General features: G+C 40.2%; 5 protein-coding genes, 1 long non-coding RNA gene, 2 other non-coding genes and 4 pseudogenes across 52 annotated transcripts; 5 read left to right on the top strand and 7 right to left on the bottom strand.

Moving 5' to 3' along the window:
- Nucleotides 1–43,629: 43,629 nt before the first annotated feature.
- Nucleotides 43,630–74,942, bottom strand: EPDR1 (ependymin related 1). The gene is given in 4 exon segments (XM_003318263.5): nt 43,630–45,364; nt 46,516–46,724; nt 74,313–74,770; nt 74,772–74,942. Coding segments are annotated over 4 exon segments (1,035 nt in total). The 3' UTR covers nt 43,630–45,167.
- Nucleotides 74,943–78,567: 3,625 nt separating this feature from the next.
- On the top strand, nt 78,568–89,588 carry SFRP4 (secreted frizzled related protein 4). Its single transcript, XM_519048.9, has 6 exons — nt 78,568–79,427; nt 81,068–81,148; nt 81,243–81,308; nt 83,203–83,401; nt 85,842–85,905; nt 87,857–89,588. The coding sequence occupies exons 1-6, from the start codon at nt 78,917–78,919 to the stop codon at nt 88,040–88,042; spliced, it is 1,107 nt and encodes a 368-aa protein (XP_519048.4). The 5' UTR covers nt 78,568–78,916; the 3' UTR covers nt 88,043–89,588.
- A 5,488-nt stretch (nt 89,589–95,076) lies between these two features.
- Nucleotides 95,077–500,101, bottom strand: NME8 (NME/NM23 family member 8). Of its 25 annotated transcripts, XM_063815317.1 has the most exons (19): nt 499,598–500,090; nt 461,847–461,999; nt 147,706–147,786; nt 142,412–142,451; nt 142,276–142,333; nt 141,970–142,076; nt 135,342–135,413; nt 130,544–130,660; nt 129,231–129,297; nt 128,272–128,345; nt 127,076–127,168; nt 124,795–124,991; nt 115,690–115,865; nt 108,196–108,340; nt 107,391–107,498; nt 104,218–104,369; nt 100,869–101,013; nt 98,360–98,597; nt 95,077–95,231 (listed from the first exon to the last, which is right to left on the bottom strand). In XM_063815317.1, exons 4-18 carry the CDS (start codon nt 142,442–142,444, stop codon nt 98,375–98,377), a joined length of 1,767 nt encoding a protein of 588 aa, XP_063671387.1. In that variant the 5' UTR covers nt 142,445–142,451; nt 147,706–147,786; nt 461,847–461,999; nt 499,598–500,090; the 3' UTR covers nt 95,077–95,231; nt 98,360–98,374. The 25 variants fall into 25 exon arrangements, 23 of the variants coding, with proteins under 23 accessions (XP_063671387.1, XP_054543446.2, XP_016812770.3 ...); XM_054687471.2 differs by lacking the exons at nt 141,970–142,076; nt 142,276–142,333 and adding an exon at nt 170,723–170,926 and having other exon boundaries at nt 499,598–500,101; XM_016957281.3 differs by lacking the exons at nt 141,970–142,076; nt 142,276–142,333; nt 147,706–147,786 and adding exons at nt 152,585–152,720; nt 170,723–170,926 and having other exon boundaries at nt 499,598–500,091.
- On the bottom strand, nt 248,662–308,778 carry GPR141 (G protein-coupled receptor 141). Its single transcript, XM_009452904.5, has 2 exons — nt 308,691–308,778; nt 248,662–252,118 (listed from the first exon to the last, which is right to left on the bottom strand). Exon 2 carries the CDS (start codon nt 252,102–252,104, stop codon nt 251,187–251,189), a length of 918 nt encoding a protein of 305 aa, XP_009451179.1. The 5' UTR covers nt 252,105–252,118; nt 308,691–308,778; the 3' UTR covers nt 248,662–251,186.
- Nucleotides 406,162–407,054, top strand: LOC100609385 (adaptin ear-binding coat-associated protein 1-like; annotated as a pseudogene).
- LOC112209980 (U6 spliceosomal RNA) lies at nt 427,420–427,522 on the top strand. The gene has a single exon (XR_002944950.1). It is a non-coding gene; the product is annotated as a U6 spliceosomal RNA (small nuclear RNA).
- A 42,751-nt stretch (nt 500,102–542,852) lies between the features above and the next one.
- Nucleotides 542,853–1,132,104, top strand: ELMO1 (engulfment and cell motility 1). 20 transcript variants are annotated; one of them, XM_063815312.1, is made up of 24 exons: nt 545,511–545,602; nt 546,082–546,230; nt 649,193–649,343; nt 675,982–676,022; nt 677,020–677,092; nt 715,834–715,884; nt 728,321–728,490; nt 743,350–743,385; nt 754,857–754,956; nt 763,037–763,188; nt 765,373–765,451; nt 770,314–770,358; nt 771,378–771,428; nt 774,623–774,745; nt 776,563–776,694; nt 852,556–852,660; nt 889,090–889,198; nt 972,337–972,473; nt 1,091,479–1,091,642; nt 1,098,814–1,098,926; nt 1,108,359–1,108,466; nt 1,115,998–1,116,080; nt 1,124,731–1,124,808; nt 1,130,716–1,132,104. In XM_063815312.1, the coding sequence occupies exons 3-24, from the start codon at nt 649,266–649,268 to the stop codon at nt 1,130,914–1,130,916; spliced, it is 2,229 nt and encodes a 742-aa protein (XP_063671382.1). In that variant the 5' UTR covers nt 545,511–545,602; nt 546,082–546,230; nt 649,193–649,265; the 3' UTR covers nt 1,130,917–1,132,104. The 20 variants fall into 20 exon arrangements, 14 of the variants coding, with proteins under 14 accessions (XP_003951034.1, XP_009451176.1, XP_001170197.1 ...); XM_009452901.5 differs by lacking the exons at nt 545,511–545,602; nt 546,082–546,230 and adding an exon at nt 543,110–543,486; XM_009452902.5 differs by lacking the exons at nt 545,511–545,602; nt 546,082–546,230 and adding an exon at nt 543,434–543,671.
- Nucleotides 572,219–572,358, bottom strand: LOC112209914 (small nucleolar RNA SNORA51; annotated as a pseudogene).
- Nucleotides 615,995–616,544, bottom strand: LOC129144470 (small ribosomal subunit protein eS10-like; annotated as a pseudogene).
- On the bottom strand, nt 640,711–640,810 carry LOC112209869 (U6 spliceosomal RNA; annotated as a pseudogene).
- On the top strand, nt 818,343–818,444 carry LOC112209937 (small nucleolar RNA U13). The gene has a single exon (XR_002944921.1). It is a non-coding gene; the product is annotated as a small nucleolar RNA U13 (small nucleolar RNA).
- On the bottom strand, nt 1,091,640–1,102,597 carry LOC107975764 (uncharacterized). Of its 2 annotated transcripts, XR_010158841.1 has the most exons (5): nt 1,102,487–1,102,597; nt 1,101,689–1,101,811; nt 1,096,141–1,096,300; nt 1,094,510–1,094,594; nt 1,091,640–1,093,879 (listed from the first exon to the last, which is right to left on the bottom strand). It is a non-coding gene; the product is annotated as an uncharacterized LOC107975764 (long non-coding RNA). The 2 variants fall into 2 exon arrangements; XR_001719199.3 differs by lacking the exon at nt 1,102,487–1,102,597 and having other exon boundaries at nt 1,101,689–1,101,886.
- Nucleotides 1,132,105–1,153,433: the final 21,329 nt, after the last annotated feature.

The raw sequence follows: 1,153,433 nt of genomic DNA, 5'->3' as shown, positions 1-1,153,433 counted from the left end.
ATGGCATGGCAGACTCCAAGATCCTTCCTAAAGAGATGAATGCCTACACACTTTGCTTTTGTATCTCCCTTCCACAGTGCTGCCTATAAGCACATGCTGCCATCCCCTACCTTGAGGTTGAGCTTCATACAGTGACCACAAGACAGAAGGAGCCTGGACCCTGATATAATCATTTGTTATATATACCTTAGACTGCCTATCTGGGCTTTGACAAGAGAGAGAAATGAATATTCATCTTGTTTGAGTTACAGTGGGTTTTCTACCACTCATAACTGAAATAGATTATAACTTACACAAGTTAGTTTCAAATTTTTGCTATTGTACACTCTACAGCAGTGAATATTATGCCATGTATCTTTATATATATGTATGTGTATATATATGTATGTATATATATATATTTTTTGAGACAGAGTTTCCCTCTTATTGCCCAGGCTGGAGTGCAATGGCATGATCTCAGCTCACCGCAACCTCTGCCTCCTGAGTTTGAGCAATTCTGCCTCAGCCTCCCGAGTAGCTGGAATTACAGGCATCCACCACCACGCCTGGCTAATTTTTTGTATTTTTAGTAGAGACAGGGTTTCTCCGTGTTGGTCAGGCTGATCTCGAACTCCCGACCTCAGGTGATCTGCCCGCCTCAGCCTCCCAAAGTGCTGGGATTACAGGCCACCACACCTGGATTATACGCCACCACACCTGGCGTATCTTTGTATTTTTATACGTCTATTTTGTAGAAAAAAAATTCTACAGGTGGAATTGCTAGGTCAAAAACTAAGAGCACTTTAAACTATAGATACAGTACAATGTTCCCCCAAAATTACATTACCACAGACATAAGTGACATTTCTGTCTGAAATACACTGGGTGTCAAATTGCTAAACCTCTTATATGTGAAAGAGAAACAAGCATAACAAAACAAAGAAGCAGTGATCAAACCCTAATTTCCTTTTTCACATCTTTGTTGTTGGAAGAAAATTGAGAAGATTTTCATTTGAGGGGCCTATTTTTCTTTCCTTTTTTTGTGACTTGTCTGTTCAAATGCTTTGTCTAATTTTCCATTGTAGACTTTTTTTTTTTTTTTTTTGAGACAGAATCTCACTCTGTTGCCAAGGCTGGAGTGCAGTGGTGTGATCTCTGCTCACTGCAAGCTCCGCCTCCTGGGTTCACAGCATTCTCCTGCCTCAGCCTCCCGAGTAGCTGGGACTACAGGCGCCTGCCACCATGCCCTGCTAATTTTTTTGTAGTTTTAGTAGAGACACGGTATCACCATGTTAGCCAGGATGGTCTTGATCTCCTGACCTCGTCATCTGGCTCCCAAAGTGCTGGGATTACAGGCGTGAGCCACCATGCCCGGCCCATTGTAGACAGTCTTTATAATTATTTTAACGAATATTTATAATATAGTTTGTCCTTTAATTTTGTTTTGATTAGCTTTATTTTTTATATATAATAGAGCAAACCTTTCCACATTCTTATCAAATATGAGGTATTCATACACATTTTTCTTCCAGAAGAAATTTGGAGTCAAGCACTCAACTTCCAAAAAAAGTTAATAATTTGATTAAAATTTTATTAAACATATTTAATTTGGAGAAGGCTGAGATAATCAACATATAAATAATACTGAATATTCTCATCTAGTCAGATGATGTCTCTCCATTAGCTAGGTCTTACAGTCTAAGTAACATTCTGTAAATTTATCCACATAGGGAAAACTTACTTTTTCTAAGTGTATATTAAGATATTTTAGAGTTTTCAGTGTAAATAGAAACTTTCTGCTTTTACAAATTCAATTTGATTAAGTCTGATTCATGAGAATTCTTTTGAGTTTCACTTTGTTTTCTATCTGTCCTCTTAACTCATTTTTATTAATTTTTAATTTCATTTTCTGAAAATTATATCAGTGGCTGTGTAACTTATGTTTAATTTTAATATGTATATCTTATTTTTCTTGTCATATTGCACTGGAAATAAAACCAGAACAGTACTGAATACTGTCAGTGAAAGTAGTCAGGCTTTTTCTCTTACTAACAGAAATTGCTTTAGTAATTCATCATTAAGATGTTTAATGCAGAATTCTTTAAAAAATCAAATCAAGATATTATGATAAAGTTTTAAAATGTCTTACTTTAATACATTTTTTTAGTTTAGGGTGTAACCATCCAAAACTAAGTTATCCTTCTTCTCAGGTAGGCATCATAGCATTAGTCCAGTTACCCAGAAGTCTTAGCTTTGCTTCTTCTTCCCCTACAACCCACTTTTAGAATGTCAGCAAGTCCTCTCATGATTTTCTTTTCTCCATTCTTACCGTCCTAGTTAAGGCTTTTATGTCTTGACCATGCAGACCACAAAGACCACTAAAAATGAGACAGATAATAGATATGGGCCCCCATTTCTGGTTTCTGGTACCAAAGTCTAATTCAGCATAATTCAGCTCAGCATAATGCTATCAATTGGTAGTGTGTTTAGGCCCTATTGAAAGAGCCTAACTCAAGTCTTGAGACAGAAACTGAAAAGGATTATGCTGGAAAATACTGTAGAATTCAGTAGTCTAGAAAGCTATATTACAGAAAGCAACGTGAGCTGGAATTGTTTCACAGTCATAAAGAAAATATTTTGGCCACTCTGAGGGATGTTCCAGGAACTAGTTTCAGTCTTACTCTAGCTATATAACCCTTTCAGGTCAGCAAAAAGGTCAAAAAACAGCCAGAGTTCAGAATGAACATGCATTTGAGATTTTTGAGAAGAGGAATTCACATCTAAAGTCTAGAAGAACAGATCTTAGACATTCGGGCCATAATTCTTTTGTTATTGATACCATATGATTGCAATGACATTCTATGGTGTAAGGGCAATACTTGCTGCCAAGACACAAAACCTTGTATGAAGTTTTCTGGTTTTGGCCCCTCATGTAACAAAGATGTAATTTTGGTTATTTTCATTTTTCTATTCCTCCAAGTGCCTTGCCATTTCTTCCTCTAATCTCCAGCTATTTCATGCAAAAATGATCAAGACAACTTTTTTTAAAAGATTTTTTGAGAGTATCTTCTTTTAGATTACAAGAAGACAAGAAGTAGCAATTTAGCCTCTAGTTTATCTCATAGGTGAAATTTTACTTCTTTCTTTTTTCTAAGAAGTACCGTCAGAATATAATCTTAAAATTTAATGGTTGTGAAACTTGACTATAGAATTTGCTTTCTGCTGATGCTATGGGGGCTCCCTTCTAACCCAGACCAATTTACTCTGAAAATGGCAAATGCTTTCCCCTCTCCCCAAGAAGATGGAAAAATAAGTTACATTCACTTGCTAAAGATAAATTAATTAATTAAAATTGCCTAGTGGCAATAATGTGTTGAATTCAAATAGTTGAAACAAGCAACTGCTGGAGCACGTACTTATGTCAGCAATTGGCTTATTCCTTGATGTCAATGTTTTGGCTTTATTTGGTGAACTGGTGGTTGAGTTGATCCTTACTTGCGATTCAGACTACCTCTGATCCTTCTGAAGACCAGAACCATCTGGATGGCTCATTTGACTTTGCTCAGAAAAGTCCTTAATCTCTAAGTACATCAGTTCAAGCACAGACTCAGACTGAGATGGAGAAATGAAAGATGGCCCACTTTGGGAGGCTGAAATGGGTAGACTGCTTGAGCCCAGGAGTTCGAGACCAGCCTGGGCGAAATGGAGAAACACCATCTCTATGAAAAACTGCAAAAAATTAGCCAGGCTTCATGGTGCACACCCATAGTCCCAGCTATTAGGCTGAGGTGGGAAGATCACCTGAGCCTGGAAGGTCGAGGCTTCAGTGAGCCGTGATTGTGCCACTGCACTCCAGCCTGGGTGACAGAATGAGACCCTGTCTCAAAAAAAAAAAAAGACTAGCAAAACAAAAAAAAAAGAATTCAAATATGCCACTCTCCCAGGATTAACCATTTGGCTACAAAGAGTAAAGAGACTTCTACATCTTGGCATTACTTGGTGAGGGTAGGAAATTATCACATCACATTCTGTTACAGTTTGGGAACTACTTCTAAAGAAATTTCTAATGCAACACGTTCACAAGTAAAGGTAATGTGATACCAGTGCTATCATTATATGGATTTGATAAGGGGAACAATTAATGCATTACAGCCTCTTCTCACTAGCATCTAAGGATGTGAAACACATGCAAAATTGCAGACCCTTCCCTCTCCCATCCACATGGAATCAATCATTCACTATGTTCTTATTGACTTCACAAATTATCCATATCCATTGTGGTTATGTTAGAAAGTATAGGTAAGGAAAGATAATTTACTGATCTCATAGCTCATATGATTTCAAGTATATTACAGGTTCAAGTGTTCTTGTTCCAGTTGCAATTGTTGCATAACAACTACCTCGATCTCAGTGGCATACAATTGTATTAAAAATAACAACATTTGGGCCAGGTGTGGTGGCTCACACCTGTAATCCTAGCACTTTGGGAGGCCAAGGCAGGTGGATTGCCTGAGGTCATTCGAGACCAGCCTGGGCAACATGGCAAAACCCCATCTCTACTAAAAATACAAAAAATTAGCAGAGTGTGGTGATGCACACCTGTAGTCCCAGCTACTCGGGAAGCTGAGGCACAAGAATCACTTGAACCTGGGAGGTGGAGGTTGCAGTGAGTCGAGATCATGTCACTGCACTCCAGCCTGGGTTACAGAGCAAGACTCTTTCTCAAAAAAAACAAGAAAGAAAGAAAGAAGGAAAGAAAGAAAGAAAGAAAGAAAGAGAGAGAAGAGAGAGAGAGAAGAACGAAAGAAAAAGAAAGCAGGAAAGAAAGGAAGAAAGAAAGGAAAGAAAGAAAGAAAAAGGAAAAGAAAGAAAGAAATGAAGGAAGGAAGGAGAAAGAAAGAAAAAGAAAGAAAGAAAGGGAAACAACAACATTTGTATTCACAGATTCACAGATTTTATGGGTCAGGAATTTAGTCTGGATGCAGGGCAGATGCTTATATGTCTGCTATGCCACATCGGGGGCATTTGCTTGGCAGGATCAAAGATTAGGGGTGACAAGAGCTGGGAGCAGGAATCATCTGCTTGCATTTTCACTCGCACCTCTGGTAGTTGATGCTGATTATTGGCTGGGACCTCAGATGGACTACTGGCCAAATTGCCTCTGCACAGCCTCTGCACATGGGTTTTTCTGTCCTTCCTCATAGCATGTCTAGCAGCTGGGTTTTAGGAACAAATGTGCTAAGTAGGCAAGGCCAAAGTGCAAGGTGTTCTTATCATCTAGCCTTGGAAGGCACATGGCATTATGTGATTATACTCCATTGGTCAAGATAGTTACAAAATTCTGCCAGCTTGACACTATAGGTTTTTCTTTGGGGGCTCAGAATAAAAAGACAAAAAAAGCCTCTGACCGTTTATCTCTTATTCTTTTGAGGTAGTTTTGTGTTATATAAAAGAAAAATTTAGGGATATTGTCCTATTTCCCAGTGACTGAAGGAGACTGTGAATAAGAGACGTTGACATCTCTCTATAGCAGTGCCAAGGAGAGAGGTATCCTTGTCTAAATAAGCAAGGCAGGATTACTCTTTCCAGACTCTGATTTGAAAGACAGCAGATAGAACGTCAGGTGGAAGTACTTCTGTCGGTGTCGCCTACAAAGCAACATGTTTGAAAACTCTGTGTGTTTCAACTTAGGAGCTCAGCAGTCAGTCTCCCAGATGTGGGGCTATTTGGAGAGCAAGCTTGTGAAGAAGGCCCAGGAAACACAAAGACAGCTCTTAGGATACACTTTACTGAAGATATCACTCAGACAAGATGCCCAGGAAGTTCAGGATTTAAAAAGGTCTAGAGTCTTCTAACTCACTTCCTGTGGAAGTTTATTGTGAACAACAGTAACAAAGCAGCCTCAATTCTCTAATCCTGCAGAGGGTTAAAGAACACCTATTATCCCCTGGAGCTTAATAGAGATGAAATATTAGGATATAAGTATAAGTGCTTAGGAGGACCAGGAAGATGGTTATAAACACGTCATACCCAGGTTTAGGTGAAAACTACATGTAAACTATTGTGAGGTCCTTGATTGGTTAGATGACTAAGATATTAGTTATCTTGGGAGAAAATCTGGATTGATAAATGTGAGTTGAATTAGATGCACTAAACATAAAAATAGAAGACAGAAAATTGTCCTAGTAATAATCAGCCCATCCTTGCTTAGCACAGCTCCAGTATTCCAAAGATTTCACTTACCACAGTTCAGTTCAATGACATCAGTCCCCCAACAACCACAGTTCTGATTTCAGTTGCTATAGTATATTAACTGTGAGTAATTGCATAAAGGAGAAACTTCACTTCTAGATCTTCAACCCACAAATCACTACATGCCTATCAGATGTGCATATGATCAGTGACCAATCATGCCACTTCTTTCAATGTCTATTGGTGATTGGTCTCTGCACATTTTTTATTCAATCCTTACACTGGCAGCAAAGCATGTAGTTGTGTTTCTTCCTTTTCTTCTAGTGATAAAACTGCATAACATTTTCAAAAATGGCTAATCAAAAGAGAAAATTGGCCAACAGATGAAGTGCCACAAAGATCAAAGTACAGCAAAGAAACAAAAATAGAGAACTCTATATGATGGTTAATTTTATGCGTTAACTTGGATGAGATAAGCAACACCCAGGCAGCTGGTAAAATATTATTTCCGGTGTGTCTGTGAGGGTGTCTGCAGAAGACATTAGCACGTAAATCAGTAAACTGAGTAAAGATCAAATCACCCACACCGATGTGGTCAGGCATCATCTAATAGAACAAGAAGGTGGAGGAAGGGCAAATTTACTCTCTGTTTGAGCTGGGATATTCGTCTTCTCTTGCACCTGGACATTGGGACTGTAGTTCTCAGGCCTTTGGACTTGGACTTTTGGCGGAATTACTCCACTGGCTTTCTTGGTTCTCCAGGTTGTAGACGGTGAAACTTTGCAGCCTCTGTAATTGTGTAAGCCAATTTCCATAATAAAATAAATATTCATATATATACACGTATACATCTTCATGTATATTATAAATCTTCACATATATAAGATAAAATAAATCTGTGCATGTGCGTGCTTGTGTCTCTCTGTGTGTGTGTGTGTGTGTGTGTGTGTGTATTATTTCTCTGGAGAACCCTAATACACTCTGAAAGTGAAATTCAAGTTGAGTATTAATGGAGTTATGGAAGAAATAGCTATCGGAGGGAATATTGCCACTGTTTGAGACATTCCAGAGGAACTTAGAGAAGGCAAACTTAACAACATAAATGAAGAAAATGGATGTGTTCATCCATTTTAGGATAAAGGTATCCTGGAAAAGTTACACTGGCAAAAAAAAAAACTCACATTAAAGGAACTCTCAGAGGCATTTCATGACATTGAAAGAACAAAGAATAGATAGTTGGAAGCTGATTCAAACTTAGAAAGGAGTATGACAGTTTTCCAGGGCATAGTAAAGATGCTCACTCCATACACTAAGTCCTACAATGAGAAGAGGAGGGCAACCTCATTCAAACTATACTCCATAAGATATTTACAAATAAATAAAATACTTTATTGCTTCATATTTCTGATGTTTTAAATTACAGTATACTAAATAATTATTAGTTGTACTATTTTTAAAAAATTTCCTGTGCATTTATAACCTACAACAAAGGAGTTTTTAATGTTTCGACAAAATATTTTTAAAGGTCCCAGAACAATTGTAAGTTTCCCCTTCGATGAACAAGATCACATTCCAGTTTCTGTTTGCACAGTCATATCTGTGGTTCCTCATTAGTGTGAAAAGCCAGAACTGCCTGTTCTAGGGAGTGGCAGTGGGAAGGGAAATGAAATGGTATATATGGAGTGAAGCAAAACTGTAAGGGCCATGACTGAGTGGCTGTAAAGAACAAGGTCGGATGTGGTGACAGTGTGCCTAGCAGAGAGAAAAAAATAAGTGCACTGTTACTAGAAGAAGAAAACTGGGAAGAGACCTTTGTGTGAAGACAAACTCCAGGAGAAATATAGTTGAGAAAAAGAGAGTTGTGAGCTTTGGGAACTATAATTACTTAAGAAAAAATCAGATGTGTGAAATATGGGATGCAGTGGTGCACCAACATTTGACAATTTGTGATACGATTGGAGGACAAGAACACAGGCCACTGTGGGTATAGCTAAAAGGAATACTTCTCATTCTCATGCCATCTCATGTGCCAGTTACCATGAATTTAGTGGGACAAATTGATTTTTTTAAACCTACCTTTAAAAAGATTTTTAAAAAAAGCTCTGAATCTTTTAAATTTTGCTGGTTTAGACATGATTTTTTAAAGATAGGGTTGTCCTCATTGAGGATTTGCCTCTTTGATGACAAATGTCTTCTTAAGGAGATGTTAGTTCAGTGATGTTGTTTCAGCATTCAGGCCAACAAAGGCAGTTAGAAGAGGAATGCATGCCGGGTGTCCTAGAGTTCAGCAAAAAAGGACTTGCTCTAGGGGAGGAATTATGAACAAGAGGCTCCAGCTGAGCTAGAAGATGGTGCCCAGCAGGAGGGAAGTGGAACAGACAGATTCCTGCTCTTTTAGAGCTTCAAGGATGAAGTCTATTGTTCTGTGGTTTGAGGAACACTCATCATTCACCATAGCTGGTTGACATCATTTACTAAGTTGAATCAAGTACAAAAGGAAAAAGTTCTTTATGATAGGCCAGATTCCATGAGTGGGAATTCCTTGGAGTCAAACAGGGAGAAAATACGCCCCAGTGTTAAAGACTTTCCAGAGATTTTTTCCATTCCACTTTCCACCCCTCCCTAAATCACTCGCCAAAGAAATGCTTTGCTGGACACTAAAGTGGCCACAGCTGTGCTCATAAGAAAACATCAGAATATAAAATTAATCGTTGTATTTTTTAGTTAACATTTTTGGAGTGTGTGTGCAGGGTTAAAGGACAGGTGCTATTAAGATGATAGACATCTTTGAAATGTTTGGAAGTACTGCCAGTTTCTATGACCAAAAGCTTTCCAAACAGCTGTAATTATTTGAAGGTCAATGAACTAAAAGTTTCCCTGTATTAGCTTTAGGCAAAAAGGTCATTAATGCTTTAGGGGACTGTAATAAATCTGAAAGAAGCTGGCTTGACCCTCCCCTTCTGCAGTTCTCTATCTGATCACCCTGAGATCCTTTTCAACTCCAGCCTCCTGGGAGGCCAGAGTCGAGCCAGTGACTGACTCCTTGACCAGCCACACAGGGCCTAGAGTTGTACCCTACCTGGATTGGCAAGGTCTTCCATGACTTATGTAGCCTCATCCTCAGATGAGGACCACCACCCAATCCCCTCAAAAAGCCTGAAATCAGTCTTCTATGCTAGGTGTGAAAAAAAGAGAGGTAATTACACTGTTTTATTCCATCAGTGTTTGAAAAAAGTGCACAACTTCTATGCAGGCATCCCAAAGCATCTAGGATTGCAGGGATGGATAGAAAGTCCTTCAATCACAACAGAATTCCTATTCGGCTCTTTAAAAAAGGAGACAGGACAGGCTGACAGATGCTACGGTGCTTAGGCCCACATGCTGTCCACAAAATTGGGATTATCCTCTAATTCTAAAGGTATAGCTTTGGTGACCGTTTTGCCATTGGTGCCATCTCTCAGGAACCTGATAATAAACTACAATGTTTTAAACTTGTACTATATCCAGGAGCTATGTAGATATATAAAATATTTTCTTATTTAAATTCCACATGTGTACAATGTAGGTATTATTTTCATTGCACCAATATGATAGATGAGACAATAATTTTCTCAAAGACACTCAATTAAGTTGGCTGACTGCAAAGAGTTTTAGGCAATAAGATTTACATTCCTTACCTTTAGCTTATCATCTTCCAAAGATGATGCTTTAATCATTGTCAGCTGGTTATTGATCATACTGTTCTTTGAGCCCATCCCCATGGGATTTGAAAAATCTGCTTCTAAGCATATCTGGAACTTTTTTACATTTTCCTTTTTTTTTTTTTTTTTTTAAGATGGGGGTCTCCACTATGCTGCCCAGGCTGGAGTGCCATGGTTATTCACAGGAGTGATCGTAGAGCATTATAGCTTCAAACTCCTGGCCTCAAGAGATCCTCCTGCCTCAGCATCCTGAGTACAGCGTACAGGCATGTGCTACCATGTCCAGCCATATCCTGAGGTTTTCACTTACAATAACTGAAGCTCTTACCTTGCCACCTCAGGCCATCTACTAAAAAGGCATAGATATTATTTCAGGGAAAGAAATGCCTGGCTGCAAATATTTTCCTTCAACTGACTTGAAGATAGTTCTGTTAGTGTCTTCCAAGCATAGTTTTCAATTCAGGGCTCATGCAATACTCTTTATCTATTGTGTCTTTGTTTTCAATAGTAATAATATATGAACTTAGAATAAATATGCTCTTCTTTTAAGAATTTACAATTGTGTGTGAATACAAAGACTCCAAAATATATTAAAGAGATTTATTATGTAAGAGATTCATTATGAAAGAGTTTAAAGATGAAAGAAATTCATCAAAGCGTTTGTATATTTCAAGAAGAAAGTATGACATCATCCAAATACATACATATTGCTAGGTTAAATATTATTTCCACCACAAGATAAAAATCTATCCTCCTCTGTGCTAGTGTAAAACTCAGGAGTTGGCTTCTTCAGCTGCCCTTGGCTCTGAAATCTTCAACTGGCCACCCTTAGGGTTCCAAACACACACCCAACCTCACGCCCCACGCAGAGTTACTTTGCGTCCACACAGCTGAGCTCCATGTGGTGTTTCAACGGTCATAGGATCTAATTCCCACATCCTCTTCTGAGAGCTGAGATTTATGATCCCAATAAAGATTTTGACAGAAAGATGAGAAGAACTTAGTTTAAAATGTTGCCCTGAAATTCCCTACTCATCACCCCATTAATCACAGATTAAAATAAAAGCACATATGAGCTAATATTACAGGGTCTAACAGGGTGAATATGTTTTGGAATTAGCAACAATCCCTTAATAACAATGTATTATCTCTGAAATTCCCTTTCAGAACAGTGACCTTGGTTTGAAATTTAAAAAAATATATCAGGCAAATCTGTTAAGACATAATAAATAGGGAGTGGCTAAGACACTCTGAAAACAGATATCAAGGACCTTACCTTCTTATGTTTACTTTTAATCATTTAACAAGGAAGCAAACTTTACAAGATTAGTGAGGTTCTGGTGTAAGAGATGTTTTCATATTCCCTGATGAAACCTCACAAGGCTTCCCACTAAAACACAGCAGGGATGAGAGTGCACCTCACCACTTCACAGCCCAGAATGGTAGCTTACCTCGTGTCAGAATTTGGGAACAGTTTACACCATCTGTCCTACCAAACTCTCAAACTCAACCAAGAAACACAATTGGTGGCTCAGACCTAGAAATGGAGTAAATCTGTCGGCCTGAATAAAAGGTCAAAAATATTCTGTACATTTCTGCAGAAATCTCCTCTTCATCTATTGCAGGCCTTGCTTTTCCAGGCAAACAGAATAAGGTTTCCTGTGTCCTTCTGATCCCCACTCACCTCTCCAAAATCCTAAGTCCCTTTCTCATATATAATATGTCCTATTTTTTACATCTCTGTAACAGTTTTAAAAAGATAATTGTGGAAGTAATATATGCCTATTTGGAAACATCTGGAAAACTAGAAAACTACAAAAACGAAATCATCACCAGAGACACCCGATGTTCATATTTCAGCCACTTCACTATTAAGCTGTTTAGCAGCCCTTGCCCTTCCCATCAGTCCTGGTCTCCTTGTTTGCCCTTCCTCCTAGATGACTATTTCACATTCTTCTCTTCTTCAAATCTCAACATTTCCTCTCTGCTTCTCACTCTCAGCTGAAGGCTTCTGTTTTTATATAGAAGGAATCAGAATGGATCATTCTACAAAACGCAGCAGGTCTCCATCCACTTGGGTTTCCCCGTCTCCTAGGGCCAACCCCCTACTTTGCACTAGAACCTGTTCCCCGCTCCTATTCAAAGGCTTTGCTCCTGGAATTATTTCCATTCCCACCTCATCATTTTTTTTTCTTAATGGGTCATTGCCAAGAAAAATGATGTACCATAACATCTTGAATTGCAACTTTTAAAGACTTCCCATTTTTCTGATTCCCCAACATCTCCAGAGAAACAGGCTTGTGGGCACCTTTCCCAGATGACCAGGTGCACCAATGTGACAAGGCTGGTCTTGCCACAAGTCCCCCTTCGTGCTCTTCCCTGACTGTGGCCTAGTGACATTCAAGCATACCCATAATATTCCCTCCTGCGTTTGCTGGCAAACCCCATCCTGATGCCCAATAAGGGTGCTTGTCCACAGGTCCCTACTTTCTCTTGGCTCCTCCACTGCTTGGTTGAGCCTGCTCCCTTGGTGCTCCCTCCAGGTGACTCCTGCAAGGTATGTTGTGCCTCCCTTTGTAGAACCTGTAAATACAGTAAATCCTTTAATTCATATGCCTCCCCAGTGTAATCTCCACAGCCGTACTGGAATGTTGCTTAAAGATTCCACAAAAGGTGCTTACTCCCCCATTTATAACACTTATCTCCATCTTAAAAAAACCCTCTCTTGACCCTGTATCTTTCTCAGCTCCTACCCAATTTTAAGCTTCTCATTTCCAAGAAAAGTGCTTGCAAGAGTTGTTCACATTCAACATTTGTTCTTTTCTTTTCTCTTCAACTTACTGCACCATGGGCAACAAGTATACGCAAGTTGCTAAATCCAATGATCAGTGTTCAGTCCTGAGGTAATATGACCTTGCATCATCTTTTTGAGACTGTGGGTCATGCTGTCCATCATCACACAATTTGTTCCCTTGACTTTTATGACACCTCCTCACACTTGCTTGGTTTTCAGATTACTTCACTGGCTCTTTCCTTTCGTAAGGTTGGATCCTTATGTTTCCAACCAGAACCTGCTACATAATTTGCAAGGTACAGTGCAGAATGAAAATGCAGCGCCCTTGTTAAAAAATTATTAACAGTTTCAAGAGAGTGAGAGCAGAGCATTCAATCAAGCACGGGTTCCTCCTAAGCAAGAGGTTTTGTGCGACTGCCAAGATCATGTGGCCATGAAGCAGGCCCTGTTCCCATCCTCAGAATGCAGCAGAGCACTTGCTCAGTGCTCATCTACAAATGATCTCATCCCCACCAGTTGGCTTTAGATGCCACACTCAGCAACAAGCCACACAGCTTATCTTCAACACTAATCTCTCCATTTAACTCCAGATTCAAATTTCAACTGTCTATTCTCTATATGCACTTGAATATATAGAATGCACTCAAACTTAATATGTCCAAAATGGAACTTTCATTTCCCACCCAAATCCTTCCCACAGTTCTCCCTATTTCAGTAAATACCAGCTCAATTTTTCCAGTTATTCAGGCCAAAATCATTATAGCCATCCTGAAATATTCTCTCACATCCCGCATTCCATCCAACAAATCCTGCAATCTCTACCTTCAAAATATTTCCCAAATCTGACTAGTTAAGATCTTCAACCACTTGCACCCTGGTACAAGTTTCTGTCCTGAGTCACATGCTATCATGTGATTTAAATGTTCGAAAAAAAAAGATAAGGGTGATTAGTGATGACTAGAACTCTTGCAAAAATCATTTTGCAATAAAGGCAATAAAGAAGGGTCAGAAATTCAGAGCAATGTCATAAAGAAATGAACTGATCTAAAAGGCAGACCCATCACAGGGAGGAAATTTCAAAGGAAGAAGACTGGGCCTACCACCTTGTTACCTTGGAAATAAGTAAGACCAAAGAGTGGGAAGGGAAAAGACTTGATTCTTTTCAAAGAACAAAAAAGTCTGTCTTCATTATGCAAATACATGCAATGCACAGTAGTTTGAGGAACACTAATGGAATGTTTTTATTGCTTTTCTTTGTAAATTACAAATTGCTCATTCCTGAAGATGAAATTAAAATGAGCCATTGAGTAAATTACTTCCAAATCAAGTTAGTGGAAAATGTGTAAACCTGTGAGTGAGTAATATTAAATCCTTATGTGTTTCATAGGAACTTAAACTCTAGGCACACACAATGTTTTATACCTACAATGACTGTACTTTTTTTAACTTATTACATAAAATTACATATATTATAGTCCAAGCACAGTGGCTCACACTTGTAATCCCAGCACTTTAGGAGGTCAAGGCAGGAGAATGGCTTAAGGCTAGGAGTTTGAGATCAGCCTGGACAATACAGCAAGACCCCGCCTCTGCAAAAAAATAAATAAATAAATTAGCCAGGAGTGGTGGCACACACCTGTCATCCTAGCTACTTGGGAGGCTGAGGTGGGAAGATCACTTGAGCCCAGGACTTCAAGGTTACAGTGAGCCATGATGGTGCCCTTGCACTCCAGCCTGGGTGACACAGCAAGATCCTGTCTCTTAAAAAAAATGTGTTATTGAAAGTTTAGAACATAGCTATAAACATAAGAAGAAAATATAAATCAAAACAAAACAGCCAATGTAAGCGTTTTGGTTTATAATATTCCAGATTTTTTCTACTAAGTAAATATATGATTATAAAAAATTGTAGTTATTACTACTTAATAGCCTGCTTTGTTGATGAAATAATTTTTCATGAATATTTATCAATGTAATTATGTTATTGTCTCTTGTAAGCTATTAGCATAATTATATAAATAACACATTATTAGAAATTAAACCATTTTACAGTTTAAAAGTTAAAGAAAAAAACAAAATTCAAAGAGGTCATGGCATATTAGTATTTTAATTTGAGGCTGGATTGATTTGCTAATATTTTCCTTATAATTATAGGTTTGTTATTGTGGGATATTTGTCAGGTATTGATTTCAGGACTATGCTAATTTATAAAATAAACTAGGATATTATACATAAATTAGAATTGTTTTCTATGCTTTAAAACAATGTTTTTCAAATTATCTGTGGTGAAATCCTTTATTTCAATTTCCTATCCATCATGCACTGCTATTTTGGTTAAAACAAAGCAAAAAGAAATTACTAGAAAAATAAAACAAGAAGCCAAAAACAATCGAAATAAAAGCTTAATTTCTTTATGAATAGATTCAATAGGCATCAGATTACTCTACCAAATTGCTGTAAAAGTTTCTAAGTGCTGACTATTATTGCCATATTTATCTTGACCACGTAACAAATAGTTGACGACCACCAGCAGTCCATGGACCACATTTTGAATAGCCTACCTGTAACAAGAGGCTTATTCTTTTTAATAATTCACATTTATCAGCAAAATTGCTGTTAAAATGTTACCATATTATATGCATTTTGATTTATTTACAAATCATATCTCTAATTAAAATTATTTTAATAATATTCTGGATGCTTAGATTTTAAGTACTCAGCATCCTGAAGACCTCATCCTTTTATAAATTAATTCACAGGTACAATATACAATTAAAATAAGGTTTGCTCTTGCCGATACTGTGTATGGATCTCTATTTTCCAGTAACATTCCTGATCATTTAAAATTATTCAGCCAATGTTTTTAATATCTGATGAGGTCATAGTTGTGTCTGACTCATAATGTGACTGATGAAATCTTTTCTTTGAACAATCAATAGAAAAAGCATCATTTAATAGTGCTCTCTCTTCAATCTGTGGCTTCTCTTCAGGAATATAATCATGCCATTTGTCCATTTTGGGAGGATTCCTTTAATGACAACTATATGGTAGAACCCACATAGTTGCAAATTGCAGTGCAGTGTATAAGAGCAAACACACTGTTGAGGGGACCAGGTGGCACCCATACTTTCTTTCAAGAATATCTGTGGGGCCATACATGTGCATTGGCCATTTGACCATAAGAACTCAGAGAAGGAGCCAGGTCAATCAGTTAAATAAATGCTATTATAGTGAAATTGAAATTTCTTTCTTTTATTAAGAAAAATAAAGTTCTATTTTTTAATCCATCCTAATGGATTTTTAATGCAAACTTCATATTTAAAAAGACCATGGCTTTAGAACAGGCTTCTCAAAGGACAGTATTGTTCTCCGAGCATCTGTTTATTTAAAATTCAGATTCCCAGATCCCATCCCATAGCTACTGTATCAAAGTCCCAAAGAGAAGATGGGGAGAGGAGAGGAGAAAGGAGTCCATGTGTTTAATAACCTCCCCAAGTGATTCTTGTGCATATATATATATATACACACATATAGATATGTGGGGGAGGACAGAGTCTTGCTCTGTTGCCCAGGCTTGAGTGCAGTAGCATGATCTCAGCTCACTGCAACCTCCATTTCCCAGGTTCAAATGATTCTCATCCTTTGGTCTCCCAGGTAGCTGAGACTACAGGTGTGTGCTACCACACCTGGCTAATTTTTGTATTTTTAGTAGAGATGGGTTTTGCCATGTTGGCCAGGCTGGTATTGAACTCTTGACCTCAAGTGATCCACCCGCCTTGGCCTCCCAAAGTTCTGGGATTACAGCCGTAAGCCACTGTGCCCGGCCAATATTTTGAAAACCAATACTTCAGAGCAATTTTAAAAATAATCATAGGCATTATGTATGATTCTCAAAGGCATCTTGCATAAAACTGGGTGGGCACCTTTATTGTGAAGCAGTTTCATACTTTCTCATCTTTTTCAGCTTTTTTCCCTATCATTTGAATTAGCCTATTCTTTCTTCTGTTTCTTCTTGAGTCAATTTTAGTAATTTTTTATTCTCCTAGGATATCATAATTTTAGTTGGCTTTTAATACAATCATTGTAAAAATTATATTTAGAAAATAATATAATATCCTTTTCTTTTCCATACCTGTCTGATTATGTATGTCCCTATATAGAGACACAAACTCCTAGCGATATCTTCAGTTTAAGGAAAATGGGAGAACAGATGTTTAAAACTTATTTAGCTTGAACACAAAGAGAATACAAACTGTTAGAGATATCTTTAAGGGGAATTTGAGAAGAGAGGTTTAAAATTTATTTAGCTCAAACACAAAGAAAAAACAAAGACAGTCAAGTTTTTGAAGTCCACATAAAAGATGATAGTTTTTGAAAGCTGTTAGTTGATAAGAGCCAAGATTTTTGAGAGAATAATTTTTGGAAATCAAAAGGCAAAGATTTGAAAGATAAAGATATAAAGTTAGCCTACAAATAAAAAATTAAGAGTGCAGTTTTCCAGGGAGTCAATGGGATGATAGAGAACCTGACAAGAACGGAGGTCAGGGTGACCTTCTGCATGGCTTGGAGGGATCACACAGAGAAGAGCAGAGATCATACTTGGAAAGAACTCAATCTCTGCCCTGAAGAAGACCATTATGGCCAGCCCAAGGGCAGTCAACAGGCGACAGAGCTAAGCCATGCTGAAGGCTGTCTGTCATGTTCAGTAGAGTGCTGCACTCTGTCCTGCCAAAGACAATTGCTAGCGTTGCTTTTCATTGTCCCCCGTGAAGGTTCTTCCTCTGATCGCTGCTTACAACTCATCCCATGAGCACCCAGTAGAAATGTCACCCGTGTACATCCTGATGTTTCAGTCAGCCCATCTCAACTGTACTATAAACATTTATCAATACCCCAGCACTTTTTAAGGCCCGTATAAGAAAGGGTAGAACTGTGGACACGGGAAGGGACCGGGTAGTGCAGAAGGAACCAGCAGCTCAACTTGGGTGGTTTCAGAAAAAACAAAACAATAAAACAGTTCAAAACTTCACTTTGAGCCAGGACAGTGGAAAGAGCCACAGCTGTACCATTAGTGTCAGTATTTTTAGCAGAACCTACCTCCCTTAGGCTTCAACTTCTCTTACTGGAAAATTGCAACCACTCGTTAACTGATCTCCCTGAATCTGTTCTCTCCACCCTCCAGTCTTTTCTGTACATTGCTTGCAACAATTATCTTCCAAAAAATCAAATGTGGTCATGTTGCTCCTCTAGAAATTTTTATTACCTTGTTGTTACATACAAGAGGAAGGCCAGACTCAGCAGCATTAACTGTACTGCCCTTCAAAATCGAATCCCAGTCAAAATTTTAGCCTCGTCCTATGCTGGTGTTTTAACTTGTATTTCAGCCATTCCAAACAGGGGAGAGCTTTTTCATACAATTGAATGTTCACTTACTGTTCTTCCTCCTAGATTATCATGAACTTGGTTCTCTGCCCAGCAAACTCCTTCCCATCTCAGCCTCTTCTCATGAACCTACAAAAATTATTTCCTTTCTCTGCCATTTACCGAGGTGCTTCATTCAGACTCACCTAAAGGCATCTGTCAGATCCTTGTATCATGATTTGCTCATGTGTCTCTCTCACCACTGGACTGACAACTTGAGAGCAGTGACTTCCTTCCACTTCCTCCTAGGAGCCACCCTATAAATGTTTGTCGAATGACTTAGTCCACAATGAGTGATACAGCTGACTAATATGAAACTAAAATGACCTTTGTTCACACAACAAACTACATTATTTTGTTGTTATTGTTCTGATCCAGTTTTTTTTTTGTACTTAGAAATTTATTTTATTTGTTCATCATGCATCGTTTCTCCAGATTTGGCCAATCGTTCCAGCCTGACAAGATAGTTTTATGTATCACCTTTTTAAAATTTTGAGTGTTATCCAAGGAATAACATCTCTTTCAGCTGCATCTTCAGCAACATTTATTATTGTGCCATCAATTTCCTCATCCAAGTTATAAATAACAATTCTGGACAGAGTGTTTTACATGACATTTATCTTATCTTCTCTAGGATTATACTTATTTCTTCTTTTCTTTTATCAACTGGATTATGAACTCCTCAAGACGGGCATCATAGAGCTCTCATGTTTATATTTTTTTAACTTTCTTGATTTTAGTAAATGCTACAGAATATCCAATGTCCCTTGATAATGGTGGCAGAAAGCTGATTCTGGATTCAGATGACCTAGGATCAGATCACAGTTCCCCACTTGGGTGTCAACTTAGACAAGTTCTTCAAACCCTTCAAGCTATCGATATAACATTTTCTCATATACAAAATGTGGAAAATAGTAGTACTTACATCATAGAATTGTCTTGAGTGAATAAAACAGATAATGTATATAGAACATTTAATACTATACTTAATACAGAGTAAATGTTTAATATAATAATAGAGATTATTAGAGGTGTTGAATAAAATAAATAATGGAAATATCAATGTCATCAAATCTGCTAATTTATTCATCACTGTCTATTTGCTAGGGCTGCCATTACAAAGTACCACAGTCTGGGTGGCTTCAGCAACAGAAATCTATTTTCTCACAATTCTGAGGCCCAATGTCCAAGATCAAGGTGTCAGCAGGGTTGGTTTTGTTTTGAGACCTTTATTCTTGGTTAGCAGATGGTCATCTTTTCCTTGCATCTTCATGTGGTCTTTCCTCTGTACATGTCTGTGTTCTACTCTCATCTACTTATAAGGACCCCAGTTTCATTGGATTACAGCCCACACCAATGAACTCCATTAACCTTATTTATCTCTTTAAAGACCCAATCTTGAAATACAGTCACATTCTTAAGCACTGAGGTTTAGGATACCAAACATGATTTTTTTGGGGTGGAACACAATTCAGGCTATGACAATCCGCAATAGAGGTCACACCCATTATAAGTAATATCTAAGTAGCCATAACCAACTGTATAACCAATAACAACTTCCTGGCTCTTCTTTTGTTTCTTTGTTTTTTTTGAGATGAGGTCTCACTCTGTCACCAGGCTGGAGTGCAGTGGCATGATCTTGGCTCACTGCAGCCATAATCTCCAGGGCTCAAACAGTCCTCCCGCCTCGGCCTCCAGAGTAATTGGGACTACAGGTATGTGCCACCACACCTGGCTAATTTTTTTATTTTTTTAATTTTTTGTAGAGACAGGGTTTCCTCGTGTTACCTAGGCTGGCCTCAAACTCCTGGCCTCAAACAATCCACCGACTCTGGCCTCCCAAAGGGCTGGGATTACAAGCATGAGCCACCATGCCTGGCCACTTGCCCTTCTTCTAAAAGGATTATATGTCCCCACCTTCTGCAATTTGATTGGCAGTGCCTCCAATGGAAGGGATAAATATTCATGCCCATTGCCGTCAGGCTCAGCCATGTGACTTGATTTGGTCCATGCAAAGTGAGTGTGTGTGCATACTCCACTACCAAGCAGAAGTTTTAAGAGCCATTGATTGTTTTCTTTAGCTATCTTACTCTTTTCTGTCTGCCACAAGGACCATATATCTCAAATAAGCGCTGCTCCTTCAGCCTAGTGCCCAGAATGAGCACTTTTCAGCTTTCAATGAGACATATTGGGCAGAGCTGCCTAGATAAGAAGCTGCTGCTAATGCACAAAGTCAAGTGACAAGTATATGGTTTTGGTTAAGTCACTGGGATTTGGAGGGATGCAAATCCCTCCCTTTAGTTACTGCACTAAAGCTGCCGAATGTGATAACCAACAATGTATTATCCACAGATGCATATATAGCTCATTCGTTTTCCTTAAATTAATGGAAGGAATAGAAACCTGATATGCCATTGATAAGGTAATTCTAATAAACCCACACTGCAAAAAGAGGCGCAGGGTATCAAAATTTTCATGAGGGATCAAAGACTTATTTATTGGACATTGGACATTCTTAGTACTTTTCCCATTTATATTATATGTAAGAACATGGGAGCTTCCCTCATGCGTAAATTTTCTTTCGAATATACAGGAATTACAGATTTTGCAGGCAGAATGGCAGCTTTTCAGCCCTGCTTTCCTTGTTCTGGAGAGAAATCTTCTTCTGTTCTTGGAGAATCACAGTGGATGCAGAAAACAGGAACTGTCTGCTCTCACTTGGCAAACACAAAGGCTCTGTAATGCGGTAGCACTTCACTCACACCAGTATCAAATTTACCAAAACACATGCTAGGTTCACAACTCAGTTAAAGAACCATTCTTCAACTTTCTCTTATTTCCCAGTTTCCAAGTGAACGTGACAACTGAGCCAAAATGTAAGGAATGAGCAGGATTTGAGCTGCTCAGACAGGAGAAAGACATTTAAGGCAGATGGTGCAGTTTAAACAAAGGCACGAAGTGTGTTGGAATATAAGCCGTTGAGGGTGGTTGGAGCAGAGGGTAGAGGAGTGGCTACAGATAGGATTGACAACCTAGCTGGAGGACCATCCTTGGAGGCCAGTGTCCTTGGTTCTACACCAGAGCACAACTCAACAAACAATGGGTAAACACTTTTAAGTTTTATGGATCATAAATTTATATGTTTCTACCTGATTTTAAAATGACTTCTCCATAATAAATACATCATTTTGCATAGCAGTTAAAAACATGGGCATTTTCAGCAGACAGCTGAATTCCATACTACAGCTTCTCCATGGGTGTGCCCTACTGAACCTGGGTACATTGATTAACCTACCTGAGGCTCAGTTACTTCTTCTGAATAATGGTGGTAATAGTGATCATCATCCTTCTATAATGAGGATCATTGGCTATAAAGATGCATGTAAATTCTTGGCAAAATATCAGAGTCAAAAGTAAAAGCTCCAGAAATGGTGCTTTCTGAAACTGTTGTTATCACCATTGTTCAGAAATGAAAGCTTAGTCATATGCCCCTATGAGGTTTGACCACCTACACCCCTTAGTCGTGCTCTGACATTCTAAATACTGCTTCTTATCTGTCCTACAAGGTGCTTAAGACAAAGTTAGTAAGAGACATGACAATTCCTTGATTGATGTGGACTAAATGGAGAGCCATAGTTATGCCTCTCAGTGCCTGTCTCAACTCAAACAGGGCTAAGCTCACACAGTTCAAAGGCAGCTCAGCTGAAGGCCTGTCTTTCCATGGTGACCACACCAGATACGACCATGGAGCAGGAAAGAAAGAGAATGTCCCTGATGACTCCTCTTCTGGAGACTCTCTGGGAAATCAGTCTTCTTGGCCACTATCAAGGCTTGGGGGCAGCTTGGATTGAAAACTGTGGCACTGCATTAGTAGGCAACTTTCCTCCATGAAAATATTATTTTTCTTTCCTTTATTGAATTACTGGCTTCGTTATTTTGAAATTGATTTGGGAGAGGAAATTTCTGCCTTCCTTGAATTAAAACCTGTGGTTAGGCAGCGGTTCTTTTGTACGTATGACGTTTGCTAGGGTTTTGAAGAAAGGAAGGGATGAAGGAAAAGAAAATGATGAGGATAAAACCACCAGTTGGCTTATTTCTTCTTAAATATTTTCTAGTTTCAGATAAAAGTATTTGATCACTGAGTATTTAAAACAATATTGTACTGTGAGAATTTTGAGAGAGTGTTGTCAGAGAAATGAGGAATGGCATGATCCAGAATCATTTTTCCCTTTTCCCACAAAAATGAAAACATGAGCCCAGGGCTTAAATGGACAGTAAACATTGGTATTTTTTTTTTTGTACTATTTCCCCAAAATCTAACCAGAAAAGTTACTTCCCTTATCAATCACATAATCTTAATAAATTATATTGACCTAGTTTATGATATGGAATATCAGTTGGAGTGTCCTAGCTGCTTTTTTGTTGCTGATGGGTTGAGTGTTCCCCTTAAATAATACATTTCTATTAGGTGATACTGACTATTCTAGATAATGTTGTTTTAAATAAATGAATTACAGCAATCCGTTCTCTCTCTCTCTCTCTCCCATATCTCCTCTATTTTCCTCTCTGTCTGTCTCTTCTTCTTCTTTCCTTCTGTTCTCTTTCTGAAATTCTTTTGTTTATCTACCATTCATTCATTTAATCTACAATTACTAGCACTTAAAGAAGCTTGGAGAACAGAGCAGGGAAGACTTGGAAAGAATCATAATTCAGAAAGATGCAGCAGCACCTCATCAATCATAAAGGTAAGATTTCTCAAAATAGTCAAGGGAAAAAATTAAGTTCTTAAAGGCATAAATCAGATGGGTGTTTTGAACTAACATGCAGGCCTTTTAAACTGCCTATTTTTATTACCTGCAATAACCAAAATAGAATGTCCTCTGTTTTTCCTATTTTCAAACTTCAAGTTCATGACTACCTCTGACTGGGTTCACTGAGTTTCCAGAGACACAGAGTGGTTTGAATTTTGGTGTGAAGGGTGAGAAAAAAATTATTTTAATAACTGGTTAACTTGGTTTGCTTATTAGGCAAATAAATTGATACATATCTCTGCCTAATTTTTAGGATATAGCATGATGTTGATGACAGGTGGGGAATTACCTGTTCATCATTGAAGCTCCAGAAGATGTGAGATGCTCAGCTCAGAGTCTGTTTGCCAGGTGTTTCTTCTCACATGGCCTGGAGGGAGGGGTGGGATGACTTATAAATATGCTTCTGCCAAGGAGACAGTGAATGCCCAGACTGGAGTATATTTCTTAAAAAAAAAAAAATACCCGCAGAGTTGGATTAAAGGAAAGATATGTGTTTACATCCATTTTGGTGTATTACTACCCTAGTAACAATAAATGCTTTTATGTTTATGTTCTGTTAAAAAAAATCATACCAGTAGTCAGCTCTCATGGAAACAACTGACTTAATTAGCAAAATACCTTAATTAACCACTTGAGATTAGGAGCTGAGTCACTGAGAGCATTGGTTAGAAAACAACAGGACATTAAAGAAAGAGCTCAACTGCTCTCAGTTAGAAAAACACAGGAATACGGGAACGAGAGAGGAGAAAAGAAAGAAGATATTTTTTTTTAAAGAGATGACCAAGTCACGTGCCTACAATTTCCATGAGAATTTTCGGAAATTTTTATGTCCAATCTTAGGGTGCATTCTGTACTGCCTGTAAGCTCCTTCTATCTGCCTAAAATTGCAGTAAAGACCTTGAGTAATTTGTTTCTTTGTAAAAATAATAGAAAGGGGTTGCATCTATGTTCAATCAGTGCCAAGATGTGAATAACAAAAAATAGCAGCAAGCATGGGGCATGGAATGATTCACCGGTACCTGGAAGTCACTGCTGGAGCTTATTATGAGGACATAAACCTCCCCAAGAATTCAAAGTGCATGGGTAATGGAGGCAAAATTCTGGGCAGTAAGGAAAAGAAATCCAGAAGTAGAGACACATTTATTGGAATTACCCAACAAAGAAACTCACTGCTGGGGAGTGATTACTGTATATTCCTAATGGAGATTTGCACAAAACCTTTTGGAGTCCCCAAGGATAGAATGACTAACTGAGTTGAACAGAAAGGAATTCGCCCTATGTATGAGAATTTGGTTGAATGACCACTTGCTCAATGTAGTCCATTAATGATGACTAAAGCAGACAGTTCTTGCTAGACAAAATTTCCTTCAAATTCCTCAATATAACACTCCTGCTAGGGGGATAAGCCATTGCTGGAGTGCCCAAAGGCCATTCTCTGATTGGATTCTCCTCTCCATGTCCTCTCTAAAATCTCCCCTGTCCTACAGGGCTTCAGCGTTGGAGCATCTGAGTACCAGCCAGGTAGACAAGTATGAGGAGTTTTCTTTCAGTCATAAAGCATTCAAGGACCTGAAATAAGTCCAGGAAGACCACCCTTTGGTGTCCCAGGAGGAAAATCCTTAATTAGTATTGAGTTAGAGCCAGTAAAAATAAGTTCCCACATCCAAGAGTATAAGCTGAGCCAAATCAGGAAGAGAAACCTAGACTAGAAGGAAAAAAAATTGTAATAAGATGGGAGAAATTTAGGGGATAGGACAGAGGAGATTGTCTCAGTTGAACTGATGGGTCCCTGGCTTATATGTATTTGCTGTCAGTCATTTGGTTTGGGTTTCTGGCTGTGTTGGTTCAACTTAAACGTACAGGTTCAGTACAAGTTGTGCAAAGAAAAAGCACAGAGAACTCAATGGTAGCTGAGTCCTCCTCACAAGAGTGACAGAACCCAGAATGACACAGAAGTTCTAGTTAATTCCCCAAATCAGTGACCAAGGCTTTGTGGTATAGTTGAAAGAAGATCAAATTTAAAGGAAAGCAAGAATGATTGATTCCAAACTTGTTGAAAAAATTACTAGTTTTTTGTTTGTTTGTTTGTCTTTAGTTCAGGAGACCTGCTTCATGGATCTGAGCCTATACAAATTAAAATTTTAAAAAAATACCTACTTTGCCAGGCTGTCTGTAAGGATTAAATAAACTACGCCTGTGAAAGTAAATCATGTAGTGTTTAGCAAATATTCATTTGCATCTTTTTCTCCCTGCCTCTTTTCTTCCCTTTCTCTCTTTCTTTCTCTACCCTTCCTCTTTATCTTCCACAGTAGATACCTGAGAAGTATTTCTGCCTGAGAATCAGATGCACCAAGACTTTTACTGCAGTCTGATTTTCAGACATTGCCACAGTGACCTTCAAGTTCATTAATGTGTTAGTTTCCTTTCATGCCGTCTCAGCTGGGGGGATGCTTTGTGCCCACACAGATGTCAGCAGAGGGTGATTGGAGCCCTGAGTCAGGGTGCCCTGGGAAAGATGAGTGGAAACCTCAGCAAACTCAAAGCATGTGTTTTATATATCAGGAGAGCACACAAGGGCAGACTATCTGTCAACTGTTTCCAGTGATGAGCAGGGAGGCCTTGCGGCCAGCACCCCACCAGTCACTGTTCACACCTCCTCAGAGGTGACTTATTCCCTTCCACCCTGTAGCAAATTTATCTTAATAGCTAAAATGATACCAGTTTGGGAACATCCTCTCAAAAGCAGTTATCCATAGAGTTACAAAACAGGGCTTAAGCAGACCATATACATATTCATAAATATTCATGTGACAAAAATTGACGAAAATTGTGCATTATTTATTTTCTAAGCAGATGAAAAAAGGCAACTACAACCCAGGAAAAAGGTTTTGTAAAGGTATCTACAAGAGGATGGTAGCTGAAACCATGCAACAGGATGAGATCACTCAGGGAGGGAGTGGAAAGCAATATTTAAGGAGCAGACAGAGAAAAATGAGATTGAAAAAGCATAGCCAGAGTAGTGGGAGTATATCCAGAATAAAGTGGTATCTCTGAAGAATCAAGGCTAAAAATGTCAAGATGGCAGAGGGCTAGCAGGCTAAGAGTATAGACTGACATGCAGGTTGAGGAAGATGGAAAAGCCTTTCAATGGTGTCCCATTTCTCTTAGGATAAGTTCCTGCATTTCTCAAAATGCCCAAATGTCCTTCAACCTCATCTCACATTGTTCTCATTCTCCCACTTCCAAGTCTCTGTTCCCATACCACTGGCTTTCTTATAGTTTCCCCAATATGCCATGTTCCCTCCTATCACAGAGGCTTTGTACGTGCTGTTCCTCTGCCTGGAATACTCATCCCTTTAGATGCACTTTAATTCATTTTTCCAGACTCAGATGAAGCATCATTTCCTCAGTAAAGCCTTCCCTGGCCAATCCAGGTCAAGTCAAATTCTTTAATTTTATAGAATCTTGCTTCTTTCCATCTTAGGACTATTCCCAATTTATAATTATGCATGCATATGTGTTTTTTGGTAAACATGTCTCAGCCACTGGATTGTAAACTTCATTAGAATGAGACTTGAGAAATTCTTAACACAGCAAGATTTTTAACCAAACAGCAATGGTTACCAACTGGTATAAAGTTTGATGTAGAAAGATACTTCCTGTACTTTTTTCCCATTAGCACGTGCATAAACAACCCCATCACAATTGCCTTGGTGTTTCTCCATGATTTGGCACTCAAGACATACCATGGTCCATCTCAAGCCTACAAGCTTGCTGGTTAGATTGGTATTGGATAAGCCATAAAGTAGATTTTACAGTTACTAGTTCTTAGTCTTTGGAAGGGCCATAAGCCCCGTTAAGAATCGATGAAAACTGTATTCTTTTATGAGTTGAATTGTTTCCCCTCAAAAGAAACATTGGAGTTCAAACCCCAGTGCCTATTAATGTGACCTTATTTGGAAATAGAATCTCTGCAGATCATTAAGTTAAATGTGGTCGTTTGGGTGGGACCTAATCCAGAATAACTGATGTCCTTATATAAGGAGGAAATTTGGACACAGAGACCAAATTTGGATGCAAGGAGACAACCATCGACAAGCCAAGGATGCTTGGCACTACCAGAAGCTAGGAGAGAAGCCTTGAATAGATTCTTCCTCACAGCTCTCAGAAGGAACCATCCCTGCCCATATCTTGATTTCAGACTTCTAGCCCCCAGAACTGTGTGGCAATATGTTTATGTTTTTTAAGCCACTCAGTTTGTGGTACTTTGTTAAAGCAGACCCAGGAAGCTAACAGAGACACTTTCTGTAGAAATAAAATTCCTTGAAGACATACCCAACTTTGCATGCAATTTCCAGGTGTTTACAGATCCACTGATGACCAGATTAATCATTTTATAGTATCAGATATGCTATAAAATTCCTAAACCAAAATCTCCCAAGATAAAGGCAAAGGAAAGAAGAAAACTGGCATCAGCAACTATTTGTTACATGTTTGGCCCTTGCCTAGGCATGTGGCATATATTACTTCACTAAATTCTCAAAGCTACCCTATGAAATAAAGGGAAATAGAGACCCAGAGAGACTGAACATCATGCAGAAATCAGCACATCTAGAGAGTTACCGTGCTGGGAACAGGGCCTGAGTTTTCTTTTCCCCTGAAACTAGTGTTTTTTTCATTCTTGCCCTGCTTCTGAGCATGAGTGACCTGTAAGAGCCAAAGCACATGATATGTGGCTTCCTGGATTGTGAGGTTACAGTGAGACCAGGGTTATGTGTGTGTCAGTGGCTTCAAGGGAAATCGGAGAAGAGTTTTTTTAAATTAAGAAGGAAAAAAAGACCCTTCCTTTTGACTGCTCCGCATTATTTTTTGGCATTATGATAACTTCTTTGGAACTCTCTAAGGATTTTGGTATATAAGAATTTTGGTTCTTGCTAGGCAAGCATGGAGACAACAAAGTCTTAAGTCAAACTGATAAGTCAAACTGATGAGGCCAATTATCAGCAATCACTTTAAATTAGGATTTTCAGAGTCAGAGATGGGATAGTGGGGGAAATGACACAGCAAAGCAAAAGAAATTCAAGTTTTTGTTCATGCAATGATATTTATTGATCACCCATGTGGAGAAAGGCTCCATGCTCTGTGGACAAAGTCTGGCCACATAGAGCCTTGCGTCTAGTGGGGAGACCAACAGCTCCATCAGTCAATACAATAAAGTAAAATGTATGATAAGCAAAGAACAATGTACTACAAAGCAGATTATATGAGTAACTACCAATTTCTTGTTGGGGAAAACACTGGATCTAAGTTTACCCTGAAGTCTGAATAGTGATTGTCCTGGACAGGGAGATAGGAAAGAATGGTTCCAGGCAGAGAAAACACATGTAAAAGTCCTGAGGTGACAGAATATAATACACTTGAAGACATGAACACAATTCACTGTAGACTAAATGCAGAATGAGAACGGGGCAAAGAAATAATAGTAATTTCAGTAGAGAGGCACTGAGGGGCTGGTTTCTGCAGGGACTTGCCTGCAGCTATGATGGAGATTGTATTTCCTTCAGAGAGCAGGGGGATGCCTTTAAAGATCTGCACCATCCTGGAGAGAGGGCTACTGGCTGTGGGAATCAGGCAAGTCATTGAATCTCTCTAAGTCTCAATTGTCTCATAATACAGGATAATAAGGGCCATTGTGAAGAATAAAGGGGTCATTTCACACAGTACTCTCAGAACAGTGCCCCAGGAAACATGAGCCTTCATATTAGAACGATGACACAGGCAAGCCCTGCTGGAGCCCTGCCTTTGTCAGACACAGTAGTCATGCCTTTCATTTCACCTGCTCTCCTTAGAACCACTCCCCAGTGGCAAGTGTGGCAGCAATGCCCTGTGCATAGTGTCTCTGGATCATATAGAAGTTTCAACAGGTTGGTCCTATTCCACATTGGTTTTCCTGCCACCATCTTCAGGCAAAGTCTGCAAGCCTCCAAGTCTACTAGGATGTAGGCAATGCATTGGGGCAGGGCAGCGGGCAGAGCCCAGCGCACTGGGCATTCAAAGGTGAGTTGTTGGCCAGTGGCTGGCCTTGAAGCCCCACACTCCATCTTAGCTTGGACTCACCAAGGCTTATCTCCTTTGTGAGTTGTCATGGGCTTGCAGAGACTTACTCTGGAAGTATGCATGCATCTGCATCTTCATGCCCCATAGTTTTTTGTTTTGTTTTGTTTTGCAGCTTTTGAAAAGTTTGAAAAGTTTTTGAGTTTGGTTCACTGAGGCCTGGGGATGGTAATATTTAAAATATCACCCTGTCTCTCTGCTATAGACAAATCCTGGAAAATTCAGTTTAGTTGAGAGCTTCCTTCTTGTCTCTTTTAGGTGCAATTTTGACTCAGTCAAAATGTGTATGCATGTGAGTGACAGCTCTTCTAAACACAGCATGCCCCAGGACACAAGGGATGTTCTCACCTTCAGCCACAGTGCCTCTAAGGATGGGTAGAACACGTAGATGTATGGGGCCAGAGAATGCACACCTCCTTTGTTGTGAAGATTTCTTCTCATAAGGACAGAAACTCACATGTGCCAAGTACACGTGCTCAGGGGACTGTTGTAGTTGTTTGTGCATACATATTATCATTTTACTTTATGAAGTCTGTGAAGTAATTATTAGGATCCTTGATTATACATGGATGAAAAATTGGGTTCAAAGACATCTATAGATTGGACCAGAATTTCACAGGGGTCCTTTGATTTGGAGCCTGTGGCTTCCTGGTATTCCATTGCAGTTCAGCAGCATGGCTTTAAGCCCACAGCTCGGCATAGTGGTTAGAGACTGACCAGCATAAATCCCAGCTGTATTACTTCCTGGCTGACGTTGGACATGCTACTTAATCTCTCTGTGCTTCAGAGCTCTCAACTATAAAATAAATAATAAAATAGGACCGTTATAAATTAAATGAATTAATACTTGTCAAATACTTAGGACAGTGCCTTGTGATTAGTAAGTGCTATAAACAAGTTAACCATTATTATTACTATAACTGGAAAGGGCACCAAAGCCCCAACTTCATCAGGGGAAAATAGGATATTGCCCAATGGCTGGGATAAAAGTAAATACATATATAACCACATAAGTACATAAAAAAGAAGGAGACAAAGAACATTCGATACCCAACCTCAACAGCTTTTTCCAAGAAACCTTCCCTAAAAAATAAAAAAAGAAAACCTCGAGGCCGATACATGAGAAATGTTGGCTTTTAAAAATTGTTTCCCAGGCAGAGATAATTCCTTTATTTGCATCTCTCACACTCTCCTTCTCTTTCCCCGCAACTTCATTAAGAACCGGCATGAACTGAATAATACTATCCTCATCCCATGATCATCATTATTATTGGCATCTTCAAATAAGGTCCATCCAGGGACTCTTAGAGGAGCTTTACCATCATTAAAATCTTCAACCTCAAAGTTTATCCTCAGCTACAACTGGGATAATGGAAAGATAGGGATTTAGTGACATTTCTTAACTGGGCTAAGCACCAAATCCTAAATTGCAGCTGTGGCTACAACCCCAAAACTTTCTATGGATTCTCTCTTTTCAGGGTATGTTTGATTTATAAATTCAGTTCAGAAGCATACCTCTACTGATCCTTTACCTGTGCAAATAACTATGGGGAATTAAAAAAATGTTTAAGATGGAAATTTGCCCTTTAGGAAAAGAAAGTCTAACTGGAAAACCAAGGGCTGATCTCACATTAAAAAGTAGTAAATGACTGTCAGAGTGTGGCTAGGATATTGGTATGGCACCAAAATCTCTGTCGCACACTAGCTGATATGTACTTGAAATAATTCTATCATAGTTTCATGTTTTTAATTCAAAATTTTGGCCCCCTCAAAAACCAAGTGACTACTTGTCCTGCTCACCTTAGAAATACTTTCCTCTGGGCCAGGGGTTCTCCACCAGCATCAGCATCACCCGGAAGCTGGTTAGAAAGGTGAATTAGCAGGCCTTTCCCCAGGTCTACTGAATCTGAAACTGGGAGCAGGGGACCAACAAACTCTTCTATCAACTCTCTCAGGTGATTTCAAGTCATGGCACAGTTTGAGATCCACTGCTCTAGGAATTTTACTCTAATCCACCATTCAAAATTGAACTAAAGGCTTGTGATGGACACAGTGTATTTTTGCCCAAGCATGTGCATTTTGAAGGAGTGAGAATCCAAAGATTCTGTGGCTGGTAAAGAGGAGACCCCTGATGTGGTTTGGCTCTGTGTCCCCACCCAAATCTCATTTCAATTTGTATTCCCCATACCCATGTGTCAAGGGGGCCGCTTAGTGGGACTTGATTGGATCATGGGAGTGGTTTTCCCTATGCTGTTCTCATGATAGTGAGTGAGTTTTCATTAGAGCTGATGCTTTTAGAAGAAGTACTTCCCCCTTTGCTCGCTCACACTCTCTCTCCTGCCACCTTGTGAAGAAGGTGACTGCTTCTCCTTCTGCCGTGATTGTATGTTTCCTGAGGCCTTCCCAGCCAGGCATAACTGTGAGTCAACTAAACCTCTTTGTTTATAAATTACCCAGTCTCTGGTAGTATCTTTATAGCAGTGTGAGAACAGACTATACAACCCCCAAAGTTTCAATAGCCCATCAGGTCGAATTCATATCCTTGGATGGAAGATTAAAAACGGTTGGATAAAAGATTCTCCAACTCTCAAAGATAATCTGAGGAAAGACCAGTGTTTTCTTCAAAAGTAATGTGAAGATGACTCCAAGAAATGATCAAATGATTCATTAAAACTTACATGTTCTAGAGCGCACATCCGGACTGCAAGAATTTAGCTGGAATTATGTTTAAAGTTTGTGATACTTAAATGCCCATCTCAATAACTAGGGGGTGGGAGTGGGCAGATGATGGCATAAGAAATTTTATAAGGCTTTTAATTTGTATCACCAAAATGCTTTCTAGAAATGTGCCAAAGAATAGGCCAGCCATATAAGAGTGATATAATGGACTTTGGGGACTTGGTGGAGGAGAAGGTTGGGAGTGGGGTGAAGGATAAAAGCCTACATATTGGGTATGGGTGTCCACTGCTTGGGTAACAGGTGCGTTAAAATTTCTGCAATCACCACTAAAGAACGTATCCATGTAACCAAAAACCACCTGTATCCCCCAAACGATTGCAGTTTCTCAAAAAAATAAAGAAAGGAAGAATAGCTAGCTATGGCATATGAGAGTACGTATCATCAACCCTTTCATATCTTTGGGGATTATAAACTTTTTAATATTTATAAATCTTAGAAGTGAGAATGGCATTATGTAGTGTTTAACCTGCATTTCTTTGATTATTACTGAAGTTGGACATTTAAAAATCTTTATTAGCTTTTTGTCTTCTTAAATGTCTCTTTGTATCTTTTATCTATTTTTAATAAGCTATATTTTAATTGCTTAGTAAAATGTCATGTTATGTAGGAAATATACTAAGATTTTTCTCCAGTTTTAAGTTGTATTTATTATTATTATTATTTATTATTATTATTATATTCGAGATGGAGCCTCACTCTGTCGCCCAGGCTGGAGTACAGTGGTGCGATCTCGGCTCACTGAAACCTTGCCTCCTGGGTTCATGTGATTCTCTTGCCTCAGCCTCCTGAGTAGCTGGGATTACAGGCACTCTCCACCATGCCCAGCTAATTTTTGTATTTTTAGTAGAGACGGAGTTTTACCATGTTGGCCAGACTGGTCTCAAACTCCTGACCTCAAGTGATCCCCCTGAGTCGACCTCCCAAAGTGCTGGGATTTTAGGCGTGAGCCACTGTGCCCAGACGTAAGTTGTATTATTGTTATTGTTATTGTTGTTGTTATTATTATTATTATTATTATTATTATTTGAGACTGAGTCTGGCTCTGTCGTCTGGGCTGGAGTACAGTGGCACGATCTCAGCTCACTGCAACCTCTGCCTCCCAGGTTCAAGTGATTCTCCTGCCTCAGCCTCCTGAGTAGCTGGGATTACAAGCATGTGCTACCATGCCTGGCTAATTTTTGTATTTTTAGTAGAGACAGGGTTTCACCACATTGGCCAGGCTGGTCTCGAACTCCTGACCTCAGGTGATCCGCCTGCCTTGGCCTCCCAAAGTGCTGGGATTACAGGCATGAGCCACCGTGCCTGGCCTGTAAGTTCTATTTTAATCTCTTTTATTTTTATATGTACATATACATATATAGGGCTTTATAGTGTCAGTTCTTTTTTTTTTTCTGTGTGGTTTTATTCAATGCTTTTTATTTTCTTTAAATTTTTTCAAACCAAGATCAGGATATGTTGGCCTATTTTTTAGTTTAGCAGCCTTAATAAAATTCTTGAGTGGTTTTATATTGTTTTTACATCTATCTCTTTAATGCATTACAACTGATTTCAGTGCATGGTCTGAGTAAGTCTCCAGCTAGACTTTGTTTCTGAATGAAATAGATAATTTTCCCAATATAGTTTGGTAAGAAAATCCATCCCTTATATGGCCTTAGGATGCTTTGCTATGAAATGTTCAATTCGTGTTTCTTTTTTAAGGCCATTGTGTTCAGTGACTTGTCTGTGAACTCTAGAGTCCATGCAGCTTTTTATGAACACTTTGTTTTGTACCTAGCATTTCACAGGGAGCATCCACAACTCTGCTTCCTTTTATTTTTCTAGTCTCAACTGTTCCTTTTTCTAGTGAACCTGGAAATTATTTTGTCAAATTGCAAAGGAAATCTTTTTGGGATTGGAAATAGATATTTTAACCCTATATTAAGCTGAAAAATCATATTTTCATATATTCAATATATATAAATTATATACAATATTTAGTAGATAGATTTAAAAATTGGTTTAAAAAATCATTACATATTATTATGTATTTATAAAGTACATTTTTTAAAAAATAGAGGTTTCACAAATTTCTTGTAAGGATTATTCCTGGCAGTCTGTTTTCCTAATGCTCATGTAAGTATAATTTTTTTGTTTTGGTTTTATTTCCAATTATTTCTGGTATTTAGAAAACTATTGATTTTTAAAATATTTATCTTCAGGCCAGGTGTGGTGGTGCACGCCTGTAATCCCATCACTTTGGGAGGTCGAGGCAGATGGATCACGAAGTCAAGAGGTTGAGACCATCCTGGTCAACATGGTGAAACTCTATCTTTACTAAAAATACAAACATTAGCTGGGCATGGTGGCGGGTGCCTGTAGTCCCAGCTACTCAGGAGGCTGAGGCAGGAGAATCACTTGAACCTGGGAGGCGGAGGTTGCCCTGAGCCAAGGTCGCGCCACGGACTCCAGCCTGGCAACAGAGCAAGACTCCGTCTCAAAAAAAAAAAAAAATTATCTTCAAACTTTTTTCTGTCTAAGCAGATGCTCAAGTGAGTAACAAGATGCTAGTCTCCCCAGAGGATGGACAAACATATTCAGTTTCATGAGCAGAGTGGGGTAGGGATGGCAGATGCACTTTTGAAAACTGCACACCCAGCGAGACTTACTTCACATTCCGTGGCTTAAAAGAAGGAGGATGAGATATATGCAGGAGTTAGTGGTAGAGCCAAGTCTTCATTAGGGCCTCTCAGTAAAAGCAGGAGGTGGCTGGTGGCTCTCTAAACATTGTCCTTGGCTTTGAGCCATGAAAACAGGAAAAATTTTGTTTGATATCCTATTATATAGCATCACAGACAGACACAAACTTGCATATATACACATTTTTCATAATTAATAGAAGTTTCTTCATTGTTCTAATAGCATGCACACACACGGTATTCCACTAGACACTAGATTAAGAGGTTTCCTCCTGCTGCTGTTATCTAGTTCTCTGAATATTATGTAAATTTAATCACGACAAAACTGAACTGGATTTCCTCAACTCCTCCTTCCTCCCTCACCTTACCACAGCTAATTGAACAAGTCCCACTTACTGCTTCCAAACATACCCTGACCCTGGTGCCTTTTCCCCATTCCCCTGCAGCCACCCCCTTGACAGCCACCATGCTCTCTCTCCCAAGCTGCTGCACTCCTGCTCACCGGTCCTCTCACCTTCTCTCTCACACCCCTTCCATCCATTTCCACACGGCAAACAAGAGGATCTTAGAAAATATAAACCAGATTTTGTGAATCATCACTGAAAACCTTTCAACAACTTCCCATTGGCCTTAGAATGAAGTTTAGACTCATTGCTGTGGCCACTCCAGCATGTGAGGTCTGGCCTTCCCTTGTCTCTTTTGTCTCATCTGGATCCACTCTCCTTGAAAGTTTCAGCCACCAAACTCCATCTACTTGGCCTGTACAGTTCCTCAAACAAGATGAAGTCCTTGCAGCCTCAGCCTTTGCTTTAACTGTTACCTCCACCTAGAATGTGACCTATTGGATCTTCTCCTGACCAGCTTCTTTCTGACATTGGAAACTCAGGTTAAAGGGCACCTCCTCAAAGAGGCTGTCCCCGACCATCCCCATCATAAGGTGCTACTTATTCACCATATTCCTTTAGCCTCTTTCCATTAACTGGGTGGTTATTGTCATTCTCTGGCTTTTAAAATTCTCTGTGTGTCATCTGTCTCCTTCTCAGCAGAATGCAGGCTTCCTGAGGGCAGGACCTTGTCCTTGACTGTCTCCCCAGTGCCTAGAAGAGAGTCTTGCATGTAGGAGGGCCTCAGTAATGCTCAATGAATGAATAGATTCTTGATCATTTCAAGCAAGTGATACTTCTTTAGTCTGAAAACTACAATCCTCAGATCTTCTTCTCTCTTTTGGGGATTTCATTAACTGTTCACCAGTGGCCCCATTGCCTGTCCTATTTCACTCTTGGTTGCTGCTAGAATTTGTATTATCTGACATCGATTCAGGGAAAGAGGTGCTGTTGAACAGTAGTGGGATGAAAATTGAGGATAAAGGGGTGGCTTCAGCTGCCCCCAGTACAACTCTCTCAGTAAAAAGATGACTGCTGGCTTTCTGATTGATGGGCCAGACTTTTGGCAGAAGTGGCAACAGTGCGTGCCAACATTTTCCTACTTTACTCCTGCTTGCCCCGGCACCTTTCAAAGCCTGGAAATGGAATGGTCATGACCTTGCTGAGTCATGACTCTTGAGGGCCAGTTAGTGAAAATTCTTGCACAGGTTGGCATACTGCTGATGGGTACTTCTTGTTTCCAGTGCCAAAAAATAACTTAATATATTGTGACTCTACACCCTTTTTGTGCTTAAGTGGAAGTGTGACCATGAAGTTTGGGGAAAGTTAAGGTTTCACCACAGCATAAAAGCCCACAGGCATTGCTGGCAATCTAACAAAGGTGATATTGAAATAGTTTTATTTTAAGCTCATATCATTCAAAATCAGCTTTAGAGAAATGTGTTTTAATGTATTCCCCAGTCTTTTCTTCACTTAGTCAACATGACTTCTATAAGTAATGCACAAATAGCATGCAACCAGTAAATAAAATCATAGTTGAAAATTATTATCAATTATCCTCCCAAGTCAAGTGCATTTGATGCGGACTTCTGTCTTCTAATCTATGAGATGGGCATAATAACAATAGTATCTAATTCAAAGATGGTTGTTGAGGTTGAATAAAATAATCAGTATAAAACTCTGGAGAGAATGTGACACAAAACAAGTGCTCACTGATGTAGATTCAGGTTGATACTACTTTTACTTTCTCTATCTTAAAAATGTTATGTGCAAAATGCCAGGGTTCATGAGAGATGTATTTATTAAGGGGAAGTTGTTGGGTTTTTTTTAAACTGCATGTATATTATACTTGACGTTGCCTGAGCATGGCTAGAGGTGGGTGCATGTTTCTGCACATGAATGTGAGCAATGAGGAACAGACAGAGATACCTTAGGGAATGGTTTAGCTGACGGGTCCAGCAGAGCCCACTGAGGGCACTGCCTTTGTAGGCCTCCAGGACCCTGCTCTAATCCATAGCAGATTCATACAGTCATACAGGTTTGATTTTGTTGGTCCATGGAGGATTGGTCAGGATCTCAGGGGGAAAGATGCCAGAGGTAGAAGACATCTAATATTTTGAGTGCTGATTGCCTGCAAAGCTGTGTGCTACACACGTTCTAATGCTATTTCATTTAACCCTAACAACCCCCATATGCCATTTTTTTTTGTTTGTTCGTTTGTTTGTTAGAAGTGGAGGAAACTTAGGTTCATAGACTCTTCAAATGACTTGTCCACGGTAACACAGTGGTAATAAGGGACAGAATCAGCATCTGAACTCAGGTAAGTATGGTTTCAAATCCTCATTCTTTCTACTACACTGCACAGCCTCCCTTACAGACTGACATGCACTAAGCAATTTAACTTAAGAGACTGGGAAATAAACCAGAAAAACATTGCATTATTTTGCAATGATGTTTTAAACTTTTCCAGTGAGTGAAATACTTAAATCTGCCGTTTTGGATATTCAGTTATGATTTTAAAAAATTACTTGAGAAGTAAAATTTCTAATCAAAAGAAAAATTACCTAGTTTGGAGGGATCATTCTGAGCTTATTGGATTCTGCTTGACCAACAGGCCTGGCCAAATCTCTCTGTTTTGGGTGTTCCTCCCATGCAGGTTAGCTACTGCTCTGACCAGCCCAAGGTCTGGGGAAGGCAGCATTGGGCACCAAGGCACAAACTTCTTTCCTTGTCCTTGCTCCTTTTCCTCTGTCGCCAGTGGGTCTACTCTGTGTGCCCTTTTGCTGACCTGGGAACGGTAAGATCTACTTGTGTTGGGACTTGCAGTAGAATGGACAGAACTAGTAATTTGGCCTGCTCTGGCCTGCGGCTACTTTGGCCTCCACTTCCTCCAGTTGGTCTAGCCTGATTGACCAGACGTCCACAGAAGTGCTCGGGGCCAGAGCTCCAGCTAAGTAATGGTGATGACTTGCTTTGCTCTCTCCTGACCTTGCTCTGTTGTGGATCCCTGACAGGGAGAGTGAAGTGAAATATTCCTAAATCTTAGGCAAAATAACGACACATGACTTTAATCTCATAATTGTCCCCAACATTCTGTATATGACTGCCAGATTCCATATTTTTCTCTCCTGGACACAGTTAGATAAACACTGCCAAATCCTTGGTTTTAAGATTCCCTAACTAAACTCCATGTAAACCAACATCCTTCTGCGAAAACACTTCATTTTCAGACGAAATTACAACATTCCAGTGTTCTTTTACATCAGCCCCAATTCTGATTAAACTTTGATGAGACTGCATTTCAATGGCAATCTTGCTTTCATCGGACTTCATGATTTCTCCAGTTTTATAGCTCCAAACTTGAAGACCTTCTCTTTCTGTGATGTATATCTCTAAATAGCTACTTTATCCATTTATTAGGTATCAGTCCTATATTTTCAATCACAGAGCTTAATCTTATTTCCAACTTTGGGGCACCTAAATTTAGTCTATTTATGCCTGACTTTGTTAAGTTGATTTGTTGATGACCACTCTTTTAGAGACACATGGAAAATTTATTAACAAACTTATTTTTGAACAGAATGGTTGTACTGAATGATTACATATGGCAGGAGTCTGGGGAAAATTTTTACTTATCTCCATTCTAGGGACATCTACTGCAAATTCCATAATAGACTCTCATTCCTCTATTATCTGAGCTATTTGAATTACCTCAATAAAGCTGTTTCCTCCTCTTTCTTCACTCAGGAAATACAGAGTTCTCATGACTGAACAGGGAAAGTAAGAGGTTTAGAAAGAATAAGATGTATCTGAGAGTTTTCAAAATCACTTGATAACCCATTATTATCCAAAGACTACCTACATAATCATATACTTTCCATACAAAGTTAAACTTAAAAAGTCCTTTGAGGTTCAATACCTACACACTTGAATACACCATAATACTGAACTTTAGTTGTTTTGAGAAGACAAAATAAAACTCATTTTAAATGTATTGAACTGAAAAGGCAGAGAAATTATTCCCTGAACAAGCAGGCTTTCTTTTTAAGGCTATTTTTATTCCTCATTGAATGTCAACATCTACTATGAGGTACATAGACATGGAAATAATTCTAAATTTCTGACAGGCGGGGCCAATGGTTCATGGTTCAGGAAAGAACGTTTAGTCTGGAAATGCTCTAATTTAGAGAAACTTAAAGGGGAGGCAACTGAACTGAAAATCTCTAAAGTGCTGCTCCATTGTGGCTTGTGCTGCTCTCATGTTTATTCATCTATATACATCAACAGCCCTTTGGACTGAGAATTTATGGTGATAAATGTTTTCTCCTCCTCCCCTACATCCTTCTTTTTTCTTCTTCCATTCCTCTTCCTTCTCTTTCTTCTTCTGTTCTTCCTCTTCTTTTTCTCTTCTCCTTCTCCCCTCCCCCGCCACCTCCTCCTCCTCCACCTCCTCCTCCTGCTTCTCCTCCTCCCTCTTCCTCTTCCTCTTCCTCCTCTTCCTCTTCCTCCTCCTCCTCTTATTCTTCTTCCTCTTCCTCTTCTTCTTGTTCTTCTTCTTCTTTTTCTTCTTCTTCTTCTTCTTTCTTCTCCTCCTTCTTCTTCTTCTTCTTCTCTTCTTCTTTGTGTCCTCCTCCTCCCCTTCCTGCTCCTTCTTCTTCACCTCTTTTTGCTGCTTGGGATATAGTTAGTTTGAGCTAGATAGGATTATAGGATTGCTATCATCATGATATTTTTTGTATTAAGGATAGGACATATATGGATCTAAGTAACGTCTTCAGTCCCAAGACGTTTGAAGTTTTAAAATACATCTAAACATCTTTGCAGTGCTATTAGTTATTTTTTATGTGATAAGAGTTATGGTGATAGGAATATAGGTTTACCTGGAGGAAATTATGAAAGGTGTTAAGTACAGGGAGGTTTAAGTTGTAAGAAACATCATAAAAGCATACACTTTTCCTGGGCTTGAGATGTCATATTGCCCACTCCCATTATTCTAATGTCCACTTTAAGGTTATTAAAATGTCCTAAGATCATTCAAGACAGGGCAGTCTACATCTTCACTTTATTATCCCCAAGTCCTCAGAGATGCCACAGCTACCGAGACAAGGTCACCTAACACTTTAGAATCAGAAAGTTCTTTAAAAGCAAAGGGCTCTTCTGAAAAGAGACTAAATTGCAACTGCTTCCCGTATGTGCCCATCAACTAATGTGATCACAGAACTGCTTTAGAAACAACATTTATCTTAATTTTTTCCTCATCAAAGATTTTCAATTTAGTTTTTACACATTTTAATTTTTCTTAAAAAAGAATCCCCCATTTTATAATTGAATTTAATATAAAACTAAGCTTTGCTAAAATGCACTTATATAATAAGAGAGGACAGATATACCACGATCTCGCAAGAAAGGTATCATTTCAGGTATCAGGAGTGAAACAAAACCAACAGACCCTAAATTTTTCTAATACATATATCAATACCCACATGTCTATCCCAAAACTACACTTTTAATTAAGCAGGTTTGTGTATTTGGTTAACTGGGGACTTTTCAATAGTTAGATTGGTGCCTCCTGGTTGGGAAACTAAGACCAGTGATTTCCCCACAGGTATTCTCCCAGGCTGACTGAGAAACTAATCAACTAGGGCTGAGAGGTTATTAAGTAACATATTCTAGGCTTGAAAACCCATTTCTCACAATAACAGATAATGCCTTGACTTCTTTTTTTTACATAATTTTCTTTATTAAAATCATAGAGGTTACGTAAAAATGGCAATAATACTAGTCATGTTTAAGTAACAAGAGTACCTATTTTGCCATCAGTTATCTTGGTGAAGGAAAGGAATACTTAGCTGTGTGATTTAAACAGTTGTATGTTAAAATAAATATACAATATGCCATTGGGAATGATATAACTGCAACCACAACACAACACATGATATACTCAGATTACTTAAATCCTGAGTATGTTGTATTCATTGCACATTATTTCTTTTAAAAAAAATTATTATTATTTATTATTATACTTTAAGTTCTGGGGTACATGTGCAGAACATGCAGGTTTGTTACATAGATATACACGTGCCGTGGTGGTTTGCTGCACCCATCAACCCGTCATCTACACTAGATATTTCTCTTAATGCTATCCCTTCCCTAGCCCCCCACCCCCTGACGGGCCCCAGTGTGTGATGTTCCCTTCCCTGTGTCCATGCGTTCTCATTGTTCAACTCCCACTTATGAGTGAGAACATGTGGTGTTTGGTTTTCTGTTCCTGTGTTAGTTTGCTGAGAAGGATGGTTTCCAGCTTCATCCATGTCCCTACAAAGGACATAAACTCATTCTTTTTTATGGCTGCATAGTATTCCATGGTGTATATGTGCCACATTTTCTTTATCTAGTCTAACATTGATGGGTATTTGGGTTGGTTCCAAGTCTTTGATATTATTTCTAAATTATAGGATAGTTATAGCCCACTCCTTGAATGCTGGGACTACATTATATTTTCCAACTTTAAATATGAAATAAATATTGAAAATATGTGTTCATTTTTGCTCTAATGAAAACAGTATAAATTTTAAAATTAGCATATCATTAAGGGAAGCATCTCTCTCCCTGAATAAACTATACAACAAATTATAGGCCCAGTATTTTTTCTACACATGTAGTTGAGCTAATAATTCTGCTTTAAAACAAATAAAAATATGTTCTAATCATTTATTATCTTAGCATCATTCCAAAAAGAGATGGTTGTTGATATCAGAATATCCATAAATAAAGTTAAATTTGTCTCTTAAAGAGGTGTTCACCTACAAAGCCTTCAAATATCACCAGTTATTCACAAGTCTTTGGCTGAGGAGGCTTACTCTGTCATTCAATATAAATTATTTTCACTCAACAAGAATGACAAGAATGGCATTCCTGCATTTGAGGTGCTTTCTGTGGATGGAGAAAGACAAGATCTACGTAAGTGGAAAAATGTAAAAACACCCCATATGCTGCAGGTGGATATATAGGCAAAGTGATTTGAAATAATAGAGGCAACATTGAGAAAATGAAGGCTTTTATTTGTTTGTTTGTTTGTTTGTTTGCTTGCTTGTTTGAGACAGAGTCTCACTCTGTTGCCCAGGCTGGAGTGCAGTGGTGCAGTCTTGGCTCACTGCAATCTCCACCTCCTGGGGTCAAGCGATTCTCCCAGCTCAGCCTCCTGAGTAGCTGGGACTGCAGAGAAAGTGGATTTGGTAAAGGAAACCCAGCAAGAGGTGAGTGTTTTGTTTTCAAATTATGTCAAATTTAACTTGGTGGGAAATTATTAGTAGTTAATTGAAAAATTTCCCAAAGACCTAAAATTCTTGGCCTTCATTAAATATTTAAAAAATTTTAAAATGTGTCCCAATTTTAGGAATCTCGATTAGCAAAGCTATGGTAAGAAACTCACCCTGAAGACAGAGCAATTGGGGACAGAAAGGTTGGGCCTCCTTGACTCCGCATGGCCCATGAGATAGAGGGAGTGATGGCTCTGTCGTAGAGCTGGGCCTTCAGGGTGGCAGAGTTGAAGGCAGGTGTATGTCAAGCACACCCTTGGGCTTGCCTGGATCCTGGCAATTTGGAAGTGGCAAGGCTTCCTTTGGAGAAGTAGAAGTAAATTGTTCCAGTGCAGCATAAAGTTCAGAGACATATGAGGTGGGGTATCCACAAAGTGGTACCCAGCCCTGGCTCAGACCACTATCAGTGATACCACCTCTGCAGATGAGTGAGCCACTGGGATACTGCACTTTATTAATAGGTACAAGTCCATACCTATTTAATAGCCCTCTTCGTTGTGACTCTGGTGGCCACTAGAAAGTTTTTACATAAGACTGCAGAGTAAGGAAACCTTCCTGCCACCAAGAGATGACCCAGCCATTACTCCTCAAGCCCTTTGGGCATTTAGGGAAAGAAGAAATTGTGCCAAGGAGTGAGGCTGGGAAGACTCAGAGGCCTGATGAAAAAGGGTGTGTCCACCATGCTATGGGGTCTCCACTTTACTTGTAAGCAGTGAAGAACCACAGAGGCAGGGCGCCATCAGATCAGATTTGACCAGATGTCAAATCCTTCTGGACTTTTTACTCCTTTCTGTGAAGTGGCTTAATAACCAAAACAGGCCAACTGAAAAACAAAAGGGTACCCACTTTGCATGGGCCTCCATAAAATAAAAGGAGTTTCCTTCTCTCTCTGAGTAAGGTTGTGGCCTGCAATGGGCAAAGACAAAGTCCCAGGGCTAAGGAGAGATGTGCAGCTTGGAGAGGAGAGGATCATTCTGTGGTTGGGGAGACAGGAAGTGTGGCAAACATGGTCACAAAGGCGTTAGCAGGCTGGGCCACCTAGAATGCAGCTGCGAAACTCTTCCCTGTCTGTGAGGTTCAGATGCCTGCGTGGCCAAACTTCACAATCCTCTGCAACCCCAGGAACCTGCATGGGCACTGGAGGGAGCAGGTGCTTAGTACTGGCTTGTGATTTGGCTGACCAAGTGAATGAATGAATGAATGAATGAACACAGGTTGGCTTCTAGAGAAAAAAGACAAGCGCAAGGACAGAGGGTGTGAAGATCCTGCAAAGGCCAATGATGTTAAGAGCCCAGAGCTGGGTGGTGGCTGAGGGAGTGGAGAAGAGGCAGAAGTTTTAAGAGCTATTTTGATAGGACTCGGGATATTGACTGCCAGTGAGGACTGAGGGAGACAAATGGGTCAAGAATGACTTGGAAGCTTCTGGCCTTGGCAACTGGACACTGGAGTTTAGGGAAGGTAAGAGGGAGAGCAGGCTTTTGAGAGAGGATAACAAATTTGATTTTGATCACATGAAGCACTTTATTTATTACAGCATTGTTTTAACTCCCTTATAACCAAGATTATCCATATTTATTGCAAAAGCAACAATATCAAAGAATGCTTTAAAATGCAATTAAATTTGTTTAATATAGATAAACTATAAGTAATAAGATTGTTTTCATTATAATATAGGTGTCACACATTTCTCCTGGTAACGAAGAAAGATAAATGGGCAGATAAAACATAACAGTAGAAGCATCTAGAATAGTAAATTTTATTACTGGAAGTCTCTCCCTAGCAATGGACAAACTCAACCACATTTAACACATAAGGAAAACAGGGACAAGAGAGGCTGGCATTCTTCACTCTACGAATACTTAGGGCACTGACCATGTGCCAGGCACTTGCTTTGTGCTAGGGATATAAAAGTAAACATACAAGATACCCGTACCCAAGGAGCTCACAGCCAAGATAATGGATGAGTGTCCTGAAAGCAGAAATTATCACACAGCTTAATAATTATTGTGAGAAATGCATGCTCAAGATGCAAGGTGCAACTCATCCAGGCTTGGGAGCAGCTCTTGTGAATGAGCTTACCTGGAAGGAGATGCAGAAGTCAGACAGAGAGGTTACAAAGCAGCGTTCTAGCAAGGCCAAAGTGCGGGCAAGCCCAGTGCATTTAATGACCAAAGGAGTGAGAGTAGGAGGGAACTCTAGTCCTGGGTTTAGGAGACCATAGTCTCCTGACTCCCTGTTCAGTGCTATTTTAAAATACTGCCTGTGTATTGACAAGTCTGTGAAGATTCAGCACATACATCAATACTCTTGCATAGAAAAAAAAGAAGCTTACATGGCTCGTGCTATGCCAGTGTAGACACTAGGATTCTCTAAACTGCCTTGCTCAAAATGTTTCTTTAGAGGAATAATTACTCCTATTTTAGCTTTTCATTTCCTTCTAAATGTTTATATCAATTGGGCCATGCCATAAAATTCTTAAGTCTGGGAGGGATTTAAGTTATCATTTTTTTGGCAACCAAGGGAGTGCAGGGACAGGGTGGAGTAGGGCTCAGTGGGAGCAATGCCCACCCTGGTGCAGCAATAAAAGGGGCATTCTCTGCAGGGAATTTAAGAATTAATAATAAAATTGACCAAAATCACTGTGCTTTTTATTATCACTAATTCTGAATAATGTCAACAATAAATACTTGCTGCCAAGGCAAACTTCTCTTACTGACCCCTCCCTATGTGCATGGCACTGCATTGTGTGTATACCTGTGCATGCAGAAAACCAGCCCTGAACAGGCATTAGAAATACCCAAAGTGTCCATATTAGCCATCTAGTCAGTTCATATGGCCACACCCTCGCCATTCAATTTTCTTCTGTAAACAGAGCTTGAGTAGTCAAAATCAGACACATCAAAACCCCACATCAATGTGCATCTTCCTAAAATTATATTTCTCTCCAATAGCATTCACATCTTGACTAGTCTCATATCCATCTCCAGCTGGGGCCACAGGGGGCTGACATCCGATGCTGCCGCTTCCCTATGCACAGGCTCACCAGGAGCAGTCTTCGCTCATCTTCTCCAGTTGGGCCATCTGGCACGTGCTTGGAGGGGTAAACACCGAGGGGTCTTTAATACCCAGCTGGATGTCAAAAAACCGCGTGGACAATATCACACTGTAGTTTACGGTAAAGGTTTCCTGGACAGGATAGCAATCCTTGACTGTATAGATGCCAATCCAGGTTTCATCTATAAGAGGAAAAAAGTTGACTTTTGAATAAAGAAGACAGGCAAGAAGTTCATATTTTTTCTTATGGTGGTAAAATGTACATAACATAAAATTTACCATTTTACCATTTTTAAGTGTTTGGTGGCCTTGAGTACATTCACATTTGTTGACCATCAGCACCATCCATCTCCAGAACTTTTTTCATCTTCCCAAACTGAAACTCTGTCTCCATTAAACACTAACTTCCCATTCCTCCTCTCCCAGCTCCTGGAACTCATCATTCGATTTTCTGTCTCTATGAATTTGACGACTCTACATACCTCACGTAAGTGGGATTGTACTGTATTTGTCATTTTCTGCCTGCATTGTTTCTCTTAACATTATGTCCTCAAGGTTTACTCAGGCTGTAGCATGTGCTGGTGTTTCCTTCCTTTTTAAGGCTGAATAATATTCTGTTGTATGACTACACCAGATTTTGTTTATCCATTTATCTGTTGATGAACATTTGGGTTTCCACCTTTTGGCAATTGTGAATAATGCTGCTGTGGACACGGGTGTACAAATATCTGTTTGAGTCTCTGCGTTCAATTCTTTGGGGCATATATATATATACAGAAGTGGAGTTGCTGGGTCATATGGCAGTCTTATCTTTAATTTTTTGAGAAATCATCATACTGTGTTCCACAGCATGAATGCCTGTGTGGTAAAAACTGTCTTCGGATAGGCGTATATCAGCAGCAGGGCAGAGAATGGCTTCACATAACAGCAGGCTGGTTTGCACACTCAGCATGATGGGAGTAGATTTGACCCCTGCAACTTTAGGAAGTGGGGGAAAGAAAAGGAGGCACCCAATTCAAATGTGTGCCTTAGACAGATGCCTTCCATGTCACAGACCTCGGGACGACCATAAAATGTCAAAATCAAGGCTAAGTTCACAGGAGCCCAAGTGGCAGAGAGGTACAGGTGGCACTAGAAGGCTGAGGTGTTTCAGATATGAAGCTTAGATCCCGTTGCCACATAGTGAGCAAAGTAACGTGCAGACCTAAGTGGAGGCTTTAAAAAATTTTTGATTAAGCGGATGTTTCCCTAAAAACTACCTTCCTTAAAGGACTTAAACCTTTTTCCCCATCATGCATGCTGAATACAATGCTTAGATCCTTTGAACCCTTACAGGATCTAGCTGACTTTCTGTCCGACCACTCCTGGACGGTGATCTGCTCCTGAGGCCCCCCGATGGAGTACTGGTCTTCAAAGGTGGAGTTCTGAGGAATGTCAAGAGGATCCCAGGGCTGTGTCAGGGTCATCTTTGAGCAGTGCTTGGTGGCTTGGTCAATCTGAAACATCACTCCATCCTTATACAGCAAAATATATTCAAATAATCTGAAACACAGATGGAAAGAAGTAGTTTGGGAATTCACGTTACCATCCTCGTGCCTTTTAACAGCACAAACACCTTTGATAGATATTACTTTTAAAATAGAAAGAAATTACTAGCTAGGCAATCACTTAACATTTATAAACACTAGGCACATGAAACAACCTGCATATGAAATAATTAGAATTCACAGGTCAGACCGAGCATGATGTCTCATCCCTGTAATCCCAGCACTTTGGGAGGCCGAGGATGGAGTACGTTTTGAGCCCAGGAGTTTGAGACCGGCCTGGGCAACACAGTGAGACCCCTGTCTCTAGAAAAAAAAATTTAAAAATTAGCCAGACATGGCAGTGCACAGCTGTAGTCCCAGCTACTTGGGAGGTTGAAGTAAGAGGATCACTTGAGCCTGGGAGGTCAAAGCTTCAGTGAGCCATGATCATGCCACCGCACTACATACAGCCTGGGTGAGATCCCATCCACCATCAAAAAAAAAAAAAAAAAATTGAGGTCAAAAGTGTATATTCACTGGGCAAATTTTGACCAAGGACCTAGTATATGCCAGACCCTGTGCTTAGCATACAAACATGGGGAAGATATGGCTCCGGCTGAAAAGCTGGTTTGTGAACTTTTGTTTACCCACAGAGACACAGGAGGACTTGACTCTTGTGTGGTGCATTTTCTCTCGCAGCACTCAGTCAAGGAATTATGGGGGTATACTGAACATAGGACAAGAACACACTGAGGACAGGATGGACCGAGTGCCTGTGCTTCACTGCCTCCACTGCCGAGCAGTCATGAGTAAGGGGCTTTGATGCACATAGCTGATCCGGCATGGGCGCAGCCCACATACCCTGCGGTGGCTGAGATGAGCAAAGACAAAAGCTGAGGCGACCCCAGAGCAAATGACTCCCTCAGCTGAGTTTCTCTCCATGCTCTCAGCCTCCTCCCGTGACCACCTGCTCACCCTTCCTGGGGAGTGACAGGGAGATATTCAGAGGCTGAGCCCAGGAGTCACCAGCCATGCAGTATTGGCATCAGTCCTGTATCTTCCTTAAAGCTAAGACATCTTGGTGTTGGGGGAAGCCTGCTATGTTTCTATGCATTTCACTGTCAATCTAAAACTCAGGCCACGGCTGCTGGTCAAGAAAATGTGTCTTGCAGCCATGACCTCAGAAAGTGAAATCTGCAACACTTGTGGGCTGAAGAGCCTAGAGAGGTGACTTTTCATCAGCAAATAAAAACAGCCAACAAATTATCTGTGGCTTATGAGACCCAATGCACTAGAGGAGACTTCAGGGAAGACATTTGCTCTCCAGCCCAAGCCCGAGCTTAAAAACTATTTTCTTCAGAAAAAAATGTTATAAATTGTTACTGTCTTTATAGTCAAAACACAGTCGTGCATCACTTCATGATAGGCTTATGTTCTGAGAAATGTGTCATTAGGCCATTTCATCACTGCACGAACATCATAGAGTGCAGTTACACAAATCTGGATGGTACAGCCTACCACACACCAGGGCTACACAGTATGGCCTACTGCTCCCAGGGTACAAACCTGTACTGCATGTGACTGCACTAAATACTGGAGGCAACTGTAACACAATGGTAAGCATTTATGTATCTAAACATAGAAAAGGTGCAGTAAAAATATGGGATAAAATATAAAAAATGGTCCGCATGTATAGGGTACTTGCCATGAATGGAGCCTGCAGGACTCGAAGTTGCTCTGGGTAGGTGAGTGAGTGAGTGAGTGGTGACAGAATGTGAAGGCCTAGGACATTTCTATACACTGCTGTAGGCTTTATAAACATTGTAAACTTAGGCTACACTAAATTTATAAAAACTATGTTCCTTTCTTCAATAATACATTAATTTTAGCTTCCTGTAACTTTTTAACTTTATATACATTTTGATTTTTTTAAACTTTTTGACTCTTTTGTAGTAAGACAGCTTAAAACACAAATTGCACAGCTATACAAAAATATTTTCTTTATGTCCTTATTTGATATGCTTTTTTCTATTTTAAAATTTATTTTATTTAAAAAAAAAACTTTGTGTTAAAAATTACAACACAAACACAGATATTAGCCAGGCCTACACAAGGTTAGGATCATCAGTATCACCCTCTTTCACTCCCACATCTTGCCCCACTGGAAGGCTGTCAGGGCCAGTAACATGCATGGAGCTGTCACCTCCTATAATAACGATGTTTTCTTCTGGATACCTCCTGAAGGACCTGCCTGAGGCAGGTCCTTTTATGTAAGTGGGAGCACACTCTAAAATAACGATAAAAGTATAATATAGTAATTACATACATGTGGCCAACAAACATAGGAAAAAAAGCCCAACATCACTGATCATTAGAAAAATGCACATCAAAACCACAAAAAGACACCATCTCATGCCAGTCAGAATGGCTATTAACAAAAAGTCAGAAAACAACAGATGCTGGCGAGGTTGTGGAGAAAAAGGAACACTTTTACACTGTTGATGGGAGTATAAATTAGTTCAACCATTGTGGAAGACAGTGTGGCAATTCCTCAAAGACCTAGAACCAGAAATACCATCAACCCACCAATCCCATTACTGTGTATATACCCCAAGGCATATAAATCATTCTATTCTAAAGATACATGCATACCTGTGTTCATTGCAGCACTATTCACAATAGCAAAGACGTGGAATCAACCTAAATGCCATCAATGATAGACTGAAAATGTGGATAAAGAAAATGGGGTACATATACACAATGGAATACTATGCAGCCATAAAAAGGAACAAGATCATGTCCTTTGCAGGGACATGGACGGAGTTGGAAGCCATTATCCTCAGCAAATTAACACAGAAACGGAAAAGCAAATACTGCATGTTCTCACTTATAAGCGGGAGCTGAATGATGAGAACAAATGGACGCGTCGGGGAAGCAACACACACTGGGGCCTGTTGGTGGAGCTTGGGGGAGGGGGAGCATCAGTAAGAATAGCTAATGGATGCTGGGCTTAATACCTAGGTGATGGGATGATCCGTGCAGCAAGACACCATGGCACACGTTCACTTGTGTAACAAATCTGCACATCCTGCACATGTACCCTTGACTTAGAATAAAAGTTGAAGAAAAAAAATTATAATATAGTAATTACTTATATGCTAGAATTGTATACAACTGACAGCACAGTAAGTTTGTTTACACCACCACCACCCCAGACATGTGAGTAATGCACTGCGCTACCACATACTATGGCTATGAGGTCACTAGGCAATGGAAGTTTTTCAGCTCCATTGTAATCTCATGGGACCACCACTTCATTGACTGAAACGTCATTATGAAACACATCATTGTATTATTAGTAGCCGTATGCTTCAGGTTTCTAAGAGATAGTATGGAAATATAAACATGACATCATTTTACACATTTATATGTATCTTGCTTATTTCAGAAAAGATTTGAAACGGCTTACGAGGGTAACAATAACCCAGACACATACCTTTAGAAAGGAGAATGAATATAGAAAGAAATATAAGTGTGCATTTTATGAGATATTGCTCAAAAATGGAGCTAATTTTTTGTAATATGCATGCAGGGTCAACATAAAACTGTTAGCCCTTTGAAAAAGTTTGGGTTTGGATTGTCACTGTTTTCTCATAACCAGCTAAATCTCTGACACAACAGAGCCTAAGTACTGATTGAAGAAACACAGCAAGATTAACCCAACTCTTAGAGCATTGTTCATTTGTAAACATGGGAATTGTTGTCCATACACAAATCCTGTCCTGTGATACTTTTAATGACCAGTGGGCCACCCAAAAAACAAGTTGTCTTCATTGTTCTCCTCACCACCAGCAATATCTTGTGCTTTCCCCAGTGCTAGATATCTGGGCTAGAAAGGCATTCCTAGCTTTTGCTGATATCCCTGTTGTGTGCTTCTCAGACTGCAATAATTGTTCCCTGGAGAATATGTAGCCATGTGCAGGAGAGGGGGTTTCCTTCTTGAAATCATCGCCATCACTCCCCAAATCCACAGGATCACAGAAGTGTCATTAATATGGTTTGGCTGTGTCCCCACCTAAATCTCATCTTGAATTGTAGCTCCCATAATTCTCATGTGTCATGGGAGGGACCTGGGGGGAGGTAATTGAATAATGGGCACGGGTCTTTCCCATGCTTTTCTTCTGGTAGTGAATAAGTCTCACAAGGTCTGAGGTTTTATAAATGGGAATTCCCCTGCATAAGCTCTCTCTCGCCTGCCACCACGTAAGAAGTCCCTTTGCTCTTCCTTCTTCTGCCACTGTGAATCCATTAAGCCTCTTTCCTTTATAAATTACCCAGTCTCAGGTATGTCTGTATTAGCAGCATGAGAACAGACTAATACAGTCCTCCTAGCCTCATATTTGTCATACATGTCATTCTAGCCTCATATTTACCTTCCTCACCAGAGTTTACTAGACCAGAGATGAGACAATGAGATTCTTTCATCTCGACCTGTGTCATGGCAACCGAGGTCTAATAGTCAGCCTCTTATGTGGCTGGACATATCACATGTAAATTTAGAAGCTGAGGGAGGCTATTTTCCAAAATGCAAATGGAATAGGATTAAAGAATGAAGCAGAGAGAAGCACTAGCAAACTGGGATTCCAACAGTTGTTCATTTCCTGGGCTCTTTTTTTCTGAGATGCTTGGAGCACCCCCGCTTACAGAGTTACAATAAGCTTCCTTTGTTCTAATAAACTTTCCTTCATTTTTGGCTTGCAGCTTTTTATGCTACTCAATTCTATCATTTCTGTTAGAATTGAGGACTCCAGTGCTCCATGGAGAGACCCGGGGAGCAGCTGCCAGCACAGCTGTGCTGGGAAAGGCCCAGCATGGCCCTGTGTGGCACCAAGGGCCACAGATGCCTGGTCAGTCACCTGCAACAGAAGGGCAGGGGACAGCAGGGAGGGAACACTCACAGCTTCACTGTTTCCCTGAGGCCCGCTCTGCCCACATACAGAAGTAAAATTTAATTTTAAAATGAGAATTTTAGACCCGGAACAATCACTATGAAATGTTAAAATTTGCTAAATCTGGGTGGTCTGAACACAAGTGTTCGTTTTGGTATTCTCTGTACTTTTCTATGTTTTCAAAATATTTGCTTTTTAAAAAGTAGACATCATCTGATATTGAGGTTATGTTGACTGTACCTCAAGTTAAACTGAAAATAATAAATTAATGGAAAACAAAATAGAACTATATAATTCGTTTTCAAAATCCCATGTGGATATAAATGCTAGTACTGCTCTATGACAAATTTTAGAAAACATTTTAATGATACTGTAGTGGTGTGTGTGTTTATGTGAACATATTAACAGTTAGGACATAAGTCTCTGCATCACAAATAGAATACAGGGCCTGTGGCCTGACAGGGACCAAAGGTCAAAATGCAAAGATCAGCCACGGTTGAGATGAGTAATCAGAGTGGGGATGCTGTACGGGAATAACCCGTGGACCCAAGGGATTAACAGACTTTGAGAGGAATTGGATTCCTGGAGGCGAGATCAAAGACTGGCTCTGTCACAGAGGCAATTGTGAGATGAGAGGCACCAACGCCCCCCCTGGGGCACAGTCAAGCAAGGTGAGATGCTGGAATTGGTGTTCAGGACAGGGAGGCAGACCAGCCCAGGTCAACAACAGCAGACAAACTTCGCCTCCTTGCTGGCCAGGCACCAAGCAAAGCATAGTTCACTGGGAGGGGCAGGCGAGTTCCCACAAAGGCCCTGCTGCTGCTGAGCCTCAGCTGTGAGCAAGGTCAGGTTGGCTAGGCCCTGCCAAAGGGTCAGAAGGCCAAGCTCTCCACGGCAACCACAACACACAGGACGGGCCAGCGGCCTGTTTTGTTTCTCACCATATGGGACAAAGGATTTTTGTTGCTTTTACTAAAATTCTCAGGTTACATTGACAATTTCCATTGTTTCCTGCAAATCCATTTCCCTAAAAAGTAGGCTCTCGAATCACCATGTTTTCTGAAACACCGAAAATCTGGGGAAGTTTTCTTGCTTTTGAAAATAGTTTTTTTTTAGTAAAACAGATTCATGATCAATATTAAAAAATTAAGCAATCTAGGGAGGGAAAGGGAAGCAAAAATTGCCAAGAAACTCTAATTTACAGAAATAACAACTCTGTACATGTGTCTGGACATATATTCTTCTAAATATGTCTTTATGTACGTATTAATTTTTATATCTAAATTTTTATGTTTTAATTGTGGCAAGATACATGTGACAAAAATGTACCATCTTAGCCATTTTTAAGTGTACAGTTCAGTAATGTTAAATATATTCACATTGTGGTACATCAGTCTCCAGAACTCTTGCAAAATTGAAACTCTATATCCATTAAACAATAATAACCCATTCCTCCCTCTCCCCAACTCCTGGCAACCACCATTCTATGAGTTTGGCTACTCTACATAGCTCATGTAAGTGGAATCACACAATATTTCTTCTTTTCAGTTAATATAATATCTTCAAAGTTTATCTGCGCTGTAGCATGTGTTGGCATTTCCTTCCTTTTTAAGGCTGAATAACATCCCACTGTATGTATACACCATATTTTATTTATCCATTCATCCACTGATGGATTCCTAGGTGTTTCCTAACTTTTGGCTATTGTGAAAAATGCTGCTATAAACATAGGTGTACAAACATTGGATTGATTTTTCAATATGTACTATACTCATTTTACGCAAATGAGTGCCTATCATTCATTTGTTTTCTAACTATGCATTTTAAATTCAACAATTTGCCCTTGATAATCTTTTAAGTAAAAAGATAAATCTAATTTTTCTAATTTTTATTATAAAATATTTTAAATATGCAGAACAGTTGAAGAACTAGTATAATGACCACTTTTATGTCTGCCTCCTGGGCTCAACAATTCTCTACATTTTACTGTATTTTTTCTAGTTTTCCAAATACTTCCTTAAAACAAGAGCTTCTGCCACATGGTCACAATAGGACTGTATCTTAGAAATAAAAATTCATTCCCTGATATCTGCTCCATATTCAAGTGGCCCCCCAAATACATCTTAAAGCTGGTTTTTCAAATCAGAGTTCAATTAAAGTTCAAGCATTATATTTGGTTATGTCTCTATCAAAAATCTGGAGCAGTACTCCTACCTTTTTATTTTCCAACATGACATTGACTCTTTGAAGAGTTCAGGTTTGCAGATATTCCACAATGTGGATTTCTTTGGCAGTTTCCTCATGGTGGCATTTAAATTGCTATTTGAGCGTTTGTCATTCTTATGAAATGGATATGAAGTCTAAAGGCTCTTTTCGATTTGAGTTCCAAGATATTTGTAAATAACATGTCATTGGTGAGGTTGTATACTTTGGACTTTATCATATCTGAAGACAGGTGATGTACCTTCCCACTATTAATGCTGCTAACTTTGATCACCAAGTTATATGGTGACTCCAGATATCTGTTATAAAAGTGTTTCCTTTTGCAATTGGCAAGTAATTGATGAGTGATACTTTGTGATGTTGGAAATGTCCTGTTACCCAATAACTGTCACCTAATGGTTTTAGGCAAATCCATTTCCTGAATCAATTATTTCACTGGGAGTTAGGATCATAGTACCAATGGTATAGTAAATGACATCCATCTATCTTAATCTATTGAGTACCACTCTGGACTCATGGATTTATTATTTATTCAATGTATGACAAACAATTAAAGTCATTATTCCTTTTGATGCTAAAATTTACCCAAGTTTGGCCAGAGGGAGCTCCTTCAAGTTGGTATATGTATCTTCTGACATAATCCTATTAGTCTCTGAGTGCTTCCCGATGTTCTACGACACAAGGTGGCACAGGCTAACCTTGGACTTTCCCTGTCCCAGATCTGAAATCAGGCATTTCTCTAAAAAACTCTAGTTACCCTTAGTGGGGAAACAACTTAGAAACTGACATCAGAGCACTAGATGGGCTCATTGCCATTGAGATGTCATTGCTTTGAATGCTTTTCAAGTGGTCAGAGCTTCCAATTAAAAAAAAAAAACTCGAATTCATATAGATATTTTCCATTTAAATTAACATTACAGGTTTTTCCCCCTATTTTTTGTATATCTTTTATATATCTTTCCTCTTAAAATAAAAATCATGCTTCCTAAAAACATTAACAAAAACATTTATTTGCTTTATTCTATAATTTTGAAATAATAACTTCAAAACTATTATAAATAACAAAATTGCCAAGTGAAGTTTAAGATTTCATTGTAGTTCCTCTTATCCTTAGAATATAATTCCGTAGTATCGAGAGTCAGTATTGTGTCAAAAATTTACTTAGAATAAGCCTATTCTCTGTGTGGTTATGTTTCCAGATTGATAGATCATTAGGTTCCTTTGTTTTAGTTTGTTCCCAATTCAGGGACTTTACACTTTTCCTCTCTGATTTTATTATTTAAATATGTAAAAATTTTCATATTTCAAAACTCAAAATGACAGAAAATGGTACGTTGAGGCAAGTTCCCCTTCCATCCCTATCTCCTCTTCCCTATTCCTCATGCTCCTTATAGATAACACTTTTCAACTGCTTCCATTTTATTTTTCCTGCATGCCTGTCAAAAAATAAGCAACTACATATGTGAATTATTATTTTCTCTTCTTCTTTACAGAAAGAGTAGCATGCCATATAGACCTTTCTGCATCTTGCTTTCTCCATTCTCCACTAATGCCTACAGACTATCCTTATTTCTTTATGGCCATGTAAATTTACTGTGTGCAAATATCATTATTTCTTTAGCCAGTCTTCTACCAATAAACATTGAGTTGTTTCCATTCCTTTGATATTAACAAAAATAATGACCTTGTGTTGTGCTGTTTTGGAGTTGTATGTTTAGGGTAAATTATTAGATGTGGAATTACCAGGCCAAAAGGTAAAAGCATTTGTGGTTTTGTTAAATATTACCAGATTTCTCTCCACAGGGTTGTACTATTTTGCATGCCTATCAGCAATATATTATAGTGCCTTTTTTCTTTATAGTCCTGCCAACAGAGCATGTTGTCAAACTTAAATTTGTGCTAATCTGAGGAATAAGAAATGGTATCTGACTACTAGGTTTTTGTTAAGAATATTTTTAGTAAGTATAACATCCATAAGAGGGGTCTTTAAAAAGTTCACGGAAAATGTGTATTATGAAAAAACTATGCATGGATTCCAACTTTTTCCACCAAAATAAACTCACAAAACTTGTTATAACATGCCTAAACAGGATCTTGTTTGAGGCACCAAGAAGAATAAGACATCAGTTTGGGTAGAGCTCCTATCAGAGCAACATGCATTCTGCTAAAATTAAAGCAAGAACAAATATTAAATTTATTATGAGGTTCAAGTGGCAGAATGGTGAAATCACTGATGTTTTACAAAAAGTTTATGTGACATTGCTTGAAAGAAGTCAGCAGTTACAAATAAATAACTCATTTTAAAAAGGTAGGAGTCAATATTAAGATTAAGATTTAAGATTTAAGCCCACAGTGGCAGTTCATCCACATCAATTTGTGAGAAAAAAAAATCTTGGGCCAGGCATGGTGGCTCATGCCTGTAATACCAGCACTTTGGGAGGCCGAGGCAGGCAGATCATGAGGTCAGGAGATCGAGACCATCCTGGCTAACATGGTGAAACCCCGTCTCTACTAAAAATACAAAAAAATTAGCCGGGTGTGGTGGTGGGCGCCTGTATTTCCAGCTACTCTTGAGTCTGAGGCAGGAGAATGGTGTGAACTCAGGAGGCGGAGCTTGCAGTGAGCTAAGATCCCGTCACTGCACTCCAGCCTGGGCAACAGAGTGAGACTCCATCTCAAAAAAAAAAAAATTGGTCATGCCTAATTGTACAGGAGACAATTGTATAGGACAATTGTACAGACAATTAACAGGAGAAACAATAGCCAGCACCACAGATAGCTCAATTAGTTCAGCTTATAGAATTCTGAATGAAAAATTTCAGTTGAGCAGACTTTTCACTCCCAAGGGTACTGAAACAATTGTGGCGGTCCAATCAGCTGCAGAGAAGAGCAGACCCTTCAATGGAAATTTTATACAAGTGGTCAAGATCCTGAAGCATTTCTTTTATGAATTGTAACATGAGCTGAAACATGGCTTTACCACTACAATCCTGAAGACAAAGCACAATCAAAGCAATGGCTACCAAGTGGTAGAAGTGGTCCAGTTAAAGCAAAAGTAGGCTGGATAAGAGCAGAAGTCATGGTAAGTTTCTCTGGATGCTCAAGGCATTTTGCATGTTCGCCTTCTGAAAAGCCAAAGAATGATAACATCTTCTTATTATGAGAGTGTTTGAGAAAGTTAGCCAAAGCTTTAGCAGAAAAATGTCCACGGAAGCTTCACCAGAGCTTCTCCACCATATCAATGTTTCTGCTCATTCCTCTCATCAAACAAGGACAATTCCATGAGATTTTTGATGGGAAATCATTAATCATCCACTTGACAGTCCTGATTTGGCTCCCTCTGACTTCTTTTTGTTTCCTAATCTTTAAAAATATTTAAAGGCACTGGGTGTGGTGGCTCAAGCCTGTAATCCCAGCACTTTGGGAGGTCATGGCGGGCGGATCACAAGGTAAGGAGATGGAGACCATCCTGGCTAACATGGTGAAACCCCATCTCCACTAAAAATACAAAAAATTAGCCAGGCATGGTGGCTGACACCTGTAGTCCCAGCTACTTGGGAGGCTGAGGCAAGAGAATGGCATGAACCCGGGAAGCAGAGCTTGCAGTGAGCTGAGACTGCACCACTGCATTCTAGCCTGGGCGGCAGAGAAAGGCTCCATCTCAAAAAAAAAAAAAAAAAAAAAAAATTAAAGGGCACCCATTTTTCTTCAGTTAATATGTAAAAAAGACTGCATTGACATGGTTAAATTCCCAGGACCTCACTTTGTTAAGGATGGACTCTATGGCTGTTATTATCATTTACAAAGCTGTATTGAAGTTGATGGGGCTTCTGTCAAGAAATGTTTATATTTTTTATTCGAATCTTTTAATTCTATTTTCCTATGAACTTGTAAAAGTCCCCTTGTACAATAGATTGCATAGATTTAAGGTGTGGAACTTGAGAAACTTTTTAGGTGAACAATCTGAGTATCTCCAGCACAGATCAAAGATAAGGCACCTCAGAAGCCTCCATTGTGCCTCCTCAGTCACTAACCTTTCAAAGAGCAGTGTAATTTTAATTCACCTTCTTTCATAATAGTTGGTGGAGTGTTCATATATTAAGCATCATCTGATTTTATTTTTCCATGAACTGACTGTTCATTTCTCTGCATATCAGGATTTTTTTCTCTTCTCTATTTTCTATAGATCATTAATTAATTAGCATTTTGTACTTGATATAAATTTCCCCTGCCATTTGTTGGTTTTATTTAAATTTTTTCTACAATGCAAAGGATTTTTCATTTTTAAAAAGCAAATTCCTTTTATTGTTTCTGGGTTTTGTCATATTTTAAAAAAGCTTCCTACTCTCAGATTATAAAGGAATGCATCATGTTTTCTATCATAACTGTGTGGTTTTATTTTGTTTGTTAGATCTTTAGTTTGGTTTGCAGTTTATTTTTATGTATGGTGTGAGATGTGGATTCAGTTTTATCTTTTCTCAGTTGTTCCAACAACACTGATTAATAAGTCCATCTTTTCCCCAGTGATTTGAGATGCCAACCTTATCACATACCTAATTTCCAGATGTATGTGGATCTATTTCAAGACTCTATTTTATTCCACTGAATTGCCTATTTACACATCAATGTCACACTTTTTAATTACAGAGACTTACTAGTGTATTTCAACATTTGGTCAAATTTACTGGTCCTCCTCTTGTGTCCTTCTTTTCCAAGGTTTTCCTATGTTTGGGCTTCTTAATTTTTCCATATGAAATTTAGCATCAACTTGGCTAAAAAAAAAATCCTGCTTCTTTGCATTTATTGGAATTGAGTTAAATCTAGGAGAACTGATATCTTTATGGTGTTGAATCATCCTATCACTCCAAAAAAGGAGTGTTTAAATTTTTTCCTATACAAGGTTTGCACATTTCCTTTAAATTTGTTTCTAAGTAGTTGATCTTTTGTTGTCACTGTTGCTGTTTTAAATGACACTTTCTCTTACACTATCATTCTAGCAAGGTTATTGTTTGTATATATGAAGACTATTGATTTTTCATGTTAATTTTACATATAGCCATCTTACTTTTATTGTCTGAATTAGTTTTATGTTCAGGTCTTTTGTGTCTTCCAGGAATACTATATCCATATCATTGATAGAGATGGTTTTCAATTTCTTCTTTTCTAATCCCTTACCACTAATTACTTTGTCTTCTCTGTCTATACTGGTCAGTAAATTCAGCACAATATTAAATAGAATGTAGGTAATGGGCATCCTTGCCTTCTTCCTGAGTTTAGCAGAAAAAGGGCTGTGGTTTCAAGTAAATTAAGAACTACACAGGTTGTGCTATGTTAAAGAAGCATCCATCAGTTCCTACTGAATCCATTGTATTATGAATGTTTGTTGAATGTTATCAACTGCCTTTCTGCCAGACTAAGGCTATAATCACATGATTATTTTATAGATATTTATGGTTTTTCTAAAATTGAACCATCTTTGCATTCCTGGAATAAATCTCACTTGATTACAATGTATTTTTTTTAATGTGCTGTTGGACTTAGTCTGCTATTAAGGAACTTTTAATCACTTATTATATCAATATTCATAAGTGAGATTGAATTACAATAATTTTAACAGATTCACATTTCCTATATATATATATATATATATATATATATATGCCATGATTTGCTAGTTCCCAAATCATGTCCGTTTAGATTATTTCTACAGTTTTGTTAATATTAATGATGCTGAATATGAATTGGAGATAAAACCTTTTATCTTTCTGTGTTTATATCCCAGCAAAAAAATTTATAGAATGGGATCATTGGATCAAACTAAATTCCCATATCATATTTTATGAGATACTACTAACTGTCCCACCTCACCACCCCTACCCAACAAAAACACTGGAATTTTTAACTAGATGTAGAGCTTCATTAATTTCTCTGCATTAGAAAAGATACTAAAAGTTTACCCTACTAGAAGCAGGGAAAAAAAAACTTTCTAGTTTTCTTAATTTGGCATAAGGTTTACAGACAACGTAAAAGGTTAAAAAGCTTAGGTCAAAGAATCAAGCTTCCTCATTTGCTATTGATGAGCTGTATGATCATAAATGTCATCTCTCTACTTCTCATATGGAGAGACCAAAAATTTGAAACTTATGACATTCTTATGAACAGAATTTGAGATAATAGATATAAAATTGTTATATAAATGTAAGGTATCATAACCATGGCAGGAAAATCTCATATTTGTGTTTATCATCATCAGTTAACTTTTAACAGGGAAACAAATCATTTTACATGTATACATATGAATTGCTCTACTACGTAACAAAGAAGGGCTAATTCATCCAGGTGGGATAGAGAGATGAAGGACAGAACATTCTGAGTGCTATGGTGGATCCCTTCCTAAAAGACCCAGCAGGCATTTGTACCCCTTCTCCCTTGTCTGTCTCTCAATATAGAGGTTGAGAAAATCACACTGATTAGTCCCTCTACCTCCATGGAAGATTGGAGCCCTGTAGATACCAAAATCCACAGATGCTCAAGTCCCTTAGATAAAATGGTTTAGTATTTGCATATAACCTATGCATATTCTCCTGTATACTATAAATTATTTCTAGATTATTTATAATCTTTATACAATGTAAATGCTATATAAATAGTGATTACACTATATATTTTTGATTTGTATTATTTTTATTGTCATAGTTAACTTTTTTTTTAAAGACAGAGTGTCACTCTGTCACCCAGGCTGGAGTGCAATGGCATTATTTTCGCTCACTGCAACCATTGCCTCTCAGGCTCAAGCAATCTTCCTGCCCCAGCCTCCCAAGTAGCTGGGACCACAGGCACATGCCACCATACCTGGACATTTTATGTATTTTTTTGTAGAGATGGGGTTTTGTCATATTACCCAGGGTGGTCTCAAACTCCTGGCCTCAAGTGATCCTCTCACATCAGCCCCTCAGAATGCTGGTATTACAGGCATGAACCACCGTACCTGGCCATTTTTAATTTTTTAAAAGAATATTTTCCATCTGTAGTTGGTGGAATCCATGGATATGGGATCCATGGATGCAGAGGGCTGACTGTACTCATATTCTTAGTCTCCCTTAGAGCTAAAGGTATCTGGTTCTGGCTTTGAAGATCTAAAGGAAAGTTTGTAATGAGAGAGAATCCTCTGGAGATTCCTCTTTTTTCTCAAAGGAAAAAGAAAAAAAAAAAAAGAGGAGCGTCCTTGTTCTAGGGAAGCTACTCCCTTCACTTTCTGTCTTTGACTGTAGTTGGGAGAGGATATAATGCTGGGAGCAGAGGCAGCCATCTTGAAACCATGAGGCAACAAGTCAACATGCAATCTTGGAACTACGAGCCATCATGCTAAGAATGGCAGAGTAGGCCGGGCATGGTGGCTCACGCCTGTAATCCCAGCACTCTGGGAGGCCAAGGCAGGTGGATCATGAGGTCAGGAGATCGAGACCATCCTGGCTAACACAGTGAAACTCCGTCTCTACTAAAAATACAAAAAATTAGCCAGGCGTGGTGACGGGCACCTATAGTCCCAGCTGCTGGGGAGGCTGAGGCAGGAGAATGGTGTGAACCCGGGAGGTGGAGCTTGTAGTGAGCTGAGATCGCGCCACTGCACTCCAGCCTAGGTGACAGAGCGAGACTCTGTCTCAAAAAAAAAAAAAAAAGAATGGCAGAGTAAGTGGATGCAGATAAGCCTGGGGTCTTGATGAAACTGTTGAATCAGACCTAGGAACATGTATCCCAAGAATTCTGGAGTAAACAACAAATATTCTTATATTTTAGCATTTGCTAGTCAGATTTTCTGACACTTATAGCTGTAAATATCCTTAATGAAATGAATAAAAACCACTCCTTTATGGATAACATCTACTCAATTCATTACAAAAACTCTATGAGAGCCTTCCCTCTCAGAATGAGCAAGGCCCAAAGATTTGACTAATCCTAGAACCACAAATACCGGAGCCTGGCCTGGGTATAGGTGAACCTGAGCAGCTACTGCCTTAACAGTCAAGAGACAAGTGTTTTTCTGTCACAATTTGGAGTAGTCAGGAAAAAAAGAACACATCCAAAGCAGAGGTTACAGACTGGCAAATTCAGCTGGTTGAACATGTTATTAGCATTTTTATTTTTTTTAACAGATGAGAAAATATAAGGCTCACAGCATAACTTCGTAGTTAAGTATGGGGTCAACCAGACTCATTCTAACTCTTAAACACCATGTGCCTCCTCGCTCACAACAGGGGGAAGGAGTGATTCTTCCCATCCATGTAGAACTGCTTGGCCATCCAAGATATATTAAATTACAGAAAAGGGAGTAGACAAATATTATATTGTGATTACAAAAGGACTTTGGCTTTTATGGAAAAAATTGAACAAACTTTGGATTTGTTTAATACGCACTATAATAGATTAGTAATGCATGCCGGCCATCTGACTCTCAGGAGGAAGAATTGAGCTGCGGCCACTTGCCATGCTGGCGTATACTAAGTTTGAGTTACACCCTGCAATGATTATGAGACATAAAAAAGAAAAAACACTATTTCAAAATTGTGTTAGATACAAACTCACTGTGCATATTGTTGCCAATCACATATAACAAAAGGAAAATTAAATTACTTAAGAATGCAGCCTGAGGAAAAGCAAAATCAAAGAATAATTATGTTTGCCATTTAAGAAGCTGTAAGGTGATGGGCCTCCATGACTTGGATTCCAGTTCAAAAGATGAAAAAAGTGCTTGAGAAATTGAAGAGCTTTTTTTCCCAAAATATATCTGGATGAATATTGGCAATGTGTAGGCAAATACTCTTTCATCTGATGAAAGATAATAAAAAATTTCTCATGAGACAGTAGTGCAGGCTGAGTTTTTTTTCACCACCACAAAAAGAAATAGCATCATTAGTACTGAGATATCCAGGTTGCCATGGTGCTCAGTGGCTTCTAGAACGACATAGCAGGGGGTACTCTAAGAAGGATGGGAAGAATAGTGCAGGGTCAGCATGATGCCATTTAGCAGAAATAGATCAATTCCCACCATGTTGAAATATAAACTCACGCAAACCCTTCCAGCTAACATTTAATGAAACTCTGAAATATAAATCTTATTTTTTATTTTCACTGGGATTTGGGATAGACTGTGTTTACAATTGAAAAGGAATAATGTGTGACCACAAGGTTAGCTTTCTGATGAAAAACATCATTATCAAAATAAAAAATAGTGGCAAGGGCCTGAAGTCCCAGATACTTGGGAGGCCGAGGTAAGCAGGCCACTTGAGCCCAGGTGTTTGAGGCCAGCTTGGGCAACATAGTGAGATGTCATCTCTAAATAAATAAGTAAATAAATTTTAAAAATTTAGAAATTAAAAATGCAGTCATGGCATTGTAAAGCAGATTGACTATGGCAAAAACAACAACAACAACAAAAACCACCTCACAGGCAGTGACTTAGAGGGTATTATTGTAGAATTCAGAGGGGAAAAAAACATTAAGTGATGAAAAGGCTAAAGCAAAGAAGACATTTGGAAGACAGATGTAATGTAAGAGAACCAGAACAGATAAGCAGAAAGAGATTCTGTAAGGAACCAAGAAAAAAGCAGAGTATCAAACCTCCAGAAATACTAGAGGAAAGTTCCCGACCGGGCACGTTGGCTCACGCCTGTAATCCCAGCACTTTGGGAGGCCAAGGTGGGCAGATCACAAGGTCAGGAGATCGAGACCATCCTGGCTAACACGGTGAAACCCCTTCTTTACTACAAAAAATAAATAAATAAATAAATTAGGCGGGTGCAGTGGTGTGTACCTGTAGTCCCAGCTACTCGGGAGGCTAAGGCAGGAGAATCACTTGAACCCAGGGGGTGGAGGTTGCAGTGAGCCTAGATTGCGCCACTTCACTCCAGCCTGGGCAACAGTGTGAGACTCTGTCTCAAAAAACAAAAACAAAAAAACAAAACAAAGTGAAACAAAAACAAAGTTCCCCTAAAACTACAGCTTACCTGGAGATGTTAATAAAATTCAAGGATAATAGAAACAACCTACAGAAACATGGGCAGAAAAAAAATTATTGAAACGAAACCAAATTTAGTTTGGTGTCAGACTTCTGTTTTTTTAAATTTTTATTTATTTTATTTTTTTTTTTTATGGAGTCTTGCTCTATCACCCAGGCTGAAGCGCAGTGGTGCAATCTCAGGTCACTGCCGCCTCTGCCTCCCAGGCTCCAGTGATTCTCCTGCCTCAGCCTCCTGGGTAGCTGGGATTACAGGCGCATGCCACCATGCCTGGCTAATTTTTGTATTTTTAGTAGAGATGGGGTTTCACCAAGTTGGCCAGGCTGGTCTCAAACTCCTGACCTCAGGTGATCCACCCGCCTCGGCCTCCCAAAGTGCTGGGATTACAAGCGTGAGCCACCGCACCTGGCCTCAGACTTCTCTTTGAGAGCTGTAAATGCCATAAACATATTTAAGCAAAAAGACTATTTTTACCCATATTGTATACACCAAAAAAAATCATTATTTAAATGGCAATAAGTAGATGTGCTTAGACATTGAAAATCTCTGAAAGTATGCAACCTTAGTGTCTTCTCTGAAAAAAAAAATTGAATAATTTCTCTAGCTGACTAAAACATGAATTGAAATAAAGGTAAATATGAAAATTAGTATAAAATAAATTGCAGTGAACTATGAAAGGAGTAAAATGGCTTGTTTCTCTAAAACAGAAGACCTTGTGACAAAGCTCCTTATAAACTTATGCAAACACACACACTATAAAAATTCCTCTGTGTTTTAACAACTGCAGAAATTGACCTTTTTGAGGCTTGATTCAGCATGATGAAAGAGGACTACAAACCACCAAAACACTTCAAATTCTTTTCAATATACTAAGTGGAACCTAAATAAATACTTGTCCTGTGCAAAAGGAACTGTGTTCTGATGTCCGAGAAGTGGATTCCCAAGCTTCATTTCCTAACTCCTTAAGGAGAGTTGAGACCTTAGAAGGGTGAGATCTCTGGGGTCCAAGGGTAAGCCAGGCCGTGCCTGAAGCTGGGCTAGGATGAGAATTTCTATTCAAAAGGACAGGGTGTGTGACAAGGGACAGGTGGAGGGCTTGACTGTGAGAAGAAGAACTCCCACACCTACAGGAAACACAATCCATGCCAAGATACAGCACCTGATGTGGCATTTCCAATGGATATGAAGTCTGGGGCAGATTCTCTTCCCCCATCCTTCACTCCCAAGAGTGCCTGCTGGTACTCAGATACTCCTCATAAGTTATATGTTACCTATTGCTGACAATGCTGCGTCAGGCAGAGCTGTGCCCTTGGCCCTGCACCACCGGCTTCCCATCTGCCACTGTCTTCCCTGGTGGCTTCTGAGATGCTCTGGAGCAGTGTCTTCCCTGAGAGAGCTGGGGCTGTGACTCTGGTGCCTCTTCCGAGGTGAGCTTTTGGCTGTCACTCATCGGCAGGGCCCACATTCTAGAACTCTACCAGAAGATCTAACTTTAAGCCACAACAAAAGCAGCCTTCTGTGAGCGGGCAGGAGTCATCCAAGGCATTGTATATCCTTTTCCTCCAGGAGAAGTTGCCTTCTTTAGGGGAGCCATCATCCCAAGAGTTTCTCCTTTCTTTGGGGGGACTGAGGGTAACTTAGGCACCCTGCTAAGGATCTGATTCCTCTTCAGATGGCCTCCTGACTCAAAAAGGCACTGCTTCTGAGAAACTGTGGGTGCTTTAGAAATAAATCTCAAATGCCCACATTGGGTGAAATTCCCCAAAATTGAAATTGAGGCACAAGAGAGACACTGAAGACAGTGTTTGATGACAGGGCAGTGGGGGAGTGGCTCATGGGCGAAAGGAGTTTGGGGCATCCACTCTCTGGAGGTGGTGGTGTGCCCTCCACTTCAACCCTACTGGAAAACTTTTCAAAACACTGCAGTGTAATTCGATGTCAAAAATCATTCTTAACATAAAAGAGGTATAACTTAACATATAAATGAAAAACCATGAAACCATTACATAAATCTATCATTTTATTGTCTAAGAAATTTAATTATAAGGAAAAAAGGAAAGAAAATACATATCTATTATTTAGGTATCCTTCTACAATGAATGTATATTATCAGTTATTCATTTCCCTCATTCACTGATTCAAAAAAATAAATAAAAATTAGTCAGGCCCTGCTCTTAGCAGTTAGAAAATGGAGCTTTTGGGAAACGCCTTCTCCGACATCAGAACACAGTTCCTTTCATATGGGACAAGTATTCGTTTAGGTCCCACATAGTATGTTGGAAAGAATGTAAAGTGTTCTGAGGAGTTAGAGACACAGCAACAACCATACAAAACCCCTGGCCTTACGGAGCCTTACTGTGCATGAGGGAAGGTGGGGGAGATGAAGGAACAAACTTTAATATTAAACACTCTGCCAGATAGTCATAAGTGTCTTGGATATATTAATATAAAGCAGTGAGGGGGCACTGAGAATGTTGAGCAGAGAAACAGTTCAATTTGGGAGTAAGTCATGCAGCTTCTTAGGAAAAAGGCTTTCTAGGCAGAGGCAGAAGTCAGCGTGCTGAGGCCAGGTCCACAATGAGTGAGCTGGTGACAGAGATAAGGTAGGGAAAAGGCTGGGGAGCAGATCCTGAGCCAAGGAGTGGCATGACATATTTTCAAGAGAACCCCTGGGGTTTCTATGTGGAGAACAGACTAAAGGGAGCAAGGTCTGAAGTGGGGACACCTGTTAGGAGGCTATCATAAACATCCAGCCAAGACATAATAAAGGTTTGGACCAGAATAACAGTAGAGGTATGGTCAGATTCAGTATATATCAAAATTAGGGTATAGGTAGGAATGTAAAGAGATGAGAGCCTGAGCCCTGGGAGAGTCCACTATTAGCAGTCCAGAGAAGAGCAGAAAGAGCAAAAAGGCTTGAGGAGAGGAAATAAGGTGGGAGGAGGAAAACCAGAAGACCAGCATGTTGAAAGCCAAGTGAAGACAGTGCATCAAGATTGGGGAATTAATCTACAGTAACATGAGGACTGATCAAAGATTGGTTGATTAGTAATGTAGAGCTTCTTGCTTTTGACCAGAGTATTTTCAATAGAATGGTGACAAAAGTGATTGGAGGGTGTTCAAGAAAGCATGGGAGTACAAAAATTGTAGTTAGCATGAGATTTGCTTTAAATAGAAGAGGAGAATGAGATTTCAGCTGGTAAGATCAAGAGAAGTTTTTTTTTTTTTTTTATTTAAAGATGGGTAAAATAAAAGAAAATGTTAAGGGGGAAAATAGAAATTTTTTACTGGAATTGGTGAAATCTAAGACTATCATATTTATTCCAGGAAAAACAAACCACTAATTGGTGGAATATTTTCAGATCTTTGGGCACTTTGCCCCTGACCACCATCCTCAAGGTCAGAATCAGGAAGAAACAGCTCAAGGTTATTGGAGAAAGTAAAGATGTTTTCAAAGCAGTATAGTGACCACCTCTGGCTTCCATTTGTAAATTTGTCTTACATTCCATCAGCCTCCTTACTCTCCTGGGCTTATCTTCTTTGGATCTTTTTTCCCCAGTGCCTGCTTCTCCCTCCCCATCTCAGCATTAATAGTCTGAAATCCAGGGTCTATAGACACACTGAATTAAGTCCCTTAAATCAAACTTTGTGTGCTTCCAAGAAAATCTGTTTCTTGAAGAAAAACTCAAATATTGTGAAACTCAAGTATTGCAAATCAGTATGGTTTATTCTTTGAGGATCAGGAGGCCACAAGCAGTCAAGACTTCCTCAGCTCACAAAAGAATATGCTATCTCCAGCCATCTGAGACCAAAATGATGGAGTAAAGGTCAAAGGAGAAGTCATGCTCTTAATATTCACAAAGTCATGATTTCTTAAAATGAAAATCCAATCCATGCAAGACAAGATTCATGATCAAATAGATTTATTGAGCACTTTATATTAGTCTGCCTCCCCCAGTCACACAGAAACACCCTCTGAGGATTTGTAATGATGACATACTGAGAATCCAAAAGCAATACTAACATATGTTAAGAACATAATTTCACCTACTCCTTTCTCTTGAACAATTTAGACTAAAGCCACTAGGTAGGACCAAGGAAGATAGGCTTCTACATGGGCTGGCCTGGAGTGCAGAGCCCATGTTTGAAGGAGAGAGCATAATGATACATGACTGGTTACCTACTGCAATTGAATAGTAAGCCAGTTTTCTCACTGGCTGAGAAGGGAGTAGCAAAAAGGAAAGGAAAAAGAAAAAACTAGAATGAACCATGTAGTGTTGGATTAGAATGAAGGCATCAGTTTAAACACCTGTATGGATTAGAACTGGAGGTTCAGAAATAAATATAGATGTAAATGTGTATATATGTATGAGTGTGTGGGGGGAGGGATGTGTGTATTCAAACTTAACACCCCTTGCTTTGTCCATTGAGAGGACCTGGTAGCAGTGCCACCTGATAGCACTGAGCATGACCAGAGCACAGGTTCTGACTTCCACATATTATTCTCCAGGAAAAGTAACCAGGGCTTCTTGAAAAATGGTTTATCCTAGGACTGGGGCAGGAAAAGTATAGATGATCTTGAAATATCTTGCTGTGCCGGAAAGCAAGGAAGTGCCCAAACACATCAAAAGAACATAGAAACCAATTTGAAGAGGCTTCCACTGGCCAAATCTAGGACATTATGAACAGCAAAGTAAACAATGAGAGCAAATAGAACAAAATTAGAAGGCTTGAGTCCACACTGATACAAATAAAGTATAATTCAGAAGATTAATGAAGAATGGGTTATGTACATGGTTTTAAAATATTTCCCTACCAAATCTTACTAACTAAAAAGAAAAAATGTATCATTTCACAGTGAAGGAGGCTGGCAGACAACAGTCAATCAGGTGATCAAAGTGAACATCAGGATGCAATTGGAACAGAGTATTATCCCTGATATTCCTGCCAAAGGTAAGTAACTTGAATCTAATTATGAGGAAACATCAGACAAACCCAAATCAAGGAACATTCTACAAAATAACTGGCCTGCAATCTTTAAAAGCACTAAAGTGCAAGGAAGACCTAGGAACTATTCCAGACAGAAAGAGACCACAGAGACACCACACTTAAGTGTAATGCTTGCATTTAAATCTTTTTTTTTTTTTTTTGCTATGAAGAACATACAAAGAACAACTGGCAAAACAAGAATGACACCTGAATTTCAGATGGTCAAAATGAACTGGTGTTAATCTCCTGACTTTTATGGTTGTATTGTGGTTATGCAGGAGAATGTCCTTGCTGGGAGGAAATACACTGAAGCATTTGGGGATTGTGGGTATATCAGTTTGGCAACTTACTATCAAACAGTTCAGGCGAGGGGGAAGCTCTTTGTATTATAATTGCAACTTTTCTGTAGGTGTGAGATTGTTTCAAAATAAAACAAAATTATGTATTTGAAAAATAATCCTCATCCTCCTTTCCAAACACATAAGATTACTGAAGTTACCTTAGGTGATAGCAGCCCTGGGAATTAATCATCCACAGCTGATACTTGGACCAACACCCCTATAAGCAACACTATTCCATTCTTAGTAGGAAGGGAGGCTCAGTTGAGTGCAGAGCCTTCTGAGTTTGGGCCCGAGGCATTTCAAGGTAGCCTCTTCTCTTTTTCTACTCATAAGCACAGGCTTAGATGAAAAAGAGAAGGAAGAAAAAGAACTTTGAATTAATTTGTCTACACAATGGGACAGGTTGAGAAAAAATTTAAAATCTGTGTCAAGTTCATTGCATTAGAAACAGTGAATCAGCCTGATCTAATAAAAGTACAATTGGTGCCTTCAGGATATCATTTAATACTATCTGTACCTAGCATTTAACAAACGAAAGCCTAAAAGTGATTTAGTATCAACATTGTAGGCATCATTCAAATTAAATTAAAAGATGAAAAACCCAGAGGTTCTGCAATGTTGAGGACCTTATTGGGGTGAAGGCAGGATTAGAAGCCATGGTTGTCACTCCATCATGGTCTAACACGAATGCCCCTGCTCTCTCCACTACAGGAGGCTGATTCTCTGTTTAAAAAAGAGGTTAATGCTATTCTCTTCTCCAAGAAATAATATGCTCTGGGAGAATCAAGAGAAGCAGACATGAATTAATCAGAATTTGAATAAGAATCCACCTGCTGCCCCATTTGTGACATATTTTTCATGTTTTACAAATACAAATCCTTAATAGAACATGTACGACTGGTGATGAAATAATATTCCAAGATACCAGACTGTGCATATTGTTTTACTGCCTCTCTGCTCACTCTGCATTAAGAGCTTCATTGATTCCAACACCCAAGCCACCATTTTGTAAGGGGGAGCCTATAGTTACTGGTGGCCTGAGAGGGTTCATTGTGTATCAACGCTGCTTCCCCTATAAAGTTCAACATGCTGCCTGAAATATGAAAATCATCTTCTTGATTTCCTTCAGTCTTTCAAATAAATACTTGTGGATTTAATCAAGGAGTCGGAAAATGACAGTTGGAATTAGAAAATAAAATGGTATCAATTACTAATATTTCCCATTTGCTGCTCAGTCTTGTCTTATCTGAAGCTTGTAAAGTTGTTTAATCTTTTCCATCATCTCAGGGAAAACAGAGCCTGGAAAATCCTAGTCATTCCACAGTAACTATCAATGGGATTTTCCATAACTATCTGGATGCAAAATGAAAATCTTAAGAAGTTGATCCAATTCTAAAACTTACTTCTCAACTTACTCATAAATATGAAGAGACAACTCATCCATATTTTCTTCAAATAACATCTGGTTGCTTGGCCAGACTGTTAATACCTGAAAAAGTTTCTGAGTTTGTTCCAACAAATCTACACTTAAAGAGCTTAAAAATGTGTTTATGCATTAAACATTCTTTTCCACATCTGACTTAGGGCCAGCGATGTGACTGTCAGAAAGAACCTTGCCAAGAACTCAGAAAGAAAGGGAAAAAATGTCTTTTAGAAGTTTAACTGTGAAACCAGCACCTATTGGATTAGGGCAGAGGAATGAGAAATCACCGCAAAGGGACAAAAATGCTTCTAAGCCAGCAAGAGTTGGCTGTGACTCCACTAAAGGTATAAAACACACATCTAAAGGCTATATTAGGCAGTCATGGAGTCACGGAAGAAGGGTTGCTCAGACAGACTTGAGCAGTACTCACCAAGGGTCCATTCTGAGTGGAAGGGGTCAGGAACAGCACAGTTGGGGTAGCACAGAACCACCACCAAGTCATCTCTATTGTGAAAATCAATGCATCACTTTGCCTTTGCCTGATTACCATTAAACCTTACCCCAGGCTGGCCTGTCTTATTCATGATGGAAAACTCCACATTGAGCATACAGCCTAACCTAGGGCAGGCAATCATTAGATGTTTGCTCAATGAATTTGCTCCAACTCTTTGCTCACAACTGCCTGATGATAATTTGGCTCCCCACATAGTTCTGACTACAGGGAGAGAGTGACCTAGTCTGGTGGATTTGAGAATCCTGGTCCTCATGCCAGCAATAAGACTCATTGAGGTAGACGGGTTTAGCATTTGAGTTTCCTTACTCGAAGGTTGTTCCCAAAGGAAGGGTCTGTGTGTGCTGCTGGATCAAGTTTCTGAGCCCAAAGGGCTGGCAGCAAGTCTCTGGGGTATGGTAACTTTACCAGGATAATGATGATAGTGGTAGTGATGGGACCAACCTTGGCCATGAACAGAGCATCTTGTGTGTACTATCAGACATTGTACTATATGATTTATATACTTGAGCTCATTTAATTCCCATAATAATCCAATAAATTAGGCATTATAAGTGTTCACATTTTGTAAATGAGGATACTTAGACTCAAAAAGCTTTATTAACTTACCCAAAGACCCATATTCAGAGTCTGGATTCAGATCCAGATTTGTCTGACTCTAAAGTCTAATTTTTTTAATTGTAAAACAAAAATACTACCTTTGGAGAGATGAACCCTTATCCTTCTCTTCGACACACTCCTCTGCTTCAGCAATGTGCTCTCGGCCATCCCAGTCCATCTTCAATATGACTATTCATCAATGCACCACTACTGTACAAGTCTTCACATAAAATTACATAGGATACCTATGCACCCTTAATTAGAAGTGCACAAAGTCAAGCCCTGTTGCAAGGAACAGCATCACCATCTACCCTATGCCATCAGTACCATTAGCTTCACAAGCCAAAAATGGGGGCCTCTTTAACGTTTTCCTCTCCCTCACCATGTCTGCCACAACCCATCCAATCATGTACATTTTCCTCAGTTGAACCTCTTCAATACTTCCCTAATGCATTCACTTGCCCCCTGCTCACCATTTCCATCGCTACTACCCATCTCTCACCTGGACCACTACGAAAATCTCCAAGATTGTGTTCTCACTTCTACTCTTGCTCCACATGGCTCCATTTTGTGTCCACATCTTGGGAATGCATCCTTAAGGACACATCCAGGGATCTTTATATAATCTAATCACAAATTCCACTGTTTAAAACTCCTTCAGTATGACCCTTCGCCATGTCCTGTGCTTCAGCCCTAATAGTGAGTGGTCTGTGGTTTTTGGAATTTACTCAGCTCTAAAAACTCTGGGATGGCACACACATACCAGGCATGGATACACCTGCATCCCCCGGACCAGCAGTCTCTCCACATCTCCCTGGAAAACCTGTACAGGTGTTTTGGAACTCACTCTCATTTCAGCTCCTCCAGGAAGCCTGGGTTAGGTGCCCAACTGAGTTCTTCTCATCACACCCCAGCTCTCACCCCTCATCCCACTGTATGGAAATTTTTTTTATTTATGTGACTTCACCTCCAGACTCTGACCTCCCTGAAAGCCAGGAGCCATTCTGTTTATACACAGTGCCTAACATGAACAAATGCTTGTTAAATAAATGAATGAATGTGAACCTGGTATACCATAGGCGTCAGAACCCCCCCAGCTTCCTCAAGCATTAGCTGTGTGATCTTAAGAAAGTTGCTTAATCTCCCTAGACCTCAGAGTTATTGTCTGTAAAATGGAGATCATAAAACCTATACTGTCAAGTTATTGTGAGATTTAAACTAAATTATATAATAGATGTAAAGTCCTCAGTGTCATGCCTCATATATAATAAGTATGCAACTGTTAGTTGTTTTTATTATTACTGTGCCCTTCAAGACCCTACTGAAAACATTCATGTTCTTGAAAGACTTCGAATCAATTCCCAGTCCACCATGATGACTGTGCTGCTCTGTGCTGCATTTCATAATGCATTATTTTGCACCCTTGATATTGTTTGAAAGGGTCTGCCCTTTCCATACTTTCTTCAAGTCGCCTAATACTTGAACAAATGCTTTTAGAATAAATGATATTATCAAGTTTGGTTTTGTTCTATAAACTAATGGTGCCCTTTTGCTGTAGATCTTACAGTCCATTGGAGTTTCAAACCATGGAAATTCACTTTGCAACTCCTAATGATGCAAATGCCATAAAGAGAGGCCAGTGACAGGAACACACTTAGGGGGAACGGCAGGGCTCTGGAAGGGAGACAGGTGGTGATCTCAAATTAGAAATCAGGTCTTAAAGGGGCCACAAGCGAGATGACATCTCAAAAAGAGGGTTTCCTTTGTCACAACAGATGTGAAAAGGTGAATGGTCAGACCAATACTTAAAAGAAACTTACAGCTTTGCCCCTGTAAGCGATACTGTGCAGCCATTAAAAATAGGAGGCAAGCTAATAAAATGGCAAATAAGAACATATAAGGGACAATGTTAAGTTAAAAAAAGATTCGGATAACATATGGCTTTTGATCATAGTATGTAAAATTTGCTTTAAAATAAACAAAAAACTTAAAGGGAGTAGACCAAAATTTTAATGCTGTAACAATTTGGTAAGTTTGTGGGTGAAATTTTCTTTTTATCACTTTCCCATACCGTTTGTAATCTTGCCATATTCTTTTAAAATACAAAAAGTATTTCTTAGAAAATACATATTCTGCGTGCCTCTCTAGCAGATGGCTCTAGAAAGAAATGAGATAGCGCAGAAGACACGCCCTAGACTGCAGGGGGCTCCATGAGCCCAGAGCCTGACTCAGCAGCGTGAGAACAGGGGCGAACCTGGGCATGGGGCACTCTGCAGCTTGATCCCGCCCTGGATGGGTCCCTTCTTTACCTGCCACCGCCTCGCTGGGTGTTACTGAGTCCCCCGCCAGCAGGCCGCCCTCGGTGGGCGCAGCGCCCCTCCCAGTCCCGGACCATGCTATCCCCAAGCGACCCTCCTCGCGAAAGATCTCTCTGGGAGAAGGGAGGAGCTGCAAGGGGCCGGAAAGAGTTACAGGGCGCAGGCCTCTGCGACCTCGCCCTCCCCATGCCCGCGCGGCTCCCTACTCCCGCCCCGCGGGCCGATGACCTGTACCTCTTGCAGGGGATCAGCGCCTTCCTCTCGTCCAGCACCCGCACGCGCTGGTTGAGCCCGTCGTAGGAGAGCAGGGCGCGGCTGTTGCGCCCGCTACTTTGCTGGTACATAACCTGGCGCCCCTCCCACTGCTGCGGCGCCTGGCACGGGCGCGGGGCTCCCACCGCCCCCAGGCCGCACAGGCCGCACAGGGTCCAGGCCCAGAGGCCGCCCAGCAGCCAGGCACCCAGGGCGCCCGGGACGGTGCGGAGGGGAGCGCGTCCTGGCATCGCGGTCAGCCTTCCCCGGCCCGAGGGCAAGCCCAAGCCCAAGGGGGCGCTGAGGCGTCCGGGATCAGAGTGGCTCCCGCCGGCTCTTTCCGCACTGTGCCGGGAGTGTGGTCTGGACCAAGGTGCTTCCTGTCCCTTCGGTGGCCTCTGCCGCTTTTGAGATCCGGACGCGCGAGTCCCGGTAGCCGGGGACCAGGGCCCGGGGAAGGCTCCAGTGAATCGCGCGGGAGCTATTTCTGCCTGGGCCACTGCCTGCTGCCACTGCCTGCTGCCACTGCCTTCTGCCGCTTCGGTTTTCACTGCTCACTGCTGCCAACAGGAAATGCAGTGGCAGTGGTGCCACTAGCATCCTGGGAGGCATCGTGTTTTAAGAGGGGGGATGGGGGGAGACTGTGCTGAGAAGTGTGTTTCTCCACTAACTTCAGTGTTCAACAGGTAATCACACACGGAGGGGCAAGTTCAAGGTCAGGATAGGAAAAGCAGAGCTGCTGCGTTTGCTGTGCAAACGTTTGCCCCGCCTACATTGCCCCTCGACAAAATTGCAAACTTCTTCCTCCAAATTAAAAGTGGAAAGACGGGTCTTTTCCTGAAGAAATGATACTAGCTATTCATCATGGCCGCTCCTCAGGTCCCATTCCCAGTGAAGAGTCTAGGAGACTAGTAGACAGCCCCTTGCATTGGGCCTAGGACTCATGGGCATAGCCTCAAGGTCACATTGCAGTGAGACTGCTCCTCCCATCGCCTGGCAATACCACCAGCCGAGTGGTTTGGGTGTCTGGGGGGTTTCGCTTCTTCAAGAACAAGGTTAATTGGGTTTATATTTATGTAATGTTCGGATCTATAATATGGAATGAGCGAGGCTCACACACCTGTAGTCCCAGCTACTCCTGAGGCTGAAGTGGGAGGATCGCTTGAGCCCAGGAGTTAGAGGTTGCAGTGAGCTATGATCATGCCACTGCACTCCATCCAGCCTGGGTGACATGGCGAGACCCTGTCTCTAAAAATATAGTGATAAAGTATGAAATCAAGAAAAAAGAAAGGAACTAAAAAAATGTATAGCGTCTTTCCATTTGAACTGCATTTCAAGGATGATTAAGATTGAGCCAGGTGAAAGTGGGAGATAACATTCCTGAATGAAGGGCATAAGGACAAGGAAAGAATAATGCTGGGGTTCAAGGACAAGGTAGAGGAGTACTCTGAAGCCATAGCACTCATTTTAAGGAATTTGTCATTGATATTGAGGACTGTGGGAACTATCGATCAATGTAAAGCTAGGGAGGAGCATCATCAGGTATATGCTTTAGAAAGCCCACTTAGACAACAGAAAGGGTAGGGCCAGAGGGAAGGCAGGGAGAGGAGGAAGCTACTGTTATCATCCTGGAAAGAGATGATCCTGACTCAGCTAAGGCAGCGGGAGTGGTCATGGAAAGGGTGGAAGACAGTTGGGAGCGGTAGAGAAGCATTTCAACTCAGAGAGAGAGGTTTCTGGTTTGGGCCACTGGGAATCCAGTCCTGAGTGAGGAGAGATGATCAATTCATTTTAGGATTGGTTGATCTTGAGCTGACTGTGGAGTATTAAGGTGGAAATATCCAAGGGACAGCTGGATAAATACTTCTGGAAACCAGCAGAGCTTTTGGATTAGGAAGCCATAGGTACATAGGTGGTAAATGAAGCCGAAGAGTAGAACAGTGGTTCCTGGGGAAATTCCGCATCCCCCTCCCCAGCAAAGAAACATTTGGCAATATCTGGAGACATTTTTGATGATCACAATGTAGATGGGGAGGAGGCTACCGCTGACATTTTGTGGGTAGAGGCCAAGGATGCTACTAAACTTCCTACAATGTGCAGTACAGCCACCTCCCCCCTCCCAAATGAAGAGAAAATTATCTGGCCCCAAATGTCCTAAGTGTTGGGGGTGAGAAAACCTGGAGTTCAGGGGAGTGTTGAGTGTGAGAAGAAGGATTAGGATGGAGCCCCAGAGAGCTCCAGACATTTAAAGGATGGGCAAAGAACAGGCACTTGAGGAGACCAAAAGGAGTCACCAGAGAGAAGCCACTGAATGAGGCAACTTCCTGAGCCTTGTTAAATAAATGTAAGGCATGGAAAGAATGGACTGAATGCTGAAGTAGGGTGTTCTAGAATCACAGCCTCCCTGGAGGTCCCGAAGAGGAGGGACAGTTGACAGGTTTTCCTGATGCATCCTTCTCTGCTGCTCCCTGTCTGTCCAACCACCAGAGACACTACCAATGGGCCGAGTGGGGCAGGCACAGAGCTTTAGGAAGAAGGGCTCTTCATTTCCTCTTACCTTTTCTTAAAGGGCATGCCTCAGAGAACATCAGGGGAGCCCATAAGACTTTGTGACTTGGTACTTACATAGTTAAACAGATGCAGCAGGTTCAAACTGGCTGCAGAAATTTGAGCCCTCTCCGAGTTTGCCCTGCTCAGATTCATAGGAAAAGTGTAGGGTAGTTCAGCTCTTTCTCTTGCTCCCCAGGTAGGAACTCCAGCTGAAAATCTTTTTCACTCAGTGAAGGGTTTAGACTCATTGGAGTTTACTGCTAGAAATGGCTTGAGATGTCATCTGGGCTTTCCTCCTCATGTGATATTTTACTAGCCTGGCTTGGCATCTTTGGAGGTGGAGACTGGTTCTATAGGAACTAGATTACCTTTCTAGAGTGGCTTGGCAGTGTAAGAACACCCTGGGCTTCCCCTAAATAAGAACCAGACTCTTTGGATGAATCCTGAAATGTATTTGTCTCATTTATCCTTTTCACTTACTACGTTTAATTCATGTTCCCTAAAAAATAAGATAATGCATTTAAAGTTCTTAGCTTCATACCTTGATCATTGTAAATTCCCAATAGATGTCACTTGTGCTTGTTGTTTCCTCAGCTGTTTTAATCCTTAGTCTTTAGTTTTAATCCTCAGTTAAAACTAAACTAATTGTGTAGGTTTAAGCTTTGGAGAGAAAAACCATGTGCCTTAAATTCAAGTTAAACTATGTTTTTAAAGATTAACATTCAGAAAACATGTTTCCATATTGCTGATGCCCTAATAAATAGCATATACCAGAAGTCTTACCACCTGAAGATTGATATACATCAATCTCATATAAATAAAGCCTCCCTTTTCTGTAGATAGCTGAGCCAGCAATTGGACTACCTCTTCCTAAAGCAAGTAAGATAAAAGAGAAAGCAAAACATACATACTTGCATCCCATAGTACACAGCTTCTTACTCAACTCAAGCAACAGTCTCTGAGCACATCAAAAATCAAGATTTTAGGCTGCTGAGGTGGAAATCCTTTGGCATGAAGGATCAGAGCAGGGGAGACCTTTCAGATTGTGGTGCCCAATGTTTTCTCCTGGGTTCCACTAATGCTGCAGAGGGGAACAGGGAGTTAGAAGGAAGAGGAAATGTTAGAAGACATTTCTCAAGCTGGAAGATGCTAGCACACCTTCCCCCAGTTCTGTTAACTTCCTGGAGCAGAAACAAACCAAGTGTTATACTGGAAAAATTTCGGCCCAAACTGTCTACTAGCAACAACAACAACAAACCACACTCCACACAACTAAGCGTGGAGTGGGAGTGATTTATACAATGTGACCCTCCTGTTCTGACATTCACTGCACTCTCGCCTGCCTTGCAGGACATTGTCCCAACTGTCCTCAGCGCTCCTCATGCCCCCTACAGGAGAAAGCAAATATATTTCAGAATTAGAGGGCAGCAGAAGCTCCTATTTTCCCCCAACTCTATACTTGGAAAAACTCTAAGGCAGAGGGAGCAAAGTTCAGTTTTCAGCCAGAGTGTCTTTCTCTCTCTTGAAATTCTCTCCCGCACCCTCTTGTATCCGGTGTCGAAAACAACTGCCAGAGGTTCTTTTTCTTGGTCCGAAGAAAAAAGACTGGCCAGACTAAAAAGGAGGGACTTTAGGGGGAAAGCAGGCTTCCAGCCCTGGGCTGCGGCCCAGAGGGGATGATGTCACCGCTTCTGCACCGACGGGCCTGGGGGTGGGGCGGCCGAGGGGGAGCCCGCGCCGCTGCTGCAGCTGCCAAGGGAGCGTTCCGAGCCCACGTCAGGGGAGGTGTCGGGATAAATAGGATCCCGCAATGGCCGTGGCTGGCTGCGCTCCGAGCTGCGGAGTCCGGGACTGGAGCTGCCCGGGCGGGTTCGCGCCCCGAAGGCTGAGAGCTGGCGCTGCTCGTGCCCTGTGTGCCAGACGGCGGAGCTCCGCGGCCGGACCCCGCGGCCCCGCTTTGCTGCCGACTGGAGTTTGGGGGAAGAAACTCTCCTGCGCCCCAGAGGATTTCTTCCTCGGCGAAGGGACAGCGAAAGATGAGGGTGGCAGGAAGAGAAGGGCGCTTTCTGTCTGCCGGGGTCGCAGCGCGAGAGGGCAGTGCCATGTTCCTCTCCATCCTAGTGGCTCTGTGCCTGTGGCTGCACCTGGCGCTGGGCGTGCGCGGCGCGCCCTGCGAGGCGGTGCGCATCCCTATGTGCCGGCACATGCCCTGGAACATCACGCGGATGCCCAACCACCTGCACCACAGCACGCAGGAGAACGCCATCCTGGCCATCGAGCAGTACGAGGAGCTGGTGGACGTGAACTGCAGCGCCGTGCTGCGCTTCTTCCTCTGTGCCATGTACGCGCCCATTTGCACCCTGGAGTTCCTGCACGACCCTATCAAGCCGTGCAAGTCGGTGTGCCAACGCGCGCGCGACGACTGCGAGCCCCTCATGAAGATGTACAACCACAGCTGGCCCGAAAGCCTGGCCTGCGACGAGCTGCCTGTCTATGACCGTGGCGTGTGCATCTCGCCTGAAGCCATCGTCACGGACCTCCCGGAGGGTGAGGCCGTAGGAAGGATGGAGGGAGGCGAGGAGGCGCCCGGGGCTGTGGCTGCCAATTGAGAACTGGGCGGCCACACCTAAGGCTGCCAGGGGCGTCTGAGGCTTGTAGGAGGTGGGAAAGAATGGGGGAAACATTTTCTTCAGAAAAAGTCTGGTTTCTCCCATAGGAATTTTAGGAGCTAGCGGAGAGCACTGCACCCCATAAAGAAAAAAAAAAAAAAGATTTTGCTTACAAAGGGAGCCTTCGATGATGTTTGCATTTATAGTAATAACAGAAATGATAATAGCAGTAAACAGGTGTTGCTAGGTGTCTGAGCAAGTGTTAAACACATTACACGTTATTCACTCATTTAATGCCCAAAATAATCTCACCAGGCAGGTGCCAATACTCGTTCCATTTAGCGCTACTTCTTAAAAAGTTTTTTTTCTGAAAAAGCAGTAATGGTCATTGCTTCCCACCAGGAGTGAGATTTGTAATTGCAGTTTCCCTGGAAAATTGTGAGGTCTGTTTCATAGTCATTGACCCGGAGCCAACTACTGTGGCATTTTAGTTAACCCCATCTCTGCTTCCACCTCCTTCTTTTTTCTTTGGTCATTTGACTGCTTTTCTAAAAAGAAGGAGAGGTTTAAATTCACTTCTTGAAATGAAACCTAGGAATATTTTTGCATTCTTTTATCCAGGCTTTATCTGACCCAGGTTACCCCACATTTAAACAGACTATGATATTGCTGTGCTGGAATCTCTGAAGTTATACCCCAGAGCATTGCTCTAAACATGAAGGAGGAGTGGTTAAGTGAACAGGGTAAATGGAAACTCCTCTCTAATTTAGAGTTTTAGGAAAGAAAACATATTTATTGTTTAAATTATATAAATAATAGAGGGTTATACTTGGTTTTGGTTATATACCTGTGAACTGTTTCTGCACTCCAAGATATGAGGTAGGGATTTGGAAATATTTTGGTTATTTTGATTGACATAAACTGTTAACTTGGAAAATCAACATTTAAATATGACTTTGGGAGAGAGTGATGTGATTTATCCAGTTTGGTTGTATATACCAGTGAGGTTAAATGGATATACATTCACATCGATTTGTGCTTGGATAGGCAAATATTCCCCCAGAGGATTTCTTTCCTAAGACCTGGATATCATTATGAAAGGAGAAGTCAACAATCACATGCCGTTTTTACCATATATAAATATTTTTTGTTTTGTTTTCTTTTTTTGAGATGGAGCCTCACTCTGTTGCCCAGGCTGGAGTGCAATGGCACAATCTCAGCTCACTGCAACCTTCGCCTCTCGGGTTCAAGCGATTCTCCTGCCTCAGCCTCTAGAGTAGCTGGGATTACAGGCATCCACCACCATGCCTGGCTAATTTTTGTGTTTTTAGTAGAGATGGGGTTTCACCATATTGGCCAGACTGGTCTCAAACTCCTGACCTCAGGTGATCTGCCCTCCTCGGCTTCCCAAACTGCTGGGATTACAGGTGTGAGCCACTTCGCCTGGCCCATTTTTACCATTAAATACTATTATTTTGCAATACTGTTTTAGTTTATATCTTCAGAGGGCTCTTTATACCAGCTTGGTGAACAGACCAAATCACCAACCACGCCCATGTGGCCCTGTTTGTGTTTCAGATGTTAAGTGGATAGACATCACACCAGACATGATGGTACAGGAAAGGCCTCTTGATGTTGACTGTAAACGCCTAAGCCCCGGTGAGTTCTTTCTTCGTGGATGTTCCCTCTACTTCTCCTCTCCAGAGTGATTTCTGTTCTCTTTCCAACTTTCTGCCTCTTCTGCCTTTTTTAGATCGGTGCAAGTGTAAAAAGGTGAAGCCAACTTTGGCAACATATCTCAGCAAAAACTACAGCTATGGTAAGTCATCTGTTAAAGCCATTTACTTTTGAGACTTGGTTCATTACAAAGCTGGAATCTCAATAAGGTCACTCTCACTAAAGCTAGTCACAAATTTAAGAAAACAAAAGGTTGACTATTTTTCCAGTTGATCATGTGAATTCTATTAATATATGGCACAATAACAACTGCAAAATGTCTTGCTTTTCTGGATAAATCAAGTGCAAACAAAGGAAGTGACCCAGGTGATAACAATTACATGCATCAGATTGAAAATTTGACATCTTGATCCTCCTTGTCTTGGTGAGAAGTGCTTATCAGCCCTGATGGCACACCCCACCTGTTCTCTTCCTGAGGTTTTACTGCTGCAGGAAGAATGGGAGAATGATCCATGGATCTGATTATCTGAGAGTCAGAGAATTAAGGCCCATAGGCCCAGACAATTAAGATCTGCCTGCATATCCTTTTACTTGTGACTAGCTACAAATATTTAACATCTTAAATAAATTGTGAAAAAAATGTTAATCACAAAATCCTATGGTTACACTATTGAACTAGTTTAAATGCCCTCCTCTCTCTTACTTGAAAGAACCATTCAGCATTTTCTTCCATGAATAAGTCAGTCATGAAATTGGAAATGTTTTAAGTAATTTTAATTTCACAATTGTCATCTGAAAGTAAATTTAATTAACATATGTTCTTTTTCAATTCAAAAAGAAATGTAGAAGGCAGACATTTTAAAAATGTCTGTTTGGGCTGCCTACTTTATATTTCATTGCATGTCTTAAATCATTTCTGCTGAAATAACATAAAGTGGTTTTAGGGAAAATGCTTATTTTGTTTGCTGACTTAGTTTTCATCTTGCAGATTGAAATTTTATATCAGTAAGAAACTTTAGGATATATATCAGACATGAAAGTAGGAGGATCACAGAAATATAGAAATCTGAAAAAAATAAGCTGTTACAAAACTATCAGATTTAAGAATCATATTTAGCCAATGGGGGTAATTCAGCAACAACAAAAAGTAGTTTGTCTTTTCCTGTAGCTTTTTTTCTTAAAGCCTGCTCTATGTAGCTACCATCCTAATCTGATTTACTTAGTCCCCCCTCTGCCAAGATCCAGCCTGAGATACTAATCTGAGTTTCACTGTCATGTCGTTCTCTGGGGTGTTATGGCCTTGGAACGACCTTGATGAAGAAACCATTTTGTATTCAAGTCCTTTGGTGTCTTCATAAACTGGCTTCCTGAAATGGAATCCAAGACAGAGCCATATTAGGCTGATTACAACTCTACGGGAGGCAGTAATAGCAAGAGACCACAGAAACCAGCATTTAAAACTTGGTCAGAGACAGTGACATTAACAGCCATCTGTAATAACAGTTCTATCTCTGCTCACCATGGGTCTACTTTGTCAGTCTGTGAAATTAAAAGATTGAGAACAGTAGTCCTCAGAGACTCCCTCCAGTTCAAAAATGTTATGACTAATAACTATCTCTGTAAAACAGAAGAAGCTCAAGCATCAGATGAGTGATTGAAGCAATGCAAACCTTAAAATGACTTCTGATCTGAATATATATGATCCCCACTTCAAATCACCACAAGGAAGAATACAAATATATGTTTCTGTGAATTTTTTACTGACCTAAAGGCAGAGAAAGACTAAAACCTGCTTTTCAGCTTGCTTTCTTATCTTGCAGTATGCCCCGGAACATTTAAGACAATGTTGACAATATAGGACACCATCCATTTAGCATACGACTGTGTGGGCTGTTTGCCTGCACTCAGGCCACTTGGACATAACCATAATTACAGGAGTGATTCTTTAAGAAAGGCTCAGAAGTTGGCATGAATACACCATCCCTAGTTTTTCCCCAAAACCTTCAACAACACTTTTATCTATTTTTAAATTGCAGTTATTCATGCCAAAATAAAAGCTGTGCAGAGGAGTGGCTGCAATGAGGTCACAACGGTGGTGGATGTAAAAGAGATCTTCAAGTCCTCATCACCCATCCCTCGAACTCAAGTCCCGCTCATTACAAATTCTTCTTGCCAGTGTCCACACATCCTGCCCCATCAAGATGTTCTCATCATGTGTTACGAGTGGCGCTCAAGGTAGGCACAAAGAGGCAAAAGGAACTGTATGCACACTGTTAGGAAGACCTCAATCTCAGTTAGCAGTCATGGTTTAAAAATATAACAAAAATATGCCAAAGTCTTTTTAAAAAAATTAGTTTAACAGATGCCTCTGTTTGAATAGCATATATTCTCTCAATTAATTCTTCCTAGAATGAAGGAAAAATCAAAATATGAGTATTTGAATAGAGTCTTTAAAAATCAATTTCAAAATTCATTAAGTGACTTCAAAATTTACAGGCAAGTCAATTATTTTAAGGAAGAACAATTCTTTTCAAATCATTCAAACAATTTTAGAGTGGCACATACTGAACTTTTAAGGCCACTTTAATAGCTTACAGATCAAGTAAGTAGGGAGTTGAGACTATAGTTCCACATATTTTCCGTATAAACACTTCATAATATTTGATAGAGTATTGCAAACAAACACGCACGCACACACACACACTTTAAGGTGATTTCTGAATCAAATATGTGATTCTCAATTCAAATCATCACAAGGCAATGTATAAACAAATAAATATATGCTTCACACACACTCATACACATACACACAAATTCTAGCTGTGTGTATTTGTCTCCCTGGCCTCTCTTTCTTTCTTATTTTTTTTGGATATTGGTACATTACTTGTAATATAAAGTCAAACTCCTGAGCCCAGCCTCCATGTTGGGCCCCATAAGTTGATGCAGTATACTTCTCCAGCAAAATCACTCAGTTTTACATAACAAGGCATCCCTCCCATTCTCTGCTGTTAATGCTCATCTGTTTCTTCTAGATATAACCTAAGACTATTCCTCTGAAAAGAAACCAAAAACATCTTTGGGAACTAACTCCACTTTTCTGTATTCTATCAGTACTTGGGTGCCCTCCTTACAACATGGATATCACCTTGAGTTCTTGGTTTTAAAGCCAGATTCTGCGTATATCTTGTCTCCCTAAAGAAGCAATCAGTGATTCTGGACTCATCTCTACCAAGGTGTTTGCATCTGCTGCAGTGCTAGAGATCCATTTGGGGATACCAGGTTGTTAGTCATTACATTCTATCTGGAGAGATGAATGGATTACAATCCATCCCGGTAAAAATAGTTTTGGATAATTGGGATTTATGTCCTCACAAATGATTCTAATAAATTGGTAAGGGTATGTAAAGACAATTCTGAAAGTAAGAGAGGAAATCTGCCTTATGAGACCCGCAAACCTGGTGTAAAGTTACACTTGTTAAAACCATGTGATGCAATAGTAGACGTAAAGATAAATGAAACAGAGGAAAAACTCTTGAAACAGGTTTTAATGCATAAAATACAGCTTTTCATTATGAAGGAAATATGGCACATCAATAGAAAATGAATGTATTATTTGGTAAATGTTGAAAATATTCTTATTTGTAAAAAAATACATTCTTTTCACTTTATACTGTACTTTACAATAACTTTCAAATGGATTAAATACATAAATATTCTAAGAACTTTAAAAAGAGGACAAAATTAGGTGACTAAATATGTTATATCTGAAAAGAAAAGTAATTTGTAAACATATAAGTAATGTAAGAAATTACAAGGAAAAATACCAATACACATATCTGACTGCATAATATTATACATATAAAAATCACAAATAATGATAGAAAGGCAAATAAAAATTGAGAAACATACTTGAAAAGATATGAAAAAATAGTAATCTTACTAAAGAGTTCATAAAATTAATATTTAAGCATTGAGACCACGATATAGAAATATATATACAGAAATTGATATAGAGAAGTTCAAATAGTAATACAAATAGAATACAAATAGTAAGTAAACATTTAAAAAATTATCTCCTTAATTCTAAATCCAATTAAAAATAAGATTCCATTTTCACCTAATTCTTAATGTTAGTGAATTGGATGAAAGTGCAACCATTTTGAAAACAACTTGGCACTATGCATTGAAAATCTTTTTAAAAAATACATACCCTTTAACTCAGTTATTCTATTTTAAAAATCTGTCCTAAGAAAATAATAAGCCAGTGCACACTACTGTATACAGGGTTATTCAATGCAATACTGGTAATCATAGCTAAGCAAAAGGGGAATTCGGCAATAAAGAAATGGCTAGATATATTATGGATATCCATATTCATAGTATTATATTATTAACATTATATTTTTAAATTATTCTAATTACATCAGAAAATTTAGATCATATAATGACAAAAGGAAATTTGCAGATCAGCAGATAATCTCAATACACAATGTGATCTAATAAATATAATTAATATTGTTACAAGGAGGAATGAAAGGAAACACCAATAAAATATAAATGGTGGATGTGTGGATTATGGGGTAAAGGATTATTGAATAATTTTTTTACAATTTCTGTATTTTTAGCTTTTTACTTTTGTAATAAAAATCTGTTTACTAAGATAATTTTTTTTCAGGATGATGCTTCTTGAAAATTGCTTAGTTGAAAAATGGAGAGATCAGCTTAGTAAAAGATCCATAGTAAGTATTATGAATAACGCTGTGAAGATGGATGTAAGTGCACATAACAGATTTCTTTAGAGTTGGGGAATTCTTCCCATTCTCTAATCTCCAAGCTCTCATAAGAGCCAGCAATAGCAACAGTATTTGTCTTTTGAATAGGCCGTTAAGAGTGTAGCTATTCTCACTCAGAATTTTTACCAGGAATCTATCATTCGACTTCAAAGGTGATTTAGTTGTGTTCAATACTAAGGTACTGGTTATTTCCAAGTTAAATGAGCCTTTTGTTTCTTTATTACATGTAGTTGTTTTAGTGAACCATGAGATACTTGAGCAGACTTAATATCCATTGAGATTAAAACTGACATATATTTGGAGGGGTGAAATATCTAGTACTAAAACTTACCCTATCACTATACACAGCAGAATCTTTTCCTGTATTTATAATAATTTAAGACTTTTGTCAAAAATTATATGCAAAAAGTAATCGTTTTGCAGTCAAATCTATGATTTTTGTGGTAACATCGTAGAAATATTGGTAATTCAATTAGAGGAGTTAGAATAATTTTTTCACAGAGATGTGAAATTATACCAATCTAAAGACACCAGGTAATTGGTTTTAAATTTTTAAAGCATCCCTTCTTTGCAAAATATGTCATATATATTCAGAAGAATTTGTGTTTACAGGTTCACAAAACATATTGCTATTGCCTATGCTCTCTTAGTTTGCACCAATAAAGAGATCCAAGCAAGAGAAAAGTATATATTAACAATTGAGTTATGGAGAATGTAGTTAGAACACAGCCTCCGCTAGTCAGTGCATTTCTGAATAAGAGAACCAAACACTATTGTGTTAAATCAGAGCTAAAAACTCATGAGCTGCTCAGGAGCATGCTTAGTTCTATTAGACAGGAAATTCTAGCAAGATTGGTTATCTGGTTTCCAGGACTACAGTAGATTAGAAGCATCAATACATGAAGGCAAGCAGACCGTGAGAACCTGAGCTTGCCGAGAGGAAAGCATTCAATAATCATAGCTGTGGGGACCATTCAGTTTGGCAGCATATTTTCCAATATACTGCAGTAGAAATTTGCAAATATCACCACATGATAGCAACATACCATAGTGAGTTTATTATTTTAGAATAGACTAGAAGTGTGTCATAGCACAGTGGGGACAATGTTTTTCTTTTCATTGCATTCCTAGTGCATAGAATAATACCCAGCTGATGACTGTGGTCAAACTTTTGGCTGAATGAAATAGACTCTAGCCAAGCAGGCACATCTGTGTTAATATAAAGCAATGTCAATTCAAGTGGACTCACTTTTTTATTGTTCCTTACTTGAGCTATTTAAAGAATAAATTTTTTTCTATCAGAGAAACTTGATTTTTCGGAATGACTCATTTCCCAATGGTTCTGGATAGCTAGCACGTTAGCGGATGACTAGGTGTAGAAGGGGCCTCTGTCTTCCTTTGGATGTGGGAGAATGAAGTGAACAAACCCCTGACTTCCCAGTGACATGGGGTAAACTAATGCTAGTAGCCATGAAATAGCCTTTTTAGAAGGCTTTGCACTGTAGGAATGTTGCATTATGGGGCTAGTGGTCAAAAGTGCATGGGTGAGAGCCTCAGGCTCTGGAGTCAGAGTGGGTGAATTTGAATCCTGACTCTGACATTTACCAGCTCTGTGCACTGCAAATAACCTCTTTGGGCTTGTTTCCTGACCCTGTCAGTGGTGCCTATTTGGAAGGACTGTTGTTTCAATGAAATGAATGCATGTGGAAACTTCATCACACACTGAGCACTTTCCAAGTCACCTGGTATCATGATAAGTGCTTGACATAGGGTAGCTATTACAATTGTTACCATCATTAATATATTACAGTGAAAAACTTGCCTTAATTTTCACATTAGCTGAGCACCATAAAGGGGTGAGATAATTTGACAGTCATGTTTACAAATTGCTTTTCAGCAGTGGGAAGAGAGGCTGCAGGAACAGCGGAGAACAGTTCAGGACAAGAAGAAAACAGCCGGGCGCACCAGTCGTAGTAATCCCCCCAAACCAAAGGGAAAGCCTCCTGCTCCCAAACCAACCAGTCCCAAGAAGAACATTAAAACTAGGAGTGCCCAGAAGAGAACAAACCCGAAAAGAGTGTGAGCTAACTAGTTTCCAAAGCGGAGACTTCCGACTTCCTTACAGGATGAGGCTGGGCATTGCCTGGGACAGTCTATGTAAGGCCATGTGCCCCTTGCCCTAACAACTCACTGCAGTGCTCTTCATAGACACATCTTGCAGCATTTTTCTTAAGGCTATGCTTCAGTTTTTCTTTGTAAGCCATCACAAGCCATAGTGGTAGGTTTGCCCTTTGGTACAGAAGGTGAGTTAAAGCTGGTGGAAAAGGCTTATTGCATTGCATTCAGAGTAACCTGTGTGCATACTCTAGGAGAGTAGGGAAAATAATGCTTGTTACAATTCGACCTAATATGTGCATTGTAAAATAAATGCCATATTTCAAACAAAACACGTAATTTTTTTACAGTATGTTTTATTACCTTTTGATATCTGTTGTTGCAATGTTAGTGATGTTTTAAAATGTGATCGAAAATATAACGCTTCTAAGAAGGAACAGTAGTGGAATGAATGTCTAAAAGATCTTTATGTGTTTATGGTCTGCAGAAGGATTTTTGTGATGAAAGGGGATCTTTTGAAAAATCTAGAGAAGTAGCATATGGAAAATTATAATGTGTCTTTTTTACAATGACTTCAGCTCTGTTTTTAGCTAGAAACTCTAAAAACAAAAATAATAATAAAGAAAAATAAATAAAAAGGAAAGGCAGACAATGTCTGGATTCCTGTTTTTTGGTTACCTGATTTCATGATCATGATGCTTCTTGTCAACACCCTCTTAAGCAGCACCAGAAACAGTGAATTTGTCTGTACCATTAGGAGTTAGGTACTAATTAGTTGGCTAATGCTCAAGTATTTTATACCCACAAGAGAGGTATGTCACTCATCTTACTTCCCAGGACATCCACCCTGAGAATAATTTGACAAGCTTAAAAATGGCCTTCATGTGAGTGCCAAAAATTTGTTTTCTTCGCTTAAATATTTTCTTTGCCTAAATGCATGTGAGAGGAGTTAAATATAAATGTACAGAGAGGAAAGTTGAGGTTCCATCTCTGAAATGAGAATTACTTGACAGTTAGGATACTTTAATCAGAAGAAAAGAACTTATCTTGCAGCATTTTATCAACAAATTTCATAATTGTGGACAATTGGAGGCATTTATTTAAAAAAAACAATTTTATTGGCCTTTTGCTAACACAGTAAGCATGTATTCTCTATAAGGCATTCAATAAATGCACAACGCCCAAAGGAAATAAAATCCTATAATCCTACTCTCCACTACACAGAGGTAATCACTATTAGTATTTTGGCATATTATTCTCCAGGTGTTTCTTATGCACTTATAAAATGATTTGAACAAATAAAACTAAGAACCTGCTATACATGTGTTTCATAACCTACCTCCTTTGCCTGGCCCTTTATTGAGATAAGTTTTCCTGTCAAGAAAGCAGATACCATCTCATTTCTAACAGCTGTGTTATATTCCATAGTATGCATTACTCAACAAACTGTTGTGCTATTGGATACTTAGGTGGTTTCTTCACTGACAATACTGAATAAACATCTCAATAGTCAACATCTGTGCACATCCTTCATTAGTACCTTGGGATATGTTTGTTTAAATAGCATTTTCGAGCCAAGGAGTATGCTCAGCAAGGAAAGTTCTTGATCTTGTCAGTTATGCCCCAGAATGCTTGGACCATCAATGTATGGAAATGCTCACTAAGTGTATGGTGTATGGAAACCCTCACTAAGATTGTTCCTCCTTCCCCATATTTATTACAAATGTAAAGTTGGAACTGGTGGCCACCTTGGGCAAAGCTCCTCCCTTCATCTGTGAACCATCAGCTGACAACATTCTCAGCACTTCCTACACTCCTGGCAGCTGGGAAATAGTGATTTGAGCCCCTCAAAGTATAGGGATAAATAGATGGATTGATAGATGATTGATAGATAGATGGATAGAAAGATAGATGGATAGATAGATAGACAGAGATAGATAGATAGACTGACAGATAGATTTCTTAACTGCTGGAAAAGCCTGTGCAAACCTCTCTATTTTTTAACAAATCAAACTTAATAATATAACTGGTTAACTACAGGAACTGAAGAATTAGAGTATAGCAGAGTTGCCAATAGATGCTCTCTGTCTAGACTTCTTTTAAGATAATGAGAACTTACATAAATAGCCTTAGTTCTTACTTTTCAGCTCTAAACCAATGCAGTCTGATCACACTTTTGGTTTCTCTCCTTGGATACCTATAAGATGGTCTATCGCATTCTTACAGCAAAACCCCTTACTAGCTTGAGGGTGTTTCTGGTTGGGGTAACCAGTCCCTGAGTGAAAAAGAAGAGCACATTTTTACTGCAAGGATGTACCTGCTATTATTACCATTCAAAGAGCAAGAATGATTGTTTGGAATCATGGAATGAAAAGGTTGAATAAGACCTCAGAAGTCATAACCTCGCTTGTCGGAGAAAGGTTGTGTAAGTTTGTCTGATTTCTTGCACATAGCTAGAGACAGATCTGGGCCCTCAAATTTCCTGAATTTTGATTTACCAGTCCAAAGTCCACTGACTTCTTGGTAACATAAATCTGGGCTGCTAGAGGGACTATTTATTTATCACCATAGAAAGAGCAACAGGATAACAAATTTCTGCTTCTTGTTATAGTCTGATTTATGCTAATACTGACCATATTTCCTATTGGAAAATACTTTTGAAAAGCAGTTTACACTGAAAGATGTATTACATCATAGTGAGAGGCATACCACTCAACAGTATATCAGTAATTAACTGATATTATTAGCCATAATATCAGTTAATTGTCAACTCTGTGATTTAACTGATAAGGAAGCATGCCATGTTCTCCGGATGAATGAAGTACCCAAGATAGAATATCTACTTTAATTTAAAGTACCCCAAAGAAGACGCTGAACCCTAGGATAGCAATGGAATATCCCCCCTTATTATTCAAACAACAGAAATAAGCAAAAACATGAAATAAAACAAAAAGACCCAAAATATCAAAGTAGCTACTCAAAATGTCAAAACTAGCATTTTGGTGTGAATCCTTCTGGGTTTTCCTTCTGTTTTAGTGTATGAACTTAATAAGGCAGCATGAAAATTGCTCCACTAAAGAATGCAACAGTAGGTTTATATTGGACAGTTGCATAGCTTGGATGTATCAGAGTTTATTTTACCAATAATTTGTGAAAATGGACTTTTAAATGTGGTTCCCAAGTCATGTCAGGGTAGGATAGGTGTCTGTGACACAAATAACTTTCCTTCATTATTGAATACTAAAGACCATAAAAAATGTTGCCATAAGAGAGTGCAAAGCATAGGCTGGGTGCAGTGGCTCACACCTGTAATCCCAGCACTTTGGGAGGCTGAGGCGGGTGGATCACAAGGTCAGATCGAGACCATCCTGGCTAACATGGTGAAACCCCGTCTCTACCAAAAATACAAAAAATTAGTCAGGCGTGGTGGCGGGCGCCTGTAGTCCCACCTACTTGGGAGGCTGAGGCAGGAGAATCTCTTGAGCCGGGGAGGCAGAGATTGCAGTGAGCCAAGATCATGCTATTATACTCCAGCCTAGGTGACAGAGCGAGACTCAGTCTCAAAAAAAAAAAAAAAAAAAAGAGTGCAAGCCATAAAGGTTTTCCATATTTTGTCTAATGAACATGTGTTACTTTTATAACTATCAGATACTACAAAAATATTATCAGACAGGGATATATATAGAATGTAGTTTGATTTAAAGACATTTAGACATGCTAATTTGAAAACTATTCCCTTGATCATATGTGTTTTCATCTGGGTCCTCAGAGAAGCAAATGCCAAAACAGAATTAAATGTGCAAAACGCCTGTGAGAGAGAATGGGGAGGGATCTGGGTAGGGCTGGGAGAGCTGTCAGAGCACAATGGATGTCCACCCTGAGTGAAGGAGAGAGGGAAGAGAGAAGAAAGGTTGGGTAGAAGCATTCCAGACTGCTGTAAAGTCTAAGGAAAGTTTGGCAAGGTTACTTGGGAGTCTTGAGCCAGTCATCTGTCAAAGGAGTCCCTCTTCTCCCAGGGATAGCTCTAAGTATCCTGTTGTGCTCAGTCACTGACTGGGAGCAACCTATAGGTGTGTGGTCTTGCTGCAAAGGTGGCAGTGAATTTCAGGGTGCAGAGCTAGAACCCTTGTCAATATGGCCCCTGCAATTGGAGGTTGTGATTCACATTCTCATACTCATCACACTATGACAATCATAAAAATATTAAAGTTTGACCACCATACTTTTCCAGCACAAACTATAAAGTAGTGTCAAGCAACAGAATGTCTCTGTCAATTTCTGTAACTGGCAGCCATACACTATTTAATCCCTAAGGCTTCGACTTTTGTCTTCATGCTTTTTCATGTCTTTTTCTTTTCGAATTTATTAAAGAAAGAATATGTTGATCACCACTACAGAACTTACAGTATTTATTTGCTTTGCTACCTGAGAGAAATTTCTGTCTACTGGAATGTAAGAAAATATTTGTAAAGAGGTAATTAATGGCAAGAACAAAGCCATGGTGTGTAATTTTGCCTTTACAGCCTAAGTCTAATATATTTAGTTGTGATATTTGTATGAGAAAAATTTTATAACTAAAACATGCAGCTGCAGTATCTCAATGAGAACAACTTTCTAATGGCCAGTATGGCTCACTTAAATGACATATTATGAAAAGGGAAAACAATTAAATTGTTTATTAACAATTACATTCAGCTAACAGGGAGGGCATATAATCAGAGGACTATTCCTAAATCTCATAAAATTATAAGAACTTGAATAATATAACAAGGTGCAAAGAACTGAAGTTAAGCAAAAAAATGGTATTATGAATAAAATTTCGCCATGGTACCAAAATAAATCTAAAATAATGTTGTTGATTCAAACTGATGGACTTTTAAAATTCACTAACATTTTAAGAATAATTATAATCATTTAAAATATTTATTATGTCATTGAAATAGTTCAGCAGCTGAAAATTAGGCAGACAATTGCTGAGTCATCTTTCTCCCTTTTTGGAATGCATAAAATGTTTGGCTTTGGAGGTCATCCAAAGTAGCTTCCAATGGTTGAGCAGGTTCAGACACAGTTCAGATAGGCATCAGTGTCAGGAATCCCTTTCCGTGTCCAGAAGGGGCACTAAGACAGTCCAGCTAGAGGGCCACAAATAGAGGACAGCATATTTTACGAAATCTGTCCATCTTCCACAGGGCATCCAAAGAAGGTACTGGAGAGCATTAGGCTCAAATCAAGAATGCTTTGGGTGTCCTGTCATGGAACTGGGCTGGATGGACTGGGTGTAGCCATCAGAGAGACCCTGGTTTTAGGGTCAAGGTGCATGACTGAGCCAGTACTAGAGAATGGGGACTGTTCTGTCTGGGGGAATTCATGTAGACACTGACCTCATCCCAGTGAAGTCATCCTCATGTATTTGGCTGATGGGATAGAGGCACTTTCTGCACAGGTGTCCCATTGCCTACTTACTGAGCCCGTCCCTGAATTCAGACCCACATCCCCACCCTCCTGGGTATCTCATCAGCTGACAGTTAGCCTCAAGCTCCAACTTTTCCTGCTGATTTTTCAGGCCTTACTTGTCTCAGCCACAGTGGTCCAGGCCATGCTTTTACTACCTAAAGTCCAGCCGAAATTCAAGACCAGCCCATTTAGCAGAAGCCCTGGTGACTTTCTAGCCTTTTAAAATCTTTCTCCCCCAGAGGCAAGAAGATATTTCCAAGTACTGCTAACCCCAGTCCTTACATGCCTACCTCTTGCTGCTGTGTTCCACCCACTAAATACAATCCCCTCGAGACCAAGACGAACTCAACTTAAAGCTTAATTGGATAGATCTCTTTAGACATTGATTATTAGATTTCTAGCTACTTCAATTAGAAAGAAATGGCCTTTCTCTATGTCTTGTGTATGAAATATTTGCACTTTAGTCACATATACACACAACTGAGTGTAGCTTGCCATCTGCTGGTGAAATACGATATCACTTTTAAGAGAGTTGTTTTTTTTTTGTTTTTGTTTTTTTTTTCTTTTTTCCCCCCCAGTGCATTCGAAGGTCTGGATCATTCTTGAGGCAATAGCAGTGTGCCACTCAGCACAATCATATTATGAATATCCAAATACTATCAGGCCATGGAAAGCATCAGATAATACTATTCAACCTGCGGGAGCAGGGAAGGTGAAGGAAGTGAGGAAAGTGAAGATATTGACTGTACTTATTTCTCTGCACAATCTAAAGGAAGCCAATAATTGATTTACCTTATTTTTTACTGCATTCTGGAGAAAGATTGAGAAATATCCTTACTGATAACTCCTATGTACATAATTAGATTTTGCATAATTTAACACTGTTCACAGGCATGCTTCTCAAACATTATGTTGGAATATGAAAGTATTGCAGTGAGTAATCTGTTACTAATGTGGAAGGATCAAAGCTTGTGAGCGTCTTACTTTTAATAATATTAGAGTTAAGAAATTAGATTGAAAAGTTAATCATTCAGCAACATTATTCTCAATCATGTGCAATCTAATATTTCTCCTGAGTGGAATGAAAAAGAGGGTGTCACGGCTAACATGCTGGGAACCACACATTACTCTGGCTATGGGCTTAAGTGCATACCACTGCAGAAAACATCATTCAGAGTACATCATGAGAGAGGAAAAGAAACAAAAACAAAATTGTCTTATTACCTTCTTGCATTGTCTTACCATGAGGGAGTTAGGTACACTGCCTGGACTGTTGGACAGTACTATAGTTTGCAAACTATATAAATCTACATATCATCCTTTTCCTCATTTTCTGCAAGAAAATTTAGAGTCAAAACTTTGACCAATTTTCAATATACATTAGGCAGGATGCATTTGTATTTAACTCCACTCCTGGCTTTATTTGATCTCTCCTACTCTCTTCTTCCCCACATTCCGTGTTCCTCCCTCAATTATCTTGTTGTAGATTGTGTGCATTTATATACCTTAAATCTTTTCTGGAAGATCGGGTAAAAATAAACATTAAGATTTGTTTGGGGAATACATTTTTATTGTTATTATGCATAGCCATTCATTTTTGTATCTTGAGTTTTCCTCCAAAGCATGTTTTTCTTATTCCTCCCAGGAAGCTGTGCCAAATGGTTGTATATTGATGTGAACATATGTATTATCTTCTCAAAGTTCTAGGAAAAGAAAGAATGCACTTAATAAAATAAATGACAGTGCTATACACTAATCTTTCAGCAGTTATCAGTTTCCATATTGAAGTTTTGCACACAAATCACAGAGCTGGGAGATGGGCCTTAACCTTTACCTATAGACAGCCTGACTGAGCAAGTAAGCAGTCATCAAACATTTACAGAGCAATGAGTTAATGAACAAACATTTGTGACAGGGTTAAAAATATTAACTTGTGAGTAAGCTTTCTACCCAACCCATTCAAGGATTCAGAATTGCTGGTTAAACCAAAGGTTAGGAAGACAATAGGAAGAGGGTGAGAAAAATACCAGGACAGATTGTGCAGCTCCTTCTGAACATGATGGACAGGCTGGAGTGTAAAGGCGGGGGCTGTGGGGTGGCCTGGGGGAGCAGCTGGGGGTTCAGCAGGACTCTCAGGTCAGAGATGCCCAAGAAAGAGTTTAGGGAGTTTGTTGGTATTGTTATATTTTGTTTGAAACAAAATTTCCGTTATTTACTAACTGTTTAAGAACTTTATTAAAGGCCTACTTTTTTCTTCAACTTTATTTTAAGTTCAGGAGTATGTGTACAGGATGTGCAGGTTTGTTTCATAGGTAAATGTGTGCCATGGTAGTTTGCTGCACAGATCATCCCATCACCTAGGTATTAAGACCAGCATCCGTTAGCTATTCTTCCTGATGCTCTCCCTCCCCCAGCCCCCACCAACAGGCTCTAGTGTGTGTTGTTCCCCCCATGTATCCATGTGTTCTCATCATTCAGCTCCCACTTATAAGTGAGAACATGCGGTGTTTGGTTTTCTGTTCCTGCATTAGTTTGCTGAGGATAATGGCTTCCAACTCTATGTCCCTGCAAAGGACATGACCTCATTCCCTTTTATGGCTGCATAGTATTCCATGTCATATATGTACCACATTTTCTTTATCCAGTCTATCATTGATGGGCATTTAGACTGATTCCACATCTTTGCTATTGTAAATAGTTCTGCCATGAATATATCCATGCATGTATCTTTATAGAAGGATTTATATTCCTTTGAGTATATATCCAGTAATGGGATTGCTGGGTCAAATGGTATTTCTGGTTCCAGGTCTTCGAGGAATCAGCACACTGTCCTCCACAATGGTTGAACTAATTTACACTCCCAACATAAAGGCTTACTTTTAATTAAGGGTTTCCATGTTAGGATTACATGCATTTTCTTTTAAAAATGTAACACTAACTTAATTTTGTATCATTTTGGAATGGGTTTTGAAGAGTTCTCTTGCAAGAGCTTTTTGTGCTTGTCTGAGAAATCATTCTTCCTTATTTCACTATTTTTGTTACTATTTTTTTTATCCTGGCAATATGTCAGGGGTTGTGTGTATTAAATTTGCCATTGCAACCATTTGAGTGTACAAATCAATGTTATTAATGACATTTGCATGGTTTGCAAACATCACCACAAACAATTTCCAAAATATTTTGTCAACTTAAAAGAAAACTCTGCACCCATTAAGCAATAACTTACAATTTCACCCTTCCTTCAGCCCCAAGCTATAATTTACTTTTTCTCTCTATAATTGCTTGTTCTAGGTAACTCATATAAGTGGTAACATACAATATGTGTTCTTCTGTGTCTAACATTTCATTTAGCAAAATTTTTTTGAGATTCATCCATGTTGCAGTATGCATCAATACTTTATTCCTTTGAATGGCTAAATAATATTCCGTTGTATCTTTATACCACACTTTATTCATTGTTTTGTTAATGGACACTTGGGTAGTTTCTTCCTTTTGGCTATTGTGAATCATTTTTCTATAAACATTACTGTACAAGTATATGTTTGAGTCCCTGTTTTCAGTTCTTTTGGGAATACACCTAGGAAGAGAACTGATGGGTTAAATAATGATTCTATGTTTAACCTTTTAAGAAACTGCCAAATGATTATCCAGAAGATGCACCATTTTATATTCCCACCAGCCCAAGGTGACTGTGGGTTTTTCAATCACTGTACACCGTACAATCATTGTACACTGTACACTGAAACTTTGGCCATTCAGGCAATTACTAAAATGTCAGGAATAATAGATGCTGGTGAGGCTGTGGAGAAATAGTAACACTTTTACACTGTTGGTAGGAATGTAAATTAGTTCAATCATTGTGGAAGACAGTATGGTGATTCCTCAAGGATCTAGAACCAGAGATACCATTTGACCCAGTAATTTCATTACTGGGTTTACACCCAAAGGAATATAAATCATTCTACTATAAAGACACATGCACACATATGTTTATTGCAGCAATATTTACAATAGCAAAGACATGGCACCAACCCAAATGCCCATCAGCGATAGACTGGATAAAGAAAATGTGGTACATGGAATACTATGCAGCCATCAAAAGGATCATGTCCTTTGCAGGGACATGGATGAAACTGGAAGTCACCATCTTCAGCAAACTAACACCGGAACAGAAAACCAAACACTACATGTTCTCACTCATAAGTGGGAGTCGAACATTGAGAACACATGGACACAGAGAGGGGAACAACGTACATCAGGGCGTGTTGGGGGGTGGGGGGTGAGGGGAAGGATCCTAAAGGACAGGTCAATAGGTGCAGTAAACCACCATGGCACACATATACCTATGTAACAAACCTGCACGTTCTGCGCATGTATCCTATTTTTTGTTTTGGTTTGTTTTTTTTTTTTGTTTAGAACAAATAAAGATAAAAAGAAAGAAACTTTGGCCATTCAAAGCAGAGAAGTGGAAAGGAGCTGAGTAGAGGGACTGCATGAGGCTTTTTATATCATGGTAGAAGACACCACAGCTCAAGACCAAGCTGTGTGAACCAATGGGTGCGTTGCTTGCCCTGTTGTCTCCATCCCTCCAGCCTGGATGCAGCATCCTCAGCCTGGTTACAAGCAACCAGAATCCCCAAGGTCATCAGCATCTACAAGGTTCAGCTTTGAGGCTGTGTGGCTAATATGCAATAGAACAGTGTGTCTCACAGGAAATAAAGCTTGATTCAGGAATTTAGGAAAAGTTCTTCTCTTTTTAGGACAGGTTTGTCCTAACCTCAGTCACTGCAACAAGCAAATAAAATAAAATAATAATTAAACAGGTACGTACTTCACAGTATATACTTTAGTTTTCCTCAGGATCCTCAAAGAGTCTATTAACAACCTCTTTTGCTTCATAGGCATTAGATGCTCCATGGACAATGTTTTTCAATTTACTTATTCCAAACTGGGCTCGGATGGAGTCAGGGGAAAGTACTTTTGCTTCTTCTGGGTCTGTTGGGCCCATCAATCGTCTCCATTCTGCAACAGCATTCCACTTGGTCAGAATCATGACCATAGATGGACCCCTGCAAAGAACGGTGCTTTCAGAAGACCCAGCCTACTGAAAACTGTTGACACAGCAAACAAGGCTAAAGACAGAACACTGCAGCCTGGGCCAGGGAGCTCCTTTTTATTCTTTGTCCTTATCAGTGCAATCATGTACTTTCTTTTTTTCATTTCTCCCTCTTCTAATAGGTTTATATGCTAGGTGAGTGCTATAATTTAATTCTAGGGAATATTTGTCAATGAAGTCTTATTATTTTGCTACTTTGAGGTCTGTAAATAGAGATATTGTCATGGATTCAAGACTTGTTGCTTTATGGTTGTCCAGCAGCCTCTAACCCCTTCAGGGATTGCCTGAAGTTAAGATAGCCACCTTGCTCAGGCCATCCTCATTGCCAGGATGGCCTACTTCAAGTAACTGAGTGATGTGAGCATACAACAGCCTGGTCATCTCAGCCAATACTGGACAACTCTGATAGACCAATCTAGCTGTGGTTAGCAGAGGATGTTGTCCGGTCTGCACTACATCTTGACTTGCTGTCATCCCCATCCTGCTTCTTTGCCCTGTCTTCCTCATGGCATCCTTACTCAATAGCCTGAACAAGAAACTCTTCCAGCTTCCCAGAAAATGCAACCTGCAATAAGTATGAAAGTTAGTTTTCTAAGCTGTCATGGTGCAGTCCTAGGCTTCTGCTTATTATTTATATCTAAATTGCATATATATTCCATTAAATTTTGTTAACTTTATAAATTCTTCCTTCCTAAACTCATTGACAAATTGTCAGGAACTGAAAAAAGAGAAGACGTGCAATTAAAGAGGTTTCTTATACATATTTTATACACACGTGTGTGTGTGTGTGCATGTGTGTGTGTATGTACAGTCATGTACCTCTTAATAATGCAGATACATTCTGAGAAATGTGACATTAGGTTATTTCATTGTAGTGCAAACATCCTAGAATATACTTACAGAAACCTAGATAGAATAGCCTCTTACACACCTAGGCTATCTGGTTCAGCCTATGGCTCCTGGGCTATAAACCTGTATAGCATGTTACTATACTGAATACTGTAGACAACTGTAATACAGTGTTATTTGTGTATCTAAACATATATGAACAGAAATGGTAATGCATTGCATTACAATGATCATGATGTCACTAAGGCAATAGGAATTTTTCAGCTCCATGATAATCTTATGGGACTACTGCTGTACATGTAATTCATTATTGACTGAAATATTGTACTGCAAAGCATGACTGTATAGAAAATTTTTGATGTTTAATATATATAAAATAGAGAAGACATTTAACTCATAGTAAATCGATAATGATGTTCACATAATTATGAACTCTGTGTAAAAGAGAATTTTGGAAAGCAGCAGTTAAAAGCAGAGACTCCCTGGGTTCAGGACCCAGCGAAACACTAGTTTTGTGACTGTGGACAACTTCTAGCCCTGGGCCTATGTTCTCTCAAAATCAAAGTGGAAATTCTAGTAAAACTACTTCATAGAGTTATTATTATAAGAGTCAAATGAAATAAAGTGTGTACAGCTCATCACAAGGCCTGGAATTAAGGAAATAATAAATGTTAGCCTTTAATTTCTATGTGGTGGTTATAAAAGTATGTGTTGTCAGGAACAGATGCATCATGTAGAAAGAAGTTTTAAAAGAGTGTATTTCTTATCGTAATATTTATGTTATTATGTATACATAGTTTGACAAGGTATCAACACATGTAAAAAAAGATGTTAATAATCATAGCTAACATTTATCAAGTATTTAATATCTGTCATGCACTGTTCTAGGTACTTTCAACACATCAATTATGTAGCCCTGCCAACAAGCCTATTAGATAGATACTATTATTATTCCCATTCAACAGATAAGGAAACTCAGGCAACAATTAAGTATGTTGGTGAAGCAGCGGTTTGAACTGAGGCAGCCTCTATATCTAATGTGAAGACTTGGAGAAACAGGAAGGAAGGAAGAAAAGGAAAGGAAAAGAAAGGAAAGGAAAGGGAAGGGAAGGGAAGGGAAGGAAAGGGAGAAAGGAAAGTAGGAAGGAAGAAAGAATGAAAGAAAGGGAGCGAGGAGAGACAGAAGGAGAGAGAGAAAAGAAGATAGGGAGGGAGGTAAGGAAATAGAAAAAAGATGAACCATGAATGTTAGCAGAATGTCTTTTCATGAATGAGATTAGATGAAATGTTTTAATTAATTTTTGCATTTTTCAAAGTTTCTATAATGAACATTTACCACTTTTATAATGCAAATAATTATGTATCAGAAACTTACACAGATAACATTTCCAATAAATCTTTATAAAAGTCTTTTCCTGTTATTTTTGCATAAATTTTCTCTATTTGCTCAGGAGTTAGGAACATTTTCTTCACCTGTGTCAGATCAAATCCAGCCTCCTTAACCATCTTCAGGATCTGCTCTAAGAAAAACAGATATTTGATAATATTGCAGATTGCTTCACTTTTCCTCCATACTCAAGTAGACTGAAATAACTAAGGAAAATGATAGTTTAATTTGCATATTGTGGTTTAACATGGCAAAACTCTGCCAAACTAAATTAAAATTCCAAAGCACCAAATCGACATTCAGAACTTCAGTATGTTAATGTAGATTTTCAGTCTCTGAGGCTCACCTTTCCAGAAACCACCTGAAACACCTAGTAGGCCACAAGAGTAGAAGGGGAAGGGACCTGATCTCATGCTAAGAATAAAGATCTATTTTCACCCTCATACTACAAATGCCAAGGAATTTCTTGCTAGATATGGATTGAAGGATAAAGCCAATCTGCACTCTTCTCCCTGAAGAATCAGAGTACCATCGAGGGAATTAAACAAAGCAAATGTTGTCCAAATCTCACCAACAGCCTAAGTTTTGAGGGCTACATTCTAGAGACAAAGGTGAACCAACTGAGAAACTGGGAGCTTTCTGGTAAAACGGCCTCTTCTTTGCTCCAGATCAAAAGCACATAAAGTGATCTGGGAGCTAAAGGCAATATGATTATAACCAACAGACAGCCTGGAGAAGGCTGGACCTCTCCTGCTGGAAGGGAGGTGGCCAGGATCTGCCCTAAGACAGGCACTGCAGAAATGAAAGGGAAGAAAACATAAACCTTTCCTCAGAGACTGTCTCAACAGAGAGCAAGGCCTATAAAGATATCATGAGAAAGTGATCATTATTACAGAGTAATATATAAGGTCCCCAGAACCACAGGTGAGAAAACAATTAACTTTCTCTGGAGAGGTCAGGGATGACTTCACAGAGACACTGACCTTTGTGTTAAGCATGGTAAAAATAAGGTGTGATCACCAAGTGGACAAGTAGGGAAAGGACATTGCAGGCAGAGTGAGTAATGTATGCCAAGTGCAGAGGGCAGGAAGAAGTGACTGGGTGAAAATATACCGGAGATGACGTTGGCCAAGTAAGTAGAAGAAGGATTATCAAGAGCTATGCCCTGTGAAGAAATCTGGACTTTCCTCTAAAAACAACAAGGAACATTTAAAGCATTCTAAGCAAGAACATATTCAGATCTGTGCTCTAAAACGATAATTTCCTTTGCACCATGAAGAATGAATTAGGGTAGGAGTGGGTGATTGTGGCATTGCAAGCAAGGTATTTGAAGACTAATGCAGTTTTTGGAAATCAATACTTCCTGGTAAAACGAGGCACCTTGGAAAAGAAAAGTCTCTTACAGTTCTTAGATAAAGACAGCAAGTGGCTCAGGTTAACGTTCAAGATAAACAGAGAGTACTATAGGTAGTGAGACAGATTCACCCCCTGCAAAGGCCCTACCTATTAAGAAACTACCTAATTATATTAATACAAAACCAAGAGAAAATCTGAGCTGAGAAATGAAATGAGCTAACCCAAACCCTTATTAATCTTTACTGAGCCATTATAAAAATAAAATTAAAATTACTATGCTAATTAAAAAATTTATTCCCCTGTTAAAGAAATAAATAAAAGAAAGAGAAAGAGGAAGGGAGGTAGGAAGAAAGAAAGCCAGCAGAAGGATGACAAATACCCCCCCAAACTGTAACACGACACCCTAATGTGAATTAAGCAGTTTGAACATTAAAAAAATCATAAATCATAAATCAGAACTTCAAACTCAAAACTAGAAATGGCCAAGCAATAAGTAGATGTGAAATAAAAGCTGCACTCATGAAAGACAAAGATAAAATAACAGAAATAAACTAGGTGTCTAATGTAACTTAAAATACAGAGAAGGACATAGAGAACAGAAGTAAAAACAGCCAAGTAAAGGAAAGCAAAATAAAGAAAGAGAAGTCAATAGGGAAAGTGATAGATACAGAAGTTAGGCAAAGATAAGCATGTCTACACGTGTGTGTATGTAGGTGTGTGTGTGTACATATCTGTGTATATAATTAAATAATATATATTACTATATGTATTTAAGAAATTTGACTTCATCATACCAAAAGAGAATATTTTTAACTAAAAATTGAGTAAGTCAATCTAAATACTCAGAAACTTCAAAAGAATCCCCTGTTAGTTCCAGCTGGTGAAATCCCTAAGAAAAAAAAAAGAACAATGGAACATAACTAGTATTTAAAACTATAAAGCAGGAAAACCATCTTGAAATAAGAGAAGATAAGAATCTAGACAGTGAAAAAGACTAACATGTATCTAGAAAAAGAAACCAAGAGTGGTCAAATCTCAGACATATGTTAGTAAAACTACTAGACTTGAGAAACAAACAAAAATTAACACTTTCTTCTGGCAAAACACCATATTACTTACAATGAAACAAAAGTAAATATGGCACCAGGTTTCTTGAAAGAAATGCAGGAAACAAGAATAGAGATACTCTGTCAAGAAACTCCAAGAAAAAAAATGTGAGCCTAGGATTATTTCTATCCAGCATATATGTAAATAATATATTTTCTGACAAAGTACATTTAACATTTAACACAAGTTCAAAAAATAGGAGAATAGCTCAAGAAATGAGAAAGTAGATTAAGTACCTAACTGTCACAAAGGTAATAGGATATCATTTAAAGCAGATAAAACAAATAACAGGCACTCAGTCAAGAAGAGTGAGCACTGAAAAATATATTCACATTCCTTATGAAGTATTCCATTGATTTCTAAACCTGATAGATATCAAACCAAAAAAATGGAAAGCAGAGATCAATCTCACTTTTAAGTCTCAATACGAAAAAAAAAAACAAGTAAAATATAAGCAAATAGTATCCAATAGCATATCTAAAAATGCATCATAACTAAGAAACATATATATAGGAATGGAAGGATATAGTTCAATATTTGAAATATCATTAACATGATATTCCGCACTAATATATCCATGGAAAAAACAACTCATCATTTTCATAAATTCTGAAAAAGACTTCAGCAAAATTCAATATCATTTCTGATTAAGAGAAAGACAGAGAAGGATGAGGGAGGGAGAGGTGAGAGAGATAGCAAGACAAAATACGACAAAGTTAATTGTTGAATCTAAATGAAGGATAGGAGTACTCATCGCAACTTTTCTCTTTTGGAATTTTCTGTTTCCTGTTTTGCTTTTCTGCTTGTAAATTTTTTAAATGTTCACAAAATTTGGAGAAAATGTATACATTCACTTTTATTCTTAAATATTTACCTCTTTGTTCACTTGTTGCATGAGGTTTAATCAAGCCTAAAGTGCTTTGAAGAGGAAAGAAATGCTGTATTTCCCTTTCAGCGGTTTCTAATGAATCGCTGCCATACAACTGGTTGACCGGCAAACTGTCCATCGCAAATTGTGCACATAAACTTTGAAAAAGAAGTCAGGTTTAAAAGCTATTAGAACAGAACAGAATAATATAACACAATTTCTATAAGTTGTTCAAAAGTTATCAAATAACAGCAAATCATTCCAGATCTTGACATTGTGCAAAAGGAAGTAAGTACATGGCGGCTTAGGGCATGCTACTTCTTTTCAAGGATAACGGTCATTAGGAAGAAAGGATGTGATCATTTAAATCATCAAGACGATGAATATTAACAGATAACTATGAAAGAGGAATGAATGCCGATATGGTTTGCCTTTGTTCCCACCCAATTCTCATGTTGAATTTTAATCCCCCAAATCCCCACAAGTCATGGGCAAGACCTAGTGGGAGCTAACTGAATCATGGGGGCAGTTTCCCCCATGCTGTTCTTGTGCTAGTGAGTGAGTTCTCAGAAGATCTGATGGTTTTACAAGCACCTGGTATTACAAGCCCTGCTGGCACTCATTCTCTCTCCTGCCGCCCTGTGAAGAGGTACCTTCTGCCATGATTATAAGTTTCCTGAGGCTGCCCCAGCCATGCGGAACTGTGAGTCAATTAAACCTCTTTTCTTTATAAATTACCCAGTCTCGGATATTTCTTCATAGCAGCACGAGAACGGACTGATATAGATGCCCCGTGCAGTGAAAAAGCTCAGAGGGTAGAATCCTTGTTGCACTACTTGCTAGCTGTGTGATATTAGGGAGCTGCTTAACTTCTCTGTGCTTTAGTTGTCTCAGATATAAATACGACAATAAAACCTGTTTCAGAAGGTGATTTTGCAGATGCAATCAGATTATGCCTTTGAAATATATGGTGAGTGTATTGAACTCTAAATAAATTTTCTTCTGTGGCTTTCACCATGTGATAATGCTTCACATTATCAAGCATTACATGGCATTTGACTCTAGACCAAAGATACAAAATTATAAACATTAAATCCAGAAGATACTGTAAGGGAAACCTCCAGGTGAGCAACAACAGCAATAAAAGAGAAGTAGACAGGACAGCTTTGTGGGAAGAGGCAGGAGTGATGCTGATAATACCAGACCATCCACATTAGATTAGACAGTTTATTGTTATGCTTTCTTTCCTATAAATAAGCATGCATCTCTTGAATCAGTTGTTGCTCTTTGGTATTTTTTCAGTTGTCCTTTTTATCTGTTTTTCTATCTATCTATGCATATTTCAGTAGCAAATAATGCTCACTGCCCATTTCACTTTTTTCCCTTTAAACAGTCCAGGGCAATCAACTGAACAAATTCCAGCTGTGGTGAATAATGTTCCTTCCTGCTAACACTGATGTGGAGAATCCACATCACTGGAAACTTGGTTTTCTGTCCCCAGCTTCCAGATCCTCTTCTTTTCTCTCTGGTCTCAATGACTCATTCAGGGTTTTGTTTGTTTGTTTTTGTTTTTTTGCCTTATCACCTTGACCTTTCCATTCTGCCCTTGGCTGTTCCCACACCTCTAATTTGGAGATACTTTCAGCCCTAGTCCCTTGGACTCTGTGATTGCCAGGGGTGAGGGATTTGCACAATGATTGAATGAAACAGCCTGAGCCATCCTGAGCACTTACTCTACTCAATGCAGAGCATTCTCCCAACCCCTGTTATGCTGTTAAACATGATTATTGGAAAATGTCAGGGGAGGAATAGTGGGATAGAGGGAGTAACAGGTAACAATGAGGGGTTGCTGTGCTTCTTTTCTATGCAAATTATCATATTTTGGGTAAAACAATGCCAGCATAGAATCTGATATTCAGGCACAGGAAAGGGGTGAAGTTCCATTTAAAGAGTTATTTCTAAAGCAACCGTAAGTGGTGGGTGGAGCCAAGGAAAGTGGAAAAGTGGGGATCAATTAGAAATAAAGATTAATTGTGAACATGGGGCAATTTTCAGTATGATAGTGGGGTGGAGATGGGGCAGTAACTGAGAGCCTCCACACTTGGTGCCACAGTGTCTAGACCAGTGCGCCTACTGGCACAGGCCTCGTGTTGATAGCAATCCCTCTCTCTGGTAGCATGCATTGCACTCTATGCCACATTTTATTAAATGATTCCATGGCACTCTGCTCACACCACTTGCAGAGGTTCTATGCTTATTATCCTTCACAGTCATTGGCACATAAGCAAAGACGTAATTGAGGAGGGCTAACTAAGGGGCAATACATGTTAATGCAACACAAGTCAGATTTAAGTGTATCCCACCCAAAAGAAAGCACTTCAGATTTCATGTAAGTGAGGCTTCATAACTATTGTTATTTATTGTGTCAACATGTATGTCAGGTTTGCAGTGCCTTAAAGAGCATCTATATTCTTGCACACCTGAAGGGGGTATGAGGGGTGTCCTTTCTTCCTTTGAATTGAATCCTACCCTAAAATCAGCACGAATAATTCAAGGGAATTGAAATTCAATTTGTTTCCATCAGCTTCATGCCAAGTATGGAGATGCATGAGATACTATTTCTATCCTGCAGATGATACTAAGCCTAGCAGGTAAGCTCAGAAAATATTGAAAGAGTTCCCCCTATGTGCCAGATAATATGCCAGGGGTCAAGTTGATTACAAAGTTTAGCTGATTTCTAAGATTAATCAGTAAGCTAAGTCAATAAATGTTCCCACTAAATTGTAGAGTACATATTCAATTAGTCATCATTGTCTTAAAACTCATGATCAGTTAAAGAAGCTACAGCTGCCACCATAACCTTCTCAAAGGAATTTCTCCTAAATAGCGGGTAGGGTGGATATTTCTCCCAAGAGATGACCTGTTGACTGAAATATACACCTCTTAGCTCCCAGCCCCAAGCCTAGCATCTCACAGTGGTTTCTTGCAAATCCTTGGCCATCCTCACGCTGTCACTGGGTTGGACCTCCAGTCATAAGCAGTCCACTCCTTCCCCAGGAAAGGTAGCTTTCCTGAGAAGCTCCCTTGGACTAGAGCTGTGGTTCCAATACTCTACATCTAAAAAGGTGTTTAAAATGGAGCCCATGAAAACAGATAGTGACCCATGGTATGAATCCTACCTCTCTGGAAAATATTCAATGGCTTCTTCAACCGTTCTTGGTCCCAGTAATTGTTTCCAGTATTGCAAGCCATTGTCTCTCAATAAAACAAGGGCTAGAGATGGACCACTATTAGAAAAGAAAACAAAGAAGAGGTAATAAGAAGTGTAGCTCAGTAGCTAATTATGTGTAGGCAATACAAATGCATATTGTTAAATAGATCCAAAACATGTAACATGTAAAATAATCTTTTAACAGAGGTCTGTGATTTTTTTCCATTGATATGTTTTCAAGAGCATATCTATAAAAGAATAGAAGCAGGGAAAGGAAGGGAAGGGGAGTGCCATGATTCTTGTAGATGTTTCTTTCATTGTTCCCATGGTCCTGCTGGTTTATATGCCCTTGCAGGATTTCAGCCTCAATTGCTATTTCAGTCATTCTTCTAGAAAGAAACCCAGCACATTTCTAGCAACTCATTCTTTCCTAGAACTAGTTAACTATAAGATTACAAAAGCTCTTGAGAGTCAGTCAGTTCTCTGCTTAAACTTCATAGTATTGTACACCCTGGACTTCTGGTGTTCAACTCAATGGGACTCCAGTAACTTCCTCTGAGACCTTCCTACTATTCCAGTAACATTCCAGGAAGACTAGAGAAGACAGGCAGGTGAGCAGAGGATTGGGATGGGAGCAGGACTGGTAGAGAAGTAAACTCAGAACATGTTTACAGACTTGAGGAGTTTGGCAGCTTAAATAGAAACCAGACTTAAGAGAAAGTTTACGTGATTCAAAAATAAATCAGACTGAATTTTCTCAACCTGAATTCTACCTGGTCATGTTTTCTATAAGTTTATTAAAATAGTCTTCATTTTCATATTCCTTGCACAGTGCTTGTGCTTCTTTTTCCGATAATACTACTTGTCTTTGCTCCAGTATTTTGAAGTCTTCATCTTTAATAATACGCAAAACATCATCTAAATAAAAACAGTTACATAATAAGTTTTAAACTGGTAGATTACTGGTTAGGTACACAATACATAATATACTATCATGAGGGCATACAATGCACTTTATTCTCATACAAAATTTTGAAAGTTTGCAGAAATACCTTCTTAGGTTTTAATTTAAGGTGAATAGTATCTCTTAACATCTCATTATGATGCTATTTCCAATTTTTCATCGTATAGGAATCATGCATGCACACACATACACATACAACACACACACACATAGGTATCTCATTAAATCTTTTTCTTGGGTGTATGCATGTGAATGTGAGTGATTGTGTGTGTGTGTGTGTGTGTGTGTAGATAGTAACCTAAATAATCAACCAACACAATTATGGAAGTCATTACAAATAATTTTTATGTTCAATAACCATGATTTGATTTGTCCCATTTGGGGATAAACAAGGTGATTGAATACCTGAAGGTATTTCTCAACCTTCTTCTCTCTTGCCTACTTCCCACTACAGAAGCCTAGAAAATCCAATACTCACACCTCCATCCTTCCTTACAGAAAGTGTGGCAGTGTGATCCAGCTATGGTCAATGATATTTATAGGAAATACACTGGGGACTCTTCTGAGAGAGGCACTCAGGGAGAACCTCTGTCCTACACCACCTTCTGCTTCCTGCTTTTGAATGTTTGAGGGACATGATCTTTGGAGCTGTGCAGGTCATCTTGTGGCAAAGAAGGATAAGTCAAAAGCACAAATATTGCCTAAGATCTTGAACAGCCTTAAGCTCCTTATCGAGGCCAAAAAACAGGAAATAAAGTGAATAAAGTAGAACTAAGCAAACAATTGTAAGGAAAGAATAAAACAAAGTATCATGCATGTTAATACAGTTTAAGAAATAATTTGCTTCAGAACTACCTCACAGAAAAAAAAGGAAAACACAGGATATATACCTCTTGAAAGTTGAAAAAGTGGAATCATATTAATTCTTAGAAGACACTGAAGTTTTTTTTTAATTACTAATTTTGTAAAAAGATTTCTCAAATGAGGGTACCTGATGACCACAGTTTAAAAAGTGACAACCAATCCCCAAGCAATTGCCATATGTTAATAGCTTCTTGAAATGACTCACGATAAAAGCTCAGGAAAAATATTCAGGGAAGGTAAATCTGCATAAAGCTAAAGAAAGTAGATTTAATGGGAGAGTAGGTCGATTGTCAATCCTTGAGAATCCTGGAGATTGCCTTCCCTAATTTGCATTCTCTCAGTTAGGTGATCACAAAGGAATTATAAACCAGGTGTAGAGAGGGTCCTCACCATCCAACGGATAAATTGAAAAAATATTGGTGAGTATGCCTTATTTGCAAGACGGCATTGAGTTTCTTTGTTTCACTCTAAATTCCATGATGAATATAATAATAAATATTTTATTTTGCTTGCACTATGTCCATGAGAATTTTCAAACATCCTTTCAAGCATTCCGGTGACACTATCTGATGCCATATTTGGTGACAGGTATGAAGACACACAGAATTCCTGGTTCTAGATAAAGGTGTCTAGCAATTGCATAGAAGTTTCATGGAATAACCTGATGCATAAAAATCATACTTCAAAGCCCCGAACACCTTGTTGACCTTTTTCTCTTTCTTTCTTTCTCTTGCTTTCTTTCTTTCTTTCTTTCTTTCTTTCTTTCTTTCTTTCTTTCTTTCGTTCTTTCTTCCTTTCTTCCTTTCTTCCTTTCTTCTTTCTTCTTTCTCTTTCTTTCTTTCTTTCTTCCTTTCTTCCTTTCTTCCTTTTTCTTTCTTTCTTTCTTTCTTTCTTTCTTTCTTTCTCTTCCTCCCTCTCTCCCTCCTTCCTTCCTTCATTTCTTTTCTTTTTTTCTTCTTTTTGACAGGGTCTCACTCTGTCGCCCAGGCTGGGGTGCAGTAGCACCATCTCAGCTCACTGCAACCTCCACCTTCCAGGTTCAAGTGATTCTCCTGCCTCAGCCTCCCCAGCAGCTGGGACCACAGGCATGGGCTACCACGCCCGGCTACGTTTTCTATTTTTAGTAGAGATGAGGTTTCACTACGTTGTGCAAGCTGGTCTTGATCTCCTGGGCTCAAGCAATGCGGCTGCCTGGCCTCCCAAGGTGCTGGTACTACAGGCGTGAACCACAGCACCTGGCCCACACCTTGATATCTTACTTCTCATCAATCACAGGCAAATTTCTAAGTATGGTGCTTAATAGTTAAATAAATGTGTAAAGATCAGTTCATTCTTAGATATCTATACAATCTTGAAAAACAATTGAGCAAAAATAAAGGGAAAATATTTTGCAAGTATCTAAATAAATCAAGCCACAACCACCAACAACAAAAACTGAATTATCTACAAAGGAACAAAAACCAAGCTGACAGCAGACTTTTTCTCTGCAATACAACTTTGTGCTCACAAATTTGATAATTCAGATAAATTGACCCATTCCTTGAAATACACTGAATATTAAATACCAAAACTCACACAATGAGAGCTAGGTAATATGACTAGCCCTATATCTATTAGATAAATTGAATTAATCCTTAATAACATTCTGAAAAATACAGCACCAGGACTAGATTATTTTGCTAGTGAATTCTACAAAACATTTAAGGAATAAATGACACCAATTCTCTGGAAACAATTTAGTTTTTTCAGAAAATAGAAGCAGAGGGAACACTTTCTAACTCATTCCATGGTGCCAGGCTTACCATAATATTCAAAAAGATATTACAAGGAAAAAAAAACTAAAGACCAATAGCTCTCATGAACATAGGAGCAGAAATTCTTAACAAAATATTAACCATTCGAATTTAACAATGTATAAAAAAGTTACAAACCATGACCAAGCTGGATTTATTCCAAGTATGCCAGGGTGGTTCAACATTTGAAAGTCAATTAACATAATCTCCACTAATAGGATAAAGAAGAAAAGTCATATGATTATGTTAGTAGATGCAGAAAACTCATATGACAAATTTAATACCAATTCATGATAAAAATTATTACCAGAGGAGGAATAAAGGGAAACTTTCTCAACTTACTAGAGAACATCTTCAAAAATCCTACAGTTAACACTGTCCTTAATGGAGAGAAACTAGATGCTTTGCCTCTAAGATCAGAAAAAAAAGCAAAGCTACTCCCTCTCACTACTCCTCTTCAAATGCATACTGGAAATCTTAGCTAAAGAAATAACACAAGAAAAGGAAATAAAAGGTATACTGATTCAGAATGAGGAAATGAAACTATTGTTGTTCTTCACAGAGGGCATGACTGTCTATGTAGAAAATCCCAAAGAATCATCATCATCATTGTCAACAACAACAACACAAAACTTCGGGCACTGATAAGAGACTATTACAGCAAAGGTTCAGGTTATAATTAATATACAAAAGTCAACTTTTTTCTATATACCAGAAATGAGCAATTGGAATTTGAAATTTAAAGCAAAACAATTTATACTAGCACTAAAAAAGAAAATACATGGGTAAAAATCTATCAAAATATGTAAAGAATCTAAATGAAGAAAACTACAAAACTCTGGTGAAAAAAAACAAAGATCTAAATAAATGGAGAGATATTCCATATTCATAGATAACAAGACTTAATATGAAGATGTCAGTTTTTCCCAACTTGATCTGTAGATTAAACACAATCCCAACCAAAAGCCCAGCAAGTTATTTTGTGGATATGGAAATTGACAAACTGATCTCAAGTTTATATGAAAAGGCCAAAGATGTAACACAGTATTGAAGGAGAAGAACAAAGTTAGAGAAGTGATACTACCAGACCTAGCCACATTGATTAATGGAACAGAGCAGAGAGCCCAGAAAAAGACCCACACAAACATAGTCAATTGGTTTGTGATAAAGTTGCAAAGGCAATACAATGGAGGAAGGACAGTCTTGTCAACAAATGGTGCTGAAATAATTAGAAATACCCTCTCAAAACAATAAGTCTAGACACAGACCTTATACTATTCATAAAAATAACTCAAAATGGATGATAGACCTATATGTAAAACACAAAACTATAAACTTTCTAGAGAATAACACAGAAGAAAATCTAGGTGACCTTGTGGTTAGCAATGAGTTTTTAGATACAACACTAAAACCACAATCCAAAAAGAAATAACTAATAAGCTGGACTAAATTAAAAATAAAGACTTTTCTGTGAAAGACACTTTTAAGAAACCAAGAACCAAAAACTTGGAGAAAATACTTGCAAACCACATACATGATAAAAGACTTGTATTCAAAATAAACAAAAAAAAACCTTTCTACTCAACAATGAGGAAAATGAACAACTCAATTAAGAAATGGGCAAAAAGTATAAAGAGACAACACATCATCAGAGAAGATATAGAGATGATTAGTAAGCATATGAAAAGAAGTTCTGCATAATATGTCATTAGGGAATTGTAAACAAGGACAACACTAAGGTAATATTATTTACCTATTAATGTAACTAAACTCCCAAAAACTGACAATACCAAATCCTGGCAAGGTTGTAGACCAACAGGAACTCTGATTCATTTCTAACAAAAATGGAAAGTGGTACAGGTGTTTTGGAAGACATTTTGGCAGTTTCTTACAAACTACACATACTTTTACAGCATGATCCTATACTCATGCTCCTAGATATTTACCCAATTAAATTGAAAACTTACATCCACACAAAAACCTGCATATGAACACCTACAGCAATTTTCTTCATAATGGCTGAAAATTGGAAGCAACCAAGATGCTCTTCTATAGGTAACTACACAAATAAACTTAGTTGCATACATACAATGGAATATTATTCAGTGATAAAAAGAAATGAACAATCAAGTCACCAGAAGACATGGAAGAACACAAAATGCACATTGCTAAATGAAAGAAGTCAATCTGAAAAGGCTATCTACTGGCAGGGTGTGGTGGCTCACACCTGTAAATCCAGCACTTCGGGAGGCGAGGCAGGTGGATCACTTGAGGTCAGGAGTTCTAGACTACCCTGGCCAACATGGGTAAACCCCCTCTCTACTAAAAATACAAAAATTAGCCGGGCATGGTGGCACACCTGTAATCCCAGCTACTTGGGAGACTGAGGCAGGAGAATCTCTTGAACCTGGGAGGCAGAGGTTGCAGGGATCTGAGGTTGCCCCACTGCACTCCAGCCTGGGTGACAGAGCAAGACTCCATCTCAAAAAATAAAAATAAATAAAAACAAATATATATATATATATATAATGAAAAGGCTATATATTGTATGATATCAACTCTAAGACATTCCGTAACATATCAAATAACAAAAGGATCAGTGGTTGCCAGGGGTTAGGAGAGAGAAAGAGATTAGTAGGTAAAACACAGGGGATTGTTAGGGTGGCAATTCTATTCTGTATGATACTGTAATGGGAATACTTGACATTATGCATTTGTCACAATCCATAGGATGAACAAAATAAAGAATGAAACTTAATGTAAACTATGGACTTTAGTTAATGATATTTTAACAATATTGGTTCATTAACTGTAAAAGTGTATCACAGTAATACAAGATGTTGATAGGAGAAGGTGGGAGGGAGCAGGTATATGGGAACTCTGTAGTATTTTTCTTAATTTTTCTCGAAGTCTACAATGGTTTAATATTTTGGCTTGATTTTTCTGTAAATCTAAAACTGTTCTGTAAAGTCTATTTATTTAAAAATAACATGTATTTGAAAATATTGTCTTTTTTAAATATTAAAAGACATAGAAAATGGCAAAAAGACAAAAATAAAACAAAATCTTCCAAAAAAGAGAACCCCATGTCTAAATCATTTTACTCATAAATTCCAGTAAACATTTAAGATATAACTCAAATTCTACACTATCTCGTCCATAAAATGGGAGTGACTGCTTCTCATCCCACTTTATGAACCTGCATTACTCTGACACCAAAACCAGATAAAAACATTACAAGAAAAGAAATCAACACATATCCCTCCTGAATATAGACACAAAAATTCTCAACAAAATATTAGCAAATCAAATCCTGCAGTGTGTAAAAAGGATAATACATGACAGCCAAGTGGGATTTTTCTGGAGAACTCAAGGCTGTTTCAACATCAATAATCAAAATAACCCACCATATTATCAAAATGAAGGAAAAAACACAATCACATCAATAGATACAAAAAAATTGAGAAAAACACAACATCTTTTCCTGATAAAAATTCTCTCCAAACTAGGAAGAGGTGGTAATTTTCTTAATCTGATAAAGGACATACACAGCTAACATACTTAGTGGTAAAAGACCAAATGCTTCTGCTATAAGATCAGGTACAAGGCAAAGATGTCTCCTCTCATCACTCCAATTCAGCGTCATACAGGACGTGCTAGCTAGCTCAATGAGGAAAGAAAAAGAAATAAAAGGCATACAGATGGAAATGAAGAGGAACAAGTATCTCACTTTGTAAACCCTATTACTGTGTATATCAATGATTCTCAGCTGGAGAGATTTTGCCCTACAAGGGGCATTTGGCAACCTCCAGAGACATTTTTGACGTTGTTACAATTTGAGAGGTGGGGCAGGGGGGAAGGGGGGTATGATACTGACTTTTAGTGAGTAGAGGCCAAGGATGCTGCTACACATTTTACAACGCACATAACACAGTCAATCCTCCACCCTGGACAAAGAATGATCTGGCCCAAAATGTAAGCGGTCTGAGGTTGAGAAATCCTGGTCTACATAGAAATGCCAAGGAAACTATGTCAAAGCTCCTAGAAAGCTCCTAGGTAGTTGGACAAGTCAGAGAATAAAAGGCCAATATATAAATATTAATGGTAATTATGTTTCCATATATTAGGTATAAAAAAAGAATGAATAGTGTTAATTTATGACTTGTGTTCTTGTTCTGCCATATTCACTCTGCTATAAGAATATGGGATGAGATTAAAAAGAACTAACTCTTTATGTGCCAGGTACTTTATTTGTGTTTCCTCATTTTAATGTTCTGAATTTTACACGTGAAGAAATAAACTTGGTAAAATATCTTGTTCAAGTCACACTATCAGTTATGGTAGATCCAAGCTTTGAATTGGGGCATTTCAGACATAGAAACTTTAAATCTTTATTATGTAATAATTCCTGCAATGTTAAAATCTACTCTAACAAATTCACAGATTAGAAAATACCTTGTAAACTCTTCAGCTACAAATATGTTTTATTCACTATTAAGATATTAGTAAGTTAATACATTAATTTCTTAAGGTGCGTTTTCTTCAATGTTAAATTTTAAAACAATGTCTTTAAATGCAATTATACTAGGGTTTATTCAAATCTCATCTATATAAAATACTTAAACAATTTATGCTTGATTCCTTACCTTTCCTTTCATGAAAGAGATTTGGTCGAAGTAATGCCAATGTCTTTTCTAATTTCATGTTTTTCATTTTTTTAAAATCGGGGAAGAAAGCATCCATGAACTTAGCAACATTAGTTGCATCCTCTTCAACGTCACAAAGCTGAGCTAAATGTTGTCTTTCCAGATATTCTTGTAAACTGTCAAAATCCAAAATATAATTTAAGATTATTATAAACTGAAGTTTATAACCATGCCAACAAATTAAATCTAATATGTTCAGAAATTACTAGAAGTTTAATAAAACAAAAATTAAATGTCATGTAAAGATAAATTGCATCTCCCTATTATATCCAAGAATATGACACTTAATTCAACTTTTTATTGAGCCCACTACAAAAATTACTTACATGATATTATCTATGTTTGACTTTACGAGAGAATAAACAAAGATCAAAATAAAATTTTGTGTTTTTAAGGAAAAATTTTTCTTTTCCCTATGTAGAACTTTCCAGATAGTTTTTAATTTTCTTTTTAATCTTGTCTTTGAACTAAGGGTTATCTAAAAGTGCATTTCATATTTTCAAATGAACATTTCCAATTACCTTTTTATTGTTTATCTCCAATTTTATTGGATTATAATCAGAAAAATATATGTGGTAAAATTTTGATTAAAAATTTGTTGAGGTATTCTTTGTGTAAAAGAAAAAATTATTTGTAATGTGTAAGGTTGTATATATGTTTATGTTTCATATATTATAGATAATTTATTATCTATCTATCTATCTATCTATAGTTTTTTTTTTTTTGAGATGGAGTCTCGCTCTGTCACCAGACTGGAGTGCAGTGGTGCAATCTTGGCTCACTGCTACTTCTGCCTCCCAAGTTCAAGCTATTCCCCTGCCTCAGCCTCCCGAGTAGCTGGGACTACAGGCGCGCACCACCAGCCCAGCTAATATTCTAATTTTTTTTTGTATTTTCATAGAGATGGAGTTTCACCATGTTGCCCAGGATGGTCTCGATCTCCTGACCTTGTGATCAGCCCATCTCGGCCTCCCAAAGTGCTCGGATTATAGGCGTGAGCCACCGCGCCCAGTCAATTTATTATATATTATTTATGGAATATGTATTTTTAATTCCTCTCATCCTTACTTATGCTTGTCTGCTAGCAGGTATTTTTTCCAGTTCTCCTTATTTTTCCAATAATTCCCTCCTTAGGTACTTAGCCGTTATGTTGGTGGGGACACAATTTTTTCTTTTTTTGGGTGCCGTATTGTCATAAATGTTGCCTTCTACATCGTGTCTTTATCAAATTTAGCAATTTTAATGATCAGTGTTAATACTTTATTTTTCCTGGCTATTTTTTGGCCATCCCTTTATTTTCATCTTTTTTTTTCTAAGCAGAATATAGATGAGAAAAGTTGTTTAAATTTTTTATTTTGAAAAAAATTAAATTAATAGAAAAGTTGCAAGACTTGAACAAAGAACTCCCATTTACACCCTTCATCTAGGTTCACCAACTGTTAACACTGTCCCATATTTGTTCTCTCTGTCTCCTGCTTTCATCCCCCAATGTGTGTGGGGGCTATGGGGGGCTGTGTGGGGGTGTGTGTGTGTGTGTCTTGGCAGATCCATTTGAGAGTAAGCTGCAGATATTTTAACCATTCACCTCTAAATACTTCAGGAAATATTACATTAATACAAAATTATTACCTCATAAACAGTCCATATTCAATTTTCACCAATTTTCTAATACCATCTTATCTGTAGTAATTTTTATATTAATCCAGGATTATATATTGCATGTAGTTGTCCCATCTCCTTAATTTGCTTTTATCTCCAACAGCGACTCAACCTCTTTTGTCTTTCGTGATATTGATATGTTGAAGAGTCCAGGACAGTTGTTTGTAGACTTCCCTTCATTTTAGATGGTTTCAAACTATTGGATGGCCCAGTAGTTTCCTATTACATTCTGGTTATGAACCTTTGGCAGGAAAACTATCTTCATGAGCCTGCGTCCTTCTTGGTCCGTTACTTGCTCCATCACATAGGAGGTGTATGATGTCAGTTTTTCCCATTATTGGTGATATTAATGTAGTTGATATCCCCCCATTTTATCTACTGAAAAGCTACAATTTTCCCCTTGTAATTAATAAGTAATCTCTAAGGACATTATATGAAACTGTGTATATATTTTTCACACAATATTTTTAAACCCAATGATGATTCTTGTGCACATCATTAATATGATGGTTTTTAAATTAGGTTTTTTTAACCTTTACCTAGTAATGTCTATATGTGATGGGAAAATTAACCTTTTCATAGTTAGCCTAATAGCCATATTCTTGACTTTATTTTTTTATCTTACTTTATCTAGACTATTTATTTTAAATGGAGGTTTCTTCTTTTTTCCCCTTATTTTACTGGTCTGAGCAAACTGCTCTTCATTCCATGTTTTCTCCTTGTTAATGTGGAAGTTTCACTATACTTATCCACTGCATTAATGTTTACTGTCTTTTTCCTGCCCCTGTTGTCAGATGCATATGTCCCAAATATTTCTTGCATTCTGACACACTATCTCCCAACTTTAATACTCCATTTATGCCCTTTCTGCAAATAAGAACCTCAAAATACAACTGTCAAAATACTGCCTTCTTGATCTTTGAACCATTTTGCCACATACACCCAGAAACTTCTAGGTTTTGTTGAGATAATTTAGAATCTAGAAGAATTTTCTTCTATTTCTAGAGTCCTTCATCAGCTGTCATATTATAAAACCCAGAATTATGGACTGTATGTGTCTGTGTGTGTGTTCAGAGATTCCAAGGTTCACTGTTAAGAACTGTTTTTCTTTTTTTTCCTCCCATATTTTTGATTTGGTTGAGTATATCCTCACATATTTTCCACAGAAGGAGTATATAGGTGACATATTGCTAAGTATGTCCTTGAAGATCTTCATTTGCTCTACCAGGTAAACATCTTAGCTTTGTAAGAATGCAGGGGTTGCAGTCTTTTTCTTCCAGTAGTCTTAAAATGAGCCCTATGGCAGTCAAGTATTTTTCCCTTGTAAGTAACTGATTCTCAATTGCTGCCAAGTATGCAGTTGGTGGAAGGGATCCACCTAAAGTGCAAGTGCAATTTTAAATCAGTAATAAAACCAATTAAAAGTCTGGTTGCTTTTTATCAGCACCATGTACCAGCACTCCTAATCAACATTAGTGATAATGCGCCTATGTACTCTTGGAGTTCACACATATTCATTACTTATCCTTTCATAAGTAGTGTGCTGTACATGGTGCTCCACATAGAATCAATCCAAAAACAACAAAGCTATTGGCATTATTGCAATTTCTGCAATGTACTGTAAAATGGGAATTTCACCTATCTTTTTCTATTAAACATAGAGTGGAGATCAATTTTGAGAACATCATGGACAAATCTTCAAAAATTAAAGCTTTCAAAAAGCAAAAACTGTACTTCATTTCTGTGACAGATTAATATATACAGATATACATGAGTTTTATTGTTAAAAATATTAATTAAACAATTCATCTATCACTTTTTTCCTTTGGGACATTGTAACATTTATTTTTATTTTATACTCATATGTTTATACATTCAAAGGTCCATAAAGACTATTTTCTTTTCTTTTCTTTTTTTTTTGAGACAGAGTCTCACTCAGTCGCCCAGGCTGGAGTGCAGTGGCGCAATTTTGGCTCACTGCAATCTCCGCCTCCTGGGTTCAAGCAATTCTCCTGCCTCAGCCTCCCAAGTAGCTGGGACTATAGGCATGGGCCACCATGCCCGGCCAATTTTTGCATGTTTAGTAGAGACGGGGTTTCACCATGTTGGCCAGGCTGGTCTCGAGCTCCTGACCTCAAATGCTGGGATTACAGGCATGAGACACGGCATCTGGCCCATAAAAGACTATTTGCATTGTCTGTATTTTTATTCTAGCATAATTGTTTGCCTCATTCAGTAACTAGTACTTAAAATAATTTCATCATACAGAGGAAGAGGCTGTTAAGAAGATGATCTGCTCTGGGTTTCAAACATGTGAAGTATACAAGTGCTTACTCTGTCTGTCTGGAAACAGTGTGCAGTGTTTCTTCCCAGGATGTTCCTGTATTTGTGTGTGGGGTGGGGGTGGGGTGGCATCAGTTGAGGGTGGACTATTGCAAGCCCTTGCAATTGGCAGACAAATGCATTTATTCTGGGAAAAAATTCCCCCATTATTTGTTGAATTATAGTTTGTCCATCTGTTCTTTCTCTGTGCAGAGTTTCTCATTAGCAATTGATCCCCTCAGTATATTATCCAGATTGCAGACTTCTGCTCTCATCCTGTCTAATTTTTTGTGTGTACTTTCAGCTATTTCTTGCATCTGACTTTCCATGTCATTAATTTGAGTCTCAAACGATGATCATACCAATTCTCCACTGAACTTATAATTCAAATCACAATTTGTATAATTCAAGTTTGAAAGGCTTTTTAAATGTATACCTAGCAATTGAATCTCAAGTCCTTGTTTTTATTGTTATTTTATTTAAGGGTTTTTCTGTCTCTAAGCAGTTCTTTTTCACTAGACTTGTGTTGTGATTTTTGTACAGGCCTTCCTTTCTCTGGCTGCCAGTCTCCCTTAGGCAGGTACTCATTTTTCCTTGATGGCTCACTGGGGCTTAGGTCTGATTTTTGATATGTGTTGGAAACCCTGTAGTTGGAAGGCAAGATGACCTCTACAAGCTTGTGCTTTAGAAGACAGTGGGTCATTATTCTTCTGCAGGGGCAATCAGGAAAAGCCCCCAGAGACCTAGCTAGGGCAAGGAATTCAATAATTCTACTCAGTTCTATCCTGGCCCTTTAGGAGTCAGGAAGTCTCAGTGAAGTCCACAAGTCTGTTATTCTCAGGGTCTGTGGTTGTCTGCAGGTCCTTGTTTTCTGGGGAGTTCAGGAGCTCCCCAAACTCTCGGTGGAGAAAACACCACACCACCCTCATCTTCTCCTGCCCTAGGGACCTGAACAGAGCTCCAGACCTCACTGACAGCCAGCTGCTTATCAGTTAAGCTTCCCTTTGACTATGGAGAGGAAAGAAAGCTTTGCAGATGGGAGTAGAGTCAGGGTATAGAATTCAGACTTCCCTGATCCCGGAAATACTTTTAAGGATTATTTTAGGAATTGTATCTATTATGTTTAATTTAAATGAGAATATCATAAAGGAAAAAATTAAGCTCCCTATAGCTATGACATGTATACGGACAAATAGAGAGGCTACTGAGAAGAGAATAGATATTTTCTATGGACAGAGGAATACAATATAGTAGAGATGGTTGGAAATGTCACCTTCACTCTGTCATAAAGACTTAAAACTGAAAGTGACCTCAGAGGTCATCATCTAATTCTTCCCCATCTTTGTATCTCTAGGATTTGGCATATAGTAGGTCTTTAATAAATACTAGATGAATGAATCAACACATAACAGAATAAGTGAATGAATGAGAAGACTCTGCCAGTTACTACCTGTGTGACTCTGAGCAATGTAGCTAATGGAACCACACCTTCCTGATCTGTAGAAAGACTGGAAAGCAAAGATAAATTACACTATCCTTTGATTTCTTAAAACAGGTTGATTAAAGAGACAGACATGTAAATAATGTAATAAAAAGCCATCATGAAGGAAGCTGGAATGTGAACGACAAACATGGGTACCTCTGCCCTGTTTCCCTGGCTCTTCCCCCACCCTTCTGCAGCCACTGGAGCAGGCAGACCATCGATGGCATGGAGAGAGTTTCCCCACAACATGTGAATTCATAAGCTGTGAGTGTTTGTCTCCACAGGAATAACCAGCCAATAAAGCTCTGGGACTCCGCTGCTCTGTACACAGAGGGGTCATCAATCACTCCCAGTTCAATTGCTCTGCTTTTAACTTCTCTCCTGTCTCACCCTCTCCATCCCCACTACCCAGAGAGGAGAGTGAGCAGGCTGGGAGATAGGGGAGAGGGGGCAATAAAGAGTGAAAGTGAACAACTGAATAAATTACGCATGAGAGTTTTTTGTCCTTATTCCTTTAGATTCTGGACCTACTTGAAAGATGTCACATGGAAGTGACAGTGCCTTTCAGGCCCTCCCTCCAGAGCAAGAGCTGTGAAAATAAGAACAAGCATTATAGAAGCCAGGGGAAAGCTTCCCCTCTGTCCTCTCAAGTTTTACTGAAAAACCAACAGGCATCAACAGACAAAAAGTAGATTAGTTGGAGAAAAAGCAGACAAATTTGATTAACATGTACACAGAGAGAACCACAGAGTGAGTACCCACCCTGCAATGAGGTTCAGAAGCCTATAGACCAAGCTTGTCCAACCTGCAGCCCACTGGCTGCATGAGGCCCAGGAAGGCTTTGAATGTGGCCCAACACAAATTGGTAAACTTTTTTTTTTTTTTTTTTTTGAGATGGAGTCTCACTCTGTCACCCAGGCTGGAGTGCAGTGGCTCGATCTTGACTCACTGCAATCTCTGCCTCCCAGATTCAAGCGATTCTCCTGTCTCAGTCTCCCAAGTAGCTGGAACTACAGGCATGCACCACCACACCCAGCTAATTTTTGTGTTTTTAGTCGAGACTGGGTTTCACCATGTTGGTCAGGCTGGTCTCGATCTCCTGACCTCATGATCTGCCTGTCTCGGCCCTCCAAAGTGCTGGGATTACAAGCATGAGCCACCGCACCCGGCTCAAATTGGTAAACTTTTAAAAACATTATGATATATATTTTTTGCGAGTTCTTTTTTTTTTTTTTTTTAAGTTCATCAGCTATCATTAGTGTTAGTGTATTTTATGTGTGGCCCAAGACAATTCTTCTTCCAGTGTGCCCCAGGGAAGCCAAAAGATTGGACACCCCTGTTATAGACCATCTGGCAAAACAGGTAATGGGAGCAGGGAGAAGAATTCTGTTGAAGGACAGTAAAGGATGACGAGGGAGAATGAATGGACCAACGCACAGAAATTAACTTGTACACTATCTCCGTTCAGATGTGGTTACATTCTTGGTCTTATAGGGAGGGGAAGAAAAATAATTGTTCTTGTCAGATCTGAGGATCTTAGGCAGATAAAAGAAATTCAACTTCATCCTGTGCTTTGAGAGAGACTGCTGGCCGGGAGTGCTGGGGCAAGTCAGAGAGATTGTGAGGCTTTTTCAGTTCAGCATGTCAAAGCGCCATATTTTGGGTATCAGTTTCTGAGCCCGAGCACACCAAACAAGCATGCTCCACACTGTCCCATGCTGTCTGCTGTGGCCAGCTTGGGATAAACATGGGCCAAAGGCACATGGGGACTCTAAGTTTAGAAAGGAAATACTGTAGACTGTGCCAGAGCAAGGTGTACACATTTCATTGCACTCTGATCTTGGCCCCTATAGTGCTTGCCCTTGTTCTGGAGGGAGAGCTGCTGGCACTTCCTTCTGACATGCCAATTAACATGCCTAAGTTGTCCATGGTGTCATGCGAGTATTGGACAATTGGAGCTTCTCAAAGTTGGTTGTAATGGAGGTTTACTACCTAAACAATAGCCCCATGGAATGATGACTTCACTCGTCACATTAATGAGTGCTTCGTAGAACGCTTTTTGTTTTTTGAATGGCTCAAAATTTCTAGGATAAAATCTGGTATCTTTTTAAACTTAACACACCCTACCCAACAAACCTTCCCTCAGCCCACTCATTATTATTTTCCCTTAAAACCCTGAAAGTAACTGCTACTGTTTAAAAAGCTCCTTGCCAGCAGGATTTACCTTATGAGTTCCTTTATCCTGCGTACAACTTGGAACTAATGATATTAGGATCTCCCACTTCCTAAAAATATGGCATCACTAGGAGCCAACAGAGGTAGGCACCCAAGAAAAGCCACTACAATTCATTAATAAGTCAAGAAGGACAAACAAGGGACATTCTGGATAGTCTCAGCCAGAAAATGCAATGGAGATGGGCTGCCAAGCACGGGGAGACACATCCCAGGAAGCCTCAAGGCTCAGATACTCTAAGTATGTTCTTGCTCACCTGACTTTCTTTCCGGTGCAGCCTGACAACTGCTTTGTTACACTCTCCATTCTCTGAGTCTTCAGAGGAATCACAGGCACAAACAGCAGCGCATAAAACCAACATTCTACAAATTATTTATATCCATTTTCTAATATTTTAAAATCCATCAACAAAAAATATACAACCATTTTGTTCTCAGTAATTTGTAACCACAAACCATCTAAAGTAAAAGTGCATGTTTCATGTTTTTAGGGCACCGGGAAGGTGGAAGGGGAAGGTGGGGAGATGGGAGAGGAGACTGAGTTGGCAGGGATTATACATGGCTCCAATACACCCTTCAAGCCCCAGCCCTTGTGGCCAGACTGGTATGCCCAGCTCTAGGAAGACAAACCGGGAAAAGGCCTCCCTTTCTAGTGGTCTTGACATAAACTTTCAGGGCAGTCACAGTGAGGGGAGCAAAGATCACCTGAGGGCCACCAAGCTGACTATCCAGAGGCAAAACTCCTTATCTGCGGAATTTAGAAGTAACTAGACTTCCCTATTATTTAAAGCTGGCATCTGGTACCAGGCTTAAAAAAAATTGTAAGTAACTAGAATTTCTATACATCTCCGGAATGCATGCATGTTCAAACTCATTGTGCAACCCTTGCTGACATCAAGGCACCAACATGTCTACAAGTGCAATTATTTATCATGACCTGTGTGGCTAATAAGGTGCAAATTACCCTTAAGCTCCAGCTTTAAGGTCCATAAATATCCCTAAACAAAAATCCACCATGGCGAGCTCAGTCCTCTCTCACTGAGGAGCCCCGCTGCACTCTTCTGCAGTGCTCTTTCTATCTAACAAAACTTTTCTTTCAAACCTACACTGTCATCTGTAAATTCTTACTACCCTGCAACCCACAAGCCAAATACTTTTTCCAATGCCAGGTATCTGACACTTCACCTGGCACACAGCTCTTCTGAATATACAGTATGTTAGGTTGACTGGAAGAAATACTTATGCCTTTAACATAAAAACATTTGCCCTTAGGTACTGAGGTGCCTACACTATGCTTCATTACCCAATAACACATTGCAAGTAACACAATTCCTGGTCTTGAGCTATACCTGTCTCGTTTGTTCTTCATCATTCCAGGTGTAACCTGGGCTTCGACCTCAGGTTGATCCTCAGATGGTTTGTTAGGTTCGGTGTCAGGCTGTGGTTCAGTTTCTTCAGAGGGAGGATTGTGTTTACTTCCTTGAGATACAACTAGAATATAGCTTAAGCCACTTGTCATAAAAGAGACAAACTCTTCGAAGTCAGGCTACAAAATAAAATGATAAACTGTTTCCTTCAGGCTCCTGAAATGGATGGACTAAAATGGTGGTCACTACCCAAGTCAAATGAAATCTTCCCTCTCCATGGTCCCTGGGCAAAGGAATGTTACTCTTATAAATCTCCTGTTAACAATACATTTTTATTGTTTGGGGGTTTTTATTTTTGCTTTTTATTGAAAAATAATTGCATATATTCATGGGGGACATAGTGATGTTTCAATAAAGAAAATGTATAATAACCAGAGCAGGGTAATTTTGTATCCTTAGAAAAATAAATCTCTTGGACCCCAAAATCACTAAGCCAAAGGGAAAAGTCAAGCTGGGAACTCCATCAGGCAAACGTGCATCTCATTTTTATTCCTAAATAAGATTGCTACAAATATTAAAAAAAAAAAAAGCTACATACCTCCCTCATAATTTGTCCACAAGGAAATTCCTTGTGGGCCTCAAGATCTTTACCCTAAAACAGTTCTGTTGGATTTCACCCTGGCAATGTAAATTGATAATTGATAGCTTATCTTCACAGGTAGGGTACAGAGGACAGACAGAGCCAAAAGTCATCCCGCTGCTCACCAGACACAAATGCACATCTGATGGCTTCCTCTGCTCAGTTGTTTATGTAAAAACGCAGATTCACTAAGCAAGACTAAGGCATAAGTGACTATTCCTCTATGTCATCTCACATGTAAATCGTGTATTCAGTGAAAGCCTCATCAGAGACTCAGAAGAATGCTATTGATTGTCTCTTATCTACCTAAGACCTGGAAGCAACCCTGCTTCAAGTTGTCCCACCTCTCCAGGAAGAACCAATGTACATATTACACATATTGATTGATGTCTCATGTCTCCCTAAAATGTATGAAATCAAGCTGTGCCCCGACCACCTTGGAAACATGTCATCAGGGCCTCCTGAGGCTGTGTCATGGGCGTGTCCTTAACCTTGGCAAAATAAACTTTCTAAATTGATTGCAACCTGTCTCAGATACTTTTGGTTCACACCTTTAACAAATCTCTCCCTATCCCTTCCCAGTCACTAGTCTCCTACATTTTTAAGTGGCAGAAGTTCAAAGCTAGTAGGAATTTATCTTAAAGATAACCTAACAATATTCCCAAATTTAGGATGTTTCCGAGTCATCTACAGGGCTTGTTAAAACACATATTTCTGGAGCCCAATCCTACAGTTTCTGATTTAGTAAGTCTGAAGTGGGGCCCAGGAATTGGATTTTCTCAGAAGTTTACAGTTAATGTGAATACAGTTGGCATAACCCTTTCTTTCTACACAGGTGGAAGCTGGGGCCAACAGAGATGGCATGAGTGGTGCAGTCAGTTTCACAAAGTGATGTCCAGTAGAATGGTATGTGATGATGTACATGCTCTTCTGCCCTTTCCAACACAGTAGCCACATGAGGATTTGAACACTTAAAATGTGGCTAGTGCAACTGAGACTTCACATTTTTAATATAATTTAATCTTAATGAATTTAAATTCAACTGATCACATGTATCTAGTAGCTACCATATTGGACAGTTCATTTCTAGAAGTGAGGTCTCCTGACTCCCAAGCCAGTACACTTTTAATACACAGCACTGCCTTTATTATACTATATCCCCAGACAAAAAAGAGTTGGTGGGGTAGGGAGGTGGCAGGAGTGGGGTAGTTGGGGTGGGGGCAGCCTGAGAGAAAGGCCCTTAGGTAAAGAAAAGATTAAAGCATTCTTGTGAAGCTGATGACAGAGCCTTCAACCCAGAATAAAAATCAATAGAAAACGACTGGATATTCACTTCCAGAGGACTGATGCAGGGGCTCTTGGAGGGCCTGACATAAAGAGGTATTCATGTCAACAAAACACAATCAGACCATCCAGTTTTGCTTGGTAGCCACTATTTCTACCGAAGATTTTTTCAGAGCCACTATCATTGGCATCTCCATGATATGGACACCAACAGGGACACCAGGAGCTTATTTTAGTTGTTCAGACTTACCAATTTGCTTTTCTGTAATAAAGATTTAAAGCTTATGGAGGCCACTGTATTTAAACACATAGAGGATTTTTTCTTTTTAACTTTCATACCTGGTCTGCTATTCGACTATAGAAGTTGACAACTTGTTCTTCAGTGAGCACTGTCTTATGCTCTGCTTCTATAATAAATCCAGCTTTGGTAATCTTCAATTAGAGAGTAAGGTCAAATCCAGGTGTCGTGGGATCACATGTAAAACAAGTTAAGTTTGTTTTTTGGGCTTAACAAACCACCAGCTTTCAATAAATTCTCTATAAGAACCTCGGCAAAATCTATAGGACACTTGGTTTGAAGTGGCTCAAAAATATACAAAATTTAAGATTTGACTGCTCTGCTGGATTTCAGACTTGCTTGGGGTCTGTAGCCCCGTCATTTTGGCCAGTTTCTCCCACTTGGAATGGCTGTATTTACCCAATACCTGCACCCCTATTGTATCTAGGAAGTAACTAACTTGCTTTTGATCTAACTGGCTCATAGGCAGAAGGGACTTGCCTTGTCTCAGATGAGATGCTGAACTGTGAACTTTTGAGTTAATGCTGAAATGAGTTAAGACTTTGGGGGACTATTGAGAAACCATGATTGGTTTTTGAAATGTGAGAACATGACATCTGGTAGGGGCCAGGAGCAGAATGATATGGTTTGGCTCTGTCCCTATCGAAATCTCACCTTGAATTTTAAACTCCCACAATTCCCATGTGTTGTGGGAGGAATCCAGTGGGAGGTGATTGAATTATGGGGGCTAGTCTTTCCTGCACTGTTCTCATGATAGCGAATGAGTCTCACGAGATCTGACGGCTTTAAAAATGGAAGATTTCTTGCACAAGTTCTCTTTGCCTGCTGCCATCCACATAAGATGTGACTTGCTCCTCCTTGCCTTCCACCATGATTGTGATGCCTCCCCAGCCATGTGGAACTGTAAGTCCAATAAACCTCTCTCTTTTGTAAATTGCCCAGTCTCAGACATGTCTTTATCAGCAGCATGAAGACAGACTAATATACAATCTAGTATAAGAACTATAATTTTTTAAAATTTACATAGGATGCTGGTAGAGTAGGATCATTTACAGAAGGATGCATGAATAGATCGAGCCTTGTAAAGACATAAAGTACTCAAAGCCTCTAGAGGTACCTAGCACCAGTAGTGCATTTTGTTCTATTTCACTCTAAATGGTAAGCTTGTCTTCAAACTGACGATTAAGAGGTTGTTATTTTGCAATTAATTTAATCATAGTTGGAAAATATTACTTACTTTTCTTTTAATTTCTAGAACTTTTTTACTAATCACAGCATCCGGTTTGATAATAGCAATACCGTATAATTCCTCTAAAAAAAAATTTAGAAAAAGACAGAATTTCATTTTCTCGGCACAAAGTCTGGATAATCAAGGATCTGGCAATTAGCAATGTAAATTTCTAATGATCAGTTAATTGTTGCCCATTGATAGCTGTGTATCTTACTATGGCATTTCAACTACCAGAGGGTTCCTACTTGGAATCAAATGGCAGTTCCTATATTTGCATGCAGGGGAAACATTCACAAGAGTTTTTAATCCAGAGGAAACAAAAATTGAGTAGGTAGGCCCTGGTGGTTTGAATGCAATTCCCATGCGTAAGAATCACACACAGGATCCATCCAGCGCAGTACTACCAGTAAGTGAAGTTTTAACTGTGAATCATGCAAGTAAACATCACCAACAGATTCATCTATGAATGTATCGACATTCTTATAATGAGCTTTTAGTGCAAGATAACTCATTTGGTTATGGCTGTTTGTCTCTGCTCCCTCCAGAGTATGAACACATACACCCCACTACCCCAATGCAGATAATCTAGTGAAGGCGTGAAATTGTTAACTGCAAAGTAAACCAAGAGTATGGGTCATCAAGGAAGAAATTATCATCACAAATATTTGGAAGATGATGAAGGATGAAATAGGAAGCTGCTGTCCAGATAAGTCACAGGAGACAGGAATCCATTGTACTGGGTAACCTCTGAAAGGCTCCAGGCCCAGAACCAAAGGTAAGGCGAGTGAGGGAAAGAAGGTGCTTTTTAATAGCTGAGTCTTGCAAGACCCAAATCATCATTTATCTGAACAATTCCTCCTTAATAAACATGGATTTGTTACCAGTGTTTTGCTGAAACAAGTGATGCTGTGATGACCGCCCATGTACAGAAAACCCTTGGATTACTTTGAAGTAAATTTACTTACGAACACTTTCATATGGTGATTCTTCACTAACTTCTGAATCTGAGTCTACTAATGGAATTTCAGGATACTATGAAAAAGAAATGCAATGCAAAGATAACACAGTTATGTTTTAATATGATGGTGAGTGGGTTTTTAGAAATTTTGTATCTAGTAAATACTTACAGTCTAAGAAATAGAAAGTAAAGTGGAAGAGTTCCTGAACTTATCTAACATTACTGTCTCCAGCTTTCCACTTAAATAAAATAAGGGATGTTTTAAAATGGAAGGGGCAGGAATAATGCATATGTGCAGTATGAAAAGGGTAGCAAACCTTAATTTTTTAAATTTTTTTTTTATTTTTTTTTGAGTAGGAGTCTTGCTCTGTCACCCAGGCTGGAGTGCAGTGGTGGTGCTATTTTGGCTCACTGCAATCTCCGCCTCCTGGGTTCAAGCGATTCTCCTGCCTCAGCCTCCCGAATAGCTGGGATTACAGGCACCTGCCACCATGCCTGGCTAATTTTTGTATTTTTAGTAGAGACGGTGTTTCACCATGTTGGCCAGGCTGGTCTCCATCTCCTGACCTCAAGTGATCTGCCCTCCTTGGCCTCCCAAAGTGCTGGGATTACAGGTGTGAGCTACCGCACCCAGCCAAACCTTAAAATTTAATAAGAGCATGGGAGATAAAATAAGAACGAAGCAGAAATTAACAAATAAGAAAACTGCAAACACATGATAATCATGTTAAACATCAAAAGGGCATTTGATAAGTGTGAAGATCTGTTCTTAACTATTACTCTCAGCAAATTTGGAACAAAATGATATTTCCTTAACTTAAAAAAAAATATTTCTCAAACCAATAATCAATATCCTGTTAAAGAGCAAAGTACCAGATTTTTTAATTCATCCAAATAGCTTTTATGTTCCTACAAATTTCAAATAAATAATTGCTATATACTTACACTTATAAAGTCAATTTAAAAAAAAAAAAAAGAGCAAAGTACGAGAAGGACAAAGGTTCCTAACTTTCAGGGAAGCCATGAATATGTTTCTGTGAACTATCCGAAAGGTTTCATTTTTATGTATATAAATATATATACACATGCATTGCCAAAATGCTTCCCAGAAAAGTTGCACCATTTACACACCTGGATAGTTACAAAATTAGGTTAAACAACTTAGGAAAACATCAAATAAAAGGTAATGTACTTTTTTAAAATTAAAAGACATAAAGTACTCAAAGCCTTTAGAGGTACCTAGCACCAGTAGTGCATTTTGTTCTATTTCACTCTAAATGATAAGCTTGTCTTCAAACTGTTGTTAATCCAAAGTATTACCTGAGGTCGAGCCATTTCACCTGCTGCAATTTTTCTCTCCTCATCGATCAAATTAATAACTTTTTTATTAACAAGTGGTGCATTTGCACCCTGAATCTTTTCGATAATTTTGCCATTCTATAAGGGAAATGAAAACAGGAGGGGAACTTTCATTTGGAGAACACATCAAGAACTAACACTTAAACTGGACTAAGTCATCCCTCCCTTCTACCCTACTCTCATCCTCATGAATCCTCTTTTAGCTATGGTAATTAACGTTTTACAGTAAGGTCTTAATACTGTGAATGTTCTTGACTTGATAAACTCAGCTCTTTGAGTTCTACCTCCAATTTGCATGTCCTCCAGCACCTTGCAGCAAGTCATCCCCCTGCAGGAGCTCTCACCTGATGCAATCTCTCCTGAGGCATCCTTGCTTTAAAGTTGAACAATTCTGGATAGGCCTCCCAATGACATCCTCCCTAGTTATTTTTGACACCATGCCCCTTTCACTCACTCATCTTTTAACACCTGTTTACTAAGCATCTGTTTACTGGTGCCGTACCAGGCATAATGGTATAAAATAATAGATCTGGTACCTGACCTAATTAGATTTTTTTTAAAAAGCCCTACATATAAACACAAACATGTGAAACAGCAACCTTAGTAGGTGCTACCAAGAGTGGTGCAAAGCCCCTGGAGCACCTATAAGAATGGGTTTTGGTCAAAGAGATCACGAAAGGTACTTCTCAATGTCAGGAAGTGATTCTTGGTTTAAAATATGAAAGACGGGTAAGAGCTAATTTGGCAAAAAGGAGAAGAAAGAGCAAAAGGAATAACAGACATAAGGGTTCTAAAGCTGGAAGGGAAGATGGCAAGTGACAAGGCCAGGTGACACAGTGAGGGGGAGCCTGGTGTGAGTTGAAGCCCAGCAACCAGGAGAAGCCAAACTGTGCGCAGCCTGGTGGGCCAGGGATTCAGTCTTCATCCTAAGTGCAGTCAGAATGTTTAAGCAGAGGCCATGACCATGATTAAAATTGTTTGTAAAAATTATTTCACCTACTGTGTGGAAAAAATGCTGGGGGGAGCAAAAGAAAATATTCGCAGACAAGTTAGGAGCTACGCTAGAGGTGGAGGTGGAGAGATGACGGTGGTGGAGATGGAAAGGATGGAAAGAGGTAGATGAGTGTGACAGAGACCTGGGCAGTAAAATTGACAGGTCCAAGGTATGACTTGGATAGACTGTGATGTAAAGAGATGTCACAAGGTGACTCTTCTGTTTCTCACTTGAAAACTGGATAAATTATAAGCTATCATATTATATGCCAAATTCAGAGACAATAGAAGGGGACTGTGTTTTGTGGGGAGGAAGATCTGGTATTGAATGAGTTTGCTGTGAGATGCTTTTTGAGAAAGCCAATAGGAGATGCCAAGACCCCAACCGGAAATGCTGCGAGTGGAAAGCATAGCATTCAGCTGAAGATGTAAACGTGATTTATTGATATACAGATGGTGGTGATTGAAACTGTGTGTAGAGGAAATTTTCTAAGGAGAGTGTATAGCCTGATAAAGTCAATATTTAATCATGGAATAAAGAAGGGTGAATTTGCCAAAGGGACAGAGGGAAGTGGCATCCAGGAAGGTGAAAGGAAAACCAAGTCACATAAGCCAAAAGAAGCAAATATTTTAAAAAGGAGGGCATGGTCACCATATTCAAACCATTTAAGAGGTACAAATGATGAATACCTAACAATATCCATTATACTTAGTACAGGCTGGTACTTGGATACATTAGCAACAGCAATTTTGGTGGAATAATCAGAGCTCAGGTAGAATGGATTGAGGAGTTAATGGGATGGAAAGAAAAGAAGTAAAATTAAATATAAAAAGTCTTCTGACCAACTTAGCTATGAGGTGAAGACAAGAAATGGATGGTGGCTAGAGAGGGATATGCTATCAGAAAGAAGTATTATATATTTTTTAAATTGAAAAGACTTAATCATATTCAAATGCCAATGAGAAAGATCCAGTTGAGTAAGGTTTAAATGAAACCTGAAACTCTAGTTACCATTTCCAACTAAAAAGTATCTTTCAACAATTCTGTGAATTATCTAATATCTCTTGAGGAAGGCTTCTGCTGAGACTAGCTGGAATGAATCTGTTGTCAGCTAAAAATGCTGACCCGTACAAAGGGACATTGAGGGAATATCTGAATAAAATGAGCATTGGGCTTGATGGTGTTTTTGTGATCACAGAATTCTATTCTTAAATTAATGATTATGGATATGGAGCAATGGGCAGTCTGAGACATGATTGCAGGAGTGATTCGATGAAGTTTATTGGAAGAAAAGTTTATTGGCAGCCAGGAGGTCAAGAATTGAAAGGCCAGGATATTGGGCGGGTTGTCAGTGTGGATACTAAAGTCCTCAAGGTGATGGCGGGACTCAGGATTGAGAGTAAGACTTTAAACCACACGCCAAAGACTTCAGTCATCAATAGACCCGATCTGAAGGTCGGTAAATGACAGGAGTGAGATGGGGGAATAGGAGATTTAGCCACGTGAAACAGACCTCTAGTAATAGCAAAGAAAAGAAAGTTATTGAAGAACTAAGAAGTAAAGGAAACACCAACTATACTTCACATTCTGAAATAAACAGTTATCACTTCTGGGCTGTGGAGAGAGTGTCCAAAGGAAGAAGGTAGAACTAAGGTAAGCCAAGGAAGCGAGACAAAAGCTCAGAGCCATGGTCAAAAATCTTAGGAAGTCATTTTAATTCCAGATGTCATAGAGTGGAAAGGTTTGGGAGATAGGGGAAGAGTTGGAGAACTGGGTGTGACAAAGAATAAGCATTAGAAGGATGGATGAAACATGGCTATGAGGAAGGGTGGACTTAAACTCTGGGCACTGATTGCAGGCATTCGAGAACATGGATTGGATGGTACACTTAAGGAGAGTGGGGCTGGGTCTACTGGTCAGACTGGACTAGCGGTCGGGGTGATGGCCCGATTAGTCTGTTTTGTGTTGTTATCAAGGAGTACATGAAGCTGGGAACTTCGTAAAGAAAAATTTATTTGGCTCAAACTTTTGCAGACTGTACAAACATGGCACCAGCATCTGCTTCTGGTGAGGCCTCAGGAAGCTTGTTCTCATGGAGGAAGGGAAAGGGAGACAGCATGTCATGTGGAGAGAGAGGAGTGAGAGAAAGGTGAGACAGTGCCAAGCTCTTTAAGTAACTAGCTCCTGCATGAACTAATAGAGGGAGAACTCACTCATTACTGTAGGGAGGGCACCAAGCCATTTATGAGGCATCCGCCCCAATGACCCAAACACCTCCCACTAGGCCCCACCTCCAACATTGGAGGTCACATTTCTGCATGAGATTTGGAGGAAACAAATATCCAAACTATATTATCGACTATCCCAGAGCTCCAGATTCTACAATGCGACCCACCTGCCCAATCTTTTCTCTCATTCCCATGCTCCTACCCACTACGTGCAGCTAAAGCCTCCTCATTGTTCCATGAGCCCCCCAAGCCCATTCTGCCTCTGTGTTGTTATTCATTCTGGTCCCCTCATGAGTGTAATGACATCTAGTTTAGGAGTCAGCAAACCTCAACCCAGTCCAGAGACTGTATTTTAATCATGCTGAAATTATTCACTCCCTGGCCCTTTACAAAAAACAAAACAAAACAAAAACAACAACAAAAACAACGTTAGCTGACCCCTCACCTAAATGGTTGAATTCTAAACATCCAACTTAGAGGAGATCTACAATGCATTTTTTACCATTCAATGCATTTTTTAATCATTAACCCAGCAATTCAACTCTTTGAAAGGGTTGCAAGAGTATTGTTTAATAGCAGAAAAAAGTTATATCCAAGATGTGTTTTTAATGAGTATTTCTAATATCAAAAATAAATATCCACAGTGGAGCAACAGTCCAAGTCCTGTCTATCTCCTCCGTGAAGGCTTTCTTTCTTCTGTCTCAGTTCTCGAACTCTGTAGCAGCTATACCCTGTGTCACACAATTTAGCACTAACTGTACACTCTGCTTTCAGAAAATAGCACTATTTATGTCTTTCTAATTATTCATTTATATTTTATATTTATTTTATTATCACTTATTTTTGAAAATAGAGATGTGGTCTCCCTATGTTGGCCAGGTTGATCTTGAATTCCTGGCCTCAAGCAATCCTCCCACCTCAGCCTCCCAAAGTGCTGAGATTACAGGCGTTAGCCACTATGCCTGGCCTCTGTCTGATTATTAAAGTTGTGTGTTCCTCGCAGAATATGTGGAAAATATAGAATAGTAAGAATAATAAAACTTAAATTAGTCACCTGTTCCTCACACATAGAAAACTGCTATAACACTTTGGTGGATCCACTTGCTTTCTTCTTTATAAATATAGAGATAAGAGTAATGTGTATTACAAAAGACTGATCATACAGATGCTTTCTTGTATGGATATGCATGAATGTTTATAACCAATTCTCTCTTGCTAGGTATCTATGAAATTTCCAAGGTTTTACTCCTGTAAAAAATTTATTGTGCAAATCTCCGATCATTTCCTTAGTAAAGATAAACGCCATCTTACTTTTCCTTTCCCTGATGAATCCAGTGTGTCATCATCTAATCCCTTCAATCCATAATAAGCTCCTAGCAGCCAAATTATAAAATTGATAAATAGTCAAGAAAAGATAAGGCAAACATTGTGTAATTACTGTCATTGGCAAACAATTTCATGGTAATTTTACAATGTTACTTGTTCTTAACTGCAAACTGGAATCTGATAATGCAATTGAGAAAGTAAATATACTTACAACACTAAAGAGAAAAACAGGTTCACATTTATCTCTAAATGGCTGCAAAGTCACAACGTTGTCAGCTTCTGCCTGGAAAAAGTAAACATTTCATATAATAATAAATAAAACTATATTCCAGTAATTTGATACACTATGTTGAAACAATGCAGAGATATATATAATTTTTAGGTTTACTGCAACATTCGGTATGCCTTAGTGGTTTTAGGGATCACACTGCACATACTGGCGATTCAAGCCCTACGTCATTTGGCCTTAACCTTCCCGCACCGTTTCCCTTTACATTAACCAACCTTTAGCCAAACTTATTTACTCATCTTTTCCTCCCTGGTCCTGCCCTTCTTTTACTGTCCCTGTTCAACTATCCTTCCTCCAATTCTGTCTCACTTCCTTTTGCTGTAAATCATCTCTCGTTCTGAACAGCACGTTACTGCCCCTCTCCCAAGGCACCTATGTCCCTTTCAATATTCTACTACAGGCACGTGTGGGCCTGTTACACCTGCTCTGTTAGAAGGAGAGTTGTGTGCACAGAGATAGTATGTTTCCTATCCACGTTTGTATCTCATCTCCCTCTGTCAGTCATAGGGCCATACATTAAAAGAGGTTTACTAAACATTCCTTGAATAAATTAGTAGTCAACTTTTAAAGATTTTGAATTTTATGTCTGTAATTTTCTTAATATTTTCTCATAAATTTCAAGTTGTTCCAAATTAATTATGAACAACTATACATTCAATAATAGTGTCTTCCTCCATATTAACATAGTATCCATTGGTCCAGCTGCCAGAATGAGATCGTTTGGTAGGGTCTTCTGTAAGAGTTGGTGTCTTAGTCAGTTTGGGCTGCAATAGCAAATTGCTATTGACTGGGTGGCTGAACAACAATCATTTATTTCTCATAGTTCTGGAGGCTGGAAGTCTCAGATTAGGGTGCCAGCACAGTCTGGGTGCCAGAAGTGAAGGCCCTCTTCTCCACTAATGTCCTCACCTGGAAGAAATCACATGTCTCTTCCTTTATTTAAATAAAAGCTTTGATTTTACTCTAATTACCTTCTAAAGTCTCCATCTCCAAATATCACCACATTGGAGATGAGGATTTTAACGTATGAAATTTGATGGCAAACATTCAGTTTATAACAGTTGGTTTTTGTAATCTAAGGCAACGCTTTTCAAAGTGGGATTTTCATTGTGTTCAGTGCAATACCATAAACCTTGACTAACACCTTGGGATCCAGATAAAGTGCTACTAGGGATGTTGCAAGTGCTGCTAAAAAGCTGAGAAAAATCATGACATTACAAGAAAGAGCTGACTTGCCTGATAGGTACCCTAGATTGAGGTCTGCAGCTGAAGTTGCCCACCGTTTCAAGATAAAAGAATCCAGTCTAAGAGTAATTGGGTTTTTTTTTTAAAGGAAGTTCATTGAGCCATTGCTGCAGCTGTGCCAGCAGGCATATAGATCTTGCACTTTTTCTGAAATACCTTTTTATCTCACACTGAAAATGCAGCTTTTATGCAGGTGCAGGATTACTATAAGAAAGGCATGCCTATAGACTCTAATATGATTCCCAAAAAAGCAAAGTTATCATATGACAACTTAAAGCAAAAGTAAGTGAGGGATCTAAAGCTGGAGAATTTAATGCCTGCAAAGGATGGTTTGATAATTTTTGAAAAGGTTAAAAAATATTAACATATCAGGAGAAGCAGCTGCTGCTGACCAAGAGACAGCAGAAAAGTTTCCAGATGCCTTTAAAAAAATAATTAAGGAGAAAAGATGTCTACCTGAACAGGTTTTTAATGCAGATGAAAGTGCCCTAAACTTGGGATTTGGTGGGGGGAGGGGAATGCCACAAAGTTCGTTATTTAGTAAAGAAGAGAAGTGAGCACCAAGACTTAAGGAAGAAGAGATAGGCTAACTCAACCATTTTATGCATTGCAGTTGGGTTTATGATCAGGGCTATCTTTCTCAATAAAACTGCTAACCCCCAATCCTTGAAAGGAAAAGACAACACCAGCTGCCAGTCTTTCAGTTGTACAGGAAATCCTGGACAATGAGAACCTTTTATTCTGGATTGGTTCCATCAGTGCTTTGTCCCTGGTGTCAGGAAGTACCTTGCCAGTGAGAGACTGTTTTTAAAGTTCTTTGATATTGGAAAATGCCCCTGGTCACTGAGAATCCCATGAGGTCGACATCAAAGGTCTCAAAATGATCTACTTGTCCCCAAACACAACATCTATAATTCAGCCTCTAGATCAGGGGCTCATAAGGACCTGGAAGGCTCATTACACGTGGTACTCTATGGAAAAAATGTCAGTGCTATGGAAGAGAACCCTGATAGAACATCATTAAAGTCTGGGAGAATTGCACCATTGAAGATGCCATCATTGTTATAGAAAAAGCTGCAAAAGCTATCAAGCACAAATTAATAAATTCCTGCTGGAAAAAATTGTGTCCAGATGTTGTGCATGACTTCATGGGATTTATGACAGAGCCAATTAAGGAAGTCATAAAAGAGATTGTGTATGTGGCAAAAAGGTGGGGGGTGAAAGGTTTCAAGATATGGATGTTGGAGAAATCCAAGAGCTGAGAGACACCACACCAGAGGAATTAACAGAAGACAAATTGATAGAGATGAGTGCCTCTAAAGCAGTGCCAGACGATGAGGGAGAAGATGTAGAAGAGCCAGTGCCAGAAAACAAACTGACATTAGAACATCTGGCAGAAGAATTCCAGTTATTCAAGACTGCTTTTGACTTCATTTATGACATGGACCCTTCTATGATATGGGCACTGAAACCAAAGCAAATGGTGGAAGAAGGATTGGTACCACATAGAAACATTTTTAGAGCAATGAAAAAGCAAAAACGTCAGACAGAAATTACCACGTATTTCCATAAAATTACATCCACTATGCCTGCTTCTCCTGCCTCCCCTTCCACTTCCTCCACCTCTTCTGCTTCTGCCACCCCTGAGACGTCAATACCAACTCCTCTTCCTTCTTCTCCTCCTCAACCTACTCAATGTTAAGATGATGAGGATGAAGAATTTTATGGTAATCCACTTCCACTTAATGCATAGTAAATATATTTTGTTTTCCTTATAATTTTCTTAATACTATTTTCTTTTCTCTAGCTTACTTTATTGCAAGAATATAGTATATAATACACATAACATACAGAATATGTATCAATCGACTGTTTATGTTACCCATAAGGTTTCCAGTCAACAGTAGGTTATTAGTAGTTAAGTTTTGGTGGAGTCAAAAGTCATACATGAATTTTTTACTACATAGGGGGGTTAGCACCCCTAACTCCAGCATTGGTAAGGGTCAACTCTATTTAGAAGTAATTCAGGTATTATAATTATAATGTTTATATTATAATACATAAATTATTAAGGATTAAATAATTTAATAATAATATAACAGTAACTATAACAAACACTATTAACTAAATTTTTATATGCCTCTCTCTATATATATAAAATATTTAATGTTCCTCTTTTAAAAAGGCACACAGCAGAAAAAAATTGTATACTGACCATTCAGCTCAGGGCAATTTTAACAGGTAATAACCTCATACATTTAAATTTTGGACCTACATGTTCAAGTTCTTCCTTGATTAACAGCAGAAAACAATATGTCCGGCAGAGGGCATCCCTCCATTGCTGCTCACAATGGAGGTTTGGAGATATAATTTTCTTTCACCTTTATGGGCAGGTCACCAGAATCCGGAACTCCTAGTCTATGTGAATGTCTACTGCCACTTTTGAACAAACTTTCCTAATGCCAACTGCCAGGATTCACAAGAATTTCCTGATCCTCAATTCCCTGTGATCCATCTGTCAGCTGTTAGACACTTGTGATACTGTATTTTAACTTCTATCAACCCCTTTCCAACTGCATGTGGCAATCTCCTTTAGGCTCTATTCTCTGGTCTTCTAACTTGATTTTTCTTCTCTGTGAAGAATCAAGTCTAGAATAATTTCCTAGCTCCTTTCTGGTGGTTCTGATTCTCCAGAGTGAAACAGGTTGTTACAGAATCTTGTCTTTAAAAAAACTACAATGACAAGAGAATGAAAAAACCAGCCACAGACTGGGATAAACTATTTGCAAAAGTAATACCTGATAAAAGACTGTTATTCAAAATACACAGAATACTTGAAACTCAACAATAAGAGAACAAACAACCCAATTAAAAAAATAAGCCAAAATCCTTAGCAGACACCTCCTCAAAGAAGATATACAGATGGCAAATAAGTATATATAAAGATGCTCCACCTCACATAATCTTGGGAAACGCAAACTAAAACTACACAGTGATTCCACTACACACTTATTAGGATGACCAAAATCCAGAGAACAGATGCTGGTGAGAATGTGGACCAACAGAAACTCTCATTCATTGTTGGTAAGAATGCAAGATGGTACAGCTGCTTAGGAAGATTTGGTGGTTTCTTACAAAATAAAACATATCATTACCACATGATCCAGCAATCTTACTCCTTGGTATTTACCCAAATGAGTTGAAAGTGTAGTATGTTCATACAAAAACCTAAGCATGGATGCTTATAGCAGCCTTTTCCTAACTGCTAAAAGTTGGAAGCAACCAAGATGTTCTTCAGCAGGTGAATGGATAAATAAACCCTGGTATATCCAGATAATGAAGTATTATTTGACACTAAAAAGAAATGAGCTATCAAATCATTAAAAGACATGGCGCATATCACTAAGTAAAAGAAGCCAATCTGAAAAGGCTCTACACTATGTGATTCTAACTATATGACATTCTGGAAAAGGCAAAACTATGGAGGTAGTCAAAAGATTGGTGGTTGCCAGAGGTTATGAGGTAGGGAGAGATGAACAGATTACAGAGGATTTTGCTGGGAATGAAACTATACTATATGATGCCATAATATAGTAAGTACATGTCATTACACATTTGTTAAACTCCCTAAAATGTACAACACCGAGAATGAACTTTAATGTAAACTACGGCTTTTGGTAAATAATGATGTGCCAGTGTAGGCTAGTCCGTTGTAACAATGTACCACTCTGATGTGGGATTTTGATGGTGGAAAAGGCTATGAGAGTGTGGGGATAGGGGATATATGAGAACTCTTTACTTCCTGGTAAATTTTGCTATGAGCCTAAAACTGCTCTAAAAATAACATCTATATAAAGACATTTTTTAAAAAATTAAAGGAATGAAAACCTTACAAAGTCCTTATTTCAGAAGACAAAAAAAAAAAAAAAGTCAATTCCTTCACCAGGACAACAGGATTTAACTACTGTAGACAGCCACTTACTCTCTTGAATAGAAAAATAATAAGAGGTGAGTGTCTAGGCTTTAAACTGCTTATTCATCATCTTGAACTAAGGAAAATAAGTCCTATGGAAAATGCATTTAAAGAAGGGGATGGATAGTGAAATACAAGGTCAGTAGGCAAACCCATTCCAATGTTTGGGTTGAAAGGGGCCATGAAAGACCTGTAACTGGGAGAACATGAGTGGGTTGTGGTTGCATGTCTGCATTAGGAACTATGTATTTCAGAGATAAGGAGTAAAGATCTGTTATCATCTGTTATCTGCTCCTGTATCTTAAGTCTAGTTGGTTTGGGAGCTTTTCTATATAATATAAATTTATTATATAAGCCACACATATAAATTCTCCAGTAGGGACATTTAAAAACAAAAAAAGGTGAAAATAATGTGATAATAAATTTTACTTAACCCGATACATCCAAAATATTATCATTTCAACATGTAATCAATGTATAAAATTATTGATGGCATATTTCACTTTCTTTTTCCATATTAAATTTTTAAAATCTAATGTGTCTCTTACACTTAAGAGTACGTCTTAATTCATATGCTAAATGTTAATCAGAAATAATTAATCCTTAATTAGCTTTAATAACATTTACAGTTAAGTAGTAGATTCACATACTCAAGTTATCCCAGATTTTAAAAGTTTTACAATAACTCAATGGAGTATCAGTTTGAAAATCCAGATTTAAATTCATTAAAATTAAAAATTCAGCTCCTCAGTTAGACCAGCTACATTGCAAGAGCTCCATAGTCACTTATGCCTAGTAGCTACCATGTTGGACAACGAAATTCTAATTAGTTGATCATTTTATGTGAATAGATTGAAAAAACAGTACAATTCAGTAAAATGTGTTTGGCTATAATATTTTAATCCCTTATTGCAAGTAGGTAGCAAATAAATGAGGAAAAATCATTGCCACTGGAAAATATGGTAACTGGGTTAATGCCAGGGCACTACTCAATGATACCCAGTAAACAGCTTTTGTAGCCCTTATTCTAAAGGACACACACTGAACATGTGGTCAGGTGAAAGGAAACAGAACAATAGACGTGTCCATTATTACACTTTTCTGACTTTCACAGTCATGGTAAATAGCCTTGACGTTATAAGAATGGGATAAAAATCATGTTCATTCTCAGATCTAGTAGAATTAAATATATAGTAAAACTGCCAAGTAAAGACTATCTATTTTGAAGAACTGACAGGTTGTTTAAATTAAGACAATACTTAAAGTATTAGAGGATACTTAAAAACTTAATATAATGTGAAAACAGTGGTTTAATGAAAACAAAATTCTTACGACAGCAAAATGCAGAATTTCATCTTCGTTCAGTTCATTTTTCAATTTTCTGAATAAAGGTTGCATTGCTTTGCAAGGTCCACACCAGGCTTGGTAAACATCAATCACTAGAAGATGATGATATTTATGAAATAAAAAAGTCTACCAATCTAGGATAGCAGTTATCCCAATCTGGAGCCATGGCCAGGGCAAAGGCACTGCAGGATTTCTTGGTCAAAGTGGGGAGTGGCACTCTAGAGGGACAGGGTGCCAGGAGGAGCTCTGGGTCAAACCCCAGGTGGCCAGACAGCCGGGGAGTCCTTATACCTGTTAAGCCTTTGTTCTGCAACATCTCATCCCACAGACTTTGATTATTGATGACTGTCTGCAAAGTGGAAGGCACTGTAAAAGGTATTCAAGCACTAGTGCACCAGATAAAGAATTGTTGATATGTCAGACCCACCTGTAACTGGACTTCTCGTTTTTTGCTTGCCATTTATCTACTATCATAGGAAAAAGAAAGAAAAATTTTTAAGTAGGAAATTTAAATAACATTTTCTTTATGCATGCAAATAACATCTTTTAAAACAATTTTTAATTTTTGTGGGTACATAGTAGGTGTATATATTTATGTATCTCTGTATTTATGTACTTAAATATTTGTGTATTTAAATCTGAGATATTTTGATACAGGCATGCCATGCATAATAATCACATCAGGGTAAATGGGGTATCCATCACCTCAAGCATTTATCCTTTGTGTTACAAACAATCCAATTATACTCTTTTAGTTATTTTAAAATGTACAATTTAGATTTTTTGACTGCAGTCACCTGTTTGTGCTAGCAAATACTAGGTCTTATTCATTGTTCTTTTTTTTTTTTTTTTTTTTTTTTTTTTTTTGAGACATAGTCTCACTCTGTTGCCAGACTGGAGTGCAGTGGCACAATCTGGGCTCACTGCAACCTCCGTCTCCTGGGTTCAAGCGATTCTCCTGCCTCAGCCTCCAGAGTACCTGCGACTACAGGCACCTGCCACTACGCCGGGCTAATTTTTTTTGTATTTTTAGTAGATACAGAATTTCACCGTGTTAACCAGGATGGTCTCAACCTCCTGACCCGTGATCCTCCCACCTCAGCCTCCCAGAGTGCTGGGATTACAGTATTCATTCTTTCTAACTGCAAATAACATCTTAATGTACTAGTGAAAAATTTCCCCACTGTACATTGGATTATGCAGTGTCATCTTTGCTGGGGAGAGAGAAGCTAATGTCATGGAAGGACTATTGTATGCTAGGCTCTATGCTAAATGCTTATAGCTGCCACACTATCTTATCCTCCCAACAGTCCTGAAGCAAGGTAAGAATGTTAGGAGTTACACGTCGTCTGGTTTTTTAAAAGGTTTTGTTTTCCTGAAATATTAGAAAGTGTTTCCTATATTATCAATTGCAAACATATGAACATGCCCGTGGATCTTTCTGGGGTCCCTCTTCAGATCTGGCTGCTCTAAGGATATTTAATCTTGAGAACAAGGCCACTAGTGTTTTCTGGGGCACGACATAAACTTCCCAAACTCCCTGTTCAGTGGTATCAGGGGCGGTGTAGAACAGGGGTCAGTCAGCGTGTGGGCGATAGTGGACACTAGCGTACAACAAAGGAAAAGCCACAAGCAAGACTGTATCCCAGGAAAGGTGCTGGTTGCTCCGGCAAGCCTTACACAAAACAGGTCCTCCTCTAAACTAGACTGGGACGTTTAAAGAAAAGGAAGGAACAGGCCCAGAGGATCTAAATCAGCTCCCTCGTTGTGGCCGTTTGAGCGGTGACCTCGGCGAAGTTCCATTCCAGTACCTAGGACCCTGGTAGGGCCCGGGGCTGAGGCTGGCCGGCCTCCTGCTGGGCTTTCTTCTCCAGCTGATTCAGCAAAAGGAAGAAGAGGGATTCCCTGCCCGTCTGGGAAGAAGAAGGGGGGCAATGTTTTGTCCAACCCATCTGCCCGTGAGACTTGAGCGGCATCTCGAGGCCCCTGCTCCAGACAGCAGCTATACCTGGGCAGTGGGGACAAGACCAGGTGGCGCCTAAAATCCTCCACCTCTTCTGCCCACACAATGAAGGAACAACGAAGTCCTGGTTCCACCATCACGAGACTCTGTTCTTCAGCTGCCTCATCCCCAAACTCCCATCCCCCATCCTCCCATCCCTACATTCCCCTATCCCCAGATGCGCACCAAGGTGCGCTTATCCCAAATGCAGATTTGATCATATCTCTCCTTGGCTTTGAATCCTCCCGTGACTGGCCACACTTTACGCATAAAATGCATACACCTCAAGTCGGAGCAGAAGGCTCTCTGCCAGCACCAGCCTTTTCTTTCTTTTTAACTTTGTCTTCATCTACCCTGGTTGGTCTCCTTCTTCTTCTTCTTCCTCCTCTTCTTCTTCTTCTTCCTCTTCTTCTTCTTCCTCTTCCTCTTCTTCCTCTTCCTCCTCTTCTTCTTCTTCCTCCTCTTCTTCTTCTTCCTCTTCCTCTTCTTCCTCTTCCTCCTCTTCCTCTTCTTCCTCTTCCTCTTCTTCCTCTTCCTCCTCTTCTTCCTCTTCCTCTTCCTCTTCTTCTTCCTCTTCCTCTTCTTCTTCTTCCTCTTCCTCTTCTTCCTCTTCCTCCTCTTCCTCTTCTTCCTCTTCCTCTTCTTCCTCTTCTTCCTCTTCCTCTTCCTCTTCTTCTTCCTCTTCCTCTTCTTCTTCTTCCTCTTCCTCTTCTTCCTCTTCTTCTTCTTCTTTCTCTTCTTCTTCCTCTTCTTCTTCTTCCTCTTCTTCTTCTCCTTCTCCTTCTCCTCCTCCTCCTCCTTCTTCTTCTTCTCTTCCTCTTCTTCTTCCTCTTCTTCTTCTCCTTCTCCTCCTCCTCCTCCTTCTTCTTCTTCTTCTTCTCTTCCTCTTCCTCTTCCTCCTCTTCCTCTTCTTCTTTCTTCTTTCTTCTCCTTCTTCTTCTTCCTCCTCTTCTTCTTCCTCTTCTTCTTCTTCCTCTTCTTCTTTTTCCTCTTCTTCCTCTTCTTCTTCCTCTTCTTTTTTCTTTCTTTCTCTTTCTTTCTTTTTCTCTTTTTTTTCTCTTTACTTTCCTTCCTCCCTCCCACTTGCAGCATCTGGAAATAATTTTTCACAATAGTTTCTGATTAATCCACAGGCTGAGATACAGAAAGCAACTGTAGAGTAGAGGGACACAATGAACCTTTGTAGGGCTCCTCATCCCTGGAGTGGACCAAATAGATGAGCAGGGCTACCTACAGAAGGATTTTTTGACCAGGATCATATCCTATCAAGACAGGACATGTAGTACTCCTTCACTTCACCATCTGCAATTTTCTTTCCTTTTTTTTAAAATTATACTTTAAGTTCTGTGATACATGTGCAGAAAGTGCAGGTTTGTTACATAGATATACACATACCATGGTGGTTTGCTGCACCCATCAACCCGTCATCTACATTAGGTATTTCCCCTAATGCTATCCCTCCCCTCCGCTGACAGGCCCCAGCGTGTGATGTTTCCCTCCCTGTGTCCATGTGTTCTCATTGTTCAACTTCCACTTATGAGTGAGAACATGCGGTGTTTGGTTTTCTGTTCTTGTGTTAGTTTGCTGAGAATGATGGTTTCCAGCTTCATCCATGTCCCTGCAAAAAACATGAACTCTTCATTTTTTATGGCTGCATAGTATTCCATGGTATATATGTGCCACATTTTCTTTATCCAATCTACCATTGATGGGCATTTGGGTTGGTTCCAAGTCTTTGCTATTGTGAATAGTGCTCCAATAAACATACATGTCCATGTGTCTTTATAATAGAATGATTTATAATCCTTTGGCTATATACCCAGTACTGGGATTGCTGGGTCAAATGGTAACAAAAGCCAAAATTGACAAATAGGATCTAATTAAAGAGCCTCTGCACAGCAAAAGAAACTATCATCAGAGTAAACAGGCAACCTAGAAAATGGGGGAAAATTTTTGCAATCTATCTATCTGACAAAGGGCTAATATCCAGAATCTACAAGGAACTTAAACAAATTTACAAGAAAAAAACAAACAGCCCCATCAAAAAGTGGGCAAAGGATATGAACAGACACTTCTCAAAAGAAGATATTTGTGAGGCCAACAAACATATGAACAAAAGTTTTTCATCACTGGTTATTAGAGAAATGCAAATCAAAACCACAATGAGATACCATCTCACACTAGTTAGAATGGCGATCATTAAAAAAAGTCAGGAAACAACAGATGCTGGAGAAGATGTGGAGAAATAGGAATGCTTTTACACTGTTGGTGGGAGTGTAATTATTTCAACCATTGTGGAAGACAGTGTGGCGATTCCTCAAGGGTCTAAAACCATCTGCTATTTTCAAAGAAGTTTTATGTATTTCCTATAATTGCTATTTCACCACAGTCAGACTGTTAGTAAATTGACTTTTGATTCTTCTTTGATTCAACACAATAGTTCACATGGTGAAATGCTCTTGCAAATATTTCAGGCAAATTCTTCATATAACACTTTGATGCAAGAAGTTTCAATGTATTCTCAAATTAGAACAAATATTTACCAGTGGCCAACACATGGAAGGAAGGTGTAATTAGTTTTTTTTGTTTTTTTTTTTTTTACATCATTACTACTAATTGCAAAAACTTTGAATGTTGAGGCTTTAAAACATAAACCTGAAGAGCCTTTGACTTGGGTCTGCCCAGAATTGACTTTAAGGGCAAATTCTCTGAAAATGTTGGTTACAAGACAATGTATATTTTATTATTGGAGAGTGTAAGCTATAAATGCCAAAAAGCCTATGAGAGATGTTACTTCTGAAGGGACCTAATAGTTTGTTTTGCTCCTTACATATATTTGACTTTATCTTTCAACATTCATTAAAGGTACTCTTACATTAAAGGCAGGTCTTACATTGACCTGCCTTTTCTTACCCTCACACAGCACTATGTATAGTGCTCAATTTGCTTTCCTTGGGGCACAAGTTTATTAGTGCCTAATTGTTTCATTTGTGTGTTCTCATGACTTCTAAATATATATGAAGACCCAGAAAAGAAGAACTGGATTGTAGAATTGTTTTCGCTTTGCTCTCTTCCTCTTGAAATCCTCTCTGGCACCTAGCATCACCATGTGTGCATAAACACTTTAAAATTAGATAGCAAGCTACTGCATTTGGAAATAGCAGATATTCTTGACACATTTATGTACTCTTTAATGAAGATAAACAAAATTCTTAATTTTTGAATCCAAGAAATCTGTCTGGTGATTTCTCAAAGAATTTAAAACAGAGAGAGCTACAATTTGACCCAGCAATCTTATTGGATATACACCCAAAGGAAAATAAATTATTCTACCAAAAAGACAATGCATTCATATGTTCATCACCGAGCTATTCACAATAGCAAAGACATGGAATCAATCCAGGTGCTCATCAATGGTACACTGGATAAAGAAAATGTGTATATAAACATATACACCATGGAATACTACAGAGCCATTAAAAAGAATGAAATCATATCCTTTGCAGCAACATGGATGCAACTAGAGGTTATAATCTTAAATGAATTAATGTGGGAACAGAAAACCAAATACTGCATGTTGTTCCTTGTAAGTGGAAGCTAAACACTGAGCACACATGGACATAAATATTGGAACAATAGACACTGCAGATTACTATAAGTGGGAGACAAGGAGGGAGACATGGGTTGAAAAACTACTTACCAGGTACTATGCTCATTACCTGAGTGATGGGATTTGTACCCCAAACCTCAGCATCATGCAATATTCTCATGCAATAAATCTGCACGTGTACCCCTCATTTCTAAAATAAAAGTTGAAAAATATTTTTAAAGTTTAATAAAATAAAGACACAATGCTTAAAAAAAGAAGAAATCTGGTCCAGGTAATTAAGTAGACTATAAAGAAAATAAATGATATAGGGACTTACTTTAATTTTATCACTTCAGCTAGAGATAGAAGTAAGCTAGTCATCTATCCAGGAGAACTTCATATAACTTTAAAAAAATTTCTCCTATCTCCACTAGATCAAAATCACGGATTCTGAATTCCAATTTTAAAAGTCACCTGCATAATAATACTAAATTACATATTCTCTTTTCCCATTGTATATGAAATTAAGGCACTGAGAATAATAAAAACTCATAATAATAAAACAGAATGAGTGAACCTATTACAACTGCAACCTGTTGGGAACTGCAAGATTGATGGGTTTGGATTGAGATAAAAATTTTGTGCAGTTTCTGTATCCGAGCAAATCTGCCAGCCTGAAACTAATCAGAAAGAGGCTTTGGACCTCCCTGTCTGCTTTCTGTCTCAGAGACTCAGCGAGTTGCAATAAACCAAAACAGTAGCCATCCCTCTGCAGTCCAGGCACTGATTCATAATGCAATTTATGTACTATTTTCTACCTTTTACTACCTTTTTTGCTGTATTTATGGAAGATCACAGTTCTTTCTAAATAAGAAAAGCAAGGGTGAGAAAATGGAAAAATTAACTTGTGACATCCTGAGAGTCATAATCGGTGGTATGCTGGTAAATGTTAATAACCAGTTCTCTTGGAAAAAATGTATACAACAAAGTATTACGAATTTAACTGTTAAAATAATGTTTCACATTTTTAATATATATTATAAAATATACAGTACTCTTTACTGCAAATCCCATATAGTCAATTGATTTTTACAAAAGTGTTTTTCTTTAATTTTTGCCAAACTCGTGTTTCCATAGCTAATTCACAGTTGCAATTTGTTCAGAAGATGAATAAATGCTTGTTTACTATATGATTCAGCGAAGAAATTATTCATGTCATCAATGAATGTGTGTAGGTCCAGTAAGAATGTTGGTCAACATTTCAATGCACATTAATGAGTTCGACAAAGTGAAACAATGAAGATATAAGTTAGAATTTCACCCATTCATCAGTGACATAAACGACTTCTTGCTGAATATGGTAATAGTTTGCAAATACTGGAAGATTATTTCTCAAATATTGGGTGCTTTTTAGAATGTAACAACTACAGATGCAACACACTTTAACTTTTAATCTGCATTAATGATCAACAAATCAATGAAGTGCTAATTTGTAGCATTTGCAGATTTCCGTGGTGTAAATATTCCCACCATGTTCACTTTCAAGTTACCAGCATGATGCCATGGGACACAAAAGATATGCACTAACACTTCATTATATGGTTGGTGTTTTTACCTAAAGATACAATATATATAAGTAATTTTAAGAGCACAGAAAATAGTAAAATGTGATAAAGTGATAAGGAAGTAATAAGTTTGAGAAATTTATTACTTATATTTTAAATATAAATAATTTGTTACTTTATATATTTTTTGTAATGGTTGTGATTAATGATCATCTCACATAATTCCTGAAACCTAACAATTTGTTCTCATTAACTACTATAAGGTGGTTCCAAGACTCTGCTGGATAATAATTTTAAATGATGGCTTACACAGGGACAGCGATAGGAAAAGAAGGAGTGGAAATGTAGGATGAGTATGGTATATGCGTTTAGAATATTAGAGAAGAGGAGACGATCTGACTTCTGACAAGAAGAGCAGCACCAGATGTCTGCCATTTCACTAGATCTAGTTTTCAAAGTGCATTCAATCACCAACTATGTGTAGGTGAGTAAAACCAAGAAAACCTGGCACCTTGTTATTAGGCATATGACAGATATTTATATGAGTGAAGATATATATTTCAATGAAAACGCTAATAACAGCAACAACAACAAAAGCAACATGAGGCTTATGAACAAAGTAATAAAAATTAGTTAACATAATCTTCAAAATTAAAGGGTTCTTTACTAACATAAAATGTTTAAGGTATAAAGTTTGAAGAACTGACTTATCAATTGCATCCTATAAATTTCGACATGTTGTGTTTTTAAAATCACCATTCATTTATAAATATTTTCCAATTAACTTTTTTTTTCTTTTACCTATGGGTTGGTTATTTACATATTAGTTGTCTGATTTCCAGATAGGACTTTTCTAGGTGTTTTATCATTGCTGATTTCCTTAATTCTGTTGTGTTAAGAGAACATATTCTGTAAGATTTCAGGCTTTTGAAATATGCTAAGATTTATTTAATGGCCCAGCTTATAGTCTAGCCTGTTAAGTCTTACATATGCATTTGAAAATAGGCTGGGTGCTGTGGCGCACGCCTGTAATCCCAACGCTTTGGGAGGCCAAGGTGGGCGGATCACGAGGTCAAGAGATCCAAACCATCCTGGCCAACATGGTGAAACCCCGTCTCTAATAAAAATACAAAAATTAGCTGGGCATGGTGGTGCGTGCCTGTAATCCCAGCTACTTGGGAGGCTGAGGCAGGAGAATTGCTTGAACCCGGGAGGTGGAGGGTGCAGTGAGCTGAGATTGTGCCACTGCACTCCAGCTTGGTGACAGAGCGAAACTCCACCTCAAAAAACAAACAAACAAACAAACAAAAACAATGTGTATTATGGAGTAGTTGGAGGCAGTGTTCTACAAATGTCATTTGAGTTAAAGCCACTGACATTGTCATTCAGATTCTTAAGTACCTTTTTTTGGTGTAGTTGTTCTAACAATTACTTAAGAAGTCTGATAGACCACAATGAGATACCATCTCACACCAGTTAGAATGGCGATCATTAAAAAGTCAGGAAACAACAGATGCTGGAGAGGATGTGGAGAAATAGGTACACTTTTACACCGTTAGTGGGAGTGTAAACTAGTTCAACCATTGAACTAGTGTGGCGATTCCTCAAGGATCTAGAACTAGAAATACCATTTGACCCAGCGATCCCATTACTGGGTATATACCCAAAGGATTGTAAATCATGCTACTATAAAGAGACATGCACTCATATGTTTATTGCAGCACTATTCACAATAGCAAAGACTTGGAACCAAACCAAATGTCCATCAATGATAGACTGGTTTAAGAAAATGTGGCACATATACACCATGGAATACTATGCATCCATAAAAAAGGATGAGTTCATGTCCTTTGCAGGGACATGGAAGAAGCTGGAAACCATCATTCTGAGCAAACTGTCTCAAGAACTATCGCATGTTCTCACTCACAGGTGGGAATTGAACAATGAGAACACTTGGACACAAGGTGGGGAACATCAAACACTAGGGCCTGTCCTGGGGTGGGAGAGTGTGGGAGGGATAGCATTGGGAGAAATACCTAATGTAAATGACGAGTTAATGGGTGCAGCAAACCAACTTGGCACATGTGTAACTATGTAACAAACCTGCACGTTGTGCACATGTACCCTAGAACTTAAAGTATAAAAAAAAAACCTAGGGGCAATTATTCTCAGTAAGAAATCAAAGCTATTTTATTAATTCCCAAACTCATCAAACATTTACAGAGCCCCTATTACATATGGCAAAGATAAAAATTATTATTATTATAAAAACAATCCCTTTCATTCATTTATTATTTAATTGTTTGAATATTCATTTGTCTCTTCTAGAGTCAGGCACTGCTATTAGCTAAAAATACAAGATTAATAAGATATAGTGCTGCACTCCAAGAACACACACTCCAGAGATTTACATCCTGAATTATTATTAGCTTACCAATGCCCAAAGAAAGAGGGAGGAGAATGTGATAGAAAGGCGGGACGTCAGCTGTATTTGTAATGTTTTATTCCTTTATAAAACCTGATAAATAAAAAGAATATTAACATTTGGAAAATCTACATGGCAAAAAGAAAGTCCGATAGAGTCTCCAATTATGACTATGGGAATTGTGCATGACTTCCTTTAGTTCTGTCAGTTTCCTGTATATATTTTGAAGTTCATTTATTAGGCTCATATGTTTGCAGTTGTTATGTCTTCTTTTGAACTGTCTCTTTATCATTACAAAATGTCCCTCTGTCTCTAGTAAGTATCTTTGTCTTGAATTTCATGTTGGCTGATATTAGTATAGTTACTCCACTTTATTTAATGTTTACTGTTTTCCATCCTTTTATTTTCAATTTATTTGTGTTTTTATATTTAAAGGGCATTATTTTGTGGATGGCATATTGATGGTTCTTACTTTTTTACACAGTTTGAAAAATCCTGATTGCTGCCTTTTTATTGGAGTATCTAGTCCATATACATTTAATGTAATTACCGATATGGTTGTACTGAGGTGTCCCATTTTTCTATTTGTCTTATTTGTTTTTGTCATTTGTTCCTTAGATGCCTTATTTTAATTGAACATTTTTAAGCATTCCACTTTAATGCCTTTTTTAGTTTTCTAACTATATGTTTTCAAATTATTTTTAACTTATTGCTTTAGAGTGTAAAATATACACCTATAACTTAGCCTTACCTACTTGGAATTAGTATTGATTTTTTTTTAGGTGAAATATAGAAAACTTGCAACAGTATATTTCTAGTCATCTCTCCCCCATCCTTAATGTTATTATCACCTTAGGCATTATATTTATATATCTTGTAACTCATCAATAAAGTGCTATAATTTTTGTTAAAATGTCATGTTTTTTAGAAAATACATATACACACATATGTGGTGAGGGGAGAGAGAGAGAGAGAGAGAGAGAGAGAAGAGTTCTTAACTTACTAACTCACATACTTACCATCATTTTTGGTTGTCTTCATTTCTTCTAGGCATCAGAATTGCCATCTCGTTTCATCGCTCTTCAGTCTGCAGAACACTATAGGATTACTTGTAATGTAAGTCTTCTAGTGACAAATGCTCTCAGTTCTGTTTATCTGAAAATGTATTAATTTTTCCTTCATTTTAAAAAATGTTTTATGGATACAGAGTTCTTGCTTGACATGTTTTTTATTCCCTCTCTTCAGCACTTCGAATGTATCTTTCTAAAGTATGATGGCTTCCATAGTTTCTGATGAGACATCAGTATTTAACATTATCATTGTTCTGCAGTATGCAATATGTCATTATTCTCTGCCTATCAAGATTTTCTCCTTAATTTGGCTTTCAACAAAATGACTATGATATGCCTAGTGGTGGTTTTCTTTGCATTTATTCTGCATGTGTTTTGTGAGTTTCTCAGACTCCTACGTTAATATTTTCCATCGAATTTCAAGTTTTTGATCATATTCCTTCTAACATTTTCTTGCCTTCTTTCTCTATTCTCAATCTCGTATTCCAATTACACATATGTGAGAGTGTGATGTTGCCCCACAGGTCTCTGTAACTCTCTTTAGTTTTATTCTCTTAATTCATTCTTTGGGTGCAGATAACATATGTTGATTTATTTTCAAGTTTATACATTTTTTGTCATTTATTATTTGTTGAGCTCATCTAGTGAATCTTTTTTATTTCAGTTACTGTACTTTCCACCTTTAGAATTTACATTTTGCATAGTTTGCATTTGTCTGTTGAGATTTTCTGTCTAGTCTACTAATTAACATTATATTTTATTTAATTATTGAACTTTTTTGAATTTATTCAACATATTTTTAACAACTGCTTTGAAATCTGTGTCTACTAATTATAACGTTTGGGCCCATTCAGTCAATTTCTATTGACTGCCCTTTTTTGAGCATAGGTCATACTTTTCCATCTTTTTACATATCTGGTAAATTTTAGTAATAAAACTGGACATTGTAGATAATAAAGCCAGCCTTGTAACAATTTTGAGTTCTGTTGTGTTATTTTAAACATTTCTATTTATTATTCTAGTAGGTAATTGACATACATTTCTATACTCAAAATGCAAAATTAGAATACCCATGATATATAGCATCTGGCAAAAGGACATGCTTTTTCAATTAAAGATATATATGAGTTGAAAGTCAAAAATGGAAAAAATATAATGTAAAAAGTAAGAATGCTGACATGACCATGTTAATGTCAGACAAAGTAGATTTCAGTACAAGGAATATTTTCACAGATACATATTTCCTCATGATAAAAGGGTTTATTAGGGAGACATAAGTATTTTAAATGTGTGTATATTTAAGAACAGAGATTCAAAATATATGAAACAAAAATTTCCTGAATTAAATGAAAAATAGATAACTCATTACATCTCAATAATTGATATAAATATATAAAATCAGTAAGATTACTGAAGATCTGAACAACCCTGTCAATCATCTGGACCTAATTGACACTTACTGAATAACTGCAGAATATACTTTCTTTTGAAATGCATATTGAATATTTAATGAATCATAAGCCAGATAATAAAATCACAATAAACTCCAAATATTTACATCTTTCACTATATTGTCTCTGATCACAATAGAAATAAGTTAGAAATTAAGAACAATACAATAATGGTAAAGTCTGAAATACCTGAAAGTTAACAATATACTACCAAATAATCCAAGAGTTAAACAAGAAATCAAAAGGGAAATTAGAACACATTTTATTTATTTATGTATTTATTTATTTATTTATTTTTGAGACAGGATCCCATTCTGTTGCCTAGGCTGGAGTGCAGTGGTGTTCTCTCTGCTCACTGCAACCTCTGCCTCCCAGGTTCAAGCTATTCTTGTGCCTCAGCTTCCCATGTAGCTGGAATTACAGGCGTGAGCCACTAACACCCAGCTAATTTTGTATTTTTTTGTAGAGACACGATTTTGCCATGGTGCCCAGGCTGGTCTCAAACTCCTGAGCTCAAAACGATCCACCCCCTCAGCCTCCTAAAGTGCTGGAATTACAGGGATGAGCCACCAAGCCCAGCCTAGAAAATATTTTAAATTGAATGATAATTAAAACATACCATATCAAAGTTTGTTGGATGTTGCTAATGCAGTTCTTAGTGGGAAACTATAAATGCTTATATTAGAGAATACAACATGTTCAAAATAAGGATGTAAGTTACAACTTATGAGCTGAAATAAATGACTTATTTTTCAAAGTGAATTGATAGAAGAAACTAACAAAAGTTAGAAAATTAATTAAATAGAAAACAAAAAAATGGAAGCTGACAAACATACAAGGATTTTTTAAAGAGATAGAAAAAGACAAACCCAAAGCTAGACTACATAAGAAAAATAGGCTATATACAAATTTTCAGTATTGTAAATGAAAGAGGGCATATCACTAAAGACCTCATAGGAATGAAGTTACACAATGATGGAATATTACAACAACTCTATGCCATAAGCTTTTAAAACTTAGATTAAATAAAAATTACTTGAAAAATACAATTTAGCAAAGGGTAACAAGAAACTGAATTACCATGTATCTGTTACTTAAACTGAGTATATAATTAAAATATTTGTATAAAGGAAATTTTATGCCCAAATAAGAAAAATAATTTAATACTATATGAACTATTTTACAAAATAGAGAAAGAGGAATATATCCTGACATGTGTCTGCTTCCAGGCCAGCATAACCCTTATCGACCAATATACCTCATGAACATAGATGTAAATATATGTAACATATTAACAGACTGATTCTAATAATACATGAAAAAGATCATGTGTCATGACCAAATGAGGTTTATCTATCAATGCAAGCTTGAAAATGAAGCATTTATTCACCATATTAGCATAATACAAGAGAAAAACTATATCACGATATAAATAAATGAAGAAAATAATGTGATAAGCTTTATATTCATTCGTGATAAACACACACACAGAATCTCTTAGCAAACTGCTCCAATCTGATATAGTGTATCTATAAAACACCTCTGGCTAACATTATATGTAATGGTCAATTATTAAAAACTTTCCCATAAGACCTTTAACAAGTCAAGAATGTCTGCTTCCCCCACTTCTACTAAATGTTATATTGAAGTGCTAGCTAGTGCAATACAAGGGGAATATAAATAATAGGTGTAAAGATTGAAAAAAAATATACATATAGGCAAAGGCACGATTTTGTATCCTAAGGAATCTTGGGGAAAAATCAACCTACTAGAACTAATAGATGATTAAGCAAAGTTGCAAAATACAAGGTAAATATAAAAAATTAATTGTATACCATAAACTAGCATCGAAGGTTTGGAAAATAAAATTAACTTTAAAATTTACAATACCATCAAAGAAGATAAAAATATGTCATAAATTTAAAAAGAGAAATATATCTTATTGCTGAAAACAACAAAGTATTGCTGAAAAAAATTAAAGAAACAAAAAAGTGTATCAATCATATTCATTAATTAGAAGACTAATTGTTAAGATGTCACTTTTTTTGGTTTATTTGAGACAGAGTCTCGCTGTGTCACCCAGGCTGCAGTGCAGTGGTGCGATGCGATCTTGGCTCACTGCAACCTCCACCTCCCGGGTTCAAACGAATCTCCTGCCTCAGCCTTCCATGTAGCTGGGACTACAGGCACCTGCCACCATGCCCGGCTAATTTTTTTTTTTTTTTTTTTTTGTATTTTTAGCAGTGATGGGGTTTCACTATGTTGGCCAGGCTGGTCTTGAACTCTTGACCTTGTGATCTGCCCACCTTGGCCTCCCAAAGTGCTGGGATTACAGGTGCGAGCCACTGTACCCGGCCCAAGATGTCACTTTTAACTGAAATTATTCTATAGATTCAATGCAATCATAATAAAAATCCCAACCATTTTTTGTTGCACTTGACAATCTGATTCTAAAATTGATTTGGAAATGTCAAGTACCCAAAAGAGTCAGAAAGAAAAAAGGTAGAAAACATGCATTTTACTATTAAACTACAGCAATTAAAATGGAGTGGTAATGCCACGTATAGATCAATAAAAAAAATACAGAGTTCAGAAAGAGTCCCACACATACTGTCAATTTATTTTCTCCAAAGACATCAAGGTAGTTCAACAGGGAAAGGAAATTCTTTCAAATAAATGATGCTGGAAAAATTTAAACTCCATATGGAAAATAATGAACCTTCACCTTCATAAAATATGCAATGTAGTTCAAGATGGATCACAGACTTACACATAAAAGTTTACAACTATAAAGGTTTTCCAAAAGTATAGAATATTTTTACAATCTTGGGATGGTAATCAAATATTTCTTAGAACACAAAGAGTCATCATAAAATTTTAAAAGTAATAACTGGACTTAATCAAAGTTAAAAACCAAGTCTATGCCAAAAATGATTAACTTTCATTAATAATAATTTTAGAAAGCTCTGAACAAACTAAGAGTTGAGAAATAATTCCGTCTGAAACTTACAGCTAACATTGTATGTAAAATCAAAACATTAGAAACTTTCTAATTAGGCTAAAACCATATAAGAATATTCACAAAATCCCATGTTCATGGATTGGAAGACTTAATATTGTTGAAATAATCATACTCTTCAAAGTGATCTGCAGTTTAAATGCAATTTCTATCAAAATCCCAATGGCATTTTTTACGGACATAGTAAAAACAATCCTAAGATTCATATTAAACTATAAAAGATCCAGAAGAACCAAAACAATCTCTAGAAAAAAAAAGAAAGCTGGAGGCATCATAGTTCCTGATTTCAAAATATATTACAAAGCTACTGCAATTAAAACTGTATTGTATTGGCTTAAAGATAAACACATAAATCAATGGAATAGAATAGAGACTGCAGAAATAAACACACACACATATGATTAATTGATCTTTGACAAAGATGCTAAGAATACACAGTAGTTTCTTCAACAAATGTTAGGAAAACTGGATATTCACATGTGTATATTACACCACACACAACATTCAACTCAAAATAGATTAATGACTTACATGTAAGACCTGGCCAGGGTTGGAGGCTCACACCTGTAATCCCAGCATTTTAGGGGGGCAAGGTGGAAGGATCACTTGAGTTCAAGAGTTCAAAATCAGCCCAGGAAACACAGAGAAACCCTGTCTCCACAAAAAATAGCCTGGTGTGGTAGTGCACACTTGTAGTTACCTGCAGTTACTTGGGAGGCTGAGATGGGAGGATCACTTGAGCCCAGGAGGTTGGGGCTGCAGTGAGCTTTGATTGTGCCGCTGCACTGCAGCTGAGTGACAGAACAATATCTTGTCTTTAAATAAATAAATAAATGTAATACCCCAACTATAAAACTTCTAGAAGAAATCATAGGGAGAAAGCTTCATGCTAATTATCTTGGCAGTGATTTCTTGAATACAACACCAAAAGCACAGTCAACAAAAGTAAAAAATAGACAAGTGGGACTACATAAAATTAAAAAGTTTCTGTACAACCAAGGAAATAATCAATAGAGTGAAAAAATGTATAAAATCAGATAAAATATTTGTCAACCATATTTATGACAAGCCAAAACCTATAAGGAATTCCCACAACTCAGTAGCAGAAAAACACTAAAATGCTAAAATAGCTGAGAATTTCATCTTGATCCTGTTATTTAATTTCATCAGTGAAATCGAAATCAACTCTTCATTTGAATATATTCTGTCTGAAGTCCTCACATGAATTTTCATTGCAAATGTTTATAAAAACTACCCCTGACATTATTTATTACATTTGAATTTTATTTAATATAATTAATAACGTGTAAGTGTAACTTCTCAAGACGTCCATAAGGTGGCAGTGTGCACTTCCGTAGTGGCGGTTGAGCAGCAGCGCAGCAGAAAATCAGATAAACATCTACGCGACCACGTTCTGCTGCCAAGGCTCTGAAGCCCCCCTGCCCTAGACCATTTGGAGCATCAAACATGTAAAGAGTTCTGAGCTCATATCCGGGGGCTCGGCGTTGTCTTTTCTGTTGCTCATCATCTTACTCCCCAGTTCTAAAATGACACCCCTATTTGGAAATGCATGAACCTCTGTAATTCACACGTACCCAGGTGGTCCTGCAGACTAGTTTCCAGTTTTAGGTCTCAGTCTGAGTGGAAAGGATTTCCTAGCAGCCTGACAATACAGCCAGAAAGCATGTTATGGGGTAAGGTGATAAATATGTGCCATATGAGCCGTCCCCCACCCTCCCACTTTTGTTGCAGACGTTACTAATCAATCATGATAGTTCGTGCTACTCAGCCTCCCCCTTTCTCAGCAGAACCACAAAAGCTCCGACACAGGAGAGTCCCTGTCTTTAGAAGTGGGGGCCGATGCCCAGAAATTCCTAGGATTCCAACACAAGTATGGAGGTGTCGTCACACATCAACCATGAACAGCAAGAATAACCCCTCAAGACTAGACCCCGCACAAAGCAGGGACTCCCCCACTCCTTCTCTCATTAATCCTACCACACTCTCTACCATGGCCCCTGAGGACCTAAACTGTATTTTGCATTTTCAACCAAATTGATATTATTTTTATTAGCATAATCAATTTTTCTTCTCTCCTGAATTACTTTCCATTAGCATTTTAATCTCTGATGGCATAGTATTTTTTTAATTCTCTTGTATATCAAAATTTTAACTTTCCCCAGAAGCAAATGTAGGATTTGATATAAGTCTGGATCCCAAAATGGAACTCCCAGAAGACCTCGATTACAACCAAAGACCTGGATTATACTTCCATCTTGAAAGTTATTTCTAGAAGATGGATCTGCCATCCAGAACAGGGAAATGAGGCTGGGCAGAATAGCCCTAAAAAGGAGTAGGGAGATGAGAGAAAGGAAGAAAAATTGCTGGTTCATGGCCATCGACGTTATGCTTTCTTCAAGTGAAGATCTATGATTTGATTAAGTTCCTGATTCTAGAATGGCATCTAGGCCTAGGACAAACATCCCCAACTGGGGAAACTGGTCTGGGAAAAATATCCTCAACCTTGTCTTGGGGCAGAGGTGCAGGTGATGATGATGGCAGTGTCAGCAAGTACATCCAGGGACCAGATGGTGCCAGGGTCACTGCAGTGGCAGCACCAGAGCTACCAGGAGAAGCCGTGGGGTGGCACCCCACGCCCACAGTGGGTGGAAGAGGAGAAGCGTGACTCCCCAGGGAGCCTCAGCTGTGATAAGGGCTGAGAAGGCAGCTGCCAAGTCCACCAGGCATTCTGCCAAGGAAGGGAGGCACCCGCATCTGGGAACTTAAAGAGCCGTCCTGGTGATAGAATCTGTCTGGGGAGGCTCAGCAAGATTCTGCTTTTTTTTTTTCCCATGTGACCCAAGAAATACTCCATTTGTTGTGAATTTAATATTACATAGAAGAATGTTTATACTATGTTCCTATGAATATTAAATATACTGTTCTTCACAATGAATGATGGTGACAACTCTACGTGAAAAAATGATAAAAACAGTGTCCCATACACATAAATAATTTCTAAATTCTGTTATATTTAATATATAAATCTTTAATATGATATACTACTGAGGTTGTTTTTTTTAACCATCATATGTTGCAATTTTTGCTTACTCTGGTATATTTTCAAAATACTCTTAATTCTTGCAGCCCTTCTCAACTGGGGTTCTGTAAAAAAATTACATGCGGGCATTCGTTTAACTTCACTAGAAAACTTTGTAATACTGATATTTTAAATGGATCAAAACCCATAAATCCAGTTCCTATTATTTTCAGTTCGTATGCTTTAAGGACGGACATACTCAGACCAGGATACATAAAAATCTTGGAAATAATGAGCCTTATTATTGCAGTGATTCTATTTTTTTTTTCCGATTTTCATCTTAGCTTAATCTTTTTATCCCCTTTGTGAACAAAAGCTCTCTGAAAAAGAATCTGGAGGAAAGAGACTTTATTCCAGGGAACTGTTTGCAAATCAGGCAGACATGCAGGCCGCTGTGTAAAATGAAGGTCCATTCCAGAGAATGAAGGGATGGCATGCCTGGGGTTTTATAGGAAAAGTCCCCACCCAGGTTCCAAACCAGGTCCATTTACGCAAACAAAGGGTTGAGTCTTGTTTGGTTTTGACTGGCTGACAGAGCTGAGTTCTGATTGGCCCAAACAGCTGAGCCTTAATTGGCTAGGGGAGGTGATCTCTGGTTGCTTCCCAAGCCCCAAACCAGCAATCCCTGTCAGATGTTTCTTTCAAATGGCCAATGGGGCCTGGGGCTTGCGGCATTGGGAGGTGTGGGCAGGTGCTGTGCTTTTTGCAGCAGTTTATCTTGTAGCCCAACAACAGAACGGGAGCTGGTTCAGCTTGATTGTAGAATGGGAGGTCCTTTGATACTTTTACAACATCTTTCTGAGAGCACAGAACATGTGACCATTCTGTCACCTAGCTATGGACACCTAGTTCTGTTTTAACTTTGAGCTCCTCAGTTAGCCACAGGGAGTCCATTTTGTCTGGGGGCATACTTTATCACCTTTCTTTTCCAATTCTTATATTATCTAATTGAACTGCACACTTTAGCACTTAATTATATTGGTATACAACACTAGTTTATTTAGAATTGTTTTTTCGCTAGTTGTTTCAACTGCACGTGCCTTGCCTTCCTGAAGTGAGTGTGAACTCCTGTAGGCAGGAATTGCTGAACACACATTTGTTTTGTTGTCTATAATTTCTAAAAATTCACATTTCATTAAAATAGCCAAAGTTACCCCTACTAAACAACACTTAGAGGCAATTAGATTAGATTGCTTGTTGGGCTCAGTGAATCCCTTCTTGTTAGTCACGGAACCATAGTTCTTTAAGCATTGGGTACTCACATCTCTGGTAGATGTGACTTAATTAATCAATCCAGGATGCATTTTGGAATGTGTAATTATCATTCCTGAAGCCACACACAGTCACTGCTCTTAGAACTGGAAAGGACTTCTCTTCTTATAGATGCAGCATTTGAGACTCAGAGCTGATAAGAAAATAGCCTGATTAACAGACTTCAATGTTGAAGACATTTGAAATTCAAAGCGGAGCATTGCTTTTTCTCAGATTTAGAATTAAAAGGGAAAAAAGAAACAAGTGACTTTCACATTTGGTGCGTAGCTTGAAAACATACTCTTTTCTTTACTCACTGGCACATCTGAGCACGCACATTAACCCTTCCTGACTTGAGACAAATTGTAAAGAATCTACACGCGCCTCCATATACGCGCACCTCTTCCCTCCCTTTCTACCCTCTGCCATGGCAGTCAGGGAAGACAGTGGCTAAGATGTGCAGTGTGTTACCTTTCCCATGAGTACTTGCATTTTTAAACTTCCATTTTCATTTTGGTAGAGACAATGCGTGCTTCCCTACATCTGCTCTCATTTCCTTCTCGGTCATGCTGGTAAGTCTGCAGTGCTAGTTCCTGACAGGCAAGGTCATGTGATGTAGTCTAGCCAGTGGCCTGTGACTAGAAATGGCACCTTTAGTTTCTAGCAGGGGGTCTGCCAGCCACATTCTCTTTTCTTTACTACCCTTAATAATCACAAGACAGAAGGAGCCTGGATCTTTGAGTCACTGGCTCGAGCTAGCCCTAATTAACCTGCATGGGCCTTTGTGTGACGGACAAATCAACCATCAGTGTGCTACGCCACTGGGATTTGGCAATTTATTTGTTCCTCAACATATTCTTATTAATTCCTTCTAATACATTTACATAAAGAAATATGTGTTCATCAGAGACAAATCAAAATAAGAAAAAAATCAGTACTTTGCTGTTCAATATATCCTCACACATGTTTTTCTGTAAGTGTATCCATACAAGTCAGAACCAATTGTATCCGTAATAATTCCATTTTGCTGCATGTTACACAAAACCCAAGTAAGAATGGTTTAAAAGCATAGTGGCTTAATTTTCTCTGGGTGAAAAGAAGTGTGAATGTAGGCAGTTTGAGAATGGGGTATCATCCACAAAATATCATCAAAATCCTGACTGCTCAAGCATTTTCTCCTCAGGGTTGTGTGGCCTCAGTGACTTTACCTGTGATTAAGTATCCAGGAAAATAAAATCAGTATGGCATGGTATGTCCTGGCGTAGGCATTGACAACAGCTGCTTGGAGTACCAAGGATCAGAATAGGCTTCCTGAAGAAAGTGGTGTTTAAATGACTCCCGTTGTGTTCCCCCACAGAGGGAGCCTGTGCGATGACCCTGTCGTGAGAGGGGCCAGCCCACTTTGGGAAGCCGTGAGGAGCTCGGTGTCCCTGCAGCTGGGTACAAGGTCAGCAGGAGGCAGATCTGGAGGAGGCTGGGAGAGGTATGAAGAACTGGGTATACAGCCTGAGGGCAAGCAAAACCACCGCAGCCTTCTACTGAGCAAAGTGACTGCTCATTTTTACATTTTAGAAACCCTACTCTGACTGGGACAGGAGAATGGGTTGAAGGAGAGAGGACAGGATGGAAAAACAGAAAAACTGGGGGAATCAAAGTGAGATGGGTGGTCTGCTGCAAGACTGAAGGAAAAACAGAAGAAAGTATATGGATCCACAAGAGGATTAGGAGGTACTTGACAACACATTTACACCAGTAAAATTATTTAAACCTGCACATCAAATTAGATATCTTTATGTCTTAATAGATTAAATATTTTTCCTATTACTCATCACTTCTGCATGTTATAATGCTTAAACAAAACCAAAAATGGGTCGAGTGTGGTAGCACACGCTTGTAATCCCAGCACTTTGGGTAGGCGGAGGTGGGTGGATCACTTGAGCCCAGGAGCCAGGAGTTTAAGACCAGCCTGGGAAAAATAGTGAGACCCTGATTCTACTAAAAAAAAAACAAGAAAAAAGTTAAAAAACAACAAAAACGTTAACTCAGATTATGATCTGATTAAATATATAAATATATGCTTTTTTTACTTGTTGCGTCTTATTTATTATGTACTAGTTCAGAACTTCATGGCTTTCTCCAAATATTAATGTTATTAATATTTAAATGCTTAAACAAATATTAATGTTATTAATATTTAGTGAGAAATGTAATTGAATATGATTTCATTGTTTTTGAAATCTTGATTTAATATTGTGTGATAGAGTGATTCAAATGCCTGCTTCTAAGTTTTAAATTTATTTCAGTGCTGAAAATACTTTCTCACAAGAAAATGCCATTTAAAACAAAAGATATTTTTCAGTATCTTCCAAAAATTATGAAAAGACTTTTGTTACAATTACTCTGTAACTTTTCAACATCCTAGAAAATCTAAATTGCTTTTTCTACCAAATAAATGGGAAGGGTTTGCATTTGACAAATTACTTAAAAATGTAACTTTTGGTGAAATTTTTTAACACAATAGAAAATTTGTGATGCTAAGGTATTTTAAGTGTGTAATTGTGAGCGGGTTTATAAGTCATGCTCATTTTCACTATTAAGCCATGTTAATTATAGAAAATTTTCAAATATTGGTTTTCATACATTTCCACCTCCTCACCATGAGTTATTTCAAAAAGCAGTAATTTTCTCACTGTTTCAAAACATCACTTTAATCTTGGGGGAATAGATAATGATGATAATTTTTTCAAATATACCTCTTAGATAGCAAAATTTAGACAGCCACATGTCCTCAAATTTAAAACATTTTATTTTTACAAAATAAAAATGAACTTTGCCATGAGATAACCAGTAAATAATATTCTGTAACCATTGGTTTGCGAGTTGTTTTGGAGTGGACATACCAGTTTATCAGCATTGCTCAGGAATAATAACTGGATTTAGACCTATACCACCTGGTTTTGCTGGAGCCCAGGGATAAGGAGGGAGAGGGGGCTTAATGATCAAGGCTGACCAATAGCTGGGATGTTCCTATGTGACCAGCTCCTTGTAGGAGACACTCAACAAACCTTGAGCTTCCTGGTACCTTTGCATATGTGTGGTGGTTGAAAAACCAGAGACAAAGTGTGTCCGTGTGAACTGGAAACAGGAGGACGAAAAGCCATTGAGGACATTACTGATGATGCATATGATAACCATTAATAAATTAGCACTATCTTTTCTCATATTTCAGATAAGAAAATAAACAAAAATATAAATGTATTTTTCTTTGTGTAGCCTCATAGATTTATTTTGCACACCCCAGGGAAGGTGTACACAACACATTGGAGACTACTGGATATGAAAGATACTCAGGAAATATCTGGGCTGGAGATACAGATTTGTTGATAATCAGCACATTAGGGGAATAGAAGCAGAGGAGATGGCCAAGAAATTTGTGTAGTTTGAGAAAGTGAGGGTCCAGGAGGATATGCCAGGAACATCAACTTTCAGGAACAGATCATGAAAGTAAAGCGGATGAAGGAAAATGAGGAGGAATAGCCAAAAAGGCAGGAGAAGAACCAAGAAGTGATGTCATAAAAATCAAAGAATGAGACGCTGCTGAGGCAGCAATACTATTGCCAAGTGTTACAGAGTGGCCAGATAAAACAAGGTCTGGCCAAATAAAATGTCACTCACGTGGACTGAGCAACAAAGATGCCAGTGGTGATCATAAGAGTGTCTTCAGTAGAGTGGTTTGGGAAAGTCCCTTGAGAGACTATAAAGACAGGAGGTGGACACAGAATCAGCAACTATTTCCAGAAGCGTAAGGGTGAAGAAATGGAAACAGAGAAGAGACAGTTGCCCAAAAAATGTGAGTGCTGGAGGGCTCGTTTTTCTTTTTTAAACAAGGAGGAAGAAGTTTGACTATAATACTATATTTAAATGCTGATTTTTAACAGTCAGGAGAGTAGAAGTTGAAGAAATAGAAGATGGGAGGTGCAGGTGAAGAAAATATGTCAGATGAGAGGAGGGGCGCTTCCTCCAGCATGACCAAAAGAAAAAATACAGCCTTTCCATATATTGTTTTTCTCCATTTTATGTATTTAAATAGCTTGTATTTTCAATGACTTTTCTAGCGTCTTTATGCAAATTGTTTCTATTACAAGCATCTTTGAGGATCCCTGTGGTGCAAAAATGTTACCATTTTAAAAATCCATATCCATTGGCCGTGCCTTTATCCAGTCAATCTGTAATCACAACTATTTAAAAATTTGTATGAAATGCAAGAAAAAATAACAAAGGATTAAAGCATCCAGTTTATGCTCATGTAAACAGTCCACAGTAAAAGTAACACATCTCATTTGTAGTTGTTCATGCAAAATAATTTCAGGCTTCATTGGAGAGAAATCTACATATCACTGCCCTGTTAAGCTCCTTTCTTATCTTACATATGTGTGCGTGTGTGTATCTATAGATAGATATACACACACATGTATATACATGTATAAGATATGTATATATACATATGTAAGATAAAAAAGACAGCTCTTACAATACACATGTATATAATATATATTCTGTGATGTTATACATGTTATATATTATGTATTTTTATCAGAGGTGACTTTATCAAACTTTCATTTTATGTTTATACTATTTCAATGGCAACACTAATGTCACTAGTAGAAAATGGTCAACTGGGATTGGTTCAGGTATGAGTTCATATTTCAACCTTTTTTTCTGTTTTCTAAAGGGAAAAATGTTAGGAAATTGCTCAGCTTATTTCTTCATTCATTTATTCCCTGGCAAATATTTATTGAACAGCAAGGCATTATTCTAGAGCATGAGGACACAGAGAGAAGTATAATTTAGTTTTCTCTTTTTATGATTTCCCTGTCTGGTACTATGTCATAGCTTGCCAAATGACAGTCACTGCGATAGAGGCACAGGTAAGATGACAGGGGAGTTGGTTAAGAGGAGTCTCATAATCAGTCTGGAGATAGAAAAGGAGCATCCTGAAATCCTGGCATATGAGTTCTTGCAACAGATGCATAGGAGTTATTAATCACTCCTGCCACTGTCCATAAAGGACTAGAGGTAAGACTAGAACACAATAAGGTGGAGCTGAGCATGGAGCATAGAGGGAGGAAGATGGAGATAAAGGGATTTTGGGGGAAGGGACTTCAAGGTGCAGCAGGAAGTAAGTGTAGTCACAGGGATGGGAGAGCCAGATGTATGGAGGGGCCTGTGGATTTGATGCTTTACCTGATGTGAGGAATTCATGTGAGGGCATGACAAGCCTGGAAAGGCAAGCTTGGCTGCAGCATAGGGAGTGCAATAAGCCTGATAATAAATTTGGGCCTTATACAAAAACAGTATGAAGCTTCTCAAAGTTTTAAGTGGGAAGACTTATGATAGATGAATGACAGGAAAAGGTTTCAAGTCTTGAAAAACCACTGTGGCATCACTGTGGCAATTGTAGTAAATGTGGGTGGGAAGTGAAACAAGAGTTAAGGAGATATGGGCCTGTTGGTGCAACCCAGAGGAGCTGGGCCAAGGGCCTAAACTAAGGCAGAGACTGTGAGTAAGGAGCAAAAGAGACTGACTCGAGAAATATTTGGGGTTTAGCATCAAGGGGACTTGCGGACTTACTCTGTGGAGGGGTGAGGGAGGGGGAGAACCACAGAAATCTCCTAAGTTTCAGGTTTGGGTGAGTGAATAATTCCTTTCATATTGAGAAAGACTCTCTCTTTTGACCAAATTTTAATCAGGCTCTTCTGAGCCCTCTGCTCAACTGGGCCCAAGCTTCAGCTTCCCTCTCTAGTCTTATAGAATCCAGTCTGAGCAAGAATCCTGCTAAGTCAGTTTAGTGAAAATTTCCCACCCTTAGTATCCAACCACTCTCCATTCTTATCACCTTGAGTTGTCTTCAACAAGAATTCTGTTGAATCTGTCTAGCAAGAATCCCCCTAACCCTTGATATTTCTTCCTAGTAATTTTTCATCCATTGACTCCCACTCTGCTCCTTGGCTATAAATCTCCACTTTTCCTTGGAGTTGAATTCAGACCCAATCTCTCTTCCCCTATTGACGTGGTTCCTACACTCATCACAATAATCCCCTTTCTTAGTAGAACCTTCTTTACCATCTTTAATAAGTGTCAAAGAATAATGTTTCTTTAACAAAATTAATGAGAAACATAAAAGGAAGATCAGATCTGAAGGGTAGATCATGAATTCAGGACTTTTAGAATGACAAGATGGAAGAAGACTCACTACCACTATTGACAGTTAAACCAGCATTATTATGATACACAGATATGATGATTACCAAGGAAACAATGAATAAGACAAAAGTCCATTTTTACAATAGCATTAGGTTTGGGCCAACATTGTTCTATGCAATCAGTAATTTGAAAATAAATAAAGCATATTACATTAGGGCTTTTCCTAGCTAATTAGCTCCCCACACAAAAACATATACACTTTTTTTGGTGTAAAATCTCCATACAGCAATATTGGGTAGTGGTGGTCTTTGTGACCTTGGGTAAGTTTCTTAACCTCCCTGAACCCCAATATCTTTGCTGGAGATTATAAGCTAACTTATCGAATGGTTTCTGTGAGGATTCAATGATTTTAAATATGTAAAAGGCTTAGAAAAATCTCTAACTTATGGTGAGCATTCAATAATTGTTATTTACTGTCATGCAGAGATATAACTTTAATGTATTTTCATTACTATATCTGTATAAAATTTTACTCTACCTGAACTTTGAGAAAATGTATTTTCACAAACTAATTTCTATCACTATTAAGTTAGAATAGAATGGAGATGCAGAAGAAGGAATGCCAAGGGACAGATATGGGGATGGGGAAGGGGGAAGAATTACATGACTAAAATGTTTTAAGATGTTAGATACTGATATCTGTTCAGACAAATGACTCATTGATTGATTGCTAAATCAGAAAAACAAAATTTGATTACAGCATCTGTATTTAGGTCATCTTAACATTATATCATCTGAGACAAATTGCTCAGCCCACAGAATAGGAAAGAAGGTCATGAATACCTATGGCTTGTTGTTACATATGAAATTCCTGTGGTTCTGGCCAAGACGTAGTAAGACAGACCAGATTTGCCTTACTCCCCGAAAAAGTTAAAAACTGGCAAATCCCTATAACAACAGTTTTCAATACATTGAATGGGCATCAAGCAAAGAATGACAGTGATCAATGACAGATGAAAGACAAATGAGATGAGCCCTGTGATCAACTTAATGCCTTGTGAAAGTTTCTACTTTGCAACCTAATGGGGAAACTGGCAGAATGAGAAAGCATCCCTGGGATCTGAGGAGGCCAAACTGAAAATTCAAGCAGCTAGAATTTGCAGAGCAGGGTAACAGAAAGAAGAAAGGAGACAGCAAAACAGAGAGAACCACAGGCATTTATAGAGTCCCTATCCTCCTCCCCGAGCTCAAGTGTTCCGCTGAATACTGATCAGTCTGGAGAAAGAAGAATATGAAAGAATTAGTAGAGGCAGTGTCCAGTGTTTACATAGCTCTGAGAATGGTAGATGTTACCACCAGGTACATTGAAGAATATAATTTATGAAACACTGAATATGGTACTCAAGAAGATCTTGCCTACATAGTGGGAAATGCACAGCCTGAGATTGAGCACTGATCTGGATTTACCTAACTCATCTTAAAAGCAACACCTGAAATGATCAAACTGCATTCCAGAAGAAAGCACACTCATATTTATAAAAACATAAAAATACTCAACATTCAATCAGATGAAATTTACAATGAAGGACATCCCCAATTAAAAATTGTCAGACATGTGAAGAAGTGGGTAAATATGACCCATAATGAGGAGAAAAATCAGAAAATCAATAAAGCTGCCAGATTCTAGAATTAACAGATAAGGATATTAAAACAGTAATCATAATAATGTTCTATATGTTCAAAAAGTAGAGAAGAGATATCAAACACATAAAAGTGATTCATATCAAAATAATACAGATAAATATTCTGGCTGATATGAAAAACACAGGATGAGACTATTGGCAGATTAGACATCACAGAAATAAAACATTAGCATAGTTGAAGACAAAACAAAGATACTCTCCAAAAATCAAACACACAGTGAAAAATTAACTTTTAAAAATGAAGAGTGCATCATTGCAGGGAAGAAAGTGTTCAGGGGGAAATTTATAGCTGTAAACAAAATTGAAAAGAAAAAAGATCTAAAATTAACAACCTGAGTTTACATCTTGAGGAACTAGAAAAAGAAGAGCAAACTAAAACCAACACTAGTAGAACAAAGGAAATAATAAAGATTATAGTGAACATAAATGAAGTAGAGAATTGAAAAATAATAAAAAGAAGCAATAAAACAAAAAGCTTGTTCTTAGAAAAGAAATTTTTAAATTGGCAAACCTTTAGCTAGACTGACAAAGAAAATAAAAGATCTTAATTTTGTGCACCAAAAGACATTATTAGGATAGTAAAAGGCAACTATGGAATGGGAAAAAAATTTACAAATCATAAATCTAATAAGAGTTTAATATTCAAAATAAATAATGGACAACTAAAACTAAACAAAAAGACAGAAAACTCAATTTAAAAATGGACAAAAGACATAAACAGACATTTCTCAAAAGATATACAAATGGCCAATAAGTTCATAAAAAGATGTTTAACATCACTAGTCACTGGGGAAATGTAAATCAAAACCAGAATGAGATACCGTTTCACACTTACAAGAATGGCTTAAAAACATACAAACAAAAAACCTAACATAGAAAATCACAAGTGTTGACAAGGATGTAGAGAAGCTGGAACTCTCATACATTGCTGGTGAGAATGTAAAATGGTGCAGCCTCTGTAAAAATCAGTTCAGCAGTCCCTCAAAAAGCTAAACAAAGAATTAAAAAAAATTCTTTAAAAATGTTTTTAAAATTCTATTTTTCCCCCCCAATAAAGCTCTTAGTCCCAGTTTGGTAGGTGAGGAGGAGTCTAAGAAAACAAGCCCTTCCTCAATATCCCTGGGAAAGAAGGGTTGAGAGAACACAGATCCACCAGGCCCGAGGTGACTGCATTGCTGGGGTCATGCAGGGCTTAGCACTCCACCAAGGGAAAGTGCTGATTTTCCTTGTCATTGTCCTGGTCTTGCTCCCATGCTGTCTTCCACTTTTCAGAAGTTGCCCAGTTCCAAGAATGGCTCCTTCCTTTAGTTCACTAACATTTTCACTTAGTGAAGACTGCTTACCCTTCTCTTGCTTTACCTGTCATGGTGTCAGGGTGCCAGACGAGTTGTTCTCCTGCAGAATGGTGAGGGGCAATCTCCCTAGTACCTTGCCATTTGGCTTCCATCTATTGCACATAGAACCTGAAGATCTGGGAGTCTCAGGGTCTCTCAAGGGCTTGTTGGAGCTCTGGCTGGCTACAAGGGTTTCTGTGGGCTGTCTTGCTTCCTCCTTGAGAAACACCTGTTGAGAAACACCTATTTGGCATGAAACTCAATCTGGTTCCAAGACTATTGAGTTATGTTGTGTGTGTATATATATATATATATAAAACCACAACTTAAAAGAAACTTAAAGTGTAATAATAATAAAATTTAAAAAAATAAAAAATAAAAAAATAAAAGAAAATATATAATTTGAAGTTAAAAAAAAAGAAAAAAAAATAAAAGCATATCAGTAAACTGGGGAAAAAATTCCATAAGCACAGTATATATGTAACTGGAGTCCTCAAAAAAGAGGGTAAAAGTCAGAAAAATTATTTGAAGAAATGGTGGCTTAATTTTTCCAAATGTGATGAAAGGTATAAAACCACAGATCCAAAAAGCTCAAAGAACCCCAAACACAAGAAATATGAAGAAAACTACACCAATTTACATCATAATCAAATTTCTCAAAACCAGAGATAAAGGTAAAATCTTAAAAGTAGTAGGAGAAAGCAAGAGATATTGTATACAGAAGATCAACATTAAAGCTGCCAAAAGATTGCTCATCAGAAACAATTTAAGTGAGAAGATAGTGGAACATGTTTAATGTACTGAAATGAAAGAACTGTCAACCCAGATTCCTTTTATTTTTGGTTTTTGTCATTATTTATAAAATAAATTTTAAAGTTTGAGGTTTACAACATGATGTTGTAGAATACATACAGATACTAAAATTGTTACTATACTGAAGAAGAGTAACATGTATTTACTTCATCTCACATAGTTACTTTTTGATAGTGACAAGAACAGCTAAAATTTACTTATTTAACAAAAATCTCTAATACAATACAATTTTACTAACTATAATCCTTATGTTGTATCTGAAATAATAACTTCTTAGAGGATACCAATACATATGTTGAATCTCCTTTTCTGTGTTCAACAATTATCATTTTCTTGTTAATTCTTTTTGTTTTAAAAAATTTTCATATAATTATTTTTGCTTTTATTAATTCCGATTTCTGAGTCCTTTGCTATGTTTTCAGCAATTTCAATTCTGTATTATTAAGTTTTCAGCATGGCCTTGATTTCTAAATTTCTGTTTTGTTTATTCTTTGAGATATGCCAGCTTATATTTTATTGCCTTTTATTTTCTTACTATGGCTGACAAGTTTTACCTCTGCTTTTTGCTTTGGTTTTGGAGGCAGTTGTTTTAATAAGAAACTTTTTTTTTTAAAGCGGCTTTGTCGACACTTTTCTCCATAGTTGTTTACCCTGCTCCACCCAGAGAAGCTGATCTATGTGAACTACATCAACAGGCTCTCTTGCCTTCTGGCTTCTGGTGAATTCAGCCCCAACAACAAGAGATTTGAGGGATGGAGAAGAATAAGATTGTGGTAAGTATTCCACCGGTTGATGCTCTGTGGTGTTGCCTTGAGATGGTTGTGTTTCTGAACCTAAGATCAGAGCGTCTTTCAAAGCAGCTCTCTCCACATTATTCCCTCTTTCCACCTTTGATAAACACTCACTCCCTTTGCCATTCAGGCCTAGGAATATTGATAGCACTGCTGTTAGTAGTAGTGCGGTACTTCACTATTGTTTGTGGTTTCTCTGTGTTGTCTCCACACTTTTGTAACTAGCCTCTTATCCTTGAATTATTTTGATTTGTGAGGATCATGTTTCCTAATGGGCCCTTGACTAAATAAAGGCTGGGAATTTTTGATCTAGCTGGCATCCCCTTTCTAAGCCTGAAGATTATAGATTTGGTATTAATAAAGTAGATAAAGAGTTTATCCTCCTTGTAGTTCCTTGTGAATAGAGCATCTGATAGTGAACTTTTATGCACACAATTTTATTAAAGATTTATTTGCTATAAAGTGAAAACATACGTGGTGGAGGGGGAAAATATCAGAGAATAGTAAATCAGTGAATCAAAAGATCTGTATTTGATCCAGATAATGTCTGAGATCTGTTTTGCTCTCCAATTTGATAACGTTCACTCTGAAGTATCAATGTTTATCATCATCTAGATTGAGAGGTGTTTGCATAATCTCACATCTGCCCAGGTTGTGAGATCACTGGCTATTCTCTGTTATGTGAGCAGCTTCCATCCTAGGCAGAGTCTCATAAACAGATAAATGATACTTGAGGTCAGAATATTAGATTTCACAGATTCAAGCTCTCATTCTTTGCTTAAAGAAAGTTTTGGTTTATAGGTAGAGTTAAACATACACAATCAGATGAGACTGATTTTTTGCTCTCAAATATTTGGTGAAATGGGCAGTGGCATATCTGAGAGAGAATTCCATATAGGCAAATTATTATGTAACAAGGGCAATGATAGATGTCTCTACAAATATGTTTGCAAAGTATCTGTTGGCAATTTTCCTACTGTATCTTGATGCTCATTTTGTTTTTAATTTTATTGTTTGCTAAAGGCTTGGAATGAAAATATTAAAAGGGAAATACCAAAGGAATTAATGCAAAAATAGGATGGAGCCCCAGATAGTGTATGAGAGTGGTAATGGAGGCCTTGGGAAAAGAAGGAAGGGTTCACTGAGCTAAAGAAGCCTGCATATGCACAAGAGCTAACAATAAGTAATTATCCAGAGTCTAAAATAATTCCTGTTTTTAACTCACTCTGAAGTGTACTGATAAGTTACCAGTATGCAGTGCCAACTATTCTTTGGACTTGAGAAACTTGAGGAGCTCATTCGGTGTGTACCTACATCCTTTGTCTCAGGATACGCTTTCAGTGGTTGCTGCCCTGAATCCGGGCTTTAAATGTAGCTGATAAAGTGCCAGCACTTAATAAGCTGGAGCCTGAATAGGGAGAGTAAGGGGAATAAAAGAAAAAGCAGTAAGAGAGCCTTCAACAGAAACAAACTATGAAGTAAAATCTCTAAGAAGGTGCAGTGAGGCCCAGATACAGGCAACTGAATCCTTACAATGCATTCCAGCTAAGGTGAATAAGAAAAGCTACAGAGTAAATTTTTACAGCATACCAAGCCAGTATTTTTCCTCCTTGAGTGTTGTCATCACCGTTGTTATCATCATTGTCATCATGTATTTAGTGTAGAACGTGGTGATGTACAAGTACTCTAGCATTCTGAGGTCACTCTTATTTCACAACCAAATAAAATGATTCAAACCATTGCAGAAAACTGTACAGCCTGTGGTGATTCACTGACTTCTCAAATATTTCCAAAAATTCTCCAAAATTTAGAATTTCCTGGACACTTTATGCTCTCATTTCTAAGAGTCAGCAGAATTCTCATTTTGTGTCCTATGGCTCCTGTTGTCTCTCTATTCCACTTTATTGTATTCATTCACCCAAAGCACCAATAACCTAAGTGTTAGGCTACTTAGGTTAATTTTCACATAGAAAATTCCAAACATATAATTTTCTATGTGGGTGGCATGTTTTGCTGTGGTAAGAGCATGGAGTGTAATCTCTCTCCCCAGAAGAATGTTATAACACCTTATCAGACCACATATGCGAGTTATTGGCCTCAACTACTCCAAAACACGTGTAAACCCAAGACTTTGACAGACATTAAGAGCTTAGAGTGTGGCAGGGTACTTTCTGCCAGCCTTTGAGCTACTCTTTACAGCTTTGCCCACCAACACCAGCACTATTTGAAAGCATTGAAGGAGCTTACATATCATTGTGTTCATCAAACGTCTCTTTCAAGAACCTCTTGTAGAAAGGTTAAGTGTTAAAAGAAAAGCTTCAGCAGAGTTAAATTTAAAGGCGTTTAATTGAGCAATGAATGATTCATGAATTGGGCAGCCTTCAGAATCACAGCAGAATCAGAGACACTCCAGGGATGCCTCATGGTCAGAACAAATTTATAGTCCAAAAAAAGGGAAGTGACATACAGATATCAGAAGTGAGGTACAGAAACAGCTGGATTGGTTGCAGGTTGGCGTTTGCCTTATTTGAACACAGTTTGAACAATTAGCAGCCTATGAGTGGTTTAAGTATGGCCCCTGGGGTTGGCCAAGACTCAGCTATTGTTACAGACGCATACCCTTAAGTTAGATTTTCAATTTTGTCTGCCAATTAAGCTAGGTTACAGTTCATCCACAAGGACTCAAATATAGAATTACAGAGCCCTCAGGCCATATTTAGTTTGCTTTAACATAAGCCTCAAACCTCCATTAGACTTTACATTCACAGATGACTGCTTCCATCCTAATTGAGCAGCTAGACTTTAATAATTGAACTCTAAACAAAATTGGAACTCACTCACTATGTGCTTAATGTACCTTGTCTATTAAGTGTGTTCTCTGTGAGGTTTATTCTCCTTGTTCTCCCTCTCTTTGAGTGTGGTGGAAAAAACAGAGCATTTTTATGTGGCAATAAACTGTATGATTGTGATGAATAAAATCATACTTTGATCATCTCCTTATTTTAACCGTACAAAACACCAAGGCTGTTGTGTGAGAATGCTGTAGAGAAGTTTTAATATCAATAAAGAGGCAAACACAACATAACATGTACAGAAAATAGGTCAAAATAAAATATATGAGCTGTTTCCACATGCAAGGAGATTGGGTGTTGCCTCTCCAACATGACAACAAGTAAAAATCTGAGCAAAATGAAAAAAATTAACAACTCTTCTTAGATCTCTAAGAGAAGTGAAGTCATAGCACAAACTGCTGCTCCCCAAATTGGAGAGAAGGACAAAGAGGTACAAGGCATTACAACTTTTCTCAAGCAGAAATTCATAGAAATCTCCACAGGAGATTTCCACAGTAAATATGAGAGAAAAATTCCTTTGGGGTTCCAACAGTAAATTTCAGAGAAAAACCTCGTATTTTTAGTAGGGGGAGGGTAAAACGGACATTTTTAAATATACCACAGCATTCTGTTCTTAACAAAAACTGTTCTCAGGAGAAACTGAAGAGCCTAAACTGCTGGGATGGTATCAAGCCTAACTAACCTTGGGGAATGGAAATACCCAACTCCAGCTCACTCTAGCTAGATAGAGTAAGCTCATAAGTTATCTTCATCCTGTCTCACCAAAGGAGAGAGAAAAATAAAACCTGAGAATCATGCGTAAAGTTCACAGTCCGGAGGCACAGGCTCACTACGAGACTGACACCTAATCATAAGACTAAGAATGTATTTCCTCCCCCAACACCTTAACCACTACATTACTAAAGGCCCATTTATGGCCATTTCTTTTACCCAGCACATCATGTCTACCTAGATAGCAAGAAAAATTACAAGACATACTAAATGGCAAAATACACAGTTTGAAGAGGCAGAGCAAACATCCCAACCAGACCCAGATATAGCAAGGATATTGAAATGATCAGACCCAGCATTTAAACAACTATTCATATGCTAAGAGCTCTAATGGAGAAAGTAGACAGCATGCAAGAACAGATGGGCAATGTAAGCAGACAGATGGAAATCCTAAGAAAGTCCCCAAAGGAATGCAAACCAAAAACACTAACAGAAATGAAGAATGCCTTTGATGGGCTTATTGGTAGGCTGGACATAGCTGAGGAAACAATCTCTGAGCTTCACAATGTCTCCAAGAAATCTCCAAAATTGAAAGGCAAATAAAAAAAATATTCATAAAAATGTAGCAGAATATCTCAGTACTGTGGAACACCTACAAAAGTAGTAATACATGAGGAGGGAGAATACCAGAAGAGAAAAAAGAATAGAAGAAATATTTGAAACAACATTAACTGAGAATTTTCCCAAATTGATGTCTGAAATCCCCACCAACCTAAAATTCTGTAATCTGCAAAGCTACCCTTCAAAAATGAAGAAGAAATAAAGATTTTTCTCAGGCAAACAAAAACTCAGAAAATTTGTTGCTAGTATGCCTGCCTTGCAAAAAAATATTAAGAGGAGTTCTTTAGAGAGAAGAAAAGTGACATAGCTCAGAAACTTGGATCTACATAAAGAAAGAAAACACATCTGGCCAGGTGCAGTGGCTTACACCTGTAACCCCAGCACTTTGGAAGGCTGAGACAGGTGGATCACTTGAGGCCCGGAGTTCAAGACCAGCCTGGCCAACCTGGTGAAACCTGTCTCCACTAAGTATACCAAAAAAATAAAAAATAAAAATAAAAATGAGTGGGGCATGGTGGTGTTCCCTTTTCTCTGCATCCTTACCAGCATCTGTTATTTTTTGACATTTTAATAATAGCCATTCTCGGGAGACTGAGGCAGGAGCTTGAACCCAGGATGCAGAGGCTGCAGTGAGCCGAGATTGCACCACAGCACTCCAGCCTGGGCAACAAAGCAAGACTCTGTCTCAAAAATAAATAAATAAATAAAAATAAAAATCAATCAATCAATAAATAGAAGGAATAAGAGGATGAAATAACTTATTGTTACTATTCTTTTTTAAAAAAAACCCTTGATTTTATTTTATTCATTTATTTTTCTTTCCAACTTTTATTTTAGGTTCGAGGGCACATGTGCAGGTTTGTTACATGGGTAAATTGCATGTTGCAGGGGTTTGGTATACAGATAATTTTGTCACCCAGGTAATCAGCATAGTATTCAATAGGTAGTATTTCAAACCTCACTCTCTACCCTCAAATAGGCCCTGGTGTCTACTGTTTGTTTCTTTGTGGTATCCATGTGTACTCACTATTTAGTTCCCACTTATAAGTGAGAATATGAAGTATTTGGTTTTGTGCTCCTGCATTAGTTCGCTTAGGATAATGGCCTTCAGCTCCATCCATGTTGCTACAAAGAACATGATTTTCTTCTTTTTTTATGTCTGAGTAGTATTCCATGGTGTATATGTACCGCATTTTCTTTATCCAGTCCACTCTTGATGGGCATTTATGTGATTCCATGTCTTTGTTATTGTGAATAGTGCTGTGATGAACATGTGCATGCATTTATCTTTATGGTAGAGCAATTCATATTTCTTTGGGTACAAATCCAATAAAGGTATTGCTGGGTTGAATGGTAGCTCCATTTTAAGTTATTTGAGAAATCTCCAAATTGCTTCCCACAGTGGCTGAACTAATTTGCATTCCCACCAGGAATGTATAAGTGTTCCTTTTTCTCTGCATCTTTACCAGCATCTGTTATTTTTGACATTTTAATAATAGCCATTCTGACTTGTGTACAGCATCTCATTGTGGTTTTGATTTGCATTTCTCTAATAATTAGTGATAGTGAGCATTTGTATATGCTTGTTGGCCATGTGTATGTCTTCTTTTTCAGAAGTGTCTGTTCATGTCCTTTGTCTATTTTTTAACGGGTTTGTTTGTTTTTTGCTTGTTGATTTGCTTAAGATTTATTAAGATTCTGGTATTAGTCCTCTGTTGGATGTGACTTGTAGTTTGCAATATTTTCTCCCATTCTATAGGTTGTCTATTTACTCTGTTGATAGTTTCTTTTGCTGTGCAGAAGCTCTTTAATTATGTCCCAGTGTCAGTTTTTGTTTTTGTTGCAATTGTTTTGGAGTCTATGTGATGAAATCTTTGCCAGGGCCTATGTCCATAATGGTATTTCCTAGGTTTTCTTCTAGGGTTTCTATAGTTTTAGCCTTTACATTTAAGCCTAATACATTTTGAGTTGATTTGTTGTTGTTTTTTTTTGAGACAGAGTCTTGCTCTGTTGCCCAGGCTGGAGTGCAGTGGTGCGATCTCAGCTCACTGCAAACTCCGCCTCCCAGATTCACACCATTCTCCTGCCTCAGCCTCCCGAGTAGCTGGAACTACAGGTTCCCGCCACCATGCCCAGCTAATTTTTTGTATTTTTAGTAGACATGGGGTTTCACTGTGTTAGCCAGGATGGTCTCGATCTCCTGACCTCGTGATCCACCCGCCTCAGCCTCCTAAAGCGCTGGGATTACAGGCGTGAACCACTGTGACTGGTCACATTTTGAGTTGATTTTTTTAATATGGTAAAGGGAAAAGGTCCAGTTTCAATCTTCTCCATATAGCCAGCCAATAATCCCAGTATCACTTATTGAAAAGGGAATCATTTTCACATTACTTGTTATTGTCAGCTTTGTTGTAGATCAGATGGTTACATGTGTGGCTTAATTTCTGGGTTCTCTAAACTCTTCTATTGGTGTATGTGACTGTGTTTGTACCAATACCATGCTGTTTCAGTTACTGTATCCTTGCAGTATAGTTCGGGGTCAGGTAATGTGATGCCTCCAGCTTTATTCTTTTTGCTTAGGATTGCTGTGCTTATTCTGGCTCTTTTTTGGTTTCAATTGAATTTTAGAATAGTACTTTTTAAATTTTGTGAAGAATGTTGATAGTTTAATAGGAATAACATTGAACCTATAAATTGCTTTGGGCATTATGGGCATTTTTACAATATTGATTATTCCTATCCATGAGCACAGAATATTCTTCCATTTGTTCATATTATCTCTGATATCTTTCAGCAGTGTTGTGTCATTTTTATTGTAGAAATCTTTGACTTCCCTAGTTAGCTGTATTCCTAGGTATGTTATTCTTTTAGTGCCTATTGTGAATGGGATTGTGTTCTTAATTTGGCTCTCAGCTTGGGACATTATTAACATATAGAAATGTGACTGATTTTTGTACATTGATTTTGTATCCTAAAATTTCGCTGAAGTTGTTTATAGAACTAGGAGCCTTTGGGCAGAGACTATGGGATTTTCTAGGTATAGAATATATCATCTGTGATGAGAGATAGTTTGACTTTCTCTCTTCCTATTTGTCTGCCTTTTATGTTTTTCTCTTGCCTGACTGCTCTGGATAGAAGTTCCAGTACTGTGTTGAATAGGAGTGGTGAGAGTGGGCATCCTTGTCTTGTTCCAGTTTTCAAGGGAAATGATTCCAGCTTTTGCCCATTCAGTATGATGTTGGCTGTGGGTTTGTCATAGATAGCTCTTACTATTTTGAGGTATGTTCCTTTGATGTCTAGTTTATTGAGGGTTTTAACATGAAAGGATGTTGAATTTTACCAAAAGCCTTTTCTGCATCTATTGAGATTATCCTGTGGTTTTTGTTTTTGGTTCTGCTTATGTGATGAATCACATTTATTGATTTGCATATGTTGAAGCATTCTTGCCTCCTAGGAATAAAGCTTACTTGATCATGGTGGATTAGCGTTTTGATATGCTGCTGGATTTGGTTTGCTAGCATTTTGTTGAGGATTTGTGTGTCTATGTTTATCAGAGATATTGCCCTGAATTTTTCTTTTTCTGTTGTGTCTCTGCCAGGTTTTGATATCAGAATGATGCTGGCCTCATAGAATGAGTAAGGGAGGAGTCCCTTCTCCTCGATTTTTTGGAATAGTTTCAGTGGGAGTGGTACCAACTCTTCCTTATATGTCTGGTAGAATTTGGCTGTGAAACTCTCTGGTCCAGGGCTTTTTCTGCTTGGTAGGCTTTTTATTACTGATTTAATTTCTGAACTCATTATTGGTCTGCTCAGAGTTTCAATTTCTTCCTGGTTCAATCTTGAGAGGTTCTTTCCAGGAATCTATCCATTTGTTCTCTGTTTTCAAGTTTGTGTGCATACAGGTATTTGTAATAGTCCCTGAGGGATTTTTGTATTTCTGTGGACTCAGTGGTTATGTCCCCTTTGTCATTTCTTGTTGTGTTTATTTGGATCTTCTCTCTTGTTTTCTTTACTAGTCTGGCTAGTGGTCTACAAGTCTTATTTACTTTTTCCAAAAAACAATTTTTGATTTTGTTGATCTTTTGTATGGTTTTCTCTTACCTCTATTTCACTCAGTTCAGCTTTGATTTTAGTTATTTCTTTTCTTCTGCTAGCTTTGGGGTTGGGTTGCTTTTATTTTTCCAGTTCCTCTGGGGGTGACATTAAGTTGTTTATTAAAGTTTTTCTAAATTTGATGTGGCCATTTAGTGCTGTAGACTTTCCTCTTAACAATGATTTTGCTGTTTCCCAGAGATTCTGGTGTGTTGTATCTTTGTTTTCATTTATTTCAAAGAATTTATTGATTTCTGCTATAATTTCATTGTTTACCCCAAAGTTACTCAAGAACCAATTGTTTAATTTCCATGTAATTGTATGGTTTTAAGAGATGTTCTTGATGTGGATTTTAGTTTTTACTGTGTCGTGTTCTTTTTTTTTTTTTTTTTTTAAGACGGAGTCTTGCTCTGTCACCCAGGCTGGAGTGCAGTGGCGTGATCTAGGCTCACTGCAACCTCTGCCTCCTGGGTTTATGCCATTCTCCTGCCTCAGCCTCCCCAGCAGCTGGGACTATAGGCACCTGCCACCACGACTGGCTAATTTTTTTGTATTTTTAGTAGAGACGGGATTTCACCACATTAGCCAGGATGGATTGTGTTGTGTTCTGAGTGTGTGGTTGGTATGAGTTGTTTTTTAATTTGTTGATAATTGCTTTGTGGCCAAGTGTGTGATCACTTTTGGAGTATGTGCCATGTGCATAGGAGAGGAATGTATATTTTATTCTTGGGTGTAGTGTTCTATAAGAGGATTTTAGGTCCATTTAGCCAAGTGTCAAGTTTAGGTCTCAAATATCTTTTTTAATATTCTGCCTTGATTATCTGTTGAATACTGTCGTGGAGTGTTGAAGTTTCCCACTATTATTGTATGGTAATCTAAGTCTCTTTGTAAGTCCTTTAAGATCTTGTTTCATGAATCTGGGTGCCACAATGTTGGGTGCATATGTATTTTGGATAGTTAAGTCTTCTTGCTCAATGAAACCCTTTATCATTATGCAATGTCCTCCTTTGGTCTTTTTGATCATTGCTGGTTTAAAATCTGTTTTCTTGGAGATAAAAATAGGAACCCCTGCTCTTTTTTGTTTTCCATTTGTTTGATACATATTTCTCCATCTATTTACTTTGAGCTTATTGTGTACTTGCATGCGAGATGGGTTTCTTGAAGTCAGCATATAGTTGAGTCCTGTTTCTTTTTTTTTTTTCCTCTCCCAGTAATTTAATTTCCATTAATGGTATATTAAACATCATATTTTCAATCATTTTCAGGTTTAGTCAGCTACTTAAAAATAGGCTTTTTTTCACATAAATAAATTGTATACCATTTAACATGTTTTATTTCAACAGACTAATAGATCTTTTAATACTTCTTAGTCCTCAAAATAAATTATTAAAAACTTTGTATTTCATGTCATATTATATAAAGAAATAGAATTTTGAAGAATAATTCATGCTGTTTTAAATTTTTACATTGTACATTTTAATAGCTAATCAACTCTTTTTTTTAATTTTTTTTTTTACTTTTTTTTATTATTGTACTTTAAGTTTTAGGGTACATGTGCACAATGTGCAGGTTAGTTATGTATGTATACATGTGACATGCTGGTGCGCTGCACCCACTAACTCCTCATCTAGCATTAGGTATATCTCCCAATGCTATCCCTCCCCCCTCTCCCCACCCCACAACAGTCCCCAGAGTGTGATGTTCCCCTTCCTGTGTCCATGTGTTCTCATTGTTCAATTCCCACCTATGAGTGAGAATATGCGGTGTTCGGTTTTTTGTTCTTGCGATAGTTTACTGAGAATGATGATTTCCAATTTCATCCATGTCCCTACAAAGGACATGAACTCATCATTTTTTATGGCTGCGTACTATTCCATGGTGTATATGTGCCACATTTTCTTAATCCAGTCTATCATTGTTGGACATTTGGGTTGGTTCCAAGTCTTTGCTATTGTGAATAGTGCCGCAATAAACATACGTGTGCATGTGTCTTTATAGCAGCATGATTTATAGTCCTTTGGGTATATACCCAGTAATGGGATGGCTGGGTCAAATGGTATTTCTAGTTCTAGATCCCTGAGGAATCGCCACACTGACTTCCACAGTGGTTGAACTAGTTTACAGTCCCACCAACAGTGTAAAAGTGTTTCTATTTCTCCACATCCTCTCCAACACCTGTTGTTTCCTGATTTTTAATGATTGCCATTCTAACTGGTGTGAGATGATCTCTCATTGTGGTTTTGATTTGCATTTCTCTGATGGCCAGTGATGGTGAGCATTTTTTCATGTGTTTTTTGGCTGCATAAATGTCTTCTTTTGAGAAGTGTCTGTTCATGTCCTTTGCCCACTTTTTGATGGGGTTGTTTGTTTTTTTCTTGTAAATTTGTTTGAGTTCATTGTAGATTCTGGATATTAGCCCTTTGTCGGATAAGTAGGTTGCGAAAATTTTCTCCCATTTTGTAAGTTGCCTGTTCACTCTGATGGTAGTTTCTTTTGCTGTGCAGAAGCTCTTTAGTTTAATTAGATCCCATTTGTCAATTTTGGCTTTTGTTGCCATTGCTTTTGGTGTTTTAGACATGAAGTCCTTGCCCATGCCTATGTCCTGAATGGTAATGCCTAGGTTTTTTCTGGGGTTTTTATGATTTTAGGTCTTACATTTAAGTCTTTAATCTATCTTGAATTGATTTTTGTATAAGGTGTAAGGAAGGGATCCAGTTTTAGCTTTCTACATATGGCTAGCCAGTTTTCCCAGCACCATTTATTAAATAGGGAATCCTTTCCACATTGCTTGTTTTTCTCAGGTTTGTCAAAGATCAGATAGTTGTAGATATGCGGCATTATTTCTGAGGGCTCTGTTCTGTTCCATTGATCTATATCTCTGTTTTGGTACCAGTACCATGCTGTTTTGGTTACTGTAGCCTTGTAGTATACTTTGAAGTCAGGTAGCGTGATGCCTCCAACTTTGTTCTTTTGGCTTAGGATTGACTTGGCAATGCATGCTCTTTTTTGGTTCCATATGAACTTTAAAGTAGTTTTTTCCAATTCTGTGAAGAAAGTCATTGGTAGTTTGATGGGGATGGCATTGAATCTATAAATTACCTTGGGCAGTATGGCCATTTTCACGATATTGATTCTTCCTACCCGTGAGCATGGAATGTTCTTCCATTTGTTTGTATCCTCTTTTATTTCCTTGAGCAGCGGTTTGTAGCTCTCCTTGAAGAGTCCTTCACGTCCCTTGTAAGGTGGATTCCTAGGTATTTTATTCTATTTGAAGCAATTGTGAATGGGAGTTCACTCATGATTTGGCTCTCTGTTTGTCTGTTATTGGTGTGTAAGAATGCTTGTGATTTTTGTACATTGATTTGTATCCTGAGACTTTGCTGAAGTTGCTTATCAGCTTAAGGAGATTTGGGGCTGAGAAAATGGGGTTTTCTAGATATACAATCATGTCATCTGCAAACAGGGACAATTTGACTTCCTCTTTTCCTAATTGAATACCCTTTATTTTCTTCTCCTGCCAAATTGCCCTGGCCAGAACTTCCAACACTATGTTGAATAGGAGTGGTGAGAGAGGGCATCCCTGTCTTGTGCCAGTTTTCAAAGGGAATGCTTCCAGTTTTTGCCCATTCAGTATGATATTGGAAAGTCAACAAGGATACCCAGGAATTGAACTCAGCTCTGCACCAAGCGGACCTAATAGACATCTACAGAACTCTCCTCCCCAAATCAACAGAATATACATTTTTTTCAGCACCACACCACACCTATTCCAAAATTGACCACACAGTTGGAAGTAAAGCTCTCCTCAGCAAATGTAAAAGAACAGAAATTATAACAAACTATCTCTCAGATCACAGTGCAATCAAACTAGAACTCAGGATTAAGAAACTCACTCAAAACCGCTCAACTACATGGAAACTGAACAACCTGCTCCGGAGTAACTACTGGGTACATAATGAAATGAAGGCAGAAATAAAGATGTTCTTTGAAACCAATGAGAACAAAGACACAACATACCAGAATCTCTGGGACACATTCAAAGCAGTGTGTAGAGGGAAATTTATAGCACTAAATGCCCACAAGAGAAAGCAGGAAAGATCCAAAATTGACATCCTAACATCACAATTAAAAGAACTAGAAAAGCAAGAGCAAACACATTCAAAAGCTAGCAGAAGGCAAGAAATAACTAAAATCAGAGCAGAACTGAAGGAAATAGACGCAAAGAACCCTTCAAAAAATTAATGAATCCAGGAGCTGGTTTTTTGAAAGGATCAACAAAATTGATAGACCGCTAGCAAGACTAATAAAGAAGAAAAGAGAGAAGAATCAAATAGACACAATAAAAAATGATAAAGGGGATATCACCACCGATCCCACAGAAATACAAACTACCATCAGAGAATACTACAAACACCTCTATGCAAATAAACTGGAAAATCTATAAGAAATGGATAAATTCCTAGACAAATACACTCTCCCAAGACTAAACCAGGAAGAAGTTGAATCTCTGAATAGACCAATAACAGGATCTGAAATTGTGGCAATAATCAATAGCTTACCAACCAAAAAGAGTCCAGGACCAGATGGATTCACAGCCGAATTCTACCAGAGATACAAGGAGGAACTGGTACCATTCCTTCTGAAACTATTCCAATCAATAGAAAAAGAGGGAATCCTCCCTAACCCGTTTTATGAGGCCAGCATCATCCTGATACCAAAGCCGGGCAGAGACACAACCGAAAAAGAGAATTTTAAACCAATATCCTTGATGAACATTGATGCAAAAATCCTCAATAAAATACTGGCAAACCGAATCCAGCAGCACATCAAAAAGCTTATCCACCATGATCAAGTGGGCTTCATCCCTGAGATGCAAGGCTGGTTCAATATACGCAAATCAATAAATGTAATCCAGCATATAAACAGAACCAAAGACAAAAACCACGATTATCTCAATAGATGCAGAAAAGGCCTTTGACAATATTCAACAACCCCTCATGCTAAAAACTCTCAATAAATTAGGTATTGATGGGACGTATCTCAAAATAATAAGAGCTATCTATGAGTCCTGTTTCTTTATCCAACTTGCCAGTCTGCCTTTGAAGTGAGGTGTTTAGCCTGTTTACATTCAAGGTTAATATTGATGTGTGCTGATTTGATCCTGTCATCATGTTCTTGGTTGTTAGGTAGACTTGATTGTGTAGTTTCTTTACAGTGTAAATAGTCTATGTACTTAAGTATGTTTTTGTGGTGGCCATTAGTGGTCTTTCACTTCCATATTTAGCACTCCCTTAAGCAACTCTTGTAAGGCGGGTCTAGTGGTAACTAATTCCCTTAGCATTTGCTTATCTGAAAAAGATTTTATTTCTCGTTCACTTATGAAGCTTAGTTTGGCTGGATATGAAATTCTTGTTTGGCATTTCTTTACTTTAAGAATGCTGAATATAGGCCCCCAATCTCTTCTGACTTGTAGGGTTTCTGCTGAAAGGTCTATTGTTAATGTTGTGGGGTTCCCTTTATAGTTAACCTGCTCCTTCTTTCTAGCTGCCTTAACATTATTTCTTTTGCATTGACCTTGAAGAATCTGATGACTATGTGTCTTGGGAATGTTGGTCTTGTAAAGTAGCTCACAGAGGTTCTCTGAATTTCCTGAATTTGAATGTTGACTTATCTAGTGAGGTTGGAGACATTTTTATGGATAATATCCTCAAATTTGTTTTCTGTGTTGCTTGGTCTCTCTCTCTCTCTCTTTCAGGGGTGCCAATGTGTTGTAGGTTTGGTATCTATACACAGTCCCACATTCCTCAAAGGTTTTGTTCATTTAAAAAATTCTTTGTTGTTTTATTTTTGTCTGACTAAAATAGTTTGAAATTAAAATAATTTGAAGAACTGTTCTTTGAGCTCTGAGATTCATTTCTCAGCTTGGTCTATTCCACTGTTAATACTTCTGATTGTGTCATGAAATTCTTTTAGTGAGTTTCTCAGCCCTATCAGATCAGTTTTGTTCTTTCTTAAAATACCTATTTTGCCTTTCACCTCTTGAATCACTTTACTGGATTTCTTAGATTCCTTGGATTGAGTTTCAATTTTCTCCTGAATCTCAATGATCTTCAATGCTATCCAGATTCTTAATTCTATGTCTGTCATTTTAGCCATTTCATTCTGGTTGAGAACCATCATTGGTGAAGCGGCATCATTGTCTGGGGTAAATAACCAAGGTTCATCATCCTATGCCAAGGAAATCAAGTATGCATATGCAAGAGGTAGGTTTAGGGGCAGAGGTTTAACAGGCAAAAGAAAGAAAAAGGAGAACACTTCTCTCTCCTGCTTTAGAGAGGGGTGCCCAAATGGGACTTCTGGCCCACAGTGGAGTGCTCAGGATTTTATAAAAAAGCTGGAGGAGGCGGTGTCTGATTTACATAGGACCCAAAGATTGATTAGACTAGGGTGACATTTACATAGCATGTGAGGAAGCTGGCTGCCCCACCCTAATCTTATTATGCAAATGGGATATTTGCCCTGTCAGCGCCATGTTGTCTTCGCCTTACTGTACATATGGTTTGGCAAAGAAAAGGAAAGAAGGAGCTGACATTTTGAACATGCCTGTCCCCAGGTAGCTCCTTTCCTACTGGCATAGCTGCCATCACTTCCCTGTGCAAACTTCTAGCTTGCCTTTCTATGTCTGCAGCTCGATTTTACAGGTTGCTCTTTGTTAGAAAAGAAAATGATTTGGGGGCTGCTTTTCATTAAAAGGAAAACCTTATTAAAGACTTTCTTACCTCACTGTCTGCCTAAGTAATTTCTTTTTAACTCCTACATCATTGAGGAGCTAGTGTGGTCATTTGGGAATAAGAAAACACTCTGGCTTTTAGAGTTCCCTGAGTTTTTGCTCATCTGTGTGGACTGATGTGCCTTTAACTGTGGTGTAATTTGAGTACAGTCAGTTGAATTTGTTTCTGGATGTTTTCAGAGGGCTGATGCTTTGTGCAGGGTCTTTATTTGTGGCTGAATTCTTGTCCTTGATTTTATGGGGAGGTATGTTAGCAATGTATTTTTGGTGTTAAAGTTTGGGCTTCCATCCAGTAGATGGCACTTAACCATAATGGCTGGTAGACAGGCTCTTACCCAGCCACATGGTTCCTCTGTATTTCCTCAATTGCAGCTATGCTCTCTCTCAAGTGCTCTGAGAGTGTGGGCCCCTCTCCCACTCAAGTGCTGGCCATATATCTCAGCTTGGCACTCCCAGGCTGTGCACTGTAGCCCCTTTGTGAACTCAAGCTTTTTGTTCTCTCCCTAGCTTGGGGGTGTCAGGGGTGGGGACCTTGACAGTGGCAATGGCAGAGGGCCTTTCACTTGTCTTTGAGGGATTCATCCCAGAGAAGCACAGAGCTGCTACCAATCAAAATGATCAGCTGGGGGTGGGGCAGCTGCATTGTGGGCCTCAAGCCAGGCGGCCCTTCCTGGTGAAGAGCTGGAGGATTGGAGGCTTGCTGTGAAATCAGTCTGGCCTCTTCTCCATAGAGCAGCTGTGGCATGGAGGTGTGAATAAAGCACTCGGGCTCTTTGTTCCTTGCCCAGTCTGGTGGCAGCAAGGGTGGGCATCCACTGCAGTGGCAATTATAGGGGGCTGTCAGTTGCCTCGGGGAACTCCACCCCAGAAAGACATGGAGCTGCTGCCAATGAGAACATTCAGGTGGAAGTAGGATGGCTGTGCTGCAGATCTAAGCCAGGGAATGAAGAGCAGAGAGGTCAGGGGCTCACCAGGAAGACAGACTGGACTCCTTTGAATATGGTGGCTTCAGTGTGCTGGAGGTACAAGCAAAACAATCAGTGTCTTCATTCACTCCACAGCACAGTTTGTTTAAAATAATAATAGCAACTATGCATTCAATTATGTATACTTATGTGTATATCTTATGCATATATGTCTATCTGTGCTTATATATGCTTACATATAAGTAAAATGAATGACAGCAGTGATACAAGGGATAGAAGGGAGGAGTTTGAATTATTTTGTTATTATAAGGTACCTGCACTAGCTGTGAAATAGTACAGTGTTTTTGGAAGTTGCCTTGAAATAGTTATACATGTATATTGCAAACTCTAAGGCAACCACTAAAATAAGTGAAAAAAGGCATAACTGATATGCTAAGAGAGGAGAGAATATGGAAACATATAAAGTGTTCAATTAAAACCACAAAAGGCAGAGAAAGAGTGAAAGAAAAAATAAGAACAAAGAACCAAAAACAACAAATAGAAAACACTAACAAATATGGTAAATATTAATTCAACTATATCAATAATCACTTTCAGTGTCAATGGTATAAAATAACCAGTTGAAAGACAGAGATTGGCAGTGGATGAAAAAAAATGACACAACTACATGTTGTCTACAAGAAACCCACTTTAAATATAATGACACATAGATTAAAAGTAAATGGATGGGCCAGGTGTGGTGGCTCACACCAGTAATCCCAGCACTTTTGGAGGCCAAGACAGGGGGACTGCTTGAGTTCAGGAGTTCGAGACCAGCCTGGGCAACATAGTGAGACCTTGTCTCCATTAAAAAAAAAAAAAAAAAAAAACCTGCATGTGGTGGGATGTGCCTGTAGTCCCAGCTACTTAAGAGGCTGAGGCAGGAGAATCACTTGAGCCCAGGAGGTTGAGGCTGCAGTGAGCCATGATCACTCCAGCTTGGGTGACAGAGCAAAAACTTGCCAAAAAAAAAAAAAAGAGAGAGAGAAAGAAAGGGAAGGGACGGAAAGGAAAGGGAAGCGAAGGGAAGGGAAGGGAAGGGAAAAGGAGAAATATGCCATACTAACACGAATGAAAACAAAGCAGGAATCACTGTATTAATTTCAGGCACAATGGACTTCAAAACAAGGAAAGTTAGCAAGGGTAAAGAGGGACATTACTTAATAATAAAGAAATCAATTACCCAAAAAGGCAGAACAATCCTTAACATGTATGTGCCTAACAGAGTAAAAATACATGAGGCAAAAACTAATTATGCTGGAAGGAGAAATAGGTTAATCTACCATTATGGAGGAAGATTTCAGTACCTCCTATCAGAAATGAACAGATCCAGCAGGCAGAAAATCAGCAAGGACATAGTTTTACTCAACAGCGACATCAATCATCTGGACATCTGTAACTCTCTACAACAACAGCCGAATATACTTTCTTCTCAAGCTCATATGAAATAGTAACCAAAATAGACCACATTCTTGGCCATAAAGCACATTTTAAGAGATCTAAGATAATAGAAATGTCATGTAATATCTGGTGTATATCACAATGAAATTAAACTAGAAATCAATAACAGAAAGATAATTGGAAAATCCTAAACTACATGGAAATCAAACAAAATTAAATAACACATGAGTCAAAAGAGAAATTTCAAAAGAAATTTAAAAATTTTTGAACTAAATTGAAATGAAAACACAACTTATAAATGTTTGAGTGGTGCAGGAGAAGCAGTTCTTAAAGGGAAATTTATAGCATTGAATGCATATATTAGAAAAGAAGGGAGATCTAATATCAATCATCTGAGCTTCTATCTTAGGAAACTAGAAAAGGAAGAGCAAATTAAATTCAAGGTAATCAGAAAAAAAGAAATAATGAAAATTACAACATAAATCAACACAGTTGAAGATAGGAAATCAACAGGAAAAAATCAATGAAACCCAATGCTCGTTCTCTGAAAAGACCTAGAAAATAGGTAAGATTCTAGCTAGGTCAATCAAAAAAAAAAATTCTTCATATCAGAAGTGAAAGAGGAGACATCACTGGAGATCCCATAGACAATAAAAGGATAATCAAGAAATATTATAATCAACTGCATGAACACAAATTTGATAAGGTAGACGAAAGGGACCAAGTCCTTGAAAGATACAATCTGAAAAAGCAAGAAGAAAGAGGCAATCTAAATAGGACTATATCTATTAAAGAAATTGAATCAATAATTAATAATATTTCAAAACAGAGAGCACCAGGCCCAGATGGGTTCACTGTTAAATTTTACCATACATTTAGGGAAGAAATTATATCAATCCTCTACAATCTCTTCCAGAATATAGAAACAGAGGGAATACTTCCTAACTCATTGTATGAGGTCAACATCACCATAATATTCAAACCAGACAAAGGCACTGCAAGAAAACAGAACTACAGACCAATATCTCTTATGATCATAGACGCAAAAGTCCTCAGCAGAATATTAACAAATCAAATCCAGCAATGAATAACAAGAATTATATATCACACCCATAGTGAGATTTATCCCTGGTGGGCAACTGGTTCGACATTCAAAAATTAATTAATGTAATTCATCACATCAACAATCTAAAGAAGAAAAATCACATGATCATATCAATGGATACATAAAAATCATTATAAATTTCAAGATGCTTTCACAATAAAGCTGTCAGTAAACTAGGAATAGAGGACACTAGATAAGGAATATTGAAGGGTGACGTAACACGCCACCTCAAAATATGCCACTTTGACATAGTATTACTTCAGACTAAAGGCACTTAAAAAACATCAGTTGCAAGAAGGCATTCTAATCTTCCCCTTTTCTTCCTGAAAACAGAAGAGAAAAACTCATAGGGAAGATGCCCCCTCTATAGCAGGAGAAAAGAAACATTCTTCAATAGAGAATCATATCCAGAGAATTCTGGGCAAACAGATCCTGTTAAAATAATTCTACCTTGTCTACCTTCCATTAGCCTCCCCATATAATTTAGTTACTTTTCCATCACTACCTCTCTTTGTTCAACCTAATATAAAAGCATACAAACTCGCCACTTCTTTGGATCATCATTTCCTTATGAGGACTCCATATCATGTAAAATTTAAATTCAATTTGTATGCTTCTCTCCCATTACTCTCTTAAGTCAATTTAATTCTCAGGCTTAACTGGGACTTTACAAGGGTAGAGGTAAAATTTTGCCTCCCCTACAATATTTATCAAAAAACTGACGGCTAACATTACACGTAACGATAAGAAATGAGAAACTTTCCCACTAAGATTGTGAACACGGCAAGGATGGTCTTCTTACCACTTCTTTTCAGTATCATACTGGAAGTCCTAGCTAACCAAATAAACGAAGTTTTTTTTTCAAAGCATACTGACGGGCAAGGAGAAATAAAAACCATCTTTGTTCACAAATGACAGTCATCTATGTAGAAAGTCAGAAAGAATAAACCAGATAATAAAACATCCTAAAACTAATAAGCACAGCAAGGCTGCAGGATGCATGGGTATTATACAAAAGTCAATCTGTTTTCTATATACCAGTAATGAAAGGTGGAATTTTAAATTAAAAACGCAATAACATTTACATTTGTGCCCCCCAAAATGATACACTTTTGTGTAAATCTAACAAAATATGTGCAAGATCTACATGAGGAAAGCTGATGAAAGAAATCAAAGAGGAGCCCAGTAAATGAAGAGATATTCTGTGTTTACGGAGAGGCAGACTCAATATTGTCAGGACATCAGTTCTTCCTAACTTGATTTATAGGATCAACACAATCCCAATTAAAATTCCAGCAAGTTATTTTGTGGATATCAACAAAGTGATTCTAAGATTTATGTGGAAAGGCAAAAGACCCAGAATAGCCAGCACAATGAAGGAGAAGCACAAAATTGGAGGATGAAGAGTGCCTGACTTTAAGACATATTACAAAGCTATAGTAATTAAGTTGGTGTGGTACTGGCAAAAGTATAGGCAAACAGATCAATGAAAAAGAGAGGCCAGAAATAGACCCACATAAATAGAGTCAATTGATCTTTGACAAAGAAGAAAATGCAATGCAATGAAGAAATGCTAGCCTTTTCAACAAATGTTGCTGGAACAATTGGACATCCACATGCAAAAAATATGAATCTAGATTCAGATTTTACAACCTTCGCAAAAGCTAATTCAAAATGGATCACATATGTAAATGTAAAACACAAAAGTTTAAAACTACCAGAAGATAACATAGGAAAAGATCTACATGACCCTGGGTTTGGTGACTACTTTTTAAAGACAGCACCAAAATCAGAATCCATAAAAGAAAGAAAGCTAGAATAGATAAATAGAAAGAAAAGTAGATGATTGATAGCTAGCTAGATATAATGGGTTAAACAAATTATATTATTATTATTATGGATTTTGCCTCTTCCTTTTAAAATTTTTAATATGGTAAGTAGAAAATTTTAAATAATACATGTGGCAATTATCTATTTTTATGTAACAAATAATCCTAGAATCTAGTGGTTTAAAGCAACGATTTCTCTCATAATTGTGTGGATCAGGAATTTAGGCAGTATTGAGTGGGCAATTCTTCTGCGCCATGTTGTGTGGGCTGAGGTCAGTTAGTGGTATTCCAATGGCAGATAGGTTGTTCTGGAGGGCCCAAGACAGCTTCTTCGTTTACGTGCCTGGTGCCTTCACTGGAAGTCTGGCTATATCTGGGCACATCTCCATGTATCTCCATGTAATCTCAGGCATCTCTAGATGTTCTCCAGCATGCAAGTCAGACTTCTTTCATAGAGTTCAGGCTCCAAGAACCCATGCTTCAAGAGACAGGAAGCGGAGGTTGCTAGTTTCTTAAAACCTGCAGCTGAGAATTGGCACAGCACCACTTTCCTTGTGTTCTATTGGTTGAAGCAATAACAAATTCCACCCATAGTAAATTATAGGAGATATAAATTCCACCTCTCAATTGGAGCAGTTTCAAAGAATTTGTGCCCATTTTCAATTTATCAACTTAATCCAGTGCAGTGGTTCTCAGATTTTAGCCTGCATCAAAATCACCTGGAGGGCTTGTTGAACCTCTAACCCACACCCAGAATTTCTGAATCAGCGGGTCTCAGGTGGAGCTCCACTGATTTTTCCTTCTTAGAATTTTCACTTCTAACAAGGTCATAGGTGCTACTGCTGCTGGTAGTGATGGTCCAGGGCCACATATGGAGAACCAATGGTCCAGATTTCAACATGACTAACAGAGCAATTCTTACCCACTCTTCAACTGACCCCCTTGCAGTCTTTACTCTAAATGAGCCCAGTGTATCTCCATGTACATTATATGCTCATACCCCTACTTTTCAGGCATAGAAGTAAAGCTTCTAATACAGTACCAGGCACAGTTCTTATTGACTCAAACAACAGGCAAGGATATATTTTTATCATCAGCAACTGTAATAAGCAGAGACTAAGAAGCAGGTTGTAAATGTCAGACACTAGTGTCTTATGTGGCAGCATTCTATAGGTGTAAATAACTTACTATATTCATTATCTATTGCTGCATAATACATTACCCCAAGACATGAGGACTTAAAACAACAAGTTTCAAGTCAGGAATCTAGCAGCAGCTTAGCGGAGTGGTTCTGGCTTAGGGTCTATCATGAAGCAGCAATCAATTCCCAGCCAGGCTGCCAACATCTCAAGGTTCAAATGGGAGAGGTGGGAGAGGATCTGCTTCTGAGCTTGCTCCACAGCTATTGGTAGGTCTCAGAAGATCCACTTCTAAGCTCACTCGCATGGCTAGTAGAAGGCCTCAATTATTTGCCACATGGGCTTCTCCATAGGGCTGCCTTATGACCTGGTTTCCTCCAGAGTGAAGCAATCCAAGAAAGAGAGAAAGAGTGCTCGAGATGGAAGCCACAGCTTTTTTGTAACCTAACCTTGGAAATGACATTCCATCACTCTGCCTTGTTCTATTAATAAGAAGTCAGTAAAAGGGGAGGAGATTCCACATGGTCATTATACAGGAAATATTAGGAGGCAGGAATCGTTGGAGCTCCTCTTAGAGGCTACCTACCATATTAAAAACTTGTGAACTTGTGAAACCTAATGAATTAGTAAGTTGAGTACTGACAATAATGACTACTGTCTATCTTGAGAAGACTGACTTAAAACACACCATGTGCCCTAAGAAAATTGATTAAATATAATTTGAGTGCACTGCCATTTATCCTGTTATGTGGTAGCAAAATTATAAAGTGGGTCTACTATAGCATTTTCAAATATAATTAATAATTATAGTAACAATAATAATGGCAAGTTATTATGCCTAGTTATTCCTGAAAGAGTTTTCTCTCTGTTGACTTCCTATCTGAGCTAATGTTTTCCTCCAAATACCAAAGACAGTAACTGAAGGTTTACTGACAATCAGTAGTTTTCAAGAAGCAGCTATGTCAACTTAAGTATTCTCTAGAGCCCAGTTTATACTGTTCCTATTTCCAGGTTCTCTGGATCTTAAAAAATTGATAGGTGGAGATGGAGGGAAAGAATGTTCTAGGGTCAGAACTCAAAGAGAGAGCAAATGTCACAACTTTTGCTCACAATGTAATTTGAGTACACTGCCATTTATCTTGTTCTGTGAAATCTGTGAGCAAATTTCCCTGGAGAGTACAGGGAAACCAATTGTGCTTAGCTCAAGTTAAGTACTGCATGAAGGTAGTTAAGTCTGGAAAAAATGATGCAGTCAGCTTATATAGAGCTAAGAGATTGAACATATTGTATGGTAAATATAGAACTGGTAATGGTTCTCTAAAGAGAGGGGAGCAATCAATCCTCATTACCTTTTTGGGAAAAACAACAATTCTGATGATGATTAAGATGAAAAATTTTGAAACCACAGTAACACTCATTCAATTAAAGCATTTTATCACAATGGTGGGAAAATACTGTGAAGGAAGAGACATAGGAATGCTTAATGTATAACCCCACTTAAGAAACACAGCATATCCAGGCAACAGACAGTCGTTAAAGCAACATAAATTTCATCATAAAGAACTAAGTTAGAAGCTTTTCTCTCTGAATTATTTTGAATAAAGTGTACCCAGAATGCATGGTGGGGTACAAAACAGACAACTATTACTAGAAGGAAGAAGAAACTCTTGATTTGGGGTCTATACTCTTGATGGGTCCACATGTCAGGTCAAAGAGCTTTTATCGGTTGAATGATGACAGCTGTCTGTATCAGGAAGAGGATCACAACCATTGTCATCCATAGTGACAATCACAGAGTAGTTCATGATAATGAATTCTCTGTGGTTAAGATCTTTGCAGAATTCAAAGCATCGTTGTTCTGAGTAACTTGGATCTATGCCATACTGTAAAAAAAAAAAAAAAATTGACAAAAATGAGGCAAACCACCATCCAAATAATAATGCTTAAAACTACTACATGGTAGTTTTGTAACTGTTGCATTTGGAGTTTCTTAACATAAATGAGTAATCAGAGTATGACAATGGCCACACAGAAAACAAAAGTAAAGTACATATGCCCATATATGATGCTAACCACTCGGCAGGTGAAGAAATCCAAGCTCCCAGATGACTAAGACATAATAGCTGAGGTGGAATGGAAGGCTGACCAGGAGGATGGAGTGCAGCACTATGATATTGAAGATGATTGTACCAATCATTGATTGGCTATTTGTTTTGAAGATCATACGTAACATCATAACCATTCCTGCAGTGCCACTAAGTACAACCACACTGTAGAGTGTCATGAGGATTATCCTACAATGCATGTCACAGTGATCTAAGTCTATGTTTGAGGAGTCTGACAGGGTGGATGTATTGATCATCTACATGTTTTGCCATGTGGAGCTTGGACAAACCCCTAAGTGAAAAGTTTTACAAAATTATGATAAACATATTGAAGCTAAACAACTGTGTATTAATATTATTGAATTTGGCAACCCCAGATAATTATTTAAAAACCAAACCTATATACCAAAAAAAAATTGTCAGAGATTCCACCCAATTGCCAAACATATTTAAGAGACAGAAGTTGGTGAAATAAATTAACAACAAAAGTTTGTTTGAATATAAAATTCAGAGCTGTGCACCTAGGTATTCTACAGACAAGTTTAAGCACACATATCAGGGTCAGGGCTAGTATGAGACATATTAGCTTCAGGGGTAAAATTTAGGGAAGGGCCAAAAAACACAGGAAACAAAATAAATAATATTTTGAAGCAACATTTTTAAAATAAAAATTAATGCAAAATATCATGAAAAAAAATAACAAAATTTTAAGTAAATGCAGGATCAGTATACATCCAGTCCACACTTAGGTCAGATATATAAAGGTCGTTCTCCTATTGTCATGCGATCCAACTGGGGAAAACGTAGAGAAAAAGACACTAATCATGTGTAGTTATTGTAAGACAGTATGTCAGACAACATTTTAGAATATTTTCTGTGGGATCTATTGAGCAGAAAGTAGCATATAATATATATATTTCCTACAGTCCTTTCTTTTTAGACCTGAATCTCTTCTTGCACTGATGTGTTACATTTTGGTGAAATGTTGGGAATTGAAGATGGTTCTTTTTAGTTTTTATTTAAGTGAGAGTTTAAGGGGCAGTGATCATGCAGCAGAAGGACAGAGCATTGTCGATCTGCCACCCTGCAAATAAGTGCCAACTCTGTCATTTAGTTACTGTGGGCCTGCCGTGAGTTACTTGGCTTCTCAGAGCTTCAGCTGTGAAGCGAGAAAGGTTGTACTGCCTGACTTAAAGGGCTATTCAAAAATTAAGTAAATTGGCAGGGTGTGGTGGCTCACACCTGTAATCCCAGCACTTTGGGAGGCCGAGGCGGGTGGATCATGAGGTCAGGAGTTCGAGACCAGCCTTGCCAATATGGTGAAACCCTGTCTCTACTTAAAAAAAAAAAAAAAAAAAAAAATTAGCTGGGTGTGGTGGCACGCTCCTGTAGCCCCAGCTACTCGGGAGGCTGAGGCAGAAGGATTGCTCGAACCCCGGAGGCGGAGGTTACAGTGAGCCGAGATCACGCCACTGCACTCCAGCTTGGGTGTCAGAGTGAGACTCCATCTCAAAAAAAAAAAAAAAAGCCATATAAATGTTATGGTTCTTACGGCAAAACAACAACCACAAGATGACATTATTTGCCTCTTCCTCTCTACTGTAAGTAGGGGCAGAAACATAGTTACGATCCATAAAATTATGGTTGCATCAATAGCTATTTAGTAAATATCTAACTATTTAAAAACAAACAATAACTTTTCCAGACTTTTTTCTGACAGTATGAGAAACCCAGGCACCAACAGCTCAAAATATTCTCTCTGGGAAGACCTGTGTCATTTTCTTCATGTATCTCCTGCCTACCTGTCCAGATTGGAGTTTGATTCTATCAGAGTGAAAAGTTATTCCACAGTGAAAGTCTAAATATCTTAGAGCTTTTCCTCTGCTACTACAGAATCTTCTTAGAATAAGTAAGCTTTTTGTTTGTGATAGATTATATTGGACTTGGCATATTTACTACCCTCAATAAGATTTTATGGCAACTTAAAAACATAATTACAACTGACATAGTGATCTAAGTTTTATGTGTTAAAATATGCATTTTTAGAAGTATATATATATAAAATGTAATGCTTATAAGCTTTTGGGTAAAATAGACTAGGTTTATATGACTTAATAAGCAATAAATATGATACTGATTTAGTTTTAAAATATTGGTCATCCTTAAGTCTAAGCATACAGGATCTTTTAAAATAATTTCAAGAAAATGAAAAACCTAAATTATTTATCAGTTCCATGGTTTATATGAACATATCTCCTAAGGCAGTGTGATGTTTGGAAACAGACAGGTAGTGCCACACCTTACTACCTGGTGAATCATGAGACAGATATTTAACTCTGTAGCTGTTTCTTCAGCTATAAAAATGAGAATGATAATGCCTATTTTGTAAGATTTTTGTAGGTAGGAAGTTAGAACACATCTGCAAAGAACCTAACAGACTCTCTGACATATTATAGGTTATTGAAGTGTCAACGTCATGTGTCCTTCTATAATGGACATAAAGATATTTCACAAACACAACGTGCAAAAGCCCATTCTGCTTAAATTGCCTCTCAGAAACCTACAACTATTTAAATTCATAAGGACAAATTCAGAAGGAGGGGATAAGTTACACAATCACTTTTCATATCCCTCAAGACCCTATCCTATGACTGCACAACCACTCGTAACATTATCTTTCAAAAACCCTTAATTTCTGGGATGGTACTTGCTTATTAAAACCAAGTAAAGACATTTTTGGATCTGTATTGTACTCAGAAACAAATGGCTACACAAACTATTTACTTGTTCTTTTCCTGTTACAATTTGCTTAATAGTACAGTGGGTATATAACCTGTAATATTATTTGCAATATCATCGTAGGGGAATATTACCCCTAATATCATAGTGGGTGTACACCTGCTGTGTACACACTGTGATATTATTCATAATAACTTGGGGGATATTACTTCTAATATCACTCTGGGTGTACACCCTGTGATATTATTCATAATATCTTCGGGGGATATTACTCCTAATATCACAGTGGGTATACATCCTGTCATATTATTTGTAATACCTTAGGGGGATATTACTGCTAATATCATAGTGAATGTACACACTATGATATTATTCATAATATGTTAGGGGGGGTTGACTCCTAATATCACAGTGGGTGTACACCCTGTGATATTATTTGCAATATCTCAGGGAAATATTACTGGAAATATCACAGTGAGAGTAGACCCTGTGATATTATTCGTAATCTCTTAGGGGGATATTACTCCTAATACCACAGTATGTGGACACCCTGTGATGTTATTCATAATATCTTAAGGGGATATTCCACCTAATATAATAGTGGGTGTACACCAGGTGTGTACACTTAGTGATATTATTCGTAATATCTTAGGGGGGTAGTCATCCTAGTATCACAGTGGGTGTACATACGCTGTGTACACCCTGTGATATTATTTATAGTATCTTAGAAGGATATTCATCCTAACATCACAGTGCATGTACACCCGGGGTGTAGACCCTATGATATTATTCATAATATCTTAGAAGGATATTCTTCCTCCTCTCACAGTCGTTGTACACCCAGTGTGTCCACATTATTCCTAATATCTTAGGGGGATATTCCTCCCAATATCACAGTGGGTGTACACCCGGGGTTTACACCATTTGATATTCTTCGTAATATCTTAGGAGGATGTTCCTCTTCATATCACAGTGGGTATACACCCACTGATATTATTTGTAATATCTTAGAGGAATATTACTGCTAATATCACAGTGGGTGTACACCTGGTGATATTAGGAGTAATATCTCAGGGGGCTATTACTTCTGGTATCACAGTGGATGTACACACAGTGTTATCAGGAGTCATATCTCAGAAGGCTATGACTCCTAATATCACCATGGGTGTACACCCAGTGATATTATTCATAGTATCTTAGGAGGATATTACTCCTAATATCACAGTGGGTGTACACCCGGTGATACTATTCATAATACCTTAGGGGGATATTACTCCTAATGTCACAGTGGGTGTACACACGTGATATTATTCACAATATTTCAGGGGGATATTACTCCTAATTTCACTGTGGGTGTACACCAGTGATATTATTGGTAATATCTCAGGGGGATATTACTTCTAATATCACAGTGGATATACACCTGGTGATATTATTCATAATATCTTATGGGGATATTCTTCCTAACATCACAGTGGGTGTACACCCTGGAATATCTTCAGGGATTCCCCTCCTGATATCACAGTGAGTGTACAACCTGTAATATTATTCATAATATCTTAAAATAATATTCTTTATAATATCACAGTGGGTGTACACCATGTGATATTATAAGGAATATCTTAGGGGGATATTCCTCCTCATATCACAGTGGCTGTACACCCTGTGATATTATTCATAATGTCTTACGGGAAATTTCTCCTAATATCAGAGTGGGTATACACCCTGTCATATTATTTGTAATATCTTTGGGAGATATTTATCCTAATATCATAGTGGGTGTACACCCTGTGATATTATATGTAATACTTTAGGGGGATATTCTGCCTGTCATTACAATAGGTGTACACCCTGTGTTATTATTCGTATTATATTAGGGGGATATTCCTTCTAGTATGACAGTGGGTGTACATCCTGTAATATTATTTATAATATATTAGGGGGGTATTCCTGCTAATATTACAGTGGTGTGCACCCTTTGATATTATTTGTAATATCTTAGGGGGATATTTCTCCTAATATCACAGTGGGTATATACCCTGTGATATTATTCATAATATCTTTCAGGGATATTCCCCCTAATATCACATTGGGTGTACACACTGATATTATTCATAATGTCTTAGGGGGATATTTTTCCTAATATCATAGTGGGTATACATCCTGTGATATTCATAATATCTTAGGGAGATATCTCTTCTAATATGACAGTGGGTGTACAACCTGTGATATTATTTGTAATATCTTAGGGGGATATTCCTCCTAATATTGCAGCGAGTGTACACCCTGTGATATTATTCATAATATCTTAGGAAGGCATTTCTTATATCACAATGGGTGTAAACCCTGTGATATTATTTGTAATATCTTAGGGGGGATTCCTCTTAATATCACAATGGGTGTACACCCTGTGATATTATTCGTAATGTATTAGTGGGATATTTTTCCCAATATCACAGTGAGTGTACACCATGCAATATTATTCGTAATATCTTAGGGCAATATTCCTCCTAATATCACAGTGGGTGTACACCTGGTGATATTATTTGTAATATCTTAGAGAGGTATTCCTCCTAATATTATTGGAGGGGGGAACCCAATGATGTTTTTAAAAATATCTTAGAGGAATATTCCTCCTAATATCACAGTGTGTGGACAACCTATGATATTATTTGTAATATCTTAGGGGGATATTACTCCTAATATCTCAGTAGGTGTACGACCAGTGTGTACACCCGGTGATATTATTTGTAATGCCTTAGGGGGCTATTAATCCTAATATCACAGTGGGTGTACACTCAGTGATGATATTCATAATATCTTAGGGAATATTACTTTTAATATCACAGTGGGTGTACAAGTGGTACACCCTGATATTAGGAGTAGTATCTTAGAAAGATATTTGTACCCACCCAGTGTGTACAACCAGTGATATTATTCACAATATCTTAGAGTGGCATTACTCCTAATATCACAGTGAATGTTCACCCGATGCGTACACCCAGTGATATTCGGAGTAATATATTTGAAAAATATTACTTCTAATATCAAAGTGGGTGTATACCCCCGGTGATATTAGGAGTAATATCTCAGGGGATATTACTCTTAACATCACAGTGGGTGTACCCCCAGTTATATCACAGTGGGTGTACACCTGGTGTTTACACCTGGTGATATTATTTGTAATATCTTAGATGGATATTCCTTATAATGCCACAGTGGGTGTAAACCTTGTGTTATTATTCATAACATCTTCAGGGAATATTTCTCCTAATATTACAGTGACTGTACTCCCTGAGATATTATTCAGAATATCGTAGGAAGATATTCCTCCTAATATCACTGTGAATGTACATACACCCTGTGATATTATTCGTAATATCTTAGGGGGATATTCCTCCTAATATCACTGTGGGTGTACACGCTGTGATACTATTCGTATTATCTTAGGGGGATATTTTTCCTAATATCACAGTGGATGTATACCTGGTGATATTATTCGTAATATATCAGGAGGCTATTTCTCCTGATATTGCAGGGAATGTACACCTGCTCATATTATTCATAATATCTTACAGGGATATTACTCCTAATGCCACAGTGGGTGTACAGTGGTATTAGAAGTAATTTATAATATCAGGAGGATAGTACTCCTAATATCACAGTGGGTGTACACCCAGTGATAGTATTTGTAATATATCAGGGGGATTTTACTTTTAATATAGAAGCGTGTATACACACGGTGATATTATTCTTAATATCTCGGAAGGATATCACTCCTAATATCATACTGGGTGTACACCCGGTGATATTATTCGTAGTATCTCAGATGGATAATACACCTAACATCACAGTGGGTGTACACCCAGTGATATTATTTCTAATATCTTAGGGGGAAATTACTCCTAATATCACAGTGTGTGTACACCTGTGGTGTACATGCTGCAGTATTATTTGTAATATTTTGGGAGATATTTCTTCTAATATCACAGTGTGTGTACAACCTGTGAAATTATAAGTAATATCTGAAAGGGATATTTCTCCTAATATCACAGCGGTTGTACACACTGTGATATTATTCGTAATATCATAGGAGGATATTCCTCCTAATATTAGAGTGGGTGTACACCCTGTGATATTATTCATAATATGTTAGAAGGATATTCCTCCTAATATCACAGTGAGTGTACACTCTGTGATATTATTTGTAATATCTTAGGAGGATATTCCTTCTAATATAACAGTGGGTGTACACTCTGTGATATTATTCTTATTATCTTAGGGGAATATTTTCCTAATATCACAATGTGTGTACACCTTGTGATATTACTCATAATACCTTACAGGAATATTCCTCCTAATATCACAATGACTATACAGCCTGTGATATTATTCTTAATATCTTAGGGAGATATTCCTCCTAATATCACAATGGGTTTACACCCTGTAATATTATTCATAATATCTTAGGAAAATATTCCTCCTAATATCACAATGGGTGTACACCCTGTGATATTATTTGTAATATCTTAGGGGGATATTTTTCCTAACATCACAGAGGGTGTACGCTCTATGATATTATTCCTAATATCTTTGGAGGATATTCTTCCTAATATCACAGTGGGTATACATCCTGTGATATTATTCATAATATCTTCGGGGGATATTCCTTCTAATATCACAGTGGGTGTACACTCAGTGATGTTATTCGTAATACCTTAGGGGGATATTCCTGGTATCACAGCTGGTGTACACCCTGTGATATTATTTCTAATATTTTGGGAGTATATTCCTCCTAATATCACAGTTGGTGTACAACTGATGATGTTATTCGTAATATCTTAGAAGGGTATTCTCCTAATATTACAGTGGGTTTACACCAGGTGATATTATTTGTAATATCTTAGGGGGATATTCCTCCTAATATCACAGTGTGTGTATACCTTTTGATATTATTCCTAATATCTTAAGGGACATTACTCCTGATATCACAGTGGGTGTACACCTGGTGTGTACACCCGTTGATATTATTCATAACATCTTAGAAGGCTATTACTCCTAATATCACAGTAAATGTACACCAGCGTGTACATCTGGTGATATTATTCATAATATCTTAGGAAGATATTTTTTATAATATCACAGTGGAGGTACACCCTGTTATATTATTCTTAATATCTTTGGGGAATGTTCTTCCTAATATCACAGTGGATGTACACCCTGTCATATTATTCGTAATATCTTAGGGGGACATTACTACGAATACCTCATGGTGTGTACACCCTGTAATATTATTCATAATATCTTAGGGAGATATTACTCCTAATATCACAGTGGGTGCACACCCTGTGAAATCATTCATAATATCTTAGAAGGATGTTACTCCTAATATTAAAGTGGGTGTACACCCTGTGTTATTATTCATAATATCTTAGGGGGATATTATTCCTAATAATACAGTTTGTGTACAACTTGTGTGTACGCCCTGTGATATTATTTGTAATGTATTAGTTGCTTATTACTCCTAATATCACAGTGGGTGTACACCTTGTGATATTATTTGTAATATCTTAGTGATTTATTACTCCTAATATCACCAATGGTGTACACCCTGTGTCATTATTCATAATATATTAGGGGAATATTACTCCTAATATTCCAGTGGGTGTACACTCGGTTTGTACACCATGTGACATTATTTGTAATATCTTATGGGGATATTACTCCTAATATCATAGTGGGTGTACACTTGTTGTGTACATCCTGTGACATTATTTGGAATATCTTACGGGGATATTGCTCCTAATATCACAGTGGGTGTGATATTATACCCTGTGATATTATTCATAATATCCTAGGGGGAATTTACTCCTAATATCACAGTGGATGTACACCGTGTGATATTTTTCATAGTATTTCAGGGGAATATTACTCTTAATATTATTTTTTATAAGGATATAATTTACCATAGTCATTTGCTAATCATGATCAGGGCAGGCAATGAGAGCAGTTTACTGGAACCAAGACTTCGCTAACCTCAACAGTCTTTAAAACCATGTGAAAAATGAGGAAGCGAGAGAATAGCTTTAGACTGAAGGCTCACAAGGAGGAACAGTGAAAATGAAGAGCCCAGATGAGCCATCCCAGCCACAAAGGAATGTTTATCTCTACAGTTAGTGGTGAAACACATTCGAGAATATTCTCATAAGTAAATGCTTCATTTTCACTCTCAATGTCTTATTTTCAGAAATATTTCTTATTAAAATGAAACACTTAAAAGGTATTTTTCAATGCTGTTTCTCGTTGTACTTTTATGTATTGCCCCAAATGTTTCACATTCAGAATGAAAACGACCTGTGGCATGACTTCCTGTGAGACTTTTGTATTCTCAGCAGTAAGCGTCCAGTATTTATAACTATAATTTTCCATTTTCAAAGGTCCCTTCTCTCATCAACTGCCATTTGGACATATGGTTTTCTTTGAAGTCCAATCCTCTGGTGATGTAACTTCAACAATGAGTGTTGTTTTCCTCAAAAGTTTTTAATTTTCATATGTCAACCTTCTCACATTCTGCCCTAACTTCACAGTCATCTGTAGCTGTGCTAAGACATCAAGGCATACTTTTGAGGAAGTATTGGGTGACTACACCCTAAAGATGGAAGGAACTAGCAGTTACAGGCAAACTCAGCACCAAATCATATTACTGCTCAGCTACAGGAATTCAAAAGGACAAAAATGCATAATGCAAGTGCGTTATGGCCTACATTTAGGTAACAACTGATAAAGTTCTCATTTGCTTTGGAAAAGAGTAAGTATTGTCCCCACCTGTGCCATCTGCTCCACAATCATCCAACAGTGCTTGTGGCCACAGAGATGTAAAACAACAGAATCCAAATGTTATGGAGCCATATGCTTAATTATTTCAAAAAAAGCTCTCAATAAAAGATAAGATTTCAATTCTTATTATCAAAATCAAATATGTACCAATTCAACTCAGCTGGAAAATTTCACATGAAACCAATTTTTCAACTAATTTTAAACAACTCTACTTAAATGAAATTAATTCAAAAATATAAAACCTGGGTTATAGTCCTGAATTTGGATGTATTATCTGACAGTTCCTTATTTTTCAGATAAAATGTGTTCCTGGAATCTTCAGGAGAATGTATGTTCCCATAGAAACCGTGCTATATTTAGGGATTGCTTGTCTAACAAAGGACAAACTAAGAAATAAGTTAGATGTGACCAAGAGTGGAGTATAAAAATAAAAATCAGCTACTATTTGGAACTATGACCAACACAGACTTTAATTGTTCACATTGATGATATTAGGATTTCAAAGTACTAAAATCTGTACATATTGCATTTGCAACACAGCTAGAAGAATGCAGGTGTTTCATATATTTTCTTACTATACTCAGAATTCAGCACTTTTTTCTTGGGTAGTGCCAAGATTTTAAAGAAAACTAACAATTCCTTAATACGAGAGCTCAGAAATAATTTACTCCAGAATAGTACAATTCTCTTATTTAAGAGATGAAGCCACCCCAATTCGGAGTTTAGGAATTTACCACAAGGCCACAGGGCTACTTAGGGAGAAGATAAAGATGAAAACCAGGGTTTGTGTTCCAAGTCTTCATTTCCACTGCCCCATGATGTACACATGGCAAGGAATTTGAGATAGTCGCTGGCAGACACATTAACTATCTATGGCTTCATTTTCCACCTTCTTTTTGCTATCTGGAATCTTATTTTTGAGTTGGAACTTAACCTTTAAGTAGAAGTATATTTTTAAATCCTAGAGAATTAAAATTCTTTAAATATAATTATTTTCCCCCTCTAAACTGTTAAATTAAAACATTAACATAAATGATTAGCCTAATTTCATTTTCAGAAGACAAAGTCAATCTGTCCTCGGCTGAGGCAAGTCCAAAGCAAATGCTGCTGGAGATGCCACCAACTTGCTCACTTCTCCTTTTCCATGGAAGTGCCATTTGAAATGGCCATTGCTGGGCAATCTCTGCTCCTGAAAGAATGGGTGGAGGTCACTTTTCTTCTCTAGAGTCCTTAAATTGCCACTCTGAAGTATTTTTAGGAAAGTGGTAACAAAATCTGCAACTGCCAATTTCCAAACCTGTTTACACTCAAAAGTCATTAGCCAAAAACTTGAGATGCCAGGCTTGGTGCCCTGTTTGATCTAAAAAATCCCAGAGTCTTAGCCAACCTAGAAACTAGGAGTAGTGTGTAGGCTCTTCACACTAGGCACCTACATTCATAAAGTATCTCTCTTTATTCATCTTTCCTTCTCCGCGTATGTGCATGTCTCACTCTGTCTCACTCTTGATTGAATGAGCATCCCATGCTCTGGGATGCTTCCAAAGTGTTAAGATACATAGTGCCCTAAAAAGGCCATCTTTGGAATTTGGAGAACCCTCCAGCTGTAGTGGATTTGAGATGGTCACGTTGGGTGGCAGAGCTGGTTAAGAAAGGAGGATAAACTGAGAATCTCAGAGCCAGGGCATTTCAGTGCTTTCCACTCAGGCTGACTCTCTGGGTTCTGTTGCTAAAGTATTTTACAGGGAAGAAACAGAACCCAGAGAGGTAGCCTGAGGAGAAACCACAAAACGGAGATTTCCCAGCAATGGTACAATAGACCTTTCTTCCATTGAGACATGAGATTTCAAATGAGAAGTGTCCAGATAGGTTATCCCATCCCTGTCTTCCACTTTGCAGATGAGAGATGAAGGCCCACAAAGGACATTCTGTCTCTCTCACTCCTCCCCTAGAGGAAGGTGATCCAAGGCAGCATTTCTGAGCATCCATAGGACCAAGAAAACAAGCATGTTAAAAAAAAAAAAAAACCATATTATCTGGCATGTATTTTCTAGTCTAGATATAGTCTCAAATAATGAAATCATAGTTGGCACACAAAAGTCTTGGATGGTTGAAAGCTGTGGATATTAGTCTTCAAATATTTATAAATGCATACCCTGCCCTATAAGAGTGCTCTCTACATCTAACAAAACGATAAATGATTTTAAGTGCAGCAAGAGAGTTGAGATTAGCCACTAAGAAGGGATCTCTAATGAATACAGAGAGAGATTTATGCTGGCCTACGACATCCTCCTTTTATATGCTTGACCATAATTCCTACCATGCCACGCTCCATCCCTTGGATTTTATTTTGCTCCTGGAGCCCACCCAGCTCCTTGTGCATTGTGATCTTTCCACCTGTGGGTTTCTCTGCCTGGAGTGCTTTTCTCACTTCCACATGTGGGGCAGTCCCTGGTCATTCCATTCTCAGTATTAATGGCACCTACTTGGGGAAGGCTGTTTTGACTGCCACAGTGTTAGGAAACTGCTCAAGCACTATCACATTGTTCTATTTGAATTCTTTGCATATGACTTTCCACCAGATGTTTTTATTGCCCTATTACTTGGCATGGGTTCCTTGTCCGCCTTCTGCTGAGATATTCTGCCTCCAGTATCTTAGTGGACTTAGCCACTATACTTTAAAATCAAACAAGGCACCCCCACCTGGCATTTTATAGTCTTGATCAGTGTAAACAGGGAGGGTAAACAGGTTTGAGAATTAGCAGTTGCTGATTTAGCTAACACTTTTCTAACAATATATTCCACATGGCCCTAACTATATTGTTTATTGTTATTTCCCAATGCCCAGAATAATGCCTTGCACATATTTGTTCAAGTAATTCAATATTTTCAATGATGGTCTAACTATACATGATTTTCTGAGAATAGTCGTGGAATAACCCTTCTTTTGTAGATAGCTATTTAATCATTCTTAACTTGATTTTCAAAACTTTTCTGGGATCAGTGTTGAATGTGAGGAGAACTGACCTAAAAAAAGGCTCTATCAACTCCATATACACTATTTTGCAGCGAAGGAACAGAACCCAGAGAGGCAGGCTGAGCAGAAAGTATTGAAATGCCCTGGCTCTGAGATTCTCAGTCCATCCTCCTTTCTTAACCAGAACTGGTACCCAAAGGGACCATCTCAAATCCCCTACAGCTGGAGGTTTCTCCATTTCCAAAGATGGCCTTTTCAGGGCACTGTATATCTTTATTTTAATATTAATATATGTGTTTCTTTATTAGTATAGTAAATACAGTATCTAGTGACAGGTTTAATGGTCACTGTAATATTGAAGTCATGATTTGCATAAATGGTATTCTGAGAATTTGCCACAGTTGCAGTGTAATGTCAAATGACCTGTGATTCTTACTGGTGACAGAGACACTGGTTTCTCTAATACAATTCTCCTTTTTTGTCTATATTTATAATAGATGGAAATGACAGATTTAGTTATAGATGAGTGAAAAATAAAAGTCAATTGTTTTCTGATCCCAGTTCACAGTTGAGGGCATTGTATATCTTAACACTTTGGAAGCATCCCAGAGCATGGGTACATTCAATCAAGAATGAAAGAGGGAGGAGCAAGACGACTAAATAAAGCCCTCAATTTATCATCCTGCCAAAGGAATATCAAATTGAACAATTATCCACACAAGAAAGCACCTTCTTAAGAAGCAAAATTCAGGTGAGCAATCACAGTATGTGGTTTTAACATCAGATCAAGGAAAGGGGAATGGAAGAGGGTAAGAAAGACAGTCTTGAAACACACCTTTCCCATCATTCCACAGCACCATGTGGAGCATGGAGAGATAATTTGTGTGCTTGCAGGAGGGAAAGTGAGTAATTGTGGGGCTTTGCATTGGAAATCAGTGCTTCCCCGTAACAATGGAGAGCAACACCAGGCAGAATCCAGCTTGTGCCCATGGAAGGAGCATTCCAGAGGAAAATCGCTCATCTTAGTGGCCTGAACCTGAGCTTCAGTTAGCTTCACCACTGTAGGTTAAAGTGCTCAGGGTCCTAAATAAATCTGAAAGAAAGACAGTCTAGGTCACAAGGAGTGCAATTCCTGGGCACTCCAGTGGACTTGGAGTGCATGTGACCTAGTGAGACACCAGCTGAGATGTCAGGGCCAAGAGATTGCTTTCATCACCCTTCCCCCAACTCCAGGCATCACAGCACACAGCTCTGAGACTTCTTCCACTTGAGGGAAGAACAAAGACTTTGTCTTGTAGCTTGAATATCAACTTAGCCACAGTAAAATAAAGCACCCAGCAGAGTCCTAAAGCCCCTGTTCCAGGCCCTAGCTCCCTGGGCCAGAAAGGAATCTGCTGTCCTGAAAGGAAGGACTCAGTCCTGGCAGGATTCACCACAACCTGCTGGCTAAAGAGCCCTTGGGCCTTGCATAAACATCAGCAGTAGCTAGGCAGTAGTCAGCATGGGCCAGGGCAGTGGCAGACACAGGGAGAGACTCTTGCTTAAGGAAAGGAGAGGGAAGAGTAAAAGGACTTTGTCTTGCAACTTGGGTATGAGTTCAGCCATAGTAAAATAAAGCACCAAGTAGACTCCTTAAATTCCTGATTTCAGGCCCTAGTCCCCAGATAACATTTCTAGGTCAATCCTGGGGCAGAAGGGAACCTGTTGACCTGAAGGAAAAGACACAGGCCTGGAAGGATATACCACTTGCTGACTAAAGAGCCCATGGGCCTTGAATAAACATCAGTGATAGCTAGGCAACAGTCTCCACAGGCCTTGGGTGAGACCGTACTGTGTTGGCTTCAGGTGTGACCCAGCAATGGAGGCCACAGGAGTGGTTTCATCACCCCTTCCCCAACTCCAGGCAGCTCATCACAGAGAGGGAGACTCCATTTGTTTGGGGGAAAAGTATGGAAAGTGAACCAGAGACAATGCTTGGGAATTCAGGGAATTCACCCAGATCTTACTGAAGACCACCAAAATGATGCTTTTACAAGTCTGCAAGAGTCAAATTGTTACTGGGCTTGGGGTGTCTCCTAATGCAGATGTGGCTGCAGTGAGTGACCAAAGACTTAAATCACAACACTCAATTCCCTTTGAATACTTGGAAAGCCTTCTCAAGAAAGACAGGTACAAACAAGCCCAGAGTGTGAAGATTAGAATAAATATCTAGCTCTTCAATGCCTAGATATCAGTGAATGTCCACAAGCCTCAAAATCATCTACGTAAACGTGACTACATCAAACAAGCTACATAAATTACCAGTGACCGATCCCAGAGTAACCGAAATATGTGACCTTTCAGACAGAATTCAAAACAGTTGTTTTGAGGAAGCTCAATGAATTTCAACATAACACAGAAAAGGAATTCAGAGTCCTATCAGATAACTTTAGTAAAGAGATTGAAATAATTTTTTTAAATCAAGCAGAAATTCTGGAATTAAAAAATCAATTGACAAACTGCAGAATGCATTACTGTGTCTCAACAGCAGAATTGATCAAGCAGAAAGAATGAGTGTGCTTAAGGATAGGCTATTTGAAAACACACAGATTAAACAAAAGAAAAAAAGAGTGAAGCATGCCTACAAGCCTAGAAAATAGCCTCAGAAGGGCATATCTAAGAGTTATTGGCCTTAATAAGGAAGCAGAGAGAAAGAGATCAGGGTAGAATGTTTATTCAAATGGATAATAATAGAGAACCTTCCCAAAATATACAAATATATTTATGTTTAAGTACAAGAATGGTATAGGCCACCAAGCATATTTAACCCAAATAAGAATACCTAAAGACATTTAATAATCAAGCTCCCAAAGGTCAAAGATAAAGAAAGATTCATAAAATCAGCAAAAGAAAGAAACAAACAACATATAAAGGAGCTCCAATACACCTGGCAGCAGATTTCTCATTGGAAAGCTTAGAGGCCAGAAGAGAGTGGCGTCACATATTTAAAGTGCTGAAGGGAAAAAACTTTTAGCCTAGAATAGTACATCCAACAAAAATACCCTACATAAATGAAGGGGAAATAAAGACTTTCCCAGACAAACGAAAGCTGAGGGATTTCATCAACACCAGACATGTCTTACAAGAAATGCTAAGGGCAGTTCTTTAATGTGAAGGGAAAGGATGTTAACAGGCAATAAGAAATCACCTGAAGGTACAAAACTCACTGGTAATAATGAGTACACAAATACAGGATATTATATCACTGTAACTGTGGTGTGTAAATTATTCATATCTTGAGTAGGAAGACTAAAAGTCACACCTATCAAAAATAATAACTACAATGACTTTTTAATGCAGAGATAGTATAATAAGATATCAATAGAAAAGCAGTAAAAAGTTATAAAGTGGTGTGGATGAAGTTAAAGCATAGAGTTTTCATTAGTTTTTCTCTTTGTTTGTTTTTGTAGTCAGTTAAAGTTTTATCAGCTGAAATAATGATTTATAAGATGTTATGTGCAAGCCTCATGGCAACCTCAAATCAAAAAACCTGTAACAGACATAAAAAATGAAAAACAAGAAATTAAAACATACCATCAGAGAAAATCACTTTCAGAAAAGAGAAGACAGGAATAAAGGAAGGAAGACAAGACCAAGAAACAACCAGAAAACAAATAGCAAAGTGGCTATACTAAATCCTTACTTATCAATTAAAAACATTGAATATAAATAGACTAAATTATATAATCAGAAGACATAGAGTGGCCGAAAGGATTGAAAAAAAAAAAAAAACAAGCTCCAATGATCTACAAGATACTTCACCTGTAAAGAAGCACATAGACTGAAAATAAAGGGCTAGAAAAATACTCTATGCAAATAAAAATAAAAACAGAACAGAAGTAGCTATACTTATATAAGATAAAATAGATTTCAAGACAAAACTTATAAAAGAGATAAAGATTGTTATATAATGATAAAGGGGTCAACTCACCAAGAGGATATTGGGTAAATATATATGCACCCACTGTTGGAACACCCAGATATATAAAGCATATATTATTAGACCTATATAGAGAGATAGATCACAATACAATAATAGCTGGAGACTTCAACACTCTCCACTTTCAGCATTGGACAGATCATTGAGACAGCAAATCAACAAAGAAACATTGGACTTAATCTGCACTATAGACCAAATGGACATAATAGATATTTATAGAACCTTTCATCCAATGGATGCAGAATACACATTCTTCTCAGCACATAGATTATACTCAAGGATAGACCATATGTTAGACCACAAAACAAGTCTTTAAATATTAAAAAAATTGAAATCATATCGAGTAACTACTCTGAGCACAATGGAATATAACTACAATCAATAATATGAAGAACTTTGGAATCTATACAAACTCATGGTAATTAAACAATATGCTCTGAATGACCAATGCTTCAATTAATAAATTAAGAAGTAAATTTAGGCCGGGCACGGTGGCTCATGCCTGTAATCTCAGCACTTTGGGAGGCCGAGGCAGGCAGATCTCCTGAGGTCGGGAATTCGAGACCAGCCTGACCAACATGGAGAAACCCTGTCTCTACTAAAAATACAAAATTAGCAGTGTGTGGTGGCACATGTCTGTAATCCCAGCTACTCAGGAGACTGAGGCAGGAGAATTGCTTGAACCCAGGAGGCGGAGGCTGTGGTGTGTCAAGATCGCACCATTGCACTCTAGCCTGGGCAACAAGAACGAAACTCCATCTCAAAAAAAAAAAAAGGAAATTTAAAAATTTCTTGAAGCAAATTAAAATGAAACCACAATATACCAAAACCAATAGGGGTGCAGCAAAAGCGATACTAAAAGGAAAGTTTATAGCAATATGCACCTACCTCAGACAAGTAGAAATTTTTCAATAAGCAAGCTAATAATCAATAAACAACCTAATAAACAGTAAACAACCTAATGATGTATTTCAAAGAACTAGAAAAACAAGAGCAAACTAAGCTCAAAATTATTAGAAGAAAAGAAATAGTACAATACAAAAGCTCAATGAAATGAAAAGTTGTTTTTTTAAAGATAAGCAAAATCAACAAATCTTTAGCCAGACTAAGAAAAAAAAGAGAGAAGACCCAAATAAATAAAATCAGAGATGAAAAAGGAGATATTAAAACTGATGCCACAGAAATTCAAAAGTCATTAGAGACTATTCTGAATAACTATATGCCAATAAATTGGAAAAACCAAAAGAAATTGATAAATTTCTAGATACATACAATCTACCGAGATTGACCAATGAAGAAATCCAAATTCAGAATAGAACACCAACAAGTAATGAGATTAAATCTCCTAGCAAAGAAAACTCTGGGACTTCATGGCTTCCCTGCAGAATTTTACCAAACATTTAAAGAAGAACTAACACCAATCCTACTCAAACTATTCTGAAAAATAGAGGAGGAGGGAATACATCCAAACTCATTCTATGAAGCCATTATTACCCTAATGCCAAAACCAGACAAAAATACATCAAAAAATGAGAGAGAGAGAGAGAGATAGGCCAGTATCTCTGATGAAAATTTATGCAAAAATTCTCAACAAAATACTAGCAAACTGAATTCATCTGAACATTAAAAAGATGCATTATAATCAAGTGGGATTTATTCCAGACATGCAAGGATGGTTTAATGTATGCAAATCAATCAATGTGGTACATCATATCAAAAGAATAAAGGACAAAAATCACATAACCATTACAATTGATGCTGAAAAAACATTTGATATAATTCAACACTCCTTCATGAGAAAAAACTCTCAAAAAACTGGATAAAGAAGAAACTACTTCAACAAAAAAAAGTCATGTGTGACAAATCCACACCTAGTATCATACAGCATGAGGAACAACTAAGTCTTTCCTCGAGATCTGAAACAAGACAAGGATGCACACTTTCACCACTGTCATTCATTAAGTAAAGTACTGGAAGTCTCAACTAGAGCAAAGATATGGGAGAAAGAAATAAAATGGATCTAAATTGGAAAGGAAGAAGTCAAATTATCCTTGTTTGCAGGTAACACGATCTTATATTTGGAGAAACCTAAAGACTCCACCAGAAAAACTATTAGAACTGATAAACAAATTCAGTAACGTTTCAGGGCACAAAGTCAACATACAAAAATCAGTACCATTTCTATATGCCAACATCAAACAATCTGAAAAAGAAATTAAGAATATAATCCCATTTGCAATAGCTGTAAGTAAAGTAAAATACATAGGTATAAACTTAACCAAATAAGTAATAGGTCTCTATAATGAAAATTATTTTATTATAACTATTACTGATACTCAGTAATTTATAAAGGAAAAAAGGTTTAATGGGAACAATTCAACATGGCTGGAAGAGACCTCAGGAAACTTACAATCATGGTGGAAGGGGAAGCAAACATGTCCTTCTTCACATGGTGGCAGCAAGGAGAAGAGCCAAGCAAAAGGGGAAAAGCCCCTTATAAAACTATCAGATCTTGTAAGAACTCACTTTCAGGAGGACAGCATGGAAGTAACCACTCCCATGATTCAAATACCTCCATAATTCAGGTCCCTCCCACAACATGTGGCGATTATGGAAACTATAATTCAACATGATATTTGGATGAGAACACAGCTAAACCATATCATTCCACTCCTGTCCCCTCCCAAATCTCATGTCTTCACATTTCAAAACACAATCATGCCTTCCAAACAGTCCCCCAAAGTCTTAACTCATTCCAGCATTAACTCAAAAGTGCAAGTCCAAAATCTTATCTGAAACAAGGTAAGTCCCTTCTGCCCAAGAGCCTGTAAAATCAAAAGCAAGTTAGTTGCTTCCTAGATAAAATGGAGGTACAGGCATTGGGTAAATACGCCCATTCCAAATGGCAGAAATTGGCCAAAATGAAGGGGCTACAGACCCCATGCAAGTCTGAAATCCAAAAGGGCAGTCATTAAACCTTAAAGTTCCAAAATGATCTTGACTCCATGTCTCACATCCAGGTCATGCTGATGCAAGAGGTGGGCTCCCATGGTCTTGGGCAGCTCCACCCCTGTGGCTTTGCAGGATACAGCCTCCTTCCTTGCTGCTTTCACAGGCTAGCATTAAGTATCTGTGGCTCTTCCAGTTGCATGGTGCAAGCTGTCAGTGAATCTACCATTCTGGGGTCTGGAGGACAGTGGCCCTTTTCTCACAGCTCCTCTAGGCAGAGTCCTAGTGGGGACTTTGTGTAGGGGCTCCAACCCTACAATTCCCTTCTGCACTGCCCTAGAAGAGGTTCTCCATGAGGTCTCTGCCCCTGCAGCAGACTTCTGCCTAGATACACAGGCATTTCCATACATCCTCTGAAATCTAGGTGGAGGTTCCCAAATCTCAATTATTGACTTCTGTGCACCTGCAGGCTCAACAGCATGTGGAAGCTGCCAAGGCTTGGGGCTTGCACCCTATGAAGCCACGGCCTGAGCTGTACCATGGCCGCTTTTAGCCATGGCTGGGGCAGCTGGGATGCAGGGCACCAATTCCTTAGGCTGCACACAGCAGGGGGGTCCTGGGCCTAGCCTGCAAAACCATTTTTTCCTCCTAGACCTCCAGGCCTGTGATGAGAGGGGTTGCCAAAAAGGTCTCTGACATGCCTGGAGACATTTCCCCCATTGTCTTGATGATTAGCATTTGGCTCCTCATTACTTATGCACATTTCTGCAGCTGGCTTGAATTTCTCTGCAGAATATTGGCTTTTCTTTTCTATTGCACTGTCAGGCTGCAAATTTTCCAAACTTTTATGCTCTGCCTCCTCTTGAATGCTTTTCTGTTCAGAAATTTCTTTTCCAGGTATCCTAAATCATCTCTCTCAAGTTCAAAAGTTCCACAGATCTCTAAGGGAGGAGCAAAATGCTGCCAGTCTTTTTGCATAGCAAGAGCGACCTTTACTCCAGTTTCCAACAAGTTCCTTATCTCTATCTGAAACCACCTCAGCCTGGACTTCATTGGCCATATCACTACCAGCATTTTGGTCAAAGCCATTCAATAAGTCTCTAGGAAGTTCCAACCTTTCCCACATCTCCCTGTCTCTTGAGCCCTCCAAGTCTCTAGGAAGTTCCAAACTTTCCCACATTTTCCTGTCTTCTTCTGAGCCCTCCAAACTGTTCCAATCTACCCAGTTCCAAAGTCACCTCCACATTTTTGGGTATCTTTATAGGAGCACCCCACTCTCTGCAGTACCAATTTATTATATTAGTCTGTTCTCATGCTGCTAATAAAGATATACCTGAGACTGGGAATTTATAAAGGAAAGAGGTTTAATTGACTCACAGCTCAGCATGGCTGGGGAGGCCTCAGGAAACTTACAATCATGGTGGGAGGGGAAGCAAACACATCCTTCTTCACATGGTGGCAGCAAGGAGAAGTCCCAAGCAAAAGGGGAAAATCCCCTTATAAAACTATCAGATCTTGTGAGAATTCACTCACTTTCAGGAGAACAGCATGGAGATAACTGCCTCCATGATTCAATTACCTCCCACCAAGTCCCTGTGGGGATTATGGGAACTACAATTCAAGATGATATTTGGGTAAGGACATAGCCAAACCATATCAACTGTAAAAAGTTGATGCAAGAAATTAAGGAGGACACAAAAAGATGAAAAAATATTCCATGTTCATGGATTGAAAGAATTAGTATTTTAAAATGTCCATAATACCCAAAGCAATCTACAAATTCAATGCAATCCTTATCAAAATACTGATGATATTGGCCAGGTGTGGTGGCTCACGCTTGTAATCCCAGCACTTTGGGAGGCCGAGATGGGCAGATCATGAGGTCAGGAGTTCGAGACCAGCCTGACCAACATGGTGAAACTCAGTCTCTGCTAAGAAATACAAAAATTAGCCAGGCATGGTGGCACACACCTGTAATCCCAGCTGCTCAGGAGGCTGAGTCAGGAGAATCGCTTGAACCTGCGAGGCAGAGGTTGCAGTGAGCTGATATCATGCCACTGCACTCCAGCCTGGGTGACAGAGCAAGACTCTGTCTCAAAAAAATAAAAATAAATAAATAAATACTAATGATATTCTTCACAGAAGTAGGAAAAAAAACCCTAAAATTTATATGGAACTACAAAATACCCCAAATAGCCGAAGCCATCCTGAGCAAAAAGAACAAAACTGGAGGAATCATGTACCTGATTTCAAATTATATTACAGAGAAATAGTAACCAAAACAGCACAGTACTAGCATTAAAATCGGCACATAGGCCGGGCGCGGTGGCTCACACCTGTAATCCCAGCACTTTGGGAGGCAGAGGCGGGCGGATCATGAGGTCAGGAGATCGAGACCATCCTGGCTAACACAGTGAAACCCCACCTCTACTAAAAATACAAAAAAATTAGCCGGGCGTGGTGGCGGGCGCCTGTAGTCCCAGCTCCTCGGGAGGCTGAGGCAGGAGAATGGCGTGAACCCGGGAGGCGGAGCTTGCAGTGAGCCGAGATCGTGCCACTGCACTCCAGCCTGGGCGACAGAGCGAGACTCCGTCTCAAAAAAAAAAAAAAAAAAAAATCGGCACATAGACCAATGGAATGGAATAGAGAATCAATAAATAAATCCATACATCTACAGTGAACTCATTTTCAACAAAGGTGCCAAGAATATGCATTGGAGAAAGGACAGTCTTTTCAATAAATGGTACTGGGAAAATAGGATATTCATATTCAGAATAATGAAACTAGACCACTATCTCTTGGCACATACAAAAAACAAATCAAAATTGATTAAAGACTTAAATCTAAGACCTCAAACTATGAAACTACTAAAGGAAAATATTGGGAAAACTCTCCAGGGTGTTGGTTTGGGCACAGATTTTTTGAGTAATATCCCAAAAGCATGAGTATCAAATAATGGTCAAGAGGGATCACATCAAGTTAAAAAAATAGGAAAAAAATATAATAATCTAATTTAAAATGGCATTTATCAGAAGAAGACATACAAATGGCAAACAGATATATGAAAAGGTACTCAACATCACTGATTATCAGAGAAAATGCAAATCAAAACTACAATTGGATATCATCTCACCCCAGTTAAAATGGCTTTTATCCAAAAGACAATCAATAATGAATGCTGGTGAGGTGGTGGAATAATGGGAACCCTGATACATTGTTGGTGAAAATGTGAATTATCATAGCCACCCTGGAGAACAGTATGGAGGTTCCTTAAAAAAAACTAAAAATAAAACTAGCATATGATCCAGCAATCCCACAGCTAAGCATTTACCCAAAATAAGAAAATCAGTATATCAAAGAGATATCTGCATTCCCATGTTTATTGTGGTACTATTCACAATATCCAAGATTTGGAATCAATCTAAGTGTTCATTAACAAATTTTTTTCTATTGAGTTGCTTGAGCTCCTTTATACATTGTAGCTATTAATCACTTGTCAGACAGACAGTTTGCAAATATTTTTCCCATTCTTTGTCTCTTCACTTTGTTGTTTCCTTTACTGTGCATTTTTTTTTAACTTGATGTGATCCCTGTTGTCCATTATTGCTTTGATACTTGTGCTTTTGGGATATGACTCAAAGAAATCTGGGATAAAGAAAATGTGGTACATATACACAATGGAGTACTATTCAGCCATAAAAAAAGAATGAGATCCTGCTATTTTCATCAATATGGATGTAACTGGAGATAATTATGTTAAGTGAAATAAGCTAGGCAAATAAAGACAAATTTCACATGTCCTCCCTCATTTGTGGGAGCTAAAATTTAAAACAATTGAACCAATGAAGATAGAGAGTAGAATGATGGTCACTAGAGGCTGGAAAGGGTAGTGGGGAAGTGGCAGGGGGCAGAGTGGGAATGGTCAATTGTTAATGGGTGCAAAAATATAGTTAGATAGATGGAATAAGATCTAGTACACACATACAGTCTACAGTAATTTATTGTACATTTAAAAATAAGTAAAAGCATAATTGGAATGTTTACAACACAAAGAAAGGGTAAATGCTTGAGGTGATGAATACCCCAATTACTTTGATGTGATTATTACACATTGTATGCCTGTATCAGAATATCTTATGCACCTCATAAAAATATGCACCAACATACCCATAAAAATTCAAAATTAAAAAGTAAATAAAATGAATGAAAAAACATTTTGTCCAATGTAGACTTTTTCTCTGATCTTCTTTTTAGTCTTAGATCCTTAAATGTTTTGTGCAAATCTTCACTCATGCCTTAGAGTACCAGTCTGATTTTAGTACAGAAGAAGCAAGTGACCTCTTTACAGGTTACTGTACAATGAGGTTTAATTTTTTTCATCTTCTTTATTCTATGTCTTTATGAAAGAAAGAAACTATTTATTTCCCCAGAGCACAGGAAGGGAGCTGGCATTTTTTCTAACAAATGATATACTCTGGACTAAAGAATGACATGTCGCTCAGATCAGTAGATTAAACTCAACTGTTCACAGAAACAATTATCTTAGAATTTTGACATCCAGAGGAATGTCAATCAAGATATAATCAACAATATATCTGATTAATGTGACAAGGAGGACTCTGTAAGAATTCACAGAAAGCACTTTCTTCAGGGTATAATAATATCCAAGAGTTGTACACATGTCTGTCACTCTAGTGGTTTAAAAGTTAAACTTCTAAAGCAGTATTTCTCAAATATTATTGTGCTTACAAATCATCTGGTGATCTTGCTAAGATGCAGATTCTGAGTCTGTAGGTCCAGGGAGGAACCTGAGAGTAGGCATTTATAACCAGCACCCAGGTGATGCAGAAGCCACTGGCCCATGGACCACATTTTATGTGGCAAGACTTTACAAAACACTGTCCAATATAATAGCCATTTGTCACATGTGGCTCTTTCAATTAATTTAAATTAAATTACATTTAACAATTTACTTCTTCAATCACATTGGCCACATTTCAAGTGCTCAATCAGAGAGAGTTCTATTGAATATATTTACTAAAGAAAACACAATTTATCAAACAACTCCTAATCCCTGTGATCTCACCTCATCTCTCCTTTTAGCTGTGGGCTGACAGCTTACATTTGGAGAAGAGCAAAAATTGGCTGGATAAGCACTTGGATTTGGAACTGGGGGCAATGGGACTGAAGAGAACCAGTGAGAATAATTGTTAAGGAATCAAAAGAACAAGGAGATTTCAAGAAAGGCATGATCAACAGGGTCAAATGCTGCTGGGAGGAAAAAGAAGCTAAGGCTTAAAAACTGTTCATTGACCTTGAAGAGAAGGACAGAGTAAGAGGGCAGGAGTTGGTGGACTATAGCATCAAACAAGGGTTTCTGAAGATGGAAGATTTTTGCTTGTTTACACGATAACTCTCAAAATGGCCGTGAGGATATACTGGTTTTGAATGCTCCAGTCGAAATGGGCCCTGTGGTGACCTAGTTTATGCTCTGACAGTTCAAAGAACTCAAACAAATACCATTAGCTGTTAAAGATTTCGGTCTCCCATTCTAAGAAGCAGATCTCAAGCCTTCAAAGAAACCTCCCATTTCCTTCTGGCTAAGTAGAAAAATAATTACTTTGTCATGAATACACCAGTGACTACAGAACTCTTCGCTGTTTTGCAGGCTCTAGTTAGGATGAGGAGCAATTTCACTAATCATTTTTTACTCAAAATCTTACCAGACCCTTAAAAATAAACCCTCTAGGCCAAGCCCTATGGGATTTTGCCAATCGAAATCTGAAGCCTTGTTCAGAATGTGAAAAGCAGTTTTAATTAGAAGCACAGGCCAGCCTCTTTTTAAAGGAAAGAAAACTTCTTAAAATTACATTAATTGCCGTATTATTAGTAAACTAAAAAAAAACACAAAAGTCCGTAGAACTCAGTGATGGGTGAAACTGATTGCATTTTCCCGTTGCAGCAGCAGAAAAGCCCTCTCAAGGAGAATGGCATGCATCATGTGCTGGGGTAGATAAGGTTTAACTTCCCCCGGGCAGTGCCGCGCCTTGAACACTGAGAATATTGCTTCCTGGATTGTTCCAAATTACTACCAGAGCATTGCATCACCGCATTACATGCTGGCAAATGACAGCTGACGAAGTTACTTGAAAGGACTCTTGGGACCAGTTGGACAATGAGAGTTTGGCTCAAATGAGTACTGCGTGACTTCGGGCAAACCATAGATTATTTTAATTCTTTTATTTTTAAAATAGGCAAAATATAATTTTTTCTTCTCTTAAGAGATTTTTTTTAGAGGAACAAAAAGCAAAATAAACAAGGACATCAAAGGCATCTTGATTTCTTCAAGTAGTTGAGCAGTGCTGACCCAGCTCATGCACCGAACATTAGTTGATGGCTTATACTTTTATTTTAAGCAATTTTTTAAAATCTGAGTTTCCTTTGATTAACTCATAGAGGTCATTCATGGGGACATGGTATCAGTGGACATCTGGGGGATGACATAATTGAGTTGAACTTAATTACAGGCACTGGAGAGAAAGATGAAGACAGAAAGGATGGACTGAGGGAATGGATACCACCAAGGGGCTTGCCCCATTGGGGCAGTGGGGCCATCCAAGGGCAGGCTCAGATGAAATGACAGACTCAGGCAGGTTCAACCTGGTGAGGACAAGGAAGTAAGAGGAGATCCAGGTGGTGGATGTATTCTAAACCCAGGCAGGTAGAGGCAATGAACCTGGTATTAGGTTCATTCACGCATGGGCCCGGTGAGAGAACAGTCAGAGGGTATGTGGAACTTTCAGCTTTAACCCACTTCTGAGTCATCTGGGAGGCTTGCTGACATGACCCTTCCTGATGGTCTGTGGGGAGCTGGGAGGAGACCAGGCATCCACACTTTTGAAAGCCTCTAGGTTATCCTAATACAATTGATCAGATGACCACTTCTAAAGCAATGGAAAGGAGGCCTTGTCATTCCAGGTGTCAAGGTAGCACGCAACAGGGCCAGATTTTACCTGAGGCCCACCTAAAAAGGAAGCTAGTGTTCTAGAGAAGAAATAGAAGCAGAATCATAGTTGTGTGGACCAGGCAACAGGCTGATGAGCAGAAAACGATTAACTCAGGCTAGCCAGATGTGTTCACCTCATACATGTTGGCCAAAGCCCTACCACACTTCCTGCATGACTATGGTCTGTGAGATATAACCCTAGAGGCAGGGTTTAGAGGCAGATCCAACCATAGAGAAGCCTAGAAGGTAGGGATACATCACATCTAGAGTAGCCTCAGTAGTATTTATTACCAAGTGATGCCTTCAAGTTGAAGAATCCCAATACAAGGGTCTTGGATAAAATGAGAAGTTTTGTATCCCACATTACAAGAGATTTGGGGTGGATGGCTCCAGACTAGGTTATTCTTGAGCACTTACTGATGGCAGAACTCTAGCTTGGTTTCCCTGTTGTCTCATGGCCTTCTTTTCATGACTACAAAAAGATGAATGTTGCTTCAATTTTCAGGCCATCACACAACCTTCTGGAGAGGAAGACAAAGAAACTATATCTTCCTGGTGCCTCTTTTTATCAGGGAGAAAAACATTTCCTGAAGCCCTCGTGCAGATCTGCCTTTACATCTCATTTGACAGAATGAGAATTTGACAGAATATTGATTCCTCAGTCCATCTTAGAAGCATCATAGTTCACACTGTGGCTAGAGAAGAGCCTCTTTTCCCTGAGCCTACTCCTCCCCGTACAGAAAAGTATTGTGGTGCAGTGAGCAAGGCAAGAATTGGCATATCTCTTTAAAGACAACACATAGTGCCTTTACCCTTTGACTCATGTGGCAAGGCTTGAAACCTCTCTAGCTCTGATGCCTTATAGTAAAATTAGTGGTTGTGTTAGATTATTGATGTTTCATTTGAACACTGATGATTTTATGATCCTATGCTTTCTCTCAGCAACTAGTCTTCTGGATTTTTTCATTTATTATCCAGTCATCAGGACTTTTACCTAAATTCTAGATACAATGGCTAAGTGCCAAGAACACATCCGTGCAGAGTTTACTGCATGAATTCTTTATGGTCTGCCCATTATCAAATTATGGCAGTAAAGTCATGGTCAAAGAACTAAGCTCCAAATACAACTGAGAAGACTGTAAGTCCTCCTTCCATTCATCCTCCTCTGAAAAACAGTAAAACAGTGTACATTCCCAGCACACAGCCTCCTGTGCAGGATTCTGCAGATCTTCTCTGTGTCATTGCAACCCTTGTTGTGATGCACTTAGCAATATTTCATAACTTGGATGTTTCCTCACTTTAAAAAAAAAACATAAATTCCTTCTTCCTACTTCTTTTCATTTTATTTTTCTCAAGGCTCATCTTAAGATATTGCACCTCTAACATATTTCCTTCTTCAAGGGAAAGTGTCTTAAGAAATGCTGTACAAAAGTAGTCTGGGTTCTGTTTTTGAAATGACATGAAATCATATTTTTCTATATGCCCACAAGGACATTCATGCCTAACGATTTCTGTGAATAATGTAACTTAAAAACATATAGGCCAGGCACAGTGGTTCATGTCTGTAATCCGAACACTTTGGGAGGCCGAGGAGGGCGGATCACTTGAGGCCAGGAGTCCAAGACTAGCCTGGCCAACATGTCAAAATCCCATCTTTACTAAAAATACAAACAAACAAACAGACTTCTTGCTTGGTTCCATTTATGTTTCATAATTTTATTATCTGGTTTGCACTTTTAAAGCTGTGGCAAGAGAATAAATACTAGCAGTAAGAGTATCTTAGTTGGCTTCTGTATTCCTGCATTCCCTTTTCTTTGGCAAAGGTACATTTTAAAAAATCTCAGTATCAAACAACTTATGTTTGAATATTCAAAACAAGCTTTTTTAGGAACAATAAAAAATGTTATTGCAGAACAATCAGCTATTGTATCTAGAATTTAGGTAAAAGTCCTGATGGCTGGATAATAAATGAAAAAATCCAGAAGACTAGTTGCTGAGAGAAAGCATAGGATCATAAAATCATCAGTGTTCAAATGAAACATCAATAATCTAACACAGCCACTAATCTTACTATAAGGCATCAGAGCTAGAGAGGTTTCAAGCCTTGCCACATCTCACATGAAGGAGGATGCGGAGACAACCCTTGTCTTGCTTGGGCTTATATCTTGGACCTGCACTGCTTAAGGCAGCAGCCCCAAGTCAAATGTGGCTGAACCTTTGAAATGTGGTTGTCCTAGTTGAGATGTGCTTGAAGGTAAACTACAAACTGAATTTTGACGTCTTATTATTAAAGAAAAGAAATGTAAGATATATTGTTAATATCCTTATATGGATTACAAGTTGAAGCGATAATATTTTTAACATACTACGTTAAACAAAATGATATACGAATTTCACCTATTTCTTTTTACTTTTTAAAAAATGTAGTTACTAGGGAATTTAAATTTTCTCACATGGCTGGCATTATATTTCTATTGTATTTAAACTTAGATGGTTAGCTCTTTTGGTCCTGAATACTAACCCTATTGAATGAGAAGGGCATAGTCTGGCCTCATGGAAGGTTTGTCTCACTATGATTTAAGGAGTTTGGGGGGGGGGGCATAAATTGTGATTTTTTAATTGGAAAAATAAAAAAATCAGCTCACAAGGGGAGTGGATTTGAGGCAAACGGTGCAAGCAGATTTTCTTTAAGTGGCTAAGCAAAGTTTAAAAAGCAAGTAACAATGGAAAAAAAATGTTTCTGGTACAGGACCAGCAGTACAAAAATAGTGTACGAGTACCTGGATAACATACCCATTTTGCAAAGTACAACTTTTAAGTACACTATTTTAATGACTTTATTTGTTGCTTAATCCTTTGGATCATTATAAAATAGTTTCATGAATCAATCAATAGCCAGGAAATTTGAGGTATATTTCCTACCTCTATTGTTTATCGTACGTGTGTTTGTCTCTAGTCCCACTTAAACTCTACAGCCCATGCCTGGCAATTAGGGACTAACTAACACTATGGATAGAGGTATATGGTTTTACCAGAATTCCTTACTGGAAAAAACAATCAGCTTTAACTGGTTAGAAGTCATCAGTGCTGGTTTACATATTAAATAAATCACTTCTGTAAGTCTGACAGTGCCTTAGAAAGAAGCACTTTTCCCTGGAGACTTCACCCATGCGGAGCACAGAACAATGAACTCCAGAGCCAGCCATTGCTGGGAGATGGAACAACAGTAAGGAAAGCTGAGAGAAGCATGGTGTCAGTCCAGGGCTATTCCCTGCAAGCAGCAGAAACTTTGCCTTGGCTGATATTAAACAGAAAAGGAGGTTTTGCAAGGTTATTAGTTTGTTCACAGAATAATTGGGAAGATGCAGAACTAGTTTCTGAAAATAGTCATGAACGGAGGGCAGCCAGAACCACAGCCCAAATCAAGACTCAGAACTTGATCTTAGGGTGGTCAACGCCGCACTGCAGATGCTGCAGCTTCCCCTGCAGTCACTGTTGACCCTGCACACTGAGGCTGAAACTGCCACCCCCAGACTCCAGCAGCAGGTGACCCACTTGCACTGGTATGCTCAAAACTCTTTGCTGGTTTTAAACTGATAGTCTGGGCTCCTGAGAACCCCCTCTGTCCTCAGCAAAGCAGGACAGTTGGTCACACTAGTCGGAATAAATTCTCCACCATCCACGGCTCCCATGTTCAAGTGCTGGGCATGTATGTCTGATTAGACCCTGCTGGGTCACCTAAGTTCTGGCTGCCAGAGAGATGAAGAGAGAGGGTCTGGCCATCTATCTTCTCTAGTGGGTGGCTGCCCCAGCTTTCCATCAGAGGCTTATAACTAAAACATAAGCAGACTACTTCTCAGTAATTTAAGTTAAATAGAGGAAACGGAACACAAAGAAAAGCAGCCAGGAGCAACAGGAACTGGTGGCTCTCCTTCTGAGGCAGCGTCCTGTGGTCAAAGGAGGAGGTGCTTTGCTGGGACTCATTTTGTTCATTCGTAAGTTGGAGAAAGGACTCTAAAGGAGCTCATGTAAGGAAAGTGCCTAGCCCACATCACGTGCTCAAATATTTCTTTCCCCTTTCTTCTGTTTTTCACTTTCATTTCTCACCCCTTCATTGGAATCTGATGTCACTGCTGTAGAAACTAAGCTGATTTACATTCTCTACCAACTAGCCATTATTAAAAATTCAAGTAATAATGTGTAGAACTCATCACTTACTAGAACTTATCAATTACTGTGTTTTATTTATTTATACTTTTGAAGTTACTTATGTCTTAGTTGCAAGTTGAGAGTTCTACATAATGCTGTGTCACTGCACATCTCTTCCCAAATCTGTGTTTGGTGACATCACTCGGATAGCTTGAAATTGGCCTGGTGGGAATTGGCAAATGCTACAAATCAGGGCTCCATTTATTTTTTATTGACTGTCTAGACTTATGGAAGTGGTAGAGAAAATGTTGATAAAGCAGATTAAACTTAGAAGTGTGTTGTGTGTCTGTAGTTATTACACTGACCAGCACTGAAATGAAAAATACAGTTTTCTAGTATTCAACCACTATTACACAATTCAGCAGAGAAGTTGCTCACACCATGGACAAAACAGTGAATTTCCGAGACATGAGTCTTCATTGTTTGACTTTTGTCTTACATGAGATAAACAAATGTGTCAACTAACTTGTTCATCAGTTGCAAACAAAGGTTGGCTATAGATAAGAGTTTGGTAAAAATTAATAAAAGCATTCTGTGGGAACTAACTGGCTGTATGGAATTTATAATAAAGAATATTGTGTATATACACATATATGTATATACACATACATACACACACACACACACACACACATACACACACACACAGAGTTTTTTTTTAGGGAGAAGGGAACCAGTTGTTCAAAAATTACCAGTACACCAGAGTGAGCTGCCCTCTTTATACATGATCTATCTTTACAATCATATTATTATTGTTGTTTTTAATTTTTATTTTACTTTAAGTTCCTGGATACATGTGCAGAACATGCAGGTTTGTTATATGGGTATACATGTGCCATGGTGGTTTGCTGCAACTATCAACCCGTCATCTAGGCTTTAAGCCCCAAATGCATTAGCTATTTGTCCTGATGATCTCCCTCTCCTCCTCTCCCTACAGGCCCCCATATGTGATGTCCCCCTCCCTGTGTCCATGTGTTCTCATTGTTCAACTCCCACTTATGAGTGAGAACATATAGTGTTTGGTTTTCTGTTCCTGTGTTGGTTTGCTGAAGAAGATGGCTTCTGGCTTCATCTATGTCCCTGCAAAGCACATGATCTCATTTGTTTTTATGGCTGCATAGTATTCCATAGTGTATATGTACCACATTTTCTTTAACCAGTCTATCATTGATGGGCATTTGGGTTGGTTCCATGTCTTTGCTATTGTAAATAGTGCTGCAATAAACATACATGTGCATGTATCTTTATAGTAGAATGATTTATATTCCTTTGGTTATATACCCAGTAATGGGATTGCTGAGTCAAACGGAATTTCTGGTTCTAGATCCCTGAAGAATTGCCACACTGTCTTCCACAATGGTTGAACGAATTCACATTCCCACCAACAGTGTAAAAGCATTTCTATTTCTCCACAGCCTTGCCAGCATCTGTTGTTTCTTCTGTCAGTTCATCCATGTCATCCTCCGTCCAGTTCTGTGCCCTTGCTGGAGAGGTGTTGTGATCATTTGGAAGAGAATAGGCACTCTGGCCTTTTGGGTTTTCTGTGTTTTTTGTTGATTTTTTCTCATCTTCATAAGTTTGTCTAGTTTTGATCTTTGAGGCTGTTGATCCTTGGATGAGGATTTGTGGGGACTTTTTTGTTGATGCTATTGTTGTTGCTTTCTGTTTGTTTGTTTGTTTGTTTTTTTAATAGTCAGCTCCCTCTTCTCTAGGGCTGCTGTGGTTTGCTGGGGGTTCACTTCAGGCCCTATTTATCAGGTTCACTCCCGTGCCTGGAGATGTCACTCGAGGAGACTGGAGAACAGCAAAGATGGATGCCTGCTCCTTCCTCTGGGATCTCTGACCTCGAGGGGCACCAATCTGATGTCAGTAGAAATGCTCCCATATAAGGTGTCTGACAACCTCTGGTGGAGGATCTCACTCAGTTGGGTGGCATGGGATGCAGGACCCATTTAACGAAGCACTTTGGCTGTCCCTTGGTAGAGGGGGTGTGCCTCACTGTGGGGAAACCTACTCCTCTGGGCTGCTCCGATTCCTCAGAACTAGAAGAACAAAAGACCGAGTCTGCTGGTCCACGGAGACTATGGCCACCCCTTCTATGGGCTCAGGCCCAGGGAGATTAGCGTTCTGTCCCTGAGCCCCTGGTTGGAGTTGTTGGAATTCCTGCAGGGAGGCCCCACCCAGTGAGGAGGAATGGGTCAAGGTCAGGCCTGAAGAGGCACTTTGGCCGTAGTCTGCCACAGCTGGTTTGTTAGGCTGTGGCGAATACCTCCTGGGACCCAACCGTCCAGCCTCCTTGGCTCCAGCAGAGGAAAAGCGTGGCCTGGAGCTATAGAGATGGCTGCTGCTCTTCCCCTGCCCTGGGAGCATAGTGTGTTAGGCAGCTAGCATTGCCAGTGTTGCCTGCCGCCCCTCCTCCAAGGAGCCCAGACGGCTTAGACAGCAGGCAGCTGCAGCTGTGGTGATGGCCTCCCCTCTCCTCAAGAACTGGGCAAGCTTAGGCAGATTCTAGCTGAGTGGCTGTTGAGAATCTGCATGGCTCCATAGTTGGGACGCTAGGCCACGGTGGCTTGGGTTCACGAGTGGGTTCTTCTGATCTGTGGGTCGCTCCGTTGTATGGAAAAAGCACAGTTTCCCAGGCTGGGTAGTGTGCTCACTCACCACCTCCGTTGGCTGGGGGTTGAGGTCTCCTCCGCCCCCTATGGCTCTCAGGTGGGCCGCCCATCACACTGCTCTTCCTTCTTCTCCGTGGGTCACCCCAGCCTCCTACTCAGTCCTGATGACAGAACCTGGATATCTGGGTTGCCAGTGGAGGATTCGCACACTGTTTGGTTCTTTTCAATGGAAGACTCTGATTGACACTGATTCTAGTCGGCCATCTTGGCCCTGCCCCCCAGTCATATTATTTTCCAAATCAAATAAAAATACATGATTGGACAGATTTATTTTCTGAATTGTAGAACTTTTTACATGAAAATGCTTACATACAATTAAATCACATTTAGTTTTATGTTTACTAGGTTGTCTTCACGAAAAAAAATTGTCACATAAAACTAATACACAATTCTATATAAATTATAACAATGCATTACCTATTTGAATAATAATAATGTACTATATTATGAAAATATAATCAGAAAGACTTAGTGTTTAGCTTTTGCTGTGTGATATTGGGCAAATTATCCTGAGTATCAGTTATCTCATCTATACACGCAATTAATGATATCACTCTCTCATCCTTTTATTCAAGTCTTTTAAAATAATTTCAACTTTTGTTTTAGATTCGGGGGTAGGCGGGCAGGTTAGTTACATGGGTATATAGGATGATGCCAAGGTTAGGAGTACGAATTATCTCAACACCCAGATAGTGATTATAGTACCCAATAGGCAGCTTTCCAGTCCTTCTCTCCCTTTCCCCCTCTAGTAGTCCCCAGTATCTATTGTTCCCATCTTCATGCCTGTGAGTTCTCAGTGTTTAGCTCCCACTTATAAATGAGAACATGCAATATTTGGTTTTCTGTTTCTGTGTTAATTCACTCAGGGTGATGGCCTCTAGCTACATTCATGTTCCTGCAAAGACATAATTTTATTCTTTTTAAAGAACGTGTAGTATTCCATGGTATATGTACCATATTTTCTTTATCCAGTTTACTGTTGATAGGTACCTAGGTTGATTCCATGTCTTTGTTATTGTGAATAGTGCTGCAGTGAACATGAATGTATGTGTCTTGTTTGTAGAAGGATGTATTTCCCTTGAGTATATACCCAGTAATGGGATTGCTGGGTAGAATGGTAGTTTGTTTTTTATTTCTTTGAGAAATCTCTAAACTGCTTTCCACAGTGGCTAAACTAATTTACATTCCCACCAAGAGTGTATAAGCTCAACAAATATTTATTGAGTACCTACCATGTACCTCACACAGCACAGAGTGCATTGAACAAGACATGGTCACTGTTCTCAAGGAGCAGATGATTTCATGTCATATGAATTTTTTTAAATAACATGTAGAGTGTCAAACACGGCAGGCTCTCAGTAACAGTTGGTTTCTTATTTCCTTCTCATTTTTCCAGTCATCCAGGTCATATGGTCTTCAAAACTATGTACATTTTGCCCTCCCTGTGCTATTAAAGAACCTATAACTTTCTTCCCTTTGACAATCTTAATCATAAGATCACACACACACACACACACACAAATTGGAGAACAAAAATGTTTCTTCTGCAACTGGTCCTCTGACCTAATAAACCCTAAGTGTCAGAAGCAGAGAAGAGAAATTCAAAAATCAACTAAATTAAGAGCTGAAATAATACAGAAGACACTGTTTCCCTATAAGCTGAAAGTGATATTTTCCTTATTCCTCTGTGAGTGAACTTAGCTGGCCCCCTGAAGTCTTTCCTGGCCAGAAATTAATTGTCTGTGTAAGTTCCCTTTCTTATCCTCAATTTCTATCTCAAAGTAGAGCTATTCTGAGCTTGAAGTTTTATATGCGTCTGGTTTTGCCACAAAGGAAATTAAATCAGCACCTGGTAGAGATATCTGCACTCTCACATTCATTGCAGCATCATTCACAATAGCCAAGTTATGGAAACAACCTAAGTATCCATCAATGGATGAACAGATAAAGACATTGTGGTATATATCTACAGCGGAATATTCAGTGGCCTTATAAAAAGGAGGAGACACTGCTACTTGCTACCACATGGATGAACCTGAAGGACACTGTGCTAAGTGAAATAAACGAAATCACAGAAAGAAAAATACTACATGATCTCACTTATATGTAGAATCCAAATAAAAGTCAAATACATAGAAACAGAGAGTTAGAATGGTGGTTATCAGGGGCTGGAAGGAAAAAGAAATGGGGATATGCAGGTCAAAGAGTCCAAATGCTATGATGTATGCTGAACAAGTCTAGAGATCTGATGTACAGCAGGGAGACTATAGTTAATAATATTGTATTCTATATTGAAAATTTGGTAAGGGGGTGAATTTTATATTAAGTATTTAAAATGAAAATGTTTACATATAATTAAATCACTTTAATTTTATGTTTACTAGATTCATCTTAACTGAAAAAAATTGTAACATGAAAGTAATACACAATTCTACATAAATTATAACATTTAATGCATTACCTATTTGAATGAGGCATGTCTCTAGATAATGTACCATAGTACAAAAATGCAATCAGAAAGACAGTGTTTTGCTTATGCTGTATGATATTGGACAAATTATTCTAAGTATCAAGTTATCTCATCTATACATGCAATTAATGATATTTCTCATCCTTTTATTCAACACTTTTAAAAATAACTTCAGCTTTTATTTTAGATTCAGGGGTACATGTGCAGGTTTGTTACATGGGTATATAGCATGATGCCAAGGTTAGGAGTACGAATGATCCCATCACCCAGATAGTAAGTATAGTACCCAGTAGGTAGCTTTTCAGTCCTTCTTGCCCTCTCTTCCCGTTTCTAGTAGTCCCCAGTGTCTATTGTTCCCATCTTTATTTCCATAAGTGCCCAGTGTTTAGATCTGACTTATAAGTGAGAACATGCAGTATTTGGTTTTTTGTTTCTACTTTAATTAACTTGGGATGATGACCTCCAATTATATCCATGTTCCTGCAAAGGACATGATTTTATTCTTTTTAAAGAACGTGTAGTATTCCATGCTATAAAAGTAAAGGTACTCCAAGTTAAGTACCTATACTTTACTTACCTGTAATAATAAATTCACTACATGTATGAATACATCATGTTGTGCACTATAAATATATACAATAAAAAATGAATCAACTTATTAGTTCATTAATGAAAACACAGTCATATTTCCTCCGGTATTCAAACTGTAATGACAATGTCCCCAAGCACGTGGTTGGAAAGTGAGATTTTATTCTGGACTTCTATCCAGGTCATGCTAAGACTCTCTACTGTAGTTTATACTCCTGAATAATCAGCTCTCCTTGGTGTTTCCCTGCTGCTGCCATCTGTCTGGAGAACACAAAACCAGCTGTGCCCATGACAGCTGATCTCTAATCTGCTCACTTCTGGGCAGGTGGTGCAAGCCCCGTGTTCTGCTGGGACCCAGCGAGCAGTAAGCCAGTGTGATCCCACAGCTCTAAGCTGGGCTCTGCTTGCCCAAGGAATCACCATGGTAACCAAGGCCCAGCCATCCTTGCACAGCTGGCACTCCAGCAACCCTGTGTAATATGCTGTCTACAGCATTGATCCTTCAATATTTCTCTGTAACAGATGAAAGTGTTTGACTCTTTAATAGTACACTCGACCAGGGATGTCCTACAGCAACAGCCACAGGACGCAACACCCAACTGCTCTGGGCTCTGAGACAACAGCTCTTTGAGTTTGCATACATGCAGCCATCTTCCCAGTAGAAGATAGGAGGAAAGAGTAAAATAATGGGAACTGCATCAGGAAAGGGTACGGTACAGCCACAAATTGTGTCTTGATCCAGCCTTTTTCTGAGAATATCTAGGCTCTGGGGTTACATCCAAATCACTCATTTAGATCCCTCCCTGATGATGAGTTTCCTCCTAGGGTACCCTGTTGACCTTTCTTGGTAGCTGGTTTTATTTGCCACCCTTCTAATGCATCAAACAGATTCTAGTTAATTATTGTAAACTTCAGAGATGATATTTGTGTTCTATTTCTCTTTCTTCCAGAAAAGTCCTTGGCTTCTAGGAAAAAACATAAAGCAGAATCAAATCAATACATAAGAGATACACTTTGCCTAACCATACACAGCAAGGTTTCTGTGTCCCAGACTCCTGCTAAGCTGTACATGGATGACACATTCTTCTTTCAGAACAGTGAGTGGGGTACTTGATATACAGCAACATCACTAAGAGGGACCATTGAGAGCAAAAGGGTCTACTTCAGTAGGTACAAAACTTCAGGTACAAAAATACAAAGTCTGCTCATCTCCAGCCCTAGGAAGAAAACTGCTTTCAATGGAAATGTGAGCTTCTCAGCCTGCATTTAAGTTCCATCTGTTATGACATCTTTTCCATGTGTTCCAACATGTTCCCTGGAAGAGGAGAGGACAATGCAGAATTACAGCTATTCCACAGGGAATATCCTCCAGCCTCCAGCCTCTGTGTGCTTTACTGGGAGAGATAGTGTACCATGTGTGAGTACTATCCATCACAGAATAGGGAAGAATAGTTGAGAATGACTGTGCAGAACTACATGCACCTGCCTGTTCACTCACTTGATGCTGCATGTGTCACCCTTGCCTACATGGGCACAGAAAATATTTCTAACAGGTAGTTTGTCAAATATTTTGTTGTCCCCAAATTTAGTCAAATTCAGAGAATATAACTGGGCTCCTGTCTGAGATGACTGTCCAAATGTTCTTGGACATCGCTAGACTGCAGTTGAACTAGGAAAGCAGGCCCATCTCAACCTTTGCCCTCCTGATCCTGACACTTGCCTCTCTCCACTGTTTCTTCCTTAGTAACTAGCCCTCATGGACTCCTACTCAGAACCCACGTTCCAGGCACTCGCAGTGATTTTCTGTCAAAGTCAGCCTCCAGCGAGGATTAGTTTCTTCACACTGAAAGAAAAATGACTGGTCTAACTAAGTGCTGCTCTTCCCAAAAGCCCAAAAGAATGCAAAAGGAGAAGAATGAGAATCTGAGAGCTCCCCACTCTCCAAGTTATACTTGCAGATACATCTTATTACTTTGGAGAAAAGCAAATCATCAAGACTGAGAGAAATTCTATTTCTTCCAAAACTCTGTAGCTTTAATCAAGGCATGCTGACACTAGATGATGTCTGGTTTATGGCACCACAAAGTTAAATTAAATTAAATGATTAATTTACACTAGATTAAATATTTAACTGCTATGACCACATGGCAGACTTTGAAATAAAGATTATTTCAGCAACAGCCCCTGCCTTCAAGGAGCTCACGATCCGGAAGACATATAAGCAAATACATAAAAGCAGAGTATATCAAGTACCTGCCAACAAGTGCACATAAGGGACTGAAGACTAGAACCACAGAGCCTAGGGAGGGTGCAGCCAGGTTTGTGTCCTACTAACACTCTGTGGAAGTACTGCCGTCCCTACCAATTGTCTTTTGGTTTTGACAAGTGATGACATCGCTGTGGTAAGAGCTAATCAGCCACCTCTGAGAGCACTGGTTAAAAATCAGGTCAAGGCTGAGTGAGGTGGCTCTTGCCTGTAATCCCAGCATTTTGGGAGGCCAAGACAGATCACCTGAGGTCAGGAGTTTGAGACCAGCCTGACCAACTTGGAGAAACCCCATCTCTACTAAAAATACAAAATTAGCTGGGCGTGGTGTCCCATGCCTGTAATCCCAGCTACTCAGGAAGCTGAGGCAGGAGAATCGCTTGAACCCAGGAAGTGGAGGTTGCAGTTAGCCAAGATCACACCATTGCACTTCAGCCTGGGCAACAAGAGCAAAACTCCATCTCAAAAAAAAAAAAAAATCAGGTCAAATAATGCACTAGTGCATGGCCAGGGGAGACAAGGCTCTGGCTGTGGGGCTTCCCATCATGCATGGCAATGCCACGGGACTCTTCCACAAGGGGCCCAGATGATATTCTTTTACCTCACTTTTATCTGAATATCCTTATTTTAAAACTTCGGTTATTTGTTCTATTTCTGAAAATATTCACTTAAGCACCTAGGAAATATATTATTGAAAAGAAAAAAACACAAAAATGAAGAAATTGTATTGAATCTAGTTACACTTCAAAACTAAACCTTCTCTGTGAAGCTCAATTCTCTCTCCTCATTCCAACAGAGAGTAGTCATGTGATACCACCTCCTTCCAACTGAAAACCACCCTCTCTCCTTATCTGTGACTACGGTTTACTGTCTCTAGACACCCAGCCCTCACAGCAAAAAATATCCCTTGGCAGATCGAATGAGATTACCTCATGATCAACATTCTTCCAATTCTGCTTTTAATTGTTCACCAAAGGTGGCCATTGCACCATTAAATTCACCTTTTCCAAGAGTGAATAGATTGCTTTCTTAAACCTTAAAATATTACCGAAGTCATACACCTTTACTACTTTAAAGTCCACAGGAGTAAAGACATTCAGAAAAAAAAAAAAAGCCAATCAGAATCAACTGTGAGTACAGCTAAAATCTCAATTTAAATTCTTCTTGATAACTTTACATGTAAAGATAAACACACACACTGTATTTGTCATATGCTTAGTTTCCTGAATAATACACAAAGAACATTTTTTTCATAGAAAGAAAAGTTCAGCAGCACCATTTTTAGGACTGCATAATAAAATAAAACACCTATGGATAATAGGCAGGGTTGCACAGATGAAGGAATGATCAGCTCTTCTTGAAGGAATGAATTCTGTTCTGGGTTTTAAAGGACAGTCAGCAATTTGCTGGGCAAACAATAGAGACCACTGTTGGCAGCAGAGAAGCAAGACAATGGCGTGTGCAAAGTCACTGAGGCGAGAAAACATGTGAAGTGCTTTGAGAGTTTTAAAGAAACTTCATAATGCTAAAACATAAGAAAGTCGTAAGTGATGATTTTCTTTCTAGAAAAGTAAGTAAGGTTTTTTAGTTTGATGTAGCCCTACTTGTTTATTTTTGCTTTTGTTGCCTGAACTTTTGGTGTCATAACCCAAAACTCACTGCCAAAGCCCATGTAAAGGAGCTCATTCCCTATCTTTTTTTCCAGGAATTTTACAGCAAGTCTTACACTGAAGTCTTTAATCCATTTTGAGTTGATATTTGTGTATGGCGTAAGATAAGAGTTCAATTTCCTTTTTTTGCATGTGTATATCCAGTTCTCCCAATAGCATTTATTAAAGAGACTATCCTTTTTCTGTTGAGTATCATTGGTTTCCTTATTGAAAGTGAGTAGTCCTTATATGTTTGGACTTATTTCTGGACTCACTATTTTGTTCCATTGGTCTAGATGTTTGTTCTTATGCCAGCACCATACTCTTTTGATCACTATAACTTTGCAGTATAATTTGAAATCAAGAAGTGTGATGCCTCCAGCTTTGTTCTTCTTGTTCAAGATTGCTTTGGCTATTTTGGGTCTTTTGTGTTCCATCTGAATTTTAGAATTGTTAAAAATGTCATTGCAATTTTGAATAGGAATGCGTTGAATCTACATACTGCTTTGGATGAACATTTTAATGATTAATTCTTCTAAACCATGGACAAAGGATATATTTCCATTTATTTCTATCTAAGGACTGGGGGAATATATTTCTAAACAATATATCTGATTAGGGGTTAATATCACAAATATATAATAAATGCACATAACTCACTAACGACAACAAAAAAAAACTCAAGTGGTTTAAAAATGGGCAAAGGACCTGAATAGACGTCTTTTAAAAGAAAATATACAAATGACCAACAAGTATATAAAAAGAAGCTCAACATTACTAATCACCAGGAAAATGCAATTCCAAATCATATTACCTCACACTCCTTAGGATGGCTGTTACCAAAAAGACAAAAGATAGCAAGTGTTGATGAGGGTGTGGAAAAAAAAGGGAACCCTTGTACACTATTGGTGGGGCAGCAGAATGGAGACTCCGTAAAAAATTAAAAATAGAACTGCCATATGACCCAGTAATCCTTCTGTTGGATATATATCCAAAGGAAACGAAACCAGCACATGATAGAGGTACCTGCACTCCCATGTTCACGGCAGCCTTACTCATAATAGCCAAGCTATGGGAACAACCTAAGTGTCATTTGGTGGATTCATGGACTAAAATGGTGGATTTATGGATTAATATTAAAACTAATATATGTATACACACACACACACACACACACTATACGTGTGTGTGTGTACAGAATAGAATGTTAAGTGACCTTTAAAAAGGAGATACTTCCATTTATGACAACATGGATGAACCTGGGAGACATTAAGTAAAATAAGCCAGACACAGAAAGAAAAATATTGTATAATCTCACTTATATGTGGAATTTTAAAAAGTTAAATACATAGAAATAGGGATGGGGAGATAGTTGAAATGGGGAGATGTTGGTCAAAGGGTACAAAGTTGCCATTCTGTAGGATGAATGTTTAGAGATCTAATGACTAGCAGGAGGACTCCAGGTAATAAATCTGTACTGTATATGGAACATTTGCTAAGAGAGTAGATTTTAGGTTCTCTCTCCATAGGAAAAATAAAGGCAACTCTGTTTGTAGATGGGTATGTCAATTTGCTCAACTATAGCAATCATTTCACTATGCATGTGTGTAAGCAAACGTCATGCTGTACACTTTAAATAAATACAATTTTAAAAAAAAAGCAGGCAAGGGCCAGATCAAGTTATGGAGGTCATAATGAGGAATGTGGGCTCTATCCTGCATGTCATTACTTTCTAAACTTCTTTTGAGTTGCATACTGACTTTGAAAATCTAGTGAGATCTATGGATTCTAAACCCTGAAAATACAGGCATACGAGGTACACACAAACATTTACAAATAATTTAGGAGAATCAGAGGCCTCTGAAGTTAAAATCAGTGAAGTGTTTTAGGCAGCGAGGTGACAAAGTTACATTTGTCCCTGATTGGTTTCTAGTAATAATGCTTAACTGGGTTATATTCAGTCCCACACACATCCTTCAAATAGCTTTGTCACCTAAAAGAGAAAAGTAAACATATTGTGCCATCTCTAATGGCCATGTATAACAGTGATTTGTCATTTGGGATATGTAAATTCACAAAATAAAAAGTTATACACTAAGAGATCTCTTTCTCTTAAACACTAACAGACACGCAAAATATAACCCTGTTCTTTAATTCTGCTACATATATCTTGAAACTTTTGTCTTTAATTATTATCATCCTCTATAAATATTCATAGACCTCCTAGCAGAGCACTCTTCTAAATCATGTAGATAAAAGGGGAAAAGGGAGTTTGTTCCTGCTCCTGAAAGAAGTAAAACTTTAGAAAGTCTATAATGCTTTAAATCAGAATCTTTACCCAGCCTTAGCTCATAGTTACCTCAATTCCTTGGCAAAGTTCAGCTGTCATTGAGAAGGAGACTTGACTTCTTTTCTAGATGGTTTCTGTTTTCCTGTAGCTTTGTTGTGATTTTTTTTTTTTTTTTTTTTTTTTTTTTTTTTTTTTTTTTTTTTTGGTAACCAGAGGTTTTCCTCTGCCTGTCTTGCATAGAGACAGAGCACCAGCTTTCAGCCACATATACCTGGGCATAGCCACATCCCTGTCTCTGCCAAATTTTAGCCCTGTGTCCTCAGACTAGTCACTTAACTTCCCTGACTCGTATTCTCAGCCTTGGAATAAGTGGATGATAAGACCTATGCTTGTTGTTATGTTACTGTGAACATGTGTAAAAGTAGTACATATAGTTTTTAATAGAAGAAGACTCCTGATTCATCAATGAAACAGGAAACAGCAATAACAGCAGCAAAAACAACAATGTACCAATAAATGTGCTATGAGTAGGCCATCATCCACCTTTCCTATGCCCATACCACAGTTCTTTTTCCCACTTGAACTCAGAGAATCGTTACAATTCTTCTCAACAGAGGGGTCCAGGCAGACAATACCATTCTGATGTAACTGGTCCTCAGGTTGAAGATTCTTTGATATCCTGAGCAGCTGATTCAATCACAAAGCCTCACAACACAGGACAAGCATCAACTCCTTCCCTAAAGTGCACACCTGCTCGGGGATAGGCTCTCTTCTCTTCCTTATTACATTTAGGTTATTGAAAAAGTAATTGTGGTAAGCAATTAATTACTTTTAATGGCAAAACTGCAAGTTACTTTTGCACCACCCTAATACCTTTTGTTTATGTAGAAATGTTATTAATTTTTTAAATTAATCAAATTCACTGAGAGAGAGACTCTAATTATGATTCCCACAACAATTCTGTCAAAATTATTAAAACAAGAACATAGCCTATTAAGGCCTAAGGCACTCCCGAAGTTTATGCTCTACTGGACCAATTTGCAAAGTCAAAAAGAGTCATTACAAACCCATCAGAATTACAGAATTTCCCCAAGCACATAATTTATCATCTCTGAAAGAATCATTTTTAAATCATCCAAAGGAAACCAAAAAAACTATTTTATTAATGAAAAGAACTTTTCAAAGAAGCGAAACCATGATGCTTTTATCTGAATACAGGCTGTATATGCTAAGCTGCTCAGTGACGGGCAATTCACTTAGATATCTACTCTGCTTTATGGCATTGTGCATATGGGCTGGCACTGTTTCCACACCTCACAAATACCATCTCACTTGAGATCTGGAACCAAAATACCTCTGTCCCATAAACAACGCCATAGAACATACTCTCCTGCCCCAGTGCTAACCAAATCTGAGACAATATATTCTCCCTGTTTCTTTATTAATCAATACTGAGAACAAACAAAACACACTTAGCTACTTGCTCCTTGAAACACTTGCTTGTAGAATATAAGACCGTAAGCCAACCCAATCACTTATTCATTAGGACTAAGAGCTTGCTAACTTAATTCATTTTACCACCCTCACCCTACTGTGTCCATCAAAGCACAGCTGTTTCATAAACTCTGTCCAATCCAAACCTTAATAGACACTCTTTAAAATCTCCCAGGTTGGCCTGTGGCCCTATAAATATCCTGCCCTAATTGCTCTTTTTAAGAAACTACTTAGACTCCATCAAGAGATGGCTCTGCTTGATCAAGAAGTCTTTCTGATGGTTTTTTGAGGAGATATAATCCAACCTGGTGAATTTTCACAGTAAGCTTGGGAGAGTTAAATGTTTTAAACTATCATCTTAGAGAAGAAGAATTTGAGGTTCTTAGATATTGAGAAACTGACTCAAACTTTATATGCTAAAAAATGGCAGATCATGGGTTCAAATCAGTGTTGAAAAGCAGGAATTCATTCCTTTACCCATTTTTTTATTCTTTCAACATATGTTTATTGAATGCCATTAAACCTTAGCTCACAATAGCCAGGCAAAAATAATTTCCTTCTTTATGATACTTAAATTCTAGTGGACAAAAATTTAATTAATTCTTGTTAATTAAGAATACTTAACATAATTTGTGGTAATAATAAATGCCAAAAAGAATATAAAGTAGCCAGGTGTGGTGGCTCATGCCTATAATCCCAGCACTTTGGGAGACCAAGGTGGGGAGGATCACTTGAGGTCAGGAGTTCAAGACTAGCCTGGCCAACATGGTGAAACCCCATCTCCACTAAAAATACAAAAATTAGCTGGGCGTGGTGGTGTGCCCTTGTAATCCCAGCTACTCAGGAGGCTGAGGCAGAAGAATCTCTTGAACCTAGGAGGTGGAGGTTGCAGTGATCCGAGATCGCGCCACTGCACTCCAGCCTGGGCAACAGCATGAGACTCTATCTCTGAAAAAAAAAAAATATATATATATATATATATATGTATATGTGTATATATATATATATAAAATAGTATAAAAAGTAGGGAACAAAAAGCTACAATTTCACATAGAGAAATAGAGAAATCAGGACCTTCTTTGCAGAGATGACACTGGAGCAGTTATGAATGATACAGAGGAACCAGCTATTTGAGGAAACGTTCCCATCAGAGATAACAGAAAATTCAAAGCTTATGAGGCAAAAACAAAGGAACAGAAAGAAGTTGACTGAGAGACAGGCAAGGGTCTGATCATGGCGTTTACATTTTCATCTGAGTGAGATCAAAAGCCACAGGAAAAATTTTAGTGGAGACTATCATGATTTAACATCAGTACTATAAATTAGTATAACATTGAATTTATACTTTCACATGATGTATGGCTAATGTGCAGAGAACTGACCACAGTGCAGCAAAAGTGAAAACAGGGAGAGGGAGAATGTTGTACTAGCCTGAGAAGGTAGTAGCAGTAGAAATGGCGAGAAGTGGTCAGATGAGAGACATGCTTTAAAGCAGAGTCGTCGGTATTAGAAGATACAGCATACTTGGTGTGGGTGTGAACAAAAGAGAGGCTATCCATCCACATATTGTCTTCGGCTCCAAATCCACCCTCTACTGCCCTGCCATGAAGCTAGAACGTTTCTCCCTTACCAGTGGGTGGGATGCTAAACTAATATTCATCATTACAAGGCGCTGAAGCAGCATTTGGGGAAGAATAGGCTTTTCTCCCTGGCTCTGGTACCTGCTTTCTCGTAGCAGGCTCCTGCCTAATGCACGCAATGCATGTGGCCTCCTCGTGGACAGCCATCCCTGCCCTTCAGAGAGCAGCTTCCAAAGGCATTCGGTTCCTTGGGCAGATGCCCAGCATGGCCTGAGATGCAGTTTCTCCCCTTGGACAGCCTTTTCTAATACCCCTATGAGTGGCTTTTCAGCAAGTTCCATCAGCAAAGCACCTTTGTGAACTTCTCCATCATCCAGGGGACCCACCCTTTCCTGCAAGGTCTGCATTTCAGTGCTGGGTGTGTGTGTATGTGAGGTGGGCTGATGGGGGTAAGGAGGCGGATTCCTTACCCAGGTTTGTTTTTCTTTGCATGCTTTGCCTCTGATCTGAAGATAGTGGCTGCTGGCTACATCTCCTACTCTTGTATTCTTTAGACATCTCTTTACCTCTTAGTAGCTAATCTCTCAACACTTCAATCTCCTTTTATAGCTAATGATTAAACTTTCCCTGTTTAAATCACCAAGCAGTTTCTGTCTCATAATTGGAACCTGATGGACACAAAGGGCATTGAGCATAACTTCTTGGTATTTGGTTTGAGCTAATGGGTAAACAGTGATGCCATTTTCTGAGATGGGGAAGGCTGCTAGGGGAGGAAATGCAGTGTTTTGCTCTGGTGAAATTAAATTGAAGTTGCTTATTATTAAAAGCAGAGATTTCAAGTGTAGCTGGAATCTAGGAGGGAGGACAGAGTGAGAGATATAAATTGGTGAAGATCAGCATACAGATCACATTCAAAGCCACAAAACTGGTAAGATGTTTTAGGGAGGTGTGCAGAGAAAGGCAGGAAGGTTGCTGAGGATGAAGCCCTGTGCTCTCCAACCTTTAGAAACTGGGAAGAAGAGGATGAATAGCAAAGAAATGGAAATGGAATACCTAATGAGGTAGGAGAAAACCCAAGAGCAGGAGACATTTTAGTAATTAAATGAGGAAAGTATTTCCATAAAAAGAGATTTCTCAACTGCATCCTACCTTACTTTGAGATTGAATAAGGTGAAGACTCAAACTTAACCATTGAATTATATAATTGATAAGATTAATTACCTTGACAAAATTGGTATGGTGGAGTGGGGCATAAAGGAAACTATGGAACTGGGCCAAGGGAATAATGGAAGGTGAAGAACTGGAAACAGAATGCAGCTTTGGGAGGCCAAGAGGGGCGAATCACCTGAGGTCAGGAGATTGAGACCAGCCTGGCCAACATGGTGAAATCCCGTCTCTGCTAAAAATACGGGAATTAGCCAGGGGTGGTGGCTGGCGCCTGTAATTCCACCTACTCAGGAGGCTGAGGCAGGAGAATCACTTGAACCCAGGAGACAGAGGTTGCAGTGAGCCAAGATGACGCCATTGTACTCCAACCTGGGCAATAAAAGCAAAACTTCGTCTCAGAAATAAAATAAAATAAAATAATGTGGATGTTACCTTCAAGGAGTTTTCTTGTAGAAAACTTATAAAGGGAGGCAAAGCAATAGCATGGCATTTACTGGAGATGATGGGAGTGGTTTTGTTTCATTAATACTGTATCATTTATGCAGACATGGATAGTTCAGTAGAAAGAGAGAAAATGATGGTGCAGGAGTCTGAGGCCACAGTAGCAGAGGCAAAGTCCTGAGTGGACAAGAGAGGATGAGGTCTGTGGAATAAGTACGTATTTATATACCAACACTCAAGATTTGGTAGTTTCATAATTTTGGAGCATTTTTACTTCAAAAAATTATCTGCATTGATCTTTTAGCGTAGTATCTTATATTTAAATGTATTTAAAGGTTTTGTGGTTTTAAAGCATTAGAGCAGACAAAACTTATTAATATCATGCAGTAGAGTTGCTTTGATCATTTGCATTTAGCTCAATAAATCTGAAGTGAATATGTGAACACTCATATTTTCAAGTAATTCTGCATGACTCTCCTTGGCAGGCTGGATGTTATTCTCATCATGCCCTTCTGTGAATTTACTCACAACACAATTCATGGCATACACATTTTTACTCTGTCAGGTCTTTTTAAAAACATTCAAGGCCAGGCGCTGTGGTTCACGCCTGTAATCCCAGCATTTTGGGAGGCCAAGGCAGGTGGATCACCTGAGGTCAGGAGTTCGAGACCAGCCTAGTCAACATGGTGAAACCCTGCCTCTACTAAAAATACAACAATTAGCCAGGCGTGGTGGCACACATCTGTAATTCCCGCTACTCAGGAGGCTGAGGCAGGGGAATCACTTGAACCTGGGAGGCGGAGGTTGCAGTGAGCTGAGATCATGCCTTTGCACTCCAGCCTAGGCGACAGAGCAAGACTCTATGTCAAAAAAGAAAAAGAAAAAAAAAGAACATTCAAACAGACCAACTGGAACAAACTTCACTTTGATATGTTTAACATTATTGGTCTTTTAATATCCATAAAAGGTAGAATTAATTATAATAATCAAATACTTCAAAAGTCAGGACTTCGAGAGAAATTCAATGTGTGTTCACTTATTGATTTTTTACAAATAATTCCAATCGCATATAAAAATTTATTGTTTTAAAAACTTTGCCAGATATTTTTGGAGCAATGTGTCATCTGGGGTGACTTTACTGATAACAACAGCAGATATAGAACTCATTTTGTGTCTATGATATACCAAGACTGGCCAAAAGACATCTAAGGCCAAAGACTGGAAACTGACCAATATTGTCAAGAAAATTGTCTATGTGTGGTTCTTAGCACAACCACCATCTTGCAGATTACTTAATTATAATCTTATAAATGGTGCTTATAATAGCTCTAGTACATTATGATATAATACAAATAAAGTGAATTATAAAAATATGTCTCTGAATATATCATTAAATATGTTTCACTTTAAGAAAAACTCAGTGCATCATTATTGCATTTCTTATTTCCCTGGAAAAACAAAATTTTATTATGAATCACCACCTCTCGTGTGTGGATTGAAGATTACTTGGAGGTTCACTGACTTGGAGGTACCCTCACTGGGTAGAGGGGGTTTGTACACACAAAAAAAGGGCAGTTTCTTCACTCCAGAATCATTCTGGGTACACAGGGCTGACCACTTTACACAAGGGAATTAAAAACTATACAAAAGAAACTGCAAAGTTAGTACAGTTTTCCATAATCCCTACAACCTCTCTCTTGCCCTTGGGCACTTAGCACCAGGAACTGGTAATCAATCTCCAATTTTTACATTTAAGTGGAAGCCTCTAAGAGCACCTGATAATAAGGAGTTGCTGAGAAGAAGCCACTGACACAGTTGATAAGGAAAACTAAGGCCTGGTGATCTCTTACTTAGGAATACAGGAATAAGGGGGAAAAACTACATGTGGCCAATAACCTGAACTGCTCAAATGGTAGAAAGAGCACGTCTGAAAAGAATTTTCTGAATGAGACGGAAAGACATTGTAGACTGCACTGGTCAATTTTAAACCATCGATAAAACTCAAAATACATGTTTTCTATAGAACAAGAGGTTAAATGTGCAATATGTTAACAGGTTGTGATAAAAATGGAGATGAGGCAGAAATTTAATTTTAGGAAAGTTTAGGAAATAAGGTTGTGAAACTAAATATGCAATAAAAATTCAAATGCAAAGCACAATTTTGAAGATGGTTGTGATAGGAGGAGAGAGACAATTATTTCAGAACAGATATCTGGCTCTCTTTCTAGTCTAACTAAGGAAATAGTGACATGGGAGCGGCTCTAAGCAGGAATGGAACATGAGAACAAGAGGCCAGGGAAAGCTGCCTTCCTATTGTAAGAATCATGGAAGAAACATTTTTCTAGACCGAGTGCTGAATGGATCTTATTCTAAAAGGAAAGTTAGGTTTCGCCAGCAACTTGCCTCCTGAAAAGATAATTTGGCCTCAAGATAACCAAGTGGAGTTGCTCTCCTACCTGGGGAAGACCCTGGAGAGGGAGAAGCAATGGCCTTGGGATGATAAGCCCCGAGATGGAGAGGAAAATCCGTCTCAAGTTCCTTTGTCTACCCAGGGGCATGCACAGTAATTGCCTGCTTACAGAGTTCTTAGCCATGATATTTTAAACCAAAATCCAATAGACATTGCTTCCCATTTTCTGGCATTAGGCTGTGAAGGAAAATACTTAATACCTTTCTAATTGTTTTTCTTTCTTTTAGAGGTAAACATTTCTCTTGCCTGGCTTTTTTTGTACTAATTCTTTGTTCTTAAAATTCAAAGCATTCTCCAAGGATATGTCCAGATGTGAAGTGTTTTCCATTTGCTTTCCCTATAGGTAGTCCCTTAATAGGAGGACTGAAGTCTTTCTATGTCTCAGACTAGCTTTTTTCTTTCTAATATTTTAACTTTCTCCATCAGCTCAGTTCTTGCCTATTAAAGTTTCTAAATATATATATATAGAAATGTTATATATATATATAACTAAATATATATAAGATATATATATATATATCTTCTAATTTAAAAAATTGTTTATTGTGATAAATATACATGACATGAAATCAACCATCTTAGCCATTCTTAAGTGTACAGGTCAGTAGTGTGTCCCACTGTTAAGCACAATGCTACGAAAATAATGGAATTCTGAGAGGCAAAGGACAACTCAGAGAATGGGGTACCCAGCTGGGCTGTGGTAAGAAGTGTGCTGTGTTATACAGAATTGAACATCACTGGAGAGGGGGCCTAGATGTCTTTCCAGACCCTCCAGAGGGTGCCAGAGGCTGGTGTAGACTTTGGCAAGTGTCTACTCCTGACATGTAAGATGATGCTTTCCTGAAAACAGAAGGGAAACTCTTCAGACCCTTCTCTAAATTCCAAGGGATTCTTTTCTTACTTGCCTTAAGGATGAGCTGGATATCTTTATCCAAAATCTCTGATCAGGTTGCCAGTGGTTACATCTTTGTAACCACACCCTGTCCTCCATGAGATCTATGGCCCAGATCAGCAACAAAGGGCAGAAATAATTCATTGCTAATGACATAAACTATTAGGACAAACTGCAAATAAAATAAACCATGCTCTCCAGCACTTTCTTACCTCCTGTTCAAAACAGTCTTTGTTTGCTGCCTCCATTGCCCTGTCTTCCAAGAGCAGTCCTGTTTGCTCAGAACTCCTGAGCAAGACTCACACAAGCCCCTCCTGCTCTCAGCTAGCCGTTCTCAGACCTGGGTCTCATTTCCCCAGCAGCTCCTGCTGGGTCTTCAGATTCCCCTGGTTTCCAATACCCATGGGTGTCCCTTGGCATGTTGCAATCTCTGGGCATTATCCCTGCAGTTCTGCCATCCCTGTGCCCCTTTACCATGGAGCTCTCAGTACCAACTGTCTACAGAATGCTGTAGTTGGCCCCTATAACAAGAAGAGCTTCCTTGTTCCTACCAGTACCAATAGGTGTGAGAGTCTTTGGCCTATGTCTGTCTCATAGAGGAAAGTGGGCAAAATCTATCCAATCAAAGCTATGACAGTGTCCCAAATTCTAACTTCACACCAAAAGCCAATGACTGAGAATGGATTGGCCCAATACCCTCCTTCAGAAAAACTGATTCTTAACCCAACAATCGAGTTTTCATGGCAGCTTCATTGAGGAGGATTTGGGGAGGCAGGAGGGATTTATTAACACCTCTTGAATCACTTTACACAAAGTTCATTTCACCTACAAGTGAAACAATCTTTTTCCCTTAATTTAAATGAAGTTGAGAAGGAAGGCAGGGGACTCAATGATCCTTTCACAGGAAAATTAAGGAATAAACAAGAGCCAAATCGTGTCCCTTTTAATGGGTGCCTGAAGAGATCTTTCTCCCTGGGCATCAAAAATTATTCTGTCTGGGTTAAAAATCTGGTAGATATTGATCAAGAGCCAATCTGAGAGTGGTGAGGCTCAGAAAAAGTGTATTTTTCTTATTAAAAAAGAAAATACACATGTATATTTTCTTCACATTTTTCTAAAAGTTGCATTTAATTGCTGTAGAAACAAAAGAAGTAATTTAGAATTGAATGAAGATGAGGTATTTCAAAAACACCGAAATATTTTTCCTGTTTATAATGTTAAAATTCATAAATTTCCCTCTTATTTTGTCCCTTTGTGGTAATTCAGTGGTTCTCAGCTTCTCAGACCCAATACCTTGCTTTTTATCACAAATATTTGGTAATACTTTTACCATTCTAAAGGGAAACTTACAGATAATTTTACCGTTTCAAAATGAAATGTATATGCTTTCTACACTAATAATGTAAACATACACATTATTTTTATGTATAATGTTCTCACTGTAATATAAATGAGTAATGAAAAGAAAAGTTATGGATAACAGTATATAATTCAGTGTGTAAATGCTCAGGCATAATCACATAAAGAGACAAAATGAGTGAGTCTGATGCCGACACCTGTATGTAATATCTCCTGAGTACAACAGCTACAAATATTGCTTACAGGTACGTTGTGTCATATTTTAATGTCATAAATGGTATTGCTACTTATAATGTCATTTCCAAAGGACTGAACAACTCTTGGTAAAGCTCAGAGGAAACCAAAGTAAAATCTTTCTTCAATCCATGATAGTTGCCTTTCCAGAAAATTCAGAGAATTAAAGCTATACCAAAAAAATACTATGTGTTTACAAAAACTGGGTAAAACCTGATAGCTGCTCTGATTGTTATGAGTATATGTTTCACTTCATTAATATCTAATAGGGTATTCAAATAGAGAGCAAGACCTGATACTTCTTTATTGTACAGACAATTACGTGCAAGGCAAGATGTCTATTCCTTGGCTCCCACCACCAAATGCTAATACTAGTGCTCTCTTATAGTGGTGATATCCAAAAATGGCCCTAGAGGCCAATGTCACTCCCAATGTCACATGAGGTTCATTTCTGTATTGATTCAAGACAAAGAACAGGAAAACTAAAATTTTTCTATTTATTCCATAAATACTGATGAAAAAGATATTTTATATTATGAAATATTGCATTTCTATCTTTTGAGAACATTTCTAATAAGCCCTTTATTATAATATATGAAAATAACGTAGTGTTATGTTAACCTTATAACAGATTAATACAGAGATTAATTCTTTTGAATTGCCTGACCTCAACATACCTAAAATCTGGAAGAGAGTATGACATAATCTACAAGGTAATGAAATTCTCATGAATACTTTTAATTTAAATATTTTTCTAAAATTTTTTACATATTTATAGGTATTATAAATTTTCTTAAAACTATCAGGGGTCTTAGTAACTGTCTTACAAATTTTATGGTTCAAAATGAGAAAGAAAAAATGTAAAAAATAAATTGGAAAAAAGGCAAGAAAGAAAAGAAATATTACCTGTTTAAAAGGATATTTAAAAGAATATATAAAACAGAAAATATATGGAAACAAGTCGTGTTTGAACTATGTTGCTACTTCTGCTTCCTCAGAATTAATTTCTATGGCTCAGTAATTTTAGTGGTCACAGAAATTCACAGAGGTATTTCTTATTCATCTGAGGAATTTGTGGATCCACAGAGTGACAATAAATTATGAAAAACTTTTAAATCCCGAAGATATACCTTGATGAAAAAAAAAGTTCCCTTAATTCATTCCGTTATTCTATTCATGTTACTAATCACTTCAGGTTTTCTGAAGCATTAAATATGAAACTGGATCAGATCCTGGGAAAATTTTAAGACAAAACATTGAAGACACTGGAAGTATGGGCAGGAGCAAAAAAAACCCAAAAAGCAAAAACCCACAAGCCTATGTATCAACCTAGCCAGTAACAGAAGTTCTTGAAATAAAATCAGTTTAACGTGCCACATGCCACAAGTTATTAATACAATTTTACAAAATGTAATTCCGAATTTGGAAAGAAAATCCATATTATTTTATTATTATTACTTTAAATTTTATTTTAAGTTCAGGGGTACATGTGCAGGTTTGTTACATAGGTAAACATGTGTCATGGGAGTTTGTTGTACAGATTATTTCATCCCGAGTATTAAGCCTAGTTCCCATTAGTTATTTTTCCTATATTTTAATGGATTATAATTTTATTGCTTTCGAGTACATTTATTTATCCACTCTTCAAATATTCAGAAAACCTTCTTCATGCAACCTAATCTCACAGAGTCTAAATTAATGGTTTTTCTATATACTTCTCAAAAGTCCTCTTTTAAAAACATAGTTTTCATTTATTTAAAAATATATAATTTTAACCTGGAAACCATCATTCTCAGCAAACTAACACAGGAACAGAAAACCAAACAGCGCATGTTCTCACTCATAAGTGGGAGTTGAACAATGAAAACACATGGACACAGGGAGGGGAACATCACACAATGGGGCCTGTCCAGGGGTGGGGGGCGAGGGGAGGGAGAGCATTAGGAGAAATACCTAATGTAGATGGGTTGACAGGTGCCGCAAACCACCATGGCACGTGTATACCTATGTAACAAACCTGCACATTCTGCACATGTACCCCAGAACTTAAGGTATAATTTAAATATATATATATATAATTTTAACGGTGGAAGGGAGCTCTAAAGATTTCAGTATAACTTTCTGTCCCCCCTAAAAATCTTAATTAACTGTGGCCCAGGACATCTAGAAATTCTCTCAAAAAACAGAAGAGAAAAAAATTTTAATCACTTCCCTTGGGAACTCATTTTAATGCCTACCAGCACATTAGTCAGGGATAGTCTCTAAATTACAGTTTCACCATTATGTAGATATGTCCTGTAAGCTTTTAAATGATTTTTGGAGCAACAGTGCAATTGGTGATAATTGAGGAAGTTGATCCCCAAGTCCTTAAACGACCTTTCACAGGACAAATCTAGAAACCCTTGTTGTAACAGGAGGCCACACGTTCTTTTTCTCTTGATTTCTAGACAGATGACTTCCTACCAGAGTTATGATACCCTAGAAAAATTTTTAACTATTCTCTCCCCTTATCAGTTTTTATCAGGGCGTGAGATGAATGGGACATCTAACCTGGTTAGCGAAGGAGAGTTTGTGTCTTTGGAGCTGGGTGGTGGCCAGGATTTACTTACCTAAGGTGAAGTGGGATGAAAAGAACTAAAGGGCTGAGTTCAGTCCAAAACCTAAGAGACCATGCTTCAAACAGAGGAACTTAGAATGAGCTAATGAAACTCTAAAACTCTTAAAACCTATGTTGCTTTCATGGGCCACACAGACATTCTGTACTGGAAAATAATGTAATATTGCAACTCCAGGTGGATTCAACAACACTGGTCTTTGTACGGCCATCACTCAGAGATGGGAGGGATCCCATAAGGACTACAATGAGGGCTCTTGCATTTTATAGTCCTTTTGTTTTGGGTACATCAAGGCATGGTTTTGATCAAGTAATGAAATACCATTCTTACCTCCCCTATACCCATTTTTATTCCCAATATAAAGGAAGCAAATATGAATACTGTAGTTTGTGGCTAACGGCACAAAACACAATTCCATAAGTCAATTATCTTTTGCTTAAACCAATGGCTTCCCCCAAAGACAAAGAGAAGCAAATCATAGCAGCTAATTGCTGTTACACTCAAGAAGATTTCGTTATAAAATGCAACCTTGCTGTTACAGGCATTGGAATGCGTCACAACATTCAAGTAATAGATCCTAAAGAACTGGTAGGGAAGGAAACAAACAAGGATGACCCCTATAAAAAATAGGTTTTTCAGCTGAGCCCAGAACTCCTGGTGGGATAGTAAAGAGTGGCGTAGCTTCTGCACCATCAACATAATGATGAAGACCTGGAAGACCAACAGAATCACAGCAACGGCTATGACAAAAATGACTATCATATAGTTGATGATTTTCACATATGTGTAAGCAAGCTCTTTGTGAAATGTAAAACAGTGCTCCTCATTGTATTCCTCATGGATTCCATACCGGGAGACAACCAGGGGTACCACAATGACAATCACCAGCGTCCACATGCCAGCACTGGCAGCCACAGCATGCAGTTTTCTGTAGAATTCCACTTTGTCTTTGCACTTGAAGAAGATGAGGTATCTGGTGACCAGGATCACCACATAGAATAGGAACGTGAGGTACATGTGGATGTGCAGCATGGCACTCACAAATTTGCAGAAGGGCAGCCCAAACATCCAAGTCTTCTTGATGAGGTAGGTCAAGCGAAATGGCACTGTCAGCAGAAAAACGCTGTGGACCACCACCAAGTTAATGACCGCCATGGTGGTCACTGACCGGGTGTTCATTTTCACCAGGAGGAAAAGAATGGAAATGACACCCACCAGCCCGCCAATGAGCACTATGAAGTAGAGGCTGATTAAGTGGGGTGTCACTATAGGATCGCAAGAGGAATTCCTGGAGGTATTGTGGCCAGGCATACTTGGGAAGTCACCTGGAGGAGAAAAAGCACCAGAGTAACTGACAAGCTTTCAGAGCTTTGTTCCTATCTCTTTTACAGCACTGACAATGTGACTTTGCCATTTATGTGCTTATATGATATAAACTTTACATGCTTTAAGAATGAAGATTATTTCCTATGAATGTTTGCACACCCTAGACCTAAAACACAGTAAGCCATTGATTCTTACTCTTTAATAGGAATAAAAATCGAATCTGAATCTTCAAGTTGCCCCCCAGAGAGATGTATGTAGATAAGACAATTTACATAAAACTTCAGGAGGATTGCAGACCATCTGGAGCTAGTACTTGGATACTAGTACTACAGTAACCCTTTAAAAAGTTGTAAGATGGATAGAAAGATCGATGGATTCATGAAGTATACAATTTTTTTTTCTTACGGGCATGATTATAATTCTCTAATTCTTTCTTACTTATTAGCAAATGACCCAAGAATATTCATACTTAATTCATTTAGAATACTGATTAATTTGACCAAAAATACCATCTAAGTCAAGAGAGCAGCAAGCAATAGGAAGGTTTACCTGAATTTCTCATTACAGTTATGTTATCTTCTAGCAGTGAGTGAGGCCTTGCTAAGCCTTCCCATGGGCCCCACTGAAATATAGCATGTCTTCCAACTCTCTCATCTCCTACTCTCAAAGGCCTTCCAAATTCGTGACAGAGCCACTGGCATTTATCCCCTGGACTCCTGAAAGATCCGCTCCACAAATACTCTCAGTCCTTTCTAATTCATTCTCCATATTCTTATTCATTGCTTGCTGTAAAAGATTTAGTAATCTTTTAATTTCACTAAGAAAGTCATGTCAGTTTCCTATCTAAATCCCTTCGACGGCTTCCCATCTCTCCTACGATAAAGATTGATAACCTTACATGTCTGGAATGTTCTGGGTTACAGTGGCAAAATCTGATCCCTTGAGACAAGATTCAAGCAATAATCAAGAGATGAAATTGGCAGGCTTTAATGGATTTGACATGGGGAAATGAGGAAAAAAGAAGTGTCTTGATACTCTCAGATTTCTGACTTGAACAACTGTGCTATTAGAGGTATGTCTACTGACACCAGGGAGACTAAGATTTGAGAAAGAACTCACTCCCTGACCTTTGCAACACATATGCAATTATTCTTATTCATTTATTGAATGTCTCTTTGTATAATGGAATATTACCCAGCAATAAAATGAACCAACTTCTGATACACACAATACTGATGAGTCTCAAACACATTACACTAAATCATGTATTCTCAATGGGGTGATAGCACCTTGTGGGGGGCAAAACATTTTGAGGTGTGAAAAAAATCTTACTCTGTATAAAGCACAGGTGTATACACAGTACATAGACATATAGATATATCTGTGGTATCAAAATTTCATTAAGTGGGGAGAGACAATTAGGGAAAAATACTCATTAGAGGGACCATAACAAACACAAAAAGTTGAGAAACATTACTAAATAAAAGGTACCAGCCACCAAGATTATATATTGTATGATATCTTTTTCTAGAAAAAGCAAAACTAATGTGACAAAAAGCAAATCAGTTAGCCCAAGATCTGGGTTGTGGGGGAAAGGATTAGTTTCTGTTTTATATCATGTTGGTTACCATTGTAGTTATTCATCAAAGCTCATTGAATTGTACACTTAAAATTGGTTATTTTTATTGCATATAACTTATACCTCAATGAAACTTAAAAAAAAAAAGATAATAATAACCCAACCTCACAGAGCCTTCTGCATTTGTGGGCATGGAAAAAAATTTTAAGGAATTGTGACTCACTTAACTGAACATGATTTTTTTGTTGGCTCTGCAACAGCTGTCTCATGTTACACTGTGTATTTCATCCGTAGGCTGAAATCTCTCTACTCGCCTTTTATTTTTCCTTGTAGAAAAGTAGTTTTATCAAGGAGACATGAAATTATATTGTGTTCACATGTGAGTCAAGAATGAATGTGCCACTATAGGTTCTGCTCACCATTTCCTTTGGCTGTTGGCCTAGTAGGATTGACTCCTAATTGATGAAAGTAAAGTAAGTAGCACATCACTTGTCCCAAGTCCTCTTTCTTATTATAAACTGCCATGATCGTTGCCAGATATGAGAAACACATCTTCGATGTTTCAGGACTACACTACATCCTTGCCTGTACTTTGTCTTATTTAATTTAACCCTTACAACAGTTAATTGTGTAATGTATTATTATACTGAATTTTAGATGACAAAACTGAGTCCTAGCAGGATAAGTCATTTGACCAAGGTGTCCAAAGCACACATACACTCCCGAAAACTCATTATTATATATTATGGAGAAGCACTGTGAATCTCCTAAGTCCAAGTTTCTAAACTGTAATACAAGAAGGAAAGGAGGCCATGAAGAAATTTGGTTCTACCCACATGGCTGTATGCCAACATATCTTGAAAGGTGCTTTTCTCTCTTTTTGGATATCTTACTTTCCCATTCCCTTTACTAGGCTTATAGTCAATCCCATAGGTTAGTTCACGCAATATCCACCCGAACCCTTTCTGGACTGCTTTTCTGTACAGACTTTTTGCATCTAGAGTGCTTGTATGTGCCTTAGTTTCTGCTAGTCTGTTGCACTATTGCAAAACTTGGAGGTAAAAGTGAACCAAATGAGGGATGTCAATGTGCAGACAGATTAGACCAGAGGTGTCTAATCTTTTGGCTTCCCTGGGCCACACTGGGGAAGAAGAAGAATTTTCGTGGGCCATATAGAAAATACACTAACAATAACTAATGAGCTAAAAAAAAAGTTAAAAATAAATCTCACAATGTTTTAAGACAGTTTACAAATTTGTGTTGGGCTACATTCAAAGCCATCCTGGACTGTATGTGGCCCATGGGCCGCAAGTTGTATAACCTTGGATTAGACCATTTGACAAGACAGTAGTATGTTTATCTGGTTCCTCTGGGACTGCTGTAATAGAATCCTGGATTTCAAATACTAACATGATATATTACACATAATTTCAATCACATTTTACATTAAATGTAAATAGAGTAAACAGTCCAATTAAAAAATAAAGGTTGTTATACTGTATCAAAGAAACAGGATCCAGCTACATGGGTTTTAAGAAAGATATTATAAACACAGGAATTATAATAAAAGTGATATATTCATTATGAAATTTCCTCTTTATTTCAAATAATGATTCTTCCTCAAGATCAACTTTTGACACACTCAAGCTTCTTTTCTTTAGTGTGTGTACTTTATATCTTTTCCCTTTTTCTTGCAATCTTTATGATTATTACATTTAAAATGTGTGTGTTGTAAATAGAAATTTTGACTCTTGTTTAAAATGTTATAAATTCAGAGCATTTTAATTCCATTTACCCACTCCCTTATTCTCAGTTTTCATGCTTTTTATTTCTACATATCTAATTAAACCCCACACAATATTATTGTATTGTATCATTAACATTCAATCCCTAGTCATTTATTTTTGTCCATTTAGTTTTCTTATCCATTGATTTTTATGTCTTCTTGAATTTCTGTGTTTCCATTGGGTATAACTTTCCTTCTGCTGAAGAACTCCATTTTAAATTTCTTTCAGTACAAATTTCTTAGGGATAAATTCTCTCAGCTTTCGTATGTGTGTGTCTGAAAATGTTTTCATTTCATCTTTATTTTTAGGATATATTTGCAAGACATAAAAGCCGAGGTTGGCATTTCCTTTCAGTACTTTAAAGATGTTATTACATTGTCTCTTGCCTTTCATCATTGAGACTTCAGTTGTCAATATTGCCATTGCTTCTATTATGGTTGCATGTCTTTTTTTTTTCTTTCTTTCTTTTTAAGAAAGTTTTTTTGCACTTTTGCCCGGGTGGTTTTTTTTTTTTCTCTGTTTATACTGTTTGGGGTTCTTAAATTTATAGGTTAATGTCTTTTGTCACTTTTGGGAAATAATCAGTTTTACCCCGCCAAATATTGCTTTGTCCCAATCTGTTATCTCCTCTTAAAGTTCAATTATAGTTATGTTAGACATTTTAACTGCTTTCCTTCTGTCTCTAATTTTTTCTGAATTTTATATACATTTCATCCATCTCTTCTTCCCTTTTTCCATTTGCATATATTCTTTTTTTTTTTTAAAGAGTCTTGCTCTGTCACCCAGGCTGGAGTGCAATGGCACGATCTTGGCTCACTGCAACCTCTGCCTCCCAGGTTCAAGCAATTATCCTGCCTCAGCCTCCCGAGTAACTGGGATTACAGGTCTCCACACCCGGCTAATGTTTGTATTTTTAGTAGAGACGGGTTTCACCATGTTGGTCCGGCTGGTCTCAAACTCCTGACCTCAAGTGATCCACCCGCCTCAGCCTCCCAAAGTGCTGGGATTACAGGTGTGAGCTATCATGCCCGGCCTGGATATATTCTTGTTCAGTGCTTTTATCTTTGGCTGTTTCTATTCTGCTGCTAAACCAACTAGAATTCTTAATACCAGATATGAAATACTTTCAGTTCTAGGCTCTGTCGGTCTTACACATTCTACTTTGTGAAATTTTCTCATCTATTTCATTTTCTTCACCTTTTCCTTTAATTTCTTAAATACTTTAATCATAGTTATTTCAAAAGGCTCGTCAAGAACATTTATAGATATATTTCTATTATCTGTTTTTTTCTCTTGGTTTTCCATTATGTAATCTTTTCCTTTGATATGTCTAGTAGTTTACTAATAAATTCTGTATATTTTTCTTAAAAAAGATAGTGGTTCCAAGTAATGTTCTTTTCCTTGAGAGGGGTCATCCTTTCTGCCACTATACTAACATTATTTTGAGTCAAGCCTTGTTTGCAGTTCTAGTAAGGCTTAGTGTACTTCTGGGTTTCCTTAGCCCCCTTTGTAATTTTAGCTACAGTCAATAGTCTTATCTCTGACCACTTTTTCTAAAGAATCTGGCCTGACTTCAAATCCTGGTCTTATAAAACTGCTGACATCTTTGCTATATTTTTCAGCTGTTTTAAGGCTTAGGATATTCGTCTCCCATCCCCCCAAGTCCCAGAATTCATCAAAATGTCTTCATGCATTGGTGAAGAATTTGGATTCTCAGCTCTGAATTGGAAAAGCTACTGTTGTGAAAGAAATTGCTTTGAGCTTTTCTCTCCTTGGGAGTCATGACCTCTTCACTAATTGCCTCAGCTGTGCTCCACTGTCTTCAAGCAAATAACTTCTGTATTTTACTTTATTTGATTTCTTGGATTATTCCTGGTGGGAGCTCTAATCAGTTGATCAACCTTCCATCCCATGAAGATGCAGAAGCTAATGCAATTTTTAATGTTTCAGTAGTGCAATACATTCTTACAGTCTTGAAATTAATTGAATTAACAAGAGAAAGGTAACTTCCTCCCCAACATACAAAGATTAGTTCCCTAACTTTCATAAATTTCAATTATAATGTAAATATGTTATAGTACTGTTATTTGTACATTTTAAAGTGCATCTTCTAATCCCTGCTGGCAGCAGCCACACTCCATAACACCTTATCTTCACTCAATGCCTCAAGCTCTTTCGTGCCTTAGCACCAGCACCTCTTCTCTCCCCTCCCCATCCATCTACTAATCCTTCAGGTCTTAATTCTACTATCAGTTCTTTAGGGAAGTTTTCTCTGACTCCCATACTAGGTAAGATCTACTTGGCCGTCTCTTTCAGAAGATAAGTCAGAGAACTCCTACACTACATGAGATCTATCTGACCTTCTCTTTTCTCCTCTTCTGAAGATAAAAGAATCACCTCTACAAGGGTGATTAAATAATCACTTGGGTTAATGGGTGCTGGTTGCTGGTATCTTCCCTCTTCCCCCCAGATTGTAAGCTCCTAAGCTCCACAAGGACAAGGACTGTGCATGTTTTTAGTATTTTCCACTCTTTTATCCATAGCAATAGCCAACACATAGAAGATAGTCTCTAAATATGAAGTGGAAGAGTAATTAAATATTCATAACATGTAGCTAAGAGAACAATGCATTACTTCAATTCTTACTTCTGCTACTGTTTGCAGTGTTACTGTGAACAAACTACTTAACCTCTCTGAGGCTTATTTCTCTCACCTAAAATGTGGATAAGCCCTCCCTACCTCATATAGTCATTATGAGACAAACTAGATAATTTATGCAAAATTAAAACAATATACAACATATTAATATTGATTAATTGAGTAATTAATGAGTTGGGACAGTCTCGTTCTGTTGCCCAGGCTGGAGTGCAGTGGCATCATCATGGTTCACTGCAGCCTTGCTCTCCTGTGCTCAAGTGATCCTCCCACCTCAGCCTTCCCAGTAGCTAGGACTACAGGTGTGCACCACCACGCCTGGCCTAACTTTTGTATTTTTTGTGGAGACAGGGTTTCACCATGTTGCCCAGGCTGGTCTCAAACTCCTAGGCTCAAGAAATCCATCTGCCTTGATCTCCCAAAATGTTGGGATTACAGGCATGTGGCACCATACTCGGCCAATATTGATTAATTTATGAGATAAATATCCAACGTATGAAGTGGAAAAAATCTTCTAGGAATATTTTAAACATCACCTTTTGGCTGCAAAATTCCTGCAAACTTCTGTTTTTCTGAGGGGTCTAGCAAGTTGGCAATAACTGGAATGGTAACTAACAGTGATGCTAATCCTAGCAATACTTTTTTCTTTTCTTTTCTTTTTCTTTTTTTTTTTTTTTTTTGAGACGGCGTTTCACTCTGTCACCCAGGCTGGAGTGCAGTGCTGGGATCTCGGCTCACCGTAACCTCCGCCTCCCGGCTTCAAGTGATTCTCCTGCCTCAGCCTCCCAAGTAGCTGGGATTACAGGTGCCTGCCACCACACCTGGCTTATTTTTTGTATTTTTAGTAGAGATGGGGTTTCACCATTTTGTCCAGGCTCTTCTTGAACTCCTGACCTCAGGTGATCCACCCGCCTCAGCCTCCCAAAGTGCTGGGATTACAAGCGTGAGCCACCCTGCCTAGCTGTAATACTTATCTGTGGTTTTCCTCATCCATGTCCCTGCTCCATTTGCTGGGACAAGTCACCATGTGTTATGGTGACATCACAGTTATTCCCAGGAGCTGGGGCTTCTTCCCATCCCAAAACTTAGGACCCAAGCTGTTTATAATAACATTCCTTGCCAGGCTGCATGATAATAAAAGCACCTGTAGATATAGCTGCAAAACATTCAGCTAGCCAAGCACATAGAGCCAAGTCCATATCTTCTCAGCCCCGCCCAGACCTATCCATGTATTCTATGTTACTCATTCTTGACTTGTCACCTGATATCTGGTTTTGGTTCTCTGCCTTACCTGACACACTTTGGCTCACTCCCCACCAGCTCCCTGGCTCAGACTCAGCGCTCTTGATTGTTTCCCAGGCAAACCCATCTGCCTGACTTTAAAGCCTAATTTTCCCTTCTAGGAAATGCCTCTTCATGTCTCAGCTCCCCCATATATTCTTGCTACTTTCCTGTGACTACATCTCCACCTCAAGCTTTGTAATAACCTTCTCCCAATCAGAAAAGGTTTATCTGCGTCTCAGGAGATTCTGCATGAACCACTGCTGTGCCAATCCTCTCCTTATGACCATCTAGCTCTTATAAAGAGTTCTGCTCTGCTCCTTTGTTACATATATATTACTGAGACTCCTTGGTGGTGCTGTTTACCTGCTCATTATCTTCATAACCTATTTATTGTTCCTATAGTGTAACCTTGAGGTCAAGTTCCATGATCCCACCTACCTATGATCACTTGTCCTGAAATTGAGTCCTGATAGGTTTTCCAGATGCTGCCTTTTATGTCTGCCTGAACCCAGCATGTTTCCAACTTCCAAATTCCTTTTTTATGGTGCTCTGTCCACACTTAATCAGGACATTGCACAAGACTTTCAGATGATCTACATCAAATTGCAACATCTCCATTCTGTCCTATGGACTACAGCTAAAATTATCCTTCTGCTAAACCATGCACTCTCTCAATCTGCCTGCTGGGGGCAGACTCTCGCAACTCATCACTCTCAAGGTGAGGGGGCTCTGACTCTAGCCTAGGTAATAGGTTGTTGCAAAAGTAATTGCGGTTTTTGCCATTCAAAGCAATGACAAAAACCGCAATTACTTTTGCAACAACCTAATAACAAAAAGAGAGGTTGCAGTGAGCCGAGATCACGCCACTGCACTCCAGCCTGGGTGACAGAGTGAGACTCCATCTCAAAAAAAAAAAAAAAAAAAAAAAAGAGAGAGAGAGAGAGAAAGAAAAGGAGAAGTTAGAAAGTTCTTCCTTCACGTTGTGCACATGTACCCTAGAACTTAAAGTATAATAAAAAAATAAATAAATAAATAAATAAAAATAAAAAAACAAACAAACAAACCTCTCTTCCTCTTTAGTTTGCTTCTTTCTACAAGGCACTTACTCCCTTATTGTCCCCTTGAAGACCACTTCATCTCATGTAATGGGCACCCTACTCCCAAGATGGCTCCCCAGCATCTAAAAGCAAAGCAAGAACTAGGATGGGGCCAAATGGAGGAAGACCATGAAGCAATAAACATTTCAAGATTCACATTTAGTAAGAAAGGACAGAAAGGGATTGGGGCACAATTTTTTCCTAATGGGACAAAAAAATTATATATCTGTATAAGAAGTATTCCTTTGCGCCTGTAATCCCCGCACTTTGGGAGGCCGAGGCGGGCGGATCACGAGGTCAGGAGATTGAGACCATCCTGGCTAACTTGGTGAAACCCCGTCTCTACTAAAAATACAAAAAAAAAGAAAAATTAGCCGGGCGTTGTGGCGGGCGCCTGTAGTCCCAGCTACTCAGGAGGCTGAGGCAGGAGAATGACGTGAACCCGGGAGGCGGAGCTTGCAGTGAGCCGAGATCCTGCCATTGCACTCCAGCCTGAGCGACAGAGTATTCCTTTGCATATGGGATGCTATTCTAGAGATTGATGGGAATTTTTAATTAGTTGACCTAAAATCTTCTCTCTACATTTCTTTCAGAGAGACACCTCGTTCTCCATGTGCATGACTTGCTTGCAGCCATGACTACATCCAGTGCCCGACCAGCAGAGCTGGACAATCACCTCCCCACCTATGCAGGTACAAGGGGGATTGCTACATACTCGTAACAGCCTGTTCTCTAATCCCTGAGAAGAGATGAGTATGCAGGATCAATAACATGATTTTATCAGTATTACATTAAAGAACTGAATTCTCCAAATTGAATTTGAAACATTAAAATCTGCAGATAATTCTCATTTGAGTTTTAATTTTAGCAGTGTCACATTTATCCTCCAGGGCATATTTCTTTGTACAGTGGTTTATTTCAATAGCAATTAATAGCAACATCAATTCAGCCAAAGTAAACATATTTGTTTGAACTTAGACCGTTAAATATTTCCTAGTCTATTAATTTATGTGTCTGTTAGAGTTGGATGCCCACAAAGAATGAAGGAAATTTCGAGCCTTTTCACAAAATGGAAAGTTCAAAGCTTAACAACCTTGAAAGGAAATGTCTTCATTGCTAAAAAATTGAGCACATACAAAAATAATAAATGCTTCTCAGAAATGCTTCCAATACCTCACTTCAGAATATTAGCTTGCTATTTAGAACAGTCCCTGAGACTGTGGGAAAGCCAAGAGAATGTCTGAGAGACACAGTGAACTGTGAAGCAGTGAGCCTGCCAGGTATGAGACAGACAAGCCTGAGAGACAAACACCATGGCCATGGCCGGGCCCTGGGACCCTGGAACAAGCAAGCCAGCACCTGCAGTCACAAAAACAAGTGCAACTGATGGCTTTGACGTGTGTTATATACAGAGCCTGCCAAGTGTGGTTAAAACAAACACTTGCAGGTAAGAAATATGCAGTCTCTGATCAAATGAAAAGCTCTGTTTTCCTGGATGCCAGCTTTACATGATATATGTTTAGATTTCTTAATATTCAGGTTCAGGTTTTGAAATTTGTCCTGAGCTTTGGGACACAGGCACTTTGAAGAGAAAACAACTGAAGCTTACAAGGTGCCCAGGATAGACTGTTTGAGATACACTTGTTATTATTATTTAGCGATCCACCTCACACTTTATTCTGTAGAAAAATATAGCATGTGCCGTAGCTCAGAATTTGGAACATGGTATGTGTCAAGTACTTCTGCAATGATTCAATGAATTCATGAAAGAGAGCGAGAGATCAAGAAAGTGAGGGAGGAAAAGAGAGAAGAGAAAGAAGGGGGGAAACAAAGAAAAGGAATAAGAAAAAGAAAGAAGAGAAGAAGATGAAGGGAAAATAGGAGAGTAGGTTCTGAGGGTCCCAGCCAGTGATGCTGGTGTTATACTTAGGCATTGAACTGACCGTAATATTTTCATGGGCTCTGGTCTTTCTTTACACCTAGAAATGATTGAAATGTCTCAGTTACTTTCTCAGTTGATTCTCCAATATACTTTTGCTAAGGAGTGCAGCTGACCCCAGGAAAACCTGAAAGAAGGTAAGAGAGAGGTAGTTTCTGCTTCCACGGAGACAATCCACTCCAAATACAAGAAGCCAGGGATTTTTTTTTAAACAACATTAACAACAGTTATTTGTTGATGCTACTTAGATATTTCACCTATATATCTTCATTGCGCTTTCTCTTCCCAAAATATTACCCCCACTCACACAGTCTTGCACATCTTTGAGGTGTAAACACAGACTGCATTTTCTTTCAAGCCCTTCAGGCCCCCGGGACATTCTCAGCTGCTTTCTCAAAAAGCTTTACCGGTGCCTCTCAGTACTTCCTTTGTTGTCTTATTAATTTCTCTGTTTTAATTATTTTAGTCATTTCTGGACTTGTTTTTAACTTTGAATTTCTTTCAAAACTAGCATATAATTTTTAAATAGTGGTCATGAGTTGTTAACTGAATGGGTGAAATAATGGTGAAAAAGTGCCCTGACTGGATTAAACATTTTTTGGATATGGCCACATTTGGATCTAGACCAACAACTGACATCAGGATCCCAGAAATAAACTGTAAACCCAGAGCCAGCTCTCTCAGGGGACAGGGCTGCCTCTCTGGCTGGCTGTGGACCTCCTTGTCCCACATGAGGATCCCCTCTTTACCTCTGTGATTGACCTTGGAAGGTCATCATGAAGCCTGGCCTCAAACTCTGATTTTCCCCTGCCCTCTATCATGTCTCTGCTTAAAATCCTTCTTTGGTTACTGTTAGATAAAAGAAAAAACTCTGAGTTCCTACCATGACATGTAAGCCCTTTGCAAGCTGGCCTCAGCTTCTATTTCAAGGGACACCTCCTCTCTAACCCCCTTCCTTCAGCCTCGAGCTGTGACTCAGACTTACCTGTCATTCTTGGAATGTTCTCTTTCATACCTCCAGCTTGTTTCTTATTTCTCTAGGCCCCAAATGTACAGCTAAACAACTAGAATGAAGTCCAAATTGCATCATCAATGATTTCACTTCTCTTTTTAAAAACTTTCCCTGGCATCCCATTGTCTATGGGAGCTGTGGAAACTGACATATTAGCTGACCTGACATACCAGGCCAGGTCTTGCTGGTATTTGTAGCTCTAAACAAGCCTCTCCCCTATTCTGGTGCACCAGGATTCTCCCATCCTGCCTGCATGATTCTCTTGTGATTCTGGTCTGATCTCATCCCACACACAAGAGAGCTCCTCAGGTCTGCCTGAGGCCTGGCTGGTGGCTATTCCCTTGTATCTTATCAACCCCCTTCCCAAAGCATTGCCCACAACCTTGCTTGGGTCTCAGTGGTCATTGTCCATGGCCTGAGGACTACGTCAATGTCAAAAGTGAGATATGGAAGTGGTTTCTGTGGCTGTTTTATAAGAAATCTATGGTAGAGCCAACATCAGAGACCAGCCTACAAAATGAGAGTCCTACACAATTTATAGAACCCTGCAAAATAACATTAAATAATCCAAATGCTCATTAGCGTGTAGACCTTAGTCACCAGAACCCCTCCCTGCACCATTTTAAAACACACAAACAAGTATAACCTACTTTGGGATTTCTCACTTCATTTATTAAACAAGTGATATCACTCTAACTGTCTACTGTACAGTAGGTAGCAAAGATTCTGAAATGAATAAAACACATCACCGCTTTTAAATCTCCTTCTGTTTGGTAGGAGAGAAAGAGGCACATCAATTATTTACAGAAACACCTACGGGTACGTGAAAAATGCTGCAAGAATTCAGAAAGAGCAGTAGTTATTTAAGAGGTACTTGAGGATGAAGGCATCAAAATAAAGTAAAAGATGCTTGGGTACAGATATGTAGCAGTTACTGGATCTTGAAGGATGCATTGAAGTTCTAGATGTAGAGAGGAGGAAATAAAGCACTCCAGGGAAAGAGAAGATTCTGGGCAAAGGCTTGGATGCACATTCGGGGAATTACCAATAGTTTGATGTACCTGGAACATTTGACATATTAGGAGAACGTGGGTGAGAATCTGTAGATGAGGGTTCCCACATTTACGGCATGTTGCCACTCTAAGGATTTTCCATTTTATTCTGAAAATTATAAGGGATGCAGGGAATTTTAGAATACTAAATGACATCTTAATATTTCAGTTTTGAAAGCTTGTTTTGGCAACAGATTGGATAGTTGGCGAAGGGTTATTCAAGTTTAAATATTATAAGGATTGGAGCAAGATGACACCCACCTAGGAGAGCTTGCCCCCAAATTAAACAAAAATTGAAGAGTCTGGGCTTGGAAAAGAAAAGTACATGCTTCAGGTAACTTCATCCACATTCAACAGTGAAAAGACAAAGAACAGTCACTGGGCATTATAGGAGAGCTAATGACACATTAGATGGATACCAAATTTCCCAGACAAAAGAACTAACAGATGGGTTGGTTTGCTAAGAGGGCAAAGTGGAAAAAAGTAACTTTAAAATGTCCTCAGAGAGAAGAGAATGGTGTGAAATAAGACTCAGAGTTGTTATTTTAATTAAAATGTACCAAACCACACAATCAATGAGCTTGTAAGAAGGTTGAGAATACTCCCACAGATAGAACCAAAAAAGGTCAAGAGATGGAAGATTTAAAAGAAAAGCTAAAAAATCCCAAGAACAAAACTATTAATAGAAGTTCCAACATCATCTGGAGACAGCAAAAGAGAATGAAATGCTCAGATAAATAATTAAAGGACATTTTCTACACATAGAAAAGATAAAATCTTTATGTTGAAAGGTCCCACCCAGCACTGAGCTAAACTACTAGAAAAGACTCAGATTTAGACACATAAAGATGTTATTTCAAATCACAAAGAACAAATTAGCATATCCACTTCGATGTATAATAAACATCTCAAACTTAGTATATCCAAGGCTGAACTGTGCCCCAGACATACACAAAAACTTCTTCCTTGCAAAGTCCTCGCAGTTTCACTAGTAATACTAACTCTATTTTCTACTTGCATACGTGAAAAATCTTACAATTATCCCTAATTCCTCTTTTTCTCCCATAATTCACCTCCACTCCTTCAGCAACTCCTGTCCCCTGTCTCTCATATTAGTCCACATAGAGTCCATGGGCCAGATTTTTTCTATAAAGGATATTACTGGTATAATTGGCCAAATATTAACACAGTCTGCAGATTAAATAATAGAATTGTATCAATGTTATTTTCCTGATCTTGACCATTGTATGTGGTTGTATAAGAGAATACCCTGTTCTTATAAAATATACACCACATACTATAAGGATAAAGGCAGCATGCTTTCTATTTATTATCAAATCAACCCAAAAAATTACAATACGTATATACAAAAAGAGAAAAACCAGTGTGGAAAAGATTACAATTGGGGAATCTGGGTGAAGGTTATATTGGAGCTCTTTATCATTCTTATAACATTGTAAATGTTTTGTGTAAAATTATTTCTAAATTTAAAAATTATGAAAAATTACATAAAATAAACATAGAGTTGGTCGACTCTTCATTGCCTACATTGCAACAACTGGGATTCAGCCACATTAACTCTTAATGGGATTATTACAGCAAGCCCATGAATTCTCCCGTTTTTTACTCCTAACTCCCCTATTCCCAACTCAGCAACCAGAGTAATCTTTCAGAATGTAAATTAGAAGATGTCATTCTTCTTATCTCAATCCTCCAATGGCTTCTCACCTTTCTCAGAATCAAATCAAGATTTGGAAATGGTCTGAAAGGCCTTACAGGATGTGATCCCTCCTCCCTGCTCTCTGTCCTTTGATCTCACTTCCTACAGTCAAAATGCAGTGAAACACATTTTAAACCTAAAATGCTCATGATCATACCAAATTAAAACACCCATTGGTTTCCACATGGTGGCAGTGAGGGGAAAAAAAGAGAGAAATTGTATGTGAATATCTCAATATTTTTTGGTGGGGTGGAGGTTAAAGGTACTGTTTAAGTGTAGAGAAATAAAAAAATGAATATAACTTCTTGATGAAAACTTAAGAGCAATCAATTAGTGAACGAAAGTTGCATGTATGGCTTGCAAATTATGAGAAGGAAAAATGGAACACAGTAATAGCAGTAACAGAGGCAGGAAGGAAAAAAAAACAAAGCAAACATGGTAAATAGACATATTTTAAAATAAAAGAATGAAAAGTCCAGACATCTGAAATCACACAATTTATAATTTGTTCCTTCTTCCACCTACAAAAAGGAGAAATTTTGTCTATCACTCTGTGACTACACTAAAAACCACTGAATTGTGGTTCACCAACCATAAAGTTGTCCTTTGAAAAAAGAATGACTTTTATAGTTGGTGAATGATATTTCAGTAAAGCCATTGTGCAAAAAAAGAGAGAAAGAAATTGCGTCTGAGCTGAGCCTTGGGGATGAGGGAGGAGGGGGAGAATTATTGACAGAGAATCAATGCTGCCGGTGACTGCCTTCATTCATTCATATCGAGGGCAGAGCAGGAAACTCCCTGGTTAGAGGACTAGGAGGATGCTGTGCCAGGAACCAGGAGCCCTGGATGCCTCACCCTGCTCAAGATCGCAGGCCTGGTCCCTCTGATGTGGCCGCTCATTCCTCCTTGCTCCCCGCTCCATCCCTGGCTTCACTTCTTTCTGCTGCACCTTGAACAGATGGGACTGCAGATTCGCCTTCTTGATTCTTGACCACTCAATACAAGGAACCAGCCCTACCCAAGCCATGTTCTTCATAGCACTGATCACTGTCATCTCACTTTTTCTTTGTCATTCTCTATATTCACCCCTTCTTCCAAGAAGAAAAGATCCATGAGAGTGGTCATGGTGTTTCCATCTCCAGGAGAGAAGGAACCCTTGGACCAGGAATCAGAAGAAAAAATCACAATTTTAGTGTCAGGGTGAAACCTAGAGATAATAGCATCCAGTGCACCCATTTAACTAAGGAAGACACCGAGGCCCACACAGCGACCTTTGAAAGCTAGCACGGCTTGTCACTGGCTAAATTCCAGGTTCTGTGACTCAGTCTGGGACTATTCCTGTGACACAGCACTACTAAAGGCAGACTCCAGAGGCCCAGCGGGACAGACAGCAACTTCTAATCAACAGAACTATGCTTTAAGTCCAGCCCCATAGGCCCCACCTCAAGGACACCAGTTGGGAGCCAGGATGGATGTCCAGCCCCAGCTAGAAGAGGCATCACAGGTTGTTCTGAGAAAAGGTTGTCAGCAGACAAATGGCTTCCTGCCTTTGAGCTGTCCTTAGAACGAATTATAGTTTGTTGTGTTTGCAGAAAACAAATAGGAACAGTCACTTTAATCACTCACTCAGGGAAACTCAAGCAGCAGTTCATCCAAAATATATTGAGAAAAGATTCTGGGATGGCAGCTCCCACATTAAGGACGAGCTCAGTGTAGCTAAAAAACCAAAACCAAAAAAATCTGTCTGAAAATATCTGAAGCAGTGTGGGAAACAATAAAAAAGAAATATCAACTCTAAAGAAATTCACTGCAGAAGGTTATATGCCTAAGTAACATATAAAAATTGCCCCCTGCTTTGTTCATATTCGAACTCTCTCTCACAGTCCTCCTCCTCTGTACATCCTATTTCTGAAGTTTGAAAGGACTCTGTTGGGTTTTCTATGGTTTTTTTAATAGCAAAAAAAATGTATATATACATTTTTTAGGCAGTTTCAAGTAAAGTTAGATCTGCAGCCTCACTCATCAAAGACATCATTTTTCACCAAAGAGCAGGCTTCTGGATTTGAGCTATTCTTTCTCTCCTCACTTGAGGAGTTCACCATTGCTGCTGACTCTCTAAAGGTGAGGATGCAAGTTCTGGTTACCTACAAGGGAAGTGGGAGCTGAAACTCAGAGGCTTTGTGTCTGTGTAGAGTGAGCCACACTGCTCTGCAAGGCACCCAGGGCACCCCTGCTTGCCACCCATGTTCTCGAAAATAATGAACTGTCAGTGAGTTCTTTCCATTCCCAGGGAGAGCCTTGCATAGATCTGTAGGTCTGCAGATATTGAAATGTGCTATGAATTCTGATCTTTGTGAATGTCCATCTCCTTACCAGAAATTTTGCTTCAAAGAAATCTTTCATTGTCCAGGAACTGTGCTTTATTCTCAGAAACTGTTAAATCTGGGGGACTGTGTTCCTGGAATTCCTGAGTGTCCAGTGCTACTACAGCCTTGTTGCCACCTTTGACACACCATCTGGCCTACTTAATCCATCCAACCTCAAAAGACAGAGAAACATGTCTATACGGACATGTAAGGGACGAGGCCTTCAGACAGGCAAAACATGGTATCCAACAATGCTGGTAACTTCCTTGCCTCCAAGCCTCCTTATGGCCCATGACGCACTAAAATGTGATAGAGCAAGAATAGGACATCACTAAAGGAGGCTGCTTTTCACATCATCATTTCACAGGATTCACTCTGTGCTTCACCCAGTATCATAGTTTCCTCCCTCCCTCACCATGTCCACTTCAGGCATTTCACCATCTGCTTGCTCATCTTCCGTGCCATTCACTTTTTTTTTCTTCCTAGTAACTTCTAGGGTTTTATTTCTTTTTATTTTCTCAGTGTTTCTGGGATTTTTTATATTAATAAAAAAAGAGGCAACTAAAAGGCACTAAAGAAAAATTAGGCATTTCTGGACTCTTAGGCCAGGCACAGTGGCTCATGTCTATAATCCAGGCACTTTGGGAGGCCGAGGTGGGTGGATCACCTGAGGTTAGGAGCTCAAGACGAGCATGGCCAACATGGTGAAATCCCGTCTGTACTAAAAATACAAAAATTAGCCAGGTGTGGTAACACACTCCTGTAGTCCCAGCTACTCAGGATGCTGAGGCAAGAGAATCACTTGAACCCGGGAGGCAGAGGTTGTAATGAGCCAAGATCATGCCACTGTACTCCAACCTGGGCAACAGACTGAGACTCTGTCAAAAAAAAAAGAAAGAAAGAAAGGAAGGAAGGAAAGAAGGAAGGAAGGAAGGAAGGAAGGAAGGAAGGAAGGAAGGAAGGAAGGAAAGAAAGGAAAAAGAAAAATTAGAAGAACAGAATTTTTCCACTTTTTAAAATATTAGTGTATTTTCTGCTAATATCTTTCTATGCATCTGTGTTAGATTGTTAGATAGTGATAATATTGCACCTCAATTTTCAAACCATGCTTTTTGCTAGTAATGTATAATACCAAAGTACTTAGCCTTGGAGTTTCTGAACTTTTTTTTTTTTTTTTGAGACGGAGTCTGGCTCTGTCGCCCAGGCTGGAGTGCAGTGGCATAATGTTGGCTCACTGCAACCTCCGCCTCCTGGGTTCAAACAATTTTCCTGCATCAACCTCCCAAGCAGCTGGGATTACAGGCACCTGCAACCATGCTCAGCTAATTTTTGTATTTTTAGTAGAGACAGGGTTTCACCATGTTGGCCAGGCTAGTCTCGAACTCCTGACCTCAAGTGATCTGCCCGCCTTGGCCTCCCAAAGTGCTGGGATTAGAGGCGTGAGCTACTGTGCCCGGCTTTTTTTTTTTTTTTTTTTTTAAGAGAGGGAACCTCACTATAGTACTTAGGCTGGTCTGAAGCTCCTGGCCTCAAGTCATCCTCCTACCTCAACCTCCCAAGTAGCTGGGACTGCAGATGCAAGCCAGCATGCCTGACCTGTTTCCGTGCACTTTTATACGACCGTATAACATCTCATCAAGTGGATGTCTCCAAAGTGATTTAATCAAATTTTCAATGATGTTATGTTTCTAACTTATTGTTATAAATAACTCTAGGACAATCACTTTTGTGAATTTAGTGTTTTACATACTTTAGATTTTTCCAGAAGGTGGGGTCCAATAAAAAAGTGGTCATATGACATGAAAGTATTTGTGGATATAGATTGATAGTGCCAAGTTGCTTTATGTTGACAGACATGAAATATTTCCTTAAAGTCAAAAGTTTATTTCTGCTTTCTAATTTAAACTATTCCTGTCAAGAAGTTTTCCAATATGTTATCCAGATGACTTCAATCAACCATCAATCTTTATTCACTGTAGGTGAAATATACTTGTAGGCAAAATTCTGAAATGAACAAGACAAAAAAGGCTGTGGATAAAATACATCCTTCAAGTAACCCATTGCCCCCTGAGACAGACACCATACTTTCAGGCCTCCGCAGTCTAGGCTGACAGTGAGAGAAGACTCTCCCAGAAGTTCTAAAAATTGTGTCTCCACTTTACACCCAAACAGAGACGTGGAGAAATTGTCAACCTTTGTTTTGGAGCCCAACATAATCTGCCAACAAGTTCAGCTGCCACGCCAACAAAAAATCTAGGTAGGACCAAGAATGGAAAATAATTTTAGGACACGTTGGGCATGTTTCTAATGGGCATTTCATCTGTAGAAGTAACCGACATCTATGGATGGAAAACACCACACCACCAAAGTGAAAGCCGTTCAGAGAAGACCTTTCTTAAATCAAAGCTACTGAGACATTAACCAGGCCAATCTGTCCGAGATCACCCTTATTCTGTCTTCAGCCCCAGGTACCTCTAGGTTTATGCCTTTTCACCAATAACGGGCACATCTATTGTAGCATAACATATTGATAACTTTCGCCACCAAGTCCTGAGTGCCTCTTCAGTTCCTGGCACTAAGATGGAAATTTCTTATATGATACTTATAATCCTCCCAAGAAATCCAGGACAAGGGTACTTTTATTCCAAATATTAGTTGAAGAAATGAAGCTCGGAAAAGTTAAGCAACTTTCTAGGTTCACTCAACTAACAAATGACAGCCCTGAAATTGGAGACCCAGGCTGTTTGACTCTGAAGCCTAAATGTTCTGCAGCACATCACAGGGTCACAGCAACACAGAAGTCCCTTTCCTATGAAAAAAGAGAAAAAGTGACATTTCTTCACTGCTCCATCCCTGCTCTCCTTCGGAGCTGTGGATTCCCCTAGACAATTGGTCCTTGTTTTTCAACTGTATTGTTTGTATCTCTATGACCAATTATCAGGGTATTGAAAAGCAGTTAATTAGAATACTAGAAGAGGACTTGGAGAAGTAATTAAAACAGGCCTACTCAAGTTCTCTAAAGCCAATAAATGTTTGAAAAGCAGTTCATCAGATTGCAATGTAAGAGAAAAATAAAACTGCACTAAAAATTTAATTCCCCAAATTTAATTTATCCCAGAGAGGGTTCTGAACCCTTTTCTTAATTTCTTTTTTTTTTTTTTTTTTTTTTTTTTTTTGAGACGGAGTCTGGCTTTTGCCCAGCCCGGAGTGCAGTGGCGCAATCTCGGCTCACTGCAAGCTCCGCCTTCCGGGTTCACGCCATTCTCCTGCCTCAGCCTCCTGAGTAGCTGGGAGTACAGGTGCCCACCACCACGCCTGGCTAATTTTTTTGTATTTTAGTAGAGAAGGGGTTTCACCGTGCCAGGATGATCTCGATCTCCTGACCTTGTGATCCATCTGCTTCGGCCTCCCAAAGTGCTGGGATTACAGGCATGAGCCATGGTGCCGGCCTAATTTCTTTTCCTTTTTGAACTCTTAAGTACTTAACTCTCTGCTTTTGTTGAAATTGGAAACTACACTCAGAGATTATTATGGTGTGCTCAACTCACATGCTCAGCTCCAGGAAAACCTAGCCCAAGGTGGGCCATGTAAAGCCATTGATGGGCACCAGGGTCTGGTATCTCTAAGTGCCTGCTGCCCTGTGCCCTGTGAACCCAGGATGAGTGCCTGGGGCAGGCCCTCTTTTGAAAGTGCCAGGCTTGAGTCATGGCACACCTTTTCTCTGCCTGCCTTCTGCCCAACTCCTGGTTCACCTCCCAGGCCCTGCTGAGTCCCAAGCCTTCCTGAACCCCATCAATCTCCCCACACCCTGGAACCCTTTTCTTTCATGTCATTGCCCTGGCAGTAGTTTAGATGTTCCTCTTTGACCAGTAACCCTCCAAGACTACTCACCCCTTCAGAGGCTGGTTCCAGGCTGGCCCTGACACTCTCTGGGGGCTGCTTTCCCCATTATTCCTGCTGCTCCCCATTTCCAAAGGCTGCCCTGGCTCCCCCATCCTTGCCTTATTTCTAATGGGATCTCTGGAAGGATTCAAGCTCCTCCTCACACTCTCATTCCCTCATCTCTTCCAATAAGCTCATTCCCTGCTGTATCTCACAGGAGTCGAAGGAATGTTTTTCAAAAAAAAATTCCTGACTGGGTGGAGAATCACTAATTTCACTCATTTCCTCAGTTTCTCACCTAATTCTCAGCCCCCTTTTTCTGGTTTTCTGCTCAGCTGCCTATGAACTGTACATTCTAAATATGGCCAAGGTGAACTCTAAGATTAGACAGTTTAGTCCCTTACAACAATAACTCATAATTCGCAGACGTGTGTGGCAAAGGTGAGTGTCAATATTTTTGAGGAAAGGAACTAAGTTGCTAGAATCATTTTGATCCTCCATATAAGATGGGAGAGGACCCATCTGTCAATTATTAAATACAAGATGAGATCCATGTTAGAATGGTTAGAAGAAGCTACTAACCATCAATGCTGGATGAAGGAAGAAGAGATGCAGATATCCAAGCATTATCAGGAAACTTCTTGCCAAATTGAAAACTTGCAAGATACAAAAACTTATCACTGAATCTGATGGTCAGACAAGATGACTAATCCCAAGAGTGTATGATTTGACAAAGCCCTGGCTTTTGCAGTCATATCTTACCACCTCTCATAGCTCACACAGACTTCCACCTTAGACTCAATCAACATAACTGTCTTGTGATAGTGCTGGTTACCAAGCAGCCAAAGGCATTTCTTTCCAGGCCCAACCTTTGATTCTGGCATGGCAGAACCAACCAGAACTGTGTGGACATTTTTAAGTATAAACTGGCCATGCTCCACATCACAGCTTTCCCAGGTCACAAGAGAAAGCTGAAATCGTCTGGTGAAACTCTTCACGCACAGGCAAGAAAGCTTATTCTTCTTGCCTCCATAATGCCCTCCAACCCTATCCCCCACCCTGCAACACACATACACGCACACACAACTTATCAGGGAAGCCTAAAATAAAAGTGTATTACAAATGTGAGCCCTGCTTAAGATACTGCATCTTCAGTTCTATGTCGCTGGTGTGCATTCAAAGCCTAACAGAAGCCCTTGGTTAAGGTTCAATGAGCCAGGGAGATCTACATAGGCTCTATCACCCTTGTGATCTCAGAAAAGCAATTGTTAAGTGGATGTAGACAGGGCTCTAGTATCAGTTTCTCTCTCATTTATGCTCAGGGCAAATGTTGTTTCCTTTGCCAACCAGTGGCTTTTTCATGCATCTCCATAAATGAGGATAGCTCAATTTGTCTTAAATCAAGCTCATCAGCAGAAATGATTTTCTAACCCACATTTTCTCTAAACCTTTTTTTCTAGAATCCCTTCCTTCTTTCTTTCCTTCCTTCCTTCCTTCCTTTGAGACAGAGTCTCACTTTGTTTCCCAGGCTGGAGTGCAGTGGTTCATAGCTCACTGTAGCCTCGAACTCCTGGGATCAAGCAATCCTCCTGTCACAGCCTCTCAAGTAGCTAGAGTAGCTAGGATTACAGGCACACGCCACCATGCCTGCTAATTTTTGTAGTTTTTGTACAGATGGAGTCTTGTTATGTTGCCCAGGTGGCCTTGAACGCCTGGCCTCAAGTGATCCTCTCACATCAGCCTCTCAAATCACTGGAACTGTTTAATTTCTTTATAGCACTTATACAATGTCTATCTGTGAATCTATTTGCTAATTCGCATATGAATTGACCATTTTCCTCACTAGACTATAGTCCCCATGAGGGTGCTGAGAGTGACTATTTAGTTCATCACTAGCATGATACTAGATACCTAGTAAACACCAAATACTTTGCTGAACATTTGCTGAATTTAGGGCTTCTAATCACCCTTACTAGTTATAAACTTTTTAACAATTCTAACTTTCAATATAATTGACTTATTTCACCCCAGAGAGAAGAAAGAATACTTTGCAAGGCAATTAGACCAGGGGATCCACTTCCGGGTATATTTATCACACAATTATATTTAACAATTATATTTATGAGCAATGTAAACAATCAGATTTAAGATATATGTGTTTGCCCAAGAGATGTATAAAGATTGTTCAGTAACGAAGGAGGGACACACAGTAAAAGAAGAGCAGTCCTGCCCTCAAGGAGCTTATAATTTAGTGAAGGAGACAGATGCATGTTGTAGAAATTCATGAAGGTAAAATAAGATAGTGCATCAGAGCATTGTTGTGGGAGAACAAGCCAAACTGGGAGAAGGGGGAATCTGGGAAGGCTTCATGCAGGAAGCTGGTTTTGGAGTGACACTTGAAGACAGAAAGGATTTAGTACACAACGAGGGGGGTGAGAGAAAGAAAGAGGGGGCAGAAAATGTCAGGGATGGACAGCATGAGCCACAAAAGGCAGGCACTGATATGGAAACGTTTGCTAATGAACAAAGTGGTCTTCTCCATTATGGTCTGAAATGCATCAATCAGCAAATACACAACCTCCACCTAGACTTTGACTATCTACTCCTCCTTTTTCAGAAATGTCCTCAATCCTCTTAACCTTTGGGGGAAAGGGAGATTTCAATAAGAAATATATTTGCAATTATCTTTTATTGGTTCAGTTTTAGGCCACCTACTTTAAATGTAGAAGAAAGAAACTGAGCTTTCCTTTTGTAGCTTTGAAAACAGCTTTTCATTCTTCTTCTTGCAAGCCCTCATGCATATTTTCTGAACCACATTCCCTCATAGTGTCTATTATGTATTTAGGAAATGAAGCAAATTTTCACCTTAGTGGAAGACACACATAATTAGCAAGGCCTATCTGTCCTCAGATGCACCCATAGTTTGGACATGGCTTGATTCTCTTTTGATCATATCCATCATGTAAATTTGAGGCTCTTAGATAGAGGACCTCTCACCTATCTTCCTGGGAACCTTACATAGAGCTGAGCCCTTTTAAATGCTCACAACACCCTCAGCCCCTTGGTAGGCACTTTATCCATCTCCAGTTTGTAAAGGAAAACCCTCCCCTTAATACCTAGAAACAAAGAATTTGAGTTGAAAACTTAGCTGAAAGCTCAGGTATTTTGTGTCTTCTTTTAAAGCAAAAGAGATATAAGTAAACAATATAGTTGAAACTTTATTCAGAGATAGAAATTCTTAAGAAGGAATCAGATAAGCTGACAGAAAATATACTTTGCAATACACTGGTTCCCTGAGCAAACAGCTAACTCAACAAAGAATATAGAAGTTACCATTTTTCAGCCAACAAGAAATTATACTTTTGTCCACACACTTCTGATTTTTTGACCACACTTATTGGAAAAACTGGTCCCAAGTAAAACAGTGAAATTGGGTAATTTTTGTTCTTTGGAGCCCTATATTTTCTACTAAAACCCTGGGCATTACCTCTCCTCATCTTTATGTCTATCTTATTCCCTAACAAGTCTTACTCTCCCTGTGTCCCAGTTTCTCTCAGCATCATATCACAGAGTTAAAAAAATTCCTAAGTACCCCTTCTAGCTCTAAGAAATCTTTCACCCCCTTTGAAAATTTTCCATTATTTGTACCAAAAAGTAATTCTCCTTCTCACTCTAATAGGTAGTTGCCACTTTTATGTCACAGCATTTCAGGTTTTGATTATAGTTATTAATTTAGCTCCTCCCTCTCCATAATAAATTACAGGCAGCCTGGACAGGAACTATGTCTAATTCTTGTCAGTTTCTCCCACCGTTCTTAGCAAGTGTGCTCTCTAGATGCGTCTTTGAAAGAATAAATGATGTTGTGGACAGCTGGGTTTGCCTGGCTCCCAGACTCCCATGTCTGTCTGCCTTCCTCAAAGCCTGCCACTTCCATTTCAAGATCCACGTCATTCTGAAAAGTTGACTCTGTCTCAGCTCCAAGGATGGGATTCTTGACTTGGGCTATGTTAAATGGAGCAGTGCATTTCACCCCCGCCTCACCCCTAATCACAATTACTAGTTTGGGCTGCACATAAGGCTTATGGTGGTTTAATCAGAATGAATTTCAGGACTCGTTTCAGGAAGGGTGGGCAAAGGCAAATTCTCTTGTTTTAGGTAGTGGAATGTGTGCATTGGCGGCCTACAAATGCTGCCACCATGTTATTAACATAACAGAGGTCAATATTTAAACTAATACTCACCTCCTGACGCTAATACCTGCTGGCCACAGACTTTTAGGGATCTGGTAGAAGAACAGTGTTTTAATATGAAAGGAAACAAACAAAAATTCCTATCAAATTTTGAACCCATCAAAGCCTGACAACCAAAAAAGCTAAATTAGAGATCTATGCAGTTTGCATGATCAAAATGCCATTGTTTCTTCATCTGTAATATGGAACTAACATTGTGATCAACTATGTAAAGCACCCAGCATAAGACTGCATGCTGAACAATCACTCCATAAATATCATGTTTCCTTTCCTTTTCCTCCTCATCTAAAGGTTTGGTTTTTTTTTTAAAAGGAGGAAAAAAAAACACTATTTAAAGGAGAAAATAGACTGGGCACAGTGGTCCCCAGCACTTTGGGAGGCCGAGGTGGGAGGATTGCCCAAGGCCAGGAGTTCCAGACTGGCCTGGGCAACATAGTAAGATCCTGTCTCTACAGAAATAAATTTTAAACAAGAATTAGACACGTTTGGTGGCTCACACCTATAGTCCCAGATACTCAGGAGGCTAAGGCAGGTGAAGTGCTTGAGCCTAAGGAGTTCAAGGCTGCAGTGCGCTGTGATCATGCCACTGCACTCCAGCCTGGGCAACAGAGTGAGACTGTCTCTAAAACACAATCAAATAAGACAAATAATAAATAAAAAACTTTAAAACCACTAACATATATCAATAGCCAACAATTCTTGTTAATAATAAATAAAAAACTTTAAAACCAGTAACATATATTAATAGCCAACAATTCTTGTTACAACATGTTTTGCAGAATTCAGGATAAAGACAAATAATATCCAGAAAAGAAATGCTATTTTCTAACTTTCATGAAGATAAAACTAACCCAAATCAGGACTCATAGGGTTTTTTGAAACTCCTAATGCTTGAGACACAGATGAATGGGAAGCCATTGCAAAGAATATAATAGCTTACATCCTGTTTCCACACATCAAAGTAACTGCCATGGCGTAACAGTGCTTGCTACACGAATGGCATATGAAAACAACATGAAGAAAAATAAACATGTTTTTGGACCATATCTTTACAGTAAAACATGTTCATTGGAAAGTGAGGACAATGGAAGGGAAGAAATTTCAATTGGCTTTCTTCAAGGTTATTTAGGTAAATTGAAATTAGTTTGACTTATTTTTGGGTTATTCTTTAACTTAAATTGTCCAAGAAGTTAGGTAAACAACCACTAGTAACAAGAGTCCCAAGTTATTCAAAAATCCTTTTATAAACCCAACACTCTAGAACCTAGTGGGCTGTATGGCTGCATAGTAACTACCCTCTGCCATCTTATTTCTATGTTATTGCAATGTGAAGAACACCCATGCTATTATTATTCCCAAACTCTTCCAGAACTGTATAAAGAAATATAGTCCTTTAGGTCCAAGTTCACTGGCTAGTTCCAGTAGCAAAATTATAGACTCTCACACCTTCGATTACCATGATTAAACATAGTAATTTAAATAAGAGAGGAGAAAAATATACGGAGTCTGCATCCCAGTCCCTGTAAATCTCTTCACTTCAAAGTACTAGTCCCTGCAGCTTTACAGAGGATAATAATAACACGTGTTTCCACACTCACAGGCTCTCAAGAGAATAAAAAGAGATGGCACTAACACTTGCCACCCAAACATTGTTTACTACATCTCAGAGAAAAATCTAAAAACTCAAGTATATGGGTAAGAGATGGGGACATGATGAAAAAAAAAGATAAGTGAAAAATAGTAGAAAAACCATTGGCTTCATAGCCAAACCAAACTATGTGAATTCTGATCTTATTACCATTTCATCTTTAAGCAATGTATTTAATCTTACTGAGTTCAGTTTTGTTTACATAATGGGGATTGCTCAATCAATACTGCAGTATTGTTGTAAGGTTTAAAGGAGATGACAAACAGATATAAAGGATTTAGTGTAGATTCTTCCATTAGAAGGTTCTCAATATGTGGCAACTAAAATTACACAGGAGAGAAATAACGTCTCAGTCACGTAAATATATAACTGATGGGTATTCTGCAGAATGAACTGGAGGCTTTTTCACAGCAACTTTAAAGACATAGTATCTTTAAAGTGGCAGAACAATTGCAGATATAGAGTCTGAGAATTTTAATTGAGTAATACCATTCAAGGCAGACAAGTATAGCTTTGGAAGCATGAGGAACACGAAAAGAATTAGAAGAATCTATACAAAGAGAAGCAAAATAATTCTGAATAACACCAATCAGATTTGGATACATTGACTAAAGTGTTTTAACAGTTTATTCATAGGAAAGCATTATAAATTAACATCAGGCCAGGCACAGTGGCTCACATCTGTAATTGCAGCACTTTGAGAGGCCAAGGTAGAAGGATTGCTTGAGCCCAGGAGTTTGAGACCAGCCTGGGTAACATAATGAGATCTCTAAGAAAATAAAAAATAACAATAAAAAATTAGCATCAGAACCTAATGGTATTTTATCTAAATTTTCTTACATGTATTTAACTTAATTGATAACACATGGTGTATATTTGTGTTAGGGACACTATTTGCCCAATTCTTCATGCACTGCCTATATGAACATTTCCTGACATATAACTTTGCAGTTTCTTCCACTGTAGGAGCATAATGTACTTCTGGCCCTCTTGACCCTATGTTTGGCCAGGTGACTTGCTTTGGCCCATAGACCAAAGTGGAAGTCACAATGTGCTAGCTTCTGGCTCTGGCATTAAGAGATAGTGTTTCTGTACATTCCCCTGTGCCTCTATCATTACCATGAGAAAAACATGCTGGGCTAGCCCCTGGTTTTAAGAGGAAGATGAAGACACATGAAGCAAGTGAAATCATCCAGGACAGCCCAGCTAGAGTCAGCAGACACCAGACATGGAAGCAGGCCCAGCCGAGCTCTGCAGAGCCACCAAACTCAGCCTTGACCAACTGGCTGACCCTCGGCCAATACACAGGTCCATAAGGATAAATGATTGCTCTTTTGTGCTATTGAGTCTTGGGATAAACTTATTAGGTGGCATTTTGCTGGCAGTAGCTAACTAAACTCAATGTTCTTCAGAGGCATCTTATTTATCTTATTTTAAAATTATTGTCCCCATCTGCTCATGCATTGCCACCAGAAGGGCAGCCACTGTTTCTCATCTTTCAGGTATCAGGTATGCTTAAAAACAAAAGGCCTTTGATTCATGACCTGGTGTTCTTGACCTGAGGTATTACCTGGAGAAACAGAGGGGCAGGTAGTGTGAGGAGTAAATATCAGTCTAGCATCATTAGTCCAAACAGAAGCAATATTCAGTAGGCAACATTGATCACTTTATTACCCTCCTTGTCTTTGTTTCTTTCATCCTCTTTATTACTTGACCCACCCAGCCCTCAGACATACACAGCCTGGGTCCCTTAATCCTTGGGTCCTCCTCCCTATACAATATACCACCGATTCAGGCCAGCCCAGGAGATATGGAGGTGAATAGTCACTGTTATCAAGGGGATCACAGGTGGGAATGTGATTGCTTCTCTCTTGCTGTGTACCAAAGGCCAGCCAGTTTCTCAGTATCCCAGGGATGCCCCCACCCACTCTACCCCTTGGGACTTCTCTCTAGAGCAGATTCTGTCTCCCTGGGATCTGCCTTTTGGATTTTCATATTTCCCTGTTAATCAAGTAACGGGAGATGAGAAACTCAAATACCCAGGGAGAGTTACAAAGCTTCTAGCAACTTTAAAATCCTAAAGGTGCTTCCTGGACTTAGATTCCTGAATTGTTATGAAATGAAGGTATCTCCCCTGACTTTGAGGGTATCTGTCATCTATTTTTACCATACAGACAGGACTGAGTTTTCTAAACCTCCAGCACTCTGGCTGCGACAAATTAAACCTGGAAGCCGTTACTCGAGCGAATCAGTGTACTCTTTTGTCTGGAGTTTAAAACTTGCACCTCTGGCATAACCTAGGTATCTAGATCACTGCCTGTTCAAGAATGTCTAAACAGATGCAGTAGGAAGTACTCAGGGACAAGAGAGGGATACAGGCAAAGGCTGTGGGATTTCAGAGAAAGGTTGCCTCCAGTTAGGAGATTCACATAAAGATATCTAGCAGTGTTTGCAACAGGCTTACATTGAGATCAGTGGCTTAAATTCGTCTGGAGAGGGAGAACCTTTCTTAAGGACTTGATTTTTAAAAGGAGGAGTTATCTCAAAGGAATGAACCTATGATGAAAAACTGACAACCCCCAGTAGTAGTGAGGCAGCTGAGTCTTCTCTATCTGTCACATCAGGTAGGAAACAGCCTGGTCAACCCACAATTCACCTGCTCCTGCCCCATGACTTGATTTTTCCACACTTACTCCCACATAGCTCAAAGTGAGTTCATCTGTACTTTAGCAGGGTTGTAGCCAAGAAGATGCTCCCGTTAGCTGTTATTTAGGCAACACGTAGATGGATTAGTGCCACTAAATCAGTCAGTGCACTGGCAGCATCAGCATCACCAGGGCCCCACCCAGACCTGTTGAAACAGAGTCTCTGGGGTGAGGCTCAGCAATTGGGTTTTAAGAAGGCCTCCAGATGATTCCTGGTCATATTAAATTTTGAGAACCATTGATTTAGATCACCTTGAGCAAGTCACCTTTCCAGCCTTAGTGTATCTCTCTACAAAATGAAGAGATCAACTAGAATGATTTCAGTAGACCCCCGTAGCTCTGTTATTCTGTGATTTTAATTTAAGTAACATCAGTCTCTCCACTTGCTTTATTTTCTTTTTGATTCATTGATGTTGCAGAGTATAAAGGAAGATTTTGAAAGCCAGGTCACATGGTAAGTCATCCCTATTCTCACCCAGAAGAACCTAAAACACTATCGGTTACAGTAATCACACTGAGTATTTAACTAAGAAGATACAGAACTCTGATACTCAGGAGAGAAAAAATGTTGTACTGTTATATAAATAAGTAAAGAGCAATCAAAATATTGTGTGTAAAATAAAAATACCCTCCTATTACTTTCTAGCTCTGTCCAGAAATAATAACCATCAGAGTCGCAATAAGCGTCCCTGGCACTCAGACTGTGGGCATTTATTTAAATACCATTTCCCACTAAAAGTACCATTTATTTATGCTTATTAAAGTGAGTACAACAACAAATCAACAAATGCAAGATACAGATCTTGTGTGGAACCCAATTCAAGAAATCAACTGTAAAAATATGAGGCAATCAGGAAAATCTGAACAGTAGTTGGCTATTTGGCAATTTTAAAGAATTATTTTGGGCAAGATGATAGGTTTTTCAAAAACCATCTGGTAGAGATACATACCAAAATATTTATGGATAAATGATATTACATCTGGGATTTCTGGGATTTTCTTCAAAATTATGTAGCTGCGGGGTTGGAGGGGAGACAGAGTAAATCACTCAGGGCAGCCTTGCATGGAGTCTATGTAGTTGCATGTAGCTGAGTAATGGGTACATGGGGTTTATTGCTCTCTACTGTGCTACAGATTTCAAATTTTCCATAGTAACATGTTTAAATTAGTAATCTAAGAACAAAAGAGTAAGGGCAGAAAAAAAAATACCCCAAAGAAAAAAAATCCAAACAATAACAAAAGATAGTTCTACTTCCATTTTCTATTATGAAGAGTGAGATGACTAAACTCAGTGCCTCAAAAGGAAATGTTGCCTGTGGGGCATCCTCCAGGTCATCACGTACTCTCAGTTTCTCTACTTGCAACCCATTCTTGTTTTACTCTTTGCAGAGAGAGCTTCATGAACAGAGAATCCATGCTGTGAGAGAATGCTTACTGCGGGCGTGCAGGGAACCCGGCAGGCATTTGGCAACTGTTCATGCAATGAAAAATACTCAAAGTGGAAGAAAGAGAGGCAAGTTGACAAACAACAGACATCCTTTAGTCCCTGCTGCTGTGATCCCAGCTCTTGTATGCAATACCCAAGCCTCCCTCACCCTTGAGTACTTACCTTGGCCCATTGAGAGTTACTTTGCCATTGGAGGGAAACATCCAGTTAAGCTGCCTTTTACAGGGATTTCTTTTATCCATGTCTTTAATAAGTTGTGTGGACAACGTAAAGTGACCATGCAAAGTGAAAATTAAAACAACAATATCTTTTAATCTATAAAATTGGTGAATTAAAATATTGTGACAATCTTCAATGCTGGCAAAGGCAAGGTGATGTTGCTCATTAGAGCTGAAATTGGTACCATTTTCTAAAAGTCACTTTGGCCATATGTGGCAAGATCACTAATAGCAATCATGCTCTTTGGGGTGGTAATCCCTCTTCTAGGAATTATGAAAAGGAATACCAGCAATAGGTACAAAATACATATACTATATGCAAGAGATTTGTTAACAATAAGTTAAGTAAATTATGCTCCACTCATATAATCTACTATGCCATTAAAATGATGTTTACTAAGAATATTAAATAAAATAGAAAATTTCTGTGATAAAGAAGACAACCCTGTATGCACACTATGATCTTTACCAAATAATCCAAATATATTTATTTATTGGAAGTAACTGTACCAAATATTTAAGCATTGCTGCTTTGGGCAGGTGGATAATGAATAATTTTTATTTCTTTCTGTGTACGATGATTTCTCATTTTTCTGCAATAATAATAAGACTATTTTCATATGTTTTTCTAATATACCTTCACCATGCAAAATTATCCTATATTTCTTAGTTGCCTAATGACAGAAACAAAACAGTCTTAGATGCACTCAAAATAGGTGCTATAGCTTGTGGATATATATATAATTTTACTTGGCTTAATTAAAAATATAGTTTAATAATACGTCCATTTCAGAGTCATTTAGAACATAAATGAGATATTACATATGAAAAAACCTTCATAAGCCTTTACATACATAGTTCGCTTTGAATGTAAAATGTTGAGAAGGCTTGAGTGAGATGTCAAACCTGAACACACATTGTAATCTATGAAATGTTGTAAAAATGGTAGCCCCTATGACTTATTTAAATGGGTACTTTAAGGAAAGCATTTGAGCTTTGATACCTTATTGCTCTTCTACACTCTAGGTGGCTCTTACATAATGAAGCTAATAGTTATGCATGAAAGGACCCTGTCTGCACGAGGTCAGTATCCTATAAATGCCACCCTGATTTCCCTCTTGAGTTTCTTGGAGTTATCTGCCTCTTCCCAGAGGAAACCCCTGACTTTACTGTATGCACAGCATGATATTATTGCTCTCAGACAGGATGCGTACTCATTTTTCCCAGGTCTTATAAGGTCAGCTTTAGCTTTCACCACTCTCTGAACATGGCACCTTATTGGGACACCACCATTCCAGTACTTCTTCTAAAGCATAGAGGAAGAAATGTGTCTTCCTAGTACAAAAAATAAATTCAAGAACAACTCTCTGCTTAATTCAAATGCAGGCTGCTTTTGGCCAGCTTTTGTGTTTTGTTTTGTTTTTTTGCCAGCAATTTGTCAAGAGGCAGTATGAAAGAAATGCTGGCAAAGACTAGAAATGCTCACAAAGACTAGATTCTGAGCTGAGCTCAATGACTAGATTAGTCATTTACCTGGATTCAACCACATGTCCTCATCATGCTTCAGTATGGCCACTTATAAAATTTTATCATTACATCTGTCAGGCTGCTGTGACGGTTTCAATAAGCTAACTTCTACATCCAAAGCATCTAAGAGGTCACATACTAGCTTAGAGGTCATATACACTCCGATGTTCTCTTCAATTTAGGAAATTTCTTTAGCATCTGAAAATTTCCAAGGTCAAAATATTCACACTCTGTTTTGAGAGGCAGTCTGTGGTGTTGTTAAAAATAGTTGCTGGAAAGTCCTTTATCATATTGTGCAGAAATCTGCCTCCCAAGAAAAACCCTGTGGTAGCATTGCAATGTAATTGTTTTTCCTCTCTAGCTGGTATTTCCTTGTCAACTGAATATTCCTATTTTCTCTCTTTGCTCCCAACCTCCATCTTCCTCTGTGTCCTGTCATCCTTTCTTGTTCAGGCAAGTAACTAAAGTTTCTAGTGTAGTATATGACTATAAGCGTTGGCTCTAAAATCTTGCCTTTATTATTTACTAGCTGGGCCATCTTGGGCAATTTACTTAATGTCTCCATAATTTATTTTCCTTATCTGTAAATTGGGGTGATTATAATGTTACCTGTTTCATAAAGTTTTTGTACTTATAAAACACATCATAAGACTTGGCATAGAGAGTACACTTGATAAATGCTTATTGTTGATGAGAGTGATAAAGATAGTATGGTTTTCAGTACCTTCCTCAGAGGGCCAGGATATTTGGACACTGTAGTTCATCAATGACCTTCATAAATTATAATGCCACAACTGGAGTCATAAAAATGTTACAATCAGGGAAGCTCAGAGTACAGTGGTATATATACCACTTGATTTGAATATTAGCTATCTGAAATTGAGCAAGTTGTTTGACCTCTCTAAGCCTACATTGATAAAATGGGGATAATGGTAATAACGGTATCTACTTGTAAGGTACAAACTATGTGCAAATCACCATTCTCAGCACTAAATTTAAAAATACTTAGAATTGTCTTGGCAAGAAGTAAACATTCTATTATTATGTAGACGTTCTGGGAGGTTCAGGATGCAGCTGGCTGCCTCTAGGGTAACTTTTCTCTCATGGACACAGTACATGAGGTTACCCTGCCCCTGAGAAATCCCACAAGGCTCTGACTACAGCTCTGTCTGGCTCCACCACCAGACACTTTTTAACAGGAAGGAGGTAAAGGGGAGGAGAAGAGGGTCAGGGAAGCACTGGAGGGAAAGGGAAAGAGGAAGAGGCAGTGGGAGTGGAAGAGAAGAAAACATACCAGGGGGGTGGGTGGTTGTTCTCAGGAGAGAGAAGAGGGAAAGCCACCAACTCAAGAAGGGGCAGTTCTTATTTTCCTTTGTCCATGCCCAGGCTATTTGCAAGGGTCTCTGGTCAATCATTACGACTTATATGAAAAGAAAATGTATGTGAAAAAGCGTCCTACAAAATTCATGCTGTCACTTGCATATAGAGAGGCAATGATATGGAGAACAAAGGATGTGAACTTTGGTATCAACACATTTTCCTTTTGTATAGTCACATTTTCATGACACCCATCATGAAACCTCTCCATTTGAGTACTAGGTTCAGCTGAGCCTCTGCCAAGTGTGGCCTTTGTTTGGCTAGAATCCTCTTAAAAGTTATTTTTGCCATTGATTTGTGAATTCTTTAACGCTTCCAGAAGAGCGGAAGGAATTATGGTGGGGGGTCAGGGAAGATATTCCCACTTCCTCCTGGTACTCACAGAAATCTGGAGGGTGGAAAAAAGCTCTTCACTGGGAGTGTTAAACCTCAAGCCTTCTTCTTGAATCTGGATAAATGCTTTTACAAATATTTTGCTGTTTAAAGTTCACTAAAACAACAGAGTACAACAGTGCTCTGAATTTTGGAAGTTCATCTATCCCAAACCAGTGATTCTCAATCTGGTTTTTAAATGCTCTCCAAGTATTTCTCAATCTATTGACAGACTTGCACCATCTTGTCCCTTCTATGCATCCGTAGAGTCCCTGGCCACAAAGGTTAGCGTTAGACGCCATGAATAATAAGAGCTGTTACTGTGACACCTGCAGGTAGAACTGAAGAGAAGCCATTATTTGTGTGTGTGTGTAAATACCATGCAGGCCCGAGAGCTTCTGGAGAAAGAAGACCTGTAGTTCGCCAGTGGGTCTCAGGCTTCTTCTAAACCACCCTCATTGGAGCAAAGCAGCTGCCCTCTTTAGTGGTAGTTTCCAAAGATTCTCGCATTTCCTGATTTCTGGAACAGGAGCAGCAGCTTTTTCTGGTCTTTCCTCTCTCAGCCCGTTCAATGCTGTTGCAGCCTCTGATTCCCTACATTAGACCCCTTCCTGTTTCAAATACCTGGAGTGGTTTCAGTTTTCTCATGGCATCCGGATTGATGCATCAACTGTGGCTGCCCTATAGAATTGCCTGGGAAGCTTTTGCAAAATAGTGACACGTGGTTCTCACTTCTGGGAATACCGTATAGCTGTCTATATTTTTTATTGCTCTCCAAATATTTTCAATAGGCATCCCAGAATGAAAACCATTTTCTTAATTGCAAATTTGAATTTTCAGCCTCAGGCTTTGGTATCTTTTCCCTCAGACCCCCATCTCATTGTCACTTCAAATCAGGTTTACCAAGTCAGAGAACTCACTTTATTTCTTGCCCTCAATATGTTTTCTCAACATATTGAGAAGAGGCCAGCAAGCAATTTCCAATGTAAAAACCCTAGATTTGCAGATGTACTTTCCTTCAGACAATTAGCATAAGCCAGAATCCAACTGATATATCGCAGTCCCCAGAATTTCCTTTCTCTACTGAGGTTATAGAAATAATAGTATAAATGGAGAATACATTCTCTAGATGTATTTATGCTGTGATGTAAATAATTTATCAGTGATATAGGTTTTACCATTTAGTCTGGTGATCAAACCAACATTTAGAGTATTATTTTCTATGGCAGAATATTCTTCAAAAGAGCAAACACCTGAATTGTGGACTGCCCATCTGAAGTCAGTAAAAATTCCTAAAGTTGCAGATTGAGGCCTGCATTCTGTTCAGAGCTTTAATAGAATGTTTTAAATTTAACATATTTTAATTGTCTTCAATATCAAAGTAAGCTTTCCTTGGGTTTTTAGAGAAATATCTAAATAATACCAGGGTTACATTCAACTATACATATATTTATTCATTTAATAAGTATTATTAGAGTGGCTATTGCATACTAAGTATTGGACTTGTCACTGAGCATATAGCAATAACTCTGATGTGGAATTTGAGGCAGAGTCAGTTAGTGTTGACCTCGGTTCACAGTGGAAAGTACCCTAAAATGCGAAAAATCATTTTTTAAACATCTTTTAAAAACTCATGGATGAGTTAAAAATAAGTAGAAAGTCTTAGTAGAAACGAATAATTTCATAATACATAAATCAAGAAAGGTAAGCGAGTAAATGAGTACTAAAAGCAGAGGCAGCTCTGAAGTTATTCATCAATGCTGGAGACTTAGATCTTTCCTGTTAACAGACCCATATACACAGGACAACAGGGACAAAGCCTGGGCCCCATATAAGGTGTAAAGTCAGATTGGACTCGACCACACTGATATGATTTAGCTGTGTCCCCATTCAAATCTCATCTTGAACTGTAATCCCTACAATCCCCATGTGTCATGGGAGGGACTCAGTGGGAGGTAATTGAATCATGGGGGTGGTTTCTCCCATGCTGTTCCCATGATAGTGAGTGAGTTCTCACAAGATCTGATGGTTTTATAAGCATCTGGCATTTCCCCTACTGGGTCTCATTCTCTCTCCTGCCATCCGGTGAAGAGGTGCCTTCTGCCACGATTGTAAGTCTCCTGAGGCCTCCCCAGCCATGCGGAACTGTGAGTTAATTAAACTTCTTTCCTTTATAAATTAACCAGTCTCAGGTATTTCTTCATAGCAGCATGAGAACAGACTAATACACACACAAAGCTACAACCTAAGAAAAGGAAAACACTTGGAAAAAAAAAAATCAACTCCAGAGAAAGACACAGTCTACTTACTTGTCCTAGTTTTAGCTTTGGGTGGAAAAGAAAAAATATATTCTCCCCACAAAAATTCATAACCATAAGACAGCCTTGTCAGAGTTTGGACAAAGGAATCTATACTATCAGTGGGTCTCAAAAAATCCCATGTTGAAAATTTAGTTTGAAATGTCCCAGGGTTTCTGGGTATCTGGCAGAAGGTAACTAGCAATAGCAAATGCCAATGCAAACGTCCATATATAAAATAATGTAATATATTAAAAGTAAGTGATTTTTAAAAATGAATAGGCATTTTGAAAAATAACCAAAAATTACTTTTGGAAAGTTGTATTTTTGAAAGTGAAAAATATACTAATAGAACCAGAAAGAGAAAATAAAAATTGGTGAACCATATAATAGAGATGAAAAAAATTGCTCAGAATGCAACACAAAAAGAAAATAAGAGCAAATACACTGTGCAAGCTTCTTAGCACTTTACACATATTTCATCTTGCAATCTTTACAACAATCCTATGAAGTAGATACTATAGCTCCCTCCATTTTAGAACTGAGGGAACTGAGGCACAGAAAGCTTAAGAAACTTGCTCGAATTTATATACCAACTAAGAGTTAAAGGCATCATTTCAACCCAGAGTTTGGATTCAATTCTGTTTCTTAGCAACTATGCTATGTTCCTGTAAGAAAAATGAAAATTACAAAAAGGAAGTCACATGGAGGTTAAATTTGTTCCAGAGTAGAAGATAAAGAGAGCAAAGTAAAGGCAGTTTTTTTGAGAGATAATAGCTAAGAAATTTCCAGAATTGATGAAAAACATCAATCATCAGATTCAGTAAGGCCAAAAGTTCTTAAGCAGGGTGAATAAAAAGAAATCATACCTAGACACAGCATAGTGAAACCACAGAATACTAAGGAAAAAGAAGCTGATATTAAAGGCAGCCAATTAGAGAAGACAGACCACTAAAAAAAATCCTCTACACAGACAAACAGCTTCTTAAAAGTGGCAGTGGAAGCAGGAAGACAGTCGACTACTATCTTTTAAAAAATGAGTGAAAATAATAATCAACCTACAATGTGTACGCAGTAAAATTCTTTGAAGAATGTGAGCAAAATAAAGACCTTTTATACAAATGAAAATTGAAAGATAATACTACCGGTTTACCCTTACTAAAGGTACATATGTACCCTTACTAAAGGTACATTTGAAAAACAATGAAAGTTACACAAGAAGGAAAATCAAATAATAAAGGAAGAAATGTTACCTCAAAACACTGTAAATATGTGGGTAAACATATTTTGTATGAATCAACAATATCTGATTTATCAGTTTAAAATACTAGAAAATACTAAAATACTAGGCAACAATATTATATGACTTTGGGGGGACTTTCTTTTTTTTATTTTTATTTTATTTATTTATTTATTTTTTAATTGAACTGGGTTTTAATTTTTTATTTTTTTATTTTTATTTTTTAATTTTTTTATTTTTTATTATACTTTAAGTTTTAGGGTACATGTGCACATTGTGCAGGTTAGTTACATACGTATACATGTGCCATGCTGGTGTGCTGCACCCACTAACTCGTCATCTAGCATTAGGTATATCTCCCAATGCTATCCCTCCCCCCTCCCGGGGGGACTTTCTGTCTATGTGTTCTGAGATACGTGTATTGTTTGAGAAGAAAGTAAGATTATTTAACTTCAGTTTTCTTAAACTAATGTGAAAATTTGTATTTGACAGCAATAAAAGAGTAAAAATAGAGTGTATATCTTCCAAGCTAGTAAAGGTAAAAAAAATGAAGTGAAGAAGAAAAAAGTTTACTTGATTAAAAAAGAAATGAAGGAAGGAGGAAAGGAAGGAAGGAAAAAAAGACAGAAGGGAGGAAGGGAGAAAAGGAGGGAAAAGGGAGGAAGAAAGGAGAGAAAAATAAAACCTACAACAATATTGACAAATAGTAAACAAAAAACTAAAAAGCAGAAATAGATGTACATTTTATCAATAGATAATTTGTGTACCAAACTCTACAGTTAAAAATGAGATTTTTAAAATCAGACTTTATGTCTAAAAATTGCTTAGAAGGCCATTATTTAGATGTGTTTTAAATAAGATGACTTGGAAAGTTTTGAAAGAAAAAAATCTTAAAAAGTTATGTCTGACAAAACACAAACCAAACAAGAAAGAAATTGGTATGTCTATGTCGTTATTACAAAACAAGCCTTAAACCATGTAGGTTGCTGCAACAGAAAGAAGTACAGCCTGTTGAAAGGGAAAAGGGAGGAGCTCCTTATTCTTCCTGGAAAGGTCAGGAAAGCATTGAAATAAGTTTGAGAGGAAAAAAGAAAATAAACATTTACCTAATGATTTTCGAGCAGCTGCTAAATCCTAACCTGAACCTAGATTTATTTATATTCTCTCCATTTAATCCTCATGACAACTCTACGATATTAATTATTAGCTGCAGGTTAAGCAAGTTTTCTAAAGGCTTATGTGTGGTTGTGCAGAAAATTAAATACAATTCCATTGAACGAGAAAACTCCCCACATGAAAACTCAGAGCCTTAAGGATTTGTGTGTAGGGTTGACAGATAAAATGCAGGATAACCAGTTAAATTTGAAATTCAGGCAAACAACAAATGATTATTTTGTATAAATACCCCATGCAATATTTGGAACATAGTTGTACTAAAAAAAATTTACCATTAATCTGAAATTCAAATTTTACTGGGAGTCCCGTGTTTTCATTTTCTAAATCTGGCAAGTCTGCTTAGGAAGTGAAATAGAACAGAAGACAGAATTGAGCTGAGATCTAGTGGTGCTTCTCAAAGGCCTTTCCTTGGGTCATGAAGCAAGTCTCCCTCCATTCCTCTCCCAACAACCCACTCAAACATTAAAGTGAGAAATACATGGATGACCATTTTTCTATTATGATTTATATTTCCTATTATTAATAGTTATTACTATTTTCATAAATGAATGTACAATGAGGTACTGGAGAAAGAAAGAGACTTAGGAAAAATAATCATACATTTTCTTCTATATTCCATTTGAAGCACTTGGAAGACTTTTCTTTGCCAAATCACGACGAATCATAAGATGTATTGTCCCCAAGTTTGCAAATGGAACTACTAGGAGTATGTTCACTATAATAATGTCCTACCACAATGACATAGTTCCATGTACAATGGGGTATATGATCACTTTTCAGCATAAGCTAAGGATGCAAATCCTGTCTAGACTGGAAGAATAAAGCATCCACGCTCAGGTTAATCAGACACAATTTCCTGGGGCAGGTGAGTTTACTAGGCTGGTGGTAGGAGAAAAATATAGGTTGGACTCTTCTAAAAGAGAATACTGTTTAGTGGCGATATTAAAGATTCGAAGATTTGAAGATCTGGCTTCAAATTTCATCTTACATATATAATATACTTGTGATAATGTTGGGATATCTTCCATATTTGTCCATAGAAATATGTAGGAGCTGGGTATATGGTATAAATGAATGTATACATTGTATGATTGGAGGTTGTTTTAATTAATTTGCATGAAAAATATTATTTGTATGTTATTTGACTATAAACATAAAATCATAACAATGTACCGTACCAGTTACCTATATATGTTTGTATTTGTTTTCCACATTTACAGAATAGGAGACTCTAGTTGAAAATTCCTTTTGCCTGAGATCAGTGGCATAGCATGTGGTAGAGGAGGTTCACAGTGAATCTCTCTCATGATATGCCTTACCTCATCTTTCTACCATCAAGCTACAGTGGAGACAATCTGACATGGTGGCGGTAGATAATCTTGGTTTTCAGGTGGGGTTATTATGCTATGCTTTGCCGAAAGAAGAATCTATAAAAAGGAAATTAGCATGCTGAGGCTCAATATGCAATGCCCTTCAACACTATGGTACTGAATTGTGATTTCCACATTTAGCCTCTAATCCTAATTTTTCAAAAAAGTAAAATGTAACAAAATACACTCTGCACTAAATTCAATCTGATCACATCATTTTAGTTTGATGATTCAGAAGATGATCCAAGATCTTCTTTTGGCCCAGAAAATCAATTGAATAATTTGTAAAAATTGAGGGATAAGGTATAGTGGAAAAAGTGTGAGTTTCAGCACCAGCTCTACCACAATATCTGGATGACTGAGGACAAATTGTTCACCCTCTCCAAGCTTCAGTTTAGCAAACAAGAGTTATCATTTAAGGAATAATAAAAGGAAGGGCCAAGCATGGTGCCTGATAGACTGAAGGACAGAAAAGCTATTCAATAACCACTTTGGCCTCACAAGATCCAGTTGTCAGTATACAGATGGAAAAAGCAAATGGTATGAGGCACCATGCTGATTCTCTGTCGTGTTTGGAAATAAGCGTTTTTAAAAATAAGTAAATAAATAAACCCCTGAAAAAACAAAACCTCACAACATTTATATTTGCTCGTATTTATATTTATTACACATATTTACTTATTCAAAGCAACTTTAAATGTGTTCAATACATTTTTAAAAATCCAAGATCATTTGGGATCTTGTTTACTTATCATCTAGATAAAAAGTTTGCAAACTATAGCCAAAGGGCCCAATCCCACCTGCCACCTGATTTTATAAATAAAGTTTTACTGGAGCATAACTACACCTATTTGTTTTGTTTTTTTTGTTTTGTTTTGTTTTTTGAGACGGAGTCTCGCTCTGTTGCCCAGGCTGGAGTGCAGTGGCACAATCTCAGCTCACTGCAAGCTCCGCCTCTTGGGTTCACACCATTCTCCTGCCTCAGCCCCCTGAGTAGCTGGGACTACAGGCGCCCGCCACCACGCCCGGCTAATTTTTTGTATTTTTAGTAGAAATGGGGTTTCACCGTGTTAGCCAGGATGGTCTTGATCTCCTGACCTCGTGATCCACCCGCCTCGGCCTCCCAAAGTGCTGGGATTACAGGTGTGAGCCACCGTGCCTGGCCCACCTATTTGTTTACATATGATCTATGGCCACTCTTTCACTACATTGCCAGTTGGGTAGTCCTACTAGAAACTTTATGGCCCACAGAACCACAGATATTTACTATCTGATTCTTCATAGAAAAAAAAATTGCCAATCCGTGATTCTGGATCAAAGTATGTTTTCTATTATAAGTAAAGTCAAAGCCAGGCCATTTCAACATACAGGCAGGAATTCATTCGCATGCGCTAATGGTGCCCAAAGCACAGCTCAATAAGGTGACAGCACACCAGACTGGGAGTTTCAGTGGTTAAAAGTCAGCTAGATCTGGCTTCAAATCCCACCTTATGTAGATAAGATACTTGTGAGATTCTCAGAAGGATCAAAGTTTATCTTGATGTAGGATACAGAAACTGCTCAACAAATATTCAGTGTCTCAACACTTCTTCACCTTTCACAATTCAAATATATATCAGCTTTGCTCCTACATGTTCTTTTATTTCAGATGTGAGAAATTAAAAAAAGAGAGCAGCTCAAGGAAGATCACTCTAAGGCCATGACAAAGTGGTACAAAACAAGTCTATTGCACAATTTTGTCTAAGCACAGACAAAAACAAGGTCATTGGGCCACCCATAAAATACCAAATACCCCCTTTTCTGGTTAAAATTAGTGACTGACATTTCTTTACCTAATCATAAAGTTGTCCCTGCTTTCTGACAGCATCCAATACATAGCAAATCCCCAGTTACGCAACCAAAACCCAAATCCTTCCACAGACTGTTTCTAATACTCTCTTACTAAGTTGCCTCAAGATTCCCCATGGCGTGTTTTCCCTCCCCACAATGAGTCATAAGCCCTACACACAGGTTCTCGTGGCCTTTGGCTGAAAGTCGTTGACTGATGGAATAGTGAGACAGGATAGTTTGTTTTTATTTATAGATGTTATAAAAACTAAAAACTGTACCATGGTGGTAGGAGGGAAGAAGGGTAATAATTTTGAATAATGCTCTGTCCTAGGCATTTTTCACACATTATTACTTTTGATCCTCACAATTTTCATTTGAGTTAGATATCACTCTCTTCCTTTTACTTAAACGAGAAGCTGAGGCTTGATGAAGCTGACCAAGGCCATGCATCTGGAATATGGTAGGTGTGCTTGTTTCTTTAAAGTACTCAATAGCAGAGAGAATCATCACGGTTTTTATAAAGAAAGTCTAGGCAATAAGGAATAAACTTACTAGCCTATATTTCACCCTGTGGCATAAGCCTCCTGTATGTATCCCATGCTGCCAGGCACGGGGGCCAGGATGCACAGGGTGTCTCTGAATATCTTAGAAACTTCTCTATTCCTCCTTCTCTTAAACTTAAGCCCTCAGAGCGGCTGTTAGTTATGTCCTTGGTATTGGCACTTACTATACAAGATTAGGATACAAGATGAGAGATAACCAGGCTCCTAACCACTAGCCTTCATAATCACCTAAAGAGATTAATCAAATCCCTGGTGCCCAGAGCCTCTTCTCAGACCACTGGATTAGAATTTGTGGAGAGACTGGTGCTGATAAGTGGTTCAGGTGATTCTGAAACAAACCCACTTTGAGAATCACTGCCTTAATGTGCCTGAGTGTCAATTTTCTTGTTGTTTATCCAAATGCCATTTGTACATTGAGACTCAGTGAAGAGTCAACCTTCTGATCTCGCCACCTTCACTGATCTCCCTCCTTCCTAAACCACCACAGCGTTCAGGGTCCACATCTGTAACTCATGCCTGATCATGGAGGCTGCTGAGACACACTTAGAGCTTGAAGTCAAAATTCACTCTCCTGACTGGCTAGGTGACCTTGAGCCTTGATTTTTCCATTTGCATTATAAGGCTTTAAAGTTTTTAAAATAAACTTTAATTGTATTAGGACATATTCTAGAAAACTAGCTACAAAACTAGCTACCCACTCAGTCATTTGGTTAATGATATTTACTCAATGTTCTTTTTCCATTTATGCTAACAAAGATTATCTAATCACTCTGTTTTTCTGCAAATGTCTCCGAATTGGCCTGTTTTAGATCTGTTCCTGTGAAGAAAATTTGACGCTTAACTTGTAATTTCTCGTAATTAAGTATCTGGGGAAAAAACAGTAAAATAAGAATTATTACTTCTACCTCCTCTTTATAAATCATAAAGCATTTTACAAGTATAGATTTTCAGAAAGTCTTCTGATCTTGGCATTAGTTTTACATATATAAATTGTGTCCTTCTAACTAATTATAGTCTCCTGGAATGCATGGGTTATAAAATATCTTTGAATCTCTGTCTCTCTCACTCTCTATCTATCTACAGTATTATAAAGATAAATTAGGTAAAATCATTTCTATTTTACTATTAAAATTTTTTCCAGAAAACTCAACTAAGAAAACCTATATATGTTTGTGTCAAATTTACTGCATCTGAAATGAGTATGAAGGGTGACTGGGGAGAGGAGAGAGAGAGTAGGCATCAAATTAATGTGACAATTGTTTAACTTTTTAAAACATTATTGCATCTCATGCCAAAATTTTAAGCAAGGCCATCACATAGCATAAAGACTGGATCCTGTTCTACAAGGAGATTACAACCAAATAATAAGATTAAACCTAAACTAAAATTATCTTTGTAAGGCAGCATAGATGTGCTATATGAGTGCCATTATACTAGATGACACAGAGAAATGAGAACAATTCCATACGTGCACATCAGTGGTCCTTGTGCTGGGTTGAATAACAAGTCGTGCTGAGGAAAATGAGGTGGTTGAATGCCAGGCATAGAGCATAACATTCCAAAGAAGGGAATTGACAATATATGTTTGCAGGAGCAACAGGTGGAGGACAGTGGGCGGTAATGCAAGAAAAACACATAGCAAGGTATTCTTAGACAAGATTCCAATATGGATGCTCCTCAATTTTCAAAGGGGTTTTGTCTCTAAAAACTCATCGTAAGTTGAAAATACCATTAAGTTGAAAGTGTATTTAACATACCTCACCTACCAAACATCATAGCTTAGCCTCAACTACTTTAAATATGCTTAGAACACATCCATTAACCTACAGTTGGGCAAAATCATCTAACACAAAGCTATTTTATAATAACGTTATTATAAATGATTTTTAAGCAAAAGTCAAGATTCAGAGTCTGTTTTCTACTGAGTGAGTATTGCTTTCACACTATTATAAAGTTGCAAACTTATAAGTCAACCATTGTTTACATGGGGAATTGTCTGTACTTCCAAACCAGAGGTGGCTGGAGGTCAAGGTATATGGGTAACTTATTTTTTCATGTGATTCCAAGAACAGATGCAAGAATTTATCTTTAAGCAAAAGAACAAATATTATGTAATTTCATTTATACAAGGGACCTAAAATTGTCAAATTTATAGAGACTGAAAGTAGAATAGAGATAATCAGGGGATAACCTCCACCACCACACAGTGACAACACGACATGTTGGCTTGTCAATATACATTTTTAAATTCAAACACTACATAAGTGTTTAAAGAGAAAGTATAGCTGAGTGACAGAAAGATGGCTGACTAGAAGCCCCTAGCACATGTCCTCACCACAAAGACAGACAAAACAATGAATAAATAACTACATTTTAATAAAAAAGGCTAAAGCAGAGTGGCGGAGTTCCTTAAAGAAGTAATAGAAACCTGAGTGAACACGGAAACTTAGGATACCCACATAGAGAACGGAAGGAAACACAAGGACTCCTACATCCCATCCCCCAGCCAGGATCAGCTGGGAGCCAGGAGGAATTTCTCCCATTGTCAGAAAGGTGAGCAAGAGAACCCTAGCCAACATCATCCACACTTTGGACATCTACAGACCTTGCCAGCGGGTCTCTACAGTCCTCACAGGCATTAAGTCGAGCTGAGGGAGCTGCCTGGAGTCCACACAGCTGTGCTCTTAGCAGAGAAGGAGTGGACACAGTGCCCCACCCCCAGTGGCCTGCATGGCTACTGTGTTATGCCATTTTGGAACTGGAACTATGTTGGAGTGTGTCTTGCTCCAGGGGCATGGAGCTATGGGTGCCTCTTCATCCCTGAAGTTAAGCTGCCACAGAACCACCCCCATTCTGTGGCCTGATATCCCCAAGTTGAGCTGTGAGCAGCTGTTACACCCTTCCCTGGAGACCAAGCGGCAGTGGAACCACTCTACCTGCTCCTCCATCTGCCCCCTTGCCTGGAGCTAAAGCTGAAGCTGTGCAATCCCTCCTAGGGAAACCTTGCTTTGGCAGAACAGCTCCATATACATCTCCCAGTCATGGCTGTGCCCTGCCTTCAGGGCCCTAAGCTGAGGCTGCACACTGCCTGCTGGGAAAATGGTGCCTTAGTGGAATTCCTTTATCTACCCTTCCCAGTCGCTGAGCTCTAGCCTTAGGATAGAGCTGTAGTTTGGATATTTGACCCTCCAAGCCTAATGTTGAAATTTGATCCACAATGTTGGAATCCAGGCCAAACAGGAGGTGCTAAGGTCATGGGGGTGGATCCCTCATGAATGGCTTGGTGCTCTCCTCATGGTAATAAGTGAATTCTTGCTCTATTAATTCCCATGAGAATTTCCCTGAGAGATGGTTGTTAAAAAGAGCCTGGCACTTTCCCCATCTCTCTTGCTTCCTCTCTTGCCATGTGATCTGCACACCTGCCACGTTTCTTGTACAGGCTGCAGAGCCATGAGCTAAATAAACCAATCTTCTTTATAAACTACCCAGCCTCAATATTCCTTCATTGCAACACAAATGGACTAAGACAGGGTCTGACCTGCAGCTGCACGCTCCCTGCTAGGAAAACAGTTCTTCAGCAGAACAGCTCCATCTACCTCTCCAGTTGTTGCTGCGCCCTGCCCCTTGGGGCCTGAGCTCAAGTTGCACAACCTTTCCTGGGGAAATGGTGCCTTGGTGGAGTTGCTTCATCTACTTCTCCCAGTTGCTGCTGCACCCTGCCCTGAGGGGCCTAAGCCAAGGCTGTGCATTGCCTCCCAAGTAAACAGTGCCCCGGCAGAGCTGCTCCAAAAGCCCCTCCCACTCGCTGCTGCAACTGTCCCACAGGACCAATACTGAAGTTGCACACTGCTTCTCATCCCTTCCAGTTACTACTGTGCCCTGACACAGGTTTCAGAGCTGAAGCTATGCCTGATATCCCAGGGAAACAGTTCCTTGGCTGCCCAAAGCAGTCATACCTCACCAAAGTCTAAGTTGAAGCAACAACCTGCCTCCCAGGAAATGGTGCCTTGACTGTCTGAAGTGGTCATATCCTGCAGCACCTAAGCCGAAACAGTGCCCTATATCCCAAGGAAATGGTGCCCGGGTCATCCAGACTAGTCAGGCCTTCCAGGACTGGCTGAAGTGGCTCATTGCCCCTTGGAAACTCTGTCTTTACAGACTTCAAGCTAAGAAGTGGCACATCTAAGGCTGAACTGACATGACACCCTACATCCAAGGGAAACAGCAGTGGCTGAGCTGAGACACCCCACATTTACAGGCAAAACAACTCTAGTATTCTGCTTCCCTGGAGTTGGACTAGCCCCCTAGAGTCTGAACTACTGAGATACCCCTCTTCCGAGGGAGTAGAGTCATTGTTGTGCTGCTTCATGCTCCCCCAGGGCCCCAACAGCTGTGCCCCACCATTCTGGGGTACTTGCTGCCACTGTACCTGCTCTCACAGAGTCTGGGATGCTGCTAAGCCCCACCATCCCAGGGTCTAGACTCACGACTACAAGGTGCTTCATCCCCTTTGTCCCAAGTTGCCACTGAGGCCTATTGGTTCAGTTTACAGAAATACAGCCGTACGTGACTCCTCAAGCCCATATAACCAAGACAATCCTAAGCAAAAAGTACAAAGGTGGAGTCATCATGCTACCTGACTTCAAACTATACTACAAGGCTACAGTAACCAAAACAGCATGATACTGGTACCAAAACAGACATATAGACCAACGGAACAGAACAGAGGCCTCAGAAATAATGCCGCATATCTACAACCATCTGATCTTTGACAAACCTAACAAAAACAAGCAATGAGGAAAGGATTCCCTATTTAATAAGTGGTGTTGGGAAAACTGGCTAGCCATATGCAGAAAACTGAAACTGGACCCCTTCCTTACACCTTATACAAAAATTAACTCAAGATGGATTAAAGACTTAAATATAAAGCCTAAAACCATAAAAACCCTAGAAGAAAACCTAGGCAATACTATTCAGGACATAGGCATGGGCAAAGGCTTCATGACTAAAACACCAAAAGCAATGGCAACAAAAACCAAAATTGACAAATAGGATCTAATTAAACTAAAGAGCTTCTGCACAGCAAAAAAAAAAACAAACAACTATCATGAGAGTGAAAAGACAACCTTCAGAATGGGAGAAAATTTTTGCAATCTATCCATCTTACAAAGGGCTTATATCCAGCATTTACAAGGAACTCAAACAAATTTACAAGAAAAAACAAACAACCCCATCAAAAAGTGGGCAAAGGATATGAACAGAGACTTCTCAAAAGAAGACATTTATGTGGCCATCAAACATATGAAAAAAAGCTCATCATCACTGGTCACTAGAGAAATGCAAATCAAAACCACAATGAGATACCATCCCACGCCAGTTAGAATAGTATCATTAAAAAGCCAGGAAACAACAGATGCTGGAGAGGATATGGAGAAATAGGTATGCTTTTACACTGTTGGTAGGAGTGTAAATTATTTCAACCATTGTGGAAGACAGGTGTGGTGATTCCTCAAGGATCTAGAACCAGAAATGCCATTTGACCCAGCAATCTCATTACTGGGTATATACCCAAAGGATTATAAATCATTCTACTATAAAGACACACGTACATGTATGTTTATTGCTGCACTATTCACAATAGCAAAGACTTGGATCCAACCCAAATGCCCATAAATGATAGACTGGATAAAGAAAATGTGGCACATATACACCATGGAATACTATGCAGCCATAAAAAAGGATGAGTTCATGTTTTTTGCAGGGATATGGATGAAGCTGGAAACCATCATTCTCAGCAAACTAACAGAGGAACAGAAAACCAAACACTGCATGTTCTCACTCATAAGTGGGAGTTGAACAATGAGAACACATGGACACAGGGAGGGGAACATCACACACTGGGGGCTGTTGGGGGATGGGGAGCTAGGGGAGGGATAGCGTTAGGAGAAATACCTAATATAGATAACAGGTCAATGGGTGCAGCAAACCACCATGGCACATGTATATCTATGTAACAAACTTGCATGTTCTGCACATGTATCACAGAACTTAAAGTGTAATAAAAAAAAGAAAGAAAAACAGCATGCAATTCAGCCCACACAAAAAAAAAAGAAGTCAAAGACAGCGAGAATTCTTAAAACAGCAATAAAAAGTATAAAGTCACTCTAAAGGAATCCCTGTTAGATTAACAACACATTTCTTAAGAGAAATCTAACAGGCCAGGAGAGAATGGGATGACATATTCAAAGTGTTAAAGGGGGGGAAAAAAACTCCCCTCAAGACTACACCCAGAAAAGCTATCTTTCAGAAATGGAGATAAAAACATCTTTCCCAGACAAACAAAACTAAGGGAATTTACTACCACTCACCAGCCTTACCAAAAAATGCTCAAGGGAGTCCTACATCTAAAGCAAAACGACAATCATCACGAAAACATGCAAAAGCATAAAACTAACTTGTACAGCAGATACACAAAGGAGAAACAGAAAATAATCAAACTTTATACTACAGAAAATCATCAAACCACAATACTAAACAATAAGAGAGGAAAAAAGAACAAAGAACATACAAAACTACAATAAAACAATTAACAAAATAACAGGAGTAAGTCTTCACCTATAAATAATAACCTTGAATGTAAATGGATTAAATTCTCCACTTAAAAGATATAGACTGACTTGAACCCGGGAGGCAGAGGTTGCAGTGAGCCAAGATGGTGCCACTGCACTCCAACCTGGGCAGCAGAGCGAGACTCTGTCTCAAAAAAAAAAAAAAAAAAAAAAAAGATATAGACTGGGTAACTAGGTTAAAAAAAAAAAAAAAAGGACCCAACTATATGCTGTTCACAATAAACTTACTTCACCTGTAATAATACAGATAGACTAGAAGTGAAGAGATGAAAAAAGATATTCCATGTAAACAGAAACCAAACGTGAGCAGGAGTAACTATACTTATACAGATAAAAGAGATTTTAATCAAAATTCTAAAAAGATACAAAGAAGGTCATCATACAATGATAAAAAGGATCAATTCAGAAAGAGAACACACCAATTGCAAATATATATGACCCAACACCAGAGCACATAGATACATAAAACAAATGTAATTGAATCTAAAGGGAGAGATAGACTACAATACAGTAACACATGAGACTTCAACACTTTGTTCTCAGCATGGCCAAATGATATAGAGAGAAAATAAACAAAGAAATATTGGATTTAAGCTGCACTTTGGATGAAATATACCTAACTGATATTTACAGAACATTTCATCTAGCAGCTGCAGAATACACTTTTTTTTTTTCATCAACACATGAAACATTCTTCAGGATAGGTTACATGTTAGGCCACAAAACAATCCTCAACACATTTAAAAGAATTGAAATAATATCAAATATCTTTTCTTACCACGATGAAATAATCTAGAAATAAATAACAAGAGTGTATTAAGTTGCTCTTGTATTGCTATAAAAAATACCTGAGACTGGGTAATTTATAAGAAAAGAGGTTTATTTGGCTCATGGCTCTGCAGGCTCTACAGTAAGCATAGTGCCAGTATCTGCTTCTGGGGAGACCTCAGGAAGATTTTACTCACTGTGGAAGGCGAAGCAGGAGTAGGCACGTCGCACTGTGAAAGGGGAAAGGACAGGGGAAGTGCTACACACTTAAATGAATGGATCTTGCGAAAACCCTCTCGCTATCAGGAGGACAGCACCAAGCCGTGAGGGATCTGCTCCCACGACCCAAACACCTCCCACCAGGTCTCATCTCTAACGCCGGGAATTACATCTTAACATGAGATTCGGAGGGGACATCCAAAGTATATTACAAGAGAAACGTTCAAAACTGTAAAAATGCATGGAAATTAAAAACAAAAACAAAAACAAACAAACAAAAAAACATGCTCCTGAATGACCAATTGGTCATGAAGAAATTAAGAAGGATATCTTAAAATTTCTTGAAATAAATGAAAATAGAAACCTAAAATTCCAAAATTTATGGAGCACAGCAAAAGCAGTATTAAGAGAGATGTTTGTAACAATAAATGCCTACATCGAAAAAGTAGAAAGATTTCAAATAAACAATGTAACAATGTATCTCTAGGGACTAGAAAAACAAAAACAAAACAAACCCCAAATTAGAAGAAGGAAAGAAATAATAACGATCGGAGCAGAAATAAATGAAATTGAAACTGAAAAAAAGTAACAAGAGAAATGAAACAAAAACTTAACTGTTTGAAAATATAAACGAAATTGACAAATGATTATCTAAACTAACCAATAATAAAAGAGAAAATACCCAAATAAATAAAATCAGAAATGAAAAGAGACTGTACAATTAATAGCACAGAAATTTAAAAAAAAAAAGGATCACTGAAGACTACCATGAACAACTGTACACCAACAAGTTGGAAAACCTAGCAAAAATGGATAAATTCATGGACACATACACCCTACCAAGACTGACTCAAGAAGAAACAAAAACTCTGAATAGATCAATTATTAATAATAAAACTGAATCCATAATTTTAAAAAAGTCTCCCATCAAAGAAAAGCCCAAGACCTCATGACTTTGCTGCTGAACCCTACCAAACATTTAGAAAATAACTAATACTATTTCTTTTCAAACTCCTCCAGAAAATTGAAGAGAAGGAAATTCTTTTAAGCTCATTCTACAAGGCCAGCATTAACCTGATTCCAAAACCAGACAAGGATACAACCAAAAAAGAAAATTATAGGCCTATATCCCTGATGAGCACAGATGCAAAAATCCTCAACAAAATACTAGTAAATGGAATCTGGCAGCACATTAAAAAGATTATTCACCATGACCAAAAGGGATTTATCCTAAGGATAGAAGGATAGTTTGACATACGCAAATCGACAAATCTGATATATCACATCAATAGAATGAAAGACAAAAGCCATGTAATCATCTCAATAGATTCAGAAAAAGCATTTGATAAATTTCATCATAGCTTCATAAGATTACCAGGGGCCTGAGAGAAGGAAAGAATGGGGAGTAACTGTTTAATGAGTAAAGAGTTTTAGTCTGGGATGACGAAAAACTTCTGGAAATGAGTTGTAGTCCTGGTTGCACAACAAACTGAATGTATTTAAGCCACTAAGCTATCTGGTAAAATATTTAAAATGGTAAATTTTACATACTTTACCATAATAATAATTTTTAAAAGAAAGGGGAAAAGAATTGTCTTTATGGCAGACTCTCTCTTTAGTCAAGAAAGGAAAATTTTGATAAGCCCTTTAGTGGTGTTAATGGAAGGTAAGTGCTACTGGTAGTTTCAGAGATGCTTCCGACCTCCATGGACCACATTTCTGTTCAATGGGCCTTCCTCTTGTCAGATGACTATGACATGAACTTGTTTTTCACATCCCTAGCTGGGGCTTAACCTGTGCGGAGAAGAACCTGAAATTGTGGAAGTGAAGGCAAGGAGGAGAGAGGACTTCTGGCCAGGAAGGATGAGTGGGTCTCAGTAGCATGGCCTCAGGCCAGGGCTAAAATGAATGATGGACACCTCCAGGAAGGGAAGTGCTGATACCTCTGGAAGGCATTCTCTAACTGTGAGTTTTATATCTCTTTTTACTACATTGTAATTTTATTTATTTATTTATTTATTTTCTCAGATGGAGTTTTGCTCTTGTTGCCCAGGTTGAAGTGCAATGGTGCAATCTTGGCTCACTGCAACCTCTGCCTCCTGGGTTTAAGTGATTCTCCTGCCTCAGCCTCCTGAGTAGCTGGGATTACAGGCGTGTACCACCATGCCCCAGCCAATTTTTGTATTTTTAGTAGAGACAGGGGTTCACCATATTGGCCAGGCTGGTCTTGAACTCCTGACCTCAGGTGATCCACCCACCTCCCAAAGTGCTGGGATCACAGGCGTGAGCCACCGCGCCCGGCCTACTACATAGTAGTTTTTAAAAGTTGACACGAAGCATTCAATATAGTTCATGGGCCAGCAAAGTACATCCCATGGGCTGGCCACTCGTTTTTGTAAATACAGTTTTTATCTGATCACAGCCAAGCTCATTTATTTATGCATTGTCTGTGGTTGCATTCACATTGCAATTGTAAGTTGTATCGTTGCAACAGAGATTGTTTGGCTCACAAAATCTAAAATATTTATGATCTGGTCCTTTAAGAAAAAGTTTGTCCCAAAAATAGCTTTGTCACAGATTTAAGTTTACTTGTGTTTGAGAGGGAATGGAAGGGGTCTTGACCACGTTTTGGAGTAAAGCCTTCCAGGGAAGTGCAGAAGTCATCTGAAAATGGAGCTCGGGACAGCAGTCGAAGCGAGAGGAGTGTGTGCTACCAGTCTTGAACTTGTAGAACATGCAAGCACTGCCCAGGGAGTCTCAGAAATCCTCAGAGAGGGGACTAAGCTTCCTGCCACACCCAAGTGAGACCTTGGATCATAAGACATATTTGAGCTCCCATTCATGAAGCATGTGGTCTTTGGATTATATTTGGGACTTATCTCAATCCTTAAGGAGATCCGGGAATATGTCCTCGGTAGAACTGCTAAATGTGTGAAGAAAATGGTGCTATTTAATATAGAGTGATACTGCACAGGCTCACTGTATAATTGTATCCCAAAGCAAATAGTATATTGCTATTTCCTAACAGCTTCTGAGATGAGGGGATGACAAGAGTAGAGGTGAGAGGCACTTTTTTGAATAAGGATGTCTCAGGCATGACACCAACTATATACAAAGCTACTCAGGTTTTTCATTACCGTTTCTTAACATTTTAAATCTTAAATTTCCCTAAGAAGTGAATGAATCATATACTAGCTATTATAGATTGGATTTCCTTTAGTGGAATTGTTCCTGGAGTGAGAACAGAGCTACAATTTGATTGATCACAAGTTATTCCCCTGCCCTGGGTAGCTGTGGGAAATTCCCAGGAAACAGTGCTCCGACTGACATCATCAATTGGGCAGGCAGTGGAGCTCAGTCTGAACTTCTTTATCAGGGAGCAGAGTGGTGCCCTAGATTCTACCAGACTTGACTTTTGGATTTCCCAGAAAAGCTACCATTTATGCATGATGTTCCAGCTGATACTATCTTCTACCCAGTCTCAGGACACGAGGGGCTCGGATGCTGATGGCAATGCTTTTCATTAACAAAATTTCACTCTCCACTCACGCCATCCCAGAGAGTAGGTTACTAGCAACCTTGTAAAAAGTATTTCTCTCTCCTATGTTAATTAAATTCCACAAATTTCACTCTTTTTAAAAAGTGACTTAATCATCAGGAACTGCAATATTGAGTTGGCCAATTATTTTGAAATCACAGTTACATCCAAATTTGAAAAGAGAAGCCATCTTTGGACTTAGCAACTACTGCTTTTAGACCATCTGGAGTTCCAAGCCTTCACTATCTATGGTACGTAATCTCCATGATAATACCTTCATCATTTCATTCACTTATTCACTCATAAAACCATTCCAAAGATGCTGGGTACTTATTATGGGTCAAACCCTGTTCTAAAATATAAAGGTAGCAAAGGCATAGTTCCTGCCCTTAAGGAAATTATGTTTTTAGGAAACAGACTATGCTTAGATTAAGTTTGATTATGACTGTCACGAATAATAACATTGTCATTCAAAATAAGATGGGACAATAACATAATTTGGAAAATACTTTGGTATAACGTATGAACTAGCTTTGAAAACACTTTGCAAAGCAATGTCTCAGAAATCTTTGACCAATTGAAAATTGTTTTCAATGTTATTACTTTGAAAGATAGCACAGACTTGCACATATTCTAACTTCTTTAATATATTTTTAGTCTGAGTCTGAGTCAGGAAGACTGCTTGAGCCCAGGGATTTGAGACTAGCCTTGGCAACATAGTGAGACCCCCTCTCTAAAGAAAAAAAAAAAAAAAAAAAAAGGCAGGCAGGGTGGCTCACACCTGCAGTCCCAGCTATTCGGAAGGCTGAAGTGAGAGGACCACTTGATTCCAGGAGGTGAAGGCTTCAGTGAGCTGTGATTGTGCCACTACACTCCTGCCTTGGAGACAGAGCGAGGCCCTGTCCCAAAAATATATTTTTTAACATATTATTTAACAATATATTTAACACATTATTTTAGTCACAACATGCTACGTCTCTTATAGTGCTAGCACAATGGCTTACCCATAGTAGACACCAGTAAACATTTCACAGGCTCATTGATTTTAAATTTGGAAAGCACTTTTAGAAATTAGCTAGACCTGTGGTCCTTAACTATAATTGGATTTTGGACCACTTTGAAAATCAATCCGTGTTTTTCTTATTTAAAAAAAAAAAAAAAAAAAGCGCTGCCAGGCACAGTGGCTCATGTTTGTTATCCCAGTACTCTGAAAGCCAAGGCAGGAGGATCACTTGTGCCCAGGAGTTTGAGACTAACCTGGGCAACATGAGCAAGACCCTGTCTCTATTTTAAAAAAAAAATTAATTAATTAGCCAGGTGTGGTGGCAAGTACCTGTAGTCTCAGCTACTGAGGAGGTTGAGATGAAAGGATCACTTGAGCCCTGGAGGTCAAGGCTGCAGTCAGTGAGCCATGATTGAGTCGCTAAACTCCAGCCTGGGCAACAGAGAGAAAGGCCCTGAAGAAAGAAAGAGAGAAAGAGAGAGAGAGAGAGAAAGAGAGAGAGAGATGGAGGGAGGGAGGGAGGGAAGAAGGCAGGAAGGAAGGAAGGCAGGCAGGCAGGCAGGCAGGAAGGAGGGAGGGAGAGAAACACACACACGCACAAAAGGAAGAAAAGAAAAACACACACTTACATTTTTGCATGCAATTTCAGAGGATTGGTGTATCAGTCTAAAGACCATCCAGGAACTCCCTTAGCTGAGCATCTCTTATCCAGTCTACAACTTCCATTTTATAATTGCTGAAAATCATTGCTAGAATAGTTGGAAAATTGTGTCCCCTAAGCCAAAGCTGGCTCACTTCTTGTTTTTGTACAGCCTGTGAGCTACGAATGGTTTTTATAGTTTTAAATGGTTATGTAAGTACCAATATATTAGCCTCAGTTCTACCTCTTGGCTTGCAAAACCTAAAATATTTACTATCAAGGCTTTTGTAGAACAAGTTTGCCAACCCCTGGTCTGGAATCCTTAGACAATATTCCCCCAAATTATGCAGCCAATTACTAGAAAACAGAGGACTAGAGCTCACACCACCTGATTCCTCATCCATTGGTCTTCCCATTACTTCTATTGACTGATTAAAATCCTAATTAATTGATTTAAACCCAGTAAAACAGAAAACAAAGACATGTAATTCTGGAGTACTTAATAAGTAATTTCTCAGATAAGTAATTGTGCAGTTATGTAGAACGCTGAAGTCCAGAGAATTAAGTGACCTATCAAAAGTCATATAACAAATTTGTGAAAGAAACAAAATTAAATGCCTATATTCAAGTTAGGCATTACTGACTTATTGTTTAAAAACTTTGCATTATATTTCATTCCACATATTTGAAAAATATTACTTCTTGGAAGTAGAAAATACTGGTATAGAAAGTATTTTACTTAAAGTAAAATTATTTGAACAGATGTTGTTCTTTTTATTTATCTTATTTAAGAAGTTATTTTCAGATCCTTCCTGTTAAGTAGTACTTTAAAAGTGGGATGGAAAGAATTATAATTACCATTATTTCACATGTTATTTTGAATATACTTCTTTCAGAAATTTCTAAGTACCTGATTGCTTACAGATTGTTTCCTTCTATTAACTAGGGCTGCCTGAATAGTTTCAAACTCTATCTGAAAATAATGCAGTAATAGAGTTAAAGGATTTTCATAACAAAAGGAAATTAAGACATCACTTAAAAGATAAGCATTTGAATAATTATACACAAATTCAATAGTGCCAACTGCTCTAAAAAATTCTATGATATGTTTAGCTGGTTTTTTGACAGAGAGATTCTGAAATCATTTTTGTTCATATTTACCGATAAATATCAGGTTTTACTTTCAGAGCAGCATATCCTAAGCAGTAAGAATAGAACAATTCTTTCTATAAAGGATGAGTTGTGGTCAGAGAATAAGCTTGCTTTTTACAGCAGAACCATTTGAAGATTCTGAATTAGGACTATGCCAACAAATTAAGTGTGCTTTATTTCTATAGCACTTTCATTCATGTCTCCCCAAACCTAAGTCGTCTGTACTTACCTTGAAAATCCAGATTTCTCAGTGATGGCTACAGAGATGGGCCACATGTCTGCCTTCCAAATAGGATTCTGTTTCAACAGCAGGGCAGCTGGGGCATTTCCATGCTCTGCATGCATTTGCAAAGGCTCTGGACAGCTCACCAAGCAAAAGGAAGTGAATGTGTTCTAAGTTCCTCAGAATGTCAACAGACCATAAAACCTCAAAACCATTTGAAACACAATAGTCTTGAAAAACCAACTCTTAAACATGAGTAGTCCAGGTTGCAAACTACAGAGAGGCCAATTGTCAGGAAATATTTATGAAGGATTGATGACTACGATGAATCAAGTTTTTAAAATGTTATTCAAACTAAATTTTGTAGAGAATGGGGAACAAAGTGACATTATCAAAAACAAAAAGGGAAGGTAAACTGTGTATTGTTCTTCTGGTGAAGGAATATGTGTAATACTTCCTTTCAGTAAGGAGAAAATTTCCAGAGTTGCTCTATACCTCACTGGTAACTTAGGGCTCCCACTTTTATAATTGTGTTAATTAGCTGTCACTGATAAATGGCATTGACTGGGATATGGCACTATAATTATGTCATTTAATTAGAATTAAGAGAGAAAATATTTAAAATCAGAGTGTGCTATAGGGGCAGGGGAGGGGAGTAAATCGTCACAGCTTAACTTTTTAGACTGTCAACATTATCTCCAGAAGAAGCTGCCCACACAGTAGTAGAAATGCACTGCAAGTATTGAAAAAAAAAATCATCAATTCCTCAAACTGCTTGAACTTTCCTACCATTTGATGACCACTCTATAAATTAGGATTTTATAAACTTTCTAATTATGTAAATTGGTGGTCCCCAACCTTTTTTGGCACCAGGGAAAGGTTTCATGGAAGACAATTTTTCCACAGACAGGGGTGGGGATGTTTTCTGGATGATTCAAGCACATTACATTTATTGCACACTTTATTTCAATTGTTATTACATGATAATATATAATGGAATAATTATACAACTCATCATAATGTAGAATCAGTGGAAGCCCTGAGGTTGTTTTTCTGCAACTAGATGGTCCCATTTGGGGGTGATGGAAGACAGTGACAGATCATCAGACATTAGATTCTCATAAGGAACACTGCAACCTAGATCCCTAGCATGGACAATTCAACAATAAGGTTCATGCTCCCATGAGAATCTAATGCCGCTGCTGATCTAACAGGAGGTGGAGCTCAGGCAGTAATGCAAGTGATGGGGAGCAGCTGTAAATATAGACGAAACTTTGCTGGCTCACTCGTGCACTGCTCCGCTCCTGTGCAGCCCAGTTCCTAACAGGCCACGAACCACTGCTGGTCTGTGGCCCAGGGGTTGAGAACTCCTGATGTAGACAGCATGATAATATTATACAGAAATTGGTCAGTTAAAAAGTACTAATTTATTAAATATCAACATTTTCAACATTCCCCTATTTTTAAAATCCATTGTGACATTTCACTATTTCAAAAAGAAATTTTAAAAGGCATCAAAATGATACTGGCCCTGGGTTCTTTCTATTTTAAGGTCCCTAAGTAGAATGATAACTTTGGTAATTTGGGGTGATTCCTGGTATTCTTTACAATGCTAAAACACTCATTATTTTTGGCGAAATTTTTGCAGTTCTGTTTTCATCAGTATTCACATTTCTTACTCCAAACATAATGTTCTAAGTGCTTCCAACTTTGTTTCTTAGTTTGAAGAAAAGGCCTCTGCATCAGGAAACTCTTCAATTTCAGCAGATGTGTGTTCTTTCTGCCATATGAGTTAAAATGCTATCTGCTTCAAAATAACTCATGCTAGAGATATTTCAAGCTTTATTAGTTGTAGAGAAGATTGTTGCTGACAAACCCTCCTGCTGAGAGCAGCTTACAAAAATGAACAGAATGCAAAACCTATAAGTTTGAAGGCTTCAGAAAGCTGCCCAGGCAATGAGAGCTTGAAGAAATAAAATCCCCAGAAGACAGGAAGTACAAATCAGTGAATCTGATTTTCAACTCCTGAGTACTTTTTACTCAAGGCACTGCTGATTTGAAACTGGACACTGAGAGGTGAAGAAACAGGTGAAATACAGTGGCTAAGATGCTCAGAAGTTAAGGAAATCTAGTTTAAGAAGCAAACAGAGACCACCAAGGAGGTGGTGCCCTTATAATTACCTCAAATTTTCAGTTAGGACCCCTGAAGGGCTACACCCTAGGAGACAGCATGTGCTAAAAATATTGTACCATCACAAAGTGGGAGCCCAATTTCAAATCACCTAAATTGCTTAATTAGGTAGACAATCACTGAATAGATAGGAGATTTGCCATCGTCATAACGACCTCCTCACACACATCAAGCAAAAGTAAATACTCTCTGGAGGACGATAACACTAACCAGATCAATGAATTGACTCTCAAACTTTTTAAACACAATGTCCAAATTTCAATAACTATTAAAAGCCATGTCTGAAGATAAGTCTAGAAAAACAGACCATGAAAATAAACAGAAAATAGAAACAAATGCACAAGGGCATTCAGAATTGATTGGTTTTAAAATAGCTGTAATCAATTGTTTGAAGAGAGTACACAAAATATAGAAAATTTACACTAGAGAATTTTTTTAATAAAATAGAAATTCTGAAACTGAAAAATAAAACAACTAAAGTTACTTAACTGATGAAGACTAATAGAAGATTAGACACAGAGGATGATGGAATTGAAATATAGGTCAGTAGAAAGTAGCAGATTGGGCTGGGCATGGTGGCTCACACCTGTAATCCCAGCACTTTGGGAGGCCAAGGCAGGTGGATCACCTGAGGTCAGGAGTTCAAGACCAGCCTGGCCAACATGGTGAAACCCTGTCTTTACTAAAAATACAAAAATTAGCTGGACATAGTGGTGGGTGCCTGTAATCCCAGCTACCAGGGAGGCCAAGGCAGGAGAATCGCTTGATCCCAGGAGGTAGAGGTTGCAATGAGCTGAGATCACGCCATTGCACTCCAGCCTGGGTGAAAAGCACAAAACTCAGTCTCAAAAAAAAAAGAAAAAGAAAAAAAAGAAATACCAGATTGAATAATGGCAACAAAAAAAGATAAAAATTATATAAAATCACACAAAAGTCATGAAAGACATAGGGCAAAGTTTTAACATGCCTATAATGTTGCTCTGGAAAGAAACAAGAGGAAGAATTTGGAAGAAATGATATTTTAAAGGGCAATACATTTTTTTAAAAAATCATAATAAAAAAAGACATAGACTCAAGAAGCACTATGAATCCCAAAGAGAATAGAAACAACAACAAAAACTCTACCAAGGTCCAATATACGAAATAAAAAAATGAAGAAAGAAATTTTAAAATTATGTTACAGGAGAAGCTGAGATGATAGGATTGCTTTCAGCCAGGAGTTTGAGACCAGCCTAAGCAACATAGTGAGACCTCCATCTCTAAAGAAAAAACAAAAACAAAACTTAAAATCTGTTTGGAGGCAAAAAACTTTGAAGTGTGCAACAATAAGATTGAAGACAGCCTTTTCAACAACAGCAATGGAACCCAAAGGAAATGGAACAACATCTTCAAAATTGTAAAAGAAAATAACTGCTAATTTAGAGTTCTTTATGCAATAAGAATATCCATCATCTTGATGACAAAATAATATTTTCAGACAAACTGAAACTATGATGATTTGTAACCCACCAACATGAACTAAGGGAAATGTTAAAAGGAGTGATTCCAAAAGTGCAAAGGCAATCCCAGGTGAGAGCCAGAACTGCACAAAGAAACCAAGAGCAATAGAAAGAGCAAATGTGTGGGTAAACCTATGTACATATCGAAGATTTACAATAACAATAGTAATCACCTAACAGGATTTGAAATATAGGTAGAGTCAAAATTCATGACAATAATGGGATGAAGCATGGAGAGATATAAATTGAATTCAAGTGTTCTAAAATCTTTGCATCTTCTTGAAGGTGGTAAAAGTACTAATTAATATTAGACTTTAATCAATCAAGAATGTTCACCATCATCTTTGGAATAGTGACTAAAAAATAACAACAAAATTAGCAAGATAAAACAGGAAAAAATGGAATGAAGAGATATTATCCAAAAAAAATGCCAAAAAGTACAGAAAAGACATATAGAATGAATAGATAAGTAGAAAACAAAGAGTAAGAGAGCAAATTTAAAACCCCAAATTTGATGATAATAATATGTAAATGCACTGAGCACTTACCAGATTAGACTTTAAGGCAAGAAACATTATTGGCAACAAAGAGAGGTAATTTCATAATAAAAGTTGTCAATCTTTCTAAAACATTACAATTCTGAATTTGTTGCAGTTTTAGTCTCAAATATGTGAAGCAAAACAATGACATGACGAAAGGGAAAATGGACAAAGAGAAGATTTTAACAAACCTCTCTGTGATACAACAAGCAGACAAAAATTCAATGTGAATATAGTACACTTGAACAAGGCAATCAATAAACTTGACCTAATTCATGTTCCTTATACTCAGCAAATGCAGAATTCACATCACATGAACAAACTCAATTAACCCAATGGTAGATATAAAGCAAATATAACAAATATAATAAGACTGAAACTATACAGAGTATATTTTCTGATAAAAGGCACAATTAGGCTAGAAATCAGTAACAAAAAGATAATGTTAAAACCTTTATATGTTTGAAAAGTACTCAATATACTTCTAAATAAATCACAAGCTAAAATGTGAGTATGAATGAAAATTAGGAAATACTGTTATTTGAATGATAATGAAAATTCAACTTATAAAAACTTTAATATTACAATTAAGGTCATATTTAAATGCATATAGTAGAGGTGGAAAGGTGAAATGAATGAAACTCGAGGTAAGCAGCAGGATAGAAGAAAAATAAGCAGAAGTCAATGAAAGATAAAACAAATATATAAAAGAGAAAATAAGTCTACAAGTTCATTCTTTTAAAGACTAATAAATTCAACGAATCTCTAGAAAAATAGAGAAAAAAAGAAAGAAGGCACAAAATCCAAGTATCAAGATTTTTTTGAAGAAGGGGCTTAACTACACAACCCTCAGGTAATAAAATGCTAACAAAAAGATATCATAACAGTTTTAGAGCAATGATTTCAATAAAATGGTGAAATAATTTTAAAAGCCATAATTTATATACTATACTGCCACATGAAGAAATATATAATACAAATAGTTAATATCTAGTAAAAGAAATGAAATCTGTAACTACAACCCTTTGAAAACAAATTTCCAGTCCTAATGATTTTATGTGAATTCTTCTAAACATTTAGAAATAACATCAATTTTACATATATTATTCCAGAGCACAGAAAAAAAAGAAAGATTTCTAACTCACGTTTTGAGGTTATCGTAACTTTGATAGCAAAATCCAGTGAGGAAATTATAATAAAGGACCTAAGCAAAGTCTACTCTGATTTATATGGACACAAAACTCATAAACAAAATATTAGCAAATAAAATCTAGTGATACATATATATAAATTATAGCTGGGCATGGTGGCTTAAGTCTGTAATGCCAGCATTTTGGGAGGTCAAAGCAAGAGCCCAGGAGTTCAACACTGCAGTGAACTATGATCAAGTCACTGCACTACAGCCTGAGCAACAGAATGAGACCTGCCTCAGAAAACACAGACACACACACACACACACACACACACACACACACACACACACAAAGTCATGGCATTATGGTCAGGCGAGAATTATTCCAAGAAGACAACACATGTAAAAATCAGTGAGTGCAATTCACCACCTAGGCAAAATAGAGGAGAAAAATCACAGGATCTTCTCAAACAGAGGCAGAAAAATCGCGATAAAATTCAACATCCATCCGTGATTTTTTAAAAGGCACCTACAAATGAAGAATAGATGGATACATACAAAATCCTACAGCAAACGATCTGCTTTAATGGGAAAATATTGAATGCTTTCCTCCTGGTAGCAAGTATAAGTCAAGGATGCCATCTGTTGCCACTCTTACTAAAGATGTTTTATTGGATCCTAACAGAATGCAGTGAGGCAAAATAATTAATAAAAGGTATAAATATTGGAAAGAAAGAAATAACACAATCTTTATTTCCAAGGGACATTATTTTATACATATAAAATACAGATACTCCATAGATAGACTTATAGAATAAATTTGTTAACTATTGCAAAGCCAAAAGTTACATATTAATTTTCAAAAATCAATTGCATTTCACACTTGCAACAAAGAAGCAAATAATACAATTTTTTAAAATAATACCATTTTAATTAGCATCAAAATGAAAAAACTTCAATGCCTAGGACTAAATTTAACAGTAGATAAGCAAGTCTTCAATGTAGAATAATATAAAATATTGAGAGAAATTAACAAAGATCTCAATGGGTGGAAGACTATGCATTACTTTCACATAAAAAGGTTCAATATTGTGAAGATAGCAGTGCTTCCCCAAAACTACCTATGTTCAATATATTCCTAATAAAAATCCAAATAAATGATTTTGTGAAAATTAACAAATAAATCCAAAAATTTATATGGCAATGTAAAGCGCCTTAAATGTCCAAGAAAATGGAAGAAAATGAAAATATTTGAAAGACTGAATTACCAGATACCAAGATTTATTTTAAAGCTAAAATTATTAAAACTGCATGGTATTAGCACAATCATAAAGAAGTATAGTATAGAGTCCAGCAAATGATCCACATGCATAGATGAACACTTATTTACAAAAACGGTGGCAATGTAAAGCAGTGGGGAAGAAGAAAAGAAGAAAGAGGGAAAGAAAGAAAGGGAGAGAGGGAGGGAGAGAAGGAAGGAAGGAAGGAAGTCTTTTTAATAAATGATGTTGGGTCGATTAAACATTCAAATCAGGGGGAAAAGTGAATCTTGAGTTTCTACCTCACATTATTTGCAAAAAATCAGTTCCAGATAGATTGTTGACCTAAATGTGAAAAGTGAGACAATAAGGCTTCTAGAAGATAACAAAGATTATCTTCTTGACCTTGGAGTATAGGAAAAATTTTTTAAGAATACAAAACTCACTAATCACTAAAAAGGAGACTGAGTCAAACTACTTTAAAATAAGACTTTATACTCATCAAAAATATCAAGACAGTAAAAAGAGAAACCATGGAATGAAAGCAGATATTTGTAGTTCATATAACTGACCAAAGATTCATATCAAATATGTATAAATGAGAAAAAAGATAGATAATATAATAAAATTAGTACATACAAAATACCTGGATAAGCAATTTGCAAAAGAAGGTTTTCTCATAAGTACAGGCGATGTTACTCATCTAAATTAGTCACTTGGTAAACGATAATTAAAAACAGCCATGGAATACCACTAAATATATACCAAATGGCTAAAATTAAAAAGACCACAATACCAAGTATTGAGGAGGATGTGGAGCAAATAGAATTTGCATACGCTGCTAGTGGTACAGCTAAAGCTTTACTTCTCAAGCTCAACATTCCTTTGTCTCATGATCCAGCAATTTCATTATTAGATATGTACCCAACAGAAAATGCATATGTATATGTGTCAAAAATACTACAAGAATGTTCGTAACAGAAAAAAGCACAGTAGTCAAAATCTGGAAATAATCCTTGATGTGGCTTAACAATAAAATGTATTCTTTTTTAAAAAAATATGGACGTGTAGTTGCTCTTTAACAATGAAAATGAATGAAATAATGTTACATGCAAAAACATAGATGCATTTCACAAACATAGTATTGAGAAAAGAAGCCAAAAACAAAGAATTCACTGTGTGGTTACATTTATATGAAGTTTAAATACAGGGAAAACTGATCTATGATGTTGCAAGTCCTGCCAGTGGTTACCACTGAAGGCATGGGAGGAGTGGGAGCAATTAGGGGAAGAAGGGGTACTTCCCTGCTATCTCTTGATCTGGGTGGCGAGCACTCAAATGTGCTGACATTGTGATAACTCATCTGGTTGCACTCTGTGATTTGTGCATTTTTCTATGTAAACAATATACTTAAATAATAAAAGTTCATTTTTAAATGTTCCACACTAAAAATTTACTGGTACAGGTGATTTGACACTAATTATTTTCACAGTTCCATTATTATTATCGTTATTATTTTATGATGGAGTTTTCGCTCTTGTTGCCCAGGCTGGAGTGCGATGGCGCGATCTGGGCTCACTGCAACCTCCACCTCCTGGGTTCAAGTGATTCTCCTGCCTCAGCCTCCCTAGTAGCTAGGATTACAGGCGCGTGCCACTGCACCTGGCTAATTTTTGTATTTTTAGTAAAGACAGGGTTTCACCACCTTAGCCAGGCTGGTCTCGAACTCCTGACCTTGTGATCCACCCGCCTCAGCCCACAGTTCTATTATTTCTAAATAATGATTCAGCCAACATTCTGTTTTCTCACATGAAGCTTCACATTAAGTGTCCTCCTTTTCTGAATTACCTGCATGCTACAGTTCATTTTCCTGGGAACAATGCTAAAACATCCTCTTCCTCACTTTGAAATATATTTGTCCAATGCTTTATCTCATTGAAATAAATGCCAGAACAATTAGTTCCAAATCCATATTTAGAGCTCATTTAGAACAAATTTGCATATGGCATTTGTGAGCTTCCAGCTCTCACCTATTAAATCAACGTGCAAAGTAAACTCTGGTTGAACTCTGCTGCAGATCTTCAAAATTTTCTGAATCACCTAAAAAGGATGATTTCCATTATTGGGACTCCACACAAAAAAGAGGGTGGTGATAACATGCCAAATATTTAAAGAGCAAAGGAGGGATCTGTGAAGCACAGAATCTCAGTGTTCAGAACTACTCACTGATACTGGAGATACCCCTCCAAGTACCATCCAGTCTCTAGTTGTTCATCTTCTGACAGCTCTGGCATTTAAAGTTATTTATTACTTACAAACTGAAATGTTTCCTTATACTAACGACCCACATTTTAAATTCCCATCTTATAGCCAAGGAGAAAAAAAGTTTAATCCCTTTTCTCCCTGACAGCCCTGCAAGTACTGAATGTTGATTGTCTTGTACGGTCTGAGTCTTCCCTTCTCCGTGTCTGGAACTGTGATCTTCTAAAGCAATATTCACATGATGTGGTTTTGAGTTCCTCCATTCTCCCAGCCACTCTGTTTACAACATCCTTCAGTTTCCATAAGTTCCTCTTTCTTAAAGTGTTCAGCCAGAACTGTACTAAATGCCTTCAGTGTGCTCCGATTTGTGAAATAAAATTTCTCTCCTCTTATGTGGTGCTTTAAGAACTGCCTTCAAGCACAGCTTTCACCATCCTGTGATTTGGGACCCAGGAGAAGGACCTTTTATCAATCATTATTAAACTTTAGTTTGCTCCTGCCTTCTTCAGGACTTTTTAGATCCTAAGTCTGACCACTCACCTCATTCAAGATGTGAAAAACTGTCCAAAACAACAGACCTGAGGTACGAGTCCTCCACCAGCTACCTGATAGCCTCCAGTTGGGCACCAGTTCATTCACGAGTGTCCTTTGCCTGGAGGTATTCTCCAAATATCATACAGGCTGTGTTTCTGTAAGGTCAACATAGCCAGCAGCGGCCTTGCCAAATGCCTCGCTGAAAACCACATACCTGTGACTAATGAATATTGTCCATCTTCGTTCTGATAACCTGTCCAAAATATCCCTTTTGCAACTGAGCTTTCCAGCCATGTGAATTAGGATGTAGATGCTGCATTCACAGTAGTACAAAGAGATTTGGAAGTTCATCTGCACTCAATTCCTCCCCTTCATCTAGTAAACTGAGTGCCTGGAGAAAGACTACATAGACTTTCTGAGCGTCATTTTGCTAATTACAACAGTGGGGTAATTGCCTATATCTCTATTACAGATTTTTTGAAAATTTCTTTGTTTTACAATTTGGTGACCTTTGTTTAAAGCAGTATTTTCTCTTTAATGTGTTCAACAAATTTCAAACTTCACACTTCAGAATGATCTGAAACAGGCCACCAAACATCCCCACCAGTGCAGAGGCAAAGGTTCTTACCATTTAATGCATTCAGATACTATATTTAGTTGTAGAAACCTTTGTCACCTGTAAAGAAATATTGTGAAAAGAAATAGTGATATCATGAAGATGACGAAGATGATGATGATGATGATGATATCCTGGCTTCCACCCTGAAGTCTACACCTGGAAGACTTCTGATGTTGGAATAACTTATGTCACTTGCTTGGCTTCTCAGAGTATGAGAAATTGTATTTATACTCATGTCAGGATATTACAAGGTATTTTAGGGCAGTTGCTAGGGTGACAAACATATTTTATGGGGAATATGAATGCACCTCAAATCTGTACTTCATCTTAGCAAAGGACTAGATTCAAGTCGTGTGTAATTCTCAGGAAACAGAGTTACAGAGTATCATTTTTAAAGCAGAATGTGTTTTTCCAGAAACAGAGCAGCAGGCCCTGCTCTGTGGGAGAGAATACCCCTATAAATAGAGAAGAAATCTAATGGTATTTTGTCTTAGGAGGAAGGCTTAGAATATCAGGGCAGAATTTCAATTTTTAATGTATTTATTCATCAATAAGTTTCAAACACACACATGTACACATATCAAATAGATCTAGTAACTGAATCACCAAACAAGAGCTTTTATTCCAGGCTAAGCCCAGTCAGCCCCCATTTATGAGCTTCAGGCATCCTAGCCACGTTTACTGGAATAGTCTCCGACCTTTTCTTTTGACCTTAAACCTTAACTTCTTGCCTCATTGCCTACATTAGTCAGGGTTCTCTAGAGGGACAGAACTAATAAGATAGATGTATATATGAAGGGGAGTTTATTAAGGAGTATTGACTCACACGGTCACAAGGTGAGGTCCCACAATAGGCTGTCTGCAAGCTGAGGAGCAAGGAAGCCAGTCCGAGTCCCAAAACCTCAAAAGTAGAGAAGCCCACAATGCAGCCTTCAGTCTGTGGTCAAAGGTCCAAGAGTCCCAAAGCTGAAGAGTTTGGAGTCCGATGTTCACGGGCAGGAAGCATCTAGCATGGGAGAAAGATGGAGGCTGGAAGACTCAACCAGTCTAGTCTTTCCATGTTCTTCTGTCTGCTTTTATTCTGGCCATGCTGGCAGCTGATTAGATGGTGCCCACCCAGACTGAGGGTGGGTCTGCCTCTCCCAGTCCACTGACTCAAATGTTAATCTCCTTTGACAACACCCTCACAGACCCACCAAGGAACAATACTTTGCATCCTTCAGTCCAATCAAGTCGACACTCAATATTAATCATCACACTGCCAAGTATACATTTACTCAGCTCTTGACAGTTTAGCCTTAATTCCTTTTAGTGGCCCTGGGCTGCACCCTGGACTTGAAGGTAGATTTAGCTTCTTCAGTTCCAGGCAATCTCTCTCTCTGATGGAGTCCCGGCTTGGAACTCATCATCAATGATAGTTTTAACACTCACTCATTCCCTGAGAGGTTCAAAGAGAATGGCCAGCTCTTGCTTGAGAAAGATAAGAAACAGTTACACTGTGTCTTCACCTTAGTGGCTTTAAAAGAGTTTTACTCTCTTTAAAAAAAAAAAAAAAATTCTGTGGCTTACTGTTTACTTAACATCCTTCTCTTAATCCTTTATTTTGGTCCCTGAATCTTCAGAGTGTATTTCCTCCAAGGATGACTTTATCAATTCATTCAAAAATGCTTATTACACCAGGCATTGTACTTAACAGCGTAGGTCCAGAAGCTGCCTGTTAGTTTGATTCTGCCTTTGCTTGGGAACGTGTCATCTGCTTGTGCAATGTCACTCAACAGCCTCCTTGCATTTGCCAGCACTCCATTAGACATAGTCTCTTTGCCTTTGAATTCCTTCACCTTTATGCACCAGTCTCCCTCTCACACACTCTCACTTTCACTACCATTTCAACTTGCACATCGAAACCTTAAATTATCTACCATAATAAACTCAGTTGTTAGATTCGATATCCATATTTTGTATACAGTTCAACAGAAAGGTGGGTCTATGAAATTAGGAACTATGATTTATCTATTTCCCTATGTTATCCTAATTTCATAGGGAATATCTGGATTATCCTAATTTCATAGGGAATTTTCTATGAAATTAGGAACGATGATTTATCTATTACTGCTTCACCAGCACTTAGCACAGTGGCACCAAACACACTGTCTGTGCTCACATGTTTGCTTAGTGGGCGGAGGGACAGATGCTTACTTTGTGCCAGGCAGACAGTAAGAATTTCATAATTTTTTAATGTTATCCCCACAACAATTTCATGAGGGTAGGAATCATCAGTTTCGTTTTATAGATAGGGAAGCAAACTAGAAATATTGTGGTAATTTGCTCAAAGCCATTATTAACAAATACTATTATTACTTGGTATTATGTTAGTCAGATTTGCATTTATGATATTTATAATCCTATTGCTAGCGTTTATTGGATACTTATGCCTTCAACAAATATTTTCTTCCTATTATCTTACAGAGTCCTCAGGCAACCCTGCAAGATAGTACAATTATTACATTCATTGTATGTATTCTGTACGTGCAGGACAATCTAAATGAGAGCTGTTAAATGCGATCTTTTCACTTACTCACACTTGTCTCTCCATGGCCAACCCAGGAAATGGAGCATACAAAAAAAACTTCTGCTTTCCTAGAAACAGCATTACCTAAAGAAAATTAAATCAGTTTACATCTACAGTTGCTCCTCTGGTTCTCCATTACCAGAAAGTCATCAGGATCACTAAATTGTCATCACTAAATCAATTTGAAACTTCATCTTCCATTATTGATAGGGACCAGGATGGAATCGCAGGTTTTGACATGCTTTGATATTATTAAATATATGTATTTGTTTTTTCTTACACATCATATCAGTTAAATAAGAAATAAAACTGTGGTGTGTTTTATGATAGGAAAACTCAACTATGAATCAGGTTTGTCTAATTTCCTCATTCTTCATTTAAATGTACTCTACCATCAAGTCAATATATCTATCAATTGTTTTCAGGTATTGAATCTTTCCTAGTCTTCTATTTCCTTCTCTTCATCTACAGAAACTAAAGTAAGTACCAAACACCATGAACCAAAAGTTGACACAAGGATGAAATTTCCTCTATATTGACATTTTTGGAAAACACAGCTATCGCTCACCCAGGGATTTTCCCACTTCCTTTCAAATGGGATGTCAATTTTGTTTGGTTGGCAAAGTGCCCAGCTCTGGTGGATCTATTCTCAGCCAATAAACTTTTAGCCAGCCTTGGTGATGCACATCCTCCTTGCTGGTGATTGGTCTAAAGATGGGAATATGACGCAGGCACAGCCACTGGAGGTTCCTGAGAAAGACTTTGCTCTCCTATTTTTTAGGGGGTTAGCAGGGAGATAACAAAGACACCTGTCCTTTCTTTTTGAAACTGAGTTGAATGAGAACAAGCTTCCATAGCTGTACCCATGCAGGGGGTACTTCTAAGAACAAGTACCCAACATGCTGAGGTTGGCATACTGGATTATTAAAGAGCTGGGTCTTTGGCATCTGTCCAGGCACTGCACAAAACCCCTGTTCCTCCATGTATTCTAAAAATTCTTGTAATATAAGATAATTTAATGCCTGTAACTTTTGTCATATTTAGTTAAGCTTTCCATTTCTTTAAGTGCAAAAAAAAAATCCCTAACTTAATCAATATATGTTACTAGTTGCAACTGAAGAGAAAAAGAGACCATTTGCATCCTTAAGAGACAATTTAACTGTGCTGCCAGCAGCCAGAGCTAACATGTGTCATGTCCCTCTGTCAACTTGGCCAAGTTGACAAACCACAATTTCTTCATGAAAAAAAAAAAAAAAACACAGGAATATAATACTTACCTCACCTGATTACTGTGAAAAGAAAATGTACATGACACATACCTGATATATAACTAGTGTCAGGTAACTGATAAATACAAGTTTCTGTGATTTCTTTAGAATTATCTCAGTGGGTGATGAAGTATTGCTGAGTAATTGATTGTTCTTTTTGCACTTAACTGATATTTTTTGTATGACAAAGGCTACAGGAAAGGCAGGAAAATCCTCTCTCTCCATATTTCCAGAAACCCCTCTGAAGAGCTTTTTTCATGAATGCCCACTGTGCCTTTTTCACTGATGCCACTTGCTATTTCAACCTTTCCTGTCCTAATTCATAGACAGTGTCCTACCATGGCACAAACAAGCAAACAAACAAAAAACAAAACACACAGACACATACACAATTTTCAGACCTTCCACCATCCAGCTAATTTTACTGAAAATCTGTAAAATAAACCAGCAGGCAAATAAAAGTAGGTATTAGTGAAATTTCCCTGTTTTTTGTTTGTTTGTTTGTTTGAGACAGGGTCTTGCTCTGTCACCCAGGCTGGAGTGCAGTGTCGTGATCATGGCTCACTGCAGCCTTGACCTTCCAGGCTCAAGCAATCCTCCCTCCTCAGCCTCCTGAGTAGCTGGGACTACTGGTGTACGCCATCACACCCGGCTAATTTTTTGTAGAGATAAGGTCTCCCTATGTTGCCCAGGCAGGTCTTGAACTCTTGGGCTCAAGTGATCCTCGTGCCTTAGCCTCCCAAAGTGCTGGGATTATAGGCCATGGCAACTGACTTCCTGTTTTTTATCTTTCTCTCAGCATTTTTTCTAGAAAATAAATATTGCAAGACCTCATCTGGGGAAAACTGGAGCAACATCACGAACTCATCCCAATAGTATTTCTCTGAAGGGACACTGGTAAGCTTGTCCAATACCCAATATAGGTGAGCACTAGACACACCCAAACTGTGGCTGCACATGCCCTGAAAACTTGCATACGAATTTTTCCCATTCTCCTCAGTTTTGGTCTAATTTTAGACAAGAAATCTTTTCCTATCTAGCTTTCTCATCTGAAAAAGGAGCAATTAATATCGTCTACCTTTTAGCCATTGAAGGGATTCACAGATTGCAGGAAAAACAAAGTACTTGTCACGAAGAAAACACCAGTGACTCAAATACCACTCTTAGAGGTGAGAAGACCAGATACATATGCGGATTCCTTCTTCCCCAGATATGATAAAATGCGTAATGCCAATGTGAACTTCTTGGCAGGGGGATTCTCCCTGTTAAGTGTATGTTTACCAGTCTTGGACTCATGACCATGAGTCTTGACTGACAGACATCCCGGTGAGCCTAAAATCAAGAATATTTTCATGGTCTGTCTCCTTAACTTGCACTCCCATTGTGTTTCTGCTAACATATTTTGCCTGGGATACATTTTAGAAGCTAGGACTACTGTGATAAACTTTAAAAATATGAGGCACTCAATGACTTAACATTGAATTAATAACTTCAAAGGAACTATATTCTTCCAACTCCAAGACTGCAGAAAAAAACGTCAACTCCACCTTGTATCAAAAACCCATCAGGTTGACAGAATAGATTAAGAATTGACTAAGCTAAATCTGGAAGCTTGGTTTCTTTCAATTTTAACTTTCAGAGCCAAGTAAATTGGGTGTCAGGCCTTACTTCTTTTGGTCTTTAATGTATTTGGATTTTAACTTGCAAGAAAATTTATTCTTTGAACTAAATTCTCTCCCTTGGGATATCATGATGGAAGTCACTTACATTCCAAATTGGGGTGTCTCTCTTTTTTTTTTTTGAGGCGGAGCCTTGCTCTGTCACCCAGGCTAGAGTGCAGTGGTGCGATCTCGGCTCACCTCCCAGGTTCAAGTGATTCTCCTGCCTCAGCCTCCCAAGTAGCTGAGATTACAGGCATGCACCACCATGCCCAGCTAATTTTTGTACTTTTAGTAGAGATGGGGTTTTGCCATGTTGGCCAGGCTGGTGTTGAACTCCTGACTTCAGGTGATCTGCCCACCTTGGCATCCCAAAGTCTGAGATTACAGGCATGAGCCATCGCGCCTGGCCTTGGAGTTTCTCTTCTAACTCAGCATCTTCATGTTATTATCTGATCTCAATGCAGAAGCCTATATTGAATTATGTAGCTGGATATAATATGGGATGAAAAATAATATAGTCAATAAAAATTTTAGCTTTGGGAACAGAGTGGCTACAGGGTTAATTTTATTTAACATTTTGTCCTGATCCTTTTCAGAGTGTTCAGTGAAAAAAAATAGTTAAAGTCCTAGGAGGACCCTAAAATGAAGAGTGATTGATATTAGAGGAGGAGATCTGTGCTAATAGAATCATAATCTTCCCTCCCAAAGGGGTAAACACAAACTCCTTGATTAGCATGAGCTTAATGGTTAACCCCACTGAATTAAGAGAAGCAGCAGCTGAGAAAATGTTAGATGGTTTCCAGAAGAGGAGGTTTTTCCTTATGTTCTCTTGCCTACCTCTTAATTCTCCCCACAGAGGTGAGAACAATTATCGTACTGATGAACAATAGCAGTTGGTCTCCATACTTCCATATTGAGTGGAGCTAATTTATCAAAAGCCCTAGACATGGAAGAGATTATCTTTTGCTTCTTTCTCCTCTTCTACCTGGGACCTACGGAAGTCAGCCCCTCAAAGTTTCCTCCCTGAAGGCCATTCTCTGTGGTCATGAAGTTGGCAAGCCCATTTAGCTCTCACACCAAAACCACGGCATTCAATATCACTTTATATGCACGATAATCTTTATTTGGTCTCTCTGGATCCTTCATCTTATATCTCCAGTCACGTGGACCTCATGCAAAGAAATGGGCGCTCTTAGCCTCCCCTCCTCCTCCCACAGCCTGCACGTTGGCCAGTTTCTGTCTTCTTTCAGATTGTATCTTATACTCTTATCCTGTTTTGTCACCTTTCATCTCATTTCAGCATCCACGTTTTCTTGTTTGTCCTTGAGAACAGAGTAAATGCTCTCAAAGGCATTGTCTTTTCTTGTGAATAATCATCAGAAGAAGTTAATTGTTAGGATTCTTATATTTCTCCTCCACATGCCTTCATGAGCCTTGAGTTTGTGCTGTTGCCTCTTTCTCTAAGTGAATGAGAGTAGAGACATAGTGATGAGGCTGCAGGAGAGAAGGAGGGTGAGGAGAGAAGAGGAAGGAGAGGGAGGAGGTAAGCAAAGGAAGAGGGGAGAGAATCCTCACTGCCTCAGAAAGGAGGTCCGCACAGTAAGTTAGGAGTTTCCTGATCTTTTTGCTTGAATATGCTAAGGATGCCTTTGTCCTGTCTGGCTCTGTAGTTTAGTTTCAAAATTATAATAAATGTTGGGCAACAGTGATTGCTCAAGACAGGACCAGTCATGCTATACAAACAGGTAATGCCTCATAGGGTTGACAAATCATTCAACAGTATGTGAGGTTCTTTCAGAAGCAATTGTTAAGAAAGAAGATTCATGCTGGGCAAGGTGTCAGAGCCTCAGCAACAGAAAGTGATTGTCTCACAAGTAGTAAGAAGAATTTACCAACAACAGTATACATTTGAAGAGGAAAGTTTTATTAGATAAAAGAACACTGCAGAAGAGTGTGGTGGGGTGCCTCAGCAAGAGAGAACTGAGCACACAGCGGTGGATTTTTCCTTGGAAGTATTTATGGGCCTTAAAGCGGGAGCTTAAGAGTAAATTGGACCACAATAGCCATGTAAATCATGATAAATGATTACATTTGCAGGAATTTTGGTGCTTTGACATCAAGAAGGGTTATGCAATGAGCTTCAACATGCAAGCATTCCGGAGATGTATAGAAATTCTAGTTATAAATTGTGGGGAAAGAAGGCTGAAACCAGGTGCTGTCTTTAGATAATAGGGAAGTCTAATTACTTCTGAATTCCCCGGATGAGGAGTTTGCCTCTGGATGGTCTGCCTGATGGCCACCAGGTGATCTTTGCTTTCCTCAACGCAGAAAATAATCAAGTCGAACTAATGGGTTTGACTCTCAGTCCACAAACTAGGCAATAAGAAATGTCCTGTTTATATTCTAGTCACATGATTTTCTGACTTCAAGCCCCCATTCCCACAGGCTATAGAGAAAAACTTAACACAGTTCTTTCTGGAGATTCCTTATCTGCCCTGAGCAGTGCCTCATGTCCAGAGTCTCCAATGCTGCCAAGGCCCAGCAGGGCAGAAGGAAAAAGGCATCCGATCCTTCATTGCTTGTCTGTCATTGCCCTATCAGGTGGCTTTAAGAAGACATTAAGCTCTCTGTCATTGCAGCTGATGAAAAACACAGGGAACATCTGCAAGGTACCCACAGCCCCATCTTTCCAGAAACACCAGGTAGCCTTTCTCTTGTATTCGGCTGCCCCTATGGCAGTATACCACCAGGACAGCACAGGATCTTTCTTTTCTTACAGCCAATAAACCCGGCTCCTGCACTGCCTCCAACCTGGGCAGACTGAGTCCTTCTCTAATCCCCATCAAACCACTTCTCTATCCACAGATAATCTCCCTGAGGACCTGAGAATGTACAAACAAAAAACCACATCTATTGTTTTTTAATCTTGTGACAAATTTCTGTGCTTGTTTCAATGTGGGGAAGAAAAAGGGGAATAGATCAGTAGAAAAAAATATATGAAACACTAACCAGCCATCCACCATCCTAACCACAAAAACGCTCCTCTTATCTTTCCCCGCCCCCGCCTCACAGCTTTGTGTTAACCGCATATTTGCCATAACAAAGGATTCAATTAAATGTAGAATTTTAAAATAATAATTGTGTTTTTCAAAAAATGGTATGTAAGAGTACCCCCATTTTTCTAAGAGATAGTTTGTTATTTTTCTCCTTTTCTCCTTTCCCCTTACCCCTACTTCTCACTTAGCCCTTTCTGAAATGCAAAATAACCTCTTGCCTCTCCCTCACCAGATACTCCCTAGAAGGGAAGCTCATCTCTGTGCTCTGGATCTCTCCTCTAGAGTTGACAGTCTATTTCCAGATCAAAGCATGTCCTCATGGAGCTCCCACCTCCAGGTGCATGCTTTAGGCATGTCCACTTGGCTACTTCAACAACTGACTCCTGCCCAGAAAGATGCCAACTCAACTGCCTAGTTGATAATTTCTGGGTATCAGAAGACCCCCTGCCCTTGCTTACTTCATTCCTTACCTAATAAAAGTGCCCACTTTTTGTTTCAAAAGCAAAGGGGCACATTCAAAGCAGGGTGAACTTCCCCCAAGCTAGCTTCAGAAATAAATTCCTTTTCTTGTACCAATGAGGCAGAAGAACAGGGTCTGGAGACAGGAAACTTAAGGCCAATTTGTGCTAACTTCCTAAAAGAGAAAACACCAAGGTCTGGGGGCAGAAAATCTACGGCCAGTTCACACTGACTTCCCAATACCTCGCTTTTGTTATTTGGGCTCTTCATGCAGAGGGCAACTAACCTGTTTTGTGGCTACAAATACATATTTCCTTTGGATACTTTGGAAAATTCATAATACTATAGTGAAGAAAATAGTAATATACAATGCCACCACTCTGAAATAAACACAAATGAGGTATTGATATGCACACATATGGGTAGTTTTCAAGAATTTTATGTGGCAGGTTAGCTGAGTTGGAAATTAAGGGTTTGATTTTTCTCAGCTGTAAGAAATATTGTAGCCAATGTTTCTATTTAGTTAGGCATTATACATTTCAATACTCAAAAATTTGGAGCCCAATATTTTATGAGGTTATTTTTACTATGGAATGTTTCTTTTGCTAATATAGAGTAACATTAAATTGTTCTGTTTAATTTTTAAATTTTTGCCTTAAATACGCTTTTAATATTTCTATTGTCTTCCTTGAGTCTGTTCATGGCTTCCTAATACCTAAATTTTACTTTTAAGTTAGTTCTGATTTCCCTGTTTTAACATTCGTTTTAGTTTGAGAGTCTTTTATTTAGTAGGTAACTTTACTCATGACAGATATTATCACAATTTCTGTTTCGTCTTGCTCCTTGTAAGGCTTAACAGGAAGTATGGCTAGGAGGACTCAGGAAACTTACAATCATGATGGAAGGCAAAGGGGAAGCAAGCACATCTGACATGGTGGTAAGTGAGAGAGAGGGCGGGGGGGGAGGGAGGGAGGAAGAGAGAGAGAGAGAGAAGAGAGAGAAATTGCCATGTATAAAACCATCAGATCTTGTGAGAACTTACTGACTATCTGAGAACAGCATGGGGGGAAATGGCCCTCATGATCCAATCACCTCCTACCAGGTCCCTCCCTCAATATCTGAGGATTATGATTTGAATAACAATTCAAGATGAGATTTGGGTGAGGACACAGAGCCAAACCATATTACTCCCGTAACCGCCCAAAGGGTTCACCTTGCCCAATGCCTAGGCAGAGTCAATTTGTCAAGAAAGGGGAATTATGATGGAGAAACAGTAATTCACACAGAGCTGGCTGTGTGGAAGATGGGAGTTTTATTATTACTCAAATCAGTCTCCCCAAGCTTTCAGGGATAGGAGTTTTTATTTATTTATTTATTTATTTTGAGACGGAGTCTCACTCCGTCGCCCAGGCTAGAGTGCAGTGGCGCCATCTCTGCTTACTGCAAGCTCTGCCTCCAGGGTTCACATCATTCTCCTGCCTCAGCCTCCTAAGTACCTGGGACTACGGGCGCCTGCCACCACGCCCGGCTAATTTTTCTTTGTATTTTTCATAGAGACGGGGTTTCACTGTGTTAGCCAGGATGGTCTCGATCTCCTGACCTCGTGATCCGCCCGCCTCGGCCTCCCAAAGTGCTGGGATTACAGGTGTGAGCCACCACACCCAGCCAGAGATAAGAGTTTTTAAGGATAATTTGGCAGGCAGGGGCTCGGGAAGTGGGGGGTGCTGATTGGTCTGGTAGGAGATGGAATCATAGAGGGTCAAAGTAAGTTTTTCTTGCTGTTTTCTTTTCCTGGGTGGGATTGTAGAATTGGATGAGCCAGATTACTGGTTTGGTAGTGTCAGCTGGCACATCAAGTGCAGGGTCTGCAAACTATCTCAAACACTGATTTTAGGTTTTACAATAGTGATGTTATCCCCAGGAGCAATTTGGGGAGGCTCACCAGTGTATGTGAGGTGGATCTATTTACACACTGGTGAAGTCTTCGACAATGAATGTCCTGATCACGTTTCACTAATAAGAACAAATAGAATTGGTATAGGAGGTGATCACACTGTGAAACAATTTATTTTAAGATTGCGCCATCTTCTCAGAACCAGGTGTTGTCTCTTTGCCCAAATGTTAGCTGTCACTCTTCAGGCTTTTTCAATTGAGACAAACGAGGCTTTCATTCCTATTGATTACCAAGTCCAATCAACAGGTTAGCACAATCAGTTTAGGGTAACTATATTTAAAAGAGCTGAATAGATTTAGCAATAACAACACAAAAAGGTTTCCCTCACATTAAGTATAAGATCTGACAGAATCTGTTATACATAATTTTGTGTATGTTCTCCTAACTCTTTTGCCTACAGAATAAATTCCAGTGCCTCTCAGGTGAAAACTAAAACCCTGGCTCTCTTTGTATGTACTAAATCTGTTTGTCTCCAATCACTCCACAGTTCTGACCACAACTTTTCTACTTGCCAGACCTGATTATTTACTATTTTCCAATTTAACTACAAGCTTTTATATCTTGATGACTTTACTCAGGTTTCCAAAATGTATGCTCCCCTGCCTGTCCAAAGAGAAGACTTTTATTTGTTTCTCATGACTCAGTTCAAATATCTCATTCTTTGTAACCTCACCTTCCTTTTGAGTAAAATTATTTGTTTCTTCAAGCTTATTCCTATAGCAATTACCACACTGCACTACATTAGTATGTAACACTGATATCTTTGAGAGAAGGAACTGTGTACTATTTATATTTGAATCCCCAGACCTAGCACAAATGGAACAGACATCTATTCCTTCACTCATTTACTGAAAAAACAATTCATTACTATTAAATCAAGTTTAGCCTAAAGCTGCCTCCTTACATATTTAAGTTCGGCCTGAAGGTTTTTCTGTACATTGTGAACTATAACAAGTGAAGGTGTAAATCAACCATAGCCCACACCTGTGCCAATCACTGAGTTTTTGGCCAATCAAATGTAGCCAACTTTTCAAACCATGTTCAAATAAGGCAAACACAGAGCCATAAACAATCCAGTTGCTTCTGTACCTCACTTCCGTTTTCTGTACATCACTTTTCTTTGGCTGTCCGTAAATCTTCTTCCACCACGTGGCTGCGCTGGAGTCTCTGAATCTGCTGTGATTCTGGGGGCTGCTCAATTTGAGAATCATTCATTGCTCAGTTAAACCCCTTTAAATTAAAGCTTTCTTTTAACATGACTTACCGTATTCCAGACACTATTCTAGGCTCTCACAATACAATAATGAAAGAACAAAGTCTCTACTTTTTTAGAACATCCTCAATAAAAAACAGTTTAGTGGAATTGAAACTTTTGAAAATATTATATATTTTAGATTGTATCCTTATGAAATTGGATGGCTGACTTTAAAAGAAATTTAGTCTGATTTATTCTCCATCTGACTTATATGAGAAATCATTCCTTTGTGATGCTATTTAGCTGCTTTTTTGGAATTTATTGAAATAATTCAGTATTTTTTCTTCATTAAAACACATTTAGCACAGAGTTATGAGCATCTTTCAGAAATTGTAAAATGAATAAAGTAGGCATGAAGGTTTTACTGAAACTTGAAACTGGGCTCAGCAGGTGGCCTTAGCACAAAGTAAGCGTTCACTAAGTATTTGCAGAGTGAATGAGTGAACGAATGTATTTACAGAGCAATGCCTCTGTTATAAGATAGTTATTGAGGAAGGTAAAATGATAACTACATACTGGTTGCTTAAAATAGATATGATTTCTATATACAGTATATTTCTATACGTATGAGTCCATTTTTTTCTCAGAAATTCAAGTTTTATATTCACCACAAGGTAGGATAGATTCTACTTGATTATTTGAAAAGATTTTATTTCTACAGCAGAAAAGGAATGAATCCATCTGTCAGAGGTGTTTGAACCAGGGCAATTCCATCTTGAATAGGGGCTGTGTAAAATAAGGCTGAAACCTACTGGGCTGCATTCCCAGGAGGTTAGACATTCTATGTCATAGGATAAGATAGGAGGTCGACACAAGATACAGATAATAAAGACCTCACTGATAAAACAGGTTGCATAAAGAAGCAGGCCCAAACCCACCAAAACCAAGATGGCCACGTAATACATTAGCATGCTAAGAGACACTCACACCAGCGCCACGGAAGTTTACAAATGTCATGGCAATATCAGGAAGTTACCTTGTATGGCTTATAAGCCGGAGGGGAGACCCTCAGTTCTGGGGAATTGCCCACTCCTTTCCTGGGAAACTCATGAGTAATCCACCTCTTGTTGTCCATAAAAATGGGCCATCAGCAGGCCTCAGGGATGCTTTGCCTATGAACTAGCCATTCTTTCATTCCTTTACTTTCTTAAACTTGCTTTCACTTTACTCTATGGACTCCCCTCGAGTTCTTTCTTGAGCAAGATCCAAGAACCCTCTCTTGGGATCTGGATTGGAAGCGCTTTCCAGTAACAGATTCATACCCTTAGTTGTATCCAACTACATATAAGTTTCTGAACATTCAAAACAAAACAAAACAAAAAAACACTGAATGTATTTGAAATAGAATGTAAAAGGTGAAAGAATACAGTAAGAAGTTTTAACACTGATGTCATACAAAAGAAGTCATTTATAAGTACAGAGGTGGTGTACTCTGAAATGAAATGGACTAATATCCTTGGCATAGTTGAGGTTTTGCATCTCAGTTCATCTTGCTGTGCGCCAGCCTGTCAAATTGAAGTGATCTCAAAAATGGTGTGAAAAATACTGTCTGGGTTTAGACAGATTCTTTTGTTTTGATTTTGCAATGTTCTTATATTTTTGACACATCTAACATTTTTCCTTCCTGAAGTATTAAAGAAGACATTTTTAAAGGTTAAATATCATATGACTATCTTATTTTAAGAATCCCTGTATTTCTAAATTTCCAGTTGTCACTTTCATAGGTGGGTAATTTGAGACAAAATAAACACACACATACACACACACACAAATATACAAAATTGTATACTTTTTACAAATATAGAAAACTATATTTTTATAGTTTTAAAGTGAATTTAATAGATAATGTAGTTACGGGATTCAAAATTCAAAACATACAGTAGAGTGACAATCTCTCATCCCTCTCTATTCTTCCTCAGAGGCCAATAATATCATCAGTTTCTTGTTTCTCATTCAAGAAGTATTCTTTTCTATTTCTCTACTCCCCCCTACTTCCTTTCCATACATGGAAGCATAGAAACATACTATATACAATGTCATGCATGTTACTTTTTACTTAATAATCTTGGAAATTGTTCAATATTAGGACACAAAGTAGTTCTGCCATCTTTTCCTACAGTTGCATTGTTTTCCATTGTAAGAATGGGCTACAAATTATTGAAGTAAGCTATTAACAGAAAGCTATGTCTCCAACCTTATGTCACTGCAAATTCTTATTAAAATTCTTCAATAGATAGCCTATGTGTGGATATATATATGAGATAAATTCCTACAAATGGAGGAGTGGTTATTTTGGGGTTTTTTTAACATTTATTTTAGGTTCGGGGTACATGTGAAGGTTACATATGTAAACACGTGTCACAGGGGTTTGCTGTACACATTATTTCATCACCCAGGTATTAAGCCCAGTACCCAATAGTTATCTTTTCTGCTTCTCTCACTCCTCCAACCCAAGGATGGTTATTTTGAAAAATTATTGCCATATTATACTCTAGAGAATTCATTCCTATTTGTCTCCCTTACACCCATATCAAAGGGATGTTTCCCCACACCTGTCAATAATGTGTGCTGCCAAACTTTTTTGGTTTTGCCAATATGATAGGAGAAAAAGACAACTTCAATGGAGTGTTAGTTTATATTTTATTACCATGAATGATGATGACTATCTTTTTAAAAGCCTTTCATGTTTGCCCACCTGTAAACTCTCAGTTCAATTCTTCATCCTCTCTTCTATTGAATTACTGGCAGCTTTTTTTCTTATTTAGTATATATTTTCTATTTTAAGAAAATTTGCCCTTTGTTTTTTTCAATAAGTTGCAAATAATTTTCCCAGTTTGCTGTATGACTTTTGACTTTGCTTATGATATTTTTGCTATACAGAAATGTTGATTTTTAGGCACTACATTTATGAATCTTTTATATCACACTTTCTGGGGTTTATGTCCTAATTGAAAGGACCATTTCTACTTCTCACAGTTTCTTCTAGAACTTAAATGTAACTTATATTTATATATAAATAAATATATATATATTTACATATGCTTGGTCCTATTTCTAGACATTTATTTGGTTCTATTCATGTTGACATTACCAGGCTATTTTAATTAATTAGTTAGTTGTTATAGCCTTAGTATATGTTTTAGGGTTTGGTAAGGATAAATCAACTTCAGTACCTGCTTTTTACTGAAAAATTTTATTGCTATTCTTGCTTATTTTTTCCCACTTGAAATTCAGGATCATCTTCCCTAGCTATAACAGTTTTTAAAGTATTTACTGTAATCACATTACATGTATACTTTAAAGATAATTTACATCTCCATGATAGTGACTATTCCTATCTGAGTTTACAGTATATCTTTTTCTATGTTTGCATCTTCTTTTAGTTCGCTGCTAAGCATTTGCATTTTCTTCATATAGGTATTTATAATAAAGGCACATATTTATTTCTTGGTGTGGCAGTTACTGCAATTTGACACCTACTTCCACCACTTCTCACACATCCTCCTCCACCACAGAGGAGATAAAGCTGGAGGTCCTTCCACCAAACAGAAATGTTCACGCAAGACTTAGAAGGCAGAAGTGAGCAGTGTGAGATGACATCTAGACTCAGGGAGATGGAATTTCCATGGGCATCTGCAGCAGAGGTGCCACTATCACAAGTACTGAGGAGGAGGTGGCAGCTTCGAGGTTTCCACTAAACAAACAGTGGATTAATCTGCATCAATCCTGCCTGTGAAGTAACCAAAATAGTTTCCCTGATTCTTGCCGAAATTCTGTAAAAAAAAAATTCTTTATGATTATTCTACCTGATATCCTGTTTCCTGCAATAATTAGAACCCCCTCCAAAAAAGTTTGCAGGCAACAGACCATAAAGGCAATTGGAATTTAGAATCAGCTCTCTGACTCAGTCTGGGTTAAAGAGTTAGCATTAATGGGTGGGACATCATATTCCATAACTCAAAGTGGTAAAATAGTTATGTCAAGGATCATCTTTGGGAGAGTAAGTGGCATCTGTGATAGACTACTTTGATGTGGCACTAGGTATACAAGGATCATGGAATGGGCTGGCTGCGTCTAACTACACTGGAAGGTTAAATAATAGGACTCCATTTTTGTATTTTGGGGTTAAGACATGGTTGGTAGCCCTGGTAGACTGAACTTCTTACCATGGACAGCAAGTGACTGTCTAATTTATTTAGATTCACACACCATTAGGCTGGGTGTGCCCAGCAGCATTCTACCCTCAAGAGGAAGTGGTCTATATGAGACTGAGTTTGAGGAGATCCTGAAAGCACAAGTACATTGCCTGAGCAGCTGCTGAGCATTCCCAATGTGCCTACTCCTGCCACACGGCCTCTTCACTCTTCTCCCATATCTACAGCTCCATAGGGATCATCCTGCAACCCCCTTACTAAGGCCAAAAACAGTTAAGCACTGCACTATGTGCTGGCCCCAGTGGACTACTGAAGAATTACTCTCATCTCAGGGCTATCCCTAATGACTCAGGAATCCTCACAGTACTCACACCTCCAAGCAGTATATCTCTTTAAGCCCTTTCCCTGAAAGGACAGGTGGCCAGATATTTATGCTTCTGTGTTGATGCTGGTGATTTGGTAAACAATCAAAGGTTCAGGAGGAACAAGATTTGAAGATTAATAACAAGGTTTGGAGAAGAGGTTTGTGCAGGTGCCTCTCAGAATGCTAGAAGAGTATGAGTATATTTGCATCCTAGAGAACACTCCTCAGGAGGTGTCTATAAAAGAGATTCTAGATAAGAAAGTGAGCAAGAAGACATGCTCTATGAATGTCAGTCAGCCTCTTTCTCCAGATACACCATTGATCACAATGGGCTAATGAAGAGACGACAAGAGGAGGCAGGGAAGGAGATTCCATGTGAATTTCACAACATGTACTTCCCCTCACCAAGTCTAACCTAACTTCAAGTCAACCATCAGGGGAGACCAACACTAATTCACAAATATAGCCCCATAGCCCAGGGGAACCAGATTGCACCTAGTGGCAGATCAACAGAATTGCATCCCTTTCATTATGTAATGGGCAGTGACACATCACATTCAAATAGAAACTTATTTTTGTTATACTCTGTTGCCTGCAATTCCTCTAGCAATACCATCCATGGACTTAACAAAATCCTTATTCATCATAATGATGCATGGCTTCTAACCAAGGATCACATTTTAGGCAAAAGAAGTAAATGCAATAGGCTGATGCCCATGGGATTCACTAATCTCACTATGTAATCCATCATCCAAAGATCGACATTATAGAAGGGTAGAATGACCTATGGGAATCTAAGATGTAGCCTCAACTAAGTTTTTAAAAAGCCTGTGAGTTTGGGATACTAGCCAATAGGTACAGAATATACTCTGAACCAGCAGCTGATATGTGATGCTGCTTCTTTATCACTGAACTATAGGAGGAGTCTGAAAACCTAGGGATAGAAGTTGAAGTGTCTCTTTTTAATATGGCACAAAATGATATGACACAATATGAAAAAGTTTCCTTCCTATTATCACAACTTTGAGCTGTGTTGGTTCAGCAGTCTTAGTACCCAAGAGACTAATGCTTCCACCAGGCAATACAACAATGGTTCCATCAAATGGAAGTTAAGAATGCAACTGGCCATTTAGTTCTCCTATGACATTGGAAAATCCGGTAAAATACATGCTTACTGTGGCATTTAGCTGATGTGATTGATCCCAAATATGAAGAAGCGGGTTTCCAGCTACATAATGGGAACTTAGATGAATATTCTAGAACATGGAGATTCTCTAGGGTGCCTCCTAATACCATCATGTGTAGTGGTTAAAACTAACAGAAGACTCCAGTAATTCCATACATTGCAGGACTCCAAGGGCTCAAATGAACAGGAATGGAGGTTTGGTTTACCTGACTCTTTAAAGATTTGTACAATATAAAGGGAATGTGGAAAGGGCAGGCAAGAAGTTATACAAACTTTTCCCTTATGACCATTTGCAGAAAGAAGACTCAATTCGCTACTCATATTCTTCCTGGTTTTCGTATGTGGATGTGCTCTTAGATTTTGTATGTGGATGTGTAATGTGCTCAGTGGCCACAGTGGGGTTTCCACTGGCACCAGGTCTCTTGATGTGTTTGTGCATTTTGCCTTGCTGTATTACTTCATGATGTGTTGCTTCCAATACCAGTTCCCTTTCCCTTGTGGACATTCTGTAAGCTACTTAATACCATGTGCAATTGACTGAATGTGTCCCCTCCAAATCTTGATGTTGAAACCTAATCCCAATGTGATGGCACTTTGAGGTGGTAGCTTTGGGAGGGGATTAGGTCAAGAAAGTAGAGCCCTCAAGAATGGGGTTAGTGCCTGTGTAAAGCCCCAGAGAGCTAGATTGCCCCTTTTACCATGTGAGTACACTGCAAGAAGGCAGCAGTCTATGAACCAAGACGTGGGCCCTCAGCACACACTGAATCAGCCAGCACCTTGATTTTGGACGTGCATGCCTCCAGAACTGTGAGGAATAAATGTCTGCTGTTTACAAGCCACTCAGTCTATGGTATATAGTTAAAGCAGCTCAACACACTAATACATCATGTATTTTCTCTTTAAACTAGCACAATTGGGTTATGTTGTCTGCAGTTAAGACAGACAAAAAAAAACACACAAGAAATTTTTATTTTCTTTTATTTATTTTTGCTTCAGAAAACAGCTTCTTTTCTTTTACTATGTCTTCTAAAGTGCTATTTCTTCCCTTTTTGCGGTGGATGCTTGGGTATACAATTATGTCATCTGTACATAATAAAGTTTACCTATTCTTTTCCAATATTTATACATCTATCTATTAGTTCACTAAGACTGCCATAACAAAGTACCAAAGACTGCGTGGCTTAAGCAATGGAAATTTATTGTTTCACAATTCTGGAGGCTAGAAGTTTAAGGTCAAGGTGTCGGCAGGGTTGGTTTCTTCTGAGGCCTCTTTCTTTGGCTTGTAGAGAGCTGTCTTCACCTGGTCTTACTTCTGTGATTCTCTGTGTCCTAATCTCTTTTTATGAGGACAAAAGTTATATTAGATTAGGGCTCATCCTGATGACCTCATTTTAAAACTGAATTAGCCCATTTACTAAACCTATCTTCAAAGGCAGTCACATTCTGACGTACAGGGAGTTAGGAATTCAACATGAATTTCTGGAGGACACATTTCAGCCTATAACAATCTACCTCTTGTTTCATTTTTTGACAATATACTTATTTGACAAAATAATAGAAGTGATTATTGACAGTAAATACTGTCAATAGTATTTACTGTCAATAATCAGGAAGCTGATTTTGAAGGAAGGATTCCATTGTTTCTCCATTAAGTGGGATTCAGGATTTTGAGTTAAGATATAAGTAGATTTTATCATGTTAAGAAAGAATCCACCAGATCCAGCAATTCCACTTCTGGGTATATATCAAAAGGTATTAAAATTGGAATTTTGAAGATATGTCTTCACTCCCATGTTCATTGCAGCATTATTCACAATAGCCAAGACATGAAAGCAACCTAAATGTCCACAAACAGAGAAAGAAATAAAGATTATGTGGTATATACACACAGTGGAATGTTAGTCAACCTTATAAAGAAGGAAATCCTGCCATCTGCAAGAACATGGATGAATCTGAAAGACACCATGCTAAATAAACTAAGCCAGATGCAAAAAAAAACAAATACTTCATGATATCCCTTAGAGTCATACACTGCATAATGATAATTTGGTCAACAATGGATCACATATGTGATGGTGGTCCCATAAGATTATAACACCACGTTTACTATACTCTTTCTATGTTTAGATGCACAAATACTTGCCATTGTGTTGCAACTGCCTACAAGATTTAGTACAGTAACATGTGGTATAGGTTTGTAGCCTAGGAGCAATAGGCCATACCACGTAGCCTATGTGCGTATTAGGCTCTACTATCCAGATTTAAGTAAGTACTGTACACTCTATGACATTTACACAATGATAAAATCGCCTAATGACAGCATTTCCCAGAATGTATTTCCATTGTTAAGCAACACATGATGAGTCGAAAATAGAAGCAGAGTATAGAGGGGTGGTTGTCCATGATCAAGTGGGCTTCATCCCTGGGATGCAAGGCTGGTTCAACATACGCAAATCAATAAACGTAATCCAGCATATAAACAGAAACAAAGACAAAAACCACATGATTATCTCAATAGATGCAGAAAAGGCCTTTGACAAAATTCAACAGCCCTTCATGCTAAAAACTCTCAATAAATTAGGTATTGATGGGACGTATCTCAAAATAATAAGAGCTATCTATGACAAACCCACAGCCAATTTCATACTGAATGGGCAAAAACTGGAAGCATTTCCTTTGAAAACTGGCACAAGACAGGGATGCCCTCTCTCACCACTCCTATTCAACATAGTGTTGGAAGTTCTGGCCAGGGCAATCAGGCAGGAGAAAGAAAGGGTACTCAATTAGGAAAAGAGGAAGTCAAATTGTCCCTGTTTGCAGATGACATGATTGTATATTTAGAAAACCCCATTTTCTCAGCCCAAAATCTCCTTAAGCTGATAAGCAACTTCAGCAAAGTCTCAGGATACAAAATCAATGTGCAAAAAGCACAGGCATTCTTATACACCAATAACAAACAGAAAGCCAAATCATGAGTGAACTCCCATTCACAATTGCTTCAAAGAGAATAAAATACCTAGGAATCCAACTTACAAGGGATGTGAAGGACCTCTTCAAGGATAACTACAAACCACTGCTCAAGGAAATAAAAGAGGATACAAACAAATGGAAGAACATTCCACGCTCATGGATAGGAAGAATCAATATCGTGAAAATGGCCATACTGCCCAAGGTAATTTATAGATTCAATGCCATCCCCATCAAGCTACCAATGACTTTCTTTCACAGAATTGGAAAAAACTACTTTAACGTTCATATGGAACCAAAAAAGAGCCCGCATTGCCAAGTCAATCATAAGCCAAAAGAACAAAGGTGGAGGCATCATGCTACCTGACTTCAAACTATACTACAAGGCTACAGTAACCAAAACAGCATGGTACAGGTACCAAAACAGAGATATAGACCAATGGAACAGAACAAAGCCCTCAGAAATAATACCACACATCTACAACAATCTGATCTTTGACAAACCTGATAAAAACAAGAAACGGGGAAAGGATTCCCTATTTAATAAATGGTGCTGGGAAAACTGGCTAGCCATATGTAGAAAGCTGAAACTGGATCCCTTCCTTACACCTTATACAAAAATGAATTCAAGATGGATTAAAGACTTCAATGTTAGACCTAAAACCATAAAAAACCCTAGAGGAAAACCTAGGCAATACCATTCAGGACATAGGCGTGGGCAAGGACTTCATGTCTAAAACACCAAAAGCAATGGCAACAAAAGCCAAAATTGACAAATGGGATCTAATTAAACTAGAGAGCTTCTGCACAGCAAAAGAAACTACCATCAGACTAAACAGGCAACCTACAGAATGGGAGAAAATCTTTGCAATCTACTCATCTGACAAAGGGCTAATATACAGAATATACAAGGAACTCAAACAAATTTACAAGAAAAAAACAACCCCATCAAAAAGTGGGCAAAGGATATGAACAGACACTTCTCAAAAGAAGACATTTATGCAGCCAACAGACACATGAAAAAATGTTCATCATCACTGGCCATTAGAGAAATGCAAATCAAAACCACAATGAGATACCATCTCATACCAGTTAGAATGGCGATCATTAAAAAGTCAGGAAACAAGTGCTGGACAGGATGCAGAGAAATAGGTACACTTTTACACTGTTGGTGGGACCATAAACTAGTTCAACCATTGTGGAAGACAGTGTGGCGATTCCTCAAGTATCTAGAACTAGAAATATCATTTGACCCAGCCATCCCATTACTGGGTATATACCCAAAGGATTATAAATCATGCTACTATAAAGACACATGCGCACATATATTTATGGCAGCACTATTCACAATAGCAAAGACTTGGAACCAACCCAAATGTCCATCAATCATAGACTGGATTAACAAAAATGTAGGATATATACACCATGGAATACTATGCAGCCATAAAAAAGGATGAGTTCATGTCCTTCATAGGGACATGGATGAAGCTGGAAACCATCATTCTCAGCAAACTATCACAAGGACAAAAAACCAAACACCACATGTTCTCACTCATAGGTGGGAATTGAACAATGAGAACACTTGGACACAGGAAGGGGAACATCACACACCGGGGCCTGTTGTGGGGTTGGGGGAGAGGGGAGGGATAGCATTAGGAGATATACCTAATGTAAATGACGAGTTAATGGGTGCAGCACACCAATATGGCACATGTACACATATGTAACAAACTGGCACATTATGCACATGTACCATAAACTTAAAGTATAATAAAAGAATAATAAAATTAAAAAAAGATAGTTGTATAATCACTTACAGTGTATGAACAGAATATTTACAGCATTATAAAATATTTTTATAGCTTTAGTTTGTAGAGTTTACTAAGCTTACTTTTTAGACATTAATGCAGTTTAAATCGTGGAATAATTCTTTACAACAATAGGATGCATTTCAAATTTGACATAAGAAAGTCCTAATTTCACAAATACTTTTAAAAATCGCTTTTAATTTTTACTTGTGTCTAGACTTGAGGATTTTTGTTAATTCTGCTCTAGAAAATGTTGGATTAGGAACCCCTTTTCTTCACTCCAGATACATACATAAAATTTTAATTATAAAATGTGCTATGGCTTTAAAGTGAAATCTAAGGTAATATGACTTTAAATAGGTTGCATGGTAACATATACTTGGTGGGCTTTTTTGTACTGTTTAGAAATTTGAGTTCAATAAACAATGTACCATTCTGTATGTCAAAAAAAAAAAAAAAAAGAAGGGTGGTTGTCAGGGGCTGGGGAAAGGGGGAAATGAGGAGGTATTAGTCAAAGGGTACAAAGTTTCAGTTAGGCAAGATGAATAAATCCTAGAGATCTACAGTACAACATAGTGCCCATATAGTTAATAATATTAATAATATTTTATTATATACTCAAAATTGCTAAGAGGGTATTTTGTTGTGTTCTTATTATACACATACAATAATAATAATAACAGAGAGGGGGAGGAGGAAACATTTGGAGGTAATGGATATATTCATGGCATAGATTGTATTGATTCTTTCATAGGTGTATGCTTACCTCCAAACTTGTCAAGTTGTCTACATTAAGTATGTATAGCTTTTTGTAAGTCAAAACACAAACAAATAAAAACACTGCTGATGACAAAAGAAAAGGAAAAGAAGGAAGGAAGGAAGGAAGGAAAGAAGGAAGGAAGGAAGGACGGAAGGAAGGGCGTATTCTACTCTTCCTTGTTTATTAAAGGTTATTTTTCAGAAAGTGATGTAAAAATTGTATCAGTTATTTTAATATCACTGATACAAGTGGTCACTTTTTAAAATTTTTTCCTTTGAGCTGGGTGTGATGGCTCACACCTGTAATCCTAGAATTTTGAGAGGCCAAGGTGGGCAGATCCCCTGAGTCCAGGAGTTCAAGAGGAGCCTAGGTAACATGGATAAACTCCATCTCTACACAAACAAACAAACAAAAACACAGCATGGTGATGCACACATGTAATCCCAGCTACTATAGAGGCTGAGGTGAGGTGGAAGGATCCCCTGAGCCCAGGAGGTCAAGGCTGCAGTGAGCCGTGATTGCACCACTGCACTCCACCCCGGGTGACAGAGTGAGACCCTGTCTAAAAACATTAAATTAAGAAATAATTTTTTTTTGCTTTGAAGTAATTGTAGATCCTCAGAAATTTATACAAATAGTACAGATGGTTATATCATTTTTACCAGTTAGTATTATTGATCTAATAAATTTCCATGATAGATTTCCTAATGTTGAACTATTGCCTGCATTCTTGGAAAAAAGTCTACTTGGTCATCGTCTACTTTTCTTTATAATATGCCACTGGATCCTACTTGCTGAATATTTTGTGTAATACATTGGCATCAATATTCTCAAGTGAGATTCATCTTTTTTAAGCAATTATTAGGTGTAGATATCAATTATGCTCTCATCTTCAAAAGAATTTGTAAACTTATCTTCCTTTTCTATGTTTGAAGCACTGAAATTATTTAATTTTTCAAGGTTTGGTAGAAGTGTCTCAACTTGCTTTGTTTGCTTTTATCGTTGCTTGTTTGTTTTTGTGGGGAGTCGGTAGCTTTTAGATAAATTTCTCTATTTCTTCTAAGATAACTGAGCTATTTAGATTTCTTTATATCTGTTTAGAGTTACTTTTGATAAATTATATTTTCCTGGAAAATTATTCATTTCATCTAGCTTTTCCAAACTTATTAACATAGGCTGGAGTAAATTAGTTCTTCATGATCCTTTTAATTTTCTCTGAGTCTATAGTTATTTTCTCATCATTGCTTATTTTTGCCTATTTGTGCCTTTTGTCTTCTTAATTAGGGTAGCTAATGATTCATTTTCTTTTCAACAAGCAGTACTGAGAACTTTTAATTAATTCTGTCACTTTTCTCTTTTATAATTTATTGTATTTTAAATTTTTATCTCTATTATTCCCAATCTAACTTCTTGAGTTATATGACTAATTTATTGACTTTCATTATTTACTAGTAGAATGCCTAATGCTGGCCGGGCGCAGTGGCTCACGCCTGTAATCCCAGCACTTTGGGAGGCCGAGGCGGGCAGATCACGAGGTCAGGAGATCGAGACCATCCTGGCTAACACGGTGAAACTCCGTCTCTATTAAAAATACAAAAATAAAATCAGCCGGGCGTGGTGGCAGTCGCCTGTAGTCCCAGTTACTCGGGAGGCTGAGGCAGGAGAATGGCGTGAACCTGGGAGGCGGAGCTCGCAGTGAGCCGAGATCGTGCCACTGCACTCCAGCCTGGGTGACAGAGCGAGACTCCCTCTCAAAAAAAAAAAAAAAAAAAAAAGCCTAATGCTATGCATGTTTCTCTGTGTGCTGCCTTCATGTCTAGATTGTTCTGCCATCTCATTTTAATTTCTTCTATACCATGAGTTAGTTAAGAAAATTTTTTTATTTCCAAGCAGTAAGGAATTTCTGATTTTATACTTAGTTTGCATTCACTAGTATATCATTTTTCATATTTTATTTTCAACTTTATAAATCACTTTGTGTTAAAATGTCTGAAATATACCATACAGAGTTGATTTTTGCTTGGTGATCCTATACAACAATTTCTTTCTTTTAAAGCATGTATATGTAAATATAATTTGCATTTATCAGTATGATAGTTATATTAGGATTTAGCTCTCCTTTGTGACATACTTTCTGCTTTTATAATTCTGTTTTTAAATCTGAGACTATTGGGCTCTTTGTTTTGTTTGAGAGTATGTGCTTCTTCTGATAATTGGAAAGCCTGTATTTTTCTTCTAATGGTTACTTTGTGGCTTTTTATAATATCAATAATAGTCTGAATCTTCTATTTCATAATAATAATATAATATCAGGAAACTTTTTTTGGTCTGATTTTGATAATTCCCCCCTCTGAGCAATGACTAATTGAGAAAGTACCCCCTTTCTCCTTACCTATCTACTCTGTCACAACAGTTTGGTTTTGCCTTCTCATTATGTGTTTTGTGTTGTTAAATATACATATTCCTCTACTACTTGGTTTATTTATTTAAAATGATGTCTTTTGGTTCCTGGGAATGAAAAGATAGATAAGACCATCAAGAAATTTAGAGCACCTACCTTTTTTTTTTTTTGAGATGGAGTCTCGCTCTTTCGCCCAGGCTGGAGTGCCGTGGTGCGATCTCGGCTCACTGCAAGCTCCGCCTCCTGGGTTCACGCCATTTTCCTGCCTCCCAAGTAGCTGGGACTACAGGCGCCCGCCACCACGCCTGGCTAATGTTTTGAATTTTTAGTAGAGATGGGGTTTCACCGTGTTAGCCAGGATGGTCTCAATCTCCTGACCTCGTGATCCGCCTGCCTCGGCCTCCCAAAGTGCTGGGATTACAGGCGTGAGCCACCGCACCCGGCCTAGAACACCTGCTAATTCTTATTAGTAACATCATATTAATATTGTCAGGCTTTATAACATTTACATGTCTTTAACCATACTGTTTCCATTTATCTCTTAATTTGTTGACAATCTCAAGTAGTGTCTTCAAGAAGACACAGGGATAATATTTACAGGAATGACATTCCCTGGACATTTGCATGTTTTTAACCACATCTTTCTCCACTTCATATTGGCATGGCAGTTTGACTTGGCTTTAAAAAAATCTTTTCTCACTTTCTTTCCATAAGGACTTTTTCCCTGAGGATATTTTGACCGATTTAGAAGGTTGTGTTGTATCTGAGACAACCCAACTTGCTTGTTTGTTTGTTTAATTATAAGTTAGTAGATCCTTTTAGTCTGGCTCGCCTAAAGATTTTTTTCCTTGGAAACCTAATAGGTCTACTGAAATCATTCTCCATTTTGACACATCTCTATTTTTCCTAGATCATGATATGCCTTATCAAGCATAGATTCAAGTTACCTTCTATATTTTGGAATATTACCTTGAATCATGTTGTAGAATATGTGTACACCTCCATTTCTTCTTCTAAGACTCCAATTTTAAAAGATATTAAATCTCTTTTGCCTATCCTCTGTTTCAGGTGTCAGCAAAGTATGGCTCATCGGCCAAATTCAGCATACCACCTGTCTTTGTAAATAAATTTTACTGGAATACAAGCTATTGTTTATGACTATTTTCATACTGCAATAATAGGATTGAGTTATTATGACAGAGAACATATGGCCTTCAAATCTGAAAATATCACTACTGTCAACCCCTGTTCTATATCAATCCTTTCTCTCTAATCCTTTTTAACTCTTTATTCCTATTTCATTTCGCTGGGCTTTCTTGTTCCTGTCTTTTATGTTCTGTGTTTTTTCATTCAACAGTATATTTTCTCCCCAGAGTTGTTTCCAAATGCTTTTATTTATGATATTTTAATTTTAGTCTTCTACATTTTTCTGAGTTCCACCAGAAAACATCACTTCATCTCCTTTTCTCTCAACATCTCTGATCACTGACTTCAGCATATATACACATATATGTGTATATATACACACATGTATGTATATATACACATATATGTATATACACACGTGTATGTATATATACACATATATGTATATACACGTGTATGTATATACACATGTGTGTATACATACACGTGTGTATATATGTGTGTATATATACACATGTATATATACACGTGTGTGTATATATACACACATATATATGTGTGTATATATATGGAATTTCTTTCTAAATATATTTAAATTTGTAGCTATATAACAGGTCATAACGTTAGACCTTCTCCATGGCAAAATTTTTCAGGTAACCGTTCTTTATTTGGGATTTGCTTTTCCTTTCTCTTTCTCTGTACTTCTTTTCTTGTAGCATTATTATACAGGTATTATTCTGATTCCTGTTTTGTTTCAGACATCTATTTGGTTGATTTGACTTGGCATCTTTTCAGAATCAGCTATTTTCAGGAAACAGGGACTATGGGAAGTACCAGGCCTTGTTTTAGAAAACATTTCTCGTGACTTGAGGACTTCTGTATTCAATATTTGGCCTTCGCTTCTTCCCAGAAAATGAAGCTAGGCAGCTGTGCAGTTGTCCCCCAAGCCACAGTTTCTGCATAACTCCTCCACATAGATGACTATTTCTAGTAACCACAGCTTCTCTACGTTGGCTTCATTTCTGCCTCTCTGGCTTCTGAAACCCAGGCTTCCATCATCAGCCTGAGAGTCCGTGCACACCTTTGGCTTTACAGGCTCTAGAATCCATCTGTCCCTGTGTGGCTCCTGAGAGGATTCTGCTTTCCCCTTTCCCTCCTAATTTCCACTTTGCTGGGTCCTTTTTCCACCTATTTTGTGGTTTGGCATTTCACGTCTCCTTTTTTTTTTTAAGAGTTTACATTTCTGTTTTTTTTTTTTTTTTAATATCTCCATGTTGCTTTTTGTTGGTTTTCTAGAAAAGGTGGTTGAAATGCTGACTTCATACTGCATCATCACACCGATATCTGTCCTTAATAGTTTTAAGTTTCACTTTCTCAATCTGTTTAATGAGGTATTAGCTGCCCCATGGAGTTACTGCAAAATTTATTAAGCAGTCAATGTAGATTTCCTAGAACATCTTTCTCTATCATCCTTAGTATCTACTCAGGAAAGGGTAAGAGGCTAATTCTATTGCTTCTCAGTCTTTCTTGCTAAGGTTTAATTTCAGAACCATGCTGCAAATGTAAAGTTGCACTCATGTTTTCTGGTTATCAGGTAAACTTCAGGTATATAAAAATTAAATTAAATATTTCCCTTCTCAAAGTCTTTATTTAAGATGTTATTTAGATAATTATAGTAAAATACTGGGACTAAAATTTTAGGGCAAAAGTAGAAGTTTTCCAGATAAAAGGTGTATGGAAGAAAGCATTGTAGGCAAGGCAACAGAATGTATATAGCAAGAGAACTACCAAAGATGGTGGAATGTTTGAGACCTTAAAGAAATTCAGCATTGATGGCTGGAAAGCATGAGATCACAAAAGCCCTTTAAGGACCTAACTGTTCTGATCAAAACACTGCATCAATTGTTTAGTCTATTGTGAATTTAGCTGTGTTGATATACTACCTAATGGATTAAACTTACAAACTGGACATTTTTAGCACCCCCTTGAGCAGTCCAGCATATGAATTATAAATTATGATACCCTCATTGGAAGAACAAAGTTGCTTCACCTAATAGTTTATTAATATAAATGTCTTCATTTTCTGAATAAAAATACTGTTAAAAATTATGTATATGTATACTGAGAAGAAACAGAATTAGCCTCTTACCCTTTCCTGAGTAGGTACTCAGAATGATAAAACAACGCTGTTCTAATAAACAAATGTGTGTATATGTATATTGTTTTAAAATTATGTATTCTGTGTGTGTGTGTGCATGTGTTCAGAAATGGCACGTATCAGATTAATTGTGGTTAACTCTGGAGAGAAAAGGACAGAACTGGAAAAAATAAATAAGACTTCAACTCTATCTAAGGTATTTTATGTTTTCTTCCTTTATTTAAAAAAATCTAAGAAAATGTTAACCGTTAACTCTGTAGAGCAATCAGGTGTCAAGGTGGAAAATTCAGTCAACAAGACAAACTGAAAGCAACAATCAAGCTTCCTATTCACTTACACAACAATGCAAGCAAGAGGTGCAAAGGGGCTCCAGCTCCCCCAGTGTTTCATTTTTCCTCCACAGAATGGAACTGGGTGAGGTTCAGGAATGAGGGGGAGTCATCTCACTGCTGAAAAGCCCCAAACAAAAGGCCTTTGTCTCTTCATGGACCCATGGACCTGGGAGAAGAGGAGAAGGGCTTTAAGGAAGAAAGTACTAAGTCAAAATGAGGAAAAGTGCTTCAGTCAAGGCTGCTGAGCAAGAGGCCTCTGGATGGCAGCAGCAGGGTGAGGAATTAGATATGCAGGTGAGCATGGCTGGTGGTGGTGGGGAGAGGGGATGAATTCTTGACTGCAACTCCCTGCAGAGAACTGCAATGCACTGGCTGTGCACCAAGTCTGTAGGAAAAGCCGTTTCCTCCCATAAAGCTCCAGGCTAAGCCTTGCATTTGCCCATGGTTAGGCCTAAAATATATGTAAGATTTTAACCTTGAGACAGACTCCTCGAATTCTAGTTATAAATAAAGTCATTTGTTCTCTATACCTTTCTGTATTTTATACTCTGTTGAAAATTAAAGTTATACATATACATTGAAAAAACAATTCAAATAGATACATAAATGAATAAAGTAAATAGTGAAAGTCTCACTGTAATCACATTACCCAGAGATATCCACTGCTAGCAGGCTGGTGTCTTTGCTCCTGAATATTTTCTGTGCTTCTATATACAAATGTATATAGAGAGACATATTTATAAAAATTGAGTAATTTTTAAATGTATTAGTCTATAACCTATTTTTACATTTAATAATATAGTACAGCATCTTTCCAAGACAAGAGGTATTGATCTAGCTCATCTTTTAAAATGGCTGCATAATTACAATGTACACAGCATTGCAATATTGCAGTGATGTGGCATAATTTTTTGCCCCATATCTTACAATTTTCTAAATTGAAAAATGTAATTTATTATCACATTTGCTACAATTATAAAAAACTGCACTGTATATTCTTATACTTATGATGTGCACATCTTTGTGTGTTTAGCTATTTTCCGAGTAAACCCTTAAGGTAGAAATGCTGGGTCAAAGGATATATTAATGTTGACATATTGCCAAACAGCCTTCCAGAAACTGTGTGCCACCACATGCATCTTCCAGGGCTACATGAAAAAATGTCTTTTAACACACTGTTGCCAAAACTGGGTGTTTTCATAATTTTAATTCTTAACAACTGATAAGCAAAAGATAATTTTACTTTCAATTTGAATTTCTTTTACTAATAAGGTTTAGCATTCTTTAATGTTCACTGATCAGAACTAGCAATTTTGTGAGTTCCTTATTCATTTTCTTTGACAAATTTTTCACCAAAGCTTCCTATTTTTCATATTAATTTTAGGTTGATATGTATTAGTACTACCTAGCTAGATAGATGCACACATATTTACATACATAAAATGCTGTCATAAGTATGACAAATATATTTTTATATTGTCATATTTTATATGTGTTCTTTGCTTTTCATATGTGTTCTTTGCTTTTCAATTTTGTGATACTTCTTGACAAAAGAAACTTAATTCTTAGAAAACCAAATTTGGAGGAGAGGCAAAGATGGCCCATTAGAAGCAGTTGTAGTCCCAGCTCTCACAAAACGGCCAGTGAATTCTGCACCTTCAACCTGAGGTATCCAGGTTCTCACACTGGGACTGACTAGGCAGATGGCTTGACCCACAGAGAGTGAGGAAAAGCAGGTGGGGCAACAGCACACCCAGGAGTCCCATGGAACGAGGGAAGCCCATGCCCCCAGCCAAGGGAGGCAGTAAGTGATTATGCAACCCTGCCCAGGAAACCACTCTTTCCCTATGCATCTTTGCAACTCATGGATCAGGAGATCCCCTCTTGAGCCCACATCACAAGGGCCTTGGATCCAAAGCACAGAGCTGTGCAGAGTCTCAGCTGAGCAGCTGCTCACTCACTTGCTTGCTTGCTCAGGCACGCAGGGAAACCTGGGAGTTTTGCATACTCTGGCCACAAGAATTCAGGCAAGGCGAGAGATCCCGTGCATTCCCCTAGGAAGGAGGCTGAATCCAGGAAGCCAAGCAGTGTTGTTCTGTGGGCCCCACTCCCACAGCACCTCACAAATTAAGACCCACTGGCTTAGAATTCCAGCCAGCCAGTGGCAGCAGTCTGGAAAGACTGAGACAGCAACCTGAGACAGACTGAGTTCCCAGTGGGAGGGGTAGCCGCTATACCTGCAGTTGGAGTAGGCCATTCTAACGGGCCAGCACTGGAGACTGGGAGGAATTCCCCACAACTCAGCACAACTGCTGTGCCTCATCATGCCAGTCTGCTTCTTTAAGTGGGATCCCAATTCATCCCTCCTCACTGGTGGGGCCTCCCTGTGGGAATTTCAGCAACTCCAGCCAGGTTTATACAGACAGAACTCTGATTTCTCCCTGGGATAGAGTCTGCCAGGATGCCGGTTCTGGAGAGGTCAGGTAGTCAGTGCAGTGCACCTGCTCTGCCAAGGGGCAGCCATACTGCCTCTTTAAGCAGATGCCTGATCCTGTTCCTCCTGACTGAGTGAGACTTCCCAACAGCGGTCACTGAACACCTCCTACAAAAGTGCTCTGGCCAGCATCAGGTCAGTGCACCGCTGGGATGGAGCTCCCAGAGGAAGGAGAAGGCTGACATGTTTGCTGTTTCACAGCCTTCACTGGTGATACCTCCATGTTTCAGGAGGGACCACGATGACTAGGGTCTGGAGTAGACCCCCAGCAAACCACAGCAGCCCTACAGAAGAGTGGTCTGACTGTTAAACAAACAAAAAACAATAACATCAACAAAAAGACCCCACAAAAACCCCAATCAAAGGTCAGCAACCTCAAAGATTAAAGGTAGATAAGCCCATAAAGATGAGAAAGAATCAATGCAAAAATGCTGAAAACTCAAAAAGCCACAGTGCTCTTCTCTTCCAAATGACCACAGCACTTCTCCAGCAATGGCAAAGAACTGGGCTGAGGCTGAGATGGCTGAATTGACAGAATTAGGCTTCAGAAAGTGGATAATAATGAACTTTGCTGAGCTAAATAAGTATGTTTTAACCCACTGCAAAGAAACTAACAATCATGATAAAACAAAACAGGAGCTGATAACCAGAATAGCCAATTTAGAGAGGAACATAAATGACCCGATGAAGCGGAAAAACACATGAGAAACTCACAATGCAATCACAAGTATCAATAGCAGAATAGACCAAGCAGAGGAAAGAATCTCAGAGCTTGAAGACTATCTTTCTGAAATAAGACAGGCAGACAAGAATAGAGAAAAAAGAATGAAAAGGAATGAACAAAACCTCTGAAAATGGGATTATGTAAAAAGACTGAACCTAAAACTGATTGGGGTATCTGAAAGAGACTGGGAGAATGGAACCAAGTTGGAAAACTTACTTCAGGATATCATCCTGGAGAACTTCCTCAAACTAGCAAACAGGCCAACATTGAAATTCAGGAAATACAGAGAACCCCAGTAAGATGCTCCACAAGATCAGTCCCAAGATACATAATCATCAGTTTCTCCAAGGACAAAATGAAAGAAAAAAATGTTAAGAGCAGCCAGAGTGAAAGGCTAAGTAACCTACAAAGGTCAGCCCAACAGACTAACAGTGGGCCTCCCAGTGGAAGCCCTACAAGCCAGAAGAGATTGGGGGCCAATATTCAACATTCTTAAAGAAAAGAATTTTTAACCCACAATTTAATATCTGGCCAAACTAAGCTTCATAAGCAAAGGAGAAATGAGATCCATTTCAGACAAGCAAATGCTGAGGGAATACGTCACCACCAGGCCTGCCTTGCAAGAGCTCCTGAAGGAAGCATGAAGTACAGAAAGGACAGAAAGGAAAAACTGTTACCAGCTACTACAAAAGCACACTGAAACACACAGACCAGTGACACTATAGAGCAACCACATAAGCAAATCTGCAAAATAACCAGCTAGCATCATGACAGGATCAAATTCACACATAACAATATTAACCTTAAATGTAAATGGAATAAATGCCACAATTAAAAGACACAGAATGACAAACTGGATAAACAGTCAAGACCCAGCAGTATGCTGTCTTCAAGGGATCCATCTCACATGCAAAGAAACACATAGACTCAAAATAAAGAGATAGAGAAAGATTTACCAAGTAAATGGAAAACAGAAAAAAGCAGGGGTCACAATCCTGGTCTCTGACAAAACAGATTTTAAACCAACAAAGATCAAAAAAGACAAAGAAGGGCATTACATAATGGTAAAGGGTTCAATTCAACAAAAAAAGCTAACTATCCTAAACATATATGCACCCAATACAGGAGCACTGAGATTCATAAATCAAGTTCTTAGATACCATCAGAGAGACTCAGAGTCCCACAGAATAATAGTGGGAGACTTTAACACCCCACTGACAATATTAGACAAACCATTGAGACAGAAAATTAACAAAGATATTCAGGACCTGACTTCAGCTCTCAATCAAGTGGACCTGATAGATATCAACAGAATTCTCGACCCCAAAACAACAAAACATACATTCTTCTCATCATCACATGATACTTACTCTAAAATTGATCACATAATTCGAAGTAAAACACTTTTCAGCAAATGCAAAGAACTGAAATCATAACAGACAGTCTCAGAACACAGCACAATCAAATTTGAACTCAGGATTAAGAAACTCACTCAAAAACCACACAACTATATGGAAATTGAACAACCTGCTCCTGAATGACTGCTGGGTAAATAATGCCATTAAGGCAAAAATCAAGAAGTTCTTTAAAATTAATGAGAACAAAGAGACAATGTATCAGAATCACTGGGACACAGCTAAAGCAGTGTTAAGAGGGAAATCTACAGCACTAAATGCCCACATAAAAAAGCTAGAAAGATCTCAAGTTAACAACCTAATATTACAACTAAAAGAACTAGCGGACCATGAGCAAACCCCAAAGCTAGCAGAAGACAAGAAATAACCAATATCAGAGCAGAACTGAAGGAGATGGAAACACGAAAAAACCCTTCAAAAAATCAATGAATCCAAGAGCTAATTTTCTGAAAACATTAATAAAATAAACTACTAGCTAGACTAATAAAGAAGAAAAGAGAGAAGAACCAAATAGACACAAACAGAAGTGACAAGGGGGATATCACCACTGACCCACATAAATACAAACAACCATCAGCAAGTACTATAAACAACTCTATGCATATAAACTAGAAAATCTAGAAGAAATGGATAGATTCCTGGACACATACACCCTCCCAAGACTGAACCAGGAAGAAATCAAATGCCAGAATAGACCAACAAGTTCTGAAATTGAGGCAGTAATAAATAGCCCAAAAAAACCCTCTAGGACCAGACAGATTTATAGCTGAATTATACAAGATGTACAACGAAGAGCTGGAACCATGTTTACTGAAACTATTCCAAACAATTGAAAAGGAGGGAGTCCTCCCTAACCCATTTTATGAGGCTAGCATTATCCTGATACCAAAACCTGGCCAAGATACAACAAAAGAAAGAAAACTTCAGGCCAGTATCCCTAATGAACATTAATGCAAAAATCCTCAATAAGATACTGGCAAACTGAATCCAACAGCATATCAAAAAGCTTATCCACCATGATCAAGTTGGCTTTATCCCCAGGATACAAAGTTGGTTCAACATACACCAATCAGTAAATATAATCTATCACATAAACAGAACTAAAGACAAAACCCACATGACTATCTCAATAGACATAGAAAAGGCCTTCGGTAAAATTCAACATATCTTTTTGTTAAAAACTCTCAATAACCTAGATATTGAAGGAACATACCTCAAAATAATAAGAGCCATGTATGACAAACCCACAGCCAATATCATACTGAATGAGCAAAACCTGGAAGCATTCCCCTGGAAAACCAGCACAAGACAAGGATGCCTCTCTCCTATTCAACATAGTGTTGGAAGTTCTGACCAGGGCAATCAGCCAAGAGAGAAAAATAAAGGGTATTCAAATTGGAAGAAAGGAAGTCAAATTGTCTTTGTTTGCAGATGACATGATCCTATATCTAGAAAACCCCATGGACTCAGCCCAAAAGCTTCTTAAGCTTTTAAGCAACTTCAGCAAAGTCTCAAGATACAAAATCAATGTGCAAAAATCACTAGCCTTCCTATACACCAACAACAGGCAAGCAGAGAGTCAAATTATGAATGAACTCCCATTCACAATTGCTACATAGAAAATAAGATACCTAGGAACAACGCAGCTAACAAAAGAAGGGAAGGACCTCTTCAAGGAGAACTTCAAACTACTGCTCAAAGAAATCAGAGAAGACACAAACAAATGGAAAAACATTCCATGTTCATGCACAGGAAGAATCAATATTGTGAAAATAGCCATATTGGCCAAAGGAATTTATAGATTCAATGCAATTCCCATTAAACTACCATTGACATTCTTCACATAATTAGAAAAACCTATTTTAAAATTTATATGGAATGAAAAAAAGCCCAAACAGCCAAAACAGTCTTAAGCAAAAAAAACAAAAGTGGAGGCATCATGCTACCTGACTTCAAACTATACTACAAGACTACAGTAACCAAAACAGCATGGTACTAGTACAAGAGCAGACACACAGACCAACAGAACAGAATAGAGAACCCAGAAGTATACCACACACCTACAACCATCTGATCTTTAACAAACCTGAGAAAAACAAGCAATGGGGAAAGGATTCCCTATTTAATGAATGATGCTGGGAGAATTGGCTAGCCATATGCAGAAAATTGAAACTAGACCCCTTCCTTACACCTCATACAAAAATTAACTCAAGATAGATTAAAGACTTAAATGTAAAACCCAAAACTATAAAAACTCTAGAAGAAAATCTAGATAGTATCATTTAGGACATAAGCATGTGAAAAGATTTCATGACAAAAATACCAAAAGCAATAGCAACAAAAGCAAAGATTGAAAAACGGAACCTAACTAAAGAGTTTCTGCACAGCAAAAAAAAAAAAAAACAAAAAACAAAAAACTACCATCAGAGTGAACAGACAACCTACAGAATGGGAGAAAAGTTTAGCAATCTATCAGTCTGTCAAAGGTCTAATATCCAGGATCTACAAGGTACTTGAACAAATTTACAAGAAAAAAAAACATTAAAAAGTGGACAAAATACATGAACAGACACTTCTCAAAAGAAGTCATACATGCAGCCAACAAACATGAAAAATAGCTCAACATCCTGATCATTACAGAAATGCAAATCAAAACCACAATGAGATATCATGTCACACCAGTCAGAATGGTGATTATTAAAAAAGATGCTGGTAAGGTTGCAGAGAAAAGGGAACACTTTTACACCGTTGATGGGAGGTAAATTAGTTCAGTAATTATGGAAGACAGTGGGCAATTCCTCAAAGATCTAGAGGCAGAAATGCCATTTGATCCAGCAATCCCATTACTGGGTATATACCCAAAGGAATATAAATCATTTTCTTCTAAAGATATGTGCATGTGTATGTTCATTACAGCACTATTCACAATAGCAAAGACAAGGAATCAACCTAAATGCCCATCAATGATAGACTGGATAAAGAAAATGTGGTACATATACACCATGGAATACTATGCAGCCATAAAAAGAAATCCTATTATCCTCAGCAAACTAATGCAGGAACAGAAAACCAAACACTGCAAGTTCTCACTTATAAGTGGAAGCTGAATGGTGAGAACACATGGACACATGGGGGTGAACAACACACTGGGGCCTGTTGGGTGGACAGTGGGGACAGAGAGCATCAGGAAGAATAGCTAATAGATGCTGGGCTTAATACCTGGGTGATGGGTTGATGTGTGCAGCAAACCACCATGGCACACGTTTACCTATGTAAAAAACCTGCACATCCTGCACATGTACCCCAGAACTTAAAATAAAAGTTGCAGAAAATAAAAGAAAACCAAATTTGTCTTTTTATGGGTCTGCTTTCATATCTTCAAGGTCATGTTTCTTTCTGATTTGAATTACCATATCTGAAAATGTGAAAATCTGAAAATAACTAATTAATGGCTAACGTAAAAATAAGTACAGGGGGAGGGAGGGAATTTTTGCTTCTGGGATGATGGTACAGACATATTTTTCTCTGTTCTTTCCACTAAGTAAAAGTAAAAACCCTTCTCATTTTATATTAAGCAGACATAAGTAGACACTGAAAGGTGGAAAGACTAAGGCAGAGTGGCTGGGGTTCTCTGGACCCAAGCAATGACAAAGCAGTGAGTTTCCTGGGCTTTCTTTTTGCCTCATACATCCCAGACAGAGTTCTGGAGAAGCTGGAAACTCAATGTGCCCAAAGAAAGTTCCAAGTAACTTAATCTGTCTAGCAAATAGATAAAGAGGGAGCTCTTTAGCGAGACAGAAAATTTTTAGAAAAGTACTGCTTTATGGAAGCCATAAAACCACAGGACAAAAAAAACCCGGCTCCATCCCCAGCCACACCAGCGAGAGTTGAGCATGAGCCTAGGCTCCCACCATTGCCGGGCCATAAAGAAACACCACCCACTGCTGATATGGTGTCAGAGGAGAGTAGAGAGCTGCAATGGCATCAGCAGAGAGCACATGGGCAGCTTGGACTTCCACTCCAGCCTGGCATAAATGAGGCTCCCTCCTGCAACTGAAGTGTGTCAAAGGAGGCCTGGGGAAGCATCAGGACCGTCCACACCACCCAGTGGTAATGATGCCACCCACCTTATGGTGTCAGGGGTGCCACGTGAGCATCAGGAATGAGGCATGCCTACCACTCCCAGCCACTCCCAGTGGAGGCCTACTCAGCTACTGAGCTTCCACTTCCACCCAGTAGTAATGCAAAGCCCCAGCTTTGGATGTCAATGGAGGCTCAGTGAGGAACCTGGATTTTCCCCTATCTGGCTGTAATGAGGACATGCCCCTTCCTTCTCCTTCCAGAATGGTGTCACGAAGAGCCTGCTAAAGTGGAAAGCTAACTGAGATGCAGTCTCATAACATACTACCCCAAATGCCCAGGCTTTGGTCAAAAATCACTCCTTACACCACGACCAAGAAGATCTCAAACTGAATGAAAATGTATGACATACGCCAACACAGAAATGACAGAAATATTACAATTATTCGACGACAATTTCAAAGCCACCATCATACAAATGCTTTAATAAGCAACCATGAACACACTTGAAACAAATGAAAAAAAGTCTCAGCAAGAAAATAAATGACATAAAAAATAAGCAAGGGGAAATTCTAGAGCTGAAAAATACAATAAGCAAAATAAACAACTCAATGGATGGACTCAAGAGCAAAATGGTGAGACAGAATTTTTAAAAATCCATGAACTTGAACATAAAGTAATAGAAATTACCCAATCTGAACAATGGAAAGGGAATAGACTAAAATAAATAAATAAATACATACACACATACAAAAAACAGAACCTCAGGAACTATTAAATGATAACAAAAATCTGAAGTTCAGATTATTGGGGTTCCAAAAGGAGAGGAGAAAGAGAACAGGGCTAGACAAGTACTCAAAAAAATGGAAGAAAACTCCTCAAATTTCACAAAAGACATAAATCTACAGATTCATGAAGCTGAATGATTCCCAATCAAGATAAGTGAAAGAAATACACACCAAGACCCCCCCCCCACAGTTAAATTTTTCAAAACTTAAAATGAAGAAAACGTTTTTAAAGAATCAAAAGAGAAACAACTACTTCTTATAAAGTAAAAACAATTTGAATAGCAGCATACTACTCATCAGAAACTATGGAGGCCAGAAAGAATAGCCATATTGTTTTCAAAGCACTAAAAGAAAAGAACTGCCAATCCAGAATCCTATACCCAGTGATAATATCTTTCAGGAATGAAGGGGCAATAAAGACTTTTTTTAATAAGATGAAGGGAAAACAAAAAAAAATCTTTTTTTTTTAAATAAAAAGAATAAAAGAGTAGCTAACAGAAGTTTCCTAAATAGAAAATAATAATAATAATAAAAGAAGCAGCCTTAGGACATCAGGAAGAGAGAAATAATATGATAAACAATAAGATGGGTAAATACCATTTTTCTCCTTTTGAGTTTTCTAAATTATGTTTGACAGAAGAAAGAAAAATCTTAACATCATCTGATGTTGTTCTAAATATATGTAGAAAAAAAATTTTTTAATAATGTTATAAATTGGGAAAAGTAAAGCAGCATAAAGAGAAGTAAGCATATTTCATTCAAACTGGAAAAATGTGACAGTAGACTATAAAGAGTTACATATGTGTAGTGTAATACATAGAACAACCACTGAACAAAAGCTATACAAAGTGATACACTCAAAAACACTATTGACAAATTAAAAGAGAACTCTAAAAAGGTATAAGTAACCCATAAGAAGATAAGAAAAAGCAAATAAGAAATGAAAAACAGAAAGAACAAGCAGACAATAAAAAATTACAAATCTCTTCCAATTAAAGACAGAGGTTGGCAGAATGGATAAAAAACATGACCCAACAATATGAACTTTATTAGAAACTCACTTCAAATATGACAATAGAGGCAGGCTGAAAGTAAAAGATATGGCATGCAAACATTAATCAAACAAAAGCAAGAGTGGCTACATTAATATCAGATAAAGTAGACTTCAGAGCATAAAAAAAAGAAAATCTCCAGAGACAGAGAGTAACATCATATAGTGATGATTTCATAATCCATCCAAAAGACACAGGAATCCTAAATGTATACATACCCAACAACAGAGATGCAAAATATGTGAAGCAATTTTTCAGTTCAATCGACTGAACTAAAAAAAGAAATAGCCAAATCCACAATAATAGTTGGATCCCTCAAAACTCCTCTATCAATAATTGACTGAACAACTAGGCAGAATATCAGCAAGGATACAAATAACTCAGTAACACCATCAACCAGCAAAATCTAATTAACATTTTTGGAATACTCCACCCAAAGACAGCAGAATAAACACTCTTTTTAAGTGCCAATAAAACACATACCAAGAAAGACCACATCCTGGGTCATAAAACAAACCCCAACAAATTTAAAAGAGTTGAAATCACACAAAATATAATATCCAACCACAATAAAATGAAACTAGAAACCAATAATGATAAGATAACAGGAGAATCTACAGACACTTCAAAAATAACAATTCATGTCCAAATAATTCATGGGTCAAAGAGAAAGTCTCAAGGGAAATTTTTTATAATAAATTAAAAAGAAAATAAAAATGTAACATATTAAAATGTTAGACACAGCTAATGCAGTTTTTTATTAGTTTCATCTTTGCTTGTTTGTTACTTTGCTTTTGCAATCAGTATTAAGTTGTCATCAGTTTGAAATATTGGGTTATAAGATATTATTTACAAGCCTCATGGTAACTTCAAATTTAAAAACGTACAACATATACACAAAAAATAAAAAGCAAGAAACATACCACCAAAGAAAATAACCTTCACAAAAATGAAGGAAGGAAAGATGGAAGGAATAAAAGATCACAAAACAACCAGAAAACAAATAACAACAAAAAAAGAAAACAAATAACAAAAGGGTAGGGGTAAGTCCTTACTTATTAATAACATTGAATGTAAATGTACTAAACTCTCCAATCAAAAGACATAGAGTGGCTGAAAGAATAAAATAATAAGAAGATCCAACAATCTGTTGCCTATAAGAAACAAACTTCACCGGCCAGGCACGGTGGCTCACGCCTGTAATCCCAGCACTTTGGGAGGCTGAGGCAGGCGGATCATGAGGTCAGGAGATCGAAACCATCCTGGCTAACACGGTGAAACCCCGTCTCTACTGAAAATACAAAAAATTAGCTGGGTGTGGTGGCGGGCGCCTTTAGTCCCAGCTACTCGGGAGGCTGAGGCAGGAGAATGGCGTGAACCCGGGAGGCAGAGCTTGCAGTGAGCCGAGATTGCACCACTGCACTCCAGCCTGGGTGACAGAGCGAGACTCCGTCTCAAAACAAAACAAAACAAAACAAAACAAAACTTCACCTATAAATACAACACACATAGAATGAAAATAAAGGGATGAGAAAAGATATTCCATGCAAATGGAAACCAAAAAAACAGCAGGAGTTTCAAAAGAACTATAAAAAGAGACAAAGAAAGTCATTATATAATGATAAAGGGGTCAATGCAGCAAAAGGGTGTAACAATTGTAAATGTATAAGCACCCAACATTGGAGCATCCAAATATATAAAGCAAATATTATTAGAGCTAGAGAGAGATAGATCCCAATAAAATAATAGCTGGAGACTTAGGATGCCACTCTCAGCATTGGACAGATCTTCCAGGCAAAAAAATCAGCACTCTACACCAAATAGATATTTACAGAACATTTCATGCAGCAGCTACAGAATACACATTCTTCTTCTGAGCATATGGATCATACTCAAAGACAGACCATATGTTAGGATGCAAAACAAGTCTTAAAACATTTTAAAAAATTGAAATCGCATCCAGTATCATCTCTGACCACAATAGAATAAAACTAGAAATCAATAACAAGAGGGACTTTGGAAACTACCCAAACACATGGAAATTATACAATATGGTCCTGAATGACCAGTGGGTCAATGAAGAAATTAAGAAAAAAACTGAAAAATTTCCTGAAGCAAATGAAAACAGAACCACAACATACCAAAACCTATGGGAGACAGCAAAAGCCATATTAAGAGGAAAATTCACAGCAATAAGTGCCTATATCAAGAAGGTAGAAAAGCTTCAAATAAACAACCTAAGGATGCATCTTAAAGAACTAGAAAAGCAAGAGCAACCATACTCAAAACTAGCACAAGAAAAGAAATAATTAAAATCACAGGAGAAATAAATGAAATAGAAACAAAAAAATACAAATGATCAACAAGATGAAAAGTTGGTCTTTTGAAAAGATAAGCAAAATTGACAACCTTTTAACTAGACTAAGAAAAAATAATGAAGACCCAAATAAATAAAATCAGAGATGAAAAAGGAGACATTAAAACTGATGATACAGAAATTCAAAGGATCTTTAGAGACTACTATGAGCTACTATATGTTAATAAATTGGAAAACCTAAAAAAATGGATAAATTCCTAGACACATAAAACCTACCAAGATTGAACCATGAAGAAATCCAAAACATGAATATACCAATAAGTAATAAGATCAAAGCTGTAATAAAAATTCTCCCAGCAAAGCAGCCCAGAACTTGATGGCTTCACTGCTGAATTGTACCAAACACTTGAAGAACTAATACGAATTTCACTCAAACTATTCCAAAAAGTAGAGGGGGAGGAAATACTTCCAAACTCATTCTATGAGATCAGTATTACCCTGATACCAAAACTAGACAAAGACACATTAAAAAAAAAAAAGAAAGAAAACTAAAGGCCAATGTCTCTGATGAATATAGATGCAAATATCCTCAACAAAATACTAGGAACCTGAATTCAACAACACATTAAAAAGATCGTTCATCATGACCAATTAGAATTCATCCCTGGGATGCAAGGGTGGCTCAATATATGTAAACCAATCAATGCGATATATCATATCAACAGATTGAAGGATAAAAACCATATAATTTCAATTGATGCCAAGACAGCATTTGATAAAATTCAACCTTCCTTCATGATAAAAATCCTAAAAAATCTGAGTATAAAAGGAACATACCTTAACACAATAAAAACCAAATATACAACACACCCATAGCTAGTATTACACTGAATAGGGAGAAGCTGAAAGCTTTTCCTCTAAGATCGACCAAAAAACTGGAGAACTGATAAACAAGTTCAGTAAAGTGGCAGGATACAAAATCAATGTATAAAAACCAGTAGCATTTCTATACTCCAACAGTGAACTATCTGAAAAATAATTTAAGAATGTAATCCCATTTACAATTGCTAGAAATAAAATAAAATGCCTAAGAGTAAATTTAACCAAAGAAGTGATAGATCTCTACAATAAAAATTATAAAATATTGATGCAAGAAATTAGAGAAGACACAATAAAATGGAAAAATATTCCACATTTATGGATTGGAAGACTCAATATTGTTAAAATGCTCATGCTACCCAAAGAAATCTACAGAGCCAATGCAATCTCCGTCAAAATACCAATGACATTCTTCACAAAAGTAGAAAAAAAAAAATCTAAAATGTATATGGAACCACAAAAGACCCAGAATAGCCACAGCTATACTAAGCAAAAAGAACAAAACTGGAGAAATTATACTACCTGACTTCAAATTATACTACAGAGTTATAGTAACTAAAACAGCATGGTACTGGCCTGAAAACAGACACATAGACCAATAGAACAGAATAGAAAACACAGAAGGAAACCCATACGTCTACAGTGAACTCATTTTTAACAAAGGTGCCAAGAACATGCACTGGGAAAAAAAGTCTCTTCAATAAATGGTGCTGGGAAGACTGGATATCCATATGCAGAAGAATAAAATGAGACCCCTGTCTCTCACCATATTACGAAAATCAAATAAAAATGTATTAAAGACTTAAGTCTAAGACCTCAAACTATGAAACCACTACAAGAAAACATCAGGGAAACTCTCCAGGACATTAGGCTGGGCAAAAAATTCTTGAGTATTACTCCACAACCACAAGCAACTAAAGCAAAAATGGACAAATGAGATCATATCAAGATAAAAAGCTTCTGCACAGCAAAGGAAACAATCAACAGAGTGAAGAGACAACCCAAGGAGTGGGAGAAAATATTTGCAAACTACTCATCTGAGAAGGGATTAGTAACCAGAATATACAAGGAGCTCAAACAACTCTACAGGGGAAAAAATCTAATCATCTGACTTAAAAATGGATGAAAAGGTCTGAGTGGACATTTCTCAAAAGAAGACATACAAAAATGACTAACAGGCATACAAAAAGGTGCTCAATATCACTGATCACTAGAGTAATGCAAATCAAAACTACAATGAGATATCATCTCACCCCAGTTAAAATGGCTTATGTCCAAAAGATAGGCAATAACAAATGCTGGCAGGGATGTGGAGGAAAGGCAACCCTCGTACACTGTTGGTGGGAATATAATTTAGTATAATCACTAAGGAGATTAGCTTGGAGGTTCCCCCAAAACCTAAAAATAGAGCTGTCATGAAAAGTCACAATCTTACTGCTGGATATATATCCAAAAGAAAGAAAATCGGTGTATCAAAGAGATATCTGCACTCCCGTGTTTGCTGCAGCACAATTCACAACAACAAAAATTTGGGAGCAGCCTGAATGTCCATGAACAGATGAATGGATAAAGAAAATGTGATACACACAAACAATAGAGTACTATTCAGTCATAAAAGAAGAATGAGAGCCTGTTGTTTGAAACAACATGGATGGAACTGGAGGTCATGGTGTAAAGTGAAATAAGACAGGCACAGAAATGCAAACATTGCATGTTCTCACTTATTTGTGGGATCTAAAAGTCAAAATAATTGAACTCTTAAAGACAGAGAGTAGGATGGTTACCAGAAACTGGGAAGGGGTGGGAAGGCAGGGGAGAGGTGAGGATAGTTAATGGGTACAAAAAAAATAGAAAGAATGAGTAAGACCTAGTAATTGATAGCACAACAGGGTGACTACAGTCAATAATAATTTAATTGTACATTTTAAAATAACTTAAAGCATATAATTGGATTGCTTGTAACATAAAGGATAAATGCTTGAGGGCATGAATATTCCATGCTATATGATGTGATTATTGCATGCCCGTATCAAAACAACTCATGTAATACTCCATAAATATATACACCTACTGTGTATACACAAATATTAAAAATTTTTTAAAAATGGCAAACAGGTATATGAAAAGGTGCTCCACATCATTGATCACTATAGAAATGCAAATCAAAACTACAATGAGATCTCATCTCACCCCAGTTAAAATGGCTTTTATCCAAAAGACAAGCAATAACAAAAGCCAGCGAGGATATGGAGAAAAGAGAATCCTATTACACTGTTGGTGGCAATGTATATTAGTACAGTCACTATGGAGAACAGTTTGGTAGTTCCTAAAAAACTAAAAATAGAATTACCACATGATCCAGCAATCTCACTGCTAGACATATACCCCAAAGAAAGGAAATCAGTATATCAAAGGTATATCTGCACCCCCCATGTTTATTGCAGCACAATTCACAATAGCCAAGATTTGGAATCAACCTAAGTGTCCATCAACAGATGGAGAGGGAGAGAAGTGAGGATGTTTAGTGGCTATAAAAGTATAGTTAGAATGAATAAGATCTAGTATTTGATAACACAACATAGTGACTACAGTCAACAATAATTTATTGTACATTATTAAATAACTAAAAGAGCATAATTGGAATGTCTGTAACAGAAAGAAATGATTAAGTGCTTGAGGTGATGGCTATCCCATTTATCCTGATGTGATTATCACACACTGTATGCCTATATCAAAATATCTCATGTACTCCATAAATATATACATCTACTATGTACCAACGAAAAATGTTAAAAATTTCTAATTAAATACAATTTCTAATTGTTCAAAATAAAACATCTACTTGTATATCTAACAAAATATGTACAGATCTTATATGCTGAAAACTACAAATATTAATGAAGGAAATCAAAGAATACTGAAATAATGGAGAGACCTTACATGTTCATAGATCAGAAGACGCAATATAGTAAAGCTGTCAGTTCTTCCTAAATTAACATACAGGTGAAATTTGTAGACAAATGTTTACAGCATCTTTATGCATAATAACCCAAAATGAGAAACAACTCGATATCCTTCAACAAACGTGCGTTAAGCAAATTGTGTTACTTTGTACAATGGAATATTACTCAACAATAAAAAGGAACAAACTATTAATCCACACAATGATATGAATAAATCTCCAGAGAATTGTGCTGAGTGAAAAATGCCAATGCCGAAAGATTATATAGTGTATGAATTCATTTATGTAATATCCTTGAAATGACAAAAGTGTAGAAATGGAAAACAGATTCATTGTTGTCAGTGGTTAAGGAGGGAGTGAGGGTAGGACGGAAGTGGATATCACTATCAAACAAATCTCAGGTGTACTCACTTTCCCTGTAATGAGGGCATGTTTCTTTTTCATTCTAGTGAACTTACATAGAGTCATTTTCATACAAAGTATATACATCTTTTCAAAATGCACTTATGCACAGCTAAATTGTGGAAAACCAACTACACAAAAAAGTCTTTTATTGAGAGCCTTTCTTTCTAAGGCCCCACAGAATCAGAGAATCATTTTTCTAATGATTTCGGTGCATTTAATATGATTAAGCACATTTTTGTAATGAGATAATATGTTGCTAATGGGCTGAAAATTTTATAAATGACATAAAAATTTAAGGAACAATTATGATTATCCTTACAGTCATCACTATTTTGACATGTAGATTCATATGCACTATTTTGACATTGTATTTATTGAAGAAATATAATTATCTATTATCTCTTCTCAAGACTCAGGAACAACTTAAGATTTTACCATATTGTTAAGTGCAAAGTGATTCAGGAAATTTTATTCCCGTGTTGTTTTATTTTTCTTAATAAATATTTAATGTTTAGCCATTATTTTGTGACACAATTATTTTGAGGAAACAACAAGCCATATTATATTCTTAAAATATCGTCATCTTAAGCTCTATTTAATTAGAATAAACCTGTTCATTTTGCTGACTAATTCAAGATAAAAAACAACTTGATGAAATTTGTTTCTAGAGCATTATCATTATGCTAAGAATTGTATTATAATACTGTTAAGAATAGTGACATAATGCCATCTACTTGTTACTTTGGAAAATAACTTACTGAGAAAAATAACTGCTAAAAAAATTGCAACCCACAAAATTTTTCAAATATATTTTAAATTATTATGTCAGAGATAAAATAACAACCACCAGGTATTTTCCTGCAATTTTTCAAATATTTTAAACGTCAAATCTTCAAAAGTCACAATTGTATTCATTGTAACACACGTTGTTATTTTTTCAGTTGAAATTGTATTAGCACTGTCCCCAAATGCCCTAGCTGCTCTCACATATTTAAAAAGTACACTCCATGAATGTTTATACTTCACCAAAGTATTAATAGTTTTGATAGTGTTAATTATTTTAATGATGTAAATTTTTGTGGTTTATGTAAGAAATGTAGTTAGACTTAAACCCTAAAACTTTATAATAAACACAAAAGTATTTCTTTGCTTTTCTTTTAATAAGTAATCATGAAATAAACTTTTCATTTAATCCTTCATTAAGCTACATTACCTAAGAGCATTTTACTTGGGCTACATGCTAGATTGGTAAAAACAAATAAGACATGATCTCTCCCTAATGAAGTTCTAAATTTATAGCATAAAATGAATATATCATTTATAAGTACCATGTGCTAATCTACTGTGCAACTGGAGATACTAAAGATGCCATTTAAATTAAATGCATGGCATTTCTATATATATTTTACTTCAGTTAGTCCAATAACATTTTAATAATAAGTAATAGTAAGCTAACTTATATAGTAAATGTGCCAAGCATTTGCATATAATTTATTTTGAAGTTTTTTTAACATTTTCTTTTTCAATATAGAATGATGAAATTCAAATAATACATAAAGTTGCATTATAAAATATCTGAAAGAATAAAAAATTTTAAATACATTTACAATGTATTTAATTATGTGATAATTTATACCAACAAAAATACAGTATATATTTGAAACTGATGGGTTATTTTAACAAAATCAATTCAAGATTAAGGAGAAAACATAAATAACATGAATATACCAGTAATCATAAAAGAAATGTAGAAGTTAGGCAAGCTACACTCTCAAAATGAAAACACACCCAGATATGTTTACAGCATGTTTCATTAAACCTAAAGAAAGGCATATTTGTTGTTACCTAACCCATTCCAAAACCAGAAGGAAAACACAGAAAGTTAACACCTCACTTACAGGAAGAGAGAAAAGCTATTGTATCTTATTCTGATGCCAAAATCAGCCAAGGAGAGCACAGTTATCACACCATCCCTATCCAGCACACACACACCTAGAGAGCAAGCTTATTAAAAAGTTTTAACGTCATATTTTTAGGTTAAATATTGTAGTTTATTAAGAGAAGAATACATTTTGATCAGTAATGTTTTATATAAGGAATATAAGGATGGTTTAACGTCATATTTTTAGGTTAAATATCATAGTTTATTAAGAGAAGAATGCATTATGATCAGTAATGTTTTATATAAAGAATATAAGGATGGTTCAACATTTAGAATTCTATTTCTGTAGTCACTACATTCATAAATTACTAGATTAAGAAAAATATTATTGTCCTGATAGAGCCTTAAAAAAATTTGACATATTCCTAATTTAAAACTCTCAGTAAAGTAGGAATAAAAGGAAACATTCTTAACTTAGAGAGTCACAAAGATGAAATGTTGGAGGCATTCACATCAAAGATGGGAAATACAAGGAAACCTATTATTATTGTTATTGTTACTAGCCAATGAAATGGGAAAACAGATTTTAGAAAAAGAAATGATGTATAAAAATTAAAAAGAAACTTTTAAAAGTTATTATTTTCACATTATATAAATGTTTCAAGAAAATTACCTGGAAAACTATTAGAATCAATAATTCTAATAAGGGAGTTACCCCCAAATTGTATCTTTTTAATGTATATGCAACTGTCCAATTTTAAAGTAGAATCAAAACTGTGCCCATTCAAAATGGAGATAAAACTAAGACATCCAAAAAAATACCCAGAAATATTAAGACTTGAAAAGAATTGTACAAATATGCTGAAAAGTGATTTTCAGGTAAGAGAAAACCTGACATACCAGGATCTTGCATGTAACGACATCAATTCTCATCAAATAATTTAATAAATTCAAAGCAATTCAAATTAACCCCTCAATATTTTTCCCTTGGAACTTGACAAGTAGATAAGGAATCCCATCTGAAAGAAAAGTGCAAAAATAGTCAAGACAACTTTTTTTAAACAAACAGGAGCTTGCCATACCAGGTATCAAACATTCTATAGAGTCACATGAACCACTGTAGGTGGTATTGGTGGGTAAACAAAGAGATCATTGACTTCAAATAGACTCAAATCATGTACCCAAATATATACGCCAATTTAGTGTGTACTGTAGGTAGCCCTCTAGTCATATCTACCTACAATCTGTCCTTAGTTTTCACCTAGACACCAATGATTCCCATATTTGTATCTTGAACACTGTTTTCTTCAGTTGCTTTATATGATGTTTAATAGCAACTCAAATTTAAAATATCAAATAGAACTTTTAATTATCAGCCCCAGAAAATTAGTTCCTGACTCCATCTTCCTCACCTTAAGAAATGGCAATATTTTCTACCCAACTGCTTAAGATGAACATATAGGTGTCATCTATGATTACCACTTTCCTCTCAACATCTTTAAGCAAGGCTGATTGACTCTACCTCCCAAATAAACCTCGAATCCAACTATCTCCATTGCTATAAGCCTAACCTGAGCCACTGCTCCTCTGACCTGGACTCCTGTTAATAATTTTTCTCTTGCTTCCACTACAGCCCTCTACAATCTATTCTCCCATATCAAAGTGGTCTTCTCCGAGGAAAAAAACAGAATCCATTCATTTAATATCAATATCCATTGTGCTTCTACTATGGCTCAGGCACTCTTCTAGGCAAAGACTTTTCTATTTTATTCTTTGCTATAGTCTTTCTACCTAAAAGAGTGCCTGGCCCCACCAACCACATTCTAGTGGTTGGTGCAGACAAAAAAAATTAAAAAGTGAAATACATAATAAGTTAGAGAGTGATAAATGCTAAAAAGAAAATAAATAAAGCAGGGAATAGAGATAAGGTATTTGGTTGGGTGAAAATTTAAATAAAGTAACGAGAGAAGTCCTTTCTAGGAAGAATTTTGATGAGAAGAACAAAAAGGGAAAAGGAGGATGAAGAAGAGAATGCATGAGCCATATTGATTCCTTGGGGGCAGGGAGGAGGCAGTCCAATCAACAAAAATAGGAAGTCCAAAGGCCCTGATATAGGATCATGCCTATTATATTCAAGGACAGTGAGGATACCAGACAAGCTTAAACAGAATGAGGAAGATAAAGCATGTATAGATAATGTCAGAGAGATAAGAGGGAAGGTGTGGTGTTGGCCAGTGCTATGGACTAAATGATTGTGTCCCCCAAAATTTATCTGTTGAAGCTCTAAACACCAATGTAATGATATTTGAAGGTAAGACCCCATGATGGAACTAGTGTCCTTATAAGGAGAGAAAATGAGACCAGAACTCTCTCTCCTCCATGTGAGGACTCAGCAAGAAGCTAGGAAGGGAGCCCTCACCGGGAGTCAAACCTGTTGGCAATTTGTTCTTGTTCTTGGACTTCCCAACCTCCAGAACTATGAGAAATAAATGCTGTTGTTTAAGCTACCCAGTCTATGGTATTCTGTTATAGTAACCTGAGAAGACTAAGACCAGCAGAGAGCAGATCATGTAGGGAGTATGTCATAATAAGAACTCTTCTTTTACTTTGAGTAAGATGGGAAGCATGGAGGGTTTTGAGCAGAAAAATGACACGATCTGACCATGGAAACTGTGATGACAGGATCACTGTGGCTGCTTTGCTGACTGAAGACAGGCAGAGTGGGAAATAGTAAGGAGATAATGGAAACAATCCTGGCAGGAAATGATGATTGCTAAGCCCAGGTGGTGGCAGTGGAGATAAATAAGAAGTAACAGGTTCAGGAGAGAGATTTAAATATGAAGCCGAATGATGTACTATCAGATCAGAAGTAGAATGTGAGAGAAAGGGAGACAATAAGGACAGAACCATGGTTTTTGGCTTAAACAATTAGAGGGACAGAATTTATTTATTTTTTATTAATTTTTTTTTTAGACGGAATCTCACTCTGTCACCAGGCTGGAGTTTTGTGGCTCAATCTTGGCTCATTGCAACCTTGGCCTCCTAGGTTCAAGCGATTCTCCTGCTTCACCCTCCCGAATAGCTGAGACTACAGGTGCACGCCACCACATTGGCTATTTTTTATGTATTTTTAGTAGAGATGGGGTTTTGCCATGTTGGCCAGGATGGTCTCGATCTCTTGACCTCGTGACCCACCTACCTCAGCCTCCCAAACTGCTGGGATTACAGGCGTGAGCCACTGTGCCCAGCCCAGAAATGGTTTTTACTGAGATGAAAAAGACTGCAGGAGGATCAGGTTTGAGGAGGAATCTTAGGAATTTTATTTCAAACATGTTAAGTGTAAGATGCCAATTAAATATCCGGGTGGAGATGTTGGTTAGACAAATGGATATGTAAGTTTTGAGTTCAGGCTAGAGACAGAAATTTGGGAGCCACAAGTACAGAGGTGGTATTTAAAGTCATGACACTAGATGAGAGGAAGTTAATGAAGAAAAATAAGATATCTAAGAACTGAGCTCCAAGGAACTACAGTATGTAAAGGTCAGGAAATGATATGGATGATTCAGAAAATAGATTGAGAAGGTAGAGTCAGAAAGACAGAGAAAAACAAAATAAAATGTAGTGTCCTGAAAGCCAGGTGAAGGAAATGTTTCAAAACAGCTTGATCAAATAGGCCAACTTCTACTAATAGCTCTGGTATTATGAGGATTAGTACATGAATATTAGAGTTAACAATGGAATGTCATCATTGACTTCGACGAGAGCAGTTATGGGTAAAATAATAAAATAAAATCCTTCCTTGAGTGGGATCAGGAGAAAATGAGGATCAAAATGAAGCAACTAAATCTCACCCTCCGCCCCCAGCACACATACACATACAGAGAGAAAGAGAAAAAAAAAAAACCAACAACCAGAGCAAAACAGACAAAATATATGAAACAATGACATTCAAGACACTTAGCGTTAGACAACAAAGGATACTAATCTCTGAGAGATAGGCAATAAATGAGGTCAACTCTACGATTGCCCCAAAGTCCTGCCTTGGGAGAGTTTCTAAGCTATAGCCAAGGAAGGGGGAGCCCAGGAGGAGCCCAGCAGATCCCTTGATTTGAGATGGAGATAAGAATCCAGTGAGAACAAGGTGGCTACAGCACACAGAATTGAGTACTGCAGAGGAGAGGGCTGCAGAGGACCCTTGTTGAGTTTTCATCTGAGTAGCAATCAGTCCATGAATGTGAGGAAACTATCGGAGGCTGTGGAAAAAATTACCAGAAAAGATTAGAGGAAACCCAGTAATAACACAGGACCATAATAGTGACTGTACCTACCAGCCAAAGACTGGAAATCCACAGACTGGAAAACGGACAATGCATACAGTACTCAGAAGGATCTTGCCTCAGTAGTGGTGGAAAAATTAATAAATTCATGAAATACCATTAAATGCTTACATTAGAAAAGAAGAAAGGTCTCAAATCAATGACCTTAGTGTCTATCCTAAGAAACCAGGGAAAGAAGAGCAAATTAAATCGAAAGTAAGCAGATGAAAGAAAATAGCAAATATCAAAGTGGAAATCAATGAAATAGAAAACAAAAAAAAAAGAGAACATTAAAGAAACCAAAAGCTAATTCTTTGAAAAGATAAAATTGAAAAACTTATAGCTAGACTGAGCAGGAAAAAAAGAGAGAAGGTACAAATTTACCAACATCAGAAACAAGAGGTGACATCACTACAGATTTTACACATATTTAAAGGATGATAAAAACTTTGTAGCAATAAATTTGAAAACTTAGATGACATGGATGAACTCTTTGAAAGACACAGACTGCCAAGCTCATTCAAGATGAAACAGATAGGTTGAGTAGCCATGTATTTATTGAGGAAATTTAATTTCTAGTTTTAAAATTTTAACTTGTAGTTCTAATAAGTTAAATTTATTTTATAATGTAAAAGTTGAATTTCTTCCCATAAACTACAGTTTCTTAACTAATGAGTTCCACCAAATATTAAGGAGGAAATAATAACAATTCTACACAAACTATTCCAGAAAACCAAAGAGGAGGCAATACTTCCTTCTCATTCTCTGAGGATTAAGACATTTAAGCAGGGGTTGCCCCAATTTAAAATATTAAAAAATTGAAAAAGACAAAGATATTAAAAGAAAAAAACTACACAGATATAGATAGATATACATCTTATGACCATAGATGCAAAAACTCTTAAAATCAGAAAATATAACGAGAATAATATATCACAGATATTACAATGGTAATATGTGAAATACATTACATAGTACGATTATGTGATATATTTTGTCATAATATATTGTTATAACAATGTATAACAAAGATAACATTATGACCAAGTGGAGCTTATCCCAAAAATGTAAGATTGGTTTAACATGCAAAAGTTCATTCACCATGTCAAAAAACTGAACAAGAAAAACCATATGATTATCTCAATAGACACAGAAAAGTCATGTCACAAATCCAACATCTGTTAATGATATGTATGTATGAAAATGTCTTGGCCAATTAGGAATATATGAAAATGTTTTCAAGCTGGTTAAGGGCATGTACTTTCTTTTGAAAAAATTACTATAAGAGCAGGAATAAGACAACAGTGTTCACTCTTGCAACTTTTATTCGACATCATCCCAAAGGTTCTAACCACTGCAGTAGACAAGAAAAAGAAATGAAAGGCATCCAGATTGGAAAAATCTACCAAAAAGGCAATTAGATCTAAGTGAGTTTAGCAAGATTGCAGCAACAAGATACATACTTAAAATCTATACTATTTTCATGTACTAGCAATGAACAATCAGAAATTGAATTTTTAAAATATCATTTATAGTAGGGATAAATCTAACAAAAGATGTGTAAGAACTGTACCCTGAATAGTATAAAATATTACTTAGAAAGATTCAACAAGATTTTAAAACAGAAAATATATGCTTAGTCCATGTGTCTGAAGGTTCAAGGTTGTTAAGACATTGATTATACCCAAATTTAATTGTACTAGTGCCCCCTTATTTGTGAGGAATATGTTCCAACACCCCCAGAGGGTGTCTGAAACCTCAGATAGTACTGAACCCAATATACACTGTTTTTTCCTATACATACATACTTAACAATAACATTTAATTCATAAATTAAGCACAGTAAGAGATTAGCAACAGCAACAAATAATAAAATAGAACAATTATAACAATATACTGTAATAAAGGTTATGTGAATGTTCTCTCTCTCTCTAAATATTTTATTGTACTGCACTCATTTATTTTCAGACTTCAGATGATTGTGGGTAACTGAAACTGAGGAAAGGAAACCCATGGATAATGGGGGACTACTGTATTGTTTCAATGCAATTTCAATCAAAATCTCTGCAGGCTTTTTTGGAAAAGCAGACAAGGTAAGTCTAAAACTCATGTGTAAATGCAAAGGACCTATAATAGCCAAAACAACTTATAGAAAGAACAAAGTAGAAAAGCTAACTCTGTATGATTTCAAGGCATATCAAACTACAGTAATAGAGAGTATACTATTGGCACATAGATAAACAAATGGATGAGTGGAACAGAATAGAGTCCCGAACTATATCCACACATATATGAACTACTGAATTTCAACAAAGTTACAAAGGCAATGCAGTAGAGAAGACAGAGGCTTCCAACAAATGGTACTAGAACAATTGGACATTCATACACACATATACACAAAATTTTGATACTGTATTAGTAGAGTTCTCCAGACAAACAGAACAAATATATAGATTTATAAATATAAGAGCAGACTTATGGAAATTGGCTTACCTGATTATGGAGGTGAAATCCCACAATATGCCATCTGCAAGCTGGAGAACCAGGAAAACCAGTGGCATAATTCAGTTCAAGTCCAAAGGCCTGAGAACCAAGAGCTTTGATTTCCCAGGAAAAGATAAATGTCCTCACTAAAGAAGAAAGAGAGAATTTGTCCTTACTCTGACTTTTTGCTCTGTTCAGGTTCTCAACAAATTGGAGGATGCCTGCTTACATCAGCAGTGATCCTTTTTACTCAGTCTGGTGATTCAAATGCTAATCTCTTCTGGAAATACCCACATAGACACACTCAGAAATACAGGCATATCTCAGAGATATTGTGAGGGGTTCCATTCCAGACCACTGCAATAAAGGGAATATCACAATAAAGCAAGTCACACAATTTTTTGGTTTCTCAGTGCATATAAAAGTTAGGTTTTCGAAGGAGCCAAGATGGCCGAATAGGAACAGCTCCAGTCTACAGCTCCCAGCCTGAGCGACGCAGAAGAGGGGTGATTTCTGCATTTCCATCTGAGGTATCGGGTTCACCTCACTAGGGAGTGCCAGACAGTGGGCGCAGGTCACTGGGTGCGCACACCGTGCGCGAGCCGAAGCAGGGCGAGGCATTGCCTCACTCGGGAAGCGCAAGGGGTCAGGGAGTTCCCTTTCCTAATCAAAGAAAGGGCACCTGGAAAATCGGGTCACTCCCACCCGAATACTGCGCTTTTCCGACAGGCTTAAAAAACGGCGCACCACGAGATTATATCCGGCACCTGGCTCGGAGGGTCCTACCCCACGGAGTCTCGCTGATTGCTAGCACAGCAGTGTGAGATCAAACTGCAAGGCGGCAGCGAGGCTGGGGGAGGGGCGCCCACCATTGCCCAGGTTTGCTTAGGTAAACAAAGCAGCTCGAACTAGGTGGAGCCCACCACAGCTCAAGGAGGCCTGCCTGCCTCTGTAGGCTCCACCTCTGGGGGCAGGGCACAGACAAACAAAAAGACAGCAGTAACCTCTGCAGACTTAAATGTCCCTGTCTGACAGCTTTGAAGAGAGCAGTGGTTCTCCCAGCACGCTGCTGGAGATCTGAGAACGGGCAGACTGCCTCCTCAAGTGGGTCCCTGACCCCTGACCCCCGAGCAGCCTAACTGGGAGGCACCCTCCAGCAGGGGCACACTGATACCTCACACTGCAGGGTACTCCAACAGACCTGCAGCTGAGGGTCCTGTCTGTTAGAAGGAAAACTAACGAACAGAAAGGACATCCACACCAAAAACCCATCTGTACATCACCATCATCAAAGACCAAAAGTAGATAAAACCACAAAGATGGGGAAAAAACAGAACAGAAAAACTGGAAACTCTAAAAATCAGAGGGCCTCTCCTCCTCCAAAGGAACGCAGCTCCTCACCAGCAACAGAACAAAGCTGGACGGAGAATGACTTTGACGAGCTGAGAGAAGAAGGCTTCAGACTATCAAATTACTCTGAGCTACGGGAGGACATTCAAACCAAAGGCAAAGAAGTTGAAAACTTTGAAAAAAATTTAGAAGAATGTATAACTAGAATAACCAGTACAGAGAAGTGCTTAAAGGAGCTGATGGAGCTGAAAACCAAGGCTTGAGAACTACATGAAGAATGCAGAAGCCTCAGGAGCCGATGCGATCAACTGGAAGAAAGGGTATCAGCAATGGAAGATGAAATGAATGAAATGAAGCGAGAAGGAAAGTTTAGAGAAAAAAGAATAAAAAGAAACGAGCAAAGCCTCCAAGAAATATGGGACTATGTGAAAAGACCAAATCTACGTCTGATTGGTGTACCTGAAAGTGATGGGGAGAATGGAACCAAGTTGGAAAACACTCTGCAGGATATTATCCAGGAGAATTTCCCCAATCTAGCAAGGCAGGCCAACGTTCAGATTCAGGAAATACAGAGAACGCCACAAAGATACTCCTCGAGAAGAGCAACTCCAAGACACATAATTGTCAGATTCACCAAAGTTGAAATGAAGGAAAAAATGTTAAGGGCAGCCAGAGAGAAAGGTCGGGTTACCCTCAAAGGGAAGCCCATCAGACTAACAGCAGATCTCTCGGCAGAAACCCTACAAGCCAGAAGAGAGTGGGGGCCAATATTCAACATTCTTAAAGAAAAGAATTTTCAACCCAGAATTTCATATCCAGCCAAACTAAGCTTCATAAGTGAAGGAGAAATAAAATACTTTACAGACAAGCAAATGCTGAGAGATTTTGTCACCACCAGGCCTGCCCTAAAAGAGCTCCTGAAGGAAGTGCTAAACACGGAAAGGAACAACCGGTACCAGCTGCTGCAAAATCGTGCCAAAATGTAAAGACCATTGAGACTAGGAAGAAACTGCATCAACTAACTAGCAAAATAACCAGCTAACATCATAATGACAGGATCAAGTTCACACATAACACTATTAACTTTAAATGTAAATGGACTAAATGCTCCAATTAAAAGACACAGACTGGCAAATTGGATAAAGAGTCAAGACCCATCGGTGTGCTGTATTCAGGAAACCCATCTCACGTGCAGAGACACACATAGGCTCAAAATAAAGGGATGGAGGAAGATCTACCAAGCAAATGGAAAACAAAAAAAGGCAGGGGTTGCAATCCTAGTCTCTGATAAAACAGACTTTAAACCAACAAAGATCAAAAGAGACAAAGAAGGCCATTACATAATGGTAAAGGGATCAATTCTACAAGAAGAGCTAACTATCCTAAATATATATGCACCCAATACAGGAGCACCCAGATTCATAAAGCAACTCCTGAGTGACCTACAAAGAGACTTAGACTCCCGCACATTAATAATGGGAGACTTTAACACCCCACTGTCAACATTAGACAGATCAACGAGACAGAAAGTCAACAAGGATACCCAGGAATTGAACTCAGCTCTGCACCAAGCGGACCTAATAGACATCTACAGAACTCTCCACCCCAAATCAACAGAATATACATTTTTTTCAGCACCACACCACACCTATTCCAAAATTGACCACATACTTGGAAGTAAAGCTCTCCTCAGCAAATGTAAAAGAACAGAAATTATAACAAACTATCTCTCAGACCACAGTGCAATCAAACTAGAACTCAGGATTAAGAATCTCACTCAAAACCGCTCAACTACATGGAAACTGAACAACCTGCTCCTCAATGACTACTGGGTACATAACGAAATGAAGGCAGAAATAAAGATGTTCTTTGAAACCAATCAGAACAAAGACACAACATACCAGAATCTCTGGGACACATTCAAAGCGTGTGTAGAGGGAAATTTATAGCACTAAATGCCCACAAGAGAAAGCAGGAAAGATCCAAAATTGACACCCTAACATCACAATTAAAAGAACTAGAAAAGCAAGAGCAAACACATTCAAAAGCTAGCAGAAGGCAAGAAATAACTAAAATCAGAGCAGAACTGAAGGAAATAGAGACACAAAAAACCCTTCAAAAAATTAATGAATCCAGGAGCTGGTTTTTTGAAAGGATCAACAAAATTGATAGACCGCTAGCAAGACTAATAAAGAAAAAGAGAAGAATCAAATAGATGCAATAAAAAATGATAAAGGGGATATCACCACCGATCCCACATAAATACAAACTACCATCACAGAATACTACAAACACCTCTATGCAAATAAACTAGAAAATCTAGAAGAAATGGATAAATTCCTCGACACATACACTCTCTCAAAACTAAACCAGGAAGAAGTTGAATCTCTGAATAGACCAATAACAGGAGCTGAAATTGTGGCAATAATCAATAGCTTACCCACCAAAAAGAGTCCAGGACCAGATGGATTCACAGCCGAATTCTACCAGAGGTACAAGGAGGAACTGGTACCATTCCTTCTGAAACTATTCCAATCAACAGAAAAAGAGGGAATCCTCCCTAACTCATTTTATGAGGCCAGCATCATTCTGATACCAAAGCCGGGCAGAGACAAAACCAAAAAAAGAGAATTTTAGACCAATATCCTTGATGAACATTGATGCAAAAATCCTCAATAAAATACTGGCAGACCAAATCCAGCAGCACATCAAAAAGCTTATCCACCATGATCAAGTGGGCTTCATCCCTGGGATGCAAGGCTGGTTCAATATACACAAATCAATAAATGTAATCCAGCATATAAACAGAGCCAAAGACAAAAACCACATGATTATCTCAATAGATGCAGAAAAGGCCTTTGACAAAATTCAACAACCCTTCATGCTAAAAACTTTGAATAAATTAGGTATTGATGGGACATATTTCAAAATAATAAGAGCTATCTATGACAAACCCACAGCCAATATCATACTGAATGGGCAAAAACTGGAAGCATTCCCTTTGAAAACTGGCACAAGACAGGGATGCCCTCTCTCACCACTCCTATTCAACATAGTGTTGGAAGTTCTGGCCAGGGCAATTAGGCAGGAGAAGGAAATAAAGGGTATTCAATTAGGAAAAGAGGAAGTCAAATTGTCCCTGTTTGCAGATGACATGATTGTATATCTAGAAAACCCCACTGTCTCAGCCCAAAATCTCCTTAAGCTGATAAGCAACTTCAGCAAAGTCTCAGGATACAAAATCAATGTGCAAAAATCACAAGCATTCTTATACACCAATAACAAACAGAGAGCCAAATCATGAGTGAACTCCCATTCACAACTGCTCCAAAGAGAATAAAATACCTAGGAATCCAACTTACAAGGGATGTGAAGGACCTCTTCAAGGAGAACTACAAACCACTGCTCAAGGAAATAAAAGAGGATACAAACAAATGGAAGAACATTCCATGCTCATGGGTAGGAAGAATCAATATCGTGAAAATGGCCATACTGCCCAAGGTAATTTACAGATTCAATGCCATCCCCATCAAGCTACCAATGCCTTTCTTCACAGAATTGGAAAAAACTACTTTAAAGTTCATATGGAACCAAAAAAGAGCCCGCATCACCAAGTCAATCCTAAGCCAAAAGAACAAAGCTGGAGGCATCACACTACCTGACTTCAAACTATACTACAAGGCTACAGTAACCAAAACAGCATGGTACTGGTACCAAAACAGAGATATAGATCAATGGAACAGAACAGAGCCCTCAGAAATAACGCCGCATATCTACAACTATCTGATCTTTGACAAACCTGAGAAAAACAAGCAATGGGGAAAGGATTCCCTATTTAATAAATGGTGCTGGGAAGACTGGCTAGCCATATGTAGAAAGCTGAAACTGGATCCCTTCCTTACACCTTATACAAAAATCAATTCAAGATGGATTAAAGACTTAAACGTTAGGCCTAAAACCATAAAAACCCTATAAGAAAACCTAGGCATTACCATTCAGGACATAGGCATGGGCAAGGACTTCATGTCTAAAACACCAAAAGCAATGGCAACAAAAGCCAAAATTGACAAATGGGATCTAATTAAACTAAAGAGCTTCTGCACAGCAAAAGAAACTACCATCAGAGTGAACAGGCAACCTACAAAATGGGAGAAAATTTTTGCAACCAACTCATCTGACAAAGGGCTAATATCCAGAATCTACAATGAACTCAAACAAATTTACAAGAAAAAAACAAACAACCCCATCAAAAAGTGGGCGAAGGATATGAACAGATACTTCTCAAAAGAAGACATTTATGCAGCCAAAAAACACATGAAAAAATGCTCACCATCACTGGCCATCAGAGAAATGCAAATCAAAACCACAATGAGATACTATCTCACACCAGTTAGAATGGCAATCATTAAAAAGTCAGGAAACAACAGGTGCTGGAGAGGATGTGGAGAAATAGGAACACTTTTACACTGTTGGTGGGACTGTAAACTAGTTCAACCACTGTGGAAGTCAGTGTGGCGATTCCTCAGGGATCTAGAACTAGAAATACCATTTGACCCAGCCATCCCATTACTGGGTATATACCCAAAGGACTATAAATCATGCTGCTATAAAGACACATGCACACGTATGTTTATTGCGGCATTATTCACAATAGCAAAGACTTGGAACCAACCCAAATGTCCAACAATGATAGACTGGATTAAGAAAATGTGGCACATATACACCATGGAATACTATGCAGCCATAAAAATGATGAGTTCATGTCCTCTGTAGGGACGTGGATGAAATTGGAAATCATCATTCTCAGTAAACTATCGCAAGAACAAAAAACCAAACACTGCATATTCTCACTCATAGGTGGGAATTGAACAATGAGATCACATGGACACAGGAAGGGGAACATCATACTCTGGGGACTGTTGTGGGGTGGGGGGAGGGGGGAGGGATAGCATTGGGAGATATACCTAATGCTAGATGAGGAGTTAGTGGGTGCAGCACACCAGCACGGCACATGTATACGTATGTAACTAACCTGCACAATGTGCACATGTACCCTAAAAGTATAATAATAAAAATAAATAAATAAAAAAGTAAAACCCAGCACCAAGACTAAAAAAAAAAAAAAAAAGTTATGTTTTCACTATACTGTAGCGTATTAAGTGTACAATAGCATTATGTCTGATAAAACCATGTACATGCTTTAATTTAAAAAATACTTTATCACTAAAAATGTTAACAATCATCTGAGCATTCATAATCTGTTTGCTGGCGGAGGGGCTTACCTTGATGCTGATGGCTGCTGACTGATCTGGGTGTTAGTTGTTGAAGATTGGCATGGCTGTGGCAGTTTCTTAGAGACAACAATGGAATTTGTCACATTGATCCCTCTTCCTTTCACAAAAGATTTATCTGTAGGATGAGATGCTGTTTGATCACATTTTACCTACTGCAGAATTTCTTTCAACATTGGAGTCAATCCTCTCTAGCCCTCCTGCTGCCTTATTGAGTTTATAGAATATTCTAAATCCTTTGTTGTCATTTTAACAATATTCACAGCATCTTCACCAAGAGTAGTTTCCATCTCAAGAAACCTATTCTTTGTTCATCCACAAGAAGCAACTCCTCATTCACTAAAGTTTTATTATGAGACTGCAGAAATTCAGTCCCATCTTCAGGCTCCACTTCTAATTCTAGTTATCTGGATATTTCCCTCACTTCCTTAGTTTATTTCCTCCACTGAAGTCCTGAGCCACACAGTCATCAACAAGGGTTAGAATCAACTTCTTCCAAATTCCCATTAATGTTTATATTTTGACCTGATCTCATGAATCATGAATGTTCTTCATGGCATCTAGAATAATGATAATGTTAGGCTTTGTGTTCCCAGCCAAATCTCATCTTGAATTGTAAGGTGTTGAGGGAGGGACCTAGTGGGAGGTAATTGGATCATGGGAGCAGTTTCCCCCATGCTGTTCTGGTGATATTAAGTGAGTTTTCATGAGATCTGATGGTTTTATAAGGGGCTCTTCCTCCTTCCCTCTCTCTCTCTCTCTCTCTCCCTCCCTCCCTCTCTCTCTCTCTCTCTGTGTCTGTCTCTCACCAGCTGCCATGTAGGATGTGCCTGCTTTTCCTTCCAACATGATTGTAAGTTTCCTGAGGCCTCCCCAGCCATGTGGAACTGTAAGTCAATCAAACCTCTTTTATAAACCTCTTCCTTTATAAATCACCCAGTCTCAGGGAAGTTCTTCATAGCAGTGTGAAAATGGACTAATACAAATGGTAAATGCTTTCCAGAGGTTTTCAATTGACTTTGCCACATCCATCAGAGGAATTACTATCTATGCTAGCTATAGCCTAACAAAGTTTATTTCTTAAATAATAAAACTTGAAAGTCAACATTACTCCTTGACCTATGGCCACAGAGTGAATATTGTGTTACCAGGCATAAAAACAACATTAATCTCCTTGCAAATCTCCACCAGAGCTTTTGTGTGACTAGGTACATTGTTGATGAGCAGTAATATTTGAAAGTAATTGTCTACAGCCATACCACCCTGAATGCACTCAATCTCCTCTGAAAGGAATCTTTTTCCTGAACAGTAGGTCTCAACAGTGGGCTTAAAATATTCAGTAAACCATGCTGTAAACTGTCATCTAAGCTTTGCTTTTACATTTCTGAAGCACAGACAGAGGAAATTTGGCGTCATTTTTATGGGCCCTAGGATTTTAAAAATGGTAAACAAACATTGGCTTCAACTTAAAGTCACCAGTCACATCAGCCCTTAAAAGAGAGCCAGCTTGTCCTTTGAAACTTTGAATCCAGGCATTGATGTCTCTAGATGGCATCTTCTTCCAACAGAAAGCTGTTTCATCCACATTTAAAATCTGTTGTTTAGTATAAGCCCTTTCATCAATGATCTTAGCTAGATCTTCTGTATAACTTGCTGCAGCTTCTACATCAGCACTTGCTGCTTCACCTTCCACTTTTTTTTTTTTGAGACGGAGTCTCGCTCTTTTGCCCAGGCTGGAGTGCAGTGGTGCGATCTCAGCTCACTGCAAGCTCTGCCTCCTGGATTCACGCCATTCTCCTGCCTCAGCCTCCTGAGTAGCTGGGACTACAGGCGCCCACCACCACCCCCGGCTCTAATTTTTTGTATTTTTAGTAGAGACGGGGTTTCACCATGTTAGCCAGGATGGTCTCGATCTCCTGACCTCGTGATCCACCCGCCTGGGCCTCCCAAAGTGCTGGGATTACAGGCGTGAGCCACTACCCGGACTCACCTTCCACTTTTATGTCATGGAGTTGGTGTCTTTGCTTAGATTTCATGAACCAAACTCTACTGGCTTCACGCTTTTCTTCTGCAGCTTCCTCACCTCTCTCAGCCTTCATAAAATTGAAGAGAGTTAGGTCCTTGCTCCAGATCAGGCTTTGACTTACGGGAATGTTGTGGCTGATTTGATCTACACTGACCACTTAAGCTTTCTCTGTAGCAGCAATAAGGCTGTTTCTCTTTCTTATCATTTATGTGTTCACTGGAGTAGCACTTTTAATTTTCTTCCCAAACTTCTTCTTTACATTCATACATTTGCTGTTTGGTGTAAGAGGCCTAGCTTTTGGCTTACCTTGGCTTTCAACATGCCTTCCTCACTATGCTTAATCATTTCTAGCATTTGATTTAAAGTGAGAGACATGTGACTCTTCCTTTCACTTAAACCCTTAGAGGCCTTTGTAGGGTTTCCTAATTGTCCTCATTTTATTTTTATTGTATCTCAGAAAATAGGAAGGCTTGAGGAGAGGGAGAGACATGAGGGAACTGCTGGTTGGAGGAGCAGTCAGAACACATATACCATTTATCAACTTAGTTTGCTGTTGTATATGAGCATGGTTTGTGGCATCCCAAAACAGTAACAATAGTTATATCAAAGATCACTGATCACAGATAATCATAACAGACATAGTAATAATGGAAATAGTTAAAATATTGTGAGAATTATCAAAATATGGCACAGAGACACAAAGTGAGCAATGCTGTTGGGAAAATGGTGCTGACAGACCTGCTCGATGCAGGATTGCCACAAACCTTCCATTTGTAAAAGATGCAAAAATATATGAAGTGTAATAAAGTGAAGTGCAATAACATGAGTTGTGCCTAGACACAAATTGTTTTGGTTTTGTTTTAGTTTAAGTTTTAGAATAAAACAACTTGTCTGTATGATAGTTGGAATGACTCCATTGGGATGAGAAATTTAATTACGTAGAAGCACAGAGGGAATATGGCTGGAAAAATGACATTAGTGACCATAAGGGAATGGCATCTGGGATATATGGGGAAATTGGTTTAAATAGGACCAGGCACAGTTTATCTCTAATAATAGGAAAGAAGGGGGACTGTGTGGGCTCCGATGTAGGCAGATGGGTCAATGTCATGGTGGCAGCCTATGAATAGTTGCATCACGCTCACCCATACCCCAGACACTCCCAAGGATCCAAGTTGAATTTAGAATAATAACCAGATTCCTCTAAAATGCTATCTGGGCTGGCTCTGCCCTGCTGTTCTGATGCTACTTCCTGATTCACTGGGCTCCAGCACTTTGGCCTTCAATCTCCTATGTGAACTTGCCAAATTCAGTCCTGCCTCAGGCAACTTGCACTTTCTAGCCCTCTTCTGTGGAATCTTCTTTCTGCAGATCTGAGCTTCCTGGCTGCTTCTTGTCCTTTATCTCAGTAACTACCGCCTTGGAGAGCCCTTCCCATACTACACCATTCAAATTAATTCCCATCACTTAATCTTTCTTTATCACATGACCTTGTCAGTTTTTGTTATGCACTTCTTGGTATTTGGAATTTTCTTACTTGATTACTTGTTCATTTTCTTCTTTCACCAACTAGAAGTCAAGCACCATGAGAGCGGAGGAGGCCATGCCTGTCCTGCTCATCACTGGATGCCCAGCACCTAGGAACAGGGCATGCTGTTCAACAGGTTCTCAATACAACTTCTTGAATAGGAAATTACACTTATCTCAAATCAGTAAGGAAATGGTATTGAAAAAATTGGGTATCTATGAGTAAATAATATAGGTAGACTCCTAACTCATATCACATCCCAAATCAGTTCCAGATGAAATAATATTTTAAAGAAAATATACAAGAATATTTTTATAATCTTGGGATAGAGAAACTCTTCCTAAAGAAGATTTCAAGCCCTGAATTTATTTTTTAAAGATTGATAAATTGTTAGAGCTCACAATTGTTTAAAACTATCTATAAAAAGAAAGAAAAATTATGGTTAAATATAGACTAGAAAGTTAAAGACTGCTAAATTCATAAATAACAGATTAACAAAGATGCTAAAAGTACATTTAAAAAAATCATCCAATATTTTGCTTAATTAATAATTTAAAATATTCACAGGAAATTAACAGAACAAATTCAAATGACCAGCAAACATAAAAAGCTTCTCAATCGGGGAAATTGAAATTTTAAGTGTCAAGATTATTCCCCTCAATGGAAAATCTTTAAGTGACTGCTAATATTCAGTATTAGACTCTAGGTGAGTTGGCTCTTTCTTAGAGTGCTGGTGTAAATACAATTGGTGCAATTTCATAAGGACAGTTTGGCAATATCAATTAAAATTTAAATGTGCATACCATTTGAGACAGCAGTTCTAATTCAAAAATTTATTCTACAAATGTGCACCAAAAAACACATACAAAAGTTATTACTGACAATGTATAAGTGCTATTCTGAACATTTTAATTATATTAATTCAATGAGTTAGGCACTATTATTATCTTAATTTTACAAGTGAGGAAACTGAAGCACAGAAAGACAAAATACTTTGTCCAAGCTCATTTGCTTAAACATGCAGCTTAGGTTTGAATTCATCCCAAGCATGTACAGAGGCTGCATCCTTAACAACTATTGGAAACATGTTAAGGCCACCAGCTGGAGAAGGGTTAAATAAACTATGAACACCTTGGCCGGGCGTGGTGGCTCATGCCTGTAATCTCAGCACTTTGGGAGGCCAAAGCAGGTGGATCACCTGAGGTCAGGAGTTCAAAACCAGCCTGGCCAACATAGTGAAACCCCATCTCTACTAAAAATATAAAAATTAGCCAGGTGTGGTGGCAGATGCCTGTAATCCCAGCTACTCGGGAGGCTGAGGCAGGAAAATCACTTGAACCTAGAAGGTGGACTTTGAAGTGAGCCAAGATCGTGCCATTGCACTCCAGCCTAGGCGAAAAGCGCAAGACTTTATCTCAAAATAAATAAATAAATAAATAACATCCAAATTATAAAACTTTAATTTTAGGCCAGGTATGGAGGCTCATGCCTATAATCTTAGCACTTTGGGAGGCAGAGACAGTTGGATCACTTGAGCCCAGGAGTTCAAGATCAGCCTGGACAACATGGCAAAACCCCGTCTCTACAGAAAAAATAAAACAAAATACAAAATACAAAAATTAGCCAGGTGTGGCTGTACATGCCTATAGTCTCAGCTACTTGGGAGGCTGAGGCAGGAGAATTGCTTGAGCCCAGGAGTTTGAGGCTGCAGTGAGCCAAGATTATGCCATTGCACTCCAGCCTGGGGTATGGGAGTAAAACCCTGTCTCAAAAAAAAAAAAACAAAATATATTCTTTTTAAAGATATGTTGATAGGTAAAGATTCCAAAGACATATTATTGAAGATCGAAAGAGAAATTATTGAAGAGCAAAATCACAGAATAATATTTGCATAGGACTTGGATCATATTTATGTAAAATGTTAAAACCTCTGTATATATATATGTTTGTGTACAAATTGTATGTTGATCTGCAGAAAATTGTTTGCAGTCATATAGAGTACAATATTGGAGGTTGGAGGAGAAGAAATGGAGATTTTGGAGCTGAAAGGAGACTTTTCAGGTTTTCTCATGTACTTTTTTGCCTTAGTTTCTTTTCAGTGTTGTATCGGCAAAAGTAAATCAATATACAGTTGACCCAGACAATGTAGGCGTTCTAGGCACCGACTCCCTGCACAGTGGAAAATCCATAGGTAATTCTGACTCCCTCCACACTTTACTAATAGCTTACTATCGACCAGAAGCCTTATCAGTAACATGAACAGCCAATTAACACATATTTTGTAAGTTATATGCATTATATAATATATTCTTATAATAAAGTAACCTAAGGAAAAGAAAATCATTAGGAAGAGAAAATACATTTACAGCACTGCACTATGTGTATCGATACTGTAAGTTTCCATCTTCTGCTTACAACATGAATCATCTGTCTGAAATAGCAATACCTGCAGCTGCAGACCTCAGTCTCTGGTACACACCAAGCGGTTCAAGTCATGACTTTTCTCTGCTTGTTGGGAGCACTTCCAGCATCACTAGTGGTACTTAGTATGGATGCCATGGTGTCATTCAAGGTTTACAGGATTGCACTAAACACGACGAAAACAAAATATGCAAAAACCTCAAGAGCTCACGTTTTGCTGTGATACACAATTTACTTGAGAGAGAAACTACTCACTCGGAGATGATTATCATCACACAGCAAGTGGATACTCACAACCCTGGAGCTCACCACAACAGCAACAAGAGGCAGCTAAAAAATTACTATAGAAGTACAATATGCTGTACAGTTAATTTTATGCAGTTATAATTTAATACTGCATCTTTACATTTCTCTCAACTTCTATGCGCCATGCATGTCTGTAAGTGTTTGTGTGTGTTTGTTTTGATAAATTTAAACTTCTTATAACAGATTTGTGTATATTTTATGGTAGTAAATGATAAAATAGACTAGTGTCTACATATATTTTATACATTCATGACATACCTAACATTTTCTTAATTTTTTTATATTTCTAGACTACAATGTTTATATGAAAGTCTTTTTCAAATTGTTGCAAATCTCCAAAAAGTTTTCCAATATATTGATTGAAAAAATCTGCATATAAGTGGACCTGTACAGTTCAAACCTGTTTTGTTAAAGGGCCAATCATATATACAATATAAGTAGAATTTAAAGAAAAAACAGTAATAGCCTGTACCCACCAACCAGCTTAAACATTATAACCTGACTTCTCTGAGGGTTCTTTGTGCTCTACTAAATCCATGTATGGAAATTACCCTAGAGGCAAAGGGATACATGCACACTGCCAAGCAAGTGTGATGGCTGTTTTATATCACATTATATTTTTTCATTATCATTACTTTTTTTTTCAAGGGTGGGTTTGAACTATATGGAAAATATGTGTATATGGTTTAATGTGAGTGCTCTGTGATTCAATTTATTGTTGAAATAAACAGCAGCAACAACATTATTCCTTTATATTCACATAGCCTCATTCACAATGTCATGGTCTCAGTTGTCTATTATGTGAATATGGGAAAAGCTACAATGAAAAAGCAGCACCAGAACCGGCCACCACTACAAGAAGGTTTACAAAAAGTGCTAATGTCATAAAAATGTGTGTTATTGTTATTTACATTTTGCTAAATTTAATATCTAGATATAAAAATATTACATTGCAATCTAAGTGGTGTGATATAGAAAACCAGAAAAGAAAAAAACGGTATGATAACACTGCAGATTTCTCTAGACTGTAAAGAAAATACTTGCAGACTTACAGACTCATAGTTGGAAATGAGAATATGATATTAGTCAGGATATAGTAAGCCATATTCATGACAAAGTGTTAGCATAGTTTGAGAGGTCAGCATATCAAGCCTTCTCCAAGATGTGGTCAGCCTCATACACATTGGATGTGCAGCACCTGTGGGGTTGAAGAGCTTTTGGCCACCTCTTCACCACCTCCAAACTCTGAAGCCCCATAACAGGGTTGGGAGAGCCTGTGGTTGCAAGTAAATTCCAGAGCTACGATGCAGCCTGGCATCCCTTGGACTCACTCCACACAATCCCAACACACAGTCCCTCAGAATCCTCAGAAAATAAAAAAGGAGGTTCTGAAGTCACTGAGAGAAGAAAAGGGTGATTAAAATGACAACAGACACTAGGAAGATGGGCCTTGAAAGAACATCAAATTATGGTAGACGTTTCCAAAATGTTGAATATTACAATAAATATTGAGTTTTTAAATAAACTTATCCAAGATACCATCATTTCTAGAAGACATGGAAGTGATTAACTGGAACTTGCAGAGATTCATTTATGAGTTTCATAGGAAATATTTTAGTAAGTTATGTAATTAAGGTTTTAAACAATCCTCCTCTTGTACAGACCAAGGACTGGCGAGCTAAATGTTTTGGAATTTCTAACTAATTTTGCTAATGTGGTACAGAACAATACAGAGTTTATCTGTGCTGAGTTGTTTATGTTAACAGTAACAATAGTAAGAACTTTGCAGGGAGTGAGGGCAGAAAGTTTCATCTGTAGAGCCAGTGCCATGTTGACAACTGGAATTACCTGGAATTCAGTAGTTCACTTTATTGGGATCACTAATATCCAGTATTGATTATCTGGAATTCAGTGGTTTCACAGCAGCCCTTTTTAAGGGTAGACTGTAGTCAAACTGATGTCCCAAACAGAAAGGCTTCAAAAGACATTGAGATTTTTCATTTAGAAAATTATCCACCTGAGTGCAGTCTGTGTGTAAGGGCTACCTAGCCTTTACTATTATCATATTCTATAACAGGTATAGGCGAGAGCAACCCTGTTGTTACCTGCAGTCCCCAGCTTGTAGTGATGCAAAGAGTTTTTGTGCTAGACCCAAGGATGATTTTATGCCTGTGCATGTAGGATCTTCAGGTGATGATTCCATCTGTGACCAGTGTCACAGTGCTCTTTGACACAAACCCAAGGATTGTGATAAATCAGTGTTGTGAGGAGAAGGGTGGAGAACCCATATGGATACTCCCAGTCTGAGGCCATCTGCTGCTCCAAACTTTGCTTAAAATGGCAGAAAGTGAAGGCTGCTGGCGGGAAAATGAGACATAAAATATATTGTTTGGAGAGTGCTTCAGGGATTTCTCTCCCCAGGAAAATGAAAGTGAAGCCTTTTATTATGGTGTTCCTTAAAAGTCTGCTTTAAAATTGATAAACATCTATTTTCTGGGGCTATGGGTTTGGAAACTCTAAACTCTCCAAGAATTAGAGTGTATGTGATTTCGACTGTAAGTAAGAAACTGAGATAAATACCCAAATTCTATGTATACTACACACCTATTTAAGAGAAAGTGAGAGTGGGAATTTTAGATTGTGTGTTATGCTTGGTTGTTTATAAAGAAATCTATGACTGCTGATTTTCTGGGGCATATATTTATCACCTATTATTTAGTGGCAGGTGCTGGATAATTTGATTAAATGCTCCTAAATTTTATGACACAGATGAGAAGTTATGTTCAGAGACATCAAAAAATTAAATATCACTCTTTATATTTCATACAATTATTTGTATTTCTACTTTTGAAGCTAAGTAAGCTTTCACAAGATGTGAAATTTCTAGGAAGTAAGGACACTTTCCCCATTTTGTAAACATGGTTCAGAGTCAAAATTATATGACTCCTATGCTGATTCTAACATAACTCTCAGCATATTATGCCATGAAGAGAGAAGGGCTTCTGAAGTGGTACCAAAAATAAGCAGTGGAAAGAGTAGTAGCATTTACTGTATAGCGGATGATGAGATTGGAAGAAGGCCTTGAAGAGATGACCCTAATGGCCTTATGCAAAGTTTCAAACATGCACATCAGGGCATTGCTGCTTAAATTAATATGTTTAATCAGTAGCAAAGGACACACGGACACTCTCAGTATGTGAGGCCAGCATCCATTCTGCACAGCTATGTAAAGGCAGATCGCCAGATGCCTTGGTGCTTTTCATTTCTGAAAGTTACCATCAGCACCAAAAGCAATACTGACCCATAGCATCTGTATGAAGCATTGGGATATCCACATGCCATGCTTCCAGGTGGCCACAGTCCATCAGGCCATATTTTGATAACGATTATGGTGCTCTTTAAGTTTCATGGATATAATGTTAAAGGCTGTCATCCTACCCACTTCAAAAACACTATTCTCAGAGCTTCCAGTTGGGTCTATGTGGAAAGACCCACTTTTGCTTCTCGAGTTCACTTTTGGAGTCTCTCTGGGGGTCATACAAACAACATCTATCTACACCATGTTTTAAAATGTGGGTACTAGAGACATTATTATGTTGTCACAAACCTGTATCTTTTTGTAGATAAGTCCAAGAAATACTTGCAAGGCACACACAAACAAATCCTGATAATTTCAAAAATCTTCAGAAATCCCACTTGGGGCTGCTGAAGGTGAAATTTCACCCAGGCTATAATTTTCCCATACTGCACTCCAGGGCCAGTGGAGAGCCTTCTACTTTACCGAATCTATTCTGAAATTTCCCAGCATATCAAGGGCAACCACATGAATAAAGAGCACTGCTCAGCAAGAACCTGACGCAGAGTGGAAGTGAATGTGGTACTGAGATTTATGAAGTTTGGCATTTAAAAGAAACTTCCATGGACCTCTTTAGTGATCTTCGTGCCCACACCTACGAAATAAACAGGAGGCTTCCAGCTTTCCCAGATGTATGAGACTCTATGCCAGAAAACACAAACGTCTCGAGGATTATCACCCTGTGGGGGATTTGCTTGAATCCCCAGCAGCTGTAAAAGAAGCCCACAGGAGACAGATTGCCAAGACATTTTTTATTTCACGGGATTATAAGGTTGCCCAACAGTTAAATCTTTCCAACACTGCCTTAGTGAAGATACATGTAGAGCTTGACCATTTCCTGTTGTCTCTTTCTTATGCTATGTCCTGGTGCCAATTCATAAATGACTATACCTCTATGATTTGTTGGAAGGGTGATTTTAGAATCACCTGCCTAATAGAGAAGAGGGCTAAAACTGTCATTGCCTACTTTAATTCAGCATTCATTCACAAGCAAGTATAATCTACTTGATTGCTTAAATTAATATGTTTAATCAGTAACAAGGAATTCCTTTATTTTAGCAGCACAGAACAGAGACTGGAACCATCCTGGAGCTGATAAGCTGGCTGAATTGAGTAGGGGATTTGTTCCTCAGGTGTATATTGCAGAGACTACTTCTGGGGACCTCGATCCATCAGGGCTAATGTTCTGCCCCATCTCAGAAGCATTACACAGAAAGCTAGAACAGTACCAAAATCAGTGTTGATGTCTTAAGGAACTCATGCTTGTTTACTTCCTCAAAAAGGCAGGTAAATATGAAGACATTTTTAAAAGAGCAGTCCATTGTTTGACCAATTGAGACAGACCATGTGAAAAAACATCAGTGAACTGTCTACAACAAACATAGTTCGATGGCTTTAAGACACTTTCTTACTGCTGAGATTTCAGTAGTCTGACAACACCGCTTTTCGAAAAACTGAACAAGCCCTCTAAGCTGGGAAGGATGGAGCCGCTTGTGTGAGTGTGTGCAGTGTAATGTTCAGAGCAACAGAGCCCATGGCAACAATAAATTTAAAAAAAATCCCACCAAGTATGACATCTCTGAATCTCAGACTCTTTAACATGGTTCAAAATGTATTTTGCAGGATAAGGGAAACTGTGCCACCATAAGAAAAAGTCATGGTTCTTTTTCAAAATGCTTGGGACTAATTACAGGTAACACTGGCCCCACAGATGTCCATGAACCAAGCACTCTTTTTTTCTGTAACCTTGCGTGATGCTGCCATAGTCTCCAAGGATACCTGTGCTGATTGTGTTCATTTCCTGGGGCTGCCATAGTAAATTACCATGAAGTAGATGGCTCAAAAGAGCAGAAATTGATTCTCTTACATTTCTGGAGGTCCCTAGTCTGAAATCAAGGTGCCAAGAGGACTTCCGTAGACTCTAAGGGAGAACCTTCCTTGACTCTTCCGGCTTTGGTTGCTCCAGGCATTCCTTGGTTTGTGGCAGCATAATCTAATCCTAATCTTCCTAATAATAGAATAATCCATAATTCTAATCTTCATTTTTTTAACGACCTTCTCTATGTATCTTCTCCTTCTGTCTCTTATAAGGACACCATCACTGAATTGAAGAGCCAACCCAAACTAGGATGATCTCATCTCAAGATCTTTACCTTAATTACATTTGCAAAAGACTAATTTCAAATAAGATCACATTCTGAGGTTCTGGGTGAGCATATCTTTTGGTGGCCATAATTCAACCCACCGCAGTAGACCTAAACACAGCTGCATGAACACAAGCTGCACACTTGCTTATGCCTCCCTGGAGGGTCATGACTGTCTTTTCTTTGAGATGGTGTTATAAGTACATTCCCACAGGGAACTGCTACCATATCTTCCTGAATCCATGTGGCAGAGTCATGTCTTGCTATGTGATGGGAAGCCCAAAACTTTTGGAATTACTTCTGCAAATATCCTGACAGAGAAAAAGCATGTTCTCGGGTGTATTTGATGATCTAGTTTTTGCTGTCCTTGAGACTGCCCTCAATACTCTAAAGGGAAACATCCCCCCGATAGCACACTGTTTTCAGATTTTGAAAATAACGCAGGAATGACCAAAGATTTGGGTAGTACTACAGCCCCCTTAAAATGACAAAATGTCCATGAGGCAAGAGGAAGGTTTTTTGTATCCCAAAGCTTAGCCCACCTTTGCTTCCAACCCCTGAGCAGTCAGTGATGAAGGGTCCAGAGAAGCTGTATTTAGCGAAAAACTAAAGAATATACCTGCTGAGGAAAACGTGGTCACCACCATTACCCATATCATATGGATATGAGCATTAAAAAGCCTTAAATACTCTGAATGTCTGAAAAAATACTTTTAAGAAAAGATATAATGAGCCCATACTTCAACAAAGGTCTATGTTTCACACCAGAGTAAACAAGAAAAAGAGACTACACCTTTTTTTGAACTAAGAGATCCATCAATCAACTTTTACCTAACCCAGCATAAATCAACCATATAAAAAAAAATACAGAGCTGCTTCTGAACAAGATGAAGCAGGTATAGAGGTTAATGTATGGCCAGAAGGGCCATTAGAATGCAATAGGAAGCACAAAGCTGCTACCCCTGACAACAGGGACTTGGTCTGTTTGCCAAACAGTTGAGCACAGCTAAGCAACACCCTTAAGGGTGGGAGATATTTATGAGACTCTTATCAGAACTAAACTTTCTATTTAATATCTTGAGGAAACATGCTCAGAGATATCAGCTGGAGCAGATGAAACTTAAATCACCAGGCAACGTTCTTCTCAGCAAAATTGCCCAGTACATTGGCTCTGAGGAAGTGAAAGATTATCCTGATATAGGTATATCAGAACTAAATATTTTGAAGAAAAAAAAATGACTTGCTTTGTTAAAAAATAGAGTTTTGTTTTCCTAAAAATAAGGGTTTTATAAGCATTGTGCTTGCCCTCCTTAAAAGGGAAAAATAAGAGGTGTCAAAGGGCAGGGGAGAGAAAAAGGAGAGCCCAAGCCTCAGGGCAAGGTGGTAAAATGGGTGATATTGGGCTGATGATGGCAAGCGCTGTGAGGCTGGGCTCATGATGGACATACAGCAGAGGTCATAAACTTTTTCTGTTAAAAATAAGATAGTAAGTAGTTCAGGTTTCACAGGGCCAGATAGTCTCTGTTGCACTACTCAATTCTGACATTGCAGGATGAAAGCAGTCGTCGATCACACATAAACACATGGCTGTGGCAGTGTCCCAATAAAACTTTATTTACAAAAACCAGATATGGCCCATACACATTCATGTAGAGAAGGGATGATACAAATTATTCATGGAGTAAAAAAAATCAGAAACAGATTCTATATTATCAATCATAGCAATTTTTTAATGTTCATATTCACAGATGACCAAACACTTCACTGGTCCATCTCTTGGTAAGCAGTGAATGGAGAAAATATTTAAAATGTTGCCCCATATCTGGATGTTTCAGTTACATGGCACTAAAATGTAACTCTCCATGTTTATATGTAGTGAAATAATGCATTCCATCTCTGAGTGACATCTATGACAGCATCCAAAACACTATAGGTGACCATGTTAACACCGTCAGCAAAAGCTCTGGTGAACCAGTATCTGCCCTCAGTTGCTCATATTAGGCAGAGAGCAGTGTTCTGGGAAGAGGAGACTGGACCATTCAGTGACTGGTCTAATGGCAAAATGTGTGATCTTGACTTTACTCTTCATGGTTCTGAGACAGCACTTGTTCCTTTCTGTGTTGTTCCCTAGCCTGCAAGAGAGTCACCTCCTGATTAAGTTCCTGGGTTCCCCATCCACATCCAGAGTCCCTAAGTCAATACCATAATCTTTAAAGTCAAGAGGATTTTTATAATAATCCCCACCAATGGTGCCATTATCCATGGATGACAGAACCCAACATGAGTTCTGTTAGCAACTGCCTCTGGAATGGATTTTCCTGTTTACATTCTTGGCTTCCCTGAGGTATGCTAAATATCTTCCTACTTTCCCAGTCCACCAGGTACAGAGCATTGGCTGGGGACAAAACTCCAGCAAGACCCCAACGTACAGCAAGCACCACCAGGGTCTCTCAGCAAACAGGGAAGCTGAAAGGATGTACAGTTTATAGAGTTTATGGGTAACATCTATACTATTTAGCAGTATTTTTTCTTGAAAATATATATGTAGTCAGGGTGAAGATTCAAAAAGTGGAAATATCTACGTCTAGCAGTGAAATATGAATGTTTCTTAATGTCCTCATTTCCTCTTTGCTTTGCTATGTATTTCTGCTTACTGGCAGCATCTTTGTAAAATTTACCTTCTTGTGTATCAGTTAGACTTTACTGTGTAACAAGCTTCCTAAAACTTAGTGGCTTTAAACAACATTGATTATTTGTCATGATTGGGTTAGTCCTTTGAATGGTTCAACTGGCTTGGGTTAGCTTGGCTCATTATTGCAGTCAGCCAGTGGCTCAGTGAGGACTGGATAGTCAAGTCCTCATACGCTCATACGCTGATGGCTGGCAGGCTGGTTGCTCCAGGTGGCCTCACTGGAACAATGGCTGGGACCATTGGAGTCTTTCTCCACATGGCCTTTCATCCTCTAGGGGCCCAGGCATGGCTGTTCACACAGTGGCCAGAGATGGCAAATCTAATGTGCAAACATTTTTTTCAAAGCTTTCTTGATTTCCAGTGCTAATGTCCTATTGGCCAAAACAAGTCCCATGGCAAAGGTCAGAGTCGTGAGGGTGAGGATGCAGGAGGCATTACAAAATTGGGTACCACTTCTGCAACAATTTACTTGCTCTGGAAGATGTGTGAGGGTGAATGCTCACTGCAGTTGATTTGAGTGCAGGTTTAATGAAGACCCTCATGATTTGGTTGGTCTTACTGATGGTAGTGCCATGAGTGTAGGTCAGGACTACACAACTTTCCTGTACATGTCAGCTTGTCACACTTTCCTATGAATGGAAAATGAGCAGTTTTTAGCCCAAGGTCATCGTCATTTTGGAGAACATAAAATTCAAATTTTTCCAATCATAACTATATGAGTTGTATCTTTTAAAGGTCCAAATCTAACTTGGTATTTTTGAACTTCAATGTACAAGTGACATTTGCATAAGATCTTTTTAAAATTTACTATTTAAAAAAAATTAAATAAAACCTGTTGCTATGGACTGAATTGTGCCATCCTAAAATTCATAAGTTGAATCCCTAATCTGCAATGTGATGGTATTTGGAGAAAAATGGATGGTAACTGGAGCCTTTGGGATCTAATTAGGTTTAGGTGAGGTCATGAGGGTGGGGCTCTTATGATGGGATTAGTGGCCTTATAAGAAGAGACACCAGAGAGACTCCATCCATGATATCTTGTTATGGCAGACTGAGATGAGTAAGACATCTATGGAGGAATAATTTGTTCATCTTGATGTCTCCTCTCTTCCTCTTGGTGTCCGCTATGAAGTCTGAAAAAGGTAACTTGTTCACTTGGGGATTTTTGCTCTTCTGAGGCATAAATATCCTAAGTTTCATCAGGAGTCTTGAAACCCACCCCTTAATTTTCTATTTCTTTCTTTTCTATATTTTTAATGTGTGTGGCTTTTTAAGTATGCACCAACACATCTCCCCAGGATTATTTTTAATGCTTTTTAGTGACCTCAAGACCTTTTCTTTAAAAAGGCATTACCTTCTACAGGCAACAATAATTTATTGTACATTTCAAAAAAACTAAAACTGTATAGTTGGATTGTTTGTAACACAAAGAAAAGGTAAATGCTTGAGGTGATGGATACTCCGTTTACCCTGATGTGATTATTATGCGTTGCATGTCTGTGTCAAAGTATCTCATGTACCCCATAAATATATACAAAATATATACACCTACCATGTATCCACAAAAATTTCAAATTTAAAAAAATAAGTAAATCAAATAAATAAAAAATAAAAAGAAATGATCTTAAGGTGACCAATTTGTCTTGGTTTGCCTAGAACTTTTCTAGTTTTAGCACAGAAAGCCCTACATGCCAGGGCACCCTAGGTAGCCAGCAAGCAGGGATGGCTGGTCACCCTGCATGCCCTTCAAAACAAGCCTCCAAATGAGCCCCACACATATTTAGTGTTCCATGAATATGTGTGAATCCACAATTCTCCTCTATTTAGAAAGCCACATTTTTTTCTTTCTATTAAATAGTTCATCTTTTTCAAAGTACAACTCTCAATAATATATGTTGGTCCTGCTCAGCCTTTATTGTGATGCTGCTGCTGCTGAAAGGATGGTTGCTTACCAGCTATGGTGAGAAGTGTGAAAAGTGAGCCTCTCACCATGTCGTAGCTCCTGGCTCATGTGTTGTTGGTGATGAGATGTGCCTCAGCCAGGACATACCTCATCGGTGGCACAGGATGATTTCCAGCCAACCGATGCTACATCATAAATATGTGGATATGCAGAGGATTAAATCTCATACAGCTAGGATGTTGGTAGACTCCACATCCGTAGTTACACTCTGTAACAGGACCAGAGTGTCCCTGATCATAACGGTGACCCCAGCAGGCTTTAGAGGCACCACAGGGTGGGGTCAGAACAAAGTTTAGTATGAGTTTAGTTTATAGTTTAGTTGCTTAGCTTAGTTTTATCTATACCAATGCACTCATTCACATTTTGTACCAAATTGTTGTTCCCCACTCTTGTGCCCTAGTTTGAACTAACATGTTCAGGGAGCATGTATCATGTTCTGGGATGCTCTAGGCAGGAGTCAGCACACTTTTTCTATAAATAGCAAGATAGTGAGTATTTTAGGCTTTCTGGGCCATATGAGCTCTGTTACGACTATTGAACTCTGCCATTGTAAAGCCAAAACAGCCATAGGCAATACACAGTGAATGAGTATGACTGTGTTCCAATAAAACTTTATTTATAAAAACAGGCAGCAGGCCAAATTTTGCCTGTGGGCTGTAGCTTGCCAACTTGCAATCTAGTGAAACATAGTCAGATGCAGACTTCTGAAGCAAACAAATGTTAAAGTATTTTTGGGGATTGTAATAGAGAATCCAGTTTTATCCATCTTTAGACTGCTAAAGGTTTCAAATCATTATTTAGAAAGCCACATTAGTATTTTTGGGGATTGTAATAGAGAATCCAGTTTTATTCATCTTTAGACTGCTAAAGGTTTCAAATCATTATTTGGAAAGCCACAATTAGATCTTGATCTAATTGTTCAACTTTGGGGGCCACTCCAGAAATTTCACTAACACATTGCCACACTTCTTGACCAGGGGCTTTTGGGAGCGTGAGTACAGATCTTCTGAAGCTCATCTGGGTTAAAAAACAAAAAACTCTCTGCACTCATTGAGTATATAAACTGGGAAGAGCCCATGTTAAAATCTTTTGCCAGGCTGGTGCACTGGCTCATGCCTGTAATCCCAGTGCTTTGGAAGACCATGATGGGGGGATCACTTGAGGCCAGGAATTCAAGACTCCATCTCTACAAAACAATTTTTTTAGTTAGCCCATTGTGTTAGCCCGTTTTGTGTTCCTATAAGGGAATAACTGAGGCTAGGTAATTTATAAAGAAAAGAGGTTTATTTGACTCACAGTTCTGCTGGTTGGACAAGAAGCATGATGCTGGCATCGGTTCAGCTTCTGGTGAGGACTTGAGGAGCTTTTACTCATGGCAAAAAGGCAAGGGAAGCTGGTGTGTCACATGGTGACAGAGGGAGCAGAGAGAGAGGAGGAGGTTGTGGGCTCTTTTAAACAACCAGCTTTCATGTGAACTAACAGAGTGAGAACTCACTCATTACCATGAGGACAGCGCAATGCCACTGGTAAGGGATCTGTTCCCATGACCCAAACCTGCCCACTAGGCCCACCTCCAACACTGGGGATCACATTTCAACATAAGATTTGAAGGGGACAAGCATTCAAACTGTATCACTGGGAGTGGTTGTGTGAGCCTATAGTCCTAGCTACTTGGGAGGCTGAGGTAGGAGGATTCCTTGAGCCCTGGAATTTGAGGTTGAAGTGAGTCATGATCACACCACCGCACATTCCAGCCTGGGCAACAGAGTGAGACACTGTCTCTTAAAAATATATATATTTAGCCAGAATAAACATCTCATCTGAATGTTGCTCTAACACTTTTCAAATTTTGCCTTTAACTTAAATGTTCTCATTTCTTCAACTGGTACATAGTGGGACTTGCCAATTGTTCTCATGTCTGGTGCCAGGCACAAAAATGTTCCAAGCCTCTTTGGAATTTGCCTCAATAACATCTAGGGACCTGGGAGGGTTGACTAGGAGGCTGAGTGTTTGTAGCCAATCATAAAATCTTGAAGGCCACTTGATACGGTTTGACCATGTCCCCACCCAAATCTCATCTTAAATTGTAGCTCCCCAAATTCCCACATGTTGTAGGAAGAACCCAGTGGAAGATAATTGAATCATGGGGGTGGTTTTCCCCATACTGTTCTCATGGTAGTGAACAAGTCTCACAAGATCTGTTGATTTTACAAGAGGTTTCCCCTTTTGATTGGCTCTGATTCTCTCTTGCCTACCACCATGTAAGACATGCCTTTTGCTTTGCTTTCTGCCATGATTGTAAGGCTTCCCCAGCCACTTGGAACTGTGAGTTCATTAAACCTCTTTTTCTTTTTAAATTACCCAGTCTCGGGTATGTCTTCATCACCAGTATGAAAACAGACTAATACACCACTTAAACTCACCCATTTTAAGTGTCAGGGTCTTGGTAAATCATTCAACAGTCTCTACCTTAACTGAATCATTGTGAACAAAATGTACTCATTATATAAAGGCTTTTTAAAACTCACACTTTTTGAAATGTTGAAACCTACTCTCTGTTCGATTTCTCATCTCTTTCCCCAAAATGTTCCAAAATAAAAGAGACCTCCATTTTGGCTGCCAGTGGCTCCCCCAAAATAATAAATTTCTTTTAATAGTAACTTCCTTTTAACATGTGCCACAGTTGTGTTAGAAAACTTTGTCATAAAAATAAGCATCTTTATTCACATAAGTTAACTCTAGGGGAAAAGCACCTATTTATCACATGAAGGAAGGTTTTTTCAGACAAGACCCATCTTGGGGACATGTCCAGACAAGCTCCAATGCAGTCGCTTTGGGCAGGTGGCTCCCTGGGGATGTCTACTCTGCCACAGCTCTGCTTTAATGATCTTGCAGAATGCTCCCATAACATCTGCCAAAACATCAAACTGAGCTGTGAAATTGTTGCAAACTCCTGTACGAGTTTGTCTATAAACAGTCCAGATTTGCTATCATAAAACTAACAGCTTCCCTAGTAAAACACAACATCTGCATCAGCCCCAGCAGAGCAGGTATTTTGAGTTTGCCTTCTCCTCCTCACTAGGTGCCAGGTAAAGCAGTTCTGAGCCCCAGATTATATGGCCATCCACCAGGTATTTAGAAATGACCTGCTCAACCATGGTGAGCAGGAGATGGTGGAGGCTGATGGTCCATTCACACTGTCAACCATACCTAGGTTCTTACTTTCTTGGTCAGCCATAAAACCTTAGCATAGAAAAGGAAATGACATGAAACAAATGAATTCCTACAAAAAGTTAAGCCAACCCTATTAATATATAAAACCCACCTCAACCGGAGTTTCCTGCAGACCAGCTTTACTGATACATCAAAGCCCCAGATAATAATTTGTTGCACAGTCAGGGGCCAACCTCTTGAAACCATATCGGCCTACTTTTCCTTCTGCAGTGAGTTCTGGGAGAATTTTTCTTTCTGTCTCTTAGACCACTAACTCATCTTTACCCAAGGCAACTACCCTATCTAATCTACCTATTGTTCGTTTTTAATTGATCAGAATTCTGTCTCATTCTTGACAAGTTACGAGCCCTCTTTTGTAAATATTTTCTGTTGCATCCCCCATTAAGTCTGCTTCCTCGCATAGTTCTTGTGTTTTCATAATATTGGTGACTCTGTTTACATTAGTAGTTTTCTAAAAATTTTTGGAGATTTTGGACTGTATGCTGCTATTTTAAGTTGATGGTTTAGTTGACCACAAATGTACTTTCATTATCCGAAGAGAATTCCTATTCACCTGTGTGTGACTAGAAGTCCTGACTATGGACTGTGGTGTTTGCTGAGAGGAGGGGCCAGGCAGAGATGAGGCTGGGTGGAGTGCAGGCTACCACATGAAGAGGGAAGGGTTCTTTCTCCAATCTTCCTGTCCACCAAATGTTTTTCTAGGAGTCTCTATCAGAACTTTCTCTGGAGGAATTTATGCCCTTGCTTTAAGCTGGGGGCAAAAGTGCCACTTCCTCCAACTTAAAGCAGAAGTTTCAAGAGGTTATTTAATCTTGTTATTATAAAAGGAAATTAAATCTTGGTACCCTAAACTCATTAAGGCAAAGGGAAAAGTCAAGCTGGGAACTGGGTCAAGCAAATCTGCCTCCCCCTTTTTGTTCCTAAACAAGATGGCTACAAGATGAAAAGCTACAGGTCTCCCCCATATTTTGCCCACAAGGAAATTCTTAGTGAGCTGCAAGATGTTTTAAGATGTTTCTGTGAAAATTTCACCATGGCAATGCAAATTGATAGCTTATCTTTATAGGCACAGTCACCCCAGCCCACCACACACAAATGCATATCTGATTGTTCCCCTGCCCAATTTTGTCTATGTTATCTTATGTAAAATGCAGATTTCCTACATCTTTCCTCTGCCACATTTGTCTATGTCATTTTATGTAAAAAAAAAAAAAAATGCAGATTCACTGAGCCAAAGGCATGAATAACTGTTTTTCCTACCCCCCTCTTACATGAAAATTGTGTACTTCTTAATATCCCTCCCTTATCTCCTTGAATTTGGAGCCCTCAAATTCATCTTTGGAGAAAGGCATAGACCTGTCTCCTGGGCATGTCCTTAATTTTGGCAAATAAACCTCCTAAAATGATTTGAGACTTGTCTCATCATTTTTCTTTATTGACATTATCAAAAGGCAACTCTTGGTAAAGACATATGGGTTTGCTTTATCACTCTTTCTCTCTCTCGTGTCTTTTCCTCAATCTCTCTTTACCTCTCTCTCTCTACACATTTATAACACATATATATATAATTTTTATATTTATTCAATCCTTAAAATATTTTAAAGTATTATGATCATCAATTTTTATGGATGAAGAACTTTAATTGAAGGTTAAGAACTTAGTTAACTTGATCTACTTTGAAATAAGTAGGAAACTTTGTACTACACCTTACCTAATGTCATAGAAATAGACTTTAAAATATATTTGTATCTATTTTTAAGTGATTTGCCCCAACTAGACTTTGAATTCTATTGGTCAGGATAATGGTTTATTCATTTCTGTCACTGTTGCCCAACAGGTGCCTACCACTGGCTTCCAGATGGTAGGTAAAGTTTAACACAGGGTGTGTGCCATGAGCATGGTCTTCATTTCTGCTCAGAACCAATTAATCATCATGGCTGTAGCCCTATGGATTAGTGCCTTGATGATAGGGCCACAGAACAGCTACAGGACACCACCCATGGAGACCTTGATGTCCAGCAAGAGAGGGTGGGAGCCCAGTGGATACTTGCGCAGGAGAGCAGTAGTACCTGGCCCAGACTGATAATGATTGTGAAAACAAATGGGATACGTCGTGGAGCTCCCTCAGGATTATTGTAGGGGGCTGCAGAAAGTGAACTTCATATGAGACTGCATGTTCTATGAGATAAGGCAATCAGCCCCCTAAAACTTGAGAATTTATTTATTTATTTCTAACTTTTAAGTTCAGGGGTACATGTGCAGGATGTACAGGTCTGTGACATAGGTAAACAAGTGCCATGGTGGCTTGCTGCACTGATCATCCCATCACCTAGGCATTAAGCCCAACATCCATTAGCTATTCTTCCTGATGCTCTCCTTCCTCCCAACCCCCACCCTCCTACAGGCCCCAGTGTGTGTTGTTCCCCATCATGTGTCCATGTGTTCTCATCATTCAGCTCCCACTTATAAGTAAGAACATGTAGTATTTGATTTTCTGTTCCTATATTAGTTTGCTGATACTGGCTTCTGGCTCCATCCATGTCCCGGAAAAGGACATCATCTTATTCCTTCTCATGGCTGCATAGTATTCCATGATGTATAATATGTACCACATTTTCTTTACCCAATCTATCACTGATGGGCATTTAGGTTGATTCCATGTCTTTGCTATTGTGAACGGTGCTATGATAAACATATATGTGCATGTATCTTTATAACAGAATGATATATATTCCTTTGGGTGTATACCCAGTAATGAGATTGGTGGGTCAAATGGTATTTCTGCCTATAGGTCTTTAAGGAATTGCCACACTGTCTTCCACAATGGTTGAATTAATTTACACTCCCACACACAGTGTAAAAGCATTCCTTTTTTTCCAAAACCTGGCTAGCATCTGTTGTTTTTTGACTTTTTAATAATTGCCATTCTGACTGGTGTGAGATGGTATCTCATTGTGGTTTTGATTTACATTTCTCTAATGATTAGTGATGTTGAGCTTTTTTCATAGTGTGTTGGCCATATGTATGTCTTATTTAAAGAAGTGTTTGTTCATGTCTTTTCCCCACTTTTTAATGGTGTTTTTTCTTGTAAATTTGTTTAAGTTCCTTATAGCTGCTGGATACTAGATCTTTGTCAGATGAATAGATTGCTAAAATTTTCTCCCATTCGGTAGGTTCCCTGTTCACTCTGATGACAGTTGCTTTTGCTGTGCAGAAGCTCTTTTGTTTAATTAGATCCCACTTGTCAATTTTTGCTTTTGTTGCTATCGCTTTTGGCTTTTTTTGCCATGAAATCTTTGCCTATGTCTATGTCCTAAATGATACCATCTAGATTTTCTTCTAGGGTTTTTATAGTTTGGGGATTTACATTTAAATCTTTAAACCCTCTTGAGTTGATTTTTGTATACGGTGTAAGGAAGGGGTCTAGTTTCAACTTTCTGCATATGGCTAGCTAATTCTCCCAGCACCATTTATTAAATAGGGAATCCTTTCTCCATTGCTTGTTGATGTCAGGTTTGTTGAAGATCAGATGGTTGTGTGTGTGGTCTTATTTCTGGGTTCTCTGTTCTGTTCCATTGGTCTATGTGTCTGTTCACATATTGGTCTATATGTCCATGGTACTGTGCCAGTACTATGCTGTTTAGGTTACTGCAGCCTTGTAGTTAGTTTGAAGTTGAGTAGTGTGATGCCTCCAGCTTTGTTCTTTTTGTTTAGGATTGTCTTGGCTATTTGGGCTCTATTTTGGCTCCATATGAATTTTAGATAGGTCTTTTTAAAATTCTGTGAAGAACTTCAATGATAGTTTAATGGGAGTAGCATTGAATCTATAATTTGCTTTGGGCAGTATGGCCATTTTCACGATATTGATTCTTCCTATCTGTTAGCAAGGAATGTTTTTCCATTTGGTTATGTCATCTCTGACTTCTTTGAGCAGTGGTTTGTAGTTCTTCTTGAAGAGGTCCTTTACTTCCCTTATTAGCTATATTCCTAGGCATTTTATTCCTTTTATGGCAATTGTGAATGGGAGTTCATTCATGATTTGCCTCTCAGCTTTCCAGAAAAGAGTACCTAGAAATAAAACTGCACACCTAAAACTACCTGATCTTTGACAAACCTGACAAAAATAGAGAGAATCGGGGAACAAGATAGCCAAGAAGAGTTCTCCCTGGGTAAAGCCAGATGTAAAGACCACTCTTGCAAAGGAACCCAACTTTAATTGGATCAGACTGGAGCAATGTATGGCCCAAAGTGTTGTCAAAAACAATGTAGTAATCAGCTAGCAATTAGAGGAGGCTACCAGTTAGATGTGATATCAGCCTCAAGCTTAACTGGGTATTCAGGGAAAGAGATAGTCCAAGAGAACTGGACTATGTATAGTCATCTCTGGGAAGGAAGGTCAGAGAAACTGTGTACATGCCTAAGGCTGCGCCCTCTGAGGAGTGACATCAGAGCATGCACACTGCATGGGAAATAGCATGCAGTGAAGTAGTCAAACCATGTCACTAAATAAATAAACAAACAAGAAAGCAAACAAGAATCTTCAAAGGGTTGGAAGGTTAGGAAGATCAATATTTATAGTTGCTATACTGTATTATTGAAAATGTCCAGTTTTTAACGAAACATGATGAGACATGAAAATAAACTGGGAAGTATTACCCATAAATAGGGGGAAAAAAGAGCAGACAATAAAAAATGCCTTTGAGGGACCCAGATGTTGGACTTAACAGAAAAAGACTTCAAAGCAGCCATTATAAATATCAAAGAGCTAAAAGAAAGCACGCCAGAAGAACTAAAGGAATATATGATAACATCTCACCAAATAGAGAATATCAATAAATAAAATTTATTTAAAAGAACCAAATCAAAATTTTGGAGTTGAAAAGTAGAATGACTGAAACTAAAATTCACTAAAGAGGATCAACAGTAGAGTTTGAGCTATGAGAAGAAACAATCAGGCTGGGTGTGGTGGCTCAATGCCTGTAATTCCCAGCACTTTGGGAGGCTGGGGCAGGCAGATCTCTTGAGCCCAGGAGCTTGGGACCAGTTTGGGTAACATGGCAAAACCCTGTTTCTACAAAAAATACAAAAATTATCTGCGTGTGGTGGCATGCGCCTGTAAGTCCCATCTACTCAAGAGGAGGAGGTGAGAGAATCACTTGAGCCTAGGAGGTTGAGGCTGCAGTGAGCCATGATCATGCCACTGCACTTCAGCCCAGGTGACAAAGCAAGACCCTGTCTCAAAAAAAAAAAAGAAAGAAATGAAAAAACAAAAAAAGAAAAGAAAGGAAGAAACAACAAACATGAAGATAAATCAATAGAAGTGTTGTAATCTGAAGAACAGAGAAGAAAATAAAAAAAAAACAACATGATCATCTCCATACACACAGTTAAAATATGTTTCACAATATTCAACACACTTTTATGAGAAATAAATACTCAACAAGCTAGAAATAGGAGAGAATTTCCTCTATCTGATAAAAGGCATCTGCAAAAATCCCACAGCTAATATACTTAATGATGAAAAGCTGGAAGCTTTCCCCCTAAAGTCAGGAACAAGACAGCAATGACCAATCTCACCACTTCCATTCAACATTGTAGCGCAGGTTCTAGCCACGTAATTAGATAAGAAAAATAAATAAAAGATATCCAGGTTATAAAGAAAGAAGTAAAGATATCTTTAGTTTCAAATGCCATGATCTTTTATATAGCCAACCTGAGGAATCCACTCATAAATGAGTTATTGTTGCAAGATATAAGACTAACCTACAAAAACCTACTGTATTCTACACAGCAGTATGAGCAATCCAAAAATAAAATTAAGAAAATGGAAGCCAAGATGGTGGCCGAGTTGGAGTATGAGTCTGTGCTGTGTGTGAAGCCAAACATCAGCGTCTACTGGATTCCTCCCTGGGCCTCCAACTGTGATTACAGGGCATCTGACTGGAAATTAGACCAGCCTGATTGGACTGGTCACCTCCGAATCATTTCAAAAGGGAAGACTGCCTATATCAAATTCGAGGATAAAGTTTCAGGGGAGCTCTTCACTCAGACACCAGTAGAACAATATCCTGGTATTGCTGTGGAGACAGTGACAGATTCCAGCTGCTACTTTTTAATCTGGATTCAGGATGGTCCTGGGCAGAGTGCTGTCATTGACACTGCTGGCTTCACAGATCGGGGAGATGCCTTTGACTTTAATGTCTCCTTGCAGGATCACTTCAAATGGGTAAAGCAGGAATCTGAGATTTCCAAGGAATCTCAAGAAATGGACGCTTGTCCTAACTTGGATCTGAGCTTCAAAGAAAGACAAACCATCAAGTTGAGTACGGGGAACATTACAACCAAGAATGGAGGTGCTTCTAAGCCCAGGACTGCAATGGGTGGGGGCCTGAGCTTACTCGCATCCCCGCCAGGAGGCCAAGTCACTATTCCCCCACTGTCCTCCTCAGTTGCATCAGCAATCATGTCACCCCACCAGCCATTCCAAAATCTAACCATGGAGGCAGTGATGCAGATATCCTTTTAGATTTGGATTCTCCTGCTCCTGTCACAACACCAGCACCAACTCCAGTTTCTGCAAGCAATGACTTGTGGGGAGACTTCAGCACTGCATCCAGCTCTGTTCCAAACCAGGCACCACAGCCATCCAACTGGGTCCAGTTCTGAATGGCATTGGCAGGACATTAAGGCAGACTTGAGGAATAAAAATGACCTTGAGGGCACCAATCTGTGAGGAAGTCAGAAACCCATTTCCTCTCCAGAACCAAAATGACTGGACAATCTTTTTCATAGCTTCTCCATTACATTCAAGCTGGTTTATGTCACTCTCCTGTGTTGTTACTTGTACAGCCAAGAGAGTATCTATTATCTCCTGCTTAGTACCAAGGTAGAGGACTAGTGGATCTTATCATACTTTTGGCTGACTATGCAGGGCTCAAAAGGCCAGTATCTCTTTGAGGAGGAATGATCTAACATCTGTAAAATTTGTCTTATCTTTTAAATTCTTCAACTTATTTCAAAATCATCTCATGACCCTTGTGTGCCTCTTTGTGAGGCCCTATTTAGCAACTTCAGGGAAGTCAAAAACCTTGCAACTTCATTCTCCACTAACCCAGGACTAAAAATGGACAGGCTGACCTCAGTGTTTACAAATTCAGAATTTTGATAGGGGTAGATATGGAGTGTAGGGAGACCCCCTGAAACTATTGCTATGGAATAAAAGATGAAATGCTCCTAATTATTGTAAATACAAAGTTGCATGCACATTGTGTAAAGACAATGCCAGGATGGACTGCCAGAATGAGCCAACAGCACGTGATGTGCTTCCCCCTGCAGAGAGCCTATCAACAGACATGCAGTCAGGGAGGTTTCACATCACTAAGATTCCTATCCCAGAAAAGCAGATGTTCATAGCTCTGGGAATGGAATGCAACCCTTGTGGAAAGCCTATAAATGGACGCATGAGGGGCACGTGTCCATATGGATAAGATAGGGCTATAAAGGCCCTCATCTTGCCACGGCTCTTCTAGGCCTCTTTAGGGTTAAGGCATACTCCCTTCTGAGAATTTCTGGTCTAATAGGTTGTCTAGCTTCACGTCCTGTTTCTATGGATTGTTTGTAACCAGCTTTTGCTGCAACTGTTACTGCTGATTAATATCTTCATAATCATAGGTTATGGAAAGACTGTGTTTCTGTTTCAAGGCTCTGTTAGAAATTACTGATGCACACACTATATTGTAAATTCTTATCTCTGTATGCTGTACTTCTGCGTACAGGTGTTACATTAAAGAATTACTTCATCCCCATGTGACCATCTCACCTCATAATCAAATGACCCTAAATCCCTCACTAACCTACCCCTGCCCTCACTAAACTTAATAATAAATGCTGGTATATCCAGTGCATTGACGGCATCACAGGACCAGAAGGCGATGACCCCCCTGGACCCAGCTTTCATTATCTTGTGTGTGTCTATTATTTCTTGACCTGCCGATCTGCCTGGGAACAAAGAAAGAGCCCCATTGCATTGCAAGCTGCTGGCCAGATCCCACAATAATGGAGAAAGACCTATTTCCTGGGTCTCTGCTGTATAGCCTTCTTCAGGCTTATCGTACTCAGTGAACATCCAGTGCTGGGTGCAGCTCCATCACCCTCTTGTGTGTTTACATGTATCTTTCTATGACAAGAGGGTTGTGCTGGTGGCACCTCCACTCTTCTTTTCTGTTTGCTGAATTTGAATTGTGAAACATCTTTGACCAATGGGTGTCTCTGTGATGAAGGAGGTTCAAGAGGCTGTGCTTTCCAAGTGATATTCTATAGGAGTGTTTAATTTCTTGCAGCTCCATCTAGTTGCTGCATTTGAAGCATGGCATTAATTTGTATTTGCCATGTTATTTGACCTGAAGTTGAAGAGTATAGAGTTTTTAACCTGATCTGTAGAGCAGAGAGGCTGAAAGCACTTAACTCTTGTTTAGTACCCACATTGCCTTGCTGTCTGGGTATCTGGCCCCTTTCCATAAACATTTCTTTTCAGTTCATGTAGTTCTTTAATAGAAAGCTGCTATTATTTGTATTGTCATTTGTGAAGGAAGTTGGAGAGTCACAGCTTTACCATGACAGGTTTTGCCCAAGGCTTTGATACCTGTCACCCAGGGTTAAAAGCAAGTTGTTCTCCCATCACTTTCTTTCCCCTCTGCCCTGCCATTCCTTTTACAATGCTGTGAAAAAAGTTCTGCTTCTTAGATGAATGGGTACTTTCTATTTTGTTTCTAAATGAGCAATGTTGAGGATTAAATGGGAAGATATACTTGCTTCCCTTTTGTACCTATTTGGAACGTACACTCTGGCAGAAGGGAGTCCTTATGTTTAGTTTCAAAATATATTACTTTCCTGGATTTCCTTAACTTTTTCTGACTTTGGGTCCATTTTCTTTTCATTGCCTCATTTTCCAGGAAGCTCTATTCTTGAAGAGCCATGGCAAGACATATTAAAATTCCAATAGAAAACACTAAAAGGAAAGTCTGTAGAAGCATTAGTGACTAAATACTGGCAACCTATCTTCTCAATCTTCCTCCACGTTGTGTTCTTTGTATTCTAAGATGATAATATATTATGTATTTGAATTCCTGAAAAATGGGAAATGTTTAAGATATATCTATATAAAGTATATGCTGTATTGGTACAATAATGGTAATTAAAATATGAAACAAAGAAAAAAATTCCATTTATAATAGCATCAAAAAGAATAAAATACTTAACAATAACTTCAACAAAAGAAATGCAAACCTTGCACTGCAAGTTTTTGCAGTATAAAACATCACTGCAAATTACAAAATTAGAAAACTATAAAACATCATTGAAATAAAGTAGAAAAACCTAAATAAATGGAAAAACATTTAATGCTCATGGATCAAAAACTTAATATTTTTAAGATGCCAATACTCCCAAACTGACCCACCAATTCAATAAAACCTTTATCAAAATTCCAACTGGCTTTATCATGGAAATTGAAAAGCTCATTCTAAAATTTATATGGAAATGCAAGTGACATAGAATAGTCAAAACTACCTTGAAAAGGAAAAAGTTGTAGGACTCAATTTTTCTAATTTCAAAACTCACTATAAAGCTAGACAACATGGTACTGGCATAAAGATAGATATATAGACCAATGAATTCAGAATTGAGAATCCAGAATTAAACTGTTACACTTATTGTCAATTGATTTTTGAAAGTGTGTGAAGACAATTCAGTGGGAATAGAACAGTCTTTGCAAAATACATTATCGAGACAATTAGATATACACATGCAACAGAAGGAATTTGGACCCCTACTCATACCATATGCAAAAAAATCAACTCAGAATGAAACAAAGACGAAAATGTAGGAGCTAAAACTATTAAACTTGTAGAAGGAAGCATAAGTACACATCTTTGTGCCCTTAGATTAGGCAACGGTTTCTTAAATATGACACCAAAACACACACAAAAAAAGACATAAACTGGACTTTATCAAAGTCAAAAACTTGTGTGTGTCAAAAGACACTATCAAGAAAGTGAAAAGACAACCCACAGAATTGGGTCTGATAAGGGCTTGCTATCCAAAATATATAAAGAGTTATTATGACTCAATAATAGACAACCCAATTAAAAATAGACAAAGAGTTTGAATATAATTTCTCCAAAGAAAATGGCCAATAACACATGAAAAGATATTCAATATCATTAATTAAAAAATACACATCAAAACCACAATGAGCTATCTCACACCCACTAGATTGGCCATAATCAAAAAATGAAAGAAGATAAAAAGAAGGAAGGAAATAAGTACTAGCGAGGATGTAGAGAAACTGGAACCTTCATACATTGATGATGGGAATGTAAAATGTTGCAGCCGCTATGGAAAACTCTTTATTTTAGCAGCTCCTCAAAATTTAGACATCAAGTGTCCATACAATCCAGAAACGCCTCTCCTAGGTATGTATCCAAGAGAACTAAAAACCATATTTTCACACAAATATGTGTACATGAATATATATAGCAGCATTATTCATAATAGCAAAAAACTGGAAATAACCCGCATATCCATCAACTGATAAATGGATTAAACAAAATGTAATCTATCCATACAATAGCCATAAAAAGGCTATACACTCTACAACATGGATGAGACTTCTAAACATTATGGTAAATGAAAAGAACTAGATACAAAAGGTCACATATATGATATGATTCCATTTATATGAAATGTCCAATATAAGCAAAACCCTGGTGGATTAATGAGTGCTGGTGGTTGAAAGGAGGGGTAATTAGGACTGACTGTGAATCAATATGGGGCTTCTTTTTGGAGTGATGGAAATATTCTGGAATTAGGTAAGGACAATAGCTGCACAATATTGTGAATATGCTAAAATCCACTTGTAAAAAATCTAAAATCATGAATATCACATTATGTGAAAAAATTTTTTTTAATTCTTCAGAAGCTTGGGTTATGGAAAGCCTTTTCAGATATAACATCAAAGGCACAAGAGACAAAGAAAATAGATACATTTGAGTTCATCAAAAACTTCTTTTGGGGTATAACAAAAATGTTTTAAAATTAGCTTGTGGTGATGGCGGTATTCCTCTGTAAATATACTAAAAACTATTGAATTTTATGGTATATGAATTATATCTCAGTAAAGCTGTTAAAACCAAAAGCACTATGGGGACTGTGTTGCAGAAAACAGATGCAGGCGGCCAGAGTGGAGATGCTGAGCCCAGTTTCCAGGCAATCCCACCCATGTGAGTGAAAGATGCTAAGTGGCTGGACTGGGCTTGCAGTGGAGGTGGACAGATGTGATTAGATTCAAGAGATAGGTGGTGGGATAAATCTGCAAAAGTGTGAAAAGAAACATGAGGATAAATAATATGAGTCAGAAATTAACATGGTATTGGAATAATTTACTCTAATGAGCTCTTCAGAGAATAAACTGCCAAATAAATCTAAATAAATAATGAGAATCTGCGCCTTGACGAAGATGCAAAATTATTCTTCAGTGAGTGTTCTGCATAAAAGGCAACATCTTTCTTGATTGCACTTGGCAACTTCCCAGAAATTCTCATTTAATTGTTTTATTGTAAAGCTGGAAGTCTTGCTCTATCTACTAACACCTCCTTCCCTAAATTAAAGTTTTTGGCAGGATTTAGCGGGGAAGAACAGCACAGGCACTCAGGATTCTTAATAAAAAACTAGAAAGCCATTTATTTCAGTATAGATATTTAAGCCTATTATGTTGTTAACTTAAAGGATTCAATAAATGGAGGTCTAAATTTTTAAGCATTTTTTTTTACCTCGCATCTTCAGGTTCTACAATAGTTAGCAAGAAAGAAACAAATTGGATAAGTCTTCATTGTCTTGTAAATACGAGTTATTTCTCAGGATGCTAAATCAAAGGGATTAAATCTGCTGATGCTCATCCAATCATTTAAATAAGTAATGATATATTTGACTTTTAGCCTCACATCTTATACTTCAGGTGTGAGCTTTAGTTCTATCAGCAAAATTCATCTTTTTAAATTTATTACCTTCCTTTTAATTATTGATTTCTTTACACAATGTATTAACTTCATTTCTGTTCCTGAGATTATCTAATTTGAAACTCATTTTATCAAATACCATTTTAACATCTGATTTAGTGTGTGTGTTCAGAATTAGATAGCCCAGAGGGAAAATGCTGTGCTGAGCCAACAACAAAAACATTATTTTTTAAAAAATGCTACACTTTCAGATGCAGTTGATGTGAATTATTAAAAAACTTAGTTGACTGTGGTTGTCCCTGGGTTTCATATTCACTAGAGTCAAAGCCCATGTTCTAATTGTCTTGTTATTGTTGGGCAGTGCTTTGTTTTGTTTTGTATTCACAGCCGTGCTAAATAGAAGCTGAATTCCATCTTAATATCAAAATTAATGTATTATTATATTTGTCATTTATGCCACAGCATTAGGATGTGAGAATTTTTTCACCTGATAAGCTCTGCAAAGTGTTTATAGGAATTTCAGGATGCAAAAATCAGATATCTTTAGGGAAAGATTTTTGTTCCAACTAGAATTTAATATAGCTTACAAAAATATAATATAACAGAGTAAATTAAATTCTAGCTAAGGAAAATCAGGGAAAGAGTTGATTAATGAAGTTAAGGAAAGAAAAGAATAGGTCCATACAGAAAGCCTTCTATGGAAATGTTCTTAAATCAAGCACATTATGCAGTATAGCAATATGTATCCATTTAAGTAGACTTCAGATATAACCAAGCAACTGTGACAGGCTGTTACACTGACTGGAGTAAGATTCCTCCTATATTCTGATAATAACCCTTAGGCTTAAGTCACACTACGTATCTTTCCTTAACCAAATTAAGTTAGAGGGGAAAGAGAACAGTAACAGTTACTTTGTGCTTATGATAGGGCTTGGTCCTAGCTTTATAAATTGATTTCAGACAGTTAGGACACCAAAAACTCCAAAGTGTTTTTTCTCAATGGTAGTATCAGTAATAGTAATAGCAACACAATTAACTCCAAAGATGCCAAGCCAAATTATTACCACAAGTAAAAAATTAAACATACAGTTATATAGCAAAGAGCTATATAACTCTGTTATATAGTAGTGCAAAAAGGCAAAGTTGAAAATGTTAATAATTACCCACAAATATTACTAATAGCAAGCACTCTACCAAAGTTACTTTGGAAAAAGGTAATAGCAAAGTTTCTTTGGAAAAGAAACATTGGATGAAGCTCCGTGAACACAGTGGGTCAATATTTTCAGTTATTTGGTCCCAGAGCAGCAAGTATTACAAAACATGTAAGCTACAATGTAAGATATAAACACAGGATGCATAGGTGAATGGATATTTATTTAGGTAGAAGCCACTATTTCTTGAGTACTTACTATGTGTCAGCCATTGTATCTGGTGCTATGCGTAATCTACTCATTACAATAGAACTATTTTCCTCATTTTTAAAATGTTTAAATAGTGAGGTTTATTATTGGTCCAAGGTCAAATGTGGGCAGCATTTCAACCCAGGCTTGTCTGTCTCTAAATCATGTGCTGTTAAAAAATTATTACATCATGCTCTGTCTTATAATATTAACAGTTATAAAGGAAATGTTTACTGAGTGCCAATGTGTTTACTCTTTGATTACATGTTATGTGTTTCAAATACATGATCTCATTTGAGCTAGGTATTATTTTATATGTAAGATTTAGAAAGGTCAAATACTAAATAGTTTTATGACCACCAAATCCTTGGGGTCTTTTATTGATCTTCCAAATGCAATCATTTGAAAATTAATGTGTTTACTCGTAGAATTATAATAATCAATGCACAGGAAAAACGAGAAATATCTTTTTCTGTTTTAAAACTTTTAGATGAGGCAACTGAATTACAAACAATTCAGTGGCCTGCAAGGTCTGTAGACAGTGAGGGGTAAAGCCAAAATTATAGCTCCTGGGTCTGAGTCATGCTGTTTCTCTGGAATGCTCCTTACCTGAAGAAGCTATAGCGTTTGTTATTCCACTGCCCATCAAGCTTTTGTGACCTAACCGTGGCTTTTCTCCTCTGGTGGTCTTTAGGGAGACCAGGAAGCCGTTGCTTGGTGGAAATAGTGCCTCTGTTGTAATATATCATAAGATCATGATGGGTCTGTTGGCAGTTTGTTTTTTCTCTGGGGGGGTGTGTGTGTGTTGTTTTCATAAAAGAGACTTTGGTGGAGATAATGTGCTGTTTAACTTCAGTTTAAAAATAAGCTTGTTTTTCAGCTTCTAACGTCAAAGACTCTCCAAATATGTGGAAATCTAATAAAAATCCATGATAAAAGACTTACATAAGCATAATTTATGCTACACATCCATGTGAGACCCCAAGGAGAAAACAGAAGTGCTTTGCAAAGCAGAATCTAGAGAAAATTCAGCTTCCTTCTGAACCTACATATGCTGTGAGAACACAAAGACCTGCTCCCTGACTGGTCTTGGCAGAGGAGAACCATGATTCATTCTTATTACCATGACAGTGGGTAACATGGGCTGTCATGGGGGACAAAGCAAGGCCAGTCTCCTGTACTGAACTCTGTAATGGCCAATATGAATGAGGAGGACAAAACAGCTGAGGACGGTTACATAATCCCTGTTCCTACGTGCTTTAGTAAAAACAGAACAAACTTCACTAGGTAATCTGAACTCCTTACCTTTCTTGATCAATATGATTATGATTTAAAAAATTAATACCAGTGATAATGATGACCTCACAGGACTGTTGGGAAGATTTTTTTTTAAATCTTGTGTCTGTGTTATATATAAATATATGTACTATATGCATGTGTACTGTATATATAGATGTAATACATATACACATATAAAGCACTTAGCACAGTATTCATCCAGTCAGGCATTCACTCATTCAAACACTCAGTATAAATACTGGTTTCCTAGAGATTTATTTTTTTTTATTCTGCCCTCCTTCTTTATCTCAACTTGATTTAAATATGTTTGATATGTTTCAATTCATTATAGTTGTTATTGATGGTTCAGTTATTCCATTTTTTGAGACAAATGGGAGCCAATTTAAGTTGGTTCTTGAGTCCTTTTGATATGACTTCAATGATTTTCAATGATTTCCTTACTTTCAAGATTGAGGTTTCAGGCTTCTTCTGTACATTTGCTGCCACAGACCTGGAATCAGCCATTTCTCCAAAGATCCCTGGTTCCTTTCATTAAAGTTGGGATTTAGAGACTATAGTCCAGACACTTGGGATGGTCATCTGTTCTGAGTCAGTAGTTTTTCTAGAACTTTTCAGTGGAAAAACTTAGAAAAATGTAAGTTTTTATTTTGTTTTGTTTTGGTTTTGTTTCATGAGACAGAGTTTCACTCTTGTTGCCCAGGCTGGAGTGCAACGTCCTGATCTCAGCTCACTGCAACCTTCCCCCTCGGATTCAAGCGATTCTCCTGCCTCAGTCTCCCAAGTAGCTGGGATTACAGGCATGCGCCACCACGCCCGGCTAATTTTGTATTTTTAGTAGAGACAGGGTTTCTCCATGTTGGTCAGGCTGGTCTTGAACTCCCAACCTCAGCTGATCCGCCTGCCTTGGCCTCCCAAAGTGCTGGGATTACAGGCGTGAGCCACCGCACCTGGCCGAAAATATTTAAGTTTTTAAAGAGAAAATGCATTTGATATTTATAAAATTTACACTATTTTACCATTCAAATTTAAGACAACAGGTTCTGATGTAATGTCTTTGATTTTATATTTGTATCTCTTCCCTTACACTGAAAATATTGAACCCTAACAGCATTAATATAATTAACATCATTACTGGTTTTCTATGTTCTAATACATGTGTGTGTAGGCATACACACACCTACTTATCCACGTTGGTTTAGAATAACAATTTTAATAATATTCTATTATTATTATTCTATTAGTATCATAAACACTATGATTACTAAAAACTGTTTAAGATTACTTTGTTATTTTTGTCCTTAGGATATATTCTAGGAGTATACTATCAAATAATTGTTTTTTAAAATCACTTGAAATAATTATTCTCTCTTTGGTAAAACAACCAACTCAATACAGAGGTAGGTTCTTTCATGTCATTTTGACTTTCATTATCTAGATTTAATTTTGTTTATAATTATGTAAAGAATGTACATTTTTCCAGTGTCAAATCTACTACATAAGATACATGCTAAGAAGTCAACCTTTCACATTTATCACTTCCACTCTGTGTTCTCCTTCTCCTTAATCATTCATGTTGGTTTATCATTCTATTGTTGTTGTTGTTGTTGTTGTTTTTATTTTGAGACAGGGTCTCATTCTGTCACCCAGACTGGAGTGGAGTGGCGCTATCACAGCTCACTGCAGCCTTAACCCCTCAGGTGATCCTCCCACCTCAGCCTCCCTGGTAGCTGGGAATACAGGCATTCGCCGCCATACCTGGCTAATTTTTTTATTTTTTGTAGAGACAGCGTTTCTCCATGTTGCCCAGGCTGGTCTCTAACTCCTGGGCTCAAGTGATCCACCGGCTGCAGCCTCCCAGAGTGCTGGAATTAAAGGTGTGAGCCATCGCACCTGGCCTTTTCCATTGGTTTTTGAATATAAACAAATGCAGATGTAAGTATTTTGCACCTTCCCATCTCAGAAGGCAGCATAGTTTACACACTTCTCTCCAGTATGCCTTTTCCATCTAGTAAACTATCCTAGCCACATTTTCTAGTGCCTGTGGTGATCTTTAGTATCTTCTTCATGCTGCATAGTCCTCCGTCGTGCAGATCTTCTACAGCTTATTCTTCTACTATTAGACATTTGGCTGGTTTAATCTTTTGCTATTACAAATAGTGTTGCAATAAATAATCTAAGGCATATGTATTTTCATATTTTCCCTAGTTTTTTTAAATACTTACTAAAAGTGGGACAGCTGAGTTAAAAGTAAATGCATGTGTAATTTTGCTAGCTACCACCAATAGGAAATGAAAATGTTACTTTCCCTCAGCCTGGCCAACAATATTATTTTCAAACTTTTGCATTTTTGCCAATCTGATATGTGAGAAATAATATCTTGGTGAAATTTTAAATTATATGTCTCTTACTCTAAGTGAAGTTAATTATCTTTTCTCACACTTATGGGTTATTTGCACTGTTTTTCTTTTTCTTTTAAAAGTTTGTTGAAACTTTTTATTTCTATTTCTAGAAGCTCTTTATATATGAAGTGATATAACTGGCAGTATTTTTTCCCATTGGTCATTTGTCTTTTTAGTTTACCTGCCATGTAAAAGTCACTTTTGGATTTTGAGTAATAAGTAGGAAATTATTCCACGTTCCTGGTGTATAGAGAAATTCATTCACATTTTCTTCTACTATTTATATAACTTTATTTTTCCAATTTAAACTACTAATTCATTTGGAACTTAATGCTAGTACACAGTAGGCAGAGAGATCAATTTTTTTTCTCTTTCCAAATAGCTATTTAGTTATCCTAACACCATTTTTTTAGAAGTCCATCTCCCACAAAGATTAAAAAATAAAGTATTTGCTAAAAAAAGTAAGAAAAAATAACAGAATAATAAAATTTCAGTAATACTAAAAAATATATATATATTTATATATACATATATTTATGTATATATATTTTGAGATAGGAGTCTCACTTCCTTGCCCAGACTGGAGTACAGTGGTGTGGTCTCAGCTCACTGCAACCTCCACCTGCCCAGCTCCAGGGATCCTCTCACCTCAGCCTCCCGAGTAGCTGGGAACACAGGTGCATGCCACCATGCCTGGCTAGTTTTTTGTATTTTTGGTAGAGATGGGGTTTTGTCATGTCACCCAGGCTAGTCCCAAACTCCTGAGTTCAAGCGATCTGCCTGCATCAGCCTCCTAAATTGCTGGGATTACAGGTGTGAGCCACCATGTCCAGCCCTAAAAAAATTAAAAGTCCATCTTACTCATCCTTTTCATCCTCCTCCGCTTACCTTCCTTTCCATTTCCAAAACAATTCCCTCTTAAACACATTCAGTGGAGTATCCTCAGAGTCCAGGGAGGATCTAGCATCCGTGTGTGTGTGTGTGTGTGTGCATGTGTGTGTGTGTGTGTGTGTGTCTGTGTTGACTGAAGACTACCCAGTGTTAGGGAGGTAGACATTCACATGTTTGCAAACCCAGGCATGAAATGTAAGGGCCAAAGCAGAGTGAGAGGCATCTATGCAGAAGGTAGGCCTGGAGTAAAGTCAAAGCTCTAGCAAGGAAAAGAGGATATCCATCTGCGGGAAAACCCTAGCATGCCTGTCAGAGCCCAGATAGCATAATGAAGCTATCTGTGTAGGGGAGCAGGCATGGCAACAGTGCTGGGAGATTGGTTATATTCAGAGGAATTGATCAAATGGGTAAATATATGAAGGATTTTTTGGAGAAGGAATTACAATATAGAACAAAAGAACAAAAAAATGGACCCTCTACACTGAAAACAATAAAATGTTGCAGACAGAAATTAAAGACTTAAATTATTTCAAAAATAGACAATGTTAATATATTGAAAAACTCAGTATTTTTAAGATGTGAATCCTTCCCAAAGTGATTAATGGAACCAATGTTATCCTGTTCAAAATTCCAGCATTTTGGTAGAAATTAACAAATTGATTTTAATATTTAAAGGAAATATAAAAACCTGGAATAGCCAAAACCATCTTGCAAAAGAAGAAGAAAGTTAGAGGACTCCAGCTACCTGATTTTAAATTTTATTGTAAAATTATAAAATTATTAATAGTCTGTGCTATGGCATAAGGACAGAAAGATTCACGGGTTAGGTCTTCTTTAGTTTCTCTCTGCAATATTTTGTTGTTTTCGGTGTGGAGGTTTTACATGTTATTTGTAAGTATATTGTTTACTGTATTATAAATGGTATTGGTTTTTACATTTGATTTTCCAACTGTTGGTTGCTAGTATACAGAAATAAGTTAATTCTGCAGATTGACTTTTTATCCTGTGAGCTTCCAGAATTCGTATAGATTGATTTAGAATTGCCAACATAGACAATCATGTCATCGAAGAATAAAACTAGTTTAACTATTTCTTTCTTCTGTATGACTTTTGTTTTATTTGTATGCCTTACTATACTAGCTAGGACTTCCAGTACCATATTAAATAGAAGTAGTGAGAATGGATAACTTTGCCTTATTTCTGAATTTAGGGAAAAAACATTCAATCTTGAACCATTAATTATGTTAGCTGCAGTTTTTTGTTTCCAATAATTGGACTGAAAAAGCTTCCTTCTAGGTCTGATTAGTTGAGAGGTATTGTCATGAATAGATGCTTAATGCTTTTTCTGTATGTATCGAGATGGTCATATGGTTTTTCTCCTTTATTCTGTTAAGATGATGAATTATATTGATTGATTTTCAAATGTCAAACCAACTTCACATTCCTGGGATAAAAATCACTTGGTTGTAATGAACTATCATTTTTCTATATTTCTGCGTTTGATTTTGTAATATTTTTGTTAGGAATTTTTCCATCTATGTTCATGACAGTTACTAGTCCGTAACTTTCCTGTCTTTTACTTTTTTTTTTTTTTTTTGAGACAGAGTCTCACTCTGTCACCCAAGCTGGAGTGCAGTGGCATGATTTTGGCTTAGTGTAAGCTCCGCCTCCCAGGTTCAAGTGATTCTCCTGCCTCAGCCTCCCAAGTAGCTGGGATTACAGGCATATGCCACCACACCCAGCTAATTTTTGTATTTTTAGTAAAGATGGGGTTTCACCACGTTGACCAGGCTGGTCTTGAACTCCTGGCCTCAGGTGATCCGTCCATCTCGGCCTTCCAAAGTGCTGGGATTTCATTGTTTTCTTATCACCTTTTTGATCCCTGTGGATCCTGTGTTAATGTTCCTCTTTCCTTCCCAATGTCAGTAAACTGTGACTTCTCTCTCTATCGTCTTTATCAGTCTTGCCCAAAATTTATAATTAGTAATTTTCAATAACTACCTTTTGGAATTATGACTTTTTTTTTTTTTTTTGAAACAGGGTCTCACTCTGTTGTCCAGGCTGGAGTGCAGAGGTGCTATCTCAGCTCACTGCAGCCTCGACCCCCCCGGCTCATGCAATCCTCCCACGTCAGCCTTTCTAGTAGCTGGTCACCTCCTGCTTTTACCTTTACTTTGGTCATCGCTGGGTATTTCCAAATTTAGCAGACACATTTCAGTGCCCTCAAGTGTTAGAGTGACCTAGTCATGCATGGAGATGAATCACTTAGGAAATGAACTTCAATTTGTCAAAAGTTACTGCTTGATTTTCAATAGAAACTATTTAACCATTAGAGATCTTTCACTTTAGCAAAGAAAGCCAAAGAAACCTTTCAATCAAAGAAAAAATATAGATAGTAACCCTAATATTATTTGATACAACTTACATTTTACTGGTAAGCCTAAATGTGCTAAATTTTTTGAGTTCAAGAACCTGGATTGTAAAAAACACATTATCTTTATAGTATACTACATACTTAATTGCTATGGCCAAAATTTTTCCAAAGAAACTTTGGGCTATTAATGAAAATTTAAAAATCATAGACTTAAACCTTGATTGAGAAACAAAAGCAGCTTATAACTGTACATTTATGTCACTGTTAATTAGTTCATCAGTTATTCAGTTAATGTAATAGAATTTTTTCCCTAAGAAGCTAAAATAAAGCTGGTGATGCATTTCATAATTGATGATATCTCTGAATTCAAAAAATGATAAGTATTTTTCAGAGAAATAGTACTCTATGTTTCTGTGTTCATGAGTACAGTGGTTTTTAAATATTTCCTGATTTGTTTTTCCTAGCTGTGAATCATTTTGATTCCCCATATCTTGGCCAATACAAAAGCCTTGGTTTGAGAAGGTAGAAGGCCCGATGTAAGTAAGTCTCAGTAAAATGAAAAAAAAAAAATATGCACACTGGTCTCTGGAATAAAAGGAAGAAGAAAGTGAAGGAAAGAAAGGAAAGCAGTGAAACATGCAGATCCTGACCTCCTCTCTCTGGTCTAAAGTCCTAGAGCGGGTTAGTACAGAGGGAAGCCTCACTTCCTGCCGGGGGCTCTGGGAGAAGTCCACCTCACAGGATGCCCTGCTCTGAACAGTGGTGGCTTCATCCGAGTAAGGGGGCAGCCCTGCCAGTTTGCAGGAGGGAGGGACAACTGTTTCCAGTACCCCTGTCCCTCCAGTAGTTTATCCAGAACTGCTTCCAGTACCCCTGTGCCTCCAGTAGTTTATTCTGTTAGTAGGTGCCAAAGCCAAGACACCAGTCTGGGCAGTCTAAATCCAGAAACTGAACACGGAGCTACCAAACTGTGCACAGGCAGAATCCAGGTTGGAGAGAATGACTGCTATTTCCAAAGTGTAGCGAGCCTTCTTCCAACTACTAATGCTATTGTTTCCCCACCTGAGCTTAAAGGGCCTCCAAGCAGAGTCAGACTTTTGGAGAGGCTTTCGTTTTGCCATCCAGCAATGTGCAGGTAAGCCTGTATCAAGAGAAAGATGCATAGCCTTAGATGTATTCATTATGTTACTGTAGGTAGTCAGGCTGACATGAGCAGGGCAGAAGACCGCCCTCCTCCCCACCCCCCACCAGGAATGTCAGGCGACCATCAGGTGATGGTCAGACAATTCTTAAGCTGTCTCTCTAAAAGAATAATTGGTTGCAGCCAGCACCAGGGAACAGCACTCTCCCAATAGATGGAGAAAACCTGAAACTGAAGATCAGCAACTTCCTCATACGATCTCAGGAACTGGGTGAGTGGGCTCAAGCATGCGCACTAAGAGGCAAAATGCTGGCATTAAAAAACGCCTCAAGGGAGCATGCGTACAACTCCAGCAAACACACCACATGAGGCCCCTCCCAAGTGCTGGCAGGCCACTGCGCATGCGGACAGCCCACCCCAAGGGAAGAACCAGGGGAGAAGCAACACTAGACCCCAGAAGTATACCAACATGTAAAACCCTAAGTCAAAGCTCAGACCGTGCCCTTGATCTTTCATGTCGCCAACCTGGCCCTCTTCTAAGTGTACTTTACTTTCGTTCCTGCTCTAGAACTTTTTAATAAACTTTCACTCCTGCTCTAAAACTTACCTTGGTCTCTCACTCTGCCTTATGCCCCTCAGTGGAATTCTTTCTTCTGAGGAGGCAAGAATTGATCGAGGTTGGTGCAGACCCATACAGATTCGCCACCACTCACATACTTTGGTGCCACCTGCTCAGACACGTTCCCTAAGCGCTAACAATTATGTGAGAGGGAAATAAAATCACAGGACCCCAAACTCACTATGCTAAAGGGTAAGTTAAGCTTGGGAGCTGGGTCACGCAAAAACTGCCTTCCTTTTGTTCCCAAACAGACAGCAGTACCTTCACATGTTTTCTTTATCTCATAAAATGTAGATCTACTGAGCAGGAGATGAATGCATAATTGGCTATTTCCCCATTGCTTTCTTTTCACATATAAAATGTAGATTCACTGAGTGCTAATCCGAGCCTCAAAAGAATATGACCACTTGCCTCCTTGCCTACTCACCCCCATTTTTTTTTCTTTCTTCTTTCTTTCTCTGCTCACCCGTTGCTATTTAAATATTGAAGTTCTCAAAACGCTCTTTGGAAGAAGCACAGGACACAGATTCTACCGTGATTTGTGTTTCGTTTTCCTGGGTGTGTCCTCAACATTGGCAAAATAAACCTCTTATCAATTGAGAGCTGCCTTGGTCACTTTTGGTGTGCAGTTATAAAGTAAGGATGAAAATATATAGCTTAAAATTATAAGGAAGAAGTTTTAAAATCAAGAAAAACAAACAAGAAGAACAGGTGAGAACTAATAAAGATAAAAGTAGGACATTTTAATTAATTAGAAAAGAAAAAATTGCAAGCAATGAATACATACTGGTTCTTTCAAAATGTCAGTCATCAAAGCAAATCTCTGAAATTCAGATCAACATCAAAATAAAGAAAACATGAATAGGAAACATCTGGAACGAGAAGGAATATAACTACAAATACCAGAGGGTTTTTTATTTGTTTGTTTTAAGCTCTGGGGAATGTTACCTGTAATTATAAGCCAAAGTTCTGAAAATTTCATTGATAGTAATGACCTTTTAGGAAAAATGAGTAACCAAATTAAAACAAGAAGAGGAAAAAAATCTGAATTGAGCAGTGATCATGGAAGAAAAAGATAAAGCTGTCAAGCCCAAGAGCTGCTGGCCCCAAGTGAGCCATTCCCCAAGTCTGTTTGTTCAGATATTAAAGAAAAGACAATGAAATCACCTTTGCAAAAATTATAACAGTGAGAAAATTATGGTAGTAAAAGAGATCTGATCTAAGGCCACCTCCATTTGCCTTTAGCCTTCAAACTTACCTGATGTATTCCCAGGCTTCGGCCAAGCTAACTTTGGGAGACATTTAGTTTATAGTTTAAATCATAGTAGCCCTTCCTCAAAGCTCAACCGCCTTTTTAAAGCTAAGGAAAGGCCACCAGGCTAGAAGGATAAGAAGAGCCCAAATTCTGCTAAAGTGTAGACATAAACAATTACAAGCCATTATTCCGAAGGTCACAAGATACACAACTTTCCCAATTACTCCTGCAGATAACATCACTATTACAGAACCTAAGATTGGCCTTTTGAGGTATCTTTTCAGGTTTTTTGTATGTCTGATGACCAGTGGCTCCACCTGGACCCAACCATGGCTCCTGTGGCACCACCAAGAAGTGACTCAGCACACAGGAGGACCATTTCCCACACTCCTGTGATTATACACCCAACCAATCAGCAGCAAGCACCCATTATCTGTCCAGGTCCTCTCTTTCCCCAAACTATCCTTGAAAATCCTAGCTTCCAAATTTTCAGGGAGGCTGATTTGAACAACAATAAAACTCTGGTCTCTCATTCAGCGGGCTCTTGGTGTGGATAACTTTATTGCAATTCCCCTGGCTTGATAAATCAGCTCTACCTGTACAGTGGGCAAGAAAAACCCATTGGATGGTTACAATTATTGCTTAGGTATTAAGATTCTTTTTGAGCTTATAAACAAATATAAAGCTTCCTTGTTTATAGTAGAAAGCTAGCATAATCCTCATAACAATTCTAACAGAATAACACACAGAGGACAAAAAAATTGCATGTTGATTTATAAACAGTAATACACAAATCCTAAATAAAATAGAAATTCTAACTCAAAATCATAAATTTCAGAAATTCAATTATTGTTAGAATTTCCAGTAATATTATTAGTTGAGCATTTCTCAAATATCCAATGGAATCTACAGTTACAGAATAAGTAAAAGGGAAACAGCTGAGTTGAACAAAGTCAAGGAAATGTCTTGACTCTAAGCCTCCTCAGTACCTATAATTTGTTCAATGTTCCTTTTGCTAAAACACTTTGGAAGACCAGAAATGAGCTAACTAAGAGCCAATATAAAATTTCACAATGATGGACTAGGCATTCTTGGTAAAGTCAAAAAAAGAGAAAAATAAGTCAGCATGCTTATTTAAGAATGGTCATAAATTCTCACTGGGGTACTGACGTGAGAAAAGAAATCGCACACTAATATGGGAAGGAAAAAAGACAATGTAAGTTTATAATGACAAGTTATCAAGAAAATAGCTCAAAAAAAGTCAATCAGTAAATGTTAAAATAATAATAAAGTTCAATAAGCTAATCAGCAAAGAAAGAATCAAAAGTATAGTAACAAAAAATCAACTAATAGACAGATGGGCATGGTGGCACATAACTGCAGTCCCAGGTACTTGGGAGGCTGAGGCAGGAGGATCACTTGAGGCCAGCAGTTTGAGGATACAGTGAGCTATGATCATGCCATTGCATTCCAGCCTGGGCAACATAGCGAGATCTAGTCTCTAATAAATAAATAACTGCTAGGAAATATTTGGAAGAAGTTATCACTATTTTTAATAAGCACAAAATATAGGCATTGCATAGGAAAAAGGTAAAAGAAGTTTCCTGGACCTACGTGAACAAAGTGATACAACTCCATTGAAGGACATAAGTGAAGATTTGGACAACCGAGCAACAATATGAATCCGACAAAATGAATACCAAGTTATCTAAAGACATGTAATACAAGAAAAGCAAGTAACTTTTTGAAAAAAAAAAACAAAAAAACAATCAGGGGACATGGCATGGGGGAGATGTGGAATCCCAGATGTAAGCTACGTGAGATTAAAAGCTAGAGTGTGGTATCTGAATGATGCAGGACACAGAGATTAACGACACATATTGGAAGGCTTTGTAACATCCTCTGGCATCCAAGAAAATTTATTCATTATAAAGGTGATTTATCTGATGCAAATTAAAACTACAATGAGATATCATTTCACTCCAGTTAAAATGGCTTAGATAAAAAAAAAAAAAAAACAGCCAGGCAATAATACATGCTGGTAAGCATATGTAGAAAAGGAAACACTTGAACACTATTGGTGAGAATGTAAATTAGTACAATCACTATGTAGAACAGTTTGGAGGTTCCTCAAAACACTAAAAATAGAGCTACCACATGATCCAGCAATCCCACAGCTGGGTATACCCAAAAGAAGGAAATCAGTGTATCAAAGAACTATCTATACTCCCATGTTTATTGCAGCCCTGTTTACAACAGCCAAAATTTGGAATCAACCTCAGTGTCCATCAACAGATGAATGGATAAAGAAAATATGGTACATATACACAATGGAATACTATTTAGCCATACAAAATGAATGAGATCCTGTCATTTGCAACAACATGAATGGAACCAGAGCTCATGATATGAAGTGAAGTAAGCCAGACACAGAAAGACAAACATCACATGTTCCCACTTATTTGTGGGATCTAAAAATCAAAACAATTGAACTCATAGAGATAGAGAGGAGAACAATGGTTACCAGAGGCTGGGAAGGGCAGTGAAAGGGTATGAGGAGGTAGGGATCATTAATAGGTATACAAAAAAATGTTCAAAAGAATGAATGAGACCTAGTATTTGATAGCACAACAGGGTGACTATAGTCAATAATAATTTAATTGTACATTTTAAAATAACTAAAAGAGTATAATTGGATTGTAACACAAAAGATAAATGCTTGAGGGGATGGATATGCCATTTTACATGATGGATTTTTATGCATTGCATGCCTGTGTCAAAACATCTCATGTACCCCATAAATATATACACCTACTGTATATCCACAGAAATTAAAATAAAAAATAGTTTAAAGAGAGAAAAGAGTGATTTATCTCTTAAGATAAATTTGGCAGCATGAAACAGAAATCCAAGGATGAGAAATGTACCAAATAGGAGTTTATGTTTCTCACAAATAAGTGTCGGAACCTGCAGTGGCTACTCCAGAAAGCCATCTAGGGTCGGACCTCTCTAGCCTCCTGCCCTGCCATTTTTAGCAGGTGGGTTGCCCTTATGGTGGAAAGATTGTTACCTAACCTACAAGATTCACCTCATATTCCAGGAACAAAGAAGGAAAAAGAGAAAGTAATACTTAGCAGTGCATCCACCAGTTCAGGAAATATTAGCTTCGATAGTTCTGCTTTCTGGGTCATGCAGCCAGCTGCAAGGAAATATGGGCTCATTGCTCCCAACAATTGGGTTCCATGAGTAAAAAAGAATGGGAAATGGTTATTGGATAATATTATAGAACCAGCCATGAATGCATTTCAAATAAAAGATGAAAGGCTGCATTCTTTAACACGAAGGGTTGGGACACTTGGCTAGCCATCTGGGGGAGAGGAGACTATTAGAACTCTACTTCATGTATTATATGAATCTAAATTTCATGTGGATCAAAAAATATTACAACTAAAAACAGAAATGGTACAATTACCAGGATAAATCACAGGTTAGTATCCACGTTATTATACAGTGGGTGATGCCTTTCTATGCCAAATGCTATGAGCAGAATTCATGAAGGGAAGGATCAATAGATCCCATTGTAAAAATGCTGAAAACTTTTTAGCAATAGCTTTTATATTTTATTATTTTATTTTTATTTACAAAAAAAGCCATGAATGAACACAATCCAACCAAAAGCTATTTACTAACAAAAATACATTCATTATATATGAAAAGGAAAACTAAAATTGGAACGATACAGAGAAGATTAGCATGGCCCCTGCGCAAGGATGACACGCAAATTCGTGAAGCGTTCCATATTTAAAAAAAAAAAAAAAAAAGAAAAGAATTCATATAACAAATGGCAAAGATCATCAACACAGTTTGCAAGAGAAAAGAAAATTAACCAACAGATACATGAAAATGTGTTTAATTTCATTATTTAGTAAAGGAATGCAAATTGGCAACAATGAACTGCCATGTTGTACCTATAAAACTCTGATGATACTCAGTGGTTAAGGTGGTCAGGATACAGACCAGGAGAAATGGTGGAACTGCTTGTCGGTGGGCAATATAACAGTAGATGTATCAAAATCTTTAAATACCTTAAATGCCACTGCTAATGTTTTATTCTATGAAAATCTTTAGAGATCTGTGAAAAGTTTAGCTATGAAACTTTTATGACCATATTGTATTTGGAATGAAAATTTGGAGAAGCATAAATGTTCACCATAGGAGGTTGGGTAAATAAATTTTGTTTTACAATATAACTTTATTTGGTCATTATTAATTAGCCTATGCTGAAATTTTATTGTTATAGAAATATTCTCCTGGTATATTTAATAGAATGTATAGGTTAAAAAAAATTAAAAAGCGATTGACAAACAGAGATTGAGAATAAGACACAGAGAGACATACAGAGAAGATTGAGAAGAATATATATTCAGAAGGATATATAAACATTTATAAATGTGGCTATGTTATGAACACAGGGAGGGGAACAGCACACACTTGGGCCTGTTGGGGGGTGGGGGACAAAGGGAGGGAGAGCATTAGGACAAATAGCTAATGCATGCGGGACTTAAAACCTAGATGACAGGTTGATAGGTGCAGCAAACCACCATGGCACACATACATCTATGTAACAAACCTGCACGTTCGGCACTTGTATCCCGGAACTTAAAGTAAAACAAACAAACAAAAAAAAATGTAGCCATTTAAAGAAAATTTTGGTGTGTTTCATTTTGTGTCTTAAATTATATGTATTTTCTTTACCTTTATACGATGAATATACAATGTTTGTAATAACAACAAAAGGGAACAAAATCTATGATCCTAATCATGAATAAAATTACACCAAAATAACAATATTTACCTCTGGGTAAAAGGACTATGGGGTTTTCATTTTTTTTTTTTTTTAGGCTTTTCTGTATTTGCCTTCATGAACAGGTAAAACTTTTGTAATCGGAATTTTAAAATACTATTTTTTAAAAACAGCACCAAGATGCTCTCCGTTGCCCTCATAATAGGGTCTAAAGTTTATTCAAATGTATGTAAGTTCACTCACTATCTGGCCTTTGCTCACCACACCTTCTCTACTATAGTCCAAGACTGGAATGAACTACTCTCAGGTCTCCAAAAACAGCAAAGCCTACTCTCCCACTGGGTACCAGCTCCTGAAGACATGCCCTTCACTGATTTCTCACAACCCCTTCTGCTGGAAAACCCCCTCACCCTGCACCACAGAGCTAGGTGGGCCAGGTACCCCAGGAATACCCACATCATTGTGTGAATCCCAGCCTATTCTATTTTCTGTTTGCTTGCCTTCCTCATTCCCTCAACTCTAAGCTCCTGCAGGACAGCACCTAGTGGGTGGTCAACAGGTTTTGCTGTCAATGGAGGCAATAAATGAGAAAGAGCAAGAATGAGACCAGTCTCCCCTGTGCCTTGGATCTCATTTACTTTATCTCATTGAATCCCAACCAAGATCTCATGAAGTAGGTATTATTGCCCCTCTTTCCCAGATAAGGAGACAAAAATCCAAAGAGTTAAGAATCTGCATCACCCTCAACAGCCCCTAACGCATAGTCAGTGCTAATAATTATACAACTAAAGACCACGTGTAGTCTGTGGTCATTTCTCTAAAGGCAAAATTAAATGAAGAACCAATCTAATTATCTATATGATTAAAACAAAAAGCACCTTGCTAGGAAAATGAGATAGGGAGTGGAAATAGGAACACGATGTTTATTTTACTTTTTCTTTTTTTGTCCAGAATCCTTTTGGATAGCTACATAGAGTGACTGAATTCATCTGCATTAAAACCCCTTGAGAATTTTTATAGTTTGAACCAAAGCAGGATAATGAAGTGAACCCTTCTAGGCAGGAAGGCAAAAGCAGACTTAAAAGATGATTCCTCTGTGTTACTTGGCCTTTATAGAATGAGCCATGATGAGCTCCTCGAAAATGCATTATTGATGTGATGTAATAAGGCAAGCTTTCTTTTTCCTTTTCAAATAATGACTTATTTTATATTAATCGTGCCATGAAACATTGCCACTAAAGGTTGTTTTTCAGCACAAGTGAATTGTATTTGATTTCATGCTTTGCCTTTTCCATCTATTGCAATAGCTCTCATGTTTTGTCAATGAGGTTTTATTCATATCATTATTTGATTTCTCATTCAGCATGGACTCAATGGATTCAAGATATTTTTCTTTCCTCAATTATGCCTTTGTTCCCCTATTTTCAGTTTTCTTTGATTTCCAAGTGATTTCTGGTTAATTCATGCTTACCTTCATATTCCATTTATTTTATCTTCTTCTATAAGAAAACTCTTTAATTGTGCTACATTAAAAAAAGATATGTTTGCAAATAATTAGATATTTAGTTTTTTTAAAGGGCTGCCTATTCCTAATGTCTTGAAAAATATTAAACTCCACAGTCCTGTTTTCTCATTATACATGCAAATTCCAATTGCATGCAAGGTTGTTATTGGAGTACCAGGACAAACAAACTCAAAATCCAAATAAAGGGATTTTATTTAGAATACCAATTAGATGGGGAATATTAATTAGGATTTGATACAAAATTTATGAATCCAAATTACACATAATTAATGTTCTTCCCCAGCTACATTTGGTAATGATTTATTTTCTATTTAGTATTCAGTTGGCATAACTTGTAAATGCATACTCATAAATGCATGTCCGTTTTCTTTCTTTCTACAATGGAAAGCCTTCTGCATGCCAGGCACCGTGCTAGATGCAGTCTCAATTTACATGGAGCTTGTGGCTTGTGGTCTAGGAGACAGACAATGAAATCACACTAATGAATATATAATTTCTTTAGGGCACTGACATGAGTGCCCTAAAGAAATGGAGCACAGGCCCAGAAGCTTCTCCAGGCTGGGCCAGCCAGCTGAGACCTCAGGATGAAACAGAGGTAACAAGGGTTTGCCCTCTGCACCTCCACCCTGAGGTTCACTCCCTGCAATTAGGCATATGCTCCCTTAAACCTTTAAACGCAGTATCTGAAAATTCTGTTGGATTCCTGCCCTATCACACGGAGACATTTTCCCTACTAAATGCTTGAGCTGAAAAACTTGCTAGACCTGACCTGGCCTGAATTTTGAAATTCAGTGGCCTGTCCAGTTAGAAAGTCTTCTGCTTCTATTGTTGGCCATAGCTGCCCACCTACTAAGCTTCATTTAAAACGTGTAGTCCAAAGTTTTCAGCTGTCCACAGCCAGGGGAGACTGTGGGACAATGGCTGGACAATGTGGAGTGTGGGGCTCCTGTGGAGTCAGGGGCTTCAGTAGCAAGGAACAGGCGCTCCCTGGACAACTCAGTCCTGTTTCATCGTTGTTCACAAATAAATTCCCTTTGCACCCCCAACACATACACACACACACACACACACAGAGAGAGAGAGAGATTGAGACTTCACATTAAGATGTGTACCCTTGGTTAGAAACATTAGAAAACAAGTGACAAAGCAAAGTGCTGGAGTCCATCTAGAAAACCTTAAAGCCAGAAAAGGAACTGAGTGAGTAAAAGGAAGAAATGGCCTTTTGGCAAATGCACATGGTGAAGGCAGAACTTACACTTGGGAAAGGCTGACTGGACCCAAGGTTCGGTGAGTTTGTATTTGGTGCTTGATGACTTCACATGGTTCACATGAGGTAAGTATCATCTTATGGAATTACAGAAAAACACAACTCAGAACTTGTCCAAGGTCACCTGGCTTCTAAGTGGTAAAGCCTAAATTCAAACTCACTCATTCAGAGTTCATTTCATATCCTTATTTGGGGAGAAAATGTTAAAATTAAAAACATAATAAAAAATCCAGAGTTCATCCTGTGATGGCTAGAAAGCTCGTGTAGAAGACCCTGGGTGGAGAAGGAAAGGTTCTATGATCTGCTCATAGCAGAGACACCAAGATCAATCAGAACAAATTATCCATCTTTGGAGAGAACCAATTATTTCCAGAGTAAAAAAAAAAAGGCCTATATAATATTTTAATTTATTCAGTTCTCCAGTTGATAATCTTTAAGAATCCAGATGGAAGGGTGACACTTTCATGTTTTTTCTCAATCTGCTCCTTTGTTCTCCCATCCCTTGTCTAATTTTTACCCTAATTTCTGTAATAATATGAGCTACGTGTTTAACAAATATTAGTTTATTATCTTGATTCTTCTGTTTCCTAGATGTTTATTGTGATCAATAAAAGTATAACATCAATTCTGTATTTGTGAAGGGAAATTCGTGGGAATGTGTGGGAAAGAAACATGTAAACAGTCACTAGTTTCCAAGATACTTGCATAATAATAAAAAAAAAGCATTCATTCTTACCACAACACTGCAAGTCTATATTATTCATACCATTTTACATAGAGATAAACAGAGATTTAAAATCAAGGTCCTAAGATCATGTGACCCACAGGGTATTTGCCATGAAGTTACTGCACTGTAATATCTAAGTCTGCTACAATGGGGGAAAGGTGGTAATTAATGACGTTCCTCAGCAGTGTCACAAAATGACACAATTAGGGAATAAATTCTAGATTTGAAGTTAATCTTCTCACTGCTATCACCAGAGGGTGCAGAACGCTGATCCTGCAGGCAAACACAGCCACCTGAACGACCACAAACAGCAGACAGTGGGAGATGGTGCTGGGGGCTGTGGCATTACAAGCCATTCCTGAGGCTACCCAGCAGCAGCTAAGGACTGTGAGAAGGATGAAAAGGCAGGATGGAGATATTGCTTCATAGTGTAAAGGACAAGAACAGAGAGCTGCAGAAAGATGTTGAGTCAGACCCCACCAGGACTAGATCTTTGACACCAGTCACAGAGTGAGCAGAGTCAGGACATTAACAGTAAAAGCCTCTTGCATATTCTTTAGAGCTCATCAAATATGACCAGAGTTATTTCATCAGGTGTACATGGTTCTTCTACTGACAACAGAAGAGTAAGGGCTGACTATATGGGCTAGTGCAAAAGTAATTGCGGTTTTTGCCATTAAAGTAGTGGCAAAAACCGCAATTACTTTTGCACCAACCTAATACAAACCTATCATCTTCATAAGGTCCTAAACTAAAGCACCCATGAAGGTGTTGCTTTGTACCTCTCTCTGGGTGCTGAAGTAACAAACATGACAACAGATGACCACCAAGACAGGTACACAAACTGGGTACACAGACTGCAGCTAGTTGCTGGGACAAGGTTGGAGTGTTCTGCTTAATAGAAGAGGAATTTATTTTAATGGAAAGTGAAAGGAGGAGAAAGGAGCCAGTGGATTCTGTGGGGAAAGAAAAACAAAGTATGGTCTAGGGACCATACTGCCAGAAAGTGACTTTAAAGAACAGAAATGCCCAATTGAAGATTTTAAAGTTATTGTCTGTGGAATGTCTGATGAAAACACCCTCCTCTGCCCACAAAGGACTCTTCAGTAAAGTCTGCATTGTTCCCCAGTGTTTTCCATTAATGGATTCTTAGCAGAGAATCGACCAAGTGCTGAGCTGGGCATCTGGGTTGGTGCTAGGCAAAGACGGCTGCAGGAGCCTGGGGACATGGGACAGCTGACACAGGCAAGGCCTCCCAGTTGGGCATACCATTCACTGTGCTTAGAGTGAAGATTCTGATAGAAGTAGTGGGGAAGAGAAGAAGAAGAAACAAAAAGAGAGGATGAAGGAAAAAAAAAGAAAGAGAAGGAGGAGGGGAGGAAGGAAGCAAGCAGCACAAGGTTGTTTTTGAATGTGCAGAATTCTCTTTGGATGTGCAGAGCTCCAGAATTGAAATCAAGTGTCAAAGCCCTGCATTTTCTACTAAAGTGTAAGCATACAACAAAATCCCTGTTTCTAAAAAGTCAGCCCACTGTATGAACTTAGTCCATGCTGAATTCAGAAAGCAGAGGAAGCTTGAAGGGTTCCCATGACACAGTGAAAACACCCAAACTGTCAGAAGGGCTTCCCAAGCCTTCCACCAAACAGCTCCAGGCTACTGGTCTAACCTTATGTTCCACTTCCAGGAGCAGCTCTATAGTCTGCAGCATTTCGCACTGTATGCTGTCTCCCTCTGGACGTCCCTGTTGTCTCCCTTCTTCACCTACCTAAGTCTTTTGCATTCTTCAAGTTCCTGCTTGCATTATGCCAGCCCTCCCCACCTATCAGGAGATAGGTGCAATTCCCTTCCCAATCTCCTCACTCTGTGTGTCTGTTGTCTAGATCATCTTAAGCCACCTATGCAACCATTTACAGACTCAGCACAGTGAGGGGACCTAATTGGTTCCCAATAAATGTAGATTGCCTTGAAGTTAAAGATGTTGTGTCTCTAACAATATTTGCAGTGAAGCTAAATAATCTGGCTTAACAAAGTGTTCCCTCTAGAGGTTTCCCCAGGAAGATAAGGAAAATCACATTGCAGTGATCTAACTCAGAATTCGGATGCAGCAAACCTAGCATGGCTGTCTTACAGGTTGCTCCTGTGACAGCTGGTGTCTGATTTAGAAGTTGCCTGCCCAACCAGATATGTGTTTCTGTTAGATCCCATTAGGAGGATGAAATAGTGCCCAACAGACAAAAAGTCCCATTGATCTCGTTTCATTCAGCTACACTCATATTTGTGCCTATATGCCAGCCAGATCTAGTGTCAAAATAACCAGAGCACCAAGTTTTTGAGGCGAGTCATGGGCTTGGGTGGGCACATTACAGGGAGCTTATTGGATGCTCTGGGAGATATGCATGCCAAGATGCCATTGGGGTTTCTAATTTCTTGGCCCGGGTCCTCATTGCACCAGCAGGAACCACAACTCCAGCGGACACCAGGGGACTGTCTGTGAGGCCCTTGTGACAAGGCAGCAGATCTGATCTTCTGAACTCCAGGAATGCAGTGCCTGCCTCTTTTTTAATGCCCTAACTGGCACAGAAATTCCATCCTCTCGAGAATACCACATGAGACAGAAAAGCAGTGTGGTGAACAAAGTGTCCCGAAATTGAAATGCTGCCCGTTTATTCCATGAGAACTTACACCCAAATGGAAACAAACATAACATTACAAAATGGTTTATGTCCTTTTTCTTATTTGCCTTTGCCAACATTATCCTTCAGAGCCACATACTGCCCTTTTTAAAAGACCCCTCTCAGATGGTGTCTGGACACAAACATCACTAACAGAAGAGCAGACACTGCTGAGCAGCATAGCCTGCCCCTGCTTCAGCTGGCTTCTTCCAGCTGGCACCATTTGAATATGAGGGAGGAAAAATGGTAAAGAAAAGAGCTGTATTAGACAGACAGGGAGAGTTAAAGGGAGACAGAGTGAGCCAGAAAGAAAGAGAAAGACAGAGGCAGGAAGGGAAGGAAATAAAGTCTGAGGCATAAACAAAGACAGAAGAATGTACAGACAGACATACAGAGCCTGGCAGAGCAGGCTGATGGACAGACAGACATACCACCAAGGGGGCTCCAAGACACCCTTCACCCAAGCCACTTCCAGGGCTACTCTGGGCTAAAGGGCATCCAAGACCACTTTCCCCAAAATACCACTCCCTCTGCTCCCGATACACTTCCTCCACTCTGTCCTCTCCTAAAACACATCAGTCCTCTATGACTCCAGGTACTCAGAAAGACCCAGCCTAGGATGACAGCAACAACGAGATACTTCACAGACAGACTGAGTAGGAAATAGACTCAAGGAAAGAGACAAGGGGAAAATGTCCTGGGGAGAAGAAAAGAGAGTGAGAAGGAGGAGACAAGATGATGCTGTGACAAGGTGGGCTGATACGATATGGCTCTGTGTCCACACCCCAATCTCATGTTGAATTGTAATTCTTAATATTGGGGAAGGGACCTGGTGATTGGATCTTGGGGGTGGATTTCCCCCATGCTGTTCTCATGATAGTGAGTGAGTTCTCACAAGATCTGATGGTTTAAAAGTATGTGACATGTCCCCCTCCCTTGCTTGCTCTCTCCTGCTGTCATGTGAAGAAGGTCCTTGCTTCCCCTTTGCCTTCTACCATGATTGTAAGTTTCCTCAGGCCTTCCAGTCATGCTACCTGTTAAGCCTATGGAACTGTGAGTCAATTAAACCTTTTTCTTCATAAATTACCCAGTCTCAGATAATTCTTTATAGCAATGTGAGAATGGACCAATATAGAAAATTGGTACCAGAACTGGTACCCAGAGTGGGGCACTGCTATAAAGACAACTGAAAATGTGGAAGCAACTTTGGAACTGGGTAATGGGCAAAAGTTGGAACAGTTTGAAGGGTTCAGAAAAGATAGGAAGATGTGGGAAAGTTCGGAACTTCCTAGAGACTTATTGAATGGTTTTGACCAAAATGCTGATAGTGATATGGACAATGACGTCCAGGCTGAGGTAGTCTCAGATGGAGATGAGAAACTTATTGATTGAGAACAGGAGTAAAGTTCTCTCTTGCTATGCTTTTTTTTTTTTTTTTTGAGACAGAGTTTTGTTTTTGTTGCCCAGGCTGGAGTGCAATGGTGTGATCTTGGCTCACCACAACCTCCACCTCCTGGGTTCAAGCAATTCTCCTGCCTCAGCCTCCCGAGTAGCTGGGATTACAGCCATGCACTACCACACCTGGCTAATTTTGTATTTTTAGTAAAGACAGGGTTTCTCCATGTTGGTCAGGCTGGTCTCGAACTCCTAACCTCAGGTGATCTGCCTGCCTCAGCCTCCCAAAGAGCTGGGATTACAGACGTGAGCCACCGCACCTGGCCATCTCTTGCTATGCTTTAGCAAGGTGATTGGTGGCATTTTACCCCTGCCCTAGAGATCTGTGGAACTTTGAAATTGAGAGAGATGATTTAGGGTATCTGGCAGGAGAAATTTCTAAGCAGCAAAGCATTCAAGAAGTGACCTGGCTGTTTCTAAAAGTGTACACTCATATGCATGAACAAAGAGATTATCTGAAACTGAAACTTATATTTAAAATGGAAGCAGAGCATAAAAGTTTGGAAAATTTGTAGCACAGCCATGTGGTAGAAAAGAAAAACCCATTTTCTGAGGACAAATTCATGCCTGCTGCAGAAATGTGCATAAGTAAAGAGAAGCTGAATGTTAATAGCCAGGACAATAAGGAAAATGTCTCTAGGGCTTTCAGATAACTTCATGGCAGCCCCACCCATCACAGGCCTGGAGGCCTAGGAGAGAAAAGTGGTTTCATGGGCCAGGCCCAGGGCCCTGCTGCTCTGTCAGCCTCAGGACATGACACCCTGCCTTCCAGCCACTCCAGCTCCAGCTATGGCTAAAAGGGGCCAAGGTGCAGCTGGGGCCATGGCTTCAAAGGGTGCAAGCCCCTAGCCTTGGCAGCTTCCATGTGGTGTCGGGCCTGTGGGTGTGCAGAAGGCAAGAGTTGAAGCTTGGGAGCGCCTGCCCAGAATTCACAGGATGTATGGAAATTCCTGGATGTCCAGGCAGAAATCTGCTGCAGGAGCAGAGCCCTCATGGAGAACCTCTATTAGGGCAGTGTGGAGGAGAAATGTGGGGTTGGAGCCCCCATACAGCGTCCCCACCTGGATACTACCTAGTAGAGCAGTGAGAAGAGGGCCACCATCCTTTAGATGCCAGGATGGTAGATTCACTGACATCTTGCACTGTGCACCTGGAAAAGCCACAGGCACTTAACCCCAACTGTGGGTTTATCAGCTGTGGGGGCTGTACCCTGCAGAGCCACAGTGGCAGAGCTGCCCAAAGCCATGGGAGCCTACCCCTTGCATCTTCATAAATTATGCTGGCAGAGGGCAGAAGCATTGATGAAGTGTTTGTTTTAAATAGCAATTTTTAAAATTCTTGCTACTCTGAACTGTGGCTTCACCAAAGAACCCTATTTAAAATGTGGCAACACTCAGTGGAAATTTGCATGGGAACTTTGGCTGCAAAGCCTGCCTCAGGAAAGCAGCCCTATTTAAAAACTGCTATATGAATGCTACTGTCTTTGTGTTTTCCTGGGTCACTAGCCTAGGAGACCACAGTTGAGAAAATGTAATGTGAGACACAGAGTCAAAGGAAATTATTTTGAAGCTTTAAGATTTAATGACTGCCCTACTGGGCTTTGGACTTGCATGGGGCCTGTAGCACCTATGTTTTGGCCAATTTCTCCCATTTGGAATGGGAGCATTTACCCAATGCCTGTACCTCCATTGTATCTTGGAGGTAACTAACTTGTTTTTTATTTTACAGGCTCACAGGTGGAAAGGACTTGCCTTGTCTCAAATGAGACTTTGGACTTGGACTTTTTGGTTAATGCTGGAATGAATTAAGACTTTGGGGGAATGTTAGGAAAGCATGACTGTGTTTTGAAATGTGAGAAGGACATGAGATTTTGGAAGAGCCAGGTGCCAAATGATATGGTTTGGCTCTGTGTCCTCACCCAAACCTCATGTAAATTGCAATTCTCAATGTTGGGGGAGGGACCTGGTGGGAGGTGATTGGATAATGGGGGTGGGTTTCCCCCTTGCTGTTCTTGTGATGATGAGTGAGTTCTCACGAAATCTGATGGTTTAAAAGTGTTTAGCACTTCCCCCATCACTCTCTCTCTTTCTTCTGCTACAATGTGAAGAAGGTCCTTGTCCTTTACCTTCCATCATAATTGTAAGTTTCCTGAGGCCTCCCAGTCATGCTTCCTCTTTAGCCCATGGAACTGTGAGTCAATTAAACCTCTTTTCTTCATAAATTACCCAGTCTCTGGTAGTTCTTTACAGCAGTCTGAGAACAGATTAATACAGGGGCTATCTCCTCCAAAGCCAACTTGAGGGAGTGGGGATGGGTATAGGGCTTCACCTGCACTGGGGTCCAGACACCCCAGGAGGAGGAGTGGGAGCCTTTCTCTGCATACCTTTGTAACTCTGGTGCCAGCTATCTGGAGATCTTTGAGTCCTCCAGCCTTTAGAACTGACCCTTATTAATATTTAAACGATGGTGGCTTATATACACTTAAGTCTATAGTACTCGAGTATCATGATATTCTGCAACTCATATGCAAATGGCTCAATAAATAAATAAATATACAAATAAAAAGTTAAAACATATATAGAGAAAGATAAATAAAGTAAATATGGCAAATGTTAATTCTTGACTCTATGTTGTGGAAACACAGGATGTCAGAGGGCTTTCCTTTTAACATTTCAGGATGTTTAAACTTCTTATTTATTATAGGTTGGAATTGTTTTAAAAATAAAATAAGAAGACAAAACAGTGGGTGCAGCTTTGATATGGTTTGGCTCTGTGTCCCCACCTAAATCTCATCTTGCAGCTTCCATAATTCCCACGTGTTGTGGGAAGGACTTGGTGAGAGATGACTGAATCATGGGGGTGGGTCTTTCCCATGCTGTTCTCCTGACAGTGAATGGGTCTCACGAGATCTGATGGTTTTAAAAATGGGAGTTTCTCTGCACAAGCTTGCTCTTTGACTGCTGCCATCCACATAAGATGTGACTTGCTCCTCCTTGCCTTCTGCCACGATTGTGAGGCTTCCCCAGACACGTGGAACTGTAAGTCCCACTAAACCTCTTTCTTTTGTAAATTGCCCAATCTCGAGTATGTTTATCAGCAGAAAACAGACTAATACAAGCTTCTTTCCCAGACATGATGGAAAATACAGGGTGCACTCCTATTTCTTCCAGGCATTGCTTATGTAGAATCCACTGCATCACTTTCATCCTCCTGCTGAGTCTGCCACATTATTCTCCTCTCACATTTGCTGGTGTTCCCCCTTCTCTTTACTCCACATTGACCCAAAGATGGAACATTGCCCCTTCTTCCTGGATTCTCACAAACCCCACCCCCACAGAGGTTGTGACCAATCACCTTTACTACGGATTTGGAGGCAAAGATTGGGGGCAGGGCTTCTATTACAGAACATCAACAGACAAAATGGAATATTTTGCAATCAAAATTTAACTAATTTTGCCTTTACAGTTTAAAATGAATGATATACTTTACTATCTTATACTTGTAATATTATTTCTAATACAGTGAGAAAACTGAAGGGCAGCCTTGCTGTTTTTAGAGGTCCCCTGGCCAGCCCTAACACAAGAAGGGCCAGATTCAGGTATTTTTATGGGTCATCTCTTCTCAAGACCCAGCTCTGTCATGTTGCTCATCTGGTTCCCTTTCCTCCTTCACCCCCTCACTCCTCTGTCCACAAAAACTCTAAATTCAGCTTGATTTCTTATGCAGAGCCATTCAATTCTCTCTATATTGTGCCCTCTGCTTCCAAATGGTGTGGCTGCTTGTACAGTAGGAGGGGAGCTGCCCCCTACGGAGCCACATATCTATTAATTCATTTGGTTAAGCAGAAAACGATTTGGCCCTAAGAGCAATTATGCTAGCAGAGGGCAGAAGCATTGATGAAGTGTTTGTTTTAAATAGCAATTTTTAAAATTCTTGCTACTCTGAACTGTGGCTTCACCAAAGAACCCTATTTAAAATGTGGCAACACTCAGTGGAAATTTGCATGGGAACTTTGGCTGCAAATCCTGCCTCAGGAAAGCAGCCCTATTTAAAAAGAACTATATGAATGCTACTGCCTTTGTGTTTTCCTGGGTCACTAGCCTAGGAGACCACAATTGAGAAAATGTAAAGAAGTCTACCCTCAGCTCATTTTCCCAACCTGGTTATCTACCCAACTATCATTTGTATTCTTGACTCAGCCCTCCTGCTGACAGCTCTATTCAGCCACCTTGGCTTCTATTCAATCTCTTGGACCCAGATCTCAAATCCCCTTTGGGGCCTTTCTTTGTTCATTCCTACTACAGGGTCGAGGACCTGTTCTGGATCTACTCTGTTCCTGGAATCTCTGCTTTCCATGCATTGTCTGCAATGTTTGGCCTCCTGTGAACAGGACTCAATGACCTCTGTCCCTTATATCACTTTGCCACCCCAAACGTGCACAGCCAGTGTGAAAACCTTCAGGAACAGAATCCTTGCCCTGTCACTTCCTCCACAGTCCCAACTCTCACAGAAGTTTCTTGTCAGAGAGGCAAGTTCCAATTCTTCACTTTGGGGGAAGCCACTGCTCTCTCTGCCTTGTTTCTGTAAGGTCCTCTGAACAGGCTACACCATGGTTGAGCCATTGTGACTCCTGTGACCCACACCATACAGGCCTCCTGCAGTCACAAAGCCTGGAGCAACAAGAGAAGCACTAAAGAAGAAGAAACAGCTAGTTCCTGCCTTAACTGATTAACCGACCTTGCAACAATCCTCCAATGTGATATGTTCCTGCCCTACCCTAAATAATCAATTGACCCCGTGATATCGTGCATTGTGACCTTCTCCCACCTTGTGACTATGCACCCTGTGACATTCTTCCCCTGCCCAAAAAAACTGCCCCTAACTATAACTTTCCACTGCTTACCCCAAACCTATAAAACCAGTTCCACTCCCACCACCCTTCGCTGACTCCTTTCTCGGACTCAGCCCACTTCCACCCAAGTGAATAAACAGCCTTGTTGCTCACATTTAGCCTGTTCAGGTTGTCTCTTCAATTAGACATGTGCATAACAATTTCTAGAACTTTGGATCATCAGAAAGAACCGTGGAAACATCACTGGTCTAAGACCAACCAGAGCCCTCCTGATTCTGAGCAAGACAACCTTGGAGTCTTTTGTTTGCAATAAACTGCAAACTTCAGAACTATAATAAGAAATAGAGACTTATTCAAGGTTCTCACTCTCCCATGCCCTATTAAAGGAAGTACCAGGAAATATTTAAATAGCACCTGCACCCCTGGATTGAGGCTTCTTCAGCTGCAGAGCCATCCAACTCCAGAGATGCTAGAGCACCTATTAGAGCCACCAAAACTCTGTGAGTCATCAGAACAACTCATACCAGGGCAGGGCACCCGTCTCTGCACTCTTATTATTTCATTCAGGCCAAAAGTTACAGTCATAATCTTGTCTTATCAGATTTGGGACACTCTGGAACAAATGTCATCCTAATTTTGGTAGAAACATAAAAGCAAGTAAGCATGATTTATAAACAAAGGGCTTTCAGCCTAGGATTTGCAAAAGTTCTCCTTCACTTTTATAATTTAGTCTATCTACAGAGGGACATTTAGACCTTACTGAACCTTTCCAAAAATTCTGCAACTAAGAGTCACAGCCTGTTAATCCTATCTGCTTTCCTGGAGTCAGGGGGTCTCTTATAACCACTACATGCCAGCAGGTGCTGTTCTAGGAAAATCTGTCTTCTTTGAGGAGCTTCTTCCCCCATACCGTGCTCTCACATGTACACCCCTGTAGTCTATCTCAGTGACTGGTGACCTCTTCCTCCTGGGCCAGAGTCCTTCCCCCGGGGTGGTATAAATAAAGCTCAGAAGAGACAGCTCTTTCCTCTCCTGAGATAAGATTTGAAAACTTTGAGTTCAGAACCACCAGCTTCACCTGTGTCACAGGGCAAACCCCAAAATTGGGGTCAGCCCAGGAAGCCAAGTGGGTCCTTAGCTATATGCAGGAAAGAATTCAAGAGCAAGCCAACTGAGTAAAGTGAATACACATTTATTAAGAAAGTAATGCAATAAAAACGTGGCTACTCCATAGGCAAGGCAGCCTTGAGAGCTGCTGGTTGGCTATTTTTATGATTTATTTCTTGATCATATGCTAAACAAAGTGTGGATTATTCATGAGTTTTCCGGGTAATTTATTGGGGGTGGGGAGTGGGGTGCCAGGTTGCCATGGCATTTGTAAACCCTCATGGCACTGGTGGGAGTGCCTTTTTGCCTGCTAGTGTGTTATAATTAGCATATAATGAGCAGCAAGGGTAACCAGAGGCCACTTCTGTTGCCTTCTTGGTTTTGGTAGGTTTTGCTCAGCTTCTCTACTGCATCCTGTTTTATTGGAGGGGTCTTGTGTCCTGTGTCTTGGGAAACCAGTGCCGCCAAACTCCTATCTCTCACCTGTGCCCACTGCATATCCCCAGTTTACCTGCAGGAGGAGAGAATGAACATAACACAAACAAGAGCAGCGGAGGTTGAGTGACCCTGCGGGTGCCTGAGTTTTCGGCATGAGAAGTTCTCAGAAGAGCCCTGGGCACAGCCTTCCCCAGGTTCTGCTTTTAGGTTCTGTTTTTCTATTTTGATGGTGGTGTTGACTTTCTAAACCACCCTGATCATTCCAATAAATCTTTTCATGTTTAGACGGACTCAAGCTGGTTTTCTATTACCTGGAACTCAAAGAATCCTAACTAACAAATGGCCCATAATTTATCTTCATCATTCAAATAATTACTATGTGCCAAGTATTACATCAGACCTTGAGGAAATGTGGATGAATAGGTTGGCCTCTGCCCTTAAGGCATTCAGAATCCAGAGGAAAGAGGCATGGAGTAGCACTCCTTTCCCTGAGTTCCCAGTTCCTGGACTTCCCACCTTGCATGCCAATGAGTTGTGCACGGGACACTCCACCCCACTGTGTCCCCCGGGGGCAGTGGCTGCCCTTTTTGCCCCTCAAATTCCCATTACCTATGGCAATCATAAAGACCCTATGAAGCCTTGTTATGGGAATAAGTGAAATGCAGTAATAACAGTAATGCTGCTTTATGGTTTTCAAAGCCCTTTCAGATAAATCATCTCAAATGTCAAGAATATGCAGTTTCAGGGATCTTTATAGCACAAAATTGACGTTTTCTGGGCATCAGAGCCAAATAAAAACAACGATCAACTTCCTTCCTTTTCTTATCTAATCTTAATTTGGCTTTCTAAATAGGCTTCCTGCCTATGAAAAGAATGGGCTGATGGTGGGGAGCTGGGGAGCAGGAAGGGTGATAAAGGTACCTGGGTAACTTGGTCACATTTTCTGAAAATCAAATGAATTGGTTTCTGCTGAAGAGAAATGTCAGGGCCTCAGGTACCCAAAGGCCTGATCCTCTGTGAAAGAAAATACCATCTCGTGATCCCAGACTCACTACACCAAAGGGAAAGTTAAGCTTGGACAATAGAAGGCCACATACCTCCCCAATGGCCTCCTGCAGAAATTGCTCACAAGGAAATTCCCTGTGAGCCCCTAAATCTTTTAGGACAGCAGTCCCCCAAACTTTTTGGCACCAGGGACCAGTTTCCTGGAAGACAATTTTTCCACGGATTGGGGCAAGGGGGAGGCATGGTTTTGGGATGAAACTCTTGCGCCTCAGATCATCAGTCATTAGTTAGATTCTCATGAGGAGTACATAAACTAGATCCCTCACATGAGCAGTTCACAATAGGGTCCGTGCTCCTATGAGAATCTAATGCCACTGCCGATCGGCCAGGAGGTGAAGCTCAGGCGGTAATGCTCCCTGGCCCACAGCGCACCTCCTGCTGTGTGGCCCAGTTCCTAATAGGCCACCGAATGGTACCCGTCCATGGACTGGTGGTTGGGGACCAACCCCTGCTTTACTATATATATCACCCCATAAACTAACCCTAAAACCAAATTCTGTTGAATTACTTTCTGACAATGTCAATTGCTTGTTTAACTTCACAGGACAAGGACAAGACCAGAAATCATCCCTCTGTCTACCCTGAGATGAATGTATAACTGGCTTTTCCCTCTATTCCCTCTTTTCACATGTTTGCTTTAGCTTTTTGTTTGTTTGTTTTTGAGACAGGGTCTTGCTCTGTCATCCAGGCTGGAGGGCAGTGGTAAAATCATAGTTCACTGCAGCCTTGATCTCCTGAGCTCAAGGGATCCTCCTGCCTCAGCCTCCCAAGTAGCTGAGATTACAGCCATGTACCACTGTGCCTGACTAATTTTTTTTATTTTTTAACACTCAGGGTCTTGCTTTGTTGCCCAGACTGCTCTCAAACTCCTGGGCTTAAGTGATTCTCCCACCTGGGCCTCCTAAAGTGCTGGGATCACAGGTGTGAGCCACTGCACTGGACATTCACTTTATGTTGTGTAAAGTGTACGATTTACTGAGTGGAAGACGATGTATAATTGACTTTTTCTCCAGCCCCTCTTTTCACATGTAAACTGTAGATTTACTGAGCCTAATCAGAGCCTCCCAAGAATGTAACCACCTGCCTCCTCTTCCTTTTTTTTCTTTCCTGCTTATTCTTTCCCCTTTACTGATGTTCCCAAAACCCCCTTTGGAAAAAGCACAGATCACAGATGCTCCTGTGACTTGTATTTTTTTCCAGGCACATCCTTAACCTTGGCTAAATAAACCTCTATCTATTGTGATCTGCCTCAGTCACTTTTTGGTTAATAGCTCCAAGAGTGAGCTGGCAACCAAAGTTCAGGGTCTGCAAAGCCAAAGCCTCATTCATTCAACTCATTCAATCCATGAGCTCTATTGCATGTCAATTTATACCAAGCACTATGGTAATGCTCATGACTATATCCACTCTCATCAGGATTTTACCACTGAGTACAGTGGTTCTTGAATTGACCTGTGCCCTGGAATCACCTAGACAGCTTTTAGAAATACTGATCCCTGGATCCCACACCCAGAGACTAATTTATTTAGTCTGAGATGTGATCTGGATAGCAGGAGTTTTTAAATGTCCCCAGGCAACTCTAATGTGTGGCCCAGGTTGAGGCCACTGGTCTCGAAGAGGAAGATGAAAAAGCAGAGAATCACCAGAAAGGGTCTAAGCACCTGATGCAACAAAATCATGTGGGGCCCTCGCAGCCCCGGCTCAGGATCCTCTGAGAGGCTCAGGAGCCCAGAGAAGGAACACCTCAGATGAGACCTGCCAGGTCATGCCGAATGGCCAGGTGAGGATGTTGGGAAGATGGGAGAAGAAGAGTGTTCTGGGCAAATAGAACAGCCAGTAAATGCCAGAAGAAAGTGCCCTGAAGGGAGAGAGAGCCTGGTGCATTGGCAAACAGAAAATGTCCCTACAGCAAAGGAGAGGCAGGAAGTGATAAATTGAGCTTGGAGAGGTGAGTAAAGATCAAAACACAAAAACCGAAGTTTTGAGATGCAATTCTGAAGACAGTGAGGAGGCATTAGAAGGTCTGCAGCAGGAGAATGAAAATGACCGGATGTGGGTAGACAGAGCACTCACCGTCTTTCTCTCACACTCTTGGAGAATGACTAAGAATGACTCTTAGGCTCAAGCCTGTAAGCAGAAAACAGCATGGAAACAGCATGGTTAATGCAGATAGGTGATTGTGTTAATGACGTATCACTTTACTTTTTAAAATCTTGTTTGTATCTAGTTACTGGGTTTGATATATTTATAACCTTCTTTTTCTCCCCAAGAGATCAAAGCAGCTGCATCATCTCATTAACCTTCACTCAGCATTCCTGGAGGAGATTGCCAGGTAAATTATATTAGGGAAAATTTGAAACACTTAAAGTTAGAAACATTTGCCAAAAACTCAGTGTGATAAGCTGAGAAAACGCCAAGTTCTGGGGCTGCTTTTTTCCCTGATTCTTCAGGTCCGATTTATCTGCATGATGACATTGTTAAGAAGAACAGGTCAGTTTGGAGCATCTCTGCAGAACAGGGCAGTGCCCAGCTTCAGGCTAACCTGCGCTTAGAGAAAAATCAGAGGGAAACAAAATTGCTTTTTGCTCAAGCAAACTAACAATTTCAGTTCCTGGGAAAATAGTCAGTTCATGAACTGAGCTATGAGAGAAATGATTGCACTGGCTCCCAGAGGAAACAGGATCTTGCCAACTCTCCCACTGCTAATAAAAATTTTAGACTATTTTACATTTGCTCTTATAAGGGAGAGACTAGATATTGCTTATCTAAAGCTAAAACACTTTGAATTTGATTTGACCTGGTAGATTTTTGCTAACTCAGCAACTACACATTGAAACTGGCCCATTTATTCTGTTTCGAATCAGTCAACTGTGTTTCCCAACATACTGCCAACTCTTGTACGCCCAGAACTGATTTTCTGCTGCTCTTTCCTTAAGTTACCTCTTACCTGCTCACCTGAAAAAGGACATTTAAATTTGCCTTTCAGTTCCAGTGCTGAGCTCAGCCCACTGCCAGAGATCAGACAAAAATGTCAGAGCATGGATTACACCAGTGCTTCTCAGACTATAATGTACTCCCAAATTACCTAGGGATCGTGTTAAAATGCACACTGGTAGGCCTGAGGATGGCCCCGGATTCTGCATTTCTAAGGAACTCCCAGGTAATGCCAGTGTTGCTGGTTCCAGGGCCATACAGTGTCTACTGGTTCTGAAGCTCTGAGACGATTGCTCCTCTTAAAACTCTCTCCCGCTCACCCTGCTACAATTTTCATTATCACGGAATCATCTGAGTCTTAAAGACCTTTTGCCCTTCCAGTGTCTCCTTTAAAAAACATACTCCCTGGAGGATTAATACTTGATGCTCTCTCTCAGCTAACAGTATCAGGGATTAAGTTTCAGCTAGTTGAAATCCAGACCAAAATGCAGTAAGTCAGGACTGTGGATGCTGAAGAGAAAAAGGCAGCAAAGAACACAGAAAGGACCTAGTAGTGACTTTATCCTTCCCAATGAAAGAGAAACAAAACATGAAGCCACTCAGAGGAGTTTTAAACCACAGGACGTCACCAGGAACGCATGCAGAGCTATAGCCTTGGCAATAAATCCCACTTCGGCCCCAGGATTGGAGGCAAATTAGGTCGCATTTTGCATCTGTTTCCTAACCTGTAAAATGGAGAGGACAATACACACCCCATTGTACCTCAAGTTACGGTGAGAATTAAAAAGGAAACATTTAATCCTAGATACTGCCAAGCACCTAGTATGGTAGTTCTAATCATTACTCAAAATATAGTCAAAATGTAATTAACAATGCCTGTACAACTTACAAAATCAGATTAGCTGGAGTGTGGGGGTGAAGGGAATACAGTTTATCACACAGTCCTCTAACCCCTTCTCTGTTACTTGCCTTTTTGTATCTTGGGTCCCATGATAGTTTTCCTCTGCTCCTTTCCTCAACATTTGATTCTAATTTACTTGTAGTGTTTTCCCCTAGGGAAATGTCCTATTCAAGAATAAGAAAAGCATCAGGAGTTACCATGAATTCCTACTGGGATACCTTGCTTAATTAGAAGACACCACTGTAAATCCATTACTTCACTTGCCCTTTACTAGCTGACCTTGGACAAATAATTTTCTCATACTTTTTTTTTCCCTCTGTAAAATGGAAACAACAGCAGCTATCTCATAGGGTCATTGTAGAGGCTTCGGCAGAATATTGTATATGGCCCCTTGAATATTGTAAATTGGAGTCTTCTGCCTCAGAATCCCCCCATCAATGTCCCTTTGCTCAATTGCATCAAATAGGCATTATCCTTGGGAGTAAACAGACCAAGCTAACAATGAATTGTAGCCTTATTTCTTCTTTTTCTTTTTCAAACTTGAAATGCTCACTCCTATTTTCTCAACTTTTCTCCAAATTTTAGCAGCCCAAAGAACTGTTATTGGAAAAGCTGTATCAAATATAATGTTTTTGAGCTGTTCTTTTTTAACAACAGGTCTAAATGGGACAATTTCAAATTTCTAAGGAAGTCAGCATTTTAGCCACTCAGAGGTAGATGGGAACGGCTCTCAAGAAATGGAGGCATATAAAAAAGAATGACATCCTGTCATTTACAACAACTTAGATGGAACTGGAGAACATGATGTTAAGTGAAATAAGCTAAGCACAGAAAGATAAATGTCACATGTTCTCACTCATGGGCAGGAGCTAAGAGAAAAACATAAGTTGAATTCATAAAGAGTAGAATGATGGTTACCAGAGGCTGAGAAAGATAGCAGAGAGGGGAAGACAAGGTGGGGAATGTTAATGGGTACAAAAATACAGTTAAGACGGAATGAATAAGGTCTGGTATTCAGTAGCACAATAGGGCAACTATAGTTAACAATAACTTATTATATATTGTAAAATACCTAAAAAAGTGGATAATATGGTTTGGCTGTGTCCCCACCCAAATCTCATCTTGAATTATAGCTCCCATAATCCCTATGCCTCATGGGAGGGATCTGGTGGGATGTAACTGAATCACGAGGGCAGGTTTTTCCTGTGCTCTTCTCATGACAGTGAATAATTCTCACAAGTTCTGATGGTTTTATAAAAGGACAGTTCCCCTGCACACATTCTCTTGCCTGCCACCATGTAATACATGACTTTGCTCTTCCTTCGCCTTCCGCCACAACTGTGAGGCCTTGCCAGCCATGTGGAACTGTGAATCAATTAAACCTCTTTCTTTTATAAATTACCCAGTATCAGGTATGTCTTTATTAGCAGCATGAGAACAGACTAATAGAGTGAAATTGGAATCTTCCTAACACAAAGAAATGGTAAACACTTGTAGTGATGGACATTTCAATTACCCTGATTTGATCATTACACATTGTATGACTGTATCAAAACATCACATGTACCCCATAAATATATACAACTATTATATGCCCATAATAATTAAAAATAAAATGTAAATGATTAAAAGAATCTCTTAATTTATTTATATATATTACTTTTATAATGCATAAAAGTAATAATTACAATAATTGTCAAAAATAAATGGAGGTGTGAGGAACAATACTCTGGCAGGATCACAATGAGGTCTGGAGAGGAGCTCTTTCTTTCCCCTTTCGAACTCAAATCACCCCAATCCAATAATCAAAAGCAAAATTGCCAACATATGTTTTGTTTTCCATCACATGATGTTCAATTTGGGCCATGATAATATTTCTAAAATCCCATTTAATATAAATTTTGTTTTATATGAGCTAACAGATGGATCCTGAAAGCTACAGAACAGAGTGGCTGTACAGTATGTCATAAGTCACACTGGTAGGGTGACAGTCTCCAGGTTTCTATGTGGCTTGGGAAGCTATTAAAAAATATGAAGAAAATCAGTTCAATATTAGGTGTTTTTAAAGTCAAAAAAATCCTAATTTGGAAATCTACAGGCTGTTCATCTTATTTTTTTTTTTGACATGGGAAATGAAATGTTAAAATACCACTTGAATAGACAACCACCTTTCAATTATCTCATCCTCCATGGGCCCCAGTTTCCTTATCTATGAAATGAGGCTCGTTTTGGGTCAGAAGTGGCAGAGATTTCATTTTGTGTGCTATCCCTAACCCATGACAGCAGCTACTGAGGCCTGGACTGAGAGGTCTGAAGCTCTGTATCAGTCAGGGTTCTCCAGTGAAACAGAACCAATAGAACGTGTGTGTGTGTGTGTGTGTGTGTGTGTGTGTGTGTGTGTGATTTCTTATAAGCTATTGATTACAGAGTCTGAGAAGTCCCAGGATCTGCTATTTGCACTCTGGAAACCCAGGAATTCCAGCGCTGTGTTTTCTGGAAACCCAGGAATTCCAGCGCTGTGTCTTGAAGGCCTGAGAGGTGGAGAGCCAATAGTGTAGATTTCAGTCTGAGTTCGAAGGCCTGAGAAATAGGAGCAGGCGGTAGACTGATGTACAACTCAAGCAGTCAGACAGAGAGAGGGTGAATCCAACCTTCCTTCACCCTCTTGTTCTATCCACGCCCTCAATGAACTGGATGAGGCCCACCCACATTGGGAAGTCTGCTTTCCCCAGCATACCAATTCCAATGCTCATCAGACATCTGGGCATCCTGTGGCCCCATCAAGTTGACACAAAATTAACCATCATAGATAGGCTCTGTCTGAACTCGTGTCACAGTAGATAATTAATATCTGTTAGGAGTCTAGGGCAGAGTCAGTTAGAGTTGTGTCAATCATTTGTAACACATGTGAATTAGATGGTCACTGATGTCCTTTGCTTTCTCCGTAGGTATTGAGTCTGATTTGCCTACCACAAGATGAAGGGCACATGTGGAGGGGGAGAAGCAGAAGATCGGATTGGAAAGCCCGAGAGTCATCTGGAGGTGCCCTAAGAGTGTAGCTTTGGATAACAGACATCCTGAAAGCTGGCTTGCCTGCCACTGAACACCACATGCAAATTCAAGCCCAGTGAATATGTGTGGTCTCAACTGAAACAAAAAAAAAAGTTTTTTAAAAACCAATACAGATTTAGGCCCTCACAATTCTCTCAGCAACTGTAATGGGTTGAATGGTGGTCCCCAACATTATGTCCATTTCCTAACCCCTGGAACCTGTGACTGTGACCTTCTTTCAAAAAAAGGGTCTTTGCAGAAGCAATGAAGAGATCAGATCATTCTGGGTTACCCAGGTGGGCAATGAATTTAATGACGAGTACCTTTGTAAGAGACAGAAGAGGAGAAAACACATGAGGAGGAGGAGGGACTGTGGCCACTGAGGCACACTGGAGCCATGCATCCAGGGAAGCCGAGGCATGCTGACATTCACCAGAAGCTGTCAGAGGCAAGGGAGGGTTCTACCCTAGAGCATTAGGAGGGAGTGCGACCCTGCCAATAATCTCATCTTTCAATTCTGGCCTTCATAACTGTTTTAAGCCACCAAGATGGAGGTAACTTTTATGGCTGCTGGAGGAAACTAACACAGCAGCCTACAAAGGCAGTAGAGCAGCTCAAGCTTGGCCACAGGAGGAGTCAGGCCTTGTGCATAGGACATGGGCTCAGATCCCTACCACCCTTCCCAACTCCCCTGCTCTGCAGATCCCCTCCTTACACAGGATCCCCCAAGTAATCAGCACCCCCTGCCTGCCTTCCTTTGGGCCTTGCCCCTCATCTGCACCATCTCCGCCCTCAGACAGCCTCACCCAGGCTGCTCCTTGGGCCTACCTTGACCTCGGCCAAGTTCTCTAGTCCAACTCAGCTGCCAGGCTAGTCATTAATCATAATTCTATTTGCGCAGGATGCACATGACTATGTTGGAGAGTCTGCCAAGCTATGCTCCTTCTCCTTTATTACCCAAGTGACAACTTGCAACTGCACACACAACCCTGCCAGCACTTGGCAGCTGAGGAACGGAGCAGGAGAGGCAGGGAGTACGCCAGCAAGTAAGTGCCCTGGAATAATGTCCGACAAAGAATCTTTCCTCCTCACACCGCAGGGTGAATTTGGAATTTGGTTAACAATCATTTATTGTATGTGGTCCAACGCTGGAAGAGAGGATTTTGAATGTTCCCAACACAAAGAAAGGATTGATGTTTGAGCTGACGGATATGCTAATTACCTATTTGATCACTAAACATCATATGCATGTATGGAAATACTCTGTACCCCATAAGTATGTATAATTATTAGGTGTCAACTAAACATATAAAAAAGGAAACTTTCCTCTCCCAACTTGCAACAGATAATGCACAAAAGGGGTCATTTCTTAAATGTCATCTTTATAGCCTCTGAATTTCAATCCACAGGAAGAGCATTCACAGTAACAACAAGTGGTAGAAACCATTCACATCTTCGGACGCTGTTGCCCCTATCCTATCTTGTTCTAATGATGTATACTGCTTGCACACACCAAGGAAATCTAAAATTCATCATATAGCCAACCATACCCCCTAACTTGAAACTGGTACATTCCACCTCCACTTCTCATGTCATCCACAGCCATTTCTTTACATTGAGATCTCACCTGGAAAAATAGAACAAGCTGTCTTGTAAGCTGGGTCTTCCCCCACTGTCACAGAACATGGCAAGGGACTAAGATGTCATCTGGCTCCTGTGTTATGATGAGAAATGTGAGGGAAAAAAAACTAGGCCAAAAATTCTGCTTGCTAGGTATTATGATACAATACTGTATATTACTAGAGTCTACTCTTGGCCATGTGTGTCAAGAGTAGTGATGTACACCAACACTTAAAATCTGGGAGACACCAGTTTTTTGTTATAAGAAAGGGATAATTAGAGCTTCCTTGCATAATTAGAGTGGGAATCAACATACCAAGTCTAGGGCTCACACATAGCAAGTCCTCAGTGAATATCAGCCACTGGCATTCCTGTTGCTGTTATTGGGATTGCTGTTAAAACCACCCTCCGCAAAGATATGTAATGGTTTGTTTCCCTCCATCTCCTACCTGCCCTCCACTATTCCCACTTGCCTCCACGTTTGTTCATCTAATGATGAAGGGAGGGATCAAGATGATAGAAGAAATGAAAGCAGAAACTTGGTTCCTGCTGGATCAGAGAAAGGGCCTTAGCCATTCAAAGACTAAAAGGTGCATTTGTCTATCAACCACTTTGCTTAACTCTGTTCTGTATTCTGCATGCAGTCATTATGAGACACTTCTGCTTCAGAAAGCACAGCAGCCTAAATGGCACTTGATTTTGTCTCCAAAACCACCAGCCTACATATAAAATATGCATCACCCCAAGAAACCATCTTGCTTTGTGAATAATTGGACACATGACTACAGAATGACACCGTCCAGACAGCCCATGCTGCCCTAATCCCTTCCCTGTAAATGGGAAGGTGCTGCCAGTTTTCTTTGGCCAAGCACAGAGGAAGTGTTTCCGTTTCTGCTCCCTCCAGCCTTGATGTTTGTCCACCGAAAGCCAAGCCTTGTCCTACCTAGGGTCCTGGCTCCACACAGTGCATTAAGGAAACCATGGTGCCTCCCACTGTTCCCCCTTCAACCCTAAGCTTTGTCCCCTTATCTCAGCACCTGGATCCTCCCTTCAGCTCCCCCACTCCTCTCCTGACCTCTCTATGCAGCCACACCCTTCTGTTACCTGCACGAACCTAGCCCACAGCACAAAAAAAAAAAAAAAAAAAAAAAAAGCAGGTTGCTAACCTTGTGTATGACGTCCTTAGACAAACTTCAACCCTCCTGATTGGTCCATCAATTTCCCTTCATGCTATGGTAGTGGTAACCAGATCCTGGGTAGTATGCCTGGTCAGCTGGGCAATGCTTCCACTTTCACTGCAATTTCATCACTCCAGTCAAAGTCGTCACTCATCACCTTGACGTCAGCCAATCTCTTAGAAATGCGTCTGATGAACTAATCACACATGCACATAAGTGGCTGAGAAAGCAAGGTTTTCCCCTGGGGACTGGTAGCAACTGGGGTAGGCATTCCCCTCTTTCTAAGGGCCATTCCTTGGGGTCTGCTGTTGGCCAAAACATTGGGACCACAACCTTTGTACACTCCTAAAAATGAATTATTTTAACTCAGGTCAGCCACTTGGTATATTTGTTGGCTAGGGCTGCCTTAACGAAGTATCACAAACTGGGTGGCTCAAACAACAAGAATGTATTTTCTCCCAGGCCCTGGAAGCTAGAAGTCTGCAATCAAGGTCTCAGCAGAGTGGATTCTTTCTGAGGGTTCTGAGGGACAATCTGTTCCATGCCCCCTCCCGGAGATTCTGGTAGCCTCAGGCATTCCTTGACTTGTAGATGTCTACAATGTGAAGACTGTCTTCACATTGTCTCCCTCTGTGCATGTCTGTCTCTGTGTCCAAATTTTCCTTTTAGGTAAGGACATCAGTCATATTGGATGAGGGCCACTGTAATGGCCTCATTCTAATTTAATCATCAGCAAAGGCCTTATTTCCAAAAAGGTCCCATTCACAGGTCCCAGGAGTGAGGACTCCAATATCGTTTGGGGAGACAAAATTAACCCCTAATACTTGGGTATAGCATATTCTTATTTGGGTCAAGGATGCATTCCTCAAGACCCCCACAGAATTTAAAATTTTCATAATACAAAATTAATTTTTCTAAAGGTAAAACAATTGTGGAGGGACTACAATCTCAAAATGTATTTAATCAATTAATTAGTTTATTTACTTATTTATTTATTTTTGAGACGGAGTCTCGCTCTGTCGCCTAGGCTGGAGTGCAATGGCGTGATCTTGGCTCACTGCAACCCCCACCTCCCAGGTTCAAGCGATTCTCCTGCCTCAGCCTCTCGAGTAGCTGGGATTACAGGTGCCTGCCACAGCATCCAGCTGATTTTTGTATTTTTAGTAAAGACAGGGTTTCATCACGTTGCCCAGGCTGGTCTGGAACTCCTGACCTCAAGTGATCGGCCCACCTCAGCCTCCCAAAGTGCTGAGATTACAGGCATAAGCCACCATGCCCGGCCTCAAAATGTATTTAATCCACAAATATGTAGCATGTTTGCTTTTTAATATTTCTTTATTTTCTCAATATTTTCTCTAAAGTTTCCCTTTGGGGACTCAAATTTACATAACCTCTACCACAAAGTGACTGATTTTTCAGCACAAGTCCAGGCAATATGGCTTAATGACAACTTAGATGATATTATGTGATTCAAAAAGTTTTAATTTTTAAGTAGCAATGAATATTAAAATAACAGTACAAAAATAACCAAAATCCCTTGCAGAAATTCTGGTGCATATAAACATGAGAGTGATCCACAGCCACCAGCAATGGAAGCCACATGTTTCCATTAACCAGCTGAAGCAGCACTGTCATCTGGCAACGGCATGAACACAGCAGACAATTCCAGTGGGGGCCCTGCTTTGAAATTGTGTAAATGATTTACACTTTTTTTAATCTGGAGAATTATTGGGGTTTTTTCAAATTTATAGTGTGAACACAGCAGACAATTCTGATGGGTCCCCTGCTTTGAAATTGTGTAAATGATTTACACTTTTTCAAATTTGGAGAATTATTGAGTTTTTTCAAATGTGCATAGCCAATTGAGACTTCGTTAATATTTTTAGGTCCCACTATTTCAAATTCATAACGTTCAAAATTGCATTCAGTGCCCCTGCGCTGTGTAACTAGCACTTTTCCTTCAGGAGGAAGAATCACAAGGCAGAACTACCCAGAGGAAGTGAGGCGGCGCAGATGGCGGCTACATGTGTGGTTACAGAGGCCAGTCATGTATAGATGAGGATAGAAATGGGTTTTAGATATTTCTCTGATCCTTGGTCTTTATGTTGTTTATTATCTGGCCCTCTCTACCTAGCTCTGAAGGCTGACACAAGAAATACTACTTTTATTGCATGTTCTTTTGTCCTCCCCTTCTCCTGGCTACCAAAATAGGCCTGTCACCTCTTGATATAAAAGCTCAGTTCCTAAAGCAAAATGACCTAAAGGCAACACGAGGGAGGCAATAAATACTCAGCAATGTGGTGTCGTGGTTGACCGTGAACCAAAAGTCCTGAGACTTGGCTTTCAGTCTTGGCTCTGCCTCCAACCGGTTATACTTCCTGGAATAATTTGTTTAACTTCTCTGGGTTCCTACTCCTCCATAGTAAATGGCTTGTACATTTTTGCTAAATTGATGGAATGCCAAAGGCAACACACCATTGAGAATTGCTCAGCAATTCTCTCACAGAGAGAAGCATGGGTGATGTGATGAGGATCTCTGTCACAAGTCTTCTCATCTCCTCCCCACTAAACCCATGGTTTTCCTGAGTTTCCCAAGCAGTGCTGAGGCCTCACATGCCCAGAAGAGCAAGTAGGGCTGTTCCCACCAGTTTTGCCAGCTGTCTCATCCTCAAAGGCCTCACACAGCTCAGCTACCCCAGCTTTACAGTGTATGTTCACCCCAACCCCAGCAGGGAAGCAAAGGCTACCTTGGATGCATTGCACTGACCCTGACACCTTGACAGGGTAGCAGGTCTTGGACAGGCCCATCCTTGGGCTTCTGGATAGAAGGGCCCTAAATAGATACGGTATCTTCTGAACTAAAACACGTGATTTGCTTCACAAGAGACTGGTGAGTTTTGAAAGTAAAATAATCTAAAAAATATAAAAATCAAATCACATTTAGCAAAGCCTCTAATTAATTGCCCTAATCAAAAAGGAACAAAATTGCATTAGATTCATCTACCTAAGAAAATCCATAATGGGGCATATGGTTACACATTTCCCCCTGATTAGTGAGCAACAGGAATGCTCTCCTCCCTAACCCAAACCATCTCTACTGTTATTTCCACAGATGAGCCCCATTTCTTTTTTCCAAAATCCTTCCCTCTCTCTATAAAGGAAGACATTCCTCTTCAGCCTCGTGAAAAAATAAACAAAGGAGAGAACACATCTTGTCCTAGCCTTTGGAATGTCAATATAAAAACATGTTCCACTCTTGGAGCAAAGGCTTGTTCTTTTCAGCCTATAGTCAGCAAGGGTGCTCCACAAAAGGGTCTGGCATTTTACCTTTTGATTCCATGCTCAACATCTGAATGGGTTTGTTTATGTTTGATTGCTGTTTGGGTTTTTGTTTGTTTTTTTTTTTTTTTTTAGCTTGTGAGTGTAAGAGTAGAGAGAGAAAGGTATTAAATAGTTAACTCTTGCCTGCTCCCAACAATACTGACAGAAACTGATGTCAATAAACTGATGTGAAAAATGAGCTGGGATTTTAACATGTGTGAACCAGGTATCCCTTAGGTCTGATGTGAAAATTGAAGACAGGAAGTTGAAGTCAGTAAAACAGGGCCTTGCCTTTGCAAGGTACAGTGAGAGCAAATAACTTGGAGAAATAAAAAGGTCTCCTAGGCATAAGCACCATTCTTCCCGTTTTCTTACGGAAATATTGCCCAGGAGAGAATTGATGAAGAGGTCAGAATACATAGTTATTTTAGAGCCATTTGGCAATTTTGTCTGTACTCAACCAAAAGGTCATTAGAATTGCAAACAGCTAATATTGCATGCCAACTTGTTTGCAGGAGAAACCAATTATCACAAACAAAAGCCTCTTGTCTCAGATTGGTTTACTCCTACTGCTTTTAGAAAAAAGAAAAAAGCAGATGATCCTCCTGCTCTGATTTTAACGGGCCTCCGCCCGACCCTTCTGGCAACAGAGACCTTAGGATCTTAAGCCAAATGGGCACCTACGAAGCAAAGCGCTGCCACCTCCCTGGGATCTGGCCTCCTGCACTCCCAGCCTCTTGAACCCAATCAGTGCTTACGGGGAACCAAGTCTCTTCTAAGTTGTTTTCTTTATTTAAAACAAATAAATGACAGTGTTTGAAAATAACCAAGAGCTGCGCACTAACTCTCAGGGTGAACTTGGCTGACTGAAGTGCACTTGTAGACTCTATGACCTGCTTGCTAGAGTGACTGTTTACAGTCATTAGGAGACTGAAGAATTGAAGGTCTTTCTGTGGATTTCTTGTTTTTTTGAATACTTAAAAATAGAGGGTTTTTTTAAGGGTATCATTTATAAACCATTTGGCTCTCTTATGCTTCTTAATTTGCATATTTAAAACTTCTGTGTAGTTGATCAATGTAGTACAGGCATTAATGACTGATAGTAATAAGGAACCATAAAGTTTAGAATGTGTTCATTTAGAGAGGCAGCACAGCACAGTGCTTAACGCACAGACTCTGGAGCCAGAATGCATTTGAACACTGGCTGTGTGACCTTGGACAAGTGATTTAACCTCTCTGAGCCTGTTTCCTCATCTGTAACATGGGCACGATCATCATTCATACATGATGTCCTTTAAATGATTTACAAATAATGACCTTTAAAAAGCACCTTTTTATTTCCTCACATGAGCTATAAAGACTATAACAGTGCTGTATAGCTAATAGCTCATAGTATTTATAATTTTTCTGAGGCATAAATTTGAATCATGTGTTCTGTGAGAATGGCATGAAATAGGCTATCACCTGGTTTGAGAAACTGTCTGTTGCAGGTTAGGAAGGGAAGGATGAATAAATTAATAATGTTGCTGAATAGTTGGTGGTCTTCACGAGAAAAGGAAAAAAAAATAGATTCCTATCCAGAGACATACACAAAAATCTATTGTAGACATAAATAAAGACTTAAATGCAAAGAACAAAACTAAATCTTTTGAAAGAAAACAAAAGAATACCATTATGGCTTCAGGAAAGGAAAGAATGTCTTTAAAAAGACAAAATAAGGCTGGGAATGGTGGCTCACACCTGTAATCCCAACACTTCGGGAGGCCACAGCTGGCAGATTGCTTAATCCCAGGAGTTTCAGACCAGCCTGGGCAACATGGTGAAATCCTGTCTCTACAAAAAATTAGCCAGGTGTGGTGACATGCACCTGTAGTCCTTGTTACCCAGGAGGCTAAGGCAAGAGGATCCCCCAAGCCCAAGAGGTCAAGACTGCAGTGAGCCATAATTGTAGCACTGCACTTCAGCCTGGGTGACAGAGTGAGACCCTGCCTCCAAAAAAAAAAAAAAAAAAAAACCACTGTGGCAGGGGGAACTATTTTTAAAAGCTATAATATATTTAAAAACATTAAAATTAAGACCTGCTCACCAAGACGTCATAAAAAGTTGAAAAGATAGGCACAACCTGGGAGAATATATTTGTAAAACATTTAACTGACAAAAGATTAATATCCAGAGTAAAAGAATGTCTATGAATTGATAAGAAAAAAGCAAACAACCTAATAAAAAAAATGAGCAAAACACCTGAATAGGTATTTCACAGAAGAGGAGACAGGAAAGGCCATCAAATATATGAAAATATGCTGAATGTCATAGACAAGGCAATGCAAGTTAAAATCACAGCGAAATACCATCCCACAACCACCAACTTGATGAAATACCAAGCATAGCATAAGGATAGAGAGCAATGATCAGGAACTCATGCACTACAGGTACACAGGTGCAACCACTTTGTAAAACAATTAGGTATTGCGGAGTAGAATTCAAAATGCTCTAACTTACAATCCAAAAAGTCCATTTCTAAGAGTGGATCTCAAACTTTGCTGTATATCACAGTTACCTGGTATGTTTTTTACAAATCCTGATCCCTAGGCTGTACCCATACAACTAAAAAAGAATCTCTGGCATAAGACCCATACATCAGTATTGTTTAAAACATCCAGATGATTCCAAGGTGAGCCAAGCTTTCTAGTCAGCAGCACCCTCTGGGCTGTAGCTTTTGACTGCTCTTCAGCACTGGCTGAAGTGGAGGAGACCCAGAATTAGCAAGACACCCAGTAGGCTGGGAGCCCCTTGAACAAAATCCCATTCATGCTTCCCATCCACAACACCCTATGTGTAAGAAAGACATCCTCTCCAACTTGGATATTTACCTCTTGTGCCACACAAACAAGGAAGTCCTCCAGCAGCCCTTTGGTCCAAGACACAGCCAGGTTTTCCTCCTAAATACCAGTGGGGTAGCTCCTCTCAAAGTGTACAAACTGAGAAGTCTCATTTTTGGGTTCTAGGGCTGGTTGCTGGGAGGTCAGACAGGATACTGGAAGATGTAGCATTAGTCAGAGGTCTAAATTGAATGGTTCCAGCAGTTTGTAGCAGAAGGTCTCTTTTACGACATCCATTTAGCAGCAGGGTGACTACTCTAGCCATGCAAGCCTACCCAGCAAATCAGAGCTTCCTCATTATTTTGTAAGAGTTGATATAAAAATTTTTGATTGAATTTAAAATTGAGTTGCGTTAGCAAGGTATTTTCAATGTAACGCTTGTCAGTGAAAAAATAGAGCTTTTTGACTCATTATCATTTTTGAATTGTTATTAAATGATTTTAAAATTTTTATTACTTACCTTGACAGCAATGGTTTTCATCAGTGGTGACTATCAAGAATTTAAAGACATCATCATTTTAAATCTTGACCAGAAATTGCATGTAACCATTTCATGCATAAAGCCTGACTTAAAAAAAAATTATGTTCAAGGAGGAAAGCTTAAGTTTCTCTTTTTAAAAATGTTGAAAGAGTCCATGCGGAAATTTTATACAAATTCATTTTTTAATACAATTATGTAATATAAAAAAATTCTTTTTTCACCAAGACCCATGGAGATGCCTCCAAACACCCTCCAGTTTACCCCTGTGTGTTGAACAAATGCTGTCATTTTCTATGTCTGTCATGATGGGTCAGGAAGTATGGCCGTAAAAAGAAACTTTTCATGAAACACATGCAAAAACATTTATAGAAGCCTTGTTTGTAACAGCAAAATACACTAGAAACCACCCCCAAATTCATCACAATGGAATGGATAAACGGTGGTGTGCTTATTCAATGGAGTAGAATGCAGCAGGGGAAACAGTGAACTACAGGGACAGGTTAACATGGAGGAATCTCAAAAGCTCATATTAGGCAAAGGAAAAAAGCAAGTCACTAAAGAAAACTACACAAAGTTCAAAAAATAGGCAAAACAAATGACACATTTTTAAAAGAGGGGATTGATGATATTTTTAGGAGAAAATAAAGTCCCTAAATATAGCCACTCTAGCAATGCCCCTCACACAATCCAATCTCCACTGTACCTCACCCACATTGGCCCATGGATTCACTGCCTCTTCAGGCTACACCCAGAAAAAAGATGCTCTGCCGTGTCCCCAACTCATCTGGAGTTCCCTTCCCCAGATCTAGGGCTCGGCTGAGGGATAAAGAAGACCCCTTCACTTCTCAGGTATCCACTGGGGTCTAAGGTTTTGCGTCCTTAAGTATCCTACCAACAAATCAGATTTGATTTCGTGTACTAGAAGCAAATCAAGCTCTCCCATCATCTTGAATTTTTCCTCACTCTTTAAAAACACAAGAAAACTCTTTTTCTGTCAAAAATCTTGGCTCCGGCTCTATTACCAGAAGTGTTCATAACAGTGTCGTCTATTCAGACACTGGACTGACTAATTCTGAGCCCGCCATCTCCCACAGCAGTGGGCAACTCAATAAGAGGAAGGCCAAGGCAACAATATGTTAGGAAACATCTGCTGTTTCCTTGAAATTTTATCTCACCACAGCAGAATTCATGGCACCACAGGAGCTTAGAGAACGGCTTTACAAATTTAGATAATGCTTTATTTACCTAATCCTTTGGGAAATCTGCAGAGATATTTTTTTTCTCCATAACAGATGTTCACTACCTGCAACTCCCACGCTGTTTAATTTAACGATGCTTGATGGAAATATTTTTATCACATATTATATACTTTCCTAATTTATTCGATATATCATCCAGAAGACAATGACTGTATTTGCAAAAGAAGGTCACCTCATTAAAAATATTAATTATTGGCCAGGCAGGGTGGCTCACACCTGTAATGCCAGCACTTTGGGAGGCTGAGGTGGGTGGATCACGAGATCAAGAGTTCGAGACCATACTGGCCAACATGGTGAAACCCCGTGTCTACTAAAAATACAAAAAATTAGCTGATTAGCCGGATGTGGTGGCGCAGGCCTGTAGTCCCAGCTATTCAGGAGGCTGAGGCAGGAGAATTGCTTGAACCTGGAAGGCGGAGGTTGCAGTGAGTTGAGATCACACCAATGCACCCCAGCCTGTCAACAGAGCGAGATTCCGTCTCAAAAAAAAAAGAAAAAAAAAAGAATATCAATTATTATCTTATGCTACCCAGTAGCTCTGGAAACTATCACGGGTCAGGAAAATGGGCAGGAAACCTTGGCTTTCACTCACCCTGGCTGGTCTGTTCTTCTGTGTCCTTCCTTACATCAGCTATAGCTCATGGCTGCTAGCTTATGGTCAGCAGTAGATCTTCTGTTTACAACAAGGTGTCCATGCTTCTCCAGGTGTGATCCTTGGGCCTGCAGCATCAGCATCGCCTAGGACCTTTAAGAAATGTAGACTCTTTGACCATCCCCAGACCCACTGCATGTGGATTAACATTCTTTGGCACAGAATAATTCCTAGTATAAGGTGAGCTAGGATGCTTGTCCCTTGCCGTAACTCTGAACTGATATTGAGGCAGGAACTCAGTGAGGAAAAAAGAAAGTGGTAGGACAAAAAACAGTCTGAGACACAGGTGTTTTTCTTTTTTTATAGATGGGGTCTCACTGTGCTACCCAGGTTAGTGTACAATGGTGAGATCTTACCTGACTATGGGCTCGAACTCCTGGGTTCAACTGATCCTTCCACCTCGGCCTTTCAAGTAGCTACAACTAGAGGTGTACACCATCACACCCAGCTAAGTTTTTTAATTTTTTGTAGAGTTGGGGGTCTCACTATGTTGCCAAGGCTAGTCCCGAACTTCTGGCCTCAAGTAATTTGCCTGCCCCGGCCTCCCAGATTGCTGGGATTACAGGTGTGAACCACGATGCCTGGCCCTGAGACACTTTTATGTCTGTAAATCTCATCAGCCCTGTTGCTACAGGAAATCATTACAATCACAACTACAAGAATGCACACAAACTTTGTCCTGCACAACCCCCAGATTATACTTTTGTTACTTATTTTTATCCTCTAAACATCCCCTGGTATTTATTCTGAATTAATTTCACTTGAATTACAACTTTCCCTGTGTTAGTAAAATGAGCATTGACTAGAGTGGGAGGGGCAAACAATGAAATCTACTTTGGGCTCCCCTGACCCCTGTACAGATTGTATCACGTGTTATGAAGCTGGACTGCCTGGGTTCGAGTCCTGGCTCTGCCTGTGTCACTGAATGACACTGTACAAGTTATTTCAACCCTCTGTTCCTCAGTTTCCTCATTTGTAATATATGACAATGATCTTAATTGCACCTGTGTCTCAGGGTGAGCTTAACAATCATATAAATTTATGTATATATGTACATATATATATATATGTAGTACCTAGAACCAAGGCTGGTAGCATTGGCAAATGCTCAATAGATCATCACTCTATCACTATTATCTTTTATTAGAAATAATTATATTTTTGTTATTATACTGATTATCTAAACCCAGACAGGAGGCCTTGAACCACTCATATTTGTTTCTTAACTCATTTGTTTTTAGCTATGAGACCTTGAGTAAATGTATTCACCATCTCTGAGCCTCAGTTTCCTCATCAGTAAAAAGAGGATAAAAATAGTACTTACCTCACAGTTGGCTAAGAGTAAAATGAGAAAAGTTTTTGTAAAAGTACCTAGACCTGGCACATATGGGCCTTAAGCAAATGTTAGCTGCCTTCTCTCCTTTGCCATGAAAGCAAATAGTCAATACAACTAAATAAGATGTGTTATTTTACATGTAATTCACATTCAAGGTGCCAGTTACGTGTATCTTCTACTCACCGTGCAGGGCTCAGCTGAAATGCCCCCTGCAGTGATGTCTCCCCATTCTCCCTGGGGGCCCCATAACTCTATCCTGACTTCTCCTAAAGTACTTGCCTTACCGGGTCATAACGTGTCTTGCATGTGCATCTCCCAACTATGCTGTGCACTCCTTGGGGGCAGGTATCAGATTTTATTTATATCTATGTCTTTAGTACCCCAGGCAGGGCCTGACAAAGAGCCAATAGTAAATACTTGTTGCATGGGTGGGTGGATAAATTGGTAGGTGTGGGGGAGCAAGGGTGGATGAATGAACACCTAGGGTAGCTCCCTGGCCCATTCTGCCATGGAAAGATTTAGAGACCTGGGGCAGCTATTTTCTAAAACACAGTAAGTTGAATTGCATCTTACTGGGTAAACAGGGCATTACTCCATTACATTGTGAATAACAAACCCTTTCCTCCTAGATACATATACAGTCAGAAAACACAAACAAGTTCTTAGAATTTAGGTAGCCTCAATTCCATATCTGAGGAGTGTGTATATATTAGGGTTGTTTGAAGTTTATGCAAACCCTTTAGGATGGCATCCTAAGACCTCTCTGATCTTGCACCAGCCTTTCTCCCCGTCTTGTTTCTCCTGTCCCTTCACTACCTCCTGAGAACAGAGCAGTCCATGAACACTTTCCAGATGCCCCCTCATAGACAATTACCCCTTCTCTGCATTTCCTCAGAACACTGCACTATTTTTGTCTCTGCAATATTATTTATCCATTTTATAGCTGAGGAAACTGAGGATTAGAGAGATTAAGTAATTTGCCCAAAATCACACAGCTAGCAAGTAGAAGAACCAGGATTTGAACCTAGACTAACTGCAGAGAAAATGCTCTTGAACATTGTGCAAATAAAAGGGATGTTAACTTACTTTTGCAGTTATCTCAATATTACTCTGAAAATAAGTAGATATGCTAGATTAGCACAAAGCATTAAGAAAAGTGATGAGTAATTGCCACAAATCGTAACTCATGGTTATTCCATGATTACTCCAATCTCTTTTTGAGGTTATTCCCATAGGAGCATGATATATACAAATACATATATACAGAGATAGGTATATAGATATATAGATATGGATAGATATAGACGATCTATCTATCTATAGATATAGACGATCTATCTATCTATAGATATAGACGATCTATCTATAGATATAGACGATCTATCTATCTATAGATATAGACGATCTATCTATAGATATAGACGATCTATCTATAGATATACACGATATATCTATCTATAGATATACATATAGAGATATAGAGAGTGTCAGTTTCAAATTTATAATCTATGTTACACCAGGCACAGAGTAAAGGGTAAAGTTCAAAGCAGGGTCAAATGAACAGAAATAATTACTCTTGCATTGGCTCTTTTTCCCACTTACTATTGCAGGAATTACAACTCCCTGCCAAGCCTCCCTGAGTCTGTTAATTTTATGGAATCCCTTGGGATATCATGGATATAAGACTGTGCTGGCAACAAACATGTGGCATTGAGCTTCTCTTCGCCTGTGTGGTTGGCACCTTGGATAAGGCTTGCTAAGGCCGCCTCAGCTGTCACTGGTGTGGCAGTGCTATATTTTCCCCAATTTACCATCTGACGGTCCAACTATAAGGCAAGAGAATGCTTGTCTTCTTTTACAGTTCCCTTAGGATGCTAAACTCCAAAGTCATTTTAGATTGCCCCGTGTCCTTAGGGTGTAGCAAAACCAGTTCCTTTTGTTTCTACCTAGAGACCGAACAACTGGGCAGCTGACCAGTGCCCAGTATGGACCTTGAACCCCATCCTCCAGGGCCCCACCTTCTCCAGCATACACTGTCCTCCCAGTGCTTCAGGAACCAGACTCAAGGTTTGAATTTGACTTTGAAGCCTCCTGGATTTTGGTGTGCCCTGTAAATTGCTTAGGGTAATAACACCACCTTGCACTTTTATAGTTCTCTTCCAAATAAACAGTGCCTCCTTGTACTTTATCTTATTAATGTTTGTCACCAGTTGTGGAGATAGGCAAAGCTATCACTAACTGCCTCCAATTTGTAGATGAAGAAACATGGACAGGCATTAGGAAATACAGGGGAAAAAAATAAAAAAACATGATACCTAAAGAAAGGCCAGATTCTGTCTTTGTTTAGTATAGGTAGAGAAACCTAAGTAGCCACTCAAATTATGGTTCTCAATTTCAATTACACAAAAGTCTCTTACCCAGTAGCTTGATTGAGACCAGATGTTCCTTTTCTAAGTTTAGGACAAAATGTGAAGAAATGTTTTCAAACACTGTATTCCTGAGGCCTTAGAGTCGGTATGTGGAAGAAGGCTATGATGACACAACGGAATGAGATTACTGAGGGAAGTTTCAGGCCATGTTTAAAATAAGGATAGATTTTAATCTCTCTGGAATTGCTTGAGGACTTTCATAGACGGAAATAAATGATATGGCTACAGGTGCTCCCCCACAATCTCGTGATTTGGGGTTTTTGTGTGTCATCTACAATTCTCAGTGTGACCAAAAGGAATCTGGAGAAACATTTTCCCAAGAAGGTTCTGTTCTTAAATGAGGAGTAGGTAGCTTATTTGATCACATAACTTTAGGAAATTCTCAGTTAAGCAAAATTAAACAGGTTTTGTTTTTTTGTGTTTGTTTCTGCAATATTCCTTAAGTTTTTGCCTTTAAGCAATTTGAATTTCTATGAAAAAGAAACAGCATTCTCTATTTCCTTAACTATTTTCCACAACATTAGTTTTCCAACAGCATTTTGAAGGATGGAATTTCACAAAATACATTTGAAAAACACTGGCCTCAACCCAATGTATAGGTATTATTTGTAGGAAAAACATTTTGCTCCTGTGCCTAAATTATTTCCAAACTTATCAATGTTATAGATTTACTGCATTTGTACTTTTGAAATGTTAACACTATGAATTGTAATCTTTGTTTAAAATATTACTTATTAAAATGATTGTTTTTGTAAAAAAAAAAAAAAGAAGCAGAAATAGAATATTTAAACAAGAGTTGAGAATAATTCTATCAGGTATTTGAGGTGCTTCAACAATTTTCCTGAAAATTTTATTGTGTAACAAAATGCAAAATCTCTTCTTCATCCCATAAGGAAAGGGAAGAAAGAGATGAGTATAAGTGAGCCAATGGGTTCCCAAAAGGCCTCTTGGAGTTCATGAAAAAGGTTAGAGACCCAGAACAGAAAGCAAGGGATGTGAAGAGAGCTGCATTGAACTGTAAGGGTGATGGGTTTCATCCAGGGTGGCCTCAGTTTTCAAAATCCCTAATTTCTCTAGTCTGGCCTTTTTACCCATGGTCTTCCAAGACACACCTCTGTCCTCAGCCATGCTTCCTTTTGGATCTGTCAAGGACTGAAGCATATCCTCTCCTAGGCAAAACCTTGTGAAGGAGTGGCAGAGAATCTGCCCTTGGGTTTGCTGCAGCAGACCACACAGGAGTTCAATTAGTCCTGATGTTCAAGCTCAAATTCCAACTATCATCCTTCATGGCTGCCTGTTAGGACAGCCTGAATTGACTAAAGCCATAAAGATCCAATCAGGTACACTAGATAATTAAAAGAAAACTTAATGCAGTAAAATTCCCCATAAGCTTCTTTAAAGAAATATATTTCTGGGACACCTTTTGCCCCACCAGTTGTTCCTCACTCCATTGGCTTCTACGTTTCCAGGAGAAGCTTCTCTTCCAGCTGCCTTTGAGCATCCCGTAGAATGATGACTATCAACAGGAGAGACACTGCCTAACATCAACCACAGAAAGGCTCCCAAGGGGATAAGGAACACAGGCAGAGAACTGTATTTTCTTGATGTCTCTGCTCCTATGCAAAAAGAGGCTGTTGGAGAGAGGATTTACCCCACCTAATAAAATTGCCATAACATCATTGTAAATGACTTCCCAGTGGCTACTGCTCAATGCACATCACCCGCCACCACCCACAGCACCCACAGCCCAAATCCTAACACTTGGCAGCAATCGTTTGTCTTACACATATTATCTTATTTTCACAAGAAACTGGAGCTGCCAAAAGGCCCTGTGAACAAACACAGCCTGGCAGATGCCACGACAGGCCCGGAGTACAAGGCCCTGGAAAGGGGACTGGCAAGCTGACATGCCTCCCCACATCCCAGCATGCAGAAAGAAGGCGACAGACACAAACTGAGCTGCATGTTAATGTCTCCAAAGTTCAGAGAACAGAACACAGGAGACACAGAAGGAGAAATTAATATGGAAGAGTTTCAAAGTGAAGCAAAACATTTATCACTACTTCAGCCACTGAGTAGATTTTCAGATTATTTAAAAGCAAAGGCAGCCTTATAAACAAAGTACAACTATATAAAATACATTTTTAACTAGAAAGAACAATCCAGGGATATTTTAAATGCCTCATATAATGGAAATATTTGTTTTTAAATAGGAGGAAGGAAAATGGTTCACTGTAGTCTTTTGAATGAAGGACCGGGAAAGCATATTTTCACAGTAAGTGGTACCATCTTGCCCATGGACCCACCAGTTTCCAGGGGTCCTTCAGGGAGCAGGTGAAATCACCCGAGGCCCAGTGCCACTCTTTGGTTATGTCCTCTAAGCTGCCACCTTGCCAAAAGGAGCTGTTCAAAATACAGGACTTTTCACGTCCTCCCCTTACTTAAACATAACAGTGGCTCCTTTCTTGCCCTCGAAGTACAATCTAAAATCATCAGCACGGCCTACCAGTCCCTGCATGACTGCCTGCTGCCTGCCCCTCTGTCCTCAGGCATCACCCACATTCTCCCTATTCCATTACTCATTCTCAGGCTTTCTTCATCCCCCAACCTTACACATGCTGGTTTTTCTTCTCCTCTGTTGAGTCAATTATGAGCCATTCTTCAAGATCCCAGCCACATTTATTCTTCTCAGTGCTTCCCTCATACCTCTAGGCAGCATTCCTTTCTCCCTTGTCTACACCCCAGAATACTCTGTGCATCCCTCTGTCACGAGGTTATTTGGTATTGTGATGAGCTGTTAGAATGTTGGGGTCATGTTGGGATGGTAGGCTCAGGAGGCAGGTACTTTTCTTATTTCTCTTTGAATCTCTTTGATACCCTCTAAGCCAACATATCATCTGTTGGTCTAGAAAGATCTTTCTCTATTAAAATATGGAGAAACAAACAAACAAATTAAAAACATGAGGTGATTCATAAAATATCCTGATGCTTATGTAAAAGGTAATGCTTTCTGAAAACTTAGAAGATCATATTTCTAAAAATGGCTTTCAACAACAAAAGAGGAAGGAAGGAAGGAAGGAGGGGGAAGGAGGAAGGAGGGAAGATAAGGAAGGAGGGAAGGAGAGAGAATGAAAAGCCGGGGAAGGAGGAAGAAAGGAAGACAAAAAGGAAGGAAGAAAAAATTTAGCATATATTGGCTTGGTGTCTTCAAAATGACACGGAGGGTATGATCTTAAAAAAACAGGACCAGAGAACCATAAAGACAGAAGAGGTCAAGACAAAAGAAGAGATGTAATAGGAACTTCTGGAATTGAAAAAAAGGTAAAGAATTACAAAAGGCAAAAGCAAAACCAAGACTGAATTAGGGCAATAAAAAGTGATTTCTCATCATTCAGCCACACTTTCCACCCAGCACATCAGGTCCTGGCTTCTTCTTCCTACCCTATCTCTGCTACAGGAGTCCCAGCAGGTCTCCTGACTTAGTTCTCCCTAGTATGACATCTACAATTTCCAGTCCCTACAGTCTAGAAGAATCTCAGCTGAGGGAGTGGGCAACAAGAAGGGCATGTAATCATCTTTCTTAGGCAGGTAACCTGTTGGATCTTGGTGACTGGATGCCAAAAAGCCAAAGAAAGTAAGCCATCAAAATAAGAGAAAAGAAAACTAGAAAATAACAAAAACAGTAAAAATAAAAATATAGGCGAGAATTTATTTTCCTCATAAAATATTCATTTTTCTTGTTTAAAGATTAAAAAATACATATGCTATGACAAACATTAGAAAATTTGGAAAATACTCTATAACAAATATGAAAATGATGTAGAAAAGTATCCCCAAATTATCACTGCTGACATTCTAATCTATATATTTGAAATAACTTTCCATGCTAATATATAAAAAACTACATATCAATCATACACTTATACACATACCCTACACATCACTTTAAATCCCTGTTGCATGTATTCTATGAGAATAAATAAATCTAGATTCTCTAAGAGAGCATCCTAAAATGATAAAAGTGTATTACACTTTCTCAGACCACAGACCATTGTTATTATCAGTAAGAGTCTGCCTGTCACTCCAGAGCCCCTTCCAGGTTGTGATACTAGGCATTCGGAGGCAATATCTTCAACATGTCTTCCAAGTTTGGAAAAGGGAAGAAGAACAGAGGTCAACATGTGCGTCTGTAAGCCAGGCCTCCAAGAGATTACATCACTTTTGCTCATATTCCATTGACTCTATATCAGTCACAGAGTCCTACATAATTGAAAAGGGATTAGGATATAAAACTTAGCTTTGTGCCCAAAATAACAGGAAACATACGGGTATTAGTAAGCATTAGCAATCTTTGAGATGTGTGGTAGTTTTAAAATATGTACACAAAATCTCTGGTGGAATCTAATTCCTCTCCCCCTGAGAGTGGGCTCAAATTCTAAATGACTCAGTACTAATGAAGAGAGTATGGTGAAAGTGACTCTGTGTGCCTTCTGAGAACTGGTCAGGAAAGGCACTGCAGCTTCCTCTTTGCTCACTCTGTCTTCTTTCTTGAAACACTAAAGGAATGCCAGCTGCTGTGCCATGAAGATACTCAAACAGCCCTATAGGGAAGTTGAGTGTGATGTGGAATTTAAAATCTCTACAGGCCAGGCATGGTGGCTCACGCCTGTAATCCCAGCACTTTGGGAGGCTGAGGTGGGTGGATCACGAGGTCAGGAGTTGGAGACCATCCTGACCACATGGTGAAACCCTATCTCTACTAAAAAAAAAAAAAATACAAAAATTAGCCATGAGTGGCGGCACACACCTATAATCCCACCTATTTGGGAGGCTGAGGCAGGGGAATTGCTTGAACTCAGGAGGCAGAGGTTGCAGTGAGCGGAGATAGCATCACTGCCCTCCAGCCTGGGCAATAGAGTGAGACTCCTTCTCAAAAAACAAACAAACAAACAAACAAAAAAACCTCTGCCAATAGTCAGCAACAAACTGAGACAGACTGCCTGCCAACAGCCATGTAAGAGGGCTAGCTTGAAAATGTATCTTCCAGCCCCAGTTGAACCTTCAGATGACCACAGCACCTTTAGATGACCATAGTCCCAGTCAACATCATGACTGCAACCTCATGAGTGATCCAAGCCAGAAACATCCAGCCAAGCTGCTCTTGGATTCTGACACACAAAAACTGTGTAAAATAATAAATATGTATTGTTTTAAGCCATTAGGTTTTGGGGTAATTTGTTATGCAGCAATAGATAATCAATGCAACAGAACACATACAGCACAAGCCTAGGTAAATATCACCTTATTGCTAACTGGGGCTTTGGGCCCAGATCCCAATGTGGAAACCATAATGGAGTCTCTATAACCGTCTTGCTTAAACTCAGTAGCCACGGGAGTTAGAGGCAAAGCCAGCAGAGGCACTTACTTACACATTTCCTTTACATACAGACTTATACCCTAGCCTTCTAATTACTGGCTTTCAAATGGCCAGGCTAGACCAGACTAAAGAAAAACAGACCAAGGAAAAGCAAGGAAGAGAAGGGGAATCTGACTCTGACCAACAAGCCCCTGGAGGTAGGAGGAGGGCAAATAGAAAGCTTGCAGGGGAGGCAGCTTCTCACCCCTTTTAGGAAAGAAGTTCTAGAAGAAAGGAAAGAAAATTTGCAGAGAGAGAAAAGCAAAAAGAAAAACTTTCCATTCTGACCTAGAATCTAAGCCTCCTTTCCTTGTTTCTCAAAATTCTCCACCTGCAAGTGCCTGGACTCATTAAATATCTGTGTACTCAGATCCATTCACATTAGGCTTCCTCTGACCTGGATGCGGTAGGTTAATGCAAAGAGGCATTATTTTTCCTGTGCTTCTTCCCTGGAGGCTAAATGGTGTTATTTCCTGGTCTCCTATGGCTGTCTTTCTCTACTTTCTGATAATAAAGGCTCTAGCCTGCTTTAATTCTCATTTCTAATAATAGCCTATATTCTCAAGTTCATTTTCACTTAATGTCATACTCTACTCAAGTATGATATAGAGTTACTCAAACAACCAACAAAGTGTTTCCAAATTGAGACCCTGCTAAGCTGGCTTTAATGGACAGAATATTTAGTACATGAATTGTTTATACACAGAGACAAACATTAATTGTGTGAGTTCATCAAAGTCTAAAGTTCCTAAATGATTTGTTTTCTTAATAAATTAAAACCCTCTCTTTTTATTGAATTCTTACTAATTATTTTCATCTCAACAGATAGCTCATAATATGCTCTGGGTGAATTATCAACAAATCCTGAATTCATGTAGCTGAAATTAAAGAAATATTTCACCAGTAATAGCTATTTGGCTATTGTCCAGCAGCCATTTATTCCTTGATTAAAACACTAACTTGCCTGGTGGGTCATTCCTACATGAATAGATAGATAGATAGATAGATAGATAGATAGATAGATAGATAGATAGATAGATAGATACATAGATAGATAGATAGATAGATAGATAGACAGACAGACAGACAGGTTAGGGAGGGGGAGAGAAAGAGAGAGAAGGAGATTTGGATGTGCAGAAACAAAAAGAAGAGCTGAAACACATAAGACAAAAAGTCATTACTGCTTGGCAGAAAACACAACACATTAGGCTTTGAGACATGGTTCTATGCCCTGCTCTGACATTTGTAACTTTTTTGCCCAAAGCAAGTAGTTGGAATCATTTTCCATGTCTGTTTCCATGTCTGTAGTAGGGAACACCACCACCCCTGCCCTGCCAGTAGTGTCAAAATACTTGAATGGAGGTGTCTTAGTCATTTCAGGTAGCTAAAATAGAGTATCATAGACTAGGTGACTTCAATAACAAACACTTATTTCTCACAGTTCTGAAGGCTGGGAAATCTAAGCTCAAGGTGCCAGCAAATCCAGTGTCTGGTAAGGGTCTTCTTCCTGGTTTGCAGATGACTACCTTCTTACTGTATCTTCATATAGTAAAGAGAGAGAGAGATATACAGAGAGAGAGAAAGGAGAGAAAGGAAGCAAGTTTTCTTATGCCTTTTCTCATGAGGGCACTAATCCCATTACAAGAGCTCCACCTTTATAACCCAATTACCTCCCAAAGCATCCTATTTCCAAATACTGTCACATTGGGGATTAGGGTTTCAACATATGAATTGTGGGAAGAGGATACAGATATTCAGTCAACAGCATTAAATCTGTATTAGTCAAGGAACGAATAGGAGATGATGATGATGATGATAGATAAATGGATGACAGATGATAGATAGATGATAGATAGATAGATGATAGATAGATAGATAGATAGATAGATAGATAGATAGATAGATAGATAGATAGACAGATATAATGAAGAATTGGCTCACACAATTGTGGAGACTGAAAATTCCCACCATCTGCCATCTGCAAGCTGGAGACCCAAGAAAGCCAGTAATGTAGTTGAGTATGAGTGCAAAGGTTGAGAACCAACAGAGTTGATGGTGTAAGTCTAAGTCTCAGAGCAGTAGAAGACTGACGTTCCAGCTTAAGTGGTCAGACAGCAGGGGCAAAATCTCTCTTCCTTGGCCTTTAGTTCTATTCAGGCCCTCAACAGATTGGATGATGCCCACCACATGGGCCATCTGCTTTACCTAGTCCAGCAATTCAAATGCTAATCGCAGCCAGAAACACACTCACAGACACACCCAGAAATCACATTTAGCCAAACATCTGGTCACCCCAGTGGTCATTTCAAGTTGACCCCTTGATCCAGTCAAATTGACACAATAAAATTAACCATCATAGTAGGTGACAGTGTTCTCAGAGAATAATGAACAGTGTAAGAAATCATGAAGATAGAGAGAAAATGCTTCACCTGGCTATCACCTTCCATTCCTACCCCTTCACTTCCAAAATTACCTATGCTGCTCTGATGACAGTAGAGAAGGCTTCTCATGGGGATTCCATGGTGCTTCGTTCCCTTGAAGCCTCTCTGCCAAACACTGTGGAGAAAGTGCCTGAAAGATGAGCCAGGGGAAGATTTGCATCAACTCTTTTTTTATATCTATTATATGCCAAACATTTTGTCCTTGCCTACTTCAAACCTATACTTCCAGAATGAACCCAAGCTCCCACTGAAATAAAGATAAACTATAAAAGTGACTTTCATATCTCTGAGGACACAATAGCCAAGACCCAAACTGTGATTGGATACCCTACCATGCTTGGCCCCAGACTAAAAGCACCAGTGTAATAAAATCATTCACTCCTCTTTCCTCCTCTCTCCTCTCCAGCACAGAACTCAAGAGGGCCTGATCTTTGCCCTCACTTTACAACTAAGTATTTTAATCATGGCACCCCAAGGCCTTACTCAAAGCCACTGAATTCTCATCATTTTACAAAGCCCACCCTGAGCTGCTGAGACTAACACACAGTTATAGTTTCACCTAGGATGCCCCTACTCCTACCTCCCCTAACACGATTGTCAAACAAAGCATGTTTCCTGCCCATATTTCCCATCATATATTCTGCTCACCTATGACATGGCATTTTGGTCAAAGTGTCATTGAATGAATCAGAAGCTGTGAGAGAGTTTCCACTTCACAAATAGTTTTCAGTGTAGGTGGTACTTTACCTTAGTGGATTTGTCAACTGCTTTTTCAGGCTCAGGAATCATGGCAACCTGTGCAGCACAGAACTCAAGAAAAAGTAGCCAAGAAACCCATTAATGTGACAAAAAAAAACTTCAAATGTGCTTGGACAGAGAGAGGGTAAGACAGATATCTAACACTAATAAAGTGATTTATAGGCACCTGGGCGTCCTTAGAGGCCAAGGCCCCAGAAATACTTGTATTGTCATTGCAACTGTTTGTATTGACAAAATTAGTTTTTCATTTGCCAACAAAAAAATGTTCAAAGATGAGCTCTAACTTTTATTAATTCAGTCTGGATTTAGGGGGAGCTGGGGAAGAATTTCAGGAACATGTGGGTTGTTATAACCTCTACACAACTGATGAACATGCTAGTCACTTTAAGATCCTTTTCCACAGGGCCAGAAAGACCTATGCTCTCCAGCTTAGGTCTTCAGTCTCAACAGGAGAACCTCCTAGCCAGTTATGCCCACTGTCTACTCTATGTCTTCACTCAATGCCTTCCCTAACAGTCACCAGAGCTATGTTTATTAGAAGCTTCCCCAAAACTAGGCAGCTTATAATAGATTTAGGGAGCCTGGCTTCTGCCAATGGCTGTCAAGAGTTTATAAATCTTTATTGCCATTGTCACTACTGTCACCATAGACAATGGATTAGGAAAAACCAGATCTGTTATCACACTAAATGGTGGACCCAAATAGTTTTGAGAGCCCTGGAAGGGTGAGTATGTCATATTTTAAAGTCAGAAGGAGAGTGAGGCTTTGCTCATTTTCTCATCCTAAGTAAGAACAAGCCCTGGGCTATGGCCCAGATTAATAACACTTAGCTATGGTCAAAGACCTGGCTTTGTGTCCTTGCAACTTTCTCCGCCTCTATCCCTCTCTTCAAAATTGTGTGATGTGGATCCTGTTGACGTCTGTAGCAGACACCATGATGTACAGGGGGTCTTCAAAAGTTCATTGGAAAAACATATTATGAAAAAACTATGCATGGATTTCAAATTTTTTTGCACCAAAATAAACTCATAGTGACTTGTTATAAGATGTCTAAACAGGATCTAGTTTGAGGCACTAAGAAGAGCAAGACATCAGTTTGAAAAGAGCCCCACTGGAACAACATGCATTCTGCTAAAATTGAAATAAGAAAAAACATCAAGCTGATAAAGAACATTGGGTGGACGAATAGTGTGGTGTGAGGATGAGCAACAAAGTGGGCTTTGTGCACTGCAAGGACAGGAATGAGAGGTGATGCAAGGGAAGCGTTAGCAGATTCCCAAAGGCTCTAACAGCAGAAAATAGATTGAGGAGGATAGAGAATGAGAGAAGAGATAAAATAACCACAACATCATCAAGGTCAGCAGCAGCCCTTGAGGAATGTGCTTGGTGCCACTGTACACAGGCTAGACCTGAGCTGTCCTGAGGAGGGGTGTGGGTTCAGCACTGTGCCATCTGCCTGTCGCTGCTCAGTATTTATTGAGTGCTTTTGAGCTGGAGACAAGGAAGTAAACACAAAAGGCAAAGGCCCTGCCCCCAGAGAGCACATGTACAAGTCGGGAGAAACTGGCAATAAACGCATTTATGTAGTATAGATGTCCGAAAGTAATGAGAGCTATAAAAATATTACAACAGGGCTGCATTGCTAGAGAGCAGTGTGAGGGCCATCTTAAGTTCTGCAGTGGGGAAGGCTTCTCAGGAAGGTCACGTTCCAAGAGCGACAGGAGTGAGAGGCAAAGCATTTCAACGGAGGGAACAGCCAGGACAAAGGTCTCTTGTGCAGGCTCTCGGGAGCAGCAAGCAGGCTGGCATCTGGGCACAGGGTAAGTTGGAGGAAAGCTGTGGCAGATGATGTCCATCCCTGTCCCTTGAATGAAGACTTTTTTTTTAACCCAATAGCATCCAAGCCTGGAAAAATTTAAAGCTCTCCCCAGGTTTTGCAAATTCTTGTGGATCTAGCATTCCCCGTGTCCTGTGGCTTTCAGCCTCTTTGTCCTCCTTTGCTGCATTGGTGTCACCTGGTGACAGCCAAGAATCCACCTACCATAGCTTTCTACAAGGAACTAACCACAACTAGCAGTGTACAGTTATCATATTATCGTATTTATTAAGATTGGCAGGTATGTGTGGAAAGAGGAACGGTATCCAGCCCACAGCACTCTGCCTTCTCCCTCACCCTTTCTTCTCCTCTCCTTCTCTTCCTCTCTTCCTCATCCTCTTCCCCACACCCCCACCATGACAATTCTCCTTACATTACATATTCCCATGCCCTTCCTTTCTCTGACCCTGGAAACTATTTTTGCCTTAAGTAGAAGTCTTCAAAGGTAGATCTCCCTAAGAAGGATTCTAGAACAACTGCTAACAGAATAAAATGTTCTCTATGTCATGACTCCTGCCTGGGCAGGTACGTGGGTAACAGCCCTGAGGCCACAGGACTTGGATGGGAAGAACATCAACTCCCAACCTTCAGGATCGGCTTGCACACAGACCTGCACAACTGTGTGCACATGTCTTCTAAAGAAAAAATTAGGTGGCCAAGCACGGTAGCTCATACCTGTAATCCCAGCACTTTGGGAGGCCAAGGCGGGCAGATCACCTGAGGTCAGTAGTTCAAGACCAGCCTGGCCAACATGGCAAAACCACATCTCCACTAAAAATACAAAAATTAGCCAGGCATCCTGGTGGGGGCCTGTAATTCCAGCTACTCGGGAGGCTGAGGCAGGGAGAATCGCTTGAACCAGGGAGGCAGAGATCACAGTGAGCCGAGATGATGCCACTGCACCCCAGCCTGGGCAACAGAGTGAGACTCCATCTCAAAAAAAAAAAGAAAGAAAGAAAGAAAGAAAAGGAAAGAAAAAATTAGGTCAGCTATAAATGGAGAGGACCCAAGCACTGCGAAACCTATAGATTTCAGCCGGGTTTCCTAGGGAATGATCTATGTTGCAGAGGTGTGGTAGTGTCCTTGGAACACAGACAGGCATTTAACAGAGCAGGCTCAGCCTGCCTGACCAATAAATACACACATTACTTTAATGCTGGGCCTGGGGAGGGTGTGTGTTTGGTGGGATGTTTTATTTTTATTTTGTTTTATTTTTCTTTTGTAACCTAGATTTAGTTGTAAGATAGGCAATGGTTTTTGGAAAGTAGATAGGCCCTAGATAATCGTAAACATTCCCTAGCCTATGATATTTTTGCAACGAAGTTTGTTTTCCTTTTTTCTCTATCCTGTCACCCTTTGACTTTGGAGGTGCAGTCGTAATTATAGTAACTACCATCTGATGCTCCCCTGATATATGCCAAGACATTTTCCCTAATCTTTATAAGAACAAAATAGTTAATACTACCATCATTTTACAGATGAGGAAACCGAGGCTCAGAGAAGTTGCTTAAGGCCATGTAACTAAAACAGGGACCTGCCTGAATGCTTCTGAATTGAATTCCCATGACCTGTCAAAGAGGAAGTCTTTGTCCTTTCTTGAGTACTGGAAAGGAATAGATCACTCTGCAGCTTTTGCAAAAACAACCATAGGACAGTCCTTCCATTGAACTTGTTCCTTGGAAAAACCAGGGTGATTAGGTCACCAGTGTGTGCTGAGTACCTGCCATGTGAGCCTCAGTCCCAGGGTGAGCAGCTCATCGGTGTGTGCTGAGTGCCTGTCGTGTGAGCCTCAGTCCCTAGAAGGAGCGTGCAGTGCAGCAGAAGGGGGGTGTCCAAGAACTAAGAGATTGGGTCCCACCCTCCAAAGCTTCACGTCTAATGAGCTTTTAATCATGACTCCTCGTGACTTTTTTAAGCTGGCAGAAGAATCCAGGAGCAGGAAAGACAATTTTCACCCCTCACATTTCCTTACACCCTCCTCACCCCATCCTCTGGAGCTCACATAGAGGGCTAGTTGAATATTACTCTGTCCCAAATCTTCCTCATTTTGCCTTTGTGAGGCTCCAATAAGATAAAGTGTGTGAAAGTGCCTTGTAAACTCTAAATCACTGGAAAAGCACCGTGAGCAATTGTTGTGTGAAGCCCCAGTCAAGGACATCTGCGTTGCTGTTTCAGCATCCTCGCTGGGGGTGGGCCTCAGTTATAACTATTATCATTCCCAGCAGCAGCAGAAGCAGCATGAAATGTTTGCTGAACTCTTTATGTTGTGCCAATCTCTATGCCTAGCACTCTCAAATCTAATGCTACCTCATTTAAACAACCCCATGGAGCAGGTATTATCATCTCCATTTTACAGGAGAGGATGTTAGGGATTTTGTCTTTAAATAAGCAGCTTTAGATGAAGGTCAGGTATATTGCTTGCTAGAGTTGAGTATTTGGAATGCTGTGTCAAGTAACTCTTTCTTGGTTTAACTATGCCCTTCAATGAGTTAGAAGAATAAGTAAGGAGAGGTGTCCTTTGGGAAGCCATCAAATGTTTAATAGGGGCCCTTCAACTAAGTTCCCAAACCCTTGAGTCATTGAACAGTCATACAATCCCTAAATTCCCCTCATCATCAGGGGCATGAAAAGTTCCTAAACAGGTTACTCTGAAAGGTCACTTACAGCCAATTCAGGTTCTGGAGGGAAAGAGAACCAGGCTGTGACTTCTGAGGGTATCAGGCCCAGGCTGGGGGTTCCAAGGCAAAAGCATCTCAAGTCACCCCTGGTGCATCAGACTCTGCTTGGTCCCTCCCCGGGAGTTCTACTCTTTCCCTGTTCTCTGCCCTCACTCCTTTCTCCATCCCCCATGTCTCTCGCCACAAGTCAATCCAATATTGGAACTTTGCATTAAGAAAAGACGTCAACAATAATAGTAGCGTTCAATTACTGAGCCAGGTGATTTTCATGGATTTGGTTGTCAAATCCCCACATGTACCCATGAAGCACTGTTATTATATCTTCCAGATGAGAAAACTAAAACGCTTGGAAGAGACTTTGATAAGCCGATGCTGAAAGAGAGAGCTGGGGTGGGAACCCAAGCAGTGGAATACTGCTGCTTTAGAGACTATTTCAGTGATTTTTAAAAGATCGTTGTATTCTGGAAAAGCCTAAGCAACTAAGAAGTTCACAGGTGAAAACGTGGCCATCAACGAATATGTCTCCAGAAAGTCAAGTCATTGTTCAGCCTAGAATTGGATTGCGAAGGGAAATAGTGACAGTTCCTCACCCATAACAAGCACTCCCTTAAAAATAAAAGTAAAAATAAGACTTAGGGATGGAACCGAAAGCCAGAGCCCCAATATGTAAGTCCAGACCCACTTTGACACTATAATATAACGAGAGCCACTGTGTGTGATGTGAGCATCTACTGCAGGGAACTGAGCTAGGTCTACAGACCATCTCCTCCATGGAGGCTTCCAACACCCCTGAGAAGGAGGAGCTTGCTAGAGGCCAGTGAGAGGGCAAACTGGCTTCTAAGAACTTTTCTGCAGGAGGCCAGATCTTGAGTTCTGAGCCACTTGCTGTGTGTTTCAGAAGTTTAGGATAGAAAGTCGTTTGCAGCTGTTCAGGGGCCATGCTGATGGAGCTAAGGTTGGGAGCTCAGAATCAGGCTAAGCGAACAAAGGATACAGGCTCCAGCCTGGAGGTGGGCCACTCACTAGCAGAGCATAAATAGGTGGGCATCACTTTGCCAGCTTTATGAGGTCCCATGCAAACAGACCTCCATCCTGACGAAGACCACTCCAGGTGGACATCTGACCAAAACCAACTAAAGACACCTCTTGGCTTATATAACGAGGTAGTTCACACTACAATTATATAAATTACCTAGTCTTAGTAAACCAGAGTGGAAATATGAGTTATGCCTATAAGTCTAATTTTAAATAAAAATGTTCTCTATAACTTGACTTTGATTCCTGTGAGCCAGTTTATTGTCATATAAACGGATAAGAGTTTACCGTATTCCGAGAAATAATGCCTTGAATATTTTAACACAAGTTTTTTGCTCTAATGGTTTATTCAGCCACTAAGCATTTATTAATTAAGTCACTACAACTCAATCGTAAATGTCATAAGAAAGCATAATATTAAGTGGGCATAAAACTGTTAAATAAACAGCAAAATAAAATCTTGTAGAAGCAGCAGATGGACTCTCTTAAGCCTAGTTGCTGTGTGGGAGGGATGGCTTGACAGTCTAGTGTGGTAAGCAACCCCAGTCAGGTCCTTCAGAGACCAAGGCAGGGAAGTGACTCTTCCAGACAGGAACTTTTTCTCTTCCCACCAAAGTCTGTTAAAACTATCAAACTCTCCCAGCACTGCCGGAACCGACAGTGAGAAGGTCACTCTGTTTGCTGTTGTATTTAAACAGCTAGTAGATTTACAGAATGAGAACATCTCTCCAGGAATTGCACAGACTTGCCAAGAGCAAACAGGAACATCGGCAGCTAGAGCGTTAGAAATGCAGCAGATAACAAGGACTCTGTGACTTTAAGTGTCAACTCATAGCCCCCTCAGGGAGGGCAACCAAAGTACATCAATCCAGATGCCAGTAGACCCCCCTGGAGGGTCCTGTTGTGAGTGGGACCTAGAGATGAACCAGGTGGCAGCGGGAGGTTCCATGAGCATTTCCCACTACTCCACTAGGCTGGTGAGGAGGTAGCTGCTCAACCGTCCTGGCAATACACCAACATTAATTGGCTTTCTTTTTGTTGCTTGGTTGTTGGCTATACCTGTGCTTAGTAGAAGGAATACAGTGTGGTTTCGGTTTGTCTCAACTAATCCTTTTGCTGATTCTACAAATCACACAGTTTAGAAGCCCCCCAAACACCTTTCAAGAAGCTTACCTAAATGGAGTAGACCTGAGGGACAATTATTGTCCTAATCCCAGGGTCGCAAGTAGTAAACAGCTACCTTTATGTTATAAGGTTTCAGGCAAAGGGTGGGATAATGGCAGATACTTGGGGCTCAAGGTCTCGGGGGTCAGGCATACTAAAGTTAACTGATAGGTGATCACTGCATGCATGAGATGAACAGTGAGCAAGGGCCGTACTCTTAACCCCTGGAAAATTTCTTAACGTTTTAAAAAATGAGAAACTGCACTGGAAGAAACTGGTTCGTGAGATAAGGACATGGATCCAGTGAACCTCTGGAGCCCAAAAGGATAGAGTCAAACCAGGCTCCAGCATATGCTAGTTGTAGATCCTTGTGCAATTTACTTCTTTGGTGCTTATTTTGAGTCACAGCAGGTTTGTTTTTTTGTTTTTCTTTTTGTTTTTGTTTTACAGAGTCATGCTCTGCCTCCCAGGTTGGAGTGCAGTGGCTGGATCTTGGGGGCTTACTGCAATCTCCACCACCTGGGTTCAAGCAATTCTCCTGCTTCAGTGTCCCAAGTAGCTGGGATTACAGGCATGCACCACCACGTTTGGCTAATTTTTTGTATTTTTAGTAGAGATGGGGTTTCACCATGTTGGCCAGGCTGTCCTCGAACTCCTGGCCTCAAGTAATCCACCCACCTCGGCCTCCCAAAGTGCTGGGATTACAGGCGTGAGCCACTGAACCCAGCCAAGTCACAGCATTTTAACAGGGAAGCACATTGCCAGGATTTGCTACACTGCTGCTCTCTCATTTTGTCACTTTGTTCCTGCTAACTCCCTCTCTCCTCCTTCATATGTTTGTCCCAAAACTCTTACATACTCCTTCATTCATCTCCCCTCATTGTTACCTATATATTCTTATAGTATTTCATTATGAGTTTTAAAAATAAACATTTGATCACAAAATGACAAATACTGTATGATTCCTCTTACGTGAGGTACCTGGAGCATTCAGATTCGTAGAGACAGAAAGCAAACTGGCTAGGGGAAGGGTGGGAAGGGGCAGTTTGTGTTCAATGGATAGAGTTTCACTTTTGCAAGATGAAAAAACATTCTGAAGATGGTGGGTGGTGATGGTTTCCCAATAAGGTGAGTATACTTAATGTCACTGAACTGTATAGTTCAAAATGGCTAAAATGAGGACTTTTAGGTCTATTTTGTCCCAATTTTAAAAAACAGAAAACTTACAAAGCAAACACTTGACTCACTTTCATTATATTGACCTATAAGATTCACCAGAATAGAAATATTTGTCACACCCAGATCACCTCAACACTGTCCCGTAGAAAGCACTGAGGGGGACTAAGAGGATGCATACAATACCCAGCAGAGGGCAGGAGGGAGTCAAGGTGGCATTTTCCCCTAAATTTTGTATTTGTGATCATTTTTTCTTCCTCTCTTATTTGCTGTCTTAGTTTAATGTTCTCTCTAAAGGTGTAAGTCTTTCCAAGACAGCCATGTTAGAGAACAGAGGATAAATGATTCTCTCACAGAGCATGTTGGTTAAATTATTGCATAATTTAAATCACCACATAAAAACAATTGCTCAGTGGAGCTGGGTTTGTTAGTGGTAATAGAGTTCCAAACTAGGCTTTTTCGCTTTATTCTGGCTGTATATTATTGACCCAGATCATTTTGCAAAGTACTCCACAAATAATTGTATTGATGTTCCCACAAAAGGATACTAAAAACCCTGCTAAGTCTCAGTGGAAACCCTACGGAAATAGTATTGTAAAATTAATGGGATTCAGGTTTTAGGTGTTCTTTCTCCCAGCTGAGCCATGTTGCCAGGACCAAATGCTATAAAAGTGCTGCCATTTGCATCAGCCTTAACTGATGAAATATCTATTTTTCCCCTGATTTGCTCTTTGCCTTGATTTCCTGGAGCATATTTGCAAGTTATCCTTGATGCACTATAATTATTTTGAGGAGATTGCTTTTTGGTATAAAAGGATATTGCCGTTTTATTATTTTAGAACACCAAGGGAGTCATATTCAAGGAAGAGACCAGCATTTTAATGCTGGGCTTCTCTCTCAAAGGAAACCAAACTCTTCACTGCTTGTTTTTTGACTTCTGGTTCAAATAGCCTGGGAGGTACAAGGGTAGCATGTGGATTTGCGTGGAAGGTTTTGTTTAAGGCAATGAGCATTAGCTCTCTTTGCCTTCTCCCAGGGCTGCCACTCGGCATTGAGTTAAAATGGTGACAGCAGCAGCAGCAGCAATATCTGCCCAGACAGTTCTGGTTCTTCCATTTACTCGAACAATTTGGATGCAGATGGCCTTTCTACTTCATGCATTGAATATGATTCAAGTCCCAACTATCCATTATTACTTCACCTGCTTTAAAATGGGAATTGTAAGGACTCTGATAAATTATTTGAAAGACTAATTTCCTCAAATACCCCTTTCTGCTATTAACTTGCAATTTTATAACATCTAAAACATTCTGAAATTCCTGTGTGCATAGCTCCGAGTGAGTTGACAGCACGTGCCCCCTGCATCAATACTACAAAAAATAAGGGGGAAGGAGACACTATATTTCTCTTTGCTGGGCAGTGGAAGAATACTGCTCTCTAAGCCCAGCATGTGTGAACAATGAGTCTTCCCTATAGGAATGGTGGTGGAGCTCATAGGAATGCACACTAGGATAGGCTTCATTCATTTAATTTCTGTCTCCAAAAACACAGCCTTTTCCTTCCTAAGAATCCAGGTAAGGAGAGTGGGGGTAAATAAAGACAGAAAGATAGGAGGTCAAAAAAGAACAACTAAACAACAGAACAGCCCTATGTTGTTTCAGTGTCTGAAAATCCTCTGAGTTGTTGAACCCTGTGTTGTGCATTATGTGACTATCTCTTGCAAGATAGGTGGATGCCCTCTCTAAGCTCCATTACCCTCTGTGCATGGCAATCCATTGATAATAAGCTTCCAGAAAGCCAGCTTTCATGTGGAGCTCACCACATTTAGGAGCTCTGTAAGAGTTACTTTCATAACCCTAAAACCAGAATTTCCATGAGGAGAATCTAAACAAAGTGTACAGACTAAATAAACATCATTTTGAGGAAGGGAAGTCTTCAATATGGAAATCACAGTGACACATATGTTGGCAGGAGTTGCATGCTACAGTTGATTAAGACATAAACAACCTTCCTTGATAGAAAATCCCATACAGAAAGTCGAATCTGGCTGTTGATTATAGATCTCATAACAACAACATGTCTCTGGACTGAGCAATAGAGCTGAGTAAGGCAGAGCAGGGATGTTGTGTTTATCCGGTCCACATGGAGGAGAGGGAGAAAGAACTTGCCTGTGTGGAACTCCATTGTGAAAGGCAGGCGCAGCTCTCCAGAGGCAAATTCCACTTGGCTCAGGCTCTCCGCAGGATTTGTTTCCATGGGTCCTGCCTAAATTCATCATAATGGAGACTATGCTCTTCAGCTTCTGATGAGGGGTGTGGAAAAGAATCTATACCTGTGTGGAGTGTTCCCTATGTGCCTTGCACTATCTCTGTTTAATTAAAAACAAAAACAAAGTATGGAAAATTACGTAACAAGCACTGTCTCCAGATCCACACATGTCAACATATTTTTATGCTTGCTTCCGATCTCTTTAAATTTGAATAAAAGACACTAACTATCTCAGCTAAAATTAAAGCTCCCTTTGCTACCTGTCTCTGTCCCATTCTCCTTCCTTCCTCCTGCAGAGAAGCTACCATCCTGAATTTGGTGTGTATCATCTGTTGTGGATACTTTACCATGTCATCTCATTTAGTCCTTCTGACAACTCTTTGAAATGGATATTATGCCCATATTATAGATTAGGAAATTGAGATGCAGGGAGATCAATATTTGCCAAAGATCACACAGAGAGTAGGTAAAAGAGTCAAAGTTCACAGCCAGCTTTCTCTTATTCAAAACCTGGGACCTTTTCACTGCATCTTACATCCAGAAGAGCTGGTCCCCTTCCTCATGTCACTGAAGACTTCAAAGACTTTTCCCAGCCAAATCATTTCACCTCATTTTATCTTGATTTACGAGCTTTACTTTCTGATTATTTAATGGCAACTCTCTTCTGAACCATTTTCAAATTTTTGCCCAGACATGGAAAGCTCAGCACAATCATGATTGGAGAGGGATAAAATGGGAGAATTGCACGTCTTGCTGCATGCATTTGGGCATCCTATCTGTCTTCAAATATGCACAGGTGCATGGCTGCCTCCCTGAGTACCAACAATGCATTCCACGCTCCACTGCTCCTATGCCATTAGGGAGCTATCTGTAAAGTGGTTTCTTAAACATCCCCATGAATATTTACACTTTGTTTTATAGCCATAACTCTCTGAAAAGGCTTTAGCAGAAAGGCAGAACGTAAGTAAACTTAGATTCAACAGTGGCTGCAGTACAAATTGAAGAGCCACTTTTGCAAAGCAATTTGGAAATATATATCAAGTATAGTAAAACTATCCATAACAATTGACTTTAAGAACTACATTCTGAGAATCTGTCCTAAGGAAGTAACCTAAATAGTGGGAAACGCTGCCTTCAAAACCCTTCCCAGTTCTGATATTTATTATAGCAAAAACCTGGACTTAAATTAATGGTCTAACAAATGTGTTAGCTATACTTTAGAAGGGCCCCTTGATTGAATCCTATATTGTCATTATGCTGGTAATTTTGACAAAAAGCCAAGCTCACATCCTCTCTTTGCTAATTCACTGTATTAAATTTGGCAAGCTAGCTAACCATTCTGAATTTCAAGTTTTTCATTTGCAAAATGCAAAATACGGACATCTACTTTAAAGAGTTGAGAAAATTGAGTGAAGAAAATATGAGTGTAGAAAATATGAGTGTAGAAAATTGAGTAAGAAAATATGAAACAGCTTATCCCAGTTACTGAAACCAGATAGTGATCAATACATTATAGTAAATACAATAAATATCTATGAAAAAGATACAGACATATTACAGTCACCAGGGAATATGTCACCAAAAGAGTATAGATTCAGACATACAAAAATGAAAAGAATCTAATTTATGTTATGTATTTCTTCCCACAACAAAAAAGAATAAGAATATGATTGGGGTAATAGCACTAAAAATTTTTTTCCCTATACAGTAAACAATCTTGCTGTAATATTGTTAGGCAGATTTTATAAAATTTTTAAATAAAGTGATATTTTCTAAGCTGTTACTGTGTAAACTGAGACAAAGGAAAGACTTTTTCAATCCAAGAGAAAGAAGTTCTAGCATTGTCCAGATTCAGAGACTGTTATAATGGTGGAAACAGCCCTGGTCTCGTAGCCCCAAGACCTCTGGTCATGTCATGGGAGCAGCGTTTGGCTGCTGTGTTCTGCCACCCAAGGGACTGGGACCTAGTGGTCCTCAGTTTTCTCACCTGTAAAATGAGGATGGTAATAATGCCTAGCTAGCAGATTTCTTGCAAAGAACTGGATAAGATCCATGTAGGTTGAAAATTCATTTGGTTTATAAAGGCTCATTTATGTTAGATTAAGTCATTTTAAAACAGTGTGATCTTACTAATATGGTGACTTTGTATTCACGTAAATCAATGGAAAGCATTGGTGATTAAACTTGAAAACTTGAAAAATATATATATGTACTCATCTCCAGGGCCAAGCTGACATTCACCCTTGTTCACTCTAGTGGCTACAGCTTACGTCAATGCTGTTGTTTTAGAGACAAACCTGCTTTTAAAACTGGAGTCAAGTAGGAGCCAGAGACCTTACTGAAATAAAACAATAGCTACTTAAGGATGTCCTTGAGCACGATGACCTTGCAAAATGCAATTATTATTACAGAACATTATGCTCTCAATACTTTGGCCTTCTTATTTTCACAGCTGAAACCAGAAATGCCAATTTATCCTAGAGTTTTTGGCATATTTGTAGACAGAAATTAGCTGACAGTGGGTTCATTTTTGGTCAGGTAATCTTCAGTTAGACATGACATTTATCTGCTAACTTAGCCAACATTTCCTAAGAAAGTTCCCCTCCCCCCTTGTTGCACATGCACACACATAAAAAACTACCTTTTATGAAGAGTTTTCCCCAACCTTACAGCCTTACCGGGGAAAAAAGGTAAGCAATCCATCAATGCAGCTACTAACTTCAAAACTGTTGTAATAAGGTCCAAGTGAATATAAACAGCAGAATAAAGTATTCTATGCACAGAGATTCTTTTATAATGTGCTTCTAAAAATTAAGCTTTTCATGTAGAAATTGTCAAATAACTAGCTGTGCTCATTTCTGAAGAGATAAATAGCGACAGGATTTCATTATGTTACAAATTTTCAAATGAATTGGTTAAAAATCCCATCTGGCTAGCAGCCCCTGACACATCCTCCTATTTCCCATTAAAATACACATAAAGGTTCTTTTTTAATGACAGTCATAATACAATTTGTCTTTAAAAAAAGAAAAAAAAAAGATGCTTGCCAGAATCTGGGAGACATTTTTCTGTAACTCTAAGTCCAAAGTCAACCCATTGACAAAAACAATAGATGACTAATTGGTGCTTTCCTCTGAAAATAATAGAGGCTTCTATTCTAAAATACGAACAGATGTGCTTCCTCCTTTCCCAGCTTCAACCTCCTGATTCAGACTCTTCCATTCAGCCATTTTTCTAATGCTTGGGTAGAGGTTTTTAAGACAAGCCATGTACTGTTAGTCTTTTCCCAGGGTGCCTCTCCTTTCCCCAACTAGTCAGAAACTGCAACATCCAGAACAATGGGAGTTTATTGCATTCTGGGAGCCACCATCCACCAAAGAGCTAAAGACAAGAACAGAGGACCCACATAGGTAACTGGACAGCCTAGGGACTGCAGGTTTTTAATTTTCTCCACTTGCACAGAGTATCAGGAATCTCAAGCCAGCAGAAATGCCCTAGATGAAAGCCCACTGAAGCCGAAGAAGTCTGCCATAAAACTGCATGAAATGTGAGGAAGAACGACATAGATACAAAATAGAGCCACGGGCATTCCACATACACTACTGTGTTAACAGCCACCCCACCAAGCCACTCTTTTTTTTTTTTTTTGAGACAGGGTCTTACTCTGTCACCCAGGAGGTTGGAGTGCAGTGGCGCAATCACAGCTCACTGCCTTCCTGGGCTCAAGCGATCCTCCCATCTCAGCCTCCCAAGTAGCTGGGACCACTGGCACTTGCCACTGCAAGCAGCTAATATTTTTATTTTTTGTACAGACGAGGTCTCACTATGTTGCCCCCAGGCTGGTCTCCAACTCCTGGGCTCAAGCAATCCTCCCACCTTGGCCTCCCAAAGTGCTGAGATTATAGGTATAAGCCACCACACCTAGCCCAATTTTTATTTGAAGATTAAGTAGAAAAAAAGGGTTGGGGTAGCTTATGAAAAAAAAATCCTCATAACGGAAAGGAAATATCTTGAATACTTGAAGAAGTAAAAAATTTCTGAAATGATTTACTGCAGAAACTAATAAACATCATTTTGACTACTCTGCCATCATCACTAGAACACTAGAATACTTGGGTTCAAATCTTCCTTGCTGTATGACCTTAGGCAAATTACTTAATCATACAGATCTTCCTTCTTCTACAAGTGAAAAATGCAGATAAAAATATATTCTCTTACAAGGTCATATTAAGAATTATACGGTATCAGCTGGGCGCGGTGGCTCACGCCTGTATTCCCAGCACTTTGGGAGGCCAAGGTGGGTGGATCACCTGACGTCAGGAGTTTGACACCACCAGCCTGACCAACATAGAGAAACCCGTCTCTACTAAAAATACAAAATTAGCTGGCCAGGGTGGTGTACTCCTGTAATCCCAGCTACTCCGGAGGCTGAGGCAGGAGAATCACTTGAACCTGGGAGGCAGAGGTTGCAGCGAGCCGAGATCGTGCCATTGCACTCCAGCCTGGGCAACAAGAGTGAAATTCCATCTAAAAAAAAAAAAAAAGGGAAGAGGGTAGTAATGGTAGTAACAGGAGTGGTGGGGTGGTGATGGTGGCAATGTTTGCAGTGGCATGGGTGGATAACTAGACACCCAGCTTTATATACATTCTTATGCTAAAGAATATACCTGAGTTAACAGATATCGAATGGATTACTAAACTGCTCTCCAGTTTGGTAACAGAAACTGAAATAGTAATTTCAATTTCTATTGCCACCAAAAATGAGTGAGTCTGCTTTTCAACAACCCAATGCCCTCACAAATACAGAGTAATGTAATTAAGTACATTACTTAATGTAATATACAACAATGGGATGCTTTTATCTATAAAACTTAAATACATATAAAACTTAAAAACTTAATGTGTTTAAGTTTTATAGACAAAAGTAGAATCCCATTGTTGTTTTAATCTACATCATCTCTTTAATCAGTACATACTTACTGACTGTACTTTCTCCTCCATGAAACGCCTTTTCATATCCTTAAGCCATGTTTTCATTGGGATTCTGTTCTTTTTTCATTAATAACCATTCTAACATATTAAACCCAGCATTTCTTTTTAATAGACTGAAAATATTTTCCTGAGTTTATCATCTGTCTTATTTTGTTTATAGTTCTTTAAAAGCACAGAAGTTTTAACATTTTTGATATCTAATGTCCTTTACCTTTTATATTTCATCTGGAATTTATTTTTAAATAAGTATGTGCCACTTTGTGACAAATACCCATCAAATTTTCAACTCCATTGAACTAACCAATGCATTCTCTTCATCCCCATCCCCATTTGAAATGCTTAATGTACCATATATATGTATATGCACACACACATATATACACACACCATATATATACACACCCACACACAAATATACATACATGTGTGTTTTCACACTTCTACTTATTCATTTTTCTGTGGTTTAAAAGTGAAAAAAGGTACTTATTGTGAGTGGATTAAATAAATTATTTCTAAACTAGCAAATCTTAGGAAAATCTAGAATGTGGCAAATATGCATGAAAAAAAAATGTGTATTCAGGGAAGTGTGTGCCACAGACAGGAAGGGGTAATAACCTCTTCATCCATCAAGCTGGAATTCAACACATATGATGGTTCAGCCACACAATGGAGTTTTACACAACCATTAAGAATTATAAAGGTCCCAGGGCAGGAACTCAACGTAAAAAATAAATAATAAAAATAAAATATTTAGTTTAAAATAACAAAAAATAATTATGAAACTCTGTGTTTGACATTAATAAATGTCCATGAGATACAGTTAACCTTAAAAGCAATTAAACACACTGTACTGCATTTGTTTTCTTTAGTGTGGTTTCGTGTTTAAGAATACAAAGACAACATACGAAATGATACACACCAAATATATTCATAGTACATAGAATATATGTTAGTGGAATATTTAGTAGTAAAATAATGAGCTGTAAGTGGACGAATAACTCTCCTCAAAATACTCCACAGGGGGACACAACAGCTTGACCAGGGGGAGCTCCAGGGTCAGAATGGGAGAAAAGCATTACTGTAGGAGAGGAATGGATGTGGCTGGGGGAGACTAAACCTTGTCACCAAGATAGAATCTCCTTAAGGGACAGTGCAAAGTCACAGAACAAAGGCTCAGAGAAGAAGGTATTCTCAGGCAAGAGCAGAGTCCTATGGATGTGGAAGTCAGGAACGCAGGGTTCCTATAAGAGACCTACAAGAGTGTTCATGTCATGGACTCGGGAAATTCACACTAAAGGCAAAGTTTTCAATTCTTTCCCTCATATGTTGCAATTCCCTTTAATTCCTCTGACCCTTTAACCAACTTTGTGTCAGGTCACCACCTCCAATTCCCAACATGACCCATCAGTCTGCCATCAGGGACCTGTGAAGTGAAGGTCACAACACCAGTGCATTCCAGGCCAGAATGGGAATGCAATGAAAGGTCACCCACTGTGGTACGGAATAGATGCCACAGAGGAGCAGGGCTCAAGTGGAGGACTCAGGGGTGCATGGAAGACAATCTCCACCCCTCCCCAAATATGAGCAGGAAAGGACGTCTCATGTCATGAGAGAAGGTGACACTTGATGATATTAGTAATGCTGAGACAAGCTATATGGTTTGTATTTCTGGCTCTGCCACTTATGAGCTATGTGATGTTAGTCAACTTACCTAGCCTTTCTGAGCCTCTGTTGTATCATCTATAAATCAGGGATGAGAATAACACATTTCATAGAGCAGTTATGAGGATAAAACATATTAATATTCATAGAACCTTAGCAGTATCTAGAACTTGTAAACAATGAATGAGGCTGGACACAGTGGCTCACACCTGTCATCTCAACATTTTGGGAGGCCAAAGCAGGTGGATTGCTTGAGCCCAAGAGTTTGAAACCAGCCTGGGCAACATAGTAAGACTCCATCTCTACAAAATATAAACAAAAGTAGCTGAGTGTCATGGCCTATGCTTGTAGTCCCAGCTACTTGGGAAGCCAAGGTGGAACGCTTGCTTGAGCCCGGGAGTTAGAGGCTGCACTCAGCCGAGATTGTGCCACTGCTCTCCAGCCTGGGCAACAGAGTGAGACCTGTCTCAAAGTAAAAATAAAAATAAAAATAAATAAACAATGAATGTGTTAGCTATTGTACTTACATAGGTATTATAATTAAAACTTTTTGTATTATCTGAATCTTTTTAAAGAGCACATAATTCTATTAAAACATAAATTTATAAAAATATATATTTATCTTTACTAAGCACCTACTATGTTCTAGGCTTTCATTGTACAGTATTATGAATATACTAAATGCCACTGGATTCTTTGCTTAAAAATAGCGATATTGGTAAAATACACACACATTACATAAAATTCACCACTTAAATCATTTTAAAATAGAGAACTCAGTGACATTTAACACATTCACGCTGTTGTGCAGTCTTCACCACTGTCTAGTTCCAGAACATTTTCAGTGCCCCAGAAGGTAGTCCTGTTTTAAGCATCATTTCTCATTACTGTTTCCCTCAGCTTCTGGTAACTGCTAGTCTGCTTTTTGTCCCTGTTTCTCTATTTTGGACATTTCATGTAAGTTGAATTATACAATATGTGGCCTTTCATGTCTGACTTTTTAAATTTACTATCATTTTCTTCAGATTCATCCATGTTATAGCATGTGTCTGTATTTTATTCTTTCTTATAGCTAAAATAATATTTCATCATACGGACATACACATTTTGTTAATCTCTTCATCTGTCCACGGACGTTTGTGTTATTTCTACCTCCTGGCTGTTGTGAATAGAGCTTCTATAACCATGCATGTGCGTGTATTTGTTTGAGTAACTGTTTTCAATTCTTTGGGGTATATACTTAGGCATGGAATTGCTGGGTCACATGGAAATGCTATGTTTAATCTATTAAGGATGCAAAGTATATTTTTAAGTAAAGAAAATAATTGCATAATAATATGAGAGGCAATAGAGAGTAATGGAGCCACAAAGCAAGGGTTCGAATCCGGGATTCATCACTTACTAGCTGTTGTCACCTTAGAAAACTTATGTCCTCATTTTCCCATCTGTCAATTGGCAGTAATACTAACCCCTATCCCACCAGGTTGTTACAAAAATTAAGGGAATTAATATATGTGGTATAATTAGAACAATGCACATGATGTTACTTATTTTGGTTTAGTTCTGTTTGCATGCCTATGTATAGACTATATACATAATTGTTTAAATCAAACTATTAAGACTGGTTGCCTTTGGGAAGTGGATTTAAAGGATAAAAGACAGGGCCCTGTCAGTCGGGCGTGGTGGCTCACGCCTGTAGTCCCAGTACTTTGGGAGGCCAAGGCGGGCTGATCACTTGAGGACAGGAGTTCAAGACCAGCCTGGCCAACATGGTGAAACCCCGTCTCTACTAAAAATACAAAACAAGTAGCCGGGCATGGTGGCAGGCACCTGTTATCCCAGCTACTCAGGAGGCTAAGGCAGGAGAATTGCTCGAACCCAGGAGGCGGAGGTTGCAGTGAGCTGAGATCACGCCATTGCAATCCAGCCTGTGCAACAAGAGTGAAACTCCATCTAAAAAAAAAAGCAAAAGACAGAGCCCTGTCCTCTTTTTATTTTGTTTGTGCATTTCTCTCTGTAATGAGCATGTATTAGTCGTCACAATATTTTGAATTAATGAGGTTTTCTTTTTAAGATGCAAAGTGACCCATTCAATGACTCAAAACCCTTCAGTGATCTTATAGCAGTGGTTCCCAAAGGCCTTCATGCTGGCTGGACACATAAAATCACTTAAAGAACTTATCCAAAATACAGATCATCCTACTTCTCATTTGGCCTTATTGAATCACAAGTTCTGGTTGATTCTAATGTGCCATGATGTTTGAGAACCAGAGAGTCTACACTATTTCCATGACCTGGTCTCTCAGTGTCTTGCAGTTTCATCTTCCCCTCTTCCTTCCTAATAAAGCTTGCCAGCCAGGCGCGGTGGCTCACGCCTGTAATCCCAGTACTTTGGGAGCCTGAAGCGGGCAGATCACCTGAGGTCAGGAGTTCAAGACCAGCCTGACCAACATGGAGAAACCCCGTTTCTACTAAAAATACAAAAATTAGCCGGGCATGGTGGCACAGGCCTGTAATCCCAGCTACTCGGGAGGCTGAGGCAAGAGAATCGCTTGAACCCGGGAGGCGGAGGTTGCAGTGAGCTGAGATTGTGCAATTGCACTCCAGCCTAGGCAACAAGAGTGAAACTCCGTCTCAAAAAAAAAAAAAAAAAGCTTCCCACCTATTATTTGACATGCTCTTCTATGCCTCAGGATGTGTCTTTGCCTAGAACGCAAGCCCCGTTTAACTTCGTTCTTTGAATTACTAACCCCTGTTTATTCTTCAGTACTCAGTTCAAGCATTGTCTCCTCCAAGGTCCACTGTTATCAAATGAAGTATGTCCAACAAATGAAATACTTAGTCTGTCCGAAAATGAAGTAAATTTCCTCTCTTTTGGTCTGCCAGAACATTATTTAGCAGTAGCTCAAAAACGTCTTCTCCACATACATTGAAACTGTTTTTTCCCATGTCTGTTTTTGCTCCCACCCAACTGAGGTCTTGAGGGCAGAGACAATGTGCTGTGTAGCGATTCTTAACTAAAGATTTCACCATGAAATGAATAGTTCAATTTTATAATAAATACCTAAGTGTATATATAGTGTATTTATACATATATAATTATAATTATATATGTATAATTCACAGTAAACTATGTAGTAAATTACAGGGCACAGAGAACACTGGCCCAGTTTTTCCAAATTCATATTTAATATATGCGTGCAGATATTTGTGCATGTGCATGGGAATACTTCTGAGTTAAAATAACCTCTGAAGCCAATGTTTCCTAAAGCCAGTTTCTAGAAACACTAGCGTCAGGAGCTCCTCAGTGAGAAGAAAGGATTTCATCGGTAATGAAATTAAACACTCTACGATAGCCTACACTAAGAGCATTTCTGGTCGTGTTATTTGACCACAACACTATTTCAAATACATCTATGAGCATTCAGAGAAAGTGGAGTTCTGTGGACCCACATTTTTAGAAATGCTGCATAACGTACTTAACCAGTTCTTTTTCTGAAGTGACAGAGTGGTCACGCTTAGTTGTCGTGGCATGGTGTGGAACAATTTCCATTGGAGTAGGCCACGCTCTTACTATGCTCTTACCACCACCAGAAGCAAAAGACACTTTCCAAGTGGCAGTCTATTTCGGGACAATCTATTTTATATTTTCCACCACTGAGAATTCCACTCTGCTTTCACAGGCAGTTCTTTCAGCTGAATGAATCGTGTTTTCTCCTTTGGGGGCGTGTGTAAATGAATTGCTAACCGTTTTGAATAGCACCCATCTGTGACAACAGTCATGCTTATGGGTGGCAGTTAATTCAGACAGCTTGGAAGATGACGATGTCTTACAAATAAGAAGGGAAGAAACGGGGACTGTCTTTTTTATAGAGTCATATTTATAATATCATAATTATTGTATGTATTTATAGTATTATATTTATTGCTTGTATTCCATTTTCTTAAGGTATAGTTTTGGGACCATCAAAATGCACTCCTAATTTATAATGTTGCATGGGACAAGGACAGAACTTGGCTTCTCCTATTTCATTCCTGAAATCTTAGAACAGGAAACCCTACACTATCCATTTATGTTTGTGGCTTTGCATTCAGCATAAAATTAAATTTTCTCTGGCATCATTTGTGAAGAAAGCTTTTAAAGCAGTGATTTCCCTGAGTTCCTTATGTAGGCAGCCCATCTTCATTTTATTTTATTTATTTTTTTGAGATGGAGTTTCACTCTGTCACCCAGACTGGAGTGCAGTGGTGCCATCTCGGCTCACTGCAGCCTCTGCCTCCCGGGTTCCAGCGATTCTCCTGCCTCGACCTCCCTGGTAGCTGGGATTACAGCCATGCACCACCATGCACAGCTAATTTTTGTATTTGTAGCAGAGACAGGGTTTCACCACGTTGGCCACGCTTGTCTCGAACTCCTGACCTTAGGAGATCTGCCCGCCTTGGTCTCCTAAAGTGCTAGGATTACAGGTGTGAGCCACCACACCCAGCCTGGTAGCCCATCTTTAAAACCACCAACATCACCCAACAAGTGTGGGATATCACCCAGCAAGTTATATCTAAGGATAAGGAACAATGTGAAAGCTGAGAGTTAGAAAGCTGACCAATTTCAGAACAAACCATCTCTCTAACAAACATCTTATTACAAAATCAGAGACTCAACTGTAAACTCTGGTAATAATTTAGAAGATTAACACTCTGCCCTAAATCCCACAAAATAGGCATATCTAAATTATACACAAACTGCAGATGTGGCTGGGCAAGGTAGCTCAGACTTGTAATTCCACCGCTTTGAGAGGCTGAGGCAGACAGATCACTTGAGTTCAGGAGTTTGAGACCAGCCTGGGCTGGTGAAATCCCATCTCTATAAAAAATACAAAAAAAATTAGCTGTGAGTGGTAGTGTGTGCCCGTAGTCCCAGCTACTTGGGAGGCTGAAGCAGGAGGATCATTTGAGGCCATGAGGTCAAGGCTGCAGTGATCTATGATCGCACCACTGCACTCCAGCCTGAGCAACAGAGCAACACCCTGTCTCAAAACAAACAGGCTGGGCGCGGTGGCTCACGCCTGTAATCCCAGTACTTTGGGAGGCTGAGGCGGGCGGATCATTTGAGGTCAGGAGTTCAAGACTGGCCTGAACTACATGGTGAAACCCCATCTCTACTAAAATACAAAAAAAAAAAAAAAAAAATTAGCTGGGAATGGTGGCAGGTGCCTGTAATCTCAGCTACTCAAAAGGCCGAGGCAGTAGAATCGCTTGAACCCAGGTGATGGAGGTTGCAGTTAGCCAAGACTGTGCCACTGCACTCCAGCCTGGGTAACAGAGCAAGACTCCCTCTCAAATAATAATAATAATAATAATAGAAGAAACAAACTGTAGATGAGTTAAACATAGTAATTATACAAGGGTGCCCAATGTACTATAAAACATAACGTGTATCACATCAAAAATGATGAAATGCCAGCCTAAATCATTTCGAAAGTTTACCCTAAACAAAATACTTATACCAGCAATAATTAATAATTTTAAGTATGTTATTAAATATATTTTTGCTAAGTGCTTAAGATTTAATGATACCTTGTGGGAATCAGAGCTCATTCACATCTCCTGGAAATGCTGGACAAAAAAGTCTGATTGCCAAATCTCCCTAGAGTCATGGAAACATTCAAAGCATTTTTGTTTTCAAAAGAACCTGCAATTACCCCTCTTTCCGCTAGGTGGTATACTCAAGGCCAAGAAAGCTATCAAAGGGATAAATATGTTCTTTTTCAACAAGGTCAAAAAAAAAAAAAGGATACTTTTTAATGTAATTTTTTAAAATTTCTTTTTCATTTCAATATGTGTTAGGGGAACAGGTGGTGTTCGGTTACATAAGTTCCTTAGTGGTGATTTCTGAGATTTTGGTTCACCCATCACCTAAGCAGTCTTCACTGGACCTAACGTGTAGTCTTTTTTCCCTCACCCCTCACCTCCTCTCCCACCCTTTCCCCGAGCCCCCAAAGTCCATTGTATCATTCTTATGCCTTTGTGTCCTCGTAACTTAGCTCCCACTCATAAGTGAGAATATACGATGTTTGGTTTTCCATTCCTGAGTTACTTCACTTAGAATAATAACCTCCAATGGAGAGGATAAATTTTAAGCTTGAAGAGGCGACTATCTTACATCTGAATTCCAAAGTGTTTGATGAAAAAAACAGAGACATTAAGAGAGAGAAGGAAAGGCCTGCTCAAATAGCCAGGGCCCCTCAAAGAGTGAGTCACCTACCACCAGGAATGACAATTAAAATTAGGCAAGGCCACCAGCCTCCAGTGTTACTGCATCAGAGTGGTGGGGATGAAGTAGGGAACTCAATTTGCTTTTCCAGCATGCGCTCGGCTTGACTGTTATGCAAAATTCTGAGAACTAAATTTAGATTGCTCTCAATCTTTCTAGTAGTCAGAAACCACAATTGGTTCATAAGTTTGTGATGTTCTGAAACCTTTTTTTTCTGCTTCCTATATAGCTTGTATCTTGAAGGCCAGGGATTATAGGTTTCACTGTAAAATCTCCAGATGAAATTTTGCTAGCTTACTATCTCTCCAAGAAAATTCAGAGTGGCAGATTCAACTCTATGTAATAGGATATTTGGAAAGTACTTTCAGCTTTGCAGAAGGGGAAAAATGTATTTTATAGAATGTAGTGAAAATGAATCTCTTCTGGAAAGAATGGGTGATATTTATATTAGATATTCAAAAGTTGAATCACATTGATCTGTCTTTTAAAGTAATTACATTGATCTCTGGAGTTTGAAGAAATGTATTGCTTACTCCCTGTGGATATTTTCAAACTTTAATTTTTTTTTAAGCAAAGCAGTTTATTTTGTTTTTCCTAGTTTGAGACACAAAAGAAACCCATCTTACTGAAGTTCAGCTAATTATTGTATAGGAATGTGTGTATGAGTGCGCATATGTGTATACTGTAGGTATGCGTGTGTGTGTGCGCGCCCGCGTGCGCACGCTCTCTCTCTCTAGGACCCCCTGAAATGAATGTTGGTTGTTTTAAACCAGATTTTTTTTGTAGAGTCACAAGTTTGCTGCTTTAAACTCACTTGTTTTAAAATATTTCAAATGGACAATATTCTAAAATATATTTCCCACTACTCTAATTTCAACTGAGTAAAGAATAAAATGTAACCGTTTCTTACAACTTAGCACTATCAGTGTGAAAATGGATTCGTGGGCAGTGTTTGAAAGCGGCAGTGTCTTCAGGGTCCGCTGAGGTCCTAAAGGCCTGTTTGTACCTAGAGTACATGAACCCAGGCAACTCTGCTCTGGGAATTATTGCCTCTACATGTTACGGTTTTCTTATTTTTCCCCCTTACTTTCCATTGTTACTTTGTGTTGCTACCAACACACCAAGGCAGCAGGGAGGGCTCCTTCTGTTTCTAATCTGCAGAGGCCTTGGAAGGATGAGCGTCGTGTTTTGTTAGTTAGGAACGTGCGTAGCCCAAGTGGGAGAGCGGGGCCCGTTACGCAAGGGCCTGCTCCATGACGACAGCGGTGCATACCTTGCCCTGTGTCTAGTCTGGCTAGTCTGGTTCTGTGTTTTATTTTCTTGCTCCTGGTTGTTCTCCCAACAGGTGAAACTGCAGGTGGTCGAATCGCGGGTAGTTGAGCTGTTGTTTCAAACAAATCTTTCTAATCTATTTTTACTTGTGGCTAGAATCACAACATTTATGGAAAAGCTTTGTGTGGCCCCTCAACTTATGTAACTCTTATGTATTTTATTTTTCATGTGCTACTAGCATATTTTCTTTAACAAAAATGTCTAAATGTGCTTCAGGGCTTTCATCTATCAAAAAGCATACCTGCATTATCACGTGTGTATATATGGATACATATAAACACATACGCATATAAACATATATACATGTGAGTGTGCGCTTATCATGAGGCAAGGTGACGAAGGGGCGCTCATTATTTTCCTTTGGGAAAAGGCTTTACTTGAATCTGTTTTCCTTGAGTTATTTTTATCACTTAATTATCTTTATCAAGGTCATTAAATGGAAAAAATGCTAACAAAAGAGGGCTAGTGGTACTTTACTAAGGAACAGTATAGGAGAGCTGTAACTGCTCGTCTGTTCTCTTGGGCAAAGTTGGGGGAGTTGATGAACAAAAGCAACAGGTTCCAAGAACAAACAATGGCATTCTCTGTGACCTGCAGCACAGCTGGCAACGCTGGGTTCTCAAACATTTAGGACCTATGCTAAATATTTCCTCCAGCCACGTCTAACCATGCCAACATCTCACACACATTGAAAAGTATTGCTTTTTCCTTTTGGTTTTAAACATTCCTTCTAATGAACAAAAACAGCATTTAACATTTTTAATTGAAGACTGGCTACAGTAGATTACAAATGTTACACCCAGGAAGGCATGAGCTCATTTCTCAAGACTTTGATCTGTAATTACAAAATACTCACCAGCTGTAAACTCTATGCAGGTCTTCCTAACATGGCGTAGTCCCTGGTACGTGGTAGGCCCACAGTAAACATTCCCAATGGACAGATTAACCAGTTACAAATTCACTTGTGGGTAAAGACTGAGTTTAGCACATACAAGGATAAGTCAGATCGTGTCCGGAATTGGTGGGTTCTTGGTCTCGCTGACTTCAAGAATGAAGCCGCAGACCCTCGCAGTGACTTTTACAGTTCATAAAGATGGCGCGTCCAGAGTTGTTCGCGTCTCCCGTCTGGAGTTGTTCCTCCCTCCCAGTGGGTTCCCAGTCTCGCTGGCTTCAGGAGTGGAACTGCAGACCTTCTCGGGGAGTGTTACAGCTCATAAAAGCCGCACAAACCCAAAGGGTGAACAGCAGCAAGAGTTATTGCAAAGACTGAAACAACAAAGCTTCCACAGCCTGAAACGGAGACCCCAGCGGGTTGCCGCTGCTGGCTCCGTGACCTGATTTTATTCCCTTATTTGGCCCCACCCACATTCTGCCGATTGGTCCATTTTACAGAGAGCTGATTGGCTTACTGGGAGCTGATTGGTCCATTTTGGCAGAGGGCTGATGGGAGCATTTACAAACCTGTAGCTAGACACAAAAGTTCTCCAAGTCCCTGCCCATCCCAGAAGCACAGCTGGCTTCACCTCTCACTGGCACTACTTGTGAGACTTTGCAGCACCTAGCCCGGGCACTCCCGGAGCCCAGACGGAGCTTGTCCCAGAGAATCAAGAGGAAAAGAGGAGAAGCGAGAAAGAGAAGGAGACCTGCTATCCTGGCCAACATTCCCGCGAAGAGGGAACGGCGGTCCAGGCACGGGATCGTCTCCAATCAAGCCCAGCAGGCGCCCCCCGGAACCCGCGCCAGCAGGCGAGCGCCGCGCGCAGCCCTGGCTCTAGCTCTGGCTCCGGCTCCGGCCCGCGCCTCTCCCTCCACACCTCCCGGCCAGCAGAGGGAGCCTTGGCCAGCCCCAGAGAGGGACCCCCGACAGCGCAGTGGCGGGCTGCAAGGCTGAGTGTGGCCAGAGCTGAGGCTGAGGCCAAGGAGGCGCCGATAGCGAGCGAGGGCTGCTAGCACTTTGTCACCTCTCAAAATCATGATATAAAGATGTTTTTATTTGTGTCCCCTACAGATTTCTTTACTCTTGTTTTCTCTCCTACATCTTGGAAAACACATCACAGTGTATGAGGAACAAATGACAAGTTACACTATGCCTTCTCAAATCTTTTCTGAATTCATATTTCATCTTAATTGTAGAAAAAGTAAGACAGGTTCATTGTAGAAAAAAATAGACAAAGGAAGTATATTTTTTAAAATCCTCATAATCTCACTCCCCAGAAATAACAGCTATTAAAATGTTGTGGTTTTCCATTTTTTTCTATATTTTTGGCTTTAAATTATATCTATGTTCACATATTGAAATGATATACATATAATTTCATATTTTGCTTTTTAAATTTAATGATGTTTCTTAAACGTACACCATGTCAATTAAAACTTCTTTAAAAAAAAAAAAAAACATAATTTTAGGCCGGGCATGGTGGATCACGCCTGTAATCCCAGCAGTTTAGGAGGTCAAGGCGGGCAGATTACCTTAGGTCAGGAGTTCAAGACCAGCTTGGCCAACATGGGGAAACCACATCTACTACTGTGCTGGGCGTGGTGGCGTGCACCTGTAATCCCAGCTACTTAGGAGGCTGAGGCTGAGGCAGGAGAACTGCATGAACCTGGGAAGCGGAGGTTGCAGTATGCCAAGATAGCGCCATTGCACTCCAGCCTGGGCGACAAGAGTGAAACTCCATGTCAAAAACAAACAAACATAATTTTAATAGCCATGTTGTGTTCCGCTATAGATATGCCCAATAATCAATTGATCTATTGTTGAACATTTACATTATTTGAAATTTATTTTTATGGCCATCTTTATATATAATATTTAAGCATATAATGTTAGTGATTTTCTAGGAAACTTTCTTAACAGTTTCCTAGAAATAGACTTGAATATTTTTAAGGCTTTTGATTAAGTATTGTCACATCACCTTCTAGTGTTGCTACAGTTTGTGGATTAAGGTCTACCAGCATTGTTTGATAACTGTAAGAGTAGCCGACAGCAACTATCTTTTTTTCTTTTCTTTCTTTTCTTTTTTTTTTTTTTTATGTCTTATGGCCAGGCACTATGCCGCTATGCTAAATGTTTTATTTGTGTTATCTCATTTAACTTTATTCATAACAATATGAAATAGGCATTCTTTATATTCATTTTACAGATAAGAAACTGAGGCAGGGACAGGTTATGTAATTTTCTCCCAAGGTCGTACAACCAAGTTGTAGACACATGATTTAACTCCAGAGCCCTAGTCCTCACTGTGCTGAAAGAATCTGTCAGCACTGAAAAGTTCAGTATATATCCAGTATTTTAAATTTTTGCTAATTTGATAGAAAAAGACTCTCTTTTTTGTTTTATAAGTTCATTAATATTAGCTCCTTTGTGTGCTTTCCTGATATAGTTATTAGCCAGTTGTGTTTCTTCTAATGTGAATCATCTGTTTCCATCATTTGCCATTTAGTAACTCTTATTATATAAACTTGTCAAACATTAAAAATTTTCATCCTTTGTGCCTGTTGGTAGCTAAATATTGTTCTTGTTTGGCATTTAATTGTATTTATGTTTTGAACACATGAAATCTCTTCATTTCTATGCAAATATATTGACATTTCTCTTTGAGTGTTTTCATCCTCTGAAAGTCATCCCATATCTAGAGATCAGATCAATATTAAATTTTCTGCTAAACACTGTCTTTCCCTGTGTTGATCAATCTAGTTTACCCAGAAAGTCTTGCTGACAGCCATGGATTTCTTCAATTTGTCTTAGATGGCAGTGATATCAAAGTGGAAACAAATATTTTCTAATATTTCTGGTACTCTAAAAACACAAGTCATAGAAATTTCAAAGCAGCAACTTTGTCCTCCCCATTGCTAGTAACAAAAAGGGAAAACAAAGGAAGCATAGTTATGCATTGCTAATGACAATTGGAGCCAGAGGACTGGGTTTTGGTCCTGGGCATCTGATTTGGTGTCACGAATACAAGTCCTTTCTTTCCAGCACTGTCATTCATTGGGTTGGTTCTCAGAATAAGAATCCGAAAGAGTTACTCATGAAGTGTTACCTTTGAAATTTCAACCCTAAAAGGAAATGTTGCCAATCAGAGATATCTGCCTTCTGTGCTAGATTACAGCAGAGTAGTCTGTGTTTTCAAAGCTCCACATTATCTTATTATCTGGCAACAAAACTTCCAACTGCCACAATTAGGGCTCTTTTCATTTTATCAAGGCTATTTGCTGATAATTCTCCCTATAAAAGCTTTGCAATAAGCCACTTTTTAAAAATTCGAATTTGCACTATCATAATTGGGAATGTAATATTCTGCTTAAAAAGAAGCATGAACATGTCTTAGGAAAACCTTCTCCATCCACTCTAAAATCTAAGCCTAAAATTATTTACATGCAATTTTCAGTGATTTATTAATTATTAACTAAAGTAGGGCTGATGTTGGAATTTTTTTTTTTTTTTTTTTGGCTACTTGTTACTAAACTACTCTTCAACTGCTAGAAAAAGAAAACCTACAATTATAAACAAGACATAAGCAACCCTGGTAACAGATTCACCTTTTATAACAAATAAAAATTTTTCAAAAACAATTAATGTTCCTTCACACGTAGTATATGTTTGACTGATTGTTACAAGCAATTCCAATGGCCTCTGTTATATTTTTGAGGAAATTAATGTCTAGGTAACTGTGGATCTAGGTGCATTAACTTTAGACTAGTTATATGAGCCTAGATTATATTCATTTTAGACCTTAAAATCTTGCACTTGTTTTTGATCCAATTTTAGACTCTTTTATGATACAAGTAACTTATCAGCAAACAGTTAGTAATCTGCAAGTTATACAATTTATAATATAGGATATTGAGCAATTGTTATTTAAAAATAATAACTGTGATAACAATAGAAATGGTTCTCCAAATATGAGTAGTCACTACCTACTTTTCATACCACAAGGATAGAAGATGTTTTTGAAATCATGTGCACCAGCATTGAAAATACACCCAAGAAACCGAATGGAATAACAATTACTTGACAGAATACTCTGACAGAGATGATTATGCATAACAACTGTGAAAATTTACAGATGCTTATTATATGCATTAAAGTTCCTAATCAATTAACATTTATTTCTGTAGAAAGTAGAAAAGTTCCTCTTCAAAGCTCTGCTTGGTTTAAAAATAAAATAATAGACACTAGGAATAATAGCTCCTTACTTTAAAGCCTCCTATCAATTATTAGTTCTCACATTTTAGCCCAGTTATTTGCTTTGGCTTACTCAGGCATGCCCGGACAGGCCCAGGCAAGTCTTAGCTCATAGCTTATGCCTCTTCCTTATTTGGAAATGTTATTGCTTCCTTAAACCTTTGGTAAGCAACTTCCTTTTCTTCTTTGTTCTCCCTTGCACTTACCTATTCAGGAAAGTTTTAGGTTATTAGCAAATCAGGTATCAGTTTAAGACTCTGAAGTCCAGCTCCAGCCAATAGATGCAGGACACAGCAGTAAGGATGACCAAAATGCATAAGGGATAAATATGTCTGCTTTTCCTTTGTTCAGATATGCTCTTGCCATTATTCCATCTGCGGGGGGCACCCTTTCAGCAGAAAGTAAAGATTGCCTTGCTGAGAGATCCTTTGTCTCCATGCTGACGTTTCTTTGTGGCACCGATTATCTGTTTCTAACAGTTTCTCAGGTGCTATAATTATCCTTATATTATGGATAAGAAAATTGAGCCTTAGAGCAGTAAAGTAACTTGTGGTCAACATTCTGGTCAGGGACAAGGCTGGAGATTAAACCTAACCTGTCTGAATTCAGGATCCAAGCTCTTAACTCTTATATGATAATAAATGTTGACCACACTTTTTTTTTTTTTTTAACAAACCTAGGAACACAACTTTTAATAAAGCTGGCTCTCCCTTCATCCTAAGGTTCATTCATACAACATAGTATTCAAAATATCTGGAGAACTGTGTCTTACAAGAAGATACCAGGAGTGACCAGATGAACAAGGAACACCTTCTTTTTTTTTTTTTTTTGAGACAGAGTCTCACTCTGTCACCAGGCTGGAGTGCAGTGGTGCGATCTTGGCTCACTGCAACCTCTGCCTCCCGGGTTCAAGCAATTCTCCTGCCTCAGCCTCCTGAGTAGCTGGGACTACAGGCGCACGCCACCACGCCCAGCTAAATTTTTTTGTATTTTTAGTAGAGACAGGGTTTCACCATGTTGGCCAGGATGGTCTCGATCTCTTAACGTCATGATCTGCCCGCCTCAGCCTCCCAAAGTGCTGGGATTACAGGCGTGCCACAGTGCCTGGCCAGAACACCTATTTTAGGTTACTAAGATTCTTTGTGGGTCCCTTATTTTTGCAAGCTCCCCTTTCTGAATAAGTCACCACCTTTTGCATGGTAGGAATGGATTCCAGCAGGGTCTGGAATGGCTTTAACTGGGAGTGTGTGTGTGTGTGTGTGTGTGTGTGTGTGATGCCCAAAGAGTCCATGTGTGACTCATTTAAAACCATTCTTTAAGCAAATAGTGGACCAGAACTCTGAATATGAGGTGTGCATCTGGCTTTCTGGTACCTATTCTCTCTGGCTGTAAAAATGTTGCCAATGTCCTGATTGTGTTGATGTACTATATTATATAGGATGTTATCATTGAGGAACACTGAGTGATGGAAACATGGAACCTCTCTGTACTACTTTTGAAATTTCTCATGAGACTACAATCATTTCAAAATAAAAGTTTTAAACTACCATCAAATTTCATTTTGCCCAGGAAATGAACTTCTGATTTTTGCAGTTAGTAATTTACAACTAATCAAGGTTCTTCTTGAGGAATTTGCCATCAATTTGAAAAAGCACACCTGGGATGGACATGGTGGGTGGCACATGCCTGTAATCCCAACTCTTTGGGAAGCTGAGTCAAGAGGATCACTTGAGCCAGGAGTTTGAGACCAGACTGGACAACATGGTGAAACCCCATCTCTACAAAAAAATAAAAAATAAAAATTTTAAGTTAGCTGGGCATAGTGGCACACAGCTCTTGTTCCAGCTACTCAGAAGGATGAGATGGGAGGATTGCTTAAGCCTGAGAGGTTGAGGCTGCAGTGAGCCTGCAGTGGGCCATGTTGGCACCACTGCACTCCAACCTGGCCAACAAAGTGATACCTTGTCTCAAAAATAAATAAATAAATAAAAATAAAAAAGAATGGTGATTCCTCAAAGACCTAAAGACAGAAATACCATTCAACCTAGTAAACCCATTACTGGCCATATATCCTAAGGAATAGAAATCATTCTGTTATAAAGATGCATGCATATGTATGTTCATTGCAACACTATTCACAATAGCAAAGACATGGAATCAACATAAATGCCCATTGGTGAAAGATTGGATAAAGAAAATGTGGTACATACACACCATGAAATACTATGCAGCCATAAAAAGGAATGAGATCATGTGCTTTGTAGGGATGGAGCTGGAAGCCATTATCCTCAGCAAACTAATGAACTAATGCAGGAAAAGAAAACCAAATACTGCAGGTTCTCACAAGTGGGAGCCAAATGACGAGGCCACATGGACACATAGAGGGGAACCATACACAATGGAGCCTGTTGGAGGGTGGGGCGTGGGAGGAAGGAGAGGATCAGGAAAAACAGCTAATGGGTACTAGGCTTAATACCTGGGTGATGAAATAATCTATACAACAAACCCACATGACACAAGTTTACCTGTGTAACTAACCTACACATGCAGCCCTGAACTTAAAAGCTAAAAAAAAGAAGCACTCACGTATGAGAGAGGCACTATCCTGTGTAACAAACCTGCACATGTACCCCTGAATTTAAAATAAAAGTTAAAAAAAAAGCATTCATGCGTGAGATGGGCACTATTTGTTATTGTACAGGAAACACAGAACAACATCCATACATTTGTGACTTGCATCAGAGGGCCAACCACTTGCCTTCTTCCAGGTGTCTATCTAAAGTCCAGAATGCCTCTGAAATCCTCATTAGAAACCAAAGTTAGCCTGTTGAAGAAGAATCCCACATGCATCTGGAGGCGCGACTCGCCCTGAGCAAGAAGAACTCTCCAGGTGACAGGATGAGACTTTCAGCAAGCGGGAAGGACTTAGCTGTGCTCCCCATCACGCCGCTGGCTCTGCATAGTTACTGACACCATATGTATCAGTGCCAAATCCTGACAGGGACAGATGATAGCAATGCTGGGTTCCAGGAAGGGAGCAGCAGTAGAGAGAAAAGCAAAGCAACCTTGCGCAGATGAGCAAGGCCCACCCAGAGCACGGCCCCTAGAGCACACTGGTGCCTTGTTTTCAGGCACAATGCTCCGGGAAATCTCCACCTTGAGCAACTGGAAAAAGTCCCCAAAATAAGACACTGATTGAAAACACTGGGGAAGGTAAAAAGGAAAAACATTAACAATTTGTTCAGAAGGCACCTATATAAAATGCAATCTTTACTTTTTGTTTCCCCTTCAAGGGGATTGGAGGGGAACTCAAAGGATTCCATAGCTTTGCCTAGTTAATGAGGCTGATTGTCGAAGTTCTTGGAACTCACTCCAGTCCATACAGACCAGAAATGTTTGTTCACAGTTAGTACTCAGAGGAACCTGTTAAAGTTCATATTAGGAGAAAGGTTGAAACTTTGAAAAGATAGAGCCATGAGCATAGCGTGAATTCTGAGGTGAAGAAGATCTACTCACAGAATTTAGGAAGAAAAAAGGACAGGGCAGGGAATGAAAGGAAGTCTCACACAAGCCATTTCATAGACTGCCCTATAAGTGCCCATTCGTTGTCTGACATCAACCAACCCAAAGCCCTGTTGGCCACTCTGGAAACAGATAGCTAAATAAGCCTACATTTTTTTCATTTGTAAAATGGTGAGTCAAAAAGGCAAAGGATTTATCTCATGCCTCTACAGATCGTTTATAATGTGGCTAAGTGGCCCAGGATAAAATCACCACAGTCAAAGTGATTCATGCAAGAAACCTATTCTGTTGAGACAGAAATGAAAATCCACATTAAATCACAGTCTATTCTATGCATGGGAGAATTGCAGTGAGCCAGCTCAGTGGATTCCCAGGCCCGTTGAAGGCTGAATGCAATTGTTCTTCTAAAATGGAGAAATCAGACTCCTTCAAAGTGAGGGTGCAGCCTCTAGTTCTGAGAGCAGGGGTGAGCAGCCAGTGGCCCTGCCAAGCAGGCATCTGGAACTATATTCCCGGATGGCAGCCAGCCTGGGGATCTATTCAATTACTGCAAGTTTCTTGCCAGGAGGTTTTCACCAGTTCCACTATTTATCAAGACAATTGGACCCAGTACAAAAACCACCTTTGCAAATTGCCATTAAAGGGGCTATCTATGTGACTGAACTACGGACGTCCGCTGCTTGTTGGCATTTGAACTCAATGGTACAGTTACTGTATTTTCTTCTGGCTTTTAATACCTGAAAAAGGTGTAATCTCCTCTCCTCACCTTCCCTTCTTGCCCTAAAGTTCTCAAGCTTAGGGAATGATGTAAGTACAGGAGCAGGTTCATTGAGCAATGGCCCATGGTCTGTTATTTTGCTCATGACCTGTTTTTTTTGTGTGTGACATGAAAGTCCTTTCAGCTTCTCTCCCTTCCTCCAGCTGTCACCACATTTCTTGACTTTTTCTTCTGATATCTGTCAGTCTCCACTCTAGAAAACAAAGGTTGGGCTCCGGGCATTGGCAATGGCCAAGTGCAATGCTTTGTGAGCTCAAATCCTCACATCTTAGTGCTTTTCTGTGAGAAGTTGACTGATGTTGTATCCAAAGCCCTCCAATTTTATTGTAAATTAACCTAAACTGTAGAAATGTCTGATTCGTATTTTCTTTTTCTCCAGTGGTTCCTTTCTTTGCATTACATTTCATTCATATATTGATGTTGCAACTTAAAATACAGAACAAACATAAAGAACAATGTCTCATGCCACATGGAGCAAGCTGGTTGACAACCAGGACATCTGAAAGGGAGGCAATCCATTAACTACATACACATTAGTTTGGCACTTGCCGTAAATCATTGGCCCTCATCTGTTGTCTTTATGAAAGCTGACAACGGGCATTGTGAGCCATTCTAAAGGGTAGTCTAAGCGGCATGTCCAGAACTGCAATAAAGGTAGGAATTCCATCCACAGTGGGTTTTGCAAAGACACAACCTCATCAAAGTAAAGCCCCTTCCTTGAAAATAAGTAAAATCTGTTAACATATTACACTTTTATGAGAAGTATTTTTGTCCTTGGAGGCAATGGTAAATTATCTTGTCTATTGACAAAACACTTGAAAACTGCATTTCTGTAAGAATCTTTGCCTTTCTTCAAAAATACCTCATGGCTTATATTTATGCATAGAAGAGATGCACTGCAAACGTTAGCAATGAAGAAGGCTTATTTTATGGCAAATGCAATCTGGTAGATTATAGAAAGAAGACCAATGTTGTCTAGTAATACAAATCTTTGGTAAGCATGAACTCTGAATGCATCCTACTGGATTTTTCCTACAAAACTACTTCTTATCTTAATAGAGTCAGTATTTTATTGTGTTCCCCTTTTAAAGACTAAGAGGAAAGATATGCTCCGGGTAACTGACTGCTTCTCATCAAACTGTATGGGGAGAATTAATTTAATGCAGAGTTTCTATTTAGAAAGAAGCTGTAAGAGGAGAGGACAACAATTGGAGCTTCCACCAGGCCGGCTGGTGTTTTACGTGCTAGAGAAGCATCTGGAAATCTGAATGACAGTTTTGAAAGACGGAAGATAAAGGAGAGGCCAGCAAAATTGAAATGGTGGGTGGGAGTGTGGAGCAGGCCAGGGTAATATAGCAAAACTGAATCATCTCATCTGTATCAAAGCTTTTAAGAAGTTTCTTTTTGCATCAAACAGTTTGCTATTCTCTCTGGTGATGAACTGTCCCATGAAAGCATAGATGATTTGCCTTTTTTTTTCCATCCCAATCAATTCTAATGGCGATTTTAAAATTTTAGTTTCTACAGTAAAGGATGTTCCCATAAGACTTGAATTAAATTCTGAATGTGTGTCTTCTGCATATTATGGTTTTTGTTTTTGTTTTTAGTAAATGTTTGTTCTCCACCTTAAAAACAATGTGACCATTTATGAAGCTAACAAAAGCACTGTAGCTTGGAAAATTCCTTTGGCACAGACAGACAGGAGTGTTCAGCCACAAATGCTTCTGACTTAAAAGCTGAACCAAATAAAATTTGACAGCAAGGCAAAATATGTTATAGGCAAAGTGACATTTTATAAGAATGGAATAATAGATGCAGAAGGGAAAAATGAACCAAGGCTGAAATATCATCTCAAATCCCGTGGATACTAAAGGGAAGGAATCTCAGCTAGACTTTTCCTGTTTTTATTAGACTAATAATTATGTCTGTGACTGAAGCACTCTTAAACTCAGAGAACTCCAGTATTCCTAATCACGTCGTCACCTATCTCCAATCACTTATCTATATGAGATCCAGACGATGCCTTGGTAGCATGCTAAAGTGGATAGATGCAGAAAGAAAGTAGTGGAAAAATCACAGGACCACTTTATCAAGCACTTCAATTTGGAACCAAATCAAGTAATGTGTTAAATGATTCTGATGAACACAACCCAACCCCAAACAACCGACAACTTGACATTAAATCAGATTACCAATGGAATTAATAAAGACCAAATCAGTTTACTTCCCTACCTTCATCTTCCAACCCCCTCCACTCAGCAACCAAAGGTAATTTAGGCCAGTTTCAGATCATAATCAGCAAGAGCCTGTCAATCACCCTTCTATTCCAGAGGACAACAATTGTAGAGAGGGTAAGAAGCACTGGTGTTTAGCTCTGGAAAAAGGGAAACTGCTAAGGCTTCTCTTAACACAATGGTTTGGATTAGGACGAAATGAGAGCCAGGTTTGCAAGGACAGAAAACTTGGTATGTGCATTCTTCTCAGTGCCAGAAAACATGCATTTGCCTCCTGCAAGTCCTAGTCAAATGCTGTTTGGGTTCACAGTGAACTCCTAGCTGAGAAAAGCCCATCAGTCCTTATTTTCATCACTTGGAAACAATATTTCCACAGAAGGATGGTCGTGGTATAATACAGAAGGAAAAAACCAAGGCAACGAGGAACTCACAATCATCAAATCAGTAGATTAAAAAAATGATTTAGATGGTACATTAATTGTTCTTATGACATACATTTATTGATATCTACTTTATTCAAAATAGTAAGTGAGGTTCTGGAGGACAATCAGAAATTTCATTTCTGGACATGCAGTTTCATTTGGTCTAGAGTGGGATGTAGAAACAGGTCATTTTTTTTTAACTCCTGAGATGAGCCTAAGGATCAACAAGTTTGGAGTCTACTGATCTGAAACAGTGAACCTCAATCTCTGCATTGCCTGGTAGATTCAGAGAGGGAGCAATAGAATGGAATTAGAGCTAACGTGTAGAGAATTGATAATAACTCCAGTCTCTGTGCCTGCAGGATGGCATCAACAAGGCATATTGCCAGGGCAAAGACTTTTGAACCAAATACTATGTCACTGCTTAGAAGCTGAGTGACCACGAGCAAGTCACTACACTCCACCAAAGGATAATTAATCCACCTTTCAGAGTTGTTTAAATACTCAAAGGGGATCATAACAAGGCCTCTGCCCAAGGCCAGGTCAGTCATAACTGCTATGTTAGGCTTACCCTCCATCCTTCCTTCCTCTCACTTAGTGTGCTCTCCTTTTTTTCCCCTTTTACTTTTAAAAACTGTTTTCATTCTCCACAGCCCACATTCTCCATGAAGGCTTCCCAACGCCCTCCACTCCCACCAGCAAGGCTCACTAACCTCCCTTCTCTGTCCCCCTTCAGCCCTCACATTCAGGATCACACAACCTGATACTTAATTGTTCTCCCATGACCACATGAGGATGGCTTTGCTTTTCCTGCCTGGATTCTCCCTGAACACTCGGAGAATGTTTTCTTCCATAGAGGTGCAAAAGAATTACTTGTTGGTTAGTCCGATTTCCTGTTGGGCTGCTGCCGTAAAAGACGCCTAAAGAGGAGAGGAGCCTCCCTTTTCTGTAGGCATAATACATAAGAGACTGGCCAACCCAACACTGCCACCGCCTATGGCAGGCATTAGTATTCTGAAAAAATCATCAGAATGCCAGTCTCCTTCCACCCCCACTCACTTATTTTGCTGGAAAAATGCAAAACCTGCATTTTTCCGTGAACCAGATCTCACTCTATGCACGGAGTGAATGCAGTGCCTGTGTTTAGCATCCCAATGTGGTAATTATGCATTATGCTTACTCTGTAGCTAAATCTTACATTTTTATCCTAAAATACAAAGAAATGACTAAATACTCCAGGGAGTTATCTTGCCCTTCCTCTCCATTATGATTTTTTCTTCTTATCCAGACTAACCCCTGCTGAAATGGGCCTGTAAAAATAACTTGAAAGGTGAATGATGAGAAGAGGGGAATTGCAGAGACGTCCATGCCAGCCAACACATGAGCATGTGGGGAGAGGTTGCACTGTGTGTGTATGTGTGTGTGAATGCTGTGTGCCCGTGGAGAAAGCAGATTTTTTAAAATGGAGAACAAAAGCTGGGTTATGTAAGCAACACTGTTTGAAGTGGCATATGTAGCAAGAATGGAAACAAGTTATGAATATTCATAACTAACAGGGAAGAAGTGTTCATTTGCAAGGAGGAAATGGAGATAGGATTCTGAATATTGTTTAACCACAATATTATACGGGAGGCATTAGATACGTAGACCACATAATTTATCACACAAACACAAAATTAACTAGCTTTACTGCCTAACATTTTCCCTTCTTCAACACACTAATAGCCAGTTTATTAATATTTTCACATGTTATTTGGCCAATTTGTCTTAACAAATTTGACTCTTTTAGTCTCTCAAGACCTAAAAATGAAAGAAGAAATGACAAAAATAAAAGCCATATACAAAAATTAACTTCAAATGAATCAAAGACCTAAATGTAAAAGACAAAACTATGAATCTTTTACAAGAAAACATAAAGGTAAATTTTTGCGACCTTGGATTTCGCAATGGATTCATAATCAATGACACCAAAAGCATAAGCAACATTAGAAAAATATAGATAAGTTGGACTTAATCAAAATTAAAAACTTTTGTGCTTCAAAGGACACTACCAAGAAAATGAAAACCCAGAGAATGGGAGAAAATATTTGCAAATAATTTATCTGATAAGGACCTTGCATCTAGAATATATAAAGAACCCTTAAAACTCAGTAATAAAAAGAGATAAGTAACCCAATTTAAAAATTCACAAAGGACTTATATAGACATTTCCAGAAAAAGATATACAAATGGTCAGTGAGCACATGAAAAGATGTTCAATATTATTGGTCATCACAAAAATGCAGATCAAAACTACAATGAGATACCACTTAATACCCACAAAAATAACCATAATCAAAAAGTCAGATAACAACAAGTGTTGGTGAGGATGTAGAGAGATTGAAATCTTCATGCACTACTGGTGGGAATGTAAAATGGTACAGCCACTTTGGAAAACAGTCCAACAGTTCCTCAGATAGGTAAAATAGAATTAACATTTTACTCAGCCATTCCACTCCTAGGTATATACCCAAAAGAAGTGAAAACGTATAACCACACAAAAACTTATACCCAAGTATTCATAGCAGCATTATTTATAATAGCTAAAAGGTGGAAACCAAATATTCACCAACTGACGAATGGAGAAACAAAACACATTCTATCTATACAATGGAATGTTATAATACATAAAAAAGAATGAAATACTGACATATGCTAAAACATGGATAAATCTTAAAAACATTATGCCAAGTGAAAGAAGCCAGTCACCAAAGATCGCACATCATATGATTTCTTTCATGTGAAGTGTCCAGAATAGGCAACTCTGTAGAGATAGAAAGTAGATTAGCAGTTGCTTATGGCTATGGAGGCTACAAGACTGTCATAGCTAAAGCATATGAGATTTTCCTTTGAGGTGATGAAAAATGTTCTAAAATTGACTGTGGTAGTTGCATAACTCTGTGAACACACCAAAAGTCATTGAATTTTATAATTTAAATGGACAAATCGTGTTATGTGTATTATATCTCAATGAACCAGTAGCAAATGAAAAAGGAAATTAGGGAGAGGAAAAAAAAAAAAGGAAGAAAGCAAACTCCAGGCTCTTGGACTCTGTTAGAAAACACAAACTATCAACTGAAATTCTATCAATGAAATCATCAATGAAATGAATGCTATGAAAGAATAATTGAAAATGATCAAATGAAACCCCTATCTCAACCTCAAATCCAAGCTTGTTCAACCCACAGCCTGTGGGCCACACAAATTTGTAAACTTTCTTAAAACATTAGATCTTTTTGCAATTTTTTTTACCTTATCAGCTGTTGTTACCGTTACTATCTCTTATTTGTGGCCCAAGACAATTCTTCCAATGTGGCTCAGGGAAGCCAAAAGATTCAACATTCCTGCTTCCATTTCATAAGTCTCATTCACCATGATATGACATATTAGTGGTGAGTTTTACATAAGTGAAATTTTCTTTTTCAGACATTTCTTTTATTGATACACAAAAAGCTGTATATATTTAATATGTACACCTTGATAAGTTTGAAGATAGGTATAAACCTAAGAAACCACTGCCACAATTAATGCCATAATCATATCCCTCACCTCCAAAAGTCTCCTCCTGCTCATTTATTTATGTTTTGACTGGTTGATTGTGATAAGAACACAACATAAGATCTACCTTCTTAGCCAATTTTAAATGCCACAATATTGTTAACTATAAGTGATATGTTCTACAGTAGCTCTCTGAGACTTACTCATCTCAGATAGAGATTTGATCCTCCGTACATTTGCTTTGAAAACCAGAAGCCGCCCAGTAAAGTTGATGGCAAATGGCAAACTAAGGAATAGCATTTGTCACAGTAATCAATCTCTTCAGAGTCTAAATTGACAGTATTTTCTCTTCTGCACGAAGCCAAGAACACAGGTAGAATGATCTTCCAAAATTTAATTGGGCAATCAGCAGATCTTGAGAATGAGATCAAATGACCACATTTTAACATTGGAATCAAGCATAGCAAGGACAAAGACTAGATCTATTTTAACATATTCACAGTATTTAGAAAATTAGCCCAGAATGAATCCTAAACCAGTTGTTCTCAGATTGTCCTGCAGGCTCCTGTGGGGAGCTCCAATGTAAACACACAACAGATTTTCTGGCTCTTGGGGAAAAAAAATCTATTGCCTTAGGTCAGAGATAAAGTTAGATTTTTTTCATCATGTAGCATTAGATTATAGATTTCAGCGTGTTCCAGTTCCTCCCCTCTGTTGCAACCAGAGAAGCTCCACTTCTACTTGGTTTAAATGCAGAGTTTCTGCTTACAGAAGGAATTCTGTAGCTTAAAAAAAAAAAAAGGTTGAAACCTGTACAACTAGACCGTTTTAATTCGCAGAGCATCCTGAGTTGTTCCAGTCTCACAAGAATTTCTGCCAAAAAAAAAATTAAATAATGAGTTGCAATAAAGGCCAAATTTTATCCACAGAGGAAACATCACAAGTTCACAGAAGACCTTTTTCCTATAAAGAACTCCCCACCCCAATATTTCTGGAAGTCTCCTGGAAGTGTTTTGCATAAGCTCAAGGATAAATCACCATTTATTCATTCAGCAAGCATAGACTCTGAGTGGCACAACACAAGTGTCAGCTGGGCTTTCGGTAAGGATGTCCGGCTCCGTCCTCACCCTTGACCTTCACTGTTTTGTCAGCAAGATCTCCACCTCCAAGCATGTGGGAGAGGGCATCTTTCCAGTCACTTTTGACCAGTGATTGTTTAAAAAATGCCTTTACCCCTTTGCTAGAGGAAATATGATTCTCCCTAATTTTTCCAATGTTAACACATAACAGATTTTCTGCCTCCTGGGGAAAAAGTAATCTGTATTGCCTTAGGTCAGCAATTAAGTTAGATTTTTTTCATCATGCAGCATTAGATTATGGATTTCAAATTAATGGCATTTCACCTGTTTGCAGAAGAAACACGCTTTAAAAATCTGGCTTTCAAAATGGGCTATTGCTGGTTTCATATGGCATCTAACTAGCAATTTAGATGCTAGTGAAAACTGGTCTCTCCCAACTTTCCCCTGAAACACCCAAGGAGACTCAGAGAACAATGAACCCTCAGACAGACCGCCCATCTAATGCCAGAGCATGTACAGCAGTTGCATTAACTCATGAGAGAAGTTCAATATTTGTGGATCTGAAACAAGATTTGGTGGTACCAAGGCAACATTTTGTGACTGAAAAAGCTGCAACCCTCCTACCCTGCTTCATGGACCTAAGCCTCTTCCAGCCATAACTTGAACAGGTATTCCTCTGCCTTGCCCATTCTGGGCACCAAAATGTTAGAGTAAACCAGCCTTTTCAGAAGGGACCTAGGTAGAAAAGATTGAATATTTAGATTTTTATCCCTATATTTGTATGTTTGGCCATATGGCTTCTATATTTTTCGGCCAATATTATGGTGAAAATTATCCTAAGTTTAAATTTTAACAGAAGGAATTCCATTTTGTTCACTGATGCATGCCCAGTACCTAGAATAGTGTCTGGCACATAGTAGACAATTAATATTCATTGTTTGGATGTTGTATATAATTAGTTTTTAAAAATCAGTAGGGTTACATTTGGCTTCTGGTCACATTTGCGCCTTAATTTTTGAAGGAAATTTAGGCACAGAATTCTTTAATAATTGTCACATAAATAATTTCATTAAAAATTTTGTTATGAAATTCATCAAGAACTTAGAATAATAAAAGCAAGAGTTTGTTGGGAGAAGGAATAATGCATTTAATAAGAAACAAACAAAAATAGCTTTTGTCGGTTGGTAACCTTTAGGATACATCCCCCAGTCCTCTCCCCCCTCACCCAAACAAGTGCTAACAAGCTGGCTCATTTGCCAGGGCAGAGCTGCACGCTGTCAATGCTGCTGACACTTCGAGGAAGAATAAATAATTACTTTTTAGAGCTATGCATTAATTTAAGCATTTGGGAAAATTCAATTTGTAAAAAATAAAGAATGAAATGGGAACCCCCCTGTGATGGTTAACACTGAGTGTCGACTTGATTGGATTGAAGGATGCAAAGTATTGATCCTGGGTGTGTCTATGAGAGTGTTGCCAAAGGAAATTAACATTTGAGTCAGTGGGCTGGGAAAGGCAGACCCACCCTCTGTCTGACTGGGCACCATCTAATCAGCTGCTAGTGCAGCTAGAATATAAAGCAGGCAGAAAAACGTGAAAAGACTAGACTGGCCTAGCTTCCCAGCCTACATGTGTCTCCTGTGCTGGATGCTTCCTGCCCTCGAACATCAGACTTCAAGTTCTTCAGTTTTGGGACTCAGACTGGCTCTCCTTGCTCCTCAGCTTGCAGACACCCTATTGTGGGACCTTGTGATCCTGTGAGTTAATACTTAATAAACTCCCCTTTATATATATCCTATTAGTTCTGTCCCTCTAGAGAACCCTGACTAATACACCCCCCAAAATAGTGTTTAATATCAGGATAGAAAGTATAGAGATGAAGATTTGGCAAACAGAACAGTGTATAGAAAGATAATGAGTTAAAACCTGGAAAAAATGCCAACTGTACAGTGCTGTGTGGCCAGCATACACTGGGTTCTCTACCTAGGAAAGGGGCTATTGCACTTCACACACCTATTACCACGTGTTTTCCTCTATCCAGAAAAGGTGAAGAACACTCACTAACCTTCTGGTGCTGATTCTAAAGGAAGTAACTTACTTGTTTTAGGAAGGTGGTTGGAGGTTTAAATGTACATGGAGGCCTGGCATCATGCTTCATGCTTGTAATCCCAGTGCTTTAGGAGGCCAAGGAGGGAGGATAGCTTGAGGCCAGGAGTTAGAGACCAGCCTGGGCAACAAAGCAAGACCCTGACTCTACAAAAAATTTAAAAATTAGCCAAGCATGGTGGCGCACACCTGTAGTCCCAGCTACTCAGGAGGCTGAGATAGGAGGGTCACTTGAGCCCAGGAGGTTGAGACCTCTGTGAGCTATGATTGTGCCACTGCACTGTAGCCTGGGTGACAGAGCAAGACCCTGTCTCTAGAAAAAAATAAAAAATAAGTGCACATGGAGTTAGAGGTAGCTCTGGGGACTAACCTTTCTCTTTTCTCCCTGCACCCAACTCCCATGATTCTTATGTCTAAATTGCTTTATTCCTTCACTCTCTCAGTTCTCAAAGACAACCACAAAGAAGTAGCCTAAAACATGTTTAATTCCTCTACTTGAAGGCACTTGCCTAGGTCCAGGTTGCCAAATTAGTAAACCAATCATTTCATGCAGTGACTTCTGTCCCAGCACAGACCTCCAGTTACCAGAAGATGAGGCTACCTACAAATTCCAAACCCAGAAAAAGGGTTTCATGTGAATGTGAGGAAACAGCCGCTATGGCCTGAGAACCATCTGCGTCCTGGTCTTGGGGGTTTGCCCTCTCTGAGTGCTAAGAAAATTACAGGTGGAGAAGGAAGCATTCAGCTTTATTGCTGTGCGTTAACTCATCACAATGTGATAGAAAAGGGTGGCCTTGGACTACTGATGGCAGCAGGGAAGTTATCTATCCTATGGTGAAAATCCAACCCTACCAAATCCACAATCCTACCAAGTCTTGATAGAAGCTCTTATACCTCAATACAAGTTGGAAAATGAATTGGAAAAATGAATTTTCTGAACATCATTTTCATGGAGGAGAAAAAAATGACAGCAGGTTATTGTCCCCAAAAGTGGCTTTTCCTGACTTCCAAAAATAAAATACAAATGAAAATGTGAGAGGGGGGAATATTCAACCACATCAAAAACTAAGATTTTCTACCACCCTATTACTGGAGTTTGGAAAGAATGTTCTCTAACTCTAAAGTTGATGGGTTTGGATTGGAAAATGCAATCTGTGTCTTATCTGGGGGTGCTGGTTTGCCACAAAATGAGAAGAGCTTGCCTTCTTCTTGATCTGTTTATGTGCCTGATTGCCGAAACTCCAAATTTGGGATTATTTAGCTTTATCTTCCTTTGGGATGAATAGGCAAACAAAACAAAAACAGAAACAAAATATGCCCATGAAAAAAACTACTACCAGAGGGTGAAGAATGCCAAACATGATGCTGAAAATGGAGGAAAAACAAGCCTCCAAAATGGATTTCCTTCAGAAAGCAAAGAAAATTATTACAAACTGTCAACCTCAACAGGATAGAAGAAGCAGGAAAAATAGAGAATAAAAGATTCTAAGATGAGGGGGAGATGAATGAGATGAGGAAGGCATTTAAGAAAACTGAAAATCTAACAGCAGAACTCAAAATAACAACAATTAGGAGAAAAAATGAAAAATTCAGAAAATCAAATCTGTGATCAGAAGGATAATATTAAAAAAGCTCTTAGGAACACACAGAGAAAGAGAATCAAGAAATGAGAAATGACAAGAAATAAGATGATGAGTGTTTAGGACAGAGATTAGAGAGTTCACTGAGTAATTATTTGGTGTTCCTAAGGAAGAAAATGGAAGAACGGATCAATAACAAGAATCATTCATGAATGTAGAATACTTTCTAGACCAAAAAAATACTGAGGAATCCAACTCAATAAGTTACATTGCATTCCTAGAAAAATTAGATTACATTCTGACAAATGCTTAATTTACAAGAACTGCAAAGAAAGAGAAAACCCAAGCCTCTGAGTAGAAAAGTGGGTTACATGCAAAGAACAAAAAATCAGGCAGATCTCAGTTACTTCTCTGTGGCATTAAATAGTAAAAACAAAATATTGGCAGAGTTTTGGGGGGAAATTGTGACATAAGAATTTTATCACATGTAAGAAGCTCTTGCAGTGTGAAGTCAATATAAACATAGTTCCAGATTTGTATTGATTCTGAAAATATATTAATCCTTTACATCTATTTTATAAGGTATATATTTCATCTAAATGAGAAAGTTAAACAAAAAAACTCAAGAGTATAAGTTTTATGGTGTCAAAAAGTCAGGCAGTAACAACTGATAGCTCTTAGTTTAAATAACTGTTTAAAATTTACTTAATGACACCAAAAGCAAATCTCAATTTTATATATAAAAAAGAAGATACAGACTACAAATGTGATTTAATTAAAATCTTAGTGAAAAACTTAAAATTATATTATGAAACCCAGGAATGAAATTGATTATGATAGAAAAAAGGTTTTCACGTTTCACAGTTTTTTTCGTTTTTGTTTTTGTTTTGAGACAGTGTTTCACTCTTATAGCACAGGCTGGAGTGCAATGGCACAATCTCCGCTCACTGCAACCTCCACTTCCCGGGTTCAAGCAATTCTCTTGCCTCAGACTCCCAAGTAGCTGGGACTACGGGCCCATGCCACCACACTGAGCTAATTTTTGTATTTTTAGTAGAGACGGGGTTTCACCATGTTGGCCTGGCTGGTCTGGAACTCCTGACCTCAGATCATTCACACACCTTGGCCTCCCAAAGTGCTGGGATTACAGGTGTGAGCCACCACGCCCAGCCCCACAGTTCTTATAATAAGGTGGACTCAAACAATTGCTCTCATTCTTGATTTTGATGTAAGATAATAACAATTTTTATTTTAAAAAAATTTAAAGATAATAACAAAATAAAATACACTATATATGACCTTCAAATCAGTGAAGATAAATGCAAACACATCATGATATGATCTTACTTTTAGTTTTTAAAATGCCTATTAAAATTCTATGTGTAACATGTGAAATGTATTTTTTTAAAATTTCAATGTTTTCTAAAACAAGCGTATATTAAGTACAAAAAAATTTTAAGAGTTGTCGCTCATGTATAAATGGAAAAAAATTGTGTTGACGTTTTCCAATCAATTGCCAGTGACTGACATTTGTTTGCTATCTGAAATTCACCATCAGAACTGTCCTTCTGTGCAGGCTCAAACAACCCATGAGAAAATGGCTTTGTGTAAACTTCCAGTTGGAGTCTTTGAAAAATGTAATCTGTGTGGCCTTAAACAACTATTTACACATTTACTGAGGTTATATAGAGGGTTCTTCTTTTTTTGAATTCTAGAATGGCAATTGCTCCTGTGCCCATGTTTTTATTAGGTATGGGCTCTTAGAGGCTAGAGATTATTATTTTTTAATTTCCACTACCTAGTCCAGAGCCTAGGTATATGTTTGTTGAATATAAGTGAAATGAATTGCTATAAAGTTATTTTGCCAGATGGTTGTTGCCATCAGCATGTTCATTTCCATTATTGGTCAAAAAGTATCAACATCACAGCCTCATGTTTCTTTAGTTGCCTCTTTAGCCATTTTAAACAATTCTTCCCTCTATATTTTTTTGACTTTATTCACACCTGTAAAACCCAGGTGGTGTCTGTTACTATATATGCATTTAATCATCCATAGCTTAAATGAGCCATAGTCGTGAAGCTGCATTTTCTGCTCAAATTTAAAACTCTTTCTCCATCACCTGTATTTATTTAGTTTCTGACTTTTCCCCTCAAGTTCTATGGATCTGAATTAATTTTAACTTCTCTGGAAAACTTGCTTAAGCAAACAGTTTAAACATGGCTTGCGTTTCCCACACTTTCAGGCCTTTTCTCCTGCTGTTCACTTGGCCCAAGCATCCATTCCCCAGTATGTGTGTACTCATCTGAATGCAGCTGCTGCCTCCTCAGTGTAGCTTCTCCTTCACCTATGGCTTTCCACTGCACATTGCACAGTCATTATGACAACGCTTATCAGGTAGGGCAGGACCCGTGTCTCCTTCATCCCCAGTCCCCTTGCTTAGAACACTACGACCCACATGCATTCAGTAAACCAGTATTTACCGAGAGCTGATTGCGGCCCTCTGCCAGACCTCCAGGATATAGCAATGAACAGGTAAACATGGTACTATCCTCATGGAGCTCCCAAGCTTAACTAATAAATAAGGTAACAGTTTGGGTTTTTAAATGTAAACATTTGTTATCTCACACAGTATTTAAAAAAAAATTTTTTTTTGAGATAGGGTCTTGTTCTGTCATCTAGGCTGGAGTGCAGTTGGCACGATCACAGATCCCTGCAGCCTTGAACTCCCGGGCTCAAGCAATCCTCCCACTTCAGCTTTCAGAGTAGCTGGGGCTACTGCAGGCATGCACCACCATGCCAGGTGAACTTCTTAAATTTTTTGTAGAGACAGGATCTCGCCTTGTTGCCCAGACTGGTCACAAACTCCTTGTTTCAAGCAATCCTCCTGCCTTGGCTTCCAAGAATGCTAGGATTACAGACATGACCTCCACACCCAGCATTAAGGTAACAGTTTCGACAGAGCAGTGGCCAAAATAAACGGAGTGGTATCCATGAGATGTAGGAGGGTCTACTTCAGATAGAGTGGTCAAGGTAGGGCTACTTCAGGAGAAGTTAGGCCAAGGTCTGAAGACAAGAAGGAACCAGCCATGTGGAAAGCTAGGTAAGTTTGCATCCCAGACAGACAGAAGAGTGTGTGTGAAGGCCCTGAGGATGGCATGGGCTTTCTCTGTTCAAGGACAATAAACAGAGCCAGTGTGGCTGGACCAGAGGGTGAGAGTCCTCAACAAGGGAGAAGAGTAGCATGAGCTAGTCAGTTATGCAGGGGACCCAGATAATGCGGCCCAGCAGTCATTGGGGAGTTTTGTAGTAGGCAGGGAAGCCATTAGCCATAGGTTCCAATTTAAGGTTTTTAAATACAAAAGTGACATGACCTCATTTCCATTTTTAAAAGATCACTGTGGAAGTGGATTGACATGAGATGTATTTTCCTTGGACAGTGGTGCCATTTACTAAAATGGGGAAGAAGGAGGAGCATGCGTGTATTCGTCTGTTTTCATGATGCTAATAAAGACATACCCAAGACTGGGTAATTTACAAAGAATAAGAGGTTTAATGGACTCACAGTTCCACATGGCTGGGGAGGCCTCACAATCATGGCAGAAGGTGAAGGAGAAGTAAAGGCACGTCTTACATGGCAGCAGGCAAGAAAACATGTGTAGGGGAACTGTCCTTTATAAAACCTTCAGATCTCATGAGACTTACTCACTATCAGGAGAACAGCATGAGAAAAACCCGCTCCTATGATTCAATTACCTCTTACCAGGTCCCTCCCATGACACATGGAGATTATGGGAGCTATGATTCAAGATGAGATTTGGGTGGGGATGCAGCCAAACCCTATCAATGGGCTTTGGAGATAGCTGAGTTTTGGACACAATATGTTTGAACATGGAAGTCTCAAGTAGGCAGGTGGGTAAGTGAGCTTAAGTTTCATGGCAAATGTCTAGCTCAGAGATTTAATTTGGGTGATATTTGCATATATTATGGGAGAAGAACAGATCATTTAGAAAAGAATAGAATAGGACCCAGGCCACTTCCTGGGGCACTCAAACATTTGTAGGTCTGATAGAGGAGGGAAAACTGGCAAATGAGCCCAAGAAGGAGGGCCCAGTAAGGTGGGGAACTGTGACTTGGAAGAAAACAAAAGTAGAATATTTCAGAAGGACTGAACAACTCACTGAGTGGAATTCTGCTGGGAAAGTGAGCAAATCAGGGTGGAAGAGGTTCTTCTGAGCTGGTCAATGGGAGGTTGTTGGTGGCTTTGTCAAAGCAGTTTCAATGGCATGATAGAAACAAAAGTCAGAGTGAATGGATTGCAGAGGGGGCTGGAGGTGAGGAAGGAAAGAAGAGAGAGTTGGCCCTGGAGAGAAATTTTGCTGCCTAGGAGGTTGGAGAAATAATTTTCTCTCCATATCCATAAGGCATACAAAACAGGTTTTGTTTTTGTTTTGTTTTGTTTTGTTTTGTTTTTTAGATGGAGTCTTTCTCTGTCACCCAGGTTTGAGTTCAGTCGTGCGATCTCGGCTCACTGCAACCTCCACCCCCCAGATTCAAGTGATTCTCATGCCTCAGCCTCCCAAGTAGCTGGGACTACAGGCATGCACCACCACGCCTGGCTAATTTTGTTTTTTAGCAGAGATGGGGTTTCATCATGTAGGCCAGACTGGTCTTGAACTCCGGACCTCAGGTGATTCATCTGCCTCGGCCTTCCAAAGTGCTGGGGTTACAGGAATGAGCCACCACACCCGGCCAAAACAGAGGTTTTGAACACACTGTAGTATTTCTTTTTCCAGTCCACTTAAAATTTATGAGGAATCAACTGACCAAATAGCAATACTTATAATAAATGGTTTGAGTGTGGGAGAAACCTTCCATTACTTATACTGCTTTTTTGTTAGTTTTTGTACTCTCCTACATAGCTAAATTAATAATAGGTGACATTCTGTAATTAAAATTTGCCAATCAAAATATACTATTTTAATACCATACTCAAAACTACCTGTGATGCAGGTGCTCCGACTATCCCACTTTATATACAAGGATCCAAGTCTTAGAGAGTTAAGAGACTATACCAGATAATGGAATAAGTACCACTTGTTACAGGCAGCACTGAGACCCAAATTCTGACTTCAGAGTCCGCCATTCCTAACCTCCGAGAAATAAGAGTTGGAGACAAGAAAGAAAGTATGAATGACATAAGATAAACACTAGAATTTTTGCCATCCCCATCAAAGAAAAGTGGTCTTTCCCAATTCATTAATAATTTTAGTAACAAGATGAAACTCCTTGTTGAATAATCTTCAGCAGTAATTTAAATAATTCTGCTGGTAGTTGAGAAGAAATGAATGGAGGCAGTAGGTGTGATCTTTTTTTTCCTTCATGCGAGTGGGAAAGGAACTTAGGAAATGCCATCCACCTCCCACTAAATCTGGAATATTTAAGACGAAATGTTCTAAATATGAGTGTCTAAATATGCCCAAGACATTCATAAGGGAAGTGTCTCAGTGGAAGTAGTCAATTAAGGTTTACTGAATTTATGACTGTGTGCTTATGTCAATAGTTTCTAGGCATATTTTTTTAAAAAGTAGATTCTCTAAACACTAGACTAACCAGAGCCCTGCATTTCATCAGCGTTGAAGGCAAGGTTCTAGGAGAAAAACTGAGTCTTGTCCTTTGCCTAAGAGATCACTAAATGTGTACACATCAGGAAAAGACAAAGAAACCTGGAACATAAGTCCTCACAGGACGGAGGGACCACAAGACAGAGCACTCTTGGCTTTCTGTACCAATAGCTGCTCTGCCCATTCTGAGAGCAAAGAGACACAACTCAACTCTCTGGAGTGTTTCAGGCAGCCAGCCATTCGCTCATCTATGCATTTAGTCATCTTGAAAGTGATTTCAAGTTTTTGCAAAGTGCACAGCATTGCAAAAGAAGCAGTCCTAGCTCTTGAGTTTACAGACTTCACAAAGAAATGGTTTCCTTTGCTGATTTGCCAAGTCCCATAGGAAGGATAGACACTAAAACAGGATGGTGAGAGAACTCAAAAGAGAGAAGTGACATAATATGCAAGACTTCATATCAACAGCATAGCATAAATGGTTTTTAATCTTTGAAATTTTAAGGCAGGTATGTGCCCACTGTTTAAAGTAGAAAGGAAATAAATAATTCCTTCAGAGAGCACTGGTATTCCTGGGTATACGTATATACAGTTGAGGTATAATATACAGACAAATTTCTCTTTTTTCATTCAATGGTACATTGTGTTTTGTACCACATTATGTAATTTCTAACGTTATTAAAAATTCTTCTTATATATAGACCATTTTTTTCTAAATAGTAACTTTTAAAAATAAAAATCAGCTCATTACAATGACTTTTTCTTTTCTTTTCTTTTCTTTTTCCAGGAATAACTTTCTTCTATCTTCACCCTCCCTTTTGGCTACAGCCTTAAGAAGAAGTGGCGGACAAACATCTGAGATGAAGAGAGACCCTAGGTTCCTGACATGTCCAGCCTCTGAGTCATAGAGGTCATATAAAAAAGTAAGAGAGAGAAAATTGTGAGAGATAGGCTGCCCTAAGAGTGGAAGGCATTGAATGTTACACACAGTTTGGAGTCATTTGCAGACAATGGGTATTAACCTTTAGTTTTGGTCATGAATAAATAGCTTATTGGGAATATTAGCCTGGTAATGTGCAGTAAGGATTAAAAAGAGAAAGAGAACAGAAGCAGAAGACATTTATGAGTTTATTGATTTGGCACATTTCCAGAGGACAATTCAGTGACATATACCAACATGTACAACAGATTCATCTTTTGACCCAACTTTTTCACTCTTAGGAATTGTGTTTAAAGATGTATGTGCAAGGGTGTTCATTTTAAATAACAATATTTAAAATATTTATTTAAAATAGAGAAAACACTTTTATATCAAATCTTCAACAATAATTCATGCACTTCTATGACTGCGAAGGCATTTCCCCCAAATCCAATTAGTCATCTGATAGTCTTTGATTTTTTTTTTTTTTTTTTTTTTTTTTGAGACAGAGTCTTGCTTTCGCCCAGGCTGGAGTGCAGTGGGTGATCTCGGCTTACTGCAAGCTCCGCCTCCTGGGTTCACGCCATTCTCCTGCCTCAGCCTCCCGAGTAGCTGGGACTACAGGCGCCCACCACCACACCCGGCTAATTTTTTGTATTTTCAGTAGAGACGGGGTTTCACCGTGTTAGCCAGGATGGTCTCGATCTCCTGACCTGTGATCCACTCACCTTGGCCTTCCAAAGTGCTGGGATTACAGGTGTGAGACACTGCACCTGGCCAGTCTTTGAATTTAAGTTCTCAATAGTCCCCATAAAATCAAGTGTAGAGTTGTGGTATGGATTTTTGTCATAGCAGAACAATTGTGAGCTGTGGAGTGAAAAATCTGCTTTCAGTCCTAATCTGCCACTTGATATGTGTCTGAATTTGGTAAGCCACTTGATATGGTTTGGCTGTGTCCCCACACAAATCTCATCTTGAATTTCCATGTGTCATGGGAGGGACCTGGTGGGAGGCAATTGAATCACGGGGGCAGGTCTTTCCCGTGCTGTTCTAGTGATAGTGATAGTGATAGTGATGGTGATAGTGATCGTGATAGTGATAGTGAACAAGTCTCATGAGATCTAATGGTTTTAAAAACAGGAGTCTCCCTGCACAAGCTCTCTCTCTTCTCTTGTCTGCCACCATGTGAGACATGCCTTTCACCCTCTGCCATGATTGTGAGGCCTCCCTAGCCATGTGGAACTGTAAGTCCAGTAAACCTCTTTCTTTTATAAATTGCCCAGTCTTGGGTATGTCTTTATCAGCAGCATGACAATAGACTAATACACCACTTAACCTCTTTAAATTTGTTTCATCTGTAAAATAGGAATAATATGATATTTTTTCTTTGGTTATTGTGGAATTGAACAAAAATAAAAGGCCTTTCTTTACTTAATTTTTGCCTCACCAGATTAGGAATTTCAGATAAGGAATATCAGTACTTAAAATAGATTTTTTTGCCTTAATGAAATAGGAACATACCCACAATCTACTGCCTAAGATGCTAAAATGTTTTTTCTTTATAATTTGTCTCTTTGGAATAAACCATAGAATCATTTTTTCCCAATATTATAAAGCTTTCCAATTTTCATAAGTGCATATACAAATTAAAGAGGATCTCACCTCAATTATGAGTACTTAAGATAACATAATTATGTTATTCATGTGACCTACCTTGATCTTATATTCAAATCCATGGTGTATTTTCCAAAAAAGAAGGCCTAACTTTTTTAGGTTCATCTAAAACATTTTGCTCATGGAAACAAAATCCTACTTAGCATTTTTGCCTTCAGGCAAAGAAATAGGGAATCCTATTTGCCCTTTACTGTCCTCCTTCATGCCCTAAATATTAGACTCATTAGAGAAACAAATTCACATGCTTGGAAGCAAGTAACTACTGTGCTTGGTCATAAATGCTATTTTATTAACATGAGATTTAATGTTATTCCTCCAAATGTTATCCAAATATGTAGCAAAACTCTTTCTTTTTTTTCTATAAGATTTAAGGACCATTACAAGCCTAAAGACTCAAAATTGGAAATAGTAAAATTGCTACACACTCAATCTTTTCCTTTCACATTTAATTCTCTCTCTTTCTCACTTATTTTCCTTTGAAGATAAAAAAACAGATAAGGTCATGTTTGGGGGCAAACAACATAAGGTGTTGACAATAAATTGCAAAAATTGGGACATGGATCTTAAGATAAAAGTGGTGTCATGGTGGATCTTTGAGAGTTGAAAATAACCTTTCATCAATCTGAGAGCTACATCTAAAAAATTGTGCACATAGAATTATAGATGAGCTAAATTTTTCTAGGTGTATATGTCTTCGGAGGGGTCAAGCTGGTGGATGAACTCAGTTGTGCTGACTCCTTGAAGTGTATGTTGACCCAGGACGGGCGGTTGGAAAATGTGGCTTTGATTCTTGGAGAGGTAATGAATAAGGGAAAAGCTGGAAGAGCAAAATGGCTCACAGTGCCTGATGATTGTGCCACATGCCTGGAAGAAGAGGTAACAGTGTTTCAAAAAAACTCTGAGTGGTCTCTGGAGGGTGCAAATTAGTGAGTGTTCCGCAGACTGAAAAAAGACATTTTTTAAAAAAAACAAGTTTAAGGTGGCATAATTTACATGCAATACAATGCACCTTTTGAAAAATTAACCTTTTTTTGAGATAATCGTATATTCACATGCAGTTGTAAGAAATCAAACAGAAAGATTCTATGTACCATTTACTCAATTTCTCCCAATGGTAAAATAGTAAAATATTGCAATATCACAACCATGATATTGACATTGACACAGTCAAGATAAAGAGCAGCTCTATCACCACAAGGGTCCCTCATGTAGCCTCTATATAGACACACACCCCCTTCCTCTCCCCACTTCCTCACTCTCACTCTCTCTGATGCCTGCCAACCACTAATCTGTTCTCCATTTCCATAATTTTTTTTCATTTCAGGAATGCTATTTAAATGGAATCATATAGCATGTGATATTTTAGGGTAGAGCTTTTCATCTAGGATAATTCCCTGAAAATTAATCTAAGCAGTTGTAGCAACAGTTCATTCTTTTTTATTGCTGAGTAGTTTTTCATGGTAGGAATGCACCACAGTTTGCTTCAGCAATCACCCACTAAAAGACAAAATGTATGAATTTTAAGGTTACATTTTTGATGAGTTTTGACAAATTAATACACCCATGGAATCATCACCACAATCAAGCAAAAGGACATTTACCCGACATAAATGAAAATATATGTCCACATACAAATGATGCAGGTGCTTGTAGCAGTTTAATTCATAATACCTAAAAATTAGAAACAATCCAAATGTCCAACCACAGGTAAATAAATACATAAATCAATTATGATATATCTACATGATACAATACTACCAGCAGTAAAAAGCAACGACCTTCTGATGCACACAACATGGATGAATCTCAACAACATCACAGTGAAAAAAAGCAAGACATAAAAAAGCAATATGCTCTGTGCTTCCATTCATGTGGATTTCTGGAAAAGATCAGACCTATTGTGTCAGAAAGCATGTCAGTGATTGCCTAGGGCTGGGTGAGATGAGGGGCGGGGGTATTGGCTGCAAAGGGGCACAAGGTTTTTTTGTAGTTTAAGAAAACATTTTTGGGCTGGGTGCGGTGGCTTACGCCTGTAATCCCAACACTTTTTGGGAGGCCAAAGTCAGGAGTTCGAGACCAACCTGGACAACATGGTGAAACCCCGTCTGTACTAACATTACAAAAATTAGCCAGGCGTGGTGATAGGCCCTGTAATCCCAGCTACTTGGGAGGCTGAGGCAAGAGAATCACTTGAACCTGGGAGGCAGAGGTTGCAGTGAGCCGAGATCACGCCATTGCACTCCAGCCTGGGCGACAAAGCGAGAGCTTGTATTAAAAAAAAAAAAAGAAGGAAGGAAGGAAAGAAGGAAGGAAGGAAGGAAAACATTTTTTAACTCTAAATGTGGGGAGATTCTGTTGCTTAGAATAAAAGGGCCTTACTTTCTCAGAAAACAAGGAACTGGTGGAAAAAAAAATTTGTTTATGGAGGATAGAAAACCTCTATAGAGGTTTAAGGAACCAAGGCATGGAAGACTAATGAAGCCCAAAAGTGAAAATAGAGGAAACTTAGAAGAAACCAATGAAAGCTTCAAACAGCAGAAAGCTGATTGGAGCAATATAACACCAGGGCCGTGACCTATCTGATGTCAAGTATGTAACATGTGAACCCCTCCTTCCTGGTTTGTGATCTTTACACAGCCATGTGCACTGTTCCTCTTTGAGCCTGCAGGAGAACTTAGCCCAGTAAACACAGAATGAAAGAGCACTGAGATGGCAGGAGAGGTCTTTGACGGAAAATTCTCTAACTATCTGATTCCACAAATTGGCAAGACACAAAATTACTTCTACTAGCAGAAAACAAAAAAGGAATAATTACCTTGTTTTTCTTTGGACACTTCTATGACAGAACACAATGTGACATTTTCCACCATGCTTTCCACTGCTTGGAGCCCTCTCTATACCTCCAGAAAGTATTAGTGTTGATATAGTAAATGGCATGCTCTGGTAGAAAGAAGCTCTTTTAGCACAGTACGTATGCCCACATCCCTGCCATGCCTAAGGAGACAGTACTAACCTGAGTTATAGAGAGAAAGACACTGGAGCAAAAACAATGAAAGACAATAGGACTGGAAACATTAGTTGAGTCTGAGAAGAACAAAAGAAGGCAAGCTCAAAGCCAGCTGAGAGTAGGACTGAACACCAATTCCAGGGGACCTGAAGGTAGGTGTGAAGTGAGATATGGTTACTGGAAGTCAGAAGTGGGGAAATACACTAAAGTAACTGGGAAGAAAGCTGGAAGAAAATTGCAATTGGGGAGAATTATCAGTAGATGCTAAAATTACTGGGTAAAATATGGTTCTAGAATAGGATATTGGCACAATGTAAAGTATCCCTCCATAGATTGCTTATTATTTGTAAGTGAAAAATGTACCTTTTCACTGGAAAGCCTCGTTAGTGGTGACAACATTACCAAGTGTTTAAAGTTAGCACCATCATAGTAGGACAGATTGACAAGGATGTGATGCGTCTAATATTGATGCGATGCAATGTGAAGTCTCCATATCACCCATGAAGTGTTCTTGCCAAAAATGTTCAGCCTAAATCTCATGAGACCTAGTTTTTGTGGAAACGCAAAGGACAGCAGAATAAATACAATGACATGATAGGAAAAACTGACAAATCTAAAGTGTAAGATACTCTGTAAGAGGATACACTTGGACCTCACAAATAGTAATAGTGATTGTAATCCATTGATAGATAAAAAGAAAGAAGTATTTTACCTTTTAATACTGTAAGGCATAGAAAGAGTTAATGAACAAGTTAGAACCTGGATGACTAAAGAAGAAACTCCAGACAGACTCTTACCCAATTGCTTAATGAGAAAAAAATCAGAGATTAAGACTAGCGCCTCAGCCAGGCAGTGGGGCTCATACCTGTAATTCCAGCACTTTGGGAGGCCAAGGTGGGAGGATTGCTTGAACCCAGGAGTTTGAGACTAGCTGGATTTAGAGACCAACCCTGTCTCTATAAAAAAAAAAATACAGAAACTGGCTGGACATGGTGGCATGCACCTCTAGTCCTAGCCACTCAGGAGGCTGAGATGGGAGGATTGCTAGAGCCTGGGATGTTAAGGCTGCAACGAGCTGTGATCGTGCCACTGCACTTCAGCCTGGGTGACAGAGTGAGACCCTGTCTCAAAAAAAAAACAAAAACAAAAACAAAAAATGGAGCCTCAGTATGTAGCATTTATGAAATAGAATTAAGCATAAGTTAACTAAACAATTAAAGACGTAAGTTTTTATTCAACATAAGAATTCATTCATTTTCAACTCATCTTTTTGTGGTCCTTATAAAATCTCACATAAAAGACAACCCTTCAAATATTCTTGTAGCTTACCCCTCCCCTCAAAACACGTGGTAAATCCCAACTCATTCCAGTAAACAAGATTCTGAGGCTCAGAGAGGGCACCTTACAGAAAAATCTGTTAATTCAATGTAATTGGCCCATGTATTCTGCATCAGATAGCCACTGTAGGCAAACCTCAAGTCCCAGGTGTCTTTTGATGAAATAACTCAGGACTGCTCCCTCTAATGAGCACAATTTGACTTCAATGTTTTATTAACAAAATTTAAAAATATACAGAATATTTTATACAGATACAGAATAAAAGAATACTTCAGAGAATGCCTGTGTACTCTCCTCTTAGGTTCAAGAATTAACATTTTGCCAAATTTGATTTATATAGTTATATTGGAAAATTCCCTTCCATAAGCATACTATAATTTTTATATCTAAGAAAGTAAGACTAATTTTATAATATCATATAATCTCCAATGAATATTTAAGTTTCTCCAACTGACACAACTAATATATTTATAGGTTTCCCTCCAGAGTCAGGTTCTAATCAAGACTTACTCAATGCATTCTTTATGTGTGAGTCGATGTCTTTCATCTCTTTACTCTGGATTTGTCTTTTCATTTTGGCTTATTGTCTTTTCTTTTAAAAATCTTCATGAAATTGACATATTGAAAAATCCAGGTAAGCTGCCCTGCCCATAAGGAGAAGGCTTGGCTGCATGGAGGGACCAGGGCTTTGGTAACCACAGCAAGTGAGGCCCCCATAGCCACCTGTGGCTGAGAGTGAGCAGTGTCTACCCCCAACATGGAGGGTCTATCATGATGAGACCCAGAACAAAGAGATTTCTTTTGCTGTCACCTATAAACAGCCCAGTTCACTCCTATAATCATAGAGAGGGTGATAAACTCATAAAATAAACGGAGATTGGATCTCCAGTCAACTCAGCCAGTGGATGCCAAGTTAGGTTCAAGTGATTTAGAAAATTACGGGAGGTTTGCATTGAAGATGGTGGCCTGAGCATCTGTGTTTTCTCATATGCTTCCAGAAATCCCACTGAAGTAACAAAACAGACAGACAGAGGGGATCAATAGGAAACCACAGGGAGAACAGAAAGGGAGGACCACAGTTCAGAGCTCTGAGGAATTTGTGCAGTTTAGAGAGCAGATGGGATCTTAGTGAGTGTCAACCCAAGTGGAGGGAGCTGTTACTTGGAAGAGACACAGAAGGCTGCTATAAAGGTCTAGGAGCAAATCTGTCCAGGAGACTCCATGCTGGCTTCAAGTTCAGAGCCTGCATGCATTGGAAACAAGAATGGACTGTGGAGCAATCATCAAGGACTGTGGTGACAGGAACAGGGTATGGAAAAGCTGGGCCAGTGGATTCCATCTATATTTAGAAAGTGACCAGAAGCTGTTCTGTTTACCACTGATTAACAAATGGAGAGCTGCTGTCTGCAGAGGTGGAAGATTTGCCTAGAAAAGGCTGGGGCTGCAAGTTTGTAATTGACATCCCCAATACTGGGAGCGGTGAGCTGAGGGGATGAGAACATGCCTGCCAGTTCTGTGTACAGACACCCTAAAGACAGAACTGCTGGTATCCCCTATCCACAGAGCTCACAGGTGGTCCTCATAGTCTGGGAGAAGCCTGCTGGGGAAACGAAATTTCATAACAGCTGAAAACAGCCACACATCACAGACATAAATATTAGCGAATATAAACTAATGATTACTAAACTATCAGAAAAACACATCAGCTCCTGAGTTAAGAATCAAGGCTAAGAAACAGAAAAAAATGGACCCCAGCTTAACAGACAACTCAGGAAACAAAGAGAATTTTAAAAATAAGACCCAATAACTTTTAATCAAAATGTCATCAGAGATTTGAGAAAATATTATGTCCTTAAAAGAGAAAATGGGCTGCCATAAAAAAAGGAATAATTAGAAATACTAAAACACACGATGGCTGATACTAAAAGAATTCAATATAAGGGTCAGAGGATAAAGTCAAAGACCACCTCCAGAACAGCACTGAGCAAACAAAGGAAGAAAGGTAGGACATGGCTGGGCGCGGTGGCTCATGCCTGTGATCCCAGCACTTTGGGAGGCCGAGAGGGGTGGATCACGAGGTCAGGAGATCTGAGACCATCCTGGCTAACATGGGTGAAACCCCATCACTACTAAAAATACAAAAAATTAGCTGGGCGTGGTGGCATGCACCTGTAGTCCCAGCTACTCAGGAGGCTGAGGCAGGAGAATCACTTAAACGTGGGAGGCAGAGGTTGCAGTGAGCTGAGATCAAGCCACTGAACTCCAGCCTGGGTGACAGAGCAAGAGTCCGTCTCAAAAAAAAAAAAAAAAAAAAAAAAAAGTAAGGTAGGAGATAAAAAGAGTTGATACAGAATACAGAAGGTCCGACACTGACTTACATAGAACTTCTAGGAAGGAAATTACAGAAAATAGAGTGAAAATGTTTAAAAAATGGGGACAAAATTCCTCAGGCTGAAGAGAGACAAGTCTTTAGATTGAAACTCCCTAAGTAGTGCCAATTGGGACAAATGATAAAATATTCACACCCATCTCCATCCTGATAACAGTTCAGAATGGCAAGAATAAAGAGAAGATTCTAAATGCTTCTAGAAATGAGAACATATAACATAGGCACACACACACACAGACACGAGGCATACCACAAAAGAAGGTCACCTGGGCTTCAGATTTCTTATCAACTTGAAGATAGGAACAACGCTTTTAATAATTCTGATGAAAAACGTTTTTATATTTATGATCCAATAACTAAATAAACAATCGAATGTAACTGCAAAACAAAGATGTTTTCTGACATGCAGCTTCTCAGAAAAGTTTACCTTCCATTTATACTTTCTGGAAAAAACTTATAAGGTGCTATGTACTTCAGAGGAGAAAGAAGTCTGTGAAAGCAGCAGACAAGGTATTCAAGAAACCGTGGAAATGAGCAGAGAATAATGAGACGAAACCCTTGGCAAACAGCAGGAAAGTGGGCCAAACTGGGACAGAAAATCTGTTTTCCAAAACTTCTGGTGTCTTTTTTCCTTCTTCCCTTTCTTCCTTTTTCCCCTTCCCTTTTTTATTTCTTCCTTTTTCTAGAGTGGCTATGGAGTCTTCTTTTTATATCTTTTCTTTTGGGGGGCTTGGTGCTAGAAGAAGGGTAGATATGCATCATGAGGACACTAGATTTCCACACTTAATATTATTTTTACATTTTGGATGTTTACTACACTTACATTCTGCTACCTTCTATCTTGACACTATAATTAAAGTTTATCTATAGGTTTATTCTAAAAATTGAAAAACAGAATTTACAGCATTGTAATTATGCAATATTATTCATAGCAGAGCCTAAGAGCATGGCTGGACCTGAAGAGAAGGGGTATAATCCTTAGACATGGAGGATGATTTCAAGAGGAAAGTGGATTTCATTTTTTTTTTTTTTTTTGAGATGGAGTTTCCCTCTTGTTGCCCAGGCTGGAGTGCATGATTTCGGCTCACTGCAACCTCTGCCTCCCCGATTCAAGCAATTCTCCTGCATCCGCCTCCTCAGTAGCTGGAATTAGAAGTGCGTGCCACCACGCCCAACTAATTTTTTGTATTTTTAGTAGAGACAGGGTTTCATCATGTTGGCCAGGCTGGTCTCGAACTCCTGACCTCAGGTGATCCACCTTCCTCGGCCTCCCAAAGTGCTGGGATTACAGGCATGAGCCACCACACCCAGGGGAAAGTGGATTTCATTTTTTACAACATAGAAGACTTCCATGTGTTTCAGCAATTTAAAACTCCAATGAGAGCAAAACACAAAGAAAGGCATGGTATCTCCATAAAGTATACTGAATTATATCAAAATTTGGGGCAACCGAGAGAACGTCAAAAGAGAGAATCTGTTTGATCTTGACCCTTGATACATTCTTCCTCAAAGGTGACAGGTTTAATGATGTAGCACTAGATCAGAGACTGAGGAGATTAAAATGGAAGGAAACCACAGCCCCAAATCTTTTTCTTTCTTTTTTTTTTTTTTGAGATGGAGTCTTGCTCTGTTGCCCAGGCTGGAGTGCAGTGGCACCATCTTGCCTCACTGCAACCTCCGTCTCCCTGGTTCAAGCAATTCTCCTGCCTCAGTCTCCTGAGTAGCTGGGATTAGAGGTGCATGCCACCACACCTGGCTAATTTTTGTATTTTTAGTAGAGACAGGGTTTCACCATGTTGGCCAGGCTGGTCTTGAACTCCTGACCTTAGGTGATCCACCTGCCTCGGCCTCCCAAAGTGCTGGGATTACAGGTGTGAGCCACCATGCCTGGCACCACAGCCCCAAATCTAAGCTGAAAATTACTACCACAAAGGTAGAAGCCATTTGGTTCAAGGGTGCTCTGAGTCTGGCATAAACACACACAAAGACAGGAAAGTGTCCAAGGGTACTGACTAATTATGGGACTACTCTCTCTCTTCTCTGCCCCAACTATCACTTTTTGCGGAAGAGCTCACAGCCTTACCCTTCCTTCCCCACAGGGCAGTGAATATGAGCAACTGGGTTGAAATGGAGGGGCTCCAGGTATCCTCTCATCTCCTGGAGCGAGAGTGCTACCACACACTGGAGATAAACTACCGGCATGTCCACCTGGCAATCCATTTCTTCTTCTCCGGGATCACCAGTTGCAAGCTGCAGAAAATAGAAACAGCTGGCAGGTGAACAGAGAATCACATTAGTAAAGTTCAGCATGCAAACAAGGAGACATCCAACTTAAACTGAGTAACTATAACCTAGGAAAGTAGAGGTAATAGAGTAAATTAAAAAAAAAAAGAATTTGGAAGAAATACTAATAGCCTCACAGCAATAAGAGAGGCTATTATATCCATAAAACAAGAGCAGCTGATGTCTTAGGTCAGGTTGTCCAGGACACATACTCTGAGACTGAGGCTTGCATACTGGAGGGTGACTTAGGAGTACCCTTGAGATCCACACTTGAGAAAAACTGAGGTAAGCAGGACTGAGCAGAGGAAGAAGTTGAGATGCAATGTAGTCACAACAGAGGACCCAGCCAACTTCATGGGGAGCTCTGGAGCTGTATTTGGGCATCAGCCATCAGTTGTGTGATTGGATGATGCAGCACCTTGGTCCTGAGCCATGGGATGAGGGGGTGTGCCCACAGCGCCCACTAGAGGTAATTATAAAAAACTGCCAATGAGAAAATTAAGAAATTTAAATTATGATCATTAAAAATTTGAAAACCACTTAACTATATAAACAGAAAGAATAGACAAGGCTAAAGACTGACTTAACGAATTGGAAGATAGAGCCAGAGGATTGTCCCAGAGGGCACTACTAAGACTCATAGGAATAGAAACAATGAGAGAAAAGTTAAGTGACATGAATGAGAATATCAGAAGGCCCATGAGATAGAAAATTTATCAATAAAAAAAAGCTATTATACAATCAAAGTAATAATAGAAGATTAGGAAAGAGAGGTAAGTAAACAAAAGTTATGAAAACTTTTCAGAGGAGGGAGTTAATAAATACTGTCTGAAGTTGGTCAAACAAAATAGTACAGTTAGAAGCATGGCATGAATTACCAAAAAATTCAAAAAAGAAAAAACTCAGTGTGTTGACCTCTAGGGACTAGGACTGTGAATGTATATATTCATTATATATCTATAAATTAGTAAATATTTACTTACTAATAATATTTATTAATAATAGTAAATGGACATATATTTATTTAAAACATTTTGAAGACAAAGTAAAGAATATTGGTACTTTCACCTGACTGTCATGCAATCCATTAATAACCATTACAAGTGTATAGTGGTTAGCATTCATGTTGGCTCCATTTTTGAGCATTCAGTATGTGCTAGGCACTGTCTGAAAGAAGTATCATTATCCCAACATCCATGTTGTATAGGCTTAGAGAAAAATAAGTTACGTGGCTATTAAGAAGTAGAGCTAGGATTTTCACATCTGCACACTTCAAAGCATGGACATTTAAATATTCTGTAAATTTTGCTCTCATGAGACTGTTCAGTCAATCCTGTTGTCAGTATTTATTGTAATATTGGAGGGATTCCTTGAGTTACTGATTAATACTATTTCTTTGGCTGTTGTTCATCAGACACCGGGTGGTAGACAATGGATATAGATCTAAGAAGTCTTGATAAATCTACCCAGCAAAACTCGAAACAGGAGAACACATCTGATTAATAGGTGACTTAGAAGTCCATGGAGATATTTTTTGTTTAAAAGCAGGGTGGAACAGCTGGAGCACAGGGGTACTGGTGCAGACAGTAAATTTTGCATTTTTGGGTGGATGTTCTTCACCAATGGACAGTAATATAATGATTAAGAAATGGGGACACATTGGAGATGAATGCAAAGTAATGGTGTCACAGAAAGTCAAACAAGAGGGGAGTCATCCCTTTTACATCTTCAGTCTGTCCTCGACCTGGGAATAAATGTTGTAGGTGATATTTTGTTGGACACTAGGCTACAAGAAAGCCAAGCAAGTTTAGTGTTTGGTTGAGCCAATGCAGGAAGACAAAAGCAAATTGCTAGTTTGAGAGCTTCCCCAACCAGAGTGAACATCAGTTCTACGTGCCCTCTATTGCAAACGTAACTAACACTTGAATTTCTCTAGTTCTCCTCAGCTTCTCCATTAATGCATGACTTAGGCTCCCATCATCTCTGACCTCAATGCAATAATTCCATATCTGTTGGTTATGAATTGAATGCTTGTTCTCCCCCAAAATTCGTATGTTGAAGCCCTCACCACAAATGTGATGGTATATGGAGATGGGGCTTTGAGAAGTAATTAGGTTGAGATGAGGCCTTGAGGGTGGTGACCTCCTGCTGGGGTTAGTGCCCATGTAAGAAGAGATACCCGAGAGCTTTCTCTTGCTCTTTCTGCCATGTAAGGACATAGTAAGGAGGCAGCAGTCTGTGGGCCAGGAAGTGAGCCCTCACCAGAAGCCAACCATGTCAGCACTCTGACCTCAGACTTCCAGCCTTCAGAAGTGAGAAAATAAATTTCTGTTCTTTAAGCCACCCAGTCCATGGAATTCTGTTATGGCAGAATGAGCAGACTAAGACATTATTCTTCCCACGTGCATTTTTGTCTCCCCACTAATTCATTCACTATTTAGTAGGATGACCTTTAAAACAACAACTGACCACAACAATCAGTTGCTTAAAACATTTCAGTGGAAAACAAACCAAATCCAAAACTTATTAGGCCTTTCTATCATCCTTAATACATCCAAATTCTGTGATATGACTCTCAAGGGCTTCCAAATTTTGGCTTTTGCCCATTGCTTTTAGATTTAATTTTGATACTCTCAGACTTTGGCCAAATAGACTTTTTAAGGTTCCTCCCACACTATGATTTCTCCTGGGGTGTCCAATTGTTTGGCTTCCCTGGGCCACATTGGAAGAAGAAGAATTGTCTTGGGCCACACATAAAATACACTAGCACTAATGATGAGCTAAAAAAAAATCACAAAAAAACTCATAATGTTTTAAGAAAGTTCACAATTTTGTGTTGGACTGCATTCAAAGTCGTCCTGGGCCACATGCGGACTGTGGGCCGTGGGTTGGACAAGCTTGATGTGAACCTTCATACAAAGTTAACTGTTTTTGCTTAGAATCCTTCCTCATTACCAACCTACTTCCTTTTGTCTTTTTGTCCTGGATAACACCTCCTCACTCACCCTTCAGGTCTCAAATCAACAGAACTTCCCCAGGAGGCTTTTCCTGACTTACAGATGATGTTAGCATCCCTGTCTCCGCATAGTCCTGCAATCTTCTGTCCTTCTCCTAATATTATACTCCTCACTTGTTTTTATGGCCATTTAAAATCTGTCTTCTGAGCTAGAATGGGAGTGCCAAAAGGGGGCAAGCCATGTTTGTCTTGTTCGTGATTATACTCTCCCTTCCTCCCTTTTAAACTCACATTTAAGGCATTCAGTGCACGTTGAATTAATGAACGATCAAGTGAAGGAATGCCCTCTCACAGCAGCCCTCCGTGTCATTCTGCTTGTTCCAGGGCTGACCCTAGTGGCTCTAAATTGCAGGTGTCTGCCTGCTGCCCAGATCTCATTATCCCTGGTGTAGCGGCTTCCTGGAGCTGAGGCAACTCTCTATGCCCCCAGAGCTGTTTGAAGACTGGAGGCAAACCAGCATGAGCCTGATTCTAACACAAGAAAAGGGAATAGATTTGTCAAACTGTAGATCAAGGAATTTAGTGCTGATTTGGAGCAGAAATTTGAAGCAAATTACTGAATGTATTATTAAATGCACAGGATCCATTTAGAATCCAATAAGTTTAAAAATTAAATTAGAAATTAATATTTATGAGCACTTAGGAAGGAGTTGATCAACGTGAGTCATCATTGATTAAAAATACAACAGGCCATTATCGCAGTTTGGGGTTTCATGGTGACACTTTGCATGGTGACATTTTGATAGGATCTCAATCCTCCTAGTTTGGAATTTTGTACACACAAGGAAAGATAAAGACATGGGAAACACAAGATCAAAGTATTTAAATATGAGAAACTGCCCCAAATACCTCTCTGTCCATTAACAATTCAAAGCTTTCTTATAGAAACACGGTGGGGGAATGAAGCTTAGACTTGAGGCTTAAGTGATTTTGATTTTCCAGCCATCTGTCCCTACCCTGCTCTCTTTTCCTCTACTTATCCTGAAACTAAGACAGATGGTTCTACAGAGGAGATCCTGAATCAGTCTCCCTAACCACTTGAGATGTGGATGAGGCTGGCCTGTCTGCACAAAGGTCTAGGCTCTGCCCAGGTGGGCTTACCAGAAGTGCAAGTGAAGGGATGCACTTGGATTCTGTTCCTTGCTATAAAATGGCTGTCCTCACTGCTAAAGCATGACCTAATGATTGAATGGCCCAAGCTGTGACCAGGAGCTGAGAAGGGACAGTGGCAACAGATCTTTCTCACCATTATGGGTGGAGACTGACATGTGAAAAGAAGGAGTGGATGTTGCTCTTTTATTTTTTGAGTCTGTTAATATGACTTGTCCATTGAAGAACTATTGTAGATAATAATAGCTAACATTCAATGAGTGTTTCTATGTGTCAGGCCCTGTTAAGAATTTTTCATGAATTAACTCATTTAATCTTCACTTAACCGTATCTGGCAGACATGGTTTCAATCTCATGAGTTAAGAGTAATGCAGCCAGTAAATGGTAATGGTGGGATTTATACACAACAACCAGGTCCAAAGATGGAGCCCACATACATGACAACACCACATATTCCACTCTATTGCATCCATTGCTGACCACCAGCAGAGCTGAGGGAGAAGGCGGGTTCCTCTAAGACACTTGACAATACTTCTAAGATGTCTTTATGAATAGAAGAGAAAATTGAAGTTTGGCAATTGCACTGTTAAGCAGTTTATTAATAACCAGTGAACCAAAGAATGCTATTCTCCCAGCCTAGCAGAGGGAGCTCCTTAGTGGGATGTCATGTGGCATCTTAATATTTTAATGTAATCCATGGATATGGGGAGACACTGGATGCCTGAATTAAATCCTAAGGGACTTAGAGAAAGTGGATCAGGAACTTTGGTTCCAAAGATCAACTCCATGTTCCCGCACATGGCCTAACCGTAACACTGTAAAGAATTTCCAGTCTTCCCCTTGCACTCCTATCAACACTGAGATGTATTTGAGGGAAAAAAAAAAAAAAAAAGAGAGAGAGAAGATCTCAGGCTGTATTGTGTTTGCTAATGGTTAATTACGTAATTAATCTATAAGACAACTACTTTTTTTTCTTTTTTTCTTTTTTCTTTTTTTTTTTTAAAGGGCAGAGACAGATATTCTTCTGGGAGAAGATGGCTCAAATGAGAGAGACTTGAAGCCATGTCACATGAAGAAGAGTCAGAATAATTGAGGATGGTTAATCCTCAAAAGAGAGTGTTTAGGTAAAATTTGAGGGCTAACTTCAAAGATCTGAAAGACTACTTCATGGAGGAAAGATGTGAAGACCCGGGACCAAAGGTTACAGGGGAGTGGATTTGCATAATTGCTGTGCAAGGAGGGAACAATTATGACAGCTAATGTTTACTGAGTGCTCACCACGCATGCACTAAAGTTAAGGTCTTTATATGCCTTAGCTACAAGGTTGTAGATCAAATTCATACTTATCACTACAAGCGTCTCAGAGCATCGTTAGTAAAGGCTCCATTTACTGACTACTTATTAAATTACTTCATTTAATAGTTGGTGCTATTGACTTTTGTTATTATATCATTACTGTTTTATAGATGAGGAAATACAGAAGTTAAGTTGCTTTCCTGCAGTCACCCTGCTTTAGTTACTGGCTTATAACCATCTGGACCCAGGCACTCTTGATACTAATACTGCCTCCCAGAGTCATGCGTATAATAAGGAGTTAGATCAGAGCTGTTCATTAAAAGTATAAGGTGAGCCACTAATGAGAGCCTATGTGTAGCCTTACATTTTCTAGTAGCCACATCAGAAAATGTAAAAAGAAACTGGTGAAATTAATCTTATATATGCTTATATCTTAACCCAACACATGACGAATCCAACTGACTTACTACATCAAACTATTCTCATGTATTGCAATAATGTAATCAACATAAAAATACTTAACAAGTTAGTTTACATTCATTTTAAAAATACTGAATTGTATGTCTGTTTTACACTTACAGAACATCTCAGGGATAGCCACATTTCAAGTGCTCAACAGCTGCCTGTGGCTCTTGAGGGGGAAGATCTTAAAAGGGAGCGTAGTTTTCCACCTTGATTCTGATGCCTCCCTGCCCCCAACTTATTTCCTTTGCCAATTAGAAGAAAATGCCGAACTGCCTTTGACTTTTCCGGTAGAGCCAATGTAGGTATTTCTGAACTGGGGGAGGACAGGTGGTTCGCCTGCAACCCTCTTCCCTCCTGCCAGCTAGGCTGGGAGTTAACGTTTTTGATTTCTGCTTTGAAAATGATTTAAGTAGGTTGCATGAATTAAGTAATTTATTCTAAATATCAAATTATGGGTGGAACGTCTTGCCTTATGCAAAGTTATGCAAAATTAGGAGGTCCCTGGCTTAATTGGTTAGAAATACATCTTGTAGTTTCAATTGCAGGGTTAGTAAATACATAGATGTCGACGGAGAGGGAGGAAACGTTTTTTTTTTTTTTTTTTTTTTTTTGCCACTCTGTCCAAGGGTAGAGGCACAGCGTCAAAACAAACACGTCTTAAAGTAGCGTTCAAACAGCCCACCGAAGTTTCCCCTTAATATCCGGAACCGGTTGCCAAAAATTAAAAAAGGATGTGAAAAGATGCTACTCGCTTTTGGCCTCCCGGAGGTGGCGCTATGAGGGTGACGGAGTTAATTAGTGCCTCCAAACGCCATGTGTGAGCTCATCGAAGTCATGCTCTGCACACATATTATTTATAGCAGATCTGAGGCATGCATGGTGTTTGACATTTCTGTCTTTTAAGTAGGGGGACTTCAAAAAGTCGTGGGCATCCCCCTAGGCAAAGTGCAGTGGGCAGGGACCAGGCAGGGTGCGGGCGCAAGGCGAACGCGCAGACCACGAGTGTCCTGGCGCAGGTGCCGGGGGCGGCGGCTGCAACTCCGCAGCGTCCGCTCGGGAGGAGAGTTCGCGGCTGATCTCCGGATGCCTTGCAGATGCAAAATGTGTCTCTGGCCAGCAGGAGGAAGGAAGAGGAAGTGAGAGCAGCGGCAGCCGGCGGTGCAGCAGCCGGCCGACCCAGAGTGTAAGTGCGTGTGCTGGGGCGAGCGGGAGCGGGCGAGGATGGGCACAGGATAGAGGCAGAGCCACCCACGCCGCCGCGGCCCCACGCTGGGCGACAGAGCCTCCAGTTCCCCTTCAATGGTGGCGGGTCGCCGGAGCTCTGATCGCCGGGAACCCTTGCCGCTGCTGTCCTGCGACCCCAAGCAGGTTCGTAAAGTTTCCTGGGCTGGCGCCGCGCCCCGACTCGCTGACCTCGGCGCGGCAGGGGAGGGGGCCGGGACTGGGGCCGGGAGGAGGCGTCCTGCTCCGGGGGACTCCGAGCGCCGCGGAGACACTTTTGTTTCCTCCCTGGGGGCGCCGCGGCTCGGGCGGGGGTGGCCGCCGCGCTCGGCAGGGTGAGGGCTGCGGGCGCGTCGGGGCGCTCTGCAATTGGGGAAGTCTGAGCTCCGGGGATGGCGGGAGTGGGAGTGGGAGCGGAGGGAGGGGGCGCTGGAGGTGCGGCGCCCGCGGATGAAGCGCAGGGCCCGGGGCCCGGGAGCCCGCCGAGACGTTTCGACCAGGGTCTGCGGGAGGGGGGGGCGCGGGAGGGTTGCGACGCTGGCGCGGGGTTATTGGGGACGGGGGATGTGGGGCTGGGATCTTGGAGTCAAGATTCCTATAGAGCCAGAGAAGCGGCTGCGGCTCAGACTCGGCGTCTTCTCCTGCACTCGGGGATGGGAGGGAATCCCCCGGCGAGCGCGCTCGTGGGAGGGGGCGGTGATGGGCCAGAGGAATGGGGGCCAGGAGGGCCGGAGAGGGCGGTCTGGGCAGCCGGGAGCCCCTGAGGCTCTGGTTAGTAAATACTCTCCTCCCGGGGACACACCGGGGTCTCCGCCGAGACCGAGAGAGGCGGCGGGGGGCTTTGTGGAGCTTCGTGGAAATCTCGGCTTCGGAGAGGGGACGCACCGGGCGCGCCTTCAGAGAAGGGGGCGGCGGCATGCCAGGGGGCCCGGGAATCGGAGCGGAGAGTGGCGACTGCGATCGCCGGAGTCGCTTTGAGGAAGAGGAAATACAGAACTCAGCTGTCCCGGGGGTGCGCGCGTGTGTTTGGGGTTGGGAAGTCGGTGCTGTGCCGCGAGCGCGCGCGAGGCGGCGTGTGTGTGTGTGTGTGTGTGTGTGTGTGTGTGGTGTGTGCGCGCGCGCGTATGTATGTGTGTGTGGTGTGTCGTCGGTGTGTGTGTGTGGGGGGGGGGGTGTTGTGGGTGTGTGTGTGAGTCGGTGTGTGTGTGTGTGACCGCACAGCCAGGAACTCCCCGCCCAGTGACCCTCTCCCGCCTAGGGGGCCATTTGAAGTTGGAGGCGGGTCGGGACCTGCCTTGACCTAAAGGACCAGCCTCAGGCTTGGTCCCAGGTAGTGACCCAGCTCTGAGAGTCCCTGGACGGCTCCCGAGACTCAGTGAATATATTTGGGATGCCCCTCGCGCTGGATCATGGGCTTCCCAACACCGCTGGCCTTGAATGATTCGGGCCTAATTCGTTATGGTTAAGATTTCAGATAATCTAAGACGGGTTGAGGCCTCCAGAAGCGGAGGCTTCCTGTTGGGCGCTGCCAGTGACTTGGGGATGAAGCTATGGAAGAATATCTGAGTGTTTCTCTTTTGCTTCTATAAAAGTAATTAATGACCTGTATTTACACACCAAAACCCTGCGAGCAACTTTGGGACATAGAGGGGTATAATCCTTCTCAGAATCACTTTGAGATTGCAAAAACCGGCAGCAGCTGTTATTGGGGTCTCCTCTGGCCAGGGTTCTCATATTATCTCACCTCCATGCCTACTTTCCAAGGTTGTTTCAAGCATTAATGTCCCATAATTTACAGATCTGGGGGAAAATAATGGTAAGTTAGGAGGCCAGATCCCCTGCAGGCACATCACATATTTTTAATTTTTCTTATAGCTGACCTTTTGAAGCTTTACTCTTTATTATTGTACATTTCCTATCTCTGGAAGGCTGTGGTTAAATGTGCATGCTGCCTTTTTTCTACTCTGTTTTGTTTGTTTTTATTAGGTTGGTAAATTTTGAGAAAATGACCTGGACTGCTGGGACTCTTGGGGAGGGGTTGTGTCAGGAGGTTACTGAACTGGAGAACAAGAAGTATGGTAGGTATCGGGGAGGGGCAGGCTGGGAGGCAGACCCGGATGGGAGTCTGGGGAAACTCAGGGCCTGGAGCAGTCATTGGGCAAGAAGATGGGCAGTTGTAGTGATGGTCATGCTTACCGTCCTTGGTAACTGCAGGCACCCTCACCGTCTTACATTCTTCTTTTTCACTGAGTTCTCTCCCTAGGGCCTTTGCCCATGATATTACAGGAGGAGCTTTTCTCCCACATGTCCAGATGACTCACTTCCCCTGCTTCTTTCAGGTCTCTGTCCAGTTGTCAGCTTATAGGGGGCCTTCCCTGGCTACCCCATATAAAATAGCAGCCAGACACTCCCTGGGCCTCTTACGTTACTCAGTTTTTTGTCTTAGTACCTTTTACTCCCTGGCATTATACAGTCATTGGTGTATTTTGAGTATTGTCTCTCTCCCTGTTAGAGCAGAAGTTCCATGAGGGTAGTGACTACCTTGTCTTGTTTACAGCTCCAGAACCTGGATGGATTCTTAGCATGACGTCGGTGCTCAATAAGTGTTTGTTGACTGACTAAATGAGAGGTGGCTATACTGGGAGAGATCCACCAGGGAAATATACCAGGAAAATGTTGCAGCATTAGTGCAAGTGAGAAGCCCAGGTAATGGGCTTTTGCTTTTTTCGCTGTCCTTTCCCCCATGCCAGGCCACTCTTCTTTTAGACTCTGTTCTGCCTTGAGTAGACTCCTCCCTTTTTCTGCCTGAAGAAAGGAACAGAGAGGTGATTCCTTGGGAGATTAGATAACCAGTACACTTAATGACACATAACCATTCCAGATCTGGTGTTTCATCACTCTCCTTGGAGAAGGTCTTTTAAAGAAGTCTGTGTTGCTTTAGCCTAGGAGGAAGGGCATGATTGTAAGGGGATTGAAGTCAGAGGCATCTACTGTGTCCCATTCTGCTCTCCTACAATATGGAAGTGAAGACAGGAGGCTGTAAGGGAGGCTGTGTGGCAGATGCAGGGGAGATGAGAAATGCCTAGGAGAAGAAAAATAAAAGTGAGAAAACATTAAGGTGTTCTGCAGGTGCAGCTAAGTCTTGAACATTTACTAAATTACTATATTGAAAAGAAGCTAACTCTTGAGTGTTTCAAAGTAATTTAACCCCTTTGGGTGTTTGGTGTGAGTGGGTGGGGCGGGTGGGGAAAGGGCTTTGAAGCCTTTGCTGGAGGATGTGGCTGAGGGTGAGGCAAGGAGCTCACCTGATCACACACTGTGCTTACTTCATCAGGTTGCCTAATGCTCAAGGGTTAAAGGTGATCATTCCTATGGAGGTAACATTTCCCTTCCAGATCTAAGACAGTGGATACCATTAAGGTTTGTAACTCAAGCTTGTAACCACTTTTTGGTGCCTGAAACCGTCCAAGTAGATAGTTTGGTTTATAAGACATTCTGTTGAATCTGGAAAACGTGGTGGATTAAGAAACCCTCTCTGCATCACAAAGCCTGGAGTGTTTGCTACTAATTGTGCAACTTTAGTTCTGGTTCCTTCTAGTCAACCAGAGAAGTGCTTTTTAAGCTTACGGCTGTAACCCATGAGCGGATCATGATATCACTTTAGTAGGCCAAGACCAGCAGTTTAAAACGTGAAAGAGAAGAGTGGTGTGGAAAACAGCATTTCATAAAACAGACACCCAGTCTTAATGTCAAAGTACTGCTCAATGTAGGTAACGATTTTAAAAAGCCTGTTTCAATACTTCTGGGGAAAACTACATTTTTAACCAACTTGCCAGGGATTCTGATGACGACGTTCTAGAGGGCTATAAGAAATACTTAGCTATCTCCTTTTAACAAAATACTGTTGGTTTAACCCCCTGCAGGAGATGCTGTTTCCAAATGTTGAACCAGATGCAGTTCTGTCGGCTATTGACTTAACTTTTCAAAATGCTACTATTGGCCGGGCGCGGTGGCTCACGCCTCTAATCCCAGCACTTTGGGAGTCCGAGGCGGGTGGATCGTGAGGTCAGGAGATCCAGACCATCCTGGCTAACGCGGTGAAACCCCGTCTCTATTGAAAATACAAAAAAATTAGCCGGGCGTGGTAGTGGGCGCCTGTAGTCCCAGCTGCTCTGGAGGCTGAGGTAGGAGAATTGAGTGAACCCGGGAGGCAGAGCTTACAGTGAGCTGAGAGTGCGCCACTGCACTCCAGCCTGGGCGACAGAGCAAGACTCCATCTCAAAAAAAAAATGCCACTATTTGTAGAACTTGCCAGTGCGCTAGGCCCTCATGCTGCCATCTTGGAGGAACTAGAAACTCAAGTGACATGCTTTTCACTTTAGTGATGCAGAAAGGCAGTAGCTCCCTTTGCAATAACTCTTTAACCTCACTTAGAATAAAATCGACAGACTATCCCCTTTTCTCACCAAGTTTTAGTTTAGAACTTTTGAGGTCTTTGGAAATTTACTCTGCTCAACTTCTCCTTTCATATTTTACATCTAGTGTTCCCCACATGAATGATTCTAATTACAAAGACAGTTGTAATCTCTTCTGGAGGCAGCCACACTGCTGGGATGCATGATTAGATGAAGCATTTTAGCTGACCTGGGCTTGGATTGGCTATCCAAAGAAGAAAGTCAAAGGCTGACAACTCAGCCTGGGCAACATAGCGAGACCACATCTCTCAAAATGTTAAAAAATTAGCTGGGTATGATGGCATGCACCTGTAGTCCCAGCTACTTGGTAGGCTGAGGCAAGAGAATGGCTTGAGTCCAGGAGTCTGAGGCTGCAGTGAGCTGTGATCCCACCACGGTGCTCCAGGTTGGGTGACAGAAAAAGACCCCATCTCTTTAAAAAAAGACTCTGAGAACTTCTGCACTGTCCATAATAAAAGGATCATGAAGGCCAGTCATTCCACAGGGTGTGGCTCCCAGGACCATGTGTGTGGCCGTGAAAGCCTTCCAGTATGCCAGCACAGCATTTTTAGGTTCAGCAAAGCCAGCCTGCATGTACAATGCACACACTGGTTGCAATGCTTATTTCCCTGGATAAGTTGGGTTGTTTGAGTGTTAACAATTGGAACTTATCTATATTAGCCAGAACTAAAGCCTGCAAAGCTATATCATGATTCCTGATTACATTAACTACTTGTGTCTTAGTGCTGTATTTTCTAACCTGTTACAATATAAGTGCAGGTACGGTACGAGCAGAATTTGGTCATTGGCCTAAGGTGGGGTGAACAGTTAAGTATCAGATAGGAATACGTGTGGGAGAAGGAATGCTAGCTCATCAAACAGAATTAACTACAGTAACAAACTGGCATAGTGCTGAGTCGAGAAATTAGTCACATGTATAAATAGAAGGAGACGATTCTCAGTGTTCCGGGCCCCCACAAACACTGATTTCCAGAATCTGAACAGAATTATTATTGGAACTTCAATTTTAGGAATTGAGGCTACAGTTTTGACTGTTTTAGTTCTAACAGTTAAGGTAGAAAACAAAACTTTCCTCAGTAGAAAACACTGGAAAGGCACAACTTGCTGGACTAAGGACTGAGATGTGTTCAGTGGGTTGTACTCTGGATAGGGAACGGTGGTTTGAGGGAATGAAAATCAGGTAAGCCCTATAAAGCATTCTCTCAGTGGAGGTGGAGTCATAGGATCAATGTGACATTTTTCTCTGTGGCCTGACACACCCTTCCTCTGGGGATGCTGTTTTGGAAATGATGGAGAACAATCAGAATAGTATTGTTATCCCATTTTGCAGATGTGGCTTGGAGGAATGAAATGTCACAAGCATACTTAGAGAGTGCATCTGAGCCTTAAACCCAACTTTTCTGACTCGTTTTACTGTGTTGTTTCTTTCTCCTGCACCATGATATCTGCACTGGTTAGTTCCTTCTTTTGTTGGTTCCCTGGACTTGCCAGCCTCTGAGGCCAGGATGCCATGTGGAGCTATGCTGCAGTGCTGTCCAGAGAGGCTCTTCACTCCTGTATGTCCTGCAGACGGATGTGCCCTGGGTTGCCATGGTATCCAGGGATGTCTCTGCTGCCACTGAGTCCTAGTTCTTCAGAGTCAATCCCTCTCTTTGGGTATCTCATTCTAAAGTTGGCCTTAGTTTTGAGAGTCAATGGATTCTTCTCTCAGGCGCAGTATGTCCATCAGCCAACCTCATGATATTGAAGCATATGAGCCAGAATGCAATTTATTAATAAAAATGAGAACAGTATTTGCCAAGAAGAATGGGCGTCTATTCTTTAGCCAACATTTTTCCTCTGTGGATGAGTCATGGTGAAGGCAAAAGCATGGAACCACCTGGGAAGGAACCAGTTGGAAGGGGAATATACTTGACAGTGTTTTCCAGCTCCTCATAACTTTTGCTAATTCTCTTGTTGATAGATTCATACCAACTAAGAAAACCAGAGACTGGAGTCCTTTGACCATGATGGTTTCTCCTTTGGGCAATGCTGAGGCTACTTGTACGGTTCTTTTTCTACTTGTAGGCTGTTGGCCATTTTACTGACCCATTATTTCAGGCAGTGTCAGCCTCAGTGCTATTGACATTTTGGGCTGGATAATCCTTTGTTGTAAGGGCTGTCCTGTGTACTGTCGAATGTTTACTGCCTTCCCTGGCCTCTGTTCACTAATGCCAGTACATTACTCGTTTGTGACAACCCCAGATGTCTCCAGGTATTGCAGATTCTCCTATCGATTTTCCTGTCCCCAAGCTGAGAACTGCTGCTTTGTCTTCCTGTGTTAGTGAGACCAGTTGTGTGTTATCAGATAGTCTAGACTTTCAACAGCAGTTATAAGTGTCCTAGTTTTCTACTTACTGGTTATTCCTTAGAGTCTAAGGTGGTGTATTAATAAATGAGAGGGCTCACCCTTTATGTTCATTTCTTTCTTCCAGCTCTCCAAGTTTCCTTTCTAGCTCTCTTCTCTCTTATACTGCAGTTGTTTCTCTAATCCAAATGTTTTTCAAGTTTCCTTTCCATGCATGTTTCTTCCTAGTACCTGTGGCTGAAAAACACTGTAACTAGTGAGTTTTTATCTCAGTTTCTTAACAACGTTTTGAATTCTGACCACTGGTTACTGCCTTAACTGTAACCTTTACATAATGGCAATAAGATACATGAAATGAGGAAGGTGGGTAGCAAAGCTCAGCTTGGCTTGTTCGGAGGTCTTTGTCACAAGACAAAGGAAATGTCTGTGTGGGAATGAGTTAAGTGAGTTCAGTGCCTCCTCCTTTGCTTGTCAAATCCACCTTGACTAGTTGGATAGTAATGGTTATTGATATTCCATTAGTGTGACCAGGACATTGTAGCAGGTCAGGGAGAAGCCTTCAAGGTACTGCTTTATGCGAAGTCCTTTCCCACTTTGTCTATTAGATTTCTGTCCTAATCTTGCCACGTTAACTTTCTTATGTAATTATCTGTCAGCCTTTTATTTACCTTCTCTGCTTGGCTGCTGTCGTAGTCCAGAACACCATCGAGTGGCTTAAGTGCCGTAGAAATATTGCTGGGTTATAGACTAGCTATGACTCCCCTAGGCAGCCGCCTTCTTAAAATTCACCAGCCCTATAGCAACCCTCCACCCTTCCTTCCGCCCTTTGTGTCTTTTTTTTTTTTTTCAGTTCAGAATTGCATTTAGAACGCCAGAGTTTTGTGCTGTGGGGTTCAGTGGCAGAGCTGGATGAGCTGTATTTTCCAGGCTGCTACACACAATTACCCTTAATTTTGAAGAGTAATCCATTTCAAAATAATTTTTTTTTCTGTTTTTGGTCTCTTTAGCCCAAATGCGTAACCACAGCTGGCTTTACCCTTGGCCCTCAGAAAGCATGTGGCTTGGGAGGTAGAGCTAGTGGAGGAGTTTGGTCAGATTGCTCATTTTTGGTCAAGTGAGGAGTGAATTCCAATAACACTCAGTAAGGCTGGTTTTTATTTGACTCCCGTCCACCCCTCCAACTCTCCCCACCCCACAGTTTCCTAGATTTTTTTTTTTTTTTGAGATGGAGTCTCACTCTGTCACCCAGGCTGGAGTGTAGTGGCGCGATCTTGGCTCACTGCAACCTCTGCCAACCGAATTCAAGCGATTCTCCTGCCTCAGCCTCCTGAGTAACTGAGATTACAGGTGCCCACCACCATGCCTGGCTAATTTTTGTATTTTCATTAGAGACGGGGTTTCACCATGTTGGTCAGGCTTGTCTCAAACTCCTGACCTCGTGATCCACCCGCCTCAGCCTCCCAAAATGCTGGGATTACAGGTGTGAGCCACCACACCCAGCCTCTTTGTTTTTTCTTTCTTTTTCTTTTCTTTTCTTTTCTTTTTTTTTTTTTTGAGCTAGAGTCTTGCTCTGTTGCCCAGGCTGGAGTGCAGTGGCACGATCGTGGCTCACTGTAACCTCTGCCTCCTGGGTTCAAGTGATTTTTCTGCCTCAGCCTCCCCAGTAACTGGGACTACAGGTGCCTGCCATCACACCTGGCTAATTTTTGTATTTGTAGTGGAGACAAGGTTTCACCAATATGACCAGGCTGGTCTCAAACTCCTGACCTTGTGATCCGCCTGCCTTGGCCTCCCAAAGTGTTGTGATTACAGACGTGAGCCACTGTGCCTGGCCCCTAGATTTTTTTATAGTGGACTTGTGCCTCAGTTATTCCAATTGTGGGCCACTCTGGGAAGTGACCACTACTCAGAAATTTTGGTTTGGGGGAGTGGGACCGATTCTTTGATATATTAAATAATAAGTGCTTTGTACATATATGTGTGTGTGAGAGAAAGACACACACACACACACACACACACCCATGCAGCTCTAATAATGAAAGGCCTTTAGAAGCAAAGAAACAATTATATCAGCTGCTAAATCCTGTTTTCTCCAGTGCTGTCACTTTTATAGTAAGTCAGCACAAATCACATGAAATTAAACATTTTGTCAAGGAATGAATGTGTTTCCATCATCTCTAGGCTTACTCCACTGCCAGGAAGTGACTTTGACTCATTAGAACTACTTTCTCAATTACTGTCCATTCTCCAACTGAAGGTTTTTGAGAAACATTTGCTTGGGTTTATATGAGAGAAGCACAGTAAAGCTTTATTTATTAATTGTAGTATATTTTAAGAACAGATGTTGAGCTTATCCTTAAAACGTATATAAATATTTTCAAGCTAAACTATTGCTGGGCTTATAGCCCTGATCATAATGCTTCATTCAGTCATTCAAGTCAGTCAACAGCCACTTTGCTTGTAATTTGTATGCTGTAGCCTGGGCACTCCATATGTGGAGAAGGGGCAGGGAGGGCTGTAACAGGCAAATCTGTTTAGAGACAGTCATAACAGTATGCTAAAGGTATGTTTACCGTGATTGCAGATCACAGAGGTAGGTGTTCACAAATGAGGTGACTTTTGAGAAAGATCTGGAAAGCTGAGTATTAAAAGAAAGAATATGATACGTCCAGGGAATATAGCAATCAGGGTGATGGAGGACAGTCTGGAAGGGGCTTTATGTCAGCAATCCCAGGAGCTGGGCATTTGGATTGAGCAGAAAGGAAAGCCAAAGGCTTTTAGGCAAGGAAAAGATGCAGTGCATTCCAGTGAGAGCAACCTGGAGGATAGATTAGATGGTACAGCTGGAGGGAGGGGCAGAGGAAAGATGGGAGCTCCTGCTAGGCCTGCTCAAATAAATACATGGTCTTGGTCAGATGAATAAATAAACAAAGCAGTGTGCTTGCTGTGCCAATGCAACTAGGAGACAGGTTGTCCAGCCCCCACCTTCCAGCCTGAGCCCCGCAGCGGGTGCCAGCCAGAGTCTGAGCAGAGGTAAAGGAGGGGAGGCCAGCACTCACCGTGTTTGCCTGTAGATATTGATGACAAAATTAAATGATTTGCTAAGTGATTGGATTTGGGAAAAAGGAGAAGGAGTCTTTGAGGTTTAAACTGCCATAAGCACATACTTGTTAATGGAGGGTTCAGATCTCCTGTTGAGTACAGCAGATGGGTGACTTCAGGTAAGTTAGTGATCTTCCTTAGCCTCAGTTTTCACATCTTTCAAGTGTAGGTAATATAAGTCCCCACCTCTTCGAGTAGCTGAAATGATTAAATGCAATCATGACTGTAAAGTAGAGTACCCTAAAAGCGTTGGGTTGGATTTGCTATTATTATTGAGGTTATTATCACTGATTCAGTAGTTTCTTTTTTTTTTGAGACAGAGTCTCGTTCTGTCGCTCAGGCTGGAGTGCAGTGGCGCGATCTCGGCTCACTGCAGTCTCCGCCTCCCGGGTTCACGCCATTCTCCTGCCCCAGCCTCCGAAGTAGCTGGGACTACAGGCTCCCGCCACCATGCCCGGCTAATTTTTTTTTGTATTTTTAGTAGATACAGGATTTCACTGTGTTAGCCAGGATGGTCTCGATCTCCTGACCTCGTGATCCTCCTGCCTCGGCCTCCCAAAGTGCTGGGATTACAGGCATGAGCCACCGCGCCCGGCCCGATTCAGTAGTTTCTATTCAGGTTCTTTATTAAACTATCTTGCTAAAATCATAAAAAGACATGCATTTTGTATTTAATTTTCTTCAAGTGACCTAGGTAACTGCTCCTAAAGTCTTGACTAGAATTAGTTTGCTTTATGTCTTTTCTTCAAGAAAACAAGAGGAAAGGTGGGGTTGGCAGGGAAAGAGATGTTGGTCAAACCCAGATAGAAAGTTTCAGTCAGACAGGAGGAATAAGTTCTGGTGATTTTATTACACAGCATCGTGGCAATAGTTAATAATTATATATTGTACATTTCAAAACAGCTAAAAGAGGGGATTTTAAATGTTCCCACCACAAAGGAATGCTAAATATTTGAAGTGATAGATACGTTCATTAGCCTGATTTGATCATTCCTTAGGTATACATGTATCAATACATCCAATTGTACCTCATAAATATGAATGATTACTATTTGTTAATTACAAATGAAACTTAAACCAGTACAGGAGAAGTACCAACTGTTAAAATACAGGCGGGGATGAGTTATGATTGACTGTGAATTAAAATAACTGATGTAATGACTGAAGTTAGCAATTTAGGGTCCTCAAATGAAAGCTCTTCTAATGTGTATCCCCAGTTCCATTTGAACTAACCTGAGATTTTACTGTTTTATTGTATTATTAATTTTTTTTTACTTTGAGGGGAGAGAATGGAGATGGCTCCATTGGAGCTCTTTCCCTTTTCTTGATTCCAGCTTTTGAGGTTGTTTGCATTTGTCTGAGTGTGCACAGGGGCCCTGGGAGAAACCCCATGTCATTGGAGTAACAGTGAAGGAGCAATTGTCAGGAATTTCATTCAGTTGAACTGGGTTTCATATGATTATGTTGCATATAAAGGAGGTTCAATGGGTCCATTCATGCTTTGGAAATGTCCCTTTTTCAATCGTTTGGAACCTTCCACCAAGTAGGGGACTGTTGAAATGTTCATTGGCAGGTGGGTGGTTGTAAATTGTTAAATTTTCTTCTTTAATCTGAGCCAGATGATCAAGCTGTCAACCAGATTAGAAATTATCCTGGGAATAAAAATAGAAAAATAAAAGAAGAATGTCTGTAGTCCCAAGTGTACAGACCCAGTGTGGCCCCATTGTCCCAGCACGTTCAATTACACCAGCTTTCACTTTCCAAGTGCCATGGGTTGGACAATTCATTTTATGGCCACCTAAGTGGAAGCCACCTTCTTCCATTTCCAATCGCTCTCTCTGGATGTGGCCGGTTTGTTTGGGTGCTTTTTCTACTTATTGCTTCTTCAGGAAGGCAGCAACTAGCTTACAGGCACACCAGCTCATTAAGCAGTAGCTCATGTACCCATTAAACAGTCACTTAGTAACAGCTTTTAAGGAGTGGGTTGAAAAGAGAGAAACCTTCATCTAGACACTAAAATGCCCTGGATAGAAGTATGGGTGTCAGAGAGCCATGTGCCAAACAGAAACTGCTTCTCCAAATTAGTGCTTTGAAAGTGATAACTTTTGGTCTCCACCTTGACTTCCATTACTATAGTCATGAAAATCACTTGTCTAATGGCTGTATGCATATCTTCATTGGACCTGACAAATATACAGTCTTCAGTGTGAAAAATTTCTGGTCACTTTATTTTACCTAGGAGAGTGGTAAACATGGGTTATTCAGCAACTACAGTGTCCGCTGTGTAGCAATGCCTCTTTTCTATATATCAGGATTGGTGTGTACCTTGAAATAGAATCCATTGGTAAATATATGTTTAAAGACCCATAAGAAGACTTAGGTAATGAAATACAGATCTACAGTAACTCACTGGAGAGTTATGTTCTTACCAAAATATCTAGCAGCTTAAAAGTGATTTCAAACATGTACCCATTTTACAGATGAGGGAATTCTGGTGTCAGGGAAGCTGGCTGCCCAACTTCACATAGACTCAAAACCATACCCTCTTTTCTGCAGCATACCATATGGTACATACCCCTGCTGCCAAGTTTTCATCACTTTTGCCTCAGTTGAACCTGCTACACTGGATCATTGTGTTGAGTTGAGCTACTTGGTGAAGGATGGCGAATGATTTGCTGCCTCAGGAGTGTGTAAAAGAGCACCGTCGGGGCAGCAAACCATTACCCCAGCTGTGGCTGAGGATGGTAGAGAGAAGAGCGCGTAATAGAGATTCCTTTAAATACCCAGTGAGACATCCTTCCAGTCATAAGCGTTGTCATATAATTATTGTCAACTGGTTTAGGGCCATGTTGAATCTTTTCAAATGTGTTGCTAACCATTCTAGCATGTGCGAGTGTGTAATGAAACAGTCTGAGACTCGGCGTCTGGACCTGGGAATGATAAGACAGGCAGATGAGGGTGTCTGAAAATACAAGAAGTTGTGAAAATTCTCAGATTTGTTTTTATCTCAACATATATCTTTAAGACAATTTTTTATGACTAGATCAAAGCAAGGCACAGAGAAATGGCATAACAGTAGTTTTAATGTTGAGTTTCACCCTTTCGAAATCCAGAAGTTGTATTAGGAATAGTTTGGTCCATCCATTAGAAGTGATAAGTGCTTTGAAGAGTATTGGATCATATGCAGGGGGCGGAAACCACCCTAGGACTTTAGTCCTTGGCTGGGAAGAGACTGCTGCCTTTAACTTTCAGGAAAGGGATAGGAGTATTTTAAATTCTTAATTGCTACTGTGTGCCTGAATTTGTTCCAGCATTTGATTTGGAAATACTCTTTATTTTTCTTCTTTTTCTTTTTCAAGGCTAGTCAAGTGAAGTAGTGGGAGTGGAGAAGGAACAAAGAAATCTGTAAATGGTTAAGATCAATTAGTTGTAAACACCTCGGCACTTGGACCAAACGGAAATATTCATTTGTTAATTCACAAATATTGATTGAGCGCCTGCTGTGTACCACGTGGTGTACTAGGTGATCCATAAACAATGGTGAGCCTCCTTCCGAGAGAAAAATAGGCCTGTTGATTTCATGGGCTGGGCTGCTTATACATTAGAGGAGGAAGTATGCATTGATCAAAGGATCACACAAATAAGTGTGATGTTTAAACTCTGCTAAGGGCTGTTGAAGGGGGAGTTACTGATGCTCAGGGCACCTACAACAGGGAGATTAATGTAGTCAGGGAGGTCAGGGAGGAGGGTGAAAGAATTTTACTGGGTACAGACAACTAGCACATGAAGGCTGTGTAAAAGGCTGACCTTGGATGTTGCAGGAACTGGGGAGCAGAGTGCCTGAGGCAGGGAGCACTCCAGCGTGGATTAGACTGGAGAGGAGGCCTGATTGGGATCATGGGGCTGAGCTTTTATCAAAAGGGCAAAGGGAAGTGACTGAAGAGTTTTACCCAAGGGAGTGACGTAATCTGATTTATGCTTTGAAAAGATCCTTCTGGCTTCAACCTGTAAATTTTACATCATTTAAAATTGGTCACAATGTGACTGTACAATCACTTCTGTTAGAATCTAACCATTTCTAAAAGAATCAATTTAGCCACTAGTGTCTTCTTTAAATTTTAAACAGCAATTTAAAGGAGTGATTTAGCATGGGGTAATGCAACCACTTAGGAATGATGAAGTACCTAGTTCTGTGGTTCTCAGACTTCAGAATGCCTAAGAATCACTGGGGACCCAGGAAACAGCATTTTTAGCAGCCTCTCAGGTGATCCCAGTGCACGTGGTCCCAGACTTCACTTTTCTTTTCTTTCAAGAAGCATCATCCTACAAAGTGGTGACTAAAAAAAATTATAAACCTCAAGGTACCACCTAATCAGGCAACCAGAAGAGGATGGAACCTCCTTATCGCCCAGGTTTGAACCTGGATCTGTTCTCCCAGTACTGGGGGGATTTTCTTTCAGTGCACCCAAAATGGATTCTAAATCCTTTGAGTTACTTTTTTCATTTATTTTCTAATCCTTTCATATGCAGCTGTTTTCTCAGATCTGTGGCTCACTCTCTGTGTGTCTCTGATATTTTACTTTTCATCTTTGTCACCGTTTAATAAAAATCTTGTTCCATAAGTCCCAGATGAGGTTCGGGGACAGGCAGGGGTTCTGAGTGGGTGGGTTAGCCTGGCCTGATGAGGAGGGGAGATGAGAAGCCCCTCTGTAGATTTTACTTATTTTGCCCCCTGCAGCAGGAGACAGGGCATGTACAGGGGAGAAACTAGTTCATGACTGCCAAAATAGGGAATTGTTTTCAGGGACATAAAGACTCAGAGACACCAGGAGAATTCGTTTTTGGGGGGCTTTCCTTGAGGCACCCTGCTCCCTGGGGCCCGTGTTCAAGTACTGCTCAGAAGCCAGCAGTGAGGGATAAGGTGGGCTCATGTTTCTTCCCTTGCAAGTGAGCATAAGACCCCAGAATTCCTAATCAGGTGAAATCGGGTTGAAGTGAATATTAAGGGGAAACACCAAGCAAAAGAGAAGTCATGCCAGAGGTGTCTGGCAGTTTGGTGGGCCGGGAGATAGAGGCCTCTGGCTTCCTTTGTGAGTGAAGTGCCTGGACCATATGATATGTGTGGATGGTCACCTCCTCTGAGAACCTTCCGTGACTTCTAGCATTTGCTCCTTGGACACATGAAGTGCTTCCCTCTGCTGGCATTGATTGTGCTTTCACACTCTGTTTCATGTCCTTCTCTCTTAGTAGCCTGGAGGGCTCACGGCAGGTGTTCCCAGGCTGAGCCCATAAGAAGTACTCAGTATGTGTCTGCAGACAGAAGCACTATTTTCCGTGTATGTGAGCACTGTGTCCTTTTAACAGTCCTTTAAAATGATTCCTTCGTCTTTGAGTAAGGGCCCTGGGGATATTCTATTTAGGGATGCCTGGCATGTAACTCTCGCTGTCCTCAATTTTGCTGAAGACCCAAGGTCACTTGTTGAGGAGCCTCTGGGTGTTGGAGAGGCACACGGCCATGCAATGCCCTAACCCTAGGAGGCAACAGTTACTGCCTTAGTGTCATTCCACTGTGCCAAAATCCACTCTAGATATAACGAACATTACGGAAGAAGAAACCAACATTTTGTCATTGCATTACTCTCTGCAGAAGTATTCTTACTTGCTTGTCTACTTATAATTCTCTACTAGTCACCCAAGAGCCTACAGGGCATAGACATTTGAAGACCATAACTGGAAAGAACATAGAAAACGTTTCTTGGCTTTTTGTCCCTTCATCCATGGTTCAGCCAGTGTTGAATTTGAAGCGTCTGTTTTTTCCTCCCTCCCTCCCCAGTGCCTGTGGGTGACGAGGCATCTGTGATACACATTGGGGGTTGGGATTTTTACCACATGTGTGGTTACCCACATTTCATTTATTACATTCTGAGAGCACCGTGGCCTTGATAATATACGTTTCTAGACTATAATTGCATATTATTTTTCTAGCAGTTATCAGGGGTTTCAGCTAGCAATTGAAACTTGATAGTGTCTTGGCTCTTCATCTCTGGAACAATTTATCCTGATGTTCAAGTGCAGAGCTGAGCCCATTTCTTATAAGCCAAGTAGCACACACATGGTAAAACCCCAACTTAAGTGTTCTCAGTTTACTCTGGAAATGGAGCATATTCAGGCCTTTGGAACCACATTCTCAGACCTTTCACATCCCCTTTCTCCCTCAGTACAAGTACAATAACCGAACAACTCCTTGCTTCCCCAGTGTGGAGAACTTGGCAGTTGCTGAGCATACCTATTCCAATTATTCATTCCAGAACTTAAGAAATGTCCATAGGCTGAGGTGTGGGACCCACTGGGTCCACTGTGAGGTGGACCTGAACTAAAACTTCATAGATCAGGCCAGGTGCGGTGGCTCACACCTGTAATCCCAACACTTTGGGAGGCCAAGGTGGGTGAATCACCTGAGGTCAAGAGTTCGAGACCAGCCTGACCAACATGGAGAAATCCCTTCTCGACTAAAAATACAAAATTAGCCAGGCGTGGTGGCATATGCCTGTAATCCCAGATACTCGGGAGGCTGAGGCAGGAGAATTGCTTGAGGCTGAGAGACAGAGGCTGTGGTGAGCTGAGATGGCACCATTGCACTCCAGCCTGGGCAACAAGAGCGAAACTCCATGTCAAAAAACAAAAAACAAACAAACAAACAAACAAAAAACAAACTTCATAGATCACCTGGCCTCCAGAAGTCCCTACTAACTGAGGCCACAGTGATGTCTTGAGTATTCTGAAATTAGTGTTAGTTCAGAGCCATTGTCCATTAGTTCCCAAAACATCTCATTATTCCTTTTTCCCCAGTGCACAGTTACCCTGGTAAAAGGTTGTACATAGGTCTTCTTGGGGAAGGCTGGGAGAAAGATTAACAGAATACATTTCTGGCAGTGTACCAGGGTCCTATTTCAAAGTGACCCAGCCTTCCTTTCATTCTAGTTGAGCCAGTGTAAACTCACTATAAACTGACTCTCAAGTCTGAGGATTGGTTGAGGGACCCTGACTATTATTATGATTCAAATTAGACTTTTGTTCACTTGACCTAGAACTTTTCCACTTATACACATCAAGTAGAAATTTAGTAGGCTTCTCATCTATTCCCACTTTTAGAAACACTGTGATCATCTAGCCAATAGTATAGCCCTGTGCAAGTTAGACTATTCTTTTTTAAATTAATTTTTTTTTATTTTAGAGACAGGGTCTTGCTCTGTCACCCAGGCTGGAGTACAGTGGCATAGTCATAACTCACTGCAGCCTTGAACTCCTGGGCTCAGGCCATCCTCTCACCTCAGCCTCCTGAGTAACTAGGACTATAGACATGCACCACCATGCCCGGCTAATCTTTTTATTTTCTGTAGAGATGGGGTTTTGCTATGTTGCCCATGCTGGTCTCAAACTCCTGGCTTCAAGTTAACCTCCTGCTTTGGCCTCCCAAAGCACTGGAATTACTGGAAGGAGCCACTGCACCTGGCTAAGGTAGACTGTTCTGATTGCTGTGTTGACCTTGCTGTCCATTAAGGTAACTATGCCACACTAGAAAGTGCTCAATCAGGCCCTGTGCCTGTTGCGAGGCTTGGTCCGATTTGTTCCCTTAGACTCTTCCCTGAGCTGCCTTGTGGGATCCAGACCTACACAGATCCAGGTTGAAATTAATCACCACCCACTTGCTCTGTGACTTAGGGGAAATTTATTAAGTTCTCATAGCTTCTGTTTCCTCTTGTATAGATGGAAATGATGCCAGTGTGTGGTTGTCAAGATAAAATGAAAAAATATAATCAACGAACAGCAGAGTTCTTTGGCCTCGGCCGGCATACAGTAGATGTGAGAGTATGTATGAGTTTTGAACCTCTTCTCCAAAATTCTGTGGCCAGAGGCCATCGCGGGTTGAAAGGGATGGAATTAGGAGACACCGGTGAGCTCAGAGATGCAAAGAAATTTCACAGCATTTTCTGTTGTTTGCATTAAGACTTAAATTTCAAGTTTGCTGTGTTTTCCAGTATCGCAGTTTGATTTCTGGATTTTGGTTTTTGGTCGGTTCGGAGAAAATAAGGTCTGTCTGGGAGAAGCGACCATTTTAATACTTCCCATACCCTCTGAGGAGTGCCTTTTGTGAGCCCTATTTGTGGACTTCATTCATTAACTCATTCTTTGAGCACTTGAGGCCAGGAAATGACGATACATGTGGAGTGCCTTTGCCCTCTGCAGGGGAAGATGAGGTCGCAGTGGGCACAGCTGTAACGCATGGCTGATACTCTCATGCAGGCAGAAACCCAGGTGGGGATGGCAGAAGAGGCCTGTGTCCTGTTGGCCAAAAATGTGCTTCATGGAAAATGATGTTCCTGGTGGAGCTCTTCGGGGACTGGTGGTCCAGACATTGAATTTGGAATCAATAGGCCAGAGCCCTGTTTTTGGGGCTGAACCTAACTGTTGTCTGTGCTCTCCGTCAATGCCAAATTTTTCTCAGCTATTTATAAATGTGGAGGGAGGGTGCTAGGTGTGATTGATGGATCCCAAACACAAATCTGTAGGTCAGTCAGCTGCATTCAGAATCATCTCGGCAGCTTGCAAAAACTAGAATCTGGGATCTCATCACTAGAAATTCTGATTCTGGAGTAATTTCCTAAAATCTCTATTTATACAAAGACTCTGCACCAGGTAATTGCAGTCTGAAGCCCCCTTAGGGATGCCCTGAATATCTTCTATGTCCCTCTTCCCTCTAGTTCCATTCCTCATCCTTCACATCCTAATGCCATCTTAAATGTCTCTTTCAGAAAACCTTCTTGGCCTCTAACTGAGCAGCCCTCCTTAGAGGATTATTAGTTCATGCCTCTGTGCAAGAAAGAAAAACAAAAACAAAATGCATGAGTTCATTCACTCTCCCATCTCCCCTGCTGGCCTGAGAGCACCTGAACATAGTGATGGTACTGTAGCCAGTCATCTGTGCATCCTCTGTGCTCTGCACACTGCCTGGCATGTAGAATATGCCCAGCAGGGGATTTTCAGAGCTGACCAGATGGGAGAGTGGTGAAACTGAAGATCAGCCCTTTTCCCTGCCTGTTAGCACCTCTAGGAAAAGATTTAAGAGATGTTGCAAACAAATCACTCCAACGTATTTGGGATTGCTCATTGTGATGCCTGATCTGTGCCAGCCTCTTCCTACCACATCTATGACTGTTACAGGGGTAACTGTTCCATCCCTTAGTCTGCAGCACCCAGAATGGATGTGGAATCACTGAAGGAGGTGAGTGGGGAAGAAGACAAGTTGGATCCTGACAGTTTAAACCCAGGTGTTTTGCAAATCCATCCCTTAGTCTGCAGCAGCCAGAATGGATGTGGAATCACTGAAGGAGGTGGGTTGGAAAGAAGACAAGTTGGATCCTGACAGTTTAAACCCAGGTGTTTTGCAAATCCTTCCAAAATATCACTTGGCTTTTCCTCTCCATACCTCCTCCCTTGCCCAGTTGGAAAAAATAACAACAACAACAACAACAACAACAACCACCTGCAGTACGTGTGCCCACATCCTCCTCTGGATGAAATAGAGTTGCACAGAGAAAAGGAAAGTTGATTTCCTAGTTATTCTCCCACACATGGAGTTCTGGGTGGCACCATCCCACACTATTTGCATCACTGAGCTACACACTCTGCCAAGACTGCATCTTAAATTTAAACACATTTTGATGAAAATAGAGAAAGGCTGAGGAAGAAAGGTTAACACTTCCCCATAAGAGGTGCGTAAGCACTATACATCGTATGTTTTTCTTCTGGCTCTTGGATTAGGACAGAATGTTAATTAAAAAGTAAAAAGCTGATCTTCTGAGCAGCAATTAATTTCAGGATTGCTCTTCTTTCATCTGTTGGGTCTTTGCATTTCTGAAGACGTGGTGGAAAATATTTCCTAGGGGTCTTTCTAATACACATTTTCATTTGATTGTTTTGATCTTTAGGCTACATGTTGACTTAAAAAGGAACCAATATTACAAAAAGAAATGTCATTCCAAGGTTCTGGATTCTGATTATCGCTCTGGTGACACAGATGAGATTGGCTCCAGGTATATACACATTGGTTAGCTGGTTCTGCCCAATCCCTGTCTGGAGTTGAATGTTCCATTTAGTCAAGACTGCCAAGCAGCAACATAACTGGATTCATTAGCTTGAGTTCTGAAAGCTCCTCTTAAAAGTTGTTTTTGTATTCATACTACTTTAATATTTAGGGACAGGCTGCACCATTTTCTAGGTGCCAAAAGTGATCACTCAGTTTTTTTTTATTAGGTGCTATTTTAGATTCAAAAATATTTTATTTTTTATGAACTGTTTTGTGCCTTTGACCTAGTTCTCTTTTTACTGGGATATGTGTCCTAAGAGGATGAGGTTTATGATATTAATAATACCTGCATTATTAATTCCTTTCAAATGAAACCAGCTCTCTCTGTTCCCCTCCAACGTGTGTGTGCACGCACAGACACACACACACACACACACACACACACACACCCCAAGCATACATCCTTCATGTAGATAAAAAGATAAAATGCCTTTGGGGTATCTATGGGGATAACTTATTTTTCTCCCCTATTGATCAGAATGCATGGAGGCCTGGGAAACTCTGCTGGAGTACCCAAAGCCTCCAAGCTGGCAGACTTGAGCACTATTGTCTTTATTGCTTCTTTTAGCAGGATTTTCCTGGGGATGGTGAATGTGCCATAAAGTAGGGCCCACAGGCCTTGCAGAAATGGAAGAGCATGCCATTCACAGAAGAAATGAGCTGTCAGCTCCCTTCTCCTCTTACTATAATTTGCTACAGCCTGGAAATGAAAAGTGACAGCTATTAAAAGGGCTTGGGAATAATTGCAGTTAAAAGCAAAAATAGCGATATTATCCACTGCCACTTAGGCTCACTTTTACTTTTGAAAAGGCTCAATGTTTGGAGTCCATAAAATGTTTGCAGAATATCATCCTGAGTCATTTTATTTATGACTAATCTAAAATATTTTTATAGGTTTTCAGCCATCCCATAGTGGTGTTGGTTTTGGTGGCATCTGAAGGAGGGTGATATTCCTATCAGAGTGATCTGTGACACGTTGCAGTGTTGGTCACTGCTGACCCAGACTGAGGTGACAGGATTCTTCCATGCAGAGCTGCAAGAGTTCTAAAGCAGGTGTTTTTCCTGGAGGGAGAGCAATGGCTTTTTGTGAATTTTAGTTTTAGAATTTGAAAAAGTCTTAGCCCGAAACATATCTTTAAAAATGCCTCCTCATATCTCAGCTAACGTAGCAATCACAGAGATGTCACTGTATTCTGGAAGTTGATGTCATTCTTTCTTTGGAAAGCCATAGAGTCATCTCCGCACCTTCTGTGATCTCTGATGTTCAGATGTTTAGCTTAGAAACTAGATTTGAATCTCCTTTCTAAAGAAGACCCCCTTGTGGTCTGAACTACTGTATTGTCTTAGGGGGCTCAGGTTCGTGTTTGCAAAGGTTAGTTTGTGATTTTTTTCTTTTTTTCGGGAAAAAAGACGTAGAATCTTTTTAGCAGAAGGATCTTGGATAAAAATCCTGAGTAAATGTTTCTCGGTGTATGGCATTGAAAATGAGTTAGGTATAATGCTGGCTTTTAGGGAATATTTAAATAGTTTTTTATTCATTTTCATGTGTCTTGGAAAAAGAATAACAAGGATATCAAACCTGTGATTTCCTAGATTTCCTTGTTTAGGATGAGACTCGCATGCAACAATTGTAAGAGAAATACTGAGTAAAATAGGGCTGGGAAATGGTCTTTGAAGAACTAGAGTTTGGGAAACACTGATGTAAGCCAAAAACCTGGATTTTGCCTGTGCCACTTCTGAGGCGAGACAAGGACTGACTTGCCAGAGTTTACCTGTTGGTGACCTTGAGACTGGAATCCAAACGAGATGCTGGTATGTTTGTGAATAATAACAAGGAGAGCTGACCTTTACAGAGCGTCTCCTGTGAGTGGTACCAAGTGATTTATATATGTTATCTCATTTAGTTCTCACTTCAGGCCTTTTTTGAATTAATTACTACTAGTATTTTATTTTATAGCAAATACAAGATGGGTGTGGTGGCTCACACCTGTAACCCAGCACTTTGAGAGGCCAAGTAGGGCGGATCGCCTGAGGTCAGGAGTTCGAGACCAGCCTGGCCAACGTGGTGAAACCCTGTCTCTACTAAAAATACAAAAATTAGCTGGGCTTGGTGGCGGGCATCTATAATCCCAGCTACTTCGGAGGCTGAGGCAGGAGAATCGCTTGAGCCCAGGAAGCAGAGGTTGCAGTGACCCAAGATTGTGCCACTGTACTCCAGCCTGGGTGACAGAATGAGACTCCATCTCAGTAAAAAAAAAAAAAAAAAAAAAAAGAAAGAAAGAAAAAAAGAGGGAGAGAGAGAGAGAGAGAACTCTAAGTTTAGAGAGGCTGGGTAACTTGCCCAGGGCCATAGAGCCAGAAAGAGCTGAGGTGAAGGAAGGAGCACACCTCTGTCCATCTTAGCTCCCTGAGAATAGTTCACATCAAAGAAGATGTTGAAGAATGGATTCTTTTGTTGGTGTTAAACTGCTAGGCATGAGGGTCCAGAGTCTTGTTCTGGAGACTTGCAAATGATGATTTTTATAGCCTCATTGGAGTGGGGGACTCTGCCTAGGACATCCCCTGAGAAGTTCTCAGTATATCAGCGTATTACAGATGGAGAAGACTCAAGTAGAAATCAGCTTTCTTTTGTAATATTGATGGTTTTCAAACTCAGCCCCAGGTTCCCTTTTTCTCCAATAAAACCCACGACATTTTGCAGAACCAATACTCTGTGGAGCACCTATTTGGGGAACCTAACGTTTTAAACTCATTTTACACATGGGAAATCTGAGGTTTGTGATTACTTGGCCAAAGCCAAAACTAGCTGTTGGCAGAGCTTATGTCATTAATTAATTTATTCATTCAACGGATAGACATCCAGTGCCTCCCATGTGCCAAGCATGCTGGGAATTAGTGGTACAGCATTGAACCAGTGGACAAGACACAGATATAAGGAGACACATGTAAATAATTCTCGATAACTATCATGATGCACTGAATGTTTGTGCCCACACCCCCACCCCTCCAAATTCTTATGTTGAAATCCTCATACCTAATATGATGGTATTAGAAAGTGGGGTCTTTGGGAGGGCCTTAAGTCCTGAGGGTGGAGCCCTCTGGCATTAGTGCCCTTATAAAAAGGACCCAAGAGAGCTCTCTGCTGCTCTTTCTGCCACGTGAGACATAACGGGAAGTTGGCAGTCCACAGCCCAGAAGAGCGCCCTCACCAGAACCCAACCCTGCTGGCACCCTGATCTCACATTTTCAGCCTCTAGAACTATGAGAAGTAAATTTCTGTTGTTAATAAGCCACCTAGTCTATGGTACTTTGTTAGAGCATCCTGAATTGACTAAGGAAACCCTAGCATTTCCTGGGTCTTCTTAAGGTAGAGGGCTTGCCTTTTTCATCTTTCATCTTTGTTTTCCCAGTTTCTAGTATGAGGCAGTGATAACACAGCCTCAATAAATATTCGTTGAATAAGCTGTTGATGGATTGGAATCTTTCCCGTTCTATAACAAAATGGTTTATTATTATTATTATTAAAAATATATAATAATTATTAGTTTTGGTATGGGTTACTCTTTAGGAAGTTTAAAACAAAATGTTCCAAGAGGTCCCCAGATTGAAATAGGTCTCTTGGTCACCCTTGCTAAGAAACCCAGTTCTGAACAGCATTGACCTTGAACACTCATTACAGGACAGATTATTTGTGAAATGAGTAATGTTTGAAAATCATCTCTGTAGGTTTTTTGGCATTGCTAAATTGTGTCATTGGTTGGAATTTTCAGATCACAACCATATTTTGATTCCCAGGCTTTTGGCCATTTTGCTAATGTGCCAGAATCTCTAAGGCCTAGCCCAATTGCTAATATTGACAAATTCTTGAGGAGTATATATGGTTTGTTCAGGAATAAAACGGATAGGACTCAGAATCTTATCAGCTCATACCTGTAGGTATGGGGCAATCCATCCATCTAGCAATTTTCTAAACTATGTAGCCTACTGTGGGATACTGAATCCCTGCCCATGAGTACTGAGAAGGACTCATGGAAGGATGATAGCTTTCTTTGCATTATTTGTTTCTAGCATAGGAAAACTGGCTAATGTTCGTACAGTATGAGAAGTTTTTAGTCCACTGGACTGGAGATTCGGAGCTGCCCAGGTGGTCAGTGCTGGCAGGAAAAGGTAAAGAAGATCAAAGCATATGGCTTTTCTACTTTGCCTATCTTTTTCTTGAAAGAATTTGTGGCTGATGAAGACCATTTTGCTCTGGAGGAAATGATGATCTGTTGGTGGCATGCACCTGGCCTCTTAGTTTGCTTTATTGTCCTGGGAAGTGGGCAAGTGCCCCACTGGACCTTGATCTGCATTCCACAGGGGACTCCCTGCTTTAGAGGGACCCCTACCCATGAGGTCCAAGGATGACCACCCAGCGTAGCCCCCAGCAAGTACTCACACACACTTCCTCCAGAGCAGATCATTTAGTTTAAGGGAAGGGCATCATCACTTTCAGAGATGGGTGTTTTAGTGATTAGACATGCGACTTCTCTGGTAGAGGGCATTTATTTTTTAAAAAAGAGAAAGGGTAATGAATCGGACACTATCTGTCAAATTCTTTGCTAGGAGTGGAAACCTAAGTTTTCCCAAGTCCGTATTTCCCTGAGAAGAAATTGATTTTGGTAGGATCCATAAAGCCTTGTAGAGTGAAATAAACTATTGGCAGAAAAGAGACAAACACATATATAAAAAAAATAAGAATCAATGTTTCAAAAATGAAATACAGTAGAATACTGTGAGGTGTTTGTTTGTTTGTTTGTTTTCTTTGAGACAGGGTCTGGCTCTGTCACCCGGGCTGGAGTGCAGTGGCACGATCTCAGCTCACTGCAACCTCCGCCTCCCGGGTTCAAGCAATTCTCCTGCCTCAGCCTCCCGAGTAGCTGGGATTACAGGCACCCACCACTGCGCCTGGCTAATTTTTGTATTTTTAATAGAGATGGGCTTTCACCATGTTGGCCAGGCTGGTCTCAAACTCCTGACCTCAGGTGATCCTCCCAGCTTGGCCTCCCAAATTGCTGGGGTTACAGGTGTAAGCCACCGCGCCTGGCCAACTGTGAGTTTTATTTAGCCTCAGAAGTATCTTTAGACATTAGGTAAAGAGACACAGGCTTAATCATATCTGTAGTTTACTGCAGGTTATAAGATGAATGTCTGATGAAATTATGACATATGTTACTGAAGGGAAATTGTGCCATGTTTTTCCCTATATATTTTAGGGTGATAACCTGTAACACAGAAGACATTGGTGCCTCACTAAGAGCATGGCACCAGGAGCCTGAAGGAGTGGGACCTGAGTCCCATTTTCTTGGTTTACCAGATAGGAAAATTTAAACAAGTTATGTAATGCTTTTGAATCTCAGTTCCCCATCTGTAAAATGAGGGTAACAATACAGACCTCTAGAGTTTGCTGTGCAGACTTAACAGGCTTGGCTCATGGACTGTGGCCAATAAATGGTAGCTTTTGTTATGAACTCTAGGTAGAAAAGTATCTAAATGGTTTTCCCCAAGCCCAGAGAGTCTGCAATGGCCTTTGGAGGTATCTTCAGACATCATGACTTCATTTAGTGTGGCATCATGCTTGTCTGATTTTTAGATTTCCAAAGAAGTCTTGTAGTGCATCATTACTAGAAAACATTTTGGAGTTTACACAATCAGTAAATGAGTTTTAAAACACTTTTTTTTTTCTAAATAGGAAGGCAAGTGTTGCCTGCTTCATCTGTCTACTTGTAGACCTGTTTAAGTGTTTTAAAATCCATCAAAACATTTAAAATTATGAAAGCCATTTGCTTCATGACTTAACAAAATTCCTTAAAAGTCTTGTATATTCCTGCGAATAGCTGAATCCTCTAAGGGAAGCAGGAAAACCACACGAGCTTCTCTATTAATGTTGCTGATGTGTTGTGACTTGTACCAGGTCCCTTAGGCCAAAGCGAAGCACAGATTTTTTGGGGGAAAAAAGCTGATGAATTAAGCCAATAACTCCAACCTCTTGGCCAGAGAAATGTAAATTCTTTTTCTAAACTCACAGAAATAAGACTCTTCCAGGGCTGGAAAAGACTTTGATGAATAACGCAGGCTCATTTCCCCATTGAATTTATTCCTCGATGCTATGCATATAATGGGTAGTCAATAAATATTGTTTGCCTGCTTTTTGTAGCTGTTTCAAATTGGGATGAGGATGAGTCTGTGGTGTTGAAATAGAGGAAAGCTAATTTTCTTATCCTGGGATAGGCTTTAATCTTGTTAGCCAGATGTTCTAAACATGAGAGCTAACCAGTCAGACGAGACCACAAATATCTGAGTTGCACAATGCAATTGGCTTGAGAACTGCATTCTTTAAAGGTCATCCTTTGTATGGGGACAGAGGCACCCCTTGTCTACATTTTGGGAGGATAGGTTGGCTTCCTGGTCCCACTCAGGTCAGAAACACCACTGCCCATCACTTTTGGCCCCAGCTTCTTGTGGTTCAGTCCCACTGCATTGTAAACTCCAAGCAGAGGGGCCAGTTTTGACCAGTGAAAATGGTTAACCCTTTTGGCCAGCCCTCTTCTGCTGAAGTCTATAATGCATGGCTGTTTTTATCCCTGTCTGTTGGAAGAATATTCAGAAATCCATTGCAATCTAGTTTTGATAAAGCCTTTAATTTTCCACCCCTTCCTTTTGCAACTTCATCCATTTGCTGCATATTCAGTCCCTAAGAATCCAGGAATGAATTGATGTGCTGGCTTCAAAACAGCCTGGCGTTTAGGAGTTTTGATTATATTCGAGAATCTCCAGGCTTGACTGTTCTTAGCTTTGATATCATGAGGACTATCCTCACAGGGAAAGGTTTATAGCATCTGGGGTGAGAACTTTAATTGTGGCCCAAAGGAACTTGTGATATTTTGATAAGGTGCTTGAGGAAGTTGTTGGATATAGAGCAGAATGTATTTCGGAAGGGTGCAAGCAATTTTGAGCCCTTCTGGCTGATCATTGCAAAATGGGTGAGCACTGGGAGATCAGAAAATATGTGGTGGGCAAGGTAGAAAGAACGTCAAACTGGATGAAATAAGAAAACGGGGGAAAGCTATTTGAGAGGAAACTTGGCATATACTTAGTATTTGTGTCTGTTTTTCTCTTGAAATGGGCTGTTGTGTTGGCAGAGGCTTCTGGCTGTTGTCAGAGATATGAACATCTGTGCTCCTTTGCAGAAAACTCAGGATTCTAAAGTGTTTGGTGGAAATTGTTTAACTCTGCCACTTGCTCCATCTCCTCATTAGGAAGAGCTTAGTCTGTACTGCTCCGAGTGTGCTTTTAAGAGGAAGATGTGGCTTAGGGTTCTGGGCTTCACTTTTACATACTGCATGGCAGAAGCAGGTTTGCAGCAGTGAAATCTGAGGCCATCAGATACAAGTGTGCAGACTTGGTGTAAATCAGTTTGCTTGCTTGGGTTGGAAGTAAGAATGAAAGATGCCAAATTAGTAAGGCAGTTGTGATACAGGCATCTGAAGAGAGCCAGCAAGATGGACAGGTCATGTGTGGCTAAGTTTTGGAAGGCTTTGCTTTAGTCACTGTAGTTAATGCTAAAAGCTGTTATAAATGACCCCAAAATATCAGTGACAATACAGTAAGAGTGAAGTATTTGATCACTTTAAAGTGCATTCTCCTATTCCCCTAATTAATTCTGCTGTTCACCAAGTCTTCTAACAAAGTGGTCAGTGGAGTTACACGGGGCATCAGTGTCTAGCCAGCATGCCACCTTCCTTTAGCCAAAACCTAATCCCAGCTGTGGCACACGCAGGAAAGGCCAGGCAATGTAGTTTAGCTCTGTGCTTGTGGAAAGTGTCACTGGTTTATCGAGCACAGCCTCAAATGTTCTTCCTAGACAGTGATGGATCCATCCACATTTTGTGGAGCCCCCTTTATGAAAATAACACAAAATCAGGTACAAAAGTGAATGGTTTATTTAGAATGAGAATGGGCAGGGCTTAGTCAAGTGGAAGGCTCTGAAGATTACGGTTTCTTAGCTTCATGGTAATATATCTCTGCTCCTAATGTCCAAATATAAAATGTGTTTTTCCCCTTCTTACTACCTAATAAAACCATCTTTGCTAGGTGACCCATAGAGCACTTCGTGCTGTTGAAGTGTGCCAGGGCAGCTATTCTCACATTGCCCTTGGAGTGAACAGTGCTGCAGCCTTGCTGGGAGGCAGTTTGGCTATTGGTACTGAGAGCACAAGACTCATCCTGTGCTTTGACTCAGGGGCCTTACCTCTCAGCCTCTGAAAGCCCCCAGTGATTTGTATTAGGTATGTGTAAATCATGAAAACATCCTCCTTCTCCAAAGACCAGTAAATGGTTGAATTATATCACCATGCAATGGAATATTGCAGCAATTACAAATGATGATAGGATGTTTTGTGCAAGGGAAAATGCATATAAGTGAAAACAGCATGATGTGAAATAGTGTGAACTCAATTGTGTAAAAATAAGTAAACTAAAAATTACTGAAATAAATGATATGAAAATGTTGCCACTGGTCATCTCTGGATGATACACATATGACCAAACTTTATTCATCTTTATAGTACTTTTTTCTTCAACTCCATTTCCCTGCATTTACAATACAGACCAGGCACACACACACGGCCTGGGCTGAGGTGCACATGGTATAGGTTTACTCTGCTTCCTCTTTCTCTGCTTCAGTCAGTGTAAGAAGACAGCCTTGGTAAGCACCAGGAGGCCTCATCTTTATAGTTTTCTGCATCTAGCAAATTGTATACAATTATTTAAATAGTGATAGTTCTGACACCTCTATGTAAATGGCAATATTGCAGCCTTAATTTGCCCTAACATTTTACTGTTTCCAAAGTGTTATCACGTATTATCATATCTAATTTTACAACAACCCTGAGAGGACAACAAAGAAAAAAATCATACATTTTTAGTAGAAAACAGATTAAACAAAACAAACCCATCCAATCACAAACGGCCCATGAATATATTGACATTTCCAGATAGCATCTCCATCTTCTTCCTCCTGCTCTCCTAATTAATTCTGCTGTTCACCAAGTACTCTAACAAAGGTAAAAAATACTACTTTCTTCTCAATTATCATAGCCTTCTATTTAGATTTTTAATTACAAATATTTTAAGAGTATTATTTTGGGTTTTCTCCGAGCTTGGAAACCTAGCCTTGTTCTACCAGAAAATGCTTTCTGCATTTCAGCTAAGGCATTTAGAAGTCCACATTGGGTCAGAGCCTGCCTGCATCCTGAGCGGCTGTTTCTGTTCTCCCTGCCAGCATCCTCCTCTGCGGGCTCAGTCCTGGGGGGTAGGAGTGGGGTTATGGGGGAGTCTCTAGGACCCTGGGACCCAACACTGGAGAGATCTCAATCACGCTGGGTGCTCTTCTTCCCTCGACTCATGTTCCGTAGCTGCTTAGTCTTGTTGCAAGTGCCCGAATCCTAGCCTCTGCAGCACCCTGAGAGCTGGGCACTTGACTCTTACCATCCCCATCTCACCTCACTGCCCCTTCACTGCAGAAGCTGCAGTTTGCCTCCCACGCTTAACCTGATGACTGACACCTCCTTATAATACCTGCAAGATGACTTCTGTGATTCTGCCTGCCCGCATCTGTGTGTTTCTGGATTTTCCATCTCCACGCTTGGCCCTGCCTGAGACTTCTGCAGGTCAGCATCCGACCGAGGTTATCTGAGCTGACTCTGACGCATCCATGGTGTTGCTATTCACCAGATACAGAGTTGCACTGGCACAGCACAGTCCCTTCCCACTACTGAAGCTCTCTCTCCTTGCCAGAGGTCTTGCTCACCCCAGGGGCCTGGGCAGATCCAGTTCCAGATTCTGGAATCTCCCTACGGGCCTTACCTTATTGCAATGTACTGGGCCACCAGATATTGCACTTTGAAAATCTGTTTTGAAGTTGCTAACTGCTTGGAGTACTGTGGTGCTGCAGGCTGCTGTCAGGGGTAGAGGTATGGGGAGCAGAGATGCCTGAGCTGATCTAGAAAATACTTAGGGGTAGAATGCTCTAATGTGAAAATTAATTTTAAAAAACACACTGTTAAAGACAGTTCAAAATCTGCTGCACTTTCTATCTGTAGCAATCTCAAGTCCAGAAAAAGAAGGTGGAATGAAAATTTTGGTTTCTGTCTCTTAGCAGATAGGTCAGGTCAAGTTGAAAGAAAATGGAGGCAGGAAAGAGTAGCTGGGGAGAGCCTGCAATGTCGAGTTTGTTTGCTGGGGCTCCCTTAACATCTTTTGATGAACTGGGTGGCTTAAAACCATGCAGATTTGTTCTCTCACAGCTCTAGAAACTAGCAGTCCAAAATCAAAGAGTTGGCCTGAAGGTTCCAGGGGAGGGTCTTTCCTTGCCCCTTCCAGCTTCTGGTGGCCCCAGGTGGTCCTTGGCTTGTGCAGTATCACTCCAAGCTGTGCCTCCATCTTCATATGGCTGCCTTCTTGTGTGTCTGTTTTTGCATGACGTTTTCCTCTTTTGTTTTTGAGACAGAGTCTTGCTCTGTCATCCAGGCTGGAGTGCAATGGTGCCGTCTCGACTCACTGCAACCTCTGCCTCACAGGTTCAAGCGATTCTCCTGCCTCAGCCTCCCGAGTAGCTGGGACTGCAGGTGTGTGCCACCACACCCAGCTAATTTTTGCTTTTGTGTGTGTGTGTGTGTGTGTGTGTGTGTGTGTGTGTGTGTGTGACGGAGTCTTGCTCTGTCTCCCAGGCTGGAGTGCAGTGGCGTGATCTTGGCTCATTGCAAGCTCCGCCTCCTGGGTTCATGTCATTCTCGTGCCTCAGCCTCCCGAGTAGCTGGGACTACAAGCGCCCACCACCATGCCCAGCTAATTTTGTTTTTGTATTTTTAGTAGAGATGGGGTTTCACTGTGTTAGCCAGTTGGTCTCGATCTGCTGACCTCGTGATCCGCCCGCCTCGGCCTCCCAAAGTGCTGGGATTACAGGCGTGAGCCACCGCGCCCGGCCAATTTTTGCATTTTTTTTAGTAGACATCTTCCTCTTTTTATAAAGATAACAGTCCTAGTGGGTTAGCACCTGCCCAGATGACCTCGTTTTAACTTGATTATGTCTGCAGAGACCTATTTCCAAATAAGGTCACATTCACAGATAGCAGGAAAGGACTTCAACGTGTCTTTCTCAGGGGACACCTTTCCATGCATAACAGCTGCCTCTGGTCCAGTCTTTCTATCCCCTCTTCAGTGGTGTGTCCACCAGCAAAACTTCTGTGCCTCAGTTTCCTTGGCTGTAAAACGGTGCCCTCTTCTAGGATCGTTGAGAGAATTAAATGAAATCATGCTTGGCAGAGTATCACGCTCATAGAAAGTGCTCAGTAGGGGTTTAGCTTTTACAGCTAGTCGCTTGCAGTCATTTGATTTCATAAGCTAGGTTTGTGGAGAAATTGAGGAAGTGAATGAGCCAAACACAAAAGTAAACACTGTTGATAGGACAGGTGGTTAACTCTTTCAGTGCCACAAAACACATTCTGACTCACCTGCACACAAATTTTGCTTACAAGGTTGTTGTCAGCACTAATTTTGCTCCAAGTATTTGCTTGATTAAAATCTCTTAGGCTACTCTTTGCAGCTGACCTATAACAGAAATAAATGAACTAACTAGAGATACTTTCTTCGTTGGGCTTCCATCTAGAGCTAAGCTTTACTTAGGCTTTCAAATTGTAAGCAAATGCAAAATAACTCTCTTGGGAAAATTCCAGAGAATCTAGGCCTTGAGCTGTTCTAAGCAAATGTGGCCCTCCTTTTAGGGCAGGAATCTAAGAAATGGAGATTATGCATTGCCCAGTTCCAGGGGCATCATTCGTACTGTGGTCTGTGCGTGTGCATGGACAAGCCTGCTCCTCTGGGTGAGGTGGCCATAGGTCCTTTCTGGGGTTCAGTAAGTTCTGATAGTGGCATTGTCATGGTGTGAAACTTCTCATTCTCCCAGTTTAATTATTCAGTGAGAATGGGATTCCTGAGATTCTAAACCATATTCCATAACTTTGGAAAATATATGTGTATATAAAATTTTCCATATGGTTAAAACCTGAGAGTGGACTGCAAGTCAAATTGCTATTTTCTTCCATGCTTCGTCTTCGTGAACTTCGTATTGTCAGTTTTCCTGACAGTTGACAAAAGTGGGCAGTTTTGGTGGCATATATGATTTAGGAAGTAAGTGCAACAATTTGAAAGCCTAAGTAAAGCTTAGCTTTAGATGGAAGCCCAATAAAGGAGTTATCTCTAGTTAGTTCATTTATTTCTGTTGTAGATCAGCCGCAAATCTGAAAACACAGGTTTGAATTTGTATGCTCATTTAATGTTACTGATAATCTGAAATGCTGGTTTTTAGGACTGTAGATTTCATTATGGAATATGTTTTTAACTTAATTTGTACATGGGTCTCTTGTTGTTTTGGGAATTTTGTTCTAAGACATGTTGAAGCTGTGCTGTAGTTATTGGGTTTATGAGTTGTTGGGGTATTATTTATTTTTAATGTACTCTGTTCTTTCCTCTTCCCAAAGCAAATAATCAAGAATTAATGTTTAACTTTAAGTTGGATCCACTCACTTTATATTGAGAGTTATTATTACTTTAATTCACGTTTCTTTTCCCTGAAGCCCTGATATATCTTTGGGAAGATACATTTTTTTCATGCATTAATTATTTTCTTTTTCAGTATCAATTGCAGGTATTACAATCACAGCAAGAAACATCTGTTGTACCTTTATTATGTGCCAGGCACTGTGCTGCCTGCTTTATATGAATTATTATTACGATCACTAAATTTTTATATCCACGCTAGACTTTACATACTGTCTATCATAACTCACATTTTATAATAAGGACTTGCGACTGGGGAAATAAACTTGCCAAGTTGACGTATTTAAAAGTGGTAGAGCCAAGAGTTGAACTCACATAGTCTCTGACTCTGGAACTGTGCTCTTAAACCCTACACTCTTGATGTTGAAGATGTAGGGACGTCTTTGCATTTGAAGACAGAAATGCACATATAGCCCAGAACTTTTCAGTGATTCCAAAGACCTCTGTATTTTCACGTAACATAACTTTGGGAGCCACAGATTCACTTTGCTCAATCTATTTTGTTCAGGAGTACATGCATGCTAATTTGCTCAGGCAGTAGCTGAAAGCAGTGAGAGATATTCCAACAAGGCTCCAGATTGCAAGAGAAATTAGTGTGGATCTAAAAATTAACAGGCTTTGTATGCATATAACTAAGAATCAACTTACTTGCCATGAAGATGAGTACTATGGCCCCAAAGTATGTATGTCAGAAGGTAGGATATTACTTGGTTTTGTGTAATTGGTAATACCAAGGTCAAATCAACTTAGATAACTGGTTTAAACCATTAAATAGCTTTTTTGGCTTGAGATATTTCTCAAGACTTTTACTGCACACTATGTGCATTGCAGTCTGCAGGAAAAAAAAAAAGGATTATTAGTGTTTTTGCAATGTTCCTGCCCAGTATTTACTTCTTTATTTGCTCTTGTTTTATTCCCACAGGGAAAGGTTCGTTGTAACATACCCAGGGATGTGTGGTAGATTTTTCCAATGCAGCAGGTAGAATGACTTTGATGGTAAGAAACAGAAAATTGAATGCTGACTGGCTTAAACAATAAAAGCTTATATCATTGAGAAGATTAGAGGTATGGTGAGTTACAGAATTAGATTGATTCAGCCACTCTCTGGGTCATTTAGGGTTTCTTTTTTTCTGTCTCTGCCAAACAGGATTGGACTTTGGAGTTGGCCACAGGGCAGATTCCCCCAACACACCAGCAGGGTGGCGATCAGAGAATGCCAGAACAAACATTAGATAATTTTTAAGAAGAGTGACTTGGTGTATGTGTGCCCCAACAAGTATCCACCATAGCCAGTGACCTGGGTATGCTTAATTTAGATTAATGAATTTATCCATCCTCTCTCTTCTCCACCTTGTAGGTGTTAATATTCTACATGTAATGTACAGGGGTTTTCCCCCTTGGATATTTTTGGTGAATATTTCTATAGTTGTCCCTAAACATAGAAAGATTTTCCAGCAGGATACTAAGAGGTACTGTTTAGCATATTTCAATTTCCCATTACCAATCCCACAGACCTGATAAGATATGGATGTTGGCTGCTAATATCAAATAATGTTTTCTAATTTTCTTAGTGGAAAATGAATGGAATGAATCATTAAAATGAATTCCATGATTCATTATGGAATCATTCACTCAATATTATTTTGATATTAAATGATATTAATTATATTAAAATATCATTATTTTGATATTAAAGTGGAGGTAAATTGACTTCTGTCATATACCTTTTCACTTTGCGACTTCACAGTTTCCCTCTGTTCTTGCCGTGCTGAAGTGGCCTGGTGTGGTGGCTAACATCCCTAATCCCAGCACTCTGGGAGGGCGAGGCAGGCAGATCACTTGAGACCAGGAGTTCCAGATCAGAATAGGCAACATGACAAAACCCCATCTCTACTAAAAATACAAAAATTAGCCAGACGTGGTGGTGTGCGCCTGTAATCCCTGCTACTTGGGCGGCGGAGGCACAAGAATTGCTTGAACCCAGGAGGCAGAGGTTGCAATGAGCTGAGATCACGCCACTGCACTCTAGCCTGAGTGACAGAGCAAGACTCTGTCTCCCCCACAACTGCCCCCAAAAAAGGAAAGTGCTGAAGGGTGTTTTCCTGAGTGACAGGCTGGAACTTTAGATGGCAAGAAAAAGAGAGCTAAGGGCATACTTTGCATGTTACCTGGATGCTCATTTTTGGCCAAGGGGATTTCTTCTGAGAAGTGAAAAATATCTTCAGACAGTTTGGTTCATTTGGTGATTGTCCTGCTTGCCAGGTTGCACCAACTGGTATTTTCTACTTTTGTTCAGTAAATCAACCAAAGGCCCACTATGTGTAAGGTATTTTCTGTGGATTCAAAGTTGAACAAGACTTCCTTAGCCTTCCTGGTCTTTCAGTCTGGTCAGGGAGATGAGACAGACACACAAATAACCACAATACAAAGGACGAAGAGGAAAGCTAGGCTTGGAAAAAGGGCTGTTGGGCTTGGAGGAGGCAAGGAAAGATTCCTGGAGAGATGAGGAAAGTCTTGTGTGCAAGGGGAAGGGAGAAGAGGGAGGATTTCAGACAGAGCAAGTATTAAGAATCTTGAGCCTACATGTTGTGAAGCAGTTAAAATAAAAAAAAAAACACAAAAAAAAATTTGGTCAAGTTATGTCTCCTATTAGTGACTTATTATTGTTTAACAAATCACCACAAAACTTAGTGGCTTGACCCAACAAGAATAATTTATTCTCTTTCATAATTTTAGTGGTTGAGGAACCCAGGAGCAGCTTAGCCAGGTGGTTCTGGCTAAGGGTCCTTTGTGAAGTGGTGGTCAGATGTCAGCTGGGGCTGCAGTCATCTGAAGGCTGGACTGGGGCTGGAGGACTTGTTCCAAGATGGTGTGCTCCTGTGGCTGACAAGCTGCTGCTGGCTGTGGATGTCTCTTAGGGCTGCTTGAGTGTCCTTATGACATGGTGTCTGGCCTCCCCCAGAGTGAAAGTTTCAGGCAGAGACAATCATGTGGCATCTTTTTTCTCTGACCTAGCCTTTGAAATCACATAGCATAGCTTCCCACACACTCTGCGTGTTAGAGAGGAGTCACTAAGGTGGGTCTGGGGGAAGAGGATTCACCTTTTAAGGGGAGGAGCATCCAAGGATATGCACCCATGTTTTAAAACCAATACCATTCTTGAAAAAAAATGACAAGCTAAAATGATGGTTGCATTAGTTTTTCTTTAGTTGTTGTGTCTGCACAGTGTTTAACTATAGTAGTTGGCACACTGTAGTTTTTTGATTGGTAAACTATGGTATATATAATGTCTTCATCTGTTAAACTGGTCGTTTAAAGTAGAAATTGGCAATTTATCCAAGAGACATCTTACCACAGAAGCCTCCTATAGAAGACAGATAAAGTAGAAGTCAGGGGCTCAGGCTGAGGTGGTGAAGGGGGCTGGCACAGCCTTTCCTCAGTGTCCAGGAGGACCCCACAAACGCCCTGGCTCCTGAGAATAGAACTCTCTGGAAGCCATTTCATGGACCCATCCATTCCTTCCTGTGATTTTTTTCTTTTGGAGTTCAGTTGTTCCTCTGAAGAAAGAACAAAAGGATTTCATGTTGTTTTGCAAAATATAATTGTAAGAATTATTTTCTGAATTATAAACACATAGTTTGATGATGTGTAGCACTGAATGATGGTTAGAATAATTTCTTCCAAAACATTTTGTGTGTGTGTGTTTGTGTGTGTGTGTGAGAGAGAGCAGAGGTAGGAAGTAGTTGAGCGTGAGGAAGGGACTTTAATTTGAACAGAATTTTCTCCTCTGTGGAGCATATTAATTAAATATGTACTTGTACTGAACCATAACACTGTGTTTAAAGCAGTGAAAGACATGAGCCACCATTCTCAGCAGTATCAAAGCTGAAGCCCTCCATGACCATGTGATCTGACACCATCATGACGTTCCTGCTGGAGTGGGAGGCAGAGTTCTGAGAAGTGGAGAATGTGATGCTTTTGAATTAAGTGTCTTTGATAATTACCAGAATAACGGAAAAAGTTTATGAACCAGATCAGGAAAAAATATGCTCATTAGTCATATGAATATTAGTTTTCTCAACATAACAATACACTTCTGAGGCTCCCCCTTCTTCCTTGGCCCCGCACACACAAAAAAATGCCATTTCTGTGGACTGTATGGCCATTTCTGTAGACTGTATGAAAAGAGACCCTCTAATACAATAGAGAAGTTGAAAAAGCTGAATACATTCTCTCTAACTTAGCACACTTAAAGGGCAATAGCCAGAAAATTAAATTTTATTTAAAGAATTTTGAGGATGAAAAGCATGAGGATATTAATTTTTCTCCACTGTCACTTTCCACTTTCATCACTGCTACAATTTATTGTACCCACTTGTTCCTGGAAAAGAAAGAGCATAATAGCTTGTTACAGTGATTTCGTTTTAAAATAAAGTGTTGTAGGATGTTGAAAAACTAGAAGAAACCAACGGCTAGCGGTAAATGAAAGAGAGGGAACTTTGTTTGCTAAGATGTGGACAGGGAATAATATTGCTCCTTGAATTTATCCACTAACAATCCAGTATTAATATCTGTGGGACTTCCCATTTAGAATATTGGTAAGGTAGAATTAGTTGCTACATCTCCATAATTATTTCTTAAAATGGTTTTCTGAGAACCAGGAAAATGTTATACTACTTCTTGTTCCTACTTCCTGTTCTTGCTGTTCCGGGTTTTATTATGAAAATGTGTAAGTGGGAGTAAAAGCCAAACTCTTACTTAGCAGAGTGCCTGGTGTGCAGTAAACATTAATTCTCTTCCTCCTCTATCCTGATGCCTTCTGCACTGACCCCAGGATCCACAGAGGGAGGGTGACAAAAAGTGTCACAGCATATAGCTCGGAATTGCATCCTTTTCTTTAGTTAGCTAAAAACTCTTTCCACTCATGTCTTCTTCCCTTTGCAGTTTTTTTTCTCCAACAGGAAACCCACTGTTTTTTGTTTCTCTACCAAAATGTGTCAGGTTGCCTTCCTTTAGGGGTAGGCCAGCAGGCTCTATGATGGGATCTAGTTTTTCTCATTGTATTAGTTTTCCCTTGTTTGAATGGAGAAAGTGATTATAAATCTGGATTACTGTTCATTTCATTTTCATCCATGTATGTCATTTATTCATTCATTTGTTCATTATAACATTTGTAGAAGACCCACTGTGTAGGGCTGTGTGTGTGTTAAGGGGTGGGAGGGACTAGAGCAGAAGGTTACTGGAACTGGGGCATCTGGCCCTCTGTCCCTGCTTTTTAGTGGCTCACAGTATGGGGTTGTGGGGAGGGTTGGAGAGAAAGTCACGAAGACAAGTAGATACATTTCAAATAAGCATTTACTGAACCCTTGCTGTGATCAAGGAACTGAATTAAATTTTATGTGGATACCAGGTTTTCTAAACTTGTTTTTTTCTTTCAAGGAGATTATACTTTAGTAGAGGAGAGAAGACACATCTAATTTAGCAAAACTTTAGGGATCTTTCTATGTGTCAGTCACCAAACTGCAATAGTACTGGGGAGTTCATTTTTTTTCATGTCAATTACATAAAATAATCCTGCCTATGCAAAGAAGTTAGAGACTCTCTGAGCTAGAGTAATTACAGCAGGAATTGTAAAGGAAGTTGGAAGCAAAATAGTCATAGTAGTTAAGGGTTCTGACTTGGGAGTCAGATATATCTGGTTTTGGATCCTGGCTTCGTTGCTTAATAGCTATGTGACTTTGCGGGAAGGAGGGAGATAATTACCTTTTCAAGATTCAGTTTTCCTTCTTGCAAAATGGGGATTATAATGATAATATTTACTGTGGTAGATTGTATTTTCCAAAATGGTCATACCAGTATCTTTTATCATACATGATCTTACAATATCCCTGTGAAACTCCTGCCATCTAGCAATAGGGTTTATGTTCCTTCCATTTGATCTTGAGTGGAATGTTGTGACAGCTTTGACCAACAGAGCATAGCAGAAGTGATACTGTATGGCTTGCAAGGCTACATCATAAAAATGTTATTCACCTCCATCTTGCTCTGCAGTGTAGCTCTTGGAACCCAGCCACCATGCTGTGAAGAAGCCCAAACAGCCCGTGGAGAGTCCCAAGTGGGAGGAATTGAGGCCTCTGGCCCACGGGCCTGGCTGAGTTCCCATCCAACAGTTAGCCTCAACTTTCCAGCCATATGAGTGACCATCTTACAAGTGGATCCCCCAGCAAGCCCCAGTTGAGTTGCCCTGGCTGTGCATGGAGCATAGACAAACCATACTTACCCAACCCTGCCCAAATTGTAGTTTCATGAGAAAAATGAAGTGATTGTTGTTGTGTGAAGCCAGTAAGTCTGGAGATAGTTTGTTACACAGCAGTACACAACCAGGACACTTGCCATATAAAGTTGCTAAGAGGAGTCGACGAAATGATACATATAAATCAGCATAAAACTAGTGACCCGTTAATGATAGCTCTCTTCATTATTATCACTAGTTAAGGGAAGTTATTTAATAGATGTCAGCATTAGTTCAAAGTAAGGTCAGAACCTAAAAAGCTACCCATGAACTTTTGGCATCCAGTAGGTTTTAGGAATTTTGTTCACTTTTTTTTTTTTTTTTTCACTTGCAAAACCCTGCTGTGTGTCAGCTTCCGGATCACCTTTCTGCTGATATTGTGCTGAGTTTATTCTGAACTCTGTGCTTTCTGTTGTTTCAGAGTTTCACTTAGGCTTTCTGTGCCATGGCCCGATGTGTAAACAATGTTTAAACTTCCAGATTATTCTGTGAAAGTCATGCTCAGGGCTGTTATTTTATTAAAACAATTTTTTTGCATGTGGTAAAAAGCAACAGAAAATTTACAACTTGACCATTTGAAGTATACAGTACAATAGCATTAACTATGTGCACATTCTTACGCAGCAGATCTCTAGAGCTTTTTCGTTGTGAGTGACTGGAACTCTATACCCACTGAAAAACAACTTCCCCTTTCCCTTCTCCCCAGCCCCTGGCAACTACCACTGTACTTTATGTTTCTAAGAGGTTGACTACTTTAAATAATCCCTATGAGTATAATCATGCAGTATGGGTCTTTTTGTGGCTGGCTTATCTCACTTAGCATCATGTCCTCAAAGTTCATCTGAGTTGTAGCACATGACAAGATCTCCTTCTGCTTTAGGCTGAATAATATTCCATTGTATGTATATTCCTACCGTTTCTTTATCCCTTCATCTATTAATGAATATTTAGACTGCTTCTCCCTCCTGGCTATTGTGACTAACGCTGTAGTGTACACAGTAGTGTAAATGTCGCTCTGCTGTTATTTTTTCCACTTCCTACCAATAGCAGAATCTCGTTGAAATGCATTGGAAAGACAGAGCGTAGGGGCTTATCTGAGTTCTTTGTCATCTTTTTTCCAGTGTATCTTAGAGAGTGATGCATAATCAGGTAGCCAGACTGCCCAGATTCTTCCTGGGGGTTTCAACTTCATTATGTATATCTACTGTGTAAACGTTGTGATTAGAATTAAACCTCTGCCAGGCTTTCTATTGCTTTCAGAGCAGTTTCACAAGCATTATTTTATTGAACCCTTGCTGCATGATAGCTATTTCTTTAGTATGGGGAACACAAGGTTACAAATATAGTGTGGATATAAAATCCAATGCTACTGTATATGTTTATTGTGGTATTCAATGTTCTTTACCAATGTAAAATTCACTTGCAGACTTGACACAATTTTTTGAAATTACTATTTTTAAAATTAATAAATATTTTAAAAATTAATCAATTTTTTTCTAAGAGAAATTTTAGGTTTACAGAAAAATTGGGCACAAAGTACAGTTTCCATATCCTCTCTTTCCCCAGCAGGGCTTCCCTCTTATTAACATTTGTTACAAGCAATGAGCCAATACTGATACATTATTATTCATTGAAGTTCATAGTTTGCCTTAGGGTTTACTTTTTGTTTTTTACAGTTCTATGAGATTGAATGAATGCATAATGCCGTTTATCCACCATTTTCCTGTCATACAAAAGAATTTTACTATTCTAAAAATCCCCTGCAGTCCACAAGTGCATCCCTCTCTCACTGCATATTGCTGGCAACTACCGATGTTTTTATTGTCTCTATAGTTTTGCCTTTTCCAGAATGACATATAGTTGCAATCAGTCTGTGGCCTTTTTAGGCTGGCTTCCTTCACTTAGAAATAGCATTTAAGATTCATCCATGTTCTTTTTTTTTTTTTTTTTTTTTTGAGATGGAGTTTCACTCTTTCGCCCAGGCTGGAATGCAGTGGTGCAGTCTCAGCTCACTGCAACCTCCGCCTTCTGGTTTCAAGTGATTCTCCTGCCTCAGCCTCCTGTGTAGCTGGGATTACAGGCACCCACCATCACGCCCGGCTAATTTTTGTATTTTTAGTAGAGACGGGGTTTCAGCATGTTGGACGGGCTGGTCTTGAACTCCTGACCTCGTGATCTGCCCACCTCGGCCTCCCAAAGTGCTGGGATTACAGGCGTGAGCCACCGCGCCAGACCCTCATCCATGTTCTTTCATGGCATGATAGTTCATTTCTTTTTATCTCCCAATACTGTGTCATTGTGTGGATGTACCATTGTTTATTCACTCACCTATTGAAGGACATCTTAGTTGCTTCTGAGTTTTGTCAAGTATAAGTTAGGCTACTGTAAACATGCGTGTGCAGATTTTGTATAGTTGTAAGTTTTTTCAATGCTATTATAAATTACCAAAGTGTTCTCCACACAGGCTATATTAATTTACCCTCCAATTCAGCAGTGTATGTGATTCTGTTTACTACAAATTCTTACTGACAGTTAATACTGATGAATTCTTTCATCTTTGCCTATCTGAAGAGTGAATGTGGGTATCTATCTTACTGTTATTTTAATTTATATTTCCTGATTATTAGTGAGTCATACCATTTTAATCTTGGAAGGACCTTTGAGATCCTCTAGTTAATGCTATATTTTAAAAATGCAAAAAACAAGACTAAGAATATTTTCTTGGCCTGGTGCGATGGCTCCCGCCTGTAATCCCAGCACTTTGGGAGGCCGAGGCGGGCAGATCACAAGGTCAGGAGTTCGAGACCATCCTGCCTAACACGGTGAAACCCCCCCCCCACCCCGTCTCTACTAAAAAAAAAAATACAAAAAAATTATCCGGGCGTGATGGTGGCTGCCTGTAGTTCCAGCTGCTTGGGAGGCTGAGACAGGAGAATGGCGTGAACCCAGGAGGCGGAGCTTGCAGTGAGCCGAGATCGCGCCACTGCACTCTAGCCTGGGTGACAGAGCAAGACTCTGTCTCATAAAAAAAAATTTTTTTTCTTACTTCCTCACTTTCATTTTTCTTTCCTAAGAATATGTTTTTAGTTTCATTGCCTTATGCCCCTCATTGTTGTGGCTACTGAGTTCAGTGTCTCATCCAATGGAAATCTTTCACATTTGCCATGAGGGTGGAATATATACAAAGAGAGAAAAAAAAAAAACCGAAAGAGTAATATTGCAGATTTCTCCCTTGCACCAACTGCAGATTTTTCCCTTGCACCATCTTTATTTTCACTAACAAGAAGCTTCTGTTTCCCAAACTAATTATACACAGGGCCTGAACCAGCGTGAGTACTCAAGCGTTCCCATGAATGATGGAATGAACCCTAAGATGCAAGGAGTGGGAGATGAGGTCCGCTTAACGGCTTGAAAATACCCCTAGATCCCAGTGGTATCTCAGCTCTGCAGCTTGAGCTTGACTTCCGATTCTGCCTGTAGCTGCGGTGGGCTGGGAATTACTGATAAGGGAAGCAAGTGTTGACATTTTCCATATTAGGATGGGTTCTCCAGTGAATTCTGACCCATGCTCTCGTGGTCAGCTCTCTTGAGGCCAACTTTCCAGAGGCTAGCTGTTGGGACCAGCGGAGTTGACCTCTGGGGCGGAACAGCATATGCACTGTCCTCTGAGGCTAGCAAGTTCAAGACACTCTGGTTTCCCCTGGAAAGCCTTTGGAGTATCGGAGGAGGATTGGCTGGGCTGATTCAGCCAGTCTGTATTTTAACTGCCAGGGAATGAATAAGCCTATCTTTCTGACTCGCTCCTTCCCATTAACAAGCCCGACGCCTTGAGTCCCAGGAAGCATGCCACACATGACTTCAGTGCCCCGTGCACGCAGAAGTTTAATTGCTTTGTGATTGCCTAAAATGTGAAATGAAGGAACACATTGCCTATAAGGATAACATTTGCTATTCTGTGCATTTCATTTCATCACACATATTTGTGTCAGTTAAAGCACACGGAAGTGTGTTTGCTGTACTTAAAAGACCTATCTGGATTTTGTGTTTCTCCGTGATTTGGAAGAATAACTGCAGATAAGCAAGCTCTGGGTGTGACAGACAGACATGGGGGCAGAGGTGAGACAAGGTGGAGGCTGGGGCGTGGGGAGGGGGTCGGAAACATTGGGCATTCCAGGAGGAGGGAACAATATGTGCAAGGGCTGGGACCTACAATAAAGCCTGACCTTTTTGGAGGAATTCTTAGTTTTTTTTTCCCCATTGTTGTTGTTTTGGTCTCGAAGTATAAAAAGCATCCATGCCTTATTCTTGGGAAAGATTCATTCAGATAAAATCCCATTGTCACTCAAAGTTATTATGCTTTCTCACATGACCATTTCAGTCCCCCAGTGCTGGTGGCCCACATTACCACTGCTTCATTGGTCTGGCCACAGTGACTTCTCTCCTGGAAATGATTGCTCAGCAAATGCCTTATTCTGGCAAATTTCAGAGCCCATAGTTACAATGAGGACTCCTGATCATGAGCTGTTTGCATTTTATTCAGAAAAAAATTAAAAATGGGGGGAACAAAGAGGGGAAAGGATGTGAGCCAAGCAATAGCTGAATGTTTTTAAAAAACTAGATATTTTGTTTTTCATCAAGTAACGATTACCCAGTTGCGACCACAATCTATTTAGAACTAAAAATTTAAGCCAGCCTTCCAAGCCCCAAAGAAAACTATGGAAAAAAAGATCCAGGAAACTTTTGGTACTGGGGTGTAGTATCTCCTTTTTATGCTAAGTTTGCAAACCTTGCTACATTGCCACAAAGAGGAGGAACATTTCAACACTGATTGGCATCTGGGCCTCGCAGATGGGGTGTATTTCTTTAAACAGTGTCTTGGTTATAGGAGAACCTTTATTGGAACAACCTGAAGGGCCCAGGGAATTTATTATATACCAGGTTGTTACTTCCATTAACATGGAGAAGCATCTAAAGGATACATTGTTTGTCAGATATGTCAATATCAAAGGTTAAAAATAGCGTGGGACCTAGGGATGCACCAGAAAGCTGTGCCAATGGCGGGGAGTGGCCATGATAGGACCAAATGAGAAAGAGCATAAGATACCCATAGAAATCATGGCGCACAGTCACCTGTATGAGACAGCATGCAGTGTACATGGGAGAGGCCTGCCACACGGACTGAAGGTGGAAGGGGGAGCCACCTAGACATTCAGAGATGGGTCTTGGTGGTATGGGAGAGGGAGTGGACCAGTGAGGATGGAAAGTGCTGGCCCAAACCTTCCCATGCATAGCTTAAAATGAATTTCTTTCTGGACTGATTGGAGAGAAAAAATGATTACAATTTTAGGGATTCTGTTTCCCACCCCTCATTTTCTCTTGCTTTTTTTCCCCATTAATATATTTTATTTCTTAGAAGTATTAGATTTACTGAAAAATTGACTAGATAGCACAGTGAGTTCCAATATATGCCTGCTATCCACACAGTTTTCCCTATTATCAGCATCTTGCATTAGTGTGGTACATTTGTTATAATTAAACTAGTATCCATTATTATGAATGAACAACAACAGTTCATTAAGATTCACTTTTTGTGTCGTATGTTCTATGGGTTTTGACAATTGCATAATGGGCTGGGCATGGTGGCTCATGCCCGTAATCCCAGCACTTTGGGAGGCTGAGGTGAGAGGATCACTTGAGGCCCGGAGTTCGAGACCAGCCTGGGAAACATAGTGAGACCCCCCATCTCTATAAAAAATTAAAAAAATAGCTGGGTGTGGTGATGTGTGCCTGTAGTCCAAGCTACTCTGGAGGTTGAGGTGTGAGGATTGCTTGAGGCCAGGAGGTCAAGGCTGCAGTGAGCTGTGATCGTGTCACTGCACTCCAGCCTGGGTGACAGAGTGAGACCCTGTCTTAAAGATAAATAAATAAATGAGAAAGACAGTTGCACCGTGTCATGTAGCTACTGTTACAATATCATACAGAATAATTTCACTGCCTTAAAAATCCACGATGCTTCACCTGTGTACCCCCCTACCGTCCTCCTGGCCTCCAAACCCCTGGAAACCAGTGATTTTTTTTCAGAGTTGGGGGGATTTCACCGTGTTGCCCAGGCTGGTCTCAAACCTTGGCTTCAAGTGATCCTCCTACCTCACCCTCTCAAAGTGTTGGGATTACAGGTGTGAGCCACTGTGCCAGGCAAACCACTGAACTGTTGACTGTCTTTATAGTTTTGCCTTTTCTAGAATGTTATATAATTGGAATCATACAGGTATTTAGGCTTTTCAGACTGGCTTCCTTCACTTAGAAATGTGCATTTAAAACTTATCCATGTCTTTTTGTGGCCTAATAGCTCATTTAAAAAATTGCTGAGTAATATTCTATTGTGTATCTATACTACAGTTTATTCATTCGTCTATGGAAGGACATCACGGTTGCTTGCAGGTTTTGGTAAATAGGAAGAAGAGTGCTCTAAACATTTGAGTGCAGGTTTTTGTATGGACATACATTTTCAACTTGTTTGGGTAAATACCTAGAAGCATTATTGCCAGATTGTATGACAAGATTACGTTTAACTCTGTAAGAAGGTACCAAACTATCTTCAAAGGTGGTTACATCATTCCCCCTTGCTTTTTGATTTTCCATGTGACTGTAGTTTGGGAACAGAAATTAAAGATAATATGTGGAAAAATGCAGGTACTACTTTTAAGGTGTAATACCCTGATTCTGAAATATCCAGAGAAGTGTGTTCTACTGGGTGAGATACAGACTAATAGTGTCCTTTAGTATAAGGATATTAATTGTTTACTTAACCAGAAGTCAGGGATCAGATGGCTTCAGATTCATTAAATAGCTCAAGACTGTCCTCAAGGATCCAGACTCTCTCTCCCTCTACTCTTCCATAAGTATGTTGGCTTTCTGTCTTCTGCTCATACTTCATGGTCTTAAGATGGCGGCTGTAGCACCAGGCATCAAGTTCCCAAACACTTAGGAAGAAAGAGGAAGGGGAAACACCAAGAGCTATCCTTCCATTTTGTTCCTTTTTTCAGAAAAGTGAACACCCCTTTACCCCACGAAAAACCCAGCAGATTTTCTCTGATGTTTTACTGACCCCAAATGAGTTCTGTCGTCACTCTAGCTGCATAGAGGCCAGGAAACAGTAATTTAGAGTCTCTCTAATTTCTGCTCATGGTTTCTTCCTGTAACGATATTCTCACTCACAACCTGGCCTCATCCATTTATCAAGCAGAATATTGCTGGAGCCACTTGTAACTTTTTGTTGCTGTAGGGGAGGGGAAATAGCTTCTTCCCACTCATCAACAGGTTCATGACTGAGGCCCCTATAACAAAAGACAGATTGACAATAGAAAAGGATACACATGTATTTGATGTAAGTTTTACGTGCCACAGGAGTCTTCATAGGGAACGAAAGACCTGAAGAAGCAGGTAAACCTGCGTATTTTTATGCTTAGGTTTGGTGAAGAGTAGACAGTCTTAGAGATGTATGATTGGACAAAGGAGCTATCTGTGATCTAATTGTAATGAACTGTGAGAAATTTAGCAAGGCCTGTTTGATCAGGTTCTTCTTCTCACTTCTATGCCTTCAACTCCTTTCCTTTGGGTATAGGGAAGGAGTCTCTCTCATATGGCTTGGCTGTGTGCCCACCCAAATCTCATCTTGAATTGTAGTTCCTATAATCCCCACATGTCATGCGAGGGACCTGCTAGGAGGTAATTGAATCATGGTGGCAGTTACCCTCATGCTGTTCTCGTGATAGTGAGTGTATTCTCACAAGATCTGATGGTTTTTTAAGGGATTTTCCCCTGCTTTTGCTTGAATTCCTCTCCTTCATGCCACCTTGTGAAGAAGGACGTGTTTGCTTCCCCTTCTGCCATGATTATAAGTTTCCTGAGGCCTCCTTAGCCATGCTGAACTGTAAGTCAATTAAACTTGTTTCCTTTATAAATTACCCAGTCTTGGGTATGTCGTTATAGCAGTGTGAGAACAGACTAATACATTGTCTCCTGAGGCTCTTACAAAGTGCTTCAAAGAAAAGTCAGAAAATCCTTCCTCGATTTTATGATCTGCTTTAGGAGAAAAGGGGTGAGGGGAAGGTAAGAGTGACCTTCCTGCTTCTGCTGTTTTCTCAAATGCCAAGGTGCCATGTTTTGGGGTAGTAGGTCCTGAACCCATCCCTTCAATGTCCTTATTTTATCTGTGCATGAGGGCTGAATTATTCCATCACTTTCAAACTGTGTTTTATGGAGCCCCATATTTCTGACATGAGTGTAGGCATCTCTGCAGGGAGAGTGAATGGGATTTGAGAGGGCAGGGCTCTGGCTTCCCACTTCTTCCTGGACAAGCTTACCTTCACTTACTCAAGCTTCCTCCCAGGGTAGGGTTCCTAGGGGTTTTCCTTTGAATTAAACTTCTGCAGATAAAATTAAGGGTGAAAGCATTCAGTCAGGCGGATGTCTTTTTCAATTCTAAGAGTCAAACTTTTGGACCAAGATGAGACAAGGCTATTAGTCTTGTCTAAGTCCTTTGCAAAATCCCTAGGATTTTTTGCCTTGAAAACTGTACCAAATACCCATATTGTGCACAGGTTGGAAGAAAATTGTTTTGTCTTCTGTCCTAAAGAAAAAGAAATTTCTTTGCCATTTAAAAAGCAGTTTAAATCCTAGCTCTTCCTTGTCAAGTTGATGGTCTGGACCGGGGAGATAAGAAGATGGCCATCAGTCTAAGTGTTATTCCTAAAAAGTAGAAGTTTTGATCTTTCCTGGTATCTCTAAATGGAATTTATCAAATATTCTGGAGTAACTGAAAGGGGTGATCTGTATTCTCTTCCACCGTTTCCTAAATCTCTCACATGTTTATGTGAAATTTGTGGACTTTTCAGATGGGCATTTAATATATGATATAGTATTAATTTGGGTTGGAAAATGTTCTGGGCTTTTAAAGTATATCTTAGTTAAATTGCTTTGTAATTTGCATATATGCCCTGAAGTAATTTTATGGAATAGAAAAATACATGAAAACAAAAACAGAAACTAGGTCTGTGCTGAATTTGCTGTTGGGTGAAGCTGACTTTTTTTTTTAAATTTTGAAATAACTCCAGTGGCTTCATGGTCCACACAGCAAATTGTGATCTATGGACAGTGTACCGATGCAGATTCTGCCTGCCTGATCCTGGAAGGCACACTGGCTTGCCAGGCTTGTTGGTGCAGTATTTAAATAAATGAGCCCTGCTGTGTGCGAGACAAAGGGCCTCTGTACTAACTGAGCATATGCTATCTGATGTTCTATATTTACATGTGTCATCTCATTTACAATGTATAACTCCCTCCAAAATAAGTGTTATCCCATTTTGCTGTGGAAGACAGTGACACATCAAACTCGTACCATATTAAATAGCTAGGAAGTGTCAGAGCTGGAGCTAAAGTCTCCCAGAAGCTTGTACATTTGTCACTAAATCAGTAGCTCTGCCTCACTAAAATTAACTGGCATTCTTCACAGAAATGCAGGGGGAAAGGAACTAGTAAATTTTGGAATGCATTTTTGTGCCAGATAATTTGCACATTTCAAGTTGTTTAATCCTCACAACAATCCTGGGAGAAGGGGGTTTATGCCGTGTGTGGAGCGGGAGCTATAGTATTACTCCCACTTCAAGTCACGGGAAATTGAGGATTGAAATTATACAGGAAATGGGCCCTTGAAGATCATGTAATCTCCCCTAAAGATATAGCAGTAATGATGCTGCAGATGACTTTAGGTGGTGGAACTTCTGGCCTCTTTACCAAAACAGAGTCACTCAGCGTATTCTGAATACTGGAGGCCGATGTCATGCATTATCCAAAAGCATGTTGAATGTTCATCTACCCGAAGAATAAGATGAAAGTTTCTGATTTTCCTCCTTCTCCATGTACTTGACAGCAGCTAGTGGGCAAGTACTTGGCTTCCCCACCCTGCGTGTGCTGGGCTCGTGTTGGGCTGAGGTAGAGGAATAACATGTGCCTGGTGCAAGGTGGCTATGCCCAGGGCTTCCTGAGAGTGGGTTTATGCCCTGGCCCTGGTAGAATGCAAAAATTGGTGGTCCCTTCAGCAAGAACTCACTGGCAGAAAATCCTTACACAAAACCTAAAACTTAAATTGATCTGCAACAAAATTGCCCAGGAACCCACTGCCTCCACTCCAGTCCCGGGAGAGATTTGCTCCCATCTCTGTCTCCCTTCTGCACGAGTTTGTTGAATGAAGGACGTGGTCCCAGCCCTCATGGGCATTTCCTGGCAGAGCCTGGGCAGGCTATGACATCACAGCAGGGGGCAGATCAAGGAGGAGCCAGAACCTGGAACCCCTGTACCTCTGGATCCAGGTGGCTCCTGGATGGGAAGGCAGAGACTCAGCAGGAGAGTGAGGATCGCCATTCACCCAAGAGGCAGGATGTGGAATCTGACCAGAGGGCTCAGTGACAGGTGCCAGGCAGGCATTGGCTCGTTGGGCTGGTACAGGTACATAAAAGTACATATGGGATACTGCTCCATGCCGCACTAAGCTGTAATAATGTTCATGGAGCTGGGTTTGGCCTGCAGGAACAGGGTGCCTTGAAAGAAGCCTTCCTGTGCTTCTTGGGGGCGAAGGAGGGCCCCACATTGTAGATGCAGACCTGGCTCATGAGTCCAGCAGGGGACTGAGTCTAGCAGAAGGGTCAAAGTGCTGCCCCAGCTGAAGTTATCCTTCTCTCCATTTTCTGAGAGGAATTAATGGGTGTTGGTGCAGCAGAAAACTTAGGATGAGACGACAGCAGCAGTACACGTGAGCAGGGGGTGTCCTCCCATCCCGCATTCTTTCTTGTGATTTCCCTAGGGAAGGAAACTTCAGCCCGTTAGTTTCCTTGCATAGAAAGGTTGACTTTTGTTTCAAGTGTCCAGGAATCTAACATCAGGAAGTAAATACAATCCTGGAAACAAAGCAGAAAGATAAACAAGGTTAGTGAATCCATCGCTTTCTGGTTCCTCCCTGAGTTGCCTTGTCTTTTTTCTTGAATGGAGCAGTGAAGAGGGCTTCAAAAGAAAGACAATGCAATGATTAATTGAATGTTTACATTTCCATGAATATATGGATTGGGTTTTTGTTTGAAGGAAACTTTGATGTTTTTGAAGATAGGAAGGGAAAATAAAAGTACATCTTTACTAGCATCTGTTATGTGTCAGGGAGGCTCTGTGCTAGAGCTCTGTGAGCTCTTTTAATTCTCACAGCAGTCATAATGAAATGTGTATTATTGGCCATCTTTTTTAAAATTTAAATTTAAATTTTAAGTTCTGGGATACATGTGCAGGATGTGCAGGTTTGTTATATAGGTAAATGTGTGCCATAGTGGTTTGCTGCACCTATCAACCCATCACCTAGGTATTGAGCCCAGCATGCATTAGCTATTTTTCTTAATGCTCTCCTTCCCCATATCCCACCTGCTGACAGGTATGTTGTTGTGTGTGTTTTTCTTCTCCCTGTGTCCATGTGTTCTCATTGTTCAGCTCCCACTTATAGGTGAGAATATGCAGTATTTGGTTTTCTGTTCCTGTGTTAGTTTGCTGAGGATAATGGCTTCCAGCTCCATCCATGTTCCTGCAAAGGACATAATCTCATTCCTTCTTATGGCTGCATAGTATTCCGTGGTGTATATGTACTACATTTTCTTTATCCAGTCGATCGTTGATGGGCATTTGGGTTGGTTCCATGTCTTTGCTATTGTGAATAGTGCTGCAGTGAACATATGCATGCATGTATTTTTGTAATAGAATGATTTATATTCCTTTGGGTATATACCCAGTAATGGGGTTGCTGGGTCAAATGGTATTTCTGGTTCTAGATCTTTGAGGAATCATATTGTCCATCTTGATGAGGAAACTGAGGTGCACAGAGGTGATGCTGCCCAAAGGGAAATCACGGACAAATAGATCTGAGGGGTCCAGCTGCATCTTCACAGGCATGCTGTCCATAACGCCTTTTGTGCATGGATGCTGCCCAATGGGGCTGTCTCACAGATGCCTTTTATGACCCATACCTTTACCCTATGTATTCCTCATAGAGTTGGTCCAAAGATGGGCTTGAGCCTTCTATCAATTTTCTGTCAAACCTTTGAGAACTAAATATTTCTCTTTTGAGCATGAGATATTTGAAGTGTTGTTATTCAAAAGAGAAGAAAGGGAAATGACAAATAAAATTAACAAAGTCTAATTTGAGAGGTCATGAAAAAAGTATTTTTAAGTTTTTTGTGGGTCTTATGTTGTTCCTTGCCTTGATATATAAGTAAATTAAATAAGGTTCAGTTGACTATATATTTTGCAGACATTCTAACCTGTTCATTATAGTTTACGACTGTGGCTGTCTATATTCCAGCCAGTTTATTTCTTTCTGAGAAAAATTCCTATCTTCAGTCTACCTCAGTCTCTCTTTGGGTTCAGCTATCAGGTAGACAGGTAGTCCTTTATAACATAATATAGTCATATTTAATGTTCTTTTTCTTAGTGCAAGCACTTGATGCTACCAATTGTCCTCTTATTACTGCTTTGCCAATGTCCTATGGAATTTCATGTATAGTAATTTCAGAATCACTAATTTCTGGCTAACACTTATTGAACTCCTGTGATGTACTGTAAATGAAAAATATATGCATCTAACACTTGGAAATAGGCAAATAGGCAAAAGTATAACTGCATGTCCCTTCAATGTCATAGTGAATTATTGTCCCCACTCAAGATTATCCAATTCTCTAGGGGTAGGTGCCTTTCTCTGCTATTCTTTAATTTACTGTTTGCTGTTGGTTGGGATATTTTACAATCCATAAGGGTAAATGAATACCTATAGAAAATGGACAGTGATGCAAAGGATTCCTGTGTGATAGCAGTGTGAATGATTCTTGTCCATTAGAAAAGATAGCCCCCAAATTGCCATTTTAATGCCCTATAAAGCATTACCTAGGTTTTTAATCTACTTCAGCAATCTTATTTTATCATTCTTTTCTTTCAGGGACTATATTAATGGCTCTGACATGAATTATACATTTTTTTTGCCTTTTTTGTTTTGTTTTGTAGAGACGAGTCTCGCTATGTTGCCCAGGGGTCTTGAACTCCTGGACTCAAGCAATCCTCCCATCTTGGCCTCCCAGAGTAGTGGGATTACAGGTGTCAGCCACTGTGCCAGGGTGCTTTATGCAATTTAATCTTCATATAAATCCTCTTAGGTGAGCTTATCATTATGTCTACTGTGCTTAGGAAGAAAGGAGGCTCAAAGGTGTTCAAGTGGCCTGATACAAGATGGATGGCTAGTAATTTGGAGCCACCAAGAGAGCAAAGGTTTATCTGAATCAAGGTCCACTGTTGATTACACTTTGTGATGTTACCATGAAAACCCACATTATTCTCACCAAGGACTGCAATGATGAAGCGCAGCTGAGGATGACTCAATAAGGTGCACAAAAGAATGTAGATTAATAAACGGAAGAAATAAGTAAAGGCGAAAAAGCTGAGACTGCCTACAAAAAACTATGACACTATTGCATTTTTTCTCACCGTTAATCAAAAATAAAGTGTGCAAAATGTCTGTGCACTTGTTTTTATTCCTTGTAGCACTACACAGTTTTACTTGGAAAGTCCCTATCTCCTACCTCAGCCCTGAATATTTGCTTACAGTGAGTATATAGAGAAGTGGTTTAAAATAAGAAGTAACAGAGGTGCTTGCTTTACATTAACAAAGCAAAACAAACAAGATGTTGAGAGAGAAGAAGAGCCATAATTGCTTCTAGACTCTAACCAAACCCTGGGTTTTCATCTTCCAACATGTAAATGTACAGTTTCTAAGTTCAGCTTTTTATCACTGCGGGATGTTTTCACTTTTTCTCAAGGATCTCATCAAGTTCTGAAAACAAAATTGGTTATAACTTACTTTCCTTAAAAGTAAATATATGAAGTGTGTCCTATGAAATTAAGTCAATGATGGGCTGCCCCAATTCTAGAATTACTGGAAATGATTAGGGAAGCATACATACATGGTAGGTGGCATTGAGAGAGGCAGGATGAACAACTCTTTTTTTTTTTTTTTTGAGATGGAGTTTCACTCTTGTTGCCCAGGCTGTAGTGCAATGGTGTGTTCTCGGCTCACTGCAACCTCCGCCTCCCGGGTTCAAGCAATTCTCCTGCCTCACCCTCCTGAGTAGCCGGGATTACAGGCATGCACCACTACGCCCAGCTAATTTTGTATTATTTTAGTAGAGACGGGGTTTCTCCATGTTGGTCACGCTGGTCTCAAACTCCCGACCTCAGGTGATCTGCCTGCCTCGGCCTCCCATAGTGCTGGGATTACAGGCATGAGCCACCGCACCCAGCCTGGGATGAGCAACTCTTAAAACACAGCTCTCTCTCCCTCTCTCTCTTGCTAGTACTGCAAAACTACTCCCAGCTATGCTTATGATAATTACTGCAGGAGGTAACACTGGGAACTAAAATGTAATTAAAATACTCAGCCTTCCATGATATTCATCCATGACTGCAAACTTTGGCCTTGAAACATTCCAGTAATCAGGATAAATGAAAATTTGCTGGGGTCTCAAGTTTAAGATATTGGGAAATTGTTCTCGTGTCTGGAGGTGCTGAGTTACCAACACCTACTCTTCTCATCTACATCCTGATCAAAGCCACCCCCACTGCCATGCACTTAACCCAGAGGCCCCCCAGGCCCTCCTGATAACCTCAGCCCTTCACTTCTCACATTGATGCAAAATTCTGCAGATTTGGTGTTTCTGTGGAATCTGGTCTCTGTTTTCTCCACACTGTTCCTGCCCTAGATGAACCCTCATCAGCCTCTCTGCTCTGGAAGACACTTCCATTGTCTCCTCATGTATATTCTTATGCACCTTGCTTCCCTTCTGTTCCCCAATTATTCTCCTTCTGCAGATGGGTTCCTTAGCTTGTTGTAAGAATGTCTTCATGATCTTGGCACTTGGCTTCCAACCCTTCAGAGATTCCTGTTTCTTATCAGCCCAGGTGTAGGCTCTTGCTGACCGTCTGAGGCCTGTCTGATCCAGCTCCTGTCTCCTCGTTCTCTAGTCTCCTCCCACCTGTCACTCAACTTAGCTCACAGTCTGACTGAGGTCCTATTTACAGCTTCTTTCAGGTTTCTGAACATGCCAGACTATGTTGAGCTGCTCCTTGGTGCTGGACTGCTTCCCCCTCCACCTGGTCAAGCATCTCCTTCTCACTGCTGTCCTGTAGCTTTCTAGTAAGAGTATTCTGTGAGAGACCATTCTCTCCTTTGGGGCAGGGTATTGTCCAACATTATATTAGTGTCCCTGGGCCTAACAGGGAGAGGCTCCCCAAAAATATAAGTGGCATGAATGAATGAATGAATGAGTAAAAAGGGGGTTATTTCTTGCATCAAAAAGTTAAGGCAGCTTACCTCTACTTAGCTATGGAAAAATTGTGTGAGTAGGACTTAAAGTATTCTGCTATTTGTCCACAAACCATATCATCTCTCCTTTCCACCTGTTTATCCCATCTAGGGGGCAGAGCAGGGAGCACTTATACCATACAAGGCAGAGAAGATACAGATCAAGATATGCCCAAGGCCCTTCTAGTTCAGTCTCTCCTTGGAGTAGGTAGGCCAATCTTTATGGGCTTGTGGGGATCTGAGCATAAAAAAGCAAGCTGAGGAACAAATGAACAGTGATTTTGGTTTTTGGATAAACCAAAACCAGGCACCGCTTGATAGCAGGCAAGGGAAAGGCTGCAGCTTCACTTTTCTGTGATATTTCCACCAAAAATGCATAACCTGAATCTAATCAGTAGCAGCACCAGACAAACCCCAATTGAGGAACAAAATAACCAGTCTATAGTCTTCAAAAGGGTCAAGGGCAGACGAAAACTGAGGGAAGCACTTTAGAATGAAGAGACTGAAGAGACACAACAGCTTAAAGCAATGTGTGATTCTGAATTGGATTTTTTTTTAAATAATGTACTATAAAGTACTATTATTGGGACATTTGGTGAAATAATTTACTATAAAGTACATTATCGGGACATTTGGTGAAATTTGAACGAGGTCACAAGGGCAAATAGAATGTGTATTAAATGTTAATTTTCTGATTTGAATGCTTGTGTGGTGGTTATATAGGAGAATGCCATTGTTTGTTGGCAATCTTCACTAAGGTATTAGTGGGTGGTGAGCCACTGGGTTGGCAAGTTACTCTCAAGTTGTTCAGGAAGAATGAAATTTATTTATATTATATCTGCAATTTTTTGTGAATTGGAGATTGCTTCAAAATAAAAATTTTTAAGAAAGAATAAAAATTAATGAACAAGCTTAGACTTTTCCTCGTGGACAAGTTGCACAGGAAAGATGTTTCGTATTATGTCCTGATGGAAATGTGTGCAGAAGTGGTCTTGGTAGACCTTGGAATGAGTTGGGGGTGGGGAGGTGGTGAAGCCAAGGGGCACAACCAAGAGAAAACCTGCATCCTTTCTCAGCAACCCTCAGGAGGTGGCCTTAAGTGCAAACAGGCTCAGAAGACAGCAGGCTCCAGGGGAGCACAGTTACCTCCCAGGGCAGATGCAATTAGCAGGTTTTTAGTGACTGGGGAGCCAGAGGCCAATTTGATGATTTACTGTAGGAAATATCATCAAGACCACTGGTACTCAGACTAGCAGATTTCCTCCCTGTAGGCAGACGTCAAGGGAAGGAGTCGTAATCAGGAGAGCATTTGGTAAACATAGAATCACAGTGAGAAGAGCTAGCCAGTGTGATCAGAAAGTCCAGAGGCCTCCAGAGTCAGGACAGCCCCATCTCTCCATTCTGTAGGGAGGCCTCACACCTGGCAGCAGATGTGGAAGAGAGAGGCTAGAGTGGGGCTGCCCTCCCTTGTATAGAGCTGGGGTAGCCTGGCAGCGCCAATTTGCTCAGATTTCATGGTTGGCCACCTCTGCTTCTGACTGACGTGCTCATGCTTTAGATATGCGAATGGCCTCAGCTAGGTTGTTACCAAGTTCTGCCAACTGCAAAGCCCCATGGACTCTCGAATGGCTTTGCAGATCTGGGATCTTGTGTTCATTCTTTCTGGGTTGGTTTTATACGTTAACTGTCAGAGGCATATGCCACTTTATTCAGGTTCCTTAGAGCTTCTCCTTGCTAACCTGTACTGCCTCAGAGACCACTGGCCATGTGGGAACTTGAGTTAGCGATATGCTGACCTCTAGAGTAGCAACTTCCCTCTTTCTGTTTTGTTTTGTTTCGAAGTCTGGAGCCACATCAGAGGAAGGAAAGACTTAAAAAAAATGTTTACCATCCTGGAATATTTTATTATCTCTAGAGTTCTTTAACTTCCCCGGGTTGCAGACTTCCTTTCGAAATTTAGCCAGAATATCTATATTTCTCATTTGAGAACAGTATGTCTCCCTGCTGGAAACTCAAGTTCTTCAATTTCTGGGTGCAAAGTCCACGCAGGGCCATCGCATGTGTGTGGAGATTACAGTTCTCTTTCTACAACTGAATGCTGTCTTAGTGGGGGACATACACTTCCCTACAGGCTTTGCTGCTCTTTCTTGCACAGGTGGCCACTTCTCCTCCTGTAGGCCTTCTGGGTACTTAGCCCTGGAACCTGTGGTCCCAAATGGTTCCTTGTATAAAAGCCAGCTCTTCCCTGGTGAGTGTTACATGGGGACTTGCCCAAATCTTGAAGCTCTTGAGTAGCAGAGGCTGTTTCTGAAGAGGTTCCTGAAATCAGGAATGTGGCATGCAAGTCGGCCCCCAGCTGGGGCCTCTGGATGGCTCAGTGGCTAGAGACCCACCATGAAGGTTTGGGTCCTTCCATGAGTAACGAAGGCTGTGTGCACCTCCTGGTATAAACTCTGTTTTCTTCAAAGAATTTTTAGAGAGGAAGTACATATATAGACTGGCTTACACTGGTCCAACATAAGAGTCCTCAACTTAGCGTAATTTTATATTTTATCTTTTGTCATAATATTATAAGGCCTTGCACACAAATGCCTTTATAAATAACTACTTCTGGGCTGGGTGCGGTGGCTCATGCCTGTAATCCCAGCACTTTGGGGGGCCGGGGTGGCAGATCACTTGAGGTCAGGAGTTCGAGACCAGCCTGGGCAACATGGTGAAACCCTGTCTCTACTAAAAATACAGAAATTAGCCGGACATGTTGGTGGGCACCTGTAATTCCAGCTACTCAGGAGGCTGAGGCAGGAGAATCATTTGAGCCCAGGAGGTGGAGGTTGCAGTGAGCTGAGATCGAGCCACCACGCTCCAGCCTGGACAATAGAGCAAGACTCTGTCTCAAAAATACAAAAGAAAGAAAGAAGTAAAGAAAGAGCGGTGGGGGGAAAGAGGGAGGGAGAGAGGGAGGGAGGGAGGAAGGAAGGAGGGAAGGAAGGAAGGAGGGAAGGAAGGAAGGAAGGAAGGGACTACTTTCCCAGAATATGCCTGATTTGGGCTTGATGTGAACATTGAACCACTTCCCTCTAACACATATTCAGTTGGGGATGGGAAACAGTGTCTACAGGGTCACCAGGTCAATTTGGTGTCCTGCCCCGGCCACCTGTGTGCCCTGGCAGTTGTCTATAACCAGATTGTCCTTTCATCTAAAAGTGCAAACTCCTGATAAGCTCATGGCCCTCAACACCTGGTGGATAGAAGCAATAGCATGGGGGCTGGGGGGTGGTAAGCACCTATAAGTCTCAAAGAGCAGAGCCTTGGTTTCCATTTGCAAACAAACCAAAACAAACCCATAAGCCCTATATGAACTCTGACATTAGTCTTTGACATCTGTTTGATTTTTTTACTGGGTCAGGGACTGTGATGAGTCCTAACCTAGGGGACCATGAAAAGGATTAGAAATAGAATTACTGGAAACACATGCTATTCAAAACAGGTAGGGCCTGAGTCTGCTTAGGAACCTGTAGCTTTTGCTTTTTTTCTGTCCCTGGGCCTCTGTGCGTCTGGGAGTCAGAAGAAAAAAAAAAAGGCAGAGTGTAATAAGAAATGTGCTCCTTGGGGCACCCTACTGACCTGTGTCTTTGTCAGTCAGATTTCCTACTTGATGGGAGGAGTTCTGCCACCCTCCACTCTGCGAGACCTTCCCTTGCACAGTGAGTGCGGGCTTCATGTGAAACCGTTCATACTCCATGCAAGTGGTGCAAGCCTGACAGCTGTGAAGAAATGCTTCTTGGGTTCCTGCTCACTTAAGGGGCTGACTTTATGCTCATAGCGACAGCTGCAAAATACAGATTTAGGGTGGAGGCACCAGGTCTAAATTCCAGTTACCGTTTGTGTTTTTAAAAAGTCTGCATTTTTATGTCTATGGTGCAGTTTTACAACTTGCTGCTGTGATAGCCTATACACAGACATTTCTTGTTCTTTTGATTTTTAACCAAATGATTTCTGGAACCAGAGCATGGGTGACTTCTCGGGGGATGAAAGCGCTAGAGAATCTGAATTTCAAGAGGTGGGATAGGGAAGGCTATGAGATTTTGGAAGTTGGGCAACATGGGAGAGACTGTGGGAAGCGTGCCTTTCTGCTTACGGTGATTAATTTTTGTTTCAAAGAGCAGCTCTCCCTAATGAGGGTTGCACATGCTGGAGAATTAGTAAGAATCTCGGGGGATGCCCGTGCTTCATTCTTTACGCATACCCCTAGGTAGAGGTGGAAGTATTTGGTTCCCCTACACTCTTGACAGCCTATTTCCTATGATTAAAGGAGAACTGGATTTCCCAGCAAAAGCTGAATATCAGGGTCTGGAGACTCCTGTGTCTCCCTACTACCTGTGACTAAGCTATTATTCCTGCCTCTTCATGCTCCACAGTGTGGCAGGATGGAAGGTTTGTCTTCTACCTGGACGATTCGAGACTCTCGCATGCCTGAGATATTTTAGTAGTGGACTGAAGTGTACGCATTTCAGGTGACAACTTCATTGCTTCCGCTAGAGGAAATATACATACTGGTCTACATGCGCATCAACACAGTGGAGGGAAAAACGCTCAACTTTTTAAAATAGACTTTTAAAAACATTACCAAGACTGCTTAACAAAAAATCCTTTTGAACTTGGAAAGTCCTTTCTTCCATACATAAAGGAAAGGTTTTATGTGGCTGTTTTGCTTAATGTGGGCTGGTTTTATTTTGGACTCTTTGAAACCCAGCGTGAAGGCTAAAATTCTGCTCTGTGGAAAAGTCAAAACGAAAGGAATTGCCGGGTTTGGGTTGTGCTGAATTAAAGTGACAAGGTACAGATAACAGGGCACAGCCATGCCCACAAATTAGCCCTCTCTAATTTGCTGCTGTGGAAAGTAGTGCTTTGGTGTTGCATTGTTATTTCTTTCCTTGAATTAAAGTTTAAAAAAGAAAGCCTAGTTTGCTCAAAGGAGGAAACCGGAAAAATGTAAGCACTTCAGTATTGAAATAGCCCATGGTCCCCATGTTCAGGGAATTGTCTGAGGAAGTTCTGCTTCAAAAACATGGAAATTATGTGGTTTTATTTTTAGAAGCCACACTTCTAAAATGTGTATTGGATTATTTTGTGTGCTACTTAAAGCTATCCCTTCCAAAGCTCTTGTTGACATGCAGAACGTCTTTTGTGTGGGTCAGGTGACGGCGGTATTTTTATTTTAAAAACTTTTTTAGAGACAGGGTCTCTCTCTATTGCCCAGGCTGGAGGGAAATGGCACAATCATAGTTCACTGTAACCTCTATCTCCTGGGCTCAAGAGATCTCCTCCTGCCTCAGCCTCCCAAAGCACTGGGAGTATAGGCATGAGCCATGCCCAGCTGGTGGCAGTCTTTTGTGTGTGTTTTTTTTTTTTTGCACATGATGTGCCCTGGCATCATGGAGTGACTGCAGCATCTTTCTCCAAGATGGTATGGGGATCCAGAAAGACATTTGGTTTTCCCAGCCAGTGTGCCCTGCTCCAAATTATAATACTCCTTTTCCCCAATTACAACTTCCCAGAAAGCTGAAATGTCATTCTTTGAAATGTGGTGGTACATGATTATAATATTACCAAAAAAAAAAAATCAGTTACATAAATTGTGTAATAAAAGTCAGGATTACTTATTACAGCACTGTACAAAAAAATGCAGTATTTTGGTCTTGGTAAGTCTTGTTTTGTTCCTAGTATTTGTGTATGTTAACTCAAGGGGAGACCTGTTGTCTCTGTATCGAGTTGTCTGCTCCTCTGGTGGTGGGCACTTTCACACTCATAGGAGGCTTTCATTCATCTGTCTGGATAATAATGGCTCATTTCGCACTCTGACTTTTAAGGCATTGTTTCTCAGAGTGTATTCCACAGATTGTTACTAGATGGTGATGTTTAAAGGGTTCCTTGCGCTTTGGGAGGCTGAGGCTGGAGGATTGCTTGGGGCCAGGAGTTAGAGACCAGCTTGGGCAGGCAACATAGGGAGATCCCATCTCTACAAAAAAATGTAAAAATTGGCCAGGCGTGGTGGCATGTACCTGTAGTCCCAGCTACTTGGGAGGCTGAGGCGGGAGGAACTATTGAGCCCAGGGGGTCAAGGCTGCAGTGAGCTGTGATTGTGCCACTGCACTTCAGCCTGGGTAACAGAGTAAGGGCCTGTCTCAAAGTAAAATAAAGGGTCCCATGGTTGAATAAATTTGAGAGACACTAGGATAAATAAAGCAAACAGATTGATTTCCTGAAGGATTTTTCTGAGCCTTTTCTATACAAAAGTACATCATGACTTTTCAGGACAGCGAGTGGAACAGACGTCTGGTTTCCCACAGGAGTAAGTTCTTAAGTGCCTGCTAGGGAAACACTGCCTCAAAGTTTGGCTCTATATGCCTGTCTGGAGTGAATTGTGTCCCCTACAAAAATGGTATATTCGAGTCCTAACCCCCCAGGCCCTTAGAATGTTTCCTTGTTTGGAAATAGGGTGGTTTTAGATGCAATTAGCTAAGATGAGATCATACTGGAGTAGGGTCGGCCCCTAATCCAATACGACTGGTCCTTATAAAAAGGGGACACTTAGAGATAGAAGCACACACAAGAAGAACACGGCATGCAGATTGGAGTGTTGCTGCTATAAGCCAAGGAACTACCAGGAGCTAGGAGGGAGGCCTGAAACAGACGCTTCCCTAGTGCTTTCAGAGGGAGCAGGGCTCTGTTGACATCTTGGCCTTGTAACTTCTAGCCTCCACGACTGTGAGACTGTTAGTGATGCTTTGTTAAGGCAGCACTCGGAACTAATCCATTGGCACTCTTGGGTTGAGTTTAGTACCTCAGACTTCTTTTCAGGATAGGCCAGGGCCATATCCTTTGTGCTAGAAGCTGCATACTCAAGTGCATCTCTGGTTCTTTCTTTTCTGTGGGTTTATTCTTTATGCTATTTGTGATGTTTTCACTGGGGCCTGCCCTTACTTCCCATTGACCTGGAACAGAGGTTTCTTACTCTTGCTACATATTAGAGTCATCTGGGGAGCAGGAACAAAACAAAACAAAACAAAACAAAACTACTGCCTGGGCCTTGCTCCAGGCCAATTAATTGAGACTCTCTGGGAGTGAAGATCAAATATTTTATTAAAAACTCTCAGTCAATTACAATGTGCATGCAAGGCTAATAACCACTGAAGGAAGCAGACACCAGGCCGTGTGCAGGGAAGGGCTTGGGGAGGAGGCTCCAACCAAAATTCGGCAGGGGATGGGAGGATCTTTGTTGAAACCGAGAACTCTCGGGCTGCACGCCTGACTGACCTGAGTTTGGACCCTGGATCTCTACTTACCCGACCTGACTGTGGACCCTGGATCTCTACTTATCTGACACGAGTGTGGACCCTGAATCTTTACTTACCTGAACTGAGTGTGGACCCTGGATCTCTACTAAACCTGACCTGAGTGTGGACCCTGGATCTCTACTTACCTACCAGGACCAGGTGCAGGTAGTTTAGCTGCTCACTCCTGTGGCATCCTGATTTAACACTTAGGGACAATAACGACTCCCTAGGAAGGCTGTCGTGAGGGTCTGTGGGAGGCTCTGTACAAGGGCAGTGAGTCCAGGGCTGTAAGGACTATGGGGAGACAGACTGGAGACCTGGGCTCCCCCTCTCCAGCCCCCGCCCCCTTTTCTCTGTGGTCTCCCTAGGCAGGAACCATCTACCTCTGTCACCTTCTGCCCATTTTCCAAACCTAGTCCTTGATTCCTCACTCCAGCCCTCCCTCCCCAGCTACCTGCTCAAAACAATTGCAACATCCGATAGGCTTCCAAATCCAAGGCGACTTTCTGGCTGCACACCGTTTCTTCACAAAGAAAACACATTTGTTGAGGAAGTATGCTGATTCCTCAAGGAACCAGCTCCAGGGCTGGGCATGAAATCACTGTGGCTTGCACCACTGTGGGTTGCAGGCACTTCCTTAAAGGTGAAGTCATTCTGGGTAAAAGGCAGGCAACTAACACAGCATCTGAAAGACAGCCCTGGAGCTCTCCCATTGAGGAGGGGCCTAGATCTTGGTAAAATTTCTGGCTCCTGCCTGGATCACAGTCAGCTGTGGAGCACGTAACACTAGGACTTCCTGGGGAATTGGCATCTCTGGAAGCTGGGCCTGGCACTGGTAGTTTCCAAAGTTCTCCAGGCAGTTCCTCAAAAGCTCTAGGGGCGGTTCTGCCTCTGTGAAGGCAGATTGGCCGCCCCTTCGTATTTTGTGTGTGTGCATGCATTTTGCCATGTGGGAAGCTAGCGCTCGCTCAGCTGTTCACTCAACAAATGCTTATTAGGTGTCAATATCTACCAGACCCTCTCCTAGACACGGGATACAGTGGGAAACCAAATACTCATGCTTGCATGAAGCTTCTTTTCTATTCAGGGATCCAGAAAATAAACAAGTAAACAAATGTCTGAGATGATTTCAGACCCTGAGAAGTGCCATCAAGAAAATAAAACAGGGGAGTGGAGTGGGAAGGACAGAGAGCAGCACCATTTTAGATAGGAGCCAAATCACTCTTCTCTAAGGAGGTGACATTTGAATGGAAACCGGAGTGAAGAAAGGGAGTGAGCCACAGGGCAGTTCGGGAAATGTTGTGGGCAGCTGAACAGCCCTGTGCTTGGCCTGCTGGGGAATAGCAGGGCCAGTGTGGCTGGAGGGGAGGGGGAGATGGAATGAGGAACAGAAAAGGGGCCAGAGGCCAGACCATAGAGGCAGATGGACCATAGCTGGGGCTTCGAATGCTTTTCTAAACGTGATGGGGTGCCTTCGAAGGTTTTGAGTAGGGCAGCCACATGACCTGTCTTAGGTCTCAAATGATCATTCTAGAGCATCAACTACTGTGGGCAAGAGCAGAGTCAGAGAGATCAGCTAGAGGTGGACTTTTCGGCACTGTCCAGGGAGCAGCTAGGAGAGGTTTATGCATATGTGGCAGGTAAAATATTACAGCGAGGCTTTAAAGTAATTCCTAGACAGGGTTTACTATTCTTAGAACTTCAAAGCAAAGTATGGAATGTATACTTTTTGCATATTGTCAAATAATTCTGCATCTTTTCAAATGTGATATTTACAGTGTTACCTGAACATGGTCACAAGCTCAAACGAATTCGTGTGCATTTTTACTCATGTCTTTTTTTTGTGTGTATAACCGTTGCTAGTTTTATTGCAGATTAGAGTGAAAGAAGTAATTTGTTGAGGTCAGATTTCTGAGGCAACCTCTCAAGTAGATCTAGAACTTACTGTTTTCTTGACAAATAAACAAACTGGAAAGTTCTTTTTTTTTTTTTGAGACGGAGTCTCGCTCTTTCGCCCAGGCCGGACTGCAGTGGCTCTATCTCGGCTCACTGCAAGCTCCGCCTCCCGGGTTCACGCCACTCTCCTGCCTCAGTCTCCCGAGTGGCTGGGACTACAGGCGCCCGCCACCGCGCCCGGCTAATTTTTTGTATTTTTAGTAGAGACGGGGTTTCACCTTGTTAGCCAGGATGGTCTTGATCTCCTGACCTTGTGATCCGCCCACCTCGGCCTCCCAAAGTGCTGGGATTACAGGTGTGAGCCACCGTGCCTGGCCTGACAAATAAACTGAAAACTTCTAATTTTTCTTCAATCTAATTATTTTGCTCACTCCTGTTTATAAATGTTGTGCCTTTTCTAATGGCTTGCACTTTTTATTGCTATCTATAACACCTCATTAATCTTGTTTGAGTCCAGGTAATTACATGTGCATAGTATCATCTTAATCATGTCATTTGTTTTCAGTCTGTGTTACTAAAAGAGGTAATAATCTGTATTATCAAAATAGGTATGACTAAAATAGGATTCAATAGACTCTCTAAGCAACATATTCTATACCATAAGTAAAATATAGAAGCCATCAAAACCTGTATGTTTCGGCTGGGCACAGTGGCTCACGCCTGTAATCTCAGCACTCTGGGAGGCCGAGGCGGGTGGATCACGAGGTCAGGAGATCGAGACCATCCTGGCTAACACGGTGAAACCCCGTCTCTACTAAAAATACAAAAAATTAGCCGGGCGGGGTGGCGGGCGCTTGTAGTCCCAGCTACTCAGGAGGCTGAGGCAGGAGAATGGCATGAACTGGGGAGGCGGAGCTTGCAGTGAGCCGAGATAGCGCCACTGCAGTCCGGCCTGGGTGACAGAGCGAGACTCTGTCTCAAACAACAACAACAACAACAAAAAGCCCCGTATATTTCAAACTTTACCTAAAACGTGTATCCTTTTAAATGTTGCCTAAAATAATCTATGATTAGACTCTTTTCCCGTAACATAGTTACGACATTAAAAGGAAATGTGCTAGAAATATTATACCCAATAATAAAAGGAATAATTAAATGGGCAGAACTTAAAGATGAATCCCCAAATAAAATTTCCAAAAATGTAACAAAATATGTAAGCAGTAGACACTTATATAAGTGTGCTCATTTATGAAATGTTTTGAAATTTTTGTCTCAAATGCCGTGTAACATAAATGACAAGTAAAATTTCATTAACTCACCAGGAAGATAATAATTTTAACCAAGTGGTCAAAGTTAACGTCTCTATTAATGGGACAAACCAACTATATATGCCCTCTGATATAGCATCACTCCTGTGATAGGTCTGCCAAAAATGCATAACCTGACTCTCACTGTGAGGCGAGATGTTAGATAAACTTTTGTGATTTTTTCTGTACTCTTAAAAAATGTCAGCGTCATGAAAGGCAAAGAAAGAATGAAGAACTATCCCAAACTAAAGGAGATTAAAGACACAGAAAAACTCAATGCCCTAAGCAATCTTGGATTGGCTTTTAGTCCAGGGAAGCAAATTCATTTTTCTTTTATAATAAAGGACATTATTGGGATAATTAGTGAAATTTAAAGAGGCTCTGTAGATTATATAATAGTGTGTATCAATGTTAATTTCCTGATTTTGATCATTGTGCTGTGATTATCTAAAAGAATGTTCTTGTTCTTTAGAAATATACATTGAAGTATGGAGGGGAAAAGTGGCATCACATCTGCAACTTACTCATAATACAGTTGAAGGGGAAGGAGAACTATTCTGTTGTCTCTACCCTCCTAGGTTCTGGGCCTGGGGCCCTGCAAATTAGACTGACAAAAGACAGATTAACAAGAGATAGCAAACAGAAGTTTATTAGTACATGCAGCATGCGTACACCTGGGAGAAACTCAGTGATGAGTATCTCTGTGGAGTGGTTAGAATTTGGGCTTATCTAGTATCTTAACAAAGAAAAATAAATTTGCAGAGAAGTGATAAGACAAAGGAAAAGGGTTTTAGGCTTCCCAGGGTGGCAGACTGTGGGAAAGTAAATACATGGGGAATACTAATGGCAGATAAGGGTTAATTTAGTAAGGTTTGTTTGTGCAGGTCCATCCTGATGCAGTCTCATCTCAGGTGATAAGGTTGTTATCCCCTTCCTGGTATGGGATGGTGGGGACACCTTTACAAGAATTTATCTTCTGCTTTCAGGCAGATAGTGAGAGGGCCAAGAGCATGTCCTGTTTCTGCTTTTAAAAAAATTACCTTCAGCCCAAAATAATTCTTACGCCAAAGTGGCGTATTATTGAATGGCATACTCTGAACCCCTTCACAGTTCAGAAAAAAATAATACAAGAAAAAGCGAGATAAAGTTACTGTGATAAAATGTTACTATTTGGGAAATACGGGTGAAGGGTATACTTTACATTCATCTTGTTTATGTATGCCTGAAATTATTTTGAATGATCGACTCTAAATTGGGCTTAGGAGAAAACATTTTATTTTCTCCAAAATTGCAGAACACCCTCTATCCTAGTGGTTTCTAAGTAGTAGGAAGGAAACTTTTCTTTTTTAAAGGTAAGGCAAGTGTTTCTGAGATTGCCTTAAATGTATATAAAATAGCTAAAATATTTCAAAATTATCTTTTATCCAGAGAGTCTTGACATACCAGAAGAGCGAGTTAGAATGAAATGGACCAGTAGGAAGTATTTTTCTAATGTATAGATTGCTGAATTCTTAAAGAAAACTACTATATAATTTTTTTTCTTTTTCTTTTTGGCTCCTTAGGAGTCAACTTGAAAATGTATAATTTAAAATATTTTATTCCCGTTGTTCATAAACTTGCAGAGGGATCCTAACCCTTGTCATTGAACGTGTTTTAGAAGAGGAAATGAAATTTTACTAAGAAGTGAGAAATTCACCATAGAAAGGATTTTTGGAATGATGGGAGTGGTCAATCCTGGAACCCTGTTGAAGACTCTCTCCATCCCTATGGACTGGGAAGAGGTGTGGACACTGGATTTCTCATGTTCTAGAGATAAATTTCCCTCGACATTGGTTTGTGGATGGTTCAAGCTTTAACTCTGAAAATTTTTATTTTTCCATAAGTTTACATTTATGTTAATCTTATGGTCTACATTCCATCATGAAACCACCCATTGTTATTGTAAGTACTCTGGGATTGCCTTGTGAATTGTCACTTAAGAGGTAGTAGCCAGTTCCCAGTGGTTTCACTCTTCATTAGTGCAGGGTTGTAGATTACTGACTACTTTCGTACAGAATTAAGTCCACCTCATGAAGTTCTGCTTCTCAAACTCTGCCTTTGGTACTGGAACTTTAGTAAACCAGTAATCTAGGGGGTTTAAATAATTATGGTCACCCAGATTAGAGAAATGGTACTCTGAGAAAAGGTTGGTTCTTTTCTTAGTAATAGTTGTCTTATGAATGACACGGACTGTGAAGTTGGACATTATCTGGGATCAGTTCTCACTCTACAGCAGCTGGGTAATCTTAGACAAGCTATCTGTGCTATTGGCAGATTCTGTATTTGAGAATCCAGTTACTTGCTAGTATCTATTTGTAACCCCCAAATCAGTGCTTAAGGCACTTTTGTGGTCATTTGTGGATGAGCAGAGCAATGAAAAATTTGAGTCGCCTGATGGGCATGTTTCTAGCCCTGACTTCTTGTTTCATGTCTCATACTGTAAACAAGTACTCTTTTTGTGGTCTATTTAATGCCACGTTTTTCACATTTTTGTGCTTTCTGTTGGTGATTTAGCTTTTTAAAATGGCCCTAAGGGTGGTACTGGCGTGCTGTCTAATGTTCCTAAGCACAAGAAGGCTGTATGTGCCTTGTGGAGGAAATATGAGTGTTAGATGAGCTTCGTTCAGGCATGAGTTACAGTGCTGTTGTCCATGGGTTCAAAGTTAATAACTCAATAATATGTATCAAAGAAAGTGTCTTTAAATAGAGACACACATAAAATAAAGTTGCACATTGATTTGTTGACAACGATGTTGTGACATTACTCTCAGAGGGACCTAACTCCGTATTTACCTTCAGGAGCGATCATTTAGTGTTGGCAAATTCAGTGTTTGTGGTGACTTTACAGAACACAACTACTTCTGATAGTGAGAATGGATTGTATTCAGTCTTTCTGACTATCAGCTTCGGAAAGTAACATTGAGACATTATCAGTCATTATGCCAGGGCAACACATGTAAACAAAGGCTATGTCAAGCAAACTGGGTCATATGGTCAACCTATCCCGGGTAAAATGGATATTAAAATACCTCCTTTCAGTAGCATTCAGCAAATAATTGTCCATCCCCTATGTAGCCAGGTACTATACTGGGAAATGGGTGTCAGTGATAAACAAAACCAACATGTGCTCTTTCTGCATGGTGTGTATAGTGTATTGGAATAGGAAGACACAAAATGAATAAGCATACAAATTATCATATTGTCTGTCATTCAAAAAGCCACCAGGATGGCTAAATAGTAGAAAGGAGAGCTTTATTAGTAATACGGGTTTGCAAGCCAGGAAGAGGAAGTCTGTACATGGACTGAAGGTACTCTATCTTGGAAGAGGGGAAGGACAGCTTGGATTTTATGCCTCACAGGATTCATACTACACAAGAGTCACGCATATTCAGCAGGTTTGGGGGAAAACCTGTGCATATTCATGAGAGGATCCAAGTGCATGCACAATGGGTAAACATATACGCAACATACATCCCACATTCACTTTGGGGCATAGTTTTAGAATTAAAACGAGGTGGAAAAGGCTCTTTACATCCAAAGGTGAACTATAGGACACAAAGACAGTTTGTGTGCATCATCTATAAGCTGCTGAAACTGGCCTAATGTCTGCAGTACCTTATCCAAAAAGAAAGTTTGTGAGGCCCGTCCTCTGTCCAATCAGAGTTGCGGTGGCCTGGGTTGTAAATCAGATTTAGGAGGAGTCTGATATCTCCTATTGTTTAGAAGTTTAGAGCCATAGGAATTTGGAAGTTTGCCATGCCAGCTGGGTCCTGACACCTCAATACATAAAAATCTTTCTTTTCTTAACCTTAGAGTCCATCTTAATTGATAAAGGGGTATCTGTTTTGATCTCTCAGATCACAAGTTATAAATTATGACCAGTTCTATGAAGAAAAACAATAAGCTTTTATTGACGAGAAGAAGTATAGAATTGGGAAGGTGGAATGGTGAGGCATGGAAGGCCTCTTTGAGAAGATGAAATTTAAAGCAAGATCGGTAGATGAGCTTCATTTTACCAGGAGAAGAGCTTCCCAGGTGGAGAATGAGGTAGTCTAGAGCCTGACCCCTTCAAGGAAGATCTTAGTGGCTGAAAAGTAATGAAGAAGAAGAATGTGATGAGGCCGGGCGCGGTGGCTCACACCTGTTAATCCCAGCACTTTGGGAGGCCGAGGTGGGTGGATCACGAGGTCAGGAGATCGAGACCATCCTGGCTAACATGGTGAAACCCCGTCTCTACTGAAAATACAAAAAAATTAGCCAGGAGTGGTGGTAGGCGCCTGTAGTCCCAGCTACTTGGGAGGCGGAGGCAAGAGAATGGCATGAACCCAGGAGGCGGAGCTTGCAGTGAGCTGAGGTCATGCCACTGCACTCCAGCCTGGGCGACAGAGCTAGACTCCGTCTAAAAAAAAAAAAGAAGAAGAATGTGATGCAAGATAAAGTCCTGTTAAGAATTCTAGGAGCAATGGGGATCCACTGAAGGATTCTGAGCAGGGAAGTAATAAGATATTTTACAGTTCTCTGGAGTGTATGGAATTGGAAGTGGAAGGAAGAGCAAGTGAATGCAAAGGACCAGTTAGGAGGCTACTGCAGGGGTCCAAGCAAAAGTGACGGTGGCAGTAGAGGTGAAAGGAGAAGATAGGTTTGGAAGAGATACTCACAAGGTCGGATCTGTTAGTTTTGAATATGAATGTTTAAGATAAAAGATCAGGAATGATTTTCAAATTGTTTGAACAGAGGTACCATTTTCTGAAAGGGGAAATGTTGAAGGAGAAGTAGATCATGGGGCACAGAGTCAAGAATATAGCAAATTAAAGTTCATTTACATAGAAGACCATCTGTAAATATTAGTTTTTTTTTTTGTTTATACCACGGCAGTAGGAATTTTTAAAATGACATTGGTTCCTTTTATCTCCCTCTTTTTCTGGAGGGAGATTTGTAGATTCGTGTTTATCAGAGTCCAGATTTGGTAACCCCTCTTTCTATTTTCGTATCAGTTTTCTGGACATTCTTTTGCATGCATTAGGTGGACAGTCAGTTAATACTCATCTCCTCAGTTCTACCTCTCTCCACAAACTTCTGTGGTTTTCCTGGTGCAGGTTTCAGATCTGCTTCAGGATGCCAGGAAGAGAGAGAACGGGGAGCTTTATCTGGTCTAGATTCTTGTACAGGCCACACAGTACTCCAGCACTGGCCTTCTGAGGCTACAGCTCTTCAGTTCACTCCCAAGCTCAGCTGCTGTCCCAGGGCAGAGTCCCCATCCCAGCATGGCTGGGACCGTAGAAGCTTCAGTGGCAGCCATGCCATCAGCTGGACCAACCCATCCATAGGGACCTCCGGATTTTGTTTCTGAACTTGGGTTGTACTTCTGACTTCTCCTCCCATCTTTGGGAATTGCCTTGGGAAGAAAACTTTTCTTCTTAGGGTTGCATGGTCTGAGGGATGGGGGCTGTGCATTAACTGTCAATAGACAGACTAAAAGGAGAAAAGACAAGGTTGATTTCCATATGCTGAAGTACTCTTTGATGAGTGCTACACAGACAGGTAAATTTATATACCAATTTAACAAATAAGAGTAGTGCAGAGCTTCAGTGGGGAAGTATAGCAGGCCCTGTTGTGCTTTTTGATGCTTATGGCAACTGATTTTGTACTTCCTGGTGCCAAGGCGCTGGCTTCTCCCACATAGCAAACAGCCTTGGAGGAGGGGGTTCAATGGTGGCTGAATTTCTCAGAGGTTCTGCTTAAATTCAGAATACTACTTTGGTGGGCTGTTAATCCCTTCAGACCCTAAATTTGCTTTCCTCTCAGAAGAATCCTGGCCCATCAGAGAGTCTAAATTGAATGCCAGGAGAAAAGGGCTCCTGGAGGTGTCTCCTATCCACATGAAAGTATATCTACCTTCTCCCCAGTGACCTGCTCTGTCTACCAGAGAGCGTTGAGAGGGGTGACCGTCCTCTGTTCACAGAAAGGTGGTATTCCCCATTCTACCCTTGGTGGTGGTACTGGCGCATTCCATTTACGTAACTGTGTGAGGCCACTGTGTTGACTCATCCCTGAACCCAGAAGATCTGCCTCAAGTGACTTTTTACTTTGGCTACCCCGAGACACATGGCCTGGCACCTTCACTTTCCTGAAACTTGTGAGACATACCACATCCTATGGATATAGAGATTTTTAACTACAGATGGTCCCTGACTTCAACTTAAGATTTTTGGGGGTTCAATGGTGCAAAAGCAATAAGCATTCAGTAGAAACTGTACTTCAAATTTTGAATTTTGATATTTTTCTAAGCTAGCAATATGTGGCGTAATACTCTCCAAAACTTGCAGTCAGCCATGAGATCACATGATTTTGCCCACCTGTAGGCTAATGTAAGTGTTCTGAGCTCCTTTAAAGTAGACTAGGCTAAGCTATAATGAATGTCCTGTAGGTTAGGTATATTACATGCATATTTCACTTATGATCTTTTCAACTTAACAGGATATAACTCCATTGAAAGTCCAGGAGCATTGGTAATGGATTATTAAGGGATGCTGTGAGTTACCAGTTCACAGATTTCTTGCAACTTTTTAATCTCTGATAAATGAAAATGTTACACTCCAGTGGGTTCTTCTTGCCTGCTACACAGATAAAGCCAAAACGCTGAGACGGTGGTGTTGAAATAGGGAATGAGTTTAGTTATCACAAGGCAGCCGAGCAGGAGGACAGGAGACATTTCTCAAATCTGCCTCTCTGAGAGCTTGGAGGCTAGTGTTTTTAAAGGACACTTTGGTGGTCAAGAGGCTAGGGAATGAGTGCTGCTGATTGGTTGTAGATGAACTCATAGGAGTGTCGAAAACTGTCTTCATGCGCTGAGTCAGTTTCTGGGTGGGGGTTACAGTACTGATTGAGTCAGTTCCTTGAGATGAGTCAGGTCCCTGAGGTGGTAGTCGGTTCACCAGAATGCAAAAAATCTGAAACATGTCTCAAAGACCAATCTTAGGTTTTACAATCGTGATGTTATCTATAAAAACAATTAGAGAAGTTATAAATATTTTAACTTCTGGCAACATGACTTCTGAGCAGTAAGCAAGCTAGGGAACAATAGCTGGTTATCACTTACCTATGCAGGTACTCAGGCCCCTCCCATAGTTAGCTTTGTCTATGCCCAGGAATGAGGAAGGGCTGTTCGAAGCAAGATGGAGTCAGGTATGTCAGATTTCTTTCACTGTCATAGTTTTTTGCAAAGGCGATTTAGAAAAACGTTTAAAAACAGTGGGCACTAGGTCAGGTCTGTGATCAAAGGTATAATTCTATACCTTGCTAACTGAATTGGTTCATCACTTCCTTCAAGAGCTGTAAGAATCAGTGTTTTTTTTTGTTTGTTTGTTTGTTCATTTTTTTTTAAGTTTTTTTGGCTGTAAGTTTATTCAATGCGAAATAATCCTCTCCAGTTTTACTGAGGTGGCTGACCATGTTCACAACCAAATCCTCTTCTAAACTGGAATTCAGTTGCTGACCCAGCCCCAGCCTCTACTTTCTTGTTGGCACCAGGAGGCACAGCACTATGTCTGCACGTATCTCTGTTGGCTTCCCCTCTTGTGAGTCTTGCAGGTTGCTCAGTCTCCAGACCTTTAGGCCGAGGCCTGCCAGTCTCTGGACGGCTGTGGCGTACAGTGGCAGGCACAGTCTCCAGGGTCAGATGAAGGTAATCACGGAGATACTGGATACCCTCATTGGTAAGGTACCAGTAGAAGTGTCTCCAGGCAAACTGTTCCTTCACACAGTCTCGGGACTTGAGAGACTGCATGGCCTTCATGACCTGAAGGTTGGGCACATTCTTGTCTGCCAGCTCCCGGTGCTTAGGCATGGGGGACATCCTTCTTGGCCACCATGACTCCCTCCTTAAAAAGGAGTTTATAAATGGCAATCTGGTTCTTCTTAGGCATCAACGTCTTGGTGGCTCTGGGGTCCGGGGTCGGGGCTTGAATCATACCTGACTCCATCTTGCTTCAAACCTCACGGGCTGACTGCCCTTGCTATTGCTGGGCATAAACAAGGCTAACTATGGGAGGGGCCTGAATTCTGCTAAGACCTGCATAGGTAAGTAATAACCAGCTGTTGTTCCCTAGCTTGCTTGCTGCTCAGGAGTCATGTTGCCAGAATCAGGTTTTTGGTTAGGAACCATTTAATATTTGTTTACTAGATTACAAAAACAGAAATATTTTCTTTTTCTTTTTTCAGTTACCAAGTGTTTAGCAAGGGAAATGTAATCTGCTACAATATGATTATGCCTTCTCTTGAACACTGTGTTGCTTCTAGGGAGAGGAAATACTAGAGGAATCAGGAAGATGGGAACAAAGAGCAAAAAATTACTTTGTGGAGTTAAGAGATTTTTTCTTTCTTTTCTTCTTTTTTTTGACAGACTCTTGCTCTGTCACCCAGGCTGGAGTGCAGTGTGATCTCAGCTCACTGCAACCTCCACCTCCTGGGTTCAAGCAATTCTCTGCCTCAGCCTCCCAAGTAGCTGGGATTACAGGCATGCACCACCACGCCCGGCTAATTTTTGTATTTTTAGTAGAGACGGAGTTTCACCATCTTGGCTGCACTGTCTTGAATTCCTGACCTCATGATCCACCCACCTCAGCCTCCCAAAGTGCTGAGATTACAGGCGTGAGCCACTGCGCGCAGCCAAGATATTTATTTATTTATTTATTTTGAGATGGAGTCTCGCTCTGTTGCCCAGGCTGGAGTGCAGTGATGCAATCTTGGCTCACTGCAACCTCCGCCTCCTGGGTTCAAGTGATTCTCCTGCCTCAGCCTCCCGAGTAGCTGGGACTACAGGTGCGTGCCACCACACCTGGCTAATTTTTTGTATTTTTAGTACAGATGGAATTTCTCCATATTAGCCAGGATGGTCTTGATCTCCTGACCTTGTGATCCACCCGCCTCGGCCTCCCAAAGTGCTGGGATTACAGGCATGAGCCGCCGCTCCCGGTGCCAAGGGATTTTTTTAAACGACTAACTAATGTTCTTTTTTATCTGGCAACCAGTAATGATGCATTGGTTATAGCATATATAGGTTTTAGCAAGATTTCAAAAAAATTATTAATTCTCGGACAACATGGAGAAATGAGAGCTGGATGCTAATATAGTTAGACACGATGGTTACATAACAACAGCAAAACCTCAGCCTCCCCTCTCCTTCTCTCCCTGTGGGTACTTGGGTGACCCTGAGCTGATGTTCAGCTAGGACTCACTGGCATACTGGTGTTAGGGCCAGCATTCATTCCAATGGATCATTGTGCACCCTGTATTGTTGTTAAATATTTTAAATATGCTCTCAGGGTGTAATAAACTAGAGCTCTTGGGAAAAGCAGACCAAAGCTGGGCCACGGCCACGTTAGCTCTTTGGGAACTTCATGCATGGTGCCCACACCCTACCTCTAGTTAAAATGAGAAACAACAATAAAATAAGTAACGAAATCCAACACTGTACATTTTCCCCATAATGATGACTTCAGTATATCTTTAGAAATATTAAGTAACAAATTATGTTTTATTTTCTCATTGATTGGGTGCTCCTGCTTTGCTGGTGCCTTAAACATGAGCCTTTGTTAAGCTCAGAGTAGGCCTCCCTGAGGCAGCAGGCAAAGGAGAGAACTGAGAATTAAGGATTTGTTCTGTTTATATTTTGAGCTTCCATTGGTAGTTGTGTTGGTTTAAAGTGAGTGCAAATTGTTTGCACAGCCATTAAGCGTTTATGATAATGTATTGAGTTGTTTAAAATAAAAGCACTGCTAAAATTAAAAAATTAAAATAGCACCATTAAACAAATAAGGCTTGGATTTTTTTTTTTTTTTTTTTTTTTTTTGAGATGGAGTCTCGCTCTATCATCCAGGCTGGAGTGCAGTGGGATGATCTCAGCTCACCACAACCCCCACCTCCTGGTTTCAACCTTTTCTCCTGCCTCAGCCTCCTGAGTAGCTGGGATTACAGGCATGTGCCACCACACCCAGCTATTTTTTTTTAATTTTTAGTAGAGACGGGGTTTCAACATGTTGGCCAGGCTGGTCTCAAACTCCCGACCTCAGGTGATCTGCCTGCCTCAAGCTCCCAAAGTGCTGGGATTACCGGTGTGAGCCACCACACCTGGCCACCTTGTAATTCTTTTAATGGAATAAAGCAAAATACTCAACAGAGAGGGATTTACTACAGAAGTGTAAATTGATTAAACTACCACTTTTGCATATTGGATTGGTGAAATTATTTGCTTTTCACTTTAGATTAAGTGTGCCTTTCCCAGAACCGACCTCTGCTAGCGCCGTCTTCAGTGTTACACCTGATTCCGTCTCCTGCTGCACCATGAAATGCTGACTCTCAAGGCAGACAATGGGACAGGATTTCAGACAGAACCATTTACCTGCCTGTGTGATGTTTCCCTGTAGGTGACACAGCATGGGTGCCACTTCCGTACCAGCTGTGGAAGTCTGGCTCTTCCCTTTAGTAGCCTCAGGATACAGGGCTGCTTCTGGCTTCATTTACCATCATTAAGAGCCTGTCTGACTGGAAGAGATGTTATCTCATGATAATTGTTCCCTTCTGCTCATTGCCAGGTTGGAAAAATAGATAATGGTGAAAAAGTGTGCTGAGAAGCACCAATTGCCAGATCCCCTAATGAGTGAGGTATTAATCTAGAAATATAGTGGAAAATTTCCTTTAAATATGTAAACTAGACTGAAGGGACTGGCAGAAAGTAGGGTGACAGTTGTTTATGAAATTATTGCATTTTTGTTAGTTTGAAATAGACTTGCATATGTTTCTGTTAGCCCTGGGGAAGAGAGAAAATTTTATTAGTGTAATTAAAAGTTATAAAAAGCACTCATTATTAAATTGCTATAACTTTAAAAATGAGATATGTAAGTTAGGAGGGATAAAAAGATAAATGCCTGGAAAATTTTATTTTGACCTGCTTGACTTTGTGAACTTAGAAAATAATAATGATCATTTATTGAGCGTGTAGTATGTACCAGGGACTCATTGTAATCATTTAATCATCACAGCAACCCTATGAGTTATAGCGGTATCATTCCCATTTTACAAATGGGGAAACTGAGGCCTGTCAAGGTTAACCGATTTACCCAGAATCATCTGGCTAGTTAGTGCTAGATCCAGGGTTCTAGCCCTGGCCTTCTGACCTCAGAGGTTATGGTCTTCATTCTTCATATTTTAAATGCCTCAGTCACTTAACTTTTTTGGGTTAGTTTCCTTTTTTTTAAAATGTGGGGGCAAGACTAGATTCTTTATAATAAATTAGAGTTTTGGAACTGTGCTATCTTTTTTTTTAACTGAAACTGAGCAGAGGCAATGTTCATCACATAGTCACTGCAAAAGGTCAAGAGAATGACTAAATGGTAATTACCAGCAGTATTTGTAGCAATTTAAGTCATTTCAGGATTTTACCTTTGACAGTTATTAGTTATTAGTTTTAGTAACAGGGACACTGAGAGAAGGTATTTCTTAGTCTACATCTCATTTGCTTCCTGATTTCTCTCTGAACCAACCTCCCCCAACCCATCTCTCCCTGGAGCTGCTAAATAATCACACCTCAAGCAACGGAAATCGGCTGCTCTTCGCAACTCATCAAGGGAGTGATGACTAAATGCAGGGGATGAGTGAGAAGAGGGAATTCAGGCAACGATTAAGAAACAGGCCACTAATTAGGAGAACCAGGAGAGACTGCTGTTATCTTGTGCTATTCAATCTGGAAGTTACTAAACTCTACCTTAGTAGAAAATGTGCGCCTGACTTCTTTAGGAAAGAAAAGAAACGTTCATTCGCAGATCCTAGATTCCTCTAGATTGCTTGGAGATTCCTAAGACATAGCCAATTGAAATATATATATATGTACTTTCATATTTATTACTGAAGGAACCCCCACATTTTGTTACTGTGCTTAAGTTTGGTGTTTCACATAAGTTTTCCGAGTAAATGAAAGCTAAAACTAAATAGTTCAAAATAGATTATAATGAAATGTTAAACCTTTATTAAGTATATGATACAAGCAAATGATGCATTAGAACATCTATGCATTGTTTAGTGAAGAATTATAAGATGAATATCCATGTACCCATCATGCAGCCTAAGAAATAGAATGCTAGCAGTACTTTTCAAGCATGGATCCCATTCTCTTCCCTAACTCAAGTAAAGATTGTTCTGAATATTTTATTAGTAATCTCTTTGTTTTATTTTAGGGTTACACAAATATAAATAATTTTTTTTTGCAACTTTATAAAAATGGAATGATTCTCTCTGAGTTTTTCAGTGGCTTGTTCAGTATTAACATTGTTTCTGAGATTCAACTATGAGAATGTAGTTCACCCATGTAGATGTAGTTCATTTTTATTCTTCAGAGTATATTCCATTTTATGAATATGGGACAGTTAATTTTTTCTCAGGAGAGATAGACATTTGTTTGTTTCCATTTTCTTGCTATTAGGAGGATGTTGTAAATATTTTTGTCCATCTCTCTTAGTGTAGATGAGCAAGAGTTTTTCCAGGATATATACCCCAGGAGAGGAGATGCTGTGTTGAAGGCTACACACACCTAAAATTTTACTGGGCAATGCCAACTTGTTTCCAAAGTAGTTGTGCCAACTTTAATTCTCACCAGGAGTACATGAAAGTTCCTGTTGCTCCACATACTTGCCAAAACTTGGGGGCTGTCAGATTATATACATTTTCTAGCCTTTTGGGTGTAAAATGGTGTCAGCTTGGCGGGGGGTCTCTGCATTCCTCTGATTACTAATGAGGTTGACCTTCTTTTTATAGGTTTATTGACCTTCTTGTTTTTTCATGAAATGCCTGGATATGCCTTTTGGGTTGCTTGTCCTTTTCATATTGATTCATTGGAGTTCTTTATATATTTTGTGTACTAACTCTTTGTTCATTATCAATGTCACTGTAGAGGCAGAAATGGGGTGATCCCTTTTCTCCCCATCATAAGAGTCATAGCCCACACCTTTATAACAAAATATAGATCAACAAGAGAAAAACGTAACAAGTTCATTAATGTACTTAAACACGGGAGCAATACAAAACATATGAAAACTCAAGAAGGAACCAGATGGTTGATGCTTAAATATCCTTTTCACTGGGGAGAAGGAGGTGGAGAGCCGTAAATGAATGGGCCCCAAAAAACACACCAGTGGTTTGTAAATGATTCTCTTTGGACTCTGAATGGGACCTAAGGATAAATAGTAGCTGCAGACAAGTTACAGGAAGGTAAGCGCAGAGCCGCATTGTGAACAAAGGTCTTATTATGCAGATAACAGTCTTCCAGGTCTTCCCTTGGAATTGCCCTCAGGAGAGCAGAGGCGGAGGTGACTGGGCATGGTGTCCTGAGCATAGAGACTTCTAGTCTCTTCTCTGGTGGTTAATGTTTCCTGGTTATTTAATGAGATTCCTAGGGAAGGAGTTTTGAGGCAATTGCATTTCTTTTAGAAGTTTTCTCAATCAGATAAGGGAACTTAAAGAGAGAGCCAGTCCTGGTGCTTCGAATAGTAAGGAGGATCAGAAGGAGTAGGGAGAGGTCAGAGGGAGACCTTGAGGCTGCTTCATTAGTTCAGCATGTCAAAGCACCATATTTCAGGGCATTTTCTGAGCCCCAACATTGAAGATATCTTCTCTCAATATGTGGTTTCTATTTTTTTATTAAAATTTTTTTGTTATATTTTTTCTTATCAAACCTTTTGATAAGCAGAAATTCTTAATTATATTGTAGATGGATTGGTCAGTCTCTTTTTTTTTTTACATTTTGGGCTATATATAGCTTGCTTAAGAAATCCTTCTTACCCGTTGGTTATTAGGATATTCTTGTATCCTAAGATTTTCTGAGATGTCTGTTTTTCTTTTTCATTCAAATAGTTAATCTCTGGAATTGTTTTGTTTAATGTGGATTGTAAAGTAGATGCTGATTTCATTTTGCCCCCTACATTGTCCCAATGCCACTTATTAAATACAGGTTGAGTATCCCTAATCTGAAAATCCAAAATTTGAAATGCTTCAAGATGCAAAGCTTTTTGAGTGCCGACATGACACTCAAAGGAAACGCTCATGGAAGCATTTCAGATTTCAGATTTTTGGATTAGGGATGCTCAGCCAGTAGGTATAATGCAAATACTACAAAACCTGAAAGAATCTGAAATCTGAAACACTTCTGGTCCCAAGTATTTCAGATGAGGGATTTTCATCCCTTCCATCTCCCCCAGCCACTGGTCTGCACTGTCACTTTTGGCACATATCAAGCTTCCATATGGGTGAAAGTCATCCAGACTATAAATGTTACATAACCTTGTTGACATCTTTATAATATTGGGCTCTCTTAATCTTAAACTTTATATGTTTATCCATTTATTTTGGTGTTCTTTAATATTTTTCAGTAACTTTTATTGCTTTATACAGAAATATCTTGTAAAATGCCAAGAGGGAAAGCTTCTCCCTTCATCTCCTGAAGGTTTGCTGAAAATATACTGACAAAAGGCCAATGAAAAGGAGAGAAAGGCATACAATGTATTTAATGTGCACAATGCAGGGAATCACATGAGAATGATTTACCAATAGCCCAATGTAGTCCAGATGCTTATATACCCTTCTATATGTGGGAGAGAGGAGACAGAGAATGTGCAAATAAGTAACAAAGTTCCCCTGAGCTCTGAGGGAGGTGTCAGGAAGGTGAGGGATGGAACTTCACTGTGAGCAAAGGTCATCTTATGCAGATAAAGCCTCCCAGGTAATCTATGAGAGTTGCCCTTAGGAGAATAGATGAAAAGCCTGTCCAGATGTGGTGATCTTCTTTTCCTGGGTGGTTGATCTTTTTGGGCTATTTGATGAGATTCCTAGGGAGTGGGGTCTTAAGAAATTCCAAAGAGAGTCCCTCCCGGTTCTTTGGTAAAGAAGATCAGAGACAGGGAGGTGGAAGCAGGTCAGAGAGAAACCTTGGTTCTGAGGCTTATTTCTGAGGCTTTTCACTTTTCAAAGCACTTAGCATGCCAAAGCTCCGTATTGTGATGAATCATTTTCTGGACTCCAACACTATCTTCTTGTTTTCTTATTATCATGAAATGTATATTTAAGACATAGTTCTTTCTGATGCTTTGTTCCTGGTGTATAGAAATGCTAATCACTTTAATATATTGATTTATACTCAGAAACCTTGATAAAGCCTTATTAATCCTAATAGTTTCTGATAGACAATAATATCATCTGAATAATGAAAAATTTGCCACCCCCATTCTTAAAATGTTTAGAATGAGATTTCCAGTACAATGTTGAATAGAGGCAGTGATATTTGACTTCCTCGCCTTGTTTTTGATTTTAAAGGAAAAGTTTGATGGCTCACAGTTGAGCATGATGATTGCTATAGACTTTCTGTAGATATCCTTTAGGAAGGAAGCTTTCTGCCATTCCTAATTTGCCTACTTTCCTAAGATGCTTTAAAAAATTATGATTGACTTGTGTATTGGTCCTGTTTGACGATTGCAGAAAGGAGTTACATTTATTATCCGTGATTGTTTTTGATGTCTGCCATGGATATTAGTGGGGAGGGAAAGATAGGAGGAGGTAATATATGCTTATTATATACTTATTTTCTGATTACTTTATATGCTATAAAATAATTTCATGCAAATTACCTCATTTGGGTTATTGTTTCCAGTGCCTTTTGTTTGTTTGTTTGTTTGTTTCTGGTAGGGACTTAGAGGATTCTAATTCCATAACTGTGGCTGGTCTTATGCCCACCAGTTTTTCCTACCACACACGGGTGATATTCAATTTGCACTATGCTTAATTAACCTATTCTTTCTTCCTTAGTCTTCTCTAGTCTTCCATGTCACACACTTAGTGAATTGCACCTGTAGCCTGTTATTTTTCACTGTACTCCTGAAGAATTTTCTTAAAGTATCTAAGAAATCAGTGGTGCCCTTCCATTCTGATCCTTTTCTTCCTTCATTCACTTATTCACTTGCCAGATATTCACTGATAGCATACTATGTGACCACAGGTAAAACGGTGAAGAAAACATCCCTGCCCTCATAGAGTTTACACTCCAGAGTGGAATTAGGACAATAAACACATAGACCGGTGTGTAACATTGCAAGGTAGTGATGCGGTGAGTAAAGGAGTGAGTGGGAGAGAGAAAGAGAGGGAGGGATTACTGGGAATGTGTGTGTGCCAATTTTACCGGCATTAGGTTACTTAGGAAAGGCTTCCCTGAGGAGATGACCTTTGGTCTGAGTCCCAAATACAGTGAGAAAGTCAGCTGCGGGAAGTTCAGGAACAGCAGATGAATGACAGTGTGGTGCGTCTGGGGAACTTGAAGAAGTCAGGTGTGGTCACCAGAGAGTGAGCCAGGAGAAACTGGTAGGGGACAGAGAAAGAGACAGAGGCCAGGAAATGCTGGGCTTGCAAGATCCTCATTAGAGAGATTTTGCTTTTATTGATGTGATGAAACTATGAAAGTATATTTTAGTAGCACATAATATCTTTGTTTACTTTCTCAAAGAATTCATCAGTCTGTTGTCTGATTTCTGGGAATAAGAATGCATCCTGGGCTTCGCTCTTGTCTCAGAATCTCCAAACTCAGTGATCGATGGGAAGAAGCTTCTTGTTAATATTTTTGAAATGAATAAAGAATCTCTCTTTCTCCATTAGAGGAGTTCGGAGAATGCTATTGCTAAAGTTGGCCTGGCTCACTGCACCATGATGCTACAGGGGGGAGATTACAGAGGAATAAGACAGCATTGAGTTTCCTTTGTGGTAGAGGCTCATTGTGTGAGGACGGGAGATTCTCAGTCTGACTTCCTTCTCCAGGTAGAAACATCTAACTTAACCACGTGTAAATGATTCATGTGTGACTCCATAACTTTGTCTTGCTTGTGCTCCTGTTCTAAACTCTAGGTGTTGGGAGATTGGAATGGATCTCATTTTGAACTGGATCTTAACTTCTTTGCTTCAATCCCCTGTTGATAAAATGAGATTATACAGCAATATTTGCTGACCTTCCTCACAGAGACCCTACGTGTGATGAAGTGATTTAGATGTTGAAAGGGTGGTTTGTTTTCTTAATATATGAGAAATAGTTAATGCTAAAGTCTGATATAAAATGATTATTAATAATAATTTTTATTTTTACTTTATGTAATGTAATTTAACTCTGAAGAAAAAAATGCTGGATATTCTTTTGAGACCACCGAAAGGATATGGCGATAGTTTCTTCCTTTGTCTTATAGAAGAATACATGCTATAGAAATCGAGGAGCAAAAATCAGGGCATTCTTTCTGAATTTTCTTTCTCATCTTTTAGCCCCTTTGAATATGGTGTGATTTTTAGAAACAACTTAGAATTTAGAAACAACTTCTAGGTCATTTTAATAAACTTGGGAACCTCCTTGGTGGAGAGGTCCCTGTAAGTGGTGAATGGAAGTGAAATCTTATCTTGGGCATTCATCTATCAGATATTTTCTTATTAATGTAGTGGCTGTACTCTTTAGTAGGTTCTACAATACATATTAGCCATTTTACATTTTCTTACTTGTGAAGCTTAAAAACACTGCACACATTTGATACTACGACAGTACAAGAGGGAGAATGGCGCTTATGATAATACTTTACTATGTCTCTGCCTCGAAAAAGTAAGTAGTGAGTTGGAATAATTGTTTAAGTGACTGTAAGAAAGGAACCTGCTATTCAGGAAAGAAGACTTTTCAGATTGTCTGCGTTGATTAATGCATTGGTTAGTTCTTCAACTCCCCACTTTACCTCAGAAGCCACATTTTTTCCTGTGTTGTCTTCACCCTGGGTTTGAACTTCTATGATGGCTGAAATCAAAGTTTTGGTCATAAGAAAGAATGACTGAGATGAGTAGTTGGTGTTTGAGAGCTGGTGCTTTGCCCATGCTGGGTAGAAGAAGGCTTCTCTTCTGCTTTTTCCAGCGGGAGAGCTTCTTCAGGTCCACTGTTGAGCAGGTGTCCTGCTACCCGTTCTGTTCTGCAGTGACTTTGGTGTTGGTCCACACCAACTAGAGGGAGCTTGGGTACAGGGTTGACTCTGTGGAGCTCGGAAGCTCCTGGGTCCACTCTTATCTTGCCCATACTTCAGTAGGATCCCCTGCAGCCAGCCTGGGAATTGATCAGTGCTCAGCAAAACAACCTCTTTTATTTTCCAGTGTCCTTTTGAAAGACCCTTCACTCTGTGAAGTTTCACAGCCTTTGATTACTGCAAGAATTTAGGACCACATCATAGAATTTAAAACACAAAGTGGAAATGTGGCCTGGTGTTAGAAGTTATTTCTGTAAATGGGAATGGCTGTGTTTTCCATTCAGTGGGAATGGACAGGAAAACTGCTGTTGCATTTCCATTCTCCGCAGGCTCAGATGGAAACGTGTGGGGGTGAGGAGCTTTCTGTTTGATAAAAGCTAAAAAGCCCACTCGCATTCCTAAACTTTCAAGTTATGACAGTCATTCACGACTGTCAAATATAATAGCATTTTGGACATCATCCAGGAATCGTTAACAGGTTCCAAGTGCCTTGGCACAAAGAGTTTACAAAAACATTCTGAGCTTTGTTAAGAAGACACTTCTGACCCACCTTCAATAGGATTCACTTTTTGTGTTATCTTTCTATCAATGGTAATAGAAAAGCCAATATCCTTAGTTGTCTGGTACCTGAAAAACAGGATATATCCACAAAAGCACTTGAGTTTGCTCTCCTTCCTCAAGCAAAACTTGCCAAATTTTAAAATGGTGAAATGAGAAGAAGAAGAAATTTGGTTTTGAGTTGAATTTTCCCTATCTTAATTACAGAAGGTAAGTATTCTGAAAAAAAAAATTAAGCCAGCATTAAAGCATGCTTTCTAGAACCTACAAGTTATTTTCCTATGTGTTAAAGGTTTCGAAAACAAGTGAAGAAGTCTCTTTCTCCCATTGGATGAACATTTAGGTATTTAGGTGAAAGCAAAAATGATCAAGTGTGAATAAAACTCTTCAGGAGATCTCTAGTTTAAGAATAAATATGTTTCAATATTCTTGCTTGTTTTCTGAAACTGGGAACAATTTTAGTCATAGATTTAACATATTTGGCAGAATACACTCAACCATGGGAGGGTCCCCTGTGTCTCTCTGTAGTCTCATTTTATATTAATAAAGGCATAGTTGAAAACTGCTTAGAGTCTTTGGTTCTGAGGGAAACACTGATTGAGGATTGAAGTTTGGCCTGCTGAGAGCATGGTCAGCCTTTGCCTGTATATTGGCCCAGGTATGGGGTATGGTGTTGGGGGTATTGTCTGACTTCTGTGGGGAGAGGACTCCTTTATGTCAGAGAGGCCTAAGGCCCTGGCAGAGTGTTAGTCAGAAATGAATTGAGAGAGGGATTCCTGAGGGATTTGCATTAGTCAAATGAAGAAGCATGGGTGAGAGTGGGTGGTGGTGCCTGTTGGGGGTTAGAGTCCTTCTAGGCCTAGGGTGTGATTTTCTACTGAACTCTTCCCTGGCTTCTTTGGTTTTCTAGTCACTTGGTTTAATTTTTCTACCCTGATTCCTAAGCCCTGGAGGTGTCTTCCTTCTCTTTCAACTTCTACCAATGTTTAGATCTTATGGTCATGTGATTTCTGAGAATTTAACTTCATAGCTTATCCTCTTGTCTTCTGACTCAAAGGCAAGCACATTCAAGATTTATTTTTCCCCTTATAGCAAAAAATGAAAGGGGAGAAGTGAAAGGAGGTAGGTGTGCTTTAGAGTGATTTCAAGTAACTGGGCGTAGAAAGGGAAAATGGAGAGGAAGAGAGACTACATTTCATTGTAGGAGCTTGGCATGTTTGGGCAACTGAGAGAGGGCTGGAGCCACTGACGTGGGATGGGGATAGGAGAGAGGAATGAGGTGAGGGAGAGAGAGATGGATGGATGCACGGGATGAGGTCTGGACAGGTGGGCCCTGGTTAGATCACACAGGCCTTTGCGGGCCATGTTAAAGACTTTGGATTTGAGCTTGAGAGCAGTGGGGAGCCATTGAAGGGATTTAAACAGAGGAGGTGTTTGAAAGTCTTTGTGGTTTCGACTTTGGTGGCTATGTAGAGAATAGATCTAAGGGCTCTTGCAAGAGCCCAGGTGGGAAATGTTGGTTTGGCCTAGGGAATGTTTGTGAGGGTTGAGTTGGATTGGTGGTGGCCTGGACATGGAGGGGAGGGAGAAGGAGTGTGAAGGACTTCTTGGTCTGGCACAAGCACCTGAAGTCATCAGAGGGCCCTGAAGTTGTCAGAGGGCCCCGAAGTCATCAGAGGAGGCTAGTTCATGCTCTGACAACAGCATCTTCAACATTTCAGGTTACTGCAACAGAGTTTGCAGTCTTGCAAAATCTGCTCTAAGTCCAAGTGACCCTCCAGGGCAGCTGTCCTCAAACTCAATGGTTTAGTCTGCCTTCCATATCAGTACACGTTCTACCAAATTCACTGTGGCAAGGGAAGAGAGAACCTGGCTCTCCAGTGCCTCTGTCACTTCCACTCACATGTCTTTAGCCACAAGACTCATATATATGGCTGTGGCCTTATCCTGCAAGGGGGCTAGAAGTGCAGTCCCCTGGAGTGCTCAGAAGAGGGGAAGCAGGAAATCTGGTGTAAAGGTGTACCACAAAGCCATTTTCTAATGTGAGGAATCTGAAGGAAAAATAGCTTCTGGAGGAAAGAGTTCAGTTTTTGATATGTTAAATTTGAGATGCTTGTGAGATACCTAAGTAGCTATGTCAAGTAGGCAGTTGGCTATTTGAGGGAGGGAGGGAAGAAGGAAGGAAGGAATGAAGGAAGGTTGGTTGGCGATATACATTTAAAATGTATCTATGGGATCGGATGAGACTACCTAGAGGCGATGCCTGGAGAAAGACAAGGACTCAGAAATGAGTCCTGTATTAGTTAGTCTAGGCTAAACTCTGTTGTGAGTCCAAGCAATCTTAAAAGTGCTAGTGGCTTATCACAGGCTTACCCATGCCAGATGTCCACTGGGGGACAGTGGGTGGCCCTGTCATATTTAACTGTACCATCTGAGCAGAAACTTTGTGTATTGTGTTCAATGTCTTGTGCTCAATACCTAGAAGCATACCTGGCGGGAGGTAGTACCTGGCAATACCTGGCACAAGGATGTAACGGAGAAATTATATATATATATATCATATACATTTCTATTGAGGTACAATAAAATCAATTTTCATTTAGCGATATTGACCAATGTATGTAGTCATGTAACCATCACAACACAGTCAAGAAACAGACCATTTTAAAGCTTTATTTTATTTTTTATTTTCTTCATGCTACCTCGTATAAGAGAAATAGACCAGTTTCATCACCCTAAAAAGTTCCCTTGTGCCCCCTTGCAGACTCTGCTTCCACCTCACCCCTGGTAACCACTGATAGGCTTTCTTTTTGTGTGTGTGACTGGGTCTCTGTCTCCCAGGCTGGAGTGTGGTGGTGCAACCTCTGCTCACTGCAACCTCCACCTCCTGGGCTCAAGAGATCCTTCCACCTCAGCCTCCCAAGTAGGTGGGACTTACAGGTGTGTGCTACCACGCCTGGTTAATTTTTCTGTATTTTTTATAGAAACAGGGTTTCCCTGTGTTGCCCAGGCTGGTCTCGAACTCCTGAGCTCAAGCCATCTGCCGGCCTTGGCCTCCCAAAGTGCTGGGATTACGGGCTTGAGCCACTGTGCCCGGATGATATGCTATCAATATAATTTTGCCTTTTCTAGAATTTTCTAGAAATGGAATCATACAGTATGTTGTCTTTTATAACTGACTTCTTTTATTTAGTGTAGAGATTGGTATACATTTTCTGTAAAGACTCAGATAGTAAATATTTTAGGCTTACAGGCGGGATGGTCTTTGTAGGATCTACCTACTCAGCTCTGCTGTTGGTAGTATGAAATGTGTACTGAATGGGTGTAGCTTTGTTCCAATAAAACTTTGATTACAAAAATAGGGAGAGGGCCGGATTTGGCCCATAAGCTAGAGTGTGCCAATATCTGATGCGGCATAATTCACTCCGGATTTACTTCTGTTGTTACATGTATCAGCAGTTTATTCTTTTTTATTGCTGAGTAGTCTTCCATTGTATGGATGACGTTTTGTTTATTCATCGATTGATGGACATTTGAGTTGTTTTGAGCTTTTGGCTTTTATGAATAAAGTTGTTATGAAAATTCATACACCTATCTTTGTTTTCATTTCTCAGGTAAATCCCTAAGAGTAGAATTGCTGTGTCATATGATAAATATGTACTTAATATTTTTAAAAATGTACCAAACTGTTTTTCAGTCTTACTATTTATCAGCAATGTGTGAGAATTCTAGTTGTTCTAAGTTTTTATCATCATAATGAGTGTGTACTGAAGTAAATACTTATTAATATTCAAATGTCAATGGATGTAAATGAATCATTGAAAATATGTTGTGAGTATTGTCCAGTGTCACTCATATTTTAATGTGAATTTTTTACATGACTCTTATTCTATCTCATAGTTTTGCCATTTATTATTAAACTATTTTCTATTCTTTAATCTTAAGGTTTTTATAAAATATTCCTGAGAACAATGTAGATACCACCTTTGTAGATGGCAGTTAATTCAGTGTTAGACTTACTGATAAGGGGGCAGAGTGCAATTTCTCTTTACACTTTGCAGTTACTGAAAACCACACAGGCCTTACTACTCAGTTGGGCTGAGTATTGGGTTGAAATCTTTGAAATGTGAGAAGCCTAATTTAATCTCACCTCTGAATAGGCAGCCACTTTAACTCTTCCTGGGTGTACCGAGGACTACCCACAGGCAGATTCTGGATTTTTCTCTAAAAAGTTATGCATCTGTTGGACCCCTAGAGTTTTGTCTTTTAAGTGTGTGGCTGAACTAATTTTTACCTGGAAAAACTTTATGTAGATGTTTGAAATGTCGACCTTGGTGTTTTTTTTTTTTTTTTAAATTTCAGTTAAGTTTCATAAACTTTCACTTTAAGCCGTGTAACTTCCCAGTGAACTCTCTTGCACCTGAGTGAATTGATTTGCTATTTAGGTTCTTTGCCATAATAAGCTCATTAAATGCTGGGGCCTGTTACCAAAAAGTGATTCTTTCAGTTTTGAGTACTTGTTCTGAGGCTGTACTCTGACAGAGCAAGATGTCAATTAAGATTATTCCTTGTTAGTGGAAATAAAATCACCTTATCTGCTTATAAAAGAATCTCTCTGTTCTTTCTCTAAGGGGAGGGAGAGTATATTCAACTCACACAAAGTTTATCCATTCATGAAGTGAAAAGGTAAAAGCTTAGAGGTCATGAAAAGATCCCCGTTTTACCAGAACGGAAATTATGATCCGAGCCAGGGGTATTTTTCCGCAGAGCTGACTCTCAGAGGTAGTATCAAGTTGCAGCTTCTATCACAGCATCAAAAATGGAGTCTTTGTGGAGCTTGAAAATCTCAGGCCATAACTGATTCCTGTCCACAGAGTCAAAGTCAGAAGCAAGTTCACCGTGTCGCAGTCAGTATTACACAAGTAGAAAGTGAAAAGGTGTGACCGTGATCAATAATGGAAAAGTGCATAAAGCCTTTTTCTTTCCTGTGAACCAGCCTGGATTTGGCTTTCAGAGTCAGGGATAATGTGCCAGGCTCTTACTCGGTGCCGGGCACTGTTCTAAGCCTTGTGCATATTAAGGTCCAAGGAAGTTTAGGGTAATGGTTCAGAACACTGCCTTCGGATGGGCTAGATTGCTGACTAGCCAAATAAGTGACCAGTTTCCTCAGTGACTCCATCTACCCATGTTTAGGGTGGGGATTATGATAGCGCCTTTGTCACGGGGCTGTTGTGAGGACTGAATGTGTTAATCTATGTACACTCTTTAATAGGGTACCTGGCACAGGGTAAGTTATATAGGTGTGTTGGCTATTACTGTCATTTTAGTACTCATCCTAAGAAATTGTTGACATAGGTACTGTGGTTTGCTCCATTTTACAGATGAGTAAACTGAGGCACAGAGAGGAATTTTCCCAAAGCCACAAGGCTAGGAGGTAGTGAAACTAGGATTAGAATACAGACAGTCAGAGTCCAATCAGTGGTTGTTAACTGCTGTACTCTGCTGCCTTCCTGCTTATTAGGAGAAAATGGCTGTGCATTTTTAGATGTAATCTGCAGTAAAGCAGATAGTCCTGCAAGGAAGGAGTAGGAAGGCTGTATTTGGCACTGACGGCTTGGACTTTACCACTGGTTCCTCCAGATGAGTCTCTACACCCATTGCCTTGATACTGGTCAACAAATTGGCAGAGAGCCCATCTTCTATTTGGAGTAGTCCTATCTCAGTAAATGACATCACCACCTATTCTGTTATAGAAGCCATAATCCTGGGTCGTCAATGACTCCAGCTTCTCCCTCTTTGTCTATTATCAATTGTTTTGATTTTTTAAATAGCTTATAAATCCATCACCTTTTCTGTCTCCACGACCACTCCAGCCCAAGTCACTGCCATCAGTCACTTTCTTACCAACCTACCCCGTCATCCTTGCCCCATGCCAGTCTGTTCTTCATGTAGGCAAAGGTAAAATGCAAATCTGGTCAGCTTGTGCCCGGGCTTAACACATTACCTGCTTTTACATTCCAGTCCAGGTCTGTCTGCCTCCAAAGCCTGTTCTCTTTTTTTCCCCATCTTTCCTCTATAAAGTCTGTAGGAGTTTCAAATCAAGGCCGAGAAAAGTAAGATTTGAAAGGCCGAGAAAAGTAAGATTTTTAGGTGTCCAGTGGAATCTGATTTTCTTTGACCTTTCTCATCAAATTCACACCTCAGATAACTAGGCCCCAGAATCTGTACCCATTACCAGACCTGTCAGCAGAACTCAAGTGTTCCACATGGGTTTATAATATCTGGCATTTTTCTGGGCAATAAGATGTAAGATGGCCTTCTCTAATTTTTTTCACAGTTGCCTTCATCAGTCTAGCTAGGGGTTTGTGTGTCTGTGTTTGTGTACTTGTTTTTATTGTCATTAGTTTGGTTTTGGCACAATAGAGTCCTTGTCAAAGCGGATATTAGCAGGTTGAGTTTCAAGTTTGCTAGAACTGAATGCAGATACAAAGCATTTGAAATTATCAGCATACTGTTAATGGAGGCTAGAGGAGAAATCACAGTAAATTTTCAGAAGTATGAAATTAGCAAACTGCCAACACAGGGTTGGAAGTTTCTCTATTTTCCTCTTATCAGCTTTTAATCTGATCATTTCCCAGGGAGTGCAGACAGGCTGTGGGGAAGCTCTCTGCCCATGCTAACTTGAGGGGAAAATGAGCGTTAAAAAAACAATTCATTCAGAATGTTATCCTTGGGATACCAGTGAGCAGATCAGCAACCCTAGGATGTAATCAATAATACTGGCTTTCAGAATAGAACCACAGACCACTTTCCCCCCAAATATGCACCACAGACTGCCATTCAGCACCTCAGATCTTATTTATCTATGCATTTGAGCAGGAACAAGTCTTTTTGTTCTTAAGCATGGCCCACTGGCTCCACTGTCATCTTGATGTTTGTGTGAAAAGCTCTCACAGTATGGCCGTATGGCCATGCTGATAGCATGTACCCTGACTGTGTTTTATCTTAAACCAAACTGCAGCAAACTTGTGAGGCAGCTCAGATAAAAACTAGAAGGAAGAGATTTGTATCATAAAATCCAGGGAGTTTTGGCAGAGCCTCCTAAGGTGAAAGAGATGAGAAGGAAAAAATCTATAGGTTTGTTTGTCTTACTAGTGAGGGTAGGGTTGTGGCTAATAACTAGAGAGATAAAATATCTACAGCACTGAAAATGGGGGAAATTTGTTTTTTAACTGCATCTTTCCTGAGAAACATTCTGAGGTTCTGCTCTTTACAGCCATGATAAGACAACCCTAGGAATGAAGCTGAGTAATCATTATGTCTTAGTCTCCACTAAAACCACAGCTTCTGGGGGGCAGCTGGGCTGAGGTCTCGCCAGCAAAGCTCATTAGGCCCCAGGTGGATTATGCCTACTATAGCAGGGAAGGGTGTGATACCTGTGTTCAACCATCATATGGGCCACTGTTGACACTCCTGAAACCAAAGACAGGTTAGCAAGCGAAAAGCATAACACATTTATTTAATGAAAGTTTTATATAACATGGGAGCCTTTAGAAATGAAGACCAAAAGCCCCAGAAATGAAGACCCAAAGCCCCAGAAACAAAGACCCAAAGCCCCATAACTATTCTTATGCTTAGGCTTGATAAAGAATGGACAGCCATATAGAACTATGATTGGACAAAGGGTGTGACCTAATGGCAGTATGACCGAGGAGGAACCTCAGCAAGGGCTGTTGGTTCAGATTCTTATTGGTCTGTCTGTGTAGCATTTCTTCCTCCTGGATATAGGGCAGGACTCCTCTGGAAAGAGGGTCTTTGGGGAGAAGGAAGAAGGAAGAGAGTGACCTTCCTAGGTTTCATGGTTTACTTTGGTGGAGATAGGTTCTAGTTTCTATGACCCACTTTGTGGAAGAGGATTTTTTTTTTTTTGTATTTATTATGCTTTTATTAAGAAATGCTTAAAGGATTTTGTGAATTTGTCTTCCTATCCATTGATCATTTTTCTTTTCTTTTTTTTTTTTAATTATACTTTAAGTTCTGGGATACATGTGCACAATGTGCAGGTTTGTTACACAGGTATACACATGCCATGGTGGTTTGCTGCTCCCATCAACCTGTCATCTATATTAGGTATTTCTCCTAATTCCATCCCTCCCCTATCACACGGGCCCCGGTGTGTGATGTTCCCCTCCCTGTGTCCATGTGTTCTCATTGTTCAACTCCCACTTATGAGTGAGAACATGGGGTGTTTGGTTTTCTGTTCCTGTGTTAGTTTGCTGAGAATAATGGTTTCCAGCTTCATCCATGTCCCTGCAAAGGACATGAACTCATTCTTTGGAGAAATAGGAATGCTTTTACATTGTTGGTGGGAGTGTAAATTAGTTCAACCACTGTGGAAGACAGTGTGGTGATTCGTCAAGGATCTGGAGCCAGAAATATCATTTGACCCAGCGATCCCATTACTGAGTATATACCCAAAGGACTATAAATCAATCTACTATAAAGACACATGCACATGTATGTTTATTGTAGCACTATTCACAATAACAAAGACTTGGAACCAACCCAAATGCCCATCAATGATAGAATAGATAAAGAAAATGTGGCACATAGACACCATGGAATTTTGTTTTTTATGAGTTGCTTCAGTGGGGAAAGAGAGATGGGAGAAAGGAGAGCAGTAGAGGTCAGAGAGACCTTGGTTCTGAGACCTTCTAGTCTCCTTTAGTTCAGAGTACTCAGCATGCCAAAGCTCCATACTTGGGGTATTGATTGTTTTCTAAGCCCCAACACTACCCTCTGTCAATTTGCTGGGAGGATCAGACAGAAAAGGACAGATGTCACTCTGCAAGGCTGGAAGAACATACAGTTGGTGAAGATGTGCAGTAATAGTGGGGCAGATCCCCCTCTGTGCAGAAGCTCCCCTGTGGGCCCTCTTAAAGCACTCAGCTACCTCATAACTCAGGATGACATCCGTTTCTCCTTGCGGAGAAAGGATTTAGAACAAGTTGAGTCCCGGTCACCTTTGTGTTCTCAGAGAACTTTCCTGGAGGACTAGACCTGTGGTCAGGAGGGAAAATGGTTCTCTTATTTTCCATCAGGGCATCTGCTCAGGCAATTCTCTGTGACTTCCTGCCTTTGCAAATGTAGGTCAATCCTTCCAGAATCTTACCCTAACTTTCCCCCCTCCGATTTCTGTCAACACAATCGTTCACCTAGAATCTTTTCTATGCCCTCAAAACTTCAAATCTAAAAACTCCCTGAACTTAAAGCAAAGTTATTATTTCCTTTCTAGTGCGATAGCTCTTTGTCCAATTCGGTTATGATGCTTACAGCAAAAGGAATTCTCATGCAGTGTGGCTTCTGTGTGTTTCATGAGACTGGACTACAGATGTGTTTCCTCAGTTTCATTTATCCAGCTACCCCATGTCTGGCAAATGATAATACCAGGTCAGGCACTACTCTGATTGCTTTATAGATATTTTATCTTCATAATAATCCCATGAGAAAGGTACCTCTGTCATTCCAGTTTCACAGATGAGGATACTGAGGGTCACATGCTGTGTAATTTGTCCAGAGTCACAGCGTTTTCAATGTGGGTGAACCAGGATTAACACCCAGGCCAACAACTGACCCCAGAGCCCTCATAAAAGTCTGTGCTCCTCTGGGAATAAGGACGTCAGGCTGGGAGAAAGAGCCTAATGGTATTCCATGAGAGGCGGCTATGCGGCATTGCATTATGCATCAGAATGACTAATTCTGTGTACGAGGGTTGTCAGGTGAAACCCAGCGGAGGCACAGCCCAGAGTTCTGCAGGGGCCTTCGCTGGTAATCTGATGCAATCAAATGTTCTAGGGGTGGTAGTTAGAGCTCTGCTGTTGCTGGAGAGAGGCCCGAGAAAGAAGTTTCACATATTGTTTTTTGATCAGCAGGTTTGGAAACTTTGAATGTTTGGCTCACAGGATGGTGGAAATGCTCCAGCACTTCCTGTGGCTTCGAGTCTGGGTTCTGCGATAGGGAACTGGGCTCGAGCCTTGCCTCCTCCACTGGGGACTGTCTGCACACATCACCGAGTGGCAGGCTTGCTGGGAGGAAGGGAGCAGCCACTGGCATTACAACAGCTGAAAAGGAATTTGAAAAGCAAATATCCAGAAAACCAGAACAAGGGAGGAAGTGTGTGCATTAGTTTGCAAAATGATGAACTCTCCAGTTGAAATGCTGATTCCCAAAGTGCAAGAGAGCTTGGAGTGAAGGGAAGAGAGTGAGTGGCTCAGCTCAGGTCTCATCCTGTTTTTGAAAGAATTTTTCCAGGAGGAAAAGGAATCTGGAATAGGCCCTCCTCTCACCTCTCAGCAGCTCCCTTTCTATTTCTGTCCAGCTGCTTGAAGAAATGCCGGAAGGTTTTCTGTGCAAGGAATTCTGGATTTTAAAAATGCATCACTGGCTTGAGTAATCCTTCACATTTGTAATTTTAATCATTGAATTTGGTTTTAAGGAAAGAGTAGTTCATTTATTCATTCACTTGTCTGGAAAATATTGAGTTGCTCTTTACCATGCTGTCTGATCAGGTCTGGAACAACAGAGATGAGTAAGATATGAGTCCTACCCTCAGAGAACTCATATAAACAAATAGGATAAGGTGTGGAAAAGTGCTCTGGTAGGTCACTGTAAGCACCGAAGAAGACAGATTCAGGGCAGTTACTTCTAGCACGGGAGGCTGTGAGGTCAGGGAAATCTTTAAGAGAAACTGGTGCATGAGATTGGCACTGAAATCTAGATGGGAATTTTTGAAGCAGACCCAAGGGAAGGAAAGGACATTGGAGGTAGAGAGAACATTATGAACACAGATAGGGTGAAAGCGAGAGGTGGAGCCGACTGGGCTTCTGGGTTGGGTGGGGACTTGGAGAACTTTTGTGTCTAGCTAAAGGATTGTAAATACACCAATCAGCACTCTGTGTCTAGCTAAAGCTTTGTAAACACGCCAGTCAGCACTCTGTCAAAACAGACAAATGAACGCTCTGTAAAACGGACCAATCAGCTCTCTGCAAAATGAACCAATCAGCAGGATGTGTGGGTGGGGCCAGATAAGGGAATAAACGCAGGTCACCTGAGCCAGTAGCAGCAACCTGGGTCCCCTTCCACGCTGTGGAATCTTTGTTTTTTTTTTCACTGCTCGCAATAAATCTTGCTGCTGCTTATTATATGGGTCCGTGTTACCTTTATGAGCTGTAGCACTCACCGCGAAGGTTTGCAGCTTCGCTATTCACTCTTGAAGCCACCGAGACCACGAACCCACGGGGAGGAAGAAACAACTCCGGACGCGCCACCTTTAAGAGCTGTAACACTAACGGTGAAAGTCTGCGGTATCACTCCTGAAGTCAGGGAGACCACGAACCCCCCAGAAGAAACTCCGGACGCATCTGAACATCTGAAGGAACAAACTCTGGACACACCATCTTTAAGAACTGTAACACCGCGAGAGTTCGCTGCTTCATTCTTAAAGGCAGTGAGACCGAGAACCCACCAATTCTGGACACAAAAGGACCTTAGCAGGCTCAGGAAATGGCAAGCCATTTATGAAGAGGGAAGAGATAGCAAACGTTGGTCTCAAGTTCTCTTGTTCTTTACCCAGACCATTGCTGGCTGGGGGATGATCCTGATTTAGTCTGGGGGGTTCCTTTACGCATTGCCACCAGCAGGTGCCGCAAATGGACCATTGGCAGTCTTAAGGTAGAACCAGTTTTCCGTGTCTGACTTACAGAGCCATTGGATGTGCCTGGGGTTTGGGGAGCAGGGACTCGTTGGGTGGGGGAGGATGCACCGGTGGTACCTGGATGCAGGCTGTGAAAAGTTTATATCCTAGAGGTCCCAAGTCACCACAGATTCAAAGCAGGAAGTGAGATGTTCAAATGATCACAAATACAAGTATTCTGTTTCTTTTACTGTTTTATCTTCCGTTGCTTTGCACAGTAGAAGTTACAGTTAATAGAAGTTTTACTGTTCTCTGAATTGGAAAGAGTTACTCAAAAGAATTGGGCTACTTTCCTGGAGACAAGCCCATAGATGCAGGTGGTGATAATTCAATATGGGACTAACGGAAAGTTTTCTCTGCCACTTTCCATTACATTTCTGGCCAAGACTATTTAGCGATTCTTTCTGAGAAACCGAGGAGGCAAATAGTCTCAAAGTATGTCCTATGAGAAACGTGTGCCGCAAGATGTTTCGTTAAAAAAAAAAGTTTTCTGGACAGATACATTTGGGAAATATTATAGATTGCATATGGACATTTCACAGAACACGTGTTACGTTAAAGTCCCTGAGAAGTCCTGCAGTAAAGGAAACTTTCAAAAGAACGGCGTAGAGCCCAGCACAGTGGCTCATGCCTGCAATCCCAGTACTTTGGGAGACTGCAGCAAGAAGTATCCTTTGAGCTCAGGAGTTCGAGACCAGGTAACATAATAAGACCTCATCTCTATTAAACAAAAAAATGGCATAGTGGTTACGAACATGAGCTATCAAATCAGACATGTAGATTTCATTCTGGCTGGGTTCCGTATGTGGATGTGAGACTTTGGGCAAGATATTTAATGTCTTTACATCTTGGTTTCCTTGTTTATAAAATAGGCTAGTAATGGTACCTTATTCATAAAATTGTCTCTAAAAGTATATAGTAAGTGAACTAGTAAGTTATTAGTGGATATTATTCTATTCAGTTTTTTCCAAGAATCCTGACTCTTTATTTTTGCATTGCATTTATAAATAACTCAGAGAAGCGGTGCTGTGTGGGAAATGCTGGAGTGAGACTAACTCCTGCAATCCATGCGTGACTTCTGATAGCAGTCCCACAGAGGAAAGGCAGGCCCTAGATGCTGAGCGCTACGTCACAGATGTGGACTTGCAGCTATATGAAGCTCTAGAATTGGGGAGCAAAAGACCATTTCCTCTTGACTGCAAGGTTAGAGTGTGTAACTTCAGTCTGTTTTGCCTTCCAGTCGTTTAATGACAAGTTTGGAACTCAGGGCAGTAAACAGATATGGTTAGGTTGATATATTAGGAGTTTTTCAATTGTAAGGGACAGAAACAACTCAAGCTCATTTAGCGTAATGAGGAATTTATTAGTTTGTCTATCTAGGAAGGATGTTAGGGTAGTACAGAGAACTGAAGGAAAAGTGTTAGGAAACTCAACAGAAACTGAATATAGCTAGGCCTCCTGTTCTTGTTCCCTTTTGAATGTTTTCCTCTTGACTTGTCTTTGCTTCTCCTTGCCTCATGCTTTCCTATTGTGGATGACCTTTCCCCATGGAGGGAGCATGGCTGCAGACAGCTTCAGCTTCAGCTTCAGCCCCAGCAGAAGGCAAGAACTCCTGGTGATCTACCTGCCTCGTCCCTGCAAAGTGCTAGGATTACAGGCGCAAGCCACTGCGCCCAGCTGACAAATTTATGAGATCCTTATTAAGGATATTTATACTAGATTGGATCACATTTATTGCAAATTTTTTTCAGATTGTTATTTGTGTTTAAATTTTTTAAATACTTTAATACATAAAAATTACACATGGGTCATGCTAATCTTCTCTGTATTGTTCCAGTTTTAGTATATATGCTGCTGAAGCGAGCACTGTCTCTAAATTTTTATAAAGGTTTTTGGAATTCAGAAGTTTTTAAGCTTGCTTGTATCAAATCATCAGGCTCTTCTTTGACGCTTTCTGCCTTTTGTGTTTTATTAGTTTGCTAGGGCTGCCATAAAAAAGTACCACAGACTGGGGTGCTTAACTAACAGAAATGGGTTTTCTCACTGTTACGGAGGCTGGAAGTCAGAGATCAAGGTGTTATCAGTGTTGGTTCCTTCTGAGGGCTTTCTCCTTGGCTTACAGATGGCTGTCTTCTCCCTGTGTTCTTAGATGGCCTCCCCTCTGTACCTTCTGTGTTCAGATTTCCTCCTCTTAAAAGGATAACAGACAAACATGCTGTATTAGGGCCCGGCCTGAAGACCTAATTTTAACTTACTTCTTTCGAGGTCCTGTCTCCAAATACAGCTACATTCTGAGCTACTGGGGGTTAGGATTTGAACATACAAATTTTGAGGGGGGACACAATTCACCTGTAACAGTTCTCATACTAAAGAGGCCTCTATCAACCTGAGAGGATTTAAGGATTTGAAAGAAGTCATTTAAACTAGTTAAGATTTAGTATCTTCATTAATTTACTGCAAATAATAACACCTGTCACTCAGGGCTGTGAAGAAGAGTGAGTAAAGTGCGTGTCCACGGTGCCCAGCCCCATGCCTGCTCTGGGCTCCTGTCTGCCACTCCTTCTGGCAGCTGTCCCCTAGCCTTCATGATGTCAATGCCAGACACTGGGAAAGCAAAGACTTTTCTCTGCAAGTTTCCGTTATATTGCAAGCCAACCGTAGCTAATAGCACATTTCCCCACCTGTCAAGTAAATGGGCTGAATTGTTGCTGAGATTAGCATACATGGCTAGCGTGTACAGAAAATGAAATACTGAGCCTCCACACTGGATTCCATTCTCTGTTTATTCTCTTTCTGCTGAGTGCTTGCATGTTCTGTTCTGAACACACCGTGTTCCCTCATTTCTGAAGCCACAAACTTCCTCTTAGGCCCCGGGCTGTCTTCAGAATGGCCATCAGGTCCCTGATACGGGAACCTGAAATGACACCCCCACCATATACCCATCCATCCAGACCCTCCAGTGTAGGGCAGGTAGGGGGACATGTGCCCACCACTGCTGCTCCCATGGGAAACAAAGACTGGCTTCAGCAAACCTGGACACTCATACATCCTGAATAATGTCAGCTGACCACACCACCGACTTCATGTATTCTTTGACCTAGACACTAAAGGTATTGAGACAATTTCAGTCTGTTTGGCATAAGAAGGATGGTAGCACAAAGAAGAGAAGAGCAAAACTTTTACCCAAAGCCTATTTCGGTGGCCCCTTCCGAGGTTCAGTGTACCATGCAGGGCGGTGTTCTCAAAAGTGAAGACTAGGCCAGGTGTGGTGGCTCACGCCTGTAATCCCAGCACTTTGGGAGGCCGAGGTGGGCAGATCACCTGAGGTCAGGAGTTCGAGACCAGCCTGGCCAACATGGTGAAACCCCATCTCTACTAAAAATACAAAAATTAGCCGCGCAAGGTGGTGCCTGCTTGTAATCCCAACTACTCGGGAGGCTGAGGCAGGAGAATCACTTGAACCCGGGGGGCGGAGGTTACAGTGAGCTGAGATTGTGCCACTGCACTCCAACCTGGGCGACAGAGTGAGACTTCATCTCAAAAAAAGAAAAAAAAAAAGTGAAGACTAGAGGGCTCCAGGAAGACAGCAGGGCCAAGAGGGAAGGGCTGCTTTCAGTGGGTGATCCTCCTGAAGCCCTTTCCCTTTCTGCCTAACCTAATGCAAGGGGAAAATGTGGTCTATGTCTTTTTCTATCAGAGACAACTCAACATTAAAAATATGAGATGAACAGCTCCCTTTCCACTATCCCCATCATCATTATAAACCCATTATCCACCATCAGTAGATAATGACTTAGCGGGACAGAGGACAGCTTTTCTGGTGAGGAAGGAAGGGGCCGAGGAGTGGAAGCAGATCGTTTCTCCAGCTGTTTGGTGTTTCTCTCCCATTGATCTGCCCTGGCCTCCACTGGCCCATCTGTTGGGCTTGTGAGTGCAGTAGGGGAGGGGACACACGGTTCACCAGGGCAAGTGTGTTAGTTTCCCCAACACACAGCTTCTACAGGAATGGCCATACAGGCTTAATTTTTTTCTCAGTAGGGTTTACTGTGCAACAGAAAGACTACAAAGAGCATTAAAAGGTTCAAAGCCATTGCAGTCACCCAAAACTAAAACTATATGGGAAATTCAGAAAAAAACAACAAAAAGTGATCAGGTATTTGGGACCTTTGTGGAACCGAAAGAATTAATTAAGCTGTATGGAAAAACCTGTAGAGATGTAACAGATCTTTAAGAGACTACAGCAAGAGGCATGTTGAACTTGGGGCATAGAACGATGTGTAGGGAGATGAGTTTCTAGGTGGGAGTCAAAGCGATTTCTGTCTGTCGTCTTCAAAATGCCACCCAACCTACGGAGACATTTAGTGGAAGAGTGGGCTTGTTCACGGGTTATAGAGTCAGATGTTACTGCTATACAGACTTCAGTACCTAACTCTAGAAGAAGTGATTCCTCTTTATTTAATCCACTCAACTATAAACACACCACTTAACATGCATATCGAGGTGATAGAATCTTAATATTAAACATGGAACAATTCCCATATTTTTGGAATGGAATAAAGTCAAGCCAGCAGGCAAGCAGGAACGGCTTAGCATTCTCTGCCCATTCTTTACCTACCACCTGGGATTTGATAGTGACTTTGGAAGACATGATGATTAGAATGTCTAGCCACCTGCCTAGACTTCCCTTTTGTTTCTCCCTTTAATGGTTCTTAAATTTTAGTTTGTATAAGAATTATTATACCCGGCTGTCTACACAACTTCTTGTAGCTGGTATTTTACTGGGCAATTTAAGTAATACTAGGTTATCTACTTTGGTAATTTTGATAACACTAGGCTCAGTACTGCTGGTAGCTCTAATGAGATGTTCATTGAGGAGGGGATGCATTCATACAACAGCTATGTATTAAAATGCCTGCCTGCCACGGCCCTGAGTCTGTAACTGTGAATGCGATGTGGACCTTGCCCTTAGAGTACTCCAGATGTAGTGGGGAGAAGTTGACAAAGGGAGTCTAGTAACCCCAGAGTTATGCTGGGGGAAGCATAGGACACCAGGATGCTGACTTTGTTGGCTGAAGATTTTAGAATGTATTTCCTTCTCAGTTATGCCTCACCAAGAGGAGTTGGGCTTGTGTGCTGATCTTTCCTGGAGAGCCTGATGAGACCATGTGCCTTGTGTCCAGTTCAAGGGTGGGATAGGTTGCCCTGATCGTCGGTAATCTGCCTAGAGGATTTGCTAGCTTACCGCTTGTATTAGTCCGTTTGCATGCTGCTAATAAAGACATACGGGAGATTGGGTAATTTATAAAGGAAAAAAGGGGTTTACATGGCCTCAGTTTCATGTGGATGGGAGGCCTCACCATCATGGCAGAAGGCTCTTACATGGCGGCAGATAGGAGAGAATGAGAACCAAGTGAGAGGTTGTTCCCCTTATAAAGCCATCAGATCTCTTGAGGCTTATTCGTTATAAGAATAAGAATAAGAATACCGTAAGAATAATACCATAAGAATAGTACCGTAAGAATAGTATGGGGGAAAACTTCCCCTGTAATTCAGTTATCTCCCACCGGGTCCCTTCTACAACATGTGAAAATTTGTCGAGACTGAGGGGAAGGGACTGTTGACCTCTAGAGGGTGGAGGCCAGGGATGCTGCCAGTCATCCTGCAATGCTCGGGGCAGCTCCTACAGCAAAGAAGTATGGCCCCAGCTGCTAATTGTGCCAGGAATGAGAAAGCCCAGGCTAGAACCTTTCTTCCCTAAATTTCATCAGAAGTAACAGTGATTATATATAGAAGCCTTAAGTGCTGTTTTCTTGTGAAAATACAAATTTAAGAGGATAAAGTCTGGAATTCTGAGGATAAAACATGAACTAGATTATCCATTCTGCAATTGTGCACCTGGCTGTATCCCAGAGGAGCCTTGCTATGCCCCTCTCCCTTTCTCTCGTGGTTTGTTAATGTTGGGGAAAACTGATGAGGTCTAATTGGGCTTGGTTAAGTGAATTCCCAAGGGGAAGCCTCCTTGCTCCTTTGCTCTCTCAGTGGCTGCTTTGTGTACAGCTCCCCTCTGACTCTCCACTGGAGCCACATTATTGTATTCTCACCTGTTCAACAGGTTTTCCCTGAACGGTCTGAGAAATAAATACCAGTTAAAGGGGTAGAAAAACAAGCTTGGCCTTTGATTCCTAGAAGGTTAGATGACCTTTTTTGCTGTAATTCTAGACAATTTTATGTAGAGGTGGGGGCAAGGTACTTACAATGCATTTTAATTTTTATTATTTACTGTCTTAACCCCCACGATTGTGTATGCTTTCTTTTGAATAGTGTTACCTAAAATTCACACAATCTGTTTGCACAGTAGAGCCTGCTTTCTTAATTCTTATTCTAGGATATGTAATTGAACTTGGATGTCGAACTGAAGTAATGTAGCACAGATAAAACGCATTGTTTTAGAGCTCTCAAGTATTCAAAGAGCATACAGACTATGGAGAGGAAGTCCGAAGTACAGATTGTTTGCTTGCATTTGCACATAGAAGACACTATAATTACTTAACAAGTCCCTATTGTTGGATATTCAATTGTTTTCAAGTTTTGAGAATTATAAACAAATTGGCATTGCTATGGTTAATAATTATTTCTTGAGGATAACATCCTAGAAAATTAAAATTACTCAAAGAGGATGCGAAATTTTAAGGCTTTTTGTATAGTTTGCCAAAGGCCCTCTGGAAAGCTGTGCTGATTTACATTCTGAATAGGTGTGCAGGGACACACAACTTCCTTCTTTAGAAGTCACAAACCAAGAGGTGTGGTGGAAGTGTCCAGGGGGTCAGGAGTTCTCTGAACACATTCACTTACTGTTCTTGCACTTACTTGGCTTCAGCAAGTCACCTGTTTCAGGAACATAACAGGCATGCTCCTGCCTTGGGGCCTTCGCACTTGCTGATTTTTTGGCCTAGAACCTGATTTCTCCAGACATCCACAGGGCCCCCATCCTCAACTCTCAGATGTCTTTTTTTTTTTTTTTTTTTTTTTTAGATGGAGTCTTGCTCTGTTGCCCAGGCTGGAGTGCAGTGGCATGATCTCGGCTCACTGCAAGCTCCGCCTCCTGGGTTCACGCCATTTTCCTGTCTCAGCCTCCCGAGTAGCTGGGACTACAGGCGCCCACCACCACGCCCAGCTAATTTTTTGTATTTTTAGTAGAGATGGGGTTTCACGACGTTAGCCAGGATGGTCTCGATCTCCTGACTTTGTGATCTGCCCGCCTCGGCCTCCCAAAGTGCTGGGATTACAGGTGTGAGCCACCACACCCGGCTTGAGACAGAGTCTCGCTCTGTTGCCCACGCTGGTGTGCAGTGGTGCGATCTTGGCCCCCTGCAACCTCCACCTCCCGGGTTCAAATGATTCTCTTGCCACAGCCTCCCGAGTAGCTGCGATTACAAGCACCACCACGCCAGGCTAATTTTTGTATTTTTTAGTAGAGATGAGGTTTCACCATGTTGGCCAGGTGGGTCTTGAACTCCTGGCCTCAAGTGATCCACCCGCCTCAGTCTCAAAGTGTTGGGATTACAGGCGTGAGCCACCGCACCTGGCCTCAGATGTCTTTACTCAGGTGCTGCCTTCTCGGTGAACCTTTCTCTGAGTTTCCTGTTTAAAATTGTATTCCTGCCCCTCCCACACTGGTAGAGGCACAGGCTTCAGTTTCCTTCGCTGCTTGATTTTTCTTCATATCCTTTGTTGCTATATCCCAGATTTGCTGCTATATATCCTCAGCATGGGGAATAGACCTGGCACTGAGCAGAGGCTCAATAATTATTTGTTGAATGAGTGACTAAACCACTGCTTTGTAGATTTGCTCTTGCTGGTTACCACTGATTAGCTTCTCAGCAGGCTTCCCTAATCATCTTTGGCCAAAGGAGTAGCGGTTTTGTTTTGGTTCATTTCCTTTACTTGTCAGCTGCGCTGAAGTTAGTTATTTATATAACTGCTGGTGTTGTTGAGGCTTCCATTATTAACTCTGCTATCTCTATTGTCTCAGTAATGTCCAGCTACTGCTGAGATCTGGGATAGTAACTCACAAGGCCTACTCTGGTCTGGTAAAGGACCAAATGCACATGTTTAAGATCTTCGTTACAGATATCAATTTCTCAAAAAAGACAGAGAACCCAATAGAAAAGGGGCAAATGTTTGGACTGTTCACAAAAAGGGAGCGTGTGTCTTTTCCTCTTTATGTTCAGCCTCACTCACAATAAGAGAAATATAATTTTAAAATACATTAAGATTTTATTTTTCAACCTGTCAGGTTTGCAAAAATTCATTCTGTTGGTGAGGCTGGGTGTAAATAGGCAACCTCATACAAGTCCAATGGAGAGAAATTTGGAAATGGCTATCAATATTAACTGCGTCTATGTTTTGACCCAGCAGTTTTAGTTCTGTGAATCTATTGTAAGGATGTACTTGCATATGTGCAAAATCAGTTATATATAAGTTTATGGATCACAGTTTGGTTTATGATAGCTAAACTTAAGAAATCACCCAAATGGCCCACAGCAGGGGACTGGTTCATCAAATAGGACACATCCACACAATGAACTACTATGTAGCTGTGAAAAGAATCAAGATGCTCTCTTTGTACTAACATAGAAGGATTTAGAAAATATACTAAAAGAAACAAAAAGAATGCTCCCTTTTGGCCAGTCACGGTGGCTCACGCCTGCAATCCCAGCACTTCAGGAGGCCGGGGAGGGCAGATCACCTGAGGTCAGGAGTTCAAGACCAGCCTGGCCAACATGGCGAAACCCTGTCTCTACTAAAAATACAAAAGTTAGCCGGATGTGGTGGTGTGCGTCTGTAATTCCAGCTACTCGGGAAGCTGAGACGGGAGAATCGCTTGAACCCGGGAGGTGGAGGTTGCCTTGAGCTGAGATCATGCCCCTGCACTCCAGCCTGGGCAACAGAGGGAGACTCTGTCTCAAAAAAAAAAAAAAAAAAAAAATGCTGCCTTTTATATAAAGAAAGTGGCAAATGTAATAATGTATTTTTGTATTTGCCTTCTATACTTGAAGAAAGTTTGGAGGGATACCTAATGACTTTGGATAACTGGAAGTATAAGAAGTGAACGCAGATATTGGGCCGGTGGGTGACACTGGGAGAAGAGACTCTACACTGTCCGTCTTTGTACACACAAACACACATGCACACACAAGTTTGTATCACATGATTGTTAACAAAAAATTAATTTTAAAAAGAAATGGGGCTGGGCCAGGTGGCTCACGCCTGTAATCGCAGCACTTTGGGAGGCTGAGGTGGGCAGATCACCCAGAGTTCAAGACCAGCCTGGCCAACATGGCGAAACCTTGTCTCTACTAAACATATAAAAATTAGCCAGGCGTGGTGGTAGGCCCCTGTTATCCTGGCTACTTTGGAGGCTGAGGCAGGAGAATTGCTTGGACTCAAGAGGTGGAGGTTGCAGTGAGCCAAAATTGCGCCACTGGGCAACAGAACCAGGCTCTGCCTCAAAAAAAAAAAAAAAAAAAAAAGAAAGAAATGGGCTAGCCTGGAAGAGGATAATGGTTACCTCCTTTGTGTAAGAAGCATGATTCATTCAAGTGAGAATTCAGTCTGTTCTGAATGCCATTCAGTCCACATCTGTACATTTTCTGCCCCACCCCCACCCCCCACCGAAGGTGCGTTGTGTGAACCGACCTTGGGGAGGGAGTATGGGTGTGCATGTGTGTGAGCTCTCAGGGTGTTTCTCCTTCTTCATGATATCCTGGTTGCTATAGTGTGGAGATCTGTTTGTGACACACAGAAAACACTTTAAAGAAACACTGCTTCCTGACCATGACTTCCTGGGCAATCTGTCCTTCCGCAGACTGTTGAGTGCCAGATGTTTACATGCATGTCTGGACAGAGAGTGAGCCTGGCTCATTCAGACCCTGGGCACCATTCAGAGCAGAACTCAGTGGTAAGGAACAGCTTTCTTTCCACTGAAGATTCGCGCAAGCCGTGCCCCACAGGGCAGCGTCTCCTGGCGGCTTTGACTCAAGGGCGTTGGCACGGGCACCCCCATCTTTCTTCTTTCCTCAGGAGCCCATTGTACCGTTGGCTGTGCCCCTGTACCTTCAGCACCCAGGCACCAAGGGGAGCCGTTTTTCATACCAAACCACCAGTGAAAACAGGAAGTGATGAAGCAAAATTCACCCTGCATCTGCACTGAGTGACTTCTCTTTCTTTTTCTGTCATTCCTCATTAGGTATAGACACGTGTGGCCGTTTACGCTGTAGGATCCTCATTCCCACTGGCTTTGAACATTTTGGGGACTTACAATGCCGCCACCCGCGGACATCGTCAAGGTGGCCATAGAATGGCCGGGCGCCTACCCCAAACTCATGGAAATTGATCAGGTTAGTAACGTGACAGCATTGGGTGTCTATTTTCAGTTTCCTTTCTATACTGGAATTTTCATAGACTTTGGATAGCTCACTCTTCTCCCTTTCTCTCTCTAGCTGTGTTGAAAAATCTATGCAATAATAGTTGCAATGTGCTTGATTTCTGTAGCACATACAGTGATGGATAGGGTTTTTATACTCTTCCAGCATCCACTTGGATTGTGTCAATACAGGATTTGTGTCTGAAGCTAGGAAGGAGGTGGGAGGGACAAGTGGATCGGGCCCTGGGCAGTTGACACAGTGGAGGCTGCCCCATCCCTGCCTTGCCAGGACACATGAATATGTGCAGATTGTTGGAACACAGGCAAGACAAAACTTAATTTTTAAAATCCCTTTTTTTTCATTTTTTGCAGAAGCAGCCAAATGCATTGGTACTTTGTTATATTAATAGCTTTATAATGAAATTAGTATAGAGGGGTTCAGTCTTGGATTTCAGTCAATTGTAATTTTTATTTTTAGTGTAAAATTCACTATGTGTCTAGCATATTGTCTGCCATGTAGTAAATACCCAACAAATGTTTATTGAATTAAAAAATATCAAGAAGACTTATAAAAGTGGCTTGACCCATAAAGGCATCCTTTAACTTGAATCTTGAGAATTGTATGGTGTGATTCTCATGCACTATTTGATTATAGGTTATCTCAGAATGGTTACTTTTGTCCTCACTTTATTGTAGTCACTCTAGAGCAAATGATTTAAGGAATAAAAGGTTGAGACCTATTATATACTTACAGGTTTCATAATGTATATAGTATACGGTTCTAGATGGCTTTCTACATTTTCAAAATTACAATAACCACGGCAACTCCAATCTTTATGTTCTCCATACTATTTTACAATTATGATTTACAATTTTTTTCCTGGTCAGATTTTATTATCTGGTGACAGATCAATGCGAGAGTTATATGGAATTGTGCGAATCCAAAGGAATCATTAAAATGAATTATACGGGTCAGCTCAGAATTAATTGAACTTAAACTCAAATGTAAGAAAGGGTAAATTTTTGGGATTTTTGTCAAAAAAGCTGTTATCAGACCACACATCATTGTCATTTTAACTGCTCTCTGAGGTAGTTTTCTACTGACTCAAGAAGGAACCTATACAAACAGAGAAAAGTAGAGATGCCTAATAGTTTCGGATACATTTGAGTCAGGCAACAGATGCTTATCTGCTTTCATATGTGGTTTGAGATGCTAGTTAAAATTTACCTTAAGAAAATGTTTGGAGATACTCGGTGCAGACTAAATGTAGTTTGGATTAGGTTTGGCCACAGCCTAAGAGACTAGTGGCTTCAGTGAGATGGAAGTTGGTCTCACACACGTGTAGAGAGGTCCTGAATGCCCTGCAGTGGCATGCACTGGGGCCCTCTGTCTTGTTGCATTGCCCTTCTCAATCTGTGGAGCTTTGGACCACATGCTTGGGCATCACCCAAAAGCACATTAGAAATGCAGAATCTCTGGTCTTATTCCAGACCTCCTGACCCAAGTCTACATTTTAACAAGATCTCCAGGGTATCCCTGTGTGTAGTTCAATCTGAGACGTGCTGAGCTGGATACCTGGTGCCCAAGCCCGGGTACTAATCAGAATTACCCAGGCACTTATTCGAAATAACTATTTTCAGTGGTCCCATCCCAAGAGACTCTAATTTAGTGGTTCTGGTAAACTATTTAATTTTGATTCTGCCATGGTCAGTGCAGTTTGGGAACCTCTGCTTTAAGACAGCAGCTCTTGATAGACAGTCCTCCTCCTTACCTGTGAGGTTAGTGTAGTGTTCTCTGCCTTTGGAGATGGCCTTTGCTATGTGTGTGTTTTAATATATATATTTTTAAATTATCTGTTTATTTTGGAATAATTTTAGATTTACAGAAAATTACAAAGATTGTATATGCTTACATTTATACCCTATTTCCAGTTTCCCCTTATGTTAATATCTTAATCTTGGTACATTAGTCAAAACTAAGAAATTGACATTGGTACATTACATTAACATAACTACCAACTTTATTTGGATTTCACCGGATTTTCCGCTAATGTCCTTTTTCTGTTCGAGGATCCAATCCAGGGATACGAATTGTCACGTTTCCTCAGTCTCCTTCCGTTTTGAACAATTTCTCAGTCTTTCCTTGTTTTTCATGGCCTGATAGCTTTGACAAGTAATTTTATGTTGATACAATTTTAAACACACAAAAATTGCCAGGATAGTACAAAGAACTCTGTACCTACTTTTTCTGAACCATTTGATGGAGCCCTGGAAGCACCATCCCCCTTCACCCCTGAACACTCAGTGTGTATGTCCCTAAGATTGTAGCCATTCTCTTACATAATGATCACAGTACATTTATAAAACCAGAAATAAATTGAATACTGGTATAATGCTATCGTCAAATTCACAGTTCGTAATCCATATTCAAATTCCATCCGTTGTCCCAATAAGATCCTCTATAGCTATTTTCTCTCTGGTGTAATATCCTGTCCAGGATCATGTACTATGTTTATTGTCAGGTCTCTTTGATCTCCATTGATCTTTAGAAATTTCTCAGTCTTTATCTTTTGTGACCTTGACATTTTTGTAGAGTACAGGACAGCTATTTTAGAAAAAGTCTTCAGTTTGGGGTTCTCTCACATATCCTGCTGATCAGATTCGAGTTTTGTATTTTTGGCAGAAATGTAGAGAAATGATGTGTCCTTTTTGGCTCATCATATCAAGAGGTACATGGTGTTGCATTGCCTAATTCTTGATAATTATTCTGGTTTTACAGATGACAAGTGTAAACAGTTGGTTAAATTATAGGCCTCCTATTAATCACATATGGAAACCTAGACGGGCAATTAGGAACCCAGTTCCTAATTGCCCTGCAGTTGCTGGAATTACAATGAGACTTATGGAAGTGTTGCTGTCAGATGTTGTTTCTTGATTGAATCAGAAGTTGGCACAAGAATTAGAAGTATGTTTTCACATGCAATGAAGAGTAGAAGAAATGATTATTACTTGGGTTTTCTCCTAATCTTCTACCTTGTTCAGTAAAGATCACATAACCTGCCTCTCTCCCATAGCATGTTAGCTTCATTTAGAAAGCTCTTTGCTTCTTTTTAGCCTGGATAGCTGCTATTTCACTAAAAGCCGTTTCCAAAAGTTGGGTTAAGCACGGCTGCTCTATTGTCTCCCAAAATTTTGGGTGCCCCTCCACTTATCACATTGTATTGTCCTTGTCTATCAACTGAACCCAGTGGTCCTCAACCTTGACTGTGTACAAGAAGCATCCAGGGAGCTTGTACAAAATGCATATACCAGCTTGTGCAAAATGCAGCCCCAGCTGCAGAGATTGTGATTCTGTTGGCCAGGGGCGGGGCCTTTCATCTGCATCTGTGATAAGCACCAGATGAATCTAATCCAAGGGCTTCCACAGTTTGAGAAGCAGTCATTAGACTGGGAACTGCCTGTCTTTGAGTGTTGTTTCTCCTTGCCTGGTGAACAGTCCTTAAAATGAAAAGATATTTCATGAATGAATAACTGGGAGGCGGTGCTTCCTGAGTAGTGATTATCTTATCAGGTGCTCAATTCTGCTCAGCCACCCTCCATCAGTGCCTGGAGTTTTCAGAGGGACGTCTGCCCATGATGGACTTGTTTATCTTCTTTCTAAATATTTAGGAGAAAATTCTGTGTTTCCACTCAGCAGGAAAAATCCCCAGGAGCTTCTTACACATGGACTTTGCTGTATCACAGGAAGGTCTCAAAAGAATTATCAACTCACTGGTTCCTGACTCCTGCTCTCGCCTTCACAATGTATTGTTGAGTTTCAAGCTCGGGGAGCCGCTTGAGGCTGAGGATGCTTGTTGTCTGGATATATCAAGGCTCCTGCATCCACTGTTCTTGTTAACCTATTATGTCCTGAATAATGTATTTGTTTCTCGGTCAAGAGTCTGGAATCCCAAACACTTCAATAAGCAGCATCTTGTAAGAGGCAGTGGGCTCCAAGGACATTTAAACCTGGATGTGAGCACTTGTTTTAGTTCCTTCAGCTGCTATAACAAAGTACCTTAAACTGGGCAATTTATGAACAACAGAAATTTATTGTTCACAGTTCTGGAGGCTGGGAAGTCCAAGATCAAGGCACCAGTGGATGTGGTGTGTGATGAGGGCTTGTTCCTCACAAATGGTGCCTTGTATGTTTCCCCACAGGCAAAAGGGGCAAACAGGCTCTGTCAAGCATGTTTTTATACCACCACCATGGGGGCCAGGTTTCAAACAGATGAATTTTGGGGAGACACAAACATTCAGACCATAGCAGTCCTGGAGCCCTGCTTTCTGTGAAAGGCTCAGTTAGCCTTGAGCCTCAGTTTCTTTGGGATAATAATTTGCTACTTTGATGGTCCTTGTGAAGATTAAATAAATCATGTGAAAAGAATGTAGCATGTTGCATAGCTTAGAGTGATTCCTCAATAAAAGCAGCCATTATTAGCTAGATTAGAAAATTAGGTACTCTGGTTTTCCTTTTCACCTGCACTTCCATTGTGAACATTTGCCCTCTGTTCTCATTCTTTCTCTGCCTAACTTTTTCAATGTTTAGGAAGGAGAAAAAATTAAAAGATAAGTGGGAGGCATCCTCTGGTAATAAAGAGGTGTCCTAATTGGACACATAGCCAATTTGTGCTATGGAATATTCACTGGCTCCCTAGTACTCTGTGATTTTTTTTTTCCATCTTGGCCACTCACCATTTCTGAGCAGCAGCTTTTCTGTTCCCTGCATAAACTCTTCAAGCCTCCAGTATTTCTTGTCTCTGCCCTGCCCCCTCAGGCCTTGCTTTTCAAGGAAGACACAGACCAGAAAGCTACCACTTCTGTCTTTGCCTAGAACTTCTTGGCCTACATATTTGCATGGCATCACAGACTACCTGATGCCTTTGTCTCCTGCCTTCCTGTTTTGTTTTGCTTTTTCTACTGCTAGCAGAGAAGGGAAGAGGTGGTCCCAATTTGTTTCCAGTGCTTTCAGCTTATCCCAACCCCCAATGCTCCACATAGGTGGTTTTTTTTTTTTTATACTTTAAGTTTTAGGGTACATGTGCACAACGTGCGGGTGAGTTACATATGTATACATGTGCCTTGTTAGTGTGCTGCACCCATTAACTCGTCATTTAACATTAGGTATATCTCCTAATGCTATCCCTCCCCCCTTCCCTTACCCCACAAGAGGACCCGGTGTGTGATGTTCCCCTTCCTGTGTCCATGTGTTCTCATTGTTCAATTCCCACCTATGAGTGAGAACATGCAGTGTTTGGTTTTCTGTCCCTGCGATAGTTTGCTGAGAATGGATCCAAAGGACATGAACTCATCATTTTTTATGGCTGCATAGTATTCCATGGTGTATATGTGCCACATTTTCTTAATCCAGTCTATCATTGTTAGACATTTGGCTTGGTTCCAAGTCTTTGCTATTGTGAATAGTGCCGCAATAAACATACGTGTGCATGTGTCTTTAAAGCAGCATGATTTATAATCCTCTGGGTATATACCCAGTAATGAGATTGTGGGGTCAAATGATATTAGCCCATCCTTTCTACCCTACCTGGGGCTTTGTCCCAGCCATGTTCTCTTCTCTCATTCTTTTCTTCTTCTCTGTCTTCAACAGTGAACTCTTCTGTTTTCACCTTGGAAAATCCTCCCCTTGACCTAGTAACTCTCTTTTGGTAGTATTTTATTCTGTTTTTCCATTCCAAGCTTATTTAAATGTTACCAGTATATGCAATCTATGTTGTTCCATGCTTATTTTAATCTTTGCATGAACAACAATTTACCTCTCTACAGGGCTCCCCTTTTTGGTGGCACCTCTGCCTTGGTTGTCCTCACCCTCTCGGTTACGCTCGGCAAAGCTGCCCATTCTCATCTTCTTGAAACTCTCCCTTCCTTCCTCTAGCTTCAGTGCCTGAGATTCTTCCTCCCTGTTTGATTCATCTGGGATTGTTTCCTTCCTGGTTCCTCTTCTTTCTAGATCAGTTCCAACCTCAGTGCTAAGCCCTCTGGTCTGTGTGTTCACTGTCGACACTCTTTGTCTTAGAGTCCATGTTCGCTCATGACGTTAAAGTTTCACCTCTGCCTACATACATAACAGCAGTTCCCATCACCGGCGTAGCCTGCCAGCTAACCACTAGTTTCATTTCTCTGTTGGGTGGATATATGATTCCCCTCTCTAACTTCAGTTGTCTACAGACGAGACAAATGGTTAGTGAAACTGCCCATATGTTAACCTGAAGAAAGGAGTCTCACAGGTATTACCAACTTTTTGAGGTTATATCATGTAGAGGGGGGACCATTAGATATGTTCTTTTTTTTTTTCCTTGACGCAGGGTCTCACCGTGTCACTCAGGCTGGAGTACAATGGCTCAATCAAAGCTCACTGCAACCTCTAATTCTGGGCTCAAGATATCCTCCTGCCTCAGCCTCTCGAGTAGCTGAGATTACAGGTGTGCACCACCATGACTGGCTAGTCTTTGTATTTTTAGTAGTGATGGGGTTTTGCCATGTTGCCCAGGCTGGTCTCGAACTCCTGGACTTAAGCGATCCTCCCACCTCAGCCTCCCAAAGTGCTGGGATTACAGTCCATGAACCACCACAGTGCCCTGCCTAGATGTGTTCTTTATGGCCCAAGTATAGGAACTCCATCCTATTTGTGCTAGGAGAGACATTTCACCTTCACTCAAGAAAAGCCAGCACGGGCCATCTCATCAGGCGAGGGGATCCATCATCTCTACCAAGTGTGCATCAGACAAATGCTTGGAGATGTTCTGAGCATATTCAGGCCCAAAAAGGGCAATGGGAAGAGATACATAGTTTTCAACCTTAGTTCTGCTTCTCAAATGGCTTGGGGCAGAGGGGTGGCTGCTGAGGGCTTCTGGGCACTCCTCGCTCACTCCTGCTGCAGCACCTTTGTATTGTCCCATTTTCATTTGCGTATGATTTGGGGAAAGATTTTGTTTGAAAAAAGTTTATCAGTTTAAAAAAATAGACATGGATGATTCTTGAGCTTTCTGGTATTCCTGAAACTTCAGTCAGATTCTTTAGGGTGGCTTTGCATCCTTCCATATTTTTCATAAGCATTGTCCCTGGGCCAAGGTAGTGTCTGCAGGCACTGTATGTGATTCCCAGGTACCCCTCCGTTTTATAGAAGCTGCTCCTTTAGACGCACGTTCCCGCACATTCATGGTCTTTTTTCATCTCTTGCCGTTTCCTTCTAAAAGTATGCCACCTTGAATGCCCCCTGCCTTCTCCCAGCTCTCTACTGCTTTAAATCCTGGCTTTGCTAAGCACTGCAGAGAGCCTCCTTTGTACTCAAACCTTTTCTGATCGCATTATAATGCAGTCTTTTCTCCAGTTTTCTAATTTCTTATATCATTTTCTTTGCCTGTAGCTTTTATTTGCAGTTAATATATTTCACACGTAACGTAATTTACATTTTTCTTTTTTCATGCTCACTTCTCTTGAAATAGATTATAAGCTCTTGGAGGTCAGCCTGTGGCTTACATACATTTGTATCCTTTGGTTCATCACATTGATCTCCATTACTGTGTGTGTACAATAGGTTTCAATTCTGAACAGTGAAGATAAGAATAAAACACTGGTGGTCTTCATTCTCCAAACAGAAAAATTATAATAGCACGCCTACCCCAGTATATTGGGAAGGGGTTAGTTCCCTAAAAGAAATACAGATGCATGTGTTTTAGGTAAGTGTGATTGCCTGCAGTTTTTCAACTACCATATTTCTATAGCATATTTAAGATATAATTCCATATGCATAAATTTGATTTACACAAGACCTTTGAAAAGCTCATTGAGTAAAACCCATTTGAGTTTTTGTACTTGACATGGAATTTTGCTCGTTAGTAGTAGTAATAATAACAGCAAGCACCACACACTATGTGGCAGGCAGTAGAAGGCCTTGCACGTGGGATTTCATCACCTTACTACAGCCTTCAAGATCGGCTTAGGCTCCCTGCTTCATAGTTATTCAAAGGTTCATTAACTTGCCCAAGATTACTCAGCTAGGAAGGTACTGATTTGAATCCAGCACTGTATAACACCAAAACCCAGGCAGTTTTTTGGTTTTTTTCTTGATGTTGAGATGGAGTTTTGCTCTTGTTGCCCCGGCTGGAGTGCGATGGTGCAATCCTGGCTCACTGCAACCTCCGTCTCCCGGGTTCAAGCGATTCTCCTGCCTCAGCCTCCCGAGTAGCTGGGATTACAGATGCCCGCCACCATGCCTGGCTTATTTTTGTATTTTTAGTAGAGACAGGGTTTCATCATGTTGGCCAGGCTTAGACATTGCCAAATGTCTCTTGGGCGGTGGACAGAGTCTCCTCCTGTTGAGAATGGACTAGGTCAGGGGCTCCTGAGCTTGCTTCTGTATCAGAATCACTCATGAAACATGTTGAAAATACACAGAGGATCATTGTGTAGTGATTCAAGGTTCAGGGATCCTTGTTTTTATGAAGCTCCCCTGGTGATGCTCATGCTGTTGGACCTACATTTGAAAACATTGTTGTGAAGCCCTTGAAATTTATCACTCTCCCTGCAGGAGCTACCTTTGGCTCCCACGGTAACTTTTAGTGAGTCCTTTAAAGGTAGTGCCTCAATTTATCCATGAGGGAAATGGTCCTAAAAATTCTTAGCCTCTCCTTTACAGAGAGTACAAACATAGTTTTAAGAGCTCATTTTGCTCCAATTAAGAAAGCTGTAATAAAGACTGTGATACTGCACCATTGCTTTCATACCGTCATAATAGGTGAAATGACATTGGTAGAGGAATAGACATCCTTCATCTGATTTTTGCAACTTTTAGATTTGGTAATGTAACAGTTATTTCTTAAACTTCCTTTAAAATGAAGTGACTGGGGTACTTACTTTTCTGGTTTTAGCTCTCTTTTCTTGTGTGAGAGAGTCTATATAACCTCATAAAATCTTAAAAATTTGCCAAGTTTTTGAAGAAAAACACAGCAAACATATCTCTCCCTTTAACTGAGCTGAGTTTAATTGAGCAAGAATGAACTCTGGCATTCTCCTTTTCCTTCAGCAAATGAAATGCAGATTTTTAGTTTGCTCTGTAGGTGGGTGCTGGTGGGATTCTCTTCTGTTCTACTTCCTTCCACAACACTGCCACTCTGAGAAGTTTGGGCAACTCAGGACACTCTTGTATTAACTAAGTTTTCTTAAGACTTGATGACTAAGACCTCTGACATTTCTAGAACCTTTTGTGAATGTTATACTTTGTGCTTATTTTCCTGTTATGTCAACAGGTTAATTGTGGCAGGGTATCTAAATATGTGGATTTCAGTGTTGAGAAGGAACTCTGGGTACCCAGGAACAAACAGCTTGTACTTTAAGAGTATGTAGACCAATGTGCAGTGTGTCCAGAACTCCAAGGAAATGAGAGCAGCCTCTAGCAAATAAAATATGTGCTTTTCTAGTTTCTTGTTCCTAGCTTTGCATCAAATGCATTCATGGGTCAATGGCATCACCATCATGCTTAACCCCCATCCCCACAATCTCCATAGCCCCTCAAATAGCAAGTCCTGTAAAATCAGCCTCCTAAGTGGGCTTGAGTCCATCCACCCTTTTTCCGTCCTAGCCGCCACTGCTGTAGCTTATTTCCCCTAGGTGGCTTCAGTAGCATAACAGCTGGCTGCCAGGCCACGCTTCTTCCTTCCCCTCCAATCCATTCCCCTAGGCCTAACATTCTGCACTGGCTTCCATTGCACTAGAATAGAATCCAGACGTCCTTGCTGTGTTGGCAGGGCCCCCTGCCCCCAGCTCTTGCCAGTGCACTGCCTTGCTTAGTGCCACTCTGGAGTTCCCCAACGCCACCGAGTTCTCATCATATGCAAACATTTTCTCCTTTCACAAACACAAATTTCTTCCTACTTCCAAGTCTTTAAAAATGTGATTTTCTCTTAACTAGAAATTATCCTCCTCAGTTCTCTGCATGTCTAACACCTGTTTATTCTTCCATCCCAGATGAAGTGTAAGTTCCTTAGACCTTTCTCTAAGGCCTTTTCTGACTCTTCAGACCGGATGAGGGTGCTTGCTGTGTAGAACATGTAACATCCCACAGGGCTCCACTTGTCAGCATTGTAATCACTACGTGATGCTCTGCATGGGCCAAGTATGTCCCCAGCGCCAGCATAGGGCCTGCACGTGGTAAACTCATAAGGAGTGTTCAGTAAAGGAAATAAGTGATATTTATACTTTTTCTGTCTATTGATACAGACAATAATACATGAACAGGAATGACTATGGTGAAGGCATTCCTTGCCTTGTTTGCACCATGTATTCTAAATACATTATTACATTTTATAAATTGGCTTTAGGAAAATCTTTGTGTGTCTTTCCATCAAAGCCATCTGTAGTTAAAAGATAATCAGTGACTTTGAGACAAACCAGCTCAAAATGATGATGGATGAATCCTTACTCTGGGACAAACTCGTGGCGATCTGTTTGGATTGATCAGCCTCATCATCATGAGATGCTCATAATTTCCGGCTGTCATTTCTTCGTTGACCACCCTGACCTGTATAAACAACCATCCATCTGCCTGTCTGCCTTGCTCATCTACATGGCTCTTGTACCTCAAACTCAGCATATTCAAAACAGTCCTTGTTGTTCCTCCCACCTCAAACCCATACAGTTTTGCTTTTCTTCATGTTTTCCTTTTCTTGGTGACAGATGTGAACTACACCCAGTTTGCTCAAGCTGACACCATCTTGTGTCTTTTAGACTCTTTTTTTCTCCCTCATCTTTTTATCCAATCAGTCATCACAGAAAACTGTCTGCATCTGGTCTCGGTCACATCTGCTGCTGCCACCCTCTCTGGACCTCTTCCTTCTGGTCAGTGTGGAGGAGTACACAGAGCAGGAGAGAGCTTAAACATCGGTGTGTGTTGAGTATCCTCAAAGCACTTCAAAAGAGAGAGCATAATATCTACACAAACAGGAGATTATGAGGACAAAGCAAATGGGTATAAATTCTGAACAGGTGTATGTGAGAAAGAGCCAATTAGACATCTTATAAGTGAAAAATGCAGTAGTCACTGGGCGTGGTGGCTCACGCCTGTAATTTCAGCCCTTTGGGAGGCTGAGGCGGGCAGATCATGAGGTCAGGAGATCGAGACCATCCTGGCTAACACGGTGAAACCCTGTCTCTACTAAAAATACAAAAAAAAAAAAAAAAAAAAAAAAGCCAGGCGTGGCGGCTGGCGCCTGTAGTCCCAGCTACTTGGGAGGCTGAGGCAGGAGAATGGTGTGAACCTGGGAGGCAGAGCTTGCAGTGAGCCGAGATTGCACCACCGCACTCCAGCTTGGGCGACAGAGCGAGACTGTGTCTCAAAAAAAAAAAAAAGAAAGAAAGAAAAATGCAGTAGTTTTTCCCTTATCTGTGGGTTTGCTTTCCCCAACCAACTACAGTCTGAAAATGTTAAATGGAAAATTCCAGAAGTAAACAACTCATAAGTTTTAAATTGTGCACTGTTCAGTGTACTGTGATAAAATCTTGCATTATCCTGCTTTGTCCCTCCAGGACTTGCAGCACCCCTTTGTCCAGCATATGCACGCTATAGACACTTCCCATTTGTTAGTCACTTAGTAGCCATTTCAGTTATCAGATCAACTATCATGGTATGGCAGCACTTGTGTCCATATGGCCCTTATTTTACTTAATAATGGCTTCAAAATGTAAGACTAGTGATGCTGGCATTTCAGATATACCCAAGAGAAGCTTCCTTTAAGTGAAAAGGTGAAAGGTCTAGATTTACTAGGGAAGGAAAAAAAATAGTTGCTAAGATCTATGGTAAGAATGAATCTTCTTTCTGTGAAATTGTGAGGAAGAAAAATAATTCATGCTCGTTTTGCTCTCAAACCTCAAAGTGCAAAAGTTAGGGCCACAGTGTATGAGAAATGCTTAGTTAAGACCAAAGAGGCATAAAATTTGGGGGTGGAAGATATGAAGAGAAACATATTCTGATTGATGGCAGTCAGGTTCAGTACTATCTGAGGTTTCAGACATCCACTGGAGGTCTTGGAACATATGCCCCTCAAATAAAGGAGGGACTACTGTATATGTTAATAAAATGAAAAAAAAAAAAAAAACAAAAACCAACAGCAGAAAGATAAAACAATAAAACACAGAGTAACTCTAGAGTGGATTTGGCTAAAGAGAGAATTGGTTAATTGAAGGTTGAAAACAAGGAATTCATTCAGAACATGGCTCAAAAGAGAAGGGAATGAAAAATATTAATACAAATGCTAAGCTGTGTTGAAAAGGATAAATTAAGAAGCTATAATCTATGTCTAATTGGCAGTTCCACTAATAAGGAAATGAATGTTGGAGACAAAATATGTAAAGAGCTTCTGGCTAATGTCATGCTTCTCTGGAATTAAAGGGAAATCTGACAGTGAGAAAGAACAGGGGCTCTGGATTTGGCCACTTGGGTCTGTGAGGCTCTCCCATCAGAAGCCATGTGGACTTTAATACCGTGTCCAAGGGAGTAGAAAATGGAAGATTTCTAAGCAGGGGAGTGACGTGGTTAGTTGTACTTTTAGAAGGTGCCAATTGGAGAATTGTTTTTTGAGGGCAAAATGGAAAATGAGAGGCTAGATTGCTCTTGCAGTAGCCCAATCAAGAAACAACTATGCCATGAACTGGGACAGTGATAGGGAGACACAAGTTAGGTATGTGTCCCCGTTGTGACATATGGGAAGACTAATTTGACAGAAAATTGATGATTGATTATGTGTGTGGGGTAAGGCAGAGTAAAGTGCTAAGGGCAGTTCTAAGATTTCTGGTATGAACAACTGGAAGGATCTTGGTGACACCTGCCAAGATAGAAAACATCTGTAGAGGACTGTTTAGGTGGACTCGCATTCCTCATGGACACCTTACAGAGGGGTACAGGCAATTGTTCAGGTGTCAGCATATCTCCTTTCATATTTCCTTCGGGTTTTGATACACTGGCCAGTTTTCCCATTTAACTTCTCTCAACCCCAGTGCAATCCCCTGTCATTTGAGATTGCACACCTGATTATGCTACTCCCCTGTCTAAAAACCCACATGGGTCCAAACCTTTAAGAGTTGTCATAGTTCAGACTCACTAAAAGAGAGAATTGTAAATATTCTCACCACAAAGAAATGATAAATATTTGAGATGATGGGTATGCTAATTACTCTGATTTGATCATTCCACAATGTACACATGTATCAAAATATCACTTTATACCCCATAAATATGCAGTTATTATTTGTCAATTATAACTAAAATAAAACTAAAAGAGTTGTCTATAGGAATTAGGCATTTTTTCCTCTATCTTGCCTTTTGAGCCACTGTCTCATCTTTCATTTGTGTGACATTATCAGCTCCTCCATATGCAAAGAGGGTCATCCATTTTGCTCTGCCTTTGCATTTGCTGTATCTTCAACCCAAAATGCCTTCGGAAATCCAGATAGCACTGACTTGTGCTTGCTCCCCTGTACCCACAGGCAGAATAAAGAGGACAGCTTTGAGAGTCACTCCGGATTGCATTGGCAGGACAGGAAACAAACAACAATATGAAGGAGAGAGGGAAGGTGTAGTGTTGATTCCAAGTTTATATTCTGACAAACTAGAAGAAGATGAATAAAAGTTGAAAACTGGGAAAGAGAGTTTTGGGGTAAGATTTGAGTTTGAGGTTATGAAAGGATATGCATTCAGGTTGAAATGATCTGAGACAGAAAGGACTACAGAGAAGTTGGGGTTGGAGATGGTGATTTGGGCATCCAGAGTGAGCTTGAGCAGAGAGGCTCTCCTGGTTGGTATCAAACGTTCCAGTGTTAATTTAGGATTTTATAATTTATGCATGAGGAAGGATCATCTACTATTCATATGGTGATGCTAAAACATTGCACTTCAAATAAGATTTCTCCTGAACTTCCTATGTGCCAGGAACCAAGGCACCCAGCTCCAGAACCCACTCCACAGGTGTTAGCTCTGAGCACTTGGGCTTGTCGTTCATGGTTTTGAGGACTTGGTAGATTTGAGATGGAGTTAAAGGGTAAGGATTGTGGAATTGTACAGGTCTGTGTTCAAATTCTGACTCTCTTCCATGTGCTGTGAGGCTTTGAGCAAGTTACACAGCATCTTTTTTTTTTTTTTTTTTTTTTTTTTTGTGGCAGGGTCTCCCTATGTTGCCCAGAGCTGGAGTGCAGTGGCATGATCCTGGCTCACTGCAGCCTTGACCTTCTGGGTTCAAGTGATCCTCTCACTTCAGCCTCCCAAGTAGCTGGGACCACAGGCATGCACCACTATACTCGGCTAACTTTTTGTATTTTTTGTAGAGATGAGGTTTTGCCATGTGGCCAGGCTGGTCTCGAACTCTTGAGCTCAAGTGATCTGCGCACCTAGGCCTCCCAAAGTGTTGGGATTACAGGCATGAGCCACTGTGCCTGGCCAAATTACGTAACGTTTTAAGAATCCCTCATATGGTTTGCTCATTAGTGAAATACACTTAGTAATATCATCTGGTAGGGAGTATACGGTAGTCACTCAAAAAACAGTAGCTGTTGCTACACTGTATCATAATTAGAAAGGCTGGCCAAGTGATGACAGTAAAAGAAGACAGTAAAGTCTGGGTTGATGATATATTGAAGGTAGGGGTGAAGAATGTGAGATTGTCATTATTGTTTGCATAGTTTAGATCCTTCCTGAAAATCCTGTGTTACTATTCTTCAGGGCTGTAGGTTCTGCCTGAGGTTGCCACCATTAACTTAATGGGACATTTTTTGAGACTCAGAAGCCATGTCCCTCCACTACCTGCTGGCAGATGTCTCATCATGTCCATTGCCACTCAAGAAAGGAGGATGAATTGCCATTAGTACATCCACTCAAAAGCACGCAGACCAACTAGTAGCAAAGAGAGACAAGAAGTACAAGAAAAAAATAAAAAAATTAAATGAGAAACATGAACTAATTTCATACTTTTTTGGTCACTTGTTCCTTTCAGTGTTCTTTTGACTGCTGTCTTACTTTCAATCTCAGGTTCCTTGCCATTGATAAACCTTCATAGTCCTGTGTGGAAATTGAGCCTGAACCCTACTTTGCCTTCAGGGCTTATTGGCTTTCTCATATCTACTCTCCTAGCCTGATAACATCCTATCCATTGGAGCTGACAGTCATTTCTGTTTATCCTATTGAATCTATCTGAATTTTTATTTTTAAGCTATGCACATAAATACAGTTAATTTTACAAAGGTGAACTTGACACACATAAATGAATTATTTCACATGGGTGAAGGTAAGCAGACCATAAGGCCTGAATTGATTCTCCCTGTGAATCATTCATTTCCACATGAAAGGAAACACTTGATTACAAAGGCATGGTGGAGTGCAGTGGCCTTCTGTGTGTCTAGAGTCATCTGGAAGTACTTGGAAAAGACTGATATTAAGGAAGTTTGAAGACAATATGGGAATTAGGAAAGTAGTTGTTGTTGCTGTCAGATATAAGGAAATTGGGGAAAAACCTTGTTCTTGATATCCATAGCAACATTGATATGTAACAATATTCACTAAAATAATCAGGAACTAGGAGAATCACAAAAGATTATAATTGATCTAAGTAGTCCTTTATTTTTGCATTGTTCATCTCTATAGTTCTGTCATTATCTAAAGTTGCAGTTTCCCTTCCAATTGAAGGGAAATACAATGTCTGCTGAGCAGAAGCATGTTAGAATATCTAAAGGAGAAGGTAGGTCTACTTGTCTTTAACCTGTTAATACATTCAACATAATTATTTCTATCTTTGCTTATCTTCATAGTTTAGTGATTTTTATGACAGACTGTACTTTATCCTGGTAAAATCTAATACCTAATTTGTTTCATGAAGCTTGAAACAAGACACTTTTGGTAAACCATTTAACTGTTTTTTTGAAATGAATCATCATTTGTCAAGAAAAAGGTGGCAGAGTATCATCTTTCATTTTTTTTTTTTTTTTTTTTGAGATGGAGTCTTGCTCTGTTGCCCAGGCTGGAATGCAGTGGTGCGATCTCGGCTCACTGCAGCCTCTGCCTCCCAGGTTCCAGTGATTCTCCTGCCTCAGCCCTCTGGGTAGCTGGGATTACAGGCGCACCCCACCACGCCCGGCTAATTTTTGTATTTTTAGTAAAGACGGAGTTTCACCGTGTGGGCGAGGCTGGTCTCGAACTTCTGACCTCAGGTGATCTGCCTGCCTTGGCCTTCCAAAGTGCTGGGGTTACAGGTGTGAGCCACCGTGCCCGGCCCATCTTTCAGTTTTTAAAATTAATGTGACCCATGGTTTTACTACTGTGGAGAGGTTGCTGTAAGCCCCCTTTGTCATTTTTGATAATTGCTTGAATCTTGGGTCTGTTATTCACACAGCAACTGTTGTCAGAATACTTGCTTTCCAAGAAACAGCTGAATTTGCCTCAGGAAAGTGGGGCTTTGTCGTTACCTTTCAGATTCATCAGGCTGTTATTAGGAAGATAGGGTATGGACACAGCCTTTTCAAAACACATCTGATTCCTCCATACAAAAGTAGATGGCTCAGAAGCGTGGAGAGTGGTGGTAGGATCATTGGAAGAAGAGTAGAACTGTTAAAAAGTGATTGGTGTCATTGACACAATGTCACGAGGCGCCCCTGGGAGCTAGATGGCTTATTGTACATTAAAGTTCCTTCAAGTCACATTGTACACGTTGTAGTCAACATGCTATCCTCTCTCAGTGGTGTCCTGACATTTGAAAACTAGATTTCTTTTCTTCCTGGGCCAACATTACTAATAACTGCAGAGCAGAATATGTTCAATGAATTTCTATCTATAAAAGCAAAGTAAAATCCCAAAGTAAAATCCCAAGTGCTGTGCTGTACCACCTCAAAGTGTTAGAATAAAGCATCTGTCAGGTAGTTTTTTTTTTAAGCACTGGAGAAATGCTTTTTAATAGTCTAGGACCAAAAACTTTAAGTCTTTGTGGAAAAGCATTTTGCAGTTAGCGGGCCATGAGGCTATCGCTGGACAGAAGGGTGGAGGAGCAGTGGGGACCGGGGACCGCTTCTGTCCTCTGCTTGCTGTGATCCATCTTTAGCTGCTCCCCTGAGCCTCCATGGCAGTCAGGAAGAGACCAGAAAAAGAATCTAAAAGTCTGGAAACAGAAGATGGGTTTTTAATCAATGTTCATTAACTGCATGCCTTTCCAGGCCCAGCAGCCACGCGCCTGGGAGGGGACAGTGTCCCACAGGCAGTCTCTGCCACCAAAGTAAGTGCCATACAGGTGGCAAAACACAAGAAGATGAATTTAAGAATAAACAGCAGGATGCGGCAAGTGCCAAAGGCAGCATCGGGGGCTGGAGTCACTTTAAGGAAGAAGGAGGAATTGGATTTTCATTCATTTATTCACTCAATTTCTTTAACCAGCATTTTTTTTAAAGTATGTGTGAAGTGTCCAAGGGATGTAAGTTAATAAAAGAAGCTATCTGTAGATAACGTTATGTAATGCCCTACTATGTACCAGGTGCTGTTTCAAGGATTTTACACCATTATCTCAATTAATCTTCATAACGGGAAGAGAAAACAGAAGCACTGAGAGAAGTAACAAGCCCAGGTTCCAAAGCCAGGGACTGCAGAAGCCGTCCCTGGAAGTCCTCTAAAGTCATTGATGGCCAGGTGCGGTGCTTATGCCTGTAATCCCAGCACTTTGGAAGGCCAATGTGGGAGAATTGCTTGAGGCTAGGAGTTCAAGAACAGCCTGGGTACTATAGCAAGACCCTGTCTCTACAAAAAGTAAACCAGCCAGGTGTGGTGGTGCACACCTCTAGTCTCAGCTACTCAGGAGGCTAAGACAGGAGAATCCCTTACACCCAGGAGGTTGAGGCTGCAGTGAGCCAAGATCATAACACTGCACTCCAGCCTTTGTGACGGAGTGAGACCCTGTCTCAAATAAATAAATAATAAAGTCATCCAAGAGCTCATAGTTGGGGGGAAGATAGAGAAAAACACGTAGTCAATAAAAATTCATCATTCTAAAACCTTTTCTCGTGTCTGTTCACTTGATACCACCTCATGAACATTTTCCCCATGTCATTAGAAACATTTGAAATGAATAAACTTGATGGAAGCAGCCTTTTTTTTCTGGGTGATGCCCATTTTGAGGCAGGCAGAGGCCGGAGAAGTGGATGTCAGAGCTGAGAACGGCAGCCCATGCTCCATAGTGGCTAAAACAGGTGTGTGGGCACATGGCTTGGGGTGCTGCCAGCCTCAGCAGGCCAGTGTCAAGGCAGAAATGTGGGCAGCAACAGACTTGAGCTCTCCAAGGTGAGCATTTGGGCTTAGTAAAGTCCCCAAGCCAGGTGCCTTGGCCAACAGACAGGAACAGGTGGCTGCGCAGCCAGGGCCTGCCAGTGCTCATCAGAGGCGGGGCAGGGAGGGGCTCTGATGAGGGCTGACAGCTGGGGGGGTCTCCTGGGAAGGTGCTTCCAGGAAGGCTGGACTGGCCATCTCCTAAGTAAACAGCCAAGGACTCCCCTGGTGGCTGGGTCTCCAGTGCCTTAAAGGAACATGTACTCTGAGTGAGAGAGTGATCATATTTTTTTTAAGAGATCAAGAAGAGGCAAAAGAGAATTGTTGAGTAAGAAAGAAAGAAGTGTTAAATTTAAAAGGGTGGCAGGGCATCCTTGTGATCCGTGGATCCGCATAACGGGTTATGCAGGACTAAACCTAGAAGATGGCTCAGAGGGGAGACATGGATTTAGAAATTAGTGGTACCAGCATTGTATTATGGGCAAAGGAAAAAGAATATAGAAGGGAAAGCAAAAGACCAATACTCACTTTAAGGAATAGAGAGAGAGAGAGATTGAAAATCAGCTGGTAGAGAATTTGGCCATTTTCAATAATCTAGCTTTTGTTTTTTTCCTCTGCCTCCTGGGTCCAAGCAATTCTCCTGCCTCAGCCTCCCTAGTAGCTGGGATTACAGGCGCCTGCCACACCCAGCTAATTTTTGTAATTTAGTAGAGACAGAGTTTTACCATGTTGCTCAGCCTGGTCTCAAAACTCTTGACCTCAAGTGATCCACCTGGCTTGGCCTCCTAAAGTGCTAGGCTTACAGGCATGAGCCATCGCGTCCATCCTTAAATCTAACTTACGTTACAAAAATTGGCAATAAATTTTCTTGTGTAGGAAATTTACTTTGTGGACTTACTGTCTTTAGTAAAGTAACAAAGGAACTCTTTTAGAGAAAAAGAATTAAGATAAAAAGAGGAATACATCCTTAATAAGAAAAGCTACTCCTTGAATGTAGCTATTGACACATGGTACTTTGCCAGTCAGATTCATATGGAAAGGCATACTTCATTTAACAAATAACGATATTTTTGCAAATGTTAAAATTTCCCCGGAATATACTATAAAGTGAAGAAAGACTTTGATATGCTGCAAGATGACCTCACTGTTGGGAAGGGGAATGGGGAAAAGAATGTGGGGTCAGGACCTCCGTGCTTATGGGCCTTGATCCCCGCACATAGAAATGTGGTAACTGCCTAATCCTCTAGGTTATTCTGAAAAAATTCCTGCTTTTGTTTTTCAGCTCACTGTTGAGTCTGAGAAGGCAGTTTTGATCATCCAAACAAAAAGCTTAAGATATTTAGTGATGATTTGTATAAATTATGGAAACATACTGAAGCAGTTAAAATAATTTAGCCTCAATACTAATTTTTTTTCGAGACAGAGCCTGGCTCTGTCACCCAGGCTGGAGTGTAGTGGTACTATCTTGGCACGGTGGTACTATCTCGGCTCACTGCGACCTCTGCTTCCTGGGCTCAAGCAGTCCTCCCACCTCAGCCTCCCAAGTAGCTGTTACTATAGGCGCACGCCACCGTGCCTGGCTAATTTTTGTATTTTTGTATTTTTTTTTTTTTGGAGAGAGAGTTTTACTGTTGTCGCCCAGGCTGGAGTGCAGTAGCGTGGTCTCAGCTCACTGCAACCTCTGCCTCCCAGATTCAAGCGATTTTTCTGCCTGCCTCAGCTTCCCAAGTCAATAGGAGTATAGGTCCCCACCACCATGCCTGGCTAATTTTTTGTATTTTTAGTAGAGATGGGGTTTCACCATGTTGGCCAGGCTGGTCTCGAACTCCTGACCTCAGGTGATCCATCTGCCTTGGCCTCCCAATGTGCTGGGATTACAGGCGTGAGCCACCACATCCAGCCTTTAATTTTTATATTTTTTGTAGAGATGAGGTTTTGCCATGTTGCCTAGGCTGGTCTCAAACTTCTGAGCTCAAACTATCCACCTGCCTTGGCCTCCCAAAGTGCTGGGATAACAGGCATGGGCCACCACGTCCAGCCCAAATATTTTCCAATAGAGTACAGAAGTTAATTCTTAGGGCCAGGTGTGGTGGCTCATGCCTGTAATCTCAGCACTTTGGAAGGCCAAGGCGGGCGGATCATGAGGTCAGGAGTTCGAGATCAGTCTGGCCAACATAGTGAAACCCCGTCTCTACTAAAAATACAAAAATTAGCCGACTGTGGTGGTGCATGCCTGTAGTCCCAGCTACTGGGGAGGCTGAGGCAGGAGAATCACTTGAACTCGGGAGGCGGGGAGGTTGCAGTGAGCCGAGATCATGCCACTGCACATCAACCTGGGCGACAACGGGAGACTCCGTCTACAAAAAAAAAAAAAAAAAAAGGGAGTTACTTTTTAGTTCCTTTTGGGCTTATGGAGTTATAGGGAGAAGAATCAAGCAGTTTCACCATTTTGAACTAAATTAATTTTTCTCCTGGGGCTTTTCTTTTTTCTTTTCTGTGTTTTTTTTTTTTTTTTTTTTTTTGAGACGGAGTCTCGCTCTGTCGCCCAGGCTAGAGTGCAGTGGCGCGATCTCGGCTCACTGCAAGCTCTGCCTCCCGGGTTCACGCCATTCTCCTGCCTCAGCCTCCCGAGTAGCTGGGACTACAGGCGCCCGCCACCACGCCCGGCTAATTTTTTGTATTTTTAGTAGAGACGGGGTTTCAACGTGTTAGCCAGGATGGTCTCGATCTCCTGACCTCATGATCTGCCTGCCTTGGCCTCCCAAAGTGCTGGGATTACAAGCGTGAACCACCGCGCCCGGCCTCCTAGGGCTTTTCTTTCAATGAAATGAAAAGCAAATTATTCAGCAGGTCTACAGAAAGGTATTAATATATTATGCATATCACTCTACTCTCAGGTCTTGGAGAATTGGACAGATAGACGTACCTTACGTAACCTTTTGGGCAAATGTTAACTAAAAAGTCCATAAGGCAGAGCTGGCGTTTGGCTTGGAATTTACTGGTCAGGCAATGAGCTCATGTCAGACAGAGGGCTTTCTATAGGAAATGAGAACAAACAAGGATACCAGGCTAGTGTTTTCAAGATACTTGGGGTATCTTGGTCAGTCTTGTCTGCTTATGAGAGTAGAAGGCTCACCTCTTTGGTCATGCTTACTGATGGTGATACTTGTTTGATTGGTATCTGATTTATCATCTGTTGAATTACATTCTTTACCAGTGCTCTTCCAAGCCATGAATTGCCTAATTCCTACATGAATCATTCTGCATAGGGAGTAGTGACAGCTTTCAGTGTCTAACAGCTTATGGCCAGCGGCTGCTCACAGTCACCCAGCAGTGGTAGGAAATGGGAAACGTGCTGGTTAATCCAGGCTATCATTAAAAATAGTTGGCTTTTTTTTTGTTGTTGTTGTTTTTTAAAGGAAAGTTCGTGAATGTATAGATTTTTTTCATTTAGCAGAGGTGTATTGAGTCTTCTATTAGATCCTATTCACACCTACATACTGTGGTAACTAGTACTGAGGGGTGGGGAAGGCTACAGAAATGAATTAAGATGCCTTGTTCTCAAGGCACAGAGAGATAAGATAGATATGTAGAGTCCTCAGAAGTTATTAATTTAATGTGCTAAGTACACAGAGGGAGTAATTACATCTATTTAGGGAGATAAGGGGGCATCTGATTAGAGGAAGTGGCTTTGACATGGATATTAAATGGTAAGTAAGAGTTCCTTGTTAGAGTTGGAACAGAAAGAAGGAGAGGGCCATTTCAACAAAGCAAATGGCATGAGCGAAAGTGTGGAGATGGGATTTTTTTTGTTTGTTTTTTTTTGGTGACTCACCATAAAGATCCAGAAGCATGGGGAACGTGTACAGAATAGTAGAATTACAGAGACCAGATTGTGGATGGCTTTGGCTGACAAGCTAAGGGACTGACACTTTTTTTTTTTTTCTTTTGAGACAGAGTCTTGCTCTGTCGCCAGGCTGGACTGCAGTGGCGCTTGATCTCAGCTCACTGCAACCTCCACCTCCTGGATTCAAGTAATTCTCCTGCCTCAGGCTCCCGAGTAGCTGGAACTACAGGCATGGGCCACCACGCCCAGCTAATTGTTTTATTTATTTATTTATTTATTTTGTATTTTAGTAGAGACAGGGTTTCACCATTTCTGGCCAGAATGGTCTCAATCTCCTGACCTCATGATCCGCCCACCTCCGCCTCCCAAAGTGCTGGGATTACAGGCGTGAGCCACCACACTCAGCTGGGACTTACACTTTTATTGGAGCAAACGAGTAATATGAGCAAAGTTTGTGGGGAAAGTCTAATTTTGTGTATTTATAGTTGACATGGGGATTGGAGAAAAAAAAATTGGAGATGTGGAGACTTATCTGCAGGGACCTGGTGATGGGATCTTTAGAACAAAGGTGGTAGGAAAGGTCTGGAAAGATAAAAAGGGAGAGAGGTTGTGGAAAAAGTAATGATGAGACTTAGTGTCTTGTAAATGTGTATGTCACAGAATGTATTAAGGAAGAAAGAGAAGACAAGGACAAGTGCGCTAGAAATGTGCCTCAAAGATCTGCTGAAAGTAGGCAAGTTGAGTGTAGGAACTGATGGAAGGTACGATTTTGGGTTGATTCGCTAGGGAAGCAGTTGATTGGAAATTCATGGCAAATAGTTATTAATGATGGGCTGGTACTCAGGAAAGGGTGCTGGGTCAGAGGAAGCAGAATTAAGGGTGATGAGATTGGGGTGTACGCTCAAAGATCTATTTGATGGCAGGAGTTGGAATGAGGAGAGTCAGGAGTTCAGAAGAAGAGTTAGGCGGTGAGAAGCAATGCTGTGGACATCACAGAGGAAACAGCTACATAACCTGTTAGCACCTTATATCTGACGAGTGAAGACATAAAGGTTAACGAGACTCCTGGGCAGTAGTGGTGCCATAATGAGGGCAGAGAAGTCGTGGCAGAATCAGGTGTGGGATCTGAGGGATGTGTGCTACCGTTGGGTAGATTGAGGGGTAGGGAATGTGAAAGTGATGATTTTTGTTTCCACTTTTAATAAGATACCTGCAGGAGAGTTAAAATGTTCTGTCTAACAGACTGTTAGAGATTTGCAAGAGAGTGTTTGGGGCTACAGCTGTAGACTTAGGACAGTTGAAGAGAATGAGATCCATGAGGAACTGACTGATTAAATAAAAGCAGAAAAGAGGAGAAAAGAAATCTGGAATTAGAGAGCTACAGGTAAAAGAGCAACTATGAAGGATTTGTTGGCCTTCATTGAAGGATTAGTTATATGTGTAGGAGAATGAAGAAAATATTGCGCTATATCATAGAAGCTCTGGAAAGGGGGTTTCAAAAAGAAGGAAGTAGTAACAGTGTCAAATAAGGCAGACAGGAAAAGGAAAGTAAGAGCGGTGAAAAGGTTATTGGAATTAGTTTTTGGGTGGTGAGGGCTAATGTTTGATTGGGGTAGATGGAAGAATGGAGGGGCCCACCATTATGTAACACTCATTTTGATTGGCTAGGCTAACCTATGGGTGTTCACTCAACTATAATTCCTTTTCCTCTGTGGTTTAGTTTTTCTTTCATCTTTCTCTGTTAAGTCTCTAAGCTTTGTGCATCTGTGGTCTTTATTCCTTTCATATATCCAACTTCATTATGTTCTAGGTATAGTAGTACCCTAGAGACCTCTGTCTTTTAAAACTTGATTCTCTATCTATGAATCAGACCTGAATTGAAATCCAAGTAATTCCTCTGAGACTTCAGTCTCTAAGTCTAAATCTGGGAGCAGTTGCTTTTGATGCCTTCTCCTACCTCAGCAAAACCTTCTTGGCCTGACTTTTTGTTTCAATGTAATTTAAGACTAAACCTGGCTCCGTTATTTATGTTTCATTTTTGAGGGTGCATGAAGTGAAATTTGGGGAGATTCTCTGATAAGTAATCACAGATCGATAGCCTACAGGGATCTCTGGCAGCTGGAAGGGCAAAATTCTTGTCTTATGGAAATAAGTTTTGTTTCTGAAGTTCCTTTGTCATTTGGTTGAGCGAACACATTTGTTCCTCAGCTCACAGCAAGAGCCATAAACAGTGGACAGCTTCTTGCAAAGGCCTAGGACTTATTTAACATGTAACTACAGTAGAACCCAATTGCCATTGTCATCTTATTCTAGAGGACAGATTCAGGATATAAGGAATACCCCCACCATCTTTCTGCTCCTCAGTAATTCTAGGTTTCCTTTTCTCTCCAACTGCGTTCATTTATTTTTTAACTTTTGTGCGTACTTAGTAGGTATATGTATTTGTGGGTTACATGAAATGTTTTGACACAGGCATGGAATATATAATAATTTTATTGTGGAAAATGACGTATCTATCCCGTCAAGCATTTATCCTTTGTGTTACAAACAATCCAGTTATACCGTTTTAGTTATTTTAAAATGTGCAATTAAATTATTGACTATAGTCACCCTGTTGTGCTACCAAATACTAGGTCTTATCATTCTTTGTTTTTTTTTGGAACTCATTAACCATCCCCACCTCTCCCACAAACCCTGCCACTACCCTTCACAGCTTCTGGTAACCATTCTTCTACTGTCTATCTCCATGAGTTCAATTGTTTTGATTTTTCGATCCCACAAATAAATGAGAACATGTGATGTTTGTCTTTCTGTGCCTGGCTTATTTCACTTAACATAATGGCTTCCAGTTCCATCCATGTTATTGCAAATGACAGGATCTCATTCTTTTTATGGCTGAATACTTCACTGTGTATATGTTCCACATTTTCTTTATCCATTCATCTGTTGATGGACTCTTAGATTGCTTTCAAATCTTGGATATTGTGAATAGTGCTGCAACAAACACCTCCAAGTGTGTTTATAGTTGTAGGCAAAGACAGACATTCTTCTGCACACGTGGTAGTGAATGTGCTCGTAGAGGATTGAGCTCCAGTGGGAGAGAGTTCACTGGAGGGACACCGTACGCTGAACTGGGCCTTTAGCAGGGGTTAGGGAGGCCCTTGGAGAGGACTATACAAACGGTGTTCAGAATTCACCAATGGAGCAGGCATAGATAGCATCACGTCCAAGGGTGAGGATGCAAGGAGGAAATGGAGCCCTTTCAGGTGTCCTAATCCTTTTTTGAAGTCTTTTGCCCTTTGTATTAATTTAATATAATTAATATAATTTAATTTTTATAACAGCCTGAGGGGTAGGTAGAACCTATTGCCATTTTACAGATAAACTAACTGGGGTTCAGCAAATGAAGAAAATTGCAGGTTACTTACACTGCAAACAAGTTGATAGAGCTTGGATTTGAACTGATCTATTGGATTCAGAATCTCTTCGCAGATACCACATTGCCCTTCATATAGACAGGAGTAAAACCTGCTTATATGTAGACAGCTTTTTTATGGTTTTGTATCTGAAAATCCAGGACTATGTATTGTCCATCTCTGATTTCTCATCTTCTCTTCCTCATTCATTTCTTGTCTGTGATTTGTTCTTTGGGTTGACATGATACTCCCCATCCTAGAGACAGACAGGGTCTTGTTTGCATCCAAAACAGGAAGAGTTTCCACATCTCTGGGAGAGCTGGTGTGTCTCTCTGCTGCATTCCTTCTATCTTGGGGGCAGGCGGAGCACAAGTGTGGCTGTTAGGCGCAACAGAACAGCTGTAGTCACCCGCCAGTTGACACCAGGGCACATGGTGTCATGGTCGCATTACTGGAGTGTGTCTGGCTCAAGCTGCTGCATGATTGGCATTTATTGGGGCCATCGTCAGGGGAAGAATTCTGTGTACTTTGTAAGAACCATTTCGTAACACCTCATTTTCCATTTGCCACATGTTCTTATAAAAATATCATGAATCCAGGCTTTTTGCATGAAGCCAAACTGCAGCTTGCCTGATTCATGTACTACTCCTGAGGGATTCTGGTTTTGACTTGGCCTCATGGGCTTCCATTTTCTGTGAGATCTTTGAACAAAGTTATATTTTCACCCTAATTTCAGTGTGGCTAAATTAAATATGATGCATATTTTGTTCAACTAATATGCTAAGTATAGAAAAAAGGACCACAGGGGTAATAAATAATTAATAAATTTGGTGGTGACAGCTGGTAGATTGTTACCTTGAGAAAAATAAGAGACTCATTGACAACAACTAAGAATAGCAAATGTAAATTCTCTTTGCTTAGATAATCTTTTTATGAAGCTTCTTCTTTTTTTTAATTTAAAATGATGAAACGAAACTAACAAAGTATTTCCTTTTTTGTTATTTTGCAGAAAAAACCACTGTCTGCAATAATAAAGGAAGTCTGTGATGGGTAAGTGTTACTCAGGATTTATCTAAGGCATTCTAGTTGATAAATTGACAAGCAAATAATATATTTCCAGTAGGATAGTAAAATATTATTCATAAGTCACCCACTGACTTGCTCAAAGTCAATAAGAATTACTGTGTAGGAATATCACACCCTTTTCCAACAGAATTCACCATTAGTCCTCAAAGAGCAGAAAGTGTGAAATGGCTGTTATGTGCACAGTGGGGTTGGCTTTATTTATTTTAGGAAGTTGTGTTCCTTTTGTCCTACCCAGCAGGGAGTACTCTAAAGGTTTTTGAGGACACAGTATACACTTGATCTGGTATAAACTGAGAGGACCACTCAGGTCCCCATAGAGGATGAAAGAATTGAACAGACAAGGCAGTGGGTAATTGTGCTGCTCCGTGGGATCTCACACTGATATGACTTTCCTACTTCTTTGTGGCTGCTCTAAACAATACAAAGGAAATGTATATATGGTAGCTGCATGACTTTTTCTTTTTTTAAACCAGAACTGTGAAAATAGTTGTGTTAACTGAAATTTATATAAGGTCTAGAGTACTTAATTGGAGTGTTTCAATCTGCATCAACTATACTGATAGGGGATTGTAGAATACAGAGACAATTAAAATGTGCCAACTTTCAAAAACTTAAATTGCATTTATTTTCTTTGTTTTTCTTTCTTTGCTTCAATCCCTTAAAATAAGTAGAATTGTAAAGATTTGTACTTAAATCTCCCACACCAAGCCTTGAGGATGAAATGCTTAAAGGTGAGCAGTAGGCCTAGCATCAGGTCTAGACAGTCTACACATGAAATGATTGGTCTCAGGGTAATGGAAGGTAGGCTAAAGTCGTTTTGCTTTAGGAACTGCATTGTGGTATATGTTGGGATTGGTCCAATTCCAATCACAGGGTGCTTAGTTCATCCAACACTAAAAAATTGTAAAAATGAAAATGGCCACTTTCATTTTTCTAATCAGTATACGCTTGTATTTTTAAGGTGGTCTCTTGCCAACCATGAATATTTTGCACTCCAGCATGCCGATAGTTCAAACTTCTATATCACAGAAAAGGTAGGTCAACTACATTATTTAATATGAGATACATATTGAAGGAAAGTAAATCATGATGATGTTTTCTCTGTTCGGGCCAAGACATGCAGGTCTAAATTTTAGATCTCTACTATCCATGAAAATAGAGTCTGTAAAGCAAACAACTGCTACTTTAGAATCCACAAGATGATATTTGCCAGCTCAAGAGTAAAGACCAAATATGTTTCGTGTCTTGTTTAGCAACTGCAGTTGCCTTCTAACAGTGAATATGTCTCTCTTACTGCTTGGTTAAAGAATTTATTTGATACTTAATGACTTAGTTGGGTTTTCCTTTCTCAGATTTTGTTTTTTCAAAGTAGCCTCTAACCCTTGCTTAAAGTACGTGAAATAATGACAAGAAACCTTTTCAAATGTGGCATTATGTATGTAGGCACTAAGAGTGTTCTATGAATCTTGGGAACCCAGCTCTCTCCTTGGGTGATTTTAAATCTTTTTTAGCAAGATTAAAGGAGAAGGAGGGATTTGTGAAGACAGCAATGGCCCTGGGGACAAGTAAAATTAATATGTATAAGATCCCTGATAGAGGAAGGACACACTGGAATTTATTGAGTGCATACTGCATGCCAGGAACTGAGCCATGCACATTACATCTGTTTAGGATTTCTTCCTTAAGACTAACCTGGGCTATAAAAATACTGGCTTTGGTTAACAGGTACGACACTGAGTCATTGAGGACAAATGGTTAGACTAATGCTTCATACTTGATTCTACAAGAAGCAAGTTTAGATTTTTGTGCTTCTTTGATTTTTGTCTTTTGGAATTTCCACAGTAGTTTCACATCCAACACAACTTTAGGTTGAGCTCGCTGAAATGCATATAAGCCAGTTTTGTCTTCTAAACTGATAATCTTGGGGGCCAGCAGGGAGGGAAGGAACAGCCCTGGTAACAGCTGTCATTATAACAAGGTGGCCAGTGCTGAAACAGAAGTGAGTACAAAGTACTCTTGAAGGAGGGAGAATCGGGTGGCCTCAGGCTTCAGTGTCTTGCAGGCTTTGTCCCAGTCAGTAGTCCCTAGAGTGACTGTAATTTTATCCATGAATCAGGTGGTGGTAGAAGGTGGAGGCAGTAACAAGGGTCCTACTTCCACTTAGGACTCCCTTGCTCTACCCCAAAGAAGGAGGGAGGGCATTCAGTTCAGCAGGAGAGAGGCCTCAAAGGCCTGAATGCTTCTCAGAAATTGCTTCGTTCTTCCCAGATGAACACTGGGAATTTTGTAACTATGCTGTTTTCTTCTTCACATTGATTGTTACAAAGCTGGGGACTGGGCCAGGTGCGGTGGCTCACGTCTGTAATTCCAGCACTTTGGGAGGCCAAGGGGGGCAGACCACTTGAGGTCAGGAGTTCGAGATCAACCTGGCCAACATGGTGAAACCCCGTCTCTACTAAAAATACATAAATTAGCTGGGTATGGTGGTGGGCGCCTGTAATCCAAGCTGTTCGGGAAGCTGAGGTGGGAGGATCACTTGGACCTGGGAGGCGGAGGTTGCAGTGAGCAGAGATCGTGCCACTGCACTCCAGCCTGAGCAACAGAGCGAGACTCCATCTCAAGAGAAAAAGAAAAAACAAAGCTGGGAGTTAACAAGTGAACTTGATTTCCTGGCATGCCTTGTATATTAAGTTTACCTTTGATTCCTTTGACTTAAACGTTTAGTTTCCTGTCTCTATTTTCCCTTTGCTTCAGTTTCTTAATGTTTTTCATTTATTTTATACTGCATCTATATAATTTGCATGCTATTCTTTGTGAGATTAAAGAGGTTATATAGAAATCCAAGTTAAATGATAGCAGTTAAAGGTATTGCCATGGTTTCATTCATACCAGTTAGTGAGTAGTGAAATCAATTCAGTTAGTTGTCAGAGCATTAAACACTGGAACATAGTAGAGTAGATTAGGTCAGAGTATATCTCCTGTGTTGCTTGTGAAATATTTGTTCCACCTACCCACATGTATAATACACGTAGATTACACTGGTGATTTACCCTGGGTTGTGGTAAAAAAGCTGTTGAGTCGTGAATAGTTCTGGCTGTGAATAATCCGTGCTGGTAGATGGCCCCTGGTGGTGTCCTGTCTTCTGTCACCATTGTCTGGAGACCTCAGTGTAGTGAAGATTACTAAAGATGGGGTTCTCAGACTTCATAGAGAACATAAGCATGGTACAGTGAACCCTTAAAAAAATATGTAGGGCTTTAGATCCCAACCCCAGAGACTCAGAGTGAGTGGGACTTGGATATGGCCTGGGAGTTTTCATTTTTAAGGCACCCTCTGGGCAGTCTCATGCTGGATACCTGGAACCATTGGGAGAAACAGCCCTGGGGCCTATTTTCTAAAGAGCTGGAACCTGTGTGTACAGGACATTATGCCTTCTGTCCAGAAGTTGTGCACAAAGTTCAATTTAGGAATGTGGGCTGGGCACGTGGTTCACATCTGTAATCCCAGCACTTTGGGAGGCCAAGGCGGGTGGGTCACCTGAGGTCAGGAGTTTGAGACCAGCCTGGCCAACATGGCAAAACCACGTCTCTACTAAAAATACAAAAATTAGCTGGGTGTGGTGGCACATGCCTGTAGTCCCACTCAGGAGGCTGAGGCAGGAGTATCACTTGAACCTGGGATGTGGAGGTTGCGGTGAGCCAAGACTGTACCACTGCACTCCAGCCTAGGTGACAGAGCAAGCCTCCATCTCAAAAACAAAAACAACAACAAAATCAAAGTATGTAGGAATGTGTTTGTGTGCTGCCATTTCTTGGCATAATTTGAAAATTATTAACATCATATAATGGTTATGCTTTTTTCCTAATTAAAATTCATATATACTCAGAACATTCAAACTACCGAGAATGGAGGAAATTATTATTTTATGGTGCATCTTAGTTATTTTCTGGGAATCTTGTTTTGCCTGAGGACATTCTTGAAGTTGAGTTTATAAAGGACTGGCCACAAAGTCTGTCATGGAGTTTTTCATCTTCAGTGGGCTGTAGCAGAGATTATTCTTTTATGAAGAGTTTAAGGAGTGAGAAGACTCATCTTCCCTATCATAGTTCTTTGTTTGTAAATACGGTGTCATTGCTCTTCCTCATGCAGCTGTCACTGGGCACAGCTGTGGGTGTGCATGTGTCACGGAGCTCAGCACGCACAGAGCAGGAGATGACGGTGACTCCTGGCTCCACAGGGTCGATCCTGGGCTGCCTTCAGTTTGCTGCTTAGTCCATCTAGTTCCTTGCAAGTATTCCTAAAAATACAGACATTTTTTCCCATTTTAAAAATAATGTACTTAGCATCATCTTGGTTACTTACAGCCCATTGATTTGTTAGGTAATATTTTCATCACCATGGTAACCAGTGACTCATTTTTGTAACTTGTGCATGCTGTTAGTTACTGATTTTCCCTTATATATGAGACCGTCTCTGTCTTTTCGCTGAAGATGAAAATCACCTTCAGAAAATTTTTTTCAGAAAAAAAAAATTCTCTGGCCAAACAATCCAATAGAAATAGTGGTTGATGGATGCTTGTGATTCTCTTCTAAGATCCTCCGGAAGGCACTTTCCCTGCTTTTCTAATGTTCTCCAAGCCCATTTTTTGAAATAGTCTTCCTTTGCTTATTAGGCCATTAACTGAGGGTTTTTTTTGGTGCAGTGGGGGAAAATGTCATGTTAAGTAGCATTCAGCAGAAGCATTGCTTGGAAATGCCTCAGAGAAAGTTAAGATTCAATGATTCACAAGTTCAAATTCTGCTCTAGAAACTTAACTATTTCAGGGTGATGTCCAGGAGAGAGAGAGAGGGAGAGAATAAAAAATGATAAGTGAAGGGTATGTTTAGGTGGAATTTGTCTTTTGAATAAGAATTCTACTGAGACAGCACTAAGCATTGTTAGTTTATGACCCTCATCACAGTCCAATGATGCAGGTATTGGTGTCTTCATTTTACGAGAAAAGTGAGACTGAGAGAGGTTACTCAACAACTTGTGTGGGTTGTACAGGTCAGAAGTGGACAAGCTGAGACTTGGACCCAGGTGGGTCTGAACCCAGAGCTCTCTATGCCATCTCTGAGAAACCCTCTGTACCATTGCCTCAGCCCCAATTTGTTTATGATGCCCTTTCTTTGGGCATCACTGTCATCAAGCCAGTGATCCTAATGGTAACTGCCTCAAAAACAATAAATACAGGAAGTTACAGACTATGAACACTGGTTACCAGCTTCAGTCTGTGGCTTCCTTATTCCTTCTGAGGGTAACTTGGAGGAAGTTGTAACAGGTAACCTTCCACTTACTAGAGCTTCACAAAGTGCATTTATATTTGCCTTTGGTATGGATTGTATAACTGCCTAAGGCAGTGTGATTGCATGAATACCATTCTTTTTAGACAAACAGGAAAATTGCCTTGTCATCCCTAATCCTAAGCATGTATGGAGGTGAGTCCCCAGAAAACACAGGGCACAGTAGAGGAAGCCATGAGGAGGTTAGGTTGTGTGCTTGTGGATAATTGAGATTTTATTATGATTGCAGGATGATACTCACTTCCTCCATACTGAGACCTACTCTAGCATGTATGAAGTATAGTGATGTATCGCTAATGTCTTATTTAGATAAATTCCATATCTTGTAATCACAGAAATACGCTAAGCCTCATTCAGGCCCTCCCTGCAAAGCTGGCCCCAGGCACCTTTGGTAAGGAAGTAGGGTTGTTTGGGGGGCACCCCCTTTTTTGTCTTTCCCACTTCCTAAGTGCCCTGGGTTCTCAGACAGCCCCTGAACCTCCCAGAATCCCTGGCAGCCAGAATTGTGCACTCCCTTGGATTTGTACATTTCATTCTGGTCGGGAGACGATTCCACTATTTTGCAGAATTCATTTCAACTATCATGCTTTGGTAGATCCAGCTGTAAGTAAGCAGGGTAATCCCAGTCTCCAGAAAGGATTGAGGCTTAGAGGTAAGCAAGGATGAAGGCCTGGGAGGGAATCAAAGGAGATGGACAGGGAGAAGCCTGCAGTCCTATTTTCCAGCTCTGGTTTCTGTGCTTCCTGTCTTTGCATCCTTGTGAGAGACCTGCTGTGACTTTTCAGTCCCTGCCCCTTTGCTTAAATCACTTTATGCTTGTCTTTGTTACCCTCAATCGAAGAGCTTTCTCTAGGGCAGGCATTTTAATTTGAGCAAACTCATGTCCAGGAAAGCTGTAAATTTCCTAAACCAGCCAAATACCCTATACAACATTCCCTTTCGTGCTGCCTTTGGTGAAGGACTCTGGATTTGATCAACTGAAGTCACTGTGGCTGCCTCAGCAAGACACACCAGCAGCCCTGGGCTAGCTCCTGTTGGGCCAGTCCACAGGCAATAATGGGTGGAGAAAAATGTTCCTGCCTGATATGGTTTGGCTGTGTCCCCACCCAAATCTCATCTTGAATTGTAGCTCTCATAATTCCCACGTGTTGTGGGTGGGACCTGGTGGGAGATAATTGAATCAAGGGGGAGGTTTCCTCTGTACTGTTCTCGTGGTAGTGAATAAGTCTCTTGAGAGCTGATGGTTCTATAAGGGGAAACCCCTTTCTCTTGATTTTTCATTCCCTCTCTTGTCTGCTGCCATGTAAGATGTGCCTTTCGCCTTCCACCATGATTGTGAGGCCTCCCCAGCCACATGGAACTGTGAGTCCATTAAACCTCTTTTTCTTTATAAATTACCCAGTCTCAGGTATGTCTTTATTAGCAGCATGAGAACGGACTAATACACTGCTTTTCCCTTTGGCCTGTCCCTTTATCTCTTCAGGGTTTCCTGACTCCAAGCATTTCTCCTGTGCTGCCTCTTCTTCCTGTTCTGAGACCCTGCTGCCTACTGTCTCCTCTGTTAAACTCGTGTCTTGCTACCCAATTATTTCCTTTTTGCCTGATGACCAAACCTGATTTCTGCTATGGATGTTGTGTGGATGCCCAAAGGCTGCTTGTATTCCTGTCCCCAGCCTTTGGCAAGCACTGGACTCTCCCAGACAGGCTGCTTATCTGGACTCTGCCACTCATCATCTGGGCAGCCAGAGAGAAATGGACATGCTGGGAGGAAAAAAGCCACATGTGAACACATCCAATAGAGGAGACTAGAAGTGACTCCCCAGTGTGTGCCAGGTACTGTGCTAAACCCTGGGGATATCTCTAACCTTCCTGATAATCACAGACAAAATAAATCTTTACCTGAAATTAACCAGTTACAGTGACAATGAGTGCCACAAAGGAGAAATGTGAGTGTCTGGGCCTAATTAAGCCTTGAGGAAGTGACATTTAGGCAGAGATCTAGAAAAAAAGGAGGGAGGACAGATGGGAACCTCTTAAAGTGGGCTAGATTGATGGTGTGCAGAGAAATAGTGATAAAGCCATCCAGATGTGGCTGGAAAGTTTTGCATATGCCCTGATTGTCAAGGCTTTTTAAGGTCATCTTAAAGATCTTGAACTTCATCCTAAGATCATAGGGAAGCCTTGAGATGGTTTTAAGCTGGACTTGATGACAAACGATTGGATTGCAGACTTCCTTGTGATTACTCTGAATACACTCTGTTGGAAGAATTGTCAGCCTATGGCAGAAACAGTGAGAAAACTGTTGAATGGAGGGGAAAAGAATGCATGGGTGTTTTATTTTTTAATTATTTATTTATTTATTTATTTGAGACAGAGTCTTGCTCTGTCAGGCAGGCTGGAGTGCAGTGGCGCAATCTTGGCTCACTGCAACCTCCATCTCCCAGGCTCAAGCAATTCTCCTGCCTCATCCTGCCAAGTAGCTGGGATTACAGGCATGTGCCACCATGCCTGGCTAATTTTTGTATTTTTAGTAGAGATGGGGTTTCACCATGTTGGCCAGGCTGGTCTTTGAATTCCTGACCTCAGGTAATCTGCCCGCCTTGGCCTCCCACAGTGCTGGGATTACAGGCGTGAGCCACCACACCCAGCTGCATGGTTATTTTAAAATTCGCATAGAGATTGACAACAAATGCTGGGTAGCACTTTGAGTCCAAGGAAAACATAGAACGAGATGATAGTCTTAAATGTCTGCCTTCGAAGAGCTTACTATCTATTATCTCCTTGACAGCTTGGCTGAGGGTAGTAATGATACACTGCAGTTGAATAAAACAGCTCATTTTATTTATTTCCAAAGTGATATCTTCTTGATAAATTTGCCTGTTTACACAGCCTGATAAAATGTTAATATTCGGTTACCTGATGTATTCATTCCTGTCCTTTCTCATGCTGCTATAAGGACATACCTGAGACTGGATAATTTATAAAGGAAAGAGGTTTAATTGACTCACAGTTCCGCAGGGCTGGGTAGGCCTCAGGAAACTGACAGTCATGGTGGAAGGGAAAGCAAACATGTCCTTCTTCACATGGAGGCAGCAAGGAGAAGTGCAGAGTGAAGTGGGGAGAGCCCCGTATAAAGCCCCTTATAAAGCCATCAGGTCTGTGAGAACAGAATGGAGGTAACCACCCCCATGATTCAGTTACCTCCCATCGGCACGTGGGAATTATGGGAACTACAGTTCAAGATGAGATTTGGGTGGAGACACAGCCAAAACATGTCACCTGACTAATTTATATCAAATTTTAACTTCCCCTTTGGACATACCTAATTTTAGGATTCAGACACTCCTAGCATAGGACTTTAAGAAGGAGAAATGGATTTGCCCAGATTTGACAGTTAATGTGCTGCAATGAGAAAGATAATTAAGGTACAGTCCTTGTCTCCATAGAGTTTTCAATCTAGAGGAAGATTGGGTTGTTAACAATTCCAGTCATTGGGGTAATTAGAAGGGGTCCTGTTTGAAGAGATTATTAGGAATATGATTTTTGAGTCACTTAGGTTTATAATTTGACCATATGATTCTGTGTACCTTAAAAAACCTTTTGACTAGGATATGAACTCTTCTTTTTTTTTTTTGAGACGGAGTCTCGCTCTGTCGCCCAGGCTGGAGTGCAGTGGCGCGATCTCGGCTCACTGCAAGCTCCGCCTCCCGGGTTCACGCCATTCTCCTGCCTCAGCCTCCCGAGTAGCTGGGACTACAGGCGCCCGCTACCACGCCCGGCTAATTTTTTGTATTTTTAGTAGAGACGGGGTTTCACCGTGTTAGCCAGGATGGTCTCGATCTCCTGACCTCGTGATCCGCCCGCCTCGGCCTCCCAAAGTGCTGGGATTACAGGCGTGAGCCACCGCGCCCGGCCTCTTCTTTTTTTTTAACATCATAATTGAGGTAAGATTTATACACCCTAGAATTTGCCCATGTAAAGTGTACAATGCAATGGTTTTTATTATATTCATAGAGTTCTGCAGTGCTTTATTTTTTTGATAGCAAAGCTGTGATATTTCCACCTCCAGTATTTTCATCTTCCAAAGTGCTTAGCCTTAAATGTAGATTTTGGCTCCAAATTTAGAGATTTGGATTCCGTAGTTCAAGGCTAAGGTTCAGGCATCTTTAACAAGTACAGCTGGTCCTAGTACCAAGCTCAAACACTTTCCAGTGGAACAGTGAGCAGCCTCTGGATCTTTCCGCTATTCCTGCATGAGATGAAAAACCATATTTTGAATTCATACTGGCTTGTAGGCATGGACTCCCCATGCACTCCCCGAGCTGAGGGTGTCATTCTGATTGGTTTCCACTGTTGCCAACAGAGAATGAAGTCCAACCTCCTTTCTTAAGCCGGAGTTCAAGGTGCATCACAAGTCAACATTTTCAATTTTATTCTTTCTCTTATTCCCTCAATCTTAGCCAAACTGCTGTAGTGTTCTCTAAATATATGTTGATTTGTCTCCTTTGTGTAGCTTTACTAACCTGGAATTCGGTTCTCTTTATCTCCCTCCTATTATTTCAGGTACTAGATTAGGTGCTGAGGATAAAGAGATGAAATGACATACTCCTTGCTTCGAAAGCTGAATCTTAGAAACAAACACACACCTAGGAGCAATGTCATTTAAATGACTGCCATTTCAGGACAACAGTTCATCCTCTTCCTACCAATCCTAAATTGTTTGAGCTGGAAGAAACCCTGGCTTCTTGCCTAACATAACTGTAGCCCCACTTTTGGAGATTCGTCTCTTAATTCAGTCCTCTTATAAATCTCTACCCCTCCTCTCTGCTGCTATAGGTATTATTGTCTACTAGTTCTTTTTCTCTCAGGTATCTGTTAGCTGATCAGGACCTACATCGCTTTATCGTTGTCTTGAACTGTTGTTTAACTATTTCTGTGCTGATTTATGTTTTCCTCTCAGCAAGATTCCAAGTACTTTACAATCAAAAACTGTATATTCCAGCTCTGTGTCTCCCGTGGTTCTGTGAATATAATATGTAGGTGTTGGAAGATTGTGGGTTTTATGTTACATAGTTTTCTTTGTAAGATAAGAATACAATTAGTTGCTTAATAAATTATGTATGATGTTGGTTAATTCAATTACCAGAAGATGCACATACACGTTAAGATTATTCACAGTGGAGAAATTGTAGAGTGAATAAATGAATCTTAATGTTCCTCTTAGAGTCTTAAAATGGTGTTAAAAAGTTTAGTTTGGCTTTCAGTCTGCAACAACTGATTAATTACCTTTTAAAAGAAATATGCACATTCACACACACACACACATACACACACACACACACTATCTGTACTGTGCTGGATATTGACCAAAAATTCTTAAAAGATACATGAGATTTCACAAAATGATATTCAGCAGGACATAAATTTACAAAAATCTCTTGTTCCCTCTCTACCAGGAATGACAAATGGTAGAGAGCCCATAGATAAATTGACTTGTATTCCCCACCCCCCCCCAAAAAATTTTTAAAAACCCATGGATTTAGAATAAATGAGCTATTTATTTAGAATCCCTAATTTAGAATGAATGATCTATTTCAGAGAACTTGGTCAGCTCTAGGAGTTTATCTCCAGTTTACAGCAATAGTGAGAGGGAGGGAAATAAGGAACAGAGACCGTCTGGTCCCTTGTAATATACAAATAACCATCATGATGCAGGTCATCAAACAGTAATACAGTTTCAAAGTATTATCACTTTTGTTCTCATAGCAAATAACGTCCTCTAAGAACCAAATGGTGTTTGTGAGAGATAATGTACTCAAAACTATGTTACTGCTCAATTTTGAGAAAGTGAGTTTTGCTTTATTTCACCCTAGGCTAAGATCCATTAATAATCACATGACTCACCATCTTCAGTTCTTTATTTCAGGCAGTTGGCTCTGTGGGAGCAGCGTCACAGAAGAGTAGAGAGAATTGTTGGCTTACATACATACAAAACTTTAGAGCTTCTGTGAAGGAAAACATGGGCACTGACTTAGAAACCTTGCCGATATTTTCTCCCCTACCCCCCACACGCTTTTTCATTAAATAAAGGGAAAACTTTGCACAGTCACACTCCACTGTGGTGACACATTTTCCAATAACTGAGGAACAACTGAATGCAACTATTTGCAGTTAGAATTCTCTGTACGTATGTGAAAACAAGCCACTTAAAACAAAACTTGGAGCAGCAATTTTGGAAAACAGGAAAAACTCTGAAATATGCCATCTAGTTTGCTTGCAACATGGAAATCGTGAACCAAGAGTGTTTTACTTTCTTTTCTTTCTGTTTTTTTGGAGACAGAGTCTCGCTCTGTCGCCCAGGCTGAAGTGCAATGGTGCAATCTCGGCTCACTGCAACCTCCACCTCCCGGGTTCAAGCGATTCTCCTGCCTCAGCTTCCTGAGTAGCTGGGATTACAGGCGCACGCCACCACACCCAGCTAATTTTTGTATTTTTAGTAGAGACAGGGTTTCACCATGTTGGTCAGGCTGGTCTTGAACTCCTGACCTCAGGTTATCCACCTGCCTCAGCCTCCCAAAGTGCTGGGATTACAGGCGTGAGCCGCTGTGCCCAGACGCCTCTGCCCTTTCTCAATCCATCAAGCACAACTTGTGAAAATTGAAGTGCATGTGTACACACACACACACACACACACACACACACACACACACCCTCACACACCCTCCTCAGATTGTCCTGACTTCCCCTAGGAGCTATCCAGCCCTGGCATTGGGCTTCAGCCAGCCATTCCTCTTTCCATCATCGTCACCCCTCTTTTGCCCTGGTGTCTTTGCTCATAGTGACTCAAACTAAATTGGCAGTAGACTTTCTGAAGCTGTCTCTAAAAACATTTTTGGGTGGTTTTAGACTTTTCTAATTAGAGTTTGGGAACTGGATGGGAGCTATCATTTTAAATCATTTGCTATGTTTCCTCTAGAGAGGACTTGGAAGCATATATACTTATTTCAGGATGAAGAAAAAAAAACAGCCTAAGTTGAGTCACCTAAATGAGAGGGAGCTCGGAAGAGCAGGGCAGCGACTGCCACCAGCATTACTCAGATGTCGGTGGGTTTTATGACATGTTATTTAATGTTTACACTGATGGTTGGATAGAGGCTATAACAAGATGATTACACAGGCAGCTAACTTTGTAGCTTAGGCTCCCTAGCTTATGCTTGGTAAGATGCAACTGCCTCTAGAATTGCAGGCAAGGACAAATGCCAGAGGTCATGATCATTCCATGTTCTCCAGTTCAGCTATTAAACTAATGAATAGATTGACTGAAGTACTGAAACATTTAACTGTGTAATGCTCAGATACAGAATGAGTGACACGTGGGTTTCCTCCAAACAGGCACTTCTTTACCCAAAATGACCCTAAAAACACCAGAACACTTTTTCCAAACAAAACTAACTACAGTGAAAAGCAAAAACCATTATTAGTAAAGAAGATTACTTCTAAGAATGGCTCTGTGATTCTTATAATTTGTTTCAAGGCCAGAAACTTAATTGCAGATCTTCTAAGCATACTCCTGTTCATGTTTTTATACTTCTAAAATGAGATTTATTGTTGAACAGCAATCAGATTATGTTGGGCAAAGTTTTGAAATATACACTGTGTGTATTTTTGTGTGTTTGTGTGTCATGGGTAAATGAAATATTGATGAAAAAATAGTGACTTTACTACTTGGAATGCCTTTTTGTTGTTTTTAGTCTGTTTTCTATTTTTAAAATATTTGTTAGAACCCATCAGGATGATTTTATGACTACCGATGGTTGTGCTCCACAGATGGAAAAACATTTCATTACACTCTTTGCTCTACAAGGTCAGAAACAAAGCTAGATTCCTTTACTTCGGTTATCCCAGTGTCTAGCACAGTGCTCTATAAATATTTGTTTAATGGAATAATGAACACCTACTATGAACATAAACTGGTGACCCAAGGGCAGGCATAGGGGGCAGGCATGAAAAAGACCAAAAAGAAAAGGAGAAATAGAAGAAAGGTAGAAAGTTAGGCGGAAAGTCTGGGGAGAGATAAGAGGAAGATGAACTTATCTCTACCCAGGAAAGGTAGTGTGCCTGCAACTCTTTTCTGGAGGTGACACTCAGTAAAATTAGGGCCCTAGGTTGCCCATTCTTTCCACTGTGATCAGAATCAAGTTACAATAATTTATTGTCTGATTGTTTCTTTCTGATCCCCATTGTTCTGGTTATCTATTGGGGCATTAAAAAACACCCCAAATTTAGTAACCTAAAGCAAAAATTCATTATCAGTAGAGATGATTACTTATACTCACTGTTTCTCCAGGCCAGGATTTGGACATGACATCTTCCCATCCATGATGGCTTGTCTCTCCTTGATGTCTGGAGTCACAACTGGGAAGACATGAATAGCTGGGGGCTAGAATCATTTGGAAGCCTCTTCTTCACTCATGTCTGGCTTCTGGGCTTGGATGCCTCAAAGACTGGGCTCAGTTGGGATGGTAAACTGGAGTGCCCTACATATGTCCTTTCCATGTGGCTTGGGCTTCCCCACAGCATGGTGGCAATGTTCTGAGAAGGAGTTCCAACAAGAGGGCACTTCCAGAGAGGAAGTGTTTGAAGAGAACCAAGCAGAAGCTGCATGGCTCGTTATGACCTAGCCTTAGAGGTTTACAGGATCATTTCTGCTGTACTCTATCGCTCCAAGTAGTCACAAGCCTGCCCTGATTAGAGGGGATGAGACATAGCCTGGTGCATGGCACACACCTGTTGTCCCAGCTATGGGGACTGAGGTGTCTGCAGGCTGTGTTGAACTGTGATTGTACCTGTGAATAGCCACTGCACTTCAGCCTGGGCAATATAGCTAGACTCTATCTTTAAAAAAAGGGGAGTGGAGGTGGGACATAGACTCCTCCTCCCCATGGAAGGAGTGGCAAAGAATCTGGGGGCTTTTTAATTAAACCACCCATCATTTCTTTACATTTCTCTTTCAGGGAAAAGTTGTCAGATAGGTATACTATTTTCCAGAAGTTATCCAAAGATTAAACTGTGTCTTTTACTTTTGCAATTATTTAACATTTTAAACCAAGAGGAAGGACAAAGAGATAAAGTAAGAAAAATAGAAGAAAGTGTGCATCATACAAACATAGAGCAGCAAAAGTGAGGCAATTTTCTCCATTGATAAATGATAGAGATCTATTGCTTCTTTTAAACGTGGGGTCGGGGAACAATAATCGTGTAAACCAAGAAATTTAGAGGGAGTTTATTTGGCACTTTGACATTTACACCTTCTTTTGAGCACAATTTTGGGAGAAATTGGGATTCACCGCCTTTACCATGTCTGAAGATTAAAGTCAAAAGTGACTGCTTTGTTGCCATCAGCTGCACTTGTAAAGCAGTAACGATTCTTTATTTTTCCAAGGCAGCCTTGTTCTTGGTGCTTTGACTGAGAGAAAGGGCTGGAGAGGGGTGGGTGGGTGGGTGAATTGCAGCTCTTTACTGTCTCTGGGAATGGCGTAAGTCAAGGCAACCTTGGTCATCAAGCACAAGCTTCATTTGCTTTTGAACTCCTATGGGGGAGAAATACTACAAAACACAAACTTTAAAAGTGATTCATTGTGATCTTATCTGAGATTTTTCATTTCATTAGGAGATAAAGAGGAGAGAATAACTTCCTCTTCCAATAGTTTTTTTTTCTGATATATTCTCATTTCTCATTTTTTCTCTGCTCCCTAATGCTTATTTTTCTTTCTCCTCTGGCCCTTTTCCTTCTGATTGTTTTTCCTTCCTTTCCTTCTCTCCATGACTTCATTCTTATTTTGCTCCATCTCTTCCTCACTACCATCTCCTTTATTGGGTTATTAGCCATCTTTTTAAAAACTTCCTAGTCTTGTCCACCTACTTTTATTCTACCTTTTTGATGTTCAAATCCCCCCTCTCTTGTAGCTCTAGACTTGTCAGCACTGTAGTTAGGTTTAGATTTTTAGATGCTAAAAAATGAGGTGCCACTTTACTGATTTAATACAACTAGTATAAAGCATTCTTTTTTCGGTGTCTGCTGCTCTGAAGCAAGCAGATACAAAATCTCAAGTATCTTCAAAAAACATTTACACAGATTAGGCATATTGAGACATATTAGAAAAAAGTAAATTAAAAAAAGATCAGAATCCTGTTACTTAGAGAAAACCAACGGCATTCTACTATATCTACTTCAAACATATTTAAGTCTAGAAGTATATTTGTATTTTACAAGTGTGTAAAATATTATACACATTGTTTCACAGCTCTAGACTTAATATATAGCAGCCATCATAACACAGTAGTTAATATACTCAGCCTACTTTATTATATAATGAGGATTAAACAAGGTAATGCCAACAACACAATTTGCAAGGCACTTGGCCCATAGTCATTCCTCAGTGAGTCATATTTCCTATTTATTTGTCAAACTTTCCTAATGGCTGAAAAGAATTCAACTCAATTCTTGAAGTCAGTTCTTTGTATTTGGACTTTTAAATTGTTTATCTTCCTCTCTCTGTCTTTTTTTTTTTTTTTTTCAAGCAGTGCTAAAGGGGCCATTCTTCAAAGTAAGTCTTTATGTAATTCCTTAACTATTTCATTATAAACTATTGATAAAAGTTGAATGATGAATCAAAGAAATTGTGTCATCTAGGTATATGTGGCCATCATTTATGGAGGACCCCCTAGGTGCCAGGCACTTTCATGAGTTATTTCATTTAAGCTTTTAGGATTCACAGTAGTCTTAGACATTTGGGAGTTTTAGGTCACATAGCTTCTGAATGCCGGAATTGGAACTGAAATAAGATCTTTTATATTATTGCGAAGAAAGTTCCATTTCAGCAACTTTTCACAGGTGCTTCAGGAATTGCAGAAGGAGTTGACTTATACAACCTTTAAAAATATTGTTTTGAATGATTTAAACATGAATAAAACAATCAGCGTAAACTCTGATAATGGATAGGAGCACAGTGAAGGCAAGCTTTATTATTATTATTAAGATGCCAGGCTAAGTTGATTTTGAGAGGGCCTCAATATAAAGCATTTCATTTCCTCCTCCCCCATGCATATATTTACACTTCTTATAAAATGTGTCATTGACTGGGAAGATTGCTTTTATCTTAAATCAGGCATGAATCCACCCACTCAAGAAAAATCATCTCAGCAAGTTCGCTGCTGCTGCACCTGTGTCCTTGGCTCATGGAAGGTCAGGGATAGTTCAGGCGTATTGGCTTGAGAGCATGTCAGGTGTCTAATGAAAGAGAAAACCTAATTTTCCTCTTTTCTGTAAGTTTTGAGTACTTTTCCCCAATTTCCAGTATTTATTATAAGAAAGGAGTTGAGATTAGATGTTATTTATACAAATTTACATGATGAAATAAATATCCAAGTATCTGGAAAGATTCCTGAGATTTCAAGGTAAACTTTTAAAAGCAATTTCCAGCTAATGCTCTGTGTTGACAGATAATGCCTTGTGTATGGTAAGTGGAATTCTGAGATGGCCCCAAGATTCCCACACCCCTAGTGTTACACACACATCTAATCCCTGCCTCTTGAATGTGATCTGGGCCTGTGAATAAGAGGGGCTATCACTTCTGTGACTGTGTCACAGCGTATGGCAACGAGGATTTTGTAGGTGTCATTAAGGTCTTTAATCAGTCGATTTGGGAGTAATCAAAAGGGAGAATATCTTGGTAGGCCTGACCTAATCAGATAAGCTTTTAAAAGAAGGTGAAGCATTAACGAGATGTCTTCCTGTTGTCCCCGAGAAATAGTGAACTGCCATGTTGTGGAGAGGGCTACAGAGAAGGGCCCTAAGATCAACCTCTCAGAGCTGAGAGGGGTCCCTGGCCAACAGCCAGTGGGAAATAGAGGGAAGAGGGATCTTGGTTGTGTAATCACAAGAAATGAATTCTACAACAACCTGAGTGAATGTGGAAGAGGGCTCTGAATTTCAAATGAGGACCCAGCTGACTGACACCTTGATTTCACCCCTCACAGACACCCAGCTAAAAGATGCTAGACTCCTGATCCATAGAAACTGTGGAGACAGCTAAAAGGTGCTAGACTCCTGATCCACAGAAACTGTGGAGATAAATATATCTGTGCTGCTTTAAACTCTTAGATTTCTGGTAATTTGTTATACAGCAATGGAAAACTGGTAAATACACGGTGGGAATGTATTCACATTTCCTCCACATTAAGTAAGGCAACAACACACAAAAGCACATTGAATGTGGAAGCTTGCTATATTATTATAATGATCACCTATAATATCAGAGATTGAGTTTTTATGTTAATAAAAAAGTCTTATTATTCCTGCCTATTACCTTAATAAAATATACATTGACAAACCTAAGCTCAAAAAACATATTAATGTTGATACAATACTTCTTTCTCTATTTGGGCTCTGAGGCATTATCTGAGCTTTTTTTCCTCCTTCTAGAACAAAAAGGTTCCATTATTTGAAAACCACTGTCTTGACTAATAGGTGCTTTTTAAAAAGACTGCATTTTGGTTGTTGTAAGAATGTAACTGTTGGCAGGGAAAGGAAAAGCAAGATTGTGCAAGGCTAATTTATTGTCAGTACATTGTTTCAAAGTGTATGTTTATCTTTAATTGTTCTCTCATTACAAAGTAATGCATAGATGTAAGAAATCCAGCCATCGTTTCAGACAGATGAGTTTTGTGCTAGTGATACTGTTTTTTAAAGTCAGAATTCATTTAAGTAGTAATTTAAAAACTTTTAAATCATACAATATTTCAAACATATCAAAAAACTACAAAAAATGATATAACTGACACTTGTACAGCCCACTGTCTGGATGTTGATAGATGTTAACATTTTGTCTACTGTTTTGCATCACCTTTAAAGAAACTTCCAAGCATAGCTAAAACCTTACTCTATCAAATTTTCTGTCTTTCCTTCTATTCCTCTCTCCCCAGAGGTAAGTAGTAGCCTGAAATTGAAGTGTATCATTCTCATGAATGTTTTATAGGTTTTCTACGTAGGTATGTGCTTATGAATAATATCAAGAATTGTTTTATGTTTTAAAATTTAAAGCATTGATATCCTACTCTAGGTAACTTTTGCATTTAATTTTTTCACTCAGTAATATTTTTGAGATGAATTTTTTTTTTTTTGAAACGGAGTTTTGTTGTTGTTGCCCAGGCTGGCGTGCAGTGGCGGATTGTGGCTCATTGCAACGTCCGCCTCTTGGGTTCAAGTGATTCTCCTGCCTCAGCCTCCCAAGTAGCTGGGATTACAGGCGCCTGCCACCACACCCAGCTAATTTTTGTATTTGTAGTAGAGAAGGGGTTTCACTGTGTTGGCCAGGCTGGTCTTGAACTTCTGACCTCAGGCGATCCACCTGTCTCTGCCTCCCAAAGTGTTGGGATTACAGGCGTGAGCCCCTGCGCCTGGCCTGAGATGAATTTATGATATCCCATGACATAAATAAAACACAGTTGATTTATCCATTTTTTTAACCAATAATCACTTGTTTCCTCAATTTTGGTATCACAAAGAATACTGTACTATGCATGTATTTGTGTGGGGCTGTTTAAAAGTTTCTCTAGAATAGAATGTAGAAAGCTTTTGGATTAGAGGGAAGGTCATTCTCAACTTTACTGCTTTTCAAAGTGGTTCTACTAGCTTGCAGTCCCACCCGCAATGATCAGCTTTTCTATTCCCCTTACCCTGACCAGTGCTCGTTTGCATAGCCTGGCTAATGTTAGCCATGGCTAGGACACCATGGGACTTCTCCTGTCCTTTTTTGTGTTTTTTAAATGGCTTCTCGCTCAGTCACCTAGGCTGGAGTGCAGTGGCAGGATCTCGGCTCACTGCAACCTCCGCCTCCCGGGTTCAAGGGATTCTCCTGTCTCAGCCTCCCAAGTAGCTGGGATTATAGGTGCAAAGGAGAGAAAACCCAAGCCTATGAGTAGAAAAGTGGGTTATGTGCAAAGAATTAAACAGGCAGATCAAGATCTTCTTGCAGTGTGAAGTCAACATAAACATAGTTCCAGATTTGTATTGATTCTGAAAATATATTAATCTTTTACCTGTATTTTAAAAAGTGTATGCCATCTGAATGAGAGAAAACATCAGATAACAAATTCAAGAGTGTAGGTTTTATGGTGTCAAAAGGGCAGTAACAACTGATAACTCTTAGTTCAAATAACTGTATAAAATTTACTCAATGACAGCAAAAGCAAATCTCAATTTTATATATATGAAAGAAGATATAGACTACATAAGTTACTTAATTAAAATCTTAGTGGAAAACTTAAAATTATATTGTGAAACACAGGAATGAAATTGATTATGATAGAAAAAATTTTTTAAATTTAACAGTTCCTTTTTTTTTTTTTTGGATACAGAGTTTCACTCTTGTAGCCCAGGCTGCAGTGCAGTGGTGTGATCTCGGCTCACTGCAACCTCCACTTCCCGGGTTCAAGCTATTCTTCTGCCTCAGCCTCCTGAGTAGCTGGGACTACAGGCACCCACCCCCACACCCGGCTAATTTTTGTATTTTTAGTAGAGACGGAGTTTCACCATGTTGGCCAGGCTGGTCTCAAACTCCTGACCTCAGGTGATCCACCCACCTCGGCCTTCCACAGTGCTGGGATTATAAGCGTGAGCCACCACTCCTGGCCTACGTGTCTTTAATTTGCATTTCTCCAACTGCTGAGGCTGAGCATATTTTTCTGTGTTTATTATCTAGTCAGTTTTCCCTTCTATAAACTGCCTATACATTCTTTGTCCAATAGTGGGTTTGGAGTGTTTCATTGTCATGGATTTACAGGAGTTGTTTATATGTTGTGGACACAAATTCTTTTTCCTAAATTTCTACCCAGTCCATAGTTGTTTTTTCTATTGTGTCTTTTGTCAAACAGAGGTTTATAAGACCATTTTAATCGATCAGATTTGTCCTTTTTTCCCTTTTGTTACCTGGGCTTTTTGCATTTTATTTAAAAGCACTTTCTCTAGCTATATATTTTAAAGAGATTCTCTTGTGTTTTATTTCAAAAGTTAGAAAGTTTTGATTTTCATATAGGTCATCAATCTATTTTGAAAGTGTGTGTAGGGGGTATTATATGGTGATCTAATTTTATCTTTTGATGGAGACAGCCAGTTGTCTTACCACTGTTTATTGCATTATTCATTACCTATCTGCCACTTCCATGACTTGCATTGTCACTTCTGTCATATGTCAAGGTTTTGTGAATATAGGGGTCTCTGTGGCTCTCTATTTTGTACCATTATCATACAGCTTTGATAGCTTCCAACTAACAAGACTAGATTTCTAGTAGAGTGAATGTCTGTGCCTTTTTCTTCCTCTTTCTCCTCTTCTTCAGTGTCATCATCTTCTTGTTCTTCTTTTTCTCTTCCTCTGTTCTTCCTCTTCTTCTCTGTCATCATCATCATCATCATCAAAATCACCCTGCTTCTGCCTTTTACTTCTCCATATGAATTTTAGCATATGCTTGTCAAATCCCATTAGAATTTTGATTAAAATTGAATTGAATTTATGGACTAATTTTGGGGAAAATTTGCATTCTCTAAGATATTGCCTATCCCATCTATGAAAACAATATATCGTTCTGTTTATTAGAATATTCTTTAACATTTTCAATAAAGCTTAACCATTTTTGCCCTTAAAGTTTTTATACATATATTTAGTAAGATGTATGCCTAGGTACCTCAGAATTTTGTATCCATCATAAATTGTACGTGTTTTAAGCACTTCCATTGTTTATAGCTGTTTATATAGCTCTTATTGAATAGTTTCTGTGTATAGCAAATTCTATTGAGCTTAATTAATTTCTGCAAATACACTGAGATGTATTTATCATCTTTTAAAGATTAACAAAATAAGTATCAGAGATTACATAATTTTAATATGATTATATATGACTAGTGTACAGCCTGGATTTGAACTTAGTTTTAGCTAAATCTTTACCTTTTTCTGAGAGCCTTTCCTTTTACATCAGCTAATGTTTCTCTGACGTATGTTATGTTGTTTAGCAGGATTTTTTTTAACACTAAAAAACTAAAATCTCATTATAGAGCCTGTATGTGAAAGAGGCACTTAATTCACCCAGTATATGTCTCTTAATATCAGTTAATTAATTCATCTGGATAGCCACATTCATGGCAGAGAGTAAGTCTATAAAATAAATGCTTTTTCTGGTCATTATCTTTGGATCAGCTTTTAAGGAAAACACCCATCCTAATTGAATTAGCGTGGCTTTCCCAGTTGCTCACTGTCTTACTTATGCTTAGGCCTATGTTGCATTAGTCCCTCCCAACAGATCTGGAGGCAAGGCCTAGAGCATAGTGTGGGTGGTCCAGGGCCAAAGGAGAAAAGCTAATGTGGTAAGGTAAGATGAAGACAAGTTTTTAATGCTTGTAATGTTGGAACTGTTTAACTCTCTCCTCTGACACCTAGTATCCCTACTAACTCCTCCAGAAAAGCCTCAGATTTTAATTTCACTCCTGGCAAAAAAAAGAGAAAATAGAGAAGATAGAGGGAAAAAAATCTCGAATGCAATGCAAGTGAAAGCCCATTCTTTCTCTGGTGTGTGCTGCTGGGTTGTTTGCTTCCAGCTGTCAGTCCAGATCCCATTTGTCTGGGGTTTCTTTCTGGCATCCTCTCTTCATCTCATACTAGGCCCTTCCTCTTAGGGCTGGAGCAGGTGCATTTCTGGGAATGGTTCTGGACAGCTTTTTGAGCCTCAGAGCACAGTAGTTACAGATGCCTGGGGCTGTTTGTAACTTTGCTTCAGTGTTGAGGCTGCCTGGTGCTGTGGCGTTAGTGAACAGCTGATGACAGATGGTTCATTTCTGTGCAGGATGTGTTGCAGATATGTGGATTGGTAGTGGAACCTGAGCAAATATATCTCAACTCTCTCTTTTAAAAAATGCTTAATAATAAGTGTGCCCATAGTAGGTATGAAATAAATATCCACTCGTTGACTGAAGGTTATAGCATAGGGAAGGAAAGGAAAGATGGTTTGAAATTTATTTGCATTGTGAGAGGGGGGAAGGGGTTGTTACCAGTGAGCTTTAGTTTATAGATATTTTCACTATTGTTCCAGACTCTGTTATAATATTCATTCTATTCACTCAAAAAGCATTTGATGAACACATTTGATATACCAGGCACCATTCTAGGCACTGGTGATGAACTAAACATGGAGATGCCCATTCTTCTTGGGCATCTGTTCTTTTGGGTGTGGAAACTGACAGGAAAGACTTAGAAAACGAACAAGGCAATTAATTTTAGATCGAGGTAAGAGCTATGAGGAAAATTGAGTAGGACAGCCCCCAAAAAAGACATGGGGGCAGAGTGTGGTGGGTGTTGCTGCTTTGGTTTACCCTGCTAAGCGCTTGGCCATAGAATATAGGTTCAAGTATGACCCAGAAATATGACTTGCCTAGGTTCATGTTTATAAACAACCAGATTTCAAAAAAATAAGACTACATGTGGGTGAACATGGTTTCCAGAATTGAGGGCTTAAGGCCTTTCATCCTCCAACCATATGAGTGTCAAAACTTATACACTAAGGCAGTCATCCCGCCATCAAGATTTGTGCTAACCAAGGTTAATGTCTGGGTTCTCCATCTTCGCATTGTGGTTGTGCCAGCTTGGGGCAATCAGCCTCACTCTGCAAGGCCCTGGTTGTCCATCTGTAGGCCTTGGCCAAGATTGCTTTAAGGCATCAGGGAAGGTCTCTTTAAAGAGGTGACACAAGGTGGGGCATGTAATCCTCATGCCTGTAATCCCAGCACTTTGGGAGGATGAGGTGGGCGGATCACCTGAGGTGGAGAGTTCAAGACCAGCCTGACCAACATGGAGAAACCCCATCTCTACTAATAATACAAAAATGAGCCGGGCATGGTGGCACATGCCTGTAATTCCAGCTACTTGGGAGGCTGAGGCAGGAGAATCGCTTGAACCCAGGAGGCAGAGATTGCAGTGAGCCGAGATCGTGCCATTGCACTCCAGCCTGGGGAACAAGAGTGAAACTCCATCTCAAAAAAAAAAAATTGACACACTTTGGGAGGCCAAGGCTGGCAGATCACCTGAGGTCAGGAGTTTGAGACCCACCTGGCCAACATGGTGAAACCCTGTCTCTACCAAAAATACAAAAATTAGCTGGGTGTGGTGGTGCACACCTGTAATCCAAACTACTTGGGAGGCTGAGGCAGAAGAATTGCTTGACCTGGGAGGCAGAGGTTTCAGTGAGCTGAGATCGCACCACTGCACTCCAGCCTGGGCAACAGAGTGAGACTCTGTCTCAAACAAACAAACAAATAAACAAAAAAAAGGTGACATTTGAGCCAAGACTGGAGGATAACAGGGAGCCAGACCCTAGCATTGTAGGAAAAGAAACAGCCAGCACAAAAGTCCTGCAGCATGAAAGAGCTTGGTGTGTTAGAGAACAAAAGGGAACAGGATAGTGAGCTGGGAGTGAGAGGAGGTACCAGATAAATTGTCGATGTTGACTAGGGCTGCATCACAGTGTCTTCTAAACTATAGTGGGAATTTGGATCTCCTTCCAAGTACAATGAAAAGCTACTATTTTATCCTGGGGTTCATGAACTTATGTAGGAGGAACATTACAGCCATATAAAAACGTAAACTTTTCATTGCTTGAATCACAAATGTCAGCAACAAGCCATGATAGGATAAGCAGTATCTGTGCCTTTATTATGAACAGAAATTAAAGTACATCCATTTATTACTGTTATCACAGTTATCTCTAAATATCATTTATCATCTTATGCCTAATTAGAAATTATGGTAGTTATTAGACCTTACAACAGATCTTGTTATTTAATGCTTTAATACAGGGGTCAGCAACTATAGCCTGTGGACTATGTCCAAGCTGCCACCTGTTTTTGTACATAAAACTTACTGGAACACAGCCAAACCCATTTATTTACATATCACAGTTGCAACAGAGGTATTCTAGCCTGCAGTGCTTAAAATGCTTACTGTCTGGCTGGAAAAAGATTGCTGACACGTGCATTGATAAAGCAGCATATATATTACTATGATACAATTTTTTTTTTTGAGAAGGAGTCTCTTGCTCTGTTGCCCAGACTGGAGTGCAGTGGCGTGATCTCGGCTCATTGCAACCTCCACCTCCCGGGTTCAAGTGATCCTTCTGTCTCAGCCTCTCAAATAGCTGGAACTATAGGCATATGCCACCACGCCTGGCTAATTTTTGTATTTTTAGTAGAGACAGGGTTTCACCATATTGGCCAGGCTGCTGTCAAACTCCTGACCTCGTGATCTGCCCGCCTCCACCTCCCCAAAGTGCTGGGATTACGGGCATGAGCCACCGTGCCCAGCCTATGATACAATTTTTAAAATATTTGGATAACTGTTTGGTTTCTTTGCAAGCTTATTTATTTTATTTTATGCATTTAAAAACATTCTGAAAAGAAGATCCATAGACTTCACCAGAGTTCTCTAAGACATCCATGACTAGGAAAAAAGAGAAAGAAAAATAATCCCTATATTTCATTATCTAAGGCTGGGGATCCAAATGGGCGGACTTGTATTTATTTCCTCTGCCTGAGATTCTCTCCCTTCTCTCCCTCCTTCTTTGGCAGATTTTCCATTTCTTTTGGAGTGTGGTACTGAAGCTGCCTCCTTTTTATGAATAATATATTGGATCCTACACATTTACTGAATGAGACAAGCAGAGGCTTTATTAGCAGTGTCCAGTGTAATGCCCATAATAACACTGTGTGGTGTGGGTCTGACTGTCTTCATGTAGTACTGCAGAAAGGGAGGCCCCAAGACGTTGTCTTGCCCATCATTCATTTACCCTGTATTCACTGAGCACCTATTGCGTGCCAGGGGCTGTGCCAAATTCCCAGGTGACAAAGCTGTTACTGGTGAAGCCAAGTTTTGGATCAGGCCCATCTGACACTAGTGTCTGGGTGGCTAATGCCACAGCAGGTTATGTTCAGGATGTCATGTGACACCCTGCTGCCTCAAGCTTGGCCACTCCTCCATCCCTAGTGTTTCCAGCCGCATTGTTCCTTGGCTGTGAGCTGTAAATGTCTTTATCTCATCCTCTCTCCACAGACCACTATTTGTATTGTTTTGCCTAGAATGGGCCATGGAGTTAGTATTTTCCCAGCTGTAGTAGCATCTTCAGTGATCCCTGCTCATGCCACTGGAATGGCCCTTTAAAAATGTGTTTTTTTTTTTCTTTTTACAAGCATGAGTTTCTTTCCTATAAGTGCAGCTCTTTTTTCTTGTCTCTGTGGCACTTTGTGGCTTTCTGAGACCACAGGCTCTAACTTGCCCATTGCACCCCATGTTTAAGCATTTGCATATGTCATTTGATTGAGGGGTAAGTTAAAACTGCTGGCAGTGGGAAGGGCTGGCAATCAGGTCTCTTATCTCAAGTGGATGGAAAAATAAGGCTGTTCAACGTGGTTCGCTCAACTCGTACAGGTCCCTTCTGTGCAAAACCAGGGAGATTGCTTCTCCCCTGGAAACACAGGCACTCCTCATTGGCTGGGTTGGGCAAATACCCACAATATTAGGCATTTTTCCTGCTTTTTTCCCCTTCTTTTCCAGGTTGCAAGTCATGGCAATGTACATGGGATTCTCAAACTGGTCACCAGTACTTAGTGCATGAACACACATTATATTCTATATGTTTGGTGCAATTTTGCTATTTTGCATTCTGCTTTTGTCACCACAATACAGTGTCCCAGGGTCCCATATTACTGAACATTCTTTCATAGCAGCACTTCGAGGGCTACATGGTGTATCTTTGGCCTGCCTTACCATAATTTGCTTCAGTTTTCCTTTGTGTTAGGGGACATTTGCAAGACTTTGTATATCAGCCAGCATCTAATCAGGATACAGAAACCATACTGTTATTTAAACAGGGTATATTCCAATGTAAATCATTGACAACTAGTAGAAGCTGGTTAGTTGTGAGTAAAAGAGAACTCTTATGGGTCCAGAAGAAGCTGTTGCAGAAAAGAAGCTATGGCCTCCAGTTTGAGGAAGAGTGGGCAGTTGAGGAACTAAAGACCAAGAGCGGGCATTGCTCGTCCCCCAGAGTTCTTCAGAGAGGGCATGGCCACCACAGGGACATCACCACCCACGGGTGATGCAGAAACTTGTCAGAGGAAAGCAGCTGGCCAGCTGGCTGTGCAGCACTATAGATGTGTCTCTGTTGCCAGAAGCTTGGGTAGGCAGAACTGCTTTGAAGCAGTCCCTGGTAGGGAGAGCAGAGCCCGGGTGCAGGAGGCCTGAGGCCTTCCCCATGGAATAGTAATGGTGGATCCCAAAGGGAATGTCCTTTCCCCAGGCAGAATCACTCCAGTGCCCTCTATTGGTGAAGCGTCACATTGCCGCAGCTGGCAACCTGTCAGAAAGCAGGGCCAAGAATGGTTTTGAGTTGAGAGACAATAAATGAATAACTGGAATATTTGGGCTTGCTTTTAGCTTTTTTTTTTTTCTTTAAACCGTTTTGCAGTAAACATCTTTCATAAAATGTTGATTGCATCTCTGATGTGTTGGTAGGATGAATTCATAGAATTTGAACATTTCAAAGGCCTTAGTCATATGTTACAAAACCATCCTATTGACTCTCCTAGTTGCTGTATATGGGAGCAAAGGCATATAGCCTTGTTATAGCACTTGTTACTCCTTAACCTTTTGAATCTTGGCCTTGTCTGCTGGGTTGTTAACTCTGAGGCTGGGAGATGCTCAGAGCCAGCGATGTCAAGGTTGGAGCCTGCAGTCTGATGTAATAAGGGCCAAGCTCTGCCGTGGAGGGAGGGAGTAGTGTGTTGCTGAAGTCCTCCCTCACCTCGCTCAGTCTTCTGAACACATTCCCTTCCCATCTCATTCACTGCTTCAACAAATTCATTTCCCTAAAACATCCCCTTCATCATATCAGCAATCTTGCTCAAAAGCTGTAAATGTTTCCTCTTTGTTTATGGCAGTGCAAATGAAAGAGGAGGGGAGAGAACTGACCTATGGCCCTGGGTCCGTTGCCTCCATTCAGTTATTGAGGGTCTGAAGCAAATTGACATGCCCAGGGTCACGTGGGAAGTAAGTTGGTCAGGGCCAACCAGGGCTTCCTTCCTCCCAGTCCTCTGCTTCTCCCAGATACCAGACCACTGTTGCTCCATCTCCCTAACTCCTCATTGTCCTCCCAGCACAGCACCTGTCCCACGAGAGGTTTTATTAATGTGTATCATACTCCCCTAGTGCTCACACTATCTCTGAACTCTTATGGGTCCAGAAGAAGCAGTTGCAGAAAAGAAGCTGTGGCCTCCAGTTTGAGGAAGAGTGGGCAATTGAGGAACTAAAGACCAAGAGCGGGCATTGCTTGTCCCCCAGGGTTCTTCAAAGAGGGCATGGCCACCACAGGGACATCACAACCTACGGATGGTGCATAAACTTGTCAGAGGAAAGCAGCTGGCTGCTGGCTGTGCAGCACTATAGACGTGTCTCTGTTGCTGGAAGCTTGGATAGGCAGAGCTGCTTTGAAGCAGTCCCTGGTAGGGAGAGCAGAGGCTGGATGCAGGAGGCTTGAGGCCTTCCCCATGGAATAATAATGGTGGATCCCAAAGGGAATGCCCTTGCTGGGGCTGCCCCACTGTCTGAAATGCAAAGATGGCCCCCCTCAGCTGCTGTGCTCAAGGGGACTGCCTACACCTAACTTCAAGGCCAAGTCCAAGATTCACATCTACATAATTACATTCCATTACTGTTTAACAGATTAGAGTCAGTAATTCTTACCCTGGGGTATTAGAGATGTGGACATGAACTGGGTTCTACCCTGAGCCTTTAGTCCCCAGCCTAGACACCAGGCAAAAAGTAGGTATGTGCTGGCTCCTATCATGTGAAATTGGCTAAGGAAGCAAGCAACTTGGTGTCTTTGGACAGGGGGCTGCTTTTTTTAAATTAAATTAAATTTTTTTTTTGAGCAATTGTGGACATCTGGTTGTGCATGTCCCTTCAAGGCGAGTTTGTCGTCTCCAGAAAAGCATGTTGTTCTTTCTCTCTATCTTCCACAAGTCCTTGATTAAAACACTGAAGGAGACAGACAGGCTCCTTCTGTCCTTTCCCTCAGGCTTGCCATGTCCTGGCAGATTCCCTGGGCTCCTGGGAACTGTCTACCCATCTCTGTCTGCTCCTTTTGACCCAGATCTTATTACAGATACAGAGAGAGCAAACCATTTATTGCAGAACAGGCCCTTCACCTTCATGTTCTGTGTTTATAGACCACAAATAGGTAGTTAATAGATATCTCTTAATACTTGTTCTTTCTTTTTTTGGCTTTGGGAATTGGGTACAGGATATCTGGGTCCTGTGGAAAGTGAAATGATGCGAGAAAAAGACAACAGCTGAAAATGGAATCCTCACTTAGGAGCATGAAAAAAGTAGAAAAGAAGTCAAACCACAAATTCTTCAAATTAATGGGTGGGAATGAAGTGCTGCCACTCTAATGGGGTGGCGGGGTTGCTGTTTCTGATGGTGAGCAGCCCCTGGAAGGCTAGAGCCTCAGTTATGGGGAATGGGCATTTACAGCAGCTGACCACTTTTTCTTCCTTATCCTTCTTCCTCATTCCCACCTGCCTTTTTTCCCCTGATTCTTTTTTTGGGGGGTGGTGTCTGGATTTTATTTTAGGGTATTTCTAATATGCTTCCTTAACGGTCGATCCGTAGTCCTGTCTGGAGACATTGCTCTGTAACTTAGCAACCAGCGTATCATATATTGCCCTCAGTTGTTTCATTAGCCTGAAGATGTGAACATCAAAAAAATGGACACACAGTTGGACAAAAGCGATCAGGCTTGCATGCAAAAACAGTCTCTGTGATGATTAAGAAATGGACCTGAAGAACAGCATTATTTTACAGTAACATATCCAAAGTAAGGGTGTCCTCATATCTGGAGAAAGAGACAGACACAGACAAGGATGGAGAGGGAGTGAGAAGAGACACAGCCAGGGAAGATGCTGGAGCTGCCTGCCCTCCACAGGGCCTGAACGCAGGGGATCGGAAGCCTTCCTCCCTATGGACCTCCTGTTGTCCTTGCTAAAAAACAGGAAGGAGAATAGAATTGGGATTTTTGAGTAGGCATAATTCTTCATTTATCTGACTAAGTAGAAAGTTGGCATAATGAGAAAAACAGATTTCAGAGGGAAACATATGACAACAATGACATTTTTCTGTGCCATCTTATTACCCAATCCACATGGAGGCTGAATCGATGAGCTAGTAAAGACACAAAGACATCCTATCGAGATGCCTGTGAATGGCAGGGGCTGGTACAGTCTGGAACTGCTGGCTATGAGTAAATATGACAGCAGGGCTTTGGCTGGCTTTCACTGGGCCACTTGTCATTCTCCTCGTACATTGTGTGCAGTCAGGACATTTCCCTGCAGAAATGTTCTTTCTGCTGCTTTTCTCATCATTTTTGAGAAGCTGGCATGAGTTTTGTTTGCTTCAGACTTTATTTATTACCTTGAAATTCAGAATATTTATTCCAAATGTCATGTGTAGTCTTACAAAAGTTTAGACTGTGACGATTCTAAACTTCATTTTGCATCAGAATTACTTGGGATCATAGTAAAAATGCAGCAAACCAGGCCCCTGATTCATGAGCTATGGAGGGAAATCCCCAGAAATCTGCATTCTAACACTCACCCATGGTGATTTTAAAGCAGGTGGGCTGAAGATCATAGGATAAATGAAAGATTAAAGACTCATTTTCCAGAGAGGGCATGTGGCAATTTCTTGGCACTGTGAGTTGATAGATACATTCTTTGCTTTCATGGAATCCCTTTCCCTGTTTGTGGGGGGTATTGCCTCATTGTTTTTTTCTTCCTCACACACTTTATTTCCCATAAGTTATTGGGGTAACAGGTGGTATTTCGTTACATGAGTAAGTTCTTTAGTGGTGATTTGTGAGATTTTGGTGCACACATCACCCGAGCAGTATACACTGCACCATATTTGTAGTTTTTTTTATCCCTCACCTGACTCCCGCTCTTCCCCCCAAGTCCCCACAGTCCATTGTATCATTCTTATGCCTTTGTGTCCTCATAGCTTAGCTCCCACATATCAGTGAGGACATACGATGTTTGTTTTTGTATTCCTAATTTACTTAGAATAATAGTCTCCAATCTCATCTAGGTCACTGAAAATGCTGTTAACTCACTCCTTTTTATGGCTGTGTAGTATTCCATCATATGTGTGTGTGTATACATATATATATTTATATATATATATTTTATATATACCACAGTTTATTTATCCATTCGTTGATTGATGGGCATTTGGGTTGGTTCCACGATTTTGCTGTTGTGAATTGTGCTGCTATAAACATGCATGTGCAAGTATCTTTTTTTGAATAATGACTTCTTTTCCTCTGGCTAGATACCCAGTAGTGGGACTGCTGGATCAAATGGTAGTTCTACTTCTGGTTCTTTAAGGAATCTCCACACTGTTTCCACAGTGGCTATAGTAGTTTATGTTCCCACCGGAAGTGTAGAAGTGTTCTCTGTTTACCACATCCATGCCAATATCTACTGTTTTTTTATTTTTTTGATTATGGCCATTCTTGCAAGAGTAAAGTGGTATCGCATTGTGGTTTTGATTTGCATTTCCCTGATCATTAGGGATGTTGAGCATTTTTTCATATGTTTCCTGGCCATTTTTATATCCTTTTTTGAGAATTGTCTATTCATGTTCTTAGCCCACTTTTTGATGGGATTTTTTTTTTCTTACTGATTTGTTTGAATTCGTTGTAGATTCTGGATATCAATCCTTTTTCATATGTATAGATTGTGAAGATTTTCTCCCACTCTGTGGGTTGTCTGTTTACTCTGCTGACTGTTCCCTTTGCCGTGCAAAAGCTGTTTAGTTTAATTAGGTCCCAGCTATTTATCTTTGTTTTCATTGCATTTGCTTTTGGCTTCTTGGTCATGAAATCCTTGTCTAAGCCAATGTCTACAAGGGTTCTTCTGATGTTATCTGCTAGAATTTTTATAGTTTCAGGTCTTATGTTTAAGTCCTTAATCCATCTTGAGTTGATTTTTGTAAAAGGTGAGAAATGAGGATCCAGTTTCATTCTCCGACATATGGCTTGCCAATTATCCTAGCATCATTTGTTGAAAAGGGTGTTCTCTCCCCACTTTATGTTTTTGTTTGCTTTGTCGAAGATCAGTTGGTTATAAGTATTTGGGTTTATTTCTGTGTTCTCTATTCTGTTCCATTGGTCTATGTGCCTGTTTTTATACTACTACCATGCTGTTTTGGTGACTATGGCCTTATAGTATAGTTTGAAATCAGGTAGTGTGATGCCTCCAGGATTATGGCTGCCTCTGTTGAGTCATGCAGGTTGTCAGGGAAGTGGGGGAAGGCCGGCAGTGACAGGCTTCACCCAGCTCCCATGCAAACTGAAGGGCCAGTCTCACTCCCACCATACAAAGTTCGGCTACAGATTTCCTTCTCCCTGTGAAATTATACCCCCTGCTCCACTGGCCACCCTCCCGTTGGATCCCTGTGGTGCCAGGTGGTAACGGCCTGCTAGGGGATGCAGCGAGCTCCCAGGACCTTTCTGCTGCTTCCTCTACCCTGTATTTCTCTCCCGTCTCTAAATTGGCTCAGCTCCAGGTAAGGTCGGAAACTTCTCCCGCAAAGAGACCTTCAGCTTCTTTAGTGGGGGTGTGTTTTCGGAGAAGAGGGTCTCCCTTTCCTACTTCCACAGTTGGGGCACTCACAGTATTTGGGGTGTCTCCCGGGTATTGCAGGAGCCAGTCTGCTTCCTTCAGAGGGTCTGTGGGTCCTCTCGGGATTACTGGTTTGTCCTTGCAGTCTATCTGCAGCTAAAATCCACAAAGCGAGCTTCCGCACGCTACTCTGTCAGGAGCTGCAATCTAGTCCTGCCTCCCGTCCGCCATGATGATCCCCTTCCCATTTGCCATTTTAAAGCCTTAGAGCCGCGTCTCCCCATTGAGTTGCAATGCCCCAGTGAGGTAGTAGCCCTCACACACTTTTTGTTTGTTTGTTTGTTTTTGAAACGGAGTTTCGCTGTTGTTGCCCAGGCTGGAGTGCAGTGGCGCGATCTCGGCTCACTGCAACCTCCACCTTCCAGTTTCAAGCGATTCTCCTGCCTCAGCCTCCTGAGTAGCTGGGATTACAGGCGCCCGCCACCACGCCTGGCTAATTTTTTTGTGTTTTTATTAGAGACCGGGTTTCACCATGTTGCCCAGGCTGCTCTCGAGCTCCTGACCTCGTGACCCACCCGCCTGGGCCTCCCAAAGTGCTGGGATTACAGGCGTGAGCCACCGCGCCTGGCCCCTCACACATTTTCATACGTCATTTGATGCAGTTTCTTCTCTGGCCTGAGAAAAGTGACCTTGCCTCAGTTAAATGTTGGTTGGATTGACCCTGATAAGACAGAGATGACCTTGTTGCTCACCTTGTTGAGGGAGAACATCAGCATGAAACACTTTGTCAGTGTCTCAGGCAGAGGTGAATTCATCAGGACTCCACTAGAGATGCAGCACCAGTAGGAGATGTATAGGAACTGACTGCAAGGAATTACCTCATGGGATTATGGGAGCTGGTTAGGAAAACCCTAAATCCACAGGGCAGGCTGGAACTCTGAGACACAGACTGAATCTGCTATCTACTGTCCACAGGTAGAATTTGTTCCTTCAAGGAACCCTCGGCTCTGTTTTATTGTTAGTGTTTTATTTTGTTTTGTTTTGTTTTGAAGAGACAGGGTCTTGCTCTGTTGCCTAGGCTGGAGTGCAGTAGTGGGATCACAGATCACTGCAGCCTTGACTTTCTGGGCTCAAGCAATCATCCCACCTCAGCCTCCCAAGTAGCTTGGGACCACAGGCATAAGCCACTATGCCCAGCTAAACGACTCTGTTTTTAAGGCCTTTCAATTTATTGAAACAAGCCCATTGAGATTATCTAGGATAATCTCTCTTACTTAAAGTCAAGTGATTATAGACTTTCATCACATATACAAAATACCTTACAGCAACATCGAGATTAGTATTCGCATAACTGGAAACTGTAGTCTAGTGAAGTTAACACATCAAAAAGGCCACCCAGTACCACACCACCCCCAGCCCCGCCAAAAAAAAAAAAAAAAAAAAGGAAAAGCTATCACAGAAAGTAAAGTCAGAATTTATTGAGAATTGGAAGTTTGTTTTAGTTGGGTCTTTCAAAGCTTGCATGGGTCATGATACAACAGTTTGGATTGGTGGAAACTGCAGGCTTTGAGGCGAGGGATCCAAAGAACCTTAGGGTACAAACAGTTGATGTTTTTCATTTGAGTTTCTGGGTCTTTCAGAAAGTTCCTGTAATGAGCAGTCATGCCATCTGCCTAGGCAGGAGACTTCTGGAAGAATAAAGTTATGCCAGTGAAGACAGAGGAAGCATACAAAGTGCTGTTATTGCAGACATTGGAAGGTGTGCGTTCTCAGTAACCAGCTGAGTGTAGGGGTGAGGTAGATGGTTTCTATTCTCAGCCCAGAGGCTCTGGATTCCTTTCTCATGAAGCGGGCCACATGACCCTTGTTCCCAAAGCCTGAGCCTTGCAATTCTCCTTCTTAGGAGAATATCTGTGGACAGATATGCCGGCCATATTGCCCAGCTGGCTCCTCAAGAGAGAGATGACACGTTTGCTAACAGCAAATCAGAGCTGGAGTGCCACCCCTTACTCCTGCTCTTCCCTCTTCTTAAATGGTGGAAGATCAGTCTACCTTTCAAGAGTCCCGTCTTCCTTTTTTTCCTGCATCTCCAGCTCTAAGCGACCACATAGGACTTTTCTCTGTTCCATGAAGATGTCTTGTCCTTTCATGCCTCAGAGCTTTGAGATGTGCTGTTTCCTCCTCTCCCCTGGGAAATCCTGCCTATGCCCAGAGGGCCATCTTGAATGTCATCTCCTCTAAAAGCCTTTGCTGCACACCCTGTTCTTCCCCTCTCTCTGCGTCACACCTATGTGCTGATGCAGTGCTGGTCACCCCCAGGTCTCTGCCATGGTACAGATGCAGTTGTTATATGTCAGTTTCTGTCACTGACCAATTCCCAGTGGACAGGAATTAGTCCTGTTTAACTTTGTATCTGCCTTGGTGCCTCATCTGTGGCTGGCATACAGTAGTTTAGCTATTTATTCAACAGATAGTTTTTGAGTGCCGGCATGTGCCAGGTCATAGGTGTCCACTCTTCTGGATGGGAGTGATATAGACATAATAAACTATCTGCTTTCATGGAGGTGACATCCTAGGGGTGAGGAAGACAGCCAATGAACAAAAAAGATGCATAAGTAAAAGCACGTAGACAGCACTTATTGATGCTCCGAGGGCTGCTCCCTCTGAAACAGACTGAGGACTGAATAGGATAAAAAAAGTGGGTGAGAGATTCCCTGCCTCCAATACAAAGCATGCTTGTGAGACAGAATTCCTCCTTAGACATGGTGGTCAACTTACAGAAGAGGTATGCATTTGCTAATATTTGTTATCCTGCTGGGTAGATGTTTCTGTCCTTGGTGTAACATAGATTGTACTATTATTTTTATTTATTATTTATGTATAGGGTCTAGCTATAAACAAATAAGGGTCTAGCAGTGTGCTTTTTACGTGTTTTATTTTATTTTATTTTTTGAGACGGAGTCTCGCTCCGTCACCCAGGCTGGAGTGCAGTGGCGTAATCTCGGCTCACTGCAAGCTCCGCCTCCCAGGTTCACACCATTCTCCTGCCTCAGCCTCCCGAGTAGCTGGGACTACAGGCGCCTGCCACCACGCCTGGCTAATTTTTTTTGTATTTTTAGTAGAGATGGGTTTTCACCGTGTTAGCCAGGATGGTCTCGATCTCCTGACCTCGTGATCCGCCCGCCTGGGCCTCCCAAAGTGCTGGGATTACAGGCATGAGCCACCGTGCCCGGCCTACGTGTTATTTTTGTGCTTAGTAATAAACAGTGAACTCTCTCTCTCTATCTCATTTCTTTTTAGCATTTGCAATTTGCCAGGCTGTTTTAAGGACTTTAAATGGATTATCTCACTTGGTCCTCAGAACAACCTAGGAAATAGGCAGTATCCTCATTTTCCATGTGAGGAAGCCGGGGACATGAGAAAGCTGGGAACATGAGGACAGCCATGCCACTTGCACCAGGTTTTCCCGCTCGGAAATGAAATGTGTGTCCAGTCTGGGTGGCCCCATCACTTTTAAGCTATGCACTATGCCTCCTGTGTGGGATTTATGAAATCAGAACAATGACAAGCCTCTTTCTTTCTTAATGAAGTTTACATCCCAAGTTAGGCCTTTCAGAGCCAAAGGTGTCATCAGCATATGGTGAAAAAGCTGTAATCCAGTTGACTTTCTGGATAGAATATAGTCTCAGAAACAGTGGTCTACCATTGCCTTTGTTTCTGAGTTTGCTCTGCCTTTCTGTCAGGACCTTAAAATTTTTAATGCATATTTTAGTAGTTCTTCTACATATCTCCTTTTCATTTAAAGTACAAGACACTGATTTAAAAGCATGGGGGAAGGAAGGGAGAGAAGATAAATGTAATTGTTGACTGAGAAGGCACATGCAGAAGGTGCTGTTGTCTCTGGGACAGCAGTAATTGCTCTCATTCTTGAGCCGGTTCGAGTCTAGATGCAGTGCCTGCGTCCTTTTCCTCTTGTTCTTATTCACCTCTAACAGTGCATTGTTCATCCCACTTTTGGGAAGAGAATGTAGGTCTGAGGAATTAAGTAGCTTTTACTGAGTCCACTAAGCTGGTGGGAAGCAGAGCAGGATTTGAGCCCAGCTTATCAGAGGATTTAATCATGCTTTGCTTTGAAACAAACAATCATCAACACCCTTTCTTGAAAGCAATCTTGCTTGGGTTCCAAAAAAGAAGGAGTGAACCTTGAAGGAGTGCCTGAGGGAGCCTAGAGGCCAATGCGGAACTTTTCCAGCCCTCCTCCCACCCAGCACCCAGTACATCACCTTGGGTGTGGCAGGGAAGCCCTGGGACTCTGAGGAGCATTCCTTAGCAGTTAGGAATCCAGTCTTGATTATTTGCCGTCATGTATGTTGAGCGACTGATGAACTCTTCCTCTGAGGGTAAATGCAAGGTCTGGCTCTTACCTTTGTCAGGCAGACAGAGCACAGCCTTTGTTGTCAGACTACCTGGGTTTGAGTCCTCTTATCCTCCTCCATGATGTTGGGCAAATAACTTATCCTCTCAGCAGCTTTGCTTTCTTATCTTTAACATGGGCGTAGAGTTATAATGTTGGTTACATAAGCATGAGAAACAAAAACTCCCAGCCCAGTTCCTTTCAATAAATGTTAGTTTATTGCTTTTGTTAGGAATGTCTCATTGCAACTCCAAATTTCCATGATTATTAGAAAGATTATTTCTGGGCCAGGTGTGGTGGCTTATGCCTATAATCCCAACACTTTGGGAGGCTGAGGTGGGCAGATCACAAGGTCAGGAGTTTGAGACCAGCCTGGCCAATATGGTGAAACCTCGCCTCTACTAAAAATACAAAAATTAGCCGGGCATGGTGGCAGGCTCCTGTAATCCCAGCTACTCGGAAGGCTGAGGCAGGAGAATCGCTTGAACCTGGGAGGTGGAGGTTACAGTGAGCCGAGATCATGCCACTGCACTCCAGCCTAGGTGACAGAGTGAGACTCCTTCTGGAAAAAAAAAATTGTTTCTAAACCCTCCTGGCAGCTTCATACCCTTAGGGCCTTCTTCCCTTCCTGTTTGGAAAATTTGGGAAGAATAAACTAGACCTCTTTCCTCTTGGGAAGGGACCTGCCTTAAGTCTTACATGAACAGGTGTGCCTGGACCAAGGGTTCAGTCAGCACGTCTGCTGGCTCACTCTGAGCGTTGTTCTCCATAATCACTAATATAAAGGATTTTTAGTTCTCCATCTTATTTTCTCAAGTTGTTTAGAGCTTGAGCAAAGAAAGGGTATGTTATGTATTTGGCTTCCTTAGAACTCTGTTGTTAGTATTTGCCATCTTCCTTTCATTTCTCACAGAGTCATAGAATTTTAGAGTTGAAAAGAGATTTTAAAAATGACTTGAATTCATTTCCCCAGCTCCTATCTCAGCCTGCCTGCCAAGAGGCATTCAGTACCATGTTTGCATGCTTCCGGTAACGATGAGCTAGCTCTCTCCAGAGGTGACCCAGTGCATCAGGGGATGCTCTACACTGGGCTGAATTGCACACATAGGGCCTGGATCTGGTGGTGTTGGGTTTTCGGGCCTGCCTGCACTTGGTGTGAAATGTTCAGATCTGCTTTTCTTTGGGAGGGAATACTGGCCTGAAGGCTGCCCCTTTTTGGGTGGTTCTTTTAGAAAATTCATTGTCCAAAAAGTCGTCAGAATTGGCTGAGGAAGCAAGCAATCTTATGTGTCTTTGGCATTTCATCAAGAAATTTCCCACCAGCTCAGTGTGTCTGCTGAGTCCTGAGCAAACTCCAGCTTGTGGCTTGTCTTAAATTATGCAGGGTAGTGATCCTGAAGGCAGATTTATTAACCCCCAACTTCAGCATACCAGGTAGGGCATGCAACCACGGTGAGTCCTGGAAGGCCTCCTCCTGGAAATTGGGTGTGGTGTGTACTCTGCTGGAAGAAAATAAAACCACCAATGAAATTCTATCTTCAATGTCAAAGATGCTGTATTAGTCTGTTCTTACATTGCTATAAACAACTACCCGAGACTAGGTAGTTTACAAAGAAAAGAGGGTTTAAGTGACTCACAGTTCCGCATGGCTGGAGAGGCCTCAAAAAACTTAACAATCATGGCAGAAAGGTAAGCAGGCACGTCTTACATGGCAGCAGGTGAGAGAGGGTGTGAAAGAAGCAAAGGGGAAAGAGCCCCTTATAAAACCATCAGATCTCATGAGAACTCACTCACTTTCACAAGAATGGCATGGGGGAAACTGCCCCTATTATCCAATTGCCTTCCCCAAGGTCCCTCTGTTAACACATGGGGATTACAATTGAAGATGAGAGTTTGGTGGGGACACAAAGCCAAACCACACCAGATGCTAAGTGATAGCTTCATAACACTTACTTCAAATATACTTGCCAAATGGAGGCAGACTGATTGGAGAGCTGTTTATTTATGCTGTTTGTTCTTAACTTCAAGGCAACATGCAAAAGGAATCAGGAAATGTTAAGAAACCAAACTCCTTAATAACCCTTTTAAAGAAACAGCTTTACTGAGACAGACGTCACAATGATTCACCTTTTAAAGGTGTCCAATTTGGGGGTATTTAGGGCATTCACAATGTTGTGCAGCCATCACCAATCTAGTTCCAAAACATTTGCATCACCCCAAAAGAAAACACTGGACCCATGGAGCAGTCATTCCCATTCCCTCCCTCCCCCAGACTTAGGCAACCATTTATCCTAGTGGCTGATTCTATTGATTTGCCTATCCTGGACATTTCATGCAAATGCAGTCATATAACATGAAGCCTTTGTGTCTGGCATCTTTCACTTAGTGTAAGGTTTTCAAGGTTCATCCATGTTATAGCATGTATTGGTACTTCATTCCTTTTTTTTTTTCCTTTAAGACGGAGTTTCACTTTTGTTGCCTAGGCTGGAATGTAGTGGTGCTATCTCAGCTCACTGCAACCTCTGCCTCCTGGATTCAAGCAATTCTCCTGTCTCAGCCTTCTGAGCAGCTGGGATTACAGGCGCCTGCCACTATGCCTGGCTAATTTTTTCTTTTTGTATTTTTATTAGAGACGGGGTTTCACCATACTGGCCAAGCTGGTCTCAAACTCCTGACTTCAGGTGATCCACCTGCTTCGGCCTTCCAAAGTGCTGGGATTACAGGTGTGAGCCACCATGCCTGGCCCTTCATTCCTTTTTTATGACTTACTAATTTTCTGTGGAATGGATAGACCACATTTTGCTTATGCATTTATCAAGTAATGGACATATGTATTGTTTCTACATTTTGGCTATTATAGATAATGTTTCTGTGAACATTAGTGCACAAAGTTTTGTGTGGACATATGCTTTCAGTTCTCTTGAGTAAATATGTAGGAGTACAATTGTAGGAGTCAGGAATTGTAGAAATGTAGGAGTCAGGTCATGCCCTTAATAACCTTTTAAAATTATTTTTTTTGTTTGCTATACTTGGGACCCATATTCCTTTTCTTTGGGTTTGTATTCACTTCCTTTGTACTGAATATTGTCAGAGAGAAAGTTAACAGCCTTTATAGAAATAATTAAAAATTATTCAAGTGAGAATAAACTGAATGCCTGTTATATCTGCTAGATTATATTTGCCTTTGTTCTCTTCTTTACCAAGCTTCTACTTGAAAATTTACAAAGATTTTTTCTTCTTTTCCAGAACCGCAATGAGATAAAAAATGGCACTATCCTTCGATTAACCACATCTCCAGTAAGTTGATCTTAGCTTCTAACTTCCCAGCAAACTCTTTGCTCTGCGTTTCCGCTATATGTGATTGTGGGATATTAGTTTTTGAGGTTGACTTTAGTGCAAAGCAAAAGGCTTCCAGAATGTCCTGACATGCAGATTCTGGATTAGCAGGAATGCCCCTCCATAGATTTCCCACTGCAGAGGAGGAAGACCTTATTCCAAGCGAAGGGCAAGCTTGTCTAACCTGCGGCCCAGGATAGCTTTGAATTCACAAATTCGTAAACTTTCTTAAAACATTATGAGTTGTTCTGTATTTTATTTAGTTCATCAGCTATCGTTAGCGTATTTTATGTGTGGCCCAAGACATTCTTCTTCTTCCTGTGGCCCAGGGAAGCCAAAAGATTGGACACCTCTGCTTTAAGGTTTGAGTTTGGAGGTCATCTTAACAACTTCTGTGTTACAGCTGGGATCACTCACCTGTACCAATTGGTTTTACCCACCTACTCACACATCCACCTAATGCCATCTGAGCAAATTCAGACAACAAACAAAGCAAACAAAACCAAAGTTGGTTACTTTCTTTTAAAAGTCGGTTACTTTCCTTTAAAGTCAGTGTGGCTGGGCGCGGTGGCTCATGCCTGTAATCCCAGCACTTTGGGAGACTGAGGCAGGTGGATCAGGAGGTCAGGAGATCGAGACCATCTTGGCTAACACAGTGAAACCCTGTCTCTACTAAAAATACAAAAAATTAGCCGGGCGTGGTGGTGGACGCCTGTAGTCCCAGCTACTCGGGAGGCTGAGGCAGGAGAATGGCGTGAAACCTAATAGGTGGAGCTTGCAGTGAGCAGAGGTAGTGCCACTGCTCTCCAGCCTGGGTGAGAGAGTGACTCCATCTCAAAAAAAAAAAAAAAAAAAAGAAAAAGTCAGTGTGTGTGTGTGTGTGTGTGTGTGTGTGTGTGTGTGTAAGAGAGAGAGTTTAAGTATTTTGTAGCTTTAATGGGTTATTATGACAATTCATAAAAATAATTTAGAAATATTGACCACTTCACTGATCCATTGACAGCTGATTCTACCTAAGAACTTTAGAGTCTCCTGAATTAAAGCTGCTAAACAAGATGCTACAGTATATTTAGACTATTGTAGCTGATGATGTCTCTTTTCTTGATCTTTCCTACTTGCTTGGAGATACTTTAGGTAGTAACATTAGCATATTTAACTATATTATTTTACAGTGCATTTCATTGCTTTCCTAAAAAATTATCTGCCCCAAATACACCAAGTGTTACTATTTTCACTCTGCATATGTGACGAAAACTGTGTCTAACTATCATTTTCAGTTTCCACTGAAGCCATGTGGTAGACTAAAAATAAATTTAAAAATTGGGAAAAGCATCTGGCTAAAATTAAGCTGTGGGTACTGTAACTACCATAAATTCTTATTGTTGAAAATTACATTAGTGTGGCTTAGAAACTCCTAAACATTTTACCCAATAACATCCTGAACCTAAAAACAGTGATGAGCTCAATGGAATGAGTTGCTACAGTTGGCTGAACTGTCTTTGATGCCTGCTTTGCTACTTAATGGAAATTATAATCTACTCATTTTTCAGTGGCTACATGATGAGCTGAGGTGTTTTCGTCTGACTTTGCATTGGTCTTCTTACTCAATTCAGCATGAATGAATGTTAATTTGACCTTTAGACCATTGTTTTATTTGTTTTTTGTAGTTTCTGATTATCCTGCTAAAAGTCATCATCTGCTTGCTGGACAGAAAAAGTAGACCTTGCCTTTTATTTCATTTTAGAGTCTAAAAGACAGCTTTTTAATCAAAGCCTTCTCTAAGCCAAAGAAGGAGTTAGTTTCATTTTTTTACTGCTGTGGATTTATGAACAAAAATTCCACAATCTAAGTCACTCCTTGAAAGAAGGCTTAGATGTTAGGCAGAGTGAAGTTTTTCAGCATCCCAAAAGAAACTTAGCATGACTTGTCATCAAGAAGAATGGAATTTGTGTTCTTGAGATAATGATCCTCACATTCCCAGCTCAGTGAATGGAAAGATGTGAAAGCCAGTGTAAGAGGCACTATTAAAAGATGGGAGCAGCCGGGTGCAGTGGCTCACGCCTGTAATCCCAGCACTTTGGGAGGCCGAGGCAGGCGGATCACGAGGTCAGGAGATCAAGACCATCCTGGCTAACACGGTGTAAACCCCGTCTCTACTAAAAATACAAAAAAAATTAGCCAGGCGTGGTGGCGGGCGCCTGTAGTCCCAGCTACTTGGGAGGCTGACGCAGGAGAATGGCGTGAACCCAGGAGGCGGAGCTTGCAGTGAGCAGAGATGACGCCACTGCACTCCAGCCTGGGCAACAGAGCGAGACTCTGTCTCTGTCTCAAAAAAAAAAAAAAAAAAAAAAAAAGGAGCCCAGCTACAAAAGACTGGCTTACATTTTCCAAAAAGCAGTGATCCCCAAACCTGGATCAGCTGTGGAAGTTTGAAAATGCTGATGTCTGGGGCTTTAATAGAGAGGCTGGATTAGAATATTTGGGAATAGGCCCCAGGAGTCTGCATTTTAAGCAATCACCTTGTGGTTTGGCTGTAGCCACAGGGTCTAGAATTGAGAAGTTACTCTATAAGCCAGAAATTTGGGATCTGTGAACTTTAAATAGGTTATTTTTTGTAATTTTGCATGTAGCTGAAAAATATACGTTGCATATGCTTGTTCATTTTTACATACACAATAAAAATATGTTAAAAACAACAACAACACCTATTAGAGTACCATAAAGAAGCCAGCAGATGGTGTTATACTAGCTTTCGAAGTTCCTTCGTCTGCCTCAGCTGAACTCTCCCTGAAGCCAAATAAGGACATCTCAACATCCACATGGGTACACACACCCCCGCGCGTGCGCACACACACTCCTGTTTTTATGTAACGTGTAGCTATGCTGAGTTTTACCTCCACTCTGTCAAAGGTGGTCTTTTTGTTGATTGATGAATTTATTTTCTGTCTCCCTTTATCACAGAACAGTCCCTTCTGGATTGATCCTAGAGAAATGGTCACTAATACTAGAAGATCTAAACAAACAACCTGCACTGTTTAATTGATTTGTAATAGGCCTTGTACATGGCTGCTGCTTCTCCACTGCATGGTACATCTTTAGACAGTCTCTCTAGTGGCTGTGTTAAACAAGCATATCTTTCTAGTGTGGTATCTTTATCCATCTCCTACTACCATAAAAAATATAGGCTGGGTGTGGTGGCTCACACCTGTAATCCCAGCACTTTGGGAGGCCAAGGCGGGTAGATCACAAGGTCAGGAGTTCAAGACCAGCCTGGCCAAGATGACAAAAACCCCATCACTACTAAAAATACAAAAATTAGCCAAGAATGGTGGTGGGCACCTGTAATCCCAGCTTCTCGGCAGGCTGAGGCAGAGAATTGTTTGAACCCAGGAGGCGGAGGTTACAGTGAGCTGAGATCATGCCACTGCACTCCAGCCTGGGCAACAGAGCGAGAGCCTGTCTCAAAAAAATATATAGCCAGGAACACACCCAGAGAATGTGTGCAAATGTGTGTGACCTTTGGAGCAGTCAGGGTTTGGGGAGCTTCTGTATGCAGAGCTGAGTAGTGTCTTGTAGTGTCTCCTACCTGCCATGATCATAATAGCTGTGGGCATAGAGTCTGAGGTCCTCTGTTGCATGCAGCATATTTTAAAATCAGCTTTGGCTATTGTTCGTATCAGAAACAGCTTGGCTTGCCAGACCATTGTTACTTTTCTGAAATTTTTGTTTTAAGAAGTGCTTATGGTGACTATATTTGTAGTCTTGAAGTAGAGAGAAACTTCTAAGTAGAACACAAAACGCAGAAGCCATAAAGAAAAAGATCAATAAATTTGACTACCAAAAAATTAAAACAACCCCACAAAAACTTTGTGTTTGGAAAGAATTCCAGAAACAAAGTCAAAAACAACATTGGAAAAAATAATTGACAGCTGCATAATGGAGGTCCGGTTCATTCATTTGCAAGATTTTTTATGAGTGGATGAAGAAACCGTCCCAAAAGACAGGCTGCCAAAAGCTATGAACAAGGGAAAAATAAACAAAATAATGTCTGTGCATGTATGTATGTATGTATCTATCTGAGAAGAACTTCAATCTCTCTTAGAGATGAAAATCTACAGTCCTAGATAATCTAAGTGTGAGGAAAAGATGCTGTGGGGTCAGGATTTTGAAAATTTGAAGTAGAATCTATTTGTATGCCCTCTTCGGGGGCAATTTAGTGGTATTCACCTAAGTTTAAAATACATATACCTTTGTCTTAACAGTACTGCTGCTGGGAATTTATATAATAAATAGACTCACAAAAGCACTGCAGGATGAACACACACACACACACACACACACACACACACACGCCCAAGCATGGCTATATGCATCATTGTTTTTAGTGATCAAAAACTAGGAACCTGTTATGTATCTATCAGTTGGACTAGGTAAGTGCAGTAGGTAATTTTTATGTTGTAGAATACTGTGCAGTTGTTAGTAAGAATGTGATACGTGCTGTCGAGGAGGAATCCCTAAAGTATGCCATTAACACAAAAGCAGGTTGCAGAACATCCTGTATAGAGGGATGCCTGTTATGTATGTGGAAGGGAGGTGTATGTATATTCAGATAAAAGGATAAAATGTTTCTCAAGGGATACCCACAAGAAACTGTTAACTTTGGGCTAACTTTGTTTTTTTATTTGGTAACTTCCAGTAGTACTCGTGTGTGTGTGTGTGTGTGTGTGTGTGTGTATATATATATATATTTTTTTTTTTTTTAGATGGAGTCTTGCTCTGTCACCCAGGCTGGAGTATAGTGGCACAATTTCAGCTCACTAAAATCTCCGCCTCCTGGGTTCAAGTGATTCTCCTGCCTCAGCCTCCCGAGTAGCTGGGACTACAGGCGTACGCCATCATGCCCGGCTAATTTTTGTATTTTTAGTAGAGATGGGGTTTCCCCATGTTGGCAAGGCTGGTCTCGAACTCTTGACCTCAAGTTATCTGCTCGCCTCAACCTCCCAAAGTGCTGGGATTACAAGTGTGAGCCACCATGCCCAGCTGTACTCATATATTTCTACCTATCTCATGTGCTGGTATTATTTTTAATTAAAGAAATACACAAATATATATTACAAAGCCATTATAGTACAAAAGAGGTGAATCATAATGCCCCATGCTAAAAACATGTCAACATTGCAAACTATGAGATTTTTTGTGAACCCTATTATAAGCGAACTGAATTATTGCCCATTATGCCTTCTTTTGGCCTGTGTGGACGTATTATAGAAAACAGAACTGCTCATCAAGTCCCTACTGTTGCTTTGTCAGCTGTAAGCATAATCCTTGCTTTCTACTCTTTCTGGTTTAGGGAGCCGGTATCAGCATTATCTAGGTCAGAAGGCCTGTCATAATGATTTTTGGGTCTTATTCCCTCTGGCAATAAGAAAAATAGTATTATCTCAGTCACTGTGTGGATTCAGGTTGTCGGAGATTCTTAACAATAAGCCCATTAATTTTTTTTTTTAATTCCATTTTTCAATTCAGGTTTTCAATTTTTCTCTCCTGGTTTGAGAAACTAATAAAGGGTTGTAACATGCCTTAAATTCTATTTATTGGCATCACTCTCAGCGGCCTAGCTTATGGGAGAAGAAGCCAGTGGAGGCTGGCAGGCAGAGGCGACACAGGATCCCCAGGCTGCTGCCCAAGGACAGATTGCAGGGGCAGCCAGGGCACCGGGTCGGAGTTTCTTGCAGGTTCAGGAGGTGCAGGGGGCTTGGGCCACCTGCCTTGTAGGGAATTGGAGAGTTGGAAGGAGTGTCATGGAGGGCAAGCCCCAGAACTTCAGGATCTGGTGCTCTTTGAGGAAGGATGTCCTGTTCCTCCCGGTGCTCTGGCAAAATTAACTGCGTGCTGTTAACTAGGAAGCCTGGACAGATGCAGGTGTGCCAGCCACCCCCATGGAAATGGCATTTAAAGCTGTGGCTGGAAGAGGTCACCATGGGGAAAGTAGAGGAGAGGGCTCAGCACAGACCCCTGGGGACACTCTTAAGGTTTAGAGGAGGAGCCTAGCAAGAAGCCAGGTGAGCAAAGTGTTTCAAGGAGGAGGGAGTAGTACTTAGGTGTGTTGGAGGCTGTCCAGGTAATAAAGATGATGCGATGAGGGTGGTCCCTGGGCTGCCATCTAGAGGTATTAATAGCATGGTGGAGACACTCTCCATGCAGGGCTGGACAGGGATGCCTCATGAGAGCGGGGAGAATAGGAGGTAGAATGGAGGCAACACTTTCGAGCTACTCTCTCTTCCAAAACTTTTGCTGAAAATGCAAGCAGAGAAATGAGGAAGTAGCTGTAGGGAAACTGGGTCAATGGATGTTTTTACCTTTCTGTTTATTTTTTTTAAAGATGGGAGATATTAGAGATTTTTGCAGCTGGAAATGATCTACTACAGAGAGAGAATCAATGATACAGAAGAAAGGGAGATAAATTTGAAGTAAAATACTTGAGAAGGCCAGGGGAGAGGAGATCCAGAGCTGAGGGGAAGAGCTGACTTCTGATAGGAAACAGGGTCCCTGCCACACAGCATCTATCAGGAGGAAGCAGAGCTTGAGGGTAGAGATGCCAGCAGCTGGTGCTGTTAGAAGTAGGAAGATGAAGGAACTCCTGGCTGATTGCTTTGATTTCCTCAATTAAATAATCACCAGTGGAGGGGAGGCAGCAGAAAGGCATAAAGGGGGTTTAAGGAGAGTAGAAAAGGTATGGAGGAGTCATTCTGAAGGGACACAGCAAACATTCCAGGAAAATATTGGATTGCTGGGCAACATTGAGCGTACATTTGAAGATATCTATTAAACTGTTGAACCTAAGGATGTTTTTAGACTACTTTTTAATTGGCATCATGGATCCAGAGTTATGCTAGAAGTTTCTTGGGGATGATTTTAACTTGTATCTTCAAGAGAGAGAAAGGTTAAATGCTTGACACATACACACTACCAGTGTGTGTGCCTTTCCTGTGCCCACGGCTAATCCTTTATGAGCTGTTTCCTCCCTTGGAGTCTGGAGTCTGGGTCCAGAACCCTTTCCTATCTGGGACATGAGGTAGCCACATCAAGCTGTTTCAATGGCCCAAAGTAAAACTTTTTTCTATCCTTAGAACAATACCAGAAAATATAACTTGGTGTCTGATAGATTCTTTTCATGTGTGCTGGTTGCTTGAAAAATCAGAACCAAGGCTATCTTATTTTTTTAAAAATGTTGACTCTTTCCTCTCAAATATAAAAATGGTGCAAATTCATTATGGAAAAATGCAAAAAATAAGGCTTCCTGCAGAGAAAATTGTTTAGAATATTACAATTCATAAATAACCACAGGTCACATCTACTTGCCTTCTTTGACCATTTGTATGCAAATGTGTGAATACATATGTGTGCATACATGAATGTATATATATTCATTTATAGGTTCATATATATATTCATTTATGCATTCATATATATATATATATATGTGTATTCATTTGTACATTCATTTAGTGAAGTGTGTTTTGAACTCATGGTAAATGCCAGACACACTTCTGTGTGCTGGGTGACATTACATTCTGGCAGATACACACACTCCACTGCGCATATTCCCACCTCCCATAAACAATAAAATATGTTTGCGTCTTGGCTGTTTCTCTTCATATTGCCTCGTGAGGATGTTCTCACACTATTTTACATTCTGTAAAAGTTCCATATGTAGTTCCATATGATATTTCATCCTATGACTATTTCACCATTATCCTATTGGTAAACACGATGGTTGCTCAATGTTTGGCTATGAATGCTGTTTTAAGGGCTCCAAATGTACCACACATCCATCTCAGATATTTACATGCATCCATTCAGGGAAGCACATCACCACCAGGGACTCCTTCAGCTCTGCATGCTGATGAACACCCTAGGCTACCTTGTCTACTGCTTCCACATCCTCACTTCCCTCCACGCCCCCTGGCCTGCAGACCCCAGACACATCAGTCCTCTCCTTTCTCTCCCTCCAGACAGGCCAGGCTTATTCCACCTGAATCAGGGCTTTGGCACTAACCACTGATGCTGCCCAGAATATTCCACTCCCCAATGTGGTGGGGTCCTTCTTGTCAGTCAGATCTCTCCTTGAATGTCACTTCCTTAGGTTGCTTGTCCCTGAAAACCACTCCATCTAAAGAAGCCATCAGTCACTCTCAACACAAACCCTCCACTTTAGGTTTTGCTATGAAACATCAATATTTGATTTTTTATTGCTAATTTTAAAAGTTGTCCACCTGCCACACCAAGGTGGGTGAGCCCCAGGAGGTTGAGAACCGTGGCTGTCTTATTTGTTGCTGTATCCCAAATGTGCGGAAGAAATGTCAAGCTTTTCAGAAGTATTTGTTGAATCAGTGAATGAGGATCCTGAGGATTTTGAAGGAACATTCCTTTCCACTGGATAACTGGAAAGACTTGTCTGAGAATACATATATATATAAAATATATAAAATTATATAAAGAGTGATCTGCAATAACTGATATCTGAGAACAAAATTTCCTTACAAAACTCCGATCTTTTCAGAATAAAAACTTTGATTCCCACTTTTTTTATATAATAAATGTTGTATTTCCAGATTATTTAGAAATTAGAGAAGATAAAAAGAAGGTATATCCCTGCCTGTTCTGGATCCAATTGGAAAAATATTGCATTAAAAGGGTCCCACCAGTTTGACATAATATTTTGATTGGAGGTCACTTCTGGGACTCACCTCTGTGGAGCACCTTTTCCTGGCGGACTCCATGATGAGGGTTACTGCCCAGCTGAGATGCACTCTGTCACACTGTGGGTGGAAGGGAACCTTAAACATGATCTCATCACAGTTCCTTGATGTACCTACCGATGGGGAAAATGAGGCCAAGATAGGTGAAGAGAGAAGTTCACTGCAGCCCTGGAGGTAGCCAATGGCAGAGATGTAAGTAGCCCTGCCTCGGACTCCTGGGTCATGGAGGTTTCCATCATGGTCCCCTCGCCACCTGGCTTGCCACAGTCCTCCCCTCCTCTTTAGTGATGTGTCTCCTCCAGTTGTTCACCTATGTCCTAGGATAAAGAGGGAAATTTACCCTAAAGCAAACACTGTGGGAACTGCACTTTTTAAAGAAAAGTTGTCTCCTTAGATACGGGTACCAAGGGAAGGAGCAAGGCCTGTGGGGAGAGTTAAGAACAGCCTCATGCCAACAGAACACATCATTCTCAGGCGCTGGGGTGAGTGAAGGAGAGGGGTGAATAGTTCTATAGGAACTTTCCAGGCCATTGAGTCTATGAGCTTTTTTGTAGTTTGACAATTTGGAGAAGGCTTTACTGCTATTACTGGGAGTGACTCCTTGGCTAAGATCCCAGCAAGTTAGGATATTGCTTTGCTATTCTTACATGTGACCATCTTGGTAAAATATTTTCAATTTCTATAGCAGCAACCCATGAGCAGTTGTGGGATTTGGGAGGACTCCACAGTCTTGATTCCTCTGCTTGGGACATTTGTCCTTTTCAGGTTTCTGTTGTTTCTCTCCTCACTTCTTTTATTTTAAAATTTATTTATTTACTTTTAAGTAGGTAAGTATGAAGGCATGTAAATGAATTAGGAAGAATAGATATAATAAAGTATATATTAATAAGAGTAGGTATAATAAATTCCATCTACTTAGCTTCCACATTATTGACTTTTTCTTTGTTTTCTTAGCAAAGGTTCTTCCTTAAAGGTGCACAGCTTTTAAAAGGGCAAGCACATTTTCTTTAGGTACTGTAAACCAGGAGGGCCTCCTTGTGTTACAGCTGGGGAAGATCAGGTGGTAGTTGAAAAACACAATCAGCTGGGCATGGTGGCTCACGCCTGTAATCCCAGCACTTTGGGAGGCCGAGGCAGGCTGATCACCTGAGGTCAGGAATTCAAGACCAGCCTGGCCAACATGGTGAAACCCTGTGTCTACTAAAAATTGAAAAATTAGCCAGGCATGGTGCAGGAACTTGTAATTCCAGCTACTCGGGACGCTGAGACAGGAGAATCGCTTGAACCTGGGAGGCGGAGGTTGCAGTGAGTCGAGATTGTGCCACTGCACTCCAGCCTGGGTGACAGAGCAAGACTCCCTAAAAAAAAAAGAAAGAAAGAAAAACACAATCAGAGCTGCTCATTCTATCATCACGGAGAGATGCAGCATCCTGAGTGATTTAGAGCGGTGGTCCTCAGCGTGTGATTCCCAGGCCAGCAGCAGCAACACTTAGGGGCTTGTTAAACACAAAACTTTTGGGACCCCACCCCAGGCCTATAGAACCAGAAACTCTAGGGGTGGCCCTTGGTCTGTGTATTAAGAAGTCATCCAGGTGATTCTTACACAGGCAACAATTTGAGATCCACTGTTTACAATGTGTTTTCTGGAGTCCAGCTGCCCAGGTTCTATTTTAGCCTCAGCACTGATAAGCTGTGTGACCTTGGGCAAGTTACCTAACTTCCCTGAACTTCAATTTCCTTTGTCAAATAAAGCCTATGATAGGACCTACCTGGTGGGACTATTGTGGAGATTAAATGAATTACTTTATGAGGTATTTAGAATAGTGGCTTATAAAAAGTGGTAGGAAACTGTTGGCTATTTTTTATATTGGTATCAACTGCATCAAACACTATTAGCATTAATAATGACAATGAAATAATTTTTGGGTACTCATTATTGTCATAACCTATATAGTAAATGCAAACATCCTTCTTCGAGAAAAAATACACTTTTCAAGGAATTTGAAATGATTTGCTTGGGTTAACTATTAAATGTTCATGTGAATGCTGTATATCCATTTGAAAATTTTGGAAAGTACTATATCCCTGCACAATTTTAAGAGATAAATAATTCTCACACAGCTCTCCACTCTCCCTTTTAGTATTTGAGTGATGTGTGGGTTATCTGTAGATCAGTGAATAGATAAGTAGGGAGGGCTCTCGTTTTCCTCCCTGCTCTTTTCCTTCTTTTCTAATTTCTGATGCAACGTGTCTGTTTTTGGTTTTAATTAAATGGGAGATCTGCCACATCTGTGACCAAGTGATCGGGGCATGGGTTCTATCCCTGTCTCGGGTCCTAAAGAATTGCATCAGTTCCCCTGTTGAATCCTTTTCTCTTCTTGAGGGCTGCTTCCAGGTGACAGTGGAGGGGGAACTGGGCAGGGAGGGAGGGCTCTGTGGCTGTGGACCTGCTGGGGTGGAGTCTTTCTGCTCTTAGGACCTGCATGGATTCCCTCCCCCATTCCAGACGGAGTCTGTGGCCAGCAATGGTTTTGCCTTCGATACCTAGGTGGTTCTCCTGCCTCCACTCTGCAACCTTAACCCTGTGATAGTTCACAGGGGGTTCCTGAGAGAGTTGTAACCAGTTGTCTGTTGAGGAGAGATACCTCATTAATGGGGTCAACACCCTATCTTCTCCCTCTCTAAAATATAACATGGTTTCAAAAGAGAAAGCAAGTACCCGAGAAGGAGAATATGATGATGGCAGAGTGCTTCAACCACAGTGATTTTGAGTTAACTTGATTATCTGTATTAAGCAAAAACACAGGCAGAACATTTTATTCCTTTGTTTTTCTTACTGCCTGCCTCAAGTGAAAGGTAGGTATGAAAACCTTGACTTGATGAATAAAACATCTGGACTACAAATTATTACCCAGAAGTTCAGCTTCTCTAATATATTTCGATTCCTCTCTGTCCTGCATGTAGAAGCCAAGTGCAAATGCCTTAAAAGTAATTCTAGGCATAGCTGTTAATTTGGTTTCCTAATTATTTAGTTTAACATTCACACAAGTAGCCAATGCATGTGAAACAACATGTTGTTGAAAATTGAAATTTACAAGCATCGTTGTGGAGTGCTGGAAGATTTACAGTAACCTAGAAAGATCATTTGAGTGGCTAATGAAGCTCCCGAACATGTGTAGGCAGTTATTACTCAGAGTATTGACTGAACGGGTGAGCGTGCTGTATAAATTTGTGTAATTGCTTAACTAAGCAAATAGCTTTCAGTTGCTTTTACATAATAATTTTACTTAAAGGGTAAATACTTCCCCTTTCCTCCCTCCTTTCTGCCGCATCCTGTTCAGTTTCTAGGGCTTTAATATTCTTGTACTCTTGCTCTTGCTTTTCCTCGAAATGGAAATCCAACTCCTTTGAGAAGAATGCAACTGCTTCCTGTCGTGACATGAGCAGACCTCGCTCTGAAGGTGGAGTGTTTGGGTTGGAAGCCTTGAAGCCTGTCCTTGAGATGCCCACTCTGTAATATGCAGATAGTCTTGCGCTTTTGGCTTTTGTATCTCTGTTCCTCATTGAAACATAAATCTGTTTTGCTGTTGTGGTTTCGTTTGTCAACACTCTTCCCTTTGCTTTTGCCCCATAAGGCTCAGAACGCCCAGCAGCTCCATGAACGAATCCAGTCCTCGAGTATGGATGCCAAGCTGGAAGCCCTGAAGGACTTGGCCAGCCTCTCCCGGGATGTCACGTTTGCCCAGGAGTTTATAAACCTGGACGGCATCTCTCTCCTCACGCAGATGGTGGAGAGCGGCACTGAGTAAGCGTCTTTTTTCCTAACTTCCACAGCTGTCCTGTGTGTCTCCGCGTTTTGAATATTGTTACATTCCTTACACTTGCAAACTCTGTTTTAAAGACCAGAGCCTTGGTTAGACTCAGGAAAAAAATAGTTTTTAAGATAGTGGCGAGGCAGTGGGTTTGTAATTTCAAGAGTTCTCCATCCTTTGCCCACCAACATCTAGTATCTGAGACAAAATAGAAATCCATCAAGTGCTAGAAATTTCAGGTTTATGTGGGAAAATATCATGCCATTATCTCAGAGGGCCTTGGCAACAATGAAATTATAACTCGACAAAACAATAGTCCCTCATATTCGTTGCCTATCCCTAAGAAAAATTTTCCCTCCCTTAATCCATTAAAAAATTAGATTACCTAATTATGTTTCTTTTTTCATTGACAGCTCAAGCTAGTTCAAGTTATGTTTCAAAGTATAAAACCAGGTCAAGATATAATCCCTGAAGTAATTTTAAAACTTAACACTTGAATGATTAAATACTTGTCATTAATTACTTGAAATTAAATGCAGTCAACATGTATTAACTACCTACTCTGTGCATGCAAAAGAGTTGAACAAAGGAAAATTTTTTCATATGAGCTTGCCTTCCAGAAATTGATGGAGACTATTATATGGGCAGAATTCTATTGCGTATAATTCCTCCTGAGAGCCAGGAATCTAGAGGGCGGACCCATTATCTCTCTCTCTCTCTTATTTTTTTTATTTGAGATGGAGTCTTTGTTGCCTAGGCTGGAGTGCAGTGGTGCAATCGCTGTTCACTGCAACCTCCACCTCCTGGGTTCAAGTGATCCTCCCACCTCAGCCTCCTGAGTAGCTGGGATTTCAGGCATGTGCCACCACACCCAGCTATTTTTTTTGTTTGTTTTTTGTTTTTGGGAGATGGAGTCTCACTCTGTCACAAGGCTGGAGTGTAGTGGGACGATCTCGGTTCACTGCAAGCTCTGCCTCCTGGGTTCAAGCGATTCTCCTTCCTCAGACTCCCGAGTAGCTAGGACTACAAGCGTATGCCACCACACCTAGCTAATTTTTGTATTTTTAGTAGAGATGGGGTTTCACCATGTCAGCCAGGATGGTCTCGATCTCTTGACCTTGTGATCTGCCTGCCTTGGCCTCCCAAGGTGTTGGGATTACAGGCGTGAGTCACCACGCCCGGCCTAATTTTTGTATTTTTAGTAGAGATGGGGTTTTACCACATTGGCCAGGCTGGTCTCGAACTCCTAACCTCAAATGATCTGCCTGCCTCTGCCTCCCAAAGTGCTGGGACTACAGGCGTGTGACACCACACGCAGCTAATTTTTGTGTTTTTAGTAGAGACGGGGTTTCACCATGTCAACCAGATGGTCTCGATCTCTTGACCTTGTGATCCGCCCACCTCGGTCTCCCAAGATATTGGGATTACAGGTGTGAGCCACCATGTCCAGCCTGATTTTTGTATTTTTAGTAGAGATGGGGTTTCACCACGTTGGCCAGGCTGGTCTTGAACTCCTGACCTGAAGTGGTCCACCTGCCTCTGCCTCCCAGAAGTGCTGGGACTTGGGACTACAGGCGTGTGACACCACACCCAGCTAATTTTTGTATTTTTAGTAGAGACAGGGTTTCACCATGTCAGCCAGGATGGTCTTGATCTCTTGACCTCGTGATTCGCCCATCTCGGCTTCCCAAAGTGTTGGGATTACAGGCGTGAGCCACCGTGCCTGGCCTAATTTTTGTATTTTTAGTAGAGACGGGGTTTCACCACGTTGGCCAGGCCAGTCTCAAACTCCTGACCTCAAGTGATCCACCTGCCTCTGCCTCCCAAAGTGCTGGGATTACAGGCGTGAGCCACCATGCCTGGCTGGAACCCATTAAATCTCAGCCTCACAGAGGAGATGAGTGTGAACTGTCCTTGAGGGAGTTGGAGTTCCATCATGAGGGAGGAAGGAATGTCCCTTCCTGCTGGGGAGCTTGCTCTCTGGTGTGACTGTGGAGCGTCAGGAGCCAGGTGGGGCCAGCTCTTATGTTGGTGGAGAGACAACTCCTTTAACCACTGAATGCTGAATGCCTGCTAGGATGAGCAGGAGGCTGCCCCTGCCATGTGGTCAGGTGCTATTGGCAGAGACTAGTAGAGCATACAATTTAAAGCATGTGAAATTGCTGAATCAATTAATTGCATATGAATATGCTAAGTTAATAAAGTACAGTGTCAGGATAGGCATTTATTATGAACGAGTAAATATCATTGAGAATGGAGGTTTAAAACTGGGTTGTTTAAAGGGTACCTAGTAATACAAAGAATGAATTGATAACTCTGCAAGTTAGAGATCTTTCTGGGCCCCTCCCCTTCTGTCCCCTTCCTCTCCTTTCCCTCCCTCCCTTCTCCCTTCCCTTCCTCCTCCCTTCTCCCTTCCCTTCCCACCCTGCCCCTTTCCCTCCCTTTCTTCCTTCCTTTCTTCCTTCCCTCCTTCTCCCTTCTCTCCCTCCCTTCCCTTTGTCCTCCTCTCCGCTCCCCTCCCTTCCCCTCTGCCCTCCCCTCCCCTTTTCCCTCCCCTTTTCCCTCCTTTCCTTCCTTCCTTCCTTCCTTCCTTCCTTCCTTCCTTCCTTCCTTCCTTCCTTCCTCCTTCTCCTCCCTCCATCCTCCCTCCCTCCTACAGTTGGCATCATCTGGCCTCTGCAGTTGGTACTAGTGAAAACTTTTTTTTTCTCATTCAAAGACAAGATATTCTTTAGAGTTTGGAGTTGGGGATCTTAACTCGCAGTCAAGTAGAGAAAATCCCTAGAACTGAATAATGTGAAGAACATCAATTCAGAGAAGACTGACAAACAGGCCTGGGTGATCGGGAAAGGGTCAACTGTAGACAGGCATCATTTATTTTTTTCAAGGATGACGAAACCTCTGCTTATGAAAGTTTGGGCATACCTCAACGTGGAGTGGTACAGGGAAACGTAAACCCTGGATGTTGTCAGAATCCAGTGTGGTTACTGTAAGCTGGAGCTGGAGCTTGAATCAGCGAGAGGGAAGTTGAATAAGTTTAGGGATCCAAGGAGCTTGACAAAGGAATGGATACAGAGGGTCCTGTCTGTGAGGGGAGCTCCAGGCTGGAAGCTGGTCTGGAATGTGTCAGGATCCTATTGCCTGTTTCTGGGGAGCAGAGGAGGAGGACGAGTTGTTATAAACACCTTCACTCATCACTGGATTACTTCATGTACCTGCCAGACATGGTAGCCTATACTACATACCCCCCACGGCTTCTGGTAAGAGAGTGGGGACTGGGGGAAGCTGCCTCGGCAACACTAACATGTTAAATAAAAATGTAAAAATGTTTACCCCTGTTTATTGATTAAGCTAAGTCCCAGCCATTGATATGTCAAGGACAATGCATCAGAGCCAGTTGTAATGTCACCTGCTGATATGAGTTGGTTCTGCCACAAGTACCTAGGTATCCAGGGCTTGAGCTCTGGCACATTCAAAATGATATTTGCAAATACTTCTGAAATTATTAGAATTGCAATTGTAATTACGGTTACTTTACTGTGGTAAAGACAGCAAAGCAGGGGCCCATGTGATCTGCATTCTGAACAGGGGCCTGTGGCGGAGCCCCTCACCTCCAGAGGCCGGCAGTTACAGACTTTGACAATGAAACTGCCTACTAGGAGCTTTTGTTTTCAGTTTCTCATTGCTTTACTTTGCTAGGGCTGCCATAGCACAATGCCACAGACTGAGTGGCATAAACAACAGAAACTTAATTTTTCCTCAGAGTTCTGGAAGCTGCAAGTCCATGATCAAGGTGTTGGCAGGGTTGGTTTCTGCTGAGGTTGCTCTGGATAGTGGATGGCTGCCTTCTCTCTCTGTCCTCATGTGCACATCCCTGTTTTTCTTTTTGTCTTCAAATCTCCTTTTCTCATAAGGACAAGAGTCAGATTGGATTAGGGACACCTAATGGCTTCATTTTGAATTAATCACCTCTTGAGAGGGCTTATCTCCAAATACTGTCCCATTCTGAGGTACTGGGGTTTAGGGCTTAAACGTGTGAATTATGAGGGGCCACACTTCAGTCCGTAATGCTTATAAAAGGGACACAACCATTTTTGCTTTAAAAGAAAAAGAGTAAGAACTGATGCTATGTATGTGCCTTGTCAGCATTCTTACTTTTTCTCAGTGCTGTGGCCTTACTTTATGACACATCTCCACCTGCAGAACAGTCCAAAAGATTCATTATTCCTCAGACCCAGGATGGGGGACAGCAGGTCTGAATTCTGTCTCCATGTTGCACACGTATTATACAATGTGAGAGAATGTCAATATTGAATGTACTTTACGTGAGCTAAAGCAACTGAATGCCTTTCTTAAAAAAAGGAGTATCACACTCATTAATATCTTAACTACAGTCACGCACTGCATAAGAACATTTCGATCAGTGATGGACTACAAATATAATGGTGGTCTCATGAGATTATGATGGAGCTGCCCTATACAGTTGTGCCATTTTTTATATTTTATACCATAGTTTTACTATACCTCTTCTCTGTTTAGATACACAAATATTTGCTATTGTGTTACCATTGCCTACACTACTCAGCATAGTAACATGCTGTACAGGTTTGTAGCCTAGAAGCAATAAGCTGTGCCACATAGCCTAGGTGTGTTGTAGGCTATACCATGTATGTTTGTGTAAGTACACTCTACGATGTTCACACAACAAAATCACCTAATGATGCATTTCTTAGCATGTATCCCATTGTTAAGCAACACATGACTGTATTTATAATAATCAGTAAGCCGTCCCAGTTTGATACATACAGCCAGGTTTCAGACAGATAAACAGAGCTTAAGGCCAGGTGTTGGGTGAATTCTCTTTTGCATTTGTCTCTTACACTTTCCCATCACACTATGTTTGTGGGAAGGAATGATGTCTCTCTGGGTCACCTTTGGTGTCCCCCTTCCTGTTTTATGTAAGTTCAAAGTTACGCTATTTTCGGGGATGGAGGAAGGAGGGACTGGAGTTGCAAGGCCTCCTGCCTTCCTTCTGCTGGTCCTGCATCTCATGCTCAGAGGTGGCTTATTTAATAAACAGCAAATTTTTCAGATCTTTCGCTAAGATTAAAAAGGAAAGAGAAAGCCATTTTTCTTATAAGAAATCCTGGCTTCTCTGTTAAACTTAGAGCAAGATTTCAATTAATTAACAGGAAACCTTTGGGATAGAAACCACATAAATTAAATAGATCCTGCAATTTGGAAGGCATTTAGTCATGACTCCTGGGCAATGTTCCAGCAGGAGAAGGTGGTCGTTTCCTAAGCAGGACCCGTGGAAATTTTCGTAAACATTGAAGAAATGTTGCTGGAATTTTTCTCCTTACTTTTAGGAATAATGAGATTCAGAGATGACTTGCCCGCCCCTCATTACCCAAGGCTGGGCTTTTTTTTTTTTTTTTTTTTTTTTTTTTTACTTTAAGTTCTTGGATACATGTGCAGAACGTGCAGGTTTGCTACATAGGTATACACATGCCATGGTGGTTTGCTGAACCCAAAACCTGTCATCTGCATTAGGTATTTCTCCTAATGTTATCCCTACCCTAGCCTCTCACCCTCTGACAGGCCCTGGTGTGTGATGTTCCCCGCCCTGTGTCTATGTGTTCTCATTGTTCAACTCCCGCTTACAAGTGAGAACATGCGGTGTTTGGTTTTCCGCTCTTGTGTTAGTTTGCTGAGAATGATGGTTTCCAGCTTCATCCATGTCCCTGCAAAGGACATGAACTCATCCTTTTTTATGGCTGCATAGTATTCCATGGTGTATATGTACCACATTTTCTTTATCCAGTCTATCATTGATGGACATTTGGGTTGGTTGCAAGTCTTTGCTATTGTGAACAGTGCTGCAATAAACATACGTGTGCATGTGTCTTTACAGTAGAATGACTTATAATCCTTTGTGTATATACCCAGTAATGGGATTGCTGGGTCAAATGTTATTTCTGATTCTAGATCCTTGAGGAATCACCAGACTGTCTTCCACAATGGTTGAATTAATTTACACTCTCACCAACAGTGTAAAAGCGTTCCCATTTCTACACATCCTCTTCAGCATCTGTTGTTTCTTGACTTTTTAATGATCACCATTCTAACTGGCATGAGATGGTATCTCATTGTGGTTTTGATTTGCATTTCTCTAATGACCAGTGATGATGAGCTTTTTTTCATGTGTTTGTTGGCCGCATAAATGTCTTCTTTTGAGAAGTGTCTGTTCATATGCTTCACCCACTTTTTGGTAGGGTTGTTTTTTTCTTGTAAATTTAAGTTCCTTGTAGATTTTGGATATTAACCCTTTGTCAGATGGCTATATTGCAAAATTTTTCTCCCATTCTGTAGGTTGCCTGTTCACTCTGATGATAGTTTCCTTTGCTGTGCAGAAGCTCTTTAGTTTAATTAGATCCCATTTGTCTATTTTGGCTTTTGTTGCAGTTGCTTTTGGGGTTTTAGTCATGAAGCCTTTGCCCACACCTGTGTCCTGAATGGTATTCCTAGGTTTTCTTCTAGGGTTTTTATGGTTTTAGGTCTTACGTTTAAGTCTTTAATCCATCTTGAGTTAATTTGTGTATAAGGTGTAAGGAAGTGGCACAGTTTTAGTTTTCTGCATATGGCTATCCAGTTTTCCCAGCACCATTTATTAAATAGGGAATCCTTTCCCCATTGCTTGTTTTTATCAGGTTTGTCAAAGATCAGATGGTTGTAGATGTGTGGCATTATTTCTGAGGCCTTGTTCTGTTCCATTGGTCTATATATCTGTTTTGGTACCAGTACTATGGTGTTCTGGTGACTGTAGCCTTGTAGTATAGTTTGAAGTCAGGTAGCGTGATGCCTCCAGCTTTGTTCTTTTTGCTTAGGAATGTCTTGATTATATGGGCTCTTTTTTAGTTCCATATGAAATTCAAAGTAGTTTTTTCTAATTCTGTGAAGAAAGTCAATGGTAGCTTGATGGGGATAGAATAGAATCTATAAATTACTTTGGGCAATCTGGCCATTTTCATGATATTGATTCTTTCTATCCATGAGCATGGAATGTTTTTTCATTTGTTTGTGTCCTCTCTTATTTCCTTGAGCAGTAGTTTGTAGTTCTCTTTGAAGAGGTCCTTCACATCCCTTTTAAGTTCTATTCCTAGGTATTATATTCTCTTTGTAGCAATTGTGAATAGGAGTTCACTTATGATTTGGCTCTCTGTTTGCCTATTATTGGTGTATAGGAATGCCTGTGATTTTTGCACATTGATTTTGTATCCTGAGACTTTGCTGAAGTTGCTTATCAGCTTAGGGAGATTTTGGGCTGAGATGATGGGGTTTTCTAATTATACAATCATGTCATCTGCAAACAGAGACAATTTGACTTACTGTCTTCCTATTTGAATACCCTTTATTTCTTTTTCTTGCCTGATTGCCCTGGCCTGAACTTCCAATACTATGTTGAATAGGAGTGCTGAGAGAGGGCATCCTTGTCTTCTGCCGGTTTTCAAAGGGAATGCTTCCAGCTTTTGCTCATTCAGTATGATATTGGCTGTGGGTTTGTCATAAATAGCTCTTATTATTTTGAGATCTTCATAAGTGAAGGAGAAATAAAATCCTTTGCAGGCAAGCAAATGGTGAGAGATTTTGTCACCACAAGGCTGGGCTTTTAAAAGGTCTCTCTCCAGCTGGTACTGGGTGGGGGCATGGAGCAAAGTCAGTAACAGAGGAACAGTGAGGAAGTGTCATCTTGACAGAGCATGAGCACAGTGTTTAAAACCTGAGTTTAATTGTTCTATCCTTAATGGAGTTTTGAAATTTCATTCCTAATTTCTGCTTGAAACATAGGTGTGAAAGCAAATACAGCTGTGGGGAAACATGTTGCCCCAGCCTGAGCAACAAAAGGAATATTGAGGAATGGACAGTGTTTCCAGAAACAAATATCAAAAAGATGGATATCGAAACATTTCTCAGAAATGATATATTTTATTTTATTTGAAAGAAGGAAAATTGTGTCCACAACTCTTAAGTCCAATGTCATAAAAAATACTGCTCTTCTTTGGGTTTTAATAAAACACCACAGTCTTTGTCCATGCCTCTAAGCACACAGACAATGAGAAAGCCTACTTCTGTGTCCTTCCACTGTTAGTCAGTCATCACTAGGGGCAGAAAAACAGGGGAAACATTTCCAAGAATGAAAGGGCAGGGTACTTATAGTTTCCTTCCCGCTTGGCAATGTGATGGGAAAATTACGCTGCTGGAATATGAGTAAGCTGTAACACCACCCTGGGCAGGAAAGTCAACTGCAAACAAAAGTTAAATTCACGTATTTATGATGAACTTGGAAAGTTTCTGGGTTTTTTTTTTTTCTTTTTTTGAGACGGAGTCTTGCTTTTTCACCCAGGCTGGAGTGCAGTGGCGCAATCTTGGCTCATTGCAAGCTCCGCCTCCCCGGTTCGTGCCATTCTCCTGCCTCAGCCTCCAGAGTAGCTGGGACTACAGGCGCCTGCCACCACACCCGACTAATTTTTTGTGTTTTTAGTAGAGACAGGGTTTCACCATGTTAGCCAGGATGGTCTTGATCTCCTGACCTCGTGATCCGCCCGCCTCAGCCTCCCAAAGTGCTTGGATGGAAAGTTTTTTTAAATTAACTTTATTTTCTTATGAAAAATTATCTGTCGTTTGAAAAGTATATAAATAAGCAGAAGGAAAAAATAAGAATCATTTGTAGTGTGCCTTTCCACAGATGACCATTTTTAATATCTTGATGAATATCGTTTTTTATATATTCTTTTAGATACACACATATGCACAGGCTTTATAAAAGTAGAATTATAATACTCATGTTTTTATAACCTGCTTTTTGTACCTAACAATATTTCCATGTGATTAAATATTATTCTCCCCTGTCATTTTTGTTGCGTGCATACTGTTTCATTTTTGCAGCTTTATAGCTTATTATGTACAATTAATATACAATACAATAATTTGAAGAATGTGCATAGTACAGTAAACTATTTCCCTATTGTAGGACATTTATATTGTTTTCAGGGTTTTTCTCTGAACTTTTATTTTATTTTATCTTACTTTTTTTTGAGTCAGAGTCTTGCTCTGTTGCCTAGGCTGGAGTGCAGTGGCACAATCATAGCTCACTGCAGCCTTGACCTCCAGGGCTTAAGCAGTCCTCCTGCCTCAGCCTCCTGAGTAGGTAGGGACTACAGGTGCCACCACACCTGGCTAATTTTTAAATATTTTTTATAGAGACAGAGGTCTCTCTGTGTTTCCCAGGCTGGTGTTGAACTCCTGGTCTCAAGTAATCCTCCTGCCTTGGCCTCCCAAAGTGCTGGGATTATAGGTGTGAGCTACCAGGCCTGGCTTTCTGAATATTTTTAAATCAGCTTTTCTTTTAGCAAAATTTTTGTGGATATTTAATTTATTTTGTTGGAATAAAATTCCTGACTCAGAGTATGTATACATTTTAAAGCTGTTTTAAAATAAGAATAGCCCAATAGCTTGCAGAAATGTTCTAATTTATACTTTACCATTCTTGTAGGAGTATGTCTATTTCTAATACCTTGGTCAATACTGGGCTGGTTTTCTGGTTTTCCTCAGAAAGATAGCAGTGGTATTTGTGGAGTTCTCACTAATCTGGGGAATTTATAAGTGCTGTTTTATTTGTTTCGTTGAGGTCATTTCTCCAAAATCTGGCTGTATTAGGAACATTGGAAGGAGTCCCATAGTTATTTTAGTGATATGTAAAGTTCTTAGGTAATTGTCTTAAAAAGAAACATTAAGTGTATAAATTATTAGTTCCCTCCCCACTCTGTCATACATATGACACAGATGGAAAAGTCTAGTGCTGTGTGTATGTATATTACATGTATATAAAAATTGTCATCATTTTTGCATTAATACAAGAACAGTCTTGAAACAGGTTCCCTCCGTCTCATATTAACCTTTCGTTATTCAAATTCTTTTCATCTTGCCTGAACCAGAGGTGTTTTCATTTTCTGAATGTTGTGAAAACTGAGGTATAGCTTGAATTATACACTTTGTTTTGATGTTCCCTAGCACCCACACTTGAGATGGATTTGTATGTTTTATTGATTCAGCGAAATGTATATTACTGAGGGCTGAACCATACTCCTCACACTGGGTTAGGCATGTGAGGCGTAAGAGGAGGTGCATGGAGGATAACACAAAGACGTATATGACAGTTTTCCATTATGTGTGACTTTTCCGGAATTTTGCCTTCACACAAAAGATGAATTTCTTTTTTGAAACTTTGTTAACCTCCAAGGACACAGATGATCAGCTCTAACTTATGCCATTGCCTCTGAGAACTTGGTGTCTCTTAGAAGTCTTGGCTGTTCTGGGAGGTCCAGTGCAGGCCAAAGCGATTCATCTACTCACTGCCTTGCAGCCAAGGCCAGCTGACACCATTCACGTTTTGCACTTTACCTCCTCAGAGGCCACAGACCCAGCCAGAAAGAAGCTGCTCCTGTGGTCTCTGCAGTCAACCCCAGCTGTGATGGCTGCCACATCTTCCCAAGGCTTTCTGCTGTTTTCTTGGAGCCTGCAGTGCACTCTGCATTGCTCAGGGAGCTCCAGCTGGAACAGCTCTTGAGGGCTCTCCCAGAAATTTGCATCACAAAGGCCAAAGAGGCCAACCTTCTTGGGCTTTGTCAGAGATTGTGTGGCAGAAAATTCCCTAAACAGGATCTGCCCCCTCCTCACTCCTTTTGCTTTCTCTGTGCGTCTTTGTCCTTCACTCTGGTAATGGAAATGAGAAAGGGTCACACAGCCCATTTGAAGAAGAGATTATCTTCTGTTGGTGAAAAAAAAAAATGCCGTTCCTTGGGCTGAGGTGAGAGGTTTCTGGCCACTGTGAAACATCAACCTTTCCAGAGTAATTTCTCTTCTAGTCACGTTTCTCTAAAAAACTGGGTATATTGAGACACACACAGATACACACACACACACACACACACACACACACACACATATAAAATCCCACTTAGGGCGATAGACAGATGTTGCAACAAAAATTTCTCTTCTCCTTATGCGTAATCTGAAGCCAAAGTGAGGATGCAAATTTGAGGAGTAAGAAGCACTGTAACTCAGCACTGAGTTATGTCTGTGCTCTGGTCAGGGAGAGCTCTCCAAGGTCAAGGATGATGGAGGAGGCGGAACTCATATAAAAACCATAAGCATGCTCAGGCCCCAGGCCAGAAAGTTATTTTAAAAGTTTGCAGCAACTACTTTATGTATTACACATACACACACACACACACACACACACACACACACACAGAGAGACACATTTTATTTCAAAACCATTTTAAACTTAAAACTTGCAAGAACAGAGCAGAAAATCCCCTCTTGCTCTTTTCCCAGAGACCCCATTTAAGTTTCACCTGTTGTCCCAGCTCTGTCCTTTAATGGAAAGAATCTAGTTCCAGGTGGCACCTTGCACCTAGGTGGCCCTTCTCCTCCTAGTCCCCTCTGATCTGGAATTGTTCTTCACTCGCTCCTTTTCTTTCATGACTTTGGTGTTTTTAAATTATAGGTCAGCCATTTTATAGAATACCCTGTAATTTGGGTTTGTTAAAGGGTAATTTGTTAAAGGTAATTTTCATGGAAAAGTAAAATCATAACTCTCATACAGATGTGAAAATTGATTATACAAATTGGGTAATTCTTGTCACACGCAACTAAGTCACAGTTGAGGAGCTGAGGCAAAAAGCACATGGGCACATGGTACCTGCTCCAAGAATTGAATTGTCTGCAAGTCCAGCTGCTAAGATGGCCTGGTGTAACCCTAAGACCAGTTTAATCTAGTAGCTGCTGAAATGACCTGCTGTGACTTTAGGACTGGTTTTACCTACCACTGTCACTCACCAATCAGAGCTTAGCAGCTCTCAAAAATTCTAGTGCCTATAAGCTTTCTTTCAAAACCATAGGTAACATTCCTATTTCTAATAAAACTCCCATCCTTTCCTTTGTTCCTCAGACATACCAAAGTCTACCAGTCTATGTGTATGCTTCAAATTGCAATTCTATGATTCTCCAATAAAATGTTTAATTTAGAGGTTTCCCTCTATATTACATTTTGACTTCAGATACACAAATATGTGTTAAAATAATTTATTTTACTCTTATGATATGATGAAACTAGGCAGATGTTATAACTTTAAAGAAAAAGTCAAAAGAGCACAAATTTATATGAAGCAAAGGAATGTTGAGATGAATTGCAAATGAAGACACAACTAGTTTTCCACCAGTGGAAAGGAAGTCAATTAAATCACTGCCAGACAGGAGATAGATTAGATAGATAGATAGATAGATAGATAGATAGATAGATAGATATAGACAGATATATACAGATATATATATATAGATAGACATCTATCTATCTATCTATCTATCTATCTATCTATCTATCTATCTACCTACCTACCTATCTATCTATCTCTCCATCAGTTACCTACATCTTAACAAAGCGTTGTAAAATAACTCAAAGCCAACAGGACTAGAATCTGATAGCCCAAAAGGATATGTTGTAGGCACTGCTTAGTTTTCTACTGAAACACAAAATTTTGTTTTTTACAGATTTATCCAGTGTTCTCTCATCACAACAAACATTACAACAAAATTTTCTCTTTATGAAGACCCATATTGTATGTCTTTGGCTGGAATATAACAGATGGTTGTGATTTTTTTTCCCCCATTTCGTCCTGTTAATGGCACATGATATCTCTTTGTTTTATTACTGGTGATAACTTTGACCACTTCATTAAGATAGCATCTTCCAGATGTCTCCACTATAATACTTTCTCCCTACCTTGGCAGCTAATTCATGAAAAGTTTGTAGGGAGACACAGTGAAACTATGTAAAGCCTCATTACCCCAATTTCACCCATCAGTTTTGGCATTGACATTTCTTATCTGAATTAATTATTGCTCTGATGATTTCCAAAGGAAAATTTTCTAATACTATGATTTCTTCTACATGTATTAGTTGGTTTTCTTGGGTAGTAAGAGCTCTGTTTTTTCCCTACGTATTTATTCACCTACATGTTTATCTCCAGTGGGGAGCTCATACCAGCTCCTGAGAGCCACTTTTGTACAACTCTGTTCTGCTCTGCGTTCATTGATCTCATGTTGGTTCTTTAAGTTGGCCATAGTGAGAGTCGTTACACTGTGGAAATCGGAAAATAATATCAAGCAGATTCGTGTGTTTTTCCCCAGAGATCTGGTGTTTCAACATCAGCACATCACTCTATAACAATGTGGACTAATTCATTCCTGTTTTATTCAGTGGGTTTAATCTATCACTATTATTGTTGATTTTGATGCTCAGCGTGTCCCTGATGTGGCCTGTGGGAGCTCTTTCAAGCTGACTTCTGTGTCCTTTTGACCTGTATTGCGTTATGTTTTGAGCATTTCTTTACTTTCTGGCTCAACAAGATGTTCCAGAACTATCTAGATCTCCTTGCCCCACCCCTAATATGAGCCACTTCCCCAAGGAGCCCTGGTTCCTTTTAGTGGAGAGTAGCCTCTGGCCCTTGCGTGCTGCCTATTTATGCTCAGGTCTGCCTCCCCGTCTCACCCTTTCACCCTGCCCAATGCCTTTTTGATGAAGGAAGGATGGGAAATAGTAAATATTTTTTAAAAGAAAGGCAGGTAAAGGAGGGGGAGCAGAAGAGGAATAAAAATATCTCTTTATATGCATTTTTAATCCCCCTCCCACAAATTTTACCAGAGACTAAATTTAGTCTTTGCCTGGTGATTTGGATTTCTGAAATGGTTACATTTTATGTGGTTGAGAATGTGAAAATTTCTGAAGAGGAAAATCGTTTGTCAACCGTGTATTCAGTCGCTACTCTGGATGTGCCTCACATTACGCTATTGTCACAGTGCAGAGTCCTAGCCCTCAAGCAGCTAGAAGGACAGTGAGATGTCCTGAGGCTTATAGCTGATGTGTCCTCAGGGCCTGTGGCCTGCGATGCAGGCACCACCTATGCTGTCTGAGGAAGAGAAATCAGAAGTCAGAGAGACTTCCTAGAGGAGCCCAGAATGAGCCTAGAATGAGATGAGTTTGGGGGTAGGACTTAGCGAGTTGGGCAAAGAGGGGATGGATGTTTCATAAAGAGGGAAGATCATACTTAAAGCCAGAGAGATTTGGCAGACTTGAGGAATGAGAGATGGTTTGGCCAGTTTTGAAACACTTGTTTCTTCATATTCTTGAGCCTAGTTTTTTAAAAAAAGCATAAGTATCCTTTCTTATAGCCAGATTTGCCTATTCTAAGCCACCAGCCCAGAGTTCAGTTTTGGGATTTAACACTAGTGCAATGTCTTATTGCAAAGAGATTGATTGCAGCATCTTCCCACAGAAGAAGCCACCTGAGAGAGAAAAGAGAAAGTAAAATTAGTGGACATTCTACCAAAGAAAGATAATAAAATATTTCTTTATAGTCTAGTGGTTTTTGGCTCAATGTTTTTTCATTGAAAATATATCAATTCCTATCCCTATGGGTACCCCACCCCGCTCCATTGAACACAGACCCATTCTGATCTAAATGGATGGTTTTGGATGCCTTTACTCATAAGCAAATGCAACTGGTTAATGACAGTAGTTTAATGCTGATCTTTTGATTGTTTGTTTCTGATCATTAAAGAACACCAGTTTATTACTTTGAATGATGTCTTGAAATGAATAAAATTCTTTCACTTCATGGCAGTTAAATCTGTCCTAAATCTAATCCTGAGTTTTCTTCAAGATATGTTCTTTATGTAAAAATTGTTGCTTTTAAGTATGCTCCTCACATGGTTGTTTTTAAATTTTGCAGGCGATACCAGAAATTGCAGAAGATCATGAAGCCTTGGTAAGAATATATGATCGATTGATATTGATGATTTAACCCTTCCTACTTTCCTGCATAATTGAGCCCTGTCATCTGACTGACTGTATAACTATGCATCTAGTATTTTGAATAAGTGATTTTTTGTTATTTTTGTTTTCTATTTGATGTTCTTTTATAAACAACTTCTTCAAAAATGTATTTTCCCCCCTTTTTTTGCTTTGGAGTAGAAAGAGTATTTTATGTATGTAACCACTAAGTGATGCTGTAACCACAGAAAGATTGCTACCCTACTTCTGGAGCAGTGCTAAGCATAATTTTATGTATTATTTTAAACAAAACTAACTTTTATGTGGCCTGTGTGATGTTCAAAGTCAAAAGTCTTTGATTTTCTTCAGTGGCTTAGAAAGAAAACGGATTCACATTTTTAAAAGTATCCAGGATTGAAGGATGCGATGAAAATTATTTACTTTGAGTCTGAGAAAGTGCTCGATCACCTGTCTATGAAGTGAATTGTATGATTGTGTCTGAAGATAGAAACCTTCTTTCTTAGAGTTTTCCCTTCTAAGTTTCTTTCTTAACCATTAAACAGGGTGAGTCCAAATATGGTTCTAACAAACTCTTTGAAGTAGGCTGAACAGATTTTCATGGTGCCAAGCCATTAAGCAGATAATTTCAGTTTGAGAAGGAACACTGACCAGCGTCTCAAAGTGTAAACCTTATTTTGTAAGCTCTCAGAGAAAATCCTCATCACCTTCAATGTACTATAGTATTATGCTGGTCTCAAATCATTCACACACAGAAAAGCATGAGTTGCAGGAATTCTTCTGTTTATTAAATTCTAATAAAGTAGAAAGCAATATTGAGCTTCTAGGGTAAAGCTCCTTAAATTTCATTTTGATGTATTTAATACAGTAGAAGCACTTAATGGTAATGACAGTAGAAGCCACTTTTTATGAGACTTTATCCTGGGCATTGTCTCAATGTTTACACTCATTACTCCAAATCCACACTTACATTCAACATACAAGCTCGGTATTTCCTTGGTGCAGAAGTTAAAATCAGATGGAGGAGCTGGGATTCAAACTTACTTTCTCCCCATCTACTTAACAGAATTTGCGAATATAGAGGAATTTGGGGCCCTGAAGCCAAAATAATTTATTTAAAATTTATTAGACAGTAGTTTTAATCTTTTGGTATGTAGATATGCTGGACAGTTTGTAGTGTAGTTCATGATTTTTATTGATTAATCATAGACAGAAATGAATAGTCAAGGCCCTGGTTCTGGTAATGGCACAGTAGCACAATCAGACTAACACAGATAACAATTATGAAATCCAGACAAAATATTATAAACAAAACATCTTAAACCAACTATATGAAGGCACTGGATAGCAACCCAAAACAGGCAGAAGGTAGAGGGAAGTTAACCCTTGAGAGACCAGATGGGTCTTTGATGGGATTTGTGTGTTTGAAGCTTTTTCCCTGAGAACACCTACTCATCCAGGCAGCATGGGGTGGCAGAGAGCCTCAGTCTTAGTAAGTTACTAAGAAGATGTAGTTTGGGACTTCAGAGCAGCTAGCTAATTAGAGGGAATCTATGAAAGACGAGAAGCTCAGAGAGTAGGAGACTCCACATCCACATGTAAACCCTGTCGCAGTCCACTGCTGATCACTGAAGTGCAAATGCACACTTTAATGGTAAAAACAGCAACTTAAAGATCTGAGCAAAGATGTCAGCTGTCACTCACTTCAGAGTTTAGATTTTTACTTCCTGCTAGAACAAAAATCATCACTCTTCAGAGGAACAGAACTGATATCTGAATATTGACAGTGTTTTAAAGTTCACAATGTCCAGTATATAATAAAAATGTACTAGGTATGTAAGGAAATAGGAAAAGACGACCTATAGTTAAGAAAAAATGTAGGTAGTAAAAACTGGCCCTGAGATGACCCAGATGTTGGAATTAGCAGATGAAGGTTTTTTAAAAACTTTTATAAATATGTTAAAAACTAAAGAAAAGTATGAGTGTAATGAATGCACAGACGGGGAGTCTTAATAGAGAAATTGAAACCATAAAAATAACCAGATTTCAGTTATAAAATTGAAAAGCACAATAAAGTGAAAATTTTACTGTATGAGGTTGAAGATGTCAGAAGAGATAGTAGCCTTGAAGATGTATCAGTATAAGTTACCTAATCTGAAAAGTTGATAAAATGAATAATGAGTACTTGACCTGTGAGATAATAAGTTATCTGAAATACATTTAATTGGAGTCCCAAAAGGAGAGGAAAAAGAATGGGGAAGGCAAATATTTGAGGAAATAATTACAGAAGAAAATAATGATGGAGATATATGAAGTAAGTTCTTCACACTGGAGAGACATGATAGTAGATAGATACTCAGATCTGTAGGAAAATATGAAGAACAACAGAAACTAAATATGTGGGTAGTATAAAAAGACAAAATGTAGTTTTACTTTCCTTTAAATTTCTTTAAAAGGCTGTAACTATATAAAGCAAAAATTATAATACTGTTTGGTAGGGTTTATGACATATGTTGATGCAATATGTATGACAATGAGAGCACAAAGGATGGAGGTATAAGAGCAACTACACTACAGCAAGCTTCCTAGTGTATAATCTTCCGTTTAAGTAGACATTAATATACTAATGGTGCACATTGTAATACACAGAGTCACAACTAAAAACAGTGCAAGGAAGCATAGGCCAAAACACAAAGGAGGAATTAAATCAGACTACTAAAAAAATTTGATTAATTCAAAAGAAGGTAAGGAAAGAGAAGTAGAATAAAATATAGTTAAGACAAATAGAAAACAAGTTGGTTGACTTCAATCTAATCATATCAATACATTAAATGTAAATAGACTAAGCAGCTCAATGAAAAGGTTTAGATTGTCAGATGAAATTTTTTAAAAAGCATGGCCCAGCTCTATGCTGTTTATAAGAGATGTACTATAAAGACAAGGGCACATGTACGTTGAAAATAAAAGGATGGAAAAACATATACCATGCAAATGCTAATAATAATAAAACTGAATGGTTTTATTATCAGGAAAGATAAGACTTGAAAGCAATATGTTATCAGAGTTAAAGAGGGATAATTAGTAATAAAAATGGTCACCTCATTAAGAAGATTTAATCCTCCTTTTTATTTTAAATGTGTATGCACCTAAAAATTTTAAATGTGTATGCACATTTAAAATTATTATACATGTGTATAATAAAGTTTTAAAATATGTGAAGCAAACACTGACTACTAAGGAGAAAAAGAGGCAAACCCATCAGCATAGTTGATGATTTTAAGACCAGTCTTTCCTAACTGGTATGAAAACTAGGCAAAATGTTAAGGATATAGATGATTTGATCAACACTATCAAAGGTCTTGCCTTAATTGTCATTTATAAAACATCAGACTCAATAACAGCAAAATATACATTATTTTCAAATGCACATGGAATGTTCATCAAAATAGTCCATAGTAAGGCTCAAGAATTTTCAAATGATTAAAATTACACAGATTATGTTCTTTGATCACAAGGAAATTAAATTAGAAGTCGGTAACAATAAAATAGCCGAATAGCCTTGGATGTTTGGAAATTAGAAAACACTCTTTCATACTATCAAAGAGTCAAGGAATAACTCAGTTGAAATTATGAAATATTTTAACTGAATGGTAATGAAAATACAACATACCGAAATTTGTGAATGCAGCTGAAGCTGTGCTTAGAGGGAAATTTGTAGCATTAAATATCTATGTTGAAAAGGAAGGATGGTTTAAAAAAAAAATGGTCTAAGTTTCTACTTAAGAAGCTTTAAAAAATGTGAATTAAGTAGAAAAAAAGAATAATAAGAATACTAACCAATGAAATAGGAAACAGGCAAATAATACAGAAAATTAAAGCCAAATATTTATTAGGAAAAAAAAGAAAAGAGAAATCCAAATATCAACACCAGGGATAAAAGAGGGAATATCACTACAAATCATACTGACATTAGAAATAAAATAAAAGAATATTGCAAATAATTTTACGTTAATAAATTTAATGTTTTAGCACTTGGGGAGGCCAAGGCAGGTGGATCACTTGAGCCCAGCAGTTCAAGACCAGCCCGGGTAACATGGCAAAAACCTATCTCTACAACAAAATTCAAAAATTAGCTGGGTGTGACGCCTTGTGGCTGTAGTCCCAGCTACTTGGTAGGCTGAGTTAGGGGATTGCTTGAGCTAGGGAGGCGGAGGTTGCAGTGAGCCAAGATCATGCCACTGCACTTCAGCCTGGGCAACAGAGTGAGACTCTGTCTCAAAAAAAAAAAAAAAAGAAAAAAAAAAAGAAAGAAAATTAAGGATGAAATAGACAAATGCCATGGAAAACAGATTTGCCAAATGTGTTAGTCATGGAAATGCATGGCTTTGATCTCCTTTCAGGAAGAACTTGCTAGTCAGCCAAGAAGAGTGCAGTTAGCTGATAGTTTTCAGTTATCACATGTTCCAGATTCATAGCAGCTTTCAGTACTCTCCAAAGGCAGCATTTAGTTATTGAACATGGTGGGGATACCAGAGCCTGGTCATTTCTACCCATTATGGGATTCCTCTAAGAGGCACTGTTTATTCTGCAGCGTTCCACTGAGTTGGCTGAGACATTTTCAGATCTGCATTTGCTTCTTCTTCCCCTTCCCTTCCCAGGCATCAGATCTGTTTCATGGTCCCAAGGCTTTCCATACTCAATCCTGCTTTCTGCCTGCTTTATCTTCCACAGTCATTGCCCAAACTCGTGCTCAATCTCTGTTCTCATAACTCAGTCTCAGCATCTGCTTCACAGAGGACTAAAACTGACACATCAAAACTGACTCATGATGAAATAGAAAATTTGGACGCCCATAGTTATTTAAAAAATTGAAATTGGCTGGGCGCAGTGGCTCACGCCTGTAATCCCAGCACTTTGGGAGGCCAAGGCAGGTGGATCACGAGGTCAGGAATTCAAGACCAGCCTGGCCAAGATGGTGAAACCCTGTCTCTACTAAAAATACAAAAAAATTATCCATGCATGGTGACAGGCACCCGTAATCCCAGCTACTTGAGAGACTGAGGCAGAGAATTGCTTGAACCCAGGAGGTGGAGGTTTCAGTGAGCCGACATCATGCCACTGCATTCCAGCCTGGGCGACAGAGCGAGACTCCATCTCAGAAAAAAAAAAAATTGAAATCATTTCTCGAAAACTTTCATACAACAATAACAGGTTACACTGGTGAATTCTATATTATATATTATAGAAGAAATACCAAATCTAATCACATGCTTTTGGAAAATAGAGGAGAGGGACCAGTTCTCATTATTTTATGATACCAGTATCACTCTGATACCAAAACCTGGCAAAGACAATACAGGAAATAAAAATTATAGACCAGATGCAAAAATCCGCAGAGGCATGTTAATAAATACAATCAAGCAATATGTTAAAGGGATAATACCTTGTGATCAATAAGAGCTTGTCTCAGAAATAGTTTAACATTTGAAAATCAATCAAGCAGCTCAGTGTTTTATGAAATAAAGGAGAAAACCTAAAAAGAAAAATCATCTTAATGGAGAGAAAGCATTTCATAAAATCTAATGTATATTAATAATAAAAATTCTCAGCAAGCTAGGAATAGAGGGAACTTCCTCATCTTGATAAAGTAATCTACAAAAACTCCATCATACTTAATGTTGAAAGACTGAATGTTTTCTACCCTACAGACTGAGAATAAGGCAAATATGTTTGCTTTCTGCAGTTCTGTTCAACATTGTATAGGATTTCTTAGCTATTGCAATAAGTCAATAAAGAAACTAAAAGCATAATATAAGAAAGGAAGATGTAAAACTACCTCTATTCATAGGAAACATGATTATCTATTTAGAAAATTCTTAGGAATCTACAAAGAAACTGCTAGATATAATTGAATTTAGCAAGGTTTCAGGATACAATGTCAATAAAATAAAAATGAATTTTTATATTTTAACAGCAACCATTGGAAAATGACATTTTAAAATTTCCACTTATAAAGTATCAAAATCATAATTTGTAGAAATCTTTATTTTTAGGGATAAATTCATCGATAGACATGCAATGTCTATTTATTTGCTAAAAATAAATAAATGAGAGGAAATACCTAAACAAGTGGAGGGATAGACCATTTCATGTGGTGGAGGACACAATTTTAATTAGATAGCAGTTCTCTTCTGACATCCTTTGGCAGGGACACAGAGCCAAAGCATATCATCTTTATACTATAGGTTCAGTGCAATATCAGTTATTTTTTAAAAGAATTACAAATCCTAAAACCACTGGTAATGTGTGGGACCTAGAATAGCCAAAATGATCAACAATAAAGTTGAAGAGTTTCGTTGACTGATTTCAATACTTCCTATAAGGTTAGCTATCAAGACGGTCTGATATTGGTATAAGGGGGTAGATAAACAGATCAATGTAGTAGAATAGAGTCCAGAATCAACCTGCACTGAAATTTTTAACAAAGGAGCTAGAAGAATGTTTGCTGACATAAGTCATGCTTTTTGAAGGTAAGGGGTGTGTCTATAGGATGACTTATAAATCCATACCTTTCAATGTATATACATTTTACTTCCTCAAGGAGGAAAACAGATGGAAAAACTCAAAGGGCAGGGCAGAACCGTGGCCATTAACCTTGACAATTAAGGATCTATTGAGTACAATTTATCATAGCTTTAAAAGTGGCCTTTATTTTCATCTTTTTTCAAATTCTGTATTGGGGCCGGGCATGGTGGTTCACGCCTGTAATCCCAGCACTTTGGGAGGCTGAGGCGGGCGGATCACCTGAGGTCAGGAGTTTGAGGCCAGCCTGGCTAACATGGCGAAACCCCTTCTCTACTAAAAATACAAAAATTAGCTGGGCATGGTGGTGTGCACCTGTAATCCCAGCTACTTGGGAGGCTGAGGCAGGAGAATCGCTTCAACCTGGGAGGTGGAGGTTGCAATGAGCTGAGATCGCGCTACTGCACTCCAGCCTAGGCAAAAGAGTGAGACTCTGTCTAAAAAAATAAATAAATAAATAAAATTCTGTATTAACAGGCTTGCCACTCCATGGAAACATTTGGAAGCACTATTCTTTTATAAAATTAGTAGCATAAATTTACATGCTTGTTTTGAGATTGGCTGAATTTTGTTGGAATGAAGATGGTGTCTACTAAGTTGATGAGAAACATTTATTTGAATCATTCCAGCACACATGGTGTGTTGGCTGTGACAGTGGCTTTCCACCAGCATGTAAAGTTTGCAGTTGGCTTAATTTGTGGCTGTCAGTACTGCACAATCTTTAGCCTAACAGTTTACAAAATACAAATAATCCAAACAAATAAAAATGTTCCTGGATGTGCCATGTGGTTGCTTTATATTTGTAATTCTTTTAGCCTTGACTCTCTATTCCCAGCATTGATTTCAGAGGTAGAACTTGCCTTCTGCTTTCCCGGTTTGGAGCCTGAATTACTCCTCTAGGAGTGAAAATAAACACCTATGTCAAGGTTCAGTAAGAGCTTTTATAGCCATCTCACTTGAAAGAGGTGATTGAATCCCTTGATTTGGAATGTAATAAAATTTTAGCGTGGCCATCCTTTCTTTGCAACTGAGAGTTTGAAGTTGAATTTGGAAAAAGTTCTTCCATATGGGAACTTACTGTGTCACCCAGCAACCAGTCCTAATGAATATGTTATATACAGAATATGTGTGTAATACAGAATATTATGTAATATGTATATATTATATACCTATGTGTATTTTACATAAGTATTATATGCTAGTAATATATAAAATAGGTCCTATTATATATTCTTATCTGTCTCTGCCTATCTGTCATGTCATTAGATAGATCAAGAGAGCTATCCTTCCTCTGAGTACCTTGACTGGTGTATGCTGTGAAAAAGCTTTACTCTCACTTACCAATCATTCCCACTAATGGATACTTGAGAAGCACATACAGCTCTATTTGCAGTCTCAGAAATGGTGCTGCACCTCCTTAACAGCCATAGAGATTGAAATCTTGACTCCCAAACAAGCATGGGGATTTGGAAACCAAATGATACTCTTTCTCCTTCTCTCCAGCTTTTTTTCCCCAAAGTCCTTGCAGCCTGTTCTGTCTGAGGAGTCTGTAGACAGAGCTCTGGAGTGTAGTTTTGGGACGATTGACTGTACCAGATGTTACTAAGATCATTTGGATTAGGGTTCTATTGAGCAGGTAGCTAGGGAGCAGAGTCATATTGCTTTCATATATTAGAGAACATAAATATACTCTTTTGCTTTTAAAGGAGCTACTGAAGACTAATGTCATCTGGTTTCCTGATCTTATCTGAGTGCTGTCTAGCTAATGGGAATGCAGAGAAGAGTATTTTTTGTTGTTTATTGGTTTATTTGTTTTATCTTTCTTCGAGACAGAGTCACTCTGTCACCCCGGCTGGAGTGCAATGGCACGATCTTGGCTCACTGCAGCCTCCACCTCCTGGGTTCAGCCTTCTGAGTAGAGTAGCTGGAACTACAGGTGCCCGCCACCATGACTGGCTAATTTTTGTATTTTTTTTTTTTTTTTTTTTTTTTGAGACGGAGTCTCGCTCTGTCGCCCAGGCTGGAGTGCAGTGGCGCCATCTCGGCTCACTGCAAGCTCCGCCTCCCGGGTTCACGCCATTCTCCTGCCTCAGCCTCCCGAGTAGCTGGGACTACAGGCGCCCGCTACCGCGCCCGGCTAATTTTTTGTATTTTTATTAGAGACGGGGTTTCACTGTGTTAGCCAGGATGGTCTCAATCTCCTGACCTCGTGATCCACCCGCCTCGGCCTCCCAAAGTGCTGGGATTACAGGCGTGAGCCACCGCGCCCGGCCTAATTTTTGTATTTTTAGGAGAGACGGGGTTTCACCACGTTGGCCAGGCTGCTCTCCAACTCCTGACCTCAGGTGATCCGCCTGCCTCAGCCTCCCAGAGTGCTGGGATTGCAGTCATGAACCACGGCAGTAGGCTAATAGTTTGATTCAGTAGTGTGTGTGTTTCTCTGCCACTGCCTGTTCCATTGCCTGTGCTGCTGTTGATGTTACTGAGGCAGGTTTTTTGCCTTGTACAGATGCTGTGAATGCTGTCCTCCCATGGCGTGTATATGGGAATTTTTTTGACATTTGAGGTCTTTTAATATGCTGGGTATGACCAAATATCCACTATTAGTTATCATTTGGTTCCTGTTTTTCCTCTTTTTAAGTCAATAAAATAAATGAGCTAATTTTGCTTACTGCTAATGCTGTATGTTATTATGTAATAATGTTTTCACAGTAATACTAATGCCTACCCAGTCTATTAATAAATCTTACTAATTGCTTTTATTTCCTGGCTCTTATTTTCCTGAGGCAATCTTTTTACTTTCTTTTCTTCTTCTTTTTTTTTATTTTGCAATCTGATATTTGGATTTTCTTGTGATCCATTGTCTGTAGAAAGAGTCATTCTGGAATTTTTCTTTAACCTTTCTCAATACTCTCTTCAACCCATTATTCCACCTGTCTTTCTAATGTTCTGTTCTTTTCTTCAAATAAGTTTGTGTTGTCTGGTTTGGAATTTCTTTTTGAGGCATGATCCTTTGATGCCACCTAGGGGGCACCTGTAAGATCGAGGTTGCCCTGTGCAGCTCTGAAAAGCCAGAGATATTAGCTGCTTTTCTATCTGGTCTGAATGGTTTGGCTTTCCTTGCATTGCTGTTTTTGTTTTCATTTTCTAGTTCTAAGAACAGAGAATCCTTAACACAAGGTGAAACATTTGAAAATCTTGTCCTTCATTCACCTTTTAAAAATCTCACTTTTGCATAGTGAGAATGTAGTAACACTCACACGCTACTTACAATTCACTGCACAGCATTTGGAGGGCTTTAAGCATGTTTGCTTGTTTTCATTTCTCCAAAAATCTCTGAGCTAGTTGTGACTACCACTACCATCATCATCATCATCATCATCCCCATTTTTAATAAATGAGGAAACAGAAGCATAGGATGGTGCATAACTTGCCCACTTAGGGCTGAAGGGAGAACCCCTGCTGTCTGACTCCAGAAACTACCTACTTAGCCGTTTTTGTTTAGCTGGTTACATCCCCTCTGTTGCCCCTGGTCTCCGGCAGCTTTGGATCATTGTCCTTCCCTGAGAACCACTTCCCCTTCTATAGGTTCCATTTAGCATTACATCTTCTGTGGTGATGCAGAATTTCAAAGGTCATTTTCGAGGCTGGGCTGAGTAGAACAGTAGGAAGAAGGGAAATTGAGAAGCTGTTTTGAAAGAAATGTTACCTGTTTTCTATTCTACTAGTTGGAAATAAAACTAGTTGGAAGGTTCCATCTAAATATGTTAGGAGACTTTGTAGGATATCAATAATGGTATGCATGAGCCTACAAATGAAAAATCTATAAAACCAACTTTATTTTTTTAAAAATTGAACCTAGGAATCAGTGCTGTTACATAATACAGTGTACAGATCCTGACTGGCATAATTCAATGTACTCAAAGAAAGAGTATTTATCATAAAGGTGTTAATACTTATAATGATGATAATTTACAATAAAGGTGAATATCTATAAAAGATTCTGTGTATCTAAGTCTCTGCTAAAGTGTTGTTTTGAAAGCTGTAGACACCAGGATATTGTCTAATAAGGGTCCTAGGTGGAACTGCATTTGCCCAAGCCTAATCTCTGTTTGGATTTTCAAACCACATATTAGACCCACCTTATAGCCTACTGAATCTCAGCAAGTCTTTTGGTCAGCAAACCCATTATGTGGAGTGATTATCTCCATCGATATGCCAGAAAAGTTACTAACTAAAGACGAAATGCTGGCCAAAATCAAAATGAGTATGTTTACTTGCATATATGTTTGTATCTGTGTGTCCACACAGAGGGATGTATAGACCACTTAAAAAAAGTGCTAATTCTCTTAATAGAAGTATTTTTAATTTTCTCTTTGGATGTGTATGGGTAATAAAGGAAGCACATTGCCCTCCCTAAGCAGCTCCAAATTTCATTAGCCAAGAAGCTTTTCTTTAAGCCATCATTTACTGAGTGTCTATATGCTACATACTTTATTAAGTAAGTAGCTCTGTGGCTAAACAGATATCACCATCTAGTTTTTCAGCTGAAAAAATAGAGGCTTAGGCAGGGTCAGTGAATTGCCCAGAACAACACAGCTCACCAGAACGAGAGTTGGTGTGAGCCCGGGTCTGTTGGATGCTGAAGCCCTGGTTGACCTCATCAAGGCCGTCCTGCCCGACCTCATCAAGGCCGTCCTGCCCCTTCTTGTCACTCATGTTAGTGAAGAAGTCACCTGTGGTCCTGCTATTTGTCTCTTGATCTTTTAAAATTCTGCTTGTATTCACTTTCCCAGAACTTTCTTGCTTCTGTGTCTTTGCTCAGCTTTGGGGCTCTTGACTCTTGTGCCTCTCTGTCTTTTTCAGCTTTGGAGACATGCTGTCCTTCACCCTGACGGCCTTCGTTGAGCTGATGGACCATGGCATAGTGTCCTGGGATACATTTTCGGTGGCGTTCATTAAGAAGGTAAGGTGGACTCTGCCTCTTTAGGCTTTCCTTACTGTCTTCTTTCATAGCTATTTTTCTCTGCTTTGAGGATGTTTCATAATTGTCTTTCCTTTAGTTCTTTATATTAAAAGATGGGTATGATTTTTTATAATATTATGTATGTGGGGGTCAGGAAACCCAAATTCTGTATAAAAATGATTGTAAGAGATTATAAGGGATTGCATGTGCGCACCCATAGCTCAGACCAGATAAGTGTGTCACACTGTTAATAACTGCACAAGTGTGTTAATTCCCCATGTGTGACTCTGTTGGTTTCAAGACCTAAACAGAGTTCCTACTGTCGTCCTTCTTGAGCCTTTAATCCCCAACCTGGTGTCCAGGGAAAAGGAAAGAGGCAAAGTATACTGATGACCTGCACACCTAGGTTTGAAGCAGGGTTATATGAAAAGGAGGGATGCCTGAGTCCATGTGTCTTAAGCAGAGTGAGCCTGCTTACGTGTAATCATGGTGCAAGGAATATCTCAAACATCACCCAGTTCTGCCAGTTCTTCATTTGGGAGGAAGCAAATGAAGATGGACCTGGTGCAGGAAGATGGGGCAGAAGAGCCCTACCATTCCTTGCAATTGAAGTGTAACAAATTTGCAACTCTGTTTCCATTCTTCTGACTAAAAATAAACAGTCTTGATCTTGTTACTCTTAAATGTAGATTAAATCATGGACAATTGTCATTTATTGATTTATTTTTTCCTTTCTTTGTATTTGCGAAATGGTTTATAAATTCATTGGCATTTCTCCTCCCTACTACTGTATTAGGAATAAAGAGATGTTTGGAATTCATAACTTTATTTTATAAGTATCGGTTACTGGAAAGAGAATTTCAGTGAATCTGTGCAAGCCAGAAAATCAGAGCAAAATCCATTAAGAGTCACTTGAAGTTTTTAAGCCTTTTATTTTAAACTAATGGTAGACTTAAAGAAAAGTTGCAGCAAATTGGACTTTGGGAGGCCAGCGCAGGTGGATTATTTGAGGTCAGGAGTTCCAGACCAGCTTGACCAACATGGTGAAACCTCGTCTCTGTGAAAACTACAAAAATTAGCCAGGCGCAGTGGTGGAAGCCTGTAATCCCGCCTACTTGGGAGGTTGAGGTAGGAGAATCACTTGAGCCTGGGAGGCAGAGGTTGCAGTGAGCCGACATTGCACCACTACACTCCCGTCTGGGTGACGGAGTGAGACCCTGTCTCAAAAAAGTAAAAAAAAAATTAGTACAGACTGTTCCTATAAGCCCTTCATCCAGCCTCCCCTAAAGTTAACATTTTGCAAAATGACAGTACGGTTATCAAAATTGATAAATAAGCTGTGGTGCAATGCCGGCATTTGATTTCACCTGTTTTTCTATGAATGCCTTTCTCTGGTTAAGGATCTGATCCAGGATCCCACACTGAATTTGGTTGTCATGCCTCCTTAGTGTCCCCAAGTCTGTGACAGTCCCTCAGGTTTTTTGTTTGTCATTTATGATTTTGACACTTTTGAAAGTTAACAGTTATTTTGTATAATGTTCCTCAATTTGGATTTGTCTGATATTTCCCTCATGGTTCAATTAAAGAAGGTTATGCATTTTTGGCAAGAATGCTACAGAAGTTATGGCACATCCTTCTCAGTGCATCCTTTCATGGGCATATGATGTCACTGTCCTCTGCCTGGTGATGTTACCCTGGATTACATGATTAGGTGGCATCTGTAGGATCTCCCCACTGTAAACGTGCTGCTTTTTTTTTTTTTGAAATTAATCATTATCTTAGGGGAGATGTTGCCTTGAATCGAAGGACATGAGATGGCCCTAATCGGTTGAATGAGGGGGGGTAGGATCAGAGGCCCCACAGGTGTCATGTCCGCACTATGTTTTATGTTCATTTAAGACAAAAGCTGATTGGAAACCCAGGGCCTTCTCAACACATCTCAGAATCAACTCTCTTTCCTTATGTAAATCCATAAAGCCAAAGGGGATGAGCAAAAGGAACCCTGTAGAAAACACACAGAAAAGGAAGAGGCCCCTTTTTGCCTGTATTTATCAGTGGTATGAATTGCCATAAAGGAAAGAAACTGTTGGAATTGCCATTAAGAGTAATGCAAAAACCGCAATTATGTTTGCACCAACCTAATAGCTAAAGAAGCCAAAGACATCCCGATGTGTTATAAAGTACTTTCCTGCCACCTTTGGTGGTGGCAGGGAATGTAAGCATTAGATTATGAGAGGAAAAAATAAATGGCACTATTTTGCCTCTCTAAGATCAGTTCCAGAGAAGCAATTCCAAATCTGAAGATAGTGAGTATCATTGATTTTTTAATACTTAACAAACATTTTAACTTTTTGAATTTACAGCAGGCTTTCTTTTCTAACTCCAGAGTGCCCGGCTTGTCTGTTATGAGAGCCTCTTTTGCTATAGAATGTAACAACAATGTTGTACTGAATGTGAATTCCTTGAAATTATGTTCTACTTTCACCAACATTAGCTCTTTTGATTCCCCACAGCAATCCTTTCCAGAACAGAACAGATAGTCTTGTTATTTCTGGTTAGGAGGCAGGGATGCAGTGGCTTGCCGAGGTTGAATGAGGTCACATAGTGAGTGGGCGTCCTTGGCCACATGGTCAGGGTGCTTCTCCTCATCATCATGCACCTGTGCTTTCCAAGTGGTGGAAGGCATAGTTCCCGGAGCCTTGCTTAACCAGCCTGTCTCTTACATATTCCTCCCTGACCTTACTGCTTAGAGTTAAGCAATTTCTTCTGCTCTCTGTTCCCCTGGGATCTCCTGAATGCCCCTGTTCCAGCACTTGTCACATTTCGGTGAATTTTTTATTCATTTAACAGTATTTCCCAATAGAGTATTACCTCAGGAAGGCAGAAACGTGGCTTTCTTCATGTCTTTATCCTCGGGGCCTGGCACAGAGTAAGGTCTTAATACATTTCTGTGAAATGAATGAATAAAATTTGCTTGGAAGCATTAAAAATACCCACAGAATTTGAAGAAGAGAAGGAAAAAAAAGTACTGTATTTAAATACATTTTAAGTAAAATTTCGGTGATGAGTGGAAAGGAATTAGAAAGCTGTGTTTCTTTAAATGATGTGAGCAATGGCCAAAGAGAATGACAGTCATTTAATTTTCTAACAACTTAAGAAAATGTTTTTCATTCATTGAAATTAATTCAAAAATCATATTAAATGTAAGAAAGTAAAGACTGACAGTCTTGGTGGTTTAATAAAAAATTAAGTATTTTTTAAAAAGCAGCACATTTAATCTATTTCATGTCCTCATTCCCAGTCTCATTTTCTTTGCATTGCTACTTAGAGATCTGTTACATGAATTTGAAAAAATAGTCATCAGAAAATTACTTACTTTTCTGTAAGGTTAACTTTTTTATTCATTAGCTGGACCAAATTCAGCACTTTGACAACCCAGGAATTGTATGCAGGCAACTGTCTTTTAAATGGAGCTTTATCTCAACAAAAATCGACTAGGAAATGGGCTGACAAAAGATGCCTATCTCTGTGGTCTAGAGTTGGCTTCCTATTAATGCCAAATTCATACCACTTTGGAGAAATATTTTTTTTCCCTGCCAGCCTCTGTCTCCTTCTCTATTACTTTATCTGTTTTGTTATGTGTGAATCTAGATTCTGGTTTACAAATTTTGGCTGCAATAAATAGCATCATTTCATAAACAGCTCTGAAACTTGGAATTCCTTGATACCAATATATAATGTTGTTGCATTTTAAAGACTCGGCTACTTAGGGAGAGAGTAAGAAAATATGGAGTAGAAAGAAAAGAAAAAAAAACTTTAGGTGTTATGAGTTGGTTTTTCCCTAGCCAAGTATAACATCAGTGCCTTCTTTTGGAAGGAAAGTTTCATATAAATGCTCTTGAAACCCTAGCTGTGCAGGAGAACCTGGCTCACCCTGCAAATGTTTTCAGTGCCTGGACAAACATCCCACCATTTTGCTTTAGAGACCTGGTAATTTTTGCCTCTTAAAAATTTGAGAGATTTACAGGCATCTACCTAGATAATTTTAAATACAGGAGTGGAACTTCATGTTCTCCATGGCTGGTTTTTTGTTTTGTTTTATTTTGTTTTTGAGACAGAGTCTCGCTCCGTCACCCAGGCTGGAGTGCAGTGGTGTGATCTTGGCTCACTGCAACCTCTGCCTCCTGGGTTCACGCGATTCTCCTGCTTCAGCCTCCCAAGTGGCTGGGACTACAGGAGCCCACCACCACGCCTGGCTAATTTTTTGTATTTTTAGTAGAGACGGGGGTTTCACCATGTTAGCCAGGATGGTCTCGATCTCCTGACCTCGTGATCCACCCGCCTCGGCCTCCCAAAGTTCTGGGATTACAGGCGTGAGCCGCTGTGCCCGGCCCTCCATGGTTCTTTTAGGTTTTGATAACATAGGAGAATTTTAAGATCTCATTCTAAGTGATTCTAAGAAGTATTTATTGGATCGTTGATTCATGCACTGTAATGCCCCTTAGCTTCTTAAAAGTTACATAAGTATTTCTCTTATTTAGCTAAGATTTTTAAAGGAATGAGCAGTACAAGGAGCTAGTGTGTATAATTAATTACTGCTAACTCCTCTTGCTTCTTCCTTATGTTACTGGCCTACTTTCGAGAAGCTGTACTGTGGCTGGCTTGGGTTGGCTCACTTGTGTCACCCAAAAGTACAGTAATGGAGCTGGGATAAATTGAAAGGCAGAGGGAATCATTATTACTCTTTTGGGGGATAAAGGAAATGAAAATTTAAATAGGCATGAATAACCTTCTCTAGCTATACGAAGATCTATAGTTTTCAAACTGGACATAGAGACATGTGTCCACTAACTAATTTATACATTCAGTTATAAGGAGTTGGTCTCAAGCTCCCTGGAGGACGACAGTTATTACATTCACTTGGATCAGCCCTGATGCGTTGGTTATTAATACTCATTAAGTGAAAGTATTAGGTCATTTGAATATCTGGCTAAAACCAGTGACAAATAAAAGAAAGAAGTTAAGTTTCAGAAAACGATTAGCATCTACTTCAGACTTGTACATAGGACTGTAATGCATTGAGTGCCCCAGGTGTGTTACACAAAATGCTCATTATGTAACATGCTTTAGGATTGCTGAAATGATTAGGTTATTTATGTCAAGGAAGAGGTGAATTACTAGAAACATGAATTTTAAAGAATACTTTCATGAAAGTAAGGGATTCATTTCTTAGGAGAAAAATAATGAATGGAAATGGAATATGTATGTGGGATATAAATATGCCTGAATTAAAGCAAAGACAGCAAATTAGTTTTACCACCATTGAGCAAGCCCACTGGCAGCAGAGAAGAGTTAATGATTTATAGAGAACTTTAAAACCCATTATGAGAAGGTATACTTCATATCAGAAAACACTGAGTGTAGGCTGGGTGCCGTGGCTCATGCCTGTAATCCCAGCACTTTGGGAGGCCGAGGCAGGTGGATTACTTGAGGTCAGGAGTTCGATATCAGCCTGGCCAATCTGGTGAAATGCCATCTCTACTAAAAATAGAAAAATTAGCTTGGCATGGTGGTGCATGCCTGTAATCCCAGCTACTTAAGAGGCTGAGGCAGGAGAATTGCTTGAACTGGAGAGGTGGAGGTTGCAGTGAACTGAGATCATACCATTGCACTCCAGCTTGGGCAACAGAGCAAGATTCCATCTCAAAAAATAAAAAATAAAAAAGAAGAAAACACTGAGAGTTCTGATTGAATATTTCAAGAAAGGAAATATTGTAAAAAGGATATTTATGGAAGTAGGCGACTAATTCAGGGGGTAAATTTCCATTTGATGGAAAACTTGAACATAAAATAAACTGCAGACGATTATGTTTTAGTAACCCAGCAATGAGTTAGACCACTGGGCCAGTGTTATTTGTATATACTCTGTATCAAAACAGAGACATGTCAGATGTATCACAGCGATATAAAATAGGCAGCTGGAAATATGAATCACCAATGATTATGGATTCTTAGAAAAGAGTGATAATTGGGAAGAGAGGAGTATGAAGACAATGAGATTGATAATCCCCCTTTTTAATTTTTGGCTTTTTTGGAATATCCAAATGGTGGCATCCTTTTGGATGCCAAGAATAGTCCCGCAGTGTACTTCATAGTAAATGCCTTTTTATCTGTCCATACTAGACTGTAAGGTCCTTGAAGTTTGTTATTTTCATCTTTGTATTTCCAGCTCTGTGGGACAGGGCAAGCCTGTTACATAGTACACAAGCAATGCATGTTACTGAAATGGATCACTTAATGATGAGTAAATATTGGCTGAATGAAAAGAGTGGATAAAGATGGAGGCGGAGGGTGCTTGACAATATCAGCAACAGCTTCTCAGGCAGAAGCCTCCATGCATCCTTAAGGCACATCCAAATTTAATAAATAGAGACAAGCAGGGGAGCCGGGAATGAGGAGAAAATTAGTTGCAAGAAAATCTGAAGTATTGTCAATGAATTTCTTTATGAGTTCTTCAGTTTCCTAATACCAGTGCCAAGAATTAAGCCGAGAGTGTGAAAAATGCTTTGGTGGGGTGGGGGAGGAGTCAGATAATTTATCCTCTGTTTAGAAGATGTCTAAGTTAAGTATTAAACCCTGAACACAGTGTGACAATAATTGGATTTTTGTCAGAGAAAGATGGCCCTAGGGAAAGAAGGGTGGCCTTAGCATGGTAGATTTGGTGGATTGGAGCAGACTGTGAAGAATAAGTCAAGGGCTTGCCAAGGATAGTAAACATGCTGGAGAAGTTTATTAGCCATGAGAAGAGCTGAAGCAGTCTTTTGAAAACCTTAAAATTTCCATACTCTTCCTGAAGTTTGTATTTTAAAATAATAGCTTTTCGGAATGTAAAATCATAATGTCACCGCACTTCTTCACATTATTTCCCACCCCTGAGATCCAGATGTAGCTGGGGTAGGCAGAGTGTTGGTATCTGTGTCTCCCACCCCTCCTTTCACCTGGAAATCAGCGGACTAGGGACAATTCCGATGGTACCTGGGAACTGCCATGGTGTGCTGTGCATTTATCATGTGCAAAGATGGAGAGGAGATGAGGCAAGTGGTCTCTGGGGCAGCAAAAAAGGGAGAAATTAGTGTTGACAGAGGGGAAGCAGCAAGTGTTTACTTGTCGTGGAACCAAGTTATTTAGGTTTTAAGAAAGCAGTCATTATGCTGATATAATAATGGCTTTTTATTGTGAGCTGTCAACAGACAGTAATAACTTTTAATGAGGCCTCTAAAATAAAACCTTTATGGTACCCATGTGTTTGGATTACTGCGATCCATTATTCTAACCTCTATTTTATTTTCTGCTCACATTGTGATTTATTATGTTTGGGGATTTAGTGATTAATTCCTTAGAGAATCTATTTTGGAGCTTAAAGTAGTATTTTAACTTTTAGTACTGCTCACTTAAATGATTTCCTGTTTGCTAAATTTGGGAGAGATGAAAAGAACTTGTTTTAACCATCAGAAATTGGAAGAAAGGGGTAACGAGTTTTTCGTTTAAGAGAGTGGCCGGTGACTGAGAAGTTGCCAGTTGAATTGTGTTGACAAGTGAGATTTGTGCGAGTCCCTTAAGAATGCAACAAGAACATAATAAGCATATAAAAGCCATGGATTGTGTGGATGAAGGAGTAGCCTGGGAATGCAAGAGGAATGGCAATTAACATATGTTGACATTACCATCCCAGAGAAACACAGGCATCCTTACAATATATGTGTTGAAATTGTCTGCCCCTAAAAGATGAAACTCAGGAGAATAATCCTAGGAAATACAGAAAGAATAATCCTTGGAGGTGTGTATTTTTTAAAACATTTGCTTATCAGTGAATTATAGAGATGAGATAAATCATGCTTTGTAATGATATCATGAACAATCCCTAGTTCAATGGGTTTCTTGCTATTTTGCTGTAATTCCGGGTCATCCTCAGTGCCTGGTGTTTCTTAAATGAGTTCCCGATTTGATTCATTTGTTCCCTTCTCCACATCTCTGCTCTACTTACCACGAGCAGTCAATTGTGTCCCACTTGGATTTTCAGATAGCAAGTTTTGTGAACAAGTCAGCCATAGACATCTCGATCCTGCAGCGGTCCTTGGCCATTTTGGAGTCGATGGTGCTCAATAGCCATGACCTCTACCAGAAAGTGGCGCAGGAGATCACCATCGGCCAGCTCATTCCACACCTGCAAGGGTAAGCATGCCAAGATGCTCTGGGGAGGAGAAATGCTTCAGGAAGATGGCCACGGTAATGCACTGGGAAACGTTTTATGTTGTTATAGTTTGGTTAAATGTACAGAAAAAGAATCTCAATTTGGCATATAACCAAACCACGTGTCACACTGGAATGGCATGGTTACTTTCCCTTGGCCTCTGTCCCTCACTGAACTCCAAGCTGGTTCTTGGCATTGCCTGTCCCCACGCCTGGCCCTTGGTAAGCTCTCAGTTTTAATGGATATTGGTAGATATTGGCAGAGTTTTACTTTTAAGAAGATAAAACAGGATGATTTGTTCTCTTAAGTTCTCTTTCTTAAACCATGTAAGTTAATGTTTTCTGTGATATAATGAGTATTTTCATAGTTAATTAGAAATGTAATGTTATGCATTTTTACTAGGAATTTTTAAAGGCAGGCTTCTTTCTTAGTTATGCTCAAGGTGATTCTAGTGAGCTTCTTCTTTTGTATTTTATAATAAAATATAGGATTTTTTCTAGTGGCTTGAGCTATAAAATGGACATAAGATAGCTGCCCCTGCAGCCTGCAGTCTTTGAGGCATTTTTCCCCTTCTTTCCTCCCTTAGGTAACTAGGAAGGTTGTCTCTGACGATACCAACCTGAGAAGGACTCTGTTGTACAGTGCTACTTTAGAAATTCAAGTATTTTGGATTGCAGTGATAATAAATGTTATGAGCTTGCTTACACAGGAAAGGAGGTTATTGGAACAATACTGGGGTACCTTGTAGAATCCAGAAATGACATAAGTAGCTAAGCTTTGAGAAGGAGAGAAACCATAGCTTCCCCGGAGTCCTCAGCAGATGGCCTTTTCTCTAGCATTTTGGTTGGCACTGCAGTGACCCAACTCCCCCTAACTCTTGCCCCTGGTCCATTAGGTCACAATTACAAATTCTCAAGAGGAAACCCAATTGGCCCATTTGGGTTGGTGGTGCAGGGTGGGAATGGTTCTCTGAAATGTTAACTGTTGTGTTTATAATATAAACTACCAAAGCAGATTATATTAGATATTATTTTCATTTGGAGGTGGGAAGATTACCAACATTTAAAATTTAAGTCACAGAAGCTGAGGATTGTGGTGGCCTCCGTGATTGTGGCCTCAGAATCATAATTCTTCAAAATGATGATAATGTAAGGTAGCTTCTCTAGAAATAAGACCAGTTTCACATTTCCTTTGAATGTGAACTGTATTAATTTATATACTGTGTCTTTTCTGGGAATCTCAAAGGCATACATCTTCATCCCAAAGCACATTACCAAAGTGGAGAGTTTATTATTCTCCAAGTACTGTGCTAAGGATTTTACATGCATAATCTCATTTTATCTTCACAGCAATCCCATGAAATAAGTGTGTCTAACCCCATGTTGTAGATGAGGTAACTGTGCCTTGGGGGATACTCATGAATTTGTCCAAGGTCTCAGCCAGCCTGTGATGAACTGGGCTTTGCACCCTATCCTGGCCTAGTTCTAAGCTCCACCTCTCTCTCACTGGCCTGATAAGTTATTCCTAAATGTAGCTCATAAGTCACTCTTTGTTTATGCCTTGAGTCCTCCTTATTTACTGTTTACTACATGCCTTACATTAGAGCTTTGTTTCATTTTATTATTTCTGGTTCCTTTCCAGTGAAAATCAGATTTATAAACAAACACCTGTTCTTTTTGTTATTGAAATGTTTATATTTGGAAATAGATTTTTAGAATATATAATAGAGCCATCCAATTAGCCCAAGAATGTGGAGACATCTGAAACTACTCCCTGATATATTTCATGTATCAGACAGAAAATTACACATACGTACACATACACATACATACAGACAGACATACATACATCTATTACTAGTAGTACATCAATTACACATCCCCTAGGTTTATGCCTTTAATCTGAATAAGAGAGAAGGCTGCCTATATTTCTGGGCATTCTGCACTGACCAGTGTACTGTCAGCTAGTAATAGTAGTTGTGTATTTACCACCTTGTGATGTTTGAAATGCATTCTCAGTGCAAAATGCATTTTCTAGGCCCTGCCTTTCTCTCTCACTTTTTTTTGGGAGAGGGGGCTGATTTTGAGCCTTTTCATGGTTTGACCCAGGGCTAGCCTCTTCTGACTTCGTGTTCTGATTTTCTGAATTGTTCTCTAACTTTACAGGTCAGATCAAGAAATCCAAACCTATACTATTGCAGTGATTAATGCACTTTTCCTGAAGGCTCCTGATGAGAGGAGGCAGGTAAGTTGCATTTCTTTAGTCTTATGGCTATGTCAGGGCTAGGAACTTTGTGTGCAGAGAACGCCCTCTCCTTCTATTCGGGGACTCATTGGGCCACTCTGCTATCCTGGCCACAGATGGACTCTCCAGAGCAGCTATGTTCCGCTGCACGGCTGGCCCGCTGGGGTCCTTCCCAAATCCAGGGGCAAGTGGGTGGAGATGGATAAGCCCTTGACTGATGAGGGATGCTAGGAGTGTTCCAGCAGTAGAGCCTTTTCATGAAATGAAATGCAACCTGGAAGCCCAGATGTAAAAAGATGAAAACACTGCTGTGGTAGAAGCAGAGTTAGGAGCCCCTGCGACCTTCTGTCATTTCATGAGATGCTCACTAGCTTGAGGGAAGTGCTGTTCTCATTTTCTGTATCAGGAAACAGACCCTGAGGGGTGCCATGTTTTTCCCAAGGAGGGAGGTGATGGAAGGTGAGAGGACAGGAGGGATAATATGCAGATGGCTGCTCCTTGTGGAGATAACTGCATTCATATGTCAGAGGGGCTCCTTGCTTGGTGAGATTACTTACTTCTGTGTGTGGATGTGGCTGGGAAATTGGAGCCATCTGTTTCCTCTCCTGTATAAAAAGAGCCGGGCGCGGTGGCTCACACCTGTGGTCCCAGCCCTTTGGGAAGCCAAGGTAGGCAGATCACTTGAGGTCAGGAAGCTGGGACTAGCCTTGTCAATATGGCAAAACCCCATCTCTACTAAATATACAAAAATTAGCCGGGCGTGATAGTGCACGCCTATAATCCCAGCTACTCGGGAGGCTGAGGCAGGAGAATCACTTGAACCAACCTGGGAGGCAGAGGTTGCAGTGAGCTGACATCACACTGCTGTACTCCAGCTTGGGTGACAGAGCAAGACTGTCTTAAAAAAAAAAGAAAAAAGAAAGGAAGGAACCCCTTAATGTACATACATGGAACCTTTCCTCTGATGGTGTCCTTTGTCTGTAGATCCTTTATTTCTTTCTTCACGAAGGAAAGGAGCATTACAGAGGGGATGTGAAGAAGTGGAATTTTGCCTTGTCTTGGAATTTAGGTCACACCTCAAAATCCATTCATGTTTTTTTCAATCAACATGTCATGTAATATGTTACCCTGGTCACAATTTCCTTCCTTAAAAAAGTGGGTGGGAATATGAGCTCTTTCACCCACCTAGAAACTATGCTGGGGAGCTTGATGGCAGTTGCCAGTGAGTTCGTTTAGAAGAAATTAGAAAGCGAACCTGCTACTGAATGCTATGACAAGAATTTTTGGATTTTATTTTGCTTTTTCATTGCCAAGGATTTTAAACCTCAGTGACTAAACATGAGGGGTTCTGGTTTGTTTTCCATTTAGAATTTCTTATTCATCCCTGGGGGGCTGTGTTTGCACAAGGAGTGGTGTCACTTTATAGTTTCCTGGACGTTTGATTTGGTGTTCCCTGGAGCCAGGTGGAGGTGCCTGCCCTCCACAAGCCTGTGCTAGGGGCACTCTTACCCTGGCTGGATTTTTAGGAGTGGCTTTGCAGATCTGAGGTGAAATCATGGATAGGGCTGCTTCTGTGATATTTTAGTCTAAATACCAAACTCATCATAACTCCCAAGCAGCCCGGAAGTTGTCTGGAAGCTCTCACTGTGTACATACACAAGCTTGACTTGGGCATTGGAGGAACTGGGTCCTTCTGTTGGCCAGACTGGGGACTTCTGGCCCAGCCGCATGGTAGCTGAGTGTAGCGTGTGGGGTCAGGAAGGTTGCATTCTGATCTCAACTCTTGGAAGTTTCCTTTCTCCATCCATGAAAGAAGAGGATGGATTAGAGGAAGTGAAAGTTCATGCCCACTCAAAAGGCCATTTCACTTGGATCTCTGAATCCAGACATGAGTAAAATGCTTACTGCATCTTATTTTATACCAAACACTACTGTTCATTTGTTAAATTGGACTCTCATGGCCATGGACAAATAGGGAATCAGGTGTCAATCTGTACTAACTTCAGGACATTGATAATAATGGTAATATAATGGAATGTCGATATAAGATTAGGTTTGGATTTTGTGAATCAAGTCTTTCTTTGAAAACTATGCAACATAAGACTGACAGGAAACAGTTTGGCTATATATTATTCTAATAAACCACCACAAAGAGTAATAAACCATGACAAAGAGTAGTCTAATAACCTTAAACCATTTAAGAAAAGATTCCAACTAAGAAAGACTGTATATAATTCAGCAGAAATTTATGAAGTATTATATGACTCATTCAATCAAGCTCTAAAAATACCTACAAGGTATTTAATTTACTTGTCCATGGAAAAGTGATGTGGACTTCATAAACTATAAACTCTTGAAATTTAGAATGTTGTTCATCAAAATAAAGGGAGTATCATGATTTTTAAATTTAAAAAAATTTCAGTGAGTAGCGAGATAGCTCTAAAAAGGGATTTCAGATTCATAATGAAGAAAAGTTTGTTGGATATTATTTTCTGAAGGTCAGTAGAGGCCTGTAAAGCAGAAGACTGAGCTAACTGGTGATATCATGTGGGTTGCTGTGGATTTATATTAACAGCTGAGCTTGTATGCCTTAGTCTGGGCTCTATGTTCTAAGTAAAATAAAGTTTCAGCTGGTCTGAATTTGACGTTGGCATTGTTATTGGCATATGTTCTGAAAAATTAAAAGTTCTGAATTTTTGGCAAATAGGAAAATTGACCAAAGTCAGCCATCAATGATAATATTATTGAGAGTCTGGCATGTGCCAAGCAGTGTTCAGTGTTTTATATTACATTATTTCATTTTATTCTCATATTCAGAGAAAGCCACATTGTTTCTGTTTTATAAGTAAGGAAATTGAGCCTCAAAGGGAGTAAAGAACTTGACCAGGTTACTGAGTGGGTAAGAATCAGAGTTGGAGTCTCAACCTTATCCCTGCTTTTACCTGCAAAGCATCCCATCCAACGCCTGTCAGAGATGTCACTCACAGAATTCTCCTGTATTTGCCAAGTAAACAACTTCCCGAAGCCTGGATAACACCAAGCCCATTTTCTCATTCCAATTAGATTGAAATATAATCTAAACATGTATTTACTGGATTTGCAGGAACACTATTTTTTGTTTGTTTTTTGTTTTATCTGTTTAAAGCCTTAGCACCATTGCTTTGTTTGGAGTAGCCTGATTCCACTCCAGTCAAATACTTTTTTAAAATTTCATCTTTTTTTGACTTGGGGCCAGACACATTCATAGGACTCCATTATCTGGGGTTTCTTTGAATTTGGAATGCTTTTAAACACTTATACCTTATTTCTGCTGTTACTGAAAAAAATGCCACCATGGTCAGAAGGACCTGTGCTGTTTTTTCCTTTGCATCTGTGAGGTAGGCCTTACTGAGAGAGGCCTGTGCTGGGGCCTAGGGTAAAGCTTCCTCCTCTGGGAACTCCCTTCCCTTCTAGGGTTCCCCCAGGGGTGGAGGCCTTGCTTTCCCATGCCTCTGGGATGTAGGAGATTCTCTGCTTCTTGGCACAAACGGAGGGAAGGGCTGGGCTAGTTTTGTCGGGGAGGAGGTTGCTGTTAGGTGGGCAAATGGATCCTTTTGCTTACAACTTTTACCATTATTCAGTTCACTATTTCAATGGCAAATATGTTGGTGAGATCCCTTCCAAATTTCTCTACAAATACTTATACTTTTGATAAGCACTATTTAAAAAACTTGTTAGTTAAAAGATTTGGTAGAAAAATCAGAAAATACTGACTCAAAAGGAAGAAGTTTGAAAGATTCCTGTAATTATATTCCCAGAGGCAGAACCACGGCAATTATTTACAACTCTTGTGACTTTCATGGTGCTACTTCCCTGTTTGTTCTGTGTAAATATTCTCCTAATACATCATTTTTTTTCACCAAATGTGAGCATACTACATGCATTGTAGTTTTTATAAACTTCTTTTAAAACTAAACAATATTTTGTGGACATCTTTCCATGTCAGTATATCTGGATTCATATTTGTAGCTATCTATACTTTTACATAATTTTAATGCTATAAAATATTCCCCATGGATTCTCACATTTACTCCAATAATTCCTTACTATTAGGCCAAAAAATGGAGGCATGGATATTTCTGTTTTCTCTTTGACCAAGCTGCTGTTCCTTAGGAGGGTAGTATAAAATATTTATTTGTTATTTTATCAAACATTTATTGTCTTCTCGGTGTCAGACATTGTACTTTGGGCTTGGAATACAAAAAAGAAAAAGACATTTTCTGCTCATGAGGGACTCACAGTCTTATGCAGACAATAAATATTGTAAACAGACAATTACAATGATTTCTTTAGTAGAAGTTGGACATACATTGTCCCTTCTAACTTTAAATTTTATAGACTGATAGACAAACATAGGAACAGAAATATTTTTTCCATCTTTATTTATGAGCAATAATTTCATCTTTTTAAAGGAAAGAAATTAAAACAGCTATAGGATCCTTTGAGGCTTTTATTTGTCATCTGGTCTAGGAGAAACAAAAAAACCACCACCAGGGGGCCTTTCTATGAAGATCAGCAAGAAAGCCCTGCTTTCTATGCCTAGTGGAAGGGAAGGTTCCTTCTGGGTTACCATTTGAGTTGTTTCTCAATGCGTCATTGCTCCTGCTTTCTTGTTTTCAAGAGTATAAGACCTAGTATTGGATGTGGACTTGAGTGCCATCTAGCTTTTCTGAGTCACCTTACAGTATTTAAGCACTTTTCAATGCAGTGGGTCAGCAGGGGCGTTCAAATACAGTGGTCAACCTCTAACAGAGTCCTCTGAATTTCCATCCCTTCTTCTCTCCTGCTTGCTTTCCTTTCTGTGGTGGCGATGGCGCCGTTAGGTTGATGTAGAGAGCAATGTTGACATCCTTGATTGTCCTCTGACTGTAAGTCACCCACGTTCCCTTTGTTAGCGTAAAGTGGGCCCTGCTCTCCTGTGCTGCTCCTGTCCACCCCTGCTTGTATGCCCCTCCTCAGAAATCTCCCCCACCCCCCACGTTCTTGGTTCTCTTTGCTTTCTGCAAATTTGTTTTAACCTTGGTAGAAATCATGGTTGAGTTTTTAAACCGTGGCTTAGTTTCTTCTCTACTCAGTAAGAGTAGCAACACCAAAAACACCCCCTACCACAAAACAACAGTCAAGTGTCTTCCTGAATATGAGCAGTATTTTTACTTTAAAAGGCTCCAAGTGCTCCAAGACTATGCTTGATATACTATTTTCCCTTAGTCTCTACTTGTCAATATTTATAAAGGGACTCTGTGCATCATTTCCTTTAATAAAATCACCCTTGAATCCTCCATACCAGTCAGGAGATGCCAAGGCACGAAACAACCTGCAGAAATCAGGCCTTGCAGAGCTCAGTGAGTGTAGACTCTAGAGCTTTGCATCACCCAGATATTTGCCCTTCACTTAAACTCCACTCAGATCACTTATGTAGCCTGGTATATGTATTACTCACTCTTTGGTTTTGCACAGATTAAGATGAAATGACTTTTAGAAGATACTGGAATCTCCTTGCTACAGGCATGTGTTGCCTAATAAAAGCTTTCTGCACATACATAGTCTAATAAAAGATGATGAGGCTTTCTAATAGCCATTGCTTTGTTTGGAGTGCCTGATTTTTATTTAGCACCCACCTTTTTCTGGAAGGAAGAAATTCCTAAAGAAAAGAAGATTGCAGGTGCCAGATATCTTTCCTTTGCATTTGGACATTGCTTTTACATTCTAAATAAAACAGTCAAAAAAAAATAATTTGAATACTACTGCCTGTTTGAGTTCATTATTTCATAAGAAATACTGCTGATATACAGTTACGAAGCACACCCCAGGATAAGGTCACTTTTGGCCATGTCGAAGTGTAGCTTTCTAACCTAAGCCTTTGTGTGGGTGTGTTTTTCTTCCACAGGAGATGGCGAATATTTTGGCTCAGAAGCAACTGCGTTCCATCATTTTAACAGTGAGTACCTATGCACTGTGACCTCTTTGTGGGGGAGGAGTGGCCTGGTGCATTTGTTAATCTCTTCTTTTGGCTTCAGTCTGTGGTTTGTTCTGTGACTTGCTTCTGTGGTGAAGCAGTAGGAACTCTAATGAAGGAAAAAGTGAGTTTTTGGAATTGGAATAAATAAAGGCTTTCCCACAGGAATTGCCTCATTGGATTGGAGGGAGGGGTTTCTGGAACTGCTCTGGAGAGAGAGAAAGGGGGAACGCATTCTGGCCAGAAGGGTTGGATAGCTCTCTCAGTGGGGCAGGTTAGGGAGATCAGGGCTTAAAAGATTCACCCTGATGAGGTTTTGCGCTTTCAATGAGGAAGCTAGCTGTAAACATATCAGGTACCAAGAGAAGTCCTGAGATGTTGAACATCAGTTTTGGGGGCCCCCTTGCAAGAGAGAGGAAGGAAAGATATAGATAGGAGCCATTCATTCGCTGCGATGCAAGATGACCTTAAACCTTGGTGGGAAAAAAAAAAAAAAGCCCTAAGTGTCACCTTGCAAATGTTTAGAAATAAACCAAATAACAAGATTTCCTGAGGCCTTACCCGCTATTTGACTTACCAGCTACTTGAAAGAAGCAGGTTGATTGATTGCCCTGCTTACAAAAAAGAAAAAAAAAAAAAAGGAAAAGAGGAAAAGAAAGAAAAAGAAAAATCTCTGTTTGCGTGATTCCAAAGAGCAGTTCAGCAAGCTTACAGTTAAAAACACTTGGTCCTCAAATGCAGTTTTTATTATTATTCAAGTATGGTGAGGCCAACAGATCAGGAGGTGGCTGGCATTGAAAAGTTTGTTAATTATAGTTCCCCAAAGGAGGGGGCATGCCGTGCCACTGGGGGATTGTGGGGGCAGGGGAAGCTCCTGAGTCAGGAGGCAGGGGAAGCCCAAGGAGACCTGGGCGAGAGTCCTTACTGTGGTTTTTGAGGGAAGGGATATGTGAGGCCAGGTAAGCTGGCTGAGCAGATTTAGGATTGGCTAGTTTGAATAATTTCAGTGGGCTCTGGAGTTTATGGGCTGTCTCCAGTTGTCTGGTACCTGGCCCTGGGTGGTTAGGGCAGGAGAACAGTGGTCCTAAGAGTAGGAGCCAGAGCTTGTAGAGGAGTGGGGGGTGGGTGCCAAGGCTCTGGACTGATTCATTTGCATATGAAAGGAGTCATTTATTATCTCTAGGAATTGGCTAGACCTGGGAGGAGCAGTCTCTTCAGGGTCAACAAGGTCCCAGATGTCCCAACAGCAGAAACAAATGTCTAATACACACACACACTATCCCCCCTCCCTCTCCCACCAATACAAGTAAGCCATCAAAAATTAATGTTGAAAATAAATGTTGTAGATCCCAAAGCCAGTGGTAATGCCAGCAATTTGTGACCAAGTTAGTTCAATTTTAAACTTCCTGGCTGTCAAGGATGACAAGAAACGTATGAGTGTAACTTTCATTGTTTGATAAAAAGAGGTCCCCCAGTTCTTCGGGAAAGATAAACCTTTTCCCTCTGGAACTGAAATCTGAAATGAATCTTGGGAGAGCATCTTAATACATTCTGGGTCCAATTGTGGTTTTGGAAGTGCAGAAGTATTCATAATTACTGTCCTTCTTTATATTGGCTCTCGGTAAATGTAGAGGCAGCAGCATCAATGGGTAGCTCAGTGTCTTCATATTACCTTGATGTGGGAGTCAGGGTTAGAATGCCCTGAGATATGAGTGGCATTAATGACTGTGTTCACCCTGTCTCAAAAATCAGTTTGCTTCAGTGGGACTTCTTGTATGAGATGTTGTTGATGGCTGAAGTTGGAGGTTGGTACTCTCCTGCAGGAACTTGGAGTGCAGTACTTTCGAGTTGCTGAGAAAAGAGATACCCATATGCTTTGGATACTAAGTGTGTGCTATGAGTTAACATGCTCTTCTGAAGACTGGAGGATAAGGGGTTTGATTTGCTCCTAACCATCCTGTTATCTAGCTTCCCTGCTTCCCATAATTTTGGTTCGGTGACTGTATTCTCTCATTCCTTCCTGTCCTCTTTCTTCTATTCCTCAATCTTCTCCCACCCCTCCTCCTTGAATTAGCTATTTCAGCATGGCACTGACAGCTATGGTGTGGATTGCAGGTGGATGTCAGGTTGAGAGGCACCCAGGCAGCACTCTAAGGACCTAGACTTCCTCCAGTCCTGGAGGAAGATCATTTTTCTCTACAGTGGGGAGCTTTGTCATTTACTGAACGGCCACTTAGAAGTTGGTTTACAGCAGTCTGTCTACCCAGGAGCAACTACAGATTGCCAAGAGAATTGGTCTTTCAGATAGCATGGCATGACTGGGGCTAGCACAGTTGAAATAACTGATTTGATGGGTTGTTCCACCACATTGATCCATTGTTTGGCATTTTTAATGTACAGCCAGAATCTCTGTTGAAAAGGCTGTATGTTAGTCCCAAATGCTGAATGTTGAGTTGGTGGCAGCTGTCCCATTTCTGGGCAGGGGTGAGGGGATTGGGGGTGGACCTATCCAGTCTTCCTGTTCTGCCACTCCTTGTATGTTCTCTTTTCAGTTCTGTTTCTATGGGGAAAAGTCATTTTATCTTTCATTTAATTGTTAACAGTGAGTAAAGTAATTCACGAGCATTTGCTCTCTGCTTTTGATGGTAGACATCCTTGTGTAGCTCCCACAGTGGATTAAGATTTGATGGGTATTTTGCTTTTGTGTGTTCCTTCTAAAACTTTTCCCCATTTTGAAGTGGGCTCACCTGTCAGAGACAGTCCCAGGGTAAGATAATGGCAAAATTGCTTACTATGGGTATGCACCATTGGTTTTTCTGCTGCGTATGACAGATGCTTCCATTGTAGAAATCCACCGTTGTCTTGGAGACACCCCCATTTCAAGCACATCTTCTCTTGACTTATATGGCTGCCATCATCAGTCCCTTTCCAGCGCTTTTCCCCTTCCACTCCCTCCTGCCCACAGTAGGTTTTTTCATGGACTGTGATCTGAAGATCAGGAACCTTACTGGGCTCTGAAATTCAAAGGAAAGGTCTGAAATTCCCTGTGCCCTCACCTTCCTTCTCCATTCCTTATACCTCCCAGTGAAGACTATGAGAGCCTTCTTGAGAGTTAATTCTAGTTGTTTCCTTTTCCTTCTTTTTTAAAAAATTTCATTTGTGAACCATCTCCCTAGCATGTCATCCGAGCCCAGCGGGCCATCAACAATGAGATGGCGCACCAGCTGTATGTTCTACAAGTGCTCACCTTTAACCTCCTGGAAGACAGGATGATGACCAAAATGGACCCCCAGGACCAGGTGAGTGCTCGTTGGACAGCAGTCAAAGCACAGGAAGGACAGAAAGTGTCATTAAAAGTCTTTTTTTGAGGTACCCTGAAACTAGGGAGTTTCAGAGTTTGATATGATGTCGTTTTATTATCATCTCAGAACTTAGGGGCATAGCTTCAAAATTAGGTGAATCTAGGATCAGAAAATATACCAAATGCATTCTTCCATTAGGCTCCAAACTTGCATGTTCTTTCTGCATTTATTGAATAAGAAAGTTTGATGTCACATGACCACAGACTTTAGCTCCTGGCCCCAAGTAACATTTAATGATAGTAGCTTTGGAGTCAGGTTCCCAGGCAACTAGGGCCTCTTGGTGACTCTATGTGGCATTGATTCTGTGGGGTTGAGGTAGCAATTTTCATTCTCCAGGGATCAGTGCCAAGAGCAGGGTCCCAGATTAAACCTGATTTCTGGGCCAGCATTTCTGTCGGTTGGCTGTTGGCTGTAACTCTCTGCTAGGTCTCTTGTTGTGCATGAAAGGTTATAGCTCCATTCAGAAGGCTTTGGGGACCTTTGCTGTGTGAGGGTAGAGTGAGAGGAAACAGCTGGGAGCCCTGCCGTAGCACATTTTCAACTTAAACAGCGCTGCAGCTTTGGAAAGGAAAACACTCATTATTGGCACGTGAGGGCCTGATCTGTTGCAGATGTGAACTGCATATGTGAAGTGTGTAGCTGCCGCGGCACTTCATTCATGGAGCAAGGCCATACGGTTAAGAATGATGGAGAGGCTTTGAGAGGCAGTGAATGTGCCCCACGTTTTTGGCAAGGTGTGGTCATCCCAGGGAGAAGAGACTGTCATCCTACCACTTCTAGTGACAGAGAGCAATGCCTCTTAATATTGAATGACATGACGCTCTTTGCTTGGAAACCCTTTTAAAAATTTATTTATGTATTTTATTGTGGTGGGATATGTATAACAGAAAGTTTACTATTTTAACCATTCTTAAGTGTACAGTTTAGTGGCATTAAGTACATTCACATTGTTAGGAAACTATCACCACCATCTATCTCCAGAACTCTTTTTATCTTGCAGAACTGAAACTCTGTACCCATTAAACACTAACTCCCCATTCCCCTGTCCTCTTAGTCCCTGGTAACCACCATTCTAGTTTCTGTCTATGAATTTGACTACTCCAGGGACCTCATATAATTGAAATTAGACAATATGCATATTTCTGTATCTGGTTTATTTCACTCAGCATAATATCTTTAAAGCTCATCCAGATTGTAGCATCTACTGGGATTGCCCTCTTTCAAAGGCTGGATAGTATCCCATTGTATGTCCACACCACATTTTGTTCATCCATTTACCCTTGGATGGACACTTGGGTTGTTTGCACCTTTGACCCTTTCTTTCTTTTTTGTCCTGTGTTGGTTTCCATGAAGTAACTTAGTGGGGTGAGGCACTTTGGGTGCTTCTTACTTTGTTCCCAACTGTACAGTATCCCCAGTTTCTCTAGCTTAGCTTTCTCCAATCACGACCCTTCCATCATATCTGGGCCTCTCAGTTAAGACTGCACTGGACTATCAATATTCGTGCTCCAGATAACTACTTGGCTAAGAGGACCACTGTGGAATACAGCCAGGCCTGACCAGCAGGGAGACTGACGGGGGAAGAGCGGTCTGCAAAGCCCTAACTTAGAACATTGGTTCTCTTTTATCTGTTTTTCTTTTGCCTGAATGCAGTGATTCATTTAGACCCCAGGGAAAGAGGGAGTATATGTAATGTCACACAATGAAAGCAGCTTTTTCCCCTCCCTTTTCTTTTTACTCCCTGATTCCTTCAGGCTCAGAGGGACATCATATTTGAACTTCGAAGAATTGCTTTTGATGCTGAGTCTGAACCTAATAACAGCAGTGGCAGCATGGAGAAACGCAAATCCATGTACACGCGAGACTATAAGAAGCTTGGGTTCATTGTAAGTAAGCTATCTCCAGTATGCGCTCTCCCTCCAGCCTACCCGGGCCTGACCTCAGCCACATAACTGATGTCTCTTCCGAGCGTGTGGTCCTCTTGCGCTTTACAGAATAGTTTCCACATTTCCAGATGTTTAGCTGGTTTAAACAGGATCACATGAAAATCTCTTCTGGCTTCAGTGAAATGGAATAACTTGCACAAGTGTGACTAATACTGCGTTTGTTTATTCAGTTCTGATTAAGTGTAACCGAGAGTAGTTAGCCCGGAATGTATCTCGACTTCATTAAATCTATTTCACAAGATGCTTAAGATTTGTGTTTGCCTTAAATGAGTGATGGCAGCTGTGGGATGGATCTTATTATTGGGTTATTGAGTTGATTACTTACATACATCAATTTTATATCAAAGTCAAATTGAAAGTCTCCTGAAATTTAATCATGATGACATTAACACAATTTATGTTTTCTTAAAAGGTCTCTCTTGCTGTGAATACTAATAGGTTGTCTCCTAGATTTTTTTTTTCAGTTTGCAAATCAGAACACAGCTTATCCTGAATATAATCCATTGTTTTTATTTCTGTTTGCACTATATTCTCGATTTTCTCCCCATGAAGTCTCTGAGTGACCTTCAGCTAATATCAAATTCTGCAGGTGTAAAATTGGATTTCCATTTTAATCCCCATCATAAATGGCATTACTGAGATTTTGGCTTCGGTGATTAGAAATCACCAGGCATTATTTTATAGTTCCAAATACTCTTTCCTTGGAAAAAAATATATACGCTATATATCTATATGTGTGTGTCTGTGTGTGTATATATATATATATGGTGTATATATTTTATATATATACATATTCGTGCATATACATGTATAAGACACACCCAAATATATATATACACACACACAATGTATATATCTGTATATATACTAATAATAATATTTATACATATTTTGACAAATGGTATTATGCTTTATGTGTTATTTGAGAAGGCTTGTCTTTCATGGGAATATTCTTTGAAAATGTTTTCATATTACTGTGTTTCATTACTGATTTGTTTTTCATTATTTAGATGTAATACAATTTATTTAACCAAGCCCTTTTACTAAATGATTCAATGCTTTGAAATTACCATAAGTCTATAATTAATATCTTACAGCCCAGAATGTATGCACACCCATGATCACATTATTAGGATAAATTTGTGGAACTGTACTTTGTATGAGATATGTTTTCAAGGCTTTTGATACTGTCTAATTGCTTTCCACACACAGAAAGTCATGTCCATTTTAACCAGCAGTGTTCATTTTTTTTTAACTCTCTCCGGTAGTGTTTCTTAAACTAAAAAACCTAAAAACCTAAAAAACTAACACTCTGTCCAGTTATTGTTTTTATAGTGTTAGTTTTAATATGACGTTTTAAATAAGAATACTTACTGAATATTCAGCTTTGCAGCTTGCCTTACAGAGGTATTCTGAAATTATTTTTGTATCATTATCTTTTATGTTTCGACCTTGGCATTCCATTTTATCTTTTAGTTGAATCAGTTTTTTAAAATTTTAGCAGAAAATGTCATGACTGGTGGAGCGGGTGAGTTTCCTGTACTTGTGTGTCGATGATCAAAGCTCCAGGGTGGCAGTGACCTTGCTGGCAGAGCCCCTCTGCCAGAGCGATGGTCCAGGGAAGGTGGATGGGACTCACTTTCTACCTCACCCTCAATTCCAAGTTTTACTTTTATGTGGTAAGCAAGACATATCGAGGTCACTTGGGAAGCTTTGCGAAATCACCCAATCTCTCTTACCCTCAAGTCATATCAAAATTACCAAGGAAGAATCAGGGCATGTACATTTGGAAAATACTCTTAATTGATTCCTCTTCTGAGGGAGAGCCTGGTTCTAGGGTGCTCCTGTGACTGCAATTTTATCGTCCTCCTCCTGCCAGTGCCTGGATTTCTTCTGAGCTATGTAGAAAATCCAAAACCTGAATTCTTTCCATGTGCTGCCTCCGGGATGCATGTGTCTCTGTCCCAGTAGTGATTTTCCTCGGGGGCAGTTGGATCCCAGAATGCACAGTATGGAGGGACTGTGGAGAGAGAGAGGTTGGGGGCCGACCACATGGAGGAAATAGGATTACTATAGAATCTGGGTACCTGTGAGAGCTATCTGGAATGGGGGTGTGTGCTATGAAGCATCTCCTTTTTATTTTCAGACCCTGTTCTTATGTGAGATGACCAGGGTATTCCAAAATCAGAGTACATTTTCTCAATGTAGCTCCATCTGTCTTAACATTCTTGTTAATTCCTTGTACAGTTTAGTCTTGGTGTATCTCTGTCTTAGTTTTCCCTGTCTGGGGAGTGTTCTGCTTCATGAGTACAGAATAATAGTTTTTTTTTTTTTTAACTGAAAGTTAATTGGAGGTGGTTTTAAGGCCTTTAGCACTTATTAGGACTTGAAAAGTCATCCTAGAAAAAGCAAAGACTCTGAACAGAGAATAATCAGTGTTGGTTTTCTTTATTTTTCCATGGTTCTTTTTTAGTTTTTGATTTTAGTTATTCCCCTGCAACTTCTCCCAGGCCACAGTCTTGCATCAGAGAGTTGAGAAGTTGGAACGACTATTTAGTAATGATTTTGAGTGCTGGAAATGATCCAGTAACTTTTGACAAGCAGATATTTTCACTTTTGAATACCCAGCCAGCCAGAAATAGACAGGCCTCAGTAAACAGAACTGCATGGTCATTGCACCACCTAGAGACAGTCTTGCAAAAACGCTGAAAGCTGGCTGATGATATCAGGGTCTGGCTGCAAAATCTCTAGATGCTGTAAGCAGTCTCGTGCAGAATTCTCTCTGTACTTCCCAAAGAGGAATCATCTTGCCTGTTAAACTCCTTACTGAACTTTAAGGATTAATTTGAGGTTTGGATCATCTTTTGGATCACTTTGAAGAAAAGTTCAGTTCATAAGATTAAGACTGCTATTTCTTATGCTTCTGCTCCCAAGTAGGCAATGCCCAGCAAGCATTACATGACAAGGCTTTGGAGTTCACTGGGCCTAGATTTAATTTTAGCTTTCCTCCTTTTGAGCCATGGGCCAGTGGTTCAGTCATTTAACCTGTTTGGGCATGGGTTTTCTCAGCTGTGAAATTGGGCAGCATCTTTTCTGTTTTGAGGTTATGGGAGGGACCCACAGGACCGTCTACCAGCGACTAGCACAGCAGCTGGAACCAAGGTGCACTCAGCCAGTGCTACTTCCCTTTCTTCCTTTTGGAGAGAACACATCATAGAAATCATCTGCCGCCTTTTAAGTTTTCCAAGGTAAAAGTGGCCATTGCGCCAACAAGGCAAGAAGAACAGTTTATTAAAAGAAAATAAACCACAACACCTTTGAGGAGGCAGATGGGCATCACATTCCTTCTCAGCACAACATCCCATTGGAGCAAATTTTTCTGATAAAATAATTCTAAAGTCACAATCTAGGTGGCTGAGTGGCTTGTAAGGTTAGTCATAACACAGAAAAGCTGCTTCATCTTCTGAGATCTCGTTTTTTTGTTTGTTTGTTTGTTTTTGGTAGAGTTTTGCTCTTGTCGGGTGCCCACCACCACACCCGGCTAATGTTTGTATTTTTAGTAGAGATGGGTTTCACCATGTTGGCCAGGCTGGTCTCAAACTCCTGACCTCAGGTGATCCACCCACCTCAGCCTCTCAAAGTGCTGGGATTACAAGCATGAGGCACTACCATCTTCTAAGGCATCTTCTAAGATCTCTTGTTATTGATTCTGTGGTTTCAAAATGGACAGGCCTTTGTAGGTTCCCTGGTGGGAAGAGACAGAGTTGTCTGGAATAATGCTATTCTTTTTTTTGAGACAGAGTCTCACTCTGTCACCCAGGCTGGAGTGCAGTGGCGCAATCTTTGCTCACTGTAACCTCCATCTCCCAGGTTCAAGGATTCTTCTGCCTCAGCATCCTGAATAGCTGGGACTACAGGAGTGCGCCACCACACCCAGCTAATTTTTTGTATTTTTAGTAGAGACGGGGTTTCGCCATGTTGGCCAGGCTGCTCTTGAACTTCTGATCTCAGGTGAGCCACCCACTTTGGCCTCCCAAAGTGCTGGGATTACAGGCGTGAGCCACCGTGCCCCGCCGTGCCCCGCCGGGATAATGCTATTTTTAGTGGAACTTCTAAGGAAGGGCACATGGATTCCTGAGAGTAATGGAAGGCAGACTCTCACCTCTAGGATGACTTTATTTTGAGAACAGGGGAAATGCTGTATACAAAGTTGTCCCTCTTGATTGTAGCCGCCAAGACCTGTGCACCATGGCTTTCACACTCTGCAAAGTGTTGTGTTCCTGGCTAGAGCCCTTTCAGAATTTGTCTCTGGTTTATTTCCAATTTGTAGCCTCTCTATTTGTGAGTTTTTCCTTGTTCAGTCTACCGGACAAGCATGAAAAAGGAGATGGCTGTAGTTCATCTTTCTGATCCCTTCTGAATCAAAGCAGATATTAAAATCAGACAAGGTTTTTTTTTTTTTCTAGCTGCTTTGTTTTCCTTTCCTTTATCTTGACTGCAGAGAAAATAAGCTTTTTTTAAAAAAAAATTGTTTCTGAACAATATAATGTGTTTTAACATGAAATATTTTACAAAAAAATTTCATCATATTTCAGGATCATCCTGGAGGGAAAAATGACTAAAATGTGAAGGTGGAAGAGGTTATGGGTAATGGTGAAAACATTTCAGAATTAAGATTCATGTTCAAATTTTTAAGAGGATTTTCTACCTTCTTGGGTGATAGAAGATAATTATCTGTAGTTACACAAGTATAATTACACAAAATTACATATGCAGGGGTTGGTGTCATCTTAATAATATTTTTTCAGCAAATAGAGATGGCAGGGAATGAAATGAACTGCATATTTATATTTTTCTTTCTCTATCTCTGTCCCCATCCTAATACTACGGAAGGAAGCATCTTTGTCTAAATGCTACTAGGCTTCAACAGTCATTGTGAGAGTAACATTGTGATTAAGCTTGGGCTGTAGATTTGGGTTGCTGACATCGATTTCTGACTCTACCAATCACAGGCTGAGTGACTTGGGCAAGGTACTTGACATTTTCATGTCTCTGTTTTTTATTCTTTAAAATGAGGGATAATAATTTTCTCTATCAATATGTGTGTTGTATAGATTAAATTAGTAGATACTTGTAAGTTGTTCAGAGCAGTGCTTGCTACATAGTCTGTGAATCTAGATGCTATTATTACGATCTTATGATTGATATTAATATTATTGGAATGGCGTCCAGTGCTCTGTGACACCGTGACAGATTGTGATAGCAGAACATGAGAGTTGTAGGTTGTCACTAGGAGGGTAGTGTGAAAATCCGTGGTGAAAGTAACAGTTAAAGGTGAAAGAACACTGGGTGCTTGGGAAACTGCAGGTCATTTATCATGGCCAATGTTTATGTTGCAGAGAGGGAAGTAGAGTTGCCTTTTGGAGTGAGGGAAAGGTTATAGAAGAATTTTAAATTCAAAGGGCTTTGCAATATACAGTCAGTCCTCATTATTCATGGATTCCGTCAGTCCTCATTATTCATGGATTCCGTATTTGCAAATTTGCCTTTTTGCTCAAATTTATTTGTAATGCCCAAATCAATATTCAACGTGCTTTTTTAGATCATTCTTGGAAAATGCACAGTGGCAAAAAATTTGAGTTGCCCAACTCAGATGTTCCAGCTGAAGTCGAACAAGACACCAAGCCACCACCCTGCCTTCCTGTTTCAGCTCTCATCCTTCAAACAGGTGTCCCTTTCCCAGTCTGTCTAGGCCACGTTTTTCTCATTTTTATGCTTCCTGCTTTCTGATGGTAATTTCAGTTTCAAATGGCCCTTAAATGTAGTACTGAAGTGCTGTTTTTATGTTCCGAAGTGTAAGAAGGCTGTGACATGCCACGCAGAAAAAATACGAAAATATATGGGTTTGTTAAGCTTTGTTGTGGCAGTAGTTACAGCACTGTTGGCTGAGCATTCAATGTTAACAAATCAACAACATATACTAAATAGGGTGTCTTTAAACAGAAACACACATAAAAGAAGGTTATATATTCACTGGTTGGCAAAAGCGTTATGGTCAGAGGCTCGCAGAAACAATTTAATATTGTTCCTAGGAGCAATGGTTCAGTAGTTGTTAACTTATTTGCAGCAACTTTCTAGGACATAACTACTGCAAATAAGAAGAGTCTACTATACTTGGAAGTCCCCAGGGAGCTTTTGGGCAGAAGTAAACTATGGAGAGGAGAATCCCAGAGGGTCCCGTCTGTGATAAGTGGGGAAGAGAAAGTCTGCTCTTAAATGGTAATGAGAGGTGAAGCCAGCTGGGCTTCTGGGTCGGGTGGGGACTTGGAGAATTGTGTGTCTAGCTAAAGGATTGTAAATGCACCAATCAGTGCTCTGTGTCTAGCTAAAGGTTTGTAAATGCACCAATCAGCTGTCTGTGTCTAGCTAATCAGGTAGGGGACTTGGAGAACTTTTCTGCCTAGCTATAGGATTGTAAACGCACCAATCAGCACTCTGTGTCTAGCTAAAGGTTTGTAAACACACCAATCAGCACTCTGTGTCTAGCTAATTGGGTGGGGGACTTGGAGAACTTTTCTGTCGAGCTAAAGGATTGTAAATACACCAATCAGTGCTCTGTGTCTAGCTAAAGGTTTGTAAATGCACCAGTCAGCATGCTGTCAGAACAGACCAATCAGCACTCTGTAAAATGGACCAATGCGCGCTCTTTAAAATGGACCAATCAGCAGGATGTGGGTGGGGCCAAATAAGGGAAAAAAAGCAGGCCACCTGCGCCAGCAGCGGCAACCCCTTTGGGTCCCCATCCATGCTGTGGAAGCTTTGTTCTTTTGCTCTTTGCAATAAATCTTGCTGCTGCTCACTCTTTGGGTCTGTGCCGCCTTTATGAGCTGTAACACTCACCGTGAAGGTCTGCAGCTTCATTCCTGAAGTCAGCGAGACCAAGAACCCACCAGGAGGAATGAACAGCTCCAGACATGCCGCCTTTATGAACTGTAACACTCACCGCGAAGGTCTGCAGCTTCACTCTTGAAGTCAGCGAGATCACAAACCCACCAGAAGGAAGAAACTCTGGACATGTCCGAACATCAGAAGGAACAAACTCTGGACACACCATCTTTAAGAACTGTAACACTCACTGTGAGGGTCCACGGCTTCATTCTTGAAGTCAGCAAGACCAAGAACCCACCAATTCTGGACACATTTTGGCGACCCAGATGGGACCATCGCCTGTTGCCAAGCGGTGAGACTAACGCCTATTGCCAAATGGTGAGTACCATCGGACCCCTTTCGCTTGCTATTCTGTCCTATTTTTCCTTAGAATTCGGGGGCTAAATACTGGGCACCTGTTGGCCAGTTAAAAGTGACTAGCGTGGCTGCCAGACTAAAGACACACGTGTCAGGCTTTCTGGGAAACGGCTCTCTAACAATCCCTGACTCTTCGGAGTTGGGAGCGTTGGTTTGCCTGGAACCAGCTTCTGCTTTTCCTGTACTTCTGGGCTGAGCCGAGGGTCGACAGAGAGGAAAGCCATTCAGCTCTGGGGTCCCAACAACAAGTTGGTTGACCCTGCAGCCATGAGCAGAACTCTCAAAGGCATGTCGTCCAAGCAGACTCGCCCATCTATCCTATCTATTCTGACCCTTGCCGCCTGGGTCCTAATGCCTGCCAGACAAACTTCCTCTCACCTTTCTTCTCCGAGGCTAGTCCCACTTCTAAAAAACCACTCCATGTCTCTGGTGCTTTTCTAGTTTCTCCTATAAGAATTATTTCTAGTATAAACTCCAGGACTCTGTTACCTTCTTTAGGCGCCTGGGCTCACCAATCAGAAAGATATAATTTTTGCCCAAAGCCCCATTGTAGGGGGACTATCTGGAATTTTAGGATCCCTCCTCAGACAATCAGGCCTAACAAAAGCTATTCCTGAAGCTAGGATATGGGGAGCCTCAGAAATTGTATCCTTCCTATTCATGTAAGTGAGGACAAAAGGTATCACTCTTCCAACTCAGGAGATCCCTTCCCTCCCTCAGGGTACGACCCTCCACTTCATTTTTCGGGCGTAACATCTTTATAGGACATGGGTAAGGTCCCAGTACTAACGGGAGAATGCTTAAGACTCTAACAGGTTTTCGAGAATGTGTCAGTAAGGGCCATTAAATGCAATTTTGCTCAGTCTTCTTTGTGGTCTAGGAGGACAGGCAAGGGTCCAGGTTTTCGAGAATGTGTCAATAAAGGCCACTAAATCCGACCTTCTTGGTCCTCCTTGTGGTCTGGGAGGAAAACTAGTGTTTCTGTTGCGGCATCAGTGAGTGCAACTATTCTGATCAGCAGAGTCCAGGGACCGTTGCGGGTTCTTGGGCAGGGGTTGTTTCTGCTGCTGCATCGGTGAGCACAACTATTCCGATCAGTAGGGTCCAGGGACAGTTGTGGGTTCTTGGGGAGGGGGAGAAACAAACCAAAACCATGGGCGGTTTTGTCTTTCAGATGGAAAACACTGAGGCATCAATAGGCTCACCCTTGAAATACATCCTAAGCCATTGGGACCAATTTGACCCACAAACCCTGAGAAAGAGGTGGCTCATTTTTTTCCTGCACTATGGCCTGGCCCCAATATTCTCTCTCTGATGGGGAAAAATGGCCACCTGAGGGAAGTATAAATTACAGTAAGAAGGAAAAGCTAAATAATTTCTGCAGATCATTCAGTACTGCTCAGTACCATGTTGGAATTCACAGGGGAAGTATTATAACTTACTATGTTTCAATTCATTTATTTTAAAGCCAGAAACTGCCTTGAAATGGCTGCTATACCAAAATACCACATCCCCAAAACCTGGTGAATTCTCAGAAAAATCATTCTAGGTGAAGAGAAGCCAGTCTATGGTGGACTTGCCTTATATTTCAGCACCGATCCCAGTGTGATTTTATCATAGGCTTTCGTCATTAAGAATGTGGTGCAGTCTCTTCGAGTACAAGGACAGCATTAGTAAGAATCTAGAATACATTTGTGGGAATTGGAGAAATTAAATTTTGACATTCACTTAATTTTTGTGGTATACTCTTTTTGCAACAGGGCATCTCTGGAAAGCACAAGATAATGCAGGTTTTTGTCAATTGAATCACTTTTCCCTATATCCCTTATTAATAACTGGGATAGTATTCTGAAACAAGCACTTTGCTTTCAAATACATTTTAGATATAACCCATAAACCTAAAAGTAAAATGACAGTGTATTTAAAAACACACATTTACTGAAATCTTATACAGTTATAGCTATATAGAATGCAGGAGGTCCCGGGGTGCTCTGCAGGGAAGCTCTGCCAGTCCTAGCCAGTCCACCAGACCCAGTCAGCCCCTTTCACCTGAAGGATCCTTAGGGGACATGGGTAAAGGGATTACCTGGGATGGTTCAGGCTGCATGAACTCACAGAGATGTGCCTGTTCCTCAGGGACCAGATCTTACACTGTCTGCCTCCTTGACATTTTGATCAGATCGGACACTCTCTTTTCCTATCTGAAATGCTGCAGACCTCAGTTCTAATAACTTCTGAGGCATCCCTGTCCTCAACAAGCCAGGAAATTCCTTAGTGAACCAGAGCAGAAATAGCCACCAGGTGGCGCAAACACACAGCCGTTGGCTCTCAGCCAGCCCCCTGAACTCTGGCTGACCAGCTGCTTGGGACATTCTGTTACGTTGCAACCCTGCTTATAAGCCTGAAAGGTTTGAAGTTGTTTAAAGTTTAAAGGCCAAGACAGGGGTTCTTGGGGTCTCCTTAGAGGGCTCTAAAGCTTTCATCATGGCCCGGCAGGAACTAGAAGCATTCTTGGATGTGCAACTGGCCCCCCTATTAAATGGGATTTGCCCGATGTTCATGGCAGATGGGCTTTTTCCCAATACCTGAGTCTCCCAACTCTCATTACCAGTTATTTTTCCTTACTCTGTCATGAAAGTATTTTAAGTAGGGCAAGCAACCTATACAAGTAATTTTTGCTTTCTGCTTTAACATGGAAATATAGGAAATAATGCACTGGAAATGGAAAGTCTATGAATATTGGCTGTAAAAACAATAATAATGTATTTGGGGGTTGAAAGTACTGTCCCATTATTAAAATATGTGACAGTAATAACGTGAGGAGGGCAGGGTAGTAAAGGGAGTTAAAGTGAACCAGCATTGGTAGGGAGTTATGCAAAGCTGTATGGGAAAGTTTGATCTGACTCTTGACATGTGGTTCTCAGGTAAATAGAATCTTTTAGAATCATTTTTCAATTTTTTAAACAGTAGCCACTTCTGGAGCTGTATGTTCAGAGGTACTGTTGAGATTTGTTTTAATGGTAGGGAGGATTCGAGCCTCTTGAGCATTCTTTTCTTTTTATCTCTAACTTTTCTTTCCTCACTCCTTAAAATATTAAGGGGAATTTATTTTTATTTATTTTTTTTTTTTATTTTTTTTTTTTTATTGAGACAGGGTCTCACTTTGTCACCCAGGCTGGAGTGCAGTGGTGCGATCTCGGCTCAACTGCCTCCCGGGCTCCAGCTATCCTCCCACCTCAGGACCACAGGCGCTCACCACCAGGCCCAGCTATTTTTTTGTATTTGTGGTAGAGACAGCATTTCACCATGTTGCCCAGGCTGGTCTCAAACTCTTGAGCTCAAGCGACCCACCCACCTTGGCCTCCCAAGGTGCTTGGATTACAGGTGTGAGCCATGGCGCCTGGCCATAAAGGGGAATTTTAAAAGGGAAGAGAAGTGAAAGTGGGTGGCCTATGAAGCTGCTGATGGGTCAAGCAAAAACTGTCAGGGAGTTTTGTTGCACACTTCACTGATTGGCAGGTGGGCATCCTTTTCAGGTGGCCCATTCGTCACAGGTGAAGAGAGGATTGCCAGCACCCTGCCTGTACATGTTCAGGGTTGCCTCTGTGCTGTCTTTCTTGGATGCTTTTGGTCAAATGACAGAGAGAATGGCATGCACTGTCTTCATGTTTAATTTTATATGCAGAGTTGTCTTAAAGTTGTAGCTGCTAGTTGGGCACAGTGGCTCTCTCCTATAATTTCAGCAGTTTGGGAGGCAGAGGAGAGAGGATCACTTGAGGCCAGGAGTTCAAGACTAGCCTGGGCAATAAAGTCACACTCTTGTCTCTACAAAAAAAAAAAAAAAAAAAAAAAAAAAATTTAATTAGCTTGGCCTGGTGGCATGCGTCTGTAGTCCCAGCTGCTTGGGAGGCTGAGGCAGGAGGATCTCTTGAGCCCAGAAGGTCAAGGCTGCAGCAAGCTATGATTACATCACTGAATTCCAGCCTGGGCAACAGAGCGAAACCCTATCTGTCTGTGGGGGGATAAAAAACAAGTTGTAGCTGCACATGTAGGAAAGAAAAGGTTAGCTTTGGAAAGCTCTCTTGAAAAACTGAAGAAGATCAGATTTATTTCCTGTCATTGAACCAAGTGAACCAAGCACGTTAAGTCATGGGGCAGGGCCTCTGCACAGTGGGCTCTTCTCAGATAACTCAAGGTCTCGTGGGGCCATTTCCACTTCAGTGTAGCATCATCATATTTCCTAGGGGTGCAGAGAGATCAAGAACTCCCACTTAGAATACTTGCAGATCTTTCTTCTGTGATCCACCTTTGCTGTCAGCTGCATTGAGAAAGGACATCCAAACTGGTGCAGTGGGGCCCCTAAGGGCAGTCCTAACACAAGCTCTCTGTCACTGTCTCAGGTGAAGAGTTGGCCCATGTTTTGCTCTTGCTGCAGGGCATGTGCTGTTGCCACCATTTCCATCTGTTTGGTGACTTTCGTATGTGATATGTTACTCCCTTCTTCCTACTCCGTCATGGGGAGGGAGCAAGGAGGAGTACTTATTGCTGGGAGTAATCTAATTTCAGAAGCACCCATGACCTGTGGACTCCTGAAAAAGGGATGCATGAATAATTGTACTTTTAAAACTTTGTTTTGTTTTGAGACAGGGTCTTGTTCTTTTGCCCAGGCTGGAGTGCAGTGGCATCATCATGGCTTACTGCAACCTCCACCTCCCACCTCAGCCTCCCAAAATGCTGGGATTACAGGTGTGGGCCACCATGTTCAGCCCGTTTTCATATTTTTAGAGGAACTATTTTAAGGGAAAAATTTTAAAAACAAATGACCTATGATTCATTGCCATGATAATACTTGACCTTCGTTCTTCTTACTTTTTACGGTAATTAACTTTAACTCCAGACACAATTTCTCAGGGATGGTTATTGAACACCAGGTGAAGAGACAGGTTTCTTCCAGTCCTGTTTTTCCAAACTCCTTTCCTATTTAGCACGCATTGCTGTGCCTTCGGAGGGACATTTGTGGGCAGTTAGGGTTGAATCTGTTCTCTGGTCACTAGGGGGCGCGCCTATCAAAGGCATGTGTGTGAGAAACTCTGCAGGCTGATGGCACTTCAATAAAGAGCAGCTCTGATGTGTTCATGAAGTGGAGGACTTAGTGGGGACTCTTCTAAGTGGGGTAAGTTTAGCAGGTTCAGAAAAATGCTTTTCCAGCCAGAATCTTCCTCCTTCCCCCTTTTAGCTCAAAATCTCCAATAACTCTGTCCCCTGGCTGTGGCAGAAGGAGAGGCAACATATTAAACAGTGTCAATCCTTCGTCTCTGAGTGTATTGTGCAAACTTCCTTGGCATCCTTTCTTTGCACATGGCGCTTTGGAGCAAAAGGGCACCATCCAGCAGGTGCAAGGGTGACACATAGGGAACCAAGGGCAAAGAAACGTCAGGGTCTCGTAATGTATAAGCAAGTCAATTGTGTTTGAGGCTAATAAAACATAGCTTTTACAAGTGCAGTCTTTGGTGCCAGACTGCCTGGTTTTGCATCCCAGCTTCATTGCTCATTAGCTGTGTGATCTTGAACAATTTACCTAAGTGTTTCTTGCCTCATTAGTAAGTTGGATATAGTCGTATCTCCCACCCAGGCTTGTTATGGACATTAATGAGTTAATTGATGTTAAGTTCTGAGAAGCCTTGGCATGGAGCCAGTTTTAGTAAGTTTTTTACAATTGATGATTGTCGTTTGGATCTGATGGTGGAAATGAGTCTGCAGAATGCATTTATAGTAACCCAGATGACTGGGGACATTCTTCATTTGACTATAACCAGCTGGGTCTGAGAGTAGAAATACATGGCTTCAAAAACAGTTAATTGTCAGGAGTGGCATATCCCAAAGTCCATGAATTCTAGAGAATTTCGTAAGAGTGCTTAGCAGTGCAGGACTTTTATACCCCTCAAAGAGCCTCTTTAGTGAAGGAAGCGGTGGATTTTTTGCTCTGCATTTTTGCTACTCAGGAATTAGCATGTAGGCACATGGCTGAGGATGTCCTTATGCTGCCTGCTCTTGTGCAGATTTTCAAAAGCAGATAAGACTCAAAACCACAACATATATTAAATCAATATTACTGTCCATGACAGGAAGCATTTTTCAATTGGATGACTCCATCCACGATACCCTTTGGAGGGTGCCTTGGACCTAGGCTGGACAATGCTAGGACCACCAGAGTCTGGCAGGGCTGAGTGGTGATGGGGTCCTGGTGCCTGGGAAAGGTAGTTATAGGCATCCAGCACCTCTTCCTCTGATGATTTTCTGTAGGTGCCTGTACTCGTGATTTTGCCTCTAGTAGGATCATATCAAAGCACCCCTGAGAATCATGCTGGTTATTCTGGGGTGCAGGCAAGAGAGGGAAGGAATGACCAGTTAAGAGTCCTGTGATCCAGTTACCTGCTTCCCATTGACCTGCTTTTGATGGCCATCAATCAGCTCCACGCGAAGCTAGCATGCCTTCTATCTTTATCCTTTCTCCTGAGACAGCGTGCTGTTGTGGTACTTTTTATTTTGTTTTCCATTTTTTCAAGTGGTGACTATTTGTCACAGTGCCCTTCCTACCTCTGAATTCAGTGTGATGTGACCTCGGGAGAGGAGGTGTGAGCACGACGTCCAGACTCGGACATGTCTGTTTCACGTCTGCCAGGAAGTAATTTTTATGCTGGGAGCTGGCTTCATGGCGTGGGATTCTAATTCTGGGGATGGCATTTTGTATGTGTAGGAAGACTGTCAAAACCTTTCCAATGGGAAGGGACAAGAACCAATTTGAGAATCACATGGTTACATAAGAACTGGCCCTGTGCGGGCATCTCTGCATACTTCCTGCACTTGTTCATTCTGAAGACGAGAGAAAGAGGAGCAGGAAGATTCTTCCATGAACTCTGCAAACCTACAAACTTTCCAATGAGAAGTGGTGCACACTCCCGAGATGGTGCTTGGGACAACATGGTTAAAAGGGTAAGGGGTATTTATTAACCCTTTGCTTTCTTGTTATTCCTGTCCCTCCTCTTTAAATGTTTACATTACCAAACTGGCTAGACTGCTGAGAATCTATCATTTTTAGGTTGCCTGCTAGGGTTTCCACTGGTCTTATCCCAGTAAATAGCTGCAGAAAATAGCTGCAGTGGCCACACCCAGCAGCAGTAGTGTCTAGGGGACTCTTTGGGACCTGAGCCAGAAAGTTCCCATATGCAGTATCTCATTCTGTCTCCACAAGACACAAGACACAAGGATTATTATGTCTATTTTAGAGATGAATAAAAAGAGGCTTACAGCTTCAGAAGATTTGAAACCTGCCCACAATAGCTGCAGTGTTTCAGCAGCACAAGGAGACATATGCAGACTTAATTTTTGTTTTCAAGTTGTTTAGTCGCAGGTTCAGACACTCATGGGAGCAAGGCAGTGAAATAGATGAAAGTAGCAGATCTTAGTGAAGCTTTATTTCTAGCCTCCCATGCCAAGGACACCCCCCACTCCCTTGGAGTCCTTGAGAAAGCCACCAAATGCTTGTCTCACTGTGGCCTTTCCACACTCAGGATGGTATTCCCACTAATGAAGACCACACACCAACCATCCACTTGCTGCTTCTTAAGGGAACATGCACAGAGCATTGTCCTTCCTGAATCTCAAGCTAAACCCAGCAGGAGCAAGGCCACGTTTCTATCTGGGGGTAGAAAGCAAAATTGTGCTTCCAGTTTTCCAGGGATGCTATAAATCCTTCCCAAATGCTCACAGCAAGCAAGTGGCAGGGCCAGTGTTTGGCCCCTTTCACCCTGATGCCAGTCCTCCCCCACCTCAGCCTCGAGGCTGTGCTGTCTTGCTATTTAAGGAAAAGGGAACATGCTGTCTACAAGGTCTCAGTCGCTCTTTACATTCAATTCAGGTAAATCCAAGAGGCCTTGTCTCCATTCTCAGCTTATTGAGCCTCTGCCTGCTTTCTTGATGTTGTTCATTTGTTGATGACCTTGCTTCATAACCAGGGCAAAGCAGTGAGGGAAAGCAAGTATTTTCATGACAGGTCCTGAGTGCTCATCTTCCTGCTTCATGATAACCCAGAAATCGGCCTTCACTTTTTGCCTTCTATTTTTCATAGATGGAGCCTGAAGTTAGCAGATTTGAATTTGGTTCTCTCCATCCCCCCAGCCCTTTAATATATTTATCTGTGATGTCATATACTAAAGCTTTTCCTTGTTTCTTGAAGGGTTCTCCCTCATTCCCACTGCAGCCTTCCCTGTCACTTATGAGCGTTAGGGCAAAGGGAAAGGGCTGGAAAATGGAGACCAGGAAGAGGGAGGCCTCTGCAGTACAGTTTTTAAAGTTCAGGGGCATCTACTGGAGATGGTCCGTCTGGGACCAGGTCTGTTAGGAGAAGAGCCACGCCAGCTTTTTCGGAGAGGAAAGCTCTGGGAGGAGGTACAGTTCTTCCTCACTTTGGGAAAGCATCACAGATTCCTGCAACTGCTGCTCAGTGCAGGGAGCCCCGCCTCCAGCCAGCTGGGCATGGCTGGGCATCCAAACAGGCATCCAAGGTGTGAGACAGGGGCCTGTGGATTTCTTCCATCTATCTGAGTGGCTCACTGTAGAATGGCGTCCCATCGGTCACCTGTAGAGCACTTTGATAGTAACGGATCATGCCATGCAATAGGGTCATGTTGGAGTTTAATCTAGACTAAAAATAAGAGACTAATGTGTTGATTCATTTGTTCGTGCAACCAACATCTATGAGCATTTATGATATTTAAGGCAGTGTGCGGACAGGCCTCTCTCTAGTCACAAAGATGAATCGGAGAAGCCAAGGCCTTCATGGAATTGATTGTTGAGTGAACTCCTTATCACTCTGGACCTCATGTGTGCTGTTCTCTCTCCTGGCACTCTCATCCCCTGTCCTCTACAATTCTCAGTTCAGAACTGAGTGTGTTGTATTCTTAGACTAGACACAGGGAGCCTGCTGGGAGCTCTCCCAGTCCAGGTCCTACCCCCGTTTCAGCACGTAGTTTGTACTTGCTTATTAGCCTGATGTCCCACCAGAGGGATAGGACCTTGTCTACTTAGCACACCTTTGCATCTCTTGCACCCAGCACAGTTCCTGCCACTGGATAGGCATATGGTAAGTGTGTGTTGAATGAATGAATGAATAGATCAGTTAAGGATTCTACCATTCAAGAAAGGAGACACCTTTACTTATAGGTAGAAGTTGATATATGCTATGAGAATCATACAAATAGACTATAAAGTGTTTCTGAAGTTCCAAAAATGGATAAGGAGAATTTGTTTGAGGACTCCATGAGATTTTACAGTGGAGAGGACGCTGAAGATGAACCTTAAAGAACAGGGAGCATTTGGACATGAGTGAGCTGGGGAGGAGGAGGAGCGTGGCTGACCAACAAGGAGTGGAAAGTGGAAGAATGTGAAGTTTCCTTCAATTTCTGCTCCTTTGAGGCTGGGCCATAAAATATTATGTGCTGCGGTGTTTGGATGATATTTGATAATTTGTAAGTTAAGAAATAATGCAGTTAAAGCTGAGGATTTCACTTCGGTGGTAGTAAAAAGATGGCAGGAAGTTGGAAGAGGCTGGAGGTGATATTGGCTGAAACTAGAAATAGAAGGGGAATAGAAAGGGAGAAAACAAATGTGAAAGAAAAGGTGTGGAGCACAGGGCTTGGTAACAGATTGGATATGGGGAGTGTTGCACAGCTTGTGTGGCCGGGAAGCTGGGTTGCTCTTTCTGCAGATAGGAGATGCAGCTTTGGGAAGGGGCTGGTTTGTTCCATTTAGGATAAAGGACATTTGAATTACTGTCAGGACTTTTCAGCTGGAGATAGCCAGAAGGCCAATGGAAATACAAATACCTAGCACAAGTTAACATTTGCTTGAGATTTACAGTAACCTGGCAAGTGTTTTGTTAGCCTATTTTAATGAAAGGGGAGCTGGGAAACTATAGAGCAGAGAATAAACTGGCCAGGACATACATCGAGTGTGTGACACCTGGGACTCCCGTCTTCATGTGTCAAGTTCCGTGCTTGTTCTGGAGAATTTCTCCAGGAGAGCCAGGGCTTTCCAGAGCATTCTGGATGAGAAGTGCCAGTGAGATGTATTTAGAGGGACAAGTTGCTGAGGCAGCACCGGGTGAGATCATTTGCTGAAGCCTAGAGTGGGTTCTTCTCTAAGTGTGTACTAGAGTCACATGTTTATGTGTATGTACATGTATTACGTGTGTGTGCACAAGTGTGTGTGCATGTGTGTGCTCATCTGCCAGCAGGAGAGAAAATGGTGATAAGAGAAAACTGGAAAGAGGATGGCCCGCCACGCAGGGACTCTGATTTGTTTGTAAGAGCTGGGAAACACAATTGATACTCTTCCCGTAGCAGGCCATTGGTGCAGTCCTATTTTCGCCGTTTCCTAGTGACTCACACTGTATAGATAGTGCTGCCTTATTTTTAGTGCTGAGTATGAGTGTGCTGCGGAAGGCTGCCGGTTACCAAGGAGGCTGTGCCTCTAAGCTCCTGCAGGGAGCCCCCCGAGTGGTGACTCCAGCCTCCGTGTCACTCTCTGATAACCCCTGGCAGAGCACCTCCTTAACCCGAGGGGTGACCGCTCTGTGCTGCCTTCCCTCCATCCCTGCTTATATAATGGCTTTTTGTTCTTATTCAGTTTACGTGTTAGAAAAAATTACCTCCATCTTAAAGGAGAGTTCTGGGAAAATGTTAGGCAGATCATAGAGAGCCAGGGGGCCTTGGTTGGATACAATCACTGTGCGGGTTGGGCTGCGTAGCCCCACCTAGTACAGGGGTTTTGAGTCAGCTTGGCCTCTTTGAGCCTCCCCTCTCACCAAGAATCCAGGGGGGAAGTGGTCAAAGTACTCAGGAAGTCCTCAGCATTTTTTACTTTACAAGGTAATACAAACCCAGTGAAGGGGTAGTTATCAGGTTGAATTCTTCAGATCCCTCACAAAAATTCCATTTTTGGGTCTGAGCACACATCTGCAATGTTTTGTTTTGTATTTTGATTTCATGAACTTTTTCTTTCCACTCTTTAAATATATATATATATATGTATATCTCCTATATATATAAAAATATATATGTATCTATATATAAATTATATATAATATATAAAATATATGTATCTATATATAAATATATATCATATATAAACATGTATATATCTATATATAAATATAGATATCATATATACATATATACACACACACATTTTTTTTTTTGAGACAGAGTCTCGTTTTGTCACCCAGGCTGGAGTGCGGTGGTGCAATCCTGGCTCACTGCAACCTCTGCCTCCCAGGCTCAAGCTATCCTCCCACCTTAGCCTTCTGAGTAGCTGGGATTACAGGAATGCACCACCATGCCTGGCTAATTTTTGTAGTTTTTGTGGAGATGGGGCTTCTCCATGTTGCCCAGGCTGGTCTCGAACTCCTGACCTTAAGTGAGCTGCCTGCCTTGGCCTCCCAAATTGCTGGATTATAGGTGTGAACCACTGCGCCCGGCCCAGTTTTTTTTTTTTTTTTTTTTGAGATGGAGTCTTGCTCTGTTGCCAGGCTGGAGTTCAGTGGCACGGTCTTGGCTCACTGCAACCTCCTCCTCCCGGGTTCAAGCGATTCTCCTGCCTCAGCCTCCCGAGTAGCTGGGACTACAGGCATGCACCACCACATCCAGCTAATTTTTGTATTTTTAGCAGAGACGGGATTTCACCATGTTGACCAAGATGGTCTCGATCTCTTGACTTCATGATCCACCTGCCTTGGCCTCCCAAAGTGCTGGGATTACAGCCATGAGCAACCACACCTGGCCTGGCTCTGGCCCACTTTTTACCAGTATTTCTTTCTGCTAATCAATGTGACACATCCCTATGGTGAAAACTTGGGAGAGGAAATTGTGAAAAACACACACACGAGAAATCACTCATAGTCCCACATTCCACAGGCAAACACTACTACTGTTAGCATCTTTCTTCTTCTTCTGTGAACTCTGTCCTTTACACAGTGGAGACTGACCTCTATGTTTGATTTCCTAACATTTCCATGTGTCCTCAGTACACCTGGATAAACATCACGTGCAGAAGCCAGATAACATTTTGTGTGTGTGTGTGTGTGATGGAGTCTCCCTCTTTCGCCCAGGCGGTAGTCACTGGTGCGATCTTGGCTCACTGCAACCTCCAACTCCCGGGTTCATGGAATTCTCCTGGCTCAGCCTCCCGAGTAGCTGGAATTACAGGTTCGTGCCACCATGCCCAGCTAATTTTTGTATTTTTAGCAGAGACGGGTTTTGACCATGTTGGCCAGGATGGTCTTGATCTCCTGACCTCATGATCCACTTGCCCTGGCCTCCCAAAGTGCTGGGATTACAGGCTTGAGCCACCGTGCCCGGCCGATGCCAGATAACATTTTATTAAGTGGTTGAACCAAAATTTATCTAAACATTCTCCTATATATTTATGATTTTTTTTACAAGAAGGGGTTCCATGAACATATGTGAGTAACTGTCCACATTGAGGATTATTTCCTTAGAACAGATTGTTAGATTCTTGGGTCGGTCAAAATATAAGAACATTTTTGACACAATTATTTTTGATATTTATTTGTACCTTCTATTTTTAAGTACTTCCTTGTTTCCATGAGGTAGATTTTTGTTTGTTTTTTTCTAACTACTTTGATTTAGTTGGGTTTTTTAAAAAAACTATTCTAATTCTGAAAGCAGGATGGGCTTACCACAGAGAATTCAGAAATGTAGGTAATCAGAATCATTTACATAAAAATCAGCCATATTTCTATATATGTAAATAAAACATTGTTATAGTTTTGTAGTTTTGATATATATCTTTCCAGATATTTTCTTTTTTTTTCTTTTTTTTTTTTTTTGAGATGGAGTCTCGCTCTGTTACCCTGGCTGGAGTGCAGTGGCGCGGTCTCGGCTCACTGCAAGCTCCACCTCCCGGGTTCATGCCATTCTCCTGCCTCAGCCTCCTGAGTAGCTGGGACCACAGGCGCCCACCACCACACCCGGCTAATTTTTTGTATTTTTAGTAGAGATGGGGTTTCACCGTGTTAGCCAGGATGGTCTCTATCTCCTTGACCTCATGATCCACTCGCCTCTGCCTCCCAAAGTGCTGGGATTACAGGCTTCAGCCACTGTGCCTGGCCTTTCCAGATATTTTCTATGCTTGTATAAGTAAGTATGCTTTCATGAAAATGTGATCATATAGGTTTTTGAAATTTTTTTCAAAATGTATTTTTAAAAGAAAATTTCTGGTTGGGTGCAGTGGCTCACGCCTGTAAACCCAGCACTTTGGGAGGCTGATGTGGGCAGATCACCTGAGGTCAGGAGTTTGACACCAGCCTGGCCAACATGGTGAAACTTCATCTCTACTAAAAATACAAAAGTTAGCCGGGCGTGATTGGCAGGGTGCCCGTAATCCCAGCTACTCGAGAGGCTAAGGCAGGAGAATCACTTGAACCCTGGAGGCAGAGGTTGCAGTGAGCCAAGATCACGCTACTGCACTCTAGCCTGGGTGACAGAGTGAGACTTTGTCTCTAAATAAATAAATAAAAAAGATAACATTTCCATGTGAAAACCTAGAATAGGATAGTTTATGATGTCATCTTAGTATATGCTTAGCTTCATCTGATAGACCGTAATGAAAGATTTTCTTTCCTCATGTTTTAGGTACAAAACTTAGATTAAAAAACATATCCCTGTAGAAAGCATGTTGAGACTTCTCTCCACATTCGTCTGGGATTATTAAATAATTATTACTATTAATACCATGGAGATGAACATACATGCAACCTGCAGAACAAATGAAACGTGTTGCCCTGAAGCAAAGTAATTTTTTAATAATCAGCATATGTTCATTTTATGTAGCCTATCAGCATAATGTTCATTTTATGTCTTCCTAAACTTTTTATCACTTGCATTGTGGTTTATAAATATTGACCTATTGATAAAGAGCCTTTGCTGCTGTTCTTTCGTTCAGTATAAAAATTTCTGCTAAATATCATTTCTTCTTCCTTTTTTTTTTTTTTTGGTAGGGACAAAACGATAAAATGTCTCTAGAAATCTGATTTGGCATGGTTTGTAGAGAGATTCATAGTCCAGGATTGTTTAACCACACAGAGTCTTCAGGGTTTTCTAGAGGTTTGCATTCTGGTGCATCCATAAAAACCAACTGATAATGTCATTTTTTAGATAAAAATGTAGGATGATAGTATTTTATTCAGCATTGTGACTTGGGACTGACATAGGCTTTATAAATTATCGCATGATGTAGTGAATAGGTGCTTGATTTGTTCCACAAAAATCTGCTGCCATTTATTTTATTTTTTTGTTTTTCAAGTTTTGGCAACAATTTATTATGCAAGATTCCCTGAATTCTTCCCTGGAAATGTGTCTCTCATTCTTTTGGGAGATCATTGCTTAAGCTAGGTAACAATCTGATTTCACGGAGAGAGTTAGAGCTCATGTCTTTGAATAACCACAGTTACATACCCATGTAGCCGCAAGAGAGTGGGCTTCTCTCCTTCCCAGAGGTCTCGATGTTCATTCTGCCCTTGGGTTGCCATAAACTTCCCTGTGTCTTTCTTCAGTTATATAGCATATGTTATATACACTCATTTTTCATTAGCTTCAGAGTTCAAGCAAATGTCTTCTTTGCATAATTCACTGAGATATCCTTCGGAATGCCTTACAGAAACCAGTGTTTCTCAAAAGGATTCATTTCTTCCCTGCTCATGTTCACATTAGAATCTCCATCTGTTGATGGAGGCTGAAAGTCTGATTCTTCTAAGGATGTATGTTATGCCTGCACTGTCTGTCCATCATATATAGTTTTTTAATTCCTTTTGTCCCATGGCAATGCAGTTTGAATCTTTCATGTACATAAACATTCAAACATCATGATTAAAAGTATGGTGTTCCATACACAATTACCGAATTCTTTTAAACAATTTCTTATTTTTGAATGTATATGTTGTTACCAGTTTAAAAATTATTGTATACAGTGCCACAGCAAATACACCTACAGCTTAATCACTAGAAGCACAGTTCCTTGGTTGAGGATTGGGCATATTTTATAACATAAATATAATTCAGCAGGAGGACTAAAACAGTTATTGTCAAAAAGTTAATGAAAATCTCAGAAACACATGAGCTAAGCTGCAGCAATGAGGAAACTTGTCTTTACTGCATATTCTCATAGGAGCTCCTCATGGAAGGCTCAGTCATGGGGTTGACTGTGGGGGACACATCCAGGCATTTCATACCCTAATCCCCAGCAAGATTTAGTGGTCCTTGGGTTGTGTTCTTAAAGATTTCCATGCATATTACAAAATATTCCAGAACCAGTGACAATTTATACCATTACCATTAGTCTTAGAAAGTGGCTGTTTCTAACGCCTAGGCCGTTTCATAACTCTAAAGATTTTCTTTTATCTTTACTAATTTTATGGTTTCAAAAAAAAACTCTTAAGATGCCTTTTCTCTAAATCCCCACAGCCACATTTCCTATCTCCCTATTATAGTCTTCTCTTGCTCTTAGTTATTATTATTTTTTATTTTTTTTTTACCTTCCTCCAGTGGCCTGTGAGTGTGTGTGTGTTTGCGTGTGTGTGTGCGTGTGTGTGTAACAAGAAGCACAGTCTGTATGTTAAGCACTAGCCCCCACTTTGAATAAATACTGTAAGGTACAACTTCATGTAATGAAGGATACTGGAGTAATGCAGTTCTGCAAAAACATCTCATCAGTAAGTGTCATTTGGAACCTAAGGACTGGGGCTCTGTTTTCTGCAGCTCTTCTTGATTGGTTTTGGTCAAATCATTATTTTTTGAACCTCAGCTAATTTATTTGCAGAGTGGTGATGGTGCTTTTAAACTCCTCTCTTTAAAAAGTTATTAGAGATCAAGAAGATGTAGTGTGTGAAGTTTGTAATTTCTGAACCGCGGTAAAAGTGATTATGATTGCCATTGAAGACAAGATTTTAATGCACCCCCACCCCCCTGCTTTTTTTTAAACTCTGTGAATGAAGATTCTTGTCACAAGGTAATAGAAATGATTAGACAGAGGAAACCTACTGGCATTGACTAACTGGAGTCCTTTAGATGCCCCAGTTTGGGCTGGGATAGAAATTTCTAGAAATGGGATATTCAGGGAGTTCCCTTGAAGAATGGCCTTGTGTCGTTATTTTTTTAAAAACTGTGCTGTCTCAGTCACTGTGAATTCAAGTGCTTAACAGTTTTTAGTCTACACAAAAATTAGCTAAGGCAATTCTTTAATTGAAATAGTCAAATTATCACATTTCAGTGCACCTGCGGCCTTGTATATACAGTAATACAGTTTACTACAGTTTACCTGCATGGTCATTTTTCTTTACTATCAGAATTCATTTGGAGTAGATGACTGATAATAAAAAACTGGTTATAGTAATATCTATAGTAAACAAAGTTATTAAATGCTGTACACTAAAAGCATAATATGTTATTAGAAGAATGGGGTGAATTGGGAAGTTTTATTTAATCACTTTTACAAAATTTGTAAAACTGAGAACATAACTCATATTTTAACAGTTTTATTGATGTATAATTTATAGACCATATAATTCACTCATCTAAAATGTACAGTTTGGGTGCTTTTAGTATGTTTACAGAGTTGTACAGCCATCACCAAAGTCAATTTTAGAGCATTTTCATTATCCCAACAAGACCCATTAGCTGTCACCCCAATCTGCTCATCCTCCCCAGCCCCAGGCAACCAATTAGTCTACGTTGTCTATAGATTTGTCTATCCTGGATGTTTCATATAAATGAAATCATACAATACGTAGTCTTTTGTTACTGGCTTCTTTCACTTAGCATGATGTTTTCAAGTTTCATCTATGTAGTCTCATGTATCCGTTCTTTGTTTCTTCTTATTGTCTGATTTTATTCTCTCATACACACACATCCCACATTTTATTTATCTGTTTATCAGTTGATGAGCATTTGGGTTGTTTCTAGTTTTAGTTATGATGACTAAAGCTGCTATGAACACTTCTGTATAAGTTTTTGTGTGGGTGTATGTTTGCATTTCTCTTTGTTCTGTACTTAAAAGCACACTGATTGTATCACATACTGACTCTATGTTTAACCATTTGAGGAAATGCCAGACTTTTCCAAAGTGCTTGCACCAATGTATATGCTCACCAGTAGCTTATGAAGATTTCAATGTTTTCAGGTCCTCATCAACACTTGTTATTATCTGACTTTTTGCTGATGGGAGGGAATGGGAGGGAAGTGGTATCTCATTGTGGTATTGAGTTGCATTTACCAGATGGCTAATAATATTTGAGCATCTTTTCTTGTGCTTATTGGTCATTTTTATAACTTCTTTGGGGAAATGTCTGTTCAGATCCTTTGCTTGTTTGTTAATTGGGCTGTTCATCTTTTAATCATTGAGTTGTAATAGTTCTGTATGTTCTAGATGCAAGTCCTTTATCAGACATGACTTGCAACTTCTCACATTCTGTGGATTGCCTTCTCACTTTCTTGAGAGTGTCTTTTGAAGCATGAAAGTTTTTAAATTTGATTTTTATTTTGATATATATCTAGTTTGTTTTTTATTTTTATTGCTTATGCCTTTGGTGTCATAACTAAGAAATCATTGTTCAATTCCAGGTCATGAAGATGTATACCTACATTTTCTTCTAATAGTTTTATAATTTTCACCCTTATATTTAGTTCTTTGATCCATTTTGAGTTAATTGTGTATGGCATAAGGAAGGGGTCCAACTTCATTTTTGCATGTGGATATCTAGTTTTCCTAGCATTATTTGCTGAAAACTGTTCTCTCTTCATTGAATTTTCTTGACACTTTTGTCAAAAATCAATTGACTGTAAATGTGAAGGCTTATTTCTGGATTCTTAATCCTGTTCCATTGCTATATGTTTATTCTTATGTCAAGTCCACGCTGTCTTGATTATGGAAATTTTGTAGTAAGTTTTGAAATCAGAAAGTGTGTGTCCTCCAAATTTGTTAGTTTTCAAGATTATTTTGGCTATGGAGGGTGTCTTGAATTTCCACATGAATTTCAGGATTGTCTTGTTGATTTCTACACAGAAGTCAGCTGAGTTACTGATAGGGATTGTATTGAATCTGTAGATCAATTTAGGAGGAGCATTGCCATCCCAGCTTAACAATATAAAGCCTTCTAATTCATGAACATGGGATACCCATTGATTTATTTAGGTCATCTTTAATTTCTTTCTACAGTGTTGTGTAGCAGTTTTCAGAATATAAATTTTGTACTTTATCTTTTAAATTTATTCCTATTTCATTCTTTTGTATGCTATTATAAGTAGACCTATATAAATGATCCCTAAGAAGAGTACTTCAAATTTTCTGGATCAAAAATCTTGTCTGGCTTGAGCCACGTAACCATGTTGGCACAATCAGTCACATCTAGGGTTATGTGGTCCTTCCACGTTATATATATGGTATGTATATATATATACAGTGCTGTTTCTCCAACAAAAGCTTGAATCTAGGGTGATCTGAGTGGGTTTACCATGCCCACTACAAGCCCCTGCCCAGAAAGTGGACCTTTGTTTGGAACTCAGTTATCACATAAATACTCATTTATTATTTTTTCAGGACTATTCATTTACTTTATGAAAATTAAAATACAGTGTTATTTTAACAAGTAGTAAATGGAAAGAATGAGTAATATTAAAGCTTTCATTTCTATAAATGATACTACTTAGACCTCCCTATTAAATATTCTGGGCTCAGTATCAAATTCTATTGTAATATCTTTGAAAAGCATAGAAGCAGTTTCTAATTTAAAACTCTAGCTAGCTGCTGCTCTGCTAAGAATAAGATTGACCACAAATTCAACTTAATCTGTCGATCCTTTGCATTTAGGCTATCATATTTGATTCAGAATAACTCCGCTCTTTAAGACAGTTTTTAATGACATGATGAGAGAGGAAATGCAAAATATTTTACATTAGCCTATACTCTATTTGTCCGTCTAGTTATAATAGACAGACTCATTATAAATTATGACTTCCTATTTCATAGATATGAAGATTAGTCAAATATGTAGAACAAGAGAAAAAAGGATAGCAATGAAGTAATTCGTGATGGACTTTTTTTTTTTCTTTTGAGACAGGGTCTCACTTTTTGTCCCAGCTGGAGTGCAGTGGCATGATCATGGCTTACTGCAGACTCACCTTCCTGGGGTCAAGTGATCCTCCCACCTCAGCCTCCTGAGTAACATGCCACCACACCAGGGCTAATTTTTGTCTTTTTTGGGGGGTAGAGATGGGGTTTTGCTGTATTACCCAGGCCAATCTCAAACTCCCAGGCTCAAGTGATCTGCCCACCTCTGCCTTCCAAAGTGCTAGGATTATAGGTGTGAGCCACCACGCCATGACGGACTTCATAAACATAGTAAAAGGTTTCAGCCAAAGCAGTTTGATTTAAATGGATGTTTTAATCCTTGGCTTGCAATAATTTTATCCTCTGGAAAGTATGGCTTTTCAGTCAACATATTCATTTTTGGCCTTGACCGTGTAGAGCAATTACAGGAGCCCATATCAACAAGTGTCTTCAGTTGTTGCATTAGTGCCTGGAGCCAGAACACAAAGATAGCCAGAGAGGGTGCCCCTAAACCGTGTCTCCCCACATCTCTGACTCTGAACCACACATGCTTGGAGCCTACTAAAAGCAACCTAGCTATGGACCAAAGATCTCACTAAGACCAGACTTGTAGCCCTGGAAACAGTTTGCAGTTTGTGCACAGACAAGAGAACTATCTGCTAAAACAAAGGAAGCAACACTCATTGGAGAAAAAACAGAATCCAGAATCTTCACCACCTAACATTCATAATATCTGGAAAAGAATCCAAAATTCCCAGATCATGGAGAATGAGGACAAAACACAATCAATCAACTCCAGCTCTCAGATGAACCAGATGTTGAAACTAACAGACAAAAGGTTCAAAACGACTGTGATAACTATCCCCAATGAGAAAAACAAACCATGTTCTCCATGAATGAGAATCTTAGCAGAGAAATTAGAGGTGTTGGTAGAGAAGTGGAAAACAGGAGGAAGCAACCAAATGGAAATTCTAGAAACAAAAAATAAAATTTCTGAAGTTGTATGTAATAATATATAATAGATATTTTATAAATGTAAGCTATTATTATTATATAAGGGTAAAGATAAGGTATTTTGCCTTTATTTTATTATACGTTTACCAGTGAAATCGAAGCAGATAGGACAATTCTATCCACCTTTTCATCTTCTAAACCTTATTCTCTTTGGCTTTGAGAAAAAAAAAGTCTGGAATGTACTTAGTGAGGTGAGAAAGTTGAGGGAGTTGGGGGACATAGACTCTGGCCCTTCCCTCTTTCCTGCTACTTCTGTCCTGCTGTGAGCACGTCTGTGCTGTTGTGCTTTATAGAGAAAATTCCAGTTTACCTCCCCATTTCTCTCTCTCCTCTTCTGGGTCCTGAGTAACAGGAGGTCAGCTTTTCTAGGCCTTTCTTATCTCTTCCCCTGATAAAAGTTGGATTCATGTGTAGTGCAGGAACAAATAAAGCTTTGGGGCTCTGGTTCCCTCCTCTTCTCCCCCTGCCTCTTCCTCCTCATTGTCACATCCTTATTGTAAATGCTTTAGGTGCAGTTTATAAAAAATGACACTAATTACTGAAACAATGTTATTTACCACGTACACTGGCAGAATGTTTACTATGTTTCTTTACAGCCGGGGTTTATTTTTGTTTGATGTATTTAGTTGCTGTGAAAATGAACGTGTTGCTCACTCTCGATAGACCTGTTCTTCCTCCTCCTTCCTCCTTCTCCTTCTGTGCCAGATCGTCCTCCTCTTCGGCAGCTTCTCTTCCTTCATTAGGCCTTCTGGGCAGTTTTTAGGATGTCTGCTCCTAAACTATTTCCATTTAAAATTGTTCTAGTGTATCAACACACCAATCACTTTGACTCCATGCAAGCTGGTCTCTGCATTTCAAACCTAGCTTCCGTGTGTTAGTCCTTTTTGACATTTTTATAGGGTTTCTCCAGGAAAAAAAAAAAGAGCATAGCAAAGGTATGAGCCATCCTTATGGAGTGCCAGCCTAGAGGGAAAGAGGAACTAAACACTGTTTGTATACTTACCACCTATGAGGGCCCCTCCACCATGTTTGACACACTCTTCGTGCAGCTAACCGGTGAAATCGATGTTTTGTCCCTGGTTTTATATCTAAAAATACTATACTGAGGTTAAGTAACCTGCCCAGAGTCTCACACGGGGTAAGAAGGGACACCAGAATTCAGTGATAATTGTATCATTCCCAAGCCTCTTGGCTTTTTAAATTTATTTACTCTAAACCATACTGCACCTCTCTAAGTAAAAGGTTAAGAGAACTCAGGAATGCAAATGAAAAAGCGCTTGTCAAGGGAGAGAGAAGAGAGAGAGAGAGGAGGGGGAGGGAGAGAGAGAAAGAGAGAAAGGAGGAGAGAGAGACCGATCGTGCCATTGCACTCCAGCGTGGGCCACCAAGCGAGACTCCGTCTCAAAAAAAAAAAAAAAAAAAAGAGCACAAGAGCACTCATGATCTTCCTATGTTGTCATTTTTAGCCTTTTTCTTATATGTGCTGAGAGCTGTTCTGCTGCCATTTTCTCTCCCTGCCTCAAGAGCGCATTTAAGTGCAAGCGAATGGGGTGGGATTGTGATTGTTACAGTGACTGATTGCTTAGAATCTGCCCTACGGTATCTGCCAGTGTATAAAACTCTACCGATGTTACCAAACTCTGAGAGGGTGTGAAGCTCTAGTTTTCACTGTGCTGAGCTGATTACCTCATGTCGTCACCAGGGGGCAGCACCTTCCCATGCCTTTGGACTTAGGAGCCTCGGGGCAGTGGGAAGCTCACACCAAACCCCATCCCTTAGCTGGTCACCTCTTACCTTCCAAGCCTGATCCAAGTTTGGGCAAAACGGATGTAAATGTGTTTTTAATTTTTTTTTTCTTATTTGAGAGGGGGGCAATTGGAGGGAGGAAATACAGCTTATATGTTGGCATACACATTTGAAATATTTGGTACTTTATAAGCAGGTGTTTTATGTATATTCTGTATTCTTTTCTCTACTGAGAAAATAACTATTTCCTTTGCTAGGGATGCAGTACTCAGCAATGCCTGTTGCAACCGTAAGTTACACCATATTTTCTCAAAGAAACATGGTAGTAATCAGAGGCCATTGTTCAAAGTACTGACTTTAGTCAGCTGACCTGCAATCAAACCTCAGTTTAGGCACTTACTAGCTGAAATACTTAACCTCTCTGAGCAAAATACTTAACCTCTCTGAGCATCACATACTCATCTGTGATATGAGGACTGCAATACATTCCTGCTTTCTTTTTTTGACAAATATTTATTGAGAATTTCTTTACTTGTGGAATGTGGTATTATGTCCTGTGTATAATGGTCTTTATATGTATCTCCCAGTTCAGTTTCATATAAATTGGCCTCTTGTTTCTGTAACTAGGATTGCATTTCTGTCAAAAGTCTTGGCTTATACAGGGACGCTCAAAGGCCATCCAATCTGCAAATACAAGACAGAGCTGCCTCAGGAAATGCCCGATGATTTAATTAAAATGTGAAGAGTAGCCCACAGAGAGGGCAGGTGTGGTGTAACCCCACCCTGCAGGGATGAGGCGGGCATCCTCCTTCTCGGTGACTTAGCCTGGATCTGGGATGAGTAGAGGCTTGGAGTAGGTTCAGAGACGGTTCTCAGGACAAAAAGTTGACCCCTGTTTTAGGGAGGCTGCCTTGTGGCCACTGGGCATGCTGATGGTTTGCCATCTAACACTTTATGCCTGTCACTTGTCCCCATTTTGAGTCCAGGCAACTGTGACCCCTGGAATTATGGAGAGTCTCTTGGGACTGTCGTTATTATTTTTATTCTTACTGAGGTAAAATTCACATAACATAAAATTAAGCATGTTAAAGTAGACATTTCATTTAGTACATTTATAATATTGCACAATCACCCACTATCTAGTTCTAAAAATAATTTTTTTTGAGTTTCTATTTTGATATGATTTTAACCTAGGAAAAAAATTACAAGAATTGTACAAGGAACTCTGCATAACCTTCCGCCAGATATATTCACTATTGATGTTTTGCCTCATTTCCTCCCTGGTGTTTGCTTTCTCTCTTTCTCTGTTTGCGTGTGCATGTGTGTGTGTGCGTGTGCATATGTGTGTGCATATGTGCATGTGTGTGTGTGTATATATACATATTTTTCCCCCAAAAAACACTTCAGAGCATGCTGGAGACATTGTGTCCCTTTAGCACTAAATACTTAGTAGGTACGTATTTGCTAATATGGCCCTATAGTACAATTATAAAAACCTGAAAATGTAACATTCATACAATTCTATTATCTAATCCACAGTCATGACTCAAAATTCATCAAATTTTCTTTACACTTTTTCTTTCCTAGACGAGGATGCAGTCCTCCATCCTGTGCGGTTTTAGCTGTCTTTCTTTTTGCTCTCCTTTGATCTGGAATAGTGCTTTGCCTTTCTGTGTGTTCTTTGACCTTGACATTTCTGGGAGAATACAGACCATGATTTTGTGCATCATCTCTCTCAATTTGGATTTGGCTAATGCTTTTCATGATTAGATTCAAGTTCTTATATATCATCTCCCTCCCAAGGGAAAATGGGTCCTGATTTCCACATGCTAAACTTAGGAGCATTGATTATCCTATTACCCCTACAAAAACCAGTGATGGCGCGGAGACGGCATTTTTCAGCCTTACATTGTAAAGCTGTCCCAATTCTGTGGGCTATAGTGATATGAGGGTCAGTTTCCTGAAGACCATGGAAAATCTGCCGCTATTCCTTTAGTTTCGGGCATCATAGAATGGGAGGTTTATGGCTTCAAGACTGGAAGATGGTGATGCAGAAGCACATTGTGCAGCCCTTTGGGTTAAAATCATTCTTTCATATTGTGTGGCAAAATGGAATTTGCTTTATGTTCATTCACTTGTCAGATGCTGAGTGAGAAAATGACAATTTACAATGTAAATTCTTAAGATAATTAAGTCAGTCTTCTATGGCATGGTGAAAAATTCCCCAGGCTGCCTACTGGGCTCCTGCACACTTTGCCTAGAAGGATGAATTCTTTTCTTTACCTCGCTGTGTAACTTCCCTCTGCCAAGCAAAAGCACCTTGCTACCTTGAGAATAAATTGACAATCTCAATTTTGATATGTTGCTGATTTCTTTTGTGTACATGATTATTAATTTACAGCTTATCTTAGCAGCAGATCCAAGGAAGTGATTCTTTCTTTCTACTGTTTCCATGTAGCCGGCCTTCCCCAAGTCTTTGTTCCTCTTTCCCCATTCACATGTATTTGATAATTCAGCTTTTCCTAAAATATTTTGCCTTTTGTTTTTAAAGTTGAAAGAGCTATATGCAAGGCTGGGCTCGGTGGCTCACGCCTGTAATCCCAGCACTTTGGGAGGCCGAGGCAGGCGGATCACAAGGTCAGGAGGTCGAGACCAGCCTGGGCAACATAGTGAAATCCTGTCTCTACGAAAAATACAAAAAATTAGCCGGTCATGGTGGCGGGCCCCTGTAATCACAGATACTCAGGAGGCTGAGGTGGGAGAATCACTTGAACCCTGGAGGCGGAGGTTGCAGTGAGCCAAGATCGCGCCAGTGCACTCCAGCCTGGGTGACAGTGTGAGACTCCGTCTCAAAAAAAAAAAAAGAGCTATATGCAAACATTCAGATTAAATTTGGATTACTTTTAAGCCACATGAACAAAATTCCCCTCGCCAGTCTGTTCCCTCTAAGAAAAAAATTATCTGTTGCCTTTTTTTCGTAAGCTATCTATTTGGAAATAATTTGGGGTTGACTGAACTGTCGCAGCCATAGTACAGAGTGTTCCCTTTACCTAGCTTCCGGCAATGCTAATATCATACACATTATGTCTTACACAAAGTATATTTATCAAAACCAAATATTAACAGTGTGTGATCCTGTTAACCAAACAGCAGAGTGTTTTAGGATTTCACCAGGTTTTCCCCTGATGTCCTTTTCTTTCCTCAGATCCCAGGTAGCATTTAATTATAGTCTCATTCAACCTGCGACAGCTTCTCAGTCTTTCCTTATTTTTAATGGCCTTGATATTTCCTAGCAAGTCTGGTCATGTGTTTTGTAGACTGTTCTTCAGTTTGGGTTTGTCTCATATTTCTTATGATTAGACTGGGGTTATAGGTTTTTGGAGAGAACCTTACAGAGGCAAGGTGCCTTGCCACCTCGTATGAGGAGGTACGTCTCTCCTGACTTTTACAATTTTTATTCTCTACTATTGTGTGGTTTTAAATATCTTTCTATGGTGCTAATACTGTTTTTTTTCTAATTAAAAAAATTTTTTTGAGACAGGGTCTGGCTTTGTTGCCCAGGCTGGAGTGCAGTGGTGTGATCTCAGCTTACTGCAACCTCTGCCTCCTGGGCTCAGGCGATCCTCCCACCTCAGCCTCCTGAGTAGCTGGGACTACAGGCACCACCATGCCTGGCTAATTTTTTCTTTTCTTTTTTTTTTTTTGAAGAGGTGGGGAATTGTAGCTCCCATGACTTCCGTGTGTTGTGGGAACAACCCAGTGGGAGATAATTGAATCATGGGGGCAGTTTCTCCCATGCTATTCTCGTGGTAGTGAATAAGTCTTACAAGATCTGATGGTTTTATAAGACGTTTCCCCTTTGCTTGGTTCTTATTCTCTCCTTGCCTGTTGTAGTGTAAGACATGCCTTTGACTTTCCGCCATGATTGTGAGGCCTCCCCAGCCACGTGGCACTGTGAGTCCATTAAACCTCTTTTTCTTTATGAATTACCCAGTCTCGGGTATGTCTTTATCAGCAGCATGAAAACGGACTAACATACGGCTAATCCCTCCCAGAAACACACTCACAGACACACCAAGATATTGCTTCACCAGCTATCTGGGTGTTCTTTGGCCAAGGCAAGTTGACATGTACAATTAACCATCACAGGAAGTTCCCCAGTGCCTAACTCCCTCCTGAATCATGCATTGGCTGTCTTGAGTTTTGGGGAGGGGCATTTATTCGGTTTGATGGATCTGTGGATATTTTAGAAAGCTGATTTCAATCTATAAAGTAAACCTCCCCTTCAAATACAAAGAGTAACATAGATACAGATTTTATCTAATTTCCTTTCACTTATGACCTCTCTAGGTCCCAGTATATACCACATAGTAAGCAGTGAGTCAAGGAAAAGAAGGGCCAGAGTAATCCACAAACCTTAATCAATCCATGACCACCCAGCAGCTGGAGCAATCACTCTCTAGCTTTCTCTCATTAGGTACACACTAAATTAGAAATTTTTAAGTAGTGTCCTCTTGAACACAGAGTGACAGGAATGAAATGCGACACATAACAGAGGAAAACAAATGCAAATAGTTTTCAAAATAAAGTCAGTCTTTAGAAGGAAGGCCACTTTTGTTTATTTCCTAAGATTTAATTCAAATTATTCTCAGAATACATTTTAATTTATTGTGCTGTAACTTGAATATTACTAATTACTATGCTTCCAATTGGGGAAAACAAAGAAATTTAATTAGCTCTGAAGTTTGAGAACTATTGAAAGAAGCACTATTCCCATGCCACTTCTTTGTACTTTCTTGTGCTCATGATGTTTTTAATTGCTAGTATATTTTGCTTTATGTGTAAATGTGGCAACCATTGACACAGAGTGGAGTATCATGAGTTTTACAAGCCACTCAGAGCAGAAAGTTTTCTTGACAGGGCACAGAAAATGAAATCTCAGATTTGCTTTATCTGACAATCTTCTGCTAGAACATGCTATGTTTAGAGTTCTCATTCTGAGAGTGTCTAATTGGAAAGGTGGTCTTCTTTAATTCCTTGAAGCTCTTAATTTCAGTTCCACTGGAAACTCTTCTTCCCACCTTTTATCTAGTTTGTAACATACAATGTCCATTTCTGCTGGGTCACTTTTCCCACTGGAAGATACATCTACAGTCCTTCCTAAGCATTTTTAATGGCTACACCATGTCCGTACTTAGGCAGTGAGCTGTGTCTTCCATATTGGTCTATGCCAGTATTGTCTGACGTTGATTATATAGTCGTCTAAAAGCTATAACTGTGTTTTCCTTTTCCCTTCTTTACTTTGTCTTCTAACTTTTGTTTACTGCAACCAATATCAGCATAAAAGTAATAGAGAAATAAAAGAAAATGTGTTCCATGTTTCCGTGACAGTGCGTCCGTTAGTTATTTTTGTTTTCTGTTTGCTTCCAGTTTTTGGTCATTTTGTAAATGGTCAAATAATTGTAATAGGAGGGAAAAGATTATTCTATGTTTTACTTGAAGCATTATCTCACAAGCACTTTTTCATATTGTTATACCACAATTACTTTTATGGCTGTTCATTCCATTAGGTTGATGCATTGTATATATTTTGGTATTTTTAAGTACTGGACATTCAATGTTCTAGTATTTTTGTAAGCAATATTATATTGTACATTTTTATTCTTACAGATTTCTGTTTCCTTTTCAGTTATCTCACTGCGATAGACCAAAATAATTGGAGACTTTCATGGTTGTTAGGCTGTATGTTGCTTTTTGTTTTGTTTTATTTGTGACTATTTTTAGCACATTGTCATTTATAAGAAAGTACTTTGTCAATGCATAGGGAGGAGGTGACAATAAGGAAGCAGTCCTTTTCCTTGAAAGTATTGTTAGGATTCTGAGGAAGCTTTTCTAGGAAATGACAGTGAAAGTATAACAGTCGATGAGTCTTTGGGGAGCTTGGGAAATTGTTGAGATGTTAAAGGTCATTCTGAAATTAATTTGCCTAGCCCATTGTAGGCTATACTGAAATTATTATCTCTAGTAAATGACAATATATTCTCAGCTATATCCAAAGACTGTTGTAGAACCAGCCACGATCTCCTGTATATCATTCCAAACATCACTTGAAAGTTCTTTCTTGTGTCTAATCTGAATCCTATGCTGCTGTGAAAATCATTTTCAGGTATTGCAGTTCAACTTGTAACTAAAAGTAACTATGTTCTTATACACTGAGAACAGAGACACTGTCCATTCTAAAGTGATCATGAGTCGTTTGTTGGTTTTGTTTTGTTTTCTTTCTTTGAGACAGAATCTCACTCTGTCGCCCAGGCTGGAGTGCAGTGGTACAATCTTGGCTCACTGCAACCGCCGCCTCCTGGGTTCAAGTGATTCTGGTGCCTCAGCCTCCTGAGTAGCTGGGATTACAGGCGTGCACCACCACGCCCAGCTAATTTTTTGTATGTTTAGTAGAGACAAGGTTTCACCATGTTTCCCAGGCTGGTCTCGAACTCCTGAGCTCAGGCAATCTGCCTACCTTGGCCTCCCAAAGTGCTAGGATTACAGGCATGAGCCACAGTGCCCAGCCTGTTGGGTTTTGAGTTGGGCATGGGGAAGAGTGAAAGCCAAGTGTCCCCAGAGGGTTAAGAAACCTGTTGGAAGGTGACCCTGGGTGTAACTCCATGGTGGGCCGCCCGTCTCAACTGCTGTTTGGTTTCAGCTGTCCTAAGGGGAGGACTGACTGCAGCCTGACAATACCTTCTGTGATGTGTTACTATTGTCATGCCGTTCCAACTGGACATTGAAAATTTGCAGACAAATGTAAAGAGATTTGGTAGTGACTAATTTGCATTGCACAAGGTGTTGGCAGTAGTGAACAGCTTGCTATGAAGCCCGTATTCAAAATTTGGAAGGAACAAACACTATGGATATGCTCATCTCACCAAACTACCCAACCTATTATTCTTTCACTCCTTTTCTTTGTCTCCTTATTATTCTGCTGATCATTTTCTCTTTGCAGTGTTTCAAATGCTGTTTCTCTTTTCTTTTCCCACCTTCCTTTTTTCCCTTCCACTCCTTTTTTCTATATCACCTTTCTCTCTGCCCCCTCCACTTTATCTCAGGTCCCACTTTGCCACTGATTTTTTACCATTCTTAACTCCTTTCCTCTTTTATTGAGAAAATAGGCTTTAAATTTGGAGTGTGCTAAGAAAATGTCGCTTTATGCTGAAAAACTGCAGGATTCAGGGACTGCATTTGTGGTGTGGCTTATTGACAGAAGAGAGGCTATGAAAGCTAGTGCTTACAAGTGATTTAAAGGTGACGGCTCAGTGTCTCAGGTGGACATGATTATGTTGTGGGACAGCTGTGTTCCATTTTAGCTTGATATTGACCTCTCCTTGCCATGTAATTAACAGTGTGCCAGCCACAGAACATAAAGTGAGTGCCGTTCAATGAATAACATCATGTACTGGTGCCTGGAGTTTGTTGTACCCATGGGACCTAATGGGCACGGGGCATGCCTGGATATCTAGCCAGAAGTGACACTTAAGCTCAATTGCTGGATGCTGGATTACAAGAGCTCTGACATGCATCCTCAGATAGCCCGCTCGATACAGATGGCTGATGAGTTCTGAAGCTTCACGCTGATGTGTCCAGGAGCCCAGGGGCAAACTGACCCTTTCCTCTTTAGGCACAATGCCTGCGTCGGCTGTTTAGAAATCATCAGAAAACATTTTAATCTTAGGGGGCTCGATTTTTGGTGATTAAACTAGACCCCTAAATAGAGTTCTCTAAACCCCAAACACAAAGAACAGAGATTCATAGTGAAGTAGGTTTGCCTCCCTGAATGAGTGTTGCAGTGAATCTCGTCCTTTTCTTGGTTTTGGTGTTGTGTAGTGATTAACAAAAACGTGAGATGACCGCTGGGCACCTTTATAGGAAAAAGGAAGTGGGAGGGTATTAAGCATAGAATGGATGCTCTCATTTGCTTGAGATGTGTAAAGTAAGTTGGGGTAGAATGGGGAAGGGCACAAGACTAAAGATTTAAGCCCCCCAGTCATGGTTTCATTTAATACGTTAAGGAATTTGATGAGGTAATTGGGCAGATTCAAGGCAAAGGAGAGAGCAGGGCTGAGTATCAGTGATCTTCAGATAATCGCTAAGGTATTATTCAGGACACAAGCCAGATGACGTTAGCTTCACCAGAAGATGGGCTGATGTGGCCATGGATTCAGTTAGTAATTCTTGGAATTGCTGGGGCTTGGGGAAGCCACCACCATGTGGTTTATCTTTGTCTAACCTCACTAAAGCCGGCCGAGCAGGCACTGTCTGTCTGGGGCTTTCAGGTTTGGGGTGGTGGTTCTCAGTAGAGGCTGAAGAGGAAAGAGAGGCCTTTTAAAAAGAAAATATTTCTTTTCTCTTCTCTGTATAAGTTTTGAGCTTAACAGGCTTTGATCAAGAAGAATTTCACCTTGGGTTTATGTTTTGAGTTACATCTCCTCAAGACGCTGCCATGGGGCTGGAGAGAAGGTCAGAGAGAGGGAAAACTTGGACTGTGCTGAAACCCCTTCAGGCTCACTTATTTAGTTATTCACTCAGAAACAGCAGCATGGACTAGGAGCTATCTGTGCTTTTGCAATGTAGCTTCACTACTTAATTTGAAATAAATTCCCTTATAATAGGTCCAATGTATAATCCGAGGCAGATTTGAAATAACATTCAAAGAGTTTTTGGCCATCCACTCCATTGCTTCCTTCCATCAGTGGGGATCTCTGTGACGTGGCTTGTACTCCCTCAATGGTCCTTTTTCTTGGAACCTCACATGGTAACTTTGGGCCAGAAGATGGTGTAGCATGAATAAGAAGAGGTGGCCTGCAGTCCTAGGTGCTGGTCCATACTGGCCAGGACAGAGAATACGGGATATCACATAGTCTCTAAATACAATTTCAAAGAGTGCATCTCTAGAGTTAAATGAGTTTGCCTTAAATTCTGTGCAGTTGCAGATGATGTAATCTGTTTATAAACATTTTATTAGGCAGATTAAATTAAGATACAGGAAATGCTATTTCACATTTCGTTGAAGAGGAAAGTCAAGTCTTGTGAATGTTGTTTACTATAACAGAAGGTTCTTACATATCCATCTCAACTCAATTTTCTTATTGTTTCAGGATCCGAGTTCCCTGCTGACTTCTACTCCTTGCACAGTAGAAAGTCAATCTGCTAGGAGCTTGCTGAGATGAGTAAGAGCCGTCTGCTAGTGAAGGGAAATTTGGACTCAATGAAAATAGTCAATGGAAACCTCTGTTTGCTGTATCAAGCATGCAGTACTTATACCCGTACATGGAACAAATTTTTTTTTAGCTTCAATGTTGTAAGGAAGATGGCAATTTTCCTTCTCAGCGTAACATATAAATGTACTACTTGGAAATCGAGTAGTTGGCTTGAGTTCTATTTCTGGTATTGTCAGCAATGTACTCGCCTAAGACAAGCCCTTTGACCACTAGCTATAGACTCTAATATCCTAATCAAGGTTATTAGTACCTTCTGATAGTAGCTTAGCTCCTCCATTTACAGCAAATCTTACTTTTTCTGCATTCAGCTGGTGAAGTCTATGAAAGAATAGCAGGAATAATAAGCTAGTTTTGGTGTTTTGGCCTTTTGGATAGGAATGCAGGGAGGAAATGAAATGAGGGATGTCTTGAAATGTCTCACTTAGACTTTCTTATGTTCAGAGAAATACAGAGAACATTTCCTAGATATTGAGAGTAAATTTCTTTTCTTGAACTATCTTAAGTGCCTCAGAAGAGGACTTCAGTTTGAGATGACTTTTTTTTTTTTTTTTAAATGTAAGCACAGACAATTCTCTCTCCACCCTCAACCCTTTACACAATTTCTGAGAACAGCGAATTTCAACGAAGGGGAGGAACAGAAATGAAGTTGACAAGAGAAGCTATCTAAAATTAAAACTCTCCATATGGAATTGCTTTTTCTTTTCCTCCAGAGAGTGTACTCACTCTAAGTCAGCTCTGTCTTTGAACATTTTCTTACAGGATAGTCATTGGAGGCTCTGATAACTCCTAGCTTCTATTATTGTCCAGCTTGTATCTTTTAAATGCCAAAACTATGTTCTTCCAAATGACAAATTTTTATTTTTAAAATATTTTTACTAACTTTACTTATATGTTGAACAGATAATAGTACAAAATTCAAAAACAAAAGACCCAACATGGTGAATTTTGTTGATTTTTAGTCTTTGGATTGGATCTGATGGTGTTTAGAAGTTGATGGGGTATAAGTAGCTCTCTAAGCTCGATTCTTTATTGCTTCCCATCAGTCTAAAATGTATTAGAAGAGAAAGGCGGCCAGGCGCGGTGGCTCACGCCTGTAATCCCAGCACTTTGGGAGGCTGAGGTGGGCAGATCACGAGGTCAGGAGATCGGGACCATCCTGGCTAACATGGTGAAACCCCGTCTCCACTAAAAATACAAAAAATTAGCCGGGCATGGTGGTGGGCTCCTGTAGACCCAGCTACTGGGGATGCTGAGGCAGGAGAATGGCATGAATCCGGGAGGCTGAGCTTGCAGTGAGCCGAGATTGTGCCACTGCACTCCAGCCTGGGTGACAGAGCAAGACTCTGTCTCAAAAAAAAAAAAAAATAGAAAGGCCTGGTTACAAGAATAAACTAATGGATTATTTTAAACTAATAGCAAGTTTACCTAGAAATCAGATATTTAAATACTGCTGCTGTATCTATATTTTTATGTCCATATTTTATTGTCCACGACGCCGCTGATTGGTAGATACACATTTTATGTACAACTGAGAAAAAGAAACCTAGCCAGTTAAACTATTTCCCAGTACCTCCCGTTATTTAAATGATCTCTTAGGAAGGAATTGAGTGTATCTAATATATTTTAAAAATATATTTATTGAAAGAACTCTTCTGGACTTAACGATATATAGGTATTTATCATTAAACAGTCTTATAAACATATAAAAAATACAAGAAAAATACATCAGGTAAGTTTTACTCCCGAAACTTCTATACAAGAAAGTTTAAGTCTTCTGAATCACTTTCAACTCAAGACTTCAGTGTCTATATTTTGCCACGCAATTTGCCCTTTGTGCTATAAAGAATATTGGTGAAATAGTTTTAAAAGAATTTTTTTGTTTATTTTGCATTAACATCTTCTACAAAGTTTCTGGGAAAAATAAATTTATAAAATGAAAGTTCAGCCAGGCATGGTGCTCACACCTGTAATCCCAGCACTTTGGCAGGCCAAGGTGGGTAGATCACTTGAGGCCATGAGTTTGAGACTAGTCTGTCCAACATGTTGAAACCCCATCTCTACTAAAAATATAAAAATTAGCCCAGCAAGGTGGCACATGCCTGTAATCCCAGCTACTTGGGAGGCTGAGGCACAAGAATCGCTTGAACCCAGGAGGCAGAGACTGCAGTGAGCTGAGACAGCGCCGCTGTACTCCTGCCTGGGTGACAGAGTGAGACTCTGACAAAAAAAAAAAAAAAAAAGCAAGCAAGGAAGGAGAAAGAGAGAAAGAAAAAGAAAGAAAGAAGGAAAGAAAAGAGTAAGTTAGTTCACTAATGCTGAGTTCTTAAGCTGTTTACCACTGCAATTTTGTCATGTTAACACAATTCTGACTGTTGCTGGGCTGGAAATGTAGAGCAACAGATCCCAGCACTTCCAACCGCCATTTGGTGCCTAGGGTTAGTAACTGCTCTGGTATATCTCAGGGTTTTCATTACAGTTGCTGAGACCCATTCTGCTAATTCAATTCAATGCTGAATTTTTAAATATTCACACATGAAAATTGCTTTGCAACTGCTGTCCATCTGACTGCAATTGAAAGATGCCATTCATTGTGAAATTCTACCCAAATTTAGAATTGGTAATAGACGAAAAGAAATGTGCATCTGCGCCGGGCACGGTGGCTCACGCCTGTAATCCCAGCACTTTGGGAGGCCGAGGTGAGTGGATCACCTGAGGTCAGGAGTTTGAGACCAGCCTGGCCAACATGGTGAAACCCTGTCTTTACTAAAAATACAAAAAAAATTAGCTGGGCATGGTGGCATGCGCTTATAATCCCAGCTACTCGGGAGGCTGAGGCAGGAGAATCGCTTGAACCCAGGAGGTGGAGGTTGCAGTGAGCCGAGATCCTGCCATTGCACTCCAGCCTGGGTGACAAGAGTGAGACTGTCTTAAAAAAAAAAAAGAAATGTGCATTTTAGAGTTAATGAAAGATAATGATTAAATATAATTTCTAGAATTTTTAGTGTTTCAGATGAGAATTGTGGACGTTCACTGTGCTCATAAACCAAAATGCTAAGTCAAAAGCAAAAGCTCTTCCTGTTGGTTCCTAAGTGCGATGATTGGGTTTTCACATTCATGTGTGACATGTGCCTCCCTCAAATCTTGTGATGATGTTGGCATGTGACCCATCTGACGTGGGAAAAAAAGTGAAAATGTAAAAAGAAAAAGCAAAAGCTTGAAATTTTGAAATGTCTTAATTTCTTAGCGTGATTAACCCCTTCGTTAGAATGCTCTTAAATATTAACAATACATTTTTTTCAGGACATCTAAAGTGACTCAATTTGAACATTTTAAGTGGCAGGTTAAAAAAATTTTTTCCCAGGGAGGAGCCAAGATGGCCAAATAGGAACAGCTCCGGTCTACAGCTCCCAGCGTGAGCGACGCAGAAGACGGGTGATTTCTGCATTTCCATCTGAGTACCGGGTTCATCTCACTAAGGAGTGCCAGACAGTGGGCGCAGGTCAGTGGGTGCAGCGCACCATGCACGAGCCGAAGCAGGGTGAGGCATTGCCTCACTCGGAAGTGCAAGGGGTCAGGGAGTTCCCTTTCCTAGTCAAAGAAAGGGGTGACAGACGGCACCTGGAAAATCGGGTCACTCCCACCCGAATACTGCGCTTTTCCGACGGGCTTAAAAAACGGCGCACCAGGAGATTATATCCTGCATCTGGCTCAGAGGGTCCTACGCCCACGGAGTCTCGCTGATTGCTAGCACAGCAGTCTGAGATCAAACTGCAAGGCGGCAGCAAGGCTGGGGGAGGGGTGCCCGCCATTGCCTAGGCTTGCTTAGGTAAACAAAGCAGCCTGGAAGCTCGAACTGGGTGGAGCCCACCACAGCTCAAGGAGGCCTGCCTGCCTCTGTAGGCTCCACCTCTGGGGGCAGGGCACAGACAAACAAAAAGACAGCAGTAACCTCTGCAGACTTAAATGTCCCTGTCTGACAGCTTTCAAGAGAGCAGTGGTTCTCCCAACACGTAGCTGGAGATCTGAGAACGGGCAGACTGCCTCCTCAAGTGGGTCCCTGACCCCTGACCCCTGAAGAGCCTAACTGGGAGGCACCCCCCAGTAGGGGCACACTGACACTACACACGGCACGTTACTCCTCTGAGACAAAACTTCCAGAGGAAGGATCAGACAGCAGCATTCACGGTTCACGAAAAACCGTTGTTCTGCAAACACCGCTGCTGATACCCAGGCAAACAGGGTCTGGAGTGGACCTCTAGCAAACTCCAACAGACCTGCAGCTGAGGGTCCTGTCTGTTAGAAGGAAAACTAACAAACAGAAAGGACATCCACACCAAAAACCCATCTGTACATCACCATCATCAAAGACCAAAAGTAGATAAAACCACAAAGATGGGGAAAAAACAGAGCAGAAAAACTGGAAACTCTAAAAAGCAGAGCACCTCTGTCTCCTCCAAAAGAACGCAGTTCCTCACCAGCAATGGAACAAAGCTGGACGGAGAATGACTTTGACAAGTTCAGAGAAGAAGGCTTCAGACGATCAAACTACGAGCTACAGGAGGAAATTCAAACCAAAGGCAAAGAAGTTGGAAACTTTGAAAAAAATTTAGACGAATGTATAACTAGAATAACCAATACAGAGAAGTGCTTAAAGGAGCTGATGGAGCTGAAAGCCAAGGCTCGAGAACTACGTGAAGAATGCAGAAGCCTCAGGAGCCAATGCGATCAACTGGAAGAAAGGGTATCAGCGATGGAAGATGAAATGAATGAAATGAAGAGAGAAGGGAAGTTTAGAGAAAAAAAGAATAAAAAGAAATGAACAAAGCCTCCAAGAAATATGGGACTATGTGAAAAGACCAAATCTACGTCTGATTGGTGTACCTGAAAGTGACAGGGAGAATGGAACCAAGTTGGAAAACACTCTACAGGATATTATCCAGGAGAACTTCCCCAATCTAGCAAGGCAGGCCAACGTTCAGATTCAGGAAATACAGAGAATGCCACAAAGATACTCCTCGAGAAGAGCAACTCCAAGACACATAATTGTCAGATTCACCAAAGTTGAAATGAAGGAAAAAATGTTAAGGGCAGCCAGAGAGAAAGGTCGGGTTACCCACAAAGGGAAGCCCATCAGACTAACAGCGGATCTCTCAGCAGAAACTCTACAAGCCAGAAGAGAGTGGGGGCCAATATTCAACATTCTTAAAGAAAAGAATTTTCAACCCAGAATTTCATATCCAGCCAAACTAAGCTTCATAAGTGAAGGAGAAATAAAATCCTTTACAGACAAGCAAATGCTGAGAGATTTTGTCACCACCAGGCCTGCCCTAAAAGAGCTCCTGAAGGAAGCACTAAACATGGAAAGGAACAACCGGTACCAGCTGCTGCAAAATCATGCCAAAATATAAAGACCATCGAGACTAGGAAGAAACTGCATCAACTAACGAGCAAAATCACCAGCTAACATCATAATGACAGGATCAAATTCACACATAACAATATTAACTTTAAATGTAAATGGACTAAATGCTCCAATTAGAAGACACAGACTGGCAAATTGGATAAAGAGTCAAGACCCATCAGTGTGCTGTATTCAGGAAACCCATCTCACATGCAGAGACACACATAGGCTCAAAATAAAGGGATGGAGGAAGATCTACCAAGCAAATGGAAAACAAAAAAAGGCAGGGGTTGGAATCCTAGTCTCTGATAAAACAGACTTTAAAGCAACAAAGATCAAAAGAGGCAAAGAAGGCCATTACATAATGGTAAAGGGATCAATTCAACAAGAAGAGCTAACTATCCTAAATATATATGCACCCAATACAGGAGCACCCAGATTCATAAAGCAACTCCTGAGTGACCTACAAAGAGACTTAGACTCCCACACATTAATAATGGGAGACTTTAACACCTCACTGTCAACATTAGACAGATCAACCAGACAGAAAGTTAACAAGGATATCCAGGAATTGAACTCAGCTCTGCACCAAGTGGACCTAATAAACATCTACAGAACTCTCCTCCCCAAATCAACAATATACATTTTTTTCAGCACCACACCACACCTATTCCAAAATTGACCACATAGTTGGAAGTAAAGCACTCCTCAGCAAATGTAAAAGAGCAGAAATTATAAGAAACTATCTCTCAGACCACAGTGCAATCAAACTAGAACTGAGGATTAAGAAACTCACTCAAAACCGCTCAACTACATGGAAACTGAACAACTTGCTCCTGAATGACTACTGGGTACATAACGAAATGAAGACAAAAAATAAAGATGTTCTTTGAAACCAATGAGAACAAAGACACAACATACCAGAATCTCTGGGACACATTCAAAGCAGTGTGTAGAGGGAAATTTATAGCACTAAATGCCCACAAGAGAAAGCAGGAAAGATCCAAAATTGACACCCTAACATCACAATTAAAAGAACTAGAAAAGCAAGAGCAAACACATTCAAAAGCTAGCAGAAGGCAAGAAATAACTAAAATCAGAGCAGAACTAAAGGAAATAGAGACACAAAAAACCCTTCAAAAATTAATGAATCCAGGAGCTGGTTTTTTGAAAGGATCGACAAAATTGATAGACCACTAGCAAGACTAATAAAAAGAGAAGAATCAAATAGACGCAATAAAAAAATGATAAAGGGGATATCACCACCGATCCCACAGAAATACAAACTACCATCAGAGATTACTACAAACACCTCTATGCAAATAAACTAGAAAATCTAGAAGAAATGGATAAATTCCTCGACACATACACTCTCCCAAGACTAAACCAGGAAAAAGTTGAATCTCTGAATAGACCAATAACAGGATCTGAAATTGTGGCAATAATCAATAGCTTACCAACCAAAAAGAGTCCAGGACCAGATGGATTCACAGCCGAATTCTACCAGAGGTACAAGGAGGAACTGGTACCATTCCTTCTGAAACTATTCCAATCAATAGAAAAAGAGGGAATCCTCCCTAACTCATTTTATGAGGCCAGCATCATCCTGATACCAAAGCCGGGCAGAGACACAACCAAAAAAGAGAATTTTAAACCAATATCCTTGATGAACATTGATGCAAAAATCCTCAATAAAATACTGGCAAACCAAATCCAGCAGCACATCAAAAAGCTTATCCACCATGATCAAGTGGGCTTCATCCCTGGGATGCAAGGCTGGTTCATTATACACAAATCAATAAATGTAATACAGCATATAAACAGACCCAAAGACAAAAACCACATGATTATCTCAATAGATGCAGAAAAAGCCTTTGACAAAATTCAACAACGCTTCATGCTAAAAACTCTCAATAAATTAGGTATTGATGGGACATATCTCAAAATAATAAGAGCTATCTATGACAAACCCACAGCCAATATCATACCAAATGGGGAAAAACTGGAAGCATTCCCTTTGAAAACTGGCACAAGACAGGGATGCCCTCTCTCACCACTCCTATTCAACATAGTGTTGGAAGTTCTGGCCAGGGCAATCAGGCAGGAGAAGGAAATAAAGGGTATTCAATTAGGAAAAGAGGAAGTCAAATTGTCCCTGTTTGCAGATGACATGATTGAATATCTAGAAAACCCCATTGTCTCAGCCCAAAATCTCCTTAAGCTGATAAGCAACTTCAGCAGAGTCTCAGGATACAAAATCAATGTGCAAAAATCACAAGCATTCTTGTACACAAATAACAGACAAACAGAGAGCCAAATCATGAGTGAACTCCCATTCACAATTGCTTCAAAGAGAATAAAATACCTAGGAATCCACCTTACAAGGGACATGAAGGACCTCTTCATGGAGAACTACAAACCACTGTTCAATGAAATAAAAGGATACAAACAAATGGAAGAACATTCCATGCTCATGGGTAGGAAGAATCAATATTGTGAAAATGGCCATACTGCCCAAGGTAATTTATAGATTCAATGCCATCCCCATCAAGCTACCAATGACTTTCTTCACAGAAGTGGAAAAAACTACTTTAAAGTTCATATGGAACCAAAAAAGAGCCCGCATTGCCAAGTCAGTCCTGAGCCAAAAGAACAAAGCTGGAGGCATCACACTACCTGACTTCAAACTATACTACAAGGCTACAGTAACCAAAACAGCATGGTACTGGTACCAAAACAGCATGGTACTGGTACCAAAACAGCATGGTACTGGTAACAAAACAGAGATATAGATCAATGGAACAGAACAGAGCCCTCTGAAATAATGCCGTATATCTACAGCTATCTGATCTTTGACAAACCTGAGAAAAACAAGAAATAGGGAAAGGATTCCCTATTTAATAAATGGTGCAGGGAAAACTGGCTAGCCATATGTAAAAAGCTGAAACTGGATCCCTTCCTTACACCTTATACAAAAATCAATTCAAGATGGATTAAAGACTTAAATGTTAGACCTAAAACCATAAAAACCCTGGAAGAAAACCTAGGCATTACTATTCAGGACATAGGCACAGGCAAGGACTTCATGTCTAAAACACCAAAAGCAATGGCAACAAAAGCCACAATTGACAAATGGGATCTAATTAAACTAAAGAGCTTCTGCACAGCAAGAGAAACTACCATCAGAGTGAACAGGCAACCCACAAAATGGGAGAAAATTTTCGCAACCTACTCATCTGACAAAGGGCTAATATCCAGAATCTACAATGAACTCAAACAAATTTACAAGAAATAACAAACAACCCCATCAAAAAGTGGGCAAAGGATATGAACAGACACTTCTCAAAAGAAGACATTTATGCAGCCAAAAGACAGATGAAAAAATGCTCACCATCACTGGCCATCAGAGAAATGCAAATCAAAACTGCAATGAGATATCATCTCACACCAGTTAGAATGGCAATCATTAAAAAGTCAGGAAACAACAGGTGCTGGAGAGTATGTGGAGAAATAGGAACACTATTACACTGTTGGTGGGACTGTAAACTAGTTCAACCATTGTGGAAGTCAGTGTGGCGATGCTTCAGGGATCTAGAACTAGAAATACCATTTGACCCAGCCATCCCATTACTGGGTATATACCCAAAGGACTATAAATCATGCTGCTATAAAGACACACGGACACGTATGTTTATTGCGGCACTATTCACAATAGCAAAGACTTGGAACCAACCCAAATGTCCAATAATGATAGACTGGATTAAGAAAACGTGGCACATATACACCATGGAATACTATGCAGCCATAAAAATGATGAGTTCATGTCCTTTGTAGGGACATGGATGAAATTGGAAATCATCATTCTCAGTAAACTATCGCAAGAACAAAAAACCAAACACCGAATATTCTCACTCATAGGTGGGAATTGAACAATGAGAACACATGGACACAGGACGGGGAACATCACGCTCTGGGGACTGTTGTGGGGTTGGGGGAGGGGGGAGGGATAGCATTGGGAGATATACCTAATGCTAGATGACGAGTTAGTGGGTGCAGCGCACCAGCATGGCACATGTATACATATGTAACTTACGTGCACATTGCGCACATGTACCCTAAAACTTAAAGTATAATAATAAAAAAAAACAAAAAAAAGAACAGTGGCTTATACCCTATAATGCGTGATATTTAATAATAAAAAGAATTACAGGAGAGAAAAGTCTCTACACACACACACACACAAAAAATTTTCCCCTAATAATTCAAACATTTGTTTTACTGTAAGAAATTCAGAAATCTGATTTAAGGATGACCTTCTAATTGAAAAGAGGAAAAGCAATGGAAAGATATCTGTATTTGTAACTGAAACTGGCTCAAATCATAGCTGTATTCTCCTTTCTTTGAAATGTGTAGAATTATAGCCAATGGGTTAAGAAAAATTATTTAAAACTTGAAAATAAGGCAACCAAGTAGAGCAGCATATCCTTTCAATGTCATATTGGAACATTTTTAAAATAAATAAACCTGACCAAGGATTATTTATTCAGGAGAACTTCTTTAACTTTTGTTTTTTACTCTTAATTGGAGTCTAGACACTGGGAAGCTGTGTGTTAATGTTTAGATTTTTGGCAGTAGCTGTCTAGTGGAAAAAAGAACCCTATGTGTTACACATTTTAGGACATTAACCAGCTTTGCATGTAACCTAGCAATTTTATACTAAAATTTTCAAAGGCTAGAAACACCTTCTCCATCAGCTCTCTTTGGATCAGCCTTATTTTTTTGCCGGTTTCTTCATTATTGAGTTGAGTAAATCTTGACATATATTTATTCCATATTTTTACAAGTCCTGTTTTCAAGTTTAAAACATTTTTTCACTTTGTCAAGATTTAAACCTCTCAAGTGAAATAATTACTACTTGTCATTATGTTATATATTTGTAGGTTGACAAGTGCTCCTGGTGGTAGTTCATAGTGACCTGCAGAGATGAAAATGCATGTTTACAACGTTTAAAAGTAGATTGCTGAGCCTGTGCATGACTTAGACTTCATCAAGTGACTCCGATGTGATTAGCAAATGATTCTCCTTGTGTGGATGGAAGAGTTTCAGGGGCCAGAGCTGGCCTTGTGCAAGGAATCTAGCCAGAACATTTCAGAAGAGCCTAGGGATGCAGTGGTGCCCCACGAGGCTGCTGTTCATCTTTGCCCCTCCAGCACCTGGTGTGGGGTTTTTTAAGCTCTCAACCATGTGTGTGGTAGTTTCCTGGAGTTACCATCCTTGTCCTTCAGGGGATTTGAGGATTTGAGCCTCTGTTTGCAGAGGCTCCAGAAACGCAAGGTTGGGTCTTCAGAATGATCTCTAGGAAGGAATTGAGTGTATCAGACATTAAATTTACTTAGTTCCAGTTTACCCCCACTGTGCACTTTTTCTTATCTCTCTCCCTCTTCCATTAATCCCATTTTTCTCCCTCCTTTCCTTCCCTCCTCCCCTTTTTTTTTGTGTTGACCTATTTACAAACTCCCCTCACTTGAGATGATGTGGAAGATTACATCACGCTTAACTGATATATATATATATATATATTTATTTATTTATTTGATTACCTGAAGGCTTTCTATAATGCCTTAGTGGAAGCCTTTATGGTAAATGCCAATCAATGAAACACTTGGAGTAGAAATTTCCTGTGTATTTGAATGTTGCATTGATCACCTTATCTAGTGTACCTAGCCATTTTCTTAAGGTAGTAATTAAAGTGTTTCATACTTGAAGTGGCTTAGGGTCATGAATTTTGAATTGACAGAATACTCAAAGTACAGTGCTGTATTTTCTTATGTAGCTCATATAGGTCAGCACTCAAAAGTCAGGTAAGATGTTGCTGAAAGTATAAATGAGTGGAAAACAAGAAAGGCTATTAAATTCTTTGCCAGAGAAATCTTCATAAATAGAACAAGTGACCATCCGGGTGGGAGACTGAAAATGTCTGTTCCTGAATTCACTGAGATAGAGAAGGTAGAATATCCCCACAATATTTTGGGAGACTTTTGCTTCTTTAATTCATTGTCTGATTATGTTGATAAAACCCTGGGGATGGAGATATGTACAGTTCAACAGTCTCAGGAAGGAGGCCCCTTTAGTACAATGTTTAGGGGATTCAAGATAAGTGTGGGCTCAGAATGGTGTCGGGAATCAGAACCCTGGAGCCAGTGAGAAAGCCAATCTTCACATGAATGACATCTGAAGTCTAGTAAGAGCTCAAGGTCAGTTGATGTCTTGAGGGGAGCCAGGCATGGTGTAAGAACCAGGATTTCTTCAAGAGAGAGCTTCAGAAGAATGTAGTGGAGAATGCTGACGCCACTCCAGACTGAAAGCTCATAGTCGACAGCTGCCTCCTCACAAGAGCCCACCTGGTTCTGGGTTCTGTTCACAGCATTTTCTGGGCATCATGTCATTTAACCCCCACAGCAGGCCAGTGAGAGAGTAATACTATTACTTTGCAGTGTTGTAGGGGAAGAAGTGGCTTTAGAGAGGTGAACTTTCCTTCTAACAGTATCAACTGATATTGAAGCTTGCATTGGAACCCAGTTGGTCTCTCTCCACCTCTGTGCTGCCAGTCGTGATGCTGTGCTGCCCCCTATGTCTGCTCCTCCCACCTGTTGCAAGTAGCCAGCCTCTTACCTGATGAAGACCATCAGGCCTGAAGGTCCAGGCTCTTTTGCTCCTGCAGAAAGCCCAATTGGGGTGGGACATCTGGTCATGCAGAAGCCACGTGACTGGTGGGCACAGGACTCCCAGGCACCTGTTCTCTCAAGGGTGGGCTCTTCTGGGGACATTTGGGGGCTACTTATGATTCTTTTGAGCTGTCCTTTGACTTATTCCTTCCAACCTCCAACATAAAGGGCTACTCAGAGAAGCAGTACCTATGGCAGCTTTAAACCGCCCTGCTCCTCTGCTATTCTGTCTGACAGCATGAGAAGCCAGCAAAAGCTTCTTCACATCAGGGTGCCAGTGGGGAAATAGGAAGGAAAAGGGGGAATAAGAAGGAAAAGCATGCTATTTTCTACACAGGGGAGGATTTCATACCAATGTGTTCAGAATGGTTTTACAAAGACTGTGCATATATGCTCCAGGTCTGTTCAGGAAAGATTCATTTGTGGAGGATTGAAATGTTCCTATTAATATTTCTTATCTAAGAGAAACAGAGGCATCTACTGAATTTCACAAAATGTAATATGAAAACTGATCTCCAAGGGTCAGCTTTAATATTTTACTTCCCTCTTCATTGTTGAAAATATATTTCAGCTCTCTTTTACGTACCAGCATACAGCACAGGGAGAAGATAGCATAATCACTGTGAAAATATTATCAAATGCAAGCACGCATTTGCATTTTTGGCAAACAACCACTTTTGATTTTACATTGTATTGTTCCATAATATTTAAAGCACAAAGTCCTGAAATTATCAAACCTACTTGAGTTTGCGATAGTCAGATACTAGTTTCATTGTGCTTTTAATTAATAAAATGTGGATTGTCTAAATTAAATTTTTCGTTATGAAATATTTCGGCCATAAGGGAAAAAACAGAATTAAATGGTATTCATGTATGTGCCTACCACTCAGATTTTATAGATACTAACTTTTCGCTGTATTTTCTTCAAACGTGACTTTATGTTGTGACTATTAATAAAATAGCACATTACAGGTGTAGTTGTTGTACAGCCCCCTTCACATCCTCTCTTCCTCCCTTTCTCCTTTCATGACGCTGATGTATATTATTCCCCTGAATTATTATTATTATTTTTTGAGACAGAGTCTCGCTCTGTCACCCTGGCCGGAGTGCAGTGCCATGATCTTGGCTCACAGCAACCTCTGCCTCCTGGTTCAAGTGATTCTCTTGCCTCAGCCTCCCCAGTAGCTGGGACTATAGGTGCACACCACCACACCTGGCTAGTTTTTGTATTTTAGTAGAGACGGAGTTTTGCCACGTTGGCCAGGCTGGTCTTGAACTCCTGACCCCAGGTGATCCACCCACCTCGGCGTCCCAAAGTGCTGGAATTACAGGCATGAGCCACCGTGCCCAGCCCCCTGAAAGTTTTTATGCTTTGACAACATGGTTGTGAAAATACTAAGTGAAATTTTCTTCAGAGCTGTATTTTGAAGTAGAGCCATAAGCCTATTCTTTTATTATTATACTTTAAGTTGTAGGGTACATGTGCACAATGTGCAGGTTTGCTACATAGGTATACATGTACCATGTTTGTTTGCTGCACCCATCAACTTGTCATTTACATTAGGTATTTCTCCTAATGCTATCCTCCGCCAGCCCCCCTACCCCCCAACAGCCCCAGTGTGTGATGTTCCCCTCCCTGTGTGCATGTGTTCTCATTGTTCAACTCCCACTTATGAGTGGGAACATGTGGTATTAGGTTTTCTGTCCTTGTGATAATTTTGCTGAGAATGATGGTTTCCAGCTTCATCCATGTCCCTGCAAAGGACATGAACTCATCCTTTTTTATGGCTGCATAATATTCCTTGGTGTATACGTGCCACATTTTCATTATCCAGTCTATCATTGATGGATATTTGGGTTGGTTCCAAGTCTTGCTATTGCGAATAATGCCACAATAAACATACATGTGCATGTGTCTTTATAGCAGCATGATTTATAATCCTTTGGGTATGTACCCAGTAATGGGATGGCTGGGTCAAATGGTATTTCTAGTTCTAGATTCTTGAGGAATTGCCACACTGTCTTCCAAAATGGTTGAACCAGTTTACAGTCCCACCAACAGTGTAAAAGTGTTCCTATTTCTCCACATCCTCTCCAGCACCTGTTGTTTCCTGACTTTTTAATGATTGCCATTCTAACTGGTATGAGATGGTATCTCATTGTGGTTTTGATTTGCGGTTCTGTGATGACCACTGATGATGAGCATATTTTCATATGGCTGTTGGCTGCATAAATGTCTTCTTTTGAGAAGTGTCCATTTATATCCTTTGCCCACTTTTTGATGGGATTGTTTTTTTCTTATAAATTTGTTTAAGTACTTTGTCGATTCTGGATATTAGTCCTTTGTCAGATGGATAGATTGCAAAATTTTTCCCCCATTCTGTAGATTGCCTGTTCACTCTGATGATAGTTACTTTGGCTGTGCAGAAGCTCTTTAGTTTAATTAGATCCCATTTGTCTATTTCAGCTTTTGTTGCCATTGCTTTTGGTGTTTTTAGTCATGAAGTCTTTGCCAATGCCTATGTCCTGAATGGTATTGCCTAAGTTTTCTTGTAGGGTTTGTATGGTGTTAGGTCTTACATTTAAGTCTTTAATCCATCTTGAGTTAATTTTTGTATAAGGTGTAAGGAAGGGAATCCAGTTTCAGCTTTCTACATATGGCTAGCCAGTTTTCCCAGCACCATTTATTAAGTAGGGAATCCTTTCCCTATTTCTTGTTTTTGTCAGGTTTGTCAAAGATCAGATGGTTGTAGATGTGTGGTATTTCTGAGGGCTCTGTTCTGTTCCATTGGTCTATATCTCTGTTTTGGTACCAGTACCATGCTGTTTTGGTTACTGTAGCCTTATAGTATAGTTTGAAGTCAGGTAGCATGATGCCTCCAGCTTTGTTCTTTTGGCTTAGGATTGACTTGGCAATGCGGGCTCTTTTTTGGTTCCATATGAACTTTAAAGTGGTTTTTTCCACTTCTGTGAAGAAAGTCATTGGTAGCTTGATGGGGTGGCATTGAATCTATAAATTACCTTGGGCAGTATGGCCATTTTCACGATATTGATTCTTCCTATCAATGAGCATGGAATGTTCTTCCATTTCTGTCCTCTTTTATTTTGTTGAGCAGTAATTTGTAGTTCTCCTTGAAGAGGTCCTTCACATCCCTTGTAAGTTGGATTCCTAGGTATTTTATTCTCCTTATAGTAATTTGAATGGGAGTTCACTCATGATTTGGCTCTCTATTCTTGGTACATAGGAATGCTTGTGATTTTTGCACATTGATTTTGTATCCTGAGACTTTGCTGAAGTTGCCTATCAGCTTAAGGAGATTTTTGGGCTGATACGATGGGGTTTTCTAGATAAACAATCATGTCAGCTGCAAACAGAGACAATTTGACTTCCTCTTTTCCTAATTGAATAGCCTTTATTTCCTTCTCCTGCCTGATTGCCCTGGCCAGAACTTCCAACACTATGTTGAATAGGAATGGTGAGAGAGGGCATCCTTTTCTTGTGCCAGTTTTCAAAGGGAATGCTTCCAGTTTTTGCCCATTCAGTATGATATTGGCTGTGGATTTGTCATAAATGACTCTTATTATTTTGAGATACATTCCATCAATACCTATTTTATTGAGATTTTTTAGCATGAAAGGCTGTTGAATTTTGTCAAAGGCCTTTTCTGCATCTATTGAGATAATCGTGGTTTTTGTCATTGGTTCTGTTTATGTGATGGATTATGTTTATTGGTTTGCATATGTTGAACCAGCCTTGCATCCCAGGGATGAAGCAGACTTGCTCGTGGTGGATAAGCTTTTTGATGTGCTGCTGGATTTGGTTTGCCAGTATTTTAATGAGGATTTTCACATTGATGTTCATCAGGGATATTGGCCTAAAATTCTCTTTTTTTGTTTTGTCTCCGCCAGGCTTTGGTGTCAGTATGATGCTGGCCTCATAAAATGAGTTAGGGAGGATTCCCTCTTTTTCTGTTGATTGGAATAATTTCAGAAGAAATGGTACCAGCTCCTTTTTGTACCTGTGGTAGAATTCGGCTGTAAATCTTTCTGGTCCTGGACTTTTTTTGGTTGGTAGGCTATTACTGCCTAAATTTCAGAACCTGTTATTGGTCTATTCAGAGATTCAACTACTTCCTGTTTTAGTCTTGGGAGGGTGTATGTGTCCAGGAATTTATCCATTTCTTCTAGATTTTCTAGTTTATTTGTGTAGAGGTGTTTATAATATTCTCTGATGGTAGTTTGTATTTCTGTGAGATTGGTGGTGATATCCCTTTATCATTTTTTATTGCGTCTACTTGATTTTTTGCTCTTTTCTTTTTTATTAGTCTTGCTAGTGGTCCATCTATTTTGTTGATCTTTTCAACAAACCAGCTCCTGGATTCATTGATTTTTTTGAAGGGTTTTTTGTATCTCTATCTCCTTCAGTTCTGCTCTGACCTTAGTTATTTGTTGTCTTGTGCTAGCTTTTGAAGTTTTTGCTTTTCTCTAGTTCTTTTAATTGTGATGTTAGGGTGTTGATTTTAGATCTTTCCTGCTTTCTCTTGTGGGCATTTAGTGCTATAAATTTCCTTCTACACACTGCTTTAAATGTGTCCCAGAGATTCTGGTACGTTGTGTCTTTGTTCTCACTGGTTTCAAAGAACATCTTTATTTCTGCTTTCATTTTATTATGTACCTAGTAGTCATTCAGGAGCAGGTTGTTCAGTTTCCACGTAGTTGTGCAGTTTTGAGTGAGGTTCTTAATCCTGAGTTCTAATTTGATTGCACTGTGGTGTGAGAGACAGTCTGTTGTAATTTCTGTTCTTTTACATTTGCTGAGGAGTGTTTTACTTCCAATTATGTGGTCAATTGTGGAATAAGTGCGATGTGGTGCTGAGAAGAATGTATATTCTTTTAATTTGGGGCGGAGAGTTCTGTAGATGTCTATTATGTCTGCTTGGTCCAGAGCTGAGTTCAATTCCTGGATATCCGTGTTAATTTTCTCTCTCATATTGACAGTGAGGTGTTAAAGTCTCCCATTATTATTTAGTGGGAGTCTGAGTCTCTTTGTAGGTCTCTAAGAACTTGCTTTATGAATCTGGATGCTCCTGTATTGGGTGCATATATATTTAGGATAGTTAGCTCTTCTTGTTGAATTGATCCCTTTATCATTATGTAATGGCCTTCTTTGTCTCTTTTGATCTTTGTTGGTTTAAAGTCTGTTTTATCAGAGACCAGGATTGCAACAGCTGCTTTTTTTTTTTTTTTTTTTTTGCTTTGCATTTGCTTCTTCCTCCATCCCTTTATTTTGAGCCTATATGTGTCTTTGCACATGAGATGGGTCTCCTGAATACAGCACACCAATAGGTCTTGACTCTTTATCCAGTTTGCCAGTCTGTGTCTTTTAATTAGGGCATTTAGCCCATTTACATTTAAGGTTAATATTGTTATGTGTGAATTTGATCCTGTCATTATGATGCTAGCTGGTTATTTCGCCCATTAATTGATGCAGTTTCTTCCTAGCATCAATGGTCTTTACAATTTGGCATGTTTTTGCAGTGGATTATACCAGTTGTTCCTATCCATGTTTAGTGCTTCCTTTAGGAGCTCTTGTAAGGCAGGCCTGGTGGTGACAAAATCTCTCAGCATTTGCTTGTCTGTAAAGGATTTTATTTCTCCTTCACTTATGAAGCTTAGTTTGTCTGGATATGAAATTCTGGGTTGAAAATTCTTTAAGAATGTTGAATATTGGCCCCTAATCTCTTCTGGCTTGTAAGGTTTCTGCAGAAAGATCCGCTGTTAGTCCGATGGGCTTCCCTTTGTGGGTAACTTGACCTTTCTCTCTGGCTGCCCTTAACATTTTTTCCTTCATTTCAAGCTTGGTAAATCTGACAGTTATGTGTCTTAGGGTTGCTCTTCTCAAGGAGTATCTTTGTTGTATTCTGTGTATTTCCTGAATTTGAATGTTGGCCTGCCTTGCTAGGTTGGGGAAGCCCTCCTGGGTAATATCCTGCAGAGTGTTTTCCAACTTGGTTCCATTCTCCCCGTCACTTGCAGGTGCACCAATCAAATGTAGATTTGGTCTTTCACATAGTCCCATATTTCTTAGAGGCTTTGTTCGTTTCTTTTCACTCTTTTCTCTGATCTTGTCTTCTCGCTCTTTTTCATTAATTTGATCTTCAATCACTGATATCCTTTCTTGCACTTGATCAAATCGGCTATTGAAGCTTGTGTATGCTTCACGCAGTTCTCGTCCTGTGGTTTTCAGCTCCATCAGGTCATTTAAGCTCTTCTCTACACTGGTTGTTCTAGTTAGCTATTCATCTAACCTTTTTTCAGGGTTTTTAGCTTCCTTGTGGTGGGTTAGAACATGCTCCTTTAACTAGGAGAAGTTTGTTATTACCTACCTTCTGAAGCCTACTTCTGTCAGCTCGTCAAACTCATTCTCCATGCAGTTTTGTTCCCTTGCTGGAGAGGAGCTGCGATCCTTTGGAGGAGAAGAGGTGCTCTGGTTTTTGGAATTTTCAGCCTTTCTTTTCTGGTTTCTCCCCATCTTTATGGTTTTATCTAACTTTGGTCTTTGACGTTGGTGACCTACAGATGAGGTTTTGGTGTAGATGTCCTTTTTTGTTGATGTTGATGCTATTCCTTTCTGTTTGTTAGTTTTCCTTCTAACAGACAGGCCCCTCAGCTTCAGGTCTGTTGCGGTTTGCTGGAGGTCCACTCCGGACCCTTTTTGCCTGGGTAACACCCCTGGAGGCTGCAGAACAGCAAATATTGCTGCCTGATCCTTCCTCTGGAAGCTTTGTCCCAGAGGGGCACCCACCTGTATGAGGTGTCTGTCTGCTCCTACTGGGAGGTGTCTCCTAGACAGGCTACTCGGGGGTCAGGGACCCACTTGAGGAGGCAGTCTGTTCATTGTCGGATCTTGAACCCTGTGCTGGGAGAACCACTGCTCTCTTCAGAGCTGTCTGGTAGAGATGTTTAAGTCTGCAGAAGATGTCTGCTGCCTTTTGTTCAGATATGCCCTGCCTCCAGAGGTGGAATCTAGAGAGGCAGTAGGCCTTGCTGAGCTGTGGTGGGCTCTGCCCAGTTTGAGCTTCCCTGTTGCTTTGTTTACACTGTGAACATAGAACCGCCCACTCAAGCCTCAGCAGTGGCAGACACCCCTCCCCCTGCCAGGCTCCAGCATCCCAGGTTGATCTTAGATTGCTGTGCTAGCATCCCAAGGATCTGTGGGCATGGGACCAGCCAAGCCAGGCACAGGAGGGAATCTCCTGGTCTGCCGATTGTGAAGACTGTGGGAAAAGCACAGTATTTTGGCAGGAGTGTACCGTTCCTCCAGGTAGAGTCACTCATAGCTTCCCTTGGCTAGGAAAGGGAAATCCCTGGACCCCTTGTGCTTCCCGGTTGAGGTGATGCCCCACCCTGCTTTGGCTCACCCTCCATAGGCTGCATCCACTATTCAACCAGTCCCAGTGAGATGAACCAGGTACCTCAGTTGGAAATGTAGAAATCACCCATCTTCTGCATCAATATCACTGGGAGCTGTAGCCCGGAGCTGTTCCTATTTGGCCATCTTGGAAGTGACCCGTAAATCTATTCTTAAAGTCATTTTTCTGTGAGATATAATTTCCGAAGTGCCTACTTGTTGGAGGAGGTTGAGGTTAGTATAATTACTATCAAAAAATACACTTTCAGAAATTGGTTCCAGCTTTTCCTGCCCCTCACTCCTTCTCTGAGCAGCTTGATGGATCCTTCCCCACGTGTGTCCCTTATAGGTGTCCGCTCTGGCAGATACCCCTTGGAGACATATGCAGAGGTAACTACCATTTGTTTGGATTTTGCTCCAACACAACCAGCTTATACACATTATACAAAAACTTGCTTTTTTCATTTCTCAGTTCATCATGAACATGCTCACATCTAAGTAGATTAATAATCTGGTGCTTTCTAATATATTTACATAGAAGTTTATATCACAAATTCTGTTCCTTTCATTTTCTTCTTTTTTAAACCAGAGCCTTTTCTCCTTAACTTCACTAAATGAAGCTACCCCTCTCTTTTGCAGCCTCCCTTCTTTCCAGTGCTGAGTGTTAGCCATCTGAGTGTATGCTTCCCACCATTTCTAAATGCTTTTACGATCGTGTGTATACGTGTGCACATGCACGTACACACTCATCCACACACATGCACACATAGGTATATTTGATCATTGCTGTACAAAAACGGGATCACACTTGCTACATTCTATAAACTAAGTGGCTGTTACTGTTGAGGTTTGAAAAACATAAAAAAAAAAAAAAAAAGCCCAAACATTGCTCAAGGTGCCAGAACATACCTGGGAGATCCAGACCGCTCACCCAGGTCTTCTCAGACAGTCACTTTCTCTGCACCCAGCTTCAAATGAAGACCAGTCCCACACAGCCCTGGCAGCTCAGGGCAGCGTTCGTGGGCCAGGCCTTCCCAACCTCTGCTTTGGGTTTGCAGGAGAACAGCCACCTCCCATCATCCAGATTTCAGGCACTGCTTCCTCTGATATCCAAGGTCACGTTAGACTGTACCTGGAACCATGACTGCATGAGGTTCACAAGGACACCAAAGCTTTATTTTTTATTTTTTAACCTAGTAGTTTTTGACTCCATCTAATCTGTTTGCTAAGGTTAGGGGCAATGTGGCATTCACATGCTATTTACCTAACATTTCCAATACTTTCATCCTCCATCAAGGTTATTACTTTTCTGGTTGGCAATGGACTCAAATCCTCATTCCCAAAAGCTTGTTCTCAGGGCTGGGAAAGGCACAGTTGCTCTGTTGGCAGGTGGGCAGATTTCCATGGGCTAAAACAAAACTGAAGCAGAAGTCACCGTATTTCTGCTGCTCCTGACCCTTGACAGAGAAAGAGAGTGGAAAATTTCTCCTCGGTATTTGTTAGCTTTATCGTGGGGTGTCACACGATGCATTTGAAAAAAGTTAATTTGAAATTTTAATTTCAACACTGATTTTTAAACCAGAACTATGTCCATCTCTCTTGTCTTTTTATCCTCAGCTCTGGCTGATTCCCGCTGGAATTATTTCCAATATGTTCTCCAGAAAACCATCTCCTTTCAGAAACTTTCAGGATCACAGGGGCCGAATGCGTCTGTTTAGCTATTAGGTTGAATCATATGATAATATTACATTTTTGTACGTCAAAAATGGCCAGATAGTGTCACTTAAGTGGTTCAACCCAATATGTTTACCCTGAATATTTACAGGTCGGAAGGCTTGGGAGCTAGAAGGCCCCATTAGGATTCTGTTACCCAGTTCTCAATATTTACAGGAGACCACCTGGAGCCGGCCTAATTGCCCAGTTGGTGATGAATTGATTCACCTGTGCTGAAGCCGTCCTCATACAGTTCCCCTGACGAACTGTGAAGTGTAGTGTGAATGGTCAGGCTCCAGGAGGTGTAGGCTTCAAGAATCACAGTAAAGGATGGGGGTTTTTTAAAGCCCAGAGGGCTATTCCCTGGCAGGAAAGGAAAGTTGCGCAAACACCCTGGAGGGGCCCAAACCCAAGAGACCTCAGGACCTGAGATTGCCCCTGACTCTGAGGATTCAAATCAGACAGATCTTCTTCCTGGCCTCTTCTATCCACACCCTAGTCTCCCCACACTGTTTGAAATGCTGTGGGCAGAATGCAGGCCACTCACACTGACTGCAGAGGGCTGACTTGGGCAGGTGGGCATGAGCCTTTCTGCCCAGCGTGAGTCCCTCTGGCACAGCTGGATGCTGACCTGCAGGGAGGCGCTTCAGCGAGTACTTGAGCAGGGTCCAGGATGAGAAGCCAAACTGTTTCTCATGTTCTCCTGCAAAATGAATTTATTTCCTTGTTAGAGAACAGTGGGCACACCCCTAGTCAAATATAAGTGAAAATCGATGCATCTTTATTACAAAAAGTTAGAAAGATATGGACAGATAGAAAAAAATTACGCGTCTTCCCACCACTACAAATCATTATTACTACTACTTTGGCAAATTTCCTTCCAGATTTTAATGCATTCAAAAAATACATAATTATGCTAAGTCTTTGTCTTGATACTGCTAATCCATGTATACTTTATATAATAATATATAGAAAATATTCTATATAAAACATACATTGACAAGGACTATATACTACTATAGAGATTGTATACAAAATACAACTAGCATACATTTTATATTTCTACCCTTTTCATTCATCATAAGTAAATACTCTATGCACATAAATGTTGCATAGTGTTCCCTACAGTTGATTTTCCATCATGTAGTTAACAAATTTTTTTTTTTTTAGTGTAGTAGTTAAGTACGTGGACTCTGGACGGTTGGGTTCAAATCTCAACACACTGATTGTGTGAATGTGGGCAAGATGTTTAATCTCTGTTTGTCTCCGTCTGTTAATCTTTAAAATAGGTCTAAGAGTTATATGTAGCCTGTTAAAGAAAAAAAAAAAAAAGAATTACACATAGCCTGTTGTAAAAAAAGAGACCAAAGTCTTCAGACGTTGCCATTTATAAGAAGTATATTGAAGGGAGGTAAGCTATGTTTACCAGCCATGGCTGAGATCCCTAGCATGTCAAAATTAGATGTCATCTTTTATGTCTGAATATATCAAAGGCCCCATCTGAGGTTTGCCTTTAAACAAAAGAGGAGAAGAAATTTTGTGCCTAAGACACAAAATTTGGGCATTGAGTTACTGTGATACTAGCTGGCAGGGGAATGGGGACCTTCTAGCCATGAGCTAAGGTTACTGAAAACATTCCTTTCAACATAACATTTGCAGGACAGAGAATTTGTTGAGTGAGACATTTGGGAGTCTATAAAATCATTACAGTATCCAGGGGAACAAAACATTAAACATTTACAAAGGGGCCACTGTGTTGTTCAGGGAGCAAAATATTAGCATTTCTTCGTTAATTAAGATTTTGAACTTTTGATTAAGGAGTTTTTAACTTTGTACAAGGACTGATTTTCTGATTAATTCATGGGTCGCTGGGAGGATCAAACACTTAGAACAAGAGTCTGCAAATGTTTCCTATAAAGGGCCAGGTAGTAAATATTTTTAAGTTTTGTGAGCCATATGCAAGGCTGTGTCACAGCTTCTGGATTCTGCTCCCTGATGTGAAAGCAGCCACAGACAGTATGCAAATCAATAAGTATGACTGAGTTCCAATATGACTTATGGATGCTGAAATTTGAATTTCATGTCATTTTCACATCACAGATTTTTTTCTTTTGATTAAAAAACTATTTAAAAATGTAAAAGAAAAAATATTTTAGACTCTCAACTGTACAAAAAGCATTTGGCTCCTGGGCTGTAGTTGGCTAACCCCTGGCTTAGAGCAGTACTTGGCAGTAGTGACTGCTATGTATGTGTTGGCTCCTACCCCCACAATTGCAGCTGTTGTTATCACCATCGTCACCATCTACATCCTTCTGCTATTATAAATAAAGCACTGAAGAACATCTTCAGGGAGAAAGGTTTTTGTCCCTCCCCTGCTTTTGCAGTTACTAACTGTGCTGCAGCCCTATGCTAGGGCCAGATGGTGCTAGGTTCTGGAGAAATCTCTGCATGCCTTTGACTTCCGGGGAGTCCATGTGTAACAGCTGCAGCTTGATCAGCTCCTCACTTCACCGTGGCAGAGAGGTTTCCCCTCCCATGCTGATGGTCGTTCCTCACCAGAGGCTGCCTGGAAAGCTGTGCTGGGCTCCAGGAGAATGGGCTTCATGATGGATTATCAAGACCCACCTTGGAGTGATGTTTGCACATGTGCTGTGTTCTTTGTTGGACATCATAGCCTGTGCTCTCCCTGGGGATGAATGAAAAAGGGAGACAGAGATGCCTACTGTACATGACATGTATTTATCCCTTGTGTTAAAGTGACGAGAGGTGGGAGAAAGGGGGTCATAAAAGGAGTGGTACAAGGAGGAGCTGGGAAGTAAGGGAAGAAAGAATAGGACATTGTTGCTAGAATGAGCCATGATATCTGGATTGTTCCAAATCCCCCATGCACTCAGCTGAGTAGAAAAGTTGCAAATATCTTTATAAACCTTGACAATACTATTTCATTATTCATAAAGACTTTTTTAAAAATCATAACCAGCTTCAATTTTAAAGGAAATTTATTCCCAAAGCATTTTTTAATTGAGTTTTTATGGTAATTCTTTGTATTGACTGTTGAATCAACATACCAAATAAAATATGCTCCAGTGTTTTCTTTTATTCAGGAAGTCTTAATTCTGCTTCTTCAAAATAATGAAGTGGTGAGAGTCAATTCAGATTTTCATGAATTACATACCTGGCAGTACACGGCCTTTTCTAAGAGTAAATTTAAAAGAGTATTATTTTTTAACCAGGAAAGTTTGCCTTAAATTCAGAATCGTTGGTGTATGATCTTTCATTGTGTTTTCCTGTGTAATTTATGTGTGTGTGTGTGTCTTTCTGTATTGTTAAGACTTTTAATAACTCACTTCTGAAATAGAAGTTACTTGAAGGCAGGTACTATTTTTGTTTTAAACACATCTTTGGATGAAATGTATCATTTCTGTCTTGCACAGTGCCTTGCGTAGTAGTGGACGTCCAAAATTGTGTGATGAGAAGAAGGAACTCTAGGGGTTGCAAGGCATCTAGTGGTTATTTGCCTTTCCCTTCCCTAGACAGTGTCTCTGCTGTATACAGCCAGCCCTGACTACAGTATTGCTCAGGACAAAATCTTCTCTGCTATTCCTGTTTCTGTAGTGGTACAGAATACTGTCAATACCCTTTCAGATGCCTGAAGACGTTGTTAGTCCAACTAACAACGGAAGTTAGTACAACTTCCATCTCAGTTCATCACCGCACCTCACACACCTTTCTTTTTATTTCCTGGGCTAAATAACTGGCTTTTTTTTTTTTTTTTCCAACTTTTCTGACATGCCTCTCTCCTCTGATATATCTGCTTCTTTCTGGCCACTCTTGTGTGCACGATTTCTTGTGTATCAGGAACTGGGTTGCATTGTGGCCTGCAGACTGTGCATCGTGTCCACATGTGACCTGGGCAGGGCCCAGTCCAGTGGAACCTCTTCTGTTCTTGTTGTGCTAATATTAATAAAACCCAACATGGCATAGCCTTCTGGCTGCCACATGAAGTTGACTCCTCTTGGACTTGTTGGCAGCTCCAACTCTTAGTTGATAAATTGAACGGTCATGGACTCTGCTTGGTTTCAGAACATTTTCAGGGAGGAGATTCCCTTAGTGACACTTGGAGGTGGTCTTAGAGCTTCATTGAACCTGCGGTATCACACCAGGGGTAAAGTTGTGGAGTTGTCCAGCCCAGAGAAACAGAGCCAAGGTTGGGACCAGGAGGTAGCAGGTGGGTGAATGGAATGAGAGAGATGAGCGGAAGTGTTAAGGAGGCCAGGCAAAGAGAAGAGGATGTACATCAGAGAGGGAGGTACACTGGGGAATCCAGGGGGCTTAGAATCTATTGGCCTAGATCCCTAGCATCTTCCTGGGTGTTTCTTTCATGAGGCACCTTTGTGCCTCACCTTAAAGAATCAAATTTTAATGATGAGGAGCTGGGATATCATGAATTATTCATGAGCCAGATTTCCCTTAATCTCTAGACATGTGCTTGAATTTCTAAAACTCTTTTTTATGAGACTTCACATTTCTCTGATTAAATTTCTTCTTGCTAATGGACCCCATACTCCTAGTCACCAAAGACCTTTTGAACCTAAAGGGGAAAAAAGCGGCAGAATTGAAGTGGTGACTCTGCCACTTACTAGCCATTGTCTTGCCCAAGTTGCAAGTTCTGACCTCATCCATAGGATGAGAACCATAACAGGTACCTCGTCACTTGTTTTGTTGGGTGGTTGGGAAGATAATTGGAATTTTGCATTTGGAGTGCCTGGTGTGAAGCCCATCAGTATCAGTGCCAACACCTTGTCACAGTTATTTTTCTGCTCTCAGGATATTCACCATGTCTCTCTCTTAGGTCAGGTTTGATAGACTGTCTTCTCTGTTTTCATCCAATCTATTGATTCTTATTAATAAATTCCTGTTACATATGGAGAGGGACCAACAGCAGAATCTGAAGATTCCTAGAGGCTACTTGTAAGGATCTTTGGGACACTGGTCCATGTTGGGGGTTACAAAGTCAGAGGCCTTCAACAGCCTCATTATTCAAATGTGTAAGCAACCAGGTGAGGAGAGAGTGGTGGGGCCCATGTCAACTCAAAGAATGTATGTCCTATCTAAAGCAGTCATTTCACTAAGAGTCACTGCCCAATCCAACACCTAGTACAGGGGGAGTCAAGGGCACCAGCTCCATGGGCTGCTGTGAATAGCTCCCTAACATGCGCTTGCATTTGGTTAATGTGGCTTTGGAGCAGTGGTTCTTATAGTATGGTCCAGAAGCCATCGGCAGCACCTAAGAACTTGTATGAATGCACATAGTTGGCTCCATTCCAGACCTACTGAATCTGAAGCTCTTGAGGTGGGGCCCAGCAACCTGGGGTTTAACAGGCCCTCTAGGAGATTCTGATGTTCTTGAGAATGATTTGGAAAGTGGTTCTCAACCTTGGAAGGACACTGGAATCAATGTTCTGGGGAGCTTTAAAAATCCAACCGCCTGGCTCCCAACCACAGAGCTTCTCATTGAACTGATTTGGGCTAGAACCTGGACACCAGGATTTTTTTTAAAGCTCCCCAGGGGATTTTCAGGTGCATCTAAGACAGAGAACTGCTGTTCTCAGGAGCTTATTGAAACACCCACATATTCATTTCTCCTGGGTGAAGAGGTGAGGAGAGGGAGGCATGTATCATTTGACAGAGTTCCTAGATGACCTCTTTTCCCCTTACAGAACGTGACTTTGAACCACCAGCCTCAAGAAATAGCCTTGAATAGGGCTTTTCATAGATTAAGTGAATATTCACTCAATGTGATTCGTTTTAAAGGTTGCTTTTAATGCTGTATTTGTTCAGCAAATGTAGGCGCTCATATAACACAAATATTAACTCCTGAATCCTCAAAGGCTTTCCCCACGCTATGCCATCTGGCAAGCATTGTTATCATCATCTCTTTATTATCCACGCTAATAAAGGACTAGCATGGCACTGGTAATTGAAAAACACGTATCATTTAAAAATCATTCAGGCTAGTGCCAGTACTGTTTTCCCAACCAGGAAGCATTCAAGAGTAGAAATATTGCCTGATTACAGTTTGCTACTTCCCTGCGGAGGTGCTAATACATATTATTTTAGTGAGAAATTTGAGTCATTGGAGTGAGAAGCTTCTAAATTATAATTCCTGTTTCTGAATAAAGGGGTTTGTTTTATTGACAAGAGTCCTGAGCACAGAGACAAGGAACAGCAAGTATATTTAAAATGCATGTGCACCTGGGAACCAGTGGATTAAAGCGTGATATAATATAGAAGCTGCATGGGGATTTGAGGAATGGTAGATCTGGATTCTAGATCTCCTGATATTACCTGTGTCATTTGAGATGAGCTATCCTCTCTACCAGTGGGTCTCAAAGAGTCCTCAACTAGCAACATTTGTATCACCTGGGGATTTATTAGAGATGCAGATTCTTTGGCCTCACCCCAGGCCTACTGGATGAGACTTGGGGTGGGGCCAGCACTCAGTGCTTTAACAAGTCCTCCAAGAAATTCAGATGCCTGCTCAAGTTTGAGCACTGCTACTCTCCACCAGGGGCTCAGTTTTTTTGTCTATAAAATAAGAAGACCAGCATAGATTATATTTAAGGTTTACTCTAGCTCTCCAATGGCCATGGTGTATGGGCACAGAATAAGTTTAGAGATTTTCTGTCTTAGAGCTTATACTTTCCCTTGGATGTGTGATTGAAATCATTCCGCTGAAAAACTGACAGGCAGGTAACAGAAAATAAACTGATTTCCAGGAACTAGATACTCAGACTAGATACCCAAACAGCGCCTTGGGTGCTCACTACAAAATAACTCATAATATTTTCAGCTGGTTGGTACTACTTTCCCAAAGTAAAAAAACTCTGGTGTTTTGGAAAGGGAAGTAGCCATCTCCCCTTTCTCTAGGGGCTGAGAGCTGTCTGCTGTGGTTCACAGAGCAGCATTTCAACAGAAACTAACAAATGGCATTTCAGAAGGATGTACAGAGGTACACAGGCTTTGCAGTAAAACAAGGGAAAATTTCAAGCCATTTATCAAAGCCCCTGCAGCTTCCATTTCAAGACAGGTGGAAAAAAATAACATGGAACAAGAAAAGAAAATAAATCTGTATCCAAAGCATCTCATAAATAAGAAAGGAGTGGGGGAGTTGCTGGGCTTGCTGGGCAGTTCTCTAGTATTTTTAAAACTTTCCAACATTGGAATAAATGAATCAGGATAAAATGCTAAAATAAAATACTCAAATCATTGCACTTATTCAACCTCTAGTTGTGGACAGCGATGCTCTTTAAACTGTGGACTGTGGCCAGTAGGCAGCACTACTCTCTCATAGTTTCAGATATTGCTTATTAGCTTATAAACAAAATTTCAGATCAGCATGGGTAAGACAGTTTAGATATATTCTTGAATAATGTAGAAAAGTGTGGGTTGTTTGATCCTCAAACAAGTGAACAGAAAGGCCTTCCAGCACCAAAGTTAGAAAAAAAATTGCCTTTAACCAAAATTGCCCTGGAGAAACAGAGATTCATGCTGTTTATCCAGGGACAAAATGAAAGTAAGTTATTTCATACAAATTATCTGGATCATGAGGCAAAAGCAGTTTTCTTTCATACCTCTTTAACTTTTCTTTTTCATCTGTTTAACCTGTGGGAAAAACAACTTGTCTTAAATTATTCACCATTTAGATCTGAATTTTTAAATTTTCTTATTTTCAGTTTTTTTTGGTTTATTTCAGTAGGGTTTTGGAGAACAGGTGATGTTTGGTTACATGAATAAGTTCTTTAGTGATGATTTCTAAGATTTTGGTGCACCTGTCACCCAAGCAGTGTACACTGTACCCAATGTGTGTAGTCTTTTATCCCTCACCAACCCCCATTCTTTCCCCTAAGTCCCCAAAGTCCAGTGTGTCATTCTTATGCCTTAGCTCCCACATGAGTGAGAACATACGATGTTTGGTTTTCCATTCCTGAGTTACTTCACTTAGATTAACAGTCTCCAATTCCATCCAGGTTGCTGTGAATGCCACTATTTCATTTTCTTTTATGGCTGAGTAATATTCCATGGTGTATATAAATATGCCACGTTTTCTTTATCCACTCATTGATTGATGGGCATTTGGGCTGGTTCCATATTTTTGCAGTTGCAAATTGTACTGCTGTATACATGTGTTTGCAAGTATCTTTTTCATATAATGACTTCTTTTCCTCTGGGTAAATACCTAGTAGTGGGATTGCTGGATCAAATGGTAGATCTACTTTTAGTTCTTTAAGGAACCTCCACACTGTTTTCTATAGTGGTTGTACTAGTTTACCTTCCACCAACAGTGTAAAAGTGTTCCCTTTTCACTGCGTCTATGCCAACATCTATTGTTTTTTGACTTCTTGATTATAGCCATTCTTATAGGAGTCAGGTGGTATTGCATTGTGGTTTCGATTTGCATTTCCCTGATCATTACTGATGTTGAGCGTTTTTTCCATATGCTTGTTGTCCATTTGTGTATCTTTTGTTGAGAATTGTCTATTCATGTTCTTAGCCCACTTTTTGGTGGGATTGTTTTTTTCTTACTGATTCGTTTGAGTTCTCTTTGTAAATTCTGGATATTAGTCTTTTGTCAGATGTGTAGATTGTGAAGATTTTCTCCCATTCTGTGTGTTGTCTGTTAACTCTGCTGATTATTTCCTTTTATGTGCAGAAGCTTTTTAGTTTAATTAAGTCCCTTCTATTTATGTTTGTTTTTGTTGCATTTGCTTTTGGGTTCTTGGTCATTAAGTCTTTGCCTAAGCCAATGGCTAGAGGGATTTTCCAGTGTCATCTTCTGTAATCTTTATGGTTTCAGGTCTTAGATGTAAGTCTTTTTTTTTTTTTTGAAACGGAGTCTCACTCTGTCCCCCAGGCTGGAGTGCACTGGCGCCATCTCGGCTCACTACAAGCTCTGCCTCCCAGGTTCACGCCATTCTCCTGCCTCAGCCTCCCGAGTAGTTGGGACTATAGGCACCTGCCACCACGCCCGGCTAATTTTTTTTTTTTTTTTTTAAGTAGAGGTGGGGTTTCATCATGTTAGCCAGGATGGTCTCGCTCTCCTGACCTCGTGATCTGCCCACCATGGCCTCCCAAAGTGCTGAGATTATAGGCGTGAACCACCACGCCCGGCCTTAGATTTAAGTATTTGATCCATCTTGAGTTGATTTTCGTGTAAGTTGAGAGATGAGGATCCAGTTTCATTCTTCTACATGTGGCTTGCCAGTTATCCCAACACCATTTGTTGAATAGGGTGTCCTTTTCCCACTTTATTTTTTTATTTGCTTTGTCAAAGATCAGTTGGCTGTAAGTATTTGGCTTTATTTCTGGGTTCTCTATTCTATTCTATTGGTCTATGTGCCCATTTTTAAACCAGTTCCATGCTGTTTTGATGACTATCACCTTATAATATAGTTGGATGTTGGGTAATGTGATACCTCCAGATTTGTTCTTTTTGTTTAGTCTTGCATTGGCTCTGTGGGCTCTTTTTTGGTTCCATATGAATTTTAGGATTATTTTTTCTAGTTCTCTGAAGAGCAGTAGTGGTATTTGGATAGGAATTGCATTGAATTTGTAGACTGCTTTTGACAGTATGGTCGTTTTCACAATATTGATTCTACCCATCCATGAGCATGGGATGTGTTTCCATTTGTTTGTGTTGTCTATGATGTCTTTCAGCAGTGTTTTGTGGTTTTCCTTGTAGAGGTCTTTCATCTCCCTGGTTAGGTATATTTTTAAGTATTTTATTTTTTTGCAGCTATTGTGAAAGAGGTTGAGTGATTTGATTTTCAGCTTGGTCGCTTTTGGTATATAGCAGAGCTACTGATTGGCATACATTAATTTTGTATCCTAAAACTTTACTGAATTTATTTGCCAGTTTTAGGAGCTTATTGGATAAGTCTTTAGGGTTTTCTAGGTATACAATCATATCATCAGCAAACAGTGACAATTTGACTTCCTCTTTATTGATTTGGATACCCTTTATTTATTTCTCTTGTCTGATTGCTCTGGCTAGGACTTCCAGTACTATGTTGAATAGTGGTGAAAGTGGGCATCCTTGTCTGTTCTAGTTCTCAGGGGGAATGCTTCCACCTTTTGCCTATTCAGTAGAATGTTGATTGTTGTAAATGGCTTTTATTACCTTAAGGTATATCCCTTCTATGCAGATTTTGCTGAGGGTTTTAATCATAAAGCGATGTTGGATTCTGTCAAATGCATTTTCTGCATCTGTTGAGATGATCATATGATTTTCGTTTTTGATTCTGTTTATGTGGCGTATCACATTTATTGACTTACGTATGTTAAACCATCCCAGCATCCCTGGTGTGAAACCCACTTGATCATGGTGGATTATCTTTTTGATATGCTGTTGGATTTGGTTCACTAGTATTTTATTGAGGATTTTTGCATCTGTGTTCATCAGTGATACTGGTCTGTAGTTTTCTTTTTTTATGATGTCCTTCCCTGGTTTTTGGTATTAAGATGATACTGGCTTCATAGAATGATTAAGGAAGGATTCCCTCTCTCTCTATCTTTTGGAATAGTGTCAATAGATTGGTACTAATTCTTACTTGAATGTCTGATAGAATTCAGCTGTGAATCCATCTGGTCCTGGACTTTTTTTGGTTGGAAATTTTCTTTATTACCATTTCAATCTCACTGCCTGTTATTGGTCTGCTCAGAGATTCTATATCTTCCTGGTTTAATCTAGAAAAGTTGCATATTTCCAGGAATTTATCCATCTCTTCTAGGCTTTCTAGTTTATATGCATAAGGGTGTTCATAGAAGCCTTGAATAATCTTTTATATTTCTCTAGTATCAGTTGTAATATCTCCCATTTTGTTTCCAATTGAGCTTATGTGGATCTTCTCTCTTCTTTTTTTGTTAATCTCACTAATGGTCTATCTTCTTTTTTTTTTATCTTTTCAAAGAACCAGCATATCATTTCATTTATCTTTTGTATTTTTGTTGTTGTTGTTGTTTGTTTCAATTTCATTTAGTTCTGCTCTGATCTTCATTATTTCTTTTCTTCTGCTGGGTTTGGGTTTGGATTGTTCTTGTTTCTCCAGGTCCATGTTTGTGCTCTTTCAGACTTCCGATGTAGGCATTTAATCCTATGAACTTTCCTCTTAGCACAACCATTGCTGTATCCCAGAGGTTTTGATAGGTTGTGTCACTATTATCGTTCAGTTCAAATATTTTTTTAATTTCCATCTTGATTTCTCTGTTGACCCAGTGATCATTCAGGAGCAGGTTATTTAATTTCCATGTGTTTGCATGGTTTTGTGGATTCCTGTTGGAGTTGATTTCCAATTTTATTCCACTGTGGTCTGAGAGAGTACTTGATATAATTTCAGTTATCTTAAATTTACTGAGACTTGGGCCAGGCACAGTGGCTCACGCCTGTAATCCCAGCACTTTGGAAGGCCGAGGTGGGTGGATCACCTGAGGTCAGGAGTTCAAAACCAGCCTGGGCAACGTGGCAAAACCCTGTCTCTACTAAAAATACAAAAAGTAGCCAGGCATGGTGGCACGTGGCTGTATTCCCAGCTACTCGGGAGGCTGAGGCAGGAGAATTGCTTGAACTTGGGAGGTGGAGGTTGCAGTGAGCGAGATTGCACCACTGTACTCCAGCCTGGTGACAGAGCGAGACTCTGCCTCCAAAAAAAAAAAAAAATTACTGAGACTTCTTTTGTGGTCTATCAGATGATCTGTCTTGGAGAGCATTCCATGTGCTGATGAATAGAATGTGTATTCTGCAGTTGTTGGGTAGAATGTTCTGTAAATATCCATTAAGTCCATTTGTTGTAGGGTATAGTTTAAGTCCATTGTTTCTTTGTTGACTTTCTGTCTTGATGACCTTTCTAGTGCTGTCAGTGGAGTATTAAAGTCCCCCACTATTATTGTGGTGCCATCTATATCATTTCTTAGGTCTAGTAGTAATTGTTTTATAAATTTGGGAGATCCAGTGTTAGATGCATATATATTTAGTATTGTGATATTTCCCTGTTGGACTAGTCCTTTTACCATTATGTAATGTCCTTCTTTGTCTTTTTTAACTGCTGTTGCTTTAAAGTTAGTTTTGTCTGATATAAGAATAGCTACTCCTGCTTGCTTTTGTTGTCCATTTGCATGGAATATCTTTTAACCTTTACCCTTTACCTTAAATTTATGTGAGTCCTTATGTGTTAGGTGAGTCTCTTGAAGGCAGCAGAAACTTGGTTGGTGAATTCTTATCCTTTCTGCCGTTCTGTACCTTTTAAGTGAAGCATTGAGGCCATTTACATTCAATGCTAGTATTGAGATGTGAGGTACTGTTCTATTCATTGTGCTATTTGTTGCCTGAATACTTTGTGTTTTCTTCATTGTGTTATTGTTATATACACAACATGTATGTATTGTGAGATTTATGCTTTAAGGTCCTCTGAGATATATGCTTTAAGGAGGTTCTATTTTTTTCTTTTTTTTTTTTTTTTTTTGAGGATTTGTTTCAAGATTTAGAGCTCCTTTTAGCAGTTCTTGTAGTGCTGGTTTGGTAGTGGCGAATTCTCTCAGCATTTGTTTGTTTGGAAAAGACTGTATCTTTCCTTCACTTATGAAGCTTAGTTTCACTGGATACAAGATTCTTGGCTGATAATTGTTTTGTTGAAGGAGGCTAAAAATAGGACCTCAGTCCCTTCTAGCTTGTAAGTTTTCTGCTGAGAAATCTGCTGTTAATTTGATAGGTTTTCCGTTATAGGTTACCTGATACTTTTGCCTCACTGCTCTTCAGATTTTCTTTTGTCTTACCTTTAGATTACCTGTTGACTATGTGCCTAGGTGATGATGTTTTTGTGATGAATTTACCAGGTGTTCTTTGAGCTTCTTGTATTTGGTTGTCTAGATTTCTAGCAAGGTAATTGAGGGAGTTTTCCTCAATTACTCCCACAAATATGTTTTCCAAACTTTTGGATTTCTCTTTTTCCTTAGAAACACCAATTATTCTTAGGTTTGGACGTTTAGCATAGTCCCATACTTCTTGGAGGCTTTTTTTCATTTTTTAAATTCTTTTTTCTTTGTCTTTGATGGATTGGGTTAATTCGAAAGACTTGTCTTTGAGCTTTGAGGTTCTTTATTTTGCTTGCTAATTCTACTGCTGTTACTTTCCAGTGAATTTTGCATTTCTCTAAGTGTGTCCTTGGTTTCCAGAAGTTCTGATTGTTTTTATTTATGCTGTCTGTTTCACTGAAGAATTTTTCTTTCATATACTGTATCCTGTTTTTTATTTCTTTAAATTGGACCTCATCTTTCTCTGCTGCCTCCTTGAGTAACTTAATAATCCGCTTTCAGAATTCTTACTCTGGCAATTCAGATATTTAATCTTGGTTTGGATCCATTGCTGGTTAGCTAGTATGATCTTTTGAGATATTAAAGAACCTCGTTTTGTCATATTACCAGAATTGTTTTTCTGGTTCCCTCTCATTTGGGTGGACTAAGTCAGAGGGAAGATCTGGGACTCAAGGACTACTGTTCAGATTCTTTTGTCTTACAGGGTGCTCCCTTGATGTGGTGTTCTCCCCCTTCTCCTAGGAATGTGGCTTCCTAAGAGCCAAGCTGTAGTGATTGTTTTTGCTCTTCTGGGTCTAGCCACCCAGCAGAGCTACCCAGCTCCGTGCTGGTACTGGCAAGCGTCTGCAGAGTCCTGTGATATGATCGGTCTTCAGGTCTTGCAGCCATTGATACCTGCACCTGCTTCAGTGGAGTTAGCAGGGGAGTGAAGTGGACTCTGTGCGGGTCCTTGGCTGTGTTTTTGTTTAGTGTGCTGGTTGCCTCCCAGGGAGCCTGTGGTGGTGATCCAGTTCCTTCAAAGGGTCTGTGAATTATCTCAGCTTTCCTGGTATGTTCCTGCCGTTGTTCTTGGAACAAAAGTTCATGATGTAAGTCTCCACATGCTACTCTATCCTTCCGAATGGAAGCTGCAACTAGTCCTGCCTTCTATCCACCATCTTGGAAAAACTGGCAGATCTGCATTTTCAGGATAGTTCCTGGTCATTGTTTTCAGTAATCAATGGTGAAGAGTAGATTGCTAATCTTAGTAAGAGTCTTGTGATGTTTTTGCTGGGTGATCTCAAGTAGATGGAGAGTTCAGATCAGCCAGGCCTTCTCCTCTTAGGCATATTTGTAACTATTTTTTATTTGGGTAAATTTATGGGGTACAAGTATAATTTTGTTACATGGATACACTGAATAGTGGTGAGGTCAGGGCTTTTAGTGTATCCATCACCTACATAGTGCATTGTACTCAGTAAGCAATTTCTCATCATCCCACCAATTCCCAGCCTTCTGAGTTTGCATTGTCTATCATTCCACACTCTATGCCCATGTGTGCAAATCATTTAGCTCCCACTTCTATGTGAGAATATGTGACTTTTGACTTTCTGTTTCTGAGTTATTTCACTTAAAATAATGGCTTCCAGTTCCATCCATGTTGCTACAAAAGATATGATTTCATTCTTTTTTTATGACCAAATAGTATCCCATTATGTATATGTACTACATTTTCTTTATCCAGTCATCCATTGGTGGACACATAGGTGGATTCTATATCTTTGCTATTGTGAATAGTACTGCAATAAACATACGAGTGCAGATGACTTTTTGGTATAATGATTTCTTCTTTTTTTTTTTTTTTTGAGACGGAGTCTTGCCCTGTTGCCCAGGCTGGAGTGCAATGGCACGATCTCGATTCACTGCAACCTCCGCCTCCCAGGTTCAAGCTAATCTCCTGCCTCCACCTCTCGAGTAGCTGGGATTACAGGCGCGCACCACCATACCCAGCTAATTTTTTGTATCTTTAGTAGAGACGGGGTTTTACCATGTTGGTCTCAAACTCCTGACCTCATAATCCACCTGCCTCAGCCTCCCAAAATGGACTACAGGCATGAGCTACCATGCCCAGCCAATTATTTCTTTTCCTTTGTGTAGATACCCAGTAATGGAATTGCTAGATTTAATGGTAGTTCTATTTTTAGTTCTTGAGAAATCTCCATAGTGTTTTCCATAGAGGTTGTACTAATTTACATTCCCATCAACAGTATATAAGCATTTTCTTTTTTCCCTTTTCTCACCATCTGTTATTCTTTGTCTTTGTACTAGTAACAATTCTGACTGGTGTGAGATGGTATCTCATTGTAGTTTTCATTTGCGTTTCTCTGATGATTACTGACGTTGAGCATTCTTCCATATGCTTGTTGTCCATTTGTATGTCTTCTTTTGAAAAATGTCTATTCATGTCCTTTGCCCACTTTTAAATTGGATTGTTTTTTGTGTTGCTGAGGTGTTTGAGTTCTGCATATCTGTAGCTATTATTTCATCTTTGGGGTTCTGTGTGTTGTGTGTGGTGACCCTAAAGACCAGACAGGAAGGTTCTCAGACTTCCTGAGAGCAGGCAGATGTCAAGACCCTGTGGATATCTGAACTTTATCCAGTGTCTGTGCTCAGAGGCCTGTGGACTGTGTAGCCCTGGACAGTTCACAAAGCCCATCAATGTATGGGGCTGTATTTAACCTCCCACATAAGGATGCGGAGTCAAGGTGTGGGTAGGTCGTGGTTTCCTTGGAGTCAGCTTCCAAATTAAATACCAGAGTTGTGGCTTTATCCCAGTTTTTTTCTACCCAAATGCTGTTGGTTTCATTTTAGTGCAGCCACCAGAAATAATTTTTGCATCATTTTCTTTTTCTCACAATGTCACATGTCTAAGAATAATCCTATGTTTGAATATTTAGCTTGGTTTCCTAATCCCAGGTACAAAATCTGGTTTTGCTGTCCTGAGGAGCAGTAGAAAGAAGTCCCTGCATCCACCTCAGTAGGTTTACATGGAGATAGAAAATGTCATCATGTTTGATTATTTGGACCTTACCTTGTAGCACTTCACTCTTGAGGAGGGAAATCGGATCTCTGGTGGTTGGTAAAATCTGCTGAAGAATTAACCTTATCATGATTTTGTTTTACTCACAGAATCATGTCAACCCTGCCATGGACTTCACGCAGACTCCACCTGGGATGTTGGCTCTGGACAACATGCTGTACTTTGCCAAGCACCACCAAGATGCCTACATCCGGGTAAGCAAGAAGCCCCTTTTCAGATATTGTGTGTTTCCTACTCAGTGTTAATTTCAAACTCACAAATACGGAGGGATTACCTTTAGATGAGTGACCCCATATTTTCTGTCTTTCTTAGTAAACTAAAAAAAAAAAATCAGAATTAAGTGAGATCAATCAGGGGACTGAAATGAGGATTTTGACTTTTAATTTTTTTTCTTTTGATGACATTAAAAAATACAGTAGATACTAGGAAAACATTTCATATAGTCCAATATTGAATTATGACAAAAACTCTTAAATAGCAAGGAACAAAAATGAACTACCTACCAAAAACTTGCATGACTCCAAATTCAGAGGCTGTTGAGTCTGACACTGGAGGAACAATGAGATAAACAGAAACAAAGAGAAAAACGGGAGAGATGGGGAAGGCAGAGAAATGCCTTCTTACATTTCATGTCAGACTCATCAAATTCTAGTCACGAAGGTAGATTAATTTGTGGGTGGAGCAGAAGGAAGTGGGGGACTCTATTTTCTCTGTGAAATGGAAGATGCCACCTGCTGAAGATGCCACCTGCTGACTGGGCATTGCTGGCATGGAGAATGAATGAATGGAAGCCTAAGGTGACAGTGGTGGAGAAGGCTCTCATCTATCAGGGCTGCTCGGTTGGAGCCCTGGATTTGTGCTGACACCTCTCCCCTGTCCTCAGGGTGAAGAACCCAGATTCAGTCAGGATGAGGTAGATCCAAGATTGAGATCAGGGAAGGATATGAATAAATGGGGCAGGGGAATTGGTGAGTGGTTAAAATGATGACTAGATGTAAGCTTAGAAAGTATTTGATGAACAAGTTGCCTAAATCAGGAAGAGTAAGGCTGAACTTAAAATATGGTAAGAGCATGTCCATTAATCTCATATTCTCTGTTGGATTCTCTGTAGCACTGGCTCCCTGGAGACCTGGGTTCGAGCCTGGCACTATCATCATCTAGTGATGTCAGTGTGGGCATTTCCTTTGGTCTGGGCTCATGTTTCCTCTGTAAACCAGAGAGACTTGATGGTTCTTAGCTGGGACAGTATTTATTCCCCTAGAGAGCATTTGGCAATGTGTGGGCGTGTTTCTTCGGTTGTCACCATGCCTGGTGGTGTGCTACTGGCCAAAATCTGTAATCTATGGGACCGTTGGCACAGTGAAAAACTGTACCACCCAGCAGTGACCTCCTTGAATAAGGCCATGCCAGATCACTGAGTTCTCTTTAGGAAATATATTTTAAATTTGTGTGTTGTTCTATATATATGGAGTTTGGGAAGCTTTGACCTATTCTGAAATATTATTTGTAATCTGATTATATAGAGAATTTCATTGTCATTTCTCTGAAAGGTTTGGGATCAGGTGTTTGGTCAGAAATATAGTCCCACATAAGACAATTGTTTTTCCATAAAACTTTGGTTTGACTTATATGCGAATATATTTTTTGCACAGATGGTTTCTAATAATGTAATCTGCTTTTGTAGTAAGTAAATTAATATTTTTGAGATACCATGTAGTATAGCCTTGGAGAGTTGAGCGTGAAAAGTAGAAGCTAAGTAGAAATTGAATTTACCACTAACTGATTAATGTTCATGGATGAGTGTTTCTAAAATTGGAGCTTATTGATGCTGAATGTATTGTTAATTGCATAAGAAGCATATGTCTCATGAAAAGTAATTTAATGTTTTAAGCCTGTTTTCCTCAATGTGTTCTTTAAACATTGTAAGTGAAATGAATACCATGGCAGCCTGACAAAACTTTATATTTGATCAGGACTTAAAAAACCTATTTGTAAAGAGAAGTGTGGCTTTTGGTCCACATGCACTTTTCTTTATTGGTTAGACTTTCCTGTATCTCAGATGACTTTATTGATTTCTCAGAAGTGTCCTTTCCCTAATTTTTTCTGTGTCCCATTTGACTTTGGGGCATTTACTAGATAGAAAGCTAAGGCTATTTATGTGAATGCATGGGGTTAGTAGAGCATATATAAAGTCTGAAGATCTCTGCAAGGAAATTTTAGGGTGACTTTGAAAATAGATATCTCCATGATATGGCAGTAGTGCTGTAGGTAATGAAAATAGTGATCTGGACAGCTAATTAAATTTTGATTCATGAGCTCAATGGTCTTTTCTGAAACATAAAGATGGGCTCAATCTTTTCCATTTACATTTTGATAAAAATCCGCTTTTTTGAGGATGTATATCTTCTCTATGAATGCAGTTTTTCATTTATTATTTATTTCTTTCATTTGATAAATGCTTATTCTGTACCTGAATATAGCCTCACTATTCACTCTCTTTGCCAGTCAGATTTATACTTGAGATTTAAAAAAAATTGTAACACACACACACAAACACATGTATATATGCACAAATATTCCCTCATTGCCCTTGTCACTCCCAGGTATCATGGTCCCTCACCCACTTTCTAGCCATGTGTTCCCAAGTTGTTTTTTGCCCTGTGTTCAACTTGCCTGCCACTCACTTTTCAGCATCCTGCTCCAAGACTTCTCTCCATTGCTTTCTGGAAGCTGTATTGCCAAATGCAGGGCACTTTCCTCATCCTTTGTCTCGTTGGCCTTGCCCTTGACACCTGACACTCTCTAGTGACCAGTCCTCTCTTGCCCAGCAGCCAGTGATCTGTCTTGGCTCTGTTGCTGACCGTTGCTCTTAGTCTCTCTGGCAGGTTTCTCCTCCGCCTGCCCATGAAATACACAGGCCCCCAGGACTCTGTCTCTGGACCTTTGCTTGTCTCAGTCCCTCAGGCTGCACATTTCCTAAGTAACCATCAAATGCCCAGCCATGAGCCAAAGGATGGGGATTCCTCAAGAAAACAAGTTGCTCATGGGTCCTGACATTGAGGAGTTCACTGTCTAGAGATCAAAAGTAGAGGTGGTGGTGGTGGGGTGGGGGGTGAAGAGACAAATACCAGGCAGCTTCCAAGTCACTTGTCATGTGTCTTGATTGAGTATGCTGGGAACACAGAGGAAAGTCACCAACACAGATGTGGGGGTCAGGTCAGGAAAGCTTCCCGGAGGAAGTGGCATCTAGGCTCAGAACTGTTGAATAGTACTAGTTAACTAGGTGAAGGGAAGAGATGGAGAGTACTACCTCATGTGGATGGAACCATGAGAGCAAAGGTACAATGGTGCATGCTTTGTTCGGGGAGCCACACTAGTATAGGATGGCCAGGGCAGGGACTGGCTAACGGGGCATGGCTTGTGAGGCAAATGTGCTACTTCAGTGGGGACGTCTTAAGCCATCTGAAGAGGTCTGTTGGACCTAAAGGCAGTGAAGAATTTCTGAAGTGTTTTAAATCAAGATGAGAATTAAGTTTAGACAAATCACTGTCCCGCTAGAAAACCAATGTGAGAAATCAAGACCAGAGGCAAAAATAAAATGTGGGAAATTATAGAGAAATGGAGATAACTTGAACTAGGGGAGTGGGAGTGGCAATGAAATGGGGCAGTTTGAATGAGTTACTTTGGAACTAAAATCAACTTGACCTTCTCCGAGGAAGAGGGAGGTTTCTGCCTTGAGTGGGAGGTAGACAGTGGCACCATTAAGGAAACAGATAATGCAGGTCTGTGAAGGGGCAGGCATTTGGACCATCCAGACTCTTACATGCATGTGGGACATCTGTCTAGGAGGACATATGCCGTAGGCAGTGAGATCTGGGTGGCTGAGCTCAGACCCACGTAGACATCACAATCTATGTTCTAACTCCTTAAGCATTCTTATTCCCTCCAATTCATTCTTCTGTTTTGTCACAATATTATCTTAGTGGCCTCCTTGCTAATGTCTGGAACCTTCAAACCCATCTTCCGTGCCAGTTGCTAGGATGATCTTCCTAAACAGAGTTCCGAGTGCTTCAAGGGACCATGCCTGGCCCACAGCCTATCTCTGTGGCTTTATCTCTTGCTACCAACTTCCCTTTCCCTCTTTCCATCCCCCCACCACCATAGTAGCCTTTGTCTATATAAATGATGGTAGGCCAAACTAGCCAGGCAAGTCTCTACCACTGTGTCTTTGCTCCCATTCTTGTTTCTGCTTGAGTGCCTGTCCCACATCATCTGCCTGTTGGACAGCCCTCATGGCAAAGGCCATGTTCTGTCTGAAGAAGACTTCCTGACCCTCTACCCGGTTGACTCCAACCACTCTCTTTGCACTGTGGACACACAGTTTAAATCCTAGAACATTGTACAACCTTAAATGTATTTACTTTCTATTTCCCCTAATTGATTGTAAATGTCTTGTGAGCAGGCACCAAGGTTCATTTATATTCTAGCCCCTGGCACAGAGCCTAGCACATAGTGGCTTTTAATCATTTCTTGTAATTCACATGAGTAAAGAGTTTTTTTTAGTTCTGGTTTAAATAGTCTCTTGACCATGATAAATGCTTTTTTTACCATTGGAGAATCATGGCTTTTGTTCCTCCTAACAGTTATAAAGGTATATTTTTGATATGTGAATTTTGTGATGGACAGCCTGGTTTCTCATGTTATATTTGAATAAAGTTTTGTAACTGTGTACTGATGAAAGCAGTGGGTGTAACTGAATTACCCCAAACTTGGACGGGCACAGAACATGAGGAGGAATTGCAAATCTGAGTATCCTACTGTGCATGGAGTAAAATCTGGAGGCATAGCACGATTTCAGACTTCCGAGTCTTACTTACTCTGGGTATAATTGCTTTTACTTTTTCTAGAAATGTTTCACTCCCCAGCTTTCCAGACCAAAGGAATGGTACAAGGCTGTCTCAATAAGGAGACAAGTGGAGGGAGGGTTCTTGGCTCATGCCCATGATCCTGCTGTCATTATTTTCAGAGACAAGATAATGGTACAGAGTTGAGTGTGTTGTAGATGTTTTGTTTTTCTTTTTTCTTACTCCCTGGAATGACAATTCTCAGTGTTTTGGAAGAAGGAAGCTTAGTGACTCCATTGGAAACAAAATCTTTAGACTTAGAGTTTATGTTTTTTGTTTGTTTGCTTGTTTAAGATACAGTCTCACTCTTTTGCCCAGGCTGCAGTGCAGTGGTGCATTTTCAGCTCACCACGGTCTCTGTGTCCTGGGTTCAAGTGATTCTCATGCTTCAGCTTTCCAAGTAGCTGGGGCTACAGGCACACACCACCATGCCCAGCTAATTTTTGTATTTTTAGTAGAGATGGGGTTTCGCCGTGTTGGCCAGGCTGGTCTTGAACTCCTGACCTCAGATGATCTGCCCGCCTTGGCCTCCCAAATTGCTGGGATTACAGGTGTGAGTCACCGAGCCCAGCCAAATTTATGTTCTTGATGTATTTAATTTTATTCACTGGGAACTACTGAAAAACCCAAATTACCTGGTTTTAGTTTGGCTGAAGACCTATGCTGGCCAATGTGGGAGCCAAGATTCAACCACAAAGCAGGAAGCAATGGCAAGGAAACCTAGGGCTCTCTCAAAGGTGGAACAGGAATAATAAGAAATACTTAAGAAAAAGGCTATGACTAGCAGATAGGGTGGTCTCAGGATAATGTAATTCTTCATGGTAATATTCACCTTCCCGTTTGGCCAGAGCAAATGAATACCTAGTGTGGGTTTGGTAACATGCAAGACAGGCTGCATAGTTGAGCTCAGTCTTCAAGTAATCCCTAGGAACAAGCATTGTTATCACCATTTTATAAATTCAGGAGCTGGGACTTAGAGAGGTACAGAGAGTTTGGTCTGTCAAACAGCCAGTAGACAAGCCTCCAAATCTCAGGCTTCTTCCAGTTCTGTAGCCTCTGTCTCTGGGCGTGGAGTATGATGAGGGAAACAGTGTTGTCATTCTTGGAATGGAGGGAAAGGGGACAGAGTCAAAGAGAGAATGATTAGAAAACATGGAAAGTCCACAGGACTATCAAACAAGTCATCATATTCAGTTAAAGATCTTCTGAAATCTAGCATGGTCAGGAAGCCATTTCTAAAGATACTTGATTGACACCCAAAAGATGCTATTTTAAGGAATAAGTGAGCCCAGGGAAGGTATCATTGCAAAGCTTTTCATGTTTCAGAGATAGTCTTTAGTTTCAGAGTAGTGACAGGAGAAGTAACATGCAGAAGTATTCAGATGTTCAGAACCTATTGTCAGTCATCTGACCCCTCTTGGCATTACAGTCAGACAGAAGCAAACTGTGCATTAATCCCAGGCTCTAAAAAAGTTAGATAAACATTTAACGCCCAACAATAAAATCCAAATGCATGCAAATGAGATGTTTCTATTATTGATTACATCTTTTTCAGAGGGAAAAAATACACATAGAAAACAGAAACAGTCCATCTTCTTAGGTGCTAAAAAGTATCCAACTAAAAGGAGAAAAATCCTTTTAACATTCATATTCATTCATTCATTCATTCATTGACTTTTTCATGAAATATTATCAAACACCTACCACGTGCCTGCGTGGAGCCATGTGCAGTGGCTGTGGTGGTGAAGAAACGCAGGATCTGATTCTGAAATACCTGAAATGGAAAAGCAATCAAGTGAAGGCAGTATTTGTTTATTTGTTTTTTACTTGAGAGATTCCTTGTTTCCTTTGGGATTTTTAGATGTGACTTATGCTGGGCACAACTATCAAGTTATAAAAATGTTGCTTGATACTTCTTTGCAGTTTTTCACAATATATTGAGCAGGTAAATATTTCATTATTTTGTAAGTTATTATACTGTTTATATCAGAATCACTTAGGCTTGCCTCCTTTCCCAGTGACCTAATTTTAAACAATGGCACTGCTTCTTAGAGAAGTATTCTGTTGGGCAGTCAGTATGGAATAGAACAAGCCTGACCCCTTTTCTCTGTTTGATTTGGCATGGTGCTATGTCATAAATAAAATATTTTCTTTTCTTTTATATATATATATATTTTTTAATTATACTTTAAGTTCTAGGGTACATGTGCACAACATGCAGGTTTGTTACATATGTATACATGTGCCATGTTGGTGTGCCGCACCCATTAACTAGTCATTTACATTAGGTATATCTCCTAATGCTATCCCTCCCCCCTCCTCCCACCCCACATCAGGCCCCAGTGTGTGATGTCCCCCTTCCTGTGTCCAAGTGTTCTCATTGTTCAGTTCCCACCTATAAGTGAGAACATGCGATGTTTGGTTTTTTGTCCTTGAAATAGTTTGCTGAGAATGATGGTTTCCAGCTTCATCCATGTCCCTACAAAGGACATGACCTCATCATTTTTTATGGCTGTATAGTATTCCATGGTATATATGTGCCACATTTTCTTAATCCAATCTATCATTATTGGACATTTGGCTTGGTTCCAAGTCTTTCCTATTGTGAATAGTGCCACAATAAACATACGTCTGCATGTGTCTTTATAGCAGCATGATTTTATAATCCTTTGGGTATATACCCAGTAATGGAATGGCTGGGTCAAATGGTATTTCTAGTTCTAGATTCTTGAGGAATCGCTACACTGTCTTCCACAATGGTTGAACCAGTTTACAGTCCCACCAACGGTGTAAAAGTGTTCCTGTTTCTCCACATCCTCTCCAGCACCTGTCGTTTCCTGACTTTTTAATGATCGCCATTCTAACTGGTGTGAGATGGTATCTCTTTGTATCTCTTTGTGCTTTTGCTTTGCATTTCTCTGATGGCCAGTGATGATGAGCATTTCTTCATGTGTCTGTTGGCTGCATAAATGTCTTCTTTTGAGAAGTGTCTGTTCATATCCTTAGCCCACTTGTTTATGGGGTTGTTTGATTTTTTCTTGTAAATTTGTTTGAGTTCTTTGTAGATTCTGGATATTAGCCCTTTGTCAGATGAGTAGATTGCAAAAATTTTCTCCCATTCTGTAGGTTGCCTGTTCACTCTGATGGTAGTTTCTTTTGCTGTGCAGAAGCTCTTTAGTTTAATTAGATCCCATTTGTCAATTTTGGCTTTTGTTGCCATTGCTTTTGGTGTTTTAGACATGAAGTCCTTGCCCGTGCCTATGTCCTGAATGGTAATGCCTAGGTTTTCTTTTAGGGTTTTTATGGTTTTAGGTCTAACATTTAAGTCTTTAATCCATCTTGAATTAATTTTTGTATAAGGTGTAAGGAAGGGATCCAGTTTCAGCTTTCTACATATGGCTAGCCAGTTTTCCCAGCAACATTTATTAAATAGGGAATCCTTTCCCCATTTCTTGTTTATGTCAGGTTTGTGAGAGATCAGATAGTTGTAGAAGTGTGGTATTATTTCTGAGGGCTCTGTTCTGTTCCATTGGTCTATATCTCTGTTTTGGTACTGGTACCATGCTGTTTTGGTTACCGTAGCCTTATAGTATAGTTTGAAGTCAGGTAGCGTGATGCCTCCAGCTTTGTTCTTTTGGCTTAGGATTGACTTGGCAATGCGGGCTCTTTTTTGGTTCCATATGAACTTTAAAGTAGTTTTTTCCAATTCTGTGAAGAAAGTCATTGTTAGCTTGATGGGGATGGCATTGAATCTATAAATTACCTTGGGCAGTATGGCCATTTTCATGATATTGATTCTTCCTATCCATGAGCATGGAATGTTCTTCCATTTGTTTGTATCCTCTTTTATTTTGTTGAGCAGTAGTTTGTTGTTCTCCTTGAAGAGGTCCTTCACATCCCTTGTAAGTTGGATTCTTAGGTATTTTATTCTCTTTGAAGCAATTGTGAATGGGAGTTCATTCATGATTTGGCTCTCTGTTTGTCTGTTATTGGTGTATAAGAGTGCTTGTGATGTTTGCACATTGATTTTGTATCCTGAGACTTTGCTGAAGTTGCTTATCAGCTTAAGGAGATTTTGGGCTGAGATGATGGGGTTTTCTAGATATAGAGTCATGTCATCTGCAAACAGGGACAATTTGACTTCCTCTTTTACTAATCGAATACCCTTTATTTCTTTCTCCTGCCTGATAGCGCTAGGCAGAACTTCCAACACTATGTTGAATAGGAGTGGTGAGAGAGGGCATCCCTGTCTTGTGCCAGTTTTCAAAGGGAATGCTTCCAGTTTTTGCCCATTCAGTATGATATTGGCTGTGGGTTTGTCATAGATAGCTCTTATTCTTTTGAGATACGTCCCATCAATACATAATTTATTGAGAGTTTTTAGCATGAAGGGCTATTGAATTTTGTCAAACTTTTCTGCATCTGTTGAGGTAATCATGTGGTTTTTGTCGTTGGTTCTGTTTATATGCTGGATTATTTTATGGATTTGCATATGTTGAACCAGCCTTGCATCCCAGGGATGAAGCCCACTTGATCATGGTGGATAAGTTTTTTGATGTGCTGCTGGATTCAGTTTGCCAGTATTTTACTGAGGATTTTTGCATCAATGTTCATCAAGGATATTGGTCTAAAATTCTCTTTTTTTGTTGTGTCTCTGCCCGGCTTTGGTATAAGGATGATGCTGGCCTCATGAAATGAGATATGGAGGATTCCCTCTTTTTCTATTGATTGGAATAGTTTCAGAAGGAATGGTACCAGCTCCTCTTTGTACCTCTGGTAGAATTCAGCTGTGAATCTGTCTGGTCCTGGACTTTTTTTGGTTGGTAAGCTATTAATTATTGCCTCAATTTCAGAGCCTGTTATTGGTCTATTCAGAGATTCAGCTTCTTCCTGGTTTAGTCTTGGGAGAGTGTATGTGTTGAGGAATTTATCCATTTCTTCTAGATTTTCTAGCTTATTTGTGTAGAGATGTTTATAGTATTCTCCGATGGTAGTTTGTATTTCTGTGGTATTGGTGGTGATACCCCCTTTATCAATTTTTATTCCATCTATTTGATTCTTCTCTCTTTTCTTCTTTATTAGTCTTGCTAGTGGTCTATAAGTTTTGTTGATCTTTTCAAAAAACCAGCTCCTGGATTCATTGATTTTTTGTGTCTCTATCTCCTTCAGTTCTGCTCTGATCTTAGTTACTTCTTGCCTTCTGCTAGCTTTTGAATGTGTTTGCTCTTGCTTCTCTAATTCTTTAAATTGTGATGTTAGGGTGTCAATTTTGGATCTTTCCTGCTTTCTCTTGTGGGCATTTAGTGCTATAAATTTCCCTCTACACACTGCTTTAAATGTGTCCCAGAGATTCTGGTATGTTGTGTCTTTGTTCTCATTCGTTTCAAAGAACATCTTTTTTTCTGCCTTCATTTCATTATTTACCCAGTAGTCATTCAGGAGCAGGTTGTTCAGTTTCCATTTAGTTGAGCAGTTTTGAGTGGGTTTCTTAATCCTGAGTTCCAGTTTGGTTGCACTGTGGTCTGAGAGACAGTTTCTTATAATTTCTGTTCTTTTACATTTGCCGAGGAGTGCTTTACTTCCAACTATGTGGTCAATTTTGGAATAAGTGTGGTGTGGTGCTGAGAAGAATGTATATTCTGTTGATTTGGGCTGGAGAGTTCTGTAGATGTCTATTAGGTCCGCTTGGTGGAGAGCTGAGTTCAATTCCTGGATATCCTTGTTAACTTTCTGTCTCGTTGATCTTTCTAATGTTGACAGTGGGGTGTTAAAGTCTCCCATTATTATTGTGTGGGAGTCTAAGTCTCTTTGCAGTCTCTAAGGACTTGCTTTATGAATCTGGTGTCCTGTATTGGGTGAATATATATTTAGGATAGTTAACTCTTCTTGTTGAATTGATCCCTTTACCATTATGTAATGGCCTTCTTTGTCTCTTTTGATCTTTGTTGGTTTAAAGTCTGTTTTATCAGAGACTAGGATTTCAACCCCTGCCTTTTTTTGTTTTCCATTTGCTTGGTAGATCTTCCTCCATCCCTTTATTTTGAGTGTATGTGTGTCTCTGCATGTGAGATGGGTTTCCTGAATACAGCACACTGATGGGTCTTGACTCTTTATCCAATTTGCCAGTCTGTGTCTTTGAATTGGAGTATTTAGCCCATTTACATTTAAGGTTAATATTGTTATGTGTGAATTTGATCCTGTCATTATGATGTTAGCTGGTTATTTTGCTCGTTAGGTGATGCGGTTTCTTCCTAGTCTCAATGGTCTTTACAATTTGGCATGATTTTGCAGTGACTGGTACTGGTTGTTCCTTTCCATGGTTAGCACTTCTTTCAGGAGCTCTTTTAGGGCAGGCCTGGTGGTGACAAAAATCTCTCAGCATTTGTTTGTCTGTAAAGGATTTTGTTTCTTCTTCACTTATGAAGCTGAGTTTGGCTGGATATGAAATTCTGGGTTGATAATTCTTTTCTTTAAAATGTTGAATATTGGCCCCCACTCTCTTCTGGCTTGTAGAGTTTCTGCCGAGAGATCAGCTGTTACTCTGATGGGCTTCCCTTTGTGGGTAACCCGACCTTTCTCTCTGGCTGCCCTTAACATTTTTTCCTTCATTTCAACTTTGGTGAATCTGACAATTATGTGTGTGTATTATGTGTCTTGGAGTTGCTCTTTTCGAGGAGTATCTTTGTGGCATTCTCTGTATTTCCTGAATTTGAATGTTGGCCTGCCTTGCTAGGTTGGGGAAATTCTCCTGGATAATATCCTGTAGAGTGTTTTCCAACTTGGTTCCATTCTCCCCGTCACTTTCAGGTACACCAATCAGACGTAGATTTGGTCTTTTCACATAGTCCCATATTTCTTGGAGGCTTTGTTCATTTCTTTTTATTCTTTTTTTCTCTAAACTTCTCTTCTCGCTTCATTTCATTCATTTGATCTTCCATCGCTGATACCCTTTCTTCTAGCTGATCGAATTGGCTACTGAAGCTTGTGCATTTATCACGTGGTTCTCGTGCCATGGTTTTCAGCTCCATCAGGTCCTTTAAGGACTTCTCTGCATTGGTTATTCTAGTTAGCCATTTGTCTAATCTTTTTTTGAGGTTTTTAACTTCTTTGCGATGGGTTCGAACTTCCTCCTTTAGCTTGGAGAAGTTTGATCGTCTGAAGCCTTCTTCTCTGAACTTGTCAAAGTCATTCTCCGTCCAGCTTTGTTCCGTTGCTGGTGAGGAGCTGCGTTCCTTTGGAGGAGGAGAGGCGCTCTGATTTTCAGAATTTTCAGTTTTTCTGTTCTGTTTTTTCCCCATCTTTGTGGTTTTATCTACCTTTGGTCTTTGATGATGGTGACGTACAGATGGGGTTTTGGTGTGGATGTCCTTTCTGTTTGTTAGTTTTCCTTCTAACAGTCAGGACCTTCAGCTGCAGGTCTGTTGGAGTTTGCTGGAGGTCCACTCCAGACTCTGTTTGCCTGGGTATCAGCAGCGGAGGCTGCAGAACGGCAAATATTGGTAAACAGCAGATGTTGCTGCCTGAATGTTCCTCTGGAAGTTTCGTCTCAGAGGGGTACCCGGCTGTGTGAAGTGTCAGTCTGCCCCTACTGGGGGGTGCCTCCCAGTTAGGCTACTTAGGGGTCAGGGACCCACTTGAGGAGGCAGTCTGTCCATTCTCAGATCTCAAGCTGCATGCTGGGAGAACCACTACTCTGTTCTAAGCTGTCAGACAGGGACATTTAAGTCTGTGGAGATTTCTGCTGCCTTTTGTTCGGCTGTGCCCTGCCCTCAGAGGTGGAGTCTACAGAGGCAGGCAGGCCTCCTTGAGCTGAGGTGGGCTCCACCCAGTTTGAGCTTCCCGGCCACTTTGTTTACCTACTCAAGCCTCAGCAATGGCGGGTGCCCCTCCCCTAGCCTCGCTGCCACGTTGAAGTTTGATCTCAGACTGCTGTGCTGGCAACGAGCGAGGCTCCGTGGGCATGGGACCCTCTGAGCCAGACGTGGGATATGATTTCCTGGTGTGCCGTTTGCTAAAACCGTTGGAAAAGCGCAGTGTTAGGGTGGGAGTGACTCAGTTTCCCAGGTGCCGTTTGTTACCCCTTCCCTTGGCTAGGAAAGGGAATTCCCTGACCCCTTGCGCTTCCCGGGTGAGGCAACGCCTCTCCCTGCTTCGGTTCACGCTTGGTGTGCTGCACCCACTGTCCGACAATCCCCAGTGAGATGAACCCGGTATCTCAGTTGGAAATGCAGAAATCACCCGTTTTCTGAGTTGCTCACGCTGGGAGCTGTAGGCTGGAGCTGTTCCTATTTGACCATCTCAGAACCTGGACCCCAAATATTTTCTTAATTAAACTGCTACCCAACCAGTTGATAAAATCCTACTCAACAAAGCTGTTACCCAATGGAATTTGTATAATCTTGAGGTTTCCAGGAAAAAATTTAAAAGTAAATCTTGGAAACTGTTTGTTCCTTACATATCTGGCAATTCTTTTTTGTTTCTAGTTTTATCGAGATATAATTGCTTACCCAAAAAAATCACATAATTAATGTATACAATCTGGAGACAGAACCTTGCTTCAGCGTCCCTCATAATTTATGATTAACGTTTCATCTAGTTGGAAAATCTTTGCATACTGGCTGACTGTTATAGAAGATAATGAATTTCCTGAGGGGGGAAAATAGAAATGCCTTTAAAAATAAGATTAATCACAATGGTTTCGTGCAATTGTGAGACAGAGCATATATATGTTTCTAATATTATGCCAAATCAGAAGACAAATATTTACAATATGTCAAGTAAATAAGTCTATGAGTAAAGATGGCTATTTCTACTGAAGAATTGTTTTCTCAAGATTGTTTCATTATAGCCACTTTTTTAAACAGATGAAGAATTTAAAGTATGTTTAGTTTACACTATTTTAAAACCTTTAAGTGGGTTTTTCCTCCTCATGATGCAATGCATATTACATCTTACTTACAAAAAATAGTCGGGAGAAATAATGATTTAGATCCTAACTAATGGTTGGGACAGGGAGGCCTGGATTTTTTGATGCAGAAACCTCAAGAAAATGCTCTGAAATTACCTAGCGTGAGAAAAGCTACTATCTTTTGAGCCTTTACTATGTTCTGAGTACTTAACATACATTATTTGTAATTTCCCTTCAATGTTCCCAGACATGGGAAGATAAAGAAACCTTATGCCCTTTCCTTCCAGTCTATAGATCTCTCTGTTCTTCTCCTCAAGGCCCACCTCAAGTTCAGAGTCATTTTGGGGAATCTCTTTTCAGCTTTTCCAGTCAGGGAGCTAAACATCAATGATCACAGCAATCACATGTTTGGAGCTCACTAGAACAACTAAGTTGAGTATTTTCATTTATTTCTTGCAGCACCCCTCTGAGGTTGCCACTGTTACTGTTTGCATTTTACAGATGAGGAAACTGACACATGGAGAGGTTAAGTGGTTTGTCCAAAGTCACACAGCTAAGGTAGTACCAGAGCTGAATTTTAAATCCAGATAATATGTGTCCATTGTCCATACTGTGTGCTTTTGAGAGGCTTATAGATTCATATGGAGGTGGTAGCCACAGTTCGAATGAGTCCTACAGATGTGTTTTGCTTCACTGACCCAGTGTTTTTAAAAAGAAGAGAATTTGATTGCCTTTTTTCAGGGCTTACACTCCCTCCCCAATTAACTTAGAGCCCCAGACACCTTCTTGTATTATGGCTGACTGCTTCATGCTTTCTAGTTATCTGCCTGGTACTTGAAGGCACTCGAGTTAGTGCCCGTTGATGATGATAGTCTGTAATAACATTTGTGAAGTTCTGAGCACACCGCCAGCACATAGAAGGTGCTTCAACCATTTGAGTTGATTGTTCCCATTCCCACTCCTTAAAGTAGTACTTGATTGATGTACAGCCTTCTGAGAGTTTCATATGTATTTGCTCGGTGTTTATCTTTTCATCCTTGTAAACTCCCAGAAAGCAGGCATTTCATCTTTGGTTGGGTGTTTATTCCCTGGCTGAGAATGAAGGACTTTAATCCCAACCTCCTGAGACTGAAGAAAAGGAAAAGGCATATTTCCCAGTTTCTCCTGTTGTGAGTTTTAAAGAAAAAAAGTCACACGAGTATATTATAAACAGACTGCACTGGACCAGTGCTCTGGGAGCTCTGAGCATCATCAGCCCTCTGTACCAGGAGTCAGACCATAGAGTGGATCCCTCGCAGGACAACAGTATGCATTGAAGGGAACAGGAACCAAGTAGCCTCTGTGCATTAAGGCAGGGTGCTGGTGGAGGCGACGCCAAGACTTTAAAATAAACTAAGGGACTTCTAACATTTCAAGGGGGAATTTGGCAGTTCCCCAAGCGACATAATTACAGGACAGTGTGTAATGTGCAATTAAACTTAACTATGAAGCAAATGATTGGAATAATGCTTAGTGCACAACATTTTTTTGTTTCCATTGTGCTGACAGAGCCTCCCCTTCTCTCGTCACTGAAATGGCTTCAACAGCAATTGCTCTTCATTTTTTTAAAAATAAAATTATATGTTGCCAGTTAAACACACAATTCCATGTAAAGGAACATTTTTTTATCTGAGTGACATTTTTCTTTTAGGTGATGTGGAGAAAGGATTCAGTTTAGAATAACAAGGACCCCAAAGGCACAGCCTTGCTGGGACGTTTGAGTTTGAAATGATTCTTTGTCTCATAATTCATTTACTTTTTTCCTGGCTTTAATTTTTGTTCTTTCTTTAACCAAGGTCCACAGCTTGGAGGCTTGTTTGTATATACAGGATTTTTTCATGTTTTAAAAATAGTGGCATTAATTTCGTTGATTGTGAATAACCAAGCTGTTACTGCCAAACAATCAGGACCCCTTGAGAGTGTGAATATGTGATTAGATTTACTAATTGAGCTGGAAGGAAGAATTTCTGACTTCCAAAGCCAGTGATTTGAATGGAATGCTTCAAGCATGAGGATGAGATCATTGTTAAATGTGGGCTTGGTTTTATCTCAGAAGACCCCTTGTCCCAGGGAGGGAGGGCAGATTCCACAAACCCCTATTAGCTGACTGTAGCAGTGCCCGCGTGGTGTGCTCACACCACCTCGGATGCTCACCTGTGTTCTTGTGGTGCTGGATGAGGTGTCTGAAATCTGAAGCAGACCTGAAAGCTGGTAGTTATCTCCTTGTCTCTCTTGGTACCACCCCAAGCTGAGCATTAGGTTCAGAATGCTTGCTTGTTTGTTTGCCGTTGTCTCAGGTTAACTGAAAATACTACAGCATTGCAGAAAAATCCAAACAGCTCTACGTGGTGTTTTGAAATTTATCCCAACTGTAGGCTGAGTGACCCGCAGGTTGGACAGTCTGTGAAAGCCCCAAAGTCTCCGTGTTTCCTCAGTGTCAGGACCTACTTTAGTGATCTCCGGGTCCAGGGCTGAGACCTCAGGAACATGATTATCTCTCCTTTTTTCTCTCTCTTCCTCCCACATCTTGATGGAGATGCCTCTCACTGGGCCTCTCCAAATATCCTCCATCAGATGCAGGATGTAGCCTGCCCTCTTGTTGCGGAGCTTCTTGCCAGAGATAGTGGTGATCTCCTTGCCCACACACTTGTTCCTGTGGAAGTCATTGCCGAGGCACATGTAGTACTTTTCTAGGATGACCCAGGCTGCCTTTCCATGGTTTTGATGCAAAAGCAGCCCATCTTGGAGAGTCCTTGGTGAAAGAGGTTTCAGACTTTTTTACTTAGCATTCTCCAAAGGTTTTTTGTTGTTGGTGGTGGTGGTTTTTCTTTTTTCTTTTTTCTTTTTTAATTTTAAAACACAGTGGGACTTTAAAACAGTGATGGATTTGTTGAGAAAAAAATGAAATTAAGCTATATAGTGAACTATATGTAGTTGACATATTGTAAACACAAGTCTAATGTGAATTGAAAGGTTAAAAACTTCAGAAGGATCACATGTGCCTGACTCCCTCACTGAGGTACCAGCCAAGACTTAGCTCACAGTAACTGTTGTGGTTTCTCTATCTTAGATCCAGTTAGTATCTTTCCATTATTTCTCCAACCCAATTCTCCAAATTCAGCCCATATTGTCCATTTTTATGTCTTGTTTAGCTAGTTAAATATTTATTGAGTACAGTACCTGCTCTGTGACAAGCCCTCTTTCTTTCTGCTGTAATTGACCAAGCTTCCACCTTTAAATGTGCATTTTTCTACCTTAGCTGTGCAGAGCTCAGCAGCTGCTGTGCTGGGGTTTCGCTATTTCTTCTCCCTTTTCTGCTTTAATTGTTGTAATGCAGGAGTTCAAAGAACTGCAGCTCACTTCTTATTTCTTTGAAGGGGAAAGGTTTCTGGGACTCCTCTCTCTTCTGTTTTTCTCAAGAGAATGCAGACCTCTCTGCCTTTTTAATTTTTTAATTACTATACATTGTGTTTTAGAACAGTTTTAGGTTTATAGAAAAGTTGAGCAAAAGTACAGAGGGTTCGTATATATCCCATCTCTCATTTCTCCCACACACAGCTTTCTCTGTTATTAACATCTCACATTAGAATGGCTCATTTGTTACAATTGATAAGCCAATGTCTTGCAGTCTTGCTGTAATTGTTTATTAGTTCCAAGTTTTTATGTATTAATTCTTCGGAATTTTCTACATAGACAATCATGTCCCCTGTGAACAAAGACAGTTTTGTTTCCTCCTTCCCAGTCTGTACACCCTTTTTTGTTTTCTTATTGCACTAGCTAGGACTACCAGTAAGATGTTACATAGGGGTGATAGGAGCGACCATCTTAGCCTTGATCCTGATCCTAGGGCAGAGTCAAGTTTCTCATCATTAAGTATGATGTTAGCCATAAGTTTTATGTAGATGTTCTTTATGTAGCTGAGGAACTGCTCTATTCTTAGTTTGCTGAGAGGTTTTTTTTATCATGAATGAGTGTTAGATTTTATCAAATGGCTTTTCTGTATCTATTGATACCATTATACAACTTTTCTTCTTTAGCCTGTTGATACAATGGTTTACATTAACTGATTTTTGAATGTTGAATGAGCCTTGCATACCTGGAACAAATCCTACTCGGTTGTGGTGCATAATTCTATTTATAGATTGTTGGATTCTATTTGATAATTTTGTGAAGGATATTTACATTTATGTTCATGAGAGCTATATAGATCCGCATTTTTTTTCTTTCTTATGCCTTTGGTTTTGGTATTAGGGTAATACTGGTTTTATAGAATTAGTTAAGAACTACTCCTTCTGCTTCTACCTTCTGGAACAGATTGTAGAGAATTGGCATCATTTTCTTGTTTAAATATGTTATAGAATTCACCAGTGAAACCATCCAGGCCTGATACTTTCCATTTTGGAAGGTCATTAATTATTTATTCAATTCCTTTAATAGATATAGGTCTCTTCAGATTGTCTATTTCTTCTTGTGTGGGTTCTTGTAGATAGTGTCTTTCAAGGAATTGGTCCATTTCATCTACATTATCAGATTTTTGAGCATAGACTTGTTCATAATATTCCTTTATTATATACATGAGATCCATAAAGTTGACTCTTCTTTCATTTTTGATGCTAATAATTTATCATTTTCCTTTCATCTTGTTGAGCCTGGCTAGAGATTTGTTGTTTTTATTGATCTTTTCAAAAAACTAGCTTTTGATTTTACTGATTTTTCTATATTGCTTTCCAGTTTTCAATTTCACTGATTTCCACTCCATTTTTTTTTTTTTTACTTCTTTTCTTCAGCTTACTTTAGATTTAATTTGTATTTTTTTAGTTTTCTAAAATGGAAGCTTAGATGCTTGATTTTGTATATTTTTCTCCATTGCTTGAATTCCTCATTGATATTTTGCTACAAATATCCTTCTAGCAATGGCTCTGCCTTCCATAGGGGTTCAGCATGGCTAAACCTACTCAGAACTTTGCTATTTAAATGTTTCATGGTGCTGAATATGGGTTGCCTTGATAGGGCAACCCAGTGACTAAAGTCTCTGGCTCAATGAGTTACTCTTTATTCCATTAAGACCCAGGTACCAACAAACTAACCCCAGCAAATTCTATTTACTCTACTTTCAATCCTATTGACTCTACTTTCAAAATCCTATTGACTCTGCTTTCCAGAAACCTACCTCCTTTCCCCACTTCTACCACCATTACAGTAATCCAATACATCAAACCTCTCTCCTGTATCTCCTGTAATAGTGTAACAGCCTCTGATTGATATTGCCTGCTCCCACACTTGCTCATCTTTTCTGTCTTCAACACAGTAGCCAGAACGTTAGGAAAGATGCCATAGTGATTCTTCCAGTATTGGTCAGATCACATCACTCATCTGCCTACAACCTCCAGTGACTCAGAGTAAAAACGTTCAGCACCTTTGCCACAGCTCTCAAGGCTCTGCAGTGTTCTGGCTTTCCAGCCTTACGTCCTTCTATCCTACTCCTTCCTCCCTCAACTCCACCCACAGAGATCAGCTAGGGCTGCCATAACAAAATATCACATACTGGGTGGCTTAAACTACAGAACTCTATTTTCTCACAGCTCTGAAGGCTGGAAATCTAAAATCTAGCTACTGGCAGGGTTGGTGTCTCTGAGGCCTCCCTTTTTGGCTTGTAAACGGCTGCCCTCTTGCTGCCTCTCCACATGGCCATCCTTCTGTGCACTCACACCCTGTTGGCACGCTTCTTATGAGAACACCAATCATACTGGATTCGGACCCTACCCTAATGGCCTCATTTGATTTTAATTACCTCTTTAAAGGCCCTATCTTCAAATACAGTCACATGCTATACAGCAGGTTAGAGCTTCAACATGTGAATTTTGGAAGGGTGCAATTCCGTCCATAGCACCCTTGTTGGCCGTGAACATACCAGGTACCTCTGGTCTCTGGGCCTTTTACTTTTTGCTTTCTCTCCTAGGAATCTGTTCCTGGGTAGCCACATGGCTCATTGCCTCACTTCCATTAGTCTCTGAGCAGCTTTCTGTCACCTCCAGATATAAAGTACTGATTTCATCCTCTTGCTCCCTGTCTACCTTACCTCCTTTATTTCTCTCAAAATTTAATGTTTCTTACATGCTCGATATTCACTGTTTTCTTTATTTCCTGTTCACCCTTACTAGCCAGCAAACCTCATAAAACCACAGAGTATCCATGGTGTCACTGCGGTACCCCAGTGCCCGGAGCAGTGCCAGGCACACAGAAGACAGCACATATTTGTTAAATGCATGCCTGGATTGAGTGAGTGGCAGGACTCTGCCCAGAGAGTTCTGGTGTTCCACCTTTTGGCAGGATTCACCCCATGGATGGAAACCACAGAAGTAGATCTCTATCTGGAACACGCTCTAACCTCTCTGGATGCAGCTGCCTTTCTGGCCTTTGTCCGTCCTGGAATGAAAACCAAATTAGAAACTATATCGGTATGCCCCAAAATGGCCTTGCCCCAGATATGCTGATGCTTGGGCTTGGGTGAGTCACTGCTGACTTCCCTTTTTGAATAGGATTCATGTGACCAGAGCCCAGCCAGTATTAGCAACCTGCCTACCAAATCAGAAGGGATTTTGTATTGGTATAATAAAATTTAGGTGGTAATGTTCCCAAATGTCCCTTTGTATTAGTTAAAAATAGCTTCCCCCTTAGGAACTATGCTGTACACCTGGTGCACCCAGTAGTGGTTGACATTGTCAGGTAATTTTATTTTTTCATTGACCTTAATTTTATCAACTTTTTCCCTGCACTGGTAAAACTCAAGGTTCCAAAATTTGGCATACATCATAAATAATAGACAATATTTTTCTTGTATTTTATAAAGCAACTGAAACAATTTTAATAACAGATATAACAACCCTAACAACTAACTTCTCTTTGGTTGGTTTATCAAATGCTGCTCTGTAACACTGGTCCTGATACCTGGAGACTTTTCACATCTAAGACTCTGGTTAATGTCATTCACACCTGTCTGCAAACTTGCATTTGCCAAGATCAGGAAGGCCAGCCTAGCCAATCTTTCAGTACTTGACTGGTGATGCTCCTATGCCACAGGGCCCTTGCATGTGCTTTTTCTGCTGACTCAGCTCCTGCTTTCTCCATCCCTTCCCTGCTTGCCCACTTATCCCTGGATTAATCCTGCAGAACCTCACCCTTTAGGCTCCTCTTTCATTAGTTTTGCTTCCATGTCACTCCCTTTATAGCACTTAGTTTGGAATTATATAATCATATGTTTTATTATTTGATTATTATCTCTCTTAACATGAAATTTTTGAGCAGGAACTATCTCTTTTGCCCTATGCCCTTACTTTCTGTCACTGGACCATCTAAATTAAATGAATGATGAAAGATAGGATGTGTTGAATCTCTGAACAGGGTTGTGTTCCTCTTTTTTCCCCCTCTGAAGTCCTTTATGGCCTTAAGTGATATTTGTCAGAAGATCAAAACTGAAGCATAACTTGGAAGGAATCTCTTTTTCCTTGACCTGGTGGGACCATCAAATTGGGCAGAGTTTGAGCTACACAGGATAAAGCCTTACAACAAATCTCAGTTATGAAAGCCATGAAGATGTGCATATGTTCCATGAGCAGACATGAGTTCTCTATAAGCAAATGATGAAGAAGACCAACATTTAGTTAGTTTTCAACAGAAGGGTCAGTTCTGCTGATAGCTTGGCAGCTTGGGGCTCTACTCTGCATATGGTAGGAACAAAAAGAAAGCTAAACTATATTGAGTAATGAATGTTTCCAGGCTATGGTTATGAACATTTTATATGCATTACCTTATTGAATTCTCACTATCATTGTACCCGTTTTGCAGATGAGAGCGCTGAGGCTCAGAGAGGTCAAGTAAATTGCCCATTGCTACAATAGATAGTAAGTTGCAAATGGGGACTTTGGACCCAGACAGCTCTGGTGGTGACTTTTTAATACTTTACATTGAATTTAGTAATATGCTAGTACAAAAGTTTTTCTTAAAAGGAAATCTGATTAGTATTGCAGCATTTGCTGGTTTCTGTGGTATCAATACTCCTGCTGTGGCCGATTTCAAGCTCCCAACAGTCTATGGCCTGTAAGCCTTTTGAAAGTGATGCAGCAGCTGGTTAGCCTGCTCTAGCACCAGCCACTGGATCTTGATGGTGCTTTTGCCTTCTCATGCATTATCCCATTTGCTCTTCTTAGCAATATGAGGGACTGTGGAATGGCTGAGGTTAACTTACGTGTGCTGATCTTTTCAATGGGTGAGTCATGTGTCCAGTCCATAATGCCAAGTCATGGCCTGAGGTGAGAAACACTCTCTTACTGACTATCTCAGGGCAGGAGCCTGCAGAGAACACAGAGCTGGACCAAGAGCCCCAAGGAACCTACTGTCAGAATGGCTGAGGTACAAACAAAAGAGGATCTGGACAGGAAGAGAGAGGCCCACATGGTCCTGGGGCAGCTGATGCTGGTAGAATGTGGTGGTAAAGGGGGTAGGAGAATGAAGTAACTGACAGTCTTTTCTGAATTCAGAATTTTCTTAATTCTCTGAATTCATAAATATGTATTTGATGTAGGAATTCTTCCCCAAAGAGCTTACCAAAAAATCCCCTACGCTCACCACCATACCCAGCCATGCAAGGGTGCAGCTGCTTGGAGGAGAGGAAATCCTGGATTCTTTCAGGATTAGGGAGTGGCTGTCATGGTCCATGGCTGGGGAGAGCCACCGCATGGGGCTGATTGGGAGAGTCTGGGGGGCCCCATAGCCCCTTTCTTCTTCCATCAGAGGAGACTGTGGATTTTTCTTTCCCATGATAAATCTAGGTGAGCCAGTGAAATGATTTTAAAGGGAACTCCTCCATTGCTTTGGGAAGAGTGAAATGACATCATTTTTAGATTATGGTTTATCAATACTTATATATATATATTTAAATTATACTTTAAGTTCTGGGATACATGTGCAGAACATGCAGGTTTGTTACATAGGTATACTTTAAGTGGCAGAAATGCTGAGACCTTTTGACTTAACGTTTATGTTTTTAGAAACGTACTTAAAATAAATCATTTTGCAAATCAGCATAAAAGTTGCTGTGTAAGGATGTTTGTCATTAGCTCCAGTCAGGTGCAGACGTGAGGACCTCTGGGCAGAGGTAGGGGACCTGGAGATGAAGCTGAGAGTGAGGCTGGTGTTCCCTGGGCACCTGTGCAGATACAAATACAGCCAGGCAGCTCGGCCTCTTCGCCTTGGCAGGCTTAAGCACATTGGATTTGTGTCCTTTTATTTCTTAAAAAAGGAAAGAATTCTGAAATGAAGAAAGAAAGTAGCCTTTTTGGCATGTAACATCTGTGAGATAATTAATCTCCCTGATATTTCAACACTGAGGCTGTTTATCACGGAGGCTGCTTGGGAACCAAGAGCAGCCAGCCTCTCTGCAGTACCCACTACATACCTCATGTGGCAGGGGAGGACCTGGTTCATCCCAGAGGGCAATCTGGAGGCGGTCAAGGTTGCTTCCTGGTAAAAACCACGAGCGTTCATTGCTGTGGCCTGCAATACTCTCTTCCTTTTTCAGTTCATATCATCAGAGGTCTTTGTCCATTGTTGAGGAATTAAGAGAAATGTCCCATGCATCTTGTTCCGAAGAAATACATTTGAGTCTCTTGCTTTCCACTTTTTACTTTTCACCTGAAAGCGTCCAAGAGTTAACTGAGAGGCAGGCCAGTCTTCAGGTGGGGAAGACCGGGTGGGTGTTGAGGCAATGTTTCCAGCTGGAATGGGGGACTTGGAATCAGAACTGTTAACCAATAAGAATGAAGGGGAAGGAAATCCTATTAGGGGGCATCATCACCTAGGAAACACGAGTCAGTTTCCTTTTCTGCACTCCAACATGGAATGCTGAGCCTGGAGGCCCCTTCACAGATTGTCCCTTCTCTGTTCCCCACCCTCACACTCCCGGATCCCCGGGGCCTTATCTGGGGAGGGGGGCGGCGGAGGGGTGCAGAGTGGAGGCAGCGCGTGTGGTGTGTGGAAGGGAAGGGGACATTCTTTTGCTGTGGGAGTTGGCTCCCTCTCATCTCATACATTTTCCTGCTGATTCTCACTCACAGCATTTACAGGAAGCATTTATAGCAAATCCTTGCCAAATGTTTTCCATAAACACACAACGAAGGACATTTTTCACACATTCCAATGTTCTGTAAATGTTTATTTTCACAATACACAAAGAAGGTTGAGTGTATGGTTTTCCTAAACAAGCCTTTGAAGTGTGGGCTTTGGCCCAGGGAGATTCGCTTCTGAGTGTTTTCATCCATGTGGCCGCATTGTCCCTGGGGGCACACCAGGCACATGCTTCAATGCAGAGAGTCTCCAAGTGAGTTTTCCCCCCAGCTTGGATTCTCTGTGGGAATACGTGCCCTGAATGCTGAGTAGCCTCTGGGTTCTGAGCCTCCTCCTGATGAAGAAGGAAGTTAGAGGTTCTCAGTGCCTCACATAAACCCTTGCTTCTGATTAAATCCACAAATGACATAGAATAGGGAATATGGAGGACAGGGATGACTCACTTAAGATGCATTTGAACATATAGATGTAATAAGTTATGGAAACACTCATGCTAAAGCCAGGCAAGTTGGTATTCATGTAAGGGATGGAGAAGGTGACTGAACCCTCTGTGGGCACTGCCAGCCTCACCAGAGGCCAGAGTCATGACTCGTACTGTCCATGCACTTGTTCAATAACTGCTTCATTACTGAGCACCTACTGTATGTGCAACTCTGCTGCAATGTCAGAGATTCACAAGTGAGGAAGTGGTTCCCAACCTCAAGGGGTTGACTCTATCAGGGAAGGTAAGACACCTATACTTTACCATAATTTGGGGGCATAAAATGGGAATTGTTTTAAGAAAGATACAGATAAAAGGTTATCTCACTTGGGAGAAAACTCACTTGGAAAGTCTCTGCAATGAAGCCTGTACCCGGTGTGCCCCCAGGGACGATGTGGCCATGTGAATGAAAAAACTCAGAAGCAAGTCTCCCTGGGCCAAAGCCCACACTTCAAAGGCTTGTTTAGGAAAACCATACATAAGGTTTTATTGCATAAGGTTTTATGGAGAAAGTGACATCTGGATTGGGTCTGAAGGAGAGGGAAAATTGAGACAGGTGTGGGAGGGGCAGTGTCAGGGAGGGGTGTCGGGGAGGCAGTTTCCCTAGGAGGGAGCCATGTCTGGGCCTAGCCTGGTAGGAGAGCTGTACCAGAGGGAGATCCTTCCTCTAGCAGGAGTAGGCAAGATTTATGATTCATACACAGAATGAGATGTGATGAGATGAACTCCATTTAAAAAGCTAGATGTAATAGGAAGAAAAGATTTCCTTTTCACATGCTTTTTTAACCTCAAGTAAAACAACTTATGGCCTAATTTCTTAATTAGGTTTCGGTCAATTTTTTCATTGTAGCTAAATTGTCATGTGCATAATCAGAAAATTAACATTTTCTGTTTGATAATATGTTCCTGAAATGGCCAATTTATTATTTGTCCAGAAGAGGATAGTAAGAAATAGTTCTCTCTCCTCACCTTTCCATCTTCTCAAGTCCATTCTCCCAAACCAGAGTGAATTTCTAAATCAATGTGCTAAGTGAGAAAGTGAGGTGAGTGGGAGCTGACTTAGAGAGATTCATTTTATCACTAGCTTTCCTGGAATGTGTTTGTTTTGTAAAATGAATTATATTCAAATATGTTTCAGACAATATATGTGGAGGTTAACTTTGCTTTAAGACAGCAGTAACTGTTCAGACAGTGGTGACAATTTCTCAGTAAGAAATCAGGGTTGAGAAATGTCAAGCTTAATTTTTCATCCAACAGTGACAGTCAGACAAAAGCCAAACCTCTTGGTATCTTTGCACTCCGGTGAAGGAGATGTGAGGCATTTGTATTCAGTAATGTAATGTTGAGCGAGTCAAAACTCTGCCATGTGATCTTGAGATTTATTGCTTAATACTGCCCAAGATGCATAGGGGCTTCTCTGCTTTTATTCAGCATCCATTTTCCCATTGTAATTAGTCTTTCTTGCATTCCACAGCTCACTTCTGGTGTGGAATGTTAAAAAGATGCCTTAGGAGAGAGTTTGACATCAGTTTCTTCTTCAAGGTTGAACTCAAGGCTCACCCTCTCCATGAAGCCCCGTCTGCCCATTGCATCTCATGTGCACCTTCACTGCACAAAGTGATACTTCCTTGTGAAAAATGCAAACAATATAGAGGTACATAAAAGGAAGTGAAAGTTGGCCCATCTTACAAATCCCATGTCCTTGTATCTTCCAAGTAGATTGCAAGACCCTCAAAATGGACTTTTGTTCATACATGTATTTTTAATATCTAGCAAGTTGCTCAGCAATAATTGCTTAAAAATATTCATGGAATGAATGAATTGGTCGAAGGGTAATACACTGTAGGGATGTTGGGAAGGACTAGGGCTAGAATTCAGCTGATAGTTTTGGGAAGCAGTGCCTTGATTTTCAAAATATGGACCCTGGACTTGCAGCGTCAGCATCATCTGGGAGCTTAGAAATGTGGGACCTCAGGTCCCAACCCACACCTACTGAGTCAGAATCTTCATTTTAACAAGGTCTCCAGGTAATCTGTGAGTACTTTAAAGTTTGAGAAGTACTGGGATTGTATATGTCTGCAAAGTAATTTACAATGTGAACTTTTAAAAAAATTACAATGAAGTGTGTGTGGTTTGCATTGAAGAGTATGCAGTAGAGGAGTTCTGCCTTAATGATACCACAGGACTTTGTACCAATGCCACACTTTGTTCCCCTCTGTATGACAGGGCACACCCAATGCCCTGTCCTTGGCTGTCCTGTAGGACTGTCATCCTGAGCCATTTCAACACCTATAGTGTCTTCGTCTATTTTTGCTGCTTTAACAAAATACCCTATACTGGGTAAGTTATAAACAATAGAAATGTATTTCTTATGGTTCTGGGGACTAGGAAGTCCAAGATTAAGGCATCAGCGGGCTTGGTGTCTGGTAAGGGCTGTGCTCTCTATTTCCAAGATGGTACATTGGCGCTGCATCCTCTGGAGGAGAGGAGCATGATGTCCTTTCATGGTAGAAGGGACAGAGGGCAAGTGAGAGCCTCCTTTCAATCACAGGCCCTTTTATAAGGGTGCTAATCCCAGTCACGAGAGAGAAGCCCTCATGACTTAATCACCTCCCAGAGGCCACACCCTTAATACTGTTGCATTGGGGATTAAGTTTCAACATGAACTTCGGAAGGGGCACCATCATTCAAACCATAGCAGTGTTCCTTCTAAACAGCACGCAACTTGTTTAAGCTCTAAGGCATGGCTTCCTCATCTGTAAAATGCAGTCCTGCTTCAATGGCTTGTGAGGACCAAATGAGCTAAACGCTTGAGAGTTTGCACATGGTAATCATCTAATATGTATTAACTCTTTTTTGTTAATCGAGATGAAATGCATATACCATAAAATTAACCATTTTAAAGTAAACTGTTCAGTGGCATTTAGTACATTCACAGTGTTGTGCAATCACTACCTCTATGTAGATCCAAAGACATCATCATCATCCCAAAAATAACCCCATACCCGCTAAGCAGTGGCTCCCCATTCTCACTTCTCAGCCTCTGGCAACCACCATTCTGCTTTCTCTCTCTATGGATTTTGACTCTTATTAATGATTTTTTTATTAGTCACAGGAAAAACAAAACAAACCAAAACCAATCAGATTTATTTCTTTTTTGTCTACTTTCATTGCTTTGCATGTCTTTAAAAACAAAAGGTTTGCTAATGATGGAAATTGGGAATGTAGATGTGACAGACCTGTAAGTCAGTAGTTCCCACAGTGTGGTCCAAAACTGGCAGATCTGTGTTAACTGGGAACTTGTTAGAAAGGCAGATTCGTGAGTACACCCTAGAATGTCTGATCATAATTCTGGGGGTGGAGTCCAGCAATCTGCATTTTAATAAGCTTTTAGAGGATTCTAATAGAAGCTCAAGTTAGAGAACTATTGCTTTAAATAAACCTGGAGTAAAGCCTACAGGTGCCCACTACACCTGTACCCATCCTTGGGGCCAGGAACACATGTACTGGCATAAAAGGGGAGATTTTAGCCTACCTTCTTTGGTGGGGAAGTCAGCTGGGGGATTGCCCCTGATACCTCCTGGCCTTTGAATAGTCAGCAGAGCTTGGCTTCCCTCAGTAATGTTGTGATTACTGTGTAGGCACAAACAGAAGTCATCCTGCTGTTATTTAATCCTTTGACCTCTTTGTGCTACCTGAGGTGATACTCAAAGGGAGGGCCTTTCGGCAAAACGTGGCTGTGATTGCTCTGTGTGTTTCACGCGTCCTGCTTTTGTTGCACTATATCAAAGTGCAGGGAGCATTTCTTTTTGGTTGATTAATGTTCAATTTGAGGTCTATTATGAAGCTCCAGGCTTTAATTACTATACCATTACCCAGTCAATTCCTTGCCATTTTATATTTATGGCCTTTATTATGCCTCCGTATGTGCAATTGCCTAATTTTATTCTGGAAGCATTTCACCTCATTAGCTGGGTTTTATACCATTCCTCTCATTTGTCCAGATTGTTATTTATCTTGGTTCCCTGTGTGCGTTTTCTTTTCTTCTTTTTTTCACCAGTCTGACTCATTATATTAATACATTCTTTTTCTCCTTTTCCTGGGATGCATTGTTATTTGGCTCTTGGAAATATCGCTTTAAGTTTTTTGTCCTTTTCCCTGGTCGTCAGTTATACTCACATTCTTAACTTGGTCATTTCCAACCTTCTGAAAGCCCATCTCAGCTGCCTGGCAGCACTGGCCCTGTCCAAAGGCCTGAGGCCTCCGCAGCCTGGACATACCATGGATGGCCGCCTCTCTCTAGGTGACCAATTAAAGCTCAGGGAAGGTGAAGGGATGGAGTTTTTACTTAAGGGCATGCTGCTGAAAGTAACTTTTAAATATTCTCTTAAATCCTTTTCTAACTCTCTCTCCCTCAATCCCCTCATTGTCTCAGAAAACTTTAGCACTTGGTTTACTGACTTATTTTTGTGGGTTCCACCTCAGACCTTCTCAGTCAAACCCTAGGGGAGCCTCCCAGCAGCCTGCGTTCAGTATGTTCTCCAGGTGATTCTGACACACATTAAAGTTAGAACCACTTTTCTTTTTTTTTTTTTTTTCATTCTGAGAATGCTTTATTTTGCAGTACCATATAATTTTAACACACCAAATATATTTTACAGTAACAATTATATTCTTCACTCAGGCATAAGATCACCTGAGTTTGTGGATGTTTCTCAACAGGTTGTTGTCGTAGCACTTGGACAATGTGATTAGACAACACCCGGGGAGGTGGTCATTTCCAAACTGGATGTTTTCCAGCATTATTAGGAACGTCTTGACTGGAAGAAAATTATCGAACATTAGTTTGGTCCTTTCTCTGTTCTTTTTTTTTTTTTTGAGATGGAGTCTCGCTCTCTCACCCAGGCTGGAGTGCAATGGTGCAATCTCGGTTTACTGCAAGCTCCGCCTCGCGGGTTCGTGCCATATGCCATTCTCCTGCCTCAGCCTCCCAAGTAGCTGGGACTACAGGTGCCCGCCACCATGCCCAGCTAATATATATATATATTTTATTTTTAGTAGAGACGGGATTTCACTGTGTTAGCCAGGATGGTCTCGATCTCCTGACCTCATGATCCGCCTGCCTAGGCCTCCCAGAGTGCTGGGATTACAGGCATGAACCACTGCTCCCAGCCTTCTCTGTTCTTTTATTTTTTTTATTTAATATTTTTTATTATACTTTAAGTCTTAGGGTACATGTGCACAACGTGCAGGTTAGTTACATATGTATACATGTGCCATGTTGTGCTGCACCCATTAACTCGTCATTTAACATTAGATATCCTAATGTTAGGTATCGTAATGCTATCCCTCCCCCCTCCCCCCACCCCACAACAGGCCCGGGTATGTGATGTCCCCCTTCTTATGTCCATATGTTCTCATTGTTCAATTCCCACCTATGAGTGAGAACATGCAGTGTTTGGTTTTTTGTCCTTGCGATAGTTTGCTGAGAATGATGTAGAACCACTTTTCTAAAGAGATGCTAAAAGAACTTGAGGAAACCCATGTAAGTCAGAAATATTATTTCATCCAAGTCCTTACTTTACCAAAAAAAGCAAGATTAATAACTGCTACAGCAACCATGTTTTGTTTTCTGTCGTGCTTTTTCAACAGTTTTTCCCAAGAGCGATAAGAATATTTCAGAAATGCAAATAGTAATACCTTGGAACAAGCGTTTATGTAATTATTATGGTGATAGTAGTATCAGTTGTCTCCATCAAGTGTTTGAGGTGTTTCAGGCACTAAGGAAATCTTTACTTCCATTTTGCTTTCCCATATAATCTTTACGACCCTTTATGGATAAGTATTCCTTCACTCATTTTTATGGAGAAAACTAAGGTTAAGGGATATGTACAAAGTCACCAAGAAGTAGACTTTGTCTGTTAGAAATAGATCCAGGAAGTTTGTTTCTGTCCAGAGCCACAGTGCTGATCACTCTTTTGTGACCATGTGAAGGCCTTTCCTGCTCAAAGCTTTATTACTGTAATATTTCACCCTTTCTGTTTTCAATAGGAATTGGTAACCAAGAATATGTGCTTTGGGGTTAGGCCATCTAAGCTTCCATGCTGGGTCTGTTTATTTCTGTGCTGTGTGACCTTGGACCAGTGACACATCTCTTTGTCTCTGTTTCCTCATCTGTACAGTGAGATGGCTTAGTATTTTGGCATGTGCTGGTACACGTGTGTGGAATGAGACAATCTGTACAAAGCCCTTCAAAGAAGGCCTGGGAGAGAAATGCTTTCTATAAATGTTAGCTGTTAGCTGTTTGTTGCCTTTTGCTGCCATCTTGATGGCATCCCTAAAGCTTTTTTCTTTTGGGTTTATTTACTTCCAGGCCTCACTTCCTTTCTAGGTAGATCTGGTGAACTAGCAGCCTGTGGTTCTGATCTGTTCCATTTTGTTTGTGTGCTTGGCACACTTTCTATAATTTTAGTGTTCTTCTTTCTCTGCTCATTTAAAACCATCCTATTAGGGCTTGGACATGTTTGTTTAATTCTCTGGACTTGATTGAAATTCATGATCACAATTAACTTCTTGTGCAGCCCCCTTGAGGCAGCTCAGGGTTCTTTCTCATGATGGTCTTCAGTTTTCTTGGGACCAGTCATCATTAGCATTGGCACCAAGGGAGAATGAAGGAGAAGTGACTCCCGAGTCTCCATAAGAGGAATCAAAACTGGGCTTACTCTTTGACCCTGGGGTAGGTCTGGGTCTTGGGATATGATCTAAGGACTAACACTTCATTCTGGGGAGTTGCCTGATACTATTCCTAAGGGGACACTGACCCTGTGTTGGAGTGTGGGGAGATCTCATTGATACTGATAAGGCTTCTTATTTATTTGTTGATTTAGTATGGGAGAAGATCTCCAATGGGTCAGGAAACAGATTTGTGACATTGACAAGGATTCTGAGGACAATTGCCCTATGGTGGCTGGAACGCTTTAGTTTGAGGACTTTATTGCCAGAAACACCATGTCATGCATTGACTTGTTTTCTGCGGTTGTGATAATCTACCTTGTTTTAACCTGAGTGACTCTCTCCTAGGAGAGGGAGCCGGACAGACTCCATTTTAGTGTCTTCACTTGCAGCCCCCTTTATCCCCCTTAAGAGAATAACCAGTGCAAGCTGACTCCAAGCACATCCAGGAATGCACCTGCTGATAAGATACTGAGGCAGGCTATACCAGCAGCTCCTGGGAATGTGCTCGGTGGAAGGTACCTAAGAGCCCCTGCGTTTATCTCTTAGTGATAGTTTAAGCCCCTGCACCTGGAACTGTTTATTTTTTGTAACTGCTTCTATAACCAATTAATTTTTTAACTTTTTGCCTGTTCTGCTTCTGTAAAACTGCTTCAGTTAAACTCCCCCTCGCCTATTTAGACCATAGTATAAAAGAGAATGTAGCCCCTTCTTCGGGGCCGAGAGAATTTTGAGTGCTAGCTGTCTCTCGGTCACCGGCTAATAAAAGACTCCATGATTTGTCTCAAAGTGTGGCATTTCTCTGTAACTCACTTAGTTACAACAGGGTCCTTGTTCGTTCTTCACACTATTGTCACCCTGCATTCCTGCGGGAGAGCCCTGCTTAAACACCAGCACATGGGACTTTTTATCTTGCATTCTTGGTGTAAGCAGGTGAGGACCTACTTTTATCTCTCTCTCTGCCTCTCATGCTAAAACAACCAGAAGGCCTCTGGCTTACTTTCATGAGTCCCTAGAAGCCTGTCATCAGAGAGCCAGTCTCACTGCAGTCATGATTTTGGTTTAGCTGCTGGTAAAAGTGTTGTGTGAAATGTTGGCCATGGGCCATGCAGAAACAGGAAGAGAGAGCACAATAAAGAGATAAAAACACGAACTCTCTGAAGGCAGTTTTAGGGACTTTGCCTTTGTTGTGTGAGTTGATATGCACGACAGTCCCATGAATTGGGTTTTATGTAAGGTCTTCGTATCTCACAAAGACATGCAGTGCCTCATGCAAGTTCATCCTAGTTGGTGGCACCTTTGTCCAAGGTCACCACATTATCAGTGCTTCTCATAGCTGCTTTGTGTCCCCTCTCTTTGCAGACAGTACCACCTCACACACACTGTCCTTCGTGTGGCCTGTGGGGAGGCCACTATGCCTCACCTGACCCTAGGTTAAGTCAAAGTGAAATGGAAAAGGTTCACAGTGGACGAGAAGCCTCCACAGGTGACAGGGCATGGAAGAAGCCCTCAAGCCCTCCAGGGCTGGCTGCAGGAGGCACAGAATGAATTGGGCTCTCCCCCAAAAGAGAGAGCTTCAACAGAGAGTGGAAGAGAGAGTGTGTCAGAGACAAGCAAGTGAATATAAATCAGCCATGTGATGCTGAGGCAAGGAGGGCAAGAGAGCCAGAGAAGGGATTCATACTTGAGTGAGGCTGGCGTTGGACTCAACACTTCATGGTCATGCCCAAGCCATAAATGTTCCTGATCTACACAATTGGAGAAGAGCGACAAGAAACACAGAGCATTCAGAGGAGAGCCTGGAATTTATGGAAGTAAAGTCTGTGGGGACACTGCAGCAGCTTTGGTCACTCACCATGAGGAATTGTCATCTTCAGGGGATGAGATGACATAGAACCTTATAGCTTTGTCTAGGAGGAACAGGGCTTATAGACAACTTCAAGGAGATAGAAGAAATTGACCAAAGTCCCCTTAGCTTCTTTAGACATGAAACCTACTGATTTTCATGGTAATATGTATGTGAAGCCAATTTGTAAACTATAAGGAGACAGGAAGAGATTTGGTCATTGGAGAGGGATCACCTGAGGTCTGGAGTTCGAGACCCAGCTCGGCCAACATGGTGAAACCCTGTCTCTACTAAAAATACAAAAATTAGTTGGGTGTGGTGGTGGGCTCTTGTAATTCCAGCTACTCAGGAGGCTGAGGCAGGAGAATCGCTTGAGCTTGGCGGGGCGGAGGTTGCAGCGAGCCGAGATTATGCCACTGCACTCCAGCCTGGGCAACAAGAGTGAAACTAAATCTCAAAAAAAAAAAAAAATTGAACTCCAGGACTGACACAGGCTAGCTCTGGGATGCTAGAAAGTCACTTCTGCCTTTTGTTTCAGCATTCTTAAGAGACTAATAATACCTACTTTATTAATGGATGGACTTGTTGGAAATCAATTGATAGAGAATGTATAAATATACTCTGTAAACGATGAAGCATGTTATAAAAATATAACTTCACATTGCACGGATATCCAGTTTTTTTAAATAAAATATGCAGAAAGAATTTATTTTGGTGTTTGATATATTCTAAGATGAGTGGTAATAACACCTTTTAGTACTTCATTTTGATTTCTGTTCTAGCATATTTGCTCTTAAAACTGAAGAGTAAGGGGGAAAATGAAGATGAAAAATATGCTTTGATATTTCCAAATGGAGCTTTTCAAAATGTCTCCGATGGACATGGTTAATATCAGAATGTTGAAATTGAATGTAGATGTATCAATGTGTTAAATAAAAGCTATCGTCCAGCTTAAGAATTATCTCTCACTATAGTAATATCTAACTAGTAGCATTCATAATTGTAATCTTTTCTACAATATTTTTGTAAGAAGGTTGATCTTAAAAGTTACACAAGTAGCTTTAAATATTTGTGTCTGCCTTGACAACAGAAATCAGTCAAGAAGGCGGCGGGTTTATTTTTCTTTAGGTGGGTAAGTATGATAAGATGGATGGTGCATTAAAAAATAAAGAGCAGGACTTCTCCAAGCTGATTTACATATTGATTACTTAAATTACTACTTAATTTAGTGCCTGCTAATAAACTGTGCCTTGGAAATGTTTCCCAAGCATTTATTGGCTGCAGTAATTCTACCTACAGTGTATGCAGATCACAGCCTCATTAAATATTAATGTGCTCATGAAATGTTAATAGAATGTTAATGTGAAATACAAGGGAATGTGCTCGCTGGAAGCTGGGAGCCGAGGAAAACTATCTGTCTTCTGTCTTCTCTTTATGTTCTGTCTTCTGGCTCTGTTTCTTTTTTTCAGTTCATTTCTCCCATCATTAGGAGCTTCAGATTTGCTCTCTGATCTGGCTGTCTCAGATACAAAATATTTAGAGGGGAGATAAAATTCACTGATTAATGGAACTTATTCTCCCCTCCTGCTTTCTGGAATGGGAATTTCTGGTTAGAATCAGAATGGTTTCCCTGAAAAGGAAAAGGGTGATTCAGGCTGAGTGAAATGAAATTGTCTATGCTTGGGCAGACTGAGTGCATATGTTTTGGGGAGGCCAGCCCACTGCCCAGCTCACCTCAGTGGGCTCTGACCTTCATCTCTATCTGGAATGTTCTTTCTCACATACCTTGACATAGCAAGGTCTTTCTCATCGTTTGATTCTCAATAGTCCGAGAACCTTCCTTGATCACCTGGTTATCTAAACTCCCCTCCCCAAGCATTCCCTGTTACTCTCTGTCACTCAACAAGTTATTTTTTATTTTCATAGCACTTGCGATAAACTATAACTACCTCTTTTGTTTTTGTGTCCTTCAATTAGAATGAATGCTTAATGAGGTCAGGGCCCTTGTCTATTTTATGGGGCTCAGCCATCTTCCTGGTGGATAACAGGTGCTCAATTAATACTGTTGACTAAGTGAATAAAACACCTGTCCCTGCCACTGAAGAGTTCATATTCTGTGGAGGTGACAAAACAGTGAGTCACTGCACAGCATCATTGTAGATGCTACTGAGAGATGATCATTCAAAGTGGTGTAGCTATTAAGGAAGTCCCAGACAACTCTTACTGGGGATGAGTTTTGGAGAAGAAGCTTTGGACATGGATAAAGTTCCATAACTTGAGAGTTTTGTTATTTTGTTTTGCTTTTGTTTAATCTATGTGTAGAGTAATTCCCTTAGTTGAGAGTGATAGGAACATCTCAAATTAGCTTAAGAAAAGAGGATAATTTATTAGATGGACAAAAGAATTTTCAGAGGAGGGATTGAGCAACCAAAGGGGAAAGACAGGGAAGTAGTTGTGCTATAGGAACAGGGGGACCAGTAGGAATAGGTGGAACCAGTCTCAAACACTTCTAGGTCTCTTGCTGTCTCTTGTCTCTGTTTTACTTTGCATTTTAGTTTTATTTTCTTTTTTCTAAGGGCCAACATCCAGGTAACTCCTAAGTCCACACTCCAGGGGCACCGTCAGCATAGTTGAGCCAGTATTCATTCATTCTTTCATTCATTCTTTCATTCATTCATTTTTTCTTTCTTTCTTTCTTTCTTTTTTTTTTCTCTTTCTCTCTTTCTTTCTCTTTTGAGGTGGATTCTCACTCTGTCACTCAGGCTGGAGTGCAGTGGCACTATCTTGGCTCACTGCAACCTCCGCTTCCCGGGTTCAAGTGATTCTCCTGCCTCAGCCTGCCCCCTAGCTGTGATTAAAGGCACCTGCCACCGCGCCCAGATAATTTTGTTTTTATTTTTAGTAGAGAGAGTAGTAATTTTAGTAGAGATAGTTTTTATTTTATTTTTAGTATTTTATTCGCCATGTTGGCCAGGCTGGTCTCCAACTCCTGACCTCCAATGATCCGCCCGCCTCGGCCTCCCACAGTGCTGGGATTACAGACGTGAATCACCATACCCGGCCCCAGTTTTTCTCTTAGTATGAAGTCTCAGGGAAGGACTCTGACTGGTCCATCATGTCACATTTTCCAGGCATGATTTATTCAACTGATGCCAGAGGGTAAGATCTTGTAAGAATATGGACTTCCTTGGAAAATATCCTATTGAAGTTTGAGACTGAAGTCACAGAAGGAGTTACTATTCCCAAGAAAAGAGGACAGAAATGGGAGGACAAGAGAGTTGTTTGGTCACTGAAGTAAAAAAGTCTTTATTGTACTATTCCAAAACACTCTCCAGGCTTCTCTGTGTAAATGGGAACGAACAAGCAAAATATCCTCTTTTACAGGGTTGAAGAGGGTTGTCAAAGATTTGGGGGGGATAAATGAGACTTTTCGGTCCTGTATACTTGGAGTACTATTTTGTCCTGGCCCCAAGAGTCTTCGTTTGGGGATCTGAAGTGGATCTATGTATTCATCTATTGGAATGAAGGTGATATTCTTGATGTTTTCCACAATTGAATTTCCTTTCTAATCTGTTCCCTTTCCCATTACAGATTGTGCTTGAGAACAGTAGTCGAGAAGACAAGCATGAATGTCCCTTTGGCCGCAGTAGTATAGAGCTGACCAAGATGCTATGTGAGATCTTGAAAGTGGGCGAGTTGCGTAAGTATACTTATTTCCCACATGGGTGTGAAGCTGGCAGAGTCCCAGCTTCCAGGGTTGTGCCCCTACCTGTACGAAGAAATCCCAAGATGCCGACAGCTTCTTACGGTCATCACTGTGGATAGGTTGATTATTATTTGGCTCAGGTTTACAGCATACATACTTTTGCATGTCTGGTCTGGAAGTAAATGTGATTAAAACCTATGAGAATGGAGAAATTTGCAGATCATTGTGGCTGAGTTTCAAATATCATGAAAATGAGTACATATTAAAACAGGCTTGCTTCTGTTCAGGAAAAAAAAATCTATGGATTTCTTTTTTAAAATTCCAGTTTATAACCTTCCAGTAGATCATTTTCTTTTCTTTCTAAGCAATTTTTCTCTATAAAGAAAAATTGAATACCTTAATGAAATTCTCTTGCTCTCAGTGTTTCTGTTGTTTGGAATACTTTCTCTAAGAAAGAAGAAATTATTAAAGAAAATGGGTAGCTGAAAATGAAAAATGTGGTCAGCAATATTTTTATTGCTCTTTTTCTTATATCACAAAATTTATGAGAGTACATACAGAAAAAGAAAGGATGATAATTTTCTTGCCTTTTGTTCATTGGCATAATTTAGCTTTAATCTACGAAGGTGGATATGATTTAACCTGTCCCTATTATCATTGTCGATGTTGAACCTTCTTAAAGTGGTTTACTTCCATTCCAACCAACATCTAGAAGCCAGCACACATATAAATCTTTCCTCACAGGCTTAATAACATGAGCACCAGAAAAGACTGTTTATACCAGAAAAATGTTGGGGTGTTTGGTATTACTGTGAAAACATAAATATTCAGTTGCCTGCTCGAGAGCTTAAAATAATGGCCTGAAATGATTAATGGGAGGAATCTGATGATTACATTGGAAAGAGAGTTATGTTTTATTTACAGTGTAGAACTGACTACAGGTACTGCTGAAATAAACTAGAAAATTTAATACTTAGTAAGGAAAAATACTAAGAAATTGAGCCTGGTTGGCCAAGTGGAAAACTTTATCATCTTCCAGTGTGGGCTCATGGGAGGAAGCAGCCAATGATGACATGGAACATGAGCATTTTTGCATTGGAACAGTAGCATGTAACCTGAGAGATCTCTGCATTCACCTACTCTGGTTTACAGCTCACCAAATGTGAAGATTTCTGTTTACATGGATCCTTGACTTGAGTTATCCTTCTTACTCCCTAATTACACTAACTCGCTGAGATTTCAGTGTGCAGTATCGCTTACTGTTTACTCAGCTTAAGGATGTAAGTCCTAAATCAAACAAATCCTGCTGAATTCCTCTGTCTGATAACTGTGACTGTTTCATGTTTATCTCAATTTCATGGGGGAAATTGGTGAAAGTTGCTGGCTGGAAAACATGTCTGGACCATCTGGGAGTTAATTTTCAGTAACTGGAGTGAGTAGTGGTGTTCTACCAGGCAGGTGTTTCTGTGTCCAAGGTACTGCTCTGCACTGCCCTTCGTTGTCTCCTCCTTTCTGATGACAACCTTTGGCTGTTTATGCTCATCTTGATGGCAGCAGAAGGCCCACTCTCCATGTGTACCTTCACTCATGTTCTATGACATGCCGTGCCCAGCTATCTGCTCTTCTCCTTTGCCCAAGGGACATATGTCTGTCCTGCTAAAAGTAAACACATAAGAGTGATCTGGTGTAGGAGGTAGAGATTGCTGGGAATAGAGGGGAACTGAGTTCAGCTCTGCTACTTAGGGCCTTGTGTCCCTGAGTGAATTACTCACAAACCACACTGTGCTCCTACACCTCCAGGTTCTCTCCAGAGCAGAATGTCTAGAAATGGATTGGTAGTATTTTGGGTGGTGATTTGAGTAGTTGTGTTCATTTTCTGGCTGAAATTGCAGTGATCTCAGTGAGAGGAGCTCTATGGGAACAGCCTTATTCAACCTGGGGGGAATAGTTTGGAAGAGATGGTTGAATTCCAGAGCAGGTGCAGGCAGGGTAAACATGACCCTGATGTGGGCTGGCCTCTGGGTCAGTGGATCCCCATCCAGTGGGTGGAGGGGACCTCAGCTGGCAAGAATCTGGGCAGGTAGTCCTCCTCAGGTGAATGTTCATTTTGTGCTTGGGGATGGGGTGGGGACAGAATAGGGGATAGGGCTTGACATCTGGCAGGTGTAGAGTAGCCCTCCTGGCCTTTCCAGGACCTGGTGGTCAATCCAGGAATCAGGGCAGAACTCCATTTGTGGGCTGAAGTAACAGATTTGAGATGAAGGCAAACACCTCGCAGGTCCCTGGAGATGCCACAGATGCTCTTCATGCACTGAAGACTGTTCCATCTCCCACCTTCTGATGGAGAGAAGACTCCCAACATTCTGCCACAACTCACTCAGGCCTGGTTTCTGTATTGAGACTGGGCTTGGGCAGCTGAGGCCTGGCATTGTCAAAGCAGTCTCTCTTCACCTAAGATGACAAACACATTTATTAATTTGTTCAATGAAAATCTATCCAGTACTTACAACATGCCACAGACTATGAGGGACACTGCAGGTACAAAGGAACCAGATATGGTCCTTGTCCCCGAAGGAGTTCAGAAAATTTCCTATACACTTCAGAAAGTGGAAGAATGAGCTGGGACTGATACTTTTTCCTATGAGTTTTGTCATTATGTTTTTTAACACATGCCCATCATCTGTCCTGAAGAATAATTTCCCCAATGTTGTGATAGTCATAAGTTTAAGTTTTTAGTTTGACTTATTGCTTGCCATCATCTGCAAAGCCCATTCTGGAAATTTGTCAAGGCTTACAAAAAACATTTATGTTTCTGAAGCCTACATGCCCAAATGAGTTGTTTTCTGCTCATAAAATATTAAGGATTGTTACTTTCTGATTGAATGCTAGACACCAAATGATAAAACACCCTGTGGTAAGAGCAAAATTGCTTTTTAATGGATTGCTTTTTGCCCATTGCCATATTAAATAAGTTACTAGTATGCAAAGCTAATCTGAATACACCCTTATGTTGAAAGAAATGCCTATTTTTCTTCTAAGGAAAATTAGATTTACACACAAATCTATCTTCACTTGGTTTGTATGTGACTATTTTTCTCCATTCCTAAGTTCATAGTTCTGAGCACTTCTCAGATTTGTGTTAATAATAAACCTTGAAGACCATGGTCACTTTAGTTCTATAAGCAAGTGCTAAGACCAAAGAAGTACTCAATTAAAAATCTAACTGCTGGGGAGAAAGGATGTTTACAAAAGTAGAAAGATCCAATTTTCTAGAAAGCATTTCTCTTTTGATTTTAATTTTTTGTCTCTTGAGGAAACCCACCTCTGAAATACCAATTATATTTTGGTGTCTAAAGCAAACATATTAATGTTCAATTAATTACTGATACCAAATATTTATGTTCAGTTTTCTAAGGTTGCTTTAAAAAAAAAAACAGCACTATTTTCCTGCTTCCCAATTATTGACATTGCAAGAAGCAAATGTTACCTCTAATAGCGTCGTCCAAAATAGTGTCTATTTACATTCTCAGAGCACTTTGTCAAGGTTATTCAGTTGAAGGCTGTAACACTCTCAGGAGTTAATCAAGAGCAATGGCATCTATGTTTATTAGTGAAGGGAAGACTTACTTGCACCTACTGCATATCTGAGTTTACTGAGCTCAAACTGGAATTTAGGAAGCCAAAAAAAAAGAAAAAGAAAGACAGTGTAGACAGAGGCAAGAAAGTAGAGTGCATTTGGGCATCTGAATGACCCATCTTGGAATCACAGCTCAATCACTGGCTGTATGCCTTGAGAATGTTTCTTCTCTGTTCTGAGCCGCTGGTTCCTTATTTATGAGATAAATGAGGAACTGTGCTGCACACAGTTGGTTGGAGCCTGAAATGAGATAATGGATGTTGTCCTAGTTAGAAGATGAGTAATTTTAGGGCCGGATGTGGTGGCTCACGCCTGTAATCCCAGCAGTTTGGGAGGCCAAGGTGGGCGGATCACAAGGTCAGGAGATCGAGACCGTCCTGGCTAACACGGTGAAACCCATCTCTACAAAAAATACAAAATTAGCCAGGCATGGTGGTGGGTGCCTGTAGTCCCAGCTACTTAGGAGGCTGAGGCAGGAGAATGGTGTGAACCTGGGAGGCGGAGCTTGCAGTGAGCTGAGATTGCACCACTGCCCTCCAGCCTGGGCGACAGAGCGAGACTCTGTCTCCAAAAAAAAAAAAAAAAAAAAAAAAGAGTATGGGTAATTTTTTTTGCAAGTGATAGAACCTCACTTTCCATGAGCAAACTGAAAGTTAGGTGAGGAGGGTGCTGTGGCATAAATGACAGCTGGATCTAGGGCCTGGAACAATGTCCCTTGTTTCTTTATCTTCTATATATTGGTTAAAAGTTTTCTTTTTAACCTGCTTTATTCATGAGGCTCTTTTGTGAGCAAGACATATTTTCTCTTAGTTTCAGTTTCAAAAATTACAAAGAAGAATACTTAGGGACCTGGATGTGGTCACATATCCCCATAGCCTGGATTGGAAAATTGGCAGCCCCAGTCAGAAGAACAAGATTGAAGATTGAGGGATGATATGGTTTGGCTGTGTCCCCACCCAAATCTCATCTTGAATTGCAGCTCCCATAATTCCCACGTGTTATAGGAGGGACCCAGTGGGAGATAATCGAATCGTAAGTGTGGTTTCCCCTGTACTGTTCTCATGGTACTGAATAAGTCTCACGAGATCTGATGGTTTTATAAGGGGAAACCCCTTTTGCTCCGTTCTCATTCTGTCTTGCCTGCCGCCATGTAAGACTTGCCTTTTGCCTTCCACCATGATTGTGAGGCCTCCCCAGCCACGTGGCGCTGTGAGTCCATTAAACCTCTTTTTCTTTATAAATTACCCAGTCTTGGGTATGTCTTTAGCAGCAGCGTGAAAACAGACTATTTCAAGAAAGGAGCAAGTCTTCAAAAGAAGAGTTATATTCCCTGCACACTGACCCTGTGTGTGCAGGGTCAGTGAGAGTGGAGGGGGCAGGGAGTGGTGCCCTTACAGAAAACAGGAGGCATAGCACAGATGAATACACATGTGCTTACTGTCAATGTGAAGTCATTAAGAAGATGCCCGGCTCCTAGCTGGGGAAAAAGAAATGGTAGCTATTTTTTATTGTTGTTATTAAAGCACTTGTCCTGAAAGAAATAATAAATTATTGGCTGGGCATGGTAGCTCACGCCTGTAATCCCAGCACTTTCAGCGGCCGAGGCGGGTGGATCACCTGAGGTCAGGAGTTCGAGACCAGCCTGGCCAACATGGTGAAACCCCATCTCTACTAAAAATACAAAACTAGCCGGGCATGGTGGTGCATGCCTGTATTCCCAGTTACTCAGGAAGCTGAGACAGGAGAATCACTGGAACCCAGGAGGCAGAGATTGCAGTGAGTCGATATTGCCCCATTGTACTCCAGCCTGGGTGACAAGAATGAAACTCTGCCTCAAAAAACTAAAAACATAAGTAAATAAATACATTGTTGATGAGTGCCAGGAATACTTGATTTCTGGTACAAATGCATCAATTACTCTCTTTTGAATAGGTAGAACCTTACCCAATTATATTCCGATGTCAGGTAGAGCTAAGATATTTTATTTTCCTCACTCATTCATTTATTCACTTAATAACTGTAGGGCTCCTCTATGAGTCAGGATCTGGGTCACTGTGGACATGGACTTAGAACCCATTCTCCATCCTCAGGCAGCTCACACTAACTGGAGGGTCCTTCACATAAATAAATGATTATAAAACATTTTTCCATTTGTAACATTACATTTGAGTCACATTCATATCTCTGGGAGGCAATACTTCATTCCTTCTGTTTGTGAAGAACTGGGCAGGGCTGGGGAAAGGAGAGTCTTGCAAGGTGTGATAGAGAAGAAGAGATACCTGCACGTGGGGTTCACAAAGACAAAGAGATATCAGGCAGTCATGGCTGTGTGGATGGTGGGAGGCGGCTGTTGAAAATTCCAGGCAGTGAGAAATGGTAGGCTAGAAGACCTGGAGGTTCAAGGGATTCTAGTTCCATGTAGTTAATGCAGAGGGTTTGAGGGAGGAAGCAAAGGGCAGAGGTGCTAGCAGAAGCAGTTGTCAGATCACAAGTATTTGCCATGCAGAGAGTTTTGACTTTACCTTACAGGCAGTGGAAACCAATAGAAGGATTTTAATAATGAAAAGAAATGTCCCAGTTATGGGCATAACACGCTAGAATTAGATTATATTTTCTGGGTGTGACAGAACTTGTGAGCATGATGGTGTACAGGCTCACCCCAGTCCTGGCCTAATAATGCAGCAGTTAGGACAATTTCAGCTACAAGTAGTAGAAATCTCAACTCAAAATGTCCTGCCAAGGACGTGTATTGCATAAGTCCAGAGTTGCGTAGATCCTAGAGCTGGTTAGCATCCCTGTCCGGTGATGTCATTAGGGACCCAAGTTATTTTCATCTTTCTGTTCTGTGTCTGGTAGCAAGATGATGGCTACCTTCACATAGTCAGAGGAACAAGAGGCCATCTCTTCCGGTGGATCTCTTTTAGGTGTGTAGAAGTGTTTTTGGAAGACTTTCAGCACACTTTCTCTCGTGTTTTCTTGGCTGACACTTTGGCGTGTGACTGTGCCTAGCCCAGCCATGGACAGGGAATGGGACTGTCCAGAGGTTGGATTAGGCATTACCTATTACCCATTAGTATAACATACCTCTCCTGAGTATGTTATATGACCACAGGATGTTAGATATCTAAAGAAAACTGGAGTTATGTTAAGATGGGATAAATAATTACTTGAAACCCTTAATTCTGTCTCTTTACAGTCTTTTCTGCAGTGTCCTTACTGATGCAGAAAACCATAACAAATTGAAGCCAGATTACATTCCTCTGTCATTTTGTCTTCATTGAGAATTGGGGAAATGCACTAGTATCTTTTTAAATGCAGCAATATCAAAGATTGCAGAAAAATGGAAATTGAGGTTTGATTATAATGCATTTCTTCTTTCATCACTAAGATGCTAGGGCTCCACTGCATTACTGTCCTTTTAGCAAATGGATATTTCCACTTCTTCAATTATGCTTTTGTGTGGGGGTTATTCTCAGGTGTATTTTGAAGAGCAGAATGGACATACATTTGTGATTGAAGCCTTGAAACAGTTTTGCCAAATTCACCTGTTTGACCGTTTATAATTAGATTACAATTTAATACTACTGCTCTGGGTTTTTTTTTTAAAAAAAGCAAGAAAGAAACTTACATTACACATTATGAAAATGTTCACCATTTCCTTACTTTGTCTTTCCATGGCAATATTTATTATAATACACCAGTGGTGCCGAGTGGAGCACCTTGTATAATTCATCACCCAGACACCTCTGCTTTAGCAAGTAAAAATAACACAGATGAGCAACCTGAAGGACTGTTTGGAGTGCAGCAGCAATTAGAATAGACACTTAACTCTGGGACATTGGTGTTTTTGTACCTTGAGAAGTACCATCCATCACTTTCATTCTTGGGGAAAACATTCTGGCTAAAGAAAACTCAAGAAAATTAGCTTTTAACAATTAAATCTCTTAAGGACCTTTTTTTTCCCTCCAAATACGAGCTTGTACTCTTGCTTATGCAAAGTGGAATGCTCTCAGATCTTGATTCTGCCCTGAATTTTCACGTTCTACTCTTACATTCTATTTCAACCTTAAGTTTAAAGTAAAACAAAAACAAATGTTCTAAAGCCTAAGTTTGACATTAGGAAGTTGCAGACACTTTTGGTCTAAATTAAAATCATCATAGGAGAGAGCATAAAAGTCATTTGAAGGTGATTGTTTTAAATAATTATAAAACTAATAGTGGGATTTATAATGGTATTCTCCGAGGCAGGAGAGAACTTCATGTAAAATTCTTGCATTCAGAATCAGAAGCCCTTGTGATAGGCATAGTTGATACGAGGACTTTTGCCATGATGGTTAACCTTCATCTTGCCCCTTACTGTCCCCATCTGTAACATAGGGATATCATCATCAGTCATCATCAGTCATGATCGTCATCATTCTCATCTGAGAATCAGGTGAGGCAATGTTAGTTAAAGTGCTTTGTTAACTGTAAAATGCACTATTTGTGGAAGAAATAAATTAACTTGAATATGCACAAGCTTAGAGATACCAAGATGCATCTTGCAGCAAAGCCAACTGTTTCTGTGCATTTTGTGGATATCCTAAGAATCTGAAGTTCTGTGGTGCTTTGTTTGTGTTTCAGAAAGCAGTACTTGGAGATACTTCTGAAATTGCAGGAAAATGTTCATCCCCATAGGAAGTGGTTACAGAGAGCAACTAAACTTGGCAGTTTAAAAGGAGACTATACCAAGCACATCTCAATTATAAATGGATGAAAATAATATTTATCATAGACTTTTTAAGGACTTATTCTTTTTTACATTATTTCTGAAAAGATATAGCTGGCCCCAATCAGCATCCATTCCTGTTGTCTCTTAGAGGTCATGGCTAAGAGGTGAGCCTGGTAGATTTGCCCAAGCTGGTAATGAGAGATACAGACCTGTTGAAAGGCACAGGCTCCCATTGTCTTCTTAACGCCTTATAGAAACACTTCTGGTTCATCTCAAGCATCGTTTGGGTGACTGTTCTGATTCCTCGCCTCATCCTCACTGTGGGGGGGCATTACAGCTCCCTCAGAACTCCTGTAGCACTTTATCTGTGTCTCTTTGTTATGCTTTCTACTGTTTATTAATACATACCCTTTTCTTTTTCTTTCATTCCTGGCCTCACTTCCCCTAAAAATTGGGGTGGTTTATAGGAAACCTTGAAGATAATAAAAAATAATGATAAATGGTAAAAACCAGGGCAAATAAAAAGTAAAATGAAAAAATGGATGATGAAAAGTACATGTTACAAAAGCCTTTGCATTTGCTAGCAGTGGACACTGAATTTGGCTCAAATATTCATTTGTCTCAGGGAAGCAAGAGGAGCTTGAAAATATGAAACAGGTCAGTGCTCCATCTCACATGAATAAGCTCAATGTGAAAACCCAGATGCTAATTTCAATTTAAACCCAATAATGTTAAAATAGTATTTCATAATATTTAATATATTCATTAAAGATGATGGACTAGGACACATTCTTATCATTAAAAAAAAAATCTGCCAGAAAGTGACAGGCTAGCATCATTCTTAAAATAAGGATACCAAAACAGCTTTCCCATCAAAAACTGAGACTAAACTGGGATGCTATATGATGCTGATTATTATTCACCATTACTATTTCTCCTTGATCTGGAAAACTTACAAACACATTAGAGGTAGAGTTCATCGATAGAAACAAATATTTTAAACTGTAGGTAATAAGACTTTCTATCCCTGAAGAAGCAAAGGATAAGCTAATGTGGTTTAGAAGAGTAGCTAGATAGTGAATAAACGAAACTTTGTAGATGTTCCATGTGTCAGCAATAATTATAAAATGGAAAGAAAAGATTATAACAGTAGCAATGAGAATGTAAACTACTTTGGAATAATCCCAATGGAAAACATCTTGGAAACTTAGGTGAAGAAAACTGTAAGACTTTGCCAAAATATACAATAGACATTTCAAATAAATAGAGAAGCAAAATGTTTTCTTCCTGGTTAGAAAACAATGTGCAAAGGTTGCAAGTTCCTCTACATTAGTGGACAGGCTCATATCACATTCCAAAGTATCACTGGGAATTAGGATGGAAACTTCACGGGATGACTCTAGACTTCATTTGAAAGAATAAGGGTATGAGAATTGGTAAGGGAGAATTGATATAAAGAATAGCCATAGAAAAATAATGTAAATAAAAATATATTTTTAAAACTTTTTTTTTTTGGCAAGAAAGTTCAAAGATTTCCTTTTTTTTTTTTTTTTTTTTTTTTGGAGACAGGATCTCACTCTGTTGCCCAGGCTGGAGTGCAGTGGTGTGATCTCGGCTCACTGCAACCTCCACCTCCTGGGTTCAAGCGATTCTCTTGCCTCAGCCTCCCGAGTACCTGGGATTACAGGAATGCACCACCACACTGGGCTAATTTTTGTATTTTTAGTAGAGATGGGTTTTCACCATGCTGGCCAGGCTGGTCTCGAACTCCTGACCTCAAGTGATCCGCCCGACTCAGCCTCCCAAAGTGCTGGGATTACAGGTGTGAGCCACTGCACCTGGCCAAAATAACTCATTCACCCAGGTTCATCTATAGTTATGCCAACATTTTGCCACATATGTTTTATCATTCACCCTCTTTTTCTCTCCTTCTCTTCACACACACACACACACACACACACACACACACACACACACAGTCATGTATTGTTACAAAAATGTTTCTTTTAGCCAAAAAAATTGTTTTAAAAAATATAACTTGAAGAAAAATTCAAAATAGTAGTATTTTAAATCAGTTCTAACTCCGGCCTCTTGTGTCTGAAAGAGCAAAAGGTGCTGGAGCCCTGCCTGGCAGGAGGCTTGCCCGGGAGGGCTGTGGAGGAGGAAGGGACTCTGCTGCCACGGAGTGAGGCTCCATCTGGAAGTGGTGTCCAGAGCCTAGCTGAGCACCTCTGCTTGCCCTTAGAGATCTGAGAGAGACTCACTGCCGCCTAGTTCTTCCCAAAGCAGGTCAACGGTGTTGCTGTCAGGGACCTTCCTTGGGTGAAACTTACATCCACCTTCCCTTCTGGTCTTTTCCAATGCTAGTGGATGTCGTTTTCCTAAAATCCCAGTGGTTATATACATGAGGAAGTTTAAATTCAGGATACAAGCATCTTATAGCAGGAGAAACATCATAAAACAAAATCACAAATATAACAGGATTCCAATCAATGACGGAGGCCATTTGCAGGATGGCATCATCACGTCTCATCAGTAAAATGAGTATTAAAGTGACTAGTCTCATTCCAAAGGTGTAAAGTGCAAAAACCATCTTTCCCTAGTTCCAGAGATGCCAGTCTCTTCTAAATCTCAAGCTTGGACCCACGGGTTATTTTTTTTTTCCAAAGCAGTAATCACCGTTCTCAGCATTTCTTGTAGGATCGTGATGTACCAGGCCATACCCTTCAAAGTCCTCATAAGTTGTAAAAGTAGAATATTAGTATGGAAGGCAGCATGAAATTGGAGGGAAAGTATAAGCAGAATGCTAGAAGATTCTAATAGATAGTAAAATAAACTAACCTCACTAAAATAAAGTAAAACAACAGAAATCAGGATGTCAAACTGCACTGAAAAGATGATGAAATGCTAACTGTAAAGTTTTCAAAACCAAAATATACATGAGTGAAACAAACAAATGGAAAAAAAATAAAAAAACAAAACAGAAGCGTACCCACAGCTAAAGTCTTTAAAACACTTTTTGCAGACACTGTGGCTTCCTACAGTGTCAGTTTTTCCCTCAGGGAGTCTGCAGTAGTTAGGGGAGCAGCTTGAGGACAGAAAGCTCTAGAATGCTTTTATTTCTCATCCTTAACCTGGAGCCTTTGGTTGTAAAGATTTACCTGGTGGTTGGAATAGATTAGAAGGTGGATGCCAATCAGGTCTCCCAGCCTTGGGCACTTGAACTTCAATCAAAAACCACTTGCTGATTTTGGCTGGGCAGGATGGCTTACACCTGTAATCCAACCACTTTGGGAGGCTGAGGCGGGCAGATTACATGAGGTCAGGAGTTTGAAACCAGCCTGGCCAACATAGTGAAACCCTCGTCTCTACTAAAATACAAAAATTAGCCAGGTATGCTGGTGGGAGCCTGTAATCCCAACTACATGGGAGGCTGAGGCTGGAGAATCGCCTGAACTTGGGAGGCAGAGGTTGGAGTGAGCCAACATCATGCCACTGCATCCCAGCCTGGGCAACAGAGTGAGATTCCATCTCAAAAAAAAAAAAAAAAGGAATTTGCTTTTTTAAAAAGAGGGAGACCACTGCCATTTATTGGATGCTTTCTATGTAACAGAGAATTCCCAGAGTCAATAATAAGCACATGTTACCCCTGTTAACCCCTGCAACATCTTCATGTACAAATAAGGAACCTGAGATGAAGGGAGAGGTTAAGTATGATGGAGTGAATTATTGTGAGATTCTCCTGTGCTGTTTGCCCTTAACTATGGTGCAATGCTATCACCCACTGCTTTCACTTTCTTTGTAAATATCCTGTCTTCCTTACAGACTGTAAGCCCTTTGAGGACTAGACTCTTAGTGAATTCATCTTCCATCTTAACTTCTAGCACAGTGTTTTACATGTAGTCTGCATTTAATAAGCGTTTGTTGCATGAATAGAGTAGCTTTCTGTTTGCTTCAGGGTCAGTTCCAAAAATATTCTTCAGACATTGCTAAATTTTTAATAAACTTTGCATTTTACCCTGAAACCTCTCAAACAACATTCTTGTTTTCTTCTAAAGTAAGTGAGAATGAGTTATACTAAAGGGCTCCTCTTTATCCCTCTCCCTCCCCCTCCTCCTCAGGGTAATTTGGTTGAGAAGGCCCACTGAGTCCAAATTTGAATTAGAAAATATCAACACTACAGTATGTTCCCCCAAGAGGAAAAAAATGATCTATTTTCAATCTTGTGTTTCAGAACACACAGCTGTGTGACTTCCTAATTTATTATATCCCCAACTGCCTCCAGACAGCTCTCAGCTTGCTGCTTTTTTTCTACCCACTCCTGCTCTATGGGAAATGGGTTCGACTTCAACCAGCACAGAGTTCAATCTCTGTTCTAGGCAGGACTCCAGTGAGGACTCCGAGAGGCCAGTAAACAGCACTTTTCCAAAGATGCCTCCTCCTCAGCAGGTGCACCCATCCACCAGGACTTGATGGGAGCCAGGTCCCTTCAGATGGTGGCTGTAGGAAGCCAGGCTATCAGGGGCAGCTCCAGCTGGCAGGTCTTCTGGCTGCCTGTCTCTCTGGAGTGAGCTCGCTTTCTTCCTCCCAGAGAGGGCTTTCTGGCCTGTCTGCAGGGAGCAGGACACAGTTTTAGATCCCAGCAAACAAGCCCAATGTGGCTTCCCTTAATTTGGCTTCCCAAGGGTTTTGGCCGCAAGAACAGATTGCAGCTGTGGCCTGAGCATCTTTAGAAGTGTGAATCACATTTTTTTTCCCTGAAGAAGCTATTTTGAGCTTTATAATTACATATTTCCATGTTTTTTTTTAATAGAATGAGTAAGGAGAATGACTTGCATTTTTTTAAATGGAAATCTGCTGGTTTCTTTGCTCTTCTGTCTTGTATAACTTAGTCCAGTGATTCCTGACTTGGCTGTGTATCAGATTCACTTTGGGAAGCTTCTGTGAAATGCAAATTCCTGCAGGGGAATCCAGAAATCAGCAAGCTTAATAGACTCCGCAGTTGATTCCTAGGCAGCCCGATGGCCCCCTCCCAAGTTTGGACCTACCCTTCCCTGGGAATTCAGATCATGGCTAAGTGGATATTACTCTGGGGTGGCAAGAGCCACTCACAGTGCCTAAGAGAGATTAAGCATTAGAAGACCTGGATTCTAGTTCTGGCTCCACTACCAAGCAGCTCTAGACAAGCGTCTCCTGTATGGTCCACATGTTCCTAGGCGGGGAAATGCTGGGATTGTCCAGGTGGCCCCCAGCTCTAAAGCTGCTGTGGTACTCCTTGTTATGTAACCAATATGCTGACTGTAACCACTACATTAGTTATACTTGAACTTTGTTGTCACCTGTTCTTGAGTGACATATGTATAACCTGAACTGACTATTCCATTTTGTACAAGAGAATTATGGAAATGCCCACAGGCCTTGTTATAAAGGGCTCCTGGGGAATAGGCAACCTCAAAGCATGGACCAAAGGACTTACCTCTCCCATGCAGGTGTGCTGACTCTCAGCTTTTGGACAGAGAATTAAGCAAAATGGGCTTTTCTGTTTGTTTGTTTGTTTGAGACAGGGTCACCCGGGCTGGAGTGCAGTAACGCAGTCACAGCTCACTGCAACCTCTGCTTCCCAGGTTCAAGTGATCCTCCCATATCAGCCTCCCAAGTAGCTGGAACCACAGACACATGCCACTACACCCAATTTTTACACAGACACACTACATTACACTATACCAATTTTTTTTTGGTAGAGACAGGGTTTCACCATGTTACCAGGCTGGTCTGGAACTCCTGGACTCGAGCAAGCTGACTGCTCTGGCCTCCCAAAGTGCTGGGATTACAGACATGAGCCACCGTACCTGGCTGTGAAATATGCTTTTCTCATTCTGCATGTTTTTCTCCTTTGAAATATCAACCATCAGAATCTTTTGAGAGGAGTTAAACATTAATTTTGCCAGAACAGATATAGGAAGTGGTAAAAAAAAAAAAAATAAATCCCTCTGTTTTCATCATTTTCTGCCCAACTGATTTCTCCCCCTCTATTTTCCCATGTAAGCATCCTCTGGGCTAGGTTTGGTGGCCACTCCATTATAATGCCAGTGCAGCTTTCGGGGACTGTGGCAGGTGCCTGGCCCATCTTTACATGGAAACAGCAGTATCTAAATAAACCTGACACATGGAGGAAGAAATGAGCCTAAATGCAAATGCTATTAACATTTCTGCAAGTCATACCTATCCCCAAGAAGCATAGCTCTCATGTTTCTTAGTCTTTTATTGGCAATTTAATTGTTTGAGAAATTGCTTTTTACCAGAGTCCATAAGAATCCTACCAAAATTCACTGACTTATTTTCCCATCGACTTGCCTGGGTGAGAACTCAGCTTGCTGCTTTTCTGTGTCATTACCATCATCAGAAGAAACTTCAAATGTAAGGCCTCGCAGGGTTCATTGTTTTCATCATTTTTTTTGTTTTTGTTTTAGATCAAGAGTTTACCTTAGTGCACATCGTATTAGTCCATTTTCATGCTGCTGATACCTGAGACTGGGTAATTTATAAAGAAAAAGAGGTTTAATGGACTCACAGTTCCACCTGTCTGGGGAGACGTCATAATCATGGCCCAAGGCAAAAGGCACGTCTTACATGGCAGCAGGCCAAGAGGGAATGAGAGCCAAGTGAAAGGGGTTTCCCCTTGTCTCGTGAGACTTGCTTATTCACTACCATGAAAACAGTAAGGAGGAAATTGCTCCCATGATTCAGTTATCTCCCACTGGGTCCCTCCCACAACACATGGGAATTATGGAAGCTAAAATTCAAGATGAGATTTGGGTGGGGACACAGCCAAACCATATCACATATACTGTACCAAATTCTCCTAGGTGATTTTATTATAAAAATGAACTAATACGCATATTACTTTATATCCTGATTCTTTTCACTTAATGTGTTAGAGACATCTTTCAGAAAATATGTTCATTCAAAAGTTCATTCAAACTTTTAATAATTGCATAGTATTCCATTTTATAGATAGGGTCATTTTGTGGATATGGATATAAATAGTATTTCATTTTATGAAAGTATGTCTCCCATTGACAGGTATTTATATTGTTTGCAATTTTTTTTCTTATAAAGAGCACCGGGATGAACATTTGCTCAGTAAATACACTTAACATGTTAGCACTGGAGCTATAGCAGTGAAATAATCTGACTACTCTCCATTCCCTTAAAGAGCATATATTTTAGTTGGAGAAAGATAATAAACAGATAAAGAAGTATGTCATATGGTGAAAAATGGAGAAAAATGCAGCAGAAAAGGGAGGACTCATGAGATTGCCTCATTGAGACGGTGACATTGATCACAATTATGAATGAAGTGAGGAAGTGGGCCAAGATAGTGTCTGGAAAAGAGTTTTCCAGAAAGAGGGAACAGCCAATGTGAAGACCCTGAGGCAGGAGTGTTTGCCATGAGAAAGTAAGAACACAGAGGCCAGTGGGGCTGAAGCAGAGAGAACCAGGGAAAGATAGTATAAGAGTAGGATAGAGGGTGGCCGGGCACAGTGACTCACACCTGCAATTCCAGCACTTTGAGAAGGTGAGGAAGGTGAATCACGAGGTCAGAAGTTCAAGACCAGCCTGGCCAACATAGTGAAACCCTGTCTCTACTAAAAAAAAAAAAAAAAAAATTAGGCGTGGTGGCAGGCGCCTGTAGTCCCAGCTACTTGGGACGCTGAGGTGGGAGAATTGCTTGAACTCGGGAGGCAGAGATGGCAGTGAACTGAGATTACGCTGCTGCACTCCAGCCTGGGTGACACAGCAAGACTCCGTCTCAAAAAAAAAAAAAAAAAAAAAAAGTGGGATGGTGGGTGAGAGATTCTTCAGGTGCTTGTAGGCCCTTGTAACCAATTTGGCTTTTACTCTACGTAGAAAGAGAAGCCGTTGGGCAGATTGAGCATACATGTGACATTATGTGATTTATAATTTCAGAGAATTGTGTGGCTCATCTATTGAGATTAGACTGTGGGAGAGCAAGTTAATATACCCCACTACAATAAGCAAGTTGAGAGATGATGGTGTCCTGAACCAGAGTGTTAGCAGTGGCAGTACTGTAAAAAGGTTGGATTCAGGATTTATGTTAAAGGTAGAGCCAACAGGATTTTCCTGGATGATTGGATGTGGAGTGGGGAATAAGAGGAGTGAAGGATGGATGACTAGAAGCAGGGAGTCATCACTGACATTGATGGAAGGGCATAGAAGATTAGGAGTTCTGTTTTGTTTGTGTTAATTTTGAGATGCTGTTTAGACATCTAATTGGAGATGTTGATTTCATAGTTGGATATATGTGTCTGGAGTTTAGGGGATGGTTTTGAATTGGAGATGTAACTTTGAGCATCAACAGTATATAGATAATAGTTAAAGCTATGAGACTGAATGAAAGCATTGAAGAGGCCCTAGAATTGATCCCTAGAGCACCCCAAGATTTAGAGGCTGGGGAGAAGAGGAGGCTGGGGAAGGAATTGAGTGGGGCTCCCAGGGGCATAGGAAGAAACTCAAGAGAAAGTTCAATTCAAGGTGAAGGAGAGATTGCAGTGTCATATGCTGCAGGTGATGGGGTTAAATGAGGACTGAGAACTGACCATTGATTTTTAGTAAGGTGGATGTCAGGGTGACCTGAACAAGAGTGATTTCACCGGAGTGGGGGAGGAGAGAGCCCAACTAGATGGGTTAAGAGCAAGTAGGGGCAGAGGCAATGGGACTATTAGTAGAGATGCATGCTGCTCAGTGTGGGCCGCTGATGGCTGTGAGAAGATAGTGAAGAGGAGGCTTTTAGAAACATTTACACCATTTGACATCACCACAGCCTTCAAGCCCATGATCCTTTTTCTAGTGGTTAATTTTCATTATACTTTTTCAAGAGTGTCTGTTTCTAATCAACAAGTTAGACATTGAAAACAAACTGGTTTTCACTGCAGATAGTTTGAGAGGTACTGATACAGATGACCATTTAAAGGGGCTTTGCTTCACAGTGATACAGAAAATAAGGTGGAAGCTGAAAGGGAAGTTATAGTCAAGTGAGATTTTTTTATTGGTGGGAGAAATAACAGCATGTTTATATGCTCCTGGGGAAGATTTGGTAGAGAGGGAAAATTTGGTGAAGACGGAGACCTATATCTCTGTCTTTACACACATCTTAATAATTTCCTTAGCCAAGTGTCTACCAACAGATTCTGAATTAGCTAGTGCATACTTTTAGTATTTTTAAATTCACAGGTAATATATGCTCAATGCTAAAAAATTTAAACATGCAGAGAAGCAGAACCAATAATTATCTATTATTCTGCCACCAAGAGGGATTCATATATACCTTTGTACGCTTTTTGGGCATTAAAACAGGATTAAAGCGTGTATTTTTAAATATTTTATTATTTAATATATTGTAACTATCCACGATAACAAAAATATAATTATATCATTATTTAATGTCTGCTTAGTGTTTCATTGTGTGTATCTACTATAATTAATTTGACTAGACTCATTGCAGGATATTTAAGGATATTTCCTTTTTTCATGAGAAATAGCACTGTGATGAACATCCTTGTAATTCCATGTGATTATTTCCTGTAAATTAATTCTTAGAAGTTCTATGTCAAATGGTTTGAAATCTTAAAGCTTTTTATTTATTTACCAAATTAACCCCTAGAAAGGCTGAAGCATTTGCACTTCACTGAGCAGTCATGTAGATTCAGATAAAAGGCAGTTTTCGAACTAATTAAAAAATTGGAGGTAGAGGAAGAAATCTAACTGAGATGGTGGGATTTGAGGTGATCATATATAGGGAGATATTAAGATAGATGGATTATTAATAGATACAGACATGAGAGAGACTTACAGATGTAGGCATGGTAGATTTATGCATATTTATGATAGAGATTTATAGGTAGGGATTTATGGATGCTCTTTCTTCATCTACACTATAGCCATATTATTACTTTCATGTGCCCTAGGTACTTTTGCCTTTGTGGGTCCCTTCCTTCATAAAACAGTATTAAAACTTAACATTTTATGACTGCATTATTATAAAGATGAATATAATCGTGCCCGGATTCATTATTATATATTCATTATTCTATTCACGTTTTCCTTCTGATTTAAATTGAACTTAAAATATTTTCAGGGGCCTCTGAAAGCATCATGGGCCTGCAGCACTGTGGCTGCTGGGCCTCCTGACTAGGTCATCCTGATTCTGCTTCTCTGTACTCTTTATATTTTTGATAATGAATAGACATTACTTATGACATAAAAAATAAAAGAGGAAAATATCAAACTAAATGTATAAATATTCATGCTTCCTATGTAGGTTTCTTTCCCTTTACTCACGAAGGCAGGAGGTACATTCCCCTTTGCTCGTATGCTCTGGATCATTTCTCCCTAACAGTGGGTTAGACTGGAAGGCCTGGCTCCTGCAATCAAGAAAAAGTGAAAATGCACTAGCTCCTCTCTCCACCTGTGGCTCCTCCTGACCCCTGGGGTCACCATTTACCCCGTTGTTGGCGCCTGAAACTTGCTGCCATCTTCAGTCACTGCCTCACATCCACAGTCAGCCAGCGGCCACGTCCTGTTAATTCAGTACCCATATTTCTTAAATCTCCTGATTTTTCTGCATATGCACTCCCATCACTCTAATTCAGATCACCATTGTATGGCCTGCGTACTTGCCTCCTCCAGTCCGCCCCTGCTTCATCCTGCAACTGTGTATTTTTTCCTACAGCATTGTCAGACCTGTCTAAAACTCCTCATTGGGCCACGATTCCTCTTAGGGTGAAGCCCAAACTTCTTTGCAACACCACCACGCCCCAGAAATCTCAGTGTGACGTGCTTCCTCTTCACCCTGGGCCATGGCCCACACTGGGTCCTCATTCCAGAATGTCCTTTCCATCCCTGTGCTTGTACAATTCAGACCCACTTCTCAGCCTGTCTCCCTGAGGGCACAGCTCCCTGAGACCTGGGCTTAATCCTGCCCTTCGCCCTGTTGAGGCACATCTCACACTGTATTGAATTGCATATTTGCATATCTTTCTTTGCAGCTTTTCTCCCGCCAGCTCCATCTGCCCCATAATTAGTATCAGTTCCATCCCAATTCTAGTATAAGATTGTCCTTTAATCCAACATGTATGTAAAGCTTGGAGAGGCTGCACGGGTTGGAGCGGGGCAGCTAGTGGCTACCATACTGAACTGGACAGAAGACAGTTTTGTTAGAAAGTTAAATTCTTTGTTGCTGGGGGCATAATTGGGACAGTAAATAATCTGTAAAACCTCCCAGTCAGCACAGGCAGTCACATGAGATAGGAGAAGGCAATGGGAAGGCTCTTAGCCGCAGTGCCAGATACACAGCCTGTGCTCAGCAGATATTGCCTGTCACTATCATCCTGATGGAGGCAGCATTGGGAACCTGGCTGGCCAGGAGTTTGCCCTCTGGGGGCTGTCTGTGGTGGGGGGTTGTGCACCCTCAGGATGATACCATCACTGGCAGTCGGAAGGAGGTGAGAAACCAGCAGACGGGTCGTGCTGCTGCTAGATTCTCACCAATGGAACTCAAGATCTTTGTTCTCTTTATGTGGGATGGAGCCCCAGATTCTTTGCTGCCCCTGACCTTGAGGAAAAGTTAGAATCATAGCCAATAACACTTACTGAACTATTTTGGCTAACTAGACGTTTGGGTTTTCAGGTGATAAGGAAACAAATTTAAACAGCCAAACAAGATCAATCTAACCTTCTGGTTGTTGACTGTGTTGTTTTTCCCTTAAAACACTGGTCATCGTGGCTGGTGAGATGGGCAAAAGAGACCATTTCCTGAACCTTTATTCTTACTTCATGGGATCCCATGCCACGTGGTTGTCTATATTTATGCTTAAGATAATACTATAATTTCTGTCATTTTTGAGTATTCCTCTTTAGTCATGACCTTGAGTCCTTTGATTTCTAGCTTTGAGTAGTTCATGAGATGTGGTTGTGGAGGCTTTTTATCTCAAGAAATAGGAAAAAAAATAACTGGAAGGAGGCAGTCAAATGGATTACTCTCTGGAAGTAATTGAGAATAGTGACTCATCAGGGGGTAACGAAATGACTTTAGTGAATTTTGGATAGTGGTTTCAAAATGGAATAAAATAATTTTTAGAGTGCCTCACAAGTAGCAAAGGGAAGTGTTTCATTAAATCAGTTTTACATTCATCTGCCTGTGTACTGGGTTGTAGTACAAAATGTGTTTCATACTGTAGGTCACAGCTGAAAGAGTTTAAAAAGTTCCCCTCAACCCCCACCCCATTATAAGGCAATTCACCTTGAAATTACTTACTCAACAGAGCATTGTCTGTTTTCACATTAATGAATGCATTACACATTTTTTTATTCAAATTCATTATTTTCTGTCAGGGTTTATCTTAAGGGATGAGTTGCCTGGCACACAGTGATACAAGGAAGGGTGATCATCATCTGTCACCATCCAATTCCTTCTCACAGCCTTTCTGTTGGTGCCACTTCTGGCTCTTTGTGATGTCCCCATATCCCTAGGCTTCTCCCCCTCCTAGAAGGGCTTCTTGATAGATTAGAAAATAAGAATGAGTGACATTTCCTACGTGCACATAAGAAGGAGCCACAAGACATGCCTTTTAAATAAAAGGAGAGTGTCCATCCTTTTAGCTGCCAAATAGAACCTTGGTCTCATCCTCCTGGAGCTAGGCCTTAAAACAGCTTCTGTGTTTCTCATTTGTCTCAGTGTTTTGCCAGTGTTTTATCGGAAAGATAATGTTCCGTTTAAAATATTTCCTAATGAGGCCAGGCGCGGTGGCTCACGCCTGTAATCCTAGCACTTTGGGAGGCCGAGGCGGGTGGATCACGAGGTCAGGAGGATAACGAGGTCAGGAGATCGAGACCATCCTGGCTAACATGGTGAAACCCCGTCTCTACTAAAAATACAAAAAAAAAAAATTAGCTGGGTGTGGTGGCGGGCGCCTGTAGTCCCAGCTACTTGGGAGGCTGAGGCAGGAGAATGGCGTGAACCCGGGAGGCAGAGCTTGCAGTGAGCAGAGATCGTGCCACTGCACTCCAGCCTGGGCAACAGAGCGAGACTCCATCTCAAAAAAAAAAAAAAAATTCCAAATGAAAGCCATCAACTACTGTCTACGTAAAAGCCCTGTATCTAAAACCCAGGCAGAAATGGCTGGCTAAATGTTACACACCTTTTATCGCTCGTGGACATCTTCACACACAACCCAGGGAATGGGAATAAGTGCGGCATGAGAAAGCAATTTCAGGGTTCCGACTAATAAGAAAATGATTGAGTAGTCATTCACCCCCATTCAAGCCAAGGTCTGTGGAAAAACCCTTACTGCTTTGGGCCTTGAAAGTCTCTGTAATCTGGCTTCTGCCTGTTTTTTGCCTTAAATTTCTAATGCAATTCAAAAGAAAACTAACGACCAAAATCAGCTTGCATTTTGCCCATTTGCAACTCCCTAAACAAGCTAAACCTCCTCACTTCTGACTCTGCTCTTTGGTACGTTCTCTCCCTAGCTGCTTCTGGTCTAATATTAACCCCACATTCACAGCCGGGTTATTGCCACCACCACACAAAACTCTGGGGGCCCTGGATCCAGGCTAAGTATAATTCAGTGCACTTCTGTGGGGCACCTACTGTGTTGCAAGCATGATGCTCAGATAGGACAGCAAAGACAAAAGGATTCTTGTCTTCATCCCCTCGCCCTCCTGGGAACCCAGGCCACAGAGTTATTAGGCAAATACCTACTGGACATCAGCTATGTCTCAGATCTCATTCCAGGCACTGGGAGTTTATTGATCTGGTGAAGATAACCAAAAAGTGAATCGTGAGTTATTTCTTATTTGTTTATATTCTAACATCATTTTAAGCTACTGAGCAAAGAGTAGTTCTCTAGAAACAAAACAGAATATTAATAAAGCTGTTTTACCCACAGTAATCCTTTGATTTCTACCACTGTTTAGACAAGTGACATAGCATAGATTTTATTTCCAAATATTTTCTATTATATGTAAATTATACTATATATTTATACCCTATATATGAATTTATGCATATATAAAATATATAAATGTATGTGAATAAATGTATTTACATATATACATAAATATATAGTATTATATTGATATATAAATATATTTATATACTTAAATATATATTTTTGCATACTATATATTTATACTATATATATTTAATTATACTGTATTATAACTTTTGAGAAAATCAGTATTTTCATTTTTTAAAATAGTCACATAATTGTTCTTGAATTCTTTTCTGCCATTTCCCTACTCCTCCTAAAATATCACACAAAATCTGGACTGTATAAGATACATAGAAATATATTTTAATATTATAAAATCAATACATTAAAAATTTTAGTGATCAGGTGCAGAGTGGCTCTTTCCTGTAATCCCAATACTTTGGGAGGCCAAAGCCGGAGGGTCTCTTGAGGCCAGAAGACAAGTCTGGGCAACACAGCAAAACTCTGTCTCTACAAAAAATAAAATAAAATTACCTGGACATGGTGGTATGTGTCTGTAGTCCTAGCACAGACCCAGGAGTTCAAGCATCACAGTGAACTATGATATGTTCGTGAAGGATACAGTGCCACCGTACTCTAGCCTGGACGACAGAGCAAGACCCTGTCTCTAAGGAAAAAAAAAAAAACATGCATACACACACACACACACACACACACACACACACACACACACACACAAAAACAACAATAAAAACCAGATGCTTGTCCGCTGTTGAAAATGTAGAAGTTTTAGAAAATGGGAATGATATTTAAAGGAGAAAATTAAAGCCCCTTACTATTCTGCCACCATGAGATAACAGTGTAGGCATAGTGATGTGTTCCCTTTTAGCCTCTACTATATCTATATTTGTATCCTCACATTATCTGCATAAATACATGTGTTTGCATATACATGTATATATAAAAAATGTGGGATCATACTGCCTCTGAAGTTCAGAATCCCGGTTTCTTTTTTCCTTCCCTCAAAATTATCATCAATAACTTCTTTCTATATCTTAAAATATCCTTCAAGGGCATATTCTTTAATGACTCGATAGCATTATGTTCAAAAGATGTCTATTTCTATATATTGAGATTGTTTCCAAATTTTTACTGTAAAAAACACCTCTGGCTATATCTACCACTAGAATTAATGCAAAGGATTCATTTTTAATGTTTTACTTAGAAGAAATTCCTAGAAGTGAAATTGCTAGTCAGTGGGCATGTATGTATAGTTACTTAGATAGATATTGCCTAACTGCCCTCTGAAAAGTTTCCTTTGATGTTTCTGGCCCCTTAGCAGGGATATGATAAAATTATAGCAACAATAAAAGAAAACCAAGAAACCTCTTTGTCAACTTGAGAGTTCAAGGTATTGTCTCATTCTTGGCTCTTTTATGAGAAAGGTTAAACATTTTTTGACATATGTATTGTCCATGTGTATTTTGTGTGTCCAAATGGTTGGGTCTGTTGTAATTGCATGTGAGTGGTACTCGCTTTATGTTTTATGAAGAAGAGAAACCAGTGGCACCCCCTCACTGCAGGCTCCTCCTAGTTAATGGTGACGCATGTTATTGATGTAGGAACTGTGAAGGTTGACTCTTTAAGTAATAAGGGGAATGGATGATTCCTCATTTGGGATGTGTATGGAGTGGTGGTTTTACTTACGTAGTTTACTGCTTTAAAGATATTAAAATAGAGGAGCTATATTGATTTGCATTCCGAGTTCATAAGAAGTTAAGTATTGAGGGGCCCATATTAGTGTGTTTTCACGCTGCTGATAAAGACATCCCCAAGACTGGGCAATTTACAAAAGAAAGAGGTTTAATGAACTTACAGTTCCACGTGGCAGTCACATCGTACGTGGATGGCAGCAGGCAAAGAGAGCTTGTGCAGGGAACTCCCATTTTTAAAACCAGCCGATCTTATGAGACTTATTTACTATAATGAGAACAGCACAGGAAAGACCCACCCCCATGATTCAATTACTTCCCACCAGGCTCCTCCTACAACACGCGGGAATTGTGGGGGTTACAAATCAAGATGAGATTTTGGTGAGAATACAGCCAAACCATATCAGGGCCCAAGCCCAATTTTCAGAGGAGACCCTTTTTTGGTGCTTCATGCACTTTAAACTCTTTGTTTTTTGAATTGCCGAAAGCCTATAGAGTAGTTGGGTTAGTAGCTAATTTTTGTAAGTTTTAGATTCTTTTTGAGTTAATACTTTTTAGATTTAAAATAAAGAATGCTCATCCTCATTCTCAAGAAGAACTTGTTTACTCTTGAGCTTCAGCTCCCAGCTGAAGAGCTCTCCTGAACCTTTTTAACTGAGTATACTAATATTATATATATTGTGTGCGTGTGTGCACGTGTGCGTGTGTGTGTATTTAAAGGCTAGATAATATTCCAAAGAAATGTCTGACCTAAGATAATGTTTGAAATGGGAGCATTAACAAAGTTAGTTTTGCCTGAAGGGAATTTTTCTTATTTTAATCTACTAGCAAAATTAAAGAGCCTGGGGGATGATCTTTTTAGCTATTGTTAATAGAGAAAATATGGTAGCATGAGTTTTGTTTTTTTCAAGTTACACCAAATAAAGGAAGATGTTATCAAATTGTATTGTCTTCCTTACTTGTTGAATGTACTTAAATTTTTTAGCTTAATTAAATCTGGGGAGTGGGGAAGGTAGAGACTATGTGTACACCACCATTGAGCTCTCTCTGGAGTTGAATTCTCCTTAGGAGATTTGAATCAAAACATCCAAAATTGATTCTGTTCTTGAACTATAGTCCCACTCAAGACTCTGAAACACAGTTATGAAATCTCTTGCTAGTTTCTTTTTGAGAGCGTGAGGCCAGCTTTGGGAAAAATACATTTTTTTCCCTAAGATTGTGGGCATGGTGAAGAATATGAGGTTTGTATGTGTAGGGGTGGAGGTGGAAGGGATGAATAATTTATTCTCTTTCTTTTCTACCTACTATTCATGTAAATGGAATCCTACAATGTGTAGCTTTTTGTGTCTCTCTTCTTCCACTCAATATACTGGTTTAATGCCAGTTGAGATTCAGTTTTCTTTGTTTCTTTTGTTCTCTTTTTAAGTCAGAGTCATCGAGGGATAATTTATACAGTAAAATTTACCCTTTTTTGATGTACAGTTCTTTAGTTTTGGTAATTGTATACCATCATGTAACCACCATCAAAATCAGGATACAGGCTATTTTCAGTTCTCCTAAAAGTTTTCTCTGGACAATGAGTTTTGCCTCTTTGACTAGTAGTTCTCAGTTGGTGGAGGATAATCGGTGGGGGAATGTGGTGAAAGTAAATCTAGGCTCATTGACATAAATCTCCACTAATCTCATTGAGTTAATTGTTAGGATGATGCACTGATTCCTCCATGAGAGTATGCCTCCCCTTTGTGAATTGTATATAAAGGAATGTCCCAGAAGAGAAAATACATCACAGATGCTCCCCTTAACTGGATTACCCTACTTAGTTTATTAATCCAGGTGTGGTTAGTTCCACAGGGTGAGCCAGGAGCCCTGCCTGACAACAGAGTAAAGCTGGTACCCATCATTCTGAAATCCATCACGTCATCTTTCACTAGAAGCCAGGAATGGCCAGACCAAACAAGAAAGCCTTGCTGAAGACACGTGGGACCACAGATGAGAACAGGAGGCTGGAAACCCATGTATTTGCTGATCGTGGTTTCCAATTTACAGCTGTTATCCCAGACTGATACTTAAATATGTGTTTTAAGTATAACACACACACACAGTTCACAAATTCCAACGGAAATCAAGAAAGGGTGCAATATTTTCAGTGAACTAAATTGATAAAGAAGTACTTTTTATGGTCTTAGCCCTCTACTATAGATGAAAAAGTAAGAAAGAATACAAGAGGATTGCATCTTCATATGAATTTTTCCCAGCCTCTCATATTCTCATATCCTCTTCTCGTCTGTTTAATCACACTCCCCAAGATGTGGAAGGCTTGTGAAGAGCCACAGAATGAAGAGACTTAAGCAGCATGGGTTCCTCTGCCATCCAATGGTGCCAGGAACTTAGGGTGATGAGGATGTAAGAGGATGCAGTGGCAGTTTTCCCTCTTTTGCCTTCTTTGATTGCTATCTCCTTACCCCCTAGAGGAATATCTTCTGTGTCTGATTGGATGAGGTGAAGAAAAGAAAATTGCATTTATTTGAAGCTTAAAGTTTAGCCAGATGGGAGCCAGCTTAAGTTTCATTTGAATATAATTTTGTTTTCTCCCCTCGTCACCCTCCTATGTTGAGTTGCCTCTGACAACTGATAAAATTCACATTTTCAAGCAAATCTAGGATTTAGATATAAATATGCAGAGAGAGCACAGAAATTAGCTTGTGTTCTCAAAGTTAAAACGGGTGAAATTGGAGTAACTTCACATAAGAAAAATTTCAACTTATGCTGGTAAGATGGATCGAAATAGAATATAACAATATTTTAGTTATAAAATTCTTCCAATTCTTAATTTTTAAGTCAGTAGAACATTCTAGCAAAGTTTATTACTAATTCTGAGACCCATTTTCTCATCAACTTTTAGTATGAAATCGGAGATCGGTTCCATTTGAAACATTTCTTCCAAAGATTGAGCTAAAAGTGCTTGTTATGAAATAAATTATAAGTTTGGGGCATGTTATGAGATGTGAGACTTTAGAAATTTTAGCACCTATTAGTCATTCACTTTTCTTTGCTACAGTGAGGCACAATTTGAGAATTTCTCTTCTAGGGAATTTCTTAATTTCATGTTTGCAGCTGCTAGAACTTTTCTGATTTTAGGAACTCTGGTTCTAGATTTTCCCCCTGCCTCATACATGAAGTGGTTGGGAAGTGATGGAGTGGATTTGTTTTGACTTTATCAGACCAAGAATTAATTTACTAATTTGAGTGGTTTTCATCAAGAAAAATATCCTTTTCCTTCTAAATAGATCGCTTAGATCTATTTAGAGAGGTCTTAGGACCAGACTTGTAAGGTGTAGATAAAGCACATTTTTTTAATGTATTCCTTTTGTCTCTAGTTAGACTTACTGGGGAAGTGGGGAGGGGCTTACTGGCCAACCCTGGGAGTAAATGGTAACCGTTTATTGGAGCTCTTAGTGGTTTAGAATGGGAGTGGAGCTGTTCCCACCACTGGGAGGCTCCCAGGGAGCAGCAGCTGCAATCTTAGAGGAAAGAAGGAGTGTCCTACTGTCAGGATAGAACCCTGACTCTTACATGGAGAGATGAGGCATTTGGAGACATGTGACCCATCATTTCAAAATGAGGTCATTAACACTTTTATATTTCACATGTAGAATTGTCACTTAAATTCAAACTGCTGTTTTATAATTATTTTGTATTAGCCACCTTTATATTTAAGATTTATAGCCTTCAATAATTTGAGGGACCATCTCATGACCTAGGAGTCAGGCTTATTACTATGTAATATTTGCTTGTGGGGCCCAGACCTCCTAAAGGGGATTTCTGTAGGAATCCCTCAAGCTGTCTGTGCTTTAGTGAGCACCACTGTCTCCCCTTTTGTAAACCAGCGTGAACACTCCTTAGTTTCATTATATCATTATATTGGGTAATTAACCAACTGTAGTTCTCTCTACTCTCTCAGTTATATAAGTCTGAGACATTGCATTTTAATTTCTGAGTTACCTGTATCTTAAATGTTTTGTTATTTTATGAAATTGATTTTCTTATTTGTGTTTTACTGAGGCATATGCTAAAATTCATCTGCCTTAACAGAGTGGGCCTCATAGGTATACTAGCAACTGCAATAAGAAGAGATGGGGTTATGTCCTGGGAATTAATGTTGACAATAAGTGTCATATACATTGGCCACTGTCAACTGTGACCTCATCACATCTTAATGGTCACAAATATTCTATTACTAAGAATAGGTAAAGTGCCAAAGGTTACAGGTGGTTTCCTAGAGCGGGTTCAAGAATATCTCTTTAACGTCACTCTCACTTGCTAACATACTGTACTTTCCTGAGACAGGGAGACTGGGATAGAGTTTCACCCGGACAGCTGGGAACTGCTTTACTGCACAACCCATCTCATGTTACCACAGCCTTCATTTAGGGCCTGCCTGGGGAAGGGATGAGGCATGTGAACTTTCCCATGTGTCAAAGTGGAACACGTGACCCACAGTCAGTTCCACTTGAGAGCAGTAGACCTGTGCCCAGGCCATCTGTGCCTGCTATTACCTGTTGGTCTTCTCCATTCTCTTAGCCCAGTATTTGGTCTCTAATGTTCAAATGCAAATGTTCTGAGTACCTCCATAATACTGAATTTTGGATTCTCATAACCCCAAGCAGAGTTCGAACTGTTTTATTTATAAGTGAGAATAGCTCGCCTAGAGTTCATATTTCAACTCATCCTTCTGAGATTTGTCAGTGACTCCAGTCCAAGAAGAGCCTTCAAGAACACATTTATTAGCCACATGACTTCTTTCAAAGAAGCTTTTTTTTTTAAACCTTTATGGTATTAATAACAGGAAAATTCTGTCTTTTCAAAAAAAAAAGATTATGTGAGTTTCAAGCTGTCGCAGACTAACAATTTCTATTTCTAGTTTGTTAATTTTATAATTCTAAAGTTAATAGAGATAACTTAGAAACAAGGTTGTTTTAATGTTTTAAATGTCTGAAATCATTTCTGAAATTACCTCTCTCGACATCTTTTCCTTAAACAAGGCTCCGCTTCTTTTCCTGATGATGAAACAGATAACTGTACATAATAGAATAATTAGAAAAGGAAGTATGGGAAGAAAATAAATATCTGTACATAATACAATAATTAGAATATGAAGTATAAGAAGAAAATACTTTGCATTTCTGTCGCTCTTTGTTGCACATACATTTAGATATTTTGTTCATCGCTGTGCCCTGCTGACCAACAGACCTGAAAAGTAGTGAGATGCTCAGCACATATGTGTGGACTGGATACTTTTTTCCATGTTGATTTCTTACTTTCTTTTCAATTGATGGGGCACCTTAGCACCATGTGATCAGAATGTTTACTCTCAAAGCATCACGTCTGTAGATGAATGCTTGGGTTGCGTGCCACCCTCAGTAATCAGTGGCATCTATAAATTTAAACCTTTGCCTAAAAATGAATGGATGAGTTTCTGGAGAATACATGGATTCTGATTTTTATGAGATCTTCTTTAAATTCTGACAAAGTTTGTCTCATAAATTCAGTCTGTAAAAAATATTTCCTGCCCCAAAAGTTTCCCAGATAGAGAATTTACTCCTAAGTCCTTTTGATGGGTATTGCTATCTAATCAGTCAAAAATCTTGTAGGTTATTGTGACCCACTAGTTTTGCTTAGCTGGGTAATGCAAGTGGATTTCCAAGTATCAGAGCAGATCAAAACATAGTGCCCTCAGTTTCTGGATTTTTAAAATTAATTTTGTTCTACCCTAAAAATCATGCAAGCTCTTGAGTCCAATGTTCTCTTTATCAATAGCTCTTTTATTTTTTAATTGGCAAATAATAATTGTACATATTCATGGGGAACACAGTGATGTTTTGATATATACTAGGTATAGTGGTCAAATCAGGATAATTAGCATATCCATCATCTCAGTCATTTATCATTTCTTTGTGTTGGGAACATTCGATATCCTCCTTCCAACTGTTTGAAACTATATATTATTATTAGCTATAGTCATCCTACGATGGTATAGAACACTAGAACTCTTTGAGGCTCTTTGAGGCACAGAGGCCTACTGGCCTGTAGCCACAGTGCCTTCTTTGGAGAATGACCCCAGAAGGCCTGGGTACTGGGTACCAAGGGACAACCCAGTGGCCACAGCCAGGAAAGGGCCTGCATCTGTGCTTGGAGAATCACTTCGTGCTGAGAGAGATTCAGTTTTGCCTCATTCTTGCCATTGCCCTCAAATGGCTAAATACTAGATTCAGAGAAGTAAGGCTGTACACCCAGGCATAAGTGCTTGCATTAATGGACATGCCACACTCAGTGCCCTACAGTTTTGATTCCATCTCTTCCTCATGTGGTTGTGACTTACCTGGCTGGCAAGTTTATTCATCTGTTCTCACGCCGCTAATAGAGACATGCCCGAGACTGGGTAATTTATAAAGGAAAGAGATCTAATTGACTCACAGTTCCACGTGGCTGGGGAGGTCTCACAGTCATGGCTGAAGGTGAATGAGGAACAAAGTCATGTCTTACGTGGCAGCAGGCAAGAGAGCTTGTGTAAGGGAACTCCCATTTATAAAACCATCAGATCTTGTGAGACGTATTCACTACCATGAGAACAGTATGAGGGGAGCTGCCCCATGATTCAGTTATCTCCACCTGGCCCTGCCTTTGACATGTGGGGATTATTACAGCTCAGAGTGAGATCTGGGTGGGGACACAGCCAAACCATATCAGTGAGTCACAGACATAACTTTTCAGATTGTTTCTTTTTCCCAGATTGTGTGAATGTTGTTAGGGCAGGCAGTGTCTCTATGCTTGTTTTGTTCCTCCAGTCCACTAGCACGAGTGTTTTCATTTTCAAAATAGATACATTCAGACAGAGAACCCAAAAAGAAAACCTATGCAGAGAAAATAAACCGGCACTTTTTTCCATGTGGGTTGGTACTAAAGTTATGAGATGAGTTAAGATTGTCTCAAGAGAATTTGGAGTGGGAAGAACAGAGGTCCAGCATGCAAACCCATGGAAGACCTTCATTTAAGGGCTTCTAGAGGAAGAGGAGGGTGACCACATGAAGGAGTGACTTGAGGGGGAAGGGCAGAACCAGAAGACATGGAGGTACCAGTGAATGCTGCTAAGAGTCAAGTTAGAAGAGGACTGAATTGTTTCCTGGAGGACATTGGAGTCCTTAGCTAACGCAGTTCTCATGGAGGGATGGAAGGAGATGGAAGGCAGAGTAGATGTCAGGCCGGGGGTGATGGAGACACCTCTTTTCAAGATGGTAGCCACAGGTGGATGCATGCCTATAATCCCAGCTACTTGAGAGGCTGAGGTGCGAGGATCCCTTGAGCCCAGAAGTTCAAGACCAGCCTGGGCAACATAGAAAGAGTCCACCTCAAAAAAAAAAAGGGGGGGTGGGTAGCCATGAAGGGGAATGAAGAGATAGGGCAATAGCTGTTTGGGGTGGGAGGTGGAGGTGTGTGTTAGAACCCTGGCTGGGTTTTCATTTTGTTTTTGTTCTTGGTGGTGTTTGGGAGTGAGTTTTTGTAAAGATGAGAGACACTCCAACATAAATCACCAATGGACTAGAACCAATTATTTTCAGCAAGTTTGGTAGCCAGTCGTTAAACAGTGGGCAGCTCAGAATTGGCTATGGTGGGAATATTTACACTACAGAAACTGGCAAACACAACTAAGACCTTACCATCCCCACCAAAAGCTAGCTGTTAAACAGGTACTGCATACTGCTGAACATATCTGAATACAGATAGACAGGATCCACTGTAGGCAGGAGAGACGTGCAGGAGAGAGAGGAGACACTGATGGAGCCTAGTCTCTGCAGATGGGGAAGGAGATAGGATCTGAGTCCTCATGGGGAGATTGGCTTTTAAAAGCAGGAAGGGTTTTAATAGGGTAAGTAAGAAGGATGAGAGAGGAGAGAGCCAAGATTCATAATAACAGTGATAATTATCAAGGCTAACATTTCTGATTGCATATTGTGTGCCAAACACTGTTCTGCAGGCTTTGCCCGTATTATTTCCTGTAACAGCTACACCACTGAGACAGGTAGTGTCCTTGTGTCTTCATAGATGAGGAATCCGAGGCACAGAGGGTGAAGTAGTTAGCCCAAGGCCCACTGGCTGTCAAACCTTGCACCCAGGATTGGAACCTGATGATCTGATGCTCCAGCCCTTATACATAGTCCCTGCAGTTTCTACTGCATCGCAGAGGATATGCAGATCCCAGGGCAGGAGCTCGCTGGGACACAAGCTCCATACCAATGGTTCAATTTTCTCTATGAAGGATGCAGCATCACCCTCCTAGCGTGAGGGGAGTCAATGAGCAAGGTTTAAAGACAGTAGAAAATTTATGAAATGATGTTGTGCAGCATGTGAGAGCAGGATGTCTAGAGGAACACGAGAAAATGCCCAGGCAGTGTCAAGGGCCCAGATGATGGTTTGGATCCTGACTGTAGTGAGGCCATCTGGTGGGACTGTGTTCTTGCAGACACTTCAGCTGCTCCATGTAGGCCCAGAGAAAGAAGCCCATGGAGCTCCTCTATAGTTAGGACTATGACAAGTGGATACGGCAGAAGACCCAAGGATGAAAAAATTTAGGAATTTAGGCAATTTGGCAGAAAGAGCATGATTGTAATAATGGACCGTGGAATCTGCACGGGAGAAAGTGGTTGTGGTGGCAGGAGGGGGCTGGTTGAACTTGCGGTTTTGCCCCGGTTGAAGAACTACCGCAGTGGTACTTACTACTTAAGGAGGTAGGAGAGGAGGCAGTCTTCAAAAACTTGAGTGTTGGAATGTGCTGATTCTGGTGAACGTGCGTTTTCTCAATACTCTCAGCTCAAGGGTGACTGCGGAGGGAGATAGCGGAGGGGAATCGAGTGAAGGGTCATTGGAGATGAGGCCAAGGGTCATACAAGTGGATTTAAAAGCAACCCAGGATGATGGTAGAAGCTGTGATGAAGAGAAAGACTGTGATCATGGCTTGAAAACACTTACTATTAAATAATATGTCATTTGACTTCAATATCTATTGCTGATACTATAGGTAATGTTTATAGTTTAGTTCCAAAACTAATTTGTTGTATTCATTAGGGAAGGAAAGCATATGCCTATCTTATAATTTTTTTAACTTTGTTTAGTACTGACTGTAGGACCTTTTATTAGTTTTTATTTTGAAGATTTAGATTCCTTACTGAACCTGAAAATAAGTACCAGCATAGTAAAGAAATCTTAATTGGGTGAATTTTCACCAGGATTTAGCTAGTCGCCAAAAGCTGCTTATTGATTTAAAATACAACCTACAGCCCTCCTCAGGTAATACAGTCAGACTTGGTCCAGGTGTAGACTTGATCCAGGTGTGAGCATCCATTTGAATGACAATCACATAAGACTTGAAGCTTTGACTTTCACATAAGTTTCAGATTTCTGTCCCCTTTTATCTGCTGGTCTTTTCATTGAATCCTAAGAGAATTGGCATTCACAAGTAGTAGTAAGGTACACCACATGTATGGTAGCTTATTTTCTTACCGGGAGGATTAAATAAATTCTCATCCTGGGCCTGCATGTGTAGGGGAGCTGTATCTGTTATTCTCTCTCTGATGCCTCTGGAATGTCTAGGCTCCCACTTATTGGGCTGTCAGCTGATCAGGTCATACCAGTTGAAGGAAACCTTTCTTTTCCTGGAAAGTAGCCTGCAGTGAGCTGCTCATGCAACTGTCTTTTCCTCTGGACCTCATCTTGAGGAGAACTTGCTACTCAGTTGATATAAAGTTCGACCTAACTGTGGTTTCCCTTGCTTAGGGGCAGTGTTTCCTCATGTTCTAAGTGGGATTAATTTTCATAACTTAATTTACCAGGTCCAGGAGGCAAGCTGCAGTTGCTATGGGAACGGTAACTGAATTTCCTGGCTTTTGTACATTTAACACATCAACAGTGACGCTAAAGTGACATAAGTATTTATCCCTTTCCCCACTTTCATTTCCTTTTCCCTTTGTAGATGGATTATTGTTGGGGAAAGGAGAAAGAGGATTTAATTTCACAGCCCAGTTTATCTGATTAGTGTGTCATAATATACACTCGGTGAGTTATTTTCATGGTAGTTACATGTCTAAAGAATGCACGTGTCTAAACCACTTCCCACCTTTGGTGCTGGTTTTGACAGGCTTTCTGACATCCCAGAGATCCACGTAAGAAATTTAGAGAGAAAAATGTTCATCCTCATAGCATTTATTGAACTTAACATGGTTTTATGTACTCTGGTAAGTGAATTGTAAATTTAGAATGCTGGGCTCATTCTCATTTCTTCTTAATCACCATGAGTCATTCCTTCACTAACATTGAAAGGCCTATCAGGTTAGATATCTATATACACACAGAGCGTGATTGTCAGAGAAATACTTGCATTGCATTTCTAGGCCACATAATCTTTAGCCTAACATTTGCATATTAATGGATAATTGTAAAACATTATGTAAATTATACATGGTGGTGAATATATTATCAAATCAAATGGCCTTTAGGGGTAATTACAGGATGCTGCTATGTCAACTAGGATGCTGCAGGTTGAATGCTGAACACTTCTCATAGAATGAAATATAACCCAGCCAGGGTTTATTTGTGTCCAAAGTCACGAGTTGCCTTTCAGTGTGACCCTCCATTTTTGTTAAATGAAGCACATTTGGGGTCACAGAATATTAGGAATGAAAAGGATAAAATCCTGAATGAAAAATATTAAAATGTGGAAACCTTTTAGGTTGGCAATTAATCTAAATATCTGAGTCATAGAGAAAACCCCATGAGTATTGATGCCATTCAGTGTATTTATTTCAATATAATTTGTTTATTGTTCTTTTTTATTTTTGAATAATCCATGCTCATTATAAAAGGCAGCAGACAGCATAGTCTCCTTAAGGTACCCCATTGCTAAATGACTTGATTCTTTTATTGGCTGCTTACGTGTCCCCTCCTTGAAGACCACTGGTTGATTTATCACTCTTCTCCACTAGTCCACCTCAATGTCTGTTTTGTATATGGTGGCCACAAAAGCATTGTGGACAGAAAAAAGGACGGGTGGGAGTGAGGGAGGAAAGAGGTTGGGTCAGTAAGTGCTACCACCATGGGATTGAATTCTGGGGGCAACTCTAGTCACTTTGTTCCACTATTCGTTAGGCCTGCTGTATTCTTTGTTTCAATAAAGCTTCTCTCTAGAACGTGCCTTTTGCATTAAGGAGATCTCTACTTTGTGGCTGTATCCAGTGCTTTGAAGGAAGGCTAACTCTATGTAGAAACCCTTAGTTTTATACAGTAGGTGACAGACCAACTGGTCTCTAGGACCAGTTATGTCTGTTCCTTTCAAATCCCTTGTATCTTCAACATGAAGGAAAACTACCTTTTCTATTCTGCTAGATTTCCATGTAAAATGACGCCCCTCATCCCCATTAATCTGTTTCTGGTTCTCTGAGCACTCTGTTCTGTCAGTGACAAATGAAGGTAAAACAGTTTATGCCAAAGCAAACCTAAGGTTGTGACAGGTATCATCTTTGCAAAACCAAAATATAAATGATAACCAAATTTGGGAAATCGAGAGTAGTCATTGACAGAAATAGTCATTCAGATGTGTACTTGGAAATCGGAATCTTAGTGTAGGAGCCTCTGTGGACAGAAACCTTCTGTGTCTCTGTCCTCCCCTCTCCCCTCTGTGCCTCCCTCCTCCCTAGCCCATCACCAAATTGGGCCAGAATCCGGTGACTTGGGACATTACCCCAAATTTTTGACAAATTAATTTATTTACTTAGTTTATAGTATAAATGAAATTTTGAAAAAGCCAATGACCTAATATTTTATGGGCAGTAAAACTCAAAGGAATTATTGACTGAAGTTTTTATGTTTTGGTCACTTGGGTTTTTTGTTATTTTTTATTTTATTTATTTTTTGACTTTTAGGTTCAGAGGGTACATGTGCAGATTTGTTACATGGGTAAATTGCATTTCACTGGGACTTGGTGTACCAGTGTCACCCAGTTGGCATAGTATCCGACAGTTAGATTTCAACCCTTGCCACCCTCTCTTCCCTCCTAGTAGTTCTCAGTGTCTGTTATTCTCCTCTTTGTGTCCTTGTGTACCCAGCGTTTAGCTCCCACTTATAAGTGAGAATATGCAGTATTTAGTTTTCTTTTCCTGGGTTAATTCACTCAGGATACCGGCCTCCAGCTGCATCCATGTTGCTGCAAAGGACATGATTTCATTCTTTTATATGGCTGTGTAGTATTCCATGGTGTATATGTTTGGTCAATCGTTTAAAATTCCGTACACCCATTTCCAACTGAAAAGAAAAGAACTGTGCCTCATTAAAAGACAAGTCTTCACTTTCTCAGGGCCAAGGCTGGAATTACATGATTAAACTTTCACTTTGCCTCTTGCTGGTTCTGTGACACCTGACAAGTTACTTAATTTAGGTTCTCTTTATGAAAGCATAGGTAATAATTCTTACCTCATGGGACTGTTATGAAGGTCAGTGTGATCACAGATATGAAAGTCCCTAACAAAGGGCCTAATCCATAGTAGGTGCCCAATCCACATATTTCCTTGTAGGTATCTTGTTTCCATCCTCTTCCTGAGGTGGTATCACAGAAACCTCTAAAAGTGATATTGTCAGAACTAAACGCCAACAGGTGGCCCATGTGTAGTTCTGTGCCTGCCCCTGGGCAAGTCATTTATTTATCATTCCTTTCCCTTTTCACATTTCCAGCTCTGAGTGGTAATTTGGAGCCATTGGGATCTAATGAGAAAATGAAAGGCATTGTTACCATTATTGCTCTGGTGCCATGAGGTCTCTGGTGGGAACATTTGAGAGAGGAAGACAATAATAAAGAAAAAAGAAACCTCCCTAGAATTCAGCTGTGCTGTCTGGGGCCTCCTGCACATGACTTCAAAGCCACATTTCCTTAAGTGGCCATTAAAGTCTGAATCTCCTTCCCAGCTAAAAATCATGTCAAATGATTAACATAACAGTGAATGATTTTTGGCTCTGTGAGATATTATTGATGGCAATTCATACTGAAAAGCAGTGAAACACAGAAATGGCTTCTGTCACACAATGAAAGAGGAAAAATATAACAATAGTCCATAAAATAGTTTCTACTATGCTATACTAGAAGATTGACGCACATAATATTAGTTTTGAGCAAGGATAAGTTATCTGATTTTTATGATGTTCCCATAAAAAGCTGACACATTGGCCCTAAGCTTGCATTCCTGCCTTGAAATAATTTTAATCTTCCACTCTTGACAAGCACTGCAAAGGGTTGTGACTTGCTGGAACCCTGTTCCACAGAGCATCTGTCTGTAAAAGCCCCCACTGGAGTGATATTTTCCCTGGTGGATCAGAATTGGCTCCCTTGGGTTTATTTAAAATACTCATCAATATGGGAAATATATTGGAGTGAATATAAAGGAGCCATCTCAGGGTAGTTCACTGAGCATTGGAAAATATTCCAGCATGAAACTCTCATCTGAGACTCTAACCACAGGGAGACCTTTCCTTGCCTCAGGTGGCCCGAGTGGGACATCCTGAGCCAATGGGATGCCTCGTGTGTGGCGATACTGTGCCTAATGGGTATAGACCCTTCCCCAGCATCCCCCTTGGTCATTTCTTGGGTGTCCCCATGAAAGGAAGAAACCCACGATGGGTTCCAGAAATCTCTGAGAAATCCTTTTTGGGTATGGATGATATCACACTGCTAACTAAAGATTTTCGGAACATTTCACAATCTTTGAGGAGTCCTTTAACCAAGTACTCTCAGATGAGGATATGGGCCATGTGGAATCAGGGCCAGTTGGTTTCCTAGAAGTGTCTTCTAGGCTTCCTTGGTCCTGGAGTATCCCCAGGGCTTCCTGCATTGAGATTCTCTGGAGGAAAGGTCATATCACACTCCCATAGAAGGAATGGAGCCCTCATAGAACCTTCAAAAGGTGTGCATTTACTGTCATGCAGACACAGAATCATTTCGCATCAGTACCTCCAGTCAGTCTGTTGAAAGCCTGGACAGATTCCCTCCTTTTCCTCACTCTCTTCTCTGCCCACTTCTGGTTGGCATGTCCCCCACCCCAGTGCAGCAGGAAAGTGAAGGGACAGGTTAGGTGAAGAGAGCAAGAGAGAGAAAGGTTGGTGCATGGCCTCTTGCCTTTTAGGTTTTTTAAGTGAATTTAAAAATCTACAATGAAAATATCATAAGCTAGCTAAAAAATCTCTCCTACGAGGGTGGGATTTTTTAAATTTTGCACCTCTGTTGCTGTGACTTGAGTGAAACATCCCAGAGAAGATGACTTAACATTTATATGAAACCAGCCCACAGAATCAAAAACAGTGAGAAGGAGAAGGGACCTTAGCATTGATAGAGTCGAAGGAACTCTAGACTGAAGACCTTGCTAGCCTGGAGTGGAGTTTCACTGTTCAGTAGCCAGTCATATAATGTACACTGTGTGTGAGTGTACATGCATGCACTTACCTCTGTGCACACATGTGTGTGCCTGTGTAAAGTTGCCCTTTGTCTTTTCTTCGTAGCACTGAAGGAACAACCTTTTTCTGTAACCAAGTCCTGCCAAGTTCTTTAGGGTTAATAACATCTTGCTCTTTATTAAATGGTGGTAATGGTATAAGAATTTTCAAATGGTGTTAGCTGACACAATAGGAAGTTAGTAATATTATGGCAATGCACAAATGTAACAGAAAATGTTTTCTGGTCTGAAAGTAGAGATCATTAACTCAGTGAACTGCCAGTACTCCCCTCCTCTAAACCCAATTTTTAGATGAAGCTTGGAAATGTGAAGAGAAGTGTTCTCACTAATCAACCCAGAGGTCAATTCATGGTGGGCATGTGCGTGTGTGTGTGTGCACATGCACACATCTGCGTAGAAAAGGACAAACTAGCTTCTCCTCTACCAATGATGCTCTGAATTTGCTGGGCTAAGGTGGTGTTACTGAAGTGGATAAAGCTTCTGTATCTTGGGGACATCTGAATGAAGGAGTAATGAAGGCCTTGTAAAGAACAAAGCTCATGAAAGCATGAAAGAAGCTCTTGTGTAGATTATTTCATGAGAACCCCATGGCTTAAGGAGAACTTGATGTCACTTCAAAATCATTTTCCCATTTTCTACCTGGAGTGACAGGTGGTAGGACACATCTACCCCACAAAGGGCAGGCTGTGCCTTCTGGTGATCACTAAGGGAGTCAGTCTTCTAACACTTCATTCTCTTTAATCCTATAAAGTTAGACATATTCCTAAATGGTTCTTAATTTTTTTTTTCAAAACACATGACAACTGTGTACCACAATATCATTTATTTTAACATCTTATATCAGAGTCAGGGTGTAAAGCCCACCACAAATGTATTAAAGGAAAAAATAATGTAAAACCTGCGATTGGTAATATAATTTCCCACAAAATGATTAGAATTTATTTCTGTCTGGTTACATGTTTGTTTTCATTTATTTAACAATTATGTGTTAAGCCCCCTCTTCCTCATCTTTTCTATATTATACCTAACCTACTAAAAATATAATACAGATATTTTTGAGTACTTATCTTGTGTTGGACATTTTTGATAAGAATTTTTACATTAATTATTTAATACTGAAGCCATCCTGTGAAATAGATACTATCTTCATTTCCATTTGACAGATGAGAGAACCTATTCAGAGGTGCAGTAACTGGCACAAGATGCCCCAGCTGAAAGGGGACCAAATCAGAGCTGGAACTCAGGACTCTGACCCCCAAATCCCCCAGTGGGCTCCACTGTTCTTGCCCTGAGTATATCATTGTATTTCTCCCCCTGCCCTCCCCACCATCACATGCACACTCACACAAGGATGAAATAGGCTGTTTGGATGATAGACGTTTCCATCTGTTGGTGCCAGGGCACCTTTCCTCTAAGCGTTCAAAGGGATCCTGCCCCTGGTGCCTTTCAGCCTGCTTTTCAAGTCAAATCTGTTTGCTTGGAAACAACCAGAGGAAGACTATGCCTCTTTAATTTTCCATGTCATCCTTTTCCTCTTCAAAAACTGATGGATTAAATAAACTCAGTTTGTGGTAGGGATATCCTGTCCTGTTTTCTGACAATCACCGACACTGCATCCTAATGGAGCATGATCTGGTTTAAGCTTGTTCCTGGGAGCTCTGCTTTGTCTAAGCCAAGAGGTTGCAGTAGGAATTCTAAAGGATGGCGCTCCAAGAATTATTTATCTCATTGTGAACTGAGATGTGAAAAGCCGACCCTGCCTGGTGCCCCTGTCAAGAAAGTCACTTAAAAGAAACTGCAACTGTTGTTGCTTTTTAATCACTGCATTTCTTCCCTCTTGGGTACACAACCTTGTAAAGAACTGGCTAGGGATCTATAGTCAATAAAAATAGCTTGTGTTTATAAATCACCTTTCCCCCAAAGTGTGAGAACGACTCAACAAATTTTACTAGAACTAAAATCTTCTTGAAATATTATTGAGGAGAGCCAGACCATTGTAAATTGTAAATTCTTTCTGGGTAGGATTCTGCCTTTACATTTCTCTTGTTCTTCCTAAAGCACCAAATGTTTCTGAATGTCTTGTGATTAATTGGTTCCTAATTAAAGTTAAGTTGAATGCTAAATCTTAATGAATTATATGGAATAAAACATGAAAATTTAGGGCTGCCCTTACAGTCGAGACTACAGATAGGACAATCTCCCTTAGAAAGATTGTGGCTGCCCACTGTACCTGGATGGTGTAACTCCAGGGTGCATGGCTGACAGGGACAGTGAGGATGATGGTGCCCACTAGAATTGGCACCACTCAACTGGATGCAGTGGTCCAGTTGTGGGTACTGCAGGACCCAAGGCTTAACACAGATGTGGTGAGCATGTGTGTTGCCTAGAAGCCTTTTACCCTCAGAATTCAGGGAGACAAAATAAAACCAATGAGAGATTTCCACCCGCAGGAGGGCTGGAGCTAACATCCTCTTGAACATTGACTCACAAGCTGATTGGGGCAGATCCTGCAAAAAGTGACCACATTTCATTGGCTCTTGGGAGGATATTTGGGCAGGTGAATGTGGAAGGGGTTAGGTAGCTTGACTGCTACAACTTTGATTCTAGATTTACACACATACTTGCAAGTCTGAAGTTTGCATAATTATGGACCCAGGAGTCTTTGTTTGTCTCCTGCTATAGTCTTAATTGCCAAAAGATGAAGCAATTGAGGTTCACAAAGGGAAATCAGCCTGCCCAAATCCACAGGACTCCTAAGTTGTTAGAGATGGCATTCACCCAAATCTTTAAAGCGTATGTTCTTCACAGTATATTCTGTTGCTTCTAGTTTGGACAGTGTCTTTTCTATAGATGCCTCAGCTCTTTGTTTCTTGTTGTCATTTTTGTATCTGCATCCACTGGTCACAGAAGCCATGTGCACACATTCATTTTAATGTCCAGTGTTTATGTTGCAGGATGAGTCACAACCGCTTTTTGACATGGCTGAAGGGAGACGTGGATGTAGTGGGAAAGCTAAATGATAAGCTTCTTAGAAATGTGTTCCCTGGGTGATGGAATATGCTCAGTGCTATTGTTTTTAAGCAGCAGCATTCCTGCTAGGACAAGAAATGCAATACATATGCTAATATGTGCATGAATGGTTGGAAAGATGTTTGAATCAAAGAAGCTTGTCTGTTTCACATTTACAGCCAATGGAAAATGAAATTTTTGTAGCAGGTTTTCAATGAAGTTGGGAGAGGTGCCAGAAACTAGAGATTGCTACATAGTAGTGCCTTCCTCTGAATTACTGTAGGCATGCCTGCTATCTACAAGGGGTTAGATAAAATGGCTGCCAGCTTTGAAACCCAAAGATTCTCTAAAATACTACATGAAATAGACAGATCTCTCATATACATTGAGTGTAGTATGAATAAACAGAAGTTCTTAAATTTACCTTGAATTGTGATTATACAAAATGATAAAAATTTGCACATTTTTCTCGATTTCCTTAAAATATTTAATAAAACATTAGTACATTTCACCTATTATTACTAACCCCAAAGCAAAATGGCCCCTTGAAACTGTGTATTTCTTTATGATAGATAACAGGCACCACCTTCTTCCTTGCAGTGCCGTTCTTATGCTCATAACCAATCTCCCATTCTTCCAAGATCTTTGAAAATACAGGCCATGTCTTATGCATCTTCTTGGTAGGCTGTTAGTTAGTGTATGCTAAGGGGCTGAGGGTGAATGTCATCATTATCACAGTCTTTAAAAGTAGATTCTGAAACTTGCCACTGACATTTTTAAATGGATTTTGGAAAAGACTAGGTTTTGATGATTAAAAGAGAAAGTAACAAATACTGGGAGCCATTTTAGGTATACTAAATTTAATTTCTACCAAAAATAAATGTTTTATGTCATAAATATTAAATTACACTATATTGTGTATCTAGGATTTAGCTTAAGGACATGTTTACAGATTTCTGAGAATCATTTCCCTGGAGGAAGCATGAGTCTATCCTTAGCTGCGTATTTTTTAAAGATTTGAATCCATAATCTGAATAAAGGAATGCAAACTATACATTCAGACTTTTCAGGATACCCCAAACCAAGAGGAATATTTCTTTCATAATTAAAGATTTTTTAATGTTCTAGTAGACTGAAACCATGGGACAAATATCAAGATTTGTTTAATTTGATATAATTCTGTAGACTTATATCAAATAAAACATATCAAATTCTATAGACTTAATCAATTGCACATTGCATACATGTAGAACTGAGGAGACTTTGATCAATAACCCGAGGAGAAAGGACTTAAGCATTTTTGTTGACAACCCTGTCAATCTAAGCCATGGTAAATGACTGCTAAGTAAAACCAGTGCAGTATCCAGCTACACTCACAAAAATATAGTTTCCAGATCCAAGGAGGGAGTTAATAGTCCCGTGACAAATATACTTGCCTCAGATAATATCTGGAATATTAGGAATCATTCTGGGGCACAAGAGCACATCCAGAAGAAGGTAATGATGTCTGGAAGCAACAGTCGATGAAATGGGGTGTGATTAGCCTTGAGTAGGGAAGTTTAAGAGGAAACACATGAACTCTCTTCAAGTATTTCAATAATCATCAAGTGAAAAGATATTTGACTTACTGCATATAACTCTAGAAGATAAATCAGGACCAATGTTTGGAATTGTTAGGAAACCAGACAATAGTCTTTTGTTGTTGTTGTTTTCTGTGTGTGTGTGTGTGTGTGTTTTAACAAATGAAAATGCCCTGCAAAGTTGTGGGGCACTTCTCTTGTGTAACCAAAATTACATGGCAGTCTTTCATGGACGTTGCTATGATTCAAGTTAGAGTTTCCTTTTTGTCTTTTGATTTTTGGCCATGTGCATATGTACTAACTTCTCACAAAATAAATAACCTAAAGACTTTTTAAAATGTGTTTTGTCCATGTCTGGAAATGAATGCAGATTCTTAGAGGAATAATCTGACAGAAGTACTTTCAGGGATATAAAAGCAGAGAACTGGATTCTTTCTGCCTGACACCCACCCAACCCCAAGACATCTGCTGAACATTCTGTAAATCACAGACACTGCTATCAGGCTTTCTTTATGGAAGAGACAGATTGCATCATTAGGGAGCCTCAGACAAACACGACCTGGGGGGTTGGTGCTCTCCTTGGTGCTGAACGGAGGCTGGGCCTTTGGGCTTCCTCCCAGGCTAAGGTTGGCCCTAATCTTATCCCTACCCTGCAGCAATTCAGGTTGCACCTCTTGCCTGTTTATCTGATAATTCTGCTGCCTTTGCTAATTCCAGCTGGTACGGTGACTACTTTGATTCCCCATTCAGTGACCTCTCTCTCAAGAAAGATGAGTTATGCAAGAGGTTTGAGATTTGGATAAGGAGCTGTGTAGCAGGTGAAACATCACGTTCATAGGTCTATATTGACTTATTAAACAATTGCGTCTTCTATAACTTCCAGAGTCATCCCATGGTATACATTCATTGAATCTTAGTAGACTTAGATATGAAGGCAAATATTGGATATGGTGGGTTGCAGCCTGAGAAAGAGGGCCTTAAGGGTTTGATGAGAGCTCTGATAGAATAGATACAAAAATTGGAATTTTAAAATATTTTTTACTTCTCTAATACATACAAAGCACTGTTCTTGATGGCTGGAGATAGCAGTTCTTTAAACTAACATGGCTTTGCATGAAATGAAATAGCTTTGAGTAAATGTCACCAAATGACAACAGGAATAACTTGACAACAAAAGCAGAGATTGGATGAACTTGGCCTGTCTGGAGTAGGCAGTCATATTCTCCTGATAAGAGAACACTGCTGGGCTAGCAGGGAAAGGTGCTTCTGCCCTTCTGTGGGGTTTCAACAGACAGAAATTCACTGGTGTGAGCATTGCTCCCCAAGAGCCCAGGCAACTGGGATTGAGTGAAGTGAAAGCATCTTGGAGATCTCAGAATTAAAAGGAAGAAAAAGAGATGCTAAAGGAAAAGAAAAACATGGATCATAAGGGAATGAAAGGTCTGAGAACCTCTGCTGTTTAATGACCTCTGCCCTACAGAGGGCAGCTTTCTTTGAATCCCATGAACAAATATGACAAAAAACGTCTTCTGACCTGAGCCTCTGATTTATCTAATTGTCCTAGAGAGAAGGATACAGCAGGCTCCCAAGAAGAAGCCACATTTGGGGCAGAGCAGCTCTGCACCTTTCACATTTTTGCGGATTAGCTTTTATAAAAACCTGCACAGAAGACAAACCATTTAAGTTTCATAAATTATATAGCCAGATTTTAATAGCAGAATTCCTTGAGGAAAGGATTCATTTAAAGTAGCTAACTAGTTGTAATTTATAGAACAGTGTTACACCCAATTATGTAGTTAGTAAATGCTTTCCACAGTTCGTGTGAGTTTGGTAGAAAGAGAGACAAAAAAAAAACACCTTTAAGTATAAGGGTAAATAAAAACAAAGTTTCAGGAAATATAGCAAGTGAAACATTTAATCCTCAGAATTCATCAGGTGAGATTCTGTGATTAATATTTCACAGAAAGAACTTGGAAAGTGAAATAATTCATACTGTCTCATAATTTAAGCCAGTCTTTTAATATCTGGTCAAACTCAGGTTCAGATTTATTAGTCTTACAAAAATTATCCAAATTAGGAAGAGTCACTAAAGAAGCAGCCCATTTATTGAATAGTTTAAAACCTTTTTATCCTGAGTAAAATATTCTTCAGAGCTAAAGTGACTCAGTGTACATTTGCAAAGCTCTTATTATCATCTCACCCAGCATGCATGAGGCCAAGTAGACACGGTTCATTTTTTATCACTTCTCATTTCTTCTAGCACTGCAGTTCTTTCCAAAGTTTTGATGCTACTTATATCTATTCTGAACGAAAACAATATCCAGTCATTTGTTTCACAGAATGGCTCAGATCAATTACTATGCATTTACCCAAAAAGGAAGGAAGCTGAACACGTCAAAGAAAGAATTTTTATGGGAAATACCGTAGTTTATGACAGGGCATCCCGTCTGAAGCCCTTAGAATAAACCATGATGTCTTCCATATTTGTTATCTTCTGTGGTTAAATTGTCTCCTTGGATGGTCATTAACCTTGGTTGGAGCAGACTAAATATTAGGAACAAATGTTTGACATGTCTTTCACTGAAGTGCAGATAAGGTTGTGATTAAAAAAAAAAACCTTTGAACTTGGCTTCTACATCTATCAAATAGGGTTTTTTTTTTTGGTAATTGTATGTATTTAAGGTGTACCACATGATGTTTTGAAATACATATACATAGTGAAATGATTTCTACAGTCAAGCCAGTTTGGCTTATTTCACATAGTTACCTTTTGTGTGTGTGTGTGTGTGTGTGTGTTCAGAGCACCTAAAATCTACTTTCTTAGCAAATTTCCAGCATACAATACAATACTATTGACAGTAGTCTCCATGCTGTTTTTTAGGTCCCCAGATTTGCATGCACTCCCTTGCAGCGTTGTTGTAAGGCTTGTGCACCATAGCAGAGGAACGGCTAATTCTTGGTTTTCTTTCAAGGCTGTGATTTGCACTATTAAGAAATAGAACTGGGGGCCAGGCATGGTGGCTCACGCCTGTAATCCCAGCACTTTGGGAGGCCAAGGAATCCCAGCACTTGGGGAGGCCAAGGTGGGCGGATTACCTGAGCTCAGGAGTTCAAGATCAGCCTGGAAAACATGGCAAAACCCCATCTCTACTAGAAATATGAAAAATGAGCTGTGTGTGGTGGTGTGTTGTCCCAGCTACTTGGGAGGTTGGGGCACCAGAATTGCTTGAGCCTGGGAGGCGGAGTTTGCAGTGAGCCAAGGTTGCACCACTGCACTCTAACCTGGGCAACAGGGCAAGACTCTGTCTCAAAAAACAAACAAAAAAGGCTGGGCGCGGTGGCTCACACCTGTAATCCCAGCACTTTCAGAGGCTGAAGTGGGCAGATCACCTGAGGTCGGGAGTTCAAGACCAGCCTGACCAACATGGAGAAACCCTGTCTCTACTAAAAATACAAAAAAATTAGCCGGGCATGATGGCTCATGCCTGTAATCGCAGCTACTCGGGAGGCTGAGGCAGAATAATCGCTTGAACCTGGGAGTCGGAGGTTGTGGTGAGCCGAGATCATGCCATTGCACTCCAGCCTGGGCAACAAGAGCAAAACTCCATCTCAAAAAAAAAAAAAAAAAGAAACAAAAAACTGGAGAGTAAGTTTTTATTTCTGCCAATCAGTTTTACAGTTCTCAAACACCTGGATATCATTTGCCTCTGGAAGTCTTCCACCTTCATAGGAAATCTGTGATGGACCCCTCTCCTCCTGAAGAAAGCCTACAGAGGGCAGCTTTCTTTGAATCCCATGAACGAATATGACAAAAAAAGGCTCTGACCTGAGCCTCTGGTTTATGTAGTTGTCCTAGAGAGAAGGATACAGCAGGCTCCCAAGAAGAAGCCACATTTGGGGCAGAGCAGCTCTGCACCTTTCACATTTTTGCCCATGGTTTCCTTTGGAAGGGAAAAGCTGAAATGCAAAAGGAGAAGAGAGCTGGACGCATCACATAGTTTTAATTGGTTTCAAAGGGTCACCAAGCAGAATCCTTTCTGTAGCAGAATAGCTTTTCCTTGGGAGCTGGTATGGTCAGAGAAGAATCCCGGCCCAAGAGCTGAACCAGGGGCCCTTTGGGGAAAGGGCCTGGGGAGTCCCAAAGCGGCACTGTCCCTGCTCGGTTGCAGGCAGTGACCCTCTCCCCACACCCGACTCAGTGCCAGCTGTGTCCTGAGTCCAAGGTGGTACATTAGGCGCTTAATGTTTATCCCTTAACAAGACAAACATTAACAGGGTGGTCGCTCTTAAAACATGGCCTTCCCATTCCAGTGGGAAGACAGAGAAAACAAGTTAAAAAGAAATTAAATAATTATAAATTCTACCAAGTTATGAATCAAAAAGAAAGCAAGGGCTTGCTTTCCCAGTGGGTCTCCCTCACCACGTCACTTCCCCTAAACTCATTGGGAATCGCCATTTCCATTCTGTTTTCATGTCTGTGAAAGAGATAAAAAGCTGCCCACATCAAGAAATGTAATTCAACTCCTTTCAGCAAATACAGGATATTCTGAGTCAACTGAACTTTAACTATCCAAATAGGTTACTGCAGGTACCTAGGCCCTGTTTTTAAGTCTTTTAAAGGACATTGGCTATGTGATTTTGAGCTAAGGTAATACATAAGAAAACATCTTGAAAATGTTAAAGGAATCACTCTGAAGATTGTCTCATGAAACGTGTTTAAACAAGTGTTTAGGCTAAGTCTTTCCATAAGAACGCTCAAATATACATTGTTTACTTGTTTGGTTTATTTGCCATGAATAAAATAAACGATCCATGTTTTCGCTTTAGAGTTGCCTGTGGGTTAGATGGGGGAACAGATCTCAAAACAGAGGCTTCTACTCTCTGGTACCAAGGAGTCAGAGTCTTGTTCAGCATTTAAAGTCACAGAATAGTCATAATGATTATGCAAATGCACAGGAATCTTCTTTCATTTGCTGTCTTATGAAAGAATTGGAATCAGTTATATAATGTAACTGGTTGCTTTATTTTTTATAATTTAAGGGAATTTATTTTATAAGTGTGTAATTGATAAAATAGATTTTTATGCTAGATTTTACTGTGTAAATTAGTGACTCTCAGTGAGTGTTGGTTTTGTGCCCCAGGGCACATTTGGCAGTGTCTGGAGACATTTTTGTTTGTCCGAACTTGTGGGGGTGCTACTGGCGTTCAGTGGGGAGAGGCCAGGGATGCTGCTAAACACCCTTCAATGCACAGGACAAGCCTCCCTCTCAACAAAGAATTAACCAGCTCCAGACACTAATAGTACTGATGTTGAGAAACCCTAGCTTAAATCAATACTGTTTTGTTATAAATTTCAAGATGTGAAGATTTAGTTCTACAAGGCAAACCAATGATTTATGATGAGTGGAATGATTTTTCAGATAAACCATGATTGTAAATATTTAAGGTACTGACATATTCTAATCAAAGAAAGCAGGGTTTTTAAAATTTTAAAATACGTTTTTTCAAAAAAAAACTATCACAATTTTTTTTACTAGGAAAATTGGGAAAGAGAAAACTAGTCTGTACTGTATGAATTCTTTCCTGGAGATACTTATCTGATAGGCTCAACTGAATGCACAAAGATCTCTTGCTGACAAAGAGATAATTTATGTACTAAAAATTATATACTTTATTTAGGGAAAAGCCTTTCCAATGCATACACAGTCTGTTTAGCCACAATTCAGACACGTTTGTAGTGACAAGCCATGGTTACGCTTTATGGCATTTAACTAGAATAAGCCCAACGACCCAGTCAGGAAAAGAGGTGGCAACTGTGTTGCAGCCAGAATTTCCTTACTCAAAAAGATCTGGAATGTTAATGTATTGATTCTATGGGGAACAGGTGACGCTGGAGTAGCTGAACCTGCCCTGCTGGGCATTAGTCCTCCCTTACATATCTCTCGTGCTTGTAAGCCGAAATGAGCCCAGCCTTAACTGGGGCCAAGGTGTCATGTCAGTCCAGTTTTGAACCTGAATCCACTGTTGTGGTCAGCCCAGCTGTCTTGCTTAGGTGTTTTAAAGCAAACACCAGCTATAGAGAGAGAAGGAAAGGCAGAGACAGGAAGGAACACCGATTAATGAGCTATTTCTGATTTAACAAGCTATTCTGTTAAATTGGCCTATAAAATGAAATGCCAGGTCATTTCTATTCAACAAACTTGTATTACAGACAAAGTGCTATAGGGTGGGGACAGAAAGGTGAGCCAGCCATAGATAGCTCTATGCCTGTAGACATTCATTTTGGTTCAGCTCTTTCTCTTTCTCCTTTACAAGTTAAATAAGCAACAACAGTGACTACCTAAGACCAACTATGACATCTTTCTAAAAAGTATAATATTTGGAAAATTATGATCCTAAATCATAATTTTCTTATCAGTGAATCTGGCTTGTAAACATAGAGGGAAAATTTCTATTTCATTAGCAAGCACATAGTGAGTTGTTCCAGTGTCTCCCAGTGCCTTTCACAAGCTTGAAAAGGATTTGAAAACCCCTTTGTTCTTTGTACTGGAATCACTTAGCATTCCCAGGTTCCCTTAAGAAAAAATCAGAAGGTGAATTTGTGTTAGCTGTTATTTTGCTCCAGAAACTCCCTTGATCTTTCAAAGATGCCCCTTCTTGACCTAAGAAAATCTGATGCAAGATACACATTGTGGCCGTCCCCTTGATCCCTCCATGAGTTTCAGAGAATTAAGATTAACAGCAGACATTTCCTTCATTCTTTGATTTGTCTCATACTTTGATTTCTTTTTGTTTTGTTTTCATCATTCTCATTCCCCTGTTTGATTCACCAATGATTGCAAAATATCAAAATATAAAATGTAAACTGCTGGTCTAAAGAAAGAAAGCATACTGGGGTTCTTTCTTTGGCCAACTCAAAGCCTGAAAAGTAGCTCCAAGTGGGTCAGTTCCACACTGTCGTTCTTTTACAGGGAGACCACTGGGCAGAGGCCTGGGCTTTTTTCTCATTACTGAGGACTAATATCTTGGGATTCCTTATGAGCAAAATGATGCTTGCTGTTTCTGGCAGTGTCATCTGAGATGTTCTGACTTACTTATATGTGTAGAAAAGCAGTTTCTCTCTTTCAGAGGCCAGCCCTGAGTTAGTCTATTGAAATTGTGTATAATAATTACTGGATAGTTATACATATTCTCTATAATTTTAAAAGGTGTCAAGAAAAAATTTGTTATAGGCAACAGTGAAAGATCAACTGACTCTTTCTTGGCTTACTTATATTCAGGAAGCAGGAAGATTGTGTGTAGGTAAAGGTGGACATGGTGATTATAAACTTAGGATTGATTTAGATTTTGGCAAGTTGCTTCTGTGGGCTTAATCCATTCAAGCCTGCCTCCCGTGAGACAGCCTGGGCTCAAGGGGCCAGCTGGGTGGAGGAGCAATCACGGGATTTGCAGGAAGCAGACAGCTCTGCCTACCTAGGAAGGCTATCCTTCGCCTCTGAGAGCCTATGAGATAGAGATAATTCTAAACCTCATAGTGGTTGTTATCTAGATAATGTGTGGTAAGCTGTGGGGAAATGCTTTGTTAACTCTGAAGCATTGCATGAAAGATACTTTCCATCATAGAAATATAGACTGTTTCATAATCCTAGACTATTTTAGGGAATCTAGGAAAAGGAAGATGTATTTAACTATTTTCCTTTTCTCTTAATTCCTTTGTGGAATGAGGCACTGCATAAATATATATATTTTTAAAAAACCTCTTCTTCCTCCCAAGTTCAAATAAGTGGTATTTTTACTTCCTCTCTACTAAAATTTAGTAGAGAAAAGAGGAAAGAGAAGTTGCTGCTGAGCAAAAGAAGTGAGCAAAGGAGAAACATTTTTAGAAAGTTTTTGAACTATTGTGATTTGGGAGAAAAAGAGAAGTTTTTTTAAATAATAATAACATGCCATATAAGTTCTGGGCAACAAGCAGATAATGCAAATCCTCAGAATCTTATACCACTAAAAGGTTTTTTTAGTGAAAGTTTGTTTTTTAGTCCAGTTCAAGAAAAACACAAAGAGAGCACACTGAGTTCTCATGTCCCCTGCATCATTTCTCCTATTAACATCTTACAGCAGTGTATTATATTCATTACCATTAGTAATAGTAATAGTAGCTGAAGTCCATACATTATTCAGATATCCTTAGTTTTTACCTGATGTCCTTTTTGTATTCCAGGATTCCACCCGCAGTACCACATTGCCTTTGGTCATTGATTTCTATTCCAGGTGGTCTGGATTCAGTCTTTACTGGTAGTATGCGTCTGTGTGTAAAACTAGTTACTCTTTCTAAGGGTCTCTATTGACGATGCTAGTAAAGCATTCATAGCTTCATGCCGGCGTAGTAATATTAACCACCATCCCAGAGCTTAGCTGTATAGCCACTTTATCTAAGCAAAACATAGGCAAAACCTAGCGTGGAAATTAAAAAATAAATAGCCCACAGCAGCCACAGCAAGTGACAGCACATAGCTGCTAACATTACTTCTCTAATTCATACTTTATTAAAGAAGGGAAGACTAGGGAAGGGGAGGACTTGAGGATGGAAGCCAAACAAACATCCAGGCTTGGATGTTACATTTGAGATTTCTGTGAGACATGAGAATGCAGATAGTTGGAACCACGCATCTCGCTGCAGAAAGAGGGAGGAGCCAGGAGACTGGGTAAGAGTTCATCACCCAGAGAGTTAGAACAGGTGTTGGAGCAAAGACCAGCAGACTGACCTCCAGATTTGGACATTAAGAATAGGAGGGGGAGACAGTGAAGCAGGCACCCATCATAGGGAGAGCTGAGAGAGTGCCGTCCACATGGGGAGGGCTGATCAAACACCGTGATGGGCGAGTGAGATGGTGACTTACCAGACACCCCTGGATTTGGTAATGTGGAGATGGTGGGAAAGCTACAGCTGCCTCATTTTTAACTGAAGACAATAATAGTGCAGACCTAGAATGTTGTGAGGATTAGTATATAACACATGTGAAGTGCTTAGTGCAGGAAGTGTACACTCACATTAGCTTTTTTAATGGGATACAGTTTACAGATGACTTTCATGTAGGTTGGCTGCTCTGAGTCTTCCATGTGATCTGAAAGAGAGGAGTGGCCATTACAATCATAGTCCCTGCTGACTAGTAAGGACCCTCACCCTCTGGCTGTGACAGAGTTGTCAATCCATCCCTCATTGAGCATTTTCACACCTGGCCTAAGCATAGCCTTTTTGCTGTATCTTGTTTTGTACAAAAATAAAAACAAACCTGTTTGTTGTCATTGTTTTTTAAAATGAGTGGGCTCTAGAGCTTTTCCCTTATAAATAAACATCTCATGCCTCACCCTCCTCCTCGTTGAGTCTGTCTGACGTGTATAAAAAAGACTACTTCATTATTTCAAGTCTTGGGGAATGGAGATGGCATCACCATTATAAAGAGACAGAGGAACTTGGCTCATGAACCTGAGGATCCCCGAGTTCTTGATCTAAAGCAGGCAGCAAAGGACGCCTGAGTTCTTGATCTAAAGCAGGCAGCAAAGCTAGCCTTTGGCCCCAGTTCCTTGTGTGCTGGGATCCCTGCTCTGTGTGACTGTCTTGCTGCCACAAGTTCCAAACTCTCGTTGGTCTCCATCCTGCCTGCACATTAGATTCACCGGGAACCTTTCAGATAATGTTCATGTTCTGGCTCACACTCTGATTTTCTGATTTAATTCATCTGGGATAGGCCCAGACATTAGTATATCATTGTAATGAAGTTTATTGAGATATAATTTACACATAGTAGAATTTCCCCTTTTGAGTACGGTTCTCTGCATTTTGACATGCGCATAGGCATCCATTCATACGGCCGACTCCACAGTCAAGATCTGACCATTTGCATCACTCCAAAACCTCCTGTGTGGCCGCTTTGCCATCCTTTCCCCCAACACCTGGCCCTGGCAGCCACTCCTCTGCTTTCTGGGGCACCACTAATTCTTAAATGCAGGTGATTTTTAATATACAACTGAGTACAGCTGCCTGGCAGCCTTTAATAAGATGCTTGGGGCACAGGGACGAGAACTGCTGGACTCAGTTAACACAGTACAGGATCATCCATCAGATGATCTTAGACTTAGGCTTTCTTATGGCTTTTAGCTGAGACAAGACCGTTCTATTGCCCACTCTTGCTGCTGTTGTTTCTTTGTTTAGTGGTAATTGGAAGGGAGAAGGGACTGGAGTGAGAGGAGGCTCCCGGCATTGTCTGCGGAGAGCAGGCCTCCTGAACCTGCCACAGTGAACACTGTGAGGGTACCAGATATGTATGCAGCCATTTTTTAGGTGACTGGCACTGTTCCCAGCAATGTGGACACGATAATGAACTACATATACAGCTCAAATAGGGCTTGCTTCAAGTGCATGGAGATAGGCAATGAACAAATAAACATACATGCAAAGAAGAAAATATCATGTATCAGAAAATGTGATGCGCAGAACTGAATCCAAGTGATATTCCAGAGTGTGGGGGCTAGTTTAGATTGTGAGTGGCCCAGGAGAGCTTCTCTGAAGAGGTTACATTGACGCTGAGACTTGAATGTTACAAAGAAAGCAGCCATGAGGAGTCAGTGAATATTCCAGGCCAAGGGAACAGCCAGTGCAAAGGCTTTACAGTTGGAAATGAGGCTCATGGGCATTAGAACATAAAGAATGAGGTTCTCAGGATGTTTAGGATGTCTCAGATTTTGGAAGTGAATGTCTGGTCACTAATGACCCATTTCTACTGTCTTCTGATAGAGCCTGCATCTTTTCCATACATATTCCCAGTCCCTACCTGGAATTACAGCTGACCGGGCCCAAAGACATTCAACTATAACTGTGGCATCACTCACAGGGCAGTTGAGCAGCTCTGTTTTGGGCTGATGGGCTCCTGCAGATTAGCACAGGAAAGAAAGAAATCAGAATTCTTTCTGAGAAAGAAATCAGTGCCTACCAGCAGCAGTAGGGTTAATATGGAAATATTTAATTCATCACTACAATGTGCCCCATACAAACTGGGTTTAAAAAAAAAGCATGGCTCTGAATATTCCTTTACAGTGAAATGTAAAATTATGAAACTCAAATTCCCAGTGCATATGTAACACTCACTCTTTCTTTCTCTCTCTTCTTTTTTTTTTTTTTTTTTTCCAAAAGTCAGAAAAACAGAGTCTCACTCAAACAGCCAAAGTTGGAGTTGGAGTGCAGTGGTGGGATGGTTTTTGTATTTTTTTTTTTTCCTAGAGACGGGGTTTTTCCATGTGCCCAGGTTGGTCTCAAACTCCTGAGCTCAAGTGATCCACCTGCCTCAGCCTCCCAAAGTGCTGGGATTACAGGTGTGAGCCACCATGCCCGGCCGTGTAACTCTCTTTAACAAAATAGGGCTGTCAAGAATACACTAAAACAATTACATATATCGTGAAACGTAAATGATGAATCTCTCTACTTTTGAAAGTGTAATTAGCGACAAGTGTTTCATCAACATAGAAAATAAGATCAAGAAAACCTGTGTCCACTTTGGTGCAACTCAGTGAATGAGAAAGGGTGCCGTTGCAGGGCTCACAGCCAGTGTTCCTGGAGTGGGGGGGGTTGCTTTTCTGCCACGTTAACTCATGTGTTCTTGTTGGCAAGGTCACCACCGAGCACAGCTTGATCCTCATATCTTCATTCTCCTTTCTTCTGCCAGTATTTCAGGGGCTGTGACTTCAATTTAAATTTATGCATTTATTTTACACGTATGTGATAAACTCATCCTTTTTGTCTCTGGTGATACTTTTCAAACAGTGTCTCCCCGCTTCCTTGCTCCCCACTTCCTCACTCTGGCTGTGAATTTCTGGGAGATGTTGGACTAGTGAAAAAAAATACAAAAACACTCACTCCTGATAAACGTGTGTGTCTTTCCTTTGGCACACATAGACCACTGCTGCAATCCCAGTTCGGGGCCACAGTAGATCAGCGAGGTGGGCCAAGACCTTCCAGTTTGAAATAGACCTTGTATATTTCAGGGTCCTCTAGTCTGTCCATGATGAATAAGGCTTTATGTTGTTCAGGTTATGGCTATAAAATGACAAATGATCACATTAATCTTTGTGTTATTCCTTTCCCCTAAGGACATTATAGGGACAGCCAAGGTCAGTGCAACAATGTAACCTGAGAGTTGTTTTTCCCTCTTTCCTATAGAGAGTATTGACATTACCTATTGTATATGCCCCTCTTTTCTCTGATCTCAACTTCCTACTCCCATATAGCTTTTATTTATTTTATTTTATTATTATATATTTTTTGAGATGGAGTCTCACTCTGTTGCCCAGGCTGGAGTGCAGTGGCATGATCTCGGCTCACCGCAACCTCTGCCTCCTGGGTTCAAGCGATTCTTCTGCCTCTGCCTCCTGAGCAGCTGGAATTACAGGCATGTGCCACCACGCCCAGCTGATTTTTTTGTATTTTTAGTAGAGACGGGGTTTTGCCTTTGTTGGATAGGCTGGTCTAAACTCCTGACCTCAGGTGATCTGCCCACCTCGGCCTCCCAAAGTGCTGGGATTACAGGAGTGAGCTGCCACGCCCAGCCCCATATGACTTTTAGAGTGCTAGAACGCTAATAATACAGGAATAAGGGAGGCACATTTGCTGCTTATACCCACCAGGATATAGCTGATGAGGCAGCTACATAATGCCCTGTTCCTCCTTCACTGATGGAGAAATACACTAACAGGCAGTAACATTGTGTGTGAAACATATACTACTTTAGGTTTGTGACTGGCTGTTTTTGTTCCACTATAAACAAAGCCGTACACTGGGGAGGAGTGGGGATTTGGCATCCACAGAGTTCTGCGTGTCACATCATGCACATGCTGATGGCAGCTGGGTGCTCCTATGTTTACATTTTTGCCATTCCTGTATCAGTTAATGTTTTTGTCATAATGATGCTAAGTCCTTTACATGGGAGTTCTCTTCTGTTGGTCTTGCATTGGAAGACCTATTATGCAAGAACTGTTTGTACAATATCACAGCTACTTTTGTCCTTAACAAAGTCACCATATAACCATTACCCCTGGGGGTAATCAGGAAAATGATCCCAAACTATTTGTTTGGCTTTATTTAGTTTTGTGCTTTGAGGATGGTTTTTGTCTAGTGGTAGGTGTCTAAGTTGAACACCTGTCTCTCTAAAACTACTGTCCAGTATATTAGCCACTAGCCACAGGTAGCTATTTAAATTTGAATTAAGTAGAAATAAGTAAAATTTTAAAATTCAATTTAATTCCTTAGTCACACTAGCCCCATTTCAAGGGCTCAGTACACACACATGCACACACACACACACATACACACAAACACAAACATTTACATTATCACAGGAAAGCCTACTGGACAACATTGTAATATACTGTAATACAATGTAATGTTACATTACAGTACTGTCCAGTAGAATTTTCTGTGATAACATTTTAAAAATCTGAGTAAAATTTAAGAAGTTTACATCTTTGCAGTTTTTAATTATTCTGGATCAGCACCTGTAATTTATCTTCAATCAACATGATGTTGTTCATGTAGAGAGAGATTAATTCATGTCAACAAATAAAACCAACAATTTTATTTATCTAAATAAACCGTGTGAATTATAAGTATTTATTGTCAATAGCTAGGAAGAGGAATTAGACACAAGCTGAAATAGAGTCAACTGGCCTCAGGCTAAAAAAGAAAATTTTCCCCTGAGGAGAAGGTGCAGACTGAAACAGCTTCTGCTTCCCTGTTTCCATAAGGACAATGTTGAAGGGTTTGTGTGCTCATATAGTGCTTCCTTCTGATGCTGTAACTAGAAAGGTCCAAACTGCCCTCTCAGCATTTCAGTACCACTTATTGTTGAGTCAGTATTAAGACAAACTGGAATGATAGATCTGTTCTTCAGTTTTGTGGGGAAAGGAACAAAGACACAGTTTGCTGTGTGCCCTGCCCACGAGCAGGAGCCTGCTAGAAGAGAACCTGCCCTTGTATCTCCCCCTCCTCATGGCCTGCAGTCAGAGTGCCCAGGAGGCTTCTAGGCGTCAAAGCAGCTCTTATTATTATGGAAAGAATGTCAGCATTTTGAAACAGAGAAAACCAGTTGACCTCAAACCATGGCATGTCATAATCTGTACATTCTGCTCCTTGATAAGTATATAATGTAAAGGACCATTCATTTTGTGAGCCTGTTTGCATCCATGTGGTTGTCCTTGCAAACTACATCTTTTTTTAAAAAAAATTGGAGCAGTGACTCATTTTCTAAACTTCATAAAACTTTTTCTAATTCTTTCAAGAAAAAGCATGAATCTCAGGGTTTCCAAGTGCTACTAACTTAAGTGTGTCCTCCCTCCAAATGTATATTTTGAAGTTCTAACTGGCAATGTGAAGGTATTTGGAGACTGGGCCATTAGGAGGTAATTAGGTTTAGATGAGTTCACAAGGGTGGGGCCCTCATAATGGGATTAGTGCCCTTATCAGAAGAGACACCAGGGAGCTTGCCATCTCTCTCTTTCTACCATGTGAGGAAACAGCAAGAAGGCTTCCATCTGCAAGCCAGGAAGAAGGCCCTCACCAGAACCCAACCATGCTTGCACCCTGATCAAGAATTTTCAGCCTCCAGAACTGTAAAAACAAAGAAATTCCTGTTTTTTAAGTCACTTAGTCTATGGTATTGTTTTATTGAAGCCTGAACAAACTAATACACTAAGTTTGGAAGAGTAATATTGGAAGAAAAATCTCTAAGCAAGAAGGAAGCTTGTCATACCTTTTCATTTCCAGGCTCTGCTACTGAGAATCCAAGATGTAGGTGATGATTAGAAAATTCAAAAAAAGCAATGACTTTTATGGTAAGAAGGAAGATCAAAAAATCTGTCCCAAAATACCTTGAGCATCCTTTGGGTCACTGCTGTGGAGTTAATTTCTTGCCTCCACAAGGCTTGTATTAAAATAAGAGAAACAGTTCTGGGAAACTAGGGTGCCCCCTGGGTGAAGCTCCAGGGGTCATGAGCTTGCACAGGCAGGCCAGCAACCTAAAGCATCCAGGGACAGGAGGAAGGTGGGGCTGAGTTCAGGTTGTTCCCCCTTAGGTGGGAGCCAAGTGGGCAGGAGAAAAGTCAGGAACACCTTGAGCAAGGGAGACATGGGAACCAATGGGATGGGGAGGGCGAGGATGAAGGTGGAGCTGGAGGCTCTGGGAAGTTGTTGTCAAGGGGATCGGGACCAATGCTTGTTTTGTTTAGCTTTCAGTGACAGGATCTGTACATGGTTTCCTGATTGAAAAGCACAGAGCCACAGAGACAGCTAAGGAATATATCTTTTTAAGATATAGGGGATGATGGGCAAGGCAGGTGCATCCACTCAAACATGGTATCTGTGTTAAGTTGGCACCGTGATCCCTGAAAACATTTGTTTCACTCTTGATTGCAGTCTCCAGGCTGTCTTTCCAATGTGCTACCTTTTCCATAACTTCCATAGTTCTTTTATTTAGTACTAAAATTTTAGGGGTGTCAGCTGCCCAGATTAACAATATCTTGAAGCCATATACATTCACGTGTCTGTGTGTGCATCTCAGTATCATTCATTTAGACAAAATGAAGTGACGTCATGAAACAAAACACAAAGCTTATGTTTTGGGTTGGTGAGGGAGTCGGACTAGTGAGCAATTCTGTGAGTTCTGATACAAAACTTCTGTTGACCCCAGCTCACCTGATACTAGCCCCTTCCTCTCTTCTACTCTGTCTGAATTTTATTTAGAACAGAGTTTGCTTCACTTGACTTTATTGTCAGTCCCTTGCTAGGGGCAGAAAACCTGTGCCCAGTGTGCTCAGGCCTTCCGATGGCCCGATTCCTGGCACTGCTTGCTACGTCCTCACCACAGGAAATGTTTGTGCCTTCCTAGGTAGCAGCTCAATTATTTTCCCATCTCCTCTGTCATAGGGGTTAGCGGACAGAGTTGGCTGGAACCCAGTAAAAGAATGGCTGATCACTTTTTGGCTTGACTTGGGGAAGGAAATGCAAGCATCAGTGTCAGCCTGTAATAAATGAAAGGTTATTGAAAATAACAGAACAACGTGTGGCTCTTCCACATAATGCACAGGAACTGTTGGCATTGAATATATTCACTTGAGGAACTTCTTCATCTCAGATTTTCTTTCATTAAAACATTAAAGGGCATATTCTAGTCTTTTATATAGGAAAGTCACCATTTGATTGGCTGTGAGTTTAACTAGTGGATCTGGAAAATTCCACAAATTAACTTTCAACTCCTCATTTATTATTTCATTAGAAGAATATCTTTTATTCTTTAGTAACCCCATGGTATTTCTCTTTCCTTCTCATTATTTCTCCACTTCTTTCCTATGCCTGGCTCCTCATTTACACTGGCCACTTCATTCTCCTGTGATTTCTATGAACTCAAGCTTCAGAATGACCTTTGTTTCTTTTATCTTCTCTTCCACATAAAATTTGCTGAGAAGTTCTTTTGAATATTTTCTTGCCTTGGGAGCCAAATCCTGGTGCTATCACTTTTGGGTCATTGGATCCTTAACATAGCTTTCCTCCAACTCCAATATCTTGCATCCATTTTAAAAAGAAGATGAAATTCCGGCACCTACATGTGTGGCCCCCATTGGTGGACTTCTTCCTGATTTCCCATCATTTCCTGGAAGTAACCTCCTATAACAATCCTAGGCCGGGCATGGTGGCTCATGCCTGTAATCCCATCACTTTGGGAATCTGAGTTGGGAGGATTACTTGAGGTTAGGAGTTTGAGACCACCTTGGGCAACATAGTAAGACCCCACCTCTACAAAATAAAAAATTTTTAAAATTGACTAGATGTGGTGGCACTTACCTGCAATCCCAACTACTCAGTAGCCAGAGGTGGGAGGATTGCTTGAGCCAGGAGTTCAAGGCTGCAGTAAGCCAAGATTGCACTATTGCACTCCAACCTGGGTAACAGAGTGAGACCCTGTCTTAAAACAAATAAATAAATAAATTAGTAACAATCCTGACATTTGTATGATATTAAGCATCTTCAAAGGTACTTTGTATACACATGAGTTTGCTAGGGCTGCCATGACAAAGTACAGTTGACCCTTGAGCAACATGGGTTTGAATTGCATGGGTCCACTTATACAAGGATTTTTTTTTCAATAAATAGGTTGGAAAATTTTTTAGAGATTTGCAACAATTTGAAAAGACTCCAACAAACTGTGTAGCCTAGAAATATCCAAAAAGTTAGGTATGCCATGATGCATGAAACATATGTAGATACTACTCTATTTTATCATTCACTACCATAAAATATACACAAATCCATTACAGAAAGTTTAAATGTATCAAAACTTACACAAACATTTACAGACCATACATGGCATCATTCACAGTCAAGAGAAATGTCAACAAATGCAAAGGTGCAGTGTTAAATCATAACTGCATAAAATTAACTGTAGTACGTACTGTATGACTAATGGTTTCATAGCCATCTCCTTTTGGTGTTGCAGCGAGCTCAAATGTTGCAAGTATCTGCTTAACACACCATGTGATGGTAATCATCTCCAGATAAAGTTTTCTCTCTGGTAAATTGTGTATTACAGTGAAAAATGATCTCTCATAGTTCTCTTTTATTTCTCATCAAGTTTAGTGTAATCCTTTAAACCTTGAATAACATCATGGACCCATAGGAAGTGCCACTAATCATGCTGGAAGTGCTTCCAAGAAGCAAAGTCATGATATTATAAGAAAAAGTTGAATTGCTTGATATGTACCAAATATTGAGGTCTGCAGCTGCAGTTGCCTGACATTTCAAGATAGATTAATCCAGCATAAGGACCATTGTAAAAAAGAAAAGGAAATTCATGAAGCTGTTTCTGCAGTTATGCCAGCAGGTACAAAAATCTTTCACTTTTTATGAAATACGTTTTAATCTCATACTGAAAATGCAGCTTTTATGTGGGTGCAGAATTGCTATTAGAAAAGCATAGCTATAGACTTGAATATGATCCAACCAAAAAAGAAGTCATTCTGTGACAACTTAAAGCAAAAGGAAGGTGAAAGATCAAAATCTGGAGAGTTTAATGCCAGCAAAGGATGGTTTGATAATTTTAGAAAGAGATTTATCTTTAAAATTGTCTAGCTAATAGGAGAAATAGCTTCTGCCAACAAGAGGAAGCAGATGAGTTCCAAACCGCCATTAAGAAAATCATTAATGGGGAAGGATATCTGCCTGAACAGGTTTTTAATGAAGATAAAAGTGCCCTATCTTGGGGGAATGGAAAATGCCACCAAGGACATGTATTGGTAAGGAAGAGAAGCAAGCACCAGGATTTAAGTCTGGAAGGACTAGGTTAACTCTACTGGTTCTGGGCAAATGCATTTGGGTTTATGATCAGGGCTGCCTTTATCTATAAAGCTGCTCACTTCCAACCCCTGAAGGAAGGAGATAAACACCAGCTTCCAGTCTTCTGGTTGTACAAGAAGGAGCTCTGGACAAAAAGAACACTTTTTCTGGATTGGTCCCATGGATATTTGTCCCTGAAGTCAGGAAGTACCTTGCCAGTAAGGGACTGCCTTTTAAAGTTCTTTCCATATTGGACAATGCCCCTGCCACCCAGAACCCCATAAGTTCAAAATCAAAGAAACTGAAACAGTCTACTTGCCCCCAAACAACATCCCTAATTCAGCTTCTAGATCAGGGAGTCATAAGGACCAGTAAGGCTTTTATCTGGTTTACTTTATTGTAATAATACAATATATAATACATATAACATGCAAAATATGTATTAATCAACTGTTTTTGCTATCTGATAGGTATCTAGCCAACAGTAGGATATTAGTAAAATTTTGGGAGAGTCAAAAGTTACACATAGATTTTTGACTGTGCAAAGGGTTGGTTCCCCTAACTTCCATGTTGTTCAAAGGTCAACTGTACCACAGACTGAGTGGTTTAAACAAAATAATTTTTTTTAAAAAATCATGATTATGGAGGCCAGAGTCTGAGATCAAGGCATTGATTTGTTCCTGGGGCCTGTCTCCTTGGCTTGTAGATGACCATATTCTCATGTGTCTTCAAATGGGCCTCCCTCTGTTCATGTCTGTATTGTAATATCCTCTTCTTATAAGGGCACCAGTCCTATTGGATTAGAGCCCACCCTGTTGTCATTTTAACTTCACTCTTTAGAGACCATTTCTCCAGACACAGTCACATTCTGAGGTACTGGGGTTAGGACTTCAACATAGGAATTTGGGGGTGGGAGGTCACAATTTAACTCATGTTATTACACATTTTTTTCCCTCTGATCTCTCAACTGTGTGAAGTTGTGAGGAATTAGAAGTAATTCATCTCCTAAACGTATATCTAATTTGTACATGGGAATACAATGTAAGTAAGTCTGCTAATGCTCTAAATTTTTTTTTGCACAGCACTGTCTCTCTTATCTTAAACCTAATTCAGAGAGTTACTAGCTAACTGTTCGCTTCCTCCCTTTATCTTCTGTTGTCTTTATTCCGCACCCCTGAAGATTCTGAACCACCCACTCCTTTCTGCCTCAGGCAATGAATAGTCTTTCTCTTAGTGTCCTCCACATGTCCTCTTTGCAGTTCTTTAGGGATCAATTCTGATGATCTTAGTCTCCAGTATTCATGTCCCTGATCTCACATCATGGGACAGATTTGCCTTGCAATTTCTTTTCCAAATTCTGTATTCTTATCAGAAACATCTGTCATCAAAACACTGCATTTGCCTCATTTCATCAGATATTCAGTGTACCGGGACCCTTGTAGCCCTACTCCCTGGGAAGGGACATTCAGGCCTTGACATTGGAATGCCGGCTTGCTGGAAAGTTATAATCCAGTGTCTGTTTGGTGTATTTTTTTTTTTTAACACTGAACACATGGCCTAGACATTGGTTTTGCTTCATTTTCGCTCAACATTTATGATAATAAAGCTTTGTTTTCATAGATCACTTATCTCCTGAAAAATTCACACTGCTGTGAACACGATCCAGCCTTGCAGTGTGTCTCGGAGGTAAGTAGGTGGCAAGTATTTTTATCCCCTTTTATTAAAGCATAGGCAGAGCTCACTGCACAAGGATCCCCTGGAAGGGGGAGCAATTTGGACTTAGCCCGTCCGCGCTCCTCCTGCTCCGTTTATTTGGGCACCATAAACCCACCCAGAACTGCACACAGAAGTGTCTCCTTTGCAGGCAGACGTATATGCATGCATTTCAATGGCTTCCAGGAGACAGCGATTATGGAATGTGGAGTCTGAATGTAAATGGAATTTGAGATGAGCCTGACTAGTAAATTATTCTGAAGGAAAAACACATTCAGAAATATGATTTTATCGCTTCTTGGCGTTTTGGCTAAGATGAAGTGTAGAAGTATGATTTAGATTCCACCCATCCTTAGGTGCAATTCAAATGCCAGTTTCTCTAAAAAATAAAGCCAACTCTTCCCCTGGACTCCCCAGACACTTGACCTGTCCTTACTTTGTGGTGTATAACTCACTACACTTTATCTTGTTGCTCTCCTGGTCAGAGTCTATGCCTGATCCATCTCTGTAGATAAGTACTCAGAAATGTTTTCTGAAGTGGAATGAAAGGAACTAACCTCCGTTGTTTGTAACTGGCACAGAACCCAACAGTTTCTGCCAGTGGGAGGTCATGAGCATCTTGAGGCATCCAGAAGATTGTCGTGGTTGGATTATCCTCTCACTTTGCTTCATGCTCACTGCTTGACCACTGATTATTTTGGAGAATTTCTCTCTCCTTGGCCAAGGCTTTGGGTATTATAACCAAGAGAGAATGATCTAACCAGCCATTTTATCAACAGCGGCTCTGAGAGCCCAGCATTGGGTGCCAGCCCTGCAGAGGGACATTGTGAAGTATCTTTATGTCCTTCGAGCATCCCTCCTTTCCATCAACTGGCAGGGCGGAGCAATAGCATCCAGTTACTGACCTTCCAGGAATAATGTGAGCATTGGATGTATTAGGCCTCCAAAGTATATCTGTGCTGCTCTGATAAAAGGTGCTTTAAGTAGGGTTGCTTGTTAAAAATAAGTAGTGCCAATTCTCAGGCTGCCCCCTGTGTTTTCCTTTCCCTTGCTCCCTTAGATGTTTTTCAAAGGTGCCAATAAAGCCTGCAAAACATGGGTAATGAAAAGGAAGGGAGAGCAAGTTCTTTTTGTCATAAGCGTGAACTGTGAGTCATCTCTTCTGAGTCACCGTGAACATACAAAGGAAGCCAATCAGTAGGGGTGCACTCTAATAGGATGTTTCTCCAATGACTCACGCAGGCCTGGAATGAGGAGCAGCCTGAATCAAGCCAAACAAGTATATTTTTAAATCTGGAAGGGCGCGCTTCCTGGTGCAATATGATGATCAGTCCTACACACTTACATGCTTATTTTAGCCCAGGCACTGAAATGTGTGGGCATGGTCTCCACGGAGCCTTCTCCTGTGGTCATGTTTTGTTTTGCCAGTGGGGAAGGATGTTTAATGATTAACTGTCACTATCAAGAATATAATATTTCAGTGCAATATTTCAATGTGAGGAGAAGAATAATTTTTGAATGTGGTGACTTCAAGAACTTGGCTCCATTGGATAAGGCCTGCTTCACGTGTAAGCATGCATTCCACAAACATTTTTTGAGGCCCTAAGTACTGAATATATAAAGACAGAGAAGGCATAGTCCTAAGCCTCAAGGGTATTAGAATTTCCACAAGGAGACAAAAAAGCAAACAGAGCATTGGAAAATTGGCAGAGGGTCAGATGGAGACACTTAGAAGGCTCAGCCTATAGAGAATGGGTGTAAAAGGATCCCCTGGAAGTGGGAACAACTGCTCTGGATTCTGAAAGACCTGCAGGAGTTACCACTGAGGAGTGACTTGAGATGAGGAAGGGTGATTAAGGCAGAGGGAAAAGCATGTATTAAGTCTAGAAGTCTTCCAAACAGTTTATTTTATGTTTTTCATTATTGTCTTATTTTCTCAAAATTTTGCAGTTGTTTTCTTCTTTTCCTTTGGCAAATGCATTCTGGAAACATTTTTTCAAGCTGACCCAGAAACCATCTCATTCAGGGCGAGTCAGGGTCCGTGTTGTGAAGAGACGTTACTTTATCTGAAGGATTTTAAGCAGAGGCTATAAATGTGGCTATAGTTAGGTTTTGATGAGCTCCTCATGGAAGACAGTGAGGGAAATGGATCTGTCCCGAGACTGGGAGACCATTGTAGCCTTTTGTCTTAATCCGGAAGAGCAGTGATGAGCACCTGAACCAAGGTCAGTGGCAGTGAGAAAGGAAAGGAGTAAATATAATATATTTGTGAGATGGTGATTGAGAGAAGAGTCAACTGAGCAAAAATAGCTGAGATGGAGAACCTAGTAAGTTTGGATAAGCCGTAAAGAATAGGAGTTACGTTTTGTCAATTTTGACTTTGAGGTGGCTAAGAGACGTGGCTAAGATGGGCGTGTCCAATAAGGAGTTGTCTGGAGCTCAGGAAACTATCTTGGTTCAAAATAGAGATTTGGCATCTATGAATGTAGAAGCTACAGGACCAGATTAGTCCTCCTAGGGCAGGAGTGAAGACTGAGAAGAAAAGAATGGTGAGAAAAGAACTTTGGGCAGAAGGAAAACGAACAAAAACAAAAAACAAATCTATGAAGGAGACGAGAAAGAGCAAGGAGATTGGGAAGAAGAACAATTATCCAGGTATCTCTTCTCCAGTATTAGTGAGCTGATGCTTTTTTCCCCTGTGAGGTAGTAATGACTATCAAATAATTTTGAAGCCATTCATAAGGAATCCACAAGAGTATATACACACTCGATAGAATGTCTTTCTTACTAAGAACCATGTTGTCATATTGGGTATCTTATTGTACGTTATATTAACCATATAAGATATCCTGGGTCACTGCTATGTGTTGGAGAATAGAATAGTAAAAATGCTCTCTGGTTTTAGAGAATTGGCAAGTGTTTATAAAATGAAAGTTTCAGAATGCATTTGTCAGGGGAGAGGAAAAAAAACAGTTTCAAGTATTAGTAACAAAATTGAATGACTAAGAAATGAAATAAAATATCTGCAAGGAATAGGAACAAAAATGCCTGAGAGTATCAACTTGCATTTCACATAGGAGGAAGTTCTGAACAATTTCATCAGTATTTTTCTTCCTTTAAAAGCATCTTATGTTTAGTCTCATCCTTAGGTTTTCATTAAGTTGTTTTCTTATCTAAAATGGTCTCTCCTTAGTGAAGATTTTTAAAAAGAGAGAGAGAGAAAGATGGCGGCCAAGAAGCTGGAGAGGAAAGTAGCCCTCACTGAATTTGGTTTAGGGCAAATTCTCCTGGAGGCAATGTCTGTGATTGGATTATAGCCACCTGAAAAGACTTGCAGGGATCTTATAGAACCTTTGGGGGTTGATTATCATTATAAGTCAGTAAGACTGAAGAAAAAAAGTAGCAGACATCGAGTATTACGAACAACTTAGGAGGAAACTAAGGTTTTAAAAAAGATCTTCACCCATTAATTTAAGACTCTAATTCTTCACAAACATACATTTCTAAGGCAGAATCTATACATGCCTCCATCCCAGTGGCCCAGGAATAAAAAAAGAATGTTTTATTCGTAGGAATACCAATTAGCTTATGATGCTGTGGAGAATGAAAAAGTAGACTCCTTATACCAATAACAAGAGTTTAAGCCTAATTTTATTAGGGCATTTTTATGGTGCAAATAATTTTTATTAACTGCAAAACCAGATTCCCTTCCAGGATGTCTGTATGTTCAATATATTCTGAGAGCACACCCTAGTGAGTATGCTGTGTTATACTCAAATTTATTTCCCAAAATACCACCAAAACACTAACATCTGTTGTGTTTGGTTGTTTTGGTTTGGTTTTGAGGCTGTTTCTGTGAAATAAAGAAATCCAGTCCTTACATAATCTTCATAATCGCCGTGATTTTTTTTTTTAAAGAAATCAGTGTGCATGGAATTGTTTGTAATGATTCAAACTGATATAATTTGGCTACTTACTGATGAGAGATTCTAAAACCTGAGACACCTGGGGTAATCTTTGATATGTATGTGATCAGTCAGGATCAAAGAGGCCTGTGGTCTTTTTATGTGAACTGTGGGCAAATTCACATCTCCTACTGCATAATGGCAGCAATTATGTATTTATTTAGCTTCTGGGCCAAGGAGACCTCTGAGTACACTGGTTGTGCACAGATCTGGTTAAGATCACAACCTCTGAAAGCTGCTTGCCTCCTGCACGTACGTCTGGCTCTGCCTCTCTCTGGCTGTGTGACTCGGGCAAGTCACTTAGCCTCTCTGTGACTCATTTTTCTCACCTATGAAATGGAAATAAGACCCAAACCTATCTTATGGGGGGGTCATAGGAGAACTAAATAATTTGATAATTGTAAAACACTGAGAACAGTGGCTGTTATATATTAAGCACTATATAAATGCATGGCAAGAAATAAATTGGTCTGATTAGCTTGATTTTCTTAATCTTTCAGGATATTAGCCTTTTATTAAAGGAAATGGATTTGGTGTCTTGTTTACTAAAATCAGAATGTACAGCCTGGGCAACACAGCAAGACCTTTTCTGTACAAAAAATAAAGAATCGGCTAGGTGTAGTGGCACATGCTTACAGTCCTAGGTACTTGGGAGGCTGAGGCGGGATGGTCGCTTGAGCCCAGGAGTTAAAGGATGCAGTGAGCTGTGATCATGCCACTGCTGTCCATCCTAGCAAGACCATAAGACTTTCTCTCAAATAATTTTTTTTTAAAGAGCAGGATTTATAAAACCAATAAACAAATAAGTAGTCCTTGAAATGAAAACTCTGTGAATTGTCTACTTTTCTCCCCAGTAATATTAAAACAATAAAATTTCTATGGGAATACATGTCTGCCATGGATAAATTGGAAAATTCTGTGCTGTTTTATCAACTGTAAGGATTGCATGTCCAAAAAATTATGATAGTTGGCAAGATCAAGTCTCCATAAAAATGGTAGGTCAGAGAAAAAAGGAAGTGGAATCAACTGTTTTTTAAAATCACGGCAAATAAGCTTTCTATAAAGTATTAACTTTCTGCCTTAAAAATTTTCCATGAAAGGAAATACTTCTCCAGTGAGCAGCAAAATACCGGGAATTCTGTACCCAAACTGGTGTTAAACCCTGGCTCTCCCTCTTGTTAGTTCTGTGAGTCTGGGCAAGATCCTTTACTCCTCTATGCCTCTGTTTTCTCATCTGTACAATGGGGATGATAATAGCTGCACTAACTTTGTGGAACTGTTATGAAGACTAAATGAGAAAATACTTGTTAAAAAAAAAAAGACAGTTCTCGTAGTATGGTCGTTGCAATATTCTAAGATAAACAACTCACCGTTCTAGGCTGCTCTCTTAATTTGCTGAAGCAGATTCCCCCAAGTGTCATGTTACTCAGATTATGTCCTTTTCAAGTCTTCCAGCCAGCTGTTACTGGTTTGATATTTAATGCCTTATCCTTTAGCATTCCTTTTTTTTTTGGTAAATCTCAGTTAAGTGCCTGTGTGGAGCTTGACCTTTTCCTAAATTGTTATCACAGTGCTGGAGGATATGCTTCTTGGGGTCTGGGGTTGCGTTCGTGTGCTAAGAGCGCCTCTCTGTGTTCCACTCACGACCTTTCCCACACGAGCTTGGGTAGCAAAGAGCTACGGTCCTTGCCACCCTCACTTGTTTAAGGGACTGAACCAAACAGTAACTAGGCAAAAATATTAAAATATTTAACTCTATTTTTGCTTACTAGTATACATCTCTATCCTTTCGAATCTCACATTGGCAAAAGCATGATTATCAATGGATCATTCCCTTAATATCCCCTGCGTCCCCCTTAAATGCCTTTGTCCAGGATTAACACATAGTTGACAATGTTATGCAGTCCTTGAGGTGATATGTTTATCATGACAGAGGCTGAGATGAGCACTAAGCCCAGTACCCCTGCTCAAAGTAGGTTCCTGTAAATGGGGCAGGTGGTGCATGGTAAAGGGAATCCCCTTGCTGGGGACTAGGTGTTGGCAGTTGTACAGAGGAGGGCTATGTCTCTGTATTTTAAAAACGTAATCAGATTTGCTTTTGTTTTCTGTTGAATTTGTGCAGTGAATTTGCTTCTTTGTGATGTTATTCATTGTTCTCTTTTAAGAGAACACCTACACTCAGTTCCAGAAAGTTGGGGGAGAGAGGGAGGAAGAATGGGTCATTTTGAAGGATGGACTATTTTAAGGCAGTGGGTGAAGCTTGTGGGGAGCCTTCCAGAGCGCTGTGTGTCTGTGCTGGCCCAGCTGCAGGAGGACTGTGGTGTATGTTCGGGGGTACTCCACGATCTGTGCCTGAAGTGGAACATAATGAAAGCCACACAGAAGAAAAGCATGTAGCTGGAGGCATGAGGAGGCAGGAAACCAAGGAAGGGAGTGCAGTCATGTGTTTCTGGAAGGCTGGCCATGGGAGAGCCGTGAAGGATGCAGACATGACAAAGCCAGCCTCTCCACTTTCCCTAGGTTTCTAATCAGACGTGGGAATCCAAATAGAAGGAGGAAATGAAAGACCTATGGAAGCATAAAGAAGTGGGACAGAGCTTTAGAAGTGAAGTGCCATTAGCAGAGGTCTGGGCTTTGGAGGTTGACTCAGTGGGGTCCAAGTAGAGGGAAAACCAAGAGCTAAGCATGTGGAAATGCAATCAGGGGTGGTTTGTTTGACACAGAGGTATAAATTATGGTTGAATTTAGGGTGCATTCACAGAGAAAAGCAAGAAGTAGTGGAGTGGGCTCAAGTTTAGATGAGTGTTGAATGCCTTGCTAAGGTATTTGCATTTTTTTCTAACAGCTACAGGTGATCACTACAAGGTAATGACTTTTGAAGGGGAGTCAGTTACAGAGCACCAAAGACAAGAAAGAACCTGTGCAATGAGCAATCCTTGGCATTTATCCTTAAATTCACATTTATCCAATACAGATTTGCTTATTTTTAGCCCATTTTGCCAGCTCCCTAGACCTGGCTAATGCTCTGAGCCCCAGGTTAAGGTGTAATCTAAAGTCACACCATGGCTCTGCAAGACAGACACAGTTCTTACTGGGTCTTCAGTGAGGGACATCCCAGCTGCTCATTAATCTGCCTGTATCCCAACATAATCCTCGGGTGCCCATCTCACATGGTTGGACAGGCAATTACTTATATCCACAGTAAATTTGCCATATGACAGTCTCTTAATGTGCCACTTCTCTGAATAATTTTCCTCGTAAAGAAAGTTTTAACAAGGGTATGCAGAAATCACTTCTTGCATATATTTTCCTTTGCCCTGCCTTGAACTGTTTACCACACAACTAGAATTTTCCTTTTCATCTTCTGCTCTTCATTCTTGTATTAGGGTTATCCAGAGAAACAGAACCAATAGAAAAAATAGATAGATAGATAGATTGATAGATAGTATATATAATATATATATTTGGAGAGACAGAGAATCCTTATAAATCACATGTATATGTAGAATATATATGATATGTATGTAAGTATATGTATATGAGATTTATCATGAGGAATAATCTCATGTAATTATGAAGGCTGAGAAGTTCTACAAACTGCCATCTGAAAGCTGGAGACCCAGAAGAGCTGGTGGTGTAATTCAGTCCAAGTCCAAGGACTTGAGAACCAGGGGAACTGATCATGTAACTCCCAGTCCACAGGCAGGGGAAAATGAGATGAGATGTCCCAGCTCAAGCAGTGAGGCAAGAAAAAGGGCTAAGTTCCTCTTTCCTCCACCTTTTTGTTCTTTTCAGACCCTCAAGGGTTGGGCGTTACCCACACACCTTGGGAAGAGCTATCTACTTCATTGAGTCCACTTATTCAGATGTTAATCTCAACTGGAAATACCCTCACAAACACACTCAGAAATAATGTTTAATCTGGGCACCCATTGGCCCAGTCAGGTTGTTGCATAGAATTAGCCACATCTCCCTATGCCCCATCAATACCACTCCCAGAAGATAAGTAAAATCTATTTAGCAAGATAAGTGTGTTTCATACTCAGTTTTGCATTGCTAATTCACATCACAAACTTGATACTCCTCTCCAAAAAATTTTTTCATTGTTGTTGTTTTTTACTGTTATTTTTTCTCTTTGGGCCAAGAAGAGCATTTCTTAGACCTAAAAGCAGCTCCAGTAAATGATTATTTTGCCAATGGATGAAGGGTAAATGATCCAGCTTCTGTTTCTGTGCACATCTTGATTGTTTTCAACTGGAGGACAAAGGAAAAGAGCAAACACAGAGCCTATTGGCAAGACCATTTTTCAATTATAAGCAAATTCCCAGGGGTTACTTAGCATGCACTTACCAGAAATCTTAATTTGCTGGAATGTCTGCATATTTTGCCTTTCAGTTCAACATCTCACAAGATGACCTTGGGAATGCTGCTCTATAACTTTCTAGGAGATCAGGGTACCTTTCTAACGCGAAGCTAAGTAAATAAGATTTCACCACAAGTTAAACCTTAAATCAAGGACTTTTTTGAAAAAAAATCATATTTGTATTCTGTGTAACATTTTATGACTAATATTTATGAAGTGCTTACCAAATGTCAGGTGCTGGACTAAGCATTTTATGGGAATCTTTCCACTATATCTTCAGTCGATTCTACAAGATATGAGTTTTTGTTATTCCCATCATAGTAGAAGAGTCTCAGGGACATGAACAGACTTGGTTGGGATCACACAGTTAAGTGGCAGAGGGAGAATTCTAGCTGCAGTCCTAACTCTAGAATGACACTCCTATCCACTTTGTGCTAAGGTATTTACCTGGTTCATCACTCATCCATAATACGCTGAAATATCAGTTCACTGGATTCCAGAATAACAAGAATCCTCAAATCACCTGAATTTCAATTTCATTAAACAGAGACCAAAATAAAAGTAAGAAAAGAGATGGAAAGTTGTCACTTTATCACACTCCTATTTTAACCCCTTTAATGGCTTCCCATTGAAGTTCACCTCCCTAATGCTGTCTACAAAGCGTTGTGCGAACTGATGCCTGCCAGTTTCTTCAGCCTTGCCTTTTACCAATCTGTCCTTGCTCATGAGCTCAAGGTCACACAGATAATAAGTGGCAGTGCCAGGATCCAAACTCAGACAGACTGGCTCCAGGGCCATGCTCGTAACCGTCTTGCTAGTTAGATGGATGGATGGACCGACCGACAGATGGAATAATGTGCACATGAATGGGTGGACAGAAGGAAGGAGAAAAGGAGGGAAGGAGGGAGAAAGGAAGCACCCATAAATGGATGAAGGAAGGGAGGGAAGGAAAAAGAGAGGGAGATGATTTGAAAGAAACGTGCAACACTTCTTAGAGTTCATACACAACTAGTCAAGTCTATTATAGTTTTTGCATTGACATCTGCAGTACCCTTCAATAAGACTGGGATCTCCATTCACAAAAGAAAATGCATGCATAGGCCGGTGGCTCATGCCTGTAATCCCAGAACTTTGAGAGGCTGAGGTGGGCAGATCACTTGAGGTCAGGAGTTCAAGACCAGCCTGGCCAACATGGTGAAACCCTGTCTCTACTAAAAAAATACAAAAATTAGCCAGGCTTGGTGGCATGCACCTGTAATCCCAGCACTTGAATCCAGGATGCGGGGGTTGCAGTGAGCCAAGATAGTGCCACTGTACTCCAGCCTGGGTGACAGAGCAAGACTGCATCTCAAAAAAAACAAAATGCATGCTTATACTCGTTTATCCATCCAACAGATGAAATTAAACTAAAGTCTAGGTATGGAGAGGTACCCCCTGCCCAACTTCAGAAGCTGATAGCAGTTAGGTGATTGGTCCAGGATGCCTGCATAAACCAGTTATGTAGTTTTTTACCCAGCCAGTAAACCTAGTTACATAAAATGTCAATCCCTATTTCTAGAGGTGATGGGCAGGATATACACACTCATTCTGAAAAGCCCACTGAAATCATATGTATGAAATGTTATAGTTTTATCCTGTCTACTGGAAAGCTCATATTCTACCTTTTTAAGTTAACTTTTCATAAAAAGCGTAACTTACATAGAGGTGTTCAAATCCAAAGAACACACACAACTCAATGAATTTCCAAACCGCCAACTGCCCATGTAACTGCTGTCTAGATTAAGAAAAGATATTAAACAACTCTCAGAGGCCCTCTTGGGCCATCTTCCCACTCTCAGTTTCTTCTCTCTTCCAAAAGAACCAATACCCTGTTTGCATTATCATCAGTGAATTTTGCCTGTTTTGAGCTTTAAATAAATAGGATCATATCCTATGGTCTCTTTTATGTGGGGCTGTTTTTGCTCCACATTATATTTGTTTCAGTTCATTCATGCTATTGTGAAAGTTATTTGAATACACTCATATTGTATGTAGCATTTTTAAAAATAATTTCTTTGTAGTAAGTATGCTGCTGTATGAATAAACCATAATTTATTTATCCAATCTGCTGGATGGACATTTAGATTGTTTCAAGTTTTTGGCTGTAACAAATAGTGCTGCTGTGAACATTCACATACATTTCTTTTGGAATGCATATGTATGCATTTCTGTTGGGTTTATATCTTTGGCTAGAATTGCTGTATTATAAAGTAAGAATATTTTAGCTTTAGTAAATACTGCTAAACTGTTTTACAAAGTGGTTGAACAATTTTACACTCCCATCAACAGTGGATGATGATTCCATTTGTTCCACATTCTTATCAACACTTCATGTTTTCCGTCTTTTATTTTAGCCCTTCTGGTGGATGTTTGAAAGTAGCTCATTGTTGTTTAAAGCTGCATATTTTTTTCTGTGACTTAAAAAGCTTAGCCCCTTTTCATGTGTTCATTGGCCACTTATATGTCCTATTTTGTGAAGTGCCTATTTACATTTTGCCCATTCTTCTACTGGGTTGTCTGTCTTTTTCTTAGTGACTTATAGGAGTGGTTATATATCATAGATACCAGTTCTTTATTAGATAATGTTGAAGTTTTTTCTCTATTCTAAAGTTGCCATTTTTATTGTATATTTTGACAAACAAGTTCTTGAGTTTAATATAATAGAATCAAACAGTTTTCTTATGATTAATGATATTTCTGTTTTGTTGAAGAAACTTTCGCCCACCTTAAAGTCATGAATATATTTTTATATGAAAACAACTTTATTGTTTTTCCTTTTGCACTGAGATCTATAATCCACGCAGAACTGATCTTTGCAGATGGTATGAGGTAGGCAGTCATAATTCATTTCTTCCAGATGCATATACAACTGGCCCAGTTCAACCAATTGAAATTCCTTTCCACTGCAGTGTCATTTTTGTCATAAATCCAGTAACTGTATATATGGGTCTCTGGACTCCCTATTCTGTTCTATTGTTCTGTTTTTCCATCCATACACCAATACCACACTGTCTTCATTGCTGTCATTTTACAAGTCTTTATATTTGGTCCCAAAAGTTTTCCAAATTTGGCATTTTAGCTAGGTACAATAATAATTACTTTGTTATTAAAACTAGTAACGACTGACATGTATCGAGTTCTTTATCTCGGTTAACATATGAATCACTCTACATTTAATCTTAACAGCAATCTGATAAGATAGAAACCATTGGTTTTTCTTTTTTTCTTTTCTTTTCTTTTTTTTTAATGGGGATATAGAGGCCTGGAGGAATTTTAAGGTGATCAAGGTCACATTGCTATTAAATAGTGACGTCAACATTTGCATGCAGGCCAACCTGACTGCAGAAGCTCTGCTCTTTTATTAACTGTGTGCCTGGGATGTGGCCTCTGATTACTTTTGCTGAATTGGCTGTCTTTTGGTGCTATGAGGCTGATTTTCAGCCTTAACACTAGTCGGTATTTTTTTTCCTCTCTCCATGTCCTCAAAAAAGGCCCAAGGGAAGGTGAACAATGAAGCATTGAATAAATTTCATGCTATTTTTCAGTATAAATTTTATACTATTTTTAGGATAGAAAAGACTATCCAGAGTTCTATTGAACCAGACTTCAGGAGCTGAGAAGAGCTGCGAAGGTTTAAAGCCTCTGATCCCCTGTCCTGAAATAGCAGGGGTGGTAGCTTCTATCTAGGCTGAACTCATAGGCAGTGAAGGAACTTCAAGTTCTTGACCCCACTCTCCTCTTTTCACCTCTCCCACCTACAAAAGGTTCTGAACTTTTAGCATCTCCCCACGCAGTACCACCTTCCAAAATCAAACTGTTAAGGAATACCAGGTTTAAAAATAGAAAACTCAAAGTTTTCCTAAGTACGGTAAGATTATTTTTATACAAAGGAATAAATATGCATCTGCATCAGAGAATTCATAAATATATTATCCAGACTGACCCTAGAACCACAAATAGTTCTAATGTAAGTTTCTGTGCTGTGGATCACCAGGCAGATTTTAATGACTGCTCTAACAGGTTTTCTGTGTTAAATGCCTTTGTGTGTGTATGATATATTCCATTTTTCCTGTAATTCATAATTTTACAACAACACATCCATTGTGTTAGGCCAGTGCATGTGTTTTTCAAAGTGCACCATTTCCAAAGGCAGTTGCAATAGCTCATGAAGTCATGGTAAAAAATATTCATATTTGCCCAGTGCTCCCAAATCTCTGTTATTTGTAAATGGGTTCAGAGTCTCTCTTAGCATCACCAAGGTCATAGAAAGGATGGAACAGAGCTTTTCAGCATCTCAAAATGTGTATTTGTCTTTAGAAAATTCCTGTGAGAGCGAAAATGGTATGCATTTTCCCGTCATCTTATCATTCTATCATTAGTCAAGTAATTTCATTATGAAATGGTCTGCATTAGGTAGGATTAACAAGTTGAGAAAGTGTAAAAACAATTGACGATTTTCTTATGAAAGAAAGAATAAATCCTTGCTCATCAAACATTTGCTAAACCTATCAAATACCACTCTAATGTCTTCACACTCTAAATTAAATGTGTAGTCATCCTGTCAATAAAGGAAATAGTAGTTTGGGAACTAAAGTTCAGTGCAGGCAGACTCTCTAAATTCTACAATTTTGGATGGGCTTTGGGGAGTTGAAGATATATTATCTGGTATATGTGTATATGGAGACTGCTGGAATTTTGGACTTGGCAGGGGTCTTACAAATCCATTAGCCCAACTCATTTGCAGGTAGGACATCTGGAGCCCAGGGAGCTGCAATGACCTTTGCAAGGTTGTGGTCAGCTCTAGACCCATTCCCTACACTCATTTTTCATTGCTTGTTTGCTACAGTGCAGTAATCCTTGTTCTCTGAGAGCCAGTGACAATACCTGCTCCACTACACATTACCCAGTGAAAAACAGGAACATATCTACTTTGACAGGCAAAGTGGTACATAAGTGTACAGCATTTTATTTTTATTTTTAAAAATATGTATGTTCAGGTTATAGCTGCTTTCAAAGCTAGCTTGCTTATAAGTGAATGAGATATCAGCAAATTGTACCCTCAGTCCTGAAAATATCTTAATATTCCAGATTTTAAAAACCATTGTGTTGGGTTTTTAAAATAAAGTAAAATCTCATTGTGTTAAAAATAGTGTGATTAAAACAATTTCATTTTTAAACGTCTTACTATTTTTGTCCCATTGAAAGTGTCTCTCTAAATTTCATTTATAAAATATTGTCTGCTAATTCTTTTTTCTCAATAAGTATTGTTTTCCTTTAAAAACAATAATAAACCTTACCCTTCCTGGTTTTCTTTGTTTATTTAAACCTAAGAACTCTATTCTTAGACTTAGGCTATCTCTGCAAGGTGACAAGCTCTCGTGTATAAACGTGTAGCCTGGGAGAGGCTCCACTTGATAAATGGTGAACATGGCCACCCTGTTGGCCCACACTTGCTTTGAGCTTGCTGTCTTAGTCACTGTTCCCATTTGATCCTCACAGCGAAATGATGAAGTTTGTATCCAAATACACAAAAGCCTTTTCACTGTTTCTTTTGTTACCTGTCAAGGACCAAGTTATTCTTACTTTGTTATTTGCCTGTATCTCCCTGCAAAGGAGGAGTCTTCAAGAATCTTAGAATGATGGCAGGCCAACCCCTTCATGTGGAGGTCAGAAACACCAGTGCTGGAGATACAATGCTGGGTTTGATTTCTGGCACTGTTGCTGCTAGTTACTCATCTTCACAGTTCCTCAATTTTCTCATCTGTGAAACAGGGATGATAATAATAGGACCTTTGTCGTTATTACACATTCAGAGAGTTCAGACAGGAAAAGCTCTTAGAATATTACCCTACACAGTTACCTCCTCATGTGAAATTTCAGCTTTGAAGTCTGAATAGTTCAGTAGGTTTTTGACATATCATCAAGAATGATTGGTTGACTCTAAGCACCCCCGCCCCCCGCTTATCTATGGGACCCTAAAGGCCATTCACCAGATTCCTCTTTCCTTCCTCATCTCCTAGAATTGTTGGAGTCTTTAAGAGGCTATATAACGTGCTGAGAATGATGATTAAAAATAGTAACTAATAGCCACCGTTTACTAAGCCTATGCCATGCACTTGATTACAAATAGTAACTAGCTGTGCCTGATGGCTTATGCCTGTAATCACAGCACTTTGTGAGATCAAGGCAGGCAGATCACCTGAGGTCAGGAGTTTGAGACCAGCCTGGCCAACATGGCAAAACCCCATCTCTACTAAAAACACAAAGATTAGCCAGGCGTGGTGTCGTGCACCTGTAGTCCCAGCTATTTGGGAGGCTGAGGCAGGAGAATCGCTGGAACCCAGGAGGAAGAGGTTGCAGTGAGCCACGATTGCACCTTTGCACCCCAGCCTGGGCGACAAAACAAGACTTCATAAAAAAAAAATAGTAACTAATAGCTACCATTTACTAAGCCTATGCCATGTGCTTGATTAAAAATAGTAAGTAGGCCAGGCACAGCGTTTCACACCTGTAATCCCAGCACTTTGGGAGGGTGAGGCGGGCAGATCACCTGAGGTCAGGAGTTCAAGACCAGCCTGACCAGCATGGAGAAACCCTGTCTCTACTGAAAATACACAATTAGCCAGGTGTGGTGGCACAGGCCTATAATCCCAGCTACTTGGGAGGCTGAGGCAGGAGAATCGCTTGAACCCAGGAGGCGGAGGTTGTGGTGAGCTGAGATCACGCCATTGCTCTCCAGCCTGGGCAACAGGAGCAAAACTCTGTCTCAAAAAAAAAAAAAAAAAATAGTAACTAATAGCCACCGTTTACTAATTCTATGCCATTTGCTAGGCACTTTACTCCACACTTTATATACATAATCTAACTTGATGCTTACGGACTTTATGTAGTTATATATTTCACAGATGAGGAAACAGGTTCAGGGGGGTTTATTTGTCTAAAGTTCTATGGCACGCTAGGGGGCATCACATTTAATTATTCGAATGCAAGTCTGTCTCACTCTCTATCCTGCCTCCTCATTCCTGTGTTTTCTCTGACCTCCAGTGATCTTGAGCACATGTTTTCTTATGCTATTGTCAATGTGCTTGCTTGGGTTTTTTTTATATATTAGTAATTTCACATGGCTTAAACAAATTACATACCAACAAATTGTGTACAAAGAATTATGTTCAAAAGAATTCCAATTCCATTTGCTGTGGTGACTCCACAGTGTCATCAGGAGCTCCTACTAACTGTCTAGGGTATAGCCCTCATTTTTATGCTGACAAAATGGCTGCAGGAGCTCCAGTCATCAGTCCTGTGTTCCAGACATGAAGAAGTTGAAGTGGGGAGGCAGAGACAAAAGGCCACAAGTCAACCAAGTCTTTCCCCTTTTAAAGGTCTTTCCTGGGAACAGTGCCCAGCAGTTTTCACTTATCTATTATTTGGGATTGGGTCATATGACGACTCTTAATCACAAGGGAGGCGCAAATTATACTTTTTTAGCTGGGCACATTGTTGTCATGAACAAAACTCAGGTTCTATTAACATGAAACCCAGCTGGTGAGCTTTTTGAAATAAATCAAATACACTCATCCAATGTGACCTTTCCCTAGTGCCTGAGTACCTGGGGAAACCTTGATACGTTAGAGAATCTGAGAAAGATAAAATATCTTGAGGAAGAAAAAAGGGTTGGTTCAGCAGAAGCTAGGAACCAGGTAGATGATTTCTTGGCTGCTCAGCAAGGTTGAGAGTGCAGCTTTGCCCAGACCCAGGAAAGGAGGAGTAAGGTCCAGAAGGGGAGCGTAACCCTGGTATTCCAGTCTAACTCCATGTAAGCCACAAGTAGTAGGAGGAAAGCAGAGGAATCTTACACAGTAAATATACATCAGCATTAATAGGTGAAGCTGTGCCTCTTGTAAGGTTTTACTTCATAAATATTTTCTGTGGATAGAAAAACAATTGTTTCAGATTTGTGTTGGTGGAGGTGCATTGGAGGCAGGGTTAATTGAGAAACAGAATGAGGAAAGCAAGTGAAGCAGAATAATGATGCGCTTTGGAGCCAACTCGACCTTGAATTCTAGCACCACCACTTGCAAACCATGTGACCTTGGAGAAGTCACCGAGCCTTTCTCAATCTCCTATTTATAATCTTAAAAAGAAGTTAGTAATATCTTCCTTTTGTGCCTGACATAATAAGTGACTATGAAGTCCGTCATTCAGTGCCCGGTGCGTGGCTGCTGGCGGTGCTGGCCTTGGTACTGCTATCTCATGGCCGAGTGTTCTCAGTCAGCAGGCACTGGCTACGCACTTGCTGTGATCCACATTGGACTGCAGGTCATGATCTGGGTTTATGTTGAAGGAGGAGTACGGGAGACCTAAGAGAATGGGTGGAGGAATTAATTTTCAAAGCAGCAACCACAAAGAAATGCAATGAGCTCTTGATGTCAACTAAGGGAGGAAGCCTGCTGCTGGGTCAGCTGACTGTGGGTTTCAGACGCTCATTTGGGGCCAACTAAAAAAAGCTCATGATGGAAGGTGTTATTTATCCAAGTTTTACCTTTCTCATATATAAAATGAGGATGTCCATAAGGCCTACCTTCCAGGGTTGTTACAAGAATAGTGCTTGTAGAGCTGTTGGCATGCCATATGTACCCAACGAATTATCTAGTTAATTATTAATGATGTCACTTCCCTCCCTCTTTACCCAAGCAAGAGTAGGACTTGCAAGTCTCAGCTTTTTCTGGCTTTCTTAGCTCCACTCATCACATAAAAACTTTAGGGCATAAAGTACACAAATAATCACACTAGATCCAAAAATGATACTGTGATAATGTGATTAATAACAAATTCTTAGATGGCAATAGTGTTTTAAGGTACAGCTGAAGATTTGTAAATTTCACTGGCTTTGGTGCTTATAAAAGGGAGACCAACCGCTCATTGCCCAGGGCAGCAAACCACACGGTCTGCCAGTGTTGATCTTCTGAGTTTCTTAAATAGCTTTGTATCGCAAGTCAAAACTTCACATTTGCCATCTCTCTGCTAGTAACACAGGCTGGGGTGGGATCACTTATATGTTTTTGCTTCTGACTGTTGAAATGTGAACAGGCTGGACTAGGAATTAGTGTGGAAAAATCACAGAAAAACTCACATTCCTGGAAACAGTAGGCAGGTGCAATATTTATTGTCATCACCACCACTTCCCTCCATATCGGTGTTAACTTGTATCCTGTCCAAAGCACTTTGCCCTCAGTTGGCTTATTTGATCTGCTTTGAAGCCAAGGGAGAAGGCAGAGGCAACTTCATTTCCTATTTTTTCTTTTTTTCTGTTTTTTGGGAGACGGAGTTTCGCTCTTGTCGCCCAGGCTGGAGTGCAGTGGTGTGATCTCGGTTCACTGCAACCTCCACCTCCTGGATTCAAGCGATTCTCCTATCTCAGCCTCCAGAGTAGCTGGGACTACAGGGGCATGCCACCATGCCCAGCTAATTTTTGTGTTTTTAGTAGAGACAGGATTTCAGCATGTTGGCCAGGCTGGTCTTTCAAACTTCTGACCTCAGATGATCCACCCGCCTCGGCCTCCCAAAGTGCTGGGATTACAAGTGTGAGCCACTGTGCCCAGCCCTCCATTTTTTTAGTTAAGAAAATTGAAGCTCAGAAAGGTAAAATGACTTGCTCTGGATTGGCCTGGGCTGCACTTGAACCCAAATCTTCTGTCCCCCCACCCCACCCCCGGACTCTTCCTACAGGACTGTGCATTGCTCCTGGCCCGTGCCCTTACTTTATCTGGAAGAAAACAGCATTACCATATCTTCAAATCGGGTTGTGCCCTTTAGAAATGGTGAGCTATGCAAATAAACACCACTTTGCTGTTGTTTTAAACTGTTAAGAAGTCTGAAATTCACTGTATTCATGAAGGTTGAAGAGAGAAGAGGTTGGTGTGTAATAGCTTGGTAGCCGTGTATCCTTGAGTGTGTTTCCATGAGGCTTGATCAGGGTTTGTTCACTGGGGGCCTGCTCTATAGGATTCTAAGTAGATTTGCTGCTCATCCACATGGCAGGCACCAGGGCTCTCCCCGAGAACAGAAGCTCTCTGCTATAAGCCTGCTCCCACCCCTCCCTCCATCCTGTCCTGGACTTCCAGGGCCTGAAACCCTTCCATTCTGAGCCTTGAGGATGAATTGACCTTAAAAGAGATTCCAACAGCAAATGAAACACCTTGTGTTCTCACTCAGAAGTGGGAGTTAAACAATGAGAACACAGGGACACAGGGCGGGGAACAACACACACCGGGGCCAGTTGGGGAGTGGGGGGACTGGGGGATAGAGAGCATTAGGACAAATAGCTAATGCATGTGGGGCTTAAAACGTAGGTGATGGGTTGATGTGCTGCTGTTTAAAAGCCTGAAAGTCATCCAGTTCTCATGCAAACCACCATGTTACATATATACCTATGTAACAAACCTGCACGTTCTGCACTTGTATCCCAGAAATTAAAGTGATATTTTTTTAAAAAAAGAGATTCCAAATAAAATAGAAAGACTTTCACTGTATGTAACAGCATATATATTTATTTTTTAAAAACCTTAGGGTATTGGTTCTGGGGGTCACAAACCTTAGTTCCTTGGGCTCCACAGTATCCTCATCCATAAGATATGAGTGGTAAGAGGAACTGTAAAGATCAAATGAGGTATAACGTACAAAAGGGCTATAAAAATGTAAGCTTGACAGATGGGATGATGGGAGGGGCTGAGGAGGAGGAGGAGGAGGAGAGTAGGGACCAGACCTAAAGTTCCGAGCACTAGGTGTGACCCAAGGAAGCTCTACAATGGGGGCTTGAAGGCAGTTTTGGCTGATTTTATGATTTTGCCCAGGACTGGACCAGTTGCCGCCTTCAAAGCTATTCAGGTTGCTTTGACTTCCAGCCATCTGTGCCTGGAAATGTAAAACAAATGGTTAATGGCATCAGATGGTTAATGATCTCAAATGTTCCCTGCTTACTGCCATGAAAGAGAAAAGAGCCCCCTGGAGAAATAATCATGGATGTTGTTTCCAAAGCTGCAATTAATCGTGTATTCAGGAAAACCCATCTTCTGCCAGTTATTCTGATAAGAAAGAGGAAATTGAGGGTGACGGAGGAGCTGTGCCTGAGAGGGCAGTTTGAATAATCTGTATAATGTCAAGAAGGCAGATATAGGGCTCATAATCAACACAGCAGTTTTGGAACAAAGCCAAGAGGGTCATGTCCTGGCATGGGTTAGGAACTGACTTTTATGAGTCCAAAAATATGTGTCTAAGGCTAGGTCTGACTATCTGGCCTTAAACTTCCGAGTTGTATGGGGGCCATCCTTTGGTTGCTTTTTTCAAAAACACTTTTTCACCATTATTGCCTGAACCAAAGATACCTCCACTTGTCTCCCTTTGGGGCACATACCTGTGGTTATGTTCTCGTGTTTCACTGTTTTAAAACTTCTCTTATTTTCCATCTCTTTCCTCCAGCTAGTGAGACCTGCAACGACTTCCACCCGATGTTCTTCACCCACGACAGATCCTTTGAGGAGTTTTTCTGCATCTGTATCCAGCTCCTGAACAAGACATGGAAGGAAATGAGGGCAACTTCTGAAGACTTCAACAAGGTAATGTGGATCTCGGATAGAGGCAGGGGATTCCCGCAACGCTAAAGGGGCCTGCTGCATGGTCCCTTGGCTGTGTGCAGAAGGCAATTGGCAAGGTGGGGAAATGAGGAAGATTGCAATGATAGTTGCTTCAAGAATGGAGAAAGACAAACATCCCTGTGTAGACATGAATCTGTGTGCTGGGGATGACCTCATCCCTCTGGGGGTACACTTGGAGCAGCTTTGTTCCTTTGTCTAAGTTGGAGCCACCAGCAAGAGTTTTTCTTGGGACACGTTATCAAGGCGAACGTTTTCTTTCATAGCATTAGTTTGGGATGCCTTGTCAGTATTGCAAGATCTGTCGGGGAAGGGGCCTTCCCTCCACCTGTCCAGGAGATTGGTACAGAGCAAATGAGATCAGGAATACTGCTCCACCTAGTCCGGTGGTTTCTTTGTGGATTATGGATGTGTTGTGATCATCTGCCCCGAGCTACGTCAAAAAGAATTTTTATTAAAATGAAAGATCCCCTTCCAAGAACTGAGTCATTAAGGTTATAGGCAACATTTATTGGTTTACAGTAAGCATTTGATCCTTTGAACTGAGATGTCCTTTGGTTTTCTATATCATAATGTCTCACAAGAGTGTGACTTTCACATTTCCATTTGTGTGTGAATAACCAGCAGAGGGAAGAGCATTGGCCAACTTAGAGCAGAAGCACTATCCATGCTTTCATAGAGAAGCAAAATCTTTGTCCTTAGATAAAGGCCTGATTAGCAATAATAACTATTGCAGCCTTTAGTACTTTTAATTTGCTGCTATATACAGCTGTGACTGTGGTCAGGCCCATCACCCATGACCACTCTCACCCAGCACTAAGGGCTGTGACTGTAAGAGTCAAAGGGTCTGGCCCTCAGTCATACTGTGGGGCTTTCATGGACGTGCTTGGTGCATAACATAATATCTGAATTTCACCTGCACTTAATATACTTGTTGGTCATTGCCTCCCTGTCACCTTCTCCCTGGATATACATCTCATCCTTGTTTCCCACTATATTTCTCGTTTGTGGCATCTTGAACCAACACCAATTGAAAAGAAAGAAAATCAGGAAAAGGACCTAAGCTTCAGTCAGGTCCTAACCTGAGTTTCTTCCTCAGCACAGTGATCTCACTTGCCATATCATCTCTGTCATCCCAACGATCTGTCCTTTGCATCTTGGTCATCGATTGAATTCCTTGAAGTAGACCCCAGTAATGCCCTTCTGTGGAGAGCACTGGTCTAGAAGCTGCAATCCAGAGCTGTCGTGTGTCTGAGCAGCTATGCCGGAGGACAGGCTTGATTCAAGAAGGGAAGTGGAGAAAAGAAGCCCATTAATTTCCTTATGATTATAACTGCAGCCTCCTAAGTGTACTTCGCTTGATTATGAGAGACTTTGCATTTCAGGTGCAAATCATCCCTGGGAAAGAGGGAAGGAGGAGCAGGGAGGCCTTTGTTCAATCAAACCAAAAAAGAGAGTTAAATCAGTAGTCTTTGAAATTGGCTAAGGGACTAAGGCCACTTTGCCCTGGATCATTTCAGCTCTTTCATGTGCTGCTGTGTGAAAGCCATCCAGTCCTCAGCTTTGCGAGCTGGGGACACCTGTTCCTCCAGGAGAAGGAGACCTCACCAGTTGTTACGGATTTGGGCATCAGATGTCTGCTTTCTGAGAGATCTCATTTATCCTGCTTTTCCTAAATTATAAATTCTGCATTTTGCAGAATAATATCTGCAAATAATAATGTTTCAGATATTATTGTTGTTGATCTAGGCACAGATAAGCTGTGTAGAAAATATTATGAAAGTTCTGCAGAGGACTGACTCTGGGGATGAGCATTCAGACACTTAAATCCTATAGAAGTTACATTTTGTAACATGAAGCACCAAGAGTTCCTTGTTAGCAAAGGAAGCCAGAGGCCCCAGGATGGAGGAGGTGGGCACAGCTGGTGGAGGGAGGTGACCATAGCTCTAGGGTCCCTGTGGCTTATCATGGCCATGTGCTCAGATTGGTGGCAGACATCCTGCCTGTTCAGGGCCCTGCCAGGTGACAGCAAGCCCCCCAGAGTGTCACTGTGAAACTTTTATCATAATTAGCCTATATGGCTGTGAAATCTCTTCAGCAAAACCTAAGAGCCAGGTTTTGGGTGCAGTTTCTTACCGTTGCTCTAATGCCATTTTTTGCATTGTTTACAGATCATAGACTAATGCTGGGGGTCACACCTCTATTGCCAAGTAGGGATGACAGTTTATGGCTCAGGACAGGCAGCTCCAGGCCTGAGGGCCAGAGGTTCCTGCCTCACATCCAAATAGCCATCAGGCAAGAGCAGATATCAGAGGAAAATCCAGGATGGGAAGGACAAGGAATTTTAATTTTCTACATTAAATACTTTCATCGTGTTTGCTTTTTTTTTTCTTTTTTTCAGTACTATGCATGCCTTACTTATGTAACCAGAAAAATAGGTATTTACATTTTTGTCATGCGTATATCACTTTTCTGTTGCTGATACAACAAATTACCACAAATTTAGTAGCTTAGACAATGCAAATTTATCTTACAGTTCATAGTTCAGAAGCCAGCAATGGATTTCACTAGGACAAAATCAAGGCGGCAGCAGAGCTGTGTTTCTTTCCAGAGGCTCTAGGAGAGAATTTGTTTCCTTGCCTTTTTCACTTTCTGGTGGTCACCTGCATTCCTTGGCTTATGTCCTTCTTGTCCATCTTCAAAGCCAGCAAAGACAGCTTGAGTCCTTCTCAGATGCCATCCCATCACCCTGATCCCTCTTCTGCCTTGGTCTTCCACCTTTAAGGACCTTGTGATTACATTGGGTGACCTGGATAATCTGGCATCATCTTCCCATCTTAAAGTTGGCTGATAATAACCTTAATTCTGTCTGCAACCCCAATTCCCCTGTGCTGCAGAAGGTAACGTATTCTCAGGTTCTGAGGATTGGAATGCAGGCACCAATGGGAAGCTGTTATTCTGCCTATTTCCAGTGTGTATTTGATTTGCAGCTATATTAGGTTTTTAGATGCGTAGATCAGTTTAAATTAATGAAACACGGACAGAGGAGCCTTTTGTTTGCTTTTCTTTTTGCTGGTAGACATAATACCTGTCACAGAGTTCTGCTAGTGACAGCTCAGATGCAGATATAATTATGTCCCTTTTCTTTTATGGCCCTGTTCTGCCTCCACTAGCCTTTTTAAAAAGGAAGCCTCTTTGTGACAGCTTCTGGTTCATTTTGAAGACTGCCTTTCTGATTTTTTTCTGCTGCCCATCTATCAGCCACTGTTCTGCTTTACCTGATAATAAGTTGGAGAAGAGAGAAGAGCTGAAAGTTAAATCAGTTCACTTTTCTTCTTATTATTAACTTGGTAGCAGAGGAGATTGAATTTAGGAACAAATGTGAGTTGTGAGTTACTGATAGATTTAATGTTTTTTTCTTATTCTCTGACTGTCCAAATTCAAATTCAGAAATGTCTTTAAAAAGCCCAACATGAAACATAATTTCTTTTCAACTTTCTTGGACACTATCTCAGGTTCTTGCCACTGTAAACAGAGCATGGAAGGTGGATTTATTTGTCAACCCTGAGACCCAGGGCTCTGTGAGCAGGGCTTAGCTATCCGTCTTCTTTAGCTCCTCACTGGAGAAGGAGTGCCCCTCAATTTAAAATTCTGATTTGCCCAACAAACTATGCTGGATTCTATCAGAGGCAGGAATAGCTTCTACAGCCCGCCTTCCTTGGGACACCAGTTTATAGATATCTAGTGCTTGGTAGTTAATGCCACTGCTGGAAGAGGGTGTTTGGAAAAGCAGCTGTTGTCTGCTCTTCCGGGCTTGGGAAGCAGCAGATGGAATGTTTTTTATTTATATAAGAGAAGTAGAATTGAAGAGTGATTAAAATATTTATGCTTCGAAAAGTACTTTCTTTCAGTTTCTCAATATAGCACTCTGCAGAACAATCCATTGATTCAGGCCATTGAGTGTGTGTTCTATCATTACCAATATTTTAGAGCATGCATTATTCATTTTTATGGGCATTAGAGAAGAGCTAAACTGCAGCTGGATACCTCAGCACACAAGTAGCCCCATAATCATTTCATTGAAATCCTCATTTTTGAGCGGGATAAGAAAGGGGACACAAGTAACTTGGATATTTTAGGTATGGGAATCTCATTTAAAGCATGTGTGGCTAACTACACTGTAAAAAAAAATGTAATGGGAGTATACACTTTAGAGTATATGTCTGTGTGTAGCAGTGTTTCTCAGCTTTAGTTGTACGTCAGAATCACCTGGGGGCTTTTGAAAACCCTGTTATCCCACCGGCCAACCGCACCACAGATTAATTAAATCATCGGCAGTGGGGGTGGGGGGGGGGGAAGCTATGAATGAGTATTTTCATTAAGGTAGATTTGATCATTAAAGGTGATTTATGTTAATAGAATCGCCATCATTAACACATGTGATACTTATCACAAGCTACTGTAAATTTCGTGCATTGATGGAGTAGGATGCTTGTTGACCTGTGTGACCCAGGTTTTCATCCTGGATCTGCTATTCCAGAGCTCTATGTCTGAGAATCTAAAAATAATAATAGTTTTTAAAAGGATACATCACCCTGTCTTTTGGTGGGGTGATAATAAATTGAAGTAATTACTGTAAAAATGCTCTGAGGAAGTAAAAATGGCATATGTAGTTGTGGAGTGTTCTTTTGTACTGAATAAGATAAAGCCTGTCTATGAAAAATGAGTGAATTGCCCTTTTCACAAACAGACATTTTTTGGCTATGTTAAAAAAAAAAAGTGAAGCTATGAATTTCACAGTAAATTCTGAACTGAATTAGTAACCCCTGTAACTTTGACAAAAATAGGCTTTAAGCTGAAATTTTCATGGATTTTGGAAGTGTCTTCCTCCAAACAACTTTATTAGGTACCTTAGTTTCCCGTGTGAAACACACGGTAGCAACCTAAAAATCAGCAGGTCCCATGATTTTCACATATTTAGTGGCTGGTGAGAATTAAGTCCTCCCCAACAATTACTAGTTGCCCAGATCTCTTCGCTGATGATTGACCCTTTTAGAAACCATCAAAATATTTGTTCCTAGCATTGGCGTTACTTTAGATGCTATCAAAATCGACATTATAAGCCAAGATCAGATGATTGTGCCATACTTTCAGATTACCAAAATGAAAGAAACTAATTTGAAAAATGAAGTCACTCTAGAGTAAAAGCACTAATCTTGAAACTTTATCTAGCAGCATAATAAACTAAGCGCACACAATAGAGCTTAGAATCTCAGGCTTGCAAATGAAAAACCATCCCTTAAAATAGCAGAGACTGTGCACAGGGAGAACCCAGGCCCATTAAACAAAGCTGCAGCTGCCCCTGGCCAGGCTGTGAGCTTCAACCGAGTCAATGGGAGAAAATCTCAATTAGGAAGAACGGGAGAGCAGGACAGAAGGAAACATCCTGAGAAATCCCTTATGAAAATTATTCATAGGAAATAACCACCAGCTAGTCACATCTAGTGGATTATAGTGTGGGATAGAAAAGGGATTGTGTTTAAAACCTTAAAGGCAGCTAACACATGAATAAGAAAGGGAAATGTGTTTGCTTCTCAAACTGTTTGCAGCTTACTGACTTTCTGTGCATGCTTTTCAGGGGACAATTATATATTCAGGAGTCTCCTTACTAGGGCAGTTCAACTTCATAGTGGTGCAGACGGCGCTCTGTTGGTTAGCTGAGCTGGCCTAGGGAATGAAAGGTGGTCTGTAAGTCTCATCATGAATAAACATGAGTCTCCTCATTTGCATGAGGCAGGTGACTGTAAAATATCTTGGAGCAAGCTGTGAAAGGAAGCTTTGTGCATCCATGCCCAGGGGAAGCTGGGAGGACTCAGCGTTGTTTATCTTCATTAGAATTCCATCTAGTGCTGCTGTTATTGATCTGAACTGGGCCTGGTGTGGCTAATAAAGTAGGTATATGTTTTAATTGAAACATGAATATTTGAGTAGAGGAGAAGTCTTTTAAAGAGCCCTAATGTCCTACACTGAGCTTTTCCATTTTTCAACTGTCTAGGCCATTAACAAGCATTTTTTTTCAAAAGGCTTCTGATGTTTCACAAAGGTCTTAGGCTTGCCACACAGGCAGTGGAACCTCCTCTAGAAGCAAATGCATTATATGAATAGATTTAATTATTATTTCTTTGATATTCCCTGTTGAATAGGTAGCAAAGAGTTTCATATGTGTGTCTGTGTTTAAGCTATTCGTGTAAGATAGTGTTACCTATTTCCATGGAGTTTGCCACTTTCTGTTGGACAGCAATCAAGATATGTCCTCTCCAATCCTTATCAGTGTCAATTATACTATCCAGAGACAGCAGAAAGACCGGGAAAGTGACTTTGGTAACTTATCTTTTTCAATAAGCGTATGTTCAAATAGACCCCAACGTCATACATAAACAGATATGTATTAATAACAGGTAACATAACCCTGGCCGAGTCAGGGAAGCACTGTGGTATAGAGCAATATTTCTCCTTCTCTTTTGCATTATCACCCCGCTAGAGAGTTTTATAGGTATTTTTCCCCAATCACCCTCCCCCTGAAATTGTAATTACAGATATATTGTATATGTCTTTGTGTATGTATGTATACCTGTGCCTGCTGTGTAAAAAGAGTAATATTTACTCCTCCAAGAACCATTTTTGTGCCCTCCCTAAGGATGATGTCCCCACTCCCTCATCAAGAATGCATGGTGCAAAGGCAAGAACCAAGGCTGAATTAGCAGGAGGATCTGGTGGCAGTCCCAGTTGGCCCCTCACAGCAGTGTGACCTTGAGCTTGTTCTTTAACCACCAAGTCCTTTCTCACCTGTAAACCGGTAGTGGCAATAGTAATAAATAATACTTCCCAGAGTCACTGTGGGGATTAAGCTCTCATTAGGTTTGCTTTGCAAATTGTCCTATACAAATAGGAGGTGCTAATCTCAACAGGCAAAACCTAAAGTGTCAGTAATTTGCACTTTATCATGCAGTGTAATTGAGCTGCCTTGATTTCCCCAGATAGTTTGTTCAAATATCCATAAATACAGATTGTTTTATACCTCTGTATGGGGGTGCGTTGAACTTTAGTTTGGCCACAGAGGGGATTTTGACCACTGTGGTCACTCCTCCCCAGCCCACCCACAAACAGATGTACTGCAGGTGAGGCAGGGGGCTGGGGACAGTACATAAAAATGCCAAGGGCCTCCCTTCCAGCTGGGTAACCTTGTGCAAGGGACTTGGTTCTGTTGGCTTCAGATTCCTCATCTGTGAGATGGGAATAGGTAATTACCCACAGCTAGGATGGCTGTGCGCCCTGATGGCATCAGGCAGATAAACTGGCAGGCTCAGCACTGGCCTGGAGCCAACACCAGTCCACAGTAATGGAGAGCAGGGAGAAGACCAGGTGACGCAGGATTCCAAATGCCTCTGAAAAGGAAAAGGATGCTCATGGCAACACTGAGAGCAAACATCTTCAGGAAAGGTGGACAAGCTGCTCCCTCAAGTTTAGTGATTAACTTAGTAGTGACTCTTTTTTTTTTTTTTTTTTTTTTTTTGAGACAGAGTCTCGCTCTTGTCACCCAGGCTGGAGTGCCATGGCACAGTCTCAGCTCACTGCAACCTCTGCATCCTGAAATTCAAGTGATTCTCCTGCCTCAGCCTCCCAAATAGCTGAGATTACAGGCGCCCGCCACGAGGCCTGGTTAATTTTTGTAATTTTAGTACAGATGGGGTTTCACCATGTTGGCCAGGCTGGTCTTGAACTCCTGACCTCAGGTGATTCACCTGCCTTGGCCTCCCGAAGTGCTGGGATTACAGTTGTGAGCCACCATGCCCAGCCAGTAGTGGCTTAACTTCTAAGTGTGCTGCCGTGGTGGTCTCAGCTGCATGGGGTCCATGGCAGCTTTTATGAAGAACATAGAGAAGACCTCAGAGGGTGACCAATTTTCAGGGACTGTCCTGGGGTTGTGCACTGTACCCTGCATCTCCCAACCCTCTACCCGCTGAATTTACAGCCCTGGCAGCATCTCTTTATAAGGAAGGAGCATGCGAGGAATCTGAGTCATCCAGAAAGAGTTGGATTTTGTTGACCCTGTTCATGTAATTTTCTTTTTTTCTTTCTTTTTTTTTTTTTTTTTTTTTGAGACAGAGCCTTGCTCTGTTGCCAGGCTGGAGTGCGGTGGCGTGATCTCGGCTCACCGCAACCTCCGACTCGCTGCTTCAAGCAATTCTCCTGCCTCGGTCTCCTGAGTAGCTGGGATTACAGGCATGCACCACCACGCCCAGCTAATTTTTGTATTTTTAGTAGAGACGGGGTTTCACCTTGTTGGCCAGAATGGTCTCGCTATCCTGACCTCATGATCCACCCGTCTCAGCCTCCCAAAGTGCTGGGATTATAGGCATGAGCCACCGCGCCCGGCCAATGTAATTTTCATAAAAATGGTTAAACTATTTAAAAACCTGTTTAAAGGTTGACTGCTATCTTTAGCTGAAGACATTTTTAATATGTTTTGCTTTCTGGACATTTTCTATAACAGGAGCATTTATGAAAATGGTCTTGACCAAGAGTGAATCTTACCATTTTGAATAAGCCTGACAGTAGTACATATACTTCTTGGGTATTCCTTTGTGTTCAAGATTTTGCATGAGGTGCTTCTCATTTCTGAAGTCTTTCTAGAGCCAGTGTCTATGTTTCTTTGCATGTGTGGCACGTGCTAACTTGAGATTTGCCAATTAGGAGGAGAAAATAATTGATTTGTTCTTCTGCTGGACAGCAGTGAGATATATCAGTCCGTTGGTTCAATTTCTGACCATCCCTGAGCATGAGAATAATGATGACTTTAAGTTAACTGCTTTCCATAACTCTGTTCAGTAACTTCTGAAACTTCTTTCATTTTATTAACTATACATTGGGGCTGTGTAGAAACCAGTTGTTAACTGGTTTCTATGACCTGAATTCCAGATTCCTTTGTGGATTATATGAAAGGTTTGATAATAGCACAGAAACCATTTTATTAGTATATGTCCAATTAAAAGGAAATTACCTACATTTTAAGTAAGGCATGATGAGATTTAGGCATTTTAAATTAAAGGGCAGATAGGAACCAGAGTTGGATAGCTAAGAAGGGTACCATTAGGTGGGAATCTCTCACGAAATACAAGGCCTCATTGATTTAAAAAAAATATTTATCTTGTAATTGCAAAGTAAATGATGTTACATGGGAGGTTGAGAACACATTTCCAAAAAGAGATGAGTCTCCTAAGGCAGAACAGAAGAGCACATAGGTGCTGTCATATAGGTGCCCCCTATTGCCAACTGAGGGTACCAGATGTTGTGATGAATGGAGGATTGAGGGCAACAAGGGGCCCTAGACAAGATAAACCAAGCAGTCAGGGTGAGAGAGTGGGATCGGAAGCTATTTGCAAAGACTCCAAAACAAGAGCTAGAAGAAGTTAGGAGATCCTAAGTGAGATTTCCAAATGTTTTCTGCAGAATACCAGATCTAGGTGCTTGGTAGTTAAAATATATATTTAATGACTAAATCATAAAACATGCATATTCAACTTCATATGCATATTCAACCTCTAATTTACATTGGTTATATGTCTGTGCAAATTTTTCAGAATTGTGCTCTTTTATCTGAGCAACAGTGACTTATGGGTCAAGATTATCTGCCTTCATTTTTCCAAGTAGGAGCTGAACACTGATCTTCCTTGTTCAACCCACACACTGACCCTCCTGCTCTGTCACCAGCATAGAGCCAAGTCATTAAGTCAGACAGGTCCAAAGCAAGGACAGAGGTTGAGAGGCCAGAAGAAGGTATCAAAGTAAGGCTACATTTGGCAGTGATTCCCTCCTTCTTTTCTCTTTTCTTTTCTTTTCATTCTTGTATTTGAGACGTTGTCTCATTATTTTGCCCATGCTCATCTCAAACTCCTGGCCTCACACAATCCTCCCATCCCAGTCTCCCGAGTACCCGGGATTAAAGGTGTGAGCTACCACTCCCAGCATTCCAGCCCCTTTTTGGCAATTACTACAGGGAGAAAAATGAACATTAGAACTTGAATTTGAGAGATGATAATTCCAAACCGAATTTCTTCTTCTGCCCGCCTCCTTCTTCCCTTTATTTTCTGGTTTCTATGTGTTTTCTTGCTATTCTGGTAAAGTTAAAGTAATAGATGCTCAGGCCAACTGTGTAGGAGGAAGTCATTTAGGCAGGTAATCAGCTCAGATATCAATTGGACCACCACCTTCCTCAGGAAAGTGCTCAAGCCTGCAGCTATCACTTTTGGCAACAACTCACTCAGATGCCTCTGAGTTGTCCCTCTTGCTTTGTCCCTAGGAATACCTATACCCTAGAACTTATGTCAGTTAACTGCAGTTGCCTATCTGGCTTCCTAAGAGCAGAGCCTTGCTCTTTCTGTATTCTAAGTATCTAGTACCATGCCTGGGATCTAGAAGGTACTCAAAGTTACTATCTCACCACCATCATACATACAGCACAGCCACATCAGCATTCCACATCTTGGTTAATAGGGTCACTATCCAACTTACTCTTCAAATGCTATTCATTCTTTCAACAGATATTTATTTGTGTTTACAACACAGTGCTTGTGGTAGACACTGGGAGTACAGAGGTGAGCAAGACAGGATGGTTCCTGCTGTCGTAGAGCTGGCAGTCTAGTAAGTTTCTACTTAGAAATTTATGGGCTAGTCCCTCTTTGTGAAACTGATTAGTGGCCAAAGTCAGTACAATCACCACATGGTCCTTTACGTTTTCATCATTGCCTCAGTTTCTGTCTTCCTCTTCTCTCACCCCAATGTGATAGATTGAATGGCTGGTCACAGTTCTGCACTGCTTCGTGGTAGTAGCATACTTCCAAATCCTTGCCATGACCTCATGATGGGTGAAGTGAATTTCCTTCACCCTTTGACTTTTGTCTTGGCCAAGTGAACTTGCTTGGGCCAGTTAAGATGTGCATGGATGTGAAACGAGCAGAAGCTTGACTGTTGCTCAAGTGATTGAGCTGGGCTTTTGCACTTTTACCATCATCATGAGAACTACATACCTTGGTAGCCACTGCTCCTTCAGTGTAGGTCCCAAAATGAGATATATGGAGCGCAGTTTTTCCAGCAGCCCACAGAGCTTGAAAGAGCCACCTCAGCTGACCTGTAGATCTGTGAATGTGAGAATAACTTCTTACCTGTTGGAGTTGTTTGTTACACAGCATTAACATGACAATAGCTGACTAAGACAGCAACTGTTACACCAACTTATCTCCCAGCTTGGAAACCTTTCCATTTTCCGAATCTCCTCCAACACAGATCTGACCATATCATTCTTGCTTTTAAAACTTCTGTGGCTGTTCATTGCCTGACTCATTAAATTTTGTGGCCTCAGCAAGATGTTCAGATTTATCTTTAATTCACCTAAAGTAATTTTTCTGCTTTATCTCCATATCTTCACCCTGCACCTACCCTAGGCTCTACCTGAACTGCTCTTGTACGTGCAATTGCATTTTCATGTCTCATTCCCTCTACCAGAAACATCTTCCCCCATCTACCTGTTGAAATGTCACTTATCCTTTAGGATTTTGCACAAGTGCCACCTTAGCAAGATAGTTACCATCTCCCTTTTATTTATTCAGAATGAAATTTTGTATGTCTACTCCCACAGCATGGAATTCAAAATTTTTTGGAAAATATCTTCTAGTTCTATAGCAGTTGTTTATTTTTAAGTCTGTCTTCCCAAATAAATCATATATTTCAATATATCATTGGAAGCAAGAGCTAGATTTTATGTCTTAATATCCTCCAGGTGCTTTTAAGTAGTATCTGCTCAAATACTTTGTGTTGAGTGTTGAATTAATTAATGGCCAGAAATGTTTAATTCAATGATCATTAAAAATGGTCCACCTGACCAGTAAGCTGAATTCATATACACCGTCTTAATATGGGGTGGCCACCGTTGTTCAATTCCTGAAGGCCATGGGTATTTTGAAATTCCACACAATAAAGAATTTTCTTGCCCCAAATGCCAACAGGCCTTATTGAGAAACACTTCTAGACCCCTCCATCAGAATCTCTTCAGATGCTAATACTCTGAGGAAGTTATGAAATGATTTTGCCATCTGTTTCTTAATAAAAATGGCAGTTGTCATTATTTTTCTGCCTATGTAGCTTTATATAAGGTGAATAGAAAGCTTCAAAGACATTGAACTTTTGCAAAAGAAACTGAATTGTTCTTTTTCCAAGACGATTGGTTGGAACTCCTTGTTAAAAAACGTGTGTGTGTGTGTGTGTGTGTGTGTGTGTATACACATATACATATATGCACACATACATATACACACACGTGTGTGTGTATATATGTTTATTTACATATATACACACACACACACACATATATATATATCCCTCTGTTTCATTTTCACCTTCACTCATTTATTATATTGCTCTTAGGCCTGCTTAACCCACATACCCTGGCCATTCCGGGAGCACTGTTTTTCCCACTAGCCTTGTTTCCAGGCCAGTGGGAAAAATAACATCAGTAATGGTGCTTATTCTTTCCCAGGATGGCTGCCGAGAGACCTTCCAGTGCAAAGGACAAATGTGACTGTCAACCTTCCATCCCATGTAGGGGACTGGTACTTACCCAAGCATGCCTAGGAAATACGTGCTCTTGCAGCAGGAATGTTGAATTACATGTGTGAACACATCATGCCGTTCACAAAAATTATCTTTTGTATTTTACCTTTACCTCCCGAAGTTATCTTAAATTGGGGGAAAAAAATGCATCCCCCTTAGAATGTCATAAGAGTGGGAAGACCCAGTTCTTGCCACAGTGAGAGTTTTAAGTGCTGGAGGCAATCAGCTCCCCAGAACTCTTCTGGTCCTATTCTCCTCCTTTCTCTTTCACATATTTGTTTGCGTGGCTTGGCTGGATCCGAGGTGTATGGCATATGGCTTTTTGCCGCTTGAGCTGCCACAGAAGTAAATGTCATTGGCATATAATGCCAGATTTCCATTTTGTGAATCACAGAGCACGGGATTCTGTCCGAAAGCTCCCTGGCCACTATGTGTTCTTAAAGCAGAAGTAGAAAAGGAAAAGACCCACGCATCACACAGAGATGCTTTTCCTATTAAAATGTATTTATTGCCACAACAAGTATATATAAAATGGACATACTTTTGCCCCAACGTGTGTTTGAAAAAGGTTCTTGGCTTGTTTTATTGTGGTTTTGGCACTGGGCAAGCCTGGACATTTGCTTCCAAGCCTCAGCTGAGCAGATGCTGGTCGGTCAGGGAATCAGATGAATAAAAATTTGCTTGTGCGTGTACCAGAAAAAAAAGGCTGTGAGTAAAAGATAATCAATGTTTTTTGGATGCAGTTTACCAGAATTTTTTATTCATTAAATTTTCAAGTTATAAAAGCTTTTAGGCTGATAATGGATACCTGAAGCTGCCACAGATGCAGCCTCAGCCTTTGCTCCCCTGCATGGCTGAGAAATCAAGAGAGAGATTTGCAGATTCAGACACACACACACACACAAAGATGACATGGAGCCATATGCAACTGCCAGTATTGGACTGTTTTTGTCTGACAAATACAGCAATTTCAAATGGCTCAACCAAAAATTGTTGTACATTCATGGAATCAGTTGTATTTACCCATAAGCATTTACTGTTGGTTTCTGACACAGTCTTCTTCTGTTATTCACAGTACCTATTTCTCTTTCATGTTCTTTTATTCTGTGATCATTTAACTCACCACAATAAGTTGTAGTAAAGTCTAAGTCAGGAGCATTGGCCCTGGACCCAAGGAGTGGGATTCACACCCTAGCTCCTTCGTTTCCTTGCTAGGTGAGCTTGAGCAGGTTAATTGCCCTGCCCTGTATCCCGGTCTCTTCGTCTAGAGACTGATCGTCATGGAGTTGTTTTGAGGATGAAATGAACCAAGATTAGGTGGAACCACATGAAATGGCCAATATTGGACCATTTCTGAATTGCAGAATTTGTAGTTCTGTTCTGCTCATCTTAATCAATGAAAAGCATTTGGGGCCATTCCCATGAGGGAAATGACACGAAGATCACACAGCACACATGGCGCTCCAGATGAGGCATGGAGAGGCATGGATTCTAGTCCAGCTCTGCCTGTGACCTCCTGCATGACCCGGGGCTTTTCTCCTATCCTGCACTCACCACCCTCCCTCCTAGACAATGCTGTGGCCCCGGGGATGGCCTCCTTCTGTGCTTTGAATTTCATCCCCTCTCACCTGCTCTGGGGCTCTGTCCGTTATCATTTCTAATCTTTGCATCATTAGTCTCTTCCTCTCACATGCTGTCTTCTCACCAGAATATAAACACACACAAATCTCCCATATTTTTAATAATAAATAAATGATTTTCTCAACCCCCTATTCACCTGTGCCCCTGCAGCTCGGTTTCTGAAGTCATTGCCTCAGTTTCCCAGCTCGCCTTTTCATGTATTAATCCACTGCAGCCTGCCTTCTGCCCACACCGAGAATATAACTGAGCAAAAGAAGAGAAATAGGACTCTAAAAAGCACTAAAATATAGTGTCAGTCCTTGAAAACCTCTTTAGCCACAAAAGTCACTGGTTTTGACAAAGAATGACCTCCGATGGACAGTTTTAAATCTCAATCTTGTTTGCCACCTTTGTAGCCCTTGACCCTGTGGACCACTCTCTCCTTAAAAATTTTTTTTACTGTGACTTTGGAAATGAACATACATGCAAGATAGATATAGATATACAGATATAGATACAGACATATATATATTTATATATGTATACAATGCACCTAAGATATATGTACAAATGGCACATTGAATATACGTGGAAGAAATAAAATAACTATTATTGTTCCAGTTACTAGCAATATTTTTAGAAAAAAATTAAAGGATAACTAAAAATATAACTGAGCTCAAGAGAAGAAATATGACTCCAAAGTGCATTAATATATATTTTGAATACTTGAAAACCTCTGTAGCCACAAAAGACATAATTTCTAAGAGGCAAGTGGGAATTGAGAGGAGTCGTTGAGTTGTTCTAAATTTAAGACTGGAAAGAAGTCACATTGTTATGAATCCCTGCTCTGATGAAGAAGAGAGACATCAAAAAATTTATAAAAATACATCTTTTATCCCTTACACCTTCATGCTATTCGCATCCTCCCCCACCCCCATCTCTTCTCTTCAGCCTAAAAATATACCAAAATCATTCCTTTCCTTAAACAATATTTTCCAACCCTGTTCCTCTTTCAAGTTCTTATCCAATCTCTGTCCGTCTCTGCACTGCCAAATTTTCCAGGAGAGAATGACATCTCCACTTTCCCACCTCCTCACCTCGAAGTGGTCTGATGTTCACCCACACCCACCTGCTGCAATTGCTTCATTTAGCTCAAGGTCACCTTCTGATTGTTCTTGTTCATCCTGTTCCCTGGCTCTGAGGCATTGACTTGTGTTTCCTCCTGTGCTTCCTGGGATCCTCTCCATTCCTCATTCCCATGGCACTGACCCCTCTAGCACAGGCATTCCCTGAGGCCCTCCTCTTTTCCTCTCCTACCACCGCCTCCTCCCCACCTTCAACCAGCACCTGAGGCAGACAGAATTCCACCCTCATCGCAGACAGAATTCCACCCTCATCGTCTTCTGAGCTCCACCCCTGTGGATGGTCTGCAGACTCCTCAAACTCGGGATGTCCAAAGCTAAACTCTCCATTCTCATGGCTCCGTTCCCGCTGCTGCTTCTGTGGGCTCTAACTCCAGGGGTGACATCACAATCACCCCATATCTTGGACTTGAAATCCAGGAGAGATCTCTGGCTTCCCTACCTTTTCTCTCTAGTAGGTCCCCAAGTCCTACTGATTCACCACTCTATGAGAAGGGCCACCTGCCTTTTAATGCTGTGACTCCACTTTCCTGCACCATTATCTCAGCCCCGGTCTCTGTGCAGGAACACATGCCAGCATGAAAAATCAATTGGCTTTTGTCAGGCCGTAAATACCACCAAAAGAAAATCTAAAGGTGTTGTTAAGACAGAAAAAAACAAAATCATTTTCCTTCTCTCCTGGAAATAGCTTAAATTTTTTTTCTGGTCTTAAAAGAAATCATTCCTCTCAAGAATCACTTTCTCCTGTCATAGCTTAGCCACCCTGTGCCTTTCACTTATGGACTCGGTTTGTTCTGTATCCTGCCTTCCTGCCACCATCATCTCTTGTGTAGACGATGTGTTTGTTTTTTAATTGGTCTTCCTAAATCTGGACTTGACCCAAGCCTAAGTTCTCTTTCCCCTAGCTGCCAGAAACACCTTTCTAGGACACAGCTCTTCTCATGAGACATCTGTCTTCAAAAACCTTTGGCTCTCTCTTCTTCCAGCAGGATAGAAAAACTCCACATTCTGTCCTAAACCACTCTTCCAAACAACATGCCTGTTATGTCTAGCAGCACACCTCCTACTAACCTATCGTTAGTCATACTGAGTGCCCATCATGCCTTGCACTTCCCAGTATCTGTCCCTGATTGTGTTCCCTCAGCAAGGAGGAACCTTCACTCTTTCCGGTGAAAAATCTGCCTGTCCTTCAAGGCCCAACTCATGGGCCCTGCAAAGTCCCTCCATGGGGACAGGAGGAATTTTCCCTCTTATGTTCACTTTTCTTCCCCTCTCTTGTAGCACTTAACTTACTCAGCTATATGCTAAGTTCGGAAACTTATTTTAGCCAATTATCTTTGATTTAAATGGGTTCCCATTCATTCTCTGTCCCACCTCATGGCTACCTTGAGGCAATGCTGCAGAATTCCAAAGGCTTGAAAATCATATCTACTCTCTCTGTTTCTTGACTCTACCCCTAAGAACCAGGACTGATTCTCACTCACCTTTCTACCCCAGAGTGCCTACCAAAAAGAAAGAAATATATATGAGCTTGACAAATGTTACTTAAATTGAATTTTTATCCTATTGTTGAAAAAAATAGCTAATAATGTTTGTTTTTAAATCAGCTGATAAGGTCTTAAAAGGAAAGAGCACACTCTAGGACAAACTTTGCAATCTACAGAACAAACAGTCTTATGGACTCAGTTTGGCATTGAAGGGCATTGTGTGGCTATGACAGGAAAAAGAGTGATTCTTCTAGTGGCGATTTCTTTTAAGACCAAGATGAAAAAAATTAAGCTATTTCCAAAAGAAAAGGAAAGGGAATATTTTTTTCTGTCTTAAAAACGTCTTTGGATTTTCTTTTGGTGATATTTATTGTCTGACAAAAGCCAATTGATTTTTCATGCTGGAATGTGCTCCCACACAGACAGGGCTGAGATGATGGCAAAGACTTCCCTTCCCAAACCACGCTGGGCTGAGTCTGGAGAGCCCTGGCTTCCAGCTGTTTGTGAGGTCAATTACACCCCTCTGCATGGGGAGGAGACAAGGTTCCTTTGGCTCATCATCCTTTGGCTCAATGTTGGAAATTCACCAACATTGATTATCTCATTTGTAGATTATCTCATTTGTATAATACAGCTATTTAGAATCATAGTCATTCAAGGGGGGGATACAAAGATGTGCATATAGATGTTCATTTCATTGTTACTTATGAGTGAGAAATTGAAAATAGCCCAACTATTCAACAGTGGGGATTGATAAATTAATTTATGGATACATTTATTTATCTGTTAAAATTTTTTTTACTCATTCAGAATGATATTCATGAATAGTATCTAAATATCAGAAACACGTTTTGTACTATATTAAATGTGAGTAGAGCAGCCTGCAAAATTATATCTCAACTAAATAAAACTACAAACTAAAAAGGATTGAATGATTTTTTTTTTTTTTTTTTGAGACAGAGTCTCACTCTGTCACCAGGGTAGAGTGCAGTGGCGTGATCTTGGCTCACTGCAACCTCCACATCCTGGGTTCAAGCGATTCTCCTGCCTCAGCCTCCCAAGTAGCTGGGACTAAAGGTGTGCACCACCATGCCCAGCTAATTTTTGTACTGCTAGTAGAAACAGGGTTTCACAATGTTGGCCAGGATGGTCTTGATCTCCTGACCTCATGATCTGCTCACTGCGGTCTCCCAAAGTGCTGGGATTGCAAGCGTGAGCCACGGCACCCAGCCAGGTTGAATGATTTTAACAATGGCTTCTATGATGTTGGGTTGTGGGTTTGAAAGAAAAATGGTTTCTTCTGCATAGTGTGATTAATTATATTTTTCTTTTTTACTATGTCTTTAATGTTCCCCATCTTTGCTACCTAACATGTATTATCTTACAATCATTTTTTTAAAGAAACACTTTAAATTTTGTGGGTGTGGAACTGGCACCAAGCTCCAGGTGTGGTCTGAGCAGTGGTGTCAGTCTAGGAGGAATTTCTTTATCTTGACATTCCATGTTATAAATTCAGGCTAAGTTTGTTTATTCTTCCTTGAAATAGAGCCTGGGTTTGGGCCAGCTTTGCCAGCCCAGCTAGTGCCCAGCATCTTAGCCTGAAGTTGATTGGTACTGAGATCTAAAGCCCTTCAGGCTTGATTCAAGAAAGACTCATTAACTGGAAGGAAGTTCTAAGCAGATGTGATACACTTAAGAAAGTAAGCCACATTGCAGACAGAGCTGGACCCAGCACCTAGATTGCTTGTAAAATGGATTTCTGAAAGGGGTAGTGTTCAGGAGTGCTTCTCAGAGCACCCTAGTCCCTCTCAGACTGAGATTGCAGGAGTGGGAGGAGGAAGGAATGGGAGACAACAGGGGATGAGTCATTGAGATGTTTTCAGATATCCTCAGCCCCATGGCTGTACCTACGATGCTGGATAGAATGACAGAAGTACTCAGAAGAAGGCTTGTATAACCTCTTTAAGTTTAAGGTTTGCAGTAGGATTTTGTCTTCTTGGCTAAGTTAACAGATACATCTAGAGATGGTATTCCTGGTGTTGTATTAGTAAATCCAGCCCTAGAGGGTTCCCAGTATTGGCGAGAGCTGTGAAAAGAGCTAAGTGTGCAATAGCCATAGCACATATATTGTATGGAAAGAATGCAAAGGAAAAATTACATAGAGGAAGAACTTTATTTAAGAGAGCATCATATGAATAGAAGCTCTCCAGGTGAGCAGAATAGAGTCTGCTTGGAAAAGATATTAAATATAATGAAATTCATGAACAGAAAATGTAATAAATGGAACTTTATTATTTTCAAGACATTAAGGCTGTATTCTTGGGTTCCCAAGACTTGAAGGAAACACAGGGCAACATGTTAAATTGCATTATCTCAGGCACTTCCTAAATATTACTTGAATAAATGCACCAACTCCTCACTTCCCACTGGGATTTTTTTTGTGTGTGAAATATGTTTTCTCAGTGTATGTTCAGAATAGCTGAGAGGTCCAACACAATAGACTCTCACAAAACATAAGCAAGAGCACTTATTCAAGGTTCAATGTATGTGATTGTTTCAAAGATTTGCTTCATCGTTCTCATGCTTTTCATTGTGTGGAGAGAATTGTAGGCAATGCATTTTGGAAACCATGTTCTAAATTTAGCTTGAGATGACTTGGTGGGGGTAGGGATACATTTTTGCATTGTATATACATGGATTGGTTATTGCCCTTCAGGGCCAATTTTTATTTTTAATATCAAATTAACTCTTTTCTGCAATTAGTAGCTTCAAGTTGCAGGCAAGTACTGGACAATAAAATAAAATTATATTTTTTTCTAAATTTAATTTCTCCACAAATTAGGTTATAGAGCTTATTCTTGATGAAGATTGAGAATAACCTGTCAAATATCATTTGCTTAGGGGTCATGGTTCACATTTCAAAGCTTCCTTTGATTGGAAGTATTCATAGATAGAGAACAGTTTGAAGCGATCTGGCTCTTACATGCTGTTGCTATTGAAAGATGGGTTTAAGAACAGCAATCCTGTTTTTGTGATGGCAGTGCTGGTTCACTAAGACTAGGCACACACTTAGTTGGTTTGTTTAGAGAGGTTATGTGTTGTTGCTGATATTCATCGTGTGACTGGTTTCTGATAAAGCCAACTTACTACCAAGATCCAAAGTTAAAACAACTGGGTTTAAACAGGACTCACCCTAGAATTTCATATGGTGACTCGTTGGGCCTATGGGTACCCTCCCCCTGTGGTTCCATATCTGGCTCTGTACAGACCTCTTGGATCCCCCTTTAAGCTTCTCTGCTTTGTCCACCCCCTTCAGAACATGACCTCCCTGGAATTGACTGCCTTCATCTCTAGTTTCTTCTTCTTCTTCCTTGCTTGCCAGGGTAAGCTGAGTCTGCTTGTGTTCTTGACCTTGTTGGTTTCTGTCTTGCTCATCAGACCCTATATTCTTCCCCGCATCCCTGATGCACTCTTTTCTGTTGTAGTGTAATCCCTGTTGTCACAGGAGACCGGAATGCATAGGTTATCTGTGAGCCTTTTCATTTGATAAAATACCTGTGAATGTGTGAGAAGAAAAAGCAGAAAAAGTAAGGGCATGAAATGTCTAACCATTTGAAAAAACATGGTGAGCCATGGGTTTAATCTCTGCACACTGCAATGAAATTTGTCCTCTAATGAGAATATCAGAAACTAGTTTTTTTCTCAAAAGGTAGAATTATTTGCATGTGAAATGGGTGTGTTTTGGAATTGGAAGAGGTTTACTTATTCATTAGATCTGAAAACCAAGGAGGATGTGATGAAGCTTTCCTTTTCCTATGGCGAAGAAGCTGTTTCTCATTTTGCACCATCTAAAGGATATCCTACCATTGGCCCAGTCGCTTTTTGTCACCATATTGCCAGTGGATGTGCTTGGCAAGACTGAGCTGAGAATTTTGGCATTTTCATTTTTCCTTCTGGCTTGATTTTTCATCAGCCTGCAATTCTGGAATTCATTTCCATGGTATATTTGGAAAATTCAAATTGGCAAGTGATAAACACAGAATTTCACCAACTATCCCTTTGAAGGCTTTCAGCATGATCAGAGATGCATCATGTTGGCCCTTGTTCTTCAGGCCCATGCTCTTCTGGGTCAGCCCATTCACTTATTAGGTCTGTGATGCCCCAAGACCTTCCAGACCTTGACTCTCCAGTCCTGTGAATGCAAATCATGGTCACCTCTCCAAGCCTGGTGCTCTGGAAGAGGCAGGAAGAAATGCATGGGTTGGGGATCTGTTTATAGATGGGTATGCATTTTGTGGATCCTGGTGTTATTTCTTACTGTTCGTAGGTATCACTTACATGTTAGGCATTTTGTGGGTAATAAAAAATAGCAAAGCCCAGGGAAATAAAATTCATATTAATGACTCATATTTTATAACTCAGCCTTAGGATGCTTGGGAATAATCCCACCTGCTCCAGCTGCTTGCCTGGGGAGCTGTGAGGCCACAATGGGGTGTGCTGCTCAGGGTGCTCCACAGATGGACACCTGAGTTTGAATCCTGAGTGTCCCACTTTACTAGATGGCAACTGGAGACATGTTATCTGAATGTCTTGAGCCTTCGTTTCTCCATTTGGAAATGGGGCCTTTTATAGCATAGGCCCATGGTAAGCACTGCATCTGCATTTTTTGTTACTCTCCTAAGCTTCCACAGATGTCCAGGCTTATCACAGAGAGCTCAGCATCCTGGGATCAAAAGATAAAGTGACAGTATGACAGGGTTTGCACATTCTGCTCAGGATCATCTCTCCATGAAAATGAGGAAAAGAGATGCAGGTGCCTACGTATGGGAATGTTTCCATGGAATATTATTGATATCTCCCTTTGAGGATAAAAAGAGCTGTAAAAGGTCTTCTGACTATGTGCAGTTCAGGTTTTGCATATGTTTTGGTCTTAAAAATGCACCATGTAAAATGATTAGAGATAACTATATACTGGTCAGCCCAAATACTAGAGAAATATCTCTCCAAAGTCTCTTGAATGAAATAAAGTAGTTTCACTGAGCCAGTAGTGGCTACACCTCTGACCCATTGGGGAAGAGTCCCCACTTCTGATCTCACATCCTTGGGAGATATGGTCTGATTCAGTCTGCACTGGGCCTGTTGCTGTTATGGAAACGATATCAGTGTGTTTTATGTGTGTGGGCTCATGCATGTGCACGTGTGTGTATGAGGGCATTCCATAAGAGGGCTGAGATGTAGGTGGAGAAGAGCCTACTGCATATACACCCTAACTGTTTGGAATTTTCATGAGGCTAAGTACCCTGATGACCTCCCTCATAAGAATGAATTAATCAAACAAAACTGGTTGCAGCATAGCCATGTCATAAACTGTAGAGACCATTACCATCACCTTCATTGCCAGCAAAGAACATGAATCCTAATGAAATGGATACTCAGTGGAAGCATCCAGTTTGGGACCAGGAGCTGGAAAATGAAAGGAATGGGTATAAGTGCCACCTCTCTTAGTGCCCGGTAAATGGAATCCCTTCATCTGCCTTTTAAAGGCTCAATATAAATGGTGCTCATTTCAGTTAAGACCTATAGGTGAACTAAGGAGAATTTGGACAGCCAGTTTAGAAATTATTCTATAATAGTCACCATATTTTTTATTCAAAAATACATGTATACCACCTAACATTCTTTTTTTATTTGTGGATTTATTTAAAAAGTATTACAAATGTATAAGAATTACATCAGATTTAGTAATAATACATTTAATAAATCATGCTTATGGAAAGGAATAAAATTTCATGAGATTGAATCTGCCCCAAGACAATATGGGATAAATGGTACTGACAGTGCCTGCTCCAAGCAGAACAAAGACTACAGGTTGTAACGTGTGAGCGAAATAGAAAGGGATTTCTTATGACCTTTATTCAGATGCCCAGCAGTGATTCCCACCCCACCCTCTGAATTTTCTGAGTATTTGATACTGTGATTCCCTTCTCCTTTTGTGGACAGCACATAGTAAATCTGAATGTGTTCAGAAGCTGGATGATAGGCTACCTATCATCCATGTGGAGCCTGTGGAGTACAAGTCCATTAGGTGTATGCAGAACAACTTCATGCCAGTTCTTGGGAACTTGACAAGCAGTCATCCAAATATGATGCTGACAAAATCTAGGTTTCCCTCTTTTTGAGGCTCACCAGCAGCTCTGTAAGCTTGTATGTACTTTTTTCATCACAGTCTAGAAGGCGAAAAAGTCGCCAGAAAGTCCAGGTTAACTAAATAGAGCACCCAGTCTGGGATCTCCATAACAAAACCACTGGACAAGATCCCATGGAAAAATTCTTTGGAAGTTTCCTCGAAGATGCTATAGCTATTTTTTTCTTGAAGCGGACCCTCTGAAAATATCGATGAAGTCGCTTATTTTCTAGAACTAAAACCATGACTAGCTAGGTGGACGAAAGAGCTTATTTGCTAGCTTTCAAATAGATGAAGGGGAGAAGGATTGAAGGCTAAAATAAAATTATCTGTTTACCTTGCAATTTTGTCTTAAAAATGAGTTTTTCAGGATAAAAATTACCTTAAAAAACTGATGACGTTTCACATAGTGTCAACAATAATAATACATAGTCTTCCTACCTTATTGCTGATGGTTCTAATAACATCTGTATTACCTAGTGAATGTGTTCTTTGTGAACTTGCATGCTCTCTCTTCATATACCTCCTTAGTAGGATAACTACCAAGCACCAGACTGTGCTGTCTACCCACCCTCCACTTTAACTTTGGATTATATGATACAACCAGGATTTGCAGTCATTCAAAAGAAAGATGATCTTACTCTCATATAGATGGTCTTTTGTAATGGCTTGAAATAGTGAGACCCTCTGTCCCATTCTCCAAAAACTGCCTTTTTCCATTTTATATGTGGAAGATTAATTTTGAGGTAGTCTTCTCCTCCTTTACAAAAACATCTCTTAGCAGTGGTTCCTAAACTGTGGTATGCGTAAGAATTCCTGGAGTGCTTGGGAAAATATTCGTGACTCTGCCCCCTGAAATTCTGATTGGGGAGAGATGCACTTGGACCCCAGGAATCTGCATTTAATGAGAATTTCTAATGTAAGTGATCCTTGTGGATCACACTTAAAGAATCTAGAGCTTGAATCCCTTGATTCAAATCCTGGCTCTGCTACTTTTTTGTTGTTGTTGTTATTTCAGTCAAGTTGCTTAACCTCCTTATGCCTCAATTTCCTCATTTGTATAAATAGTGTAATAACATCTCACAGGGCTTTTGGGAGAATTAAATTGGTTAATCTAGACAAAGTGGTTAGAATGCACTGGATTATGAACTGCTAGGTTAATTCCTGAATTATTAATTGCTGAATTAATTCTTAATTGCTGGATTAATTCCTGGATTATTAATTGCTCAATAAATGTTAGCTAGATCAACCCAACAAATCACGGATGTCTTGAAATAGATTGTTTCAATCAGGTTTGTATTCTGTTAATCTGTCATTCCTATCAGCTGAGGAATATATATCTTGGGTTATGTTGGTGTGTTAGGATGGACAAGGAGTCATTTAATTGGAGCACTGCAATGCGTTGTCATTGCTTGTAGGATAAGAACCAGACTCCTTAACTTGGTCTCTAAGCATCTGCTGGTCTGGTCTTACACCATCCTCCCAGTCATTCTCACTGTGATCCATTCACATTTGGCTTCTTTCAGATTTTCAAAGATGCCATGTTGCCTCCTAGCACACATGTGTTTTGTTTGGGTCACTCTTCCCCTCACTCTCAATTTATTAACTTTTACTCTTCCTTTAGATCATGGCTTGATGTCACTTTCTCTGAAATGCTTTTCCTGATCTCACTAAGTGATTATTTGTGCTAAGAGAACACAGAGTTCATAGCTCTGTTTTTATACTCCATATCACAGTTATGCTTAATATTTTTGCCTCCTCTATTAGAGTCTGCAGGTTGTAAGGCAGAAACCTTGTCAGTTTGTTGTATCACTAGCACAAGTGCCTGGCATAGATACTTGCTAAATATTTGTTGAGAAAATTACTAAATTTTGATTGAGGAAGACTTCGATGGAATGATGGTTTTGGCATAAACTGAGGATTTGGACAGCCTTCAAGAGGATGGGAAGGCAAAGGGTGGGTGTCCCCATGGCAGAGGAGACTAGGCAGGACAGTTTAGAGGAGATGTTCCAGAAAGATGGTAGAGAAAACCTGAGCCATCCACCACCCTGAGGGTGAATGTTGTCTGGGCAGAGCTGAGAAAGATTGACAGTGTTGGCATTGGGTGCTGTACCTGGGTGAGACTTTCTTCCTACACTTAGTGGCATAAAGAGACAAAATGGAAAACCAGGATTCATATTCTTGAAGGTACAAATCCAACATCAAGACCAATGGGCGGCCAGGCGTCGTGGCTCCCGCCTGTAATCCCAGCACTTTGGGAGGCCAAGGTGGATGGATCACCTGAGGTCAGGAGTTCGAGACCAGCCTGTCCAACATGGTGAAACCCCATCTTTAATAAATATACAAAAATTAGCCAGGCATGATGGCACATGCCTGTAATCTCAGCTACTCAGGAGGCTGAGGCAGGAGAATCGCTCGAACCTGGGAGGAAGAGGTTGCAGTGAGCCGAGATCACACCATTGCACTCCAGCAAGACTGTCAAAACAAAACAAAACACCAGTGGGCTATAGCTGAGCATTTGGAGTTGGATGGATATGGGGTTTATACTGAGCTTCATTTAGGAAGAAAGGAGGCTGAGGGCGACTGTTGCTGTTTAGACAGTGGATGTGTTGTAGATGGATAGTTCAGCTTGGCTTCAAGAATCAGAAACACACAAAGAGCAGGTCCCAGCCTCCTCAGAAGCCTCATCTGGGTCATTACGGGCTGAGGGTCCCAGGCTTGCAGAGACCTTTAAGGAAGAGAAGGTTCTCCTTGAGGTTGTTATGATGCCAAGGCAGATGATGATAGGGCAGAGAGTAATTCTTTTCTCTCTAACATAAGCCCAAATCGGTGCCTTCTGTGACACTTACCATTTTCCATCAATCTCTGTGGAACTGAGGGCTTCCACAGACCCCTGAGTGAGATTGCCACCTTATGAGCCCCCTCGAGTCTGACCAGGATGTGCAGCCATTCACTGCTCAGTGGCGACCCCTGCTGCTAAGGAGAGAGATGGCAGCACATTCAGAGTTGGTGACATTAATTCTAGTCATGCAACCCGGGGAATTTGGAGCAAGCAGAGGAGGAGTCTGAGGGGATGAAAATGGGCTGAGGAAATCCAGGGAGATCCCTAGTGTTCAGGGCGCCTTGATGAGGTGCTAATGCAGAAAAGAGCTGGGCCTGAACACTCCGTACTTACAAAATCTTCCACAAGCCGCCAGTGTAATCGCTTCATTCCAAAGGTTTGCTAGGAACCACCGCAGTGCCCTCTGAGGAATACCATTGCAAACTTTAACTTTTATTTGCGGAGCTCTCAGGGCTGTTAGGCAACAAATATTTTTAAAGATACCCCTCTAATTCTCTAGGTTAAAAGTTGCAGTAATTTTAATTAGGGGTAGAGGCTGTTTATGTTTGTTTACATCCTGGGTAGGAATTAGAGTATAAATCCTCCCAGTGGGACCCCTGCTGGGATGCTCTCGAATGCTTGCATTCCTGGGTATGTGAGCACCCCTGGTGTGCATGCCTTGTGTGTACATGGCAAGGTATTGCGAGGTGGTTCTATGACATTTCTGGACAAAAACTGTGTGTGAAGAGAAAGTAGGAGAAAGCAAACTCACAATCAAATAAAAGTAGAGAGAGGGGAAGAGATGAGATTGCAGTTGATTATGGGTCTGGCAGCAGATGTTCTACACGAATCCAACTCGCTGCAGCCAGTCTGTTTCTATGGCAACAGAATCAGTAATTATTGAGCCCAGGCACTCCCCCCCTTCTCCCAACAAGGTGGAGGCTGATGAATATGAACTATCTCCAGCCCATCACCAGCTTTTTCTTTTTCTTCTTGTCCTTATTTGTTTTTTAGTTCTTTATAAGAAAAAGTGGGGAATATATTGAGAAGTCCCAAGAAGGGGAGCTATGTGTTTATTGACAAAAGAGCATAGGACACTAAAATAGAAACGAAGTTATTATTTTCCTCTTGTGATACTCTAAGAGAAAAGCTCTTCCTGGAAAAGCCGATGATCTCTGAAGATGCTAAATAAATGAGCAGGAGTTTCCCTGAAATGGAGGCGCCCTTTGATTGGCTGATCTTTCCTCGACTCCTGCCAATCGGAGCATCCCTGGGCTCCAGCTCCATAAACATAAGCAAAGCTACATGCTTATTCTTCTGGACTTGGAGTGTATACCATTCAAAGGTGTGCGGCGGGTCTCTGTTCACATGGCTCAACTGGAAACCTGTTTCATGAACAAGCTTACTCAGGAACCATCTGGTGGTATTCCAGCACATTGTTCTTCAGGGGGACGACTCTAAGTCGCTTTGTGGTGGCAGCAGCTTAGAATCAGTATTTGTGGTTGGGAAAGATGGACTTACGGGAGCTTGGTGAGTAAACCTCCGTCTCACACATCTGTCCACCGGTATTATCAGCCTGAGCTAAATGTAGCTTTGTCCTATTGTCTGCCGAGAAAACTGAATTAGAATAAGCACATGGAGGAGCGGGCATTCAAGGGTTCCCATGATGTAGGAGACTCTGAATTCAAAAGACTGCATGCTTTGCTTGGGTCTGATGCGATTTGTAGCTGACTGTACATTATACTTGGACATTGGTTGTCTTGTTAGGATTAGTGTAAGGAGCAGAGTTCTGCTTTATTTCCCTGGGTGTTGATGCATTTCAAGAGAAAATGCTTTTAAAGCTACATTAATAATAAGAGTCAACCCTGTGTATTGCTAGGAAGAGAGAAAAAGGTGCAGGCACGGAGCCCGGAGCCGCTTGATTGTGTTGCTGGTGTTTGCATTGTGAAGAGAGATGTTATTACAATGGTCTGTCAAACACTTCTTCAGACCCCCAGCCACGGAATGAAGCATCTCTTCTCCGTGTGCCACTGTTCTCTGCTTGGAAAATGGGTAACTGAGCTAGGTCATGTCCTTTCCTTTTATGAAACCTGTCTCCAAATTGAAATATGTTTTTTAATTAATTGCAAAGATAAAGTGAAGTGCAATTGGAAAGATTTTAGCAGTCAAAAAGCATGCTTCAAAATGACTCTATTTTGCATCCTTTCAAACCCCTGAAAAACCAGAGAGGGTTTGCAAAGTTATATTCAAGGATTGGCTCTCTGCCAGGAAAGGGATGCTCTGAGCTATTGCTCTGCTCCCTGGGGTTTAATTTTCTGACACTGGTGATGAAATTTTCAATTTCGTTGGGTAGAAACAGGAAGAACAAGAAAGCAGTACTATAAACAGGCAATGGAGGGGCAGCGTGGGGAACGAGAAACTCTTTGCCTGTAGGGACCCTTCTAGCTGCAAACTTAAAAATGTATGTGGCAAGATGCAACCCAAGCACCGAGCAGGATTCCAGACGAGTTATAATCATTCTGAACGGGGAGAGGAAAGGTAATGCCATTGGCTTGGGTGCAGAGAGTGGGGGCTGAAGTTGGGGCTTCTATCTCTGCCTAAGATCTTTTCCCCTGATTGTCTCCTGATTTTGAGGATTCATCATGTTACTTTTTTTAAAATGTGATTTCCTGTCTTATGTGCCTGAAAGTGTCATAGCACACTTGATGTCTTCTATTTACAGTCCACTTGACTTCAAATAATGGAGAGAGGAAAAGAGAATGAAGCATCTGGTTTATGAAGAAATGAAATAGTCAAACGAGAAATCTTATTGGGTTGTCCTTTTTAAAAAATGTCCTTTTGCACAGGAGAATGCTGTGGGTCTTCACGTGGCTGTAGAATAGAATTTACTTTATCCTAAATGGGACCTGTGATGAATGGTTAAAGAAACAGAAGAGCTAGAAAGCTTTTGCCTATAGAAGACTCAAGGCAGGGTGAGGGCGACTGGGTGTCTGGGAGAGACCTTCTACTCTGTCTATTAAAGAAGTAGGGCTGACGTTGCAGGAGAGGGAGAATTTCCTAACTGCGGGTGACAATGCATCAGGGACACCTGGTCACTTGACAAGGTCAGTGACCTGTTTGTTAGCTGAATGCCTTTCTAGAGATGTAGGCTGCTCTCTGATCCCATGAGGCTCCAGATGGCTGGATACATTGAGAATTCTGCCTGACTGGAAGAGCTTGTGTGCATGTTAACTCTGCCTGCTGCACCACACTCCTCAGTACACCTCGATGCTCGATTTTGAGGAAGTCTGGTTTCTAGAGGATGTGCATTAAGTGACAGTCAGCTCGTTAGAGTCAATGTCCATTTCGCCTTGGCCTCTTCTCTCCCCCACTAGTGTCACTTTACATGAGCGAAGTGCTGGCACCTGTTGGTAAGAATGAGAGAAGAAACCAGCTTTTTATGGAAGCAGTAAAAAATGTTTACAAAAAAAAATCTAAAACAGTAGTTCTTAAGCTATTATTGGATCATGGAACTCTTTAAGAGTGTGAAAGCTATGAACCTCCTCTCTGCTCTCCCCGCCTAAAAATGCATTCATGCACAAACACATAACACTTTGATAATCAGGCATTTTAGGGTAAAGCAAGATCCCTGTCCTGGGGGAATAGCCAAGAATGTATCATACCCTGAAGTTCATTGTCTCCTTCTTTTCAGATGGGTCGGCTAAATGCTGCAGCCTCATCTCAATCTGTCCTGAGCATTTACTGTGTGCCAGGCACTGCTCAATACATTTTATATGTAGATATAATAATTCATTGAATCTTCCAGCAGCCCTAATGGGACTAAGTTTTTTTTGCCTGTTTTAGATGAGGAAATTTAGTCGCCAAAATATTAAGGACCTTGCCGGTGTTTATCCAGCTAGGAGCTGACAAGTGCTTGGTGTTTCATGCATGTCGATGTACTTGTTGCTGCATTCATATGTGGAAGGAGAGTGAGTATATAGGGGAAGATGGTTTCATCAGCCTGTCAGTCTGTCAAGTGGAGTCAGACCACAGGTAGTTGAATTAACAATCATCACAATAATTAAAGTCAAATTGAAAAGGCATTTTGGGGTGGTTGGGTGAATTATTAATAACGCCATTTGGGAAGTTTGAGCTAAGTAAAAAGCCCATCACAAAATGCCCCATTGGTTGCCCCTTTATGTTGCTGTGTGATGCACCTTCTCATTCCTGTAGCATTTATTTGCCTGGTAGGATTTGGGTCAATTTACCTAGGAGACCAGTTCCTTCTGGGCCATCTGGGAGAGGTGACAGGTCACCAGTGTCCCATGGCTGCCCTTTGCTTGCATTTGCCAGGAATGATTTGTAGTGGCCAAAGCAATGGCGAGGGTGATGAACAACTAGGAACAACCAGGCAGCCAGTTTGGGGGTGCCCATGAACTGCAATGGCTGTAGGAATCACCAGGGCTACCATGCTTTCTCAAGACCTTGTGAGCAGGGGAGGCGGGCCCAGCTCAGAAATAGAAACTGTGTTCGTCAGAGTTTGAGGGAGGATTGATGGCTGCTAGGGCAATGTGGAGCTGGATGGGTGTGTGAATCCTCCACTCCTGGTTCAGCCACTGCATCTCCCCTTCTATCTGTTTTATAAATGGATTCACAATGAAGATGTAACAATAAAAAAGAGAAGGAAGGGGTTAGGCTGCTAGAAGGAAGAATAAAAGCTATTCATCTTATCTAGATGTCTTATCTGACATAAAAAAATAAGCAAGATTGCAATGCTAAGTGGAAAGGAATCTGTAGGGGTCATGGTAACAGGTTTTTAAACATGGGTTCTTGACTATGCTTGCCTAGTATTATGCACTTTCTAGTATTATACGAGGTATGTAAATGTGTAGAAGACATTTTAACAAGACTACAAAAAATGTACTACAGGGACAATATAGCAGATCTCATTTTACGTCGATGCTGTCCAATGGAAATATGATGCAAGTTAAGTATGTGATTTTAATTTTTCTAGTAGTTCACCTGAAAAAAGTAAAAAGAAACAGGCCAGTTAATTTTAATGATATGTATTATTTTACCTGCTATGTCTAAATTATTATTTCAACATGTATCTACAAAACTATTAACAAAATATTTACATTGAATTTTTCATGTTAAGTCTTTGAAATATGACATGTGTTTTACATTTACAACACAACTCAATTTGGATACTGGATTTTCACAGGAAATCTGTATTTAGATCTCATAAAATTCATAGTTAAAAAAGTAGATTCATGTGCACAAGTTGTTCCAAACATACATCAAAGTTTTCCAATAACTGAATTGAGTATTGGTTTTTAAATTTAAATGAGCTAAAATTAAATAAAATTTACAATTCAGCTGCACAGTCACACTCACCACACTCACTCACCAAGGCTTCCCTAGCCACGTGTTTAGTGGCTACTCTACTGGATGGTGTGGCACTAGGATCTCAGAACATTCCTCGCACACTAGGCCAGTAACTTCTCTCACTCCATCATCATGCCATGGCACCTTTATCTCTTTTACCCCACAAGGTACCTGGACCACCTGCTCTGGTAACAGAGAAACAGAATGTTAGTATTCACAAACATGTTAACTTTTACTTTCACCGTTGCTCATGGTGAACTCAAGATGGACAGCTAAATCTTAGTTTCTCCATTACACTGTTTGGCAAGGGGGAATTAAAACAGTATGCTGTTTCCTCTTGCAGAAAGTCGGCACTCATCCATCTGTGGCATTTCTTTCTTCATCCTTACTTATCTTGGCCCTGCTATTTACTGTGCTCTGTGGCCCCTCTCTCAACTCAGTATGGAACGTGAGTTTAATTTTAATTATAAACAAACCATAACTGAAAAGGTAACTCTGTTACAAGCAGATAATTCTTCATGAAGACAAGTATAAATTCAGGCTAAGGAGTGATTCAATTGCTATCATCTTATTCAATTCTACAAATTTTGTTTAGCGAGAAAATATTGACTAAATAGTTCTTTCAGTTAATTTGGTCTTCAAATCCGTGCCTTCAATACCAGATATTATCCTATATCTTCACTCCCCAAAAGATTTATTTTAATGTAAAACTCACCATGAAAAAGTAATCAGTCTCTTCAATAACTAGATCAAAACCATCCTGCAAAGCCTTCCTAGAGGCATCTAGTCTTAGTCTCCTAATGATGTCCCCAGTTGATGATTTCACCCAAATCAAACGGGTGAAATGAGTGAGCTTTGGAAAAGTTTAAGAGGACTGAGCTTAGAGTGAGCTTTGGCCTCCATTTGCCAAAGCTCACTCTAAGCTCAGTCCTCTTAAACTTTCCCTTAGCTATATTAAGAATTCTGCAAAACAGTAAGAAAAAAAAATCCATGTGATTAAATACCATCTTTCCTATCAGGAATGCCTTCTGACCCAGTGGTCCCCATTTCCTGCATTTTGGACACAATTCCCAAGAATGCCTTGTGAATGTTGGTTGGAGTAAATTGTGTGGGTCCTTTACAACTTCTTTCTTTTGATAATATTACTTAACATTTTGTAGTGAAGCAACACTGGTGGAACAAATAGATTAAACCATAGGCAGGGTTGGATCTCAGAGCAAGATGAATTGCTTTGCGTATCTGCTGATTTTCAGCCAAGCCAAGGCCTAATACTCTCAGTCATGAATGGAAATTAGTGATTTGGGATTTCAGTGAGTGCAGAGATGCTGGGAAATAGCTGAACATCACATACGTAAAATTATCATTACAATAAGTATCTTTGGATTACCACAGTATTTGGAAGTCTACTAATTTGCTAGCTCATTTCAAGCAATCTATGATATTCTAGAAATACAGGACTAGAAAATTATTCATATGATGATGAGCAGTAATCTAGAATCCAATGCTTTAAAGTGTGGTTTCTAGCTTAGCATCTAAGTTTTGCAAGTTATTTAACCTTTGTGCTTCTCAGCAACTTTACATGGGTAAACTGAAGTTTAGACTTGGTGACTTCCTATGTCATATATGCGTCAAACTTCTGAACTATCTATCCGTCTGTCTTCTGGCGCCCATGTTCCATTGAAAATAACGGTCTTTCCAGGTGTATCCAGATCGAGCTTCAGACTCCTTCTTAACACAGCACTAAGTCAACCACTAGTGAGATATCAGAATTGTCTTACAGCTGAAACTGATTTTTCATCCCTCTCTTATGTCCTTGCCTCAGCTCAGTGCCTTGTGCAAGACTTTGAAAAGAAGCATACAGGGAATTATCATCAGTATGCAGGGTTTTGGTGATAAGGCAGACAGCTCTTTACTCATCCTCTTGCTCAGCTGTTCCGTGGAGGTGTTGCCATCTGACAAGGAGGGCTGCAGCCTTGCGCTTTGGGAGCTAACTTCTCTTTTCCTTTGAGCTGTAAGTGATGAGAGACCTGTCAAGGAGAGCTGTTCACTGGCATCATTCCCAGACCTGGAAGTATAATGAAATAAAGTTTCTTTCCAACTTGGTTGGAATTCTTGCAGCTGAATATTTAAGATAGCATCTGGGGCAGTTCTGACATCCACTTGCCTGGTTGGAAAGAAACACCCATCAGCTAATGGAACTCAAGCCTTCACACTGGTAGCCCAAGTCAGGGCTGCTCTGGGCAACTCAGTTCTAACTAGAGTCATCTAGGCCACAGGTCCCAGCAGGTGAGATGGAGCCCCCTCCTTGCCTAATGAGCCAGCAATTTGAAGTCCGCATTTCAGAAACTTTGTCATATACAAAGAGGGATATCAAAGCAGGAGCTGGTTTGAAAACCACCAACATTGGCACTGTCCCTAGACCTAGACTACTTAATGCTGAAGGTTCCAGGGCACTCTTTCTAGTACCATGAGGGTAGTAGCAGAGCCACACCTTTTAGCTTTAGAGATTGATGGGGGACAAGGGATGAAAGCCACGTCCTAGATTCCCTGAGCCAGCGTCAAATATCTGGGCAAAGCAGGCATAAGAAGCTTTGCAAAGACCACCTTATGAGCCATGCTTCTGTCCCCTCTAGAATTTTCTGAGAACTGGGTAGAGGGACTCCTTAATCTCTGTGAACCTTAGCTTCCTCATGTGTAGAAAGGGAAGAAGGTACATTTCCCATGAGGCTGTTAACAAATGAAAATATAAATGATGTATGTGTGAGTGATTAGTAAATTATAATATGTATGGGAGGGGAAAATAGTCTGATTCCATCCCTTGGGTAGAAGCCATTTATTTTTCATGTCTCACAGAATATCTAGTTCTGCTCTTTTGCCATGGAAGTTTCTCTCTACTTTCAGATTATTCTCCTAAATAATCCTCAGGCACTACCCCAACCCTCTAGCATTAAAGGCCACCCGGAGAGAAAGGCACTACACTTACAAGCCAGGGCCTGGGTCAAGTTTCAGCATAGCCACCAAGTAAGATTTAGGTTTCGCCATGTTGCCCCTTCAATCTTTAGTATTTTTTCTCCTGGATAAAAATATAGATCTTATTGACTCTACCTGGTACATAGAAATGTTTAGAGAGCACATTTATTAATATATCCCATGTACTCTGTGGATTGTAAAATAAGGGCTTACTATTATGCTTCAAATCTAATATCTCCTAACAACTCATCCTTGTTTATTGAGGAGGAATAATTGGAAACCTATTTCTAGGGTAGCAAAAGCTCCAGAATGTGGAGCTACAGTGATGTGTAGTTTCCTGGTTTTGGAAGCCAGTCAACATCAAATGATACTGTGCTTCTAGGGAGATGCCTGGTGGCATTCAAGAAGGCTGTGACCTGCCATAAATAATCGGTGGCTTTTACGTTTGTAAGTCAAGATGTTCTTGGTCTCAGCAGACGGCCCATAAATCTTTCTGGATAGCTGAGCTTTAGCCATCCTATCCCAACTCTTTCTTCTTCTTGAAGGCATAATGAAAGCTTTGAGAAACATGGACATTTTTGGTTCTTTCACATGCAGGTTCCCAGCCACTTCTTGATGACTTTCTTCTCCACACCACCTGCACTCCCGCCGGCCATGCACTTCATACCCATGATGTATTCTGTCAAGAGAGGAGAAGGGGTGATTTCTTTCTCTGTCACATCTGGACGTCTATTTACTGTGAACTTATAGCATCCTAGATCTTGAGGTAACCTGAGTCCTAGGATGTCAAATAGATTTCATCTGGTGACAACTTAGGTCCCCTGGTGTGGCTTCCTGGGGCTCTACCTCTGGGCTCCATGAGCCAACAGGGAGTGAGGGGAGGGTAGTAGCATGCAGTTACCTTATTACAGGTAAAGAAAGTGAGGTTCAGAAACATTCATTGACTTGCTAATATCCACTGTTAACAAGAGACAAAGTTCACATTTTCTTGCTCAATTTATTCAACAATCAATGTTTGCTGAATGCCAACCCTGTATCAGGTACTGTTCTAGGCCTTGGGATTCCCAGCTGTGAGTATATATGGATTAACCTGCATGGAGATTTATTTTTCAGGCAATCATTAGCCTCAGAGTTGGAATTCCCCAGAATATGGAAGCTACAATAAGAAAAAAATTCAACAAACCACATTTATTTATGTATTCACTAAGTCATCCGTGTATTCACCTATGCATTCATTTCCATGCCTGTTTACCTAACGAAAATTTATCCACTTTCAAAAACTGGGCCCTTGTAAGAGTTGTTTGAAAACTACTTGAAAGTAATCGGTGAAAACAAATTGTCCAACAGCTATCTTTGCCTTCCGCCCTCCTTCCCCTCTAAACACCTAAGAGAAACTGAACTATAAAAACAAATTCAAGAGTTGTAGCTATCCTAGTTTCACAAAGCAACCTACAAGGAGAAACCTGGGCGGACCAAATTTTTTCTACTTAATCGAAAGTTTCTGAACTGTTAGAACCGTTAAGGAGAAAGAATTTGCAACTAAAGTGATCTAGAACTGTTGCAATTCCATGTGACTTGGGTAGAAGTATAAATGGCAATGGATATGAAGGTCTCTTATCCTCAAATTTGAACACTGTAGGTAAATATACAATAATCCTATCCACTGTGTGTGGTGATCTGTCTCTGTCTACCACTCTGACTCCCCATTACTTGCTTCAAGGCCAGACCAATGTCAGAAACACTTGCACTGATGGTTTTAAGAGCTGTACTCTCTGTGTGCCAGGCATTTTGCATATTCCTTTAGTGGGATTTCTTAAACCTTTTTAAAAATTTTCAGTGTAGTGATCATTTTAAAATTACCACATGGCATGCTCTGTCAAGCAACAAGTTTTATGGAAGAGTACATCCCCCTATGCTCAAAGGATAGAGGGCCAGACTCAGGGAGACTCCAATTCTCAGTCTCTGTCCTTTTCCTAACAGTTTCAGTAGCGTGCTAAAAGCAGCGTTAAAAGGCATTTTATCCCCTTTTATAGATAAGGAAACAGACACAAAGAGAGTTAGCTTATTATCCGGTTAGTAAGTGGCAGAGTGAAGTTCAAATCCAAGTGTGTCTTGATTCCCAAGCCCACGTTTTTACTGAGGTCAGGTGCCTCCATTTCAACACCAACTGTAGGTAGATCTATAGCTAATACACTGGAAAAGTAATCTTCAACCTGGGTGCTCATTCTCCTGAATGGTGTGAAGACTTTTCAAGGGAAAGGAAGGCATGGATAATTAGCCTTACAATAATCCATTTTCAGATTCTCAGCTTCCACACGTACATTAAAACTGATCATCTTGCAACTGCACCTGTGGCTTTCACAACAACTTTTCCCAACCACTGTTCTCCCTCTTGATAAAAGAAAGGCCCCTGCTCACCTCCATCAGGTCTTACTATGATGTGTTGCTCAAAGTATATAAACCTTCTCTGAGAGCCAAACAAAAGGACTTGTGACATATCTTTTAAATAAGGAACCATAAGTGGGTCCCTATCACGTTAAGAGATGCGTTCCCAATGGGATACTTCTCTTGGGTTTGGAAATTATGTATCAAAATTTGTAACAAAGTCTTGTTTTAATTAGTTTATACTAATAATTATTATGCTGTTAAGCTCAATCAAGAAGAAAAGTTTTATTAGCGCCTTCTGTTCACAGGAAGTATTTTTTAAGTTAGATTTCAGTGTGTACATGTTTTTGTTTCAGAGAAGTATGATAGGATGATAATAAAAGACTTTTAAGCATAAAATTCCATTATGATAAAATTCTGTATGAGTAGAATTGAGGTAGAGTGGGGAAAATGGGAAGTAAAATGGGAGTTTTGGTTCTAGGTCAGGCATTAGTGGATGATGGCCTGTGGGCCAAATATGGCCCACTCCCTGGACTTGTAAATACATTTTATTGGGACACATCTGTGCCCATTTTTCTGCATAGTGTCTGTGGCTTCCTTCATACTACAGTGGCACAGTTAAGTAGCTGTGACAGAGACTGCCTAGAAAGCCTAAAATATTTAGTATTTGGGCTTTTACATAAATCCTATTGACCCCTATTCAAGGAGGAAAATATTGATAACAATTTCCAACTATTCGAGAAGAGATTATTCGTGTATTTTTGAGTCATATGGATCTCAAATCACTATTGTATGTACATTCAACTATATATTGAAAAGATGACATACAATTTTATCTTTTTTTTTTTTTTTTCAGGCAAGTGTCACTCTGTTGCCCAGGCTGGAGCGCAGTGGTACGATCTCGGCTCACTGCAACCTCCACCTCCTGGGTTCAAGCTATTCTTCTGCCTTAGCCTCCCAAGTAGCTGGGATTACAGGCATGCACCACCATGCCCGGCTAATTTTTCTATTTTTAGTAGAGACGCGGTTTCACCATGTTGGTCAGGCTGGTCTTGAACTCCTAACCTCAGGTGATCCACCCGCCTCGGCCTCCCAAAGTGCTGGGATTATAGACGTGAGCCATGGCTCCCAGCCAGTTTTATCTTTTAAATGTCAATATTGTAGTACACTGAAAATTATATTCTTTGAAACTATTTCAACTTTGATGAAAATTTTCTGTTTTGTTTTGTTTTGTTTTTGAGACTTGCTCTGTCACCCAGGCTGCAGTGCAGTGGTGCGATCTCAGCTCACTGCAACCTCCGCCTCCCGGGTTCAAGCAATTCTCCTGTCTCAACCACCCAAGTAGCTGGGATTACAGGCATGTGTCACCATGCCTGGCTAATTTTTGTATTTTTTTAGTAGAGACGGGGTTTCACCATGTTGCCCAGGCTGACCTCGAACTCCTGACGTCAAGTGATCTGCCTACCTTGGCCTCCCAAAGTGCTGGGATTACAGGTGTTAGCCACCATGCCTGGCCTGATGAAAAATTTCATCTGTTGACTTAAAAATGTCTGAGCGATACATATAGTTTTTAAAATAGGGAATGGGGAGATCACTGCTGTGTCTGGAATTGGTGGGTTCTTGGTCTTACTGACTTCAAGAATGAAGCTGTGGACCTTCGCAGTGAGTGTCACATCTCTTAAGGTGGCGCATCTGGGAGTTTGTTCCTTCTGATGTTCAGATGTGTTCAGAGTTTCTTCCTTCTGGTGGGTTCATGGTCTCGCTGGCTCAGGAGTGAAGCTGCAGACGTTCGCAGTGAGTGTTACAGCTCTTAAGGTGGCGTGTCTGGAGTTGTTTGTTCTTCCCGGCGGGCTCTTGGTCTCGCTGGCTTCAGGAGTGAAGCTGCAGACCTTCGCGGTGAGTGTTACAGCTCATAAAAGCAGTGTGGACCTAAAGAGTGAGCAGTAGCAAGATTTATTGCAAAGAGCGAAAGAACAAAGCTTCCACAGTGTGGAAAGGGACCCAAGCGGGTTGCCACTGCTGGCTTGGGCAGCCTGCTTTTATTCTCTTAGCTGGCCCCGCCCATGTCCTGCTGATTGGTAGAGCCGAGTGGTCTGTTTTGACAGGGCGCTGATTGGTGCGTTTACAATCCCTGAGCTAGATACAAAGGTTCTCCACCTCCCCACCAGATTAGCTAGATACAGAGTGTGGACACAAAGGTTCTCCAAGGCCCCACCAGAGTAGCTAGATACAGAGTGTCGATTGGTGCATTCACAAACCCTGAGCTAGACACAGGGTGCTGATTGGTGTGTTTACAAACCTTGAGCTAGATACAGAGTGCCGATTGGTGTATTTACAATCCCTGAGCTAGACATAAAGGTTCTCCACATCCCCGCCACAGCAGCTAGATACAGAGTGTCGATTGGTGCACTCACAAACCTTGAGCTAAATACAGGGTGCTGATTGGTGTATTTACCATCCCTGAGCTAGACATAAAGGTTCTCCACATCCCCACCAGACTCAGGAGCCCAGCTGGCTTCACCCAGTGGATACCATACCGGGGCTGCAGGTGGAGCTGCCTGCCAGTCCCGCGCCGTGCGCCCACACTCCTCAGCCCTTGGGTGGTCGATGGGACTGGGCGCTGTGGAGCAGGGGGCGGCGCTCATCAGGGAGGCTCCAGACGCACAGGAGCCCATGGAGGGGGTGGGAGGCTCAGGCATGGCGGGCTGCAGGTCCAGAGCCCTGCCCGGCGGGAAGGCAGCTAAGGCCCGGTGAGAAATCGAGTGCAGCGCCAGTGGGCTGGCACTGCTGGGGGACCCAGTACACGCTCTGCAGCCGCTGGCCCGGGTGCCAAGCCCCTCATTGCCCGGCGACGGCAGGGCCGGCTGCTCCGAGTGCGGGCCCGCCAAGACCACGCCCATCTGGAACTCCAGCTGGCTCGCAAGCGGGCGCGCAGCCCCGGTTCCCTCTGGCGCCTCTCCCTCCACACCTCCCTGCAAGCTGAGGGAGCTGGCTCCGGCCTTGGCCAGCCCAGAAAGGGGCTCCCACAGTGCAGCGGTGGGCTGAAGGGCTCCTCATGTGCCGCCAAAGTGGGAGCCCAGGCAGAGGAGTCGCCGAGAGCAAGCGAGGGCTATGACTGCCAGCACGCTGTCACCTCTCACTGCCTTAGAAGACAGGATCACGAATTTGGCTTCCATAGTTCAAGACCATCCTAATGATGGACTGGAACTTGTTTCCTTCTCATGGAGCAAATTGAGGCCTATGTGGGCATCTCAGCCCTCACTCAGGCTATTGTTCTGCAACTTAGAGGGTAGCTGATAGAGACATAGGGCCCTAATTGGACATTGTTAAAACACAGTCTCCTAAATGTCAGGCCTCAGTTATATAGATCAGAAAAATTTTCCCTGTACTGGCTCTTCTGATTAGCCAGCTAGGGGAGAAAAAGAACAGCAGTCTCGCTCCAGGAGGCAGAAGGCTAGCCTTTATCCTGATGTACCTGTAGGATGGATGGGAGCCTGCACCATGCTCTGGCTTCACCGATTGGGTTGTACCACTCAAGTGGACATTTAAGCCTGCTTAGAAACCTTGATGCATGTTATAGTTTGAAATATGTCCTCCTCAAAAATAGATACCAGAGTCCTGGCCTGGCATGGGTGGCTTACGCCTGTAATCCCAGCACTTTGGGAGGCCGAGGTAGGTAGATCACCTGAGGTCAGGAGTTCGAGACCAGCCTGGTCAACATGGCAAAACCTCGTCTCCACTAAAAATACAAAAATTAGCTGGGTGTGGTGGTGGGCGCCTGTAATCCCAGCTGCTCAGGAGGCTGAGGCAGGAGAATCACTTGAAACTGGGAGGTAGAAGTTGCACTGTACTGCATTGTACTCCATCCAGCCTAGGCAACAAGAATGAAACTCTGTTTCAAAAAACTATAGATATAGATATAGTTATAGATATATAGATTGAAGTCCTAACCTCAGAAAGTTCCCTTATTTGGAGATAGGGTCTTTACAGAGGTAATCAAGTTAAAATGAGGACATCAGATGGACCCTAATCCAGTGTGACTAGTGTCCTTATAAAAAGGGAATGCTGGATACAGAGACAGACATGCATAGAAGGAAGATGATGTAAAGAGACACAGGGAGGAGACAGTCATCTACAGGCCAAGGAGAAAGGCCTGGAACAGAGCCCCTTACAGCCTTCAAGAGGAACCGACCCTGCTGATGCAGACTTCCAGCCTCCAGAACTGTGAGACAATGAATTTCTGTTGTTTAAACCACCCAGTGTGCCATACTTCGTCATGGCAGCCCTAGCAAACTGATAGAGTGCACTCAAAAGCACAGATTATTTTCATGGACTTTCCAAAGCCCAGGGACTTCTGTTTCTTCTAGCTGTGTTTTGAAATTGCGACATGGCATGGGTCATCAGGATACGAATTGTTATCTCCTTCCCGTAAGAACAGTTAAGGTCAAAGACTGGAGCCAGAGCTCTTGGGTTTAAGTCCCATTAGCTCTGTGACCTCTGGCCCTAATCTTGTCTCTTGTAAAATAGAATAATAATACCTGCTTCTTAGATTACTTGGAGGACCAAGTGAATTAATAACATGTAAAACTCTTGGTGCTCGGCACATAATAAGTGCTGGACAATGAAACGTTCATTGCCATTGTTGGGGGGCCAGAAAGCAACCACTGCCTGACAGCACCCCAGACCCATGAATCACACAGCAAGAGAGAAAGCCCGCATGGTCCCCTGGAATTCTAGAAGTTTTATTTGTGAAATTACCTTACAAATGTTAGAGAGGTTTAAAAAAATCTCTGCTTGTCTTTTCTCTTATTTTATCCTGTCTTATTCTTGGAAAAGTTAATATTTGAGAATAGCTAGCATGTCCTATTAATCCCTTTTTTAGAAAAGGACCCGCTCCGACACCAGTTGGCAGTTAGGTTTCATCAGTCACTCGAGATTATGGATTAACTCACTGATCTTTTTACCCTTTGAGCTAATTAGCCTCTGGACAAATACCGCTAGTCACAGAGGCCAAGCACAGCTGACCAAACACATTTCAAAGAGTAAATTTAGTGAGTAAATAACGCCAGGCTTAGATCTCTTGGTAATACTGCTTTTCTGAATCACTGGAATCTGGATGATCTTTCCTTCCCAGGGAGAGATGGAAGTGTAATGTTTACAACCCTTCAAACCAACAGAAAAAAATGTAACGAATTAAGTCAGCTACTTCCTCCCTTGACTCCTCCTGTTCCCCCATTTAAAATGATTTCTTTTCTTATGTCTTCAAATAACAAGCTCAGTTTGACTTTAAATGACTTAAGTGTATCCTTTGGGATGGTTGTTTAATAGACCTCTTTCAAAGGGAGGCTTCCCTGTATGCCCAGCTGAAACGTAATTTTTCTCAATTTAATTTAATTATCACCACCTGCCAAAACTTTCTCTCACCTCCACAAAGCACCTTGAACAGTTCATGCCTCACCTTGGTGGTAAGGCCTGTTAAGCACTTGTAGATAATTATCCTCTTAATGTTTGGTGAAACTCAGTATTTCTAGACCTTTCGTTCTTTGCTAAAGAAGACTTCTCCAGGTAGTCCTTTCCAAGCTCCCTTCAAGTTGTAATGATTCATCCACACAACTTCACCAGTGAGGCCTCCATACCTGGGTTTCCACAGTTGCCGGGAGAACATCTCCCAAGGGTGGGCCCATCTCCTTGGCAATGGCAGTGAGGATGGTGTGTCCATTCTGATGTCCAGCTCTGTCAGGTACCAGGTAGCTGGAATGGCAAGGCTCCTGGCCTCTCCCCTCATGTCTCCCTCATGTGAGCAGCCTTATCCTGTGCGTCGATGTTCTTCTGAATGCCATGTTTTTTCCTAATCCCATTCTGGAGAATCAGGAGTTTCAGACTCAGTGGCCAGCTCTGACATTGCACAACCACATACCTAAGTAACTCAGGTTTTGTGTTTTGTTCTTGCATTGAGGAAAAGAGAAGACAGGAAGCTATTGTGCTCTTATTTCAGAAGAGTGGTGAAAGTGTGGTCATTTTGTCACTTGTCACCAGTATTCAGTGATTCAACAAAACCTTTATCAAGTGAATACTACATGCCTAGTAATGTGCCAGGGACATGGAAGGAATTCAAAAAGAATACAATCCAGCTTTTGCTCTCAGGGATCTTAGAAAACAGTGAAAAGCTTATAAGATTGTAAGCAACATTAGCTAGTTAACCACAGAGTGGGAAGCCTCCAGTGGACTAAGTTGCAGTCCACTCTTTTGTGGCTACCACATTTAGAAAAAGCACACTCCACACTGGCATGGTTTTCCAAACCAGGTTATCATGTCTGCTGCTCAGCTGCATCTGGATAAATTGTGTAATATGATTTTATTGTATAGAATGCAGTGCATGTGTGTGTATTTGACAGAGGAAGATTACCAAGAAATAATTCATGGAACAAAGAAGGTATTAGGACAGCATACAGCATATGATCCTTGGTGTGTGTGTGTGTGTGTGTGTGTGTGTGTGTGTGTGTATTAAGTGTATGAATGTATTTGTGTGTGTGTTTGTGTGTGTGTTTACATATATAAGGAGAGCCTGAAAAATGAATACAATGCTATCAAGAGTGGATAATGATGGAGAATGAGACTGGAGAATCCAGAAGAAGAGTTTTATTTTTAGTATAGTATTCTTTAGTACATATTTTTACTATAGGTATATTTTGACTTTTATAATAATTTTATTTAACCATCAAAGTGAATTCTTGAAAAATAGAAATCTTGTTAAAATATTAATAAAAATAAAACCCCTTACAATAATATGAACAACAGGGAAGCGACTAAAGGGGTTCATAAAGGGAATGTTTTACTCTTGACTTTAATTATTAAAGAAATATGATTTATTTAGAGTTTGTTTTGGAAATATTTAAAGCAGTGATTTTCATCCTTTACTGGATATAGTCACCTTTTGAGTCTTTTAAAAATTAAGACCCAGCCCCAGGATCATCCCAGACGTTCTAAGCCAGAATTTCAAGTGAGGCTTAAGCAAGTGTGTTTTTAAACAGCACACACACCCCCTACTCCACACCCCCACCACGTACTACACACATATACCACCAGCAGCTTCCTCAATCAATTCTGATGTGCACCAACTTAAGACATAAAACTAGGGAAGTGATGCAAGTGGGGGGAAGCAATTGTGGCTGTAAACATACTGAGTTAAACTTCCTGTGAAATGACACAGATCTTAAACTGGGTTGAAAAACAATATACAATATCATGAATATTGAATTCACCACATATAATTATCACCCAAATATGAGAAAAAGCTAGAAATGCAAGAAGAAATGAATAAAAATATAGCTGGACTGACATTCATTACACTATTACTCTATTATGTTAAAATATAATCTATAGAATACTTCAATAATATAATTAATGTGTCAACTAATAGGTACATATTGAATTGATACCTTTAAATATAGCTGTGATGGCATGTCTTTACATTATAACTGTATTATGTTAAAATATAATATATAGAATACTTTAATAATATAATTAACGTGTCAACTAATAGGTAGGTACATACTGAATTGATACCCTCCACTGAGAGTATGCCTTATTTTTCAGTATCCATGCAACTTTTTCAAAAATGCATCACTTACATGGCTAAAGATCCTCAATAAATTCTCAAAGGCTTTTAAATAACCACTGAACCAAAGAGGAAATCTAAACTACTACTAAAGATTACAAAAATGATGACAGTGAGAACATCATATGCCAAAACTTATGGGATATAGCCAAAGCTGCCCTCAAATAGTATATTTGTAGCCCCAAAATTATTTTTTTAAATTATTTATATAGAAAGAATGAAAACAAGTGAACTCAGGATATAACTCATTTTAGAAAATAACAACAAAAGCACCCAAAGAATACAAAAGGAAAGATAATGCAAGGCAATAAACTAGAAAATAAAAGAAATAATAGAATCAATAAATGAATCTAAGAACTATTTCTATTAAGGCAATTATTTAATAGAAATAATTGACAATTGACATTGACAATCTATCAAATAAAATGTAGAGAAAATGTAAGAATTAACAAAATTTAATTGAAGATGACATAGAGACATAGAGCTGATTAAAATATTATTAATGAATTTAATGGGTGGCAATATGCCAGTGTGCTTTACAAAGCTCAATTAGTACACCCAGACATGCATGCCTGCACAAACAAAATAACTATGGGCTATCTGTGAATAATATATTTGGGATAAAATATGTACATTGCTAATAAAGCAAAGTATCATACTTTGCCAGTTGAAGTATAGATTAGTACAGTCTTTCTGAAAATGGCAATATGTATTAAGAACTTAAAATTTTCTGTGATATTTATCCTTCTATTCCAAGTCAAAGACTTTATCCTAAGAAAATCGGAAGTGCAGAATAAATATTCCTTGATATTTTAAGAGAGACTTTAGGAAGACTCATGTCATTGGAGTGAGCTGATGATATTAATGGTTGTGGGGAGAAATAAAACCAATAGAATGATTTCATCTAGAAAAAAAAGCATGGAATTATAAACTTAAAAATAATTCTGGAAGACTCTGCACCACAATGTTAACACTCATTATTGCAGTGTAAGGATTACAAGTGATTTTTAACTTCTTCCTTTTATTTTTATATTTCTTTCTAATATTACTCAATTGGAAGGTAATATTTCTATAATTAGATAATAAACTTACTAAAACAAAAATTTAATATAAAAATAATGGAAGGGTTATAATAACAGGCAAAGCACATACAAAAATCATGCCTGCATAATGTATTGAGACTGAGGATGCCACCAAATCCTGATGTTCCCTGGTTAGTTTGTTTACTTTCCATTTCCCTGAAAGGGGCATGAATGAGAGGTGGAGGGAGAAGATATCAGCTAGGATGTGTTCTCTTTCCAAAGCCTGAATTCCTTTTTATTTCGTGTTTCCATCATTGGGTCTTTTATCATTAATCTCTAAGATGTCAGCTGTTCATCACCAGGTGCCTGAATCCCTACCAGAAACTCCTATTGGTGTTACCTATCCAGGGACACGGATTTCTCTTGCTCTTTCTTTCTCTGTCCTTTCTCTCCCTGAATCTGAGCTGCTTTCTGGAAGTGGTCAGCAGCACCCTCCCTTTGCCAGAAGTGCAAAGTTTGGCCAACACTCCCCCTAGTGGCAATTTAACAAACTCCTGAACTGACCAACCCAAAAGCCAAGGACGAGCACTGATGCCACGCTGGGTTAGCTGGGGCACTTGTTAATTAAAGACATATCACTGGGCCCTACCTCAGCAGTGTGGCCCAGAAATAGGTATTCTTTTTTAACAAGCATCTCAAGCATGGGTTTTTGTCCCATTTGTACCCTTCCTTTGTCATTTTTATGGAATACATAGTGATTGGGATTCAGTTTTTTATAGAAACTTGATTCCAATTTTTAGTACTGAATGTGAAAAAAACATTCAAGCTTCAAATTGATTGGCCTAGAGCATATATTTCTTATATTTTAGAGAAGAGGCAATAGGATAAGAGAGAAGCTCTTGTAAACTAAACATACATTTCTAAAAAGAATAGAGACCAGAGGCGTTTATTATAATGTCCTCCAGTGAACACTTGTGAAAAGACTAGCTGCTACTTTATTCTACCTGCAGCTATGTCAGTGTATAAATTACAACCAAGCACGTTATACCTTGGCACTGTTGCTTTCTTATTCTCCATGTCTATTTCTAAACATCCCCTATACCTGAAATTTGTTCTCCAGTGGCCAGCAAGCCAGCCTCTTTGGAGCAGCCTGCTGATTTAATCAACATGCTGCTTATCATGTTTTCCAGATGGTTAATGCATCTCTTAAATAAAACTGGCCCTAATTTGAACTGGTGTTTCTATTCTGGTCCTTTCTGAAGAACAATTTGTCTTATGGTCAAAGTTTCTTTCTCATTATTTCTCTGTAGGCTCTGGTGATGTCTTTTTACCACTTCTTTGTTTAAAACTGCCAAGTGGCACATTCATTCAATTCATTGATGCTAATCATACATGGAGGAAAAAGAAGACAGTTCATATTAATATCAACACATTCCTCAAATCATTTATCACTTACATGTAAAGTTGTAGAGAACAGATTTGTCAGAATTATTGATTGAGAAAGGAAAGAGCCCTTTGTTGTGGAACCGTAGATTGGTGTTTTCTCTTCATTGCTGCTTCTGCTTCGAGAAGGAGTGTAACCTTGTCATGTGAAACAGCATTATTTGGGGAGCAGTAGATACAGGCCAAGTTTTTAGGAGTCTCAGTTAAAAACCCGTGGTCTTAATATTCAGTGTTACACAAAGGATTCCAAATATAAATAACCTTCACGCTGACCCATAGATTCAGGTCTGATTCCCATTTCACAAATGGGAATACGGCCAAGGTATACAGTTAGGTCATATAAAAGTGACATTAAACTCATATTGGCAGAATGCCATTGTGGTGTGACTTCTGCAATAATGAATGGCTGAAAGTAGGCAAGATAATGTAAGACTTGAATGGGGTTGCATTCTGAAAGGAAGGCAGCCAGAGGTCCTGAGAATTAAATGGAGGAGCTGCAGTAAAAATATGGCTCTATTACACCAAGCATTTTCCTCTTTTCCTTTCCATTGCCTGTCTGAGATGATTTGGCAGAGTTTAAAAATAAATGAAGTGTATTCATTTTTCCTTCAGAGTTTTTCTTTGAAGGCATTTGGTAAGGGGACAAAATGAAATATGAACACAGGCAGGATGGGGGATCAAGACATCAAAATGTTAGCATTATATCCAACATATATATCCTTATGTGAGGAGGTATGCTTGCTTCCAGTTAAGGTGACATCATACAGGCAGATGTGATGCTTCCAAGCAGTGTTAATGATCTGCTAGGTAATGCAGAGGAAATGATGTGTTGGGAATGGGTTTTTTTTTTCCCATTTGTACCTTTCCACTTCTTTATGGACTGCAACATGTAATGATTGGGATTAGGTTTTTTATAGAAACTTGATTTCAATTTTCAGTACTGATTAGAGACAGGATTCTTTTGCAGGCATATCAGTTATGTTGATCATTGCTTTTCACATTTTATTGTAGCTGCCAAATCCTTATTATAAACAGAGTAGAACCCTACATATAAAACCCACAAAAGGGCAACTCTGAGGGAAACCAGGTTGAGCATCTCGGCAATTCCCCTTACTGAGCCATTTTCTCCAGTGCCTCCCTCTCTTCTCCCATAGCTGAGTCCGAAAACAATCTTCTGGGAGAAAGAACAAGGTTTCTTCTGTATAACCTAGGGGAAAAGTGCCTTTAATTATTCATTCATTCTCTGCTGGAACAAATATTTATTCGGTGCCTATGATAAGCCAGGCCCTCCCTCTTCTAGACACTGGGCTGCAGTAGTGAGGAGGAAAGACAAGGGGACTGTCCTCAGGGAGGCAGCGGGGGAGGCAGCCAGGCCACCCCAGCCATGATACCATGAATACATTAAGAATGGGGAGAAACGGATCTTAGGGAGGGAACTCATGGGGAAAGGATGGTTGGGTAAGGCCTGTGGAAGAAACCAGGATGCTGAGGAAGAGTGGCCACATCAAGAGCTTGGGAAAAAGTGTTTCAGGCCAGGAAAGCTCCTGAAATCCCAGAGACAGAGGTATTCAGGGAATGGGAAGATGGCCAGAGCCCATCCTGGATGTGGGATGCTGGGGGTGATAGTGGCCAAGAGGTCAGAGGGAAGCAAGGCCAGTTGGAGAACTTGTACTAGGCTGTGATGGAAACTCAGTATTTTTCATTTTAAGTTTGCTTTTAACTTTGGTTTAATTGTTTATTATTAAACATCTTATGACTAAGCTGTTTATATTTGTATTCCTTCGACTTCGAAAATGGCTTTGTGGTAACTCACGTATGCGTTGTGTATGCGCAGGTTCATTTGGTTCATAAAAGCTCTAGACCATGTGGAGGAGGAAGGAAGTAGGTTAACTGTAGGGTATTGTAGTGGGATTGAGAATTTAAAAGCCAGAGTAGAAAAAACAAAAAAAGAAAAGAATGCCTTACATAATTCTAATTAGTTAAAAAAGGAAGGCCCTTCATTCTTAAGGAAAGAAACATCTACTACTAAATTCTAAACCTAATGTACAGACTTAAGTTTCCAAATTACAATGGTTCCACTTAAGATTTTCAACTTTATGATGATGTGAGAGCGACACACATTCGGTGGAAACCATACTTTGAGTACTCATACAACCATTCTGGTTTTTACTTTCAGTATAGTATTTAATAAATTACATGAAATATTTAACCCTTTATTATAAAATATGCTTTACGTTAGATGATTTTGCTTACCTGTAGGCTAATGTAGGTGTTCTGAGCACGTTTAAGGTAGGCTATGCTAAGCTATGATGTTCAGCATTACGTGAATTTTCAACTTAAAATATTTTCCACTTACGATGGGTTTACGGGGACATAATCTCATTATAAGTCAAGGAATATTTGTATTTCACTGAGTCTTATACAATAATTCATCAATAATTCTCTTTATGAATATTAAATGCCAAATATACAAAAACTATTGGCACTCTAGGGAATGCAAGCCTTAATCAGACATAAATTCTGCCTTCCTGGATCTTTCAATTTAATAGGATATATAAAGAACCTACACAAATAACTGTACTACAAGACAGCAGATACAAATATTAGTTTTCATGGGATCTAAAGGTAGGTTATCTAATTGCTTTCTGTCAATTTCAGATATCACATTAAAGCATGACTCTGGGACAGTTCAAGGTGAGGGGAAAGAGTTAAAGTAACCAGTCAGGTTTATAGCTTTTCTGTAATCAAGGCCTTAACACACAGTACCCAGGGGCAGGGCAGAAGGGCAGGTTATTTAAGATGTCCTTCAAAGTTGACTCTCTCAGGAGTCTGGGACACAGGTGTTCTGCATAACTAACTGAAGATACATTGGATATAGACATATAGGTGACAAATCAACACTGTTACGAAATTTCAGTGGTGCTTTTTGTTCCTATTAAGACATATGTTTTATATAGAACTAACTCAATCTTACAGGTGAAAATCAGAGAAAGTAGGCATCCTAAAAGGAAAAATGCCTCTAATCCATCCACCCGAAGAAAAACTGCAGGTATTTTGGTATTTATCTCTTAGACATTTTTCTGTGTTTGTGTGAGGGGAGTATCACACCATCCCAACTTTTCTGTGGTCCCTTTTCCTCACCTCTTTTCACATCAAGACATGCAGTTCAAAGATGCCTTTATTTATTTATTTATTTATTTATTTATTTATTTATTTGAGATGGAGTCTCGCACTGTCACCAGGCTGGAGTGCAGTGGCGCAATCTCGGCTCACTGCAACCTCTTCCTCCCAGGTTCAAGTGATTCTCCTGCCTCAGCCTCCTGAATAGCTAGGAGTACAGGCGCACGCCACCACGCCCAGCTAATTTTTGTATTTTTAGTAGAGACAGGGTTTCACTGTGTTGGCCAGGATGGTCTCGATGACCTCGTGATCTGCCCACCTCGGCCTCCCAAAGTGCTGGGATTACAGGCGTGAGCCACCACGCCCAGCTCAAAGATGCCATTACTAATTACTACATGACACTCAAGTGTAACTCTATCAGGATTTATTTTAACCAGTCTTCTAGAGTTGACACATAGGTTGTTCTCAGTTGTACGCTATTAGAAATAATACTGCGTGAACATTCTTTAAAATATATCTTTTCTCACTTTTCCAGTTTTCTCACTTTTCCAATTTTCTATAATACTTTTCCAATTTTCTGTAATATTTTTCTAATAGTGGGGAGAACAGTGATTTGTGATTCTACGTCTTACTGAGTCACACACATACCCAAAGCTTTTATTTAAGATCTTTGTTTATTGATGCTAACTGCAGACAATGCTAAGCTTTCCTTTTTGCAGAAGGAAGGAGGACTTCAACGCACCTAAGGAGCTCATGAATTTTAGATTCTCCTTTGTTGTGCTTTTCTTCCCACCCCCACCCCACCCCCGTTAATTCCCTTAGATGCATAACTCAAGCCAGAGCTTGGAAGGAGCTTTCACCTCCTTCTGTTTACTCAACACCTACCACATCCAATTAGTCACCAAACTCGACATTCTTCCTCCTAAAAAATGCCCTGACTCTCATGCTTGCCTTCTTCCCACGTCATTCATCTTTCCCTGGTATTTTTCTGTAGTGACCCAGGGTCACTACAGGAACTTCTTGAGTGCTCTCCGCTTCTTGGGTTTGGCTCCCACGCTAATCCGTCTTCCATACTTCATTTTCATGTCAATCTCATGATGCATTCCCCTGCCTCAAAGTTTTTAATCGGTCCAAATTGTTTTCTAGATACACTTCAAACTCCTCAGCTGGACATACCGGCCTTTGTTTCTGGATCAAGTCACCTAGGCTGAGGCCTGAGAATCAGTATTCTTTAAACTTCCCCTGTGATTTCAGTTCAAGCAGCTTGGCTCTTCAGGGGCCCCCAAAATGGGCACTGTGGAAATACTGGTCTGCTTGGAACCAACACTAGGTCACGAGGCCAGTTAGAGCTGGAAACTTCCCTAAGCTACAGCCAAAAATTTTCTAGTACAGTGTGGTTATTTTAGGAATAATTTAAAAAGCATTTCACCAAAGAGCAGCATTTTTGCAAGTATAGATTAAAAGATCATTTCCATTTAGGAAGCCTAATTTAATTAAGTCACACAATTTTTGAGGTATGAAGGCTTTTCTTGCTGAGTCAGGATTTTTTGCTTCTCTGCTAATGCAAAGCAGGTAGTTGAAACTGAAGATTTGCTCTGGGATAATACTATTTACATGCCTGGCCACATTAAAGGTCAGGGTAGAAAGTACTGTTCTGTGGGACAGAGGGGCAAGAGGGTATTTTGTTTCAATCTTATTAGAGCACTATGTTAAACTGTTTTTTTCAAGTAGAATGTTTAAATTTTAGGTTCTTTATGAAAAAATGCTTAAAAGCTATTTAATGATTTGTGTTTCTTATAGGCAAGGTATTCATAAATATCAAACCATTAAGAAAAAGAAAAAGATTTTTGAGTAGTTATATGTTTCCATTGAATTAATGGTGAAGTTTTCAGAAAAAGTACTTTTGTGAAACTGAAAAGGATATTGCAATAATAGCATTTTATTTTCTATTTTATCTTTCACTCATCTTAAAGTAGTTTGATGGATTAAAACTCTGTAATTTTCATACCATGTAATGTGAGCTCCTGGTATGGCTACTAATATTGTTAATATCACTTCTGAAAAATAGAGAGATTAGCTTTTAAAACAGCTTTGGTTGCTTTTCTTTCTCTTTTTTCCTCTAGTTTGTAATTTCCACAAAGACTGTCTCTGTCTTATTCATACTGTGTCCCCGTGCGTGGGTGATGGCAGGCCCAGGGTACATGTCTTCTGAGCTAATGCCTGCATGATGAAGAATGGAATTTTGTGTAACAGGCCTCTCTGAGAAGGTATATGGGAAGGAGAAATTTGATCCTTGACCTAGAGGAACCTTATAATAGTGGAAAATACTTTTTCCTAGCCTGTCTGAGTTTTCAGAGTATTGTGCTATTGATATGGCATCAATGACTGGAGGAACTCCAGGGTGCTTGGTCTTGCGCCAGTTTAGGTAAAACAACACAGACACACGTGGGGTGGTTTTAAGGAGCCGAGAGTTTGTTAGGCAAGAAAGAAGGAAGAAGAAAATAGCTCCCCCGTACAGAGACAGAGGGAAGGGGGATTTGAACAAAGAGAAACCCCAAGTGCGGCAGAAAAGTGGTTGCTTATGTTGGGATGCTGGAGGAGGCAGTGTCTGGTTTGCATAGGGCCCAGTGGATTGGTTTGGTTTGACTAGGTGTGTCATTTACGTAACACTGATCTTCATCAAAGTCTTATCTAATTCAAGGGATCTCCAAGCTGCCTTTTTACAGTACTATTTTCAGTTTGTTGAATGGTTATTTCTTAAAATATAAGATGTAAGTATTAACAGTATAGATAGATGGGTGGATAATGTTGTCTGGTCATAGCAGTGTCATAGAAAAAAAATAAAGAAGGTTTAAGGGGTGAGTGAGTGGGGGGGATGGGGGCTGCTTCTTCAGTCATGCTTGCTGAAGGTTGTTTCTCCAAGGAGGTAACCCTTGAGCTGTGAAGAGAGAGCTACAGAACTACAGCTGGGGGAAGAGCATTTCAGAAACAGAGAACAGGCTTTAAAGGGCTTGAGGTGGACAGCAAGCTTGGTGTGTTTATTTAAAAAGCAAGGCAAAAAATAAAATAAAATAAAATTTTAAGAAGCCAGTTGGTCATTGTGCCTGGAGGGCAGTGAACAAGGAGAGGCCTGTGAGTGGTCTCAGAGAGCTAGTCTTAGAGCAAAGGGAATTTCCTCTCCGCCCTCTGAAGTTTCCATAACTGAGTCTGCTGACATCAACTGACAGTAGACCAATTAACTGGAGAAAAGGCAAATAAAGTTATTACCTGTGTTATTACCTGTGTGGGGGCACACAGTACTCACAGGAAAGTGAGTACCCAATAACTCAATGAGATTTAGAAATGCATGTGCCCTTCTTCATTTGAAAGAGGGAACTGGGGGCTGTAGGCACATTTAGAGGAAAAGTAAATGGTTTTTAGGGGAGACGAATGGACAGGAGGAACAGACAATAGACTGAGACAAAGTTCCTGTAGGCCGGGTGTGAATGTCAACTCTGGTCTTTCCTGGGAGTTAATCTTCCTTGTTTGATGAGATTATATGCTTTGGGAGGCCAAGGTGGACAGATCATTTGAGGTCAGGAGTTCAAGACCAGCCTGGCCAAAATGGTGAAACCCTATCTCTACTGAAAATGCAAAAATTAGGCAGGCGTGGTCACACGTGCCTGTAATCCCAGCTACTCGGGAGGCTGAGGCAGGAGAATCGCTTGAACCCGGGAGGCAGAGGTTGCAGTGAGCCGAGATCACGCCACTGCACTCCAGCCTGGGTGACAGAGTGAGTGAGACTCCGTCTCAAAAAATAAAAAATTAGAGAAACTTTTTGAAAAGAGATTATAGAGAGGGAGCTCAAGACAATTGCATTGCTTCTAGAGGAAATTCCCTCAGTCAGACAAGGGAACTTCAGGGAAAGCCCCTCCCTTCACTTAGGAAGAGACAGAGGGGTGAGAAATGGAGACAGGAGAGGGCAAAAGAGACCTGGTTTCTGAGGCTGCTTCTTTAGTTCAAAGTACGCAGATGTCAAAGAGCCATACTTTGGGGTATTATTTTATGAGCCTCAACATTAGCCAGGGGCCAGATTTTTCAGGGGCTTGAAAACTGTGGTCAGGACTTTGGCTTTTATTTTGAGTGAGGCAGGGAACCACTGGAGAGTTTTGAGCACCGGAGTGACATGATCTGCCAGATTTTAAAAGACCACTGAGACTGTAGGGGAATGAGGGGACATGAGGCAGATGAGGAGACCCCTGCTGCAGATCAGGCAAGGGCAGATGTGGCGTAGACTAAGGTGGAGGGGTTAGAGATGACAAGGAGTGGGCATGCTCTGAATTTATTTGAAAGGTAGAGCTGACAGGATGCACTAACTGGATATGACAGATGGGCAGTGTGGTGGGAGAGACTGATGAAGTCAAGTATGACTTTAGGTTTTGATGGCACCACTCATAGAGATGGGGAACATAGATTCAGGCAAGCAAGTGGAAGAAAGAGTTGAGCTTAGAACTGTTGGCTGTGAGATGCCCGGATAGACACCCAAGTGCAGATATAGAGAAAGCAGTGGAATAGATGCATCTGATTTCAAGGCAGAGGTTGGGACTAGAGACATAATTTGTAGTTGTTCACACATAATTGATACTAGATCAGATCACCTAGGGAGTGAGTGAAGACAGGGAAGGGGTCCAAGGGCCAAACTCAAGGCATTCCAATCTAGTCAAGAAGATGAAAAAAACCTAGCAAGGGAGACTGAGGAGGTGATGCTAGGAGGCAAGAAGTATGCAAACAACAACAAGTGTGGTGTTTTACAGTGCCAAGAGAAGAAAGGCTCCTTAGGAAGAGGCCATTATCAGCTGTTTCAAATTCTATTGTAAAATGAAGATGGCAAGTGATCAGATTTGACCTCATGGAGGTCACTGGTGCCCCCAGTGAGAGCAGATTCAGCTCTGATTCACCGTCTGATTACAGAAGTTATCTTATGATTGCTTTTAGTTTCTTAGTGAAATGAGGATCTAAGTTATCTGATGAAAAATGAGGAGGGAGGGAAGGACTCTGGAGGTTTGTGAATAGAGGAGAAGCTGTACATAGTTGTCTGAGGAGTGAATCAGCTAGAAAAATACAGTCAGATTTCAAACAGAACTAAGAACTCTCATGTTAGTTAAGGTCATAAATTTAAATGAGACCGGACAGCACCATTGTATGCTTTTCTCCAGCCTGTTCGGCTGTTCAGGTGGGTGGAGGAGGCAGAGAATAGGATTTAAGCTAGGTTGGTTTTGCTAAGCAAATATGATAGAGAGAAGAGGTACTGGGGATGTATTCATGAATACAAAAGGAGAGATTATAATTATAATGGAATAGAAGTTAGGTAATGAGGAAAGTGAAGCCATGAATGGGGTGATGGACAAGGAAAAGGTGGCAATGTTAAAAGTCACAGCAGGATCAGAGAACTTTTGGAATGTGTTGCAGGTTGCAACTGATTGGAGCCAGCATTGTGGGTGGTAAAATAATTTACAAAGACAGTAGTAAGTTAAAGAAAGCAATGGGCAGCACAGCAGAGAAGGAGCTGTCTGCAAAGAGACAGGATCTGGAGGGAAGTTTTATAGGGTGGTGCTGGAGGGGCTACCTACAGATAAGCTTGTGCTTCTGGGGCTACATGCAAAGCGAGGTATTTGGGAACAGGATGTTGTGTCAGCAGGTTGCTTGTGGTTAGCCTTCTCTCAGAACAATTGTTCTCTCCACACTTGGGGCATCTTCCTTGTTGTTTACTTATCTTATCAGGACTCCACAGAATGGGCATAGTAGAGAGAGTGAATTGGAAAGACACAAGATGGTGCTTGTAAACTTACGACTTCAGCAATGGTTCTGTATTTTCAATGACAAAGCTTAGGCTACAGTCACAGCAAAAGCTGCTTTAGGAGATTATAAAGGACAAGATCTTTGGGTTGAGGAGGGTTGTGGAACTGAGAAGCTAGATATTGGGTAGATCATCTGTGAGGATATTGAAGTTACTAAGAATGATGATAAAGAGAAGGAAGGGTAAGAAAATCGTCAATGAATTGTGGCATGACCAGGTGGAGAGTAAGTATCATAAAGAGGGATAGTGGATAGTATAATGTCAGGCACTTCAGAGGAACTGGGCAGGGGGTTAGGGAGGAAAAAGGGTGGTGGTCTGGAAGCAGAAAGGAGGAGCAAGAGGCACACCTATCTGGCCTTCAAGACCAGCAATACCAAGGGTGTGGGACAAAAAACTTAGGAGGCTGCAAGAGAATAGCAGTTGCATGGAGAGTCAGCTAGGTTTCTGTCAGGGCAAGAAAGAGAAGCAAATGCCTGGAAAAGATACATGAGAATTTACTGATGACAGACCCTGAGGTCCACAAGGCACCTTTTAAAGGTTTGGTGATAGTAGAGAAGAGGGGAGATAGGAGCTTAAATTAGGGAGTAAGCAGAGCCTTTGACACAGTGGATCTGTGAAAGCCTGGGTGTTATGGGATAAGCTGGATGGAGTCTTGGGCTCCTGCTCCTGACTGAGGTGCCCAGGAATAAGAGGTGTGACAGGACTGCTTCCAGACAGGAGAAGGGGATACTCAGCACTAAATGTAGCTACTTGTAGGACTGGTATTTATGGTGGTTCTCATGATAAGCTGGGCAAGATTGGAGAAGGGAGAGTGAAAATTGCACCAGAAGCTCAGGGCACCATGAGGACTTTGTGGATAGATCATCTGTGAGGATATTGAAGTTACTAAGAATGATGATAAAGAGAAGGAAGAGTAAGAAAATCGTCAATGAATTGTGGCGAGTAAGTACCATAAAGAGGGATAGTGGATAGTATAATGTCAGGCACCTCAAAGGAACTGGGCAGGGAGTTAGGGAATAAAAAGGATGGTGGTCTGGAAGCAGAAAGGAGGAGCAGTGGTCCAGTAGGGGCTGCAGAGCTGCAAGGGCTTTGCCTCAATCCTGTCAAAGGCAACTTCAAGCTTTCCAGGAGCCATACTCCTTCATTTGTTCATTACTTTCTAGATTAGGAAATCACCACTCAGCGACTGGGGTCTTTGCCTGAATGTATTTCAGAATTACTAAGTTGGTTGAATGCTTCCACAAATACTGTTTTCATGGAGAGCACTTCATATTTACATTGGAAAAGAGCTGGTGCCATCCTCTCCACAGAAACAAGGCTGACAGCCCTTAAATAGCTTTGGCTATCTCTTGGGGAGATCACAGTTTGTGGGAAATCGACAACATTACCATGGAACATAACTTGGAAATGATATTTTTCTTTGCTCGCCACTGAGCATTTTGGACTTGGGAAACAGGCTACCAGAAGAGTAGTTATTGGGAAAGGGCAATCAACGCGTGCTTTCCTTGGCTCATGATTTCTTGCCATTTTTTCCGGCGTTATAATCAAACCTGTAGGCTACTGATTATTTACTCATTAAGTTCCACTTTCTCACTCTTCCCATTTCAAAGTAGTCATTTAAAAAACTGCCCGATTGATGATTTTTATATAGGAACAACATATTTTTTATGAAAGTCTTTTTCACAACTGCTAAGAAGCTTTGTCACTATAAGCTGTCACAAGATGGCATCACTTGGTAGTCTTCAAGTCTAATTAGTTTTCTTGTACGCCTGGGTGCATTTTTGAGCTATAAAATAAAACTTGTTGAATAAAGTGACCTTTTTTTTATATGCAGTCTAGCCTATTTCGGAATTGTCCTTTACAAACATATAACATGATGATTGATCAGATGGCATTTGGGTCTGAAATTACTTCTTGGATGTAGAAGAGAACAAGGCCTTGTTTTGAAAGTTTCTGACTTAATTATTTTATTTCAAAAAAGACAAGAAGGCACATGCAGAATTTGAAGGGAATTATAGATTCTGCCCTGACCAAGAGAAGGATAAGAAAATCATCAATGGATTGTGGCATGACCAAAAGGAGAATAAATAACATAAGGAAGGCTGTAGTCCCATGGCAGGCACCTCAAAGGAACTGGGCAGGAGGTTAGCAAGTGGAAAGGATAGTGGTCTGGAAGCAGAAAGCAGAAGCAAGAAGTACACCTATTCAGCCTCCAAGAAATATATGTAGCCTTCAGGACACCCTAGACAAGAAAAGGCTCTCAGAAAGGGAACAGGTATTGAGATAAATAAATTTGAGATGGACACCTACTTTGCATCACGACACTGTGCTAAGACATAGAGATCTAAACATGAAAAAGGGATCTTCTAAAGCATCGAGTGGTCTAGCAGAGGAGAGAGACATGGAATCCAGTAGCCCTGTTGAGTTAGCATTATACTGAAAAAGAGAAGTGAGAACAGTTTATCCTCTTGGGTGAGTAGGGAGCTGGGATCCTACAAAGAACAAGAATGGAGATCTCTGAACTGGACTTTGAAAGATATCAAGAATTTACCACCCATTTTGGATAGGAATGGGCTAGAGGGTGTCAGGGAAGGAATTTAAAGATGAGGCAACAGCCTGAATAAAGGATTAAGGTCACGAATAGGGTAGACTTTGGGACCCTGGGGAAGTAGCAAGGGACAGCAAGAAGTGATTTGGATCCTTACATATGGAAAAGACTCTGAGTTTCCTGGCACCCTACCTTTGACAGATTTAGGATGAATAAAAAGATGTATATGTGTTTCCAAGATGTTACAGAGAACAGTCATATTTATTTGATACTTACATACTCCAAGATATTCAGAAATCAGATTATTGTACTGAAATAATGCAGAATTGGACCATTTTTCTATGACAAGTCTAAATAATTTATCTGGTGGATGTTTTCATAAAGGAAGGTTTTACACCTGTTCAGTGTGTGGTTTATCCAAATACCTTTACTTCGGAATTTGTGCTTGAAAATAGATTCTGTATCTTTTGGCAAATGGGAGCCAAAGGGTATAGTGGTGAGTATGAAGGGAGATGAGATAGGGTAGAAAAAGCAGCAGCTGTAGAGAAAATGTAGTGTAGAAGCAGATAGTATAGGAAAAAAAGATTTGAGCTGAGAGGAGGGTTTATTTCCTAGTGTGACCAGTTAGGAGCAACTCGACCTTAGACTAAAGTCCCTTGACCTCCTGGAGTCTGATGCCTTCCACCATGTAGAGGGAGGTGATGAGCTATTCTGAGGCTCATAAGATACAACGTGTGAGGCATGAGAGAGCCCCTTTTGTGTGCCATAAAACTCTGTAGAAATGGGAGCTGATAGTCCTGATATCTTGGTATACTTTGAGAATTTAGCTTTGTTACAACTTCAGGGTCACGGGTTGTGGGATGAATGGCTCACTGAATGCTTCTCAAGCTTTTGGGATGCAGGAACATGTCTCACCTGGTACGCTTGTAAAAACATCAAATATTGGGAACCATCTCCAGAATTCCTAATTTAATGTGATTAGGACAGAACTTAAGAATCTGCATTTTGAGCAGACATCTCATGAGTTGCGAAGACAGTGGACCGAGGAGACCATTTTCTTGTAGAAACTGTCCTAAAAGATCTTAAAAGTTATGTGCATCCAGTAAAATCAGGCCAGAAGTTGCCCAGCCTATTAATAAAACCTTGGACTCACCTTCTGAGAAAAAATGCAGGCACCCCTTGCTAGGCTTCTGAAGGTCCTCTTTGACAGGCACCCCAGCTGAGATTGGCCTTGTTCTCCTGCACCAAATAAAGGAGTTGCTAGCATTTTTGAACTCCTATGTTGTGCTTGCGGGGGAGGATCCAAGAACAGATTACCCTGCTTGCTGCTAGCAGAAACCCAAACCCACTGCAGTCTCCCATCACATTGACCATTCATTTGTCAGCAGTGCCCCTGGGTGGGAATCAGGCTAACAGCCTTCCAAAACCTCCCCTCCTGTCCCTGCTTCCCCTACACCCCTGCCTCAAGGGACATCTGTGATGCACTGGAAGGTGACCCAAACATTTGGCCAGAACCCTAATTCTGATACTTCTGGTTCTGTGACCCCATTAATTCCCTTACTTTCCAAACCTCCAATTCCTCACCTGTGAATGAGGAAGGTGCACCTGGGCTGCAGCATTGCTGTGAAGATGAAGCAAGTGCTTGAGGCTCTGTGAGATCCTGCTGTGTGGGGTCTGCTGTCCAGATCATGAAGAACTCTTGCCCCTCAGGAACTTGTATGTAGATGCTCTTCTGAGCAACAACAGTGAATTTGGAAATCCTGCCTAGGAATCAGAGCAAGGGTCCAAGTTGTAGGCATGGAGTTGAAAGTAAAAAACAGCATTTTAATTTTTACTACAAGATAATTAGCTTCTGAATAAAGATAGTAATTTTGTATTGAAACATTTAATTCCCCTTCTTCCAAAGTTCCTACTGAAATGACTAATACACACACACACACACACACACACACACACAAAACATACCCATACACTATACCAGAGCTGGAGCAGGGAAGAGTGAAATCTACTCATTCATTCAGCAACATGCAAAACACACACACCTTTAAGTAGCCAGATTCTCAATGGATTCATTTTATATGGCTAAGATTGTTACATGTTCAACAGTAGGGGAACAGCTAAATAAATAAAAAACCGAGTTGTCCTTAAAGATGATGGTGTATAAGCATCATTATTTACATATAAAAAGTATTGTTACACTAAAAAGATTAAAAAACAATATATACAATATTATATTACAACCATGCTTAGAAAAACCTTTAAAAGGATATGCACCAAAATTTTTGACAGTCATTTTCTGTAAATGATAGGAATAGTTCACCTTTTAAAATATTGCTTATCTATTCTGTCTAGTTTAATTACTTTGAATTTAACATACTTGCGTAATAAACACATATGTCTGACAGGTTGTAAAAATTGGGGCTTTTAGACTTCAGCTGCAGACCTAAAATATTTGCATAGCTAATTAGGGGCTCTTGTGTGATGTCCATCTTTATGTCAAGAGAGTAGTACGTTCAAGAGTAGTATGTCAAGAGAGGCGCGGTGGCTCATACCTGTAATCCCAGCATTTTGGGAGACTGAGGTGGGTGGATCACGATGTCAGGAGATCGATATCATCCTGGCTAACATGGTGAAACCCCATCTCTACTAAAAATACAAAAAAATTAGCCGGGCGTGGTGGCGGGCGCCTGTAGTCCCAGCTACTCGGGAGGCTGAGGCAGGAGAATGGCGTGAACCTGGGAGCTTGCCCTGAGCCGAGATCGCGCCACTGTACTTTAGCCGGGGCGACAGAGCGAGACTCCATCTCAAAAAAAAAAAAAAAAGAGTAGTGCCTTCCATTATTTGGCACATTGACCTCATTATATTGAAATGTCTTGAGAGTCTTTCACTCTCCAGTGGGTCACCTAAGAAATGCTTTGGGAATAACAAAGAGGTCTGTCTCCTCCAGGAGATGATACTGCTCTCTTCCTCCTCTGCTCTCTGTGTATTTTTTTTTCCTTCCCAGCTATTCACACACCAGTAGAATTTCTCTTATGTAAGTGGACCTCTCTTGAGACTCTGTGATGGAAAAGAATGTATTCAGTTTTTTTCCGCCTTTTTTGAAAAAGCATCATTACAATTCCCGCTTCCCATCCATTCATTTTCATAACTGACTCTAGAGTGATTTCTTTTTTCTTTGAACTTTACTTGAATGTATCCCGTCCCTTTCATAAGAGCCACTTTTACCTGGGAGCCTCAGAAGGTTAGAGTGATGATATGGAGGTGCTGCCTTATTAATCAAACGTTTGCTCTGTGCTGGGCATTAATCACTTAAAGCTGCACAGCTGGATAAGATTCATTAGTGTCTTCTTTCACTGTGCTCATCTCCCCGCCCCGCTTGCTCTTGGAGGCATTTATTAAAATGCCACCAGTGCTTCCATCACCAGCTCCATCTCTCTCCCACCTCCCGTGGCCACGTGCTGTGTTTGGCCCCTGGGTACAGAGAAAGATCACTAAGAGGTTACCAAACAGAACATTAAAGGGCCTCTGATGGCTTCTTTGACTGATTCCTTTCAAATCTGCCTGGATCCTCTGGAAGATTCTTCTCAGGATGCATGTTCCACACTGAGCCCAGTGGCTGCCCTCAGGAGTGGATGCAGGCCTCAGAGATGCTGAACACCTCTCTGGCATGGGTTTGCGTGGGATGCACCTGTTCATCAGTCATGCCCTCTCCGTCTGGGGACATCCTCCTGGTGCCCAGACCGTCCTTCCTGCTTCCTGCTTCCTTGCCAGATCCTTCTCTAATCCACTTCCTGACTTCCACATAGAGGTCTTTGACTTCAGAGTCCCTTGCTTTGGCCTTTAAACCCCCCTTCATTTAATCATTCTTCAGTAAACATCTATTGAGTGCCTGCTGTATGCCAGGCTCTGCAGCAGTCACTGGAGACGTAATTCTGTGCCAGAGAAACATGGTTCTGACCTCATGGAAGTTTCTAGCAGAGAAGACATGTAAAAGCAAAACAGAAGAGTAAACAAACCAACGTGGTCTCAAGTGTAAGAAGTGCTGTGAAGTCAACAAAAAGAGACAGAGACAGAATCTACTAGGAGTGGGCACCATATTTTGAATGGCGTGGCCAGAGAAGACTGTGGTCCTTGGACCAACACCAACTGCATTGCCTGAGAACCTGCTAGAAATGCAGATTCTCAGACCCTATCCCAGACCCACTTCAGTCTGATTCATCAGAGACTCCCCCAGCAGTCTGTGTTTAATGAGCCCTCCAGGTGGTTCCAGTGGCCACCCTAGATTGAGAACCACTGATTAAGGCTACGTGATGGGAAGGAGGTAGGTATGTGAAGTGTGGAGGAAAGCACCTTCCAGGCTGAGGGTCCAGATGAGCAAAAACAGGAGAGAGCTTGGCTTTTTTGAGGAACTGAAACCAAGACCATTTTGGCCGGAGCCAAGTGTTGGTGATGTGGGCAGGGATTAAATCAGATAGGCTCTTGCAGACCAAAGTGAAGGGATAGGATTTTAACCTAGTTAAGAAGCCCTTGAAGCATCTTAAGCAATGCCTTGCACTGATCTGGACTCCCTTTTAAGATGATCTCTATTGCTGAGTCCAGAATAGATAGGAGTGGCTTAAGAATGGAAGTGGGAGACCAGGAAGGAGGCTGATACACAGGTCCAAGCAGTAAATGGAGGTGGCCTGGACCAAGGTGGCAACAGCAGGAATAAGGTAAGAAGGTACTTGTGAGATATGTTTTAGAAATAAGCTCAAAAAGACTTGTGGACTGATTAGGTGTGGGCAGGGGTAGTGGTGGAGAGGGGGAATCATGATTGACTTCCTGGTGTCTGGCTTCAGTAACTGGGTAGGTGGATGGGTCATTTACTGCTCCAGAGAGGCAAGAAGCAGACACGCCCTCTCGGCCTTCCTCTCAGACACTCCGTAACATGGTGGGTCTGAAATCCCACTGTAAACAGCTTCATGGAGTGCATCCTCAGCTTGTCTTCATGGGCCAGTCCTCAGTTCAGCCCAGACCCCTGAGCCCTCATGGAGATGAAGGAGCCATTGCTTCGATCTCCATAAGGGCTCTGTCCCTCTAGCGCAATGTCTTGTGTGCAGTGAACATTTGAGAAATACCTAAATGACTCGGTCTGCTGGAAGAGCAGTATTCCTGTCAGAAAAATATTGAGTCAGTCCCCAGCCTTGATTAAAGATGTATAATTGTTACCTTCACCTTAGGAAGGAGAAAAGAGATAAATTGCCTGGCGCCATGAAACACAGACAGCCCAAGGGGTTGAACCAAAGACAGAAGCAGAAGATAGGAGTGGCCAGGGCCCCAGGAGAAAATAGGAGAAACCTGTGGCTTGATGGTGAGTGACCCTTTTCCCAGTCACCCACTGTGAAGAGGTGAAGAGTGAACTGCAGGAGGAAATGGGAAGGAAAACAGATCTTTTGACTCTGCTCATCTCCTGCAGAGAAGGTGGGCTGGTTACATAAAAAGCTACTGTGGGCTGCTCAGTTCCTGAGTCTTGCTCACAGGGCTGAAGGAAACATCACCTCTGTCTCTCACAGATGTTAATAATGAGCATGCCAGTCAATCCACCCAGTCAGGAGTCGCTCATCTCCAGCTGTCCCGGGCACCTTGTTGATGGTGGGTCTTGCATAGTACATTGTTTCTTGTTTTCTGTGTCTGTTTAGGATATACAGGGAGCTGTATCTTCTAGATTTAAATGCTGAAAAAAAGTGGTGAGTGAGAAGGGGAGAATGGAAATGAGATGTATAGGAGCATGGGGCGAACATAGCACAAGGGAACTCCAACCGAAAGAGCCATAACCTAAATCTGAGAAGCTAATTTTGCAGAACCAGCTTAGCCATGGGACTTTGGGGATTTTCTTTGGAAAGATGTTTGCATTGTCTGTGTCATTGGCATGAGGCCACACAGTAGTTCTCAAATGGGAGGAGGGATTTCGCAATGTCTGGAGATAGTTTTATTTGTCACATCTGGGTGGGGTGGTGGAGGAGGGCACTGGTATCTAGTGAGTAGAGGCCAGAGACATGCTGCCAAACATTCTACAGCGAACAGGAAGGATTTGCCATGGGGATGAGGGGAGTTGGCAATGTCTGGAGATAGTTTTGTCACATTTGGGTTGGGGGTGGGGGGCCACTGACACCTAGTGAATAGAGGCCAGAGATGCTGCTAAGCATTCTATAATGCACAGGACAGGCTCCCACAACATAGAATTATCTGGCCCAAATGTCAGTAGTGCCAAGGTTGAAGAACCCTGGCCTAGACCGAGTGAAGAGGACAGAGCAAGAGAACCTGGTCTGATGTCTGCCACCGAGAGAGGGTGTGGCCATGCACATTGAGAAGGGGGATCCTCAGCTGGTCTGTCATCAGAGGAACCAGATGAGAAAATTCCGTGAAGCCCCACCTGTCTTTTCAGCTCTTGTGTGAGTCTCCGTGAAAATCAGCAGATATTTATATCCTCCATTTGTGGTCAAGGCACAAGGCAAGGGAATGTGGGGGAAACACAGTGGAATAAGAAGTGGTGCCATTTCCAGTTCAGTGATAGGGTCTCTCATCATGCAAGGCAGATGGAAGTAAGTACCTCTACCATAGGGTAAAAAAGTGTTATGAGATCTTTGAAGAGTGAGTGAGCAGGCCAGGCATGGTGGCTCACGCTTTTAATGCCAGCAGTTTGGGAGGCCAAGGCGGCTGGATCACCTGAGGTCAGGAGTTCGAGACCAGCCTGACCAACATGGTGAAACCCCTTCTCTACTAAAAATACAAAAATTAGCTGGGCGTAGTGGCAGGCACCTATAATCCCAGCTACTCGGGAAGCTGAGGCAGGAGAATCGCTTGAACCTGGGAGACAGAGGTTGCAGTGAGCCAAGATCATACCATTGCACTCCAGCCTGAGTGACAGAGCGAGACTCCATTTCAAAAACAAACAAACAAAAAGAGTGAGTGAGCAGTACCTTCTATAGGGAGCATATCCTAGAGGCTCTGCCGTATGGTGGGAAAATGTTCAAATCCCTTTTGCGTCTTGATGTATATAGGAAGGTGGTTAAGAGCATGGATTTAGGAACAGTGAGAACTGGGTTTGTATCCTAGCCCTCAGTTTCCTTCTTCATAGGAAGGAGATAGCTGTAGGGTTATAGTGAAGAAAAAAATGAGATAATCTAAAATGGTTCAAATAGCACCTGGCACACAGTCAAGAGGTCAATAAATGGTAGAGACTGTTGTGGTATGGATGAAGTCACTGCTCTGTGGAGGGGTAGTAGCTGTGTGATTTTATACAGTTGATTTAATTTTTCTGAACCTCAGTTTCCTAATCTGTAAAAGAGAGATGAAATGATGTGCTCTGTGGAACCTTTGTAAGGATAAAAGGACAATGTATGCCAAGTGCCTGGTGCATAGATGACATTCTAACTCAATGTGAAATCTTCTCCTTACTCCGGACTTTGGTTGAAGGAGTCTGGTGTCTTTTGCACATGATGATGTCAACTTGGGTCCTTCACATTGCCTTAGTGTCCTTGACCCAACCCACCAGTGCAGGACATAGTGGTCCTCCCCACCCCGCCCATTTTCTACCCCTCTAAATGATTTTAAGAACCAAGTGTTTGTCCTCTTAAGTACTTATAAACTTCTCTAAGATAAATATTTTATATAAAATCAAGTACCTCTTGATCCTAGTTATGTTTTTCACCACTTATCTATTCAAACTACACTTATTGAGCATCTACTGCATGCTAGGAACCGACATAGGAGTTGGGGATAATAAGTGAAAGAACGCACAATAACTCACTTGACTGTGTCTATGATAGACAAGTGTTTGCCTAGCTTATGTCACTTGAACTCGACCTTCATTAATTTTGCCATATTATTCAATTAAATAAACCTGGGCTACATCCTGAAGGAGGAAAGAGAGTCAGCCAGAAAAAGAATCCTCAGGGCCTAGGTGGTTGTGGGGAGGTGATGGGACATTCCAGGCAGAGGGAGTGGCCTCTTGGGTGGAGGCCAGAAGAGAGAAGGCTGCTTCTAGGTCACTGGTCAGAGTTTGAGGAGGAAAGGAGCAAGAAATGCAGCAAGTGAGGTGAGCCAGGTCAGCTTAGGAAGGGCCTCGTATAAATTGCTGTGGAGTTCAGACTTTGACCCAAGGTTATTGAAGACCACAGAAATATTTTAGGCTAAGGAAAGACATGATCAGATCTGTGCTTTGGAAAGAAAACTCTTTGGACTGAAAAGATTAGGAGGCCAACGCCTGATCCAAGCAGGAGATAAACACCTGATCAACGCCATGGCCCACATTGGGAATGTGGTCAGTACGTGTTTAAGATGTGGGATCAACAGGTTTGGGTGGTTGATAGGATGTGATGGAGAGTGAGTTGGAGAATGAGAAACTGGGGATGATTTATTGGTGGGTAATAGTACCTGCAATTGAGATAGAGAATGTGAGAATAAGAGCACACCAGGAATATGGGAGAGATGAGCTCAGTAGATGAACTAGATGTGAAGTGCTTTGGGCACATCCAAATGGAGATACTGTCCTGTTCAAAGCTAGAAAGTGAATTAATACAGAAACAAAATCAAATACCGCATGTTCACCCTTATAAGTGAGAGCTAAACGTTGGGTACACAGGGACATAAGAGTGGAAACAGTAGACACTGGGGACTCCCAAAGCAGAGAGGGAGTGGGGCAAGGTTGGAAAAACTACCTATTGGGTACTGTGCTCACTATTTGGGTGACGGGTTCAATAGAAGTCCAAACCTCAGCGTTGTGCAGTATATCCATGTAGCAAACCTGCACGTGTACCCCCAAATCTAAAATAATTTTTTAAAAATAACAAAAAGATAAATTGACAATTAAAAAATAAATTAATGCATTGTGATTGTTTTTAAATTTTGCTGAAGAGCCTAGAGAGGAAAGGTGAGTGAGATGGGCTGGAGAAATTGGAGTCACAAGAATTAGATAAAACTGTTAAGTCATTTGAATAGATGATCTCACCGAGGAAGAAGGTGGGGAGTGAGAAGAGAAGAAGGGACCAGGACTGTGCATCTGCATTTAAGGGACAGGCAGGAGAAGATGAACTCCCAAAAGACTGAAGAGGATAATCAGAGAAGTAGAAGAGATGACTATTTTCAGTGAAAAATTGAGGATCTTGATGGTTTTAGAAGAAAGTGGGTTTTTAGGGAGAGCCCCCAACCCCTCATCCTTACCACAGATAACAATAGTCCTTTGGAAGGCACGGAGCAACACAAACACAGAGATGGTTGCGGAAAATGCCGTTCTCATTTTAACCAAGGGTGGCTTTGAAGATTAAATTACAAAGAAGCAGTTGGGAGAATTCCAGTTTTGGGTCTTGACAACTCTTTGTCTTCATAGCATAGCATGAGGGTCCAGTGGCCACTTGGGCGACAGATGCACTTACCCTGTAACCATGAATACCACTCATTCTCTCACTTACTGGGAGGGGGCTGTAGTCCTCATAGCTGCCCCCAGTCTCCCTTTCTAGTGATGGAAATTTCCATTATTGACAGGGAAACAGCAGGCTAATGGCACAGATGAAATGTAAATTTTGACAGCCCCGACAGGTAAATATTGGCTTTGCACAAACAAGTTTCTATAAATAACCTGTCTGCTGCAGAAACTCCACAGATGGCAGCAGGGCTGCCCAAGTGTTGATTTTTCCCAGGGTGCTTGGTGCAGAAAAGCACAGCTGTCAGCTTTGCTGTTCCTGTTCCCAGCTCAGGCTACCTCTGCTGTGCCTGCCGACTGTCCACGTCCCATCCTCCTTTGGCAGGAGAGGCAGGGACAGGTGGAGATCAGTCATTTCAATAACCTACCTCCGATGCCTTTCATTCCAGGATTGCAAAGGGGTTTCTTAAAAATGTCACTTCCTTGGGTTCTACAGTCCAAAGTGGGAATTTGTCTGATCTGGGGATGTGTTCGCCCCTTTTAATTAAAGTTGGTCCAGTTGAAAAGAAAATTGGATGGAGTGAGATACAGTCACTCTAGACTGTGTGCCACATGGCCCTGTTGCTAAAAATAGTACCGTCAAGGACTCTGGGCAGTATGTCAGACTATTATGTTAGCAGGCATGGACTCTGACTTAAGGGGAATGTGAGGGGTATGGAGCCACAGCGAGTCATCTCACTGGGGAAATTTGCCCGATTTAACCCCATCCAGGGAGCTAAGGGAAACACAGTGAGCCACTATTGGAAAAACAGAGGCATTCTTATTTTTCAACTATGCAACTAAGAGCCCATAACTCTAATAAAGCTGATTGAGGTAATGACATTCTAAATGATCGTTCTAGGGATTCCCGGAAAGCTTTGTGCTAAGTTAAATGCCCGTCACTGAGGCTGGGCTCCGGTTTGGGATATGCCTGTACCTCCCTCCTTCCCTCCCTAATGTTTATTTTCTGCTCCAACTTCTTTCTTTAGGCTCATTGACTTAGTGCATTTGTGTTGTAAGCCCCTTCAAAACCCTTTTGAAAGTAGAAAAGGAAGAAACCATATAAAAGTGAGTCAGAGGATTCCAGAAGGTACCTAAGATAGCAATAGTAACTTAAAAAATTATTTTGTATCCTACAAAGGCTTTGAGAAAATGTATGACAATAATGGACCTTGTGCAATTAAACAATCATAATTGAAAATTAGGAAGAAAACAATGTTGAGAACTGGAATAGGAAATCACCTGTGAATAATGAAGTAATGATGGTACCACACCCAGAGCAAACTTGTGGCGTTTTCTTTAGCCTTATCCCCAGAGAGTAGAGCAAAGCTGCCGTGAGTCAGCAGGCGTTGGAAAGGACAGCAAATACACTTGCTATTGCCCTGTGTTCGTAGAGTGAATTCAGGATACTTTATTCCCACTTCAAGGCAACCAGTCACTGCTAGCATAGGCTCCTTTGCTTTTCTGGTGGGGCAGCCCCTTCTAGCTCTAATTCTACATTAAGAAGGTGTACTAGTGTTTTAGAGCTTTGGGCTTTTTCTCCCAAATCTCGTCTCCATGTATGAGGGCCTATGTTTTCACTAAGGGCTGGGAACACTTCCCAGGCTGGGCTACATCCACTCCATTGTGCTTCCCAATTACTTTCTATACAACTGGCTTCCGGCAGGCAACAAATCAATGTTTGTGAAGTCCCGTTGACTTCAAGGAGCTCTGGTCATCAGAGAATCTGATCTCCTCATTGGGGAAGAGACCAGAGACATGCTTCATGAGTAAAATTACAGCTTGATATTCACCGGTAGAACGTAGCAAGATGCTCAGCAGAGAAAATAATGAATCATCTTTTGCTAAGCCTGTGAGAAGGATAGAAAATATTATACGGGAGGTCCCAGGAGTAGAGTGAAAATCATGTGGGCTTTGAAATCAAGCAGACTTTAGTTTGAATTGTGCACTCCTTCTTGTGAGCTAGTGGACTTTGGTCAAGTTTGAGTCTCTTTGAATCTCAACTTCTCCATTTTAAAAATACAGATGGTGATAATTGGATTCTCAGGATTGTCGTGCCCAAGAAGCAGCCTAGTGTCAGGTGGCAAGCAGGGATTCTGGAGCCACATTGCCAAGTTCAGATTCCTGCTCTGACATTTACTAGCTGAGTCATCTGCAGCAAATTACTTAGCCTTTCTATGTTCATGTCCTTATGTTTAAAATAGGGAAAGTTGCCATGAGGAATAGTTAATCTATGTAACGTTCTAAGATCACTGTGAAGCACATAAGAGCTGCATGTGTTCTTGTGGCAATACCAGGTGGCATTGAGCAGAGATGCCCCACCTGTGGTACTCCCCACCTCCATCTTGCTCTCTTACTCTCCCTGTTCTTTTCTTGATCATTTTTATGTTTCCTGATCATTTTTTAAATGTGAAACCAGCCCCATTGTTGTGATTTTCCTAAAGGATTGTGCAGACCCTGTCTAGTGTATATCCACCCTCAGAGCAGAAGTTAGCGTGACTTTCATGGAAAGCCAGGAAGGGAGCTCTCGAGGAAAAAGATGAGTGTTGTTATTCAGAACTGGGGTTAAGGTTTCATTTCCTTTTTGTTATGAAAATATGTTCTGCAATTGAAAACAAAAGTGCAAAGTGTTCTGAAAACTAAAAGTAATATACATGTTTCTTGAGTAAGGAGTGAATGAACTATTTAGAGGCATATAATACACTTCACTTATTCGAAGCATTAAATATTCCAGTTATTCATTCATTCAAACTTTCTTACGTAGCAGTTGTACATGGTTCTATGCCAGATTCTGGGGATAGAAATAGGAACAGGACAGTCCTTATCCCCCAAAACTCCAATCAAATTGTCTATGAATGAAATTGGTGATCAAGCAGTTGAACAAAGAGCCTCTCATGACTGAAGATCTAAAATGCCAACAGAGAGCACAGAGACAAGGAGAGGCCAGTGGCCCTTGTGTTAGGATGAGTGTGGCAGCTTAGCTGAGGCAGAGCTTACAAAAGATAAGGGAAAGGGAAGACTGGATTTATATAAACACCGTGTTACTCTGAATTTTTTACACATTAAAGAAAAGGTATTGTTGACAGTCACAGAACTGCGTAACCATAGTAGATAAGGGATACTGAAAGTACACAGTGGAAGGACTTTAATGAATGTGTCGCCTGCTCATTTGCATGTTCACCCGCCTTGACCCACTGCAGTGGCCAGCGTTGTCCCCAGTGTACAGATGTGGGAACTGGAGCTCAAAGGGAATGAGGCAGTAGCCCTCACCATGAGCACCTCTGAGGTAGGACCCAGGTTCCGCAGGTAGTCTGTGTCACACTGAACTGTCCCACATGCCAGCCTGCCGCGACCATGATCTGAAGGTGGGTGGTCATGGTGATTTTTGCTGCATGAGAATTCTGGAAGCTCTCAGTGGCGTGCTGTCAGGACTGCCTTTTTCCTTCCAGATCCTTGGACATCTTTTCTTCTCTTTCCTGGGAGCATCTTATCAGTTACTGAGAAAGGCCTTTCTGTACTATGTATTCATTTTCTTGGGAAGTGTTCATTATAAGTGTAGATTTTTTACAGAGCCTAAAAAATTTCCTGGCTGGGGCACTAAATCTAATTAGCATGCAAAGCTGTGTATGATCTCATGTTATCATTCCTTCAAGCCAGAACACAGTGAACCCACCATCAAAGCAAGTGCTTTCTTAAAGGTAAACTATGCCATTTGTCCAGATTTATTCCCTCTCCATGCAAATCTATGGTTTTTATGTGACTAAAGATAATCTGTTGTCTACGCCAAAGAAAACGTCCTCTTCATTTCCCTCCTGAAATCCCCATCCATGTCATAAGCCTCCTCAGAGGGTGGCAGCACCCACCTGTCTCCTGAGACAGAGAAAATGTTGCTTTTAAGCCTCACTACAATTTGAGGGTTGTCACTTGTAATTACTTTATATTTCTATTTTAAGCATTGTTGACATGCTCTGGTAAATCATTTTGTTTTTCTGGATATAGCTGAGGGATCTTAGAAGTAAGTAATGTGCAGCTGCGCTTCCTGATAGAAGAGGAAAGACGTTCTAGATATGGCAGAGAGGGGGATGCCTCCTTAGTGAGTCAGGGTTGGGTGCCTCCCAGTGGCCTTTACTATTCTTTGATCCACATCCGCCAGGTTGCGAAGCAGCTACCTGGAGGTCTGGACTGACAGGGGAGTGCTTTGGACTATTGTACCTTAAAAGAAAATTGTCTGTGTATAGCCATTGGTGAAATGATGATTGTATAGTCCATTGGTTTTATGTAAATTACAAATTAATGTTAACCTCTACCTCTAAAACTCTTGCTCCCTGGAAATCATTCAGCACGAAGCTAAGGTGATGCTAGCTTACTAACACGATTTCAAATCCAAGGCACCTGGGGTGGAGTAAGCAGAAAGGCTTAGGAAGCAGAATTCAAGTCCTGCCACTTCCCAGGTGTGTGATCTGAGGCAAGTTGATTTATATCTCTGAGCATCAGTTTGCTCATCTGTGAAACCAGAGGAATGAGGCCCCCCTCTCAGGAAGTTTTGTAGAGTGAATGCAGTATCTTCCAAATGGAGAAGATGAGTTCAATCCTTTGAAAGTACATGTTTGGCCATTTGCCCAGGACTGGTCACAAGACTGAAGCCATGGAACTTCTTCCTAGAGATCCAAATTATTAGGTTTGGCATTCTATTCTAATGGCCCTTTAGCAATGCCATGCCAAATGCTCAAAGTGACAATTTCTAAAGGGAACTGAGAAATTCATAGGTGTTATGCTAGGAGATAAAAGGCCTCACATGACCAAATGTTTGTGAAATGCTAGGTTTAAGAAGGTGAACAGATTTAACTTGTAGATGTTAATATGTTTGTAGATAAGAGATGGAGTTTCTCAAAACATTACATCATAGAATCCTTTCCTTTATCTCATACTCCCTTTCTTTCTTCTGCCCCACCCAACACATCGTGGAACCTGTGTAACCCAGAGCTTACTCTGAAAAACACTGATCTAAGGAATTCCAAAGTTAGTGTTCTCAGCTCTTGACGCCTGTGCTAGCAGAAAGGCACATTTTCGTAGACAATGCCAAATACCAAACACCATATAAAAAGCAAATCTGTGACTTCTGAATATACCTTATAGTAAGTGAAGGTGATTGGTTCGAGCACTAGGCTTTTATTCTACATGTTTTTTATTTAGCTGAAATTTCAGAAATCAATTTATTCTTTTAGAGCCAATCTGGATAAGAAGTGATGGAATTTATCCAAAGAATGTAATACATAATTGGAAACAAACTTAGAATTTCGTTTACATTATTTAGGCATATTTCATAAAATGCAGAGCTGAGAGCCGATGCTATCTCCTTCATGAACCTTCTCTAGATTTCCCAGCTAGAAGTTGTCTTTTCCTTCTCCAGACCACTTATCACACTATCTGTGCCTCTCTTGTGCATTTATAACTTTCCTAACTATATAAATCTTCCTTTATAACTGTCGCTGTTAATGCAAGAGCTAATTGTGTGCATGGCTTGTCTCCCCTGCTGATGAAGAAACTCTTGTTGTAGAGTCCCCCAGTGCCTAGCAGAGAGCCTGCACATGCTAGACACTCAAATGTTTGACTTGGTGAGAGTTTCTTTTATTTCCCTAAGATTGTTAATTTGTCATTATTATTGTTACTAATAGTTGTCAATTAACTAATATTTCATGAACATCTATGTGCTAGGCAATTTGCATTGATTACTATACTCAATATTCACAACAGAACTCTGAAGTAGATACATGCCCCCTCCAAAAAGAGACTGAGGCTTTAAGAATTTATAAGTATCTTGCCCAGTATCAGAACTAATATTCTAAACTACAATTGTATCTTGCCCAAGCCTGTGCTTTAAATCACTAAATTACCCTCTTAAGGGCTAAAGAATATACAAATACCTGCAACCCAAAAGGGCAGCCTCAGAGGAGCTTTGGCAGTTCCCCATTCTCCTTAAGTCCCACTGTAGAAATAATCACCCCTAGGAATGAAAGACTTGAATACTACTACTCACTTGCTTTCTCACATACAGTGTGAGTGTAGAAGGCTCTCCTTGGCCTATTCTATCTAAGGTTGCTTTCACCAGATTTGCCCCAGTGTGACTGTAAGCCCTTGTTAAGCTTGGGTTAATTGCCAATTTAGGCAAGGTTCTCATTTAGAAAGTCCCTTCAGGGAAAGCAGCCTCAGAACTAGGAGACAGTTGTCTATTTACTCTTCACTCACCCAGCTGCTAATGGGGTTAGGGGAATGGCAACAACATATGCCACTCCAGATTCTTCCCATTTACAAAGTCTTGATCATTTCCACACCCAAAATCCTGTCAATTGCCACCTGTGGAGTCAGGCAATAAAACCAACCAGTATTTATTGAGCACACATCACATGTAAGGATAAGGTGTGTGTTATGAATTCATTCATACTGGTTTGCTTTTGCTAGGAGCATACAGTGTGGTGAAGAATAAAACAGGAAATTTGTTTTCTTATTGTGGGTCAGATGCCACTCCACACATGCCTCAGGCCAGCCACTTGGCCCCTCTGCCTCCCAGATCCCTGAGCAGTAAAAGCAGAAGGGTGGGCTTTTGCAATTCCTGCTCTCTCCTTGTTGGCCTGGCTTTCTGAGAGTGGGGCACCCCCCGCCATCCCAGGGAAAGGGTTGATCTGCACTTTGAACATGGAAACCCTTGTCTATATGTGGCATGGTCCAGAGCCACAGCAATGCTTCTCATGTATTCTGTTCACCACTTCATCTCTGAGAATATTTTAAAAATGTAGTTCTTGGTTAAGTGAGCTGAATCAAAACATATCCAAGTTGGAATAGGATCTACTCTGTGTAGACTTGCTGGAAGTGAAACACACAGAGCCTGCAGGAAGAGTTGTTCTATGAGTACTTGAGCCCCCAGCCTGACTAGGTTAAGTCTTCTATGAGTACATGAACCCCTAGCCTGACTAGGTTAAGTCTTCTATGAGTACTTGAGCCCCTAGCCTGACTAGGTTAAGTCTTCTATGAGTACTTGAGCCCCCAGCCTGACTAGGTTAAGTCTTGGAGCAGATCTTAGACTCTGTCTTCGGTAAGTGGCCAAGTCTTTGGCCTTTGTATGCTGTGGCTAGGAGATTAAAAAAAAAAAAAAACTCATTTCTTAGATGTGTTAAAATACAGTTATGTCCATAGTACTTTAGGGGTTAGTCTCTATTTGTATTAGCTTAAACAATTTTGCAGGTAAATACATGTTCATTTTTTTTTTAATTAGCAATGTCTATAGCTTTGTTTTTAAGAGACAAGGTCTTGCTCTGTCACCCAGGCTGGAGTGCAGTTGTACGATTATAGCTCACTGCAGCCTGGAACTCCCTGGCTCAAACAATCTTCTCACCTCAGCCTCCCGAGTACTTAGGACTACAGGCATGCACCACCATGCCCAGCTAATCTTTGATGTTTAAATCAATTGAATTTTTTGAAAATTGACGTCACTGAACAAAATAGACAAAAAATCTCTCTCATGGACCTTACATTCTAGGTAGCCATTGATGACAACTAAAATAGAGAAATAGGGTTTTCCGATCCAAGAACACAGTATCCAAAATGAAGAAACTGTAATAAAGGCCCTCTTAGCTCATGCATCAGGAGTTGGCAGCTGATTAGTTAATTAAAAAGTTGATGACAGTGGTTATGGTTAATCATAATATGATATATGCATACCTTAAATATTTTATTTTAACTTAAAACATAGAAATGCATGTTAAATCACCAACTTTTTAATGTGAGACTCAAGCTTTTTCTTAAATTTGCAGATTGGAGTTTCTAATTACCATTCTTAGATAAACCATGCCAAAAAGACATCATCTGTGATTTCCAGTTTCAGTTTTCTTAAAGTGGAACAAGCTCTGAAGACACTTTTGAAGTTATCTAAGTACAATCTCTTCCAGTTTTCTGTGGTTGACCCACCCACATGTGGTTCAACAGCAGGTTTGGCTTGGTTTCAGCAACTTGTTTTTATCCAGTCTTTCAAAGCATTCAACTTGGAGCTTTTTCTACTCATATTTCATCAGTGTATATAATATGCAATCAAATTACATAATTACAATGACAACTATAACTGGAAGAAACACATTTGGAGACAAAGACCCCTAAATCTCACATCTCAGCTGGTGGGAGCAGAAACCCAGGGGCATTCCAGCATCTTGACTGTGAGCTTGGAGTGTCAGCCTGGGCAACAGCCAGTATATTTTAGAAAAAGGATGGAGGATGTTTCATAAACTGGCAAGTCTGTTATGGTGGCCGTCTTTTAAGAGGACTCCTACTGTACTCCTGGATGCGACCATAAGCAGACATTATTTGCAGCTTCTAGAATAGTGTTTCTCAGCCTGAGTTCTGTGGCACCTGGCAGTTCCATGGGTGGCCTCAGGGGCCACTAGAGAGTGTTAGCGGCAAGTCTGAATCCCTCCAGCTTCCTTCAGCTGTAGGAGCTCCACTTTTGTTTTATACCTCTCACTGCTGCATTTAATTTTATTCAAATAAAAAGACTGAGCAAACCATTATTATTTTTAAACAACGGGTATTGTGGTGCTTTTAGGGAGGAAATCTTAGACTATTAGCAGTAGCATACACTATTGTCAATAGAGGACATCTGATAACAGTCTGAAATCCTTTAAAGAGACAAGTGATTTTAAATGTCTGGTTTACACTTGATTTTCTTCCATTACATGTTTCTGAATAAGCACTGTGTTCATTGCTTAGGGCTGCTGTAACAAAGTACTACCAATGAGGAGCCTTCAGACAACAGGAAATTATGGTCTCATAGTTTTGGAGGCTATGAGAAAGTTATGGTCTCCTAGTTTTGGAGCATGGCTCACAGGGCCTTGCTCTGTCTGAAATCTGCAGGGGAATCTCTCCTTGCCTTTCACGGGTTTCTGTTGAATTGCTGGCCATCCTTGGCATTTCCTCGCTTGCAGCTGCATCACTTCAGTCTCTGCCTTTGTTGTCACGTGGCGTTCTCCCTGTGTGACTGTCTTCATATTGCCATCTTCTTATAAGGACGCCAGTTATACTGGACTAGGGGCCAACTCTGCTCCAGTATGACTGCATCGTAACTAATTACATCTGCAATGGCACTGTTTCCAAATAGTGTCACATTCTGAGGTACTGGTGTGAGGACTTCAGCATATCTTTTGGGGGGAGCAAAATTAAAACCATAACCGGTGCTAAAGATTTGTTGAATATAGTTCTTTCCCCTGCCCCTAGAGACTGCCAAAAATAAAACAAAGCCTCCCAACATTTAAAATGCCAGTGATGTCCCTGTGCCCAAATAAAACCGAAGTAGATCCCTGGGAGAACCCCCTAATTGAGGTGAAGCAGTGTGGCCCAAAAAAGAAACTACAATAAAAGGAAATACCATATTTTCAGTGCTTACTCTATACTTAATCCTGTGTTAAGCACATTCTTTTTTTAACGTATCTTCCCCAAAATCCTAACAGATATCTTTAGCTTTTCATATGCTTTCATTTGTAAGCAACAGAAAACCAAACATTAATGGTCTTTAAGAAGAAAATGGGCCAGATTCGGTGGCTTACACCTATAATCTCAACACTTTCGGAAGCCAAGAAGGAAAAATGGCTTGAGGCCAGGAGTTTGAGACCATCCCAGGTAACATAGACCCCATCTCTACAAAAAATACAAAAATTAGCCAGGCATGATGATGCACACCTGTAGTCCCAGCTACTTGGAAGACTGAGGCAGGAGGATCACTTCAGACTGGGAGGTGGAGGCTGCAGTGAGCCATGATTGCACCATGGCACTCCAGTCTGGGCAACAGAGCGAGACCCCCATCTCTAAAAAATAAAAATAAAAAATCGAGAGAAGAAAATGTATTGGCTCTTTAACTAGAAGCCAGACTAAGGTAGAATTCAGGGCCAGCGTAATCCAGGGGCGGTAGCCCATTTCTCCATGATTCCCTGGGCTCTTCCCTCCTCTGTGTGGCAGCTTTATTGCTCAGTGGCTAGTAAGGGGGTGGCAGTAGTGAGGGACATTTGCACACCACATCATCCCATGGAAGAGACAGGGCTCTCTTCAGAATGTGATCCCAGAAGGATGGAAAACAATTACAGAAACACTGAGTCCACCCTCTGCTTGGTCCTTGGCTTGAATTTGTGCCCACTTCTATTTCTGAACCAAATACTGTCACAGTAAAAGGAGTTGCACTCAGACCAATCAGGGCTACCTCTGGAGGTGGGTGGGGTGGTCAGCATTCACTCAGGTGCTAGGGCTGCCTGGAGGGTGAGTGGACGGACACCTGAATAAAACAGGGTCCTCTTAGGAAGGAGGAGGGGGCAATCTTAGGTAAGCAACCAACAGTATGCACTGCAGCAGGCCCAGGGTACAGATGAAATCACTCAGATTTACGGAGTCACTCACTTCTTTCCAAAATCACACAGCTTGTAAGTGTTAGATGAACATTCAAGACCAAATGGCTTTGACTTTTTCTTGTCTAGCATACCACCACCTATTCTCTTACTGGAGGGGCCAGCCATTTTCCTAGGCTTTTTGGAGTAGTAGTGTAGTCTTAGCTTATTAGAAATGGCCTTCAAAACCCTCAGCTGTGCACCTTATAGTGAGAGCATTAAAAGCCTCAAAATGTGTGTGCCCCTTTGAATGAAAAACGCTGTTGTGGTGTCATCGAGTGTTGAGAGAGAATTCTGGGGGTGCCTGTGCTGGGAGAATGCCCCACCTGAATAGACAGCCTCAGTAGAACCACTCACTAGATGGTTTGCCTCCTTTTGTGCCTTAATGCACTTTGATCAAGATATCAGATAGGTTGCATCATCAGATAAGGGTGTCAACAAAAAACAGAGCTGCTCTCCTCAACTTTGCAATTAGGCCAGTAGAGTACTAGTACTTTTTTTTAGAAGGGACAAGGCTGTATTCGTCCTTTACGTGTGGCTGATAAAGATATATGCAAGACTGGGCAATTTACAAAAGAAAGAGGTTTAATGGACTCACAGTTCCACATGGCTGGGGAGGCCTCACCATCATGGCAGAAGGTGAAAGGCACATCTCACACAGCAGCAGATGAGAAGAGTAAGAGCCAAGCAAAAGGGGTTTCCCCTTATAAAACCATCTGATCTCGTGAGACTTATTCACTGGCACGAGAACAGTATGTGGGGAACCACCCCCATGATTCAATTATCTCCCACTGGGTCCCTTCCACAGCACGAGGGAATTATGGGAGCTACAATTCGAGATGGGGTTTGGGTGAGGACACAGCCAAACCATATCAAAGGCAATACCCAAACAGCCTCTCAGGAAAAACTTGCAGTGGTGGAGACCACGGTGGTCCTGATAATATTGTTCACAGTAATAGCAAATCTCCCAGATGGAAGAAAAATTTTCCTGTGTCCCTGGCATCTCACTCAAGTGATGAGAAATGAAGAACAAGCTTTCTCGGCTTAGACCTTGGGGACAACCTGGGTCATTGGCTGTAACCTGGAGTTGAACTCCTTCTGTGCATTTTTCTTTAGAATTTCTCTGGCCCTTAGCTATTTAAAGCTTTCTCTAGTGTCACCAGAGGAGGATTACAAAATCCAAGAGTTTTTCAAGGACATTTTGTTTAGTGAGCATCTGACTTCTTGTCAAGGAGAAAAAAACTATTTTGCCCATTATTAACCTTCATGCTAATTGTTTCTTTTTTCATCTCCTAATCATCAAAAGCGCATGTTTTCATTTCCATTTCAATTATTTGCATCCAAAGCAGAAACAGTCCCAATGTTATTAACTTTTATAATGCCCAAAAGTACACAGCTGTGAGCCCTACCTAGCCATGCCTGAGGGTTCCCATTTCCCTGGGAAGGCACTCTCAGCAGGTTTGGTCTCCGAGCTATGTGCAGGGAGAGGGGACTAGAGTGTGGATGCTGCGAAGCCCAGCGCTCTTCCCTCCGTGCAGAGCTGCCAAAGCAAAGGCAGATGTTGTCAGCCCTTGCCTCACTTTCCCAGATCCACTACCCAGGCTGCTCTCTTTCCTGAGCCTTTTAAGAAAGCGTTGCAGCAGCCTCTGTCATTGTCTTGGTTGGGGGAAGGGCTGAGTTAAATTGGCCAGGCATGTGACTTGTCATCCGCGTTGCCCTAGTTCTCCACAGTCCGTTTCTTGCTATCGTGGCCTGATCTCTGCAAGAACTTACTCTCCCTTGCAAATTCCCTCCAAAACTGTGACTTACCCTCAACCCAGCCCTCTTGGCTTCATTCCCAGAGGGGTCTCTCCAACCCCAGAAGCCACCCAAAGCTGCCGGGATCCTGCTGGGAGAGCCTGTATCAGCACATTTCAGACCTTTCCATACCAAACCCTTTTTCAAAACAAAACAAAAAAGGCTTAGCGGAAACTCAGTAAATAATTGATGTACAGCAGAGCTGTTGTCATTCAGATGGGAGGCGCAACTTGAAGTCCTGCCCCTTGATACTCCGAGGTGAGCCCTGCCTCTTTTGAACATTGAAGATCACAGACCTGAAGTCACAAGTCTGCAGCCATGAAGCCTCAGGCCCGCTGCCTGTCTGGCAGGTGCCTCAGTGCTACCTGCCTCTGCATTCTCCTCTCCAACTTCTGCCTGCTCTGCCAGATTCCCCAAAACTCCCTGAGTTGTCATGTGTCTGGAAGAATCCCACTGGGTTGCCCTTCATCCCACAGAGATGGAGCCTCTTAGCAGGAAAGCGTTGCGCACATCCTATTGCCCTGGTCCTAGACTTCTGTCCTCCCAGCACCCCACACCTGTCACTCTAGGGCATCCAAGTGCAGAGAGTATTTCACACAGAGCATTTAAAGTGCTTCTTATGCAATTGTGATTTCACAGCTCACTTCTCACCTTAGAGGCTTAGCAGGAACTACTATTCGTCTTCCCATACCAAGTTCCAAGATAAGAGTGGAGATGTAAGCCCTTGAGGATCTTCAACTAGAAAATGACCTGGACTTTTTAGAGAAAGCGACTAGTTCTTCCTGTCTGGGGCACCTTGGACCAAATGGATTAATATCCTTAAAAATGCCATTGTACACTCTGTTCCTGTATTGTTTTAGCTATAGAAAGTTGGTGACATTGTGAAGAGTCCTATCTAAGCAAGCTTGGGATACAGTGATTCCTCGCCTGCAGCCTGGAGTCTCATAGTCTTCTCAAAGCACGGGTGAGTGGCATAAAGATACTGTCTAGCCCCACGTGCTCTGAGCTGCTTTGAGCAGAAGTTAACTGGGCCAAAAGGACACCTCATTGTCCCTCTGTCATGGCAGTGCGGGATTGTGATTGAGAATGGGACAGAAGTGATAGCTTCACAACTTTTCAGAGTCAGTCTCTACACGATCTCTGAGCCCTGGCTGCAGCACCAGCCCTGGGAAGGCATCCACCCACTGTCTCTGCAGCACCCCAGAGGATCTCAGACATGGAGAGCAAGCATTTCCCACTCATCTGTTGCCTGAACAACCATCTAGGGAGCTCTTGCTGTCCCGGGCACTGAGCTTGGACACTCAGTGATGAATGGAGCACACAGAGGGTATTGCCAGCCTGACAGAGCAGGCTGAAGAGGTACAAGGAGCCCGCATCTTGGAAACATCCAAGAGTCTAATGGATATTAGAGGCACAGAGAGAAGAATGAAATCAGATCTCATCTTTGCTCTGTGTCTGTCTCCTCTCTGATCCTCTCAGCCTGCTTTTTCTTCAGTTACAGAAGCATAAGACTCCATAGAACCTTCCAGCTTTGTTTCACTTCGTTCACTTAGTTTGTTTCACTTACTTTGCACTGTATTCTCACTGCTGCCCTTGCCCCCACAAGAGTAAGCCACAGTCAATCCTTTTCTGAAGTACAAATACTTGCATTTAGCAGGTTCTGAATTCAGGAGATTTTTTTCATCGATGCATTTCAAGATTCTTAATTAGAAGTAGATAGACTTCTAAATCTAACACACTTTTTTTCTCCATTCATGAAACTGGAAGTGACAGAAGGGTATTTAGCACATTGCTTTCTTTTATCACGTATCGCCCAGTCCTGAATTGATTTTCATTTGTCTCCCAGTTAATCAGGGAACTCCTTGAGAGAGAGAAAAAACAGAAAACTAATACTTCTTATGAAGGAAACTGAGCCATGTACCAGGAGGGAACCCTTCCCTATGTGTGGACAGGATCCATATCTTATTGAACGGTGTCTAGTAGTGCCTTGGTTGCCTCTTTCCACAGCTATACTAAGTGTTCTGTGCATGAATGAATGAATGAATGAAGTTAACTCTCCAAAGAGCAGATCATCTTACACCTCAGCATGTGCTTTAGTATATTGAATCTTTAGTCTTGTGTATAGTATCTGGTTACCTGAAACAATGTATTATGCAGAGCTTTCTGATTTTCTTACATATCCTTAAAGAGAGAAAGATATACATAGAAGTTCCTAGAACATAAAATTTGCTCAATTAGTGTTTAATACACACAGATGGTTATTAAGAGAAGTCTGTAGCTAGGGAATACCATTCTCCCTTTCGTGGAGGATGTATCTCCCTCCACGTGTGCCCAAGGTTACGCAGCTCAAGCATTGGATTTGTGTTCAGGTTGCATGTATTCAGGACATGCACTCCACCATGTGCTGGGTGTGTCACTGGGAGCTGGCCACGTGCTTATAATTTAATCCTACAGAACTCTGCAGAGTCTGTATTAGTGTGGTGATTGGGGAGATGATGAAACTGAAGTCTGTTTTTTTGAGACGGAGTCTCGCTGTGTTGCCAAGCTGGAGTGCAGTGACGCAATCTCGGCTCATTGCAACCTCCGCCTCCCGGGTTCAAGAGATTCTCATGCCTCAACCTCCCCAGTAGCTGGGATTACAGGCACACACCACCACCCCCAGCTAATTTTTTGTATTTTTAGTAGAGACAGGGTTTCACCATGTTGGCCAGGCTGGTCTTGAACTCTTGACCTCAGGTGATCCACCCGCCTCAGCTTCCCAAAGTGCTGGGATTACAGGCGTGAGCCACCATGCCTGGCCTGAAACTGAGGTCTTAAGAAGAGTTTTATTTAAGGCCACAAGTTCTTACACCACAGGACCCTATTCCAGTAGCATCCATTACGTCTTAAGCAGCTAGTACTGGTCCTGGGAGATTGACTCTCTGGGATAAATCCCGAAAAGCTGCCTTAAATGTTCTAAAGGAAGCACATTTTATTCCACATTTGTATCCATCCTTTTCATTCTAGCATGGTGCCCAATAAGCATGATAGTGACCAAAGCTTTCATCTTATTAAATTCTGTATTATTTTAGACTACATTTCTTAACTGTCAAATTGACAAAAATGAATGAAGTGCAATAGGAAAGAAAGAAACTCTTATCCATTCTGACCGCTTTTGAGGACTGATGGAGGAAGAGATAGGAGACTGAAGGTGCACATGTTCTCACCTCAAAGTTGAGTCTGAAAAGGTTCACTGAATTTTTCTGCATGTCCCTTTTGTGCAGAAAGAGAGGAAGCATGTCTTTCTCACCCTAGAAAACATGCTTTGACCATTTTTGCCCTTGCCTTATTGGAAAGCAGCTGAAATTGTGAGTATGACATGTTTGGAATGATAGACTTTCTCACTAAGGGAGGAAAGCAGAGTCAAGCTTATTTTAAAAAATCAGTGAGGTGTTTCTAAAAACACAGCATTAAAAAATGATGTGCCTGAGCGTGTTCTGTAGAAGATGATTTTATCCTATCTTAGAGGGTATTTCAATTATGACTACTCTTTTGAGGAGCAATGCCCCTGGAATACAGGAGTGAGTAACAGAGCACAGCATGTGGCTTGGGAGGCTTCCCACTAAATGCAACTCAGCAAATTAAAAGCATATGTAATTTTAATGACAGCCTAAGAGAAATGAACCTTCAAAGGTTAGGAAATTGTGTTTTCATTTGAGGGAATTGCATGGAGCTAGACTTTCTACTCTTTTTATCTTAAAAAGGCACATCCAAAAATATTACAGTATATGAACATGGACTAAAATTCACTGAATCTGCCATTTGAAAGCAAGATACAGCTTTTGAATTAGCCTAACACTGGCTTGCTATTGATTTTGTTAACATAACTACATTGGGCCCAAAAAGCCACCTAACCATTTCTAGACACATCCAGAGGGCATAAGTATTCCCTGGCAAATAGTAGCTTGCCCATGGGCTGGGGAGACCCGTACACCAGGGTAGTCAGTTCAGTTGCATTTTATATAGGCAATGAGCTCATGACTCCTCAGTGACTGGATGTGTTTCCCAACTCTCTTTGATTTGGGTTGACCAGTGCTCCTCACAGTAGGGATGCTACCTAATGACCAACATAATCTCTCAACATAATTTAGGGCCTTTTGGAGATGCACTATTTCATTAGGCCACTTTGATCTCATGGAGCAGCAGACTATTCATTTTTTCAATTGCTCCCGAAGGGATATGCAAAGTTGATGAACCTCTTTACTTATACTTTGGGAGTAACTCATTGACCGGACAAGCTCTGGCTTGTTTCCAGGGGACTCACTTGGGAGTAATGGTTTTCAAGTGCATTTGAAAGCCAGTACAATAGATTTCACCATCATAGACTTGAATATATAATATTTCAGTATACATCGCCAGCTATTTTCACATTGTGGTGTTACAGTGAGTCTAAGACGTACTCTCTATAAAAGTCATCAGCTGCTTGACCCATTCATTGTTTATTTTTTCAGCAAGTATTATATGAGTGCTGACCATTCTGGGCTGGGCCACACTAAACACTGAGCTGGAAGACCATAAAGCATGCTTAATAAAGGTTTGGAGGGTGGCATATTGCCCCATTAAGAAATATTTATGTGATTATTTTAATCTCAACTTAGAGAAATTTTCAATCTGATGCCTTGATGTGTATTTACCTGTGTCTTGATGTGCATTCCATCATATCTAATGCCTTGATGTGTATTTACCAATGCTTTGGTGTGCACTCCATCAGAAAACTCAGATTTGAGAGGCAGGAGACTTAACGGGGGAGTGACCCTAGGGAACTAAGAGGAGGTGGCAGCACTTGCACTTTCATGTGGAGCTTGACCCCACTTCTATGTGGATGAAAGAGTCAGTGCAGTGCTGGTGGTGCGGCCAGCCCCTGGACATCAGGAAGTAAGCCTGGCAGGAATCCATACCCCAATCTGTAGCTGCCTAGACCAAGCTTACCCCATTAGAGGCAGTACTAGAGAGTATGGGGCTTTGGTTCTAGCAGAGTCTGCTACTTGCTAGCCAGGTGCCCCGAGTAAAACTCTTAACCTCTCTCAACTGCCCTTTCTTAGTAATCTCCACTATTAGGGCAGATGCAGCATGTAGCTCAGTGGCTGGCCAGATAAAACTTCCATAGGTGATGGTTGCCCATGACTAGTGAGGTCATGCTGCTACCAGTCCCTCCTGTCTTTCTGGTCCCTCGTTGTGGGTGCACGTGCTGTGCAGCTCTTTGTGTGTCATATGCCACACTTTAGTACATTCTCACCTTTCAGAAAAGCTCCCTTTCACATTTAATCTAGTGGAAGAAGACCCCTAGCTCCTCAGCAGGACTGTCTGATTCCCTGAGGCCTCTCCCACAGCCCTGGTGGGTGGGATGACTGACTGCACTTTAGACCATAGGTAATAGTTACAGTCTGGCCTGGGAATGGGGCTGAGTTTACTCGGCCTGCTCCTTCAAGATGAGCATTGTTAACCAGGCAGTGGGAACCAAACAGGGCCTGAAATAGGGGTTGGTGTTATCTCTCTGTTGCAGGGTGTCGCTGCCCCTGATGCATTTCTTGTCAGTGCTTCTTGGATAGAAGGAAAAAAAACGATGGTGTAATATACTGTTCTTATCAGAGACTTCACTTTTCAAATACAGAATGCCATTTGTGTGTCACTGAGGCTGTTGTCATTGCCTTCTGCACCTGATTTACAGATGGTTCTTCTTGACTGGTTACACTAAATGATTTGCTTAAAGTCTTATTGATTGGATGGGGAAGGGTAAGCATTGCCGTCAAGGCCCTGTTGAGTCGGTGGGAAAGGAGGCAGAAGGAGATTTAGAATGTTTTAAAATAATCCTATTCTTGGATAGAAGTACAGGTGGCAGGAGACAGCCCGCTTTCTGTTTTCTCGTGCAGAGGGAAGATGCACTTACGAATCCTGGCGTTAATCCTGAAGCCTCACTTGAATCAAAGGAGTTTATCTTCTTGGTTAACAAGTGGCAAATAAATAAATAAATAAATAAATAAAACTTTTGAATCTTCTTTTTCTCTGATTTGCCTTTTAGGATTTTCAGAGATTTACTATCACCCAAAGACAATGCTAAAGCACAAAGCGATAAATTTTGGATTTCTGAACAATCAGAGATTGACTGGCATGAGTTATTAAGATTAAATCCAAGGCTGGCTTCCCAGAACTCTTGTGAGATCAATCACCTATTTACTGATATTTGAACTCCCAAATCTCTTCCCCTTGAGCCCATTACTGTAGTTAAAATGACAGTCCTTGGAATTAACCAATTTATTTAAATATGTAAATAGCCCTTGGGCCCCTGTCACTCATTCATACTCTGGTATGAACTAGTTCCTTCAAGTTTGATCTCTAGAGTGTTGCTAAATGTATAGGGAAGGCTATGTGTTTTACCAAAAACAAAATAGTTTGGGACTGTCTCCCAAAAGTAAGGCTGAGTATGGAACCACTGTGTGGTCCCCAGTTCTGCGCTGCCTTGTGTACTGTAAGCTTTCAATTCTGCTACTCTGACTCTTCACAAGGGAAGATTATAGCTTACTTCTTGGTGTTAGTGTGAGAATCAGCCAAGGTAAACTCTAGAACTGTACTAGCACTGATTTAAACAAGGATTTCTATATGTGGTTTTGCTGTTGAGCAGCAGATTGTAAATTATATTCCATGGAATAAGTGTTCGAGGTATTGTTAACAGGCATAACACGTAAAAGTGTTCTGTCGCCCAACAAGTTCGAGAAGCATTAGGTTAAAGAAACAATCTTGATTTCGCTAGTTGTTTCTAAATCTCCAGTACTATATATCTTTTGCATTCTTCCTTGTTCATTAAACTCATTTGCTAAGGAGTGTCTCTTGAGGCAGGGATAGCATAGTGATTAAGGAATCTGGAGCCAGATAATCTAGGTTCTTGGTGTGGCCCCAGGCAAGTTGCCTCGGTTTTCTTGTCTGTAAAATGGGAATAATAGTTATCTACTCCTAGGGTTGTTGAGACAATTCAATGAATGAAACCATATAAAGCATTTAAAAATGTTCCTAATGCATGGCAATTTCTCTGGAAGTGTTAGTCTTGTTATATTTTTTGAAACCAAAAGGCTGGGTATCTTTTTAAATGGTGCTAATCACCAAGAGACAATTCCCATAGGAACTAATCTTATCAGGCTAATTATTGTTTGCTCTAAAAATAAGTTATGGGGATTTTAATTTTTCTCTAACACATATGGAATTAGGAAAAAATTAATGCAAAAAGCAGAACACATACTAAATTATGGGATTCTGTTGCATTAGGAATATAGAAAAATACAAATCATGAGTATCAATATAGGAATTGAAAGAGGCCTCTGAGCTTCAGCAATGAGTTACTAAATGGAAACATCAGAGTATCAGATCTTATGTTATTTGCAACTCCATATATTAAGAGCACACGTGAATGAATTGTCCCTTAGGGTTAGTGTAAGACACTAAGTAGCTGGATTTTCTTTCTATCCTCTTCCTCCTCACACTAAGGGGAAAAGGAGGGGAGGGGAAGCTTTAGTCATATGGGTTTAAGTACAATTCTGAGTGGATCCCAAAGCTGGAAAAGGTAAAACCTGAGACTCCAACCTCAGCTGGGGGGGGTCACTTCTCCCATGGGACTCTAGGGAGGTCGCACAAAGAACTAATTTGCCCTAACGCTGCAATACTGAAGAACAAAGAAAAAAATGCCCACCTAGGTTTAAAAATTCAAAGCCAAATTCTTCAGAGGGATGGGAGTTGAGTGAGGCCTGGGTCCTACCCTTGTCACTAACTATATGTGTGACCTTGAGTGAGTCACTCCAGGCCCAAGCCTGGTTCTTCACCTGCAAAACAAAGGGACTATCTGCGATTGTCCTGAGACTTATGAAGCAGAGTAGAGATGAGGATGGACTCTCAGTCTGGACTTTGGAGTTCTTCCCTTCCTCCACCTCTTTGCCTTGGGCAGCTGGGATCTCCCTTATGTAACACGTTCAGGAAAAGGAGGGCAGGAAGGTAAAAATATTACCCTGCAGTTGTAGCCAAGCTGGGTTCTGGGGATGGAAGAATGAAGATGAAGGGGACTTGGAGGGAAATGGGAAGGAACAGAGCCCATGTAAAATCGAGATTGATTCCTCTGGACCTGGGCAGTCATCTGTAGTCAGTCCTGGGTGTCGCTGCTGGGTCTGCACTGAAAAAGAGGCCAAGGGGGTGGTGCTGGGGGATAGAAACATCCATCACCATTGCTCAGAGTGTTTAAACTTCCAGAGATTGTCATTAAACAAATTTCTGCTGCAGCCTGGCAGCCCTCACAGACATTTGTTGGAAGAAAATTACGAGTAGGTGATTTGTCAGAGGTAATAGCCAGGCTGAGCTCTGGATCCTTAATGGCATTTGGACCTTTTGCCTTTTTAAAAATTGCTTGTTAAAAAATTCATTTTCCAGCCTGTCTTTGTAATTAGAATTGGAGGGGTCGGGGCAAAGTGAAAAGAAAAGGACCAAACAGTTGCTGGGCTTTCAGGCCCTGCACTGGGGCCCCAGGAAAATTGAAACGGGTTGGGGGCAATATAGGGACCCAAGGAGTAATGGGACAGAAGAGACTCTGCTCATAAGGAAGGGAGGCTTTCCTGGAAGTACCTGGTCATTACCTGCCAGGAATAGCATCCTTTCATAAATTAAGGTCTTATCTTTTGTGCAGCAGCCAGCCCAGAGAGGCCAAGGCCAGACACGGCACAGGGAGGATCTGAGGGGCTGGGAGCTATGTATAGATTGCAGGGCTGCTCTTCCCAGACTCTGGAAGCGTTCAAGCACTCAGAGAGTCACGAAAAAATGATCGCTCTGTTTGTTCCTTGAAGTATAAAAATGGTTTTATTTTTAGACATTATAGTGTTTTTAAAAATCTACTGGCAGTTGTCTTCAGATGCAGCCTTGGGAAGTGGAATGGTGCATGCAAGGGTGGATGCAGGCAGAAACTTTACAAGGAGTCAAAGGTTTCTCAGCTGCAGCACTGTGGGCATTCTGGGCTGGATAATTCCTGGTTGGCGGTCTGTCCTGTGCATTGTACGACGTGTAGCAGCATCCCTGGCCTCTGCGCACTGGATGCCAGTAGCACTCCCACCACCACTGGAGATGATCAGACTTTGCCCTGTGTTCCCACAGTGGGTAAAACTGTTCTGAATTGAAATCACTTCTCTATCCTCAAAGTCATCAGCTTTTTTTCCTCCACAGAATGCAAAGTGAGGGCAGAAAACACAACCTTTCCCAAAGCTGTTGCATTGTTTTTCTTCAGTTTTCAGTTATTCCCCCAGACCACCAAGCTCTCTTGTGCCCACCTGCCTTCCAGTTGGCCAGTGCCACCCCCCACCATGGGGGTGCTGTTCGCCTCCGTTCTCTGATGGCCTCCATCAGATGAAATGATTCTACACTCCTCCTCCCCCCTATAACATAATAAGTTTAGTGCACACTGTTCTTGTCATGAAATATTTGCATTATATTTACCAAATATATTTCCTTTAAGTAAAAGTTTGCCAAATGTGCTGCTTCAGCAGGAGAAAACACATTTTTACTCAGTGTTTCCACTTAGCTTTGTTTATGTGTGTTTTTTAAAGGCAGTGCCAAGAGGACGTACTCATCCTGAGGTCCTGGGTTCTATTTTTTTGTACAGCATTGGTTTTCTTCTACACCGTTCCAGTATTTGGGGTTCCAGAATGAGAGCAAGGAGATATGCTCTGCCAGCAGGAGGGCCCTCGCTGGGAAGCACCTACATATCATGTAGGCTGGTGGTGATGCATACTGAGTGGGCACAGCCTCCCACCCATGGACTTGCAAACCTCTCGCACCCAGTTTCAGTGCACCCCCAAAGAGGAACAAGAGGCATTTCTCCTAGGAAAGATGAGCTAAACCGTAAAGTCAAGGCCAAAGCAGTTGGGCAACAGTCTAAAATCTAAATGTTTTATAAGTTCTAAATTTAGACTTTGGAAGTGGAGTGTGGTTGAAACAAGTGGTATTTAGAAGAGCAGTTGTTCTAATACAGAGTTCTCATGACCTCAGCGCTCCTTGTTCACAACCCTTTAGTGGCTCCTGCAGAATGAGTTCAGCCTCCTTGGCCTGGAGTGCAAGGCTCCTATAATTGCCCATAATTGCCTCATCACCAGTCTTTTCCTCCAGCCAAGCTTCCTCGCTGTTTGTGTTCCACACATACAGAACCACTTTCAGTTTTCTTGATGTGCCAGGCTATTCCACAGCTTTGCCTGGAATGTCCCTCTCTTCTTCCCTTCTGCCTGGAAAATTCCTACTTATCATTCGCGACCTATCTCAAACATCTCTTTGGTGCTACTTTTCTGTCCAATACCTATAGTATATTATAGTTCTCATAATATATTGGAATTATTTATGTTCCTTTCTGAATTTCCAATACATGGTACAAAGTAGAAATTCCCTGAATGAAATTGAATGGATTAAGGCATGATCCTTATCCCAAAGAGGTAATTTAGGATGTGCCATTCTTGAGAAGATTTTTTAAAATCAGTTACTAAGTTCTAAATTCCAGAAAGTGCCTAGAAAATTCTATAGTCTTCACCCAGCCTCTTCCTCTGGGGAAGGCCTAGATAATCTTAAGCCCACATACTAGGCCCTCTGATCCTGTGGATCCAACCAATACAAGGGTTTTTATCATTATTTTCTTCCTTGTAGGTTTTCAATGGTCATAGCTTCCTTGGAACTGTTTTCTTAAACTGAAATTGAATTTCCTCTTGACCTTTACTCTCCTACCTGAGATATAACATTGACACACACTGTTTGGCTTCAACATGTGAGTCCAATTTCAGGATAAATTTCACTCATTGTTATGCTAACAAACCCATTAGTTCTATAAGGTTGTGTTCTGTCCTGTGAATTTGGTCTTTTTCCTCCTTTCCTTTAGTTAATTAATTGGCATCTGAGGGATGCTAGAAAAGAAAAAATACCAAGGACCTCACAGTCCAGTGAGATAGCTAACCCATCTAATAGTTCCACTGCCCACAGAAGGGGCTTCCATGGAGACAGGTACTGGAACTTGAGAGAGCCTACTGGAGGGAGTGACAGCTTGTGGGAAAGTCTAGACACAGCCTTCTAGACGAGGGACTGGGCTGTGACAGTGAGATCCCTAGAGACTAGTGGTGTGCCCATCCTCCATGACCACTTTGCTGGTGGTCATTTCTACTCATCGTCACCTTCAAGAAAGACAGGAGGTGCATTGAGAGACTCTGAACACTTTCCATAGGAAGCATGCCATTAGAATGTAGTTTTAGGCTAACACTCAGCCATTATTTAAAAAGCTGTCATGAAAGACGAATATGAAAGGGGGGTTCTTAGGCCTTGATCGATGCTGGCAGCTGAGTGTACCATCCACATGGGAACACTTACTATTGCCTGGAACTCAGCCACCATGCCCCTTTCATGCCCTCCTGGCAGCAGCAAGTTAATTGTTAAGTCATATTCATTTATAAGATGGAGCTTGTCATTTTTTTTCTTTGTCTTACTTGTTTTCCTTCCTTTCCCTTCTCTGTCAAGTCATCTTTGGGAAGGTTTCTTAATTTTCAGAAAGAAAAGATCCCGCAGTCCAAGAATAAAACTAATTATAATGACAAACTGGCCAAAATAAAAAAATGACAAATAATCTGTGGGCTGAAATTTTCCCAAAAGCCAAGAATAAATAAAGTGTCTTTTAAAGTGTCTGGTGGAGGAGGCTGATAAAAGAACTCAATTATCTGTTGGTTTTTTTTTTTTTTTTTTTTGCAAGTCTGTGATATCTGACTTTAAAAGGGAAAAAAGTGATAAAAGGTTTAAGAGTATAAAATAAAATAGAAGTTCATGAGCTTTTGTGAATTTTGAGGTTGAGAGAAAATATAGTCTTAGTAAAAGAGCTAATGAATCTGTGGGTTTGCTTTCGAAAATAGCATCATTCAATCCGCTTCCTCTCCTTTATGTTAAATTACTTCAGTTGCACAACTAGACACCTGACCACCTATTGATTTTATTAGAACTTTAAACTGGTTTACTGCAAACAGATACCATACTTTGTTTCCCCCAAATTTGCCTCATTTCCATAAGGGACTAGAAAAAAACTAAATTAGCAAGGAGCAAATATTTAGAATTTCAAGAGTTTGATGGGGAATAGGGAAAGCTCCACAAGAAAAGAAAAGAGATCTGACAATGCCACACAGGCATACGCAGCGGGGTCTTACCACTCTTAGGTATTATTTGACTTTATCTGGGCCCTATCCAATCTCTAAAGCCCAGCAGATGCCCCAGATGAGATCCTTCCTTAGAGAACTTTCACAGGAGATATACAGCCTTGAAAAATAAAAGACTGCCATAATTGAGAGGTTTGTGCAAGGAATCCTATCCTAGCACTTTCTTCACTGAAGAGCATTTTGGGAGCTTTTCTGTGTGGAAAATGAGGAGTTCTAGAGAATGCATTATAGTTATTGAATGCCTACAAGTATGACCACAACTTTACTTGACTCTTGAGCCAGGTGCAAGAAAGAGAACCTCTTCCACCTGTCAAGGAAATCACAAACTAGGTGAGAAAGGAGTAGTAGTCATAATAATAGCAATAATAATAACATCAACATAATAAGAGTTGTCATTGTGTTTGCTGCTGTGTTTCTGGTGCCAGGACATAAATGTCTGCTCATGGGTGTCATAATTTTCACAAGACTTTAGATACTGTTTTTGTCCTCATCTTACAGTTGAAGCAACTAAGGCCAAGAGAGGTTTAATAACTTGCCTATATCAGCTAGCTAGTAAGTGGCAGAGCCAGGTTCCAAAGGCAGAAGATTTGGTCCAGTGGGCCTGCCTGCTCTTGACCACAAGGCCACACTGCTTCTCAAAGACATTGTGTTGGTCCATTCAGGCTACTGTCACAGCGTACCTTAGACGGGGTAATTTGTAAATAACAAAAATGTGTTGCTCACAGTTCTGGAGGCTGGGAAGTCCAAAATCAAGGCACCAGCAAATGTGGTGCCTGGCAAAGGCTCACTTCCTTCTCCATAGATGATGCCTTCTTGCGTCCTCACATGGTGGAAGGGACTAATAAGCTCCCTTGGACCTCTTTTATAACTTCAGTAATCCTATTCATTACAGCAGAATCCTCATGACCTAATCCTCTCCCTTCAAAGGCTCCACCTCTTAATATTTTATTGCATTGGGGACTATATTTCAGCATATGAATTTGGTGGGGAGACACAAACATTCAGACCATAGATGAAGACCTTGACACTGCTCATGGAGACCTATAAAAAGGATTTGGGGTGCATAGAGAAGAGAGTGACTTGTGGGAGAGTTAAGAAGGACTTTTCAAGCAAGACGGCATTTCAGGAGACACAAGGTGGTCAGTCTAACAGTAGAAAATGAAATCAGCAGTAGAAAACAACATGGAAAATTCTGTTCTTAAATTACCATGTTGGAGAGGGATTTAATATGGCTATGTTTTATGCCAGATTTTTTTAAAAGCCTTTCATGCATAAAACTATAGTGATCTATTTAGATTCATTAAAATATGTGCACATATATATGCATGAATTTCATTATGTGGATATGTAAATTAATGTATTGGGTGAGAGATTATGTTTTAGAATATAAACCAAAAACCATGTTGTGATTAACTTTAAAGAACCATCTAGTTTTGGACATTGTGGCAGTTGTTTTTAATATCCACAAATCAGCTGAATTAGGAAACATAAGCTATATGTTTGGACTTCATATTTAGAGCTATGAGGTCAGCCTCTTCCTCCAGAGCCACTGCCAGATGATAGTTGCTTGCATGGGGCAACAGTCCAACGAAACAATTAATCCAAATCTCATTCAGAGATGAGAAGCAACTCATTTCATTCACTCATTCATTCATTTTCACATACTCATTGACTTCTATTCAGCAAATATTTTTCAGGTAGTTCGTAAGCCCTATAGTTGACTGTGTGGTGGCCTGGCCAAGGGGCATATTAGCCAGAGTAGAAGAGGCAAGAGCTGGGTCTTAGTGGCCAGGCTGAAGGGATAAAGTGTGAGGTTGGCCCTTGCAGAAGAAAGTGATTGGACATCAGTCCAGAGTAGAGTGCCCAAAGGAAAGAACCAAAGCATCCCTGATCCAGGCCACTGTTGATGTCAAAAGGGGTGGGGCTTTTGGCATCTCATAGGGCGTTCCCAGTCGTGACACATTATAGTTCTGAATGGTTCACATAATTAAGGCATTGATTAATTCCTTAAATGAATCAGAGGAAGGGAGATGGAAATGATTAGACAGGTTGTTTCATTTGCAGTCACATTAGCAATGGGGTTCAGGAAGGGCTCCCATTCTGATGGGAGCTTTGGATTGCAGAAACTCTTCCCCGTGAGCCCAGCATCGATCACAGAGCTTGGAAATACAAACTAGAGTTTCATGAGCAATGGGGAATCAGAGCTTCTTTTAGGATACTTGATACTGAGTGTGCAGCAACACACTTTGATTGGCAGCAGCCTCCCTTCCACAGTTGCCAGGCCTACTCTGTTCTAGGCACTGAGTGTACGTTATCTAATTATCATAGCAACCCAGCAAGGTTGATGCCATTATCCCATTTTACAGATGAAGAGACTTAGCCCATAAGTGAGAGAACCAGGTTTCAAATCCAGAGTTCTGTGACCCCAAAGCCCACATTCTTCCTAGTTTACTATGCTACTTCTCGCGAGCCATTCTGAGCCTCAATCACTTGGCAGAGAGATTGGTTCAGGAATTTGTCAGGGATAGCCTGAAGTCCCAAAGTCTTCAGCCAGCATCTGAGCAGTGTTAGAAAAGGCTGAGACTCACACGATGCTATATGCTGTGGGAAATGTAATAGACATGAACGATTATCCTAGTCACTATTAACCAAATGCTGGATAACATGGAGCACATAGTGACATTCAACAGAGTTACATTCTCTGCCTTCTAGGATCTTGCAACCCAAGGTGCATATTTACTTGCTTGAATATTGAGCTGTGAGAAGAAAAGTTGCTACGTTTGTGCAAGTTCTATTTATTATGGATGCTAAATTCCTATAAGTTAGCTGAACCATCCCTAGAATAAAGTACTTTATTTTAGCCCAGGTGCCAACTGACTGACTGACTGAATGAATGAATGAATGAAGGCATGCTTGCTTGCTCTTATAGATTAGCTCTCTTGCTATGGGTAAACCAAAAGAAAAAAAATATTTTTCCTTACCCCTTAAAGTGAGTCTACTTTGTTTTGTGGGAGGTAGCAATTTATAGACCTGTCTACACATTATTTTCTAAAACTCAAGTATTTTGGAAGAGCAGATGGGGTACCATACTGTATACACTAATCATATATTTTGAAATGTATTTCTTTTTGAGCAATTTGGTGACGCTTTATTTAGCAAAAGCCCTTGAAAGTTTCAAAAGCAACAATCCAAAGAACATGAGTGGCTGAGAGCACAGCGGACAGACAGACCCTCCAGCACAAGGCTAATGCTTTTCAAAATGTACTGTGGACCCTGGCCCTGGCCCCTATTCCTCCTGCCCTTAGAGATGATGATACACATTGTCACTGGGGGAGGGAACGAGTGGATTGGGCCTGATTATCTGAATTTTTTGTGAATCCCCTGGGTGACTGTGATATGCACCCAGGGTGGAGAACCAGCCTTCTACACTCATATCTGAGTGCTACTCTTCTTACCTCATTCTCTTGAGACTCGTATTTTCACTTATAAAATTATTAGAGAAGCAAAAGAAAACCCCATCCCTTTTACATTTTCTGAGAGCCACAGGGGGAGCAAATAGGTGTTGAGCACCTCCTACATTGCCAGAAGTTTGACTTATAGATCTGGTTTAATCTGTACAAGAACTCAACAATGTTTAAAGAATTAATTGGCCCTCAGATATGGAGTTGAGTTATGCATACTGCTGAGTTCATAGCTTATTGTCACCCTAAGGCCATGCAAGACCCTCCTCTTATTTTGTTATTGTTCCTCTTCACCCCCCATTCCCTACACCCATTTCCTTCCCTCCGCAGAGAACCACCTAATATGCTAGAACTAAAAGGAATGTCTTTACAAAATTATATATTATTTTTGTGTGTGTTTGTTTTAATTTACATAAATGATAAATCTCTGTAATATAGACTATATAGAAAGTAAGAATGCTTATTTTTTCACTCAGTATTATGTTTTCAGATATATCTATGTTGTATAAACTTCCCACATTTGCATAATATTTCATTGTCTGCATTTATTCCATTTTGTTTATATCTTCCCCAGTTGATAGACACTCAGCTCCCTGCTACCACAAAGAATTCTGCATCTAACATCCTTATTTGTGACCCTTGGGGACCTTTGTGAGAGTTATATCTGGGATACGTGTCCAGGAGTTGGATCCTGGGGTCCAGATGTGATGTATGCCTCTTTAATTTCAGATTGTTTTACTTAATAGAAACAAATCAGAGTTCCCATCTCCTTACATCCCCATTTGGTATGAACCACCTTTTGAATTTTCATCATTCTGATGTCTGAGAGTGACATTTAATTGTTTTAATTCTTATCTCCTGGATTACTAGTCAGTTTGAGCATCTTTTCACATACTTTTTACCCATTTGGATTTTTCCTTCTGCAAATTGCATTTTTATATCCTTTATCCAATTCTCTATTTTTCTAATATTCTAGGTGTTAAGCCCTTGTCAGTTTCAGAGGTTATAATAATTTACTTCATTTATAATTTGACTATTTATCAATAATTTCTTTTTTGAATAAAAATCCTTACAATTTAATGTAGATAAATCCAACAACTTTCATCTGTGGTTAGTGATTTAAGTATCTTTTTTATGAAATAATTTTCTACTCAAAAGGATATTTTTCCTGTTTTTGTGAATAAGGTAGTTATTTCTTATTCAGTACTATTGCCCAAGGTCACACTACTACCTAGCAGCAGGATTTGAAACTATTAATAATTACCTGTTAATAAATTAAATCGTGTTATTCACATTTTAAAAGCAACCAAGTATTATTTGCACTAAAACATTTTCTGAGTTTTAATCAGAGATCTCAAAAAATTGCACCCTGCAGCTTCTATCAGTCAGATTTCACTGAATTTTCCTTTCTGCCCCTAAATTCTTGCAAAGTATCTCAAATCACATTACAGCCAGGCTGGTTGAAATTACAGCTTTGGCCTTCATTAAGCTAATTACCACTTGTACCCAAATTGAGCCATTTCACTCCAATAACACTGTAAACCAGTCCTTCCTCTGTGATGTCTCTGCCTTGCCTAGGAAAATATGAGGCTGATGTCAGAATTTTCTGTCTCCTTAGAGCAGGAGGTTTCCAGCTATTTCTCTAAGGAGCTCTGGGATGCAGCTCAAGTGTTTGATAGGCAGTGTAAGAGGAATGAGGGTGGAAAGTGGGGAACCAGAGGGAAGGCTGGGCACAGGCCCCCTCCTCAATTTAGCCCACACAAGTGTTGCCTTCTTGGTTTTGTACTTTAGGCACTATGTACGTAAAATCTATTGGAAAAGGGATTCTACTGCTAAAAGGAATGGGGGAGCTTGGAAGCACTGTCTTAAAAAACTAGACTACTTAATATAAACTGATTTATTTTCATCTCTCTGCTCATGTTACATTTATATCGTGTTTTACATTTTGGAAAACACTGTTACATTATTTGAGTTTATAAAACCTGATAAGGTAGGCATATCTCAACCACTGTGGCACAGTTTTTCACAATTAAAGCTCCATATCACAGAATCTGTCCCAGCAGGTGACTGAAAGGCTGCATCTCAGGAGTGTGGCAGGGATTATCACCGGCTTGGGTAGAAGCTGGACCTAGATGATCCCTAATCTCCCTGCTCGTGCAAAGATGCTATGACTGGAAATGACGAGAGAGGAAAGTTAACACCAAAAGAATAACCTAAACGAAACCTCCTGCCTATTGGAGGTAGGGATGATGAAATTCCCATGTTTATGGAACACCTGTTCTGGTCTAGTCATCCAGGTGCCGCCTCCCACTGAATCCTTACAGCAACCCTAGGAGAGAGGTATTGCTGTATCCATTTTAAAGGTGACAAAACTGAACTTTATAAAACTAAAGGGAAAAGCTTAGATTCCCTGCCTGAGCTCGCCAGCTCCCATACCACTGTCTGTTCTTTCCACTCACAAGGATGACCCCAAATAAACACCACATCAGTTAGCTGCCCAGAACCTTATTTAGGCAGTGGCTGTTTGGGGAAGGAAGTTCTTTATAAGTACTTCTGTCTCACACTGGGCATCACGTTGATGCTTACATCTTTTCCAATGCTCACCTCCTGCCTGGAGGTCAAGCCACATCATCTCTGGTTTCTGGCTGCATTCATCCTCCTTATTGATCAGGTCACTCGCTGTGACTCAGCTGTTAGCATCTCTCCTGCTTTGATATCTTGGATTGCCAACACAAACCCATGCTATTTTTACTTTGCCTCAGAAAGGAAGATTGGAAGACAGCAGTCCAGCCTTCTGGTTTACCAAGTTGTTGATTCTTCTTGGCTTTCTCCATTCATTCATGAATTCTTTCTGTACTTCAAGCCGAAAAGATGTGTGTGGCTGGAAAGCCCTTTGTGGTGGATCCATCTCTAAGGCCTGAATCGGGGCTGAATGTGATCACAGCTTTGGAGATCTTTGCTTTCTCTCTTCTGACTAGAATCCTTTACAGTATGAAATCACTCTTTCCCCCTTCTATCTTAGATAAAAGAATAAACATATTGAAAAATGTGGCTGAGAAATTTTGTTTCAAATATGCATATATTATGAGTAGTGTTCTGAGCAAGACAGAAAAATTACCAAAAATAAATGCATGTAAGCTTAGCCTTTTATTAGTAGGGCTGATTGTTTAAGAAACCACTTTGTTAGCACCAGGCACAGTGACTTGAGCCTGTGATCCCAGCTCCTCAGGGGGCTGGGCAGAAAGATTGGCTCACTTGAAGCCACGAGTTCAAGACCAGCCTGGGCAACATAGCAAGACCCCATCTCTTAAAATATATATATTTTTTAATTAGCAGGATGTGGTGGTGCACACCTGGATTGCTTCAACCCAGGAGTTCAAGGCTGCAGTCAGCTATTATTGTACCACTGCACTCCAGTCTGGGCAACAGAGCAAGACTCCATCTCTTAAACAAACAAAAAACTGCTTTGCTAAATGAAAGCTGTATGGATTTCACAATTTGAATTTCTGAATTTCTGAAATCTTGCATTTTATACCAGAAGGCAGTTTACTTGTGTGTCTGATCATTCTAAACCAATGGAGAGTTAAGAATGTACATTCATTTCGGCTGGGTGTGGTGGCTCATACCTGTAATCCCAGCACTTTGGGAGGCCGAGGCGGGCAGATCACGGAGGTCAAAAGATCGAGACCATCCTGGCCAATATGGTGAAACCCCATCTCTACTAAAAATACAAAAATTAGCTGGGCGTGGTGGCCCACACCTGTAGTCCCAGCTGCTCAGGAGGCTGAGGCAGAAGAATCACTTGAACACGGGAGGCGGAGGTTGCAGTGAGCCGAGATCAGGCCACTGCAGTCCAGCCTGGTGACAGAGTGAGACTCCGTCTCAAAAAAAAAAAAAAAAAAAAAAAAAGAATGTACATTCATTTCATATAGTACCTTACATTGTACAAAGTGCTTTCATATGCATGATCTATTTTACGTAATTACTCTATAGGGTAAATTTTATCATCTCTATTCCATATAAGCAAATTAAGATGTGAAAAGCCTTAAACTTTCTAATATAGTACTAGTTTAAAAAGCAAAGGACGTTTAGTTTGCAGTCACCTAGCCCTAACACATACAAGTAATTTATTTCTTTAGCCACAAACAATACTAAGTTGATGAAGAAATAATATTATACGTTGGGAGAGCTGATTCATATGAATTGTCATTCAGCTGACACTCAGGTCAATATCAAGGAGGCAGGATTCATGGAAGTAAGCAGGGTTTCATATCATCCGTGTGAAGCCAGGGCTCTTATTTGTGAGCTGCTTTCCTTACCCTTTCCTTTCAAGATAGCTTCCTGTACCTAGCTGCCACTGGCCAGTTTCAGTCAAAGCCCCAGCAACTTTCCAGAGGTAGAAAAACACACATGTGCATGTTCACAAAATATGGCACAATTTCAGTTTGTTTGTAGAACTTTCAGGTAATAATCCTTGCTTTAAATGGGGCATGGAGTTTTAAAACTCCAAACAAATCTCTGAACTGCCAAGTCCTATATTGAGAGACTGTCAAAGATCCTACCCCACTGCTGTATGATTGGAGGATTCTAGCCAGGACCACATGCTTTGTTATCAGCACAAGTCAGTAGATCAGCAAACAACTGCAGTACCCAGAAACTATAGCACAGGGACTCATTTTAACTCTTGTATACATCACTCAAAACCTTTTCCTCATGACCTTCTGGTTTGCCTGTTTCACAAACTCCTCTCCAAACTGTCCTTCAAGGTGGGGCTAGTAGAACACGTGTTCAGGCTTTGTTATTATTTGTTGACTCGTATGTGGCATTTCTTGTCCCAATTCATTACATAAGGCAAAGATTCTACTGTAAGGACAGTAGGAATGTTGAACACACACTTGATCTTCCACTGTATCCTCAGCTTCAGTTGGTCAAACTCTGTGTGCAGAACTCAACTCACTTTTGCTATCACAGAAATATAAACATTCTGCAATTTTCACCTCCAAATTTTGCCTCTTTTTACAAGCTCTATGTAATTTCCTGTGAAACAAACTTATTAAATACATTCTATTCCCCCATCTAACCTTGTTGACATTCCTCTCCTCTAATACAATAGCCTTTCAGATCAACAGGGTCCCCAAACAGATACAGAGATGTATTAAAGTTTTCTGTTATTTAGTATTTGCTGGGTACTTGCTACATACTAGGTTTCCCTCGAGGAACCCAGTCTAATGAATGTGGCCAATGTGAATTTATAAATTACACACAGTGTAATTAACATGGCAGCAGACCCAGAATTTCATGTTGTGCATGCTCCACCGTTCCTTATCTGATGGGGTGAGTCGTTCACTTAGAGCAATACCCCTCCTGAGCAGTGTGCTAATAAGTGCTTTGGAGATGGATCCTCAGATAAATCTTGACTTTGAGATACTTTCACAGCTTCACAAAGATACACAAAATAAGCTTTATAGTGGGAGGTAGAAGTGATACGTGCCATACATATACAGAAAAACAGAGGAAACTAATATTTATTGAGCATATACTGTGCACCAAAAATTCTTTTCAACACTTTCACTTATGTTATCTAATTTAATATTCGTAACTATGCTTGAGGCAGATATTATCTTCAGTTTACAGAGAAGGAAATTAAGGCTCAGAGGTGATAAATAACCTGCTGAAGAAATCTTTGTTCCAATACTCATGCTATTTCCACTCTATATCACTAAAATGCCTTACAAAAGATATCAAAATAATAAAGTGAGAAAGAATATGACCCATTTAGTTTCAGTTTTCTCTCAACTTCATTGATCTCTTTCCTCCTTTCTACTACAGGTAAGTAGATACCTGAAACATCCTAAGGGGTTGGCCCTTAGGAGCTTTAACTATTATGGATATTTTAGTAATTTCAAAAATAAATCCGTTTGAATTTGGCCCAGCAACTCCCTCCTGTCTTTCTCCTATGATTTACACAGTCTCCGTCAGTACTCATGTTGGAGATAATTAACTGTGCTGCCTTTCTAAGGTGTCTTTCCATAGGTGTGCCATCCTAAGCATGGGCATTCCTTAAGGACAGTTGGGCGTGGCAGCACCTTTTCTTGTAATCAGGGCCTCTCATACCCTTTTTAACATAACCACTGACAAACCCTCTGTAGTATCCTTTCTTGGGTGGGAATTATTACAGCTCCAGTACATCTATGCAGTATCTCAGAAGTTGCTGGATGTACTCACTAAATGACCCAGATTTCATCTTTCTCACAATTTAACACTTTAAATAAATGCCAGCAAGCTTCACCGCATTAGAAGATTACTATATGTCTGAACAACTTGGATATCAATATTTGTCATGCAGCCTTCCTCGGTGTAACATCTAAAGCAATACTCATTTAGCTGACGTACATTCTCTGCATGGTGTTTACCCAACAGTCATCACTCATGTTTGCTCATGAGGTGTTGGGGTGATGAGCCGAGCTGCTGTATTCTCAGCTGGGCGTGGAGCCTGCTTAGTTTGGCACTGATTAATGATATGTGGGGACTGATTAATGATATGTGGGGAGCAGGCGGTTTGCAGAGCCACCTTAGAAACCCAGTTAGCTAAAGACAAATAGCTGAGAGTTGGCCGATGGGAGCAAGGGAGGTGGGCTCTTGAGAAAGGAGAGTCATTTTGAGAGATATCAGCATGACTTTTGGTGATCCTAACTAGAGGAAGGGATAGATTCTGCAATAGACAATGCTTTTGGGTCTGGCTTCTTGGTAGACACCCCAGGATCAGGTCTAAGGCATGTTACCGATGTATTCACATAACAGCATCGTTTCTCTGTGCTTTGAGTTTCACCATTTATAAACCTGCTTAAAGAGCTTATCTTCTTTCTAATCATACCTTAAGACAAAATGCACTTTATACCAGTAAAGTATCATGAGATGTTTGTTTGGAAGCCGTTATGCCAAAAGAGCAAGCATTTACAGCCTTGCTTTTTATTTACCAAGTGTATTTTACACTGGAAAAGGTTTGAATATGGCCCCATATAGTATTTATTTTGCCTTATGTCCTTCCTATGTCTCGTTTTTCTTTCTTATTTCATTCACCTACTGTGTCATGTTGGTTTGGCATCCACCTCTTTTCTAAAATTGTATCTTTTATTCTTTAGGTGGGGCAGCGAGGAAAGGACGCATTGATCTTGAAGTTGTAGAGATAATGTCTCAGCACCCTGCTTGGGGTGCCATCCTTTTAGTGGCATGGCAAAACCAAGCACAAAATATTTTTTATTGTCCTTTCCAGAATAGATTCCTTTCTCCACAGCACCATGTGGGTGGTTGTTCCTGGCAGAGAACACCTTTCTGTCTCATACTGTAAGTTCCGTTGGCAACTCCTGACCAGGGACAGTAGCAACATCGATTTCCTAAAGATAAATAACCCCTCGTTTAGAAGGCATTTTCTCACAAGCTTATTCAGAATACTCAAGTCAGAAGTTATAAGGATGTCCAAGCCCATTTTGGGGGAAAAATACAGAGAGGTGAAAGTATGTGCTGAAGGTTACACAGGAGCAGTAGGAAAAGAAAGACACAAAGCCAGGGAGGCACCACGTGTCCTCCTTAACTGTTCATCTTTGACTGTATAGCTTCATTCGTCTGCTCTAAGATCTTGCATTTCCAGCCATCGTTTATATCTGGTCCTATCAAAGCTCGTTGACCAACATTCTCTCTTTTAACCCTTCCCCTACAGTGCAAGGTCTGCACTGTACACTCTCATTTATTGGGAATCTGAGACCTAGAGAGGTTTAGGAATTTGCCCAAGGACACACAGATGGCAAGTGAGCAAGCCAAGGATTTGGAATCAGTTCTGCCTGATTCCAGTGCCTGTTGTTTTCCTTCCATCTTTCACTAGAGCCAAACTGATCTTGAGCAGTTGCCTTTCCATTGACCTGCAAAGTTCTAACCACTCCCCTTACTCCACTTTTTAGATTGAGATTATACCCATCCTGCAGGACCCATCAGAGCCTGCTTTGTTCATTTAGTGTTTCCCAGCCACCTTGAAATGGAAGTGGTCTTTCCTCCTTTGAATCACATGGCACTAGAGCCTGTTCATTTGGCACCAGTGCCTGCAAAGCAGACAGCCTGGAGCAGGTAGGAATAGGGAGCTTTAGGTTCAAATCCCTGCTCTGCCACTATCTGGCGTATGATTTTGAGTAAGCCACTTAATTCTATCTTGGCAGATCCATCAACCTGACCTCTAAAGTCCAGCTTAGCCAAAAATTCCAGGATTCAAAAGTTATTATTATATTATTGCTAATAATATTGTGAGTGTGAGTTGAGTTCTATACTAATCTGTGCCTCCCTCACCCCTACTTTCCTGCTATCTATGCCCACCTCATCCCTAGTTTCCTGCTGTCTATGCAATGCCTTACGCAGAAGAAGGGGCAATGGAGTATTGATAAGAGACACTTTTTGATCTTCGGTTGTAACTCACTCCCATTTATTTGTCTGTTTATTCATTTGGTCATTCATTCATTTATTTATTGCTGGCATTGAATTTTTCTATTACTTCCCAAGATTGTTTCTGAGATCTTCTGGAGGCCTCACCAGTACTTTGGGACAATATGGTCATAGGTTTGGAATTAAATCCTTGAAGAAAAAGACTTTCCATTTTTTAAATATAACCAAAGCAAATAAGGAAAAGTCACTCTTACAATGTGAGATATCAGAAAACAAAACTTAGGCAAATAAACCAAAAATACTTTGTAACATTTTCAGCATTACAGTTTTTTCAGCATTTAATCAATCTTTGTGTACCTGTACGTACAAGCCCGTAGTTACCAACCCACACACACGAAAAAAGAACCAATTAATTTAAATGATCAAGTTCATGCCATGTTCAATGGCGCATGTCCCCTTTTGCTCCTAAAATCTTTGATCGCTTTTTAGCTTCTACAGTTCCTTGGGCATTCATTGTAGGAGATGGCAGTTCTGCCTGCCCCATCAGCAGACACCATTTTGCAAAGCAGAAACCATCTTTGTCCCTTCTACCCCCAGCAAATTCCCTGGCTCCCAGTTTTCACCTGTCAGATGTCCATGCTAATTCCAAGACTCCTTTATCACAATAATAACAGAAGTAAAATTCTCATGGTGGATGGATTTCATTTATAATAAACACCTTTCTTATTTACTTACTACTTGAGTGCTTACTTACTACTCAATAGGAGCTATGCATTACTCACTAATCTTTTCACCAACTTAGTGCAATAGCATTCATTAATCGTAGGTTAAAGTTAAAAACATCTTTCATTCAACTCTCACATTCTGAAGTCAACTTCAGCTCCATGTTTCCATTGTAATAGTTTAAAGCATATGCTTTCTAATTACAGAACTTGGATTCAAGTCTCTCTTCTGTCATTTACCAGTATAAATGCCCTGAGACTTGTTTTCTGCAACTGAAAAAAAAGGATAGTCCCTATTTGGTAGGATTCTTGTGACAGTATAATGAGTTTAAAGATTCCAAGCTTAGAGCACTGTGCCCATGCTTAGTAAACACCCAGGAAATGCTAATAGTCAGCATTCTGTTGCCTCTAGCAGATAGGAGGTGCTTTATATGCACCCAACTCACTTGATACTGTACCTAATTAGGTGGGAAAAAGGGTGGGTATTGAATTTGTTTTCAGTTTTTAAACATACGTTTTCTAATTCAAGATGAGATACATGGTAAGGTCCAACATAAGATGTACGCTCTTCTTAAATAAGAAGTTGAGAACTGCCATTACACTATGTAGTTTAAAATTTATTTATTTTTGAAGCCGGCTTTGATTGTCACTTTACAAGATGTATGCCGTTTTTTCCCTTCTTTCACACTATCTTTAAAAAAAAAATAACAAATCTTAACATGGCATTGGCTTTGCTATATAACAAAACTCTAATACAAATTATATCCTTTTGGAAATCATTTTGTTTTTAATAAACAAGTAGCAAGAACATTTTTGATTTATAAATAAACATTACTTCTAAAAAATCCTTAGTAATTTCACCCAAATTATAATTCTAAGAAAGTTCCTTAGACATTGATTATAGTCAGAAATTTTTTTTCTAGTTACAAAATCATTGAAATTTGAAAAGAAAGAAAAAGGTGGTTGTGCTAAACATCAGTAGGTCTAGAATTTGTTCACTATTTCAGTTTATTCAACAAACATTCAACAAGCTCCTTCTGAGCTGAGTGCTTGGCACTGTTCTAGGACCCATAACTATGTCCTTACAACAACCAGCACATCATTGTCAGAGGTGTTAGTATTGACTTCAGCAGCCAAGATGGGAAGTGATATAGAAATTCTGTTTAGCTGTTGGGTCAAATAATTTTCACAAGGACATAAAACTGAACACAAGTTCAGGCCCGGAAAAACACTTGGATTAGTCCTCAAGGAAGTCTAGTTAGTGCTTATTGGGACTTCTAAGAAAAGCTGATCCAAAGTTATTGACCCGTCCTGTGTGTTAGGTAAGATTAACTAAGTGCCCACCAACATAGGAGATGGAGGATAGTGCCATTGTGAATGCCAAATTTAGCGGATTGGTGGTGGCTACTTGCAGACAGAGTCCAGGTTCAGCAGAAAAAAGAAGTGCCGTGATAGATTAGTGATGTCTGCCATTGGCATGGGAGAGAGGAGTGGTGGGATATGTGCCACATAATTGTTGTCTATTCTGTGTCCTCCAAAGGACTCATCAGTAAGGAAAGGGACTGCATTCGGGTGAGAGAATGGGAGACCCAGCAGATTTCTGGAAACCATTGCAATAACTGGCTTCACAGCTGTGAGAGGTAGAACAGAGGAGCAGAAAGGAAGAGGGATGGAGTGGAGAAACACAAGAACCTTTTCAGATCTTGCTTGGGCTCACTGACTTCACACGACTGAGGAACTGTCCAGGTTTTGCAGAGTCAGGGCACTCTGGGCTGTTTTAATTGTCTGAGTTTTGTAGCTGTGGTGGGTGACAGGTTCCCCTTTAAACATAATAAATGGCTTGCAATTACTTTACTTTGGAAAGCACTCTTCTGCCCTGGGACACTGTAATAACCAGCCATAGAAGAGAAAAGGCCTAGGGATTTATGAGGGTGTCCCAATTTTCAACCATTTGGGAGAAATACAGCAGAACATTGGTACAGCAGTGTGTTAGTAAGAGTTAATCTATCCCTGCTCCTCTCTCAACCCTCTCTTTCCCTCTGCTTAAAACTATCACAAGGATTCGTCCCTGGCCTTCATGAAGACTTGCCAGAATTTTTTTTTTTGTTTGCACATAACTCTAGAAATACAATCTAGTTGACCTTCAGTTTCTGGACTAAAGGGGACATTTTCCAGGTATGAGGGATTTTAAAATTCAGTAGTCATAAAAAGACAAATGAAGCATGGTCTCTTCCTTTAAAGGGCTCAAGTTCCTGCTGGGGAGACGAGTAGTGAATAAATAATTTCACTGCACTCTGAGATATATTGTTGTTAAAGCAATAGGGTAAGAATGGACATATATTTCTAAAAGCAAAGAAATGGTGTGCATAATAATCACTTTGTTTTCCTGCCCCTAAATTGTATTGATAATAGCACTTACTGAGATCTACTCTTATAATTTGTTTACACAGCAACTTTCTAAGCGCCTTTTTTTTGGGGGAGGTCTTGCACTGTCACCCAGGCTGGAGTGCAGTGATATCATCATAGTTCACTTGCAGCCTGGGCTCAAGCGATCCTCCCACCCCAGCCTCCTGAGTAGCAAGGATTACAGACATGAGTCACTGCACCTGGACTCACCTAAGTGCTTGAGTTTCTCAGCGGTGGACACTGGTCTGGTTATTCTCTCTGCTCCCAGCACCTCCTCACCCAGTGATTAGCACATATTAATCTTGGTAAATGTTAGCTGAGCGAATATAGGCCTGAGTATACTTCTAATACTTCTAACATAATACCAGGCATCAACAACTTACTAGAAAAAATGTAGACAATCAAGACATATGTATCATTTCAATATTTCATTAATAATTCAGCTGAATTTATTTGAAAACTAAAATGGTGTTTTCAATTTCTCAACAAAGAATGGGCCACTTAAAATATGACACAGTTTGATCTGTGCTAAAAGGGTGAAAACATAATATTTTCTTGTATATATCACAGAATCTTGACGAGTAGGCTCTGAAGTTCAACTTTGTGGCCACTTCCACTGCCTGGTCTGTCTGTTGAGGCAAGTTCATGAACAGTTTCATTTTGGTTGATTGTACTCTCCTCCCAGGGTGATTTGCTGGAGTGGTCTTCGATTTCCTCTGAGTTCAGCAGCCTTGCCTGATGGCAGAGCTGGTTTATGGGAACCAGACCTGCTTTTCCTGCCTCATTTCCCCTGTGGTCTTGCTTGAGCAGTCTGCTTAAGAAAAGTTTATCAAATCTCGTTTCCAGAGGGGCAGGTTTTCCCATTTCATTTGTCACTATTTAACAGCTTATGCAAAACAGGCTGGCAGTTCTAAGTTTGTGGGGCTTCGGGTTTTACCCTTGATATGAGACAATGGACTTTTCATTTATTTCTTTGTAGTAACTAATCTTAGAGGAGTTCAAGGCTAATTTATCTGTATCCACTGATATTCCTCTTCTCCATCTTCTGTTTAGCTCATTCATTCATTCACTCCACAGATGCTTATAAAACTGGTATTAAATACCAGAAACATAGAGATGAATTGGGTAAAACTCAATATTCATAGACATTGAGGAGAGATCACCACAGTGACCATTGACTCCTTCTTTTCAGGCCATACCAATGAGTTGAGTGAAGAAGGGGCAGTGATTGAGTATCAGATCTGTTGGTAAACACCCTGAATGTTGAAAGGGATGCCTGTGGTTATCATTTATTCATTAACAAAGACGATAAGGATTTGCTAACCATTCCTAGCATCTTGTTTTTTGGCATCATGATTGTGTAACTTGGAAAAGAAAAATCCATCCAGTCTCAGGTACTTCTTCAATGGAATTCCTCCCCTGATTTTGGGGAGCTCCTAGGGAAGTGAATTCACCATCCCCTCCCCACCAAGGACAGGCAGAACTTAGGTGCAAGAAAGCAGCACCCCAGGAGTTACTCCATGTAGTTTAGGAGATCTTCCATATGGGAGGGTCATTCCTTGTAACTACAGAAGGATTTGTAAAAGGCTTTGTTTTCACCCCATGTTTGGCAAAGTATGGATAAATTTGAACAGGCATTAGAAAAACCAACAGTAGCATGATTATTAAAAATTTATAGCCATTTTCTCCCAATCCTGCTGGTGAAAGAGTTTTCCAGAAAAGAAACTCTATTTCTTTCTGCTTTTCCCCTACCGTGTCTCCTCAAGGTCACATGTTTGGAACTGACTTGCTTGACATGTTTATTTAAAGCTGTGGATTAAATGCCACCCACTAATGTGATTTGCTTGGGCTTTGCCTGAGGCAGGCTCCATTAGACACTGGTGAAAATAGCTTCCTGTTGTCCAGCCAAGTCCTTCGATTAGCTAACCAGCAAATTTAGCCCAATTGCTGTATTTCAATTTGACTCTCTATTTAAATGGAGAAAAGCAGCTTTGTCACATGGCTGTTTGCCTCTTGTTCTCTCTTCTCAAGAGCAGACTGCAAAGAGAAAGCGACGACCCCAAACCTCACCTTTTCTGTCTCCTCTTTTGGATCAGCTCCCTGCAGATGCTAAAGAAAGTGAGAAGGATGTTGCTTGCATAAACATTGTTCTTCAACTGAGCACTAATTGAGTTTAAGATGAATTGCTGGTTAATGTTTTTGCTTATTTATTTTTACCCATTATAAAGATGCCTTGAGCCTTAAATTAAAGTGCTTTCTCATGAGGTGCAGGGCAGTTATTCATGGCCTGTGTCTGAGTCTTAGGAGTGGGACAACACCCAGTGAGCACCTGTGCTGAACTGCAGGGTAAGACATTGCATAACTAGTTATTTAGGGGGCTAACACCAAGGCCCTCAACACTCCTATTTTGGATTATGATCAGATTCTCAGGATGCTTGAAGCTGCCTGAGCACCGCTATCCCCTGCCATCCATTCCTGTTTCATTAGAAGCTGCAAATCCAAGCAAGGCAGTGGCAGCACTGGGAGCAGCTCCCTTTCCAACTGCTTCAGTGCCATCTGTTTGGCTCTCGAGGCACATTTGAAAAGTCACCTTTTATACTTTCATCACAGCCTGTCCTTAGGTTCTCCAGGCACTGCCTGGACACTGCCAGCCACAAGCCTGCCTGCTCAGGGTGGGCACTCATTGCTGCCCAGCTCTGATGGAGATTCTGGGAACACTGACCATCACTGCTGCCCAAGGAGGTATGGGCTACTTTGGAAGATGTTGGCTGCCCTTGCTAAAGCAGGTCCCTACACAGTGCCTGATCCAGGTAGCCTGATGCCCTCCACATGCTTCTCACTGAGGCAGCCCAGGGGGAGTGGTCTGGCCTCAAGTAGCAGGTGGTGTCTGAGGGACCCGCCCAAGCAGGCTGAGAGCAGGCACAGTCCCCTGTCCGCCAATCTGACTGTCCCCAGTGAGAGTACCAATCCTATCCATGCTGTCGGGAGCAGTTGAAGATCAAGCTTTAGGAAAACTGTGGGCAGTAACAAGCAGAGGACTCAGCTCGTTGGTTGGCATCTGTAAGTCACATTGGGCAGCACAGAGGGAAGGGTGCAGGCCCTTTCTCCCTTTTCACTGGAACTGCAGTCATTCCTCCTTCCTACCTTCTTGTGCTGCCTAATTCGGACCAGTGTTCCTCCACCCTAGCTGTGCATGCACCTCCCCTGGAGAGCTTTGCAAAACAAGACCCATGTCCAGAACCCATTCCAGGGTCAGAATCTCAAGGGATGAGGCCAGGAAAAGACATCCTGTGAATTGTATTATACAGTGAATGTTGAGAACTACTGATTTTAGAGGCTATTTCTTTCTGGTAGTCATTTGGTGAGCCCATTATTCATAAATTAAACATATTTTCTCAATCATTACTCTGTGACTTGACTGTGCAGGCTCTGGAGATGAGATAGTAATAACGGAGGGCACAAGTCATTACATTATGGTACAGTCAGTGCTATGATGGGGCTGTGATGGGAGAATGGGGACAGGAACCCTGACTTTGGCTGAAGTGCAGCAGGTCAGGAAGAATGATCAAGGGTGGTAACATCTAGGCCTAGGCTTGACAAATGAGCAGGGGCTAGAAGGAAGGTAATAGTCATGGATAGGAGGAAGGGCAGGAATGAAGGCACAGGAGTGAAGTTCAAGCACTGAGAGGATCCTAGTGAGACAAGATTGTGGTGTGCAAGGGCTTGGCCAGGTAAGGACGTCTCTGTGAGATGGGCAGGTAGACGGCAATGCATTGAAGAGGCTGCCCTTCACCCAAGAGGCAATGCTGGGCCCCTGCAGGGTTTAAGCAGGTGAATGATATGATCAGCTTTGCATTTTGGAAATAAGCTGACTGGAGTGAGGAGGAGCTGGAAGGGGCACAGTTGAAATCAGAAGGTTGTTGGGTAAACCAGGAAAGGCAATAGGGCAAGGGTCCAGGGAGAGGTCAATGAGAATGACATGAAGTAGAAGGAACAGATATTCAAGAGGCAAAGTCAACATCCCACCACTCCTGAAAACTCTGATCCTCAGAGCAGAATTCCTGACTTTCATCAACATGCAGGTTCCCAAGCTCAAGAAGTTTCATTATTTTGATCATTGCTACATCACTTGCCATCACTTACCAAAGACACCCTCAGAGTTACGGATGGTCACAAATCCAGGTATATGGCACCCAGAGAACAAGACTTGGGTTGTCAGTGGTTTGCATTCAAGAATAACTCAGGAAGAAGAAAACCAATAGAGAAAGTTTCAGTCTGCTGTGGACCATTATTTTTCTCATGGCACTTAACTTCGTTTTTGATGTGATGCCCTGTAAGCTTCGCATTGGTTGGGTTGTGAAATGCCATCCTACAGAGGAGGACTTACAAGGACCTCACTGCCCACATTAAGCACAGCACTGGCTTTGGCTCTAAATTAGGTCTCATCACCCCTTCAGACAGATGCTCACAGGAGCTTAGAGCTCAGAGGGCCATTAGGGACACACTGAAGAAACAGAGGCAGGAGAAGTTAATGACTTGCTGAGTTCTCTTATTACTGGATGCCACGATTAGACCACACATCCTTTGTGAAATGCAGAGAAGCTTTTTTGCTTTTATTAATGAATAAAGTGTTTCAAATTCATCTGGTATAATTGAGGACACATGATGAAATTGAGAGGAGCCAGAGGTTGCACACTGGCTGAGCTGTGATTTCAAAGCAGTTTCTCTCCATTTACATTAAGGCTGACCCCACAGGACCCTAGACAAGGAGGCCCTTCACCAGGGGACTGCAGTGGTGGAACCACAGTGAGAGGTGAGGCAGAAAAGAGCAAGGACAGGCCAGAGCATCTTCCAAGCCCTGAAACCATTCAGGCAGAGTCGAGAGTACCATTTGATGAAAACACCTCTCTTTAATCTGTTGGAACCAATTCTGTTCGATTTGTCCTGAATATAATCTTGAACCACCCTGCGTGTATTATAAAACACCCAGAGTCATCTTGTGAAGATATGTAAGTTGTTTGCAAGCTGCGAGGGGATTATTTTTTTTTTGGATAAGATGTCTAGGACTGTGATTCAGAGGGAACCTTATAACATATTGGGTGCAATGCTCTACATCTCTTAATCCTAATTAAAGATTATTACCCCTACTTTATAGATAAGAAAACCAAGGTTCAGAGAAGTTGAGTGATTTTCCCAGCTTGTAAGTGACAGAACCAGACTTTGAAATGACTTCTGCCTAACTATAAAGCCAGGCGTTGTTTTCATTTTACACTAGGCATTGGCAAGCTACTGCTGCAGGCCAAATCCAGCCCACCACCTGTGTTTTGTAAATAAAGTTTTATTAGAACACAGCCATGCCCATTCACTTATATATTGTCTGTCATTATATAAGTTGCCATGGTAGGCTTGAGTAATTGCAGCAGACACTGTATGGCTCACAAAGACTAAAATACTGCTATCTGCCCTTAACAGAAGTTTGCTAACCCCTGTCTAAGCCTCATTGTCCTAAAATAAATTCAGAAACCTCAACTGCTACTCCTTCAGCCCAGACAGCACCTTTATTTTCTCTCTCCTTCGTTTTAATATGCACGACACCACTCAGCAAAATGTCCTGCATGCATGGCCTGGCCTAGGTACTCCACTCCCTGATCTGGCAAAACTATAAAGTGAAACTATTTTGAGTTTCCAGAAGCTGACCCAATTTTAAAGACCTCTATATGGAGGTAGGCCAGGGAGGGATCAATAATTGTCCCTACCAGGTAAGCCATCAGTTTGTACCCTCACTTCTGACACTTTTTCTGGGCAAGGCCATTTCTCCACATTGTACCCTTAGAGTGTAGCCCCAAAGCGATCCCTGGCCTCTGGGAAGTTATCCTTCCCACACATGAGCACTTAGGGTCTTCTTCCCCCAGACCCCTCTGCAGGCAGAATCTTTCCAATTCTTTGGTTGTTGTGAGCCTTCAGTCCTTTTGTTGTGTGTAAGGAACATTCCTGGGAAGAAAAATGGTCCAGCAATAAAGTCTCCCCCACATGAGTCATTTTTAGCTAGACTGGGTTGGCATCTGTTTTTCCTAAGACAGCCTTTTCTCGTCACTGTGAAGATAAATCAATTTAATGGACACCACTGGTTGGGGGTAGATTGTACTTTTTTTGTAAGTATTGACCACCCATTAGTGGCAGTGCCCAGCAGCATACACCATTGTACCTTCTCCAGAAACCCTCCACTTGGCTGTAGATCTATCCCCTTCCAACTCTGCCCTGGAAGCAAGCCCAAAATGACCTCTGGAGCCCTAAGACGCCATCCCACGGCCACGGGCTTTGTTCTTTGGCTTTGTGAAAGTGTGCTTTATAAACCTTGTTGGCAGACTCATAATTCTGCTAAGGACTTATTTGTTGTTTCAATCTACAGATCAAAGGTGGGAGCCTAAAAGCCTTTGACATTGCTCATACCAACCATATTACACTCTGGGATACATTGTATTAAGTACTATGGGCCATCATACAAGTAAGAAATAGTTCCTGCCCTCCAGGGACTTACAATCTAGACAGCATGAAATGTACACCAATAACTAGCTTCACTGCTTGCTGGTGATATGACAAGACTTGCTGGAAGTTGTAGATGCCATATGGAAGACTCAGAAGGGGTGCTGGATATTTGCTGAAATCGGTGGTTCTCATACTTGAGCATGCATTAAAATCACCTAGAGAGCTGTTAACACAGATTGCTGGGTGCCACTCTTAGCATTTCTGATTCAGTAGATCTAGGGTGGGCCCACAAAGTTGCATTCCTACCAAGTGGCCAGCTGATGCAAGTGTGGCCCAGGAATACCCTGTCCAAAATATTTTTATAGGAGAAGCTTCTTACACATGTAATTTCCTTCTGGGATTGTAACAGAACTGACATTTGTTGAGTGTCTAATATGTTCTATTCAGTATATTAGGTACTTTGGCTATAATATTTTCTTTAGATTTTACAACCCTGTGAATTTCGTATTATTACTGGCACTCTACAATGAGCAAACTAAGGCTTAGAAGGAGGAACTTACATTTGCCAGATATCCAGTATGTACCATAAAGGATGTGGGGCATTATCCAATTTAAAACTTTTTGAATTCTAAATGATTAGTACTCCTAGTTTAGGAGTGGTAAAAAAAAAAAAAAAAAGATGAGTAAAGATAGTAAAAATGAGTCTGAGAGAGATTAAGTATCTTGAGGAAGGTCAAAGCCCCAGGAAACATGCATGCTGGATTCAAAATCACGTGTTGGGTTCTAAAGGCTGAGAAGCCATACTGCAGCTAGTACCTGTCTGTTTGCCAAAAGCTACTAATGTAGATTCCAAAAGCCTGTTTTCTTTCATGCTTGAAGTGTGTACTTCCTACCTCCTTGCCTTTACTCATGCTGGTCCTTCTGCTTAGAATTCCCTTCTCCCTCTTCTTCACCTGAGTAACTCCCATTCATCCTCCAAGCAAAATATTGTCTCAGCCATGCAGACTTCTGTAACATCCCCTCCTTGCCTCAACTAGAGCAGGAATAAGGACTACTTTGTAAGCGTCCCAACATACTTTATATTATCAAATTCCTTCACAGACCCCAAAGTCCTCTAGTGACATATCCTTGGTTACAGAAACAAAAAAATCCAAATTTTTCATTTTAGCCATCAAAGCCATCCCCCATCTGACTCAACTTGCCTTTCAACCACACCTTGCAGCTCCCTCATTTCTCCAACTAAACAAGACCGCTGAACACTCTTCCCCACCCATGGCTATGTTCTCCTTCCCCCTCCAAGCCTTCACTCAGGCTGCTGCTGTCACCAAGAATGGCCCCTCCCCTGCACCTCAGCCTGTCTGCATGTGGCCTTTCCACCAGCCCCAGCTAAAGCCCTGGTGCTATGCCCTCAGCCCTTTGGGAGGGCCTCCATGAGTGTTCATGGAGTGAACACCTGACCCCTTGCTCCCCTGTGACATCGCGTCTTCCCTTGGGTGAGGCAAGTATGTGTCTTTCCACTGTCCCAGGCTGAGAGCTCATCCGGCACAGGGCCTCCAGTGTCGCGTCATTCCTTGCACTGAGTAGGTGCTCACAAAACATTTGTTGAAGAAATGGATAAATGATGCTGGATGAAGGTTGTGGGTTAAAGGCAGGATGGGAGAAGTGATTAGACGAGGAGCACGTGGAGCCTCAGTAGGTCTTGCAATAAAACACAGGAGCGCATTTACATGACCAACAGTGAGAGCAGGGGACATAGGTGGACTTTGCCAGAATGCTTGATTCCATTTAGGAACCTCCTGTGCTTGTACCTTTAACCCGGTCTTCCAAGGAGCCAAAAGGATTTCTCCATTTGAAGTACAAATGTCTTGTGGGACTCTCACTTTTTTTGTAATGTGTAACATTATTACAGAAAATATGGGCTAAGAAGACTTCAGAAACACACCACTGACATGGTCCAGACATCAATTGAATGATGGGGCAATACCAACAACAAATGCGGATTCTAAGAGCGTGCTTTCTTTGATGTCTGTGTTTAATTCCATTGATTTTCTGATGTCTCCGCAACACCGTCTGTGGGTTTTTCAAACAAATGGTAAAGGGTGTGATGTTTTCTAAAGAAGATAGAGTTAAGGATGGTGGTTGTGAATGTCTTGATTTGTGAATGTCTTGCACATGTGAAACATTAACAGAGACATAAAGCTATCAGTTGTAAACCTTGTAGCTAAATTGCAAAGGCACAGAGGAATGTTTGACTTATGTAACTCTTTTGTCTTCTTAAAAAAATTAATGATACCTTTCACAGAGGTTATTTTCCTTGACATGCAGAGTGACCATAGAACTTCTCAGGGCTGTTGCCAACAAAACTGTGAAGTGAAGTAGGTGAAGCTAGTCTTTGACTCCACCAACCTCTGTCCTGTGCTTTATACCCACTGCTTATATCCCTTCCTCTGGGGCCAGGTGCCTGCTTTTTCCTTCTGCCTATCAACCTAGTCTTAGGAAAAGTTCTATACTTTCTTCAAACTGAATTATAAGTGATTTGGAAAATTCAAAGGATTGCTCTACTTATGTATTCTTGCATCTAGCAAGGTTCAAAGTCTTAAGCTAGAGGAATGGGGCTCTAGGAGTGGATTTTAAGCCTAATCTATAAATAGGAGTTAAAGAGTTCCCCACATTCCATAAGGGATCATCATGATTTCCTTGCAGAGGTGCACCCATGAGCCTGTAAATGCAGGCGATTTTTAAAAGTCACTTGTTGAATTAACTTTGCTATTTCCATCCAGCTTCCTTCTCCTACTCCTCCCTTTCCCTGGACAATCTCAGCCCCACAGCTGGTCCTCCTCTTGGACTTCACCATATGTATTTGTTGGGATTCTTTGGTTGCACGTGACAGGAACAAACTATCATCCAAGCCATCTTACAAAAAAAAAAAAAGGCTCTTGTAACCAAACAATGAAATGCAGGGCTTGAGTCACCTTTACAGTTGAACAAGACTTAACCATTAACACTCTTTCACACACACACACATACACACACACACACACACACACATCTGTTTTCTTTGTCCTTCTACTGACATTGGTCTCATTATCTTCCCCTTTCCTATATATGAAGGGACATAGTCTCACAGCTCTCAATTTGAGGGAAAGAGAGCATGCCTCAGGTCTGTCTCAAGACGTGGCAGAAAAGTCTGGGGAAGGATTTTGATTGGTCAGTTCAGGTCACGTGCCCACTTAGGCCCAGTGCTGTGTCTAAGAAGATGTGGTGTAAACACCATCATCTCTGTGACAGCCCCTTAAGAAACACATGACATGAGGGAATCATCTTCTTCATCTGTAAAACGAGGGGAGTGGAGGTCACTCTATAACTCTTAGCTTTAACCTGATTCTATTTAAAAATCATATCTTCATTTTTGGTATTCTTATCACTATATCTTTGTCTCTCGCCATGTCCAGCCTCCCACAAGAAAGCCAGATATCATTGGGAAACAGTAATGATCTCCTTGGCTCAATTCTAAGTCTCTCTAAGTGCGCAAAGCAGCACCCCTATGGTGCCCCTCATATGATACAGCAAAGCATTATAGTTCAACCTTGACCAAATTTAATCATTTATGCCGCATGATGTAAGATGATCACAATTTCCAAATTTGTCAAGCATCCCAAATTTGGCATTTTGCCTAAGTTAAAAAAAAAAACAAACAAAAAACCAGCAGATCTGGTGAAAGATCAACTGGAAATTTGCCTGTATGACATTATGCTGGGGGCATGAAACAATGCTTGTGCAGTTCATTCCAATTCAGATGCAACCCAGGTTCAAAGCAGCTAATAGGCAGTGGTGTTCCAGATTATCTGTCTATTTCCATTCCCATGAAATGTCTTCAATGAAAAGCCTATCTACCTGCCAACAGAGTCCATCAGTCTGTCATCTCTATCATTTCTGCACTTCTATTATAATGATCCTTAGCCATGTCCACCTTTCTTATGAGACCATTAGTTCACGGAAGGCAAGAAATATATCATGTGCATATTCGTTCAACATCAAATCTATGCCAAATCCATCTTCGTGGGTTGCTTGGTATCCTAGGATTCAACTACGTATATGTGATTTGGGGCAAGTCATCAATCCTTTCTCAGTTGGTTTCCTTATCTTTTACATAGTGATACTAGCACCTCCTCCACTGTATTGGAGGGAGGATTAAATAAGGTGATAAACAGCAAACTGCCTAGCACAGAATTCAACATATAGCAGGGTGCATCTGTGGTTTGTCTTATTTTTAAGTTCCCAAATGACACGAAGAATGGTGGCATGGGTGGCAGCATAGTCGGGTGTTTACAATCCTGATATCCAGTCCCAGTTCAGCCACTTAATGACCAATGGTATGATTTTGAAGTTTCTTAAAGTTTCAAAGCCTCAGTTTCTTCATATGTAAAGTGGACTTGATGGTAATATCTACCTCATAGGTTTGAGTGGATAAAGAAAGAAAACATAGATAAAGCACCTACCACAGCATCTGGCACATAGATACCTATAAATGGTATCACTTGTTGCTATCACCTGTAATGGAGAGTGAAAAAAGAAGCAGCAAGCTCTGAGATGCTTCTGTGTTTTTTCTGGTCTTTTCGTGCTGTATGCATCCTGATGAAGATGAACCCACATTAATAGAGGCAGTGGTTAATTGCCTCCTCGTGGGCTAGCACTGTCCTGAGGCAGAAAATTACAGTATTCTTCTTTTTTCTTGAAGCTTCCAGTGGGATATGTCTGTTCTAATTTAATAAACCTCTTTTTTTAGTGCCAGGCTCAAAGAGGCAATACCACATGTACATTTCCAAATGCGTAATTAGTATGAACACTCAAGCCCTAACTACATGGGGAAAGCAGTCTGGGAGAGGGGAGTGTGAGTATCTGTTCACATTCATTTGAACCAGCTCCAGCCAAACTTCCACAGTTAATTGTATCTCAGCGATTTTCTCCTGGAAAAAAATAATTACTATGCAGGGCTTTAGCTGCTGCTTGGCCTTCGTTCATTCCTGACTCTTGAGTTAGCATTGTTTACAGTGTTGAGTCAGCAGCAGTCACATAATGTGTCAAGCAAGTGGAGTACACCTCCCACCCTGAGCTTCCCCACCCCACCAGTTCCCTGTTATCAATCCATTTCCTTCCTTGTGTTCCAGCAATGCAAGAGAAAATGGAAGATGGGCATAATGGAAGTTGACTGTTTTGGAAAAGCATGCTCAAGGTTAATGCTGAGCATGCGTGCAGAGGGCACCAGGGAAGCAGGGAGCCCTTAACTCGGAAAGACTTTTCTGAATGGGAAAGGTCAGCCCCCAGGAAAATGATGGTCTTCCTTTCATCTTCAGGTAATGCAGGTGGTGAAGGAGCAGGTTATGAGAGCACTTACAACCAAGCCTAGCTCTCTGGACCAGTTCAAGAGCAAACTGCAGAACCTGAGCTACACTGAGATCCTGAAAATCCGCCAGTCCGAGAGGATGAACCAGGAAGATTTCCAGTCCCGCCCGATTTTGTAAGTTACCCAGTATTGACTTCTATCTCCCAAAAGACTCTAACCCACTATTTCTAGAATGACCGCCTGTCATGAAGCTGGGCTGTGTTGTGAGCTCCTCAGGGAAGGCCAGCAGAAGACATTCCAAGTATCTCCATTTAGTTAGGGGAGTCTCAGCAGCTCCTTGAGGAAGGGCTGGGCTGAATGGAGTGGGCCAGTTGCTGGAAGAATGGATCTAAACCAGGAGCTGGCCCTGTTAGTGACAAGTCCTCCAGGGATTTGTAGATTAAAAGTTTGGACCTTTTCCAACACTTGGAACAATTTTTTTTCTCTTTGACCAGTAAAACTATATTTCATGTGGGTGCCCTTTGAATAGCAAGACCTTGTGAGCCAGCCAGAGTGAGGCCCATTCATTAAAGCACTATGAAAATGAAAGTAGCATGAATCTAAATGAGTGGGAGTGAGAGCTTGAGAGGAAGAGAGTGAACTACCTCCTCTTTGCCCTGTTGGCACTGGTTGGCATCGGAGCATGCTATATGGCCCTCATGACTGTGAACCTACATTCCTACAGTGGGGAGGCAGCAAGCCCCACTTCACAGGACTTTGCAAGAAATGCCACTTGCAACCATTGCAAAATGTCATGTATTCCAATCTTTGAAGTGTTCTGAACTCACACATGAGGGGTATTTTGCTTGCTTCATCTTTTCTTAGAACTGCTCTGTTTCTCTTCCTTTCTCCTGTTCTAAGAGCTGGGTCAATTTTGTTACCCGTATATTTTAAAGAGGAAAAACACAGGGAAAGGCATATGTGTTTGATATTTATTCTCATTTTGTCCTCAGAAGACTGGACACAGCTTCTTCTGAGCTTTTGCATGAAGCCAACTTGTAACATAGTTTTCATTCTGAAGGCAGTGCTCCCCCACCACACACACCTGCTATCTTTCTGTTTCTGATTCTTTCCCTTTTTGTTTGTTGCTCTCCAGTATTTGACACTTTTAATGCTTGGCAATTTGTAATGCACCCTTCTTGCTATTTCATTTCTTTACATCCCTGTGAGATGGGCAGGCCTTACTCCCATGCAAAGGCTAGGATAGGCAGGTCTTACTCCTATGCAAAGGCTAGTCTGGAGGGGTGAAGACCATGCCAACAAGTGGAAGAGCCGGGACTGGGCCTCGAGTCTACTGACCCCTCAGCTAATATTGTGTTTGCCCTGCCCTAGCTTCTTTGCAATGTGAGAGACTGAAATGAGGTTTAAAAAGTGCACAGGTCTAAAAGGACAATAGCTAAGCAGTAACATCTACCGTACATTTGTTTTCCAATCTTAAGAAGCACTGTTAGAAACTGTGGAGTAGAACCCTGCAGACTAGTTGGCATGAAGTTAGTTAGCGGGGCAGGGAAAATGCTTCCAAGGTGCTTTGGCTTCATCATTGCAAAACCTAAGTCATACCTGCATGAGCACCAGCTAGCCTTGACAAGAGGCACCACTGGGGTTTTGCATTGGTCCTCAGCCAGAAGACGGTAACAGCTAGAAACACCAAGCAGGATGCACTTTGGATAAGTGACTGGCTCCTCAGAGATGCAGTTTCTCACCTGCAAAGAGGGACAATGGCTCCTTGCCCCATCCCAGGGCCTACAGTGTACTGGATTTCATAACATGGTTCAGCAGATGTATAAACGTAGGACACTTTATTATGCTTTCGATAATAAGTCTTAAAACCTGAAGGGAGACTTGAGGAATCACTTCCGTTAAAGCCAAGTAACTCTGAATTATGTTTGATGAATTATGTTTGACCTTGACTTTTTCCAAGTAAGGATGTTAACTTCATGGCAAGTACGAACATTTTACTCCTACTTTGGCTTTATATCTTCACTTCCTAAGACTTTGCCTGTGACATTCTGAAGTTTCTTTCCCCTTTATTGTAAGATGCTCTTATGTTTGAAACTATCCAAATATGAAGGAAATCTCCTGCATGGATGTAGCTTTTGCATCATCCCTCGGCCATGGACCAAGAAGTACCATGGCCCACTGGAGTTCTTGATATCTGTAGCTGCAGCAAAGTCACAAAGAGTGGTTAGGAGCCACAGCATTTAAGCAGGTGGGCCAGGGAGCAGTTTGATAGTGACCCCAGTCTCTGAAACCGGCAGAGGGTAGCTGCGATATGTTTTGCCTATTAGAGTGATCTACTAGACAGGAATTCATTATGGGGTTACATGAAGTCTAACTTCTGCCAGAATGGCTCACACGATAAACCAAGTCACCTAAGAGAAAGAAATAGAGGAGTAGACCATGTATGCTTGTTTTCATTCATTTGTTCATTTCACAAACATCTATTGAACAACTCCTACATGCCAGGCCCTGCTCAAGGTGCTGGGGGCAGGCAGAGACCCAGAGACACTTGGTCTCCCGCTGTCACAGGCTAGGATTAGGGGTGGGGGATTTACCATAGACTGGGCTCATTGCTTAGTTACAGGAAGAGCACAGAGGAGTTGGATCTAACCCAAGCTTGAGGGTTAGGATATTGGGATTTTCGAGCTGAAAATCACCCTTAAGGCCATCCAGTTCAAGCTTTTCATTTTGCAGACAGGGACAGCAACTTGGCTGGGGCCTGACCACCAGTGGGGAATCCCACTGGCCATCAGGCTGCCCTCCTCCCCCTGTGTGTGCCACACACAGCATGGTGGCAGACCTCAGCTCCATGCAGACCACTTGAGCAATACACCCTGTTGTTATAAAATGGTCGTTTTCTGAGAAGAAAAATGTAAACTCCATGTGAATAAATGTTTTGGGGGAATATATATTCAGTGGGTTGAAGAAGCTGTGTTTTCTTAGCTCTTGACTAATTGTTTCAAAGAGGAGGTATTTGTTATGTCCTATTTAGTGCAACTTACCAAGGAAGATAAGTCCATCCAATTAATTGGAGTTAATGGATATAAAAAGCTTGAATAGTCCAAAAATCGATCATTTAACACTATGCTGGAGAGGAGGGGGAGATGTAAAGACAAACATCAGTGAAAGCAGGGAAGCAAAATGTGTAAAACTTGGACCCAATTTGCTATCAGACTGACCTGGAGTCATTTACAAATGTGGCTCTGTAAGCAAGTTATGTAATCATTCTAAGCCTGCTTTTCTCATCTCTAAAAATGAAGATATCAAAAATGTCTACATCATTGGATTGTCATAAGGATTTGACAGAGTCATGCATGAAAAGCACTTTTCATATGCCTGGGACCTAATATCCACTTGAAGAAATGTTCTGTCTTATTAGCCCGTAACCAGAATTTAACAAGTTGTGATACTGTTGATATGTAAATGATAAAACTGACACTGTGCATATATTTGTATTAATATATGCCTCTCCCTTGTCTTAGAAAGGACAATAGAAATCCATGGGAAAGAAAAGCAAAAACAAAGCCAGGAATAAAGCTGATACCTACCCTGCAAATCTGCATCCTCGCTAAAGATCAGCCGCATGCTTCACTGAAAGCTTTCTCATAACCAATGCAAGGGGGACAGTCTGGTCAGTTAGACAATGTTCAGTGTTCAGACAGCTGACAAATATCTAATGAGTGCCTGCCACGTGCCAGACACTATTCTATGTGTTGGCAATTCAGCAGTGAAGAGAACAGACATATTTCTTACCCCTACAGTGATTATATTTTAGTAGGGAGAAAAAAGACAATACACATGGTGAATAAGATGACAGCATATTAAGAGGAGATACATGCAGTGGAGACACAAAGCAAGATAAGGGAAATAGAGTGCAGTTTTAAATAGGTTGGTTAGAGTAGCTGTCTCTAATTAGGATGGTGCCAATTGAGTACAGACTTGTAAGGGACTAAGGGAGCAGGCCATGTGGGTATTTGGGAGAAGGGTACTCCAGACAGGGAGAACCATCAGGGCAAAGGCCCTGAGGTTGGAGCAGGTCTGGGTGTTTAGTGAATAAAGAGGAGGCCAGTGTGCTGGAGCAGAATAACTGAGGGGGAGAGAGCAACGGAAGGTGAGGCCAGAAAAGTGCAGGGAGCCCCATTACACAAGGCCTTGTTGGGGAGCCATTGGAGGGTTTTGAGCAAAGGAATGATGTGATGTGACTTAGGTGTTTAAATAATCCCTCTGATGCTGTATTGGAAATAGACACTAAGAAAGCAAGTTTTTGGAAGCAGGGAAATCAAATGGGAAATCTATTTTAATAACCCAAGCAAGAGGTGATGAGAAATGATTATAGTGTACTGAAAATGAGATCCATTTTGAAGAGAAGGGACAAAGGTATTTCCTGATTGATTAGGAAATACCTAAGGGGTGTAAGAGAAAGAGAGAAGTCAAGGATGAACTCATGGTTTGGGGCCTTAACAACTAAAGGACAGAGCAAGTGGAGCAGGGGATCAGAAGTTCGGCTTTGGATATGTGAAGCTACGAGACGTCCAATTAGACAGTCAGACAGATGAGCTTGGAGTTCAGCAGAGAGATGGACAGTGGGTAGTTGCTCAGTAGGGCAGACCCCAAGTCAAAGAAGGAATCTCACCAGTCTAATGGTGCTGTCTGTCTTCTGTGTATGGCAGTGGCCTCACTGGGCTTGAACTTGAAATTGTTTTCCAGAAACAGTGCTAGACTTTGAATTGCTCTTCACACACTCTTTAAATCTTCTCTCCTTTAATCTTCCTCCTTTTATTTATTGGCAAGACCTTTGGATAGAATGAGAAAGATATTTAGCAAAGCAAAGCTAGTAAACCCATGACCCTGGCCTGATTGACCCCAAGCTCAGAATTTCAAAACCCAGTTATAGCCCATGGGGTTATTACCTGGCTTACCCCAGAGGGCAGATATCAGCCACAGAAACATACTGTAGGGCTTACTTATGTTTTCTTAATGTGTATGAATTTTACGGCTACTGAGTCCATTCGCCAGGAAAGAAGAAATTGCTTTGAAAAAGAAAGAGCTGGTGGGCACCTGCCATGAGCCGGGTAGTGCAATAGAAAGAAAGAAAGAGCTGTCTCATTTCCTTCATTGCCTGGTCATGTTTTGTAGTCCTTTGAGGCTTATAACAAAAAAAAGGGGGGGAGTAACTCTTGTAGCAGCAGATTCTCTTATTCTGATAGTGCATCCTCAGAATATGGTTCCATGATGAAATGCGTTGTGACAGGCACCTCTGGGTCTTACACAAAAAAGTCATAAAGCATCAGTTAAGATTACTCAGAATTTCTTCAGTTGTTTCCTTCTCCTGGTCTTCATCCCTGCATTCTCCGCTCCATTTTAATAACTCAACCCTGGCCTAGTGAAACTGTTATTTAAATACATATATCTATAACCTAAGAATTGATGAAATTCCAAAACTCTTTCTCCCAGATTTTCTCCATCCTCTGGTACCATGCCTTTGTCTGCACCCTGTCACCTGGACTTGGAAGTTGGGAGCAGTGATTTATTGCTGTGTGCAGCTCCCTGGCAGTTACCCACTTTCTTTTCCACTCAGTGCAGGGTTCTTCAAAGCTGCAATTTACTGAGTCCATTTTAGATAGAGCTAAGCGCTGATAATAAATAGTTTAGTGATCTGAAAGCCTGAAATGAGACCCTAAGAGACCTGTACAGGGAAGGCTTTACAAATGTCCCAAACTATTATTAGGACTGAATTTCCATATTATGCTTTATAGATGTTCAGTTGGAACAGTATCAAATGAGAGAATGTTTGAGGGCACTTAAGCCTCAAAAAATGTATTAATGGAGTACTAGAATACCTTGTTAGATGGCCTTATCCTTTTATGTAACTTTTTTCTTTTTTCTCATGAGTAAATCAAAGCAGTTTGCACAAGGAAAACCTGAGTCTGTGCCCATATTCCACACGTAACCTCCATGAGTTGTTTCCCCTTCTGTAAGATGGGAATGATGGGAATGATGACATTAATACTTTCCCCAAAAGCTGTTATTTTCAGGAAGGAAGGAAGGAAGGTTAAATGAGCTAAAATTGCATATTGCACTACCCGGCTCATAGCAGGTGCCCAACAAGCATGAGTACCTTTCTCACCTCGGAATGGAGCACTGTGTGAGAACAGGTTGCCTGCAGTTCAGTGTCAAGGCAAGTCCAGAGTTAAGGTGGAAGCTGATGAATGTGTGAGCCTTGACTACAGGGTAATATGGGCCTATGGACTGTTTGGCTTGAGGAAAGGAGAGAATGTCACCAAAGCAAATTCAGTTGTGCCTTATATTCCTGCTCAGTGCTTAATAAAGACTTGTACTCTGTCTCATTTGGGAGTCACAGCAGGAAAGATTCTTATTCCCATTTTATAGATGAAGAAACTGAGACTTAGATGAGTTACATGAAATGCTAGTCGTGGGCAGAGCCTAGACTGAAACTCTAGTCTTCTGACTTGTAGATCTATGTTGTAACCAGTACTTCTTACACTGCTATGAGGAATGGGCTCTGGGTCTCCCTGTCCAGCTTCAACTAGAATAGTTTTGGCTTTACTAGACTCAAATGCTAGGACACTACATAAAATTTCCTATGATAAAAATTTCTGCTCTAAAAAAAAAATTTGAAAACCATTTCACTCTATCATGATATCTTTGCAGCATAATGGATCTCAAACTAAATTATATTGCATTAGCCTGAGACAAGATACAAATAATCTTTCATTTTTCCCATCATTATCTCAGCCTCTGTGGGCTAGAATCTGGGACAGTGTTGTTGTCCCCATTTGTGAATGATGGAATTGGAAGCAAAAGTGGTCCTGTGGTTTGCTCACTACACAGTGTTTGCTGTGGAATAGTAATCGTGTGGTTGCCTAATATGCCTGTTTAATCAGATCACAAACACAGTCCCAGAGTTTAGCTGGTACAGGGGAAAAAAGTTGACCAAGGATTGATTGTCTTAGCAGTGCTGAATGGATTTTTGCATAACTTTGTATCCGTGGCTTTGTAAAATAAAAGAAGAAATTTTTCAGGACACTTTGCTCTGGAAAAACATCACTGAAGTAGCTGGTTCTTTTGTGGAATTCTGTAAATGTCACAGAATCTATTGTGGTGTTGTACTTATGCCCCTGGCCACTGACTCTTAATAAACACTTCTCTAAAGCACCAAGTTGGAGGTATTAGATGCTCATGAAAAGATGCACTTGTTCTCCCCTGCCCATATGCCCATGATGCCCACCAAGCCACACTCTGTTTCTCAAGGCATGCTGTGGAATATGTGTTTTTCCTCTAACAGGGAACTAAAGGAGAAGATTCAGCCAGAAATCTTAGAGCTGATCAAACAGCAACGCCTGAACCGCCTTGTGGAAGGGACCTGCTTTAGGAAACTCAATGCCCGGCGGAGGCAAGGTATTGTTTCTGGGGACACTCCAAACTTGGATAGGGTAAACAGTGGCCCGCTCCCTGGAGAATCACAAGGGCATGGTGTTGGTTTAAGGGTAGGCCATGCAGCATTGTACTCAGGACAGGAATAGCAGTCCAGGTCGTTTCTGGTTCCCATGCACACCCAGAGAGAATCAAAGTCCACAATTACCAGAAGAGCCACAGAAATGAAGAGCCATTCTTTGCTATTTAGTGCCACAAAACTGCTAGTGGTGGTGTCAACAATAGCTGACATGTATATGAGCCTACCATGTGCCAGGTGCTTCTGAAACTCTAGTCTTCTGACTTCCGGATCTGTGTTCTGGCCAATACCTGTTACAATGCATTACTTTATAAAGCATTTTATCCTCACCATAACCCTAAGAAGTAACTACTAGGATTGTGCCCTGTGTACAGATTAGGAAATAGAGGCACTAAAGGGCTAAGAAACTGGCCCAAAGTCACAGAAGAGCAAGGATTCAAACTCCACAGCTCCAGGACCCTTCCTTTTAATGACTCCCCTTGCTGTAGGAGAGCTGGCACTCACTGTTTGGTTTGATCTTGGAGCTTCCAGCATGGATGGCCCTTATTGTCAAATCTCCCACACTGCTTCTCTTCTAGGACAGAATTATTTTATATGTGGATATAAGTAACAGTGAACTAAGATAGGGTAGCATCACTTACATAATTTCTCAAGGCAGATTTCTGAATTGTCTCTATGAATTCTAACCTCAAAATGTCAAATTCAAATGGATGTCAAAAGACTAGACCCAACAGGTGGGAAACATGTCTAGCTGTTTCTTTCCTGGACAAGTAAAGCACCCTTGACTGTTTTCTTGCTCTCTTGACATGCTGCTGATTGCACAGCTAGAGTCTTCATACCACACTCTCCTAGAAGCAAACAGCCAGAGCATAAAACTGAAAAGTAAGATTTGGGAAGAGGCAAAGAGATTGAAGAAGAGGCAGGAGCAAGCACAGGCATTAGCAGCTATCCTAAGAACACCAGTTATGGCCCAGGAGAAACTTTGGCAGATATTTTGAAACCTGCTGGATGCCCTGCTAAGCCACAGAGCTCACCCACTAATGACAAAAATCATTTTGTGTTTGTCAGCTGAACTCATCCCCCGGCCGTTTACTGTAACTGTCCTGTGCTGCATATTCAGTAAATTGGAAGTATTTCTCATGTCACCATTAAACATCACATTGAGGAACTTCCAAAGGCAGAACTTCCTGGAGGAATGCAAATGCAGTTTCTTCACAGAGAATGAGAAGCTCTTAGAGTGAATTTCAAGCTGAGCCTCAGGAGAGGACAATGGGCAGAGTAATAAGGGCTGAGTTACAGAGAAAGCCTCCTATTAGTGAGACCAGTGGAAGAGGGAACTCCTCCCTCCCATTCAGCCACTGAAGAATGAGTTCATGCCCTCCTCTCATCGCGTTCCTTGCATCGGGCATCATGTCAGAGTAAATGGTGTTCCAAGAAGACCACAGGGCTCAGTGGCAAGGACATAGCCCTGGAACGAGGCAATGTGGGTGCGATCTTGCCTCTACACCTGTCCAGCTGTGTGACCTTGGGCAATTTCCCCATCCGAAATGGGGATAGCAATGCCTGTCTCCCAGGGCTATCATGAGGAAGAGAGGTGATTATGAATGTAGCAACAAGAAACAGCAAAACAAGGGAGCTACTGCTGTTCTTTAAGATTGTGTAGGAAAAAAGCAGTGAGCCAGAGTGAGTGGACTTGGTGCTAGGCTTCTCAATTCTTTAATTAACCACCTAGGTGTCTTTAGGAAGGACACATGACCTCTCAAGGTCCCAAGTTCTCATCTGTAAAGTGGGAGGACAGGATTAGGGGATCCAGGAGCTCATTTAGTCAGAGAGTCGGTTGTATGCCCTGATGTCTTTATTGCCTTTGGAAAAATCAATGTTTGGGATATATTGCCCCCATAAAGATGATTTATAAGATTTTTACTTACTTGACATTGGGCAAAGGGCACAGAAGTTTTGGGGATGGGAAATGGCAAATAGACACCCATTGCCTCTGCTGCTGCCCAGCTAGAGTCCCTCACAACCTAGCTCCTAGCACCAATTTAACCTTCTAGTCTACTGCGTCATGAGACTTCCCTGACTAGGTTGAAGTGGGTAGGTTCTATCAGAATAATCCTGTTTCTAGATGTATTAATTACAGGGTTTGTTGTTGTTGTTGTTGTTGTTGTTGTTGTTTAAAAAATGTTAGTCCCGTATCTATAAATTTTTCCAATTTTCTAAAAATGAACTACCCCTGAACAAAAAAATATTAGCATCTAGATTATAAATTTATGAGTTGAGCTCCCTAGGGAGCATGACCATCTGTGTTTAATACAAAATCATCCTTCCGAGTGCAGAAAGGAAGGCTTTTTGGTATTTGGTAAATGGATTTGAAATCTGGTGACTGGCTCTGTGCTTAAAAATAGGGATTCAAAGCAGACTGTGCTGAAATTGGTTTCCTATCACCCCATCAAAACATTCCATTTAGATTTACACAGATTAATAAGAACATGACATTTTTAATCCCTTCGAGAAAGACGCACTTCTACATGAGATCTCAGACTGGGATGGACAACCGCCTGCCTGGTGCCACCACAGGTTAAAGAGCAGACACTCCCAGCGCAGGAGCCAGCACCATACTCCCTCTAAACTTGTCTGACAATGAGTAGGACACAGATGAGTGAATTTAAGTAGTTAACTTTATAAGGGAAAATATGAAAGAACTTACAGCTCCACAGAACTGGAAAGTGAAGGAACAAATAGAGAGTGCTCGACTGTGCCACGTTTGGCTAGCAGGTCCCCGAGTTGATACTTGCTGATCCTTCTGCCTGTCTCATGTGCAGCTCTGCTACTGGAATAGTCAGATGCAGACATTTACAGATCTGGGTTTCTGGGAATTCTAACCACATTAGGACTGGGAGGTAATATATCTCAAAACACACAATAAGCTGGGTTGAAGTCCCTGTTCCCTACTCACTAGCTGGGTAGCCTCGGGCAATCTGCTCAATGTCTTTGTGCTCCTCTTTCTTCTTCTTTCAAATGGGGATGATGTTAGTTCCTCTATCAAATAGCCATAAGGGGTAAGTAAAATTATACATCTATAGCACTTTGATGCTTGGCAGATTATCAAACATTCATTAATGATGTTTGCTATTAATTTTAGCTCGTAGCGCCTCAGAATATAGATTTTTTTTTTTTTGAGACAGTCTCGCTCTGTCACCCAGGCTGGAGTGCAATGGCATGATCTCGGCTCAGTGCAACCTCTGCCTCCTGGGTTCAAGCAATTCTCCTGCGTCAGCCTCCACTGGGATTACAGGCACCCGCCACCATGCCCGGGTAATTTTTTTGTATTTTTAGCAGAGATGGGGTTTCACCATGTTGGCCAGGCTGGTCTCGAACTCCTGACCTCAGATGATCCACTTGCCTTGCCTCCCAAAGTGCTGGGATTACAGGCGTGAGCCACTGCACTTGGCCAGAATGTATATTTCTAAACACAGGAGGTGGAGTAGCATGGGAGCCCACACACCTGCATCACTCCACTCTCTCCCCAAGCTTATACATGTTGACCACGAAGTATAAGCTCTGGTCGCAGAATCCTTGGCATGGAAATTGCCTGGCTTCTGTGTTCCCTGGACTCCTGCAGGAGAGATTTCAGATGAAACCCCAGAAGATGTCTGTGTTAGGGACACTGTATTAGTCCATTCTCGCATTACTTTAAAGAAATGCCTAAGACTGACTAATTTATAAAGAAAAGAGGTTTAATTGGTTCACGGTTCTGTAGGCTGTACAGGAAGCATCACAGCTTCTGCTTCTGGGTAGGCCACAGGAAACTCCCAATCATGATCCAATCATGGTAGAAGGTGGGGCGGGGGCAGCGAGGAGCTTCACATGGCCACAGCAGGAGGAAAAGAGGGAGGAGGAGGTGCCACACACTTAAACAACCAGATCTCAAGAGGACTTTATCACTATACAGTACCAAGGGGAGGATGGTGCTAAAACATTCATGAGCATTCCACCCCCATGATCCAGTCACCTCCCACCAGGACCCACCTCCAACACTGGGGACTACAATTCCACATGAGATTTGGTGAGGACACAGATCGAAATGATACCAGCCACTATTTGCTTCATGAGAATCTGTAGGCTCAAGAACTGCTCCCTACTTCTCTTGTATTTTAGAGATGAAGGTCTTTCAGAATCACTTGCATTGAATGGCCTTGGTAAGAGTCCAGGGCTAACATTGGAAATCATTTCAAGAAGTGATAACATGAAACCTCCTGCAGAGGACAGTGTCTGTTTCATTGACCAGCATTCCCTAAGTGCTGACATGACAGGCTTATGTTGGAACTCAATGTTGGGCAAAATGCGTGCCTACCACTCCTGCCAACAAGGCTGGTATATCTTACGTTGCTCTGGAGGCCCCGTCAGAAGACCTAGAGCCAAGTGGTGCGTTCAGGCATGGTAACCATATTGCCCTGTTGTGGGGAGCAGGTCATTCCTTTCTCCATCCCTGGTTGAAATTTTATTTTAATATTTTGTTACAAAAAGGCAGGTATAAATAAATACATATTTTCAAATTATGAAAAGCCAGTTCATTTTCATGAAAAAAAGGCACTTCCCAATAGGTCAGAATAATACATAATCATTGTTTCCAAAAGATGGAGGGACAGTAGTGTGGACGAGAGGGACTGCCATTGACTAGAAGAGCAGGAAATTACAAATATGTTCTGAGAACCAATTCTGGAAGATGTAGGATCCATACTTTATGTGTGTTTTACTCATATAATTATGACCATTGTACATATGAAGAACAGGGATTTCTGAAGTTTTTATAATTAGGCCAAGGCCCCGCAGCTAATAAGCATCAGGGCCAGGTGTGTCACCCAGCTATGTGTGACTTCAAGGCACCTGTTAGACCAAATCATCTTGGAAAGTACCTAGGGACTCCGGTGTCATTTGCTCTGAGCCGCTGTGTCCAGGGAGGCAGAATTCAGAATCAAAACACAAATCTGTCCTTTTAAAGAAAGCTCAGTGAAGTGAGGAAGATTTGATGCCCTTCGTCTCTGTATCAATAGTTGTTTCCCTTTTTTGTACCAACAAAAAAATCTTAGATCTCATCACCTGAAAGATGACATTTCCCTTTAAACACATTGCTGGGTCCCTCTTGTTTTGTGACTTGGAAAGTTTGGACCTTAGGCAGAAAGCCGACCTTGTTCTGAACACACAGAAGACTTGGCACATTTTAGGTTATCCTTGGGAAAATTCAGAATCCTAATGGAAGTGTTCTAAAGACATCTTTTAGAAAAACCTGTTCTCCTCCCTAATACAGGACTCTTAGGGCCCCCGGGGTCAGCCCCCAGCTGCTGACAGCGGGCTCTGCACTCAAAACAAAGATGTGTCCTGATTCCATGGCAGTCTCGGGGTTTGGTTCTTGCTGTGCCCTGTGTCTCACTGAACTGGCTGGCATTTCACACCTACCAGTGGTTGCCATTGTTCAGCTTGCTGGGCTCTCCTGGAGACCCAGGGACCAGCCCCAAGCTTGTCTTGGGCCTGGATGATTGAAGACAGACGGTGGGCTACACTGTCTGATAGAACTACCTACGGCTGTTTAAGTTATTTAAAATGAAAGAAAATTTATAATTTGTTTTCTTAGTATTGGATAAAACAGATATAGAGAATTTCTGTCATTGTAGGAAGTTCTGTAGGAGGGCACTGCAAAAATTACAGTTGACAGTGGTTATTAGCTCCATAACAATCTATGTGACATTGGGAATAGCTTTAATCAGCCCTTCTTACCAGGCTTGTGAACTCTGAAAGCAGCTCTTCCCTCTTATCCTTCACACCCACACGCACGCAGGAAAAAGATTGAAACACGAAATTCTCCCTGTATTTTGTTTTGGGTTTGGAGATGAAGCCTGGCTATTAACGTACTCTCATTAGTAATTGACTGGAAGACCTCCATATTAACTCTTGTTTTCTCCAAAATGCTAGTAAACAATCTTTGATAATGTTCTCGCTGCTTCCTGCTAATTGCTTTTAGTGATGCAATTCACTCTTTCATCGCCCAGAGGGATAAAGGAACAAGTAACATCATGCTGGGGTTTGAAAGGAAAATACACATTTGTCTTGCTGTAAAAGAAACTGCAAATCAAGCTGCTGCTGGTGGCTGACACTGAAACTGTCTCACCCAACATGTCGACGCACTGTGCTGATGCTATCCTTGTAGTGGCTCTCCCTTCAAGACAGAAATACACAACGTCTAAGCCTTCCAAAGCTAAGGACTCCAGTTTTACTGTGAAGAAGATACTGGCTGAGTAGCCTCCCATTTGATTATGAGTTTCTCATAATCAAGTTTCTCAGCGTTTTCAGCCCCTTTTTCCAATATTTTGCCATCCATCCAAGACTTCCTAATTGATGAGGAGTGGAACACATCACTTATATCTGTGATGTACCAATATTTTTGCTTTTTATCGTTTTAGTAGTAGACAGAAGAAGAGAAACTTGTATAGGATAAGAGAATTAGCCAGAGGTAGGAGGAAAACCAAGGCAAGATGGTGTCATACAAGTCAAGGGAATTTCAGCTTTGGAAAGGAGGAAAATCTGTCCGCTGCAGACCCTTTGGGTTTTCTTTAAACAAACATCAACTCCAACTTTGCAAGGAAGATGGCTGTTTTGCCTCTTGAAACTCTGACAGATAGCCACTGTTCTCTGATCATTACTGTATGTAAGAATATGTTGCACAAGAAATTTCTGCATTCCTATTTTTCTCCATAGTATTGCCAGAGTTGCTGATTTGTCCCAGTTCCTACTTCCCAGACCTGGGAAACAACATCTTTCTCTTAGCTGCCTTGAAGAACTGAGGGAGCTCCTTTTCCTTGAACTCCTTGGCCTTGTCTTTCATGTCTACCTTCCATTCTAATGATGTTTCGCTACACATGGTAGAGTGCTGTGTGCATTGTAGACAGCCACTCAGCAAGTATTCATTGGATAAACAAATTTATCCTGAAAGTAGAGCAGCAAAATTTTCGAAGTCTTACAAATCAATATATCTTACACATGAATATTAAGTTGTGCAATTTACTCTACAATAATATGTGTTTGTATTATACTGTGCGCCAGTTAAATTTCTTAATTCCCTCAAAATCAATTGAGTGTCATTGATCTTGTTTGATTGTGACACATTGGCTTGGCTTCAAGTCCCACTGCTGACCCCTAGAGTTTACTTACCCCAGCTTGAGAAGCAAGGGATTCCTATAAAGCACAGGCCAAGACCTAACTCACAATAAGCCCAGCATGTCCAAGTACCACTTCTCACTGTCTTCCTTCCCAGCCTCTATCACCCTTTAGTCGCTCACACAGCCAAACGTATCACCTAGATGCAGCAAGGAAAGGAAAACTTTATAGCAGATTTCTCCAGTTGGCTTTCTGGTCGTCACAGCCACGTAGGGCAGGGGAAAGTATCCGTGGGGAGAGGCAGCCCCCACAGGACCCCAAGAGCACTGTTGATGTTCAGAAAGCCATTGCCTCCTGCTCTGGAATTCACAGTTCCTATTGTAAGTTACAAGTCAAATCCCCAAGGTTGCTCTCCTCATGAAAAACCCATAAGTACACATTTGCCTAATTTAAATGTCTGTGAATTACTCAGAGAATAACTGTTTTCTCCCTTTGAAATGCTCTCCCAGAAAAATGACCCATGTTTGGTATATACATAGCATAATTTTGAAATTTAGCAATTTCAAATATTTTCCTAGCTGTTAAATGACCCTTTTCCCACTCAATTTTTTCCACTAGAGTTCAGATTCCTTTAAATCTATGGATTGCCATATTCTGACTATGCTTCAGAATTCTCAAACTCTATTTAAAGATGAGGAAGATAAGAATCACAGAGACACTCTCCTTTTGTGGATCAAATTTGGGCATTTTCTTTGTTCATTGTGTGGCTTTTACTTCCATTCTTAAAACTTCTGTTTCTATTAAAAGAATCATAATTAAACCATGGGTTTGCAGTGACAGCAATTTTAGAGAGAAAACCGCTTTTCTTAAAATATAATGAAGAGCTTTTTAGTTAGAGTGGCTTGAAAACAAATTATATTTCAGGCGCAATAATGAGGTAACTTGGCCAAGGCCTCAAAGGGTACCAACCGCACAGTGGTGCAAAGGGGCTTGTAGGTGACTGACACCTCATGCCTTAGGCATTTTGATCAGGTCCCTTTGGGTCTTCATTTATCAGCTTAGCCAACGCCAACTGTGCAACTTTTATGTGTCAGACACTGTGCCAAGAGATTGGGATGTTGCAATTATGAAGACAGTGACAGTCATCAGAGAGACTGTGACTGTTCCACACTGTCAGGGCTGGAGTCCTCTTCTCCTATCAATATTAATTGTTCACAATACACCCTCAAGGGCAAGTTACTTACCTAGGGTCTGTAGCAGATAATGGGAAATACTAAGGTGTTAACATTAGGCTCCAATATTGCCAGTCCAAGCCAAACTGGTGGTGCAAAGAAGACTGTAGAACATCTCAGAGGATGGGGAGAGGCCCTTCGGCTTCAGGGATAAAGACGGCTTCCTGGAGGAGACAGCTGCACAAGCATTGCTGTCACAGTTCAAGTCCCTAACCTATAAAAAGAGCTCTTTGCCTCTTTCTTCCTGCCTCATAGACTTACTCAAAATTTCTTCTCACTTTTGAGAGACTGAGGCAGTAAAGTTGAGGAAGTTGTTTATAAGAATGACCCTAATCTCCTGGTCATACCTATCCAGAGAAGTAAATTCTGGGAATTGGAGAGGAGAATGATTGTGCATGTCCCCATTCTTTGGCTAAATCCGTGAATTATTTAGATGATTTCCTCATGAATCCCACCCACCATGTGTATTACCAGTGTCCTAACAATTCGTTCATGATTAATGTGCGTGTGGTAGCCTAGGGTAGGGGTTTGTTGTATCAGCTAAAATATGGCCTTGGACACAACTGTCTCAACAGTCTGAAATCCTCAGAGAGGAAAGTGGAAGCAGAAACATTCTGAGAAATCTGTTTTTTTTCTATATCTCCCTCCCTCTTTTGTCAGTAAATGAATAAGGAGCAGTTCCCATGGTGGTTATCATTAGTGATAACATAACCTCTGGAAACCACCACCTCATAAAATCTATTGCTATTGAGCTTGAAGAGTTCAATGACTTTACTAATGGTTACCAAATGTATACCAAGCAGGACAGGTGATAACTAAATATTAAAGTCAAAAGGGAATTTATTGCCCAGGGCCCTAGAATTCATTCTTCCTCAAGACTTAAAATCAAATGAACTGCTTGTTTCCTCCAGGCAAGAGTATTAAGAAATAACCAGGCTAGTATTTTGATAAACCACAATCACTTACCTTGTAAACTTGTGTTTTTTCTCTCAGACAAGTTTTGGTATTGTCGGCTTTCGCCAAATCACAAAGTCCTGCATTACGGAGACTTAGAAGAGAGTCCTCAGGGAGAAGTGCCCCACGATTCCTTGCAGGACAAACGTAAGTAGCTCTCCTTGGCAGAGGCCTAAGTGGTGGTCGGTTGGTTGTTTCCTAGTCACAATATATCACGCAACAGAACTATCAGCCTAAGTAAGCCCTTTGAACACATCTCATCTAGTTGTAAGTCTTCGCCTGAGCCATCTCATCAAGTACAAGACCTGGATGGACTTGGGGTTTGGAACTGAATAGGGGAGAATGTAAAATGGATGCAAAGGTATCTTAATTGAAAGACGTAAACTGGGGGTTCAAATGTCCACTTTTTACATTATTTATCCAGTTGCTGTGTCAAGGAACAAAAACAATACAAACCTGATTCTGTCAGCTGTCTTTTTCTGAAAACCCAAAATAATTTCTTATTTTCGTAACTTATATGCCTGACCCCTACAACATTTATTCCTTACAATTTAGTGTATCCCATAGTTATGACACAGAGTTAATGGCAGAGCCAAATATAGCTAGTTTACCTCAAAGACACTTTGAAAATGATGATCAGTTACCTCTACTGTTTGCTAAATATTTCTCTTGTATATTTTTTGGCTTTTTCTATATGTTGTCTGTTTTAACATACATGCTTTTGAAGAGACAGTAATGTGCAGGATTCTTTTAGCCCCACATGGAACCAGGTGCCAGGTTGACAGTGTTAACAATACAAATTAAACAAGTATTATAGAAACACTGAAATACACAAGGGTGATAAATTAATTTGGAGGAGAAATGAGATAAAATGAACGTAGCCTCAGAGGATATCCCAAGTAGAAAAATCCGAGAGGGAGAAAACATTCAGAGCACTTTTAAATAACCTTTAAAAGTCACCTTGACCTTGCAGTGTTCAGATAAGCGTGTCCCAGACAGCGTCCTTACCCAGAGTCTCACACCTTCTGTCCTGTTACCCTGGGGCCCATGGAAGTCAAATCTGGATTACCTTCCTCACAGCTCACGGCCATTGAAGGTGAAAATAACCCATGAGTGGGAAATTTCCTGACACATTCAGACTCTGCGCTGACATCTCAGGCAGACAGCCTAGAACATTCACTCTTCCTCCAGCTTAAAAATGGGACAGTCTGGTCTTTGTGATGTCACTTAGTTCAGAAAACGATCTTGTTTTCTTTCATAGGAAAACTTTCTTCCCAGCCCACATTATTGGCTCCCTAAGTCAGGGGTTATAGAAAGAAATCTGAAATCCACTGCTGCAGAGAGCCTGGGACATTGTCTGTGCCTCCCTGCTTTGGGGCAGGAGTTAGGGGTGTCCTGGGCCTCTACCTGTAAATGAGGATCCTCCTTTCACAGTTCCAGCCTTCCCCACCCCACCTTGGCCAAGCTAGACCAGCGGTTCTCTAAACGTGGTCCCTGGAACATCAGCAGCAGTATCACCTAGGAACTTCTTAGCAATGCACATTCTCAGACCCCATTCCCAGCCCTGCTAAATCAGAAACTCAGTGGGTGGGGACCAGCCATCTCTGTTTTAACAGATGTTCCCGCCAGTTCTGACATGCACAAGTTTGAGAACTGTGATTCCCCAAATGTGGCTTTCACTAATAATTTTTAAAAATCAAAAAGTTTAAGTAAATTAATAGCATGTTGCTAACTTTTAACTTGGGCCAAAAAAAAAGGATATTAAAAAATAAAATCTAAAGTTTAATATCACAACCCTTTCATAAAAGAAAGGACCCTCGATTACAAGAAAAAAAAAAAAGTAAGAAGGACCTAATCTTAGATAAAAGACAGTCCCTTCTGCTAAATTAAATTAGCCCTCTGAAAAACTCACACCAGCATCCTCGTTTTTCTGCATTTGCTATTAACTGGTGAAAAGCTCACTGGTGTAAACTCCCTTGTGAACTAGGAACTGACCAGAGCCCAGCGATGTGGAATCACTGCTCTGCAGTGGTTAAACAGAAAGAGTTGAGGTTATTGTTGGTTGAAGCAAACAGCAGCTCCCTAGGAGGTCCCCCACAGCCCCATTCTTAACCTGTCACAAGGGGAAAAGTGGTCAGGACAGAACAAACACAGCTTGACTCCCCATATGGTCCAGTGAATCTGCTCTCCCACTAACAGGACATAGTGTTTAGCCCCATGTTTATAAGGATGTAATCACTTCTCAACCCAAAGATAGGCACTTGACCGACAGGTTTGCCAGGTGTTAGCACAGCACCCCCATGCTAATTGGCCAGCTACCTAGGATATTGGCAGCCACAGCAGCAAAGCCTTGTGTAGGGGCAGTTCCTGGTCTTGCCCACAAGCTAATGCCCCCCAGCTCTGCTAAGACCCTCACCCCCAAGACTCCAGGGTGAAAATAACTAACCTGGAACTAGAGGTGCTGAAGCCAGGGAGAGCCAGCTTGCCAGGGTGAGTGCAGGAGAGCAAGGCCAGAGCTGCAAATCTCCACACAGCTTTTCGCAGTGGCCACTGAGCAAGGCTGGTTCTTGAAGGGGTTGTGACAGCCCCTCCTGACCATGCCTCCAAAACTCTTAGCAACCGCTTTCCTCTGAAATGAAGTTCCAAAGAGCTGCTCCAAAAACAGTATATCCATTGCAAGATGAACTAACAATGCATACTTGTGTGGATCTATTTATCTGCACAAGTATTTATCCACACCTTGTGGGAGAGTGTGTGTGTGAGAGAGAGAGAAAGAGAGTGTGTGTGTACTAGTAAGACTGTATCCTTCTGCACATATGTGCTAGAGAAATGGGTATACTCATGTAATGAGTTGAAATGAAGCAATACTGTGCCTGAGACAAAAAAAAAAGCCCGGCCTAATAAACTGAAGTTTCTTGCTGCAGGCCTGCCACCTTGGTTTGCATTTAATTCCAATTCTGCATTCTGCCTGGAGCAAAATAGCCACCTTTTGGAACTCTTAAAAGTCAGAAACCTCATTCCACTGGAAAAATGAGACGTGCCTTTAATTAATGTTCAGTGTCATTGCTCTTGCCACATACCATTGCCCTCTCTTGAGACCAAGGCAGAGATTGTCTTGTGCCCCTTGAGTTAATCCGTGCTGAATACTGAGCTATTGATAAATCAAATAGTATAATGGAGTTTTCTTAATACAGATAGTGCACATGAGGATTGAGGGTGCCTCCTTGGCTGTCTTCTCCAAAGCTTTAGGAAATCTTTCTTTTTGTATTCCTTTTCTTTGTCAGGAAATTTGGCCTTTGAAAATCGACATCTTCTTACATCCCCCCTCTCCCCATATCCCTCCCAAGCTGACTTACAGGTTGTCATAGCCCCCAATAAACATAGGACCCCACTGCTTTCCAGCCATGCCCTGGGTTCCTCACTGCCTCCCTTTGAAAGAATCTAGGCCAGCATTCCTCACTCCCACATCAGAGGGGGCAGGGAGGAAAGTGCTGGCTCACCCTGCCCATGTGGAGATGAAGCCTGCTCCAGTGGATGCGGAGAGCGGCGACACAGGGAGGCACCGTGGGCAATTTGGGTCACCAAAGCACAGTGAATAATTCAGGTCTCTCCATCTACAGAATTAACTCTGATTATTGATAATGGGAATAATTGCAAATGGCATTTATTGAGTGCTTACTATATGCTAGGCCCTGTGCTAAGGGCTTTACATAAATTATTCTCAACAACCTAAAGAGGTAGATAATATTGTCCTTATTTTACAGAAAGGAAACTGAGATACAGAAAGATTAAGTAACTTATTCAAAGTCATAAGATTAGTGAATAGTAGAGAAAGATCTGAATGTAACTGTCTAACTCCATGGCCTAGATTTTCACCCACTACTGTGTACTGCCTAGATTAAAAGCCAACAATGATCTCAGCTCCAGCATCAGGATTTAACTCTCAGAGCAACCATATGGGATAGATAATGTTAGAGTTACACATTGCAGACAAGGAAGTTGAGGCTCTCAAAACTTAAGCCCAAAGTAGTAGAGGCGGTTGGTGGATGTAGAATTCAAACCCTGGCACTCTGATTCCAAAGGCACATCTTTTCCCCACCATTCCATGCCATGTGGCTGATCTGCTAGGCCACAGAGACCAGATTCTTCATGCAGCTATCCTGGGATGAGCCTGTACCTCCTCATATTTCTGCCCACAGGAGCTTCTACTATGGAGCTGTGCACACAGCAAGAGCTCAAGGCTTACTAGCTACTTCCTTTGAATGGCTTCTGCCTGAACTTGGATCTCACTGATGAAAGCTGAAACTATTTTAATCATGGGTGGCCACATTTGCTTTTTCAGTAGTATTTTTGTTTTAAATCACAATTAAACTTCCTTCCACAGGTATTAGCATTCAACGAGTTTCCTGAATGTCCGAAGTGATAACCACATTTGGGGCTGTGCTCAGCATGATTTGGGGGGCTGGCCCCTTACAAAGGGAGAAATCATGGCCTAGCAAGGGAACATGCAGTGGAAGAAGAAGCACTAAACCCAGCTCTTTTCACCTACTAACCTAGCTGTGTATCATTGCATGATTGATTTCCTCCCTTTAGGATCAGTCTTCCCATCTGTAAAATAGGAGTGTTGAATTAAGATGGTCTCAACCCAGCTCAAACTGTAAAAAGCATTGAAAGAAATGAGGCCATGCCCCAGGGGGTAAATGTGGTGGGAGGGTGCGTTCTTCACTGGTGACCCTGATTCTCACAGATCTGGACCCCACTTCTTTATCTTGCTTCCACACAAAAGGCCTCATCAAAATGCTAGCCTGGCTGTGAAGTCATCAAGAGCCCCCTGCAGCCTCCTTAGAGTGTAGATTCTGGAGATATGAGTCTGACCCCTCTGTTTCTGCTCATGAGAATAGAGAGGCCATCATTTGAGCCTTTCTAATGCCTAATCTTCTGGTGCATCTAGAAGACAAACTATGCAAAAAGCAACCTTTAAAAGCTACACTGTATTTTTAGAACTTTGTGTTTTCCTTTTAGTCATAATCCTATGAATGATGTAGCAGCTGGTCTCTAGGACAAGGGACAATGCATATAAAAAAATATATATGTACTTCCACAAAACCTAGTGAAAAAGTGACGCTTCTCCTTGGAAGCCTTTCTATTAGAGATTCTGAAGACCACCCCCCAGGACAGACTATGGTATTACTCTTGTCCCATTCCATACAATGGGTTTTCAAAGCTAAGGGCTAACTTACCAATTGTAGCTTGTGGACACTGTCTCTAGTTCATGGACCATACTATATATTATAACAAAAAAACTTTCTACAAGGCACTTGTGACTCAAACTCTATTTGAATCTTGAGAACGTTTTTTAGAATGAGTTGGTTGACTATATCACATTCACTTCAATGGTTGGTTTTCCATTGGAAAGTCAGCCAACTTCCCAGAGTATCCAAATGTCCCTTCCTATGGTAGGGATTAGGCAGCCAGATCAGCTACTGAGGGAAAGGAGGCCAGTTCTTGGTTATGAAAAGGGATTTGAGGAGAACTGAAGTCAGTGTTCATGGTCAAAGGTAGGTTCAGGAATCATAGGGACCACCCACAGGTAGATGCCAACCCCAAGGGGGTCAGGCAAAGAGGCAGAAAAGGGGTCTGAGATCAGTCAGGAGGGGCTGTAATGCTACCTTGTGCTGCAGGGATAAACAACCCCAAAATCTCCATGGCTTGCATAACAAAAGGTTATTTCTCACTCACGTTATACAACATACACAGGTTGGCAAAGGGCTGCTCCATATGGTCACTCAGGAACACAGACCAGTGTGCACCATGTCTTCCATCCTCTCACTTTCTGTTTATTTCCAACCCTAGGAATTGCCCTCTGACTATCGTCACCTTGTCCTCCCTGAGCCTCCTCTGCCCATCCATCCATTCCCTGGGCCTCTCCTGTGACATCTGGATGGAACAGGTCACTCCTTCAGTTTCTGCAGCAGGGGAAGACAGAATGGAGGGCCTCCACCTAGAAAAGCATTTCCTTTCACATTTCATTGGCTAAAATTAATCACATGACCTGACTGCAAAGGTTGCTGGGAAGTGTAGTTTTCTGTGGCCAGAAGGAAGGAGAGACAGCTATTCATAACTACAAGTAATGTCTACCAGAAGGGTCCAGAATCAGGTTGCAAGATGTGGTGAGATATGGCAGGGGAACCTACAGAGATTCCTGGAGGACTCATCACAACCCCACTCTTAGGGTTACAGAGAGGCCTAAGAGTGTCAACAGATATGGACAAAGTTGTCAGTAATTTTAGGGTACCTGGAAAATGTTAGCATTTGAGGCCTTCTGGTGTATTGTTTTAATATTCTAGGAGTGTCAACAGATATGGACCAAGTTCTTAGTAATTTTAGGGTACCTGGAAAATGTTAGCTTTTGAGGCCTTCCTGTCTATTGTTTTAGTATTCTACGTATTCTGTAATTTTATCCTTATCTGTCACCTTCACAACCCAATTTCCCAATGAAAGGATGTGAGCTTTAACTGTGAAATCTCTCATCATCTTCATCATTAAGAGAGTCTAAGGAATTGATTACTTGGCATTCTCACACATCCCAAATTCTTGGTAAAGCCACACTAGCCAGTGTGCATACCTTGATTCATAAACCCATATGGGGCTGGAGGGTTAGGGATTGGAGAGGGGCAGATGACTTTGCATTATTTTAAATTAAGGTTCCAAACCATCCTATTGCCTTCTTTCTTTCAGTTGATCTTTTTGTTTTTAATTTTTTATTTTCATTTCATTTTTTGTAGAGACAGGGTCTCCCTATGTTGCCCAGGCTGGTTTCAAAGGCCTGGCCTTAAGCAGTCCTCCTGCCTCAGCCCCTCAAAATGCTAGAATTACAGGCATGAGCCACTCACTGTTCCCAGCCTCTTTCACCTGATCTTATCAAAAGTTTTAAGTGCACAAACCCTTCCATATCTTTTCTTATCTTCCGCCAACTCCAGAGTAAGACATGAGATAACATCAATTTGTCTAACTGCATTATTTCCAGAATCCTGTATCAGAAAGGAATTCTCCCTTTATTTAATTGAGTTTAGTTCTGTTGTCTGTAAAACAGGGATAATAAAACCTGCTTTATAGAATTAATGAGATGGCAGAGAAAGAGATTTTGGAGAGTGAGAGTTCAGAACTGTTTAGAGTTGGATAAATTTTTTGAGATAGGGCTGCTTTCTCTCATCCAAAAACTCAGAAACTAAATAGATGCAAATGCTGTAACAAGAGACACTGATATATGTAAAGCACTTGGCATTGCTCTTGTCACACAGGAGCCCTCTGTAATATCAGTATGAGTATCACTGTTGTTATTACAATCACTGTTATTTCTACTGCTGCTTCTAATGCCATCACTTCAAACAGTACTATGATGGGTGTTTTTTTAGGTCTTTGTTTCACTGAACCAAATTCTGCTTACAAGCAAGCTCTTTCTCTCCAGGGATGTTTTTTACCAGAATATAAGATATATTTTAGTTTCTAATCCTGGGACACTACCTGGCTTCTCTTCCTCTTTTCAACACTCTTCTTTTTGCAGTAGTTTCTGGGAATGGTAACCACAGTAGCGGACCCAGTGCTTAGTCCTGTTTCTTTATTGACATCAAAGTTTTCACATGGTGTAGTTACTTGCATTTTCTTTTATGAATTGCAGTGCCGGTGGCAGATATCAAAGCCGTGGTGACGGGAAAGGACTGCCCTCATATGAAAGAGAAAGGTGCCCTTAAACAAAACAAGGTATGATTTCCAAATTATTGCAAATAGCTCTATTTGCCCAGTGCGGTCGGCAACTGCAGCCAGCCTAGCCCTCCTTTATAGCAGTGTCCGTGTGTGTGCGTGTGTTCAGACACACATCTCTTATTCAGCTCTCCTGTTTCCTGTCCCAATTCCTTTTACATCTCTTACCCTTATTCTTTCTCTTTCTGACCCCTTTTCTGATGCTCACCATCTTTTCCATTCTCTCACTTCCTGCCTACTTCCAACCCTAAGAATTGCCCTCACTATTGTCACTTTGTCCTCTCTTGAGCCCGCTCTGCTCATCCGTCCATTCCCTGGGCCTCTCCTAACCTCCCCCATTTATGTTTATTTCTCCCTTCTCCAACTTCCACCCCAATATCTTTCATTGTCTTCTGCTGTAATCATGCTCTTAATATCCTCCCCGGGATCTCAGCGAAGCCTGGGACAGGCAGAGAGCAGCTGACTCAAAGAATCTTAGAAAACTTTAAAGGCCTGATACCCTTCAGCATTGTGGAAAGTAGGCTGTGAAATATCTCCAACTCAGACTAAAGGAGAAAATTTTCCCAGAAGTGTGTATTACTTAAGCCCTGCAATACCTTTCACCATCCCCTCCTAGTTTACCAACCATTCCATTATCATTCCATTACAGAGGGCACAGGAGGGAATATTATTTGAAAAGACAGAAGAATTTCTTTTGCCCGCTGGAAGTATTTGCCCTTGGAGAGGCCGTCAGGGAGCCAGTGCTTTGTTTATGCCTCTTAGAATCTTGTGATCTATACCATTCATGAACAAAAGTATCCAGATTATCTGGAGCACCCAGAAAATCTGGTACCAAAAATGTCACATAGATCAATAGGTTGCATCTTTATTTCCAGTGTCAGTATCTAAGAGGGACACCAAAATGATACACAATCTATTTACCAATCAGCGTTAAAATAAATAGTTTCCACTGTGTAATTTCTATTGTTATAAGACAGGGAATCCAGTTCTTTGCAGGATGGCCCTATCTATAGTTAAGGAAAAACAAAACTACTATGAAAATACTGTTCAGGAAGGCAGAGGGCAGGGGATGCAGCTGAAGAGGCTGATTGTAAGATCTTTCCTTCTTAAGTTCTATAACTCACCTCAGCTCCATGGGAACTCCTTCTTTGTTGAGCCCATCACAGCATTGTCATGTAATGCATTTGATTGGCAAGCATACTGATGGCAGGGCATGCCCAAGAGGCCAGGATCTGTGGCCTATCTGTTACACAGCACCAACGGGGGTTTCTGTTTATCTCTTCTCCATGCTATGGGGAGACAGAGATTCTATAGCTCAGCAGATTAGAGAAGCATCCTTAGCTATAGCAGCAAATCTCCAGTTTTCATGGTTTGCCTCCTGTGGAGCAGACTTTCTTCAACACCAGCCGGGATTACCATATGCTGCACATGTCAGGTATTCTCTCCACAATCTCGGAGAGCACTGGCTCTGCTCAGCTTCAGCCGAGGAGGTCCCCACAGTTACCTAACACTTGGGGCTGAGCTGGAAACAGTGTGGAGAAATTGGCAATAATAGGGGTCTGGGAGTCTGCAACCCAGAGAAGACCAGGAAGGGTGTACCTGGAAAAATAGCAACCTGCCAGAATTCAAGTGTGCTAAATAAAGATAGAGGGAATTATGTAAAATAGGTGTGGAGGGACTTCCTGTTTCAGCCCCAGCATATGAAGAGCTTGAGAGTTGTGCTCCCATCCTCAGAATAAGGAGAAGTGGGCAGGGTGTGGTGGCTCGCGCCTGTAATCCCAGCACTTTGGAAGGCCAAGGCGGGCGGATCACAAGGTCAGGAGTTCGAGACCAGCAGCCTGGCCAACATAGTGAAACCTCGTCTGTACTAAAAATACAAAAAATTAGCCAGGCCTGGTGGCAGGCACCTGTAGTCCCAGCTGCTTGGGAGGCTGAGGCAGGAGAATCACTTGAACCCAGGAGGTAGAGGTTGCAATGAGCCGAGATCACGTCACTGCACTCCAGCCTGAGCAACAAGAGTGAAACTCTGTCTCAAAAAAAAAAAAAGAAGAAGCAGCAGAACAAAGCAGAAATCAACAAGTTTTCTTGGACCTATCCTAGAACTGAGGTTGCAGGCAGACCATCACCATGGAATGTGGAAAGTCAGATGTCCAAGAAGACATAATAATCCTGAACATGTCTGAACTTAACATGAAGATCTCAAAATCCATGAGTTATGAAACTGATAGAACAGAAAGGAGAAATAGACAAATTCATTATTATTAATATATTGGAGACTTCAACATCCCTCGGTCAGTAATCAATAGACCAAGCAGGCAGAAGATCAAGAATATTGATGACCTGAACAGCACCATAAATCAGCTTGATCTAATTGACATTAATAGAATAATCCACTCAGCAACGGCAGAATACACATCCTTCACAAACTCAAAGGAAACATTCACCAAGGTAGACCACATTTTGGATCGTAAAACATGTCTTAAAAAATTTAAAGAATAGCAGTTAGACAAAGTATGTTCTCAAATCACAATGGAATTGAACTAGAAATCAGCAGCAGAAAGACAGCTGGAAAATCCCCCAAATGTTTGGAAATTTAACAACACACTTCTAAATAACCCACAGTTCCAGGAAGAATTCCCAAGAGAAATTACAAAATGTTTCAAACTAAATAAAATGAAAATCCAGCTTACCAAAATGTGTGGGATGCAGTGAAGGCAGTGCTTAGAGGGAAATTTATAGCATTGAATGACTACATTAGAAAAGAAGAAAGAACTAAAATCAATAAAGCTTCCACCTCAGGACACTAAGGAAGGAGAGCAATTTAAGCTTAAAGCAAGCAGAAGAAAAGAAATATAAAATTTAGAGTAGAAATCAATGAAACTGAAATCAGTAGAGAAAATCAACAAAACCAAAAGCTGGTACTTTGAAAAGATGAATAAAATTGATAAACTTCTAGCCTGGCTAACCAAGAAAAAAATGAGAGTCACCCGTATAACAGATGTGGAGATGATTTCATTTGAACATGTGAGGTAGTATATTTGGCCTTGTATCAGACTCCTCTCTCCTTAAAGGAGACTAAAAAAGTAAAACCGAGTAAATGATGTTTTGCAGCCTTTATTTTTCACATATTGTCACGACACTCATAAAACATGGGATGGATGATGATGGATAGATGGATGATGGATGGACAGCTGGAGAATGATGGATGGATGGAGTACGCCACTGTAAACAGATAAGACTGCAAATAGAGGCTACTTCCTGGGACTCACTGGCCCATATTTCTAGCTACCCTGGGCTCTTCCAGTCTGCCATGAGGGATGAGACTAGCAGAATTTCAAGCAGCCTGGCCCTTTAATTAGCATATACATGGAATTTACTTGTCTTGCAATGTTACTAGTGTTCATATATACCATGTCATCAAGCAAAACATCAAAAGGCAGAAGGAAAGCCACGATTTTACCTGCTGAACCCCCCAACCCACACCCCTTTCCCCGTGCTCCAGAGGTGCCCTCCTGTCTACCTCTGGGACTTCTGGGTAGGAAAAGGGGACCTGCAGCCTAAAAGGAGAATTGACCAGAATGTGTTCATAAGAGGTCTGTCAGTACACAGTGGATGGATGACAACCAAGGCAAATTGCTGGCTCTTTGGACAGTTTTTCCAGCTGTGGAGCAGCTTTTGACATTTTGTGCCATGAGACCCATGGTTAACTTAATCACCGAGCAAGGCAAACTGAGACATTGGCATCTGTAAAAGAGATACTTTGTTAATGGCAGAGTGTTGGTAACTGATCATCCTCTCACCCATTCAGTCTCTGCTGATGTTCCCAGCAGGGCCCTGAGAACAGAAAGAAGAAAATTGGTCCTTTCCCTCGAGGTGTCTATTGCAGAGGCATTTGTTCATGTAGTCAGTCATCCACTCAGTCAGCATGGGAGTGCCTGAAATAGCATAGGACGTAAATGGGGTAGCTGGGGTCCTGTCTTTCTGGAGCTTAGAGTCTGCTATGTTTAACAGAGTTCAGTGCAGCAGGCACATTTTTACGGAGACAAGAAATGGTGGGTTCTTCACACAGGGATCAGAAAGTTTCTCATTGAGACTTGAAAAGAATTGCCATGAGTAGATGGAAATTCAGTTGGAAGGTTTTGATTTGCAAGGATTAAGGATTCTAAATTCAAACTCTATAATTTATAAAAATAAGCTGATTTGTGGCTGTGTGCTTTAAGGTGGGCATTCTTGGTGCTTGTCTCACTGGATTTGGGGCTTTTAGTTCAACAGTCAACATGAAATCACCAGAGTGAAGATCCATTGATTCAGATGGGAGTATATTTGGTGTATGAGAAGCTTCCATCTTCCCATTTGCCAGAATTAAGCATTTGTTTTCCCAGTGTGATGCTTAAACCTGAAATAGGAAGCATATTCTACTGAAGCTGATGTTCTAGCATCAGTTTGAAAACCCTGGTCTTAGCCAAAAAGTCCTTTATTCACATTTTTCATTCATCATCCATTCATTCATTCATCCAGCAATGTATTGAGCATCTCCTTTGTCCTAGGTGCCAGGAATCCAAAGATAAATATGACCTGGCCCCTGGCCCTAGGTGTCCAGTAGATAAGATTTATATTTAAATATGCAATTACAATTCAATATGTCTATGCCAAAAAAAATTAAACACAGAGGGAGCCTGGGAGAGTTGAGAAAGGTGATGCAGGACATGGCATCTGATCTAGCTTTTGAAAAGGAATTGGCCAGGCAGAGAAGTGAGGAGAAGACTTTCCAAAAGGAGGAAAAAGTCTGAAAAGGCACAAGGGCCTTTGCTCATGTGAAAAGCATCCTCTAATTGGGAATGTTGAATTCAGAGTATAGGATGGATGGGGATGGGGAGAAGAATATGGATTGGAGAACTATTGGCCGGTTACGCTGCTAAGATAGATTGGGGCTGGAGAGTTGTAACTGCCTGAAGAAGGTAATCTCTGTTATGTACTACATGAATGAGTGTTTTTTGCCTTCTAAAATAGAAACTCAAATTCTTAGATATCTGGACAGCAATAAGCTATAGTTCTGAAATCTACTGCTATTTCTGTGACCATAATTTAACACCCACACACATGCCGAGTTATATCCTGTGTCTTTTATCAAAAGGTTTTACCCTCATGATGACCTGGATAGATAGAGAACCAACATAGTTAAGTGAATGCTAGCAAAATGGCCATATGTGGTGAGTTACCGTCAAACAATGTAAGGATTGGCAGCCAACACTGCACACTGAAAATATGTTGCATACAACTCTACTCTTGTTATCAGTCGGTTCCTCATTTGACCCATGGAAGATGGCAGTCCCCAAACCCAGGAACCATTTTCCTGAGCATCTGCTGACACAGCGTGCCTTGTCTTCTGTCCCAGGGCCAGAGTGTTGAATACAAAGGTCAGGGGCCTCAGGGCATGGAAGGATGTTCACTTTCCTCTGCCTCCACTCTCCCTAGAACTCAGGCTTCCTCCACATGACAAGGTGGCAAGCAGGCATCAGTGCAGCAGAGAATGGAGAGAAGCTGCTTCTAGATGTAATTTTTCACTGCACTAAATCCAGAGGAATAAAAGAGCTTCGGTCATGAGCAACAAAGCCCCTGAGCATTCGATGTCTAAGTGAGTGTTGTGGTGTGTGGAGGCAAGTAGGCCCAGAGGGGGGCACAGATCAGTGACAGTCTACTCCACCACCACCTGGCGCCTTCTCCCTCATGGACAGTGTGGACAGGTGGCAGTTTCTGGAGTATTAGCCTGAGAGGTGCCATTGCTCCTGGCTCTGCAGCCTCCCTGCTCCAAGTGCTGAAGAGCTGACCTTCACCAATGACTCAACAACAGCAAGCCAGAGACATCAATAAAACCCATTACAAGCGATAACACCCTTTAACACAGACATGCAGCTCGGAGAATTAATTCCTCCCACCCCCTCCCAGGCAGCTTTGGTGAAATTAAAGTGGGAATTGACATTCTCACGAATTTCCCATTTCCTGCCTGTGTTTATCAGGAATCTAGGTCATGACAGTTCTGATCATTCATGTCGTGAGTGGTATATGTCATAGAAGGGCAAAGCTGAAAGTTTGCCTGCTCCTTTTCCTTCCTTCTCCATCCCCCTGCAGAAGAGAAAGTATCACAGCAATAACCACGCTGACACTGTGGTCTCAAGTGACTTCAGCACCCTGTCCGGAGCACATCTGGGCTGCAGTGCTGTTCACACCAGCTCTTGTCAGCAAGGGGTGATCAGCCACGTGATTTCCCTGAGCAGTCAGGCACTTGTCACCCAGGGTCAGCCCAAAGGGGCCTGGATGAACTTTACCTTTTCCTGTTTACCTCCAAGGGCCCCCTCACGCCACTGTAATATCCTGACTGGTTGTTCAGAAGCAAAGCTCACTCCCTCCTTTTTCTTTCTTCAATCTCTCAAGTATGAGTCAGAGAGTTTTCCTAATAAATGACTCTAAGATTAGTAAAGAAATCATCATTTTAATGAACATGCCAAATCTGAGTACAATTTGTATGAATTTTTGAAATTATAGCTTAGCATTTTGTTGAAAAAAAAGTTGTAAGAAGAGATAATGACCTATGACCTATCACCTTACCATAATTATTTTCATTTCCCATATTTCTTTCCAGTCTCTGTCCACAAGTAGGAATTGTTCATAATTGTGATCAGTGTGTACATGGTGTTCATGTCTCGTGCTTTTCTCCACTTAACTTTGGCTCCCTATAATTATCTTACTGAATGGCCAAATACATTTCCCTTGGTGGCTAATTTATGATTTCTTTATTACCCAAAAGAGGGAGAGGTTAGTTTCTCATAATGTTCTTTCAGATAATAATATTTGGCTTTTGCTTTCTTTTGAATTTTTCTTTTGAAATTATCTCAGGCATAGCATCTCTGGTTCTTGATATGTATTTTCATATTGATTTTTTTTTAAAAAGAATGATATGAATTTATAGTACTAATAGTAAGTCTGTGACTATTTTAATTATAAATTAAAAGGCCCAAGAGAGATGGTTATGGGAACAGATGCTATACTTAATGGCAAATTGTTTTTGTTTGTTTGCTTGTTTCGGCGCCCTTCCTTTTTACATTATTGTCTTTACTGGGTAGGCCTGAGTCAGGGCCTAAAGAAGAATAGAAAATGAGGAGAGCATTTTTGCAGAATAGCTCCCATTCCACGACTCAGCATTCTTTCCTTCGCTTGTTTCTATTTCTGTCAAGGTGAGGAGACCTTTTGAGTGTGAGACGCTGGTAGATCTATCCTCAGAACAAGACCTGCCCCCTCTCAATGAGGGACAGCTGGAGGTGAACCAGACACTGAGAACTCCATGAGAGCCAGAAATAGTTAGATGATGGACTGTGTCAGGACAGGGATGCAGCCACTTTGGAATAATTCTTTAATCCGTCTGAAATTCTGAAATCTGTAGGCACTGACCTCATCTTTTTGCCTTTTATCTTTCTGGGGCATTTTTGCTGTGAGTCACAGGCCAAAGACAAACCCTCTAACAGATATTAAGGTAGAGAATGATGTGAAGAGATTGGCTCCCTAAGAAAGAATGTTTTGTGGGCAATTACTGAGCAGTGTGGCTCACAGATCACAGGAGGGGAGAGGGATGGTCATCACTGGTGCCTAATAGAAGCACAGAGAAGGAAGGCACACTGGAACCTCCATGCTGGAACAGTGTAGAGCGTTGGTTTGGATACACTTGGCTCTTCTCTTCCAGACTAGGAGTCCTCAGGATGCTGAGAAGAGCTGATGACTCTCATCTTCTGCTGACCGCTCAGACCACTAGAATGATCGTCTTACCCAGTATTGGTACAGCATGTACAGTTTGAGAAGTGTGGCTTAATGTACATATTAGACATGGCACTGAGTGCCTTGGTCATTGGTCATTCACCTGCAATGAAATGAAAAATGTCACTTGGTTCCTAGACTTCTGGGCCTGGCTCATTGCGTGCACTCCGTAGGTTTTCACCAATGAGTAAGCCCATGCTTCTCGATTATACCTTGCAGTCTCTGCTGGGTAAGACCTAAGCTTTGTGTAGCCTTTGCTGTACAGTAGCTTAAAGGTCAAAGGACAGATACAAAGATAATGGGTTCACCTAGGAGCCTCCTTAAAGCTGGCATAGCGTCCACATTTTAGGGAATTCATACCTCTGTGGGCCTCTCTGTCTTTCTTAGGATGATAGAAGGAAGGGCAGTCCTTACTCCTGTTGATTGGGAGTTTACTGGTTTTTTGTTTGTTTGTTTGTTTGTTTGTTTTTGTGGCCTCTCTGGAAGGGAGATGCTGAAGAAAGGAGAATAACACAGTTTTGGTGGCGGGCGAGGAGGCGGGCGGTGCTGTCACCTTGGACACTCATTGAGCTTCTCTAAGCCCCGCCTCATAAAGGAGATGAAAACACTTGCTACATGGGCTGCATGCGAATTAAATGAGATAGTTCACAGACTGCCCTGAATGGAGAGAAGGAATCATGCCGTGAACCTTGAAGAGCATGGTTCCTCCTTCCATCAGCCTCATTGCAGCTCTGCTTGTCTAGACAAGCTGGCCCTATTCCATGGTCAATGTGCAGCCATTTGCAACTGCAAAATGAAATGTGCCGATTTTCCTTAAGGTGCTGTTTTCTCTCATCTCTTGTAGGAGGTGCTTGAACTCGCTTTCTCCATCTTGTATGACTCAAACTGCCAACTGAACTTCATCGCTCCTGACAAGCATGAGGTAAGGGTCTCGGGGGTGATAATTTATGAGATAATGTTATCTTTTCTCAAGAAAAATATAGAAAGAAATTTTACTTAAGAAAAATAGACCTGCCTGAAAAAATGATGAACCAAGGGGCATCTTGCTGACTTGGAGGAGAATAGAAACCTTTTGACAAACTGCCCGTTGCAACAGATTCAACTTCTTAGTAGCTTGATTGATAGTTCATGGTAAAGAAAAAGGATGTAAAAGGCCTCAAATGCAGCAAAGGTATACTTGTTAATCCAGAGAAAGAAGCGGCCCTGGTTACAGCTTTGGTTTTCATTGAATTTTTTGTTTTTGGTCTGGATTTTCCCAAGATAAACTGGTCTCTCTTCTTTAAAACATCTGAGGAAGTAGGTTTTCTACCAAATTTCTTTAAGCTATTTTAAGAGGTTTAGGGCTGTCTCTGCTGTTGGGATTTTATTTTCGAGATGCTTTTATTCCTTTCTGACATCTTGTTATATGTATAATTTGTTTCTCTTCTTGCAGCACGCTGTCAGCTATATTTAAAATATTTAGCATAAATCTAGGAAAATGCATTTGTAAGATAAAGTAGCAGTTATGGCTGATTTAACTTTCTTTTATAAACTGGAACCCAACATCATGCTTGAAACTTTTATTTTTAGATGATACCATTCAAATTTTTGTTTTGCGTGTGGTTGCATAAACAGCTTTAGAAAGGAAGAGAACATTTTAATAGAATCTGACTTTTGTTCCCCATTTCCCCTAGGACATTTAGCTCATTTAGAAGTTATTCAGTATCTAGTTTTCACTGGTTTGAAGCTTTTGAATAAAATTGTATATCCCAAAGAGAGAGGAAAGATTAGACACAAATCCTGCATTTAGAACGGTGCTTAAATATAATTCTGTGTCACTTGACATTTAGTTTGCTGAAGGGTAAGACTTTGTCTTCATCTTTCTGAAAATAGATACTGTGTTCTACTGTTTCTGTTTTTAAATAAAATTGTGGTTCTACACAGGCCACCATATTCAAGATGTATAGAGCTGTATACAAAACTACTTAAAATAGTAGAACTTTGGATGTTATTTAAATCTCTGCAAGGCTGTTTTCCCCAGTGTACGTTAATTCCAGATCAGGATAAATGCTCTGGGACTGCCAGATTTTTATTCATATCTGCCACTTCTTATAGATACAATGAAGAGAAAAATGCCATATGCTTGTGAACACTTTTAATTACTTCAGACCACTTTCCTTCTATTACCTCATTTTATTTCCATAATTATTCCATACAATAGAAAGTTCTATTACAAACATTCTCATTTATGAAATGAGCACGGAGAGACCTCCCAGAACTGAATACCTCAACAACAGAAAGGTGAACACAGTTGGCCCTTGAATAGCATGGGGGTTATGGGCACCAAACCCCCCACACAGTTGAAAATCTGCCCATAACTTCTGACTCCCCAAAAACTTAACTGTCAGTAGCCTACTGTTGACCAGAAAGAAGCCTTCCCCATAACATAAGCAGTTGATTCACACACATTTTGTATGTTATGTGGATTTTATACTGTATTCTTCCAATAAGGTAAGCTAGGGAAAAGAAAATGTTAAGAAAATCATAAGGAAGAGAAAATATGTTTACTATTCATTAAGTGGAAGAGAATCATCATAAAGGTCTTCATCCTCATTGTCTTCACATTGAGTAGGATGAGGGAGAAGGAAGAGGACGGGTTGGTCTTGAGGTCTCAGGGGTGGCAGAGGCTAGAGAGGTGGAAGAGGTGGAAGGGGAAGCAGGAGAGACAGGCACACTTGGTGTAAGTTTTATTGAAGAAAAAAATCCATGTATAAGTGACCCACACAGTTAAAACCCATGTTGTTCAAGGGTCAACTGTAAGTATAACAACCCTGGCTTACTCTCTGCCAGGCACCATTAATGCTTTATATGTATATTTCACCCCAGTTAACCCTCATATAACTCTAAAAGAATCGCCATTTAAAAGAGGGAAATGAGGCAAGAGAGCTTAAGAAACGTGTCCAGGGTCACACAAGTAGTAAGAGGACAGAGCTGGAATTTAAACACTGGCAGTCTTGCTCCAGAAGCCCTACACTTAACCCCTGCACTGTGGAGCTAGGAAGAGAAAGAGCAGACACTGAGCTCACACATTCCTGGCAGGCCCATCACTCAGTTTCTACAATCACCAACTCATGGCCAATCTGGTTCACCTGTGCTCCCATCCACTCTTCCACCATCACCCAGCTGCCACCCCTGATTATTTTGAAGCAAATCTGGATATCATTTTGTGTATAAATGTTCCTGTATGCATTTCCCAACAACAAAGACTCAATTTAAAACCATAACTGCAATACCCTGATCACACTTAAATAAATTAATAATGTGGTATTTATTTATTAAACCATGTGCAGTCAGTTTTCAGATGTCTCTAATTGTCTCATTTGTGTTTTTTTCTTTCATACTTTGTTCAAGTCAGAATGCAAATAAGATCCATGCATTGCAGTTGGTTGACATGTTTCCTAGGTTTCTCTGAATCTACAGGTTTCTCTTTCTCTCTCTCTGTCTCTCACAATCATGAGCATGTGCCTTTTTTCCTTGAAATTTATTTATTGGGAAAAACAGGTCATTAGACCTGTAATGTTAATAGTCTAGACTGTGCTGGTTATAACTTTATGTATTAGCTTACTGTTGCTATTGTAACAAACTGCCACAAACTTAGTGTTAAAGAACACAAATTTATTGTCTTCGAATTCTGGACTTCAGAAGTCAAATGTGAGTATCCTGGGCTAAAATCAAGGTATCAGCAGGGCTGTGTTCCTTTCTGGAGGCTCTAGGGAAGAATTTTCCCTTGTCTTTTTCACTCAAGAGTCCACCTGCACTCCTTGGCCTCCATCCATTGCAATGGCTGGTTGAACCTTTTCATCACCTCACTTCAGCCTCCTCTTTCGTACTCAGATCTCCCTCTACCTCTCACTTCTCTGACTCTGACTCTGACTCTTCTTCTGTTTCCTTCTCTCACTTTTAAGGACCTTCGGGATTACATTGGGCCTGCTTGGATAATCCAAGATAATCTCTGTTTTAAGGTCAGCGGATAGCAACCTTAAGTCCCTTTTCCATGGAACCTGACATATTCACAGGATCCAGGGAGTAGGATGTGGGTGTCTTTGGAAGGCGGGTATTATTTTTCCCACCGCAATCTGCAGTTTAATTCATATATTCATCGGTCCCCTGTATGTCTTGTGAATTGTGGTTAAAGGATTAATCAAATTCAGGCTCCCTTTCTAAGCAGCAGCAGTGGTGTTTGTACTTTCATGGTGACTTCTTGCTCCCCTTTCTTGGATATTAGCAGCCAACAATGATCGTTGTCTGGATCCTTGGAACCATTAGAGGTTGCAAAAGGTTAATATCCTAATTTTATTATTCCTTCTTTATTAAAGGGATATATAAAGAGAAACTGGCCTCGTCAACTATTTGGTTATCCTAAAGTTATACAATTTACATATGGTAGGCAGGATAAATACTTGATTCTCTTTACCAGTTTTCAAAATAGTAAGCATCTTTCAAAGAAGAACAATGAGGCATTTGGGGGCAGGGGTTGAGTAGGAAATCATGCTTTTAAACAGAATTGTGTCTCAATATGTTGCAGTTACTGTCATTATTAGTTTCTAAGTTATCCTGTCTGGAACAAGTAGGAACACCATTGGGTTGGCATCTGAGTCCTATTGGGAGGACCCCTTACGTCTTTGATAACTTTCTGGCATTCTGGTATGATGGAGTGTTCCAGGTTTATCTTTATGTTTCCTGCCTTTTCTCTGTGAAGCCTTGATTACTTGTAGTGGGAAATCATATTTAGTGACCAGAATCTAAGCATGAGTTGTGTTTATGGTCATTGCACACCACGATGCAGTGGTTCTTGGTTGGTCCTTATTTTTTAGCCCTTTTTGGGGACAGAGCTAGGTGGTTTTCTTTTAAGATAAACTAATGAATTGATACTGATAGTTCCAACTCAAATTCAGTATCAGTACTACAGGGTTTTTATTTATTGGTCGATGTACTTTCACATAAAATTTTCTGTGCCCGTTGTTTCTAAAAAGAAACGTGCTGCAGAAATGTTCCTGTGGGTTAAACTAATCTATACTAGGAAGCTAGCCAGGCCTGGGAAGGCTGTGTGAAAAGAACAGTAATCCCCAGGACTTGGGGATTTACCATGAAACAGCATGAAAGCTGGAAGGGGCCTTTGAGAATGTAGAGTTCAGTGGCACCCGTACCTGCATGTTCATTAGAGTTTTCTAGGAAGCAAAGTCTCCTCACCCTAGATCTACATGATCAGGATCTCCAAGGTAGGAGCTAGGTGTCTACTTCTGTCAAGGTTATTTATGAAGAAATGGATGGTTAGACATGTTCAGAATCAGATCATGAGGACACTAATTCTTCCGGAAATCCCTTAACACTAAATTGATGTTTCGATGGGTTAAATGCTTTGGCTGAGATCACATAGCCAAGGTAGAACCAAAGCCCTCCAAATCAATGCTGCCCTCCTGAAACACAGATCTCATAATACACCCATTGTGCATCTCCTCAGCTTAAAAAGGAGGACCGCTGATGTGCATCATGGAAGATTTCCATCACATCATGGTGACTGGAGATTTATATAGTGCTTGCAGTATACTTTGGTTACTTTTATGTTGAGATCTGCTACCATGGAATACAGTCCAGATAACCACAGTGCCAAAGTAGGTTAAAGAGGGTCTGGAATTGCCGCTTGAACTAGTGAGGCAGAAAAGTTGGGAATCTGGAGTGCATGGTAGAAGGAAGACCACTTCAACAGAAGAGGAGAACAATTGCTGTTATAGAATCCTATATAGGACTATTAGAAACCTAAACTCCAGTGCATGAGTGGAGCCCAGCATCCAGAACGCCAAGCAGCTTTCTGAGATGCTGGCATCAGGGGTGCCTCTTTCACCAGGTGTCATGGTTCTCTGTCCATGTCAGTACAGAACTCCAGCCTCTGGGAGGGGAAGCTAAGAAGAGAAAAGCAGGTCCTCAGACAAGGCACAGTTCTTCCTTCTCCCTCACAGAGATCATAGTCTCCTGGAGAGACAAAAGGCTATGAAAGGAGAAGAATCAGACTCTTAGTTGGGTACTGTGAGGGGCTTTCCAAAACAGATAATATCCCCAAGTATCAGGCCCCAGAGACCTGGTGAAAAGAAACCTTAGGAACTAGAGACAAAGGCTAAAGAGGTCCCCAGACAGGCAGCCAACCCTCCTCCCATTAAGATTGCCCAATAATTTTAACCATTTTGGCTGCCAGACACTGGGCAGCATAAGGCTATTTCCTAGCCCTTTAGCTGAGAAACACCAAGGTGGGACTGCCATTGGCCATTGGCTCCAGGGTGGGACAGGGCTGTCATTGTGAATGCTAGGATCAGACAGGACAGGCCGAGATGAGCTACTAGACTAGGAGCCATGACTGGAGTCAGCAAAGAAACCTGCTTCACCTGATGTTGAGTCCAGGGCTGTTCGGTAGATTCCACCAGTACCTAAAAGTCATAGACTCCCACATAGGTGTTACATTGCAAGTCATGGAGAACTCCAATCCTCAGCTGTTACAGAGAAGCATTCTTTGCAGAGAAGAGCACAGGCACTGGAGTCAGATTGCCTGGGTTCAAACCCCACCCGGTCTACATAATACTGAGTCACTTCTCTGTACCTCAGTTCCTTCACCTATAAAACAGAGATAACAGAAGTATCGACTTTATATTGAGATGTCGCCAAATACGAAATGACGAAGTAGGCAGAGCCCTTAGCGCACAGCCTACTGAGTGATGAGTATTCACTGTTAGCTATTTTTACTATTAATGCTTCTGTAATTGCCACCAGTAATGATCGCTGTTGCCTCCCTTCCTGCCAGTACTGTATCTGGACGGATGGACTGAATGCGCTACTCGGGAAGGACATGATGAGCGACCTGACGCGGAATGACCTGGACACCCTGCTCAGCATGGAAATCAAGCTCCGCCTCCTGGACCTGGAAAACATCCAGATCCCTGACGCACCTCCGCCGATTCCCAAGGAGCCCAGCAACTATGACTTCGTCTATGACTGTAACTGAAGTGGCCGGGCCCAGACATGCCCCTTCCAAAACTGGAACACCTAGCTAACAGGAGAGAGGAATGAAAACACACCCACGCCTTGGAACCGTCCTTTGGTAAAGGGAAGCTGTGGGTCCACATTCCCTTCAGCATCACCTCTAGCCCTGGCAACTTTCAGCCCCTAGCTGGCATCTTGCTCACCGCCCTGATTCTGTTCCTCGGCTCCACTGCTTCAGGTCACTTCCCATGGCTGCAGTCCACTGGTGGGACAAGAGCAAAGCCCACTGCCAGTAAGAAGGCCAAAGGGCCCTTCCATCCTAGCCCTCTGCAGGCATGCCCTTCCTTCCCTTGGGCAGGAAAGCCAGCAGCCCCAGACTGCCCAAAAACTTGCCCACCAGACCAAGGGGAGTGCCCCAAGGCCCCTGTCTGGAGGAAATGGCCTAGCTATTTGATGAGAAGACCAAACCCCACATCCTCCTTTCCCCTCTCTCTAGAATCATCTCGCACCACCAGTTACACTTGAATTAAGATCTGCGCTCAGATCTCCTCCCACCTCTCTCCCTGCTTTTGCCTTGCTCTGTTCCTCTTTGGTCCCAAGAGCAGCAGCCGCAGCCTCCTTGTGATCCTCCCTAGCATAAATTTCCCAAACAGTCCACAGGTCCCACGCCCACTTTGCGTCTGCACTGTGATCGTGACAAATCTTCCCTCCTCGCCAGCTAGTCTGGGGTTTCCTCTCCCTGCCCCAGGCCAGAACTGCCTTCTTCATTTCCACCCACGCTCCCAGCCTCTTAGCTGAAAGCACAAATGGTGAAATCAGTAGTCTCGCTCCATCTCTAATAGACTAAACCTAAATGCCTCTAGGACGGACTGTTGCTATCCAAGCGTTTGGTGTTACCTTCTCCTGGGAGGTCCTGCTGCAACTCAAGTTCCACAGGATGGTCAAGCTGTCAGACATCCAAGTTTACATCATTGTAATTATTACTGGTATTTACAATTTGCAAGAGTTTTGGGTTAGTTTTTTTTTTTTTGCTTTGTTTTTGTACAAAAGAGTCTAACATTTTTTGCCAAACAGATATATATTTAATGAAAAGAAGAGATACATAAATGTGTGAATTTCCGTTTTTTTTTTTTAATTATTTTAATCCCAAACATCTTCCTGAAAATAACATTCCCTTAAACATGCTGTGGAATAAAATGGATTGTGATGATTTGGGGAGCTGGTGTTTTGATTTAGTAACTTAGGTTCTTGCTACTCAGTCATCAGCATCACCAGGGAGCTTGTTGGAGATGCCAGCTCTTCAGCTCCGCCCTAGACCTGCTGAATTGGGTGATGTTTATGTACATTGGTTTGAAAAACACTGCTGTGGGAAACCCTCCACCATTGCTAGGTCACCATAGGCTCTGAGCATCAGTGGAGAATGTTACTTCTAAGAAGACCATCTCGACTCACTGAGAAAATCAGACCCACTGTATGAAAATATCTATTCCTTTTACATTCTTGTCTCTTGACCATGACTTTCTCTTTTTTCTTTCTTACCATGATATAATTCATAGAATGGGTCTAATTAAAGACATCACAACTTTGAGGGAGCACATTTAGCAATGAAAAGAATGCATACCCACAGACCTGAAATAAGCCAGAACTAAATAAATCTAACTGTGGGTTAATAAATTATAGGTCAGAGCCCAGCGAAGGATGTTTCTTAAGTCATTTGCACTGGAGGCATTATCAGGATTGTAAACTCCCCAGCACTGGGAGGGATGTCAGAAGGGTCCAAGCATGCAGTATTAAGCATGGCACAGCACCAGCCACTCTGGCCTCACAGCACAAGCTGTGGAGGCATCCAGGTCATTTCTCTTTACCGTCATCAGGATGTGCAATTACAGATTGACCTGGGTTGAGATGATATGGTCCAGAGCACTGCATGCATTGCAGGAAAAAAGTCCTTTGCAATGCAAAGGGGTTGCAAAAAAGTCCTTTGCATTCACAGGGGTTCCTTCTTCCCATCAGAGCACTCACACCTGTGTCAAGCTGTTAATTCCTTGATCATTAAGCTTCGATGTTATTAACATGTACTTGCTATCAGGAGCAGTTATTAATCTACCCATCATCATGATAAAACAGTAAGTGTTAGGTCAAAGACAGCAAAGAAAGTCATATTATTTTTTTCTTATGGGTTACAAGATCCAATCCATGAAAAAGGGAACTTTCTGGACCAGGATCTCTGAGGTCCTGAGACACTGGGTTTAAGAAATGTATCTGTCCTGTGACCTTGGTTGGGGAGATCCAGCCCCTCTCTCTTCTGGCACTCCAGCTTTGGTGCATTTAATAGAAAGAAACCTTTTCAGGACTGAAAGGCAGCATTCTCCAGCTCCTCCCTAGACCCTCCTTTGGACCTGTGAGATCTGAAGAGTATGCCATCTGTTTCCATTCATTTTGTGACCATGTGGGGAAGGATTGTTGCCCATATTTGGCCACCTCACCTTCTCTCTCCAGGCTGCCCAAGGCTTTTTTTCCCCATGCAATGAGCCTACCGCCTCCAACTCATCTCCTGTTGCCTGCAGTTTCCTAAGCCTGGGCAACTCAGCCAAATCCAAGGCAGAAGTAAAGTAGGAAGACTGATGTTGTCATGAAGTCCAAGTTGCATTCTGCTATTCATCTTATTCAAAATAAAACTGATTACTTAATTTGAATCTGCTGATGTTTAAATTCCTCTCTTATTCTTGTTCAGAACACATAAGAGGAAGGAGAATTAACTGGCCTCTGAAACCTCTGTGACAACATTTAAGGGCAGGGAAAGCTAATAGTAATTGCAAAAGAAAAAGTGCAAGGCTGAATGTTTCTTGAGTCTATTTGCAAGTCCGTTCTAAGCCATCCTTCAGTTATCAACTACAGCATGTCCTGTCCACCTGCTTTTACAATGAACAAAGCAATGGGTGTCCCCAATGACATGCATACCAGTCATCCATTTTGTTTTAGTTATGAAAATACAATTAACACAATCCTTTCATTTTAAGGGGAAATGAAATATCCATTCAATAATCAAAAGTGTGCTTAGAGATAGGCCCTAGGAACTCAACAAGAACAAAATTTGTAAAATTGAGATTTGTAAAAATGAGAACAAAATTCATCAAATCAGGGAAATGACAAGCAACTTAGTCAAATATAAAACTGAAAAGTTGCAGCACAGTGTGGTAAATAGCATTATATAAATATGTACAAGGTAGAATAGTAGAAAGGAGGTTGTGACCAACACTTTCCAAAATGGTATAAGGGAAAGCAAGAGAGGAGTAGAAACTTGAGTAAGATCTTGAAAAAGGGATGTTCACCATGTAAGAGAGAAACCTAAGTAGAGTAGAGAGTGTGAACAAAGCATGGAGGCGGCTGATCTGGAACAACTCAGGAATCTGTAGGTCATTCAGTGTGGCTGCTGTGCCGGATGCGTTATGAGAGAGCAAAGGGTGATAACACTGCAGAGGAAGAAAAGCACAGATCATGAAAATCCTGACAGAGTTGGCAAGGACGTTTACTTGCGGGCAAAAGAGAGTGCATTAAGAGGTGTGATGTCAGATTTGCCATTCAGAAGTATCACAGATACAAAACAGCCTTGTGGGGGCAAGCTTGAAGTGGGAGAAAACTGGAAGCAGAAATATTAGCAAGGAGATTTTTGAAATAATCCCAACCAGCATTACTTGAGCTTAGACTTTGGTAGTAGTAATAGAAATGGGGAGGAGGGTAAAGTTATTAAAGAGGCAGAATGAGCTGGAAGCGGAGACCTCATTAGCATGGGGGTGAGAGAGAGAGAGTGCAGAGGACTCCTGAGCTCCTAGAAGAGGTAAGAGAGAGGGCTGTGAGCAAAAATCAGGAAGAGAGGAGGAACAGAAGAGTTTAGAAAATGATAATGAGATGAAATAATGAGATAGTGTGCATTTGGTGGACTTCTCCAAACAGAAAGATAATTTAAGGCAAGTCATTTACTGTGTGCCTGTTACTCATTTATATAATGGAAATGTTATTACTTGGGAGGATTATACATGAGGTGACTGAAAACTGGCAGTGCTCAAAAAGGAAATCCCCTGCCCTCCCCGTCCCTTCCCTTTCCTTCCTTTCCTCTGTCATCCACGGTGGTTTGAGGGTGGGATCTTTAGCATAGCTTAACTAGATGATATGCGATCAATCCCTCCAGATCCATGGAGGATTGGTTCCAGGAGCCTTTGGATACCAAAACCCAGGATGCTCAAGTCCCTTATATAAAATGGCATCATATTTGCATATAACCTATGCACATCCTCCTGTATATTTTATATCATCTCTAGATTGTTTATAATACCTAATACAATGTCAGTGCTATACAAATAGTTTAGACTCTACCATTTTCAAAGTTTAGAGTTTGTATTGTGTTTTTTATTGTTTATTTCCCCAAATATTTTCAGTCTCAGTTGGTTAAATCTGAGGATGCAGAACCTGTAGATATGAAGGACCATTTTTCAACCAATTCAGTCTGTTTTACGGTAAAGAAAAATGAGAAAGAGAAAGGAAGAGTGGAAAATTTAAGAATTTTGATATACTTCTTGAATTAAGGATTGGAGGTAATGCTATAAAACCACAATTTAAGATAAATTCCAGTGGGGAGGTAGCGTGTATGCTATAAACCCATATAAAAATATAATTATACCCTAATCACTTAAGGCATTAGAAAGAGGAAACTTTCATGGCTGGAGAACAGAGAGGAATATGGGAGAGAGAATAGAAGATAAGATGGGAAAAAAGGTAAACAATCTTGACTGTCTTGCCAAGAAGTTGGAAATATATTCTTTATGTGATCAAGAGCCACTGACATATTTTACCTGGGTAAATGGCATGACCAGATTTGCATTTTAAGATCACGACTGTCACACAGGCAGCAGCACAAAAGAAGAGTCGTGGAAGGGTGGGACTGGAGGCTGAATATGTGTCAAAAATGCTTCACTTTTAAAGAAGGCTGAATATCAATCGTTCAATCAATCAAATTACTGGAAGCAAATGGAATCCAACAGAGATTATATACAGGGTGCTGTAGAAGAGACGAAACTTGATCACCATTGCAAGAGACAGCAAAATAGAAGTCTATACAGTTAGCCCTTGAACAATATGGGAGTTAGGGGTATCAACCGCCAGCACAGTCAAATAATCCAAGTATAACTTTTGACTTCCCAAAACTGTAACTACTAATAGCCTACCTTTGATCAGAAGCTTTACTGATAATATAAACAATCAATTAATACATATTTTGTATATTATATGTATCATATACGGTATTCTTAAAGCTAGAGAAAAAATGCTATTAAAATCATAAGAGAAAATATATTTGCTATTTATTAATATTAAGTTGAAGTGGATCACTAATAAGGTCTTCATCCTCATCATCTTCACGTTGAGTAGGCTGAAGAGGAGGGGTTGGTCTTGCTGTTTCGGGGTGATAGAGGCAGAAGGAAATCCACATAAAAATGGACTTGCACAGTTCAAACCTGTGTTGATCAACGGTCAACTGTGTTTTCAAAGTTCAATATATAAATACAAAAATAGAAATAAGAACAAATCTTTCTCAGACTGGCTGAAAAAGCAAAATCTGGACAAATGCTGGTTACAAGATATGTGCCTAAGACAAAATGACACACAATAATTGCAAATACAGAGTTGAGCAAGAAATACCAGCAAATGCAAAGTCCCACTGCAATGAGTGGAGAGAGGAGGTGGTGGGGAAGGAGCAAATAAACAGCAGGCAAAATAAAATTGAAAATACAAAGATAGGAAAAAGAAAGTTATTTTATAATATAGATGGTCCTCAACTCGCAACAGAGTTGCATCCCAATAAACCTTTTGTAAGTTGAAAATATCTTAAGTCGAAAATGCATTTAATATACCTACCTACTGAACATCTGAGCTTAGCCTAGCCTACCTTAAATGTGCTGAAAACACATTAGCCTACTGGGCAAAATCAGCTAACACAAAACCTATTTTATAAGAAAGTGTTGGATATCTCATATACTGCATATTGCAAGCCCAGGAGAAGATCAAAATTCAAAATTTGAAGTACATTCAAATTGCAACAGTTTCACACCATCACAAAGTCAAAAAATCTAGGTGAACCATTGTAAGTTGCAGACCCTCTGTACTCTTTCACGTTGATACTTTTTTTCATGTCTCTGTCTGTGTGCTAAATAGAATATTTTATTCATCAATAATATCTACATGCTAAATAAAATCACCTTGAAATATATAAACCAAAACTATTATATATAGAAGAGAAGTGATGAGCACCATTCCTTAGGTAGAGACTTCAAATAATGGCATGTATACGATTAACTGAATTTGACAGATGTTTTGGATCCCTTCTCTACAAAAAATTTAAAAAGCCAGACATGGTGGTGCATGCCTGTAGTCTTAGCTACTCTTAACTACTTAGCTGAGGCAGGAGGATTGCTTGAGCCTAGGAGTTTAAGCCTGCAGTGAACCATGACCGAGTGACTGCACTCCAGCCTGGGCAACAGATTGAGACCCTGTATCCAAAAAAAAAAAAAAAAAAGAGAGAGAGAAATAAAAAATAAAGATCTTTGGATATACATAGTCTACAAAAAATATACATAATATATCTTTGGAAAACGTTCCTCATATAGATGGCCACAAAGAAAATCTTTACACCATAAGACAGAATTTAAGTATAAAGAACTTCTGGTTTCATAGCAATACCCAAAACATCCTCCCCCCAAAACAATTATTTCAAATGTGGCTAAAAATTTAAAACAATAAAAATCATTTTAAATGATTTCCCTGATCTTCTATTACAAAAAGGGAAATCCACACGTGTCAGTGATGAGGAAAGAACTGAAATCCAAAGCACTAAACTTGTGGCTGAGGCTGTGGCCTCCCCAGGGTGTTAGTTGTCTTGAGAGAGGTGTAAGTTCTAGTGTCCAGGTGGGGAATTTAGAGACCAGACCTCATTTGCATATTAATTAGGAAGAGAACTGATGTCTTCCCATAAAAGCCAGGATCTTAAGACGGCTACACCCTCATTTGCAAGTTAGATGTGGGGGGAAAAAGAAACCTAACCATTGGCACAAGAAGCTAACATGAAATCTTCTCTGACTAGGCTGTGGGAGAAAAAAGACTCACAATCTATAATGAGTAAGAGTAAGATTAGATACCCCAAAACTTGACATAATGGAATAAAAACATGAAAATAAAATAAAGTGCCTGCCTTGGCCTCCCAGAGTGCTGGGATTACAGGTGTGAGCCACCACGTCTGGCCTAAGGTAAACATATTTTAAATAGAATTGAAATCCCCAGAACAATAAAGAGATGACAAAACCAATAAAACATGAAAAATACAGTCATTGGAAAAATGAACTCCATATCATGTTAAATATAGGTTAGACACAACTGAAGAGAGAATTAATGAGCTGAAAGACTGATCTGAGAAAAATTACCCAAAAGGCCATGCAAAGAATTGAGAAAAAAAATTGACTGTTAGGCAGCTTGAAGGTGAGAACTCTAATAGAAGTTCCAAAACGAAAGAAGAGCAAATGGTGGAAATGCAGTATTTCAAGGAATAATGGCTGAAGATTTTCCAGTAAAACAAATCCTTAGATTTGGAAATATAAAAAGTCCCAAGCAAGATAAGTAAATATGCATTGATAAAAATCACAGTGACACTGAAAAACACCAAAGACAGAGAAAATGTGAAATACCTAGAGAGAAAGACGATCACCTTCACAGGAAGTGTTAGACTAACAGAGGTTGCTACTTCAGTAGCAACAATGGAAGAGGACTCTGAGTAATTTTTTTTTAATATACTTTAAGTTCTGGGATACCTGTGGAGAACGTGCGGTTTGTGACATAGGTATACATGTGCCATGGTGGTTTGCTGCACCCATCAACCCATCACATACATTAGGTATTTCTCCTAATGCTATCCCTCCCCTAGTCCCCCACCCCCAACTACAGGCCCTGGTGTGTAATGTTACCCTCCCTGTGTCCATGCGTTCTCATAGTTCAACTCCCACTTATTATTGAGAATATGTGGTGTTTGATTTTCTGTTCCTGTGTTAGTTTGCTGAGAATGATGCTTTCCAGCTTCATCCACGTCTCTGCAAAGGACACAAACGCATTCTTTCTTATGGCTGCATAGTATTCCATGGTGTATATGTGCCACATTTTTTTAATCGAGTTGGGTTGATTCCAAGCCTTTGCTATTGTGAATAGTGCTGCAATAAACATATGTGTGCATCTTTCTTTATAGTAGAATGATTTATAATCCTTTGGGTATATACCCAGTAATGGGATTGCTGGGTCAAATGGTATTTCTGGTTCTAGATCCTTGAGGAGTTGCTACACTGTCTTCCACAATGGTTGAACTAATTTACACTCCCACCAACAGTGTAAAAGCATTCCCATTTCTCCACACGCTCTCCAGCATCTGTTGTTTCCTGACTTTTTAATGATCGCCATTTTAACTGGCATGAGATGGTATTTGGCATGGTGGTTTTGATTTGCATTTCTCTAATGACCAGTGATGATGAGCTTTTTTTCATGTTTGTTGGCCACATAAATGTCTTCTTTTGAGAAGTGTCTGTTCATATCCTTCTCCCACTTTTTGATGGAGTAGTTTATTTTTTCTTGTAAATTTGTTTAAGTTCTTTGTAGATTCTGGATATTAGCCCTTTGTCTCATGCATAGACTGCAAAAATTTTCTCCCATTATGTAGGTTGCCTGTTCACTCTGATGATAGTTTCTTTTGCTGTGCAGAAGCTCTTTAGTTTAATTAGATCCCATTTGTCAATTTTGGCTTTTGTTGCGATTGCTTTTGGTGTTTTAGTCATGAAGTCTTTGCCCATGCCTGTGTCCTGAATGGTATTGCCTAGGTTTTTTCTAGGGTTTTTATGGTTTTAGATCTTACACTTATTTAATCCATCTTGAGTTAATTTTCATATAAGGTGTAAGGAAGGGGTCCAGTTTCGGTTTTCTTTATATGGCTAGCCAGTTTTCCCAACATTATTTATTAAATAGGGAATCCTTTCTCCATTGCTCGTTTTTGTGATGTTTGTCAAAGATCAGATGGTTGTAGATGTGTGGCATTATTTCTGAGGCCTCTGTTCTGTTCCATTGGTCTATATATCTGTTTTGGTACCAGTACCATGCTCTTTTGGTTACTGTAGCCTTGTAGCATAGTTTGAAGTCAGTTAGCATGATGCCTCCAGTTTTGCTCTTTTCGCTTAGGATTGTCTTGGTTATTTGGGCTCTTTTTTGGTTTCATATGAAATTTAAAGTAGTTTTTTCTAATTCTGTGAAGAAAGTCAATGGTAGCTTGATGGGGATAGCATTGAATCTATAAATTACTTTGGGCAGTATGGCCATTTTCATGATATTGATTCTTCCTATCCATGAGTATGGAATGTTTTTCCATTTGTTTGTGTCCTCTCGTATTTCCTTGAGCAGTGGTTTGTAGTTCTCCTTGAAGAGGTCCTTCATATCCCTTGTAAGTTGTATTCCTAGGTATTTTATTCTCTTTGTAGCAATTGTGAATGGGAGTTCACTCATCATTTGACTCTATGTTTGTCTGAGTATTTTTATGTCACAGCATACGTTGAAAGTTATGATGCCTGTACAACACACGAGGGTAGGCAGATAAGGCTGCTCACCAGGAAGGGCCACAGCCCAAGCCCTGCCCTGACACCCTGACAACAAGGCCATCAATTCTTCGGCATACCAGTGACCAGTCCACAGTGCACTGCAATGAGGAGAGAGGTATGCACCGCAGCACCCGTGGAGAGGCTCTGGAATGGAGGTCTGATGATATGTTTTCATAGCATTGAGAGAAGATAATTTTAAGTAGAATTGTATTACCAGTTAAACTGTCACTCAAGAATGGAAACAAAATAAAGACATTTCCAACAAGGTTAAAGGGAATTTGTCACTCACAGATGATCTCTAAGAGTAAGGGAAAGAAGGATAATTTTGAAAGTAATTCTAAACCAGAAATAGCTGTGTAAAAGACACAATAATAATAACTAATTTAAAGTGTATTAAGTTTTAACACACCTTATAACTAATAATAACTAATTTAAGGTGTCTTAAAACTATGTGGAATTAAAATACAGAAGAATGTAACGTACATCGAAAACATATAACGTAACCTAAAGTACTTTAACCTCCTTTTACTTTTCAGAAGCTTAGAGATACTGATAATCTTTAGACTTTAAATCAACTCTACATGTTAAAAATTGGGGAATAACTATTGAAAATATTAGAAACAAAATGTGTGACTTCTCTATCAACAGAAGAGGAAAAAGATAAAGAAAATTAAATTAATTCAATAATAAATAAATAATAAAAAATGAATGCTTTAGTGAAAAATGTGAAAAGGAAATAAACAGGCAATTATCAAAATATCAGTATAAACGACCAGGGGAATAATTAAAAAAAAATACCATCAAAAAAACTTGAAGAAATACACATTAAAATGATACATGTTTTTGGCCTTTCAACTTGGCAAATTTTTGTATAATTAAAGATTATTTCTCTTAATGTATAAGTGGTATTTAAAAATCAAAAAACACAATAATTCAGCATAGTATAATCCAAAATAAATGTGGATTTAAAATAGTAAGTAAATTCTGTATGAATAAGCAAAGAAATCAGTAAACAAAGGAAATGTTTAAGATCACAGATAATATTAAGAGGCACATTAACATCATAAGACAAAATTTGAGAACATTTTTAAAATATTCCGTGATGGTGAAAGGATAATAAAACAGGCTCTCACAATCTCTCTGGAAAAAAATTTGGTAATATATAGCCGAAGTTTTCAAACTATGACTGACTCTTGACTTTGCAATTTTACTCATCATATGGAGCTGCTCTGTTTGTTTTGTTTATCTGTTTATTTGCTACACCCCTATGTATGATTTTGTTTCATGAAAGGATTCCAGTGTTTAAAATAAAATTGTAAAACCTCAGGCTAAAATAAACTATGAGACATCCATTTATACCATGACACACATGACTAACATTCACAATCATGTGAAGTGGCCCATTGAAAGGAAAGATGTTAATAAGATGTTAACTGAAAAAAATAGCTCATAAAACTGTATGAAAATGTATATGGATTTTATTTTAGAATGTCAGTGTGTGTGTTGTATATATGCCTAGAAGAGCATTCAGAAGGATATACACCAATGTGTTTTTTAGTTTTAGTTTTAGTTTTAGTTTTGTTTTGTTTTGTTTGAAACAGAGTCTCACTCTGTCATGCAGGCTGGAGTGCAGTGGGGCGATCTCAGCTCACCGCAACTTCTGCCTCCAGGGTTCAAGTGATTCTCCTGCCTCAGTCTCCTGAGTAGCTGGGATTACAGGCGCCCACCACGATGTCCAGCTAATTTTTGTATTTTTAGTAGAGACAGGGTTTTACCATGTTGGCCAGGCTGGTCTCCAACTCCTGACCTCGGGTGATCCTCCTGTCTCAGCCTCTCAAAGTACTGGGATTACAGGCATAAGCCATCGCGCTCGGCTCTACTAACGTGTTTTTAATAGTTTTCTCTGATTGACTAGAACTCTGGGAATTTATATTTTCTTGTTTGTGTAATGAGAATCTATATTTCAGATTTTTGTAATGAGCATGTCTTGCATTTGAAATAAGAAAAATTTATTTTGCATTTTTAAATCCAGTGTCAGCAGACTAAGGACCTGGACTAACTTTATCCACTGGATCCCCTACATTGCCTTCTTGCCCACTGCACTCTAACTTCCTGCTTCATTCCAACCTCTACCAATGCACCATGCTTCTATTTATCTACCACCTATGGTTGACACTCAATTCGCTTCCCTTGACCTCTGACCTCAGCTCTCCCATTTCTTCTCTCATCTCACTCCTTCTCTCACCAGGCCTTCCTGTAGTCTCATGGGCAGTGGTACCCCTACCCTCACTCCTAGTCTGTCTGTCTCAGATTCTTGCAAAAGCCTCCGACAGCAATGAGTATACCTGCCTATTTGGATGATGCAATTTGATGGGTAAAATTACAGACTCTTAGTAGTCACTAATCTGACCCACTGTCCAAGTATAAGAAGTCCATCCTCAAGCCAGCCTCTGCTGGACAACTATAGAGCCAAAAACCCAACTAGCCACCAAAATGCCCCCTTTGAACACAGAATAATCTGAATATACACAAGAACATAAGAACATTCATTACATTTAGTGACTTCCGTCTAACAGCCCCCTATGCACTCCTTAAGACCACATGGATACATTCAATTTGACTTCTTCACAACAACCTTTCAATATTTGAAAACAACTATTATGTCCCTTTTAGTTTTCTGTTTTCCCATTTCTTTTCAACCCTTCCTATGTGACATGGTTTGCAGCTTAGCTTCAATAGATAAATTTTAGTTCTATCATGTTCCAGTTAAAATAGATCACTTGAAAACCGTTAGTTTTCTAAATGTGTTTTGACAGTCCAGCAAACAAAAGGCTTTACTTAACTTGCAGAGTAGTTTTGCACATTTAAAGCTGAAGAACACAACCATTTTCATTTTATTATGCCATTTCATTTTGTTTTTGAAATCAGGTAACAATGTTGCCCCAAAACTCTAAGAGATTGAGCAAGATCTGTTGATACAAAACATAGTTTTTAAGACGAGAGGCATAAAAAATGAGACACTAAAAATTAATAATCTATGAATGCTTTTCTAGCTAACTCTTCTGAGTGTTTGAGAGGAAGGGAGAGACAAAATATGTGTGTGTGATAATTACTAATAGTTGAGGAAAGGCCCAATTTGGGGCCAATGTTAGAGTTCTTCAGTTGTTAAAAAAATATATATTAGCTTTGAAGGCCTGTGTCAAATTCCAGATTCAATACTTGCTTGCTGTTTGACTTCAAGTAAGTTATTTCCTGGTTGGTAAAACTTTGTACAATCTTTTCTAACAATGGTTGATGGATTATATTAAATCATGTTTGTAAATTTCAACGAATAGTGTCTAGTATATAGTGAACACTTGATAAGTAGTGCCTACTAAATACTTATTGCTAGATCTTTCTACTGCCCAAAATCAAGCACATGCCCACTTGGAGGCCCCCCCTTGAGTTTTGGAATCAGATTACACTCACCCCTCCTCCCAAATTTGTTGCTGACCTTGTGGATTTTACAATTAACTAAAACCCTCATACTTCTTTCTCATGAATTAACAGTGTCTCATTTTTCAAATCCTACTATCCAAATCTCATTCTCACCTTCCTGTGTGGTAGTGCTAGGTGTTAAGCAAATAGGCCCAATTCCGGATAGAGATTACCTAGAAAACCAACATCTGTGGTCCAACCTGCAGGAATAGAGCTAAAAATGGAAACTGAGTCAATATGCAGGAGTCAGGCAGAACCAGCAAAAAATGGTACCAGGGTCAGGAGCTAAGGGGTATTCTATATGGCACCAGAAATAATGGCAAAATCCCTGCAACGTGCCTTTATCGGACATCGGGCATGTGGTGCTTGTGTGGTTTTGGCTGCCATCGATACTGAGTTAGCTGCTGTTGACTGACAACCTGGTGCAAGGCATTGTGCTAAATACTTTCCTTGCATTTTATCACTTCTCTCTCTGAATACCCCCAGGAGGTTGGTATTATTACCTACTTTACCTATAAAAGTCAAAAGCTCAGAGCGCTTAGGTCACTTCCCAAGGTCACACGGTAAGAAAGGGGTTAAGTCAGGGGCTGTTAGGCTTTTTCTGACCCATGGGCTCTGCTGTCCTCAAAAGGACAGTTTGTGTTAGACTTTCACCCTTTTATAATTATGTTATTCACTTTCTTGATCCCAAGTTTGGGGCTTTCCATTTCTCTTTTGGATGGAGGAAACAGGCCACTACATTTTGCTAGTGGATATTCTGGTCATAAGTTGTAAGAGAACTTCCTCGCTGTTCTCAGTATAACCCCCAAATGTGGATTTATCCTGGGTTCTGCCAACTTGCCTCTTCCTGGTCCTTCTCTCCCTTCTATATTTGCTCGTAGATAACTTCTCCTTGAGATCACGGTGGTCCTTGAGAGCTGCAAGGTAGTTCTTTGAGAGGGTTGCATTCCAAAATATATGCTAGAAGTTGTTATTCCGAAATATATGCCTTTCAGCGCCATAGGGTCATGCCTTTGCGACAAGAAACATCCACAGTTCTTCCAATAAACAGCTTTCCAGCTTTCTCGCATTATAGACCAGTAGCTCTTTGAGAAGTGAGAACATTCCTTCTCAAGACTGGATCTTGCATTTTTCTTTTTTCGTTTGGAAAAGAGTGATTTGCCATCATCACAAAATGCAAAGCAGAAGGGAGAGCAGGAACCTGGGCGGGGTGGGGCTTGGCCTCAGCGGAGCCTGCTATGGGCGATATTGCTGTGCTGGTGCAGTTGCCAGCTGCATGCAGCTCTCTAGGAGCAAGTGCCCAAGGGTGACATCGCCTCTATGAAGAGAAAAGCAATGTCACATCCTCCTTCCCTGGCTTGAGGCCCTCTGTCTCTGGCACCTACTGTGAGTGGAGTGAGGAGAAATGAACAGTCATACATGCAATTTCATTTGGCTCAAGTCATCTCAGCATCTGTAAAGCAAGAATACATCCATCACCAAATAAAGTCATTATTGAAGCAGCTGTTACCCAGACATGACTCTCAGCTGGGGAGGTGGGAGAGCAATTTATCTCTTAGCAGCAGCTTGCCAACATCTAACCTGCGATTTACAGAGGAGAAGAAATCCTCAGAATATAAAGTTCAGGCAGACATTTCAGAAACGACTCTTTAATTCTTCTTTAAAAAAATCCATTTTTTTAAATATGTAAAATACTCAGAGAAAATTTAGAAAGTTCAAAAACAGCTACCCGGGGGAAAAAGTTATATCTATCAAGAAAATAACTATCATTAATATTTAATATATTTTCCTTCCAGGCAAATAAAACTGATAATATACTGTATATTTATATGTACTTGTATCACCAATTGATGGAATCAGCTGGGGAGAATGAATCTATCATACACCTGCCCTCGAAGTAGCCAGGTTTCATTGGGGCCTCCTCCAGTGATCCCATTCATCTTCTCCTAAGCTCAGTATCTTGTTTCCTGTGACCATTCCCCATGACCTCTGGAAAAGCCTCCTGGCAGGTCTAGCTGCTCTTGACTTCACACACAAGATATTTCTGTATATTTCTCAATGTTCAGCATTCATGGGTGAGAAGGACAGCAAAATTAAGTCAATCCCATATATCACATGGAGGAAAGTTGCAGGAAATACTTCGAGTCAGACGGAAATGAGAAGATGCAGGATGCTAGCAGACCATTCACAGACCTCCACTTGAAGAACAAAGAACAGAGAAATACTGGCCAAGTCAGGCTGGATTTAGATCTGCTTCCCTTATGCTCAGTAATTGGAACTCACTGCAATTCCGTTGGAGTACTTTCCCTCAGCCCTCTTTAAAGCCTCTTTAAACAAAAGGGAGATCTACAAGGCATACTCCTTAGGGGAACCCATGAATGCTAATATATATCATCCTCTAGGGCCAGGGCATTATTGACATTTAGGGCCAGATAAGTCTTTGTCATGGGGCTGTCCTGTGTGTTGTGAGATGTTTAGGAGCATCCCTGACCTCTCCCCACTAGACACCAGTAGAACCTGCCCCTCTCCCCCTAGTTGTGACAACCAAAAATGGCTCTAGACATTGCCAGATGTCCCTTGGGGGCAAAATCACCCGAAGTTGAGAACCACTGAGCTACATATAATAATACAAATACAAATAATACAATATAATCAATACAAATATAATATATACAATACAATACAAATATAATAATACAAATACAAATAATACAAATAATCCTATTTGCAAATCACAAAAAACACTTAGTAACAGCATCCCTAGGGTCACTAGGGCTGAGAGCATCATAGCTTTCTGGGATTGGAGAGTGAAACAACATAAAAATGGATCCACATAGCTCATTTATTTAAATCCTCTCAACAACCTTTCAGAGCAGGCATTATTTCCTTCATTTAACAGGTGAGAAAACTGAGTCTCAGAGAAGATAAGTAACTTGCCCAAGATCACGTAGCAGGTACACAGCAGAGCTCCTTCCTCTGCAATAGTGTATCTGGCCAGACAAGATACACTAAGACACGATAGTATTCCTGGATCTCAGGCAAGGATATCTTAGAAATTCTAAATGTATAAATTCTAAATCAGAAGACCTAGAGCATGAGGAGACGGGCTTGAATGGAGGCCGACTTTAGTGACACCAAAACTGAGTAATTCCACAAAGATGTTACCCATTTCTAAATCCTCTGGTTTGCTTAGAATTACTTTGTCAGCAAAACTGTCATTAGAGTATTTTATTACTGATTAGACCCTGCAATTAAGCCTCCTTTGATAAAGGCACGTTAAGACTAATTTTAAATCTTATTACCATCAGCATGACATCCACTTGAGGCTGTTTTTCAAACAAGTGGCAGTGATTTGCCCAGGGATGTCAGTGTCGGAGTTCATTGCTAGAAGTCTCTGCAGCGGCATCTTCCTCTCCCACTCCTGTCATCCTCTCCAGACAATGTCTGTTCACAGCATGTTAAGCTCAAAGTGCCTTCATACAGAGAAAACCCCAGTGCATCTCTGAAGAGCCCAGACATGCCATGTGTCTAAGTGTTGGCCTGAATCACATAGCTACAGAAGATTGAGTGTCTAATCAGATTAGTGAGAGGAAAGGCTCTTGGGCCATGGCCTGCAGTCCCTTGAGTTGAATTCTCCTGTATTAATAGAAGCCATAGGTGGCTTTTGCAGTCCCTGCTTCATTGTGGAGGGATAAAGGCAGAGAGAGATTGACAGAGATTATTAAAAAGCCTCTTGGCCCCAAAGCCTTCCATATGGTCGCTTAGATCTCTTCTGGTCTTCCTTTGAATAAAACATATGCACCAGGCACGGTAGCTCATGCCTGTAATCCCAGCAGTTTGGGAGGCCAAGACAGACAGATCATTTGAGGCCAGGAGTTCGGGACCAGCCTGGCCAGTGTGGTGAAGCCCCATCTCTACTAAAAATACAAAAAATTAGCCAGGCTTGGTGGTGCATGCCTGTAGTCCCAGCTACTCGGGAGGCTGAATCACTTGAACCTGGGATGTGGAGGTTGCAGTGAGCTGAGATCATGCCACTGCATTCCAATCTGGGTGACAGAGTGAGACTCCATCTCAAAATAAATAAATAAATAAAACATATGCTAAGCAAGACAGGAACTGTAAAAGCTGATCTCTCCAGACTTACTTCAACCAACTGAGGAGCCAGCCAGTCCATTTCCATTGCTTAAAATGACACCATGCCCAGAAAAGTCTGCTGAGTCATACCAAGTGAGGCAGCATGGGGCAGGACCAGTGGTATGGAATTAATTCTAGAATTACTTCTCGACATCGACCTGGACCCACTACTAACCATCCTTTTTCTGACTCAACAGTCCTAAGTGACTCTGAGGTTGCCTGCTTGATTAAGTTGATGGTGGAGACATTAAAGGGCTAAATGAGCACAGGGTGGGCAGAGATGGGGTGGAAGGAACAGATCTGGAGGAAGATGGTTGCATTTATGTAGGACATGGGAGTGTGAGCACCTGTGGGACATTCCAGGAAATATGCCATGGGAGGAGGCGAGCTTTCTCTGCCACAACCCCACACTGACATGTCATTCTCCCCATTCACTTGAACCCACCAGGTCCCTGATCCCTTATCTACTCAGACTTCTAATTGAAAGGGGGACCTATAGGGAAATGGCAAGGCAGGGTCTTACAAGAAGATATTTGGGGGGTGGGAAATGAAGGGAGAAGAAGGAAGCTCCTGGTTTCTTTGCATTTGAGACCAACCCTTCAAATTCTGGAAAAGAAGCTAGGCTGCAGCTTTCACCTCCAAGCTCAGTTACAAGGACCTCAGTTCTTGCCCCTGAAGGACCCCTGAGTATGGAAGTGTCCATTGCTCCACAAACAGCAACTTACTTATTTTCGTGTGCTTTTCTTTATTGACATTATTGTTTTTAATAACTGTTATGGTTTGAGTGTTTGTGTCCCTCCAAAATTCATGTTGAAACTTAATCTCCAATGTAATACTATTAAGAGGTGGGGTCTTTAGGAGGTGATGAGGCCATAAAGACTCCTCCTTCATGAGTGGGATTAAGGCCTTTATAAAACAGGCTTCAGGGAACATTTGGCTACGTGAGAATGCAGCAAGAGGCGCTTATAAGACACCTAATGCTGGTGCCTTGATCTTGCCTTGGACTTACCAGTCTTCAAAACTGTAAGCAATAAATTTCTGGTCTTTATAAATTACTCAGTCTAAGGTATTTAGTTATAGCATCACAAACAGACTAAGACAACATCTCAACTTTAACATGCTTTTTTGTTAGGTCATTTTAGTGTCCCTTATCCTTTTGATTTTTGTTTCTTGCAATCTTTTTTTGCCTTTCTAAAGTGTCTAGAAACTTTAGAGACTATTTAACTGCTTGCCCATTCAATCATTAACCTTCTGGGTTTTACAGCCAGAGCTTCCTTTTTAATTATTTTTTCATGCCTTCATCTTTAACATTCTATCTTACATCACAGTATATCAATTTAGGTTTGTTTTGGTTTTCATTTTAGCTTTTGAGGTTCAGGTTTTATTTTTAATTGTTTAAATTTTTATTTAAATCTTTCCTTTTATCTATTTGAATTTTTATTTTAATCATTTTACTGATTATTCAAAATAACTTTTTTTTTTTTTTTTTTACTATAAGTTCTGGGATACATATATAGAATGTATAGGTTTGTTATATAGGTATGTGCGTGCCATGGTGGTTTGCTGCACCCATCAACCCTCATCTAGGTTTTAAGCCCCACATGCGTTAGGTATTTGTCCTAATGCTCTCCCTCCTCTTGCCCCGCCATCCTCCGATAGGACCTGGTGTGTGATGTTCCCCTCCCTGTGTCCATGTGTTCTCATTGTTCATCTCTCACTTATGAGTGAGAACACACGGTGTTTGGTTTTCTGTTCCTGTGTGTGTTTGCTGAGAATGATGGCTTCCAGCTTCATCCATGTCCCTGCAAAGGACACAAACACATTCTTTTTTATGGCTGCATAGTATTCCATGGTGTATATGTGCCACATTTTCTTTATCCAGTCTATCATTGATGGGCATTTGGGTTAGTTCCAAGTCTTTGCTATTGTAAATACTGCTGCAATAAACATACTTGTGCATCTGTCTTTATAGGAGAATGATTTATAATCCTTTGGGTATACACCCAGTAATGGGATTGCTGGATCAAATGGTATTTCCGGTTCTAGATCCTTGAGGAATTGCTACACTGTCTTCCACAATGGTTGAACTAATTTACACTCCCATCAATAGTGTAAAAGCGTTCCCATTTCTCCACATGCTCTCCAGCATCTGTTGTTTCCTGACTTTTTAATGATCGCCATTTTAACTGGCGTGAGATGGTATTTGGCATGGTGGTTTTCATTTGCATTTTTCTAATGACCAGTGATGATGAGCTTTTTTTTCATGTTTGTTGGCCACATAAATGTCTTCTTTTGAGAAGTGTCTGTTAATGTACTTCACCCACTTTTTGATGGGATTGTTTGTTTGTTTGTAAATTTGTTTATGTTCCTTTTAGATTCTGGATATTAGACCTGTGTCAGATGGGTAGATTGCAAAAATTTTCTCCCATTCTTTAGGTTGTCTGTTCACTCTGATGATAGTTTCTTTTTCTGTGCAGAAGCTCTTTAGTTTGATTAGATTCCATTTGTCAATTTTGTTGCAATTGCTTTTGGTATTTTAGTCATGAAGTCTTTGCCCATGCCTATGTCCCGAATAGTATTGCCTAGGTTTTCTTCTAGGGTTAAAAGAACATTTTATTCTAAGTTTTAAAAATTTCTATCCTTAAAATTTTATCCTGTCTCTCCCAATCATTGTCTTAATAATTTTCTTTTTAATTTATCTTTAATAAATTCATTCTTATTTTAAGTCTGTTATTTTTTCCCATTTATTTGTTGTTGCTGTTGTTCATGTTATATAAAAAGCTAGGCTTTTTCATGAAGCTTCTGGATATAATTCCCCCAATTCCCATGCTAACCAGAGATTAGATTTATTTTCTCTTCTAGATGTACATTTTCTCTCTGGATAGACCTAATAGATTTTTTTCATATAGATTTTTAGAAATGAATTCTAAAACAAAGTATACACACATACACACATTCACTCCTCTTACCTCATGAAACAAAATTTCTTCCTAGTCAATAATTCTGCCTCTGCAAATGGCATATTTGGAGGGCTGGAATAATGATGTATCACTGCATGACATTATAAAGAAGGAAGGATGGGTTTATCTCTGCTTCCAAATAAGTCAAAGAACAATAGACAAGAGAGATTCCAATGGGCTATAGTCTTGTCCAGGAAAAAATGGATGTCATGGGAGCAATGGAATAGAAAATTAGACCATTTAAAGTGGTAATCTGAATGTGAAGTTAGGCTTCATAGGAAAGAGCAGTTTGAGAGTTAGAGTTCTTGATCTCTACCTTGTGCTGAAGGCACCATCCTAAATACAGACATGGCTTCCTTTCATCGTTATAATGACAACTCTGTGTGGAAGGTATTACCCCCATTTTACAGATTAGAAAACTGAGGCTTAGAGAGGTTAAAAATTTGTTCATGACCACATAGGCACTAACTGTTAGAACCAGGGGATGAGCTAATGCTCTCTGGTTCTAAAGTCTGTGCTCTAGATACTATGCTCCCCTTCCTCCCTGGATCAAGATGAAAGAGGAAAAGACTGGAAAGCAAACAGCAGAACGTGGAAAATGTTCTCCAAATACATAACCAGGGAATTTAGGAACTCTGAGGTAAAGAGGAGCTCTACTAGCTGTGTTTGCTGCCCGGGAAATCTGGAGATGAATGGGAGGAAGAAGACCAGACACTCACCATTGACCAGAGATAAGGCACACAAGGGAGAGAAGGGGATCACAGTAGGACTAGAAGGAGTATTGAACCTCATCTGCTGGACTCATGCCATTCAAGTTGGAAGTAGTGCACAGGGGAGCCCCTGGCTGGTGGAAGGGGGTATAGTTTCCTAGGGCTGTCATAACAAACTACCACAAGCTGTATGGCTCAACTCAATATTCTCTGACAGTTGCGGAGTTGAGAAGTCCAAAATCAAGGTGTCAGCAGGGCCATGATCTGCTTCCCAGCCCTTGGTCATTACAGGCATTCCTTGGTGTTCTGCAGCTTGCAGCTGCATGACTCCATCTCTGCCTCCATCATCACGTGGCCACCCTCCCTCTGTGTGTGACTTCACATGGCATCCACCTCTCTGCTGTGTCTTTCTGTGTCTCTTCTCCTCTTCTTATAAGGACACCAGTCGGATTAATGGCATACCCTACTCCATTATTATCTCCTCTTAAATTAATGAATTACATTGACAACAACCTTATTTCCAAATAAAGTCACATTCTGAGTTTCAGGAAGAACATGAATTTTGGGGAGCACTAGCCAACCCAGTGCATGGTAAAAAGTGAAGTAGCAAAACCTGGAAGAGCCTGAAAGACTCTATCACCAGAAACTCAACCTGGAGTTCTCAAGCTTGGCTGCACTATGGAATTGCCTGGACTGCTTTAACCAATCCTGCTGCCTGAGCCCACCTCTAGAGATTCTAATTTAATTGGTGGCAGTGCAGCCAGGCTTTGGAGTTTTCTAAAGCTTCTTAGGTGATGCAAATGTGTAGCCAGGATTGAGAAGCACTGCATGGAAGCTGGTGGAGTTGAGAAGTCAGCCAGGCTCCAGTTCATGGTGAGTCAGATAGTTGGGGTGGTTTTATCTCATAGCCCCTTAAATTCAGGAAGCTATTGGATTAGAGTGTGAGGAGCTCTGGACTTGGTCTTACACACAGGTTTAGGTTCAACACCCTTTTCATTAGTCATTTACCCTTTCTGAACCTCAGAGTCTTCTATAAAATGAAACAGTTGGACTAGATGTGATCTGAGTATCATTGGTGCTATTAAAAAACACTTTATATCACTTTATCACATTCATTATTTGGAAATATTGGGCATCTGCTATTAAATGGCTTCTTAACCTCAGTGACCTCCACCAAAAAATAAGAATAAATGCTGGGTAAGCAGCCTACCAATTTATACACTGGGTAGAGGTAGAACCCATGTTCTTTTTTTTTAACCACTATCTTCTTAGAACATGGCATAGTGTCTGGCACACAAGGAGCACTCACAATTAGCTGTTCACTGTCTGATTGGTGTTTGTATAAGGAACATTCCAAAGCAGGATAACCTACCCCAACTCCCACTCAGGCCTGTGGCCACAGTAGCAAATCCAATGCCAATAACTAAAACTTGGTCTGACATTTTGAAAATAATAAGCTCTGGCTCCTCCTCTTGCCAGCTGAAAGGTGTATAGAAGTTTAATCCTTCTTCCTGAACCTCAGTCCTCTCATCTGTAGGATGGGAGTGATAATTCTTACCTAGTGAAGGAACAGTAAAGATTGTAGAT

The sequence above is a fragment of the Pan troglodytes genome, chromosome 6 (assembly GCF_028858775.2).
Source record: "Pan troglodytes isolate AG18354 chromosome 6, NHGRI_mPanTro3-v2.0_pri, whole genome shotgun sequence".
NCBI classification, from domain to species: Eukaryota; Metazoa; Chordata; class Mammalia; order Primates; family Hominidae; genus Pan; species Pan troglodytes.
This window is presented reverse-complemented; position numbering and strand designations above follow the sequence as displayed.

Excerpts from the sequence above, each read along its gene's own strand:
- SFRP4 (XM_519048.9), top strand. The coding sequence starts at position 78,917 with ATGAGGGTGGCAGGAAGAGAAGGGCGCTTTCTGTCTGCCGGGGTCGCA. Across the intron at positions 81,309-83,202 it reads CAGCAAAAACTACAGCTATG|TTATTCATGCCAAAATAAAA; the intron begins GTAAGTCATCTG and ends TTTAAATTGCAG. Across the intron at positions 85,906-87,856 it reads AGCTTAGTAAAAGATCCATA|CAGTGGGAAGAGAGGCTGCA; the intron begins GTAAGTATTATG and ends ATTGCTTTTCAG.
- NME8 (XM_063815317.1), bottom strand. The coding sequence starts at position 142,444 with ATGGCAAGCAAAAAACGAGAAGTCCAGTTACAG. Across the intron at positions 128,346-129,230 it reads ATCACCATATGAAAGTGTTC|AGGAATTATACGGTATTGCT; the intron begins GTAAGTAAATTT and ends ATTTTTTTTTAG. Across the intron at positions 101,014-104,217 it reads TGCAACAAGTGAACAAAGAG|AGCAGATCCTGAAGATGGTT; the intron begins GTAAATATTTAA and ends TGTTTTTCTTAG.
- ELMO1 (XM_009452901.5), top strand. The coding sequence starts at position 649,266 with ATGCCGCCACCCGCGGACATCGTCAAGGTGGCCATAGAATGGCCGGGC. Across the intron at positions 677,093-715,833 it reads ACTTCTATATCACAGAAAAG|AACCGCAATGAGATAAAAAA; the intron begins GTAGGTCAACTA and ends CTTCTTTTCCAG. Across the intron at positions 776,695-852,555 it reads ATAAGAAGCTTGGGTTCATT|AATCATGTCAACCCTGCCAT; the intron begins GTAAGTAAGCTA and ends TTTTACTCACAG.
- GPR141 (XM_009452904.5), bottom strand. The coding sequence starts at position 252,104 with ATGCCTGGCCACAATACCTCCAGGAATTCCTCTTGCGATCCTATAGTG.